This window comes from Sus scrofa, chromosome 1 (genome assembly GCF_000003025.6).
Source record: "Sus scrofa isolate TJ Tabasco breed Duroc chromosome 1, Sscrofa11.1, whole genome shotgun sequence".
NCBI classification, from domain to species: domain Eukaryota; kingdom Metazoa; phylum Chordata; class Mammalia; order Artiodactyla; family Suidae; genus Sus; species Sus scrofa.
The window spans coordinates 256,790,752-257,944,184 of record NC_010443.5 but is presented as its reverse complement, the minus strand read 5'-3'; the positions used below and the strand labels follow the sequence as shown (position 1 = coordinate 257,944,184).

The following is a 1,153,433-nucleotide window of genomic DNA, read 5'->3' as shown; positions in this document are numbered from 1 at the left end:
GTTTTCTGGTTCATGCAGAAATGTTACCACAGCTTGTTTTAGTAAATATGTGACAAGAAAAACAAACCATTCCACTTGAAACTGAAACACCAGACTTCAACCCTGAATATGTTGCCTGCCACTTACTTCCCCCTTGGACAAGTCATATTTTTTCAAGAAATCTCTGTTTTTCCAAATAGACAGTAATTTATTACCAATTTCAGAGAGTTGCAAGAATTCAATGTATTGAAGGGTGAAAAAAACTTTCAAGTGAATAAATGATAAAATGTAAATGTGAGGCATCCAGACTACATAAAACAGGATTTCTTAGCCTGGAGATTGGCTTCATCTCTTAACTTCTATAATTGTGTGCAAAATCATGTGGGATTATTTATTTTTCTCAAAAATGGGTCCTCAGTTGTCATGCAATCTCAAAGACATGCATGATATCCATAATTGCAGCATTACCCACCCATATAAAGCAATAATAGCTATTCAAACTTATCCAGCCCACTCTGGTTAGTGAGCAGACTTTCTGAGTCTCTGGCTCCTCACCCAGCTGGCCCGCTCCTCCTTGTCATCTTTTATGGACTCCCAAGCTCCCCACTTGTGGCTTTGCTTCCAGTCTTCTTAAACAATGTGCACTAGTGGTCTCTGAGCTTGCCCAGTATCTGGTCTGAACCTCAGATGTCCTTAAGCCTCTGCTTCATCCATATCTTTAACTCCTTCCATAAAGTTTCCATGTCTTGCTCTGATTCTAGAGGCTCATTACCATAACTGCCATCCATCTGCATGCCTGCCTGTTTTAATATAGCATAATCTTTCTTCATTGTCTGTTTTCCCCTTACCCTTTCCTTCATCAAAGACTTGGGGCACCAACCATATACTATTCCATGCACTATTGATGATTTGATTAATGTATTCATCCAACAGTGGTCATTTGAGTGCTTATTATGTGTCAGCAATGAAGAATACATTCTATTTTTCCTTGTAGAACTTACATATCCATCCTGGGGACAGAAAGATGAAAAAGAGCTGGTTGCAGCCTCCAGAGTAGACAGAATATCTAAGGTCTTGGCAGCACTGATTTCTAGACTGAGATTTTTAGCCTTTGCTCTGCAGACTATGGGGAGTCATCGAAGTTTTTAGGCAGGAAAATGACATGTGCAAAGTGATATTTTAGGATGTTCAACCTGGTGACATCTACAGGGTAGACTGGAAGTGGCAGAGCCTGGAGGCAGGGAGTCTATAACTGTTATTGTCAAGGAGAAAGGCAATTAAAGGCTAGGTTAGCCTGGTGACTTTGGAAGAAGAGAGGAAGTGGAGAGATGCTGAAGGTGTTATGAAAGAATCAATATGATGGTGCACAGAACAATAGGAGAATGAACAAAAGATGATCCCTGCCTCTTAACAGACAAGCTGTGAAACTTCTATCCCATCTTCTCTGATTTCCTGCCTGTTTTCCCCAATCCTAGGTAGTTATACAGCTTTTAATATCTCCTTGGCATATATTTTAAGCTTCAATTGCCCTGTCTCCATCCATTGCCCACACTGTCATTAGGGGACTTATCTGAAGAGGCTGAACAGTCAGAGAGGAAATTGCAGGCTTGGATCTCTCAGGTGTCACCTAGAAAAGACAGTCTCAAAGGTCATTCCCTCCTCCCCCAGTGTCTCATGACCCGACCCCCTCATTTCCCTTCATTCCCCCTCCCCAGGTGCGGTTCAATTGGTCCATGGAGAAAGGAGGAAAGAATCAACAGGAGGCCTGTATTTGGTCTGCTGCCCAACCAGGGCCAGAAGGAATCTGAAGGGAAAATGGCAAGGACACCCAAGGCAAGCCAGCCAGGGGGAGGGGAGGGGAAGGCTGAGGATAGCCCCGCCATCTGACATCTGAGCCTGCTGAGCAGCTGTGTGTACCTGGTAATTACCAGCTAGCAACGGGATGCCCACCCCTCCAGGAAAGCCAGGCTCTGGGAAAGCTTATAGCAATGCTTGAGGCTTTCTTGGTGATCCTTCTTCTCTTCTCCATGTGTGAGTCTCCCAAAGGACCCCACCCCCACCCCACCCAGCAATACCTGAGCCATTCCCCTCCAGGACAGAAAATACATTATTAACTTCAGACTCCACATTTGGGGTGTTTTAGGCAAGTCATGGGTCCCTAGGCAGGTTCAAAATTACATAGTTTCCACTCCTCCCCACACCCCACTTCTCACTGAAATAAACAAGGACTTGTGAAATTGGTTATCTTTATCCGCCTTTGCCAGAAACTGCCAAATCTAAGAGATTATGCACAATAAGTCTCAAATGTCATTCCCTCCTCCCCCAACGTCTCACGACAGACCCCTTCATCTCCCTTATTTCCCTTTTTCATTCCCCCTCCCCAGGTGTGGTTGGCTTCTCCTGACCCTTGGCCTCTCTTCTCTTTCAGTACTTCCTTGAGGTCTGACTCAACATGACCTTCAGTCATTCTTTCTGGGGTCTGGAGACTGTCCAGCCTTTGCCTGTTTCTGCCCTAGGAGTCTTCTGTTCACCATTATCCCTAACAGAGGGATTGGTATTTTAAGGAATGAACAGATCCCAAAAAACCCACATTGCAATTCCGTATGAATCTCTATTGTTGCTGTCTGCCTGGAACCTTGTGCTCTCTGATCCCTGTTTTAGGAATGTACTAGAAGTCGGGAAGGCAGCCACTCAAGAGTGTCAAAGCAGGCCCCCCTCAAGAATGTGGTCATCTTTAAAGCCACTTCACCACAAAAGTGCTTTCCTATGCATCATCTGATTGAGACCTCACAATAATCCTACTCAGGACAATCCCTTATCCCGACCATGCAGATGAGTGACCAAAGCCTGAGGGAAGTCGGAGGATTGCTCCATGGAATTGGTACAGCTCTGATCCTCAAACAAATCTTCTAAAGCTGGACCTGCAGGAGAGTCAAGGCACTGTTGTTGGGGAGGGGAGAAGAGGAGGGGCAGGCCGCCATAAGAAACTCCCTGCTCCAGAGCTTGTGAATGTCCATGGGCTTAGATGGCGGAGTGACCCTTCAGAGGCTGTAGGTGGCGAGAAGCCTCTTGCTCATTTAGGGGAGATTAGGTGCTTCTTGTGCAGAATACCGGTGGCCAGGCACCTATTGTGTGGGCTAAGGGCATAAGGGGGCTAAATGCAATGTGGTGCCTCTTGCACAATCCACAGGTGGCAGGGACAGACTGCAGCAGTCGTCTCAGAGGCCGGAGGGAGGTGTGGCTTGCCACCACTGGGGGCCTGGGAGTGGCCTCCACCAGCGATCCCAGTCACCTCAGGGGTTGCCAAAAAAGGAAAAAAGAGGGCATTGGAACCAAGCATCATAAGCTGTTGCTCTCACTCCTCTGGGAACACACTCACCTTGCAGCTGCCACTGCCAAACACTCTGGGTGATGCCCAGACACTTGGTCACTGTCCCTTCCTAAGACCCTACAGCTAGGAGCAACTGGTGCAGCACCTTCTGTGTGAACTAAGTGGGGTAGGGTGCTTCTTGCATTGTCTGCAGGCAGCCGGGGGAAACCACCAGTTATCCCTGATTCCAGAGGTGGGCGTGGCCCACTGCCATTGGAGATACCTGAACAAAAATCACTTGCAGCCCCATTCACCTAAAGGGCACCACAGAGGAGGGCATTGTGACCGAATACCACCTGTTGGTGCTCTTGCACCTCTGGGAACACACCCACCCTGCTGCTGCCACTGCCAAGCATTCCTGATCTCTGTCACTTCCCAGGATCCTGCAACTAGGAGCACCCTTTACAACACCTTGTATGTGGGCTGAGTGAGACGGTTTGCTTCATGCATGGTCTACAGGTGGTGGGGGCAAACCACTGCAGTTATCACTACTTTAGAGATGGTCATGGCCTGCTCCCAACAGGGGTCGCTGAACAGGCACCACCTGCAGTTCCAGTCACCACAGAGGAGGGCATTGCAATCAAACACAAGCTGTGGTTGCTCTCACTCCCCTGGGAACTCATGCACCCTACTATTGCTACTGACAAATGCTCTGGTCACCTTGAAGATCTGCCTAGAACTTATTACCACTTCCCAGGGCCCTGCAACTAGGAGTAGTCTGTGCCACCTTCCTGCAGGTCCTTCCTGCTATTGAGAGCCCAATGACCAGGCACTGACTGCTGGCCCTACCCATTGCCTCCTTCTCCCTGAAAACACACTGAGCATCCTGGGAACAACAGCCTGCTCACACTGAAGAAAGAGACAGCAAATATTCAAACTCCCACACCAAAAATAAATAGTAACCCCCCAAAAATACAAAGGGGTATTCTTGCATAGAAGTAGACTTAAAAGACCAGAGTTTGGCTTCCCCAAACGCACAGTAAAAGAAAAACACAAGCAAGATGAAGAATCAAGAAACCATTCCCAGTTAAAGGAACAGGAGAATTCACCTAACAACAAAACAGACCTCTGTAGTCTGTCAGACATAGAGTTAAAAAGGGAGGTATTGAAAATTCTGAAGGAATTAAGAGAAGATATTAACAGTAATGTAGATACCTTTAGAAAGGAACTAGAAAATATAAGGAGGAGCCAAGAAAAACCAGAAAACTCATTTGCAGAGATACAAACTGAGCTTAAAGCAATAAAGAACAGAATGAATAATGCACAGGAACGAATTAGTGACGTGGAAGACAAAATAATGGAAATCAGTTAATCAGGACAGCAGACAGAAAACCAAATGGAAAAAACATCAAAGCAATAAAAGAGACCTATGGGATAATATAAAGCTGGCCAATCTACACATAATAGGAATTCCAGAAGGAAAAGAAAAAGGCAAAGAAAGGGGGATTGAAAATACATTTGAAGGAATTATGGCTGAAAACTTTCCAAATCTAAAGGATACTGATATCAAGATACAGGAAGCACAGAGGACCCCAAGCAAGCTGAACCCAAGCAAGCTAAAACCCATGTTATAATAAAAATAGCAAAAGTGAAAGATAAAGAGAGAATTCTAAAGGCAGCAAGAGAAAAGCAAAGCATTAATTATAAGGGAACCCCCATAAGGCAATCAGCTGATTTCTCTACAGAAACACTACAGACCAGAAGGGAGTGGCAAGATATATTTACAGTGCTGAAAGGAAAAAAAAAATGAAACTTAGCATACTCTATCCAGTGAGAATATCATTTAAATTAGAAGGGGAAATATAGAATTCTCCAATAAACAAAAGCTAAAAGAGCACAGCAATACTAAACCCATTCTAAAAGAAATACTGAAAGGGCTTCTCTAAATTAAAAAAGAGAGAGAGAGAGAGAGAGGAAAAAAAAGAGAAAGAGAAGAATTATGATAGAGGAAACCACAATTGGAAAGCAATCACTTAAATAAGCCAGCATACAGATCTAAACATTAACATGTTTAAAAAAAAAGACATCAAAATCATACAATGTGAGGAAGGAAAGTAAGAAAATATAGATTCTTTTTTTTTTATTTTAATGACGTGTCTGAGCCTATATGACTATCAGGCAAAAGCAAGCAGATATAGGAAGGGCTTAACATGCTTAAAAAACAGGGCAATCACAAATCAAAACCAAACATTACATTCACAAAAACTGAAAAGTACTCAAGCATAAAATAAATGGAAACCATCCAACCCAAAAAAGAAAAGAAAAGAGAAACAGAATCAACCAGAAAACAAGGTTTAAAATGGCAATAAATATGTATCTTTCATTAATCAACTTAAATGTCAATGGAGTAAATGTTCCAATCAAAAGACACAGAGTGGAAGATTGGATAAAAAAGCAAATCCTTCAATCCACTTCCTACAAGAAACTCATCTTAGAGCAAAGGACACATATAGATTGAAAGTGAGGGGATGGGAAAAGATATTTCATGGCAATAGACAAGACAGAAAAGCAGGAGTTGCAATACTCATATCTGAAAAAATAGACAAAATAGACTTTAAAATGAAGACCATTAAGAAAGACAAAGAAGGACACTATTTAATGGTTAAATGATTATTCAAGAAGAGGATATTACAATTTTCAATATATATGCCCCTAATATAGGAGCACCCAGATACCTACAACAAATACTAACAGACATAAAATGAGAAATCAATGGGAATAAAATAATAGTAGGAGACTTTAACACCCCACTCACAACAATGGACAGATCCTCTAGACAGCAAATCAATAAGGCAACAGATATCCTAAAGGACACAATAGAAAAGTTAGACTTAATCGGTATTTTCAGGACATTACATCCAAAAAAAATCAGAATATACATTCTTCTCAAGTGCACATGGAACATTCTCAAGAATTGATCACATATTGGGGCACAAAGCTAACCTCAACAAATTTAAGAATATAGAAATTATTTCAAGTATCTTCTCTGACCACAATGGCATGAAACTAGAAATCAATGACAGGAAAAGAAATGAGAAAAAAACTGACTATGTGGATACTAAACAGCTACTAAAAAACCAATAGGGTCAATGAGGAAATCAAGAAGGAAATTAAAAAATACCTTGAGACAAATGATAATGAAGACACATCCACTCAAAATCTATGGGATGTCACAAAAGCAGTGCTCAGAGGGAAGTTCATACCAATGCAGGCCTTCCTCAAAAAAGAAGAAAAATCTCAAATTGACAACTTAAACCAACACCTAAATGAATTAGAAAAAGAAGAACAAGAAAAACCTAGAGTCAGCAGAAGGAAGGAAATCATAAAGATCAAAGAGGAAATCAATAAAATAGAGATTAAAAAAACAATAGAAGAAATCAATAAAACCAAGAGCTGGTTCTTTGAAAAGGTAAACAAAATTGACAAACCTCTGGCTAGACTCACCAAGAAGAGGAGAGAAAAAAGCCAAATAAACAAAATCAGAAATGAAAAAGGAGAAGTCACAACAGATAGTATAGAAATACAAAAAACCGTGAAAGAATACTATGAACAATTGTATGCCAACAAATTTGACAATCTACAAGTTATGGACAACTTTCTAGAGACTTACAGCCTGCCAAAACTGAATTAAGAAGAAATAGATCAACTGAACAGAATGATCATTAGAAATGAAATTGAACATGCCATAAAAACACTCCCTACAAATAAAAGCTCAGGACCAGATGGCTTCATAGGTGAATTCTACCAAACATACAAAGAGGAACTTATATCCATCCTCCTTAAACTTTTTCAAAAGGTTGAAGAAGAAGGAACACTCCCAAAGACATAGTATGACACCACCATCACCCTAATTCTGAAACTAAAGATACCACCAAAAAAGAAAACTATAGGGCAATATCTTTAAAGAATATAGACGAGAAAATTCTCAACAAAATTTTAGCCATCTGAATCCAACCACATATAGAAAAGATCATACACCACGACCAGGTGGTATTCATGCCAGGTGCACAAGGATGGTTCAACAAACACAAATCAATCAATGTTATACATCACATTAACAAAAGAAAAGTCAAAAACCACATGATCAACTCAGTAGATGCAGAAAAAGCATTTTGACAAAGTCTATTCATGATCAAAAGTCTTACCGAAGTGGGTGTAGAGGGAACATACCTTAACATAATTAAAGTCTTTTATGACAAACCCACAGTAAATATAATACTCAGTGGAGAAAAGCTGAAGGCCTTCCCATTAAAATCTAGAACAAAACAAGGATGTACCTTCTCACCACTATTATTCAACATAGTATTGGAAGTCCTAGCCACAGCGATCAGAAAAATAAAAGAAAAAAAAGGCATCCAAATAGGAAGAGAAGAGGTAAAACTATCACTGTGTGCAGATGACATGATACTATATATATAGAAAACCCTACGGACTCAACCCAAAAACTACTTGAACTGGTCGATGAATTCAGCAAAGTAGCAGGATATAAGATTAACATTCAGAAATCAGTCACATTTCTATATACAAACAATGAAATATTAGAAAGGAATACAAAAATACAATATCCTTTAAAATTGCACCCCCAAAAAATCAAATACCTGGGAATACACCTGACCAAGGATGTAAAAGATATATATGCTGAGAACTATAAGACATTAATCAAGGAAATTAAAGAAGATGTAAAAAAATGGAAATATATTCCATGCTCCTGGGTTGGAAAAATTAATATTGTAAAAATGCAGTCTACAGATTCAATGCAATCCCTATCAAATTACCCAGGACATTTTTCAAAGAACTAGAACAAACAATCCAAACATTTATATGGGACCACAAAAGACCCAGAATTGCCAAAGCAATCCTGAGAAACAAACACCAGGCAGGAGGCATAACTCTCCCAGACTTCAGGCACTATTACAAAGCCACAGTCATAAGACAGTGTGGTACTGGTACCAAAACAGACATATAGACCAGTGGAACAGAATAGAGAACCAAGAAATAAACCCTGACACTTATGGTCAATTAATCTTTGACAAAGGAGGCAAAAACATAAAATGTAAAAAGGATAGTCTTTTCAGTAAGTGGTGCTGGGAAACCTGGATGGCTGCATGCAAATCAATGAAACTAGAGCACACCTTCACACCATGCATGAAAATAAACTCAAAATGGCTCAAAGACTTGAATATAAGACAAGACACCATCAAACGCCTAGAAGAGAACATAGGCAAAACATTCTCTAATATCAACCTTATGAATATTTTCTCAGGTCAGTCTCCCAAAGCAACAGAAATAAACCATTGGGACCTAAACAAACTGACAAGCTTTTGCACAGCAAAGGAAACCAAAAAGAAAACAAAAAGGCAATTAACAGAATAGGAGAAAATAGTTTCAAATGATGCGACTGACAAGGGCTTAATTTCTAAAATATGCAAGCAACTTATAAATCTCAACAGCAAAAAAGAGCCAACAACCCAGTTGAAAAATGGGCAAAAGGCCTGAATAGACATTTTCCAAGGAAGATATACAGATGGCCAACAAGCACATGAACAAATGCTCAACATCCCTGATTATTAGAGAAATGCAAATCAAAACTACCGTGAGATACCCCTCACACCAGTCAGAATGGCCATCATTCATAAGTCCACAAATAACAAATGCTGGAGGGGGTGTGGAGAAAAGGGAACCCTCCTGCACTGTTGGTGGGAATGTAAGCTGGTACAGCCACTATGGAGAACAGTATGGAGATACCTTAGGAATCTATACATAGAACTACCATATGACCCAGAAATCCCATTCTTGGGCATATATCTGGACAAAACTTTCCTTAAAAAAGACACATGCACCTGCATGTTCATTTCAGCACTATTCACAATAGCCAAGACATGGAAACAACCCAGATGTCCATCGACAGATGATTGGAATAGGAAATTGTGGTATATATATGCAATGGAAATAAAAAAGAACAACATAATGCCATTTGCAGCAACATGGATGGAACTAGAGACTCTCAGACTGAGTGAAGTATGTCAGAAAGAAAAAGACAAATGCCATTCCATATGAAACCACTTATATCTGGACTCTAATATATGGCACAAATGAACCTTTCCATAGAAAAAATCATGGACTTGGAGAATACACTTGTGGTTACCAAGGGGGAGGGGGGGGAGTAGGGTGGTTGGGGAGCTTGGAATGGACTAGCAATGAGATCCTGCTGTGTAGCACTGGGAACTATGTCTGGTCACTTATGATGGAGCATGATAATATGCGAAAATAGAATGTGTACATGTATGTGCAACTGGGTCACCATGCTGTATAGTAGAAAAAAATTTGTATTGGAGAAATAACTATTAAAAAATAATAATAACAAAAAATTTTAAGTAATTAAAAAAAAAGAATCGGACTGCAGCAACTCTGGTCACTGTGGAGGTGGGGTTTGTCTCCCCAGCCAGGAGCAGTGGGTTAACGGATCCAGCATTGCCGCAGCTGCAGTGTAGATTCTAACTGTGGTTAAGATTCAGTCCCTGGCTTGGGAACTTCCATATGCCATGGGTGTTGCCATAAAAATAAAATTAAATTAAAAAATAGAGTAAGGGGAGTTCCTGTTGTGGTGCAGTGGGAATGAATCTGACTAATTTCCATGAAGATGTGGGTTCAATCCCCTGGCCTTGCTCAGTGGATGGGGGATCCGGCATCGCCATGAGCTGTGGTGTAGGTCACAGATGCAGCTCGGAATTCGCATTGCTGTGGCTGTGGTGTAGGCTGGCAGCTACATCTCCAATTCAGTTCCTTGCCTGGGAACTTCCATATGCTGTGGGTACTGCACTAAAAAGACCAAAACAAAACAAAACAAAAAGGAAGAGAGGAAAAGGAATCATATATTACCTACCTTCCACCTGTCAGGTACTGTACATGATGCTGCCATCTCATGTATTACTCAGGATTCTCTAGAAAACAGAACTGATAATAGATAAAGAGATGATGGATAGACAGATATAGAAGTATACATGAGGAGATTATTTATTAGAAGTCCCCTAAACTGCCACCTGCAAGCTGGAAAGCTACTGGTGTTATTGTCTCAATCTAAAGGCCTGAGAACCAGAGGAGTTAATGATGTAGGTCCTCCCAGCCCAACTTTGAAGGCCCGAGAACCAGAAGCCCTGCTGTCTAAGGGCAGAAGACGGATGTCCTGGCTGGAGCAAGCAGATTTAGCCTTCCTCTGCTGTTTTGTTCACTTCGGGCCCTCAGTGGATTGAATGGCATTCACCCACATTGATGAGGGTGACCTTCTTTACGCACTCTGCCAATTCAAATCCTCCTCATCTCTTCCTGAACACCCTCACAGACACACCCAGAAAGAATGCTTGACCAGATAGCTCAGCCTCCCTTCTCCCAGGCAACTGGCACATAAAAGTAACCATCACACATCTACAGTGTTTCTTAGTGTCATAGTCATTCATTCTTCAAATACTAATAATTTGTTGGCAGAGTTGAACAAAGTAGTAATAGACAATACAAGGCAGGGTCCTAAGAGCTATGCACTCAGAGTAGGCATGTACCCAGAGGAGGCACCTAAGAGCTAGGATTGAGTCAGTTTATTCTGCCACTTCACCTAGAAAGGCACTGATGCTCCGAGAGGCAAATTTTATTATATGTACTGATATGGAACAATCTCCAAGATACTTTGTTCAGCCAGGTATAAACTAGTGTGCCTAATATATTACTATTGGTGTTGGGGGAAAGTTTATTTATATTCTTGTATGGGCACTTTTGGAAGAAAATAGAAGATATTAGTAACTGAGATTACTAATCCAAGGAGGATTCTGGTAGTTAGAAAGGGAGATTTAGGTTTTGCTGTATAGCCCTTGGTAGTATTAGAATGTTTTTGTCTGTACATATGCATTATTTGAAAATAAGGATTTCCTGTAGTGGCTCATTGGGTTAAGAACCCAACTAGCATCTATGAGGATGCAGGTTCGATCCCTGGCCTTGCTCAGTGGGTTAAGGATCCAACGTTGCCATGAGCCGTGGCATAGGTTGCAGACTCAGCTCAGATCCTGCGTTGCTGTGGCTATGGCATTGGCGTAGTTCATTCCCTAAAGAAAAGAAAAACATAAAGCATGTCTAAGTCCATGATTGATTGCAATGAGATTCAAACCCAAGTCTCAAAACATCTTAGTAATTGTTTGTTGAAATGAGTATGACTGGAAATATAATATGGAGGGGCTTAGACCGAGTGGCAAAATAATTGGGGGGGCGTGTAGGCTTGAAACAGAACAGGACTCTGTGGGGCCCACCTGAGTATGAAAATCTTTTCTGTGCAGGCCTTCCCTGAGTTACAAAGGGCAGATTCAAACAGTTACTAATTAGAAAATTGAGGGAATGAAGAACCAAATAAAAAGCAGTTAAGAAACAATAGTGCAGCTATAAAGAGAGATCTAGCTCCTTTCCCATGGATAAACATAATAATCTGATACCTATATTTGAATTCTACTGAAACTAAGCCCCCCACCCCACCCCAGGGTGAGGGTGGTAGCTTCAGGCTGAGCACATGACTCCTAGAACACCCACCTGTTTTCTCCCTACCAGCCAATCAGAAGAAAGTCACATACTCTGCAGCCCTCAAATTTTGCCTTAAAAAATTCATCCCTGAAAGCCACTGGGGAGTTTAGGTCTGTTGGGCACGAGGCATCCCTACTCCTTGCTTGACCCTTGCAATAACCCTTTCTCTGCTCCAAACTCCAGAGTTTTGGTTTGTTTGGCTTCACTGTGCATTGGACACATGAACCTGAGTTTGACACAGGCTGTGAGTTCAAATGGGCAAGGATACAAAACTATGAATGACAGTGGTGTGTTCTGGAAAACTGGTCCTGCCAAGGCAGCTGGCGTGTGAAAGCATCCAGGGCAGTGAGCCTAGGTGGGGAGAAAGGGTTAGATTGTGGCGGGTGCCTGAAGCCTGTGATCCCTCTTTGGACATAACTCAAACTGTCACCAGGAGAATGTTGTGTTTGGGATTCACTTTTCTAAACGTGACCATTATTAGCAATTGTGTCAAATTGCCCTTTCCTAAAGGTCTCCCCATGGCTGCCAGAGCTTTAATGTTAATTGGACAGATTGTCTTTGGATTTGAAACACAAACTGTGATTAATGAAACAACTGTTAACGAGTTTGGCCTAAGGTGGTTTCTCTACCTTTGCTTCTCCTGCTGATGCATATTTGACTTGGTCCTGCCATGCATTTTTCGGCCTCTATGCCTGGCATGGGGAAATTGGTAGCCTGGTTTGAGAAGGATGGAAAATTCGATCTGGATGCCATCTTCAAAAATCTGTCCCTCTACTTCCCTCATTTTTTAGATGAGGAAATTGAGACTCAGAAAGGGAGTCTTGTCTAAGGCAACCCAAGGAGTAGGTGACAGAGTGAGCCTACAATCTGGCACCAGAGTTTAATTCTGAAAAATTGTTTAACTCCTCTTTCCTCTTCCTTTTCCAGCTTGTTTTCCTTGCCTTTCTCAGTCATTTTAATGATCAGACTTGCATGTCACAGTCTTGCTATGTCACAGGTGCATTATTTCCCCCCATATTTTTTAGTGTATGTCTTACTCATTGTTAGAAGTTTGTTGGGTGACATAGAAATATAGACTTTAGAGTCATGGCAAATAGAATCTGTAACTCATCTCTATTGTCTATAAGTTATGTAATCTTGAACAGTATCCTCAAATCTAAAACTAGCAAAATTATACTTATAAGATATTGCAAGAATTAGATATGTGATGTATATAAAGTATTCAGCAGGAGCCTTGGTGATAGTGTGTGCTTACTACATGGTAGTCATTTTTCTCACCTACTTTCACCTGTTTTCTGACTCTACTTTTGTCCTCCACCAGAGATTAATCTCTTATATAGCTGCTAAAATCCATCATATAAGGTTTGTGCTGGTCTATGATTTTTAGGGCAGGCATTTGGCTTTCTAAAGACATGCACACTGTCCCCCTCTTGTCTATAGTACCTAGAAATGCACAATTATTTTTAATAGGAAATAAAGACAAAACAAAGCTCAATAGAGAAAAAAGCTAAAATTAAAAATATATTCCTAAATTCCTGAAACTTAAAAAGATACCCATTTAGGTCATAATGGCTTCTTGATGAAATGACATTTTTATCATTATATATATTTAACTACCAGATCTAACCCACTGAGCAAGGCCAGGGATCAAACCTGCATCCTCATGGACACTAGTCAGATTCGTTTCCACTGAGCCAGGATGGGAACCCCTGTACTCAGATTTTGGAATTTGTTTTCTGTGGTTCCCTGTCTTCCAGCATTTCCCCCTTTTACTTTCCAGTTGTTCTGGCACTCCCAAACTCTGTCCTGTGATTTTTTTAGGCAAATAAGACTGCACAGTCTGTTTAATCTCTAAGGCATGTGAATGGAAATTATCTATTTCACTTCCACACTGACCCATTTAAGCTTCTGAGTTCTTCCTTTCTTACAGCTGGATATAGACGATGATGCTGACAAGGCTCAGAGAATGGCAGCATTTCAAGATATAAAAAGACTGAAGTATTACATGAAGTTGAGCCACCTATCAATTTGAATTATGCTAGTAAGAACTAAACACTGATAGAGTTAAAAACTAAATTTTTGGAATCAGTTACTATAGCAGAACCAACCTTGATAATAACAAGTTACAATAGGTTATTAAATATGTGTTTTTATTTATATATATTTACTTATACATACATGAATTCTTCCTGTTTTTGCTCACGAGTTTATTGCTAAACACATATTAAATAATACATGTAAAGAAAAGATCTATGTTCCAGTTTTGATCCAAACCTAAATATGACAGGTAGGGCAAAGGCACACGTTTTATTTTGTTCTCTTTCAGGACCACGGTTGTGTGCCTTGTAATGACTCAATTCTCCCACCACTTTTCTTTGTTTAAACTGCCAAGGACTGTTTGTCCCTATGGCTTGTCATGAGGTCACTTGGCTCTCAAATGCATCATTTATTGTGAAGTGTTTGGCAGGACAGTTTTCTCATTAGCCTGCAACATTCAAGATAGTGTGACACTCCCCTTCACTGAATCATTTTCACGATGTCAAATTAAATTCTTAATTTATCAACTAAGTCAATAAATTAATTTTTTAGTCTATGGAAACATCTTTTGAATACAACTCATTGCTAAGAAAGAGTAATTTTGTCATTATATTGTTAAAGGATTAATGAATACATTGGCAGATGCAGAACAAATATTGTCATTTTGACATTAGGATGGGAATGCTACATGCTGTCAGGCTTGCTTACCAACATATTAAAGGTTAAATGCTGTCACTTGGCATCATAATCTGGCATTGACATAATTATGAAAAACAAATATAAATGCAGGCTTAGAAATTAAATGGTAGTCTTTGTTGTAACTTTGTAATTTAGAAAATCTAAGGATTGCCAAAATTAATTCTTTTTAACCCATTAGTAAAACAATTAACATATGGACCCAAAGACAAAAATATTCTCTGTTTATAATTTTAAATAATTAAAAACAAGGTAGATGTCCAGTAGATTAAGAACACAACCCCTAGAGTTAAGCTTTCTGAATTCAAATGCTCACCACCGCTTCCTAGATGTGTGATCTTGGGCATGCTCCATAAAATTCTGTCTGTTCTATAAATAATAATGGCAATTGTGCTAAATCATATCTATTCATATTTACACTATCCCTGTCCTTCTAATGTCTCCCCTAAATTATCAAGGCCTAGAAGATTAGAAACTCCATTTCTTCTACCTCCTTACAAGCAGTGTTCCAATGTAGGTTCCACCAATGGAAAGCACTTCTATAAGACATTAGGACAGAAGAAAGGAAGAGCCATTCTTCTTTTGATTCTAGCCTCAGGGATAGCAGCAGACTAAAGAGACTTCTACAATGGCAGTGATGCTGATAGCATCAGGCAAGGGAACTTTCCTTCAGTGACAGTGGTGGCCCTATCTGGCTCTTGTAGTAGCTGTACAATAGCCAACTCCTGCAAATTGCAGCAACAGATGACCTTGTGAGGAGAATTAGTGTCACAGTGATTTCTTATAGTTCTTTATACCAGGTCAACACTACCCTTTTTTTAGAGGGGTCGGGGGCAGAGGTGTTCTGGTCCTTCTAACTATTAATAGTTCAGTTAATAGCTCCAAGTTCAGTTCTATTTATGCGTTTGATTTCTCTTTGCCTGAAATACTTAAACCTGTTTCTGCTCCCTTGATTCCTATTGACAGATGAGGTAGTTGTGCCAACAGAATAGAGTTGCCATGAGGATAACATGTGTAAAATACATAAATTCTGCTGTTGGTAAAGTCATTGTACCCTTGAAGATGTATCTCATGCTCTCATTCCTTCATATATCAAGTCATCTTTGGTTATCTCCTGGATGTGGCAGGTATTATTATATGGAGATGGCAGATTCTTTCAAAAAGTGAGTGGGTTGGTTTGTATGTTGTAACAGAAGATAACGTGGTTGGGTGAAGAATGCAAACTCTGTCTCTTGGACAGCAGCTTAAAGTTCAGTTCTTTTAGCCATAGCCAGCTTATTTAAACTCTACCCCATGCCTGAATGATCGAATGAATTGTCAGACAGAGATTCGGTAAGAGTTTACATATAGAATTTAAGCTGTCCATCTCTAGCTCTGCCCTTTCCAAAATCTGCCTCTCATTCCCAGCAAATATGATTGCCTCAAACTCTAACCTCTGATTTTGAAGCCAGAAAGGCTGTGTGCCTTCTATCAGAGTTTTAACTGCCCTGCATGGTGCAGCTTAGGGACTGACCTCATGCTGAGATAAGCTATAAAAAGGAACACCTCATTTTTCCTCTAAGTGAAAACTCCCCACCAGGATACACCTACTTCTGGTCCTTCTCCATTGCCCTGAAGTAGCTGTTTTTTAATATTTTGTCCATTATTTATCATTATCCATGGGAGGGCCAGTTTGGTAAAAGTTTATTTGCCCATTAGTAGAAGCAGCTCTTGTTATGTACATTATTAATATTTTATTGGTATAAATATATATGCATATTTTATTTATCTATTGCTGTATATTCAACTACCTCTGAACTTAGTTATTTAAAATAATAATGTACTTTTTTCTCATAATTCCATTGGCTAACCTGGATCCGTGTGATGAATCTTTGTTCCATGTAGCATTGGATGGGGTCTCTCACTCAGCTAAATTCAGCTGACAGGTAGTCTAGGCTAGAATTTCCAAGAATGCATTCACATGCTTGGAACCTCAATGTTCTTTCCTGTAGCCTTAGCATGTGGTCTAACTTAGGTTCTCTCATTAAATAGTGATCTCAGGGCAGTTGGCCTTCTCGCATGATACCTGGCTTTGTGGAGGGAAGGCTCAGAGGTTTTCAGACTTCTTAAGGCCTCGAGTCAGAAGCCCTAAAATCTCACCTTTGCCATATTCTTTTGGCCAATGCAGGTCACAATCCCAGTTTCAAGGGAAGAGGAAATAGACCCTAGCTCTTGCTAAGAATGATGCTGGAGCATGCAAGAAAGGGAAAGATGTATGACAGCCATTTTTGCTAACTCTATATTCACACACACACACACACACACACACACACACACACACACACACACACACAACATTCTAGTGGGATGAATGAAGAGGGAGTGGTGAGAGGCTGTCTTCAGTGTTACCCGCGTATGTTTTATTCCTTAGGTGTAAGGCATAGTGACAATCTAAATATTTGTTAATTATAGGCAGCTGAGTAGATAGCCATTTGCTACTTTATTCTGCTATGTTTTTGTTCATTTGATTTATTTTGTATATTTAAAACTCTTCTGAATAAAAGGCTCATAGTCTTCTTGAACCCCCAAGGCTTTATCTGTGGGGTTGCACAGACTCCTATTGATTGGCACAGATCCATGTGTCTCTAGACAGCTTCCTACTCTAACAGTTGGTAATTCTACCTAGAAGGAGGAAAAGGACTAGGTGACCTTTAAAGCCCATCTAAGCTCCGTGGTTCTGTGCTGTTTCTGCTGTGCCTGGGATCATTTCATTCCCAACATTACCCCTTAATCACTCTCCCAGTCATTCCGCTCAAAAGCAGTTTTCTTTATCATGATGTTTTCATACCCTGAACTCTGCTCATTACTCGACTTCCCACCTCATTACCAGAATGTGCTGCTTGAGTTTTGCTCACTTAAAAATAATCTACCCTTATAGCTCTGTAGAAATTACCCAGCCAACAGGCATCTATCTCCTTCAGCATCCATCATTGAAGAGAGTGATTAGAGACACTGCAGAGACCAGGACATTCTCCACTGGGGTCACAATGGTGATTTTCGCCCTCTAGTCCTACAGAGCAATACCTTCAAATGGACCCATTTTGAAATGAAAAGCAAAGAGTTCTGAGGAGCTTTGCTGACTAATGAGAGAAAATTCACTTGTTAACTAAATTTTGTGATCACTTAAATAGAAATAACAATAATCTAATATAGGAAAATATCCTACAGAATAAGTGCAAAAAATATAGGTTTAAGGAGTTCACTCAGCCTTATTTGTAAGAATAGAATATCAGAAAAAACCTAAAAGTACTTGTCTATGGAATAATGACATGAATCATAGTACTTGCATACAAAGGATCGGTACTTAGCCATTTAAAAATTGAGGTAAAATCATTTGCCTTGACAGGGAAAAGGGCTCATGAAATTTTAAATCAAGGTTAAAATTTTCAGAATAGTTTTTTATACTTTTATGGTATAATCCTACTTTTTATAAAATAAGATTTCAGGTATGTATTGTTATAAATACAAGAAATGAAAAAAAGAATAATTTTCTTTTATTGACTGCCTCATGTGTCATACTCTGTGTATGTATATGGCAAATTATATCGTTATTCTTCACAACACAAGGCTGGTTTTATTATCACCATTTTACATACGTGGAAACTAAAGCTCAGAACATTTAAAGAAACAGTATGCAGTCTTCTAGCTAGGAAGTAACCAAGTGTGCATAAGCTTCTTGGTATGTCTGCACACTTAACCAATTCACCATATTTTTGAACTTCTCACTGTATATTCTCTCAACTATCGAAATGATCAAAAGGAGTCCCATCATGGCTCAGCAGAAATGAATCTGACTAGGATCCACAAGAACTCGGGTTGAATTCCTGGCCTCTCTCAGTGGGTTAAGGATCCGGCATTGTCATGAGCTGTGGTGTAGGTCACAGACATGGCTCAAATCTGGTGTTGCTGTGGCTATGGTGTAAGCTAGCAGCTACAGGTCTGATTTGACCCCTAGCATGGGAAACTCCATATGCCTTAGGTGCAGCCCTAAAAAAGACAAAAAAAAAAAATCACAATGTCTTTAATCATACTCTGCTCTCCTCCTCTAATATTTTTTTATGGGGAATCCTAACACAAAGTAATATTTGACTAAGGATTCTTAACTGTGCCCTTTAATAGCTAAAACATAACATAGTTCAAAATTCAAAAGGATGTATTACCCCATCCCCCAGCAACACAGTTGTCTGCATCAAAGGTGGACAGATGTTCTCTGTTTTCTGAATGCACTTAAGTATCTGTATAGAATACATTACTACAAGTAAAATCATTATTAATGAGTAAGCACATTTATGATTTAAATGTATACTTTCAAATTTTTCCCCACAAAGTTCTTGCAAATTAGAATCCTACTAGGATTATGTAAGATTGCCTATTTCCAGATATCCTCATCAATAAAGTGTGTAGTCAGACTTTTGGATCTTGGATAATCTGAAAAGGGAAAATTATTGCCTTGATATAGTTTTCTTTGTTTGTTTTGCCACACCCATGGCATATGGAAGTTAACAAGCCAGGGATCAAATCTGAGTTGCAGCTGTGACCTACACTACAACTGCAGCAACACCAAATCCTTAACCCACTGAGCCAGGCAAGAAATTGAACCCGTGCCACCACAGAGTCAATATGGGATCTTTAACCTGCTGTGTAACAGTGGGAACTATGATATAGTTTTAATTGTCTTTCCACAGATTCAAAAAGATGAGAAAACCCCAAGCAGGAAAATCCCAAATAAATCCATAAGGGAACATTATAGTCAAACTTCTAAAAAAAAAATCTGGGAAAAAATTATACAAAGAAATTCTTGAAGGAGTGAGAGAAATAATGCTTTAGCTATGAAGAAGTTGGGTGGGGAAAACATTTTTAATTACAGAAAAGTTCTCATCAGAGACTGGAAGTAAACAGAAATGGCACAATGTTTCTCAAGTGCTGAAATAAATGGTAAAAAAAGTAATACCTAGAGCAACCAGTGGTAAAAGAAATACACTCAAAAACACTATAGATAATAGGTAGCTATAGCTAATAAGTGACTGCAGCATATGTCATAGACGAGGCTCGGATCTGATGTGGCTGTGGCTGTGGCATAGGTCACAGCTGCATCTTCAATTGGACCCCTGGACCACGAACTTCCATATGCTATAGGTATGGCCATCAAAAGATAAAGGAAGGAAGGAAGGAAGGGACTGGATTTTAAAATGTGTATCATCCGTGTGACGTCTATAAGAAACTCACTTCAAATGTAATGATATAGATAGGTAAAAAGTAAAATAATGAAAAAATATACATCTTGCAACCATTAATCAAGAGAAGGCAGGAATTAATATCAGATAAATAGACCTCAGAACAAAGAAAATTACAAAAAATGGAGAAGACCTTATAGTGATAGAAGGGTGAATCCACCAAGACGTATCAACCAACCCCAAATGCATGTGCAGCAAACAGCAGAAGTGTAAAATATATGAAGACAAAACTATGTAACTTAAAGGATAAACACACAAATCTGCAATTATAGGTGGTGACTGTAATCCATTTCTTAGCAATTGACAGAACAACCAGACAAAATAATAAGCAATGATATATAGAATAACCCAACAATACCATCAAAAAACAGCATCTAATTAAAGCTTATACAGTGTTAACACCCAACATCAAGTATACACATTTAAAAAAAAAAATCTGTGAAACATATACCAAAGTTATACCGCCTGCTCAGACATAAAACAAATTTTAACAAATTTAAATAAATTGGTATCAAGTAGAATGCATTCTCCATGCAGAGACCAAAACTAAAAATCAATACCAGAAATATAACAAGATGATCTTAAAACATTGGAAAACAAAACACTTCTACAGAATTCATTGATCATGTTGTTCATTTTTTTTTTTTTTTTTAATTTTTAGAGCTGCTCCCAAAGCACATGGAGGTTCCCAGGCTAGGAATCAAAATGGAGCTTCAGCGGCCAGCCTATACCACAGCCACATCTGTGACCTACACCACAGCTCCCGGCAACGCCGGATCCTTAACCCACTGAGCAAGACCAGGGATCGAACCTGCATCTTCAGGGATACCAGTCAGGTTCGTTACTGCTGCACCACTATGGGAACTCCAACCATGTTGTTCTTATACCAGCAATGAACACATGAACGTTGAAATTAAAAGTACCATGCCATTCAAAATCACTAAAATATGTACGTATATATATTATATATATAAATATATATATATAGGATTAAATCTAATAAAACATGTTTAAGACATCTATGCTGATAACTATGGTAACAGCAATGAATGAAATCAAAGCAGATTTAACTAAGTCACCATGTTCATGGATTGAGAAACTCAACATAGTAAAGATGTCAGTTTTCTTTCCATGTCGACACATTGGTTTCACAAAATTTCTATCAAAGTCTCAGCAGGATTTTTTGTGTATATAGACGAGATTATTCTGAAGTTTATCTGAAAAGGGGAATTAACTAAAATAGGTAAAAATAATTTTGAAAAAAAGAAGAAACTGAAGGAATCGGACTGTCTGGTTTCAAGATTTGCTCTATAGCCACAGTCATCACAAACGTGTGATGTTGGTGGGAAAATGGACACATTGATCAATGAAAAACAAAGAACTGAGACTGAATCCACACAAATATGGCCAATTGATTTTTGACAAAGGTGTGAAAGCAATTCAAGGGAGAAAAGACAGCCTTTTCAACAAATGGTGCTAGAGCAATTGGAAATCCTCAGTGGGTGGGGTGAGGGAGAATAAGAACTTCAACCTAAACCACACATCTTATAAAGTCACTTAAAACAGGAGTTCCCGTCGTGGTGCAGTGGTTAACGAATCCGACTAGGAACCATGAGGTTGCGGGTTCGGTCCTTGCCCTTGCTCAGTGGGTTAATGATCCGGCGTTGACGTGAGCTGTGGTGTAGGTTGCAGACGCGGCTCGGATCCTGAGTTGCTGTGGCTCTGGCGTAGGCCAGAGGCTACAGCTCCGATTAGACCCCTAGCCTGGGAACCTCCATATGCCACGGGAGTGGCCCAAGAAATAGCAAAAAAAGACAAAAAAAAAAAAAAAAAAAAAAAAAAAAAAAAGTCACTTAAAACAGATCCGACTTAAATGTAAAATGTAAGACCATAAATCTTTTGGAAAAAAACATAGGCGTGTATCTTTGGGATCTGAGCCTAAGCAAAGAATTCTTATACAAGTATGTAGGTAATAAAAGAGCTTTGAAATTCAGGGAACACTAATGCTAAGTGAAGAGTTCTTTAGGGAGTTTCCCTTGCAGCTCAGCAGAAACAAATCCCACTAGTAGCCATGAGGATGCAGGTTCGACCCCTGGCCTCGATCAGTGGGTTGGGGACCCACCAGTTGCTGTGGGTTGTGGTATAGGTCACAGATGTGGCTGGGATCATGCATTGCTGTGGCTGTGGCCTAGGCTGGTGGCTGTAGCTCCGATTTGACCCCTAGTCTGGGAACCTCCATATGCCATGGCTGCGAGATACCAAAAGTACAATCCATGAAAAGAAAAGGAAAATAAAATAAATTTATTAATTCACCTTCATTAGCATTTAAGACTTTTTTTTTCCTGAAAAAGATCTTGTTAAAAGTTTGAAAAGAGAAGTTACAGGTTGGGTGAAAACATTTGCAAGCAAAATATCCATCAGAGGACTAGTTTCCGGAATATTAAAGCCTCACAGACATGAACATATATTTTAACAGATATGCACAGGAAAGAATTTTTAACATCATTAGCCATCAGAGAACTGCAAATTAAAATGACAATGTGAGGATTTCCCGTCGTGGCGCAGTGGAAATGAATCTGACTAGGAACCATGAGATTGCGAACGCTGGCCTAAGGTGGGTTAAGGTTCTGGCGTTGCTGTGAGCTGTGGTGTAGGTTGCTGATGCAGCTTAGGTCTGGCATTGCTGTGGGTCCGGTATAGGCTGGCAGCTACAGCTCTGATTAGACTCCCAGCTTGGGAAACTCCATATGCAGCTGGTGTGGCCCTAAAAGGACAAAAAGACAATAATAATAATAATAATAATAAAATAAATAAATAAATTAATTAATTAAATAAAATGACAACGTGATAGTTCTACCTGCCTACCAGAATGCCTAAAATGAAAAATAGTGGCATCCAGTGCTGGTAGGGATATGAGGAAACTGTCACTGATGTGTTGCTGGAGTGAATGTAAAATGGTACCATCACTTTAGAAAATATTTTGACAGTTTCTTTAAAAAATTAAATATGCAGATATCAAAAGACTCAGCATGTGACTTGCTGGGCATTTATCCCAGAGAAATAAAAACTTTAGATCACACCAAAATTTGTGCACAAAATTTCCCAGCAATTTTAGTCATAATAGTCCCAAACTGGAAACAATCCAGTTGTTAATCAATGAATGAACGATTAAACAAATTGTGGTGCATGTGTATCATTCAATACAACTCACTAAGAAAAAGGAGTAATTGATTGATGTACAGCTCTTGATAATCTCTAGATAATTATGCTGAGTAAAAAAATTTCATCCCTAAATGTTACATACTCCATGACTCCATTTACCTAATTTTCTTAAGATGATAAAATTATAGAAATAGAAGACAGGTTGGTGGTTGCCAGGGGTTAGAAATGGAAAGAGGGGGGATGGACTATGCCTCTAAAAGACCCCAGTGGAAATCCTTGTGTTGATGGAAATGTCCTGTGTCTTGACTGTTTCAATGTCAATATCACGTTCGTGATATTGTAGTATAGTTTTGCCATGTGTTACCATTGGCAGAAACTGGGTAAAGTATACATAAAATCTTTCTATATTATTTCTTACAACAATATGTGAATCTACACTCACTTCAGAATAAAAATTTAATTAAAAAATATAGGAGATTTCCTGTCCAAGAACGTGGTCTGTCTTCCTACTTGTTCCAGTTTTCAAGAATATTTTACAGTTTTCCTTTGTATAGATCCTGATCTTGGGCACTTTTTTATTTATTACTATTTAAAATTGATCCTTTTTTTTCCATTTTATTTTCTTTTTTTTTATTTTATTTTTATTTTCCCACTGTACAGCAAGGGGGTGAGGTTATCCTTAGATGTATACATTTTATTTTCTAATTGTTCTGTGTTATTGGTATTGTGAATGTTATTGATTTCAGTATATCAGTCTTGTTCCTGCACACTTTATTGAATTCTCTGATTATTTGTAATAGGTTTCACTTTATTCTTTTAGGTTTTCCGATATATTATCATATTATCTACAACAGTGATAATTTTACATATTCATTCCCAGTGTTTATATCTGTGTTGCTTTCTTTTGTCACTTCTGAAAAAAAAAAAAAAAAGATTAATAGCTATGAGATTTTTGGCGATTGTTGTTTTTGTTGATGGTGAGTAGTTCTTTGTTTCTAACTTTAATGGAAGTGCTTTCAGTGTTTAGTGTTTCTCTCCACTAAGGAAATATCCATCTTTGGGAAGTATTGTTAAATATGATCATACATTGTCTTTTAAAGGCCTCTAAATGAAGCACATTGTGCTTCAGAAAAATTGAAAAGTAATGCAAGTCAAAAATGCAAGGTACATATATAATTTTAGTTTTTCTAGTAGCCACGCATTAAATAGTAAAAATAAACAAGTAAAATTAATTTAAATAGTAGTTTTACTTAATATATCAAAAATATTTTACATTTTAACATGTATTCAATATCATAATTAATGACCCACCGTACATTCTTTTTCAGGACTAAGTTTTTGAAATTCTGCGTGTATTTTAAACTTTCAGTACATCTTAATTAGAACTGCCACAGTTCAGGTGCTCAGTAGGCTGGGTTGGGTTCTCTGCATTTCCATCATAACCTGTTTCTATCATTTTTCTACTAAACTGTGTTCTTAAGATAGAGATTCTTACTTCCCACACCCCTAACACATAGCACAGTATGCATAGTAAGTAGATACTCAACAAATACTCTTGGACAATGAAGAGGTGTTATTGCCTCCATGCAGATATAAGCCTTCATGCAGAGCAGGGGTAAGCAAATTTTCTGGTGTATCTTATGAATGGAAAAGAGACAACTCTATACATAAAAGAGTAGGACAAGGGAGTTCCCATCGTGGCACAGAGGAAATGAATCTGACTAGGAACCATGAGGTCGCAGGTTCGGTCCATGGCCTCACTCAGTAGGTTAAGAATCCGGCGTTGCCATGAGCTGTGGTGTAGTTTGCAGATGCAGCTCAGATCTTACATTGTTGTGGCTGTGACATAGGCCAGCAACTGAGCTCTGACTGGACCCCTAGCCTGGGAATCTCCATTTGCTACCAGTGTGGCCCTAAAAAGCCAAAAAATAAAAATAAAAAAAATAAAAAATAAATAGGACAGGCATTCCTGTCGTGGCTCAGTGGTAATGAAACCAGCTAGTATCCATGAGGATGTGGGTTCAATCCCCGGCCTTGCTTAGTGGGTTAAGGGTGAGCTGTGGTGTAGGTTGCTGATGCAGCTTGGATCTGGCATTGCTGCTGGCTGTAGTGTAGGCCTGGAGCTACAGCTCCAATTCGACCCCTAGCCTGGGAACTTCCGTATGCCTCAGGTGCAGCCCTAAAAAGATTTTTTTTAAAAAATGTAGTACAGAAGACTTAGATTGGAGTCTTAGAAGAGGATGGATTATTAGAGAAGAAAGTAATCTAGAAGGCCCACATTAAAACCTGCAAATCATATTTGAGGAGGAGGAAGAAGCAGCAGAATCCATAGGTGTCTGTCCAGGTCTTGTTGGAGAGGAGAGATGTAAATCCAGGGAGTAGATGTGGGCTACTTAAAATTTAAATGTTTTTTTTGTTCTCTTGGTTGGGGTAATGACATGAAAAAGTATCTACAAATCACCCTCCTGAAGCTTGCAGCTTTGCCTTGCCCCATTAGAGTGAGCCTTTCTCCAGGAAGATCACTGTCCAAAACCTGGAAATGGTGTGTCTGAGGTATGTCAATGGTAAAACTCTCTCTCCCTCTCTGGACTGATATTTTTATATTTCTCACTTTCTAAGACATTTTCATAGCTCCAGCCCATTCTATCACCTCTCTAATGGAAGATGCATTAGCTTCCAAACACTGACAGCTAGAATGACCCTTGTGATATATATCTTTGAAAAATTACTAAATAATAATAGTAATAACAATAGTAATGAATACTAAGTACCACATACTTACTATGTGTCAGGCACTGAGCTGAGTACTTTATCCACATCATCTCATTTAAACGTCATAAAATTTACAGATAAACAATGGGTCCCAGGAGACATAGCTCTTGACTTAGCTGGAACTTGTTCCTAATAGATCTAATTTCAAAGCTCACACATTCATACATTATATGTTATTACTTACAGTGTTAAACCATATTGAAATCTATTTGTAAAAATCTCAGTCATCCATCCTTGCTTTTGGCTCACTCCAGAACATTTGGATTTTGCTCCAGTTCACTCCTCTTCAGGGAGAACTCCATCCCCATCACATTCAGCCTTGGGATTAGATAGAGGAGAAGTGTTTCAGCGTGTCTGCTACTTTTTCTTCCCAAGAGAAGATGGGCAAAATGATTGACTCAGACCCCTTCACATATGGAGACTCCAGCCGCTCTCAGTCAGATGCGTTCTGTGTAAGGGTCAATTAAGATGTGTGCTTGATAGTAAACCAAGGAAATAAAGCACAGATGGAGGAATTTGGTCACAGTGACTGCAGACACTTTGACAGCTGCTGTGGTGATTACCTCACCAGACACTTGGATTTCAGTGAAGATTGTATTTTGATAACTCTTGAAGAGAAATAAAAGCATTTGTCTATGTGATAATGTCTTTAAAGGCTTTAACCTAGGAAGGGTGGAAATATTAGCAGACCTTAAGTTAGTGGTACAGTATGCCCTCTGTATCCACAGGTTCCACATCTGTGGATTCAACCAACTGCAGATCAAACGATTTATTTTTTCTTTTTAATTTTGGAAAGTTCCAAAAAGCAGAACTTGAGTTTGCCACTCACTGACAACTATTTACATAACGTTAACACTGTATTTACAACAATTTACATAGCATTTACATTGTGTAAGTTATTATAAATAATCTAGGGATGGTTTAAGATATCCAGGAGGGTATGTGTAGGTTACACACAAATGCTTTGCCATTATAAATGTAGATCTTGAGCATCTGAAGGGGTTGGGAGTAGGCGGTCCTAGACCAATCCCCTGTGGATAACAAGGGATCACTGTACTCAGCTTTAACTCCACATTAGAATCCCAGTTTGCACACCCTAGAGACCAATTGCATCAGAATCACTAGGAGTGAGATCCAGGCATCAGTACTTAATAGTCTCCCTGGATGATGCCAATGTCCAGTCAAGAAGCTTGTCAAAATATATGTTTCTCTTATCTTACCAAATGTCAAGTACATTTTCACTACCTTATTATCAATGTCTAAATTATTTACATTGTAGAAAGAAGACATAACCTATTCAATATCAATTCTTTAAAATATTTGATAATTTATTTATGACCACATGTCATAAATATGTGTAGATAGATATATTTTGTATATTTTAGAAAAATTATATTACCAATTTTTGTATATAGCGTATGTACATGTATGAATAAGTATACACACATGACAAAGTTTGTTAATTTTGTTAACTATTTTTGTCTGTTAAATCTATTAATTTATTTTTTCTTTTCTTTTTTTTTTGGCCACCCTGTGGCATATGGAGTCCCCAGGCCAGGGATCAGATCTACACTGGAGCTACAGAAATGCCTGATCCTTAATGCACTGTGCCAAGCCAGGGATCAAATCTGTGTCCCAGCACTCCAGAGACACCGCCAATTCTGTTGTGCCACAGCAGCAGCTTCTAATCTGTTAATTTATGATACAGATATTTTAAAAGCTCCCACTAAGGATAGGCTGTTTGCCAATTTTGCAAAGAAAAAAAAAATAATGAGTTCCCTTTCTGGCTCAGCGGAAGCCAATCTGATTAGCACCCACGAGGATGCAGATTCAATTCCTGGCCCCTCTCGGTGGGTTAAAGATTCAGTGTTACCATGAGCTGTGGTATAGGTTGCAGATGTGACTTGGATCTAGTGTTGCCATCGCTGTAGTGTAGACTGGTGGCTACAGCTCTGATTTGACCTCTAGACTGGGAACTTCCATATGCTGTGGATTCAGACCTAAAAAGACAAATATATATATATATATATATATATATCACTTTTGCTTTTATACTCTGAATGTATGTTGTTAGGTGCATCAGTATTCTTTAAATTATGTTTGCTTAGTAAATGTTTTTTAAATTTTACTCTTAAGTAAGGTATTTCTTCATCTCTCCTAATCTTTTTGCCTTGGATTTCATTTTGCTGGTATGTTACCTTGTAATGTTTTGTTATAATAGTATTCGAATAGTATGTCATTTACTTTACTTTTTCAAACTTACTGTTTGATTTTTGCTTCAAGTGATTCTCTTTTAAGGAACATTATAACTATATTTTTGAAAATCCATTCTGATAATATACCTTATAATGGCAAATTTTATTCATATACTCTAATGGTGACTGTAGCTATTTTTAGACTTATTTCTACCATATTTTTTGTTTCTTTCTCTTGTTTGATTCTGCTAGGATTGATGTGTTTTCGATATTTACTATTCCCCTCTGATGTTTTAGGAATGTATTTTCCACATACATAAATACAATCGACCCTCTCTATCCTTGGGCTCCACATCTGTGGATACAACCAGCCACAGATTGAAAATATGGGGAAAAATACCAGAAAGTTCCAAAAAGCAAAACTTGAATTTGCTGCATACTATCAACTATTTATACAGCATTTATATTGTATTTCTAACTACTTACATAGCATTTATTTTGTATTAGGTATTATAAATAATCTAGAAATGATTAAAGTATATAGGAGGGTATGTGTAATTTAAATGCAAATACTTTACCATTTTATATAAGAGACTTGAACATCTGTGGATTTGGGATTCCACAGGGGTCCTGGAATCAACCCCATGCAGATATCAAGGGATAGCAATAATTGTAAATTTTTAATGATGACTAAAATTATTCAGAATTTGATATGTTTTCCTGACCATAACAAATATCTTAGTATACACTATTTGCTGCTCAACTCCAGCCCCCATCATGTTAATTTTCTTTAGAGTTTGAATTACATTTTTCATGCAAACATAATTATTAATTTTACACTTAAAGTTAATTAAATGTACTGATATTTTATCAATTCTGTACTTACAGAAATTGCTCCATTATTTAGTTTTTTTAAAAATTAACTTTGTTTCTTATATCTCACATCGCATCTTTATTTTTTTATTACTATTTCCTTTTTTTTTTTTTTCCGGCCACACACACTCACAGCATGCGGTAATTCCTGGCCCCAGATCGAACCTGCACCACAGAAGTGACCCAAGCCCCTGCAGTGGCAGTGCCAGATCCTTAACCTGCTCTGCCACAAGGGAATTCCCTGGATTGGTATTTCCTTATTAATAAAAGGAATGCTGCATTTTTTTTTCTTCTTCAAAGAACCTGAGACAGGTAACCTCTCTTAATCTTTGCATTGTTAAAAATGCTGTATCTTGCCTTCACACTTGACTAAAATTTTAGCTGGATATAAAATGATGGGTTAAAACATGCTTCCCTTTAATACAATGAAATATTACTCTTTGATCTTTGAGCATCATCATTGCCAAAATGGGAAAAAAATACCTTGTCAGTCTAAATTCTATTACTTTGTGGTCACTTCGACTTAAATCTCCAGTAGTTTTTAAGATTGTATTTTTGCCTTAGTTCTTATACCATTTCATTCAATGAGTAAGTGTTTACTTGGTATAAATTATTCTTCTCTGTGGATCTTTGATCTGTGGACTTGTGTTTCTTCATTTCTGTAAAGGGCCAATAATTACCTCTTCAAATATTTTTCCTCTGTTTTCTTTCATCAAGTCTTCTGGACTCTTTAAAGCATCTAAGTTGGAGGTTCTCAAAATATCCTTGATAGCTCTTTTTTTTTTTTTTTTTTTTTAAGATGCATGCTTCTCCACTGAAGAATTCTGGGTTAGGTTCTTATTACTCTATTCCAAATCATTAATTTTTTATTGTTTATTAAGTAGAATTTATTCCACTCTATATGTTTTCTATAAATGTGTCCATTTTCAAAATTTCTAACTGGTTCTTTTATGTCCACATTCTGCAACTTCATTTTTTTGCTTGTTTCCTAATTTCTGGTGTGATTCGAGTTTTTTTTTTTTTTTTCCCTGTGAACAACCTGCACATTTTACTATGAATCTTTGTCAAACATTTTGCAGAATGAATTTACTTCATGGTGTAGTCACATTTTGATGATTAGCTTTGTTGCATAATTTTCTCAGTACTAACTTTCTTCATATGTGCATGTGGTATGTGTGTATTTCAATGTCTGTTTTTCTTCCTATTCCTTTTCTCACAACTCCCTGTATTGTCCATACATGTATATGTAAATATTTTATGAGTAATTACAATGCACCAGACCCTATTCTAGCACTTGGGGGATATCTAGGCTACAAAACACACAAAAATAACTCCCTGCATGGAGGCTGCATTCCAGAGGGAAGAAACAGACAATAGATACAACACATGTATAAATCATATAGTGTGTTAATGATCTTGTAATTGTCTGCACCTGTTCTTCCAGGGCTCCCAGTCCAGAATGTCAGTTAGGGTCTCCAGCTCTGCTGTGATACAGAGCGGTATTATTTATTTATTTTTTTATTTTTTCATCTCTTACATTTATTTTAAAATATAAAGTATATATGTAGTCTTTACTTACAAAAGAAATACACATATGTATGTAAAGATCAATACATGGGAAAATAGTAAGTGTGGTCTCTTTTAAATATAGAATTATTATTATTTCTTAACTTAGTTGGAATTATAATATTTTATTTTATTTTATTTTCCCACTGTACAGCAAGGGGACCAAGTTATCCTTACATGTATACATTACATTTTTATCCCCACCCTTTGTTCTGTTGCAACATGAGTATCTAGACATAGTTCTCAATGCTACTCAGCAGGATCTCCTTGTAAATCTATTCTAAGTTGTGTCTGATAACCCCAAGCTCCCCATCCCTCCCACTCCCTCCCTCTCCCATCAGGCAGCCACAAGTCTATTTTCCAAGTCCATGATTTTCTTTTCTGTGGTGATGTTCATTTGTGCTGGATATTAGATTCCAGTTATAAGTGATATCATATGGTATTTGTCTTTGTCTTTCTGGCTCATTTCACTCAGTATGAGATTCTCTAGTTCCATTCATACTGCTGCAAATGGCATTATGTCATTCTTTTTTTCATGGCTGAGTAGTATTCCATTGTGTATATATACCACACCTTCCGAATCCAATCATCTGTCGATGGACATTTGGGTTGTTTCCATGTCCTGGCTATTGTGAATAGGGCTGCAATGAACATGCGGGTGCATGTGTCTCTTTTGAGTAGAGTTTTGTCCAGATATATGCCCAAGAGTGGGATTGCGGGGTCATATGGAAGTTCTATGTATAGATTTCTAAGGTATCTCCAAACTGTTCTCCATAGTGGCCAGTTTACATTCCAGAGCGGTATTATTTAAAGCGAAATCCGCAATTTGTGCTGATCCACAAACTACATCCTGTCCATGATGAGATAAGTATAAAAATTTAGAGAAAGGCTCTGGAGACTTTCATTTCAATTTGGTAAAGCAATTTTATTTCCATCAAATCTAACACAATAAAACTTTATCTTTTATTTTGCACATCTACTTTTTATTTAATTTTTCAGTTTGCTTTAATTGTATTTTATAGTACAAAAATTTTTGACCCCCCCCCAAAAAAAAACCCTTCTGTGATGAAATAGAGGGGGAAAAAAACAACTCTGTTCTTTCTGCAAGAGTCTGAGAAGCATCCATGTAGTTTTTCAGATGTGGGACTAAGCCTGTAGGGGCTTTGTTAACCTTGTATCTAATCCAAAGGCTATGGACCATGCTTTGACCTCTCTCCTCCTTAAGGGTACAGAATTATGGAAATTATAGCCTCTAGTGGAAATTGGAAGCTTGTGTTTGTCATCTTCCTTTTGTAGGATAGGCATCTCAGCCCTAACTTTAGGAAGTCAATTTGCCATAGAGCATTTTAATTCTAATTATCTGGTGGGCACAGAAGGGATTTTCAAAATATATCTAACCTCAGGAGTTCCCTGGTGGCTCAGCAAGCTGAGGATCTGGCATTGTCACTGCTGTGGCTCTGCTCCTGCAGTGGCACAGGTTCAATCCCTGGTTGGAGGACCTCTGCATGTGGCAGGCACAGCAAAAAACAAAAACAAAAACAAAAACTTCAAAATATATCTATCCTTACCACTGACAATACTTGTTCTTTTCTTTCTGAGACCCCTGCTTGGTTCAAATTGACCCCAGGAAGAAATAACGAAAGGACTACTCAACTGAGTGCTGAAATTCCTAATTTCCAACTCTGGGTTGGCTGCTGAATTAATGGTGACCTTAACAATTAGCTAATCTCTTTTACAATTTAATCGCATAATATCATTTGCACAAGAACTCTTTGAGACAAGTAGAGGAGGATTATTTTTGTAAAGAAGGAAATGCTATAAAATTGGGTTGTGATAATCATTGTACAACTCTAAATGTGATAAAATTTATTGAATAATTAAAAAAAGAAGGAACCATGCAGTGACTTGCCCAAGGCAACCTATTTAGACAAACTTAGGTTTGTCTCAAAGCCCATATGTGCTATCTTATAAAATACTAGAATTGAATTGGAGACCTCTCCTTGAGCATATCCGAGGTGGTTAAAACTCAAACACTGCTGTAAAACACTAGCATTCTTTTCATGACAGGAATTGGGAATCCCATCCCAGTTGGAGAGTTCTCACTGAACTCTGCCTGTGGCTGCTGTAGCTTTGCTCGCAGATACTTGGATGTGACAGCTAACAGAGTATTAAACTCTGCCCCGTTGTCAGAGCTTAGAAATTGTGACTGACAGGTGCACCAGACAAGGTAGGGGAGAGCACAGGGTCTTGACAACTGACAATGTGTGTTTACCCAGATAGGGCTTGGAAGCTGCTGGGGAAGGGATCTGAGTCACCTGGAGACTGATTATACAATTATGATTTTCTCACTGTTTCCCTTCTCTTCTTCACACCCCTCTCCTTTATTGCCGTTGGTCTTTTGCAAATCCTGACTCCAACTTCTAGCTTCATTCTGTCTTGAATATAGGTCAAAGTCCATTTCGAGAAGAGTATAATAACAAAGCAAAATTCTGTAGAACAAAGCTATGCCTGTACTTTGGAATCTGACTCCTAGGAACAATGCTTTCTTTATCTAGTTACAACAAAATTTGAACTCTTATACAAACATTTTCCTTGAACACTGTCAGTATAATGTTCATTCTCAAAGCAGTGTTTCCTTATGTGTGCATCTCTCATGGAAGATTAAAATGTACATCCAAGAGCTACTTTGGCCATTACCATAGCAGTTGGTTATTAAAATGTCAAAATGACTCCTATTTCACAGATTAGGAAATTGAAGTTCAAAGAAGTAAATCAACCACAGTCCACAACCCTTAAATTGTAGGAACTGGGGATTTTGGACTCTAAATATGTCCTCTCCCATGTAATATTCTATTTTATTTATTTTTTTATTACTCAAATGAATTTATCACATCTGTAGTTGTATAATGATCATAACAATCCAATTTTGCAGGATTCCCATACCACAACCCAAGCACATCCCACCCTCCCCAGACTGTCTCCTCCAGAGACCATAACATTTTTCAATGTCTGTGAGTCAGCATATGTTCTGCAAAGAAGTTTCAGCCTGTCCTTTTTTTCAGATTCCACGTGTCAGTGAAAGCATTTGATATTGGTGTTTCATTGTATGGCTGACTTCACTTAGTTCCTTTAGTATTTGTTGTAAGGCTGGTTTAGTGTTGCTGAATTCTCTCAGGTTTTGCTTATCTGCGAAGCTTTTGATTTCTCCTTCAAATATGAATGAAAGCCTTGCTGGGTAAAGTAATCTTGGTTGAAGGCTTCTTCCTTTCATCACGTTAGGTACATTATGACACTCCTTTCTGGCCTGCAGAGTTTCTGCTGAAAAATCTGCTGATAACCTTATCAGGGTTCCTTGTATGTTATTTGTTTCTTTTCCATGGCTGCTTTCAAGATTTTCTCTTTGTCTTTAATTTTGGTCAGTTTGATTAATATGTGTCTCCGTGTATTCCTCCTTGGGTTTATTTTATATGGTACTCGTTGTGCTTCCTAGATTTGAGTGAGTGGTTCCTTTTCCATGTTAGGGAAGTTTTCAGCTATTATCTCTTGGAATATTTCTTCTGTCCTCTTCTCTCTCTCTTCTCCTTCTGACACCCCTATAATACGGATGTTAGTGTGTTTAACATTGTCCCAGAGTTCTCTGAGACTCTCTTCATTTGTTTTCAATCTTTTTTTTTTCTCTTTTCTGTTCCGCATCTGTAATTTCCACTAATCTGTCCTCCACCTCATTTACCCGTTCTTCTGCCTCCTGTATTCTGCTGTTAGCTGCTTCTAGTAAATTTTTTATTTCAGTTATTGGATTTTGCATCTCTTCTTGTTTAAGTTTTATATCTTGTATCTCTGTGCTCAGTGTTTCCTGTAAGTTATCCATCTTTGCCTCCAGTTTATTTCCAATGTCTTGCATCATCTTCAGCATCAACAGTCTAAAGTCTTTTTCCTGGAGACTGAGAATCTCCTCATTGCTTAGCTGATTTTCTGAGGTTTTTCCTTTCTCCCTCATCTAGGAGTTATAGTTCTCTGCCTTTTCATTTTTATAGATTTTTAGTGTGGTGACCTTTTGACAGATAATAGGGTTGTAGCCGCTCCTACTTCTGGTGTTTGCCCCCCTGTGGCTAAAGTTGGTATGGTGCCTTGCTGTAGGCTTCCTGATAGGAAGGGCTGATGCCTGCCCACTGGTAGGTAGAGCTGATTCTTATCCCTCTGGTGGGTGGGGCTTTGTCTCTGGATGGGATTAGAGGTGGCTGTGTGCCTGAGGGGTCTTTAGGCAGCCTATTTACTGAGGGGCGGGGCAGGGGGGCTGTGATCCCACCTGTATTATTGTTTCCCTGGGGGCTTCTCAGGAGCTGACTGACTGGGTAGGGCCAGATTTTCCCAAAATGGCCACCTCCAGAGAAAGCCATGCTGCTGAATATTCCTGAGAGCTTTGCTTCCAATGTTCTTCCCTCACAACAAACCACATTCACCCCTGTTTTCCCAAGATGTCCTCCAAGAACTGCAGTCAGGTTTGACCCAGATTCCTATGGAGACTTTGCTTTGCCCTGGGACCCAGTGCACATGAAAGTCTGTGTGTGCCTTTTAAGAATGGGGTCTCCGTTTCCCCCCGTCCCATGGAGCTCCTGCACACAAGCCCCACTGGCCTTCAATGCCAGATGCTCCAGGGGCTCTTTCTCCCAGTGCCAGATCCCTGCACATGAGGGTTTGATGTGGGGCTCAGAACTCTCACTCCTGTGGGTGAGTCTCTGTGAGCCAGTTAGTTTCCAGTCTGTGGGGCTTCCCACCCAGGAGGTATGGGGTTGTTAATATCACATAATTGCACCTCCTACTTCTTGATGTGGCCTCCTCTTTTTCTTCTGGAGTAGGATATCTTTTTAAGGTTTCTGGTCCATTTGGTTGAAGATTGCTCAGTCTTTAGTTGTGAATTTCATTGTTTTTAGGAGAGAAGTTAAGCTCCAGTCCTTCTATTCTGCTATCTTAATCCCTGTAATATTCTATTCTAAACATAGCTCTATGAGAGCTGTTTTTCCAGGAAGCTAAGAGTAGTATCTAGAGCATTTGTATGTTTTATGTCCTATGAAGGAGCAAATGCCTAGTGAGTGAGTTGCTAAGTATTTACTAGTTAGGATAAGTAATATCTTTTACTTCCTTTTCACCTCAAATATCCCAACTGCCAAAACAAAATTGGGAGTGAAAGCATTCATATTGTGAGGCAAAAAGGGAATGAGGATGGTATCCTTTATTCTATTCTGGTTTGAAATATTGGGATTTCAGTACAGACAGAGGAATCATCTCTTTTTGAGCTCCAGTTATGCAGGAATACAGTGCTTTTCCTAGGTCAATGATGACACAAAAGTAGTCCTACCACTTATTTTGTCCATTCTGTAATTTTCCAAACAGAATAAATTCTATTCTAAGGATGGGTTAGCTTGCAGAGATGCCAAATGTGTGGCAAAAGTGATTGCAATAAAGTATAGTATTACATTGAGGAAATCATGTATCCTTTCTATTGTCCCTGTGCTCCTCATAGAACAACCAAACATTATAGTTACCCTCACCTTGAGATGAGCAAGGTTGTATATAATTAGGACTCTATAATCACACATTTATGATCCCATGTGTGTGTGTGTGCATGCACTCTTCTTTTGCAAATGAAATGTAAATTCCTTGATGTCAAGAACCGTATTTCTTCTAGTCTATAACTTTTACAGCATTGGGGAATGGAAATACAATTACTGACTATCAGAGCAGGAAGAGACTTTAGCCTCATTTAGTCTAACTCTCCTCATTTCATGGATAAAGAAATAGGAACCCAGTGTACAGATAATGGGTGATTTGCCTAAGATCACCCAGCAGAGGTAGTATTTAAACCACATGTTTTGATTTCTTGATTTCTTTTGATTTTTTTGAACTCCTTGTTCTTTCCATTATATCTTACAGTAGATATTTGATATATAATTTTCAAATGATTAAGCAATAACTAAAAATCATTTTGTTTGTCATTTCAAGTAGTAGAAAGCAGTTTCAGTGGTTGAAGAAATTACAATAAACACTGTGCTTGAAGAGTTTTTATTTTTTATTAAAGTACAGGTGATTTACAATGTTGTGACAATTTCTGCTCTACAGCAAAGTTACCCAGTCATATATATATATATATGACTTATATTATCTTATATTATATTATTATCTTATATTATATTATAATATATTATATTATATTATATTATATTATATTATATTATATTATTCTTATATTATCTTCCATCTTCCGTCATGGTCTGTTCCAAGAGACTGGATATAGTTCCGTGAAGAGCTTTGCTTTTTATGCTAAAATAAGAATCACCAAAAGATAGTAAGTTGATTTTTCCAAAATTATTTGAAAAAAGTTGTTTTAAAGGGCAATGGCTATTAGAATGTAATAAATAACCAATAAATATGAACAGATATGTGAATAAAGTATAGGGGATAATGTCCTAGGACTTCAACCTTGGACCTGATTACCTGTCTTGTTTAGCCTTTATAACTTATGTAACCTTGGACAAGACTCTTCAGTCTTTGCAAAATGGTTCCTCTTTTTAAGTTGTACACAGGATGATCTGTTTAACCTACCTCAAGAGGAAGCCAGGAGGTTCAGATTTCTTTGGAGCTACAGAACCAATTAACCAAACTGGGTTAATGAATGACTCATTCTAAGCAATGGCCATTCTCCTTTCATTTTGGGAATAGCACTTTTTTTTTGGGGGGGGGGCCTACATTTTCCCCTCACTCCATCCGTATAATCCACATTGGAACAATCATGTTCTGATGTAAACCTGACCCTCCAGCCAGAGTTAACAGGTTGAGAGGTAACACACACATGTCACCCCAGCTGAGCCAGTAATTCTCCCCACTGAGATTTCAGCTGGAATGGAGAGTCAGTTGAGAGTTACCATGGCTAAAATGCTCTTGAATTCCCTCATCTCTCTCCAGTGTTTCCTTCATTGACTAACTGCAAGCAAGCTACAGCCTTCAGATGTTCCAAATTGTGTTCCTATCCATTGGCTTTTCAACTTATTTCTTCTCCCAACTAGGTCCTACCCTCAGAAAGCTGCAGAGTTGACACCCACTCATCATTGATGCTTTAACTCAAAAGTCACCTCTTCAAAGTCCTCCCCTAATCACTTAACAAAGCAGCACCATTTTTCTCTATATCACATGACTCTGTTTTATCTTCTTTAGAGGTCATCTCAGTAGCTGAAACTACCTTATTTGACTTCGTGTGCATTGTTTGACTTCCCTGTAAAAACATAGGCTCCTGGAAGACAATTTTGTCTCATTCACCCCGCCTCCTCAGCCATCAGAATAATGCTAAAATGTACCCATTAATTTATAAGTTGTGGGCAGTCTCTACGCCCATAATGCTCTTTCAGGGTGAGCAGCACTGTCATGCTTTTATAGTGGAAGAAACAGGAACCCCAAGGACATAGTCATTTGTTCAAGACTCCATATGAAAGGAGTGGTCATGTCCCACCTGGTCAGGGTGGTTTCTCTAGAATCTATCTGCTAGTAGCTCAATGATCTTATACTAAGAAGATTTTTTTTGGGGGGGGCGGATATTTGGGTAGATGAGTGAAAGATCTGAGTAGGTAGCACATGCAAGTCAATGCATTTAGAACTATTAGGCATCACAGAGAAATTCTACTGTACAACTACAATGTCCTTTTCTTCTGGTGGAGCCGTCTCTGCTTATAAGTCTGTCACTAAAACATTTGGGTAAGGCTTGGGTGTCCCTACTTTGTAGTTGCCAGCCTTCCAACACTGATACCACTTTCTCATCGGCAGGCCCGGAAAAGCAATCATAACAAGGGAGAGGAAGCTAGAAGCCTCCTTCTGTGTTCTGCTTTCCTGCCAGACCCCAGTGGGCTTTGTTTTACCAGTGAAAAATATATATATTTTTAATGTCCATGAAAGAAAGCCAATAGTTGGCAGAGAAAGAGTGACCCCGGCGCATGCTTCTTCCTGTGGGGATTGAAAATAAGATTCTGTTTGTTTGATTTACTACAAGGTCAGGCCTAGCTGAGATTGGCAGAGGTAACCATTCCCACCTTTACTCTGCTGCCAAGTCAGGAAAGAAGCTGAGTTCTGGCCCATTTTTCACATTGAGGGAACCTCACTTGAGACAAGTAGAAGAATAAATCCAAGGTCACATGGAGGCTCAGTAATTATTAACAGTCTGAAATATTTGACAATATTTGACACTTTGCATGCGAACCTCTCTTTATATGGACAGCAACCCTACCCAGGAGACATTGCTACCTAAAAGGAAGTTGAAGCCAAGAGAGGTTAAATGACCAGTCCAAGATCACACAGCTAGGAAATCACATAGACTTTGGACCTCTATAAAGGCTGGATTCTTCCTGTGCCCCACTTGGGTCAACCCACCTAACCACTGCTTTTGGAGAAGAAGGCTCTCTTTACATACTGTTCCTGGAGAACATTTTAATTTTACCCCTTAGAGTATCAAAGACCAAAACTGGGCTGTACTGCATTTGTACAGTAAACTCCTGCTTATATCCTCATTGCTGTTCTCCCTTTCATGTTATTTACCTTGAAGCAATTTTATGGACAGGTGTGATTCCAGATTGTAGAGAATCAGAGAAGTAGGGATGGCAAAAACAGGTCAGCAACAGCTCCCAGGTCCAGAATGCTCAGCTGTCCCCACAAAGCCCATAAGGCACCTTCAGTACCATTTGGGCTTAGGGAAGATGGCTAGCAAACAGATGATTCTCCAATATTCTTTCCCTTCTGGGTAAACGGAATTCTCCCCACCTGTGCACCTTTTGACCCTAGATGGGTAGTTTAACATCTCCAAGCTTCAGTTTCTTGTAATGGTGAAATAATAATAGAAGCAACTATGTCATAGAGCTACTGAAAAGAATAAATACTTCTATGCATATGAAGTATCCAGGACAGTGATTGGTATTTAATAAATGCTTAACAAATTGTAGTTCCTTGTAGCTTTCTTAATTACAGTTTTCATGGGCCTGGGACAGGCTAACTCCTATGCATACTGCCAGACTGATTTTTGAATCTTCTTTTACTCTTAAAGGATGCTTTTAGCAATCATTTTAATTTTCCTAAATAAATACAGGTGACTTGTTTGTCTGATTGCCTATAATCCTCCAGAGTTTGCCATGCCTGATTGTTACCCCTCTAGAGACTGCATGGGACAGGGTGGCTCTCATATTTCCACCACCCACGAGAACAGCCTTCTCCCAGGCAGAGCTGCTGGACTTCAGGCAGATGGTCATTCCCTAAGACTCAGGCCAGCAGGTGTCCCTGAGCTAATTAATCCTGTGTGCAAGCACATGCACATGTAGAGAACCTTGTGGACAAGAATCCAGCATATCCATTTCTGTATTTCAGCATCTGACTCAAGCCTGAGACAAAGAGAGTGCTCAAGACGTGCTTGCCAAGAAAATTTCTATGTAAATCCCTATATTGTTAGAGCTCCTTAATAATGACAAACAGCAATATCAATTTAATGAGTGTTATGGCTAGACCCTGTGCTAAGCACTCTATGTGCATAATCTTAGGAAATTAACAGAGCAAACATATAAAGATATACTATTGTCACCCCCACTTTAACAGATTAGAAGACTAAAGTTCAGAGTGAGGAAAAGAGAGTCAAGGTTAAATCTGGGCTTTCAGCCCCCAGAGAATGTTATTTCAAGGAAACTGTACTGATGATCTCTTTTCCCTCATTCATTTAATGCCATGGCTCCCACTAATCTGGCTACAATACATAGGAAGCCTGCACCGCCAATGGTGGGAGCTCGCTACTTCACAAGGCAGTGCAGCTTTAGTCTTAGCTGGTGCTAACTGCCAGAAAGTTCTTCTCCTATGGAGTTCAATCATTTCTTGGAGTTCCTTCCCACATCAATTCTGGATATGCCCTCTAGACGAACACAGAAACAAGGTCTCGTGTCTTTCCCATATGTTAACCCTGGTGCTATAATTAAAGCAGTCTCCTGCTTACTCCAACTCAGAAAGATGGATCTAAAGAGGCAGGGGAGGGATAAAGGTATGATAAGAACTAGTCAGTTAATCTTTTCCAAAAATCTATAATAATGATACTAGCTAACATTTATGAAGCACTTAACATGTTTATGGAAACACTTTTTTCCCTCCATGCCTGCGAGGTTTATCTCTAAGTTTCCAAACAAAGAAAATTTCCCTGAGTTCCCATCATGGCTCAGTGGTAATGAAACCCGCTAGTATTTCTGAGGATGCAGGTTCGATCCCTGGCCTTGCTCAGTGGGTTAAGGATCCGGCATTGCCATGAGCTGTGAGCTGCATGTGCATGGTCACACATGCAGCTCGGATCCCAAGTTGCTGTGGCTGTGGCATAGGCAGGCAGCTGTAGATCCAGTTCAACTCCTAGCCTGGAAACTTCCATATGCTGTAGGCGCAACCCTAAAAAGAAAAAGAAAAAAAGAAAATGTCCCCATTGCTGTTAAAATAGCCATCATCAGACTGTGGACCACATCATCTGTGGATGTTGTCGACTTAGTAAATCCTGCATCTGTATTCCACGCAGGTAAGTGACAGGCTGTGGATGATTTAGTGGATTGTGACTAAATGTTGCTTTTATTTCTTCCCCACTAAAATTGTATCACACCAGAGTGAATGCAAACTGAAGTTTTAAAAGTGGGCTCTGACATGCTGGAAAGTGAGAATGCTTGGAAAAATGAGAGGGATTAATCAGTTAAAGCACCTTCCTGGAGACTGACCCTAGACTCCCCTTTAGCTCTAGGACTGAGAGCAGTGTTGATCAGGGACAAAAGAGGACTACATAATGGGTTTGAGTCAGGTGAAATGGCACGATGCATGTATTAGACACTTTGTCCTCAGTGTCGTAGCTTATATTCTTGGTGCCCTACTCATATCTCCTTGGTCCACACCAGAGGTCATCTTGAGGTTCAGTGAACAATTCCTATACACACCATCAGTTTCCTGCCTCTAGCACCAGTTCGTCTCTCCCTGTTTCTCTAGCTTCAGGAACAAGATCAACCCACATACAGGGCAAGATGGAAGACCCCAGGGGTTAACAAACCCAGAAGGAAACTTAACCAATGAGGGATGAAGGTTGAGAGTTAAATACCCCAGCTTCCTTGCTTATCAGCAGGACAGTCGTGAGATGTGTTCTACACAGAATCTAAAAGTGTCCCCAAAAGGAATGAGAGTCAATTGCCCCCTAGATAATACATTCCCCATGGACTTCACTTTTTTCCTGGCTTCTTTGCTCATTCCTTCCGTTTGTTTCCTGGGATTGTCTCTCAGCTAGATTATCTGCATTCAGATCCTCGTCCTAGTGTCTGCTTGTGGATAAATCCAACCTAAAAGTGTTCTTGCCTATATTTTAATGGTGAGCATAACCTACTTTATAAGGTTGTTGGTGGAAATAAATAGTGGTTTGCTATGTTTTGGCACAAAGCCTAGCCTGTGCGTTCTAGGCAAAACAACAACCACTACCCCAAAATACAGTGCATCCTCTTTATCCTCATCACGTCATCCTTGTTCTCATTCTTCTCTTCCTCCTGCTGCTTCTCTTCCCCACTCTCTTAGGGGGAATAAGAATTTTATCTGAGAAGTAATTGTATTAGTCATCAATCAGCAAGTTTAAAAACATTAACTCAAGACGAATCAAAAGTAAGTTTGGGAGTTCCCATGTGGCTCAGTGGGTTAAGGATCTGGTGTCACTGCAGTGGCTTGGATTACTGCTGTGGTGCAGGTTTGATCCCTGGCCTAGGAACTTCCACATATCACGGGCATGGCCAGGAAAAACAAAAAAGTTCAAATTTGGGAACAAATTTCCTTTGATTAAGACAAAGGGATACCTTACCGAGGGCTCAATTTTATTGAGTGCTGGCACTATTGTATATGAGTAGATTAAACTGAGCCACCTTATAGGTTACAAATAAACATAGTGACACTCTGTGAACTACATATGATGTACAAAGGCAAAAATAGACATGTCTAAAGAATAGCAAAAAAAAAAAAAACCTATGATACTAAAAGATTTGGAGGTCTTGGGCAAGGATCAACAAATATGGCTCAACACCTATTTTTATGAACAAGGTTATTGGAACACAGCCGTGATCCTTTGTTTATGTGTCATCTATGGCTGCTTTTGCGCTACAAGAAGAGTTGAAGGCTTGCAACAGAGATCAGAGTCCACAAAGCCTAAAGATATTTATTAAATGGCCCTTCACAGAAAAGGTTTACTAACTCCTGGTCAAGGACACTGCTTTGATTTTTTTTTAATGTATAACATATCAAGGAAGCATAAATAGTAAAATTATTTTTATATATTTTTTTACAGTTCCACACCATGAATAGTATATGCTGTCCCAGAATTCCCCAGCCTTATCTTTCATTACTTTGCTTTTTGATCCAAAGAACACTTTGGTGAGCAATGGAGCAGGCCATCCCAAAACAAAAACAATACCAGCCTTCCTTTTTTGAATTATAAAAGAGGTATGAAAATTTAGGTTGGAAATGACAAGATTTGACAAGTCAATATTGTTGACCAATGGGTAGCCACCACACTCCTATCTCAATCCTAAAGGAAAAATAAAATCTATTCTAAGAATTGTCCAGACCTTAGCAGCTCTATATATAACAAACATGAAACATGATCCTTTTAAAAACAACCCAAATTATACATAATGCATGCTCATATTCTTAAACTGATCTGTTAGAGATTCTAAAAAAAGATTGCATATATTTCAATTTTCTGAAAATGTCTCTTTCTCTAACACCAACTATTTTTTCTCCCTTTTGGAGCTCCAGAAATTCTGGATATCTTCCTAAAAAATAAAAATAAAAATATTTTTAAAAAAAGAATTGGATATATGTTTATGTATGCCTGATTCACTTAGCTATACACCTGAAATTAATACAACATTGTAAGTCAACTATACTCTGATTAATTTTTTTTTGAAAATAGCCAACAACCCAGGCCTGAATCTGTCAGTCCATTGCCTAAAAACCTTAAAGGAGTTCCCCTAAGAGCTCAGCAATAACAAACTCGACTAGGATCCATGAGGATGCAGGTTCGATCCCTGGCCTCGCTCACTGGGTTAAGGATCTGGCATTGCTGTGAGCTGCGGTGTAGATCACACATGCAACTTGGATCCTGTGTTTCTGTGGCTGTAGTGTAGGCCAGCAGCTGCAGCTCCAATTTGACCCCTAGCATGGATACTTCCATATGCCACGGCTGCAGCGCTAAAAATAAAATTAAAAAAAAAAACAAACAAAACCAAAAACCTTTAAAGATCATCCTCTTCTCAGATTAATTTCAAAAACTTTGCTATCCCTTGTCTACTTACCTTTTTGCGTCTTGATGGTGACATCCGCACACGGGCTCACTTTGCACACCCAGTGTCGTATTTTTCACTGCCATTTTCCTGGCCGTGCACTTTCATCCACAGGCTTTTGTTCACATTGTTCTCTGCTCAAAACAACCCCTTTTCCTATATTTGTCTTTTTTAATGTCCTCCTTTAGAATTCCTTCCACATGTTACCTTCCCCTGAAGACCTTCCTGAGTTCTCATAGTCAGCATTAATCTCTATTCTTTTGCATCTCAAATAATAGTCCTGTTATCTACCCAGCTGCTTAAGCCCAAAATCTGGAATTATTCTTCTGTCTTCCCTTCCTCCCTGCTCATATCCAACATATCTCCCAGCCTTAACCATCCAGTCCTCGAGAGTGGTATTTAATCTGCCATGCCTATTTCAAGCCAACTATCATCTCACTGCTGAACAATTGTTTGTCTTTCCTTCTCATGTCCATTCTTGTTTACTTCCCTTCCATTCTCCACCCTAGTTGTCTAATCTTTTTAAAAACGCAAATCAGATCATATCGCTCCCACTCTTCTGCTTAAACTTTCTAGTGGCCTCCTTTTACATTTGGAATGAAATTCAAATATCTTAAAGGAGGCCCGCAAAGTAACTCATGATCCAGCCGCTCGGACCTCACTCTAGCCATTCTCCAGTTCACTCTAATCTTGTGCTAAATGCCAGCCAACATCAGAAGTTTTGTGAAGCTTTTCTCCAAGTCTGAAATAATTCTTTTCCTCACTCCTTGCTTGTCCAAATTCTTTATTCATAATAAAAAAAATAATTCATTTGAGATGTTTTTCATAACCCCTGAGACCAAACCAGGGCATCCTCCATTACCTTGCTTTGTAGCACTCGGTTTTCTTTAATCATAGACTTACTGCAACTTGACATTATATATTTATTTATGAGTAACTTTGGAATGTTTGTTTTCCCTACCAGTCTGGAATCTGTAAATTTATGAACCATGTTATCTTGTTCAACATTCTATACCCAGTGCCTCTCAGTGTTTAGTACATAACAGTCCCTTGTCAAATATTTGCTCAAAGGAAAAATGAACAAATGAATAATTGAATGAATGAATGAATTATATATCATATTGAACATATATCACATAGTTGAATTCAAGTTATTGCATTTACAACAGCTTATCTGATACCAAATTTGTTTATGTGCATTCTTGTTTTCCTGTCTGAATTGGAAGGGCTTATGGGCAGTTGGCATCAATTATTCAGCATGGTGTGTTCCCACAGATGCTGGAACTGGGCCCTCTGTGAATATAAGTTGATAGGAATCAACCGCCTTACTCAAATGACTATAATGTAATCCCCTTGAGGACATGAGCATAATATATACAGATTTTAATCTCTAGGCTTTGGCACATAGTGGGTGTTGAATAAATGCTTGGTGAGTGCATGCGTGCATCTTTACCAGAAAATCAACAAGTCAGACCTCCTGGGTTCAGGAATGCAGAGTCAAGAACAGAGTTTTGGCCTTTTTCCTATTGATTTTCATATTTTAGTACCGCTGGATCATTTTCTTTTAAAAAAATTATTGGAGTATACTGGAGTTACAATCTTGTGTTAGCTTCAGGAATATAGCAAACTGAATCAGCTCTGCATATACATATATCCGTTCTTTTTCAGATTCTATTCCCATATAGACCATCAAAGAGTATTGAGTAGATTTCCCTGTGCTATACACTAGGTTCTTGTTACATATCGATTTTGTATATAGTAATGTATCTATGCCAGTCCCAATCTCCCAATCTACACTCTCCACAACATTTGCCCCCTGGTAACCATAAATTTGGTTTCAAAAATCTTTGAGTCTGTTTCTGTTTTGTAAATAAGTTACTTTGTATCATTTGTATCATTTTCTTCCAGGTTCTTTTATGTTCATTAAGTGTGTGTTGGAGTCTATACTCTGTAGGCCCTGAGCGAGGCCTGAAGGCCAAAGTACTAGCAGGACCCCACCCCTGATTTGAGGAGCTCATACTCTAGGAAGATAGAAACATGTACGCAAAATGTAGGTGGTACAGAGGCTGACCCAGATGCCATTTACAGGGTCAGTGCTGAACTCTACTTGTAGTGAGTACAGGCTGGTAGGGTTCACACCTCCTTTTAGAGAAGGACATTAAGCTGCCTGAAGCCACCTACCTCCACCAGTGAGCAGCCCTCAGCCAAATGGACATAAGAAGAGACAACCCCGTGGTGTGGTGGCTGCTCTAGAGCCCTGTCCTGTGGATCAGGCCCAGGCTAGGTCGTGCCTCTGCTCACATCTGTGCTTGGCTCTTTCCCCCTGCCTTCCCTACTTCAGCTCTCCTTACTGGTTTTTATTGAAGAACTCTCCTTCTGTTAAGTGCAGGTACCCAGACCCCTACCTCAGACTCAGCTTTGGAGAATACCTCCTAAGCCCTTATGTGGCAGGTATGTTGATAGGGTGGGTGGAGCTCTGAGAGCACAGGGGAGAGGTATCAAATATGGTCTGGAGACATAGGGTCTGAGAGGGATTCCTGGGAGAGAGGCATCCTGAGCTGGATCTTCCTAAAGGCATGGAATAATTTAAATCTCTGGAAATGTACAAGAATAATACAACATCATAAAACACTCACACACTCCCTGTATGGCTTGTTTCCTTGTGTGGTGCATAATTTCTGCTAGGAATTCATCCCAGTAGGGGTGTGTCTAGTGAGAGCCACTTATGTTTTGTCTTATAGAAGCATCCTTATGGGTTAGTTTGAGGGGTTGTTTGGTTGTTTGTGTGTGTGTGTGTTTTTATTGTTTTAGAGCCACAGCTACAGCATATGGAGGTTCCCAGGCTAGGGGTTGAATCAGAGCTGTAGCCACCTACCTACACCACAGCCACAGCAACAAGCCATGTCTGCGACCTACACCATAGCTCAGGGCAATGCCAGATCCTTAACCCACTGAGTGAAGCCAGGAATCGAACCCGGGTCCTCATGCTAGTCGGGTTCGTTAACCTCTGAGTCAGGATGGGAACTCCAATCGCTGAGCCATGATGGGAACTCCAGAGATTTTTTAAATATATATATATAATTTTTTAATTTGGAGTCTTAACACCCCAGAGATTATGAAAATTTAAACTCTACACATATATTTGGCTTTGGCCAAGGTTTCTGACTTCTTACAAGGCTCTGACTTTCACTTACAGCCCTGGTAAAATAGGTAAAATCCCTATTTCTTTAAGGCATCTGACTTTTTTTCTTTTATTTTTTTTTAAGTATACTTGATTTACAATGTTCTGTCAATTTCTGGTGTCTGTACAGCAGAGTGATCCATTCATACATATATGTACGTATGTACACACACACACATACACACACACACACACACACACACACTCACACACATGCATTCTTTTTCTTATACTATCTTCCATCATATGCTGTCCCAAGTGATTGGATATAGTTCCCTGTGCTATACTGCAGGACCTCATACTCATGTCTTCTAAATGTAATAGTTTGCATCGCAATAGCCAAGACATGGAAACAACTTAAATTTCCATTAACAAGTGAATGGATTAAGAAGATGTGGCACATATAAACAGTGGAATACTACCACTCAGCCATAAAAAAGAATGAAATAATGCCATCTGCATCAACATGGATGCAACTAGGATATTCTCATACTAAGTGAAGGAAGTTGGAAAGAGAAAGACAAATACCATGTGATCTCACTTATATTTTGGAATCTAATATATGGCACAAATGAACCTTTATGCAGAAGAGAAACAGACTCACAGACATGGAGAGCATGTCTTGCGGTTGCCAAGGGGGAGGGGGACGAAGTGGGATGGATGGGCAGTTTGGGGTTAGTAGAGGCAAACTATTACATTTAGAATGGATAAGCAATGAGGCTTCTGACTTTGTTCCGGGTTTCAGTTCACCCAGGAAACTAGAGCCCATATTCATTTGCATAAACTCTCCCTACCCTCCATGTGAGTTAGGGATACATTTATTCACAACCTCAATTCCGGGTATTGTGGATTTCCCTTTCTCTGCTTTAGGACTGAGTGTGTACTGTTTACTCTTTGTTATATTTATTTAACATGTTTTATGTGTGTAGAGTTAGAGATCTGATGAAACTTTCCAGACATGCCCAAGCTTCCCTTTACTGGATCTGAGCTAAGTCTTCAAATACGAATACGTCAGTCAGGCAAATTAAAGGGGGAGGGGCACGTCAAGGAGAGAACACAACATAAGGAAAGAAGAGGGGGAAAGCATTGTGTGTGGGCGCCATCTTGCTAACTTAGTGTTGGTGGAGCCTGGGGCTCCAGGCTACCTCTATCCAGGCTGCTCCAAGAGCCAGTGTTCAGTTACTAGGAGAGAACACACAGTGGCAGGCATGAGGAGCAGATGAAACCCGGATCAGAGATGATGTGGCTGCCAAGAAATCAGAGACATAAAGGCAAGAGGCAGGTAAGTCACCGTGACAAAACACCAAGTCAGAACATGGAATAAATAAGTGGTTCTGCTGTGACTACCTCTCAAAATATCCTGGGCTTGGGGCCGGCACAGCTAGACATTTCCGAGCAAAGCAGCAACTGGCCCAAGCAAACCATGAACTTTACTTGTGAGTGTGAAATGTGCATGTGCATTGCTCCAGAGGGAACTTAAGGTTGGGTAATAATCTTTCCAACAGAGCATGCTGCTTCTCCAGTGTCCTTGTGGCTGGCCTTTCACGGTGAATGTGGGTGGTATAAAAACTTGGCTCCTGCATGTAAGAAACTTGGTGCCAAGGAGGGAGCAGCTTGAATCTGGAGTTCCTGGAAGAGCTGGAATGGGAAAGAGGAGGCTTGCGTTGGAGCAGCAGCTCATTATTTTTGCTACTTAGGGAACCAGCTCCTGGAAGAAGGCATCTTGGGCCATACCAGGAGCAAGGAGGCCACTTTGGCAGGAGAGCTTAAGGCAGTGGGTTTCCTCCTGGCTCCTCATAACCCCAGGGTTTTGCAGAAGGACCTAAGGGGTCACTCTTGGGAGAAAGAGTGAGACTGAGCTAGAATATCCCCCCAGATTTATGTCCAACAGAATTGCTTCTGTTTTTAACTGGAGCAGTTGTGAGGAAATAAACAGGAAAATCTTTGTAGGATTTTTTTTTTACCCCTTTAAAGAATTTCAGTAAAATTCACATAACATAAATCTCACCACCTTAACCATTTTAGTAAGATTCACAATATTGTACCACTGTTATCATTATTTAATTCCAGAACATGTTCATCATTCCCCAAATAAACCTCTGTTTATTTATTTATTTTTACTCAGTGAATTTTATTACATTTATAGTTGTACAACAATCATCCCAACCCAACTTTACAACATAGCCATTCCAAACCCCAGCTCATCCCCTCACTCCTCAACCTGTCTCTTTTGGAAATCATAAATTTTTCAGTCTGAAAGCGAGTATTTGTTCTGCAAAGAAATTAATCATGTCCCTTTTTTAGACTCCACATGTAAGTGGTAGCACATGATGTAGGTGTCTCACTGTCTGACTAACTTCACTTAGCATGATAATTTCTACGTCCATCCATGTTGCTGCAAATGCCATTATTTCTTCCCTTTTAGTGGCTGAGTAATATTCCATTCTGTGTGTACCACATCATCTTTATCCACTCCTCTGTCAATGGACATTTAGGTTGTTTCCATGTCTTAGCTATTGTAAATGGTGCTGCAATGAACACTGGAGCACATGTATCTTTTCAAGTCATGGTTTTCTCTGGATAAATGCCCAGGAGTGGAATTGCTGAATCAAATGGTAATTCTGATAACCATCTTAAAAAGAAAATTGTCAATAACACAATAATAGCAGAGGATTTTTAACACCCCACTTATAGCAATGGACAGATCATCCAGACAGAAAATTACAAAGAAACACAGGCCCTAAATGACGCATTAGACTAGATAGACTTAATAGGTATTTATAGAACATTCCATCCAAAAGCAGCTGAATACACATTCTTCTCAAGTGCACAAGGAACATTCTCTAGTATTGATCACATTCTGGGCCACAAATCAAGCCTTGAGAACTTTAAGAAAATTGAAATCATATCAAGAATCCTTTCTGACCCTAACACCTTATGACTGGAAATCAACAAGGAAAAAACTGCAAAAAACACCAACACATGGAGACTAAACAACATGCTACTAAACAACCAATGGATCACTGAAGAAATCAAACAGGAAATTTAAAAATGCCTGGAAGCAAATGACAGCAAAGACACAACACTCCAAAACCTATGGGATGCGGCAAAAGCAGTTCTAAAAGGGAAGTTTATAGCAGTACAATCCCACCTTAGGAAACAAGAAAAGGCTCAAATAAATAACCTAACTTTACATCTAAAGCAGCTAGAAAGAACAGACAAGACCTAAAGTTAGCAGAAGGAAAGAAATCATAAAGATCAGAGCAGAAATAAGTGAAGTAGAAATGAAGAAAACAAAGAGAAGATCAAAGAAACTAAAAGCTGATTTTTTGAAAATATCAACAAAATTGGTAAATCCTTAGCCAGAGTTATCAAGAAAAAAAGACAGAGGACTCAAATCAATAAAATTAGAAATGAAAAGGGAGAAGTTACAATGAACATCAAAGGAATACAAAGGGTCATAAGGGACTACTATATGCAACTATATACCAATAAAACAGATGACCTAGAAGAAATAGACAAATTCTTAGAAAAGTACAATCTTCCAAGACTAAACCAAAATGAAATATAAAAGATTAATGGACCAATCACAAGTACTGAAATTGAAATTGTGATTTAAAAACTTACAACAAACAAAAATCTAGGACCAGATGGCTTCACTGCCAAATTCTCCCAAACATTTAGAGAAGAGCTAACACCTATCCTTCTGAAACCATTACCAAAAAAAAAAAAATTACAGAGGAAGGAACACTCCCAAACTCATTCTATGAGGCCATCATCACCCTGATACCAAAAGCAGACAAAGATACCATTAAAAAAAGAAAATTACAGGCAATTTCACTGATGAACATAGATGCAAAAATCTCAACAAAGTACTAGCAAACCAAATCCAACAATACATTAAAAGGATTGTGCATCATGATCAAGTGGGATTTATCCCAGGGATGCAAATATTCTTTAATATCCACAAATCAATCAGTGTGATACACCACATTAACAAACTGAAGAATAAAAACCATATGATCCTCTCAGTAGGTGCACAAAAAGCTTTTGATAAAATCCAACACACGTTCCTGACAAAAACCCTTCAGAAAGTAGGCATAGAGGGAACCTACCTCAACATAATAAAGGCCATATATAAAAAACCCACAGCTAAAATCATTCTTAATGGTGAAAAGCTGAAAGGATTCCAACTGAGATCAGAAACAAGAGGATGTCCCCTCTCACCTCTACTATTTGACATAGTTTTGGAAGTCCTAGCCACAACAATCAGAGAAGAAAAAGAAATAATAGGAATCCAAATTGGAAAGGAAGAAATAAAACTATCACTGTTTGCAGATGACATGATACTATACCTAGAAAATACTAAATACCAGAAAACTGTTAGAACTCATCAATGAATTTGGCAAAGTTGCAGGATACAAAATTAATGCACAGAAATTGACTGCATTTCTATATACTAACAATGAAAGATCAGAAAGAGAAATTAGGGAAACAATCCCATTTACCATCGCATCAAAAAGAATAAAATAGTTAGGAATAAGCCTACCTAAATAGACAAAAGACCTGTACTCTGAAAAGTATAAGATGCTGATGAAAGAAATCAAAGATGACACAGTCAGCTGCAAAGACAGGGGTTCCCTTCATGGCTCATCAGTTAATGCACTCAACTAGGATCCATGAGAATTTGGGTTCTATCCCTGGTCACTCAGTGGGTTAAGGATCTCGCATTGCCATGAGCTGTGATGTAGGTCACAGATACAGCTGAGATCTGGCATTGCTGTGGCTGTGGTAGAAGTCAGCAGCTACAGCTCCAATTGGACACCTAGCCTGGGAACCTCCATATGCTGAGGGTGCCTCCTGAAAAAGACGCACACACACACACACACAGATAGAAAGACAGGTATGCTCTTGGATTGGAGGGATCAGTATTAGCAAAATGACTATACCACCCAAGGCAATCTACAGATTCAGTGCAAATTACCGAGGACATTTTTCACAGAACTTAAACAAAATATTTTAAAGTTTGTTTGGAAGCACAAAGACCCAGAATAGCCAAAGCCATCTTGAGAAAGAAAAATGGAGCTGGAGGAATCAGGCTCCCTGACTTCAGACTATACTACAAAGCTATAGTCATCAAAACCTTATGGTACTGGCACAAAGACAGAAATATAGATCAGTGGAACAGGATAGAAAGCCCCGAATTAAACCCACACACCTACAGTCAACTAATCTATGACAAAGGAGGCAAGAATATACAATGGAGAAAAGACAGTCCCTTCAATAAATGGTGCTGGTAAAACTGAACAGACGTAAAACAATGAAATTAGAACACTTCCTAACACCACACACACACACACACACAAATAAACTCCAAATGGATTAAAGACCTAGATATAAGACCAGGTACTATAAAACTCTTAGAGGAAAACATAGGCTGAACACTCTCTGACATAAACCACAGCAATATCTTCTCAGATCCACCTCCTAGAGTAATGACAATAAAAACAAAAATAAACAAATGGGAACTAATTAAACTTAAAAGTTTCTGCACAGCAAAAGAGACCCTAAACAAAACGCAAAAGGCAACCCACAGAATGGGAGAAAATATTTGCAAAAGACGTGACTGACAAGGGATTAGTCTCCAAAATTTATAAACACCTTCTGCAGCTCAATACCAAAAAAACAAACAACCCCATCAAAAAAGGACATATCTAAACAACCCCATCTAAAAGGACATATCTCCAAAGAAGACATACAGATGGCCAAAAAATACATGAAAAGATGTTCAACATTGTTAATTATCAGAGAAATGCAAATCAAAACTACTATGAGGTACCATCTTACACTGGCCAGAATGGCTGTCATCAAACAATAAATGCTGGAAAGGGTGTGGAGAAAAGGGAATCCTATTACACTGTTGGTGGGATTGTAAATTGGTGCAACCACTGTGGAAAACAATATGGAGATTCATAAACCCTCTATTTATTAAAGTTGCTTGTCAGTCCCTATTCTCTCCTTCCTCCAGCACCTGGAAACTACTAATCTTTCTGTCTCTATGGAATTACCTATTCTGAACATTTCACTAAAATGGACTCATATGTCTTTCGTAAGTGGCTTTTTTCACTCAGCATCATATTTTCAAGATGTGACATATATGTGGTACTTCATTCCTTTCCATGACTGAATAATATTCCACGGATGTACCGAGTTTTATTTATCTATTTATTAGTTGATGGGCACTTGCTTTGTTTTCACTTTTTGCCTGTCATGAATAATGCCACCATAAACATTCATGTGCAAGTTTTTGTTTGAACATATGTTTTTAATTTTCTTGAAGTTTGTAGGGATTTTAAACAAAAATCATTCCACAGCTTCCCTCTTTATTCCCCAAGGATGCCGCTGTACTACTAACTGCAGGAAGTGGTGTAATTAATGTGTCTTAAATGGGAATATGAATACTTCTGGGGGTTCATGGTGATGTATCCGTGGATACAAAGCCAAAGACAACCACAGTACATCTTTTTGAAGCAAGCTTATTTAAAGACTGGTAGTAGGACAGGAGGAAAATAATGTTTTTATATTAAATACAGACAAATATCCAATATTTCATTTGTGTTTTAACACCTTTGAAATTAGAATGCATTTTACAATCAATGCTATGCCTGTTTAATTTGCAGCATTTTTCCCTTTCTTTCTTAGTGATAAAACAATGATGTGTCTCACAATAAATGAATCTTAGGTTTTTATGGATTATAATATTATGGAGTACAATCTACAATTCACATAAAATTTTAAAGAAAAAAAGATTTTGGAATAGTTTGGATGGCTGCCGTTTCTGCAGGGTTCCTTGATCATCCCTTGTTTATGAAATAGAGTGGCACAAGCTGTGTCCAGAATACCAGGGTGTCCCAAAGCCTCATGTAGATGGCCTTGCATGGCCCTCTCAAAGGTATTTTTCTGTCTCTCTGCCTTTGATTTGTCTTTCCACCCTCACCACAGGCTCCCAGGATTCACAGCCCTATCTCTAACACTCCCCCTTTGCTCATGTTCCCTCAGTATTGCTGAGACAGCCTGGCATTTTCAAGAAAAATTCTAGAAAAAAGCCAAGGGAAAAGTAAAAGGTGGAGTGGGGAAAGGCAATAAAAGCAGTAGAGAAAAGGTCTAATTTTCCATGATTGCATTTCTGATGTTACCATCCTATAAGAATGAAAAAGCATGTTAAGGAGTTCCCTCAATCTTAGCAGAAGTTAATGCTCTTAGGAAGCCTTGGCTCATGTTCTGGCTCAGTCCAGTATCAGCGATAGCTGACATTTGCTCATAAAGTGAGAGCGTTGGCGGCACAATTTCTGAGATTCCTCCACTACTGACATCCTACAGCTTGGTACTTTCGAAAAAGTTCTGGCCCAAGCAAAATGCCACCACTTGTCCAGAAAATGGCTTGGGAATCACTTGAATAGCTATATAAGTAAAACCTCTTGCCAAAATCACAAAGAGAGAAGAAGAAAACATAAGCTCATTGGGTTAACTCATGAAAATTAGCTGTGTGTTTTCAAAGCACGGCCATCCTAAGAAGGAGTGAGTTCAGAGATGAGTAGCTTAAGTTAGCAAAGTGTTACTAACAGCCATTTGGGTTACTTTTATTTATTGTAAATAAGTATCTTAGAAAAAAAATTAAATTAATGAACAAATTTTCCAAATCCAAGAAAAATTACAATTGCAAACCCCCCAAACCTTTTATTTTTTTCAATTTAATTTTATTGGGGTATAGTTGACTTACAGCATTGTAAGTTTCAGGTGTACAGCAAAGTGAATCAGGCATACATATAAATGTATTAATTATTTTTCCACATGTAGGTTATTACAGACTATTGAGTAGATTTTCCTGTGCTATACAGCAGGTTCTTGTTTGTCACCTATTTTATGCAGTAGTGTATATATGTTATTTCCACCCTCCAAATTCTTCCCTCCCCCCAACGGTTTCAACTGTGGTAACTATAAGATTGGTTTTGAAATCCATGAGTTTGTTTCTGTTCCTTAAATAAGTTATTTTGTATCATATTTATTATATTCCACACATAAGTGTATCATATGATATTTGGCTTTGTCTGACTTACTTCACTCAGTGTGAGAATCTCTAGGTCCATCCATGTAGCTGCAAATAGAATTATTTCATGCTTTTTTATGACTACAATTTCCATTGTATATATGGACCACATCTTCTTTATCCATTCCACTGTCTATATACATTTAGGTTTCTTCCATGTCTTGGCTATTGTAAATAGTGCTGCAAAGAACACTGGGGTTCACAGATCTTTCTGAATTATGGTTTTCTCCAGATATGGTTGTTCTATATGTTTTTTTAAGGAACCACCATACTGTCCTCCATAGTAGCTGCAGCAGCTTACCTTCCCACCAACAGTGTAGGTGGGTTCCCTTTTCTCCACACCCTCTCCAGCATTTATTGTGCATAGGCATTTTGATGATGGCCATTCTGACTGGTGTGAGGGAAAACCTTATATCTGAACCTAAACCAGAGCCCTTGGTGTTCCAGTGACTGGGTATTTCTGAAATTAGGAGAAGGACTACACAGTGCCTTATACCTTCCTCCCCCAGTAAAAGCTTCCTAGTCTTTGTACTTAAACTTATGATAAGGATGGGAGGACTTCTTCTCGAGAGCTGAATACTTTTCAACATCTGAGTCATCCCCTCCATGCATTTTGCCCTGTGAGAGGAGCACAGCTGGAGGAAAGGAGAATTGCACCACTGCATTCATTCTGGGTAACAGACTAAAATAAAGCTAAAGACAGGTTGAGGCATGTCACCAAAAAATCAGTCAAAGTTGTGAGTGCAATCCAAATCACATCTATAGCAAAGGTTGAAGGAAATAGGATTATATAAGCTAGAGAAGAGAATACCCATGATTTGGGGGTAGGGGTAGAAAGGAAACTATCTGGAGTTCCTGTTGTGGCTCAGTGGTTAATGAACCTGACTAGTATCCAGGAGGATGTGGGTTCAATCCCTGGCCTCATTCAGTAGGTTAAGGATCTGGTGTTTTCATGAGCTGTGGTGTAGGTCAAAGATGCAGCTCGAATCCCGCATTGCTATGGCTATGGCGTAGGCCAGCAACTACAGCTCCAATTCATCCTGGAGCCTGGGAACCTCGATATGCCATAGGTGAAGCTCCAAAAAGAGAAAAGAAAAAAAAAAGGAAAAAAAAGAAAGGAAACTATCTGCAGCTACATGAAGATGTATTATGTAAAACAAGAATCAGATCATCCTATGATATCACAAACACAGCTATTGGTACAATATGAAGGGCACTCACTGTACAACATTAAATTGGTCCAAGATACTATAGTACACTTTGGTAAGATCTGAGTTCTTCAAGAAAGGTGGTGTTCCAGCAAAGTGTGCTCACCATCAGTCGTAAGAGCTCCCTAATTGAGTTGTAATAATCATTTAAGTAATGAAACCTCATTTGTAACATCCCTTTAAACCTAAAGTTCTCATGACCCCTTGCCTATCACAAGGGGAACTGAGATTCTCAGCCATTCCACGGGGAAGGAAGAATATAGGCTCTGACACCCTCAGGGCCTTTGGAAGTTAGCTATGCTCACCACCATACCACCAATGCTCTTCAGGGCCTTTGATTCAAGTTGAAATGTAAGATGAAATCAAATGCAAGATTTCCTAGAACAACTACAACAAAAGCCTGGCCTCTCTCACTCCTGACAATGTCTTAGTCTTAAAATTAGGGATCATAGGTCACCCCTTTTTAGCAGGTTGACACCTCCCACCTGACTCCTAGGCCTCTCTGCAGGTGGCAAACCCTTTGAAAACTTACTGTTCCCCACATACCACTTGGGAGGAAACTGCCTGCCAAGACACCAAAAATATTCAGACCACCTGAGCCCTTTCATGGCACACCACAATTCGAGCAAAACTGCTCTCTTTCAAGACAGACGACCCTCTTGCCAGCAATTGCTCAGATAGAGTGTTCATTCAAACATGCTGGGCTTGTTACCAGCTCAGAGCTCAGAAATCTTGCAAGTAATTTCTACCCGCCATCCAATCTGTTGCTTGCCCACCCTCACGCCCAGTCCTGTTTGGTCCTTCCCAAGATAGATGTGACATTATATACACCACTTTACGATCCTAACACAGCAGGTGCAGTTAGATGCATCCAACACCATATTAATGAGTCCTAATGAAGAACCAAAATAACCTACCTGTCACAGAAGTTATGTCACCCCATAGGAAAATTAAAGTCGTAAATCATACCATGCATGGTCTATTTTTCCTTTGTCTCCACTTTGTTCCTTCTGCCTGCCCCCAAGCCTGTCTTTGTTATGTGTGTTAGTTCTTGCAGAGTGGTTCCTGCAGGTCTGGGTTTGGTTGTTGAATTGCCTTGCCATTTACTGTGTCATTGGTAGGATGTGCACTGATACAGGAAACAGAAAAGCTGGGTAGAAGTTCTAGCATCCCCTCTGATCCTCTGGCCATCAGAAGCCTTCATTTAAGAATCAGTCCCAGTCCACTCTCTCCCCATCCCCCTTGGCAACCACAAGTCTATTCTTGTCTGTGAGTCTGTTTCTGTTCTGGACCACTGGGTCACCTTGCTGTACAGCAGACATTGACAGTACATTGTAAGTCAACTATACTTTAAAAAAAAAAAAAAAGAAAATCAGTCCCAGGGCTAGCTTACATATGCTTCTGTGAGGATAACAGATGCAAATGTGCCCAGAAGGAACCTATTCCTACACAGCTGGCTTCTGCAAACTAAGAGATAGAGGACAATCTCCCTGCCCTAAAAATAATCATAGTGTGGTGTAGGGATCAGCAAACTTTTAATGAAAAGAGTTAGAGAATGAATATTAGGTTTTACAGACCAGATAGTCTCTGATGCAATTGTTCAACTCTGCTGCTATAGTTTAAGAGCAGTTGTAGACAGTATGTAAAAAAATGACCTCATGAATTTCAATAAAACTTTATTTATAAAAACAAATGATGGGCCAGATTTGACACTCAAGGTGTCATTTACAGACCACTTGTCTAGTTGGAGAAACAAACAAATGATCTTATTGTTAGAGTGATCAAGAGTGAGTGATATGACAAGAGGAAAGCAGCTAAAAGAAGTTAGGGAAGGCTTTCTATAAGAGATGAGGTTTGAGTCATAACTTGAAAGATTCAAAACTCTTTTTGAGACACGTGCACCCGCATGTTCATTGCAGCACTATTCACAATAGCCAAGACATGGAAACAACCCAAATGTCCATCGACAGATGATTGGATTCGGAAGATGTGGTATATATACACAGTGGAATACTACTCAGCTATAAAAAAGGATGACATAATGCCATTTGCAGCAACATGGATGGAACTAGAGAATCTCATACTGAGTGAAATGAGCCAGAAAGACAAAGACAAATACCATATGATATCACTTATAACTGGAATCTAATATCCAGCACAAATGAACATCTCCTCAGAAAAGAAAAGCATGGACTTGGAGAAGAGACTTGTGGCTGCCTGATGGGAGAGGGAGGGAGTGGGAGGGATTGGGAGCTTGGGGTTATCAGACACAACTTAGAATAGATTTACAAGGAGATCCTGCTGAATAGCATTGAGAACTTTGTCTAGATACTCATGTTGCAACAGAAGAAAGGCTGGGGGGAAAATGTAATTGTAATGTATACATGTAAGGATAACCTGACCCCCTTGCTGTACAGTGGGAAAAAAAAAACAAACTCTTTTTGTTTGTTTTTTAGGGCCCCACTTACGGCATATGGAGGTTCCCAGGCTAGGGGTTGAATCAGAGCTGCAGGTGCCAGCCTATGCCACAGCCACAGCAACGCCAGATCCAAGCTGCGTCTGCGACCTACACCACAGCTCACAGCAGCACTGGATCCTTAACCCACTGAAGGAGGCCAGTGTTCAAATCCAAAACCTCATGGTTCCTAGTTGGATTCGATGGGAACTCTGGATTCAAAGCTTTTTGATCATTTGCCTGCCTCTCCTTCCTGCTGCACCACCATCTTCCCAGCTGAACTGCTTATCTATGATTAGACTCCGTTAGATTTTGAGGTTTCTGAGAGTTGCAACTGCGTCTTTGCCATTTCTATATCTCCAATGTCAAGCTTAGTACCTGTACATAACCAGGGCTTCATGGATGTTTTTTGGATTCAGAGGTACTTAACTTTTACTTGTTTTGACCATGGAAGGTGGCATTTCTGTTTCACTCCCTGCTACAGCCTGGGGGAGACTTGGTAACAAGGCAAGAGCTTGCTAGCTACTAGTTCGGTCTGCCTTTAGTATCATGCTGTTATGCACTAGCAAAGGTGAATAACACTTAACCTTTCTGTGCCTCAGATTCCTCCTCTGTTAAAGCAGAACAGTGATATGACTTAGCTCATATGACTGTTGCAGGGATTCCATGGGTTAATAAGAGTACAGTGTTTAGAAAGGCTTCCAGCACAGAGCAATGATTCATGAAATGCTGGCTATTATTAACATTACAAAGCTAGGCCTGGTCTGTTTGTAGTAATATTGCACCTCCACAATGGAGGGGAAAGAGGCACTGCTAGTAGGTGCTGACAGTCACTTGGAAATTCTAACCAACTTCGTAGCTGCAGCCTTATTTGTTTGTTGTTTTAATCTCTCTGCCCTCGGCTGCTGCACAAGGAGAGGAGTTGATTGGCAGCTTAACTGTTTAAAATCAATATAAGAAACACTTGGAGATTAAAGCAATTTAAGCAAGGTACTGGCTGGGGTTGGGAGCTAAAACTGCTCTTGAAGGAAACAAGCAAAGGAGATGAAGAAAGTGGGTCAGAAATGAAACGGCGTGAAACTGTGTGAGTGGAGGTGATATTACAACAATAGAGCAGCATGACTTCTTCATCAGAAAGAGGTCGTTTCTTTTTAGAAAAAAAAAATATAATGTAGAATCTGGAGCCTTAATCTCAAAATTGCCCCTGCCTAGTACTGATTGTGCTGCTGATTTAAACACACCTGTCTCTACCCCGTGCTCCCTGCCGCCATGCCCCCCACCCACACGTGGGCTCACTTTCCCCTTCTCTAATCTCTGCAGGAACTTCCTTGCCAGGTAGAGATGGAGAGATTACATGTCAGCTTGGTTGCTGAGACCGCAGAAGACCAAAATCACTGGAATTGAGCCACAGAGACCAGGTAAGGTGGTGCAGGAGTGTCATGGTGGATGGTGGACAGTCACCCCAACAACCGTGACTATCCCAGTTAGTCAGTCTCTTCTCACATAGTAGAGGCTCCACTGAGGAAAGCTAAAACTCATTGAATCCTTGGGAAGTCCAAAGGCTCCTGAAGTAGATAAGAGAGCCATAGCATGCCCTATCCTACTTATCTCAGACGCACATGGGAACCTCCATCTCTTGCTCACTCCCCTTTATTCCTTTTTCCCTCCTCCGTTTGTGTGCTAGGAGTTAAACTTGTATGGACTTGACAGTGCTTAATGCATCATCAGTACTGCAACTGTTTCTGTCTGGACCCTAAAATCTCCTACCTTATATCCACCACATCCTGGTCCCCTACTGAGATAACCTTATCCCTAATGAGGAATTACATGTGTAGGGTTATAAGTGTTTCATACTTCTGATTTGTGTGTACATTATCTAAATTCCTTTTACGCTCAGAGAGCCAGGAAGATCAGACAGCTATGCTATTGGGGTACCCAAAGATCTTGGAGGGCTTTGGACCCACATCAAAGAAGGCCAGTCACAAAGGAAGGCATCTAACTACACGTGGAACATTTTAAGCAGGACGTGATCAGTACTGTGGGCTTTATTCCTATGTACCTTTGGCTATGGGCTTCAAGACACAGTCTATTCTATCCCCTTGAAAGAGAAAGGGAGTGTTCTTACCATAAGAATACTAATATATGTCATTGGAATAATATGATAGAAAGTCACTATATGGTAACATCAAGAAATCATTGAGGAGTTCCCATTATGGTTCAGCAGGTTAAGAACCTGACTGTTATCCATGAGGGTGAGGTTCGATCCCTGGCCTCGTCAGTGGATTAAGGATCCGGCATTGCTGCAAGCTGTGGCCTAGGTTGCAGATGTGGCTTGGATCTGGCCTTACTGTAGCTGTGACATGGGCCAGTGGCTGTGGATCCAATTCAACCCCTAGCCCGGGAAATTCCATATGCAGCAAGTACGACCGGGGGATGGGGGGAGAAAAAGAAATAAATGATTCACAAAGGATCAATAACAGAATTTTAAGCCATTAGGTAAAAGGGTCTTGAAAATGGTATTTATGTGATTTCAAACTATAATCCCACAGATCACTTCCTAACTGAGGAAAGTAGTTTTAATAATGGAGACACCTGGGACTACCATCTTAACCAAGTGATAGGATTTAGCATCAACACTAATGGCATAAACGAGCATTATGTGTCCCTTGATGTGATTCTAAGTCATTTGCACTACATCTTCCCCAAAATCTAGTCCTGAGGAAACAGAAAAATCCAAAAGTTGGGACAATTCTGCAAGACAACTAGCCTGAACCTCTCTAAAAAAGTTACCTCTGGGGAAAATAAACAAACAACAATAACAACAACAACAACCAAAAAAAAAAAAAAAACGAATAAAGGAGGGGCGGGTGTATAAAAAAAACAAATGAAATGAGAGACCTTTAATTGGATCCTGGATTTTTTAAAAAAAGAGCTATAAAGTATATTAAGGGAGCCCTTGGAGTAATTTGAATATGTACTACATGTTAGGCAATTACCGCATTAGTGTTAAATTTCTTGAGGGTGATAATGGTTGAATAGTTCTGTAAGACCAGGTCCTTGTTTTCTGTAGATAAATAATTCCGAAATATTTAGGGTTGAAATGTTATGATGCCTACAAGTTACAATGAAAATATTTGGGGGAAAAATCTACTCTGTGTGTGTGTGTGTGTGTGTGTGTGTGTGTGCGTGTGTGTGTGTGTATGCAGATAAGGCAAATGTGGCAAAATGCTAGTAATTGTGAACCTAAAGAAAATGAAAACTACATATTCTTTCATCATAATATTCTTTCAGACTTGTTGAGGGATTGACATTTTTTTTCAAATAAAAATTAGGGAAGGTGGAAGAACTTCCCACCACTTTTTAATTGTATCTGTTTCTTAGAAAGTATCCTGAGCGATAGGGCAAAAGTCCCCAGAAAGTCCTATCCTCTCCTCTCCCCTAATCATTGCAAAAGGTTTTGACTTCGTAATTTAATTTTTCTCCCCACTCCACACATGAATTCTCTTACAATAAGGAAGATTTACCTGGGTTTATTTGTGATGCTGAGCCAGGGTAAGAAAGAGGAGAAAGTTATGTGGGATAAATTTGAAGAAGAGTTTGCCAAGGGACAGTGGAAGAGAAAAGTGTGGTTTGTGGCAGTAAGTGGCGGGGGGTGGGGTGTGGTGAGGCTGATAGAAATCACAAGGGACGCCAAACATCTTCCCCAAGGTAGCCTTTCAGTATGACCATCATCACCTTCACTCATCATGGGCATCTTATTCTATTTCTCCACCCTCTAGTGTTCTTATAACCCATCTCTAGTTGTCCTACCCTACTTGGTATCAAGGACCTGAGTTGGGGGCTTTGGTGCCACCTGTTTCAGCTGCTGTCCCAGAACCAGAACAGGTCAGACTACATGAAGCCTAGTCCTGATTCCGTCTTCCAGAAACCCTGGCTTATGCCCTCTTGGGTCACAGTACACAGAACTGTTCTTTCCTCCCACATTGTCCACCTAGAAAGCAATGGACCCAAAGCCCTGTAGAGCTGCCTTCTCTACCATCGCCAGGAGAGTGATGCTCCAGGGAGCTCTGCTTTGCTCATTTGCCTCCTGAAAAATCCCCTCTAAATGTTCCATTTCACAAAACAAGCAAGGTCTCTTGACTACCCTGCTTCTGCTGTTGTTGCCCTTTAATTAAATCTGACAGGCAGGCAGGCATGTTTGAGCTGGAGGTAAATCAAGGCCAAGTGGAATCAGGGAAGGGTGTTCTTCCTCTTGAGAACTAGAGTCTCAGCACAAAGCCTGAAGCAGAGCAGAGAGAAAATCAATAGTCCTCAGCCAGACTCATTTTCAAATCTGAATGTTGCTTGCTTGTGATTAGTAAGAAAAGAACATGGTGAAGAGTTTTTCTCTTGAGTTTTTTCTATCGTCATGTTCATGGTTGTTGTCTGAGGGTCTTTGCCTACCAGTCCAGCTCATTGTTTTAATATTCACTTTAGATCTAAATGATGATTTACTTGGAATAGTTGCAGTTAACCACATTTGGGGTATCTCTTATAGGCTTGTCTACTAGGCAGTCTTTGAGATCCTACTAAGCACATAGACTGTGGTAGGCTTATACCAGTTGGGGAAAGAAACATTTATCAAATCACATCACAGACTGGAGTTCCCATTGTGGCTCAGTAGGTTAAGGACCTGACACAGTCTCCGTGAGGATGCAGGTTCAATCCCTTGCCCTGCTCAGGATCTGGCCTTGCTGCAAGCTGCAGTGCAGGTCACAGATGTGGCTTGGATCCAGTGTTGCTTTGGCTGTGGCATAGGCCAGCAGTTGCAGCTTGGATTTGACCCCTAGCCTGGGAACTTCCATATGCCACAGGTGCAGCCCTAAAAAGAGAAAAAAAATCACATCCCAAAGACTTAGGTACCCACATTGATATAGGGAGAGTGCTAAGAGTGATCTGGCTGGAGGACTGACCTCATGAGGACAGAGACAGAGAAGTTATTGGTGAGCAAGTGATACTGAGATACGATATTCAAAATGGCAAGGAGTTAGTTTGGCAAAGTGTGTCTGTGACATCTGTGTTGGGTGTATGCTCAGTTATGTGCGGGGTGTGAAGATGAGTGTTAACTGGGTAATGAAAAGAATGTTCTAGACCAAGAACAGGTTGTAGGCACAAGCCCTGAAGAGGAAGTGTGGTGGGTGGTTGCTGCATTTCACTCTAGTAAAGGAGAGACCCATGGAAATCAGCAGAATGCAGCCATGTGTACTAAACGGTGGTGGCACTCCAGTGTTTTTGATATCAAGAAGGCCTTTTCTCAAAACTATCTCCACTACTGAGTGTCAGCAGAACTTTAAACTCAATCACTAACCTACACAATCTTCACATACTTCTTACACTTTATTTCAGAGTACAAAGGTTAAGTCATTTATTCATTGATTTTTTTTTCTGGCAAATAGTTATTGAGACCCTATGATATGCCAGGCATGATTCTAGGAGTTGAGGTTACTGTGTTGAACTCAACTGAAAGTTTCTTATTTTATAAAACTTACAGTAAATCATCCCCACTCTATAAAGTCATGACTACCTGGACATGTTTCTAGAATCTTGTCTCTCTAGAGTAAATGGCTTTACTATTACTTCTATTGGCTGCTTTGAATATTAACTAGATGACTTCAACAAGTGCTGCTGGGAAAACTTAATATCCACAAGCAAAAGAATGAAGTTAGACGTTTATCTTACATCATATATAAAAATTAACTCAAAGTGGATCAAAGACCTAACCTTAAGAGCTAAAACTATAAAACTCTTGGAAGAAAATCTTTATGACACTAAATTTGACAATGACTCTGCATGTAATACCAAAAGCACAGGCAACACAAGAAAAAATAAATTAAATGCCATAAAAATTAAGAAATTTGTACATCAAAAGATATCATCGAGAAAGTAAAAAGACAACTTCCTGAATGGAAGAAAATATTTGCAAATCATATGTTGATAAGAGATTAACATCTAGAATATACAAAGAATCCTAAAACTCATAAGCAAAAAAAAAAATTTCAAAAATGAGAAAAGGGCTTAAATAGATGTTTCTCCAAAGAAAATATACAAATAACCAGTAAGCACTTAAAAGATGCTCAATCATTTGTCATTGAGGAAATGCAAATGGAAACAAAAAGATATCACTTAGCACCTATGAGGGTGGATGTAATCATAAAAATGGAAAATAAAGTTTTGCCGGAGTTCCCGTCGTGGCTCAGTGGTTAACGAATCTGACTAGGAACCATGAGGTTGCGGGTTCGGTCCCTGCCCTTGCTCAGTGGGTTGAGGATCTGGCATTGCCCTGAGCTGTGGTGTAGGTTGCAGACGCGGCTCAGATCCCGCGTTGCTGTGGCTCTGGCGTAGGCCAGTGGCTACAGCTCTGATTCGACCCCTAGCCTGGGAACCTCCATATGCCATGGGAGTGGCCCAAAGAAATAGCAAAAGGACAAAAAAAAAAAAAGTTTTGCCAAGGAATTGAGAAATTCAATCCTCATGCATTACTGGTAGGAATGTAAAATATTGCTACCTCTGTGGGAAGCAATTTGGCAATTTCCAAAAAGGTTAAACATAGAACTACCATATGACCAAGTAGTTCCACTCCTAGGTATATATCCAAAAGAGTTAAAAGTGGCGATTCAAACATACATTTGTACATCAGTGATCACTGCAGCATTACCACAATAACCAAAAAGTAGAAACAGCTCTAGTGCCCACCAACAGATTAGTGGATAAATAAAATATGGTATATACGTACTATGGAATATTATTCAATGTATTAAAGAAATAAAATGTTAACATATGCTGAAACATGGATGGACCTTCAAAACTGTGTTTTGGACACAGAGAGCAGACTTGTGGTTGCCGGGGGTGGGGGTGCAATTGGTAGGTGCAAACCATTACATTTAGAATGGATAAGCAACAGGGTCCTACTGTACAGCACAGGGAACTACGTCCAATCTCTTGGAGTAGAACATGATAGAAGATAGTGTGAAAAGAAGAATGTATATATATGTATGACTGGGTCACTATTTTGTACAGCAGATATTGATGCAACAGTGTAATACAGTGTTTTACTCTAATAAAAAAAAAAGTGTGCTTAGTGAAATAAGCCAGATAAAGATACACAAATATTACACAATTCCACTTATATGTGGTACTTGAAATAAGCAAATTCACAGAGACAGACAGTAGAAAAAGAGGTCACCGGAGGCTAGGGGAAGAGAGGAAGGAGAAATTATCATTTAGTGGGTACAAAGTATTTGTTAAGGATGATGAAAAAGTTTTGGGTATAGAAAATGGTGATAGTTAGCCAACATTATGAATGTATCTAATGCCACCAAATTGTACACTTATAAATGATTAAAATGATAAAAACTATTGTGTATATTTTAACACAATAGAAAAATTAGAAAAAAAGAAAAAGATGAGAGAGATTTTGAGTTACCTGGGTAAGCCCAAGAAAAGAGTTAAAGAGAACTAGTTATCAGGTAAGGAGAAAAGAAGTGAGTGTTTATGTACATGTGTGCATATAGGCAGGTGATGTTGGAGATGGGATAGGTCTTGGGACAGAGGGGTGACCAAGGGCACTTAAGTCTGAGAGCGAGATAATCAGGGAGCAAATGTAGGCAATACAGTGGCCAACAGACTTTGATGACCCGGAATGTTTAAATGTACATGGAATTTATATTTTTGTTTGAAGAAGATGGATAAATAACACCTCTCTCTTCCCCATTTGCACAAAAACATTAGACAGAAATGAAAATGAATTAAGAAGGCTGTGAATCCCCCAAATTAAAACACTTCTTTCCATCCCTTTCAATTTTAGTTGTCAATGCTGAGATTTGCGTGCCGTCAGAACCTCAAATCTCTTTGCAAGGGGCATATTTTGTACTTCATGAAAAAATGCCTGAACTCTATGACTTGAGAGAGAATAGAAAAGAAAATTTTCAAAAGGTAAGATGAGAATGAGATAAATAAAAGCAAGGAGTAAGAAGATATGAGGAGGGAAAAGAAAGAACTCCATGAATACAGAGGAAGATTGGTCTCCTAGGGATCCGCAGAGACACTAGATTCTTTGTATAAGGCGGTGAGTGGGTGTGTTAGAAAACATATGTAAGGAAAGATTATTCCTTTAAAAAATGTTTTTATTCTCTACTGTAAAACATAGTGCAAAATGAAGAAAATACCGGATAGGGCTTCTTGGCTTGTTCCCAGAGTTGGTTCTTTTTTTTTTTTTTTTTTTTTTTTTTTTTTTTTTTTTTTCATTTCTGGAAGGACAGAGCCCTCCTTTTCTCTTAGAAGAGGTGAGTAGGTACTTCTGATCACCCTTGTCAGCCTCAGCTGACCCACCTCCACACTACTTCTCCTAGAGGTGAGACCCTGCCTTTCACTTACTCTCAGCATATCTGACAGTAGTAATATCCTGTGACAACTTTTCCTTTTGTATGTGGGGCTTCCTCCCTTCTCTAGCAAAAAATACTGAAAATTAGGTTAAGTTTCTCCTGTTTGTGAATAGGGACTTAACAAAGTAGTAAGCATGAAACATTTACCATGCCATGATATAAGATAAAAAGACTGCCGACTATTTCAATATTTATTGTCTACTTTTATGGCAACGTACACAAATTCTTCCTTGAGAGTTGAAAGTCTCACACCTTGTGTTCTATGGTCTCCAGATAACAATGTTTCAAGTCTATTCTTGTCCCCAGGTGGAGAAATAGTTATTATAATGAAAATGGCCAAAATACCTAGGCTTTCAGGGAAGGATTTTCTAAGAGTCTCTGATAGCTTTTACTTTCAATGTTTTTTACTAACTGGGGGGAAAAATGTGAATGCTTTAATGCTGTACTCTTCAAAGTACAGAACTTGCATTTGGCCAGAATCCATTGCAAATTAAATAAAGAACCTAGTGTTCCCTAGCTGCATCAGGCCACGGAAATAACAGTCAATTCAGATATGTATGTGTATATACATATGTGTACATACATGTGTGAATGTGTGTATTGTGCTGAATTCATGTGTTTTCACATTTATGCAAGATGACCTATAAAATGATGTAAGTTCTAATTCACCCCAGGAAGCTGTGCATGAGAATGACACTCTTAGCCCTTAAAAAAAATTTGATGCAAACATTGTAGATTCTTTCTAACATACACCATTTATCTTCAGCCAATATAGAAGGGCAGATAAGATGCATGCACCCCAGAGTTCCCATCATGGCTCAGCAGTAACGAATCTGACTAGTAGTCATCAGGATGCAGGTTTGATCCCTGGCCTTGCCCAGTGGGTCAAGGATCCAGCATTGCCGTGAGCTATGGTATAGGTCTCAGACATGGCTCAGATCTGGTGTTGCTATGGCTGTGGTGTAGGCCAGCAGCTACAGCTCTGATGCGACCACTAGCCTAGTAATTTCATGTGCCACAGGTGTGGCCCTAAAAAGACAAAAGAAAAAAAAAAGATACATGCACCCCAATGTTCATAGTAGCACTATTCTATTTACAATAGCCAAAACTTGAAAGGAAGCCAAAATGTCCATCAACAGAGGAATGGATAAAGAAAATATAGTCCATGTATACAGTGGAATATTACTAGGCCATAAAAAAGAGTGAAATAATGCCATTTGCAGCTACATGAAGGGACCTAGAGATTATCATACTAGGTGAGGTTAGTCTGACAGTGAAAGACATATATAATATGATATTGCTTATATGCAGAATATTTTAAAAAAGGATACAAATGAACTTATTTGCAGAACAGAAATAGACTCACAGACTTTGAAAACAAACTTATGGTTACCAAAGGGGACAGGTGCTAGGGGGAGGGATAGACTGTGGGTTTGGGATTGGCAAATGCACACTGTGGTATATGGAGTGACTGGCCAACAAGAACCTGCTGTATAGCACAGGAAATTCTACCCAATAGTCTGTGATGGTCTATATGGGAAAAGAATCTGGAAAAGAATGGATGTGCCTACATGGATAACTGAATCACTTTGTGCTGCAGCAGGAATTATCAGAACATTGTAACTCAACTATACTTGAATAAAACTTTAAAAAAATGAAAAAAAAAAGAAGGGCAAACAATTAGATATCCGAGAGCCTTGAAGGCAGTGGCCTTCCTAAGAGCACTGACAGCCTGTGTGTCACTTTATTTACATAGATACACAATTTCTCAACCCAATATTAGAGTCACCTCATATTTTCTTAGCATTCAAAGAATGGTCATTTTTGGTATTCACTGTTCCTTATAGCAAAACAAAGTAGTTTTATAGAAGCTCTAGAGAACAGGACTCTGAGCCGAGCTGGGAAAATGAAGTCTTGTGATCCAGCAGCTGACCCTCAGGAGGGGTGGCCACATGAGATAGTCAGAAATTTAACACAATTGCTTGGGAGAACAAAAGTAAAATGATGCTTTAGGGAGTCATGTCTGGACAATGTTACTTCCCAGGCAGATCTTACTTTCTATACCCAATAGAGATGTTAGAAATAAAATCATGCCCAAGATACAAAGGCACCGTTTCCATCTAGTTCGCTCTTATTAACTCCCTAACTATTACCAATTTTTCTTCCTGTATGGACCTACAAATTGTATAGCGTGACTCACTGTGAAACACAGCTTTCTATGTTTCTAAGCCTATAAAATAGTTTTATGATCCCTGTGGTTATTTCGCCCAATTCACAATTTCAGTACTTTAGGCACTGATTTCTTATTTATTGGGGAGTCTGGCTCATTAGATAGTAGGTAAACGTTGTTGGAATTGTGCATTATGAGCCCTGATTGCTTTCTTCCATAACTAACCCTGCTCCTGGCCAACCTTGACCTCTAGGGCAGAATTGGTTGTTTCCCCCAGGCTGCATGTCGACATGGTGTCTAATTTCAGTTTAACACAACTCTCTGTTACATGGAATTTTTAATGCTTGGATGGCTTCAGAGCAATTTGGAGATGTTTTATCTACCCCAAAGCCATTTAGGTCTATGGAGAAACTTAAAATGCTCCATCTTCCTACCTCATATCCTTTACAGTTCTACTCCCAAAAGGGCTCAAAAGGTTGTGCCCTTTTCCCTGTGGGATTCCAATTATATCAGACAAGTTCATTACCCCAAACTGAGGTACAGAAAGTAGTATCTTAGAGGCTTCCACCGCTCAGAGTACCAGTAAGCACTTATTGAATATTCTTTCATGTTAATAGAGATACTCACTTTAAATGTATATATCACTAGTTATACTCCAGGATATTTTTTTTTCCTTTTTTGGCCACACCCGTGGCATGTGGAAGTTCCCAAGCCAGGGATCAAACCTGAGTCATAGTGATGGCCCAAGCTGCTGCAGTGACAATGCTGAATCCTTAATCTGCTGAGCCACAAGAGAACTCCACTCCAGGGTATGTTTTTTTTTAAAACTGTGTTCGCATATCAATCCATTAAAGCTTGTCAGGTGTCATGTTTGACACAATAATTATCATTATTATTATTATAATCATTGACAACCCACTGATTATTTTCTCCATTTAATAAACTAGAACAATATGATTTGGGGTTGCGATTTCCAGTGTTTACCTGTATCCAGTTCCACTCTCTTTTCAGGCACAGGAGAATATTATATGTCCCCACTGCCTTGTAGTTAGTCTCGTAGGTCTGTGTGTCTAGTACTGGTCAATGGGCTGTGAGAGGAGGTGATATGGATCATCTCAAGATGAAGTATTTAATGGCCAATTTAAGACCCTTTTGCACTCTCTTTAGCCACCACATTGACCATGGAGGCCATGTGTCTGAAATGGCACAGCTGTAGGGTGATGGTGAAGCCTCCATCAGCTTCTATCACTGAGTCACCAGATGGAGGATAATGAAAAATATACCTGAGTTTTACTAAACTTGTGAGATTTTTAAAATCACTATAGCACAATCTAAACTTTCCTTACCAATAAAGATTTCTTTCATAATTGAGCAGAATGTCATGTGGCCTTAGTTCCCTTTACAGTTAGTGTTCAACATAAGACCAAGAGTCATTAAGACCTACAGTTCCTGGCTGGTCTCTGTATACCTATCGCCCAGCGTGTCACAAGCAGCTACACGAGATTCTACCAGAGATGCCATAAATGACATTGCTTCCTGCAGTTCCAGTTCCATGCATGCAAGGGGACAGGGCAACTCAGGTGAAGTGAAAGTCACCTTGAACAACTTCATGAGAAGTTGCCAGTTTATGGAGACTAGAATAGGCAGATATTACTGTGATGATGTCGCATAAAATTTTGGTGGTTTTGCAGCAAAATCATTTGTGATCCTGACTCTTTCACTCACTAGCTGCATGGAAAGAGGATGGGTAGGTGCCCTGCCACAAGCTGTGTGTCATTCATGTCACAGGTGTGTCATTCTGGGCCTCAGGCTATCCAGAGCGCAGTCTTCTCATGGTGGGGGGCAAATGCACAAGAGACCAAAACTGAACACACACATAAGCCTCTGTTCACGGCATATCTGTCAAAACATCATTGGCCAAAGTCAGTCAGATGACTCAGCCCAAAGTGTTTGGAAGTGGGGTCAAGATGGGGTTGTACAGTCCACCTACTGTGCTTGGAGGCATCAAAGCCACATGGCAAAGGTCATAGATGTAGAATTCTATTAAAGGGAAGGAGAAAAAATAGAAAAAAAATTCATTCTACCAAAGGAATCATGCTGTAATTGGAAGAATTAACTAATATTTTATTTCAAATGACTGTGCAATCCTAGATTAGCTTTTCCCAAGATAACATTCAGCTACATAGTATTTTCTTGTCCTGAAATACATTATTTATATATTTGCTATTTATTTATATATTTGTTTGCTGATTACTTATGTATGGATTTCTGTGCCTTGGCCAGCTGGTAGCTAATCCTTATCTTGTCTCTTCCTCCTTTGGCAAAGGGGCATATTCCTTTCCCTAGATACTTTTTTTTTTCTTTTTAGGGCTGCACCTGGGGCATATGGATGTTCCCTGGCTAGGGGTTGAAATGGAGCTACAGCTGCCGGCCTACACCACAGCCACAGCAATGCCAGATCCAAGCCATGTCTGTGAGCTACACCACAGCTCACAGAAACGCTGGATCCTTAACCCACTGAGCAAGGCCAGGGATCGAACCCACATCCACATGGCCACTAGTAGGATTCATTACCGCTGAGCCATAATGGGAACTTCCATCCTTTCGCTAGATACTTGATTCTTTTTGATAAATTGTAAAATTACAGTTAGCTCCTGATTTAATCAATGAGTTATTATAACACTGCTTTCTCGGATTGTATGAACAAACGTGTGTATTCAACACAATAGTTTTTTTTATTTTTCAATTTATAGTTTTGTTGTTGAAATTGTTTTTGACCAATACAGTGATTGAGCAAATAAGTTGTCTCTATTTCTACTTCATCCCATTGTGATTTAACAAAGAAATTTAAGATTTCTTATTTTTCATCCTAACGCTTCCATCTTTCTTATCCATCCCTTGGTCCTACACATCAGGAAGGCATGTGCTTAGACAGACAGTCCATAAAGTGACTAATGAGAAGATAAACAGGCAGCTAGAACCATCATTGTTCTGCTGAAGTTTCAGCTAGTGAGGTTTTTTGCTGGGACTCAAAGTGTCCTTTGCCTGGTTTTACCCCAGATGCTGTTTTGGACTGTGAGTTAAGTGGAAGAACCATTTGATATTCAGTATGTGAGTCTATTCTTGGAACACATGAGCTGCATATGGAGTTGTCTGATTCTAATTCAAAAAGCATTTATTGAACACCTATGTTTCAGGCATAATCTGAATTGTAGGAATATAACAATAAAAAAAAAAAACAGACAAATTCCCTACACTTATGGTGCTAATAACATTTTAGTAGAATACTACATAATCTGGAAATACTTTTTTTACAGCCACACCCACAATATGGAAATTCCTAGGCCAGGGATTGCATCCAAGCCACAGCTGTGATCTACATTGCAGCTGTAGCAATTCCAGAACCTTTAACCCACTGCACCAGGCCAGGGACTGAGCATGTACCTCTGCAGCAGCCAGAGCTGCTACAGTCAGATTCTTAACCCACTGTGCCACACTGGGAGCTCCAGAAAGTACTTTTTAAAATAACTTTCTCGGGAGTTCCCGTCGTGGCGCAGTGGTTAACGAATCCGACTAGGAACCATGAGGTTGCGGGTTTGGCCCCTGCCCTTGCTCAGTGGGTTAACGATCCGGTGTTGTCGTGAGCTGTGGTGTAGGTCGCAGATGCGGCTCAGATCCCACGTTGCTGTGGCTCTGGCGTAGGCCGGTGGCTACAGCTCCGATTCAACCCCTAGCCTGGGAACCTCCATATGCCGCGGGAGCGGCCCAAGAAATAGCAACACCACCACCAACAACAACAACAACAAGACAAAAGACAAAAAATAAAATAAAATAATAAAATAAAATAACTTTCACAAATAACAAAAACAACAACAAAAAAAAAAAAAAAGAAGAAGAAGAAGAAGGAGTTCCCTGGTGGCTCAGTGGCTTTCCTGCTGTGGTTCTCATCACCACTGTGGTGCAGATTCAATCCCTGGCCCAGGAACTTCCACATGCAATGGGTATGGCCAAAAAGAAACAAAATAAAATAGCCTCCATAAGAAGATTCCTACTGATAAATTTCCAATCACTGCTTTTACTTGGAGCATGGCCTCATCATCAGACTAAGGCAAGGAATAAAGGTATATTCCATTTTTCTTTAAATATTAGCAGTAAATGTGACCCAAAAAATTGAAATACCTTGAGTCATCCAAAAGGCTACTATTAGAGCTTTTTAAAATTTTTAAATCTCTAACAAGGAGTGTGTTTTGTTTATTTTTTGAAGGTTTTAAGGTATATTTATTTTTATTTATTTTTTCTATTGTTAAGTCCCCAATACAATTTTTTTTTCTACTGTACATCATGGTGACCCAGTTTCATATACATATATACATTCTTTTTTCTCCCATTATCATGCTTCATCATAAGTGACTAGACATAGTTCTCAGTGCTACACAGCATGATCTCATTGCTTATCCATTCCGAAGGCAATAGTTTGCATCTACTAACCCCAAGCTCCCAATCCATCCCACTCCCTCCCCCTTGGCAACCACAAGTCTATTCTCCAATTCCATGATTTTCTTTTCCATGGAAAGGTTCATTTGTGCCCTATATTAGATTCCAGATATAAGTGATGTCATATGGTATTTGTCTTTATCTTTCTGACTTACTTCACTTAGTGTGAGAGTCTCTAGTTCTCTTCGTGTTGCTGCAAATGGCATTATTTTGTTCTTTCTATGGCTGAGTAGTATTCCGTTGTGTATATATACCACATCTTCTTAATGCAATCATCTGTCAATGGACATTTGGGTTGTTTCCATGTCTTGGCTATTGTGAATAGTGCTGCAATGAACATGCGGGTGCATGTGTCCTTTTTAAGGAGAGTGTGTTTTATTTTCTAGGCTCTTCCACTTATAAAAACACTCGACCCTAGACTCTTCCACTAGTGAGTTTGATGCAATATGCCCTGGGTGGGCCCTGGATGTTAATAACAAATGGTTCAATTATTCTTATGATCAGCCATGTTTAAAAAACACTGGAATAGGAGAAGTGAGAGCATAGGTCCGGGCTCTGAAGCTCATTTTCCGTAGTCATCGCAGCCACCTTGCAGTGTAGCCATCTTGCCTTTCTTTTACAGGCGGAAAGAGTAATATTTCCAAGATCACAAGTTAGTAAGTGGCAGACCTAAAATTGGAACCCAAAGACCAAAGGAACCCAAAGACCAAAGTCTGTCTCCATGATGCTTACTCCTTCTATCACACCACATCTTCTTTTATTTGCTCATTAGTGTGTTAATTCGGTCTTTGTTTCAAAATATATTTATTATTAGTACTAGGGATAGATGATATAGGAAGAGAATAGAATTTTGAGTGAGATCCAAGGAACTCAAAGTCTATAAAATACCGCATTTATTTAAGTCTGTGAAATACACCCTGGGAACACAGGAAATAAAAGTCAGTTACAGGTATGGAAGTGAGTCACAGTGGAGGTGGCATCTCAGAACTCAGAATATGTACAGATGGGGACAAAAACCCAAGAATTCTGGGTAGAGGGAACAGCATGAAGAAAATCCTGGGGTCAGAAAACACTGATTACAGGGAACTGCAGGACTAAAGAAGAGAGGTTTCCACAGCCACACATCTAATTCTAGAACACCTAAAGCAGTTGTTCAGATTGACAGATGTCCTGGAGTTCCCTATGGCCTAGCAGTTAAGAATGCAGCATGATCACTGCTGTGGCACAGGTTCAAACTTCCACATGCTGTGGGTACAGCCAAAAAAAAAAAAAAAAAAAAAAAGATTGACAAGTATCCTATACACATATCAAAATCCTTTTGAAAATTTGAAATCATAGCAGCACAGGGCAATCTTTGTCCCTGGCACAATCTACTGAAGGTAGGTAATAGCCGCCTCTTTCATAGGGAGCATCTAGTCTAAATCTTTTGGACCAGTCTACACATTTATATTATCTGCTCAGCCACTGTGTGCATTTGAGTTCAATCCTTTGAGTAAAAGATGTAGGGTAAGTGGCAACAGATGGAGCTACAAAGATGGGTTGGGTCATTGGCAGGTTTCTTTCCCCAGGGGACCAGTTGATGGAAAAGTTACCCTAAGGGTACTAAGGCTGTCTGCTGTCAGCTGCTTAAATAAGCTTTTAGCACTTTCCTCTATGTTGAGATGGAGGCAGATTGCAGTGACAGCCCTGGACAGGTCCACTCTTGCCTAGGAGTTCTCAGTCTGCTAAGCCTGCTGAGCAGAGAGTTCTCTAGACAGAAAGGAGGCATATGAATGGGGTGTGGGCTGTGAAACTGAGGGCTTGACCAACCAGCCTTTTCTTAAAAGGTGAAACTAGTCGATGATTAGTGGAGTTCTGCATTTCCATTATTACCTTGGGGCCTCTTCTTTGACTTAAATGTTAGCTTCATTTAGCCAGCCAGGGAGACAGTAATGGCTCAATGAAGGGGGAGACACATGAATTTCTAAAACTGGTTTGGCATTTTCTTAACCTAGAGATAAATGCTGGGATGCATGTTGAGGGAAGAGAGAGAGAAAGAAGGAAAGAGAGAGAAACAGAGACAGAGAGAGAAACAGAAACCGAGAAAGAGAAAAACTCAACAAACATGTATTGAGGACCTACTATGTGCCCGACACCTTTCCTGGAGGTCAGACACCAGTGACCAGTGACCAGTGATTATAGTGGAGAACAGGCTGCACATGATTTTTTCATAGTAGACAAATATTATAGACATTATTTATGTGAATACAATAATACATGAATATGAGGACTTTGGATCAGGTAAGCCAAGAGTAGGTGTAAATTGGGTGAGCCAGTTGTGCTCAGCTTAATGACATTTGAAGACTGACTCATTTTAAGAAATGGGTAAAGGAATATAGACTCAGTTCAGGGCAGTTGGTATAATAACAAGAGCATGTGTTTTGGAGTCAGCAAGTCCATGGTTTAAACTGTGCTCTGTCACTTACAAGCTCTGAAATAACTAGCAAGTTTCTTCAAGCCTCAGATTATAAAATAAGAATTATAATTATTTTATTATATCACAGAGTTTGAGAATTAACTGTTACATTGACACACAGTAGGCTCTTTATAAATAAGAAATAATGTTCCCTCTTCATCTTACTTAGTGACATGGTACATATCATTAGCAATCCCAAGAAGTTTATTCATGCTGGAGGGTGGGAGACAAATTCAGGTTCCCAAACCTCTAAATGAAAGCTAATGAAAAATATATGTTCTCTTACTACCTTGTTTGGCTGCTTGCAAATGATGTCTCTTGATGCATGCTGGTTCCTCTGCTATTCCTTGACTTCAGACACTGAACTTTGAGTCTTTGTCACATCAGCAGCGCTGGGTAATTCCATACAGAAGTCTGACATTTCCAGTTGAAAAAAATAAATTGATTAAAATTCAACAGGCATGTAGTGTTCGGCATTTAAAGGTCGAGGAATCTAGGGAACTATCAACTGTAAGATAATTCAACATTTAACGTGGGTGAGGGTAACCAGGGTGAGTTTCCTTTCCTCATGGCTCTAGCATCTGACTGCTGGGAACATAATTGTGGCAAATTTAATTACAGCCTGAAGATCGGCCATCTATCTTTATGGGTCCTTAGCAGTTGGGTTTCCAGAGAGTAAGGACAGATTGATTTGACTTTCCATGGATTATGTCCTCACTTTTGTTTTAAGCAGGAAAGAATCTTGGCTTTCCTTGCCTGAGCTCTCTGGAACTGCCTTCTTTGCCTTTTGAAATTCCCAGGATGACTGCAAGCCAGTTGGTCTTTGCTTAAAGGAGAGGAAGCAGATCTCTGTACCTTGAGCTGCAGAACTTGATTTATTTTGCTCCCTTCTGCTGGCGTAGTGGAAGTCCTGTTCATCATTAGGTAACAAATGCCTAGTATAGGACTGGCACCTAGTGAGTACGCCTGCCATAAATATTTGTTGATTGAATGGAATAAAAGACCACATTTGGGCTCTTTCAGATAGTATTTGATATTGGGCCCACTCTTATCCTCAATTTCCAACTTACTAAAATAAGGACAATTTACAATCATGTGTTACTTGTAAACAACCTGTTAATTTCATGTTTTCTCCACCAGTCAGTGATCTTTAGTGCAGGGACTGTATTCTCAGGTCGGCTCACCTCCTCATTCCCAACGGTGCCCAGCACAGTGCCTCAAAAATGGTAGGGGTTCATTGGTTTAAAATAAATTTAGGTCTACACCATATAGCAGTAAAAGTACTGAAATGGAATCCAGGAAGCCCAGGGTCTAAATCCCTATCCTGTCCCCAATGTATGATGTGACCTCTAGATCTTAATTGGCTCATCTGTCAAATGAGAGATTTATGCAGGAAAATCTCCAAGATCCCAATGAGTTCTGATAGTCTTTGATCCTTATGCATGTTTTATCAGGACTTTATTCATTAGAGATCATTTATTGAATCATGGTAGTGACTTGAAATTATAGCAAGTAAAAAAGTTTCCTGAAACCATGAGATGACTGCAAGGGATGACATGACCACTCTCTGCAAATATCTAAAGTGCTTTTATGATGGGGCTGCTGATCACTTGTTCTCACTTTTACTAACACCAACAGGCTTTGGTTACTGCAGGCAAGGATGCAATTAGGCATGTGGAGAGATTTCTTGATTACTACAGGGATAAAATGATGCCTACTTTCAGTCTCCTCTACAGGTGAGAGCTTGAGTCCCCAATGAGTCAATCAATGAATCAACAAATATTTGCTAAGCCTGCTTGCTGCTCATTTTCCTCTCCATGACATTTTATTCAAAGTGTGGCTCATGAACCACCTGCATCAGAATCACCTGGAGCTCATGTTAAAAATGTAGATTCTTAGACTTGCTGCTACTGAATCTGACTCTCTAGGGCTAATGTCTAGAATCTGTGTTTTAATCAGCTTCCCAAATGACATTTCTGTGCATCCTAAAGTTAGGCAAACACTGTTCCTGAGTTTAATAGTCTTGAATAATATTTTCTCTCAATCTGGTGGCTATTAAAATAATAATAATGGCAGAAACTGTTTCTTGAGCATGAACTGTGGGCCAAACATCTTACTTATATAACTCAGTCACACTTGCTCTGTGAAGTAGGTATTACCCTACCGAAGAGATGAATACAACAGACACTGATTGGCAAAATGACACCAGCAGAAAGTCACAGGAATAGGGCTTGAACCCAGGTTTCCTGAATCTCTTTCGTGACTCTACAGCTCCTTCCCTGGCATGCTTGTTCCAAGGAAGGGCATTCCAGGGAGACTCATGTTCTGAAGCCATGACCTTGCTTTTGCCTGAAAGAGGACAAGAGGTAAAGAAGATCACAGAAATGCAAGCTCATCCATATTCAGCTTGGTCTCTTGGCTTCGAGTTTCAGAGAGGAGAATGAGCAGGAGAGGAGTCTCTAGTTTCCTGCAAAGATCACCATGAATGGTTTCTTAAAAAATTCGTAGATTTTTTTTTTCTTTCAAGGAGAATGTGGGACTTTGTGTGTGATCTTACTGTGACCCCTACAGGTTACTCTAAGCAGAATAAGCTGACAACCTCCTTCACAGATATCAGTCCCAAGGAAGGACTCCAGGGAGTCACATTCAAAGGCCCCCATTTGCATCGTTCCTTATAATTGCAAATTAAAATCTCCCTTTGGATTCTCAGCTTCTAGAGGTCAGCAAAAGTCAAGGAGGACCTGCCCCTCCTCGCTTTGGACATAGGAAGCTAATAGATTATTAACTCGCAGAACTGACAATTTCACAGTGAAACTCTCTAATAGCCATTATGTCCATTAACAACCATTACCTGACCAGTGTGTCAGAAGTGGGAAGCAAATTTGAGACAAGTAACATGGGGCAGTGGTATACAGATACAGATTATTTTAGATGAGTCTTCCTGAGTCTTTTCCTAGCATCTTCTAGAGAGTTGGGATACAAGCTCAGCTAATTCAGTGCATTTCCAGCCTCATTCTTTAAAGGTTAAAATGTCACCAAACCAACTCATCTGGAATAGTTGAGGGAAAGCATTGCAGAGGCAGAGGGGATGGCTAAAGTGACCTCACTTCTCACTGAGGTTCATTCATTCAACTTGCCTTGATTGTCAGGCTAGGAGGCCTGGAGACTGCAGGAATAACTAAGTCTCATTTGGCAAGAGCTCTTGGACTTATAATTCATTCGCTAGGTGAGGAAAACCTACCACTGGGGAATTCTCAACGTTAGAAGAGATGATAGGGCAGGATTATTTCAGGAAAATCAGATAAATGAAGGTCATAAGGAGTGAGTGAAAGGCAAGGCTGTGAAATTGCCTGGGTGCCCTTGCATAAGTCACTTAACCTCTCTGGATCCTGTTTCCTTATCTCCAATGTAAGGAAATTGAGTTAGGTGATCTCAGTGGTCCTTTCTGGCTCTTACAGTCTATGATTCTGTATCTGTTTTTCTACAAGTATAAGCTACTAAACTTAGATGTATGACTTGTCCAGAAATACTAAATCTATTAAAAATTTTCCAGTGCTCAGGAAAATCTGAAATCCACCTTAGAATCTAAGACTCCTTAGTGAGAACCTGGACCATCCCTGTCAGTTTATAGATGAAGACACTGAAGTCCAGAAGGGGAAAAGAACTTGCCTAAGTTTACATGCAAGTTAGTGGCTGGTACTCATAGAAGGTAGGCTTCTGGATTTTTTTTTCAAAAATGGAGGTCATCCAGGGCACTTCCCAATGTACCACCTTACTGCTTATGCATTCCATACTTTTTTTTTTTTTTTTGCTGTTTGTTTGTTTTTAGGGCCACACCCACAGCATATGGAAGTTCCCAGACTAGGGGCTAGGGGTTGGATTAGAGCTACAGCTGCCAGCCTATACCACAGCTGCAGCAATGCCAGATTTGAGCCATATCTGAAACCTGCATCATAGCTCAAGGCGATACCAGATTCTTAGCCCACTGACCAAGGCAGGGATCAAACCTGCATTCTCATGGGTACTTGTTGGTTCATTACTGCTAAGCCACAATGGGAACTCCCAATACTGGATATTTTTAAAAATTATTTTCAGATATAAAATCACTTTATATTACATTTAGATAAGCAGTGAGGCCCAACTGTATAGTACAGGCAACTATATCCAGTCACTTGGAATAGACCACAACCATATATATATATAAATGGGTCATTTTGCTGTACAGCAGAAATTTTCACATTGTAAATCCACTATACTTTAATAAAAAATAAAAAAATTTAAATCACTTTATTAGTTTTGGAACACAAGATGTATTATCCATGCCCCTAAGACTGCTTTAGTACCAACAGGTTTACTGATATAAAATGTACAGGCAAAACAGGAAGTTTTTTTTCAAAATGCAAAATAATATCAACAGAACTTAAGACATCTCCTCACCATGTCTCTGTGCTTCTTTTCTTCTTATCTGTAATTTGAAAACCAATTAAGGATTTCCGGAGAGGTTGTGGAGGCAGTCATGGAAATTGTACCAGCTGTAGAATTAGCGACATTGGTGTTGGTGAAGTTAGTGAAGGTCATTTGTTTAATTATATAATTTTGGATGCTTTCTGTAGTTAAAAAAGAAATTAATCATTAGACAATAAAGGGAATTTATTGTATCAAATACATATAATGTAGACATATAGGTAAGCTGCAGGTAGAGACTGATCCAATAGAGCAACAATGTCACCAAGAAAAACGGAGTTTTCTGTCTCCTCTTTCCACTTCAGTGTGGGTTTCATCCTTAAGGTTGTTTTTTTAATACTTGTGAGGTGCCTTCCATCAGTATTCTAGGCTATATGTTTCCTTAAATATGTCCAATGAGAGACATTTACTTCTTCTGACAGAGTTGTGAAGCTGACTCTCATTGGACCAACTAGGATCATTTATTCATCCTAAGCTAATAAATACAGTAAGATATAATAGCTATCATCATGGTAATATTATGTTTGTTCATTTACTGAAACAAGTGCCAGCTCCTTGAGGCAGGGGGAGAATTTAATTCCTTCCTGAACTCCATGGGTACCACACAGAGGTTAAGATAAAGAGTAAGTATGTAAAGAATACTATACCACAATGCTGAGGGTCAAGATGATGCAGATAGTGGTACAGATGATGAAGCTGACAAGGTAGTGAGGATTTAATAGGACGCAGTTGGAAAAGCCATCACGGTAATAAAGATGATGGTGTTTATGATGGTGGCAATGGCAGAGAGCTGGTAAAAGGGAAGCTGATGATAATAATGAGGTTAATAATAAGGGGGAAAAAAGCCAATAGGTCAACATCCAGTTAACACAAGCTCAGTGAATTTGCTTGCCTTTCCCATGCATCCCTCCTAAATAATTTGCCTGTGGCTGCAACTCTCGTCTTTCCCTTTATATAATGCTCTTATATCCCCTTTTCCTGCTGATTACTCAAGTGTGGACACATAGTTCAGGAAAACCAATTCATAGTTTGGGCTATACTAAGTGAATTGGAATTTCTGCCAAGAATTTTCACTATGACAGTTGATAATGGGCTATTGACACGGCAGGTCCAGTTTTGTTTTGTTTTGTTTTTTTAGGGCCACAGCTGCCAGCCAGAGCCACAGCCACTGCAAGCCCAGATCCTAGCCACATCTGTGACCTACACTGAAGCTTGCGGCAGCGCCGGATCCTTAACCCCACTGAGCAAGGCCAGGGATTGATCCTGAATCCTTGTGGATAGTGGTCAGGTTCTTAACCCATTGAGCCACACCAGGAACTCTGCAGTTTTCTTTATTCTATATCATTTGTTCACAGTTATTCTCTCCCCAGCCTCGTCATGCTTCCCTGCCCCATTTACATGGGGTTTTACCATGTGTTCTATGTCAACCAATGTGCTATGAGCAGACATGACGCTAATCTCATATGGAAAGAAGCTTTCACTTTGATTTCTTGGCTTGGCTAGGTTCTTTTGTTCTGGGCCACCTCTATGAGAACAGCATGCCCCAAACAGTAGCTTCTCCTTCAGCCTTGGTTACAGAGGGAGAAGATATGTGGAATTCAGCTAAATCTAAGAGTTGGAGCTGACCCAAAACTCCCAAGAAATTTAAGAATTAAACATAACACATATTATCAACACAATAAAATTTAGAGATTTTTTTTTTTATCCAGCATAGGTTGCATAAAACATGACTGATACATTTGTACCCAGGCCTAGAGCCAAATGCAGAGTTTGCTACGTCATATGCAATGGTTGATATGAGGAAAGAGAGAAACTCCAAGAAAGCAAAGGAAGTTATTCTGCGGAAAGAATGAAAAAATAATATCTCAATATCTCTCCTAGAGAGAGCAGAAGGAATAGAGTTGGCTCTCAGAACAAGACAATGGCATGATGAGTGCAATGCCAGATGCAGTAGGCCCAGTGCACAGTCTGAACCTCATCCCTACAACTGTCATTAGAACAGAAGCAACTCCCTAAGGCCCTAATATTTTATTTTATTTTCCTTTTCTTGTATTATTATTATTATTATTTTTTAGAATTCGTAATGATTTTTTTTTTCATTATAGCTGGTTTACAGTGTTCTGTCAATTTTATACTTTACAGCATGATGACCCAGTTACACATACAAGTATACATTCTTTTTTCTCACATTATCATGCTCCATCATAAGTGCTAGACTCTGAGGGCTCATAGCTTATTTGCTTATTTCCTCCCCAAATCCAAGTGAAAGAGAGATCATCTCACTATGACTGGTTCAACTCCTTTCTCCTACTGAGGACAATATTTCCAACAAATCAAACGTTGTCTAGCCCAGATTCTATTTCCTAAAAGTTATCTTTGAACTCAGTTACACTTTTGGTTAAAAGAAATAAAACATATATCCAATGATCACTGGTGGTTTCTCTGTTTTCTACAGGAGAAAATTTCAGAAGGTAAAAGTTTCCATATAAGTTGAAGCCTCTTATCTTTTTTGGGATGTTACATAAATATTAAATAATCACAAACATAAATTTAAGATATTATCTGTATCAAATCCCAATTTCCTCATCTATGACATACTGATGTCTTAGGGACCAGGTAAGTATTATATAAAAGTATGAAGGGTGCATGATACAGAGTAAGTACTTTATAAATGACAACTGTTATTAACATAGGAAGAATGGGGTGATGTAGCTGAAGGAAAAAAGAAGTGGAAATAATTTGTGAATTAAATAACAAATACAGAGACACCACCCATACAGGGCTGTGTGGAAGAAGGGAGAGAACAAGTTATGCAAACTGCAAACCTGTCCAGAGCTAACAGGAAAGGAAACCCAGAGTGAATTCCATCTGCTTTCTGCCTGCACCTGCTATGTATTTACTTTTCAGCTTCATCAATAGAGGCCAAATTGTTATTTTTTTAAAACCTCAAAACATAAAGAGAGGGGAGAGAGATAGAGAGCAAGAAGGAAGGGAAGGGAATAAATATAATAGGTAACATTTATTGAGTTCTCACTATGTCCAGCACTGTTTTAGGTGTTGTGTATGAATTGATACATCTACCAATCATAATGACTCTATAGGGAGGTTACTCTGGTCCCTATTTTATAGGTAAAGCATGGAGATAACTGAGCGCTTTTACCCCAAATCTAACAGCTGGCAGAAAGGGAGAGTCAGCATTTAACACAGCCAGTCTCGTGCCACAGACTGACTTTTAAAATCCCTCCTTCATATCACCTCACAAAGTAAGCTAGTATGGAAAGGAGAAATATCCTAGGAGAAGGAGGAACAGGAAAAAGAGTATCATCCTTTCCCATTAAAGTAGATCTTTAGAGGTGGATCATATAAATCGAAAGCAGTCTGATTTGGGAGCAGTGCAGTTTGGGACTCTTCCTGACTCCTTTACTTACAGATGTCATTTGGTCGATAATTTCTGCAGGTTCAGGAAATCTCTAAACCTCTATTTCCTCAGTTGGAAAATCCTGCAGCTTCCTAACTCATCTCCGTGGATCAAATAGTAGGACAACAGTTATCTGTTTTAAAAAATTATATCATGTGGGAGTTCCCGTCGTGGCGCAGTGGTTAACAAATCTGACTAGGAACCATAAGGTTGCGGGTTCGGTCCCTGCCCTTGCTCAGTGGGTTAACGATCCGGTGTTGCCGTGAGCTGTGGTGTAGGTTGCAGATGCGGCTCGGATCCCATGTTGCTGTGGCTCTGGCATAGGCCGGTGGCTACAGCTCCGATTAGACCCCTAGCCTGGGAACCTCCATATGCCGCGGGAGCGGCCCAAGAAATGGCAAAAAGACAAAAAAATATATATATATATATCATGTCATTTAGGCAATTAGTTTATGGTACCTGCTCAATAAATGATAGCTGTTATCATGATAATTATATGGTATTATTAAATTAGTTGGAGAGAAAGGATCAAGATATTCTTCATCAAAGAAGTGGTATTTCAGCAGCTTTTAGTGGATGGGGAGGATTCTTATAGGTGGAAATCAGCTTGTTCTAGGAGAAGGAAGAGTATGAGGAAGGTATCATCATAGGAAAACACAATCGATGTTCTGACGTTGCTATTTCAAGAATCAGGGAAGCATATGATACATTTCAGAAATGCATTGCTCTAAAATTTGTTGAAAGACAACCTTTACGAGCTTCATGTGGCAGACCCTTAGCCATCTGGGAACTTTTACTAAATGTAAAGACAGTCTCAGAGGGATCTCCATCCTGGAGGCTTTACTGAAGCAAGACACAAATATACCCACAATCTGTTTCCACAGGGGCTGCCAGAGAGTGTCCAGCAGAGATCCTCTTCCCCAGAAGCAGGTGGCTTTTCCCTTTATTTTCTGCAGAAGCTACAAGAGGAGCCACTGATCAAAGCACTCATAAGCTCAGACTCCAGTTCCAGAGTCTTATTTACCTTGGGTCCAGGTGTTGTTAGATTCCTGAGATACATCCTCTTATGTATCACTCTTTATCTAAAAACCTGTGACCTAAAAAGTCAACATCTTCCCTCAGTGACCTAACATACATTGGTGAGCTAGAGACTGGATAACTACAAAGGGCAATCCACCTAAAAGGAGGAGGTAGAAATGGAAGTGCCATAGCTGTCACAATTTTGCATAAATATTGTCAGGACCCTGTAATTTAGGAACAATTACTGTTCTTTGAATAATGCCCTGCATTTACTCCCTGGGAGTAGCTCCCAAATTCATTACTCCCTCTATTTATTTATTTGTTATAGTTTTATTGAGGTATAATTGACATACAATATCATTATTATTATTATTATTACTATTATTATTATTTTATCTTTTGTCCTTTTAGGGCCACACCTGCAGCATATGAAGGTTCCCAGGCTAGGGGTCTAATCAGAGCTGCTGCTGCTGACCTACACCACAGCCACAGCAATGCCAAATCCGAGCTGTGCCTGCAAACTACACCACAGCTCACAGCAATGCCAGATGCTCAACCCACTGAGTGAGGCCAGGGACCGAACCTGCAACCTCTTGGTTCCTAGTCGCATTCATTTCCGCTGCGCCACGACGGGAACTCTCTGGCATACAATATTATTTTTGTTCCAGTACAAAGTGGTGATTTGACATTCACATACATTAGAAAATGATCACCACAATAAGTCTAGTAGCACTTTGTCACCATACAAAAATGTCACAGTGTTATTGACTGTATTTCTTTATGCTACATATTACATCACTGTGACATTTATTGTATAACTGGAAGTTTGTACGTCTTAATTTCCTTTAGCTATTTTGCCCAAATATCTATCCTACTTTCCCTTTGGTAACTGCCAGTTTGCTCTCTGTGAAATGAGGAATAAGTCCATTTCTATTTTGTTTCATTTGTTTGTTTTGTTTTTAGATTACACATATAAGTGAGGTCATATAGTATGTCTTTATCTGTTTGACTTATTTCAATTAGTGTTATATCCTCTAGGTCCTCTATGTTGTAACAAATGGCAAGCTTTCATTCTTTTCATGGCTGAGTAATATTCCATGGTGTACATAATTAATACATCTTCTTTAACCATTCATCTATCAGTGGACACTTAGGTTTCTTCCATCCATGTCTTGCCTATTGTAAATAATGCTTCTATGAACATTGGGGTGCATGAATCTGTTTGAATTACTGTTTTCATTTTTTTCAGTTATATACCTAGAGTGTAATTGCTAGATCATGTGGTAGTTCTATTTTTAGTTTTTTGAGTAACTTTCATACTGTTTTCCATAGTGGATGCAACAACTTACATTCCTACCAATAGTGTACAAGGGTTCTCTTTTTTCCACATCCTTGCCAAAAATTGTTATTTGTGGAGTTTTTTGTTTTTGTTTTTGTTTTTTTGTTTTGGAGGATAGCTATTCTGACAAGAGTAAGGTGATATCTCATTGTGATTTTCATTTACATTTCCTCATGATTAATAATGTTGAACATGTTTTCATGTGTCTGTTGGCCAGTTGTTTGTCTCTCTTGAAGAAATGTCTATTCAGGTCCACTGTCCCTTTTTAAATCAGATTGTTTGGGTTTTTTATATTGAGTTATGCTGTTTCTTTATATAATTTGGATATTAACACCTTACGGAACATATCACTTGCGAGTATCTTCTCCTATTCAGTAGATTGCTTTGTAATTTTGTTTATGATGTCCTTTCACTCTATAAAAGCTTTTTAGTTTGATATAGTCCCATTTATTTTTGTATTTGTTGTCTTTGTTGTAGGAGACAGAGATCCCTCCCCCCAAAAAAGGAATTGCAAAGATCTGTGTCAAGAGCATACTGCATATGTTTTCAACTAGGAGTTTTATGGTTTCAGGTCTTACATTTGTCTTTAATCCATTTTGAGTTTGAGAGTTACAGTCTGATTATTTTACATGCAGCTGTCACTTTTCCAAGCACCATTTATTGAAGAGGCTGTCTTTTCACCACTGTATATTCTTGCTTCCTTTGTCCTGGATAAATTAACCACGTAAGTGAGGGTTTTTTACAGGCCTCTCTCTTCTGTCTCCTTGATCTGTGTGTCTGCTTTTGTTCCAGTACCATACTGTTTCAATCACTGTACCTTTGTAGTATAGTTTGAAATCAGGGAGTATGATTCCTTTACCTTTGTTCTTCTTTCTCAAGATTGCCTTGGATTTCTGGATCTTTTGTGGATCAGTATACATTTTAGGATTATTTGTTCTAGTCCTTGAAAAATGTCACTGGATTTTGGTAAAGATCACATTGACTCTGCTGATTGCTTGACAATATTAATTCTTTCAATCTATGAGCATGGTATATCTTTCCATTTATTGTGTTGTCTTCAATTCCTTTCATCAATGTCTCAGAGTTTTAAATATAGATCTTTCACCTCCTTGTTTAAATTTATTTTTAGGTATTTAATTTTTTTTCTAATGTAACTGTAAATGGGATTATTTTCTTAATTTATCTTTCTGATAGACCATTGTTTATATATAGAAGTGCAATAGATTTATGTATATTAATTTTGTATACTGAAACTTTACTGAATTAATTTATTAGTTCTAATAATTTTTTGGTGGAGTCTTTAGGATTTCTACGTATAGTATTATGTCATCTGCATATAGCTACAATTTTTACTTCTTCCTTTCCAATTTGGATAACTCTTATTTCTTTTTCTTGTCTGATTGCTGTGGCTAGAACTTCTCATACTATGTTGAACAAGTTTATTACTTCTTTTAGCTTTTTACTCTTCCTATGGGATCGTGACTTTACCTTCTGAGATGTTCTTGCTATTTTATAAAGTTTTTTTTTAATTTAAGAACCTTGTTTACAGCTAAATAAATTTATTAGCCTATTCCTTGCCTATACAAAATTAGGAGCTTGGAGGTATTTTAGAAACAAAAGCTATCTCAGTCCCTTTTAATGCAAGCTGGTGATCCATTCTTGATACAACTTCCTTAAAAACTTTATGGGCTTTCTATGTATTGATGGAGAAATATGGACTCAAATATCCAATTCATTTTATAGAAGCAACAGCTATGATTTTTTTTGATATGCCTCTCTTTGCTTTGTCCAAATATTGCTTAAGGGCAAAAAAAAATGCCCTTAAGTTTCTGAGGAGCCCTTTGTCTGACTGAGAGTGCTTATTGGGTACAACTTTAAATCTTTCAGATGCCTTAAAACCATATTTTTGATACCAATAGGCAGTTTCTTACCTTATAAATTATGTAAAAATTTAAAGTTATATTTTGGCCAAAAATGAACATTTTAGTCATGATTTTTCACATGTCATTTTGGTACAAAATCAAAATATGTTAGAAAAATTTTTATCCATTTTTCCTTCTTTTTTAGGGCCACACCTATGGCATATAGAATTTCCCAGGCTAGGGATCAAATAAGAGCTGCAGCTGCAGGCCTATGCCACAGTCACAGTAACACTAGATCCAAGCCACATCTATTACCTGTGCTACAGCTTACAGCAATGCCAAATCCTTAACCCACTTAGCAAGGCAGGGATTGAACCCTCTTCCTTACAGGCACTATGTCAGGTTCTTAAACCACTGAGCCACAATAGGAACTCCTATCCATATTTAAGTACATTGGTCTCTGTATCCTAGTTATGATATTTTTTTCTTGGTTTTAAAAATTTCTCAAACCAGTACTACCCCACAATATTATCTAATTATAATACCTTTTTTTTAACTGTATTTTATTTCCTGTTTCAACCCCACAATTACATTCATGTACTAGGATTATAATTTCCATTTTGCAGTTAAGAAAAGGGAAGCTCAGGGATTTCTCTTGTGGCAAAGTGGGTTAAGGATCTGGTGTTGTCACTGCTGTAGCAGGAACAGTCCTTGGCCCAGGAACTTCCACATGCTATGGGCACAGCCAGAAAAAAAAAAGAAAAAGAAAAAGGAGGCTCAGAGAGGTTAATTTTCATTCCAAAATTATACCACTATTAGCATAACTGGCATTTAAACTTCAATTCGTCTGTCTTCAAATCTAGAAAATTGACCATTTCACTCCACTGTGTTTCATCATAATAATCTCACCCTCTGGCATTACACTTTACAGTTTACCAAGCATGATCTCATTTGATCTCATTTAATCCAAGCCCAAGAGATTGGAGAAGTCTCTTTAATGGCCAAATAAATGGCTAAACTAAAATGCAAAACTCTCTCTTCCCTAATCTTCATCAACAAAACAAAAATAGATAATTTCAAAACAACTTTCCTTCTTTTTTTCCCTCTGTAGGTTAAAAAACGGGGGGGCTTTGCCTAATCATTTTCAACCAACTATCCTAGAGCTTTGGATCAATAGCAAGCGATTGTGAATGTCTTTCCTCACTTTCCTTTCATTAAGTTTGGTTGATTTATGCAGTAGGAAAAGTGGGTCTGTGTGGCTGGGGAGAGATGTCAGACTGGACCTCATCTGTGCAAACTATGGGTGCTAGCCTTGCGAACAAAGTCTCTCACACAGAGTGCATGGTGGTCTGGCTGATGCCTGTGGCTTAGGAAGACTGAGAATCAGAAGCCAATTAGAAACAATCGCCTATCATTTTTTTTCAAACTCTACTCAACAGTGTATAAAACTAAATTTGGACTTCTATGCATTTGTTTATCATTCAACATTTTGAGCTACCACCTAGTGGCACTGCATGCCAGCCAGCAGTTCAAAGTGGGAAGTTTTGCCATGTTCTCTGTATAACGGCGTGTGTTTGTCCAAGTGATTGCCTTCTCTATTGCATTTTTCCTTCCTGTCTTATAAGTTTGAATGGAGAGTGGAAAAATGCAAGTACTACTACTGATAGCAAAAGCAGAGATATAATAAGCTTAATACAATCCAAGAACAGCTAAAAATCACTCTTGGCATAATGTTTCAGTATGTGTGTGGGCTCTGAATGAAGGCTGCTTTGAATTTAGGCTCCATCACTTACTGGCTGGATGACCTTAGGCAAAGTGCTTTTCTGTCTTCTACAAAATGGGGGTTATGATAAAATTCCTTTCTCATATGTTATGTGAGGATTAAATTACATAATCAGGAAAGATGCTGTTTAGAGACCTTGTAAGGCAGTGGTTTCCAAAATAGAGCTCCCTGACCAGCAATATCAGCATCACCTAGGAAATTGTTTGAAATACAAATTCTCCAGCCCCAACTCCAGACCTACTGAATTAGAAACTCTAGGAGTGGGACCAACAATCTGTGTGTCACCAAGCCATCTAGGTGATTCTGCTTCACTTTAATGCTGATACGGCCATAAATTATGATAGAAAAAAGCGTGCTCAGAAGTTAACTGATCTAGATTTAAATTTCAGTTCCACCTCTTAGTAATTGTGTGATTTGGGGTGAACTGTACAGCCTGTTGGTACCACTGTTTTCCTGCCACAAATTTAGAACAATATAATGTTTATCTTGGATTTGTAATGAAAATTTAAAAAGCATATTGATGACACAACATCTTCAATACATGATACCTGGTTGTTTTGTGGTTCTTATTATTGTTTTATGACTTCCGACTTTAATTGCTCTGAATCCAACTAACTTTATTCTTAGTGGATGAAAATAAAAACTAACAGCATATAGAGAAATATTGAAAATATATCATGGAAAATTTATTCTAAAATTAAAGACAAATATGAATTTTATTTATTTTCTAGATATTTTGGAAAATAACCCTTTACAACATGGTAGTTTATAGTTTGATTTCTATACTTTTGACCATCATATACTTTTTAAAGAACATATCATTTCAGAATGTGTGGTCTTAGCAAAATATCACTGGCCCAGAGCTGGTTTCTCTCACTGGGGATTTCTTGATCTGCCAAGAAGGTGGGGGAAGATGGTCAGAGAAAGGGAGAATGTCTAGGGCCTGCCAGTCAGAGCCCTGAAGGCCAGTCCCTCTCGGGACAGGGTTGGCATTTGCTTTGGCCAGAGGCCCACTCCAAGAAGTCCTGCAGGGACCAGGCACTCCACGTGCCATCCCTCAGGTACAGCCTGAGCAGGTGTGACCAGCAGGCTCTCTGATGGCCTCTGCACCTGCCAGCAGGCAGGCAGAGTGAAGGATCCAAAAGCAGAGGAAACAGGAGAGCCAAGCTGCAGGGAGCCATGGAGACTCTTGGTTATGCTGGCCAGAACATAGGGCACAACAAACCCTCCTCCTGTGAAGGAAGAAGAAAAGAACAAAATGATTGTGCTCCTGGTTATTCTGCCACTAATTCATTGCGAGCATCCAGATAAGTCTCTGTCCCCTACACATTTCTCAACCTGAAAAATACAGGAAGACCTGCCAGGATTCTAACAATTTGTATGTAAATCAAAAGTCTACCTATGGTGAGTGGGTTTTCTAAATCCTTGACCATGATGGTAACTCTTCTGCCAAACCCAAATAACCACCAAGCCTCAGTGCTGGTCCATATCTCTCCCTATGCCATTGCTGTTGGCATGGCAACACTGGCATCTTCACATGCCTGACCCCAGGCCTTTTCTCAATGAGGCTGGGTTCTTGGATGGCTGTGTTTTCCTTTTGCCCATGTTTGGTCTGGTAAAAGCCATTGTTGTGGATGCCCCAGGCATACATGTACCTGAAGGATTTAAGGACATTTATGATTTCTTGGCATTTCCTAACTTGGTCACCTTCAGAAGAAAAGTGCCTTCATTTTCCCTAATCCCTTTACCCTGCAATTCTCTTTTCTTTCCCTTCAACACCCATCTCATCCAAGTTTGATTTTTGAAGAGAATAAATTTAATTTGGAGTCACAGTTGAACTTCATTAAGTTACATAACTTCTCTGAGTTTCAGTTTCCTCATCTATAAAACCAGGATAGTGGCATATATCTCATATCAGCATTGGGAAGATTAAACAAGAAAATACACACAACATGCTTCATTCAGGGCATCCTCTATAGTAGGTATCCAGCAAACAAGCGCTAATTTTATTATCACCATTATCTTCATCATCATCATCATCATGTATTCAGAGTTACCTCTGATCTCAGCTACTTATTTCAGGTTTCTCTCCCTAAAGGACCGCAAACTCCATGCGAACAAGCACCTTGTTTGGCTCACTACTGTCCTCCTCCAGAGGCTGGTACCCAGAATAGGTTCCCAAAATATTTGTGAAATAGCTGTTGGAAAACAGAATCTGGACAGACTTTTAGAGTGCGGAATGAGTGTTTGTGTGTGTGAGTGTGTGCATGAATGCGTGTGTGCATGTGTGTTTCTGCATGTTGTGTGCTCCATTCTTGAAGAAGCTAATTCCCTCTTCTGCTGCACGTATAGATCTGCCTCCCACTTAGAGCCTAGTCAACTGGAATGGCCCTTTGGGGATTCTGGTGCTACTCTATTTTAGTCCCTTCCCCAAGCCACCAGCCTGCCTGCCCTCATCCCCAGGGAGCCACAAGATCAGAGCAACAACCATTTATTACATACTTACCAACTGGTGTGAAAGATGGTAGCTGAAAAATGAGGAGAATAAATAACCAGCTTATCACAATTAGTGTCTTCAAAAAAGAACAGAAAATGAAGGCCATTTACATGATATTTAGAACCCCAAACACAAAACGTCAAGAAATAGACAACTAGAGCCACTTATTTTGTCTCTGCCATATCCCTGATCTATTAACAACTGTATACTGAGAATGTACTATGTACCAAGCACCACGCCACTTACAGTTTAAAAGAAAATTGCAAATCTTTGCTGACCAGGAAAGAAGCATGGACCAGGGAAGAAAAATAATAGAATTATAATGCAAACCAGTAAGCACAGTGTATGGGAAGCACCAAGCCCTATGAGCGGCACCACTTTCTTCTGGATGAAGTCAAGAAAGTTCTTCCAGAGGGAACGTCATCTAAGCTCAGTTTCTTGGGAGAGTTAGAGTTAACCAGGTGAAGGAGAGGCACATGCAGGTGCACTGCACACAGGGTGAGAACATAATGCTTGCTAGGGAATCCAGGTGCTGATAATGACAGGAATACTAAAATTAAAATAATAGAAATACAGTAGCTAACACTTCTATAGCACTTACCATGTGCCAGACCCTGTGCTGAGCATTTTACACATTCTAACTCACTGAACAACCAGACCTTAGGATTTCAGAGGTTGAAAGCATTTGGGAGAAGACAAGTTTAAAAGTAGATGGTTCCTGGGAGGTTGGAGTTAGCAGATGAAGGCTGTTATCCATGGAGGACATAGACATCAAGGTCATGCTATATAGCACAGAGAACTGTATTCAATGTCCTATGATAAACCACAATGGAAAAGTATTTTTAAAAAGAGTATATAATGCATATACCTGAACCCCTTTGCTCTACAGCAGAAAGAAGACAACATTGTAAATCAATTATACTTCAGTAAACACACACATATACAATAAAAAAATAAAAGTAGATGGTTTGAGATCTTAGTTTTATTATAGGCTCTGGGTGAGGGTGGGTGTTAGAGTTTGTTTATGGAATGGTAGATAGTTACAAAAGGACATGATTTGATCTTGATCAAGTAGATGTTTTAGAGTGATTTTTTCAATGAATGATGGTGGATGGATAGGAATGAGCTTCCAACTGGAGACTGGGAGATCAGTGAACAGATAGCTAGAGAGTTGCAGGTGAGAGATTTGAGCACCTAAGTCAGGAAGCAGTGTTGACTTTCTGAGGGCCACACGCTGGGTATAGAGCTCATTCTTTTTTTCCCCCAGCTCTATTGAGGTTGACCTAATATCCAACATTTTACATATTTAATGTACACATTTTGATGAGTTTGGGCATATGCGTACTCACAATGTGTTAATAGTCCTTCCCGCTTTCTCTGCTTCACAGTGTCTCTCAGATATCAGAACACTTGAGCTATCCCTGACACTGTCTTCTGGACCCTTCCCACTCACCAGCTGGGTTATGTGATATGCCGCTTTATTTCTCTGAGCCCTGGTTTCCTCATATGTTAAGTGATGGTAATAGGACATGCTCTGCTTATATGCAGAACAGGTCAACTCACTTTTCCACCTTACCAATATTCAACTGTGATGTAAATTTGAGGGCTGTGTTCTGCAGATGCAGGAAAGGAGGGTGAGGATGAGCATGAGCATAAGGATGAAGATGAGAATGGGGATGACCACAGCTTTCCAGAACCATTGCCCCTTGGTTTCACAAATCAAGCTCATTTACCATTCATTTATTCCTTCACAATAACTGACCCCATTCCCCTTCCAGAAAAAAAAAATTATCTTTTTCCTCTTGTCCCATTAAAATTGTGCTCATAACTCAGCCCTACTACAAACAGGTTACTGTCTTTAAATAATGATTAATTCTGGATAGATTATTATTGATGTCTGGTTCAAGACCTAAACTCCTCTAATGTCCAGGGACTGAGGATGGTTTTAAATATATGTACCTTATGTGTAGACCTCAACTCCAGAGTGTTTTTGCTGCTGTATTATTTAATTATTCAAAATAGAAGTCACCGGCTACAGAAAATGCCTGCTTGCAACATGTAATTTGCCTTCCAAACAAGCTCATTTGGGCTTTGACATTTGACAGAGAAAGGTCTGGGAAGATGAGCTGTTCAGAAAGGGTGTCTCTGCATCTGACACTGCCTGAACTTAGGTAGGTTGATTTTTACAATCGCCAGATCATCAAAGGTTAAACTCATTTAAATTCTCCCTTTACTAACAAAGAAAGAAAACAAAATGCCACAAGCTGCCTTAACCTGCTGTCCTCCACTACATGCACTAGCTGAGGACTCTCAGAAATTCTTAATGTCTACAAAAGGTGCTATGAATTTGACAAAGTTAATCTGCCATGCCCTTAAGCACACTCTCTGCATCCTTTCCTCTCTGTGAAAATCCAGAGATCTCCTGCTCTGTTGAACTCGGCTCCATATAAAAATGCTTCCATCAGTACACATTCAGCCCTCCATTCCTTCGTTTTCCAGATTTTCTTGGGTTGGTTGATACCAGGCACAGAGCAGGGCACTGGGTACATAAAACTTAATGTGTATCTTCTCTGCCCCATCTCAACCCTGCGATGCTGAAATAATCTGCTAACTAATGTCCCTACCCCAATTTGCTCCAGTCTTTCCCCTCCAGGCACACTGGAGTCCTTTGGGAAAGCACTAATGTGACTCTTTTCCTCAGGGTCTGCAAAATTAGCATTATACAACTGAGACATTAAGCCTTTATTTAATTAATTCACTGTATAAATAATTTTCTAGTATCTACTATATGGATGTACAAGGTATTGGGAAACAGAAGAGTGAGTGAGATGGACAATGAAGGAGCTTCCACTATGGCACAACGGGATTGGCACTGTCTTGGGAGTGCTGGCAAGAGGGTTCAATCCCAGGCGGCACAGTGGGTTAAGGATCTGGTGTTGCCTCAGCTGTGGTCTCGACTGCACCTAGGATCTGATCCCTGGCCCAGGAATTCCATATGCCACGGGGTGGCCAAAAATTAAATAAATAAATATAGAATAAATAAAATGAATAATGAACTTTGCTTTCACAGCAGAGAAGTAAATAAGTAAATAAAGAGCACAGAAATAAATATATAGCTTTTACTATCTAGTTAAGGAATAAATGTAAGAGAGAACAAGAGAGGACATCCAACTTAGGTTGGTATGAGGAGGCCAGGGGACGTCTCTGGAATGTGAGGGAGTGACAATCTAGGTAAAGCCTCGAGCATGAATAGGAGGTGGGAAACCCCACGACCTACTCCAGAATGGCAGTGTGTCAAGAGCCCAAGGGAGAGAAGTGAAGGTGGGCAGGTAGGTAGGGACTGCACCATATAACACCTTACAAGGTGGTATTCCTCAGCCCTTATATTCAATGCCAGGGAGATTTTTTTTTTTAAATAGAGAGGCTCTGTCTTTACCCCAAATCAATTCATTTTGAATCTTACATGAAGGATCCTGAGCATGCTTTTTGGTTTATAAAACTCTCCAGGTGATTCAAATGTGAAGCCAGAATTGAGAATGCCTACTGTTAAATCTTATAAATTGACCCAAACTTCTGCTATGCCTCATCTCTGCCTGGCCTATCCATTCCCTAACACTATTCTATAATATCCTCTCTTCCCTTCATACTCTAATCCAATTTATAGCTGTTCATTTTTGTTTAATTAGTTTCCTCAGCTTAAAATTCAATCTCCCAGAGATCCCATTGTGGCTCAGCAGTAACAAACCCAACTAGTATCCATGAGGATGTGGGTTCAATCCCTGGCCCTGCTCAGTGGCTTAAGGATCTGGCATTGACATGAGCTGTGGTATAGGTTGCAGATGCAGCTCGGATCTAGCATTGCTATGGCTGTGATACAGGCCAACAGCTATAGCTCCGATTCAACCCCTAGCCTGGGAATTCCATATGCCATGGGTGCAGCCTTAAAAAGCAAAAAAAAAAAAAAAAAAAAAAAAAAAAAAAGAAAGAAAATTCAGTCTCCCCTCTCCATATTGGTTAGAGATATTTTCAGCTGCAAATAATTAAAACTCTGACCATGACTAGCTTAAATAAACAGAGGCTTATGTTTTTCATATTATGAATGTCAAGGTAGATATTGGCTGGCATTGTTCAGAGGCTTAGTAATACCAGGGCCTGTAAGTCAGCCATCAGTTCAGGAAGAAGGGAAGAAAGATCAGCCTCAGGTCCTTGGCATCAGGAAAACAAGAGTATTCCTAGAAGCCACACTTTGGCTGACTTCTTGTGTATCATTGACCATATCTGCATGACAAGCTATCCTTAGCTGCATTGGGAGTCTAGGAGAGTGAAGAATGAGTTTTGAAGAATGAGTTTGAAATGAGCGGCTTAGATTGACCATGCTCCATCACCTTGCTGGGCTCTGTTAAATGGAATAAAGGGAGGTAGTTGATGTTGAGACAATAGATCCTGTCTTCCTCACATGCTCATAATCTGCTCAGTGGACTCCCACAGCCCCTCAATACATGAAAATGGTGGTTCACAGGAAAATGTTACATATCCAAGGTAACTGGTGCTAGAGGTTATGAGAGAAAAAATGGGAGTGATCCTTGCTTACAGAGTGTTTACAATCAGTCTCAAGTTGGAGAATTTTTTGTGAGTAGTGAGTGGGGCTGGGATGTCAGGATTCAGAGACAAGGTAAAGGGTGTAGGCTTGCATCTTTGGGAAACACCAAGCTCTAGCGGTCTGACTAGATTCCTGAGTTTGTATTCCCTAAAATTAAAGGACTTAAGAGAAGTATAATAGCAGGGAGGGTTATGAGAAGACCTCTTGGGTGACCCTTGGAGGATATGACAGAAGGAGGAAGGACCTGGGCTGCGAAGAATACAACTCCTAGTCCCACTTTCAATAGCTCCATGAGTCCTGGAAGAGGATGAGAGTCTAGAAAGAGATGATCCAAAGCTTGCCCAGGATAAGGGGTTAAAATTACCCTCAATAGTTTTGGCCTCTTTTGTGATCAGCACATATACACCCCAGGAAGGGACCACTTCCTCAAAATCCCTCTTTGAACTCTATATCCAGATGTTGTTTGTTTGTTTTGTTTTTAAAGCAAAAATCTATGATAATCAATGTCCTTTCTGCTGTGGGTGGTGGAATAGATAATAGGCTGTCACCCCAGAAAAATGATCATGGCTTGCTGCTCAGAAATATGAGTGATGAAGTTAATCGAAGCCTTTCCACTTTCAGCTGCTGACCCTAAAGTCATGTCAGGAAACCCCTACCAGATAATTCTGACTCTAAGGATTACTATCATTACATGCATTCTTTTCATTAAATCCTTATGACCTAAAGAGGTAGATTTCATTATTGTCCCCATTTTTCAGAGGAGGAAGTGGAAGCAAAGAGAGGTTAGGCAGGTCTAACAGGAGTGGTTGGAATTACAGTCTGGTCAGTCTGTCTCCAGAGCCCATGCTCCTAATCTGCATGCTACTTCCTGCCACAACCTATTATAATAAACTGCCTCCCATTTAGGAAGGTCTTCCTCATACCCACTTGGAATCTGTCTTTTGCTATTGCTCTAAACCCAAGAATATTACATGCCAACCATCCTACTCACTGTGTAATCTGAGGCCATCAGAGTGAGCCACAGACAATTCAAGAACAGTTTCAAGAACCAGTTGTCACCTCTCATTCCTACCCTTCTTCTCATTGGTTCCCATTCTCCTGTTTATCCCTCCTCTTAGCTTTTGCCTCTGGCCTCATGCTTGCATCTAAAATTGGACTGGATTTGGCTTTCACAGCTTTAATCCACTGTGCTTTTAAAGGATAAGAATTGTCTGACTTTCCCACTCTGCCCTCAAACTGGATCTCCCAGATGCTTTGGCTACTTTTGTGGAGCTAGTTCAAACCCCTTTGACCCCAATTTCAGTGTCAACTCTGACCCAACCCCTCAAAAAACAAAAAAGTGCTACCTACCTTCCAGTTTTGCTTTTGTTATTGTCAGTGTTTATTTTATGAATTCATGTTTGCTGAGTTCTTGCTTTGTGTTGAGCACTGTGCTAAACAGTTGCTCTGTTTTGTCTCACTTAATTCATCCCCTCTAAACTCTGTGGGGTAAGTATTGTTATTACCTCTATTGTACATACAAAGGAATTGAGCTGCACCAAGATTCATTCACTTGCATAAAGTCATAAAGCTATAAGGCTATAAGGCTTAAATATATATATAAAGCTATAAGGCAGGACTCAAGCCCATATCTGGCTAACACCAAATTTTTCCCTTCTAGGGCTTCACAGAGCAAGCCTAAATCTTCCTTCATGTGACAGCCTTCCAATATTAGGAAACAATTCTTGTGTTTCCTTGAGTCTCCTCTAGCTGCAGCAACCACAGGCAGGTCCATCCACCACTCTTCTTTTGACATGGTTTTACCTTCATCTCCTCCTCATCCTTAACTCTACTCAGTGGTCCCATGTTCATCTGCTTTTGGAGCTTGGTGCAGACCTGTATTCACTCCTCCAGGTATGGTCTGATGAATGCATCAGGTGCAGTTGGCCTATCGCCTTCTTCATCCTTTAGGGTCTATTTCTGGCAAAAGAGTCATACATTATTTCAACAGCCTCCAAGACCCCAGTCAACAGAATGAATGAGGCCAGAGGGAAATTGCCTTGTGTTGACTGTCATCTGTGGAAACGGACAATATGAACGAGAGTAGAGGAGAAACTTGGAGAAGCAATACCTGGGGAGGAAGACTATCAGAAGACTCTTGAGATGGGAGTGGGGCTGTCATTGACTGTAGATGCATCAGTTCATGTGTAAAATATTACCCTACATCTAGATGCCAGTGGCCCAGCTTTTTCCTGGAAATTCCTCAGGTGGGAAGGCCACCTTGAGGCCATCTGATGTACTTACCTCTGTGTTCTGCTCAGCAGTTATTGTTTTTGATACTGGGCTCCCTTAGTCCTTGTGATCCTGTGACATAATGGAATCAAATTAAAGTCCCATTTACCAGCTTTATTGCCGATTATTTATAATACTCTCGTTCCAAAGTGCTTCTTTATAGAGTGCTTAAGCTTCCATCACTGCATAGAGCTTGCCATAAATGCCTTCACATGCATGGCACATTATGTCCCATAGCCACAGCAGAAAGGGGGAAAGATTATGCTCATTTATTTCATATAGTCTACTTTATTATTTTATTGTAATAAACTGCCATACCTTATGCTGCTTTAAAATCAATAGTTTGCATTAAAAATAGTGAAACATGGCCATTAATCTTGCTTAGCATTTCTGCTATTACTTTCTGATAGTGAATCCGTAATATAGAAAACGTAATAATTACTCATTCCCAATCAATAGAAACATTTCAAATGCTCCTGTGTGTCCCACTGCTATTGCATTGAAGGAAGATGATGACACTGGGGGGTGTGGATTTAAAGACTCCTAGTTGGCAGGAAGTTCGTCATGCCCTCCCTGAACCTGCTAGTACATTCTCTGACTCTCAAAGATCCTTTTTAATTCCTTGAAACAATGAGACGGAATGGTTAAAGATCTGGGTTTTGGAGTCAAATGGCCTAGGCTCAATTCCCAATTTCAAAACTTGCAAGTACCATTTGAATGACCTTGGGCATGTTAATTCACCAGTCATTACCTCAGTGTTGCCACCCAGGAAAAGAAAATGAGAATGTCTGCCTGGCAAGATTATTATAAATTTTACAAGCAAACTTAACAGAACATGCTTATCAGAGCATCTGAATTGTGGAACATGCACTAGAAATGATAGGTACTGTTATACCATGTGCACTGGGTGTAGAGAATGGTCTGACAGTTGTTGTTTCCTAAGAGCTGGTAGCAAAAGCAGGTGGCATGGCGGGTGCTGTCTCTATCCTTCTGTTCCTTCATTTCGACCTGGCATTAGACGATCCAGCTGTGCTTTGTGGCAGTACCCAGCATCTGGACTTGAAACCCTGACAGGAGAAAATTGAGCCATCAGTTTGGCTGTGATGCAACAGGCCTTTTAACTCCTAACCCTTTGCTCTTCAGCAAAGTCTCTGTGGAGACAGAACAGGAGTAAATACATGGTTTTGTCAGTAAGTACTCTTTGATCAACACTCAAGTCAAATATAAGAAGAGTGGAGATTGTGAATGCTTAAGCCATAATTGATGGCATGGCTTTTCCTATCCTGTTTAATTTAATTCAACAACTGTTTATTGAACAGGTAACATGTGCCAGGAGAAAGCCTAGGTGTAAAAGGGTAAAGAGATTCAAAGATTAATAAAGCATAGTATTTGCTGTATAAATATCTTAAAACCTAGGCAAAGACACATATGTCACCTAAATAACTTGAGTCCAAAGTACAGGAAGAAAGATTAATTCTCTCTAATAGGGGAAGTGATTTCAACTTAAGTACACGTGAGTAGGCCTTCATCAAGGAAAATAGAGGAAGAAAAGAGCATTTCAGAGTGAGAATAACAGAAGCAAATACTAAAGGTAGACAAGTCACCTCTTCATGTTGCTCTACTAGCATAAAATCCTTCTAAATTCCCTGCTGCCTAAAACACATCTCTCAGCCTGAGTCCACTTACTGCATTATCCTAACCTAGCCTCCTAAAATGACATCAAAACTATTGTACATTGTGAACACAGTGTCCTCTGTTTCATGCCTCCCTAAGATTGCATTTGCCCTCTCGTAGACTCATCTACCTGAAAAACTATTCTCTAGGAGACTCAGTTCAAATATCACCTCCTCTAAGAGGCCTTCCCTGATGCTCTCAGGTAATATCACACTATTTTGGAACTCTTTGTCTGCATGTCTGATGCTGTATTTCTTAAACGAATCAATGAATGAATGCACATATGAATGAAGGGATGGATAAATGGAATCTTGAGTAGTCTACACAACCTAGAATAGATTTACAAGGAGATCCCGCTGAATAGCATTGAGAACTATGTCTAGATACTCATGTTGCAACAGAAGAAAGGGTGGGGGAAAAACTGTAATTGCAATGTATACATTTAAGGATAACCTGACCCCCTTGCTGTACAGTGGGAAAATAAAAAAAAAAAAGAAAATGGCAAGTCTGGAGGGGTTGGGACCTAGCCTATTTTCGGACATAGTGAGCTGGGCTTATGTGACAGATTAAGGAATTTCAAATTTATTTTATATAAGATTATGTAAATGGGAGTTCCTGCTGTGGCCCAGGTTAAGGATCTAGCATTGTGTCTGAGTGGCTTGGGTCGCTGCTGAGGCATGAGTTCCATCTCTAGCCTGGCAATGTGGGTTAAGGATCCAGTGTTGCCACAGGTGCAGCATAGGTCACAACTGTGGCTCAGATTCCATCCCTGGCCCAGGAACTTCCATATACCATGAGTGCAGCCAAAAAAAAAAGTTATGTAAATGATAAGATGGCCAGAATCATATCCTAAGAAGATTTCTAACAGTGAAAAATTTTTTAAGAGCGTAACTTGAGGCAGACATACAACTTAGACGATGAGATACCAAAATGTAATAGTTATAGAGCTGAAATGAATAGAAGAAAGTAAAGAATATTTAAAAGAAAGGACACAGAAGTTAGCCATGGATTGATTAGAAGAGGGAAGAAGAATAAAAAGGCAGAGATGAATCTCATATTGTCCTTCTTATAATTGAAAACATTGCTGGGAAGAGATGTTCCTATACCATTCTCCTCCCTACCCCACCTTGCTTTAAAAAAAAAAAAGTTAGTATGTTCAGGTCAAGTTCCAGGACAGATATAGGAGAATGTACTCCACTAGGGAGTCACTGAATTACGAGCAAAGTTGCCATGCTCTCTTCTAGTCTCTCCTTTCATTGTAACCCGATCAATAAGTTAGCTAGTCAAGCTTGCAACTTCCCCTTCTCTTTCCTGTCAAGAACTCCAGCACGTTGGTACACAAAACATGGTCCATGAACCAGCTTCAGCAGCACCAGGGAGCTCGTAGAGTGCAGATGCTTGGGTCTCACTCCAGAGCTACTAAATCAGAGTCTGCATTTTAACAAGATCCTAGGTAATCTATATGCACATGGAATTTTGAGAAGTACCGCTCCAGGAAATATCACTTCAGTATCAGACAACTACCTTCTGAAGGTTAGACTCTCAACCTGGGCTGCATATTAGATTCACCTGGAGAACTTTTAAAACTCTTCATTCTCCGGTTTGCATCTCGGGCCAATTAAATCAAAATCTCTGGAAGTAGGACCCAAGCAGCAGTAGTTTAATAAGCTCCCCAGGTGATTCCAGTATGTGACCAAGGTTGAAAAGCACTGGACTAAAGTTAAGACTTAGGTTGAACATAACAGGAGAAATCATCTGCCTTTCTCCTTCCTCATCCCGCACTTAGCCCTTGGCCCCAAGCTAAGTGTGCATGTCCTGTTTAGCAAAGAGATCAAGTTTGGGTTTGTGGCCCAGGCACAAAATAATGTGGAATTTTGCTTTCTCATTTGCCATCACTGTGTATGTGTTTATTGCCCTTCAAAATTCTTGGAAAGAATAGATTGTCTAAGACAGGATTCAGGAATTCTGTGTGTCTCCTAGCCAAACGCCTTTAGTAATACTCCAACATTTAACTGCTATTAAGATGAAATTTGGACCTCCATGCTAGTGAGAATAGAAATGCCACCAACTAAAACAGAGGTCATAGAGTTCCCTTGTGGCACAACGAGTTAAGGGTCCATCCTCTTGGGTTGTTGCTGTGGTGCAGGTTCAGTTCCTGGCCCAGGGGCTTCCACATGCCAAAAATAAAAAATGAAGTGAAACAGAGGACACGGAACAGCTTAGACTAAGGAAAAAGCTTAAATGGAGCATATTTTCTGTCTCTTCCCTTTATGAACACACATCACATATTCTCCACTGATTATTCCACACTGTAGTTTTCACCTGTTGAGCTCTGTGGTTGGGTTCCTCACCCTCCTTTTCAGTGTTATAGATGAAACTATCTGACCAGAGGCTTGATTTAGTCCATATTTCATACAAAGAATCCAGTAATGGAAACATATCCAGAATATTAATTCTCTGTGATATCTTCAAGAAAGGAGGGTAGATAGCATTTTCTATGGTGTTGGTTTTATTGCAATAATATAGGGCAAGCATCTATCTGAATCAGGGCTACAGCTGCTGAATATAACCTCTGTAATAATGAAGGCCAGGTTGAATTATCTTCAGCTGTGATTAATGAGCAAAGTTTTTGTTTTAATAAACCTAGTCTTGTTTTTCTTTGTCAAAAATAGTCTAGGTGGAGCTCCTGTCATGGTGCAGTGGAAACAAATCCGACTAGGAACGATGAGGTTGTGGGTTTGATTCCTGGCCCTGCTCAGTGGGTCAAGGATCCGGCATTGCCGTGAGCTGTGATGTAGATTGCAGACATGGCTGCTGTCTGGCATTGCTATGGCTGTGGCATAGGCTGGCAGCTGCAGCTCTGATTCGACCCCTAGCCTGGGAACCTCCATATGCCACGGGTGAGGCCCTACAAAGCAAAAAAAAAAAAAAAAAAAAAAAAAGAAAAGAAAAGAGAGAGAGAAGAAGAAGAAAGAAAAAGAGAAATGATCTAGGCTAAGCTAGTGGGCTAAATAGAGAGACGGAACTGAAGGCCTTTTCAACAAAAGTAGCAAGCAAGAAATATAGGAATGGCCCAAATGTATTTGTGGGGTGGGTACCTAAATGGATTTAGCTAACCCTAACCCTAACGCTAACAAATAAATAAAAAGAGACAGAAACTTCTGAAGGAGATCAAGGACATGACCTGGTGCCTTGCTGCTGGAAATAGTATTTGTGAGAATAATCATAAGGATAGTGTGAGTGGTGACTTTCTGAATATCTGCTCTATGCCAGGTACTGGATTAGATGCTCTAAAACATGCATGTGGTTATTTGACTATCTGATTTAAATACTACCCTTGTCAGACAGATATTATCTCATTTTTAAAAGAAGGGGTCTAAGGCATAGAGATGTTTAATAATTAAATGTTCAGAAATTTATGGAGCTAGAATTTAAATCTATATTACTCTTAAAACCTATGGATCTTTTCACAGTACATTGTTCCCTCCAATTAACATAATGATTCTTAACGTGGAAGTAGTGGTAGATAGATACTCTTATGCATCCCGTTAAGAATGTGAGACACGCTCTCCAAATTAAAAAAAAATGCATTTCCTCCCAGGTACAAAATTTTATGAATTTTCAAGGAGTTTCCTAATACCCTTAATCCACAGAGAGTTCCATGTCAAGAAGCCCATCCCCAAAAACTTAATTAGTAGAGGTGAGAAGAGGACAAACAGGAAAAAACTGTGAATGAGGAACGCCCTGGACTTGCTCTCTTTGGAACAACTATATTTCTGATAATCGATTCTCTTAAAATCAGTTTACAAATTAACACATAATATACGTATATTTGCATAATTGCCAATTAATGCTTAAAACACTATCACCCCAACTTATCTGAGTAAACACACACACTGCCACGTAGGTTTCTGTGATGTCATGGTCATTGTCCATTAAAGCCCACACCATGCTGTGGCTGCGAAGTGGCCTGAGGCACACTCACATCAATCCAGGTCATTTCCTGCCCGTGAGATCGTACTGTCATCACTCTCTTCACTGTAATGGAGCATGCTTTATTACAGTGGAGTGGTTTTGTTTTTAATGGGTGCTCACTGAAAATAATACCTTTTAAAATGTGCTGGTGTCTAGTGTCCTATATTTCTCTTGACTAATTTGAAATAATGCAGTCTTTCATGTACAGACAAACAGTCTATAAAGGCCCCTTCCATCATCAGCATCAGGGCATTGACTTTCTCTGCTTTCAAGTGCTTTCCTTAACGTGTGTGCAGCCCTTTGTGACTTCTCTTCAATCATTGTGTTATGTTCTATCCATTCTTTTCTTGAAGGATGTCTTTCGTTTCCATCTTAATCTGATACTATCCATGTTAATTTGATCAATTTATATTGGAGAAAAACTTCACTTGACCTGGGCTCCGCAGCCCTTCTATAAATAGCTGTGGGGAGGGGAGTGTTTTTAGTCACTATGGGAGATTAAGCCATGATAAGTATAAACATGGGAAAAAGGAAAGTGTTGCCTTGGAACTTTGGAACTGAACCTTGTACTGTTGGGGATATTTTGATTAGTGACATTTTTCTGACTTGATCTTCATATTATCAAAAGATATTCATGCATTCAACTGATATATCGAGTTCCTACTATGTGTTTGGTCCTGTAGAGAATACTTGTATCAGAAGCCTTGTTGTATTCAAGTAAAATTTAGGGGAGCACTAGATTAGATCAAAGCACCTGAATTCCAAATCCTGTCAACAACCATAAGAGCTGAAAGGGTTGCCATCTTACTGAACTTTCACTGGGGGTCAGGTACTATGCTGTGCTAAGTGTTATACAGACCCTGTTTCAATTACTGACAATAACACACTCTCACATCTTCCAAGATATTTTAATATCCTTTTTGTGAGAAAAGTATAGCATTACTATATTTGAGAGAGAAAAGACAGTCCCCAATATCTTAGAGCTAGAAAGAGTCTCAGAGGTCATTCAGCTGCATTTTTTTCCTCTGCAAAAATGGGTAGACTGAGGCCAAGAAGGGAAGAGATTTTCCAGAGTCAAATACCAAGTCAGCCACAGAACTGACACTAAAATCAGACCTCTTGGGTCTTAATGATGCATCAATTTATTCACTCATAAATGTATTGAGCACTTACTTGGGAGGCATTGAAGATATACTTTTATATAGTGGTGGGAAGGAAGCACAAGGAATTTACTTTGCAGCGGCAGGGGGCAGCCATTGCACTGCCACTTAAATTACCACAATTATGAAAAAGCTATACATGCAGAAGAATTGCTCCAAAACTCTCAGGGTGTAGGTGAGGAGCAGTGTTCTTTCAACCCCACAGTACCTTCAGGGGAACATTTCCCAAAGTCTTTTTTCACAGTTCACTGGTTGTGCATAAGCATCCATATAAAGGGCTCTGTGGTCCAGTGTGTTTGAAGACGTGTCATACTAACCCCCTTTCCAGGAAACTCCTGGTGCCTAGGCTCTGAGAAGTCCTTCAGTTAAAAAATCTGCTCAACAATTTTTAACACTGAATCTTCCCTCTTATTTGACCTCAAAACACTTTTTTTCCCCAGATAACATTCAGAGATATGCAGAACTCTGTGTGATATAGAGAAGTGAAGTGCCTTTCTGTTCTGTCCCAGGGCAGAAGAACCAATGGAAATATCAAGAAACACACAAAGCTGTAGATGCTAAGTCTTTCATTATTTAGAGCAATTAGGCACCATGCTTCCTTCCACCATAATCCTAAAACCCCTCCTCTCCTCCATCTACCCAAGTGCACACATGCTTTATTCAAACTCTTCCAACTCTTACTCTACCTTTTGGAAATTGCTGCCAATGGCTCCATCTATTTCATTGCCATTGGGAAGGAGAGACCTAGATCCCTGGTCTTCAGTGGCCAGCAAGTCCTCACAACAACAGATCTAATCCTGACATGACTCTGTGCCACTCTCCCAGAACACAGAATCATGAAGTCTTAGAAGGGGGAGAAAATTCAAGTTCACTTAGCATAACCTGCCCTGACCATAGTAAAGAAGAGTAAAACACAGCCCGTGATGTTAAATGACCTCCCTGTGGAACTCTCTCTGTCACTTCCACCCCTTGGACTGTCTCATGGGAAGTCATCCTTCCATTGTCAGTTGATGTATCTTTTCCCCTGAAGTTTGTATTGCATGGCTTCCTTTTGTGCTTTCACAGCATTCCATATTTTCTCAAATGCAGTCTTTAGCCTATAATAAAAGGTTTATTGCTTCTGCCCCAACGAGAAACTCCATGAGGGGAAGGTCTATTATCTGTCATGTTTGTCTTGTTCCCATGTAGCCTGTGGTCCCAGATTCACTTGACTCTTGACATGAATAGAACCAGTTGAAGAATTCCTAAGATCACTTAGTGAAGAATGGTTAAGACTAAAGTATTTGATTCCATATTCAGTGTTCTTTTCAACAAACTTTGCTATCCCAGACTCCCATGTCCAGATCTGAGGAAGAGCTAGAGACAGAGATCTGCAGATGCAGTGAGAGACCTTTCATTCGTTCAGTCTCAGCCAGTTTCAATCAAACCCTGTGAAATCCATAAGGCATCAGCAAACTGGGCTGAAAGGGGATCTAGGCATATGTCTCCTTCTAGCTGATCAGCATGATCCCCACACAATTATTATGGGAACATATGACAAAGTTCAGGCCAGCAAGGAGGGAGGAGAAGTTTGTAGAGAGCTTCTGGGCAAGGCTGACTGTACTTCTTAGAGAGGGTCTCTAGAGATGAGTGAGGATATATGTAGCCCCATACATTCTGATAGTCAAATTATGGGCCAGATGTGGGGCCAGATTTAGGATGAAGTCAACTGTAGAATGCAGAGCAAATAAACAAGACAAAAAAAAAAAAAAACACAGGGCTTCGTGATGCCAGTGAATCAGATCAAGTTGAAATCCGTTCTTCTTCTGAACTTCTATGTATGGTTATCTCTTCCTCCACAAAAAGCAGCATCACTTTTGTATGCAAACTCTGTGTTCTTCTTTGACTCATGGCTCCCTAAGTAGTTCTATTTATGTTCAGAGACTTTTCAGTTCTTGCTCAAGTACTATTTCTTCAGTTTCTAGCCACAATTCCTATCTCAGAGGTATTTGAACAAAATGCATCAGGCGGGCATGACCCCTTTCTTACCTCTCCTTTTTGCTTCAGCCAGCGCTAGATGTTCCTATGAACAATAATTCATGAAAATAGATGCCCACTTCATTCACTTACTAAAATGTTTCTTGAATAAGTGTCTCTTTCCTTGGATTGAGCCCCTGTGGATGTGCTAGACCTTTAAGTTCCAAGAACTTGGCTGGAAAAGAAGCCCCTGATCCTTGCTTCCCACAAGGACCCCATGCGAGAAAAATAACACTCTTAAAAAGTTCATTTAAAAACATGAACTTTAAAATATGGCACAAATAAACCTACATACAAAACAGAAGCAGACTCACAGACATGGAGAACAGACTTATGGTTGCCAAGGGGGAGGAGGAGGGAATGGAATAGACAGGGAGTTTGGGGTTGGTAAATGCAAACGATTGTGTTTAGAATGGATAAGCAATGAGGTCCTAATGTACAGCACAGGGAACTATATCCAATCTCTTGGGGTAGAACATGATGCAAGATATTAGAAAATTTTATATATACATATGAAGGACTGGGTCACTATGCTGTATGGCTGAAATTGGCACAACACTGGATATTGACTATTCTTTTAAAATAAGCACAGAACAAATTTTAATTAAACTATAATTTAAAACTTAAAAGGAGAACATGAACTTTAGTGTTACAAAAACCATGATTTTCATTTTGACCTTGCCACTTATGTAACCCTGGATAAGTTGCTTCACTTTATGCTTCTCAATTACCCTGTCTATAAAATGGATGTTGTAAGCTACACAGCAACTAAAAATCATGAATATTAAATGAGAGAATATAAATTAAGTGATTAGTAGAATTCCAGGCACATCAGAGGTACCTAGTGGAATAGTAGTTATGAGGGGTATCTTTCGAATGGTCCCTGCTCCTGGTATTCAAGTACTTTTGTAATCCCCTTCCCTAGTGACTTGCTTCTAGCAAATAGGATACAGCATAGGAAATCACTTCCATGGTTAGTTATGAAGGCTGAGACTTCCATCTTGCTAGATTCTCACTACTGCCTTAGGTTACACACTTTGATGAAGCCAACTGCCATGTTGGAAAAATCCATGCAGCATGGAGATAAAGGTGCCTCAGGCCAACAGCCATCAAGGAACTGAGACCTTCAATCCAACAGCCTATGATGAGCCAGATCCTATCAACAACCATGGGGTGATCATGGAAGATCTTTCCCTACTCAAGCCTTGAAATGAGACTGTAGCCCCAGCCCAGAGCATAATTGCACTCACATGTTTTAGTGTGAGACTGAAGCAGGCATTCATCATCCACATTCTGATTGCTGACCCACAGAAATTGTTAGATAATAAGCATGTGTTGTTTTAAGCCTCAAAGTTTGGAGATAATTGGTTATGCAGCAATAGATAACTAATACCATAGCTATCAGGCTCTTACCACTGTTGATTCTGCTACTTCTGCAGCTGCTGCAACTGTTACCAACAGAGAAGAGAGTGATAGCCTAGCCCCAGGATTCCAGGGCTTAATTGAAAAGTTAGCCATGCATATTCTTACTAGTTTACCACATCTTCTATTAGTCTTAAACATATTCAGGTTTTCAACATTTGATTCTACTCCTTAGTATATACCTGATTCTTTTTAAAAGTTTAAAAGTAGCAACCAGTTAAATTCATTAATTTTCCCCACCTCAAGTATTCAAACCAGATGGTCATTTTAGGACCCTAGGTCTTATTTGTTTCTAGGCGTACTTCACCCTTCTCATGTTAACTATCATTCGCCTCAAGAAGATGCATCTTAGGAATGGTACCACCCTACACTTACAAACTGCCTGGTAACAAGCCCAGAGACTGAGCCTGTTGCCTTCATCTATAAAATAGGGATAACTCCTCCGTCTTTGGAGTGTTGTTTTGAAGGTACAGTAAGTAAGAGAATATTTATCAAGTGCCTGAGCAGTAAGTATCAACAAATGTATCTTTCATTTCAAATATCTCTTATGCATGAATCACAGTATGATGGAACATGGATCTTAATCTGCCATAGGAAATTACACTGAGAAATAAAAAAAACTCCACCAACATCAAAAAAGGCAAATAAATGGCTGAAATTCACAACAAACTCTTCTTTTAGGTTATCCTATGACTTCATTGCTTCATGATTCCACAAACATAACTGTGTATTTTTTACCTTAAGGGGAAAAATAGCAGACTCTTTCCTCCTCTGAGGGTCTGAGGTAGCCACACATCAGGATGTTAGAACAAAACCAACCCATCTTTGCTGGGATCCCATGGCCTCAGATCAAATGGAAATAAAGGAAGATAGAATTGTAACAGGACATTGGCTCCATTAAGGACAACTGACCAGTGAATATAAAGCCCAGGGACCTCTGCAGACTCAGGCATGGTCTGGCAGGTCTTAGGGTTCCAACTCAGAGGGCAGAATAATTCCAGTTCCTTTGGAGTTCCCAAATCCAGGTTAGCTTTCTACGCATGGTGTAACCACAGTGAATATTCTTGTTTTCTGGATAAAGAAGATATAGGAACAAGGCCGTCTTGTGTAGCAAGGTACTTCTCTAATTTTACTACACAGACAAGTCAACTGGAGATCTTGTTGAAATGCAGCTTCTGATTCAGTAGGACGGGAGTGGGCCTGAGACACTTGCCCTCCTGAAATTCTTCCAGGCTTCCAGGTGATCCTGAGTATCTGATCCTTAGATTACATTTTGAGTAGCAAAGGTGCAGGGGAAAAGTTAGATGTTTGGAGTCAAGTAAACATGAGTTTGAAATCTAGTCCAGCCATTTTTTGGTTGGGTGACCTGAGGCAAGTCAGTTAACTACTTTGAACCTATTTCCACACCTGGAAAATGATTTTGTTTATTTCCTAGGATTGCTTTAAGGATTGCAGGAAAACATATGCTTGGAAATGCTTATTGGTAAAGTGTTCTAATATAATAAATTCTAAGGAGAGGAAAATTTCTACCACATCCCTTATGCTTCTATCACTTCCAGCCCCTTTAATAGCCAATCTAATTGGTCATTCCCAGGACATTGAATTAGCCATGTCAGCGCTCCTTCTTGCTCCCAAGGGGTATGAAGATCTGGGTTCATTTTTACCTCTTTGGAGAAAGCCAAGTTCTGTATGTCTACCTCATTTCATGTGTGCCGGTAAGCAAGTGAGTAACTCATGTTGTAACCTCCTCTGCAGACTCAACCAGTTCATATTTTTAAAAGTGGGTTAAATAAACCAGCCTAGATCTCTAAGTCTCATTCTGCAAGTAGAATTTACCAGAGATCATCGTTAGAGATTATTGGTTATTGATTCACCTATTAACTGAGAAGAGCTTTGTCTTCCATCTGGATATCATCCCCTATGTTCATAATCACCTCAGTTGAGAATCCCCAGGGTGTGTGAGCAGCAGACTAGCCTTTGAGCATTTATTTAATTCTTGCTGTAATACATTTAAGTTTTTCAAAACCTCACTCTAATCCCTTAATTGTGGCTGCCATCATTTCACCACCACCACTGCTTTTGCTCCTATCATCATCATACCATCATCACCATCACCTTCATCATCATACCATCATCACCATCACCTTCATCATCATACCATCATCACCATCACCTTCATCATCATACCATCATCACCATCACCATCATCATCATACCATCATCACCATCACCTTCATCATCATACCATCATCACCAAGATCACTGTCACCATCAGCAGTACCATCAGCAGCAGCAGCCCCACCAAGACCCAAACTCATTTGTTCAGTGAGACTTAAAGGGAAATTACCTGAACATGTGCACTGTGCTGTGCGGAGGGGTTCTGTCCTCCACCTTTGTATTGTTGGATGGACCAAGTCCATTGGAATGGTCTGAGTACACTGGACACACTGGTACTAAGCACTGGAGTAAAAATATATCAGGAACTGCTTATTAACTGAGAGCCTGGAGCAAAGCTGGGTCTCAAGTAGTAATTTCTGTCAGGGAATCCAGCTTCAGGAAACATGGGAATGTGAGACTGAGTGTACCTTCATGCCATTGGGGTCTCCCCTAGCTTAGAGCTGGGGTGAGGGAGGGAGGAGGGTGTCAGCTGTAGACACAGCCAGTACCAGGAGATCTGCTCACACTACCAATGGGATTCTTATCTAGTTTGGACATTATCTGAAATTAAAATCATACCTGACATATGAGGCCCTGGAAGAAGTGCATCGTGCGTTTCCCACCTGAGATTATCTCTGTTTAGTTTCTGTGTAATAAGGACAGACAGAGGATGCAAACTGCACACCCTCCCCGCCCCACCCTCACCACTGGCTTTTATTTCTGGCAGGAAAATGGTCTTCCTTCAGGCCATGACTTTTGGAAAAAAACTCTTCTGAGAGTGGCTCTCCTGGAGAGAAAGTGAAGCACTGACTTTTGTTTGGAAGAGATCATATCTGGGTCTGGCTCCATTGTGGGTGTCCACCTGTCCTGGTTCCTAAGCCTCACCCAGAACTGCCTTACTTATTATGGTGCATCTGTTGGCACCATGCTAATTATTTACACACATGTTTTCTTGTTCAATCTTACAAAAACCCACACTACAGACAGAATTACTAGTATTTTACAACCGAAGATCCTGCATCTTGGAGGGTACAGAGAATTTTAAACATATACAGACTTGGATTCTAACCCATGTCCTTTGCCTTGCTCCCAATGCCCTTTTTATCTAGGACCAAATAGTAAATATTTTAGGCTTTGTAAGCCATGAGGTCTCTGTAGCAACCACTCACCCATCTTTCTGAGGTGAAGACAGCCACAGATAATGCCCAAAGGAATGGAGGGTACTGTGCTACAATAATGTCCTGCTGTGTTTATGTATAAAACAGGCAGCCAGCCCAAGGGCAATAGTTTTGTGTGCTCTGTTCTAGAATTCTCTCTGGATTCCCACCTCTCATACCTGGTGAGGAGCCAGGCAAACAGGCAAATAAACATTAGTGGCCTCTGAGTTCCCCTTATGTATAGTAAATACCTTATGAGTCCAGCCTGGCCCCAGGTCCTAAATCACACACTGTGGTATTTCTAGTGTCAGGTGTGGCCCACACCAATCACCCATCACTCTGCCATATGCTTTCTCTGGGGCATGTCCATCACAGTAGAACACAGTCCACGTGCTCTTTAATTACCTTCATGGCCTGGCTATTATTTAATTTTAGGACTCTTTCTATAATATAAATAGAGACTGCAATCCATTGGGTTAAATAGTGGATCCAAGCTTCAAGCACTGTTTCAGAAAAATACAGACACCCTTTTTTTCTCCCGGGCAGTTTTCTTATCGACCCTCTGTAAAGGCAAAGAGCGAAATATTAAGTCATAACTCAGAGAAAGCATTTCTGCCATGGGCTGAGATCATGTGACTCAGGTATTTCCTTTCCAGTGGAGACCAGAGATGAATAGATAGTTAGCATGCCTATTAGACTTTGTCAAACATCAGATATCGTAAATGAGCCTCTGAAAAGGGCTGGATCTCATTCGATTCTCAATCAAACCCTCTAACAAGAACTTAGAGTGCAGATAATCTCTTCTGTGGACTAAAGGAAAACCCATAAACTTTGGCCACTGTGTGGTACAGAGAGGTAAAGATGGACTCCATGCTTCGAGGACACTTAGGAGCTGATCATTCAGTACCATCTCAGAGAAAGAGCCAAACCACTTCAGTGCAAATATGAGCAGAATATCCCCCACTCTGGCGATGTCTTGACTTGGGGTTGGCAGAGACCATTGCAGTAGAAACGAGTGGGTGAATGAAGATCTAAGAGTTGACTAAGAAGCCCAGTCAAGAGGCAGAAGCAGCCTTGGGAAACAGCCTGGAATTCATTTTATTTATTTTCAATGGTATGTGCAAAAGTGGGCCGACTCACCAAAAGGCCTCATAAAGGAAGAAAATGGATCTGTTTGGTTAATAATATGAACATAGTTCAGGCTCCTAATTAGTAAAAACCAACTTGTACTCCAGAAATTGTTGGTCGTGTACAGCACTAAGTAAGAGTATCTTTGCCAACATTTCTTTGAGAGGCAGTTCTCAGAATCGGAAATCCAGCCATCCAGTCACTCATTCACAGATTCATGCATGGATGTTTTTTATTCATTTATGCATGTAAGCATTCATCTATTCTCGGATTGATTTGCATAGTAGGCTCCCAAGGTATATTTGAATGCATAAGTACACAAATTCATTTTTTCATCCATGCACAAAGTCATTTATTCATGCATCCGTGCAACTTGGATTCACTCCTTCCTTTATGGGTTCTCAAAAGTATTCATTAATCTGTTCAACAAATTGCCATTTAAAACTTACCATACCAAAAAAAGCACTGAATTAATCTATATGTGGAATAAAATTGATTCCCTAGCTTCATGGCCTGCACACTTAAGAGGGGAGGGGAAAACATGTGTGTAAAAAGGCAAAATACTAGATCAATTAAAAAATGTGTTGCAAGTAAAGGGAAAAACATGGGCATAAAAAGGCTGAATATTAGATCAATTTAAAAACATGTTGCAAGTAGGAGTTCCCATTGTGAAGCAGTAGAAACAAATCTGACTAGGAACCATGAGGATGTGGGTTCGATCCCTGGCCTCTCTCAGTGGGTTAAGGATCTGGCATTGCTGTGGCTGTGGTGTAGGCCTGCAGCTGTAGCTCTGATTAGACCCCTGGCCTGGGAACCTCCATATGCTGTGGGTGCAGCCCTAAAAAGCAAAAAACAAAACAAAACAAAACAAAAAACAAAACAAAAAAAAACACACAGGTTGCAAGTAAAGCCTTGTGGAAGTTAAGAAGCAGAGAGGATTTACTTCCATTTGGGACAGAGTTATAGTGGGAAACATATTATGACTTGGGAGAAGTTGACCTTTAAATTTAAGCATAACAAGTGCACAGAATTTGGACAGGGTCAGAGAGGCCAAGGGAACCGGATGAACACGTGCAGTGACTTGAGAAAACACAGTGGGTCTGGAGAAGAATGTGCTGAGGACTAAGGAGGGGCTTTGTACAGCTGGAGTCTGGGAATAGACAGACAGTGAGACCATCAAGGACCTTAAATGCGAAGTTAGGGATTTGAGACTTGATCCTACAGGTGGTAGTGAGCTGCTGAAGGATTTTAGTGAGAAATTAGACCATCAAAAAGTGAGCTTAAGGAGGTTTACTTTGGCTGTCACACACAGAGAGGCAGGGAGAACAGCTAAGAAGCTATTAAGCAGAAAGATATCAAGGGCCAGACCTGAAGCTATGAAAGAAGTGAAGATGTGTGAGAGAGCAAGGAGAGAGTGAGTGACTGGGAAGATGTTTTGATAGGACTCAGAAAACCAGTCATAGAAAGAGAGAAGGGAAGAATAAATAGACGTCTCTGGAATTTCTGATCAGAGGTCCAGGAGATGGTAGTGCCTTTTGAACATGATGAGGGATCGAAGGAAGAGGAGCTGGGCTGGGAAGGAAGAGGAGGAGATGGAGCTTGGCCTGGGTTTGCTGTGATTCTCAGGATGCTGGCAAATGCCCTTGAAAGCTGAGGCAAATCACTTTGGACTCTGCATGAGCCAGCACATGGGGCACAGAGCCCCCCTCTGCTCCCCACCTGTCCCATCAGCCTCAACGCCTCCCACCACTGACTCTGAGAATTGCAGTTTCCAGAAAAACATCCAGAAAGGCCACTGGTTCCTGGAGGGGGCAGCACAGGCCTGGGAGCAGGAAGGGGAGAATTACCCACAAAGTGACTTCTCGAGCTTGACTGTTTCTACTGCATCTTCTCAACCTTGGCCTGAGCTAATGAACCTCAGAGAGCAAAGCTGTCTTTTGTTTGTTTGTCATTTTGAGGTTTTCTGGTTGATTAAGATCTATGCCAGCAGGAGGGTATATAAAATTGCCAGCAATTCTTAGTTTGAAGATCACAGGGCATTGTCATCCTTGCCTGACAAAAATGCTGAACTTAATATAAAAACGCTGTCCCATCCACTTTAGATGAGAGAAATTGTTAAAAGGATGTTTTTTCTTTCTCCTTTTTCCATTCGAATTGTTATTTTCCCTTCTCTTATCATTTTCTGCTTTGTTTCACACCCCCTGTAAGTCAGGTTTCTTTTTTAAAAGACCGAAAATTGAATTCCTAGTTACAGACAAAAACTACAAATGAATCTCACTCTGAATGAGGCCAAGAGAAGGAGAAATGAAAAAGAAAAAAAAAAAGAGAGAAACTCTTATAAGGTAACACTTTGGTGTTTAGTTTCCCTCATCAAACCCTGTTCTGTCTATTTCCTGGGACTGTTTTCACACACATGCACGCACACACACCCACACACACCCACACAAACACCCTTCCCCCAACCAATGCCTAACCTGCATCCTTGCAACCCCTACCTCTTGCTGGAAAAAGACTGCGGCCTTCAGAGCTTCAGTCTTCTGGGGGAATGTAATTATGTAAGTTGGCATGGATCCAGAATTCAGCTCCCCCATGAAAAGGATTTCTTATGAAAGATTAAGTGGTAACACGTATGTCAATAGCACTCCCAGCTCTGGAGTAATTCTGAGCAAACAAGAAAATGGCAACAGTTCCTGTTTCCAATCTGGAAACTCTCCCTGGGTCTCTTTCCACCCCAGGTACCACAGAGCTCTTGAATTTGTTCAGGTGTCTTATCTTGGGAGCCAACAGACCAGTGAAGGGACAACAGGTTTATCAACGGTGCGGGTTTAAGGGAATGGGAGCCAGGGAAGCAGCTGGGAGGCAGGCAGCCCTATGACACTGGCTGTTTTAGGGATGCTGCACAGGCCACCAGGTTGGCTTAGTCTGGGCCTCCTTCCTGTTTCTTGTAGCCCTCTGTCTTGGCTGGTATGGCAACACTGCCCTCTGCTGGAACAGCACTGTCATCGCGCCCCGCCGAAGATCAGGTGGCCAAGGACAATGGCTGGGAATATGGTGGTGAGAAGAAAGGCTTGACAACTAACCAACCTCTAGAGGCAGCTCTTATGGGGCTAGAATGTCAAGAGTCCTCATTTCCGATGTCAGCCTTGACTCACGGATGTGGAATTACACAGATAGCTCTGCTGAGCACTTGCTCTGTGACCCTGCGCCTGCTTCACCTTTCTGAGATTCAGAACAAAGAGAAAGTCACCTACATTATAGGGCTGTGGTGAATATGAAATAAGTAGTATCTCTTCCACAAGGGTGACCATACATCCCAGCTTGCCCAGGGGGTCTCAGTTTATACCTGTGGTCCTGATGTAATTATTAATAGCTCCTTTTTTCGTTTTGTGGATGGTAAACAATATGGTCAGCCTATCCAAAGCACAGTGCCCACTGCCAGGTACAGTAATTACTTCATGAATCTTAGCTTTCTTTATTAGGGTGCCAGTCTTCTACTGCAAATGCTTATGTCCATTGTTAAAGGGCCAGGCGATGCCGTTTCCTTTTCCGTACTTTCTAACAAACTGGGCATTAACTTTCCTGCATTCAACCAAGAAAGCAGTACCACAGTGTTAGGAAAAATCAGTGATAAAAAGAGGCTAGGAGACACAGAAAGACAAACCAGGTAAACAAATTCCAGGAATGTCCTAAGCAAGCCTCCTTTGCCACATTCCTGCCTTTTGAATAAGGAATGTTTTCCCTTCTTCATAGGATGGCAGCAAGGCTCAAATGCATCCATCAGTATGAAAATGCAGTACTAGGCATTATCTTGTTTTCAATGGATGCCAACTACCCACAGTTGGAAAAATATCAAAAAGAAAAAAATGCAAAATTGCAGCATGTACAGGCATATAGCTATCTAATAGGCATTTATTTCTTCCAAGCCTGAGAAATGTGGGGAATTATTGAAATGTCTACCACTGTGATAGCTCAAATCAGCAACGATGGTCAAATTTTGTTGCATCAACATCCCTGATGGGAAGTTGGCACCAATGCCAGAGTAGCAGCTGATCTGCAAGTCTATTTACATAAATTTGCATTGGTGTGATGTTAAAAAATAAATGCTGATATTAAGGAAAGTGGTTTTCCCCAGACTAAGTCATCTCAACTGCACAGCCTTGACGAGCACAAGCTCTAGAATTTAGCTGCTACCTTCTATTTGTGTGACTGTGAATGAGTTATGACCTTGTTATATTGTGTTTTCTTATCTAGAAATGGGAATAATAAGAATACCACCTGCTACAGAGGGTTAGTGCAAAAATTAGGTGAGTTATTGTATATGAAGGACTTCGAGCATTGCCTGGCCTATTAAGTGGTCAGATATTAGGTACTATTATTATCACAGAGCCTGTCTTGTCTCCCACCAACAACCTTTGTAACAAGGCCTCTGCTTCCTTTCTTCTGTAAATCATAAAAGTTGGAAATCTGGAGCTGGGAGGGATATCAGAACCTCTAATCAGTCACTTTCAAACTTTTATTTTATTCCTTTTAAAATAACCATGGAACACTTTTTGAAAATGAAAGCTTATGTGGAAACCCAGCATGGGGGGCCATGTAGCATTGTGGTTAAGAAAATGGGCTTTGCAGACAGACAGGTCTGATTTCCAGTTCTGGCAAAGCTGCCTATTAGCCTTGTGACTCAGGGCAAATGATTTACCTTGGCGTTAAGCCTCTGTTTCATAAAGTGTAAAATAGCAATAGTAATTGTAAATATTTCATAAGGTTATTATGAAGCTAAATGACTTCATACCTATTGAGTGTTTAGTGCAATGCCTGGCACATACTAAGGACCCAGTAATTATATTCACTTTTGAGATTTTAATATGTGAAATAGATACAAGCAGAGCCACTCCAGTTGAAGCTGGGCAGAGAACCAGAACCACACGAGGGCTCCGAGAGAACCCCTATGACTCCGCAGAACACAATGTAAAGGCTCCTGATTTAAGCCAAGAAATGGAAACCAAGTTCCAGAAAGCCTTCGGCCCCTGATCACATGTCACATTAAGTTTCCATCAGTACCTTTCCCCTTCCCCAGCTAGCATTCTAATTCTGCTGCTGTCCCTTACTGGCTGTATTGTTGTCCTTCTTCCCTCTTGCCCTTAAATTCACAGCCCTGAGATAGCTTTTTTGGTTTAAACACCTTTTTTTCCAGGCCCTAAAACTGTGTGGCACTCCCTGCAGTTGGCTCCCAGTGGGGCGAGGTGTCCTGAACTTGCTCTTCTAACATCTCCTGGTCCCTTCCTGAGCTTTCGACAGCTCACCTCTGGAGGGGGCCATGGGTCATTTTGTTTAAAATAAAAACACTACCATCTTCTCTCTAATGGCTTTGTTCATGATCACTGCAAGCTGACACTGATATGTATTCCAAGCAGCCAGGGACAGCCACTGGGCAGCCCAGGAAGGTAGTCTGCCTGAAACCATAGCTCTGCCATCACCTCTGCTTTGCCAAGTCTCAGGGGTCCAGCCATCCCCTTCTTGGCTAGGTTGTGGGTGGTGTGCGAGTATGAATGACACTAGCCTGGGGTGGGAGGGATGGCCAGGTTCCAGAAGAGAAGGGCAGAGCTGAACCCAAGAGTCATTTAGTTAGGGGACAGAGGGTAAGATTCATAGCCCAAAAAGAGCTGGTCCAATGTCTTCATTCTGCTGAGACCCAGAAATAGAGAGTAACTGATCTATGATGACTTAGCTGAGAATGGGAGAAGCAATACAAGGATTCAGGGCTCCTGTCTATAATAATTATAACCACTGCTGCTGCTAGAGCTCTTACTTCTCTCTGCTGCTCCCAGAACCAAGCTAAATGCTTTGCATCAATTGTCTCATTCAGTGCTCACAATAGTCCTGTGAGGAAGGTGCGGTGATTATTCTCACTGTACAGATGGGAAAACTGAATGTCAGAGAGGTTAAGATCCTTGCTGAAGCTGCAACAGCTAGTTGGTTGGGTGATGTTATGAAGTAAGTTCATTTGAGTTCAGAGCCTAAATTGCCAAGCACTGAATCATCAGAGTTTAGGTGGTAGGAAGCGTGTTTCTTTGTCCGTGTGTGTGTGCTGTAAAGAGCAGGGACTGTGTCTTGTTCATTGTTGAATCTTCAGTGTTTATCATGGTTCCTGAACAAGAACAGACACCCTGAAAATATCTGTAGAGTTCATTGTGCAGAGCATAACAATTCCTTCCTTTGGGGCCTGGGTTTTTTTCCTTCTAATTGAGGATATCAGTGACTACTCTACAGTTTTGGTCAGAGCAACTTCCCTGGCCATTTTGGGTAGTGTCTCCTCTCCCCATCAGATACCTGACTTATGCTGGAAGGAAACCAGACAGTTTTCAAGGACCCGTGTAACAATCACTTCATTAGGCAAGGTGTAGAGTGAGATGTCTCAGCTCAGTGTGATAGATATTTTGAATTGGATCATTCTCTGACACAGGGACATGCCCCGTGCCTTCCAGGAAGCTTAGAAGCATCCTTGGCCTCAACTTATCAGATGCTGGTAGCTCTTCCCCAGTTGTGACAGATGAAGAGGTCTCCAGACATTACCAAATGTCTCCTGGGGAGGGAAGGAGAAAAACCCCTGGTGTGAAGATACCCAGGCTCTGCCCTGGCTTTGACATCATCTGTCAGTGTCCTTCTGCAAGTCCCTTGTCTTCTCTGGGCCTGACTCCCCACCTGCAAAAGGAGAGCCTTGTCCTATTTGTCCAGAATGATGGAGCCACTGAATGTGCTCCAGCTGTGATCACCTCCTACTTGTGCTGTGGGTGGAGGTAGCAGTCAGTTGAGAGACTTTAGTACTAAGTGCTTTGATATGAGTGTGTGACTGTCAGAATCCATTACCTAGAGAGAATATTATGTTAGCTAGATTTATAAAAGCTCACAATCATGTTTGCAACTCAAGGAAAATCATGGGAGCCCCATTTCAAACCTTCCCCTGGCGCTTGATACCCACACTCCAAGATCTCAATCATAATCAGATCTTTCACAATCTGACCCTAAATCTTCAGTTCTCCCCCCTATGCTCATGCCATCTTTTTACTTTGAAAACTTCTACCTCTGACAGGAATGCCCTTCCTTCTATCATGCATGATAAACTCTAGATTCATCAATCCAAAGTGAGGCTGAGATATCACCTCCTCCAGGAAGTCTTCCAAAACCCCCTGTGTATACATTTCACCTCTAGGTCTTTCTTGCTTGGCATAGTGACTGCAGCACATGCAACTCAGGGAGGCAGCAGCACTCCTGTAAGCTTCAGTGTGTTCACCTGTATAAGTGGCTCTGTTTCCCTGGAGAACATTGACTGACATAAGATTCATCATCTTCATCATCATCACTGCTGTTCATGCACCTTCTGTCAGATATGGACGCCAGCAGCTCTGCGGGGCTCCAGGTGTATAAGAACCAGATTTTGTTTCTCAGTACGAATCAGGGCTTTGGTTCTGACTCTCTCTGCTCTAGGACCACCAGCTCCTCTTAGGAATTGAGCCTAACATCCACCTCCCTCTGCCTCCAAGGGATCTGCTAAGTGTCCCCAGGGAGATAAGAGGTAGGAGCTCTTTGTAATACCAGAAGTTACTCCACCCTTGTAAGAGATTGTTATTTCAGAGTCAGGGAAAATGTCACTGGGTCTACAGATGGTAAGCATTCCAGAAGTAGGATTTGGTCTTTGTCCCCTGCTATTTGCTCCGTGTTGCAAGCAAGGCCTTGTTGAATAAAGACATGAAAGGACTTCCTTTTCTGGTCACTGGCCCAGAAAGCCAGGATAACATCATTCCACGTTCACACTGAATACATAGATAAACAAACGTGGAGAATGGTTTTTCTCTGAAATCTTCTAAAGTAATGGTTTTCAGATTTCCTTTGAGGAACAGGTTACCATGACTCTTCTTCTGCTCCCTCTTTTTCTAACTTTTCATGAAAACCTTAAGTCTCTGGAGAATACAGTTTGAAAATTATCGGCCATATTTATTTTGGGTCCAAGTTTAGTGTTAGATGAGCACTGGGCAAGGAGTCTGGAGGCTTTGGCTCAGCCTTCTCTCTACCTCTGACTCTGTGTTCAGAGACATCTGACCAGGTCCCTCCCTTCTCTCTGCCTCAGTTTTCCTATCTCTAAAGTGAGCGAGATGGAATATCTTGGAGTGATCCAGTCAGATGTGCTAGGTTCAAACAAGTGAAGGAGACACTCAATCTATCCTATTTCTTCTTCCTTTTGCAATATCCCTTTAATATTCATTTTTGTTTCATCTCTTTCTTCTTGAAGAGAGCAAGGGCCCAAGGGGAACCTGGTGGCACATATCCAGATGATGGAACTTCAGCTACAGCACCTGAGCACCTTTATGGGGTTACTGTGGCAACCTGAGCTCTCAAGTGGTGAGATTAGGTATCCGCATGACCAGATCAGAAATGACAAGGGAGAAAACAAAAGACCTGTAGTTGTGACAGCAGCTGGGACCCCATGCTTGGCTCAAGTGAGATGGAGGCACAGTGCCGAGGGATGTGTTCCAGGCAGTTAAAAGAAATATCAGCATCTATTTGCCAACTAATTACAGAATATCATTCACACATTACCCAGCCAGAACCTGCTCTCTGGTCCCCATAGGGCTCTAACTGATAATAGTCTTTTTTTCCCCCTCTTCTCATTATTCCACTAATATCAGATGAACATCTTTTAACTTTTCTCGGCATATGCTTGGCTATGATGGAACTTTATCAAGATGCTCTCATCTGCCCCAAAAATGTATATATCTCCTCTTTGCCTGATGTTCTGACTCAAATTTTATAACTTTCTTTTTCCTACATCTTTCCTGATGTCAGGAAGCTAGAAAACATAGCTTCAAAACCTGGCTTCAGCCATTTCCTCCTGAAATAATCTTTGACAACTTCTCTGAGTCTTGGTTTTCGAGTCCATCATGCCTTCTCAGTCAAGTCCCCAGGTTTATGAGATAACCAAACTACCCTACATTATAAAGAACATTACAAATTATCAAAACATCACACAAATATTAGTGTTTGTGTACTCTAAATGGCGATTTACATTTCACTTCCACCATCACTTCCCAGACGGGGTGCAAAGGAAGTTTAATTGTATAAAATGATAATAAATGTGCTCTGGGGAAAAAAATTATGGATTCACAGAATGAGTAAAATTCAACTTTCAATTTTACAGATTTCTTTGTGTAGATCTTCTCAGTGCTTTTATACTAGAAATGTTATCTGACCCACAGAAATGTTATCTGACCCACAGAAGCTTTTGTTTTCCCTCGGGAATCACTTATTATCATATCCTAGAACTAGAACTAGCTTGTTAGAAGATGAAAGTTAGGAATTACTGAACTACACTGCCATCTAAGAAAAATACATTATAGCAACTGCTTTAAAACTGGGGAAAAAAAATAATTCAGATAATCTAAGAAAGTAAGAGAAATTAAGTCACTTCATTTTTTTCTAAGCTCTGTAGTTGTTTTTCTTTGTATGTTTCTTTTTGTTTCTCTCTCTCTACTGCCTGCCTTCCTTTCAAAATCACTTGGTAAATTGCCATAAATAAAAATTTTCATGCCCTTCCCCAGATCTACTGAATCAGAAACTCTTGAATGGAGCTTAGTAAAAAGTGCCTCTGATGGACACTAAAGTTTCACCTTAAAACACGGATTTAATTGCTTATTAATAGTGCCCTCTTTCAATTCCAAATGTCCCAATTTGAACTATAAATTATATGGTCATCTATGGACCTAGAAATTATCATGCTAAGTGAAGTTAGCCAGACAGTGAGACACCAACATCATATGCTATCACTTACATGTGGAATCTAAAAAAGGACACTGTGAACTTCTTTGCAGAACAGATACTGACTCACAGACTTTGAAAAACTTATGGTTTCCAAATGAGACAGGTTGGGAGGCGGGGGGGACGGGCTGGGAGTTTCGAATGGAAATGCTATAAAATTGGATTGTAGTGCTCATTGTACAACTATAAATATAATAAAATTCATTGAGTAATTAAATAATAAAAAATAAATTACATGGTCACCTTAAATATGGTTATTTTAACTACCCTTTTTAGCTAAAATTTTCCAATCCATTCATTTGGAAGACAGCATCTGCACAGACACACACACACACACACACACACACACACACACACACACACACACACACACACCCCTATCCAGTCCAGACTCCCTGACTGGACTCACTGGACAAACAGACATTCCAGCTACTGAGGAATTAATGTCGGGCATAGCAGAGCACCGAGAACCTTGGACTGAGACCCCAGACAGGATCTTTTCTGAAGGATTGACACCGTTATTATGACGATTAAGTGATAATTATGTCAAGTGCTTAGCACAGCATCTGCTATACAGGAGGAAGTCAATAAATAGCAGCCATATATATATCTCACATTTATTTTCTACCTTTTCTGACACTTTATGTCTCTCTAGGTTCTGGGCATTAAAAAATAGACATGACCCTCCCCTACCCCAGACCTTATGATATAACTGGAGATACCACAGACAGTTATGATTTGAGGTGATAGGGCTGTGGATGGACAAGCAAGAGTGGCATGGCAGCACAGAGAAGCCTTTGCAGGTGGGCAGGAGAGGGGTGGGAAAATAGGCATTCTCGAGGCAAAGCAAGGACATGTGATGAAATCCAGATGAGAAGCAGCATGCCACTTGTGGAAATAGCAAGCAGCTCAGATTGCCTGGAGTTCATAATCATAGTCAGAAGAAAATGGGAAACAATGGTAATGATAAGAGCTGTGTTTGAAGATGTTAGCAGGGTCTTAACCAGCATAAGATTTTTGAGCCATGTTGGAAAGTTTGAAAATTATTTTGATGGCAATAGGGAGCCATGGAAGGGCATTGAGCAGGGGAATAGCATGTTTACTACTTTATGAACCTTTTCTCTGGCTATTGTTTGGGTGCTCATGATTGAATAACACAGCCATAAATTTACTGCAATTATGATTGGCAGTGTCCTGGATGAGGAAGGTGGAGTGGGCATGGAAGGGTGTCTGCACAATCCTATTATTGAATTTTGCTTCCAAGTTATAAACAAAAATATTTATCTTTTCATTCCCATCATACATCATTAAATTTGGGGGTTTTTTTATTTTTTATTTTTTTATTTGTAGGGCAGCACTGGTGGCATATGGAGGTTCTCAGGTTAGGAGTCTAATCGGAGCTACAGCTGCCAGCCTCCTCTACAGCCACAGCAACAACCAGAGAACTGAGCTATGTCTGCGACCTATACCACAGCTCACGGCAACACCGGATCCTTAACCCACTGAGAAAGGCCGGGGATCAAACCTGCAACCTCATGGTCCTAGTTGGATTTGTTTCCGCTGTGCCACAACGGGAACTCCATAAATTCTGTTTCAGAAATAAAGTGATAGCGATATTATCTGGGTATTTGGATCCCTAAATGAGCTCTTATTTCAATTATTCTTGATAAGCTTTATTGTCTAGACCTTAAGCCTCCATGTAGATCTTTAACAAATGGAACATTTATTAGTCCATCTAAATATCTAATATCTACATAGTATATTACTGCCAATGAAATTATGGTGGTATTGTGATTTATATGAAATGTATATTTTGTCTTTCAAATGACCAAATATGTATTTCTCACATATGTTTGGTCTCAACACACAATTCCTGGCTCACAGCTCCCCAAACCCTTGGAATTTCCAGAGTGGTAAGAGCAGTGGGAGCATCTTTTGTTATAATAATTGGTCTCTTTCCTCAGTTCCTGCAAACACTTCAGGGCTATAAAGGCAAAATGTGTGTCTTGTTATTCATAACAAGCTCCTTTCCACCACAACTGGGTTTATATTAATGAAGGTGACTTTTGGAAAGCATCTAAAGATGGAGGCTGGTTGCCAGGGGAACCAACCAGAAATAGAAGGTTGGAACTTTTAGTTTCACCCCATGATTTCCAGGGAGGGGAAAGGGGCTAGAGGTTGAGTCAGCCACCAATGCCCAGTGATTTAATTAGTCATGCCTATTAATGAAGCCTCCTTAAAAACCCAAAAGGATGGTATTTGGAAAGCCTCTGGCTTGTTGAGTATGTGGAGATTTATAGAGTGGAGTGCCTGAAGAGGGTATGGAAGCTCCATACTCTTACCCCATACTTTGCTCTATGCATTTTTTCCGTCTGTATGTTCCTGAGTTATATCCCTTTATAATAAACTGGAGACCTGGTAAGCAAAATGTTTTATCTGAGGCCTTTGTGCTGATCTAGCTATTTAATCCAACCCAAGTTCAGGGTCATTGGGAAACTCTGATCTGTAGCCAGTTGCACAGAAATACAGGTGACAACCTGGACTTGTGATTGGCATCTAAGGGGACGGGCAGTCTTGTGGCACTGAGCCCCCTTCATCTGTGGAATCTGATGCCGTCTCCAGGAAGACGTGTTAGAACTGAGTTGAATTATAGGTCACCCAGCTGGTACCTAAGAGTTGCTTGTTGGTTCATCTCCACCCCCACCCCCACCCCCGAACAACACATTGGAATTTGTGACCAGAATCTGTTATTTTGCTTCTCGTTTGATCTGTACTATAGATCTGTGAATTAGTCCAGGTAAAATCGGAAACTGAGACCACGAGAGGTTGGCTATGTTTATACAGATGCAAGGAGCCTGGTCTTTTGTCTCCAAATTCCATGTTCTTCCACATCGTCACTCTGCCTCCCACTCAGGCATCAGGAGGACATCAGGAGAGCCGAGATTTGAGGGATGGTAGTCTGTGTGAAGGTTTGAAATGAGTTGCTGTGTTCTCCCCACACCTGTGTCCTACCTAGGCTCAGAACAAGAGATGACAGGAAAAGGCAAAAAGAGGAAGAAGGTGGGAGAGGAAGAAGGGACTCATCACCTTCTAATACTGCAAGTGCAGCAACGGTGGCCCCAGAGCACACTTTCCACTGACCTATAGTTCCTGGGTGTCCTTGGAGCTGCCCCAAACTACTCCAGACTCAGCTACAAATGTTTTTCTGAAGCTAGATCCAGAGAAAAGAGAGCCAGTAGCACATTAGGAAGAGCACCAGGCTGAGTCCCAATTCTACCACTTACTGGCTGGGCAACCTCCCCCTCTCAGAGCCTCAGTTTACCCATCTGTAAATAAGGACATTAATATCACCCATCTCCCAGAGTTATAGTGAAATTAAAAAAAAATTCAATTGAAGCATAGTTGATTTACACTATTGTTTTAGTTTTAGGTGTATAGCAAAGTGATTTCCATTAGACATATTTTTCAGAATATTTTTCACTTATAGGTATTATAAGTATTAAATATAGTTCCCTATGCTATACAGCAGGTCTTTGCTGTTTACATTATGTATAATTGTTTATATATGTTAATCCCATACGCTTAACATATCCACCTCCTCCTCCCTTTCCTCTTTGAAAACCATTAGTTTGTTTTCTATGTCTGAGTCTATTTCTGTTTTGTATGGAGATTCATTTGTATTATTTTTTAGATTCCACATGTTAAGTGGTATCATATAATATTTGTTTTTCTCTGTCTGATTCACTTAGTTTGGTAATCTCTAGGTCCAGCAATGTTGCTGAAAATGGCATTATTTTATTCTTTTTATGGCTGAGTAATATTCCATTATATTTTTATCCATTCATCTGTGGATGGACATTTAGGTTGCTTCCATGTCTGGCTATTGTGAATGGTGCTGCTGTGACTGGGGTACATGTATCTTTTTGAATTAGAGGTTTCATTATTTCTGGATCTATTGCTGGATCATATGGTAGTTCTATTTTTAGTTTTTTAAGGAACTTTCATACTGTTTTCCATACTGGCTACACCAATTTACTTTCCCTATGTTGAGGATTAAATGTAATAATGCCTGGAATGCTCTTCTCTAAAATAGCTGCATAGCTACCTAACACATGTCAGGCCTTTACTCAGATGCCTCCTCTCAGATATGCCTTTCCTGTCCCATTTAAACTGCAACACTCCTCCCTCTCGGTTCTTACTATCCCTCTTCTGGCTTTGCATTTCCCCACAGAAGACATCCGTTGTTGGTTAACAATGGATAGCAAGACAATGGATAGCAATGAACATACCTCCAGATAAGATAGTAAATATTCTTATTTATTCATTGTGTCTCCACCTTTCACAGGAAAGCAAGGATGGTTCGTCTGTTCTGTTTATCACTTTATCTCTAGTTCCTACAAGGGTACCTAGTGTAAAGTAGCGAGCAACAGGAGCTAGTTGAATGAATAAATAAACAAATAAGTGAAAATTTTTTATCTGTTGGCTTTGCATTTCTAGAACTGTGTTATGCTCTTAGAGCTTCCAGTAAGCCAAATTTATTTCTTAATATGTAATCCGCAGATACTGTCTCACACAAAAGAAGTAATCACTACAAGAATTTAAAATAAAATTACATAAATAATTGCAGCAAAAAAAGGACCTTCTTCAACATCCTTATCCTATGTCTTCTCCACAGTGAACAACTGTTTACAAAAGACAAGAATATAAAGGAAAAATACACAAATTGTTACAGCAAAAAAAAAAAAAAAAAAAGGAGGGCTTCCTTCAACATCTTTATCCTGTGAACCACTGTTTGCTCTTTAAAAACTATCCTATTCAGTTATAGGCATAGAAATGTTGAGATATAGTAACAAATATGAGAACAAACATCTTTGTGGTACCTAGCTGTGTGTCAAGCATGGTTCTAAACACTATGTATACTCACTATGTCCAAAACAACCCTATAAGACAGGTGCTATTTTTATCCCCAACGTATAGATAAAAAGGCCAAGGCAGAGTTGTTATTTCTTTAATATAAAAATGGAAGTATACTAAACCCATTAGCTCACAATATGCTTATCCCATTTAAAATACATTGTATTTGGAGTTCCTGTCCTGCCTCAGTGGTAACGAACCTGACTAGTATCCATGAGGATGCAGGTCTCACTCAGTGGTTTAAGGATCTGGTATTGCCGTAACTCACAGATGCAGCTGGGATCCCATGTTGCTGTGGCATAGGCTGGCCGCTCCGATTTGACCCCTAGTCTGGAAACTTCCATGTGCCGCAAATGTGGCCCTAAAAAGCAACAATCAATCAGTCAATCAATCAATAAAACAGCATAAAATATGTTGTATTTACGTACACCTTGATATTTACATTCGGACTCCATCTATTCCTTCCATATCTATTTCAGATTAGAATAGGGCTTTACTTTCATTCCATTTACTGGTTTTTCATCTTGTCCTCAGCCTCCTTCTTCTTGGAGCTGAACTGAATGCCCTCAAAATGCCTTTCTCTAATGGCCCATGATTTTGCTCTGCCAGCCAGCATCTCTCCAACTCATCACTGTCTCTGAGGTTCTCTCTGGGGTGAGATGCAGGGTGATCTCTCCTGTTTTCCAACTCTGAGGTCAGTTGTCCTTTTGAGTTGCCACAGCCTCCTTTGACCTTCCTTTTGCACCACATATTTAATTACTTGATGGCTTGCACCGAGAAATGAATCACTTCCCACTATATTAGAAGGTGGGGAGAAGATAACTTCAAACACCCCTTAAAATCAACAGATACCCAAGGAAATCAAGCAGGGGAAGTGATTGCTGCTGTTTTTGCTAGTTTGCTGACATTGTAAATTATTCATTTAAGTCTCTAGTTTCTCATATACTAAAAGATAGTAGCTCTCACTTTACTACTTCATGTGTCTGAAGTCTAGTATTTTGAGAGTATCTACATAATCATAATGAGTTCTAACAATCCCTCACCCTTACAGAGTGATTTACAGTACTTGTTGAGGGTTATCTCCTAGACCCGTAACGCTTCAGAGGTGACTCTTACAAATGAACAATCCAGTGGTCCCCCAACTCTGCTTCACCTCCCCTGGCATGAAGAGCCCAAAAGTATAATGACAGTCTGTGAACTCTCTTCAATATTTCAAAAATGCTAATGGGAATCGTATATTTCCCCAATAAAATCAGACTTTAATTTCTTTTGGTGGGAATTATATCAACTAAAATTGGTTCTTATTGGAAAGCTAATTATCCTTTAATAAACGTAACTTAATAGATATAACCTCTTGGAACATGGAGGGGAGGACTATGCAAAAAAAAAAAAAAGTTATAGAAGGAAAACTTAATGGTGAATTGTTGAAGGATTTAGACCATAGAGATCTCCACATTTTATACACAAGGAAAGTGGAACCCAAAGAAGCAAGTTGTACCCTGAAACCTGACCCCCACCTCCGCCCGGTTCTTCATCACTCCTGCCTTAGATGAAACCTCATCTATCCTCGTTGGAATTATGCACTAATGTCCTTGCTGGTCCTAGTCTCTACTACCCTCTTCCATCTGCCTTTTGAACTGCAACCAAACTGCCCTTTGGCCTTTATAGTAAGCTTCTTTCCACCCCTCTGATGGTTGGCATTGGCATACTCTGATGTCTCCCCATGACTGTTAGGATAAAGGCACACTCTTCTGTTGCCTCCCAAGGCTCTTCGAAATTTGGCCTCACCATCCCTTGAGATTCACCTTGAGCCCTAGTCACACATATTGGCTTTCAGTTCCTGAATGCGCCAGGCATTCTCACTGTCCCTCTGTGTCTCTGAACAAACTCCCTCTGCATAATGGCCTTCCTCCACCTGCTTACCTGTCAACCTAACCGATCCTCCAAGTTTCAGCTCCCTTACACCTTCTCTAGGAAGCCTTCACTGCCTGAGCTCCTTCACTGCAGAATGGACTGAGTACCTCCTCTGGGCATCTCAGCACCCTATGCTTCCATCCAGCATGCACTTCTGTTGCTATGTTCCCATCCCCTCTCTAGATGGGATTGTTACCTGAACATGACTTCTCCAAGACCTCATAGCCAAGGTAAGAGCAAATGCCAGGTCTTCTTCTGGCTTCAGAGCTCTGCGTGCCGTAAAACATTGAAGTGCTGTGATCATCTCAAGGTTTGGCTTCTCCCTATGTGGATCCCACATTTTGAGGGGGGAAAAACCCAACATGGAATTTATTTAGGGATAACATTAGGACTACTGGAGAGGAAGAAGGTATCAGGGACCTTAGCAATCAGATTCTGTCCTCCAGACTAGAAACACTAGGAGAGCCATAAGGGCAAGAGCCCAGAATGGAAGTTCCTTTAGGCACAGCCACATGGAACAGCTCTGCCATGAATACTGTGCAGGTGCAAATAAGGCCAGAAAGACCCCGTCCCTTATCTGAGAGCAATCCCAGATAAGAGTTCAGGAGACCTGGTCCCTTATGTCAGGCTCACTTAGAGGACATTTTCCTCTGGCCTCTCAGCTTTCTGACCCATCAGGTATAATGTCAGGCAGGGCAGCCAGCATCTACTCTCACCTCTTGACATACTGAGCGGCTACCTACCAAGACCTCGGCACTTAAAGAACAGGGACCCACCTTTAAAATCTCTGGGCCCTGGCCTCCAGCTGCTGCTCCAGGGGACAAAAAGCAAAACAAAAACAAAACAAAACAAAATAAATAAAAAAGAGTAAACAGCATAAGGACCCTCCCCCACTAGCTTATAATCAGGAGACCTAGTGCCTGCAATAATTAGACACATAACACTTAATTCACAATGTATTCCATCTGCAAAATTGGGACCTGTAACAACCCTGGACAATTGAGAAGCCATGGACATTTGCAGTGTTCTCTCTTTTTTAATGAGAATAAAGCTAAAAAGTGTTTAATGACTTTCCTAAGATCTGATTAAAATATGGAAGATCTCTGTATACCAACAGGGCCATCAAGCTCAAAATGACCAGCTTTACCTCAAGCTTTCTGTGCAGTGTTACATAAATTAATTAACCTCTCTGATATTCACTTTCCTCATCTCTAAAAGAGAGAAGAAAATATCAGAGTTCCTGTCGTGGTGCAGTGGAAACGAATCTGACTAAGAACCACAAGGTTGTGGGTTCGATCCCTGGCCTCACTCAGTGGGTTAAGGATCAAGCGTTGCCATGAGCTGTGGTATAGGTTGCAGATGTGGCTCAGATCTGGCATTGCAGTGGTTCTGGCATAGGCTGGCAGCCATAGCTTTGATTAGATCCCTAGCCTTGGAACCTCCATACACTGTGGGCGGCCCTGAAAAGCAAAAAGAAAATATCACTCTTCTATGGCTATTGTGAGATGAAATGAATTTATGTACCAGGTATAACAATGGACACTCACTGCACTTGATATCTAGAATATAAGAGCCCTGGTCTTCTAACTCCAAATCCCTCCTTTCTTTCTGATAGTTCTGCCTCAAACATGCTCTGAGACTTAGAGTGAATTATTTAGTCCTCTGAGCTACAATTTTTCCATCTATAAAGGAGGTTCTAGTGACCTTACACAACCTCTCTGAATCTCAGTTCCCTCAACTCTAAATTGGGTGGAATAATTACAGTTTCTTCCTTATAGGGTTATTCTGAGGAGTGAAGTAGAAAATGCTTGGAAAGCACTTAAGACAGTGCTTGGCACGTAGCCAACACTAAAAATAAATTAACTATTATCACTGTGGTTATTGCTAATGTTAATATTATTAGTCCCTCCCATTATAAAATGGGATGTATACCCCCTTACTCAGTAAAGTGATCAAAATTCAGTTCTATTTGGGTCAAAGGTAGATTAAAAAAATTCCTATACTATTACTAACATTACCCCACATCACCTTTTTTCGTCTTTCAGCTGACCTTAGAGAATCGTAGATTCTCAGGCCTAGAAAGGTTTTCAGAGGCCATCCCCTTGACCCGCTCTCCAATGTTTGAGTTCTCTCTACAGCATTTCCACCAAATGGCATAGACTTAAACATCTCTGGTGATGGGGACCTCATTACCTTGTACAGTATCTCACTCCTTTTAAGCCAAAATGCAAGTCACAGGAGCATCTTCTTTTTGTCTCACTTCCACACTTCTGCTTGAGCTAAATCCATAGAAGTCACAGAGAATTTGCAGGAGCCAAGCTTCAACAACATTTTTCTCCAGACTGTAACAAACTTGCTTTGCATTTGTTGGTCATTTTTTTCCTTCCTCCTTCTGAAAAAAAAAAAAATTGTAAGCACATCTCACCATTCGAAAGATTTTTTTTTCTCCCCATCTGCTGGTTCCCACTGGGATGAAAAGCAATAAAAAGTCAGAAAGAAGTATAGGTTTGCCTTCTGGCTTTGTCACTTAGACGAATAGCACCGTAAAAAATGGTGAATGCTATCGGTTAAAGCGAACTCCTTCTTCTCCCCCTTGTGTTTCACCGAGTTCTGATGCAAGGGCTTTGGACAGGAAAACCTTTTGCTGGAGATGGATAAGTTGGTGAGTTAAAGATTTTGCATTAAAAACAGATTCTGGTTATAATATCTTCCTGACAGTTGCATTTTGCTACCCCTGTTTTGTGAGTCCTATAGATAAATCTCAGAGGGCACATCAGTTGGATAGGGTGATGTCTGGGAACCTAGTGAGGTGTCTGCCACTCAGAGTGCAATAAAGAAGAGCAGTTTCAATCCAGCCCCTGCAGATATTGAGGGGTCTGTCTGCATTCTTTCTCCTTCCTCAGCCCCTAGCATCAGCACTCCCTTTCCCTCTTTTTAATGTTCTTTGTATTTCCAATCATTTTCCTAATCTGGCACTGGCTTCAGGAAGTTGCATGAATAGACAACATGAGAAGATCTTGTAATATTTCACACTTTCCAGTGAAAAATATGCTGGTTGGAAACGTTAATATTTAATCACAGATAAAGTGTCTGAAAAGTTGCAGGAGAATTTTCCATTAAGATATGGAGATTCTCGGAAAGTATACTCACTTTGTTAGAAAACCTTATCAGGCAAGTAGACAAAGTACGGTGTTAGGAAAAGATGCTGGGACAGCAGCCATGGAGCTAAACCTCTTGCCCTGCTGGGGGTTACATATGAAGTGTGAGTCCAATGTAACCGCAAAGAAGAGAAAGTGCTCCTTGGTCCAGAGCATGTCTCTGACCAGCGCAGCCAAGATTAGGGATTGAAAGGTGGTCACTGGACCTTGGTTCTGGGAAGGAGGGGCAGAGGCTAAATGTCAAAGGTGACTTTGAACTTTTCTCCCATGATAATGGTAGACTGATGGACACCATAATAAGCCATAAGCTAAAAGTTACCTTTGTGTTGCAACATATGTTACAAATTGTCTTATCTAAAAAAAAAAAAAATTTAAATAAAATAAATGAAAATTAAGTGTCTTCTCACCTATTATCTCATTGGACACTCTATTGTGGGTGAATAATACAAATATTCTTTTATGGAATAGGATATGGAAGCTCGGATAGCTGAAGTTATTTGCCGAAAGTCACAGTGCAGATGTATGGTCGGGCTTTAAATATGGGTCTTTTGGCTCCAAACCCAGTGCTCTTTGCACTAAAGCATATTTTCTTTCATCAGGAAAAAGAGGAACTGGTCTTTTGTGGGGGAGATGATAGTGATGATGATGATGATGACGACAAAGATGATGCTGATAAATTAATTCTTATGTTATCTTCATGTCACAAGTCCTAAGTGCCAAGTCCTATGCTAGATACTTTCTGCGAAACCTTCCATTTAATCCTTGTAATAGCCAAATGTATGTATTATTTCAAATGATCAAACAGGCTCAGCGAGGTAAAATGGCTTGTCCAAGATCATATAAGGGATTATTCAAACCTAGCTCTGGATAGTTTTTAAACCCCTGCACTTTTATTCAACAGTACAAAAAGGGAAGAAGTAGGAAGGAGGAGAAGAGGAAGATTTAGGGTTGGGAGATGTGGCGTCCAGAGGCTGTCAGGAAAATTGATCTACATAGATAATCCTTTCAGAACTTCATTCACTTAGGGGTGGTTTTAAGGCAACTGAAAACTAACAGGGACCTAGAGTTGAGGGAAGACCCTGGAGACAGATCTGCAGAGTCAGTATGTCCTAGGCATGAATTGAGTCCCTAGTATATGCCATTCCACTACGCACAAGGGCAAGTTGGAGGGAGATCCTGAAAAAAGCCCTAAACCTTTTAAAGATTTTCTAAGATCTTTTGGTAGCTTTGGGGACTACCGTGTCAGCAGAGCACAGGAGACAAGGTTACTTAAATGGTGGAGTCACAAAGGGAAGTGAAGAAAGGCAGGTACCAGCAAACTATGGAGAAGTTTATTGTCCGAAAGAGCACAGTGACAAAATGACTTACAGGATTATCAAGTTCAAGGGACTTTCTTTTAAGAGAAGAATTAAATACTTTCATGGGCTCTAAAAGGATTCAATGGAGAGGGAGATATCAAAGATATAGGAGAGAGAAGAAGTGATCGATGGTGCTATGGAAGGCAGTGTTGGAGGACTGCGCTTCAGAAAGGAGGGTCACCTTCCTCTAAGATGCTGGGCACAATAAAGACTTGACTCGGTGAATGAGTCATATCAGATTTCTAGAGTGGGAAAATCTCAGGGTATGAGCAAGGCAGACTTAGGCTCAAATTCTGATTCTGTCACTTTCGTGCTCTCATTTTGAATAAATCTATTAACCTCCCTGAGCCTCAGGGGAAAAGATACAAAACAGAGATGTCATCACCCAGCTCATTGGATTGTTCCAAAGCAAAGGTTCCCAACCTTGCTTGATTTGCAGATTCTTTAGGATCCTAGCAGTTTTTCACAAGGACCCCTAGACCAAAATGAGTATCCAAGGGCTCCATTTATTGAGTTGGGTTAAAACCATTTCCTAAGTATGCATGTCCTATATACATAATTTGAAAGAAAGATGATGTTATCATCTCATTCTTAAATAAATACAATTACCTACTTACTCATGGAGTGTGTGAGATTGTGGACACTGTATAACTTCTCAAAATTGGAATCACATTGAATACTGAAATCCCCATTTCCTGTTCCACATTGATCTTTGCGTGTTATTTGCTTTGTTATGATAGCAACTCAATAAATCCAGCATCACCTATATATGATGTCACTGAAAGCACTGCAGTGTCATCTCCTGTTAAGATAGTGAACTCTCTCACCAGGGTATCCGACTGATATTAAATATCACTGAGTTTCTCTCTAAAGTGTTAAATATCTCTTCATGTCTGTGGCCCACTGGGCACCTTGACACAATTTGAGAACTTTCATTCTAAAATTTAAATTATAATACTATATATATACAGCAGGTATTATATACAATTTCTTACCAATTACAATTTGGTAAGAAAAGGTGGAAGATCCCAGTAGAAAAAGGCAAAGGGTGTGATGGGAAAATATCAGAAGAGAAAACCCTAATGCTAATACAAGCCTAAACTAGGATTAGGCTCCCCTAGTTGTTAGAGAAATAAAAATCAAAACAACAGTGAAATAACATTTTCACCCAACCAATGCATGAAAATTAAAGATTGATTCCATTTAGTAGCTGGCAAGGGGGTAGGAAAATAAAAGTTGTCTCATACTGCCAGTGAGAATATAAATTGTTGTAGCATTTTCAGAAATTAAGCTACAAGGATTTAATACAATTTAAAAACTCCATGCTTTTACCACAGCAACCCCACTTGGAAGACGCCAACATACAGAAGTAAAAACACTAGTGTACATTAATATATAGTCAATGATCTTTATTTGATAATCGTTTATCATAACATAAAACAGTCTGGAAACAACCTGAGTGCCCATCAATAGTAGAATAATTCTTATGCATCTACCCTATGGAGAGTTGTTTAGTTATTAAAGGAATGAATTTGATCTCTAGGTATTGACAGAAAGGAATGTCTCTGGGGAGTTCCCATCGTTGCTCAGCAGAAACGAATCTGACTAGAATCCATGAGGTCAAAGGTTCAATCCCAGGCCTTGCCCAATGGGTTAAGGATCTGAAATTGCCATGAGCTGTGGTGTAGGTCACAGACACGGCTCGGATACTGTGTTGCTATGGCTGTGGCATAGGCCAGCGGCTACAGTTCCGATATCACCCCTAGCCAGGGAACCTCCATAGGCTGCAGTTGTGACCCTAAAAAGACAAAAAAAAAAAAATGTCTCTGATATATTGTTAGTGAAAAAGGCAAAGGAACAGTAAACAGGCATAGTAAGATATTGTTTTTTATGAAGTAGAATAAAAAGAAGTCTATGTTTATACAAGTGTATAGAAAAGTCAGATAGGACAAAAGATAGCACACTTAATTGTTGATACTTATTAAAATGTATGTAGGGGGTTAGGTACCTGGAGGGGAATACTATTTATTTTGTTTATATGTTCATATGTGAAATATTTTGGCAAGCATTCATATATCATAATTTGAACAGAAAATCCAATGACGTGCTCCTCCCCCCCCCAAAAAAACACGTTTTATCTATGCAACACTGTGCCTATGTGGACTAGGGGTTTGGGATTTGCACATGCACATTGAGGTATATAGAATGATTGGCTATCAGGGACCTGCTGTATAGCACAGAGAACTCTACCCAATATTCTATGATAATCTTTGTGGGGAAAGAATATAAAAGAGAATGGATGTGTGTATATGTATAACTGAACCACTTGGTTGTACCGTGGAAATTATTACAGCTTGTAAATCAACTATACTTTAATCAAATTAAAAAAAAAAAAAAAAAAAAAAAAAACACTGTGCCTAGCATGTAACAGGGATTGCATATGCCAGTGTTGTGCCTCTGGTTTTCTTTCTGTTTGTCTACTGCTCTGTTGCATTTCTCTCTAGCTAGCTATGTCTCTCCCTCTCCTTTTTCCTCTCTACTCTCTCCTCTTGCTCTTAGCCCAAGTGATGGGGACACAGACAAAGAATAAGGTAGGACACCTGCCCTTGAGAAGCTTACAATCTGCTGGGCTGAAGATCAACACATTTTCAGAGAGAGGGAGAAAGGAATTGGAGGGACCAGATGAGCTTAATTTCGATAAAGAATGAGTAAGTCATCTACTTAGGAAGAGAGGAAGCAGAGGACTTATGGGGAATGAAAGTGGCTCAGACTGCAATGTGGAGTCAACAGGAGATAAATGGAGGGATTATCGTTCAGCCATCCTCCCTGGGTGGCTTCAAGATTCATCTTTCTGAAAGCAGGAGTCTGGGCTCAAGAACCTCAGAAAGCGTCTTCAGGATCTGATTCCTTCATTTTTCAGGTCTGTGTCTAAGATGTACAGGCAGATGGACCCCTTCCTCTACCTTGTGCTCAAACTTTAATATTTTAGCTGTGCTCAGAGGCCAACTGTCCTTACCCTTTCCCTCCACACCCTGCTTCACCAATAAAGAGAGACGTCAGACTTGAACCCGCTGTACCATTAGGCAGCCTGAGCCTCTTTCCCCACCCCTCACACCACACACCATCCTCTCGTTGGCAGCCAGCAGACCAATGTTCCTGGACCAGTTCTGCCTCTGTCCCCCCAGACAATGGTCCTTGCAGAGACAGAAAAAAGGTCAGATGGCTGGGCTGCTGGGCTGGGATCCCACAAGTTGTGTCCTACTTTTCCAGGATAAGCTGTCAGGAGTTGCCTCAATGCAGTCCTCTCTCCCCCTTCCCCAAATCCCTTTTCTGAGCCTGAAAAAAAATGTCTTCGCCAGCCTCAGGAGAAGCCTCTTGCCCAGGGAAAGGCAGGGCTGAGAAGCTGCCATTAGACCCCATTGTCTGTGTCCTGGGACCACTGCCAAGGCTCAGGCATCTTGGCTGGGGATGTGGAAGGGCCCTGTTCTGATCCCATCTGTTCAGAGGGGGGAAAGAAGCCAGGTCTCCTCCTCCCTCCCCTCTCCCCCGAAACCCCAAGCTCTATGGATGAGTGGTTTTTCAGAGATGAAAAACCAGAGCCCTGTCAAACAAGACTTCTTGCTTGACAAAGATAGAATCTAAATATAGAAAGGTACAGCTAAACTTGCAGCTGAGCAAGCAACCCCATCTGGCACAAAGCTTCAGGGGGTTTCCTCTCCTACCACAGTGTCTAGCCCAGTGCCCAGGACATAGTAGAAGGTCAGGATTCAGTGACCTCCTGAATCCTGCTGAACACCCCTCCCCCACCAGCAAAGAGCTGCTGTACAAATATCCCAATGAGACATACTGAAGCTGCCATGGACACTTCACTTTTTACCTCCACATAGCCTTGGCCCCTCTCTCATTGAGAACATCCTTTCAAAAACACCACTGCCTTCAAAGAAGCGTCCCTGAAATGTTTCTTCTCCATGAGTCAGGCACTGTATAGCCACTACCTTATCCAATCCTCACAAATCAAGGCTATAATTATGCCCAGTTATAGATTGAGGCTAAGAGGTTAACTGACTCATCCAAGGCTTTGTTGCTGGAAAGCTCAGGGCCATCTCCTTTGCTCCATGGAAGAGCATGGAATGGTGAAGGGGCAGTTTGTGCTGCTAGATCCCATTGGCAAGCCACAGTTTCCCCCAGATAATTCTCAGGAGCTCCAGAACCCTCCTTTGTTTTAACTAAAAATCATGGAATCACACTTCTTGGAGCCAAAAAGAATTCCAGGAGAGACTGGTCTCCTGTTTTTAAAGAAGATAACACAGTGCTCAGATGGTATATTGGTTTTCTAGGCAGCCATAACCAATTACCACACACCCAGTGGCTTAATACCACAGAAATGCATTCTCTCACAGGTCTGGAGATGAGAGGGCAGAAATCAAGTTATTGGTGAGCCATGCTTTCTCCAAAGGCTCCAGGGAGGAATCCTTCCTTGCTTCTCTCTAGCCTCTGGTGGTTACCAGAAACCCTTGGCATCCCTTGACTTGTAGCTACATCACTCCAATCACTGCCTCTGTCTTCACACATCATCTTCTCTGTGTGTCCACATGGTTGTATCTGAATCTTTCTCGCCTTTCTCTTCCAAGTAAAGACACCAGTCATTGGATTTAGGGTCTATGCTAATCCAGTATGACCTCATCTTAACCAGATTATAGCTACAAAGACCCTATTTTCAAATCAGGTCATATTCCAAGGTTGTGTGGACATGAACTTTGGGGGATCGCTGTTCAAACCCATCACAGATGGTGCCAGGAGCTAGACTCAGGAGTAAGGCTGCCTGAGACATTAACCCCAGATATGCCACTTGCTCACTCCATGATTTAGAAAAAACTCTTAACCTCCCTGAATCTCAGTGTCCTCATCTGTAAAATAAGGATGATAGGCGAAGGTCGATAGGCTTGTTGGGAGAAGCCACTAAGATAGTCCATGTGCAAGACATGGCTCAATACCTATCACTCAGTAAGGGCTCAAACATTAACTCTGCTCCCCATATCTCATCAGTTAGGGGCACAGGCTCTAGAGCCAGGCTGCTGGGCTGAACTCCTGGATCTTTCACTTTCATTTGTGGGAAGGTGGACAGGTTTCTTAAGCTCTCTGAGCCTTAATTTACCCATATATAAACCCATATAGAACAGGGGTAATAACTGTATTTGCCTCAAGGGTTACCATGAGCATCACAGGAATCCAGCTAAGGTATTTAAGAATATCTTTCATGTATGGCATGTGGAATCTAAAAAATAATACGAATAAGTATATATGCAAAACAGAAACAGATTCAGATATAGAAAGGAAACCAGTGGTTACCAAAGGTGAGAGGGAAGAAGGAGAGGGGCGAGTTAAGGGTAGAGGACTAAGAGATACAAATTGCTATGTATAAAATAGATAAGCAATGAGAATATAGTGTACATCACAGGGAATTATAACCATTACCTTGTAAAAACATTTAATGAAGTATAATCTGTAAAAATACTGAATCACATTGTTGTGTACTGGAAACTAATATCATATCAACTATACTTCAATAATTAAATAAAATAAAATTAAAACTTTCAAAAAATAGGAGTTCCCATCATGGCTTAGCGGTAATGAACCCAACTAGTATCCATAAGGGCATGGGTTCAATCCCTGGCCTCACTCAGTGGGTTAAGGATCCAGCACTGACATGAGCTATGGCATAGGTCGCAGACACAGCTCAGATTCTACCCCAGCCTGAGAATCTCCATATGCTGCTTGCGAGGCCCAAAAGACAAAACCAAAACAAAACAAAACAAAAAAGCCTTAAAAAATAGGAATATCTTGCATGTAGCAAGTTCCCACTAAGTGGTAGCTGTTATGATATTGATGTTTCCAAGGCGAATTCATGTGATATTATATAACCCTATCATGCAATGGGAACAGGTTCAGCAGAGGGGACCTAGGATTCTGGCAGAGGAGGATCAGAGTTTTGTGGGCATCAGAGAAATGTGCTTCTTCCCTGGAGGGAGGGACCCACAGGCTTGATGTACTGAGTCCAGGCTTCTCTGTCCTGGGCAGTGGTCCAAGAGGCTGAACCCCTCCCCTCCTCTCCTTTGTGGTTGGCTCACATCCAGTGTACACCCAAGGGAACTAGGGGCGTGCTCTAGGTCTCAGGCTGAGTGCTCCCCCCACACAGACTCCCACCAGTCTCCAGCAGCCAGATGAAGGTGACTTAGGAGATCTGGGGTAGAGAATGGCAGAGGAGCCGGGGGCGGAGAAGCAGCATGAAGCTCATTAGTAACTGACTACTCTGGTGGAACAGACCTCTCCCGGGGGCCATAACTCTGTCCCTGGAAGAAAGAATGATGATTGGGAGGTGGCTGAGGCTTCTGCAGCCCACATATGGGGCTGGGCAGTGGGAGCAAAGCTGAGTCCTTGCCGTCTCTAAATCCCCAGCATATCCATGGAAAAAGAAGAGCTGCAGCATGAAAAAAAGGTGGCGGAGGGGGTAGTTTGAAAGGAAGCTGAACAGCCTACTACAGAGCTTCCTTTAAGTCAGCAGCAGTCCTGACATGGTGCCTGAACTTTGGCCATCAAGGGTATATTCCAGAGCCAGACTCCCTTGGAATTTATTGGGTCCCCACACTTCCAGGTGACCTTGGATAATTCAGACTCTCCGAGCCTTAGGTTCCACATTTGTGAAGTGGAAATATCTATTTTTCAGAGTTGTCATAAAGACTATATGGCTTTACGTATATCAACCTAATTGTCCTGGCTCATCAAACAGCTCAGCTGCCCCTCCCTGAGGATGCCATCTCCAACATGGCTTGGTTAAGTGCCCTGCCAAGCCCTCACACATCCCTCTGCCATAACACAAATCCTTCGTTGCTGAATTATAATTTTGTGTTTGCTTGTCTCTCTCCCTTCCTAGGCTGTGAGTTCCCTGAGGACAGAGAGTGTCGTGTTCATTTTGGCATTCTTGGTGTGCAGCATCATTCCTGGCACAAGCTGAGTGAATGGATGAATGAATGAGTCTGGTTGGGTAAAAATAAGCCTACTTAGGCAGGTTTTTAGGCAGCAATTTTAACCAAAGCATTCGGGAAGCCATGGTAATGTATACACTGATGAAAAGTTTCTCTCTCTCCAAGGTAACTTTAGTAGGGGTGTGGTAAGGGAGAGCTGCGATGGGTAACACAACCAGTAAGTGGGGAAACTGCTGTTCGTGGCAAGCATGATGCTGTGCGCCTTATATTAATCATGAGCTTATTACCAACCCGCTGTCATTATCCTCACTGTGCACGTGAGGAAACCGAGGCTCAACAAGATGAATCACCTTGACCAAGATCACAAAGCCAACAAATAGCAGAGCTAGGCGTAGAACCCTGACATGCCTGGCTACCCAGCTTATGTTCTTTTCTTCACGCCCCTTCTGATAGAAAACTGAGGAGCCGTTTGAAAATGAGTAGCTTCAAAAGAAAAAAGGGATGGAGGGAGGTGGGGGAGGGCAGGAGCTGAATTTTCTGGGGCTTCTTAGACTTAAACCCTGCTCAGCATCTTGCCTTTTCTTTCTTCCCCATGCATTGGCTAAGAAAATGCCAGATAAAGCATTTTGGACACCGAGGTATCAGGGGGCCCCTGATAAATTAAAACCCTGTTTGTCAGGGACAGATAGGCTTCTAGTCCTGATTATAGTGGAAGTGACTTTGTGGTCATAGGCATCTCAGAAGGGCCTGAGGCTATGAGGATGCAGAAAGCAAAAGAGGCAGAAACATGTCCTTTGGCTTCTCTCAGAAGGAAAATATTGCCTAGATATTATAAATTGAACAAAGTAGAAGGGAAAAAATGCCTTGCTGTGGGCTATAGAAAAATTCAAGCACCTCTCAGGGGGAGGCAATCTGTTGCTTATTGAGCCTGTATTACACCCCAGGGGCTTTACATGCTATATCTTTTAGTTCTCCCAAGGCCAGCCCATTTTACAGATGAGAATAATGAGTCATGCTGCTAGGATGTGGCAGAACTGAGATGCTTATCCAAATGGATCTAGCTACAAAGGGCAGAGGGGTTGTAATCTTTACCACCAAAATAAAGCAGAAATGTAGATACTGAGACTCAAAGTCCCATCTAGCATAAATAAAAGTTTTGTTTGGTTTCATTTTATACTGAATTACCCAAGTATTAATTTTGAACTTCCTGCATCTCACCCCTTCCTCTCACACTTCCTCTGGTCTAAGAATAGTCCTAGCTTTAGGATCCTCCTGAGGCCCACCAGCTCAAACAGTTATAACAAATAATACACCACCCCAAGGACATAATTAAAAATGTACATAAAGAGTTAACTACAAGGATGTTCTCACCTATTTATAATATCAAAAAAAGGGGAGCTCTCCCAACACCCCAGAGTAGACACTTGAACAAACTATGGTGTGGTCATTATATGTTGAATTCTATGCAACAATTAAAAATTATTTGTGTAGCAATATTTAGTGACACAAACATGATCACGTGTTTATGAGATATACGTTAGTTTTAAGAAGAAGGTTATAAAACCATTTGACCATTGGCATGGTAGGTGGTTTTTAATTCTTTTTGATTATTTGAATGTTATCAATTTTCTATATTACATGTCTGTTGTTTTGGGGGAAAAAAAGAAAAATAGTAAACAGTTGTTTATAACAGGCACAGTAAACATACTAGCCTCAACTCCCCAGTTTACAGGCACGTAAAGATAGAAAAGAAACCTGGGTCTGCCGAGAAATATGACTAAATATTTGGCATCTTTGTTCAGGGAAAGGGGAGCATTTGCTTTGTGTCTCCCCAAGAATGGGCATGTTTGAATGACAGCAGCCTGGATTGAGGTTGAATATAAGGAAGCAGTTAATGCAGTTGTCATCCAAACACACCATAGACATCTATGCAGTAGATGTTGATAATCAGCGTGGGTAGACGAATCAGGAAGAGTCGCATCACAATGAGAATGGCAATAGCAGGTGCAGTGACAGCTATATGGCCTACAAGTCATATGCCTTCTATTTAGCTGTAATCATTAGATGACTCCCATATAACATGTGAGGAAACAGAGGTTAAATTAGATGCTTAGCCGCACACAACCAGAAAGCAGTGGGATTGATCTTGGAACCCACCTCTCTCTAATGCTAATTCCCAATATCCATACACCATGCTGATTTCCTTGGCTTCCTCTTTTACCAAAAGATATGTATGTTCTGTACTATCTGGATATCATTGCTTATAAAGCCCCTCAACTGAAACAGCAAGGAAATATATGTGTGTACTAACTCATACAAATATATAGCGCATATATATGTAGATACATTAGTATGTACACATATAGATAGAGATAGATATAGGCAGCCATCTCTATCTATATTAAGCAAAACATGAATTCATCCTGATGTTGTCAACTCTAAACCATGGCTCCATGGATCATTCCACTCCCTTCTCCTTGCTTGTCTGTATCCTCTTCTTCCAACAGTGTGGAATCTGACTCCTATCTGCCATCATTTACTTAATTTTTCAGTTCCACTGTACATATGCAGTGGTTAGCATTCAGAATTGCTAATGTGTACCTCCATGGGAAACAACTTTTTCAACTAGAGCGCTGTGTACCTGGACAGTTCTTTTTGCTTTTAGTCTTATGAACTCCACTCATTTCCAAAATTACCTAGGTTAGCTCTTCCCCCACCAACCGCCTTCAATGAGGTTGTTTCATATATATATATAAACATATTATATAAATATATACAGTTAGGTTCTTTTGTCATATTCTTCATCCCATCCTGGGATTCTCCGAATTCCCAAATAATTTTTTAATTTTGTATATATCAAGGTTCACTCTTTGTGTTGTAAACTTTTATGTTTTCCCAAATACCTGAGAAAGTATCATTAGAGTATCAGAGCAAACAGTTTCACGGTCCTAAAAATATGCCCTGTGTATCATGTGTTTGCGTCTTCTCTAATTCAAATCTCTGGCAACAACTTACATGATTACCATTCCTATAGATTTGCCTTCTCTAGAATATCATACAAATAGAATCATGGAATCATGTAGCCTTTTGACAGGTTTATTCCACTTAACAGTATTAAGGATTTATCCATATCTTTGATGGATGAATAGTTCATTCCCTTTTATTGTTGGATAGTACTCCATTGTACGGATGTGCCATTATTTGTTTATACGTTCACAAACTGAAGGACATCTTGGCTGCTATAAATTTTTTGGCAATTATCAATAAAGCTGCTGTAAATATTTACATGCTGGTTATTGTGTGGCATACATTTACAAATCAGTTGAGTAAAATACCTAACATCGAGATTTCTGAAGCATATTGTGAGACTATGCTTAGTTTTGTAGGAAACTGCCAAACTGTCTGCTAAAGTGGTTGTATTATTTTGCATTCCTACCCACAATAAATGAGACTTCTTGTTGCTCAGAATTCTTGCCAAAAATTGGTATTGTCAGCTTTTTGGATTGTGGCCATTCTACTAGGTGTATAATGGTGTCGAGTTGTTTTAATTTGCATTTCCCTAATGATAAATTATGTTGAGCATCTTTTCATGTGCTTCCCTGCCATCTGTATCATCTTCTTTGGTGAGGCTTGTTCAGATCTTTTTCCTATTTTTAAATTGGTTTGCTTGTTTTCTTGTTGTTCTGTTTTTGAGAATTCTTTGTATATTTTGAAAACAAGTTTAGATTTGTGTTTTGCAAATATTTTATCCCAGGCTGTGGTTGGTCTTTTCACTCTCTTAAGAATATCTTTTATAGAAAAAAATTTTTAATCTTATTCAACTTATGAATCCAACTTATCAATTTTTTCCTTGATGGATCATTCCTTTATCAGCTAAAAACTCATCTTCAAATCCAAGGTCATGTGGATTTTCTCTTGCTTCTAGAAGTTGTATAATTTTACACTTAAATTTAGGTGTATGCTTCATTTTGAGTTAATTTTTTGTGGAAAGTCCATGCCTAGAGGGTCACGTTCTTTTAATGTAAGGATGTCCAATTTATCAAGCATTTTTTGTTGGAAAGACTATTATTTCTTCATTAAATTTGCCTTTGCATTTTTTAAAAATATGATGTATTTGTGTGGGTCTATTTTGGGGCTTTTTCTGTTCCATTGTTCTATACATTTATTTTTTGTCACCAATACCATGCTGTCTTTATTACTATGGGTTTATAGACTTGAAATCAGGTAGTAGAATCTTCCAACTTTGTTATTCTCTAGTATTGTGTTGGTTATTCTAGTTCTTTTGCCTTTTTGAATAAACTTTAGAATGAGTTTTACAATAGCTGCATAATCCTCTGCTGGGATTTTGATTGTGATTGTATTGAACCTATAGATCAACTTGGGAAAAACTGTCATCTTAACAATATTGAATATTCCACTCCGTGAGTGTGAAATAACTCTCCATTTATTTAGTTCTGCCTTTATTTCTTTCATAAGTGTTCTGCAGTTTTCACATACAAATACTATATCAAATTTTGTTAAATTTATACTTAATGTTTCATTTTGTGAGTGCTATTGTAAATGGTATTTTTAATAGTAAACTTCATTACTGGTATAAAGGAAAGGAATTGATTTTTTATATTATTCTTGTATTTCTTGTTTCTGATCTTAAGAGGAGAGCACTGTATCTCACCACTAAGTATGATGTTGCTATGGAATTTTTATAGATGTCCTTTAACAAGCTGAGGAGGTTCCCTTCTATTCCTCATGTTCTGAGAAATTTTTTTTTAATGGTGAATGTGTGTTGTGTTTTTTCAGATGCTATCTTGGTGTCATCCAGTACGATCATATGCTTTTTCTGCTTTAGTATATTTATATGGTTGATTGTATTGGTTTCAAATGTTACACAGCCCTTACATACCTAGAATTAATCCCATTAAGTCACAGCATATAATTGTTTTTATACAGTGTTGGAATTTATTTGCTAATATTCAGTTGAGTATTTTTACTATGACCTCTGATCACAAGAGATACTGGTCTGTGGCTTTCCTTTCTTGTAATCTCTTTTATCTGGTTTGGTATTAAAGCAATGCTGGGGAGTTCCTATCATGGCTCAGCAGAAACAAATCTGACTAGCATCCATGTGGACACAGGTTCAATCCCTGGTCTTGCTCTGTGGGTTAGGGACCTGGCATTGCTGTGGTGTAGGTTGCAGTTGCAGCTCGATCTGGCATTGCTGTGGCTGTGCTGTGGTGTAAGCCAGCGTCTACATCTCCAATTTGACCCCTGTCTGGGAACCTCCATATGCCACAGTGCAGCCCTAAAAAGACCAAAAAAAAAAAAAAAAACCAATGCTGGTCTCATAAAGTTAGTTTGTTTGGAATGCCCTCCCCACCTCCAACTTCTATTTACTGAAAGTTATTATAAAGAATTAGTATTATTTCTCCCTAAAATGTTTGGTAAAATTCACCAATGAAACCATCTGGACCTAGCGTTTTCATTTTTTGGAAGATTGTTATTATTGATTCAATTTCTTTAATAGTTAAAGGAAAATCAGGTTATATATTTCTCTTTGTGTGAGTTTTTATAGTTTTTGTGTTACAAGGAACTGATCAATTTCATCTAAATTATCAAATTTGTGCCCATACATTTTTCATAATATCCCTTTATTCTCCTCTGCATGTCCTTGGAATCAGTAGTAATGACCCTTTCTTCATTTCTGACATCAATAAATTGTGTCTGCTCTATTTCTTAATTGGTTAGCCTGATTAGAGGTTTATCAATTTTATTGCTCATTTCAAAGAAACAATTTTGGGTGCTGTGGATTTTCTCTATTTCCTGTTTTCAATTTCATTGATTTCTTTTTTTTTTTTTTTTTTTTTTGTCTTTTTGCTATTTCTTGGGCCGCTCCCGCGGCATATGGAGGTTCCCAGGCTAGGGGTCCAATCGGAGCTGTAGCCACCTGCCTACGCCAGAGCCATAGCAACTCGGGATCCGAGCCGTGTCTGCGACCTACACCACAGCTCACGGCAACGCCGGATTGTTGACCCACTGAGCAAGGGCAGGGACCGAACCCGCAACCTCACGGTTCCTAGTCGGATTCATTAACCACTGCGCCACGACGGGAACTCCCAATTTCATTGATTTCTGTTCTAAGTTTTGTCATTCCCTTTTTTTCTGATTGCTTTAGGCTTAAATCACTATTCTCCAGTTTCCATCTCTCTAGTTACAATGCCCATCTGTTCTTGCCTGTTGTCTACCTTTTCCATTAGATCCCTAACATATTAATTATAGTTCTTTTTAAATTACCTGATAGTATAAATGTCTAAGTCATATCTGAATCTGTTCTGATGGTTGATTTAATACTCCAGACTGTGTTTTTCTTTCTTGTTTCTTGAAATGTCTTATAATTTTGTTATTGAAAGGCAGACATGTTTTATCGAGTAACAAGAAGTATGGCACATAGGCCTTTTGTGTGAGGATTAATGATAAACTGGCTAAGATTTGGGTGAGTTTAATACTTAGTGTAGATATAGGTGTCAGAGGCTTCAAATTCCTCTATTTTCCTTATTTTTGTCTCCCCCTTTGAATTGAGGCTTCCCTACATATTGTTCCTCAAAAAGAGTCTGTGTCTTTGAGCTGTTTCATGTGTAATTCGCTGTCATTATGTTGTTACCCTGTTTATGCGGTGGGAGGTTTAGGGAAGGGGGAGCTCTATTAGTTCCCTATTGTCACTGTAATGAACTAACACAGACTTAGTGGCTTAAAACAACATTCTTGAAACAACGCCTTCTTTTACAGTACTGGAGGTCAAAAGTCTGAAATCTGTGTCACTGTGCTAAAGGACAGATGTCAGCAAGGCTGGTGTCTTCCAGAAGTTCTAGGGGAATATTTGTTCCCCTGACTTCTAACATCTGGAGTCCACATGCATTTCTTAGCTGGTGACCCTTTCTTTGAATCACTCCAACCTCTTCTCTCTTCACATCTCCTACTTCCTTATTTGCCCTTCTTGCCTCCCTCCAATAATCACCTTTTGATTAAATTAAAGGCCCACCAGGATAGTCCAGGATAACCTTCCCATCTGAAGATCATTTCACTGAATTATATCTACAAGTCCTTTTTGCCACATAGGTAACATGTTCACAGGCTCTGGGGATTAGGATGTGGCTATTTTTTTAAATTTTTTATTACTAAGATGAATTTATCACATCTGTAGTTGTATAATGATCATAATCTGATTTCACAGGATTTCCATCAGATGTGGCTATTTTTTGTGGACCACCACTCAGCATACCACAGGAACACTCTAGAATCATCTCATTAAGACTCGGTGTTTCACTGAGGCTGTCTTATGGCTGTGATCTTCACAGATGCCTCCCCAAGGACTTAATTTTATTTTTCTTTATTCTTCTACCTGCTTCCTATTCCTTTCCCTGGCTGAAGCATTCGCAATCAATTTCCTTGAATCCTAGATGCTATGGACTCTGCTCTTCTTACTTCCTGCCCTAGGTGAAACAGGAATGCCCCAAGGGCTGGAGTGATAGAAATATCCTTCCTCTTTCCCAAAGCAGATTAGGGCTCTCACCTGGAATATTTATGAGGGTATTTCATAATACTCTGGGAATATTTCATAATTATCACATATCCTTTCCCATCTACCAGCTGAATACACTGGGTTCTTCCCACATCTTCAAAATGAGGATCTGGGGGGATTCCTGAAGGTAAAGTCCATAAAAATGTGGAAAGAACCCTAACATTGAGGTCCCTAGGCTTTTTCTGCTCCCATGCTGGTCAATACTCAGCCACAGAAATTTTCAAAGTTACAGTGTTCTTACACGGTGCCAGCAGCTTTTGGGGGAGGTCTAGCTGTGTCTTTCTGGATAAGATTCTTTCTCCAGATTTCCGGGTGGCAGCTTCAGTTCTCTAATGGATGCAAGATCAGTAATTGTTTTTCAGTTTTTCTAGCTTTTTCTTGTTTTTAAGATAGTTTCAAACTTTTTGCATGCTGGAGCTGAAATCCAGTGTCCAAGATTGTCACCATCATTTTCAGTAATGCCATTGCTTTGAGCTAAGACCCTGGTATTTTTAAGACACTGTATAAGTCATATACCATCTGGGGATAAAAATAAGGAAACTTTCTGATGTGGGGTTCAGAATTCTCACTCCTGTCAGAGAACCTCTGCAATATAGTTATTTTCCAGTCTCTGTGTCACCCACCCTGTGGGTATGGGATTGCTTATATTGCAAAAAGCATCCCTCCTACCATCTTGAAGTGGCATCTTCTTTGTCTTTGGGAGTAGGATATCTTTTTTGGGAGTTTCCAGTATACTTTGTTGATGGTTGTTCAGCAGTTAGTTGTAATTAGGATGTTTTTGTGAGAAAAGGTGAGCTTAAGTCCTTCTACCCTGCCATCTTATTCCAGTCCTCTTTAGAGGAAACTTTGTCATGTCAATTAATAGAAAGATGTATAAAACCTTGGCCCCAACCGTCTTCTTTTCAAATGAGAAAACTGATCATGGATGAGGGGAAAAAGAGTTGAGTGAAAACATACAGTGAATTCCATTTATATTGGTCATGGAGGCCAGCTTAAAATTGTTTAACTTCAGGGACTATTTGAAAGCACATTGACAAAGAATAATTTATCAAAGATGAAATGTCAAATATGCTTTAATTGACTTTACATCTCAGCATCTAGCAACACTTATGACACAGAGCAGGTGTTCAATAAGAATGTTTTATTTTTGTTTTAAAGAGAATCAATGAAATAAAGAGGTCATTTTGTAGCATCTTACATTCAATTCTATAGGTAGTCAAGATCTCTTCTATGAATAATAAAACTATAATTAGATATTTTATCACAGCTTTAAAATTTCAAAAACTAAAATGAGTCAGAGTTCCCAGTGTGGCTCAGCTCATTAAGAACTCAACTAGGATCCATGAGAATGAAGATTCTATCCCTGGCCTCACTCAGTGGGTTAAAGGATCCCACATTGCCATGAACTGTGGTATAGGCTGGCAGCTGCAGCTCTTGATTCAATCCCTAGCCCAGGAACTTCCATATGCCACAGGTGGCCCAAAAAAAAAAAAAAAAAAAAAAAAAAACAACTAAAATTAGAGATTGGACAGATCAGGTTAATGGTAAACTTATGCTAGGTTAGTAATTTTGTATCCCTTTACTTTCTTTTTTCATAAAGTTACAAAAAGAAATACTTGAAAATCTCCATTTTATATAAGTAAGCAACTGCTGTGTAACAAACTATCCTAACTTAATGGCCTAAAACACACATTTTTATTTATCTTGAGTTTGTATATCAACAGTTATTCTTTTTGTCTTAGCTTGCCTTATAAGCATCTGTGTGTCAGCTAATCAACCCTGACTATAAATTGCTCTTATATGGCCTCAGGTGGGCTCTCCACTAGAATCTGATCCTCCAAAAGGTTAGACAGGTCTTTGACATGGCCAATGGTTGAGCCAGGCACCCTGAGGAGATCTTAACTTAGAACAATTGCACTGTTCACTTCTATGATATTCCCTTAACCAGTATAAGTCACAAGGCCATATTCAAATGATATGGGACCAGACTTTGCCACTTAATGGAAGGGGCAGGCAAGTTGTTCTGCAAAGGGTATGTATATAAGGGAAAGAAAAAAAAACTGTAGCCAATTCTATATTTACTCTATAAGTTTCTAATGATGGAGATATTTACCCTAAATATCCAAAGTAATATTTGGCATTATATGGTATGGATGCTGAATTTAGAACTGATGAAAAGGTGAAAGTGGGGCCACTTCTCTGGTCAAGTCACATTCAAGAAATATATTCAACAACAAACTTTCCGTAAGCTATTACCAAGGTACCCAAGTCTCTGCTGCACTGGGGAGGCAGTTCTGCATAGTATCTCACATGTTCCTAGGTGGGAGGATGGTGTCTGGATTGGGTGGTCTGACTTTTCAGGCAATATAGACATCATTCTAGAGCAGAAAGTTCCAAACATTAGATCCAGATCATTCCTCTGACTTTATAGTGAATCTATTCATAAAGCATGCAATCTGTATGTGTCTTTGCTTTCTTTTCCCAACCACCTTGTAAACTGAGCTAATGGCCAAAAAGACTTCCATGTACATTCCATCATTTGATCCTCAGAACATCCTCATAAGCTGAACAAAGGCTGTCACCCCTGTTCTACAGATCAGGTCATGGAGATGTTTCAGTTTAGCTAAACTCACAGACTGGTTAATCATGGAGCCAGAATGCTCTCTGAGGTTTCCTAAGTCTTAGGCTCACATTCGTAGGGGGCTATATTCCTCTTGAGCACTTTCCTCTGAATTTCAGAAAATCGCCAAGTTTTGGATTGAACATTTCCCTGATGAGCCACTGTCTCAGCTACCACGTGTTACAGCCACCACCGCTGTGGGCTTTAAAATGCATTTTTACAGACTGACTCATTTACTCCATTATTCCAAGTGTGCCTCAGGGAATTTTAAGGGAGAGATAAAGAAACACAAAAATAGACAACAAACTCAAATCCAGTTACAGTTGGTATAAAGAAAAGAATTAATTTTCCTCTCCTCCTACCTAGTAAAGATTTGAAGCCATGAAGAACCCTCATTAACCTCCTGTCTTATCTTTATTAATTATCAATAATAATAATCAGAGCTGGTGGGTCAATGCTTCAAGGATTAAATTATGAATCCAACATTGATAATGTTATTATTGTTCATAATAATGATGGCATGATTAGATGCTGCTTTTACATTTTCACCTCACATCCCAAACCTCCACTGATTAATTCTCATAATACACCATATTTAATTAAGTATCTTTGCCCTTATGTTGCAGATGGTAAATTAAGGCACTTCGAGGTTAAATGCCTTTCTCAGTACCACTGAAAAAGGTCATTTCTGGGCCTTGGGGTCTGAGCCCTGTAACCTGGAAGGCTTGGAGGAATGAAAACAGCATGTGTTTAAAAATAACACCAACCAGGGTATGAAGCCTGCTTATGCTACTTTCTAGCTCCTTGACTTTAAGCAAGAGATTGACTCTCTGAGCCTCATTTTCTTCTTGGGTAGATGACCTGCAAGGTTATGGGAAAGAACTTCCTGGCACTCAAGGAGTTTGATTAGCTAGCAGGTATTCAGTGAAGGACATTTTATGTCCCTCCCAACTCCGGCCTAATGTCAACTGGAAAAAAAATGCACAACTTAAAAGTCCAGAATTATGTTTTATTTGGTGGACAAAACTGAGGATTTAAGCCCAGGACACAGCCCCTCAGATAGCTCCTGAGATACTGCTCCAAAGAGGAGGAAACGGAATGTATAGGGCTTTTTGCAACAGAGACCAAGTAGTCAAAACACTAAAATATTACTGTTAAATAGATAAAACCATATATGATAAGTTAATGAATTTAGCACTTTTCTATGTATGGAAAGATGCATGAGTCTGGGCTCGTTGAAATCATTCCTTTGATATACATCTTAGTTATCTAGGGCTAATCTAATGTCCTGTGCTTTCCCATTCTTTTTATTTATTTATTTTTCTTTTCCCCTGTGGTTTTTTTTATAGGATATTGAATACAGTTTCCTGTGTTGTACAATAGGACCTTGTTCATCCATTATGTATGTGGTACTTTGAATCTGCTAGTCCCAAACTCCCAATCCATCCCTCCTCCACTGCCATAGTCTGTTCTCTATGTTTGTGAGTCTGTTTCTGTTTTGTAGATAAGTTCATTTGTGCTATGTTTTAGATTCCACATATAAGCAATATCAGATGATATTTGTCTTTCTCTTTCTGACTTACTTTACTTAGTATGATTATCTCTAGGTCCATTCAGGTTGCTGCAAATGGCATCGTTTCATTCTTTTTGTGGCTGAGTTGTATTCCATCACACATATACACCGCATCTTCTTTATCCGTTCCTCTATTGATGGGTATTTAGGTTGCTCCCATGTCCTGGCTATTGTAAATAGTGCTGCAATGAACATTGGGGTGCATATATCTTTTCCAATTACAGCTGTGTCTGAATACACTCCCAGGAATGGGATTGTTGGATTATATAATAGTTTTATATTCAGTTTTCTGAGGAAGCTACCCACTGTTTTCCATAATGGTTGTACCAGGTTACATTCCTACCAACAGTGTAGAAGGGTTTCCTTTTCTCCACACTCCCTCCAGCATTTATTGTTCGTAGACTTATTAATAGTGGCCATTCTGGCTTGTGTGAGGTGATATCTCATAGTAGTTTTGATTAGCATTTCTCTAATAATTAAGCATGTCAAGCATCTTTTCAGGTGCCCATGCCTCCCCACCCTGAGTCCCCTCAGTGTGTACCATTGAAACTGCTGCAGTGAGCTGAGGGCTTGGCAGCAGGCAGCCTGTTTGCCTCAATCCTGAGTTCCCTTAGGGCTCACAGTCAAACAGTTCAGGGGGTGGCTGTAGTGACTTGATGGCTACAAATCCTTTGTTTACTAATATGGCAGGCAACATTTTTCATTCACACGAAGAATCTCTTCAGATATAAAAACTCAACAAAACCACCAATTCTTAAAGTTGTTGACCCCTTAGTTTACTCTTGCATTAATCCAACAATTTTTTACTACATACTTTTGAGAGCAAGATATCATTTTCTTTTCTTTTCTTTTTCTTTTCTTCTTTTTTTAATTTCTTTTTTTTTCTTTTTGCTTTTTAGGGCTGCACCTGTGGCATATGGAAGTTCCCAGGCTAGGGGTCAAATCGGAGCTGCAGCTGTCAGCCTACACCTCAGCCACAGCAATGCCAGATTCTTAACCCACTGAGCAAGGCCAGGGATTGAACCCATATCCTCATGGATACTGGTCAGGTTCATAAACCTGCTGAGCCATAATAGGAACTCCAAGATATAGTTTTCAATGTAATAAGGAAATGTTTTTGTAAATGTGGTCTTTAGACTTACAATAGGATCACCTGAGATAATTGCTTCTAAAATAGATTCCCAGACGCCATCAGAGATCAACTAAATCAGAATCTCTGTAGGTGGAGATCAGCAGTCTATATCTTAATTAGCACCCACAAATGATTCATCTGCACCATGACATTTTAGATCTACTATAACACTTATAAGCTGAAATTCCTGTTTTCCAAGGTCCTGAAGATTAAGAGAGGAAAGTATGTGTACAAATTATTATAGCAAAATGTAGCAAATGATTAAGTATTCTAAAGAATGTCCAAACAAACTACTAGGAAATTTGGGGCAGATGAGACCACTAACTCCCAAAAATATTCAATAAATTCTCCAAGCAAATGGTGATACAAGTTTCCCATGAAAATGACACCGTGATAAAGATGTGCGCTTTCCCTGTACCTTTGGTCAGTGGTTGGCTTTCCAAAATTGTAGCTGATTGCCTTTTTTTTGTTGTTGTTGTTTTGTTTTATTTTTTTAATTTATTTTGAAATTTTTATTTTTTTACAGAATAAAATACATATATTTAAACACAATTACATTCACACAGATTATTATATCATGGATCTTAAGAAACAGATTAAGTGACTCCCTCTGGAGAAGTGGAATGGAAAATATGCTGAGACAAATAGGAAATTTATTCTATACTTTATCCCATTTTGTATGGCTTTCATCTTTACTATTTAGTATTATCTATTACATTTGAATTTTTCTTTAACAATTAGCATTATATTAAAATTGTGTATATTATGCAACTAAAATTTATAAAGAAGAAAGCCTTATATACCATTAAATATTTTATATAGCATAATAAAAAGAATAACTTAACTGGTAAGAATAACAAAAATAATACACCCTCTGAAAATAAGTAAAATATAAAATGCGTAAATTGGTTAAAAAAACAGTGTAACTATATAAATGTGTCCTCCCAATTTGTTGCATCTTATTGATTCTTCAATATAGGCATTACACCATTCTAGGTGATGTGATAAACAAGACATTATAGACCTTACATAGACCATGGAGAGAAATAGTTATTAATAATACAATCATAGAACTGTATTATTTAATTGTACAATTGCATTATTTAATTATAATTATCATAAATTCTTTGATGGAGAGGAAATCAGAATCAGATGTAAGAAGACTTCAGCGTTCCAAGAATGATGTCAAATGACCCCCTTCATGGTGGTTTATGCACTTACTTACTATGAGATATATTTCTTCTCCAGAGATTCCTTGTTTGTGTATCAATTGCAGATTTTTGGTTTGCAGGTATTCTGAAGTTTTGATATAAGAGTCTATATGTATATGAAATTGTTTTAAGTTGTTATTCTCTTAATTGCAATTTCATCTCCAGTGTCCTGCATCTGTACCCACCTCTTCTCATGATTTCTGATTTTGGTGATATAATTGTACATGGATGATTTCATATCTTTACTGTATATATACCTTTACTGGTGAGCCTTGTCATTTGTGGAATTTTTGTTTCCTGTTGCTCTCTTTTCTTTTCTGCCTATAAAAGTTCCTTTGTATTTATTGTAAGGCTGGTTTAGTGGTGCAGAATTCTCTCAACTTTTGAGAGAAACAAATTTCATATACATATAGTACACAGGATGAAGTCCCCATGATAGCCAGATGCCATCACAGGGAGGGATATTAATTGAGGCTCAGGATAGGTCTATAATGTCTTCTTGTTGTTGTTGTTGTTTTTACCCACACTCTGCTGGAACAATGCTTCTGTGAGGGGGTGGAAATGGAATGTGCCTACTCTTGGCTTCCAAGAAGGGCCACCATATGCAAAGCAATGCAAGGAAAGAATATGTTAGTAATTCAAAGTATTATCCCACTCTGTTGATTATGAAAGAACAATTTTCCCATTGCATGCTTTGTAACACCCCTCATTGCAGTAGCTCCAACACCACAGCAATCCAAGATGCTTGGAACTCCACAATCATAATAATAGTAACTAATACCTCTCATCTCCTAACCTGTACTAGGTGCTGACACAAATGCTTCAAATATATTAACTCATTTTGTCATGAATTAACTTAAGCAGTGAGGGAAACTCAGAAGAGGCAGAGACAAGACCATGAGAAACCACTGCCCCTAATTCAGAGAGGTGTTTACTCAAAGGTCTTGTCCAGAAAATTTTCTTCTCTTTGAGACTCTTGGCATCTTATGATTTAAAACACCTATGGAAAGTTCTGTGATGTTCCCCTCATCTTGCTGCAAAAGATATGCATCTGGTGCTTGCTCATATCTTGCCTCAACATTTTAAAAATAGAGTGAAAATACCTAAATTCTACATATCATGTAGGAGACAAAGTAAAATGTTCTAAGAAAAACAAATGGAAGTCCAGGACCAGATGGCTTCCCAGGCAAATTCTACCAAACATACAAAGAAGAACTTATATCCATCCTCCTCAAACTTTTCCAAGAGGTTGAAGAAGGAACACTCCCAAAGTCATTCTATGATGCCACCATCACCCTAATACCAAAACCCGACAAAGATACCACCAAAAAAAGAAAAATATAGGTCAATATCTTTGATGAATACAAAAATTCTCAACAAAAATTTAGCCAACAGAATCCAACAACATATAAAAAAATCACACACCACGACAAAGTGGGATTTATCCCAAGTTCAAAAGGATAGTTCAACATACACAAATCAATCACCATACACAACATTAACAAAAGAAAAGTCAAAAACCACATGATGATCTCAATAGATGCAGAAAAAGCATTTGACAGAGTCCAACATCCATTCATGATAAAAACTCTTACCAAAGTGGTTAAAAAAAAAAAAAAAAAAAACCTCTTACCAAGAGGGAACATACCTTAGCATAATAAAAGCCATTTATGACAAACCTACAGCAAATATAATACTCAATGGAGAAAAGCTGAAAAACTCCCTACTAAAATCTGGAAAAAGACAAGGATGCCCACTCTCACCACTGTTATTCAACATAGTATTAGAAGTACTAGCCACAGGAAACAGACAAACAAAAGAAATAAAATGTATCCAAATTGGAAGGGAAAAGGTAAAATTGTCACTCTATACAGATGGCACAATACTATATATAGAAAACCCTAAAGACTCAATCCAAAAACTGCTCAAACTGATCAACAAATTCAGCAAAATAGCAGAATATAAGATTAACATTCAGAATTCTGTATATTAACAATTAAATATTAGGAAAGGAATACAAAAATACAATACTTTTTAAATTTGCACCCCCAAAAAATCAAATACCTGGGAATAAACCTGACCAAGGAGGTGAAAGACTTATATGCTGAGAACTATAAAACAGTAATCAAGGAAATTAAAGAGGATGTAAAGAAATGGAAATTCCATGCTCCTAGGTTGGAAAAAATAATATTGTAAAAATGGCCATACCACCCAAAGCAGTCTACAGATTCAATGCAAGCCCTATCAAATTACCCATGACATTTTTCACAGAGCTAGAACAAAAAAAATTTATATGGAACCACAAAAGACCCATAATTGCCAAAGCAATCCTGAGGGACAAAAACCAAGCAGGAGGCATAAGTCTCCCAGACTTCAAGCAATATTACAAAGCCACAGTCATCAAGACAGTGTGGTACTGGTACCAAAACAGACATAAGGCCAATGGAAGAGAATAGAGAACCCAGAAATAAACCCAGACACACCTTACAGCCAATTAATCTTTGACAAAGGAGGCAAGAAATTAAGATGGGAAAAAGACAGTCTTTTCAGCACGTGGTGCTGGGAAAACTGGACAGCCACATGTAAATCAATGAAACTGGAACACACCCTCACACCATGCACAAAAATAAACTCAAAATGGCTCAAAGACTTAAACTTAAGACAAGACACCATCAAACTCCTAGAAGAGAACATGGGCAAAACATTCTCTGACATCAATCTTACAAATGTTTTCTCAGGTCAGTCTCCCAAAGCAACAGACATGAAAGCAAAAATAAACCAATGGGACCTATCAAACTGACAAGTTTTTACACAGCAAAGGAAACCATAAAAAAACCAAAAAGACAACTTACAGAATGGGAGAAAATAGTTTCAAATTATGTGATTGACAAGGGTTTAATCTCTAAAAGATACAAGCAACTTATACAACTCAACAGCAAAAAAGCAAACAACCTAATTGAAAAATGGCAAAAAAACCTGTATAGACATTTTTCCAAAGAAGATATACTGATAGCCAACAAGCACATTAAAAAATGTTCAACATCGCTGATTATTAGAGAAATGCAAATCAAAACTACTATGAGATACCACCTCACAGCTGACAGAATGGCCATCATTAATAAGTCCACAAATAACCAATACTGGAGGGGGTGTGGAGAAAAGGGATCCCTCCTGCACCATTGGTAGGAATGTAAATTGGTACACCCACTATGGAAAACAGTATGGAGGCATCTTAGAAAACTATATACAGAACTACCATATGATGCAACAATCCCACTCTTGGGCATAAATCCAGACAAAACTTTCCTTGAAAAAGACATGCACCTGTTATGTTCATTGCAGCATGATTCACAATAGCCAAGACACGGAAACAACCTAAATGTCCACCGACAGATGAATGGGTTAAGAAGATGTGGTACACACCTCACACCAGTCAGAATGGCCATCATTAACAAGTCCACAAATAACAAATGCTGGACGGGATGTGGAGAAAAGGGAACCCTCCTGCACTGTTGGTGGGAATGTAAGCTGGTACAACCACTATGGAGAACAGTATGGAGGTACCTTAAAAATCTATACGTAGAACTTCCATATGACCCAGCAATACCACTCTTGGGCATATATCCAGACAAAACTTTCCCTAAAAAAGACACATGCAGAGTTCCTGTCATGGCACAGGGGTTAACAAATCTGACTAGGAACCATGAGATTGTAGGTTCGATCCCTGGCCTTGCTCAGTGGGGTAAGGATCCGGCGTTGCTGTGAGCTATGGTGTAGGTCACAGACGTGGCTCGGATCCTGCGTTGCTGTGACTCTGGCATAGGCCAGCAGCTATAGCTGTGATTAGACCCATATCCTGGGAACCTCCATATGCTGAGGGAGTGGCCCTAGAAGAGGCAAAAAGACAGAAAAAAAAAAAAAGATGCATGCACCAGCATGTTCATTGTAGCACTCCACACAATAGCCAAGATGTGGAAACAACCCAAATGTCCCTCGAAAGAGGATTGGATAAGGAAGATGTGGTATATATACACAATAGAATACTACTCAGCCATTAAAAAAGAACAAAATAATGCTATTTGCAGCAACATGGATGGAACTAGAGACTCTCATACTGAGTGAAATAAATCAGAAAGAGAAAGACAAATACTGTATGATATCACTTATATCTGGAATCTCATATATGGCACAAATGAACCTTTCCACAAAAAATAAAATCATGGACATGGAGAACAGACTCATAGTTGCTGGGGGGAGGGGGAGGGATTGGAATTTTCTGGGAATTTGGGGTTAATAGATGCAAAATATTGCCTTTGAAATGGATAAGCGATGAGATCCTACTGTATAGCACTGGGAACTGTATCTAGTCACTTATGATGGAGCCTGATAATGTGAGAAAAAAGGAATGTATATATATGTGTGTGTGTGACTGGGTCACATTTCCATACAGTAGAAAATTGACAGGTCACTGTAAACCAACTATAATGGGAAAAAAATTAAAGTCAGTAAATAAGATTTTAAAAAAGAAAAAAAAAAAACAAATGGGTGATGATTTCTCAAGTGTCCCTATTTAATTTTTATTTTTTATTATTTATTTATTTTTTTATCTTTTGTCTTTTTAGGGCCACACCCACGGCATATGGAGCTTCCCAGGCTAGGGGTCTAATCTCAGCTACAGCTGCCAGCCTACACCACAGCCACAGCCAGATCCTTAACCCACTGATCAAGGCCAGGGATCAAACCCAAAACGTCATGGTTCCTAGTCGGATTCGTTTCTGCTACATCACGATGGGAACTCCTCTATTTAATTTTATTTATTTGTTTATTTATTTATTTTTCTGTCTTTTTGCCTTTTCTAGGGCCACTCCCTCAGCATATGGAGGTTCCCAGGCTAGGGGTCTAATCACAGCTGTAGCCGCTGGCCTATGCCAGAGTCACAGCAACGCAGGATCCAAGCCACGTCTGTGACCTACACCATAGCTCACAGCAATGCCGGATCCTTACCCCACTGAGCAAGGCCAGGGATCGAACCTGCAACTTCATGGTTCCTAGTTGGATTCGTTAACCACTGTGCCAAGATGGGAACTCCATATTTAATTTCTAAAATGAAAGATGTCAGAAGGCTGGGGAAAAAGTTTTTATTCCTGGTGAATAAAGATAAGGAGGGCTAAATAGTAGCCAAGTTGATATTTCTCTAAATCCTTGCCAGCAGAACATGGACCCCAGCACCACTTCTCTAATGTTAAGTGTGTATTTTTTTACACCTTACAACAGGCAGGAGGATAGATGTACTCTTGGCCTTTAGTATGCCCAAGGATGTGGTCCCTATATGGGCTAAATTCTACTAACTACAAATCAAAAATATTTGAGGGGAAAAGTCCAAAAAAATCTAAAAAGTGAAACTTGAATTTGCTGCACTGACAACACTTTATATAACATTTGCTTTGTGTTTACAAACAAATATGTAGCATTTACATTATATTAGCTACTATAAGAAATCTAGAGATAAGTTCAAGTACATAGGAGGATGTGCATTGGTTATATGCATATGCATGCCATTTTACATAGACTAGAGCATCCATCCACAGATTTTGGTATCTAAACTGGGCCTTGGAACCAACCCCCAGCAGATTCCGAGGGACCATTATAAGTTTTAAAATCTGGGAATGTGGAGTTCCCCTAGTGGCTCAGTAGTAATGAACACAACTAGTATCCATGAGGATGCAGGTTTGATCCCTGGCCTTGCTCAGTGGGTTAAAAGATCTGGCATCACCATGAACTATGGTCGTAGGTCATAGTCACGGCTCAGATCCTGCATTGCTGTGGCTGTGGTATAGGCTAGAGGCTACAGTTTCAATTCAACCCCTACCCTGGGAATTTCCATATGCCATGGATTTGGCCCTAAAAAGACAAAAAAATAAAAAATAAAAACTGGGAATGTGAGGATATTTCAAAAGCAGGAAACAGTTTGGTTGCACAAAGGCATCATTATCTCCAGCACTGCCAGTGTCTTCAACTACCCTCTACTGGATTTTACTGTATTTCAGATAATAGTCTTATTTATTCTACACAAAACCTATAAGATAAGCAGCATTTTCTAAATGGTTATCCTAAATTTTGAAAAGGTTTTGTTACTTCATTAAGGAAATGCAAATCAAAACTACAAGGAGACACCACTTCATATCTACTAGAATGACTGTCATTTAAAACTTTTTTAAGGAGTTCCCGTCGTGGCGCAGTGGTTAACGAATCCAACTGGGAACCATGAGGTTGCAGGTTCGATCCCTGGCCTTGCTCAGTGGGTTGAGGATCTGGCATTGCTCTGAGCTGTGGTGTAGGTTGCAGACGCAGCTTGGATCCCGAATTGCTGTGGCTCTGGTGTAGGCCAGCATCTGCAGCTCCGATTGGAGCTCCCTAGCCTGGGAACCTCCATATGCCGAGGGAGCGGCCCTAGAACAGGCAAAAAGACAAAAATAAATAAATAAAACTTTTTAAATCCAAAATAAAAGACCAAAAAATGGCAAGTGTTGGCAAGGGTGTGGAAAAATTGGAACCCTTGTACATTGCTAATGGGAATGTAAAATAGTGCAGGTGCCGTGGAAAACAGTTTGTTGGCTCCTCAAAGAGCTGAACTTAGAATTACCATGTGACCCAGCAATTCCATTTTCCAAGTATATATGCAAAAGAATGTAAAACCAGGCCTCAATAGATACTTGTATGCCAGTGTTCAATCACCAAACTTTTTGAGGAGGTAATCGAAGAGGATGCAACTGCCATTTGACTCAAGAAATGGATCCAGGCAAACCTCACCCCCTCCTCTGTCCTTGGAATGTACATTCTGCCTACAGTTCCTGCAGTGGGTGCTATTTTCAAGAACATGGCCTTGAGAAAGAAATGTGTTGCTGAGAACACCTGGACAGTCTACATGACTGAACCCCATTAAGACCCCCATATAAACTTTTAAGAGTCTGGTGGATAGGTGCAGAGATCTCCTTGCCTTGCAGCGCCCAAAACAAGCCCCATATATAAGTTCCTTGGGTTACCAGTGCTGCCACATACCAACCTGGAGGAGTCTGCTTTTGGTCTCTCCCTGCCCTCTGTGTACAGCAGCCAGTTTCAGATTTCACCTGAGAAGCTCCTGAAATTTCAAACCAATGTGTATCGTTCACAGTAGGCAAAAGGTGGAAATAACTCGAGAGTCCACCAACAGAGGAATGGATAAACAAAATATGATATATTCATGCAATGGAATATTATACAGTGGAATATTACTCAGTCTTTAACACATGCTGACACGGGCTACAACATGGATGAACTTTGAAAACATAGTACCAAGTGGCATAAGCCAGACACCAAAAGCAAGTATTAAATGATTTTACGTACAGAGAATAATGCAGAGAAAGGAAATACGTAGATGAGAGGTTTCCAGGGGCAGAGGGGGAGAATGAATGAAGGGTTATTGTTTAATGGCTAGAGAGTTTCTGTTTGGGGTGATAATGTTTGGAAATAGATAGTGGTGATGATTACACAGCATTGTGAATGTGACTAATGATGATGACGAGTACTTTCTGGTTTTGTTTTTTGGGTTTTTTTTCGGCTGCACCAGTGGCCTGTGGAAGTCCCCAAGCCAGGGATCAAACCCGTGCCACAGTTGCAAACTGTGTCACAGCTGCAGCAATGCAGGATCCTTAATCCACTGTGCCACACTGGAACTTCTCGTACATTTTCTAAATGGTTAAAATGGTAAAAATATACATATATATATATATATATATATATATATATATAAAGTGGTGATATATGTGTTACTACAATTTTAAAAAGGAAAAGGTTGAATTACTTGCCGAAAGTCACATATTGAGTAGGTAACAGAGGTGGAAGACAAAGCAAGCTATGTCTGTCTAAATGAGATTCCCTTACATACTAGATTGTTCTAATTGTCTATACTCATGAATTGGGAGAAATTGCAGTTTGCAATGGAAACACACACATTACATTAATTCCTTTATTTTGCATAGAAAAGATTTATTTAACTCTTGCATTCCTGTCCTCTGCATCTAGCAGTTTGGAACAAGTCATCATTTTCTATGACCTTAGATTTTATAGTTTAAACATCCCCACTCCTCCATCACCCCAACTGTTGACAATAACAAGGTTTGGATACGTTTTCATTCATATCATAGCCTTATGGGGACAAAGACTTTGTACCATGTTATGGCCTTTCTATTTTCTCTGTTTATCTTTTTAAAAAAACATCCATCAGAGGTGATTGTGTGAGTGGAGATTTCAATGCTATGGTCTATGCCAGAGTTGAACAGATAACATCATTTGAACTTTTGCTATTCTTTGAATTTGAGGGGAGAAAAAAATTAAAAAAATAAAACAGGCCTTTTTAGGTGATACTTACTTATTTTAGAATTTAGTATAAAAATAGTAGCAATTGGAACCTAGCCTTTGGCCTATTTTTCTCCCACTGGCTAACTGTGGGATCTTGGAAAAGTAATTGACATATAATCAATACTGAATAAATAATGGTGGTGGTTGTTATTATTAATCAATGTCAGAGAAGCCTTAGTCATTGCATCAATAAACTAGTTTTATTTGATAATTTCTAAAGTCCCTTTCTGCACGTACTTTCCAGAATTCTAATTTTTTAATGAAAAAAAATTACCAGAAAAATCAATCTGCAAATCTCTGTCTTCCAGCCCTTCTCTAGTTCCTCACTGGGAAAATGTTATTTTCTAACTTTCAAAGGTTGCTCTTGTTGTTAACCATAACTTATTGTTTTCCCACACTTGGCCAGATTTTTCTTCCCTGGTCCCATTACCCCTCAGGTGAAATTGACACTTTCACGGCTTGGTGAGTAGAGTGTGAAATAATTAAATGTGACAAGACTATTGCTTTCAGATTGAGTCCAACTCTCGAATAGTGGGATTGATTTTCCTCCAACTTATGACAAGAAATGGGTCTGACAAGTTACCACCACCACCCAAAAAGGAGGCTTTTCAGAGAAATTCAAGCAGATGAAATTTGGGCTTCTGTTGAAAACTGTCCATCATGCTACAGTAGATCACATAAGTCAGCTATGTAACTTATCTATATAGAACCAGACCTGCTACTTGTACTAATTAAGGAAAGGCCACTCTAAATTCCAGAAGTACATGTTTTAGAATTCAATTCCAGGCCCTAAGGAGACATGTTTATGGAAATGGAAAAATATTCATTGGTAACTAGCAGACAACATGCTAGTTATAACGCAGTGCTTGAAAATTGTTCTCTGAAGGAGTCTAACATTCTCTGTGCTCTAGACTACAGCTTTAACTCACTTGGCAAACTTTGCAGATGATATAAATAACTTTACATACTCTTATTTTTCTTCTTTAAATTTATTTTATTGAAATATTGCTGATTTATAATGATGTGTTAATTTCTGCTGTACAGCAAAGTGATTGTTATATATATATATATATATATATTCCTTTTCATATTATTTTCCATTATGGTTTATCACAATATATTGAATATAGCTTCCTGTGCTATGCAGTAGAATCGTGTTGTTTGTCTGTTCTATATATAAGAGTTTGCATCCGCTAACCCCAAACTCCCAATCTATTCCTCCCCCACCCTTGGCAATCACAGGTCTGGAAATTTATAAACACTTAGTGGACCTCTGAAATAATAGTATTAGGTGGGATGGCTTCTACTCAGCTTTTCGTATTTCCATGTAAAGGAACTTCTATTAGCAAAATATTCTTGGCTTTTCTATAACTTCCAGAGAAGTGACTTATCTGATGTGTGGGTTCTGCCCAAAAATGGGTATGCAAAGCTCAACATGCAACTTTGTTCATTTGTTTGTTTGTAGTGTTTTTTCAGGTCTGCCTGTCTGTGGGAAGGATGCATACTTAGCTGCCCTTGGACATGTGCTAAGCTCAGTTGAGTAGTTCCCTCTACGTGGAGACCCGTGATTGTCCACTGTACCAGCTGCGGGGCAGGCAAGCTTAACTTATTCAGAGATAAAGGGCTGGTAAGCCCACCTGGGCGACAGACCCAGAGCCACATAAGCTAAGAGATTTGACAGTAACAATGGTAAGAGTCTGATTTTCTCCTTTGGCTTCTATGCCTATCTCTCAATTGGTTCTAAACACAGGTGGAAAATAAGATGTCATTTATTGGAACAAACATTATGCTCTACAGTGATATTCAGGGCATGAGCCTAAAATCACCTCATCATGTCTCTGTGTGGATGGGGAGAGACTGAATACATATATTTTGCATGCTTTTGTGTAAAGTTCACAAAATTTAAACTTAGGTGATCAAGTTCAAGTTGAAGCTCTAAGTACCTAGGGCGTATGGATTCTAGAGCCAAATCTTCCTGGATTAGCATCCTAGACCTGCCTCATAGTAGCTTTACTAACTTTGGGCACATCCCATGACTCCCCTGTACCTTCTTTTCTCCTCTGTAAATGAGAAAGAATAATACCTACTGTGTGAGGCTGCAGTGAGGATAAGATGTGATGGTATGTAAAAAGAACGTGGTGCATTGCTAGCATATAGTAAATCCTCAATGCACTCTACTGTTAGAATGGCTATTATTTTTTGCCTCGGGAAAATGACTTTCCCTCCAACAGCCTCTGTTTCCTCATTTGCAAAAATAAGGCACAAGACTCAGATGTATTTCTAAAGTTTCTCTAAGTCGAATTGTCTGTGTTTCTGTGTTGCAGACTCTGAGGGTATGATCACTGTGCATGTGAATTTATGTGTATGTGTGAGTGTGGGGTTTATGTCTTTGACCCACAAATTCTTGCTTCCTTTCTCATCTCCTAAATTTTACCATTACTGGAAAACACCAACAGAGGGCATCAGCATTTAATTCTGGGTGAGTTGCTCCTGGAGGCTGAGGTTCTGGTTGGCTGACAAGTCTCTAAGCAAAGCTCTTTCCCCACTGGAGTGCTAAAGATTTCACTCTCCTTCTGACACTGAAGTGACCTCTGCCCCTTCCTTCCAGTCTGGCGCTAGGGTGCATACTTTGGCTTCTGTTTCTAGAGTTTCTCCCCCAGGGGTGTCTGCCTTTGCCTGGGAAGGGTGGTGATAGCATTTATGGAAACAGAACAGTGATTAATGACATCTGAGCTGTCTCTCCTGAGTGCTGAACAGAAGCATTTGGGTTAGAGAGCAGGGTCTATCCAAGAGCTGCTCTGGTATCTAAAAAGACACCCGGGAACCTTCCAGCAGGCATGCAGCGGGGGGGGGGGGGGGGGGGGTGGCAACCAGAGCAGAGAGGACAGTGAGGAGGGAACCCAGGAAAACAGGGGGCTCTGCTCAGTGTCATAGTTCACCGTCTTGTTAAATGTGCGACTACATTTCACTCCAGGGACACTTCCACATCCCTGGAGGAAAAGAGCTACATTTGGAGCCAAGTGTTGTGGTCTGATCTCTGACACTAAATGTGTTCTTGTGGCAAGAAACAAATTCCAGTCTGCAAAATGGGAGTAATCGCATCACACCTTCCTTTTGGGATGGTGTTGAGAAGCAATGGGGAAGATGAAGCAAAAGGCATTTCGGAAATGTGTGAAATGGCTACATAAAGGGTAGCCTGTGGTCAGCACCTTTAGCTCTTGCAGCGCTTCTGGTGGTGGCAGCAGCGGCATTAGTCATGTCGGCTGAGCTGTAACCGCACTCGGAGATGCTGGGCCTGGTTGCTGTTCAGAGTGCCAGCTACGGAGTCAGATGGTCTCAGTTCACATTTCATCTTGCCATTCACCTTGCCAATTGCTTATAATCTATAAAGTGGGACTAACAGTAGCATCAGCAACCCCTTGTTTTGTGAGAAACATAGCAGATGTTGCATGTAAAGCACTGAGCGCATGTCCTGGAATTGAGTGAATGCTTAATCAATTGTCGTGATCGCTGTTATCATAATTATTATTTCTTCCTAGTAAGAGGAGGCTTTCCTGAGGGATGTTCTAATGCCTCACACCTGAGAACCTTTCCCCAGGGCTGCGACTCCCAAAAGCTCCCCCCCTTTCCTAAACTGCCTTCGCACTTAAGGTCTGTGCCAGCAGCCCCCACTCCTAATCCCACCTGAGATGGCCTGGAGCATCTGAATAGCAGCTTGTATAAATTCTGTCCCCACTTGGCATGCTGCTCACATGCTGGACACCGTGAGCCCCTCTCCTCTCCTTCAGCACTCAAAATATTTATATTCTCATCTAGCATTAGAGGGTTGTAAGGGCCTTCACTTAATTCAGTCCCCTCATCTAACATTAGGACAATTGAGGGCCAGAAAGGATCAGGGATCGATCCAAGGTCACTAGTCTACCTTAATGGCAAGACCTGGACAAAATGCTAAATTAGTCTATTTTGCTTTTTTTTTTTCTTCCCATGGTACTAAACTGACTTAAGAGGAAGCAAATTGCATTAGTAAACTCCTAAAAGGACCTGGAAAGAATGCTAGGACTCAACTAGCATGCTAGGAGAATATTCTGTCTCCAAGTTGGCTTTCCTAGGTACCATCCCAGCCCTAAACAATTTTTCCAATATGTCTAATAAAGTGCTTTGGAAGGTAATGCATTTCTGTATCTCTAAAGGAAGGAATATAGGAGGTAGAAAGGGAAAAAAGGAAGAAAATGGGGGGGGGGAGGAGAGGAAGAAAAGAGGGAGAGGATGAGGGATGGGGAAAAGGAGAGAGGAAGGATTTATTATTTTTGTCTTTTCAGGGCTGCACCCGTGGCATATGGAGGCTCCCAGGCCAGGAGTCAAATTGGAGCTGTAGCTGCCGGACTACACCACAGCCACAGCAACATTGGATCCAAGCCTCGTCTGCAATCAACACCACAGCTCACGGCAACGCCGGATCCTTAACCCACTAAGCAAGGCCAGGGATCAAACCCGAGTCCTCTTGCATACTAGTCGGGTTCATTAACCTCTGAGCCATGACAGGAACTCCAGAAAGGAATTCTCTATTAAATTCTCCTGTAACAAGCACTATGCTTGGCACTTAACACACGCATTATTTTATTTAATCTTCAGCACAGTCTTATTAATTATGAATTGACATCCCTGATTTACAGACAAAGAAATTACTGCTCAGAGAGGCTAAGTTGCTTGTGCTAGGATTCTTATCCAAGCCTAACTACACAATCTTTCAAAATTATGCCCCCTCAAATGAAGGTGCACACATTTTTCAGGGACAGGGATTTGTCAAACCCCGACTTTAGACTTTGGATTTACAGAGAGTTCCCTCGGCTTCCATTTAAGACACTCCCATTTTTCTTCATTTGTTCGCTTATTCACTCCTTCTATCATCTATTCATTTATCTACTTCATGAGCAGGTTACATACCTATCACCATAGAAGATTCATAAGCCTCTGTACCTTTTCTTTCCACCCAGTCTCCGTTCTGTAGATTGGCCTGTTCTGTTCTTACACATATGCATGCATGTAAAAACACAAAGCACCTGCATCCATATGCAGATGTGCAAATATATCCAGGGCCACATACTCACACTAGCCAGCTCTGCGTTTGGTTGCTTTCCAGAGGGGGGCCTCCGGGAGTTTGAGCTAGGGATGCCCTGAGGCCAGACCTTGGGCCCATGTCCTAAGGAATTATCCATGCCTGTGCTGCTGTGCCCAGGGCAGTGGGATGATGCTCTCTCTCAGATGCTCCAAGCAAGAGGGACTTTGGTGGCAAGTCAGGCCGTGGATACAAGTTTTTGCAGGCTGGCCTTAGTGGGCGGGGGGTGGGGGGGTGGGGGTGGGGGACTCAAAGAACACAAGGAGATCTATGCTACAGCCAGGGAGTTGTGTATAGGCATGTATGGGAGACATCAACTTGTGGTCCAGGAAGTGATTTCCTCTAGAAGGGAAAAAAAGAACAGCAACCCATCTTGAATCTCACAAACAATTCTAAAAGAAAAAAAACAGCCACAACAATGAAAATAATCAAAATTGTTTATCCTGCTAGATTGTCTGCTTCCCACTTGTTAATAAGAGCAGACATTTACTTTGCTAGGCCCTGAGCTAAGAACTTTATACTTACTACCTTACAATGGTGCTATTGCTCTCTTATTATGTCTACTTTTTATTTTATTATTTTTTTGGCTGCATCTGTGGCATGTGGAAGTTCCAAGGCCAGAGGTCAAACCTGTGCCATAGCAGTGACCCAAGCTGCTACAGTGGCAATGCTGGATCTTTAACTGCTGTACCACAAGGAAACTCCTATGACTGGTTTTTACATATGAGAAACTGGAGCTTGGGGAGAAAGACTCAGTGACTCCCCCTAATCCACAAAGCAAGCACATGGCAGACTTGAGGCTTTAACCACTTTCTTATACTCCTTGCCTCCTCCCCTCCTGTGCTTCCACTACCCTATCTGTAAAATGCATCTGTCATTCTGTTGAATTTTAGATCAGAGGTTCCTCCACCTGCCTGATCACCGGCATTTCTCAAAGTGCTATTAACGACAGGAATACCCAGGTCTCTAGGGTCTTAAATGAGTCTCACAATGTGTGTTTTTCACAATTCTCCAGATAACTGTGAGGACCACCTAGGTCCTCATGTAAGGGAAGCCCAAAGATGTGACCTGGTTCAAGATCCCATACTTCTCCCGTCCTTTTACTTCTCAGCTGGGAGGTAAAAAAAAAGGGGGGGTGAGCCCCATGTGGAGACAGCCAAAACAGGGCCTGGAGCCAGTCTAAACCCTTCCCCCATGGGCCTGCCCATAAATCTCAGCTTTTTTGGGACTGGAGCCAATGCAGATCAGAAACATTTTCCCCTCAAAGCGTCTAATGTCTGGATATGTCAGGTAAGTGGGAGCAGCAAGACTGTACAGGCTTTGCCGTCTTTGGATGGCAGCAGCTCATCCAGACTCACAAAACATTAATTACCAGCCTCTGCAAACTCTTTCTGCAAAAATCATCTTCTCTGAGCACTGATATTAGGCCCATATAGAGAGTCAGTTTCTGGTATCCCCTTCCTGTTCCCACATCCACTTGGGCTAGACTTCCTAGATTGTACACTCAATGGAAGATGATTGTCTGGGATGAGCTGAGAGATCCATTTTCAGCTCTGCTATTCACTGTCTGTATCATCCACACAAGTTTCTTTCCTTTCCTCATTCCTAGAGCCTCATGGCTTCTTGAACTGCAAAAGGAGTAAGGAAACTAACACTTGTTTACTCAGCTGACATATAGATTTGAATCACTATAGCTTAGTGTTTAGGGCAGGGGCTCTGAAACTCACATCTTGACTTCACATCTTCTCTACTCCACTTGCTGGCTGTGCAGCCTAAGGCTAATCACTTCACCTCTCTGAACCTTCCTTTCATCATCTGAAAATTAGGGATCATCACAGTACCTAACTTATAGCTGTTGGAAGGATTAGATGAATAATGTACATAAAGTACCAGGCATTTAGCAAATAGTAACTATTATTGTTATTAGGATTATTAAATAAGCATATAAACAGAAAACTATACTCTAACACTATATGTGTTTATACAGAAAGAGCCTCTGAGGTCCTGGCAAATGATCCAAACCAAGTCCAAGGTTAGAAAAAATCCTCTGGCAGGGAGTATAGGCTCAAGCTGATATAAAGATTGAGTCACAGCTTTCCAGGTGAAAGCCAAGATGTTCCCATGCGACATGAATTCTCTGTGCAATACCACTGGACCCCTCCTGCCCAGGCACCACTGGTTTTCTTCCCATTCCTGGCACATGCCCAGACCTTCCACCTCAAGGTCATTGTACAGCTGCTTTCCCTCTGCCCGCCCCCACTCATCACCAGGTAAGCTCTGTTCATTCTCCCTCCCCCCCCTGCCACTGCACTCCTGAGGCCTGTTTCTGCCCTCACTTCCTGTGCCTGGTTTCCACATCCCCATTCGTTAATCCAGCAGAAGCCCCTGATACTGAGTTTGCCTGGTAATGAATTCATCTATTTCCTTAGGTTCAGGTGCCTCTGTTGTATTTCTGGCTGCTCTGGGCAACTGTCCACTCCCATTTGGATCCTAACCCACTCTCTCAGAATATCCTGGTGCCCACAGACGTGTGCTCTGGGATACAGCACCCTGGGAGAAAGCATAGATGACAAAGATCCTCCTGAGTCAGAGCATGGGAAAAGGCACTTGGAAAAAAATCTTCATTTGTCTCCTTATTTAATCAGTAAATATTTACAGCACCAGGTGTCACAATAAGACCTGGAATATCATTAGGAAGAAGATCTACTGGCCCCAGCCCTCAGGAAATTGTTGGGACAAATAGCAAGGCAGAAAGCCAATAGAACAACCCATAACAGGGCATAAAGGGGACGTTCAGGGGCTGTCAGGGCACAAAGGAGGAGATACCACCTCATTCAGGGTTCTCAGCTGAAAACAATTCTTTCAGGTAATCTAAGAAGAAAAGGGACCAAGGAAATGAAAGGATTAATGGTGACTGGAAGTGAGCCAGTCTTGTCCACCACACAGCACCCAAACCATAGTGTGGGGAGATACCAGCAACCCCCTCCCTGCTGATTCCTAACCATGTCACAGCACATCCCACTGTAGCCCTGGGTGCTGGACAGCAGAACTCCCACCTGCTGTGGCCTGGACCCCAGGTGCTTCAACTATCAGCCTCACTAGGAAAGAGATTTTTGCATGTCTTCTTCACATTCCTAACTTTTTAATCAAGGTTTCAATTGGAAGTGCCCAATTGGTTAGGCTAGGACTCTAACCAGTCATATTGGAATAAGGCAGGAAACTGCCCAACCTCTGTGTGTGTGTGTGTGTGTGTGTGTGTGTGTGTGTGTGTGTGTGTGTGTGTGTTTTCAAAAGCTGCTGAGTAGCAGAAATAGCATGACAAAGACCCATGACAGATTTCCATAGGAGAGTTGGTGGGGAGGATGATGTGTCAAAGGGAACATGAGCAGCTTCTCAGAGGTACTGATACCTCACCTGAGCTCTGAAATGAGGAAATAAGTGAGCCAGGTGAAAGGTCTGGGGGAGTGTTCCAGACAGACAGAATAGCAGGGACACAAACTTGGAGATGGGAAACAGCAATAGTTCAATGTACATGGAATAGATTTGGAAGAGGGAATGGTCAAAGTTGAGATGGGAGAGGTGAGCAGGGCCAAGGTTCTAAAATCTTAAATCTCCTGGTCTGAGGAGCAGGAGCAAAAAACAAGACAGTAATGTTCTTCTGAGAGACCAAAAAAAAAAAAAAATATATGGTTACACATTCCAAGACTGTCTCTGTAAATGTCTCTGATGTTTCATTTCTTCTTTTATTGAAGACACATCATTGCAGCTCACTTAAATACTCCCTGTAAGTAGAAATCCCTCACCATTATGGAGAATTTCTGCCATAAAATCACACAGGCGTGGGCTGTTTATGGAAGCATGAAACATTCCTTGCAGGAGACATCATTTAGTATTCATGATGGAACTATCGTCAGTCTCCCTTTGGAAATTAGCACAAGAGCTTCATTCCTCTGTCTCGGGTTTGCAGGTTCACCTCACACCTCTTGACCTGCGCAAGGCAGAATACACAACGCACCTGCTGCAAGCAGACTTCCTCAGATGCTCCATTCTTTCTCAGCTGACTTCCTCTGGCCTTGAGCGCCTCAGGAACCTCGTGTTCTCAGGTGCATTTATACTATCATTACAAAAGCAGAGAGTTCCTTCTGCTTTTCCTCTTGCAAGGAAAAGCAGAAGGAACTCTCACCACTTTTCACATATTGACATTCCTTTTTGTGAGTTCTCTCCAGAGAAGGAAGCTGGAACATAATCTGGGTATTTAGATTTACTGTTTTATGGAAAGTAAAAGCTCCAAACCAGAGCTCCTTTATACACAGTGGGCTCAATCTCAATGTCAACCCAGGGCTCCTTGAGGAAGTGTTCTTTCCCTGAGACAGGGTTCACACCAATAAGCAGTGCAGGGATGTGATACCATTTCTGTCTGTCCAACCATCCATCATGGCAATCATGGGATTCAAAGGAGAAAGACCATTTTTCCAATGCTGTGTAAATCTCTTCTGTTCTTGAACCTGGGCTTTGTAGGAATGAGCAGTCATCTCCAGAAGACATCATTTCTTAGTTATGTCTCTATTTGTCTCTACTTGATACAAGAGAGATTACATTATCTCTTTAAATCACAGTAGGCCTGTATGCAAATCACTTTTTCTAAACCATTTATTTGCCTTTACAATGCAGAGATGGCAAAAAAAGTATGTTATTTCCTCCATGAAACACTGTCTCTTAAGGGCTCAAGTCCAGAGCCTTTTCTTCTGGGTAAATATCCCAACATCTGGAAAGGTGGTCCTCTCATGACTTTTAAAGGCACTTTTGCTTCAGGACCCTTGAAGTGCATCTTACATTGGTTGAAATCAAAGGGTCTGAAATGTCATGGACCCTTGACAATTCAGAATTGGCTTCAAGTACCCTGAAAAGGGGCACTGAGAAACCTCTAGGATCCAAAGCTACTTTCTCAGTTTTGTTTTCTTTTCTCTTTTCTCTGCTTCTCTTTTGTCTCTTGTCCTTCTTCCTCAGTCACAGATCCTTTGGCTCGGCTTGTCACTGGATCACGGTGACTGACAAAACCCCCAAATCTCTATTCCCTTTTCAAAAGCAGCACCCATCAGTTACTGATTCAGCTCAGCTGAACTCATTCATTAAGGGTTCTCTGAAGGTAGCTTCTCTAAAATAAGATATAGGCAGAACAGGATTTTCAACCTGCATTGCTCTTCTATTGCTGCATAACACATTGCCCCAGAACCTTGTGGTTTAAAATAATACATATATTTTTAAATCTTACAGTTTCCATGGGTCAGGAATTTGGTAGCAAATTCTGGCTGAGGTTCTATCTCAAAATCTTTCTTGTGGTTTCAGTCAAGATGTTTGCTAGGCTACAGTCATCCGAAAGGTTGACTGGGGCTGTAGGATGCACATCCAAGATGATTCACTCACATGCCTGAAAGTTAATGCTGGCTTTTTCCAGAAGGCCCCACTTCCTTCCCATATGGGCCTTTTCATGAGCTTCTTGAGTGTCTTCATGATACGACAGCCATCTTTCCCCTGAGTAAGTAACTCAAGAAAGACTATGAGGAAACCACAATGTCTTTTATGACTTAGCCTCACACTGTCATTTCCGTAATACCTTATTGGTCAGCCCTATTCATGGTGGGTGGGGACTATGCAATGGCATGAATACCAGATGGTAAGGATCACTGGGGACCACCTTGGATGCTAGCAACTGCCAGAGCCAGCGCTAGAACAGGTTTCCAGGGGCAAAGATGCAACATCTTCATTGAGTGCCTTATGCCAGTGTGTTTTTTTTCCCTGAGTAATCAAGAAGCTCTCTTTTAGATGTATCATGGATATTTTTTGCTTTAATTCATAATTTAAACCAACTCTTTGTGCCTTAGAGTAAGAGATGCTGTACAGCTGGTTAACTACATATTCATTATTTGTAGGACATCACTCACCCAAGAGATCTGTTCTAATTTCCTTGGAAATGTGTTGCATGAACCCCTGCAGAGAGCCATGCCTAGCTTAGTGTGAAGCTTTGAGAAGTGGTTGCCCATATGTATGCAGTGATGATAATGATCAACAGGTTGCCGAGTGGAGAAAATGCCCTTAAAAGAAGGTAGAGAAGGAGGCAAGGAAACTCATGGCTTCTGTGCAGTAAATCTGAACATTCAACAGCTTTGACATCTACAATGTTGGCCACTCTTTCAGAATCCAGAGTTGGCAAGAAAAACAAAGAGCTAAATAGAAAATAATAAAGGGAAGTTGTATTGCTCTGTGCCAAAAAGGAGTGATTCGAGGAAAAAGGTTGAATTCTGAAGCCTGGGCTGAAAAAATAATGTGTGCTTCAAAGCCCTTAGGAGTGAAGTGAAAAATTCTGTGGCAAGACCACAAGTTGAGACTTGGCGCCTAATATTCAAATCAGGTGCCCTGCCTTTGGGCTCTCCAATGTGGAGTAGACCAGGACTGAAAGCTATATTTTATATTTTGCTTTCATTGCATGAAAATTCACTTACAAATAAATTTCCCACTTAATAAGAATGCAAAATTGGATAAATATTGTCATCTATCTGTACCACTGTGTCCTCATCTGATTAAAAAAAAATTAATACGTTCATTCTGCCGTATTTTAGATTCCACATATGTGATATCATATGGTATTTGTCTTTCCCTTTATAACTTACTTAACTTAGTATGAGATGGGGGAGGGGGAAGGAGAGGGATGGACGGAGAGTTTGGGATTGGTAGATGCAAACTATCACATTTAGAATGGATAGGCAATGGGGTCCTACTGAACAGCACAGGGAACTATATTCAGTCTCTTAGGATAGAACATGATGCAAGATAGTATTAGAAAAAGAATATATATGTATGACTGGGCCACTATGCTGTATAGCAGAAATTTACACAACACTGTAAATCAACTATAATTTTTTTAAGGTTAAAAAAAAAAAGAATAATAGGAGTAACCACCTTGCCTATTTCTTGGTGCTGTTTCGAGTGTCAAGTTGTGGAAAACAGTTACAGACTTGAAAAAGTCCAAGGGAGATCCTTACTGGCACAGTAACGATTGGGGACCCTGGTGCTTTAAAACACAGCTGCTCCCACTTCAGGTATGCAGGGTAGGGTGAAAGAGCTGGTCCAAGCCCCGGACACAGAAGTCAATATAGTTACCCACCACAAGAGCCTTGGTGATAACAATAATAACCATTGCTTTCATATTAGGCTTCATGGACGTGTCGGGAGCCAATACTGAATTAGTCCCTCTGTGGATCCAAATATGTAAACAGTAAAGCTCAGAACCTGTGGGTATGTTCTCCTCTCTGAGGAACAGGGACTTGCAGGATGCAACTCTGCAGACAGAGTGAAGAAGAAAGCAGTTGCCAGCCACAATAGAAAGAAATAAGGAAGAGAGACAAGGAGAGAGTCCTGAGGCTTTCAGTTCCTGGTCTCTGTTAGTTCTGATGTCCAGCTGCATTCCTGCCCTTGGCTTTCTTAAAAGCCATCCCCTTCCCCTTATAATAAATTTCCCCTTTTGCATATGTTAAGTATGGGCCTGATCCTGGTACTCAGAAACAAAATAGCTCTAACCAATACCATTCCTAAAAGGAATGATTTACATCAATTTATGGTACCAATAGAATTGAGAGAGGTGTTCCCGTAGCAAAAGGCCACAGTATTATTGACAGACACAGAAGCAATGATGATTGAGAGTGTGGACCCAGGATCCAAATCACCTGGATTCAAGTTTCTGGACAAATCCCTTAACCCTCGTGTGAGTCAGTCTTTCTGTCTAGTACCTGCTGATGATAATAATGGCTTTTAATGTTTTAATCCTTTATTAGAAACCGTGCGAACTTTAATACAAAAAATACAATAAGAATCTTAATGTAATAAGAATGCAATAAGAATCTCAGGTCGGGAGTTCCCATCGTGGCTCAGTGGTTAACAAATCCAACTAGGAACCATGAGGTTGCGGGTTTGATCCCTGGCCTTGCTCAGTGGGTTAAGGATCCGGCGTTGCCATGAGCTGTGGTGTAGGTTGCAGATGCAGCTCGGATCCCGCGTTGCTGTGGCTCTGGCATAGGCCAGCGGCTACAGCTCTGATTTGACCCCTAGCCTGGGAACCTCCATATGCCGCAAAAAGAAAAAAAAAAAAAAAAAAAAGGAATCTCAGATCAATACAATTCCTTGGACTTACTGCAGCCATCCCAAGACCGTCCCTAACAGGGACACCCCTCCTCAGGCTGGCCATACCTCTCCTCCCACCCCTCTCCAGTGAGGCTATAAGGAGGCCGGATGGCCTGTCTCATGTCCTTATTTTTAAATTTCCAAACCTGATTCCCTTACCTTAGAGGATTGTTGTGAGGATTGAATGAGTTCTTGCATGATCAAGGTCACTTGTCATTGCTTCATCTTATGAGAAAAAAAAAGTCACTAAGTTACCAGACCTAGCTCCAATCTGGACTTAAAAAAAAAAAAAAAAAAAAAAAAAAAAAAAAAAACTATTTATCATTATACACATACAGGGTGGGAAAAAAATGCCTTTTGAATGTTGAAAGGAGCTATTGTTTCCTGTGATAATGGGATGACTTCAAAGTAATCAAAATTTCATTTTGAAATTGCCTACCATACCCACACAGAAGATCCCCGAGACCCCAAGCCTCAGATGGGGAGCCCCGAGCAAAAATGTATGTCCTGGCACAAAAATCCTGGAAATAGGATTGATAATTGAGATTCTGGCTGAAGGAGAGTGAACAAAGATGCTCTAATTAAATTCTGCATAGGAGCTAATTAACCCATTTATGTGTTTTCTTCCTTTGTGCAATAAGGGAAGCAAATACCAGCATTCATATATCTGCAGCCTATCAGTATGTTGTGTGGGATTCTTTTCCCCTCCAGTACTGTGGGAGGAGGGGGTGCCCTCCGCAGGATCTCCAAGCTGTAATTCATCTGTCTGAGACTTCCGCTTAGTTTTGACCTTAGTTCTGGGAAGCACATGCCGGCTTTGCTCTTGGGGCTGATGAGAGGAGTCATCCTGGTGGCTACTACCACTAATCAGATCTGTCTCCTGACACAGGGTCCTTCAGACCATCCTGGGGCTGGTCTCTGGAGTCACCTTGAGGATAGGGCCTTAGTGCCAGCCGTTCTGTGTGGGCAGTTCTCCTGACTGCTCAGCGTTCAGAGAGGCTCACCTCTCTACAGTGCTGAATGATTGACAGGCAGAGTGAGTATTTCAGGATGCAGAGTCCTCCCACCCACTCCAGCCATGTGGCAAAGGTATTTGCTTCCTTGGGAAGGAAGTGATTTATCTGTGGGAGAACACTGTTTTGGCAAAGTTTGCGTAGGAACAGCCTGTCTCTGCAAGCGTGTGCGTGTGCGTGTGCGTGCGGTCGCCTGTGCATAAAGCAGCCAGAGTGAAAGATAAAGACAACATGAATGCCATAAAAAGGCAATTCTTTATACAAATGCTCGAAAACATACGATGCAGAAAGACTTCAGACCACAGAAATGAATTACACAGCTATACTTTCTTCTTGGCTATACTAATTCAACACAGCTAGGCTTCTTCAAAATTAGGAGCCTGCATTATCACTGGCTTTATTACGAAAATCTTCTCAGAGAGGCAACAGCCTCAGAGGGAAACAGGTGGGAAAAAAGAAGAGAAAGAGAAAACAAAGCTTGGTGGGAGGGATCTGGGGAAGGAAACAAAGAGAGTGCATTCAAGTTTGAGTTGAAAAGGTTATAAGCACTGTTTAGAGCAGTGTAACTAGTTATAGTTTTATAGTTATATATATAACTATATATGCTTTGTATTAGCCAAATTACCCAAACATTAACCTTTTGGTTATTGGCCTACTGTTTACATTCAGAGAAGAAACAGTTTCCCTGGAGGATTTTGATCCTTAGTGATTTACTTCAGTTGATTTCATTAGAAGCTAGACGTCTAACCAAATGCTTTTAACTTGAGATGAATATAAGTTCATGTTATTACCAATTATTCATTTGTCGCTAAAATTCACCACAATGCAAGAACGCAATTTTTGTAGTTAAAGACATTGATTCTTTTGGTCTATCAGGAAGCTACAACAATTAAAAATCATTCAGAAGTTAAACGATCATATTTTAAGACTTTATTAAACACTACAGAGCAGGTTGAATTATTCGCAGTTGTCCTTAACATATTTAAATGTATTTTCTCACAAAGTGGAAAGCTCACTTACACTGCATTGAAAGGGTTTGATTAACTGGCAATTATGACACTTGGGTCCTATCCCTAGTTGCACAGCAGTAGCTGTGTGGCCTTGGACAAGTCACTTAACTCCATCTGTTACCTGAGCATAATGTCTTTCTCCCCTACCACACATTATTGCTATGCGGAGGAAACAAGGTTCTCGTCATGGAAGTTCTTTGAAAAGTTAAGCCCCTGAATGAAATGCAAGTTTTTATGGACCCACACACATACACTATTCATGATCATGAATATATCATGCACGCCGTGTCGAATGTGCTGTAGGTGTTTATGCTTTGAATGCTTGCGCCTGGAGATCCCAGCCGGTAACAGTACATAATGGGTGTCCTCTGTGGGATGTAACCTAGGTGACACTCTGCACGTTCAGCCGCACCTGTGCTCTGACAGAGACAGCGTGGTGTAGAGAAGACTTTGGAAAATCAACACATTCAGCCAAGGCAAAGAGAGTAGAGCTGTGCAGCAGCAGCCCCAAGACTGTCCATCCCCTTGATACCTACATAGCTTTCCAGGGCTCCTCTCTTCCCCTTAAAAAAACTAATTTTTCCCATATCTGTGTACTTGATTCACTTTACTGGGGCAGCCTTGAACTTGAAGCATCCATGCCAATCCTCACAACATTTAGCTGACATCAAAGAAATAGGATTCCCAGCCCTCTCTGAGTTTGCAGCCTTACTTACAAAAGTCTGACCCTGGCCCTGAATCATTCCTCAGATTAGATTCCACCCTTTTTGTATGTTCCTGGCTCCCAGTGCAACCGCAGTCAATAAGCGCCAGGTATTTGCTAGAACTGTGCTAACGAAAGGCCGAGGGCAACGGGCAACAATTCATGTTCGCCTCGCGAAGGTTATCATCTCCTGGAGGGATAGGCAATTCCGCAGTTCCCATCTTCGGACTGAGGGATCCGTGGAGAAATTTTCCAGAAAAGTGATGTCCAATCTGAGACCTGCAGGCTAAGAAGGTGTTAATCAGATGAAAGTAAGTTGGGAAGGAAGAGAAGAATATTCCAAGTAGCACATTGGGGAGGCAAGGGAGAATCTGTTGCATTTGAGAAAGTGGAAGACGTTTAGTCTGGACAAAGATACATGGTTAGCCAAGGCCAGCTTCTCTATTTATTTCTTTATTTCTAGCATCGTCTTAGATTTGCCACCTTCGCACCTGATGTTAACCTCCACCCACTTCAGCTCCAGTCCCTCCTCTGCAGCCTATTAATCACCACCTTAGTTTGTTCCAGCACAAAGAGGCCTTCTTCCTTTTGATCCCCAAAGGGTCTTACTATGGACTGAATGTCTGTGTTCTCCCAAAAGGCACATGTTGGAGCCCCAGTCCCCACTGCAGTGGTATTTGGAAAATGGGGCCATTGGGATGTGATTGAGTTTGGATGAGGTCTTGTGGGTGGAGCTCCCATGAGGAGACGGGTGCCGTTATAAGGGGCAAAGAGACCACAGCTGAGCTCTCTCCACCATGTGAAGATACTGTTGAAAGCAGTCATCTGCAGGCTGAGAAGAGAGCTCTCATCAGACATGGAATCTGCTGACAGCTTGATCTTGGACCTCCAGACTCCAGAACTGTGAGAAATAAATCTTTGTTGTTTAACCCCCAGTCTATGGTATTGTTAGAGGAGCCCAAACTGACTTAGCCAGGACTGATTTCCTCAGCCTCATAAACGGAAACCAATTTGTCTCAAGCCTTCTTTTACACGTAATTGTATCCCAGCTCTCTGACTTTATTTTGCCTATCATACTGCCAAGGAACAGATGATTTTATATTTCCTCTCAAGTACGTAGGGCAGTGCCTAGCAATATGTTTTCCTATAACAAATCTCCATCGTGTTGCTTTCTTGGTTTAAAACCCTTCAGCTACTCTGTGTTCATCTTCAGACTAAACCATTCCTCGGCACAGCTCCCAAGTTGTAGCTGTGTTAGCCTGCCAGCCTCACCTCTGTCCCATCACCCTTCTCACTCTCCCTCTGGTTTCACTGACCATCCATGTTCTCTGCGGCTCCTCTCTCTCCTGTCTTTGAGTCCTCACATGTGCAGTTCCCCCCACTGGCCCTGCCAAGCCCTGCCCACCCCCTCTGCTCTTACTCATTGCCAGAGTCTCAGCTTATACACCACTTCTGCAGGAAGGCTTTCCCTGACACTGGCTTCCTCGCCCCTGCGTGGCGCTTATTATGCATTATCGAAATTCCTGCTCTCCCACAGCCTCAGCCTCGGCACTGTGGATATTTTGGACTGGATGACTCGGTTGTGGGGGCTGTCCTGTGTGTGAGAGTTTGCCATGCAACATGCTTGGCCTCTGCCCACAAAAGGCCTGTCTCACTTCCCCCAGTTATGACAACGAAGAATATTCCAAAGGTTCCCTGGGAACAAAAGCACCCTCATTTGAGAACCACTGTGCCAGACTCTTCAGCAGGTAGAGACTGTCTTATGCACAACCCCATCCCCAAGCTGGCACGTAGTAGAAGCCCACTGATCATATGCTGCATGAATGAACAGAAGTTCCTACTATAAACTCCTCCAGAACAAATGAACATGAGGAAGGAAGCCAGCCGTGTCAGGAGCATTGGTGGCTCAGAGCCCTGCGGTTTCTCTTTAATGAATGGGTGGAACTTGCACAGACGTGGTGGGCTTCTTGCTTTGGAACTGGTCCCCTCCTTGCCTGTTACACCTGTCCTGGTATGCAACAGGTCATCTCTCCCCCCACCCCGCCCCCATACAGACCTTTTTGGGCTGCCCTATCCTCCCATCTGCCCTCTACAGAGCAGAAAAAAAGGTTCCGGGTCCCTGAGCTTCCTGCATCAAAGACATTTAAGCTTTTAATGCGAATCCTGATTAATTAACAAGGGCACAGGACTTACATGCATTTCAAGTTGCTTTTATCTCTGGAAGAAAAGACGCCTTTTGGCAGATACTTTCTGTTCACTGTCTAGTTCAGCATTTCAAAGGGCATGCTTTGATGGGCCGAGCGGGTTACCATTTTTTTGTGTGTGAAGGGCAATGACTAGTAATTAAGGTTCAGACCCCTTTATGTCAACTCAAGGAAAAAAAAAAAAAAAAAAAACAAATGCCATCTCAGCGTCATCCAAAACTGACTTCGGTCAAAGCTGATGGGCTCTTCCTGGTGTGAGAAGCAAGAAGCAAGGGGGGAAGAGAGTGTTCTAAGTGGTGATCACTGCATCCCTTTGGTTTTCAATTAGAAAAGCTAACGTGTATTAACACCTATTATGTGCTATATCAGCTCTCACACAAACTCTATGGAAAGTTTTGGAGACAGTAATTTGTCCAAAATATAACAGCCATGTTTAGAATATAGTGGGTCTCACTATATTCTTTCTTCCAAACCTACATTCCTGCAGCCCCCCTGTGTCTTCCCCTCTTCACCTACAGCTACCCAAATGGAACAAAAAGGGCTTATTGTATCTTTGTATGCAAATGATTTACTCATTCCATCAGCCAGTCAAAGTCTCGTCATTTAATCTGTAGCGTTTGACCATAGCCCCCATCACAAATTTTTGGTAAGTAATGCTTTATCTATCTTTCCATCCAAAGTATAAACTCTTGGGAAGCAGAGACCTTAGCTTTCTCACTAAATTTGATATCTTTAGTGTTCTTACACAAGAACTGGCAAAAGAGTATGTTTAAAGAAATAATTGCTGAATTGAATAGTTACTGAGGACCTACTATGATGATATTGCTGGTTGCTTCGAACACCTGCTTTCCCCTTCCTTAATAATATAATATTCATTTTTACCTGGAAGGTCATACTTCAAACTAAATGACTAAAAAGATATCCCCAGCCCCTTTGCAGTTAGGAATGATTGTGGTCTTAACAATGTGGATTATGAGATATAAGCAGAAGTACTGTGTTGTACTTCCATGATGTCTTCTCCCACTCCATCCTACTACTTAGATCATGCATGTGATGGCTGGAACTCAAGCAGCCACTTTGGATCAGGAAGATCAGAGCCACATCTCAGAGATTAAGAAGCAAAGATATAAAAGCAATCTGTGTCCCTGATGAACAAAAATAGCTAGAATAGTTCTGCACTATCTCTAGACTATTTTATGAGAGAGATAGGTAGATTTCCATCATATTAAATACATTGTTTTGTTTTTTATTACTTTCCATTGAATTTAATCCCAGCTGATATAACTACTAAGTGCAGAGCACTGTTCTAGGGATTGGGAGGCATGCTGACATGCCTATCCCATGCCCCTGTGGAGCTCACAGCCTTTAGGAGAGTGTTGATGTATCCATATCTGATGATTATTGGACACGCTATGCTCCAGTCATATTAATTTTCTTTTCAGTCCCCAAATGGTAATCACCAAAAGAAAAGATAAAATGCTCAGTGGGAGAAGAATTGGGAGATGCCACTTACAGCAGGAGGGACCATGAAATTTTCACGGAGGAGACACCCCTTGAATCTCGTCCTGAATATTCATGAGAGTTGGGATCTGCAGAGAATGGGAAGATGTTGAACACCCCAGGAACAGAAAATATAGGACATGTTTGGGAAAATTCCAGAGATTCTGTCACATAAAGTGCATGAAGCAAGCATACTGTGTAATTTTTATGGGCATGGCCTCTGGAGTTGGATGTCTTGGGTTTGAATCCCTGCTATACTGCTCTCTAGCTATGTGACCTTAGCTAAGCCACCTAACTTCCATGAACCCTATTTTTTTTTCCATCTGTAATGTGAGAATAGTAACTCATATCTTCTCAAGTTATTGTTAGAATTAAGTGAGTTGATACATATAGAGGGCTCAGAACAGTGGCCATCTCAAATAAGCAAGCCCTAAATATGAGCTGTGACAGTTTCCCAAAACTGGAAATGTTAGTTGAAAAACAGTGCACAGAGTCACAAACGCCAACTTACAACCATTATTATGAAGGTACCAAAAAAAGGTCTATAAGCAAAATTGTGGGTGACAGAGCTATTTTGGGGGGGGGGGTCTTAATGTTTCAACTCTTACACTCTCTCTCCCATTCCCATCCCATCAAACTACTGACCTGGGTGCCTCCTCATCCTAGGATACGTCAGCTTTCAGCAACTCCCTGAGGCCCTTTTTCTATCTCTGGGGATCCCTGTTCACTGATTTAGGCAAACCTAGCTGCTTCTCAGAGCCCTGGGAAAGGAAGCCCTCTGGCTCACAGCACCTGTGCTTTCTTGCGCCCTTGGGATTTGCTAAAGCTTATGATTCCTGTCTCACTCCTCCACCTCCTCTGCCCCAAATTCCCCTGCCCCCAAATTCAGGGGTGGTGTTGTCAATGCTGACATTCTGACTCTCAGCTGTGAAATACAGGCCAATGATTACATCATAGCTGGGTAATACGAGCTGTTTTTTTTTCCTCCCTGGGGACAGCGGGAACCATGCCACCTTTGCAGAGAAAGTTGACTATACCATATGCTGTGGTCTGCACTGTGTCTCCTCCAAATGTATACATTGAAGCCCTAACCCCTTATGTGATGGTATTTGAAGATAGAGCCTTAGGATGTAATTGAGGTTAAAGGAGGTCATGAAGTTGGGGCAATATTTCAGTAGGATTGGTGGCCTAAAAAAGAGGAAGACCCATTTCTCCCTCTCTCCCTTCCTCCCCCTCCTTCTCTCTCCCTCCCTTTCCCTCTCTTCCTCTCCCTCTCTTTCCCTCTCTCTCTCCCTCCCCCTCCCTGGCAGTACCCACATGCCAAGGATACTGAGAAGGCAGCCGTCCACAACCCAAGGACAGAATTCTAACCAGACACCAATCCAGCTTCTCCTTGATTTTGCACTTCCAGTCTCCAGAACTGTGAGAAAATACATCACTTGTTTAATCCATCCAGCCTGAGGTATTTTGTTATAGCAGCCTGAGCAGACTAATACATTGTATCTACATATACAGTGCATTGTAATACCTACTGCTGTACAGATGCTCCCCTGAGCTCGAGAACCAATTGCAGACCTCTTCTGACAGCAAGTTGCACCTTTCTGTCAATAGCTCAGCAATAGCCTCCTAATCTTGCATGCCAGTTGATGAAAAATATATTGGATTCTCTTGTCCAGATTCCTGGTTGCCAAGCTCAAAGTCACAATCACATTCTACCCGTGATCATTTAGCAGCCACAAAGAGAATAGTTTCAGCTTTTCTCCCTCCTTTTTAACTTACATTTTATTGACATTTTAAGCATCTTCCACTTATGATGTCTGCTGTGGACACTCAGTGAGACACAAATCACAGCTACAAAGAATATTACAATATAGACAATATCAAGCCAGGGGCCTGCCATGGTCCAGATAAAAATAGAATAAGAGGAGTTTGTTTAAAAAAAAAAAAAGGCCCTACACACATAGCTGCTTCACCCAATTTTTATCCCTTCGAAAGATAACATGGAGATGAATATTCATGGTGAGAAACGTGAGGCTTCAGCCTTGGGAGCATAATTATTGTTATTTCGAATTTCATTAGCGCTTTCCATTTGTAATTCCCATTTTGAGTGAGGCATTTTGTTTCTTTCCTCCCTTGCTTTTTTCTTCCATGCCTCCATCCCTCCCTCAACACCCTGGTCTCTTCCAAGAGCTAAATCAGACACTGTCATTTTTACAGAAATGAAAAATCAGGACCGAAGAGGGGAGCTAACTTTGACATAGAAATAACCAGTCATGGCAATGGAAATAATTACTCTAGGAAAACTTGCTCTAAGGCTGTCAGGCCATCTCGCGTGTTGAAGGTGAAGCTGCAAGCTCCAGGTCACATGCTATCTACTGCGTCACTTCCCAACCTCAGCAAGGAGTCAAAGTAGAAGTGTTGATTCCTGGTATCCCTGAGCTCACTTCTTTCACCTGTGTGACCTATGGTCTTATAATTTGGTGACTTTTCACTGGCATGAACTGAAACTTTTCTGATTTAAAAGACATATGAAAGGGAAATATTTATTCAGCAGCTGCCAGGCACTGGCCATAAGTATGTATGATCATTCTCTGTACAAGTTACCTGTTACTGCTTAACAGCCACCCTCCCATGTTGTGGCTTAAGACAACCCTTATTTCTTATTAGCTTGTATGTCAGTGAGGTGGTTGGAGGTCGGCTGTCTGGACTAGGCTTATCAATGTGTCTCTAGGTCAGCAGGGATTCAGCTCAAAGCTGAGCTTGGTTGCAGCTCCTTAACTGGGAAATCCTTGCTCCACATGTTTGTCATCTTCCTTTTGAGATGAGCCAGCTAGTCGGGGCATGTGCTTCTCCTCCTTCAGGAGCAGAAGACAGAAAGCAGAAACACATGAGGCTCAGAACCCACCCACCATTCATTTCTGCTCATTCTATTGGTCAAAACAAGTTGCACGACCACACCCTGATTCAAAGGGCGGGGGTCTGGGGGATAGACTCAGCTCTTTAGTAAGAGTAGAGACACCTGGGAAAGGTTGCAGAAACCCTGAGAGAGGGAGAGAGGTAGGGCCATGGTATAATCCACTGCATTTTATTTTTCAAATGACTCAGGAAGCACCTTGCCTAGGCTACTATGTGATGAAGTAAGAACCAGGCGTTTTTGAATTTGACTTTTCCCTTCCTTTTCACTTCTCTCCTACAGTTTGGCCCCCCAAAGCCACACTTAAACTTGCATCCTTACTTTTCAATCAACAATTTCTTTCAGTAGAAGCATTCCAGAAAATAGCCTCATGCAGTGACTTTTCCTGTTATGGCACCTGATAATTATGATTATGATAAAATGAGGATGATGATTTTAGTTTTCAGTCATTGTTCATCTAATCTTGATTATGAGAGGGGATATGATTTGTAACTAGGAGCTGTAGGGTAAAATGTCTGACTCAAATCCTGACCTCATAACTTATTAGGTATGTGACTCTAGACAAGGAATTTCATCTTGTTAGCTTTAGCTTCCTCATATGATGACAATGTTCACAGTCCCTGGCTCTTAGAGTTGTTGAAAAGATTAGTTGAGATGAGACCTACACAGCATTTAGCATGCTGCCTGGTATATTGCAGGAACTCAATCAATGATACTATTATTTTTGCTGTTGCTGTCATATGCTAAATAGGGTACTAAATGCTGTAACACATTATCATATTTAATTTGCACAGTGATTAGAAAATGGATCTCTTTTGATATTTGTCTACCTGACCCAAAAGTTTATTTTCTTATGGCTTTGTCCCCATTAGGGTCTGCTAGTATATCAAAGTAGCATTTATTCAAGGTAGTAAAAGTTCCCAACTTATTCTTTCAGGCTAAAAGATACTAGTTTGGGAAATAGCCATGCATTTCTTTGGAGTATCATTCTCTAAGCCCTGCAAAAGTAGCCTTTTCTTTTTCACAGTCCAACTGCACAAGCCACCTGCTCTCTCAAAAACACAGACAAAAACAAAAAGCCTTAGGTGATATTAAAGCACATGCTGGATGGATTTTGCTCCCCAGTGGCTGGCGTCCAAGGCAAGGAAGCTGAACTTAAGCCTTGGCTCTATTGATGCTGTCTGTGATTTGGGAATTTCAGCACCATGATCCTCACTCCTGGAGTTCCTTGCATTGTAAAATTTAAGTCATCAGCCACAAGCTACCTTAGCCTTACCACTGGGGTGAGTAGGTGGGAAAGTGTGACAGCAATGCTGAATAACCAGGAAAAGCTCCCAGATAAGGGCATCGAGGTCACACTGTCAGATCTGGACGTTATGGATTCAGGTTTTTGATTTACAGATGAAAATGGCATTTAGACTCGGCATGCTGGCAGCCTCTCCATAATAGGGGAAAGGAACAGAGGTGCCATTCAGCAATCAAAAAATGACCAACCAATACTTGTCCCTATAGATTTCAATTTTACCCCTTGGGTCAGCTTCTACTACTCATTTTCTCAAATGGATGCAAACTCTCCCATCTGTCTGGGGATTCACTCTTAAGCTGAGATAATGGGAATCAGCAGTGAGAGAGGGATCTTCTGCTCTTTTCTATCCATTATCACCTCTCTGATTATTTTGGTGCCCTCGCATGCAATTCAAGGATAATCAGAGTTTGCATGTTGACTGCATTATGAATTCTTGATACTCAGGATTCCCCAAGGCACCAAGGAGCATCAAGAAGCCAAGCCTCTTCTTAGCATCAAATACTGTTCTTCTAGTACAATGCCTGACACAAAATAAGTATTCAAATAATTCTTGTTGAGCTAATGAGTATGTTAGTGTCCCTGATTCTTGAATCTCTCTCTCGAGCTCTTTAGTCATTCATTTATTCATCCATTCATTTGTTCAAAAATATGTATTAGGATTCTGCTTTGGAATTTTGCATGAGTGAAAAAAGATGATTCAAACTGCCCCTAGCTTCAAGAAACTCAGAGCATAGGAAAGGAGTTAAAACTCTGTGTTAGTCAGGAGTTCTCTTGTGGCACAGCAGGTTAGGCGTCTGGCGTCGTTACTATAGTGGCTTGGGTTGCTTCTATGAAACGGGTTGGATTCCCTGGCTGGTGAACATCCACCTACTTCAGACATGGCTAAAGAAAAACCCAACAGCAACAACAAAATTGTATCAGTCAGGTATTATCACAATAATGCTGTGTGATAAAACTACTCTAAAACTCAATGGCTTAAAATGGCAATCATTTATTTTCACTCAGACATCTGAAGGTTGGCTGGGGGAGTCTGTTGATTTAGATTGGCTTGGCTAGGCTTGTCTCCAAACTGTGGGTTACATCCAGGTCTGCTATCATATGTCACCCTAACGGGCCAGTGGTCTAGACAGGGCATATTCCTCTCATGACAACAGCAGAAGTACAAGGAGACAGCACCACTATAAAAGCTTTGGCTCATATCATGACTATCAATAGCTCACTAGCCACTGCAAGTCACGTGGCTAAGGTCAATGTCAAGAGGTTCTGGTGAACACTCTCTACTCACAGCAAGAAGAAGAGAGGAGGAGTTCCTGCTGTGGCACAATGAGATTGATGGTGGCTCTGCAGTGGCAGGGAAGTGGGTTCAATCCCTGGCCTGGCACAATTGGTTAAATGATCCAGTGTTATCATAGCTGTGGCATAGATCACAACTCTGGCTTGGATTCAGTCCCTGGCTCGGGAACTCCACATGCCATGGGGCAGCCAAAAATGAAGAAGCAGGAGGAGAAGAAGGGAATATTTGTTGGACAAAAATCTAAAACATCATCTAAAAAATCTAAAACATCATGCAAATAGGATATGTGAAAGAAAATGTTAATGTTACAAATTTAAGATATAGAAATTGTATACAAAGGTTATGAGAATCAGAAATGGCCCTGAAAGATGGATGCTATTTGCATATACAGTTAGGGAAAAATAATTGGAACAGAAGTAACAAGGAATTTGGAGTGTATACAGGGAAGAGTAAGGACACTTATTTTGATGAGGGCCTTGGTTATAGGAGGAAAAAATGGCAAGGGAATAGATCAGAAAGGTTGTCTAAGAACTTAAATATCATGCTAATGGATTACATAAGACCCAGAGCAACAAAAATTAATTAGAGAATAACAGGTGAGAATTAAAGCTAACAACTACAAAAAAAAAAAAGTGCATAGCGCATTGGCAAGGTAGGTGTTAGACAATATATTAGTTCCTAAGAATCTCCATAGATGTCAGGGAGAATGAACTACCAGTAGACCGAGGTGATAAATACTAGACATTACACTTTTTTCAAGTATTATTTTTTCCCAGTGAATCTTAGTGGGCATCTCAAACTCCAGGCTTAATGCCATGATGGCAGTATATCTCTCCCGGATGCAGCTTCCTCTGCTTTCCCATCCTGTCACCTTGAGCAGAAACCTCTCCTGCCTTCTAAGAAGAGGGTGAAAACTAGCTGTTGGCCAGCTGCTCAGAGAGAGGCCATGCCATTGAGGGTCCAGAAGACCCAGTGCAGACCAGAACGCCTGTGCAGTCTTCCTTGTCCCCTGACACACCTTGAGTTTAAAATACCACTAGCTTTCACAAGAATGTAAAAGGTACGGTTTGACATAGGCCATTGTTTTTAAGTTACCAAATAAAATCCATAATTAATAAGTGCATGCATGTGTTAATGTATTCATCAAATACTTACTGAGCACCTCCTGTGTGTCAGCGGGCTTCCTTAGGGCTAGGCACACAGCAGTAAACAAGAGAGGCAAAATCCCTTTTCTAGTGAAGCTTACATTTGAGTGATGGAGGCAATCCATCAATCAATCCATGAAGCAGCTGTGCTGGAGAAAATATCGACAGGGAAATGAGTGTGAAAGGGTGATTCTTACGGAGTAGGGAGTCCTGAAAGTCTCTTCTCTGGGGATGACATCTTCACTGAGACCAGGATAAGTTCAAAAAAGCTGTGAGCACTCCATCTAACTGGGATACATAATTCAAAGCCTCTCTTGCCTCAGTTTCCTTATTGATACAAACAGAATGAGAGTACATTTCCCCAGGGTTCCTAGAAACATTAAATACATTATTATTTGCAAAGTGCTCAGAACAATACCTGGCACCTCAAGCAGCTCCAGGTTTAAGGTGGAGACAAAGAAGCAGATACTTATTTTTTTCTTTCTTTCTTTCCTGGCCATCCCTCGGCCTATGGGATTCCCGAGCCACAACTGCAGCAATGCCAGATCCTTAACCTAAGCCACAACTGCAGCAATGCCAGATCCTTAACCCACTGAGTGGGGCTAAGGGTCGAACCTGCATCCCAGAGCTTCCAAGATGTCACCAATCCTGTTGTGTCATAGCAGGAACTCTGAGAAGCAGATAATTTTAATGCAGCATATTCTGTGCTCTGCTCTGCTCTGGGTAGATGTAAGATGCTAGGAGCAAAAAGAAAAGAGGGTGTCTTATCCAACCCGCAGCATCAGAAGCCTTCCCTGGAGGAATGATGTTAAATAAAATCAGGGAGGAGAGAAATTAACATTTATTGAGTATGTAGTTCTTAGTGCTAAGTAACTTCTCTTATTATTTATAGAATTTGCTTTTCACAACAATTTGCTAAGCCAGGTATGATTATGCCCATTTTACGTTTGAAGAACCAGGTCACTGATTATATACTTTACCCATGACATTATAGCAGAGTAAATATTCTAAACCAAAATACCTTATACTAAATCCACAGCAATTTTTATTTTACAGCTATTGTTTTAGAGCAAGAAGGTCTAAGATGCTATAGTAGCTAACATCTATTGATTATATGTTTATTGATTATTAATACAGGCTAGATAGACACTGTTTCATTATTTCATGCTTTTAATCTATTAGCTCATTTAACCTCATCCAACTCCATGAGGGAGATACTTTTGTTGTTCTCAGGTGAAGAAACCAAAGTTCAGAGAAGTTAAATAAAGTTTTCAACGTCACACAGCAAGTATCAGGATTATTGAACATAGACAGTCAATCTGATACAGGAACAATGGAGCTTATTCTACATCTATGCTGCCTCTTGCTCTCAGGTGCAAAGAAACTTGCACTTGAAGGACCTGATTCAGAACTTGATTTTTCCACTTATCTGCCCAAACTTGAGTAAGTCACATCTTTGAATTTTATTTCCACCCCTTATAAATAAAGGCTAAAAATTCTTGTCCTGTTGGCTCACAAGGTTATGGAAGTCAAATTTACGATAACGAATCTAAAAGTCTTCAATATAAATAAGAGTTTTTAATGTTTCACATTGTTTTTATTTTAGTACCCATACAGAGGATAGTGACGGTAACTGATAGGGACAGCCATTCCTTGATGGAGACAAAAAGGTAGAGGCCTTCAGATTCTTCGAGAATTTTCATGAAACTTGCCTGACATGGCTTCCGAAAAATATAGAATTTGAATCTGTAGCGGTAGATTTGACAAGGAAACTATAAATCAGTTCATTCTACTGGTCAGAGCCAACCAAAGTTAGAACCCGTTTTCAGCAGAGGTAGTGAGTTCCCCGTTCTCAGTGTGTGTACTAGCAGACCTCACGGTGGGGGATACTGTAATGGAAACTCTGCATCCTAGACAGGTTTACACCTGGGCAGCCTTGATAGACTCCATGCTAGACTCCTGCTGTTCTGTCTTGTACTATTCCAATCCATCTCTACCTAAAGCCAAAGTAGCATTTAAAAAAAGTATATCTCATGATGCCATCCTCTTATGTAAAATTGCCCATGGCTTTCCATTAAATTAGAATTAAATCCAAACTCCTTGCTAAGGCCTATGTAGACCTGAATAATTTAATCCATACTAACTTTCAGAGACTCACTGTATCCTTTCCTAGTCTTTCTTCTCAACTGCCTGGCCATGCTGACTTCAGATGTTTGGCTCCTGGAATTTGCCATGTTCTCTCAGAACCTTTGTGCCTGCCACTCCCTCTGCCTGGGTTTCCCCCTCACCCCCTTCCAATAACAATGCTTATTCATTCTTTCATTCTTCCTTCTTTATTTATTTATTTATTTATTTATTTTTTGTCTTTTAGGGCCGCATCAGGGGCACATGGAGATTCCCAGGCTAGGGGTCGAATTGGAGCTATATCCGCCAGCCTAAGCTGCAGCCACAGCAACGCCAGATCCTAGCTGCATCTGTGACCCATGCCGCAGCTTGGGGCAACGCTGGATCCTTAATCCACTGAGTGAGGCTAGGGATCAAACCCACATCCTCATGGATTCTAGTCAGGTTCTTAACCTGCTGAGCCGCGATGGGAACTCTGCATAACTGACACTTCATACCCACTTGTTGAGTAGCATCTCCCCATTTTTCCTCTTCTCGCATACTCATTTTTGATTATTTGTTTTTGTCTGTCTCTTGGCTAGACTGTAAGCCAAGAAGGGGGCATGTCCCTTCTTCATTTCTAGTTACTTTGGCTGATCTACTAAGTAAGTTGACATTAAGACAAAGAAAAACAAATTTCATTTCATATGTATGGACGCTCATAAAAATTTGGGACTCCAAGAAGTAACCAAAGCAGGCAGCTTCTATACCTTTTAGACAAAGACACAATGAATTTGTAAACAACTGACAAAACAAGGGGCTTGAGGCAGCTAATTTGTGAAGTAACAAGCTTTGTTTATACAGCCTCTTCTGCTCCAAATTCCCTATCGCTGGTGATAAGAATGTCTGTCCACCTCCTGGTACAGAGAGGGCACTTTTCACATGGAAAATGTGTTTCCTATATTCAGGGTACAGAGGAGAATGAGGGTTCCTGCACCTGCTCTTTCTTAAATAACTTTAATTCAAAGCAATTGATATGCCAATGTGGCATATTTTGGAGTGGCATATTCTACTCCCCTTTAGTTCCATGAGTGTAGAGATCATTTTAGTTTTGATCATCATTGTATTTCGATTCCAAGTGCATGGTATTCCATGGTCCTCCATGAAGGAGAGATAAGAGAAAGGGACAGGGTTCCCATTGTGGTTCTGCAGGTTAGGAACCCAACTCATATCCCTGAGTATGCCGGTTAGATCCTTGGCCTCATTCAGTGGGTTAAGGATCTGGTGTTGCTGCAAGCTGCAGCATACGTTGCAGATGTGTCTTGGATCTGGCATTGCTGTGGCTGTGGCTATAGGCTGGCAGCTGCAGCTCCAATTCAACCCCTAGCCTGGGAACTTCCATATGCCACAGATGTGACCTTAAAAGTAAATTTTTTAAAAAGAGAGAGAGAGAGAAAGAAAGGGAGGGAGGTGGGAAGCAGAAAGGAAGAAAGGGCTCTTTGAGTTTAGTTTTTCTTTTTCCTTCCATAGTAAAAAAATAAAAAAAAAATTACAGATAATATATAGTGCCTAGAGCTGGGATGAAGGACTTCCAAGAGATTTTGTCAAAAGTCTTTCTAAAAGAGATGGAATGTAGCTGGACCTTCAGGAGACTTAGGGAGCCTGCAGAGCCCCAGCCTTGCTGAGTCTGCAGATTCTCATACAATAGTCATCAAATATAGCTTGGTAAGTGGGTCAGGAGCAGGGGGTGTCCTCTGCATCCCTGAGATACATCTAAGCAAAGGCCCTTGGAGTTAGGTTTACATAAAGCTCCTTGAGAGTGTGGGAGAAATAGTGAAAGGAGGCCATGGATTTGGGAGTAGGACAATGAGATCTCTCATGTAATAAAATGTTCAGGGGGCTTGGAAACAGGCAGAATTGGGGTTTCACCCCAGATCAGCAACCAAACTAGCACTTGCCCTTGAGTGTAATAGAGAAACTGTCTTATTCTCATTTTATAGATGAAGTGATGCTTGAAAAGATAATTGACTTGCCCAAGGCGTCAAAGCTGGCAACTGGGAGAGCTGGGATTTGAACCATGGTTTGCCTGATTCTAAAGGTTGCTAAATTAGTTTACTGAAAAAATTTAAAAACAACACACATACAATAACATGCATCATCAAGCTTAAAGACACAGACTGAAAAGATGTCAGTTCTCTTCCTACTGTGTTCAAGGTCACACTGGTATTAGATGGCAGAGCTGAAATTCAAAACCAGTGTCATCTTATGCAAAAGACTGTGCTTTAAACACTCACTCATTCATATAACAAATTATCATTGATGACTTAACACATGTCAGGCAGCAGAGAACAGAACTGACAGGATTTCTTGCCCCAATGTCAATTGTAATTTAACAGGGAAGACACCTTTTTTGTTGCTTATTTGTTTGTCTCTTTTGTCTTTTTAGGGCCACACCCGTGGCCTATAGAAGTTCCCAGGCTAGGGGTTGAATCAGAGCTGCAATTGCCAGGTTGGGTTTGTTACCATTGAGCCATGATGGGAACTGCAGCTGGATACTGGTTGGGTTTGTTACCATTGAGCCATGATGGGAACTCATTCATTAACTGCTGAGCCATAATGGGTACCCATCATGACTCAGCAATTAATGAACCCAATTAGTAGCCATGAGGATGCAGGTTTGATCTCTGGCCTTGCTCAGTGGGTTAAGGATCCGGCGTTGCCATGAGCTGTGGCATGGGTCACAGACACTGCTCGGACCTAGGGCTGCTTATAGCTGTGATGTAAGCCCGCAGATACAGCCCTAATTCGATCCCTAGCCTGGGAAGCTCCATATGTTTTTGGGTGCAGATCTTAAAAAAAAAAAAAAAAAAAAAAAAAGTACTCCTGTAAAGTGGCTGTTATCATCCCTGTTAAAAAAAAAGTTTGGAAATTCTTAACTCTTGCAATATTCTGTCTTGCTGGAGGTGGTCAAGAAGAGGACATGACTACCAGCTGACCTGTGAGCTGGACCTGGACCCCTCCCCCACTCCCCCATCTTTGAAATGTGCATTCCATCTCCTGTTTCCATAGCCTTAATCAGTTCAAGGAAGCAGCCTTGAGAGAACAATGCATTGTTGAGTCCATCTGGACAGTCTAGGAGACTGAACCTGGTTAAGACCTCTAGAAAACGTCCAAGATTCTGGAGGACAGGTGCAAAGATCTACTTGTCTTGCAGCTCCCAAGTATGGAAGTTGCCTTGAGTATTGTTAGCACTGCCACCTGACAATCTGCAAGGGTCTGCCTCTTTCTTTGTTCTCTCCTTGCCCTCTGCCCACAGGGCTTAGTTTTGAATTTCAACCCAGATATGTTGGGAGGATTTTATTAGATGTAAATTACCTAGTATATTGCAGGCTGCAGGTTTTCTGCTGTTCCCAATTCTCTCTGTGTAGAGCTGGGATTAACAATTCCAACCTCACAGGTGGTTGTGAGAATTAAATAAGAAAGTATGTTTTGTGCCTAAATCATAGTAGGCACCCAGAAAATGTTGTAGAAAGAGTCACTCTGTGCTGACATCACCTTCACCAGGTCAAAAGATAATAGTGCAAATAATGTGCTGCAGAAAGGAAAATGACCTAGAATTTGGTAGCAGAGAATAAAACTTACATGTTTCATTAGTAATATACATTCTAACACACCAGGTTAACAGTTCAGCCTAAGTAAACATAGAATGGATACTGCAATGCTTTCCTAACTTTTTTAATTTAATTTTTTTTTTTTTTTTTTTTTTTTGCTTTTTAGGGCCACACTCACAGCATTTGGAAGTTCCCAGGCTAGGGGTCGAATCGGAGCCACAGCTGCTGGCCTATGTCACAGCCACGGCAACTCTGGATGCTTTTTAAACAAACAAACAAACAACAAAAACAAAAACAAAAAAAAACTAAAGCAGGATCCCAGAGAGAAAATATTCCAGACAGAAATGACCAGTGGAACCCAGAAAGAGGGTCCTGAAAAGATACCAGTAGTAAATTGAAAGTAAAAAGATCCAAAGGAACTTCATCCAGTAATAAATGCGTGTTAATGATGAAAGATGATGGGGTGTAACACAGGAAGAAGGAAACACGAACAGGTGAAATGATTAAGCAGGCAAAGTGGCAAAGTGATTTGGGCACAAGCAAATGAATGATGCGGATGAATTAAAGATGAGGGAACTTGAAAAAGAAAATGCAAAAAGAATGAATAAGAAAAGAGAGAGATACTTTCAAGGAGTATTACGAAGATTTTGACTAGATGGTGTAAGAAGGACTTGAAATGACTGCAGTAAATCATGGAATAAGAAGGAGTTGATTTAGAGGACCGGAGACAGGGAATGTGGGAAGTAGTGAAAGGTATGAGCTGGAGAAAAAAGATAATAAATTTGAGAATTGTTAAGGGAAATAGTCAGAGAAGTACTGGCTTAAAACAGAAATCGGTCAAATGGATGCAAGTAGAAATGAAGAAAGACAATGGTGATTAAATATTCTTTCATTTTTCACAAAGGAGAAGTTAGAGTCAATGGTAAAAGTTCGCTCTAAATGAGATGTAGTGGAAATGTTCTGAAAAGGGAGATAAGAAATGGAGGGATGAAAGCAAAAAGAGAGGTCACAGAAGGACCAAAGAAATACACATTTGGAGATCCTGTTACTGAGGACCTACTATGTGCCAGAAAGCACTAGGTGCTTCTGTTCATACCTGCTGTTTATACCTTCTGTTTATACCTTTCCATCACCCAACTTAGAGAAAAGATAATTAGGCTCAGAGAGGTATTAAGTCACTAAGATTAGCCAACTAGTAAGCAGTAGGGAAAGGAATTTTGACTTAAACCAAAGAGAAGTTTCTGAGTCAAAGAAACAGCAGTAATAGAAATATTTACAGTGATCTAATTTGGAGACATCCACAATAAAAGGCAAAGCTTCAAGACTGACCTTCATCTTATAATTGCTCCTGGATCAACTGATAGAGTTGGGCTCTGCATGGCTTAAGATGCTGGGGTTGGCAGAGCTAAAACAAGAGCGTGTCGGGGGAGGTGGCTGAAGGGAAGAAAAGGAAACAGTATGCGGGGTGATAAATGGAATCAACAAGCTGCAGGGAGCTAGGCAGGATTAAAAGGACGAGGTGAATTACAGAGAGGGCCCTGATTGAAGTGAGAGAAAACAAATGGTGGGCCCGTGTGGGTATGAAGAGGATTGATAGAAGATTGAGCTTAGATAGAGTAGAGATGGAGCAGGAGCTAACAAGCTTTCCTCCTGAATTGGAGCTTCTTTGTGTTCTAGACATCATCCTGAGGCTTAAAGAAAAAAAGATTGTTTAAAAAAAAAAATTATTTGAATCATGGAAATCCAGGACGGGAAGAAAGAGGAAAGGAGAGAGGGAGGGAAGGAGGGAGGAAGGGACAGACAGATGGACAGAAGGTGGATAGTACGCTCATTGTGAAAAACTGAAAGGATGGTCTGTTTTCTTCACTGCATAAGTATGGCTAGTGCCTAGTACAAGACCTGTCTTAGAGTAAAAAGTCAATAAATGCAGGATCCTTCATTAACAAAATACTGATTTTGTGTCTCTGCCCCATGTCAGTCCCAGTGCTAGCTTGTAGGAACACGGTGGTAAGCACGACACACATGTGGTCTTTGATCTCTTGGAATTCCCAGTCTAGAGGGGAAGATACAACATGAAAATACACTACTTTTAATACTACACACATTTAATACTAATGATTAAATACACACATTTAATACTAATGATTAAAATATGGGAGGAGTGCAATTGAAATATATACAAGGAACTATGAAAGGATATAACAGGGAAGGCAGAGAGGGGCAAGCTTAGACTGGGGGGCCAGGCATCTTACAGAAAGTGCTTTATTCACTAAGACTTACAGGCAGGTGAAAGGTAGTAGGGTAAGCTCTCTCCAGGCAGAAGGAAGAGCCTGTGGGGAAACACAGGTGACACAAGAGCGTGAAACATTCCAGGAACAGAAAATAGGTGCATCTGGCCAGAATGGAGTGATGATGGTAAGGATATTATCACATGGGGCTGGAGAGGAAAATAGTGAGCGAGATACCAGATGTTTGGATTTACTTATAACATTAATGAGAACCTAATATGGGCTAGACATTTTCACACGTGTGATCTTATTTAATTCCCATAATGACCCTGAGAAATGATACTACTTTGCTCCTTTCACAAATAAGAAAATGAGGTCCAATAGAGGCATTATTGAGTGATTTGACCCAGTAGGTAAATAGCAGAGATGATATCTAAACCTAAAAGCCGTCACTCCCCAGTCCCTGCTTTTCCAACTACACTAGGCTTTCAGTCATGCCGTATGACTAGAAGACATTTATTTTTAAGAAATAGAATAAGGCAGAGGGAAAGGAAAAAAGTTACAAAACTACTTAGAAAGGCAAATGTGAAAGATGAGGCAAGAGGAAGCATTTGCTGAGGGGACTAGAAGGGGTTAGTATGAATGAAAAGGAATTTCAGATCAGTGGAATCGGAGATGGGGATATGATGGGACCCTAGAGGAGAATAAATTACATCAATCATGAAATGTAACTAATTAAATCAATAATGAACTGCGACTTAGGAGAAGAGGGGAAGGGGGAGAAGAGTGGTATCACTGGCCACAAGACAGGGCATCAGAGTGTGAATAGGGATGTCCTAGTATCCTGGGGGTAGATGGGAAGGGTTGGGGCATGGAGGTGACATGCTGAGGCAGAGAAAGCCAAGACTTAGGAGTCAGGCAGGCTTGTGTGATCAAAGTCAAGTTCCTTTGCTTCCCTGAGCCTTAATTTCCACATCTATCAAATGGGGGATAACAAGCCTTCCTCCAGATGTTGCAGGTATTAGACACTAAAATAGTAGTTATAATTAATTGAGCACCTACTATGTTAAGCCCTTTGCATAATGGTAACTGAAGCCTCACTACTACCAGAAGGCAGAAATTGCTATCATCATTCATTCACGACATTTTGAAGCTGCAGAGTATGTGTTCAGAAATATGAGTTCTTTTCCTGTGGTCATTCCCGAGTTGACACTGCCTGCTAGATAAAGTGGGTCCTCCTCAAAATGAACAGCAAATCCCTTGCCTGCTTTTTTTTTTTTTTTTTTCTCTAATCTTCTATCTCTCCTCCCTCTCAGTGAACTTCCTCCGTTTCCCTTGATGAGCTTTGCCCTCTCTGACCTCCATTTGTTTCCACTTTCTGGTCTCAGTCAGGTGTCTTAGTTTCCAGCAACATGCCAATTCTGATAATTTAAGCAGAAACACAATTCAGTAGAGATATTACTCAGAATCTCTAGGAGGGCATGGGATCTGGGCTGAGAGTCCATGAAGTCAAGAGCACCACTCCAAATTACATTCAGAAACTGGCTGGTGGAGATATTGTTGCAGCTGCAGCCAGGCACCAATAGGGCAATTCACACTTTTGACACCGTGACACTGGGCTCTGAGCACTGTTAGAAACATTTCCTCTGGCAATGAAGTCTGGCTATAACTGCCCCACCTGCTGCCACTTTGGTCCCCAAGTGGATTCTGCCTGACTCCAGCTTCTTTCCCAGATTTTAGGGTAGGTGAATCTGGTGAATTCTGAGTTTTGCGCTCAAGTCCTAGCTGCAGTGGAGCCTGAAAGTATCTGGAAATTGTAGCCTCTTCACAGAAAGTGGCCCCGGGCTCAGGGAGTAAAGCACCCTCTAAATTAAGAAAGGGATTCCTTCAGACACTGAGCAGTTGCAAAGAATGCCAAATGCCAGCTCTAATCTAGAATGACCGACCCCATGCTACTGGTCCTACGTGGCTTAATTCCAATGCTACTTCCTCTAGGAAGCTTTCTTTGATTTCTCCAAGCATATGTTTCAAAGCACCTCATAAAATAAACACATATATGTCTGTCAACCTGCCTGCCTTGTATCTGAGATATTTCCATGCCTGTCTCATCCCCAGCCTCCCTCCCCATCATTATAAGCTCTCCTAGGGCAGGAGCTGTGTTTATCCATCTCTGCGCCCCTTATAGTGCCCGGTAGGAGCCCGAGATATTGCTAGTGAATGAATGAATGAAAGTGTTGGTCTCATTTGACGGGCCTTTGTACCAGAGGTCCATGAAGGACTTGCACAGACTCTGCCTTACATAAGGGAGCCCTTTTTTCCTGGTGTGCACTTCTATAAATGGACTATGTCAGCATATTTGAAGAAAGGGGCATAGAAAATCAGAAAGCCCCATTGCAGAGGATAGTGGTGGATTGTAAGGGTACAAAGGAGAGACTGAGGGAGCCAGGACGACATATTTTGGAGGAGTAAATGAACTGGAGCAGGCATCAGAGAGGCAGGAGACGATTTAGAATCAAAGGACTTGAAAGGCCAGATTACAACACCTCCCCCCACCTGCCACCTTGGGTTCACAGATTAGTAAACTGAGACAGGAGGCATACCTTACAAAACACAGAGCTGAAACAGATCCAAATACATTGGTGCAGATGTGCCTTTCACAACATCTTTGATAGGTGGGCTTTTCCAAGGTCACTGAGGACAGTGTGATTTAGTGGAAACAGCCAAAGCTCTGGAGCTTGGAGTTCAGATTTCAGCTCTTGTGCTCATTAGCTGTGTGACCTTTGGAAGTCCCTTTACCTCCCTGACCTCCTGATCTCAGTTTCCTCATCTGGAAAATGGGAATCATGATACACATCTCGTTAGATTATGTTTATGTATAAAAGCTAGCATAGGTTATGTGTCTAGCCCTTGGAGAATGCTTAATAAACAGAGTAAGTCCAAGGTCACAAAACAGGTTTTGATGTTTCTTTTCCGTCCTCTCCGTTTCTCCAAAGTCATTAAAAAAAAAAGTAAATACAATGCAGTAAGAGAAGGAAAAAGCCCATTCCTATGAAAGATTAAAGACAGGAAGGGGGAAAGGAGGCAGATGAAGGAAGAGCTAAGAGGGGCAAAGTTAATGCACAGAAGAGACCACACCAAAAGTGTAGATGGGCAAGCAATCCGGGGAGATGGAAAATGGCTCACAAATGATAGGAAGCATTTATAAGATTAAAGTCAAGACAAGGAAGAATGAAATGAGTGGAGAGATGAAAGAGAGGACAGAGAGGAAAGATGAAGGAAAGGAGGGGAGTGGAGAAGGGGGCTGCTGTAGGACGGGATTCCTGCAGAGGCATGGCTCTCCCCAGGGCCAAGGTTTGCGAGTCAGAGAGAACCAGGCCTGGGTCAAAAAGCTGCCCTGTGTCTGAAGACCTAGGTTTACAGCAAAACTTGAATCTAGGAGAAATAGGACCGGTGTGTGTGTGAAGAATCTGTGAGCAGACCCCGCCTCTGGGAGTGGGGTAGCAGATGTAGGAGCCCCTGGGAATCAGAAGGAGTAGTAGGTCTCTACCTCGCACCATTTTCAGGAATTTCACACCAGTAGAGCTGCTCCAGGCTAGGAGTAGGGATCCACAATAAAAGCACTGGCTTGCAGGGCGGCAGCTGGGGGCCAGAGCATCCTTGCCCAAGTCAGTGTAGTGGGGTCGGGGCGAGAGGGTGGAGTTCGATACCCTTCAGTCCTTTCCGAGGCCTGGCGGAGGGGGAGAGTGGGGGGGGGGTCTTGGTGGTGGGAGAATGAAGTCCTGAGCTATGAGCAAGTGGATGGAGAGGGGCCTCTAAGGCCACAAGGAATTATTTCGGGCACTAAAAAAGGGTACAGGACTTGTTATTGGGCTGGAGGAGAGACAAAGTTAAGTCTAGGCGGTCGAGAGGGGCCCCTTATCCCTCCCCCAGAAGGCGGGGCCTGGACCAAGGCTGGGCTAAGGCTCGCCCCCAGGTGCAGCCGCTGGTTTGAAGCTGGGCAAGCTGGGTTGAGCCTGGGGGAATTAGGGGAAGGGCGCGGGGTCCCTAAGTCTTGGAAAATTGGAGAAGGGTGCTGTGGGTAAAGAATATTGTGAAGGCGGACTGGGGGATCCTGGGCAAGGAGAGGGGGCGAGTGGGATTTGCACGAGGCCGGGCGGGGCCTCCGAAACGCTCGGGGTCTGTGGAGGGAGCCAGAGAAGGGGGCGGGCGGCGGGGCCTGGGGAGGCGGCGGCGAGGGGGGGGGGGCGGGCCAGGGCCGATCGAGAGGCGGAGCCCCGAGCTGGGGGCTGCTGGCGAGCGGCTCCCACAGCTCCTTAGCTCAGGCGTCCTGGTTCGCTTCAGCGTCCGCCGCCGCCGCCTCTTCCTCCTCCTTCGCCAGCGCCGCCGCCGCTCGCAGCACCGCAGCCCCTCCCGCCATGGCCGCCGCCGGCGCCCGGCGCAGCACCGGCCCCAGCTCGGGGCTCCGGGGCCGGCTGAGGCTCGGCTTCCACCCGGCGCCGCCACCGCTGCTGCTGCTGTTCCTGCTCCTGCTGCCGCCGCCACAGCTTCTGGCCGGCGCCACCGCCGCCGCCTCACGGGAGCCGGACAGCCCATGCCGGCTCAAGACCGTCACGGTGTCCACGCTGCCCGCCCTGCGGGAGAGCGACATCGGCTGGAGCGGCACCCGCGCCGGGTCCGGGACTGGGACTGGGACTGGGGCCGGAGCCGCCGCCGCTGCCGCCGCCGCGTCCCCGGGTTCCGCCGGCTCCACGGGCACCGCCGCCGAGTCGCGCCTCCTGCTCTTTGTGCGTAACGAGCTTCCGGGACGCATCGCGGTGCAGGACGACCTGGACAACACAGAGCTGCCCTTCTTCACCCTGGGTAAGGCTGGGCGCCGGCACACGCAGGGACCCAAGGAATCGGGGGCCCCTAAGTGAAGCCGGACGGGTGGGGGCGCCCTGGGGATTCCCGTCTCGGGCTGCCCGGAGCGGGGTTGAGAGAGGGCAGCTGAGGGGCCCGGAGGGCGTACAGGTGGTTGGAAGGAGTGCAGGGCAGGAGGTCTGGGGAGAGCGCGTGGCAGGAGCCCGGGGGCGTGCCAACCCTCCCGCAGTGGGCACCTGTCCCTCAGTCTCTCCGACCAGACGTTGGGCTCTGCTGCGATCCATCCCCGACGCCCGGACCCCAGATGACTGAGTGTTCTTGAGCTAGGAGCCGTGGTAGCCCCGCTCGGAAGCCAGGTTCGGGTCCAGCCGCCCACCGCTCCTCCAGGCTTGGCCGCTGGCCGCCCGCGGTTACCGCCCCCTCGCTTTCGCCTCGGAGTTGTCGGCTCTGCTCTTCCGGAGGAGAATTGGAGTGGAATAGCACCATGTAGAATCATCCAGTCCTCATAAACTCGGTTTTCCGATGGGTTGGATGACCTTGGCTAAGTCGCTTTCCCTCCAGGGCCTCAGTTTTGAAACGGGGCTGGGGCGGATTGAGTGATTTCTGAGCACTGGTTTACTGAACCCAAGGTCTCCACTTTCAGATTCTCCCTCCATCCCCGTTGTCGCATTCGCTTTCCTACCCCCTTCTCAGTGGAGAGCAGGTTTGTCCTCGTAGCTCTCTCACTGGGTTAATAATAATAACTTAAAGGCTTGAAAAAGGAAGGGGAGCGGAAAAGGGTGGGGGTGGGGGCTCAAACGGAAAAGTTAATCAGAAAGTTCGCCAGCAGCTTGCTGCCTGCTGGTTCTCTGCGCGAATCCCGGAGGAGTCGGCCCTTCGGTGGAGCTGTGGGAAGCGCGGCTGATTTCCCAGCCGGGTAATTGATAGCTTAATTATCTCGGAGAGCGTTTACAAAAATGTTGTTCCCCCTTAGCTCTCCCGCGTTCGCAGATCGCTCTCTCCCCTCCCCTCTTGGGGGCGCGGGGCGCGATTGGTTGCAAGAGCCTGGCCAACAACAGCTCTGGGAAGGCGCCCGGGGGCTCGCCCCAGACTCCAGACCTCTTCCTGGGGATCCTTGCCTTCTGGGGATCCGGCTCAGTTCCAGCACTGCGGGACTGATGGGCCTTCGAGGTCAGCGCCTTCAGGGTCCTGGCTTCAACCTGTGAGGTTAATTCTTTGCCCACCCGGAAGCCCCTAAGAGTATTCAGTGGATTAGGCTCTTCTCTCCTCGGAGCCAGGAGCCATAATATTTCTGCTGTATTTTTTGTGGACCCCCCCCCCCACCATCCCTTTCCTGCTGGCTGTCTCTGGAGATTTGAGCGAGTGCCAGGCCTCCTCTTGGTCTGAGCTTGAGCCTCGGGGTTTCTGGCTCCTGGGCTCTCCCCAGCTGGCTGTAACCTGAGCGTGCTGAGCCTTCTTCGATGCTAGGCGGGAGAGCGCCTTGCAGGTTCCCAGGGGACTTCCCGTGGCGGCGCGTCTGGCGTGCGACACACATTCAAGCATACACACGAGTGCGTGGACACACACACACACAGACCAAGAGCCCTCCCCACGTGCACCAAGGAAGGGGACTGGGGGGGGGGTGGAAATGGCATTCCTTAGGGTGAAAAGCTAACCTTGGGCTCGGTGCCAACTCCTATGACCCCGCCACAGGGAAGGGTCCTTCTGGAGACATGGAGGGTGTCCCTGCCACACCACTTCCGATCCCAACCTCCCTCCGCCTTTGCGGCCCTTGCGATCTGGCTACCCGGGGCAGTCTAAGAGGTTGGGAGTGGGAATCCCCCTAAATGGCTGTTCACTTGAAAGGGAAAGGGGGAACGCTTCCATATGGCATGACTTGGAAGCGAGGACCCCAGGGTAATTCCAGTTCCCCTGGGATGTGGAGGACCTAGTTCAGCCAGCTAAGGAGTTGCTCCAGAATTCCTGGAGCTGGCAGTCTCTGCCTTTTTAAACTTTGGCTTTCAAGAGGGAGTGGGTGCCTGGGAGCCCAAGGCAGGCTGAGCGAGAAGCTGGAAGTCTCACATCCCCCAGGACCCCGAGCTTCAGCAGGAGCATCCCTAGGTGCCCTCCACTTGGAGCCTCTGCCTTCTCTGACGCAAGTGGCTGAGCCTGCTGGGGACTGCCTGCCGTGGGGTGGCGGGGTGCTGTCCTCCTTGGCAGCTCTGAGCCCTTTGGGGTATTGGGTTTCCGCCTCTTCCTTTCCCCAGCGCCCTGGACTGACAGCTCAAGGCGCTCCTGCTAGGGATTTGGCTAGCGAGGTAGTCACCAGATGGCCGAGTATAGCAGGAGCTGTGTAGGGAGACGTGGGCTTTTATTTGTATTGGTCTTCCACTGTTTGCGTGTAAACACAGAGTGCACAATGAGCTCTGGGAGGGCCAGGCTGGTTGAAATGGAGGGCCGGTGTGGGGTGGGAACTGTGAGTCATTTGTGGCCATATCCTCCCCAGGGTCCCCAGCAGACCCATCCCATCCTCCCATCCTCAGACCTTCTAAAATCCTGCCCAGTGTTTGTCTATGGTAGGTTGGGTGAGTCTTTCACTATTAGGTCGCCAGTTCAAGGGCTTTGGAGGCAGTACATGCCACTGAGACAAGGGCAAAGTCAGCCCACCCTGACTGCAGTGGGGTGTGTGGAGCCACCACTAGGGGGTGATAGTGTCTGCCAGAGCCCTCAGGGCCGTGCTCTGGGTTGTGGGCCCAGAGTTGGTAGTGGTAAAATGTCCTTGGCTTTAAAGGGGGTGAACAAACAAATAAAAGGTAGAGCTCCCCTTTTACTCCAAATCCAATTAGGGGACCTCAAAAATTTTTTTTGCCCTCACCATCTACAATCCTCATTCACTGTCACCTACATACCTGGCCCTCCCACCCTCCATTCAGCCTCTCTTAGAGGTATCAGCTCTAGTATTGGTAGTGACCGGACTTAAAAGACTTTTCTTCAGGTCTCTTCCTCATATTTCTAATCTTCCCTTCACGTTCCAGCCTGCTTTATGTAGATAGAATATTCCCTCAGAGGGGAAATATCACCAAGTTTGTGTCTAGGCCAATTCTTTAGAGTCTAAGTCCATGGCACTGATAAGGTGAATTTATTTGAAATGGATTAGGGAATACAACTAGTTGTTGAATCCTTAACATGGTGAAAAGAGCTTTACTCTTGCCTTTTATTATTTATTCACATAATATATATGGAGGGGGCATTGCTGTGATTTATTCCCATTTTACAGCTTAGGAAACATTGTCAGGTCAAGTATCTCACCCAAGGTCTCAATGTAAGTAAATGCTGACCTGGGACTGGAGTCTCAGTTCACCAGACACTGCGTTCTCAGTAATTACTGAACAACCACCTTGAGCCAAATATGTCTCAAGGGGCTGGCTATGTTTATGTAGGGCATTGGTACAGGGTCCTGGAGAGAAATATGACCATCAACCTGACAAAAACCTTTCTTAAGGGAACTTTAGCTACGTTTGGTGCACTGAAGTATGAGAGTGTGAATGAGGCTTGAGTTAAATGACCTCCAATGACCCTGCCAACTTAAAGTTCCATGACTCATGGGATGTCAGAGGGTATTCTATTTAGTGGTGCCAGTGAGTGATGGAGACGACACATTCTGTAACATCAGGGAGGGAAGACATCTCTTTGACTCAGAGAAAGCTGGGGACACTTCCTGGACAGGGGAAAAAAAAATGAGTGAGGCCATGGAGAGAGGCTGGAGGAGAAGTTGAAAGCTCCTGCTCTAATATAGCTTGGGGACTTGATGTTGGTTAGGATCTGGAAGCCTCAGCTGTGGCCCACTGTGACCTTGAACAAGTCATTTATCCCCAGATCTTCCCGTTCTTTGTGCTGTAATATGAGTGGGTAGATGAGCCTTAAAATAATCTTTCGGTGTAAAGATTCTATGAACTCGAAGTGCCCTGACCCACTCTGTAACTCTGATTAGCTTCTCTGGCTTCTCACTGTCTCCTTTCCTTTGCTAGTGGCATGGGGGTGTTGGGAAGGACTGATTGAAAAGGAAGAATTTGAGCAGGAGCAACCGTCAGTGCAGTGCATCACTCAGTTCTCATCTGCCCCAGGCAGCCCCAGCGTCTGCTTGTGGAGTTAGCTTTCAAGCCCACAGGTAGGGAAATGGCATCCTTCTTCCTGTGCTTGATAGTGGCCAGGCTGGACTGTTTTCCACCGGTGCTGATTTAGTAAAAGTGAGAAAAGAGAGAAAACGGAGTAACCGTACATTGTCAACATGTGTTACTTATTCGTCTTGTCCTGTAAATCACACAGGTGAGGAGTGTGCTCTGTATTGGGGGAGGATGTGTGGAGAAGGAAAAGCCATCCAGCAGTATGTCTTTAAAGGCACCTGCCTGTGCAGATCTGGCAGTATCCTAAAGATCTTTCCCAAAAGGACGCTCTTGGCAGGAAGCTGACTGGCCCGGGTGGAAGACAGAGATGGTCTGAAATGCGAACTTGGTCAGGTCTGTAAAGATTTCTTAAAACACAAACGAAAACAGATACCACAAAAGAAAAGCCTCCAGAAGAGTGAGGGACCAGGGACCAGGCACTCAGTCAGAAGGGTTGCCAGATGCAGGGAGTTTAGCCTAAGAAGAACAGTCCACAAAGGACTAGAGAAGCTTCCTTCAAATGTCAACAGGGAAGGAGGCACATGCCTTCCCCCACTCCAATGTCCCAAAGGTGCAAATACTAAGGGAATGGAGTTAACACTACAGGAGGATAGGTCCTTGGGAGCTGTCCAACAGCCCAGCATTCTGACCTCATGATGACAGGGTCCACGGGGGGGGGGGGAAGGAAGGGAGGGGGAGGAGGCCTTCAAGCAGGGACCACACAGCTGTTTGGCAGGCATTTGGAGGATGTACCACAAGCATGAAGGCTTTCTGCCCTTTTTGGCTTCTGGCTTGATTCTGAAGGTTGATGCCAGTTATTAAGTGGGAGAAAGAACAGGAACAGATAATATAAGCTAGGTTTTCTGTAGGGACTTTTGACCACAGAATATTCATTAAAATCACTTCCAGTGTTGGGTTGTTGGGTTTATGTCTTTTCTTTCTTTTTTTCTTTCTTTTTTTCTTTCTTTCTTTCTTTCTTTCTTTCTTTCTTTTTTCTGTATGGTAAGAGGAAGAGATTCTAGGATGGATGAGAGGGCAAGTTTGATGTCTGCAAGCAAAGCTAGGCTTAAAAAAAAATGTCATTTTCTCATTTGGGCTCCAGGTCCCTTATCACTAAATAAAGTATTTCGGTAGCACTCAGACCTCAAGGTCCCATCCTCCTGTGATGTTCCAAGTTTTCTCTGGGACATGGTAACTTGGGCGGGGAGGGGGGGTTCAGTGGTCTCTGATCTAAGCTTTTTTCCCCCTTTCCACTTAACTTCCCTCACTCCATCCCCACCTCTTTGCTGGCTCTAGTCTGATGAAATCTATTTAATATTCAGGGCAGAGAGAGATGTATTATCTGCCCTTAGAAAATATAGTTTGCCCTCCATGTCTGTGGGTTTGATATCTACAGATTCAACCAACCTTTGGCCGACTGCACTGCGCCATTTTATATAAGGGACGGGGACATCCTTGGGTTTCAGAAAGGCTTGGGGTCCTGGAACCGATCCCCTGCAGATACCAAGGGATGATTATATTACATTTCTGAGAGGGTGATGGGCGAGAGGAGGATTCATTTCAGCTGTTAGAAAGGCTCAGGTTGGGTCAAGGCCATCTAGATTTGTTATTTCCAGGGGTCAGGACTACTAGCCAGTGAGGCAGCACAGCTCTGCAAGCTTGGTGTAACCCAGAGCTTGGTCATTTTCCTGAATGATCATTTTCCCTCAGGTTGCGAAATCATGCAATCATTTTCATTTTGCTTCAGATTTTTGCTTTACTGTATTTTTATTGGGTATCATTGATTTGCAATATTAGTTTCAGGTGTACAGCACATTTGCTATTTAGTAGTTTATATCTCTTAATTCCCTCCCCCCTCCCCCTGCCCCCTGGGAACCACTGGCTCTCTATATCTGTGAGTATATGTCTGTTTTGTTATATTTGTTCCTTTGTGTTATTTTTTTTAGGTTCCACATGTAAGTGATAACATACAGTATTTGTCTTTCTCTATCTGACTTATTTCACTGAGCATAATACCATTCAGATCCATCCAAATTGTTGCAGATGGCAAAATTTCATTCTTCTGGTAGCTGAGTAGTATTTCATTGTGTGTGTGTGTATCTCACACCTTCTTTATTCATTCATAAATAGGTTCATAGGCACTTAGGTTTTTTCCATACCTTGGCCAGTGTAAATAATGTTGCTATTAACTTTGAGGTATAGTATCTTTTCAAATTAATTTTTTTTTCTGATATACACCCAGGATTGATATTGCTGGATCATTTGGTGGTTATATTTTTAGATTTTTTTTTAAGTTTTATTGAAGTATAGTCGATTTACAATTTTGTGATGATTTCTGCTGCACAACAAAGTGATTCAGTTATACATGTACACACAATAATTTTAAAATAGAGCAAGTCTGGCAGTAGGTTTGACTAGACCTCTGGCAGGCAGAACCTCCCGCTTTGCGCCTTCTTGCTTGGCTGTAAACTAGGCGTTGGTTGCCATAGAATGGTGTGAACATGTGTGCTGGGGAGAGAGAAGGAGGGAGAGGGACAGGGACTTCTTTGGGTCAAGTCATGAAAACTGCTACAGTGGCCATCAACTTTGAGGGGCTCATAGCATCACAGATTCTCAGTGCATTGAATCCACCCCCTGCATTTAATATGGTAACCCTGGGGCCCAGACAAGGGAAGAAACCTATTGAAGGACCAGCTGTTCACACTTAAACCCAGTGGTCCTGAATCCCACCCCATGCTTCTCTCCATCACGCTGACCACTAACACATGGCTCTGGGCTAAATACCTCTCCAGTCTGCAGCTTGCTCTAACATCCTTAGATGCACCAGCCTCCCCTCCTCTCCCTGCAAACCAAGCAAACTGAAACTCCGAACAGCAAAAGTCTAAGGAGAAAAATATCCCTTAGGGAAATTGAATTTGTTCTCCTGCCCAGGTATCCAGTTGGTTGGCTGGTTGGCTCAAATCTCTCCCGAGAATCTGAGCTGATGGCTTTTGTGCTGGGGGGAGGCGGAAACCTCGCTGTCTTTCACTCTCGCCGTCTTTGAGGGTAAGCAGACGCCTGCTCTTTTCCAGAAAAAGAAAAAGAGAGTCAGATTTAACCTTGAGGTGGAGCAGCATTTCGGGGATGCTTCCTTTGCAGAGCGGATACTTTCCCAAGTTCTCCTACTGACCAGCTAGTGGCAACAGAAGATTAACTATAGAGAGAGAGAGCTGGCTCTTCTTTCCTCGAAGCAGAGCTTGCAGCCTCTGTGCCCCAGGAGGCGGCAAGCAGCAGTGCTGGGCTGGACATGATCTGTGATTCTTTAGGACAACAAGCCCCCTGCCCCGCCCTATAAAGACTTCTTTTTGGATTGGAAGGTGGCGGCAGGGAAGGGGGTGACTATCCAATGTAAGATTCAGGATTGAAGTATTTGTAGCTTCCTTACTGGCATACTGGAACACGCAGGCAGTCCCTCGGTGAGTTAAAAATTGACCAGGATGTTGCATGTTATAACCCGTTAGGCTTTTCACCTGAGGAGGAACCCTTTCTCCATTCCCGGTGTCTTGGCCCCTGGCAGGGCTCAGACCTCAGCACGTCTCTCAGCTTTGATTTCAGCACTCAACTCGCTGGTCTATCCTGCTCCCATCTTAGCCTCTCCAACTCACCGCCTGTACCTGCCGACAGAGAGCTTTCATTAAAAGTTCCAATCTGATCACGGCTGTCCTCACCTAAATCACTTCACTTGCCTCCCGATAGTTCTTAGAGGAAGTTCAAGCTCCTTGTTCTGCTACCAGGTCCATGATCAGACACTTCCCAGACTGTCCTATGCTGAGAACCTTCCTTCTTGTTCAGTAACTCTGCCCCAATAGCCCTGGGAAAACTCCTTCTTACTTTTCAAGACTGAATCCAAATATCAACTTAGCTTTGAAGCCTTTCCTGACCCCTTGACACTAAAGTTGGACACTGGGGGCCTTGGAGCCTGCTAGCAATACAAAGACTGTTGTAACAATGACTAGTCCCTTAGAACTGTCGAGCGCCTACAACATGCTAGGCACTGTGCCCAGTGCATAGGATGCACCAGAACCAGAGATGTATATTCCTGCATTCGAAGAGCTCATATCCAGGAGTGTGTGTGTGTGTGTGGTGGGGAGAGGGTGTAACAATAAACATAATACACGAGAAGGTTATGTAGTATGACAAGGTGATGGATTCTATGGAAAGAAAGAAAATGGACATTTTTGAAATGAGGACATTGGTTTTGATATTAAATAGGGCAAAGAGAGAGCTCTTGAGAAGGTAGGATTGGAACCCAAACTTGAAGGCGATGAAGGCTTGGCCAAGCAGCTGTGTAAAAGACTAATCCAGGCAGAGACCAGCTCCAGCAAAGACCTGACTCCAGGGCACACCTGAAGGGTTCAAGGGCCAGCCAGAAGGCCAGCACAGTCCGAGCAGAACAGAGCAGGAGATGAAACGGGGAGTCCCATGGGGCCATAGACTGCTCTCAGGACTTGGGCTTTTATTGTCAGTGACCTGGAGAGCCAGGAGGAAGGTCTGTAAGAGGCACTTCAGGGGAGAGTGATGGTGGTTGGTGCAGACTGAGAGCAGAACTTAGTTGTTTCTCCTGTGCTCCTTGCCTATGAGCTTCACAGGCAGGGAACATACCTCCCTCGTCTCTGGGGCTGCCATGACTCACCCTGTGCTTGGCACATCCTCATGTTCAGGGGATCTTTGATGACTAGAGAGTTGGGTTTGCCAAGTCTCATCTCAGAATCCATACTGTGCAGAACTGGAGAGGTGTTGAAATCCCACTCCTCTGTGAAGGCTGAGCTGGAATGCCATCTCTTCCATGAAACTGTCCCTCTTCTGAGCTCTCGAAGCTCCTGCCTCCTCCTTCTCCTGCCTCCTTGTTATTGTTTGTGATGAGACCAGTGTGTTTAGAGGAAAGCGAGTGGGGTTTAGGGAAGACCTTTCTTGAGAATCATAGAAGCCAGATGAGGGATTAGCATCTTTGCATCATGCCAAACAGAGAGGTGCTGAATGTTTGGGAGGAGATGGCACATCATGGTTTGGGGATCATCAACTGTCATACGTGGTAAGAATTTAGGACATTATCTAAACAAAACCCTTCTGTGTAAAGATAGAGAAGAAGGAGTGTCCATTGTGGTTCAGTGGTAAAGAACCCAACTGGTATCCATGAGGATCTGATTCTATTCCTGGACTTGCTCAGTGGGTTAAAGATCTGATGTTTCTGTGGCTGTGGTGTAGGCCAGCAGCTGCAGCTCCAATTCAACCCCTAGCCTGGGAACTTCCATGCACTGCAGGTGCAGCCCTAAAAACCAAAAAAAAAGTAAAAAAGGTGGAAAAGTTGAGGTCACTGTAGCAAGTCAGTGGTGGGCCAGGAACCAGATCCAGTCTACTGACTCCTAGTCTGATGTGTCTTCCTCCCACCTTAGGCCAGACCACTGGGGGTAAGGGGAGGTTGTATTCCAGACTCTACCATCATGGCATGGACGAGGCTATGAAAAAGTGACCATTACTGAACGCTTATTATGGCCTGGATGCAGTGCTAGCACACCTGTTATTTCATTTCATCCTTTCCATCATGCTGAAAGACACATAGGATTCAGCCCACATTACAGGTGAGCATGGAGGCTCAGAGGAGTTAAGGAACCTACCCAAGGTCACACAGCTATACAGCCGAACTGGGTCCAACCTAGGTCTGCCTGCTTCCTAACCCTCTGCTCTTTTCACCTCCTGTGCTGCACAGAACTAGGAGTGCTCTTGAGTTTTCATTGTCTTTGACAACTTTTTATCTCTTCCGCTTTACATTACCAAGAAGTTGCAGACGTTTCTTATAGAGGGACTTCAGGTGTGACAGCCTCGCAGGCCCGGGAGACTGAACACCTTGTTTCTGGGCTGGCAGGAGCTGACTCAGCATCTCCCCAGGCCCTGTCACTCCTTGCGGGTTTGCCAGGAGCACACGGGGCCTTGTCTCATTTTCTCTAGATGTCACTCATCACCCCTGGACTGCTCAACAAGCAGATTCTGTGCTGCTATGCCTTCTTAATTCCCCTCTTTCCCTTCTTCCTCCCTCCCTCTCTCCTTCCTCCCTTCCCTTCCTTCCCTCTCCACACCCTTCTTCTCTCCGTGCTTTAGCGAGCACTCAGTGTTATACTAGGGGCCCTATTATCCAATCCTTCCAGGAACTTAGAGAAGCTCTATATTTTCTTTCTAGAAATTGTCAGGCACCCGTTGCCTGAGATGCAGCCCCCGTTTGATTCGCCAAACTTCCTTGTCCCTCCTCCCCTCCACCCCAAGTTGACTTTTGTGGCCCTAGTGCCTTTTAGAAGCCTTGTGCAATTTTTATGCTCCCACCTTGAAAGTGGAATTTATATCACATTATCTGTGCATATGGGGTATATATAATAATATGTAATGTAAAAATCCTAATAAAGTGTATAGTTCTCCCAGTGTATTAGAACTGGGTAAAATAATGCCTTTGAGATCCAGCCCAACTCCTTGGTTGGCTTAGCAAAGAGAAGTACATATTTCAAGGTCCCACAGCTAAGCCAGAGCAAAATCCAGTCCCCAGCCCAGCCCCTATGACTGGAGTGCCAGCCCTGAAGATCAAAAGCCATGGGATCGAATCCCAGATGCACCGCTTCCTAGCTGTAGACCTCTGTATGCCACCTCCCTGAGCCTCTGTTTGCCCATCCATTAAGCGATGATAACATAGTGATCATTTCTCTGTGCTCATTATTTTTGGAGAGGCTTCCAGCACTTAGATGGTAGCCAGTGCCCAGCACCGTGCTCCATTTTTACTTATGCTAAGCCCTATGATCCTTAACAGGGATGGTGTGTGCAAAGCACCTAGCACAGCGTCTGGCACAGTTTGTGCTCCGCGCCTCTTAGCCACCTGGAATCCTTTTTACGGAAGGAGGTGGAGGTATGAATAAATAATGAATGCAAATTCCCTTTCCCTTCCCCCCGCTTCCATTCCCTTGCCCTGCTTATGCCTCTGCCCTCCCTCCCTCTCCCCCCAGCAAGGCAGAAGAGGATGAAATTGACCATTGATCTCCACTCCCTCTCCAGGAGCAGGGGGAAGCGGGGGCCTCCAGGGTTGTCTGAGGACAGTTTGGACAGAGAAGCTCTGAGAGGCTGCGCTTGAGGCAGGTGGGTGTTGGGGGAGGCAGTTGGGGCAGAACCCTCTCCCTTCTGGTGGTGGCTGGCTGACAAAGCCTTGCTCTCAGGCACCCAGGGAAGTCACGAGTGGCTTTGCAAGCAGCCGAAAAGGGAAGGAACATTTCCATTAGCAGAATCAGCAGTAAAGAGATTTCCAGTCACAGTAATAGCTGCATTTGGGGGAATCATTTCAGTGGTGGCTGTGGGCGGAGGGGAGAGGGGGCAGGGCAGCAGGGACAGGCATGGAGATGGAGACGTCTGGTCTCCTTGCAGGAGCTGAGAGACAGCGCCAATGGAAGCCAGGTGCCAGACACCCAGGGACTCCTGGGGAGCAGGGAGGGTCACTGGACAGGCATTCTGGACCTCCTACTTCCCTCCAAATGGACAGATCCCCCTTCTCAGGGGTCCCTGAGGGAGGCTGCCTGCTTCTTCTTGGCCACCTCTGCTCTGATTACCTCTGTCACTCTTTTCAAGACTTCAGAGCCAGCAGCAACTTCCTAGGCTCCTGGGATTAGTAGGTGGGAAAGCTCCCAGATTATTTAGCCCAGTTTTTCCTAAGGTTATCTACTTGGAATAACCTTAGAAGCCAGGTTTTCCCTTCCAGACCCCTGGAGGCACCCAGACGGGGCCTGGGAATCTGTACTTTAACAGGTGTGCCAAATCCTTGGTTTGTCCCTGGATGACATGGGTGTAGTTTTCAGCCTCACCTCCTGATGTTCCCAAGGGCACTGGGGGTTCTCTCCTCCCAGAGGACTGGCAGATTTCCGAGGGATCCTGGCATATCCCCCGTGTCTGATCACTGAATGGAAATTGTTGTTCCCTCTGCTTAGAATGCTTTTCTAGTCCCCAGTTCACCTGGCCATCTTGTAGCCTTCCTTCTCCAAGGCTTAGATAGAGGTTTTTTTTTTTTTTTTCCTTTTGTTCTTTTTTTCCCTCCTGAATGCTCATACCACACACACCACCCCCCATCCCCAGTAGGGTTGACATAGTCTGTGAACAAAAATAGATGCAAAGAATAAAAGGATGCCCAGTTAAACTTGAATTTCAGACAATGAATACTTGCTTAATATAACTATGTCCCATATGTCCCATGTGATATTTGGGACATAGTTATACTAAAAATGACTGATTATCAGAAATTCAAATTTAACTGGACAGCCTGTATTTTATCTAACAACGTGCAGGGACGCTGTGTTTTACTTTTCTGTCAGGGATCACACTACCAATGTGTGCTTTGTTCTCCAAACCTGCTCTCCCCACATCTCCATCTCAGGAAACCGGATTACATCCACCCAGTTATTCAAGCAAAGGAATCATCTTCAGTGTTTCCCTTTGCTTGCCTCCCTCCTTCTTTCAATCAGCCAGCTCTGTTGGTTTTACTTCTCAAATGACCCACCAAAATAGTTCACTTCTCATAGTTTTCTACTGCCCTCACCTTGGTCCAGACTCACTTGGACTGTTATATCCGTCTCCTAACTGGTCTTCCTGCTTCCTCTCCATCCTCTTTATCCTTTATGCCGTTGGTACAGGGGACCAAGTCCACCTTGCTGCATGCTTTCCTCTGGCCTGGATGCCTAACCACTTGCTTAAATAGTTGAAAAAAATCAAAAGAATAGCGTTTCATAACATGTGATGATTATATGAAATTCAAATGTCAGTGTCCACCAAGAGAGATTTATTGGAACACAGTCACACTCGTACATTTGTCTAGGTTGCTTTTCCTTGCCAATGAGAGTTGAATAGTAGCACAATGAACATCTGGCCCACAAAGCTTAAAATATTTCCTTATTGTTCCTTTAAAGAAAAAGTTTGCCAACCCTGCTGTCTACAGTAACCAGAATGATCTTTTGCGAAAAGCAAATTAGATCTTGCCATTCTCCTGTTTAAAAGCCTTTAATTCTCATTGCTCTTAAGGTAAAATCCCAATTTCTTTGCACATTCTAGAAAATCCTTAAAAAAAAAAAATATTGCCTTCTTCTCTGAGTTCACATTTCATTTTCTCCTTTGCTCACACAACTCAAATACCAACCCCCTCCAAGAAGTCTTCCCTGACAAAGTAGCACTGCATACCTTCCCTTCATAGCTTATTATCCCATTTATTAAAAACAAACACCTTGGAGTTTCCATTGTGGCTAAGCAGAAACAAACCTGACTAGCGTCCGTGAGTATATGGGTTCAATCCCTGGCCCTGCTCCGTAGCTTGAGGTTCTGGCATTGCTGCGAGTTGTGGTGTAGGTCACAGATGTGGCTCTGATCTGGTGTTGCTGTGGCTGCAGCCTAGGCTGGCAGCTGCAGCTCTGATTTAACCCCTCCCTGGCCTGGGAACTTCCATATGCCATGGTTACGTCTGTTAAAAAACAAAACCAAAAAACACGAGATCTGGTAGCTCCTTGATGGTAGGGAATGTGTCTTGTTCATCTTTTTGCTCTTCTCAACTGTGTAGGGCAAGACACAGCACATAGTAGATGCTGAGTGGATGTTTCCTGACCAGATGGAGGGAACATGGGCAAGAATGGGGTGATGGTTTGTGGCCACCACCTTACAGGGTACCTGCTTCATTGGGCTGTTCTATTGCTTATTAGAACCAGGATTCCAAGAGCTGAAGTACATAGAGCAGTGCCCGCCATCAGCAGATACTACCTACTTGTCTGTTAAATAGATAGAAATAAACAGGCCCGCACCTCAATCCCTAGGACACATCCCCTCTCCACTTTATTTGCATTTGGAGGGTATTTAGGGCAATTGACAGTATGTTCTGTGTGTAAAGACCTAGTGGGGGTGGGGGGCAGGGTCCTTTCCTGACCAGGAGCAGGAGCTGGGAGTTCCCAGTTCTGCTGGGTGTCTGTGGTCTGGGCCCTTCCACTTTCTGCACCCCCCCCCCCGATTTCTAATGCCATGAGATGAAAGCAAGGGATATGTAAGGTTTTTCTCAGCCACCTCCCTCCTCCCGCAAGCTCAGGAGCCCAGGAAGGAAAGAAAGTTTCCCTTTAGGAGCTTCTGAGCCTGGAAGCTGCTGCAGTGGGATAAAGTCGGCTCCCTCCCTTCCTTACTTGCTCGTCTCTGCAGCCTTGCTGGGGCCTCTGAAGATCAAACCCTCTGCTCTGAACCCAGGTGCAACTCAAGTTTTCAAGCCCAGTCTCACACTGATTTGTTAGGGAGCCTTCTTCAATTACTTCCTCTCTAGGAAGGGAGATGGGAGAAGCTGACCACCCAAAGTAACCAATTACCCATCTGCCAATAGCCCGACTCCTACCTTCCCTCCCTCCCTTTCCTTTCTCCACTTGATTCTCCTGGCCTCTAAACCATTGCTCCAAACTGCAGAATCCTCTAGGGACTGGCCCCAGTCCCCCTGCCTCCCTGCTCCCCCAAGAGAGACAATAGGTGGGGTGGCTGGTGGCTGGAGACCTTGGAAAGCCACGCAGGTTTTGCAAGTCTGCGAAATACCAAACTGTGCTAGACGGAGAGGCAAATGCCATGGGTTCTAGTCATGTTTCTGCCATTCACTTGCTATGGCCTCAAATAAATGATAGTTCCTCTTTGGGCCTCCGATATGATTAAGTGAATATTTTCAGAGCTGTCTCTTCTTCAGGAGGCTGGGGGAGATTGGGCTGCATGGAATCCTCCGTGAGAGAGGAGGAACATTCCAGGCCTGTCTGCTCCTGGAATCCCTGGTGTCTAGGGCTGTGCCCGTCACATAGTGGACACTCAGTAAATATTTGTTGAATCTGTGGACAGTGTGTGTGATCAGACATTGCTAATCAATCACAGCCTCAGGTGATTTCTCAATGCAAGGCCCTCATCAGTCACTAGGACCAATTGGGGTTTGCATGGATGATGGATTCTGTTCACATTTCCTAGACTCAACCACTTCACCTAAAACCCCTGGTTCACCTTCAGTTCCCCTTGCTTGGAGCTAAGTATTATTCAGTGGTTCTGCCATCCCAACCTTGTCCTGAGTCCCTTAGGGGCACAGAAATGCAAGGAGTTCACAGTCTTTGGGGATAATAGCACTTGCACTTTTTGATTTAAGAAAAAAAAACCCTCCCTTTCATGGGTATTTTTAGTATCTCCATATTACAGATGAAGACATGGCTGTTTAAAGCGATCAAGTCACTTGCACAAGGTCACATAGTAAATGGGATTAGCTGTATTTATTTTTAAAAGGAATCTTTGTATCACTGTCACGAATGGAACACCAGAATAACTTGCTAAAAATGGAAGATAGCCTGTAAAAGGAAGTATAGTATTCACGTGCCATCTAAATTCGTCTCTCCTACCACGCTTTGGGAAACATTGATTTAGCCCCACCGCTGAGACGAAGACATTAGTTTAAAACTTAAATCTTGCCCACCTAATTGCGAGATCTCCTTTAACCTATACATTTCACAAAATATCTTTTCTGCCTACTACCCACCTTTTAAGATCTAGCGTGACTGTGCCTTCACTGCTTCTAAAATGACTTTCCTGGCTCTTCCAAGAAGTTACCTCCCAAGTACTTTGCATATGCACTGCAGTCCATGTTTTCATGAAAATATTGTGATTGTTTAATTGTCTCTCTTGCTAGTCCTGTAAGCGTCCTGAGTTAAACATCATGTCTCTTTAATATCATTAACTCCAGCAACTGGTGCATGCTTACTTATTAAATTTTTAGCCTTAATTTTAGATTTCAGCAAAAAAGAATACAAGCTCGTTGTAACCAGTTCAAACAATTCAGGAACATTATACGGGAAAAAGTGGAAGTCTCTGCCCCCGTCCAATCTCATTGCCCAGAAGTGATCATGATGAACAGTTTGCTGGGATCCTAGTGACACGTGGAATAAACATGAGCCTGAGCAGCCACCTCAGGTGACAAACACAGTGGGAGCGATTGCCCAAGGTCATTCTGCAAGTTTCTTGCAAGTAGCTCGGGGATATTAATGGATATCTTCTTTTCCTTGGGGCATTGGTATTTCAAACTGGGTCCCATGATAGATCTGGGGAGTATGAGTTGCTCTGCGCTTCAGCTAAAAAGACACTCCAATATTAAGTCAGCTCTGGGCATGGTCAGGCCCCAGAATCTACTTGCAGGTTTTCTCCAGGCCACAGGCAGGAAGTCTTCTTGACTGATCCTACTTGAATATATGTATTATTTGTGTATATATAATGTATGCATATATACAGATGTGTATACACACCGACTCATATACACACACACACACACACACACACACACACACACACACACATACATATATACATATATACATTCAAGAGAGAGAATAGGATGCTTCCTCTGTCTGGATAACTAAAAGAAGGTGAACCCAGCAAGGCAGGAGCCAGAAAGGAAACAATTTCGGGGTGGGGGTCTCTTTCCTGCACGGTCTTTGACATGATGGATAAAGCTGTTCTGCTTTTCTTCCTTCCGTTACTTTCTCACTTGAGAGGGGAGACACACTATTCAGGAGAGGGTCACCTGGCCTCAGGTTGAGTTGTTTCCTTTAGGAAACCCTCACGTACGAAGCCCTGTAGATTGGCAGCTGGTCAGTTGAGAGAAAGTCACTTGAAGCAGGGAATCATAAAAAAATAATCATGTGCCTTAAACATTTCCCTTTTAACTTAAAATATGCAAGTGGGCATACGTTTGCCAATGATTTGATGTAGGCCCAGGGCCTCTTCTCCTGATTTGGGTCAGCTGATTGGAGTTCATGCCATCTTTCTTGCATAAGCCATGCTCGTAATGCTCCAAATATGATCTCCAATGTTGGTTTCATTAAAGGGGACTGAGGACTTAAAGATGCTTGCCAAGTAATTCTTCTAGAGTTTTATGATTCCTTTCTAAATTTTTATAGTTGTCACACTTGACCGAACTCAATAGGAATGTATAAGTGACTGTTTTTTTTTTTTATCATAAAATCAACTTAGTCCTCATAGAAGCCACTTCCTTTTGATGCTCATACATTTTTAATTTTCACAATATTTCATTAAGTTTTAGAGTTATAAGAAACCCAATGGGCATAAACAGGTTTGGGAAACAAACTGGCTTTCTGTAAAAATGCAGCTCCAGGGACGGTGAAATCTCAAGAACGCGGGAAGAAAATAGAAACGTCCAGCGCTTGGGGACTTCAGGATGTTTTGCAGAAATAAAGGAGAGCAATGCTTAAACTGGTGGTCAATGCAGAGAAGGCCAGCAGAAAACCTTGAAATTTATATATGTTTTGGATTGACAGAGGCATTAATGTCACAGAAATTTTGGTAGTTGAGCTGTTTGATAGCATTTTGCCCAAAACTCTAATTTAAAGAAGGGAACCCAGGTGCACGGTGATGGGAAATGTAAACTTTTACAGCCTCTATGGAAAACAGTATAGAAGTTCCTCCAAAAATTAAAAATAGGACCACCCTGGAGTTCCTGTCTTGATGCAGTGGAAACAAATCGAACTAGGAACCATGACGTCACGGGTTCAATCCCTGGCCTTGTTCAGTGGGTTAAGGATCTGGCATTGCTGTGAGCTGTGGTGTAGGTCACAGATGCGGCTTGGATCTGACGTTGCCGTGGCTGTGGTGTTGGCCAGCAGCTGTAGCTCCATTTGGACCTCTAGGCTGGGAACCTCCATATGCCATGGGTGCGGCCCTAAAAAGAGAAAAGACAAAAATAATAATAATAATAATAATAGAACCACCCTAAGACCCAGCAGTTCCACTTCTGGCTATTTATCTGAAGAAAATGAAAATGCCAAGTTGAAAAGATATATGCACTTTAACCATAGCTAAGATATGAAAGCAACCTAAATGTCCATCTAAGGATGAATGGATAAAGAGGATGTGGTTTCTACACACAACAGAATATTACTCAGCCATGAGAAAGAAGAAGGAAATACTTCCATTTGCAACAACATTGGAGGGACCTTGAGGGCCTTATGGTAAGTGAAATAAGTCAGACAGAAGAAGACAGATGCTGTGTTATATTGCTGATACCTGGAATCTAAAAATGCCAAACTCAGAGAAACAGAGCCTAAAATTGTGGTTTACTGGGGGTGGGGGAAATGGGGAGCCATTGGTCAACAGGTGCAGATTTGCAGTTACAAAATGAATGCGTTCCCAGGATCTCATGTCCAGCATGGTGACCTCAGTTGACAATACTGTGTTGTGTCCTTGAAAGTTGCTAAGAGAGTTGCTTAAATGTTCTCATCACAAAAGCAACATGCTGATTATGCGAGAGGGGATGGAGGGATTAGCAAATGCTCTGGTCCTAATCATTTGGCAACGTATATGATTGTATCAAAAAAACACATTGTACAACTTAAACTTACACAGTGTTGGGTATCACGTATATCTCAATAAAACTGGTGACCATAATTTAAGAAAAAGGGGAAAGCGAAGCTCAGAGTTTTATCAGGAACTCTCTAGATGCTTGGAGTTCAGGCCCCCTCCTGGGACTCCCCAGCTGATGCCCCTTTCCTTTTGCCCCCACACAGCCCCCGTTTTACAGATGGGGAAACTGTGGTTCAAATACTGAAGTGATCTAGCATGGGATACAGAGCAAGATGGAGCTGTTCTTCCAAAACCAGATTGACTTCCCACACACCATTCCAAATGCTTCTCTGCTCAAGGGTAGTTCTTCAGTATCTTTTATTTTTTATTTATTTTTTTGTCTTTCTGTCTTTTTAGGGCCACACCCATGGCATATGGAGGTTCCCAGGCTAGGGGTCCAATCAGAGCTGTAGCTTCTGGCCTGCACCACAGCCACAGTAATGGAGTTACACCACAGCTCAGGGCATCGCCAGATCCTCAACCCACTGAGCGAGGCCAGGGATCGAACACGCGTCCTCATGGATGCTAGTGGGTTCATTAACCGGTGAGCCATGATGGAAACTCCCCTCAGTATCTTTAAAAATCATTAAATCTCATCAAGCAATTTTTTCCACCCCCGATCACACCCGACCTTTTCCTTCACCCCAGGAGAGAATCAGAGCTTGGATTCTCCTTGCCCTCACTGCATATCCTTCTGGGCACACACAGTTTTACAGGGGCTCTTTGTGACTCTAGCACCACACTGATGTCGCAGGCCATCCCCATCTAGAGCTCTCAGGGCCCCCAGGCTGTGCAGACCAGCTGTCTCATTGCACCCGGGACAGACCCAGGCCCACAGGAGGCTGATGCCTTGCAAGAGTCAAGGACCTGGAGCTGCTTATAAATGCAGACTCCTGCTCTTTCACCTCCCCTGGGTTGCCTGCACAGCCCTGGGTCTCCTAGCCTGCCTACCTGCTGGCGGGGGGTCGGTCAGGTAATGAATGAGAGGGCAGTGTGTGTGTGTGTGTGTGTGTGTGTAGGCTGCCAAGAGTTCCTGTGCTTTATGAGGTGCACAGTATAATTCAAAACCCATTTTGGGGATGTCTCGCCCCATAAAGTCTCCTCCAGCAGGAATGGCTGGGAATTTGTTTTGACTTCCTCAGCACATGTTCTTTAAATACCTCTCCTCTCCATCATTTTCCTCATTTCTCTGCTTCCTTTTCTCCCCCACCCAGTTCTCATTGGATGAAAAGCCCCTGGTGGCTTGTGAGGGGACATAACGAGGATGGCACTAGGGGAAGGGACCCTGCAGTAGAGGTTAATGGGCTGGCAAGTGGTTGAGGAAAAGCTCGCCTCTCTTGGCTGATTCTTCCTCTGCAAAGACATTGGCTCAGGACATGACTTCAGGGATCTGCCTTCCACAATTTTAGTTAGATTTTTAGACGTCCTTCTTATTCAAGGCAAAATAAGGCTTCCGTTCAGCCCCCTGTCTTGTAATCTAGTAGTGGCTACTCCTCCCTCGTTTCCTCACCTTCTCCATGTCACATCACCTCTCTCCCAATCTCTCGCAATACTGCTTCAGTTTCTTCCTTGGAGTAGATGCTTCAGATGCTGCCTAGAGGCTCACTTCCAAAGGTCATTTCTCCCTCCTTTAGAATCCTCAGTGGCTCCCTACTGCTTACCAGGATCAGTAGCAAACTCCTTGACATCTGAGCCCTCCACCTATGGACCAAACCCACCTGAATCATCCTCTCTTACTATTCCTCTGCCTGCACTTCAGCTAAACTGTGTTTCTTCTTCTTCTTCTTGTGTTTTTAGGGCCACTCCCTTGGCACATGGAAGTTCCCAGGCTAGGGGTGGAATCGGAGCTGTAGTTTCCAGCTTATGCCGCAGTCACAGCAATGTAAGATCCAAGACACATCTGCGACCTATACCACAGCTCAGGGCACTGCCAATCGTTAACCCACTGAGCGAGGCCATAGACCGAACATGTGTCCTCATGGATAGTAGTCGGGTTCATTAACCTCTGAGTCACGACGGGAGCTCCCTAAACTGGGTTTCTTTTTTTTTTTATTTTCCCACTGTACAGCAAGGGGGTCAGATTATCCTTACATGTATACATTGCAGTTACAGTTTTTCCCCCACCCTTTCTTCTGTTGCAACATGAGTATCTAGACATAGTTCTCAATGCTATTCAGCAGGATCTCCTTGTAAATCTATTCTAGGTTGTGTCTGATAAGCCCAAGCTCCCAATCCCTCCCACTCCCTCCCCCTCCCTTCAGGCAACCACAAGTCTCTTCTCCAAGTCCATGATTTTCTTTTCTGAGGAGATGTTCATTTGTGCTGGATATTAGATTCCAGTTATAAGTGATATCATATGGTATTTGTCTTTGTCTTTCTGGCTCATTTCACTCAGTATGAGATTCTCTAGTTCCATCCATGTTGCTGCAAATGGCATGATGTCATCCTTTTTTATGGCTGAGTAGTATTCCATTGTGTATATATACCACCTCTTCCGAATCCAATCATCTGTCGATGGACATTTGGGTTGTTTCCATGTCCTGGCTATTGTGAATAGTGCTGCAATGAACATGCGGGTGCATGTGTCTCTTTTAAGTAGAGCTTTGTCCGGATAGATGCCCAAGAGTGGGATTGCGGGGTCATATGGAAGTTCTATGTATAGATTTCTAAGGTATCTCCAAACTGTTCTCCATAGTGGCTGTACCAGTTTACATTCCCACCAGCAGTGCAGGAGGGTTCCCTTTTCTCCACAGCCCCTCCAGCACTTGTTATTTGTGGCCATTCTGACTGGTGTGAGGTGGTATCTCATGGTAGTTTTGATTTGCATTTCTCTTATAATCAGCGATGTTGAGCATTTTTTCATGTGTTTGTTGGCCATCTGTATATCTTCTTTGGAGAACAGTCTATTCAGGTCTTTTGCCCATTTTTCCATTGATTGATTGGTTTTTTTGCTGTTGAGTTGTATAAGTTGCTTATATATTCTAGAGATTAAGCCCTTGTCAGTTGCATCATTTGAAACTATTTTCTCCCATTCTGTAAGTTGTCTTTTTGTTTTCTTTTTGGTTTCCTTTGCTGTGCAAAAGCTTTTCAGTTTGATGAGGTCCCATGGGTTTATTTTTGCTCTAATTTCTATTGCTTTGGGAGACTGACCTGAGAAAATATTCATGATGTTGATGTCAGAGAGTGTTTTGCCTAATTGCTCTCAGAAAACAGGCTTTACTAAAGTTGTATTTCTGTGACTTGACTCAAGCTGGTCCTCTACCACGGATGCCCTGGTTTCCCTTTTCTGCTGCTGGAACCCTATCCACCCTTCATAAGCTACTTTCTTTACGGAAACTTCCATCCTTTTTCTTTCCTCATCTTTCCATCCTCCCCTAATTCAGATTAAATAACTTCATTCAGAAACCTTTCTTTTTATCTCTCTTAGACCACCTGGCTTGCATTAAACTATTTACATCCATGTCTTATCCTCTGCCTGCATAGTCCAGTATGGAAGCCACTAGCTACATGTGGTGCTGGAGCACTTGAAGTGTATCTAGTATGGCTGAGGAACTCGGTTTGAAACTTTACTTAATAGTTGTTACTTTAAGTAATAAGCTGCATGTGAGTAGTGGCTACCATATTAAACAGCACAGATACAGAATATGTCCACCATGGAAGAAAATTCTCTTGGACAGAACTGCTTATGAGATTCTCAAGGGCAGGTGTGGGGTCTTGTTTTTTCTGTACCCTGTTCCTAGTACAGGGCCTTTTATTGAATGGGAGGGGGGTCAATAAATTCTGATAGAACTGACATTTAGGCAAGACTATGCAACCTCAAAGAGATTCAGTGTTAAAGGAAGAAATTCACAGAACTTTTAAGACACATATAGGTTTGTTCATAAAAATATTGCTTTAGGGAGTTTCCTGATAGTCTAATGGTTAGAACTTGGCTGCTTTTACCACTGTGGCCTGGGTTCAATACCTGGCCTGGGAACCAAGATCCCATGTCAAGCTGCTGCATGCCACAGCCAAAAAAATTACTTCATAAGCTTTCATTTGTAAAGCCTGCTGCATCTTAGAGTCCAGGGTGTCTTAGGTTAATCCATTGCTGCCCCTTACTGGTAGGAATTGCAGGTCTGTGATGGGTCATTTCTCAGCCATGACTTTTCTTCCATCTCCAACCCCTCCCTACCCGCTCAGTGCTGGTCCATCGCAGGTCCACCGCATAGCTGGGCCTTAGAAAGAGCAGCCCTGGGTGTTCTTATTCCCTGGGAGGTGGGTGTGGACAAACTTGCCTGATACACATGCACAGGTTTGAGCTTCCATGGTTGCATTATGGGAAATTTATGAGTGTTTCTTTGAGGGAACTCCTGAAAACTGCCCCGTGACTAATGGGATAGGAAAGGGATGCAAGAGTCTGTCCTCTCTTTTCTACTGCCCCATCCCTTTTCCTTCTTCTCTTTTTCTCCTCAGTCTCCCTTTGTGTCCTCTTTCTTTTTTTCTCTCTCTCTCTCTCTCTCTTTCTTTCTTTCTTGGGCCACACCCACGGCATATGAAAGTTCCCAGGCTGAGGGTCAAATTGGAGCTACAGCTGCCGGCCTACACCACAGCCATGGCAATGCCAGATCCAAGCCACGTCTGTAACCCACAGCAAAGCCAGATCCTTAACCCACTGAGCGGGGCCAGGGATTGACCCTAGGTCTTCATGGATACTAGTTGGATTTGTTTCCACTGAACGACAATCGGAATTCCATCCTCTTTCTCTTTTATCTCTTTAGTCTTCTTCTGTGTCTTTCTCTCTGTTTTTCTCTTTACTCTTAATACCTCTTTCTCTCTCTCTGTGTCTTTGTATCTGTCTGTCTGTCTTCCTCCTTGTAGCTCTATTTTTCTCCCAGCGTCTGTTCCCCAGAACCTTGAGTTCTCTTAAGAACACAGGCCAGTCCTATCTGCCTATCCTGACCAAGTCCCTCGTTGACCAACATGGCACCATGCACAGCTCAGAGCTGGCGACCTCTGGTCCACAGTGATATTTGGAGTTAAAGAGACAGGAGGTAAGGGGCCAGGGGCAGGTAATTATAGGGTGCAGCTTTACCCGACCTTCCAGTGTCAGGGCCTCCCTTTTCCTGACAGAGCTGCCTCCTTGCCCTTCCCTGTTGTCAAATGTGATTCCAAACATCCTGAATAAGTTTAAAGACCTCAGTGACCATTTGGCCCATCTTAGACACATTTGGCCATGACCTTGAATTTCAGTGTGAAATCAGTCTAGGAGAGCAGCTGTAAAAAGGATCTGGATGTCTTATTTCTGTTTTGCTAAATAGTCAAAGCTCTTTTTCTGCAACTCTGGTGGGCTCCTCTTTCTCAACCCCCTCTGCTGCTCTTGTACTATTCATCAGCTCTTTTTGAAAGATTTTTTCCTCAGGGCATTAGAAACATCTGCTGGAGAGTTTCAGAAGAAAAGTTGCAAGACTGATAAGCCTTCTTAAGAGATTGTTCGTTCTAAAATGTCAACCCTTGGCTGTAACTGACAACAAAAGGCATTTGAGCCAAGTCACCTTACCCCCCAAATCACCTTGTCCTTTAGAGATTGACCTCACGGAAGTATGTGAGTTAGCTTGCAAGAATTGTGAAACTTTAAAATAGTAATTGGCCTGGAATCAAGAGGATTTCTTATTCCCCCCCCAAAAAAAAGAACAAATTAAAGAAGATGATGAAGAGGAAGGACAGGAAGAGGAGGAGGTTGAGGGAAAAGTAGAGGACAGAAGAGAAAATAGTCATCTGATGGGTCTATCCATAGGGTAGACCTAAATTTGCTTCTTGGGCAGAGTTGGAAATATCTCTTGTAGTCTTGGGTTTCTCTTTGTTTCCCCCCATTTCAATATTTAAGCTATTATTACAGCTTATTAATTTTCTTCCCAACACATCTTTTGAATACATCCATTTCTTTCTGTCTCTACCCTGGTACAAGTTACTCGTCTCTCTGACCTGTAATTCAGTTGACCCCTAGCCAGTTGCTCAGAGCCATTCTTGCTCTTACTGCCCTTCCAGCCCTTCCCCATCCATTCTTTCACGTGACTAGGACTTTATAAACTTGTGCATCAGAGTATGCCTCTCCTCTGCTTAAATTCGTAACAACGTCCCGTTGTGCTTACAATGAAATAATGTGGTCCCCAACCATGGCCTATGAGATTCTCAACCGTAGCTGCGCATTTGAATACGTGGGGAGCTTTGAAAAATGCGAGGACCTGGAATGTACCCTAGAGCAATTAAATCAGTATAACCAGGAATTAGACAGTTTGGCAGTTCCTTACAAAACTAAGCATACTTTTACCATATGATTCAGCAGTTGCCCTCCTTGGTATTTACTCAAATGAGTTGAAAACTTATGTCCATGCGAAAACCTGAACATGAATGTTTACAGCAGCTTTATTCAGAATTGCCAAAACTTGGATGTCCATCAGCGGGCGATATCCAGACAATGGAATGCTATTCAGTGCTATTAAGAAATGAGCTATCAAGCCACAAAAAAAAAAAAAAAAAGGAGGAACCTTAAAATCATGTTGCCCAACTAAAGAAGCCAGTCTGAAAAGGCTACATATTGTGGAAAAGGTAAAACTGTAGAAGAAGGAAAAGAACAGTTGTTGGGGGGTTGGGGGGGGAGGGAGGATGAGGCAAAGAAGTGGAGCCCAGGGGACTGGTGCACCAGTGAAACTCTTCTGTATGATGTCATAACCATGAACATGTTATTTTACACTTGCCCAAACCCTTAGAATGCAGATCACAAAGAATGAACCTTAATGTAAACTGTGGACTTTAATTAATAAATTAAATCTGTCAGTATTTATACTGACTGATCCATTGTAGTAAATGTGCTCTGCTAACACAAGATATAAATTGTGTGCGTGTGTGTATGTGTGTAAAGTCGTATGTAGGAACTCTGGACTTTTCCATTCATTTTTCTGTAAATCTAAAACTGCTCTTAAAAATAATAGTCTATTAATTAAAAAAAAAAAATTATCGGAGTTCCCGTTATGGTTAACGAATCTGACTAGGAATCATGAGGTTTCAGGTTCGGTCCCTGGCCTTGCTCAGTGGGTTAAGGATCCGGTGTTGCCATGACCTGTGGTGTAAGTTGCAGACACGGCTCGGATCCCGCGTTGCTGTGGCTGTGGCGTAGACCGGCGACTACAGCTCTGATTCAACCCCTAGCCTGGGAACCTCCATATGCCAAGGGAGTGGCCCTAGAAAAGGCAAAAAGACCAAAAAAAAAAAAAAAAAAAAAAAAAAAAGTCAGAAACTGGGCTCTATTCTAGGCTAACTACATCTGCTTTTTTTTTTTTTTTTAAGGGCTGCACCTGCAACATATGGAGGTTCCTGGGCTAGGGTCAAATTAGAGCTGCAGCTGCTGGCCTACATCACAGCCACAGCAAGGCGGGATCCCAGCCACATCTGCAACCTACACCACAGCTCACGGCAACACCGGATTCTTAAACACTGAGCAATACGCACATATCCTCATGGATCCTAGTCGGGGTGGTTAACCGCTGAGCCAGGAAGAGAACTCCCTTAGGTCTGAATTACTACACATTACTGTTCTGTTTTCATTTGTAAATTCCCCAGGTGACTTAGCCAGTCTAATGGACAGCTGGGGTTGAGGGCCACTGCCAAGAGGGGCCCTGCCTCCATCCCCCTGGCCATTTCTCTCTCGCTAGCCAGAGGCCCTATGAAGTCCCTCCCTGCCCACCCTATCTACACTATACTTGGCTGTTTGTCCATGGTTATTGTCTGTTGGCTTCTCTAGACTCCAAATGTTCTGAGGACAGTGACTGTGTTCAGCACTGTGCTTCTTAAAGCTTAGGCTTCACAGTGAGAAACTGTGACCGAGTGAATGAACAAATGCCTGGCTAGGTCCTCAAGTTTAATAGATTCCTCCTTCTTGTCCCACCCCCATAATGGCCAGCACAGGAGGCTGTCGGGGAAAGTGGTGGGTGTCTGGAGCTGGGCAAGATGAAATATGCACATACCCCCTTCTGCTCCTAAAGGGCCTGTAGAACACAGAGGAATAATTTCCTTAATGACCCATGAGCATTTCCCTCTATTCCTTTGCCCCTCCAGCTGATGGCCTGAGTCCTGAGTTTAAGTTAGGAAACGGGTGAGTTAAGTTTGTCATTTCCATTTTCTTTCTCTGCAATAAAGTTAGTGATCGCTTGGTCAAACTGCAGTATAATGCAATTAGGCTGAGTGTTCCCATCTCCTTCAAGTGCCTTGGGAGTGACTTCTGCTGTTGCTGGAAACACTTCTGTAGTCACCGAGCAAGCTGGAAGAAGAAAGCATCCACACCCTACCTCCCGCCTTCCCACACCCATCCTCTTTGCTGCTTCTTTCATATAGGAAATTAAATTGCCTTTAGATTGTGAGCCAAGGGAAGAGTGAGGTAGAAGCAGAGTATTCACAGGTGCTTTCTGAAGCAGGGAAAATTGCAAAAGATTCCTTTAATCCTTGCCTAGGTGGGGAAGAGACCCACACATACCACTGGAGAAGCAGAGTCAAGAAGCAGTTCAGAATGTCTCTTGTTTTTGTTTGGCTTGAATCCAGCTCCTGGCATAATATCTGTGCTTGTTTCTCTGGACATTCAACAAATTATCTTCTGGACAATGAGGAGTGACTGATGCCAGATTTGTGGTGAAGGAGCCCGAGGGCAGGATGGCCTGTGAGCTCCGTTGAAGGATGTAGAGAGGAAGGTAGGGGACTGTATTTTTTGAAGGTATATTTTTTTGAATCCTCATGAGACTTAGAAGAAGAGGCTGGAAGGATGAGACAGGAATTAAGGACTCGTTTCAAATGGAGCTGCAAATAATTACTGGCCTGGGTTGCTCCTGGCTGTGGTTGAAGAGCTCTGCTTGCTAATCTTGGGTACACTTTTAGCTCCCTGAGTGCCCTGAGCAAGTCGTCCATACATCCGCCAGCTCTATCAGGGGGTGACAAGTGACAGAAACCAACTCTGTTTACTTAAGCACAGAGACTTGATGGGATGAGCCAGAAGAGTGGAAGGGCTGAAAACACAGGCTCGGAAAGGGCAGCTCTGGGGATCTTGAGAGCAGTAAGCTATCCACAGTCTCATCTGAGCATCCCCACCCAGATAACACCGAGAGGGCTCCACATGTTTGTCAGTCCTCTCCTCCCTCCCTTCAGCCTCCATTGGCTCAATGTGACCTCATATCTAACCCTCATGCAGAGAAGAGGAGGATGACACCTCGACTGACATTCCCTCCAGGCGGCACGTGTTGAAGGGAGAGTTATATTTGGAAAAGTGAGTCTGGGGGGTGATGCCAGTATGGTTGCTGGGTAGCAGGAGCAACATGTGTCCTCATCAGGGACCTCAGTGTTCTTCCCTGTAAGGCAATAGTGGTTTTCGAAAGCTTCTTATAGCATCACAAGCTTTCCTTCAAATAGAATCTTGGGCAACGCGTTGCCCAAACCAGAGGAAAGCAGAACTGCTCAGCTGAGGTCAGGGTGTGGAGGCCCCAAGCCCTGCCCTCCAGGCCTTCCCTTCCTCCTCCCTACCATGGTCCTTGGAATATCGATTTCGAACCTAGAGATCCATGAAGTGCAGTTAGGTTCCTGTGGACTGTGTGATATCCAGGACCCATTTCAGCTCTAGCCTTCTCAACAAACAGCATCTAAGTCAAGGGCCCTGTTAAGACCTGTGCAGAGGAGAGGGTGCTTCAAGGAAGTAGTTGCAGGGCTGAGCAGCCTCTGATTCTCCTGGCAAAGGTAAGGACCTTCATGCCGCCTGCTGCACCCATGCCCAGAAGAGTCGGGACTCAGCATCTCCCTCTAGAGAGAAAGGCCTTCTTTTCTTTAAGGAAATGATGCTATGAAGTGTGTGGACCTTCTGGTTCAAGCCTGTTTCCACCCTGCCAGTCTCCCTCAGTTCTCTGTTTCTCCATTTCTTCTCGGATTCTTTCACTTTCTCTCATGTAACAGTTTCCCTTCTGCCTCTGGGCCTTTGCATAGGCTGTTTGCTTTGCCTGGAAAGATCTTGCCTCCGCCTTTTATCTGCCTGAGTCCTGATATTTTATTTTTTTCTTTTTAGGGCCGCACCCGTGGCACATGGAAGTTCCCAGGCTAGGGACTGAATCAGAGCTACAGCTGTCGGCCTACACCACAGCCACGGCAACGCCAGATCCTTAATCCACCAAGCGAGGCCAGGGATTGAACCTGCATCCTCAATACTGGGGTTGTTACCACTGAGCCGTGATGGGGAACTCCCTGGTAATTCTTCTTTAGATCCTCAATTAATGTCACTCTTTGAGAGGAGCCTTCCTGACTTATCAGGATAGAGCTGGTCTCCCTGGTTTATATATAAGTGCCTATTATTCATTATACTTAGTCACAGATTTTAATTATATGGTTATTTCTTTTCGATGTTTATCTTTTCCACTAAACTATAAACTCAGAACAGGCAGGAATCATGTCTTTATTAGGTGCTAAAAGATGTATGTGAAATGAAGAAATAAATATAGAGCCTAGTATAATTCTCCGAGTGTTGACTCAGTTCAGTATTTATTGAACTGAACACCTGCTATATACCAGGTCCTCTCCTAGAGGCTGGAATGGATCTTCAAATAAAGACATAGATCCCACCCCTGAGTTGCTCATTTTCTCCTCCAGGAGAATTTTTCTCTTTTCCCATTTCATCCCCAGCCTACCCCAGGAGGTCAGCAGGGTGTGGACTGTGAAGCCCAGAGAGGTCCAGTGACCTTGACCAGGGTCACACAGTGAGTTGATACTATGCCAGAATTGAAGCCTGGACATCCTGACTTGTGGCCTGGAACTCCTCCACTTCTCTTATTCTCGTGGAGAATAATGTACTTAGTGCAAATGAACGTTTCCGCATAAGTGCTTCTGTTCTTTCCCCCAGAGAGAATGTAGTCTTGGCTAGGGAAGGTTGGGGTGTGTGGGTGAAGAAGGAGCAAAATAAGAGGGGAACTTAGCAAAAGGAAGGTGATGTAGGATCTGTGGGTTTCTACAGCCCAGAGGCTCCCGGTGGTACCCAGCTGGCATCTCAGAGTAGTATGTCCTCTGCTGTCAGAGAGGGGCGTTCATCTGGACTCTTGCATTCTCTGACCTTGTGGAACTTTTGACTTCTTCTAGGCATCCCAGGTCCCTTCTTCCTCTGCCTCACTCCCCTTCTGTTTCTCAGCTCTCTTCTCTAGAAATACAGTCTGAAGGCAGCTGATGCTCCATCACGGTCCCGGTGGTGTTGTCCCAGTGTAGTACAAAGGCTGCATCAGCTCATTAGCCCTGCTGGTTAGGGAGAGTGCCATGTTTCCAGGTCATTGAGACTCACCAGACCATGGCAGCAAAATGGGTACAAATCCCCGTTCTTCTTGACTCGCCTCTCTTACACCCCATTTAACTTTGCTGGAGGCCATCAGCAGCTCCCCGTTAATTGGGAATAGCTGCTCATTCCCAGCTCTCTCCAGGCTGGAGACAGAGGGTGGTCCTGGTGAAGGCACAGTCTTCTTTGACTGCAGGCGGAGTTTCTGTGATTGTGGATCTGACTTTATTATTTTCTTCTCATCTAAGAGTATGAAATGTCTGCTTTCATTTTTTTTTTTCCCCTTCCCTCCTGATCTTTGTTGAAGAGTGACAGCTTCTCTAATTAGGCAGCTGAGAAGGTAACCTTAGCAACTCAGAGCCAGCAGTGGGGAAAGAGACAGGGTTCCAGGTGCCCCACTTGCCCAAGCACTGGGCACTCTGGACAAGGCACAATTAGCCCCTTCACGCCTTAGCCACCCAGCTCCATCCCACCGGAGCTGCCCTTCAGAGCTGCCTGGCCATTCTCTGCAGCCACAGGGAATAAAGCCTCATCCTCATCATTTTTAATCAGGGATCACAACTCCTGGATGCAGAGTATTCCATGTTCCCTAAGGAAGGCAGAAGACCAGGCCTTTGTGCACTTTCTTGGCACTTCCCATCCATCCAGGACACTCCTGCCCCCTTGGTCTTGATCAAGCAGTTGTCAGCATCCCCATTTTCCTATCCTCGCATCCACCCTCTCTGCTCTGTGCTCATCCGCTGCCTGACTCCTATCCATCTTCCTAAGCTCTTTCCTGGGAAATCTAGTTGCCAGCACTCCCCATTCACACATATTTCTCTCTGCCTCAAACTTCTTCTCTGTGCTTATTGTCTGGACGACACAATCTAGAAACAGTTTAAAAAATAGATATTATATTACTCTTTACACGACATGGTTTTCCGGATGCAAGTTATGCTTTCCAATAGGTGGAGGGCTTACCCAGTCCCTTATATTCTTTTCACTGTTAGCATATTAATAAGCATGATGTGTGCTTATAATTCTTGTGCTTCCTCAGAAATAAAAGGAATGTTATGGTCTGTTTCCCGAAGAAAGGGCTTTAGAAAGCTTCAGAAATTATGGGAATTTATATAGTGGGATTTATCACAATGGACACTCAGTGCCCTGGGACTGGACGGTGGTAGTAGAGGCGGTGCTGAGATACTGCATGTAGAGATCTTGCCTCTCATTTCTCTGTTCTCCGATATTCTCCAGAGCCCATTCGTCCATTTTATCCTCTTCTCATCATACTACTGATTAATCTGTCAGCCATCAACCCATCCACCCTTCTGCCTTTTCATGTACCATCCACCCATCCGTTCACTGTGCTAAGGATTTTGGGATTCGTAGTCTTGGGGAGCATTCAGGCCAGAAAAGTAGGGTTAGGAGGGATGATGTGTGCTCAGTTGTAAGCCAGGGTGCCAACTGATGAGAGCAATGAGATAAATGCCCTGAGTCCTCTGAGCAAGCAAGAGCAGGAAACTCCAAGTCTGGGAGTGTCTTTAAAGATGTGTCACATTGAGCCCTCTCAGGGTATAATGTGGGGTTCAGAGGAAATGACTTGCTCAGCATTGCCCACCCAGTTGGAGAGCCAATGTTGGATTGAAAGAACTCTGGAGCAGAAATAGATTGCTTATTTTGCTCTTCCCTCCTCATAGATGGGGAAAGATGATGGGAAGGGACTGGTAACTAGTAACTGATAATACTAGTACCATTCATCTGGCAGCAAAACTGACATTTGAGCAGAAGTCTCCACACAGTTAGGCTCAGTCATGTGCTGAGAAAGGACCAGTGATTGGCTCAGGCTAATCACTTGGTTTCATTTTTTGCCTTTGAATCACCTATCCATCCCAATACCTTCTCCACTGCACCACACCACTCTATCCCCTGACTTCCCAAGACACCTTGAGTTCTGAGTAAAACTAGACTCCATGATCCATCCCTTCTCTTGCAACCCAGCATTGTCTTGAGTCACCACGCTGTCTGCTCACCTTCCAAGGGGCACCATTTTTACCCAATCCATCCCTGCCCATTGGTCCAATTTTACTACCCAGATAGATAACTCCTCTATGGATATTGTCAAGCATCCCTGAAGCTGGTGGCTGAAGCCAGGTTCCAGGCGCCAAGGAGACGAAGTTCTTGGCTGACGACAGGAGATAAGTGGAGACATAAATGGTGATTTTCTGGCCTGTGAGCCCCTGTTCGTGGATTTCATCTTTTAATGGAAGTGCAGTAAATAAAAGCTGTTTTCACAATATGCCATGCAACAGGTCAGAAACATCTGAGCCGCTGGAATTGATAGAAGGGAGCTGAGCGTAACAAATCTCCCCAAATTGCACCCGACTCCACTTGTATCAGCTCCCAGGCTGCATCCTCCAATTATTGTGCTAGGCAATTATGTCTGAGCTGGAGCTTTTGGAAAATAAGGCATGTGGATGGGGGTATACTTTCATGGCTTCTCGCCAGATAGAATTTTTTTCCCCCATTTTTCTGTTTCGTGTTGGAGCCCTGATCAACTCTTACCCCTCCTCCCCTTCAACATTTTCTTCTCCACTTTGAAGGTTGAATTCATTCCTCAAGGTTCATTCAAGTGGCACCTCCTCTGTGAAGCCCTTCCGCCCCCACTCAGTGTTTTAGTTCAAAGCAATCGTTGAGGTTAAACGTACATGAAGTGAAATGCCTTGCTCTTCGTGTACATTCAGTGAGTCCTGACAAAGGTTTGTGTCCATGTAACTAAGGACATTTCTCTCAGCCCACAACGGTCCTTGGGATCCCTTCCAGTCAGCGTCATCCACCCCTAGGCAGCTGCTAGGCTGATGCGTATGATTATTAATTTATTCTTGATCTCTTATAAATGGAGACAGGATGTACAGGGGACAGACTGCTATGACCTGTGGGCCAAATAGGGCCCCTCACCTCTTTTTGTGTGACTTGGAGTGAAGAGTGGTTTTTTACATGTTTAAATAGTTGGAAAGCAACATGACATTTAATGATACATGAAAACTATACAAAATTCCAATCTCAGTGTTCATAAATAGCTTTATTGGCCACAGTCAGGCCCATTGGTTTATGTATTGTCTATGGCCGCTTTCATGCTACAATGGCAGAGTTGAGTGGTGGTGAGAGAAATTGTCTGCCCTCCTAAAGCCTAAAGTGTTCATTATCTGACCCTTTACTGAAAAAGTTTCTCAGCCTTTGATCTGCTATACATTTTTTTTTTTTCTGATGCCTTTGCTCAGGTTACTGTTTTTGAGCTTCACTTTTGTTGTGTATAAGGGTACATCACCAGCGGCTCTTTCTAATTCCTTCAGCTAGATGTTGTGTCTGGCTCCTTTAAACTCCCAGAGCACAGGAATGGCAAATATGGTGTGCTTTCTCCACCATACCTTTTTTCTGTGCTCATGGCTTAGATTCCTGATCAATCATGGTCTATTTTCCTGCTGGCCTGGGCTCAGGCTCAGAATTCCTCTCAACTCAGTGCTCCAGGCAGACACTACGAATAGATCAGAGTTGAGCCCGTGTTGAAAGCCATCTGCCATCCTGCACCAGGAACAGTATAATGCAGAGCAAAGATGCAAAGAACTTTGGCATCAAACAAACCTAGATTTGAGCCCCTTGTGTCGCCACTTACCGCATCTATATATTTGGGCAAGTTTGTGCTCAATCCCTCCCACCCCCAAGCAGAGGGAGAATAATAAAACCAATCTCACTGGTTTCTTGCAGACATTAACAGATATAGAATGCCTTGTTTGTGGAGTTCCAATTGTGGCACAGTGGAAATGAGTCCAGCTAGCATCCATGAGGATACGAGTTCAATCCCTGGCCTCTCTCAGTGGGTTAAGAGTCTGGTGTTGCCTTGAGCTGTGCTGTAGGTCACAGACACGGCTGCGATCCCACATGGCTGTGGCTGTGGCATGGACTGGCAGCTGCAGCTCTGATTAGACCCCTAGCCTGGGAACTTCCATATGCCATGAGTGCAGGCCTAAAAAAGCCAAAAAAAAAAAAAAAAAAAAAAGTGAAAAGAAAAGTCTTGTTCAGTTCTGAAACACAGTAGGCACTAACAAAATGTTTCTGTGGAACAGACTTGTTCTTTCTCAAACCTGCTCTTTCTCCTGGTTGGTGAACTCAGAATCCTCTCACTCATCTATTCCTGAAATATCAGAGTCATAACATCTTCCCTCTATGGACACACACCTGCCCTCATCACCCTCTCTTTACCTGGGTCTTCTCTTGCTTTGACCCTTGCAGCTGGTCACTCTCTACACCCTCCTCGTGACTCCAATTCTTGCTACCTAGTACAGGCACAGGCGATGTATAACAGACATATAACTCCCCACCAATATCCCATTATTCTGAGCTTAAAGACTAAGCTATTTAAAGTGGCCTCAAGGTACCCATGATCTACCCTTCCCTGCATTTCTCATCTTGGGTACCACCACTCTCCCTTGTTCCCAGTACTCCACTGACCTTGACCTCCGTTCTCCCTATGAACCACAGAACCAGTCATTTAAGTATCCTCTTGCCTCTCTTGGGAGTGATGATCCCATCTTCTGGGGGTCATGAAACGGTCTAAATGTTCAACACAGCTGCACCATTTTACATTCCTACCAGCAGTGATGAGGGTTCTGATTTCTCTACATCCTTAACCCAAACCAGCCTTTTTGATTATAGCCATCCTCGTGGGGGTGAAGTGGTTTCTCATTCACCTAGTTTTTTTTTTCCTTATCCATGGGATCCAAATAAAATATCACCCCCTCAAGGAAGACTTCTCTGATGGCATCACCCCCAACTAGCAAAGGTCTCACTGTCCTTTCATAGCTTCCTATGACCTTTTCCTCCAGAATCCTTATCCTGCTTTTTGAGTTCTATAATTTTATGATGTTGGATTACTGTATGACCCCCACCCCCAATGCAACTCTGAGCTCAAGGAGGGTAGAATACATCTATTGTATTTTGATGTTGTTTTGCTTTTTTTTTTTTTTTTAGGGCTGCACCTGCGGCACAGGGAGGTTCCCAGGCTAGGGGTCGAATTGGAGCTGCAGGCTCCGGCCTACACCACAGCCACAGCAACATGGGATCTGAGCCATGTCTGCGACCTACACCCCAGCTCACATCAATGCCGGATTCTTAACCCACTGAGCGAGGCCAGGGATGGAACCTGCGTTCTCATGGATATTAGTCAGATTTGTTTCTGCTGAGCCATGACGGGAGCTCCTCTATTGTATTTTGAGATCCCAGCACGCTGCCCTGCACATAGTAAGTGCCACCCCCCCCACCAAAAAAAAACCCATCTGTTGAATAAAAACATGAATCTATCCCTTCATTTTCTACTATTTGCTCTCACAGCCTGTGGTTTCTTCCTCTCAAATCTTTTACGTTGCCGTCTCCTCTTTTTTTCGGCCTCTAGCCTTGCCATTTTTACCCATCATCCATGGAACTGTCAGATTGATCTTTGTAAAATACTTTAAAAAAATCATACCACTCAGAAAACATCCATGGCTACCTATTATATTTCAAATAAAGTACAAAATCTTGAGCCGTTTTGGCGGAAGCCCCTCAAGGTGATGTGTGCTGTCGTTGAGCTCTTGATAAAATATACTGAATAGAGAGCAGTTCTGAGACTTTCTCTTTTACCTTATTTTTGAGTTTTCTCCCTTGTTTTAAGTGTGGTTGGCACACCTCTTACTGCTCTAATGAGCTCTAAGCTCCTGGAGGACAGGGAAGTATCCCATTCATCTTTGGATGCTCCTCGATGCCTCACAAGTGCCTGGTTTAAAGCAACTGTCAGTAAATGTTTGTTCACTTGGATTAAATTTTATTATTCCTCCCAAGAGAAACATTTACATGCTAACAAAGGCTTGGAAGACTTAACTAGAAGGATTAATGGTGGAATTCCAGGCATCAAAGGCAGGCTGGTTGGGGAGATATTTTCGGAGTCAGCCAATGGCCATCACCTCACCTTGTCAAGGCCACTCCTCTACGTGAACTTGAAGCTGGTTCTCCCTGAAGCAGGTTAATAATTCTATTTCTCCTGCCAGCTGCAGAACCCTGGATCCTTTTCCTTTTCCAGGGGGCCTCTAGCCTCGCCTGCCTCTTCCTGTGCAGACCCTCTGGCTCCAGACCCCAGAGATGGAGAAGCACAGAGATGGACCCCTTGCTTCCTGATGACAGCATTTTGACCTAAAGGCACATTTATTTTTCCTTCTGAGAACTAGGAAGGATCCAAAGACATTCAGAGAATTTGGGGGTGGGTAGAGGTAGGGATACACAGTAAAATGTAGAAAGTGTTTCAGACTTTCTTAGGTGCCACCAGGTGAATCTAGGGTGGAGCAGAAATTTGAACCCTGGGTTTTGGGACACATGCAACATAGTTGTCTCTCAACTTTTCCAGGAGAGGTATCCCTCTTATAAAAGAAGAGCAGGGGATGGGTATTTCTAAGAAAGGAGGAAGTGCAATTAATATCTGATGCTCGTGATACCTTCATGAGAGTGGTGGTGACCCCACATTGCAGATGAGAAATCACAGGCTTGGTGGGGGAAAGTGATGTGGCTGCGGCCACAGGCTGGCCAGTGGCAAAGATGGTCTCCTGATCCAGGCCACATGCAGCATGCTCCTCCAGGGCGTCTCATAATAAAGTTTTCGTGCAATCTGGTGGGAATTTTCATTTGTTAACATGGACATCCAAGGACTCCAGACCTCGAAGGTGGTGGAAACAGCTCTGGGTTGGGTTCCAGAAGCCCTGGGTCATCTACACTCTGAACCCACCAAGTTGACCTTGGACACATCATTCCCTCTGTCTCTGCCTATGTCCCCCCATCTGAGAAGCGAAGGACTTGAATCCACCTGCTGAGCCTCTTCCCACCCTTATCACCTGTTGAAATGGGCTTCATTTTTTTCTTTATACTTTGCTAAATTACCTAAGTATTATATAAAACCCGTTCTTTATGTAAAAATATAAACAAAATAAGATCACGTGGAGTAAGAAGTAAAGGTCTGCCCTTGGCATCCCCCATCTCCCTTCCTACCAGAGAGAATCGCTGTTTGGTACATATCCATCCTCATGGATATGTAAGTCCACATATGCACCTGTGACTTTCCCTATATGCAGGATTATTGCTCTGTTTTCCTGAGATTTGCATGTGTATGTTTTTCACTTAGAGGTAATTGGAAATCTTTCGATATCAGAACATTTGGATCTACCTCATTATTTCTAATGACCTCATTCTGTAGTATGGATGTATTATCATTTATCCAACACATTTTCCTATTGATAGACATTTATGTTGTCTCTAATCTTTCGCTATGAAAAGCATTCTATGGTGAACCTTTTTGGTATAAAAAGCTTTCTACCACGTGTGAGTATTTCTGTAGATCAGATACCTAGGGCTAGTATTACTAGGTCAGAGAATAGGAGCATTTTAATTTGAATAGATACTGCTAAATTGCCCACCAAAATAGCTTATGAATTTACACTCAGAAAGTCGAAGTGAAATTTTGATGTGGTGAAAAAAATCAAGGGCCTCTTTGTGGGTCCAGGCCACTGCCCATCGCCTTTCGAAACAACCTCTGCAAGCCATTAGTGGCTCTGTTTACAGGTAAGGTGGGTCTTGCCCCGAAGCACCTTCTGCGCCTGCTTTCCTGAAGTTCCGTGGTTACATGGCTTCCAAAATAAGGTTTTAGAAAAGGCTTTCGGAATGGGGAGGTGGCTTGATTAACCTCCTGCCCAGCCCGAAGCCCTGGGTTTCCTGAGAAGGTCCCTGTAGACGTCCAAGGGCTGGCAAGCAGCTGACTAATAGGGGCTGCTGCATCTGCCTTTGCTAGGAGATTAGCCAAGTCTCCAGGAGTTCAAAGGACCTCTCTGGCTCCCTTGTGCCTTCCTGACAGAGGCCCACCACCCAACGCCCTGCATAATGCATTCTATTTAGCCTCTCCGGCTGATGGATGGCTGTGTTTTCCCTTCCACCCGCCTGCCTGCTTTCCCTCCTTTGTCTGCCTTTGTGTCTCTGAGCCTTCTGCCAGGCTGTGAGCTCAGGTAAGAGGAGGAACGGTTAGGTTTTTTTAAACATTAGTCCCATAGCTAGAGGTCTTTCTTTAAACAAAGCCCCATTGTCTTTGCGTCTTAAGTCTGAGTCAGATGAAGAAGGAGAGAATATTGAAATCCCTACATTGCTTGGGCCTCTGCTGTGTGTTTGGATGTGACATTGGGCACCTTAGTGGCTCCTCCCAAGAAGACATTGCTGTCCTTATTTTCAAATGAGGAACCTTAGCCCCGAGCTGTGACATTACCTCCTTATAGCTGGAGCCAGAAGATCAGGGATTTGAAGCCGCATCTGTCTGACTCCCTAGCCCAGGTTCTTTCCCACTGTGCCTGGCTGCTGAGAAGGAGAGTTAAACATTTTTGGTTATTTTATTTATTGTGTTACCTTTAGCCACACTCATTAGCATTCAGGTAACCCCCAAACATGTATTGCTTGGTATTTCCAAAGCTGCACAGCATCCGATCACCCACAGCCATTTCCCACCAACCCAGAGAACCACGAAGTCTGTCTTGAGACCTCCCCTGATGATTTTTCATTTTGGATTTGGCTGCTCTTCTATTTGAATGTGCCAAATGGTTTGTCTATCTGACATTTTCCTGGAGGCTGTGTGTTGGTAAGGGGAACAATGGACTTTGAAGTTAAACCAGTTCAAGTTCAGATTTTTTTCTACCTTGCCACTTGCACACATGTCTCAAGAGACTCACGTTACCTCCGTGAACCTCAGCGTCTTTTTTTAGGACGATGGCTTATTATTGATAGTTTCTCCTATGGTTATGTGTGCCCCTGCTCTCCTGTGGTGTGCTCAATACCTGCCTCCCAATTAAGGTGTGTTTACACCCTAATTCCCTAACCTATGAATGTGCCGGGCCCATATGGCAAAAGGGACTTTAGAGATGGAATTCAGTTAAGGATTAAGGTTGAAAAAATTACCCTGGATTATCTGGGTGGGCCCAATATTATCCTTTTAAGAGTGAAGTACTAGCCTTTAGAGTCTGAGAAGGAGATGTGGAGAGAGGCACAGAAAGACTTCTGCAAGGGAGGAAGGGGCCAGGGGCCAAGGAATGCAGCTGTAGGAGCTGGAAATGGCCAGCAAGCATATTCTTCCCTAGAGCCTCCAGAATGGACTGCACCCCTGCCAGCAGCTGGATTTTGGCCCAGTAAACCCTATTTTGGATTTCTGACATTCAGAACTATAAAATTATAAATTGGTGTTGCTTTATGTCACGAAGCTGGTGGTTATTTGCTACAGTAGCACTAGGAAATTAAGACACATCCTCCCTAAATGGTGGGCTTCCCACAGTCTGTAAGGCAGGCAAACACGAGCTTGAATCTCTTGTTTCTATACTTCCAAGCTCTGGGTGACCCTGTGCCTCTTCGAGCCTCTCTTTCCTCATGTGCCATATGAGGTTAATGATGACTCTTTGATTGGATGTGTGAAATTTGCAGGAGACCGTGTGCTAAGCAAGGTGCCTGGCACAAAACAGGTGCTCGCTCATGAAAGTTCTTTTCCTTGACCTATGGGCCTGAACGAGTGGTACAGATAGTCGTTGTGGATGGCTTTGGGTGAGCTTGTGTAGTCAGGTGGAGAAAACATGGGCTTTTGTACACGAGAGTTACAGATTTGAGTACGCGCTCTGGTAGTTGCTACCTCTGTGACCTTGGAAAGTATGCTATGAAGGACGGTGAATCTTCTGAACATAAATTCAAGCAAGTTTCAATGAATACTCTTTGCAAACCCTAGCTCAAACATGCCTGTCTATCTTGAGCTTCTGGAGGCAGGGCAAAGACTCATGCTTAGTCCATCTCTCTACCCTTATGACCCAACAGGGTGCATGTCAGATAATCGTGCATGGAGATGTTTGTCGCATAAACTGAACTGGGATGGGAGGGGGTTTAGTTCAGTATTATCAGAGTCTAGAACCTCAGACCTTAGAGGTGAGTCTAGGTAAGGACAAGGACTCAGGGAGATCCATCAGGAGGAAGATTTGGTTCTACAGATCAGCCTGCTGGTCATTTGGAAAGGGCAGGGTGAGGAGCACAGTAATTAGGGTGGACCTGATATAATGGGTCTCCAATTCTGGATTGATGGTGTTTGGTTCATTCAGGTATTCAGGCTTCTGTTCACCCTGACTAATTCCTCCTTTACACAATGCCCACAGCCCCTCTTTAGCAGGTGCTAATGGTGAGAAAGGAATCTAGCCCTTATCTGGACCTTGCTTCTTCTATTAACCCCAGGCCTCAAAATGAGGCTTTGTTCCACAGAACTCTTTCACCCAGTCCTGCTGTGCATTACTAACTAGATGGGAGGATTCAGAAAATGACATTTAGGTCGGGGGAGGGGGCTTTAAGCTCCACCAGACTTGGTGCCTTCCTTTGTATTTGAATTATTTCCACCATTATTCTTTGTTTACTGCCTTTGAGCTAATTTTTGAGGCTTGCAGTTAGGCGGCCTCTCCCAGTCCATTTGAATTAATTTTACAAGAAATGTTTTGGGGTTATTGTGGTCCAGATTAAGTCATCTTGTGATCTTTTCATCCACTGTCTTTGTAATTCTGTTGAAAAGCTATCATGTTTGTGGGCTGTGATCTGTGCTTTTTTTTTTTTTTTTTTAAACGACCCCGGCCGTATGCAGTCTCATAATTCCTTTGTTTTCCTGGGCTGTGTCCAATTTATTAATCCTTCCTGTAGAAGGACACTAAAAATGGTAAGACACAGACCCTGCCAGAGTGAGGCAGAGACTCGGGTTGAGTTCCAGCTCAAGCGGGGATTAGCAACTGTCCTTGGACAACCGTTTCCCCATCTTAAGATCTAGTTTCCCAGTCTGGGAAATGGGAAGAATTCAATCCTGGCTTGCAAGTGGGTGATTGAATGAGATGCTACATTATATTCCAGCTGGAGGTATTTCCTCTCTCTTTGTACTTAAAACTCCTACTTCATGTATTTTTCCCTTCTGTCCAGAAGATCAATATGGCATTCGATGTTTTAAAAAATTTAAGTATATGTTCTGCCGCTGTTGGACCATGGCTTTTCAGAAATAATTGTTAAGTGCTTCAGTAACTATCGCGGCTCTCCTCTGGAACACCTCAGGATACGTGCTGTCCACACTGCTGATTTGTGTTTTCCCCCAAATCTCTAAGCATTCCCTTAACTGCTTTCTGTCATAGCTGTTTCAGTGAGAACTTAATTACTTCCTAATTGTCCACATTTCTTCTCTTTCCTTTCCTTTTTTTTTTTTTTTTCTCCTTTTTCTGGCAAAAGACAGATTATCAAAGATGGGTTCAGGATCTTTGCCACCTTGGAGTCATCATTAATTTCCTTTCCTCCTCATTATGAAGGCAGGAATATGTTGCAGTTTGCTCTCTGATTTCCCACCTGCATTCCTTCTAAGAACTCTTGATAATCTCAGCCTCTCTGTAATCACATTTCTCCTTCAAAAAGAGACCTTTCAGTGCAAATGTTTCTAATACTCTACCAGCACATTTCACTGGCCTGTCTTTGTCTGACCTGATGGTTTTCATTGAAATGGATGGTAATTTACTGATGTCTATTAAATGCAGGGCACCATGTGAGATACCAAGGATGCAGAAGTGAAGCTAGCTCTGTCCTTGATTTGAGCACTTCATGTAGATAAACATATGCTCCGATAACAAGTAATGAAATGCTAAAGATCACATTAACAGCTAAGGGAATGCAAGCCAGATTGACCGTTGAGCAGGTGGGCATCAGAGACAACTATAGAAGTAAGGTAGAAGTAAGGTTTTTTGTTTTTTGTTTTTTTTTTTTTTTTTTTCATCTTTTTTTAGGGCTGCACCTGTGGCATATGGAAATTCCCAGGCTAGGGGTCAAATTGGAGCTGTGACTGCCAGCCTATGCCACAGCCACAACAATGTGGGATCCGAGCCATATCTGTGACCTACACCATAGCTCATGGCAACACCAGATCCACAGCCCACTGAGTGAGGCCAGGGGTCAAACCTGTGTCCTCACGGATACTAGCTGGGTTTTTTTTCCGCTGAGCCGTGACGGGAACTCCAGAAGTGAGATTTTTAATCAGGGTTCTTTGTAAGATATAATCTCTGCCTCTGTAAAGTGGAATGATTAGCACTAGCTTTTCAGTTTGTACATAAAACCAAGTAAATACTTAAATGCATGGCTCACACTTAGCACACAGTAATTATGAATCTGCTCTTCCACTAATAATAATAATGCTAGTGATAACTACAAAAATGTGTATATCACCTTTTCCCACTCTCCCTGAGGTGCAGATCAGGAAATATCATTTGTCACCGATGGAGAGATGATGAAACTGAGTCTCAGAGAAATTGACTGACTTAGTAGACATGAAGTTACAACTTAGAAGTGTTAGAACCGTGGAAATCAAGTGGAAATCTAGCTCCAGATTTAAGTTTTCGCTTCATGCTTCTTTCTTTCAGTGTGCTTGCAGACAGGAATTTGCCAGATGAATTTGCAAAGTATTCCTTCAGGCAGCCAGCATCAGCCAGGAGTTAATAGGGAAGGGCTAGTGAGCTGCAAAACCTCAGGATTTCGAGCATACGTTAGCCAGAACTTTTTTTTTTTTTTTTTTTTTTTTTAAACAGCCGCACTTGTGTCATATGGAAGTTCTTGGGCTAGGGGTGGAATCAGAGCTTCAGCTGCTGGCCTGTGCCACAGCCACAGCAACACCGGATCCAAGCCATACCTGTGACCTACATTGCAGCTTCTGGCAACGCCGGATCCTTAACCTACTGAGCCAGGCTGGGGATCAAACCTGCATCCTCTCTGACACTATCGGTTTCTTAACCTACTGAACTACAAGGGCCACTCCTGGAATGTATTTTTTTTTAATATTGGGCCACTCCTGGAATGTATTTTTTTTTAATATTTTTAACAACAGAGAAAACGTATTTTGTACCTATTCTGTGTCAGACATTGTGCTGTATGTTTTGCATTAATCATCTCATATAATTCTTGCAATGTTTTGAAGTAGGTACTATTATTCCCAGTTTACAGATGGAGAGACCAAGGCTTAGTGAGATAAAGGGAGTTGCCTGCTTTCCATGGGTCATTAGTGCAAGCACTAAGGATTTGAGCTCCTTAAATCTAGAATCCTAGATTATGCCTAAGGAAACACGCCTCCAGTCTCAAATATCCATATGAATGGGTTCCTATCTGCTTTTACAGCCCCTTGCACTGGAAGCTTTAAGAGCTGTTATCTAATACTCATTTTTGATCAGCCACTCAGAGGCTCTCCCCTTCCCTCCTCACCCTCTAGGGGGACAGAGTCAATGAGCAATAAAATGACCAGGGGGCATCTGAAAGAAAGAGAAAAGGCCAGGCACATGGCTCATCCACCAAGGTCATAATCAGCCTTTGAGTCATTGCATTGGCTGGAAGTTAATGTGCCCACACTGGCCCTGGGGACGGCAGTCTGGCCTCGTGCACAGCTCTTGGATCAAGAATGTTCAACAAGAGGTTGGAAATATCAGTGGCTGCTTTGCCAAGTAGCATTAAGGATTCCCTGAAAACCTGGCTCTGCAAGACCGGCCCACCCCCTCTCACAAGCAAGAGAAGGGAAGCTCTTTGCAGTTGAACGGTCCTGTGGGAATACACGATTTTTGAGATCCACGTACTTTTGCAGCAAAGGACCCCTCACTAGGCACAGGAAGTGGTCCCTGTCTGAGTATTCTCGCGTGAGGGTGGAGTGGGGAAGGGATGTCCTCTCTCTAAACCTCAGTTTTCTCCTCCGTGGAATAAGAAAATTAGACTGTGCCAGGACCTCCCCGACTTTGTATCCTATGATCCATCAGTGCCTTGACATCTAGTGATGATAATAACACAATTTTATGAAATGCTTTCCATCTTCCAGACACTGTCTAAGTGCTTCAGGTATTATCTCATTAATCCTTACAACAACCTTATGGGGTGCGGTATGCTGTTCTGCTGGCTTTACAGATCAAGAAACAGGACCCAAGGAAGGTTACAGGTCTCGTTCAAGGTCATACAGCTATTCAGGGTGAACTGGGATTCAAATTCACATCATCTGGCTCACAAGTTTGCATTTTTTTTCTTTTTAGGGCCGCACATGTGGTGTATGGAAGTTCCCAGGCTAGCAGTCAAATGGGAGCCTCAGCTGCTGGCCTCCAGCACAGCCACAGCAACGCCAGATCCAAGCCACATCTGTGATCTACGCTGTAACTTGCGGCAACACCAGATCCTTAACCCACTGAGTGAGGCCAGGGAATCGAACCTGCTTTCTCATGGATGCTAGTCAGGTTCTTAACCTCTTGAGCCACAAGGGGAACTCCCATGAGAAAGCATTTTTAACCGCTGTGCATTGCTGCCTTACAGTCGGGCATCCTTGGAAGCATGGCTCCCCACCTCCCTGTCGGCAGGTGACAGGATACCTTCACAGGCATGGTACTAAGGAAATTTAGAGCTTTGCTATTTTCATTCGAGGTTTGATTGGGTGAGGGAGATGAGGCAGGGAGTGATGTTACCGTATTAAAATCCGTATAGGCCCTTTTGGTTCCTATTTTGGGATGAGCGTGCATTGGAATAGAAAACTCCCAGCTGGGTGTGTGGGACAAACAGATGGGTTTTGTCTTGGCTCTCCCTCAGGTCATGGGGGCCTTTTGCCAAATTTAGAGTTAGAGAGTTTGGCCTGTGGTGTGCAAGGGACCTGGGTTCAAATCCCAGCCACTTGCTAGTTGCCTGAGATTGAGCATGTTACTTAATTATTCCTGTTCCATTTCTTATTTGTAAAATAGGAATTCTAGTAGCACCTTCTTCCAAAGGTTCCTGTGCAAATCAAATGGCTGAATGTAGTTAAAGTGTTTTCTAAACTGTGAAAGTTTCTTTGGATGATTGAACCTGGCCTGGACTGTAGATACCCTTTTGTGGGTCGGTTTCTCGTCCTGATCCTTCTCTCTCCCACCCCGAATCCCCCACCCCCAGGATTGGCCCATAGCTCGGGGGGTGGGGTGGGGGGTGGGCTGTGCCTTTGCTGTTCACCAAGGCATTGCCGGCCCCCTGGGAGAAAGAGAGAAAGAGTGTGATTGATTTGCTTTGCATTGACTGTACATGATGAAAAGTTTTTTTTTTTTTCCTCCTTTCCTTCTTTAGTCCTGGGAATTATATTTTTCTTAGAATGTTGTTAATGGAAAGCACTGAACCACATTCCCTCAAATTGAATTTGGCTGCCTGAATTGTCAGCTCTCCATCCACCACCCTCTGCATCCTCATCCACGTTTTATACTCACAATCTTTCATGGGCTTCCAGCCTGGGCCCAGAAGGGGGGTGGAGAGGTGGGGGGAGGGCAGGCAGTATGCCTGGGCCTAAGGCTGGCCTGCAGCCCCTGCCGTCCGGTGCTACGACACAGCACACATACATGCTTTTGATGCAGTAAGGTGGCAGCCCAGGCCTGTGAGCGGCCAGTCACACCATGAGTCAGAGGGTTGCAGATGATCCTGGCACCAGCCCTTAACACCTGTGTGCCCTCTGGGAAGTCCTTCACCTCTTAGAGTTTCCATATCCTTGTTTGTTAATGGAGAAACTATCAAGCGTTCTCCCTGCCTCAGAGGAGATGTTAAGAATTCACTCACTTGCTTGTTTGTTCGTTTATTCTTTCAGCAAATATTCACCAGGTGCCTACAGTGTGCCAAGCGTTGTGCTAGGCCCTGGTGCTGTGACTCTGAACAGGATACATTTCCTGCCTTCAAGGAGGTTTAGTCTAAAAGGATGGCAGATAATAGTCTACAAGTAACTTTAAGGTCCCATGAAATGCCATAATTAGAGTGAAAATGGCCTGGATCTTGGGGTCAGGCAGGCAGGCTTTCAGTCCTGTCTCCACCACTTATGAGCTATGTCATCTTTTTAGAGGTGGGGTTATTTGACCTCTAGGGGCCTCTATTTCCTCCCGTATAGAACCTGTGTTACAGTCTCCTTGTAGGGTTATTGTGAAAATTAGAGATACTGTGTTTACTGTTCACTGAATAGTGCCTGGCCCCTAAAAAGGACACAATAAATGGTAGCTATTATTATTAATAACGGTAATATTAATAATGGATGGGGAAGTGCTTTCCAAGCTACAAAAGCCTACACAAATATAATGAATCATCATAATCACGTTATATGGAGACTCATTTCCCACGAGATCCCAAGAGCAATCAGGATCACTGGTGCCTAGAAAAATAAAATAATATTATTAACAGCAAGAAGAAGAACTTTAGGTTTGAATAGCACTCTTCCAGTTTTAACAAACAGCCGTGGCAGAGACGAACACAGAGAATTTATTCTTGGGGGCCGGCCTGTCCTTTTGCTGGCAGTGTTATCCTGTGTGTGTTGTTAACATGTTCTGTCTTCATTAACAGCGTGTTAGTTTCCGCTAAGTAAATGATGATTTATATAGATTTGCCCTGTTTCACCTGACCTACGTTCAGGCAGGACTATTCCGTGCCGATATGTGCAATCAAGGTTCAGGGCATTTCTAAAGCCTACAAATGATTATGCTTCCTCCTGCGCTAAATGCACAGTAATCCTCAGAGACTTGGCTGACTGTGGCTTTGTGATAATGGGATTTATATTTATAAACCAACATGTTAAAAATGTGTGTTATTTTTATGTTCACGTTTTTCAGATCACAGTTCTTAAACAGCACATGACAATCTTTGCGGTCCCTGGGGAACCAAGCAGTCCTTGGATTAGTATAGACAAAAGAGAGCCGGCTCCTTTTCCTTTCAGCACAGGGTTAGGGTCCTTTTTCTCCCACCTGCGCATGCTCTTAACCCAGTGATCATTTGAAAACCTCACCTCTTACGCTCATTGGGAAAGTTAGGAAAGGAGAAGGTAGAAGCATATTCCTACCCTTGCAAAGCCTGTAGGGTGTGTCCCCTCCACACCCTTTGGAGGGAAGTACAGGCTGCATAATGGAAACCAAGTATGTGATCCTCTTGAGCGGTTTTCATCACCATGTGAAAAGGGATCATTATTTAGGATAGTAGCTACCTTCAGCACATTAAAAACAACAACAACAACAATTCCTATGACTCTTTTCGTATTTTTTCAATGGCCCCCTTCCATTGAAGTTTGTATTAGGTGTAATATTCACAACTGTGAATGTGTGTGTGTGCACGTGTGGGCTTATGGTTTATTTCCCAGAACCCGTATTTGATAAGACCTCTAAATATTTCAAATCTATTCTTGTCAGTTATTGTTCTTTTCCTAAAGTCCATGAAGAATTACTCCATAAATATTCTACTACTTTTGTGAGTCCCTGATCCTTTGTTGCTGCTTTACTTATTTTATTTTTATTTTCATTGTTTTGCTTTTTAGGGCCACACCTGCAGCATATGGAGGTTCCCAGGCTAGGGGTTGAACTGGAGCTGTAGCCACTGGCCTACGCCACAGCCATAGCCATGCCAGATCCAAGTCTTGTCTGTGACCTACATCACAGCTCACAGCAATGCCAGATCCTTAACCCACTGAGCGGGGCTAGGGATCGAACCCACATCCTCATGGATACTAGTCGGAGTAGTTTATGCTGAGCCCTGACGGGAATGCCCTATTTATTATATTTTTTGGCCACACCCATGATGTGTGGAAATTCCTGGGCCAGGGATCAAACCCCAGCCACAGCAGCAACCCAAACCACTGCAGTGATGATGCTGGATCCTCAACCCACTGAACTACAGGAGAACTTCCTTTAGTTGCTTCTTAAGCTGTGTCCACTTCCAGATGGTTCACTAAAGGAAAGCCATTTTTGATTCATCTTCATTTTCCTTGTGATCAGGTTGAGACCTGGGATTGCTGTCTATCTGGATATTGAACAGAATTCATCCTATGGAAATAAGACAGGGTGTCACGGACATAACATTTGCAGATGGATGAGACCGGCTTAAAGTCCCTTCTTCCTAAAGGTTTCTATGATTCTAACTGAACCTAAAAATACCATCGGGTGAGAGCTAGCCAAGTTCTATGTCTGAGAAGCAAGACGCTCAGGGACTTTATAGGTAAATATCCATGTGAACTCGGTCAAGTTCCCTGATAGTCACAAGAGTTGAGAAGCAGTGACCATAGCCCGCGCCCTGTGTTACATTCTGGGGACTCAACTGTGAATAAGTAGAGAGGACTCAGCATGAAGGGGCATCCTGTCTAGAGGAGAGGCAGGCAGATGGGGGAATAATTCATGTGCTTGGTGTTTATTGGGAGCAGGGCCCTCTGCAAGAGCTGCATATGCGGAGTTCCTATTGTGGCTCAGCGGAAATGAATCTGACTAGTATCCATGAGGATCCTGGCCTCGCTTGGTGGGTATGGGATTCTGGCGTTGCTGTGGCTGTGGTATAGGCCAGAAGCTGTAGCTCTGATTCAACTCCTAGACTGGGAACTTCCATATGCCCTGGATGGGGCCCTAAAACGAAAAAAAAAAAAAATTTAAAATAGAAAAAAAAAAAAAAGAGCTGCATATGAGTCCTATCATTTGTCTTTACAACAACCCTAAGAGCATCAGAAAAATGCTGCTACTTGGCAGAGGAAGAATTTGAGACTTAGAGGTGTCAGCGAGGAGAAGGTCACAGAGCTCAGAAGTGACAAAGCTAGAGCTCCCTTTGTGGCTCAGTGGGTTAAGAACCTGACTAGTATTCATGAGGATGCAGGTTTGATCCTTGGCCTTGCTCAGTGGGTTAAGCATCTGGTGTTGCCACAAGCTGCGGTGTAGGTTGCAGATGTGGCTCAGATCCCGCGTTGCTGTGGCTGCAGCATAGGCTGGTAGCTGCTGTTCCCATTTGACACCTAGCCTGGGAACTTCCGTATGCCACAGGAATGGCCCTAAATAGGAAAGAAAAGAAGAAGAAAAAAAAAGTGGCAGAGCCAACTCTAGAACTAGTTACCTGACTCCCAGGTTGTGTGCTTGGAAGTAGTCACTGTGCTGCCTTTCCCATCACGTATCTACAGACCTCGTGTCTTGCTCTGGGAAATGGGAGGCCCCACTTCATTGAAAGTACTGTTATAGGACATGGCTGAGAGAAGCCTGCACTGTAATAGGACTTCTTTCTATTTCAGTTGTTTGTTTATCATTGTTACTCTAAAATACACAACATAAAGAAGTAGTGAAGTCCATATGACCTGAGCTTCCATTCTGCTCTGTGATGTCCTCACCAATTAAAAAGTTCACTGAAGAAGATGTCATTGATGCTCTTTGTGGTTCAGAGCAGGTGTTCCCAGACACCTGGGACTGCTAGAGCAGGGAGGCCAAGTGGTGGCTGTGGTGTGGACAGGGAGTTCAGACACCAAGGCCAAGACCAAGGTTGTGAGGATGGCTCAGGAGTCCAACTTGCATGATGCAAGATGCAAAGGAGGTCCACGTGTAACAGTAAGGGCTTATCCCTGGGTTATGGGAAGGGTTTGAGAGAGGAGAAAAGAGCATGGGCATGAAATGCTCTGTTCTAGGTTAACTAGATACGTGACCTTGGGGCCATGCCATTACCTCTTGGGACCTCAATTTCGTCATCTTCAAAATGCTGATGACAATTTCTGCTCCGCTTTCCAGACAGGATTAATGGGAGCATCAAAAGAGAAAATAAAAATGGTGGAAAGGATCTATACACTGGAAAGCACTCCATGCATTTTTTTCTTATTAATATTTATTGTTACTCTTATTAGCTGATCATTGGCATCATCTGTGTTATTACTGTATGTATTTGTTTGGACATCCTGGAAGTTGGCTGGGCTGAGTCCTGGAAGTCATTGTTTTCAGAGACTTTAACCTGTTTATTAAATAAACATGCAGCGAGCACCTCCAGTATGGAAAGAACTGTGCTAGGTTTTGCAAGATGAGTAAGACAAGGCCTCTGCCCTCAAGGAATTTACAAGGGAAATGAGCAGAGGCCTGAGTAAGTGCGGAGCAGGGCTAAGTGATGTAATATGTCAGGAACACAGAGCAAACAGAATGCTATGTTAACTTGTCACATTCCACCCAGGTGAATCTGTGCTACGAAAGCACGGAAAAGGAGCTCTCAGAGCATCACCTGTGCGTGGCAGGAAGGGGATCCTGGGAGGGTCTGTTGACCCTTTCAGCTCCCAGGCTGCCTTCCACCACCTTGAGGCTAAGGTGCCTCCTCCCTTTGCTAGAAAGCCCAGAGGCATCAGAACACGGCAGGGGTCCTGGGAGGGTCTGTTGGCCAGACCCTGAGTACCACATTGTCAAGTCCTTCTGATGCTCCTCCTTCCCGGTTCCTTCTGGGCTTGCACGTCCTGGCTTATGACTCTTTGCATGTCTCAGATAGTTCAGTGGTCAGTGGAAGTAGTATATGCCGCATGTGGGCCAGAGTAAGACCCTGCAAACTCTCACTTTCCTTCTTACGTGGATATTGGCAACATTTGACATGGTGGCTGCACCCTCTGCCTGGGTCTTTGGGAGGCTAATGAGTCAAAGTCCCCTGCTGACATGGGATGGACATATTAGCATGAGCGGAACACCCACCATTATCCTTTAAGCCCCTGAGGGCTGGGAGTTGTTACTGAGACACAATGTTAAGTGACATTAACTGGTCTAGAAGTGACGTCATGACAGCTGGGGAGAGTCGAATGATGTCCCCCCCCCTTTTTTTAATTTATAGGGCCTTTTTACAGGGTCCTTGATGCCATATTGTGGGGGCTCAGAGTTCCTGATCCATCTTGTAATCCAAGTCTGAGCCCAGCTACATCTGCTAGTCTAGGCTGCATTACTTGGGGTTCCTCAACTAGCATTTTTTCCTTCTTGGAAGCTAACTTCATTCCCTGAGGCTTCTCCACCTCCTGTTCTGCAACCTCACTTTCTCTCCCCTCCCCCAGCTGTTTATCTTGCTCTGTGGTCTTTCAGGAGGTGCCTCATCAACAGCACTTGGAAAAACTAAGTAAATCATGCCTGCCTTTTATTTTGTACTTGATTAAACTTGTCAGAGAATTCAGGGAAGTTCGAAAGGCTTGCGTTTTTCTCTGCTCACAGAAAGGCCCACCTGGCCTGTTCCTCAGTTTAACCTTCTATTTGCGGTACCAGATAGGAGTCAGCAAACTGTGTCCTGTGCCCTGCAAAACAAGCCCTTGGGAACAAGTTTTGTTGTTTTACACACACACACACACACACACACGCATATATACATACATATTTATTAATTTGTTTTGAAATTATGTGTATATAGTTGAATGACAGATTCTTTGAATTCTATAGTGCTTTACAATTTTCAAAAGTTCCACACATATGATTTCATGGAATTGAATAATAACCCTCCCCAAATATTTGCCCTCCCCACTTCCCTCTCCTCACTGGTAACCACTAGTTTATTTTGTGTATATATAAACCTGCCCTTGGTTTTGGTTTTATTCACTGGTTTGTCATGTTTTTAAGATTTCACATATAAGTGACATCATACAGTATTTGTCTTTCTCTAACTTACTTCACTTAGCATAATGCCCTCCTAGTCCATCCATGTTGCTAGAAATGCCAAAATTGATTATTTTACATGGCCGAGTAGTTTCCATTGTGTGTGTGTGTGTGTGTGTGTGTGTGTGTGTGTATACCATGTTGTCTTTATCCATTTACCTGTTGATGGTCATTTAGGCAGTTGTAAATAAAGCTGCTATGAACATTGGGATGCATGTGCCTTTTTAAATTAGTGTTTTTGTTTTTTGCAAATATATACCCAGGAGTGAAATTGCTGGGTCGTATGGTAGTTCTGTGTTTAATCTTTTGAAAGATCTCCATACTGTTTCCACAGTGTCTACACCAATTTCCATTCCTATCAACAGTGTATGGGGGTGGGGATGAGTTTTAAGAGGGGGTCTTTACTGGGTTGATGCCCTAAAGAGGCCTTTTGTCTGCTTGGTAACCTCAGGTAGGTCCCTCCCTTCCAGGTCCTTGATTTTCTAAGTTATCAGAGGAAGAGGCTGGACCACATTAACTTTCTTTTCTGAGAACATTTATTGGAGGTCTACCCTGTATTAGGGACTATGGAGGCTTCAAGGTAAAACGTATGGGTTATGTCTTCAATCCCATGGTTCACAGGCTTGTGGCGGTGGATAGTTGGGGAAGATGAAACGTGTCACTGTGAATTGAGTCAGGAAGTGTTAACTGTTAGGATCCATTACCAACTGTAATGCTGCTAATGGATTCAGGCCGTGTCCAAGCAAGTGACTCTAAGACTGTGCAGCCCACTTTTTGTTGATGGAGAACCTGAGATTCCATAGAAGAGCAATATTCACCACCTTGCCCTAGTGGGTTGGGGGTGGGGAGTGTATTCATGACTGTGGATGAGGTGTGGCTGCCTTAAGTAAGGTCGGCTGGCCAGTGACATGGGTGATATGCAAGGTTTGGAAGACCCAGAGCCAATGTCCCTGCCCCACATCTCACACATTGTGTCCCCAGTACTGTTAAGTGGTCTTCTTTATATAGCCCTGGCCTCTTTCAACTCCTTGGTAGGTTCAGCTCCTACCTCATAGCAGCGTGCCCTGCGTGTGCCTCCCACGCATTCCTCCCCGCAGCGCTGGCGCCACTGTCTCTGTGCGGAGAGGAGGGATGGAGTGCAGTCATCCTAGATTCTTGTCCTCTCTTCGCCACGAATGCCCTGCGTTTCCTCGAATAATGTTATTCTCTATTCTGCCCTTTGGTTTACTTATAAAATGGTACTGAGGATGCCAATATCGCAAGGCTGTGGAGAGCAGGAAATAGGATAATGTGTATAAAGTAACTTTATTTGATTGTGCTTCAAGGGCGGGGCTGGGGTGAGCGTTCCCACGCGTGGGCAGAGGCTTGCAGGGTTTAAATCTCCAGCCAGTGCCGAAAGGAGGGAGAACTCAGGCCTTCCTGTCTGCTTGTCCAGTTACAGAGGACACCCAGCAGATAGAGGTCGAACAGAAACCACCGAGGTGCTGAATCTTTGCTAGCCATCACTTACTGCGCATGTGCCCTGGGCCAGGTCCAGCTTGATATGCAGGATCTTCTTCGATCCTCAGCCTTAAGTAGGTACTACTTTTTACAGAGGGGGCTTCTGTGGCTCAGCGGCGGTTAGAATTTTAAAGGTGGGTGGAGCTAAATTTATACCCAACACTGTGAAACTCCCTTGCTCCTATACTTTTCAGTGGACTGTACTGTCCCTTTTCTGTGGGGACTGGAGGAGGCCCCACATGAGGGGTCTGGCACCAGAGAGCAGCAAGCCGTAGACGCTTTCTGCCAGCTTTCCACAGAGCCCCCACTTTAGCTTCAGCTCCTCTGCATTAAATACTTCACCTGTCCCGCACCCGCATTAAGCATTAAGTGTTTCTACCTATGCAGCTTTGTTTTATCCTTATAGCAGCTCCTTGAAGAAATGAGTGTCTTCACTTTACAGCGGAGGAAACCTGGTCACCAAGCAAATGGAATCCCCGTCTTGAGATCGCACAGATTTCAGAGGGGGAAGAGCTCCAGCTCAGCTCTGAATGAGCCCAGGCCTGGGAGTTCCTGCTCTGCCTGGCGTGGCTGTCTCCCACTTACTTACATGGAAGCCCCTTCCTTTTGATTATTAAGAAACAAAGATCCAAAATTTAAGTCCCTTCCACGTGCTGGGGGTCTTTGAGATGTGTCCAGAGGAAAGCTGTTTCTTTTGTCTTTTTTACAAATGCTCAACTTTATATGGCTTTCCTTTTTTTTTTTTTTTCCCCCCACATGTCTTCCTCCCCACCTCCAGCCTGATTTGGTACAACATTTTCCTTGGGTTGAGTGGTGGAGCCAAATCCCTGATGGAGGTCACAGGAGTGGCAGCCCCCATTTATTTCCATGCTCCTGGGATTGAGAATTTATTTGTGATGTCAGACCTAGTCAAGATTTAGAATAATTCAGGGATTTAAGTCCTGAGGATATGAGAAATAAATAATGTCACCCGTTCCACATAAAGGGTCATAATGTGAAAGAAGAAGAAGAAAAAAATATAACTGTGATTCTGTTAGAATAAAGAAGAAATCCTGAAATTGCTAAGTCATTCTGAAGCATAGCATTTCCAGTGTAGAAAGGTATAGATGATGGTCTGATATAGCCTCCTGTTATACAGATGGGGAGAGTGAGGCCAGAGAGGGGAGGACCTTGGTCAGGGTCACACACAGGGCTACCAGTGGAGCCAAGCCTGGAAATCAGGTTGGCTGCTCAGTTTTAGTGTCCACTGCACCACGCCCCGCCCACTGTGGGTGCAGAGTCATGAGGTGGAAAGGAATGTCATGTGATTGTCGTTGTCGATACAGCTCAAGATTACACTCGCCCACTAGACTGGCAGCAGGAATGAAGGCAGGAATCATGTCTCACTTCTCTGTGTCTCTAGCACACATGCTCTTTCCTTTCTCTGGTATAGTTTCCAGTCTTCTTTAACTGACTGCCTTTGATTCATCCTTAAATTCTATCTTACACAATATTTCAAATGGGAAATGCTCTCTGACTGCTGGTGAGGTTGGGTACCCCAGTTATATATTCTCATATTCTCTGGGCTCTTTTTTGGGGGGGGGGTGTTCCCCTGGCATGTAGAAATTCCTAGTCCAGGGATGGAACCTGTGCCAGGGCAGCAACCCCAGCCACTACAGTGACAATACCAGATCCTTAACCTGCTGCACCACAAGGGAACTCCCTGAACTCCTTTTGATTTCTGTGATACATTTTGTTTTCATTAACTGCTTAATTTGTCTTGCCCACTAGATTGGAAACTCTGAGAGCAGGGATTGTTTACTCTTGTGTTTTTTGTTTTTTGTTTTCTAGTAAGTATGCTTAGCTCAGGGCCAAACATACTTTGTAAATATTTGACAGAGACATGACAGATGCAGTTAAGATGATCCTAACATCAGAATGTATTCCAAGGATCTCTGGGTGCTGGAAGCCAATGAGTCATAACGACACTCACTGATTTCTATGACTTCATGTTTAGCAATCAGTCAAAGCCAATAGGTTTTCGTCTACTTTCTCTTATTCCCTGGTTTATTTCTGCTTAGAAAAGCTGCTGTCCACCTTCATTTGACTTCCTAACCCCTGTCTCTATATTTTATTTTTCATCAGGTTATCCTTGGTTTCTACAGTCATTGCATTTCTCCCTCCTGTCTTTCAGGGAAACTGAGGCTCAGAAAAGTCAAGTCTCTTACACAAGCTTATCTCAAGACAGAGTGGCCAGGTCAAAAATGAGTCTGTAATCCAAGTTTACTCCTCTCTCCTGCCTCTGATAGTTTAGGATCTAAGTCCCTGTATTCCTTCTTCAACTTACATTTCTGTCATCCGAGAACCCAGCCCAGATCTATACTGCAGTACAGAAGTTCCTGTTAAATACCCATGCAGGAATTTCACAGCTCCTGACTGCACACTGACATGGTGCTGGCTGTTATCCAAAACCCTCCCCCGTTCCAGACAGGGACCCATAGCTTTTAAGAACCCTATAGGTCAAAAAAGTTAAGGCATATGGGCTAATTCTTTGTATGACATTTTGATGGCATTCTAATTCTAGAAACTCAATGGGTGCATAGGTGTTTAATGGTATCTTCTAACTGATAGTTGAATGACTAAACCCTTATCTCAGCACGTAATAGATATATCTCGAAGAGAGCATTAGGCTTTCTTGAGTCACAAAAAAGAGGGGGAATATCCATTTTATTCCTTTCTTTCACACGCTGGTCATTCCTTTTAGAGTGATAATAATCATCATTCCTTGCTTTTATATGGCATATCACTGCCTGCAATCGTATTTTGCTTTCTTTTCAAATTAACCCATTAAGGTTCAAGCCTGTTCTTCCCATTCTATGGACAGGGAATCTGAGACTCATTGGCTGGAAGGGACATGATCAAGGGCACTGCATTAGGAAGGGGCAGAACTGGAACAGAACCCAGGGGTCCAGAATACAGGATTGATTCTCAATAGCCAGTTTTTTGTTTGTTTGTTTGTTTTTGTTTTGTTTTGTCTTTTTGAGGGCTGAACCTGTGGCATATGGAAGTTCCCAGTCTAGGGGCTGAATCAGAGCTGCAGCTGTCAGCCAACACTACAGCCGCAGCAACACCAGGTCTGAGCTGCTTCTGCGACCTACACCACAGCTCATGGCAGTGTCAGATCCTTAACCCACTGAGTGAGGCCAGGATTGGAACTGCATCCTCATACATACTAGTCGGGGTTGTTACTGCTGAGCCACAGCAGGAACCCCCTAGCCAGTTGTTGTTCTTGAACCTGTGCCTTGTGCTGCACAGAAAAAAGGGTTCCTCATGTCTCTCAGGGTCCAGCCAGCATTTACTCAGAGAGTGATTCTCTTTAGGTTGAATTTAAACCATATTTAACTTCTCCCCAATTCACAGGTGATGGAGATCGACATTTCAGGAGTAGGGGGAGTGGGAGGTGAGTTGGGGTGGGCAGGATCTTGGAGAACAGTGAGGTTTATGAAGGAAAGTTTTAAAAGACGAATAGAACTTCAACAGCAGGGGTAGAGAGAGGCATGACAGCATGAGGGGCGCAGAGGAAAGAGGTCTGTTTGAAGAGTTTGTGGGGTGGGCGGGGAGTGCTGTTGAGCTATTGGATGCAATGGGAAGAGATTATGTTTCTCCATCAGCCCCTCGGGCTTTCTTTATTTCCCTGCTCTGGGGACTACTAGAGAGCAGATGCTGAGAAAGTCACTTTCAGGCACTGCCTGTCGTAAATTACAGGATAATTTCCACACTCCATATCAGTGCCACAGGAGGCTGGTGGTCCGCAAGTTTGTGATTAGAAGTGGTACCCAGGGTGATGTAAAGACAATTGCCCCCAGTTTAATGCTGGCCCCTTTCTTATTCAAATGCTGGGAAAGGAAATGGAATTTCTCATTCACTGTCAAGCCCAGAAGCAGATGGAGGTATTTTTCATAGGACAACTCAAGCAGGGGATATAGTCATGCACCACCCCTGTGCTGTCTCCAGGACCTGAACCTGGCATTGACCCTAATTCGCTCTGTGTGTTTGTATGTGTACATACGTGGTGTGTGTGTGTGTGTGTGTGTGTGTGTGTGTATGGCTTAAACCTGTCTGACTTTCATGGTCCCTTTGCAAATTCTTAGAAATGATACTGCCCCTGCAGGAACTAACGGGCATGTCCTATGTCCAAACTTTTCGGCAAATGAGATGAAGTCTTCTTCATACATGATAGATCTTTACTCTGTAGCCGAAACACAGCCTTTGTACATCGTTACCAACTAAGCCTTCGAGACAGAGTTTTGGGGGAAGCGGAAAGAACAGCTTTATTGCTTTGCCAGGCAAAGGAGGCCACAAAACTGTGTCCTCTCTTGAGAGGGGATAGCAAGAGGTTTGGTAGGTTTATCTTGAAAAAAAAACAGAGCTTATTTTTTTTTTGGTCTTTTGTCATTTTTTTTAGGGCCGTACCTTTGGCATATGGAGGTTCCCAGGCTAGGGGTCTAATCTAGAGCTATAGCTGCCGGCCTACTCCAAAGCCACAGCAATGCAGGATCCAAGCCGCATCTGTGACCTACACCACAGCTCTTGGCAACGCCAGATCCTTAACCCACTGAGTTAAGGCCAGGGATCGAACCCGCAACCTCATGGTTCCTAGTCGGATTTGTTTCTGCTTTGCCATGATGGGAACTCCCAAACACAGAGCTGTTGATAAGGATTAGGGTGCCTGCATTCTTCTCCCTCCACAGATTATGTTATCAAGGCATCAGGTGGCTGGTGATGGTTTCCGGTGGTCTTTGGGGTTTTTGCACCCTGACCTTCTCTCTGCAGTGAAGATGTCTCACCAAAGAAAGGTGGGGAGGGTTTCAAAGGAAAATAAAACACCAGGTCCAGTATAACTCTAACTAGAAAGTAACCCCTAGTAAAAGAAAGCAATTAAACCAGGAAGAGACTATTTGTAAGCCTGTTAAAGTAAGTTAGTGGGCTAAGGCAGGTCGTAACATAATGGAGACTGTTTTAACTAGTTTTTATCTGTAACAGTATTTCCACATCATTAACTCTTGAGTCAGCCTTTTGAGACTGAGGGAGGACTGGGAGCTAAGGAAAAAGACTTTTACTTCAAAACGCAAGGACTTGGGGGCTTGTGTAATGGTTTTAGCTCTTAACAGTGATTTGACTATAAGTGGATCTGGGCTAGGACCATCCACAACATCCTAAACCTTCACTATTGAAAGGCCTTTCAAATTTGCATATGCCAATACCTCTCCCTTTTCAGATAGGGGAAACTAAGGCCTTGAAGGGGATGTAGCTTGCCCAGGTCAAACTTCCAGAAGGACCTTCTTAGAAGCAAATCCTTGCAACAGTGCCAGGGCAAGTTTGTAGATTTTGTATATTTTCACCCTTAAAAAGCAAAATTAAAGGCTGTAACTAAAATAAGCAGAGTTTAAGTTAGGCATCAAAGACCTGCTCAGCCGTAGATTAGATATTGATGCCAATTTCCGGGTCCCTTCAGGTTCCAAGGACCCATAATAAGTGCAATTCTTCACATGGAGAAAATGATAAAGCTAAAGACAGTTTGACCGTAGCCTTCTTGGCTTGGCATAGCCAAAGGGGGAGTGCCCACCTGCTCCCAGCAGTGCGTTTCCTCTTCTCTTGCTAATCCTCAGAGCCTTAGCTCTGACTGTCCACGGTAATTCCAGGCCAGAGTCCAGCAGAACAGACCTACAAGCACTCTTCCCCAGTTCCACGAATCCTCGTTTGCTCAGTTTAGCACCACATCCAAGGGCCGAGGTTGTATAATAGCAGTTATCATGCAGGGCAGCTTTATTTTACACCGCAGCATATGGAAGTTCCCATTGGGGTCTAAGGGTTGAAATGGAGCTGCAGCTGCTGGCCTACACCTCAGCCACAGCAACGCCAGATCCAAGCTGTGTCTGCGACCTACACCGCAGCTCACTTGACCCACTGAGTGGGGCCAGGGATTGAACCCGAGTCCTCATGGATCCTAGTCCCACTGAGCCACAGTGAGAACTCCCACGGCACCTTTATGACCTTTGAGGGACGAGGCAGCTTTGCTTTTGTGGGCTGTTCTGCCATAATATTTGAGAAAAATAATTTATTATACTCATTTACTTTAAAGATTGTACAATTATTCTTGTATAAAGATGATACTGGTATCATAAATGGAAACATGTTCTTTGAAGTAAACGTTATTTTTGCTTCTGGTTTTAAAAAAACTGAAAACATTTTTATTGGTTCCTAAAACTTCTGTGGGCTCAGGACACAGTGCCTGATGAGTAATCCAGCTCTGCCAGGACATGTTTCATCTTAAATTCTTTATCTTTCGAGATAGTTTGAAGAGACATTCTTTACCTTCTTTCATTTTTTTTTTTCTCTAAATATCCCTGTCCTAATCACTCTTGGCATACTTCATGTTTTCTTTTCTTTTCTTTTCTTTTCTTTCTTTCTTTCTTTCTTTCTTTCTTTCTTTCTTTCTTTCTTTCTTTCTTTCTTTCTTTCTTTCTTTTTCTTCCTTCCTCTCCTTTCCTTTTTAAAAAAAATTATTTATTTTATGTTGTTCTTCATAGAATCATTTCACACTTTTTATGTTTTCTAGCCACACCTGAGGCATGTGGAAGTTCCTGGGCAGGTATTGGACCTGTGCAGACAATAGCGACCCAAGCCACTGCAGTGACAGTGCTGGACCCCTAACATGCTTCGCCACAGGAACGCTCCTTTTTTTTTTTTTTTTTTTTTTTTTAAATGGCCATACATGCAGTGTGTGCAAGTTTCCAGGCCAGGGATGGAATCTGAGCCACAGTTGCAAACTCTGCCAGATCCTTTAACCCAGTGTGCCAGGTTGTGGATTGAACCTGCACCTCTGCAGTGACCCAGGCTGCTGCAGTTGGATTTTTCACCCATTGCACCACAGAGGGAACTCCTGTTTTCATTTTTTAAGCAACCATGGTTACATGGAAGCCCACTATCATGGGAATTCAGATTGAACAGACATGGTACCACTGTTTCATTGTATTGAGAGCCAGTCCTGACATATTTCTTGAGAGAAGGTAGAGGAGGGACCTTTCTGCATTGATGTTGCTTCTCATCTTCTCAGAAATCTAAAGACCTTGGTCTTGTTTTGACTGGTGGTCCTGCCACTTGCAGTAAATGGTTTCACCTCTCAGAACTTCAGCCAGTTCCATCATATCAAATATGAACTAATAATCTCATCCACACAGGCTGTATGTGATGGCCCAGATGAAGTGCCTGCTGGTGCATAGTAGGTCTCTGAGAAGAATCACACCCACGATCATCCTGGGAACATCTAACCTCGCTCAGTATTTGAGATTTTGACTTGAGGTTGGAGACTCTTTGGATTGATGACAGGGTACTGAGAGAGTCGGGCATATTTGGGGTTCTCATCAGCTCTACTTTTAGACCTAAAAATTTGAACATGATGTTTCCACTTTACCAACCTAGATGTGTGCCTCTATTAAATGGGGGTCATAGCACTGACTTCAGTAGAATTAAGGGGGTGATCTGCTACTATACATTATAATGCTTTGCTACCTTTTGCACACTCTGCAATTATAAGAGGTTGTTTGCATTTCTTCTCTGTCCCCTGACCCCCAGGACAAGTTAGCTCCCCTTCTCTGGGTTCCTGGGGGAAGTGTTTTTTATCATCAGTGCTGTGAATGGGCAAGCCTGTCATCTACCACTTTATCTGTAGCTTGAAGCTGGGCTGATCCTGTGTTCCCCAGCCTGTCCCCCAGCAGCAGGCCAGCCTCTGCCTCCAAATGTCCAATTCCAGCTGCACGGAGGTAGCCAGAGGGTGTTTGATTGCCCACAGACTCTGGCATTACAGCACAATCCAATCAACTATCTTTCAGCAGAAGAATCCCCCTCAGATTGTAATCAGGGGCCATTCTGTCTCTCCTCATCCAGCCCTGGAACTCAGGAATCAAGGAGGCTTATTTGCGTCTCTGTCCTGGCAGCTTCTCAGCCTCTGCTCTCACCCTGCGCCTTTCCTGGGATGCAACAGCCTGGCCTCTGGTTGGCCCCTCACTCACTGTGTTTTAAGTGGCAGGTCAGGTTTTCTCTTTGAACTCCCTTGCCCATATCCAGAAATAGATTTGTATTACCCTACCCCAATGTTAACTGAAAGAATCCGGTAGTGAGCATCCTTGAAAAATATTTGGTACATGAAAAGAACCGTTGTCATCATTCGTAGAGCATTATTTTTGTATACACAGGCGGTAGCGCCTTCAGTCTGAAACCACAAATGATGCTGAATAGTTTCCACCATGAAGGAATGGAATCAGGCCTTCACACAAGGATTTCTGAACTTCTCATTCATTCATTCACACAGCAAATACTGAATTTGCTGACCTCCTCATTCTGTGTCAGGGACTATTCTAGACCCTGGAGGTAAAAGAAATACAGTCATTTAACAAATAATAGTTAGCCCCAACTTGGACCCTAGCATGGGTCCCTGGAGGAGAGGGAAGGTAATCTGTTTATTCACATATGTACTGGGAACTTCTGATATGGCAGGAACCATGGATAAAACTGGGGGGGGGGGGGGAGGACAACAGGGTAAGAAGCTTAAAGGAGATAAGAATTAAATACTTAATAAGTAATTATTTAGACATTTTTTAGCAAATGCCTTGAAGAAGAAAAAAGCATCAACTATTTTGAAAACATTTAACTGGGGCATTTATTTTAGGCTGGGAAATCAGGAAATGCTTCTGAGCTAAGTTTTATCAGGTTGACTTAGTGGAGGAGCAGGTTCCAGGAAAGGGAAGAGGGGCCAGCAGCCAGGTGGAGCTCTGGGTGTTTTCTAGGTGATGAGAAGGCCAGTGCTTGGCTGGATGAAGGGAGGAATGATGGGCCTTTAGGGGCTGCCTGGGGCCAGATCTTGCAAGGTCTGGTGTGGAGGAATCAGACCTACCCTGGGGCAACCAAGAGAATGTTAGAAGAGAAGATCAGTAACAAAACAAGGATAAAAGCTGTGATATTTATTCTGGGCAGGGCCCGCAAAGGAGGGAGTCGTTAACTCAGTTTTCAGGGCACAACAGAGCCTTCAAAGAGGGGGATTCCCATCTTTAAAAGATATGAGGGAATCTTCCAGGCAGCTTTCCTGGAGAAAGGAGGTGCTTTCGACTCTGAGAGTTTTGCTTATGCAGTCAAGGTGAGGAATGGCAGGTGAGTTAGGGAGCTGCCCAGGGCATGAATCTCCAGAGCCAGAAGAAAGGGACTGAAGGAGAGGCAGGGACCAGATAATGAGTGAATTTAATGGAATTTTACCATTTGTGTGTGTGTGTGTGTGTGTGTCTGTGTGTGTGTGTGTCTGTGTGTGTGTGTGTTTAATTTGACTCTTACGTTTCAGAGCAGTTTTAGGTTCACAGCAAAACTGAGCAGAAAAAAGTTCCTGTCATGGCTCAGTGGAAATGAATCTGACTAGTATCCATGAGGATGCAGGTTTGATCCCTGGCCTTGCTCAGTGGGTTAAGGATCTGGCATGGCCATGAGCTTGTGGTGTAGCTCACAGGTGCAGCTTGGATGTAGTGTTGCTGTGGCTGTGGCGTAGGCTGGTGGCTACAGCTCCGATTTAGACTTCTAGCCTGGGAACCTCCAAATGCCACGGGTGAGGCCCTAAAAAGACAAAAAAATAAAAACAAATTAAAAAAAAATTGAACAGAAAGTGCAGAGAGTTGCATACCTGCTGCCCCCACCACCGCCCCCAGGATCCCCCACTGTCAGTACCCCCCACCAGAGCAGTACCTTTGCAACCGATGAATCTACATTGTGAGAAATAAAATACTGCCTGCCATAGCAGTAAACAAAAGCTGTCACAGTCATCAGGGATTGCAGCCACCTTCAAGGGTGAGCTAGGGAGCTCAGAGGACCTCAGGAATGAAACCTGCCACTTAGCAGCCATCAGACTGCAGCCACTCCCAAGGTAAGCCCCGAGGAAACTCAGGATGTGAAAATGCTGGTTACAAGCCTCAGATATCTGAGGTGCATATCAAAGGAATGATTTCAGTGAGCCCAGACCTTGCAACTTCCCATGCATAGAAGAACACTCAATTCCTTAACTGGAGATATCTAGTTTTCCATTATTAACAGTAATGGCTTGTTCCTACTACCTGCCCTTTGCTACAAAACTCCTATATATCCTACTTCCCCCCTTGCCTCCTCTGGGCAGTTTTCTCAGGGTCATTTGAGATGCTGCCTCTCAGTCTTAAGTTGTCATTTTGCCCCAAGTAAAACTTAACTCTCAAATTTAGGTTGTGCATGTATTGTTTTTAGTTGACAATTGACACACCATTATCACCCAGTGTCCACAGTTTATGTAAGGTTCATTCTTGATCTTGTCACTTCTTTGGGTTTTGACAAATGTATAATGACGGAGTATCCACCATTATTATTCATACAGAGTAGTTTCACTGACCTAAAAATTCTCTGTGTTCTACCTGTTTATCCCTTCTTCCTTCCTCAAACCCCTGGCAACCACTGATCTTTTTACTGTCTCCCTAGTTTTGCCTTTTCCAGAATGTCATGTAGGTGGAAGCATACAGTATGTAGCCTTTTCAGACTGGCATCTTTCACTTAGCATATGCACTTAAGGTTCCTATTTAGTGGAGTGTTTAAAAAGAAGGTGACATGATCAGGTCTGCTGTCATCAAGGCTGCTTTTCCTGATGGTTGGATTGGGAATAGAAGCGAACCAAAACAAAATCAAGGAGACAGGTTGTAAGCTATGCTGGTAATCTTTGGAGCTTTGGGTGAGTCCACTTTTTTAATACTGAGATTTTAAAAAATTCGCTAAAACATATTTATTGAGCACTCACTATGGGCAGTCTTTCTTTCTTTTTAAAATATAATTTATTGGAGTATAGTTGACTTAGAAAGTTGTGTTAGTTTCAGATGTACAGCAAAGTAAACTAGTTATACATGTACCTATATCTGCTCCTTGTTTTTTTTTTTTTTTAAGTTTTTTTGTTTATTTATTTATTTCGGCTTTTTAGGGCCATATCCGTGGCATATGGAAGTTCCCATGCTAGGGGTTGAATTAGAGCTGCAGCTGCTGGCCTACACCACAGTCGCAGCAATGCAGGATCCAAGCCACATCTGTAACCTATACCATAGTTCACGGCAACACCAGATCCCCCACCCACTGATCGAGGCCGGGGACCAAATCTGCATCCTCATAGATGCTGGTTGGATTTGTTTCCACTTCGCTGCAACTCTCTATCCATTCCTTTTCAGATTACTTTCCCATTAAGGTTACATAGTATTGAGTGTGCCATAGAGTAGGTCCTTGTTACCTATCTATTTTATATTTAATATCCCCACACCCTAATTTATCCCTCCTGTCCCATGTGTCCCCTTTGGTAAACATAAATTCAGTTTCAGAATCTTTGAGTCTTTCTGTTTTGTAAGTTCTTTTGTATAATTTTTGTTAGATTGCTCATATTAGTGATCTCATATTTGTCTTTGTCTGACTTCACTTTCTATGATAATTTCTAGGTCCATCCACATTGCTGCAAATGTCATCATTCTTTTTTATGGCTGAGTAATATCCCATTGTGCCACATCTTCTTTATCCAGTCCTCTGTGGATGGACATTTAGGTTGTTTCCATGTCTTCTCTACTGTAAATAACGCTGCAGTGAACATTGGGGTACATGTATCTTTTCTAATTGTGTTTTTTCCCCCCAGATATATACCCAGGAGTGAGATTACTGGATCATATGATAGTTCTGTTTTTAGTGTTTTAGGAAATATCCATACTGTTCTCCCTAGTGGTTGCACCAGCTTCTGAGGTCTTAATTTGAAACACTTTTATCTTTTCCATTGCCAGTGTGTCCTCATTTTGTTGCAATGTCTCTTTAGTCATCCATGCTTCACTTGTCTGTAACATCCAGGTGGCTATTATTTAAATTTAAATTGATTGAATTTAATTCAATTACAATTTCATTTGCTCAGACACGTTAGCCGCGTTTCAAGTCTTCAGTAACCATGTGTGGTTAGTGGCTACCCTGTTGGATAGTGCAGATGCAGAACATTTCCATTGTTGAAGAAAGTCCTTTTGGGCAGCAATGGGTTAAATCTTTGAGGTTTTCCCTTTATGGTTTTCTGAAAAGATTATAGATTTTGGAGTCAGAGATATGTTTGAGTTGTGAAAATATTTAGAAGTGCTATGACTTTTAAAATTGTCGATATATATATATATATATATATATATATATATATATATCTCATTTTTACCGTTTTTAGAGTGTATAGTTAATTCAGTGGCATTAACTACATTCACATTGTTATACAGCCATCACTGCTGTTTTCAAAATATTTTCATCACCCCAAAAAGAAATTCTGCAACCATTAAGCAGTAACTTCCCATCCCATCTCTCTCTCTCACACACCCCTGTATCTTTAGGGCTGCACTTGGGGCATATGGAGGTTCCCAGGCTAGGGGTCAAATTGGAGCTGTAGCTGCCGGCCTGCACCACAGCCACAGCAACTCGGGACCCAAGCACATCTTCGACCTATACCACAGCTCACAGCAACGCTAGATCCTTAACCCACCGAGTGAGGCCAGGGATCGAACCCGCAACCTCATGGTTCCTAGTCAGGTTCGTTAACCACTGAGCCAGATGGGAACTCCACACACACTTTCTCTTTCTCTCTTCTCTCTCACACACACACTTCCTCCTTTTCTCTCTCCTCCCCTCCCTTCCTCTTCCCTCTCTCTCTTTCTCTCTCTAACCCTTGGTATTCTCCATCTACTTTCTGTCTCTATGAATTTACCTCTTCTAGATATTTCATATAAGTAGAACAGTTCAATATCTTACCTTTGGTTTCTGTAATGTAGCATAATGTCTTAAAATTTCATCCAAGTCATAGCAAGTATGAGAACTTAACACCTTTATGGCTAAATGGTGTTCCATCTGATGGATATACCACATTTTGTTTTGTTTTTTGTCTTTTGTTGTTGTTGTTGTTATTGTTGTTGTTGTTGTTGTTGCTATTTCTTGGGCCGCTCCCGCAGCACATGGAGGTTCCCAGGCTAGGGGTTGAATCGGAGCTGTAGCCACCGGCCTACGCCAGGGCCACAGCAACGTGGGATCCGAGCCGCGTCTGCGATCTACACCACAGCTCAGGGCAACACCGGATCGTTAACTCACTGAGCGAGGGCAGGGACCAAACCCGCAACCTCATGGTTCCCAGTCGGATTCGTTAACCACTGCGCCACGACGGGAACTCCTAGACCACGTTTTTTAATCCACTCATCTGAGGGACATTTGGATCATTTCCACCTTTTGCGTTAGTGATGCATTGTTGTGAAATCTGTGTCATTTCTGAGCTTCATTTCATTACGATGGTATATTAATCCTTAAGTCGTAGGGTCGTGGTGAGGATTAGAAGATACACCAGAGATAAAGTACTTGGGGTAAGGTTTCCAGTTTGGCCTTGATTAATCTTCCTCTCTCTTTGCGCTCATCTCTGTCAACCACCCTCTTGGTCCCTGGATCCCTGTGCATTAGAAACTCAGCAACTGTTTGCCAGTGGTTGATTCTCTCTGGGCCCATTAGCTCAGCTCTGATTGTTGGACTGTGGAATGTGAGGAGGATATTTTATTTGACCCCTGCTTGTTTAATGTGTGGGAGGTTCCAGGTTGGTGGAGATAATGCCTCTCAAGTGTCACAAGTCCTGAGACACAGATGACGGCCCGTGTTCCTCATTAAAAGTAATAATTTCTCTCAGGGGAAGTTTGGTGAAAATGAGCACTTGACATTTAAAGGTAGATGAAGTCGTAAGGAGATTATGACTTGGCCTGGGATAGCATTTCTTGGGCCAGATGAGAAATTCACAGGAGAGAAGAATTGTTTTCTGGGGTCAGAGTCTTGATCTCTCCGTCAGGGCTGTAGGTGTAGGTTCTGAGTCACAAGGGGCTGTTTCTCAGTGAAGGAGCTACATTCAAAAGTTGGCGCTTTCCTCTCTAAAGGAACTCACATGATAGGAAATCCTCAAGTTCAGTTCAATTAAAAAAGAATACTGGGCAGTGTCTTATTTAAGATAGTTCTACCTGTATTCAGAGGCTTAGACAGTGAGGAAGTTTAATTAGCTCATGTGACCAAAAGTTTGTAGATTGATGACTCTGCAGCTCAAACCTTCAGTACCCAGGGTTGCAGTCTCTCTAGTTGTCGTGGCCTTCCCCTTAGCATTCTGAGGTGGTGATGACACCCCAAGATTCATGAAGTGACATATAATCTAAAGTGGGGCGAAGGCCTAGCGGGCAAAACCCAGCTTTCCTCTTGAGCTTTTTCCTTTATTAGAAGAAAAGTCTTTTCCACAAGTGCCTGCAAAAGCTTTCACCTTCTGGCTTATTAGCCCAAAGTGATTCCCAGGGCCCCCTCTTTTTGCAGTGGAGCCTGAAAAAATGAGCTTTGTCTTCCTTTATAGAGAGAGTTACATAAGGAAGACATGGGTAGGGGTGGAGTATTGCAAAGCCATCCAGCAGTACTTACGTGAACACCTGCGTGAAAGGTGCAGTGGATATATACAGACTGATAAGATATGGTTATGCATGCTCCTAGTTAACCAAAAACATACTGAAATGGAATAAATCCTAAAACTGATACATAAGAAAGCCGGGATGTAGAAGATTTGAAGGGAGGAACAGTTTGCATTGTCTGTGTAATCAGGGAAGCCTTCATGGAGGCAGCGACATGTGCAGGAAGTATTAGAACTTTGGTTCAAGTCAAGACAGCTCAGGCTGAGAGAGCAGCTAACACAAAGGCACAAGAATCGGAAATTCAAGTTTTTATTTTTACAGGATGTAGGCTTGGAGTATCTGTAGTAAAACTCAACAAGGAAGAAAGTGAGATATAAAGGTAGTTTATTGCAGATGTAATAGGTGTTGAATGCCAGGCTTAGGTGTTTGGACTTTTGCTGAGGAGGCATTGGGGCGATGTGAAGGTTTTTGAGTTGGGTCTGATCTTTTCTCCCAAATCCTATGACTTCTTCCTATCTAGTGATAGATTTGCCATCGTGGATTTATCTTCATGTCTGTAACTCTATTTCTCAGTTGCATCCAGTTACCCGTGTCCTTCCCCAAACTCTCTGATTAGCAGTGTAGACACTGGGTGTGCCAGCAGGAAAAAACAGGCTTCGGCCTTCATGATTTTTATGCTTTCAAGTCAAAAGTGTGAAAAACACTTTGTTTTCTTCCATCTGCCACGTAACATAGAAGTCATGTCAGTACAGGACCCACATAGGATATGTGGGCTTCATTGTGATTTTACTTGCTGTTTTTCCCACTTTGCTGCCTCAGTATTAAACGTGACTTGCTGGTTGTCTTTGCCAACTCTTCTGACTTCCAGACATTTTGTTCATGTCTGACAGGCTTTCTCTGCTCCAAATCCATCATCAACTCACTAATATCCTTTGCCTACACTAGACAATCCTTTATGCTCTTGCCTCTGATTCTCAGCCTCATTCCCACTGCCCAGCAAGCCCTCCAGCCATAGCAGGTACACAGAGTGCTCTAAACGCATTACCAGTCTGTACACACGTTTCCCTCTATCTGATGATGCTGTCTTCTTAGGAATTTTATTTCTTCTCTCCCAAACTGCTTTACAGGAGTAGTTAATCTCTCAGAACCCTTCTTCAGCACCGTATCTTTTTAATTTTCTTAGATCTTTTATTCTGGAATAGTTGGAGATGTGTAGACAATTGGCACAGATAGCACGGAGATGTTCTGTGTACCCTTGAGCCAGCCTCCCTTAAAGTTGACATTTTACATTACTTTGGTACATTCATCACAACGAAGCAATCAGCCTTTGTTTGTTACGATTAACTAAACTTACTGATGTTATTCAGATTTCATGTGATTTCCGCCAGTGTTCCTTTTTTCTCTCCCAGGACCCAAAATTTATGTTCCTATGTGGCTTTTTTTTTTTTTTTTTCTCCCCCATTGCCGTGGCTGTAGCATGTAGAAGTTCTAGGGCTGGGGATCAGACTTGCACCACAGCTGGAATCTGAGCCATAGCAGTGACAACATCAGATCCTCAAGCCAACCAGCCACCAAGGGAACTCCCTCCATGTTGCTTTTACTCGTTAAAATCATTCTCATTTTTTCTTTCCTTCCCTCCTTCCTTCCAGCCCTCGCTCTCTCCCTCTCCCTTCTTCCTTCTTTTCTTCCTTCCTTCATCCCTCCCTCCTCCCTGCCTCCCCCCTTCCTCTCTTCCTTCCTTCTTTCCATTCTTCCATTTTCTTTCTTTCTTTCTTTCTTTCTTTCTTTCTTTTTCTTTCTTTCTTTCTCTTTCTTTCTTTCTTTCTTTCTTTCTTTCTTTCTTTCTTTCTTTCTTTCTTTTTGTTAAATTATCTTAACATTTGCGAGAGAAAAAAAAAAAAACTGGTCAGGTATTTTATAAGTTGCCCCTCATTTTGGGTTTGTGTGTTTTCTCGTGATCAGATTGAGGTCATATGGGCCTGTGGACACAAACCACAGAGGCGAAGTCCCCTCATTGTATCATAACACAGAGTATGTGATCTCAGCCTGATGTTTCCCGGATCACCTGGTTGAGGAGGTATCCAGGAGGGGAATTAATCTCCATCTCCTGGTTGGGGGCATGAACACCCCTTTTTCCCTTCTGGCCTCTTAAAAGCTGGGAGCTCTTTCTTTGCAGTACTTTTTGCTCTTTCACATTCATTTGTCCGTCTACCCCCCGCCCCCGCCATTAAACAGTGGACTCTCAAAACCAGAGGTCATGTCTCTTTTGTCTGTGTCCTCAGAATTTAGTCCACGACAGATCTGCAGCATTAAACACGACCCCAACAGCTCCCATATAAGGTTCTGTTACCCTACTGTGACCTTGGAGACCTCTTCTTGGGAAGGGCTGGCCAGGGGAGGACCAGGTCTCTACCAGCCCCCTCAGCCTCCTGGCTGCTGCATCTGTGTTTGAGCTTGCCATTTAGATTTCAGGACAGAAGATAAAATCCTTTTTGACCCGGGTGCCTGATGATCAATGGCCTTCCCGGCATGCTTCACCGCCCCCGCCTAGCTCTCTCTATGGCACCAGTTGCCACTCGATAAATCCATAAAGAGACAACTCAATTGTTTTGACTTTCGTCCACCTTTTCCAGTGATTCTTCTTTTCCAAGTTAATGGGGCAGAGGGAGGGGAGGCACACGATTAGAAGCTACACACACTTTCTTTTGCGGCAGAGACAAATGCCTCTATGTGCTGACAGGGTCATAAAACATGAATTAAGAGATCAGTTATTAATGAAATACTCCAACCTAATATCATAGCAGTGAAGCCCTTGGCTTTACACAAAGTGTCTGGCACTTGTAAAATAAAAGCTTAGAGGTCTTTCCTTGCCTTTCTGTTTTCTCCAGTAAAGCTGGGACAATCGAAACCGGAATCTTTGAGCTCTGGTGCAGAATAAGCATGGACAATTGGCTGTCTGCACCCAAACAGACATGCATACAGACCCATTGGAAATTCATAGTGTAATCAGCATATCAAGTAAATCCTCTCTGAGCAGTTTTACAGGAAATACACCTACTTCTCTTTGCTTGTCTCAACCTTTCCTCAGCTTATTTGACCATAGAAGACTCTATTTCCTATTAATAGCTTACAAAAGTGGGGTTTCATGGAACACACTTTGAGAAATGAGCGTGTAACTGCCTTTGCCCAGCACCTGCTGGATCGTGTGGCTGCAGCACAGAGTAGTACATTGAATAAGAATGCTTAAGAGTTAAAAGGGAGATACAGCCAATCACCCATGTTTTGGTTCTGTCCTCAGTTATCCTGCTTCTTTATTCAGAGTGATAAACTTTAGATAGAAGTGCCTGGAAAATTTCCTTGAATCCCTGCTTCATTTTGCCTATGGCCACATTGCTTAATCCCCCCCATCCTGGGAGCAGGGTTGACCTGAACTCCCCGGCTCAGGCTGAGCAGGGCTCCCCAGTTACCTACCTACTTACTTATAAATAGATTGGACTCCTCTCTGATTTTAAGCTTGGTGCAGGGTTGGTTGGAAACATCAAAAATAGTGAGAATGTAAGTTAAGTGTAATCTTCTGATCTGGTAATAGACTCTCTGATTAGCAACTTTCCGTTTCCTCTAGATGCCAGCTAAGCAGCACACTTAGGGCTCTGGGATTGAAATGACTGTGCCATTTTTGTTTTCAGAAAGGTGGACCTGTAACACCAGTTCCATGGGCCTTCACCGCCCTTGTCATCTGGCGCTGAGTGCTCTGCCCAAGAGGCATGAGGTCAGACGCACCTTTCTGTTCCCCTTTAGCAACTCCCACCTTCTCTGCCCTTGAGAGCCACCCTCTGTCTTTGTGTGGTTATAGCCATCATCTTCTTGCTTTTTAGTTATTACTGATTTTTTTTTAAATTTCCAGAAACATATGTGTATGTATTAAGGACAGAGCATTGAGAATAGTGGGAAAAGGGAATTCATCAGACAAAGCTGAAGACCTTATGAGCTAGCTGTGTGATTCTGAGTGGATAGTTAACTGCTCTGAACCCTGGTTTTCTCTTTGATGCAGTGGGACTAATGGTAGGACCCATACCTAGGGCTGTTGTGAGAGGATAAGGAGGGCCCGGCATGCAGTTTGTTCAGTGAAGAGCCAACTCTTGAGCAACATCTCAGGGTGATGATGAGAACAAATGAGATACCGAACTAGGAAGTGCCTTTGTGATGACTGAGAGAAAGTGAGCGCTCAGTGTAATGTTTTTAGGTAGTGATTTCTAAAGTGTCTCACTCAAAAAGCTTGTTAGGTATTACAGAGCGTGCTTCCTAACTGGCAATCCCTTCATGATTTTGGAGTCATGGTGTGTGTGCCTCTCTTCTTGGCTGCAGTCTCCACTCTGAAACCTGCTCCTTGAATGTCCATGGCTCCCAGATATACCAGGTCACCCTACCTCAAACAACACACACCATCAAAGCAGCAGGATACCTTTCAGGCTGTAGGTCGGTGGTCAACTAGTAAGCCCCGACCCATTTGGTACTAGCTGCATCTCTGACTCTGTCTGTTACCTTGCAGTTCATTTATCCCCAAAGTCAAAGGGAAGGCCCTAGTATTGAGCACTGGTTATTTGTTAGCATCCTGTCCAGTTCTTCTCCTGTCTCCCCTTTCAGTCCTCCTCACAGCCTTAAATGCGTAGGTGTAAGTGTCCCCATTCTACAGACAAAGTGAAGTCCAGAGAAATTAAGCAGATTGGTGAAATTTGGCAGTGATGGAATTCGAACCCAAGTCTGCGTGATTTCAATACCTGTGTATGATGTACACCCCCTTGAGAATACAGAGATGGCTTAGGGCAGATTGGCTCACATCACTGGCAAAAGAAAGAGATGGAGAAAAAAATCTGAGACACTTATAGTCCTCCTTCACATATGAGGGCAATTTAATTGTTTATTTCTGCTTAATGATTTATCAGTAAACCTAGCTGCTGTTCTTGGCTTGGTCTCAGTTTCCATGTCTGCCAAATGAGACAACTGGGCAACACTTCCTGCACTAAGATGATAGGATTCTAGAGAATGAGTGCAAGTGAGCGTGTTAGTTTTGTTGATTGGCAGACAAATGCTATATAAATAGGTGGTCAAGTTCAGGGCTTAATAGGATGTATATATTTGGGTTCTACCTGAGGAAATAATAGGTGCTATATTTGTCCTACTCAGTTTCCTAGTTTTCCATGCTTTGCCTTGATTTGATACCTGCAAATCCTTTGAAAAGTAACCAGAATGCTGGTAAGAATAGCGTACGGCCCTGGACAGAGGATCCAGGCCCCTGAGTTTAGTATTGACTGTAATGCCCACGGGCCCTGGAGCTTCAGGCAAATATCATAATGGCCCTGATTCTCCATAAGGGGATTAGACAAGATAAAATCTAGAGCATGTCTGGCATAATCATGCCTTCTCCTCCTTTCTTTTCTTAGCCCATCCAGCTTACCTAACTGCAAAATGAAGCTTAACATATAGGCCAGAATGGGAGCCTGTAGAAACCTTGTACAGTGGATGCAGGGACCTAATTATTGGGAAGAAGGTGTAAGAGGGGAGAGAGAAAATCTAAAGAATGAGGATGCTAGTTATGGAGGGAGCCAGAGTGTGGATGGGGTAGGCGAGTGAACAAAAGTTGAGAGAGAAAAGAGAATGGGCTAAGGAAGCACGCATATTTTTTTTGAAACCATCTTGTCTCTTGCTTTTTGCATGGCCCACTTCTTTTCATCCATCACTTCCTTCTGTTTAAATGTCACCTCCTCTGAGAAGCCCTTCCTGATCACCCTGTCCAAAACACAAAAAGAAAAACAAACCAAAACACCTCACTTATTCTCTATCAATGCATCCCATCCATTTCCTCTTGTTTGCCTTTATTCTTGTTTGGTTTTGATTTTTGCAAAAGGCAGCATGGTCTTGTTTGCTTTTATTCTTGTTTGGTTTTGATTTTTGGAAAAGGCCACACTGCCGGTGTTGGAAAACTCAGCTCTGCCACCTCCCAGCTGTGCGACCTTAGGCAAGTTCATGGTCTCTGAGTCAGTTTCCTCATCTCTCATCCAGGGGTTTGGTGAGGATGAAATGATTTACTACATCTTAAGCGCTTAGAATTGGGGAAGTTACATGGAGAGCACTCACCAAACAGCTGTGGCCATGAGTCACACTTGTTTATGTCACACTTGTCTATGTTATATATACATCCATGAGGGCATAGACTTTGTTTATTCCCTAAGGTGCTCTCAGGACCTCGTCTGTGTCTGACACATATTAGGTATACAGCAGACACTGGTTGCATGATAAAAGAATGACTATTAAAAAATAATTGAACTCCCCCCCTCGCCCCCACAAGAGTGAGCATCAAGGGGCAGCTTGCAGGCTGGAGGAATCAACAGGCACAGACGTGGCTCCAGGCAGTCTCTTCCTGGGCTCTTTTGTGCTGCGGCAAGTGGCAAAACACTGCTCCAAAGCAGAACATCAGGGTGGCTTATTTTCTTCAAATGGACCCTCCCAGCTATAAGCCCAGCTCCCTTAGGATCCTGGGTGTCTTCATTCAGCCAGAACCTGTCCTTGCCTGGGGGGTAGGGGGGGGTAATGTCCTCCACTCTTAGGCAAGCTGCATGTGTCAGCATTGCTTTCTACATTCTGGAGAAAAAGATAAATAAATAAAACTAATTTATGTGTGGATGAAAAATGTATTGGCGCCCTTAGGAAACATGAGCGATGGGAAGGCAGCACCCGTATTAGTATTGCGCACAATACCTCTGCCGGCTCGTCCCCTCCCCGCCACTCCTAGTGCCTCACGCTTTTCATTACTCTTAGGTCTAGAGTTGAAGCCGTGTTCATTCTTTCCTCCTGCCTTAGCTTCAGGCTCGGGGATGAAGAAGTGAAAACAAAATAAATCATCAAGAAGTAGCGGGGATCGCTTGGAGGAAACAGGGCTTCGAAGTAGGGAGAGGTGTTGTCTATGTGACGGGGTGGTGACTCTGTGGGGTGTGGACACACAGATCAACATGGCCACCCCTGGGCACTGCTGTCCACCGGAATCCGGAGAGCATTCCCAAGTGTTTGTGGTGCTAAGAATTAACAGTCCTTTTCCTTTGGGAACTCCTGGGGTCCTGGGGGTGAATGAAGCTGGGGAGAGACAGGGTCTCTGGGGTTCTGGGCTCATTCTGGCTTCGGCACCTCCACACTGCCTGTGCTTTCATCACCCTCAGCACAAGGCACCCTAGCTCCCCAAGCTTCCTGCAGGATTCATTTCCATATGCAGAGGGCTTTGAAGTCTCATTAGCTCTGCCTTGGTGTAGGGTTTAATATTCTCTTCTTAATGTTGCTTTTGGGAATGGGTTTTTCCTCTCCTGTTTGTGTCATTTTTCTGGCTCCTTTTCTTAGTCATTGCTGGAGCTCTGTCTCTTCCTCTCTCTTCCTCTCTCCCTCCTTCCTTTCCTCCCTCTCTCCCACTTTCTGTATGTCTCTCCACCAGAACTAATGATGGAGCCGCGTTGGGAGTTGATTTTCCTGCCTCAGGGGTTTTTGGAGTAATATCTAAGAAGGAGGCTCTCTGGGCGATACTTTGTGAGTAGTTCCAGGCTTTTACTCTGCCTCCTTCCCTCTTCTCTTCTGTTTTCTCCTGCTCTCCTTATCTTCCTTAACTCTCTCTCTTTTTATTTATTTTGCACCTAGTCATTTTTTACTAATGGTACCAGGTGGGGGAGGGGTAAAAGCCTATAGAAAGCACTAGCTCTTCCTTTAACAAAGGCACATTCTAGGAGGAAGGATAATGTTGGTATCGATCGAATAAATGCAGGGTAGAATGGCTTGGGAGGAAGGCAGTGAGCAGAGGAGTAGACAGTGTAGATTGTATTAAGAGCTGGGATCCTAGAACCCTACATGTGGGTGGGGCTGGAATGCTCTTTCCATCCCTGGCCTGTTGATCCATCTTGGGCACATTCACTTACTTAACCTCTCTAAGCCTCAGTATTCTCATCTCTAAATGACCTGAAAATAAGGAGATCTACCTCACAAGGTGCTTGTGAGGATGCAGTGATGCTACTCATTGAAACATCAGCCTGATGCCCAAGTCTTGGTGAGGGCTGCACAGACCTTGGCTGTTGATACCACTTTTCAATGACATCATGACAGTTCAGCTCATGTTTTCTGTGAGTCTCACCCAGGAAGAGTGAGTTCAGACATCGAGGTGATCTGAGGAATCTTCTTGGATGAGTTATTTTCCCACTAATTTTCCTAAGGATAAGTAGGCTGTGTACAAGGGTATACGGGGTGAGAGCTGAGGGTAGTTCTAATAAAAGGAATGGATAAGCAAAGTGACAAAGGGGTCCTGGAGATTTTATATTTGCAGAGTTTTTATGTTTGTAGAGTTGCAAAAGGATGCAGGTGGACTTGACTGTATCCTTAAAGTTTGTACTGTGACTATGAGTAAAGAATAACAACGGGATGGGCTGAATCATGCCTACAACCACAACAAAAGATCCACATCCTAACCCCCTGGAACCTGTGAATGTTACCTCATAAGGAAGAAAGATCTTCGCAGAGGGGATTAAGTTAGTGACCTTGAGGTGGGGAGGGCATACTGTGTTATGCTCAGGTGGGCATCCTGGGAAGAGGGAGGCAGAAGGAGATTGGACTTGACACAGAAGTGGAGAGGGCAGAGACTGCAGTGATGTGGCCCTAAGTGAAGGATGCTGGCGGCCACCAGAAGCTGGAAGAGGCAGGGAACACTTTCTCTCTTGGAGCCTCCAGAGCATGTGCGGTCCTCCTGACATCTTGCTTGGGGCCCATTGAACCTGAAGGTGAACTTCTGGCCTCCAGAAATGTGAGAGAATACATTTCTATTGTTTTAAGCCATCAAATTCATGGCAATGTGGTACAGCAGCCAGAGGAATCAAATACAAGCAATAATGATATTTGTGCTTCCAACCCAGCACAGAGGTGGCCCCTTAGATACACTGTCCTCGGGTGGGAGTTAAGTGACAGTGGACAGGATTCCTCGTGGCTGCCTCTTGTTTCCTAAAGAATTGCTTCTCTCATGGTCTCTACCTGTTTTTTTTTTTTTTTTTTTTGGAGGGGGGGTCAGGTGGCAAGGGGTTGGGAGTGGTGAAAGAGCAAGCATGACCTGAAGCCATCTTGGAGTCAGGAAGGATCTATCCAGGAGTTCCCGTTGTGGCTCAGCATTAACAAACCCAACTAGGATCCATGAGGATGTGAGTTTGATCCCTGGCCTCGCTCCCTGGGTTAAGGATCTGGCATTGCTGTGAGCTGTGCTGTAGGTCGAAGACGCAGCTCAGATCCTGTGTTGCTGTGGCTGTGGTGTAGGCCGGCAGCTGCAGCTCTGATTCAGCCCCTAGCCTGAGACCTTTCATATGCTGCTGGTGCAGCCCTGAAAAGAGAAGAAAAAAAAAAAGAAAAAGAAAAAGAAAAAAAAAAAGAGACAGATCTGTCCAATGTTTCAAGCTCCTGAAATTTCCTCACCACCTCTTCTCTGTGGTCTCACAGAATGTCCTCACTGTTGAGACAGTGGGTTTCCTCACTGTAACCATGATGCCCCAAGGTGCTACCGAAAGGGGTCAGGGGCACAGCTGTAACTGGGGCTCGTGGACCCCATCCCCCTGCAAATACCCCCTCTCATTTGCTATGCATATGCTGCTTGTACTTTTATATAAAGCTGTGTTTGAGGAAACACTTCTAAAAACACGGCTTGAAAGTTGTTGAATTACATGTTGAGTCCCCTTCCCTACTTTATAGATGAAGAAACAGGGACCCAGCCAGGAGAGACAAATTACCAAATGTTCCTGGTAAGTTAGTGGTACAAGGAGTTAACCTGGAGGTCCCTGAACTCTTCCTGGCGCTGGAAACCCAACTCTTAAGTCCACACAATGGAGGGAAGTTCCAGAGGCAGGGCTGACTCACATTGTGAAGCTCTAATTCACGGCAAACCAGCCTTTCCCAAGTTCTCTATACTTCCCACAGGCTTTCCGCTGTCTTTGCCACATTGAGTTGAATTATCTCACCAAGCAGGTATCATTTTTGTTTCATTTTTCACCTGATAAAACTGAGTTTTGGCAGGGCAAAGTGACTTGCCAGGAGTCAAGCAGCTAGAGGTGGCAGGGTGGGGGATTCAAACTCCTGACCATCTGGCACTTTAGCTTATGCGTTCTCGCAACTCTGAACCTGTCTGTGCCACTCACAGAATGACGATGCTTTGGTGGGCATGGCCCATTCAGGGACCTGCGTTCAGTTAACAATAGTTAATGAATAGCTGTGTGCTGCATTGTAATAGATGACATGAAGTGGACCTGCTAACAATTAGCTCTTCAGCCGTGGGGAGAGGTGATGCTTGAGCAGGTGTCTGCCTAGCCATCCATACTAGAAAATAGCCATGGCCGTCGCTGCAAACTAGGGTCCACACTTCCACTTGAGTCAATCAGCTCGTATATTCTTGTTTCCCTAAATGAAGGATGCACTCAAGCAATTGAAAACAACTTCTGGGACAATCTTGTTCCATTACGTATAATGGAATTGAGTATCTTGTGGCACACAGTGTGTGCTGATATTTTGCAAAACAAGGCGGGATTTTCCCATTACTCTCAGGATGGATGAGACGTGAAATGAACTCCTCTGAGACCTCTCACTTTGTCACAATAGAGCCAGTGAGTCACATTTGAAGATTTGGGGAACAAGATGCATTTTTTTGGCTCCTGCTTTGTATCCCCCCACCCCTTCCCACACTATGCCTTCTTTCCCAATGCATTTCTCTCTCTGCTAATAAATTGGGTGGCAAGAGGCCCATATGAAAAACGCCCTTATAAAAGCATTCATCTTGCTGTTTAAGGAAATGTCACTGTTGTTTGGAATACAAAGACCCTTCTCTGAATGTGGCATTGTCTTTTCCCAATTGTTTGCTCCTTTCTGTTTTTTTTCCCCCTTCCATTTTCTTCCTCTTTTTGTTTTCTTAACCTCCTGCTCACGGGGAACAGAAAAGTTACTGCCTCTAGCTTGGAGGCTGTGTCTGCCTCTGTCTCTCACCATCTGTCTGTGTATCTCCATCTCTTGTGTGTAAAAATGTTTTGGCAGATCATTCCTATCTCAGTGAATAAAGTGCCCATAACAGAGGGAAATGCAGCGACCAGAAAAGAAACTATTTGATTCATGCACATCTACTCTCTCTGGGGTCCATTTCTACCTGGACTATTTCCTTCTTTCTTCCTGTCCTCACTTTTATTAAGTTGTTTTCTCCTCAGAGCATGACATGAGATTTCCTTGCTCAAGGACATGAAGAGATACAAAACGTTCTATCTCACAAAACATGAGCGCTTCAGTAGTTCTGAGAGAGGGAGACCACCCCATCCTCTCTCTCTCTCGCCCTCTCCCTCTCCACTCTGACCCTAATTAAGACTATGCTTGGTCTCGAGAGGAGCCAGCACCTTGGCTGGCCTCCTCCTAAAATCTCTTCTGATTATCATGGGTTTGAGGCCATGCCAAGATCCTGAGGGGCAATCCAGCAGTGGTCCAGCCTGGCCATATTACTGATCGGTGAGCTGAGGCCCAGAAGGATGAAGGTCACATGTGATAGCTGCTCAAGGTCATATATAATAGCCGGCAGAGCGGGGACCTCTGTCCTGGCTCCTTTCGCTTTTACCTTCCAACTCATCCTGTAGGGGTGGGGATGTCTTCCCCAAAAAGCAACATCATGGCTTTTATGGTACTTTACAGTTTCTATTAAGGGTTCCCTGCCTGTAACCTCATGTGACCATGGTGGAAGAAATTCTGCGAGACAGGCTAAGACTGCCCTTAGCATCTTAGCATCTCCTTTTTTACAGAGGCAGGAAGTGAGGAGAGCTGTCCAAGGTAGCAACAAAGCAAAGGGCAAAACCAGACCTTTTTTTTTTTTTTTTTTTTTTCCTTCTAAATTTAACCTTATTGGAGTATCGTTGATTTATAATGTTGTATTAGTTTCAGGTATACAGCAAAATGAATCAGTCATGCATATAAATATATTCATTCTTTCTTTCCATATAGGTTATTACAAACTGTTGAGTAGGTGTTCCTGTGCTGTATAGTAGGTTCTCATTAATCATTTGTTTTATGTGTTATTCCCACCTTCTCACTTCTTCCCTCCCCACCCCCATGGTTTCACCTATGGTAACCATAAGATTGGTTTTGAAATCTGTGACATTGTTTCCATTTCTTAAACAAGTTCTTTTGTATCATTTTTTTATTAGACTCCACATGTAAGTGCTATCCCAAGATATTTGTTTTTTGTCTTCCTGTGTCTGACCGGCCTCACTCCGTATGATCATCTCTAGGTCCATTCAGGTGGCTGCAAATGGTTATTATTTCATTCTTTTTTTATATGGCTGCATAATATAACCTAGAATAATGACAATAAAAACAAGAATAAACCAATGGGACCTAATTAAACTTAAAAGCTTTTGCATACCAAAGGAAACCATAAAAAAAAAAAAAGAACCAGACTCTTCTGCTGTTGGGTTGGGTGCACTTGCTCCTGCTACTGTTTTGGCTTCACGCCCCCCACAGGGAAAGAGACTGTTGTCCATGAGGCAACTGACTGCTCTTTGGGGTGGAGAGAGAATTTAGCAAGTCACACAAGGCATTTTTCTTTTACAACCACTCTTCCCGACAGCCCAGTATCTCTCCTCACATGGCCACACCTCCTGTCCTCTTCACGTGTCTTTCTGTTAGCCTGGAGGGCTGTGGGTGAGAGCGGGGCTGTGCTGTCTTAGGAGGACAGATATTTGTACTTCCCATCCAAGGAACAAAGTTTCCTCTCTGGGCCTCGCCTTTTCTTTAACCAGCCTCAGTTCCCAGGGCAGCAATGTGCTACAGCATCAGGTTGAGTCTTTTCTCTTTTTCTTAAGAAAATTATTTTTTGGTAATACAGAATATTTCTGGTCTTAACAGATCAGTGCATTAAAAGCCATAAATATTTGATCAGCATGTGGTCCTCAGAGAGGCTCTTGTCGGAATAGCTGAGTGGCTAAATGTGCCTCTCTCTTCCTTTCTCTTTCTTCCTTCACCTTCCTCCTCCCCTCACCCCAAACATTTGGGTAATCTGTTTACTAATGAACTCAATATTAATGTAGCCATTTTTCTCCGTTAGTGTCAGATTTCATTAGGAAACATGGGAGGCCTGACATTAATTGTATGAAAAATGGGTCTCGGGGAAGCTGTTGGGTTCGTTCTTCTTAATAGAGGAGAAGTTTCTCCGGGAGAAAGCACGATGTTTCTCTGTTGGTCTGATGACATTGGAGATGTGGCAGCAACAGATTGTGTGTGTGTGATATCTCAGTGGACCTTTGGGAGTGGAAGAGGGTTCCCATGCCTCCTGTTGCCTCTATAATACAAAGATCATCTGTACCCTTCAAATCTCAGCTCCGGTGTGTTAGGAAGAACAGTCATTGTGGAGTTAGACTCATTACATTCCTATCCTGACCCTATCTCTTAAAAGTTTTGTGGCCATTTCTCCAGGGACCCTAGATCACCTGGAGACATCCTTTGCAAAGCTTGAGGCAAAGCTGGATGAAGCCAGTAGTTTAAGCAGCATCCCAGGTGAGGTCTCCAAGTGCTCCATCCTCACTTCCCAGCTAGTCTAGGTCTTGGTGTCTAACTGTCCTCTGGATAGCTACATGAAGTCACATGGTTGATGTCAGAGAGCTGTCCAAACTGAGTGATTGAATTCATCCACCCATCTGTGGGGTCAGGAGAGGTGGAAAAGGGATGGGCATGCTGTTTAATTCCAGTGACCTGGCCTGAAAGAGAAAGTGATCCAAATATTTTCATGGATCTCACCAAACCCTTTAAGAGCTAAAGCTTGGCAAATTGGTGATAGGGATGGTGGGGGGAGGAGAAGACCCTCCTTCCCCTGCATTTATCTCTTAGGATTGATTTATCTTATTGTTAAAAGTAAGTAGGATGATAAATGAACCTTGCCTAGCATGGTGCCTGCCACTTATTGGATGCACAGTGAAAGAGAGCGCCCTCTACAGTGAGGTCGGCCCTGCTCTCCCCCTTTCCTTTCTGTGCATTTGCACAAAGAGAGAACTTTGTCTTTCTTGCCCTGATGCATTTATCACTTTCTTTTATGTCTCAGAGTATGTTACTAATATCATCCATGTTTCCAATTAGTTGCTAAGTGCCTTAGGGCAAGGACCTTGTCTTAAGAGTGCCCAGCACAAGGTTGTCCATCTGAAAAAGGTTTTGGACAGATTTTCAGATGGGTGGGTGGATATCTCAATAGATGGATGAACAGAAAAATGAAGAGCTTAGGGTAGGGAGTCCTTGTTTATTGAAAAAAGGGAATCAGTAGGTGTAGATCTAAGAAGGAATGAGTGGGCATGTTTCATTTGGGGAATTATTAGATTGGAGAGGAGACACATCCATGAAGATTGTGTTGAACATGAGACTGTCTCAAGATATTAGATCTCCTAAAGGGTAATTGGAGGAGAAAAATAATATTTTAAAAAACCTGTCAAATATTACATAGAGAATGGTAGCTTCGCTTTCTTTTGTGCAAAACAGGCATCTTTCCTAACCCTCCTGTTCTCCCCAGGTAGTCTATGAGGATGTGAGGATACTTAGAAAGTATTAAACATTGTGAAATCATAGATAAATGATAATAGATCTTCGTTGGTTCCCTGTTTGTTTTATGTTTCATATGACGGAGAACAGAATTAAAATCAGATGGATTTTTGATTAACACTTTAGCGGCACGAGGGAAAATGAGCTAACTTACCAGGTCCACTAGATTGGCTGCCCATGGTCATGAGCACTGGTCAGTCCATCACCCTTCATCCTCATGCCTTGGATATTAAGTTAGTTGTGTGTGCTTCTGCTTCTCCCCTTGACCGTGGGCTTACTTGGTGTGCCCTACACAGTGTTTTCACTTAAAACAGACTCTACTTGTTGGTTATGTGCTGAGAATTCTCCATTCCTCCCAACACGCCCTGCTGCATCATGACGCCTCATGACCTGCACTCTGCTTTGTTAAGGGTCTAATCGGAGCTCCAGCTGCTGGCTTACAGCACAGCCACAGCAACGCCAGATCCGAGCTGCATCTGCAAATTACACCACAGTTCACAGCAATGCCGGATCCTTAACCCACTGAGCGAGGCCAGGGATTGAAACCCCAACCTCATGGTTCCTAGTTGGATTTGTTTCTGCTGCGCCCCTACAGGAACTCCACTTCATGGGTTTTTTAAGATAATAAAATAACACTTGCAAACTGCTCTGTCTAGTGCCAGGCGTGATGGAGCTCATGGTCTTGTGCAACATATGATGCGTAATAAATGAAAATGACCTCTCTTTTCATTGCTCTCTATTATAACTTTTCCAAGATTTTCAAGGTAACTCTAACATGCAGGACTTTTGATCTCTGGAACCCAGAAGTCACAGGCCAGTGCCCTGCAACTCAACAATTTTAATTCCTTGAAGAAGCTATTTAACTCTGGCTGCTCTCCTCCCAGTGCCCTCTGTGGACTCATCTGTAAAGAGGAGCTCACGTAGGAATTCATGGTAACTTGTGGCATGGAGCCGGCGGTGCATGTGTGATTTCTTGGGTCCTTCTCATTAAATGTGATTTGCATATATGTGTTTTTAAAACCCATCTTCATCAATTCAGTGTTAGCATTATTCATTCTTATGTATTGGTTTATTTATATTGTTCCTCTTTCCAAAAAGAAGGTTAGGTAGTTTATTGCTCAAACGGTGGCAGCAAACAGATCCACAACTAGGGGGGAAAGTGGAAGGGCCATACTTTGGAGAATGGACCTAATGTTGTATTGCATTAATTTTTCTTTTTTTTTTTGGCAGCAGAATTTTTATGAACCCACCTTTTTGCTCTCTTTTAACATTATAAACATTATTTAAACATGATAAACCAAATTTCTCTCTTTTGACCTAGGGTTGTAACAGGAACCATCAAGTAACAATGTGGTGGCAGATCTATGCTGCTTTTCCATTTCTCTGGCATTTCTCTTAAAATTCACCCTTTATGGCAGAACTTTTCACAGTGGCTCAAGCTTCTGGTTGTGGGAGGTTGATGTGATGTGGCCTCATTGAGGGCACAGACACCCGGGGACCTGGGATTTCTGAGAGAGAACAAAGGAGTGGGGGTGCCATCTGGGAAGTGGGAGGCGTGATGGAGATGGTCCTTTACTACCAGACATTTGGCTAAAGGGTGAAGAATGAAACATCCTCGGTGAGGGTGGGGACACTGTGGAGGACCAGGCTGGCTGGACCTGGATGGCACTGAGTTGGTGGGGGTTGGCAAGGTGCCTACAAAGCCATCAACACACACCAGACGGAGGTGATGTGAGATATGAGTATGACTTCTTCCTGGGATGTGGAGATGGAGATGGGGGCCTCCTGTGGAAAGGAGCAAATAAGGACAAAGGCAGGCCTCATCTTCGTCCCCATGGGGGAGCAATGCAGCTGGAGCTGATGGCCCAGCCTTCTGTGGCCCCAAAGCCGAAGCCGTGGCTTCCCCTTTTCACCTCCTGAAGAACTTTCTTAGCTCTTCTCTGATCTCCCCAGCTGAATGTCAAGGAAACAAAGAGCAAATTAATCCCAGCATGAGGGGAGTGGAGGTTAATTTGTGTAAAAGATGAGTGACATCTTACGAATGGATTATTCTCTCTGCAGTCTCTCGGGAGCTGTGCGTGCACATGTGCACACACGCTCACAAACACACACGCCATGTATGTCCCTCTTTCAACCTCTCATCACACCCCAGTGTCTCCTGAATCCTTGTTTTATAGAGAGACTTAGACAAGAGCAGAATGGGAGCATTTCTGTGTGCCTGGTGGTCTTTTTTTTTTTTTCCTTTTCCCCAGACCTCTTGCCTCCTTAAGCTGCCTACACTGGCTGCCAATTTGTTCAAAGAAGCTGTCTTGTATTGTTAATATTGTCAGGATTTATGAGCATTGCTAAATGTGTGCCTGGAATAATTTCTTTTCCTTTTCTTTCTTCTCTATTTCTCTCCCAAGAGCATCATGGAAAGGGAAGGGTGAGATTCCAACTCTGGGGACAGACAGACATGGGTTCTAGTCTTAATTTTGCCACTGACATGCGATGTCATCTTGGGCAGGTCCATTTTCTCTCCCCTGCTCTGACTTCTCCATCCATGTTATCAGCTGGGGTCCTATTTAAGGGACCTTATTGTTCTAGAATTTTCTGACTTCGCTGCTTTTAGTGGTTCCTCATTCAGTGGAGAAGAAGACTGAGGAAATCCATTCTTCTTTCTGAGCCTCAATTTCTCTTTCAGCCAGATGTCAGTAGGGAGGGAGTTTGAGGATTCTTGCAGGTCTAATTTAATACAGAGATTAATGAAATCACCGTTCTGCAATCTGGGTGCAGTGCTGGTTCTTGGCAGTTAATGTCCTCGGAGACCCAGATCATTCCAAACGTAGACTTTCTGAGTTCCAAGAGCATCTGTACCTAACTGAGGGGCACATCATTATATGGACCGTCCTAACACAGGGGGCGTTTGTGTTGTATTAAAGCCTAGTACTCTCCAAACATAGGAACTTAAGGTAGAGAAGGCAGTTTATAAAATTTTAGCAGAGTGGGGGGATCATTATGTCTTTATTTTTCTTTCAACAAATGGACTGAGTGCCTATGACATTCCCATCACCATTCTGATTCTAGAAAACCCAGAAGGCTCCCGTAAGGTCTTTATGGAGTGTAGAGAGAAACAGACGATAAATACGAAAGTGTTGGCCTCTAAGGTAGCAGGAAGGGCTATGAGGAAAATAGAGCAGGGTGACGTGATGCAGTGCCTGGGGTTCAGGGTAGAATGGGGGTTGCCCTTTCAGATGGTGTTGTCAGGAAACCTCTGCCAGGAGGCTGCAGTGAAGCCGAGACTAGGAAAATGAGAAGAATGAGCTGTAAGAAGGTCTAGGGGAAAGCATTCCAAGGAGAGGCAGTGGCGATCCTGTAGCAGCAGAGGGTGTAAAAGGAATTTAGCAAGGAGGGCACTGTGGACAGAGCTGGGTGAGGAAAGGGAGCCTGTTGGGGTAGAAGCAGAATGACAAGCGATGAAGACGGAGAGTGAGGCTGCCTTTGCTTATCATCCTGATCCTCCCTGCCGCCAAAGAAAACCCTGACATATCACTTGCGTGTAATCCTTGCAGTATCTCCTAGGGAGAGTGCGTTGTTGCTATATTGCAAATAGAGAAACTTCTCAAAGAGGTGGCTGACTTCACTTCATCCCAGAGGTAAATGGCCGGAAGTCTGGACTTGAAAGCACAGCACCTGACTCCAGGTGCTGTGCTGCCACTGCGGAAGGTTCCAGAAAGGCACTGAGGAGGAAGCACTTCCCCCTACATGTCCTGCCCCTTTTCTCCCAGGAGAAAAAAATGCCTGACAGGGAGGGATCTGTTCAGGGCAGGAGTCAGCAAACCTGTCCCCAGCCTGGTTTACTGGGACACAGTCACGCCCCTTATTCTGCTTTCCCAGGACAGTGGCCGCGCAAACTGCTAAAGAGATGATGGCTTGCAAAGCCAAAAATATTTAGCATCTGGCCCATTACAGAAAAGTTTGCTGACCTCTGGTTTGGAACATGAGTGGGGAACAGAACCAACGTCTCTAGCCTAGTCTTCTTGCTCCAGGCCAAGAGGAATGTGAGATTTGGGAGGGGGGGAAAACTGGTCCCCTGCCCGGCACTAATATTAACTCACCATGTGACTCCAGGAGACCTTTTTCTCTCCCATCTGAAGTCTCTTATGTTTAAAATGGACAGGTTGGACAAGATCAGTGGCTTCCAAACAATCTTAGCAGTATTTTCAATTAAAAACAGATGGAAGTCCAGTGTGTAAAATAGAATTAAAAAAAAAAACAAAACTGCTCTGTTGAACCTCCCAATCCTCTTGCCACCCCCACCCCCGAAAACCTTCATGTGCATTTTTAGGGGCTGGCAGTTGGGGGGGAATCTGAAACTTATGAGATTCGATCATTTTAGGGTCTGTTCTGGCTCTCGCATTCCCTATTTACAGTGAACACGGGTGGGTACCTCCTTTATGGAGATGGTGAGAAAATCAGTTTGTTTCTATGTAAATTAATTTTTTTTTATTAGGAAAGAGAACACATTTTTTTTTTCCTCTCTGGTGCTCAATTTCCTCATTTAGTAAATGAAAACAGTCATCCACCCCTCATAGAACCATCCTGAGAATTCAGGGAGGTGGCACATGCCAAGGAGAGGTGATGAGGTGGAATTCAAGGGAGTTGGAAGCTATCCAGACATGGTTTCAGGCATTATTTTAAAAAAACAAAAAAGTTGTATTGAGGAGTTCCCACTGTGGCTCAGTGGAAATGAATCTGACTAGCATCCATGAGGACGCAGGTTCTATCCCTGGCCTTGCTCAGAAGGTTAAGGATCCAGAGTTGCTCTGAGCTGTGGTGTAGGTCGAAGATGCAGCTTGGATCTGGCATTGCTGTAGCTGTGGCATAGGCCAGTAGCTACAGCTCCAGTTCTACCTCTAGCCCTGGAAACTCCTTATGCTATGGGCGCAGCCCTAAAAAGACAAAAAGTAAAGTTCTATTGATATATAAATCATGTACTATATCATTTACCCATTTAGATTATAGAATTCAGTGGATTTTAGTATATTCACAGATGAAGGCAGCCATCACCTGTCAGTCTTAGAACATTGCATCACCTCAAAAAAACAAACAAACAAACAAAAAAACCCCATAAACTTTAGCTGTCATCTCCCAAGAAACCACTAAGCTATTCTCTGGACAATTCATATAAATGGAATCATGTAATATGTGGTATTTCATGATTGGCATCTTTCACTTAGCATGATATTTTCATGGTTCATACATGTTGTGAACATGTCAGTAAATTCTTTTTTTTTTTTTCTTTTAGAGCTGCACCTGCGGCATATGGAGGTTCCCAGGCTAGGGTTCGATTGGAGGTATGGTTGCTGGCCTGCACCACAGCCACAGCAACGCAGGATCCGAGCCTCACCTTCAACCTACACCACAGCTCATTGCAACGCTAGATCCTTAACCCATGGATTGAGGCCAGGGATTGAACCTGTGTCCTCACGAATACTAGTCAGATTCGTTTCTGCTGAGCCACAAGGGGAACTCAAATGTTTTTAAGGCCAGCTAATATTCCATTGTTTGGATATGCCATGTTTAGTTACTCATTCATCAGTTGCTGGATATTTGGGTAGCCTTTTGGCCACTGTGAATAGTGCTATGGTAGATGTTCATAATAGACTAGGCTGTGTGTGGGAAGGCAGCTTAAGCCCTGTGAACCTCCATTTTCTCCATTTTTCATCTCTTAAATAGGCTGGGCCTGCATACTTGCGGGCTGTTGTAAGGGTGGTAAAAGAATGCATGGCTGGAGGAGTTCCCGTCGTGGCGCAGTGGTTAACGAGTCCGACTAGGAACCATGAGGTTGCGGGTTTGGTCCCTGCCCTTGCTCAGTGGGTTAACGATCCGGCGTTGCCGTGAGCTGTGGTGTAGGTTGCAGATGCGGCTCGGATCCCATGTTACTGTGGCTCTGGCGTAGGCCGGTGGCTACAGCTCCGATTGGACTCCTAGCCTGGGAACCTCCATATGCCGCGGGAGCGGCCCAAAGAAATAGCAAAAAGACAAAAAAAAAAAAAAAAAAAAAGAATGCATGGCAAGTCATCTAGCATAGAGCCTGCCATAGCATAGATATCTGCTCAGGAGTTGTTGACTCTTATTATGAGACAAAGCAGGTTTCATTGGAAAGATTCCTCTCTTCCTTTCCTCTTTACCTTTTAAGTCTACAGGCTCCTTGCTGCCTGGGAGCTGACCCCTGCCCCTGTCATGGGTCTTTGGGGGTTCTGTCCCTTTCAGACAGAAGCCAGAGAGCCTGCTTGGTGAAGTCTGAAAGAAAATTAGCATCTTAGAATAAGTGTGAAAATTAAATGGAGCATAAATGGAGCAGTTGTTGAGGAGAGAGGTTCTCAGAAGGTTGTAGCAAGAGGAAGGTAATTATCTTCCTGCTTTCCAACTTTAAAAGGGCAAAGAGACCCTTCCTAAGTGTTTTTGCAGCAGAACCTAGACATTTAAGTCACAGACCTAGTTTTTTTTTTTTTTTTAAGACATTTAGAAGCTAGGTTTAATTCCAAATCTGCTCTATAGTCAGCCACTCCCAGTTCAAAGGACAAAAGCAGTAACGCTCCACCTAGTGTTTTTTTTTTTTTTTAATTTTATTTTTTTTCATCACTGATAGGATTTTGCTCTCTTTTCAAAAGTTCTGACAGGAAGGTATATCAGGACTGTGTTGGCGATGAATAATGTTGCAGGTGTACCCATGATGGACCACATGCTTGGTGTACACTGCCCATCTATCCCTCAGGTCTTTGTCTAGCATTACTCTGTACCTAAACCTTTTTGCTAGTGGGGCTGGATAGATACACCAGTGGTCAAGACAGATTTAGCCCTTCTTCCATGGGGGTACAGCTTATCTCGTTTAATCCTCAGAACCCCATTTAATGGATGAGAACACTGAGGCTCTGTAGGTTTAGGCTGTCCAGGAAGTGGTAGAAACCTATTAGAATTCTAGCCTGTCTCGCAAGCCTTTGTTCTGTTAACCCACAGTATTTGGGGGATAAACACAAGACGTAGGAAATGCGACTCCAGAAATCAAGACACTCCTAGTCTCTGCTATTTAATTCCTTCTCCTTGTGTTTAATTCTTTCTCCTTGTGTTAGTATCGATTCATCTATGAGAGACTGAAAACCCAACATTTCAGTGGCTTACACAGAATATATGTTTGCTTCTCTTGTAGGTATTGCTGCAAGACATTGTGTCAGGGACCTAGAGTCCTTTACCTTGTTGCTCTGTTGCCCATGGTCTAAGTTCCCAGATTCACCTTCTGGACCAACATGGCTGTCCCAGCAGCATCCTCTGTGTCCCAGTTCTAGCTACGTGAGGGAGAAAGTCCATGAAAAGGGGCGCTCCCTTCGTGATTCAGTAGTTAACAAACCCGCCTAGGGTTCATCAGAATGTGGGGTCGATCCCTGGCCTCGCTCAGTGGGTTAAGGATCCAGTGTTGCCGTGAGCTGTGGTATAGGTCGAAGATGAGGCTCAGATCCCATGTGGCTGTGACTGTAGTGTAGTGTAGGCCAGCAGCTGCAGCTCTGATTTGACCCCCAACTTGGGAACTTCCATATGCCACAGATTCAACCCTAAAAAAGCAAAAAAAAAAAAAAAAAAGTCCGCGAAAAGGGCATGTCTCTGTCATTTCAGGGATTTTCTGCAAGTTAATTTCCACTTACATCCCTTCAGCCAGGAGTCAGGTGTATAGTGACAACCAGCAACAAAGGAAGGTGGAAATTGCCCAGCTGAACTTGGGGGACTCTCTTCCTGCTGAGAGGGAGGATTGTGTTTTGGGTGGGGTGGGGTGGAGGGTGAACCACCTCTGCTGTGTTCTGTTTCCCCAGTTGGATCCTCTGAGGCTGACACAGAGGAGGGTGCAGTGAGGAGTGGGCAGAGAAAAGGTTATCAGAGTTGGAAGCAGAGTTGGAGGCAGGGTCTTGCACCAAAGGTCAAGCTGAAGTGTTGAAGTCCAGATGGGCGGGAATATGAACCATTGGCAGCTTTCATGCCTGATCTCCAAAGCTTCATGCCTTTCTCTCTTCCTTTCTCTCCTCTGCATCACTCAATGCAGGGAGACCTCCAGGAGCCGACCTAGGGAGTCTCAGGATGAAAAGCTCTGTTGTGCGTTTCCCTCCATCCATGGCATTTGGCTAAACTCTCTTTCTCTGTGTCTCAGCTGGGCTCATAACCAGGCCAGTCAGGTTTCCTGAAGCCTTTGGTAGAGGATATAAAAAGGCAAAGGAGTTCTTTACCACCTTTAGGTCTCAGGATCACTTTTAGAAAGTGGCTGGAGTGACCTGGGGGGGCGGGTGTGATGGGAGGGGCAGGGGTCCCCTCAGAACTCTATCTCCCAGGGTCTCTGGCCACATCAGCATATTTCCCTGGTTATGGGGACACTATAGGTGCAAAACAGTAAGTGCTCAAATGGTTGCATCACTGTTAGGAGCAAGGGCTGTGGGGCCACAGCATCCTTGGCTTGAGTCCCTGCCCTTCCTCGGGGGAATCCACATAACCCCTCTGAGTTTCCCTTTCTTCACTTAGATTTAGCAACAGTAACAGTTCACCCTTCATAGGATAGTTTGAGGATGAAAAGACTTAGTGCGTAACAAGTGCCAAGCTCAGGCTCCCAGGGCAGCGTGTGCTTCAAAGTGGTTGTCATGTCCGTTATTGTCTTAGCGTCAGCTCCATTCCTGGAACACAGTAAACAATAAGTGGTGGCTATTATCATTACAACCTCCTGGCCTTTCTGGGCCCTGAGTTTATGACCCCCGCGGGCAGCTGAGCACAGTCCACTGTGCATGGCGTCCTGAGAGCTAGCGCTTCTTGCCAAGTGATCTTGGAGAAGTGAGTGCCTGTGCCCCCTCTGTTCACCTCCCCCCTGTGCTCCCCCTCCTTCCTCATTTAGCTGATTAAAAAACATCAGGGTTTCTTCCCCCCTTTCTGGGTAGTTCTCCTCCCCTCCGTTCCTTCAAAACCCAATCCTAGTTCATCCTCATCCACCAGTGGACAGGGACCTTGAATGCCTATTAAAAAATGAGAGACTTGGAAGCCGTGAGTTGGACAAATTAACTGCTTAACCTGAAGAAGGCGGGGCAGCTGCTCCTTGCTCAGAGCTGCTATGTCTGCTCTTTTTTTTTTTTTTTTTTTTTTTGACCTGTACTTCTTTAAGGGGTATCAGCTCAAATACCCAAACACCTCCTCTTCCTATATCGTCCCTGCCTTCCTGAAGAGGGTCACCCATCCCTAATCCTCTAACTAGGGGTGAACCTTCTTTTTTTCTTTTAATCCCCTCCCCCCAGGTGAACCTTCTTATCAGAGGTTACTTTGCTCTGCTCTGCAGCAGGAGGTCACTCTCCCTCCTCTGAATCCCAGTAGAAGGCGAGACGTCGCCTATAAAGCCAGACTCCTTGGGATGGTATCCGAGCCTTGTGTTTCCCTTTCCACAAAGTGTATTCCCTCTTCTTCTCTCTATGGGACATCTGTTTATCCTCTGCTCTGGAAAGAATTGGCCATCGCTTTCTTCTTGGAGAAACTCGTTTATTCGCTCAGTCAATTTGTGCCTCTCTGACTGGGTCAGTCCCGGGGCTGGTGATGAATGGCTGGAGAAGAACCCAAGTTCCAGTCCTGACTCACCTCTTCCTGACCGAGACACCTTTCAGCCACTTTCTGTGCCCATTTCCCTGGGATGAAAAATGAGGCTACTCGGCAGTCTCTGCCATGCCCAGAGGTGGTCAGGGATTAATTAATAGTCATCAGGAAAGTGCTTTTCCACAGTGTACAGAATACCCAGAGAAGACCAATGAACTCTGTCATTTTAATAATGCAAGTGATGGGAAACAGCCGTGGCCATTCAGCCTGTGGTCTTTCAGGGCAGGTCAAGGTAGAGATGTGATTGTGGAAACTGGAAGACATCCAGCTCCACAGCTCTGAGTAGCCCCAAAGATTCCCAAATCTGGCTTTCCTCCCTTTCCCCTTCTTGACACTTTATTTTTTCCAGACTCAGATTTTGCACACAGTATATTATCTTCCTGCATCTCAGTCTACCCCATCTTATCATGATTTCGGTTTCACATATGACCTTTGGGATGTAGATCCTTGAAACAAGCCCAACCGCATCGATTTTGCAGATGTGGAAACTGACTCCCAGGCTGGGAAAGGGAATCGCTCAGGGTTATAAAACAATTACAAAGATTCAAGACACAAGTTCCCTGGTGGTCTAGTGATTAGGATTTGGCACTTTCACTGCTGCAGCCTGGCCTGGGAACTGAGATCCCACATTCAGCCACTGCACACCTTGGCCAGAATCCGGATCTCAGAATCAGAGATCTTTCCTCCCACTGGGCATCTTCTCTCTCAACCATGTCTGTGAGCTCTTCTGGAATTACTCAGACTTGGTCCTTTATTTTATTCTTTGAGCCTGTCCAGTTAGATGGAACAAACCACTGTTATCGAGCCCTTTACTAAATGACTAGCTCTGTGCTTGGCTCTCAAGCGAATAAGGCTGAAACCCTCTTCTCAAAGGGTGCTTGGTACATACTGGATGTGCAGGGCATGTATTGAATGATTGTGGTTTCTTCATCATCAGATCCCTAGCTCTTAGCATTGTGCCTGGAACATGAGAGTTAGTCAACAAATACTTTTCATGAGAGTTATTCAACAAATAGTTTATTGAACAAGGACTTATGAATGCTTAGCAACCTTCTGAGGGCCTTCGGCATCAGGCTTTTATCCTCCAGTTCACTGTGTAGGTATTGCCAGGAGACTCTTTTCCAGAACAACAATGGTCATGTCACTACCTCCATTCTCTGTTCAGAAGCTTTCAGGAACCCATTTCCTACCTAACATACACATTTTTCTTTGCTCATGCACATAACATACACATCTCCCTCAGCCTTGTCAGATGTGGACTCAGCTCCCCTCTTTGGCCCTGCCACTCACAGCCACCTTCTGGAACATACATGCCCGCTAAAACGACCTCTGCTTCCCAGCTGCTTACACTCCCCTGCATTTCCATCTAAGGACCATTGCTTCTATGCTCCCAATGCCTGCAATCCATGCTCTCTACTCAGTCTCACATGTCCCAGTCCTTGAGGGTGAGCTTGTAGTTCATTGCCTCTGTCCACTGGCAAACTGTTTGCCCTTCACACTGCATCTTAAGTGTCGTCATATCTTTGAGGATCTTCTCGTCGTCATCACTTCCACGTAGATACCCCTTTCTGTTGGCTCAGCCCTCTTTTCTGAAGATACGCTTTTTTTTTTTTTTTTTTTTTTTTTTGTCTTTTTGCTATTTCTTTGGGCCACTCCCGCGGCATATGGAGGTTCCCAGGCTAGGGGTCGAATCGGAGCTGTAGCCACCGGCCTACACCAGAGCCACAGCAACTCGGGATCCGAGCCGCGTCTGCAACCTACACCACAGCTCACGGCAACGCCAGATCGTTAACCCACTGAGCAAGGGCAGGGACCAAACCCACAACCTCATGGTTCCTAGTCGGATTCGTTAACCACTGCGCCACGATGGGAACTCCAGAAGATACGCTTTCTTGGCACTTGTGACACTTTACCACCCCTATTGATTTGTGGGTCTGCCTCCTGCACTCCCATCTACTAGCTGCTTGAAGGGTTGTGATGGTTCCCATATCTCCAGTCTCAACCCCCTCATACAGAAGTAGGTGCTCCACAATTCTCACGTGGAAGCAATACAGGGTTCAGTCCCTTCTATGAAACCTTTGTCTATCCTTCCTCCTTCCCCTACAGCCACCACTGGAAGTGATTTTTCATTTCTTTCTGTAGCATTTTCTTTGTGCAGCTGGATATGTTTACTTGCACTCGTTGGCTTTATTTTCATGCCTGTTGTATTCTTCTGATCAGCCTCCTGTATTTAGTGTTGGGAAAAGCTTGAGGGTGGGGGTCGGAAAAGCTTGTTTGAGTCTTGGCCCCACCATAAACTTGTTCCATGAGCTTGGGCAAGGCCTTCTTTGCCTCTGAATTCCCTGTGTGGTCTCCAGGTCCATAAAAAAGGTGTTGAGCTAAAATTAGCCGTCTCAAACTGGTAGCCCACAGGCCACATCTGGCATCCAGATATCATCATATTGCTTGGCTTGTAAAACATTTTGCTTTAAAAAAAAAGTGGCTAGGTTTCCAAAATGGGAAAAATAAAATAAAATAAATGAGAAATTTCACACAACAGCTGGATTTCCAGCTTCTCTGGAAAAGTTTGAAGAGCCACCAAAACTGGGCTTCCTTGCTGCATGGCGATGTGCTGCCAGGGCTCAGTTGTACAGACCCCTCTGAAAGGCATAGGAAGTCCCTGTCCCTCCTGCCCAGTGACTCCCTGAGGCCAAGTATCAGTTGTCATTTTTCACCATGTGCATCCTGCTGATGTTCCCCTGTCCAACTACTCAGCTGTACTGAAGGCTTGAAGGTTGGGATTCCTGAGTCAAAGGCCAGTCCAGGGCTTTGAATGATAGGTTTCCTGGAGTTCCTGTCATGGCGCAGCGGAAACAAACCCTACTAGGAACCATGAGGTTGCAGGTTCGACCCCTGGCCTCACTCAGTGGGTTAAGAATCTGGCATTGCTGTGAGCTGTGGTGTACACTGCAGACACGGCTCAGATCCCATGTTGCTGTGGCTGTGGCATAGGCTGGTGGCTGCAGCTCCAATTGGACCCCTAGCCTGGGAACCTCCTTATGCATAGGGTGTGGCCCTAAGAGCAAAAGAAAGAAAGAAAGAAAGAAAGAAAGAAAGAAAGAAAAACAGAAAAATAAATGTAGGTTTCCTTCCTCCAGTCCACGTCCCTCACTTCCCTTCCACCTTCTCCGTCTCTTAAAAAAAAAAAAAAAAAAAAAAATCCCTAAATCCTGCTCAGTCATCTGTCAGGGAAGGGGTGGTGGGAGAGTGGCCTTATCTTGACCATGGAATGTTTCCCCTTCCTGTAATCCCTGCATGTCCATCCTAATTACTTCCTTATCAGTCTCCATGAGGACATACAGCAGGTAATTAGGGGAGGGATTGATGAGCCACCCTTCATCAGTCAGTAAGGAGGCTGCTGGCGGGAACGGGAGAGGGGAAGAGGAACCTCTGAATCCTGGAAGCAGAGTGGGCTTCCGAGTGCCCAGCCTTGGCCACATGATCAGTCCAGGTCAGCTGGCTCAGACTCAGGACTGACATCAGAGAACGTGCCTGGAGTGCCTGGGGTGCTGCTCTCACCGACATCAGAGAGGGTGCCTGGAGTGCCCAGGGTGACAGAGATGGAAGGAGGGCTGCACTGTCTGGGTTGTGGGGCCAGGAGGTGAGAGGTGAGACCCTGCACTCTGGCCCAGACCCCTCGCGTGGATAATCCAGAATAGCCTTGTGCCTTCTGGAAGGACAGGCCAGTCTGTGCTGGACCTGCAAGAATCCAGCTTGTCATCAGCCTCTCCCTTAGGGACCAGGGCCAAGGAGCTACACTTCAGATGGCGTCTCTTGTCTGCCTGTTTTATTATTAAATGAGTTACATGGATGATGCCATAGATTCTGGACAACCAGTGGCTCCAGCTACGTCTCATTCCTTTCCTCCCAAGCCTATTGCTCCTGTGTGCTCAACCCCCTATTTCTCAGGATGCCCGAGAATCCTTGCCCCTCCAGCAGAAGGGTCACCCAGGATGAGTCCTGCCTCCTGCAGGGAACTTCCTTCAATACCAGTGCTAACCCCCTCCAACTGCCTTCGGATCCCATCTCTTCCATTCACTGGTAGAGTAGGCAGAGGGCCAGCCTGGGAATCCCATCTCTTTTTCCTTCTTTCTTTTTTGGCTGCCCTGAGGCATATGGAGTTCTGGGGATCATATCTGAGCCACAGTTGCGACCTGTGCTGCAGCTGCGACAACACCGGATCCTTTTAACCCACTTTGTTGGGCTGGGGATCAAACCTGTGGTCCTGGCACTGCAGAGACACTACCAATCCCATTGTGTCACAGTGGGAACTCCTCTCATCTCCTCTCTCTCTCTCTTTTTTTTGGGGGGGGGTTCTTTTTAGGGCTGCATCTGTGGCAAATGGAAGTTCCCAGGCTAGGGGTCGGACTGGAGCTGCAGCTGCTGGCCTACACCACATTCACAGCAAGGCAGGATCCAAACGGAGTCTGCAATCTATACCACAGCTCACGGCAATGCCAGATCCTTAACCCGCTGAGCGAGGCCAGGGATCGAATCCACACCCTCATGGGTACTTGTCGGGTTCGTTTCTGCTGAGCTACAACAGGAGCTCCCTCTCATCTCTTTTTAAGGTGTTTAAATCTCTGCAGTGGCTCCTTTGGGATATCTGGAGAAATGCCAAATCCTAAGCATGGCCTGCAAGGCATGGCACCATCCAGCCCCCAGTTCATCTTTCTAGCCTCATCACCTGCTATGACCTTGTCCTGGCTTCCTCAAATCTAGACACCAGCCGGGCTGCATTTTTCCCCCAGTTTTTTTTTGAAGGATCCATAATCACTATTTCTTCCTACATATTCACATCTATCCCTTCTGGATGCAATGCTTTTGTTTTTCTTGGTCTCCTGGAAAACTCTACTGATCTGTAGCTCTCAGTGGAGATTCCACATCTTCCTATGACCCTGCAAGGCCATGCTGGGTTCATGTCTCCCCCTTCAGCTCCCATAACCCTGCTGTGCAGACCCCTCTGAGTGCTTTCCATATGGTGTTGGGCACTGCATGGCTGAGGGACATGTATTTCTTCCCAGTTAGGAAAGCACATGGCCATGTCTGTCGTGTTTCCCTTTGTGTTCCCCGAGTCTAGCTGATAGTTGGGCAGTTAATAAATATTTGTTGATTGAGTACATGCATTGAGTTAAATTACAGGTAGATTCAGCTCAGTTTTACTCTGAGTCTTTATTTTCTTTCTTTCTTTTTTTTCCTTTATCTTTTTAGGGCCACACCTTCAGCACATGGAGGTTCCCAGGTTAGGTATTGAAGTGGAGCTGTAGCCACCGACCTATACTACAGCCACAGCAACTCGAAATCTGAGCTGCATCTGCGACCTACACCACAGCTCATGGCAATGCCAGATCCTTAACCCACTGAGCGAAACCAGGGATCGAACTCACATCCTCATGGAATGGGTACTAGTCGGGTTTGCTAAACCCTGGGCCATGACAGGAACTCCGTGAGTCTTTATTTTCTCATCTCCAAAGTATGTGTGTCATCTATCTACCTTCCTACCAGGAAGATAAAAAGCAAAAATGTACGTGAAGAAAGAAAAACTGTTAGTATGTGCTTCTGTATGAGGGACCTAATTGATATTAGGATGAGAGTCCATCCTGGGCATAGTTCATATGGAGAGCATGCTGGCTTCTCATACGGAAGGTTTCTTTGTGGTCACAGAGTCTTCTCCCACCCCTCCCAGCCTCTTTTTGTGAACACAGTGCTGGCGATTCAGGACAAAGCAGGAGGTGTGATGATATCCTGCAGAGTGGAAGTCCATGTGGAGCCTCTCACCGGGACATGGGAAGGTCTGTAGGTTGGCAAAGCCATATAGCATTTTGAAAGCTAATATTCATGATCCTTGAAGAGACTCCATCTGGAAGGACCAGGCCCAGGAAGTAGATTCCAGGCACTGAGGGAAAGCAGGCAGCATCAAAGGGTGGTGTGGTGGTTGGCCAGAGGGAAGGTCTTAATTGATTGCCTGGAATGTCAATTTACATTTGAGACTGTGGCTTCAGGAATCAGAGATGGGGCAGACAGGCTGTGCCCAGATCTGTTTAATGCAACTGAGTTTTTGTTTTTTGCAAAAGAAATTGTTCTTTTCAAGCTCTGTGCCTGTGTGTATGTTTATATGTGTGTCTGCGCATGTGTGTGTCTGTGTGTGTGTGTGCGCGCATGTGCATAAAGATGGCTCACTCTATGTCTGCAGCAGACCCCTTATGGGAATGGATAAATTTCAGCCCTCAGGACGTCAATCTAACATCATGACTAAAACTAAATTAAAAAAAAAAAAAACTGTAGAGAGGAGGAATTGGAACACCTTAGTATTTTTTTTTTTTTTTTTTTTTTTTTACCTTTATTAAATTCTGGTCTTGACTCTGGGGGGCTGGGAATCATTGTTTCTATTCCAGCCCTCAAAGGTCCCCATTACTGGGTATGTTGAAGGAGTATAGTAAAACCGCCAGAGACAGGAAAGCGTGTTGAAAAGGCCCACATCCTCTGCTTAGGAAGCAGAGCTGGGGAGGAGCCCAGCTGTTAAGGTGGAGCCCACCTGTGCGGGTGTTGTGCTGGGGGCCAGGCACACACATCAACCAACCCCAGAATCAGCAGGGTCGGGGCCCTGGTTGAGGGGAAGCAGTGGGGTCCCCTTGGAGCCCCAAGGACCTAAGGCAGAGGGGTCTGCCATCAGGCTATCATAGGAAACAAGGCAGGTGAGAAAGACAGGCGGAAGGGCTGGCAGAGTGACAGCTCCACAGATTCAAGTTCACATGCCCGCCCGTTGTGCCGATTGCTGCCTGGGTGGCACTTCAGGAGGTCTCCTTGCTCCCTAGGAGCCTGTTACTCACTCGAAACAAGTGGTGATAATAGCCTGTGATGCACCATGGACATCAGCGTGAGGACGTGCTAAATTAGGATGCCTGGTGGGCCCGACAAGTCATAGGGAGTCATTATGTGTTAGCGTTCTATTCCTGCAGGTATTTATTCAGCCCTAGGCCCTAGTGTTAGGAGCTTGGGACTTAAGCATGAATAAGGCAGGGAGCCTGCCTTCCAAGAAGGCAAGGTTTCCTTCATGGGGGCAGAGAAGTAAGCACAGTGTGACTGGGCCTGCAGATGTGGAAAGTATCTCTCTGCCGTCTCGGTTTTAGGAGCCCCTGGGCAGTTCGGTAGAGGAAGTGGCCTGTGACTGGGGAGCAGCAGAGGCTTGCCAGGTGGTGAAGTGGGAACGGGGCAGGGAGAGCAGATTCCAGATGGAGGGAACAGAATGCACAGGTGGTAAGAGATACCAGGGTGTGTTCAAGACCCTGGGATTGACTGGTTCTGTGTTTTTGGGTTAGTACATTTTTATTTTATTATTTTTATTTTAGACCAGTGGTTCTCAACAGGAGGCAGACAGTTAGCCATGTTTGGAGACATTTTTTTGTTGTCCCAGCTGGTGGGGGGTGGGGGAGGAGATGCTACTGGCATTTAGTAGGTAGGCACCAAGGATGCTCCCCAGAATTCTGCTCAGTACAGGAGAATCCCCACAACAGAGAATTATCCAGCCCCAGGTGTTAGTAGTTCTAAGATGGAGAAACCCTGCTCTGGAACCTGGCTGGTAGAGAAGGTGGTTTACCTGTTTTATTTGACTCATCCCCCACCTCTGTCCCAAATTTCCCCTAGTGCTGTCATGGTGCTGACCACGCCCCTCTTCCAGTTGAATCTTCCTGACAACAAATCAAGTTCAGATGGCATCTATGACTTGATTCCATCCGTCAGAATTAGACACTAGCAGCCGTTGGCACCTTCTCCTGCATCATTTCATCAGGTTATTCAGTTGTTTAGCAGGGTGCACAGCTTAGGATGGAGGGAAGTACTGTAAAGTTCTGGACCTGAGCTATTCAGAGGCCCAGGAAAACCAGATGGGAATCTGTGGAGAGGTATAAGTGGTTTTCCCAGCAGCCTATCTTGTTACACAACCGCTCTTGACACGGTACTGGTCTGGCATGTCACTATATTATTTCTTAGTGACCTCATCAATTCTCCCATTCTGTTTAGAAATAGTCACTGTATGCTAGACACTGTGAAGTGCTGGGTCTCATGGTTTGAGCACTGCCACCCCATTTCACAGGTGGAAAAACTGAGGCCCAGAGCAGGGATGGCACTTCCAAAAGCCACGGAATCCTGAATAACATCCAAGGCACCTATTGGCCAGGTTGCCTCCCTGTGGGTTGAAGTGACTGTGTCCCTTTAGCCAGTTGGGCAAGAACTTTGGCTTTGGTCTGTGTCAGACGGCATTAAGTGAAGGCGGCTTGCTGGACTGCATCCCTCCTGACAGACAGAAGGAGGGATGTGCATTTTTATGCCTCATGATGTGTGTAAGCAAACAAGGAGCTGGAACATCAGGCTGCCCATCAGCCTAAGCTGCCACTGCATGCCTCACCTTTTAATTTCCAAAGGTATTCTTTGATTCCTGCTGTGGTGTTTGTCCCAGGTTGGGGTGCAAAGAGGATGTGGGTTGCTGTTTTTTGGAAGGTGGTGGTGGATGGCCCTTATGGGTAGCTTAGGGTTGGGGAGGGACCTTCCGATTCCTTGGGTAGGCTTTCAGTCAGGAAAGCAAAGAGCTGTGAGAGGGTTATTACATCTGACAGAGCTGTCCAGACTCCGAGAACATGGTAGAGGTTCTGCTCCTCCAGGTGCTTTGAAATGAAACAGAAGGTGCTGGTTCTGGTCACCAAGGAAGGGCAGAGTGACAATATGGGATCAACATGGACTTAAAGATTAGATCTTCCTGGAGCATGAAGCCCAGAGCTACCACTTCCTAGCTCTGTGGCCTTGGGCAAGTTGCTTAACCTCTCTGGGCCTGTTTCCTAATTGGTCTGTTCTAAAGAAATAAATATGGTCTTCTGTGGATTGGGCCTAGGCTGTGGTAAGATCTTTCCATCTTCTCTTCTGAGAGGTATGCAGAAGTCATGATTGATGATTTGCAAACAAAAGTCATCTCAGGCAGAAGCTGAATAAAATGCAGATGTCTCGACTCCTCCCAGATTCCTCTTCCAGGGTCTGGTGAATGTGGATCCTGGGAATGTGTGTTTCAGGGAACATCCCAGTGGCCCTCATTGTAGCTAAATAAGCCTCCATTTCCTTAAATGAAGGTGTCTCTTCCTGGCCAATGAAGCAAGCTCACTTGGTGATTTGAGTCTTCTTGCTGCTTTGTGAAGTACGTATTTTCACTGTCTTCATTTTGTGAATAAGATGGAAGGCATATTTAAGACGATTCCTACATTTAGGTCAGTTTTCAATGTGTCAGTTCCAATGTTATGAACTTGAACTCAGGGCGTAGTCAAGAAATTACAGAACTAGAAATTGGGAAGCCTGTGTCTTGTGGGTCTTGGGTGTTTTCAACTCCATGTGCAGATCCCTTGGCCTCAATTTTCTAATGTGAAGCTGGGACCACAGGGATTAACTTGGGCTCCTCACTAACTCTTATTTTTTAATGAAATATAGTTGATTTATAATGTGTTAATTTCTGCTATATAGCAAAAATTATATATATATATATATATATACACACACACACACACATACTTTTTTATATTCTTTTCCATTATGATCTCTCTCAGGATACTGAATATAGTTCCCTGTGCTATACAGGAGGACCTTGTTGCTTATCCATCCTCTGTATAATTGTTTGCATCTGTTTCTCTTTTGTAAAGTTCATTTGTGTCATATTTTAGATCCCACATATAAATGATATCATAAGGTATCTATCTTTCTCTTTCCTACCTATTTAGCTTAGGATGATAGTCTTTAGTTCTATCCCTGTTGCTGCAAATGACATTATTTTGTTCTTTTTTAAGGCTGAGTAGTATTCCATTGTATATATGTGCCACATCTTCTGTATCCACTCATCTGTTGATGGATTTTTATGTTGTTTCCATATTGTACTATTGTGGATAGTACTGCTATGAACATAGGGGTACACTTTTTTTTTGGTTTGTTTTTTTAATTACACTCTTCTCTAGATATTTAACCAGGAGTGGTTACTGGGTCATATGGTAGTTCTATTTTTAGTTTTTAAATGAGCCTCCATACTGTTCTCTGTAGTGGCTGCACCAATGTCCATTCCCACCAGCAGTGTAGGAGGGTTCCCTTTTCTCCACACCCTCTCCAGCATTTATTATTTGTAGACTTTTTAATGATGTCCATTCTGACCAGTGTCCTCACTCACTCAAGTAGACTGGGATGAATTTATTATTCCCATTTTACAGAACAGTAATTTGTCTCCGGTTGTATAGTTATAAAGTGGGAAAATCCAGGTTTTGTTTTCTCCTGCTGCGTGGGGTGCCTCTGGGCTGTGGGAGAAAGCACTGGACTGAAATATAGGTGACATCTCATTGAGTATTAGATTGTCACATGACAGTACAACTGCAGATCTGCATAAAACAACTCATTATGGGGCCTCACTACATATTTAATCAAAAAGCACATTCAGAGAGGAGCCCAGTCCTTAACGGTTATTTCGATCTTAGAATAAATGGTTCTCTTAGAGCAAAAGGCTCACCCCTTTGAAGAGAAAGAAGTTTTCCCAGGAGTCTTTGGAAGAAGCAATTTCCTAAGTGGTGCCCTGTACAAAATAAATGTGCCTTCATTTGCCTCCCACAGTGATTAGTTGACTCCCCTCCCCTCAGAGCAACAGCAGAACCAGGGCCCAGCTGGGTCCTTCTGGAGTACTTTATTTTCACAAAATGCTTTATAAAGGTCTTAGAGCCTCTTTGGCAGGGCAGCCCCATGTGGGAAAAGGGGCAGCCCCATGTGGATAAGTGAGCCAGTGGCAGCTGAGACCCAGGACTTAGGTTATCACCCAGTATGGGCACTTGCTGGGTGACCGTGGGCACCCCTTTTCCACTGGGGCTCCAGTTTTTCATCATAAAATGAGAGCATTGCCCACGTTTATTCCACAGCCCCTCCAGCATCATGTGCTGTAGAGTTGGCTTTCTTTTACCTGTGCCTGACCAAGAGAGCGCCAAGCCGGGCAAGCAGAAAAGGGGTGAGGCATCCTTCAGAGAGCACAACACGACTAAATTAGCCCTGACCTTAGAGTCCCAGTCTCCCTTGTACCAGAGACTCTTCAGTGTCTGCTGACTCTACCAAGTGTCTTCCAGAGAGAAAGAATGTCTAAGAGCCACCAAACCTGGAGTAAGGACCTGGGGAGTTGGGAGTCACTGAAACTGTAAGATAACGGTGGTCCTGTTGTATTCAGATGCATGATGATGATAATAATGGCTAACACTCACAAAATGTAGATTTTTCTGCCCAAATTGTAAGCATGTTATGCATAATAACATATCTCATCCTCACAAAATGCAAGGATAGAAGCATTATAATATTCCCATTTTATAGATGAGAAAGTAGAGACCCAGAGAACATGAGCAACTATTGAAAGGCATGCAGACCAATGAGTGACAGAGGAGGGACTTGAGCCCAGTTAGGGTGGCCCCAGAGACCATGTCCTTTCTCTGTGCCATACTAATGAACTTCATGTGGCTTGGCAGGACAGTTCCATTCCACCTATGCTCCACTGTGGCTCTGGCAGGAATCCAAAGGAAGCAAATATTCTGAGCCACCTTGGGTACCTTGCTGAGCTCCTAGCCCCTCTGACCAGGGGTTCAAGCACCCTGCACACACCCAGTCCTGCAGGCTCTGTGCTCTGGCTCACAGCCCCTCTCTGGAGAGGACAGCTAAGGGCTGTCACTTGGTCTGCTTTCACAGAGTGTCAGGGGTCCTGCCAGTACTGTGGCCAAGAGGGCTGGTCCTGTGTCCAGGGCCCAGCCCACTGGGGAGTCCTCCCATCAGCTCTCCCGGGGCTGGGGGGCGGTCTCTGCGGTGGTGTTAATGGCTTTAAAAGAAAGGCCTGGGTTTGACAGTCCTGATGGTGTGGGGAGAAAGAAATGAAATGTGAGGCAAACCTTGGTTCTGGGCTGATAGAGGCCAGGGCTTATTGACTCACACTGTAAGCCTGGCCAAGAGACTCGGCTGTCTTGGAACCTTGGATTTTCTACCTGTAAAATGGGGTCTGGAGTAGAAGAGAAGAGAAGAGAAAAATGAATAAAAGAAAAATCGGGTCAAGAATGAACATTCATTAATTTATTCACCCAACAAATCTGTATTGAGCGCCTGCTATTTCCCAGGCCGGTTTGAGGCTCTCCTGATTCAGCATGAACATAGCAGAGAAGAGCCAGCCCTGGGTTCCTTTTCAGTCCTGACACTTGATGGGTCCAGGCTGAGCCTTGAGCTCCTGGTTGGTGGGGGGTGGACAGGTACATGGAAGCAGAGATAGAGGGAGGTGTCCAAGGCTCTGAAATCCCATGTAGGGGTTCAAAGCAATTTCTGTAGCATAAAAGGCTCCACATTGTTTGTTTGAACATTCTGAAGAAGATGGGGTTGTGGGCTAGTGCAGGTGGGAGGGAGGGAAGGAGGGAGAGAATGGGGGGAAGGGGAGGGGAGGGGAGGAGAGGGGAAAAGGAGGGAGAGAAAAACAGGTGGTGAGAGAATAGGGCCAATAGAGGGAAAGAGGAGTTCCCGTCGTGGCTCAGTGGTTAACGAATCCGACTAGGAACTATGAGGTTTCAGGTTCGATCCCTGGCCTTGCTCAGTGGGTTAAGGATCAGGTATTGGCCATGAGCTGTGGTGTAGGTCGCAGACACGGCTTGGAAACTGCGTTGCTGTGGCTCTGGCATAGGCTGGCAGCTACAGCTCCAATTGGACTCCTAGACTAAGAACCTCCATATGCTGCAGGAGTGGCCCTAGAAAAGGCAAAAAAAAAAAAAAAAAAAAAGAAAAAAGAAAAGAGGAAAGGCGGAAGGAAGAGGGCAAAAAAGGAGGAAGAGGTAACAAAGGGAGGAGGTGGGAAATGGGAAGAATAAACAGAGCCAAGAGGGCCCTCTGTTGATGTTTCTGGAGCCCAGATCGACCCACAGAGGGTTCTCTTCTCATCTCCAGTCCACTCTGCCTTTCCTGGGCTCTGACCCAGCTTCTGACCTCCCTAGGCCCCAGGGCAAAAGGATCCCCAGCCCGATCCCCAGCAGGATCCCACCTGCTCTCAGTCAGGGAGGTGGTGGCCCTGCCCTGTTGATTCTCCTCCCTGCAGTGCCCACTGGGAAGCCTGAGAGGGGAGGCCCAGCAGGGTTTGAATTTTAGGGAGTCTAAGGCCAGCCATTCTTGGGAGGGGGCAGGGGCACAAATCTGGAGGTTGATGTCCTCAGCCAGAGGGGAGGCAAGTAGGGAGAGCATCGTCATGTATCCTTTCAGGCAGGGCTCTGGGCTCCGGGCTCCTTCCTGACCACTGAGAGTACCACAGCCCAGGAACTAAGCACATCTTCCCTCCCAGTGCCTCTTCTCCCTCCAGCCCACAGAGGCTCCTGTGAGGGAGGGAGTAAAGATGCTGCCTTGGAGAAAAAGCCGGCCCTACCTCCCTTAATGCTTCCCTCCTTCCCATCCATTTCCCTCCCTCTCTCCCTTCCCCTTGATCTGCTCTTTCTTTTTCCTTTTTTTTTTTTTTTTTTTTTTTTTTTTGCGTTTTAGGGCTGCACTCACAGCATACAGAAGTTCCCATTCCAGGGGTCAAATTGGAGCTGTAGCTGCTGGCCTACACCACAGCCATGGCAACACCAGATCTGAGCCATCTCTGTGACCTATACCACACAGCTCACAGCAACGCTGGATCCTTAACCTGCTGAGCGAGTTCAGGGATTGAACCTACATCCTCATGGATCCTAGTCAGATTTGTTTCCACTGAGCCATGATGGGAACTCCCTGCTTTCTCTTTCTTTATAAATTATAAATACTGTCTGGTAAATTATGTTTCTTTTTTAATTATTCCCAATTTATAGATGAGATCCCCAAGCATAGAGAGAGGAACTGGTTTACCTAGAGGTACTTACATAATCCATGTTGGAGCCAACCCACTTCATGATGCTGCCTGATTCCAAAGCTCAGAGAGTCAAGGAAAGCTGTCCTAGAGGAGTGGCTAATTGTGTGGGCTGAATTGTCAGAGAATGGAGAGTTTTGAGCTGTGTAGTTTGTGTTCACCGATCAAACCTTTCACCCCTTCTTTTTTTTTTTTTTTTTGTCTTTTCTTTTAGGGCTGCACCCGCAGCACATGGAGATTCCTAGGCTAGGTGTCCAATTGGAGCTGTAGCCACCAGTCTATGCCACAGCCACAGCAATGCAGGATCCGAGCCCCATCTGCAACCTACACCACAGCTCATAGCAATGCTGGATTCTTAACCCACTGAGCAAGGCCAGGGATCAAACCCGCATCCCCATGGATGCTATTCAGTTTTGTTAACTGCCGAGCACGATGGGAACACCTTCATTTTTGTTTGTTGGTTTGTTTTCATCTGTGGGATGAGATTCATATGATTTATCTATTTCCTGCTTTTATTGTGAGGGTGCCATGACATAGGTAGTTCATTTAGATCACTTGGAAGGGCTGGGCACACTGCAAACCCTCCATAGACATTACCTATTATGACCATCTGCCCAGGACTTAGGGTGGAGTTAGGGCTCTCTGGAGATTAGGGCTATCTGGAGAATGTAAGTAATTAATTAATTACACTCCTGGAGATTAATTAATTCTCTCTGAAGTTCTTCTGTGTTCACATACTTCATCCTAGACGTTTTATTTTCTTTATTTTCTTTGGAGATTCAAATTCAGAGATCCTCTAGCAAAGATGACTCTTAAGAGGGCCGAGTTGGGGAGAGCTGGTCCATGCCATGCTGGGCTGAACTTAGGGAACTGAAACTTAACAAGATGGAAAGTTCTGCTCAAGCATTTAAAGAGACAATTGCAAAGTTTGGACGAATACAACCAAGGGAACAGACATTTGCTGAGATCTTCTGGGTGCCAGATGTTGCACAGATCACAGCAGCCCTGTCGAGGAAGGTGCTATGATCATCTTTATTCAGATGAGGAGACTGAACTTTAGAGAGTAAGAGGAATTTGCTCAAGTTTGTATGTCTTGCAGGGAGTCCAAGTGGGACCATAATCCAGGCTGGCTCCAGAGCTACATACTTGCCGTTTTCCCATCTGTAGGCAGAGGTTGGCTGTTGAGGGGAAGCTGGGGAAGCAGTTGACCTTCATTGTCTTAACGACTCAGCTGAGTATGGAGAAGTGCCTCTGGGTTGTTATTCTTAGAGAAAACTGGAAAACAGTCTCAACCATTTCACTGCTCAGGATTCTATAAGGACTTCTTAAACATTGCAGTGCTTATTCTTTGAAATATAGAAAAAGAGAGAAAACTACCTTGTATAATATCTAAAAGTTCATAAAACATTGTGAAGTACCTAGGCCTTTTAGCAAAGTGTAATCACGTATGGTTCTAGCAAGGCTAGAGATTCTAAATTAAGGGGATTTTGATGGAAACTATCAAAGTATATCAGTGTAAGTATTTGTTATGTGTCATGGATGTGTTTTGAAGAGCCAGCCAAAAGATACCCTGCTGAGAAATTCTTCTCTCATGGACCTGCTATAGTATCTCAATTTCAGATCATTTTTTTTGTCTTCTTTTAGGGCCGCACCCACAGCATGTGGAGGTTCCCAGCCTAGGGGTCCAATCAGAGCTGTAGCTGCTGGCCTACACCACAGCCACAGCAACTCCAGATCTGAGCCACGTCTGTGACTTACACCACAGCTCAGGGCAGTGCCAGATACTTAACCCACTGAGCAAGGCCAGGGACTGAACCCATGTCCTCATGGATGCTAGTCGGGTTCATTAACCTCTGAGCCATGACAGGAACTCCTGGATCATTCTTTGGTCCTTCTGTTGGGGAACACTTCCGAAGGGTCGTCTTCTTTTTCTTCTTTTTTTCTTTCCTTTTGGAGTTCCTGGGCCAGGAATCAGATCCAAGCCACAGTTGTGACCTACACTGCAGCAATGCCAGATCCTTTAACCCACTGCACCAGGCTGGGGATTGAACCTGCATCCTGGTGCTGCAGAGGATGCCACTGATCCTGTTGTGCCACAATGGGAACTCCATTAAGAGTTTTCTTTACTGATGTTGGTGGCCTTAGGGAATGATCTGGGATTCAGTGTGAGTCAGCAAGAATCTGGACCCTCACCTGTAAAAATATCAAAGATTTGGGAGTTCCCTGGTGGTCTAGTGGTTAAGATATGGCACTTTCACCACTATAGCCAGGCTTCAATCTCTGGTCTGGGAAATGAGATCCCATATCAAGCCACTGCATGCAGCAGCAAAAAAAAAAAAAAAAAAAATCAAAGGATAGGACAGAATGAGGGCAACTTTTTGGTGACCAATAAAGAGCCGAAAGAATCTGTCATTAAATAACCTTAATCAGGTCAGAGCTGAGTAAGGGATGACCCAGAAAACCCCTGGAGCTAAGAAGGCAACTGTTAGGTCAGGGGGCCTTCACCTGGAGTTGGTAAAGCAGGTAGGCGGGGGAGAGGGGCACTATTTAGGTCTTGGCAAAAGAGATCTGAGTGAGGTTTTGGGAGATGGAAGTGAACTCCAAGTTTGGCCACTGACACCCATCCTCTGATCCCAGTATCTTCATCCCTAACACAGATCCTGGTTTTCCTGGGATGCTGTTGGTTCCCAGTGAATTAGGCTTCCATCTATATGTCATTTCACTTAATCGTTTTGGGGGGAGGGGCACACTCACTCTGTGTGTGTCTGCCTGTGAGTAAAACAGACACGTTCTTAGCAGTATTTTACGAAAACAATAAAATCCAAAGCCCCAATAACTACAGCTTCTCTATCCTTTTCATCCAGGTGTCCTTGGAGATTCAAGCCTTAAGGCGTTGTCTAGCAGTGCATTAGAAACTGTTAAAAGCCTCTGTCTGTTAGTTAGGGAAGTGATGGTGTTTTTGTTTTGTTCCTGAGAAGGAGGGATTTGCAGGAAGAGAGAGGTGGAAGGAGCTCTTAGGAAGCAGCAGAAGTGTCAAAGCATAAAGGAAAAAAGAAAGCTGCAGAGAAAATTTAAAAGGTTGAGACAGGTCTGCTCTGGTCTGGCTTTCAAGGCCTCTACACCCTTTTTCAACTTTCCTTGTGACACAGAGGTCCTGGTGCTCAGTGCACAGCCGTGACTGTATCCTGAGCCATCTGTTCACAGGTGGACCACGTATCTTACATGTGAGACTGTCCCCAGTGTCCGATGCCTTTCAGGACTGGGTGGTGCTGGAGGCTGAGGTCTCAGAGATGTTCAGTGACTTTGCAAGGTCACCTAGCAGGCAGTGGCCTTCTGCCTCCTGAGCCAGGGACACCCCAGGATTTCAATATCTTCAGCATGGGGTTTTGCACTCTGTGCCCAGAAACCTTTCCCCATCTTCATCTGGCAAACATCTGTCCACTCTTCCTGGCTGTACTGGGACACCATCTGCCCAGGAAACTTTCTATGGTTGCCCCCTCAGGGAAGGTTAATCACTGCTCCCTCTGTGTTCCTTCTTTGGCGTGTGCATGACTTTTGGAGCTGCATTACTCACTCTGGTGCACTGATGAGCTGAATGCCCACCCTGCCAACCTGAGGCCTCACTGAAGCAGGGGGAGACCTGGTCTGACTCTTCCCCGGCTCTTGGGCATCCTGTGTTCAGTACACATGAAATAATCCAAACAGAAGAACCAAGTCAGAACCAAAGCTTAGGGTTCCAGTGTCCTGAGGATCTGCCATGACCACCCACATGCCCTCCCCAGGGCCCTTTCCATCAAAACCCCACACAGGGAACTTGAGTGCAGGCAGTGAAGGTCGAGGGAGCGAACGTGGCCTCTGATACTGTGTGTGAACAACAGGATGCTGTAACGAGTCAGGTTTCTAAACATGGGGTCCAAAGTGCTGGCTTTTTTTCTTTGTTGGGAGTTGGGCAGGGAAGGGGAAGCAATAGAAAAAGTGAAACCATGTCAGCGGAATTTGGAAACTTTCATCAGGGAGTGAGACATCAGGAAGACAGGTGAGGCAGCCCCATGGCTTTGATCCATTTTCCATGGGTTGGTTCCAGTTTTTATTGGAATCCTGAAAAGATTCAACACATTTCAAAATTTTTCAGAAGGCTTAGACTTCAGATCCCTTCGTTTTAGAGATGGGAGGATGGCTTAGGGAGGGGAATGGGCTTGTTCAAAGCCATAGCACATAAGCGAATGGCAGGGTTGCATCTGAAGCAGTGGAGTCTGCAGCCCTGTTCTAGGAGGACTTATGGACCAAGTCTAGACCAGAACTTCCCAAACCTTCATCATTTCATGGCTGTCATCATCATTTTGGCCATATCTGCATTCTTTCTCTTTTTAATTAGAGTATAGTTGATTTATAGTGTCATGTTAATTTCTGTGATACAGCATAGTGACCCAGTCATTCTCTCACACACACACACAAACACTTTTTCTCATACTGTCTTCCATCATGTTCTATCCCAAGAGATTGGTTATAGTTCCCTGTGCTTAATAGTAGGACCCCCTTGCTTATCCATTCTAAATGTAATAGTTTGCATCTACCAATCCCAAACTCCCCATCCATTCCGCTTCCTTCTGCCTCCCCCTTAGCAACCACGTCTGGTCTCTATGTTTGTGAGTCTGTTTTTGTTTTGTAAGTAGGTTCATTTGTGCCATATTTTAGATCTCTTTTTGCTTATTTTTTTCCTAAAGTAATACAGGCATTGAAAATGGAAACTTCAATATCATGATGATAAATGGAAAACTAGCATCACTTACTAAAAGGGGAAGACCCCTCTACAAATAGGAATAATGAAAGGAAGCAGCACTGTTACATTGTAGCCAGCTAATGTCAAGAGCCAAGGGGCTTTGAGGGCTGTTCTCCCTGGCTTGTTAGAAACATTATAGCCCCTCACTGATGCTTTCTCCTTGAGGTTAGCAGAAAGGCTGAAAGACACTGGGGAGGACACAACTTTCTCATGTTGTTATTCTCTGTTCATTAATTTGATGAAAACGGACTGTGGGCCATTATTTTCTGCACCAGAAGGCACCAGCGTTCGTGCATCTCCCCACACTTTGGAAAATGCCCCCTAATATATTGGCAGCATGAGAGAAGAAGTCTTAGGGATGCGAAGGCATTTCTCATTACTTTAATGATAGCTAGTCTGGGCTGTGTGTTTATTCTGGGATTGGTGTTCTACCTCCTGTACTTCCTTTGATAAATATTGTCAGTTGTCCTATTTAAAGATGGAGATACTGAGAGCCAGTACCTTGCCCAAAGTCTCACAGGGGCTAACTAGGGGAGCCAGAGGTCACTTTGGCGGTCTGGCCCCAGAGCCCCCATTTAACTGCACTATTCTGATCATAATGGGGGGCCAGCCCTGAAACCCTTTGGAACTGTTTCCTCTGAGGAAGGCCAGAAGGAGCTTCTGCATGGATAGGCTGTGGGTATCCTTCGAGGAGTATTTGCTCACCTAATAAATATTAATGAGCACTTAATATGTGCCAGGCACTGCACTGGGCTCCTGAGGGATATCACTGTGAACAAAACAGGCAAACATCCTCGCAGCTGTGGCGCTTATTTTCCAGTATGTATGTGTGTAGGCACAGGGCAAATAAATAACAAATCACAAATGGTGAGATTTATTAGGAGGATAGGTGGCAGGCCACCTGCTTTCTTCCTTTAAACTTGCCCTACACACAGTAGTTTGGCCTATCAGGGTGTATTTCTGCCCCTCCATTGCTGCATCTGTGAAATAAAGGGTAGACAAGATGTTCAGTTTCCAGGCTCAGGGATTCTGAGTTTGTGCCTCCCTTTTGCTGCTGAGGCCAGGAGGGGAGTGGATGGTGATTCCTCGAGCTTTCACTTGGGGTTGGGTCCCAGGAGCCAGAATGACTGGCATCTGCCTCTGGTGGGAATTGGGGCCCTGGAAATCATTCCTGACTGGTCATGAGCAGGGTCTGTAGGGATGATTTCATTGGGAGGAAGCATTTACAAGTCAATTATAAAAGTCCTCTAGTCTTCCTCAGGTCTTCTTGTAAAGCAGCTTTTTGGGGGAGGGGGTCAACCTACCATTTATGGAGGGCTTGTGTCTCTGCCTGATGCTTTATTCAGCACTTTACATGCATTACCTCCATGAAGCTCACAGCAGTTCTGTCCTAAATCGGGTTCTGTGAGAAGCAGACCCTGGAACAGAGAGAGATGTGTGCAGGTGAGGTATTTGGGAGGTGGTCCCAGGAAGTCGCAATGGGCAGGGCAGAGCAGGCAGCCAGTGAAGGGTATATAGCTGAGCAGGAAGCTCCTGTGGGTATCTGACCCACTGGGGAACTATGGGGGGCAGTCTAGAACACGCCAAGGACATTCCCAAGCTCGGGTATTCTCTTTACCTCCCAGCTGTCATTGGCTAAGGGCTCTGACAGTGAGGGTTGCAGGGAAACAAGTGGAGAATAAAACTCCCTGGTATCTCTGGCCTCTGCATGAGGGTGAGGAAAGACCTGGGCAGAGCCCTGGTACCTGCAGGAGGAGGCGCTGTCACCTGTCCTAGGAAGAAGAGTGTCAGGGAGGATGTGGGCAATGCAGTGCCTGTCACCATCACTCGTGTCACTCATTAAAGTGAGGACACTGAGGCTCAGAGTCGGGAAGTACCCATGACAGGACCAGCCTCAGAATTTGCAGGGCCCGTCCAGAATGACACCATGAGGCACTTTGTTCACAAATTATTAACACTTTCAAGATGGTGACAGCAGAGCGTTAACTAAAGCTTAACAGCCCTGTGTGACCTCACACATCGTAAACCACAAGCTGTCTTGGGTCAAAGATCTCAGAGCTAATAAGTGACACCTCTGGAGCCACTGGTGTGCCTCTCTCCACTTCCTGTCTTTTTTAACCTCAACACTCAATGACTTCCAGTGCTGGTCAGAGTAGATTCTATGGGAAAGGAGTTTGGGTTTTTTTGGAGAAGGCTGCTTCATTTTTTTTTTTTTTTCTTTTCCTTGGGCAAATCCCTTCCCTTCCTGGCCCTCCGTTGGCACATCTATTAAAAAAAAAAATAGAGCTCTTGCCCCAAGGATGGAAAGATGACTTCTCCTCCAGCCCTTTTCCCTTGTCTAGAAGAGGCGCGCTCTCTCCTATCTGTTCCTGCTTTTGGGTCAGTGACCTCAGGGTGAGGATTCTTCATCTTGAAAATGCATTGCCTGCTACAGAGCTCAGTCAGAAAAGAGCGTTGATCTGGGGATCAGAAGGGCAGACCTGAGTCCCTGTCCAGACATTTATTGTACTGGGACCTTGGCCAAGACACCTCACCTCTTCCAACCTCAGTGTTGCTGTCTGTATATGGGTCATCCAGCTGTGCTGTCCTCTGCTAAATACCCAGTATTGTTGAGCTTGATCAGCCACCTCAGGTAGCAGATGCAGCTGTGGGAGGGGCTGTAGGAGGAATGGGTACCTTAGGGCCAGGACCATGGACTTGGGCTGCATGGGTCTGACTGCTGCCTCTACTGTTGAAATCCTATGTGGTCTTTTCTTAGTATCTTTTCTCTGAGCCAAATGCATATATGTATGTCTGAGTGTGCATGTGTACACATATATATGCATATGTATATGCACATATATCCATGAAGATATAATGAGTTATAGTTACTGTCTTCAAAGGTGGTGGTGAGGATTATGTGGGGAAATAAGTATGGAGACGTTGATGGATAACTGATGCCTGTCTTTGTGAGCAGATTCATGGCAGGGACAGGGGTTTGTTATGGTCACATTGCATTCTCTCTTTCCTCGCTGATTTGAAACGTAATTGTGCAAATACTTTTTTAAAACATCTGATCCAGCTTTAGGATGAAGCAGGCCTTGGTCCCCTTAGCCTGAGGGTTCCCTGAAGGAAAATCCTGCTGGCATATCTCCTGGGACTAAACAGTGAGAAGGGGCTCAGCGCATGTTTTTAGAAGAAAAATGACTTTCCCACCTCTGAAACGCTTTCCCTTCATCCCCATCTTTTTTCCTCTCTCTCTTCCCAGCACTGTCCCATTCCTCTTCCTGACTCCTTTTCTCTCCCCTCCACCCCCAACGTTTTACTTTTTTAATTTTTTTGCCATGCTCTCACCATATGGAAGTTCCTGGGCCAGGAATCGAACCTATGCCACAGCTGTAACCTGAGCAGCTGCTGCAGTGGCAATGCCAGATCCTCAACTGCTAGGCCATTCTTCCTCCAGAACTTTTCCGCCTTCTCATCTCCTTATACAGTTCTCTGTAGACAAGTCAGGCTGGAAAAGTGCCTGTGCAGTGACCTGGGTGCGCTTCTCTAGAATGAAACTCCTGACCACACCCCTGAAGCAGGAAAATTTCAGAGGCCAGGTGGTGACACAGGGCTGGCCAGCTTTCTTCTAGAGTCCCCTGAGTCTAGAAAGTCCTTTGGGGCAAGAAGACCTGAGTTCACATCTCCACTCCTCATAATTAGCTGCCGTGGCCCCCAAGGCAGGTCCCTTCAGCTCTGGATGCCCAGTCTCTTCTCTATGAAATAGGCTTGCTTGGAGCCCCCTTGAGGTTCTGAGGATGAAGCAAGCTTGGGGTGGGACCAGCATTGTGTGTTGTTGTCAGGTGAGTGTGAGAAGGATCAAAAGCACATTATTTCTGCTTCTGGATTCTCCAGCCTCTGCGTCCAGGACACTGACTTCACTTTTCAGCCAAGCCGCCTGCAGTGCGTGGAGTCAGAGCCCCATGGCGATGTTGCCGGGGCCACGTGGGGCCGAGCATCAATGGGTCTCTTTCTGCCTCGTGTGAGTCTTTCTCTTTTAAGAACATCAGGCTGAGGGGATGAAATAACAGATCGGTGGAGTTTTTTCCCCATAACAAAAATCGGAAAGGATTAAGTGGATGGACAGCCCAGGAACAGAGAATGTTCTGCTCTCCTCTGCTCTGCGATGGCCTGTCAGTCTTACTAGAAAAGAGGAAATGGCTTTCAGAGACTAGGCGGGAGAGGATTTGGTCTTTCTCCTTGAGTGCTAAGCCAGGCTTGCTGGAGGAGAGATCCAGAGATATGCCCGGGCCAGAGAGGGCTTCTGCTGGTATCAGTTGTATGAGGACATAAATGAGGGCTTGAGTATGTCCTTAGGCTGGGTACACACCTCTTCATAGATATGTGCACGCCTGAGCATGTACATGTGTTTCTGCCCATGAATGTGGCCACCCACACCTATGTGTAAAGATGCCACATATATGCTGTGGGTTTGCATGTACAGAATTGTGCTTGTATGGTAGTGTGCAAATGGAGACAACCAGCTGAACATGCCATGATAGTGTGCCTGGGTGAGGGCCCTGCATATGCCTGTAGTTGCCGTGTTGTCAGTGTCACATATGTATGTGTTGTGTATCTGTGTCAGCGGAGGCATGATTGTGGACGCAGCACAGCTACTCACCATGCGAATGTAAGGAAGGGAGCGGTTTTGCAGCTTGTGCATGTGCATCTACATGCAGCCCTGTATGTTCTGTAGCACCAGTGTCTGTATCATACGTAAGTGCACCAGACGTGAGTCCATCTGTGTATTCATGCACACACATGGGAAGATGACTGTGTGTGAACGCCTGTTTGTGTGTGCAAGGAGATGTGGATGCTTTCCAGGAAGCACACTGATGCAGACTTTTGTGAGGAGGAGCCCGTGTCTGTGAACACACTTGCGCTTTGGGAGCACAGAGAGATGGATGTTCTGCTCACCCAGCTGGGCATCTCTGCAGGGACTTTGAGGGTGTTTCAACTTGACCGCCTACCTACCTGTGACTCCCCTGGGCTGATTCCATCATATCTTCTCTAGAGATGATTTGTCTAGCTTTGTCCTCACTCTGAATACCAGCCCTCGGCCTGGTCCCCGCCCTCACCCCCCCCCCAACCGCCGTGATGGGTATACCTGCCTGCTCATCACCAGGACATTCTTGTAACAGGATTCTTTCTGGTGGATTCCACCTCACTCTGTGGATAAGAACCTGGGTGGTGGTAATGGGGGGGGAGGAGTTAAACTACCAGGTGGTTATTAAAAGGCAATATTCAGAAAAGATAAAAAGCCTGTGGTGGCTGTGGATGGGATGAATGCATGGAACATGGGGGGTGGAGTGGGCCCCGTGTCTATTTGTAATTATCATGCGATAGAACCGACCTGTGGGGGCGAGGGTCCCTTGCGCACCAGGTAATGGGAGACCATTTTCTGTGTTCTTTGATAGCAGGAGGTTCCTATAAAGACAGAGAATAGGGTCCAAGCACCTTTACCTAAAACGACCCTCTCTAGGAAATCCTCTACAAAGCCTCCTAGGATGCCACAGTAGCTCCCATTTACACGTGAGAAAAATGAGGTTCAGAAAGCAAAGCAGGCCAGTGGTCGAGCCAGGAGGACACTTAGAATCAGGCAGGTGGAGTCTGTCCCTGAGGTCAGCTTGCTGACCCAGCCCCTGGTTACCATGTAATGGGGACAGCCTCTGTCCTCTCTGAGTTTCATGACTCTTTGCTCTGGCACAGGGCCTGGTGCAGCAAGGGCTGAGTTCGCTGAGTTGGTTAAGTCTAGGTTGAGTTTCTGTGGTTCTGGAAGTGGAGCCAGCAAGTGGGCTGAGGGTGGGGGAGGCATGGCAATAGATACATCATGGTTCCTAGTCCCACACCCCAGTGATGTTCTAGGTTGTAACCACAATGCCCTGAAGGGGTAATTGGACAGATGTGATTCTTATTCTCCAGACACTTACCATCAAATACAGGCCCCGGAGCTTTAGAGCAAGCAGTCCCAAAGCACACATTAACTGGCAACACCTTTGTGTGGCACCAAAGAGGTGGTGGTCGGAGCAGCACACAGTTACAGACCTGATGCAGCAGACGCTGGTCCCAAGCCTTGTGCTGACACATTATCTCAATGCTGCCCGCGTGTGAACGTCATTAGCTCAATGCTGCACACATGTGGATGTCATATCTCAATGCTGCCCACGTGTGAACGTCATTAGCTCAATGCTGCACACATGTGGACGTCATTAGCTCAATGCTGCACACATGTGGACGTGTTATTGTTTGTAAGCCAAAGAGATGTTGGGAGGTAAATGAGATAAAATGTGCAAGCATCTGGGAACAAAATGTCCATTGTTCTTTTCGAGTAAGTGGCTACCTAATATCAGGCATTGTTCTAGGCGCCAGGACTTGGGGCTTGGGGATGAGTGAGGGGGTCCAGTCTGTGCCTTTCTGGCACTCACATGCCAGTGATTATTCTGATATTATTTCCAGTTTATAGGAGGAAAATGAGACCTTGAGAAGTTAAGGCACATCTGCAAGATTACTCCACTAATAAATAGAGTGGCAGAGCGGGGAACTCAGGTGGCTGGTGTCAGAGACTAAGCCCTGACTGTGCCGTGTTGGGAAGCTGGGGTATTAGCACATGGATGGGGATTGTAGCCTTTCTCATCAAGCCTCTTGGTTTCAGTTTTCCAGACACCTTCCATTGGGTTGAATAGTGTTAATCTTTGCTATGAACTTGGCACAGACAACATTTTATTCAGAGTATCTTCTCATGAGTGTCTCCCTTTACTTCATCCAGTCATCTAGCAAAGGAGTTGGGGGGTGTGTGTGTGGGGGGGGAGGGATCATTCTTCCCATTGGACAGATGAGGACACTGTGGTCTCACCTAGGGTCTCAGAGCCAAGACCAGGGTGGCGTTCATCTTTCCTCACTGCTAGCTTGGCAATATGACCATCACATTTCATCATCTCATAGGATGACCCTGTCAGAGAAGGCCATGACTTGCCATTGTTCAGCCACTCACTGTTCTGGTCCAGGGGGACACTGGACATCCTGAGCCTTTTTCTCCTCCTCCTCTGATGCAGTCAGAAAATCAAGAGGGTCCTTCCCTCCTCCCCAGCCCCAGCCTGGCATCTTCTTACAGTCCCTTCCCTGCCACAGGGCACCATCTGTGGCGGGTTTAAATTGGACTGAATGGTGTGGAATTGCAAGTCAAAAGGGTCCTGTAATCATTCCGCTGACGGCCTGGGGCTCTATGCTCTGCCACGTTATAAATAAGAGTAATGGAGTAAAGGCTGAATTACAATCAAGGCTGCTATGAACACACTGAACAGGCACAGGGCTTATTTAAGGAATATAGAGGGAGATTATGCTCCCGAAGCTATGAAGTCTGAGCCAATCAACATCCACTCACTCTCTCAAATCAGGGCCATAGAGGTTTTGATTAGGAGGAGGAGGAGGGGCTAGGGGGGATATGGTAGGATCCCAAGCCCAGGGAAGCATTCAGCATCCATTTGTTCTGTTCTACACATACCCACTGAGCACCTATTCTGAGCTAAGTCTTATGTAGACAGCAGCATCAAGGGAGTCTAGGCCTTCCTAAAAAAGCTCGGAGACTTGGGGAACAGCAGGTAGGTGATGTATAGAATAACTAAACTGATGATTATAACACTATGTGATAAGCACAGCAGGGAAAGGAAGGAGGGAGGGAGGGAGGGGGAGAGAGAGAGAGAGAGAGAGAGAGAGAGCGAGAGAGAGCGAGCGAGAGCGAGCGAGCATGCATGCACCCAATCCAGCTCTGGAGGTGGGAAGGCTTCATGAAGGAGGAGACATCTGAGTTCTTCCAGTCAGCTATTGCTGTGTAACAAACACTCCTCAAACTTAGTGCCTTAAAGCAGTTTTTCAGCTCATGATTAGGTGGGCTGCTAGTTTAGGCTGAGCCTCAGTGGGCAGTTCTTCTGCTCATCTTGGCAGGCCTCTGCTGGGCTCTGTCATGTGCTTATGGTCAGCTGGCAGTTTTGCTGGGAGCTGGATGATCCAGGGTGGACTCTCTTGCATGCTGGTGTTTAGCAGCAGGCTTTGTCATGGGGGCTCTGGGCGGGCAGATGGGTCATGTTTCTCATCATCCCGCGGGCTAGCCCTGGCTTCTTCCCATGGCACTTCCAGGGTTTGCAAGAGTAGCAAGAGAAAGCAAGGCCCAGGTTGACAAACATTTTTCCCTGCTGGTGTCATTTTTGGCTTTAACTCTTTGACCAAAGGAAGCTGTGTAGCCAGCTCAGATTCAAGGGGAGAAGAAGTAGACTCACCTCTTGATGGGAAGAGGGAGGATCTGCACTGACACTCACACTGGTGTAAGTATAAGAGGAGAAGAATTGTTTACTTACAACTGAAGATGAAGCAAACAAGACAGAGGAACAGCCTAGGGAGAGAGGACAGTATGAACAAGAGCATGAAATTATGCTTCTAAAGGCAGGGGGCCAGGGAGGGAATGACACACCTAGAGTCACAAGCAAGGCACAGGGTGCTTCCTTTGTCATGATTTGACCCTCACATGCCATAGGATCCAGGTTGGTGCTCTTTTGATAGATGCTACAGGAGCCATAGAGTGGGATGGGGATGGGGGTGGGAGACAGGTGGATAAGAGACCTTCACCTGGCGCCTCCTCCTCTGGGTCTCAGTCTAAGTCCCTTCAGCACCCACTGTGCCTCAACATTCCTGTCTGTCAATTGAAACAGGGAGGCTTACCCTCCTGTGCCTCTGTTTTAAACTTATATCAGCTCATGTGTATCAAACACCTGCAGATGCAAAAAAAAGAATGAGTTACCAAGAAGTCCAAGGAGATGAGAGTAATTCCCGGCCCAGAAGAATCTCACAGCCTAGCAAAGGAAAAGAGAATTCCAGACAGATGATGCTAGTGAGCCATGGAAAGGAATTGAAACCTGGCAGAGGAATTTAGAGCTCAGAGAAGGGAGAGGGCATTGGGCACAGGGCTCTTCAGAGGGGTGGAGGAGTCCCTTCGGCTGGGTTTGGAAGGGGGAGATAATATCTCTGCAGAAGAAGAGATTGGGGCCTCCCAGACAGCTGATGCAGCATGAATGAGACTGGTCGGGCTGTGCCTGGGACCAGTGGACTGTGGCTTGGAGCACAGAGGGCCCTGGCTTTAGTCCAGTGTCTGGCCCTGGAGTGAATCCATCATGTAACGATATTCCTTCCAGACCAGTCCCTCCTGCCTGGCTGCCAGTAACTGGTAGAGTCAGTGGCCAGTAAGTTCACTCTCTTTAGCCACGTTTTAAGGTGTCACTTTTCCTTCCTCACGCACAGCACTGCAGATGTCATGCTTTCCTGACTCATCGCATTTTGTGACCTGTCAGGTCTGAATCTAAGCATGTGGCACTCATGTGAGAAAACCTATGGGTTGAGGTGAGGGTTCTGGGGGTTGAGAAATTGGACTCAGCAACAGAGACATGAGGAGCCATCCTGGTAGCATCTCAGGAGGGGCTGAGGGAGCCCTGGAGTTATGAGGGACTTCTACAACCCTGCTCCTTACCCCCATCCTCCCACTGCTGCCAGAATGTGCTGTAGAATCCTTTTAGGAGTCAGGGAAGTTCCACCTCTCACCTCTGTCCTGCCTCCCACCCTACCCTGCCTCATAAATTTGTGTCTCTCCCCCCACCCCTGTAATCCTTGAATAGCACTGAATTATGAGGCTGTGTGACTTCAGGCAAGTTGTTACCCCTCTCTGGTCCTCATGTCCCCAGTGTGTAAAAGGGTACGTGAGATCACCGACCCTTTGCACTCTTTGTCTGTTGAGATTTTCCATGATTCCAGGTCATAGCCCATCGGAATGATTTAAAAAGGGTGGAGGGCACTGGGAACCAGACTTAAGCATCTTGAAGACACTTCATATAAAACAGGACATTTTATCTCTATGACCTCTGCCGCCTTGTCCTCTGTGTTTGATACCGTGTCATCCTCCATTGCTCTCAAAACAACCCAGTTCTTCTTGTCTTGACAGCGGCGAGAGAGAAAAAGAGTGAAGAGAAGGCAGGCAACTGACAGGGAATATGCATTTGGTAAAGGCTGTTCTAGTTCCTTCCAGAATTTTCTCTCTGTCAGGTCTCACAACAATCCCAAGAGATTGCTTTTGCCATTTTCCAGTGAGGTGAGGGAAGCTTGGAGAAAGGAACTTGTTAAAGGTAACTCAGTGAAATATAGGAATGAGCAAAGTGGTCTTAAAACCGCCCCTCACCCTTCCTCTCTCCCAGGGGTGAACTACATCTTAAAAGCTAAGGGTGCACCACTTAACGCCAGCAAGTGATTCTGTAAGGAGGAATGAATAGACAGAGCATCCATCTCACCCAGGAGGATGCCTGCCCTGGGACTTTTTAAATTACGTCCCCAGTGTGGACTTGAGCCCTCAGTCTTTTTACTCAAATGGGCAGGTCCCATTTCTGGGCCCAAATCTAGAGAATACTGGATTTGGAATCAGGACACCAGCACTTCAATTCATGTTCTTCCACTTACTAGATGGAAAGTCCAATCATCTTTGGAGGCCTGAGATATCTCAGGTGAAAAATGGGCATTCTGCCAACTACTTTATTTGTGCAGGTTTCCCATGATGGAGACAGAGACAATGAATGAAAGCTCCTAGCTTTGTCCTGGCACATAGGTAGGCGTTGGTGAAAGTTAGTCCCCTGTCCTCATTCTGCATTGGTTTACAGTGTTGTGGAATGGGGGAGGCAGGGAGAACAACTCATTGACTGTTTGGATGCAATTAAAAAAAAAAAAGAAGAAAAAAAAAGAAATAGCAAACACACAAAGAAACCACGGATGCATGGCGAAAGCTAAATGAAAAAGAACAGGCAAAAAAATGCAGCAGAAGGGGGGAAACGGTTCCGGAGAGTATAACTTGGGGTAATGAGAATCAATTCCATCAACCCTCTGTCTATTTTCAAATCTAATCTGAAACGATATGCTTTTCTCCCTTGCCCATATCTCTTAACTCTTTTCTTCCCCTCCCTTATTTAACTGGGTTTAACTGTATTATTTATCTCCACCAAATGGCTGGGGAAAACAGTTTTGTGTAAAAGACACAGTTCCCAAAGGAGGTCGGAATGGACAGGTTGGAGGCAAAGGCAGAGATGGGCTCTGACAGATGGGGATGGGGAAGGAGGGGGTCTGAGCTTCTCCGGAACTTTCTTCTCTAACTGCTGCTGCAGGGCCTGACTGTGTCACAGCCCCTGCCATTTCTGCACCTTGTATTTGCAACCGCACCAGGAGGCTTCCTAAACCTCTCACCACTGTGATGGCATCCTGCAGACATTTAACCTGGCCTGACATCAGGCTCTCATTGACCCATAAAATGTCCAGATTATTCATTCTACCTGCTGGGCTCGCCCAAAACCCCTGATAAAGTAGGAGCGTTAACTCACGTCTGTTACCTGGATGTTCCCATAGCATCCTGGGCATACTCTTTCATGGCACCAGATGATGGTCTCCGTTGATTTCTCCTTTTCTGTTCTTCTAGACTGTGATTTACTTGAGGGCAGGAAACTTATAAAATGTGCATCACGTGGTACATTTATCCAGCAAGTGTCTATTGAAGGTCTGCTGCCTGCTAAGCACTAAGGGTAGCAGTTGCCTAGACAGACACAGTCTTCTGCTATGAAGGGAGGGAGGGAGGGAGGAAGGAAGGAAGGAAGGAACTGAAGCAAGAAGAATGATAATGCTGCTGCTGCTTAGTGGGATCTGAGAAAAATCCAGGCTAGAATGGAAGGTGTTTGAGGGCAGCAATCAAATTCATCTTTTCATCTAATCTATCCACAGGACATGTGGATAGATTAGGAAAATGCCTGGCACATTTTAAGCAGTCAGTAAACATTTATCATAAGTACCTTGTTGAATGGTGGGAATAATGATTGTACTTGCTTTCAGGACTAAAGTGGGATTTTGCAGATTTCTAAGCACATTGCTAGGTATGGCCTTATTTTCTCTCAATTCTACAGTAGATGTGATATCAGTAGGGTGGATCATGAGCCCCTCAACCCCCCCCACCACCACACACACTTTATGAAGAAAGAAAGAAAATCATAGTAGCTTTGTGATTTGTCCTCAGGTAAACAGGCCAGTTGGTACAGAGGTAACACACAAACCTATCCTTCCAACTCCAAATGCAGTGTTCTTGTCACTAACCCAGGTTGTGTGATTATTGATGAGGTCTCCCTCACTGGGATCTACCCATCCACCCACTCCCCCATATATCTACCCACCCATCCAGTCATTCATCCATCTATCAATCCATCCATCCACTCACCCACACGTCCATTCATACATATATCTGTCCATCTACCCATCTATCTATCCTGTCATTTTAAATTATGGTATTTGGAGAGCTTCATTAGCCTTTGAACTACAGCTTGGTCTGATTGCATGAAGGAGTCTCAAGTGGGACCTGACACTTACATTCTTCCAGGAGATTGTCCATAGCAGACATAACCCTCTTCTTACTTTCCTTTCTGTAGAATGCTATTATCAGTCTATGTTTCCTCTGCAATGATGAGCTTCTGTATTACTTCTGGCATCCTCCCACTGCACCTCTCTGCACATTTGCAGCTTTCTTGCCTCTGTGCCACTCCTTCATCTGAAATGCCTTTTGCCACATGGTCACCTGTTGAAATTTTGCCCATGCTTTAAGACTCCTCTATGAATACTTTCTAGATCCAGCCAGAAGTTATCACCTCTGCTCTAAGCTTCTTGTTTTGATTTATAGCTAACTATAGCATGTTTTTCTCTGTTCCTTGGACTGAGCTCCTGAGGATAGAGTTCTTCAATGCCAGATCTCAGAAAAGGTTGGTTGACTAAATGAATTTTAAAGTGAGCACGTATTTGCATCTGCTACAGAGGTAATATATATTCAAAGTAGAAAATGCAGAGTAGAGAAAAATGAATCAGAACATGATTAAAATCACCTCTGATCCCTCCATTCTTGATGTTCCAGGGTATTTCTTTCCAGCAGTATATGCATATACTTATATTTAAATAGAAAAATTGTGTATTTTCTCTATAAACTTCCTCATCCTCTCCATGGGGATGCAAGCTCCTTGAAAGTTAAAGTTCTATTTTTCTCTTCATTTGCATTCTCCAAGGTGCTTAAACTTGAGCCAGATGTTGAATAAATTTCTATAGAGTAGTTATATGGGCATCAAGCTGTCTTTGGCATCTCGTCTCTGTCTTCTGGGGATGCCCATCTGAATTCAGATATGAGGACAGCTCGGTTCAACTCACCAAACAGTTATAGAACCTTCTTCTCTATTTGTCTCCTGTGTGAATCACGAGGGCACACACATGGCTATGCACCAAAGTCCAATGAGAGAAGTCAGCTGTATAAATGGATCATTTTAACACAGATAAATACCATGTTAAAATAAGGTGCTGTAGCATATGTATGAAGTAATATGTAACAAATGGAGCTGTGGGGTGCTTACTGAGGATCAAGATTAATGCTAAAAGGTAATTCATTTGCATTATCTCATTTAATTCTCACAATGACCCTATGAAGCAGGTGTTATTAACAATGTTCTCATTTGATAGATGGGGAAACTGAAGCATGGAGAAAGCTCAAGAGCTTGTCCAAAGGCGTATAACTTGAACACAAGGGAACTGGGATGCAAAGTTAAGCACTTGGTCTCTAGAGTCTGTGATCCTATGCAACATGCAATATTTCTTCTTTATGGAAGCACAAAGCGGGGGGACTCTGGGGGTAAGGGGGGCCTTCCAGAGTGAGGGATGGGGTTTGGGAGGAAGGTTATCCCCAAACTCTGAGAAAACATATTCCAAGTCCTTAAGTTAGGAACCAGCAGAGTGTATGTAGAAGATTACATAAACATTTGATCAGATCTAACATATAAGTGCAAAGAAAGGAGTGAAATAAGATAGGGCAGGGGAGAAATGCAGATGCCAGGCTGGTGAAATTAGGTTTTCCCCTGAGGGGAATCTAGAGCCCTTGAAAGGTTTTCATCAAAGGAATGTCACGAGCCTGTTTGCAAGTTAGAAATGTAAGCCTGGTAGCCATTTGAAGGATGCCTGGAAGGAAGGAAGCCTGTGGGCAAGGCCACCAGTCGAAGCCACGAGATAGTCTTCCTTTTTCCCTTGAGGTCCACCCACCGTGCTTTTCCTCCCTGCTGTGTGCCTTGGAAGGCTGACCTGTATGATTTGCTTCACTGGAGCACTCTTGTGTGTTTGGTTGGGATCGGCCCATGTTAGGCATCTGCAGGAGATTAGCAGGTACAAAGAGAGGAAGGTTGGAGCATTTATTACCCCACTACCTCCATACTGGGTCATGCCTTGTCGGTAGCTGGGTTATTCTACTGGATCATACTACCCGAAGCCCATAGCTGCTGTCTGGCCGCCCTTTTCTGCATTCATGGTTCATTCAGGGTGTTCCCACTCTCCCTCCCCTTGCCCCTTCAGACCTTGAATGGTGATCCCTCCTTGCTGTTGCCTTCTTTGGGGTGCATCATCATTGGCAGGCCTTAACCCTGCCATGATGATTAATTTCCTATGGCAGCTTGCCTGAGCTAACAGATTTCCAGAGAACTGGCAAAACATTACTCCTGGATATACCTGGAGAAGTGTTTCTAGAAGAGATCAGCATTTGAATGGGGAGACTAAGTAAAGGAGAAAGGTCTTTCTCAGTGCCTGTGGAGTCATCCTAAACCTGACAGCTCTAACAGCCTGAACCCAGCCAGAACAGAGACTGGAATTTGAACCCAGATTCTAGGACTCAAACCCAGCCTAAACCCAGATTGGAGGACCAGCAGATTTGCTCTCTGCTTGAGCCTGGACATCCATCCTTTCCTGGCCTCTGACGTTGGTCCTCTTGGTTCTTGAGCTTTGGGACTCAGACTGGAACCGTTCCACTAGCTTTCCTGGACTTGCAACTTGAAGATGGGAGACTGTGGGACATCTTAGTTTCCACAGTCCTGTGCCCCAATCCCTCATAAGTATCTTTCTATGTATCTACATATGTCCTATTGCTTCTGTTTCTCTGAGAACCCCAAGATACTTCCAAAGCCTTTGCAAATGGTCCCACTATTCCACATGTCTCATTAACCTTTACTGAGTGTGTCTTCTCTTTTCTGATGAGACCCTGACCAGCACAGAATCATTTGAAGTCGTCCACAAGAGAGATGATAGAGGTTTGCAGTCAGGCAACCACTGTAGAGATGACAATGTCAAGATTGACATTGTAGAGATGACAGTGAGGGGCGTGCATTTGAGATCTCTTTCCCAAGCCACGTAGCAGGACTTCGTGCATAGAGGTGACCGCCCACAGAGACCAGAACAGTGAATGCAGGGGTGCTTGAACTCAACATCACTCCCTTTCCCAACTCCTCTGCCTATGCAGTGAGTTCATCTCACAGAACCGCCTGCTTTCCCCCCCCTGGTGAGGCAGAAACCATTTGCAAACTCATCAGAAGCACTCTCTGGCCTTCTGCGAATAATTTGCCGGAGGGTCAGCTGGTGCTGTGGAATCTGAAGACGGGTTAGTTAGCCACTTGGGAGATGTTACCAAGATGGCTGGTGATCAGGAGAGCTCCTTATATTCATAATGACCTTCAGGAATTAAATAAAAATACAATGAGTGCCATAGATTAGGAAGAACAAGCCAATTAAAACCACAACACGCCTTCGGGATTTTTTTTTATTTCTTTTCCAGGAGGCTGAAAGGCATCTGTGGCTGCTGAGGCAGGATAGAGGTCTTCCCAGAATCACTGATCAAGGCTCATCCTTGTGCTTGGCTTTAGCTGGTGGTGGAGGGGATTTGAGCCTATTGAATATTTCAGGAGTTGCAGCCCATGTGGGGAGAACAGTGAAAGGTGAAAAGGCAATCCCCGTGTTTCTTTATGATTCCAATATAAAACTGAGCTCTTTGGGGTGGGAGGGAGGCAGGCATTGGAGTTAGTCTACCCCCGGAAGGCATGGCACACCAATTCTCCCACTTTAATATCTGCTGTTTCATTTTATATTCATCATGTCAGCATAATCTGCCTTTATGGGAATCGTCTTGGTTCCCGACCAAATGCGTTTAGTCCCCCTTTTGCTTTAAGTTTGATGGTAATATGACTTGAAGACTTCAATGAAATGTTTATATGGAGGGACTAGGGGAAGAGGAAAGGGAAAATGCAATTGGAAAATCAATCAGCAGGGAATTTCAAGAACGAGTCTTGGTTATGCTTCTGTTTCTTTGACCTGTTTTTAATGGACCTAGGACCAGCTCTCGGATGGGGTCCGCTCCTCTGATTGCCTGCTGCATGCTGAATAAAGTATGTACTCTATCACCAAACATTCAAGTGCTTAACTCCGTGTCTGGACCGCATTGCCAGCCTGCCATTCTGCTGCCTTCCTCCTTGTGCATGTGGCTTTACTGCCCTGAGACACCTGTCTCTGTGCCTCCTCCCTTCCTCTGAGGGCTAATGAGATGTCCATCCTCTGCAAAGCTCAAGTTACCACGTTTTTAGAGTAGTTCTTGGTCGCAAGGCTAAGAGAGTCTTGTCCCTCCCTCAAGTTCCCAATGGACCCTTACTTTTTCTTTAATTCCCTAGTGAGACTTAACCACTACTTTCATCATCTTATTATTAATATGTGTAAGTACATGTGTATGTGAGTCTGTGTGTGTGTGTGTGTACATGTGTATTCATTAGCAATTCAGTAATTGTTTTTATTGAGCATTTATATGTGCCCAAGCACTTGAAATGTGGCAGGAAATAAGACACATGAAGTCCCTGCCATCCTGGAGAGAGAGGCATTAAACACATGTTCAAGAAAATATATGCAATAAATTTCTAATAGTGATAAGTTCTGTAGAAAGTGTTTGTATAGTGTTCTCATTGCAGCTCAGCAGGTTAAAAACCCGACATAATATCTGTGAGGATGTGGATTTAATCCCTGGGCTCGCTCAGTGGGTTAAGGATCTGGTATCACTGCAAACTTCACCATAGGTCACAGATGTGGCTCTGATCTGACACGGCTGTGGCTGTGGTGTGGGCCAGCAGCGGCAGCTCTGATTTGACCCCTAACCTGAGAACTTCTGTATGTCGCAGATGCAGTTATAAAAAGAAAAAAAAAAGAGTTTGCAAAGGTACTGCGGTAGATAGATCGTGGATGTATTTGAAAAGGAGTATTTTATTTTTTTATTTTTTGGCCACACCTGTACCATATGGAAGTTCCTAGGCCAGGGGTGGCACCTCTGCCACAGCAGCAACCTGAACCACTTCAGTGACAATGCTAGATCTTTAACCTGCTGCACCATAAAGGCATTCTAAAAAGGAGTATTTTAGAGAAGAGTGGCACAGCTTTTCTGAGCAGGTATCAATTGGACTGAGAAACAAAGGCTGAGAAGAAGCCAGCTCATAAGCTTTGGGTGTAGATTTCCAGAGATTGGACAAAGTCCACAGACTGAGACAAGAGACGCCTGGCCCGAGTGAGGGACAGTTGTGACTCCTGAGGGCTGGGGCACATGATGAGATGATGTGGGAGGGTTGGGTCACATTAAATGGAGAGTGTGTGCATGTGTGGATGGTGACATGGGGCAGGGGTAGAATTCTGCATTTAAGGACCATGAACTTCTGAAGATAAAGCTCTGTCTCCTGTCACTCCATATTCCAGGCTACTCAGCTGCCTGCCATTGAATAGGTCCTCAATAAAGTGTGTTGAGTAACTAAACAAAGAAACACATAAATGAATGAATGACCAAGACCTTCTGCTTCCACAAAGGCAGTTTTCCCTTTGAAGTTTCATGCCCCTTTGCCGTGCCAACAACAATTTTTTGTTTTCTCTCTCTCTCCCTTTGTAATAGAATAAGTCTGGAGCCGTTCTCTGTGATTCAATATTTACTGTGTTTCACACACTGTTATTATCATTTAACGTTTACTGTCTGCTGACTGTGCACTCATCGCCGTAGCAAACAAAGAGCTCCATTTAGTTTGGATGCCCAGGCTAATTTAGTCAAGGAAAAGGAGATGCTTTAAGAGTGATTGGTATATTAGAGATGATGTGGACTGGAAATCTGCAGCATCCAGCTGGGTATCAGTTCACCAGTGACTAGCTCGTGACTAGCCCTCTGTGACCCTCTGTCTTCTCATTTGAACACGGGGATGGCAAGCTTCTTGAGTGATGGGATTTCAGGCACCAGCTGGGGAAGCTCCAGAACTAAGCAGCACAGATTTCAGCAAGTGTAATTCCACTTACTCTGCCGCCTCCTATATTGGGCTGTGTCAACCCAATGCAGCCTGCCTGGGGACTCTCTGCTGATGCCATTTTAGGGACTCTGAGCACCGTACGTGTCTGCCGAACCCACAGCACACAGATCCTCCTTCTTGAGCTGCTTCATGAGAGACAGCTATTTCCATTGGCAAATCCCAGCCCTGGGTTCCCTGGACATCTGGTTCTGGCTTTGATGCCCTGAGAGAAAAATGAGCAAGGTACTGAGCAAGGCCATTTACCATAATGTCTTCACGTTGCCTTGGCCCAGCTGGCCAGCTGCCAGAGAAACTGCTGCCAGGTCCTCAGATGCTGAGGCTGGGAGGTGGGGCAGGCCAGCGGGGGAGGGAAGGTGCTGAGGAGAGACCTGCTTCATAGAAGAGGCACTCAGCCAGTCTTCTCCCACGGGGCCTCATGGCAAGCCCTGGGGGCCCTTTGGGGCCTGAATTCTGGAAGCTGGTGCACTCCTGGGGTGATCTCCAGCCCTGCTCAACAGTTAGTGCAGCAAGCAGCCCAAGCGGGGTTTCACTTGACTAATAACTTACCACATTCCAGCCACTTTGTCTTTGCCTTGGGATGGACTAGGAGACTGTTGGTATACAGCAGAGGATTGGTGTGCATGGGCTTATGCTGGAGCAGGATTCCCTTGGCGTTTGGTTGAGAATAGACAGGAGAGGCAAGGGTGGCAGAAGAGAGCCAAGTTAGGAAACCCTTGCAGTGAGCCGGGCAGGAAAGATGGTGTCTTGGCCGGGGGTCTGCAGTAGAGGAGCTGAGAAGGGTTGCATTTTGGATGGATTTTAAAGGATTTTGCAGTGGTCTGGATAAGGAGTGGGAGAGAAAGCAAGTAATCAAGAATGTCCCAAGTTTTTTTTTTTTTTTTTTTTTTTCAGAGCAGCTGAAGGGTGAATTATATCCGTCCCTGTTAATAATAATAAATATTAATGGGTAACTTTTTATAACACTATTAAGTGCCAGATGCTCTCCCCGCCCCAAGGACTTTGGATTGCGAATCTGAAGGAGCTGGCATCCATTGGGAATGGATGATATAAAGCAGATATCACTGCTTCATCTCTTCAAGGTGACTCTTTCTTATTTAGTGTCCCCTGATAGGATGGGGGCTGCAGTGGACATGGGGAGAGGTGACTTGAAGTTCTAGCTTTGCTGCCCCATCCATCCTCCTCGATTTCATACATGAGCGACAGGCATGAGTACTTTGAGGACTGTAGGAATACTGCCTCTAGGTCAGCTCCATATCTTGGTCCAGAGTCCTAATCCTCAGATGCTGTGAAGGCTACTTGTCTGTTGATGGATTGCCTCTGTCTCCTATAGTAACCCTCTTGTAGTAACTCTCACTTGAGGGAAGACCTGATAATTCTCTAAGAACCCCACCACCTTTCCCGTTTCTTCACAGGACACACTGAGAGTCCTTGTTGTCCTAAGATATTCCCAGGGACTCATCCCTTTAGTAGACAGCACTGTGAAAAGATTGTGTGATCCTAGTATAAGGAAGCATTTGGTATTCTATGCCATTATCTTTCTTAATAAGAAACTATGGGAGTTCCCGCATGGCTCAGCAGAAACGAATCTGACTAGGATCCATGAGGATGCAGGTTCGGTCCCTGGCCTTGCTCAGCGGGTTAAGGTTCTAGCGTTGCCATGAGCTGTGGTGTAGGTTGCAGACTCGGCTCGGATCCTGTGTTGCTGTGGCTGTGGCGTAGGCTATCAGCTACAGCTCCAGTTCAACCCCTAGCCTGGAAACCTCCATATGCCATGGGTGTGGCACTAAAAAGACAAAAAAAAAAATTTTTTTTAAAAAGAAACTATGTTGGTATGCTTATGTTGAATGGAACAACTATTAGAATGATAATTTTTACTTTAAAAGTATCTTCAGGGAATTCCTGTTGTGGCGCAGTGGAAAGGAATCCAACTAGAACCATGAGGTTTTGGGTTCGATCCCTGGCCTCGCTCAGTGGGTTAAGGATCTGGTGTTGCTGTGAGCTGTGGTGTAGGTCACAGACATGTCTTGGATCCCAAGTTGCTGTGGCTGTGGCATAGACCTGCAGCTGTAGCCCTGATTTGACCCCTAGCCTGGGAATTTCCATATGCTGTGGGTGTGGCCCTAAAAAGAAAAAAAAAAAAGGATCTTCAGAGGGGAAAGAGCAAAGAGCAGTATAGAGGCAAGAATTAGGAAGGTCAAGGCAGTTACCCTTCAACTGAATAGAAAGTCCTAACTTCCCATTGGTTATATGAAGACACTGGAGCAGGAGAGTGGGTTTTCAAGTATTTTTAAACCATGGAAACCTTTGTGTCAATACTCCTTTGCTCGAGAGCATAGTGTATCCACTATGAGGGAAAAAAAAAATGAGCTGTTCAAACTGATGCAGGGGAAATGGCTCAGAACAACCTACTTGCCAAGCTCCATTCACTAAAGAGTGACCCTCAGGCATCTCAGCTGGGCTGGATGTCATCTAGGGCCTCCTGGCTCTGAGGGTCTGCATTTCTACCATGAGCAGTTCCAGCTCAGCTTCTAGAGAATTCCCACGTGGTACCCATCTCCCACTCTTCTCACAGCTGTCCTCCCTCCCCTTCTTACAGTTCCATGGCCTCAGGAGAACATAAGCACAGTCACCCCCCCCCCCCGCCTTGCTTAGGTCCATACCCCTGCTGGAGCAGAATGAATTACCTTCTCCTGTGTGTTGCTATCTGAAGGGCTCCAGGCAGCCCTTGGTTCAAATCCTGCCTCTGCCACTTGGTTGCTGAGGGAGGACCTTGGCTACAATTGGCTCATCTGAAAGCGAAGTGGTGATCTCTGGGCACCAGGAAAGGGATCCTGGTGCAAGCTAGGTGCCTTCAGAGCCCCTGGATATGTGTGGCTCCTCTTCCCACCCCGGAGCGCCGGGGCCAGGCGTCCCCTCACCAGGCGCCTTGGGTCTTGTCTTGCAGAGATGTCGGGCACGGCGGCGGACATCTCGCTGGTGCACTGGAGGCAGCAGTGGCTGGAAAACGGCACCCTGTACTTCCACGTCTCCATGAGCAGCTCTGGGCAGCTGGCCCGGGCCACCGCCCCCACCCTGCAGGAGCCCTCGGAGATCGTCGAGGAGCAAATGCACATCGTCCACATCTCCGTCATGGTGAGTGGGTGGGAACTCAGTAGGGAGATTGGGTACTGATGGGGCGGTGGAGAGATGGTGGGAGGAGGCCAGGGATTGCCAGCTGGGGGAGGGAAGGAGCTGGCTGAATGTGAGAGGTTAGGACAATAAACGGAAGGTCAGATGGATTCTGTGGTGTCACTTGGACTGGCACATACTCATCCATCACCTTTCAGCTGTGACAAACTAATTGTGCTTCAGAGAAGAAAATAAAGGGGCTTCAACTCCTTGGCCTTTTGGCCGACCTCTCTGGGAATAGCAGTTTAACATCCATCACGTGCTGGGCCCACTTCACCCAGGGCCGAGGGTCAGCACTCCAAAATACAGCTGGCCTTTCCAAGAATGACTGAGCAAACGCAACTGGAATGGGGCTGCCCTTTCCCAAGCGCCCTTGATGTGCCAGTCACTTTAACCCTCACCACACCCCCTGCTGTGAAGACGGTGCATGGTGACCGCTGGATAGAAGCTCCTCCACTACCCTCACTTGACCGTTGTCAATACTGAGTCCGAGGGGCAGGGAAACTTGCCCAAGGTCACAGAGCCAGGCGGAGACAGAGCTGCTCTTGGGTATTTGAACCCGCACGTGCCTGTCTCCAAAAACTGAACTTTGTCCTCTACCCTCTGTTTCTCCCAGGACAGGGGTTTATTGATCCCCATGCATCCTGCACTGTGCTGGGCATGCTCATGGACACAGCTTCATTGCATCCTCACCAAGAAGTCAGGCGTGTCACCTCCATATCACAGGTGACGTGGCCTTCCGTCTCTGTTGGCCCCATGATCTGGAACTCTCTGAGGATGCTGCCTCCTCACAGAAGGATGCTAGGGCAGAAATCACTTGAATGGGAGTCTAACATGGATGTAGACTCACATGAGGGATTTCATTTAAAAGCGGTCATGAATGGCTTTGCACATTAGATAGGAAAAAAAGAATGAAAATGCAGAATGCACAGGGTCGAATTGGCTCAAGAAGAGATCTGATCATAGCCATAGCTGGCACCCCTCTCGTGCTTTTCCCTCCTCAAACCACTCCGAAATCATTGTCTCCTTTTCCCCTTTAGCACAGCTCTGCTGGCTGCACGAGGGGACGAAATGTTATTCTCAACCTATGCGTGACAAAGGTATGCTCGGAGAGGTGAACCGGCTGGCCCAAGGCCACTCAACACAGGAGGGCTGTGACCCAGCTCTCAGTGCTTACCAAGAGCCTACAGTGGAGCAGATCTTGGCTTTTGGTCTCTGTGCTTCCTGGTCCGTTTTCAGTCTGCACTGTGAATTAGATATTCTCATTAGGGCTGAATTAAGTGCTTGGAAGTTTTCTCTTTTTGGAAAAACACACACATATCCCAGCCAGACAGCACTGTTAAATTTGGACCTAACGCACGCTCATCACGTGGAGGAACAAATCAAGGCCTTTGTGTTATTCATGGAGTGTGATAGACTTTTCCCATTTTTATATTTAGCGAGTGGTGCAGCCACATGCCAAGCCAAGTGGGTGCCTGCATGCTCACTTTGGGTTGCAGGTCCATAGGCATCATCTCTGGGTCCTTTCTGGGTTCCTCATGGGGCCTGGGGCTCCATCTGATGTTAAGAAGACTCGACAGGGTGTGACTGCTCATCTTGTAATGTCAAGGGAGAGACTTGGTTTGGACTAGTATTTAGCATTTTCCATGTTTTCGGCAAAGCAATTACTCATATATGTCCTTCTGGTAACCCAGTAACCCAGATAGTATTATTTCATTATCAGTGAGTCCTGCATAGGCTGTTCCTGCCTCCATATCCAGTCTTAGTTCCACTCAATCAGACTCTCTCCCCAAAGACTGTAGTTGTTCCTTACTTTTTTCTGCTCAGTGAGTTAAGCTTGGAAAGAAGGACTTGCTGAGCCCAGATGTCTCTCAATCCCTGTAATTTGGGATGTGGCTTGTGGGGTAGGTTGTGCAGAGGTTGGCCCTCTCCAGACCCTCCCTGCCCTCAAGCTGGAGTGGCCCAAGGATACCACCTTGTGGTCCCACCAGCCCTTTCCCCCTTCAGTGCTCCAAAATCTTGACTTTCCTGTCCTCACTTTACCCTCGGAGAGAGTCGTGTCCAGGAAACACTAGTCCTCTAAATAACCATGGATGGCAGCCCAGCCTTTCAGAGGTGGGACATGCCTCAGAGATGCTGCCCTCTCTGTAGAGGTAGGATGACATGGTTATAACCATAGATACCCGCACCTGAATACCTGGGTGCCTGGGTGTAAAGGTCCACTCTGCTGCTTTACACTCTGGGCGATGTTGGGCAAAGTATTTAACTCCTCTATGCCATGTTTTTGTCATCTATAAATGAGGGTTATACTAATGCTTGTTGTGGACGAGAGCACTTGGATTAGAGGAACTTGGCACATAAGGGCATTAGTTTTATCACTAGGTACTTTTATTATGGAGACGTGGTGATGTATTATACCCTTTCATTTCACACAAAGATAAACTGAGGTCCAGATACAGATTAGGACTTGTCCAGGATCCCTGGGAGTGGGACTTGGCCTGGAGGCCAGATCTTTTTGTGGCTCAGACTCTGCCCTTGCCATTCTGGCCACAGGTAATTCAGTAACAACAAAAAGAGTGTCAGCTTCTCCTCACCCTCACCTTCCTAATCTGTAAAGAATGTTTTGAAAATTTATTTATTTATTTTTGGCTGCGCCCGTGGCATATGGAAGTTCCTGGACCAGGGATCGAATCCTAGCCACAGCTGCAGCAATGCCAAATACTTAACCTGCTGTGCCACAGTAGGAACTTCTCTTTTTAATAATAATAAAAATTAATCTTTTTAGTAAAAAATTCAGTCTTTTAAACCCAAGACATTTAAAGTGGCATACATGGTGGATGGGATCTGTGTCCACATTTCACAAATGAAAAATCTGAGACTCCGTGAGTTCAGTTGACTTACGTAAGGCCGTATGGTTAACAAGAAGGCACTTATGAGACCAGGCTTTTCCCCAAATCCCAAACTCCTCTCACATGGCTACTCAGAACCCCACAGCTCTCCTTCTGTCAATTTTCGCCTTGTTTTCATCTATGGTGCAGTCCGAGTTGCTTTGTGAGAAGACCAAATCATCCAATGAAATCGCAAAGAAATCTGGAGGTCAGGTCAATGTTTTCCATCCACTTTCCTCAGCAAAATGTCCTGCCCACCCATGCAGGGCAACCAGCTCTGGCTCAGTCACTGGAACCTGCTACAAGCCATGCCCGCTGGAGTGGAACCAGCATGCTCTTTTGGGTTTGTTAAGTCCTAAGTTGGGCATCTACTTCATCCCAGAAGGTTGCATCATCTGACTATTAATATCCCCAGGGTCACACGACAAGGAGGTACTCAGTGAACCCCTGGGCAGAGAAAAAGAGTAGAGGGTCATTCCTCTAGTCGGAGGGCCCAGCTTTAGCTACTCTAAGCAGTCGCATGCCTGCTTCTGCCAAGCAGGGGGCAGGAAGGATGCAGAGAACAGAACAGAGGTTCGGAACACTCCGTCTTTCTTGATTCCTGCTTCCTGATGGTTTTACTCTGGGGAGTCACTTCTTTGAGCCTCAGTTTCTTTATCTCTGAATCAACTGATCATACCAGTCGCACAGGGTTGTTGAGAAGAGGGAAAGAAATATAGAAATAGTACCTAATATCCAGTCTGGCAGTAACAGTGACTTTTACTATTACCATTGTAGTAGTGTTTAAAGGGCTGGAGTGTTGGAGTAAGGAGACCTTGGGTTTAGCCTTATTTTTGCCATTATCTTCTTATCTGATCTAGAGAAGTATTCACAATACCTGACATTTATTGTATATTTACTATATGCTGGGTAGTAAAGTTTGTTTTATATGCATTATTAAATTTAATCCTCACAGCAGATCTTAAGGTGGAAACTATTATTATGTTTATTTCATAGATGTGGACTCTGAGATGTTAATAATATCAAAAGCTATCAGTGTGAGTTGGTCAAGGTTAAATGGTAAAATCAATATTTCATTCTAGAGAGGTGGACTGCAGATCCTTGGCCCTTAAGCTATATGGCAGACCACCATTTCTCTTCTCCCTGCATTAGGAGCTGGCTTAAATTAAAAAATATGATGGACGCATTCATACAAATACCTCATGCGGAATCTGTGGTGATGCTAAGGGGGGTTCATGACTTGGCAGTCAACTGCAAGGTTAAATCTCTATGGTTGGCTGTTGGTTTTATGACCTTGGCTAAATCAACCTCATCATCTGTGAAGCTGGGGTAATGTTTCCTAATTCTTATTTTTGTTTTTTTTTTTTTCCTAAGTAATGAAGGAGATCACACATATAATGAAAATGACGGCTAACTTCACTGAGGACTTCCCGTTTGCCAGGCACAATCGAGTGGCAGCATGTGCATCATTCCGTTTAACTCTTCTGATCCCTTAGTAAGATAGGTACTCCCGTTGGCCCTCATCCACAGATGAGGAACCTGAGAGCTGGGGAGATTTTACAACCTGTTGAAGCGCACATCACCAGTGAGGACCAATGAGAGTTCCAGTCTGCACACATTAAGAGTCTTTGCTCTGGACATGATTCTTCACGGTGCAGAGCCCAGGATTCAGTAAGTGCTCACAAAGTGGTAGCTGTTACTAAAATGTTAGCTGTAGAGGAGTTCCCGCTGTGGCTCAGTGGGTTAAGAACCCAACACAGTGTCCACAGGGATGTAGGTTTAGTACCTGGCCTCGCTCAGTGGGATAAAGATCTGGGGTTGCCACAAGCTTTGGTGTAGGTTGTAGCTGCAGCTCTGATTTGACCCCTGGCCCCCAGGAACTTCCATATGCTGCAAGTATGGCCCTAAAAAGAAAAAACAAAAAAGTTAACTGTGAAGACATCAGTGATGAGGACTATGGCCAAAATGTTTGTGAGCAAAAGGATGAAAGGAAATGGTTGATTTGATGTGTGAGAACAGAAAACCTTTGAGGACACTTTTCTTTCAAAGGGATCATCCTACAGAAGATGCCACAGATTTGTACTGATGGGCCCCAGCAAGGGTGAGGCTACAGAGGACCAAGTCTGCAAAGTGTCTGAGCTCTCCAGCCGTGGAGCAGACTGAGTCAGAGGGTAGTGAGTTCCTTGTCTCTGCGGGTATGCCAGCAAAAACGAGAAGCCCTATTCATCTGGATTTTGAGAGACGTCACAGTTAAATTAGATGACTGTTGTAGTTCCTTCAATCTTAGAAGATCTGTGATTCTATGGCATAATAATATATAGAAAAATACTTTGAGGATTATAAACTGTCACATAAATCTAAGTAATTATTATTACCACTCTCAATCAGTAGCTTTGTTTAAAGGATCTGTGTGATAGGGGGATAACACTTCTTAAAGCTTCCTGTGAAAAATGGCTTTAGATTATTTCCCGAACCGTTGCATGTATTCATTCACAGTATATCATGCCTTCCTTCGTTCATTTTTTAATTACTCAATCATGCAAGGCTTTACTTGCCCGCTAAACCCAACAATGAAAATCCTATCTGCTAGAAAAAGAGAAAAAAAGAAAAAAAAAAAAGCGGGGAGAGGTCTTTTAAAAAATCACCCACAAGCTCAGAATAAGCCAACTCTATGTGATTTGCCTCTTAAAGTGGGCCCAACATTTTAAGTTATATTCATGAAAAACTAGCTTCCTGAGCCACTAGCTTTAGAAGGTTCCAGATGAGACTTGAAACACTGTGTTAGCTTTTGGGGATCACATGTTAAGAGAAACAATAACTATCTAGAAAATTTATGAGAAAATAATCAAGACAGCAAAGAATCTTAAACTAATAATGCCCGCAAGCACTGTTATATGTTATAGTAATCGGCACATTTTAAACATTTAATTCTTATGATAATCCTAATTAATAGATGTCATTTTAAAATTTAATTTTATTGAAGTACAGTTGATTTATAGTTTTGTATTAGTTTCAGGTGTACAGCAAAGTGAAGCAGCCACACCTATAAATATATCCCTTCTTTTTTCCCACATAAGTTATTACAAACCATTGAGTAGATTTTCTTACGCTCTATGGTAGGTTCTTGTTAATCATCTGTTTTATACGGTAGTGTGTGTGTGTTATTCCTCATTCTTCCCTCCACCCAGTGGTTTCACTGATGGTAACCATAAGATTGGCATTATTATTCCTGTTCTACTTTCGAGAAAATGTAGGCCTGTGGTAGCTCTTGTGTAAGAACTGTGAACCTGGTAGTCTGCAGCTCTATATCTGGCTCCATAACCGACTCATCGGCCACATGACTTGGGCATGTTTCTTTCCTCTGCTTCTATTTTCTCTTCTGCACTGGGCTGAAAATGGAACTTCCTGCCAAAGGATGCTGTTGGGAGGACCACCTATGAGGATACATAGAAAGCACACATGCTAGAGCCTGACACATAGTCAGGTCGTCGTAAGTGTTAGGACTCTGCTATTTACAGGTGTCTGTGTCCTATAACAAGGAACCACACGCAGCATGACTTAAACCACAGAAATGTCTTGCCTCACTGTTCTGGGGGCTAGAAGTCTGAGGTCAAGATGTGGGTCTGCCCCAGACCTCTCCCCTAGCTTCCAGCAGTGCCTGAGCTTGTGGCAGGATAACCTCTACTCCGTGGGTTTCTGTCTCTGTGTCCAACGTTTGTCCTTTTTATAAGGGCTCTGGTTATATCGGAGTGGGGTCTATCCCAATGGTTATCATAGCTTAGTTAGCTCTGTATATAAAAACCCAATCACCATAGAAGGTCACATTCTGAGGTGCTGGGATTTGAAGCCCAGCCTGCCTTTTTTGGGGTGGATACAATTCAACCAATAACAATAAGAGCTATTGCTGTTGCATTTATAAGTGATATTAATGAAGGATGCTCATGGTAACCAGGGTGGGAGAAACCAAGCCCTTACAGACTCTAAGTCTCAAAGCCTTTCCAAGAGGAGGCAGAGCAGAAGGGGAAACATCCTAACTCAGAGGAATTATATATATATATTTTTTTTATTTTATTTTTTTTGTCTTTTTGCTATTTCTTGGGCCGCTCCTGTGGCATATGGAGGTTCCCAGGCTAGGGGTCTAATCGGAGCTGTGGCCACCAGCCTACGCCAGAGCCACAGCAACGCAGGATCTGAGCTGCGTCTGCAACCTACACCACAGCTCATGGCAACGCCGGATCATTAACCCACTGAGCAAGGGCAGGGATCGAACCCGCAACCTCATGGTTCCTAGTCGGATTCGTTAACCTCTGCGCCATGACGGGAACTCCCCAGGAATTATTTTTAAAAGGATGGCAGCGAAAATCTAGTGGTGGGAAAATCATGTGATACACAGAGCACAAAAGCTATGGTCTGGGGCTCAGGACGTGCTGACCCTGCTCCTCATATGCTCTGTGACCTTGTGCAGGTCACATTCTCTTCTTTGCTTAGCATCCTGTCTATTGAGATCCTCAAACTTTTATCTGTTGCTAAAACATGATGAAGTTTGGCAATACGGATATCCCAAGTACATCTTTATGTTTCTGCTATAACTCATCAGTCCCATTTACTTTTTTTTTTCCAGAAAGTGGAATTTTTAAAATCACAAATACTTTTGTTTTAATATTTAAAAATGTGAACTGCATGAACCTCAAAGCTTGGCCATGACCTGCTTCTACAACAAGGATTCACTAAAAGCCTGCAGGGTCTCTCGCCAGGCTTATGGGAAGATGAGGAGAAAAAGCCGTGGCTTATCACCCACAACATTAGGGATGCAGCTTAGGGAAGTAGAATGAGTATGGGGTTGGTGTTAGGAAGCCTGTTTTCAAGTTTAGGCTGTACTTTATATCAGTGGTAGAGAATTGGACAAATCTTCACCTCTCTGAGCTTCTCATTTGGTCATTTGCAAAATGAAAATCCCGACGTCAAATTGATATAATGCACATGAAAGCATTTGGCTAGGTTTTCTCCAAAGCAGTAGAACTATAAATTTGTTTGGAATGTCGGAGCTGAAAACATCTTAGACCTTGTAGAATCCAATTCTTGAAAGAAGTCAGCTTTTGCTTATTTTTTCTATGAACAAATCACTCTGAATCTCAGTGATTGACCAAACAATGCTTTATTTCTCATGCACTTTGTGTCAGCAGCTGCAGTCACAGTGGCTTAGATCTGTTTGTCTTCTCCTTCTGGAACTGTGGCTAAAGGGGAACCCCTGTCTGAGACATTTTGTTTTCATGGCAGAGGGAATGAGCAAGAGAGCAGGCAGAAATCTAGGATGGCTTTTAAAGCAAATGCTCAGATGTAGGGTCTCACACATTCGTGTGGTCCAGCCCAGAGCCAATGGCAGGGATATGCCATCCTATCTGGAGAAGGGGCATGTGGACAACTGCAAATAGCAGTAGACTATATCCCATCTTCATTTGACAGACGGAGAAAACGAAGCCAGAAAACAGACATTTCCCATCCCCACTCCTTTCGTCTGAGCCAACAATGCAGCTCAGATGGAGAAGCTTGACAAAGGCATCCTGGAGATGCGTCTTGGGAAGGGAGCCCTGGAGGCAGTTCCTTTGAACCTTCCAGCCAAGAAAGACTACAGAATGGGAAAGTGTGTAAGAAAAAAATCTGCATAATGTGAGACAGAGGAGGGCAGAGAGAAACAGACATCCACTGATACTTACTGAGCAACTGTTGTATACTGGATGCATAGAAAAGACCAGCGGCAGAGAGAAATAAATGGAAACAGATAAAGGGAGCCAAGGACAATGAGATAGAGATAGAAAAATAAAGGGAAATTGGCAGGAACAGACAGAAAAGGATTTAGCAATAGAAGAAGAGGCAGGGAAAGAGGAAGCAAAGAACAAAAGATGTGGAGGAAGCCACACAGAGAGGAGTAAACAGGGAAAGAGAAACAGCAGATTTCCCTGTTGTTTCTCTGGTCCCTCTGAAAATGAGAGGGACCAGATACACTCCAATTCCCAGAAAGAGCCAGAGGGTGGACTGCAGGGGTGAAGGGTGGGGTGCTAGGAGGACCAGAGTGAGGAGGAAGTCAGGACTGATGTGGGAATCATCACAGGGAGGGTCTGAGTCTCTGGACCAGGATCTGAGAAGGCAGCAGATAGGCAGGTGGAGGGGGCTGCAGAGGCAACTCCTGGAGAAGGGATGGGGAGGGGAGATCCAGAGACTGCTGAGAGGCAAAGGGGGGAGCGGCCAGATGGATTGGCTGAAAAGTCAAGGGGAACATCCCCTCTGTGGCCCTGCGTAGCATGCCCCACCTGCTTTCTGCCAGCCTCTTGTTTCGCATTTCATTTTCCTTCAGGAACCTGGGGCTTCCCTGTGCTGTTCTGATGACAGGGAATGAATGAATGGCTTGTGTGCAAATGGGATGCAGGGTTCCCACTGTTTCTTCACCTTCCCACATGCCCTGTGTCCACCTGCAGTAAAGTTGGATGTGGGATTAGCTTTGGATTCATTGGCGCTTCTGTCTCCCCCTCCCCTTTCTCCCCTCTCCCCATCTTCAGAAGGCAGCTTGGTTTGGTGCACATAATGTGTGTTTGGAGCCAGACAGATAGGGATTCAGATCATACTCTTCCCCGTATTGCTGTTTGTCCTCAGACATAATCCTGAACTCGTCTGATTCTTATTTCTCCTGAGTTTCCAGTGAGGCTGTGAGTTCTTCATTCATGGGGCTGAGGGGAGAAGCGAATGAGAAAAGATACATGAAGTTTCTTAGAACAGTGCTCAGAGAAGATCCCTTTCTTTTTCTTTTGCCTTTAAAAAACTCCTTCCTAATTTGCCCTTGGACTTGGTGTTGGAAAACATGCTTTGAGCTAAGTTGGGAAGGAGTTATTAAGAATATCGACTCTAAAGCCCTGATATAAATAATTGACTAAGTAAATAAATGAATAGACGAGATAGCTCTTTCTTACAGTGGAATTCCAATTAATAATTGTAGAAGGAAAGAGAGAGCTAGAAAATCACCATTAGACCGTCACCACTGTAATAATTACTGCCGACAAGATCCACCGATGTATGTTAAAATTAATGGGTGAAACTAAAGAAGAAGCAGGGATATTTTCAGAGTCTCAAAGCATCACAGCCCGCCCCTGTATTCATTATGAAAGGAAAACAGTGACTTTACAGTGGAACGATCTGGTAGATACCACTTGCATCAGCTTCCTAGGGCAGTTATCACCAATGACCAAACACTGAGGGGCTTAAAATAACAGAAATTGATGCTTTCCAAGGTTTGGAGACCAGAAGAGACCAGAAGTCCAGAATCAAGGCGTCAGCAGGGCTGCTTGCTCTCTAGAGCATAATCTGTTCCTCAGTTCTTCTAGTTTGTGGTGCCTCCACATGTTCCTTGGCTTATGGCTATGTAATTCCAGTTCCTGCCTGTATCTCATGTCACCTTCTCTGAGGCTGCTCTTCTTTGTGTCTCTTATAAGAACATGTGTCTGTGGATTGAAGATCCGCCTGGTTAGGAGTTCCCATTGTGGTTCAGTGTGTTGAGACCTGGCATAGTCTCTGAGGATGCAGGTTTGCTCCCTGGCCTTGCTCAGTGGGTTAAGTATCCAGCGTTGCTGTAAGCTGCAGCTTAGATTGAAGATGTGGCTCAGATCTTGTGTTGCAGACCTTCAGATGCAGCTCCAATTTGACCCCCTAGCCTGGGAACATCCACACACCACAGGTGCAGCCATTAAAAAAAAAAAAAAATCCACCTGCTTAATTCTGAGTGATCTCCAACTCACAAGAGCCTTAATTATGTTTGCAAAATAAGGTCACATTTACAGGTTCTAGAGCTAAGGATGTATATATATCTTTTGGGGTCCACTGTTCAACCACTCGATAACCTCAAGTGATCAAGGTCATCATCAGCAGGAGTAAAAGCCATGGACACCCCGAATCCCCTGATAGGGTGCACTGAGAAGGGCACAGTGCCATTTCTATGGTTTTCTTCCCCCAAATAGCATAATTTCATTCCAATCATGAGGAAACACTAGGTAAACGCAAAGTGAGGGACCTGCTGCCCAATCGCTGACCAGCATTCTTCGGAGGTTTGAGGCTCATGAGAGAGAGAGAGGAGGCTGAGGGATTGTCACAGATAAGACTAGGGAGATTTGGAAATTAAATGCCACGTGGGATCCTGAAGTAGACCATGAACCAAAAAAGATCACTGGTAGAAAATATGAAACAGAGTCAGATCGCGGACATGGAGAGCAGACCTGTGGTTGCCCTGGGGTGGGGGGTTTGGGGTGGGTAGGAAGTGGGATGGACTGGGAGTTTGCATTGGTAGATGCAAACTCTCACGTTTAGAATGGATAAGCACTGAGCTCCTGCCATATGGCATAGGGAGCTATATCCAACCTCTCGAGATAGAACAAGATGGAAGATAGTATGAGAGAAAGAATGAGTATATAATTATGACTGGTTCACTCTGCTGTACAGTAGAAGCTGACACAACACTGTAAATCAACTATACTCTGATTCAAACAGAATACGATCCGTAGTTTAGTTGATAGGATTGTGTCATTGTTAACCTGCTGGTTTTGATTTTCCTACTGCTGTCCTCCAGTATCCATGGAAGACTGGCTATAGGAACCCCCTCCCCAGATACCAAAATTCATGGATGCTCAAGTTGTTTAGATAAAATGGTGTGGTGTCATTGGTCCTCTCTCTCTGTGAGTTCTGCATCCATGGATTCAACCAGGAGTGGATTGGTTGAGTCCATGGATGAAGAACCTGTCGCTAAGGAGAGCCAACTGTAATTTGTCATGAAAAACGTTACCTTTAGGGGGAAGGGAGTAAAGTGTATAGGAACTCTTTTATGCTAAGCAATGAGCTCCTACTGTGAAGCACAGGGAACTATATCCAAGCTCTTGGAACTTCTTATGAGTCTATAGTTATGTCACAATAAAAGAGTTAAATGCAGGAAAAGTGTTGAGTCTGGAGCAGGATTGCTTGGGTTAGATCCTGGCCTCACCACTGTACTCTCTGTTGGTTAGGTCACTCCCCTGTACTTCAGTTCCCTCCGCTGTGAAATGTGTTAACAATAGTTTCTACCTTCTGGAATTAAAATGAGGTCACCTATATAAACTCTACACCAATGTTTTATCATCAGTTTTATTTACATTGTTTCTATTATGTTTCTGTTTTACCAGCAATGAAACCAAGGTCTCAGTAGTTAAGACCACGTTCTTCTGAGATCACACAGCCAGTGCCTGAGCCCCAATTTTAAACTTCAGTTTCTGATTCTAGGTAATCTATTTCCTCTATAGTACTTCTTCTCTTACAGATGCTAGGATGGGTAACGATCTCTTAGGGACCCATCTCCATCATCATCTAATTAATACCCAACCCTGTGTGTTCTTAAGGCAGGCCTGACCTTAGACTGTGGAATAAGGCAGCACATCTTTAGAAGGGATCAAGACAAACATTCTGACTTAGTTCCACCCCCAAAACAAAACCAAAAATAGTTCTTTTAAAACTCATCTGGGAGTTGCCGTTGTGGCTCAGTGGTAACGAACCCGGCTGGTATCCATGAGGATGCAGGTTTGATCCCTGGCCCCACTCAGTGGGTTAAGGATCTGGCATTGCTGTGAGCTGTGGTGTAGTTTGCAGATGTGGCTCAGATCCAGGGTTACTGTGGCTCTGGTGTAGGCCACCACTACAGCTCCGATTCGACCTCTAGCCTGGAAACTTCCATATGCCTTGGGTGTGGTCCTAAGAAGGAAAAAAAAAAAATTAAAAATCATCTGGCCCAATTCCATTTTAGAGTGAAAACGAATACAGAAGCTAAGCTGTCAGTCTTAAAGAGTGACTTGGTCAATGTCATGTCGTAGGTCAGTGACAGAGCTGCCCTCCCATCTAGATGCCGTGTGTGTGTGTGTGTGCACTCCCCATTGCACTACAGTTTCTAAACTTCCCTCAGCTGTGATCTGCACTCAGCAGACGGCCCCTCGCTCTGTGCTATGGGAGTGGTAAACATATAGATTCAGCACGACGATATTTCACTTCATTGAGGTAATCATCCTGTCTGCAAATCCAGCTATACAGTCAAACAATTACCCAGTTCAAACTTCTGCTGCTAATGTTCCCCAGCTCAAGGGCGTCTTTAATAGCAAAATAATACTTGTTTTTTCTTCCTTCCCTCTCTGTTTTTTCCTAATCTCTCCCCGATGAGACATAACATTAATTACCGCAGTTAACGGAAATTCTGTCTCCATTACTGCCTGCCACCTTCTCCATCTTGGCTTCTGCCTCCAAAATTTTTCTCCTGAATGAAGGGAGGGAGGGTTTATGCAGATGTGTAATTATCTGTATTTACCTTTCTCTGCCCACCTCCTTGGTGCTGAATTTTAAGTCAAGCAGAATCAATATTTTCACTGGGGGTATGCGTGAGTGTGAATGTGTGCGTGTTGTGTGTGTGTGCCTGCTTCGTAATCTAGCTGTCATTTTGAGCTAATTGTGTTGTTTCCTCTTGTGTGGAAGGAAATCTTATCTGTTTTGGATTAAAATTCAATGAAGGTCATAGCGGCTGGAAAACTTACCAGACTGCTGCAATTAATGTTCATTTGGCTTTGATAAATTGGAACGTTCCCCTCAATAGGACTGGAGTGGATTTCAGAGGCAATAATTCTTCCATTAACTCAATGATTCTGCCCGTGATGGAGGACCTTGTCCTGCTTTTGTTTGTCATCTGTCACTTGGAGGAGCTGGGCATATGTCGGTAATGATTTATCATGATTGCAGTGCCTGCTTGTATCAAAGTGTTTAAAACCACAATTTAATTTTGCCCCCCCCCATAAATTACTTGATTAAACAAAATGTAAGGTTGGAATTAAGGTAGAAAAATTTTTTGTTCCTCTGTTTCCACTCCTGGGTTTCCACAGTTATGGCGTTATTACGAGTTCCTTTCAGGTGCTAGTTGAAAATGAACGTTTCCAAGGGGGAAGGGAGAGGAAGTGGGATGGACAGGCAGTTTGGAGTTGGTAGATACCAACTATTACACTGAGAATGGATAAGCAATGAGGTCCTACTGTACAGTACAGGGAACTATATCTAGTTTCTTGGGGTAGAACATGATGGAAGATACTATGAGAAAAAGAAAAAGAATATATATATGTATGACTGGGTCACTATGCTGTACAGCAGAAATTGTCACAGCACAGTAAATGAACTGTACTTTAATAGAAAAATGATAAAAAAGGAAAGTGAACCTGTCATAGTAATAGTACTGAGTACTTACTATATCCCAGGGCTTATGCTGGGAGTGTTATGTGCATTATTTTACTAATTCTTAAGATAATTCTGTAGGATAGTTTGTCTGTATCACTTGGGAAGAGGCTGAAATCCATAAATGATAAGCATTTTATCCAACATCAGCAATGTGAGATTGGAAACCAAATGTCTTGATTTTAAAGCCCTTGCATTACTACGCTCTGCATTGGGATTTTTAAAAATCACCTAATATTATTAAGTTATTCTGTTTAGTTTTGGAATTTCACTAGATGTGGAGCCAGATCTTGTTCCTACATAGAAATTTCCTCAGGTGTTTGTTTAAAGTGGAAATCTCTTGGGCTTTGCCCAGGTCTTCCAGATTTGAACACCTGGTGTTGGGGTTTCTGGAGAATCCACGTGACAGCAAGCTCCACCCCTAATGTTTGCCAAAGGCAAAGGTGGAGAATCACTAACCCTCAGCTCATTGACATGAGCAGTAGGAAAACCATAGGCTCAACCCACTCATTTTTAAAATTATGGTTTAATTCTTGCAAAACCCTGCCCTGCAGGCATTGCTGTCACCATCTCACGGATTGCACTGTTGAGGTACATCATGTTAAGTGGGCTTGTTCAAGGTCACACAGTGAGGGAGCAGCCAGGCTGGGGTCTAGACCCTGCAATTGCTGTAAAGCTCTAACACAGCATCTCTATCTCACCCCCTCCTTGACCCTCTCTGTCCCCAGCCCTCCCTTTCTTCTTACAAATTCTGCAGGGGCACAAGCAGGAGTGACTCTGGGCTTTCCCCACAGACACCCTCTTCAGTTCCTGTTTTATGACTGTCCTTATGTGCCCTGATGTTCTCCTAATGAAACATCTAGAGGCCTGTCCTGTCTTGGCCTCCCTTAATAGGGAGTGTGAAATGTGTCTGTTCCAGAGGCTTTATTTAGATGGTTCACGGAGCTACTGGAGGTCTTCTAGGGGGAGATGTGGGGGAGCCCTTTCCTCTCCTCATTGCAGATGATCTCAGGGAAAGGTAGCTCAAAGCCTGTGCCTTTGCAGTAATTGCGGCAACACAGCTATAGGAAGAGGGCTGTCAGTGGACCTGGTTCTGTCACCCTTTTGCTAACTGTGTTTTCTTGGGTTAGCTGTTGGCCCTCTCTGAGCCTTGATTTCCTCAAATGTAAATGAGGCATAAGCATAGTACTTCCTCTAATAAAAACATTGCCAGATTTGGAAGCATCCATGATAAGTGCAAGCTTGGTATCTGATAAATAGAGGTTTCTCAATAAATCCTAGCTATTCCTAGAGCTTAACACTGTTCACCTACTAATGTTGATAGAATAGGTTGCCATTTAACATCTCATGAAAACTTGACAATCTATTAAGCAGGTGTCCATTTTAATGTCCTTTTATAGCAGAGCAGGCAAATCCTCAGAGAAGGGGTTTGCTTAGGGTCATACAGTTGGTCAGAGACAGAACAAGAAGTCTCTGAATGCTTGCCAGAACTGAGTAAATGGGACCACTGGTGGATAGTTGCCTGAAGTCCTACTATAGAAGGTAATTTAAGGTCCACAGTGAAATTTGGGCTGGATATTTTGCCTGCCCTTCCTTTGGGAATTCAGAGTTACAGGTGCTATGGACTGAATCATATGCCCCCCCACCTGCCCCCCGCAAAAAAAAAAAAAAAAAATTCAGATGCTGAAATCTTAAGTTCCAATGTGATGGTATTTGGAGATAAGGCCTATAAGTAGGTAGTTTAGGTTAAAAAAAGTACTGAGAGTGAGGCCCTAATTTAATAGGTCTGGCGTCCTTATAAAGAGAGGAAGAGACACCAGTGATGTGGGAACATAGTGGAAAGGCCACATGAAGACACAGTGAGAAACTGGCCATCTATCAGGAACCCTTACCAGGAACCACTCCTGTCAGCACCTTATCTCAAACTTCCAGCCTCCAGAACTGGGAGAAAAGAAACTTCTTTTGTTCAAGCCACCCTCTCTGCAGAATTCTGTTATGGCAGCTTGAGCAAACTAATAGAAAAAAGCACTAGTACTGCTAGAATAGAGAAGTATGGTTAGAGCCTCCTCAGTGGACAATGGCTGAAGGATAATGGAAGCTGGAATGAATATTCTTTTCCTCAGTCCTATTCCAGGGACAAAGGGGAAGAGGAAAAAGAGGGAAGGAGGTGATCACAAAGCACAAAGGATGGAAAGGGGAGAGGAGAGCGGCTTTTAGAGCATTTTCCATGTACTAGCAGCTCAGTAAACTCTTGGATTGACTGAGAGGTAGATGATTGGATCTTGTCACACATTGCAGTCTCAAGACTATGCCCCTTGGATGGGTGAGAAAATTGAGATTTCCTGAGTCACCCACAGCCCAAGACCTGGCCCTGAGTCTGGAGCCCAAGTTCCCCCTGTTGGCACATTCAGGCCAGTGGAACTGGAAGAACGGCTAACTTGGAGGAGAGACCCACATGTTAGGTTTCTCTTTCTCCACTTACTACCTGTGTGACCTGGAAATGCTGACTAAGTCATCAGAGGTCCTCAGAGTGGTGCAGAGTCTTCACCGAGGGAACAGAGGGATGTGATTGGTGCCTCGTCTGTCGGAAGTGCTTGATGACAGGCAGCTCTAGAGTCATGCACACCTTTCTTCTTATCTCCAATATTCTGTTTCCTGGACCTTAAACTGAGGACAGTAGCTCATCTCCTAGAAGATCATGTTCAATGAAATGAGATAACCCAGGCAGAATGCCAGGGTAGAGCCTGACACATAATAGATCTATGTTAAGTTCTTGATGACTGTGATTCTTATTACCATAGCCTCCCAAGCACCATGCACATCAGAGAGTCCTCAACTGGGGGATCTCTTAGATAAAGCAGAGACCAAGCTTGTGATTTTCTGGCCTGTTCCATCCCAGGCTGGTATTGGGAGGCTCCTGAGTGGAGGAAGGCTAGCAGCCATGGGGGATGACAGCTGGGGTCACCCCAAGGACCACCTCCTGCTCCCTGGAAGGTGAAGGCATGGCTGGCCTGACCAAGTGGTGCAAAATGAAAAATGAGGCTGTGAAGCAGCCACAACATCTGTGTCATCATTTCTGCACCAGGAGGTCAACTGGCTTTCATAAACTCTGTTGCTGCTGGAGCAGTCTTTGTTTAGGAATTAATTAGGAGCAGCGAAGAACTGCTGCCCATGCAGATTTTGGTCTCTGGAAGTTATAAAAAGCCAGATGGATTTTTAAGCAAATGCGTTTTTCACCCTTTAACATCATGTGAAAGGGTACGTATTTAAGTGGGGCACCTGGGAAATGGGCATTGAGAAAGAACACCTGAGCCCTCCTCTTGCTCCCCTTCTCTGTACCCATGTGCATGGCACCATCCTTTTGGCTGCCGCAGCTTGCACTTTGTACCACTTTGGTATTCATAATAGCAGAGTCTGCTGAGTCTTTTTTTTTCTTTTTCTTTTTTCTTTCTAGGGCTACACCTGTAGCATATGGAAATTCCCAGGCTAGGGGTCGAATTGGAGCTACAGCTGACAGCCTATGTCACAGCAACACAGGATCCAAGCTGCACCTGCGACCTACACCACAGCTCATGGCAACACTGGATCCCTAACACTGAATGGGGCCTCCTCATAGATACTAGTCAGGCTGGCATCCTCATGGGTATTGGTCAGGCTCGTTAGCACTGAGCCACAATGGGAACTTCCTCTGCTGAGTCTTTTTGTGTGCCAGGAACAGCGCTAAATGCTTTTCACACTCTGACCTTATCTCATCGCCACAAGAGTCTGGTGAGGAGGCTTTCAGTTACTGCCTTTTACATGTGAGAAACTGGAGGCTCAGAGCAGCAGACTCTTGTCAGGCATGGAGCTGTCCATCACTTCTAATATGATGAAGAGCTCAGGCTTGAACCCAGTCTGTGGACATCCAAGGTTGATGCTTTTAGCTGCTACACTATAGTAAAACTTCCTCACCTTCTCAATATAATATGTGTCCCTTTGTAACACATATCCTAGTATCTGTTCAAAGCTGCATGAGGAATTTTAAAGAGCAGATCTTATAAAACATAGGGATTCTCCTGTGAGGGCCAGTGAGTACCATTGATGCTTTCAGCTCTTTGTGAATATAGAAGTTAGTCATCCTCAAAGAATGCATTTCACTCTAGCAATAATAGTAATACTTGCTGTTAATGCTAACTAGTATTTGTGCAGTGCTTTGGCAGTTTGAAGACAATGTTCACACATCTGCTATTGCATTTTATCTTCAAAACCATCCTTGGGTATTTAGACATTGATATTGTAGCTATTATTATTATTATTAGCCCTGCTTGAAGCTTAGAAAAGTTCATCATGTCAAAAATCATACAGTGACTCCATGGTTAAGCCAAATCTCCATTTACCAAATATCTCAGCATCCCCTGGGGATAATTGGGAGGTTAAGGATGCCCTGTGGTGGCAAATAGGGAAAACCCATGTCAGAGAAACACATACAATTATGGCATGTTAGAGGCAAAAGGAACCTTTAAATCTCTGCTTATCAGAGTCTTGGTTTTAAAACGAGGGAAACCAAAGCCCAGTAAAGAAATTCACTTATATAAATTCACACATCAAAGCTAGAATGACATTGAGGATAAAATATATTCAGATTTGGGGTTAAATCTCACATTTTTCATCCCCTCTACTTATGACTTTGGGCAAGTTTATTAGAGCCTTAGTTTTTTGTTTTTTGGCTTTTTGTTTTTCGGTAAAATAGAAGAATACTACCAAACAGGTTAAGAATTCATTGAGATGATGTATGTGAAATGGGTGGTACAATACACATCACAGAATAGGTGCCCACTGAGTGAGAACCACTGGGACAGTGGATAAGGAGGAAAGCAAGTGGACTGGAGACCAGACAAGCCTGAGTTCAACTCTAAGCTCCTCTACCATCAGCTTTGTGACATTAAAAAAAAATCACCCCGATCCTCTATATCTCAGTTTTCTTCTAGAAAAAAAATTACGATGATGGTTATACCTGTCCCATTTTGTTTGCTGTGTGTGTTAAAAACTAATTTATGACAAGATCAGTCCAGGGCTTTGCCACAGTGAACCTGAGCTCTCCTGGGTCCCCATGTGTTCTGCTCTTCCCATCCCAGAATTTTCTTTCTCAGCTGCCTGTTCTTCAAGCAGACAAAGCAAGCCCAGGGCTCCTTCCCTGAAGCACCACTGTTGAGGTTCTTCCTCTGGGCACTGGAGCTGGGAAGCAGTTCTGGATTCCAGCCATTTCTATAAAAATCTTCCCGACTTTGTGGAGTGAGGTGTCCCCTCCATGCACAGAGCTGGAGGGAAAAGATAGCATTAAGTGTAATTAAATATGCACTCCTGTGTTTGGGGACTGAATTGGGGGGATTTGTCTTTAAAAGTGTCATTCTTGTTGCAGAGACACCTGTTATGCTAATGGTGCTGCGTTAGTCTCTCGACTGGGGGCCTGGATGTTTTCTTAGCAGAGCTACTGTGCATACATTACACCCCATGCCGCACTCTGTGCTCCGTGGTCTAGCATCTTTTGCTTTTTCTCAAATGTAAGCACCTTGGATTCTTAATTTGGCCTCGGTAATGAAGCCCATGGCTGGGAGAAGTGCTTAAGTGAGTCTCCTCATTGGAGAGAATACCTGATGGGAAAAGACTAGAAGAGAAACAAACATTTATTGGGCAATTGCCATGCACCAGGCGTTGTGCTGGATGTATAACTGTGCTCTGCTATTTAATCTCACTGCAGAAATACAAGCTAGGTATTCATATTGTTACTCTACAGATAAAGAGACTGAAGCTCAGAGAGGCTACAATTTGGTCATTCATATAACTAATATTTCTTGAACAACCACCCACTGTGTGTGTCAAGTACTGTGTCAGACCCCTGGGATTGTGTGATCTGGTCTATAGGATTCATCAATAGCACTAACCGGAAGCTGACTTGGGATTGAGGCCCCGGGGACCTTATGTGTGACTTTTCTAAGGTGACACTGTAGGGCATGGCAAAGCTGGGATTCAAACCTAGATCTCTGGGTGTTTAGAGTCCTTTGAAACAAGGAGACCTGGAGGTTGTTCATTCACTTCTTCCCCTTTCATAGGGCATCTCCTATGCACATGGCACTGGGTTAAGCACTGCAGGGGGTTCCAAGATGAAGGTTTCCATATCTTTGATTGGTGGTGTTGAGTCAAGTGTTCAAAGAAGACAAGGTAGTACTGTGTCAGGGGCACAGACCAGACAGTGGGAACACTGAGGAGGAGGAAATCACTTCCAGCTGGAGGGATCAAGGGAAACTTCCTGCAGAAAGGTCTTCCAGCAGAAGTCCATCCAGATCTTACTTTGTGGCTTGGATTTGGACATCAGTTGGTAGCTGAAAACTTCTGCCTCATTGTCAGGATCTCTTTGCAGTAGATGATGTTAGCAAGACCCTGGGGTCAGAGATGTGTTCAATGCTCATTCTCTTTCCAAGAGGTTATTGGCTTCCTAGCATCTTATCTAGCACCAGTTTACTTGTACTGACTACTCTGTCCCCTGCCAAGGGCTGGGAAACCGATCAACCTAGGTTAACAGACATGGCTCCTCCTATGAAGAACTCACAGACTAGAGAGGCCAGGGAGTCTTTAAGTCCTTTTTAGTTAACTCATGGAAGACTTAGCACAGGAGGGTGGATGAAGTTTAGAAAGGACCTTATAAATGATTGATTCCAGTACTTTTCAACATTTTACACCAAAAACCTTTTATGCAATGAAATGTTATATGGATACCTGATAGAACAGAGGAAAGTGGGTTTACTTTGGCTGGACATTTGTACTAGTTGGTGGTGAATGAGGGTGGACAGGACCTGGTTTTACTTTTAGCTTACTCCATGCACCACCAAGGCTGTGCCCTGTGAACAAGACTTGAATACGATTAAACTACCCTCCGCTCCCCATCCTGTAACAGATGGAGGAACTGTCCTGGGAGGGGAACTTACTCAAGACTGGAGTCAGTGAGCAAGCTGATGCCAGGTGTGGGTTCTGTAGTATCCTACCCAGAGGCTTTCTACAACTCCACTGAGATAAGTGGTTGTTCAGGTTTTGTTTGTTTGTTTTTGTTTTGTTTACTTGTTTTGATGTATTTTTTCCAACTCTTTATTTTGAAATAATTTTTGATTTACAGAAGAGTTGCAAAAGAAAGCACAGATAATTCCCATATGCCGCTTACCCTGGTATCAACATCTTTCATAACCACAGTACATTTGTCAAAACTAAGCAGTAAACATTGATGCAACACTGTTAACTAAAGACTTTACTCTTTTTTTGTTTTGTTTTGTTTTCTGCATGAGTATTTTTTTTAACTTTTTATTACTTTAATTTTTTTTTCTGCCATACAGCATGAGGACCAAGTTACTCTTACATGTATACATTTTTTTCCCCACCCTTCGTTCTGTTGCAATATAAGTATCTAAACATAGTTCTCTATGCTACTCAGCAGGATCTCCTTGTAAATCCGTTCCAAGTTGTATCTGATAACCCCAAGCTCCCGATCCCTCCCACTCCCTCCCTCTCCCCCTGGGCAGCCACAAGTCTATTCTCCAAGTCCGTGATTTTCTTTTCTGTGGAAATGTTCATTTGTGCTGGATATTAGATTCCAGTTATATGTGATATCATATGGTATTTGTCTTTGTCTTTCTGACTCATTCCACTTAGTATGAGAGTCTCTGGTTCCATCCATGTTGCTGTAAATGGCATTATGTCATTCTTTTTTATGGCTGAGTAGTATTCCATTGTGTATATACACCACATCTTCCTAATCTAATCATCTGTTGATGGACATTTGGGTTGTTTCCATGTTAAGACTTTACTCTTGTTTCCCACTTTTCCCAGTGATATCCTTTTTCCATTCCAAGATCCAAGCTCGGGTACCATATTGCGTTTAGATTTCCTGTCTCTCTAGTCTCCTTCTGCCCAGTCTTTCTTGCTGATCATCACCTTGACATTTTTGAGAGTATTGGGTCAGGTATTTTGCAGGATGTCCCTCAACTTGGGTCTCTCTGATGCGTTCTCATAATTAGACTGGATTATAGACTTGGTGGAAGAACACTATCAAGCCCAAGTAGCCTTCTCATCACATCATATCGGAGGGTATGTACATTGGTAGGATTTATTACAGCTCACATTAACCTAAACACTTGTGTGAGGGAGTGTCTGCCAGCTTTCTCCACTCTACAGCTTTTCTCTTTCCATGCTGTTATTAATAGCAAGTTACTGAGTCTAGCATATACAAGGAGAAGGGGATTAAGATCCACCTCCTGAAGGGAGCGGTGTCAAAGAATATGTGGGTGTTTGTTAAAAAACACCCCTGTAATTAATACATTTTGGGAAGAGGTACTTGGAGACTCTGCAAATATCCTGTTTCTCTATGAGGTTTTTTGCACTAATTTTAACATTCATAAGTGGACCTTACCTGCAGTGATTTATTACTGCAGTGGAGAAATGGAATTTTAAAGCAAAGCAAAAACAAACATATACAGGAATGAAAGGAGACAAGAAAGAAAAAGAAAAAAGGTACATGCTTATTAACACCAACCTCTTTTCTAGGTGGTAGACCAGGGTCATGGGAGGTGTTCAGGAGAAAAGAGCTGCAGTGTTCTCACTGGCTTTGCTGACCTCATCCCAACACAGGGCATTCTAATTGGCATCACTGTGGCACTGTCAGTAATGGTCACATTTTGAGGCTGAGGGAGGCTTTTTTGACTCTTAGAAAAAGGTCAGTGTGGAGTAATATCACCTAACTTACCTAGTTTTTCTCTAAACTTCAGCTTAAAATATACCTGGTTGAGGAAGCAGGTGATGATATGTCTCCTAGCATAGTTGTTTCTCTGCATCTCTGTGTATGTGTGTATGTGTTGTGTGTGTGCTTCTTTTTTTTTTCTCCCTGTGTACATATGTTTACTACTGGGTCTCATGGCATTTAAGGAGGAAGGGAGTTATAGATCCTTCCTTTGCCTGTATTGGACCTTTGAGCAGTTGAATCCTTGGCGAGGTTCCATAGGATCTAGATGTTAAAATACAGTTGACTCGAAGCTCAGGGATGGGGACGTGCAGGAAAGTGTATGAACTGCCCATGCCTGGCACATCTTGGGGGGAGCTGGTATGGGTCACTGGGAGTTAAACATGTCAGGTTATTTCCTTTAGCCCATGGAGCAAGTCTAGATTAGAAATCAATTATGAGAAAAAAAATCACAAACACACGGAGGCTAAACAATATGCTACTAAACAACCAATAGGTCACTGAAGAAATCAAAAAGGAAATAAAAAAACCCTAGAGATAAATTACAGTGGAAACAAGGTGATCCAAAACCTATGGGATGCAGGAAAGCAATTCTAAGAGAGAAGTTTATAGCAATACAGTCTCACCTCAGGAAACAAGAAAAGTCTCAAATAACCTAACCTTACACTGAAAACATCTAGAGTAAGAGGAAAAGCAAAACGCAAAGTTAGTAGAAAGAAAGAAATCTTAAAGATCAGAGCAGAAATAAATGAGAGAGAAACAATAGAAAAGATCGATAAAAGTAAAAACTGGTTCTTTGGAAAGATAAAATTGATAAACCTTTAGCCAGATTCATCAAGGAAAAATTGGAGAGGGCTCAAATCAATAAAATTAGAAATGAAAAAGAAGTTAAAACTGACATCATAGAAATACAAAGTATCGGAGTTCCCCTCATGGCTCAGTGGACACTAACCCGACTAGTATCCATGAGAATTCGAGTTCCATCCCTGGCTTGCTCAGTGGGTTAAAGATCTGGCATTGCTGCACGCTGTGGCGGAGGTCACAGATGCAGCTTGGATCCTGTGTGGCTGTGTCTGTGGCTGGCAGCTGCAGCTCTGATTTGACTCCTAGCCAGGGAACTTCCATATACCATAGGTGTGGCCCTAAAAAAAAGAGAAACGAAAAAAAAAAAAAAAGAACTCAAATAATATCCATGAGGATGGGGGTTCGGTCCTTGGCTTCACTGAGTGAGTTAAGGATCTGAAGTTGCTACAAGCTGCAGTGTGTGTCATAGATGCAGCTCAGATCTGGTGTTGCTGTGACTGTGGTGTAGGTCGGCAGCTGCAGCTCCGATTCATCCCCTAGCCTGGGAACTTCCATATGTAGGTATGGTCCTAAAAAGAAAAGAAACAAATAAACAAAAAACTTCCAGCAAACAAAAGTCGAGGACCAGATGGCTTCACAGTGAATTCTGTCAAACATTTAGAGAAGAGTTAACACTTATCCTTCTGAAACTCTTCTAAAAATTCTGGAGGAAGGAACGCTCCCAACTCATTCTATGAGGCTGCCATCACCCTGATACAAAAATCAGACAAAAAAATAAAATCACCATCCAGTATCCCCGATCATCATGGAAGAGGTGACCTTGGAGATGGTGACCTTTGTGATGGTCCTTCAAGGATTGAAGGTGGCAGGAATTATTCTGGACAGAAATTAGCATGTGAGAGCCTAAGGATCTTAGGAAATTCCCTACCCATTAAAATATTGGGGGACTTCCTACTCTTTTTTTTTTTTTTTCCCTAGAATTATTTCTGATTCTGAGGAACCGTAGTGCAGAGATGTGGCTACTTGCAATCAGTAGAGTGATCAAGCACTTGAATGTTTTTAATCTTTAACCTCTTGGAATAGCAACTCAGTTTTTTTTTTTTTTTTTTGTCTTTTTGCCTTTTCTAGGGCCGCTCCTGCAGCACATGGAGTTTCCCAGGCTAGGGGTCGAATCTGAGCTATAGCGCTGGCCTACACCAGAGCCACAGCAATACAGAATCCGAGCCGCGTCTGCAACCTACACCACAGCTCACGGCAACGCCAGATCCTTAACCCACTGAGCAAGGCCAGGGCCCGAACCCGCAACCTCATGGTTCCTAGTTGGATTAGTTAACCACTGCGCCATGACGGGAACTCTGCAACTCAGTATTAATAATTGTTTCTTGATTGATTAGTTGGTCTGCTGGTTGGTAGCTTTAGGCTCCTTCAGAGACTCTGGCCCCTTAGCATTTGGACTTTGTCGTAGACTCTGTTGGTGTCCAGCTTAGCTGCATTCAGCACTAACCCTTTCCTTGAATGCTGCCAGCACATGCGCCTCTGACTGGAGGCTCTCTGGCAGCTCGGCACCTGTCTGCCCAGCCTTGAGGCAGGCCAGAGTGCCAGGGAGTCATCAGCTATTGAGTAGAAACCCTTAACTGATGGTTGTTGAGGTGGTTAATAGGCACCCCACTCTCCCTGCAGGATAGACCTCCCATGGTCCACTGTGGGGTCTGGCTTAATAACCATCTTTTCCTGGCCTCCTTCCCTTCTCCACCTCCTTTCCCCACCTCTCTACTAATGTTTCCTGAGTCATTTTCCATATAACCATGTACATGCAAATCCTTTTTTGAATTTCTTCTGGAGAAAGACAGACCTATACGGATGTCTTTTGTGGTCTCTTTCACCCGAATGTTCGGGCCCAGAAGGAAAAAAGAAAATGGCCTTGACTTCCAGTGGCTTGAAACGGACTGGCTGGTTGAAACAGAGCCAAACACTGGCACTCCTGAGGCTGCGTCTCCTCATTTGTCAGGGGGGAGAATGGCTTCAGGGGGCTGCCAGACCCGTTCCAGAAGTTTTGGTTCTGAGGTTCCAACTTCCAGACACCTTCACTTTCCCCCTATGTATATGATTTCCAGGAAGGCATTTAATCTGTTTTAAGGGAATTTGTGTTCTTCCTGCCTACCAGGTCCCATTTTCAGAAGAAACCCTTAAGTTTAATACTTCCCAGGCAGGGAGGTTTGGATATCCTGAATTCTAGGAGTACTTGTCTTTGACTTTGGATGCACACCCAGAATATGGGGAAGGATAGCTGTATTTCTTCTTCACCTCCCTCATCTTTCTCTATTCCCCCTGCCCCCTGCACTAGCTTTTCCTTTTGCACATGTGGAAGAGGGCAGTCCTGAGCTTGCAAGCTCTGACCTATTTTTTTTTTTTTCCTGATTGAATATAATAAGAGGTATGGTTTTCCAAGAGCTTCGTACATGCCAGGCAGTATGCCAAGCACTTTCCAGACACTGCCTTTGTTATTTCTATGACAACCCTATAAGGAAGGTACTCTTATTATTTTATCATGAAGAAGCTAAGATTAGGAGAGATTATGCCATCGTCCAAGGTCAAACAGCTGTGGGTAGTGAAGCTAGGATTCGAATCCAGGCCTTTCTGAATTGAAATCCTATTTTTCACTCACTCCCTGCTAATGTTCATGATGGTATTCAGGAGGTATAACTCTAAAGACCCTGTGGGTACTTGAGAACATTATTGATAAGAACTGGGGAAATGCAGAGGGAGGGGCAGAGAAATGACTGCATTCCTGGGAAAAATGCTGGTGGATGTTATTAGAGAATAAGCTGAGTGAAATAAGAGAATATACATTTTTTCAATTTAGATTTCATCAATATAGGTTCTCACCTAGAACAGGGATATTCTGATCTGCTTAGTCATTTCTTGAAATACTGTTGTTAGGATCTTAAAAAAAAAACACAACAAAACAGAATCAGAATCAGAATCCCATGTGCCCAGGGATGATTAACCACAGAGTAGTAAAAGCATTGAAACCACATTACCACCGTTGTGCAAATGACTGGGGTTGGGGGGATTTAGCTTGGAAAAGGGAAGACTTGGGGATCTTGGTGGGGATTACTATTTCAAATCCTACATCTCTCTCAAGAGGAGGTGGGAGTTAAATTTGTCCTCTGTGGCCTTCAGACATAAGAAGCAGTGGGGAGAAGCCACATGGCCGCTGATTCCAGCTCTGTTTTAAAAAGACACAATAGCAAAAGTATCCAAAATTGGAATAGGATATTTCAAGATGTGGTGTTCACTCCACCATGCCCGTGTTAGGATTTTTTTTTTTTTTTTTGCAAGTGATATAAATCCAACTCAAACTGACTAATGGAGAAATAAGGTCTTTACTTCCTCTAGGAACTGAAATATCTAAAGCTACCTTTAGTGAAGGGGTGGGTAGCCAAAACGTCCTTATACAGTCTTTAGGAATATGTTTCTATTCCTTCACTCTGGTTTCCTCAAGTTAGATGTCATTCTTGGGTGAACTCTCCTCAGGTGATGGTTAGATTGCTTTATACCTGGGCACCATCAGGAAGGAAAGAGAGGTCTTATTTTTAACCTAAGTGCCTGGACAAACTATCATTTACTCATATGCCTATCCCTATGTTAGTTTTCTATTGATACTGTAACAAATTCCCACAAACTTACTGGCAGAAAACAACACACATTTATTGTCTTATAGGTCTGTAGTTCATAAATTCAAGATGGTTCTCACTGCATTACAAGCACACTGTTGGTGGCAGGACTGTGTTTCCTTCCGGAGGCTCTAAGGGAGAATCTATTTCCTTGACCTTCCCAGCTTCAGGCTTTCCACATCTTTAGCTGCTGACCCCCCTCTTCCATCTACAAAGCCAACAAAAGTGAGACGAGTTCTTCTCACATCACTTCCTTCTGGCCTCCTCTTCTTCTTCCCTCTTCCATTTTAAGGACCTTTGTGATTACACTGGGCCCATCTGTATAATTAAGGACAATGTACCCTTCAGAAACTCTGCTGATTGGTAGCCTTGATTCCATCTGCAACCTTAATTCGCCTTTGCCACATAACCTCACATATTCACAAGTTACAGGGATAAACACAGGCCTACTGGGGACATTATTCTGCTATCACAAACCCTAAACAAGTTACGGTGATGCTCCAGCTGGTCAACTCTGGGTCAGGTAGCCACCCCTGGACTTAGACTCAGGTAAGCAGGAGATGGATCATATAGACTAAGAGTGTTAAAGGGGTATTATCTAGTCTCTCAAGGCAAAACTTGATCCTTTTTACAAAAGGTGAGGAAAAAGATGCTAAGGAAGTTAAAAAAAATCAACCACAATGTAGGGGTGTGGTATTCAAGATTAGGCAGGGGATGAAATTAGTGATTTCAACGATTTATTTTTTCATATTCTGATGTTTGAAGACTATATCTGATGGCTGTGCCTAACCACAGAGAAATCAAAGAACTGATTTTGTTCAGTGGATAAGAGTTCTCTTCTCTATTCCTAGATAAGGCCCTTGGGATTCCAAAGCTCAGACCCACTCTTATTTATATGGCTTCCTGGTTCCTAGATGATGGAATCAACTAGTGAGAGTCTTAGGATACATTTTAGGAGAAATGGTATGATGTGAATTAATTTTTTTTACACTTGAGAGTCCAGAATAATCAAGTGCAAGGCTTGACCACTAGGATAATGCTGAGCAAGAAAAGTTTTGATATCATATTTTTAAAATAAAGAATACTGTCTTTCTTACCTGAAAAGGATTCTCTATCTCTATCTATTTTTTTGGCTGTGTCCATGGCATATGGAAATTCCCAAGCCAAGGGCTGAATCCAAACTGCAGCTGCAACCCATGCTGCACCTGCAGCATTGCTGGATCCTTTAACCAACTGTGTTGGGCAGGCAATTGAACCCATGCCTCTGCAGTGATCCAAGGTGCTGCAGTTGTATTATTAACCCACTGCACCACAGTGGGAACTCCTGAGGAGGGTATTTTTAAGAATATATGGTAAAAGATTCCATGAAAGTCCTCAGCAAAATAATTCTAAGGGACAATGTTTTCTAGAGGAACAGCAATAGTACGCCTTTCTTTCCAAACTTTGCCTTAAGAAAAGCAAAAATTATGGGGCTGCCCATAACTGAACATTCTCCCATCCTTGCCTGCTGCTAGCTGAAATTGGATGGGACTGTGAAATCCTAACCAATTTCACTCCACCACAGGTGCCTTGAGTGATACACTGCCAGTCAAATGCACACTTTAGGGCTACAGATGGTGGAAAAGATAGAAAGCAGAGGTAGGAATGAGGAGAGAGTCATCAGAGGCTTTTTAGGAGAAGTAGTGTGGTATTATTATTATTTTCTGTCTTTTGAATCCACAGTGTTTAAGCAGGAGGCTTGGCTGGGGCACTTATTGGGGAAAACTTTAGTGATATAGACAACTCCTGAACAGTGCAGGCATAGCTGTGAAAGTGCAATCAGGTCCTTCATGCATATCCCATATGCTTTGAGGGTCTGTAAGGTCTTTTAAGCTCAAGTCAGGTGGAACACATCAGCTGCCCCAGCAATACCCAAAGCATGGATAGCTGCTAGATGGGGCGCTGTCCTAGGTGCTGAATAAGCACTGCCTTCAACTACTTCTTGGTTTGATTTCTGCTGAAGAATGCTTATCTTGGTTCCTATTTGTGACCAAATGCCCACCTCTAATTATGCCTCCATAACTGAGTGAAAAAGCCCAGCATTCCTTCTTTCCCCTCTCAAATATGACATGTTCATCACTAGAATGTAATCTTTATAAAAGCAGAGATTTAATTAAGTTTGCTGTTCCATCTGCAGTGTCTCAAATAACATCTCATTCATACTAGACACTTGATATGTTTGGGCCAGAGGGATTTACTAATCATATTATCCTCAATTTTCCACTCACTCACTTGAATAATACATACCTATGTATGCACATGCACACACACACACAGACACACAGAAACAACACACAGTCAAAAGATCTACAGAACATTTCTGTAGCACACTTTATCATATATGGAACTTGAATGCGGGGAGTACTTCCAGACTCAGTCTTCTTCATCCATGTAAGCTAGATATTATTTGCCTCCGTATCTTGTGTCTAGCTCCATGTCTCGAAGGCACATTGTAGGTACACAGTATTTTTGTTCAACCGAACAGATTCATTCCACAAAGTAAAAAACTAAAGTTCAGAGAGATGACAGGGTCCATGTTCATGCAGTTAATTAATGGTAGAGAACAGCGACATTGTCCTTGCCTCCTCCTACGTGGCGTCACTCTCCAGACCTTTCAGTTCCCTCCACTATGGTGACTAAATTTAATGTCCACCTGATGAAATCACAATTCCTGATCTATTTCTTCTTAAAAACCTTCATGATTTCCTGATCCTAGGTATGATGTGGAATATATATATTTCTTTTCTTTATTTCTATCAGGTTTGGGGGGAAATTATTTATGTGCTGAAAGATATGAGGTATGTTACCAAGAAGCAAGTTTTGTGAGTGAAAGCACATTGCTTCAGATCTTCCCTCAATCTTGGCACTTGCTTACTAGCAGGTCAGCTGGGATGATGAGGCGTGCTGCCAAAAATGGGTCCTCAGCAGAATAGCAGGAATTCTCAATCCCTTTAATTAATAATAATCCTCTCTGGAGTACCCATTGTGGCACAGCAGAAATGAATCCGACTAGGAACCATGAGGTTGCATCTTTAATCCCTGGCCTCGGTCAGTGGGTTAATGATCTGTCATTGCTATGAGCTGTGGTGTAGGTCACAGAGGTGGCTCAGATCTGGCATTGCTGTGGCTGTGGCGTAGGCTGACAGCTGTAGCTCTGACTAGACCCCTAGCCTTGGAACTTCCATATGCCACGGGTGCAGCCCTAAAAAGACAAAAGGCAAAAAAAAAAAAAAAAAAATCCTCTCATCCTCTGTTCACGTGAGAGCTTGCTCCATGGAGCTCAAAGCCCCGTGCCTGTGACAACTGGCAGATGCAGAATCATTGCCATCTCACTGCTCTGCATGCATGTGTCCTGCTGAAAATGTATATAGCTTTGAAGAGTTGTATCATGGTCTTCAGAAATAAAGTTGGGCTGTTTCTGATCCCTTTACTGAAGACCACAAGAATTCCAAAATTATACCTTGGGGGAGAAAGGAAGGAACAAGGGGCTAGTAAGAGAAGAAATGAAGTAAGAGAAGAAATGCAGAAAGGAGAAAAGGATATGAGACAGCAAGGTAGAAAGCTTTATTGAGCATCTACTCTGCACCTCATCCTACAAATCACTTTAACATCCATTGTTTCAATCATTTGTATCTAACATATATGCTGAAAGCAAGAATGAATGAAGCAATGTGTTTAATCTTCCCAACCCTCTAGATTAGTGTATACACTTTACACTAACGTGTAAGAAGCTGAGCTGCAAAGAAGTGTAGCACAGGCTGTCTAAGAGGAGGGTTTTGGAGGACAGGAGTATACAGAGATATTTTCATCCAAGGGAATCTCTGGAAGGTGCTGGGGATGTGGGAGGGCTGAAAAGGAAAGCATCCTTCATGAGCAGTCACACTAATATCTGTGTAGGAGCTTGTTTTATTATTTTCTCATTTTACCTTTGAGGAAAAAGAGAATTGGAAACTTGAAATGTCTAAAGTTCCACCTTCATTCATTTACTGAGTCTACTTTTTTTGAGCATCTACTCTGGGCAAAAGGTGAAATAAACAGTTCCTTCCTCTCAAGGCTCAGCTCTAGTGACATGTACATTTTTCCGTGGCCAGTGTCCTCTAGATTAAAGGAAGGTGGATGGAGGTGAGGTGGAGAACAGAGAGGAGCAAATAAAGACTTTCTGGGCAGAGGGCACAGCACGTGCAGACACACAGAGGCTTCAAGATGTGAGGGCACAGCACTTTTTCGGGAGTGGAAGTGATTTGTTGTGACCGAGGCATAGATTGCATGGGGAAGCATGGTGGGTGGTAAGACTAGAGTGGTCTGATGGTAGAGACTTGAGTTTTCTCCCTCAGGCTATGGAGAAACAGCAGGTCTTCATAAGCAAGCACAGAATGGGCTTTAGAAACAAGAGTACAAAGTGGTGCAGTAGAGATGTAGGTTTGGGGCTTTGCATGGCGCTGTGTGAATTCTTGCCTCTGTGGTCCTACCAGCTCCCCTGCTGTAAGCTGCAGTGCAGACAATGACCAGGCAGGTGCTTCCAAAGAAGCAGGGAAAAAAGGGAACAAATGAGTAACCCAGTTTGAGTCTGAGTTGAGTGTTGAGAGGCCACGCTGCATGGTAACAATTTGCAACATTAAATTGAAATTGGGTCTGATTGGCTGGAAAGCACTTGGCCTACATTAGTGCCCGGGGAGACTCTCTGGGTCTGATTAAGCTGCAGATTTTGCTGGGCTCTCTCCTGGTGATCCATCCTTATTCATGTCAGCACCAGGCCTGTCAGCCTCCCTCCACCACCAAAATTAATGAATTGAACTCCATGACCCACACATCTGATGGGGTGATACTGTCTAAGTCAGCACAAGGCCATGGGGTTGGACCATAACGGTTCCTTACTTCTTCCCTCCCAGAGAAGAAGCTAAGCTATTCCCTCTTCTTCTCCTTACTTTCTTTAGCTGCTGAGCTGGCCTCATGAGTGGTGGCAAGGGAACCCAGGAATAAGGTAACAGGAAAACCTAGAACCTGAGAGCTGAAATAGTCCTTGGAGGTGTAGTTCAGCTGTATCCCCACTGCTTTGCTGGAAAGCATGAGGCTGGCTCTGAGTCCCACAATGAAAAGAATAGGGACGAAAGCACATCTCTCCTGTTCTCTAACTCCCTGTGCTCTTTTATACCTCAGCTCCTCCTCTAGACTGCTATTTATTCATTTCTCCTATTTTCTGAGAACAGCAAGAGGAGCATTGCATTTCCCAGTTTGCCAGTGGAACCCAAATTCAGCATCTCTATTTTTCCCTCTGCGTCCTGTGACTCTAACATCAAAGCCAAGTTTTCTGTGATGGCCGCTGTCATAGGAAGAAAAATGAGGGAAAAAAAAGACATTAAGCTGTATTTTTGGCCTAGAAAGAAACTTGGGGGTCACCTCCAATTTCATCTACAGCATCCCTGTCAAATGGTCTTTTTGCATCAGCTTATATGGCTCTACTGCCAGGGAGCTCACTACTTCTCAAGGTGATCTTTCTATTTTTGCATAGTGTTGCCTATTTAGAAAGACCTCTTTATGTCGACCTAAAATGTGTGTTCATTTTCCATTCTTTGATCATAGTCTGACCATCTCTAGCAGTGAAGCATGCTCTATTTTTTTTTCCCACCTGAGAATCCTTTGGATCCTTTGAGCTAATTCTCATACTTTTCTGCCCTGAAAATCCATGATTGATTCCCAGACTTCTGTGTTTGACTCATTTGAAAGATATTAAATCTATTTAATAAATCAGGAGCAGCATTGCCTACTACAAATAGAGTACAGTGGACACTATCTGAATTTATGGTAGAAATTAAAGACAAGCCTTGTTTCTGAAATCTTGATGTTTGCATACGTGTGTATATGTGTGAATATGTTGACTGGGTCCCCTTGAAAACTTTTTCCTCCATGTCTTGTCTATCGTGAATAATGCTACAGTGAACATCGGAGTTCAGATACCTCTTCAAGACAGTGATTTCATTTCCTTCGGATGTGGACTTAGAAGTGGGATTGCTGGATCACACAGTAGTTCCTTTTGCAATTTTTTGAGAAACTTCCATACGACTTTCCATAATGGCTTACCAATTTTCAGTCCCACCAAAATATGCAAGGGTTCTTAAATTCACACAGTATTACATTTCAGTTATATCTCAATAAAGCTAGAGGAAAAAAAATTAAAATGTTTTTCTTACTATGAGTACTACTATAAAAACATTTCAAGGACGTTTGTTTGATGTTCCCTTTTTTTAGGCTAACTCTTTTTTGAATTCGGTATCATACCAGGTTTATAACTGACTGTCCTTCAACACTTATTAAAAACCTCTCTAAACCTCAGTCTCCTCGTCTCTTAAATACAGAGAAAGTGGCATGTGGCTTCCCTTATTCTCATCATTTTTGTGAGGATCGAATATGTGGTATTGGATGTGGAACTAATTTAGAAAGTGGGAGGTTCTGAGTTATAGTAGTAGTGATGGAAGAGTAGTGGTCATGAAGAAATAGTGGTAATGATGTTTCTTATTCCTTCTTGTTTCCCCCTCCTCTTCCCTCTTCCTCATGTGTGTGCGTGTGTGTGTGTGTGTGTGTGTGTGTGTGTGTGTGTGCACGCGCACACACACTTTTCAGAGCTGTACCTGCAGCATATGGAAGTTCCCAGGCTAGGGTCGAATTGGAGCTACAGTTGCTGGCCAACACCACAGCCACAGCCACATAGGATCCAAGCCACTTCTGTGTCCTACACCATAGCTCATGGAGCAGCCAGATCTTAAACCCACTGAGCAAGGCCAGGGATCGAACCCATGGCCTCATGGATACAAATCAGGTTCTTTACCGCTGAACCACAATGGGAACTCCTTCAGTTCCTCCTTTTATGCTTCTCCTTTTTCATGCTAGTTTAGCACAGTCTCGATTTCCCATTATCATCTCTTAAATCAAGAGACATCATGATATGGTGAGATGAATGTGGCCTCTGGGAACACACCAATCCAAATTCGAGCCCAGCCTTTTGCATGGTTGTTTGATCTTGACAAGACTTCTAATCTCTCTAAGCCTCCGTTGCTTTCCCTGTAAGGTGGGAATGTGAAAATGATAAATTTTCATGATCGAATGAGTTATCCAATGTGTGTGACACATCGTAGAAGTCAATAAATCATAGGTTCCTTTCTCCTGTCCTACTTACTCCCAAGTCCTCACCCTCAGAAAGACCCATATTCTCATCAGTTGAATGTCAACTTCTTCACTCAGGATTGGGCCGAGGCTAGGCCTACAAACAGGGAAGGGAGATGTGTCTGAATCTTTCCAAGATGCTTCTTGGTGATGAAGTTTCTCTCTAATGTCCTTATGGAGACAGTGACATCTCTGAGGCTTGTGCCATTGGCAGGTGGATTCCAGGAATCATTGTTTGTGTTGCCTCACTTGGGTAGCAGCCTCTGCATGGAGGAGAGGAGATTGGGTTCTCTGGGAGGCATGGCAAAAGGAAGCACAGAGGTGTAACAGGAGTCGTGGTAGGCTACCCCCAGCCCTGAGCCTTGGTACCTAAATCTGTATCTCCTCATCCTCAAATAGAGAAAATAAGCATCTCTGCCTACCGACCTCACAGGCCGGCTACAACCGTCAAATGAAATTGAGACCGAGGCAGTGGTTTTTAGTGATCCACATGGGAGGATTTTTATTTTTGTGGACATTATTTTATTTATTTATTTATTTTGTCTTTTCAGGGCCACATCCGTGGCATATGGAATTTCCCAGGCCAGGGGCCAAATCGGAGCTGTAGCTGTCGGCCTACGCCAGAGCCACAACAATGCCAGATCTGAGCCGTATCTGCAACCTACACCGCAGCTCATGGCAAGGATCAACCCTGCATCTTCATGGATGCTAGGCAGGTTCCTAACCACTGAGACACAATGGGAACTCCTGTGGACATCATTTTAATTCAGGCAGGTGAAGTGGACAAGGCCACGACTGTTTAGAGGCGGAAAGGTTTCCCGAAGCTGGCCACTGATGCAAATAAAAACAATTGATGTAGTTAAAAACCCCTAGGTGCATGGCTGGTGTGGCTAGTGAGGATGCCAAACAGAAGGCATAGGCATCGATAAGGCAACTGGGTTTCCAAGGCCAGTCATCCCTGAGCTGAGTTCAGCGTTGTTCTAGGACAGGCGCTGACAGCGGGAGTCGGGGTCACTACAAATCCACTCCCTCTGCCACTGTGCCCTGATTCTGCCTTCATGGCTGCTGTGACACAGACATCAGATATTGCCTGGTCAGAGGGACCGGCCAGTAACTGTTGTTGGCCTTCTCCAGCTTCCATTTCCTGCTATTACACGGAGCAGGTAATCCTTGCTTGTTTTAGAGATGTGATGAGAATAAGAATGAGGGACACAGGCAAAGGAGGAGGCAGAGGTCTAGCACAGTTGCCCTTCACTAAATGGGGATGCATTTCCCCCTTTGGTGGCAGTGCCCTGGGCTGAAGTCACTGGATTCCTGCCATGCCAGCTCTTTCTTTAGCCCAGAGGGGCCTTTCAGCAGGAGGGAAACATCCTTGATGATGGCCACAGAAAGCTCTTTTGGGAATGGTCCCAAGCCTGGAGCGCTTTCTGCCACAGGGCATTCCGGAGGGCGTTTCTATTCCTGGCCTCACGATCCAGCACCTCCATCCACCTTCCCCTCCCCCACTCCCTTTACTGGAGAGAAACGGGGCATGGCAGAACAGATCTGGGAGATTGCCAGGACTCTCTGAATCCCCAGTAGTCCCAGGTATGGGGAGCAAAGCAACCTCATCAAGGGGCCCCTTCTGTGTCCAGGCCCAGGTTTATCCTTCAGGGCTGCAGGAATGCCCTTCGGCCATGGTCAAGGGCTCTGACTCTGCTATTGATGACCCAGTGTGCTGGGCAGTGAACTGGACACAGTGAACCTATGTCATCTGTTTAAACTTTTGTAATTCTCATTTAAACTCTGTGATGCTTTAGCATTCCCATTTCATAGACGAGGACACTGTGACTCAGAGATAAAGTAACTTGCCTATTAATAATAATAACATCAACAACAGATATCCTTATATAGCATCCACTGAGAGTCAGGCGCTATTTTAAGTGCTTTAGAGCCCATTGTGTGATCCCGGATTCACTCCAGAGCTGTCTGACATCAGAGCCTGACCTCTGGAAAGGCATGAGACTGCCCAAGACCATGAAAGGGCTTTGGCAAAAAACCAGACATGGGTTAGGTCTGTGCTCCCCCATCCCAGGCTGCCTCCTTTCTGGCACATTCCTAAACCTCTCTGAGCCTCCGCCTCCTTATCTGACCGAGGAGGGTGATGATAACCACCTTAGAGAGTTGGTGATTAAATAGGGCAAAGCATGCCGAGTCCCTGGCAAAGGTAAAACACTAACGAGGTAGTGATAATTTGATTTTTGCAAAGGTCTTGCACAAAGAATGTGGTCGGGAAACACTGGGCCATTCACACTGTGTGGTCACGGAAGATTTCTGCTCTGCCACTTGTTCTGTCCTCGGTGGCACTTTAAGGGTATCAGGGACAGTGGTTGAATGATTGGCTAAAGGAGCAACTGAACAAGTGAACGAATGCCATTGACTTAGATGCTCGCAGCGTCTTAATTTTTTCCAGGTTTTGTTGGAATGAGAACCACCACCTTTTAGTTCTACCTCTCTGGTCCTGGCCACCAAGGAGCAGGTGTATGCAGGGAGGCTACCCCTCAGGTATCAGGCTCTGCCTCAGGTGTCTCCCTCTGTGACTCTTAAGGGAGCCTGACCTTGACTTGCATATGATTTAGACCATCATCCGCATCCTTATTAGGCAGCACAAAAGTCATTTTCCTTTTCCAAAGATACCTCGCCTCCAGCCCATCAAGGGTGTAATTTTATCAGAGGCTGTTCTGGAAATATTTAATTTGAGTGACTGTTCTAGCCACTTTCATGTTTAATCTCCAGAAATGAGAATAGCTCTGCCTGCTTGGAAATGTGACCTTCTTCGGCCCCTTCTCTTAGTGGGCACCAAGTCCTGGGCTGATGGGCTGCCTCGTGGTGCTTCAGGTCTTTGGGTTCATTCCTCTCCATCCTTCTTACTATTCACTGGTCCAGCCTGTCATCTCCCCTGGCAAAGGGTGGTAGTACTGCCTCTTCACTTTTCTCCTAGCCCTGAAATTTGCCTCTATTTCATTCTCCACATTGCTACCAGCGTGGACTTCTTAAGTACAAATCTTGTTGTGTTGTTTTCCTGCCAGTAGTAATGAAAAGGCCCAAGACTCCCTGTCACTAATGTAGCATTGAGTATCAGAGCAAGGATTTTAGATTGATTGAATGAGTGAATGAATGAATGATGTTCAACATGTATTGTGTTCCTTCTATGTGCCAGGTACTGTTATGGGCGCCAGGTATACAGTGTGAATAGAACCAAGTACTTATCGTCATGGAGTGAACACTTTTGTGAGAGAGGAAATAATGCACAAACATTATTTTATTATCAGACTGTAGTAAGTGCCGCAAGGAAAGCTGAAGTCAGTTAATTGGTGAGGGAATGACAGGGGCTGTCTTTAAAATAAGGTGGCCAGGAAGCACTTCTGTGGGAGGGTTTCATTTGCTTGGTTTTGAGAATGAGGCAAAAGAACAAACAAGTCACTTAGGCACCTGGGGGAGTAGAGGTTTAGGAGAGGGACAGACCTGGGCTGACAGTCTGCCTCCTTTGCTTTCCATATGTGGCCTTGGACAAATGACTTCATCTCTGTTGTCCCCACTATCTTCTCTGTAAGATAAGGGTGCTGGGATAGTTCAGACCTCTTAGCTCTACTTACAGAACCATTCAGGCTTTGACCTCTGCGTATTCCTGACCCAGACTCATTCCTGATCCCTCCCTGCCCGAACCCCTTTGGACTTTTCCCCACCTGCTCTTCTCTCCATCTGGGTGGTCTTCTGCTTCCCACTCTCAGCCCCACCCCATTCCCTTCTCCTGGATTACTGAAAGTCAACCCGACCTTTAGATAGTGGACATCAGTTTCTTATGGATGCCTTTGGAGGGTCACCCAAGGCTGGGGTACATGCTCCTAAGTACTTCCCTCCCTCTGTTTCCTCCACTCCTTGGCACTGCCCACAGGATCATCAGTGCCTCTGCCCCTCATGAGACAGGGGGTTTTGTAAAGCCATCAGAGCCAGTGTTTGGCATTTCATAGATGCTCCGGAGTTTTGGTTGAACAAATGCATGCAGGCATGAATGAATGAATAATACACTGTTTGGGTAGAAGTCAGGATCAAATATTAATGAGAAAAGTCTTAGAGTTCCTGCTGTGGTGCAACAGAATTGGTAGTATCTCTGGAACACTGGGATGCTGGTTCAATTCCTGGCTCTGTCCTTGCTGCAGCTACAGCATAGGTCACATCTGCGGCTCGGATCTCACCCCTGGTGTGGGAACTCCATATCCTGCAGGGCGGCCAAGAAAGAAAAAAAGGAGGAAGTTGTTTTTTTTTTTTTTTTAAAGCATCCATTAATAAATTCATAGACAAATGGAAATACTTATTAAGTATTAACTGAAATTGATGAAAGTGTCCTGGCCAAGGAAAATGATGAAACACTTACCAAATAAAATCATTCCTTATGTGTAAGAAGTGCTTTACAGCTTATCAATCCTTCCACCTTCATTATCTCATTTGATCAACAAACTTGTGAAATGGCTGCAGGGGTGGGCAGGGGGGTGGCAAGACCTCAAGGGACAAAGGAGGGTATGTCCAATGAGATCAGTCAGGTTGAAAAGAATAAGACTGGCACCAAAACCAGTTTTTGGATGCCTAGCCTCCACTGCAGGCTTTGCCAGCTCCTAAGATTGCAGCATTAATTGCGTGCGTGCGTGTGTGCGTGTGTGTGTGTGTGTGTGTGTGTGTGTGTGTGTGTGGGTAAGGAATATTTCCATGCAAGCCTTCTGGTCCCACCTGGACTCAGAAGTCCCTGCGTGGGCAGCAAGCAGAGGAAAAGCCCAGGGCCCTGAGAATCTGTCTACCAGGTCAGGGGAGGCTGATGCATCTGCTTCCAAAAAGCAGAGCTGGAGCTGACTGTGGGCGGTTGGTGAGTTGATTCTCCAAAGAAAGGGAGAAAGGAGTGAGGAGGCGGCGATGTTCACTGGTGAGAATGTCACTTCGAGGGCCCTTGTGGCTGATGTCTCCACAGGCTGGGACAAAGAAGGCAAATAGGACAGTGGCAGACATGTTGGCCTCGGAGCCCAGAGACCTGGGTTCTGGTTGCAACTCTGTTACTGTCTAGAGTGAAATCTTGAGCAAGTGCCTTCTTCAGTCTGGGTCTCCGTCTGTTCATTAAAAAAATAAAATAAAAAGCTAGGTCAGTAGCTTGAAATCATGTTCTTTGGGACTTTAGGGATTTGTGGCTGTGCTTCTGAGAGAGAAGGGAGGCGGTGGAGAGCAGGGCAAGAGGGGCTCCTTCACTCTCACAGAAACGTTCCTTTTAGAGGTTTTTATGTTGGATTTTGAGTCTGAAGTTTCGTTTGAACAAAGCGTCTGGCTACAAAATAAAGTTCGAAAACCTCTGGCCAGAATGATCTTAGATGGTTTTCCAGTTTGAAAAATCTGTGAAAGGAGAATCAGAGTGAAAATAAAGCCTTCAATTTCAACTACTCAATTGAGGAAAGAAAGAGGACAGGCTGCAGGGAGGCACTTAAACAGAGGGGACAGAAAGAAGCTGCCATCCTTCTCTGTGACTGTGAGATTTAAGAGCAGAGAGAGCTGGTTTCCTGTGAACATTTTCTCTCCCTCTTTCCCTTAGGATTTTATTGCCTCTTTCCCTTCTTCTATTTCTGTCCAAGTAGGTGCTTGAACAACTTGATAGGACTTCAGCAGTTGTGGGTTATCAAGACACAACTTGGTAAAACCACCGTTGTTCTCTTATACGTGTGACCTGCAGAATTTAGCCTTGAGAACAGATGTTGTCAATGCTCTCTGAAAAGTCTGTTGGAAAGTAAGACTCCTCACATGCCAGGGAGAGATGCAACCACAGGGAGATTCTGGTTCCACCACTCCTTGAACACATGGGGAAATGAAGGCCTGGAGAGGAAAGAACCTTTTCCCAAGTCACATCAGCAGCAGTGAGGCAGCTGATAATCTAGCAGCAGGGCTGCAGTCCCTGACAGGAGTGGGGAGCACAACACAGAGTGCATCAAAGAGGCTATGGGAGTTGCTGAACTTGAATTTAACCCATGAGGGTTATTGCAGTTCCCCTCATGGTTTAGAGGTCATGAACCCGACTAGTATCCATGAGGATGCAGGATACATCCCTGGCCCCACTCAGTGGGCTAAGGATCCAGCATTGCCATGAGGTATGGTACGGTGTGGTGTAGATTGCAGAGGTGCCTTGGATCTGTTGTGGCTGTGGCTGTGGTGGGGGCCAGCAGCTGCAGCTCTGTTTCGAGCCCTTACCTGGGAACTTGCCTAGGTTGAAGGTGTGAACATAAAAAGTAAAAGGGTTTTTCTTTTCTGTGGAAACGTTCATTTGTGCTGTATATTAGATTCCAGTTATAAGTGATGTCATATGGTATTTGTCTTTCTCTTTCTGAATTATTTCACTCAGTATGAGAGTCTTTAGTTCCATCCATGTTGCTGCAAATGGCATTATGTCGTTCTTTTTAATGGCTGAGTAGTGTTCCATTGTGTATATAAACCATATCCTCCTAATCCAATCATCTGGCAAAGGACATTCGGGTTGTTTCCATGTCTTGGCTATTGTGAATAGTGCTGCAATGAACATACAGGTGCATGTGTCTTTTTAAAGGAAAGCTTCATCCAGATATACATCCAAGAGTGGGGTTGCTGGGTCATATGGTAGTTCTATGTATAGATTGCTAAATTACCTCCATACTGTTCTCCATAGTGGCTGTATCAGCTTCCATTCCCACCAACAGTGCAGGAGGGTTCCCTTTTCTCCACACCCAATCCCACATTTGTTATTTGTGGACTTATTAATGATGGCCATTTTTACTGGCGTGAGGTGGTATCTCATGGTAGTTTTGATTTCATTTCTCTAATAATCAGGAATGTTGAGCATTTTTTCATGTGCTTGTTGGCCATCTGTATATCTTCCTTGGAGAAGGGTCTATTCATGTCTACTGCCATTTTTTTCATTGGGTTGTTAGCTTTTTTGCTGTTGAGCTGTATAAATTGCTTGTATATTCTAGATGCCCTTGTCAGTTGCATCATTTGAAACTATTTTCTCCCATTCTGTAAGTTGTCTTTTTGTTTTCTTTTTGGTTTCCTTTGCTGTGCAAAAGCTTGTCAGTTTTATTAGGTCCCATTGGTTTATTTTTGCTCTTTTTTTCTGTTGCCTCGGGGGAATGACCAGGGAAAATATTCATGTGGTTGATGTCAGAGATTGTTTTGCCTATGTTCTCTTCCAGGAGTTTGATGGTGTCTTGTTTTATATTTAAGTCTTTCAGCCATTTTGAGTTTATTTTTGTGCATGGTGTGAGGGTGTGTTCTAGTTTCATTGATTTGCATGCAGCTGTCCAATTTTCCCAGCAATTCTTGCCGAATAGACTTTCTTTCTCCCATTTTATGTTCTTGCCTCCCTTGTCAAAGATTAATTGACCGTAGGTGTCAGGGTTTATTTCTGGGTTCTCTATTCTGTTCAATTGGCCTGTCTGTCTATTTTGATACCAGTACCACACTGTTTTGATGACTGTGGTTTTGTAATATAGCTTGAAGTCTGGGAGAGTTATGCCTCCTGCTTGGTTTTTGTTTCTCAGGATTGCTTTGGCGGTTCCATATAAATTCTTTTGTGGTTCCATATCAATTTTTGGATTTGTTTGTTCTAGTTCTGTGAAGAATGTCCTGGGTAATGTGATAGTGCTTGCATTGAATCTGTAGATTGCTTTGGGTAGTGTGGCCATTTTTACAATATTAATTCTTCCAATCCAGGAACATGGAATATCTTTCCAGTTCTTTACATCTTCTTTAATTTCCTTGATTAATGTTTTATAGTTCTCGACATATAAGTCCTTTACCTCCTTGGCCAGGTGTATTCCCAGGTATTTGATTTTTTGGGGTGCAATTTTAAAAGGTATTGTATTTTTGTATTCCTTTTCTAACTTTTCATTGTTAGTATACAGAAATGCGACTGATTTCTGAATGCTAATTTTATATCCTGCTACTTTGCTGAATATGTTTATCAGTTTAATTAGTTTTTGAGTTGAGTCCTTAGGGTTTTCTATGTATAGTACCATGTTGCCTGTATACAGCAACAGTTTTACCTCTTCTCTTCCTATTTGGATGCCTTTTATTTCTTTTGTTTGTCTAATTGCTGTGGCTAGGACTTCTAAAATTATGTTGAATAGCAGTGTTGAGAGTGGGCATCCCGGTCTTGGTCCAGATTTGAGTGAGAAGGCTTTCAGTTTTTCTCCATTGAATATTATATTTGCTGTGGGTTTGTCATAAATGTTTGATTATGTTAAGGAATGTTCTCTCTATACCCACTTTGGTGAGAGTTTTTACTATAAATGGATGTTGGACTTTGTCAGATGCTTTTTCTGCATCTGTTGAAATGATCATGTGATTTCTACTTTTCTTTTGTTAATGTGGTGTATGACATTGATTGATTTGTGTATGCTGAACCATTCTTGTGAACCTCGGATGAATCTCACCTGGTCATGGTGTATAGTCTTATTGATATGTTGTTGGACTTGGCTAAAATTTTGTTGAGAATTTTTGCATCTATATTCATCAAAGATATTGGCCTATAGTTTTCTTTTTTGGTGGTATCTTTGTCTGGTTTTGGAATTAGGGTGATGGTGGCCTCATAGAATGTCTTTGGGAATATTCCTCCTTCCTTAACCTTTTGAAATATTTTAAAGAGGATGGGTACCAGATTGTCTTTGTATGTTTGGTAGAATTCACCTGTGAAGCCATCTGGTCCTGGACTTTTATTTGTAGGGAGTGTTTTTATGATGTATTCAATTTCATTTCTAGTTATCTGTCTGTTCAGTTGATCTATTTCTTCTTGATTCAGTTTTGGCAAACTGTAAGATTCTAGAAAGTTGTCCATTTCTTCTAGATTGTCAAATTTGTTGGCATATAGTTATTCATAGCATTCTCTTATGGTTTTTTGTATTTCTGCAGTATCTGTTGTGATTTCTCCTTTTTCATTTCCAATTTTGTTTATTTGGGTTCTTTCTCTCCCCTTAGTGAGTGTAGCCAGAGGTTTGTCAATTTTGTTTACCTTTTCAAAGAACCAGCTCTTGGTTTTCTTAATTTTCTCTATTGTTTGTTGAATCTTAATTTTATCGATTTCCTCTTTGATCTTTATGATTTCAAGAATAGACTTGTGGCTGCCCAGGGGGAAAGGGAAGGGAGTGGGAGGGATCAGGAGCTTGGGGTTAATGGATTCAAACTATTGCTCTTGGAACGGATTTACAATGAGATCCTGCTGCATAGCATTGAGAACTATGTCTAGATACTTACATCGCAACATAACAATGGGAGGAAAAAGTATATATACATGTATGTGTAACTTGGTCCCCATGCTGTACAGCGCCGGGGGGGGGTGGTAAAAGGTGGGGGTTGATCTTAAAACCTTGATGGTCAAGAAAACAAAATTTATTTCTTGTGGTTTTGGATATAAGTAGTCTTGCCAGAGTATCACATATGTACCATGGGAACAGTTTCACATATATTCTCCCATGACTTTAAAAGTGGCCCCTTGTGGATTTAGCAGAATTGGAGAGGGTTTTCCCATTTTGCTGATGAGGAAACTAAGGTCTAACAGGATGAAGTCCTTAGGTTTCCACAGAGTATTAATTCTTTGCAAAAGGGACATAAACATAAATTTCTGGGTTTTTTGTCCAGTAGTGGATGACAGGACAGGAGGGAGAAACCTTTTAATGGGCCACCAGGCGCTGGACATAGGACTACACGACAGGACTCTGTCAGCATCTACTTGCCCTGGGCCGAGGCTCCTCTGAGCCATCGTGATGGGGATGGAGTAGGCACAGGTGGTTGTAGACGTCCCAGTAAAGGATCATAGATGGAGAGGGAAATCTAGGGGAGGTCGGGAGATCACTGTAAGTTAACTGCTCAAAAAAGCCATCAGAACAAGGCAGACTTGCTTGGCTAGAGGAGGTGTGAGATTCGCCTCTGGTCTTTGGGTGGGGGTTGGGGTGAGGCCTGCATTCAGATTCAGACCAAGGGCAGGAGTTTGAAGACCACCCTTCGGCTGATTTGAATACACACCTTACCTGGATACCAAGGAGGAGCTACTACTCCCAGAAAAGGAAGAGGCGGTCTTTTCCGACTCCCACTCCCCTTGGATAATAAAACTGTAGCCCACTGGATCCTGGGAGCAGAACTTCCTTGCCTGCCAGCTTGCATCTCTCACAAGTGTCCTATCCTAATAAATCTATTTCTTGCCTATCACTTTGTCTCTCACTGAATTCCTTCTGCGCAGAGGCATGAAGAACCTGAACCTCACTAAGGTCCAGACATACAGTGAGTGATTCTAATTTAAAACTGTGGGTTCAAGTCCCATTCTGGCTTTAGGCCAGTTCGAGTTCTGGCATGTGGGTTCAAGTCCAATCTGTGTTCTGGCTAGATTCAGGCTGTTAGTGCTGTTAGTTTCAACAGGACTAGACTCTGATCACTGTGCAGGGACCTGGCTGTGACTGGGGTAGGAGAAGTGTGGATTAGCCCAAAGATCCAAGCTTTGGGCAGGCACAGTCTCCTCCCTTCTCTTGGCTTTAGGTCCTGTATCTGTGCAATGGGCTGACACCTCCCTAGCTATTTCACAGCAGTGCCCAGTGCTTAGGGAGACATGGTACATTCCTTGGGCAAGACCTCACTCAAGGCATCACCTTCCTCCAGGTCTGGTACATAGCAAGTGCTTAGTGTTTGCTAGACATGGGTCTGAAGTGAGGGAAAGTTTGGATGAAAGGGAAGGACAATGAAAGTGCTCCTTTGTCCTAGGAATTCCATTAGGTGTCTGTGGTGAATCCTCCCCTTTGACCCTCCATCATTCTGCGGTGTAGCTGCTGCAGATCAGAGAGGTTAAGTAACTTCCCTACCTTGCTCAGTGCAGATAGACCAGAACTGGTCTCAGAATCTATGCCTGCATTTTTTCCCTCTGTTTCTCACATCTTCTTCAATGACAGAGGCTGTTTGCATAGGCTTCTGTCCTAGAGCCAAGAGTGCAGCCTGTGTGATGAAGCATAGGCAGTGAATGGCCTCAGAAGCCCTTAAGATAAGGAAGCAAGCCATTAATCCTTGCTTTTGCTGTCTTTATCTTTACAAGTTCCTTATTAGAATTCTCTGCTCACATTTTCAATTAACCTTCCTTTTTGATTCTCTCTTATTTTTCTTTCCTGTTCTGCTACAATTTTTCTTTTTCCATTTTTTCTGTCTAAAGTTCTGAGAAGACTCCTGTCATGGTCTCCTTTATCAGTGCTTTTGCCTCTTTGTCTGTTTCCAGAATGTTCTTTCAAGTGGTAAATCAGATCTCGTCATTTTCCTATTTAAACCCCCTCACAAGATAGAATCCACACACGTTCACCTATTCTAGAAGTTTCTGCAAGATCAGGACCAAACAAGTCCATCAAGGTTGCCGAAACTCAGCCTCTGTCCACTGGTGGTAAATAGAAACTTGGAGACAGAGTTTTGAGTGAAGGAGAAAACAATAGTTTTTATTGCTTTGTCAGGCAAAGGAGACCACAGCAGGCTAATGCCTTAAAGACTGTGTTCTCCCTTGGAAAAGAATAGGAGGTGGTCTTACAGTTTGGGGGTGAGTGACAAATAGGGCCTCAAATGAGGTTAAGGATAGGTGCAAGCTTGCATTCTTCAAAGCTGGTGTTTAGTGGCCCCAGGACTGATTCTGGTGGTCTTCCTTCTTTCTGGAATGAAGAATGGTTGAAGCAGGTAACATCTTTCATTTTTTGGGGTTTCTAGTTCTGCAGAAAAGCTCAAAGAGTTTATATGTATCCTTTGAGAGGAAACCAGGACCCTGCCCCAAGGCTGCCCTATTATTTCTTGACTGCTTCTCCCTCGTTTCAGCATCCACTCCCTTCCCTGATTAGCAACTGTCTGAACCTACCCTTCGGAACTCAAGGAAAGTCGTGGAGGCTGAAGCTTATTCCCTAAAAACAAGAACTGGGACACACAGAAAGGCATGTGCGCAGGAGCCCCACAGGGCCAGCTCAGTTTCATCAGTGCCCACCACAGCTCACAGCTCTGCAGAGACATATAGTAACCATTTCTTCACCTGCCTTCTCATCTCACCCTTCAGCCACTAGAGTGGAAGGTCTTTGAGGGAAGGATATGCTTTGCTCACCTCTTAGCCCCCAGTCTCTAGAACAGCACTTTGCACATAGTAGATGCTCAGTAAATACTTAGTGAACTTAGTGAGGAAATGCATCAGACACCACTCCTCACCTTCCCTCTCTCCTCTTCCCCAGGTTTAAAGATTGGAAATCCGAATTCCAGTATCCACTTGTCTGTTCCCTAGAGACACCAGCAGGAAACTATTAAAGTGACACTTTCAGAGCATTTTACAGATGACAAGCCATTTTACACACATTAACTCCGTTTGATTTTCACAACAACCCATGAGCTCCAGGGTGGAGATTTTCAGTCCATCGCAGACAGGAGGACAGCAGGCCTCACAATGGCTGCAGAACTTGTCCAGGGCTACACCATTGTGGCCACAGTGCCAGTATCTGCACCCTGCCTGATTGCTGCTGCTGCTGCGGACTTTGGTTTCTTTGCTAACAGAGACACTACATCTTAATTACAACGAAGGAGGGAGGGAAAAGCCGGGGTAATTATTGGTGACACTTTGAGCAAGTGTGAAGCTCTTAGAGAATTGAAATGCTTTCTTTCTGTACTTTCAAGGACTTTCTCATTACTCCTAATTCCTTACATTTGTATATCAATTTGGAGGTTTGCAAAGTATTTTTTTCCCCCCTAGATCCTACATTCCATTGCCTCTTACTCCATTTGGTGGCATGGGCAGAAGGCGGCTTTAGCCAACACACTTTTGTTTTGTCTCTGTACCTAGCACTATGCCAGGCACCAGGGACATATCCTGAGCCATCAGACATGACCCCCTGTGCTCAGAGAGCCGAGGTGAATGGGCTGGAGTTGATGATTATTCAGGCACCAGGATCACAGGATTCTGGCAGTATAGAGAGCCCTTGGCAATGGTAGCTGGAGGAGATTTTCCAGAAGGAAGCAAAGCAGTGATCTAAAGCATAGGAAGAAGTTCACTAGGCAAACAGTGGTGGGAAAGAATGTACCAGGCAGGGAAACTATGTGTAAATTCTAGGAAGCAATGTAAGTCAGGTTCCAGATTACTGCAACCCTGTTTATAATCATGATAACCAAAATGTAGCAACAATGTAAATGTCCACTGATGGATGCATGGATAAAGAAAATGTGATATGCAGATATAGAGTGGAATATGTGTGTGAGTATATAAAATGGAATATTATTCGGCCTTGAAAAAGAAAGGAAATCCTACCATATGCAACAACATGGAGGGGCCTTGAGGACATTATACTATATGTGAAATAAGCAAGACACAGAAGGACAAATGTTACATGATTCCACTTATATGCCGTATTTAGAATTGCCAGACTCATAGAAGCAAAAAGTGGAATGGTGGTTGCCAGGAAGTTCCTTGGTGGTCTAGTGGTTAGGATTCAGCACTTTCACTACTGTGTCCCAGATTCTGAGAACTGAGAATCTCATATCGAGTTGTTGCACACCTGGATAAAAAAAAAAAAAAAAAAAATTGAATGACAGTTGCCAGTGGCTGGGAAAAGGGAAATAGGGCTTTGCTGCTCAATGGGTATAAATATTTGGTCATGTACATAAAGAATAGACTTGTGGTTGCCAAGGGGGAGAGGGGAGGAAATGGGATGGACTGGGAGTTTGGGGTTAGTAGATGCAAACTATTACATTTAGAATGGATAAGCAATGAGGTCCTCCTGCATAGCACAGGGAACTATATCCAGTCTTTTGGGATAGACCATGATGGAAGATAATAAGAAAGGGAATACATGTATATGTATGCCTGGGATGTTTGCTGTGTAGCAGAAATTGGCACTTTGTAAATCAAACATACTTTAATTTAAAAAAGGGAGAGGAGTTCCCATTGTGACTCAGCAGTAACAAATCCAACTAGGATCCATGAGGATGCGGGTTCGATCCCTGGCCCCACTCATTGGGTTAGATCTGGTGATGCTGTGGCTGTGTCATAGGCCAGCAGCTGCAGCTCTGATTCGACATCTAGCCTGGGAATTTCTATATGCTGCAGGTATGGCTGTAAAAAGCAAATAAATAAATAAATAAATAAAAATTAAAAAAAAGAAATTTAAAAAGGAGAAAACAATTTTTTAGCCATGCGAAATAAGTATGTTCTAGAGATCTGCTGTATACAGGACCTATTGTTAACAATATTGCCCTGTACACTTAAAGATTTGTTAAGAGGGTAGATCTTGTGATAAGTGTTACTACCTTGATTTAAAAAAGTGATTGTGAGTAATACAAATGAGTACATTGAAAGCCATGGAGGGGAAGGGACTGGCTTGAGTTTCCCAGTGGATTCAGGGTAGATTGGAAGCCCTGGCAGAGACCTCCTTCCTCCCAGCCTGTGTCCAGCCTCCTTGGGCGCACTTGCAGGCCTCAGCCTCTCAGGAAGCAGAAGGGCAGTTAGGGGAATGAGCCTGGACCACAAGGGTTCGTGCACAGATGCCCAGGACTAGCCAGAGAGGCACCAGCTGCTGAGACCCCAGCGCCCCTGAGCCCCATGCCTCTGCTGCTCTGCAAACTGGGCCTCCCGCCACTCGAAGATTAGTCACAGATGCTGCCAACACATCCGCAATATTGTGTCAAAAAAAGACGTGCGGCAGCATTCAGATAGCAGGCTCATTAGCCTGTTATTATCCATTCACCCAAATATTCCCACTAATCAGCCTTCAGATGGGCAGGATTAATTGGTTACAATCCTAGCACTGGGCACATCTAATTGAAATGGATGCGTTCGCCTTTCAGAATGGACAGCTTATCCATTGCTGTGACACAGAGAGCGCGCCCCAGCCCGTGGGTTCTGCTCTCAGGGCCCTGATGGTGGAGGCCCCGGGGATGCATGGAGCCCATTTCTCACCTGTGTTCTGGCTGGAGCCCCCTGTGTATCCAGGTGATCATTTGCCTGCATATTCATCTTCTCTACAGGACTGGGAGCTGCTTGAGGGCAGATCTCTATCAATTAGCATCAGGTCTGACTGCATGTAATAAGAAAGCAAAATAATAGTGCCTTCAACAAGAGGAAATTTATTTTTTCTCTCCTATAGAATGAATCTGATAAGGAGTCAGGGCTAACAGAGTGGCTCTGTGATGGCATCAAGAACTTAGCCCTCTCTCCCTCTTTCTCTTCTTCATCCCTCCCTCCCTGCCTCTGTGCCTCCCTCTCTCCCTCCTTCTTTCCTTCCCTTCTTTCTTCTCTTCCTACCCCCTTCCTTCCCTTCCTTCTTTCCTGCTTTCCTTCCTGCCTTCCTTCCTTCCCTTCCTCCCTCCCTCCTTCCCTCTCTCCCTGCTTTCCTTCCTCCCTCCCTCCTCTCCTTCCTTATGTTCCCATCATCCAAGATGTGGCATCCATCCTCATGGTCCAGGATGACTGCAGGAAGCCAGCCATTCATATTCGAATATCAAGCAGCAGGAAGGGGGGAAAGAAGGGAAAACGAGGCACACCTCCTACCTGAAGCAGCTCCCTTAAGGAGTTTCTTGGGAATCTCATTGACCAGAACACTTACGCTTAACATCTCATTGACCAGAACCCAGGCACCTGACTCAGAGGCAGTTGTTAGCTGGAAGTGTACCCATTTAAATAAAATCAGGGTCTGCCACTAAGGACTGGAGGGAGAGCACATATTGTGCAGGCACCTTGAATTCATTGACAGAATGTCTGGGGCTGATTCAGCTTTAAGGTCCCTCACAAGGCCTTACTTGCGTATCATGGGTGGGTTAAGAATTTCAGTTAAGAATTCAGGTCAGAAAAACCTTGGTGTAAATGGTTTTACTCTTTAATCTACCCTTTATAACCACTGTATAGTGTAGCCAAGCTTTTTGTTTGTTTGTTTTCTGAACCTAGTTTCTTTATTATGGTAATAGTCACACTGATTTTATAATGTGGTTATGAGAAGTAAAATGAATGTTCTATTCAAGTGCTTAGTAGGTCTTCTGGCACACAGAGAAGTATCAGTAATTGATAGCTTCCAGGATTATGAATGATGGTAGTTACCACCGTATAGGTGGGTATCATATCCTGTTTTAAAGAATTCTGAACTTGGGGGGAAAAGACCTCTGCTTGAGACTCACAGAATGGCTGTGTGGCCTCTGGCAAGTCACCTAACTTCTCTGAGGCTCAGTCGTATTTTTAGAAAATGACTATGTCTAGATGTCCTCTCAGTTATGAGAATCAAATAATTCTTTCCAGCACACAACACAATGCTATGGTATCATGAAAGTAGTGTTTTACAATGAGAAAAACTCTGAAAAGCATGTCAACTCTGAAAAGCATTTCAGACAACTTAGTTTGCACACCCCAGCTCTGCCACTTCTTGGGCTTGTGACATTGGCCATGTCACGTGACCTGGCTGAGCCTTGCTTTCCTTACTAGTGAAAGGGAATAGCAATACTTTCCTTGCAGATTTCTTATAGAACTGAAGAGAATTATCTATGCAGATGCAAAGTGCCTGAAAAATAGAAGACTCTGAATAAACGACATTGATGTTTATGGGGATGATGATGACATGATGATGGTGAATCGTTCAGTATTTATGGAATGAATGAATAAGTGAAAGAGTGAATGAGTCAACAGACAAACTAGAAACCTGGAGTTGGTGTCCTCTGACTGCAGGGCCACCCAGGGGACACACCCAGGAACGTCTGTTGGCTTCCAGTATCGACCTTTGCTCTGGGCAACCTCAGCCTTGAGAGTTACACATACCAAAGGGGCCCACATGACATGAGCAAGGGTCTCCCTTAGGGACATCTTCTTATCATGTCTCTGGGAGATCCAGTTTCCCAACGAAACATCACCTCCAACCATCCTTGGGTCCCTACTTGTCTCCTGTGGAGAATGGCCTTGCAGTAGTGGCCAATTGCTCATCTGTGTCTCCTGTGTAGCTGGCCAGGGACCATAAAGCCTTGATTTTGCAAGGGTGAGATGATAACATTACTTATGCTTTTCTCTTCTAACAAGAGGTGATAAAACCTTTATGATCCCTCCAGCCTGCATATCCCCATTCCATTTCTATGTTATTCTTGCTTTTCCAGACTCCTCTCGACTTTCCTCCATTAAGTACAGCTAGTACGAAGAACTAAGAGCTCATTTGGTACAGAGAGAAACTCAATTATATCCACCAGCAGAGTGTAAAAGAAATGAAAGTTTGAGGTATATTTATAGGTTACAGCCTCGAGGTGGAGACTTGCCAATTTTCAGTCCGGCAATCTATAAGAATGCTCAGGAGGGTGTGGGCTAAGTCCAAGGGAACCATTCCACATGGGAAACACTAAGAAGATTTATAGTCATGTGAATGTCAAAGTTAGCTCCAAGTTGAATGAAACTAATTGGACCCTGTAGAAGAGTTTGTAAACTGGGAGCCCAAGATCATATCTCAGCCACAGAAGTGACTCATTTTGTCCACAGTGGGCACCCAGTTAAAAAAGAAAAAAATGGTTGCCCAAAATTTGAACATCAGATTTCAAGTGTGTGTGTGTGTGTGTACATGTGCGTGTGTATATGCACATAAACACATGGGTGTGTGGAAACTGCATGTTCTATGGACAATGGATCCACATTCTTGGAAGGCAAGATTTCATCCTGGGTGGGTGGATTTCAGTAGCAGAGATCCCTTTGGAAAGATCACATGTGCTCTAGTTTGCCACAGTCCCCACCACTCCCTACTGTTCCTTTTACTGTATCCTCCGCCCTTCCCTGTTTATGTTCTCTGTCAGTATTTGTGTTGAGGCCCCTTCTTCACAAGATGCTCACTGCTTGAAGTGATCTCAATGTCAAAATGACCTCTAGCTTAAGAATGAAACCAGATGGATCCTTTAGAAGGTACCCCTGGCTCGTGGGAGCGCAGTTGTTAACGTTTCTTCTAGTTGAAAATGTACCCAAACCAATCCATTAGAGAGAACTCATGAGTCATGCAGACTCGGAGGAGCTACTGTGTCAACTCTGAAAAGCATCAAAAGGGCAAATTCACCTCAGTGAAGTTTTGTTTATGAGGCTCTGTTCATTTCAGAGCTGCTGGTCCCACTGCTTTTGAATGGCCTTAGGCTCGAAAGGTGCAGCTGGATAGAAGGAACTGTCCTTTTCTCCCTGTCATCTTGAGTGGCTCTCTTACGGTGGACAAAGGGGAAGCCCAGAAAGGCTCAAATGGGAAGGAGACCTGTAACAGGACTCCAGTAGTCAGGAAGTGAATGAGAGCCTCTTCTAAAGCCTCGCAATGGACCGAAAACGAGGATACAGGGTGGAGGGCTGCTGGGTATCTGCCTGGGAGGCAGAAAGCCTGTGTTCCATTCTGAGACAAGCCCCTGACCTGCTGAGTGAATTGGGGCAAACCCCTTTGTTTTCTGGACTTAAGACCCCCCCCTTTTTTTTTTTTTTTTTTTTTTTTTGTCTTTTGTCTTTTTTGTTGTTGTTGTTGTTGCTGCTATTTCTTGGGCCGCTCCCGCGGCATATGGAGGTTCCCAGGCTAGGGGTTGAATCGGAGCTGTAGCCACTGGCCTACGCCAGAGCCACAGCAACGCGGGATCCGAGCCGCGTCTGCAACCTACACCACAGCTCACGGCAACGCCGGATCGTTAACCCACTGAGCAAGGGCAGGGACCGAACCCGCAACCTCATGGTTCCTAGTCAGATTCATTAACCACTGTGCCACGACGGGAACTCCAAGACCCCTTTTTGCAAAAAGAAGATTGGACAAGGTAAGCTCTAGAAGCCCTTTCAAAGATGGTTATCCTAGAGAAAGACCTGAATAGCAGCACTAAAGGGCACATCTGTAAGAAGGACCATCTGATGGCAGCTCCATGGTCTGCTCTGAATTTATGGCTTCCCTGGGTTATTCTTACCTCTTGGCCCCTGGCCCTCTGCTACTGGGCTCTGTGGACTGTCCCCACCTCAGCTCTTTCTCCTCTCCCCTCCCATTCTCAGGGCTCAAGCCACAGCGGCACCATGTTCTGGGAACAAGCCAAGCACAAGCCCTGGAGGACCTTGCTTCAGGCTGTAACGCTCTTTTCTTTATCCTAGTAGAATTCTGCTTTTCAAGGCTCAATCCCTCCTCCTTGCAACCTCCCCAGTCCCCTTCCACCATCCCACACACACTCGACTGGCTTTGGGATTCCACTCTCAGCTCTGCCTCTTGCCAAGAGCATCACACAGGTTGTGGGGATGATGAGGCCAGGAACCCAACATCCCAATTCTTCCCACCAAGTCCCTGGACCTCCCACTTTGCCAGCAGCTCATCTTTATCACCACAGGCAAGTAACTTGATCTTTCTGTGCTCAACTTCTGCATCCTGAAAAGAAGAATAAAAATAATATTTCTCTGTGAATGTTGAAAGAATTAATGAGTAACCCCATGATACTGTGCCTGATACCTAGTACGCATGCACCAAATATTTTCCTTAAATACAGAAAGGGGGCTGCACTCATTTTTGTATTCTGTTACAGCCCTGCTTTTACAGTGCCTGAGCCTAGCTCAGAGAACTTGCCCTACTCTAGAAATCATGGAATTTCATGGTTGGGCCCTCTCTGCCCTATTAGCTCTGTGATTTGGGGCAGGAAGCTTAACTTCTGTGAGCCTCGATGTTGCCTTCTAGGCAGTGGAAATGGCCCTACCTGGCTTTCAGACAGCTGCTGCTTGCAACACTTGCTAATGAAGGGGAGGGGATGTCTCTTGAAACCAGAGAACAAATGTGAGGTCTTTATTACCATTCCTAATGCCAACAGCATCTTTTCTCAGGTGGCAGCCCAGAGTTGCTTGCTGCCCAACAACAGTGGCCCAGATGTTGTCAGCATCTGCCTGCTTGGCTGAGCCTTTTATGGAGAGAGGGGGAACAAAGGAGCAAGGGAGGATCATATTCTAGAAGCTGTGTGCACAGGTTTCTCTAACGCCTCCTGCTGCCCCTCCCCCACTTGTAGTCCCTGTGTGGGGAGGGGCCTCTTCTCATTCCTCTCTGGGCTTCAAGTGTCCAGCCCAGGGCCTGGCTTAGGAAACATTAGCTGAATTGATTGCAGATGCCTTTTGCCCCTGGGGGGATGTTTTCAGCCAAGAATAGCAGGGCTTTTGGATTCCCCAAATAAGAGATTTGACCAGCTTGGGATTCGGGAATTCTGCGTCTGCTGCTGTTTTGCTGTGTGACCTTGGGCAAGGCAGATATACTCTCTGAGCCTGAGTTTTCACATTGATAGAGTGATGCATCTAAGGCTCCAGGAAAAGGAATCCCCTGCCTGAGTTACTGTGCGAGTTTAGTATATGCATGTGACTAGAGCATTTTCTCCCCCTTTTTGTTTGTTTCTACTTGGGAGAATAGCAGCTTGGCATCTTGGAGGATAACAGCTGGTGCTACTAGGTACCAGGGACTTCACTCACGTGAGCTGCTTTAATCCTCACAGCAATCCTTGGAGAGGTGGGCGCCAATATCCTTATTTCTCTAATGATTAAACTGAGGATCAAACAAGAGAATTCACTCTTTTAAATCGTGCAGGGATTCAGGGAAAGAGTCATTCAAAATTTCTTCCAGGATGCTGTAGTGCCAAGAAATGAGGAATCTCTGATCACCAAAGGGTGCTGAGGAAGATTCCGCCACTGGCTGGGCCAGAGCCAAAGATGCTGGCCAGGACCTTATTAATTCACAGATTCATAAAGTATTCAGCAATGGGAGGACACTTGCAGACCATCTGGTGCAAACCCCTCTTTCATAGATGGGGAAACTGAGACACTGAGAGGTGCAAAGATTTCATAGATGGGGAAACTGAGACACTGAGAGCCTTTTATGGAGAGAGGGAGAACAAAGGAGCAAGGGAGGATCATATTCTAGAAGCTGTGTGCACAGGTTTCTCTAACGCCTCCTGCTGCCCCTCCCCCACTTGTAGTCCCTGTGTGGGGAGGGGCCTCTTCTCATTCCTCTCTGGGCTTCAAGTGTCCAGCCCAGGGCCTGGCTTAGGAAACATTAGCTGAATTGATTGCAGATGCCTTTTGCCCCTGGGGGGATGTTTTCATAGATGGGGAAACTGAGACACTGAGAGGTGCAAAGATTTCATAGATGGGGAAACTGAGACACTGAGAGGTGCAAAGACACTGAAAGGTGCATCATTACTCACCAGCTTCCCAGAGCCAGGGATACCTGGGTTTGAGTTCTGACTCCGTCACCTCCATCCCTGGCATCCCTCCATTCCTCAGTGAGTACCTGCAGAGGAAGCTCAGCCCCTGTTCCAGGGCCATGCACACATGGGCCTGGGCCAAGAGGTCCAAGGAAATACCTGGGAACAAGTGGGACTTCTTCCCAGAGCCTCCAAGGATGTGCCTCCTCCCTTCCCTCTTGCATGGGATGGGGGCGGGAGTGTCATTATGAAAACATCTTCTTTCCTCCCTCTAGGAAGTGGGGTAGCCATTGCAGCTCTGTGAGTTGGTGGGCTTCCACCCTACCACCTTTGCAAAGCCGTGGCCAGTGGCAGCCCCCATCCCAGACTCCTTGGAAAACATGACTGTGCGTCTCCAAGGAGACCAGCTAGCCGGCATCCACCAAGTGCTTGAGGGAGGGGGCCTGGCACCATCTCCTTTCTGGCTCCCTCCGTTCCAGATGGGTGCATGGCCCACAGAGAGGAACAGCGAGGAGGGTCACAGCGTGGCACTGCGGCCGTGGAACTCAGCCTTCAGTGCCGCTGGGCCTCATTGACTAGCTCTTCCAACAACCTTGAACAGATGACCTCCTCTTTCTGAGGCTCCATGTCTTTATCTGGGAAAGGGGGGAGACTAATAGAAGCTATTTCACAAACATGTGAGGCTAAAGTCAAGTCATGGAGGAAAAGTGGGGAAGGCAGGGACCAGTGGGTAGAAGGTGCCAGAAGGGTTGTCTCCCTCCCTCCAAGTCCACCTGTACTCCAAGGCCAGCCATGGAGCCTGAGCCAATGTCAGACACAAAAAGAAAGTATCAGCTTTGTGTTTGGGGACTAATTTTCCTTCTTTTTTATTTTTTTAATTAATTAATTTTTTTTTTGTCTTTTGTCTTTTCAGAGCCGCACCTGCAGCATATGGAAGTTCCCAGGCTAGAGGTCTAATTGGAGCTACAGCTGCCGGTCTACACCACAGCCACAGCCACACCAGATCTGAGCCATGTCTGCAACCTAAACCACAGCTCATGGCAGTGCCGGATCCTTAACCCACTGAGTGAGACCAAGAATGGAACCTGCAACCTCGTGGTTCCTAGTCGGATTCATTTCTGCTGTGCCATGACGGGAACTCCCCTTCTTTTTTTTCAATTGAAGTATAGTTAAGTTATAATTTTGTGTTACTTTCAAGTGTACAGCAAAGACTCAGTTACATATATATGTATGGATGGATACATGTGTATCTTTTTCAGATTCTTTTCCTTTACAGGTTATTATAAGATATTGATATTGAGTATAGTTCCCCGTACTCTACAGTAGGTCTTTGTTTACCTGTTTTCTATTTAGTAGGTGTGTATATGTTAATCCCAAACTCCTAATTTGTTCTTTTGCCTAATAAGAGCTATCATTTATGTAGCACTTACAAGGCCAGACATTGTATCTAAAGTTGACCTGTATGAACCTACCTTTGTCTCACAACACCTGCATGAGGAACATTGCAACATTTTTAGGTGAGGACACTGAGGCAGAGAGATGTCACTCCTAGCGTGGGGTCTCTGGAAGAGGTGAGTGCGGGGCTCAGGAAATCTTAGGAATGCATTCATTTTGATTTTTTTTTTCCAGAAACATTGCATTAAAATATGATTTACCTTGATTACTAAGTTTTGGGCATCCTTTTTTGTATGCAGGCCTCCCTGGCCTCACCCTGCTTTTAGTCATGTAAACACAGCTAGCTGCTCAAATGAGGGAATACCACAAGTAAAGGCTTTCAAACCTAAGTGCTGTGCAAATAATGCTGTTTTGTTGCAGTGGTGGTGGTTTGTATTGTTGGCTTGTGGTGCCAGTAATACACTTTTGGATGGGAGGAGATTTTTCCAAAGGGTAGAAGGAACCCTCTCAGATTTTTGACTGTTATAAGTGTGGGTTCCAATCATGGGTCTACTGCAGATGCATTTTGGGACCTGGAGCAAATAACACAACCTCTTTGAGCTTTCTTACCTGCAAAATGGGTCTATTAGCACCAACCTCAGATTCCTTGTGAAGACTGATACAATTAGTGCAATTCATTTGCCAATGCCCATAGATGTCTTGCAGTTCCCCTTTGCAAATGAAAAAGTACTTTTTTTTTTTTTTTTTCTGGTTCTATTCCATGAAACCCGAGACATTTCAGACTTCCAACTTCTCCTTGAACTGGAAGAGTTCTTTATGCTTTTTGTATAATTCAAAAATGGGTTAAGATTTTTAAAAGGGGAAGTGTTCACAGGAGTCGTAATCATAACAATGTTGGCTCACCTGATGACCTCTGAGTTCCTTTCTTTCCTTTCTGACAGTTGGAAAGTGAGGTTTCAGTTTAGAAAGATGAGTGTGTCTGCACCCACTGGGTTTACCGCCAGCCTCTGCTCAGCATGGTGTGAGCACGGTATGGGGCACATGGCCTGATCAGGAGAGATGGCACCCAACCAGAGGATGGCGGGGGTGGGCAGAGGAAGGTGAAGTGGGGTCAAGGGGCAGTGGTCCGGATGCCAGGCATGTCTGTATGGTGTCTGCTGAGTTATTAGTCTCACTCGCCCATAGCGCCCTTTGCAGTCTGGTTGCAGACAGCTGGGTACCACTGCTTATCTGCGGAGAAAGGGATGTCTCGGCTTCTTGCTCTCTGCCAGATGCTTCTCCTACAACCCTCCTTCCTTCTCCCCAGCACTTGTATATAACACACTGCAAAGATTCTTCTGTTATAAAGAGGCTTTCAGTGTTTTAGTGGAAAGTCTTGCTCCTAATGGACTCTTATAGGGAGGGATCTCCAGTCCACAAGGCAGAGACAGGCAGCATTTTATGACAGTGGAGTCCTGTCATACGTGCATTTCATTTGCATGAAATAACCTATATATGTTTCATGACAAGAGATACAGAGACAGAAATTTAAGAAGTTAGGTCATTTTTCTCACTGTTTCACTCAGTGAGTACCTATAATCTAGGTGAAAATGGGGTGGGAAACATGAAGCTGCTGTCTTCCTTGGTCAGCCTCAAAGTCCACTGCTCACCGTCAAAGCTGCTGTGTCCTGTGCACAGTTCCCTTGTTTAAATAGATCCTCTCCTTTCTTTTGCTAAGCATGGTTCTAAATTCAAGCCAGTTATTTCAAGTGCTGAGTCAAATAAATAGTAACAGGGACATTTCAACCGGCTCTTGAAGGATGAGCAGAAATGTGTTTAGGAGGTTTTGGTCTTTATGGTGCAGTGAGAGTTTTAAAAGTGCATTTTAATTTCATGCCTGCATATTGCATACATCCATACACTTGTAGGTAAATAGAACCTAGTAATTTTCAAAGCCTTTTCACCTCCATCCTCTTGATTTCATTCTCTCAACCACCCTGGGAGACAGTTAGGTCAAATCATTGTTGCCACTTAACCAGTGAGGAAGGGAAGTTGAGGGACTTTCCCCAAAATCTCATTAAAAGGATTATGTTCCAAACTCCTGGCTTCCACTGAACCTGCTTTGGGTTTAGGTCCAGCAACTTTCCACAATATCCTGCTTTTGAGAGAGGACCAATTGCTGGAGGCACCCTTCCAGATTCGCAACCCCTCCCCAATTCCCTGAGAGGTTCCACTGCCCCCCTGTGCCTCTCTGACAGGCGTGCAGCCCTGCATCCAGGGAGGCTTCAGGAACAAGGAACCCTGGTCCCCCCTCCCCAGAAAATTCGCTGTTGACAACAAAGAGGGAGGAACCCCAGAAGCCAGGCATGGACAATGAGGTAGTGAATCCTGCCAGAAGCCCACCCTGAGTGGAAGATAGGAACAGATATTCAGATTGAAAATGGTCCACTGAGTATCAAGCATGATGAATGAACAACAAAAATGGGGCAGGGGAACCCCATACCTAGTTGCATTGAGGTGCAATTTTAGAATGCTATGGATAAGAGGGGGGTGTAAAAGCTTTCAGAGGGAGAGAGAGAAAAAAAAAAAGAAGCAAAAAAAAATTCCTTATAGAGCAAAGAAGGACAATGCTGTTGTTGGTGAACATGATAATACTAACGGAACAATTTACTGAGCACATTCTCTAAACCAGGTAGTGGCTATTGAGCCACCCAATTTGTGGTGATTTTACTGAAGCCTTGGAAACACATAGCCCCAGCTTCCTTGGAGGCACAGGATTAAGATGAGGTTCAGAAGCACAGAAATTCAGAAAATACGAGATTCAGAAACTACGGCCATACCAGCCCACCTATACCTGTTCCTCCAGGATGTTCTGGTTGGATCAAAATGCACAAGGCTCTGGAGGGGCCAGGAACCCAGGCTAGTTGTTCTTGATTGCGCTCAGGCCCCTCACACACGTGAGAAGGAGGTGACATGGTCATTTAGTTGAGCTGCATCTAATTGCTCTTTGATTTAGACAGTTCCTGGGCTCTCCCAGACTTCGTCCTTCCAGTATCAGGTTTAGTAGCCCCTGAATGATATGTCTTCTTGGGTGGCAGCTGGAGGAAGCCCTAGTGATCCCTTTGGGCTGTGGTGTGCTGGGTCTTTGGGTCCCTGGACTTGACTGTAGATGTGAGCCTAGGACGGCATACAACCTTGAAAGCCCAGCTGGGGTTGGATCTGAGGATGGGGTCTTGAAAGGATATATGTAGATACAGAATCTTAGAGAGGGACTTGGGGAGCGGAACTTGGAAAGGTTCCTTGGCAGCCCAGCCTGTGACAGCAAGGTCTCAGGGAACACATGCCAAGATACTTGGCACCGTGGTAGAGGTGAGGGTTATCCGTGTCTCAGGTGGGATGTTCCCTGAACAAGGAAGGGAAGCATCACTTACCATGCCCTGGGATGCCTGAAGTGTTGGCCAGTGGGGTGGGCATTGCCAAGGTCAGAAGGGTTACTGAGAAGAAGTCAGGAGGTGGCTGGGCAGTTCTCTCTGCTACTTTGGAGCACTCAGGACATGCTGCATTCTGTGTTCTTGGAAACTCAGGAGACAAGCAGGATGATGAAGAGGGAAGTGTGGATCATACTGGCTCAGCCCCCGGTGGGTGCAGGGAGGGCTCTGAGAGACTTTTGCTTCTTGCGCCTTTGCACAAACCAGCTGCCAGCTGAGTCCCCTCTCTTTTCCCTTCTCACTGGTTGGCACCTTGGACTTGACCCGTTACCCTTAGTAACTACGTTTCCTGGGGTTTTCCTGATCAGGCCCAGTAGGGGGGATCCCCAGGCCATCACAACATGCCTTCTAGACAACTGACAGCTCCATCACTGGGGCTGAGAAATGGCAGCAAAACAGTGCCTCCAAAAGACCCCTATTGTGCGACTTGTAATAGATTTTGAAGAAGCTTGATGGGTAGATGATGGAAGCATTAGAAATATTGGAAAGCCTCTGAATTTGCAGTTTTGCTTTTTTGTGACTTTAGTTACTGTGTGCCCAAGTTACCACTGGTGTTTGGTTTCTTCCTTCTTTTTCAACACTTACTTTACTAAGCACTGATGTGAGTAAATCACTTTGCAACATATAAAGTTCTCTAATAAACCTGAGTCTCAATGAGGTCTTTACATAAGAAGGAAAAGGTGCCTATTTTTAGGATCTTTTTAAAGATGAAGAAACTGAGGCTCAGAAAGGTGAGGTGGCTGGCCTGGGGCTGTAGGCTGATCAGTGGTAGCCAGGAACTGAAACCAAATCCAGTGTCTTTGAGCTACATCATGGATGTCCCCTTTCACTTAAAGTCCTATTATTTCCATGCAGATGTAGGAATAGAAATAGCAAATAGATGGAGCTATCAATTTGCTTTCTGTGGAGGGTGATTGTGCATGAATAATTGGGTCAGACATCCCCTCACCTCTATTCTTTCTGCTTCATTGTCTCCTGAGCATTTACAAGTAAATAAATGATTAAACAGGTTTGGCATGCACACCATCTTCACCCCTTTGCCCCCCAGAGCAGGAAGAAGTAGCCAGACTATTGTCCCATTTGCCCCTTAATTACCCATATAACCAGTGCCCCTTCTTCATGGACTAACAGCAGTGTGTGTGTACACACACACAAACACACACACAGAATTCACTACGTATCTTCCAGTCTTCTAGCCCTAGGGCAGGACTCAAAGATTATTCGGACCTATCCCTTTCCTTTTAGGGGCTACCAGGCTACTTGTAGAGACATCTATCTACCCATTCATCCATCCACTCAAAGGATATTTGGTAAGAACTACACTGGCCATAAAGTAATAAACAAAGTATAGGTCCTACCTTATGGAAGTTCTATTCCATTAGAATCATAAATACAGTTAACACATCAATGTAACAGCAAGGAGAGATAAGTGCTTTGAAGAAAGTTAAAGCAAGAAAGAGATGCAAATGCTATGACAGAGACAGAAGTGAGGGGCACCAACCACCAGGGGTGCAAAAGAGGTCTTCACTGATGAGGCTGCATCTTGTTTGCAGACCAAGACCTGCCTCAGACTTCCTTTACCCACCCTTCTCAAGAAGCCAGAACATGTGGGAAGCTCCCTGCCTGCATGAAAGTGATTTTGTGTGTATTAAGTATTGACAAGGATGTCCATAGCTTCCAGCTTACTTGCAAGCCTGAGTATCCTTTTTATCTCAGAAGGTTGGGTTGTTGGCATAGTGGTTTAAGGTCTGCTCATTGTTAGGGTCTCCATGGACCCTGTGAGTCTGCAACATCTTCGCAGAGAATGATGCTCTGAGCAAAGACACGGCCTCCAGATGCTCCAGACTCTGGGGACAGACTGAGAGCTTGAAGCTCATTATGGACATTAGATTCTGGAAGCAAAGGTGTACCTGTCTCTAACTGACTGCAATCTTGGGCCAAGTCACCTTTTGGAGGCTTGTCTTTCCTTGTCTATTAAATGAAGAACAAGGGCTATGATGGCCACCTCATTAAATATACACATGAGGACCCATGAGCATTCTGCAAACTTTCTCAGTTTATAAGGGGGGCAGGGCCAGGACTAGGAGGCAGGTTTTTCTGATTTCTTTATCAAGGTAGTTTTCCTCTGTTAGATTTTTTTAAACCACCATTTATTGACAACTGACTGTGTTTCTAAATGTTATCTTGAAACCATATTTGTGCATTTATTTCATTAATTTGCACAGTAGCCCCATTCTGTGAAGACTGCTATCCTCACGTTTTCAATGAGAAAACTAACCAAGGCTTATTAGAAAAGGGCCGTGACCCACCCAAGGATCCTGAGCAGGTACATGATAGCACAGGTTCTTGAACCTGTCACCTCCAGAGTCTGCATGGTCAACCATACTGTTTAGTTGGTTATCCAGTCTCTCCATCACATTTTGGTTGTAAGTATACTTGATTAAATGGGCCAGCCCAATCCCCCACCTTTGACCTTGACTGTCATTGGAATTGCAAAGAAGTCCTTTTTATTCCCACTTCTTATATGTTTTGCACTTAGAAACTATCAGAACCTTTACTTCTTAGTGTGTTTCCTTCTGGCATAGAGTTTATCAAACCGCATTGCAGCCATTATCTGCATACTTATCTATTTTTCCAAACTGACTGCAAGTTCTTGAGGCCTTATCTGTGTGTTCCTATATCCAGGCAGAAAGTTTGGCCCAGGAATGAGGCATAGCAATATCAGCAGTAACAATTAAGCCAGTAACTGCTGTGTATTGAATGTTTTTTATGGGTCATGGGCTATGTGACATATTTTACATATATCATTTAATCCTTACAACAGCCCATTTCAGTAAATGGTTTTATTCCCATGTTAGAGCTGTCAGAACGGAGCCTTGCAGAGAGGATATAACAAGGTCACACTACTGGTCAGTGGCAGAGTGAGAACTTGAACTTGGGTTTGCCTGCTTTCAAGCATGCCCTCATCCTGGTAAATGAGTGAACCAGCGAATGGGTGCAGAGCCCCCCCATAGGCACCTGTGTTCATCTGTTTCTCTTCATGACTCAAAGAAGAGGAAAAAAAAATCAATCCTCTCCAAGATGCTTTTTCCCACCCTCTCCATCCACCTTCAGAGTAGGGTTCCCGACAGGATGTGAGAGGCCACCCGAGGATGTAGAGAAGGATACTGATTTACTGATGTACCAAAGATGTGCATCTGAAAGGTGGTACAGCCCTGACTCCAATCCAGGTCTGCCTGACTCACAGACAAGTGAGGGGTTGTCTGCACTTGTTGCAGTTGTCTGCACTCCTGTGAGTTGTCTGCAGCCCCCCTCTCACATACAAATGGAGACTTGCCAAGCAGATGTGGGTCTATTTCAGTCACCTACCCTCACAGAGGCATTTTTAATGGATTCATTCATTAATTCTTCCACCAAGTAATTGAGGATATACCACGTACCAAGCGCCATTCAAATTTATTCAGAAATAAATGAAAGCCTGCCTTTCCCTTCACCACCTCTCCATGTAGATAATGAGGTCTACTCAGTGTTAGACCCTGGGCTTGGTCTTGAGTACACACAGTTGATTAAGGATGCCCTCCAGGGGCTCTCAGGGTGATGCCAGGGTAGTTGGCAGACAGAAGCACATGTGACGGAAGGTCCTAACAGGGGAGTATTTAACCAACTGGAGACAGCCTGTTTCACAAAGCCTTGTTGAGAACGCGTGACCCGAAAGCTGAGGTTTAAAGAGCTGGACAGAAGTCAAGGCCGGGCATTGCATGCAGAGTGAGCAGCACAAGCAAAAGCATAGTCACATACGATGTTTCGAGGGATGCAGGATGTTTCAACGGTGTAGTAAATACACACTTACACAACTGAAGTTCGAGGCTGGATGTGGTGAGAATATATATTTTTCATATGTTCAGAAATGCTTTTCCATTTGCCTTTGCCTTTCTGATCTGGAATATTGGAGCTAGAATGACTGTTAGAAGCCAGCCAACCGTATCTACTCACCCCAAAGAAGGGATGAGATATGGTCAAGGCCACACATCTTGGAACTTGTAGAAGGTGATCAAGGGAATGCTCTGGAAAACCATATGGAGAATATCTCATACTTTAATGGAAGGAGTTTGGTGGCTTCACCATGAGCTTGTATCTCATTTTTTGGGAAACAAGGCCTTGCATCAATAACAAGGATGCTCATTGTCTCCTGAGATGTACTCCTGTGAGCTACTATGCTCAACATGTTCTGTAATGCAGTCTCCTTTACTCCCCCCAAAACCCTATCAGTTAAGTGTTAGGTATCCACTTTACAGATGAGAAAACTGAGGAAACACGAGTGATGTACCAAAGTTGCGCATCTGAAAGGTGGTACAGCCCTGACTCCAATCCAGGTCTGCCTGACTCACAGACAAGTGCGGGGTCCAGTGTTCATTAACTTTCCTCTTGATGAACTGTTTCAGAATGCAGAATGACCGCCCAGATTTTGGTCCTCATTCTGACCTGATCTAAAGATGATGAAGGGAGTCTGAGCTGGATGGGGAGTGAATATATTCCAAAGAATGTCTGCATTTTTACTTTATTCCCTTGACATTATCTTGGGAAATAAAATAGTATCTCTAATAGGTATATTATAAGGAGATGATTTTTTAAAAGAAAAATGTTTCATTTTCTATAATGGGACCTCCTAAAATAGGTCACCCTAATCTGTCTAGAGGCAAAGAGATAACTATGGATAAATATAGCCAACTATAGATATATAAAGATAGGTGTGAATATGTTTTTATGCACATGCCTATAGACATACATGTTATAATATATACATATTATATATATGCAAATTTTTGTCATGCATTTATACTCTCCTAATTGTTCACATATGTAAACTAATCTCTTCATTTGATTTTGTGCTGGGATCTTTGATAACCTTCTGGGAGCTAACCCAGGAAAAAAATTAACACATAGATAGATTCTTCTCTAATCCAGTGACAGAATCCCCACCTCACTGTCATGTTGGCAATTTCTTCCTTACCCCTTCCTGCCAATCAAACTCCAAGCCTTCCCATCCTGTAGTGTGTCTTATTTTCACCCCATTAACTATCTATCTGCTTCAACTGCTCTAATTTTGGGCCTCATCCTCTTTCCCTTAGACCAGGGCTTCCTCAATCTCTGCCCAGTTGACAGAGATAATTCTTTGTTATCTGTCGTGTGTGTGTGGGATAGTTATAGATTCCCTGGCCTCTACTCATTAAATGCCATTAAACTTTCCCCTAGTTGTGACAACCCAAAGTGTCTCCATTACCAAGTGTCTCCTGGGGAGCAAAACTGCCTCCCATCGAGAAGTGCTGTGCTAGAGTCTTGTGAATAGCCAAGGTGCTGCTTTTTGTTTCCAGACTCCCCAGTACGTCCATCCCATGTGATCTTGCCACTCTATTGCTTAAAAAAAAAAGTCTCAGATCCTTAGTGCCTAAAGAATGGTAATGCCCTGTGCAATATATTATCATCTTATTCTCTTGCAATTCCCTCAAGGCCCAGGGGCCCCTCTGTGAGCAAGGAGGCCTGCAGTTTACTGGAAATGATCCCAGCTGGGAGGCTTCCGCCCCTCTCCTTGCCATCTTGTGTGTTCTCAGCCAAGTTTCTCTTCTGAGCCTCCACTTTTTCATCTGTGCAATGGGTATAATAGTCTAACCAGGCTGGGGAGCTTGAGCATCAGTCATTTTGTTATAAGGTAGAAAATGCCAGAGCTCTTTAAGTGAGGGTTGAGATAAAGTGGGGATTCGGAGGGGAAAGTGATACCTTCTGGCTGAGGCTGGAGAGGAGAGATCTCAGAAGAGTTCACCAAAGAGATTTTACTGAAGGTAGCCATGAAGTCTGCCTGGTATTCAGACATACAGATGTGGGGCCAAGGGTGACAATGAGGGCAGCATGCCAGGCAGAGGAAACAGCTTGGGCTAAATTTTAGGACATTAACAGTAAGATCTGACATGGGTGGATACTTAGCAGGGGGCCTGCCCTATCGTGGGTGCTTGGTAGCCCTGATGGCATCAATGGAGGAAGCACACATTTTGAGATTTAAGTTATCCACAGAGGTGGAGGCCTGATGGACATGAACTTGAACTGTCAAACTGCAGGACTGTGCAGATTACTCAGTGGGCAGGGGCTTTATTTCCAGCTGTGCCTTAGTGAGGATGGAAGATGGATTGAGGACAGGGAAGGAGGTGGAAGAAAGCCTGGGAGATCATTCAGGGTGTATTGAAATTATCATGGTAAAAGGCAATTGTGACTAGGGCATAGGATGGAGAGAAAGAAAGCCTGGGGAAATGATTTTGTGGCTTGAAGTGTCAGGATTCATGATTTCTCAGCAGCTTTGAGGGGATATTGACTGCATATTCTGCCTCCCAAACCATTTTGGGATGTTCCGTGCTCTTGGTCAAGTCACTTCTACTCTCTGAGTCTGTTTCCTTGTCACTCTCCTTAACAGTGACACCAAGGCTGTGGACTATTTCCTAATAACCCCTCCAGCTTAAACACAGTCTGAGGCCTGAAGGAAGGTCTTCCCTGAGAATCTGGAGCCCGGCCCCTTTCCCTACTAACTGTCACTCAGCTGACGGCCAAGAGAACACCTAGTGGATCATGAGGCCTCAGTTGTCCAGGGCTGGCTGTCGGGAGCAGGCAGAAGTGACGAGAAGGGAAGGACATTACTTGGGAGAATATGCATGTTCACAGCTCTGAGGATTAAAGGCCGTGTTCTTATCACTGCCGAACAGAGTATTATAAATCCAGTCTTAGAATACCAAATCCTTTTGCGGCTCGGCCGTTGTGAGGGAATATTAAAAAGGCCGGAGACAGAAATAATCAGTTTCCGAATGACACATTGTCAAATAAAGCATTTCTCACATTATCCCTTTCTTTCCTTTCTCTGTCTCCTTCTCCCTTGCCTGGATATTTGAACAGGGAAAAAAAAAAATAGATTAAAATGGGGCCAGGCTGAATGGAGCGCTAAGTTGGACTTTGCAGAAGGCTCTCTCGCTGGGGTGATTTGGGGATGCTTTTTATTTTTCACCTCTGTTTTTCAGTGTTTGATATTGTGTATGTAAGCAGGCCAGCTGGAGGTGTGAGCATTGGGATAAAGGCAGAGCTGCAAAGAGGGGCCATACAAACTCTGATCAGGTCCCCTCTGGGTCAGAGGTGAGATAGGGACGGTTCGATTTACATTCTTCTGGCAATGTCTAGGCAAGGTTGTAGGCTTCTGGATGTTTATGAAGCACCTTCCTAGGCCAAGCACACCATTTTAGGCTAGATAAGTGAATGCTCAGAAGTGAGAGTAGGGAAACAGTCCGTGAGGTGATTAGGTTATAGCGGTATCACCCGATAATTGACGACTGTGGGATTTGAGAGGGAAGAGGGCACAGCCTCAGCCCAACTTGCAGAGGCCAAGATGCTCCCCAGCTGGAGGTGTCTAGGTGAACTGAGAGGAGCAGGTGAAGAGAAGTGTATCATTTCCTAGCATGGCCAGAACAAATAACTGCATATGGGGGCACTTAGAACAATAGGAATTTATTCTGGCACCATTCAGGAGGCCAGAAGCCCCAAACCAAGATGGAAACAGGGTTTGTTCACTTGCAGGTGCTGAGAGAGAATGGGTCCCATACTCCCCAATAGCTTCTGATGGTTGCTGACAATCCTTGGTTTTCCTTGGCTAGTAGATGCTTTGCCCCAGTCTCTGTCTCCATCTTCATGGGGCTGTGTGTGTGTGTGTCTTCTCCTTACAAGGGCACCAGTCATTGGGTTTAGGGCCCCACCCAATCCAGTATGATCTCCTCTTGATCCTTTACAACAGCAAAGACCCCATTTCCAAATACAATCACCTTCTGAGCTTCTGGGTGGGCATGGATTTGGCGAAGGGGCATTATTTGAACCACTATGGGCAGGGAGTGATTGAGGGCTCCAGGCTGAGTGAAAAACTATTGGGGATGAGCTCAGAGCATCACCCTTTGGGGGGTGCTAATCCCACAGTGTGACTCAAGGTCAGGGCATGTGGAAGGACTTGTGGGGAGGGGAGGCATGGGAAGGAAGTACACACTTAGGCGTGAAGGAGCTTGGGTGCCAGGCTAGGGCTCTGGACATTATTTTGAGGGTGGGGGAGGTGCAGCCAGGAAAGGGTCTTAGGCAGGCGGGGGCAGGTATGAAAGGGTTTGATTTGGGATAGGGGAATAGAGAGGCTGAAAGGCTAAGGCAGGTATTTGTGTACATTTGTGGAGCCAGACCTTTTATCCAGATCTTTTGTTGTTTTATTTAATCCTTCACTTAATCCTTCACATTGGGAACAGTCAGTACATTTTATTATTGAACCTATTACAGCCCAAGGAGGTCAGATATCCTAGCCAGCCTGCCACAGTCAACGGTGAGCAGGGAGGCAGGGACTCCCACGCTGGCCTGTATGCCCCAAGACACCTGGTCACCCCATCATATCACTGCCCCTGACATTGCCCATCCTTACCCTTGCCCGGCTCCACTGAGGGACCAGAGACTCAGTGTAAGCAGCAGAAGAAGAGGAGTGGACTGATCCTGCTCTAGAGAGGCTGCTAGTAGGGAAGGTTCCAGAATGGATGGGATGGGAACACATCTTCCTTACTTCCTGCATGACAGCTTAACGAAACCTCAGACCCATCAGAGGAAGGTAAAACGAATCACCCTGAAGCCTGTGCTGCTTGCAGTCATGCAGAAACCTACCCCTAATGAACAGACTGGGGTTTTTATTTCCAGAACTCACTGCCACTTCTCCAACCTTGTTTGTCTTTGGCTGCCCTAGAGGCGACACTGTCCACATTGGATTTGGCATCAGGTTGTCTCTGAGGCTAGCAGGGCCTCAGCTTGCCACCCCTCAAGCCTTGGCTTCTTCTTAACTTGCTTTCTAAAAAATTCAAGGCTTCTCCCCAAGTCCTCTTCTCCCTCTTGGGCTCCTTGCTTATTCTGCAGCCTTTTTCTCCCCCTCGGGGGTCTGTGTTTGCTCCTGGAGGGTAGACTCACTGGCTGGACACTCTGGCCCAGCCTCCCCTTCCTGGGGACAGCTCCTGCTTCGCCTTTTGCTTGCCCTGGTGGAGAAAGACTGCAAAGAAGTGGGGTCCAGCTCTGCAGGAGTGGATGCATAGTATAGTTTCTTCTTGATTCTGAGTTACTCTTTGGCTTTCCTTGGGAGGAAAATCCCACTAGGACAGAGGTGGGTACATGATTCTCTTGAGTGCCTTGGCTTGTGCACAGCACTTTTCAGTTTTTAAGGGCCAGAAAAGAAGTGTTCAGATTTCATTTGCACAACCACCGTGTGGGTACATCAATGAATACCATAGGTTTACCATGCATCTGACACTGAGCACAAGACTCCACATCCATGAACTCACATCTAACCTCCCTCTATAAGGATGCTTTTTATGCAGTTAGATAAATGAGAAAATTGTGATTCAGACAGGTTCAGCTCCTTGGTCCAAGATTGCCCAGTTTTTACATGATAGCCTGAGATTTTAAGGAAGTCTTTCTGACCCCTAGCCTTTTCCCCTAACTGTATGCTCTACTATTCCAAGTGTTACTAAGTCTGTTTTACAGATGAGTGAATGGAGGGTCCCTGGGAAATTTGAGATCATGCAGTAAATAAACTTGAATTCAGAACCTTTCCCCGCATGCTCTGAGCCTGCCCAACTGCTTATTCAGGGTCTAGGAAGTTAAGGCTGCCCAGTGGTGCTTGAATCATCAGTGGAGCTGCTTACTGTGTCCTAGGTGAGGCCCTCTGAGCCCTCAGGAGCCCAGCCTGGGGATGTCTGTTTCAGTTGGCTAGCGGCCCAGTGAGCCCTTGATTACTGGGATTCTGTTTTGGCCAAGTTTTTACAATAAAATCCTGATCTGTAATGGAAACCGTATGGTGGGTGGCTCAGCTGAGGCAGGTGGCAGCTGAGGTCAGGGCAGGCTGGGGAGGGAGGGCAGGGAGCCTGCATCCCCCAAGGGAAGCTGGATCCAGTGGCCTGGGGTCATATCCAATGAGTCAGAAGACCATTAGGTTAAAGGGATTCTCAAGTTCAGCCCCCAACAAAATGGAGTACAGGAGGTGTGTGGTATCCCTCTGTCACCTCCTTCTGGAAGATCTCTGTGATGGGAAATATGTGCCTGAAATTGCCTAGGCGATTTGAGGAGGCAGAAATGAGGCTGGGCAGGGGCTGACTACGCCTTGGGTGTTCCTGTCCCTTCCTACCCCAGGCAGAACTGTGAAGCCAAGATGAAGTGAGTTTGAATCTCAGCTGCACTCCTTTGGGTAAACACCTCCTGTCTCTGAGCCTCTTTCCTCCCCTAACATAGGACAATGATGCTTACTATGCACACGTATGTAATTGGAATACATTTATTCCAAAGGTAATTGGAAGAGTGTATGTAAAAGTTTGGTACAGATTAAGAAGGATTTGGAGATCCAAGACAAGTTTTGTAGAATGGGAATTTAGGGGCAGAAGATCAATCACTCATTCATTCATTCAACATTAACTATACACTTGCCAAAGGCTGTTGACTGTAGCAATAGCTAACAACCTATGAGCAGTTATATGTGTCTCACAAGGCACTAAATATGCTACAAGCATCTCACGTAGCCTCATGATGACCCATTGAGGTGGCACTGCCCTTATGCAACCAATGAGAAAACCAAGGCTCTGAAAGGTAGTAACCTAGTCAAGGTTACAGAGCCTCTAAGTAGTAGAACATGGACTAAATCTATGTCACTCTGAGGTTACCCACTATGTCAGATACAGCTGGAGGGCTCTGGAAGCAAAGGATGGGGCTTCCTGGCTCCCAGGAGTTCCCTATGGGATTTATGAGCTGATCCAGGGCTGCACAGGTGACCAGGGAGGTTGTTGGGATGTGGTGGGGGGAGAGGCAGTGATGGTTACCATGGACAAGGTGGTTAAGCCTCATCTTCCCAGGTCAGTTTTGGTCCTGGTTTCTGACCACAGGGCCAAACACCCATAATTAGGGTGGGCAGAATAGGGATGAAGGGTTCTAGAACCAGCAGTGCCTGCTCCTTGCAGTGAATGAAATATCCAATTGTGTGAAGATGGAAGGCTGAGTCAGGCCAGAAGATTTCCCCAAGGGTATCCATCTGTGGACCAAAATTAAATGTTTCTCTGAAGAGGCTACATCATGATGTATCCACTGAATCCTGGACTTGAAAACAATATTTTTCCTTCCCATCCTGGGATTCCCTTTTTCCTTTGTGCACTCTCACCATCCTTCTCATTTTTCCTTTCCTTTCCCTTGGTCTGTAGAATCACGATGCTATCAAATAGCCACTGGCTGTGCCGTAAAGAACTAGGTTCAAATCCCTGCTTTACCACATCCCGGCCATTTGTATCCAGCTGGACCTGGGATCAAAACCTGTGTGACTTCAAGCAAGTGACTTAACCTCTCTGAACTACCTTTTCCTCATTTCATTTATGGAACAGAAACTATAATCCCCATCACATAAGACCATCTGGAAGATGAAATGACAATAAGTAAAATTAGAATGGAGAGGGCCTGCTATTGCTTTTATCAAGAGAAAGTGTTCTTTCTGCCCCTTTTTTTCACTCCACTCACCTTTCCTATTATCTCTTCCCTTCACACTCCCCACCTCTGTCTCCTTCCTTTCTTATCTTTGATGCAAAAAACTGACAAGTGATACCCTGTCACACATGATTTCTAGATGCAGAACATTCTTTCTTGTGTGTTCTGTGGAGGGAAGAAGGATTTGTTCTTGTTTTTCTAGGGCTCCAGTGGTGATAAATTACACACACACACACACACACACACACACTCTCTAGCAGATTGCACCTACCCCCACACATATATACATAAATACACATACTTATGGCCTTGTTTGGTTCGAATATTTGTTTTTAAGTTTTGACATCCAGGGAAACCTTCCTGAGGCTCCCACAGTAACTCACTGCCAGTGTCAAGACAAGGGCTGTCAGCTGTCCCTGCATACCTGACCATCTCCTAGTCATTCACCACCCACTCCTCACCCCCTGCGGAGGTGATAAATTCTAGCTTAGTGACCAGAAGGACTTGCAAAAAAAAAAAAAAAAAAAAAAAAAAGAAAGAAAAAGCAAAAAAGATTATTTTTTAAATGTAGTCAGAAGGAGAGCTGAATCATTTTAGTTAAGTAATGTTCTTTGTGGCCTAAACAGGTCTCCTTAACCAGCTGTCACCCCCACACCAAGATCCTATATTCAGGGTTAGTTAACCTCTACCATCGTTGCTGGATGTTATACAAGTAGTTTTCAGAAATTGTCCTTGCCTTCAGTGAGGTCATAGTCAAGGAAGAACAATCAGCCACCTTGTAAGGTTGAAAGACTATAGGCTTTGGAGCTAAAAATCAAAAACCAAAAGCATAAAAAGTGAGGCTCAGAGCTTGCTCTGCCACACAACCCCCAGGTACCAGGTCTCTTGACTTCTTTGCCCCTCTCCCCCATACTGCAAGCCCAGAGCTTACACAGCAGGGACGCCATAAAATGGCTTTGAATCTTCAAGGCAGAAAGCAGGACAGATAGCAACTCAGGAGGCTGCCTCTCTTCATGGGAGATGCTTCTGAAACAAGGGAGGTGAGGAGAATGCAAGCCCTGGACAGTGCCATGGGGAATACAGACCCTGGGGGAGTTCCCAGAGTAGGAGCCATCCTGAGTCTCGTGACTCATGTGAGATATGTTCATAAATACTTTAGCCTATTCCGATTTAATGTATGATGTACAGACTCAACCAAATATTTACCAGGTGGATGTTTTAAAGAAAAATAAACTTCAGTATGCCTTAGGCTTCTGATTAAGGGAACCCGAGAAAGAGGCTTTTATTTTTTTTTTATACTCATTCATTCATTTATTCATTAGCCAAATATTTACGAAGCACCTACTTTGTCCCAGGCTCCCTTGTTGGGAATCAACCTTGAAAAACTAGTGTTTCTGGTAATAAAAAATGTAGATTTTTGCATAAATTTTTTGACTGAATGCTATCTCCCAGCAGGATGAAAGAATGGCTACTATCTCTTGAGCCCTCAGTGGATTCATTCTTGAGATGAGGAAGCAAGGCTGAGAGGGTGTGAGCAGATGTGCTAGGGTCACTCAGCTGGTGGGAGGCAGAGTCAAGATGCAGACATTCATGTGTGTGAAGCCACAGCTCTGACTCTTCCCAGCATTTAGCAGCCTGCATTGCTCTGGCATGACCCTTCTCCATCTCCTTTGCTCCCCATGGCAACTTTACTAAGATAGAAGGGTGGGGTTCTCACTTACTTTTATACATGCAAAAAGCAAGGCTCAGAGAGGTAAAGTAATTTGTCCAGGGTCACGCAGCTTGTTGGTGATAGAGCCAGGTTTGGAAATTGATTCTCTGTGCTGCCTCCTGAGACTCTGAGAGCCAAACCTAGGCACCTGGGCTGTGTGTGGTGGGCAGGAACCCCTCTGGGCATTCCAGCCCCAAGAATAGTGACCCATTTTTCTGTCCTTTCTCACTTGCTGCAGGGTGGCCTCATCGCGTTGCTGCTGCTGCTGCTGGTGTTCACTGTGGCGCTGTATGCCCAGCGCCGCTGGCAGAAGCGCCGCCGCATCCCGCAGAAAAGCGCCAGCACGGAAGCCACTCACGAGATCCACTACATCCCCTCTGTGCTGCTGGGTCCCCAGGCCCGGGAAAGCTTCCGCTCCTCCAGGCTGCAGGCCCACAATTCCGTCATCGGAGTGCCCATCCGCGAAACCCCCATCCTGGATGACTATGACTACGAAGAGGACGAGGATCCTCCCCGGAGGGCCAACCACGTCTCGCGTGAGGACGAGTTTGGCAGCCAGGTGACCCACACGCTGGACAGCCTGGGCCGCTCCGGGGAAGAGAAAGGGGACTTCGAGAAGAAAGGTCAGTCTTCCTTGTCGCATCCCACCTTCTGGGGACATTTGCAGGGAGCTGGGAAGGAGGCACAGGTGCTGGGTGGTTGGGAACACAGGCAGTGACTTATGGGCTAAGCCATTTCTAATTTATGGTCAACTTCTGTTGGATTTTCAGAGTTTATCTTTTCTGGTTCTTCAGTGATGATGGGAGGTGGCAGGGGGTGGAGAGTACCAGGGTTCTTGGAATTGGAGTTTTGAGGAGCATCAGAAGTTATGTAGTCCAACATCTCTCCATGTTGCTTGATTACCTCCCTTGATGGCCTTCTCACTACTCAGGAGAGAGTTCATTTCATTTCCAGACACTAATGTTAGCCATTTTTTTTTCCCCTTCTGAGTTGAAACCTCTTTCCATATCCCTCCACATCCAAAAAGGCAGTGAATCTTATTTTTTTCTTCTCCAAGGCAGCTCTTGGGAAACTTGACTACAGGGGAAAAAAAGTTACCCTGTACCTTTTGGAAATCAGCCTAAGTAAACAGTCCCTGTTTCTTCGGCTAGTCTGATGTGACATATTTTTTGGATGTTTCACCATTTTGGTCATTGTCTTCTAGGCAGACATTCTTATTTATCATGTCTTGGAGCATAACACCAGAACTGACACCCCTCTTCCTCAAGCTGGGAATGCACCAGTGCCGAGCAAAATGCAATTTTCACCTCCTTCTTGCTGGCTGTTGTGCTTCTGTTGATGCAGCTTGAGATCACATTTCCTTTTTTCAGCTATCTCTGTCTGATATTCAGCTTTTTGGTGGCTAAAACCTCTCCCTCTTTTTCTTATTTTTTTTTCTTTTTAAGATTTTTATTTTTTCTCTTATAATTAGTTTACAATGTTCTGTCGATTTCTGCTGTACAGCAAAGTGGCCCAGTCATATATTCATATTCATATATATATTTTTTCTCACATTATCCTCCATCATGTTCCATCACAAGTGACTAGATAGAGTTCCTTGTGCTGTCAAGCAGGACCTCATTGCTTATCAACTCCAAATGCATTGGTTTGAATCTTTGAACCCCAAACTCCTCTCCTTCTTTTTTGTGTCTGCTGTTACAAAGACCTATTCCCTTTGTTCTGCTGGGGGATGGTTGATTATTTGGATGCAAGAGTAGGATGTGTTTATATTGGTCTTTATTAAGTGTCTGTGGCTCCAGCTTGTTTATAGATGAGATCTGGCTATTTTTCCTGTAGATAAATGCTACAAAAGTACTGTTCTCTTTTTCCCATCCTATCTTTATGACACTGAGTGATGGTGATGAGTTAAAGGTTTGGCCTGGGGGTCCCAGTGTTTGAAGTACTCCTCTCTCTGAGCCAAGAGGAACTCTCATCATTGCTTAACCCAGCTGAGAACTCTACATGCTTCTCTTCTGCCTCTAAGGGGTTGCCTCTCTGATCTGCCTTTCTGTGATGCATAGTGGGCAAATAGGGACACGGGGGACTTCTCAAAAAGGAGACATTTAGGTCAAGCTTAGAAACCCAGGGAGGGAGAAGAGCGATACAGTAGGTGAGTGCATAGGTTCTGGACTTGTCTGGCTCTGAGTTCAAGTCTTATCTCCTTTATTTACTGGATGTCCTTGGAAAAATGGAAATTCAACCCTCCAAGCTTCAGATTCTTCATGGAAGGAGTCTTGGAAAGATTAAATATATATTTTTAAAAAATATGTTCAGATACCTAAGCCAGGGCCTGTTACCTGGTGCGTGCTGAGTCCCTGAGAGCTATATTTGTAGACATCAGGCCCTCGGTCCTAACTCATTTCTCAGACTCTCCCTGACCAGCTCCGTGTTCCTCTCCAGCCTCCCTCAAAGTGCCAGCCACCATGGTCTGCCCACGTCCCTGAAATGGCTGTGTTACTGGCCTTCTCCACCACTATCTTTCCTGTCTTGGAACTGTTGGTTTACCGACAGTCTCCCCAGTTCTTTGCTGTTGCAAGTGTTATTTATCTTTTGTTTTTTTTTTGTTTTTTTTTCATGAGATGTCTCATCTTTGAACAAGAATGGTCCATACTTATTTCATCTCTTCCCATCCTACAGTGCCTACCTGGCAGAATACCTCACCTAGAAGGCATGGGGAGTGTCAGGCAAGACAGATGACCCTAGAGAGGAAGGTTGTTAGAGAGCAGTGCCATCAGGCCAGAGCATCCTGCTCCTTTCGTCTAAAACGGAAAAGTCTCTTGGCTACGGTAGAACCCATCTTGTCATTGACCCAGATTTGGGCTTTTGCAGTCTGATTTACCACCTTTCTATCCTTATGTGGAAAATGGGTGAATAAACGACCAGCCTGCCCATGTCATAGCTTTGTTGTGGGGATTCAATGACAAGTGCACTGCAAACACTGAGGTTTTCCTAGACTGGGATTTGTTTTTTCCACAGCAGAACCTTCCCCAGTGTAGCTGAGAGGAGAGACCCACTCCCTCCTCCAGCTCCTGGAACAGGTTGTAATTACTTTGGGCTTATCACTGTTCAGGAATATGTAATAATCTGTTATTACTGTTTTAGTTATCATATCAGCTATAATCAGTTATGACCAACAAGTTTCTCTTTCTTTCCCCCTCACTAGGATATTTAAAAAATTTTTTTCAAATTGAGTTATAAGTAACACATAACATTGTGTTAGTATCAGGTATACAACGCAATGATTCAATATTTGTGTATATGGAGAAATGGTCACCCCAATGTCTATTAACATCTATGGCCTCACGTAGTGACCTTTTTTCTTGTGATGAGAACTTATAAGATCTCTTTTAGCAACTTTTGAATATACAATAGGGTATCATTAACTCTGCTCACCATGCTGTACACTGCATCCCCATGACTTATTTATAACACTTGGAGATTTTTGAGAGCAAGGGCAGTGTTCCTTATCTTTGTTTCACTAGCATCCAACATAGTGACCAAGGCTTAAAAGAGCTCTGAAAATACCTATTGACTGAATGATTAACACAACTCATCAGTCATTTGGTGATTGGATAAATTCAAGCACTAGTTAGAGTCCAAAATTCTCAGTTCCGGGCCTCAAGCTGTCTTACCATCCTCAGATCTGGGGACCTTAGAAACCAGAGGGTTGGCAGAGGCCATCAGTAGTGATGACCAGAACCCAGCAGAAAGTAGCCAGTGGTTGGGAATGAAAACCCAGGAAGAATCATTGATGTTAGGTGAGTAGCCAACAGAGCAGAGCCAAGAAGCAGCTAATACTGGCAGATTCCTTCCCCACGTCACCCCGCCACTTCCACCGAGCTCCAGACAGAGAACAGAAACCATCTTCAAAATGGGGAAGCAAGGTGATGGAGGAAGGTCACTGCCAGTGATCTTGTTTGACCTTTTCTCCTCCCTTCCTTCCTTCCTTCTTTCCTTCCTTTCTCCTCTTTTCTCTCCCTCCTTTCCCCGTCCTCTTTCCTTTCCTTCATCCCTTTCCCCTTCCCTCCCGCCTTACCGACTCCAACAATCTGGAAGGCAATATAGCAATAAAGACTCTGCACCAGGAGGCAGAACGATACAGAAATAGAGTTTACCTCCTAGCATTATTAGCTCTTTGACCTTGGATAAGTCATGCACTCCTCTCCTATCAAAGGGCCATGGTACGAGTATTCTACCTTGCACTGTGGTTGGGAAACTTAAATGAGGTAACACAAGGAAAGAGTCTGGTACACAGGAAAGGTTCAGTACTCACTTCTGTTATTGTTATTCACATCATCAGTCTTCAGAGTGGTCACGCTGTACCAGAGGGTGGAATAGAGATGAGGAAAGCATGACAGTAAACCTCCTGGGAGAAGAAAGGTGTGTGGGGGTGGGAGGTGGGGAGGTGGCTAGGAACCTGTAAGGTGAAACTCAGATATTCCTGGATCTCTCCGTGCCACACAGCAAGGATGTGGCAGCATCCAGGTAAGAGCCCCAGCCTCCTGGCCAGAAAGTACTCTTGCTATAGCTGTAGCTGTTCTGTTATGCTCAGAACAGCCCCCATGGCATTGTGGTGACAGCCCCTGCCACTGGGGGTTAGGGCCTTTTGGGTCTTATGTTCCTGAAAGAGAACACAGTCTTGCCATTTCAGCTGCTGGACATTCCAGTTATCCATGTGCATGAAGGGTAGGTGCCTGACTCTTGAATGACAGAGACAGCGCAGGGGACAGTACTAAAGCCAAAGGATAGAGAGGACTGACTTCTGAGAGGGAGGGGGAGGTTCTCTGGCTTCCGATCCCCATGGGGTCCTCTAGGGTCTGCACATGTTCAGGCCTCCCATTGTGTGATGGCTTAAAAATGACCCTGTCCCTTGGGTGTTCTTTCAAGCAGAATTCCATCTCAACTGTAACAGAAGCAGATTCTTATTTTCTAAAATCTCAACTTTAGATGAGAAGCATACAAGAGAAATCTAAAGAGGATGAGGAATGAATGCATGAGAAATAAGACCCAGTCCTTGCAAGGCAGGACCCGCAAGGAGGAGATTGGCTTGGAACCCCACCCTTGAGTACACTGGCTGTGTGGCCGTGGTGAACCTCTCAGCCACCTGCAAATCCATGCCTTCATCTCATCTGTTTTCACCTGACCACATTATTTTTCTCATGTTCCTCTGGATTGGCTTTAAATCACAGTGCAATTTGAAATAAAACCAAGCATTTCATTTTATACTGTTTCCCAGCTGCTCTTAGATCCAATAAGGGGTTAGGGTGGGGGCGGGGGGACCTAGGCAAGGACGTACATACTTTTCCACTTTCCCTGACTCTAGGCAGGATAATGGCCACCCTAACCATGGGGAGGTGGCAACTTGGGGTTGTACTTGAAGCATTTTGGTCCCCGAGTTCCTGGGCCCGCTTGCCTGGACATAGGAGGGATGATTCTCCTAATAGATTGTGGAATGTGTGATAGCAGCAGCTCAGAGCAAAGGTGTTTCTGCTGCCTCGGGTGACCCTTGTAGAGAACCATGAGACTTTCTTTTAAGGGGGGACCTGGCAACTGCTATGCATTTTTTCCAGAGTGGGCAGGTATCAGAGGCTGGGCAGCCCATGTAGAGGAACCCCAAAGGCCTTTGAAATTCCATAGCCAATGGCTAGTCCCAGCTGCACCTCTCACACTTAGAATCTGTCCGTTGATTCAAACTGCCTCATCATACTTGAGTGCCATCAGCCTGCTTTGCAGCTTGGATCTGCAGATCGTGGATGGGGCAGTCTGGAGAGCAGAGGGAGAATGTTTCATTACCAAGAGACAAGAGCTTGAGCTCCCAGACCTCAACAGCACTGTCCTGAGCAGGCTAATGTTCAGCAGATACACACCCACATGGGCATACCCTTTGTTAAGTGTTGCAATCCTTCTGTGCTAGTCAATAAGATGCTCACTTCCCTGAGTGCCTCCGCCCCCCCTGCCCCTGGGTGCCCTGCTGCTGCCTGGCTATCCCAGCCCTTCTCAAGGGCCCTCTCGAAGCCCCCACCTTCCGGGAACAGGGTGGCTTTAGACTGCTTCTCCAGGATGATGACTGGCACCCCATCTTGCTGGTTAGTGTTCTGTGCCTTAGAAGTTCTTAGGTATCACAAATAGAATATCACCCTTGATATCACCTTAGCAAGTTGCTAGGAATTTAATCATGTCAATACGTGACTGCTCAATGCTGCATTGGGTGCATAACAGAAACTTGGCGCATTTTAATTCCAATTCTCCTTATCCATCCTTAAATTTATGTTTCCCTTTCCTGAATATTATGCATGGAAGCTCAAGGAAATTAAAATAACAAATTTATCACTTTATCAAGGGACAGGGTAGGGGATGGCTGAAAGGATATTGGGTTTTCTTAATTTTGTTTTATTACTGTGAAAGAAATGCATACTATTTGTAAAAGAGGGGTGGGACAGGTAGGAGGGAGAGACAGAGGAGGAGAAAGATAAAGAGAAAAGGAGAAAGAAAAGAAAGAGAGGGAGGAAAAGAGGAAGGAAGAAGTCTGAGTTGTATGAAGCAATAACTAAAATTCTTGCCACTGTCTTATCCATTTTATCCCACTGCTGGGACCCAAAAGCTTTGATAATAATTTGATTTATATTTTTCTAGCATATTTACCAACATGTGCATATATAGACTATATACACATGTGTTTATATATATATATGTATGTGTGTGTTATAAATATAGATATACAGATGTATGCATTCTGCACCCAGATATGCACTAATACGTCCATCTCAGCCATCTATATCATTCTGCAGTAATTTCATAGTTTACCAAACAATGTATGAAAGCATCTTTCCATGTCAGCCCAGCGTACCTGTCTTCTTCTTGAAAACTGTCCAGGATGCCATCCTATGACCATACTAAACACACCAGCATTTGTTTTACTTCCCATTTTGCTGGCCATTATCTCAATTTGCTGCACTTACAATGCATCTAAACATCCCTGTATGTGTGTGCGCATACAAAGACACACACACACACACACACACCTGCATATATATTTTTGCAAAATTTGAGACAACTTCTGTAAACCAGATGCCTAAAAGCAGAATCTCTGCATTAAAGGGGTACACATTACATATTTGTAATTCCAAATTACACATTTACAGTTTTGGTAAGTACTGCCATGTTTATTCACTTTTAAATTTATTTTACACTTTTAAGGGGGCCTGTATATTCTCTCCCACTACCCCATCACAATGATAGTTCATAGGTTAGCCAGGTCTTTATCTGCATAGCTGCCATGATTTTATTTTTATTTTTATTTAATTTAATTTTATTCTGTTTTATTTTATTTATTTTTTGCTTTTTAAGGCAACAGCCATGGCATGTGGAGTTTTCCAGGCTAGGTGTCGAACAGGAGCTGTAGCCACTGGCCTACACCACAGTCACAGGAACTCAGGATCTGAGCCGCATCTGCAACCTACACCACAGCTCATGGCAACACCAGATCCTTAATCCCTGAGTGAAGCCAGGAATCCAGCCCCAACTTTATGGTTCCTAGTCAGGTTTGTTTCTGCTGCACCACTACGGGAACTCCAGTTGCCACGGTTTTAAGTACACAATTTTCTCTTTTGATAATTTGTTTCTAATTAACATCCGTCCAAGTTACTTTATTTTTTATTTTTTGGTCAGGAACTGGTCTTCATGGTTACCATGAACAATGACTCTTTGGTGAAGTGATACCAAATAAAGGATTTTTGTTTTTCTGTTGCTCTCCCACTTCAGTTCAGGACCGAGAGTAGAAAATGAAGTAGCATCAAATATCAGCAGTGACCCACAGTGATAGATGGGGAGGGGTCAAGTTCTCTCTAACGTGGACCAGTGGGCTAAACCTTACTGTTGCTCAAGATTGCAGGCGGGAAAGTCTCAGGGTGAATGGGACCCTTGTTGAGAGGATGGGGAGGGTGGGGTTTTATCAAGTCCCTATAGGAGCCTGGCTACTGGCCTGTACATTATCTGTTATCCCATCAAGCCATTTGTAATTAATCCAGAAGGGAAGGTGGATGTAAGGCTTGGCTAGAAAACCAGTGCTGTTGCTGCTGATGATAAAGACGATGGCTGACCTCCACTTAGTGATAACCACTGTTGGGGAACTTTCCATGAATGATGTCTTTGACACCTCACAACAACCCTAGGAGTCATGTACTGATATTTCCCCCACCTCACAGAGGAGGAGATTGCAGCTGAGAAAGGTTAAATAACATGTTCATAATCACACAGGGGAAGGTAGGTGAGCCAGGTTGAAACTCTAGGATGAGAGCCATCATGGTAAGGGACAGAGCTGGGATGTGAACCCCCAACACCCCTCTGAATTGTCTGATCCTCGGGAAGGCACCAAGCCGCCGCAGTCCCAGGGAGAGCTGATGCGGAGCACCCATGCGCTTGCTTCATGCACAAATATGGAAAGAAACAGGGAACTAATATCTCCAAGGCAGGGTGCTGCCACCCAGAAATTCTAAATTTGCAGAAGAGACTTTGCAACAGGGAGATTCCAGTTCTTTGGGGTGTTTTGAGTGGTCCCCCATGTTTGGTGCAGAGAACTCATGTTTGGTGTCAGTAAACAGTCTAGGGTGACAGAGAAGTTGAGGAGCTGTTTATTAACTCACCCTTCTGACATCCCCTGTGAATGCCATGCAAATGTCACCTTTGCACAGTGCTTAGGACATTTCAGAGCTCTCTCATAGTCAATACCTTATTCACTACCGTGTCTTGGTGTTCAGACTTCTTCATGCAGAGGCTCTCGCCTCATTCCAGCCCCCTCATCTTCACCCTCTGCTCCTGTAGTCCCTCTTAAGCCACTTTGGTCTTCCTGCCATCTCATTCTTACATACCTGCCTGCATACCTGCCTCCCCTCCCCACCCCTACCCCCTTCCAATCTCTACACCACATATATTCTGTTAGGATGATCATAAACATCCCATGCTTAAAATTTTGCAGAGTTCTCACTGCTCTGGATGCTCACCCTCTGTGCTTCATCTACAATGGGCTCCTGTCTGTTCTTCAAACTTGCTAAGTTTCTTCCATCACAGACCATTTGCATATGTCATGATTATCGTCTGAAAAAAAAAAAAAATGAAATCCTACTCTTTCCTTCTCCAATCTGTCATGACTATTTCCTGCTCATCATCTGGTCTCAGTTGAAATCCTGCTTCTTCAGACAAAGCTCTTTTTCCCTCTGCGTTCCCTATGTCTTCTGAAATGGCACTTTTTTATCATTTATATCAATTAGATATTTTATTTCTCTTACCAAACTCAGAGTTCCATGAGATCAGGTGCCAGGTCTCTTTGCTCTGTTCTATACCTTACAAAGTGACTGGTGCATAATAGATGTTAAGCTATGTGTTGGGTCAATAGATGGAGAAATGGATGAGTGAATGAATGGTTAGGTGGCTATCTTAGAGGCTGGTAACCTCTGAATGGACTCTTTACCCTTTTTCTGGACTGTACAAACTCTGTCTAGTATTTTCAAATCAGTAGATTGCTGAATCTTCCTATCTCACAAGGAAGAAATTATTATCAAAATTTGGAGAAGTTTTCATTGTGGCTCAGCAGGTTATGGACCCAACATTGTCTCTGTGAAGATGTGGGTTTGATCCCTGGCCTTGCTCAGTGTGTTAAGGATCTGGCATTGCTGTAAGCTGCAGCATAGGTTTCAGACATGGCTCAGATCTAGTGTGCCGTGGCTGTGGGTAGGCCTTCGCTACAGCTCAGATTGGACCTCTGACGTGGGAACTTCCATATGCTGCAGGTACAGCCGTTAAAAAAATAATAATAAAAAATAGAGATCATCTCAAAGTTATACAGCTAAAACTAATGGAATCTTAATTCGAACCCAGCTTTATCTAATTCCCATATCCAAGCATGTTCAGAAGATAACACAAAATGCGTAACCCTGTCCATTTATTTAAACAGGAAAAGTAAAACATGGGCCTAGGTGCTAGAAAGCTAAGTCTTTGAGTTGTGTTTATCACAGGTGTTGAACACCAACAATGAGAGATATATTTTGCACTGTAGCCACGCACATGTTCTGTTTCTAAAATTATGGTTGACTTGCAATGTTTCAGGTATACAGCAAAGTGATTCAGTTATACATACATATACATTTTTTTCAGATTCTTTTTCATTATAGGTTATTACAAGACATTGAATATAGTCCCTGTGCTATACAGTAGTCCTTATTGTTTACATTTTACATGTAATAGTATGTGTCTGTTAATCCCAAATTTCTAATTTATTTCTCCCTACCTTTCCTCTTTGGTAGCCATAAGTTTAGCTTCTATGTCTATGAGTCTTTCTGTTTTGTAAATAAGTTCATTTGTATCATTTTTTTATATTGTACATATAAATGGTATCAAATGATATTTATCTTTGTCTGCCTTTCTTTGCTTACTACGATAACCTCTGGGTCCATCTATGTTGCTGCAAAAGGCATTATTTCATTCTTTTGACTGAGTAGTATTCCTCAGGCATACTGCATCTTTACCCATTCACCCGTGGATGGGCATGTAGGCTGCTTCCATTCGTAAGTAATGCTACCATGAACTTCGAGGTGCAAGTATCTTTTCAAATTAGAGTTTTGGTCTTTTCCGGATATATGCCCAAGAATGGGATTGCTGGATCATATAGTAACTCAATTTAAAATTTTTTAAGGAACTTTCATATTGTTCTCCAGAGTAGCTGCGTCAGTTTACACTCCCATTGACAGTGTAGGAAAGTTTCCTTTTCTCCACATTCTCTCTACCATTTATTATTTGTAGACTTTTAAGTGATGGCCATTCTGACTGGTATGAGATGGTATCTCATTGCTGTTTGGAATTGCACTTTTCTAATAATTAGTGTTCTTGAGCATCTTTTCATGTGCCTTTGTCCATGGATATGCCTTCTTTGGAGACACATATTCTTGTGAATGCATGTGTGTATGTGTGTGTCTATAAAATAAATTTGGCAAAAGAATTCTTCCTTTATTACATGTGACATGCTCTCATTTTTCTATTCATTTTTTTTTTTTGTCATCTCGTTGATGCCGGTGTGAACCACTGAATTGATTTCACAGTTTATGACCAATAAGTTGGTCATAACCTGAAGTTCAAAGACCTTCCAAGCCTCAGAGAGGCTATGTTGTGTTGGAATATCTATAGGGGAACAGATCCCTGATCTCTTGGTCTGCGAAAGCTTCCTGGAGGTGTTCCTTGCCTGGAGATTTGAGATAAGTAGACTCAGGGCAAGGGGTTGATGGAGGAACCAGGAACCATGCCTGAAGCAGGCAGGGCCCATATGATAGCTTTGTCTTACCCACTACCCCCATGGCCAACCTGATGGTGTTTTTCACCCAGCCCTCTGACCCCGTCATCTTCATACTTTATCTTGCAACTGCTCAGCCTGTCCTCCCAACAGAACCTTTACGTCTCCTCTGTCTTCTTTCCTCGTATACCTTCTCTTCTACCCCTCCCACCCCCCCCCATCCCCTACCGCTGATGTTCTCCCACTCTGCTCCCTGCCAGGAGAGCCATCCTTTAAGCCACAGCTCTTCACCTCCCTCTTCCCAGATGCCCTAGGGCCCCAGTGTTGCTTCTCAAAGGGATTGGGGACACTTTCTCAACATTAGCACCCATTTTGACAGTGCCTTCAGGGTGCCACCTGGGCTACCTGGGAACAAGAGGAAAGTAGAATGGGCAGCATTGTTTTAACCAGAGCAGGGCTGCTCTAAACTGGTTCACACACTGGGATTCCACTTAAGATTACTTTTTGTTTTTTTACTTTTTAGGGTCACACGTGCTGCATATGGAAGCTAGGGGTCAAATCAGAGCTATAGCTGCCAGTCTACACCCCAGCCACATCAAGGTAGGATCCGAGCCATGTGTGTGACCTATGCCACAGCTCACAGCAACTCCAGAGCCTTTATCCCCTGAGCAACGCCAGGAATCGAACCGGCACCCTCATGGTTACTAGGCAGGTTCATTTCCACTGTACCACAACAGGAATGCCAACATTATTTTTGAAAGATGGACTCTCCAGCATAAAAAGAAGAAAGGCGTGGACATGACTTTCTTCCAGCAAAGTGGCCTGATGTCCTTATACCAAACTGCTTCTCCCCTTTCCTTGTTCAAAGCACTTTTTGAAGTCTGTGTCGGCAGCTGTTCCAGAGGCTGTGTGGTGTGCCTTCTCTTTCCTGCACCCGCTTCTCGGCCGTCAGCCAAAAGAGACAGACTGACATCTTTTAGTCCCTGCATCTTCTCTTTAGGTATACCCCCCACCCCTTGCTACTCAGGCATTCATTCACTCATTCCTTCACTCAGTCTGATCTTTACTGAGTACCTACTAGGCACAAAGCACTGTGTAGAATGCCAGAGATGCAAAGTGAAAGGGGAAATGGTTTTCTCCAGCTGCTCACAGTTTAGAGGGGTATAAAATAGGAATAGCCGCTTTATTTTATATAGTCCTTTCACATTCATAGAATGGCTTCATAAACATTACATGATAAACTCTGGGGTGTTCCTGAACCCTTTTGAGAGATAAGGAACCTTACTTGGAGAGAATTACATCTCTGGTCCCACAATACAGAGTGAGTGTGGTGGTGAAGCTCCCCTTAAAACTGCGAGTTCAAGTTCACTACTCTCATTTTGCCACATTGTATCTATCCCTGCAGTATCCCCCTAGGCGTTTGGCAAGCATCTTGTTACATCCACGTTGCCTTCCCACTCTTCATTTTAAAGATCACAAAGTCCTTGTCTGTGGAAGTATTCACACAAGACTGGGTAGCCATTTGTCAAGGATGGTGTAGCAGGGTTGGAGATTAGACACAATTTAAGTAATCTTGTAAAATTTGAACAAAGGGAGCAAAAATCTGTGTTTGAAAATAGTTCCCTTCAAACGCGCTAGCCTAGGAAGTGTTCAGGACTGACTTTTTTTTCCCTTTTTGTTTGAACTCCAGCTGATCACTTGTAGCATGGTAGAAAGTTCATTTCCACTCCAGTTAATCTTACCACGTAGTGGAGTTCACCAGCCTCGGAAGGCCAGACCCTGACAACAAAGCTTTTGGACTTTGATTTCTAAGCCCCTCCCCTCTTAGAGCTTGGCTCTGGCGCCCAAGTGCCTAAGGATGGCGAAGTGGAGGGAGCAGTGCCTCCAACAGACAGGAGCTCCTCTTCCCCAGACAGCCATCCTCTGAGCTGTCTCCACATGCTCTAAAATAAGATATAGACAGAGATTTGTCATGGAATCACAAACAGGAATGTCACCAAAGCTGTCACCAGAGCCCCTTAAAATGTCACTTCCCGGCATTAATTGCCACGATAGCAAAACAAATGGGCCTTCTCTGAACATTTGCTCTCTCCCCCCGTGCCTCGTGATCCTCTCCCTACCACCCTGTCTCCCTTCTCCCCCTCCTCCCTCAGAGGCCCCCCTCCTCTTTGTCTCCAGGGACCCTCCGGGCATTCTGACTTGATTAGACTGTGCCTGGCAAGGCAGCCCCACCGCACACTGACAGATGAGGGTGAAGAAGGTTTGATAAATGTCAGGGGCTGAAGAGACTGTTCCTTGATTGATCAGAGCTGGAGCAATTTCCCAGCAGTCAGGGGACTCTGTACCTCCCACCCTGCTTTCTCTTGAAATGGCTGGAGATCACCCAGTGGGAGCTGCCTGTCACCCTGTAAGTCCAGGAAGCTCTGCCTCATGTCTCCCAAAGGAACCCAGTCTGCCTCTGGCTTTCATAGCCACGTCCACCTTGGGGATGCAATGAATCACTATCCTTATCCACAATTATGATTGGTCCTTATTTTTCCCAATGCTTCCTAATTGTAAAAGTTATATATGATTAATGTGGAAAGCTTTAAAAAAAATCAAGTATAAATTAGCATTTATCAGAATATCTCATCAAATAGCCACAGTAACTTGCTACATTTTTCTTTTTTATTTATTTATTTATTTTTTGTCTTTTGTCTTTGTTGTTGTTGTTGCTATTTCTTGGGCCGCTCCCACGGCATATGGAGGTTCCCAGGCTAGGGGTTGAATCGGAGCTGTAGCCACCGGCCTACGCCAGAGCCACAGCAACACGGGATCCGAGCCGCGTCTGCAACCTACACCACAGCTCACGGCAACGCCGGATCGTTAACCCACTGAGCAAGGGCAGGGACCAAACCCGCAACCTCATGGTTCCTAGTCGGATTCGTTAACCACTGCGCCACGACAGGAACTCCCATTTTTCTTTTTTAAAATCATCTTTTATATATTGAAAGTGAAAACTTGTGTTATTTTGTATCTTACACTTTAATTGAATACCATATCGTAAGTATTTTAACACATTTATCATTCTGTTGTATAACTCATGATTTCTTCATGGACATTTCCATGGCTTTTTTCCCTTTGCTATTTTATTTTCATTATCAACAAACATTTTTTTTTTTTTTGGACTTAAATTTTTTTTCACCACACTGTTTCCTTACCTCAAGGTATACTCCCAGAAATGGAATTACTGGGTAAAATGATCTGAGCGTTTTAGACTTCTTGACATATGTTTAGCTTAACATCCTTGTGTCAGGAAGTCTCAGTAAACATTTGTTGAGTAAGGAAACATTTGTTCACCTACATTTTCATGTATTCATTCAACAAGCTTTAATTAAGTACCTACTATGTGTCAGGCCCCCAGGGCACTGTGAATAAAGCAGTGAATAAAACACATACAAATTGATTTCTATTAAGCATTCTATTGAGTATGGAAAGACCATAAAGAAATGCATAAGACCATAGACGTATGTAAATATATATAACTAAATATTAATATTTTATAAAAATAAATAACAATGATATGAATATACTATTATTTATCATATCAAATGGTGACAAGTATAAAAGAGAAGCAACAAAAGAAGGAAGAGGATTAGGACCCTCAGGAAGAGTCTCCTTATGAAGTAATATTTGTGGACTAGTCATAGTATATGGAGAAGTAAGCCATCTGATATTTGAGGAAAGAGCCCTTCAGGCAGAGAGAATAGCAAGTGCAAAGGCCCTGTGCTGGAGGCATTTAGGAACTGGAAGGAGCAGTATGAGGAAGATGGCAGTCGAATAAATTGGGTCACAGAATTACTGAAAAGCAGGTCAGAATCGAACCTTATCTGTTCGTAGTAATTTTGAGGTCTTGAACCAGTCACTCATTTCTCTAAGCCAGTGGTTCTCAGCCAGGGCTGATTTTGTCACCTTGTCCCCCTTACTGGCGACATCTGGCAGTGTCTGGAGACATTTCTTTTTGTCATGACTGAGGAAGGGGTGGAAAACACTGATGGTCTGTAGTCCTTGGAGACTGGGGGTGCTGGTAAACATCCTGCTGTACACAGCAGTGCTCCCCACAATAAACAATGGCCCAGCTCAAACCATTAGGAGTGGCATGGTTGAGAGGTGCTGCTCCAAGCCTTAGTTGTTACACTGGTAAAGTGGAGAAGCCGACTGCACAAGAATGTGGGAGAACCAAACAATTATGGAGGTGAATGCTCTTTATAAACTAACACACTAGACACATATAGGGCGGTAATGTTGTTGCATTGTTGTTTTGATTTTTTGGTTTAAAAAAATGTTAAATCATCTGTAAGGATTTGTTTCCAGTGAACTACCTCAGGGCCTTTGCATCACTAAACAGTACCTCCCCCCCAGGTATTCTTCAGTTACCTCCCAGTCTTTCCTTATCTTACCTTGTCATTGAGGCCATCTCTGGCCACCCTGCATGAAACAGCATAATGTCCCTGACTGCACATACCACGCTTTCTCTTCTTCCTGTCTCTCCTCTTTTTCTTCCATCATTTGATTCATTGCTTATATCTGCCTCCCCCCAGGAATTTTGTCTTTTTTGTTCAATGCTATGCATTTGTTGTTGAGAACATTGCCTGGCACAAGGCAGACAACAGGTAAATAACTTCTTGAAAGAATGAATAAATTGAATGAGTCAGTGAGTCAACGCATGGCTGACACTGAGTATTTTCATTCAGCTTATTTAGGTTTCAAAAAACAGTCTGTTTGGCTTAGCTGATGGGGGTTTATTTTTAGTGGCAATAGGGGTAATATTAGGTAGCCTGTATGGACCAAGCTCTGTGATCAGCACTCAATAAATACTCACACGTTTTAATCCTAAAGGAAAAAAGAAAAAAAAAAAAAGGCATGATTAGTTCCTCTAATTGTCCCCCCTCTGCCCCAACCCCTGGATCAGATAGGGCAGCTGGGGCTGGGAGAACTCAGGTAATTTGCCCAATATCACATGCCAGGAGTTGTTTCAAGGTCTGCATGACCTTGAAATGTTTGTTTCTCACTCAAACTCTGCTTCCTTTACTGTTGGAGAACACAGGGTCCGGGGACAATCATAAAACAGCCTCAGGCTTCATGGAGAAAGAGCCATTGTTAGGGTGTAATGAAAGCTGGCACATTGTTTCTGCTTTGAGCAGCTCCAATAACTTCATGAACCGGCGTCTCTCTCTGCGACTGCTTTGCTTCCATCTGGTGTAGCCTTTCTCTGTCCCCTGAGCTGTGCATGCCCATGGCTTCTACTGCCTCACAGCTTCTGCCACTGGCTCCTCTCTGGTCCTTGTAAGATTATATACTCTCTGTCTCTACCTTCTGTCTCCTGTTCCAATAGCGTAGAGACCATCTATGGAATCCGATATGAATGTGCTAATGGGCCAGTCCTCACACCAGGCCATGGCACCACCCACCCATGAATCTGGGGCTGCCTGTCTCTCTTCAGAGGTGGTCTGGTCCCAACCGCTTTGCCAGGATGGTGGAGTCTCAGAGTCCCCAGCAAGGGGACTGAAGCAGGCATCTGTGGGTATGGCAGACCCTCAAAGCCTTATGTCCTGTCCAGAACAGTGGGGAGTCCATCTGCTCAGAGCAGGGCTGCTGTGCTTGCTTCACAAGAACTTGGTTTTGAATAGCTCAGTTTAGCAAAGAGATAAATCAGAGAGTGACAGATTATTTTCCTAAATGGTTCTTTATTTTACAAAAGCATTCACCACAGGGTCCCTTTCAGTATCAAGAGCCCTATCAGCACATGTAAAAGAAGGTAGGATTAACCAACTTTTACCCTGCCAAAATATTTAAACCCAAGAAAAACCATGATGGCGTGGCTTTCTAGGAAAAAGCCAGCAGCATGGTGATGGCTTTAGAAGAGGGCAGATGTGGGTCAGAATCATGTCCCCACCTAACAACTTGATTTTGAACAAGTTAGTTAACCTCTTTAAGCCTCAGATTCTGTGAGACTGATTTAATAATTGTGTAAGATTCCTAGGGTTGTTTTGAGAATGAAATCCAATAACATATGAATAGCTTTGTGCAGAGGCCACTTGCCTTAAATATTAATGATCTTGGGAAAGTCCTATTTCCTTCCTGAACCTCAGTCTTCCCAACTGTGTAGGGAGCAGCTTGGACCCTGGCCATTCAATTTCCACCCCTTTCACTGGAATTCTGGGTGAGTGGATATACATATGGCATGGGGCAAGGGGAAACTGACCAGAACTCAGTGTCACATGCTTAGCTGGTATGTATGGAGCTGGGAGAGGTTACTAGAAAAACCAAGAGGTCTTTAAGAGGAAGAGAAGAAGACTTTCTCTCAGGAAAACCCTTATCTCCTCATATCTCCTTGTATGGAAATGATGCAGAAAGAAAAGGCACCAGTTACTCACTTTCTAACTGGGCTAATAGGTGGCAGAGGCCAGTCTCGAGCTTCTTTTTATAGCTTCCTGGCTCCAGGACTGTTCGCTAAGTGACCCAGGGAGGTCGGCAGAGAGATATCACTTCCTCATCATTTCCTTGGTGAATGAAGCCTCCGGAGACCAGATGCATCCACTTCATTATAATTATGTTAAGTGCCGCCTGATTGGAGCTGTGCATCACCCCCGGAAAGCAGCCTTGCCCACTGGACAGACAGGCAGCCTGCTTGGGTCCAGCTCAGCTCCATCTCATCCAGCTGTGTCCTTGACAGTGATTGCTTGTGGTACCCAAGCCCTCCTTTGGGGGAAACAGTGGGAGACAGAGGGGAGGGCACTAAAGCGGGAAAAAGGGCACCTGGGCTTCATGTACAGCAGGGCATGGAGCCTCAGTTGAGTCCTCCTCCCTGGACCTCTGCCTGTCTGTCTGCACAATCAGATGTACCAGGAGCCCTTTATACACCCTTATCCAGCTCTTACCTTGCCAATACCTCAGGAAGAAAGTGTTGCTGATATTAACAGGGGAGGAGGCTCCTGGGTCTTGGGTTAATTTGGTCCTGGGGGTCTGAATGTCACCCTGTGGGACCCTGTGTCCTCACCCTGAAAGAAAATGGGATTTGCCCCTTCTTTAAAAGGGCTGGAGGGTGGTAGAGATGATTCTGTTCTCGGGCTGCATTTTGTAACCTCGGTTGTCTTTGCATGAGTTTGGGAAAGGGGATGTGGAGGGCCGGCGAACCAGGAGAGTCTGCGGGAGAGGGAGGCTTTAACCAGGGTATTCAAGGCCGAGGAAGATCCAAGAGACAGAGCATAAAAATGGCGCTCAGATCTCTCTATAGCAGGGTGGTTGGGTGTGTGGCTCTGGAGCTGGGCTGGCCCAGTTGACTCCTGATGTTTTCTGAGATTCACTTTCATGTTTAACCTTGGACCTATGAGTAAATGTCCCCATCCCTCACTGTCCTTATCTTTAAAATGGGGAAAGTCAGAGCATGCATCCTCCAGGTATTGTCAGACTAAATGAGTTAAAACACCTCCCAGGGCCTAGCAGAGGGCTTTTTCCAAAGCATGTTAGTTGTTTTAGCGTTGAGAGTCTTCTGCAAATAGATCAGGTGCTTTGCTGCTTCATGTACTTCTCACAACTCCTCAGCAATCCATTCGTTCGTTCATTTACCACATACTCGTTAGGACAGAGTAGCCGAAGTGAAGTGACTGGTATGACCCTGCCCTCAGAGACATTGTCCTTTAAGGATAAGTCAGACTTGGGACTTGAGAACCGAACTGAATTATCACAGTTACTAAATTAACCACCGCGAAGCTGCCAGGAAGGAAATGTGCTAAGTGCCCTGGGGGAGGAGGTACTTGGCCTCAATTTGGCTGTTCAAGGAAGACTTTCAGAGGAAGAGGAATTGAGCTGAGGTCAAAAGGATGCATAGTGTTTGGCCAAATGAAGGCCCGAGGAACAGTGGGAGAACTTTTGCAGAGAAAGGGCCTGGCCCATTCCATGGACCTGAAAGCTCAGGTGACTGGACCACAGTGAGGGAAGCTGGGCCGGCAGTGCTCTGTACACACAGGTGGGGAAACTGAGGCATGGCAAGCTAAATGTCTTTCCAGAGGTTCTTTGTCTGGCATGGAAGTGTTGGGGTCTCCCTGAGATGGAAGCTTTTCTTCCAGCCTCTTTAGGGAGAAGGCCAGGAAAGGCTGATTCCAGCTCACTTTTTCAGGGAATAGACGGTGCCTGTGTCTGAGCTGAGGGATGGTGGAGACAGAAGACAATGACTTTGAAGGTGGCAGGGCAGGCCTTGAATTTCCCAGCTGAGTTTGGCCCTTATCTGTTCTAATTCCCTTAGGGTTACAAGATAGAACTGGATTAATTTCAAAATAACCTTATCCGTGCTCCAGGGTTTAATATCTGCTGTATCCCCTGGGTCATCCTTGGCGTGAGAATCTCCTGCACAGATCAGTGATGTAAAGTGTTTTCAGTTCTTCATAGGGTGTGTGTGTGTGTGTGTGTGTGTGTGTGTGTGGTGTTTCTTCCCTGGAGCTAGCTGAGTTCATGGAGGGAAATGCAGGGAGCTTGGGTGAAATCTTATTTATTTGGGGGGAAGGCATGCAGTACAAAATCATTTCTCCCTTGGCATAAATATGCATGAGGTTGGCCTGTGTTCTCCTGGGGAAGCATGGGTGGGGGCAGGGGAGAGCCCCATGTGACTGGTGTCTCAGCCCTGCCCAGGGCTGCTGGCACCCCATTAATCAGGGGGGGAACGGCAGCCTTGTGAACTGTGAAATTGGCAGCCCCCTGACAGCTCTGGGCCCAGTGGAGCAAGGACTCGATTTCACAGCTGGAAGGTGGCGGTATGGACTGGGGAAGGAGGGCACTGGGCTTAGTGGGCCAGAGCGGCCGGCTCCCCTCCTGGCCTTCACGGCCCCAAAGGAGCCTGGCTGAGAGAGCATGCCTCTTGATTAAGGGGAGACATGGGGGGGAAGAGAGAGGAGCTGGGAAGAGAAGGAACTCACTGAATGATAATGGCCCTCCTTACAAATGCTTACTGAGTGCCTGCTCTCTCTTGAGTTCCAGGGGCTATGTTGTGTGCTCTTTTTGTGCATGTCTCTATTTAACTCTCATGAATATCCTACATGTATCATTGTGAGCCCCTTTGTACAGACCAGGAAAACTGAGACTCAGAGAGGTGAACTCTTTCAAGCCAGAAGATGTAACAGAGCTAGGATTGGGATCCATGTCTCTGTGTTTCTCTGGCTCCAGAATTTATATTTTGTAACCACTGCACCATGCTGTTCTCCAGCATGCTATTCAAAAAAAAAAAAAAAAAAAAAAAAAAAGGAGTTCCTATTGTGGCTCATTGGTAATGAACCTGAATCATATCCACAAGGATGCAGCTTCGATCCGTGGCCTTGCTCAGTGGGTCAGTGATCTGGCATTGCCGTGAGCTGTAGTGTAGGTTGCAGATTTGGCTCAGATCTACCATTGCTGTGGCTGCGGTATAGGCTGGCAGCTGCAGCTCAGATTTGACCCGTAGCCTGGGAACTTCCATATGCCACATGTGAGGCCCTAAAAAGCAAAAAACAAAACAAAACAAATAAACAAAAAATACAAGCAAGAGAGAAATGTCTCATGCATTCAGTGGCCACCTAGAAAGTGTACACTCCGTGCAGAGACATGAGCCACTGTGCCAAGTGCTGGGGTTCGGTACAGACAAACATCTTTGATGGTTCATGGTGTGTAAAAGGCTTGGGTCAACAGGTCATCAAAGCAGTGTGACATATTTGAGAGTGCGGCCAGTGTACAATCTTAGCTCTGACATTTACCAGTGCTATGACCTGGGGCAAGTTATTTAACCTCTCTGGGCTGCAGTTTCCCCATCTCCGAAGTAGAATACCCAGATGAAAAATCACTGCAAAGGCTACATGAGATGTGCCAGGTAAGGTGTTTAGAGCAGGGCTGGGTGCATAGTGAGAAGTCCATAAATTATTCCTGGGAAGGTCCTGGGATGTGGACGTGAACAGATATTCTAGGGGCACAAGGAAATAGCATTTACATGTGCCGAGCGTGCCAGGGAGGGCTTCCCACAGGAAGTGACATCTTATAGCTTATCTATAAGCTCATCAGATAAACCAAGGAGCAAGGAGAGGGGGTATGCAAAGTCACTGAGGCATGCAAGACTAGGATGGCACATTCTAGGAGCTGCACAAAGTCCTGAGTGTCTGGAGCAAAGGGACATGCCCAGGAAGAGCAGACTGGAGAGGAACACAGGGGCCAGATCACAGGCACCTTCATTTGGAAGACCCTGGGCAGTCATGAAAATCTTTAAGTAGGGAGTACCAACCCCAGATACTCTTCTTCCCAGAAAAGTTATGAAAGTGGCAGGATACGCACAGATTAGAATAAGAGCAGGGAGGTGGATGGCAGATTGCCGCTGGGATTCGAGTGAGAGATGAGGAGGTACGAGCCCCAGTGGATGCCACAGTATTTATCTGGGAACAGACCCCCCCCCCTCCCCAAGTTAGACTAAGAGATCTTCTAAGGATGTGCCCTGGGACCTGACTTAGTCGTCCTGCTCTGGACCTCGGTTCCCCTTTCTGTTAAGTGAGACCCTGTGGTCTCAGAGGGGACAGCCACCTCCTACCTCCTACAGCCTTGGGAGGAAAGGCAAAGAGGATGGAGCTGTCTGAGGTGAGGAGATGGCCCAGTAAAAGGCAGAGGAGGAAGATAAGTCTCAAGATGTTCGATTTTTCAAGAGCTTTGGGTAACAGGATTGCGGTGAGGCAGGGAGGGAAAGCTGGGGTTGGAGACCTAAGAGTCAGACAGAAAGACCCTGCCACTGCCCTTCCCAGCAAGCCTTGGATTTTAGCCAGCAGTTAGGGAGGGGACACCCTGGCGTCCTTTAGTTGTACCTTGATTTATTGAGGGAAAGAAGGAAATAGAGGGTGAAAGACAGGTGCAAGACTGGGAGGTAACTGAGAAGAAGATGAGAGACTTCTCTTTAGGAGCAAGAACATGACATCTCTTTCCTGTCCTTACAAACCACAGGGTCTCATATTAGGATGACATCTCACACTACGCAGTCTGTTTCGCTTCTTAGAAAGATTCTGTTCCATCATCTGGAGATGCACTTGGTGATAGGCCGGCTCACTTACCTCTAGCTGATCATACATATAACATATCTGTTGTGATTATTCTGTATGATTTTTTTTTCCTTTTTTACAGCCACATTTGCAGCATATGGAAATTTCTGGGCTAGGGGTCGAATCGGGGCTGCAGCTGCTGGCCTACACCACAGCCAAGGCAAGACTGGATCCAAGTTGCATCTGAGACCTAGGCAGCAAAGATGCATCCTTAACCCACTGAGCCAGCTCAGAATTGAACCTGCATCCTCATGGAGACACTGTAGGTCCTTAACCTGCGGAGCCATAACAGGAACTCCGTGTGTGATATTTGCACACATGCCCTTACACATACATTTATACACACACAGTATATACACACATACATATATACTATGCATACAAAGTGTTGCCTTTCCCAAAGTAGCAAGAAAGCTCCAAGACAGTCGGGGTTTGAGTTCTGTCCCAGCACTTGGAATATTTCCTGGCATATCATAAGCCCTCAGTACATATTGGTCAAATAAGTAAAACAGATGAACTAATGGAGTCAATGTAGACTGTAAAGGGTTGTGCACATGTAAATTAATCTGTCAATACCCTGTGGGGGAGTCTCTATCTTGTCTATCATGTTGACAAAACACAAAGGAAAGAGAAGGATGAAAGGGCTGTTAGAGGACCGAGGCAGCCTGCATCCTCAGCCATCAGCCTCCCACCCGCCACCAGCCCTGTCTGTGGGTGGCGGCCCAGAGCAGCAGTGTGGATCTAGTAACTTAATTAGGGCCGGTGCCACTCAGCACAGCCCAGCTGGGCCCAGCCCTCTCCCCCTGCAGATGCTGTTTTGCCAGCATTCGATGCTCTGATTTCCCTGTGGGCCCTTTCTCTGGTGTCTGGTTAACTAGACGTAACTGCAAGGGGTCTGGTGCCAGGCCCGGCATCCCCGAGGATCCCACTCTTGGGACCCAAGAATCTTGTCCTTCCAGGCCCCATGTCGTGTCCCTTCTTCGCCCGCCCTGAGCAGTCGGTGAGGGGCATTGGTGAAGTTGTTGCCACTTTTTGTCTGTTATGTTCCCTGGCACTGCACACACATCTTTTCTTGGCCTTAGGAGCTGGGGGTGAAGCCAATCTGCACTGTGACGCTCTCAAGTTGGCCACAGGGACATGCCTAAAACAGTGTCCGGGAATCACAGTAACCAATCCTCACTAACTTCTCTCCCTCCCTCCTTTTCTTCTCTTCCTCTAATAGTCATTGAGCACTGTTGTGCCAGGCACATTTCAGCGGGTGGGGACAGGGCCATGATCAAAATAGACAAGTCCTTGTGCTCAGCAGCTTACGTTCTAATGGGACAGTGGAGAAAAAACACATTAGTCACAGGAATGCTCGGGTGGACCCTTTAATGCAGGGCGGTGATGCGTGAATGATGAGTGGGGGTGGCGGGGGTGGGGAGAGTGAGAAGATTTTGAGGCTCTGCTGTTAGAAGGCCAGTCTGGGAGTTCCCGTCGTGGCACAGTGGTTAACGAACCCGACTAGGAACCATGAGGTTGCAGGTTCGATCCCTGGCCTTGCTCAGTGGGTTAACGGTCCGGCGTTGCCTTGAGCTGTGATGTAGGTTGCAGACGCTGCTCGGATCCAGCGTTGCTGTGGCTCTGGTGTAGACCGGCGGCTACAGCTCTGATTCGACCTCTAGCCTGGGAACCTCCATATGCTGCAAGAGTGGCCCAAGAAAATGGCAAAAAGACAAAAAAAAAAAAAAAAAAGTCCAGTCTGGGAACATAACTCCCAGGGCTACGAGATGGGTGAAGCCTCAGAGGACATGGTGGGGATAGGGCAGAGTGAGAAGCGGGGAGAATTATACCCTCTGAGATTGAAAACTTCACCTGGATCCTGGTGACATCAGGCCTTAGGTGTGATGGTGAAGAGCTGGAACTTTGTTCTAGATGTGATTCACACACAGACTTTGTAGGGTGAAGAGCAAAGGAGTGTCAGGTCCAAATTTATGTTGCTGAAGGGGTACAGAGAATGTACACAAGGGCACAAGCGTGGAAGCTGGGAGAACAATTAGGCGATTGCTGCATATAACAATAATCACTGCTCTGCACACAACTAGTACTTATGGTGTGCTCTGTGTTAATTATATTTGCAGTCCTCCCAAATTAGGGATATTCACCAGAGAGAGTTTATATCCATGGTTCACTGAATGAGATCCCTTTGTAAAAAATTTATTTTATTGAAGTATAGTTCATTGACAGTGTTGTGTTAGTTTCTGCTGTACAGCAAAGTGATTCAGTTATGCATATATGTGTGTATAACATATATATATATTCTTTTTCATTTTCCTTTCTATCATGGTTTATCACAAGATACTGATTATAGTTCCCCGTGCTATACCGTAGGACCTTGTTGTTTGTCATTTTATACATGATAGTTTGCATCTGTTAATCCCAAACTCCTAATTTATCTCTCTCCGCCCCTCTCTTTCCCTTCTGGTAATCTTAAGTAAGTTGCTGTTTTTTTAATTTAATTTTACTGGAGTATAGTTGATTTACAGTGTTTTATTAGTTTCAGGCGTATAGCAAAGTGAAACATTAATACATATATTTTTAAGTTTTTTTTTTGAATGCCCGTGAGTCTCTTGTTTTGTAAATAAGTTCATTTGTGTCCGATTATAGATTCCACATATAAGCGATACCATATGGTGTTTGTTTTTCTCTTGCTGACTTACTGTACTTGGTATGATAACCTCTAGTTCTATCCAACTTGCTGCAAATGGTATTATTTTGTTCTTTTCATGGCTGAGTAATATTCCACTGTGTATGTTTATATAAATACATATCAATCACATATTTTTTATCCACTCATCCACAACATTTAGGTTGTTTTCATGTCTTGGCTATTGTGAATAGTGCTGCTATGAACATAGGGTGCATGTATTTTTTATATATATAATGATTCGTATTTTTTTCATTATAGCTGCTTTACAGTGTTCTGTCAAATTTTCTACTCTACAGCATGGTGACCCAGTTACGCATACATGTATACATTCTTTTATCTCACATTATCATGTTCCGTCATAAGTGACTAGCTATAGTTCCCAGTGCTACACAGCAGGATCTCATTACTTATCTACTCCAAAGGCAATAGTTTGCATCCAAGTTCCCAATCCATGCCACTTCCTCCAGCAGCCACAAGTCTGTTCTCCAAGTCCATGACTTTCTTTTCTGTGGAAAGTTCATTTGTGCTATATATTAGATTCCATATATAAGTGATATCATATGGTATTTGTTTTTCTCTTTCTGACTTACTTCACTCAGGATGAGAATCTCTAGTTCCATCCATGTTGCTGCAAATGGCATTCTTTTTCATGGCTGAGTAGTATTCCATTGTGTGTGGGTGTGTGTCACATCTTTTTAATCCAATCATCTGTCAATGGATGTATTTTTTTGAATTACAGTTTTGTCCAGATATATGCATAGACGTGGAATTGTAGGATCAAATGGTGACTCCATCCTTACTTTTCTGAGGAACCTTCATTGGGTTTTGTCTAGGGGCTGTGCCAACTTACATTCCCACCAATGAGAGGGTTCCCTTTTCTCCACACCCTCTCCAGCTTTTGTTTTTGTTGACTTTTTAATGATGGACATTCTGAGCACTGTGAGTTGGTACCTCATTTTAGGTTTTTGTTTTTAAATTAAATTTCATTTAGGTTTGGTTGATTTACAACTTTGTGTTAGTTTTAGGTGTACAGCAATGGGAATCAGTTATACACATACATATATCCATTTCTTTTCAAATTATTTTACCATATAGATTATTATAGAGTATTGATTAGATTTCCCTGTGCTGTACAGTGAGTCCTTGTTACTCATCCATTCCATGTGGAGTAGTATCAACTCCAACCTCTCATTTTATCTCCTGCAGTGTTTTCCCTTTGGTGACCATAAGTTTGGTCTTGAAATCTTTGAGTCTGATTCTGTTTTGTTAACAAGTTCCCCTGTATCATTGTTTATTACATAAATATATATAAATTTATTTATTATAATTAATTTAATATCTTCTTTATCCATTTCTCTGTTGATGGACATTTAGATTTCTTCCACGTCTTAGCTATTGAAAATAGTGCTGTGGTGAACATTGGGGTGCATGCATCTTTTCGAATTATGGTTTTCTCTGGGTATGTGCCTATGACTGGGATTGCTGGATCATATGGCAATTCTATTTTCAGTTTTTTGAGGACTTTCCATACTGTTCTCCATAGAGGCTACACGAATTTATAGTCCCACCAACTGTGTAGGAAGTTTCCCTTTTCTCCACACCCTCCCCATCATTTATTGTTTGTAGACATTTTGATGATGGCCATTCTGACTGGTGTGAGGTGACACTTCATTATAGTTTTGATTTACACTTCTCTAATAGCTACATTGAACATCTTTTCATGTATCTATTGGCCATTTGTATATCTTATTTGGGGACATACCTGGTTAGGTCTTATGCCCATTTTTTGATTGGATTTGTTTTTATGTTATTGAGTTGTATGAGCTGTTTGTATATTTTGGAAATTAAGACCTTTGGTCAGTTGCATCATTTGCAGATGTTTTCTCCCAGTCATGGTTCACTGAATGAGAATATATAATTTGTTCACCCCGCTCTAAAGCAGGGGGATTTTCACATCTGAGTTGTTTCATGCTTGAGTTTTCCTCTAAAATTATTTGCAAAGTTCGAGGTATCTTCAGTTTGGTGGCCAAAGGATCCACAGCTTTGTCATTCAATCAGAAATTTCTCAGCTATAAGCAGGAGTCATGAGCACTGGTTTAAATGATCCAAAGATGTAATTTCTGGAAAAGTCAGACCTTCAGGCAGCTGCACATCCAGACCACTTTACTTTGAGATCAGGAAACAACTTTTATGTAACTGGCTTTGCTATAATGACATTAATATAGTGTAATGGAGAGCCAGATTGTCTCCGTTCTCTTCCAGGCTTTTACACTTCATAGCTATGGGGTTGAGGTAAGCTATTTACCTCTTTTCCTCTTAGTTTCCTTATACTTTAAGTGGTGATGATGAAATAAGGCTGGTTGTGAGTATTAAATAAGCTGTAAAGCAAGAACTGCTTAGAACAGTGGCTTGGCCTACATAGGGATGGCTTTTATCATTACTCTTTGCTGCAGTTCACACTGATATCTGAGAGGGTCTAGTTGAGGGTATTGTGGAGTTTCTTTTAAATGGTTTTTATTTTTTTCCATATTGTTTAATGACTTACATAGCAGAGCAAATATGAACTTTGACCTCAGGAATCAGAACAAAAAATTCCTTTGTTCTCTGGCCAGGTGATTATTTTAGTGGCATAGACATCTGTGCATTGTCACCAGTTTCCCTTCTCTGTGCTTTCAACTGGGATGCTGAGACTAGTTTGAAGCTGAACTCTAGGAAGTATTAATTTTATAAATGTAAATTTTGTTCCTCTTTCCCTTGTGTTTATCTTAATATCCTTGTATTTATTGTTCTTTCTTGGGGATTACGTCTTTTTTAAAAAATCCTCCTAAAATATGCTTTAGTTTAGATCATGAGCTACTTTAATCATACAATAAAGTAAATGTATAATACAATACATATGCATATATATATGTACATAATGCAATATATAAATACCCTATACTATGTATATATTAATATATGTTCTTAACATCAAATTATAACTGTTATAAATATTTTGTAGTGTACATCAGATGTATTTTAATGAATAAAATACTAAATTACATAGCTAAATCATTTTTTCTACTGATTCCATTCCTCACTACCCTAGAGTTGACAAATATTGATACTTTTACTTCGTATATTGTATCCATAATCACATCTAGGATGGTCCCCATACTTTTACATTTTATATTTTATCACACTCCCACTAGCAATATATAAAAACTCTCATTTTCCAAAATTCTTTTTTTTTTGTCTTTTTAGTGCCACACCCATGGCACATGGAGGTTCCCCAGCTAGGAGTTGAATCGGAGCTGTAGCCAGATCCACAGCAGTGCCAGATCTGAGCCGCATCTGCCACCTAAACCACAGCTCATGGCAACGCCGAATCCTTAACCCACTGAGTGAGGCCAGGGATCGAACCCACAACCTCATGGTTCCTAGTCGGATTTGTTTCCACTGCGCCATGTCAGGAGCTCCCCAAAATCTTAACTGCACTTATTATCAGATGATTTACACTTTGCCCATCTGTAAGATATGAATTATTATTTCAATGGTGATTTAATTTGCATGTCAGAGATTACTAGAGGTTAAATATCAATTATTATAAAGTTTTCTTTTTCTGACAGTTTCCCCATTTATATGCATTGCACATTTTTTCCAGTGTTTTTTTTAATTGATAATAATCAAATTTACAGAGATTAGTTGCCCTTTGTCATTTGAAAATATCTTTTACCAATCTGTGACTTACATATTAATTTCGTTAAGAGCATCATCTCCCCCATTTTGAAGATTTTCATTGTAATGCTACAAAATTATTTTTTTACTTCTAGTTTATACTTTTTGTGAATTATCGAAGAAATCTTTCACAGCCCTAATGTCTTAATGATGTTCCTCCATTTTCTTCTAAATTCTTAAGACTTGCCTTGTCATATATAGGTCTTTGGATGTAGGTTTGTTTTTATATGGTATGATTTAGAGACCTCATGGCTTTATTTTTCACATGGACAGCTTGTTGTCCTGTCTACCCTCCAAAGAATCCATCTTCACTCCACTGGTTCATAACACTGCTGTCACGTAACAAGTTCCTGTGTGCGGAGGTCAGTTTCTGGGCTCTCTTCCTTTTCACTGGACTGCTTGTTGATCCATGCTCTAATAACATGCTTCTTTTAATTGTTATAGTGTTATCATGTCTTGGTAACAGGTACCGCAGGACCCCCTCACTGTTCTCACTTAAGTATCTTGACTGTCTTTTACTCTTTACTCTTCCATGTGAAATTTAAGATGAATTTCTAGGAAAAGTCTTGCTGTGATGGGGATAGTGATTGCATTGAATTTACAGATCAATTTGCAAAATTCACCAGTCAGACTTCCTATTCATGAAATAATATGTCTCTTTCTTTAGGTCTTCTTTTATGACTTTTAGAAATTTTATACATACACCTATTACCCCCTTTGTTATTATATCAAATTTCTAGAAGCATCACTGCTTTATATTGTTATTGCAAATGACAGCTTTTCATTTTTGTTACATTTCTTAATTGTTGCTTTCTTGTATATAGATATACTAGTTTTTCATTGACCTTGAATCCAGAAAACGTGATTATATTTCATTACTTTTTGGCTATTTTTTTCATGTAAAAAAATCATATGCCATTAACAATCACTTCACAAATCTAAGTATCTTGTATTTGTTTTCTCTTGTCCTATTGCACTTACAAGCAGGGCCCTTCAGTGCTGAATTAAAATCATGACAGAACATGTCATCTTTGTTTCTGACTTTAAAAGAAAGAATCCTAAACTCTATTATTATGTATTATGTTTCTGTAATTTTTCTGATGTATATCTTCTTACTATAGATGACCAGATAGTAAGAGTTAGCAAGCTTTTGATAATAAAGAGATTTCTTTCCATTCCTAGTATTTTAAGAAATTTAAAAATCATGATTGGGGTTACATTTTAGTAAATACTCTTTCCACATCAAGTTAGATGATCATGTTTTTTCCTTTAACCTGATTGTGTAATGTGTGTGTGTGTGTGTGTGTGTGTGTGTGTGTGTGTGTGTTAGTAATATATATAATATATTAGTAAATGTCCTTACATTTTCTAACATCTTTCACAGGTTTCATTACCATCATTATCCTAGCTTCATAAAATATGAGATTAAGCAGGCTTTCCTCGTAGACAGTCCTGCTGTTATGTATAACTATTCGAGTGACCGAGTATTATATGAACTGAGAGCTATCTCATAACATTTGCTAGAATTTATGATTAAATCTATCTGGGGCTGATATTTTTACTCATCTGTTTGTGATGGTAAATTCTGTCTACTGAATCACATATTTATATGGCTACTTCAGTTGTCTCTTCTTGAGTCCGTTTTGGTCTTGGGTACTATTCCTTAGAATCCTTGCTTTTTGTCTGAGTTGTCCATTTATGGATATAATGTTTTGTGTTTTTAATCTTATGTGGTAAATAGTTAGCACATAATATTATATATGTGTGTGTGTGTATCTGTGTTTGATTAGTATGAATGTGTATGCATATCTCCTAAATTTCTACCATACTTATAATCATATCCTCATTTTAATTCCAGATGTGGGTTTATTTGGGCCTCTTCTCTCAGTCTTTATGGTGTTTCATCTGTTTTATTAATATTTCATAATTAGGCCATGGTTTGTTACTATTTCTTTTCTCTATCATTATTTTTTGCTATCTTAATTATTTTCTTCTTTCTACATCCTTAATTATTACTCTATAACTCTTTTTTAAACTACTGAATTAAAAGCCTGGAGCATGCGAATTTCCTTCTGTGGCCAAGCAGGTTGAGGATCTGGCATTGCTCTGCAGCAGCTTGGGTCATGGCTGAAGTGAGGGTTTGGCACAGTGGGTTAAGGATTCATTGTTGCTGCAGGTGTACCCCAGCAGGCACAAAAGCCTTTCTGTGTCTCCCATTTCTAGTTGTTAGGAAATGGGCCTCATTCGGCCTGCGTGGCCTTCCCTGAGTTCAAAGGGGCAGGTTCAGACAGTTGCTGATCAGGAAAGGAAGGGGATGCAGAGACAGGGAGGAATGGTCAAGCAACAGTAGTACAGCCTTGGGGGCAGGATCCTGGTTCCCTCTTAAGGGATATACATAGTGACATAGGCATCTTATACATCTAAGAGAAAAGTTATATTTCTTATGCTTCTTTTAGAAATGAATACTTTAAAACTGAACAGCTTAGAGTCCTTCCATGTCCCTCTCCCTGGCTTAATTGAACCCTAAACACAGTCACCCTTAAGCTAAAGATTAGGCACCCAGAGCATAATTGCCTGTGGGTTAAAGATTATTAGCTTCAGGAACTTTTAGTTTGTTCTAATCTCTGATCGATGTCCCCTTTTCTGGCAATAACCCAGAAGACCACCACTGTGATCAATGCTGAGATCTCCTGACTCCAGCTTTGCTGGAGAAGATTCACTCAAAGAAAGTAGAATACGTGTTTGTCCCAATCCTGATTCCTACCTGGAAACCTGTTTTCCTCCATTTTTTATTGTAAAACTCCTCGCAATTCTTTCCAGTGGGGGCACAGTCTTTAGGGCATTAGCCTGCTGTGAGCCTCCTTTGCCTGGCAAAGAAATAAAGCTATTTTTTTCTCCTTTACCCAAACCTCTGTCTCTGAATTTCAATTTGGCACTGGCAGACAGAGGCCAAATGTAGCATAGGTTGCAGCTTGCAACTTGGATTTGATCCCAGGACTGGAAACTTCCATATACCTTGGATGTGGCTGAAAAAGAAAAAAAAAAAAAGCCTAGGTCATTACTTTTCAGTCTCCCTCTTTTCCTAATATTTGAATTAAATATTTAACTTTCTTTTAAGTATTGTTTTAATTTCTAGATGTCAGGTTTCCTTCCTAATGTGCATGTTGTTATTTAGTCCAAATATTTTTCAAATTTCTTTGTTTTTTCTTTGAATAATTAATTATATCAGATGATTTCATCAAAATGTCTAATATATTTTTAACTGTTTTTCTTTCTTTTTTTTTTTTTTTTTTTGCTTTTTAGGGCCTCATCCATGGCATATGGAAGTTCCCAGGGTAGGGGTCAAATCTGAGTTACAGCTGTCAGCCCACAGCCATAGCAATGTGGGATCTGAGCCACATCTGCAATCAACACCACAGCTGATGGCAGTGCCGGATTCTTAACCCACTGAGTGAGGCCAGGGATGGAACCCAGGTCCTCATGGATCCTAGTCAGGTTCCTAAACTGCTGAGCCACCAAGGGAACTCCCTAACCCTTTTTTATAGACACTAATTTTATTGTACTTTGTCAGGTAATATGATCTGGATATTATCCTTAGGTATTTATTGAGACTTGCTTGTACCTTGGGGCATGGCTACTCTTTATAAATGATTCCTGTGTGTTTGAGAAACATTATCTATTTTCTAATTATCAGACAAAATATTCATGGATAACCATTAGATCTTGCTTGTTAAAATTATTGACCAAAATTTCTGGGTCTAAATCTTTGTCTTTTTTTTTTGTTTATTAGTGTTGTTTCTGAGACAGATGTGCTAAAATCTTCTAGTCAAAAATCTACGCTGGTTAGTTTCGCTTTATTTCTGGCAATTGTCAGGTTTTTTTTTTATGTTTTAGGACTACATTGTTAAGTGAATAAAGTTTTGGATTGCTAATTTTTGTAGGGAATTGATCTTTTATCATTAAATCATGAACATCTTTATAGCTATTGTGCTTTTTACCTTTCTTTTAATTAGTATTTCTCTGTATGTCTTCTTTTATCCTGTATCTTATAAATAAGAGCCAAGGCTCAGGAAAATAAGAAAGCTAGTCAGTTCAGAGGAGAACTCAGAATGAAATCTAGGATAATCTGACAGAAAATATAGATAGCTGATAGATGCTAAGTTGAGTCTGATTTCACACAATTTGGTCATGGTCAGGTCTCCTCAGGTAAGGGACTCTGAAATGGTGGCCAGGGTGAAATGAGCAAAGCTTTCTAATGTCAGTTCCAGGAAAGGCGGGATGTATCCCTGCTTTGTCCACGGTCTCATAGCAGATGCCCTCAAACTATGAATGAATGAGTCATCTCAGCAGGTCACTTTGTGATGCCTTTTTCCTATTTGTGAGAGGTTTGGGTGTACCTGCTGCCGACCCTGCCATTTATAAGCTACAAGACCACTCAGAAATCACAACCATCTCTTTGAGCCTCAGTGTAACCACTGCAGAAATGGGCACAACAGGGATCGCCTTCCTGCATTGCCTCAAGTTTGTGAGGACCATGTGAATTAAGGCAGGTAAATTAATAATCCTAGCCAACTTGTGAAGGACAAAACATGTAGACAGAAGACTGTAAATTGCACAAATCTTAAGTATATCCTTGATATTTTTTTAACATCCGTGTACCATAAATACTATAATTACCACCATCCAAGCAGAGATTTAGACTATGCCTCTTCCCAAAATATCAGCCACTAGCAACATGTGGCCATTTGAATTTAAATTAGTTAAAATCGATTAACACCCAGTTCGTTGGTCACATAGACTGCATTTCAGATACTCAGCAGTTGTGTGCCTTTGGTATTATATGGTGCTTCCTGCCTTGCACAGCACAGAATGTGAACAACTTTCTCATCCCAGAACGTTCTAGTGGGAGCGACATGATAGGCTCTTGAAATAGCCAGTATTCTGCCTTTTACTATCAGTTGGTTTTCCCTATTCTTTATGTATATGGGATCCTACAATATGTGCTCTTTAGTGTCTGACTCCTTATTACCTAATATACCATGTTCACAATTCATCCCTGTTGTTACAGGAACTGGTAATTCATTCTCTTTTATTGCGGTGCAGTGTCTCATTATATGAATTTACCAAATGTGTATATCCATTCTCCCAAACACGGACTAATCTTTATGATCTTGCACTCCAAACCAGGTACAGTGCTAAACGTTTACCCAGATTAACTCATTTTACCCTTACGTAAATCCTTTGAGATAAGTACTCTTATTATTCCTGTTTTATAGGTGGATGAATTCATACACAGAGAGGTAATCCAGGCAGTCGGGTGGCCTCTGGAGCCTTAACTCTTTGTACAGGACACTTATCTTCTACCTTGTATTCTGTCAAACATTGCGTACATGTGACTTTTCAATCAGCTGTGCTGCAAACAGTATTTCTGTTCCATGCTTCCTTTTTTTTTTTTTTTGGTTTCTGCTTTTCTTTCTGATTTTACTTAGTTTGAATTTCTTCTCTGAGTCCCTCCTGTCATCACAGATTAATTCCCAAGTCACTGGTCTTGCATTGTGCTGTGAGCTTACATCCTTGTGGCAAACAGGGCCTGGGAATGGTGTGGCTAGGGGTGGCGTCATGATCACAAACACCTTGGAGCCAAATCCAGAGCCGCACTCCCTCTTCCTATGGAACCAGCTGCAGAGCACACAGCCAGGCTCCTGTTTCGTTGTAAATGTGTTTGTGGGAGCTAACGTGGGCCCTGGTTAAATATTACCGGTGAGATATGACTGCTTATTACATCAGTGTGTGAAAAAACAGAATTGTTTTGCAAGGTCAGTTCCCTCCACACACTTCCCATTTCCAGAGAACCAAAGTGAGAAGTGATTTGAGGCCAAGGATGCTCCCTGCTCAGGGCATTTTTACCTGCTGTTCCCTCTGCTGAGACTCTTTTCCCTTAGATATCCACCTGGCTGCTCTGCGGCCTCTTCGTGTCTCTGCCCACATGTTACTTTTTCCTGAAGCCTCTCTGGGCCCTCTGGTTTTAAATAGCATCCCCCTTCCCCAGCAATTTATCCTCCTCTTTCCTGCCTTATATTTATCTTTCATGTTTAGCACCCTCTAGCATAGCCTATATTTTACTTACTGATGTGTTTATTGCCGTCTACCCCATGAGTAGGTTCATGAAGGTAGGGGTTTTATCTTTCTTCTTTGAATCTCAAGTGCCTACTAGCATTGTCATATAGCAGGTGCTCATGTTAATCAATGTTAATGAATCAATATTAGTGAATAGCAGGTGCTCAATCAATTCATTAATGGACAGACCTTGTGGCCAACTGAAGTTGGAGTCAGGTATGAAGGATATCCTTACTGAGAGGAGATCAGTCTGATACAGGCATGCTCTAGCTGGAAGGTTGGTGTCGTCTGGAATCAAATCAGCTCTCAAGCAGATGAAAGGAAGACAGGAAGCACTATTTATTGAGCATCTCCCATGTGTTAGATAGCACCCACATTATCAATATGAATATTTACTCTTTAATGACTACTTACAGTCTGTTGAGCAGTTCACCTGACTTTCCATAGTTAATCCTAGAAATGCCCTTTGCCACGGAGGTATTATCACACCTATGTCATAAATGAAATAGCCATGACATGCCCAAGGTTGCAGATTCAGAATGTGTCAGAGCTGGAATTTGAAACTCACATGACCTGATCCCAGAGGTGTTCTTTTTCCTGACCATGATGCCTCCTAAGAGTACAGACTCCTGTTTCTCATTCCCAACAAGCTTTTCAGAGAGATACTCCTTTCTTGCCTCTTGTAGTTTGGTGTTTACATACTTCCCCCCTCCTTTGGCTGGGAGCTTCCTCCCTTCCCTGGGAGGTGAGTCAGAAACTGTCTAATTCCTCTTTGACATCTTTGTCTCCCACCAGGGCTGGCGCAGCCCCCAAGCGACACGTAGCGGGCGCCCTCAGATTGTTTGTTAAAATACGTTCTGCCAAGGGTTGGCTTGGTGAGAAAGCGTGTGTTGGCAATGCTAAGTCCTTCTTTCTGGTGGCTCCCTTCTGCTGCATCATCCTGTCAATGTTTGGGGGAGCAGCATGGGCTGTTTTTTTCCTGGTCTGTGTTTTAATAATTAATACCTTCTGCTTGGAAGTGAAGTTCATCCAAGAACAATCAGAAGCAAATGAAAGCTAAGCTGTGAAATTGCGGTGGAGAGGGAAAACAGGGAGTCACTATAAATAAACCCCCAGCCCACGTGCCTTTTTTTTGTGACTTTCACACACAACTATAAATGTTTGATGAAGCATTTTACTTATTTATAAATCCTGTCACAGCAAACAGAGGCATTTGGACCAAGTTCCCCTCCCCACAGCAAATACCTACATTTGGAAGACAGAAAAGACCCCCTGGGTAGAAAATGAATTAGATTTTTTTTCTTCTGCTTCTTCCTTTTTTTTTTTCTCCCCTGAGGCAAGAGGGATTTAGCTATGCTCTAATTCTCCCATCAGCAGCCACTATTTATAATACAACTATTTATTGAACACCTATTCTGTGCCAGGAAATCTATGCAGTAATTTCCCATGGTATCACCTTAATTCTCCCAACTCTTAAAGTAGGCTTTATTATCCCCATTTCACAGTTGAGGGAATTGAGGCTCCAAGAGGATGCTTTTTGTCTAAGATCGCAGGAGCAGTTAATTGACAGAGGCAAAGCTCAGAAGTATGCTTACCAGTCTTTAATCAGTTTTCTAAACTGCAAGTTGGGTTCAATTTATTGAGTCATGGTCAGCATTTAAAAACATGAAAAAACAAACTGTAATGAAGTAAGACGGGGAACAGAAGAGTAAGAGAGAATAAAAAACAGTATAGTATAGCCTGCTAGTATTGCTTCATGTGACTTTTGTCCAGTCGGGTAGCAGTTTAAAAATGCCTGCTTTACTCTGGGTTCCAATCTGACAAGTTAGAAAGGAGTTGCTATGATGACTAAATACTACTTTCTGCCACTGTAGGTACTAGCCTGAAGCCTACGGAGGGACTTCAGGGCACATGTGCCCAGAAACCAGCAGGGATCATAGATGGATGTCTTGTACTAAGTGTCTTTCCAAGCAAAGGGCTCCAATGTACATGAGATTCTCCAGGATGCTGAGCTCCCACTTCCAAGCATAAGCTAAGGATCCCCTTCTGAGGCTATCACACTGTACATTTTCTTGTGGCAGTGAAGATATTGATAAAGCAACATTTATTCCCATTAATTTAGTGCAGAAGTTGTGAAGTGTTTGCACACACATCATCTTTTCTGAGCTGCTCCATCATCCTCATAGCTCCTCTCACCACCCTTTAGCCCCTTCCACTATCTTAACTCTTTCTTGCAGGTCTCCTGAGAGAGGCAAAAGAAAGATTGTAACCCCTAATTTAGAGAGTAAGGAATTGAATCTCAAAGAAGCTGACCTGCTTAGTGGTCCGTTACTGGTCTCCACCTTGTCACACTCCCCTGTGGTGCTTTCTCCTTAAAGCCACTCAAATAATGATTCTAAAATGTAAAAAAGTTCTTATCACTTTCGTGACCAAAATCCATTGTTTTTAGGATAAAGGCCTAGTCAGATGCTAGCTCGAATATTCTTTCCTCAGGAGAAAGTATGCTGACCTCCCAGATCAGATCAGATTTCCCTATTACAGCCTCCTTTGCAGGGTCTGCCAGTCATGAAATTACTGGAGTTGACGCTAGCTCCCTTTCTAGAATTTAAGTCCCATAAAAATAGGGCCAGTGTCTTCCTTGTTCAGAACCTGCTAAATAATAAGTGCTTACTATTTGCTAAATGGGCCATGTTGTTGTGTTCTTCTGACTCACAGTCTGTTTTGCCCACCATATTCAGGTTCAAGAGAGACAGTTATTGCTAAACTTTAGCTCTTCTGCTAAATTTTCAAACTCTCAGAACATCTTGCCTCAAGATTATGTTCAGCATTTACTATAATTTAATTTTGGGGCATTGCTCCTTTCCCTAGTGTGGTGTTATATTTGGGAAAAATGGCTCAAATGAAGGAAGGAAAAATCTTGATCTTAAGGAATTTGAGTCACTTCAGAATCTCCAAGACACTAAAATATTGCTAAATATCATTTAATGATTTAATTGTAGATCTCTCAAAGCTGTAAAGCTTTTATTTCTCCCTAAACTCACAAGAACTTAGCAATTAAAAAAAGCTCTTTTTAGGAAGAGGAAAATTTATGTGATCAACGTAAGATCGATAGATAGATATAGAGAAAAATATAGATATTATATTGCATTTGTCATGAAATTTTGGTTTTTTTCAGGGTTCAGTTGATGGTATTTTTCTCCACTTGTCCATCTTACCTCTCAGGATTACCTGTTACATTTTAACTTAGGTTTGGTTGTACCTTTTTAAGGTATCCTCTTTTTTTCCTTTCTTTAAAAAATATTTTATTTGTCTTTTTTTTAAATTTTTATATAATTTAAAAGATTATTTTTCCATTTATTATTACAAAATATTAGCTATATTCTCCATGTTGTACAATATTTCCTCGAGTCTATCTTACACCTAATTCCCCCATATTGCCCCTCCCTCCTCTTTCTACCGGTAACCATTAGTTTGTTCTCTGTATCTGTGAGTCTGCTTCTTTCTTTTGTAATATTCACTAGTTTGTTGATTAACACATATGTTAGATTAACAGATATAAGTAATATTGTATAGTATTTGTCTTTCTCTCTCTGACCCTTTCACTTAGCATTATGTCCTCCATGTCCATTCATGTCACTGCAAATAGCAAAATTTCATTCATTTTTATGGCTGAGCAATATTACATTGTATGCACATATACACCCACACACATCACTTTTTTTTTTTTTTTAAGGCTACACCTATGGCATATGGAAATTCCCAGCCTAAGGGTCAAATCATAATTACAGCTGCTGGACTATGCCACAGCCACAGCAATGCCACATCTGAGCCTCATCTGCAACCTACACCAAAGCTCACAGCAATGCCAGATCTGTAACCCACTGAGCAAGGCCAGGGATTGAACCTGCGTCCTCATACATCCCAGTTGGGTTCCTTACTCCTGAGCCACAAGGGGAACTCTAACCACATCTTCATTCATCTGTTGATGGATACTTAAGTTGTTTCCATATCTTGGTAACTGTAAATAATGCTACTATGAGCATTGGGATGAGTGTATCTTTTTGATAGTTATCTTTGTAAATTAAAAAACTAGGAAAGTTTCTACCATGTGGACAACAATTGGAAGTTTTAATAGCAATCTCTCATATGTGTCCTTTTATCTTCCCACCAATCTGCTGTAGCAGGAAGAATGGATGTTTTCGAAACCATTTGGTCTTGGAGGAAATTGAGACCAAGAGGGGAGGAGTCAAATATATTATGTGCGTGGTACTGGGTCGGGCCTTTTACACATGAGCTGTGTAAAATCTTTTTTGATAGTAGGGAAGTTTGCAGTTTATGGAAAAGGTATTGAACAATAATCACATATTATGAGAGGAGAATTAGGTGGTGCCATAGACTTTTTATCCGGGGGATCCTACCTGGTTTAGAGGGTCAGCAAAGGTTTTTCTAGACAGCAGAGAGCTGAATGGAGAACTGAAGGACAAGTAGCACTTGGCTAGGGGAAAACCTAGCATGGGAAGATGCTTCAGGAAGTTTGGTTTGGCTGGGTGTGGATCTCAAAAGAATGCATAAAAGCAAATGAGGAGGCTATTATGGATCAGTTTTTATTTTTATTTTTTGTCTTTTTGTCTTTTCAGGGCCTCACCCATGGCATATGGAGGTTCCCAGGCTAGGGGTCCAATTGGAGGTGTAGCTGCTGGCCTACGCCACAGCCACAGCGACACAGGATCCAAGCTGAGTCTGTGACCTACACCACAGCTCACAGCAACGCTGGATCCTTAATCCACTGATTGAGGCCGGGGTCAAACTTCGGTCCTCATGGATGCTAGTCGGGTTGGCTCACCGCTGAGCCCTGATGGGAACTCCTGGATAAGTTTTTAAAGGGCTTTCCTTGCAAACCTTGTGTAAGCTCTTGACTTTATTCTAAGGGCTGGGGGAAGCCATTAAAGGGCTTTAAAAAACAAAAGCTCCCATTTGCATTTTGGCAGAGCAAATGCACTATGGTGGGGAGGATGGGTTGGAAAGGGTGAGACTGGGGAGCGGAGAGACAGTAGAACCAGCCAGAGGATTTGTAGGACAAGAGGAACAGCCCCATGTGCCCTGGGCTCCTCTTTGTGACTTGACCCTTCAGACTCTATATCTGCATCTTTGGCTTTGTCTCCCTCTTTCTAGCCACTGTTACTAAATGAACACAGTCTAAGCTCTAGAGTATTATGCATTTGACATTATCAGTTGCACCATATTTATTTTATTCATAAGACCTAGTACCTGCGCATTGGGTAACCGGTTACCTAAATAAATTAAGAACTGCTTGTTATAAGCGTTGTAAGTGCTAAAGAGATGAGTTTACTCCCTGATCATGTTCTGGTAGTTTAGAAACATCAGTTAATCAGGATATTGCTTCAAGTGTAGATGCTCCTATGATAATAGCTTGAAAAATAAAAATGGATAGTTATTTTGTGTTAAGCATTACACTAGTGTTTTCCATTTTGCTTCTTATTTCATCTTCCAACCAATCTTGTGGGGAGGTGGTATTATCCCATTTTGATAGATATGGAGGATTGACTGCAAGAAGTGTGAGGTGACTTGCTCAGTAAAGCACAGCTGAATGTGTGGAGAAGAGGGGCAGTGTTGCCACTGGAATTTCAAATATCTGTGCTGGGCAGAAGGCTCGTGAGGATACAAGGGGAACATGCATGGCCCCCACTCTTGGGAACCCTCAGCCTCATGGCACAAGCAGGTCATTCCCATGAATAACTGTCGAATGTCCATGCCCTATAGTGCTGTGTTCCTTGAGAGAGGGACAGGGCAGGAGGCATACCAGCTGAAAGCTGATGGAATCTCTTCTCTGAACTGGGACAGCCAGGCAGAGCTGTACTGGGGCACTTGGAAATGAGCCCAGACCTCCCACTCAGAATCATAAGCAAGAGGCAAGATTGTTATTCCACCTTCCCAATCCTCTTTGCTCATCTGTGAGACAAGGGTAACAATGCCTACTTTGCAGTGGTTGAAGTAGAGTCTTGAGTTTAATGCACCCAAATTATATTAAGACATGCAGCAGGTGTTCAGTAAACCACACATGTCCCCTAGGTGAGTGCAAATGCATGTGGCGGGACAGGTCAGCTGAGGCAGTGGCATTTAGAGGAGCTGGCATGGCCTCCCCAATCTATTGCATGGCTACCATATGGGCAGTGGGAGTTTTGAAGCTTAGTGGTTGTCTATGTGTGCTCTGAAGTCAGACTGTATGTTCTGAAACTTCTTCTATCCTCTGCTAGTCCTGTGACCTTGGATGAATTAGTGAAAACCCTCCTGAGTTCCCTTATCTGTAAAGTGGCCATAATAAGTTATTTAATTCGTAGGATTATCATGGGAAGTAAAAGACAGTCCACATATATGCTGAGTTCTGTGCCAACATAAGGAAGGCACTGAGTCAATCTTGACCATCACCATTTGTCCCCCAGTGGGGCTAGGGAGAGCCTCTCAGCAGAGTTCACACAAGAGGCATGGGGCATGTGCCAGGACAGTTCTACCAAAGCCTGACACCGATGGCAAATTTGCATATCCCTGGGTCTTGTGCTTCAAAGAACCTCTCCTGCTTCATCTCAGACCTAGGCCTCATAGGGAGATTTCAGTCAAACCCATGAATAGCATACTTCAGGGCTCAATGGCTGATAGGGGAGATCGGGGCTAGAGGTCTATGGAGAAACTGGAGATTGAAGATCTGTTTTGACTTAATGATTAATTGATCTTTCCCCAAATTTTATGCAGTATTAGGCTGGGATTTTGTTGTGTGTTCATTAATGCCAGAATGGAAGCTTTCTCCAGATTTCTGTTCACTTTTCATTTACACCCAGTGACAGCCTCACTGGGTGACTCCCTGGAGTGTGAATCTATAAACACAATCAGTTGCATAGGGCCAAAGTGTTCTTCAGCCAGCCTGGTGCAGCAGAAAGAGCACCGGACTGGGAGGTGGATGCCTACCTGTCTTCCCGTCCTGATCCTGCCTCAGATGACGTCCCCACTCTCTGGGACCCTGTTTTGCCATCTATAAATGGTACTTTGAAGGTTTTATGTAATTCCAAATTGTGATACTTCTATAACTGATTTTAAAACCTAATCAAGTGATGTGTTGGGAATGTATTTTAAGACAGAACTGCATGTATTAAACCATTTGTTTTGAAACCAGTACTTTGAAACTCGGAGTAAAAGTGGTGAGTCCCTGTTAATTAATCCATTCATTCATTCACTTACCTGACATACACTGAATGCCTACTCTGCACCTGGCACTATGCACTGGAGAAACACTGAACAAACAGTAGTAGATTATATTAGCATGGTCTTTGCCAATGCTGAGCTCATTTCCAATGGGGAGAGGTAACACTCATACATTGTTGTAAATATGAGAAGCATTACAAGAGCTCAGAGTCTATGACAAGATGGGAGCATATAGAAAAAGTACCTAATACAGTGGAAGAAAGACTTAATGGTTAACTCAAGTTTGAACTAAAGGGGGAAATGCATTATTTAGAACCATAAATTGTATGTATCGATTGTTTTGTGGTATGGAAAATGATTCATGAGTTGGGAGATATGTACTCAAGTCAAATTATTCCAGTTCCCTGCTAAAGTAACTTTTATCTGGGTATGTTGTGATGGTTTTATTAAATGAGAAACAAAAAGGAAGTTCAGTTAGAGTGGGAAAAGCTGTATTAATATAATAAAATAGTAAGTGCAAGAGAAATAGGATTAGAGAGCCATAAACTAGTGTGCTGCCCAATGAGGTCCCATAGGACACAATAACAAAGCATTTTTAGTTTTATCTTTGATTACTACTTGGTACTCATTGAATGGTATTATAGTATTATTTTCCCCTCTGCCCCGTAAACAGTGACTTTTCTGATGAGCAATAGGTAATAAAAAGCAAACGTTTATTTAACATGACAAAACACAGTCTCAATTCAAGGCTGTCCAGTGTCTTATAACAACTAACTTTCAGTTTCCATTAAAAGGGGGCCTCCCTGCTGCTTCCCCACCTAGGGCTGAAGTTAACTTGGCATCCAATGAAGGTCAGTGAAACTGGCTTGCTTTCCCTTTCTCACTTACCTCCTCCTCTACTTTTCAGTTATTGTTTCCAACCCCTCTGGGGCTGGGGTGTGGGTGAGGAAGAAATAAACATGCAAGGGACAGGAAAGGTCTAACTTGACTGGCGTTGTCATGGCATGACTTCAACTTCCATGACCCGGGTAGAGTTAGAGCTGGCTCTGTGTCTGAAGGCATTTTCATGACCTCCACAGAGACCAGCTCCCGTTCCTAATGATCCCTCCACTGAGACCCCTTACCGTGGTTGGATGCATCCCTGTTACCCTGTACTGGTTCACTCATTCTATTACTCTCATAATTTCTCCAGCTTCCCTCTGTTGAGATCTCTTCACCCTGCCAGACAGCTGCATTTCTCAGATATATGTATTTCTCATTTGTGGGGCATTCACAATATGCTAAATGTTTTACCTACATTTACAGTATGGATTATTACATGATTATTATCCCTATTTTACAGATAAAGAAACTGAGCCTTAGCTTAAGGAAAATGCCCAAGATCCCACCGCTAGAATGTGTAGGGACCAGGATTGGAGCTCACAAAGAGTCCTTCTCTGAACAACAATTTTTTACTTAAGACCCATGCTGGTTTTCTCTGGCTCATAATCCTAAGCCATGAAGAAACTCTAATTAGAAAAGATACATGCACCCCAGTGTTCGTAGCAGCACTGTTTATAGTAGTCAAGATATGGAAACAACCCAAGTGCCCATCAGCAGACAATTGGCTTAAGAAAATGCAGAAAGGAAAAAAAATATGTGTGTGTGTGTGTGTGTGTGTGTGTGTGTGTGTGTGTATGCACACCCAAAATGGAATATTACTCAGCCATAAAAAGAACAAAACAATTCTATTTGCAGCAACATGAATGGGCATAGAGATTATCATACTAAGTAAAGTAAGTCAGACAGAGAAAGGCAAATATCATATGAGATCATTAATATGTAGAACCAAAATAAATGATACAAAGGAACTTATTTACAAAGCATAAATAGACTCACAGACGTAGGCAGTAAAAATTATGGTTTCCAAAGGGAAAAGGGAGATGAAGCATAAATTAGGAGCTGGAGATTAATAGACATACAGTACTGGATATAAAATGAACATCAGGGACCTTCTGTATAGCACAGGGAACTATATTCTATCTCTTGTAATACCCTATAATGAAAAGAATCTGAAAAAGAACATGTGTGTGTGTGTGTGTGTATATATATATATGTATATATATATAATATAGTGAATTATACATATTACACATATTATGTATGTGTAATATGTATAATCACTTTGCTGTACACCTGAAACTAACCCATATATATATATATAATATAGTGAATGTGTGTGTGTGTATATATATATATATGTATACACACACATTATATATGTGTAATATGTATAATCACTTTGCTGTACACCTGAAACTAACCCAACATTGTAAATCAACTATACTTCAATAAAAAACAAAACACCTTAAAAAAATGCATCTTTCTGCAGATGGGATTGAGGGGTTAAATAGTTCACTCACTGGTTTCCAACTAACAACTTTTCATATGAGCTACTGGAGTGATCTATCTTCAGTTTGTTTTGATGTCTGATGTGTGTCACCTTAGGGTCTCAGCTAAACTTTCATTTCCCATCCAGCTATGAAGTTAACGTATGCACTGTCTTTGAGCCTCTGTTTCTTCATCTACAACATAGTGATGGTAACTCTTCTATGTATCGTACATGATTATTTTAACTGTCAACATATAAATCTAGACTTGTACAGATAAACCAAAATTTTCTAGAAAGTGTGGAAATTAGGCAGTTGTAACTGTTACCAATGCTCTTTTCTCCCTCTGGAAATATTCTTTCTCTGTTTTCCTTTTCTGGGATTTTTTTTTCTCCCATCTCCATATATGGATCTTATGTGGTCTTTAAGAGTCCAATCAAAAGGTTCTTGCTCCATGAAGAGTTCTTCAACTTTTAACCCCAGCTCGTTGATATCTGTTATGAAATTTAATTCTACCTGCTGTTACCACAGTTATTTTTACATACCTTTCCCAGGAGAAATGACAAGAGAATACTCATCAGTATGATTATCACCATCCTCATCTTCACTCTGGTGGCGACCTACTTTGTGGCAGATACTTTAATAGATTATCTTGGAGACTTGAGATATTTTGGCAAAGTATGTATACAGAAGCCAGATGCATAGATAAGATCATTGAGAATTGCTGAGGTCAAGAGACCTCCCCAAACAGCACAACTGGAAAGATATGGATCTGAATCATCAGTATTTTTTATTCCAAGTCCAGTGATCTTCTCTCTATATATATTTTAATTGGCATTATATTTATTACCCACATCAAGCTGCCACCACCAGCATTCATTATCATCTTCCTTACCATTCCCACTGTACCTCTCAAAAAAACCTTGTCCCCTCTTCAGAGTTCAAGACAGGACTAGACAGGCATAGGCTGATGTTTTTTTACTGCATGCATCGAGTATTGATAAACTGGGGTTCATAACATTGCACTTCATTTATTTAAAAATTTTACTGAGGGTGCACTACATTTTAGTCAACCTTAGGTGCTAGTATATGACAGTTAACAAAATAGACAATGCCTTTTCATTTATTTAACTTACTTTTGGAATAATTAAGGGAGGCAAATAATAAAATAAAGATATAACACAATATCAGTGGTGATGTGTTTGATGGAGAAAAATAAAGCAGAGCAAGGGGATGAAACATGAGTACACCAAGGAGCATTCCATTTCTTTAAAAACTCTGTATAAGCATCTCAGTCACCTTCCAACAGCCTTCTTAGAAGATTGGGCCAAGAGAGTTGCCTTTTATACACATGAGAAAAGCTCCTGGTCAGGTACTTAGTACCACTCTGTGTCACCATGGCCACCTCCCTTTGACATGAGCCCCTACATTCTGGAAACTTAGACCCTCAGTAGTGTGATTGTGCAAACTCAACAGATTTTCAGGTGTGATAGCTTAGATTACTGTTAGGCAAATATTCACTTCTTATCTGCCACTGTAAGCAGGGAGTATTTTCCTGTCCTGCTGACATTGAGCTTGACCATCTGACTTTGACCAGAGAGGTGTTAGCAGGTGTGACACAGCAAAAGCTTGAAATGTGCTTGCACAGTAGTTTCCTTCTTGTGCTTCCTTGAATGTCCTTGGGAATATGTCACATATGGCCTGATAATCCAAAGAGGATGAGAGGTATGTGAGGCAGACCTGAGCTCAACCTGCAGTTTGCAGGTGTGCTAATGTCAGCCTGAATAATCAGATCTTCATTTGACCTATAGGTAGATGAATGAATATAGTTTCAAATGAAAAAAAAATTGTGTGATTAATGGCAGTAACTAGCTAATACTAGTATTAAGGATTAAATCTCAACTTGTCCATTCTAGCTCTTCACTTTGGCCACTTCCTCAACATCTTAGATTCTCAATTTCTTCATCCATAAAATGGTAATGAAAAACTACTTCATGGATTTGCCTTCATAAGTAGATCAGTTGTGTATGTGAAGCACCCAACATGGTAGATGCTTGATAAGATTTTTCTCACTGTTCAAAAGCTTTGAACATTCTTCCTCATTGCCTTCCAGAAATACCCAAGCAAGCTCAGCTCTCCTGATATGGACTCTGGCCAGGTTTTCTGGACTGTTCTGACTTGTTCCTTCTGAGCGCACCAATCTCTATTCTTCTTCCACCGTAACGACTCCAACCCTTTTTCGTTTTTGCTTGAGAAACTTCAATAAGCACATGGCCCTAGCTGGATAGTCCATGCTAGCATTTGAGCTTCCAATATGTGTTTATAATTATGCTGCATTATCTTAATTACAATGATGCGAGGAAAGGAATTGGAGGGAGGGTTTAAAAACAAAGCCGTTCAGAAAAATGCTTCATGAAAAATAACCCAGAGTTAGTGGACAACAGACCCATGATTGTGGTTGTAATTGAAAATGGCACTATTAATACAGTACTTATTCATTCTATATTATACAAAAAGGAAGCACCTTTTGCAATTACCCAATTCCAGATGAAATTAACATCCTGTGGCACAAACCATAAATGGCTGGTTTGCACACATCTGTGGGAACAATTAGCTTGGAAGTACTTGAGGGGCTGTGACTAGGGGATAAGGCAAGGAAGATCAGGCACACCCGGAAGGACCAAGGTGAGAGACGGGATTCAGACTTCGCTGAGGATGGGACAGAGATAAAGACCAGAGAGGGCAATATGCCTCGTGTCTGGAAAGATCAGTAAGACTTTAAGAATTGAACTTGTATTTGTGGACTTATTAATGACGGCCAGGCTGATTGGTGTGAGGTGGTATCTCATAGTAGTTTCAATTTGCCTTTCTCCAATAATCAATGATGTTGAGCATTTTTTTCATATGCTTGTTGTCCATCTGTATATTTTCTTTTGAGAAAAGTCTATTCAGGTTTTTTTGCCCATTTTTCAACTGGGTTGTTATGGAAAAAAATTAAAATCATTAAAAAAAAAAGAATCGGACTTATAAATCTGTGCCATGAAGGCATTCATGATACGTTCATTGAACAGTTGAGTACAAATATTTGCATGAGTTGTGTTTTCTTAAGTTTTGGGGTCACTCCTCTACAAACTCTCCTACTTGTGAAACCAGTGCCCTTCTTGTCTGTCTACCTGAACCATGTAGTCCTGCCCAAATCCCAGAGTCCAGGTCATGGTCTTGTCCAACCATCTCTGCCTCCTCCCACCTCTCACTGGGGATGATTGTGAGATGAGGAAATTTCTTCATGCCAGGACCTTTTTTTCCCTTGTCTGTAATGAATTTTTTAATTTAGTTCTGTAGGCAGGTTGATCATGGTAGGAAACACATCAATAACAAGCCATCTTTTGGTAATTGAAAAGGGGACATTCAGGAAACCTTTGGCTAAGTTGGAGTGTAGTCAAGGCTGGTACCTTATAGTTAATTATATGTCATTCTAGGGAGGTATGGAGTAGGGGTAAACTAGGATACATCTCGATTTCTTTTATATTCTCCAATTTAAGATAAACCCTGTCATTCCTGTCCATTCTAACCCCTAAATATATATATATATATTTTTTTCAAATATAAATCTTGTTTTGTTTTTCCTTTGACATTGTTACCGTCCAGATCTATATCTTATTTTGTCTGGACTTGCAGAGACTCCTTGAATAATCCATCATCACTTGAATTGGACCTGGATTAGTATCTCAACTATGTCGACGTTAAGAATTGGGACTTGGGATGCAATTTGAATTCTAAGCTTTTTTTTTTCCCTACAAAAAAACAATTTATTGAAGTGCTTTACCTCATATAATTGTTGTGAGTATTCATTTGGAAGATTCAGGTAAAATGCTTAGCACAGTTACTGGCACATGCTGAGTGGCTCAATGCATTTCAGCTCTTTTTTAATCATTATTGTCATCATGTATTATTTTCCCTAGGATCCCCCTTCCACACTGACAGTCATATTGATCTTTCTTAAGTACTTCTTTGACAGTACCATGCTTCTGATCAAAATCCAAACACACACACACACGCATCCTATAATACATGCAATATAACCTTCCCTACCACCTATAGTTCAGATGCTTAGCTTGGCCTCCAAGTCCCTTTCTCATGTGGTTACAACCTCTTTGTCACCTCATCTGCAACAGCATCCATCCAGGAACACCAAATTCTAGCCATACTAAATGATTCATCATTTTTTGAACTGAGAATGTCTTTGGACCTCTGCTCTTTGTACATGCTACCTAGGAAAACCCTCTCATCCTTCTTTGATATGCCAGAGCCAGCATCAAAGTGCCATTTCAGTCCCTGTGCTTTGCAAAGGAACTCTGAAGTCATCAGCCAGGTAACCACCTCTCTCCACCTGGTTTTCTGGATATGAAACCCCACATCCCCCTCTTACCATTTTTTTTAATGCCTTAGTTACCAGTTCATTGAAGAATTCTTTTTGATGTCCAGTCCAGCTCAGCCCAGCTTTGCTAACTGCATCTTGCTGTAATCCATTGTATCATAAGGCTCTTTGGGAATGGACTGTAAAATATCCCCTGGATGATTGGCTTCCAGCAGGTTTGCTCCCAACTTGGATCCATGTGCCTTTGCTTATTCCAGTCTCTGATTGTTAGAGACTTGCATGTTTCTCCTCAACTTTCCTCCTCTGTGTTCAAACAACTTCTCAGGAGGTAGATGCTCTGGCCATGAAAAGAGGCAGGTGGGAGGCTGTGGGCTTCCCTTTTGTCAATGTGTTCCTTTCTCAGGCATCATTAACTTATTACACACCAGTGGAGATTTGCCAGTGTGGTGCAGAGCTGAAGACTTGCTATATTGTATATCAGCTTTCTTCTGCTTAGAACCAGATAATGAACCAATTGTTTCTGAGCCCAGATACATGGACAAGAGGGTTTATGTCTGTGTGTGTGTTGGAGCGATGGAGACAGTGATTTAAGAAGGGCATTTCCCAGTCTCCTAAGAATAAGAATAAGGCACTCAACATCACTGATTATTAGAGAAATGCAAATCAAAACTACCATGAAATACCACTTCACACCAGCCAGAATGGCCATCATTAATAAGTCCACAAATAACAAATGCTGGAGGGGGTGTGGAAAAAAGGGAACCCTCCTGCACTGTTCGTGGGAATGGAAGCTGGTGTAACCACTATGGAGAACAGTATGGATATACCTTAGAAATCTATACATAGAACTACCATATGACCCAGCAACCTCACTCTTGGGCATACATCCAGGCAAAACTTTCCTTAAAGAAGACATGTACCCACATGTTCATTTCAGCTCTATTCACAACAGCCAAGACATGGGAACAACCCAAATCTCCATCGACAGACGATTGGATTAGGAAGATGTGGTATATATACACAATGGAATACTACTTAGCCATAAAAAAGAATGACATAATGCCATTTGCAGCAACATGGATCGAACTAGAGACTCTCATACTGAGTGAAGTAAGTCAGAAAAAGAAAGACAAATACCATGTGATATAATTTATATCTGGAATCTAATATATGGCACAAATGAACCTTTTCACAGAAAAGAAACTCATGGACTTGGAGAATAGACTCATGGTTGCCAAGGGAGAGGGGGAGGGAGTGGGGTGGTTGGGAAGCTTGGAATTAATGGATGCAAACTATTGCTTTTGGAATGGATTAGCAATGAGATCCTGCTGTGTAGCACTGGAAACTATGTCTAATCACTTATGATGGAGCATGATACTATGAGAGAAAAAAATGTATAATATATGTATAACTGGGTCCATGCTGTACAGTGGAGAAAAAATTGTATCGGGGAAATAACAATAAAAAAAGAATAACGTGAATTTCTTTGGGTTTCTGCTAAGGAGATGACAATTCAAATTATGATTTGCTTCTTCCACGGTCATGATTGAAAGGCCTTAGAATAAAAATTAGAACCTCAGGTTTCAAATTCACAGAATAATGAACTTTTAGGCTTATCATCATTAGTCTGACCTGTCTTTTTGTGCATCTTTACTAGTTAATGCTTGCATCTCTTCTGTGTTATTTTTGAAATGTGTCACCCTCTGTCTACTTACTTCTAGTTTCAGAGGAATTACCACTTCCATTAGTTCTCCTATCCATGGTTGGAAAGCTCTGTCAGGAGTTCCTGTCATGGCTCAGTGGTAACAAAGCCATGGCTCAGTGGTAACTAGTGTCCATGGGGATGCAGGTTTAACCCCTGGCCTTACTCAGTGGGTTAAAGATCCACCATTGCCCTGAGCTGTGGTATAGGTTGCAGACAGAGCTAAAATCCCACATTGTTGTGGCTGTGCCACGGGCCATGGGCCATGGGCCTACACCTGTAGCTCCAGTTCAACCCCTAGTCTGGGAACTTCCATACACCACTGGTTCGGCAAAAAAAAAAAAAAAAAAAAAAGACAGCTATGTCATGTCATGTTGTGGGCTTATAAAATAATGATTATTACTATGGTGATTGTTATTGATATTATTTTAAAGACCATGGATCTTGGTACTAGACAGATCTGACTTTGAATCCCAGCCATCCCACTTATCACCTAGGTTACCTTAGTTTTGGTAATCACAGTTTAAGGAGGGAGCTACTAGCATCTAATTGGCAGAGGCCAGGAATGCTGCTCAATATGCTACAACACACAGGGATAGTGCCCACAACAAAGAATTATCCAGCTGCACACGTCAATAAAGTTAAGACTGAGAAACCCTGCCTTAGTCAAGAATCTTAACTGTCCTAGTGTCAGTTTTCCTGTCTGTAAAAGAGAGAGATGAGTAGAGTTTTCTTCACAGCATCATTGAGAATTACATAAACTTACATCTGCAAAACACTTTACCAAGTGCCTGTCCCACTCTAAGTGCTCAAAAAATAGCTCTTGTCATCATAACATATATAATGCATGGATCATAGTCCATGGAACATAGTTACAGTGATAAGATTACAAGTACTGTTAATACTACAGCCCTTCAAATAATCCAAGGCAGCCAACTTTTCCTCCCTCAAGGTGTATTATGCCTTGTGATACCATGACAAGCTTTCATATCAAACTAGCTTCTCACATCTGAATGTGCTCTACTTTGCTAGTAATTGTCTCAATGTGATATTCCCGTCCCAACGCATTTCTCTAGGCTCTAGGTATGGTCTGAGCAATGCACAGTAGAGCTGTCCATTCTCCCTTCCAGAACTTTATGCTTCTATTACTGTAGCCTAAGAATATATGTCATTTTCTCAGTGGTCACCTTACTGCCAACTCACATTAAGATCTCTGATGCCCAAATTATTGAATGGAAGTGACAGAAGAGGGAGGAGTAACACCCAGCTGAATGCATGTTTATGAAATTCAGGCTCTTGGCAGAGGGTCCAAAAAAGCCTTCTTGGACATTCATGTCTAATCCAGGCATGCAGGGTACAAATTTTAGAGATTTAATTTGGGATGTAAAATGAATACATAGATAAATAAATAGGGAGGTAACTGATAAGAGAAAAAGAGTGAGGAAGGAGAGGCAGACTCAGAGGAGAAATAGCACGAGTTGTTTGTAATTCTGGAATAGTCCTTATCAGAACAGTGGCTGGGGTGTGAGCCCCCTCCAGGGCCTCAGAATCTCCAGTGTGGCTGCTGGATAAGCTGAGTTTGGAGGTTCTATTCGAGACTCTCTGCCTCTCTCTCTCTATGTCTCCTTCTTTTATCGCATTTCTCTACTTCATTGTGCACATCTAGCAGAATGAGAGTATTCCTCAAGACCCATCCGGCCGTGCACGCAGGCTCCCTGTACAAATGGCTCCCTTGGATGGATCTCTATTATTTTACCAAAAACATCAGAGGAGGAATTTGTTCTGCTCCACTACAGACATGATTTCCAGTCTTCTCTCCTGCCTTAGCTCAGGTTTGTTTTTTTTTTTTTTTTTTTTTTTTTTTGGCTGCTCCCAGGGAAAAAGAGAGAGAGAAAAGGAGGTATCCATAATACTTAGCTGAGCCAGTTTAACCAGGACTAAATAAGGAAAGGAGAAGATAATTCAGGATTATCTATATATGGAATAAAAATAATTCCTAAGATGCATATGTGAGCCCACGCAGCCCCCACATGCTTGGGGCAGTCCCCATTCCACAGGCTGATCCCTTCTCTGCTCATTCCATATCCATCTTTTATTCCTCCTCCTATCTGCATCATCTCATTAGTGGTTAAGATCATCGGAGTCAGACCAGCTTGAGCTCCAGGCCAGGCTCTGCTTCCATACAGAGATGCTAGTGTCACCCACTTCCCAGGCTTATGCTGAGTGGCATAGGAGTTAGTGCTGTCTGGCATAGAGTCAACAAATATGAGTTAATGCTTTAACTAGTGTGGTTATTTAAACCTCCATTTAAATGGTACCCTGTATTTGAAAGGTGCCTCCATCTCCACTTAGGAAATGAAGAACAAAGTAACTGAGGCTCAAAGAAGCATCACCACCATTGTGCTCAAGGGAGAGCAGATGCTGAGGTGGATCCAAGATTGGAAACTAGGGTAATAATAAAATTGTTTTGCATCATGTTTTTGCCATGTAGTTTTGTACCTCTTTGTATATACCCTGTCTATTTGGTTAAAGATATGAACAGGAAAATTTAGAACCCTGGTGTTTCTGTTTTTATTTATTTATTTATTTATTTATTTTTGTCTTTTGAGGGCCAAACCCATGGCAGATGGAGGTTCCCGGGCTAGGGGTCGAATTGGAGCTACATCTGCTGGTCTATGCCACAGCCACAGCAGCGTTGGATCCAAGCCATGTCTGTGACCTATACCACAGCTCACTGCAACGCCGGATCCTTAACCCACTGAGTGAGGCCAGGGATTGAACCCGTGTCCTCATGGATACTGGTCAGGTTCGTTAACCACTGGGCCATGACGGGAACTCAAAGAACCCTAGTCTTTGCTAACAATAATGAATGGCCAAATTTTCTTTTTCTTCTGTTTTACTTTCTCTTAGGGCCACGCTTACAGCATATGGAAGTTCCTAAGCTAAGGGTCAAATTGGAGCTGTAGCTGCCAGCCTACACCATTGCCACAGGATCTAAGCCTCCTCTGCAACCTACACCACACCTCACAGCAATACAGGATCCTTAACCCACTGAGCAAGGCCAGGGATCAAACCTGTGGCCTCATGGATACTAGTCGGGTTCATTACTACTGAACCAAAATGGGAACTCCCTGTATTACCAACTTTATAGTGATTGAGCTTCTCAACTGCTTTTACATGCACCTCACAATTTTATTTCCTGGGGCTCAGAGAGGCTTGCTGAGGTGTTCAAATTCACACAGCAGCTGAGCTGGAACTGAAGAGCTGGTCTTCTTCCCTGGAACGGCTGAGTTTTCCATTGAGGATTCCCTGCTGTCCCCCTCCCCCCAGGTCTGCTCTCTAGCTTCCTGCTTGCGTTTTTGTGTGGTAGAGGTATGTAATCACACATAATAAAGCAAGCCTACTCTAACTGTCATGTAGAAATGGGAAATTGACATTATAAGTCATTAAATGGAAAATCCTGAGCCTTATAGTAACGCCAACTCGGCCTCAATCCATTATTGTCTATATATTTAGCCAGTCTATTTTTAAGCATTTAATATTGAGAAATAGGACATATTTATAATGCAACTGCATTCGTTTCACTCCAAAATCCCTGCCATTTGCTATAGTTGACTTACTTGTGTTTAAATTTGTAATCACCTTTTTGCACTGGGAAGAGTTGCCCTGAGTTTAAAGGTACATGAGTGGAAAATCTGCCAGTTGAAGGGGTGAGAAGTACACAGTTTCCATATTCTGCTCCATCCCAGAGGATGGGTCACTAATACACCTATGTCACCATGTGTATTTTTCATATCCCTCATCTAGTGCCCAGTCCTAGAAAACATGAAACTTCTTTTTTCATTCATTCAGCAAGTGTTGCTCAACCCTGAAAGCACTGAATGGATGTGTTAGCAGTATTAATGCCACTCAAGAGAGACACCTCAGTTTCAGGTGTTTGCTATTTCTAAGGTTATTCTCATAATTACCATTAATATAGTCTAAAGGGAAGCTGGCAGAGAGGGGTTCCGTTTATCCACTCCAGTGTGGAAGGTAATTCATTAAACAATGTTTATTGGTCCCACTCCAAAACAAGCCTTGCTGTCGTATTTGAAGCTATTTGTCTAGCTCTGCTATTTATGGGCTAGATGACCCTTGAAAAATTAATTAATCTTGTTGTGCCTCCCTTACTCATCAGTAAGATGGAAATAATGATACATGTCTTGATAAATTGTTTATCAGTCAATCACTGCCACGACAATGCTACATATCACATAACTACAAAATAACAAACAGTGATTTGCCATGTGTCTGAGGATTAGAAGGAGTGTTGTGCTCATCTCTGATGGATGGCATATCATCTACAAAGTGACTTACTTGTAGTGACCTTGACTGTAGGAGTAGAGTGACTCTGCCCCATGCTGAAGAGCTGTGAGTCTAACCTATGTCCATTATCCTCCTTGGACCAGTAGCTACCTGGGACAGGTCCTCCTCATGGTGGTGCCAGGTATACATGTGTAAGCAGACATATGTGATGCCTTTTGAAGCCTATGTTCGTAACTGGCACTTGCTGACTTCTACCCACTTACCATTGGACAAAACAAGCCACACAATCAAGTGCAAATCAAAGAAAAATGAAACATACACCACTGACAATGAAGCTATAGCAAGTGGTAGGTGCAGGTATGGTGAAGAGACTAAGAGTTCCATGTACCATAGTCCTTACGAGAATTACATTCAACCATGACTTGTTTACTTTAAAATAGCACCTGCTACATTATAAACACTCCCTGAATGGTAAATATCATTGTTCTTATTATTATAGACCTATTGAGAAGTTCTTGGAAAACTGGAATGTTACCTTTAGGCGAACCTCGGTAACAGATCAACCAGATACAGCCAAGCTGAGTCTCTTGGGGAAGAAGTGAAATCAGGAAAAGGTGATATTTCTGGGAAGTAGGAGAGTGGAATTCTCCCCTCCCTGCCACCAGCTTCCAGAAACACAGTGTCCTCTGGCTCAAAATGATGGATCTAGATCTTCATCAGAAATAGGTCTCTTGGAAGAGCTATAGATAGACAGACAGGCAGATAGATAGATAGGTAGATATAGAGAGAGAGGTAGACAGAGAAAGAGAGACAGACAGACAGACAATCCCACATGTTTGCAGCAGTATGCCTTATATTCAGTACCTGGTGATCTCTTAGAGGTCAAAGCACAAACTTGATGAGAATGAAAGAGTAAGATATAAGAATAGACAGAGGACCATGAGCAGAGGCTTGGTCTCCAGGCTTAATGTAATAGCCATACCCGGGTCCCAGGTTTGGCCAGATCCAAGGTGTAACCGTGATAGGAGCTGGCTGACATAGAGTGCACACTCTAGGGGTCAAGGATGATGGTCATATTTATACATGAGAGCACAACAGGGAATTGGAGTCCACAGTCCTTAGTCAAAGGCAATGTGTTACCCAAAAGAGAAGTGGCGAAACCTAGTATGTATTAAGTCTTTGACTCAGTGCAACGCTCTCTGCAAGCTTATCTCACTTAAGCTGACTGACATGAATGATAATAAAGGCTATACTTTGTTGAGTGCTTTAATCCATTTTGCATATTGTGCTAAGCACTTTGCATATATTATTGCATGGCACCTTAACCAAAACCAGTAAACTAAAAAAACTCCACAATTCTTGAGGGAGATTTATACTCAAGCTTTTATGGAGGAAGACTGGGCTTAGAGAAGTTAAGTCCCATAATGAATAAGTGAAAGAATGGAGGTTACACCTAGATCTGTTGGATTCCTAAAATGCATGCACTTGCTACGCCCAGGGTATCTGAGAAGAGGGTGGCGAGGCTAGATAGCAGGGCTCTTGAAAGAGTTGGACCTTTTAACCATAGCCTTGGAAAGGAGGTAGGGGTTGGTAGAAAGTACCTCTGTCTTCCCAGCTCAAAGATGGATTTTCTTGGGAATAAAATCATCTCTCATTGCAAGCTCTTGAAAAACCAAACTGTGTGGGATTTTCTCCACAATTCTTGCCCCCTTTTTTGTGCTGATGCTACTCTTTATGTCATCCTCTTTACCTGGTTCTGCATTTTTGAAGGGTCAGACAAGTATACCTCCCCTCTGGGAATTTTCTATAGCTTTTCCACTTGCAAAAAGAATTAGAGGCACATTTTGAGCAGTCTCTGGACGCTTAAAACCACACTATATTTTTCTTAACTTTGTTTCTTCCATTATACAGCACTGTGTTTAAAGAGGATACACTGTTCAGTTTATCATTATGTTCAGGGCCCACCTCTGATGTCATCATGACTGGTGTTGGTGAGGAATTCCGGTTGTAGAATATAGCTGACCCTCTAGCCTCAAAAGGAGTACTGAGCCACATATATAGCTTTCCTGTGCAGTGTGAGAAGGATGAATCTAGAAGAAGAAACTGATTAGTGACTGTGCGTTCCATCAGATTCTGGGCTTGCACATGCTACTCGAGGTTGAGTAGATCTGGCTTAGCTGTGGCTGATGGTTTAAGATCTTTATGGCAATAACAGTATTATCTCTTATCTTTCAAATGCCTACTCTGTATCAGGCACTGTGATAAGCATTTTAACATCTCGTTTAATCCCAAAAGAGCATTATGAATTTGGAATTGCAAGCCACACATTGACCCTTGGGGAAGCACAGGCTCTGAGTGGTTAAGTGATTTGCCCAAGTTTTGCATAGCTAACGTTCCAAACCGTGGCTGATCTCAAAGCCTTTCTATAGCCATGCCTTGCCACCAAAGCAGTAATAAAGTGATCAAGAAGTCTTTGACCCACTCTGTCTAGTTCCTTGACCCTTTCCCCCTTGAATAGGACTTGTCAATTTGTGGTATCAACTCCAGCCCACCCTTTGGAAATCTCCTTTGCCTCCATGGGCTTTATAAAATAGTGGTGGTATAGAAAGAATTCACCGAGAGAGGTGAGAGTGCTTTGCAGACTGAAGTGTGCAGTGCCTCTGGTTATTGCATTCATCTTGTTGAAAGCATATTTCATTTATATTTATAACTGCAAGGCCATGGAGCTGGAAGGAATCTTCGAGACCATCTGTGTCCTGGCTAAGGACTGTGGAACCAGCTCCACAGAACCTGGAAGGTATTGTGTTTTTAACAGAGCAGAGAAAAATATCACTACATTTGATCCTATCATTCAAACTCAGTTCAGTTCTCCAGCAGAAATTACGACCACCTTACACGTTTGCAATATTAACTGACAAACTCAAGATCGTGTATATAAGAAAAGGCGAGTTCCAAGTTTTCCCATTTATATTTGTTGCTGTTTGTTCATTTGTCTTATCTGCTGGTGCTTGTTTGAAGATAAGCTATACCAGGCACCAAAGGTTCAAGAAAATATGTGGAAGAAAAAAAGCTAAAAAGTGTGAAAATTCTATCCATCAATTTTTATCCTGAGAATTGGAAAGAGCTGACCATTTAAAAAAAGCGTACATGTGTTTCAGATTTATTCTAGTAATGGAACATTCTCCTCTGGCTAAGGAACACTGGCTGCTTTCTTTGTTACTCTTTTCTTTTATGAAGAGGTGATACCTATGTGAGATGGAATGTTGGGTTCAGAGACTGGATCCTCACAACATCCAAACTTAATGGTTCTTTCAGTTTATTCCAGGTCTTCCCAGCTCAGGTGTTCATTAGGACTAGGATGTTTCCTCTTAGTACCTACACCCCCTAATCCTGGCATTTGAGCGTGCCCAGCCCAAAGCCTGGGGATGAAATTGAGGTGTGTATTAGGGTTCTCCAGAGAAACAGAACCACTAGGAGATGGAGTAGATGGATATAGATAGATAGATAGATAGATAGATAGATAGATAGATAGATAGATGTATAGATACATCACCTATTGGTTATATTATCTATCTATCTATCTGTCTGTCTATCTATCTATCCATCTATCTATCGAGATTTAAGGAATCATCTCATGTGACTGTGGAGACTGACAAGTCCAGAATTTTTAGGGTGATCTTGGAGGCTAGAAATTCAGGAAAGAGCTGCTGCAGCTCAAGTCTGAGGGTTGTCTGCTAGCAGAGTTCCTTTTTTCTTGGGGGACCTCAGTCATTTTTCTGTTAAGACCTTCAATTAATTGGATTAAACTACACACATCCCCAACAATATGAAGGGTTATCTTACTCAAAATCTACTAATTTAAATATTAATCTCATCTAAAAAAATACCTTCATAGAAACATTTAAATAATGTTTGACTAAATATCTGGGTACCACAACTTTGCGAAGTTGACACGTGGAATTAATCATCATGAAATCTGAGGTTACAATTGTCCCGGAATTTGGGGAAACTGAGAAAATAGTGGAAATAGGAGACTTGAGTGCTGGACCTTGATCTTCTGCTGATTTTCATCATGACTTTGCCTCTTGGCATCTCTGTTTTCATATCTGAGTGAAGGAGGAATACATACTCTGTAAAAGAATTTTCAGCGCAGATATTTTAATAATGCAGGTGCCTTTCACAGTGGGTGAATGAATGAATGGATGGACAGAAGGATGAATGGCTTAAGTACTCATGAAGCTGAAGAGTTAGAAGAAGTTGGGTAGTAGCTGCTCTTTCCTGAGCACTTACTATGTTGTAGAAGCTCTGTCTGACAATTTATGTGTATAATTGCCATTAATCCTCCTGACTATCCTGTGGACATCTGAAGACACTGAGGGTTGTAGAAGAAGAGGGACTGATTTCAGGTCACAAGATGGCAGAACTGACATGGGAACACAGGTGGGCTTTCTCACACATTGTCCCAGGAAGTATGGCCAAGCGATGCCCACCTATGGCTTGGTTATGGGAACATGGTTCTGTAGTGAGACAGAACTGACAACATGGGGCATGAGCTGAGCCTAGGACCTCCAGGTGAGACAGCCTTGACCACTGACACTGAACAAGTTTTCTTGGTGTAGCAGGGCTGTTTCCAGTCAAGTCCAGCCCCTTGACTCCTGGCTGCACAGATTGCCAGGAGCTCTTTATGCAGATGATTTGAGAGGGACTGAGCTGTCAGAGTCACCTTCTAGACTCAGAGAAGTCACATCCAAATGCCAAGACTGAGATACCCACGTCCATCCACTGGGCAGGCCAGGAAGAGTATGTGCAGGATGATGCGGTGAATGGACCGTGGTCATCCAAGTCATTGCAACCCGGATCTACATCCCAGCTCTGCTCTTTTTAAGCTGTGTGACTCTCAGAGATTACTCAGCTTCTCTGATCCTCAGTTTCCTCATTTCTAAACATCAAATGATACTTACCTTTCAAAGCTGTCAGGAGGAATAAATGAGAAAACCTAAAGAAATACCAACCTCTTTGCTTGGCAGTTTTTCAAGAATTGTGAATTTTCTTCTTCTATAAGCTGGAAGAGTCCAGGAAAATTAAAGAAGGTGATGATGAAGGTGATGCAAGAACTTGAACCCAAGCCCACACAAGCTTCAGGAGTAGAACATCCCAGGCTTTGTTGGGGAGGGAACAGTGGGTGGGCATTTGAATGCGGAATCATTGAGCCCCAGTGTAGACAGGGCATACAGTGCCTGTTCTGTAGGGTTGAGTATCAGGCTGAAGCTTGCCTAGTTTCTGAAGACCAAACCTTTATAAAGACACGGTAGGTCGGCCTTCCCCTTTCCCTTCTCTTGCCAACTCCATCTCCTTTCCTGTCCTTCCCATCCTTCGCTTTCTGTTTTCTCTTCACTAATTTCTCCTCTCCTTTCCATTCCTGTTTGCTTCCTTTTTCACCCCCTGCCCTTGGTTACTGAGCACAGTTTTCCTCTCCATTCTTGTCTTCTCTCCCTCCTTCTTTTCCCTTCTCCTCTTTTTTCTCTTGATCTTAGCTTGGGGGCCAGGGCTTCTCTCCTTGGGCCCAAGAAGTTCATTCCCATTAAGCTTGACAATCTCTCATATGTCAATTAGAAAGAGGCTGCTTCCTCCTCTTCTCCCTCCCTTTCCTGGGCCTGCCGCGATGCTCAGATCAAGCACCATCTGTTGCATTCATCCAGGCGACGGGTGAGCATTTTGCTGCTCTGGGAAGGGAGAACTCCATGGGTACTAGGAGGTAATGTGGCTTGTTTGGACAACTTGATATATTGATATTGATAGAGCTACCAAATGGGATTGAGAGGGATGAGGGCGGGAGACAGTGGTACAGGGGATGAAATAGGCCCTGGAGGGGTTTGCATAAGCATTTCCCCCTCTAAGTCTGTCTGGGCTCTTGGCACCATCACCAAGGCTAGAGCAGCCAAACAGATGGATGGGATTTGCTACAGTCAGGATCAGAAACCCTTGCAGCCCAGGGGAGCAAACCTTCCCACTCTGTGTGTCTTTCTCTCCTCCTAGCCCATCAAATCTGCATCAGCTTAGGAGAAAGTAAAGCAGAAATAACAGGATGGGAAGAGCCTGACTTTTAGGAATTGCCAAATGTCAGAACCACAATGAAAAGGGTGATGAACCAGTCAAGGTTCCATCTGGGCAAGAAGGCATGCTCCAGTGGGATTTTTAGGAGAAATTCAATGAAGCAACTATTTACAGATGTGTAGACAGAGTGGAGAGAGTCAATGGGGAGGGGAAATTGAGGAACTAGGAAAAATAGGAAGGCACTACTAACTCCTAGAACTGGAGGGACAGAGAAAGGACATGGTTTTACTGCAGTCTGGAAGACCTAGATTTGTGGAAAAATGGCCCTGGCAGAAGCTGAAACTGTCAAGGGTCCCAATCTCTGTCAGAAATATGATTCAGGAGTTCCCATCGTGGTGCAGTGGTTAACGAATCTGACTAGGAGCCATGAGGTTGCGGGTTTGATCCCTGGCCTTGCTCAATGGGTTGGGGATCCGGCATTGCCGTGAGCTGTGGTGTAGGTTGCAGACGCGGCTCAGATCCCGCGTTGCTGTGGCTCTGGCGTAGGCCGGTGGCTACAGCTTCAATTGGACCCCTAGGACTCCTGGCCTGGGAGCCTCCATGTGCTGTGAGAGTGGCCCTAGAAAAGGCAAAAAGACAAAAAACAAAACAAAACAAAAAAACAAAAAAAAAACCCCCAAAACAGCTACGTGATCTAGAGATTATCAACCTCCAGGAAAAAGACATTAGACTGATGATGGCGAAGATGATGCAGGACTTTGTAAAGAGCCTGGATGCAAAGATTGATAATTTACTGCAAATAATGAACAACGAAATACAAGATTTAAAACTTAAGCAAGCAGAGATGCAAAATACAGTAACTGAAATTAAAAAAAAAGAAATATGATGCAGAAACAGGAAAGGAGCAACATACCTGCAAATTCCCTCCTCCCATATCCTACCAAAGCATCCCACTGAGCAAACTCAACTAGTAGCAGAAAACACGGATCTGCTAGGTAGCCCATGGAGGGTTTGCATGAAGGACATAGAGTGGGACAGAATGACCTTGTGCATTGAGGGTGGACCTGGGGGTGTAAAGAGAAGTCAAACAGTGCAGATTGGGAATGAATTCATGCTCCATAGGCTGCACCATGTCAGAAGTTTATGTTCCTAACCACTACACACCCTTCCTCCTCTACCTTTTCCAAAGAAACCACACATAGAATCTCTATAGGATCACAGGGTCCAATTCTCTCTTGTGAGCCCAAGACCCATGTAACTTTCTACTCAACATCACTCCACGTAGGTGTCTGGGAGGAACCAAGGGTGCTTAACTAAAACTAAACTCACACCCAGCCCTCTTCCAGTGTCCCCCCTTTCGTTGAGAGGTACCATCCTTCTGCCCCTGTGGATGCCAGCAGATGAGGAGTCATCCTCTGTTCCCTCCTCCCATTACTCCCCCTTCCCATAAATCACCCCTTTCTGGGGGAGTTGTACCTACAAAATAATGCTCAAGTTTGTCCACTGCTCTCTCTCTACTTCTCTACCATTTCTGTGTCTACTATCTCTCCTGATCCATCTCCTTCTCTCTCTCTCTTTCTCTACTACCATATCGTCTCATGCATGGACTTCTCTCCTCCACCACCATCTTCCTAGTTGGTCTTCTCCCTTCTATGTCCATCCTTCTCCAGTGAATTTTTCTCTCTACCTCCAGGGCAATGTTCCCTCTATGTAGCACTTTCCTATCTCAGGCCTTCAGTATATTCTATCCTAAATGAGGCCCAGAAGAGTTAGGGTCAAGGTCAGGGGGAAGGCAAAGGTGACGTTTGGTGATAGTATTAGGGTTTCCTGCCTCTCTAGCATTATCTCACACCACCAGCATTTCAGCCCCGGTGCTCATTGCAGCCCCCTCCATATTCCTTCTCCCCCATAGGTCTTTGCTTGGACTCTTTTATTAGACTCTTTTGCTTTCTTCCCCTCCCCTCCTTCCCCACAGCTTCCTTTTCACTGATTAACTCCTATTCTTTCCAGGTCTTACCACACTGCCCACTTCCTTGAAGCCAGTTTCCATGGTTTTCCTGGAGAAGGTCATATTCCACTAATAAAGCCTCTAACATCATCTTTCACTTCTCCTCTATGGTCTATATCACTTGTAAATTTTACATTTATCTGTCACTCATTTCATTAATCTCAGTCTGCCTCTCCACATGGTGAGCATCATGGCGGGGTGTTTGTTGTTTTTTCACCATTGTCCCCTGTTATGATTGGAAAGTTTGTGTCTCCCCAGATGTATGCATCGAAGCCTTAACCTTCACAGTGACTGTGACTTAGGCTATGTGAGCTCCCATAGCAAAATACCGTAGACTGGGGGGCTTAAGTAATGGACATTTATTTTCTCACAGTTGTGGAAGCTGGATGTCTGAGATCTTGGTATCAGTATAGGTAGGTTCTAGTGAGGGCTCTCTTATTGGCTTAAAGATGGCCACCCTCTCTTGGTGTCCTTATATGGGAGAAAGAAAGAGAGCTTCCAGTTCTTCTGAGACCACAAGGCTATAAGATTAAGGCCCCAACTTGTTGATCTCATTTTATTTTAATTACCTCCTAAAGATTCTGTCTCCACATATAGCCTGTGATGGACTGAACTATATACCCCCAAATTTGCATATTGAAACCCTTACCCCCAATGTGACCAGATTTGGAGACAAGGCTTTTGATAAGTCATTAAAATTAAATGAGAATATAGGTTGGTATCCTATCAGACTTGTGTCTTTCTGAGAAGAGGTAGATCTCTCTGTCTTTCACTTTCCCTCTCTCCCCCTTCCCTCCCTCCCTCCATCTCTCCCTCTGTCCTTCTCTCTCTCCTCGTTCCCCCCATGACAATGCATGTGTAGGCACATGGTGAGAAGGCAGGCATCTTTAATATAGAACCCAACCTGTTGACATTATGTAGTCTATGCCTTTTTTTCATGGCAGACCAAGCTGACTACTGGGCTCTGTGAGAAGCTCCATCTTTGGGGACATGTCTTACATACCCTGTGTATCCATCTAAAATACTGTTGAATGAGTAGGGAGATGAATGAATGCATGAATGTTGACAGACATGTGTGGGTCCCTTGGAGGATCCCAGACAGTGTTTTGTTCTGGACTTTTGACTGCCGTATAGCCCATCTCTTGCAATTTTGTGCAAATCACTCTTCTCTCTGGGTTTAAAGCATCAGGATTGGGCAGGAAAATGCTTCTTAGAATTGGACTGTGTAGCCTCTTGCTGGAGGGTTCTATATCATAGACTTGGAGTAGGGGGCCCATGTTTGGAATTTTCTTCTTGGCTCAGCTTTAAGTAGATCTCATTGAGATACCTGTGGAAAGAAAGAGCAAGAGAGGCAGGTACGGAAGTTATACTGCTACCGCAGGGTCATTTATGTTGCCAATTGTCTTTTCTTAAGCAAACCTGAATTCTGCCTGGGTCCCCAAAGATGGTGCTTCCCACAGAGCCCAGTACTCAAACCAGCCCTCTGGATATGAGCTATCCTGCAGACACAGCTGTGTCTAAGCTGACAAACTTTCCTGGGAAAACAGGAGCTCCTGGAAACTGATGTTGGGATGTTCAGAAACCCTCCTTGTACAGTCCGATGGGTGCAAGCCCATCAAAGAAACAGGAATCTTTGGCACATCCCATTCCTTGGCATCGTACAGCAGGGAGCTCAGACTGAAGAACTTTCCTGCCTCTAAAGACATAGATGGAGGAGGGGCTGAGTTTGAAGATTTCAAAGTCAGGACTCTCTTTGGGCATTTCTCAGAACAAAGGCACTGAGGCCATTCAGCCAATCTTCTTTTCTTCTTTCTTGTTTCCTCTCCTTGCCTTTTATGTTGCCTCTTTCCTTCCTTCTCAAGCTTTTCTGATTTTGATTTTTTTTTTTTACTTTTATCTTCCACCTTTTTTTCTCTCTGCCCTTCTGACCTTAATGTCTCCATTTTCTGGTACTTTCTACCAGTCTCAGTTTTGAAATTTCTGAGAAGGTGGCTAGCAACAGATCCTTGGAGGGTATGGATACAAATGGGACAATGAAGTAGTAGTTAGAAGGCTTGACTCTGCCCCTTGCTAGCTCAGAGCAAGCTGTGTACCATGTTTGCAGGGAAGGGGAGGACCTCAATTTCCCTTGGCAAAGTGGGGCTATTGGACCCATTGATCTATGTATCACAGTACTGAACTTTAGTCTGCTAGGATGTTGTTTGGCTCATGTCCTGCTATATGCCTGTTCTGCCACTGTCCTGGTTCAGGTATCATGCCTTTGGCTGGCTGGCTACTGTGAAAGCCTCTCTGCTGGCCTCTCTCCTACCGCTACTTGTGTTCTCCACACTAGCTAGCAATTATCATCCACGGGACTTAATTGGAACATGACAGTTTCTTGTTTAAAACATTTCAACCATTGGGATAAAATCTAAACTCCTCCAGGTGGCTTATAAAGCATCCTGAACTGTGCAGCCTCATCAGCTGTTCACAGGCTCCCTTTTAGCCGCATTGAACTCCTTTCACTTACTCAAGCACCATGCTCTTTCTGGCTTCAGATCTTCGCACATGCCTCTCCTTCCACCTAAGATACTCACCTCCAATCTCTGCAGCAGCTCCACCCTGATCTTGTCTTCTTTGCTAATTCTTACTCATGCTTAAGCTCTCAGTATAGGTATTGCCTCCTCCTCCAGGAAGCCTGCCTTGACTCCCAGGATGGATGAGATGACCCTTCTCAGTGCTCTTCCAATACTCTGTACTCTTCTATCACAAAAGTTTTGCACAGGGTTGGAAATGCCTGGATATGCATCCTACCAAGATATGGATTCCTTGAATTGTGGATTGTGTATGACTTTCACCATCATATCTCAAGGGCTTGGTGCAGTGCCCTTGAGAACATAGTAGATGTTGAATAAATAGATGTGTAAGCCAGCAGATGCATCTCAACTGGCCCCCATGGCGTCTACATCAACTGTGGGTCTGGGAGGGAGCTCCAGATACTCAAGGGCTAAGGGTGGGCCAAGCCCTAACTTTAGCCCTGTTACCCACCCCATAGCAGCAGCTGAGGCGACACAGGAGCCAGTGGAGTCCCTGATGCAGAAGTTCAAGGAGAGTTTCCGCGCCAACACACCCATCGAGATCTGTCAGCTGCAGCCAGCGCCTCGCAGTGCCTCGGCAGGGAGGCGGAAGAGGAGAAGCAGGTCCCGAGGTAGGTTCTCCCCAGCCTCTTCTGGCCAGGATATCAGCCGGCTTGCCCAGGTGGAAGGTGCCAGGAAGAGCTGTGCACTCTTGCCCTGTTTCTCTGTGCTTGTAGAACCCAGACCTTTGTCCTCCTGATAAGTCATCTCAGCTGAGGCCTTGGGGATAGCCGACCTGTGTCCTTGGGTATAGAGCTAACCTCTCCAAGCTTCAGCTGCCTCATCTGAGAACAGAAATGAGTTGCCCATCTTCTAGAGTGGTTGAGGAGATGAGCAGCTCTGGAAAGCAGCCAGCATGGGAGCTGAGCGTGGCAGCTGCTCTTTAAGTTGCAGCTGATGATGTTTTGGAGAGTGCAGGGAAGGCAGGGTGTTCTCCTGGAAGACATCCTCAGACTGGGATCACTGGACAGGGTTTAGACCCCCTCTTTTGTAGCTTGAATAATCTAGTGGTCAAAGTAAGAGTACTTAAATTAGAAAAAAACTGCATTCAGATTTTGGTTCTGCAGAGTTCCCGTTGTGGCTCAGTGGGTTAATGACCCAGTGTAGTCTCTGTGAGGATGCAGATTTGATCCCTGGCCTCGCTCAGTGGGTTAAGGATCCAGTGCCACAAGCTGCAGCCTAGGTCACAGATGCGGATCAGATCCAGTGATGTTGTGGCTTTGGCATAGGTTGGCAGCCACAGCTCCATATTCCGCCCTTAGACTGGGATCTTCCATATGTTGCAGGTAGGGCCATAAAAAGAAAAAAAAATTTTTTCCTTTTTTTTTTGGTTTTGCTGTTACCTAACCATGTCACCTTTGGCAGGTCCTTCCTCTTCCCCAAGTTACTCCTCTCACCCCAGCTTGTCGTACCCTATCAGTGCAGTGCCCAGCCAGTATGCAATCCAAAGTAGGTTAGATCTTTCCCTCCTTCTCCTTCCCCCCACTCCTCTCCTCCACATCATCATCATCATCATCTCCTTCTTTCTCTGACCTTCTCTGTGACTTTGTGTCTGGGACGAACTCCCTCATCATTTCCCAATTTCCAAATTCTGTCTCTTTGTCCTTTCATCCACTTGGTAGTCTCCAGCTGCTCACTCTTCCTCTTGACTCTTCCCTTGTTGCTATAACTTGGTCTGATTATGTCACTCCCCTTCTTTCATAGCTTCAGTGGTGGCCCAGAATCTTCAGCAGTGCTCATCTTAGTGAAATTGGCATTCAAGGCCACCACAGAGCTGAGATCTCTCTGCTGACTCTTCTAAATCTGTGTGTTCTCACTTCCTTGTCCTTTCCCATGCCATTTTCTCCGCATGAAAACCCCTGCCTAGCCACTATGAATAGTCATTGTCATTTACTGACACTTAACTCCAGCAGGCTAAATGCTATACGCATCTTATCTCATTTGGTCCTCAGCCACCCTAAGAAACAGGTACACCCATTTTACAGATGAGGTCATGAGGACCCAGAGAGTTGCCCACAGGGTCAACCCTAGTAAGTATCTGAGCCAGGAAAAACTAAACAGTCTGAGTCCCATACTTTTATTATTATTATTATTATTATTATTATTATTATTATTAGCTAAACCATTAGGTTCTATCCTATTAAAGTCCTGTGTGTCTTTCCAGGCTAACTTGGGTGGTGCATTTTCATGAAGATGTCACTGATTGTCACAGTCTCAGGTCATCCTTAATTCTCCCCCATGTGTGAACTCTCCCACATCTTTCTTCATATGCGAAGCAGTGATTTCGTTTTTATGTGATATCATTTGGTTTTGTCTGGCTCTCTCCTTAGGTAGGCAGAGAGTTCTTTGAAGGCAAGAAGTGTCTCATTATTTGAATTGTCTTTGGATTTCTGGGTCTAAATCAATGTCTGCACACATAGTAGACACTTGTTATTTGCTGAGACGGTATCAAGGTCTTAATCCTGTGAATTCCAATGTCCAGTGAAAAACCATGATCTTAAGCTGAGGTCATCAGTTGAGGCAGAAGTTGACAATGGAATTCCTTTTTGGAGCTTGTGTGGTAGACTGCAGGTTGAACCACTGAGTAATGATAAAGAAGAGTTGTTTGGAGGTCAGCGGTGTCTGGGTGCTAACCCTGGCCTGTCATTGTCAACTAGCTTAGCTTCGGAAGAATCATTTGATGTCTCTGAGACTCAGTTTCCTCTTCTGTAGAATGGGGATTCCAGTCCCTCCATCAGAGGATTGCTGTAAGGATCTGATGAAATGATGGATATTGGTCACCTTGGAGGGCTTAGCTGATGTATCTTAGGAACTGAATAAATGCTGTCTTACATTTGTCAAGGGTTGGACATCCAGGGTCATTTGCAATTCCTTTCAGCTTTAACCATCCATCTTTATTCCTCCAATATGCACCAAGGATCTCCTTCTTGTGTCCTCTCTGTAAATGTGGCCCCATAAATACATGTGACTCCAAGTCCATAACCTCCTCTCTCGTCCCTGCCAATCTGAATTCCTTTCTTTAGTATCATATCCTAAACATTTTTTATGCCATCGAAGTCTTCCAAAAACAATCTCTTTTATGCACCATAACTGTCTTAATGAGGCCCCGACTGTTAGGCATTTGGGCTGTTTCTAGTTGTTTCACCACTATAAACAATGCCATGTGGAGCTTTTTTTTTTTTTTCTTTGCATAAAACTCGGCCTTCACTTGGAATCTGTTTCTCCCTCTCAGAGTAGAATTTCAGAATTTGATTATTAATGAAATCTATACTTTGACTTAGACTGCAGTCGAATATCAAATTATTTTAATTTACAAGTTAGACGAGGCCAAAGAGAACTAGTGCAGGAAGAAATTCACTTTTTTTCCTACGATGAAGTTTGAATTTGTCCTCCCTTCCTTTGTCACCATCACAACCCTACCACCTCTCACCTCCTGCTTGTGACTATACCCTTCTACAGACTGGCGCCAAAGCAAGCGGGAATGATCTTTTTTGGAAATATAAACCAGGTAAGGACAGCCTTCTGCTTTTTTTTGTCTTTTTTTTTGCTATTTCTTGGGCCGCTCCCATGGCATATGGAGGTTCCCAGGCTAGGGGTCCAATCAGAGCTGTAGCTGCCGGTCCATGCCAGAGGCACAGCAACACGGGATCTGAGCCTCGTCTGCTACCTTCACTACAGCTCACGGCAATGCCGGATCGTTAACCCACTGAGCAAGGGCAGGGACCGAACCCACAACCTCATGGTTCCTAGTCGGATTCGTTAACCACTGCACCACGACGGGAACTCCCAGCCTTCTGCTTAAAGTCATTCAGTGGTTTCCTGCTATCTTCAGAACACAATCCAGACTCCTTACCACAATTTGTAGGCCCAGTTCCATCTGGATTTTCTCCTGTCTTCTTCACTCACTTGGCATTTTTTTGTGCTCCAGACGTGACTTCCATCATGTCCTCAAAACACAGCAAATGGGTCCCCATTTTAGAGTCTGAGAAATGGCTGTGCTTCTCCTTGCCATTTCTCTTTTGGCCCCCCTCAGCTGCTCTCCAGGCTGGCCCCTTCCCACTTCAGCTCTTAACTCAAATATCATCTCCTCGACACCATCGTCCATGACTATCCACAGCTGGGTACCCAACCTTTCCCACCTTTCCATCCCCAACCTGCTGGTATCTGTTACATAACCATTTTTCACTCCTTCCCTAATACTAGGCTCTAACATCATTTTTATTTGTTTGCTTATTTATTATCTTTTTCTCTGAAAGATAGGCTTCATATTTGTGAACCAATACATAGGAAGTGCTTAATATTTGTTGAATAAATGAGTGCATTAACCTCAAGGATCAGTGGAAAGTGACTCCATTTTTATAACTTTCAAGTTGATGGTATAAAAGGGATCCAGGATAAAGCAAAGCTTCCTGGTACAGTACGGATCTCCAGGGAATGCTGTTTCCCCTAGAGATAGACTCACTGATAGATAGCACATTAAACTTGCTCAAGTGGATGCTGTTAAAGCAATTTTCAAAATGGCTTAATAACATTGTGCTCATGGTTTTGCTGCCACTGTTGGATAAGATTTTTGCAAGAGAGTATGGCTAGTACCTGCCAGACCTGAACTTCCCAACGCACATGCTTTCCACCACAGGTCCTCAAGATTTTCTTGGACAAAAGAACTCCAGGGCCAATCAAAGTCTTTGAAATTCTGCACACTCCGTCTTTCCCTTGTAAATTCCTAAGTGCCTCTTAGTCTATGGGTGCCTCTGGAAAGTCCTGCAATAGTGAAAGCTGGGCAGATTTGTTTAGCTCATCATCTGTAAAACCATCTTGACCACAGACTCTGTTTTCCCCCTTGGAACATGTATTAACATCTTGCAGAACAGAAGCATCCATAGAAACGCAGTTTTGAAAGTACTCTGCTGGCTTGCATTGACCATCAAAAATCCTGGATACGATGGTCGAAAACCCTGATCTTTCTAAGCGGCCATGGGCCTTCTGGCCCAGAGCAGGAGCACCTGGCCTCTCTCTGCTTCATTAGGCTCCATGCCTGGCCCCTGGTGCTCAGAGGGTCCCAGCAGATGGAATGGGCAGCAGAGAACCGGTATCACGGAATTGAACACATGGTTAAAAGCAGCTCCAACGTGATGCCTTAGTTAGGGCTTCCACCTGAGAGGCCTGGCAGATGCCCAAGTGCATCATCCTCGGGAAGATAGAGGAAGGTGGCAGAGGTCCCAATGCTATCCTCTTGTTTGCAACAGGGTTTTATGAGAATTCTGGGTAGTCACTCCCCAGCATCCATAGGCAGCGAAGAGGAAGTGCTGACATTCAAATAAAGTGGAGGAAAATTTCTATGGATGTGAGGAAGGGCTTGCTGTGGTTCATGCTGTCTAGGTAGTGGTTTTTCAAAGCAAGACATTGCATTTGAAATTTAATTCCACCCCTGCTAACCAAATGATCTTAAGTAAATGAAGAAGCTGTTTTTAGCTTCACTTTTCTTATCTGTGTGTGAAATAGTGGGAGTAATGCTGAAGTTACCTGTGGACTGGGAGATAATACCTGCAAAATGCTTAGTCCAGTGTCTGACACATGGTGGACCCTCCGTAAAGAGTAGCTAATTGTATTGGTGTCATCAGGGGCCTGCCGTTTTGGCCTCCAGGGGCTCATGGATCCATCCCCTCCTGTCCAGGCTGCTGCCTTGGACTTGGCTGAGGTTTCCTCACCCCTCATCCAGATCCCTGTGATGTCTCTTCATCCACAAATCCATCTTCTACCCTGGCTGGTGGAGTGATCTTTTGAAAACACACTAACTCAGACCATGTCACTCTCCTGCCTTGAACATTTTCCTGATATTCTGTCCCTTGCAATGGGGGCTTCTGAGGCTTTTGCAATAAAATATTCCCAGAATCAGAGAAGAATCAGTACACCCTCAGAGGGTCTGCAGCTGTGCTCACCAGATACCCATTATAAGCCCCAAATTCCAGGTTCTGTCTTAAAAAAAAATCTTGCATTCTATTTTATATGTGCATATTTATTTTAGTTTGGATTATATTATTTGTCATTCAATTATTTAATGTTTTCTGAAGTTTTTAGGTAACATAGATTTCCAGGAAGAATCACACGCATACTGGCTATACTACGATAGTAAGATATCATCTTCAGTGGGTTTCCCTCCCAAGGACCAATGAGATAATGCCAGTAAAGCACTGAGCACAAAGCCAGGCCAAAGGTACACATTGAACAGGTGTGATCTATTATTTTATTATTTACTACTCCTGTCACTACCATTTTTTTAATTTCCCCAGTACATTATTTTTTTCTGCTGTACCATTTGTTATTACTCTTATATTTGTCAATATCATTTTCATGACCGTGATACTGTCAGTGCCATTATATTTGTCAATATCCCTTTAGGAATGCATTTACCCAGTTTTAGAGGCAAGGATCTGTAGGATGAAGGACACACTCTTTAATGGGATTAAAAGTTGCCATAGCCTGCCAAAGCTCTTTCCTAGCCAGGTCAGCAGCCTACTGCAGGCTCCTCTAAGCCCCAGGCCACCATATTCTGCAGCTTAGAGCACACTGGCCATTTTCCCTTTTCTTACCATGCCTTGGTTTCCAAGTCTGTGTGCTGATCATGCTCTGTCTAAAAGCTCCCCCCCTTCTCCCCCTCCCTTCTCCAGGCAGCAGATTGTTACTTCCTTTTCAAATTCTGGTTTCAAAATATTGTCCCTGTGAAGACCCCACCCCCAGCCCACAATCAGCCCTAAACCAGGCTGAGGGAGCTGCTCCTTCGTCTGGGCACCAGTAACCCCCGTGCTGCTTTCTGTTACAGTCCTCATTACAGAACACATCTGTTTCCCTCCTCAACTCTGACAGTTCCCATGATGGAAAGGACAGTGATGTATGTCTCTCTCTAGCCCAAATGCCTACCAAAGAACTGGCATAGAATACCAATTGGCTGAATTGGAGACTATGTGGATGGATGGATACATGGATGAACAAAAGGAGATAGTTGAGAGCCTCATGGAACACAAAGGGTTAAGAGGATAGTATTTATTGAGCATTTAATATGTTCTAAGTTCTGTGCTCATCACATATTATCTCATTTAAAAGCTCCCCAGCTCTCAGAAGGTAGGGACAATAATTATCTCCATTCTACAAAGGGAAATTGAAGGTTAGCTGGATGAAGTGATTTGCCCGAGTGTTGACTATGGCACTGTAAATTCAGAGCCCACATTTTGGTTCCCAGATGACCTGAGTTTTAGTCTTAGCTAGACCGGTTAAGATCATTGAGCTGTGAAATTTTATTGGCTTGGTCTAGGCACTGGAAGGAAGTGGTTGTAGCTTCCCTAACATTGGCAGGTGTTTTTCCATTATCAGTGCTGCTGTAAGGGCTAATCAGGAGCTACAAGGTTCAGAACCCAGGAACCCAGTGCCATGACCTCGGGAGCGGCACACTGAGTGCGTATATAATTGTCCAGTGCTGTGTGCCTTTTTTAAGGCATTCACCCAACTTGCATAGGGTGTGCCACCTGGATCTCTGCCGACCAGCACTTCATCATTTATTGAATGCAGTGGGAGATTAGACATTTGCAACCCAGGAAGCTGGCATAAGCTGACCTGAGATGTTTATAGAACTGGGAGAATGATTAAAGAAAGCTTCACAGAGGAGGTAGCCCTTAAGTGCCTTCATGTCAACCAAGGAGAGAGATTGGGAAGGTATTGCTGGTAGAAGAAATATGCAGAGATACTTGTGAGTGATGCAGTGTAGGGCATTATGGGAATATCTGGGGGAAACTGTGAACAAAGCAAATGCTGGTAAAGTGGGCAGATATCACATCCACCATCAGAGCCAGGCTCTGGACATCACTCTGACGATCCCCAGCTGCGTCCCCACACTGGAAGGAGAAGCACATTCTGGCTTCTTTGTCTTCCCTGATAGATAAACTCTAATGTGCTCTTTTGTTGTGGGACACTGTTCTCAGAATGCAGGCTTGTGTGTGTGTGTGGGAGGGAAGATTTACTGTTTGTTAATAAGTAGCTATGGATTATTTGCATAGATGGAGAAAAATATTCAGCATTATTAATGACTTAAATTATTTGCCTTATTGGATGTTTCTATGCTTAAATATTGAAAAGGCAGCCAACAGGATCAGTCTTTATTTCTTTGGTTCCCATTTTTGTTCTTCGGCCCCTGTGCCCCCTTTACAGTATCCTCTTCCTCCCAAGGAATTTTGGGTGGAACTTACTGCCGCACCCCCCTTTGCCTAAAGAAGTTTTGAAAGTGCATAATCAAAATGGCATTCACCTTGAAACCATAAGATAGTTACAGGGATAGACAGAAGACCGGATAGAGTCCAACCCTAAATCTTATGATGAAATAACCTCTTGTCTTTACCTCTGTGACATTTCTCATACTTGACCCCCCCCCAATTGCCACATACCAAAGACCTTGCTTTTCCAAACAAAACCTCAAAACCACTTTCTTCCTTTTCAAAAGGAAGAAAACTACTTCTTCCTTTTCAAAAGGAAGAAAACTACTTCTTCCTTTTCAAAAATCTTTTCAAAACCACTTTCTTCCTTTTCAAAAATCTTTTCAAAATTTTCCTGCATGAAAGCTGTTCATACTTCCTCCAAACTCAATAACCTCTTCTCTATCTTCCTTATATTTGACATCTATTACCTCTGATGACAGTCATTTATGGCCCTTTCTCCTCTCCCTTAATTAATTTCCTAAAGCACAGTGACTGTGTCCAGGTCATGCCTGTGCTCCCATTGACTAGTCATGACAAATACCAGATGCTCAATTAATGCTTGATGAATTAATGGACAATTAATCAAATGGGCTGCAGGATCTTGGACAAGAAAGACCTTCCACTTTCCAGGCCTCAGTGTCCCCATCTAAGAAGCTGTGTGGTTCTGTGGAAAAAGGCTCAGTTCTGGAGTCAGACATATGTGGATCCATCCTGCAATTCTGTCTCTGGCTTGCTCAATGTTGGGAAATACTTATTGTGCTAAATCACCGTCACCTAATCTGCAAATCATGCAATCACCCACCTTATAGGGAGGCTGGGAGGATTAGACTTAATGTAAGTAAAGTGCTCAGCAGGCCACACTGAACACAGTAAGTACCTAATAAATCTTTGTTCTTGTTAATTTAGAAGGAAGGGTGATGGGTTAGATAATTTCCACCAGGTCTTCTCCACTTCAAGTGGTCATTGACCATAAATCTGATTGGGAAGCGCTGTTGTCTAGTGAAAAGTCCAGTAGTTGGAGTCAGAAAACCCTGGTTTGAACGCCAGCTCTTAAGTGCAATGGGTCCTCAGAGACCTACTTCCTCTTCTTGGGGATTCCATCCACAGCACCTGGAGATATGACAGTACCTGCCATTCTGGTTCCTCAAGGCTGTTGTGACAGTGTGCTAGAATACTTGCAGAAATGCTTCTTTAAAGCACTCTGTAGCTTAGCAGCATCCTTCGAAGACAGGGAATAACATGCAGATTTGAACAGGGAGCCTTTCTCCGAGGGCTCAGGCTTTCCTATTCTGGACTGCAGGCCCTTTCCAAGAGGGGCTGCCAGAACCTGGGCCACCGCAACCCACAGTCCCCAGTTGGGTTGGACTGAGGCCCGGGAGAGCTGATTTATATATAGTCAGAGCCCACAGCTGCCTCCATAAATCTTCTCTGATGTGTCTTTCAGAGAAGTTTGCATTCCTAAAAGTATAGGTCTCCTCCAGGCGGTTTTCCTTGTGTGTCTGCAGTATGTTGCTGGACATTCAGTCATTTCTGTCTGGTCTGGCTGGGTGGAGAGGCAGCTGCTGACAGCCTTAATAGAAGGCCTGAACTGAGTCCTAGTGGGGCCTGGAGACAAAACTCTAGGATATTTCTTTCATCGGAATGGTACAACACAGTATCAGAGTTGTTGCATAATAAACACCCTGAAACTGTGTGACTTAAAACAGAAACCACTTATTTGGCTCAGTTGAAGTCAAGTGTTTGGCCTGGGATCAGCTGAGCAGTTCTCCTGGCCTGGGTGGGGGCAGCTCAACTGACCTCAGTCATGGACCTGTGGTCAGCCGGTTCTCCAATGCTGGTTCACATGCTTGATAGTTCCTAAAACAGCAAGAATAGGAGCTGCAAGGCCTTTGGAGGCTATAGCTCAGAAGCCACACTTCCTCTTTTCTGCTTCATCGACTTGCTCAAAAGCAATCGCAAGGCTGTTGTAAATAGCAAGGGGTAGAGGAACAGAGTTCATCTCTTGAAGAAGGGACAAAATGTTAGGATGACTTTTGCAACCTACAAGTATTGATATTTTATTAAGCTTCTATTTTATGTTAAAGCCTGGGCTGATCCTCACAACCCAGAATAATTATTTCTAATTTGCTAGTGGAAAAAAATGGGACCCATATATATGAAGGAAACTTTATAATGTGGTACAGTTAGTCATAAGAAGGTCAGATCCCTGATTCTAATCCTTTCATAGATCTCTAAAGACTTTCCTTTTTTTTTTAATTTTTTTTTAACCTCTGCTACTTTGCTTCTCTTTAACAGTGCTAAAGACTATGATCTCAAGCTATTGCTAGATACAGCCTGGCTTGTGATGTATGGAAGGGCAGACCATTTGCATCCTGTCCATCTTTGCAAGGTCCTATGGTCTATTGCAAGATCAGTACCATTCTTCAATAAAGGACCAGATAGAAAATATTTTAGGCCTTTCTGCCCAAGAGGATACCTTCAAGATATTACATAGGTACTAATACAATGAGAAAATTTTTCCACAAATTTTATTGATGACATTTAAAATACAATAATAATAATCAAATACCATTTATGTCATAAAGTTCTCATGAGAAGAACGGAATGCATTTATGGTGCTAAAATGTGAATTTCACATCATTTTCACATCTTTTTTTTTTCTTTTTCTTTTTCCTTTTTTTTTAGGGCCGCACTTGTGGCACATGGAAGTTCCCAGGCTAGGGGTCTAATCGGAGCTATAGCTGTCGGCCTATGCCACAGCTCAGCAATGTGGGATCCAAGCCTTGTCTGCGACCTACACCACAGCTCACAGCAATGCCAGATCTCACCCACTGAGCGAGGCCAGGAATTGAACCCTCATCCTCATGGATACTAGTTGGAGTCGTTTCGGTTGCACCACAATGGGACCTCCCATTTTCACATCTTAATATATTCTTCTTTTGATTTGTTTTTAACACTTAAAGATGTAAAAGCTACTCTTAATTCCTGGGCCAAACAAAAATAGGCAATGGACCAGATTTTGCCCCCAATTCCTATATAAGGGAGAATCTCAGATTTGGACTCAGAGAACCCTTGACCTAACCCCCTGTGACTATCTAATTGCTGTGTGATTTAAAGAGAATCCTTAATGTCCCAGAGCCCCAGGCTCCCAGGCACATAACGGGGGGTGGGGGGAGCGAGTAATTCCTTATGTTCTTGTAGTCCCTCAGACATGGAAGTGAATGTCAAGTTCATCTGATCCAACTTGCTTGTTGATGTGGTAAATGATGGAGGAAGAGACCTCATCCATGTCACAGAGAGAAGTTAGCAGGCCTGGGGATGGAATTCCACCAACTTGTCCTTGTTTCCTGCTATTTGAAGGTGTAAACTATGTAAGCTGTCTTATATCCGCATTGACACTCGGGGAATTTGGATCAAGCACATAGTTAGAAGCTGGCAGCTTGTGCTCTTTTCTAATTCAACTGTAATCAAATGAGTAAATCACTTAGAAGATTACAAAGAAAAGACTTTGTGTTTCCCTGCATCTGAGAAAGACGAGGTGAAGCCTGTGGGGTGGAGTGCACCAGCCATTAGCAGGAGTTGTCAAGCTGTGCTCCAAATAGGCGCTCAGGGGACAAGTAGAAGTGGGGTGGGGGGATATCACTGTGTAGTCAGGGCTCTTTCATCAAGCTCCTATTCTAGAGTTATGTATTGGGCTTCAACATGTCTGGGAAAGAGTTTGAATTCCATATGGGTTGGGAAAATAGAACTTAAAAATAAAATCCACACATTTGTCTCAAAAGTAAAGGCAACTCCTCAGGTATAAAGAATGAGGAAGAAATGCAAAAACCTGGGCTTTGAGTATAGAAGCTGATGTGGTGATTCCAGTTAGGCAGTGAGATGGGACAGGATAAAGGTAAAAAGAAAGCAGGAGCAAGGGAAAAATGAAAGATAACTTGGTAGAAAAAAGTCCCAAGGTCAGTAATCATAATGACTATAATTTGCATATTAAAATCCAGAGTTAGATTATACTACATAACATTTAGTTATATGCCGTTTACCCAAAACCTTCCTAAAACACAGAGATGCAAAAAGTTTGACTCAAGGAAAAAGAATATGTATACTAGTCAAATCCTTCAAATGAAAGCTTGGGGAAAGTATAAATATATGGCCAAATAAACTTTACAACAACAAAAAGAAACAAAAAATCCTTTGGAATAAAGAAGGCCATTAATTAAGCATAAAAGGAAGGGTTCACCACGAGGCAAGTGAAATCTGTACTTACAAATGCTGTGACCAAAGAACTTCCAAACATCTAAGGAAAAAATGGAGAGAAGTCAAACAAGTTGATGAATAGCTAGTTGAAGTGGGAATTTTTAAAACAGAAATCTTCCTATTAGATCAAATAAGCAAAATGCTACTAATATGTATAAATTGGACCATACTATGAAACGTTTGATAAAATGGGCATATATAAAATTCTCCCCCTAAGAATTAGCGTTTAAAGATTTTTCTCAAGAAGTGGGAAATTCTGTTAATGGTCTTGACATCTTATGACCTGAATGTTCTGGTTTTGGCCCCGTTTCCTGAAATTTTATTTTATTTTCAATGAGAACACTTCGTAACATTTATGGCTCTGTGGATTCATTTTTATGCCTCTGAAAGACATTCCTTTCGGTTGGGTGGAGGTAGAGAATCGTCTCTGTGCACCGATTTTGTTTTGCTTTTGCTTCTGGGGGAGGAAGAGGGAAGAGGGAGGTCGTGGTTGAAGGAGTATATTCCCAGAAAAATAATAACTGTCAAGGCAACATAATACTATTTTGTGTCAGTCTGTATTCCTTATATTTTTCCTTTCAGCCAGAGAAATAGTCCATTTTGTCAGGATAGTGCCTCAGACCAGAAAGGCTTTCTCTAGATTGCTTACATATGGCCTAGTTGTGCAGGTTTGCCAAGAATTCCAGTAGTGTCCAACCCCATCCTCTATCTGGGTCAGTCTGGCTACCCTGTCAGAGGAGTTGCCTGGGAAGGGTTGATGTGATCCCCTTCATGGAAAGATGTGGCATTAGTACCAACCTCGTAGATTCCAAGATGGAAAAAGGTCTTTAAGAGGTCATTTCACTCTCAGGCAGAGCTAAATGGACATTAACTCTACAGGATTTTGAGAACCTAAGACTAAGTAATTTCACCGATATTTACAGCATCCTAGTAGGACCTCTGATACACTCTCTGGCCTCAATCTTTTTAAAAACTATTTTTTTTCCTGTTTGTTTGCTTTTTTAATTCTTTTTTTTAAAATTTAGATGTAGTTGATGTACACTGTTGTATGTTTCAGGTGGACAACACAGTGATTCATAATTTTTAAAGGTTATATTCCATTTATCCTTATTATTATCTTTTCTTTTTATAGCCACACCTACAGGATATGGAAGTTCCTGGGCTAGGGGCTGAATCAGAGCTGAAACTGCAGGCCTATGCCACAGCCACAACAAGGCTGGATTTGAGCCACATCTGTGACCTACAGCACAGTTTACGGCAATGCTGGATCCGTAACCCACTGAGGAAGGTCAGGGATTGAACCTGCGTCCTTATGGACACCACGTCAGATTCTTAACCCACCCACAGAGCCACAATAGGACCTCCCATTTATACTTATTATTAAACATTGCCTATATTCCCTAAGCTGTACAATGTATCCTTGTATATTATTTATTTATATGTAGTAGTTTGTACCTCTTAATCCCCTACCTTGCCCCTCCCCCCATCCCTCTTCCCACCGGTAACCACGACTTTGTTCAATTTTTTGTTGTTGTTCTCTATATTTGTGCATCTGTTTCTTTTTTGTTATAGATGCTAGTTCATTTTCTTGTTTAGATATCACATATAAGTGATATCATACAGTGCTTTCCTTTCTCTGTCTGACTTATGTCTAGCCTCATTCTGACGAAGATTGGCTTCCTTGGGGTACAGCCTGACCAGTCAGATCATCCTTATGGCATTATTCCTGTCCTAGGATGAGACTCTCCCTAACTGCTCTCTGGAGATGCTGCTGATGATCCCATTTCTTGGATTCTAGCCCTTCCTGAAATGATCAGGCCCAGGGCCTTCAACCTCACTGTCATTCATTCTTTCAATGGAGCACCTAGCAAATATGAGATGCCATGGTAGGTCCTGAGACTGCAGTAGAAAACCAGATATAAGAGCTCCCTTACTCCCGTGGCATTCAAGGTATGTAGGAGGAACCAGGAGAGCAATCAGTCAAGCAGGAAAGCAATCAAATATACAACAGTTACAAGTTGTTATAAATTGTTATGAACACATTGGAGGAAGTGACCTTGGTGTTGACCATTATAGTTGTCCACCAAGCTTAAGGTGAAACCAGCCAGGCTTCCTCTTCCTTGCTTTGTCTAGAAACCATCACAGCCCATGCTTTCCCAGCCAAGATGGCAGTAGAGGAGGAATGGATCCTGAGGTTATATTTGCTTTTATTCTCTTTCCTACTTTGGGGCATATATCTGGTAGGAAACAACAGTAATAATTGGCTACCTATTTTGTGCCAGTCAGTGTTCCAGGTGTTTCAAGTGTATTCATGTAACTACCTTCCTTGAACCCTTATTTTGTAAAAGAAATCGATATTCAGAGATATGAAGTAAATTGCCCAGCCTCACAGGGTCAAGTTAGTGATGGATCCTGGATGTGAGCTTAGATCTCTCTGCTTCCAACACTGATGTCCTTTCTCCTGCATTGTAGCTGTACCTCTTTTCAGTGCCTGCCCCTAACACTTGCCTTCACATCACCTGCGTGGGGGTTTCTGCACGTACGCAGGCCTCATAGGGTGGACTGAAATTCATCAGAAATAAAATCAGCCTCAAAAGCAGACCCTTTTTGAGACGCCTAATCACCCTAGTGGGATTTGCATTCATTTTCTTGCCTAATTATTATTAAGAATATGCCATCTGTGTCCATTAGATTTTATGATTTTGTTATAAACTTTTGCACAGTTCAACTTAGAAAAAAATCTAGCCTTTAATCTCATTTGATGATGGAAAATGTTGGTTTGATGGACAAGGTCTAATTGTCCTCGCCACGTGTTAGAAATCCAAATGTAGCTAAACATTAAGGTTAAATGATATCACAACTTACTCGGTTTGCATTTTACATCCCATTGAAAACACAAACCCCTTGCCTCATTAATCCTTGGCAGTCCAAATCCCCCCGCCCCCGAATGAAGTGATCCTTTGGGGACACATTTATATCCTTTTAACAGCCGCCTGACAATTTTGCTGATGGAGTTTGTATCCAACTTTGTTACTGGATAGTGACAACTTGCCCTGATGGATATGTGTACATAATTATTCTCTCTCAGTTAGATTTAATTAATGCTTACCCTCATCATGATCTTGCAGCTAGTGAGCTCTCTCTGCAGGATCAGTTAATGGCACAAGGATTTCCTTTTGAGCCAAAAGAGACTCCAAAAGGCTTTGTAAAACTCAGATACTTTTTAAGAGGGAGAAAAAAAAATTGCACCCAAACGTGTTTCATTTATTCCTCCTCTGCATTTATGCCAGGCTGCAGAGGGGGATGGGGTAGTTAAACCTAATTTCAGTATCACTAATATGAACAGTTCTGACAGATTCACCTAGAAGATATATATTTTTTAATATCTTAGTTTACAATGGAAGTGTCTTGGCTTCATTTTGTTCATGTCTCTGTATAAAATATGTATGTGTGCATTTTTCTAAGCATCTCCCCTAAGGGGACCTAGAGTTCAGTAATAAATAGTTATGGAAGTAAGGAGACATTGAGAAGAAATGATGAGAGAGACAAAAGGAGTTAGAAGAGAAGATTTGGAAAGAGATTATTAGAAAGTTCATAATAAGGAGAGGACACACGTTCTTCTAAAACCCTATTAGCTGGGGATACTTTACAAAGAATCCACCCCAGTCCATGCTAGTGCGATATTCGCATGCCATTTGCTATTTATGACCATCATGGCAATGTCTTGTGTTTTCAGAGAGCTTAACAGTTTGCCACAGACTTTCACATCCATTATCTTCGGTGATCTCTGCAACACCCCTGTGACGGGAGCAGAGAAGCATTTACAGATAAGGAGACAGACGCTCAGAGAGGTTGAGTCACTTGCCCACAGTCACATACCTAGAAAGTTAAAGAACCTGGCCCTGAAGCTCCTGCTTTTAAAGCCAGAGCCAACGCAGTCTTCTCTACCACATGCCACCTCTTTTAGCTTGAAAAGGAAATAAGGGAAGACTTGAGTGGCCCAAATAGCAATCCCTCTTTGCCTTCATTTATCTTGCTAAAGCATCAGCAGACTCTGAACACAAAGATAACATCTGAGTTGAGAGTAATATGATGCTACTTACTTTCATGATTGCATGCAATATTAACAATCATTATTATTGTGCATTATTGTGGGAGATTTCCTCCAGTAACATCCGAGAGGCCTCCAGTAAAATATGAGGATCACATTATCATTTCGGGATAGAAGCAAACACCCTCTTTTCCCATCACATCAAACACTGCTTAAAGGCCTTTACCTCGAACCCCAAAGAGACCTATAGTGAAATATTCAGGAATGCAGGACCGTGGAATGGGAGAGGGGAACTTACAAATCCTCCTGGAGTATATATGAGAAAACTGAGGCACAGAGAGGAGAGATGACTTCTCCACCATAAGTTGGTGTCATATCTGAACCTCCAGCCCCACATTATTGTCTTCCAGTTCAGATCCTTGCCCACTGCGTGGTAGTTGTAACCTTAAGCTGGAAGAGGCCTGACAAATCTCCTCTTGACAAGTGAGAAACTGAAGTGTGGGCAAGTTGAATAGTTTATGCAAGGTCATGTATTGACCTAGAGACAGAACTAGACCTCAAATCCTGTTCCTTAATTTACATACATTTAATTCCATTACAGAAAATATTGTTTGTGCGGGTGTTATGTGTCAGGCATTATGCTAACCACTGCGGCTGCCTTGGCCTGCAAAGCACAAACAGGCATGTTGTGGACCCAAGAATATGACCACTGGGGTAAGAACATGAAACTGATTCCGAGAGGAGTTCAAGTCTTCATTTAAACAAACTGACCATGGTGAAGAGGGCCAAGAGGTAGGGTGGAGGGGGTTGGGGAAAGAGGGAGTTACTAACCCCGTTACAGTGTCTCTGCTTTGCTTTCTTCCTAGTGTAATGACCTCTCTGTGTCCCTAAGGTGAATATCTGAATTGAAAATAAAGGCTAGATGTCAGTGGAATGCATTTTCTTACATTTGGCCAACACTTTACAGTTTACAAAACAGTAGCATTATCTGTTGACATTGTAGCCCTCTTACACCAAGGGCTAACTATATGCCAGGCACTATGCCTATTTTTCCCAATATGTCTAATTAAATCTTCCCACTATCTCCATAAGACTGAAGGTGGATATTATCATGGCTCCCCCTGTACCTATAGGAACATTGAGATTCACAAAGGTAAAATCCACCTGCTACAGCTCACATAGCTGGTCAGTGACAGAGTCTGGATTTGAACTCAGATCAATCAAAGAGCCAAAGCCCAGGCTCTTAGCTACAACTCCCAGGGCCTCCATCCTTGAAGCTGGCTGCTAGAGCACAGGTGATGGTGCTCATAGGGTTGGCTTGGGAACAGTGACTCCCAAAGGGTGGTTTCTGAACAGGCAGCCTTAGCATTATCAGAGAACTTGATGGAAATGCAAATTCTCAGATCCCCCCCCACTCTGAGGTGGAGCCCAGCAATCTGTGTTTTGACAGCTTTCCGGGTGATTCTGATGCATGATTCAGTGAGAGAGCCACTGCACTAGGAAACTAGTCCCATCTTTGTCTTTGTCATGGAATCTGAGGTGCAGAGGGACTCTGCTCGTCACTGATTCCAGCCCCTTTTGTTGCTTTCTACTATTCATCTGGCCTCTGTTTTGTTTTGTTTTGTTTTTTTGGTGCTCTTCTATTTCACATGGGTAGTCCAAGTCAGCTTCAAAGAGATTGAGAATTGAAAACTTTGCAAGCAGGCTCCAGGTAGCTGGGCCATGTTTAGTGTGGATTGCTGTGGCATGTGTCTGAACTTCTGAAAGTGAAGAGACAAATTCCACCAGTGTCTTGCTTTGTCTTCTTCTCAATAAACCCAGCACCACCACATCTGACCACAGGCAGGGGTATGGCTCACTGACTTCTCACAAGCTTTTGTTGAATTTGGTGATGAACAAGCAAGAAGAGGGGATCTTCCTCTCTTTCTCTGCCAAGGCCACTGACCAGCCAATCAAGTCATACAACCACTTACATCTTACCTTGGACCTCGCCTTTTTCCCCACAACGGGGATGGCCAAGTGCACCCTTTGAAGTCTGTCCTTTGTGCAGAAGTGGTCTATTTCTGGCTTGTATCCATAGACAGAGCCAGTACCTCTTTGTGAAATCAGCTTGTCTTTCCACCTGCACACCTCCCTACCTCCCCACCACCCCACCACTTATATAAGTGTAGGGTGAGTGAAGGGTGCTAGTGGTCAATGACATGGTATCTGGGCCATCCACTTGTGTAGTTTACCTGTGCCCTCTGAACTTGCTTGAGCTAGTCCCGGATGTGCCACTTTAATCTTAGGGTATCTCTCCCCCATGACCCGGTGGATCTGATAGAATTCAGCTCATGATTGGCGGTGCTGACTTCCTGGGCTCTTGATGGGACCTGGTATCATTAACTACCCCCCTTCACCTGCTGCAAATGCATAGCTCTGTGCTGTAGATGACACGGCCTTATTCTCTTAAACTTGAGAGTCTACATTATGAGTCTCCTAATTGGCACCTGCCATAAACTCCCCGAAGTGTTTATTACACCAATGAATCTTACACCATAGAGTCCACTGGATCATGTAATGCAAATGGCATGGTTGTTTGTAGCACAGCCTGACCCACTGCAGATCCTTTCTTGCTCTGTGATCTGCTCAAAGCTGGCAGCCTTCCCTGTCACTGGGAAAATGGGTCAGGGCAATATCCTGAAGTGTTTAGTGTGCTGCTTTCAGAACCCAAAGAGACCTACCAAACATTCTGCTTCCTTTCTGGAGTTGTGACGTGTACGATGTGGGATCTCTCCTATATTTTGGAACAGATATGTGGCCTACTGCAGACCATAGGAACCTAAAGTCTTCACTGATATGGCCAGCCCCTATTTCTTCATGGGATTTATCTCATCCTTTCTGGAGTGTACATGTCTCATCAGGTTTTTGAATGTACATTCCCTTTTTTGTTCTTTTGGTCCAGTTAGCAGGGGATGCACCAACAGAGTGGGCCAGTGTGATGTTTTGCAAAAAGTCTAGGTGGTCCATGTGCCTTCAGACTATATGACAGAGGCCTGGAAAGTTAATACAGCCCTGGGGCAAGACTGGAAATGTGTAACGATGCCCACCCTGAGAGAATGGGAACTGCTTCTGATCCTTCTTTGAGAGAGATGGGAAAAAAACTTGTTTTCCAGATCGATGGCCACAGACTATATACTTGAGGCTGTGTTAATTGGCTGTAGCATAGATGCCACATCTGGCAGTGGCAATTAAGCCTACAATTTGTTTGATTTTCTGCTAGCTCACTGCCATCCTCCTGGACCCATCTGAACTTTTAAGGGACAGGGTCCGTGAATTCACAGAGATGTGATGGAGCCCAGGAGCACTGCATCCTCAGGGTCTTTAAGAGCACCACTTACTGCCTCTGTTACCTTCGCGATGTGATACTGGTTTCGGTTTCTTCTTTTGGCTGGAGGTGGAGGTGATGCCACTTGCCTTCCCCACTCTGATAGTTTATCATGAAGACCAAGGAAACAATGGGAGGGGGTTCTGCCAACTACCACATATGTCCATGTCAGTTATCCACTGGGAGACTTGGGAAATGACTATCTCACTGTGAAACAGACCCAGGCGAGGACTCCATTTGTTACCTGGTGGTTCTCTGTCCCACCCCCACTCTAAGTATGCCATGGGTCTCTGGGTCTCAATGTCAGCTTGTATTCACCTGTCTGAACAACTTGGATGTTCTTACCTTGTAATATGGTTAGCCAGATAAATGGCAGTAAGTCCCTCTGGGCAAGGTTTGGAGAACCATTGCTGTACCCACTTGCCATGCTCTTGCGGCCTTCCTCCTGGGTACCCAAGCCCTCCTTTGGTCAGTGGGTTCAGGTCTGAGAGCTGGTTTTGATCTAGAAACAGGCATATAGTAGAGGCTTAGCAAAGACTCGCCCTCATAACACGATGACTCACTTTGCCGGAAGTGTTCAGAATGTGTGTGGGCAGGTGGTATCCTCAGTCATTCACAAACAGAAAGGATAAAATTTTCCTATGAGCCAGCACCTTCTTCTATTTCAGGGTTTTTCATCTCTCCCCCATACCCAATAGGAGCCAAAATATTTTGTAATCGTTCAGCATTGCACTATTACATAATCTTTGAGTACAAATAATGTCCTTTACTGTGAAGTAACACTTGTGTGGTGTTAAGAAATCACCTTTTCAGGTTCTAGGGCTATTTGCCTGTTCACCTCCACCTGGCAAAATCTACCCACGGACACGATGCTGAAGTCAGGCTCTGTCACCTTCTGGGGAAATTCAGAGTTACAGACGTGTCACAGTGGGTTCCACTCATTTGTGTTGCGTCTTATCTCAGAAAAGAGCTGGTGAGGCAGGACTCAGAATCCCTATTTTTCACATTACACAATTTTTTAAAATGTTAAGACGTCAAGGAGTTTAAGTAATTTTCTCAAAAATCACACAGCAAGGAAGAGGCTGAGCTCCCATCACGTGTTCATTCTAGCACTTGGAAGGGAAGGCTGTATCATTAACTGTGGAGTGGAAAATTCTGGAACCCGTGGATGAGGGAGTACGGGGTGGGGGTGGGGCATTGGCAAGAGCAGGGACCCTGGAGGCCACTCCTCGCTTTCCTTCCTTCTCTGAACACCAGCCCATCTGGTCCTCAGTAGGGGCCTTCTGGTCTGGACTATGCCACGCCTTGGCACTCTCATTCCCTCAGCCTGAAGGCGATCCCTGTGAAATCCAGAGGAACTGGGCAAATAACACACCATTCCTAGCAAAATGAAAGGCATTTCTTCCACTTCCTTCATTTTCCCAGGCGGTTGCTCGCATAGCTACGTTGGTGCGTTGTTCCTGATACCTGTATATGCTGACTGTGTGTGTGTTTATGAGAGTTTTCCAAACCCTCATGGAAACTGTCTTCTGTTTGGAGTGGGCAGGCACAGCTGTGAGGTATAATTTTCCCTTCAGCTGTGCAGCTTTGAACGTTTCCACAGGTTTCCATGGGTGCTATCTCTTCAGCCATTCCAGAAATCGTTATTGAGTGCCCACTATATGCCAGCATCGGACTAAGGACAGAGTATGGTGATGGAAAGACAAGAGATCCTAATCTCCCGATGGGTCTATTCTGATGGAAGAGAGAGGCGACAAAGAGATGGCATCATTTCAGATAGTAGTGAATGTTATGAAGAAAAATAAAGCAGGCTGGAGAGTGTCTGGGAATAGAAGAAAAATATCTCAGGCTTCTTTGAGGAGGTGACGTTTAGGAGAGGCCTGCATGAAGTGGAGAAAGAACTTTTCAGGCAAGGAAGGAGCAATGTCATGGCCCTGGGGCAAGAACAAGATGAAAAAGAGAGCCAGGGCAAAGGATTCCCCCTGAGAGACAAGGAGGACAGAAAAAGAAAAGAGGTTTGGAGTTCCTGTCTTGGCGCAGCAGAAATGAACCCGACTAGGAACCATGAGGTTGTGGGTTCTATCCCTGGCCTCGCTCAGTGGGTTAAGGATCCAGCGTTGCCATGAGTTGTGGTGTAGGTCGCAGAGGTTGCTCCCTTCTGGCATTGCTACGGCTGTGGTGTAGGACAGCAGCTACAGCTCCGATTATACCCCTAGCCTGGGAACCTCCATACACTTCAGGTGCAGCCCTAAAAAGCAAAAAAAAACAAAAAAACAAAAAAACAAACAAAAAAAAAACACCACAGAAAGAAAGAAAGAAGGTTGGATTTGTTATTTACCAGGCCCCAGTGAGAGCTCCCATGTTTTGGCCTGAGTAAATACATGGCTAGAGATCAGGTTTTTTTCTAGGATGGGGAGCCTGGCAGAGTAACAGGTTTGGGAAAGATCATCAAGAATTCTGACTTGGGGGAGTTCCTGCTGTGGTGCATTGGTTTAAGAGTCCAATGGCAGCAGCTCGGGTCTCTGTAGAGGTGTAGGTTTGATCCCTGGCCCCACCCAGTCAGTTGCAGTGGGTTAAAGGATCCAGTGTTGCTGCACCTGTAGCGTATGTCACAGCTGGTGCTTGGATTCAATCTCTGGCCTGGAAACTTCCATATGCCTCGGGTGCAGCCATCAAAAAAAATTAATTTTTTTTATTAGGCCATAAGAGAGTTTCTCACTTGAACTAAATAATAGCTTTGCAAAATGTATCGGGAAGGTATCATTATTTTTCTCTTATAAGAAAACGGAAAAGCTGTTTGACTTGAAGCCACATGGCATCTTTGATAGAACTGGGGTGAGGAATCCTAGGTCTTAGTTAACGAGTTTATGTAACTTGCCAGTGAATCCCTTTTTGAACAACAATGAAATTCCCTGGCACTTCTGCTCTTGTAGGAAATAGAGAAGGGTTGGAAATAATGTGGATTTTTATTTGCCTAACATGTTTTTTTAAAAGGAGTTTCACCTGCTGTCTTAAGATACAGGAACCTTTGGGCGGGATCTTATACCCAGGGGCATGCAGAATTCGCCCTGGGATGGCTGTGTCTGAAGAAAGACTCAGTGTGGTGTCTGCTTTTAAAAGATGCTGTTTTCTACTGGGATGGAAGTTTGGGAGATTTGGGGTGGGGTGTGGTAGCAGAGGGAAAGGAAAACGCAGCCTCTCAGGGCATGGTGGAGTATTTCTATTCAAGGTTAAGAGCCTAATCACTCAGCAAACAGGATTAAACTGGAGAATGTCTCTTCAAAGCATCTGCAGCATTGCCAGTTGTGGGGTGGAGGCTGGGGTGCTCCTGAGGACAGCCCCTCCTGCTTGATTCCTTCTGGCCAAACTTCGCTGGCACCTACTTCGTGCCTGGTTCCATACCAAGAAGTAAGGGAGGGAAAAAGCCCCTGCCTACATTTTGAGACCCTGTGGGAGAACGCTTCCTGCTCCCCAAGAAAGCCCCCCACTCTTTTCCTAAAACAGCTGTATTGGCACAACTCTGGGTATTATAGCTGCTCGGTTTTGCCTTTCCTCCTTTTTTTTTTTTTTTTTTTTTTTTTTTTTTTTGACTTTACTCCCCTCCCCCATCCACTCCCTAAGCTGTTTAAAACCCATAAACTTCTCCAAGGGAGACAAGAAGGAGTGCAAATAGCAAATTGCATTGAGTTCATTCTGGGTGGATCTGAGCTCATTAAATTTGGCATTTGTCAAGAGCCCTTCATGTCTCTGGCACAGAGAGTAATGGACCTTTCCCATGAAGGGGAGACTGAGGTTCGTCCTTCCAAACAGGGTCCCCTTCTCTCTCTGGTTCACCTGCCTGAGGCCTTGACTACTCTGAGAATCTCACTGTTGTCACCAACGCCACACCATTCTGAAGTATTACGTTATCCTATTGATATCCTTATATCCACAAGAAGTATAGGCGGTGAGTCAGTTCTTCTCCTGTTATCTCCTAGACACGTGGTCTTACACATTGGTGATCCGCCATTCTCCTTCCCTTGTGGAGTGGTTAAGTGGACCTGCTTAAATGACAAATGGGAAGGCAATTTTTAAAAATGTTTTGCCGATTCCCAGATTCTCCCTGACATACAAATACACACACATACTTTGTGGGTGTGATCATGGTCATGTGACCATGAAGGAGTAACTCCACCCTCCTGGCTTTGAGACGGCTGTTAGGACAAGGGAGGCAGGCCTGTCTCTGGGTTCACTCTGACTTGGAAGGAAGGGTTTTGCAAAGATTTTGGAGCCAAGCTTTCATGTTTGCCTACCAGTATCACCATTCTTCTTCTTCTTCTTCTTTTTTTTTTTTTTAAAACAACTGCACCTGTGGCCCATGGAAGTTCCCAAACCAGGGGTTGAATCAGAGCTGCAGCTGAAGTCCACAGCCACAGCAACACCAGATCTGAGCTGCATCTGTGACCTATGCTGCAGCTCGCAGCAATGCCAGATCCTTAACCCACTGAGTGAGTCCAGGGATCAAACCCCCATCCTTACAGAGACTAGTCAGGTTCTTAACCCACTGAGCCACAATGAGAGCTCCCAGTATCCCTGTTCTTCATCCTTCCACTGAGTGGGATGAGAAGTTTCTCATGAAATCTTGTAACCCCAGCCTCATCTCCTGCTTTGCTTGTTCAAAGTGACAAAGATTACTTAAGGGGAGCAATTATGTGAGTCTGCTGTTCTTTGTTATTTGTTGGACAGTTTATTGTTTTATTCTTGTGTGCTCAGACAGATGCACAGAAGGCAGATACTATAGAGCCTCCATCATACCACAAAAGTATCTTTTTTCACTAAGATTTATATAGGTTGCAAGAAACCACCTTCCTCTATACAATGGTCTACATTGCTTTTTAAATTTCAACTCATCCCTACTGAGCTAAGCCGGATGCTCTGCTATTCTTATGCTAAGATCTTCCCTGCACTCTTGTGCCTGCCTTCAACCTCCACGGTATCTAATCTGGATTCCTGATCATTCTCCTTGCTGCCCAGGATGGTAGGAACAAGCCCCTATGATGTCTGCACACAGTAACTGCTCTGACCCATGTGGTGGCCTTTCCACCTTTCATTCCATCATCTGGTTTCTTGACCACTTCTTCTATCCTAAATCTGAGTTATTTAACCAGAGGACTATATCCTATTAATGGTTATACTCCTAGCCTCCCACACAGGCCTGACATATAGTAGGCATGAAATAAGTATGTTGAGTAAACATATAAATAGGTGAATAAAATTAAACAACAGGTGTTTGCTCAGAACGCCAAGGACCACAAAATCCTTTTCAGTCTTGCAGCAGTCCTAAGAGTAGATGATATTCCCGTTAAAGATGTAAGACTTTAGAGTTTAAAATCATCAAGTGACTCATGTCTGATCACTGTTGCAGGTATTATTGCTGCATAATAAATTACCCCATGTGTTGCAATTAAGAACCACCACCATTTTCTCTTACCCACAGTTTTGTGGGTCAGGAATTTGGGGGCAGGCTTGGATGGGCAGCTCTTGCCTTAGAGTCTTTCCTGTGGTTATAGTTAAACACCAGATGGGGCTACAGTCATCTGAAGAGTCACATGGGTGGAACATCCAAAATGGCCCACTTGCACAGCAGGCAGCTGATGCTGGTTGCGGGCTAGGAGCTCAGCTGAGGTTGGCCATGCTCCTTCCGCAGGTGGCCTCTCCAATATGGAGTCTCTGGGTACTCCAACTTCTTGGATGGCGACTGGCTTCTCTTTGTGCAACCCTCCAAAGAGACCAGGTGAAACTTCACAGCCTTTTCTGACGGGGCCTTGGAAGACATATAGCCTCACCTCTACCATTCTTGTTTAGTCAGAACAGGAGCAAGCCCACCCAGCTTCTAAGATAGGAGATCCTACCTCTCCTAGGAGGTGTGCTAAAGAATTTGGGGGTCATGTTTAAAACCACCATCGTAAAACAGAATTAATGAACCAAGACTCTGACTTAGATATCCTCATTCCAAGTCCAATCACTTTTTGGCTCCTTCACGATGTATTAGGTATATATATTACATATACATATGTAATATATATATACATGCATACATACATATATATATATGTATGTGTGTATAATGAAGGCCTCAGTTCTTAAGATAGCAACAGGAAGACTTATTCTGCCAAAAGCACCATTTATGATAAATTATTGAATTGTCTCTGTTCCAATTTCATGCTTGAAATGTAGAGAAGAAGGGTGAACACTAATCCCTCTGGGATTACCTCTTTGCCCTTGAATCTGACCAATAAGAAGACTGTTATTTGGAAACAATATGTCTAAGACAAAAGTTCATATCTTAGTCATACATTTTACCAGAACAGGAGGCTTACTTTAATCTTTATGCCTATCCTTTAGCCAATAATGCATTGTCTTGGTTACTAGTTCTATAGCAAGCCTGGAAAACAGGCAGTTTTATAGTAAATCCTCCAATTTCATCCTATTATAAAATTGATTGTAATTCTATATAAATTTTGGAATCCCTTGGATATTTGTACTTCCATATAAATTTTGGAATCACCTTGTCAACTTCTACCAAAAAAAAAAAAGAAACTGCTAAGATTATAAGTAAGATTTCATTTAACCTATAGATAAATCTGGAAGTAAGTACATCTTCACAAGAGTGAGTCCTGCAATCCACAAATGTGAAATATTTCTCCATTTATTAAGGTTTCCTTTAATTTCTCTTAGCACTTTTATGTTGTCTTCATTGAGATCTTATACACCTTTTTTTTAAACTAATTATTAAGTAGTTTAGAGATGCTTACACCGTTGTGTGGAATTATTTTTTTTTAATTTTATTTTCCAGCTATTTACAGCCTGTATATATAAATACAATTAACTTTTGCATATTAAATTGTCATCTTTTAAATACACTGAAGTCTAGTAGTTTTATAGTTTTTCATGATTTTTTCCCTAAACAATCATGTCATCTGCAAAAGATATAGTTTTATTTCTTCCTTTATAATCTTTATACCTTTTATTTATTTTTCCTGCCATATTGAAATGGCTAGAGCAAGAGTGTTTCTGTATGTTTGATTTTCAGCTGTTTGAGTATAAGGAGAGGCTTTTTTCCTCATGTTTATCCTGATCCCTGAGCTTTATGAATTTACGAGTTTACTTCTTACACTAAATTTGGTGCATTTCAACCATTATTACATTAATGTTTTAAAAGTTATTATTCTGATCTTGGAATTCCCACTGTGGCACAGTGGGATCTGGGACATCTCTGCAGTGCCAGGATGCCTGTTCAGTCACTGACCCAGCACAATGGGGTAAAGGATCTGGCATTGCCTCACCTGTGGTGTAGGTCACAACTGCGGCTCAGGTGTGATGTCTGGCTTGGGAACTCCATATGCCATGGGGCAGCCAAAAAAAAAAGTTATTATTCTGTTCTCTCTCCTTGCCTTTGATGACTCCATTTATCTGTATTTAGACTTGTTGATAGTGTTCCATGGATCCCTTAGACAGCATTTAATTTTTTTTCAATCTTTCTTTCTTCCTCAGATTACAGTATTTCTATTATCCTATCTTTAAGGCCAATGATCATTTTCTCTGTCATCTCTATTAAGCTCATCCAGTCACTGTAAAAAAAAACATATACTGTCTCAGTTTTTGCTTCTAAAACCATCATTTGCTGTATGTATGTGTATATGCATAGTTTTCCTCCTCATAATTCTTATTTTTTTTTGTTCATTATAATTATCTTCTTCTTTATTCCATTAGGCACAGTTATAGTAGTTGTGCTAAGGTCCTTACTCATCTGGATGATCTTAGGTTGGCCTTTGCTAAATGTCTTTTCCTTTGGGAATGGATGAAACTTTCCCAGTTCACCCTATGTTGAGTACTTTTGGATTGAATTCTAGAAATTGTGAATTTATTGTATGAAGATTCTTAGGTTCTGTTTCTCCAAAGAATATTGCTGTTTTGTTTTTGCAGGCAGTGAACTCAGACTCCTACTGTCTTGCTTGGGATGAGCAGCAGCTTAAATCTCAGTTATCATTATAATTATTTCCTTGAGCAGAGCTGGTTGGAGTCTGCCTTAAACATGTGTGATTCAGACGTCAGCCAGAGGTATGGGCAGAGATATCACAGATCAAGATGAGACCATTCTCTGAGTCTCTCCTTTTGTTGGATCCCTACCTCACTGCCTGGTGGCATTGGCTGATCTGGGATCCATCCATTGGATCCTCAGTCCAGAAAGACAGCAGTTTTTGTCCTGGTGTTTCTGTTACCTTGAATCATACCACAACTGTGACTACCTTCTGGACCAAGCCTGACATGTAGGAAATTCACCCAGTGCTGCTTGCTTTTTCCAAGTTTCAACTCCTTTCCAAAACATGTCTGCTTTCATTTTCTTCCCAGAGTCCCCAAGTAGTGGTTTTTTTTTTTTTTTAAACTTTGTCCAAAATTTATTGTGGTTATCTGCAAGAGGGTTGGCCTGCTAATATCTTACTTCTTGATACCAAAAGCATAATTTCTACCATATTCAATAAATATCATTTTATAATACAGAATTTATGTTCCTTTACCCTCCCTTTTCAAAATGAATATTGGACAGACACAAGTATTTTCGACAACATCTCATCAAGATCCTTTTACTATTCCAGCATAATGAATTATCCCCCTCAAATTGGACATTAAGGTGATTTTCTATTTTCTTATATTTATAAATAATATTACAATGAGTATAATGCTGCATAAAGCCTTTCCTATATTTAGGGTGGTTTCCTTAGGGTGAATTCCCAGAAGTGGGTCAACAAGGATGGATATTTTTTAAGGCTTTTTTTTTATATATATATATTGCCAAATTGCTTCCCAAAAGGACTGTACAAATGTGCATTGCTTGCAGCAATTTAGGAAAGTGATCATTTCATAAAACCCTTGCCAGCACTGGATATTATTAAACCAAGAAATAACATTTCTATTTCAAGAAATGAAAAATTACAACCAAGAATTTATGAACACATATACATATAATATTTTAATGCCAGAGGATATATTTTTGTGGTTCTGTCTCTAAAATGAGATAGCTGTATTGCAGAGAGGAAGACTCTGGAAAATGAAATTCTGAGCAAATCATCCCAGAGAATTACAATGAAGAAGGGATTTGGGAAGCATAGAAGGGGAAGCTATTTGCACAGGAAACTAACAGATGGGGGGAAAAAAAAGCCAAAAATGCGTAACAGTTTAGCCCAAACTTATGAAAATAGTCCCGGAAAGGCTGAGATTTCAAATTTGTCAATGCATGGTGGGCAAATTTGAAAGAAAACAAACAGAAATAAAACAAGCTTTTAAAATTGCTTTTGGAACAATAAGAACAAGAAAATGATTGTCCCATTGCATGAAACAACGAAAACTTTATTACCAGATGAAAGTATAAAACTAAATTCATTTTGAATCTGTCAGATCTGTCACTTATATCAAGAAAAAAAATGTCTGAAAACTAGGAAAAGGAGAATAAAGATGTTTTATAAGAAATGGAGTTTTAACAAAGAGAGGAAGTACTGAGTATTTGCTTTGAAGTGTCTGCCTCAATTTCAGTCTCCAGACCTAAGCAAATGACTTTTCTAGGGCTAAAATCATATGAAGATGTGTTTTGAAACCACAGAGTTCCTTATACTCTTGGAGAAATCAAGGTAGGTAGAGAAGCTTCCAAAATTCTGAAAAAGACAAATCTTATCCTGATTTCAAATAAGCGACACACTTTTGAGGCTTGGTTTTTCTTCTCAAGAAGAATAAGATCAGTTGGTCACATTTACATAGTGAGTGTGTGGGGACAGATGGGGACACTAGATGCCATCTTGGGTTCACTGAGAATAAATCATGCCAAGCGAATTGCAATTTTACTTTGGACAGATTCGTTAACACAGGTAAATCAGGAAGCTATCACAGAACACGGTGTCTGAATGTCAACAAGATATTTGCCAAGGCCTGTCCTAGGCGCATTGCATTTTGCATGTGTTTATCTGAATATTCTATCTTCCCAATTAAATGCCGGCTCTGTGATGGCAGGGAATATTTCTGTTTCACTCTCCCTAGCATATCCACTTCCTGGTACACAATATGCTCTCAATGGTAATTTATTGAATGGACAATATTTTTTTTGTTGTTGGTTTCCAAAGGGAGAAATTGTAGAGAGCTTGACAAAATAGTCCATTTTATTCAATGGTACATTTCTAAAGAGCTTTCATTAAGGGACTGATACCAACTTGAAGGCACTTCTGGAGCCCTGAGCTTCAAGCTCTATTTTTCACCTCTTTCTCTTCAACCCTTGCCTTAGATCAGGGAGGATCTGTCCTGGAAACCTAGGAACAGCAAGGGCCATGGTTAGACTCCCTGGTCTATCCCTTCTCCTTGTTGGCTGTATGGCCTTGCTGAAGACGAGTAATCCCTGTCCACACCAGTTTCTTCATATTTGAAATGAAGAGATCAGCATCAGTTTCATCATACTCTGATATGAACTATATGATTTTAATTTACACAAACTTTGAGTCCATGGCCTGACATGTTGTAAACACTCAGTTACCATCCCTTTTCTTACCTCCTTCTCCTTTTCATAGTTATCCAGTTTATAGGGGGCATATAGTCAGGGAGCAATGAAAATATGAGATCACAGGATTAGGACACAGAATATCCTGGGACACCAGAAAAAAGGGCCAAAATATATGGATACACTTTGGTAGTACACAATGTTTCTGACTTCGGTTTTAGAAAAATCAATTTTACAAATACATAATGGGAAAGACCTGATTTATTTACAGTGAATGGGAACAGAGAACTGAGGGCATGTTGAATACAAGTCAGCTGGCAGTAAAGCGGAAGCAGTCCTGGACTGCTTTATTAGAAGTCGTGTTCAGAGAAGGGGAGATTATAGTTGATTTCTGTTCTGAGTAGGTCAGAACACACCTGAATAATCATGCCTCGTTCAGGACATCAAAATTCAAGGAGTTGAGCAAATTGTAGAATTTTGAAAAGAATCTGACAAAATGAATTTGAAATATGGGATGCACATCAAAATCACTAAGTGGAGAACAGCGATGCATTGCCCAGTGTTATAGAGGAAGTAGTGAAATAATCGCTCCTACGTACAGCTAATCAGGATTAAATTGATATAACTTTGCTAGAGGACAGCTTGACAATATGGATCAAAAACTTCAACTATCTCAGTATCCTTGACCTAGCAATTCATCTTCTTCTCAAAATAAAATTCTACACATGGCTGCACAGGGATGTGTAGAAAAGTTTATCCTTAGGAATGTGTGATGCAAAGTTAGAATGAAAAATTGGAAGCAATATAAAGTTTGAACAATAGGAAATTTTTTTAAATAAAGTATGATACTTGTTAGAGTGGAATATTGCATAAGCGTTAGGTGATATTGGAGTCCATTTTTAATGACATGGGATAGTGTAATGGCATATTTTGTTTAGCTTTATTTTATTTCCACAAGCAATCTCAATTCATTTTCAAAAAAGGACAGGTAAACAAAGAGAAAGAAAAAAATCTCAGTAATCAAAGAAAATCAGTATTAGCGTTTTGATGGTTATATGTATAGAAGGTACTGGCATATGTACAAATGTAGATCTAGTCCCAGATGTGTGCATATGAATACATATATGATATGTGTAATGTGTGTAATAGAAAAATGCCAAGCATATAGTTGGATCACAATTTGTATTTCTGATATAAGTGAATAAATCAATATATATTTAGATATTTTTAGCAAAACTCACAAAAGGCATCCATGTTACAAGCCAATAAAATCCAGTCATAAAAACACATGCATATAAATGGTTTTTTTAAAAAAACCTAGAAATAGGAAAAGACAGTTGGGAGTGATAGGTTTTTTTTAAGTTTTATTGAAGTGTAGTTGATTTACAAGGTTGGAATAATTTCTGCTGTACGACAGTGATTCAGTTATACATATACACATATCCATTCTCTTTCAGATTCTGTTCCCACACAGATCACAGAATATTGGGTAGAGTTCTCTGTGCTCTTCAGCAGGTTCCCATTGGCCAATCATTCCATATACCTCAGTGTGCATATCCCAGTCCCAAACCCCTAGTGCATTCCTCCCACCCACCCCCACTGGTCTCCCTTGGTAACCATAAGTTTTTCAAAGTCTTTGATTCTATTTCTGTTCTGCAAATAAGTTCATTTGCATCCTTTTTTTAGATTCCTTCTATTAGTGATATCATAGAATGTTTGTTTAACTTCACTTAGTATGATAGTTTCTAGGTCCATCCATGTTGTCACAAATGGCATTATTTCACTCTTTTTTTATAGCTGAGTAATACTACATTATATATATGTACTGCGTCTTCTTTATCTATTCCTCTGTTGATGGTCATTTAGGTTGCTTCCTTTTCTTGGCTATTGAAAATAGTGCTGCAATGAGCACTGGGGTGCTTGTATCTTTTCAAATTACAGTTTTCTCTGGATAGATCCCCAGGAGTGGGACTTCTGGATTGTATGGTAGTTCTGTTTTTAGTTTTTTTAAGGAATGGGAGTGATAGTATTTGACTTGGTTAATATCTTCTTCTTTGCACTTTCTTTTTTCCCGTAATTTTGTACAATAAAAATGCATTGACTCTGTAATCCAAAAAAAGTCATAATTTTTATAAAATATATGGTAGAAAGAATGGCTGAAATTATTAGTAAAATATTTAGCTTGGATAGAAAGATTAAATGGGTACATGAGCAATCTTCAGACAGCTGAAGGGCCATTGTATGGGGTGATAGAACAGCTTGAGCCTGTGATTCCAAAAGGCTGGACAGAATTGAAAGGGTGGCAATTACAGAGAACTTTGTTCTTAGCCAACCTCACCTGTCAGAATCTGCTCTCTTATTGTATTTTACTTTCTGAGCCTGCCAATGTATTTCTAGTCCTTGCTCTACCATTTATGAACGGTGTGACCTTGAGCAAGTCATCTGTGGTGTCTCTGATCCTCAGTCTCCTTATCTTTTAAATGGGGATAACAGTATCTCATTCAGTTATTGTGAGGGTCAAATGAATTACTATCTTCTGGAAGAAAGTAAAGTGCTGTTATGTATTATTTATTCGATGTTATTGCTTTTTCCAGTCATACAGTATGTTAGTAACAAGATAAGTTTATGGCTTGGGTCTCTGGACACGCAGTTCATCTTCCCATTGCCCAGGACTGCCCTTCAGTGACAGATTAGAAGGAGTGTGGATATTTTTGTAGGACTAGACAAGGGGAGTGTTCTGGTTACCTACTGCTACATGATACACCACCCCAAACTTGGTGCCTTCAGGCAACAACAGTCTTATTGTGCTCATGGATACTAGACTCAGGAATTCATTAACAACCATGGGATGCTAGATTGTCTCAGTTTTACAATGTCCAAGACTCACCTGGAACTATTCAAACACCTGTGGGTAACTCAGATGGCTGAAGGCTACAGTCAACGAGAAGCTTCTTCTCTCACATGTTTACCGCCTGCACTGAGATGTCTTGAAAGCTGTGCTCAGCTGTGACTATTGACTCGACCATCTACACTTGGCCTCTCCTTGTGGCTAAGACTTCCCACAGTGCCATGGCAGGTTTCCAAAGAGGGAGCGAGTGCCTGGAGAGTCAGCTTGTCAAGAGAGCCAAGAGAAGCTAGTCCTAGAGGTTATGCAGAGTCATGCCTCTTTCTTAAAAGCACATCCCTAAGGCAGTGCAGATTCAAAGGGAGAGAATTTAGCCTCCACCTTTGATAGGGGAGTGGCAAAACTCAAACTGCAAGAATATGTATATGGCTGGGTCACTTTGCTGTACAGCAGAAATTGACAGAACAGTGTAAATCAACTGTAATAATTTTTCTTTAAAAGTCAAACTGCGGAAGAGAATTTGAAATGGGAGATTTTTGTTATGGCTATCTTGGAAAATACAACCTCCTATAGCCTCCCACAGGAAGACAAAGTAGGATATTCCAAAAGACAAATCTTTATTTTCATGAGATACTGAGTTAAGCCTATTTGAAGAACTACTTCTCCATAGGTAGTTCTTTGGGCCAAAGTTTGGGGACAAATTGAGATTTGTCTTTTTTTGGACAGTGGCATGAGTACCTGCCTCTAGGATGGCCATATTACACTAAAGGCCAAGTGAGGAATGGGTTAAGCTGAAGCAATAAAGAAAATATTTTGTAAAATAAACATAACTTTTATTAAGTGTCTTTTAAAAAATTACCAAGCATTAGATGTTCATTGGAGAAAAGTTATAAAATGAAGATGAGCAACAATAAGAAAATTTTAAAAAATACTCCAAATTTTACTACCCAAGGAATAACCACTAGAGCACTTTAATATATTTCTTTCAATATCTTTTTATGCGTGTATGTGTGTAATATATATATATGCATACATTTACATACTTTATGTATGTGTGTATTTTTAAAACAGAATAGGATCGTTTTGCACTTATGGTTTGCAATATGCTTTTTAAGCTTTGTTCATAACCCTAGATCATGAACATCTTAGAATGACTTTTACATTCCTCTTCTTTATTTTTTAAATTAAAATATATTTATATTTTTTATTACATACACCCGGTGGAATTCACACCAAATATCAGCAAGTGTGTATAAATTTACACAAGTGGAATCCCTCTTTGCATTCTTCTCTGTATGCTGTTTTACTTAACAATAGATCATGGAGAGGTTTGCATGTCAATAAATAAAGATTTATGCCACTGTATTTAATGATCTCATGAAAGTCTGTATTAAAGAGCTAGGCCATCATTTTTTAAGCAATTCCCTATAAACGGGCCTCTAGGTCATATCCATGTTTTTTGAAATTGCAAACAGTCATGTTTAATTATATTCTACCATAAAGATATTTTTTAACCATAAAGACCAATTTTAAAAAATTCAACGTGAATCCCCAAAATGCGGCAGAATTTTCTTCCCTAGGGATCAGATAAACTGGAGTTTAAATCCGAGTCCTGCTACTTCATGAGTGTGTGACTACAGACAAGGAGTGTCATCTTTCCCAGCCTCTGTTTCCATGTTGGAGGAATGGGAATGTGTATAGCTACTTCTGGGTGAAGCACCTGGCATTGGGCCTGGCCTGTAATTGGGCGTGATGACAGGTAACAATGGTGGTCAGAGCATCTGCAAGTGGTAGACCTGTAGGAACATCTGTGGTTTAGCCCTAGAGCTCAGAGCAACTGTGGGTTGTGTGGTTTAGGGGGCATGGAAAGTGTAGCTACTTTTGTCCTCTTCTTATGACTGGTACCATTTTTATTCCCGGGACGGTTGGGGGTCAGATGGGTTTTTGCATTCCCAAGCTACATATTTCTCCATCTGGTGCAGTTCTGGGCAATCTAAAAATGCAATATCGCTGTCACCAGCTCGAGGAAGACACGGAGTCTGAATAATGTAACATGTCACCACCATCCATCATGATACCAAGAGTGCGGGAGATGCAGTGGGGAGGGGTAGGCCTACAGGGGCTGGCAGAGCAGGTTTGTGGACAGGGCAGCCCCATAAGAGAGAGTAGATGTACAAAGAGCAGTGAGTTAATTCTCGGGCCCAGGAAATACTGGGAAACCTAACAACTGCTCCAGCCTTTTCCATACTATGGCTTTCGAGTTGTTCAGATGCCCTGATTTGCCTAGAGGAAGCCTGGGATTAGGTCTCTCTTTGCCACCAGATATGGGTGTCAACTTGGGGAAGCCTCTAAAAACTTTGGAGTGTCTCCATTTATGTATCAGCAAAATTGAGAAAACCCCCACATAGGGGGCTTTGCATCATGCCTGGAATATCCTAATTGCTTCCTCCCAGACAGGAGCCTCCAGGAAGTCAGGAAGTTGTGATTGTTTTATTCTCCACTCTGCGCGCAGTGCCTGGAGCAGTGTTTGGTGCAGAGTGGGTACTTAGTAATTCTCAAATGGACAGATTGACAAATGGGTGCTGTTGTGATTATGTGAGGTGACCACTGGGTCCAGGACAGGTTGCATGGTCACTCTCTGCAACCTCAAACACCTGTCAGGGCTCAGGACGCCTGAACTTGGCCCCTTTCACTGAGGCTCTGTGGCCTGTCCACTCTGTGTCTCAGCTCTCCCCCTCCCTCGCAGGGCCTCCCATTTCCCCATTCTACAGCTTCGTCATTAGTCCTGCGATGTTACAAAGCAAACAGAGGATCCCTCTTTCTTTTTAACATTTTAGTTGTTGAGGTAAAAGCCACATAACAAAAATCACGGTGCACTCTTTAAAAGTGTGGTCATTCGTCGTCATTTAATACATTCACAAGGTTATGCAGCTGTCACTTCTATTTCATTCTAAGACATTTCCAATACACCGAAAGGAAACCCCATACTCATTAGCAATCACCCCCTATTCCTCTCCGTCCTCTGCCCCAGCCCTGGCGCCATTACTTTCTGTCTCTATGGCTCTACTTACTTTAGATGTTTTCTATAAATAGAATCACATATTGGAGTTCCTGATCTGGCTCAGCAGGTTACCAACCTGACTAGTATCCATGAGGATGCAGGTTCGATCCCTGGCCTTGCTCAGTGGGTTAAAGGATCCGGCCTTGCTGTGGCTATGGTGTAGGCTGGGAGCTGCAGCTCTGATTCCACCCCTAGCCTAGGAACATCCGTGTGCCTCAGGTGTGGCCCTGAAAAAAAAAAAAATAGAATCATAAAATATATGACCTTTTATGTCTGGCATCTTTCACTTTGCAAAATGTTTTGCTTAGATCCAAAATGTTGTTGTAACATGTGTCAGCATTCCTTTTTATGGCTGAATGATGTTTCATTGTATGACTCTAATACATTTTATTTATCCATTCATCAGCTGATGGACATTGGAGTTGTTTCCATTTTTGGCTATTGGCAATATTGCTGCTGTGAACATTCATATATAAGGATTATTTGAATATCCTTTCTTCAGTTCTTTTGGATATGCCTAGGGGCAGAATTCCTGAGTCATATGGTAATTCGATGTTTAATTTCTTGAGGAACTGTCAAACTGTTTTCCACATTGTCTGCACCATTTTGCATTCCCATCAGCGATGTGTGAGATGTCATTTCTCTACATGCTATCTGATACCTGTTATTACCTCACTGTTTTGATTCTGGCCAACCTAATGCATATGAAGTGGCATCTGTCTCATTGTGCATGTGGTTTTTTTGGAGTTTTTTGCTTTTTGTTTTGTTTTACTTTTAGGGCTGTACCTACAGCATGTGAACGTTCCCAGGCTAGGGGTCGAATTGGAGCTCCGGCTCCAGCCTACACTACAGCCACAGCAACACAAAATCCAAGCCACGTCTATGACCTACACCACAGCTCACGACAATGCCGGATCCTTAAGCCACTGAGCAAAGCCAGGGATCGAACCTGCATCCTCATGGATACTAGCTGGATTCATAACCTGCTGAGCCACAGCTGGAATTCCTCCCTGTGGCTTTGATTTAATGGCCTTTTCCGAATGGGGAATAACTAATCATCTTATAAGAACAGACGGTTTCTGAATCAAACAAAAGCTAGGTTCTAATGCGGAGGCTCTGCCATTTGTAATTTGTGTGATCTTAGATAAGCAACCTTGAGGCTCTGAAGGTTGGTTTGCCCCTCAGTAAAATCAGGACAATTCCTACCTCTCAGACCCTGTGTGAAATATGGATGGGAAATTGCTGATAAAGTGCCCAGGCTGGTGCTTATGCCACTATGGTATGTGCTTAGCTCGTCTCCTTCATGGTCCATCCCAGACCACTCAGGACCAGAAGAATCAGGAGGCTATGGAACAGAGGCAAAGGAACTGCTGTCTCGCGGTCTTTCCTCTTGCCGGTTTCTGACCGTCCTCACTTTCTCTCAGCCCCTCAACAGAAATACTTGAGCAGCCCTGTATAATTAATGGCTGCACTTTAGTTCACTAAATCACCCATTTCATATTAAAATGCTAGCAGAGGGGGCCCTTTCCCATGCATCTGACTCATCTCCAAGTCTGACTGTAATTGGCCTGTGGCCCCTGCAGATTCTATGGACACTCAAGGGCTATATGCCTTGGGCAGCTGCCACCTTCCTACAGTGTCACAGAAGGCAGGGACTCGCCACTCCCACCCAGCAGCATTTCCGTTTCTTCTGCTAAACTCAGGCGTGCACGTCTTTGGTCTTGTGCAATTTATATAAACTGTATGTATCATTTTCCTCATCCTGACCATGTGAGTTAAGAGATACGGTCCCCTTTTTAAGAATGAATTCAGAAAGGTCGAGTGCCTTGCCCAAGCCCACACAGCTAGTATGTGGAACCTAGGATTAAAACTCATATCTGACTCTAGGACCCTAATTTCTGAACAGAAGTACATTACCTCTCACGATTCCTGGATTCAACCAGTGTAGAAACCTACTAGGCTTTAAGTGCCTGAGGGCAGAGGCAATGACTATTGTTTTTTAATGGAATCTGAGCTACACCATTTTTCATCCAAGTCACATTAAAAAAAAATTTTTTTTGGAGTTTCCTTGGTGGCACAGTAGGCTAAGCATCTGTGTCATCAATGCTGTGGCTCTGGCCACAGCTGTGGTGCCGGTTTGATTTCTGGCCCTGAAATTTCTGCATGCTGTGGGTGCAGCCAAAAAAAAAAAAAAAAACCTTTTTAAAAATTTTTTTAAATTAAAAAAATTTTTTTTGGTCTTTTTAGGGCTGCACCTGTGGCCTGTGGAGTTCCCAGGCTAGGGGTCAAAATGGACCTGTAGCTGCCACCCTACACCACAGCCACAGCAGTGGGGACCCAAGGCTTGTCTGACCTATACCACAGCTCATGGCAACACTGGATCCCTTAACCCACTGAGTGAGGCCAGAGAACGAACCCACGTTCTCATGATACTAGTTAGGTTCGTTAACCACTGAGCCATGACGGGAACTCCCTCATTTTTTTTTTTTTTAAGTTCCAACATCTTCCTAGGGGCTGTGGCTCATTCGTCTTTTCCCTGTACCCTGATTCTGTCCCTCATAAGTACCTCCAGAGCTGCACTCCAATGTGATGGGCACTTGAAATGTGCCTACTCTGTGTTGAGAGGTGCTGTGAGCATAAAACATACACTGGATTTTGAAAACTTGAGAAAGATGGAGATCCCGTCATGGCTCAGTGGAAACTAATCCAACTAGGAACCATGAGGTTGCGGGTTTGATCCCCAGCCTCGCTCAGTGGGTTAAGGATCTGGCATTGCCATAAACTGTGGTGTCGGTCGCAGATGAGGCTCAGATCCTACGTTGCTGTGGCTGTGGTGTAGGCTGGCAGCTGTAGCTCCGGCTAGACCCCTAGCCTGGGAACCTCCATATGCTGTGGGTTCATCCCTAAAAAAAAAAAAAAAAAAAAAAAAAAAAAAAAAAAAAAAACTTGCGAAAGATATAGAAATAGTTCCGTCATAATTTTATGCTCATTATAGGTTAAAATGATACTATTTTGAATATTTGGATTGAATCAGTATATCCCAAACTTAATTTTGCCTCTTTATGCCTGACCTTTTTAACATGGCTCCTAGAACATTTAAAATTGCATACGTGGCTCGCATTATATTTTGGGGTTGACGTAGAGGCAGTCTCTCTGAGCCTCAGTTTCCACTCTGCACCTGGCGCCTTGGTATTTACAGGAGGGAGGCGAGGGTCAGAGGTGTGGGAAGGGAGGGGGCACCTGGACAAGCCAGAGGCATGGTTTCAGGGTGCATGGACGTGAGGAGCGATGGAGGCATCCTTAGGATCCAGCTGAGCCTGGTCAGAGTTCCTACCCACAGTATAATTGCTGAGGTTCAGGGAGGGGCCATGGAAAGTGGAAAATGTGCCTGGCACTGGGGACAGGGACAGACCCTCTAATCCTCAGAGGTCAGATCATCAAGCTTTTGCTACTGCTCCACCTCATTGTGCGCACGCGCACACACCACACACACACACACACACACACACACACACACACTCACGCACACACACAGATTTTCCCAGGTTACTTTAGCCATGAGGCAGGCTTTGCAGGTGGACTTGACTTCAGTCCCACCTCTTTGCACACCCACACACAGACACACACACATTTTTCCAGGTTACTTTAGCCATGAAGCAGGCTTTGCAGGTGGATTTGATTTCAGTCAGTCCCACCTCTTTGCACACCCACACACATACACACACACATTTTCCCAGGTTACTTTAGCCCTGAGGCAGGCTTTGCAGGTGGCCTTGACCTCAGTCCCATCTCCCTCCTCCTTCACCACCTTACATCACCTCTCTTCAGGCACAGCTTATTCATCTGTAAAACAAGGTTTGTAATACCTTCCTTACAAGGATGGCTGTGGATAGTAAATGAGGTCTTTACTCATATTTTACTGTACACCCGGCATAGAGACTAAGGCAATAGGCTGCAGCCACTGTCTGGATTTGAATTGTGGGTCTGCTGCTTATGAGCTGTGTGACCCTGGGCAGATTGCTGGGTTTCCTTGTGCCTTCATTTCCTCGTCTGCTAAAGTAGGAGTGGGTATTAACCTACTTCCTAGAGTTATTGTAAGGATTAAACAAGGCCATACAAGTAAAGGCTTTAGAACCATGCCTGGAAGTAGGACAGTGCTATCAAAGGGTTAGCTTTTCTTATTGTGTTAGACTTGCCTGGTGCCATTTCTGTCGTTCCCCCACCCCCACCCCTCAACTAGACTGTCCTGGTAGGGAAAGACTCCTGTCGGAGTCCTGTCTGCCATTTCCCCGTAATATGTCATTTGTTTGGGGGAAAAAGGGAGATGAGAGGGAGGAGGAGAGGAAAGAGGGAGGGAGGATTTAGTTGGAATGTGTAAAATGCTACAGTGGCATTAAAGTGGGAAGGGTCTGGGGTGGACTCCTGACAGACAGAGTGCTCCCTTTTCCTCTCCTGCCTGAACACAGCAGGAAGTGTGACAGATGCTTCCTGTACCTAAGGCAGCTCTTTTATCACAGGCCTTCATTGTCCCCTTGGTAAAAATTATGTGCAGATGAACCAAAGTCCCCTTTCCTCCCTCCATCCCTTATTCCTTCCCTTTCTCCCTCCCTCTCTCCCTCCCTCCCTCCTTCCCTCTCTTCTTTCCTTTTCCTGCAACACTAAAATATTTTAATGCCAATTTAAAAAGCTTTACTGGCCTCTGAGACTCTTGCAGAGTAAGAGTTGGTAGCAATTCTTCCACTGCTTCCAGAATCCCCGTGGAGCATCTGCCAACCCCATTGCAAAGGAGAGCAGATAAATGGGGAGTCACATCTGGTAGAATCTGGAATCTCCTATTGTCTCCAGGTCCAACTCTTAGTTGCTGGGGATTGGGGGAGATTTGCACTAAGGGGCAGGGAGAGATTGTGACTGAAATCTAATTTGGGGACGGTGATCAGACATTGTTGTCCCTCTCCCATCTATTACAATGTACTCCAGGAAGAAGGAGGACAAGTATTAATTTTTCCATTTTACAGAGCAATAAGCCAAGAGAGAGTGTCACAGGGGTTCAGAATTTGAACTTGGCCATCCATCACACCCAGGTACCAAGTCTGACTTCACTCACTGTTCACAAGTCACTTTACTTTTCTGAACCTTGGTCCCCTCATCTGTAAAGTGAGCATCATGGTACTTACTTCCTATGAAGACCGTGAGTTTGGAAGGAGATGATCAGTGCAAAGTTCAGAACACAGCAATTGACACCTGTATGATTAATGGACGGGCTGTTTTCCCCAGGGTTTCCTCTTGAGTAATTTCCAAGGCAAGCACTTCACATACTAGAGAGCCCACATGTAGAGCTGAACCATGTAACCCTGAGTTGAAACTCTCCTACTCATCATTTGTGTGACTTTGAAGTTGTGTGACACATAAGTAAGTAACTTTGCTTATGTGTGCCTTCATGTTTTCATAATATTTATCTCATTTGCTAATTACACTTTCCTTACCAGTATATCGTGGTGTGGATTGTATGCAATAATGTATGGTCATTTTCCAGGCACACAGTAGATTGTTGATCTAAAAGTGGGATTTCTTCATACCTAACATCATTTCAAATGTACCACCAGAAAAAATAACAGTGTAGATCCTTTCATGGATTGAATAACATGTCCTTCTAATGAATATTTTTCTTTTCTTCAGAAATTTTTAGGATAGGTAGTAGGTTTGCATGGTGCTTGATACAAGAAAAACAGAACATTTAAAGAGAAAATTATTTTCCTCCATCTCCGTCCTTCAGCCACTTACTTCTCCATCAGAACAACTATATTTACCAGATCCTTGTGTCTCCTCCCAGAGATAGTCTCTTGATGAAGGTGTCTGAAGCTCCATTGACTAAATAGTTTTTCAAACCAGAATTGCTCTTCTTCCCTGCCCCTGGCCCCCCACCCCAACCGGCTCTGAGGCTCTCCCTTAGCCATTTCTTCACAGATCCTTTAAACCCTCCTTCCATGTCCTGGACTAAAATAATAATAATAAAACACAGAAAATTAAAATTCCTCATATTTCTCCCTGTGGAATCAACTGCTATTAGTATTTTGGCGTATGTCTTTCTAGCCCTTTTCCCTTATTGTTTTTGTAATCAGCTCTTCATAGCGTGTGCGTGCATTGCTGTTCCCCCCTCAACGTTCCTCTGTATTTCTCTCTGAAGCACCCCTTGCACTCCTCCCTTCCTCCCCATCCTCACCACCCCTGGCCTCACCCAGACCCCTGCCTCCTCTCACCTGGTGACCATGGAGCCACCTAGCTGCGCACCCTCCCTGGTACCCATTCTGTAGCCTGCATCCATTCTGTGTCCTTCCTGGCATGCTCCGCTGATGAAATGATCCTCTTGATTCCAATCCTCCCACGTCATCCAAAATGAAGCCCCTTGTCCTTAGCGTGGCAGTCAGGGACGCCCACTGTGTGACTGCGGTGAAACCTTCCTCATCAGCACTCTGCTTCGGCAGCCTCCTCCCGCCCACACTCCCCAGACCCAGGGATGCTCCTCCCAACTTCATCTTCCATCCCTGAAGCCCCATCCATCCTTCAGCCCTTACCTAACTCTCCCTTCCTAAAGCCTCCCCAGGTTCTCTGTGTTGGGATGGATTGCCCTCCCCCTGTTCCCAGGGGCTCGTTGCATGGGGAACGTGGCCATGAATTAGGTTAGATGCACCTTAGGATCCCATTTGTCCTCCTGACTAGCTTATGATCCCCTGGCTGGCAAGGACCCAGTGGTATCTATCTTTGCTGCTCCCGTGTCTGGCTCTGGGCCTGGCCTATAGCAGGCACTTGACTGAAATATATGTGAAATTAAGTTGTCTGGAGTGTTTTCTTAGAGGCAGGCTCATCATACGAAGCAACAATCGACCTATCAATTATCTAGTACCCGCCCCAGACCAGGTGTTTTATTATGTGTCATACCTCCTTTCCTCTTCCAAAGCAACCCCACAAGGTTATTAGCTCTTGTTCCTGTTTTAGATAGAGTCCAGGGTTCAGAGAGGTGGGGTATCTTCTCAAGGTCACACAGCCCCAGAGCTGCCAGTCTGTGGTTAGAGCCCAGATCTGCATCACTGCAGAGCCTGAACTCCTGTAAATCACACCTACTCCTGGGCCACTCGGGCTTTACAGAAAGGAGTCTGGGGACAGGGTTGCTGATCTTTGGGATGGCTGAGTGATTTCGTGTGCTCCCGGGGACCTGCAATGACTGAGGGATTATGCTTCCTCGCAGGGGGGATCAGCTTTGGGAGAACCAAGGGGACCTCGGGATCAGAGGCAGACGACGAAACGCAGCTGACATTCTACACGGAGCAGTACCGCAGCCGGCGCCGCAGCAAAGGTAACGGAGTCCTTGGGAAGGTTCCAGAACCAGGGTGTGTAGGAGGAAAACCAGGGAAGCCAACTCTGTGCTTCATGACAAACCCTGAATCTTCTTCAACCTGATCCTGATCCAGTTAACACTGAGCTTGGCATCCCATTCTTATTTACGCTCTGTCTCACCCCCATTCCTCAAAGGATTGCAAGATGGTTCTTCAAGTTTATGCAGTTTTTAAAAAAAATCCATCACAGTAGAGAATCAGATTGAAAGGAAAAGAGGAGTAAGGAAAATTATTCAGACTCGGCTTAGATGTATGCACAGTAATCCATGCCGTGCTGTGTGGTGTGGTTCTTAGAAGGAGCTGACAGCTTAACTCTGAGATTCTTAGCAACCAAAGTGCAAAAGGAAACCCACTCAGCAGTAAAATGCACAGGGCTTACAGGAGAAAATCAGCATTTGCTCAGGAAATTCTACTGACCTGACACAGAGACCGGATAGAGTTCTCCAGATGGTTCCTATAAACAGGACTGCTTGGGATTTTCTAGACAATGGACGCAAGGGACAAAATCAGTATCAATGCATCATATTTCTTCCTCAGTGTGATGAAGCAGGACCACCTTCAAGGGCTTGACCTCACTGGCAATGTCCACAGTCATCCACAGTCATCGCAGGAAAACACACTCTGAAGGGAAAATTGATCATATGTCAGGCAATCACCTGAGCATCGAATTCCTCACCACTGAGTGTTTTCTAAGGATGGCAAAGTAGCAAGTTCATGATGACAGCCTTGGGAGAGAATTTGGGGTGCAAACATATATTCCTTGCCAGGGATTATGGGCAGATCCAGGGGCTTAGACCAGGCCCTGGAGAGAAGGGATGTCCTCCTGCAAACATGATGGCCACTAATCCAGGCACGTGGCAGCCTATGCTTTGCCCCCTCTCAATCCCCAACCTCTGCACAGAAGTGGGCTGAAGAAGGGCCTGTGGTGGAGAAGAAGAGGAGAATCTTCCTTACAAATCAGCTCCGTCATGGGTGATGGGCCTTTGAAAGGCATAGGTCATGTAGCTTCTCTGGGTGCCTTTTGCTGTTGGGCAAATTATCCATCTATCGTATACCTCAGTTTTGTCATCTGTGAGCTGGGCCTTGCAACTGCCTCCTAGACTTGGAGGTGAATTATGGTTTTGTTATATTCGAAATGCATCACGGTGCCTGGGATATACTAAGGGCAAAGAAAGTAGGCATCACTAATGTCAGTGCAGTTCTTGCCATTGTTTTCCATATCTCCCAATCCCGGGTGCCTTTCACTGAAAAGACCCCCTACGGGGCAATGTGTCCCTTGACACAGCACCTGGGAAGGTCTCAAAGCTTCTGCAGACATTAGAACATGTGAGCCCGCCCCTCACTCTTCCTATGCCTCGGAGGTCTGGTAGATGCTGCATCAGAAATTTAGATTCTGGTAGATGATGCATCAGAGATTTAGAAGTTGGGGATGGACAATTCTTGACCTGTCTTCTCCCTCTGCCAGTACAGCAGCCAGAATTAGGGCTGGGGAAGTCTGGGGTCTTCTCTGCAGGACTGGGATCTTTATAGCTACTTGGAAAAAACATCCATTAGTAAGTTTTCCCTGTGGTAAATTGGAGTTAAATGTAAAAAAAAAGCAAAAGTAAGCTGCAGGACTTGAAATGAACACTTTGGCCCAATGCCTCCATACCCTTCTAAAGGTTGGCTCTGTTTCTAAGATAGAGAAGATGCCGGGGCTATAATATACACCACCCCACCCAACACACACGCCTCCTTCCCTGGCCCCCATGCCTGCTGAGTGCCAGAGCTGCTCTGCCCTCTCCACTTACTGTCCACAAATGTCAAGGCCCCCCTCCCTCCTGCTCCAGTCCCACCACATCTTCCTCCTCTGCCTCTGTATGCTGCATTTGTTTGCTTGCTTATTTGTTTTCATTCCTAATTCTTTGTTTTCTCTCCTTTCTCTTTTCTTTCCACCCTCATCTATCACTGCTTGCTTCTCATTCCTCAGTCTTCCTTCTGTCTTCTTCTCTGTGCCTCTCTCTCCTTCTCTCTTCTCTCATTGTCTCTTCTAGTTCCCTTCCCGCTCACCACTCTGCTCTTTTCTCCAGCTATTTCCCACTGAGTCCATCTCCCTCCCTCCATCCCTCCCTCCTTCCCCCTCTCCTTTCCCTACACACCTCAAATATTTGTTAGGCACCAACAATGTGTCTAACTGTCTTCTAGGCAATGGGAGCAGAAACCAAGCAGCAACTCTGAAAACTCCCTGCTGCCTCAGAGCTTGTATTCTATCAAAATACTATCCTGTTAGGTGATGAGAAATGCTAAGGAGGAAGACCCCAACTAGGATGGGAATGGAGGGAGTAAGGAAGGAACCGCAGCTTAGATTGCTTGAGTGTGTTACCCCATCCTTTTTCAGGATCACAGAGAAAGCATTCTTGCAGTTGATGTTATCAAGATCATTGCTGCTGCTGCTGCTGCTGCTGCTGCCCTGTTTGTTTGTTGAGCAAGAGCATGAACTTGGTTCAGGCAAAGTTCCTGCTCCAGCCAGATAAACTTAGAGCCCAGTGCCTGGTGCTGCAGATACCACAGTCACCAGGGAATGGCTGTGACCCTTCTTTGCCAAGAGTCGGGGGACCTTTAGCGAGGTTGCCCTGATAGGAAAAATGTGCAGTGCAAAGGTGAGCTGGGGATACTGTAGGAGTCCTGGGGGATGAGAGGACAATGCAGCAGAGTATTAAGAGCATGGATTCTTGTGGCTGGCGGGTTGCCTGGGTTGAAATCCCAGCCCCACCACTCATTGGCAGTGCCATCTTGAACATGAACTGTAACCTCTCTGTGCATTAGTTGCCTAATCTAAAAAAAATGAGGAAAGTAAAATTACAGCCCTGGGAGGATGTTCTAAGGTTTGCAATTAGTTGGTAAACCATGCGGGTGGGTTTAAGGAGAGGGAGAAGAGGTCATGGTGGAGCCAGGCTGCTGAGGAAAGAGCACTGACTGAGGTGGGGAAGGAAAGAGCTAATATACCAGAAGGGCTGGCCCCTATGCTGCTTGCTAACAGATCTCCTAGCATTTGGAAGATAGGATCTTTTTTTTTTTTTTCTTTTTAGGGTTGCACTCACGGCATATGGAGGTTCCCAGGCTAGGGGTCCAGTTGGAGCTATACTGCCACCACAGCAACATCAGATACATGCCACATCTTTCTTCTTTCTTCCACAGCTCACGGCAATGCTGGATCCTTAACCTACTGAGCAAGACCAGGGGTCGAACTTGCAACCTCATGGTTCCTAGTCAGATTCATTTCCGCTGCACCATGATGGGAACTCCTGTAATCCATCTTAATTCATCAGACCCCTTCAGGTCCATCTGAAAACAGGATCTGGGTTCCATTCCCCAAATCTAGGGGCATGTGGGCTTAGATCCAGGCATTCAACTATTGCTGTCTTCGAAGTGCTCAGAGGAATCCCTGACCCTTGGGTCACTAGAAGGTGACAGGAGCAGTGGTTTCTAGTCCTAGATGTGCCACCCAGTTTTTTGAGTGACTATCCGAATCCCTGCCCATCCAGAGTCTCGCTTTCTTAATCTTTTTTCAAGTAGAGATGCTCAAGAGAAAGTCAGCAAATGCTGGTGAAGGTCTTCTTATGGCTGCTGCATGGGGCTGAGTGGTGCTGGGAAAGATGTTAGAAGACTTGGGAAGACAAAATATAACCAGATGTTATTCCAGCTCTGAGAAAAAGGAGAGAGATGGGGAAAACACTAGGAAAATCTGGGAGGTCTTCTTGGAAGAGTCAAAGCTGGACAGTGACCGGGCCCAGACTTGTCTCTGTCACTGTTTTAATCCACAAAGCAAGAGCAGTAATCCCTTTAAGATGGGGTAGGAATACCATCCTCTCAGGGTTATGGTGGGGTTGGATGGAAACACCAGCATCTCCTTTTATAATGACAACTCCTGGCAACAACTTCTCTCTTTCTTCATGGCCACCATCCCAGTGCCTGTCCCCTGAATCCTTTGCTTAAAACCTATTACAGTCACCTTCTCAATGGTCTCACTTGCTGTTTCCAAATCATTCTCAATCCTGCAGGTAAATGGGGACCATGTTGCTTTTTCTCTGCCTAGAAGCTTTAATCCTTTTCTTTTCTTTTCTTTTCTTTTCTTTTCTTTTCTTTTCTTTTCTTTCCCTTTTCTTTTTTTTTTTTTTCCTTTTCTTTTCTTCCTGCCTTCCTGCCTTCCTTTTGTGGCTGCACCCAGGGCTTATGGAAGTTCCCAGGCCAGGGATCAAATCTGAGCCCCAGTCATGGCAATGCCAGATCCTGTTAACCCACTGCGCAGGGCTGGGGATTGAACCTGTGCCACCACAGAGACAATGCTGGATCCTTTTTGGATTTGGGACAGACTGTGAACTTCTTGCCAAACCTCCAAGCCCCTGAGTGGTCTGACCCTACACACCTCTCCACGGCTCTGTCTGCTTCTGCTTCTCAGGCCTCTTCTCTAGAACCTTTACAAATTTTCTCTCCTGGAAGCCTCTCCCTGACCTCCGACTCACTCCCACTCACTCTGACCTAAATGGTGTGTCTCAGCTAAGCCGTCCCACCCCTAATTTCCCTATTTCATTCTACACCAGCTCCTGTGCTGTTCCCTCTGCAGATTTCATCACCCCTGTAGTTTTGCATTACCAGTATGTTCTCTGGGCATACTGAACTCTCCACTGAACCAGAAGCATCATTAGGACAGGCACATTGATTGTCACTTGAGCCCAGCTTTCTGTCCCTGCACCAAACCAGGGATGAGTCTGTATTTTTGGTTCAGCTGTGGATGCCCATAGATGAACAAATGAATGGTGAATGAATGAATGAATGAATGAATGAATGGATGATGTTCCTAGCCCAGGGTCAGGATCATCATGAATGTTCAGGGTGGTTGCTGGATTTCTGCCTAGCCCCTCTGTTTTCTCTCACTCCATTTCCAGTTATTGGTGGTGGTGGTGTTGTCTCCTCTTTTTTTCCTGCTCCTGGTGGGCAGAACTAAGGCTTCTGCCCTGCCCCTTCTTCCACCTCAAGGCCAACAGGAAAGAGCATGCCTGGTGGTTGGAGGAAGGGCCAAGTACTACTGTTGGAAGCCCACTCTGCCTTGCTTCTCGGAGCACAGTCGGGTGAGTGTAGGGTGATAGGAGGTGAAGGTCCAGGAGGTTCCTGGGCAGAGGAGGATACAGCCTGGCTGATGGTGCAGAAAGGACGTGGAGAGGAAGGAGAGAAGAAACACCTCTCAGGATTTTCCTACCAACATCCCTCTCATGAGATAAATAAAAGTGGTGTTAGATTCAGCCAGACCTGGCTCAGAATCCTGACTTTACCTCATCTGCTTTGTGTGGCCACAGATGAGCTTTTAACCTCTGGGCCCTTCCTGTTATATAAAATAAGACTGTTCATGCCTATCTCGCAGAGCAAGCATGTCTAGGGATGGAAGGCTATAGGACTTACCCAAAGGTGCTCAAGAAATTTTGTTCTTTCCTCCTGAAATCCCCCTTTGCTTGAAAACAGTCTCCACCCTAATCTAAATCAGCTAAAATCTCAATTTTGGCCATAGGTTCTACTAGAAAAGATATTTATAATATAGACTAAGGATGAATCCTGGCTTCCTTGAGCCTCAGGTTCTTTGTCAGGAAAATGGGACTGTTCATCAGAGGGGTCTGCTCTGGCCCCGAAAACCCCATCCCAAAGCAAAGAACTGGAGGAATCAAGACGGCGAGTGAGTGGAGAGGAGGAAAGACAGAGGGACTGAGAAACAGAGATTGAGAGACCTAGAGATGTGTGTCTGGTGGGACTTCCCTAATCAGCAGTCAGCAACCCTTTTCTGTCCATGTTTAATTAGTAAACATTTTCAGCTCTGCAGACCACACTGTCACCATCAGAATTGCTCAGTCCTGCCATTGTACCTGGAAAGCTGCCGCAACCAACACACAAAAGGATGAACATAAATATGTCCTCATAAAACTTTATTTCCAAAACCAGATGCTGGTCCAGATTTCACCAGTGGCTCACACTTCTCTGCCCTCTGCCCTAAGCCATACACATCATACAGGTCACTTGTGAGACCAGTCCAGAAAGCATGAATGACATCTCACAATGCTTTGTGAAATGCATCTGATCTCATGTCATACGTGGTCCTGCTGCTTAAAGGCGTCTCTTTGGCAAGCAGTGAGGTCAATGTTTAGTCAAGTAAATGACCATCCCACCATTACTTGTGTGGGGTTTGCTAATTCTGATGGTGGTTGACAGAATTAACCTAAGGGAGTAGAGCTGGCTGTGATAGGTTCCCTCTGGGCAGAATTTCACCTCTATTAACCACAGATGACACTCCATACAGCAGAGGACACTGGACTCAGAGTCAAGAGAGGCATAGTCAGGTCTGTACCCCTTCCCCCACTAACTCACTCAGTGCCCCTTGGCCAGAATGTGCCCTCATGGGTCCACTGTTTTCCTCTTTGTGAAACAAGGATATTCACACCTCTTGCCATCACGTCTGAAGCTCATTCTAATCTAACCTGCATTTAGAGAATGGACCGCCTTACTAAGCATAATGCTAGGCCCCTGGCCTCAAGGCACTGATAACCTCCTTGGGTGAGAAACACAGCTCATATAGAGAAGTGATGCTGATCAGAATAAGGTCATGTTGAATTGAAGGTGAAGGACAGAAGTGTCGATGGTGTGCATAACCTCCCAGCCCAGATCTGTGTGGGTGGCTGTGTGGCCTTGGGTGAATCTTCCTGTTCAAGCTCTGGACCTCTGCTGGTTGCTCAGCCTGTTCTAGAAACACAGGTTATCTGATTCCCAGTCCCATGCATTTTCCTCCAAGCTTTGCTGATTAGTTTCTGAGCAAAGAGAACCAGGGCATGGATGTCCCCTGGTTTAGCGTATTTCTTTTAGTTGCTTGTTTTAATTTGACATTTTTTAAGCTGAGATTTTCTATAATGATAGGGACTCTCGAATGATAAGCAAAAGTTAGTACGGATGTGTGAACTTTTTTTAATTCTCCCCTACCAAAGCACATGCACACGTGTGTACGCGCACACACACACACACACACACACACACACACACACACATTTAATCATGTTTTAGAAGAAGTGGATAAGTAAGGGAAAGTTTAAGCCATCTCTGCAGGAAAGGAGGCCCTTGGGAATGGAAGGCAGGAGAGCTGAGAATGCCCAGATGGAGCAGAGACTCTAGGAGAAGAGAATGGGGTGGCATGAAGGCTGAACATCAACAGAACAGTACCTATCAAGTATGAGGGCAAAGGGTACATGGTACCCAAGGGGTGGGAATTGGAAAGATGCCAGAAACTGGGTACAACCCAACTCTGGTTTGGGGAATGATGGCAAATCGCCTGGAGAAAAATGCAGGACCCATGCCTTGACTACTGGGGCACCACCCCATTCTTTAACCAATACCTCTCATCAAACCAGAGGGTTTTTTTTTTAATTTTGTTTCCTTTTTTTTTTAGCCTCAGAGATAAATCCATCCAGTTGTCCATTTTATACAGAACCAAACCAAGGCTGAGAGAAGGGAAGCATTTTTCCCAAGGTTAAAATATCACCTCTTCACATGACAGTCAAATGTTAACAGTAAGTGATTCTGGACAAAGGATACATGGATGTTTTCTGTATTCTCCTTATCCTTGCAGTTTTTCTCTCAATTTGAGAGTATTTCCAGGCTAAAATATTAAGTAAATAATAGTCCTTCTAGGTTGATTATAGGCTTCAGAATCAGCACCAGGGGTCCATATCCTTGCTCTGCTGTTTCCTGGCTGTGTGGCTTTGGCCAAGGTACTTTTTTCTCTGGGCCTCAGTTTCCCCTGGGTAAAGGAGGATAATAAGCCGAGAATTAGTCCTGCTACTCTTCCTGAGGCTTGTTGTGGGCATTAAAGGAGATAATCTATGCAAAGGGCATGCTTAGCGGAGTGTGCCGCCATGTGATCAATGTCCACTAAACGGTAACCAGTTAAGCACAGCAAATCAGTGTCTGAGCCAGGCACGGCTCCATGGCCTTTTTCCAGTGTGCTGGTCTGCAAATTGATCTTGCTTTTAGGAAAAAAAATAATAGCATTCTAGGTAAGAACATAAACTTGGTGGGCCTGGCTTCCTGGAGACATTGCAACATGGTTTTTTGGTTTTTTTTTTTTTTTTTTTTTTTTTCCTTTGCCACCCTTGCCCCTTGCCCAAGGACAGCATTTTCCATGGGAACATCTGGCCCTCTGCCAGCCTGTGGGGCCCACCCCTAGGACCTGTTACTCGGACAGAGTAAACACTGAAGACAGATCGATTGGGGCTTGGAATTTAATCATCCTAAGCCTTTGTAGCTAGAATGGCCTGGAAAGAGTGACCCAAAGCCCAGGCTGCAGAGGGGCCGTGGGGCAGATGGGGGGAGTTAGGAGCGGGTGAGGAGGATAGGAAATAGAGGCAAGTTTCCAATTCCTTACTTCTTTCAACTTCCTCTGCCTAAAGGGTCTGCTGTCCTTACCCAACAAGGAATCTGGCTGAGGGCAGCATGGCTTGTGCTGAAGACAAAGGGTTAGCACCGGAGATGGAAGCATCTAAGCTTTCTGGGGTTGGGGGTAGGTATCAGTTATCCTCTGGTGTGGACATGGGGAGAGCAGGGGCAGGTTAGGGTAGGGTGGAAAGCCAGGGAGAAGGAGTGCTACATGAGTGAACTTGCCAGGGAATTGGGGGAGACAGGGCCAGAGGGCAGAGGGACCAAGCAAGACAGGATTGTGCAATTACTGGAAGGCTTAAGACTGGGGTTCTAATCACGGGTGTATGCTTGTTTGTCTGTGAGAACCCAACAAGGCTCTGAACCTCAATTTCCTGTCTGTCAATCTATGAAGTAGAACTTGACCCTCTTTAAGTTCTCAGCACATCATTCTGAGAGGTCACGATGGAAACAGACCCAAGGAGAGAGAAAGGAAAAGAGAATGCAAAACTACACTTGATTTATTGAACTCACACTGCACTGGTATATGCTCTTTATATGCACTGTCATATGGAATTCCAAGAAAAAAAAAAAGAATTCCAAATAATACCATGGGAAGGGATCACTTTCACCTCCATTGTATAGCTAAGGAAATTGAAACCTAGGGAAGTCACTTACCTGAGACTACCATGAGGTGAGGGGAGCTGAGATGTGGACTTAAGCTCTTTGGTTTCAGAAATCTGGTCAGACTATTATATGATTGATCTAATGCCTGTGAGGTACTTACCAAAGTACCTGGCGCAAGATTTATACTAAAGAGACAGAAGGTAGTTTGCCCATGTCTACGGCGGTACAGAAAGCCTGATCTGATTCTTAAGAATTTCTCAGTGTAAACTCTGCAACACTCCAGGGAACATCAGTCTGGGAGGAGCTGGGGCCAGGAAAGGGGATGGTCAGAACTAGCTCAGATACTGAGAAGTTAGTTCAGTGGAGAGGAGAAAAGGCAGTAGCCATGGGACCAACCCTCCCAGGGCCCCACCATCAATGGGATCTTGGTGTTTGCTATGGGAGGAAAACACAACAAAGAGATCTTCTAGTGCTGTGCTAGCAACAACCCATACCAGTTAGTGAGAGCCCATTTTGATCATCATTCCCAACTCGGCTGTGAGTGATGTCATGATGGCAGCTTATACTCAGCCATGGTGGAAGTATTTACACCATGGAAATTGGCAAGCACTGTGATGGAAGTCCACACAGAGAGCCCCTTGTTAAATATCTACCAGCATACCACTGAGAAGAACCATCAGTAAGAAGCAAGAATTGAGTGTAAGGATTTTTTTTTTTTTTTTTTGTCTAAAAAATATTCTATGAAATTCAGAATCTTTCCCAGAGGACAATGCAGTAGGCCTGGAACAAAGCAAACTATTAAGTCCAAGGCTCTGGGCAGAGGATCTCTTTTCAGAAGTGTAAGACAATATCCCCTGGGGAGGCTGGATATTTAGGGCCTGCATAAGAGATGGGAGACTCCAGTGTTGCCCGCTTGAAGGAATGGTGAGTCCTAGAATCTGGGTCTGTTCAGAGCCACCAGTAAGGCAGGTGTCTTCAGTTGTGTTATGAGGGACTGTGATTCTCTGGCCTAATTGAAACACAGAACTAAAAAAACAGACAAAAACAAACAAAAAAAAAAACAGTTTCAAATACTTATCTCAGACCCAGGGACCCTCAAGGAATATCTTACCAAGGCGTCTGGGTATTGGTATAAAATTCTTTCTAGATTCTAATTTTCTGCCAGAGTTGAGGAAAGCCACTCTCTGTTGCCCTTGACATCCTAGCCAACAGCACTTCTCTATTCCTATTTTGGCCTTGGCTTCTACCAGAGTATATCCCCCTTTCCCAAGCCAGGAATTTGATTCACAGTTCTAAGAGGAATAACAATTCCGAATGACCATTTATTGAGTGTCACTTTGGTGCCAGGTTCATTGCATATTCACCAATCAGCCAGTGTGATCTATTACTGTCCTTGTCTCTATATGCAAAAGAATGAAACTAAAACCAGGCAGACTGACTTCCCCAAGGTCATAGAATCAGTAAGTTGCAGGATGGAGACTTGAATCCCATTCCAGTTGTTTTCAGAATCTCTTACCACCATATCCCAGTATCAGCCCCCAAAAGAATCTTAGAGATTTTAACTCCTTCCCTTTTATAACTCTTATCCTGGTCATTAGCTATTTGTGCTTGGGAGTAAGTAGGTATTTTCCTCCAGAATGTTCTAGCAGCTCCCATAAACGTTCTAAAGAGATTTCAGTTTCCCTCATGAAGAAATGAGCCTGGGAGTTTAGATTTTTCTTACTGAAAAGAAAAGTAAAATGTGGAAACCTAGCTTTGATCTACGCCTGCATTTGGCCCTATTTAACAAAACATTAGAGAAGAGAAAATTATGTATTCAGAAATTGTTAGAGGCTCAAAAACCTCCTGTCTGATGTCTTTTTTCTCTCCCTTCCTTCAAACCTCAGAGGAAATAGGGTGTTTGGGTTGTTGTTGTTGTTTCTCTTAAAGGTCCCTCTGAGACTACCCATCCACAACCTGCAGAGCCATCAAGCTCTTCACAAGCAAGGGTTCCTTGAAAGCACTGAGGGAGCCAGACAACTTCAAAAAACTCCCTCCCCAGGCTCGTGACGGTCGATCCCTGAAATATTGTTTAAATTGTTCTTCTTCCTCCTCCTCCTTAGCAATGCCAGCCAGCTCAGCACCTGACAGCCCAGCATCCAAGGGAGGGAAGACGGCTGTCAAGCTTCAAATGGGAGACCAAAGGCGATAAAGCAAACATGTCGTTTTTAGTTGCTTACACTAGCGAGAAGGAATAATCAGTCTCTCTCTCGCTTTCTTGTTTTTCAACTAAGCTCAGCAGGATTTTACCCCTTTTCCTTATGCTGAAGGATTGTGACTCTCTGCCTCCCGCCCAAGCATGAGCAGGCTGTCATCCCCTTTCTTTGCAATCCAGCAGGATGGCCAGGATTCTCCTAGCCTGCAAAATTTCTTTCCCAGATAAAACCAGGCATGACTGCAGGCTATGTGCCAAGTATGTGGTGGGATGCTTGCATGAGTGACTTTATGGAGCCCTAACTGTTAGTTTGGGTGACTTGGACAAGTTAGTTCACTTTCCAGGCTTCAATTTCCTTTTCTAAAAAATGGAGGTGAGAACCCCACTTTCTAGGATTTACGTGATGATCCAAAGAAATGTGTGTCACTAGAGTGCAGTGTGTGTGAAGGAAGATCATCAGAATAAAGCTGAGAAGATTGAATTGACCCAGATCAGAAAAGATTTGATTGTCAAGTTCATTTATCTGTTCATTCATGGAATCATCCAATGTCTACTAAACATCCAATTCCACTGATGCTCTGTGCTAAGGACCAGGTATATAGTGGGAAACAGGTTCATTAGTGGGATGGCCCTTGTGAATTATACAGTCATGCTTGGGAGCAAAGGGGAGGGAGGGGAATTTCACAAATAAACACAGAAAGGGACATATCCTTTTAAACTGTGAGTGCCTCTGCAGAAAATACAGGGGAACTCATAGGATGGGGAAAGTTGTGAAAGGCATCTCTGAGGAACCAATAGTAAAGCTGAAACCAGAGGAAGGAAGGAGAGGTGGCTGGGTACCAAGAAAACACATCTGCATGTGAGTAGGAAAGATTTTGAACTTGAACCTATGTGACGAGCGGGTGTCCAGGAAGGATTTGAAGAAGCAAGCTGCATTCCCCTATGTCTGGTTTATGAAGAGCACTCTCTATACTGGAGGGGACAGACTAGAGGTGGGCAGTCAGTTAGGAGGCTGCTGAGGTTGAATGGGTGCAATTGGGGAGAGCCTGGGAAGGCATGGCTGCCAGCAGCATGTTAAGATACAGTTGGGGCCCGTGACTGCTTGGCTCTAAGAAGGCAAACCAGTGGGGATTGCTGAAGATGAGCATTTGGGAGTTCTCAGTGTGGCTCAGTGGGTTAAGGACCTTATATTGTTTCTATGAAGAGGTGGGTTCTATCCCCGGCCTCGCTTAGTGGGTTAAGATTCCAGCGTTGCAGTGAGCTGTGGTATAGGTCACAGACACAGCTCAGATCTGACATTGCTGTGGCTGTGGCATAGGCCGCAGCTGTGGCTCTGACTTGACCCCTAACCCAGGAACTTCCTTATGCTGCAGGTATGGCCATGGAAAGAACAATAAATAAAAGATGAGCATTCGTTTGATTCCTGGTGGTGGTTGGAGAGAATCACAGCGCCAGGACAGGGAGGAACAGCAGACCTTCAGGAGGGAGAGCACAGAGCCCAGCTTTGGAGCTGCTGCCTTTGGGGTGCCTGTAGGACATTCAGATGGAGCCAGGGCCAAGTCAAATCTGGACCAGGAGAAGACTGACCAGAAAAGCAAAGTAGGAGTCAGCACTCTTGTTTCTGTTTCTGTGTAACCAACACCCACAGATTTAGCTGCTCCATTTCTCTCACAGTAGTTCTTTGGGTCAAAAGTCCAGTTATGTCATTGTCGGGCTCTCTGCTCAGGGTCTGAAATCAAGGAGTTGGCTGTAGCTGTGACCTCTGTCTAGGCTCAGGGCCTCCTTCCAGGTGCACATGGGCATTGGCAGACTTCATTTCCCTGTAGCTGTAGGACTGACAGGCCAGCTCTGTAGCTGCTGTTGGCAGGGACCACTCCCAGTTCTCAGAGGTCACTCCCAGAGGCACTTCACAGCATGACTGTTGGCTTCTTCAAGGGCAGCCACAGAGTCTGTCTTTTACTTTGACTTTCTTCCTTCAAGGCCCCAGTCTCTTTTAAGACTCATTTGATCTGGCCAGAGCCATCCAAGGTAAACTCCTATGTGATTAACTCAGAGTCAGCTGCTTTTGGACCTTAATTATATTGAAAGCTCCCTTCACCTTTCTCAGATCACATAATTTAATCATGGAGGGGGAATGCCATCATGTTCGCAGACCTAACCACATTCGAGAAGAGGGGAATTATGGAAGGTGGTCTGGAGCATGGGAATTTTGGGGGCCGTTTTGGAATTCACTCGCCACCCCCACTGGATGGTAAATGAAGGCAGCAGCAGCAGAGGCTATCCTAGGAGAAGGTGCAGACTAGAAATTGGAGAGTTCCAGGGTGGAGAGTTCCTGGGCTGACAAGGACCTTCTCTCAACATCTCAGGCACCATCAAACCACCTGATGCTCTATGGGGAGGAAGTCGATACCACAGTTCAGAGACGCTTGTCATGAGAACAGCTTAGAGGCTATGGAATGTAGGGTCTCAGGGGAGATCTGTAACTAACTCACACGCATGACAAGGTGCAGGACCCCAAGTTCATTGAATCAAACCCATTCTGTGTTGGACTGGAAAAGACTCTTCCTTCATGGTTCTGACTGAGCACATTGGCTAACCATCTGCCTCTTCTAATTAGAGAAGATTTTGGAAAAATTGGGATCAACTCTGCCTCTTGCACTCAAATGCTGGGAAACCTTGGCCCAGTCTTTTGGGGTCTCCATCCTTCCAGTTGAGATGTGGTGCTTGAATAAATTACATCTGAGGTCTCTTCAGGCTCTGAAATTCTATGGTTTTATTCATCGAACACACATTTTAGATTCCAGGAACAGTATGACTTTCTTGGGAATCAGGGGTTAATAAGACACAGTTCCAGGCTTTAAGAAGCTCTTCCTCTGATGTCTGTCCATGGAAAAAGTGAAGACCACTGACTTCTAAGCTCATCTCTTCACTGTGAGTACACTTAGGGAATTGAGATGTTTCAGTAACATTGGGGCTGGCGTGCTTATTGTTTTTTTTCACCAGTGTGAAAATCATGTAATAATACTACTAGAGTGAAATAGAAAAATAGAAACAAGAACCTTCTAAACCAAAGAGCTTTCTTCATTTTTCCTCATCCTCATTTACATATATATTTTTTCTCATCATTGTAACTGTAATCAACACATACATTTGCACTTGTTTTTCTACTCAACGTTATGACCATATTTTTTCCATGACACTACCCATTTTTCATGACATTCTAAACCTACGGATATTCACTGTAGCATAATCTGTAATATTGAAAAATTAGAATGAGCTTGAATGTCCAACAATAGGGAAATAGCTAAGTAAATTACAATGCCTCAGCTTGATGGAATATTATGCAGCCAGATAACCGCTGAGAATGGTTTTTAAGAAGGGTGCAATTTACAAACCACAATGATTACAATTTGAGGACAAGCAGAACAATTCGTTTAGAAAATACATGTGGGTGAATCAAAATATGTGATGTATGTATGTATTTATCCTTCTGTTTATCATTTATACTCTGCCTGGCATGAGTGAGGTTACCAGAGATAGCCCAGATTCAGTGCTTAATTTGTGGTCCAGTTATGATCCTGGCAGAGTGATTTTGGGAAGATCACTTTAACCCACTGGCTCCTGCTTTCCTCAGCTGTATCATGGCATATTGTACTTCCTTCTTCTAAGAGTGGTTTTGAGGTTGAAATGGAATAACATAAGTAAGACACTCAGCACAGTTTCTGGCAGATGGTAGGTGATGGATGAATGGTAGCTTCAAGTCTGCTGACTGCCCTTTATACACTAGGAGACTGTGGCTCAGAAACTAGGTCAGATGATCTCAAAGGTTTTTAATTGATTTTTAATCTTGAAAAATGTCGTCTAGCCCTTTTTCATTATTCATTCAAACCATCATGGAGCTGGCGTGCATCCCTGGAGGCATGGACCCACTGCATCTTTACCTAATGGTGAAAATGAAAGAGGATGAAAAAGAGTCCAAACTAAGTATCTGGGTGGAAAGAGTCTCTGGACCATCCATGAGAATTCTGTCCTTGAATGATGTTTTGAGTAAAGTCACTTTCCCCTTTTAGTGTGGTTCCCAACCCTGTGTACATGTTTGGACTTAAAAAACAGATACCAATCTTTGAACTTCAATCCAAAGTTCTATTTAATAGGTTTGAGGTGGAGTCTGGGCATCATTTCCAAGTTTTCATAAAAACTCTTCAGGTGAAGCCCTGGTTGAGAATCACTACCTTGGGGAATCACACTGAAGAAGAGTAAGTCTGGTGGTTCATGTGCTCGAGGCATCTTCAGTCTGGTAGAGCATGATATAATGGAGAATACTGGATCCAGATCCATCTAATTCAGCGGCCTCCATTTCTCTCTGTAATCAAATAGATTATAATTCCATGATGTCCTTTTATTTTTTATTTTTATTTTTATTTTTTGCCAAAGCAATCTTTTTTTTTTCCCCACTGTACAGCAAGGGAATCAAGTTATCTTTACATATATACATTTTTCCCCACCCTTTTTTCTGTTGCAATATGAGTATCTAGACATAGTTCTCAATGCTACTCAGTAGAATCTCCTTGTAAATCTATTCTAAGTTGTATCTGATAACCCCAAGCTCCCAATCCCTCCCACTCCCTCCCTCTCCCATCGGGCAGCCACAAGTCTATTCTCCATGTCCATGATTTTCTTTTCTGTGGAGATGTTCATTTGTGCTGGATATTAGATTCCAGTTATAAATGATATCATGTGGTATTTGTCCTTGTCTTTCTGACTCATTTCACTCAGTATGAGATTCTCTAGTTCCATCCACGTTGCTGCAAATGGCATTATGTCATTCTTTTTTATGGCTAAGTAGTATTCCATTGTATATGTATATATATATATATACCACATCTTCCTAATCCAATCATCTGTCGATGGATATTTGGGTTCTTTCCATGTCCTGGCTATTGTGAATAGTGCTGCAATGAACATGCGGGTGCATGTGTCTCTTTTAAGTAGAGTTTTGTCCGGATATATGCCCAAAGTGGGATTGCAGGGTCATATGGAAGTTCTATGCATAGATTTCTAAGGTATCTCCAAACTGTTCTCCATAGTGGCTGTACCAGTTGACATTCCCACCAACAGTGCAGGAGGGTTCCCTTTTCTCCACCACCCCCTCCAGCACTTGTTATTTGTGGACTTATGAATGATGGCCATTCTGACTGCTGTGAGGTGGTATCTCATGGTAGTTTTGATTTGCATTTCTCTTATAATCAGCGATGTTGAGCATTTTTTCATGTGTTTGCTGGCCATCTGTATATCTTCTTTGGAGAACAGTCCTTTTATTTTTTATCATTCTTTTTGTTCCCCCCTGCTTCTTAGGGCCTCAGCTGTGGCATATGGATGTTCCCAGGCTAGGGGTCGAATCAGAGCCACAGCTGCCGGCCGATACCACACCCACAGCAATACGGGATCCAAGCTGCATCTGCAGCCTATAGCACAGCTCATTACAATGCCCGATCCCCGACCCACTGAGCAAGGCCAGGGATCGAACTCACATCCTTGTGATTATTAGTCAGATTTGTTTCTGCTGCTCCATGAAGGGAACTCCCTCTGATGTCCTTGGCTCTGAAATTCTGTGATTCTAATTGAAAGATACTTTCTGCTTTGTTTTAACAAGTGTAACATAATGTAGTATCTTGGCCACACGTTAATGGCTGAGGACATTTAGAGTAAGGTATTGAGAAATATAGAGTCCAAAGCTCAACTTTGGCTCTCTGGAACAGGAACATCTTGAAACAGACATATAAAGAAATCATTTTCTTTCTGGTGGAGAAGCTAGAAACAAGGAGAAGAGAGACACCAGTCTCCAGTAGAGATCTCCAGCAGGTCTTCCACCATTTCAATCCAAGGTAATGTCAGCTTATAAGACTCATACTCGAAGCCTGCGGTGTGGGCCCTGGGAGTGCAGAATAAATGAGGCACCGTCTTTGCCCTGTGGGTCTCAAATTTGGTAGGGGGGACCATCAAATGGGTGATGACAATAGAGTGTGAAAAGGGCTGTGATAGAAGGTGGTAGAGAATTCAGTGCTGGTACAGAGGAAGATTGCCTGAGTGGCTTGGTGGGATCAGAGTAGGGCCGACATGGGAATTGTCTAGTCTGAGTTCTGAAGAGCAAGATGGTTTTGTTTGTTTGTTTGCTTGTTGCCTATTTGCCTTTCTAGGGCCGTACCCATGGCATATGGAGTCTCCCAGGCTAGGGGTCTAATCAGAGCTGTAGCTGCCAAGCCTACGCCACAGCCACAGCAATGCAGGGTCCGAACCACGTCTGAAACCTACACCACAGCTCACTGCAATGCCAGATCCTCAACCCACTGAGCAAGGCCTGGGATCAAACCCACAACCTAATGGTTCCTGGTCGGATTTGTTAACCATGGAGCCACGATGGGAACACCCAAAATGGTATTGTTGAAGGGAAGAAGGTCAGAGAAGAATATTCCAGACAGAGAGGACTGTGAAAAGAGTGAGATCGAGCAAAATGCCTGACGTACTGTAGGTCCTCCAAATAATTCCTGTTGAAAAAGAAGGGAGGGAGGGAAAGAGGGTGGGTGGGAAAAAAGAAGGATGGGGAGGAGGGAGGAATAGTTTATTTCTATTAGTTTTTAGTTTATTTCATTAAAATATACAGTTTGAGGGGAAGAGGGGTAGAAGTGACATTGGCTGAGTGATTTGGACTTTATCGTGATGTCAATAAGAAGCTATCAAAGAATTTCAACAAAGAAGTGATGTTTTCAGATCTGTATGGTAGAAAGATCACTCTAGCTTATATGGAAGCTGGGGGAGTGTGGGACAAGAATGAGGTGAGAGAGAGCAGGTGGGGGGGCTGTTATAATAATTCAGGTGACAAATGACACCATCTAGTCTAAGGCAGGGGCGGTGGGGATAGAATCTCCTTTATTATAGGATGTAGTCACAGGCCACACCCACCTACCTGCCTCATGTGGTCCAACCCCATCACCATGGCAACAGCCTCTTTAACATCCCTGGCCAGAGAGAGCGATAACAACTCTTACATCTGTTCCTGGAGGTCCTGCCTCTATATTTTTTTCTTTCTTTTTCTTCTTTTTTTTTTTTCCCCTTTGATTGTATCTGATCCAGCTTCACTGGGTAATTGAGTGTTTGAGAGTGAAAAATTATCTCAGCAGCTTGGCCCTTATCTTGACAGCGAAGCAGCACTTTTAATTTAATTTTGTTCAGAGACGCATGGGTAACAAATTTCACTAATCGCCTGGCTGTCGCCTTCCGCATGGTAACGAGCCGTTTGTTACCAGGCAGCCCAGCGTAAATACATGTGGGGGAGCAGTCAGGGGACAGAGACAGGGGATGGGGAGGAAGGAGGGGACAGCTGTAATCAATATTGGCCAGACTGGGGCTGCCATCAGGTGTAGAATTAGAGATGGGAAGCCGGCTGTGTAGCAAAAAGAGAGGGGCTTGAGAGTTAGATTCAGCAGGGTTCTTGGCCTTGCTCTGCCTCCTTCTGTATAACTGCAACCTTGACCAAGTAGCTTCCCCTTCTGCATCTTGAGTTTTTTATCTGTGAGGTGGGGATGTGAGAGTTAATGGAGAAACAACACAGTAGGTTAATAACCCCCCCTAAAGCTTTATGCCATGATATTTTTGGTGCTGGTAAGGACCATAAAAACTCTGCCCACCTCCCCCCACACCCTCCATCGAATGTTCACATGTCTTTGAGAACATCAGCCCCAGACTATTGTCCAACTTTGCTTCCATTCTCTAGAGATGGGGAACTCACCCACTACTGAGGCCACCAACAGCTCTTGACTTTCAGAATTGTCTTACTGCATTGGCACAAATTATGCATTCCTCAAGATTTCCACCCTGTGTTAGCTCCAGCCCTATCTCAAAACACTGAAAAGAGTAAATTGGCAACCTCCTTCCCAAGTAAGCTCCCTCCCCACACCCGCAGTTTTGAATAAGCCTTCTCATACCCAGATAAAAACATGCAGAGGAAATCAGTGCTCAAAAAGCTCTAATAGGAGTTCCCGTCATGATTCAGAGAAAAGGAATCTGACTAGCATCCATGATGACGCAGGTTCGATCCCTGGCCTCGCTCAGTGGGTTAAGGATCTGGCATTGCCATTAGCTATGGTGTAGGTCACAAACATGGCTCAGATCTGGCATGGCTGTGACTGTTGTATAGGCCAGCAGCTACAGCTCCAATTCGACCCTTAGCCTGGGAACTTCCGTATGCCATGAGTGCGGCTGTAAAAAAGACCAAAAAAAAAAGAAGAGACCTTATATGTCATAGGTTGCAACTTTGTGTTTTACATATAGGACAACTGAAGCCAAGAGGGATGAAAATAAATTTTCAAATAGCTGTTATTTATTGAATATCCATTATGATTCAAGCTGTTACCTATATTCTTATTTAATCCTTGTAAACCAAGGTCTTATTTTGACTTTGTAGAGGGGGAAACTGCGGAGCAGAGAGAAAAAGGAATTTTCCTAAGTCACTATTTTAGTACGGATCATAGAATAGAGATTTAAGCTCATGTCTAACCTCAGAGCCCACAAGTTTTTTGGTTGTAATTTTGGTCTCAAATTGCACAGCAACCTAGCAGTAGAGCCAGAACTAGAAATGAGGTTCCCTGGCTTCTGGTCACATAGCCACACTAGAAAGAGGTGCCAGCCCAGGGATTCCTATGTAGAAGGTGTGAGGATTCCCATCCTCACTGGAGCATCTGGACCAGAAAACAAGGGAGACCCTGAAATAGCTCAGAAGACGTCCAATCAGCCTGTCCCTCCCCCTCCTCCCCAGCCCTTTCCTCCCTCCCCACTCCCAGATGCCAGCGGCCCAGGGATCCTTGGTTTTGGATTTATGAGACTTCCTGGTGTCTCTCTTTCTTTCCATCCTAGAGGGCTTGACTCTTCCCTCTTTCAGCTAATTAAAAACCTCTGCCTGAGCTGCCAGCCTTGGATCACAAGCTGCTGGGCAGAGGCGCTGACGCTGCTCTGATAAATCACTCTCTGGGGCCAGGGGACGCTGGAGTGTTTGTCAGAGGGGCTGGCCCCATCCAGGTCTCCTCTGGGATACTTGGGGACTGCAGCAATGGGCCACATCCACCCCTACTCACCCCAGAAGGGGCTTCATTAGGAATACAGAAGTAGGAATCACCCACTGCTGGTGAGCTACAAGGGACACCAGAGTCATCTTCTGAAAGCATCTGTTATATTTTGTCATTCCCTCATATACCTTTGATGGGTCCTTCTTGGCCTTCGTGATAAATTCGCCACTTCTTAGCCTGAGGTTGAGTGAGGTCTAGTGAGAGCATTGGAAAGCATTGCCTTTGGACATGTTACTTAATCCCTATGCATTTCCTGTACCTCACTTATTAAAAGTGAATAAAAACTATATGTTGATATATGTACATGTGCACATACATATATGTGTTTGTGTGTGTGCATGTGTGTGTGTATACATATGTAGGACTCAGGCATCGTGTACACAGCCCTCTGCATACTCCTTGGCATTCTGCTCCATCATTTGGTCCCCACAGCTGCAGCCATTTCCATTCACCATTGCTATTTCTCCTGTTCTGATAGCTATTACTTGTTAATTTTAGCCAAACTTGCCTCTGTTGCCTGAACTTCCCTTCTGCCTGCTTCCCAAACACCCACAAACACCTTGTGCACAGCTTCACCTGCTAGTGTTGGCTGGGGCTGTCCCATAAGCCTAAAGGGCATTGTCCACCCAGTTGTGTCTAGTAAAGCTGGACCATCCTTCTCTGTCTGGTTGGAATGTCACCACCTTTCTGAAGCTCACCCTGACCCCTCCAGACAAAATGTCACCATGGCATGTTACCTGTATCTCTCTTATCATGGAGTCTGTGGTTAGTCCTGTATGTCTCCGCTCCCTTCTAGAGAACCAGAGACTGGGGCAGTGCCTTGCTCGCACCTTCATTGCTAGGGTCTGAAATCATGTTTGACATAGTAGGTATGCAATTTGTGTTCCCAATTAGAGTAAGAATCCCAGATAACCTCACTCCTTGTATTGTGTGGGTCTTTGCTTCCTAACTGATAAGAACATTTTATTGCTCATTCAGCCTGCTCTTCCGGGCAGGTGAGGGCGGGCGATAACAATGGCCTGCCTGAACTTGTGTGCATGGAGTGTGCGGTTGCCCTTCGCTGACAGCAATTCCCCAAGCTGCAGAGGTAACCAGTTCCGCAGACTGGAGTCCATTTCTTCTGACTTTCATTTGAGTCTCTAATCCACCAGGGCAGGCTCTGTTCCCCTCTCAGCCTCACCTGGTGAAGTCTGGAAGGATTTTCTCCAGTTTTGAATTACTCTTGCCTTCTCTATTTCTCTGAGGTGTTTGGTAGAGAAAAATTTTCCTTTGTCTCCTCCTCCAGGGTCCATTGCTGGAGCTACCCAAGAGCGCCTCCCAGTGGTCATAGATGTAATTTTTACTCCTTTGAGAGGAGGAGCCCTTTGTCCAATTGCATTCATCATCATGTGTTCATCAGTTGTATATTGAGTGCACAGTGCATGCTTTACCCTGTGGTAGGTGCTGGAGATAGAGGATGGATCAAACCTACTTCCTTGCCCTGGGAAATTGACAATCTGCTGGAGGAAACAGGGTAACTTTAAAATTGCAAAATTTTAAAGTCTATTGTGATAAATAATATGATGGGGATTATTGGAGGTGTTTGGGAAACACAGAAAAGAGCCTTCCAACTTGTCTGGAATGGAAGGTGGATGAGAGGAAGAGGGGAGAAGAGAATTTCCTAAAGGAGAGGCAATCTTAAAGGATTAGGAAATGAACCTAGCAATATCCAGAAGCGGAATGGAGAAAAAGGGCAGTCCAGGTGGAAAACACTCCTGGAGGCAGACAACTGGATGGCGGCCAGTGGGAAGGGTCAGCCAGGTTCAGTGCCAGAAGGCTGAGAACCTGGGTAAGGACGAGGACATCGTGGATACACGTGTGGGGAAGCGTTAAAGCACCTTCATCAGAGAGTGACTAAACCGTTATCTAACCCCATGTTTTTATTTCTGCAACCTCCCTCTTGGCTTGAATTTTTGCTACTTTACATTGTCTTTGGCTTTCCTTATTTTATCACATCTTCCCTGCCCATCTTCACGCTCCTCATCTTTCTTCTTCCCCTTTGTGGATGTCTTGTTCTACTTCCATCCCTCTATTCCTTCTTTTTCTTTTCCCCTCTTTTATATCTTAAGGCTGTTTTTTTAAATCATTTATTTATATGTATATATATGTATTTTTCTTCTACTGTACTGCATGGTGATCCAGTTACACTTACATGTATACATTCTTTTTTCTCACATTACATGTTCCATCATAAGTGACTAGACAGAGTTCCCAGTGCTACATAGCAGGATCCCATTGCTAATCCATCCCAAAGCCACCATTATGCATCTATTTACCCCAAGCTCCCAGTCCCTCCCACTACCTCCCCCTCCCCCTTGGCAACCACAAGTCTATTCTCCAAGTCCATGGTTTTCTTTTCTGTGGAAAGTTTCCTTTGTGCCATATATTATATTCCAGATATAAGTGATATCGTATGGTATCTGTCTTTTTCCTTAAGGCTGTCTTGTCTTCCCTGCAAAACTCCCTTGGTTCATAGCTTCGGGTTTTTTATTTGGATACTTAACCCCCTGTTTGCTACAGAGCACTGATTAGAAGTCAGAGATCCTGGTTCCACCATTACCTTGCTCTCTGGTTGGAGAAGCCACTTAGCTTCTCTCTACCTTGGTTTCATCCACTGTTTAAAAAAATAACAAGTTGAACTGTATCTGTGCCATCACATTGTACAACTCCAGCAGCCACCTTTCAATTCCAGATTGCCAGCCTGGAGATCCAGGGAAACTGGGCCCTGGAACTGAACTAGAGGGGCCTTGAAAGGAGATGACATATTGTCTTTCTCCTTCCCCTCTCCCTATCTCATTCTTTCCCCCTGTCGTCCTTTCTTCTCTTTCTTCTCTCCATTTCTTCTTAGTTCTAACTAACACTTTGGATGTAGTTCTGTCTACATCCAAAGGGAAGCACTTCCAAACAGGGACTGTGATCTATAATTGCAAGATGATGGTTTGGGCAGAAGGCATTTGTTTCCATACTCCCAGCATTATGATTCACAGTGTCTCAAACCAGCTGAGACTTGGGAGACTCTATCAGATATGAATTTAGAGGCCTCCCAAGGAGCCAAAGACTGAATGAAATAAATTCAAGCATATGAGCTATTCTGAGAAGGCTTCACCCTGGGAAACAATAGAATAATTCTGATCACACAGCACATGGATTAGGGGGATCAGGTCGGGGTGGTAGAGTGCCTGGGATTCTGTAGAATATATTGTTCCAAAGCCTGGACTTGAGTGCCAGTCTGAAGTCCGAGTCCTGCAGTGGCTCTTACTGCCTGTGCCACCCTGAGCAGTTCACTCCTCTTGTATTCAAGGTTTTAATCTGCAAAATGAGAGTGATGGTGTTATTGTCTGAAAGAGATTATTGTCCAGTTTAATTGTAGTAACTCAATCTTTTGCTTACTTTTCAAAGGTGAGTGTTCTGAAGTTCAGAGAAGTTACGTTACTTACTAAAAAGTGATAAAATTAGGGTCTACGTCTCAAAGCTGATGTTTGTATCTTGGACATTATACTGCTTTATGCCTGGACCCGAAAGACTGTGTTTATTTTTTTTAATAGCTTCTGAGTTAGGGCAGGAAGAAAGGTTAGTAGATGGGCTCAGAGATGCAATTGGTATGGGTTTCTGTAATTGGAAAGGAAGGGAAAAGAACTCAGATGAAGTCATTCACTTATGCTCGCAGTAATTCTATAGACATTTCCTCAACCGTTGAATGAATAATTGGTTCTGGACCCCAAACTGAACCAGACATACTCCATCCTCTAGATGCCACAGACTTTTAGAAAGGTGAGGCAAGTAACTAAAATAACACGTTCCAGATGCTGAGATGCACTTCATGGGAACTTAGGGACACTAGGCATTTGGGATCCATTCTAGCTTGGAGGTGGGGACAGGAAGGCTCACACAGAGGCCGGCGGCAACAGTAAAACTGAATCTTAAAAGTAGGTACTTACTGCATGGAGGAGGCGAGGAAAGAAATTCCGGGAGAAGGTGAATATTACTTTCCTTGTGGCTGCTGTAAAAGATTACCTCAAACTCGGTTCTCAAAACAAAAGAACTGTATTCTCTTATAGTTCTGGAGGCCAGAAACCCAAGACCAAGGTGCTGGATTTCTTCTGGAAGTTCTGAGGGAGAATCTGTTCCTTGCCCCTCTCCTAGCTCTGGTGGCAGATAATAACCCTTGACTTTCTTATCTTGCATAGGTGTCAGTCGTCTTTGTCTCCATCTTCACACAGCCTTCTCCTCTGAACATCTCCCTCTGTCTTTGTCCTATAGGGATCCTCATCATTGGATGTAGGGCCCATGCTACATGCAGGATGATGTCATCTTGAGATCCTCAACTTAAATGCATTTGCAAACCCCTTTATGTCTAAGTAAGATCACATTCTGAGGTTCCAGATGGACATATCTTGGGGGAGCTGCACTTCAGCCACTCCAAGTGGAAATCAGAGAAAAGGTTCCTTGGTGTTGTCAAGCAGCCAGATAAGGTCTTTTGCCAGCAACAGGAGGCCCTTGGGGACATCTCAAGGAGCTTGGATTCTTGATTCTGAGGGAAGCTGGGTCACCCGTTCTCTCTAGACCCCGGTTTCCACCTTTGGAACAGCAGGGCTCAGCTGAGATGATCTTAAGCATCTTTCCAGTGTGGATATTCTGGGACCTTGGGATTCAGGCAAAGACTGTTTTGCTGAGTAGTTCCCCAAAATAGCAATCTGGATGGGAGCTGGACCACAGCAGGTTGGAGGAAATACCGGCTGTCCCAGCGGCCCTGGCTGGACTGTGATAACTGCTCTCCAACACTGCTGTTAATCTTTAATTGGTATTTGATTTGATTTAACATGATCTTCTGCTTGTAAAACACCTTGAGATGTTTCTGCATTGTGAGCGCATCCTGGAAACACTGGTTTATTGTATTAACAAGTCTCAGCCTGAACATAAAGGGAGATAATTAGAAACAGCAAAGTCCCTTGACACGTTTAGGGCAGCCAGAAAGCTCTCGGGAAAACAATCCTTTCAGCTGCTTTCATGTATCCGAAAGAGAAAGCTGTTGGAGCAGCCCCAGTGGATAGAGGAACTTGTTAGGGTCACTTGGCACACTATTTATAGATCTCAGCCTGCACTGCCTTTATCCAGCTCTTGCGGTCCTGTGGTCCTTTACACCCCTTGTAAGTTTTTGCTGCAACCCCTAGGAGCCAACCCAGGAGCCCGCTGGGTGGGCTGCAATTTGTGTGTGAGTTCTTTTGGTGTGTAGAGCGTGCTTTCTCATAAAAAAAAAAAAAAAACAACAGTGGCAATGTTTCTGGGCCAGTTCTCAAAAGTTGACTTACCTCCTAGTGGATCAAAAACATTATAGTGCTATTGAGATGCCCACCAGGTACCCAGATGAGCCCCAAATGGTTCTTTAACATGAAAAAAATGTACCTTAAGGGTGGCAAGGTTATAAAATGTGGTGATTTCTAAGAATAGCCCTAGTTGGCACTCTGCCATGCTATATATTTGAATTAGAACTATGCCTGACAGAGCCAGTATATAATAAAGGCCTGTGCAAACTAATGTGGTTGGGTTCCAAGGCTATTCCATAAAAAGTGTGCTTATGTAGAATGCACTTGATGTACGAGACTACAGCAAGGTTGGGCAGCTTCTGAGGCTGTACACAGCATTCTCTTTAACCTCTACTCTGAGCCACAGCAACAGTAAACACAGTGGTTTGGAGCCCAGGCTCACTCCTCAAAAAGTTGCTAGTCTTCCTGAAAATTGATAGGGTTAAGAATAAGGGTTACATTTCCAGTCTTGTCTACAAGCCTAATTAACCTGTTTTTTATGAGAAATATGAATAGTATCACGTTCACTACACATAAATATCCGTAATGAAGTTAAAGAAATGCATCTTCTGTGTTTCTGTGCAGTGTGCTAGAAGATTGTGTGTGAGCATGCTCACACAGAAACTCACACACACCTGCGTGCACACACACATACACACACCCCATCATCATTGCTTTGGAGGTATGAACATCCACAAGGCACCCAAAGCCATATACACGAGTCTAGATTCCATTGAATGCATAGCTCATCTCTGTGTGGCTTCGAAATGACTTTTCTCTCATTTTACATCTATAGGAATAGTGATGAACCACTCTGGTAGGAAAAAAAAAAGTTTAAATGCCTGATTTCTGGACCTCATCCCCGAGATTCTTGTTCAGTAGGTCTGCTGGTGACCCCAGAGCACTGTATTTGCAGCAAGCCCCCTAGGGGATTCTGAGCTCAGGAGCAAGGAAAGCTGGATCTGCCCAACAAGGCAAAGATGTCATTGAAAGAGCTCCTTTGCAGGTGCTAGGTATGGCTGGGTAGTTTAAGAATGGCTGTCTAGAGGAAGTGGTGGCCCTGATCTCATGCAAGCTGAGAGGATGCTGTAATGGTGACTGGATCAGGCAGGTAGGCAAGGGCAGATGACACCTTGATATGTCTATGAGCATGGTGTTGGGGGCAGGCTGGACCACTCAGCACCCTCGCTCTAGGGCCAGTGCTGCCAGACCTGTTGTCAAATGGGTTCTTTGCTGTGAAGAGCTCAGTGAACTGCATGAGGGAGGGTTCATCCTTTGCACTCAAACCTGGTGTAAAGTCTCAGCTCCAGAACTTACCACCTTCAAGGCTTTGCGTGGGTAACACCACTTCCCTGATCTGTGGAAGGACTGACAGTGCTGTAATGAGGCTGAAGCATAATAGTGGGGGGTAAAGAAACTTTTCGACTAGGTGGTGCCAAATGTTTCTCTCCTTCCTCTCTTCCTTCCTTCTTCTCTCCTTGCCCAGAGGCAAGAGATTCTTCAGAGGACTGAATTGAGGCCCTTCTCTTCTTTATTCTCCCACTGAAAGTTCAAGGAGGACAGTATTTATTTCCTTGTTCAGAGAATGTAAACAAGCCACAGCCTGGACTGGCATCAGTAATTTATACAACAAATCACATAATGTGCACTTGTAATACACAATTTATAGCCTCCCACTAACTTCAGGATTTACCCACTTGACTCCCTCCCACGTGTCAAGGGCTCAAGATGGACACTTAAGTTGGGTTTAAATTATCGCTATGCAAAGACACCACCTAGAAAGAGACAGGCAGCCTCTCCCCCAGCCTCTCCCCCATAAGCCCATGTAAATGTTTGAAATAATAAAACTAAACTACAAATCAGTAAAGCAGAATTTGCCAGAGGGAGTTGGGGGTGAGGTAGGAGGGAGGGGGGTGTGCTATCTTCCGTAAAGAAAATAAGGGTAAATTGAATTGGAATTAGGCTGAATTTGAGGAAGCAAGAATTAATACTTTGTAAAGGGGTGAGTGCAGAGGAAAATAATAAGCATGAAAACAGACTGCTATAGAGGCACATGAAAAGATGCTCAACATTGCTAATTACTAGAGAAATGCAAATTAAAACCACAATGAGGTATCACTTCATACCAGTCAGAATACTCAGCATCAAAAAGTCTACAAACCATAAATGCTGGAGAGGGTGTGGAGAAAAGGAAAGGAAACCCTCCTACACTGTTGGTGGAAATATATAGTGGTATAGCCACTACGGAGGAGAGTATGGAGGTTCTGTAAAAAAAATAAAATAAAAATAGTGCTACCGTATGATCCAGCAACCTCACTCCTGGGCATATATCCAGAAGAAAAAAAAAAGGAAACTCTAATTTGAAAAGATACATGTACCCCCATATTCATAGCAGCACTATTTATAATAGCTAAGACATGGAAACAACCCAGGTGCCCATCAGCTTAAGAAAATGTGGTGCATGTATGTATGTGTGTATGTGCATGTGTGTGTGCAGAACACCCATCCTGCAGCTTTAAACAACCTTCCTTCTCACCATCAGGACTACACTTCACTGCCTTTTACTAAATGAGATCCCTTAGCCCACCCTGTTCTTCTCCACTCCAGCAAGAATCAGCAAATGATATGATCACATCTCTAAATTCCCACCCTCACCAGATGGAGAAATTCATGAGAGAGGGGGCCATGTCTGTTTCTGTGTTGGCTCCCTCTGCTGAGCAGTGTTGGAGAAGTAGCTAGGTTGGCTTGGGAGGTCCCCTCGGATGGGTCAGAAGACTGTCACCTGGGAGACAATGTGGCAGAGTTTTGGTGGCTGCACTGTGGGATCGGCCATATTCAGTCTAAATTTTATTAGCTCTGTGATCTTAAGTAGGCAGTTGCATTCATATGGACTTAATTTTCTTCTCTGTAAAATGGGTGTAGTAACAGAAACTCCATCACAGCGTTATAAAGTTTATAGCATCACATTGCTGTAAGTGAGAAAACACAACGTCAAGCCCTCAGTCCAGGACTCTGCACAGAGTTGAATGCTTAACGAAGGTAATATTATTATTTTTATTGAGAGACAAAGTAATACCCTGGCTGAAATTCATACTTAACTCATTCTCTTTTCCTGGGCTTTGTTTTTCCTCCTTAGAAAGTTCCCATAAAGGCTGCTCCTTCTCTGTAAAGTAATTCATTTGGTTGGAAACTCCTCTATTTATTTGCTTATTCATTGATTTCATTTACCAGGTATCAATTTAGCTGCTACTCAGGACCAGGTCCAGTTGTGAAGCGTATAAGGCTAGATCCATGCTCTTGAGGAAGATGGGATCTCAGGGGCAGAATGGAAGGCTTACATTCTTCTCTTCTTAATTACTGGATTTTGTGAAATACCTTTGCAAATAGCCAGTTGGAGGATTAATCCATAAAAAGCAATGACCTTTGGATCTATCCAATAGTTTGAAGGAAAAGAGAGAAGAAGGGAGGAAGGGTCTACCTCCCACACTAGACTTTGAGTAGGACCAACCAAGGCATTATTATGCCTATTTTATTATTTGAAGAACCATATAGTGTGAAAACAGGAATGACCTTCCCAAGGTCATGTACAGAAACTGATGAATCTGGGAATTTGAACTCTGCTGACTTTTGCCATGGTATTTTCCATTCTTTGAGCAACTGACTATTGGAAAACCAAGAAGAAAGCAGCATTGCTAATGCTGGCCCTGGTTGACAATTGAAGTGGAAGAAAAATTCATGGTTATGATTCCCAGAGCTGCTGTTACTTCTAAACATACCTGCATCCTAATCTCCGTTCTTACCCACTTACACACATACATTCACATCCTCATATATATACATAGATTTCTATAAATTTGAGTAGGGCTTTTATTTTAGTTCTTTAGGATATTTGGATATGGGCATTTTATAAATAAATAGATGCTAATGGTGTTACTGTTTTGCTGTCCCGTAAATTTACCAGCACATGCAGGAAGCTCCAGGTGTGTGTAGCACCTGAATTACAGTTACTTGGGGAACCACTGCTACTGTGTCCCTGCCATTTCTAGCTGAGTGATGCCTCTGCACAGCTCCAACTGCAGAAATAATCTGTGCCCTTCCATCCCAGCACAAGGAACTAAGTGCCCCTGGAGGTGGGGTAGGGAGCATTTTTTGTAAATACAAATATGAAGGATGTGTGACTTGAATACATCATGGCTGGCCAGCCCTTAATCTAGGAGGAACCATGACAAATTACTGGGTTTCAGGCCTCCACTGATAATATTAATAGGAAGAACTGCTAAAAACCCTCAGTATATACCAAACAAGGTGATGAGAACTCTACATGCATAGAGACATAAAGAAGTAATTTTCCTAGTGTTACTCTCTAACCATTATTGAGCTTTTCTTATTATCAGCCACTGTGCTGAAAGCATTTTACTTTGGCTCAAGTAATCCTGTGGAGTAGGCATTTTAATTATTTTTGTTTTATAAATGGGGGCACTGGAACTTAGAAAGATCAGATTGCTTGAACCAGCAACTTCAGCTAGTGATGGGCAGTGCTGGTGCTGGAATCCAGCTCTGTGGGAACTTGAAGACTCTGTTCTTTTTTTTTTTTTTTTCTTTTTTGTCTTTTTAGGGCCGCACCTGCAGCATATGGAGGTTCCCAGGCTAGGGATCTAATCAGAGCTGTAGCTGCCGGCCTACGCCAGAGCCATAGCAACACCAGATCTGAGCCATGTCTGTGACCTACACCATAGCTCACGGCAACGCCAGATCCTTAACCCACTGAGCGAGGCCAGGGATTGAACCCACAACCTCATGGTTCCTAGTCAGATTCGTTAATCACTGAGCCATGACGGAACTCCAGGGCTCTGTTCTTAACACTTCTTTTTTTATTGACATCCTAAGGTCATAGTGTGGAGAACTTATTGTGTTGGCTTTCAGGCTTAATTTGTCTGACTGCCAAATTCACAAGCCTTCCCTTTCACCTGAGAGTTACATGAGAGTTAGCCAAGTAGAAAAACAGGCCATGTGGTCCGGGAGAAGGGAACAGCAAGGGTGAACAGGGCATTGCACATAAGCTGGAATAGTGGGAGCAGCAGGTACATGTAGTGTAATGCAGGTAGAAGAGGCCATAGAGGCAGGGAGGGAGCAGCACACAGAAGAAGTCATGCTCTACTGCCCGGAGGGTTGGCTTTATCTGAGATGATGTCTCCGGTGCTATCAGGCCAGCCCTTCCAACACCATGCAAACCCGAAACACATCCTCTTTCATCTACTTTGTCAACCTGGACTAGGGTCTCCTCTTCTGCACTGGCCTCTGCCACCATGGTCATCTCCTAGCATCACTTGTTCTGTTTAAGGACCTGCTTTCCTACTTAACATTGGGCCCTTGATGGCTCTGATCTGTGAATCCTTAGCTTACAGCACAGAGCTCAACGGAGAATGGACTCTCAATAAATACCTGTTGAATGAATGGACTTCCCCTGTTGTGAGGAGACAGAAGTGCAGAGAGGGGAGGGATTTTCTGAATAATGGCCCAGCCAGTGTTCAAGCTTGGCCTGCAGGCTCCCAGAACAGAGGTCCTTGCACAGCCCCTGGGCACTTCCTTGTCACTAAAGGCAAAGACATAATGGGGGTTTAGTGTATTCCTTGGGCTAAGACCACTATTATTCATTTGGAGGTGACATATTTAAACCAGCAGGTTTGAATGGTTCAGGTCTGGAATGTCAGCCTGAACTGGGCAGAGGCCTCTGTATGGAAATGTGTTCGGGCAGAAACACTTTACAGGAACACTTTTTTTTTTTTTCCTGTCTTTTTGTCTTTTTAGGGCCGTACCTGTGGCATATAGAGGTTCCCAGGCTAGGGGTCATATCAGAGCTGTAGCTACCGGCCTACACCACAGCCACAGCAATGCAGGATCCGAGCCAAGTCTGCAACCTACACCACAGCTCATGGCAATGCTGGATCCTTAACCCACCGATCGAGGCCAGGGATCGAACCCACAACTTCATGTTTCCTAGTCGCATTCGTTAACCACTGAGCCACCATGGGAACTCCATACAGGAACATTTTATTCCTCTTTTTTCCCCCTTTTTTTATCCTCTTTTATATTCCCTTCTCAAAGGTCTAAAGGCAATGCTGTTTATCTCCAGATGGCTGTTTAAACACAATGCAACATGCTTTTGTTGAAATCTTAGTGGTCTGAAGAGGAGGCAATGGGTTAGAAAACCTGTTGGGCGGGATAAGGGACACCCTTTAAAGAGCTGGAGACAGGTGTGTTTATTCTAATCAAGTTCCCGGGTGCTTAGCAGCTGAACTCCTCCACCCAGGAAAGGGCAAAGTCTTCTGTCCCCCAGGGGATCCCAGTGCCTGAGCGAGGTTGTAGGTGCTGAGTAAGACCCTTTGTTTGAGAATCCCTTGGTTTGAGAATCTACTTCCTCAGGCCAAAGCTCCCTCTGGTTTCTTAGATGTGCAAGAGAGCCTGATGGTAAACAAATCTTGGTATAAAAAAATAAGGATATTTCTGGGGTCGGGTAGACCTAGGTTGGATCCCAGCTCTGCCTCTGATTTGGGCAGTGGGACAAGTGTCTGATCTCTGTGAGCTTCATTTTTCTCACTTATAAAATAAAGATCATAGTACTTAACTCAGAGGGCTGGTTGTTCTCTTCAGACCATGGGCCACTAAGTCTGAACCTCGTTGAGAACCTCACACAGATTTGAGTTACATTAGCAGCTCCTCAGCTTATGGGCATGTGATGTTGAGCAAACCATTTCTCCTCCCTGAGTTCCACTTCTCTGCTCCATAAAATGGGAGACTCCAAGGGCCATCGTGAAGAGCAAACTGAACAATGAATGCAAAGTGCCCAGCAGAGGCTTAGCACGTGGCAGGTTCTCCCCATGTGTTTGAACTTTTTCTCGTGTAGACTCACTACTCTTGTAGCCACATGATTTTTCTCCCGTTTTTGACCCGTCCTGAATTTATACAGTTTCCTGGCTTTGGAGATCAGTTTCTACATTTATTAGTCTTACATTTGATGATGGTGATGACGATGATAAAATCTACTCTGCATTGAGCACCTACTATGGGATATATATTTTCCTATTTGATCTCTCTGATGACCCTCTGGAGTAGATATCATTCACATTTTAAGTCTCATTATGAGACTTGCTAAAGGTCAACCAGAAAATAGTGGAGCAAGTTTCCCCATTTCCAAAGTCCCTATTCTTTTTTTTTTTTTTTTTGCCACACCTATGGCATGTGGAAGTTCTTGGGCCAGCCATTGAACCTGTGCCACAGCAGCAACCCAAGACTCTGGAGTGGCAACACCGTATCCTTAACCCACTGTGTCACACTCTTACTTTAATCTACTATGCTTTAGATTTAGCACCAGTTGGTTGAGGTTTTTTTCATGGGAATATTTGGGTGCGGTTCATTTTGATTGTGTGTTGACATTGATGAAATTATCCTAGTTGAGCCACCTAACATGCAGTCATAGGTGGGCTACTATGTCCATTGCCATAGGGAACAAGAGAGGCATAAGATGTTCTATCTTTGTTCCAGAAGATATCAGCTAAGGTAGGAGAAGACAGCTATCTCAAGTGGTGAATTGAGAAACTATAGAATCTAGGTCTGGCTCTGGGCAGTGTGACTTTGGGCAAAGCTGTTGTCCTCCTAACCTCTAGCAGGCTGGCTTAGACTAAGCGATCTAAAGGTGTTCCTTCAGCTCTGTTTCTTGGCTCCATGTTTACTTCCTGCATATGTCGAATGTGTTTGGAGCAAAAGGATGGAAAACCCATTTTCCAGCTTTAGAATCAAAGGCCTGCCGTGGTGAGCAGAGGTGGAGTCTGGTTTGCGGAACTCTTGAGGGCAGGAACACTTTCAGCTGGTTGTCATTCTATGAGCAGATTTCTTTTAAAGTTTATTTTATTGAAGTATAGATGAATTACAATGCTGTGTTAATTTCTACGTAAAACAAAAGGATTCAATTATACATATAGATACTATTTTTCATACTCTTTTCCATTATGGTTTATCACAAGATATTTAATATCGTTTCTTGTGCTACACTGTGGGGCTTTATTGTTTATCCATTCTATATAGAGTAGTTGGCATTTTCTAATCCCAGACTCCCAATCCATCCCTCTTGCACCCTCCTTCCCCATGAGAAGTCTGTTCTCTATGTCTTTGAGTCTATTTATATTTCTTTCTGATTTACTTCACTTAGTATGATAGTCTCTAGTTCCATCCATGTTGCTGCAAATAGCCTTCTTTTTATGGCTGAGTAATATTCCATTGTGTGTGTGTGTGTGTGTTTGTGTATCCCATCTTTCTCCATTGATCTGTCGATGGACATTTAGGTTCCCATGTCTTGGATGTTGTAGATAGTGCTGCCTTGAACATCAGGGTGCATGTATCTTTTTGAATTAGTGCTTTCTAGGAGTAACTTTTCATTTCACATTGACAGAGGCCTCATACTGGAGGTTAACAGTGGGAGAAGACGACATAGGACACTGTTATGAACTTTGAGATCTAGGTCTGGATTTGACATCTGGTTTGGGGGCTCAGTAACTTTCTAGCTGTGGGCTAGACTCAGTTTTCTTATTTGTAAAATGAGGAGCGAACAAAACTTTATGATCTATTGAATAATGCCCTATCTGTAAAATATTTTGCATGATATGTCATACATAGTGAATGCCTTAAAGGAAGAGATTATCATCAGCAATAGTAATTAAGTGGGCTTTCTTTTGAGCTAGTGAGCTCTCAGTTTTATATTCAAACACAGGTTCAATGACTGTGGTGGGGGACATTGTAGGAAACTACACATACTCTATTATATGTTAAGGTCAAAGCCCTTTTAGTGCCCTGTGATCCCGAGCTTCTATGATTCCAGTTAGAACAGGTGATGCATGTGACAGGAGTTAAGAGGGGTCTGGGGTTCCTGTGAGTTGTCATAGTTAGTGTAGGCTTCTAGAAGATGAGAATTCTCTGGTCTTGAAAAGTTGGTCTCCCTTTGGCATGTTGAGAAAGGTAGGAAGGACCACACTTAAGTGTGGGGAATGCATGCAGCCTGTCACAAGGAAAGGGACAGGCAAATCTAACTGGCAGGCAGTTTATGAAACATCAGGCAAGACCTTATTTCCCATTCTTTCTCAGGTATACTCTGCGTATCAGGAGAAAGAGGTGAGGAGGAAGGCACATGGAGATTTGAAGGACCCCCGCCTTCCTTTAGAGGGAATATGATACAGTAGAGGAGACATTGAGTTTGGAGGTCAGTGGGTCTTAGTTCCTATTCCAGCTCTTCCCCTTGCTCATTCCGAGCCTCTGGGAAAATCAGTTAAACTCTCTGAGTCCCCATTTTCTCCAATGTCAAATGATAGCAACACTGCTTAGAGTTGAAAGTGGACATGTGGAATAAAAGTTTCTCGTGGTAAAAGACACCACAGCAGACCTAGTAAATATCAAATGCACAATAAGCATCATTTCTCTCCTGCTTCCACAAATCTTGAACCAAAGTCCAGTGACACCTTGTAGGAGAATGAAACAGTGGCTTTTTTGGCGAGCTCTGAGAAAAAGCAGCTAGATATGCACCTTTTATGAAGAAGGGACGTGATTGGCCCTGATCTTCCTTGGTAGCTTCCTCCTCTTGGTAGCCATGGAGATGTGTGGCTACTTTTTTGCGCTGGCCCTGTGCACCCACTACTTTGTCCTTGCTCTTCTCTGCCACTCCCCTTACCAACAGTGGTGTGGGCTGAAGACGATGATGCAGAAAAACAGCCTACAGTCTAAGAGGGTAAGACCAGGGATCAGGCACCAGCTCTTTTTTTTTTTTTTTTAATTTTCTAAGTCAGTACCAGCTGATGATAAGCTATGAATCTTGAAACCCAATTGTGACCTTTTCTTCCTCCTTCTTTTCCATTTATTTCTGAGCTTTTCTAGAACTTGAGCTCTTCTAAATCATCTCCACGGTTTTCACTTGCACACTGAAATTTCTTCGTCTGTTGAGTACAGAATCTTTTTCCTTCCCCTAATACATTCCATCAGCCCCTTGAGTAGTATTTAACCTTCTAAACTGGCCTCTTGTACCTGCCTGTTTTCCTTCCTTCCATATATTTTCCTATGACTCTAAAGTCCGTTTTCCTTTAAAAAAAAAAGGGGGGGGGGAACCAAAGTCTCATATTTCCCATTGTGGTTCAGTGAGTTAAGACCCCGTCTAGTATCCATGAGGATGCAGGTTCTATCCCTGGCCTAGCTCAGTGGGTTAAGGATCCAGCATTGCCATGAACTGCAATGTGGGTCATGGATGTGGCTTGGATCTTGTGTTACTGTGGCTGTGGTGTAGGCCGGCAGCTGCAGCTCCGATTAGACCTAGCCTGGGAACTTCTGTATGCCACGGGTGTGGTCATAAACACAAACAACAAAAAAGTCTCCACTTTCATTGAGATACAGTTGACACACATCACAGTGTAAATTTAAGGTATACAACATAATACGTATGGACTTACATATTTTGTAAAATGATTCCCACAATATGTTTAGTTAGCATACATCATCTTAAAGATACAATAAAAAGAAAAAGCCAAAAAGGAGGAAAAAGGTGTTTTCATTGTAATGGGCACTCTTAGGATTTACCCTCTTAATATTTTCATATGCATCATGGTGTACAGGACACCCCTGGTACTTATTCATCTTACAAATGCAAGTTTGTATTTTTTGACCACCCTCTTCTAAGTCCCCTTCCTCCCTCCTACCACCTATGGTATCCAAAAATTTGATATATTTATCTACAGTTTTTTTAAGATTCCATAGATAAGTGAGTCCATACAGTATTTATCTTTCTACATCTGACTTATTTCACCTAGCATTTTGCCCTCAAGGTCTATCCCTGTTGTCACAAATGTTAAGATGTCCTCATTTTTTATACATTTTTTCTCATATTATCTTTCATCATGCTCCATCACAAGAGATTGGATATAGTTCCTTGTATGTACAGTAGGACCTCATTACTTACCCATTCCAAAGGTAGTAGTTTGCATCTTCCTCGGGTTTTGTATGGGTACATAATATTCCCGTGTGTGTGTGTGTGTGTGTGTGTGTGTGTGTGTGTGAGAGAGAGAGAGAGAGAGAGAGAGAGAGAGAGAGAGAGAGAGAGAGAGACAACTTCTTTGTACCTTTGTCTATGGGTGGACACTCAAGATTGTTTCCATGTCTTGGCGAATGTAATTAATGCTACTGTGAACACAGAGGTGCAGGTAACTTTTCATGTTATTCATTTTTTTAAAGACTTGGTAACCAGAAAAGTATAGACATTGGAGTCAGACAAGACTGACCATAAAACTGTCCTCTATCACTCCCCTATAGTCGAGTCTAGGTTTTCCCATTTTTGAGATAGAGGTAGTAATCTCTGCTTTACAAGACTGTTGAAAAGTGGGTAGATGTACATAAAATCTTTAACACAGTGTCTGGCATAGGAGCAACAATTAATTATTGGAAACTAACTACTGGTGTTCCTAGCAGCAGCCTTCTTATAAACTATTAAACTCGCTCATTGTTTTCCCTACTTTGTCCCATGTAGAGTAATGATTCTTCAATATGTCGATATTTTGGGGAAACCTGGGTTAAATTTTACTAAAAGTAATTTAATGTAGACCTTTTCAGTGATTTTAATACCAGATGTATTCTCCATTACTTTAATAGGTGAATATGGAATGTAGCATGTCCCTGAATTTTTTAAAAATTACTTTTTTTTTTCTTTGCAAGAGACATTTTGTTTTGAGGAAACTACTGCACTGGCTCTTTGGGGCATTTGGATACACATGTGTAGGTCAGTGGTTCCAGGGTAGGGGGCACAGATTCTAATCCTACCTTCACACCTCACCTGGATCTAGTGTCATGGAAAGAGCATCAAGCTATAGGTCAGGATATGTGGCTCCCAGGCTCTAGTTCTTCACCTGGTATCTAAACATGAGTTCACCATGAAGCCTCTGATTCCTCATTTGTATCCTGGAGATAAGAGCAATATTCACTGCGTTGGATTTTAGTGAAAAGTGAAATATTTGTGAATAATTTGTAGACTAATAAGAACTGAAAAATATGGCACTATCTGTGCTATCTTCATCACCAACACTGTTGTCACAACTCCACTGTCATCACCTTAGGTACCTAACCCTAACCCTAACCCTTCCTTTTAGCATGCAATGCCAAGTATCTGCAGCTGCCATAGAGAAATCCAAAGAGCCAGCTGAGTGTCACCTCATTCAGCATCTGCTGTCAGTGCCTTTTTCTTCAACTGGGGCATCCAAGCCTGTACTATAGACACTCCCCTTATCCATGGGGAAGAGCTGATCGGACATGCTCCCCAGTGGCCTCATGGATAACGATTGACCCCAAGTAGTTCAACTGAACTATTTTCTGGGGCTCAGAGCAGAAGAGAAACAGCTGTCTAGCCTGCCACTCCCTCCATCTGCCCTCCTTGGAAACTTCCCTTTGGTGATGCAGAAATCCCTTTGAAGATCGATGGTCAAGATCAGGTGGGACGATGAAGCCACCACGAACCCACCATGGTCACTCTAGGTCCACAGGGCAAGCTGAGGTCTGTAAGCAGATGGAGAGTGAGGGTTGATTCTTCTCTGCTCAGGCCATGCCTAGCATATTGATAGAGGAGTTATGGGGGGAGGGGTAATGGTTAAGCACATGGACTCTGAAGTCAATTTTTAAAAAAATTTCAGCCCTATTACCTTTGAGCTGCATGGCCTTTAGCAAGGGGTGGCCTCAGTCTCCTAGTGTGTAAAATGTAGGCGGTATAGACAGCATCTCATGAAGTTTCTGTGAAGATTAAGTGAGACACGAGGTGAAAAAATATTTAACTCTATTGTCTGGCACATAAGTGATTTTATATAAATGTTAGTGATAATGATGACGGTGATGATATTCTTTGCTAGGAAAACCATTGTGGAACAAGCAAATCTATACGAAGTATGAAAAGACTGTAAATGTGATTTTGGAGAAATGAAGCTAGTGATATTTGGCTCAGAGGAAGGAAGGCTTAAGACAGCCGCATTGTCCCCTTTAAACAACTAGCTAGCTGCCTGGAGGAGGAGGTTGTAGATGCCCCCTATTGATTTGGACAGCAGAAGGTGCCTCACAGAGTGAGATTCTGGGACTGTTTAGTACAGCTATCTGAAAGTAGAATTGCTGCTTTACAGGGGTTGAGGTTGCTGTCTCTAGAAGTAGGCAAAGGTTGGATGAACACTTGCACAGATCTTATAAAAGGAAAATCCTAGGGAAGACAGAAGATTGAGGAAATTTCAAATGATTTAAATGATACTATGGATTTGAGAGTGCCAAGTTCGGGGGCAAGAGAACGTAAGAAACCAGATCACAGCAGAGATAGAGAGGGGGTGGTGAGGAGAGCCTTGGCCCCTGGTGGGCAAGACAGGGAAAAGGAAGCACCATATGCACACATGGTGCTGAAGTAGTCTGTTCAGAATCCAGTCACCAAGCAGGCTGAGGAAAGGGGGCTGCCTTCCCCAGAGTTCTGAGAAAGCCCCGATTTCAAATATTCTTTCCTTCTGCCTCCAGCCTGACACTTGCACTTGTCAGACAATGTGTCCCAATTTTAGTTTCCAGAAATACACAGAGAAGCACAGAGGCGCTAAAGGTGTAGCAGGAATCCTGCAAGGTCTTGACTGAGGTTAATGGGGGCACACCACCAGTCTGCAGTCACCCTGATATGCAGGGGGCTTTGCAGCCTCTCAAGGGCTTTTTGTGTGATTTCTGACTGGGCGGGAGCTGTCTTTGCCAATGAAAGTGAATAGTACTTTTGCCTAGAAATGTACCAATAGCAATATCCCAACGCTGACACCTCTTGGTAGAATGAGGAATAACACTTAAGCATTCATTCATTCAGTAGGTATTTATTGAGCATCTAATATATTCAGATGTGCTTATAGACACTGGAAATAATAGGAAGGCACAAAAAAATGTTGTATGGCACATAGCATGTGCACATCAAATAAATAATTATTGAATGAATTAATTCCCAGATAAGGACATTGAGGCTTAGAGAAGTAAGGTGACTTGCCTATGGAGGCCAGCAGCTAAGAGGAAAAGCCAGAATTCCAGTTTGAGTTAAAATACCACATGTCTTCTTGATATCCATGTAGTTGCCAAGTGTTAGGCAGTGGGGTTTTAAGGAACTGGGGTGAAAAGAATGTAGGGAGGTCCCTAAGTGTGTATGCTTAATGTTATAACTATGATCTCTCATTTAGTTCATGCAGCTTGTCTACCAGTTAGGAATTATCATTCTCATTTTATAGATTAGAATACCAAGGCTCTGAGAGTATAGATAACTCACCAAAGGTTAGACACCTCTTAACTGGAGGAATTTGGATTTAAATCTCTACGTCCAAAACCTAAACCCAACCTCTTTCTTTTGTTCTAAGTGACTTTTCTACCTTTGGGGTTCCTTCACCCTACTGTCCTGGGTTCCTAGAATCCCTGTCCATCACCTCCATCCCCTATGCCATGTAGAGAAAGAAATGACTTCTCAGCTTTGGACCCAGTCTTTGCCCTCCAAGGGTAGCAGGCAGAAAGAATCAATGGGAATATAGCCGCTTTCAGTTTTCCACACACAGTGGTCTGATGGGGTTAGATCTATTTTCTTCATTGTAAAAAGTGATTGATTCAATTCCAAATTTAGCTTAAATTTGATTTTCCTCTCTCAACCTGGCATTTCCAAACTGAGAATCAATCAAACCCCAAATTATAGGCAGTGTGCAGATCAACAATGCCGAGTTATTTCCGGTTGAATTTCTCAAGCAGCGCATTTTCTGTTATTCTCTGCTGCCATGAGAGGAGTTGAGGGGTAAGAGGGAGGGGAAATGAAAGGGAAATTAGATTATTAACTTTCTCCAGTTCCAGAAATCGATCCACCCTGTTGAAATTCTATTCCCACAGCACAGCTCGCTCTCTTGCAAGTGCTGGGGAGGGACGCAAACTTGGATGCGAACCAGGGGTAACCGTGACCCTAGCCATCCAAGGAGGCTCATGCTATGATCTGGAACTACCATTTATTGAGGTGGTTTTTGTTTTTGTTTTTTTACTGATTCTGTGCATCATCTTATTTTGTCTGCATATCAGCTCCGAAAGATCACTGTTCTCATTTTTTCAGATGGAGACATTTTATCTTCTTAGAGATAGGTCAGTGGGCAAGGGTCATGTGTAATTTTGTGGTTGAGCCAGGATTTGAACATAGGCATGTTTGGCTTCAAAGCCATGTTCTTTCTGTGACTACATGAGGCCATCCTGGGACCCTTATTCTGTGGTGAGGTGGGAGGTAGTATAATGGTGTTGGGGGGGGGACAATAGAAAGAGATGGTTCTAATCCCAACTCTGCTACCTACAGACTGAGTGACCTTAGGAAAGTCATTTTATTGCTCTACTCCTTTGTTCCTGTGCAAAACAGAGACAGTATTGACAGTTTGCTGTAAGGCTTAAATGAGATAAATCTCCTCCTCTAAAATGTAAGCTTCAAGGGCATTGACTATTTTGTTAGCTATCCTTTCCCCTGTTCCCAGGATACTGTGGGGGAAGAGTTGATGTTCAGTAAAAATTGGTTGGATAGATGGATGAATGTAAGTGTTAGGTGTAGTGCCTGGATTCTAGTTAGTAGCCGACAAATGGAAGTCCCGTTCCCTGTCTCTGCTTCCTGCAATGCAGTAAAGCTGGACGAGGAGGGGTTGGGTATTATGGGATAGACAGTTTCTACCTTGGCGCTGTCTACAGCCCCTACTCAGAGATAAGTGCTGATGATCAGTTCCCTAGGCCATGAACTCTTAAAAAGTCACCTCTCTTTGAGTCCCACTGTGAAGTTTCTGCCAGGTCCAGTTTCCATGGCAACGCCCCAAGCTCTAGCAGCTGCTCCACGGGCATCTGGCCTGAGTGCAGACTTGACCTGTGTGCTTTCTTCTTCCTGGACTTTAGAGACAACTGTGGTGTTTCAGGCCTTCTCTGAGTAAATGGCTCCCCCAGGATGCCGTTCATTTGCATTCTCTCTTCCACTCCCTTCTGCTTCTTAAAACTCGTCCTTCACTCTCCACTCTGTGTGCCTTCAGTTTCTCTAAAGAATAATTCAGTTCCTAGTATGTTCTGATAATGGGTTGGACAAAGAGGTGAATAAGTCCTGGTTTCTGCCATTAATTATGAGATACATACCAATATCTGGCTTGGAAATGCTCACTTACCAAGGACCTGCACTACATCAGCAACTGTACTGGGCATTGACATTTGTTGTCTTATTTAAGTCTTAAAGGTTCTGTTGTTTTCTTTCTTTGATTTTTTATTTTTTATTTTTTAATTTTTTTTGGCCTTTTTGCCATTTCCAGGGCCGCTCCCTCTGCGTATGAGGTTCCTGGGCTAGGGGTCAAATCAGACCTGTAGCTGCCGGCCTATGCCAGAGTCACAGCAATGCAGGATCTGAGCCACATCTCCTACACCACAGCTCACGTCAACGCCGGATCCTTAGCCCACTGAGCAAGGCCAGGGATCAAACCCACAACCTCATGATTCCTAGTCGGATTCGTTAATCACTGAGCCACGGCATGAACTCCTGTTGTTTTATTTCTATTCTCCAGATGATAAAACTAAGGGCCAAAGAGCTTATGTGACTTCACTCTCTACCCCACTGACTCCCAAAGACCCTGGATTACTGTGAAGATTTAAATGATGTAGGGAATACGGTTAGCACAGCATGAACCCAGGCAGCTAGTTTGAGCAATCCCACTGCTGCCCCCCAACCCTCTTCTCCTAACCAGAAATCAGCCCTGTGGAGCATGGGTGGTATCTTTGGCAGTTTGTTAATTGGCAAAAGGGTTGTCTTAATAACTTGCGTTTCTGCTGCAACAAATGCCTTCTCAGGGACTCGCAGGGCGCTGTTACCCATCCAGGGTATCCACCTCACCAATGTCAGGTGCCTCTAACCACTTTTCACATCTCACACTCTGGACCTGGGTTAGCTTCCCAAGAGTTTCTTCATGGTGGTCTCATCTTTACATGTTCTTTCCATCATCACAGAACCCACAGAGTCTAGAGTGGAAACTCAGTGCTGCTAACTGTTATCTGGGAGTGTGTGTGTGTGTCTGTGTGTCTGTGTGTGTGTGTGTTAGTTACATATCTAGGCTGGGAGTAATATGTTGATATTTTTAGGAAAGACCAATGACAGGCACCAACCCTGGTCCATACCCTTTCTGGTAGAAAACACTGATGTTAGCTTGCTTCTGCTATTCCGTTACAAAACTATTGATATCCTCAGAGTTTGAAACAGCTTCTGTGGCTCCCAGATGAGAGAGAAAACATGTTCCTTTTTTTATGTGGTCATTTTCAGTTTAGAGATTTCCCATCTTCTGACCCCAAAACCATCTTTTATCTTAACTGCTTCTCAGTTTAACTAATATTCACCAGCCGTAACAATCACAAATATTTAAGTTGTCCCTACCATAGGCTATGCCTTGTTCTAAGACTGGCAGTAAAGACAAAGCCCCTATTCTTAAATTAAGCAGTTTCCAGGTACCAAGCAGTGAACTTGGCAGGAGAGTCATAAAGATGGTGAAGATAGGATCCCTTCCCTCAAGCAGCTCACTGTTTATTAAGAAAAAGAGATATCCATACAAAAATCCCAAAGTGAGCTGTCAAGGGCACTTGTTCCATTAGGATCCATCCCTTTGGCCACGTTGGTTGTGTTTGGTTGACATGCCTTTTGATAGCTCAGTGCCTGTGTCTGGTTGCTAATATTGTTATTATCACTTCTGGAAGTTATGATGCATTTATTGAGATGTTACCACATGCCAGACACTGTGCCAGACCTTGGGATACAGTGGTGAGGAAAACACACAGTGCCTGCCCTCAAGGAGTTTACTATCGTTACTAGTCTCTAGCGTTTGAATAAGAGAATTTTAGGAAACACAACAAATATAGGCAGTGTGCCTCCCTAGCGGATTTATAATTAATTAACTATAAATTAATTTATAATAAATCTCACTGACTGATGGGAGACATGGAAACAAGGGGATTTCTACAGAAAATAACTCCTTTGCTAATACCAACCTGATGTAGAGCGCTCACTGTGGCAGCACTGCAGTATTGCAGCTCTGCCAGCCCCTGGGCTGGGTAGGAGAGAGCAGTAGGAGGTGTGAGGGTAGAGACCCACCGTGAAGGCTGCAGGTGCCAGGCTAATCAGCATGGACCACATCCTGTGGCCAGAGGCAGTATAACAGCTCAAGGTGTTCCACCAGGGAGTGAGATGGGAGGATGTGCTCACATGTCTCTCTAAGCAAACACAATAGAAGAGATGAGCAGAAAGAGGGAAGATACTAAGGGCATAAAATACACAGGATTGTGTGCTATTTAGGTGCCGTGGAAGAGGAAGACAGAAGACTGGAAGATGACATCTACATTTCAGTTTAAATGGTGGTGCTTTCAATACTTTGGGGAGCCCAGGAGGAGGAGGCTTTAAGCAGAAGATAATGTATCCAGTTTTGAATGTGTTGTTTTGTCATGCCCCTGATATCCATATAGAGATATCCAGGAGGTTTGGGTGTAAAGCTTTGTCCCAAATGAGGACACAGTGGATAATAGAAATTTTGAAAGCATTGCTCTAAAAATGCTAGGAGTTCCCATCATGGCTCAGCAGTTAATGAACTTGACTAGCATCCATGAGGATGCAAGTTCCATCCCTGGCCTCGCTCAGTGGGTTAAGGACCCGGCATTGCCTTGAGCTGTGGTGTAGGTCGCAGACACAGCTTGGATCCCACATTGCTGTGGCTGTGGTATAAGCCAGCGGCTGCAGCTCTGATTGGACCCCTAGCCTGGGAACCTCTATATGCCACGGGTGCGGCCTTAAAGAGACAAAAAATAAAAAATAATAAAAATAAAAACGCCAGTCAAAGCCTTGAAATTAGATGTGAATAGCAAAGCCTAGAATGAGATCCAGGGGGGCCTCAGGACGTAGTCCTTAGAATTTCTTTGCTGGCCCAGTGCTCTCTTTGCCATGAAGATCCAATCTCCTCATTCTACTGCATTCATGAAATTGTCTCTCCAGACAAAGCTCCCTTCCCCATCCTATGCCCTCACTACTAGCTCTTAGTACTACTTGCTTTGGATTCTAATTCTCTGTGGATAAGCCTGCCTTTGCCCCCGGCCTGTAAGCTCCTGAGGAGCAAGAACTTTCTTATTCTTTATGTGTGTGTCACAAAGCAGGTCACCAATCAATGCTGAGGAAATTAATTTGAACTGATGAAGCCCTAACAGACTGTGAAATCCTTCTAGGTGATAGGCATTGTATATACACAATGCCACATAATCATCTCAACAGCCTGTGAGCTGTTCATAATTATCCTCTTTGTACACGTAAGAAAACTGAGGCTCAGAGAATGAAACAGGTCACACAGCCAATGAGGACTAAAACCCAAATTCAAACCCAAGATTGTCAAACTCCACAGCTCATGCTCTTTTTCCTAGGCCCTATCTATTCAACACCATGGTGTCCTCTCCATTGCTTCTAAAGTGAGTAAAAAGTTTAATGTCATCTAATTATGATCAAAAATGAGCAGCCTGATTGAGAGGAGAGGAGCGAGAATTGCCACAATTTTGAGGAAGTTTGTCTTTTTTCATCTACACCAGAAGGGATAAGCCCATTTTGCAGAGAGTTAACCAAAGACTCAAAAAGGAACCACTGAGATGTCCCTGCAAGCACAGAAATTGGAAAATGTGGTTTCTTTTTCCAGCTTCCCATTTGGACAATAACAGGATTCCCAAATTCCGTGCTTTTCCTATTGCCTCACCTCATGGACCTCTGTGTCTTTGTATGTGTTTGTGTTATTAGGTTTGCTGAAAAGTCCAGTGAACAAGACGGCCCTGACACTGATCGCCGTGAGCTCCTGCATCCTGGCTATGGTGTGTGGCAGTCAGATGTCCTGTCCACTCACTGTGAAGGTGACTCTGCACGTGCCCGAGCACTTCATTGCAGACGGTAAGGACCAAGCATCGGAGATGCCTCACACCTCCTTGTCACCTTGTACCCCTGCCTGGCCAAGTAATCCCAATGCATGGCCTAACCTCAGAATGATTTACCAGAGAGAGGGGGTGGGGAGAGAGAGGAAGCATCCAAAGACCTTGAAAGAGGTCTTTTTCACTTCTAATATTAGACTACTTGAATGGAACTAAAGACTTCTTTTATTCCAAGGGCAAAAATAAGGTTCATTAATAAAGAAAGAATTCAAATATGAGTGCAGAAAGATGGGGCTACTTCAGAAAACCTAGTATTTCTTACTATGCTTATGCACCCAATTCCTAACTAAAAATATCCCCCCTCAAGAGATAGTCTTTGCTCATCAAAAAAATATGACGGAGAAGGCTATATGAGCTTTGTTGGAATTTCCTGGATGTCCTGGATTGTAGTCATATCTCATTCCCTGTAAATGTACTTTACAAGCATGTTCTATTCTGCCATTTACTCTTCACCCAATTAATTTGAATTAATGAGACACTGGAGTCACTATACTCATGCACAAATCATGGTCCAAGAAACTGATAGAGATGCTTGATATGAATTGCTAAAGTGCCCTCCAGAAAAATTGTGCCAGTTTACCTACCCCAGCAGGATGTGATGGCACCTGCTTCCCCCTTACACTTGTCCAAACGCTTAGCATTATTCTTTTAAATATATTGGAAGTTATCATCTATACAATCAAGAAGACGTATTAAGTATGCAGCTTAATGAATTTTTACATGAGTTCACCCAGATCAAACTAGAAAGTGTTTCCAGTGCCTTCAGCTTCTTTACACTCTGTCCAGGTGAGCGCCCCTGACTGTCCGGGTAACCCCCTTCTGACATCTTAGCACCATATTAGTACCATTATTATTTTTAAAATCTTTTTCTGATTAGATATGCCTTGAATGTTTTTGAGATCCTTATTCCATATTTGTTAGCCTTATCTTGATGCAGCTCAATTTTATCTTTGATTTTTAAGTTACAAAATGTAGAACTTAGCACCTCTTCTGCATCTTCTTTCCAGAGTGGGTCTTTCACCTTTCTCTGAAACATCTAGATTTCTGTTAAAGCATCCCGTGATTGCTCCTACATCACCATCGTGAACTAGCCCCTACTTTGAAAAAGCATTTAAAAATTTTTTTTATGGAAGCATAGTTGATTGCAAAGTTATGTAAGTTTCAGATGTACAGCATAGTGGTTCACAATTTTTAAAAGTTATATTCCTTTTTTTTATAGCTATTGTAAAATATTGGCTCAGCTCCCTGTGGCATACTATATATCCTTGAAGCTGATTTATTTTATATGTAGTAGTTTGTACCCCTTAATCTCCTGCCCCATTTGCCCATACCCACTTCCCTTTCCTTTCTGGTAACCATTCATTTGTTCTCTGTGAGTCTATTTCTTTTGTGTTACATTGACTAGTTAATTTTATATTTTATTTTTATTCTTGTTTTTCAGTTGAACTGCAGATAAGTTTGGTATTTCTCATCTTATATACACTCAGTTGATTTTGTGACGTAAGCACAAGACTTTGGGTTCATCCCTATCAACTCATATGTGTGCCCAGAAGACAGGAGAATATGCAAATACATTTAGAACAGCAGAGGGTTAGTGGAGGGATGTAGAAGAAACACAATTTACCAAAGTAGCAAGGCTCGTAGGTTTATGGAGCTTGGGACTGAAGAAATTGTCAGAAACAGGCTGGTTGGAACATAGGAAAAGAGAGTAAGAATGATGCACAGTGAGCTTGGGAAACCAATAAGGCAAATGTTGGCCACCACTGAAGGCATGCGAACTTATCTTTCATCACTACCATTCACTATGCATTAACTGTAGGATGTTAGGTCTTAGAGACATTCCAATTTTGAACATTTATTGTCAGGCCTGTAGAGATGGAACTCCTGAGAGGCTGAGTAATGTGCTCAAAATCATGATAAATAGGAGTTCCTGTCGCAGCTCAGTTGTTAACGAATCCAACTCGGAACCAGGAGGTTACAGGTTCGGTCCCTGGCCTTGCTCAGTGGGTTAAGGATCCTGAGTTGCTATGAGCTGTGGGGTAGGTCGCAGACATGGCTCAGATCCTGAGTTGCTGTGGCTCTGGCATAGGCTGGCGGCTACAACTCCTATTAGACCCCTAGCCTGGGAACCTCCATATGCCATGGGAACAGCCCTAGAAAATGGCAGAAAGACCAAAAAAAAAAAAAAAACCAAAAAAAACCCCCCAAAAAACAAAAAACAAAAACAAAAACAAAAAAAACATGATAAATAGTTTAATGGCTAAGAGCAGAGACTGTAGGATAATACAAATATAAATTCAAATACTTATCCTGTTACCTGCCACTTCTGTAGCCAAGTGAGTTACCGCTCTGAGTCTCAGTCTCTGCATCTTTAAAATGGGAATGATGGTAAACCTACCTATAGGATTATTGTAAAGCCTACAATTCCATATTTATCAGTTTTTTAGATAGCATGTAGTTGAAAAATAGAAAAATCATAGGATCACCCAAAACAACAGCAGAACTATTGTGATGGCATCGAAGGATAGACAAAAGTGTGATGAATTAAAAGGTGCCCTTTCTTGATAATTCCTACTCTGACCTCAATCATAAACTTAAAACTCCACAAGTACATGTAAAGTCTGTTTCTGCCTCTAGACTGGAATCTCTGTGAAGGCAAAGATTATCCCTTGTGACAAACACACTGCTTGGCCCATAGTAGATGCTCAGTAAATGTTGAATGAATGGGCTCCAAATAAAGCAGAAATCATGGGAAGTTTTGCAGGATTCTTTTACTGGATCTCTAAGCAGAAAAGGGAGACTGAGTAAAGGAAAACCAAGGCAAAGAGTGCATAGAAATTTAAAAAATTGGAAATAACTATGTAGTGTGCACATATCAGAGACACAATGTAATAAACAGAGCAGGTAATGTTAGGAGGACTTAGCCCAAAGGGTCTCAGTCTCAAGCCATAATGGAACCCTCTTCCCTCACATGTTACAATACTCCGATAAGGAATATATCCTTTAAAATGAGATGTTTGGGTACCAATCTCTGTTCTATTGCTGAGGTGCTGTGAAACACAGAGGTATCTGTTAAGCTCCCTGAGTCTCATTTTTCTCATCTATAATATGGGGATTATTTTGAAAAGCTTGAATGATACCATATGTATGAAATACCAATAGAGTATCTAAAGCATTGTGATGGCTTAATAAATAACAGTTGTCATTACACTTACTGCTAAGATGATCCATAAAGTAAGAGACATCAGAAGCTGGACCATGTTAGAACAAGAAGGATAGGATATAGACAAGAGTAGCTAGTCTCAGGAAAATGGAACAAGAAATCCGTCGTGAGCTCCCCAAACCCCTAGCCCATGGAAGTGATCCCCAGTGGAAGACATTAACACTTGAAGACCCTCAATCTTCTGAGGACCAGTAGGAATCCAGAGGACATCCACTACCTGAAGTAAGGTGGAAAGTTGTCTAATCGTTCTTACCAGGCAGACCTTCTACAGCACAATCCCATTGCCTCTTGTGGGTGGATAATCTTTGTGCATCGATCATTCCATTCTCCCAACATGTCTTCATTCTCCCAGCAAGTCTTTAAAGTCTTTTTTTTAATTTTTTTTTTATTTTTTGGTGGCTGCACCCAAGGCATGCAGAAATTCCCAGGGCAGGTGTGACAATTCTGGATCCTTAACCACTAGTCCACATGAGGACTCCCAAAGTGATCTTTATTATCCCCATTTGACAGATAAAGAAATGAGGACTTGAAAATGTGTAGAATCTAGCTTCCCCTGGGGGTGGAGCATGATCTAACAAATATAGACTTAGTGAGTTTCTAGGTCTGATTTCTGGAGATATGAGAGTGCAAGGAGACAGGAGACAGGAGGGGAAGTGATGGTGCCTATTTCCTTGAACCCTTATTATAACTTGACATTCACATTTATATATGCATTAAGATACAACATTGATAAAGAATGCAAATTGCATGGGTATGATTCAATGATTTTTTTTACATATATTGGTACATCCAGATCAAAATACAGGCACCCACCCAAGGCCACTGGCTGAGTTATAAAGAGCAACATTATCAGGATAAGAACAGCCCCTGTCAAATAGGAGGAAACCCATTGAGACAAGGCCACCCAAGGACCATGGCCAAGGCAGCTCTGACCTGTCTCATCCTCCCCCATGAACTTTAACCTGCCAGCCCTTAGTAGACAAGAGCTCAGCCAGCCTAGTGCATTGGGCTGTCCATGGTGCTGAAGTATTAAAGGTGGCTGAGTAATGGGTTCGATCTTTAGGAAGAAAATGAATTCTGCACTTGTGTTATGACATAGTTGTACTTGATGCTTACTGCCCATTACAAGGAAAGGTCAGCATGATATAGAACTTGTCCAGAGCCCAGCTGGCAAGAGCAGTAAATACTAACAGAGTCCCCATCCAAGCCTTGGCAAATATCATTCCTTCCTTTGTCTCAGCCTTCTCAAAGCCATCGGTGGCTTTTTGCTCTGCTAAGCACGTATCAAAGAGATGGGCCAAGTTTGTGTCCAGATTTACTGAATTTGGCATTTGTTTTTTTAACTGTGGCCTATAAATGATCTACATTTGTGTTCTCTGGGCTGATGATTCCAGACATATGATATCATGTTGTCTAGGAGTGGAGCCCAAGTAGTAATATTGTTAACAAGACTTGAGGCGATCCCGTAACAGAAGTTTGAGAACTGCATCTCTATCTTGGTGTTACTTTCCTTTCATCTAACAGATTAATAACTCCTTGAGACATCTTGGAACCCTGATAAGGAGTTTTGGTTTCTTTCACCTTTGACTTGGTCAAAGCCATGGTAATGGAGCTGCCTCATGGTACCATTCCAGTGACTGTCCATAGCACCAAATACCATGTAAATGTTCCACTATTAGTATTATAAGAAATCAGCTCTTACCATATGGATTTGAGCTTTATCCAAATTGCCATGCCAGTAGCATTATTGAGGAATGGTATCAGTTAACATTAAACACTTGTATGAGTTGAGATGTTCATTTGTTCGTCCCTTGAGGCTCCCAGGGTGTGTCAGGATATATTCACCCAATATTATGGCCCTACTGTAAGCTAGTAGAAGAGACAACTTTTAAAGGAATACGCTATTTAGATTAAGTGGGTGAAATGGTTCCTCTTTAGATAGATAACGCTACCCCTAGAGTTCTCTGTTCTATTTTGTTCTGGTTGTTGTACTTTAAGAAGGTGAATGATCTATTGGAAGGCATTCAAAGTAGACGAATTAGAGTCAGGAGGTTGGGAAAACATTGATTACCTAAGGATCTTTTAAGGAAAGGGTGGAGGAGAATCATTCTCTAATAAGTGTTAAAGTAATTCAAACAATAAATGAGCTTAGTATTATTGAGCATATCTGTTATGACCATGGCAGTGTTCAGAAGACTTTACATAGAGATGCTAAGTCAATTCTTATAGCAGAACTGTGAAGCAGGATTTAACATCCTTATTTCACAACACATGGAAGGTAAGTTTTAGAGATATTAAGTGATTTGGCCAGATTCACACACAGAAGTGAAGAAAGAAATGAAAGCCCAAGTCTACCTGAGCCTCTCATCCAAGCTTCTCCCCTGTGCCATGGCCCCACAAAAATGACCATGATAATCATCACTTGTCTTGAAAAGGGAGCAGGCTTGTTCTGGAAGTCCCCAAGAAGCAAAATGAGAACTACGTGGGTGAAGAGGGTGGTCAGATATAGAAGATTGAACCTTAGTCTCAACATGTCTTCACTTTCTAAGCTTTAGTCTCAGGATCTATAAAGTGGTGATAATGGCAGTGCTTATTTCATAGTTATTGAGAATAAATGAAATAATGCTCATAAAGCTTTTAGCTCAGTACCTGAGACCTAGTAATGGCTCAATAAATTGTATATATGTTAGTAGTTGTGATGGCATTTTTTTTTTAATATTAGAAGGGGGTCACTGCAAGGTAATGAGTTCCCCATCATAGGGAATTTCCTGAAAATAGATAACCACATTTCTATGGAGCCATAGAAGAAAAGCAAAGGAATGTGTTCGCCTGGGGTACATAATATTTTGGTTCAGAGCCATTTTATCAAAATATAAATTTTTAAACTGTTAGCATTTTGAGACCTTTAGAGTATGTTTGCTTATTCTTTACTAGCTCATCTGAGTGTCACCTGTTCTTTGCCTAGGCTTAGAAAAGGATTGAGACTCAGGAATGGGTGATGGCTAAGGATGTCTCTTGAACACTTTGGCTAAATATGCTGCCCCATACACAGACAGACAGACACACACAGACACACACAGACACACACTGTTTATTTTATGTTGTTATTCTCATTACATAAATAGTGATCCCAGAATGTCTGTTTGTTAAGGTCAAGTTGATGTGTTAGAATTGACTTTTGGGTTGGACTAGGGTGGTATTCAAGTCGTCTCTGGTCCCTATGGCTGAAGAGCTGGGGATTATGAAATCATCAAGCAGAAATGTTCATCATTAGGACAGCCTGTTTCATTAATATGCCACATGTGTAGCTGCTTTTGAACACAAAATTATGTACAATGACTCTTGTTCTACATTTATTTACTTGTGCCCCCACTTTATGTCTTTCAACCCAAGAGAGTATGCTAACGTGTGGCTGAGCCATTAATGAGGAATGAGGTTCATAATTGAATTCAGAGCAAGTTTGCTGTGATTTGAATACATGGGAGGAGTGTTTTCAACTCTTGGAAGTGAAAATTACATCATACTGAAGGTGATTTCTTAGCCACAAACCGCCAAGCAGCTTGTCTAAAAAAATGAGTAGTTCCTTAGATATCTTCCTCTGTGGAGTCATCCAGAGCTTTGTTTTAAAATGCTCAGATTTGGAGTTCCCATCGTGGCTCAGTGGTTAACAAATCTGACTAGGAACCATGAGGTTGTGAGTTTGATCCCTGGCCTTGCTCAGTGGGTTAAGGATCCGGGTTGCTGTGAGCTGTGGTGTAGGTTGCAGACATGGCTTGGATTCCACGTTGCTGTGGCTCTGGCGTAGGCAGGCGGCTACAGCTCCAATTTGACCCCTAGCCTAGGAACCTCCATATGCCACGGGAGCGGCCCTAGAAAAGGCAAAAAGACAAAAAAAAAAAAAAAAAAGCTTAGATTTTAGTTCAGAGCTTTGAGTACCCTGGAACGCGTTCAGGTGTAAAAGTGCCCTGCACTATGACCTGTGCCTTTTCTGTCCTTAAGTCCTTTGCATACATTTAATGCCATTTAGACACCTAGGCCACCTTATGTTGTATCTGCCTCCCCCTCTATGTTTGCTTAAGTATGCTCTCTTTCATGAGTACCCTTCCTTATTCTATGTATTGCACCAACCCCACCCATCTCTAAGACCTAACTAAATGTCCTCCTTTCATCAGAAAACCTTCTTTAACCAAAACTCAAAACTTCTTCAAAGAAAACACCTGTCAGAAATAATCTCTCCTTCCTTGAAACATCATAGAACTATATTTGCACCTTTTTAACAACCTCACAGTCTACCTTCTACCGCCATTGGTGTTGTGTATGTGTCACTGGAACACCTGCTGTAGTCCTAAGAACTAGCTCCTGCATTAAAACTGGACCTTCTTCCAATCTTTTCTCAACATCATAAAATGAAATGAAAAAATGTTTAAAATGAAAAATCTCAGCATTTCACATCTTCCCATAAAACTGTTCAGGTACTTCTTACTGTACTTGTTATAAAGACTGAACTCTTCAACATGGGCTTTAAGTAACACCAATATCAAACACCTGCCTGCCTCTCTAGCTTCACCTCATATCACTCTCTCTACATGGCTTTTTTCTTAGCTATCCGTGGCTGTCTCCTGCCTCAGGGCCTTTGCACATGTCTGAAAATTTCTCCCCCCCTCCTTAGTTTCCTCAGGGCAAATTCTATTTGACCTCCAGGGTTAAACCTTCCTTTTTCATATCCCAGTCTCTTTTAGCCCATAATATTCTTTCTCCTTGAGTCTTGCTCTATTCCTTGGTTGCACATATTTCTGTTTATAATTATATTCCTATCTAGTTAATGTTGGGCTCTCCCACTTGGTTGTGAGCTTCATAAGGATAGAGATCATACTTGTTTGTTTTACACATTATATTCAGAACCTGGGACAGCATCCAAAGCAGAGTTGGTGACCCCCAAAAGCTTTGGTTAAATGAAGATGAATAAATAAATGCAAAGTGATCTTCATCGCTAGACTTAAATTTCCTCAAGGACAAAGCCACAGTTTATTCGTGTCCTAAATTATTGTGAAGCCTAACGAAGGCTCTGACTCAGTAGATACATAAAATAATTATGACTGTGAAATGAACGAAGGGAGAAAGGGCTGGCAGGTGCATCCAGCTGCCCTAAGAAGATACATTCTGGGTGAATGACAGTGCAAGAAATCTGAGGCTGCCTCCTCGTCTTATGATTGACTCCAATCCCCAGGGTTTTTATTCCCATCCCCAAAGATAAGAAACTCCAATCAAACTCACATCTCTCCCCTCCCTCAACACCAAAGTGAAACAAGCTTTATCCCAGAGCTCAGGAAGAGGGGAAAATATAAATTGAGCTGAGATTCAGAACACTCAGGGGGGAGGTGGCAATGAAATACCAATAAACCATATTAATATGCTGAAATCAGGAAGAATAGGTTGAACTCCAACCCAGATTTAATAACTATATGTGAGAGAGTGCGGGAGAAGGCAAAGCTAGGTTTCAGTCAGAATTCAAATGAGATCTGTAATGAAACTGGTAATATAATTATAAACTGTGAAAACTTTTTTTCCCTTCTCCCTCTTCTTGGACTTAATGGACAACTTGCTTAGCAATGGCCTGGAGCTGGTTCTGGGGGCTACGGATAGGCCCTAGAGTGGAATCTTTTTTTTTTTTTTTTTTTCCCCTCACAGCTCTTCATTAGGAAATTCTAAATCCACAAAAACATGGAAGGAGAAAAATGGCTTTAAGCCATTTCCTCCTTAAATAGTAACTGATCCCCAGGTTAAAAGTGACAAGGGGTTTGAGGGAAACAAACCCTGGAAAACCATTCTAAACAGCCAAACATGTTCAAGCTTTTAAAAATATCACAGTAGCCAGTTGGGTTGGGACTTTTAATGACACTGTGCTAAGATGCTAGCTTGGCTTCTGACCAGGATGAATTGTTACTAATTTCCCTTCTTAACAAAAGGGATAACTGAGTTTGACATCCAAAATTGGCGACTAATTTCCATGTTTTGATAGCAGATCAAGTCCAAAAACATACCAGTAGGAGCTGGGGGCAGAGGATGGTTGCAAGGGGTAGGGGAATTAAATTTATTCCCACTAATAATTCCATTCTGCTGTTGTGAACAGAAGGCCACTTTGACTTTTTGGCTCGGAGGAGAGATGGCAGGCAGGAGCTTCAGTGAGACGGCGCTTAGGACTGTAGAGTTAGATGTTCCATCATTGTTGGCTTGGTGTTCACAAAGCGGTGTAGGGTTGAGGCAGTGGTTGGGGCTGGGAGAGAAAAGGCAGTATGGTACAGAGGTTAGGTGCCCTGATCTGTGGCCCAGGGATGTGAGTTCTGCTCCCAGTTCTTCTGATTTCTAGTGTTGTAACCTTGGGCACATTAATTCACTCTTCCCATTCTTACTTTTCTCATCCAAAATCAATGTTAACACTTCTTGCCTAAGAAGAGTGTTAGTGGAGCTGATGATTGTGGGCACCTTTGGCCTCTTGTGAGAATAAGTCTTATTATGGGAATGCTGTGTTTCTCCCTTTCTATTTGTACAGCGTTTTTATTATTTATTAAGACAATAAAGAGGTTGGAAAGAGACCTTAGTGGGCATGGCCAGGTTAGTAAAAGGTACAGTTTTAGAGAGGCTTAGCCAGAAGGAAGAAGTTAAATAGTTAAAAATCAATAAAAACACCACTTCCTTATTCATATATAGTGCTTGTTTTCTTCCCTTCCATCCTGTGGTCAACAAATAGAGCACATCATCTTCTCTGTGGCATGCTCGGATGCTTGGAAGGCAAAGAGGGGTAAAACTGTCTCCGCCCCCCCCCCCAGTTTGATGGTAGTGAGACACTACCAAGAAGATGAAATATGAAATGCTGTGTGGTAAGAGTCTTCATGAGGTTTGCACTAGATGCTCTGGGAAAGGGTAGACATGTACCCCAAGGCGGACATGGGATGTGGTGCCAGGAAGGGGATGTCTTAGGGAAGAGCTACCTGAGTTGGGCCTTAGAGCCATTGATGCTTACCTGGAGGTGGGTGATGGATGACACAGGCTTCCCAGAGGGGTCAGGAGTACTTTTTCACACTTTCACTGAGTCCATATAGACCCTGTTGTACAAGCTTCCCAGTGATTGCAATAATCATGTCACTGAGAGTAAGTACCATTGACAGAACATTGCTAAGTGCCAGGCCCCAGTGCTGAGTGCTTTGCAAATCATCACTTCATTTACTTCTATGACCGCATGTAGTAGATCCAGGCATCTCACCCATTTTAAATTTAAGGGAAACTAAAGCTGAGGGAGTTTACGTGTCCACCTGAACATCACTCAGGCAGGAAGGGGTTCGGCAGAATTATTTCAAATTTGCAGCCACAGAATGTGGTAGACAGAGAAAATATTGGATAACAAGATCAGGTTCTATCTCTGCCACAAATTCACCATGACTTTAGGCTAATCTCTACTTCTCCGGGCCTTGGTTTCTTTGCTGTAAAACGCAGGAAAAGGGAACAAGATGGTACTTAAAACTCCTCCTTGGCCTGATATTCTGTCAGTGGAATGGGAAATACTGGGGTTCAAAGCCCTGCCTTTACTCATCCCATTAGGGTATGTGACCTCGGAGTCTTTATTTAACCATACCATTAGCATCCCTGGTCCTCTGTTTTCTAACTTGTTTGGGACAGTCTGGCCAGGCATTCTCCGAGCAAGGATTTGGGGAGTAGAGGCAGCTGAGCAAACCTTCCACAGCCCACACGTTGCCATTTGAAGAAAGCTTAGAAGGATCACAGCCAAGCTTGTGCAGGGACCGCAGGCTCCCAGGGCTGCCAGGATGAAACAGCAAGTGGTGGGGAGCTGGGCCATGGTGGAAGAGACGCCTCTTTGTCTCCAGCTCCCAGCTTCAGCTACCAAGGGACCTTGAACGTCTCGGAAGCCAGCAAGAGGATGAGATCAAATTCAGAAGGAAATGATGAGATGGGAGGAATAATTAAAACCTGCATAACCCTCCTGCTTCTCCGTCTCCCCCTGCTCATTCCTCCCACCTCCCCCTTCCCCACTCTCAGCCTCTGGTGCCCAGCAGAGCCTTGCTGTTTGGCTTTCTTCCCCCCACCCTCTGGATTATCTAAGCCAAATATATCCACAGCTGCACAGCCTCGGTTTTCTTGGCAGGTGTTAGCAACTTTCTGAAGCTCTGCTCAAGCCCCTGGGCATGTCACCCTTTGCTGGAATCACCTCCAGAGCCTGAACCACCCATGAACTTTCTACACATTCCCTCCCCTGCTTTCGGCCAGATTCTTATTTGGACTTTGTCAGTGAATCCCTACAAGACTCAGCTGACACCTTTGCATGTCCGCTCACTGCCAAGACTCACACTCTAGAACTAACTCAGATACTATCAGCACTAAAGAAGCATGAAGTAGGGGGAAGAACAGGAGATTTAGAAACAGAAAACCTCCAGTTCAAGCCTGCACTCCTCCACTTACTACCTATGGATCTTGGACGTGTCACCTTACTTCCCTGAACCATCAGTTTCACCATCTACAGCCCTTCACCTCTACTTTGTAGGGTGTTAATGAGATTAAAATAGAAAGTGGTAATAAAAAATAGCCTGTAACAAATTCTCTGTAAATGCTAAGTATGCCCTCAAAGAGATCATACATGTTATTTAAAGTGAGAGGTTATCTATAAAACAAAAGACAACAATAAAAGGCAGATCATAATCTGGACCAGGCATATAGATAAGAGTTAGCAAGACAGGCAGGGAAAACCTGGAGTGTTTTTGACTGGACAGATCTGGGTAAAGCTTCAGGGAGCCAGAGGGTGTGGTTTGCCTTGGATTTGTCTCATGGAAGGAAGCTGGATGGGCAGGGATTGTAAGTGAGACTCTGTGCTCTGTTGGAGGTGATGAGAGTGAGGACAAGAAGGATGACTTTCCAGGTAAAGAGATCAGTATGAACAAAGGTATGGCAAGAGCAGATAGCAATGCAGAGTATCTGCAGCTCCATGAGTCTTGAGCAAGACTAATAAGAGGAGCAGATGAGAAGAGCTATGTTGGGTGGTTGGGGGTCATGAAGTTGCTGAAGGATTTTTTTTTAATTTATTGGATATAGTTGATGTACAAATTTTGTTAACTTCAGGCATAAAGCAAAGTAAATCAATTACACACATACATTGATCCATTTTTATCAGATTCTTTTCCCATATAGGTTATTACAAAGTGTTTAGTAAATTTTCCTGTTCTATATGGTAGGTCCTTGTTACTCATCTATTTTATATATAGTAGTGTATATATATCAATCCCAACCCCCTAATTTTTCCCTCCTCTCCCCACATTTCCCCTTTTGTAAACATAAATTTGATTTTAAAATCTTTGAGTCAACTTCTGTTTTTTAAGTTCAGTTTTGTCAATTCTATTAGATTCCACATATCAGTGATCTCATATGATATTTATTTTAAACAAGGAAGTGTAGTTGTTTTTACAAAAGACGATACACTATAGTAATTCAGAATTATACGGTAAATCAGGCTGTAGAGTCAGATTTATCTGGGCTCAAATGCTGGGTCTATCAATTACTAACAGTTATACAATGTTGCAAATGTTAGTTAACCCTCCAGCATCTTTCTTAATCTGAGAGTGGACATAATCATAATAGCTCCCACATAGGAAATTTAAATGAGATAAAATCCATCAATTATTTAGTAGAGAAGTTCCTGTTGTGGTTTAGTGGGTTAAGAATTCAACATAATGTCCATGAAGATGCAGATTTGATCCCTGGCCTCACTCAATGTGTTAAGGATCTGGCATTGCCGCAAGGTGCGGCGTAGGTCGCAGATGCAGCTCGGATCTGGTATTGCTGTGGCTGTGCTGTACGCTGGCACCTGCAGCTCTGGTTTGACCCCTAGCCTGGGAACTTCCATATGCCATAGCTGTGGTCTTAAAAAAATATGTATTTAGTAGAACGTTTGGCCAGCAGGAAACACCTGGTAATACTAGTCTTTATTGACATCATAATAGTCTCCTAGTCTAAGTTAGGTCTCCCTAGTAAAGGATCCTGAACTTTTATTTTGTGTACTCAGCACATTTACAATTGCTTATTTAATACCTAATTTGGTTAAGAATCTGGACTGTAGATTCACACTCCCTGGGTTTAATACCCAGGTCTGTGTTCCCTTGCTGTGCAGCATTGAGCTGCTTATTTAATCTCTACACCTTTGTTTGCCAATCTGTGAAATGGGGGTGGTGACTGTAAACCACCTCCAAGGTCAATGGAGTGATTATATATGAAGCACTTGACACACAGGGCTTGGTACACAGCTAAGATTTAGGAAACAATAGCCCCTGATATGCTACTTTAAAGCCCTAAGGACAAAGACTGTAGTTGTCTTGTGGCAGTGAAATCTCCAGTATCTGGTCAGGGTCCAGTGCATATCTGTGTGGGCTGACAGACCACAATGTAGAAGGTGGGTCTGAGGGGCCAAGGGGAAGGCACACAATTTACCAGGAGGCTCTTCCATTTAGTCTTTATGATCATGTCTGAACCACAAACTTTAGAAGTAAGAGTGAAGATAAGGGAGTCCTGTGAAGCTGGACCAAGGAAATTTAGCAGCTCATTGCAAGGAGAAGCTGAGGAGGGGACGGAGTCAAAGAAATACTATTTGGCATCTGCCTCCTGGGCTCCCTTAGAGGTTGGTGACCCCAGACATCAAAATAAGAGCATGTTTTGCCAAGCTGGGAAGGGCAGGCAAACCAATAGCAGTGGTGTGTGGGTTCAAGTCCTAACTCCCCCTTCCCTGTGATATAGCTTCATATTGAAAGACAGCAACTTCCATGCACCAGGAATCAGACTGTGATTGTGAGGATTTAAGTAGTTGTTAAATGCAAGCGCCTGGCCGCAGTAAACACACCCAGAAGATCGTTATTATTACTATTCCCCTCTGCACCAGAGTTCCTATGTGAGATCAAGAATCAGAAGCCCACCTCCTGGTTATGTTTGTAGGGGGAAAAAAGGGGGGGGGCAGGGGAAAGAAATGCAAGCAACTTGAAGAACACATGCTCTTAGGACCTTTACAAATCCCCACCTGGATGGAAATTATTAGTAAGAGATGTCACCGTGCTCTGTGAGCAAAATTAATTTGCCAGCTCTCTGAAGGCTGCTCTTCTGAACGTTTGAATCATTTCAGTAGTATTTCAGGTGATGTCTCACCATGGTATCTAGGCCAGGATGGAGGATGGAGAACGTGATCCGTCCTGGCGCCCACACAGGTGCTGACATGACCCGTGAGTGTGAAGGCTCTGGTGGTGGCCATTCCTGCAGAGACCCAAATGCAGCATTAATCAGCTGGGCAGGGGGCCTGCCATGGAAGTGGAGACCTGAAGGGAGGCCCAGGGGCCCAGTGATCGGAGCTGGTGTCACATTTGAAATATGGAATCAATTAACAATGGCAGCTTCTGCCTCCTCAAGAGAGAGAACATGGGTCCATGGGTGAGGGCACATGATGGCCATGCTGCAAAGTAGCCAGCCTGGCAATTTTCTAAATTGCAGAATGTGAGAGCAGGAAAATATTTTCAGCCTTATTTTCAGCGCATTTCCCATCTCGTTAGCGCTCCTGCCAAATGAAATGACTGTATCCCTAAAGACCCAGGTTCTCTTTTTGGTCCTTTACAACCATTCCTTTCTTTTTCCCTAAATCCTTTTTTTCCTTCCGCCCCATCCAGCTGCTGCCTTCTCGCACTTAAAGTTGGAGAAGAGACTTGTGGTTGCCTGATGGGAGGGGGAGGGAGTGGGAGGGATCGGGAGCTTGGGCTTATCAGACACAACCTAGAATAGATTTACAAGGAGATCCTGCTGAATAGCATTGAGAACTATGTCTAGATACTCATGTCGCAACAGAAGAAAGGGTGGGGGAAAAAACTGTAACTGCAATGTATACATCTAAGGATAACCTGACCCCCTTGCTGTACAGTGGGAAAATAAAAAAATAAATAAATAAAAAAAATAAAAAATAAAGTTCAGCTCAGATGTGGCCACCTTGACTTTGCAGGGGAAACAAGGGGCCCTGCTCTGTGTGCCCCAAGCTCTGTTTCATCTTTATCATGACCTTGATGATGCTCTTTGGTACCTGTCTGTCTAGTTATCTCCTGACCGAACTGTACACTACTTGTAGGCAAGATCTCTCTCCTCTATCTAGATAGCCTTCAAATTTTGTCACAGTATCCAACACAGAGTGTTTTTAAGTCCATTACCTATTCAAGACCTAAAAACCAAACCAAACCAAACCAAAGCAACAACAACAAATCTCAAAAAACGCAACAGTCTGAAATACTTGCTATTGTTACTTTGATTATGATCCTATTGCAGTTTTATTTTGAAATCCAAGATGATCTAACATCACATGATCGGACAAGGAGAAGGCTCCCTAATCAATCTGCTGAGTCGGCCTTTCGCAGCACCCAGTTCCACACCCTCCCCATCCTCGTGCTTCAGATAAGATCCTGAGTATGTACTTAAGGTATTTTGGATACCTCAAATATGATGTGAGACAGCAAATTGGCCATCCAGTCACCTTTTCAGTCTCCATCCTTCTGCCCTCCCAGGATCAATCTCACTATTAGAATCCAAATCAATGTAATAATTGGTTAATTATAACAATAATCAGCTAAAGCCTTCATGTGCCCCTGATGTGGCAGGCAATACACTAGGTGTTTTACCTATGATGTCTTAACCTTTCTAGAACGTATTCACTTGGGGAACAAATATTTAATTCATGTTCCTGCTGTGTCATGGAGCAGTCGGAATGCCCTCCTGAAAAAGACATTAAAAGGCTCCTGCCTTCATAATGCTTTCATTCTCAGCAGGAGACAGGCACCAAAGCAAGTTAGCAAGAGAATGGAATATGAAAAAAAAAAAAAAAAAAAAGAATGGGCTATGTCAATGACGTAAGTGAGAACTGCCATGAAAGTAATTAAAATGATGTAAAATAAAATAATTCAAACAAGGAGTATTGGGATGTCATCTCAGATAGGGTGGTCAGAGAGATCTCTCTGAGGAGTTAGCATTTAAGCCAAGATGGAAAGGGATCGTGGGAGGCAGGTGTGTTTCAGGCAGAGGGAGCCGCAAATCCAAAGCTACCTGAATGACAGAGAAGCTGGAACAGGGTCCGCATGGTTGGGTGGCCAGGTGAGGTGGGGTTGCAGAGTCAGAACCAGGTCTTTATGATGTAGATGTTCTTGATGCCTTTCCATCTGTTGCTCAGCAAAGTAGGGCTCTGATGAGCATTCTTTGTCCAGGGCCATTTTCTGTCGGCCTCACCTTTGTATGTTTAAAATAAGCTGGGCTACCCCATTCCTGCTCAGTTCATTCATGAAAAGTTTCAGCATCTGCATGCTGGTCACTTGTCCCCCTGACATCTCCCTCTTCCCCTCATGTTTTATCCTCAGTTCAATTCCAGTGTCTTCTTGGCCCCTGATGTAGTTTTTGCATCTTTTCCTCTGTCTGTCTCCATGCTGCCCTGAGAACCAGGGACAGGTTGGCCTCTCTCTAGGACTTGCCTCCCAGGTCTATCTCAGACACAGCCTCACCCCCCACTCTCATTCCATCCATGATGGTGCTCCAGAAACCAGCTCATTTAATCATCCTGGTACCCAGTCTCCAGTTCACAACTAGGATTTGTTGGCCCATTATTTGAGGCCCGTAATTGGAGAGGGATTAGAATTTTACTAAGCAACTTGAGTAGTTGAAGTTTCAAAGAATAAATGAATTGGTAAGTTTGAATTTCTGGCAGTGCATGGCAATTTATTTAAAAAAAAAAAAAAGGCTTTACCCCCGCCTCCTACTCATTTATGTCTGCTTTTCAAAATTGGTGTCCTTCTCTGTTGCCGTAAAAGATGCTACTTGGGGAATCTCAGGGCACTTTCCCATAATGGAAATGAGAAAGTCAAAAAGAAACACACCAGCAAATAATGTTCCTTTTTGCCCTGGGATACCATTCGTGATTATTTCTCAGAAGTGATCTTTAATTGTTTCATCTAAGAAACACGCATCTTTTTTCCTCTGACTATCTCTTCATAGAGGCTTTGTGAATTGGATCCAGCTATTAGTAGCACTTACTAATTTCCTCTGAGTCTTGCTGGCTGAAGCGCCAGGCTTGGAACAACTTTTAATTTTGTTTTTAATTAAATTTCAGTTGTTTCAAATCAGTCACTTTTAATGTCATTTCCTCGCAACCCTCAGAAGCAATAGCGGCTGTCTGTGGGTTCTTGTTTATACACACACACAATCTGATGTGCGTGTATCCGTGGCCTGGCTAAAGACTGACTCCTGGCTGAGGTCCAGAGCAAGAGCAGGCAATTAAGAAAATAGAAATGAGTCACAGAATGAGCTTGTGTTTACACGGTTCTATCCAAAGCGAATGTGTTGTTTAAGCAGGAGTCTCCATTATTCTGTTTGTTTTTGCCAAACTGTATTTGAACAAGGCAACATTTTCTTGTGTTTCACAATAGAGTTATCAAAAGTATGTAGGTAGAAATAGTGTAAGAATAGCGAACATGTATTAGGCATTTATTATGTGCCAGGTACTCTTTTAAGGACTTTACATAGATTACCTCATTTACATTAAAAGTGAGTAATTTGAAACAACAGAAATTTAATTTCCATATATTACCTCCCACGTTCCCGGGAGATTATTATCCAGTTTTATCGCTGAGGAACCAAGGGCCATTTAACTGGATCATTATCACTGGGTCAGTCCGCGGCTAGGCTAGAACATGAATCCTGGCTGCCTGACTCCATAGTCCTGCTCTTAAACACTGCCCTAGACTCTCTGTTTATAAAAAGACAGTTGGCTCTCATCACCTAAATGATTTTAACAACAGAAAATAGAGAACATTGACGAGTTCTTTGCAAAAGTGAAATTATGTTAGTCTGTGTTTGGTCTTTTATGTGGCCTCGGGTAAAGCCCATTCCTGTTGTGTAAACTGTAACGTGCACCCTGGGATTGGGTTCAGATTCACAGAATCACAGTTTGGGTATTTAACACTGCTTTTTCCGATACTTATCACCCCAGAAAGGACAATTATGTTTGAAAGCAAAAACGTAAATACGTGCCAAATCTTGTATCCCCACGTTTAGCTAGCATCATTTGCTATACTGCCGGTTCTGACCATAAAAAATAGAACCCAGTGATTTTCTGTCTCAGAACTTCACATTCTTTATTTTCTTTTCAAGAAACATTGTTTCACTGATACCACCCCTCTCCCTTCTCCACCCCAAACACACACCCCGACACTCAGATGCACATAGACACACACACACACACACACACACACACACACACACACAGCCTGCTGGATACTCACAGCGGCTTGTTTCTTTCTCCACAGCACTCCTTCTTATTTGTAGTCATGTGCATGTTGGTGCATTTACTTCTTTAAGCTCATCTCCTACTCAACATTGTACATTCTCTATGGCCAAGTGTTATAGCGCTGTGTCTTTTGTGTTCCCTGCTGAATACTCAGTTCTTACAATCAGGCCTGGCATATGCATGGTGCTCAGTAAACATTTGTCAACTATATGAATAAATGCATTAAGATTTAAATTCAGTAACCAGACTGCTGAGAAGTAAAGAAACTGTTAGATGAAGCACAGTACCCAGAGTCTGGACAGCTGGACTCTCGTCCCAGGTTTATAATTAAATACTTAACGTGTTTATGGGCAAGAGACATTTTTACTGTGTTCAACATCTTCCTTCGTGACTTGGGGAGGGTAATAACTTTGTAGACAATAGATGCCTATACAGAGAGTATAAATGAATGCCAACTACTCTCTCTTTTTTTAACATTCCTTAACTCTTTTCTTTCTGGCAGTAACCCTAGAGGTAGTTACTCTTAGGTTCCTTATTTTATTCAAAGGAGGAAACTAAGTCTCAAAGAGGGTAGCAAGTTTGCCCAAGTTCACACAGTTGCTGTACAAGATCTGTCCGACCCCAGAACCTCCAATAACTCTTACTGTGAGGATCAAGTGAGATATTGGGTGTAAGGTTGTTATACAATTTCTGAAATGCTAAACAATAACTATTACCAGGGCTTATTAGTGAGTCTCAGGTGAAATATGAAGCATCATCAGAGAGAACTGTGTGGGCTCCTTCTTTTGTTCCACAGATAACAGCTAAGGCAGGGAGTTCCCGTTATGGCTCAGTGGGTTAAGGATCCAACATTGCCACAAGCCATGGCATAGGTTGCAGATGTGGCTCAGATCCAGTGTTGCTGTAGCATAGGCCACAGCTGCAGTTCTAATTTGACCCCTGGCCTAGGAACTTGTGTGTGCCACCATTGTGGCTGTTAAGAGTTCTTCAAAGAGCTAAAGCACCATTTGTTCATACATCCATCCATCCAAACTGTTTATTGCTTGCCTACAAAGTGCCAAACACTGTGCCAAGGACCCACAATTTGAAGATGAGTTTGATGTGGATTGTCCCTCGGAAAGCTCAGTTTCTTCCGAGGTAGATAAGACATCAACCTGCCCAAACCTTGTCACATGGGGGATATTCACAACCTGAGCAAAGGCAAAGGGGTGGGCTAGGATGTGCATGGGAAGGAGGAGCAGAACCACTTAGAAACTTGCTGTCTTTCTTTAGCCAGTGCCTCTCCAATTCCCATGGAGGAAGAACATATTCCTTAGGAGCCAGAGACAAAGAAAGAAATAGCAAGCACGTTTTGGTTATTGACTGTGTTTGACTCAATACTGTAACTGTAACTAGTTCTGAAGTTGTTGGTACATTCCTTACTACTACTACTACTACTACTACTACCACCACCACCACTACTGCCACCACTACTAGTAGTAATAGTAGTAATAGTGGTAGTAGTAGTAATAGTAGTAGTAGTACTCTTATTATGACAGTAATGCATGAATGAATGATGTAAATATTAAATATGTCCTCATTCATATTACTGGTCCTAGTCTGTTGGCTTGATGACTCTTTTGGTGTATATCCTTCCAGAATTTCTCTTACTTCTACACGCATGCACACACACACACACACACACACACACACACCCTGAATTGCCACTTGTTTGTTTGTTTCTTTCTTTGTTTCACACCTGAGATAAGATCCTACGTATTCTCGGACAATTGGCTTTCTTCAGCAATGATGGACATCTCAGTATGGAATGTAGAGTATGTGGTATGTATCACTGTCCACATTTTACAGAAGGGGAGCCCACCAAGTCAGGGCATGGGCATAAAGTCCATCAGCTGGTAGTGGCAGGATTGGGGCTCCAACCAGTCCTTTCTGGCACCAGAGCCTGGTTCCTTTAAGCTATACCCTTGGAGGACAGAAGTTGTCCTTCACATGCCATGTATCAGAAATGTCGCTCTCAGTCCTCCTGTATCCTGTTTGGGCCTCAAGACCTTCATTTGGTTCTCAAATAAAAATCATGTCCTTTCTCTCCGTACCTCTCCCAGAATTCATAGTAGGCTCGGCTGGTGCAGGGCTGATGGCTGAGCTGAGCCAGTGTTATATTGCTCCAGGTACTGATATTATATATATTAGGCAGCTGTTCTCATCTGTGCCAGCCGGTGAAATCTGTTCCATCAACAGGACTATTGAAACCTCTGATTTTTGGAAGCCTTGGCCCATGTAGTCCTTTGTAGCATCATAAAACAATTAGATTTAGGTTTAGCATTAATTTGAATTATTGTCCAGTTTCCAGAAAATATCTTCTGGAAATGTCAGGAGGATGTATTACATGTCTTTGGAGATATTAAGTATTGAATTACAATATTATGTCACCTTCCCCCTGCCATTTCTCTCCCTCTCACTCATACACACTCTCAGCATGGTCTGATTTATGTTTCAGCCACTACCATGAACAGTTCAGGACTTAGAAAAATAGCCAGAGATGAATATTGACAGGCGCCTAACACACACAAACACACACACACACACACACACACACACACACACACTTAGTAGTGTGGTTGGATTTCCCTGAAGTAAGAAGAATGGTAGGCAGCCTGGTGTTACAGACAGAGCTCTAGACTCGGAGACAGATAGACTGACTCTCATTTGGAGTCATCAGCTTCTAGCTGTGTGATTGAAGACATGTTTAATGTCCTTCAGCTTTAATGTCCTTGCCTGTAAAATGGGGATGAAACTCTGCCCTTCAGAGTTATTTCTGGGATCAATGAGATTAAAAACAGCGGTAGGTAATAAAAACTCCCATTTGGTAAGAAAATCCACACATAGTCACGTGTGATATTCATGCAAATGCTACAAGGTAAATATTATCCATCCTCTTTTTGATGAGGAAGCTGAGAAAAGGAATATTAACCATATCCCAAGGTCATTCAAGTAATAAATGGTAAGAGGACTTTTTGAATCTAACGTTAACAATGACAAGTTTTGTGCTTTTCCCACTAAATTCAAAAGAGAAGAGAATAAAAGCTAAGAGACCTAGAGGGAAAGGAACACACACACACACATTCTGACAGTGAGAGACACAAAAGCAGGCAGGTGTCTGAACCTAATTTGGTCGGTTGGCATCGAACCCACAGTGTAGTAATGAAACAGATCCAGGAGGAATTGCTAATATGGTTATTCTTAGCGCTCACAGTTGTGAGTCGTCTTTGCCAAACAGCCCCTGACGTTTGTGCAGATTCCTTGGGAAAGGCGAAAAGAAAAGGGTAGACTCAAAGAAGGGAGAACAGAGCGGGGAACCGAGTTAAGCTGGTGGATCTGGAAAGTCACATGGTACTTCCATGCATTAGTTAATTCAGTCAGCCTGTAGGTCTTAGCCACACATTTTGTATTTTCATTACAAATGTATTGAACCTAATATGTGCCAGGTATTTCTCTAAGGCCTCTATACTGTTACTTCACTCTTGCAACATATCTTAAAATAGTATCCCTTGTTCCTGCCCTACCCAACTCACCCTAGGATATTGAGAAAATCAGAGATGTTCCTGGGATAAGCCATGAATCCACACAGGGGAAGTAAGCATTTTGGGGTAGGCTGGAGAATGTTTTCCTTTTTTTTTTTTTTAATTTTTATGTAGGCTTTCTCTCTTTTTTTTTTTTTGATTTATGTGTGTGTGTGTGTGTGTGTGTGTGTGTGTGTGTATACATATACCCTTTTTTAAAAATTTCCCCAGTACATTATTTTTTCTACTATATAGCATGGTGACCCAGTTACACATACATGTATACATTCTTTTTTCTCACATTATCTCTTTTTAATAATGAAGCTATTGTCTGACTGCTTCCCAGGCAAGGCTGCCATGTTACACAACTCCAGGAACAGCTATATAGGATACAGTTATTCTATCTACACATATGGATGTGTGTGTGTGCGTATATGTATATACACACACACACATACATATGTATATATACACACACACATACACACATACATATATATATACACACACATACATATATATAGATACATTCAATTATCCAATTGCAAATGCACGTATGAAATACACACACACATATAGCTATGTGGATAGACATGCAGTTAAGCCTAGAATACATTTTTTGCTGTGTAAATTTTGTCCCCTGGAGTAATACAATGCTGAGACCCTGGCTAGGCATGCTCCTGTCCTTAGGCAATTAAAATGTGTTTTATTTAATGGTCATAGAATTCCATGAAAGAACTATTCCATTGTATGATTATGGAAATTGAGGAGGCTTGCCAAAATTAAGTTATATGTTCCAGGGTCACACAGCTACTCAGTGTCTGGGCTAGGATTTAATCCATGCTTTTTTTTTTTTTTTTTGGCTGCACTTTTGGCATGTGGAAGTTTCTAGAACAGGGATCGAACCTGTGCCACAGCAAGGATCTCAGCTGCTGTAGTGACAATGCTGGATCTTTAACCCACTGTGGCACAAGGGAATTCCGGAGTCCATTCTTATTTGACTCCAGCATCCAGGCCTTTGCCTCCCATCTAAGTTCTTGCCTTACTTGAGCAGGGAGGGAAGTTTTTTTAATGTTAGTAAGTCAGAGCTAAAGGATCTTTGAGTTTGGGGAGCAACTGTTCACCATGTTCATTCAAGAAGCACTGATCTGATATCAAAAAGAAATACAACACTGAGACTGGGTTTGATGCACAAATATCTAATGAATTAATGAAAAAATTTTTTAAGAGAACAGAAGGAAAAAATAAATGAATTCTTAAATTAAAAGTAAATAGTTGCTTTCAATCTTTAACCACAATTCTTTAAAAACTTAAGTAGCTGAAAGAAAAACAAGAAGCATTTTCTGACTTTGTTCTTTTCCCCTGCTGCCTAGCTTGATACCAAATTGTTATAACCCTGGGGAGAAAAAATAATTTTTTTGAAATTTCAACACTTCAAACCTCTTTTGTTCAGACTCAGATACCCCTAACTCAACTTTGAAGCAAGAGCAGGGACACATAAAGGCATGTGGAATTCTGTGGCAATCTGTTTTAGCCAGACTTTGATCACAATTTGAGGTGGGGAAGACAGAAAGCAGTAGAGACACAACAATTGCCTGGAGCAAATATGGGTCTGGCACATGTCAGGGAAACCTCTATTTGGGGAGATGGAGCAAGGCTTTGATACAGCTCTATTTGGAAATGACTTTTTTTGCTAACATAGAATTCCAGTGACCTGTCCGTATCCATGCTTCTTTTTCTGGGACATCTGGTGATGAATTTCTTCTGTGACATTGATCTCACAAGGTCATTAGCATTTCATCTTCCCATCAAAGGATCTCTAGTCTCATGACAACTTCCTTCCTTCCATAGGATCTATTCATTTTTTATAATCTATTTTTTATTGAAGTCTGTTAATTTACAATGTTGTATTAGTCTCAAGCGTATAGAAAGTGATCAAGATATATATACATACACACACACACATATATATACATGTGTGTGTGCATACACACACATATATATTCTTTTTCAGATTATTTTCCATTGAGCATAGTCCCCTGTGCAATGTAGTAGGTTCTTGTTGTTTACCTGTTTTATACACAGTAGTATATATCTGTTAATTTCAAACTTCTAATTTATTTCTCCCCCTACCCCTACTATCCCCTTTGGTAACCGTAAGTTTGTTTTCTGTGTCTGTGAGTCTATTTCTATTTTGTAAATAAGTTCATTTGTACCATTTTGTTTAGATTCCACATATAAGTGATGTCATATGTTTGTCTTTGACTTACTTCACTTATTACGATGATCTCCAGATCCATCCATGTTGCTGCAAATGGTATTATTTCATTCTTTTTTATGGAGGTTCCTTAAAAAATATAAATAGAATTGTCATATGATCCTGAAATCCCAGTCCTGGGCATATATCTGGAGAAAATTATACACCAAAAAGATACACGCATCCCTATGTTCATAGCAGCACTATTTGCAATAGCCTAGACATGGAAACAACCTAAATGTCCATCAAAAGATGAATATATAAAGAAGATGTGGTTTTTATATACAATAAATGGTTACTCAGCCATGGAATCTATTTTCGATTTTCAGTGTGAAATCCTGCACCAAACCCTAACCTAGAGGTCACAGCCCTTGGGTTCTGGTTCAGCCCCAACACTTTTCAGCCCTGTTGCTGACCCTCACCGCCCCACAGTGCTGAGAGGTTTGGAGTCGCAAAACATAGATTCTAGCTCAAGATATTTCACTAGTCCCAGTAGCATCTTGGGCACATCCCTCTTCTTCCTTAACCCTTTGTTTGTTTATCTCTAAAGGGTCTCTCTGGAGCATCCGTTCTCAGTGAGGACAATATTTCCAAAGGGATGAAATTGATTACTGGGAAATATGGGGGGCACAAAAAAAATTCTACTCTTTTTTTTGTACAGCAAAAGCACAGCACAGAAACAGATATACAATATATCTGTGGTATTAATATTTTATGAGTGGGATTATTAAGGGAAGAAAAGGTCTTCCTTAGTGGAAAATGTTCCTTAGTGGGTGATAATGAAAAACAAAATCGAGAAACTATACCAGAGGAACTCAGAGTTTTCTAACACTCTTTAAAATTAAATATATAATTTAGCATCATACAATTCTGATCTCTTGTATGATTGTTCCAAGAAAATTCTGATCTCAACCAAGTTTCTGTCTTCCTCAGACCTTAAAAAATAGCATTTTCATGAACAATAAGCAAAAGGAAAAAGGTGGAGGAAGTTCCCTTGTGGTGCATTGGGTTAAGGATCGGGCATTGTCACAGCTGTGGTGCAGGTTCAATCCCTGGCCTAGGAACTTTAACATGCCATACGTGTGGAAAAGGAAGGAAGCGAGGGAGGGAGGAAAGAAGGGAGTAAGAAAGAGAGAAAGAGGTAGACCCTCTTTGAATTAGCCACTGGACCATCTCAGTGTTTTCTTAGGGTCTTTTTTCTCCTTGTCATTTGCATCTCATTCACATACTTGAGCAGGATTGCATATTCATAACAACCAGGCTACCACTCCTTCTGCCCTCTGTCCATCTAGTGATGCTGGAAATACTTGGGACCAGGTCAGGCAGCAGACTGGGCATCTGTGGAATGGATGAAAATAGCTTAGCTCAGATGAGTTTTTATTCTGGACTCCACGAACCCTCGAGGGGTCCATAGCCAGAACTGCATTTCAGTTATGGGTTTCCTTTGTAATACTATGCATTATGTTTTATACATGTGAAAACTTTATTCTGAGAAGTGATCCATAGGGATGCATGACAGCAAATAAAGGTTAACAAATGGAGCGAATGCCAGGCTTAAGAGATAGTCGCTATTGAAAACGTAATGTTAGTTTGCTGGGGCTACCGTAACACACACCACAGATTATGTGGCTTATTCAACAGACATTTATTTCCTTCCAGTTCTAGAGGCTGGATGTCTGCAATGGAGGTCTCGGGCAGGGGTAGTTTCTTTCGAGGACCTCTCTCCTTGGCTTGTCCGTCTCTGTCTTCTCCCTGGTCTTCACCTAGTCTTTCCTCTGGATGTCTCTCTATCCTAACCACTTCTGCTTAGGACACTGGCCATATGGATTGTGAGCCTACCCTCATGACTTCATTTAACCGTCATTACCTCTTTGAAGACCCTGTCATAAAATATACCCACGGAGTTCCCGTCATGGCGCAGTGGTTAACGAATCCGACTAGGAACCATGAGGTTGAGGGTTCGGTCCCTGCCCTTGCTCAGTGGGTTAAGGATCCGGCGTTGCCGTGAGCTGTGGTGTGGGTTGCAGACGTGGCTCAGATCCCGAGTTGCTGTGGCTCTGGCGTAGGCCGGCTGCTACAGCTCTGATTGGACCCCTGGCCTGGGAACCTCCATGTGCCACGGGAGCGGCCCAAGAAATAGCAAAAAAAGACAAAAAAAAAAAAAATACACTCACATTCTGAGTTCCTAGGGGTTAGGATTTCAACAGATGAATTGTGGAGTGGACACAAGTCAGCCCATAACAGGTAGACACAGAAATAGGTTGAAGTTGATCCAAGGAAAAGAGAGGAAAAAAAAAAAAATGGCAGAAGGGAAAAGAGCTGGCAAGAAAAGTTCAGGTTAAGGCATCAGGGAAGTGGCACATGCCTCTCTCAGTGAGAGATGATTATAGGAGAACCATCCCCCACCTGCCCCATGACCTTAGAGAATTACTGTCCCACAAACAGAGAGTCCCCTGCTACGCTGGATGTCACTGCTCACTCTCACAAACTCTGCAAACTCTTGTTTTTTAACCTCACTTTTTTTTTTTTTTTTTTTTTTTTTTGCGGAGCCTGATAACCCTGTAAAATAGTGTGCAGTCAATGACAGGTGGTAGGATGTGTTCAGGCTGACTGGGGCTCTGGGGCTGGGGATTGGGGCAGGGGGAGGTATGAACGGGTGTGTTTTTCAGGGGTCTTTTGGGCTGAAGGTAGATGAAGGCTACTCATTTCTGCTTCATCACAGTTTGTTTCTCCTCCTCTGCCCCATCTCCCAGGTCCAAGACAGATGGGATCATAATGGGAGACATGTGATGTAACAGAAAGAAGGAAACCTGTAATTATGCTGCACCCAGCGAAAGGGGGAACAGAGGAGAGAGCTGAATATTTGGGGCTAAAAAACAATTCCATGAGCTTCATTTGTGAAGACTGTCTTTCAGCCATGCAATCCTTCTCTCCTCTGCTCCCCATTCGGCAACGGTGACCAGAGCCTCCTTTTGAAATCTTCTCTCCACCGTTTGCAGAGGTCTGTGTCATGATTCGAGGTGTAATGAAAGGGATTCGCACTGCTGTCTGGCTCTCCAGGCAGTTTTCTCTGGTGATACCTCCTTCTGTGGTATTTTTAGTTCTCATCTGTAGCTTTCTGTTTCTTCTGGGGGCTGATGTGCCTCTGGCTTTTCAGATTCCACTACGGAGTGTCCTGAGTTCCCCAGCTCACCCCTGATCTATGCTGCACAATTACAGAAGCAGGCTTATAATCAATGTAATTGAAGATCAGAGTTAATGAGGACCTCTGTGCCCATGCAGTCCCCTGAGCCACGCCGAGCTTCAGATGCTAGATAAGGAAACGATTGGGCTGAACTGAAAATCCATTTGGCTAATTAGATGATGTATATTCCCACAGCCAGTGGGAGAAAAAAAAAAAGAAAAAAATATATATATATTTAAAAATAAGGAAACATGACATTTTGAAGTTGAGATTTTGGCAAAGATTCATTTTGGAGTCATTGCTCTCTGAAGAGATTGGTTTGTGTACAAAGAGGAATCTCAGAGACTTTGGTACTTTTGATCCAAAGTCAAGAAAATAAAGCAGGGGAAAGCTAGCGATGTATGAGATACAGGAGATAAGGCATTTTTTAAGTCCTTTCCTGTGCCTTATTCTCGAAGCAATGCTAGAATTTACCAAGGGAGAACTACTTACCACTCTTTGACCTTATGGCACTTTCTCTTTCTCCCTTTCCCCACTCTCATCTACACACACACACACACACACACACACACACACACACATCTTGTGAACCTCTAGCACGCCCTAAGAACTGTAGCGATTGCATAGTTGCATAAGGCACAGTCTTTGCCTTCAGGAAATGCAAACTCGAAGTGGAGGAGTAAAAGGAAGATGACAAACACTCACCCTTTGCCTTAGACTTGCCATCTTGAACTTCCTTCTTCCTTCCTGGAATATAAGTTCTCAGTGGACTGATACCATATTTTGCTCAACCAGAGCCTAGGAACAGGGCCTGACACACAGCAGGTGCTTTACTTGTTAAATGAATAGATATAGGAATGCATGCATGAAAGAAAGAATGAATCTATAATATGGCATACAGAGCTGCTAGTTGAGTGGAATACCTTGTAAATATTAGAGGGATTAAGAGGTTTAAGAGCCAGGTCTGAAGGAGAGACTTAAGGGGTAAATGCCACCTCAACTTTTGCCTGGTTTGTTCTTTTGCATTCTTCAAGGTCTAGGCCAACTCTGTAATGATTCCTCTCTGATCCCCTTTTCCTTTCCTCCTGTGTCTACTGAATGCCCAGCCCTTTCAGGCAGTTCTTACCACACTCTAGGTTGTATTATATTTATCTGTGCATAAATTTTTCTTCTTTTTATGACCACCCCTGCTGCATATGGAAGTTCTGACGCTAGGGGTCAAATCAAACCTGCAGCTGCAGGCCTATCACAGCCACAGCAATGCCAGATCTGAGCCGAATCTGTGACCTATGCCACAGCTTGTGGCAACACTGGATCCTTAACCCACTGATAGAGACCAGGGATCAAACCCCCATTCTCATGGAGACTATGTTGGGTTCTTAACCTGCTGAGCCATGATGGGAACTCCTATCTGTGCATAATTTGATCTCCATTATTATTCTATCATTTTCCTGATGGACTCAATCTATTTTTCATTCTTTCTTTTTTTTTTAATTTTATTGGAGTATAGTTGACCGCTATGTTGTATTAATTTCAGGTGAACAGCAGAGTGAATTAGATTTCTTACCCAGAGTTTCTGCCGTGGATCAGCGGAAACAAATCAGACTAACATCCATGAGGATGCAGGCTTGATCCCTGGCCTCGCCTAGTGTGTCAAGGATCTGGTGTTTCTGTGGCTGTGGAAGAGGCCGGCAGCTACAGCTCTGATTTGACCCCTAGCCTGGGAACTTCCATATGCCATAGGTACGGCCCTAAAAAAAGAAAAAGGAAAAGAAATAGATTTCTTACCAAGGTAGAGTTTAATACATTTTGGTTAAATGAACACATGGATTACGTCTTAATTGCTGTGTGTTGCACAGTTACTTCCTTTCACTTTCGGACGTGGCAGCTCCCTGCCACGTGTCCTTGCCACTTCATACCGAGTCCCTCTAGTATTTCTACTTTTATAATCCATATCACAAGCCCATGGGGTGAAGGAGAGCTCAGGATCCAAGATAGCAAAGTTCAAATTGTGGTTTGGAACTGGGGAGACTCTGAAGGGCTAGTCTTGTATTCTAGCTCCCATGGAATGAAAACAAAAACAAAAACAAAAAAAACCTTCAAGGTCAATATGTAAGCATTTCTGCTTCCCAATCCCATCATGAAGTGAGCTAAACTTTCCTCAGGTCAGGCATGGAACTTTGATATCATGATTTCATTCAACAGGTATTCACCAAACTCCTAGTATGTGCCAAGCCTTTTACTGAGGGCTAGATTGATAAGGACTGATTAAATAGCCCTGACCATTTCCAGCAGGAAATCACAGTCTATCAGAGGCAGCAAAAGCCCTCCAGCACTACAGAAGGCACACTAAAGGGATAGGCAGAGGCTACCAGAGCAGGAGGGAAGGGACCAAGGCAGGTAGTTCTGCCTAAGACCCAAACAAAGCCCCAACTCTCAAGACAGCCTGGAATAATGGGGAGGTCCCAGCTTTGAATGCTGAAAATCCTGGGTTTCATTTCCACATTGTCCCAAGTTTGATTAGTTGTACAAATTTGGCTAAGCCACCTCCTCTCTGAACCTCACGTTGTTCTTCTGTAAAATTAGGGACATACATATCCTGCAAGTCTCTTATAAGAATTAAGTGAGCATTCATCCCAGGGTCTGGACTAAAGAGTCTATTCAAAGGATAATAACTTCTTTCTCCCATTAAACCAACAGTACACCTTGGTATGTTATCTAAGGAAGTGGAAGATAACCTGCTTTTGAGTCAGTCACTTCCAAAGGGAATCATATTTCTCATATTTGAAAAAAGATGTTAACCAGTATTCAGAGTTTCCAAGATCGTAAGACTTCCAAAGAGCCATCAAAATAGCTCCAGCAAGTTGAGATTTTCCCACGTGCCAGGGATTTCACAGACAGTGGTGGATGTTGTGATGCTGCTTCCAAATCTCATTAGACTGTAGGCAGCCATTCCCCCAGCTGCCTGGAAGGTTGATGGCTGACCACTTTCTCTGCGTCTTTCGTGGAGAAACACCTCCATTGAAAGGGACCACTTCCCTCAAGTTTACATCCCTTTTCCCAGGATCTCTCTCAGCCCAGGACTGGTTAATGTGGGGAAACAAAGACCTGACACTCTTGCCTTGATTTGGAACAACTCTGAAGGACCATCTCAGCTCCAGGGATTCCCATGGGATCAGCTGAGGGCTTTGCTACAACCTCAAGGCAGTTCACCTTCTCCCTCTGCCCAATCCCACTGTGCTCATGCCCTTGCGGGAAAATGCCCCAGGCACACCTCCTACCTGCCAGTCTCTGCCTTCGCGTCTTATTTCTGGTGAACATGACCTAAGACGCATGTATTTTCTCATTTAATCTGTATCTGTATTAACCCTGTGGATGGGAAATCAGTATCCACGGTTTGTATAGGGTATGACTGAGGATTTGTTTTCTTGTCCGAGTTCAGAGAGCCAGTAGGTAGTAGAGTGAAGTTCTGAATACATATCTCACCAAGTCTATTCTCTTTATCCCTGCACTGTGTAGCTTTCCTAAAGTAATGGGATTAGCCAAACTCAGCCCTGGGACACAATTCAATATCCATCCCTCAGTCTTTAGTGAGAATAAATACAGGAATTATCCATTTAAACAGCATGACTGTGCTTTTTAAAAGAAAAATCTGTAGTTGATACTGACGTTCTGTGCCTTGCACAAGGACCCATGTGACATGCTTCTGCTCGGGCTTGGTTCCAGAGGGGAAAATATGGCTTTGGAGATGGATTTGCATATCTTCCCTTGCCAGAAATTTGAAATATGGAATCCAACAGACTTCAGACTTCTTCTCTCTCTCTCTCTCTCTTTTTTTTTTTTTTTTTTTTTTTTTTTTGGCTTTAGCTGCCAAGGATTTTAAGGCCAACTTCGAATGTGGTCATTTTCTTATCTCAGAGCCTGGTGCTCTCTGCTCCGTGTGCTTATCACATGGAGTCCTCTTTCATCGTCACCAAAACCATGTTGCCCACTGTTTTTTTACTTAGGAACTCATTCTATAAGATGAGTATAAATCATAATCTGTGTGTGAGTTAGAGAAGATAATGTTGCCTTCCATCCCTGTATCCTTTCCAGGGAATCTAAGATCCTCAAGGCAGCCAGGTAAGGCCAGATGCGGTCCTGCTGCCCATTGGACCATAGCTGGGGACAAGAGCCAGGAGGAGCCCAGCCACTGGTTGGCCAGCAGGGTCTGATATGATCTGAGAGAGAGGTTGCTGCCAAACCTACAGGATGCCTATTACATGAGTCCCTTTTTGAAAAACTTGAATTGCATGCATGGAATAACTTTGATGGTTGCTAGTGAGGTAGAGAAAAGCAAATGCAGGGAGAGAAGCTGAGTCATGTTCATTTTGAAACAATTTAATATCTCCTCCTGCTGAGGTCTCTAGATATGCCATAAATCTAGAACCACTCTCCAAGTCCAACTTTATGAAAAGCCATCCTATTAAAACTCTTTTTTTCTTTCCCCCGGTGAAATTCTACCTTTGCTGTATTGCTATATACAGACACTCACCACTTATACTCTGAATGGGCTTCTGCTCATTGCTTCCAAATACCATATGGAATATATTTACATGTATATGTGCATGCAGTCTATATTTGACTATATTTGTGTGTATGTATGTGTATGTTAAAGAGGAACCTTTTAGAATATAGATTGCCTATTGGGATAGAACATGTTGGAAAATAATATGAGAAAAACAATGAATTCATATGTATGGACTGGGTCACTTTGCTATACAGCAGAATTTGGCACAACATTGTAAATTACTGTACTTTAATAAATAAAATAAAGTGAGATAAAATAGAACATAGATTGCAAAGCTAGGGTCTTTTGTTTGGCCACCAAAAGCTTTCAAGAACAAATTTAAACCATTTCCAAATTGGTTTATTACAATAAAAATCTGAATTTTCAGCCTCTCTAGAAGAAAACCTGAAGTTTTTGCACTGCTTTTACCTTTAGAACCCTTCAACAAGAGCTGGCTAAAACCGAGTTCGTAGTACACCCCAAACCCCAACTTTCCTTTTTGTGTCCCAACATTAAGGCATTTTTCATTGCATGAGTATTGCTTTTTTTTTTTTTTCATTAAAGTATAGTTTATTTACCATGTTGCTTTTTTTTTTTTTTTTTTTTTTTTCTCTTGGAGGTGCTACACATTTCTTTGAATCCATCTCCTCTCCCCTTCCCTTCATAGACTAAAACAAAACAAAGCACAATCTAGGCCAGGGGGCCAGAATGCTATTTTCCTTATCCTCAGCCACAGTTTCCCATTGTTGCCATCTGGAAGCCTCCCGTGGGGCATTAGTGACCCCTGTTCCAAGGGGGGGGGTGCCTGGGGGATAGAAACAAAAGCTTTTTTTTTCCTTCCAGATTTTATTATTTAATCATTCTTTACCAGGACACACTTGGCACTGGCTCAGCACTTTATCTACATTAATTCATTTCATTTTCACTACAATGAGGTGGGTTCCATTAATATTCTTCTTTACAGATGATGCAGCCAAGGCTCATTGGCTCTGAGTGGCTCACCCAAAATCAATGGCTGGTAAGGATAGATCCAGGATTTGAACCCAAGACTCTCTCAGTCCTAAGGGCCTGATTCTTTTTTTTTTTTTGTCTTTTTGCCATTTCTTTGGGCCGCTCCCACGGCATATGGAGGTTCCCAGGTCGAATCAGAGCTGTAGCCCTGGCCTACGACAGAGCAACGCAGGATCCGAGCCGCGTCTGCAACCTACACCACAGCTCACGGCAACGCCAGATCGTTAACCCACTGAGCAAGGGCAAGGACTGAACCTGCAACCTCATGGTTCCTAGTCGGATTCGTTAACCACTGCGCCATGACGGGAACTCCTAAGGGCCTGATTCTTAAGCACTAGGCTAAACTATCTCTTGTGTCTGTTTGTCTCTCTCTCCGTTGTCTGCTGACACCATGACTGGCATGTTGAAAATGTTCTGTACATGTGTATGGACAAGCGAGAATAGGGGACCTGGGGTGGGGAGAGGGCTTGATCGTACCTGTCTCTGTTCCTGGCTTGCAGCATCAGCAGCAAGACATCTGGACTCTAAAATTGGGGAGAAAGTAGCTGTCTTTCTCTGTTCACTCACAGGGAGCAGCTTTGTGGTGAGTGAAGGGAGCTACCTGGACATCTCCGACTGGCTGAACCCGGCCAAGCTGTCCCTGTATTACCAGATCAACGCCACCTCTCCATGGGTGAGGGACCTCTGCGGACAGAGAACCACAGATGCCTGTGAGCAGCTCTGCGACCCAGAAACCGGTGAGCCATGAGTAGGGCTTGGCAGGGGAGGGACAGAGAGTGTGGGTCAAATGGTGGTCTGCCCTCCTTCTGCCGGGAGCATCATAGCTTCTGGATGATGGCTAAGGGGCTTTCTGAAAAGTCCATCAATCCCATTGGTAGTTCAAGTATATGTTGCCATTGCCTGACAAGGAAGAAAATTCTTCTGAAACCAGAGCATCTCAAAGTTAGAAAGGACCACAGAAACCATCTAGTCTAGTTTCTGCAAAGCAATGTGTTTGAATGTCACCAGACTTTTCTGAGCTCAGATCCTGTCTACTTTCACCTAGCTGGGTGTTACCATTTTTTCATCTTTATAGAGATATAATTGACATGTCAAATTGTATAAGTTTAAGGTATATAATGTGATTATTTAATATCCATATATAGTGAAAAATGAATATCAGAATAGGGTTTGTTGACTAGCAGTGGTGAGAGTGGGCATCCCTGTCTTGTTCCAGATTTGAGTGAGAAGGCTTTCAGTTTTTCTCCATTGAGTATTATGTTTGCTCTGGGTTTGTCATAAATGGCTTTGATTATGTTCAGGAATGTTCCCTCTATACCCACTTTGGCGAGAGTCTTTATCGTGAATGGATGTTGGACTTTGTCAAATGCTTTTTCTGTATCTATTGAGATGATCATATGTTTTTTGACTTTTCTTTTGTTAATGTGGTACATGATGTTGATTGATTTGTGTATGTTGAACCATCCTTGTGAACCTGGGATGAACCCTAACTGGTCATGGTGTATGATCTTGGAAGTCCTAGCACAGCAATTAGACAAACAAAAGAAATAAAAGGCATCCAAATAGGAAGAGAAGAGATAAAACTGTCACTGTATGCAGATGACATGATACTATACATAGAAAACCCTAAGGACTCAACCCCAAAACTCCTTGAACTGATTAATAAATTCAGCAAAGTAGCAGGATATAAGATTAACACTCATAAATCAGTCAGATTTCTATATACCAGCAATGAAATATTATAAAAGGAATACAAAAATACAATACCTTTTAAAATTGCACCTCACAAAATCAAATTCCTCAGAATACACCTGACCAAGGAGGTAAAGGACTTATACACCGAGAACTATAAAACTTTAATCAAAGAAATTAAAGAAGATGTAAAGAAATGGAAAGATATTCCATGTTCATGGATTGGAAAAATAAATATTGTAAAAATGGCCACACTACCCAAAGCAATCGACAGATTCAATGCAATCCCTATCAAATTATCCATGACATTTTTCACAGAACTAGAACAAACAATCCAAACATTTATATGGAACAACAAAAGACCCAGAATTGCCAAAGAAATCCTGAGAAACAAAAATCAAGCAGGGGGCATAACTCTCCCAGACTTCAAGCAATATTAAAAAGCCATAGTCATCAAAACAGTGTGGTACTGGTATCAAAACAGACAGACAGACCAATGGAACAGAACAGAGAATGCAGAAATAAACCCTAACATCTATGGTCAATTAATCTTTGACAAGGGAAGCAAGAACATAAAATAGGAAAAAGAAAGTCTATTCAGCAAGCATTGCTTGGAGACCCGGACAGCTGCATGCAAAACAATGAAATTAGAACACACCCTCACACCATGCACAAAAATAAACTCAAAATGGCTGAAAGACTTAAATATAAGACAAGACACTATCAAACTCCTGGGAGAGAACATAGGCAAAACACTCTCTGACATCAACCTCATGAATATTTTCTCAGGTCAGTCTCCCAAAGCAACAGAAATAAGAGCAAAAATAAACCCATGGGACCTAATCAAACTGAAAAGCTTTTGCACAGCAAAGGAAACCAAAAAGAAAACAACAAGACAACTTACAGAATGGGAGAAAATAGTTTCAAACAATGCAACGGAAAAGGGCTTAATCTCTAGAATATACAAGCAACTTATACAATTCAACAGCAAAGAAGCCAATCACCCAATGGAAAAATGGGCAAAAGAACTGAATAGACTGTTCTCCAAGGAAGATATACAGATGGCCAACAAACACATGAAAAAATGCTCAACATCGCCGATTATAAGAGAAATGCAAATCAAAACTACCATGAGATACCACCTCACACCAGTCAGAATGGCCATCATTAATAAATCCACAAATAACAAGTGCTGGAGGGGCTGTGGAGAAAAGGGAACCCTCCTGCACTGTTGGTGGGAATGTCAACTGGTACAGCCACTATGGAGAACAGTTTGGAGATACCTTAGAAATCTATACATAGAACTTCCATATGACCCCGCAATCCCACTCTTGGGCATCTATCCGGACAAAACCCTACTTAAAAGAGACATGTGCACCCACATGTTCATTGCAGCACTATTCACAATAGCCAGGACATGGAAAGAACCCAAATGTCCATTGACAGATGATTGGATTAGGAAGAAGTGGTATAGATACACAATGGACTACTACTCAGCCATAAAAAAGAATGACATAATACCATTTATAGCAACATGGCTGGAACTAGAGACTCTCATACTGAGTGAAATAAGTCAGAAAGAGAAAGACAAATGCCATATGATTTCACTTATTACTGGAATCTAATATCCAGCACAAATGAACATCTCCTCAGAAAAGAAAATCTTGGAACTGGAGAATGACTTGTGGCCGCCTGGTGGGGAGAGGGAGGGAGTGGGAGGAATTGGGAGCTTGGGGTTATCAGATACAACTTGGAATAGATTTACAAGGAGATCCTGCTGAGTAGCATTGAGAACTATGTCTAGATACTTCGATTGTGACAGAACGAAGGGTGGGAAAAAAATGTATACATGTAAGTGTATCTTGGCCCCCATGCTGTACAGTGGAAAAATAAACAAATTAAAAAAAAGAAGAGGGTTTGTTAACCTCTCCATCACCTCACATACCTAACCCTTTTTTGTGCATGGGGTAGTATCATTTAAAACTCTCTTAGGGAGTTCCCGTCAGGGCTCAGCGGAAATGAATCTGACTAGCTTCTATGAGGATGTAGGTTCAATCCCTGGCCTTGCTCAGTGAGTTAACAATCTGGCGTTGCCATGAGCTGTGGTGTAGGTCACAGACACGGCTTGGATCTGGCATTGCTGTGGCTATTGCGTGGACTGATGGCTACAGCTCCAATTCCATCCTTACCCTGGGAATCTCCATGTGCTGCAGTTGTGGACCTAAAAAAAAAAGACAAAAAAAAATCTACTCTCTTAGGAGTTATCAAGCTATAATACAGTATTGTTAGGTGTTCACCATCCTGTACATTAGATCCCCAGAACATTTTCATCTTAAATGGGGAGATATTGGCCATAGGGTACAAACTAGCTGGGCATCCTTTAGCAAGATATTTCCTCTCTCTGAGTACCAGAGAATGAAAATAACATCTAACCCACAAGTCTGTTGTTAGGAATTCAATGAGATAATGTATGAAAAGCTCATAGTATATTCATTTATTCAGTCATTTGGCCTATCTTTATTGAGTAGCCACTTTTCTAGGCAGTGTCCTAATTAAGTTTATATTTTAGGGAGACATTAAATATGTACCACCTAAGAAAGTAGCCACCAGCCGCATGTGGCTATTTAAATTTAAATTCAGCATTTCCTCCGTCACGTGAGCCATATTTCAAGAGCTCCATGTGACTAGAGGCTACTTCTTGGAGAACTCAGAATATGACCATCATTGCAGAAAGTTCTGTCAACACTGCTGCAATAGACAAATAGGTAAATGTACATGCTGTGTCAGGGGATGATAAATGCTGGGGCGGGGGTAGAGCACAAAGCATAAGGGATGCTGAGCTGGAAGTTAAAGTGGAGTTGTTATTACACAGAGGATGGTCATGGAAGGCTTCTCCGAGGTAGTAATAATTGAGCAGACACTTTAAGATGGATCTGGTGGAAGCCATGGTACTATGTGAGGGAAAAGCATTCTGGGCAGATGGAACAGCAAGGGCCAGCACTCAACATTCTGCAGCAGGATATGCCATTGATTCGGCACTAGCACGAAGACCAGTGTGAGTAGAGGGAAGAAAAAAATTAGGAGGCAAACTTGGAAATCAGAAGGTTGGGAAGGGCAGGATCAGGGGGCAACTGGGGAAGGTTGCCAAGCCTTATATAGGATGATAAAGACCTTGGATGCTACTCTGATATTAGAAGTCACTGGAGGACTCTGCGCAAAGGAGCAACATCAGCTGAACCAAGTTTTAGCAGGACCACTCTGGCTGCTGTGCAGCAATTCAACATAGAGGGCATTTAAGGGCACTGTTATCCTAATGTAGGCAAGAATTGGCAGTGGCTTGGACCACAGGGGTTAGGAATAAGATGGTAAGAAATGATCAAATTCTGGATATATTTAGAGTGTAGATTTGACAGAAGTTATTATTGGATGTGGAAGATGAGAAAGAAAGAGGAATCACTGATTCCAAATCATTCGGTCTGAACAGCAAGATGATTGGACTTCTCATTTGTTGAGTCAGAAGACGCTATAGAGGAGTCAGGGCTGAGTTGAAGGGGATCAAGAGTGCTATTTTGAATATAAGTTCAAGATGACTACTAAAAATCAGTTAGAGATGAAAAACAGGCTTTGGAATCCAAAAGTCTTTTTCAAAGAAGGGGTCTTAGCTGGAGATAGACATTCATGAGTCCACAGCATATAGATAGTATTAACCCATATGACAGTATCTTATTTACAGTTCAATGCTTAGTAAATAGACAACATCTCATTCAGAGTTGCTGTTCAACCATAGTAGTTATTAGGAAATTCCCATTGTGGCTCTGTGGTAATGAGCCTGATGAGTATCCATGAGGATGCAGGTTCTATCCCTGGCCTTACTCAGTGGGTTAAGTATCTGATGTTACTGTGAGCTGCAGTGTAGGTCACAGATGCAGCTTGGATCTGGTGTGGGTGTGGCTGTGGTGTAGGCCAGCAGCTGTAGCTCTGATTTGACCCCTAGCCTGTTGCAGGTGTGGCCCTAAAACACAGAAAAAAAGTTAGTATTTATTAATGTCCACGAACAGAGAGATCGGAGTTAGAGGAGGAGAGACTTGCCAAAATCACCAAGCAAGTTAGAAATGAAACTAGTATTAAAACTTCAGTTCTTGCTCCTTGTCCTGTGCTCTTCCCTCCAATGTATACCAGTATATTTTCTCTGAAACTCCACCCCTTTCTCCATTAACTAGATTCTGGCCATCTCGCCTGGAAAACTCACCGTACTGATGCCGTGGGGAAGCCTCCATAGAGCTGAGGGGTCTTGGTGGCCCAAGCCAAGAGTATGCTTTCTCCATCCAAGTTCTTCCACTTCTTTGTAGGGCAGCAGTTTGGGAGTAAGGAGAGGGATTCTCTAGGCTAACCCTTGTGTCTCTGCAGAGTCAGACAAGGATTTGGCCATTCTAACCATCATTCCTCCTTATCCTTTAGTTGGGAATCTGTTCAGACACATTTTTGCAGCCTTTACATTGGCCTACTTGGGAAGCTATTTAGAAAATATAATGCAGCTCTAGTGTATCATTGGACCAGACAGCTGACTCTTCTTTCTCTTAATTAAAATGTTTAGACTTTAAGGCACTGTCACCCTAAATAGTATCCCTTTCCCCCCCAACACACACACACACATACACACACACATACACACGCACGCACGCATGCACACATACACACTTGCAACAGCCAGAAAAGCCCTTGTGGAATTATGTGCCTCAGGACTGGTCCTGTAAATTTTCCTTTTTCTTTTTTCTTTCCTTAAAAAAATAGGCAGGGTTGTTGGTGGGAAGGAAGAGAAGAGATCCCCTTTCCTTCCTCCATGAAGCCCCAGCTAAGCAGAACAGTGAGTGCCTGAGGGTCTGACCTGCTGGTTTCCTAGCTGATCTGTCTTCAGGTGTAGGTTCGTGGTTTCTGAGGATCATTTTCATTAGCTGCAGGCTTGAGGGCATAATTCCAAAGAGCTGCTCATTCAAGGAACAAGCGTGTGTTAGCCAGTTTGAAAATGATCAGCTTTCCCACCAGTATTCCCTAGAGTTAAACACACACACACACACACACACACACACACACACACACACACACACACACACACACATACACATACAGAGCCCCGTAGAACTGAAAATGTCACTAGAATGCACTGTTTACCTTCTCAGCTTTATCACTGATGATATCAAAGCCCAAAGAAGAAAGATGAGAAAGGAACAAAGTCATACAGCCAGCAGGTGGTGGAGCCAGGATTCAAACTCAGGATCCTGTGCTCCTAACCAGTGCTTCTCAAGCCCACAGTAGTCTAGAGTGAGGCCGAAGTTCTGCATCTCTAAAAGGCTGCCAGCTACTGCTGATCCTTCTGACTCCAGGACTAACCTTTAAAACACCCTTCCTCTCAAATAGTCTTCTCTTGTTCTAAACAGACAGTGAGAGGTCCGGCCGCCATATCTGTTCAGTCATTTATCTTGACAAACCATGCTCACTTTTATCACTTCATCCTCCTCCTCACTCTGCCACATACCATGGGCTCTGGTTACACTGATACCTCAGTGCCCTGAAGGCACATACCTTCTCAAGCTTGTATCCCTTTCGCAAGCTGTTTCCTCCCCCTTGAAATGACTTTCTCTTCCTTTCACTGGGAGACCAGAGGCTCCTTTTTATTTCCATTTCATGCAGTCCGAACCTCCTTCCCCCACCAGAGGCATTCCTGACTCACCACCCCCCTGGCCCTGACCAGGTTAAGGGGGCTGCCTTTCTGTTCTCATAGCCTCCATACCTCCCTATGGTATGGTCCTTTTCCCCGTGCAGAGTTATCCTTCTTTCCTTGTCTGGATCTATTACCAGACTGTAAGCTTTATTAGAGGCTAGGAAGGAGGATTCAAAGCATGTGGCTTGTTCATCTGGGTATCTTTAATTTTTTATGGCTGTACCTGCGGCACTTAGAACTTCCCAGGCCAAGAGTTGAATCTGAGTTGCAGCTGTGACCTACACTGCAGCTGTGGCAACATCCGATCCTTTTTCCTGGATATGTACCCACAATACAGCACCAGGGATTGAACCTGCCACCCCCACAGCCACTTGAGCCACTGCAGTCGGATTCTTAACCCACTGAACCCAGAAGGAATGCCTGTGTATCTTTAAAATTTTGCATCATGCTGACATATTACTAGTTCACAGAAAATAAAGAAAAAGAGGGAGGAAGGGAAGGAGGGAGGAGGAAAGGGGGAAAGGAAGGAAATTTCCATCCTTATGCTCCTTGAAAACATTTTATTCACCAACTTTCAGTTCCTTCTTCCATATCCACTTACATATAAACTCAGATGAAATATTTTCCAGCTCTAGAGAAACTGGGTCACCAAGAGCTGTCCAGTAGCTACACCACCTAGAGCACTCTGATCTCACCCTCCTATTCAGCCACACCCCCAAGAATTCTCCTCTTCACATTCTCCTCTCTGCTCACACACAATAGCCCCCAAACACCTCATGCAAAGTCTTACCTTCTGACTAGTATTTAGCCTCCTCCCCCTCTCTGAAATTACTTTCATCCTTTAATTATTTACTTTCCAAAAAATCCTATTCACTAAATACCTCTTATTTCCTCTTGGTAGAATGGATGCCTTCTACAGTATCACCAGAGTTCTCTGTTGACTAAAATTTTGATTAATATGAGTTATTGTTTGGAAACGTCTCTAGCCTTCTAAAATCTGAGCTCCTGGAGTTCCCGTCATGGCGCAGTGGTTAACGAATCTGACTAGGAACCATGAGGTTGCGGGTTCGATCCCTGCCCTTGCTCAGTGGGTTGACAATCTGGCGTTGCCGTGAGCTGTGGTGTAGGTTGCAGACACAGCTCAGATCCAGTGTTGCTGTGGCTCTGGCGTAGGCTGGTGGCTGCAGCTCCGATTCGACCCCTAGCCTGGGAACCTCCATATGCCGCGGGAGCGGCCCTAGAAATGGCAAAAAGGCAAAAAAAAAAAAAAAAAAAAAAAAATCTGAGCTCCTTAAAGCTGTATCTCATTTAGCCCCATATTCTTCCCACCAGCAAAGCATCTTGCTCCTGCAAGTCATTCAAGACATAAATGGATGGGACCATCTACAGATAAGGAGTAGAAATAGGAACGTACGTTCCTTGAATATATTTTCATGGGGTTTGACTCAAACCCACTATGTTAAATTTATTTCAGTTTGTTAAATTCATTCAAGCAAGATTTTCTTAATTCCACAATTCATAAGTCTTGTGGGTTAAGTGCTAGGGGGAATCACAGACAAATTGGACAATATCCTTGCCTTCATGGATTTCACATTTTCACAGGGATAAAAATAATGTGCTCCTCTCTAGCTATTATAAAAGGCACAATATGGAATAAATCAAGAACAGGCCTTAATGGAGTACCTCATGCCTGTAGAAAAGGGAAAAATGTATTCCAGATAGGGATTTCAAGAGATCCATCACGGAGAAGATGACCTTTTAGCTGAGCCTTGTCGAATCAGGAGGGAGTATGGATGAAAGGTGCTTTAGCAGAGGAATCTTGATGATGGAGGAAAAACGGATGTAAGTCTAGCATAATTCCCAGAACCAGAGAGCAGCATAGTTGGGCTGGCAGCTGGAGAATGTGCTATACATGAGGTGGAAGAAGAAACTCAGAGAGTGGAAGGAAATGAGGTTGGAAAGGCAGGGTGAAAAGAACTCACAGAAAGATGAGGACCTGAGGATTCTGAGAACCACCAGGCATTTTAGTAAGACTGTGTTGGCCACTAAAAAAAGGGAAACTGTCCTCTTTCTATCCAGTTATTGTAGGGAACATCGAAGGGCCCCAGAGAACATCTGGGCATTCCCTCCTTTGCCTTCCACCAGGAATTAGAATTTGGGGGAAGTCATTTTGAATGACTGCCATAACTTTCCATGACTAAACCCCCCAACCTTGTTCATATTCAGGTCTTAGATTTGTCAAACGTAGCTTAGCTTCCCTTAAATGAGTACCTCCTTCTGTGGGTGGGATCTGTAGGGCTGCACTAAGACATGGATCCAAAGCACTGCTCATTAAGCCTTAGTGCATTATTGGATGTGTCAGTAAGAAAGATTATTCCTCCCAGCTGACCAAGAAGAAGGATGAACGTGAGGAGATGGTGCTGATGGAGACTATGTAGTTACTATGATATGTGGATGAACCTGGTCCAGTTTTCCTGGCTCAATGCCATAGCCCAGCTCAGGTATGGTTTTCTAGGAATTTCAACGATTAGTACCACCTACAGGGCTGATTCTCTAAATTAGTAATTTAAATTGGATCCAGCGTGTGCTGGTGCTGGCTTGTATGGAATTAATCTGAGTTTGCATTTAAGTGTAAAGGGAGGAAGAAACTGAAAATTGGCGAATAAAATGGTTTCAAGGAACATGAGAAGGGAGATTTCCTTCCTTTCTCCCTTCCTCCTTCCCTCCCTCCCTTCGTTCCGTTTTTCATCATTTTTGTTAATTCATGAGAGTTGATTGTTATCATTTCATCCCAACTTTTTTTTAGTTGTGTCATGCAGGTAGCTTGGAAGTTGGCTATGAGGACAGTATTTATACCAACAATATTGGTAGAGGTTACAAATCATGGCTTACTTTTCTTTGGAAAGTCAATCATGAACCATTTACCATCATACGGTTGATGGGATGCTAAGAAACCAAGCAAGGACCAAGGCAAAGAAGGGTCCCAGTGAAGGCTCATAAAATACACGAAAACTTTGCCAAAGGGTAGCATGATGCTCCTTTCTGGAATAAACTACCAGTCCTCCTCAGCTCTCTGAAGACAGAAAGTGAACATTCAAGGACTGCTTGCTATGGTTCATCGCGTGCAGCCCCACACAGTTCAAGTGACCAGGCTTTGACGCTTAACCATGGGAAGGTGAAATGAATAAAGGGAATCAATTGTATGATGGCAGGTGGAAAGTAAATGTTTTGGTGGTAAGCACACTGTAGTGTATACAGAAAGAGAAATATAATGCACACATGAAACATATAATGTCATAAATCCCTGTTACTTCAACAAAAATAATTTTTAAAAAACTCTCATCATGGATGAAACTTAGTATGCAACAGCTCTATTAAATTTCTGTACTTGGATGGTATCATGCTAAATTCTGTATACCAAATCTTTGACACTATGATCCCAAACCACATGAGGCAGGTAATAGCAGAACACTTAACTCATTTAGTCACTAATTCATTCACCTATTCATTTATTCATTCAAGCATTTAGGGAACCAGAGTAGAATTGGAATATCTTTTGGAGTCTGACAGAACGAGGTTCAAATCCTTGCTTCTCTGTTTACTGATTTTGGCAGGTCATTTAACATACCCCAGCCTCCTTTTTACATATATAAAATGAGGCATATAATTGCTATTTTGCATAGTTGTGAGAATAAGATGAAAAATCACATTTAATATGCACTTAGCACAGTACCTAATTTATGGTGGGCACTCGAAAATGTAGTGTCTACTGCTGTTTTCATAACCAGTTATCCAGTCACTAGTGTCTTCATTGATTTAATAAGTATCTCAATTAATTTAATAACTATTTTATGAAACACCTTTAGTTTAGCAATGTACAACTGCGTTAGCTTATGTGAGAAGAAAATAAGATATAGGCCCTGGCCACCTAAAAGAGAAATGTAACAATAACCTGCTCATTTCTATCTGCTGGCTTTTCATTTAGTCCTTGTGTGACTTTTAAACATGTGCAATGGAAAAAGTCAAAGGCTCTCACTTCTAGTGCCAGCCTTGCCACAGAATTGCCATTTGACCTTCGGTATGTCATGTACTGTGAACTTCATAGTCCTCCTCTTCAACAAAAAGATTCGTGGAGACATAATTTTAATGCAAGAAAGGTCCCTAGCGATCATCTAGTCTGATCTATTGAGGGTCACGGAGGCTAAGCAAGCTGCCCAGTGTCACTCAGTAAATTAGTGGCAAGATGCGAATTAAAGCCCTGAATAATTCCGAAGATATTTCCTGGCTCAAAATTCATGTTTCTATGACCTTTTAAGCACTAATAACCTAGAATGTAAGTATGATTGAAACAATTTGTAAATGGCATTTAAGGCAGATTGAATTTTCTTTTCAAATTGATACGGATGTCAGTCATGCTCACCATCACATGCAGTTTATTTTCATGTCTTCAGCAGCTGCTTTTCATCTGCAATTGGATATGAGATGAGACTCTATGTGTATGATTATGTTCTGTGTATGTCTTATAGTGTCCTAAATGCTTCCAGCGTTTATAAATCACTCCTGCTATTTCCTGATCCCAGAATTATTAACATTTAAAGAGACACAAGGACTTCATGAAGTTGTAAAGACCAAGAATTCATAGGGAAGAAGAATGTCCCTGCCTTGAAGGGGATTGTGACGGGGTGGGGTGGGGCAGGGTTCTAGGTCATATAGTAGACATGTAGGATTTAAGTTGGGCGATGCATGGGTGAGAGGATCAGTTAAATAAGTTGAGATCTATCCAAAGAGCACTGATACTCTGGCAGACCAGAGAAGAGAAATTTATATATGAGAACATAAACTTTATAAAGACTTGGACTTGGCTCATCTTTTTAATTTACTTATATCAACAACAAAGACTGGAGTTCCCCTTGTGGCTCAGCAGTAACGAATCTGACTAGTATCCATGAAGATGCAGGTTCGATCCCTGGCCTCGCTCAGTGAATTAAAGATCCGGCATTGTCATGAGCTGTGGTGTAGCTTGCAGACATGGCTTGGATCTGGTGTGGCTGTGGCTGTGGTGTAGGCTGGCAGCAATAACTCCAATTCAACCCCTAGCCTGGGAACTGCCATATGCTGCCTGTGTGGCCTTAAAAAGCAAAAAAAAAAAAAAAAAAAAAAAAAAAAAACAGCAAAGACTGAAACAGTTCCTGCATCAATACTTCTTTTTTTGAATGAATGAATAGGAAGCAAGTTTCAGTTGCAAAAGGTCAAGGCTTGGTCTGTGGTTGGGCCTAGGGTTCTGGTGTCAACACCATGAATAGCTCTCAGGGTACTGACAATGACATTTCGGCTCAGTGTGTTTTTGCTAAAGATTTTTTTATCTGGGACAATTAATTCTGTTCTGAATGTCACCTTCTCCCTTGAGCTGGGTATCACTAGACTTCCTTGAACTCAAAATAAGCTCTGTCCCTTATCTGTTTAGGATCAGTGCCCAACTATGTTGTTATTCCAATAGACCTCAACTGGGAAATCAACCCTCCATGAAGTGAGTCACTCTGATCCTCAGAATCCGTCAGGCTCTCCATCTCACCAGTCCTTGATCCTGAACTTTAATAGAACCTGAATTAAGCAAAACTTACCTAAACTGACTATAAATTAATAAACCCAATGCCTTAGTAGTCACACATACAAGGTAAGGAATCTAACTTGCTAACACCATTTCCAACAAAAGATATTCAAACAAAAACAAACCAAGTTTTTTCAGCATTAGTTCCATGCAACGTATGTTAATCACAAGAGTTGATTTATCACATCAGATTTATCTTTTTGATATATTCATTATCGATCTGTATATAGCAAATGAGGGGCTTAGACAGTGGCCAGACATAGATTACAGTTAAGGGAAGTATGGTGGAGTTTGGGTGACAGGTCCAGAGGTACATAAATATTGGAGTAAATGGAACAGGGTCTACTATTAGATATGCATTTACTGTGTACCGAATACCATGCTGAGACTTAGTAACTCTCCTGGCCTTCGTGACCACACTTCTAGGTAGTTATTATTGCTTCCATTTTTTATAGCAGAAGCTGTGTCTGAAAGGAGTTGATTGACATCCACAAAGTCATGTATTTACTAAGTATCACTGCTGGGATCTGGACCCAGACTGTATAAGGAGCTGCTGTTCTGAGGAGTGAGTGTGTGAGAAAGCTGGCTTAGCACTGAGAAGAGAGAGGCATTCTGGCATTTTCTCTCTGATAGGTTATTTGCAGAAAATTCTCAGAGGCAAGCATGCATCCTTTGCACAAAGAATATACAGACAGAATAAGTTGACTTGAAAAAACGAAAAAGAAAAGGGGCTGATTGGATTGGAGACAAGGGAAACATGCAGAACAGAGAAATGGAACAGGGACAGCGTGGACGAGTTGTAGGGCAAGCATTTCTTCTCTCTGTTTGGGAGTCTGGCTGTATTTGGTTTAAACATGTTGTAAAATGTTATGTTGTGGAAGAGGGTGGAGGTCCTTGGAAAAGGACCATCGGTGTCAAAGATGAGGTCATAAAATTTCAGACAGCCTGCAATAGCAAGAGATGGGACTCAATGTTCAAGCGTCGGGAGAGACGGGAAGATTGGAATGAGCTGCAGAAGAGACTTTGAAAGCAGTCTCTTTGGGAACGTGCCAGTCCCATTGAAAATCCAAGGCAACCTTTACTTCTGAACTTGAAAAAAAGAGGTGGTGAGAACCTCATCTTTTAAAGCTGCAGAGAGAAAGGCAATCTGAGATATGCCTCTGATGATGATCTCTAGGAGGATTGTACCAACAAGGAGGAGGGCTCTCAGACCTTCTAAAACTAGATTTCATCATTAAAATATAACCTATTGGTACTTAGAGTCTATATTTAATTTTATTCAACACATGTATTACAAAAATATATATTTGGGCCTTCGAAAATGGTCTCTCTCCTGCTATTTCTTTTGTCTGTTGGTTGGTTAGTTTGTTTTCTAGCTGTGCCCACAGCTTGTGGAAGTTTCTGGGCCAGGGATGGAACCAGTGCCACAGCAATGGCTCAAGCTGCTGCAGTGACATTGCCTGATCTTTAACCTGCTGAACCAAAGGGAACTCCTGTCCCAGTGTTTAAAGAACAAATCAGGAATCTTCTAAATCTATTTGAATTTTATATTTGAATATATTTTAATATGTTATGACCAATGGATTATCAATGAACAAAAGTATGGGGAAGGAATATTATGGCAAACATATAGCTTGGAGTTGGAAGGGTTATTAAGATACTAAAGCCATGTTATGAGATGTCCACCCTTGTTAGTGGTGAGTCATTTCTAATAGTCAATATGATAGGTCTTTGCAACTGTGTTCACTCTGCAGGTGACGGTCTGCTCTCTGCCCACCCACTCTTCTTCTTTTTTTTTTTTTGTCATTCTGTATTTTTAGGGCCGCACCTGAGGCATATGGAGGTTCCCAGGCTAGGGGTCCAATCAGAGCTATAGCCACTGGCCCACACCACAGCCACAACAACTCGTGGTCCAAGCTGCATCTGCGACCTACACCACAGTTCATGGCAACGCTGGATCCTTAACCCACTGAGCGAGGCCAGGGATCGAACCTGCAACTTCACAGTTCCTAGTCAGATTCATTTTCGCTGCACCACAATGGGAACTCCAACCCCCTCTTCTTATTTAGCCCCTTTCTTCACTCCTCCTTGTCCTTCTTGTTTCATTTTAAATGTCACTTCCTCATGGAGGTTTTTGTTGACCTTCTAGACTCAGTTATTCCTCCTTGTTTTAAGTTCCATTAGTGTACTTTTTTTTCTTTATAATAAATGCAAAATAATAACACACATTATGTAGGACAAACTATGTATCAGCATGCTACTAAGCATGTCACAGGTATTACTTCATTTAATCTTCTCAATACCCCTATGAGCTAGATAGAGTCATATTTTAACTAAACCAAGACACAATCAGATAGATATATCATTATTGTTTGCACCATCAAGAAAAAGTGCCAGGAGTTCCTGTCATGGCTTAGAGTTAACAAATCTGACTAGTACCCATGAGGAATCAAGTTCAGTCTCTGGCCTTGATCAGTGGGTTGGGGATCCGGCATTGCCATGAGCTGTGGTGTAGGTCACGGACATGTCTCAGGTCTGGCGTTGCTGTGGCATGGGGTGGCAGCTGCAGCTCCGATTTGACCCCTAGCTTGGGAACTTCCATATGCCATGGGTGTGGCCCTAAAAAGACCAAAAAGAAAAAAGAAAAAAAAAAAGAAAGAGAGAAAGAGAAAGTGCTGCACTAATAACCATAAGCTACTACTAATTATAAGTCCTTATTCCAAGGATACGAGGGTATAGAAAGTTGTGTGTCTTAGAATTAGTGAAATGCCCTATTAATATCACCATTTTGCAGATGAGGAAACTAAATCACGTAAGTGAGTGGATTTTCTCAAAGTCACACATCTAGGAAATGGTTAGTCTAGCTTGGAATTCTAAAAGTCCGACGTTAGAGTTTACCCTCTCAAGAGCTAGCCTGTGCTATCAATACCGAATTACAACTTATAATTATGTATTTATTCATGTGATTCTGTGTTCAGTTCCTAGTTGTCTAAGAGACTGTATGCCCTATAAAAGCGTTCAATTCCTAGTTATCTGTATGCCCTATAAAAGCGAGGATTGGTGTCTATATTATTCCCTAATATATCTCCAAATGCAGCCCATTGTCTGCACACTGATGTTTAATAATGAATGAGGAAATGAAAGAAGAAATATGGGATTTGGAGATAAATTTCACTGGCTTCTCCCAGACCTGCAATTTTTACTCAAGGTGTGACCTTTGACAGACCCCTTTGTTCTCTAGGGCTCAGTTTCTCAATGCAATGCAAGAGGAGCTTACATTAGATTTTCTCTAAGTGCTCTCCAGCTCTAAAATTCTGTGTACAGAAAATCTGCCCTGAAAGCCAATGCCATGTCCAACCCCTGCTCTGGGGGACATAGAAAGAGGATTGCTCATGCTTCCTGATCGCTTGAAGGAATATACACCAGGAAACTGGGACTACCACACATTTCAATCTTTAATAAACATCTAGTAATAGTCAAGAATTTGAGGTCTGGTTTCCAGTGGACGGGGATTCAAATTCCAGTCTTTTCATTTTGGACCTGCAAAATGAAACTTTTGGATGTGTTGCTGGCCCTTTCTTAACCTCTCTTTTTCTCAATGGGAACTGGTGGTAATAGTAGCAGCATAACCATCCTTAAAGGATGATTATGTGCATTGAACTAGATAAAGGATATAAAGCATTTAGTGCCATGCCAGGTACACAACACTTAACAAATTTTAGCTATTATTATAGCTGTATGCAAAACATGGGTTGAATAGAGTGAGTATTATAGGACTGTTAAAAAAAAAAAAAAAGGCAGTGACGATAAGCTTGAGCAGTCAGGGAAGGCTTCTTGGAGGGGGAGAGAGCAGATGTAGACCATGAAGCAAAAGGATGATTGTGGTAAACCTACACTGTCCAATATGGCAACAAATAGCCATATGTGGCTGTTTAAATTAAAATGTGGCTTGGGGTTATCAAATACAACTTGGAATGGATTTACGAGGAGATCCTGCTGAGTAGCATCGAGAACTGTGTCTGAATACTTATGTTGCAACAGAACAAAGGGTGGGTGAATAATGTATACATGTAAGAGTAACTTGGTCCCCATGCTGTACAGCCGAAAAAAAAATTAAAATAAAAGAAATATTTTCCAAAAAAAAAAAAAATTAAAGTGCGACTTAATTCACAGTCCACACATTTTAAGTATTCAGTAGCCACATGTGGTTAGTAGCCAGTGTAATTTTTTTTTTTTTTTTTTGGCTGTGCTCACAACATGCAGAAGTCTCCAGGCCAGAGATCAAACCCGTAACACAGTAGCAACCTGAGCCACTGCAGCAACAATGCCAGGTCCTTAACCCACAGTGCCACAGGCGAATTCCTAGTGGCTGCTGTAGTGAAGAGCATTTCTGCTATCGCAGCAAGTTCAATTACATAGCTGTGATAGAGAGTGAAGAGTGAAATTACATTACATAGATAATTTATTTCCTTTAAAAAAAAATTGTGAATGACAGCGCTGTGCTAAGTACTATGCTCTGAACTGAGATTTAGCAGTGAATAAAACCAAACCCATTGTCTGGCTTGATAGAGCTTGGTCTAATACAGAAATCAGTAAACTACAGCCCACCAGCCAACTGCTGTTTTTCATAAAGTTTTATTGTAACACAGCCATGTTCACAGAGTTCAGTAGTCATGACTCTGGCTGGCAAACCTAACATATTTACCATCTGGCCTTTTAAAGGAGAAAAAAAAATTGTCAATCCTTGGTCTAGTGGACTGATTTAAGGCTTTGGCCTCTGAGTTAAAGAACTGGGTTTGGTATTTATTCTTTCATTCATGTATTTTTTCATTTAACATTCAACTGGTATTTATCAAGCCCCTAATTTAAGCAGGATGTCAGGCTGTGACAAAATGAAAGGAACACATAAAAATCGCTGCCATCATGGAGCTGACATTCTGGTAGGGACAGGGGACAGACAGGTGATTGGAATATATGTAGTAATAAATAAATTGTATCCTATGTTAGAAGATGACATATGATTTAAAAAAAAGACTGCAGGAAAGGGGGCTGTGATTTCAGAGGAGAGGGATGGCTGCACATTTCAGTAGCCTGTTCAAGGCAGGTGTGAATGGGGAGGTGAGGAGAAGCGTGCCTTGTGGCTATCTGGGGAGAGTAGAGAATGCAGCCGGTACAAAGACCCTGGATGCGGGGTGGAGCATGACCCGTATATTTGAGAAATTATGGGGAAGAATGGACTGGGCTTCCCTGGATACTAGGAGGATTTTAGGAGATGGGGTCAGAGAGGAACCAGAGGGCCTGAGGCCATGTAGAACTTTTTGAAGAACATTCATTTTTATCCTGAATGCAAGGGGAAGCCACTGAATATTCTTAGAAGGTCATTGAATCTAATTTATATTTAAGAGGATCACTCTGACCAATGTATTGAGATAAATCTATAGGGACAGAGGCAAGAGTGGTAGCAGGGGAGGTGCTTGGAAGACTAATCCAGACTAGAGATGATGGTGGCTTGGGCCAGGGAGGTAGCCATTGAGGTTGGAAAGAAGTGGTCCATCGAGATAACACATTTCAATCATCGCAGCTATCTAGTGAGCGCCGATGACATGCCGGGCACTGTGCCCACTACTGGGCATCATGAGCAAAACAAGCTGCCATCTCTGTCATTTGGAGTTTTCTGTCTAATGAATGGGTTTCAGGCTTTGACATCAGAGATGAAGAATCCAGTTGTCATGTCCCTCACATGTGTCTGAGCTCCAGCACCAGTTTTCATGCTGTCTCTAAAGAGAGGACCTGGGAGAGGATGACACTGTCTTAGTTTGCTTGGGCTGTCATGATGAAGCATCCTGGACTAGGGGACTTGAACAATAGAAACTTCTTTTTCACACCTGTAGAGGCTGGGAGGTCCAACATCAAGATGCTCTCAGTGGGTTCCTGGTGAGGGTCCTCTTCCTGGATTGCAGATGACCTTGTCACTAAGTCCTCATCAGGCCTTTCCTCAGAGTGTACATGCAGAGAGAAAGCAAGCTCTCTCTTTCTTCTGCTTCTTTTGAGACTGTTAACCCCATCACGAGGGCCCCAGTCAGGACCTCATCTGACCCTAATACCTCCCAAAGGCCCCATCTCCACACACCACACCATCATATTGGAGATTGGGTGCCAACAGGAATTTTTATTTGGGGGGGGCGGGGCACAAACATTCAGTCTTTTATGGACACCAATGACGCAGGGTAAGAGAAGAGGGAAAACAGACATACATGTGATGCAAATGTAGGGCGGGAACAAGCTTTCCTGGACTCTGTGCAAAAAAGGGCTGGGACTAGAGGTGGATGAGTAAGGAGGCTCAGCAGAGGATCCAAGGTGTCATTCTCAGGTGACAGCCCTGCGCTTGCACTTGCCCCCTTAACCTTGAGGAGGGAAAGTATTAATTTAAGACAGTGGCCTCTCCAACCTTTCTCCTGAGAAGCCTTGAGGACTCTCCTGCAAGGGCAAGTTTGGAAGTGGGAGTCAGAGAACAAATAGGGGCAGAGCTGGGTGGAAGCCTGCCACGAGAATCTGGTCCAACCCTTCATGCAGCCGATGAGGGTCAGTCCTTATCCTCATGCAGGGTGGGTCAGCACCTTGCCCAAGTCAAGTTCATGGTGGAGAGGAGGTCTCCCAACTACAGTGCTGATGCTTGATTTCCCACCTTTTGGGAACATTTAAAGCAGTCAGAATATCTTATCCTTGAGATGTAGGGCTCCGGCTGTAATCTGATCCAGTGTCTTCAGGAATCTCTTAGCATATGTAAAGATGGTATTGACGCTTGGTTGTGCTTTTCCAGACTTGTCTCGCATGCTTATGATTAGATCCACTCAGTCACTCAAGGAAGCATTTCAATGCTGGACATCTAGAGGGTGACGAGTTCCCCGTAAGCACCATTCATGTCTTTCTTTCACCAACATCGACTGAGCCCCAAGACCACATCAATCCCAGGCAGGGAAATGGGCCAGAACCTGCCATTACCCTCTATTGGCTCATAATCAAGCCACCCTCATAGTGGGCTCTGTTTTGATTTTGGAGAACAAAATGATGAGAGTCAAGGCTTTGAAGTCAGACTCATCTGGGTTAACATCTTGGCTCTGCCTGTCACTCCAGTATTGGTATGGTTTTAAGCAAATTGCTTAATTTTCCCCAAGCTTTAATTTCCTGCTCTTTTCATCAGAGGAAAAAGGTGTTCACCTTCGCTAGGTTATTGTGATGATTATAATCAGTATAAAGTACCTGCTGCATTATATAGCAAATACACACGTTCAACAAATGGGAATTATTGAATCAGGGGCAAAAAGAACCCCTAGTGTTGGCAATGCTTAACCACAAAAGACTTAATCATGATGGAATGGAAGGTGTGACCATTTAAAATACTGTGCTTAGCAATGGACTAGCCTTTTCTGGTTAGTGGATGCCATCTGTAGGGAGCCAGCCTACTGAACCATACTGTCCTTCTCTCTCTTGACTGAAGGCAGCTTTCATTTCAATGTAGATGATTAAAGATCTGTGAATAGGAACAGTGTGTGTGTGGGGAGGTGCGGTGTATCTGCCCCAGCCTTTTGGCTACAATGTTAAATGGTCTTTTCATTAAAACTTCACTGGATGGGCATCTCCCAAGCCACAGGGAGTGAAGGAGGTGTTTGTATTTTATGCTGAGCACACCAAGACTGTCCATCAGGACAGGACATCCAGAAATTCCAGCTGCTCTTGTCATGTCAAGCAAGGTCAGGTGCCTCGCCCTGTGCACTGAGTGGACTGCTACGATTTTTCAAATAGTCAAAAATGGACATAACAGTGAAGCCTGACTCCCTAGTGAAGCCTGGGGCAAGCCAATCGGACTCAATGTTGCTTAATTTTAATCTCTATCACATACCAGTAAATGCAGCATAAAAATGTTTTGTAGGAGGATGTATGTCTTAGAGGAGTGGGAGCTGGTCCTGTCCTGCAACTAAATCCTTGCCAGAAAGTGGGGGCTGCCTGGGGTGGCAGAGAGGGGCAGAGGCTGCCGTGTGTGGGGGGCGGGGAAGGGGCAGACAAAGAGAAAGAGATGGACCTGTAGGGAAGAGGGAATGGGAGAAAAAGGCAGGAAAGGCAGGCACTTGGAATTAGCAAGATGTGAATGTTTTCTTTGTTCCAGGTACCTTTCCATACTGTCTCTTATGTAATCTTCACTTTGCATTAACCCTTGAAGTGAAAAGTCTAATTTTTTATGTCTGATTTGTGGAAGGAGAAATGAAGGTGGGTCTGGGGGTTTAACTTTTGCCTCTGACTCAAACTCACATTCTTTTCATGGTAGAGTCATACAAAGGAATCAAGGCTGACAGACAGACAGACAGTGAGGACTATGGAGAGAGCACAGAGGGAAAGCAAGGACAGGGAAGCAGAGACAAAAGAGACACTGAGTCAGTGACAGAAAGACAAAGATTGGGAAACAAAGAGAAACAGATGTGGGTAGAGAGTGAACCATATCCGTGGTCTATTTCTATTTTTTAGCTAGGACCATTTGGGCCATATATTAGATTCCACATATATGTGCTATCATATGGTATTTGTCTTTCTATTTCTGACTTACTTCACTTAGTATGAGCATCTCTAGTTGCATCCATGTTGCTGCAAATGGCATTATTTTTCCTTTTTATGGCTGAGTACTAGTCCATTGTGTATATATGTACAAGGGAACTATATCAAATCTCTTGGGGTAGAAGATGATAAATTCTGGTATGAGAAAAAGAATATATACATATGTGTGTGTGTATATACACACACACATATACATATATGACTGGGTTGCTATGCTGTATAGCAGAAATTGACACAACACTGTAACTCAACCGTACTCTTTCTTTTTTTTCTTTTTTTAACTTTGTCCCTTTTAGGGCCGCACCCACAGTGTATGGAGGTTCCCAGGCTAGGGGTCTAATTGGAGCTGTAGCCACCAGCCTATGCCACAGCCACAGCAACTCCAGATCTGAGCCATGTCTGCGACCCACGCCACAGCTCACTGCAACACCGGATCCTTAACCCACTGAGTGAGCCCAGGGATTGAACCCTCAACCTCATGGTTCCTAGTTGGATTTGTTTCCACTACACCACGATGGGAACTTTTTTTTTTTTTGTCCTAACCATACTCTTAAAAAAAAAAGCAGAGGGAGTGAACCATAGACCAGAAGAGAGACAAGGAAGAGAAGAGGGTGCAAGAACATGAATGTGAATTGAATCAGGAATAAAGGAGACAGAGTGAAGTTAGCTGGGTTTGGCTGAAGGTACACATTAAATACAATCATCTGATATTTCACATGGAAATGACATTTTCAGTTTCCCCAGAAGCTAGCTGTGACCCAGATCACCTGCCTGTAGCTGAGGCTGTGTTCACTCTGAGGAAGGAAACCCTCTGAAGCAGAGTGCAGATGCCCCATGCTATCCGCTGGTTCTCTCCATCTCTTACTCGGGGAAGGCAAAGGTCCATGCCTGCGGGTGTCTGGACCCCCTTGCTGTCTGGCCTGGGCGGAATGGACAGAGGGCGCATGCGGCCCAGGGTACTCAGTGTGCATCTGTAAAGTCATCACTCCTTCTGCTTTAATTCTATAAATCCAACTTGATTTTTAACTCACAAAGATAGCTGATGCTTGGGGAAAAAAAACATCAATGCATCTCTTTGGTGGAGTGAAGAACTCTTTTGCAAAATGAATAATTACCCTCTGCTTAATTTATTTGGTATATTTCACTTTGCTGTCTCAGATTTTGTGCAGGCCGGGAAACAGCTGCATTATTAATCATCGTGTGTTCTGAATGGGATGAGTCTGTATTTTATCCTCACGGCTTCCTTGTTAATGGGAGAGGACAGGGCTTATGTTCCCCATCTTCTAGGAGAAAAGGATGAGGCTCAGAGAGATGAAGGGGCTTGAGCAAGGCCACCCATTAACATTAAGGTGGGAAAATCAGAACTTCAGGGTACTGTGGCATGACCACCACCAAGCTTCATCTCTTCTGTCTGCCTGTAAGCTCCAGCACAGGTGTGGTGGGCAGCCAGGGAGAGCCATCAAGTTGGGTCATTCTTTTTTTTTTTTTTTTTTAATTTAGGGCGGCACCTGTGACACATGGTGATTCTCAAGCTAGGGGTCGAGTTTGAGCTACAGCTGCCACCCTACACCACAGCCACAGCAACACGGGATCTGAGTTGCATCTGCAATCTAGAACACAGCTCACGGCAATGCCAGATCCTTAACCCACTGAGAAAGGCCAGGGATCAAACCTACATCCTCATGGATGCTAATTGAGTTCATTAACCACTGTGCCACAATAGGAACTCCAAGGTGGGTCCTTTTGAGTGAGATACAAGGTCATCTTGAACCCCATCTTACCTGGCGTAGTGTTGGGGGAGCTCTGATCCACAGTCAAACAGAACTGGCTTCACATCCTGATCTCGTTGTTATCCCGTTGTGCCAACTGGAGGCCAGTCCTATAATCCCTGGGGGCTCTAGTTTCCTTGTCCGTAAAATCAGAACATTAGCACCTGCATCACAGTGTTTGCATGGATGGAAGGTGAAAAGATGAATCAAACACATTGTGCTTCATGGAATCCATACACATCCCTTCGCCTTTTCTTTTCCCCAGATTATAACCAAGGGGCCCAGAGTTATGGTCAGGAAAAAAGACAAAGACAACCAGCTCCCTAATGTCATCATAGCAATAGTGGGTTATGATTCTGGAGCCCACACTGGGAGTAGAGCGTTCTTGGTATTCAGTGTGAGGGGCAGGTCTGATTAACCTCAGTGTGGAATTGAGGTAACTGAGTCTTGGTCGGAGACAGGACGTTGTACAAAGTCTCAGAGCCACTGGATGACAAATACAGGCTTGGAGCTTGTTCTGACCCTGGTGCTGATCTTCTCTGCTTTAAACTGCCTCTCTCCATGCACAGTGCTTGGATGGAACATTCAGGTCTGGCTGTTTCTGAGAGGGGGTTGCAGGCCTTGCCAGGGACTGTTTCCCCACACTGTAGAGCTAGGGTAGGTTTCCTCAGTGCCCGTTAAGCCCTCTGACTCTGCAGATCCAGCAGATCCACTGCATCCTGCTGATTCAGAGAAACACAAGGGCCCAGGATTTCTCATCTGTGCTATGATCTTCCTTTGCACCCATACCTTCATCTGTCTGGAAATTTCTTCCTTTGCTTTTGAGAAAGAGGCAGTGCAGCCTGGGGGCAGCAACACTGTTTCTGGACCCAGGCTGGCTAGATTCTAACTCTCTTAGCTTTGTGACTCTAGGTAAGCAAGTCATTTAACTCCTTTGGGCCTCAGTTTCCTCCTCTGTAAGATGGAGTTGAAAATAGAACCTACTTCATGGGCTTGTCAGGGTCACATGAGCTATAATATAAGTGGAGAACATCCAACACTGCCTGGCAGTTAGGGAGCTCAGCATTCCCTCCTATCACTACCATCCTTCTGATATGACAATGGTGTGCCTCTGACCTCGGGGCAGGGTTCAAAGCTCTTTCCTCTGGGTCTTGTGGCTCTTTACACAGTCTCCCCTCTCCAGCCTGAAAAACACCACGTGGTAGTGATACATTTTCTGCTCGGTCTCCCCACTCAAGTGTCACTGTTTGAAGGCAGAGAACCAGCTGAGTCTGTCTCTAGGCTTGGATCCCTCCTGTGCTGGGCACAGAGGAATTGCACAGAGAATGAAAAATGGTCTGAAGAAGTAAATCTGGACCAGAGATGAGGCATGAACCACGTGGGGAGGAGAAAGGGAGGAACTAGCCCAGCAGGAAGCCCAGGAGGAGAGCTGCAGCTACGAAGGGCCAGAGTACCAAGCTGGGGAGGAAAAATGGCCTGGGGAAGCCCACCCTGGACCACAGCCTCGGGGGAGCCAGCAGTGCAAGCTGTGATAATAATAATAACTCCCACATATGAATGCTGCCTACTTGTCTAGTGATGTGATCATAGTTTTCTTTTTTCCCCCATATTAAAAAATTTTATTGAAGTAGAGCTGATTTACTAGTTGTGATCATTTCTGCTGTACAGCAAAGTGATTCAGTTACACATATACACACATCCGTTCTTTTTCAGATTCTTTTCCCATATAGATGATCACAGAATATTGATTGCATAGAGTTCCCTGTGCTGTACAGCAGGTCCCCATTGGCCAGGCATTCAAAATACAGTGTGCATGTGCCAATCTCAAATCCCCAGTTCACCCCTTCCCCCACCCCACCTGTCTCCTTTGGTAACCATAAGTTTTTTTATAAAACCTATGAGTCCGTTTCTGTTCTGCAATAAGTTCATTTGTATCTTTTTTTTTTTAGATTCCACATATAAGTGATATCATGTGATGTTTTACACTGTCTAACTTCACTTAGTAACTCTAGGTCCCATCCATGTTGCTGCAAATGGTATTATTTTATTCCTTTTTATGGCTGAGTAATATTCCATTGTGTGTGTGTATATACACACCACATCTTCTTTATACAGCATATATATGGGTCTTGTTTTTGTATCCATTCAGCCAGTCTATGTCTTTTGGTTGGAGCATTTAGTCCATTTACATTTAAGGTAATTATTGATATGTATGTTCTTATTGCCTTTTGTTAATTGTTTTGGATTTATTTTTGTTGATTTTCTCTGGCCCTTTATCTCTTGGCCTTTTTTCTTCCATTCTGTTCTCTTGTGGTTTGATGACTATCTTTAGTGTTGTGTTTGAATTGCATCTATTGTAGATTTTTGGTTTGTGGTAACCATGAGGTTTTGATATAGGAGTCTGTATATATATACGCAAGATTGCTTCATAGTCTTCAATGTTTTCTCCAGTCTTTGTGACAATCTTTAAAACTGGGCTTAAGATGTCTGTTTTCCAGTGCAGAAACTGAGGCCCAGAGGACAGTGGCTCCTTATCCAGAATAATCAGTGTGTAAGTTGTAGACTGAGGCTTCAGGCTCAGATGGCTTTGATTCCCAGGTTGATGCTACCTCCCTTTCATGGGGCTGTGACCCTTCACACACCCTCAAACCCCTTCTAGGCTGATTTGAGATTCTTGGCTGATGCTGATTCTGGGGTGGGGTTAGGGGGGTGGCAGCCCCTCGCTCAGCAGGCCTAGCTCTGTGTATCTGCATTAGGAATCCCCTGCTGCTCAGCTGCAACCAGACCCTTCCTGGTTATTGGAGATGTTTGCATCTGTATCCTCTCCGGGCTGTTAGGGAGATTTCTTTACCCCCTCCATCCTCAGTCAGCCATCATTTTAAGGGAGTTTCTTACCCACATGCTTTACCCCAGACACTCATTTGTGGATAATTGTGTGCGTGGCACACTCAGGCATGGGAGAGGCTGGGAAGAGAGGGAATGGAGCCGGTGTAGAGGGCTCACCAGGCTGAGACCTTGACAGGATGGGAGGCCTTCCCTGGGCTGACTGGTGGCCTTTCAGAGCCCAGGCTGTCCCACAGGGGCTGCCCACACGAGCCACATCAATAGCCAATTAGTCCCCACGCAGTCTGGATTAAAGGGTCTGATTTCCATCACACCCAGTGACCAGCCTGCGCCACCACAACCTTTGAGCCTCTGTGTTTCTTTTCTTCTTGCTCTCAAAGACATGGTTACGAATGACAGGGAGGCCAGGGCATCTGAAAGGCAGGCATCCAAGTTTGTCTCAAATGCTTTTGGAAGAACAAGGCCTGAACCTCTCACTCCAGCAGTGTAAGGACGAAGGGGACATCAGAGACGCCCATGTGAGGTTGCTTAGACAGCATCAGGACCAATCTCCTCACTACACAGATAGAGAAACTGAGTCCCAGGGAGGGAGGGGACCTGCCCTGGGTCATACAGCTGAGTTGACATCTAAAGAAATCCTCTCCACTTCATAAAGATCCGAATTATAGCCTCTTGTTATTTCACTCTATTCATGCTTCTCCAGCTCCCAAGACTCTATTCCCAAACTCCTGACCTTCTCACATACCCTGCCTCCCCTTCCAGTCCCTAGGGAAATGCTGACTCAGGACACAAGACTGGAACATGTCAGAGGTAGACTCAAGGACTGGAATTTTTTTTCTTTTCTTTTGCTTAGGGCTGCATCTGTGGCATATGGAAATTCCCAGGCCAGGGGCCAAATCAGAGCTGAAGCTATGGGCCTACACCATAGCCATAGCAACGTGGGATCCAATCCACATCTGTGACCTACAGCCCTTGGCAAAACCAGATCCTTAACCCGCTGCACAAGGCCAGGGATTGAACATGCATCCTCATGGATACTAGTCGAGTTCTTAACCCAAGGACGGGAATTTAGCAAGGCTTGGAAGACCTCTTGGGGATCTCTGAGTACTAGCTGCTCATTTTATAGATGGAAAGACTGGGGCTTGGAAAAGAAGTAATTTGCCCAAGTTGGCAGAAGGGTCAGCACTGATGATGACACTTTACATTCAGAATTATCCAGGTGATCTCATTCCTTCACTCAGTAATCCTTTTGTCACCTAACTTTCCCTTCATTTCCTAGTCCATTTCACCCCTAGTTTCTTCTCTGTTGAACACATCCCTCTCCAGTTCCCAGGCACCACTTTTCTCAAGAAGTAGAGTCAGGGAGGCCCTGCCACAATAGTCAGGTCCCGTTCTGCAGGTGAGTCTCAAAACAGCCCTCCTCTTATCAGTAAACCCAGGGGCAGTTAGAGCAGAAAAGGTACAGGGAGACACATTGATAAGGGAGAAGACTGGCTGGGCCAGTCAGGAAGGACTCTGAAAGTTAGACCAGGGCCTATGAACTCTATCCTTGAAGCAACTGGACACCCCTGGAGAGTTTTGGGGATGAGCTATGGGTACAACTGGTCTTTGAAATGATAACTGACCACCCCTGAGATTTATGGGGGGACCATGAAACAGGTCTCTAGTAATAAGACTTTTTTAGCAATGCACATGGACAGTGTTCAAGACCTGCATCAGGGAGAGATGGGTAGGAAGGAGTCTGAGTGACAGCAAAGAAGTAGAATTAAGAGGGTTCAGGTGTCATTTGGGTGCTAAGAGTTTTAAAAAAATTGATTCAAGTCAGAGAGTTTTCTAAGTATTCCAGTTTGGGAAGAAGGTAGGGCCATTATCCATGGGGGTGGGAGGGAATATAGGTTTAAAGTGCATTGGGCAGCCTTTGTTACACCAATGCTGCTGTGTAACAAACAACCACAGCAGTTAATTGTCAACAGCCTGAAGCAGTTTCCCCCTCCATTGCACATCTGGGTGGACTGATCCAGCTGGGACTCTGCTGCACTTGGCTCCAGGCTCAGATTGCATCCACTCCGTTCCACATGCTCCTCATCCTCCCTGGATTGCTCACTACTTGGAACGTGGTTTTCTCATGGCAGGAGGTAGCAATGTGAGGGAGCAAGCCCAGCCACACAGCACATTTCAGACTTAGTTCACATCCTGTCTGCTACCAACCCACTGGCCAAAGCAAGACATGAGCCAAGCCTCAAGACCGGGTAGGAAGAAATCACATCCTTCTGACAAGTAGTCACAGCAAGGATGGGAATACAAAATGCTCCTACAGAGAGAAGAGGATTTGACACCAATAATTCAGTCTACTTCTGAGGGTGTTGATAGATACAATTCCCTTCAGCAACCTCCTGATCTCCTGTTTCTGTGCCCTTTCCCACACTCTCTTAGAGCATGTCCTCACAGAGAGCCATCACATGGCTTGGGAAGGAGTTAGAAGAAAGATCCTTGGCTTGCATGTTTGCTTCTCTCTTCACAATCCTATTACTTACTCACCCTCTCTAAGCCTCAGCTATAGTATTTAAAGGAGCCAATGATACCTACCTCCCCGTGTTGTCATGGATGTCAAAAATTACTTGGGCAAGGTTGGTACATAGTAGATGCTCAATTAGTAGAAGGCATGAGGCTCCCCCTGAGGCTTCCCCCTGCTAGCTAGAAATCAACCCAATAAGCCTTCCCTATGTAGGTCTTATTAATTCAATGCAATCCATATATAAAGTGTTTACTTTTGATTGGTGGGTATAACCTTTAGTTATATTGGGATTTTAGAAATAGCAGGATACCAGTTTCAGTGTAAATGGATTGGAGGTGCCTCATCTTCCCTAACCTGTGTTGTCTAGCTCCTGATAAATTGCCAAGTTAAAGGCAGCTCCCCTGGCTCTGGCCCTTGTGGTTCTGGTTATTGTTGTGATAGTTGTGATTGGTTGAAAGAGCATGAGCTTTGAAGACCTGACTCTCTCTCTACCTTGGGAAAGTGATTAGTTGAGTCTGAGCTTCAGTTTCCTGATTTTACAGTAAGGATGTAGCACCTTCCTCCTGGTACCAATAATGGGCGTGACCTTCAAGGTGACATGTGACGACATATGTCAAGTGTTTTCTATCCCTTCTAACCCAAAGGATGTCCTGTCCCCCATAATTTTATGTCCAACCCAAGCCTCCTCCACCACATGCCTGGCCCTGAATTGGGCTCCAGAGACACAGACATGCAGAGGCCCAACATGGCCCGGTTGGAGTCAGAGCAGGAAAGGAGGCCATGCACCTTATTGTTCTGAGGGCTCAGGAAGGTGTCTTTAATGAGCAATGGTGACAAGGAGAGTGAAGAGGAAAGTGAACAGCAGCCAGTGTCTCTGGCCTGTGATGATAAGTGATGACTGAGTCGGAAGCAAGTGAAAATGGAATTGTAAGAGAATGACAGGATGGGAGAAGGGGAGCCAGATAGCTGGGCGGGTTGGGGAAGAAGCCTTTGCACTTATCTAGCACTTTCTCAGGCAGGTGATGAGCTCCTCTGGCTGATGGCCTCATCCACACCTGTGTATCCCTCAGCAGAAGGAGCCATCGACAAAGCAGCAAGCATTGCTGAGAACATAGGGACCAGCCTTGGAGATTATTTCATTCAGGCTGCCCCCAGCTGATAGATAAAGAAACTGAGGTTCCTTTGGCATTGCAAAGGGTATATCTTGAAATCGAGATCATCATTCATCTTGAAAGCACTTTGTCTTTCCACTGAAATAAGATGCTAAGTTGGCTCCTCCTGTCCAAGGGGGGGGGGAACAAAACAGAAAACTGAAATAGCTAATGATGCTTTCAGGAAGAGATATACCATAGACTGTGCTGAGGGCTTTTCAAATGCAACCGTGATCGTCCAGCAGATTAGTGATATTAGTCTCATTACAAATTAGGAAACACAGCGAGGGGAAGCGACTTGATGAAGTTCATGGAAGTCGTAAGTGGCAGATCCAGGATGAAACAGTATGGTCCCAGGGCACACACGCTAAATCATTTCACCAGCCCACCGATGTTATGTGATTAACATGAAGGCACTGTCCACTTTGATGGTTTAGGAGAACCCCACATAAGAGAAACTCAAAATTGCTCATAATTGAGAGATTCTGTTATTCTTACCCAAGAGTTTATAGAGTAAGAATGTATGTAATATAAAATGAGAACCCAATAAATGCGACTTAGGGGATATAAAAAGGAACTATTTTAAAACCAACATAACTCATCTGTAGCTGATAATACAGAGTAACTAGCACAATGAAAACCCTCTTAATTGAATCCCCTTATGGGAGCCACTTTAACGATGAGATTAAATTCTTTTTTTAAGGTCTACATTATCAATCACTTATAAGTGCACATTTTTAATGTGTTAATGATATTTAAAATTCATTATATTTAAAAAATAACTTGTTTTTAAGTGTAATGCATTCTCATTATAGGAAACTCAGAAATGTGAGAGAAGTATAAAGCGAAAAAATCAAGAAAATGTTACTGGTTGTGTTTAAGTTTTGAGACCATCAGTGTAGTGGAAGGGATACTGAAGTCATGGCCAAGAGTCCTGGGCTCCAATCCTGACCGGCCAAGAGGCTAGTCCAGTTAGTTGGCTGAGGTTTTCACTTTCTCAGCTAGAGCTTCCCCATCTAAAAAAAAAAAAAATGAAGCTGGGAAGATTTGATCGAGATGATCTTTATGAGCCTTTTCTGCTCTGATGTGAAATAGAATTCTATTTTAGACATTTCACCAGCACTCATGTTTACACTTTCCATTTCCCTGGCAAATACCTGTCATGGATGTAAAAAAAGTTTCTTCCAGTCTTCGGCAGAATCATCATTATTCTAAGAAACTCAGCCTGAATTCATGATAATTACAGTGTATGTATGTTTTCACTAATTCATCCATCCATTCATTCATTCATTCATTTGTTCATTCACTCGATGAATGTGTTGCTTGCCCTCCCTTAGTCATGGTGTTAACTACTAGGATGTGGAGATGATTAAAGAAAGGTTTCTGCAAATGGGAAGATTCCCAGTTTAGTGGGCAAAAAGTCCTTTTCCCATTGGCATAGGCATTACTGTTGTGAAGTAACCTCCCTCATTTCTTTATGTACCATGCAGGGCAGCAGGGCAGGATGCAGTGGTGAGCAGGATGGGGCCATCCCTTTCTCCAAGGGGCATCTGCTGTGGTAACAGGACTTAGGGAGCATGTGTTCCTGGAGAGCTGATCTTCAACAACCTGGCTGCCCTGGGTATACAGTGACATGCTTGGGGACGGAACTTATCCAGGGAAGGGGTTAATCCTAAACTCATGCTATCAGAGACTTGCATCTTACAAGAAGAAAATGCTTGGTTGCAAAGAGTGGAGAGGAGCTGAGCCAGCAAAATGGGAAATGGGAGTCAATAAAGCCAATAGCCACGACATTGAGGGAAAGAAATCCTTCTGAAGACACCCAGCCCCACTGCTAAGAGCGATCAGATGTAAGGGTAAACAAAGGGTGTCTAGAAAACTAGAGGTTTGCAATTCAGAAAGGTGGTGCAAATGACTGCCTCTCCTTGGTACCCAGAATTGAGGACCATCTATTTCAACATTCCATTTTGCAGATGGGGAGACTAAATCTTAGCACAGAGCAGATGACTTACCAAGTGTCCCAGAATATATCAGAATCCAGTTGCCATCTTGGAATGAAAGGGAAGGAGTAGAAAAGGAATTTATTGAGCATCTACTCACTTCCTTCCTGAGCCATGAGCTTTCGCCTTCACTGCTTCAATTTATTCTTACCTCAGCTTTGGGAAATGACAGTAGTGTCATTCTCATTCCATTGATGAGACAACTGAGACAGAAAAGACAAAGTTACCTCTTCCCCAAGACCACACATCTAGGGAGAGAGAAAATGAGGATTGGGACCCAGATCTGTGTGTCTCCAGCACTCATGTGCTTTACCCTCTGCCTTGCTTCCTGTTCTCCAGGCAACCTCCAGGGTGGACGCTTCTCATTTGCAAAATACATATTTGTTGTATAATGAATGTCAGTAATTAATGATCCATTCCAAGGCAGGGGAAACTTGCCGAGTAAGTGCACAGGAAAGAAAGAAAAAAATATAGCAACATCCTTTTTCTGTATAGATTTCTCACTTTCACTAATATTCCCAAAAGGAGGGAAGGGGGTGGGGAATGACCTATGCCTTGCCTTGAGTCACTGACAAGAGAGACAGGAACCTCAGCCCTTGCCCTCTGCATAGAGAAGAGCGAGCCTCCTTTCCCACGCCCCTGGCTCACCCCAGCCTGACTTCCTGTTCCTTTGCCAGAGGTAACCATTTTGCCTTTCCCATTATGAATCACGGAGCCTGTGGCTTGTGACAGGTCGTAAATCAGTCCTGGGAGTCTCGAGGACAAATCCCAGGGCTTTTCATCTTTAATATTAGACATGTTTAAAGTTGTGAATATTTCATGAAGGGACCATTGCATTTTAACACATCATTAGTGACTCCTACACCTCCCCCTCTGGTAAATGATTTTCATCCAGATCTCAAGGATCTCAGCTGCCTCCCTCCGTTTTCCTTACTTCCTCGGACAATCAGCCCATTAAGTTGCACATATTTCAGCACACACATTCGGTGGAGAACCTGGGGATGGTATTGGAGGGGAAAGTTACAGAGAACATCCCTGCCTGCAAGCAGCTCCCTCTTATTTATCAGGTATCCAGAAAAGGGGAGAGGTAGGTCTCTTTCCCTCTCTCTCTTCTCTTTCTTCTTCCGTTGTTCAACAATCTTGATCTGAATATGTTGAATATCATCTCTGACCCATTCTTTCCTCTGTATTCTGTCTTACTTCCGTTTTAGTTCAACTAGTGTTTATTAATCCCAGGCTGTTTGCCAGACACTTGCTGATACTGGGGCATCACAAAGATTAAGTAGCATTGGACTGTATAAAGCAAATTAAAGTGTTAACACTCCGAATACTATGTATAAGGTCAAATGCATAACATTTGTAGAGTATCAGTGAAAACAATAAGGCTATCCCATGAATACAAACAGTTAGAAATCAGGAGTTATGGGTAAAAGTTGTAGAACCTCTATTACCTTGGCTATATTTTTATTTTGTTTTGTTTTGGTTCTTTTTGCACAAGGTTGTGAAAAGTCCTAATTCATAATACTTGAAGTAGTAAAAAAGCACGAGCTTGTTAGCATCTCAACTCACAGTCTTGGAATCCTCCTCACTGAAACAAAGATGATTGGGGATTTTTATTTTATATATAGAAACTGTCATAAAATCTGTTTACCTGGCCACCAGACTTATTGTGACAATGCTCTCAGTATCCTAAATTCTAGCATGTAACATCTGTGTGTTTACCCTTTATTTTTTACTATGAAAGAGATTTTAAAGTAAAACTTTTTAAGGATAATTATAATCTCAATGTTGCAAAGTCAACAATATCCAGAAATTGATCAGAGCCATTCATTCAACTCAGAGTGTGCACTGCCTGTACTGTTCTAGGCTATGGACTCAGCCAGGGCTGTTCCTACTAGCACTGCCCAAAGTATGTTCCATGGAACACTAATCCTATGACTTGTTCCACCAGCAAGCCTCCTAAGGTGAAATAAATTTAGAGAAAACTATATTTGCACCACTCTCATGAAGAATCATACTCTACTTGCTCTAAGGAATGGTACAGTTATTTCATAAACTTTTCAAAATAGAATCTATTTTTGGTAAAGCATCTGTGAACATCCTACAGATATGTCTCAGAAAAATCTAACAACTAATTGAATGAAAAATATCCCCTAACCTTAAGGGGTGTACAGTGAAGCAGGATGATAGTAGTAAGGAGGTGGACCCTTCCAGAATTTTGAACTCTGAAGATATACCAGGAAACGAAGCATGTGCTGGCCACCCAGAATAAGCTTGGCCAAGGTGATATAGGATGCTAGCCAGGACTCATGCAACCAAGTGTAAGGTGTGGTCAGAAAACATGGATACATGGATGGATGGATGGATGGATGGACGATGGATGGATAGATGGACAATGGATGGATAGAAGGAAGTGAGGAAAACAAGAGGGAAACTGAGAGGAGGGGGAAGAGGAGGATTAAACTACTAAAGCAATGATAATGAAACAAAATCTGGAGACGATAGAGCAAAACAATGTTTTCCAAAAAGGGAAATCAAAGGTATTTAGAGGAGGTGGCATTTGATTTGAGTTTTATAAAGGAACATGAATTCTTCATGCAGGTGGAGAGAATTAAATTTTCTCATTACACCTGTAGTGCAAGTATACTTTATCATCATTTAAATATTTGAAAATAGGACCTCCATGTGCAGCCACCAGGTCACTTTCCATTTCCCTCATTAAGCCATGAGTTCCTTCAGCATGTGGGTTGTACCTTTGACCTCTGCATCCCCAGTGCTAAGCAGACAGCCTGACAACAAGTATGGCCAGAGTTTGTTGAATGAATAAGTGAGCAAATGAAGAGATGAATGAACTCTTTACTGCAGTGGTAGGTAGACCAGAACATGCTCTTTCCAGGACCTTTTCTAAACATAGGCAGCTTGCTTTATTTTCTTAGAAAGCAGGGAAACCAGACAAGAAGACAGTTTGGGGCAGGCAGTGTTTCACAAGATCGTTTCTCTTTTTGCTGACAGGAGAGTGCAGCTGTCATGAAGGCTACGCCCCTGATCCGGTTCACAGACACCTGTGTGTGCGCAGTGACTGGGGACAGAGTGAAGGGTGAGTGGCAAAGGGCACTGGGGCAGAGAGAGTGGAGGACCCGCCTTCCTGTGGCATCACCATATGCCCCAACTGCTCCATAAAGAGGGTTCTTTCTCTGCAACAGTTGTCATCCTGCCAAGCCTGATGGAAAGGGAATCCTATTTCCCACCGAATCACATTGTAGTATTAAAGGTACATGAACTGATGAATTTTCTAGAGAACCAAGACTGAAGCTTAGCTCACCTTGCCAAACCATCAGTAATCAAATAACACTCTCTTGAGTGGACTTCTAAAGAAGAATTGGGTTTTTTATACATAAACTCCAAAATAGGCAAAGTGGACTTTAAAGTGCTGAGTCCTGGAGTTCCCACTGTGGCTCAGTGGGTTACAAACCCTACTAGAATCCATGAGGATGTAGGTTTGATCCCTGGCCTCGCTCCGTGGGTTAAGGATTTGGCCTTGCCGTGAGCTGTGGAGTAGGTTGCAGACGTGGCTTGGATCCAGCGTTGCTGTGGCTATGGCGTAGGCCAGCAGCTATAGCTCCAACTGGACCCCTAGCCTGGGAACTTCCATATGCTGCAGGTGTAACCCTGAAAAGGAAAAAAAGAAAAGAAAAAAAGAAAGAAATAAATGACCTCTGCAGTATACTGGACCATATAAAAAGGTCCAGGAATTCCCTGGTGTCACAGCAGGTTAAGGATCTGGTGTTGTCACTGCTGTTGTCACTGTGCATGTGCAGTCCCTGGCCCAGGAACTTTCACATGCTGAGGGTGTAGCTAAAAAAGTAAATTCCAACTTCACAAAAATAAATAAATAAAATAAAGTGCTGAGTCCTTTGGTGAAACAAAGACCTTCTTTTATAATATAAACATTCTTACCCAATAATGCCTTTTGCCCAATCCGGTTGTTTGTAAAGCTACTCTAAACAGTGTCCACACATGCTTCCCAACCACTTCTGACTTATCCCATTTCCTGTCCTCTCTTTTCATTTCCTCTCTTATTTTTTTCCACAGACCCTGGCCTTACACGACACTCGAGAGGGGCTATGATTTGGTGACAGGGGAGCAAGCCCCTGAAAAGATTCTCAGGTGAGTTGACAGTACTGTTGGGGCATGATGCTGGGAGATGCACAGGGGCCTGAAGGGGAGTTGTAGTTATGCATCCTTAATGAGGGGAGCCTGTGCACTTCTCTGATGCAATGGCCCAGGTTGTTATGGGAATCTCCTTCCCATTTGCTAGGCATCTAGATGTATAGATTCAGATACTTGAACTGGAGAAGACACTACTGATAATCTAGTCCAGTGGTTTACAAATATTCTATAGCCATAGCACCTTTTCCTGCTACTTCCATGAAATCTTATGCGGAACTTCAGTATTTAAATGGATGAAGACGTACAGCAAATTAAATGGTGGAACTGGGAATCAGATTTTGTTTGGCATTGATGCGGAGTCCATCCTCTTAACCTTTATGCAGACCACTCCAGCTGACCTAGCAATCACTTCTGGTCCTCCTGCTGGCTCTCAGGAACAGCAGAGCTGAAACAGTCCCTGTCTTCACAGAACCCACTACTGATTGGGAATCAGAATCCAGACTTGGGAAAATAAAACTAGCAATATAGAGCAATGCATGGGCTAAATGATTAATAGAGTGAAGAAATGACCATCCAAGTCTGGGAAAAGTTGGCCAACATTGTCCCTTGGAGAGTGCAGGGAACTCAGTTGGGTGGGGGAATGAGAGAAGGTTCTAGAAGGGATGGGAGGAGGGGGCCCCCTTTTTCTGTTTTCTCTCTGCTTCCCAGGGAGTCCCCCAATGGAAACTCTTACATTACAGGTCTACTTTCAGCTTGGGCCAAGGACTCTGGCTTCCTGTCAGCAAAAGCTTCGTGGTCCCACCTGTGGAGCTGTCCATCAACCCCCTGGCCAGCTGCAAGACCGATGTCCTCGTCACAGAAGACCCTGCAGATGTCAGGTAGGGAAGTCAACTTCAGCTCCCTGTGCCAGGAGCTTCTTGAAGCACTGGAAGCCCCTCTATTTCAGGCTCACAGGAGCTTCCATGGACAAATGCTTTTCACGCTATTGAAGTAGACAGTTCATAGTTGATATGTAAAACACTGTTCAATATGCCGTGCTTCACACTCCTGAAAGTGACCTCTGTGGTGGACCTCAGTGCCTTTATATTTCAACATTATTACTTTTCCGTTTGGGTTTATATAAAACATGACAAAGGCTAACACATTATCTGGTTTATCCTGGGATCTTTAATGATCTTATAAAAGACTATTACTTAATAGTTTATTGGAGAATCATGAAGGTAAAAGATTGGAGAATGAGGTGCTTTCTCTTGTGACTCTGGTGGCTGGGCACACACTTTGGACCAATCCATAGGTTCTAAGTGTCCAGGTCAAAATAATGTGTTCTTTACTCATAAAAGGATGCAGACTACATCTTTCCTTGCATATTTTGCACCTTGTAATGAACTTCATTATAGGCTTATTCTACTATGTTCTAATTAGCTGCTTACATATCGTTCTGTCGTATTAGGTGGCAAATCTCTCAAGGTCAAAAAAGATAGCTTACTTAGCTTTTTAATCCCCAGTTCCTATTGGACAGCTACTAAATTTTTATTGATTTAATGATACCAGTGGTCTTAGATATGATCCTAGCACACTTCCAGACTTCCTAGTGGAGGTTTATTTTCCCCTTCCAATTTGACTAGCGGGAGAATTTTAGAATTTAAATGTTATAAAAATGGACTCTTATTTTATTTTTGGAACTGGCTTGTACACAGTGTATTGGCTCCTGAACTGGAATGTGGAGGAATGCGCTCCTCCAGTAATTCCAGTGATGTTCTACTACTGAATATCTCTCTGTGGGTCATTCTGAATCAAGATGCTATCATATATCCTTGGCATCTTGATAGGAAGCACCCAGAACCTATGTCTCCTGCTTTGTAATTTGTTTATTCTCACCTTCTTAACTATCCATGGAGGGATGAATATAACATGATTTTTTATTGATATTTCTCCAAAGAGTGAATTTTTTAAAGGAAAGAAAATTAAAGCGTTAGCTCTAAGGAAATAAAGTGGTAATTCAAGAAACGAAGTGGTAAGAACTAAGATGGTTTCACACACACGTAATTTGATTCAAGGCAAATTATCATTATTTCCATTTTTGATAGAATTGAGGACAGTGAGACTGGAGTAAAGCATGTGCTAAGGTTTCTCTGCATTGCATATTTTAAAGATAGAGAAAGAACCATCTGGTTTAAGGACTATTCAAGAGACCCTATGACCTTGTCTCAAATCAACTGAAAGAAGGTCTCTCCTAGTTTTCCTCAGAATTCTGTACTGATGACATTGAATATGTGACTTCCGTGAACCTATAGATATTAGACTGGCTGATGGCAACACTCCCTCTGAGGTTGAACAGTTCTGAGTTACCGTCCCATTTCTACCATGGATGAGCTCAATGATACTGGCCAAATTCTACCTACTAACTTTACACTTCTTTCCAAAATGAGGGTAATAACAGTGCCTTCCTCACAGAGTATGATAATAATAACTCATCTCCATTGATCATTCCCTATGTGCCAAACACTGTACTCACATTGTCTCTTGCGTTCTTACATTAACCCCATAAGGTAATGCGATTATTTCTTTACAAATTAAAAGAAAAAAAAAAAAAACCTTTGGCATAAAGGTGATACCTTCACTAGCAAGAGGTGGATCCAAGGTTCAACCCAAGATCCCTCCAGCTCCTGAACCCATATTCTTAACTATTTCCTTGAAACACCATCCAAGAATTGTTGTAATGATTAAATACTATGTGTAAATTTTTGTCTAAGTGCCGGTACATAATATATTCCCAAAGACATAGTGTTAAACAATTGTACATGCATTAAATTCCCACTACAATGGGGTTCAAGACGGTGGGGAAGACAGAATCAGGAGGGTTGCAGACAATGTCATACGGTGACAATGACCATGGTCTGTAGGATAATTCAGTTGCCTTTTCTGCTTCAATCTGAATTATTACATTAAACAGCAAGCCAGACATGGAGGAGATCAGAATATCAATCTATAGGGACTCTAAAACATCTTTGGACATATTAAAACCAAATTGAGAAAAGTATAGTATTAGAATTTATTTCAGGGAGAATATTCTATGTAGTTGCAAGGAATACTGTAATAAATTGGAAGGGGTGAGACCTGCAAAGAGCATGGTCTGATAACACATAGATTCTTCTGAACTGCTAAGAATGCTGTGCCTGTTTACACGGAAAATGCACCTTTACCTTGGCACCAGAGCAGAGTTGCTCAGGATGGGAGAGGAGATGATATTCCACAGCTATAGTCTTCCACTGGAAGAGTATTCAAAATCTATTTCAAATACTTAAAGAATATTGGTTTGATTAGGGAACTACATTATTATCCGGCTTGGGTTACCCATATGTCTTTGTCTGGGCTTAGAGCAATGGCAGACAGCCTTTTAAATCTTCCCTTCATTTCACCTCTCACATATCCATCCGTTTCAATGCAAAGGTAGATAAAAGATTGCAATCATCACCATTCAAAAGAATCTGTGTTATGTAGGTTGAGTTTTCCAAGCTACACTAATAAACCTTGTTTGACATGACATTGCCCAGGCAAGCGTATCATGGGCGTTTAAAGAATTAATAAGTTTCCGTCAGATGCTATGTTAGAAATTAATAAATAATAGATCATAATTATAGATAGCCAATAATATGCCATAGAATCACAACTGAGAGATTAAAGAAAGAGCCAAGTCAGGGAGGAAAAGATAAGCATTCCAGTCGGGTGGGGGAGGAAACTGTAAAAGTGCTTTCTTGGTTGATTTTGTTTTGTTTTTAAGTTTGTGACAGATGACTATGAAAGTGTGGAATCTCACACTAGGGGAGGGAGGACAGTTCAGGGTCAAAGTGCAGGCTCAACCCACCTGGATGTCTAAGTGTAGACAAATGGATGATAACAAGTGTTGATGAAGAGAGGGAACAACTGGAACTCCTATACCTTTAGAGTGGGAATAAGTTAGTGTAGCCATTATGTAAATCCTTTGGGTACTCGCTGCTTAAGTTGAACATCAACATCTTACTATAACCAGACTCCTAATTCCCCTCCTAGTAAAATACCTAATGCAAATGTGTACGTGTATCTCAGGTAATACATTCAAGACTACCGACAGCAGCATTCATTTGCACTGCCAAAAAGTGGGGGGAAAACCCCAAAATGCTCGTCAATAACAAAAAAGTAGATAAATCAAACAAAACCGTGGAATGCTATTAACGCTGAGTATTAACACAAGCACCATCCATGTCATCACTGATGAATTTCACAACTATGAGACTGAATTATGGAGGCCAGACACAAGCCAGTATAGTGTGTTTAAATAAAGCTCAAACATAGTAAAAAGTACTCTGTGATGTTGAAAGAATAGGGATTACCTTTGGGCGATGGAGGGGAAAATGATTGAAGGGAAGCACATCAGCACAGTGATAATATTTGATTTCTTGATCTGGGCAGTGGTGGGTGTGTGGGTGTTTTCATTCCATAAAAGTTCATAAGCTGCATGGATATGATTTGCACACTTTTCTCTATGCACACCATATTTTGATGAAACGTAAAGTTTATTATGTGAGGTAGTTCATTAAAAAAAAAAAAAAGGAGTTCCCATTGTAGTGCAGCGGAAACGAATCTGACTAGGAACCGTAAGGTTGTGGGTTTGATCCCTGGCCTCACTCAGTGCGTTAAGGACCTGGCATTGCCATGAGCTATGGTGTAGGTTGCAGACACAGCTTGGATCTGATGTTGCTATGACTGTGGTATAGGCTAGCAGCTGTAGCTTCAATTAGATCCCTAGCCCGGGAACCTCCATATGCAGTGGGTGAGGCCCTTAAAAGCAAATAAGTAAGTAAATAAATAAATTTTAAAAATTAAAAAAGCATAAGCTGTAGAGCCCAGTTAAACTGCCAGAGTTCAAATCCTAGCTCTACCACTTGCCCCCTGCATGAGCTTTTCTTTAGCTCTTTTTCCCCTTGTGAATAACATAGATAGAAAACAGTCTATGCCAGAGAGGGGAGTGGTGAGAATTAAATGACATGATACCTTGTAAAGTACTGAGTTGAGCAGCGGTGAACTCTAGTTGCATTAAATATTTTGTTTGTTGTTATTGTAGCATAGTATAGCACATTTTTGTTCTTTTTAAAATTCCTTTCTCTTTCTTTTAATGAAAGACTACATCCAACCTATGGTGCATCTTATGATCAATAGGGCCTTAATATTGAGAGTTTGCCTTAATCCCTTTGTCATGGTGTTTGACAAAGACTTAAACGAATATCTAAAATCGAGCACAGTGTGGTAGGTCTTGTGGCTTTATGGATATGGAAATGCTTGCAGAATGAATGAAGAAACATATGAGTGGTACACATAGAGTGCCTTGGGATTGGAAAAGGAAGAAACAATTCCTGACCAAAGGCATTAGAAAAAGTATTTGCAGGAGAGAGATCATTGACAATTAACCTTGAATTGCTTATAGGATTTGGCTGCGTGGAATTTCAGGCGGGAGGGAAGGCTTTCAATTCTGAAGAGCTGAAGAGCCAAAGAAAAGAACTCTCCCCTGGACAGATCCTATTCTGCAGCCTGTTCCAGCAGGAAGCTGCTGGGAATGAGATTTTTAGCATTTGAGACACTAATGATGTCGGCTACAAAGGTGGAGGGGCAAACTCTAGTTAAATTATGTGCAGATTCCTTTCAATTCTGGGCCCCTCCTGTGTGCCAGGCACTGTGCCAGGTACTGTATGGATACAGAGATGAATAAGGCCCACCTCTGTTTGCAGGATTCTCATGGTGTAGCAGGGAGCATGGAACAAGAGACGAACTTGAGAGATTAAATAAAAGATGCTCATGGCAAAAGAAACATGGCAAACAACATTTATTGCTACACACTGGGCCTTCTGCACAATTTCACCGAGAGCCGATTCTTCTTATAAGACAGATGCAAGAAGTTGCTATTATGATTAGAATAATAATCATACACAAAGCCCAGCTTTTGGAGCCCCTCAGTGATTTTTCTGTGATCTCAAATCAATGAAAATGAAACGGTGAAATACAGTTAATTCTTGCCCAACGTTGAAAGAATGATGGGGCATCAGCATGCAAGTTAGCATCACTCCCTTGGTAACAGTTTTCATGTTGAATTAGTTCTGGATAGAATTTAAGAAGAGTTCCTTGTTCTTTTGGCCTTTCAATTCCAAGCACCAAGAATTTATGGAAGGCCTACTGTTGGCCAGGCTACGTAACAGAGATAGAGAAATGTTGACAAAGTTCTCATCTTCTTAAATGAGACAAAACTGCTAACAAAAAGATATACTTTACGATGGTTGAAAAGGTTAGAGGAAAAGTTTGGGGCAGAGAAAGGGCACAAGGGAGGAGGTGGTTAAACTCACCTGGGAGTTGAAGGAAAGGCCTCATGGAGGCAAGGACCTCTGAGCCAAATTGCAGAGTATTAGCAGGAAGTCACTAGGTCCCTGGTTCTTGAAATACAGCTTCAACAGATTTTGTAAATAAGTGACTCTGTGTGTGTGTGTGTGTGTGTGTGTGTGTGTGTGTGTGTGTGTGTGTGTGTGTGTGTGTTTGCATAGTGGGCAACCAGAAAGTGTACATCCCTTCTGTTGGAGATGCTGAGACAGGATGGGCTTCTTCAGCCTTCATTAGATAGGGTCTCAGCCCCAAGATGCTTCTCTGACTCTCCCCTTCTTCACCAATTACTCACAGAGACATTCTTCTCCCAAAGGGCAAGAGAACTTCAATAGGCAGCCCATTTACCTGCTTGAAACACAGAAGAGAGGAGTCTGAGGCAATTGGGATAGTGAAGGCTCTGGCATCAAACCACCTGAGTTCAAATCTCATCCCCACTAATTCCTAGCTGACCTTGGGCACTGTATTTAAACCTTCGGAGCCTCAGTGTCCTATCTATAAATGGGAACAATGACTGCTCTTGTAGCTTTGAATGCTTTTGTGAACTGAAGGAGAGAACACATTTGAACTCTTAGCCTCATGGTCAAATACAATCATGACTCACTAGTGTTGAGCATTTATTTCATATCAGGCCCTGTCTCAGGGCTTTACCTCTATTAGTTCTGATTCCTCACACCTCTGGAACAGAGTTACACAAGAAGCTCAAATCATTTGGCCATCACGTTACAGGTAGTGAGAGGCAGCATCAAGATTTGAACTTGAGCTGCTTGGTAAATGTTGTATATTATTGATGCAGGGGGTTCTCTGTGAGCCAGAGTGGTGGGCTCTTTGGACATTCCGTTATCATCTTTGTTGACCCCTTAGTCCACTGAGTGTGTATGGAAGTCCATTCTGCACTAGTGAAAGATTAACTATTAAATGAGGACATTGGATGGAGTTCCTATCATGGCTCAGCAGTAATGAACCTGATGAGTATCTATGAGGATGTGGGTTTGATCCCTGGCTTCACTCAGTGAGTTAAGGATCTGATGTTGCCATGAGCTATAGTGTAGGTTGCATATGTGGCTTGGATCCCATGCTGCTATGGCTGTGGCATAGGCCAGCAGCTACAGCTCCAATTCAACCCCTAGCCTGGGAAACTCCATATGCTGCAGATGTGGCTCTAAAAATATATAAATAAATAGATAGATAAATAAGTAAGGACATGGGAGATTTGGGGGGCAATAGGGAATCTGTCTGGCACTCACAGCTGGGCTCATGGAATCTGGGCCCTGACATCTGCCCAGAACTACCACATCCCTCTCTTCTTTTAGGAGGATAAAGCCCCTCCTCAGAGGAGCAATAATATCAAGACCTCCACACTCCCCACCAGATGGATCCGTTCTCTGTTCACATCCATTCACAGCCTCGCTGCCTGTCATTCAGCCACTGAGCCCAGAGACATATATATTTCCCCCCATTTTAGTTTAGCGATCATAATAAAAGTGAAGTCTATTAGGATGAGTTTCTGCCCAGGCTCGGTAAATCTCTTCAAACACCATTCAGCACCAGCTTTCTGTTAGTCTTTGGCACTGGGGAGGCCGTAGCATGCACCGACCGTCAGCTCAGGTGGAGGGCCTGCTGCCCCAGCCTCAGCTAAATGAAACTCAAATGGAGACTTTGGAATATAAATATTGAAGTGACCCAGGCTGGATAAAGGGGAACCAGTTAGCTAAGCTTCTCTCTTACATGCAGGAGATGCTAAATTATTAAAACTTTAATAAATGTAATAATAAATATTTGATGTTGAATTATAGAAGGCTTTGCAGATACAGTGAAACTGAGAAACGACTTGTTATATCTGCATTAGAAGTTAAACACTTTTCAAATGGGACTTGTGATGTTGAAATGGGACTACAGATCTTTAGGTGTAGAAAAAAAGGAGTGGGGGAGAGAGACCCATGAAAGTGTGAATTTTTGGCAAGCATGCTGGGCTGAGAGTCAGGATGCCTGGGTTTGAGTCCTGATTCCACACAGAAGACAGTAAAAAGCAGCACTTTGGGCATGCATGACTGGGCAGAGGCCTGCATGTAATATCTCATATGTGATCCCAATGGTCATCTTCCAAGGTCAAGGCAGTTTTTATCCCCTGCCCCATTTCACAATGAGGAAGCTGACATTCTAAGATCTTAAGTAGAGGTAAGAGGTAAGAAGATGAGTTGGAATTTGAACACGAGGCTTCAGATCTGAAGACCTTAAGTCCATCCATCGTGCCACCATTTCTCCCCCTCCCCTCCTTTCTGCTCTTTTTTGGTCAGGATATTTTTGGTTTCAGGAGAGAAAAACCCCACTCAACATAGCTTAATGACAGCTGCATTGGAAGGGGGCCATGGGAAGGGTGAAAGATCAGCTTAGCTGCCGGAACGACATGACACTAGGGTTCTGTCTTTCTTCTCTGTGTCCTTCAGGATGGGCTTCCTTCCTCCCTGCTCCAGCCTCCAGGGTAGGGGTTGTGATAGTCATGAGTTTCCAAGACTCGAGTGCACTTCCCACCAAAGAGCGGATGCTCCTCTTCCTTGAGCAACAGTTAGAAGAATCTTAGAGAAAGAATCTAATTGGCCTCACCTGCGATTAGGGGACAGAATCACAAAATACAAACACAGCTATAGAAGGAAATGGGAGGACCATGAGCTGAACGTCTGCTCCAACCCATGTCTTCAAAATCCTCTCTGGGCTTCTGTGTATCCATCTGCCTGAGAGGTTGGGCTAAATCAGAGATAGCAGATAGCAGACATCTCATTGCCAACTCATAAAAGTGTGTGGGGGGTGCTGCCTAGGATATTAAGTTGGGGAGATTTCTGAGGCTATAGATAGACTCAGCTGGAACAATTGTTATGATCAACTAATGATGCCTGCTTTCAGTATGGGATGGGAGTTGTGAAAGGAGGGTCAGGTATTTGTCATCTCTGAACTTGGTGGTATATAGAGGTCCTTCTGTTTTTGCATTTGATGACTTAATGATTGTGTTCCCCTATAAAATGAAGAGGGATTTGTTGTTGTTGAGATGCTGAGATGCAGGAGAAAGACAGCCATGTGGATGGAGATACTGAGAAAGAATTAGAAATGCAGCTGTCTTACTCCATCTATCGGTTTTTATCCATCTAACTGTTATCTCAGAGGATATATTTGAATAATCTCATCCTGGTGCCAGTAAGTTTCCTGAAATAGATTTCTGGCTTGAGGCAGAGTTAAGCCCTTCATATAGGTGCTTCCTAGATACTGTCTGGCACTATCATTGTCACTTGTAATATATTAAAAATGGAACATTCTAAGCTGTAAACAGACCACTCGTATCACAGGGGCCTTCAACTGTATCTTAGAGTTTCAAAGGCATGTATACACAATTATCAGCTCACAAACTGAATGTGACTTTCTGAGTTATTTATATCCATTCCCCTGCCATCACACGATGGTTCTAAGTTGCTACAGTGCACCTCTGCTTGTACGTATGTCCTAGCCTAGCCTCCAGACATGTGCTCACTGTGTTTGCTTAGAAATCCCTGCTCTGGTCTCACCTAACAGGCCAGGCCTTAGATTCTGCAAACCACAATTCCAACTCCGGATGGTCATCACCAAGACAAGCTAAGCTGAACAATCATTTTGCCTTCTAAGGTCCGCTCACTGGACCTTTGTAGGATCATCTGTTTCCCTTAGTGTATGTTATTCTGTCTGATAGATACCAATCCCAATCCCCCTTGTACCTAACACACACACACACACACACACACACACACACACACACCATGCAGTCTGGTTAAAAAGATTATTGGATATTTCAGTGAGTGATGAGTCGATCTGGATATTAATCTGGATATTAGCCTTAATCCCTTTTCTTTTCACTAAGGGGACCACTATCAAAGAGGTTCCCAATGGGAAGCAGATTGCATGCTTGAGTGGGAAAGGTTTCAAAGTGGGCTATGCATGAACTTGGGGGGAAGTTCTAGAAAAGGGATATTTGGTACACTGTGGCTGATGTCATTGGGTCCGAGTGAAGGTGAGGTTTCCTGAACATGGAAAAAGAATTGCATTGAATGCTGCCTTATAAGAGCTGTGGTCTTTCATTAAGGGACACAGGCAGGAAAGGAGCCAGAGGGATGAGTGTCCTAACCTCACTCAACCACCTCCTGCCAGACCTTCTGCTAGTGCCCCCTTACTGGCTGACTCCAGGGGAACCCAGAGCAGGGAGCCCATTGAGGCAGTACACCAAACCCAGCCTCCTGAGGCACAAAGCTGAGGAAGAATGAGCTGAGGGTGGAGGAGAGGAGCAGATGGAAGACATCTAGCATAAACTCCAGGCCCTTCCACCCTGCCCCTGAAATATTCTCAAATGTCCCCACCTATCCATCTTCTCTGACCCTCCCCAGCCCTCCTGAAGCATCCCACTGCCTTCAGTGCCCCCTCCTACCACCGCATGCACGTGACCAATTCAGCCCCTACACAGATGGGCCTGTGCCTCTCTCCTGCTGCAACCATTCAGAGCCCTACCACCTACCCTGCACAACTTCAGAATAAAAATCCAAGCCATTTCACCAGGCACACATTTGCATTTCAAAATCTGGCCAGCTTGCCCTCTGGGACCTCATTTCCCACCATGTCCCCATTTGCCATTTCTTCAAAATGCAAAATCCTCTTTCTTATCTCCTTGTCTTTGCCATTACTGTCCCTTTGCTTGAATGGTCCCAGTACTCACATAGTCCCCTATATCCCCAGCACACGACTCCTCATCCATCACAGCCTTGCAGAAATGTCACTCCCTCTGAGCAGCCTTTGGGGAATATGCCCTCCTTCCAGCCCCTCATTGCTGTGTTCATGCCACTAGAATATCACTTCCTTAATTGCAGGATACCGCCTTGCCCTTAACTTATGGTTAATTGTGGAAGAGTGACCCTTCCTCTGCCCTCAGTAATCCATGTGTTCCTGGAGGTGAAGAATTGACCTCTTATGCATTCTAAGCCTATTACTTGAATGCATTAAAGCAATCCCAGTTCTAAACATATAAACAGCTCAGAGGAAGCATATGGAACATTTTGATGCCCCCGTTAGGTATGGCTATATTGGCACAGTCATGAGGATGTTTTGATGTTACCCGTAAGTTGCTCAACAAATATCTTTACATTGTCTCTGAGCATCACCTCATCCCTTTACATGGAAATAACCTTGGTATCAAACAGCCCTGTCCAAACTTCCTGCCTCATAGTGTTCATTGCATTGTATTATAAAAAAACCCATATTGTCTCAAAGTGATTCTAAATAGCACCAGTGTTGGGGGGCTAGTACATGTAACACATTTAAAAAGGAGGTTCCCTAATTCGAAGGGTGTGAGAAATCCAATGATAAAGGAACTTGCTACATTGATTTCCTCGGTGAAAGCTGTTCTAAGGACGTTAATATATTAATGAACATCATGAATCCTTAGGAAATGAAGTCTGCGTATTGCAGGCTCCCCAACACTATTTAACTAGATACAGGCTCAGGACCAACATTCCCCTAGACCTACTTCAAGTAATGCTGCGTTAGCCCAGGGATGCTTAGAGGCTACGTAAAATCAAACATCAGAGAGAGGGGGATTTGGTTCCCAGGGGGTCTCTTTCAAAGTCCACACGCGTTCTTGGGGAAGAAGATAAGCTGACCTCTGTCCGGTTGGCTTATGAGTCAGTCCACCCAGTTGCTGAGGTCTACGTTTTCTCTCCCTGCAGAAGACGTAAACCCTTCGCAAGGGGTGCAGGGTTGGGATGGGGTGAGCATGCTTGAATAATCCAGAGAGGGAACAAATCCTGGCTGTGTAGAACTCTAAGGTCACTTAGAACTGGCAGAAGAGGAAAAGGAAGCAGCGAAGAGAAAAAGTAGTGAGAGAGAGGAAAATTTCATGGCCACCATACCTTTCGAAACAAGCTCAGCCCAGCCCAGTGCTCAGCAGCAGATTCTCTGGTGCTCAAATCCCCGCCCAGCCATGCACTTTCTGGGTGGGGGTGGCAGGTTACTAGATTTCCCTCTTGCAAAATAGAAGTACCTGCACCTATCCTGTAAGATTGCTGTTGGAAATCAGGTGAGTCGATGCATGATGTGTCTGGAACAAAAATATTGGCAATTCGTGTTTTTGTAACATTACTGTTAAGTAGCCCAGGCTTCATCCATGGCAGGAATTCCTTATTAGGCTCTCTTTAAACTCTTGCCTTTCAGAAGGGATTGTGATTCCTGACCTTTGTAAACTCGACTTTCCCTTCTTAGTGCTTTGCATTCAGTAAATACTTTGTAAGTGTGTGAAGACTGAGTCCTTGGAGTGTGGCTCAATAATGCTTCAAAAAAGGAATGAGAGACACATAGCAGCATTATTTACAATAACTAAAATGTGGAAGCAATTCAAGTGTCCATAGAGGGCTCAAGAGATAAGCCAAATGTAGTAGATGCAAACAGTGGAATATTATTCAACCTTTAACAGGAGAAGAATTCTGACACTTGCATGAATCTTATATCCGCCCATCCAGCATGGATCAGCCTTGAGAACATAATGCTAAGTAAAATAAACCAGTCACAAAAAGATGACTACTGTATAATTCTACTCATATAAGGCACTTAGTAAAAAATCTCAGAGACAAAGTAGAACTGTGGTTGCCAGGGGCTGGGGGGAGGGGAGAATGGGGTGTAATTGTTTGTTGGGTACAGAGTTTCAGTTTTGCAAGATGAAAAGTTCTGGAGATGAATATTGGAAATGGTTGTACAACATAAATGCACGTAATGTCCCTTGTCTGTATGCTTAAAAATGATTAAGATAAGTAAATTTTATGCTGTGTGTATTTTACCACAGAAAGGGGGCTGGTAGAAAGTAAAGTTAAAAAAAAAAAAAAAAAAAAAAAGAAGAAATAAGAAAATGGAAGAGAATGGTGTGGGGAAAAAACATCAACAGCCAATGTGGCCAGTCCTTGCAAGCCATGCCAGACATCTCTTAGGTAGGGGGTTCCTGGAGCGGAGGGTATGGCTGCATAGTGTATCTCTACCTACCCCCCACACTCCGGCTCTCTGGCACCTTGCAGCCCTACCACTGTCCTCCTCAGGAATGGCTTAACTGCACTGAAATGGAGGAACCTGAGAGTGTGTGGTGTGGATCTAGGTTTGCATACGAGTCACACAGGTGCTGGGAGATAGTTGAGTCAGCTTTGAGGGTATCCAGTTAGGGGTATCCAGCATCTGGAAGGCGTGACAGGAAACAGTCATAGGAGACCATGGCTCCACATATCCCAGAAAAGCCTGGTCTTTGAGAAGAGATTTTGGTTGCCCATGAAAGCTGAGGTCCAAAGGAAAAGCCTCACTTCCCTCATCTGTAAAACTAGCTTAAAGGAGGGGTGATTTTTACATTTAGAATGAATAAGCAATGAGGTCCTACTGTACAGAACAGGAAACTATGCCCAGTCTCTTGGGATAGACCATGATGGAAGATATAGAGATACATATATATATATGTACGTATATATATATGTATATATATACCTTCTTTATCTCATATTATATATATATACTTTATCTCATATTATATATATATTATATATATGTATGACTGGGTCACTTTGCTATACAGCAGAAGTTGGCACAACATTGTAAATTAACTACATAGTTTAATAACATTTTCTCAAAAATTAAAAGGGGGAGTTCCCATCATGGCTCAGTGGTTAGCAAACCCAACTAGTATCCATGAGGACTTGGGTTCGATCCTTGGCCTTGTTCAGTGGGTTAAGGATCTGGTGTTGCTGTGAACTGTGGTGTAGATCACAGATGAGGCTTGGATCGAATTGCTGTGGCTGTGGCATACATAGGCCGGCATCTACAGCTCCAGTTCGACCACTAGCCTGGGAACCTCCATATGCCACGTGTGTGGCCCTAAAAAGACAAAAAAGACCAAAAAAAAATTAAGAGGGGTATTCTTTCCTGCCCCCCAAGGGACAGCTAGCAGTTTCTGGGAACATTTTTGGTGACCACAACTGGTAAGATGCTATCTAGTGGGTAGAGACCAGGGATGTTGCTAAACATCCTATAGGGCACAGGGCAGCCCCTCAAAAAAAAAAATTATCCAACCCCAAATTTCATTAGTGCCAAGGTTGAGAGGCTTAGATGAAGCCTTCTTAGATGAACTTCTTAGATGAAATTATATTGGCCCCCTTGAACAGATGAGAAAACTGAGGCTGAAGAATTTCAAAGTCAGATTCATTAATAACTTGCAATATACCCCAGCCTCTTCTAGAGACCCAGTTCTAAAGGGGCTGGGGTATAGTGCAAGTTATTAAGCCAGAAACTGAAGCATAAATAGAAAAGCTGGCATGTGCAGCCCTAGCCTGGTGAGCCAGGAGGAAGATTTGGTCTCAGGAATATGGCAGTGCCCTGACCCTCAGGAATATGGCAGTGCCCTGACCCCGGAAGCATCAGCTTCATGCTTTTGACACTCTTCTCATAGGGTCCAGAGAGCTCTGAAGAGTCCGGCTGGGCCACATGAGTCCAGCAGCCCGGCTCTGGGGCCAGGAGGAGCATCACAGGCAGGCCTGATAGCAACTCTCACCTCCAAAGTGAGCCAGAGACACACCGCCTGCCCTCCCTCACTGTGACGGATTTTGCACATTAAAAAAAAGTTTACAATCCCAGCCGGGCAGGCATAAATCACAGCGGCTCTGTGCAGCAGCAGCAGACGTGACTTATGGCCCTATCACCATGGCAACGGGAGAACAGCCCGCACAAGCACAAAAGCACTGCTCCCGCCTGACAGGCCTGTGCGGGGCCCTGATGGAGAGGCAAGTGTTCCGGAGAAAGGATGTATTCTCCGGAACTCACTGCCCATTTGTCTTCATTCTGCACCTGAGCGAGCCTCTTGCTCTTTCTCTCTCCTCATCCCCAGCCAACAGGTTGTTTTCCTCTGCCTCTTCTGCTCGAGATAAGGTTTGCTTCTTTTAACCTGTCCTCCCAAAGGTTTGCAGGAAAGATCCCGTTAGAGCTTGCGAAGACTGGATGGGTCTGCTTGGCCGACCTCCCTGAGCTGTGCGTTACAATGATAGCTTCCATGTGAGAAGCTCATACCATGCAGATATTTCCTCCACAGTGGTGGTAGATTGACCTCTTAAACTTTCTTCCTACCCCGCTCCCCCCCGCTGTCAGAGTCATCCTCTGCATGCAGCTGGAGTGGATGCTGCAAGGTTGCAAACCTGATTTAGACCCCTCCATTGCACCTGTTGCCTGTTGCCTGGACTATAAAGCCCAAACTTCTCGTGGTGACACACTGCCCTTTGGGGGTCTAGCCCTGCTTCTGTCTCCCCTCACATCCCCATGATCCCTCCTAGAGGTGACAACCTCCTTGAGTGCTTTTAGTTCCCCGTGCCTCTTCTTCCTCCTACTCCTTCATCCATCTGTCATCTGTTCATCAGCAGGGCTCAGCACACGCCACCTCCTCCAGGAAGTCTTCTCTGATCCCACAGGCCCAGTGCAGAAGCCTTTTCTCCATTCATGTCCACAGCATCTGACACTCACCCCCATGCAGTGCTGCTGTGACTCAGGGCTGCTGCATCTGGTGATCCCTACTCCACCGTCCAGGTCACCATTTCCTCTCTCTAGACATTGCCACTCCTCATTCTGCCTTCGCTTTGGACAGACACCCTCAAATCCATGTTCCACGTGGTAGTCCAAAGAATTTTTTTTTCCAACACAAAAGCCTGGTTATGTCATTTCTCTGATTAAATCCATCTCATGGTCTCTTCTTGCCCTTATAAGAAATCCAAACGAACTCCTTGCTTGCCCCCTGCCTGCGCCTGCAGCCTTCTTCCTGCATTGAACTCTGTGCTTGGCCAGCTGGTTCATTTCTAGATATCTTCTATATTTGCTTGTCTCCAGGCTTATTTTGAACGTAAAACATCTGAACCCCCCAACACAGACAGACAGACAGACAGACAGACAGACAGACACACACACACACACACACACACACACACACACACACACAGAGTAGTTTCCAATGAGTAGGGCTCTTCCTCCTCATCTTTTAGGCCTCAGTGTAAATATCCCCTCTCTCAGGAGTCCAGGTCAGGTGAGTAGCTCTCAAACCTAGCTACCTGTGTCTAACCTGATGGGCTTTTAGAAAATCATGGACAGAACTAGTGAGTGAACATTTGAAGAGGGATAGAATCTTCACATCATCTCAGAGCATCTCTCCACAAGGACTTCCTGGTGGGATTCAGTAAGAAGACCATAGCATCATTTCTGGGGCACTCCTGTCAAAAACTTACAACCCAGATCTAATCAGGAAGAAACATGAGACACCCCCAAATCGAGGGGTGTTCTGCAAAATACTGATCTGTATCTTTAAGAACTTCAGGGTTGCAGAAGACCAAGCCCAGTGAGGAGCTTTCCAGATTAAAGGAGCACAAAGAGCCTGACAACAGAGTATAGCACATAAACTAAGGTTTTCTTTTCTTTTCTCATCTTTTTTTTTGAGCTTTATTGAGGTATAATTGACAAATAAGATCGCAACACACTTAAAGCATACAATGCCATGATTTGCTATGCCTATGCACTGTGAAAGGATCCCCACCAAGCTGGGATTTGCTTTTGTTGTGAAGAATATCCATGAGACACTTTCAAAAAATTTCTTGATTAGATGATAGCACTGTATATCAATGATCATCTCCTTGATGTCAATAGTTGCATCACGAAAGTTACAAAAGACAATGTCTCTGTGTATAGAAAATGCTCACTGAAGTATTTGAGGGTAAAGGGACATCACATCTTTAACTTATTCTCAAACAGTTCAGAAAAAAGATGCATGTGTTTACCATTCAAACACATACACACCCTCAGTGTGTATGGATGTGTGCGTGGGGTATGTGTACACAGAGAATGAATGAGAAAGGAAGGAGAAAACAGAAAAAAAAATGGGGGCATATGAGCCCTCTAATTTTGTTCTTCTTTTTCAATATTGTTTTGACTTTTCTGAGTCCCTTCTATTTCCATATGAATTCGAAGATGGGCTTATCCATTTCTACCAAAAATAATTCAACTAGGTTTTATAGAGACTCCACTGAATCTGTAGATCAGTTTTGGGAGTATTTCCATCTTAACAATATGAAATATTTTAATCCATGAACTTAGGATGGCTTTCCATTTATTTCATTCTACCTTCTTTCAGCATGGTTTTAGTTTTCAGTGGGCATGTCTGGCCCTTCTTTTGTTACATTTATTTTATTATTTTGAATGCTATGGAAGGTGCAATCACTTTCCTAATTTCATTTTCATTGCTTGTGCATAGAAATACAATGGATTTTCATCCTCTAACCTTGTATCCTGGAGTCTGGCTTAACTCATTCGTTCTAACTGTGTGTATGTGTTAGGGTTTTATATTTGCAAAATCATGTCATCTACAAATAGAGATATTTTTATTTTCTTTTTTAATTTAATTTTATTGAGGTATAGTTGATTTACAATGTTGTATTAGTTTCAGGTGTACAGCAAAATGAATCAATCATGGTATAAAGAATGGTATAAATATATCCATTCTTTTTTCCCATATAGGCTATTATGAACTACTGAATAGATTTTCCTGTGCCATGCAGTATTCTAATCTGGATGTCCTTTTTTTTTTGCATAATTGCTCTGACTAGAACCTCCAGTATAATGTTAAATAGAAGTGGCTAGAGTTTAATACTTCTTACAAGCTGTTCTGTAAGTGTGATATTATGTTAACATAAAAAGTTAAAAGAGGAAATGCTATAGGCCTTTCCTTCAGTAATTCTGGCTAGGCTGGTCTGGGGCTGCACTCAGGCAGTGCCGTTTTTTAAAAGTTCCCTTTTGGTTAGAATGGACAATGAGGGCTGAGATGTTCTGGCCAGTCTCTCTGGAAAGAGGCTTTTGTCCTTCTCCACCACAGCATGAATCATGGTTGACTATGTTTAAGGTTTTCAATCAAACTGCAAATCCTATGTAAGCAGGGGTGACATCTTTCTTGCTCACCGGTATAGCTGCGGCAATGGTGCCTGGTATAGAGTAGACTGAAAAAAATTAAATGTCAAAGTCTGTAACCCTCTCTACAGCCCTATGGGATATGTAGCAATGGCCCATTTTATAGAAGGAAAAAAATGAGGCTCAGTAAGGTGAAGCAGCTTGCCTAGGACCATACCCATGAGATCATAGACCAGAGGGGTGTTCTAAGCCCTGTCCATACAGATGCAAAGCTGGTGCTTTCTACACCTTTATCAGGGCCTCAGTCACGCACGTGGGAGAAAAGCGTGGCCTAGCCGAGCTCCCACAGCAGGTGAGTCAAGAGTGGATTAGCACAAGCATCTCTGGCTATGAGCCTATTTCATGGCCCATTCCACTTTACTGGAATTGCTAGAAATACCCAACATATGATTGATGGTTCTTCTGCCATTAATGAGCCAAATGACCACGGGCAAGTATCTTGCCCTCTCTGAGCTTCAGTTTCCCATTCAAACATTGACAGTTAACCTCACCAGGTAGTTAGAAGGCCTGAATGATAGAAGATGAACCTTACAGTGCTAAGAACCTAGCACAGGGCCTGTCTGGCCCTCAGCACCTGTGCAATACAGGACACCAAACATTTTGGTAAGGGAAAAATAACAATGATGATATGATCAGTGTTCATGCTGCATCCATGGGTTCTGCATCTGTGAGTTCCGCCAACCATGGGTTTTGCCAACCGCAAATCAAAAATATTTGAGGAAAAATTCCATAAAGTTTTGAAAGCCAACTTGAATTCCTTGCATGCAGAAACTATTTGCATAAATTTATGTTGTATCTACAACTATTTACATAGCCCCTTCATTGTCATGGGTGTTATTAGTAAGCTAGAGGTGATTTAAAGTATGTGGGAGGATGTGCAGAGGTTATATGCAAATACCACACAATTTTATAGAAAGGACTCAAGCGTCCCCAGATTTTGGTATCTGCAGGAGTCATGGAACCAATCCCCCAAGGATATCCAGAGATGGTTGTATCCTAGAGGCAGCAGCTACTCTAGAGGACACTGAAAAACCTCTCAGCAATCTTGTTGACCAACCACCTAGACTCCATAACTTGAGTCTTAACCAGAGGGTGGTTAATTCAAACTGGAAACTGGATGTGCAAAAATTAGTGTCTCATCCTGGACCCCTCTGAGCCAACCTGCCATCCTCTGGGCAACATCAGTCCCAAGCAGTCCCTGGTACCTGCAGAAACTATCAGGAAATTGGCTGGGTTAGAGCATCCTAATGGCCTGCTCTTGAGCCAAAATGATTCCTAGTAGAAAGGGCAAGGGATTTGGAGTTAAGCAGTTTGGATTCAGTTCTGACACTTTTTGGGCCTTTCTGCAGTTTGGGGTACCTCACTTCACCTTGCTAAGCCTCAGTTTTCTCATCAATAAAACGTGATAATTATACCCTCTTCTAAGCTGTGAAAAGTCAGTGAATGATTCATTGATACCAAACAATCAGCTGTTAATGAGTGTTAATGAGTGTTGTTATTTGCCTTGTTGAATAGGAGTTAAAAATCACAGACTGTCCTTTCAGTAACAGATATTTGGGCAGAAGCTGTGGGGTCAGAGATGGAGGTGATCTAAGAAGTAGACTCCTCCATCCCATCCATTTAGAATAGAGAAACTGAGGCACAGATGTATCATGGGAGTGGCCCACCTTCACATTGTGGGGCAGTAGGACAAGCCATCTAGGTCCTTTCCAGGGGCCCTTCACATTTTATTGGGTTGAATCTCCATGGCCCAGGTCACCAGAGACGTTCTTTCTTTTCAGAGCCACCAGTAGCTGAGCAGGAATCAGGCCCCTCATAAGAAGTTATCATCAAAAGCAGCCTTGAGCCTTGGGGAGGCAGCTCCAAAGGCTGTTGCTTAGCTGGCTGAGGAAGAGGCTTGAGGCCAATATCAGCGGCCCTGGGCTCCTGACAGCAGGTGTGGATGATGAATGGGCAGCTTAACGTGATGGAGCAAATTGATCATTGCATCACCGACCACAACTTATTCATTTCTGCAAAGAGGGCAATTCATTACCCGCATGACACACTGTCCATGTCATCACCAGAGATAAAAAGCCCGAGGCCTCACAGCCTGGGCCTCTCATCACATCTCACCTCTACTTAATGGGAGAACAAGGATGCTGAAGTAGAGCACCAGATGCTCAAGGCTGCTGTGGGGTCCTTCCTTGCCTGGCCAGAACTTGGGAGCCTTTTCTTCTTTGCCTCAAAGGCTTTTGAAGCAATCAACAGTAGCAAATAAGTTGCATCTTTCAGGCTTCTCTTATCCTTTCAGCAGCAAGATGGTTAAGAAGGATTCAGAGGTTGCATGTGAGCTCAGTAAGAATGACAGCCAGTAGTTCCCATTGTGTCTTGGTAGTAATGAACCTGACTAGTATCCATGAGGATGCAGGTTTGATTCCTGGCCTTGCCCAGTGGGTTAAGGATCTGATGCTGCTGCGAGCTGCAGTGCAGGTCACAGACATGGCTTGGATCCCTCGTTGCTGTGGCTGTGGCATAAGCCAGTACCTGCAGCTCCAACTCAACCCCTAGCCTGGGAACTTACATATCCTGCAGGTGTGGTCCTGAAAAGCAAAAAAAAAAAAAAAAAAGAGTATGAAAGCCAGAATCAATTAATGATGTCTGCAGCAGGTCAGAAATAAGTAGTATACCATCCTTAGTCCTCCACCCAGTGATGGCCATAGTGGGACTGTTTCATACAGCTCTCACCTTCTGTTGTCAAAGGGGCAACAGCATTAAGACTAAAATAAAAGGTAGTTAAAAATGCAGCATGCCATTATAGACAATGAAACGCTTAACACCTCATTGTTAATTCAGTCAGTGCAGTAGCTCTCAACTACAGTAACCCTGCCCACAGGTTTGTCCAGATAAATTTTGGGGTAAGTTGTAAGAAATGTAACACTAAAAATAGGCAAAGTACTCATGGTACTCTGGTTGGTAATATCTGAAAGTGCAGAGTCTCAACCCAGAGTCTAGATAAGTTGCAAAAAAAATAATAATACTAATCGTCAAATGATTCATGTTTGAAAATATTTCCTCTCTGGGAGGGATTTTTTTTTTCTAACACAGTGGGTTCAAAGTGATAAGTCAAATAGAAGCCCTTACTTGAATTCTGGAATGCTTTTCTTTGAGAAAAGTGGGATCATATATAACTCGCTGGTGACAACTTGCACACTGATCGAATCTATGGTCCCTCCCTGAGCTTCTGCCACCAAATAAATAAATGGGCTTCAGCTACACCTTCCCTTCTTCCACTGACCTCGAGGATATGGCCCTCTCCTATCTATGGCAAATTCTTCTGCCTGGGCACTGGATGCAATACGCATTAATTTATGATTGGCTATACCCTCCCTCTCCTGTATTTTTGCACTAGAAATCAGATTGTCTCTATCGATGGTGACAAAACTAACCCTAACCAGCTTCATAGAAATGGGTTCTCATGACAGAGATGGGTTCTCATGATAGAGATGGATTCACACATGGAAGTATCTGGAGAAACAGAACTTTTTCTCTCCCCGCCATCCCATCGCCTATCTCTGTGCTGACACGTTATTTCCACATCATCTGTGACATAGGGAATGTGGGTACCAGGAGCTCTGGAGACCTGTGTTTACATTTTGAACCTAAAGGCAGCAAAGGATATCTCTCTTCTGCGTGATGTATAGAAGCCAAGGTAAGGACCTATGTTGGCCAAGCCAGATGCACGTGCCCTTCTCTGGATGGTTATTGCTAAAGGGGATCAGGTACCAAAATTGGTGGAGTCTGGCATATGCTGTAGCCAGGATGGCAGTGTACTTATGTATATGTCCCTTTCCTTCTTCCTGTATTTGTATGACGTGAGAAAGAGGTAATTTTGGAAAAGAAAGGAAAAGAAGAGGAGGAAAATCAGGTGATGCTATCACAATAAGGGGGAAAGGGATGCTCACCAAATGAAAACAACAAATTGTATTCCAGTATTTTCCCTCCCCTCATCCGCAGGACATCTGACAATGTCTGGAAATAATTTTGTTACCACACATGGGAGGGCGCAACTGGCATGTATTGGGTGGAGGCCAGGGATACTGTTGAACGTCCTGCAGTACTTAGCACAGCCTCTCACAACAAAGAATTGAACAGCCTGAAATGCTGTGTGCACTGAAATGGAGAGTTCTTGGACCCTTCTCTTGGAACTGTCTCCTTCATTCCTGATTGCCTTGCATATTCTTTTATAAACCTCCCTAAGAGACCATCCAAACTCCCAACTGCTGCTGAAACCACAGCCACCACCAAACAAGTAAAAAAGAAAAAACCCTGCCATTTATTGAGCATTTACCATATGCTAGGCGGTGGACTAAGTGTTTCATGCACCTGCCATATTGAATCCTCACAAAGGCATCATAAGATGGGCACTGTTAGTGTACCTAATATCTCATATCCTTCTCAGAGGGAAAACAAGGATCCAACTCAAATCTGATTCCAAAGGTTTATGCCTTTAACCACTAAGCCATAAAGGCTCTGGAACCTACACGATATCCACCAAGAAGCTGTGAGGGCAGGCTTCGTCCTTCCTCTTCCTAGACTGGCCCACTTGGATATTAGCACATTCTGGAATTGGGCATGACTTGACCCTGTGCCCAGAGTCCCCTAGAATCCAGCACCTGCATTGGTTCTGGCATAGTCGCTCATCATCTTTTCTTCCTCCTTCAGAGAACAGGAATATTTCAGCATTCTATGAAGCAGGGCTTGGGGGGCAGGGGTGGGGAGAGAAAGAGAGAAAGAAATTTGACACAATTTCGGCATCAAAATAAATAAAGATAGCGACATAACCCAGGCAAAGGAAATCACCATTCAATATAAATAGGCACTAATAAATGAATACATTGAATGATGAGGAAAGAGATATTTACATAGTTTCAAAGTACCTCCCCACTTGGAGTTCTCGTTGTGTCTCAGCAGAAACAAATCTGACTAGCATCCATGAGGATACAGGTTTGGTCCCTGGTCTCTCTCAGTGGGTTAAGGATCTGGCATTGCTGTGAGCTGTGGTGTAGGTCAAAGACACAGCTTGGATCCCACCTTGCTGTGGCTGTGGCTGTGGTGGCAGCTGCAGCTCGAATTTGACCTCTAGCCTGGGAACCTCTGTATGCTGTGGGTGCAGCCCTAAAAAGACAAAAAAGCAAAAATGAAAAAAAAAGAACAAAACAAAACAAAAAAACCCTCCCCACCAAACACTTAATAATTACAGAGGGGAAAGAGTTACGTTACAGTAGAGATGGCTGACAGACAACGCCGTATTCGAATACATAAAGTGAGGACCACCCTGAATGGGACAAATCAACATCACTGCCACCTGATAGGATGCCCTGCCAAGGAAACATGACTTTTGGGATCTTATTTTCCAAAGATGCATCATCTGACTCTGATTACGAAGAAACAGGCAAACCCAAGTTGAAAGGGTATGGTATTCAAAAACTTCAAGGTTATGAAAGATAAGAGAAAACTGAGGACACAGTCTAGATTGAAGATGACTTAAAGGCATGGCAAATAAAGGCAACCCACAATTCTGACCTAGATCCTTTCTCCTCAAGTCCATTTTGGGACGTTTAGCAAGACTTGAAAAGGACTCAAGGATTCTATGATAGTAATGCATCGGTGTTAATTTCCTGATTTTGATGATTACATTGCTATGTATGAGATGATTTTTTTTAATAGAAAAGCACCACTAAAGTATTCAAAGTCATGGGCCATCTGATTGGCACCTGACTCTCCAATGGTTCATAGGAAAAGTGGTTTTGGTAAGACCAGGAATATAAAAACACTGCCTGGATCAAAATCTTGTTCTTTGGGACTGAGTCTGTTTTTCTGTCGGCTAAATTTGGACCAAAGAAATCTCTCTCTGGATATCTTCTAGAGCAACAATAAGAGGCCGCCCATCTCCTCAGCCTCCTTTCTTTAAGTAGAAAGTCTAGAGATCTGTGTTAAGTGGAGTCAGAGAAAGGAAGTAATTGAGATGGAAAATCAAAGTTGTTTACACATTAATTACTCAGTGAGATCTGTCATGTGGTCCCTTTGGGAAGTGAGAAGTATCTTCCCAGAAGAAATAACAACCTCATCAACCTAACTCAGTCTCCAGGAGATTTCCACATTCATTATCCTATTTGTTCCTCCAACAGCCCATAGCAGCAGAATGAACAGAGTAGATGAATCCCGTTTTACACAGTAAGAAACTAAGGCCCCCAGAAGTTGACTTCCCAATACCACACAGCTGGCAGAGAATGGTTCAGTGAGTCAAATGCAGAACTGATTCCAAAGTTCCTTTAGAGTTCAGCCACTGCCTTCCAAGGTCACAAATAGCCACAGTTATTCTACTACTAGAGTTGTCATTCCTCTCTGTTCCCCATAATTTGCACTGACTTAATACATGTTGGAGAACTTTGCCCTGCTTTTTTCCATCTTGAAATTTAAAGGCAGTCTCACAAAATGCATACTTGTGGGCCTGTGGTCCCACCTTCAGGTACAGAGGTGGGGGTGGAGTAGCAAGAAGCCTTTGCAGGTAAAGGTGACACATGAATCCTCTGGTCTGCAGAGCTCCTGGACCACTCTCTGCTCTCATGTACACTCTTCCTGCCCCATACCCTTCCCACCTCAAGACCTTGAGGTGAAATCCTTGTCCATTTCTCAAAGGTTCAATTCCCTGATCTTACTCCAGTAGATAGTTGTGGTCCCTACCCCCTTCACAGCTCACCTTCCTCTCCTGCCTGGATTCTGTTTTATTGTCTTCATCCTTCATCCCAGTGCCAACCATCCAAGATCGTTATTAGATTTCGAGAAAGTTGTGTAGCTGAGGAATTTATTAATTTCTCCCTCTGGCTACCAAAAAACCAATAATCGTTATCAGAGAATTTAAAAGAAAGTGAAAGGAAGAGAGAGGGGTTTCAGTTAGAGGGGAGGAAAATAAACAGATGCTGCCTCGTTCTAAGATGCTTTTCATGTCCAGAATCTCCCACGGGACATTTTCCCATTTTCTCACTCTAGGTTCCACATGAATTGGCAAGCAGCCTCAGGGATGGTAAAAACTCTTGATAAAAGAGAGAAATCATGGGGCCTGCCGTGTTCATAAAAGGCTTCAGCAGGATGAGGAGGTACTGGGCGAGCTGGAGAGAGGCAAAGACTCATGGTCATAGGAAATGCAGGGAGGAGCTATGTGTATCTCACTCAGGCCTGTGATTCTGGAGCTAAGAATGGTATTGACCACATTATAAACCTCAGTAGGTCTATGGGAAATAGAAGGAAAGTGGAAAAAAGGAAGGAAAGAGGGTGAGAAGATAGAAGGGAGCAGGGGAGGAAGAGGGGGGAGGATATGAATTCGGGCAAGAGTGGTAAGAAGCAGTGGACATGTGAATGGAAGATTGCTTCTAACCAGCCTTTTGACTGTGTCTTAACTTTGAATACCCTGCTCTTCCCCACTCCCGCCACCATCTGCTTCAGGAAGCAAAGGCTGTTTTTCTCTCAAACACTGGCTGTGTACTTGACATTTCGTCCCCCTTTCTTTTCTTATAAACCTGGGTTATAAACAAATATCTACCTTGTGATTCAAGGAAAAATGAGCCTTTCTTTTTTTTTTTTTTTTTTTTTTTTTTTTTGGTCTTTTTACAGCAGCACCCATAGCATGTGGAAGTTCCTAGGCTAGGAGTCAAATTGGAGCTGTAGCTGCCAGCCTACACCAGAGCCACAGCAACTCTGGATCCAAGCAACATCTATGACCTACACCACAGCTCACAGCAACGCCAAATTCTTAACCCACTGAGCAAGGCCAGGGATCGAACCCACGTCCTCATGGATACTTGTTGGGTTTGTTACCACTGAGCCACTGTGGGAACTCCCCCTCTCCTTTTGTAAGAGCTAATCATGATTTGCCTAAAACAATATGGTGGAATGTCCTTGCTGTTTTGGTCAGAATTGGTATGTGGACCTTAGTCCTGGCCCCTTGCTCTTAAGAAGGAAATGCCATTCTGACCTTGGACTTTTCCATGACTGGCCAGAAAGTCTGAAAATGTTCTTGCTTCTTGAGACCATGAAGCAATCCTTCCTGAGAGATAAGCCAGCACTGAGCTTACCACAGTGGAGAGATGGAAGCCTGGGTCCTGATCACACAGTGAAGCTGCCGAGTGGAACAACTATAAAATTCTTCCTATCTCTGGACTCCACAATATTAGCAACACTTCATGTCTTTATGGATTAAGCCGATTTCAGGCATACTCTTCTACTTCTTTGAGGCAGAGGCACCTGAACAAATACAGCACCTCCACCTGATGGGATCAAGTCCCTCACAATCTCTCAAGCTTCATCTCCAGCCAACTGCCTTTTTCTCTCTTTACATCCACCACATTGAGTTGTTTATGATTCCCTAAACGCATCCCATTCTGTACAGTCACATCGTTACACCTGCTTTCCATTTGGTCTCCCCTCTCATGCATCTGTAGGGCAAATTATGTTTCCTTTCCCCAAACTAACCGAGACGTCACCTCCTCTGATCTGTGTGCCTGTAGCATGAAAGTCATGAGCTTGGACCCAGAAGCCTGGATGCCTTGGTGATAACTCCAGAGCTCTGCCACCTGCTAACTTTGTGATCTTGCACATTTTGATTAATCCTTCTTTGCTTTATTCCTTTCCTTTGTAAAATGGAAACAATAGTGGTACCTTCTCTATAGGATAGTTATAAAACATAATATGAGCTCATATATGTAAAAGTACTGAGAACAGTGTCCAGCATATACTAAGCATTGCGTAAATTCACTATCATGATTCTATTTGTCTGTTTTGTATCTGTCTTCACAATGAACAGGTGGGTCTGTGAACTCTGTGAGAGCAGAAATTTGTTTTCTTCATTTCCTAGTCCTCAGTATCTACAAGCATGCATTGCTAAAGAAAGTGCTTCAAATGAAATAGATGAAATCTTGTGGGATGGGGTGACGGGAGATGAAGTAGGATGGAAAGTCATGGAATGGGATTTCCCATTGTGACTCAGTGGATTAAGGACCCAGTGTTGTCTCTGTGAGGATACAGTTCGACCCCTGGCCTTGCTCAGTGGGTTAAGCATCTGGCATTGCTGCGGGCTATGGCATAGGTCACATAGGTGGCTTGGATCTGGTATTATCATGGCTGTGGTGTAAGTCACAGCTGCAGCTCCAATTTAACCTCTAGCCCAGGAAGTTCCTTATGCCGCAGGTGCAGCCATCAAAAGGGAAAAAAAAAAAAAAGATTCATGGAATGCACTGGTTGAAATGGAACATGTATGGCTGGGTGGGAGGCCAGTGCACTGAAAGCAAAAGGCATTGCACAGAGCTGAGCCTTATTGCTGGAGCGTTTGTGTTTTGAATGTCAGACCAGAGGTATGGATTTTATCCTGAAGAAATTAAAGGCACATTGATGGTCTCGATCTGCAAAACTACTTAATCACAAGTTTATCCAGAAGATGAATCTGCCTTTTTAAAGAGTTGTTTTGAGATATACCAAATACACCATAATACCCATTTTAAGTGTACACTTTGGCAAATTTCGATAAATTTATGGACTTGTATAACCAATATCCAATCTTAGAGCATTTGAATCAGGTTTCTCCAGCAGTGTGGGTTGATCTGTAAACACTATTACATAGACAGGCCACCCATGCTTGTAGATTCAGTCAGAAATGAAGGTGGCAGCAGCTGGGATCAGTCTTATCTCTCTTTGCTCCAAGCCTTAGCCCTAGCAAGCGTGAACCATAACTCCTGCATCCCACGAGGCCTGGTCCCTTCAGTCTGTCCACTTCCTCTTTAGTCTCAACTTTTATGCATAATTTATTACATACTTTTTCTACTTGCCCTTCCCTCCAGTCTGTGAGCCATTGATGTTTAGAACCATTGCCAATTTACCTTTTTCTCCCTAGTTTTTACCTGCTGGCAGCAGGACCTGACACACAATAGGCAGAGATTTAAGATGGTTAAGAAACAAAAGAACATCATTAGGTATAGTTCTGGCTCTCCACTCCCCTGTGGAAGTGGGCTGGCATTCCATCGCACGTAATCACCCAGGAGAGGGTATGGGACAATGAAGAAGAAAGTTATGAATGTGAAGACTTTGAATTATCACTACCTGTTTTGCAATTACAGGTCAAGTGCATCAACCACCTGATCCTCTGTGAGTGTTGCCTCTGAACTAGGCCACCTGGCTGTCCCCTGAGTCCTTGTTTGTGTTGGGTTGAACTTGGCCTTTTCATTGTTTTACTCTGCTTCTCTCTGTGAGGCACCTAGAAATAGTCTCTCAATGCCACACCCCTTCTCTCTGGCAAGCTTCCTCCACACAGAAGGGAGCCTTGCTCAAGAGGAGTGCTCACGAGCTGCCCCTATATAGCGGCAGGGTGTGTGTTTGCACACGTGCCTCTGGGCAGTAAATCAGTGCCTCAACTTGTGCAAGAAAGGCAGGCTGTTCATTGTAGGCACACATTCCTAAAATAAGCAGTTTGAAGCTGGAGGCGGGGCAGGGCCAGGATCCTGGACCCCAAGAGCATCTGGGTCTGGTATCTAACAGGTCCGGGGCAAAGGACCAAGTCATGAAAACTGTTAGGGGGATAAGAAGCCACAGACCCCAAAGGAAGGTTGGAGGTCTAAAATGACAGAAGAGGTTCAGATCCTCCAGGAGGTCCTGCCTTGGGAAATTAGAGAGAGGAGTTCAAGTTAAGCTGAGAGGATGATGAGCTCTGGTTGGAAAAGGAATTAGGCTTAGACCGAACTCACCAGGACTGAGGGCTGAAGACCTGAGTGGTAGTCATCTTACCCCAAGCTGGCACATTCCAGTGAGTAAGGAAGGGACCTCAGAACAGCAGAACCACATTGGGTCTGTCTGTGTGGGTGAGCGCGCACCTGCGCAGGTGGTGTGTTCTCCCTACAATTCTATATACTCAGAGTGTGAAGGGACTTTTTGACTTATCTAATTAGATTTCTTTAATGAAGAATCAAAAAGATGCTACCATGCAAAGCCAGGATTGGGGTCCAAGTCCTGAGTCTACCCAGCCAGTGTTCTTTCTACTCCTCTGTCCGTGCTGTGTGGCTAGATACCTTGCTGTGTTTTAGCAGTACGGTCTAATAGTCCTAACCTCCTACCTGATGGCCTTTGAACTGTGGATCAGCTCGTCCTGATTCAAAAGTAGCCTACATCCTTGGAACTCAAACTGGGCCGCTGGGTATGTAGACTTTGGACTTGCCAGCCTCTGTAATCACATGAGCCGATTCTTTATAATAAATCTCTTCATATATGTCTGTGTGGCTTTCACTGAAAAAATTTTTTTTCATTTAGTCAATCTGAAAAAAAATGCAAACGGAAAACAGAAATGATTTCATTTCTGTCTGTATGATTAAAATGTGCTCAGCTAAATTATTTTTATTTTTTACTGGGAGTCAAATATGTGATGAGCTTTTTGCTAGACGTGAGGGATAGAGGAGTTATAAAGAAGAAAACATACAATCCCTGTCCTTAAGGAGCTGACGGTCTTGTGGAAGGTCAGAATGTAAGAAAATTCCAAATATAAAATTAAGATGATCTTTTATGTGTGAAATTATATGAGTTCCTTATATAGATGTTCACACTGGGGGAGCTGGGTGCAGAGGGTACAGAAATCCTCTGTAATATCTGCAACTCGTCTCTAATTTATTCTAGAATAAAAGGCTTCAAAAAAAATTGAAACAACCAAAATGTCTCTTGAGAGATGAATGGATTAAGAAGACATGGTACATATATACAATGGAATACTATTCAGTCATAAAAAGGACAAAATAGTGCCATTTGCAGGAACATGGATGGGACTAGAGATTCTCATACTGAGTGAAGTCAGAAAGAGAAAGACAAATACCATATTATATCACTTATATGTGGAATCTAAAATATGGCATGAATGATCCTATCTACAAAAGAGAAACAGATCACGGACAGGGAGAGCAGACTTATGGTTGCTGGGGGGAAGGGGGAGGAAATGGGATAGATGAGGAGGTTGGGATTGGTAGATGCAAACTTTTACACTTGGAATGGATAAGCAATGGGGTCCTACTGTGCAGCACCAGGAACTATGTCCAGTCTCTTGGGATACAACGTGACGGAAGACGGTATGAGAAAAAGAATATATGTATGTATATGTATATGTATGTATGTATATATATATGTATGTGTGACTGGTACTATGCTATACAGCAGAAATTTCACAACATTGTAAATCAGCTATACTCTAAAAAAAAGTCAGGGGAGTTCCCATCGTGGCGCAGTGGTTAACGAATCCGACTAGGAACCATGAGGTTGCGGGTTCGGTCCCTGCCCTTGCTCAGTGGGTTAAGGATCCGGCGTTGCCGTGAGCTGTGGTGTAGGTTGCAGACTCGGCTCGGGTCCCGCGTTGCTGTGGCTCTGGCGTAGGCTGGTGGCTACAGCTCCGATTGGACCCCTAGCCCGGGAACCTCCATATGCCGCGGGAGCGGCCCAAGAAATAGCAACAACAACAACAAAAGACAAAAAAAAAAAAAAAAAAAAAAGTCAGACCAGAGTCCCAGTATTCTAGATTATCCTAATTCCCCAATAAAGGGACTTCAAAGTCCCGAGATAGCAAAGGGATAAATAGAATGCTAAACAATGAGCTATAACCAGGTCTCCCAGATTCTAGATTAATGGCTTCAATTTCCTCTATATACGGTCATTTTCCATCCAAATCATTAGGAAAAGTAAATGACATTTTTCCTATTTCATCCCTTCACCCTGGCACCATGAAGCTATGAAATTTAGAAGAGCAGAGCTGGTATTTCTCTCTGTCTCTCCAGCCCTTTAGCCCAAGACTCTCACACAGGAAGCTTTCACTGAATTTTTTTTTCATTTAGTTAATTTGAAAAAAAAAAAAAAGACAAAAGAATAACACAAACGATTTCCTTTCTGTCTGTGTGACTAAAATATGCTTGGCTAACTTTATTTATTTATTTTTCAAGTGTCAAATGTGTGATGAGCCTTTTGCTAGACATGAGAGGGGAGTTACAAAAAGAAAAGCATTCAATCCCTGTCCTCAAGGAGTCGCCAGTCTCATGGAAGGCCAGAAAGTAAGAAAAAATCATAATAAACAATTATTTTTATGAGACTTTACTCTATCCTAGCTATTATAAAGGATTATCTCTGTATTATCTCATGGCATCTTTAAATAAGACATTGATGTTGGTACTAAAATCAAGACTCAATAAGGTTAAGTCACTGGCCCCAGGATGTGATGCATTTAAATGGCAGAACTGGGATTTCAATTCATGACCAGCCTCCAGCAAAGCCTAAGCTTTTTACGAATGGGCTATATAATCTTTCTGAGTTAGAGCTGCTTATTCACACATCTGTCTTTTTTTTTTAATAGAGTGGGTAACCTAAGAGGAAGGGTCCTAATCATATTTATCTTTGTTCTTTCAAATCTTAGCACTGCTGGACCCACAGGTTAGGGGGGAAGGGGGTAAATGCTTATGGAGTTGAATTGAGGAGATAAAACTTTAAGAAACAATGAGAAGCAGTTGAATTGAGGAGATAAAACTTTAAGAAACAATGAGAAGCAAAGAGAATCCTTTCCTGGGAATGTTCTTCTTTTTTTTTAATAGCAAGAAATATCTCAGAAAGATGATCAATTCTTCTCTGGAATTATCCCCCTGTGTACTTAAAGTAATGAATTGCTATCAGTCTGAAGAACAATATTGCGATAAAATATTGAGGCCCAGATAATGTGCTGTGGTTTGGACCAATGTGCTGTCCTCTGATGGGGCCGGGAGCTGGCCAGGGTCTCCAGGGCCCTTTCATCTATCAGCTGAAAGGGGAGCCATGGATAAAGGCCTAAAAGCAAATTTAACATAAGCGCTGCTTGGGGACATAGAGGATTGTAGAGGACCCCCTGCGGCCTGTAAAACTGCCATCATCTAGCCCCAGGGCAGTGCCATTGATCTGCCATGAGAAAGAAATGTCAGTGTGTCTTGTGGACACATGGAGTCTGGTGTCTTGGGTGGGAGGGGCAGGACCTTGGAGGGTGTATCTGTAAATTGACAAGGAGAAGGCCCCACCATCAGGAAACCTGGCTTCTGTTTCTGTTTGCATTAATAGAGGACCTGGGAGGTTGTCATCCAGCCTCTCAGGGTCTCAGTTTTCCTCTCTGTAAGTTGAGGATGGTAATAGCATCCTTGTCTGCATCATGAACAGTATTTTGTGAGACTGAAATGAAGTAATATGCATACAAATGATGGCAAATGCACAAAGTGCTGTTCAGGTGCTTTACAGCACAGTGGAGTGTGAATTAAGGAAGTAGAACAGGAAGAACACAGGTGTCAAGGAGTGCCAATTCAAATATCTGTTCCTGCACTGCATGGCTAAACAAAATCAAGTTACCTCAATTAAGTCACCTAACTTATTCAAATCTCCCCACCCTTCAGTTTCCTCATCTATAAAAATGGGATAAATGCTTATCTCGTAGATTGCTAAGAAAATTAGAAATGATGTGTACCAGGAAAATTGGCTTGGTACAGGCTCAAACAGCCAAAATATATTTTGTGAGCTTCGTGTTGCTGTATTGGCCTCCCCCATCAGACCGTGAGCTTTCTGAGGGCAGAAAAGGCATGTTTCTCTTTGTAGCTGAGTCTATCCCATGGCTTAACAGTTCAGTGAAAAATAGCACATCTTTATACAGTGAAGTTAGGAAGAGTTTCAAGATCACCTAGGAATCAGAGAACAACAATCTATTAATTTGTCTCTAAATTTCAGTTCTCCTTTGTACCTTTATCTTCTCCTAAACATGAAGTATATTTCTCTTTCTCCCCAGCCTCCAAAAACAACAACTGTAGTTGTGAATCCTTGGAAATGCTTGTTTATGAATTTATTCCACCAATACATATTTATGGAGGCTTCACCCACTGTGTCCCTTAGCTAGGTGGTAGAAAACTACACCCAGTCCCCGGCCTTGAAGGAAAGATAATAGACAGTTGCAATACGTGAGAGATTAGGAGGTGGACAGCTTGACTTGTCTAGGATGGCTTCCCAGAGAAAAGTGGAGTCCCCAGCTGAGAGCTGAGGGAGAGCTGGGGACGGAAGAAGGCAAAGGGGAAACATGACCTAGACATTCGAGAAGTGCAAGGTGTTCTGGATGACTGAGTGCAGTTGGTGGTGGAGGGTGATGGAGGGTGGGGAAGGAGCAACTGAGAGTGCGGTTGGTCCTGGGATAATATGTTATATTCAGAGGTCTTGTCTTTTTTTCCCTGAGAGCACTTGGGAACCATGAAAGGATTTTAAGGAGCAGAGAGAATTACTGGATTTCCATTCTAGAACCGTTATTCTGGCTCAGCGTGGAGGATGGGCAGAGAGGGGAGAAAAAGCAAGGTCGCTGCCATAGAATCAGCTGAGCCCAACATTCTCCTCTGAGATATAGGCCTATGCTTATAAAAATTAAACCAAATTAGAACTCTGATACACACCGATGAGGGCCCAGGCACACCTTCTCTTATGTTCTAGGTCCCTAGAATCTTAGCCCTGTATCCTCATGTCCAGGGGTTTGTCCAGCCCCTATGGAGGCAGGCAGGGCTCACCCACCCACCTTTGCTGATCAGTCTTCTTTTCCAAAGACATAAATAAGATGCCAGGCTTTGGGCAGAGCTGTGCTAAATGAACGCAAGGTGGGGATGTTAGAGGGTTCATTTGGTATCCGAGATTCACCCTTCAAATTAGACAGAGTGAGAAGATTGATACCGACATCCTCCAAGGCTGTCAGAACATCCAGCCTTTAAGCTTGGAAATTATAGGAAGATAGAAATGCCTTCTGGAGACTGTCACATATGTGCCTGGTGACGTGCTGGGCACAATGCCAGTTTTAACAGTCTCATAAAGTGCCTAAGAGCATGGGTTTTGGGGACAGAGAGACTTGAGTCAAGTGTGAGCGTCAGCACCCACTAACTGAGCGACTTCAGGCAGGTCCCTTAACCCACCCTGTAGGGCTGTTGTAAAATAAAGTGAAGCCATGCATGAAAGCCCTTGGTACCTATCAGCACAACAAATGTGCTTGTGCTGGTGATCGCAGCTGAGGGTGTGGGCACAGCGATGATGGTTATGGCCCCACAGCTTGGCGATCTAGAGCACTGACTCCATAGCCAGAATATCTTCACATCCACCATGATCTTGGGCAAGTTCCTCATCTGTGAAATGGGGGTAATAATAGGACTTACCTCAAAGGGTGGATTGTATGATTCACTATAATGAGTCACAGTTGTAAAGTATAAAGTTCCTGGAATATGATAAGCGTAAATAAGTATTAAATAAATCTATAAGCTAATGAATGCTCACAACAATAAGGTAGGACATGTTTATCCCCAAAAAGAGGAGGAACTGCTTCCTAATCTTGCAGATGGACTGCACTGAGACAGACAGGTTAATATCAGTGCCCGTGTCACTGTCACCAGCCAGTAAAGGGTAGAAGTGGCCTTTGAATCATCTTTTCTCCAAGGGAAAGATGGTACTCTGGACTGCATGGTGAGAAGCTTTATTCTTTTCCTGGCTCCTCCGAAAGTCAAGGTGTGACTCAAGGAGGTACATGCTTCTGAAGTCATGGGTAGTTCTTGAAAAGCTCACATTTATTGCAGGTTGCTATTTGCTTGACCCAACACATTGTTGTTTAATTCTTACAGCAATCTTATGAGCTAGGCAGGATTATTTCATGTTAAAGATGATGGCAGTGAGGCTCAGAGAGGTTAAGTTACTTGCCCAAGATCACATTAAAATAGCAGGGACCAGATTCAAATTCAGGTGCAAAACTCTAAAACCCATTCTCTTAAGCACTGGGCTCTCTCAGCCTTAACTCCCTACTGTAGTGAACAGTGGGATAGCCTTCTTGGAATTCAGGCCAGGATCCGTTTTATTTCAAGTGTGAGACCAGGACTTACCTCAAAGGGTGGATCGTATGATTCACTATAATGAATGGCTCAGCAGTAAGGAACCTGACTAGTATCCATGAGGATACAGGTTCAAACCCTAGCCTCACTCAGTAGGATCTGGCATTTCTTCAAGATCCAGCTCAGATCTGGCATTGTTGTGGCTGTGGCATAGTCTGGCAGCTGCAGCTCCAATTCGACCCCTAGCCTGGGAATTTCCATATGCCGCAGGTGTGGTCCTAAAAAGGAAAAAATAATAATAATAAAGTGTGGGACCAGCATAGGCATAGAGATTGCTAGTGGAATTACCATTGATCAACACCTGTTGTAATTACTCTTAACAACAACCTAGCAGGGTATTAGCCCCCAATTTCTTTATAAATGAGAAAAATAGAGAGCTCAGAGAATGTAAGCAACTTCCCCAAGGGTGCACAGCTAGAACAAAAAAAGAGCTGGGATGTGCATGCACAACAACCTGACTCTAGAAAACTAAACTGATTTCTCCACACCATATCTGGGGTGCATATAAATGCCAACAGAAAATAATGAAACAACCATCATTTGTCTGTGTCACCCCTCAGCCTGTTGATCTAAATGAATTCAAAAGCCATTTTTTTTTATAAGGCCATCACTTAGGTATTTACCAGTCTGACTAACTTCATTATACTCTAAGGCTTCCTTGGGGGTATTGCCTTCCTCATAAGGTTGTCTTAATGACACACTCAGCTCTGTTAATTGCAAAGTGTTTTGTGTGTATTAGCTGCAGCTGGCATTGCTTTTGATGGCTTCCAGGGCCCTTTATGGGGCTTGGAAGAAAACTTGCAGAACACTGGCACCTCTGCAGCTGTTGAGAAAAGAAATGGGGCTTCTTTGATCCAAAGCATCAAGGCAACTCTTTGGGCAATAGCTTCTCGTTTGTGGAAGCGGGGCTGTGTTTGGCAGGTATGCCACCGGGTCTTGTGGTGGCTGTTCAAATATTGAAGTACATCTAAACCAGTTTTGAAATATCCACTCCCTGAGCCCCAAGTGCCCCTGATAACTCCAGCCCCTTTTCTAGGACCCGCCCCCCCCCCATGTAACTTGATCCAAAACATAAAGGACTAACATGTGACAAAACAGGAGGTCCCAGGACCCCAGCACGTTCAGACTGGTGGACTGGTGGTGCTTTCTATGTACCCACTGTTCCGTCTTTGAACATGACCTCACCTCTGTCTGAAGACATTATTTAGCTAGAAGACAGAGCAATCCAGAGCAGTCCGGCAGACCATCCGTATTATTCTCTCCATATTATTTTTTGTCTTGGCTGACATCTCTTGCAGATTCATGTGGATGCCAGCATAATTGGTATGTTCCACCTATTGCATTTAAATGGCGATATTTTAATCAGTGCTGAATTTTCCTTGGCTTTTTTTTTTTCCTTAATAAAATTCAGGAATGATCTTTGCCAGTAAGTCATGGTTTCCAAAGGGTTGCCATCTCCTGTTAGCTAGGTTCTCTTTTCATCAGGTTTTCCTCCTGCCTTGTAAAATGAACACTCCAGCTTAATTGCTTAAGTGCTCTTGTTCTTCATCCAAACTTGTCTAGGCCTGCCTGTCTCATAAACAAGCGACAGAACTGCCAGCTTCTCTGCAGGAAGGAACTGCCTTGTGCCCACCTCTGCTTCAGCTCCTCTCCTGTCTGCGTGAAGTGGGCTTGAGGGGAGTCAAAGAAGCACAAATAAGACCATCATGAGGTCTCAGAGGCAGTGAATCATACCCATCCCTGCAGCAATGGGCTGAAAGGAGTGGAGAGCAGGTAATGAGAAAAATAAAAAGTAGGAGGGAGGCTCTGTGTAAATGTGGGCAATTTGTTTTCAAGGAGCAGGAATTTGCTCTGTCTCTCTGAATGCCCATAAAAGACCCTCCTCCCCCTTTATTAGCACATGTAACTCTTAGTCTGCAATAACAGGAGCCCCAAGTAAAACCTGCTTCCATATGACGTGGAGGTGTATTTGTCTCCTGGGTAAAAGTTAAGAGGTAGGAACCCAGGGCTGAATGGTAGCTCTTTACTCCAGGAGTGCTTGGATACAGGCTCCTGCCAGCTTTCCGTTCCTCCATCCCTGAGATCCAGCTCTCACTGGTGTGCTCCAAGATGGTACTGGGGCCATCGCATCCACACCACAAGTAGTAGAATGGAGGTGGTGGAGAGGGAGCAAAATGTATAAAACCAGTTGTTTTATACAAGGAGGAGCTGCTATAAATTATCTCCACATATATCTGCTTAGCCACCAAAGAATAATGGTTACACCCAGCTTCAAGATATGTTGGGAAACGTGATATTAATTCTGGGAAGGCAGCAACCAAACTAATATGTCCTACTACTATAGGAGAAAGAAAGAGCAACCAGGGAGGTCCACTCTTAGTCTGTTTGCCCTTACGTTGTATTGGACACGTGGCTGTGTGTCTGTCTCCACCCTTAGAACTCCAAGAAGGCGGTGACTCTTCCTACTTCCTTGTTGTACACCCACCGCCTGGCCCCCAATTTCATCTATGAGGATTTTACTGCTACAGGAATCTTTAGAATACCTTCATCCATGGGTGTCCTTCCACTACTTAAATCCTACAGCAGCTTTCCGTTGACCTTGGCGCCAAATCCAAGCTTATTACCATGGCCTCTATGGTTTGCACTCTCTGCACTCACTCACATGCACCATGTCCATCTCCCACCCCTCGTTATCATGATTCAGCCCAACTGGCATTATTTCTGTTCCTGCAACTTGCCAGCCTACGTTTCTTCTCGGACCCTTTAGGCATGCTGCTACCTTTGCCTGAAAAGCTTTCTTCTGCCCATGTTCATTTTGCTGGCTCCTCTTTACTGAGGTCTACCCGTTGGTATTTCCCTAACATTGTCCAACCCCACATATATATCCGTCCCAGCATCACTCTCATGCCAAAGGGATGGTTTTTATATCTTTTATCATTATCTGAAATATAATCTGAAGTATGTATGTATGTATTGATTTACTTATTGGTGCTTTGCCTCCCAAATTAAGATATAAACTCCTGGTGGCAAAGATCTTGCCCGTTTTGTTATCTGTAGTATCCTAGACACTTAAAACAGTGCCTTTATACCTAGCAAGCTCTCAATAAGCATGTGTGGCCTTAATTGTTCTATTACCAAAGTGGCAAGACTGTAGCTTTAGAAGTTAAATTCTTCTTTCTGTTAACTATATTACTCCACAAAGTTGCAAGTAAAAATCTAGAAACCAGAAATATGAATTCACAAACTTCTTGCCCATTGCCTCTCTGATGCCCATGCCTTTTCCCACGTGATAGTAGGGAAGTTTCCACTGTAGGGATCAGACCTGATGCCAGGATGTTGTAGCCTTGACAGGCCAGCGTCTTCATCTTCATTCTCAACCCCTATGCACATCATCATGAAATCAATAGGATCAGAGGTATAGGCAAATGGACCCAAGAGTAAAGATTAAACATCAGTTGGAAGGATTTTCAGGTTAGAAAAGAGAGGCTCAGGGAAATAGAACCGAGCATGTGTAGACCCGATCACCTGCAAGATGTCATGTTGACGCCCTGTTTCAGAAATGGTGACATAAAAGCTCTAATGGGAGGCAGGAAGCCTGTCTGGTGTGTTTAAGAAAACTGGGGGGAGGGGTAGGAGATGAGGTCTAAGAGGGCACAGCAGGAGAGGGTGAGAGAGTGCAGACCCAGTGATAGTTAGCTTAGGACTGTAACCCAGTGAGCCATCGGCAAGGGAAGTAGAAATGGGAATAAAGAAGAAAATGAATTCCTGAATCATTATCGAAGGAGAATCAGAGCCTCAGGCAGCTGCCTGATGGAAGGGAGGGGGCAGTGGACAGCTGTGAAATAGGAGTAAAGGTCAAGGATGATTCCCCGAAAATGTCTGCCCTGGGAGTTTGCACAGGGAACTTAAGTCTTTATCATGCATGCAAAGTACTCAGTAAATATTTATTGACTCAAATCCAATTTCTGTTCCTTCTCTGCCCTTCTAATGAGCTATTGCTTTGTTCCAGACTCAATGCACAGTTCTCTGATGCCCCATCTTGGATGACATCCCCTCTTTGTCACCCCACTCTTACTGAATGAAACCTGACATTGTTCTTGGCCCACAGCCTGGCTGGTGCTGAAGTCAAAATGGGACTGAGTCCTGGAGCCTGAGGCTAGATCATCCTGAGCCTAGACCCACAGTCTTGAGATGTATACCTTCTCCTGACTTCTCAACAGCTAGTCCTTCGTACTAGCAGCTCCCCACAAATCTCCAAACTCACAGCCTTCCTAGTAAGCTCTCCGAGGCCAGGCCAGAAGTGGTAAATGCTGAACACCAACCAAGTGTGCCATTTCAGTGGTATTCACCTCGGACCATGAAGCCACTCTGGCTGGCCTCACTTCTATTCTACTGTCCACCCCTTCAGACACTCATCACAAGTTCCCAATGGCTCTAGCAGCAGAAAGTTGCCACCCTTTCATGTATGACCAGCAAAACGGACACCCTGGACCTCTAACGAGCATCCTTCCCAGTACATCCCATTGGCCTCCATTAATATTCGGGGACTGACAGTTAAGATTGACTGCCTCATTAGCAGGCGTTGTGTGGAACTCTGACAATAATTAACAACTCAACAGTCTCATTTGCTGGCCTATCAGAGAAGTATTCAATCAAAAATGTAATTTGCTCGATGCCTCCATTTAGCATGGGAAGACTATTCCTTCAAAGTTTTAAATAGTCTAATTAAGAGGGAAGAAATAGAAGGGGAAAAATTATTAACAGTATAGGTTTAATGTGAAATTGCTGGAGCGAATTAATAATGCAATAACCATTTTTAGCAGCTGTCTATCAGTTTGTGGGCCAGAGTAATTCAATTAGTCAGCAAAGGGCTGTTCAGATTAGACGGTGGGAACAAGTGCCGACATGTCTCCCAAAGGCTCTGTGGACTCTGTCCCCCCGGATTTAGGAGAGATCCCTACAAAACCCTCCAAAACACTGCAAGAGCAATGTGCAGGGAGCGTGTGCCTCATGGTTGGAACAAGTGGATTTGCTCTCTCGTGGTCCCCTGATAATCGTCCCTGTGCCTCTCCTGGGGGTTTACTTCTTGCAGAGGCAATGCCACAGTGTCAACACCCTTCATTGAAAGCAAACCATCTGCCAAAGTCAAGAATTCGAGCTAAGCTTTACAGGATTCTGTCTATGTCCCCTTCCTGGGGCCTAATGCCACAACCACACCAGCCAGTGGCTTTTTGTTTTCTCTGTTGTATGTTGTGCTACCATCTCTCCATGTCTGTGATCACAAAGATCTCCCTCTCAAGGATTCCTTCGTAGTGTTCTGTCCACTAAATCCTGTCAGTCCTTTCAGGTCTAGCTCAAATCTCATCTGCACAAAACCTTCTTTCTCCCAAACAAGCATTTAGTTTCTAGGTCATTTCCAACGCTAAGATTCTGCCCCTTTCTCTTTACCTGAAAATGGAGGTGATATGGCAGATCCAACTGGAAGAAAAGGCTCAGGCGAAAAATACTAGAATTGCAGGCAGTGGGTCTAACAAAGAATACAGCCTTTGGACCCAGAAAGACTTGGATTCTAATTTTGGTACTACCACTTAAAGGCTATGTGTTCTTAGGTAATTTGTCCCACATCTCTGTGCCTTAATTTCCTTTCTTGTGAAATAGAACTGAGAATAGAGATAAGATTTGCTGACTTCTTGTAAGATGATAGAGAACATATGAAAAGCACTTGGTACCTAGTAGGTACTTTAAAATGGCCACCATTGTTATTAATGCACTTGCTACAGTGTTAGGCTTCTAGCAAATAATGTTTGTTTTTGTTTTTGTTTTAAACCCTTCCTGACTCATTCCTTTGCATCTCTACATGTCTTCGTCTTTTTAGGAGTACTCCAATAGTTGACTCTTTTGACAGAGTTTTCCTTTCCTTCTTTTTTCCTCATCTCCGTATTCTTTTGTATGGTCATTGAGGATACAATTTATATCATGTACAGTTTGTACTCCAGGCCTTGACCCAGCTCTCTGCGTTGCATATAGAAAGCTGGAGTGTCTTGTAGAGAAACCCGGTATATGTATAAGGTTTAGAGAGGAAGAGCTATTACTGTGAAGATTTGTGAGTAAAAGTGAGTCTAAAGGTAAGTGACTGCCCTGTTAATCAGTGTTTCTACACGAGGATAATTAAATTGCTGGACCTTGGTGTAGGTCATAGGTGAGTTTGCATTTCAGCTATTTCTCTTAGGCTTGTGAAATTCCTCCTCTGAGTCTCAGTTTTCTTATCTGTTAAATAGGTAGTAATTGACCTACTTAATCAGGCTATTGTGGGGATCCAGTGAGGTTTTGCACATAAAGCATCTTGCCACACAGTAGATGCTCAGACAACATTATTTGCAAGAGAGAGGCAGTTGGGAGACCTAGGAAAGTGATGGGAAGGGGAGCTGAGATGGGCTGTGGAGTGTCATGGGAGATGTTAAAATACAACAAGTTGAAAGCAAGGAGGAGATGCTGTGGCTTGTTGCACAAACCTGAGAGGGGATGTAGAGAAAACTGTGGCCAAAGATAAATGGGTGTGCTTTTCCAGGAAGGAAAACACACCACGGTGGCTGTCAGCGCTGACGGTCCAGTGTACGTATGTGGCCTTACGGCAGTACGGTGGTGTTTTCAATCACCCACTCATTTAGTCCAAGAACACTCCCTAAGCATCTTCTGTAGGCATGATTCTGGAGTAGGGGCTCTGTGGGAAACAAAGATCCTTCAAAAAAGACCCCCACCCCAAGATGCTTCTGTTCATAGAGGGAGATAGGACTTGGGTCGACAAGGGGCAGGAGAGTGACCCACATGGAGCCTGGGCGCCGTTCCTTGGGAACCCATGGGCATCAAGGGGAGGATGGTCTGAGACAGATTCCTTCCACAACAATATATTGACTGTGGCCAAGGCAATTCTAATAGGTGGAGCCGATCAATCCAAAGCAGTGCGCTCTGTGAATACCCACAAGTGTGCTGCTAGGTGAGCGAGTTAGGAGCTGGCTGAGGAAGGAACCCAAACACTGGTGAAAGGCAGGAAAACAAACCTGCCAGCTTCCCGCTGGCAACAGTAAGCATAAAGGTAATAAGAAGCCTGGTGATTGTAGGGCTTAACACAGCTCTGCATCCATCACTCTAGGACCATGTGACAGCTTCACGTGCCCAGGGCTCCATGTGCACGTGTCCTTTAACTGCAGAAATCAATCCATGGGGCGGTAAGAAGCCATGTGCTCCAAGGAGAGATTCTGCTGAAGGAGGGGCTGGAGACCTGCCTGAGGAAGGCAGAGAGGCTGATGGAGGGGGACAAGGACACTCTGCCACCTATGCTTTCTGGCTCCACGCTCAAGGATTTCTGAACTATGTGCAAACAATAAAAACAAATCTCTGGTATTCGTGTTCAGCTGCTCAAGGGTAGACTGTTCAGGCTGACCTCTTTGCTGTAATACAATTAATTAGTTTACCCCAAACTTGTAAACCACAATTCGTTGTCCTCAGACTGTCCACTCCGACTGTTTTCTCTTTTCTTCCTGCTCTCTGATAAATCCTGGATTTGCTTTTATTTCTAAGTAATGGCCTCATGGCTGGCTCCCTCTTTAGAGTGAACTGCTTGTGATGAAATAGTTCTTGGTTATTCTGTGATCCAGAGCTTGGGCTTTGGAGTTAGCTATGCCTAAGTTCACATCTTAACTCTGTGACTCTGTGGGGGACTTGCATAAGTGGCTGAGCTTCTCTAAGACTTGGTTTTCTCATGTGCCCAACGCATCAGTTCTGTGAAAGATTTAAGTAAGTCAATAATCAATGCCTTCTGTAACTTATTACTATCAACATAGACAGGCATGTTATTGTAAGAGTTGGCCAAGCATTTCTTATAACACCAATGAAAACTAACAGCAGTGCAAATTCACAACACTTGTTTTATGAAATGAGACTGGTAATATGAAGACAGGGAACAAAACAAAGCGCAGAGCGGGGTAGTAGAGGTTCCTGCAAGAGCAGACGAAGCTGTCAAGGCTATAGGGTGTACCAAATGGAAACGTGAAGCAAAAATAAATCTCTGCGTTAGAGGGTGGGGGATGGGTGGTAACAGTTCAGGCACCTGCATAAATTGTTGGGATCCATATGTATTTTGAGGCAATTTTTTGAAAACAATCCTAGGAGCTCTGATGAGAGAGAGACCATTTAGAGCAGGAACATCACCGCTGGATTTGTGGATTTTGTGGTATTTGAACTTGGGGATTGGACATAGCATGGCATTCCAACCAGGGCATTTTCCTGGTTGTGCAGGAAGGCCACTTTGGACGGAGAATAACAAAGAGTGGAGAAAGTAAGACTGGGAGGAAGTCATGGGACTTAATCAAAAAGGACCTTATTTCTAGGCTAGGGCGTTTCAACTTTATGGGCGTTGAGGAGACATCGAACACTTTTGAATATATATATTCATGCCTGAGTGTGCGGGGGGCGGGAGGGGGTGTGAGAGAGGGAGGGAGGGAGGGGAACATGTGTAGGGAAGGAGCGATACATGTGGATCCACACTGGGCATCAGAAAGCTCTGTCTTCCTTAATCACTCATCATGACCTATAATATGCACCAAAAAAAGAAAAAAAAAATAGGAGCAGCAGGGCAGGGTTCCGGTCTGTTTGAGAAACTGAAAGAAATGCTCAAGGGACTGTAGATAATTCCAACAGAGAAGGCAGTTCCTGGAGCCAGCCCCAGGCTCCCTTTTATGTAGCTGTGTGTCAGGGACCTGCATAAACACATGTGTGTGTGCACACATGGGCACTTCCTTTTAGGCAAAGGAAAAGCAACCCTGTGTTTCTATTGCTCAGAGCCTGGAAGCCCCAGATGATGAGATCTGGCAGGAAGAAGCACATCTCCTCCTTCTTTAAAAAAACTGCTTGAGGAGTTCCTGCTGTGGTACAATGGGATTGGTGACCTGCAGTTCGATCTGGCCAGGCACCATAGGTTAAAGGATCCAGCATTGCTGCAGCTGCGGCAGAGGTCACAACTGTGGCTCAGATCTAATCCCTGGCATGGGAACCCCATATGTTATAGGGCAGCCAAAAAAGGAGGGGGGGAGGCTACTTGCAAGACACCTGTCATGATAGATGGCCATTCCTTCCCTTACTGGGAGATTCCTCACCCTTCTCCACAAAGTTCTTAAGAAGTATCTCCTAAGTGTAAAACTCTGGATGTGCCTAGCACATAATAGGCACTCTATTACCATGATGGTGGTGGTGGTGATTAAACAGCGGCTGCAGCTCAGGGCAGAGTACTTGAAAAGAAACGTCTGATGTATTTGTAAGGGGCATTGAAGGACTGAGTCCTTATTTCTCTTTATGTGGAAGAAGATTGACTGCGTTCTTCTAGCAGTGACCTGAGGGTCAAAACACCTGGATTTTAAGAAAACGTCCACTCTCTGGACTTCATTTTTCCCAGCTATGAAATGAGGGCTTGGATCGTAGGAGTTGTCTCAGCCCAGGCCTCCTGTGTCAGTACCTTGGGTGCCTTATCCCCCGTCACACACTAGTCAGGGGTGAAGACTAGTCGTTCACCTCGGAGCCCTGTGGGTTAGGGGAGGCACCACCAGCAAGGGTGTTCGAGTGAGACCTGTTCAACAGTGGAGCACACTCCTCTGTGAAGTAGTGAGCTCCTCGTCCTTGGGGCAGAGGCTGGTGGCCACGCTGCAGGAAGATCCAGGGAGACCCCTCACATGGCTCAGAAGTTGGATTGAGTCACCTCTGCTAAGGTTGCTTCCCAGGCTGAGAGTGAAGGAGTCTAATTTGATTTTTTTTTTAATCTTTTCTTTTTCTTTTTTCTTCTTCTTTTTTTTTTTTTTTTTTTTTTTTTTTGTCTTTTTAGGGCTGTACCTGCACTGTATGGAAGTTCCCAGGCTAGGGGTCGAATCAGAGCTATAGCCGCTAGCCTACGCCACAGCCACAGCAATGCAGGATCTGAGCCGAATCTGCGACCTACACCACAGCTCAGGGCAATGCTGGATCCTTAACCCACTGAGCAAGGCCAAGGGTTGAACCCACATCCTTATGGATACTAACTGGGTTCATTACTGCTGAGCCACAATGGGAACTCCCTAATTTGATTTCTTATCCCCCTTCCCTCCTCCAGCTCCTTCTGAGATGGCTCATCCCCAGTCCTAAGCAGACAGACATCAAAGACTCTAAAGCTATCTCCGTTCCCAGGAACAAGAGCTGTGGATGTCTCTGCTAAACTGAACCATGGCCATAGCATCTTAATCACCAAGAAGGAGCTGTTTCCTATAGTTCCTTCCTGCTCACCCACTTCTTCTCAAAAACTGCAGCTGGCACCCTATCTTCCCTAGGAGGAGTCTGATTTTGCAAAGACAACTCCACCTCTAAGGACAAAAGAGCAGAAGAAGCCATGCAGGTGCTGACTTAGACCCTCAAGGAGGGACTGTCTCATTGTGGGAACAGGATCAGCCCGGACCTGGGAGCCGAGAAACAAAATGAGCTTAACACAGTGCCTAGAACATAGTAAAGCATTTTAATTTAAGCTAGTAAGGCAAGAAGGTGCCGTGAGCATGAACAGGGCTTGCAAGAGACCAGTAGGATGTTGACCCAGGATTTTGTAGGGGATCCTAAAAGTTGGGTGTTACCATTCTTCCTTTTCTTTTTGTCTTTCAGTCTTCCTCATTTGTGTTCTCCTTTTCAAATTATTCCCAGTTTATATTCCTCTTACAGAAGGAGCTGAAGGACTTCTAACTCTTTGACTTTCATGCCACTAAGACTAATTAGAGCTTGCAAATAGAGCAGAGCCAGCTGACCTGGTTCCTCTGAATGTGGCAGGTCGACTGGGGGAACTGGGGGTGGAGTGGGGGTGGAGCAGCTTCCGAGACAGAGCCACCTGCTCACAAGAAAGGTCCTCCTTCTTCTACTGAAACGGCTGCTGCCCTTGGGAGGAGGGAACTATTTAGAGCTCAAAGCCTTATTTAGAGAAAACTTGATTCAGCCTCTCACCTTCCTTGTACAGTGAGTTGGGGGGAATAAGAGGCAGCATTTAAAATAAGACTTGTCCGTTTTAAGAATTGAATTGCAAAGAGCAAATTCTTGCCAGCCAAGAACTGAGGACTGCCACACCCTAATTCCTAGCATATCAACATGGCATTTTTTAAAACTGATGGACACAACCTAAGAAACTAAGAACTGCTCTGGGGTCATCAGGGGAAGAGGGGGCTTGTAGTTCTTTGGAAGCAAGCATGAGACCTCCTGACCCTAATAGAGATGGACCTTTATTCACAGGTCAGCACATCCAGAGGACTAAGAGATATTTGAAAGAGTTTGCAGTGTCTGCCCAGTACAATTTTTAGGACATTTAGTGTAGTCACAGTGTGAATTCCAGGAGAGTTGAGAAGTTGATTTTTAGACATGTGACAGGAAGTTCTTTTGATCATGGAGGCTGTGTTCCTCTTCAACATTTGGGGAAACAAAAGCCCAGAGATGGAATAGGACTTACCGAGGTCACAAGCCAGGTAGAAACAAATTAATTCCAAAGTCCAGGATTTCTAAATAGTGACCTCCTCTCTCCAGCCTCTCTCCCTACCACCATCAAATTAATCCTGTTTTTTGATCCAAACCTGCACTGATAGGTAAGCTAGGAGCTGACCACAACGATGATATTGCTATGGTTTTAGCCTTTTCTCTCCTGCCAGGCACTATGCCAAATACTGGATAAACATAATCTCAAAACAACCCTTGCAGTAAACACAGCTCTTGGCCCATTTTAGGGATGAAAAAACTGAGACTCAGAGAAATTAACAAACTTGCCTAAATGACATAGTAGGTAAATGGCAGCAGTTTTTAATTTGTGGTATCAATTTATTTTTCCATTTATAAAAGAAATTCCCAGCCAAAAAAAAAAAAATGGGAAATAGAGAAATTTTAAATAAGTAGTTTTAAGTCCTCATTGCAAACATTAAATATTGGCTGATACATTTTGGAGTTTTGCTTTTTTTTTTTTGCCTTATTTTTTTTAGGGTTGCACCCATGGCATATGGAGGTTCCCAGGCTAAGGGTCAAATCTGAGCTGTAGCTGCCAGCCTACACCATAGCCACAGCAATGCCAGATCCAAGCCACTTCTGCAACCTACACCACAGCTCACAGCAACACCAGAACCTTAACCCTCTGAGCGAGGCCAGGGATCAAACCCGCAACCTTGTGGATACTGGGGTTCGTTAACCACTGAGCCACGACGGGAACTCCGAGTTTTGCTTTGTTTTGTTTTTAAACAAGAGACTAATGATATGCCCATACAATTCTGCACCCTGCTTCCTGTTATAACCTAAGTATGTTCCTTGTTATTACACAGTCTTTCTAAACATCATTTCTAATGGCTGCATTCTTGTCCACATAATGGTTATTTCGGAGGAATGCTAGGAAGGAAATTGCTGGAAGGAGGAAGAAAACATAGGGAGAGTCAAGAAAAAGGCGGGAAATTGGCATTTGGAGGCAGAATGCAAATAAGGAAAGAGTAAAGGAGGCTCTTATGAGAAAGAGAAGCCATGGGATTTGGCCATTACCTCATTTATGGGTTTCGTAGAAAGACCTATGGGAAGGAGCTGGAGGAAAGACTGCAGGGGAATAAAAACCACCTTGCATTTCTAGCCTGGATTATTGCAAGAACCTTCTGACCTGTCAGCCTCTAGCCTGGTGGTATGTGACAAGAAGCTCCACTGAGTGTGAGGTTGCCCCTCTCTACCCACCACTCACAGTCACCACCTACAGGAAGCCCTCTTTGCTATGCAGACCAATAAGCATCTCCTCTCTCTGCTCTGGAACTCTGGAGGCCTTGCCCATCCAGGCAGTTATGAGATATTCCCTGAAGATGGGCGTCATATTTGCTGTGTTCATACCAGAGTCCCAGGGCCCAGTGTAGTACTAGGCACATAGTTGGTGTTCAGATAATGTTACCAAATTAATTGATTAATCAGTTAACTGATTAATTAACATGAACTACCTCAACATTCCTATCTACCTTCTTTTTTCCTTGTTGGTGCTAATCAGTCATTAATATGCATTGAAATCATCTGGGGATCATGCTAAACTGCAGATTGTGATTAAGAGGGCTTGGGAGGGAGCCTGAGATTCTGTATGTCTAACCATCTCCAGGGAGAAAGCTGTGCTTCTTTAAAGCACAAGTTAGAAAATTCTCTTGTCTCCAGACCCAGGCATTTTAGCATCCTGTTCTTGAATGCCTTCATTCAAAAATGCTGATTGAGTCTTGGTTTCTGTTTTGTAAATAAGTTCTTTTATACCATTCTTTTAGATTCTCCATGTAAGTGATATCATATGATATTTGCCTTATTCTGTCTCACTTACTTCACTTAGAATAATAATCTTTAGGTCCCTACTTGCTGCTAAAAATGGCATTATTTCATTTCTTTTTATGAATGAGTAATATCATATTGTATATATGTACCAAATCTTCTTTATCTATTCTTCTGTCATTGGGCACTTAGGTTGCTTCCATGTCTTGGCTATTGCAAACAGTGCTGCAATGAACATAGAGAGGCGTGTATCTTTTCGAATTACGCTTTTCTCCAAATATGTCCAGGGGTGAGATTGCAACTTAGAAAACAAATTTGTGGTTACCAAAGGGGAAATGTGGGTGTAAGGATAGAGAAAGAGTTTAGGATTAACATATGTACACTACTATATATAAAACAGGTAATCAGTAAGGACCTACTCATAGCACAGGGAACTCACTATCCTTTAATAATCTATATGGGAAAAGAATCTGAAAAAGAATGTATGTGTGTTTATGTATAGTTGAATTGCTTTGCTGTACCCCTGAAACTAATACAACATTGTAAATCCACTATACTCTACTATAAACTTTTAAAATTAAATTTAAAAAATGCTGATTGAGCATCTACTTGTTCCCAGCCCTGTGCCAAGTAAATGTGCTCTCTGCCCTTTCAGAGCTTATAGTCTAGTGGGAGAGGCTATCATTAACCCAACAACTCACCAGTTAATCAATACTTGGAAACTGAGCTATGTGTCAGAGAGGAAAGTAGTACAATCCTTACAGTACTAGAGTTCCCTGGGATGGGAGGAGGCTGAGCACAACATGGGTTCAGGACTACTTCCCTGAGAAAGTTGCAATAGATCTGAGATCTAAATGATGAGAAGAGTGAAAGAGGGAACAGGGTGAAGGAAAGGCGTTTCAGACAGAGGGAACAGCATGTGCAAAGACCCTGTGGGTGGCAAGAACATGGATATCAGGGGAGGTCTTGGCAATACACAAGGAATCCAAAAGTGAAATCCTTGTTGCTTAAGCAAAAAAAAAAAAAAAATGGCCAGGAGGATATATACCTAGAGAAATTAGCATGGCTGTTGCCCACATGGTTGGAACAATGGCATTTCCTAAGGTAGTGATGAATTTGGATCAATGAGGAAGGCAAAAAGTGGAGGTATGGCAAAGGAGGACTGAATCTTTTTTCTTAGTATTAGAGAACATGTGGTACAGCCAAAAAGGCTACAGCCTTTTGATGTCAGAGAAACCAAAGACCTGGACTCAAATATGGTTTCTATCACTTACCGCATATCTTGGGCAAGTCATTTACACCTTTTTAAATGTAATTGCCTCATCTGTAAAATGTGGATAGCAATGGGTACCTACCTTGAAGGGCTGTGATTGGACAGTTTTGAGCTGATCTATATAAAATAGATACTCAGTCAACTGTTAACTTCCCTCCTTATCCCTACCCCACCCACACCTTCCAAACTCAGATGCCCCAAAGTGACATCAAAGAGCTTTGCCTTCACTTTTCACAGATGGTGGGTCATTAATAGTGCGGGGAGGCAACCATGTGACACCCCAGCATGTAGAAATAAGGTGACCCTCTGAGGAGTATGGCAAAAAATCATCTTCTAAAGCTTGTGTCCTACTGGTCAAAGACTTTTCCCCAAGGAGAAGGCTGGTCACAGCCACGGACACTCCTTGGCCTACTATGGCTAATGCTGCAGAGATGTGAAGACATCAGCCCGGATATTCAGTGTGACAATGGCATTGACGTGTCAGCATGGAGAATGCTTCCCAGGGCAGAAGAGGGCAGTCGAGAAGTTTGGCAAAATGGGGCATCCTTGAGAAAAATATTTGCAAAGAACATCCCAGACTTTGGGAGAAGAGACTGTGGAGTTGCCCCTAATTCTGGGCTCCACATGTGTGAATTTGAGCACAGAAATAGCTAAAGCAAACCCCCAGAGCCTTGATAACAGGTTGATTGGGGGCCAAGGCCCAGCCATGTCTCAGGCTCGTTGTATGACTTTGGACCTGTGATTTCTTTTCACAGCACCTTAGTATACTTGTCTATAAAGGATCTAACTTGAAAGGCAATGGAAAGGATTAAATTAGTGTACATTAAACATTTCCACAGCATTATCTGCCTCAGAAGATGCCATGATTTCTGTGGCAATGGGACTAGAGAGAAAGGTTCATGACTCTTGGCCCTGCCACTCATCACGGGGTGACACAAGTACCTCTTCTTACCTCTGAGCCTCAGATGTGAAGGGGTGACACCTTCTGCATGATGGGCTTTTGATGATGGTGAACAAGGTCAAGACATGTAATAAAGCGCTTTAGAGTGCCTGGCACGAAGTGGGCCCTCAGTAAAGGGTAGCTTTATTATTTTATCATTGCTGCTGCTGCTGCTGCTGCTGCTGCTGCTGCTGCTACTACTACTACTACTACTACTGCTGCTGCTGCTACTGCTACTGCTGCTACTATTACAACTACTGCTGCTACTATTACTACTACTGCTGCTACTATTACAACTACTGCTGCTACTATTACTACTACTGCTGCTACTATTACTACTACTGCTGCTGCTACTACTGTTACTACTACTACTACTATTACTAGTACTACTATTTTTTATATTTTTATTATAGTTGGATTATAATGTTTTGTCAATTTCTGCTGTACAGCAAAGTGACCCAGTCATATGTATATATACATTCTTTTTCTCATATTATCTTCCAGCATGTTCTACCACAAGTGATTAGATGTAGTTCCCTGTGCTATACACTAGGACCTCATTGCTTATCAATTCTAAATGTAATAGCTTGCATCTACTAACCCCAAACTCCCAGTCCATCCCACTCCCTCCTTCTCCTCCTTGGCAACCACAAGTCTGTTCTCCATGTCTGTGAGTCCATTTCTGTTCTGTAGATAGGTTCCTCAGTGCCTTATTTTAGATTCCACATATAGGTGATATCATATGGTATTTGTCTCTCTTTCTAACTTACTTCACTTAGTATGAGAATTTCTAGTTGCATCCATGTTGCTGCAAATTGCATTACATTGTCCTTTTTATGGCTGTGTAGTATTCCACTTCGTGTATGTACCACATCTTTTTAATCCATTTGTCTGTCAATGGACATTTAGGTTGTTTCCATGTCTTGGCTATTGTGAATTATTAGTAGTACCATTAATCAAATGATAGGAATTGGGATAAACTTAGTTTAAACTTTACCTGCATGGCCAGAAGGGAATAAGGACTCAAGAATTAGCCTTATCCTGCTGAAATTCAGAGCTGTTGTCCTTCAAGCTACTAAAGGTTTACTTGAATCTTCTATTTTATTCCCACTTGACAGATGAGGGACCAAGACCCAGGAAAGTTGTCTTTCCTCTGTTCACATAGCAGGTTAGTAACAGCCTGAACTGAACCTACCTCTCAGCCCAATGTTTTTTCTCCCAACCTCAGGGACTCTCATTCATCAGCTCCTTTTGGTGTTAAGAACCTCATCTCCCTGGCCGACATTCTTCTTCCAGCCATATTCACCACCCCCTCCTTAAGAAGAACTCTGCCCCAGCCAGGCTGATCTATTTGCTGTTAATTGAAAGCATCCCATCTTTTCCAGACTCTGTACCTTTGCCATGCTACTCTTTTCCAAAATGCCCACCCTGCTCTCTACCTAAGGAAACATTTCCACCAATTGCTCTTTGTCTTGTCTTTGGGGCCCTGGAGCTGGAGGTACACCACACCATGGTATGCCATGAGGGATTGTGGATTTTTCAGATGTTATCAAGGTGTGAGCCCATAACATTTCCACGAGGAATGGATGTTGGAGACACTTGGTCCACGTGGCTCCACTCACCTTCTCTCACAGCCCGAGAGTTACGAGCAGTATAGATTATTTTAATGACAGTATTACTTCCAACTGCGTCTCTCCCATCTGTTCTTCCCCAATTACGAATGCAGAAACCCAGCGTGGGTCTCCATTCTGGCAGTAGAGAATGAAATATAAGTGCTGTAAAAGGGAGTATATTCTTTGAACAATACAGTTGGCACCTGTGAAGCTTTGCCTTGCGTTACAGACTCTCCTGCATCTTCAAGAGGGAGCCAGAGCCTCCTTAGGAAAATGCCACAGCATGCTCAAGTCATCCTCCCCCTTCCCCCAGATTTAGGGCAACTGACAAATGACAAAGCCTGCAGGGTTTTGTCCAAGAAAGAGCCTGGTTCTCACGGAAATGGTCCAAACCAAGGTGAGGAGAAAACGGAGTCAATCAGGAGTCCATTTGCTACATCAAATACACAAGGTAGGGCTTGAGGCTGTGAATGATTAGGTAAAGCAGGTCCTATGGACAGCAGCAGAACTCAAAGATCCAGAAGCATGTCATGCAAAGTGACCACTGAGGGTGTTATTAGTCCTATTGTTGTTTTTTCTTTTCTTCTTTTTCTTTTTTTTCTTTTTAGTGCTGCACCTGTAGCATATGGAAGTTCCCAGGCTAGGGGTTGAGTTGGAGCTGCAGCTGCCAGCCTCCACCACAGCCACAGCAATGCCAGATCTGAGCCGCATCTGTGACCTACACCACAGCTTTTGGCAATGCTGGATCCTTAACCCACTGAGTGAGGCCAGGAATTGAACCTGCATCTTCATGGATGCTAGTTGAGTTCTTAATCTGTTGAGCGACAATGGGAACTCCTCATTCTTATTTTTGAACATGAGAAAACAAAGGCTCAGACAGGTTAGATTACTTGTATGAACTCACACAGTATGGAAATGGTAGAGCTGAGTTCAACCAGCTCTAATAAGAAGTCAGATCAGGGAGTTCCCTGGTAGCTCAGTGGGTTAAGTATCCAGTATTGTCACTGCTGTGGCTCAGGTAGCTGCTGTGGCACAGCTTCTATCCCTGGCCCAGAAACTTCCACATGCCACAGGTGCAGAAAGAAAAAAAAAAAGGAATTTGGTGTATAAACACCACATAGCTCCTAATAAAGTGATTCCTACCTTCTAGGCTCCAGTCACAGGTGAAATGATGCCCCTATTTTTTGCACACCCATAGCTACGGAGAAGAACCCAAGCTGACATCTCTCATACCAGCCATGGTAATAGGCAGGATTGGCTGCAGAGAGGAAAAGAAAGAGAGAGCAGCCAAGTCCTAGATTTCAGAAAACATATCATTCTCCAGGCGAAATACACTTCAGGGGGGAAGAAATCCCTAAATGTTTTATTAGAGGAATTCAACAACTACAAATATTAACAGCAAGGCTATGAATTATTTAAAATTCAACTACCTAAACCAGCCTATAAATCAAACATGAAATGTTCTCATCAGAAGGAGACCGGGTTTGCTCTTGGTTCTGAGCCCTTAAGAAGAAAGAAATCTGACCTCATGTTTACTGAGTACCTACTGTGTGCCAGGTGCTGTGATTTTCTCTGTTTCCATTTGGAATCGCACATGAAGCCTAGGGCAGGGAGAGATTATCGGCTGCCTTTTACAGAGGCGGGAAACCAAAGGTTTGAGCTGGAAGGTGAACTCTCTATAGACACATGGTTGGTTAATAGGGGAGCTAAGCCTGAACCAACACTCACCTGAATTCAAAGCCATCCCTTTGCACTGTACCAGGCTGCGTGTTGGCTGGAGGATGCATGAGGTGTAAAATAGAGGATGTAGATACATCACATTAAATACAGGATAATGATCTCCAGCTCCCTGTGCCTGGAAGATCACAGAGGAAGTAAGGCTCCTGGAGTTTGAATGCTGGGGAATTGGTCACATCATATTTATTGTTGTTGCTACTGCTGCTGCTACTATTATTGCTGTTGTCATTGTTTCTAGGCAAGATTTTAATTTTAGATTTACAGAAAAATGGCAAAGACAATACAATGAGTTTTCATTCACACCTTAACCCATGCCCCTTTAGTATTAACATCTTACCCATGGCACAGTCGTCAGAGCTAAGAAACCATCACGGTGCATCACTCTTAATGAAGGCCCAGACTTCATTTGCATTTCACCACTTTTTCCAGTAATATACCCTCTTTCTGTTCCAAAGTCCAGCCCAAGATGTAACATTGCATTTAGTTATGTCTTCTCGGTCTCCTTTGCTCCAAGATGGTTTCTCAGTCTTGTTTCTTTATGACCTTGACCATCATGAGGAATCCCGGTCAGGTGTTTGGTAGAGTGTTCCTCAGCTTGGGCCACATCATTTCTACCAGCTGTGTGACAGTGAACACCCAACTGCTCTTATCTTACCGTGAGTCTTAAATGAGAGGAAGTTTAGGAAGCTTCCAGTCAGGGCCAGCGTAACCGTCATTTTACAGGGCTGATCATATTCTGCTATGGAGTCATTTGCGTGGTATACTCTAGAGCGAAGGTTGCTTTGCTCTAAAATCACAGAATCAGAGTCCCTGTCATGGCTCGGCAGAAACGAATCTGATAGCATCCATGAGGACAGAGGTTTAATCCCTGGCCTCATGCAGTGGGTTAAGGATCCAGTGTTGCCGTGAGCTCTGGTGTAGGTCGCAGACATGGCTCGGATCCCCTGTTGCTCTGGCTGTGGCTTAGGCCAGTGGTTATAGCTCTGATTCGACCCCTAGCCTGGGAAGCTCCATATGTCACAGGTGCCCCCCTAAAAAGACAAAAAATAAATAAAATTAATATATAAGAAAAATAAAATCACAGAATCCCAGAACTAAAAGGTCCAGTAGGATCATTTGGTCTGACCCGCCATTGCTGCTTGAATGCCTGTTACAGGGCAGACCGCTCTGGCGACGCAGCATGCTGTAATTTCTAAGGCACCCATGCCATCCTCCAGCTGCTAGCACTGGTCTTCTTTCTCTCCCATCTGCTTCCAGTCTGTTACAAGACTTATAGGAGTCCTAGCTCCCTCATTGTCTTACTCTACAGAGTGATTATTTCATTCATTCCCTGCCTGCCAAACTCTTAACACAGCCTCCTGCCATTACCCTCTCAATGGAGGCCCTTGCTTTTTATTGCACTGAGAAAACATGAGTAATGAAAAGATTCAGGTCTATGAATTTACTGACATCTGCACCCTATACGCTGCCTTGTCTTCTTTTATGATAGGTGTCCTGCCTGCTCCAATTTAAGTGCAAGCCCTCAATTCAAGAAGAGGTGGGTTTTTTGGGAAGCCAAGGAAGCCTAAGCTTCAGAGACCTTCACTTGCCTGGCCTCTGTCAGTGCTGGAGGTTTCTAGAGGTTGCAGATGTTTGAGATGGAGGTTATAATCAAGCACATTTCTATGGAAGCCTTTCAAGTAAATCACCTAGAACATGGTTCTCAAGGTGGGTAGGTAATATCTCAGGCATTGTGGGTTGTCACCATCGGGTGGATGGATGCCACTGGCATCTAGTGGGTACATGCCAGAGAGTCTGGTAAACCTCCTGGAAGGCAAAGAATGGTCTCCTACAGCAAAGACTTATCTGGCCCAAATTGTCAATCTTGTACAGACTGAGATATCCTGGCCTAAAGAAATCTGAGAAGATAACGTGCATTTTTAAAGTGCCGTTGATGTGTTCTGATTTCTCGTCTCATAGTAAATACAGATTCATTTCCATACCTAATTTTGAATTCATGACTGTGAATTCTTTTCCTTCAAAGAAGACTCTCCCAATAGCATCATCACGGGCCCCGTAAAATCTGGACTGTCCTTGCACTCAGGCGCTGGGCTCCCTTTCCCCCATCACAGGCTTTGCTTTTGCGGTTTCTCCCCTTTACTGGATCAGTGCCCATCAATGAATGTGTTTTAAGATCTCTCACTTAGCAAAACAAAACACAACGCTTTCCTTGGCCCCTCCATGTCACCTGGTCTCCACTGCAATTTTCTACCCTCTTTTTACAGCACACTCTGCCCCCAGAGTTACCTGGATTCACCACCTCCCGTCGCTCCTCTTCCTTCTCTCTTGAATTTGTTTCCACCAGGCTCCCACTCCTGCTTCCCTCCTAGCATCACACGAAAATCTCATTGTCGGAGTTCCCATTGTGGCTCAGTGGATTAAGAACCCGACTAGTATACATGAGTATGTGGGTTTTATCCCTGGCCTCACTTAGTGGGCTAAGGTTCTGGTGTTGCCCTGAGCTGTGGGCTAGGTCACAGACATGGCTCGGATCCTGCATTGCTATGGCTATGGTGTAGGCGAGAGGCTGCAGCTCCAGTTTGGCCCCCAGCCTTGGAACTTCCATATGCAGCACATGCGGCCTTAAAAAGCAAACAAACAAAAAAAACAAAAAAACCTCATCGTCGGTGCCCCCAGTGACCTTCATCTTGCCAAATTCCAATAACCAATTCTCAATCTCCATTTCCTGGACCCTTTTATAGCTAGTCATGTCTTCCTGCTGGAAACATTTTCTTTTATTTACCTTTGGAGGCAACGCTCTCCTGATTCTCCTGGCAGCTCTGCTCGCTGGCCCCTTCTGGGTCTTCCCTACTTCCCTAACCTCTGTGAGAGGGCACTTCACACAATCCTCAGCTTCTCCCTCCCAAAGCTATTTTATTCAGGACCCTGGATTTAAATGCCAAAGAGTCCCAGCCCCAATCTCATCAATGCCTCCATTTAAATGGTTAAAGGGTATCTCAGATGTTGCATGTCTGAAACCAAACTCATGATTCCCTCTACCTGCTCTTCCCACGGTCTGTCCCTTCCTGGAAAAGGCAGGGACACCAACGTGCCCGCCTTACTCCGGTCCAAAACACTTGAAGTTATCCTTGACTGGTTCTGCCTCTCATATCCACTCCCAAACTGTCAACCGATCCTGTTTTGAAAAATATGTCTTGAAAATATATCTACCCTGAAATAGATCCACCTTGAAAATATATCCATTATTCAAAAATGTTTCAACACCTTTCGTTGACCTCCAAGTCCAAGCCAGCATCATTCCTCGCCTGGGAGATGGCAATGCCTCCAAACCAGTCACTGCCCTCCCCTTCTTACTCATGCCCATCAGGTCCATTCTCTACAACAGCTGGGATTATCGTTCAAAATAAAAATCAGATTATGCCACCCCCTGCTCAAATGCCACCCCCATGGCCTTATTCATCTAAGCATGTTTAGAATGAGTCCAGCATCCTTTCCACCCCCAAGACCCTTTCTGTGCTGGCCCCGCCTATCTGTACCATTTCCTACCACCCCTCACTCACTCCCTCCATCCCTGGCCTGCTTGTTCTCCTTCTAGGTCCCAAAGTCAGTTCTGCTTCAGCATTTCTGTCCTCCATGTCCCTTGTTTGGGGAGTACACATCTCCCAAATGTTTAACTGCCTGCTTCCATCCCTTCACCCAGGTCTTTTGAATCTGCTTCATATGTGCACATACCATTAATGTATAATGCATATATTATTATAATATGCCTTACATGCTTTGTTATATTCAATCATGTACATTCAGTCTCTCAAACAATAAACAGTTGCTGCTTTGAACAAGCAAAACAGATGTGCCAAATGCATGCTCCCTCTCACTCTGCCTTTTCCCCACCTCCTGTGCATCCCAGCCTCCCTCAAGGGCCACACAGGATAGGGCTCTCCTGCTCTAGGAGAGCTTCGAGGAAAGTGAAACCATCACAATTAGGGGAAAGCTTCCTTATCCAGGCTGAAGATGGTGAAGGTGGTGATGATGTTTTTGAGGAGTGTGGGGGTGATAGCCTCTATTTATTGAGTTGTTTGTATGCTAGGCGCTGTGCTAAGAATTTACAAACCATTGTTCCAGTATTAATTCCAATGTTAATTCAGAGTAGCTCTCTGAGGTGGTCTTTGTCCCCATTTTCCAGATGAGGAAAAAGGCCAACCTGGAGAATTTGCAAGCTGCCTGAGTTTACAGAGCAGAGGAGTGTCGGAGCAGGTACCCCCACCCTGGTCTGCGTAACGCTCTCTTTTGGCCTTATCCTGGGTCCTTTCATCTTTCTTTCCCTTTCTGAAATCATTGATGCCAGATTTATTAAGCCACAGGATCTGTAGGAGCATCAGGACGAAGGTCCATCCAGCCCATTGCCTGTGTCCTTTCCATTATCCCCACGGGCCTTCATGCTGCAGCTTTTTGTTTTGTTTCGCTTTTTAAGGGCTGAACCCTGGGCATGTGGAAGTTCCCAGGCTAGGGGTGGCATTGGAGCTACAGCTGCCAGCCTACACCACAGCCATAGCAACGCTGGATCCAAGCCCCATCTGTGACCTACACCACAGCTTACCTCAACACTGGATCCTTAACCCGCTGAGTGGAGCCAGGGAGCGAATCTGCATCCTCAAGGATACTGGTTAGGTTTGTGACCACTGAGCCACCGTGGGGACTCCCATGCTGCAGTTTTGAGGATCCACAGCCAGAGGTCCCTGGCTCTTAATATGGGGAGGGTGGGGGCTGATGCCATGAGTCCTTGGCTCAACACTCAGTTCTAGACATTCTTGGAGGCTGATCGAGTCTGTTGCTGGGTGTGGTTGCCTCTGAACAGTGCCTGTTACCACCTTGGGTACCTGAGAGATGCTAGACCTGTGAGGGACTGAGGCTCCCACCTCTCAGTCAGTTAGTGGACCCAGCCCTCTGGTTCCAGGGACCAAGTGCCCCTCGCAGCCCAGCATTTTCCCGCAGTGCCTTCTTCTGTGCCTCTGTGTCACCCTCCTTTCTCCCTCCCCTCCCGTTCTTCACCACCTCCACCACATTTTGCTTTCTAGTTCAAATGGTAATGATCTTGCTCTTACATAGCCCCTCTCTGCCAAATGGATCCCTGCACACAGTACAGGTGCTGGTAACGGATATTGCCCGCCATCCGTCTTTCTTAATCACACTCTGCTCCTGAAATGCAGCCACTTCTCAGGTGAAATATGGCCCCCGTTTAGCCATGTGTAGCACCAATGGGAAAGCCCATGAAGGCAGGCCTGCTTTTCCTGACGAAGGTGCAACACACTCCAAAACAGAAGTTGGAGGATTTTCTTGGGTCTGGGATTGGGGCAAGCTGTCTCTGCTTGGAGAATGCCCAGAGACCTTTCTGTGGGGCTGCAGCACACTCTCTGGTGCCTTTAGGACCCAGACTGAAGGTTGAGGTGTGATGGCCCCCAGGAAAGCCTGGAACACAGGTAACCCCAACCTCCAGGCTTCTAAGCTGTAGTGAGAGCACTGCATTACCCAGCTCAGCTTTGTGACCACAGGCTAAGGACGAGAGAACTGGCCCTCCAACCTACTGAATCCATCACCCACTCTTAGTAAACAATCAGTAAATACCGGAAGTTCCCATTGTGGCTCAGCGGTTAATGACAACTAGTATCCATGAAGACACTAGTTCGATCCCTAGCCTTGCTCAGTGGGTTAAGGATCCGATTTCGCCATGAGCTGTGGTGTGGGTCGCAGATGAGGCTCAGATCCTGTGTTGCTGTAGCTGTAGTCTGGTGGCTACAGCTCTGATTGGACCCCTAGCCTGGGAACCTCCATATGCCGCAGGTGCAGCCCTAAAAAGCCAAACCAAAAAAATCGATAAATACCAACTGTGGATTCCACCACACGTCATGGCTGAGTGCTCTTGGACAAGTGTCTTAACCTCTCTGGGTTGTCAGTTTTCTCATTTATGTAAAGGGAAACATAATTCTCACGGAAAGCATTTTTCTGGGTTAGATGAGAAAATGCAAGCAATGTTAGTAAAGAACACATAATAGTTGCTCAATAACTGTTAGCAATTTTTACTCTTAAGTCAGTAAGATGATGAAATGGTAGTAGAAAAATGAAATAGAAAAATACCAAGCAGAGACTTTTTTAAATTTATAGATATTTATTATATTTATTGATAAAATGATTATATAAGGCTCTCCCTTCAAGGCAGCTTTAGCTTCTTCAGGATCTTTTTTGTTTTTTCTCAAGTTTCTGTCTTTCCTGAGACTTCTGACCCATATTTTGCCTTGCTTTTCTAAAAGAATTTCAAGCCTCCCACTAGCTGAATAACGTCACTTAAGACCCTCCACACCTTCACATGCTCATTCTGGGGTGGCATCTCTCCTTTGATCCATTTCAACGCATAGCCCCCTAGCAGCCACTATGTGCCATACACTGTGGTACAGAAAGGAACAAGGTCCAAGCTGCATCTTCTAGAAGCTGAGGCTCTAATGGTTGGGGGGAGGCACCTAAGCACTTCATTCTCCTTCTAAATAAAGAGGCTGGACTAGAGCAACCATAGTTAGAATGCTGCTGCCTGGACACCTGTTATTCCAAGGCAGGGAGGGGGCGGGGGGAGGGGCCCCTGCTCACCAGAGGAAAAAGAGAAGGCAAAGTTTGGGGCTCTTTGCCTTGTGCCCTCCTGCTTCGACCCAAGAGAGAAGCTCTGCTTTCTTTGGTTTCCTATGCCCACATTCCAGAAAAAGTGTACCTTGAATAGAAGGCTTTGCTGCTTTTGTTTTTCCCCCTCCTTTTTTAATATATGTTGAACACAAAGGTTCCTCTGGTCCCTTTATGGGCTGATGGCCTGGGATTTCCTCCCACATGTGTCTGCTTTACACGTCATCCACACTGATCCTTATCACGTGTGCAATTGAGTGGGCTCAGGTGGGCTGGCTGGCCAGCTCCCCATTCACCTGGGAGCCTCCGTGGGGGCAAGGCCACTGCAGCCCACCCTGGTTATCTCCTGCCACGTATGAGGTCTCCCCTGGACTTTGGCAGAAATCCGAGGCTGGGCTGGTCAGTGGAGAAGAGAGGTCTGCTTTTTCTGTGTATCTGTGAAAGCTGAAAAGGATGAAAGAAAGCTTTAGGTTTAGGTTCAAGGGCAAAGTGTGTGTCTTCCATGTCCTCTCATGAGGACCTCTGATTCTTAGACCCTTAAAGCTGAAGACGTTCAGAGCCCTGTTCCCCTGCTCACACCTCGGGGTGCTCTGGGCACTGTGAATGGTGGGGAACCACCTACTCTTCCAAGGAAGCTGAATTTGAGCCTCACCTTCCAGGCTGTTATGAAGGTACAGGTTTCCCCTGCTGTCCAGAAGTCAGCCTTCCTATGAAACCTTCCATTGGCTGAAATGGTGTAGAGTGAAGAGGTGCTCACCTAAGGACACATCTTGCTAATGGATGCAGAAAATAAATCCTGGTAAAGCACAGATGCTCACAGACACAGTTCAGAATGATGGTGGCTTGATGCTGAGAGGCTGAGCGTGGTTCCTGGGGAAGGAGCTTGGCGATGCCTGTCTCACTGCTCCCGGTACGAGCTGCCTCTATAAGGCTCCCAAACGCTGAACCTATTTTTGCTTTTTGCCTTCTGTAAAAGGGAAAATGCTCTTTGGCTTTCTTCTGCTTAGTGCAAACAGGTACTAAGGTGGGTCTTTCCTAAAAGCAAAGTGGTGTAAAGTGAATTTTTGAAAAGCGGTGGGTACATGTATACTGGTCAGTTGCAGAGGATAAAACCCATTGATCATCTTCCTTTAATGTGTAACTTTTGAATCCTTAATCTCCTTATACTTGGGTTTTTTGTCCTTTTGAATGTGGGGGGCAGACTGGTCTGCTTAGGAAGACAAGTGCCTGAGTGAGAGGCCTGGCTTTGCACACCTGCATTCTGGCAGGGCTCCCTTCCAGGCTGGAAGAGGTGATGGCATTGGGAGAGGAGAAGGGCTGTGTGTTGGGTGGGGTGGCGGTGGGTGATGGGCTGTCCTGCACGCAAGGCCCTTTGCTTGTGCCTGGCGGCATGATGGAGCCCTTTTATATCCTGTGCATGTCTTGGTAAAGCGCTAAGTGTTTTGTGGTGTCACAAATGCCCCTTTTGTGTCAGGCCAGCTCCTGCTGGTGGCTCCCCGCAGCTGACAATAGGTCATCCATTTATTTCCGCTGGGACTTTTCAAAAGGCGTACCCGCTCTGCTGTACAAGAAAATCTTCCTCTCCCACCAACCCACGTCCCCTCCCTCAGAAGCAGAGCCCAAAGATTAGCTCCCTGGGTGGTCTTTGGAATTTCCTGAAATAGCCCAGACTCCAAGGAAGAAGATGTTGTCTGAGGCTTCCACGATGGAGAGGGTTTATGTAAGGCTGGGCCTGCCCTGCATTCATTGCAGAAAGAGGGCAGAGGGGGCAGCTTTTGGAGGGCTTAGGGGAGAATGATTTTGGAAGGTGGTAGGCATTTGGCTTGCAAACAGAGCTCTGCCGTTACCACCAAATGGAGTTCGTGAACATGAAGTCACAGAAAGGCACTGGAGGACTGAAAGATGTTCATCACACGGCCTGGATCTTGAGTTTATTTTTGTAATCCTGTTTGTTATGTGAATTTTCGAAGAGATGGAAGTGGCCCAGGGCTTTCTGCTGTAGAGAACAGATATAGATCCTGCTCGACAGGCGGATTGATAAGACACTTTTCTTAGCACTTAAAGTATGCCAGACGCTGTTCTGAGTGCTGTACACATATTAATTAATGTCATCTCTGTGATTCCAACCGTCTGAGGGGGGTGATGTCATGATTCCCATTTTATAGATCTGGAAACTGAGGCCCAGAGGGCTTAAGTGAGTTGTTGGTGGTCCTCCAGCTAGTAGGTGACAGAGCTAGGTTTGGGGAGCAGGCAGTCTCTCCCCCATGGTGAGGTCTGAACCACAGCAGGATTTGGCCTTTTGGAGAGGAGCAGCCTGACCCCCTGACCTGTGTCTGACTGGAGTCCCACAGTCCCACCTGTCACCTGGCAGCAATATTCCAAATGCTCAGAGTCCTGAGAAGAAACGATCACGTGGCCTCTACAGCACAGGGGCCTCATACAGCCTTCAGCCTGGAGGCTCCTGGTCCTGGAAGAATACCCACTTCCCAGACTTGTTCACATCCATGTTCTGCCAGACCTGAGGTGGGCGCTGGAGCTGCAGCAAATGCATGAGGACCCCTGCCCTTGCCCTCACCACGTGCAGGTGAAGAGAGGGAGAGAAGACACTTACCCTGTGCTGTGATGCTGGCCAGGATGGTAGTGGATGGTGCCTGGAGGCGTGCGACAGAAATCCCACCTGTGGGAGGCTGTTGGGGGCTTCTGGATACAAGTAAGAGTTACTCTGAGGAGTTCCCGTCATGGCACAGTGGTTAACGAATCCGACTAGGAACCATGAGGTTGCGGGTTCGGTCCCTGTCCTTGCTCAGTGGGTTAACGATCCGGCGTTGCCGTGAGCTGTGGTGTAGGTTGCAGACGTGGCTCGGATCCCGCGTTGCTGTGGCTCTGGCGTAGGCCGGTGGCTACAGCTCCGATTGGACCCCTAGCCTGGGAACCTCCATATGCCACGGGAGCGGCCCAAGAAATAGCAAAAAAAAAAAAAAAAAAAAGAGTTACTCTGAGACTCAAACCGTTAGCAGGCATGTGTGATGCCAAAAGCAGAGGGTGTTGGGGGTGAAGAGTGTTCCTAGCAGAGACCTGGAGGGCCTGTCCCATCTTGACCACCAGCTGCTTTGGTCCCCTGTGAGCATGTCCACAGGGGTGCCTGCTGCCTAGTCATATGTGTCTGGGGGCTTCTGAGATTTATTTCCTCTGGGATCAAGATCTCTGCATGGAAGGAAAAAGAGTATCAAGCTAGTCTTGGGACTGTCCCATACCACACCCTGACCTGAACTCTTTAACTATCAACTCACTTAATTCTTCCCACGGGGAACCTGAGGCCCAGAGAGGGTCTTTGTCCCTAATGCATCTCCTGCCCAGGAAGATAAGGGGGTAGGCTCGGCATGGGGCTCAGGATGTTTCCAAGCCTGAGCCTCTTACACCCGTGTCCTGACATCCGATCTGACTGTAGAGTTCCACTTTAGTCCTGGGTGGTCTGGCTGAAGCAATCCCAGTCTCCTGATCATTGATCTTGTTCATTAACTTATTATAGGGCAAGGTTGGGCAGATGTTGTTCGGTGGTTCTATGCAAGTCAATGGGAGTGGTTCATCTGGGGCTGGAGACAATGGCCCTGAAGTTGGTGCTTGCTGACAGCTGGGAGCTCAGGTGGTGCGGCTGTGTCAGGGCCCCAGTAACTTACCAGACCTCTCCATGGGCTGCTTGGGCTTCCCCACAGTATGGTGGTCGGGTTCTAAAAGGGCAAGGTGCATGCAATGGCATCTTACAACCTGCCTTGGAAGGCACAGGGCAGTGCTTACACTGTCCTCTATTGGTTAAAGCAGTCATTCACATCAAGCCAGTCTTGCAGAAAGGAGACGGAGACCTTAGAGCTCAGTGGGAGGGGTGCCGAGGTCACTTTGTATGAAGGGTGTGTGGGGTGGGAGATATTGTCATGGCTATCTTTGGAAAATACAGTCTATCCCAAGTATTTGCTGTGTAATAGGCACCACTCTAGATGCTTAGTGTACTTCAGAAAATAAAACAAAGACCCCTGCCTTCATAGCCCTTATATTCTAGCAGAGAGGAGTAATGGGGGATACAAGCAGTAACACAATAAATAATTATGTAGTAGTTAGTTAGAGGTGATCAGTGCTTTTTTTAAAAAAAGATCAAAATAAAGAGGTCTGGAGGGTAGGTGAAAGTAGCAATGCTCAATAATATAATCACGGAGCTTTTCCCAAAAATATGTCACTTGAACAAAAAAAAAAAAATTTTGAGTAAGAAGAGAGAATGAGCTTGTATGTATCTGGGGAAAGGACATTACAAGAAAAGGAACCACCGGTGCAAAGGCCCTGAGGCACAGAATGCCGGGGGTGTCTGAAGAATGATGAGATCTGTGTTCCTGAGGAGGGAAGTGGGGTGAGTAGTGAGAGGTGATGTCAGAGAGGCAGCAGATGCTCAGATCACGGAAGAACCTGAGCTTTTACTCTGAAAGAAATTGGAAGGCTCTGAAAAAAAGAGAGAGAGAGAAAGGTGATCTAACCTAAATTCCCAAAGGAATCCTCTGTCTGCTTTGTTGAGAATAGACTATAGGGCAGCGAGGGGGAGATGGGAAGGACAGGTAGTAAAACACAGCCCTGATCCAGGTGAGAGGTGATGGTGTCCAGGTGATGGGGGTTAGGAGAGGGGTCTCTCTCTCTCTCTCTTTTTTTTTTAAGCAATCAAAGTCTTTATTACAGGAAAGCAAACAGCTCCCAGGACAGCTGGGAGTGGGGAGAAGGCCCCCCCCCATTGTGTTATAGGAGTTTTTATCCCTTAAAGGTGGGGGGGTACCAACATGGGCTCTAGAAAAGGGTTTCGATTCAGGAAGCATTTTCAAGTTCAGATCGCCTTAGATTTTAAAAAGAGAAAGATAGGTTCAAGCCTAACCCCAAAACACATCCGTAGCTGTCCTGTGACAATGGCTGGCCTTTGCAGAGGAAAAAAGGTGGACTTGCCTTGGTGTACCCTGACTTCCTCTTTGAGAAATGATTCTTACTTATTCTTTCAGATACTTTCATTGCACCCTCCCTGCCCCTGGCCCCCAACTTACACTTGAAGCAACCAGGTGGGATGTCCTGTCTGTAGGACTGGGAGCCCTCTACAGTGTTCTCAATCTGTGGTTTCTATGGTTATATAAATGGGGAAATTTCCACCTTCACTTTTTTTCCCTTTTGAATATTTACAACATGCACTTCCTCCCAAAAGCCCTAAAGTGAAAGACACTAGCCTAGTTGAGCACATCACTTCTCAAGTCTATTTGACTGCAGGAACTTTTTCCGTTAGCATACTTCCTTCTGAACTTGGGAAAGGCCAGTCTTATTTCAGGGACCTTCTTCCCAAAAGAAGATCTTCAGAGCAACCAGGTCTCAGTTACCCACATGGTTTGGAGCCGCCTACCCCATCCAGGGTGGGAGGTTCTCTGGCCTCTCTGGCCACCTGCACATGGCCACCTGCATGCCTTTGAGGTCCTGCAGATGCTGCCCTTTGCTGGGACAATGCTGCCCCTTTCATACCACTGTCTGTACTTAGATGTCGCATACAGGAAAGGGGTCAGCACACCGAGGCTGTGCCCGGCTCTCCTCTTTGTTACCCATCATTTATGGCTACTTATTCTATGCCTGGCATGATGCTGAGCTGCTAGAATAAGAAGGGAGGAATCCAAGTTGGGCCCTGTTTTCAAGATGATTCAGGTACACAAATGATGGTCATATAAGGGGAACTAAAGTCAAAATTTCTATAAGAATAACGAAGCTTTAAACACACACACACACACACACACACACACACACACACACACACACACACACACACAATCTGTGGCCTGAGGAGGGTTTGGGATTCAGAACGTGCCTCAAATTACAGCCGCTATATTTGACCTTGGACATATTATTTTCACACTTCTATCTTGGTTTTCAAGAAACCCACTAAAAATGTCTTTGTTTGATGTGGTAAATAGTTTACCCCCTGGCAAGCTGGGAGCTAACCTATGGCAAAGAAACCCTAAAGAAACAGCCGGGCTCCTGGTTCCCTCACAGAGTAAATGTATCCCCCCTCCCGCTTGCTTCCTGTGGAGCCTTAGAACCAAAAGGAGGTGTGGGGGCAGGAGAGAGAAGGATGGAGAGAGGGGGTCTGAGGGAGGGGGGAGCAGGGGAGGACCTCTTAGGCTGGTGGTGAGAGACCTTTCCTCCTGGAGAACTCATCCTTGGGACTTTGTAATGAAAACCATTCTGCAACCTGCTGGGGGCTCCTACCACCCCACCCTTCAACCTGGAGGTACCCTTGTGGGGTGGCAGGGGTGGCCAGCTGTCCCATCTTCCTCCTCACCCATGTTGTAGGATTAGCTAGTATAAGTGATGGACCTCCTGCCTCAATTACTTCTGGATCCCTTGCCATAAAGAACAGGTCCTTTCACAGGACTCAAATATTTTTTCTCTGACTTCTGTTCTAGTAACTTTATATTTCTATTTCCAAGTGTTAAGCCCAAGGAGTACAGACAGCCCTCATGAGGAAACTCTCTGAAAATGATTTCTCTTTCTGCAAATCATATACCACAGAAACCATCGATCCTTGGAAGCCATGGACATAACAAGGCGGGGGGGGGAGGCAGAGCCCTTAGAAAATGATAATCCCCCCATTCACATCCTTCCACACTCACTGAGCCTTGGTTTCTTCATCCATCAAATGGGTATACAGATCCTTAGTCCTCAGGGTTTAGATGGAAACCCAGCATGGCCCCTGGGATTAGTGTTGCTCAGCACATGGTGGCTGTCATCAGCATTGTAATCCTTCTTTTGGTCACTATTGTGGAGGGAGGAGGTAAGACGGAAGACCACATGGAGAAAACAACATCAGGAAATATAGGACGGGCTGATGAACATTGCGGGAAAAGATGGAACTCCAGGTAGAGGTGAAGGACTAGCCTAGTAGAAGCTCCAAGTCCTAAAGGCTGAGCACGCGCTTGCGGAAGACACTACCCTGTCATGACAAGCTTTGCTTGTTTGGTCTTAACCTCAGCAGTTCTAATTCAGGGTCACTGAGTGGCCCTGTGGCTTTGATCCCACCTCCTGGTGTTGTAATACTCAAGGATACTCACAATGCAAAGCCAAGGGCACATTCAAGTTCAGCTGAAACAGTGCTTAGTTCAAATCCTGACACTATGACAATTAAGACAGCTTTATTTTTTTATTTTTGTTGCTATTTTAGGGCCACACTCATGGCATATGGAGTTCTCAGGCTAGGGGTCAGATCAGAGCTGTAGCCACCAGCCTACACCACAGCCACAGCAATGCCAGATCCTTAACCCAGTGAGCAAGGCCAGGGATCAAACCCACGTTCTTATGGATGCTAGTCAGATTCGTTTCTGCTGAGCCATGATGGGAACTCCAAGACAACTTTAAAAACCTCACTGGAGTTCCCATCTTGGCACAGAGGAAACAAATCCAACTAGGAACCATGAGGTTGTGGATTCAGTCCCTGGCCTCAGTGGATTAAGGATTCGACATTGCCATGAGCTGCGATAATGTGGTTATGGGGTCATGGTCACAGACATGGCTCGAATCTGGTGGGATTGTGGCCGGCAGCAACAGCTCTGATTAGACCCCTAGCCTGGAAAATTCCGTATGCTGCGGGTGCAGCCCTAAAAGGACAAATGACAAAAAAATAAAAATAAATAAATAAAAACCTAATTAATTCTGAGTGCATTAAATGAGATTCCTGATTCCATGGAGAGTAGGCAGGGACTTCCTTTTTATTTTTAAATGGCCGCTCCCCACAGCATATGAAAATTCCCTGGATTGAATCTGAGCCTTGACCTAAGGTGACGCCAGATCCTTTCACCCACTGGGCCCGGCCAGGGATCGAACCTGCACTTCCACAGTGACCCAAGCCGCTACAGCCAGATTCTTAACCCACTGTACCATGGCAGGAACTCCAGGAACTTCACTTTTTAACTCAGTAAAAGAATGGTTTTTTTAAGTGTAAGAAATATAGCAATAAAATATGTGTCCTGTTTTCCAGAGCACAGGGAACAAACAATACGTGAATGCAAATTTTGCCCCAGATAGAAGGCACTACTGCTACTTTATTGGTGCTCAGCTTTGCAAAGTCCTCATCGCATGTCCATTTTTGCAATTGGCAAGTGAGAGACTCTTAGCAGAGGAGCTATCTGCTGGGATTGCTAGGTCTGATTACATTTTCTGAACTCTTTCCACACTGTCTTGTTGTCTTCTGTAATAACCAGGCTCTGTACTGGACAGTTCTCATTTTTAGAGATGGCTTAAAAGTGCACGAATCAATTTTGCTTTTATAAATTAGAACAGTATCACTAACGTTAAAATCACGCTGGTGGGATGGATGGGGTGCTTGGGGTTAATAGATGCAGACTATTGCCTTTGGAATGGATTAGCAATGAGATCCTGCCGTGTAGCCGTGGAAACTATGTCTGGTCACTTATGGAGCATGATAATGTGAGAAAAAAAAATGTATACATGTATGTGTAACTGGGTCACCATGCTGTACAGTAGAAAATTGAAAGAACACTTTAAAAAAAAAATAAAAATCATTATATATTAAAAAAAAAAAATCACTCCAACCATCCCATCCTTCTCTATATCTCTGATTTTCTCTCCCCAAAAGTAGCTGCTCATGTAAATGTAGTTTTAATCTTTCAGGTCTTTCCAAAATAACTTTAAATGAGTTTGTGTTGTCACTTTTCAGTCCTTTAAAAATACTTTTCCATATATGTCACCTACTCAAAGGGAGGCTCGTGTTTTCCTTCCTAAGTGTGTGTGCTTTCTTAAATGGTGTCATACTATATATAACATTTTTGCGTCTTGCTTTTTTCCCTCAGAAATACTTTTTTGGGCTCTACCCATGTTGACACATATAGATTCAGTTCATCCCTTTTAACTACAGGAGAACATTCCAGCCTACAAATATACCAGTTTTGTTCAGTGATGCCCTGATTGAAGGGAAATGAGGTAGTTTCCAGTGCTTTGCTATTACAAACAATGCCTCCATCATCACCTGTACACATATATCTCAGTGCGGATGTTCGCGCACTCAAAAAGCTCACACTTAAAAACTAACAAGTGGGATGCTTGTCATAGATGAGTTTTATCTGTGTGAGAAGCAGCTTCCCATAGGGCCTCTAATCCTGGGTTCTAGGTTGACCATGTGGTTTACAGAGTTACTGACACTCAGTCTTGGAATGTAAAGGTCCAAACCTCACTATTTAAAGTGAGCGTCTGATGCCCAGAGAGGCAGAGGGACTCGACTGTGGCCACGGTGCCCAGAGCCCTTTCCTGTAGCCCCTCAGCTAGCGTGGCTGCTTACCTGTGTCCTTCTCATGTCCGCCTGGCCCTTGGCAGCATCCCCTGAGCTTCTCATGTATGCTGCACCTGAACCTCTCTGCCTTAGGGGTTTACAGGAGACATGGCTGGGGGTGGTAGGAATCAGACCCTCAACAAAGTGCACAGCCCTCACCCAATGATGGACTGGAAGTTGTTAGAAATATACCTGAAATTCCTTGCCCCTTGGTAGAAAGATTCTGCACGCATCCTCCCCAGTCTGTATGAGACTCCAGCAAGACTGAACCCCTCTTTCCCACATGGTCAGCCATTTATTAACACACCCATGTTGGTTTTCCTCACTTCCTTTACTCCTTCCCCAGCCCCTCACCTGCTTCCCAGGATCACCTCCTGTTTCCGGAATTCTGCCTCTGCTCACCTGGGCTGAACAGAAACAGAGTTTTGGGTGAAGGAGAAAAAGAGAGCTCTATTGCTTTGCGAGGCAAAGGGGGCTGTAGCAGGCTTATGCCTTAAAGACTGTGCCCCCCTAGGGAGAGATTGGGAGGTGGTTTTATAGTTTGGGAGTGAAAAATAGGGCCACAAATAAGGATCAATCAGTTTGCATTGTTTTACTTTTTCTTTTTTTCTTTTTGTTTTTTAGGGCCACATCCTTGGCATATAGAGGTTCCCAAGCGAGGGGTCGGATCGGAGCTACAGCTGCCAGCCTACGCCACAGTCACAGCAATGCTGGATCTGAGCCACACTGGCAACCTACACCACAGCTTGCAGCAACACTGGATCCTTAACCTTTGAGCAAGGCCAAGGATCGAACCTGCAACCTCATGGTTCCTAGTCAGATTCATTTCCACTGCACCACGGGGAACTCTTTCCATTGTTTTTCAAAGCTGGTGTGTAGGTGGTCACAAGATTGATTCTGATGATCCTTCTTTTTAGAATGAAGAATGCTCCATCAACCTTTTCCATTTGTTGGGGGTTTCAGTTCTGTGGAAGAACTCAAAATATCTTGTTATGTATATTCCTTGAGGACGAACCAGGACCCTGTCCCAAGGCTGCACTATTGTCCCTTGCCTGTTCCCCCCTGGTCTCTGCATCGCCCCTCTTCCCTGATTAGCAGCTGTCTGAACCTCCGTTTTGGAACTCAGATCCTGGACTCAAGCTCTGCTCTTCACACAACTCAATTAAGACTCCATCTGTATGCCAGAGTCTGAGCTAGGCAAAAGGGGATACAAAAAATGAATAATATATGATTTGCTGCTCTTAACAAGCCACAGGCCAGTGACCCAGGTCTTTAGACTCTCGTTGCAGTGCTCTTTGCCAAGTCATATCTGTGCATTTTAATTCAGTGCCATTCTTTAAATAAAAAAAAAAGCAATCAGTCTTCCAGCAATCAGTCTGACCAAATGAAGTTTTATTGTAATAAGTTAATTCCACAGCTTTTTTTTTTTTAAGAGTGAAGACCTGACTACAATATTAATCCTTAAACACAGGCCTTCACTGGAAACCAAGCAGCTGTCTCAACTTGCTCTTGGCATCTCCACTTTTCCGAAATATGTGTTTCTTCTCCCTCTGCTCTCAGTAAATGTTGATGTTCGGTTCACCCTGATCAGTATTTAGCTCTTCTGGTCGATTTATCTTATTTATTGACCTGAGCAGAAAATCAATATAGTTCTCATTTGCCGTCTTGTTTAATTCAGGAGAATTGCATTCTGTGGAAACTGTACTCAAATGAGGAGGGCGTGGATAGGACACTGCCTACTCCGGAGAGCCTGCCAGGGTCCAGTCTTAATTGACCTCCTCTCCCACCACCCTCCCTGCTTCCATTCCCACCCCTTTAAATAGAGAGACCATCAAGACTGGGTTTGCGTGCTTCTTCAGTGCAAAGGGATGTGTTAAGTTGGCTTTTAGGACATGCTGGGTCTAGGAGATCTCTGCCCAAACACTCCACTCTTGCAGGGCTGCTTCCAGAAATGCACAGGAAGGTAAAATGCCTTTGCTATAAATAAATAACAAGACCAAGGACACTTCTGAAAAGCCAGTTGCTTACACATTCTGCCAATGGCTGGGGAGCCTCAGGTCCTGCATTTTTGCAGGAGTCTTCCTTTCAAAAAGAACTCACTTTCTAACCCCAGCTCCTCCCAGATTAATTGAGACTTTGGACAAGATATCTGCCCTTTCTGAACTTGCTGTTTGCTCACCTGTAAAAGGAGGAATCAAGATTGTTCCCAGGGTTACAGGAAATGCTCTTGACACTCAGAGCAGGGCATCAGCTCTTACCGTTCTGTGATAGCTGTCAGTTGGCTTTTTTTTTTAAATTAAAATACAGTCATTGTATTTCTAAAAAGATGTACAGTTCCTTTGGGCCCCTTCAAATATCAATTATCATTCACCCCATGTTCTTACTTAACATTTTCTTTTGAAAATCAAGGCTAAAACCCCATTTAGTGTCCATGTCCACCACCTCCCCCTTATCCTGGGCAGAAAGAGGGCCCACAAGTTCTCGTTCTGGAAACTGTCTCTCTTAGCTTTGAGATCTATCTCTAGTCTGCAGGGCCTGAAGGAAGGAGGCTCATAGTCAATAGCTGACTGAAGTACAGAAGTAGGGATGACCAGGAGTTCCCATTGTGGCTCATCAGGTTAAGAACTGTCTCCATGAGGATGTGGGTTCTATCCTTGGCCTCTGTGGGTTAAGGATCCAGCATTGCAGCAAACTGCAGCGGAGGTTGCAAATGAAGCTTGGATCAGGCATTGCTGTGGCTATGGCATAGATTGGCAGCTGCAGCAGCTCTGCTTTGACCCCTAGCCCAAGAACTTCCAAATACCCCAGGTGCAACTGTAAAAAGAAGAAAAACACAAAGAAGGAAGAAAGGAAAAGAAAGAGAAAGAAAAGAAAGAAAAGAAAGAAAGAAAAGAAAGAAAGAAAGAAAGAAAGAAAGAAAGAAAGAAAGAAAGAAAGAAAGAAAGAAAGAAAGAAAGAAAAGAAAGGAAAGGAAGGAAAGGAAGGAAAGGAAGGAAAGAAAGGAAAGAAAGAAAGAAAGAAAGAAAGAAAGAAAGAAAGAAAGAAAGAAAGAAAGAAAGAAAGAAAGAAAGAAAGAAAGAAAGAAAGAAAGAAAGTAGGGATGGCTATTGTTGCTGCCCTGGAGTGAAAAGTATGAATTTCTGGAAAACAATGAATAATTGCAATATTTAGGACACATTTATACTTTTTAAAAAGTGACTGTTTATCTGATTCAAATTTAACTGGATGTCCTGAATTTATTAGATGGTCATCCAATGACATTGAGCTGGTGACATTTGAGCCATGAGGCTGTCTGGGGAAAAAGCATTCATGCTTGGATCAAACAGATAGCAAAATAACAATTGTAGCTCTCTCTAGGCAGCAGGATTAATGCATTTGTTTTTCTTTTTACTTTTCATTGTTGTCTAAATATCTTAAAAGAGCAGTGTATGACTTTAATAAAAAAAAAATTTTTTTGATTAAAAGTCAGCGAGCTGGATAGGGTGTATCCTGATCTGACCAAGATTGACATTTAGCTTCATTCGTCTTCTCTGTTTTGCTTCTGGCAAACCAGGCTCCCAGCCACCCCACCCACTTCTACCAGCCCCCTCCCCTTTACCTTTTTAACAAACCTTCCAGTTACCAATCACACAACTGACCATAAATGTGTGTATATAAGGGCAGTACTTACTCCACAAATCCACCCTGCAGAAGAGGCTGTCACCTTGCATATGATATCCTCATACATGAAGGGTATTTTCTCAACTAATGTATTTTTTTTTTTTTTGTCTTTTTTTTGCCATTTCTTGGGCCGCTCCCTCGGCATATGGAAGTTCCCAGGATAGGGGTCTAATCGGAGCTGAAGCCGCTGGCCTACACCTGGGCCACAGCAACGCTGGATCCAAGCCGCGTCTGCAGCCTACACCACAGCTCACGGCAATGCCGGATCGTTAACCCACTGAGCAAGGGCAGGGATTGAACCCGCAACCTCATGGTTCCTAGTCGGATTCGTTAACCACTGCGCCACGACAGGAACTCCCTCAACTAATGTATTTTAAACAACAACTGCTAGAGGGATGATACATTCATCTAAATTAGGAATTATAGGTGAAGAGTTGGGATAAATTACTTGTATTCAAAAAGAGTGGGCAAGAGCAGTAATTCTAAATGTATCTATTATTGCGTGTAATATATGATTTTATATAGATATGAGTATTACTAAAGCAATACATGAAATACTATAAGTAGATGTATGACTGGCTCATTTACATTTCTAAGCAAAGTTTACTCAGGCAGATCAGATAATGTTTCGAATCTTCTCAGGAACATGGGAGTGACTTTCCTTACATTCAGAAATATGTGGGGAAGGGCTTGCTAGACACTGAACATAACAGATTTCAACACCTCAGCTGTTACAATCAATAGCAACTAACATGTCTTGAATATTTTCGTGTAACCAGTTCTAAGTGCTTGTCTGTGTTGTGTTTTATGCTCAGAGCAACCCTATATCCATAGTGGTATTGTTACTTCTGGTTCACAGTTAAGAGTTAAGGCAGGCTGGCTCCAGAGACATTCATATATATTCTTAGGTGGGGAATCAGACGTGACTTGCTGGGTGCAGCCAAAACCCTAATCAGACTTAAGATCTAGAAGTCTGATCCCTCCCCCACCAATTGGCTCCCTTGGAGATCAGTTAAACAGTCCTCTGTCAGGGGATGTTTCTTTACAACTTCCCTCTACCCCCTACCCAAAATCTTTATCCACATTCCTAAGGAGATTGTCTCCTCCTAACCCTTGAATACTGACTTAGCCCAAGACAAACCTGTGCTAAAAATAGAAAGTACCCCTTTTCCTGTATAACTAACTGCTCCCTCAGCAGCAGCCGGGAGCCTGAATTCTCTCTCAGTGCTCCTGGCCAGTCTGTTGGTCAATAAAACTTGCCTGAAGTCTCTGGAGCTCCAGCCTCCTGCCTCTTCTTTGATTTTCCACTCTAAAAAATATACACACACACACACACATATATATATATACACACACTCATATGCATTTATATATGTACATTATATACATATGTAATGTACTTATGTATAATACATATATATGTATAATTATGGAAAATGTCAAACATATACAAAAGTAGAAAGACTAGTGCAATGGATCCCCAAGTATCTGGTCCCTGCGCCTCACTGCCTCAGTTTCCTCATCCATAAAATGGGGATAAAGAACTCAGGGGTAAGTAAGATAGCACATGTTTCATGCCGCACTCCCTGCTTGCCACAGAAGAGACATAGCATTCTGAGATTAATGTTCATCTTCCGAACTCTTACAGAAGCTGCCGCTGCATAGTAGGTATTACGTGAATTGTCTGTAAGTGAAGGCAAAATATCTCTGTCTCAGCCCAGTAGCTCCACCCCATATGACTCCCTGTCTTTCAGAGAGAATTTTTCCAGCCCAAGTTAATAGCTAGAACTCCTCAAAACCTTTTCAAAACATAAATAGTCTTTAAGAGAAATTGTACACTAATGCAAATGTCAAGGTACCTCTGGCTACTGTTAGCAAAATAAACTGAACAATGAATACATTACATGCATCAACACCAGGCATTTGGATTGTAAGAACTTTGCTTTGATGAGGGGAGCCTGCAGAATCATTTCTAGAAAGATCGAAATTGCTTAGTTTATGTGAAGGCTAGCAGAGAGCTGACTTCTTCCCAGGCTAACCTTGAGGCCACTGGAACCAAAAGGAATTTGAGGCCAGGCACAGGAGTAAAATCACTAATAAGACTAATGAGAAATCATCTTTCTGTGAGCAGCTGCCTCGGGCAGTGCGGGCTTCATCTCGTACCTCTGCCATCTACCAGCCTAGAATAGGTCACTTCCCTTCTCGGAGACATGGTTTGCTTGTCTGTAAAATGGAGTTAGCAACCATGAGACTCATTTTGAGACTTAAGGAGATAATATTACAAGTTTGAGATACTCTCACATGTTTGTTTTAAACATGCTCCTTTCTGTTACCTTATGTCTTTGTCAACAGTGCCATTCACAATGCTTCCATCTTTTTCAGGTGAGAAAACTGAGGCTCAGAGAGGTTAAGTAACCTGCTTAGAGTCACACAGCTTTTGCAAAGGACTTAATTAATTTCAAGGTCTGAATGCCAAGGAACCATTTTATGACTAAATGCTTGGATAACATTTATTTAAGGTGCTGGGCTGGGTGGATGGGTGGGGCACAGGAAGAAGCAATGAATGAAATCTTTGGTTCTATGCATAAACTAGAGATGTCCGAGCCAGGGGAGTTGGGCTCTCTTGATTATATAATTCAGAACTGGGAAGAGTTCCTTTAACTACCGTGTTGAGCTATTGCTAGCAATTTGAAATGTTTATGTGAGTCGCCGCAGCCGATCATCTGGGTGGCAGGTGCAGTTAGAAACATGGAATAAGAAGGGAGTTTATTTATAAAGGGCCTGATGAATCCCTAAAATGAACTTGTCAGTCAGCCCAAGAAATGTAACTGTGAAGGAACAGGAAATTAATGATTGTCCCCCTTGGCATAGACAGGCACTCCCATACCAGGACTATGATTTGCTGGCTGTCAGCACATTCTCTCTCCCCTAGCCTGGTTGGTAGTTATTTCTGTCAATAGAAACTCAGTTCAATATCTCAGAAATGTTGATCAATAAACTCAGCACTTGCTGGTAGAAATGAGCTTTCACGCTGCCTAGAAAAGAAGGAAAGAATTGGATTCCTTTCCCTCCCCCTGCAACACCTTCCTCCCTCCCTCTCTTCCCTCCTTCTTCTTTTCCCTTCCTCTCTTCCTGTCTCTCCTCTGCAAATCTTTACGACAACATCCACTTCAGACCCTGTGTTGATCGCTGAGGCTGTGCAAATAAATGAGAAGGGTGAACATTGTGGGTAGACATCCTACTTCTGTGCCCCTGGAGGTGCCTCAGGAGAGATGCTTCCAAGATTCAGGAGGGTGGTCAGGCAGGTGGCAGAAGGTGGCAGCCTGAGTGGTGCAGTGGAAGGAAGGCTTTGGGTGCCAGGGAGGTGATGGATGAGTGAGCTGGGCTCTGGAATGCGAATAGGAGTCCACCAGACAGTCAAATGAGAGGAAGGTTAAATCCACCTATTAAGAGATACAGTGCTAAGAAATGGTATATCCTGCCCTTTCTTGCTTATTCTGCCTCCTTTTTTATATTTTTATTTTTTCCCTTTTGCTGCTTCCTTTTCCTTAGGAATGAGTCTCTGGTGAATTTTAACATTGTGCCTTTAGGTGCAAGACAGATAAAAATATGAATTCTGTGTTCTTCATATAGTATAATACAATATAAGGCAAAGTAATATAATATAGTGGTTCATATCAAGTGATAGTAATCTATTAAATATCTACACTGTGCCAATAAAACCATCAGAAGTTCCCTGAGGGCAAGAAGCCATGGCTGTCTCGATCTACACTGCTGTATCTAGCAGCATACACATAATAGGCATGAGATGAATATGTTGATTTGAGAATGAGTGTCACACCCTTGGCATATGCTACCTCTGATCTCATGATACACCGAAAATGAATAAGATGACATGCATACCTACACAGAGTGGTCAGAGTGAAGCTTTTAAACTATAAATCAGATCCTCATACCCCTTGTTCAAAACCCTCCAGCGCCTTTGCTTGCTACCCATAATTCAACCCAAAGCCCCTCCTGTCACCTCCAAGATCCTCTGGCCGCCGCTGTTGTGTGCAGACCAACCCTGCCCCTGCCCCTGGGCCTTTGCACCTGCTGTTTTCTCCCCTTGTGACATGCTTTTCTCCAGCCCTGTTTTCTCCAGCACTTCCGTCCTGCTTCTGCTCAAAGGTCATCTCCTCAAACCTTGAAGACCCTTTCTCTTCCCCTCTTCCCTCCCCAGGAACCTCTGTCTCCGTCTATGCCTCCTTTTCCTTCCTTCACTTACCACTCTGACTTTACACTATGTATTTATGTGTTTGTTCATGCCATTTTCCCCTGAAACACGGATGGCTCTCAATAGTCCCTTGTTGAATTTGTCACGAAAATTTATTTTTATGTACTTCTAAATGTGATCTCTTCAACAACCCTATGAAATAAGCTTTGCTGCCCCCCATATTCAGATAAGGACTTTAGAACATAATTACCGATAACATCAACAGCAGCAATTTCTTGAGCACCTGCCCTGTGCCAGATGCTGTGCTAATCACAGTGCATTCATTATCTCATGGATCATCTCCAGGACCCTACAAGCCTTCCCTGACACCTCACGAAACCAGCAAACCCCCCTCAGCCCACCCCAACATTCCCTAGCCCCCTTCTGTCATAGTAACTAACACTCCCTCCATTTAACTCTTGCATCTTTGCTTATGTCTTTGAAGTTTCTCTTCCTCATAGAATGTAAATACTACGAGGAAAGGGGCTTTTTTGTTTAATATACCACAGTCTTTGCTACATTTAGAATAATGCCCAATGTATATTTAATAGATATTCAGTAAATATCCTTTGATAGTTCTAAAGTAGCAAAGTCTTTCCTCCCTACACCAAAAGAGAAAACAGTTTGCAGAAGAGGTCAGTCCCTCCATCCTTCGTGTGCCCTGGAGTGCTTTACGGACCTTGGGACTCTCCCCTAAGCACAATCTCCACCTGCTGCCTCCCCCACACTCTTTCTTTCCTAACCACCCAGCAGGCCAAATAGTGGTCTTGTCTAGAACGTGACTGGTAGTGTAGACCTGTGGGCAGTAATTGCATCTTCCCCTGTGCTGTACGTCACTCTGACAGCAAATCTGTTGTTCTTTTGTGTGTGGCTTTTTTTTTTTGTCTTTTTAGGGCCACACCTGCGACATATGGAGGTTCCCAGGCTAGGGGTCCAATTGGAGCTGTAGCCGCCGGCCTACGCCATAGCCACAGCAATGGCAGATCTGAGCCACATCTTCGACCTACACCACAGCACAGGGCAACACCAGGTCCTTAACCCACTGAGCGAGGCCAGGGATAAAACCTGCAACCTCATGGTTCCTAGTCAAATTCGTTCCCGCTGCACCATGACAGGAACTCCAAGTCTGTGGTTCTTTGCTGCCTGATAACGCAGGTCCATCTAGGTTCTTAAGAAGCAGAGACAAGGGGCTAAACTCAGAAGAGAGGAGCCCGCAGCTTCCCTTTCTCCTGAAATGGTACCACCAAGAGCCTCCCTACCCTTTTAACGGAAAGAACCAAATTTCCTGCATACATCCAAGCTGGCAGTAGATAATAGTTAGTAGACAAACAATAGATTTGCTGGATGGATGGATGGATGGATGGATGGATGGATGGATGGACGGATGTGCTGTCAAATGAATGAGGAACTTATCCAATTGAAAATTGGGCAGTGAGGCTCAGGAAGAGGAAAGTGATGGTCCAAGATCTTTCATATGAGTAGCGGAGCAGGTGGCAAAACCTTCTCTCCTGGATTCCAGGCTCAGTGGATTCCTCTGTACTTCATGATCACCTAGGTCCCCAAGCTCAGGCCCGAGATTTGTAAGAGACAGGGCTTCTAGATAAAACCTCCCTAACTGGCTGTGAGCCTGAATTTAGCAAGCAACTAAACAACAGCCTCAAAGTACAGCCTCTCTGCCTTTTTCTCCTTCCCTCCTACTTGCTCTGTGCTCTTCCAGTTGGAGATCATCGGTGATGGAGGCCTTCCTTCCTTTGCCTTCTGCCCTCTGCTGATCGGTCTTAGAAGGTACAAAACTGATATCCTTCCTGGTCACAGCTGCCTGAAGTCCAGTATCCTCTTTCAACAACCCTTCTCCAAAACCCCTGATGCTCCATCTGGATCTTCTGTTGGCAAAACTCAAGACTCACTGAACCAAACCTAGAAACTCTGTACTGAAATATCCTTTCATGATTTGTGGCCACAGCTCTGTTGATGTCATGCCTGTTCAGTAGCTTAGAATGGTTGGCCACTACTTAGGACAAAACAGTCAGCAAACCCAGGTGGACCTACCATACAGGGGTACCTTGAAGAACTTCCAAAGAAGCACATCATGGGTAGTTTTACAAGCAATTGATTGCCACACTCTCAACTTTCATTTTGTTCTGCTTAAGATTCAGATTCCTCTGGCCTCATTGTCAATTCCTTCACTCACTTGTAGGCCAGAGGAATGCAGAGCACCTTAACTGATAACCAGGTTCTATCCATTGTTTGGGGGGGGAGGGGCGGGGGGGGAAGGGTGTCCATTTCTACCAAGCTAAAAGGGTGCTTTTACCAGAAGGGGGCATAGATACTGTGTCAACAAATCTAAGGGCTGTCTACCCCATAGTCTCTTCCCCATCACTGCACATCCAACCCAGTAAAATACCACTGCCTCTTTTAAGGCCTCTTTTTAAAAAAATGTATATGCATATGCCTTTGTATATATGAAATGTTTTCTTGCCTTGGAGGAAAATATAAATTTTTTCCATACAATTAGCTAGACCTGGAAATTGTAATTTGAAATTTTCACATAGTATCTTACTGTAGGAATGTATCGTAATATTGAATGAATGGATGATAGTGTCACCGTTGGTATTTAGATCATTCCCACTTTTAACCCCATTTTGGATGATGCTGTGATGAATATTTTTTTTTCTTTGTTGCCACTCCCTGTGGCATATGGTTTCCCCAGGCCAGGGATCAGACCCGAACTGCACCTGTGACCTAAGCCACAACTGCAACCTAAGCCACAGCTGCAGTAACATCAGATCCTTAACCCACTGTGCCAGGCTGGGGATTGAACCCATGTCCCAGAGCTCTTCAGACACCTCCAATCCTGTTGTGCCACAACCAGAACTTCTATGATGAACACTTTGAACTTACATCTTTATCTGGATTGCTCATTTTTCCTTTACATTGCACTGCTATAATCACTAGGTCAGACTGTATGAGCACGTAAGAAGTTTTGATAGATTTTGCCAAATTGCTTTCCATACCTTTTGGCAATTTTACCAGGACAAGTAAATCAGGAAGAATATCATTTCCCTCTGTCCTCATCAGCACTGAGAGTTATCATTTGACAAACATATTTGCCAATTTGACTGATGGAAAGTACTATCTTCTTGCCAAGCAAATGCAAATGAAGACATAGGCATGCTTCTGGAAAATAGTTGGCACTTAAGCTTTTCATTTTGTCAACGCTGTTTTTTCTGAATCCAATCTTGTTTTTGCCTTTTGCCTTACCACTCATGATGCGAGCTTAACTACAATGACCTGTTTTCAGTCCATAATTTTGTTCTCTTCCTCCTCCTTTTTTCCTCCTCTTCCTTTTTTTTCTCCAGTGTCATCGCTGATTTTTTTAAGTAAAATATTTACTTATTTTTGAGTAAGCATGTACATGCTCACAGCTCATAATTAAAAGATAGAAGAAGGTGGGAGTCTTTCTTGATCCATCCACCCAGTTCCCATACAACTCCCCTCAGCCCAAACTGAAAGTAACCTCCACCCCTTCTGACCTCCCATGCATCTTTTTGTCATGCCTTCTCCATTTTTCAAGATCGCTGGCTTTTTGGAGGCCAGAGACCAAGACTTAGTCTTGTCTGTATCTATGACTATTCGCAGTACAGGAAAGGATATAGCAGGTGCTCAGTAAGTATCTTTGTAATGGATGGATATGATGGTTGGATGGATGGATGAGTGGATGGTGGATGGATGGTGGATGGACAGATGGATGGATGCTTACTTTGTTGAGCCTAAAGAAATGAGGAAGCATTGTTTCAAGCTTTGCCTATCTGAGAGTCTTGTAATTATGGACTATCAGCAGGCAATTATCAAGTGATTTCCACCACATAAAAACTCCATTCATTAAATCCTGTTGCAGATAACCCTGATGCTTCCAAGTAGCAATAGTTCTTTGCAGTCAATGAATTAACAAGTGTTTAATTACCATAACTCACTACCCACTACTATATTTTTTGGCAAATAGCTGATCCACTGGACACAGGCTTTTCTTGCCTGGAATTTGCACTTTACAGTGAAACTATTTGTGGACAGGTAGTAGTGACTTCTGTTCTATGTAATCTGGAGTCTCTTGAAAAACTGCATTTTCTTCTAACCCGTCACCATCATGCAAGGACAGCAGGCTCCCCACTGACTGAGAGCAACTTTTCAGTGGCTGGACTCTTGTGGGGTGCTGAGCAATGTGTTGGGTACGTTAGGTCTTTTATCTCCTTTTGTTTTCACCTCTGTCCTGAGAGGAAGGTGCTGTAATTTCTGTTTGACTAATAAGGAAGCCAAGATCAGAGACTGAGTGCCTCTCCTGAGGTCACACAGTGAAGTTTTCAGGCAGAGCTGGGATTCTGGCTCAGAGTCCTCTCCCTAGCATCCTAAATGCTTTCAGTTGATTCAAACTGTTCCCTTTCCACATTTCTTTCATTCCATCATTCTATCAGCACTTGGAATGTTATCTACTCCCTGCACCTGTATTATGGACTTGCTATCCTTACATTATTAGTACAATTGCATTCTCCAGGCTTCCTTTCCCTCTGCTGACACATTGCCTCTTTCACTCCCCACTGACATTACCCTGGATACAAACTGTTCATCCTTCAGCCACAATTAGGGCTCTACTCAAAACCGCTCTCCTCCAGGAAGCCCTCCCTGAACACTACAAGCTGTGGACACTGCCCATACACGGAAGGATCCAGTTTTAAGGAGGCCATTCTATTTCTCAGGGACTCAAGTTAGTTCATCTGTCAAATGGAAACAGCAAACCAGGGACAACTATGACAGTCCAATAAAAGGACTTTGCAAATGATGCAGCAGGGCACACAGGCAAGGAATCATTGAAACAGCAAGAGCTGTATTTGCCGATGCTAATTTGGCAGTTCTGCCATTTGTCCATTCCCTGGTATGTATGCAGTACCTCTCCAGGGAAATGCAAGGTCTTTGAGGACAAGGACCCTCTCTCCTACCTGCAGAGACCATGCGCAATGCCCAGTATGCAGTAGGGGCTCAGCCATGTGACCCGGATGGGGAATGAGCATGAGAGGGGGGTGGGGCCAGCAGATCTGTGGGAAGGAGGCCTCTGTCTCCTGGAAAAACTTCTTAGAAAAGTTCCAGCCCCTGATTCTGAAGTGACAGGGATCCTCCACCAGCCTAGAGAATTTGGACACCTCCCTTTCTCCTCCCCTCACTCTATAGAAATTCAGAGCACCTGGGCGCAGCATCCCCTGGCTCTCCTCGCTCAGGGAGCTTGAGTGACTTCTGCACGAGCATTGAAATCAGCTCTCTTCACAGATGGAGAAATTGAAGCCCAAGATGTAGAAGGGACTTGCCCATAAGCACAGTGAGAGAGCAGCAGAACCAATTTTGAAGTGAGTCTCCAGACTCTTAATCCACTGTGTTTTCCACCTTTCCAGCTCTTGGCCAGTGTGTTCAGGAAGCTTTTAGGGACTTCACAGGATTGTCAACTTCTCAGGGTATCCCTGTGACCTCACATTTCCCAAAGGGCTTCAGCCAGGTTGCTTCCTGGAACTCTGATAGATTTCTTCTGCAGCCCTGCCTGCCATGTGGATCCATCATGTCTGTAGGCCTGGGGAGCACAGGCAGTGGCCATCTAGAGCCAGGAGGTAATCAAGGCACAAGGGCTGGTCCAAAGGAAGCCACTTTATAGGACACATGTGCAGAGGAACTTCTAGGCTGGAGGCCACTCTTGTGAAAGTGAAGTCTGGGGATGCCATGACCTTTTCAGTGGCTTGAGATTCCCAAGGGGTGTTTTTATTTTAGTAATTAACAGCTGCATTGAGGTATAACTGATTTCCCAAAAACCACACATAGGCAATGTATACTTTTTTTTTTAATGGCCACACCTGTGGCATATGGAAGTTCCCAGGCTAGCAGTCGAATCATAGCTGCAGCTGCTGGCCTATGGTGCAACCACAGCAATCCTAGATTTGAGCCGCATCTGCGATCTACAATGCCAGATGCTAAACCAGCAATGCCAGATGCTAAACCTACTGAGCGAGGCCAGGAATCAAACCTGCATCCTCACAGATACTATGCTGGGTTCTTAACCCTCTGAACCACAAAAAACTCCCTATGTATGCAATTTGATGAGTTTGAATGTATAAATATGTCCAGGAAACCATCACCTGGGTAATAAACACATCCAAAGCTTTCCTCCTGACCCTTCGGTTGGTTTGCTGTTTGGTTAATTTATGGTAAGAACTGCCCTGTTAACAAACTTTAATGAACAGTCGCATCTTGTTGATGACAGGTGCAGAGTTGTACAGCACAGTTCTAGAACTCAGTCATGTGGCATAACTGAAAATTTGTACCCACTGAATAACACATTTTATGGGGTCTTAGTGGGCAGAGCGTTTCACGTTAATCTTCTTTTTCTTCTTCCCCTTTCTTCCTGACACTGTGTTACTGTAATCACACCAGTAACAAGAGGCTGGGACCTTCAACTCTCTTGAAAGCTGAGATTCATTTCAAGAACAATTTACCAAGAAACTCGCTCAGTGACATCCATTGTTTCATTAGTTCCTCAGGGACTTTTCTTGTTTTTGTTTATCCATCTTTCCATTCATTTAAATATCCAATAACTAGGTGCTCTTCCCCTATTAAATGTCATTGTGTTGGGACCTGGAGGTGCAGAGGTCCCTGCCTTTAGAAATATACAATCTAGTGGGAAAAATAAAACTTGGCTCCCCTCCTCACTTCCTCTTTCTCCTCAAGCTTTCCTTTCCTTCCTCCCTTCCTTCTCTGCTCAAACGCCAAGCCAAGCGCTGGGCTGACCACCGAGCTGCTCACAAAAGAGATGGACCATAAACACTGAGCTCATGAAATGGGTTGAAGTTGGGAGTGCAATGGTGTGGAAACTGAAAATGCCTCCAGCTTTGGAGGCAGAGCTAGGTCTGAATCCCGATTAACCACCTGGCCTAAAGCAGGTGTTAATCCATACAGTGAGTTTGCACATCCCTCTTGCAGAATTGCTCTGAGTCTTGCAGGAGATAATGCAGGTGGAGAGCTCAGTATCTTGGTTATCACTCTATCATTAGTAATAATGAAATGCACTCAGCATTCAGTGGTGTCATGGAGAAGGTGATTAATTTGGTTTGAATGAAAAGAGTATAAGCCTTCAAACACAATGTGGATTTGTCAGAGAGTGAGTCTGACATGCCCCAACTAAGGAGAAATATTTGAGGTTGGAAAATAAAGTTGGTGCCTGTCCCCATCCCTCTAATTACTTTCTAGAACCTTCTCCCCATGTCTCAGCAAGTACTCAGCAATTCCTAGCATTTAGAACCCACTACAGGCCGCTGGCCAGGCTCTCTGGAGGAGGCACGGGATTACTCACCTCCACCCCTGTGCTTGCCCAAGAAACCACATGCCAGCACGTGGCAGAGGCTGGGACAGCAGCCAGCAGCAAAGGCACCAGGAATGTGGGAGTGAGGCAGGCAGGAGAGAAGTTCCCAGGGCCCAACTCAGCCTGGATGCTGGGTGACAGCCATCTGCAGAGCAGGCCAGAGTCACCATTGTCACCGCACACTCCCTAGGTTCACGTTTACTCAGGTATCTCTTGCAGACTGGTGGCTGGTACCGCCAGGATCAGAGGAGGAGAAGATGGAACATACAAGGCAAGGAAACTGAGTAAGGGCTGTATTTGGGGCGGGGAGAGAAGCAACACTATGCTGATCATCCAGTCCTGTTTCTGAAGCTTTTTGGTTCCTGATTCTGATCTGTGTGGAATTCCAGAGAGCAGTCTTCTACGAGTGCTGGGGGGAGATTATAGACTCTGGAGCACAGCTGAACTCCTATGATGGCTCCGCTTTTGAGGAACTGTAGAATTGTACGTGACTTCACCCCTCTGACCCTCAGTTTTCTCATCTTTAGAATGGGGTAATGAGATCTGCCACATGAGATTGAACTGGGGAGGGTCTGTAACATACAGGCAATGTCACCTGCTGAGTGACATCATCTTCTTCTCCTGCCCACCCATCTCCTTTCATAATAGGCTCATTGCCTCTTCTCCCAGCACTCCTCCCTGCTCCCTCTCTTCCATGTTTTAGCTACTCTGCTCTGTCCTCTGATACTTGTTACTGCCTTTCTTCTCATTTCCTCTTCTTTTCCTCCTCTTCCTCTTCCTCATTGTCCTCATGTTCCTTCATGAGCCAATGCCTTGCCACTCCTCCAAGAATCCTTCCCCAACCAGCTCAGGAAGAATTCATCGCTTCCTCTTGGGGATCTCATGTAGTTTATGCATCTATGCTATAAGTGTCCACTCCACTTCATGTTATAAATCCTGTTGTCTCTGGGCACAGCCTATGTACTTCTTGAGGGTGGGGCTTTATCTGGGTACCTCTGAGTGCTGAATATCTACCAGATGGCCTGGCACTCAGTAGGTGCTAAGGTATGGTTGTTATTGTATCTGTTACTAAATCTTTTTATTTAATGTGTCACACTTGCTATGCTACATTCAGTAGCTCTAAGTGTGAGTGGCTGCAAAAAAAAAAAAAAAGTCTCACTCTAGAAGGAACGGGGGGGGACATTAAGGGGAGCACTTGCATCTTTGCAGTAGACGCATTGCCTTGTTTATTTTGCCCAGTCCTCCAGGCACTGAAGAAAGATTGCAATGATGCGTTTCCAGAAGAGGTAACGGGCTTAGAGAGGGAGGTCACTTGTGTGAAGATACACCCTTGAGAGCTTAAAAAAGGTTTTTTTGTTTTCCCCTGAAACCAAAGTCTGTCCACCTCTCCCCATACCACATATGCCCCTCCAGGAAGGAATGGTTTGGGTGGGATCATCAGTGAGTTTTAATTTCCTGTCTCTTCTTATCTAGACCCAAGCTTCTGGTTATATTCACAGATCAACAGATATTCAGAGAGAAGCTTTCTTTAGCAAATGTTAGTCCAGGCAGAGGCTCTCAAGGCTCTCAACTCAGGGTCTATGCTGGAGGTCCATGGAATTCCTTGGGAAAATAACACATTTTTCACTTACATCAACTTCTTATTGAAATTTAGTATTTCCTTCGATTGCAGACATGGGCTTGTTGGTAGCACCTGTGACATTTTAGCCAATAGAAATCATATGTCATTTTATATTATCTTTTGTTTGTTGTTCATTTGCTACAGATGTTTTATTTTTTTATTTTTATTTTTTTTATTTTCCCACTGTACAGCAAGGGGGTCAGGTTATCCTTACATGTATACATTACAATTACAGTTTTTCCCCCACCATTTCTTCTGTTGCAACATGAGTATCTAGACATAGTTCTCAATGCTATTCAGCAGGATCTCCTTGTAAATCTATTCTAAGTTGTGTCTGATAAGCCCAAGCTCCTGATCCCTCCCACTCCCTCCCCCTCCCATCAGGCAACCACAAGTCTCTTCTCCAAGTCCATGATTTTCTTTTCTGAGGAGATGTTCAATTGTGCTGGATATTAGATTCCAGTTATAAGTGATATCATATGGTATTTGTCTTTGTCTTTCTGGCTCATTTCACTCAGTATGAGATTCTCTAGTTCCATCCATGTTGCTGCAAATGGCATGATGTCATTCTTTTTTATGGCTGAGTAGTATTCCATTATGTATATATACCACATCTTCTGAATCCAATCATCTGTCAATGGACATTTGGATTGTTTCCATGTCCTGGCTATTGTGAATAGTGCTGCAATGAACATGCGGGTGCATGTGTCTCTTTTAAGTAGAGTTTTGTCCGGATAGATGCCCAAGAGTGGGATTGCAGGGTCATATGGAAGTTCTATGTATAGATTTCTAAGGTATCTCCAAACTGTTCTCCATAGTGGCTGTGTTACAGATGTTTTAAAATATAGTTTATTCTCTTCATTGCTTCCCATGTATGGTTGTTATTGTATCTGTTACTAAATCTTTTTATTTAATGTGTCAATAAAGAAGCATATATAATATTATATTCCAGTTGGCTTTTTAAGAAAATGTCTTGTAGTTTGTTAAGTAATGCTTTCTGCATCTGATTCTGTGTTTAAAACATTATTCTAAGATGCAGCCCAAACACTTCTCCAACTGATAAAGGGTTACTGGTAGAGTTAAGATCCCCTGTTTTCCCAGTTTAAGTAACTTTTGGAGTTTCAGCCTGAAAAGCAGGATATTATTAGTGACAATGACAACAATAAAAATGAATATCCACGGAGTGGTTCACATATGAGTGCATTCATTCATGCACTCATTCATTTATTCATCTGTGCAATAAAAATCTGGGTGCCTATAACAGTGTTGCAGATCCTCGGCTGCAGTGAGCATGGCAAAGCCCCTCCTTTCAGGGAATTTTTATGACCTCATATCATTCTCCAGGTAACCTAAGAGTTAGAGGTTATTATCCATGATCCACGCATGGGGAAATGGGCTCAGAGACATTGCCTGAGCTGTTGGAGTTTTCTCAGTTAGTAAGTGGCAGGGCCAGTTTGAACCCGGGGTGTCTTCCTGATAACACAGTTTTATTTACTTCTAATTTCCCTGTTGACTGTATAAATCCTTTGACTTCCTTAGATGCAAAACAATAAAAACAGTGGATATAATGGATTAAGATGGAAACCACAGCTGTTCTCTCTCCCTCTCTTCCCCCATTCTTACATTTCTACCGTATCTTTCTTGGGAAGCCACATAAGGTTACGAGAAATCTGAGCCGAAGGAGCCTTAGAGATCATCCCATCATTGCACACATGTGGAGGCCCAGAGAGGGTAGAGGGTCACTTGGGGACACACAGCAGTGTAAGACAGAGCTCAACCCACATTCCATACCTCCAGCCTCCAGCCGGTGCCCTTTCTGCTGGAGGCTGCAGCCCCAGTTACTATCTCAGGGTGGGCCCTTCTGGCCCCTCTGTATCCCAGGTCCCCAGTGTCTCCTAGCCTTACTGGGTAGCAGGCCTTCTGGAGAACACAGTGCCCTCCCACATCTGGAGCCCACCTTAAGGAGCCTCCCAGTGAGATCAACCTCAGCATTGTCACTGAATCTTTTTGGTTTCTTCTGAATATAATGATGGGATTGGCAAGTGGCAGGAGAAAGAGAGGAAGGGGTGAACAAGGAGGAGACTTTCTATGACCAAGAAATCAGCGCAGGCGTGGGGAGGAGGTGGTGGCTTTTGGCAAAGGCACGATGGCCTCAAAGATCAGATGAACTCATGGTCCTCGAGCATGTGGGGGTCACACTGTGTCCCAGCACCCCTAGGGAACACCTTGGGTGCCAGAACTTTGCCAGGCCACTGGCTGGTTCCCCTTCAGGGCCTGACACTCTCCAGGGAAATCTGCTTCCCCCACACCCGATTCTTATCCCCAGCTCCCTGAATTAAATTTGTCCCTCTTCCATATATTCTCATAGTACCCTGCATTTTTAAGCATCTATCATAATTTGTAATTATAGATGTAGACACACATACAGATACAAATATAGATGTATATATAGAGAGAGACAGGCTCTTGCTGTGTGATTCTGTTCCATTAACTGAGCTATAAGTTCCTGGAGAGCATCTCATGTCTGTTGCATTCTTTTTTGTATACCTAACCTCCAACACCCATGGTGAGTGCTGGGTATATATTCATGCAATGAACAGATATATTTTGTATATGTCCAATATGCATTTGGGAACATATTTCCAAAATACAGCAGCCCCTGATGAGGGTTTTCTTTTATCTCACTGAGTCCTCACCACAACCCTGTGAGCCGAGTTTTATGGGTCCCATTTCACAGATGGGTGATGGCCATTCACAGACACATGTTCCCTCTGTCCCCAGGAGCACACTGCTAATGGGCTTCCTTTGTAACCCCGCCCTCGCATCTTCAGTGAACAGCTGCAGCCCACCCAGATGCAAGTTCCTCAGAGACACAGACACGAGAAGTTAAGAGACCACTCGGCACAGCAATACATATGCCTGACCTACATTAGTGCAAACCATGATTGCTAGGTGGAGGGGAAGGACCTGTGTGGGCTGGAAAGCCGTCCTCTGGAGGAAGGCAGGATATGGCCGGGCCTGGAGATGGACATGCCAGAGCAGAGCCATGGCTTGGCCCCTGTGACGCACAGGGTGTCACAGGGCAGGACGCCTCACCTCTGTAAGTGCAGGTCCAGCATGCATGTGAGTACGTTTCCGTTTCCATCAACAAAATAGCTATGAGTGGCACCATCCCGGAGGGCTGTGGCAAGAAATAATGAGATAAGCTATGGTAAGTTCTCAGGTCATACGTTCTCCATAGATATTAGGCACTGTTGTTACTGTCACCACGATCCTGTACAGCCCTCCTAGGAAGCTTGACTGTCCTCCAGGCCCATCCCAGAGAATGGCCACCGCTCCGTAGCTCGCAGCCCTGCAGTGGCCAGCAGCAGGAGGACCTTGGGAAAGAGCATTCCTGTTGCTCAGTAGCTCTGGCTTTTAAAAACTCCAGTTTGAGGAGTTCCTGTTGTGGTTCAATGGTAATGAATCCGACTAGTATCCGTGAGGACACAGGTTCAATCCCTGGCCTCACTCAGTGGGTTAAAGGATCTGGCATTGCTGTGACCTGTGGAGTAGGTCACAGACATGGCTTGGATCCTGCGTTGCTATGGCTGTGGTGTAGGCCGGTGGCTGTAGCTCCAGTTTGACACCTGGTCTGAGAACTTCCATATGCCATGGGTGTGGCCCTAAAAAGACAAAAGCAAAAAAAACCCTCCAGTCTGCTTCCCTGTGCCTTGCGCCAGTTCATCCCTGCCCAGGAGCCTTTTACCAACCCCTCTTCATAAAGCAAGTGTCACATGCCAGCCACTGTCCCAACACTGTGCTTGCATCATCTTCAGCAGGTCTCAAAATAGCCTCAGTCCTCAAAACAGTGACTTTGTTTCTTCTTCTATAAAACAGGGATGATCGTATCATTTACATCACTGTGTTTTTATGAGGATTCAGAAGACTGACACAGGTCATGCTTGAAACATTCCTGGGCATATTATGACTATTCAATGATCACGAGCTGTTGCTGTTGTTGTTATTGCCATAATGATGTATATAAAATACTAGTCTATGTTATTAGTCTAAATCAAAGCAGGATCTGCTCTTATTCGCCTTTGGTGGTTGCCCAGAGCTCCCAAGGTGAAGTGCAGCATCGCCAAGGCCTGGCACACATAACCTTGTCTAGCCTGTCTCCTGGTAGCCTCTGCTGCCCTATCCTTTACCACATCCCACCTCCTCCTCAATGCTCCAGCTTCCCTGCATCACTTGAAGTTCCCCCAATCAAGGTGTACCCTCTGCCACCTCTAGGCCTTAACATACTCTGTTTCCTCTGCCCAGAACACCCTTATCATTCTTCCTTCCTTCATGCAGCCAGTTCCTACTTGGCCTTTCTGTCTCAGGTTCAGTAGTGTCTCCTCCAGAAAGCCTTGTCTGACCCCCACTTCCAAGGGTGGGTGGGGGTGGCCTCTTCTTTATAGTCCTTAGGCCCCAGTTATGTTGTGAGGTTAACTTTTTTGTTTTTTTTCTTCCTCCCTAGCACATGCTATGTCATATCTATTCCTCTGACCCCCAGGAATGAAAAAAATTGGGCAGCAATGAAAAAAGTTGAGTAAATGGACACCTGAGGCCCCAGGTCCTCCTTTTCTTTCTCCTGCATTGAGTTCCTTACAGTCTCAAGCTGCAATCCTTGCAAGTTTTGCAGGACAATCAGATGATTCTCATTTCCACTGGACACCTTCTATGTGTGAGACATTCTGTATATATTATCTAATTTATTGCTCATGCTAGCACCTGCCAGCTAGGTGTCAATTCCTCCATTTTTCAGACAAGAAAATAGAGGCTCAAAGCTTAAGGGACTTGATCAAGGTCTCATAGTGAGTGAAGCTGGGGGACAAACCTGCCTCGTCTCCACTGTTCTACATGCTGCTCCTGCTGCCGAAGCCCAGGCCAGGGTGGGGTGGGGCGGGAGGGCAGCTGGATTCCTGACAAGCACTGTCCTAGGTCCTTCTCCTTTCTGGGAGCTCAGGAAACAGAGCTGCTTGCTTCTGGGAGCTGCCTCCTTTCTGGGAGTTCAGGAAACAAATTATCAGAGAATGATGAATCTGTACCCCCTGTGGGGGTCTTGTCACCAGATGGGTGCTGAGTCATCCACCCGCACCTCTCTGTGAGTGACACTGACCTTCCCTGGTGTGTATTAACCGGGGCCATGTCAGCATCTGTTCCCATCTGCCCTGCCTAATGCTTACCCTGCGTGGGGCTCAGCTGACTCAGCCAAATGGAACCCAAGTGATGTAAGCCATCAAGTAGTGAGAGGATGGCAGCCTCACTGAGCCTGGTGGGATCTGGCTGACTCTGTTTTGAAACTAGTATTATCAGAAAAAAAAAAACAAAAAAGGATTAGGATGTTAGAACAGGAGAGATGCTTAGAAACATCGTAGACAGTGGCTGGACTTAATAGGTGCAGACATAGAGGCAGAGGGAGACCAAAGGAAAGCCAATCAACTCAGTACTGAGCATGTAGCGGGTGCTCAAATGTTTGTTGAATGAATGATGATGCGTAGATTCGCCATGGGTTTTAGAGTTTAGAAAACATAGTCCTGTGCATCATGTCATTGCATTTTCACAATAACCTTACATGGTTGGGAGCTAGAAAGATGCTGTTCCCATTTTACAGATGAGAAGAGTGAGGTTCAGAAGAAACTTCATGTAGGAGAAAGAACGTGGGTTCTGGAGTTGGCTTTATCTGGGTTCAAATCCTAACTCCAACCCCCTGATCTGCAGGTTTTCCCATGTAAAACAGGAAATGGCAATCCAGCCTGCTGTGTCTTTCTGTAAATACAGTTTTATTGAAACAGAGAGCTGTGCTCTTTCATTGCATTTTGCATATTGTATTGCATATTTTCTGTGCGCTATAAAAGCAGAATTAGTAGTTGAAATGGAGGCCATATGGCTTGCAGAGCCTGAGATATTGACTACGGATTCCTGTATGGAAAAGTTTGCCAACCCTTGTTCTGCCTGAGATGTGTTAAGGCCTTAATGTTAGTCTTTTCTCCTCTCAAATGAAGGAGGAATAGCTTTACTGTGGTCCTTTTTTCAAGACTTTACAGTCCTTATAAATACCACAGTGTGACATCCAGAGCCTAGGGCTGGATGGGCTGGCATGGGGTAAGGAACATGGGAGTAAGATCCAAAGGCCAGGGTGTTCTAGTCCCGGTTCTGCCTACCTAGCGTCCTACTGAGCTCGGGGACATTCCTCTGAGCCATGAGTGGTGGGCTGAGCAGGGTCCCCCTCCAGTTCATGTCCATCCAGAACTTCAGAAGGTGATCTTGTGGAAAAGAGGGTCTTTGCAGATGCAGTTAAGATAAGGTCATAATGGATTGGGGGGGGAGACTAAATCCAGTGGATGGTGTCATTCTAAGAAGAGGAAAAGATGCCAAGACACAAGGAAGGGCCATGTGACAATGGAGGTGGAAATCAAAGTGATGCAGCTACAAGCCAAGAAATGCTGAGGGTTGCCAGGAGCCACAGGAAGCTATGAAGATGCAAGAAGGACTGCCCTAGAGCCTACAGAGGAAACAGGGCCCTGACGATACCTTGGTTTTGGACTGCCAACCTCCAGAACTGGGAGAGAACATGCTTCTGTTGTTTTAAGTCACCCAGTTTGTAGTACTTGTTATGTCAGCCCCAAGAAACCAAGACACCTGGGTTCTCCCCTTTTATTCCAATATGGATGGAGGCTACTGCAGTGTGTACACAGACCAGGAGGCAGGAGGAGGAGGCATGCAAAAGTGGCCCAGGCTCTGCTCTTCCAGTCCATCCTCCTCTGAAACACAGAGGGATGGGTACAGATCTCTACCAGCTGTACTGTTAGGAGAGCTCCGACTCGCCCACGGACACAGAGGGAGTTGGACAAGCTCAGCCATGGCCTAGAGAAAGCTTAGGACCTGAGTTGCATACACACTCTGGCCTCACTGCTTCACACCCGTGTGATCCAGGACAAGTGACATGTGTCCCCAAGACCCTGTTTCTCCAGCTGTACAAGGAAGTAGAAACGTATACCTTAGGGCTATGGTGAAAACCAGGGGGATGGGGTGGCCCAGGAAAGGAACTTCCAAAGGAACTTTGGCTCAGTTCTCCCTTAGCAGATGCTCAGGAAATCCTAGTTGACAGAGATGATGTTAGTGATGGTGGTGAGTTCTAGCAAAACTGGGACGCTCACCTGGGTCTCCCGGTCACCCCAGCCTTCCTCCGCCTCCAGGGTTATTCCCTCCATCCCTTTGTGCCCTGCTGTGGGGGCAGCTCTGAGCTCCAACAGACCCCGCATCCTGCCCTCAGCAGCTGGGATGAGGGACTGAGTCCTGAGTTAAGAAAATGCCATCATCTGCCTTGAGCTCCCTCTGTCATGTGTTCCCAGATCCTTCATTTTCCCAGCCTGACACAATCACCGCTCTAGACTAGTAACAGCCCCTGTGTCAGGTCTTTGTGTTTTAAATAACGTTCCCCTCCTGTAACTGATGTTTATGCAGAATCAATCCTTTCACAAGCTAACAGCCTCCTTATTTGTATAGCCTGAGCCGCTGCCAGGTTCCCCTGGAAGGTGACACTTTTTGCTTGTTTTCCTCTTCTCTTCCTTTGTTTCTCTCTTGTCACTCTGTCTCTGCTCTTTGTGTCTGCGTATGTTCTTTTCCACACATGCAGTGTTTTTCTCTTCACTCTCACCCTCTGTCTTCCTGAGTCAGTCTCCTGCCAGTCCCCCACCCCGTCCCCTTCCCTCTCCCCCTCTGCCCCCGCTTCTCCCATTCTTCCTCCTCTCCCTTTCCCCCTGCACAGACAGGTTTAAAATACCTTCTCAGTATTTTTCTCCTTTTTGAATCTCTGTTTCTTTTTTGTTAATCTTATTTATTTATTTTACTTGAAGTATAGTTGATTTTATAATATGTTAATTTCTGCTGTACAACAAAGTAATTCAGTAATACACATACACACACATAAAATTCTTGTAATGTTCTTTTCCATGACAATTTATCATAGAGAATCCTGTTTCTTTCGCCTGATCTAGCTCTGCATTATCTGTCTTCACAAACTTTCTCTCCCTCCCTCTTCATCTCTTTTAATCTCCCTCTTTATGACACTCCTTTGGGTATGACTCTAACTCTCTCTCTTTTTTTCTTTCCATTTGTCAGTTCTTCCATGCATTTATCCATTTATATCTATGTATCTATGTACCTACTCTTTATGTATCTATCTATCCATCCACCATTCCATCCATGCATTCATCCGTATATCCATGCATGCATGCATCCATCCCTCTTTATTCTTCTGAATGACTGTGTTTCTGCCTCTCAGTTTCTCTTCTTTCTTTCTACCAGATTCTCTATTCATGTATATCTTTTCTGGTTCTCATACTTTCTCGGATTGTCTTCCCCTCTGTGTTTATCTTCTCCCCCTCATTTACCACTTCTTCTTCATCCTCTAAAGGTATTAATATTTTAATAGCCTTAATGTATTTTCAGGATCCTCAACTCTTTCCACAATTTCACAAGTGGTGGGTCTCTCAAGAGCTTCAGTTCAGGAGGTGTTAATTCTCTTCCCCCTGCACCTGTCATCCTGACCTCACTCTGTCTATACACAGTTAGACAGTGATGGGGAAGCTGGCAGCACTCCTCACATAGTCTCTTTTTGTCCCAATACTGTAGCTCTGGGCATGAAGAATTGGAATGGGAACCCAGAATTGGGGGTTGTGGGGGAGTATCCTTTTGGGGGATACTCTTGGTCATGATTAGTAATCCTTGCATCCATACCTTCTACTGTTTTCTTTGTTTCACTTGAAAAAACAGTTACTTAGCATAAGTTCTTACCAGGCTTTGTGCTAGGGGCTAGAGAGGAAGGAGTAAATCTTGAGCCTTTCACTCCAAGAAGCTTACCGTCTCTTTGGGGAACCACAGAGCTGATGATGAGGATCAATGAGATCATAGATTTGAACAATGGAATCAAAGGGAAAAGGCATTAATTCTGGTTGGGAGAAGTAGAGAAGGTTTTATAAATCAGGTCACAGTAAGCTCTGTTGGAAGTAAAGACTTTGTCTAATGCCACTGCTGCACTCCCAGTACCTAGGACGGTACTAGGATATAGTAAGCACTCAGCATGTGCAATATATGAATGAATGAATGAATGAATGAATGAATGTGAATAGTTTTTTAAAATTCTTGGGATTTTGTTGGGGAGAAAAAAATGGAAATGAGTATCCCAGGCAGAAGAGCACCATTAAGGATTGAGAAAGGGAAAGGTGCATACTGCACTCAGATCCTTGAGAACCTGGGTGAGGCCCACAGCTCTGGCCCTCACTGGGCATTGCCTTCAGTCACAAGGAACTGCCTTACCCAAGGCTACTCCCTTCCAGATGGCAGCCATGGCCAGTGACTGAATGACATGATGATGCGGAGGCCTGGATCCCTTGCCTCCATTCTGAGCATCCCTAAAGGGCCATCCAGCTCCAGAGCTCCCCTCAGGACCAACTGAGGTGTCAGATCATGGCATCAACCACATGGCAGGACAGCCCCTCCTTTACCCAGTCCTGCCTTGCTTGCTTCTTACAAATGTCTCCCAAGAGAGCTCCTCAATAAATCTTCTGTATATAATGCTCTGTTTCAGTCTGTTTGCAGAGAATCTGACCAAAGATCATGTGTTTAGGGAATGAGAAGAGTCCCATGGCTATCAAATAGAGAATATAAGGACGGGGTAAAATGTAGCTAGACAGGTAGGTGGGATCCAGATTATGAAGGACCTTGAATGCCAGTGAAACTAATTTAGGCTTTCTTTTACAAGCAATGGAGAACTGTTGATCAATGGAGTATCTAATTAGAGCTGAGATCTATCAAGTTCCCTGGCAGTCAGCATGAAAGATGGGACAGAAGGGAACATGGCTGGGAATAAGCTAGGAGACTGAGACCCGGAGCTCCAAGCCTGAAGAGAGAAAGGATGGGGAAGGGATGCTACATGGTCCAGAGACTTCACCAGTAGAGCTCACGGGCCTCCTCTCACAGCATATGCATGCACTGATGTCTCCTTTCTTTCATGAGCCATAAATCATGGAAGAATACAATACCTCTTTTTACTGCCTGTGGTGTGCCTTTATTTATTTATTTTTTGTCTTTTTTTTTTTTTTTTTTTTTCGTAGTTTCAGGGCCATACCTGTGGCATATGGAGGTTCCCAGGCTAGGGGTCCATTCGGAGGTGTAGCTGCTGGCCTATGCCACAGCCACAGCAGCTCAGGATCTGAGCTGTATCTGTGACCTACACCCCAGCTCTAACCCACTGAGCAAGGCCAGGGATCAAACCCACGTCCTCATGAATGCTAGTTGGGTTTGTTATGTGGTGTGCCTTTAATAACATCTCCTGCTAAAGGAGACATCAGATAACCCACTGCTAGGATATTCCTTATCTAGGGCCCTTTTCCCAGAAAACAGCATCAAGAAACTTCTGTTTATATCTCGCATCTAATAGAATTTTGGCAGATCCATGGATTATGGCATCTAGTCAAGCCTTAGCTCTTGTGAACCTCATTTGGGATGAATCATGCATTTGCCTAGACTCCTATGACCTTTCCTACAGCTGATGCTCTCAATCTTAATGGTGTGATTTGTATTCAACAGTGTGAAAAGCAAAGTTCTAGGGCACTAGAGTCAGACGGCCCTGTGTTTGTGTCTTGGCTCTGTTGTTATAGGCTGTGTTATTTGGGGTCAATCCCACACCTCCCAGAGTTTCCAGTGTTAGGCTTAAAGTTGGAATGAGGGAATGTGCCCACCTTGCAGAGTTAGTACAGGGAGGTCTGCAAGCTGTAGAAAGACTACAGTGTAAGCTAAGAGCTATGTGGTGGGAAGAGCTTCCTCTTTGAACTTGGAACCTGGCACGGACTTTAATTCCACCACATTACAGGCTGGGTGGCCTCCAGCAAGAACTTTCACCTTTTTTTTTTAATCGAAGTATGGTTGATTTACAATATTGTGTCAGTTTCAGGTGTACAGCAAAATGATTCAGAATTAGAATATAAGTATTTCAGATTCTTTTCCATCATAGATTATTACAAGATACTAAAGACAGAGACTGAATATAGTTTCCTGTGCTACACAGTAAATCCTTGCTCTCACTCTCTCTCTCACTCTCTCTCTCTAAGGCTGTATTTGCAGTATATGGAAGTTCCCAGGCTAGGGGTTGAGTCGGAGCTGCAGCTTCCAGTCCACACCACAGCCACAGCAATGACAAATCCAAGCCACATCTGCAACCTATACCACAGCTCATGGCAACACCAGATGGATCCTTGCCCTACTGAGCGAGGCCAGGGATCGAACCTATATCCTCATGGATACTAGTTGGGTTCATAACCCACTGAGTCACAGTGGGAACTCCTGTTTATAGTGGTGTGTATGGGTTAATTTATCCCCCTATTCCTTTCCATTTTGGTAACCATATGTTTGTTTTCCATGCCCATGGGTCTATTTCTGTTTTATTTATGTATTTATTTTGTCTTTTTAGAGCTGAACCCACAGCATATGGAGGTTCCTAGGCTAAGGGTCGAATCAGAGCTATAGCCACTGGCCTACGCCAGAGCCACAGCAACACCAGATCCAGGCCATGTCTGCAACCTACACCACAGCTCACAGCAATGCCGGATCCTTTAACCCACAGAGCAAGTCCAGGGATCGAACCTGCGTCCTCATGGATGCTAGTGAGATTCGTTTCTGCTGAACCACAACAGGAACTCCTATTTCTGTTTTATAAGTAAATTCATTTGAATTTTTTTTTTTTAGATTCCACATACAAATGGTATCATGTGATATTTGTCTTGCTCTGTCTGACTTCGCTTCGTATGAGAATTTCTCGGTCCATCCGTGTTGCTATAAATGGCACTGTTTCATTCTTTTTTATGGCTGAGTAGTATTGCATTTACATATATATGTGTGTGTGTGTGTATATATATATATATATATTGCATTCTATAATATATATATATTATATTGCATCTTCTTTATCCATTCATCTGTTGATGGACACTTAGGTTGCTTCCATGCCTTGGCTGTTGCAAATGATACTTCACCTTTCTGAGCCACAGTTCACTTATTCCATTAAAATGGAAATTTCATGCTGACTTTCCACAATTGTGTGGATTAATGAAGTAAAGGGTCCAGAGTTCCAAATACATTTTTCCTTATGAAAACTAGAAAACCGTCATGTCATATGATGATACATCTGTTGAGTTTGGTTTTTTTTGTTGTTTGTTTTTCTACACTTAGAAATTTTCTTTTTAAATATGTATTTGTATCCTTTTCCTGATTACAAACATAATAAATGACATCTCAAATGTAATGAATGCACAGTCAATTTTTTTTAACCCAACGGTATAGCCATCTCTGGGATTTAACCATCTCCTCTCTCCCCAAGGGAAGAAGCGATGCTCTCCACATACTTTGAAACCATCAATGACCTGCTGTCCTCCTTTGGGCCTGTCCGTGACTGCTCTCGGAACAACGGGGGCTGCACTCGAAACTTCAAGTGCGTGTCTGACCGCCAGGTGGACTCCTCAGGATGCGTGGTAAGTGCCATTGTCCCGTGTACATGGTGCTGGCCCAGGTGCCACGGCTATTTGCTGGAGTCCCCTCCCTATGAGGGGGCAGCTGGTCAAGGCGGGTCACGCGACTCACAGCTCCTACCTCTCTCACCTTTGGCACAACAAGCTGCCTTGGTTTCCTCATCTGTAAAGTGGGATAATTAAACGAACCTCCTGGAAGTGTTGGAGGAATGAACTATTAGAGCTTTAGTACCCAATATGCAATAGGTCCTTGCCAGCTCCTGGCCTCAGGAAGCTTACAGTCCATTTGAGAGAGACGTTAGGGCATGTCTTAACCTCTGTGCCTTCAATGGGGAGCATGTCATCTGTCTGGAAGAGAGTTTCAGCTGAGACCTAAGGTCTGCAGCAGGCTCCCTGGAGCAGTGGGTGCTGTAGCTTGCGAAGGCTTGCAAGGGGATGGTGGCCTTGTTTGCATGGAGCTTAGTATTGGATGTGAGATAAGGACACGGAAGGAGAAGTGAGGGGTTTTGTGGCCTATAAAAGAGGCTTCTGAACTGGATGATTGTTTTATTGGCATGATCAAAGGTGCTAGTTTAAAATGCAGGTTTCAGGGCTTCACACCAGAAATGTTGATTCTAGAGAGGGAATTAGGTCTCAGGAACCTGAATTTATAACAATTTAATAGTGTGCTTATGTTTGAGAGGTGGGGGTGTCTTGAAAGCACACTTAGGAAGTGTTGCCTGACAAGCTAAAGTTCTTAGCTTGGCATTCAGTGCTTTCTTGATCTGGCCCCTTTCCAACATCTCTGTCACTTTACTTCATCCTACACTAGAGCCAAACTGAGCTAATTACATGTGGTTCAAGTACTTGCCTGCTTGATGCCTCAGAGCCTTTCTTCACACCATTTTTTGCCTTCAGAGAATTGCCCCCCCAGCCCTGTAGCAAACAGGTGAATCTCTTTCCAAGTTCATCTCCTTTATGAACCCTATCCCCTCTCCCTGTTGGAGAAAAAAACCTCTGCTTTCATGAGCATTATTATATGTATATGTGTGTATATATATATGCGTATGTATGTATGCATATATGTATGTATGTGTGTGTGTGTATATATATATATATATATATATATATATATATAAAATATAACCTCTGGTAATTTTTAGCACAGACTGGCTTTTTTCAACTTTATCCCACCCAGTAAGTTGAGGGAGAATCAAGAGAATTTGTTGACTCAGCTCAGCATCCCAATAATACCCATCTCAGGAAGAAAGGGAGGGAGAGAGGGAGGAAGAAGGAAAAAAGAAAAGAATAGAAAGAAGGGAGGGGGAAGGAAGGAGGGAAGGAAGGAAGGAAGGAAGGAAGGAAGAAAAGAAAGAAAGAAAGAAAGAAAGAAAGGAAGGAAAAGGAAAGGAAAGGAAAGGAAAAGAAAAGAAAAGAAAAGAAAAAAGAAAAGGGTTCCTATTGTGGTTCGGGGGTTAAGAACCCAATTAGTATCAATGAGAAGGATGTGAGTTCAATCCTAGGCCTTGCTCAGTTGGTTAAGGATCTGGTGTTGCTGCAAGCTGCATGGAAGGTCACAGATGCAGCTTGGACCTGTCTTTGCTGTGGCTGTGGCATAGGCCTGCAGCTATAGCTCTGATTCGACCCCCAGCCTGTAAACTTCCTTATGGCCCAGGTATCGCCCTAAAAAGACCCAAAAAAAAGAAGAAGAAGGAAATAAATAAAAGAAGAAAGGAAGGAAGAGGGAGGAAGAAAAGAAACAAGCAAACAAAAAAATACAAGACAGAAAGGGATGGGGCCAAGAAAGAGAATTTCTGCTCTTAGACCAGGCTCTTTGGAAGAGACCAAGGGAAATAGAATACACAGTCAGCTCTTCATACACCTGCATAACAGCTAGGGAAATAGTGGCCAGAAGACTGATACAAAGAGAGCTTCTACAGAATGAGATTATGCATTGAAACTATATTTTAGACCCCAAGATCAACAGATCTTCAGAGGTGGATGGGTGATGGAGATTGGATTGATTAGAATTCTTAGAATTATAAAGGATGGAAACTCAATTCAAACTAGTTTAGGCAAAAAGAGGCATTATGTTGGCTCAAATGGAAATCTAGACACACTAGGATTGAGGAGCTCACACAATGGCTTCAGGACCCCTCTCGTCTTAGCTCTGCTTTCCCCAGCAGCATGCCATTCTCTGATCGACCACACTCTGCCCACACAGTGAGTCCACAGGATGCAAGTATCACTTTCCTAAGTCCCTCCACCTAAAGTCACAGGATCCCATCTCATTGGGCCACCTTGGTTCTCATGCCCGTCACTGTCATGGTCAATTGGAAGGACTAGGAAGAACTAGTCACACCTGGAGCAGGGGCCAGTGGCAGCTGCACCAAGAAAAAGTGGTAGTAAGTTGGGGGAAGGCATAGACTCTCAAGGAAAAGTAGAGTGCTAGTCCTTGGAAAAGGAGTCATGGATGCTGGGTCAGTGTGCATCAACAATTGTCCACATCAGACAGTTGCAGCCGAGCCCTTCATTTTGCAGACTGGAAAAGTGAGGTCCGGTAAGAGAGAAAGAGAGGAGGCTTTGCCCAACCCTGAGAGCTGGTCAGTGGACAAACAACTCAAAAGGATATTCCAAATCATCAGTATTGTCTCCAAAATCTGAGGACTTGTCTGTCTCTATTCCCTGTTCCATCAGCTCTCTTTTCCTGAAGTAATTAAGCTCCTTCTAGAGGACAGATGTCCCAGAAGAATGAAACCTCATAAATGCAGAGATGTATGTGTATGTGTGTCTGTGTCTCTGTGTAGACAGACAGGAGGTGTCTCTTTCCCCCTCTTGTTAATGCAAATTTGAAAAATAAAAAGAGAGAACATTTGTTCCCTGGAGGTTAAGAGAAAATTCAACAGTCTGATGAGGTTGTCAGCGACCTTCCTCTCTAGATTAAGGATCTAATATGAAAGCTGCATCTTCAGGGCTCAACGGAGAGAAGGCAAGCTCTTCTCCTTGGCTTTGGAACAGATAGGGAAATGCTTACATTTACAATGAAATTTAAAATCTGTCATTTCTCCCTAAACTCTCCATCATTCCTGCAAAGAGAAGTATTTTTTTCCTTTCAGCCCTCTTCTAAGAAACTTCATCTGGCAAAAAATGATAATAATACTGCATACTTTCAGGGCACTGTAGCATTCTCAAGGCATGTCTACGTCCAATAACTCATCCCCTCACCAATGTGGGAAGCAGAGTGACATTCCAAGGTCTCACCACAAGATGGCAGGATGGAGGCCTGAAACCATGTCTGATGATTTTAGTGCCAGAGCAGCTCTGAGTTGCTTTTCTGTGGAGCTGAGAAAGAACCTTGGAAAGAAGGCTGGTCTGAATAAACAGGACTTATGTCCTGACTTGGTCACTGATGAGGTTTAGAATCTGCATTGACCTTATTATCTTCAGGGCCTCAATTTTTCAAAGAGAGCAATAGCTCTTGAACTTGGAGGTTTCCTGAAAAAAACAAAGAAGGTAACTGGACATGATTTGGGATCTACAAAGTGCCACAAACCTGGGAGATGAGAGTTACAGATGTATTTATGTAGTGGGTATGATTTTTAGGGGAACAAAAATTTAGGAGCACAGTGTATTTAATTTTCTATACTATTTCTACAACTGAACACTATTTCTTTTCTATTCCATCCATTGGCAGTGGAAATTTAATTCTAGTCAGTTTGGGTGTTCTGACTCCTCCCTCTTCCCAAATATCCAAGTTCAAGGGGGCTGATGTACTCCTAAGGCCTGGGAGTGAAGGATGCTTGGTGCTGGGCCATCGCCTCTCAACTCTGTTACCTGCTGTCTCAATTGGCCCTTGTCCCTCCCTCTCCTTCCTTCCTGGTATATGTCAGGACCTCTCTATTCCGCCTGATTTATGGGTATGTGATCCATCCTGGCATCTGCTTCTGTGTTCTCCTCATCCCCAGCACAGGTCATTTGAGGCCAGCTGTTTCTAACCATTAGATAATGTCCCCACTCTACTAAGGGAATGCAGAATGTCCAGCAGCTCTTCTGCACCACCCTGAGGGCATGGGGGTCAGAGGCCAGCTGGCTGATTCCCTCTTGATCTAGACAGACCATGAAGGCATTTGTAGAGAGCAGCTTTCCTGCCAGAGAAGAATGTTTAACCACATTTACTGTCCACTGGATGCTATTTGGCAAGTGAGATACAACTTTGCCTTCAGATCCCTCAAACCCACCTGATTTTCTACAGCCCTCATCCTCTCCAACCACATGCGTCATTAGCCTTGGGGGAATAAAGCACACGGTCTCTTTTATAAGGTCATCTTTTTTGACTTCCAACATACCTGTCTCCCTCCAGCTCACATAATCTTTATGAATGGGTTGGGGGTGGGGTACTTCTCTAACATCACAGATTCTTCCTTCTCTTCTTATTATTACACCTTCTAATCTCAGCTCCTGAAACCCAAAATTAAAACAAAAAATTGCTTTCTCTCGCTTAGTTTTCTGGTTCTGCTGTGCGAATCCAGGGAGAATGTGGTCCTCAGCAGGCAGTTGCCCAAATCGGGAAGGGTCATAGTTGTGTGGTAGGCAGATTAATGCCCCCCGCCCCAGGATGTCAATATCCAGGTTCTGCCTGTGCATATGCTACCTCACATATTACATTAAATTCACATATGGGTTTAGGTTGCTAATAAGCTAAATTTGGAGAGAGAGATTGCCCTGAATTATCAGGGTGAGCCCAATGTGTTCAGAGTCCTTAAATTTGGAAGAGGGAGGCAGCAGAGGAATTCTGAGAGATGCTTTGCTGCTGACTTTGAAGGTGGAGAATGGAGATTACAAGCTAAGGCAAGTCTCTAGAGCTTGGATGAGGCAAGGATATGAATTCTTCCCTCCCCCCACCTCAGAACCTCTAGAAAAGGAGCATAGCCTTGTTGAGACCTTGAATTTAGCCTAGTGAGTCCTTTTTTTTCTTTTTTTTTTTCTGACCTGTATAACTGTAATATAAAAAAATTTTTAAACTGCTAAGTTCACAGTAGTTTGTTACAACAGCAGTAGAAAATGAATGCAGATAAACAGTAATATGGGGAGGGGAGTTGATCCAGGAGATACCCTCTTATTTTGATTTTCAATTATTTCCCTGGAGACCCTCACTTCTCCACCAAGGATGGAGAAAGTAACAATGAAGGAAACATCAAAAGAAGGAGGGAGGGAGTCCTGTGCTCCCCTTCAATGTGCTAAAGAGTAAAAAAGAAAAAAAAAATGTTATCTCTTAGAAGTGGTCTAAATGTGACAAACACAATGATGTCAGCAAGGCACAGCTTGAAAAGTAAGTGATGGTTCCATTTATTCTGTGTGGCAGTATAAACACTGCAAAATTCTAATCAAGATCGAGGGCAAAAGCAAAGAAAACTGTAAGCACTTAATCATGATATCCTGTGGAAGACGTGCTCACCATCTCTGAGTAGCTGTTGCCCCCGAAGCATTTCACTCCCGCTGTGCCTTTGTGTCATCCTGGTTTTCCCAGCTCTGGAAATGCCTTTTATTGGACTCTACCCCAGATAACCTGGTGATCAAAAATATCTTCCTCAGTCCCTCTTAAATGTCCATTCACAGCTGACCTTCACTGTTCCAAGTATCTGTTATTGCATAACAATCAACCTCAAAACTCAGTAGCTTAAAACCCCTATGTTGTTTTGCTGGCAATGTTGTGGGTTGGAATATGGGAAGGGCTCAGCTGAGTGACCTGGCTCTGATTCATGATGAGATGGGTATCTGGAGCTGGAAGGTTTGCTTTCCAGAGGAACCCTTCCTTCACCTACCTGGTGCTGGAGCTGGTGGCTGCAGGATTTGATCCTACTCTTCCTGACCTCAGCCAGTGCTGTTTCTAGAGCACTTGCTCATGGTGTCTCCATTTGGCTTGGACTTCTGATGCCATGGAGGCTGGATTTGCCAAGGAAACATCCCCAGATCAGGTGTCCCAAGAGCCTGGGCAGAAGCTGCTTCTTAGTATCCAGCTCCAGAAGTCCAGAACATCATTGTAACCACAGTCTAGTAGTCAAACACACCATTAATTTCAGCCCAGATTTAAGAGGAGCGAACTAGACTTCACTTGTCCATGAGAGGAGTAGCCAAGAATGTGTTTCCATCTTGAACATACCCACTGACCTGCAGCATGGACCTACTGACTGAGGCTACCAGAACAGGAAGGGGCCCTGGAGATTTTCTAACAGGCCTGCACCTCTCCCACTGCAAAGACAGGAAAGCAAAGGGCGAGAAGCATGCAGGAATTGCTCAAGCTCATGTAGGGAAGCAGTAATAGAACCCAGATTTGACCCCTGGACTCCTTCCTGGCAGCTGTGATGTCCTGTAGTCATGGCCTTTTAGCATCACCTTTACACTGTAGTCAGAATATTAACTTAGCAACACTGTATCCAGTGCTGTGAATGGAACAGGGGCTAGGAGAACAAAGCCCAGCCTTGTTTATAAGCTGATGCAGAAGATAAGATGGGCTTCAGCAGGGCTATAGTGTGACTTTGAACAGGTCGCTTTATATCTCTGCATAAGAACAGCCAACAGATCTGAAATGAGTACCAGGGAAAAGGGAGGTGGTATGGGAGAGAACCAGCACTCTTAGAGCACCTTCTGTGTGCCGTTTCACTTATGTTCATGGTTCTTAAGTGCTTAGAACTACCCCCCACCCCCAGATGGGTATTATATCCATTTCACAAAAGAGAAAAGCTAGTGTTATAAGAGCAACCATCCACACAGTGACTGTGTGCCAGACATGATTCTAAGTGCTTTGCTTATTTTAACCAATTTAATTCTCACAGTCATCTTCTGAGTTAGGCTTTATGATTAGCTCCACTTTACACATGGGAAAAAACAAAACGGTCTGGTAGGAAATGGGAATATGTGGAAAAGCACAGACAAAGGAGGATGGGGGAAAAGGGGGCCTCATGAGGGGCCTTCGTACAAATTTAGGGCCGAAAGAGGTATAGGGATTTGCATGGACTCTATGGAGTGACGGTATCATTTAGGAGGTGTGTTGAAGGTTCCCAGCCTTGCCTTTGAATTCCAGATCCAGCCATTCTACTCTACCATCTACACATACCCAGCCACCCTCCCACCTCCTCCTCTCCCATTTTCTTTTTAACCTAAATAGCCATCTGGCCTCCCATATATTAGGAAGAACCAGATGACCCCTGATTGCTCTGAGATGCTGAGAGGCAACAACCAAAAAAATGCTACCTTTTAAAGAGTCAAGATGAGGAAAGATACACAGTTTCATTTATTATAGGTCAGATACCTTTTAACGCCACTCAGAGGGAGGCAAAGACTGGCATCTGGTTCAGCAATGGAGAGAGAGGCTACTTCTTTCCATTCTTCAGGCTTTCCCCTTTCAGTGACCCAGTTGGGCTGTAATTAAAGGGAATGAAACTCAAGAAGCGTAGGGAAGACATGTGAGAAAAGTCAGGAGGATGAGAAACCACTTTGGAGCACAGCATAGGCCCTGCTGACCAGCCCTGTGTGCCTGGCCTCCTGTCCTCCTAGATGGGTGGAGCAGGGCTAAGCCTCAGTGGGGTCTGAGCCCTGGGAAGTGGGTTTTCTTCCCCGGAAATAGACTCTCCACCCCTGCAGGTCAGCAACAGCGGGTGTGATGGATTCATGATACCGCCAGGATAGATTTTGTCAGACTCCAAAAGAGGAGTGATGATACTTGTCACATTTTTCTTATTAAAAATCTTTATAAATATGCAAAGTCAGGAAGCAAGGCATCTTTATGGAGACTCAGAGACACTTGATCTGGGAAACAGTATTTAAAGGATGAAGCATCTCTTATAACCTCATCAAAGTGCCTTCTGCTCAAACAGATCCAGAGACAGAGAACTTTCTGTATGCATCTTCATCACTAATACTAGTACTAATAGCATTAATAAATACAGAAATCAGTGCTCTTAATAATAGTATCACTGATGGGGATGCATCCAGAGAGTGTCTGAGTGTTGGGGGTGGGCCAGGCCCTGGGATAACTGCTTAAAATGCATCATCACAGTGAATCTGCATAGCAACGTGATAAGGCGAGCATCATTCCTACTCCTGTCTTGCCCATGAGAAAGGAGATTCAGGAAGCATGAAAAATTTGACCAAGTCCAACCAGCCAGGTGAAGACAGAACAGAAATTCAAACCCAGGTCAATCTAACTCCAAAGCCACTCTCTTACCTCCTCAGATGCCATTTTCCAGAGGCTGGGGATAGTTCCCTGGGGATAAAGCCCACGTCCTCATGTTAGGGAGCCTACAGGAGGGGACATTTCCTTCACCCCACCCTCCTTCCATGTCCAGGGTTCCTCTTCCTCCTCTGTATCCAGGGGATCTGGAGGAGGAAAAAGGGAATGAGTGTTGGAAAGGGAATAGGGAGAGTCAGAGAAGGAGATTTCCCAAAGAAGGAGATTGGAACTGTGCCTGTTGACTCAGTGCGTGCATACAAGGCTCCAATTTGGGGGGATGAAAAGGAAGATTGTTGTCTCTCATTGTGCTTTCGTATCTTTCCTTTGTGAACTTCCAGTAAAGCCCTTCTCCTTTCTAGGTGCTGGGGCCAGGGGGGATGCAGCATGGGGTTTCCAAGATGATAATGTGTAGCCTTCTCATAAAGCCCAGGCACCCTTTATGACATTAAACATTTTATTCCTCCCATGACATTTAAAACCTTCTCTATTTTTTCCCCTCATTTTATTTATTTGGGACCCAGATTTGCTGGGTCTGATGGTATTTCTGGTAAACTGGTTTTATTGTGTGGAAGTCATTATCTGCTCAAGTCAGGGAGCAGCCCCCACCCTTCCAAATTGATGGGTTTTTTCCTTTTGCTTCCTGGAAGGATGGCGTAGGGGAAAGAAGCCCCAAACTGGAGGCAGGGAATAGCAGCTGTGGCCCTGGCCTGTTGGCTGCAAGCCTGGAATGAATCCCTTTGGGGAGGCGGTAGCCATGAGTATGGGCTGCATGCTGGAACCTGGGAGGGAGCTTGGGACCAACCTGAGGAGGGACTGAGGAATGGCTAAGGGTCCTTCAGTCCTTCAGTTCTTGAAATCTATGAGCTCATGGTCCATGTCCCCAGATGGTGATAATTCTAACACTGGAAGGATCTGAGGGCAGGGAAGGGCAGCATGGGGTGGAGGGGAAACAGATGTACACTGTAAGGGGTCGGATGGGGAATCTCCATCCCTTTGTTTCCCTTTTGTAAGCATCCCTGGAGTCATCATTGCATCTTCATCATGTGTTTCATGCACCTGCCTCCGACACCTTTTCTCCTGAGGAAGAGAATATATTTCCTCCTACCATCACCTCCACTTTTAGGAGGTGAGTATAGTGCTCACAAGCACAATTTCTGGCATCAGAGAATCCTGGGCCCAAAACTCACTCTGTCACTCACTAGCCATGTGATCTCAGGACAGATTACTTAAGGCCTCAGAGGCTTGGGTTCCTGTTGAGTAAAATGAGGATAATAATACCCAGTAAAGTTGCTGTTAGGACTGACGAAGATAATGCATACACAGTGGGCTGGCACCTCGTCCTAAGTAAGCCTAAAGCACCATTGCTATTATTATTATCTGATATTTCATGCGGGGATGATGAGGGTGGTGGTGGTGATGGTGATGAGATTTCAGATTGTCTGAGTACCTGCCGTGCTCTGACATGGGTGTCTTGATTGCCTCTTTTCTTATAGGTAGGGACACTGAGGCAGGGAGAATGGAAGCAAGTCACTCAAGTTCAGATATAGCCCTTAAACTCTAGAGTGGGGGCTTTCGGCCAAGCATCCCACTGCCAGAACCCTCATCCTTAACCCAAGGCACATTCTTCATAAACATCATTTGTAGTAGTTGCCTGATTTCTGTGGAGGGGAATGTTCCATCATTTACTTTTGTCTTCTTGTTGAGTGTTCCACGTTTCTTATAAACAGTCTCTGAGCACCTTTGGGCAAAAGGCCCATTCTGTGTTTTCCTTCATTAGAATTCATTTCCAGAAGTCTGTAAGGACACTTTCAAATTGCATTCTTGTTCTGTGATTTGGGTGAAGGCATGGGACAGATTAAAATGAAAAGGAAGATTGCTGTCTCTGGTTTTCTGAAGGTTCCCTGTGTTACGGTGCTGGTTTTTGTTCTTGGTGCATTGTGAGGGTGCTGGGCTGAAAAGAAGTGAGTGAGAAGGGAGGGATACAATAAGAGGAATACTGTAGGGAATAGAGCCTGGTGAAGTGTGCAGAAATGCAGGTGGGAGAGAGTTCCAAAGCCAAGGGGTGGAGGAGTGGAGCAGAGAAGGGTGAATGAGGCAGCAGAGCTCTCATCTCTGAGGCTATGGGGGGGGGGGGGGTCAGAAGCAGTAACCACAAAGTTCTTAGAGGCCATGCTGAGTGCTTGTGAAGAAGGAATCTATATGCTGATAATTAGCTTTTTCTTAGCTCTGAAATGGAAAGGAATAATTGTGTTCATCTTTATTATAGTAATAGAACTTTTGCATTTATAAGGTATTTTTCTCCATCCAATCTTCAGCCTTCTTTTTTTGTTGTTGTTGTTTTAAGTAGCTCATGCTTATTGTAATCTAAAATAAAACAAATTCAAGCACTGCTGAAATGTATAAAGAAAAAAATAGGTCCTCTTGATCACTTACTCACTTTAGACATAACTAACTGTACCACACTTTGGTCTATATATATCTTCCTATACATTCTCCCCCTATGCATATGCAAATATAAAAAAGAATTTATATACGTAAGTTTAAAAATGGAAGCATAAAAAAGTATATAGTTGTGTCTTTTGGAGGTAACTTTATATGTCAAAACTGCATGTCTTCATATATATGCACACACACACACATATATATATATATATATATACACACACACACACACACACACACACACATACACACACACACACACACACACACATATATATATATGCTCTTCAAAGAATATTTCCCTATTTTCTTTTGAAACTGGCTCCCTAACTTGATCTTAACCATATGTAAACCTTTTCCCTTATGCTAAAAATTAAGATGAGCAAACTGAAGCCAAAAAAACATAAGAGCTAGGCTTGGCTTGAACCCAGGTGTCCTTAATTCCAGCCTAGGACTCTCTCTTCCACGTGTGTAGTATCCTTCTATTTTTTAAAAATCATCTTGTATCTTTTATCATGGGTCTTGGGATAAGTGGATGAGAAATGATGTCATCATCATTATTGTTGTTAATTTGAAGTTATCTTTCCCCCTCCCCCTGTATTCCCCAGCTTCTTCTTGAACCCTGCCTTAATAAGCCTTCCTCCACTAACCCAGACATGCTTGGACACCATAGAAGTTGTCCGGGGATGGCAAGCAGTTAGTTTGGTGCACAGGAAAAAGAATAACTGGACTCCTGCCATCAGCCACAATTGTGAAACCTTTTAGCCTTGAGGTAGCAAGCAGTGAGAAGGTTTCATTAAACAGCCGTTAGCCTTTCTCCTCACTGAGAAAATAGTACCTGGATAGAATTATATATGTTTCTTGGGAAGTGGGGTATTTCATCAAAATACTGTCCAGAGGAAAAGAGCAAACTTGGCTATGGGAGAGAGTTGGGTTCAAATCACATTCCTGTTACCAAGAAGATGGGTGACTTTGGACCAATTGCTGAACGCATCTAAGCCTTTGTTATTTTGTCTATCCATAAGCTTGGAATGACCTTAGAATATTGCTGGCTGATCCCTGTGTGGGTACCAGCTGGAGCCAGTTATGTAACCTCACTTCCCAAGGCCAGTACTTATTGTATCGAGAAGGGGTTAGTGAGCTGGGAAACATAGGATCCTTTGCTGGTTTTCATTGATTCAGGAATTTTCTTCGCCATCTTTGAAAGGACAGGTGATTGCAGGATCCCACTGTCCTGAGTATGATGGAGACCAAGGTAATAACATGACCTTTCTCAATGTGCTGCTGCTTACCGTGTGTCCTTAGCTAAACCCCATATGCTTCCTACAGACTCAGAGACTTGGACCTGATTCTCCCTAGGGCTCCTTCTTTCCCCACAACTGTCCACAAATCAAAGCTGTGCTTGAGTCTCTAGAGGGAAGACCCGAAGTTCAGCCAACAGGGGCATGACAGCCATTGGGACTCGCACCCTTCCCCACCTGCCTTGGGGAGCTGTTTTCTTCATACACAGTAAACTTTAGGGAGAAGACAGGGTTCTCCATACAGTGGAGTTTCAGATGGGAATGTTGTCACCAACCTCCATGATTTTACTGTCGCCTCATGTAGATAATGAGGCATCTCCATTAAGAACTTATTTGTTTTAGTGATGAAATTATTCTATGCACATATAAGAATGTTTAGAATTCAGAGAGAGAAAAATGAAGGAAAATATCACCCACAATTATACCACCTCTGATAATCACCATTAACATGTTTACATTTCCTTTTAGTAGCTTTTCTACATGAACAAAATTAGCGATTTTATTGTGGAATATAATAGATGTATGGGAAAATGTGCAAAACATGATATACAGTTTCACTGATAGTGAAGAAAGAATAACCATCACCAGGATGAGACTACTGCCTGCATTCCACGAGCCCTCCCCAACAGGCATACTCTTTCTTCAGTTCCCATTTTGGCCCCTATTCCCCTCTAAATGTAGTCATGCCTCTGACCTTTATGCAAATCAAGTCTCCCCTCTTTTCTTTATCATTCTCCCACCTATGCATACATAGAACAATTTATCTTATTTTATTTTTGATTGGTGGTGGTGGATTGTCCAGCATCCAACAAATCTCATTAATCTGGGTAAAACTGATATTCTTTGGTTGAGGCAAAAATCGGTCATCCCTGGTTCACCGTCTCATTCCAATCTTAGCTACATTCACAGTGCAACCCCTAAGTACCGACTACATGTTGGACACTCTGTTGGGCTCCAGTGTTAGAGCAATGAACTGTGTCCTGGAAGCAAAATCTCAGAGTCTATTTACCTAGCCAAAAACTGATGCTTTGGTCTTACCATTCTGAATCACATGTGGATGCTTCCTCTCACACACACAATAAACTCGCCCCTTTCCTAGTGATTCCCTCTAGTAGAGATTCTGGCCTGGGCTGCTGCTTCCTGTCCTTTGAATCTTTGGTGCCATATGAGCAGATTCATTTTTGTTTTATTTATTTATTTATTTATTTATTTATTTATTTATTTATTTATTTATTTTCCCAGGCTAGTCTAAAACCTTGAAGGCTTTTTCTAAGGCTTCCTTTCAAATGTTACATCCTGGGTTCATTCTGGGTGAGAGGAAAACCTTTTAGGCTGGGGGTAGGGGTAGAGAGGGAAAAAGAATAAATGTATCTTACGCTACTCCTGTAAGTGTAACTTTGGATCTTGGAATCTTCACAGAGCCCCAGCCACATGCTAGCGCCTCCCCCGTTCTGAGAGCCTGGAAGCCAGCTCAGGAAGGGAAGTGGCATGCACAGTGTCCCTTAGATAGGGATGGACTATACTGGGATCAGAACCCAAATCTGAGGGGCTCCGGTACCCTGAAAAGAGCACTGGTGAGGGGATGGGCTTCCTGGAGCACAGATGCCCAAGGCACTAGTTGATGACCTTGGGCAACAAAATGTCAGTGTTCTCACGTGCACAGCTCTGTATTTCAACAAGCAGTGAGGAAAGAGTTTGGTGAGATGGCGTGGGTTTAGCACAGGGTCTGGCTGATATTTCATACTCAATAAATCATAGCTAGAGGACACAGTCAGATGGGCATTGGGGAGGTTGTGAAGATAAAGTCTTGAAGGATGGTGGCGGGGGGGGGGGGCTGGATGGTGCTGTGGGTGGCAGGGTTGTGAGAGCTTCAGTGCTGATACTCAATTCTCAATGTTGTGAGTTCCCGTCCGCCCACCCCCGTTCTTGAAACGTTGGATTGTGGAACCTTAGGGTCCACCATATCTGACATCTGTCTCCATTCAGAGGTAGATTTTTTTTCCGCCTTTCTCTTAAATTGCTCTCTGCGACCAAAAAAAAATAAAATAAAATATGCAAACTGCCCAAAATTACACTCGACATACGCTGAATAAATATATACCCACAGAAGCATATGTTCAATGGCTGCTGCTCCCTACTTTTCAAAGCCAACTAGCTTATAAAATCATTCTTCACGCAGAGTCCGGGTGATCAATGAGAAGGTACGGCGTGAGGACGCAGCCTTCAGCTGCAAATTGAGTTTTTACTTACAAAGGATGGGGAAGGGAAACCATCCAGTGAAACCCAGCAGGCGCTGAAAAGCCCATGTCTCCAGCCTGTCCTATTAAACATCTGGGTCTGGTCCCTGAATGTCTAGATCTTGACAAGGCACAGGAGTGAGTAAGAAGGGTTCTTTGGAGTCAAGCTGTGTGGCTTTAAATCCTGACTCTGTCACTTAAAGTATCATATTGGGACAGGTTGCTTTAAATCTCTTTTTTTCAGTCTCCCCAGTATCAAAAATGGGGTAACGTAATAGTACCTACCTTTTATGGTCGTTGTATGAAGAAGTGTAGCCAGAGGGTTAAGGAAACAGATTCTGGTGCTAGATGTTCTGTCTCTGCCCCCCACTTACCAGCGATGTGACCTTGGATGAGTTAATGAATCTTGCCATGCCTTATGTTCCCCAGCTAAGCAGGCACAATGATAGTTTCCACCACCAAGGGTTGCCACAAGAAAGGGATAAGGTAATGCATGTTCAGTACTAAGAATGGGACCTGGCTCCATAATAAATGCCCAAGGCCATTTTTCCCGTGTCCCTTGCACACAGGTCTGCAGCAGGCATCACTTGTCAAAATGTCCTTGGCTCTGTGCTGTTCGCAGAGGAGGTAGGACAGGGGGCTTCTGAAAACTTAACAAACAAAACAAAACAAAAGCCAAGCATCTATAGCGTTGACCTGGAGCAAGTCATTTTTCCTCTCCAAGCCTCAGCTTCATATCTGTGAGTGGTAAAAATAACAGTATATCCTTTTCTATGTAGTTGGGGAGATTGGACAAGAGAATATATCATAGCCATGTGTCTGGTATGTGTGGAGAGTATCATGTATACCCCCAGCACCCTGAAACTGCAAAGTACCTAAGCCCAGGTGTCCGTGGTTAGAGCCCCAACCTTGACAAGAACCTGGGCACAGCATTAGGTGGTGCAGACCTGAGCTCTGCACATGAGGGTCCATTCCACCCCCTACCTGCTCACTTTGTGACCTTGGCGAGTCCTATGACATCTCCCATTTCAGGTCCTCTTCCCCTACCTGAGTCTGGGTCTCTATCTATCAGTCACAGGAAGCTGGAACCATATAGTGAAGGGAAAAGTATTTCAGAAACCTTAATGCGCATGTGAAAGGCAGCATAGCATGACCTGATAATCTCAGCAGTGCCACTTGTCCCGTGCCATGGGACAAGTTACAAAAGCTGTCTGGACCTCAGTTTCCTTTGCCAAAAAATGAGGAGAGTAGTGGTACCAGGACCATCAGGCTGGGGTCAGCCGTATGAATTAACATTCATAACACATTGAGAACAGTGCCTGGCACACAGTCAGCACTATTAAGTGTTAGCTATTATTATTATTAATGAGCTATACAAAAGGTATTTATTATCATCACTAGACAGTTATTGAATAGACATTCTTCAGGAATCCTGGCAGATTTTCTTGGGAAAGTATTCCCTGGCCTCTCTTCTGTCAGTTCTTGCTGCTTCTTTGTACCATATAGAAAACCTCAAGGACTGTAAGTAAGAATGCATGTGCTTATGTTTCTCCCCATGCCTCCCTCCCCTTTGGAATAGATGGTCCTTGAGAGCTGGGGCTTAGGCTTTTTAAATGTGATGACCTGGAGGACAGTCAGCTTTGTATAAGCTTATGCTGAACTGAACACCCAATCCCTGCAGGGCCCTGGGGCACTCCAGACAGCTTGATGACTCCCACCAGAAGGAGACCCAGCTATTAGGAGAGGCTGTAAGGAGTGAGCTGCAACAAGTGTTCCCAAGCCATTCCCACTAGATCAACCTTCTCCATGATTCCCCAGCTCAGGTGGCACTGACTCTCGGAAGCTACCACCTGACCTCCCTGGAAATGCCTGTCAGTCTCTTTCAGAGAATCATAGGACGTCCAAGCTGGAAGGGCCCTAGGAGCCCAGCTGCCAGCTTTCTCATTGAACAGATGGAAGGGCCAGAGAAGGGAAGTGCCCAAAATAGGAATCAGAACCTGTGTCTCCTAACACCATGGGCTCCTCTGATGGGAAAAACAGGCAACCATAAGTTCAGACAAATAGCCATGATCAGCACGTTGTGAGCAAACCCAGTCGCACGTGTCACCACTACCCCATTTCATTGTGCTTTGTTTTATTGTGCTTCATAGATGTCGCGGGTTTTATGCACTGATGCTTTGTGGCCTGCTGCCCCTAGCCTTTTTCTTTTGGCAAGCATTCTTTTTTTTTTTTTTTTTTTTTTTCGCTTTTTTGTCTTTTTTGCCTTTTCTAGGGCCGCTCCTAAGGCATGTGGAAGTTCCCACGCTAGAGGTCTAATCGGAGCTGTAGTCACCAGTCTGAGCCTGGTCTGCGGCTACAGCAACTTGGGATCCGAGCCACGTCTGCGACCTACACCACAGCTCACAGCAATGCCGGATCCTTAACCCACTGAGCGAGGCCAGGGATCAAACCCACAACCTCATGGTTCCTAGTCAGAGTCATTAAAAAAACCTACAGAGCCACGTCAGGAACTCCTGCAGGTATTTTACAAATTAAGGTATATACATTGTTTCTAGACATAATGCTATTGCACACTTAATAGACTGCAGTATGGTGTAACTGTAACTTTTATATGCACTGGAAAAAATCAGAAAGTTTGCCTGGCATGCTTTGTTGTGATACTTGCTTTACTGCATTGTTCTGGAACCGAACTTGCAATATCTCCAGGGTCTGCCTGCATTGCTACCTCAGCACTATTCGTTTTTTGGGTTTTGTTTGTTTGTTTGTTTGTTTGTTTTGCTTTTTAGGGCCACACCTGAGGCATATGGAGGTTCCCAGGCTAGGGGTTGAATTGGAGCTATAGGTGCTGGCCACAGCCACAACCACAGCAAGGCCAGATCCGAGCCACGTCTGCGAACTACCCTACAGCTCAATGCCGGATTCTTAACCTACTGATTGAGGCCAGAGATCAAACCCAAAACCTCATGGTTCCTAGTCAGAGTTGTTTCTGCTGCACCACGATGGGAGCTCCTCAGCAGTATTCTTGAGCATAAACCAAGCCTAAGCCTCTCAAAGTTTACCCACTTCCTCCAGTTGGTCTAGATTCTCCTGGATGTCAGGAACCACCAAACCCATCTCTGTGTCTCCATAGGACAGGGATGGCATGGTGAGTGGAGAGAGAATGGGTTTGGAGTCAAACGCCCCTGTGTGTGCAACCCTGCTTGACTCCTGGAAAGCTGAGTGACATGGAAAAGGCACTTCCAGCCCCCCCGACCTCTGTCCTCTTCTGCAAAATGGGGCTAATAATGGAAGGCTTCCAGGACCATGGGTTTCAGCAAAGTAGACTAGGGAAAAGACCTAGTGTGGTGCCTGGCCTGCAGTAGGCACCCTGAGCGTTTGAATTTCCCTTCTCGTGTCCTCAGTAGGAGTGTGTTGAAGCTGCACAGATGGCTGCCATGTGGGGAGAGGGGACTGTTGGTATTTCACAGGAACTCAAGCCAAAACTAAGCAACATAACCAGACATTTTATTACATCCCAGAAAATTTACCAAGCATCAGATACTGAGTGAACATAGTCATAATAACTAAACTTTTTAAACAGTTGACATTCTACCCTGTACCAGTCACTATGTTCGTGACATGAAATGCCTTTTTTTTTCCCCCCACAGAAATTCTGTTGAGTAGATATCATTTGACTCATTTTATATTGAGAAGATTGAGACTCAAAGTGTTAATGAAATGACTGGCTGATATGGCACAGCTAGTTTAATGGCATAGGCAGAAGGGATTCCTGCCAGACCCCAAAGTCTACAGGGGTGTCTTCCTCCCCTGTGCTGAGCACTGGGGAGGAACTGAAAAGAGGAGGCTATGCCTGTTACACCCTCTGTCCTGAAATAGCCCCTAAGCTCATAGGGGGCCAGACTGTGAACCAGAAACCATCCTGCCTGGCAGAGCAAAGTTTGTGCTAGAAGAATAGTTAACATGGGTGGAAAGGAAAAATGATTCTTGCTAATTCCAGGCATCAGAATGAAGCAGGAACTTCCACACAGGGATTTCCCATCCATGATGGCACCGAGTGTTCCCAGCAACCCCAGGAGGCTGTTATTTATTATCAAGTCCATTGCAAAATGAGGATCCCCTGATCAGAAAGGTGTGGTGACTTGCCCAAAGCCACACCGCTAGGGAGTGGCAGTGTCTGGATTAGACCTCATTTCTTTCTGTTTGCTCAGCATCTTTCCTTTTTGAGTTCTGGAAGAGATCTGCAGAGAGGCTGTTTAAATGATAACTCACAGGGTACACAGGATTCTTTAGGAAAAGGTCTGGATGAGGGCAGAGCTTGGGCAGATATACTGAGGTTGGACCCTGCATAGCACAGGCACTGCTGGGTGTTGGCCCAGGTGGTTTTTGTTTTTGTTTTTTTTTTTTTTGCTATTTCTTGGGCCACTGCCGCAGCATATGGAGGTTCCCAGGCTAGGGGTTGAATCACGGAGCTGTAGCCACTGGCCTACGCCAGAGCCACAGCAACGTGGGATCCGAGCCGCGTCTGCAACCTACACCACAGCTCACGGCAGTGCCAGATCGTTAACCCACTGAGTAAGGGCAGGGACCGAACCTGCAACCTCATGGTTCCTAGTCGGATTCATTAACCACTGCGCCACGACGGGGACTCCCCAGGTGGTTTTTGAATGCAGGTAGGACAGGTAGGCAGGGCAGTGTTTTGGGCAGTGGCCTAGGAGCTCTCCTAGGGGCCAAGGCTGGCAGGCTCTGCCTTCTCCAGTCTGAGGTCAGAGGCCCCCTGGTGGTGCCAGCAGCTGCAGACTGACTTCACCCGGGACTACTGATCCCTGTAATCCCTTTTTGCATGCCCACCCCACCCTCTGTGTCAGCATTGCTGCCCAGTGCAAATTGAGTGGCAGCTGAATTGGCACGAGTTGATTAAAACTCCCAGTAATTATGGGCTCTTGACTGGCTGGGTTGTCGGATTCAATGTCGGCAGTAATGGATGGGCTGGCCGGCCCTACTGACAGATTGAGGCTGAGAGGGTGGAGGACGGGGAACAGGGACATCCCCTCTCACTCCCGTGCCAGGTGTAGTCCAGAGGCCTCCCTGGGACAAGGAGCATTGAGCCCACTTAGTCTCTAATCAAAGGAGTGGTTCTAAGTAAAGGAGTCTGCTCTTGTGATCCTCCCCAATCTTGCCAGAAAGGCAGATGTATCTTAGAGGTGCCTCTGACTTTTGTTGTGGGGATTTGAAAATACAGCCCACAGAAATATGCAGCACATGGGAGGAGATGGATACCCATTTCACTGCCTTCCTTTCCTCCTTCCCTCCCCCTTCCTCTTCCACATACAGGATTCTGTATGTGATCTGTACACCCAAGACTGTGCTGCCTGCCTCCTCTGAGTCCCCTCAGAACTCATCATAGTGACCTTCCCACAAGGCTCTCAGAATCCTTGTGACACCCTAGCCCATCTGAATACTTGTGACATTACAAACAGGCCACCTCCATGTGAATCAGGAGAAAGAGCACTTCATTCACAATATAGGACTCTTCAGTGGGGGGGACAGTCTGCCTCTCCCTTGCTGTGTGACTTTAGGCAAATCACTTGGCCTCTCCAGGCTTTAGTGTCCTCATCTGCAGAGCAAACAGGACCAGGGTAACATTAGTCCTATCTTAGTATTGGTGGGGAAAGCAAAAGCTGCCCATAGCAGTATTCTGCCTACTCTCTGTATGGAAAAGGCATTGCTTCTTGAATGTGTTTCCTATTTGAGGGAAAATGACAAGGTATCCACAACAGCAGTTATCGTTTTTTTGAGCACCTGCCATTGTGGCAGGTATGTGATCAGGTCTTGTTCCCTCACAAGCCCAGAGAGGTAAGAGTTGCTCTCCCCAGTGGAGAGATGTGGAAACTAAGGCTCAGGGAAGCCAGGACATGCAGCAAGGAAGTGGCTTGGCTGGACTTCACTAGCAGTTGTGAGAATGCTGTGTAGCTGCCAGGGTGTTCAGCCTTTCATTCACGTCTAATCTCACGGCCATTGTCTCCTTTAATCTTGACCATGATTTCATGGGCCAGTGCTATTATAGGAGGCAGCACTATTCCCATAAGATAGTACGTTCAGTATGCCTTTCACTGGCCATGAGAGAAATCAAATGACACCTGAGCTCTTGGAGGATGACATGGCTTTGTCCCTGGATAGGCAGGTTTGGAAGCATTCTGGTGATTTCTTAAAGCATGTACCCCCAACTCCAGGTAGATTCTCCATTTTCTTCTGAAATACTTTAGACCTAGTTCCCCCCAACCCCCCGCCCCACAATTCACAATTTGACAAAAACCAAGCAGCTCAGAGCTGAAAGACTTCTCCAACAGTGCGTTGTTTCATAGCAGAGGAAACAGACTCAGAAGATGGGATGTGCTTGCCTGAAGCCATCCAGTGAATCAGAGACCTTGGCTGGGCAGAAGTGAAACTCAGCACTCTGGAGAGCTGTTCCCATGCATTTTTTCAGGACTTGTCAGGATCTGGCTTCTTATCTCCAGAATCCCATCTGCCTGCCACTTCCACTTTGAAGATGGTTTCCTCACTTCTGTCTTCCAGATGAAGAAACTGAGGCTCATAGAAGCCACATGATGAGCTTCAAGGTAACCATCAGTAAGAGGAGCTGGATCAAGCTTGAGCACTTTCCATTACCCTACCCTGTCTCTGAGGCCCCAGGTTGTAGAAAAGGGAGGTGCCACACTCCTGACTCCCAGGGTCGAGGGCAGGGCATGGGTCTTCCTCCAGCACCCCCAGGAAATCCCCCAGGCTTATTAACTGTGGGAGTCACTCAGGCCCCAAGAAAAGTTATTCTGTCTTGTAAGTTGGTGGTTTTTTCTTCCACTTGGAACAGCTGGTTCATCTTCTAGACCTGGGGGAGGGGTGGTGGAACAGCTCATTACAAATTTTGCACTCGGAGAAATTTGCATTCCATAATTAATGAACATTAAAATGCATAATTACAAACAGAAACAAATGGCTTGGTGCTGATGAAAAATCAGGCTGGGAGGGAGCCAGAGCAGGCACAGAGGATGGAGGAAGAGGCTAGAGAGAGCAGGGCAGGGCCAGCCTGTGATGGAAACAACTGGGAATCCCCTGTCATCTCCCCCCACCTCCTCAGATTTTCAAGGCTTTAAGACTCGGGGACCCAGGACCAGGGTCTTCCTGTGAGTTGTCTTCTGAGATGGAGCAGAATGGGGGCTGTGAAGTTCTGGAGCCCAGTTGACCTGGGTTAGATCCCAAGCTTTCTCATCTACTTACTGTAAAACCTCAGGCAAAGGAGCAACATGCCAAAGGATGGGGTCATTATCAGATCAACCTGCCCCCTTTCTCCCGCCCACTCCTTGTCCCACAGAGCCCACCTCCCAAGGTTCCTTCTGTGAGCTCTAAGAAAGTGCTTAGAGATAATTGAATTCACCAACTTCGGTAATCTCTTCAAAGTAGCAGATCAAATCACTTCACTCCTCTGCCAACCACCCTCCAGTGCCTTCCCGTTAGACTTGGAATAAACTTAACATGACTTCTCATGGCTGAAGTCAGGGGTCAACAAGTCTTTTGTATAAAGGACCATATAGTAAATATTTTAGGCTCGGCAAGTCACATGTGGTCCTTTTTTATGTGTGTATCTTATAGTTGTCTTTAAAAAACAAACAAACCAAAAATTAAAAACCTCCAAAAACGTAAAGAAACATTTTTAGCTCGAGGGCTGTGCAAAAACAGGCTGTGGGGGAGATGTCTTTCCTCTGTTTCTCCCACTAAATACAACTGAAAACTCTAGTGGTTATATATAAAACAAATAGAAGACCATGAAAGGTGGAAAGGGGAAAGCAGAACCATTAGGGATTTGAGATCCAAGAAAAGACATGGAGGTCATTCCTTTGGAATTTCTTTCAGCCTCATGTGTCCCAAAGTTTGGCTCTCAAGAAGCCAGTTTTGAGAATTGCCAATAAAGACAAAACAAACAAATACACAAATAACCAAAAGCCTACTTCCTTCAGCCAAAGTATCAGGAAAAGGGCAGCCGACCAAGACGGAAAATGTTAGACACAAATCATTCTATTCCAGCCAAACATCACTGAAAGACAAATAATAAATAACAACAACATGGGCCTCTCTCCACCGCCCCCCCATGTAATAAAGCCAAGTAGAAAACTAGACTCCATCCTGAGCAGACTGTACTTAAGCAACCTGACAGCCCAGTGCCCTGTCCCTGCTGGGGTGGTGTCCGAGAAGGCCATATAAGGAGCAGGTAATGAGCAACCCTCCCACCCCCATCTCAGATCCATCCAGCATCAGTGGAGACTAAATAAAGAGCCTGGACTTCCACCCCAAACCTTCAGTAATAGGGTGCCCTTCCCTCTCCCTGCTGAGGCACTGCCACGAGAGGCCTAGTAGAAAGTCAGGACCAGGGACCACTGATCAGTAGTAATGAAGCCACCCCCACCCCATCCACGTGGTGTCAGTGGAAGCCAAGTGAGGAAAAGTAACCATGTGTACCTTCTACTCCCATCCAGGACGATGTCAGTGCAGTCCTCATAGGGAGTCAGAGATTCCCACCGCCCTCCAGCAGTAATGAGGATCTTTCTTTTTTGGGTATTAGTGGAGGCCAAGGGGTGAAATTGGGATTCTGCCTCCCCATGACAATAACAAGCTATGCCTCCCCTTTTATCAGCTGAAACAGCGTCAGAAAAAGCCAGATTTAAAAATATATATATTTAGGAGTTCCCATTGTGGCTCAGTGGTAACAAACTTGGCTAGTATCCATGATGATGTAGGTTCAATCCCTGCCCTAGCTCAATGGGTTAAGGATCTGGCATTGCTGTGAGCTGCAGTGTAGGTCACAGACGTGGCTAGGATGCTGTGTTGCTGTCGCTATGGTGTAGGCCTGCAGATTGCAGCTCTGATTTGACCTCTAGCCTGGAAACTTCCATATGCCACACATGTGGCCCTAAAAAGGAAAAAAAAAATAACAAGATCCAGAATTTTAAAAAATAATAACATAGCGTAATGACCCCAATATCTAGATTTCCATTAGCAATCACTTGTCACACCAAGAACCAGGGAGATCTCAAACAGAATGAGAAAAAACAACCTAAAAATGCTACTACCACCAAGATAACAGAAATATACAATTATCTGACACGTGTTAAAATAGCCATCATAAGAATGCTTAAGCAATTATAAGTACAAGTGGAAAAAAAATAGAAAATCTCAGCAAAGAAATAGAAGATACAAAGGAGAAGCAAATGGAAATTATATAAGTGAAACACATAAGAATTGATTTTTTAATGCAGTGGACTAACTCACCAGAATGAAGAGGACAAGGGAATTATCAGTGAACCTAAAGATAAAACAATAGAAATTACCCCCTTTGAACACAGAAAAAAAATAGATTGGAAAAGGAAATGAACACAGGTCTCATGGGCCTGTGGGGTTGAAAATAAATAAGTAAATATAAATAATAACTTTCGTGTCATTGGAGTCCCATAAGAAGAGAAGGAAGAAGTACTGAAAAAGTACTCAAAGAAAGAATGACAAATAATAGGAAACTTCTCCAATTTAGCAAAAGGAATCGTTCTACAGATTCAAAAAGCTGAGCTAACTCAAAAATAAACACAAAGACATCTGCACCAACATATCACAGTCAAATTTCTGAAAATGTCTTTAATTTTTCAAAAGAAAATTCTTAAAAGGGAGGAGAAAGAAACACCATCTATAGGAGTAATGCAGTTTGAATGGTGGTGGGATTTGTATAAGAAATCATGGAAGCCAGAAGGAAGAGGCATAATGTTTTTCAAGTGCTGAATAAAAAAGAATTGTCAGCCTAGAATCTTATGTACAATGAAATGTTCTTTTGAAGTGAAGGAGAAAGGAAGACATTCTCAGATGAAGGAAAACTAAGAAAATGTATCACCTGCATACCTACTCTGAATAAATGGTAATGAAAGTTACCAAATAGAAAGGAAATCATAAAAGAGGGAATCTTAGGACACTAGGAAGGAAGAAAGAATACATCAAAAACATAGGTAAATGCATTAGACCTTCCTTTTCCCCTTCCCTGTCAAACATCTTCATTATGCTTGATGGCTAAAATGATAGCAATGTCTGATGTGGTTCTAAATACTGTCTACTTGATATCCTCAGGTCTCATATCCAAGGATTCAACCAACCTCAGATGTAAATTTCCCAGTTGATTGAATTTGTGGATGTGAAGCCAGCATATATGGAGTGCTGACTGTATTTGTTGTACCAGGACATATAAGGGACTTGAGCATTGGTGGAGTTTGGTATCTGTGTGGACTCCTGGAACCAATCTGCTCTGGATACTGAGGAGAACTATATATTTAGAGGAATATTTAAGAAAATTATCTTGCAAATGGGAAAGGATAAAGGGACATAAAAGGAAGTGAGCTTTCTCTACATCACTTAAATTGGTAAAATAATGGTACCAGTAGATAATAAGTCATACATGCTAGAACAACCACTAAAAACTCTACAAAGAGATATACCCTCAAAATACTATAGATAAATCAAAACGAAGTCCTAAAGTTGTTCGAGTAACCCACAGGAAGGCAAGACAAAGCAGAGAAATGAAAAGCAGAGATCAGAAAACAGAAAATAAAACAGTATACTTAAGGTCCAAAACATCAATAATCACATTAAATGTAAATGATCTAAAAACACAAATTAAAAGACAGAAATTGGCAGAGTGGCTTAAACATCATGACCCAATTATATGCTCTCTATAAGAAATTCACTTCACATGTAACAATTCAGGCAGGGTGAAAGTAAACAGATCGAAAAAGACATATACACATCAAACAGAAGCTGGAGTAGCTCTATTAATATCATATAAAGTAGGCCTTTGAGCAAAGACAATTACCAGAGAAGAGCCCTGTGTCATAATGAAAGGGTCCTCCACCAAGAAGACATATAAAGCCTAAATATTTAGGCATCAAACAACACAGCTGCAAAACGTATGAAGCAAAAACTAATTGAACTGAAAGGAAAATAAACCAGTCCGTAGTTATGATTGGTTGGATCCTTCCATACTCCTTCCACAGCTGGTAGAACAACTAGACAAAAAGTTACCAGTGTTATAAGTTAACTCAGTAACATCATCAACCAAAAGGGTTTAGTTAACATATGGAGAACACTCTGCCCAGCAGAAGCAGAATACATATGCTTTTTAAGTACCTATGGGACATGTGCCAAGATAGACCATATCCTAGGCTATGATAAACATCTCAATAATTTCAAAGAATTCAAATCACACAGACGGTGTTCTCTAGCCCCAATAGGATCTAACTAGACAGCAATAACAGATAACAGAAAAATCTCTGCATACTTGGAAACTACACAAAACATAAATAATCCATGGGTCAAAGAGGAAGTCTCAAGGGAAATTAAAAATACATAGTACTGAATGAAGTAAAACTGTAATATATCAAAATTTGTGGGATACAACTAGAGCAATAATTCATCCTTTTCCTTAAAGTAAGCCTTTATATTTAGTGAGGAGAAAATGTATAGCCATAAATGCATACATTAGAAGTGAAAAAGTTTCAGCGTTTCTGATGCAGCACAGTGGGTTAAGAATTTGACTGCAGCAGCTGGGATGGTCATGGAGGCACAGGTTCAATCCCTGACCCGGTGCAGCCAGTGGGTTAAAGGATCTGGCTTTGCCACAGCTGAAGGGAATCATTCCCTGGGCTCAGAACTTCCATATGCTGTGAATGCGGCCATTAAAAAAATAAAAAAGAAATAGAAATGAAAAGAAGAAATTTCAAATTCATAATCTCTAAGTTCCCACTTTAAGAACTTACAAAAGGAAAGCAAAATAAACCAAAAGCAAACAGAAGGGTAATCAATGCAATTGAAGACAGAAAAATTGATGAAAATTAATGAAATAGCAAAAAAAGATTCTTTGAAAATGCTGAGAAAATTGAAAAAGATAAACTAGCAAGACTGTTCAAGAAAAGAGGAGACATGCAAGTTACCAATACCAGGAATGAGACAGGTCACTACAGACCCCACAGATGTCAAAAAGGGTTAATAAAGGACTCCTACAAATAACTGTACATGCATATATTTGAAAACCTAGATGAAATGGGCCAATTACTTGAGAAATGCAAAATACCACAACTCAATATGAAATAAATAGTTCAAATACCTTTATAACTATTATAACAATTGAAATTGTAACTTAACCATCCCCCCTCCCCCACAAGAAATCTCTAAGCTTGGCTATTTTCACTGGAGTTGTAAACCTCAATGTGAGTCTCACGACTCGAAACATATCACAGAATTAATTGTAAAATATAAAGCTATAACACTTTTAGAAAACACACACACACACACACAAGAAAATCTTTGAGATTTGAGCTTGGCAAAGTGTTCTTAGATTCCAAGATATAGATTTTATGATCCATAAAAGAGAAAATGATAACTTGGGATTTCATCAAAATTAAAAACATTTGCTCTGTGAAAGCTCAGTTGAAGATGAGAAGACAAGTTACAGAATGGGAGAGAAAATATTTGCAAACCACATATCCTACAAAAGTCTAGTGTTTAGAATATATAAAGACTGCTCAAGCCTTAACAATGATAAAAACAAACAATCCAGTTAGAAAATGGGCAACGACATCAAGAGGCACGCTTCACAAAAAAGGATATAAAGATTGTAAATAAACAAAAAAAGATGTTCAGCATCATCAACTATTACAGAAATGAAGATTAAAACCACAGTAGGGTGTTACTACACACCGGTGGGCAGGATGACTACAATGAAAAATATTGACGTCAAATGCTTGTGAGGATGTGGAGAAATTGGAGTGTGCTTGCTTTGCTGGTGGGGATGTAAAATAAACAACAGCTTCCTGAAAATATTAAACATGCAACTACTGTATAACCCAGAACTTAGACTCCTTAGTCCTTTTTCCAGAGAGAAAGAAAAACTTAGGTCTATACAAAAATGCACATGCTAATATTTATTGCAACTTTATTTGTAATAGCCAAGAACTGGAAACAACCCACATGTTTTTCCTCAGGTGAATAGTTAAACTATAGTTCATCCTTACTGTGGAATAGTAAACTCTGCAATAAAAGATAAATATTGATAAATCTACCCCTAAGAGGTTACAAAGTCTCTGATTTTATTTCTGTAACATTCTTGAGATAACAAACATTATAGAGATGGAAAACATATTCATGGTTGCCAAGCATTAAGGAAGGGGGTCAGGTGGGCAGTGGATGTGGCTTTAAAAGGTCAAGGGGAGCAATCTGTGTAGTAATGGAAATGTTCTGTATCTTGATTGTCAATGTATATATCCTGGTTGTGATATTTTACCATCGTTTTGCAAGATCTTGCCATTGAGGGCAAGCTGGAACATACTGGATCTCTCTGTTTATATTATTTCTTACAGCTGCATGTGAATCTGTAAGTATCTCAAAATTTTAAAGTATATAATTAAAAAAAAAAAAAAAACAGGTCTTTGACTGGATTTGACCTGTAGATCATGGTGTGCCAACCCCTGGCTTAAGTGATTTGGTCTCTTCCTACCTCTCACCCCTTGCCTTGTGATAACCTGTCTCATGGGGCTGCAATTGCTTTGGCTTCCTCTGTTCCATGGATAGGATAGGCCAACACTTTTCCTGCCTCAGGACCTTCATACTTGATGTTCCTTCTTAGATAATTCTTCCCACTTACATTCACCTGGGAGATTCTACTTAATTATTCAGGCTTAGCTCAAGTGCTCAATACATGCCCCCTTCACTCCATTCCGCATTCACTTTTTATCACATTATGATGTGTCTGTTGTACTTTTTTACTTTACGAAACCTTTTTTTTTTTTTTTTTTTGCTTTTTTTTAGGGCCACACTTGAGGCATATGGAGGTTCAAAGGCTAGGGGTAGAATTGGAGCCACAGGTGCTGGCCACAGCCACAGCCATACCAGATCCAAGCCACATCTGTGACCTACACCACACTTCATGGCAACACCGGATCCTTAACCCACTGAGAGAGGCCAGGGATTGAATCTGCAACATTTGAATCCTCAAACCTAGTTGGATTTGTTTCCACTGTGCCACAACAGAAACTCCAAATCATTTTTATTTCTTGTTAATCTGTCTTCTGTCTAGGATTTAAGCTCCACTAGAGCAGGATCTTGCCTGTCTGGTTTACTACTGCATTTCCAGCACCCAGCATGTTGGCTTAGCACTAAGCAGATGTCCAGTAAACATTTGTTAAGTGATCCAATGAAGGGCTTAAGTGGATGAGAAAGAAAAGAAAAGCTAAGGGTCCTAGTTAGGTTTTATGGGTGGGAGTAGGGGTTGTAGTCATTCATTAATCATTTGTTCATCCATCCACTCATGTATCCTTAATTTATTGAGTACCTATTATGTGCCAAGTTCTGAGTTAGACACTTTATGTTGTTTTCTCACAGGGTTTCCAGAAGTGCCTCCCAAACAGGCACATTCCCCGCTTACAGATGAGATAGGTGGGGCTAACTCTGAGGTGAAGCACTTGCCTAGAGGCTCAGTGTCAAAGGCCTGTGTGGAATTCAGGATGGACATCCATCCTGCTCCTGGCTCCAAGCTGTTTCCCTTGTTTGAGGAGAGAAAACTGAGGTCCAGTTAGGTTCAAGGCCATGCCCATGGTCATCAGGCAAATGAGTGGTGTGCTTGGCAAGAGTTCTGATCTTCCTCCTTCTAATACACCAGAACCTCCCTTTTGCCCCAGTGACATCCATCTCTTCCACATGCCCCGGTCAGTCATATTTGCAGAACTTCTGTTTTCCCATTCAAATCACACCATGCTTTTTCATGTTTGTTCTAGAACTAGTTCTCTGACAGAGGTGTGTATTTCTTCTCTCTCCAACTAGATTTGAAGCTCCTTAATCATACCCAGAACAGCAGCTGCCAAGCACTTATTTATCTTACTGTATTAGTTAGATATTGCTGTGTGACAAATTATCCCAAATTGGACAGCTTAAAACAAAAAGCATTTATTATCACATGCCATTTTTGAGGATTAGACATTCCACAGTGGCTTAGCAGACTGGGTACCTTAAGAAAGCAGAAATTAATCTCTCACGGTTCTGCAAGCTACAAGTCTGGAATCAAGATGTCAGCAGGGTCCTGCTTCTTCCACAAGCTCTAAGGGAAAATGCTCCCTTGCCTATCCAGCTTCTGGTGGCTGCATCATTTGATGCTTATGGCCACATCACTCCAGTCTCTGCTCTACCCCCATACAGCCTTCTGTATGTGTATGTAATCACTCTATGCCTCTTTGTTTTTTCTTTTTTTTTTTTTTCTGACCCTGCGCATATGGCGTTCCTCGGCCAGGGATTAGATCCGAGCCAGAGCTGCAAACAGTACCCCAGCTGTGGCAATGCCACAACCTTAACCCACTTGCCCGGGGATCAAATCTGCATCCCAGAACTGCAGGAACACCACCAGTCCTGTTGCACCACAGCAGGAACTCCATCTCTGCCTCTTATTTGTCAGGATATGCATGACAGCATTTAGAGCTACCTGGGTAATCCAGGGTGATTTCCTCATCCCAAGAATCTTAATTTAATTACATCTGCAAAAAACAACCATAGAAGAAAATATTCACAGGTTTCCAGGCTTAGGATGGAGACGTATCTTTAGGACCATTGTTAGCCTACCAGACGGCCTCATGGGTTTGCCATAAGGATTAAGTAAATTAAAGCAGATAAAGTTTTTAGATGATGCCTAGATTATAGAACATATTTTTTTAAGAACAAAAAGTGTAGAGGATCTGAGGGGGATGGAGAGAACTATGAGTAATACCCTGCCCCAGACATTTCCTGTGACCTATTGAGAAGGTCAGCCCTTCCTTCCAACTCTCACCCCTGAGTTTCTGCAGAGAGACAGACTCAGCCCTGGGTACCACCAGCACAGAGCTCCAAATGGCCCCATGAATAGGTGCCTGCCTGTCTGATGGTGAATATTCTGAGACAAGCAGGGGCCTCCTCTGAGCTTGTATTAATATGTACAGCATTTCACTCACATGGAAAATTGATTTTTCTTTTTAAGCACAAAAATGTAGCCAGTTTTATAACCTTTCTGCTGCTTGACAAAGGCCATTTATAACCCACTCTCCCTGTCACCCTTCCTGGCGCCAGTCTCAAATGTCTCGAAGAACTCTCTCGTGCATTTGTAATTATGAATTTTTCTTCAGCAAAATTTAATTTCCAAGAAGGCTGACCTTTTTTTTTTTTTTGTCATTGTGTTTTTTGTAAATTAATTCATGGGTGTGTGTTTTGTTACTGATGTTGTTTAGGATGATGGTTTGGGGAGGGGACGAGGGAGCTGGTTGGGAGGCGGCGGACATTGGGAGGGCATTTTAATCAGCAATGTCCAGTGATGGATGGGGAGGGCTGGGCTCTGGGTGTTAATCTTGGTAGACAGGAAATGCCAGCAAGGTGACTGAAATTAAAACCTAATACCTCATTTTCTCTCCGGAACGCACGAGAGTTGGAACTGCTTCTCTATCTGCTGGACTGGAGATGAGCTCAGCCTCATCAAACAGTGGGAAACTAAATTAAATAAAGAGCTGGTTTCCCCTAGGGAGTAAGGACTTCCATTCACGGAGCACTTAGCAGGTGTCGGGCACACTGGCAAGAGCATTCCACTGAGGTCACTCAAGGATGGAATCACTAGGGCTTGAAAAGAACCATAGGGCAGCCTGTCTGGTTACCTGGAGAAGTGTGCACATGACCAGGCTGAGGGATTGATAGCATCTGCAGATGCTCTTGGCTATTAGCTTTGGGAAGATTCGATTTGTGGTGGTTGTTTAGGATTCATTTGTTTATTTAAGGTGGAGTGTGATGCTATTTAGAAATATCAGGAGTTCCTGTTGTGGCTCAGTGGGTTAAGAATCTGACTAGTATCCATGAGGATTCGGGTTTGATCCCTGGCTTTGCTCAGTGGGTTAAGGATCCTGTTTTGCCACAAGCTGTGGCATAGGTCACAGACATGGCTCAGAGATCTGGCTTTGCTGTGGCTGTGGCATAGGCTGGCAGCTGTGGTTCGTGATTCAACCCCTAGCCTGGGAACTTCCCTATGCCATGGGGTGCAGTCCTAAAAAGAAAAAAAAAGAAAGAAATAATCACTCTGGTGGTCATTAGGAGGATGGTACAGGGCAGGTCAGACTGGAGGCCAGCAGGCTGTTGAAGAGGCTTGTGTGGGGATGTAGGAGTATCATTGAGAACTTCAGGCTCAAGGATGGAGAAGAAGGGACACATTCAAAACAGGGAGGAAGGGAACTCACTTTTTTTTTTTTTTTTTTTTCATTTTAGGGCCATACCTGTGTCACATGGAAGTTCCCAGTCTAGGGGGTCGAATCGGAACTACAACTGCCAGCCTACACCAGAGCCACAGCAATGCAGGATCAGAGCCACGACTGCGACCTACACCACAGTTCACAGCAATGCTGAATCCTTAACCCACTAAGTGAGGCCGGGAATCGAACCCGCATCCTCATGGATCCTAGTTGGGTTCGTTAATCACTGAGCAATGAAGGGAACTCCCGAGAACTCACATTCAATGAGTACCAAACCACAGGCCAAATTCCGAAGTAAGTTATGCAGCCCCTGTGATCCAACTTAAGCTTGCAGTCACTAGGCTCGTTGAGCAGATAGGGACATCGAAGCCTGAGAAGGAGAGTAACTTGCCCCAGCTCACATAGGGAGAAGGGGAAGTTCTGGAATTTAAACTCATATCGGTTGAAGCTCTTTAAAATATATCTGGCTGCCCAGACCCTGCTGGGCAATAATAATAAACACAATAACGATTTTTCCAGCAAGGTCCCTATTCATAGCAGCTAACATTTGCTACATGGTTTCCTTATGAGCCATAGTTCTAAGCACTTTGCACACATTTCCCTTTCATTCTCACAATGATACAAGACAAAAAACAAACAAAAGTTCCATTTGACACATGGGCACACTGAGGTTCATAGAGGTAAAGGAATTGGTACAAGGCCACACAGCTATTAGTTGGCCCAATAAAACTTTGGACCCATCTCTGCAGTCGTGATACCTGCCTTCTTTCCGAAGGTGGGAGGAAAGGGCGTGATGGGACCCACCACCTCTTCTGCCATAACCGCCCTGTTGCTCTTTCCCTGAGCAGTGCCCGGAGGAGCTGAAACCCATGAAGGATGGCTCCGGCTGCTACGACCACTCCAAAGGCATCGACTGCTCTGATGGCTTCAACGGCGGCTGTGAGCAGCTGTGCCTGCAGCAGACGCTGCCTTTGCCCTATGACGCCACCTCCAGCACCATCTTCATGTTCTGCGGGTGAGTCTCTGTCCCTGAGGCCCAGCCTGTCCCTTCACAGCAGCAAGGAATGCAGGAAACAAAAAGCCAGGAACTAGAGCCTGGCCCAGCTGGGACTGACCTTCAGTGAAATGGCCTTTCTGCCTCTGCCTTTTCAGCCCAGGAGGCAAAAGGCAACAGTATGACCCTTTGTTGGGAATTGAGAATAAGTGTGGAAGAAGAAACAATAAATAATTGATTAATGATTGTAATAAATGGAATCCATGCTCAGGCTGTATCATAGGGTCAGGGTTGTTTTCTGCAGAAGTCTCTTGCTCCTTATGCATCCAGCCTCCAGCCCCAGCCAGTGTATTTTAGAGACAAAAGCAGGCATCTTGGGAGTTCCCATTGCGGCTCAACAGATTACGAACCCAACTAGTCTCCATGAGGATGTGAGTTCGATCTCTGGCCTCGCTTAGTGGGTAAGGATCAGGCATTGCTGTGGCTGTGGCGTAGACTGGCAGCTATAGCTCCAATTCAGCCCATAGCCTGGGAACTTCCATATGCTCTTGCAAGTGTGACTCTAAAAAAGCAAAAGCAAAAAAAAAAAAAAAAAAAAAGAGGGTATCTTGAAAGGGTCACCAAGAGACCAGTATACGTGCTGCTTACAAATATGGGCTTAGCCAGGCTTTCAGCTCCATTTCTGCAGGGATTAAGCAGTGCCAAGTTCAGAGCTGAACCCCTCTTTGTCCTAATGCTCCTGTCAATAAGGATCATTAATTAGGGGAGGCAAGGTGGGAAGGAAACAATGCAGGCAAAGCTTGAAGTCATGGCTCATGCTAAGAACTCAGCTGAGTTTTGAAATTAGTAGGAGACTGATTTGGGACCAAGTTGCTAGGTGGCCTGGGACAGGTCACTGTTCCTCTCTGGGCTGCAGTTTGACCACTTGTGAAGAAGGATGCCTAATAGCTCTTCCAGTTTATCTTGTTTCCCACTTTGAAAAATCTGCAGTGGAGTTACCTCTGCCACAGATAGCTTCTAGAATAGCATTTGGTCCTCAGCAATCACTCAAGAAAATGGCAGCCTTCTTTCTTCTCTGCATTCCCTTTCTGTGGGTGTCTTCATATTAGAAAGCATCCTCATTTTTGGACATTCCGTGACTCAGAAAAATGTCTTTGTTCATGCAAGAATGTTGATCATTGAAGTGTGCTCAGTGCTTTACTAAGATGGAAAAGCAGAATAAAGCATTTAACAATCTTTTCAGACTTACCAAAGAGGAGTTGGAGGTATGTGTGTGAGTTTAGTCTCAGTTTAACAGAAAATTAATTTCACCTGCATAGTTCTAGTCCCTGGAGTCTGATTTTCCTTCTGGGGCTTATTTCAGGGTCTCTCCACAACAGCCCTGAATACACTTGGTGCTGCAGGCGCCTTTGAGCAGGTGTTAGAGCGGCTTGCTGGAGGCCCCACTTATGTATCAGTAAAATAAATAAGAAATAAATTAGTGGATGCAGACCTGAATTTATAGGGTCTCTCCTCTGCTTAAGTGACTGCAGGGCAGTGTTGAGTAAATTATGCATGGGCTTAGATCTGAGCCTTGAATACTGAATCAGCTGTCTTCTTATTATTGTTATTGTGCTTGGGGGAGGGGTGTCCTTCTGTTGCAAATATCAGTAACTGCAGATGCAACAGCAGTAATGGATTTTGACATAGAAACTGTCACCACCTTTCATCCACGGCATACTGAGGCGGTCAAGGGGAATCAGTAGACTTGGATTCTAATCCTAATTCTACCTCTAACTTTCTCTTAAACATCAGGCAAGCCTCTTAGGACCCCTGACGTTAAGTTACTTTATCTCTAAAATTTCAATAACATCAATCTTAGCATAATGATTGTTGCGAAGAGTGCAAAGTACTTCACATCATTTATTCTTCTCTTCAAGTTAAGTCATGTGCCTAGGGTCACATGACTAAATAATGGAGGTCAGTACCTCTCGCTGTGTGACCTTGAGCAAGTTACTTAACATCTCTGTGCTTCAGTTTCCTCATGTGTAGAAAAGGGATAATAATAGCATCTCTCTATAGAATCGATATGAGGCTTAAATGCAATATATTAATGACATCACAATTTACATTGATATTTATAAAGTCCTGCAGAACAGTGCCCTGCAAAGAGTTAGCATGATATGTATTTATTTATTGTTCACTAAAGTGAACTATAGTAATGACAATAGCCCACCATTTGCTCAGTAACTAAGGTACTAAACCTCTCGATTTTCGGGTCTATGAGACAAGGACAAACTAACCTCTTCTACCTGGGAAGGTCTCTGAAAATTTTAAAGTAGATTGACCGGGAAGTTCTTGTATGGTTTATCCAGTTAAGGATCCAGCGTTGTCACTGCCGTGGCTCGGGTCACTGCTGTGACGTGGGTTCAGTCCCTGGCCCAGGAACTTCTGCATGCCCTGGGTGCAGAGAACAAAAAACAAAAGAAACCCCAAAAGACTATATTAGACAGAACTGGGAGTGTGGGGAGTATGCTGAGAGCTGTTGAAGCTCAGCTAGATGCTAATAAACTGGACCAAAAAAAAAAAAAACAAAAAAAACAAACAAAAAAAACAGAGAGAGAGAGGCAAAATAAAACTCAGGTCTCCTAAAACCAACTGCAGTGTCAACATGCTTTGGAAATTGTCTATTAAGGATGCAAATGAGAAGTTGGCCACACTTGTTAGAAGCACTATAAACAAAACAATGAAAGCCATTAGCAGGTACTTGTGTGAAAGTTGGTGGAGAGAAGTGGCATGCAACTGAATTAAGCAAGGAAAACAAACCCTCGCTCAAGGGGACCTTGTCAACTTGTTCAGAGCTCTGGGTCCTTTCTGTGAGTTTCCTGTGTGCACTGGTTTAATAAACCTGTGTGCAACCAGGTTTATATTAGCAGCTAACACATTAAGCGCTTCCTATGTGCCCTGACGGTGCTGAGTGCTTTGATTGCATTAGCCCATTGAATTTTCATAACAAGTCTGCAGGGGAGGTGTTACTATTATGGTCTCCACTTACTGTCAAAAAAAATCAGGCACAGAGGGGCTCAGTGACTTGCTCAAGGTCACACAGCTGGTAAATGGAGGCATCAGGATTCAAATCCAGATGATCTGATTCCATTATTAGTCAAGACAGATCTGATGTCACTCCTGGCTTCTGGCCACTTCTGGCCACGTGGTTTTGAGCAAAGCACTAAACAGTTCCCCAATCTCTCATTTCACATAGAATCAGATGTGTTCAGGGCACCATTGTGTAGACTAAATGAAATTATATGTGCACAGGGGCCAGCACACTTAAGCAGTCAGTAAATGGCAGGTACAATTAGTCTGATAGATGTAAAGCCATCTCATTTAATCTTCCAGTGACTGAAACGTATATCCTGTTTACTGCTCCATCTCCAGCACCTTAGAATGGTTGCTGCTACTTAGTAGGGCTCAGATATTGTTAAGTGAAGTTCTCCGTTGACATGACCAAAGGAGCTGTTCACAGTGGGGCCCTGTAGCTACATTTCCAGCTACGTCCCTATTCCTGAATTAGGTCTCTTGGCTTTAGCTCCCGGAGTTTTCAGCGTTGTTCCCTCTGCCTCACTTCCTCCTCTGTATCCCCACTGCCACCCATCTGTCCCTGGCCCTTTAGTTGAGCACTGCTCTGTTTCATCTTCAAGTCTTGGTGTGGGTGTTCCCTTCTCTAGCAAGTCTTCTCTGAGCCCCAAGGGGTGCAGAAGTGAGTAACTGGAGCCGGGTAGATAATGCTTTGTCTTTTCAAGTGGCTACCCGTTAAATACTGGCTTAATACTTACCCAAGTGGGGTTAGGGCATGTGTAGAAGAGATTGTTTCCTTTTCTTATTTTGGTTTGTATTTTTTTTTTCTTTTCTACCCACAGGGCCCTATTACTAGGAAAGGGCCACTGACATTTTGCCTCCAATTCTACTTCATCCTGGTGAAATTTTGACACTTCTTGCAGACTGGACCTCTGGCTGACTGTCCTGGTGGTCAGCCCCCAGTCAGGCCAAGTTCCTCAAAACTGAGTAAAGTAACCTTTTCTCTGGGATCACCACCTGCCCATGCTTCTCCCTGTCATAGCACTATTGCTCTGTTGACTTACCTGCCTTTCTGTCTGGTCCCGATCACACTATAAATGCCTCATAAGTAGAGACTAGGTCTTAATCATCTGTATATCCCTGTGGTCATTCTGCACTGCTTGCTCAAAGACTTTTTCAAAGCCATAATTTTTTTTTTTTTTTTTTTTGTCTTTTTAGGGCCACACCCACAGCATATGGAGGTTCCCAGGCCAGAGGTCAAATTGGAGCTGTGACTGCTGGCCTTTGCCACAGCCACAGCAATACGGGATCCAAGCCACATCTGCGACCTACACCACAACTCATGGTAACATCGATCCCTAACCTTCTGAGCAAGGCCAGGGATCGAACCTTCATCCTCATGGATGCTAGTCAGATTTATTTCCACTGAGCCATGATGGGAATTCCCCAAAGCCATAATTTTTGAATTAAAGAATTCACCCAGGAGTTCCTATTGTGGCTCAGTGGGTTAAGGACCCAGCATAGTGTCCATGAGGATCTGGGTTCAATACCTGGCCTCTTTCAGTGGGTTAAGGATCTGAGGTTGCCACAAGCTGCAGTGTACATTGCCGATGTGGCTTGGATCCAGTATTGTTGTGGCTGTGGTGTAGGCTGGCTGCTACAGTTCTGATTCAGCCTCAGAACTTCCATGTGCCACAGGTGTGGCCCTAAAAAAAAAAGAAAAGAATTTATCCACCTGAGATTTGTTGTACCTACCCTGTGCCTGGTCTTTTGTGGAGTGTGAGAAGATAAAGACACATTGTGTACAAGTCCTTACCTACCAGGGGCAAAGGGGACTCTGGGGACGGGTATTTGAGCCTCACTTGGTCCTGACTGATAGTTTTTGTTTTCATTTTTATTTTTACCTTTATACGTTTATATGCACAGTTGGGGGAGGGGGAGCTGGAACAACACTGTTCCCTTTTCATTTTCTGCTCCACTCATCACAGACCTGATTCCAGTGTTACCCCCTTGGAACATTTCTCTGAATCTCTTAAACAGAGTTAACTGAGCTCTCCCAGCAACGGGTTAATAGTTCTGCCCCTCAATCAATCATGCAGTGTTATCAATAATTTCTGATTGATGTCGATAGACCACAGGCACCAGTATGCTAAGAGACGCAGTGAATTTAAGACAGGTTGAGAAGGTCATTAGATGCTAAGATGAAGCGTGTGGAATGAATCTTATGGGTGAGGAAGCATCACTTCTCTCCAAGACCTAGGCAAGTTACCTAGCAACCAAGTTTGTTTCATTTGTGCCTGTGTGTTTACAACATATACCGTGAGTTCTTCTGGGAAAGTTTAATATTATCCACATAAATCCACCCTATAAAAAGATGGATAATATAAAGATAGGCCTGATCAGAGCCATTTGTGAAGAGAGAAAGAGAAAAGGAGAAAATGGTTTCAGGAGCCTGAAATGCCAGAGTTACTCAACAGGAGATAAATTTAGCTCTGTTCATCTTGGCAACCAATGTAAACAGAAGAAAAATAACATGGTGGGTTATAGTTATCCTTGCTTGAGAAAAGGAATTTTGTAGTTTTTTTTTTTTTTCGTTTTTTGTTTTTTGCTTTGATTTGTTTTCCAGAAGATAAACTCTTTTTGGGGAAGGGAATCACACCCACTGCATGTAGAATTTCCAGGGCCAGGGATTGAACTTGTGCCACAGCAGCAACCCAGGCTAGTGCAGTGACAACTCCAGATCCTTGACCCCCTGCACCACAAGAGAACTCTGACATTACACTCTTTTCTGACACAATTTGCTACGAGAGCTATTTCCTATATATAACTATATGAGACGTGGTCACTAATGTCATCTACAATGTGGATGTTTCAGTATTTCTGAGATCATCTAGAGAAGGAAAGTAGGGCCCAGAAGGGTCTTACAGCCAGTGAGGAAGTGAAATTGGGATAGGTGATGCCCCAAGCTATTCTCTTCTAATCTAAATATTTTGAATATATTTAAATGTAATTTACTTAAAAATACAATGTGTAATATATGTAAAGCTGTAGCTCAAAGAGCATGTCCAGCCTCAAATAGTCCTTTCTAGCCTATCTGTTTAATGTCATTTTAATGTGCTTTTAGGAGGGAGAGGAGATAAATACATGTGTTTAACATCCATTGTTAACTGGAAGCCTCTTATTTTCATTGTCAAGGCTGAAGTTGGCTCTAATAATGAAAAACACTAACCTAGAGGGTGCAGACAGATTTTAATTTTTAATGGTAGTATCTCATTGCAGATTTGACAGTCACTCAAGCCCTTGTTTTGTTGTGGTTTCAACTTTTAGGCTAAGCCTGAGCTCTGACCACTCTGCTGATGGAAGGATGGGGAATTTCCTTCTCATATTTAACATGGAAAACCCACGGGCTGCTTTCTTGTCAAATGGTACAGCTGTTTGAAACATTTGCAAAAACTCCAGTGTGAGGCATATTCACGGAAAGCTGATGGAAGCATACAAAGTCCTTGCATTTGCACAGATAGGTGTTCTCCAGTGTGGGTTTTTTAAAACATTAGTTCCAGGAGAAGCTCAAGGAAAACAATGGGGGCAAGTTCCAGTGGCCAAGCATGTGTAGGAAGGTCTGTACTCTCTAACTGTCCCGTGAAGGTTCACAGGGCGCCTGAGGATAGGAGAGCTCTGGCAAGACCTGACATGGTGAAACGTTATATTTCATTGTTTCTAAAGTGCCCACAGTTTCCACATTTCAACATTTCTAAAATTAGGATGTATTTTACTATCAATGGTTTTATAGAGGTTTTTTAATTTAATTTAATTTTTTTTTTTTGGTCTTTTTGTCTTTTAGGGCTGCACTTGCAGCATATGAAGGTTCCCAGGCTAGGGGTCCAATGAGAGCTGTAGCTGCCGGCCTATACCACAACCACAGCAATGTGGGATCCAAGCTGCATCTGCGACCTATACCACAGCTCACGGTAAGGCTGAATCCTTAACCCAGTGAGCGAGTCCAGGGATTGAACCTGCATCCTCATGGCTGCTAGTCAGATTCGTTAACCGCTGAGCCGCGGCGGAAACTCCTAGAGTTTTAATTAAATATTGTTTTTCTTAGCATTAGATGAAATACTAGTGATTCTTAAAAGTGTTGAGGGTCTTAGATAAGAACGTTTTATATAATTCTGCCCAGTGTTCCCCATGGCATTCCCTTCCCTTCCTTCTTTTCTGAAGAATACCCTTGTGTCCACTACTTTCAACATGGCTTTTCTGGAAACTCTTCCCTTTTTCCCATGAGTGACACCTGCAGATGGAGGCCACTCTGAGGACCGTTTTACTGATCTTCATTTTGGTTAATATTCGGACCATCCTAAGAAACTTCAGGAGAACAACTCCTATGACATTGGTTCGGGGGGGGGGGTCCCTGTGATGGGGGGTCTTTTCTTCTCAGTCACAGAGCAGCGAGGGTCCTGGGCCTGATGACCCCTGTGTGGGATTTCTCACAGGTGTCAGGATCAGGAAAGCTAAGAAAGCACCCATTTCTCTTTTGCCTTGGGGTGGTAGGATGCTCAGATTAATCCCTAACGTTGGTCCGAGTCTGTGTGGCGTTCAGTTTCTTGAGCTCTTCTTACCCTTAACTCTCCTCTATTCTTATTCTCCCCAGTTCCCAGATTTTGGGATTTTGATTCCCTTCCTTATTAAAACAAACAAACAAACAAAACAGTTTCTAACCTATATATTACAATACATAATTTTTGATTTTATAACCCTTTGAGGAATGAATGAATGAATGAGCAATTAAATACATGAATAAATAAATGCCCTGCCTTGAGAGTTTATATGAAAGCCATTTCGCTTTGGTCCCTGTTTCCTTTTTTTTCAAAGACAAGCAGATTGGAAGCCATCATTTATGCTAAAGTGGATTGAGCCCTAGATTTGGAGGAAGAAATTCAAATCAAGGTCCTGGCTTTTCCAAAGTGCTTATGTAATCTTGGTCAAGGGATTTCAAGGGCTGCATTTCAGGGTCCTTGGTGGCAGTGTTTGGATGAAAGTACCCATCTCATGATGCTGCTGTCAGGAGTAAGTAAAACATGCTCTTAGCTAAACATGTGTACGATTTTATGGTACAATCTCTAAAGTCCCATCCAGTTCTAGTGTTTTCTGTAATGTGTTGGATGTGTTCAGGGTAACACATTCATTGCCTTCAGCTGAAATGCCCCGTTTGTATCTTTGTACTTATTTTATGTTCTTCATTTTGGCATATGTATAAATATAGTTTCATGCAGATCTTGGCTGGTTTCCTGTGAGCCTACACTCTTTAGAATTTCTGTAAGAAAATCTCCCAGACGACAGAATGTTCTAAAGGAGCTGTATAATTATGTTGCATGGTACAAAAATAAAAAAAAATAAAAAAAAAGAAAGAAAAGAAACCAACAACTAAATAGACCTTTGCATAAATCATCCTGTGCCCTGAGGTGGCTTGGAGGAGAGAGTTGCTCACGTTTTAAACCTCAAAGGATCATTTGCCTTTATGAGTGTCTGTTTTGTTTTTCTTTTTCTCTCCCTGCCTTTCTAAGGGTCTTACTAAGTCAACCAGGCCTTTTATCTCCCCTCCTTCCTCTCCTGCTGAGCCAATCTTTTCCCACTCCAGGCAAAATGAAATCACCAGGCACCTAGAGCTATAATATAGCTAAAATCACACACACGCCCACACACACATGCACACACACACACACACACACACACACTTCTTGAAATATGAACTCCCAAGCTTAATTCCTAGCACTGCTATTGACTAGGTATGTCTCCATGGGCAAGTCACTTAACTTCTCCAAACTTCAGTGTTCTCATCTGAAAGAGGGAGCACTACCTCCCTACGAGGGTTATGTATTAGTTCCTAGGGTTTCTGTAATGCATTACCACAGTCTTAGTGGCTTAAAATAACACTGATTTATTATTTTATAATTCTAGAGGTCAGAATTCCTAAAATCTAGGCATTGGCTGGACTTGAAGGCCAGGGCGTAGTCTCTTTATCTATCTGTCTGTCTCTCTTTCCTCAGCTTTCAAGTTGTAGCTCCTTCTTGGGCTCTGACACTCTGGATGTTATGCTCCTATAAGGACACTTATGATTACAGTGAGCCCACCCAGTTAATCCAGAATAATCATCCCATCTGAAAATTCTTAATCACATCTGCAACATCCCTTTTACCATGTAAGGTAACATTTCCCGGGTTTTGTGGGGACCATTATTCTATTTACTGTAGATTGCAAAAGGAGAAAACCTGGCCATATATAGAAATAAAAATTCACGAGACTGGAATCTTGAATGCAAAAGTGAGCTTTGCACATATACATGTGTGTGTAAATACATATATACATGTACATATATATATGTATGCTTATGTGTGTACATATATGTATATAATGCATATATGTAGCTTATTGTATGTAAAAATTGCATGTGTATAATTACATGTCATGCATATTTATACATACAATTTATTTCCAATAATATCACAAAGAAGTTCCCAATTATGTAGTTTGAAGCAAAAACAAAAAAAACAAAGAAGGGCAACTCTGTTGGCATCAAGAAATCTGGATCTAGAAAGAAGCCAGAAACTAAGATCTGAGAACCACTGGAAATTTACGTTTTTTGGGGAAGTGTAAATATGTTAATAGATCAAGTTATAATCACAGGTAATACTAACATAATCATAACAGCATTAAAAATCATCATCACAATAGCTGATGCAGTAATTGGCTTCTACATGATTGATAGTATTTTATCCTTTTTGTGAGTTATCTCTTCTAATTCTTACATCAGCCTTATAAGGATTATTGTTATCCCCATTTAATATATTATAACACTCAGGCTTAGGGTAGTTAACCGACTGGATGAGGGTCATACAGCTGATACAGCCCCGTTTTGAACTCAGCTTTAATTATATCCAAAAATCTGAACTTGACCCCCTGTATCTCCCTTAGGTAAGGGGGTATGGGATCTCAATAAAATAAGCAAAGTAGAAATATACAAGCTACTTTCTCAGACTGGAATGCAGTATTGGATATTAACACCAATCTGTCTAGCAAAGGAATCTATATATTCGGGAACTACAAAAAGCCACCTTCTAAGTACTACTTAGAAGGAAAAAAATCAAACTCAACTTGTCACCTCTTGAGAAATGAACTGGAGCAGGAAGGCTGAATACCACACTCATGGAACTGAGTCAAAGCAGTACTCAGAAGCTCCATGGCATTTACTAAGAAGCAAGGAAGATTGAAAATAAACAAATGAAGCATTCAACTCCAGAAGCCAGAGAAAGAATTATGAAACAAACTCAAAGAAAGCAGCAGGGAGAAATTAATACAAATAAAAGCTGAAATAAATGAAATGGGGGTGGGGGGAGCCTCACCAATAAAATACAAAAGCCTGTCCAAAAGAGAGAGAGAGAACACAAATAAACACATTAGGAACGAGCTAAGGACATAACCATAGAAGCACAGAAGATAAAACAAATTTAATGAGAATACTGTGTCTAACTTTATGCCAATACATTTGAAAGTCTTGATAAAATGCATTGTTTTCTTAGAAAATATAAATGACCAGGTTTGAGAAATGATGCTATAGAAAATCGAAATAGTCAGGTAACATAAAATACAATGATAAGAGAGTTAAATGTCTACAATTGAAAGGAAGACATCAAGCCTGGGGATTTTATAGGCAGATCCTATCACTTCATCAAGGAATGGATAATCTCTGTCTTCTGTAAACCATCCAGAGAAAGAAAATAAAAGGACAGTTTTCTAATTTATTCCATGATCCTAGCATAACCCAATACCTAAACTAGGCAAAGGTATACTCACTCATCTAGAAAAATCTAGTTGATGTATTAGAACTGATGGGATCCTTATGTGGTAGGATGAAAAAAAATCAGCTTTCAAAAAATCAGCAATCACTTTCCTCAATATCAGCAATAAATAACTAGAAAATATAAGGGAAAACATACATGAAAAACAGATCCTATTCCTCAAGTAGAAAAGACTATGATAACAGAAGCCATCACTCCACAATATGTTGGGCACACGGTATTTCAGACATGACTCAGAAATAACAATGGCTCTGTGAGGTAGGAACTTCAGAGATAAACAAAGGAAGTATAGAGAGGTTAAGCATTTTGTGCAGAGTCACACAGCCAGTAGACTCTGGATTTGGGCTCTCGTGGTCTGGATCCAAAATACCTGCTTGTAACCTCTAACCTTGTAACCTTGTAATAGCCTAGTGGATTGCATAAATATCTATGAACACCCACCGCCCCCCACACACAGGATATATATATAAGACTTTTATGACCTTTGGCGTTCTCATGACTCAGCAGGTTAAGAATCCGTTATAGTATCCATAGGGATATGGGTTCCATCCCTGGTCTTGCGCAGTGGGTTAAGGATCCAGCATTGCCCCAAGCTGCAGCACAGGTCACAGATGTAGGTCAGATTCTGCATTGATGTGGCTATGATGTAGGCCGGCAACTGCAGCTCTGATTCGACCCCTAGCATGGGAATTTCCATATGCTGCAGGTGCAGCCCTAAAAAGAAAAATTAAAAAAAAAAAGGCTTTTGTACTTTTACAGCCAAGCGTCTAAAACTTCAGTGAAGATTTTAACAGAACACTTGATAAATGGAGATGCAAATTATGTTTCTGAATTAGAAGACTCCCAGCTGTAGAAATGCTGAATCAATCAGCTGGATAAGACAGGCTATGTTGCTGTAACACATGAAGCCTCCCAGATCAGAAGATGGCACACAAAGTTTCTTATTCACAGAAGGTCTGTTGTAATTGAGGTAGCCTGCTTCCATCTTGCAGTATGTATCTGGAACATGGATCTCCAAGCTGACCACAGCAAGAGAAGAGAGGGCTTGAGAATCACGCAGGGTGTCTGGAAGGACTGAATCTGATAGAGACATATCACGTCACCACACATTCCATTATTCAGAATCCCTTCATGTGGTCCCTTTGAGCCAATTGCTAGGGCAGCTTAGATGCATAGCCTTCAGTGTGTCCACAGTGAAGATCCGGTATGGTGAACATAAGACACCACCTCTGCTGCAATTGTCAACAGTGCCCAGCACAGAGTTGATTCTCAATGCTATTTCGTAAAGGAAAAAAACAATTAACAATTTTCCCCCATTTAGTCTACAAATTCAATTTTAAACCACCCAAAATTCTGCTCAAGTTGTACATGCAATTTGACAAGCCAACTCCAACATTTACCTGAAGGTTAAAATGAGTAAGAACAGTGAAGAAATTTTCACATAGGAAATGAGCATTTCTGACACGGAGAAGACTTACTTTGCTACATTCAAAACAAGCCATTAAGCCATAGTAATTAAAATAGTATAGAATTATTGCAGGAATATACAGATAATCAAATAAAAATTCCAGCCATGCATAGGTGGCACATGTAGGGATTTAGTACACGACAAAATGGCATTTCAAACCACTTAGTGAAAGGATTGCTCTTTCAGATAATCATCTACCCAGTTTAAAAATAATGAAGTTAAAATAACTACTCCCACCCTGCATAAAAATATATTCCACACAGATTAAAGATGGAAAACTATATAAATACTAGAAGAATATAAAGAAAAAAAAATTTTCCCCATCTTCACAGCTTCCTAAGCATCACACAAAATTCAAGAGCAATAAAGGACCAGGATAAAGAGTTTCTAAGACATCAAATGCAAGATTAAAATACAAGTACAGACTGGAAAAAAAGTGTCAATATATTTGGAAGGTGGAAGACAATTATTGAGAAAATATGCAAACATATAAAAGACAAGTACTGCAATAGGGAAATTGTCAAACTACTTGAACAGATACTGTATGAAATACACATGCCCATACCATGGAAAGACGGTGAACCTTACCAGTAATTGGGAAATGCAAACCTAAGCAAACATGAGTTATTTTCTGCGGCCCAAGTTGGCAATAATGAACCTGAACGATGTGGGGAATTGAGCTCTCTCATTCATCAGTGATAGGACTGTAAACTGGCAGTGCCTCTTCTGACAGCCGTTTAGTAGATACATCAAAATTTTTAAATTCATAAAACATTGACCCAGCAATTCCTCTTTTAAGTATCAGTTTTATATAAACACACATGTACATAATGATATATGTAAAGGATTCTTCATTGTGGCACCATTTGTAATAATAGACAGTTATAAACAACCGTCAGTAAATGATTAGGTAAATGCCCGCCACTAAAAGTTAGGTAAAATCATCATGGTGCATTTATACTGCGTAGTGCCAAACAATCCTTAAAAACGATAGATCTGGAGTTACCGTCATGGCTTGGTGGTTAATGAATCGGACTAGGAACCATGAGGTTCCATCCCTGGTCTCGCTCAGTGGGTTAAGGATCTGGCGTTGCCGTGAGCTGTGGTGTAGGTCGCAGACGCAGCTTGGATCTGGAGTTGCTGTGGCTCTGGCGTAGGCCAGCGGCTTCAGCTCCGATTAGACCCCTAGCCTGGGAACATCCACAGGCCATGGGTGTGGCCCTAGGAAAAGGCAAAAAAACAAACAAAAAAAAAATCTATGTGGATACTGATTTGAAAAAAAGATCACTGAGAAATATTAGGTGCAAATGCATACCTCATAACAGTGTATAGAGTAATTCTATATGAATTCATTGTGAAAAAATTATTTAAAATATGTATGTATAATAAAACAGTAAATTTTTATTATATATAATATAGATCTCTAAATGCATTAAAAAACCTACAAGAATACGTAATCATTAACCAGCATGACCACTGAAACAGAATGTAAGGATATGTGTGGAGTAGGAAATGAATAATGTCTAATTTTTTATAACAATACATTTATTCACAGTGTGTGTGCACGTGTACATGTGTAGTCCTGTGTGTGTGTGTGTGTGAAGAGGGAGAGCTCGTCACAGTAAATCATTTCTCATATTTTCTGGGAACCTTTTGGAATAAATGGATGGAATTAGACTTTATTGAGTACTTACCATCTTATTCTGCACATTTATACAACTCATTTGATCTGTACCGCAACTTTATTAAGAAATAATTGCATATATTTAACAGATGCAAAAAGAAAAGAGAATAGACTCGCCCAAGGCACTAGGACAGGCCTCCTTCCAAGAACTTCCCTATACTTTGGTCAGGAGCATGTAAGCACTGGAAACACAATCAGCGCATCAGTGCAATACACCCGGGTTTAGAGGAAAGCAAGGACAGAGTGATGGCTTGCTTCAGACATGAGCCATTCTTGACTTTTCAGTAAAGTGATCTTGGTCATGTTTTCAGCTCTGCCTGTTTACTTCCCACCTTCAGTTGGGTTCTATGTCTCTAGTGTCTGCTACCTGTTCCTGCAACCTGGATACATTTTCTTCCCAAACCATGTTACAGACCCTCTCCCTTCACCCACATAAGTCTTTTTCCATTTGGATTCAGTAGCTCTTCGCTTCATCCCATGGAAAAAAGACAGATAAGAGACTGCCTGCTTTCTCCTGCCTCCAGCCAGCACAGCCCAACCAGGGTCATATCATGCAGATAGAAACAACTGGATTTGGAATAGACAAGAGTAGAGAAATATGCCTTTGTTGCTAAACAGACCTCATTTTGAATGCCAGCTTTGCCACTTACTCACAGTGTGACGTGCTTTATTTCTTGGCTCCTCCTTTTGTTTCTCTGTAAAGTAGGAATGGTGATACTACCTTTTTCAGGGGTAGAAAATAAACACCCAAAGTGCCTAGTTGATGGCATATGCTCAGTGAGTAAACACCACCATTACAACCACTCTATAATTATTTTAAGTAGACTGTAATTTCTACTTGTTTATGCAGTCAATGTATCATGGGAGCTCAAACCAGCCTAGTGAACTAATGTAGGGAAGGAGTATCTACTTCCTTTTACAGATGAGGAAACTGCAGACCAAAGACGTAAAGTGACTTGTCTGGCCTCACATACATCTCAAGGAATAGAGATGACATTTTACAGCTATCTTCAGCTGTGCATCCCATTCTCTTGTGTGTCTTATTTACCATGTACACCCAACCCCCAGTGCCTAGCAAAGGACCATGAATAAGCAGACACTCAAAGAATCCCAATTTCTGAATTGCATTTTTCATAAGCTGGGAGCCCCTGCTGTCCCTTCCCCCGATTCCAACCCCATGCCTCTCAAACGGATTTCTTTCCCACTGTAAACATTCCAAAATTGCAATTTTTTTTTTTTCTTTCCAGACCGCATTCAAGTGCCTGTTGGGTCTACACAGGAGCCCATCCTAGTCTCAAAGGTGTATCAAAGGCCCTTCTGCTGTCAGGACTGGGTAGTTAGAGGCCAACAGAGGCTGCTAACATTGCTAATTGAACTGAAGTTCTGGCAGCCTCTCCATGCGCTGTCCATGGTCCTGTAAGGATCACCTCTGAGTGGCAAGGGCAATAAAAATCTTGTTTTTGCTACAATCTTCAACCTTGGCCGACAGATACACTGGGAATAGATTCTGGTTTGAGAAACTAGTTGATAATTCCCTGTGAATTGCTCTGTCATGCTTTTTAAAGTCTGTGTGTTCATGGAAAACAGTTTTTAAATTTGCTTTGTGCGTGGATGTGCTCTCTGGCTTCCCCCTTGACTCCTCCAAAATGTCACAAATGACTTTCCCTGAATTTACCAATTTGCAGGATTAATGTGCTTTTCTCTAGACACCTGTGCCCTAGATAGATTCCAGCCAGAATAGATGTTTCCATTCCTAAACTCTGACCTGTTTTGCAGGCAAAGGAGGCCTTGGTTTTAGGTCACCCCCAATGGGGGCATCCGGCATGCGGAGCTAACTCTTGGCTCTGTTTTATCATGCAGTTGCGTGGAGGAGTACAAGCTGGCTCCCGATGGAAAATCCTGCCTAATGCTCTCAGATGTCTGCGAGGGCCCCAAGTGTCTCAAAGCTGACTCCAAATTCAACGACACCCTGTTTGGAGAGATGCTACATGGTTACAACAATCGGACCCAGCATGTGAACCAAGGTCAAGTCTTCCAGATGACCTTTAGGTATGGGGCAGACACTTCACTGATCACATCACTGACCCAAAATCTGGGCAGAGGGAGGAAACCATGGGCACCATGGAGTAGAGGTCTGTTGGACTGGCCAGCATCTCCCCAAGCTCAGAGATACACCTTCCCATAAGGTGTTAGAAGTCAGCAAAATCCATTCCTTAAAGCTCCTTTTCCATTGACCTAGCCTTTATTTATCCCACCAACCCATTTTCTAACTCTATCTACATATTAAATTCAAGTGCAGTTAATGGGATTTTTAATGTAATTAATCTTTCAGTCTATTCAAAAATAAGTATCTTATGTAGGCTATTCAGGCAGCTCAAAAATAAAGCCATTTAGTGGACTAGAAAATAAAATTCCCATCACCCAGAAATAGGCAAAATTGACATTTTCTTAAATATTCTTAAAACACCTTTCTCTCTCTTTCCTTCTCTATCTATATGTCAGTATGCACACACACAAACATACCAACTCTCAGTAAAGCTTTTCCAAAGTTGCTCTTTTTGCTCATCAATGTGTCAAAGACCTCTTTCCCTGTTAAAAAACACAGAGGCACATAAAAATTTGAAAGATGGGAATAGCCTCATTTGAGAATAAATAGAACAGGGACTGGGTTGGCCAAATTGTGTGAGGGTTAGACATGCAGTCTAAGTGTGAAAGTCTTTGTGGGAGAGTTGAAAAAACCAAGGCTGTTCTATCTGGACAAGAGGGGCCTTGGATGGGATTTATTCGTGCCTCAAAATCTGGAAACCATAAAACATCAGGATGAGAAGAATGGTTTCATGTATAAGAAATGATTGTCTTTTTAGAAAACTGTACTTTTAGACAGTTTTGCATAAAAGCATAGTAGGATATTCTCACAAAGAAGGGTTCTTCCTGCCATTTGAGATGATGTCAGCAGAAGTCAGAACTGGTAAGAAACACCACCATATACTCATTCTCACCCCATCATCTAATGAATAATAATTGTGATTGCTGTGGGAGTAGTGATAATGGCTACTGTTTTTTAAGAAATACTCTATGTCAAGCTCTTTTCAAAGTGTTTCGATGATGGTGATGATAGCTGCTACGATTAATTCAGCACGAGCTGTGAGCTTTCTAAGCACTTTCCATCCACTGGTTTATGTCATCGTCACAATAACCTTGTGAAGCAGAAGCTGTTCTCATCCCCTTTATCATGTGACAAGCGGTGATGTTACCTGACTTTCCCCAACCCCCCTTCTAGGAAGTGAAAGAGCCGGAAGAATGTCATGGTAGCTTCATGATTAAAACTCTTTGACACCATGGCTTTCATTTCACAATTGAAAAGTCAACAGGAGGGAGGTAAAGTGACTTTTTCAAGGTCGTCATCTAGTGCCAGGGAGCATGAGGATTCAGATGTGTATCTGGCTGATTCCAAAGCCCTGCTCTTGTCTCCTAACCCAAAGTAACTTATCATGTTCATTTTATAGGACTTCAATGAAAATGTGAATTCTCTAAAACTGTTCATCAGTGCTATTACCTTTTGCATCTACCATGTCCCAGATACCATGCTGGTCACTTGGGATACAATGAGAAATGAGATAAAAATGGCTCCATGCTGCTGTAGTGCTTAGACATGGGGCGTGTGTATGGGGTGTGTGTTTGTGTGTGTGTGTGTGTGTGTGTGTGTAATCTTAAGTACTTAATTTGTGGCAGGTATTATGAAGTAAAGATGCAGTGTTCCAGGAAATCAGTTAACAGTGGGATCTCATTTAGTTGGATTAGAGTGTGTGTGCTAGAGGGGTACATCTACTGGTTTAGAAAGCAATCACTTTCTAAACCACTGCTTTCCAGATGAAGTCTTATTTAACTAATACCTGGAAGATGAGTGGGAGTTAGCATCAGAAAAGGTTTCATGCAGAAGCAGATGTTCTAAGAAGGAAAAGAACTTGGTTGGCTTCAGGAAATGGAAACAGTCTGGTGTGGCAGAAGCTGAGCACGTAAGGGAGGAATGGTGGGAAGTAAAGCCAGTGCAGTAATCGGAAGATCGTGGTGGGGTGGCAAAGGGGGGGAAGGTCTTGCAATCCAAGTCTTTATTCTAATAGCAAAGGGGAGAACTCTGAAATGGTTAAAATAGGGGGGTATGTCATGATTGCATCGCATTTCTCGACTTCGTGGTAGCTGGGTGGGAAGTCTATTGCAATGAGAGTAGAATGGGAAATGGGTTCCATTAGTGTCTGTTACGGACCCTCTGAGAACATGTTAGTGGCCACAGTCAGAATGATGGGAACAAGATTGAGAAAGGAGATTTGGGGAGATAGTTGAAAGGCGTGGTGGACAAGGGTCAGGGAGCAGTTGGAGACAAAAGGTAAGGTTGAAAGCAGGTTTAAGGGTAATAGAAGTGACTGGCAGCCACACAGCAATTTAATGCAGCGTCGAGTCCTCCAACTGCCAGTAAAATTTTTACTACCCAGATGCTCCAGCCAAGGCCAATGCTACTTTGTTAGAAAAACTCTGGGAGAAATTTGAAGACAATCTGGATGAACTACTTGATTCTGAGATTCTACAGTCCTGACTTCATATAGTTTTAATAGTCTCTAAAACCCTATGTTGAGCATCAGGATGGATAAGATAATGCTACATGGAATCCAAAGGAAAAAATAAATTGTCCCTTGTCTTTAAGAAAGGAATTTTATGGAGTTCCCATCATGATTCAGCAATAACAAACCCACTAGTATCCATGAGGATGCAGGTTCAATCCGTGGCCTCACTCAGTGGGTTAAGGATCCGGCGTTGTCATAAGCTGTGGTGTAGGTCTCAGACACGGCTCTGATATGGGGTTGCTGTGGCTGTGGCATAGGCCAGCAGCGGCAACTCTGATTTGACCCCTAGCCTGGGAACTTCCATGTGGCATGGATGAGGCCCTAAATAAAAAAGAAAGAAAAGAAAAGAAAAGAAAAGAAAGGAATTTACAGGTTTGCAAGAAGACACACACACACACACACACACACACACACACACACACACAATTTGAAAAAATATGTATGAAAATTTAATTTGCAAAGCAGTGTTCCAAGGAATGCCAGTGGTTTTCAGAGTTCCTATGTGAAGGCTTTTGAAAGAAAATTGAAAGAATGATACAGGGCTTCATAAAGAATGAAGCTTATGAACAGCAATTTGAAGAGATGGCAAAGAACAGAGCCTCTTGGGAAGAAGAAGAGCTATGAAGGCATTTTCCTATCCAGGGAGGAGTATGCAGAAGCCCAGACATATTGATAAGTGGTGGTGGTGGGGATATGGGGTGGGGTTAGGAAAACAAATTCCCAGATAGAGAGGCAGGCTCCCACTCCTAGCACCACCCATGGCAAGCATAGGGCTACTGCCTCATCTTTTAAAAGGGGTGTTTTATCAGATACCAGGCACTGTGATATGGACGCATTGCATGTTTTATGTAGTTTGATTTCTCAGAGCAACCCTCAGACTGCCTGGCATGAGATAAATGATCAAATACAGTTCCCATTCTCAAGTGTGAAGATCAGCTTGGTCCAAAAGGATACACATTGAGTGGTAAGATGCTAGATCTGAAGGGGCTTCATGGCATCCCAGGATCTCATTTACATGTGGGGAAAGGGACTTGGCTAAGGTCACAAAGCACAGCCTTGCAGAGTCAGCCTATAAACTCGGATCTCCTGATTGCCCTGTGTGCTTGCCTTTCCACTACCGACAGACTGGTTGGCGACAGAAAGCTTGGCTCCTTGAAGGCTGACCTGGGAGTCTCCAGGCTCAGACAGAATTTTAGCCCCATCGGGAATCCTCCTTCAGCCTCAAACACTCTGTTTATTGTTCCCAGATCCTAAATCTTGGGTTGTCTCTGCATAGCTTGGGTGGATGTGCCCTGATTTGCTCATGGAAGAGTAGAGTCAACAGACCACACTTTTCTCTTTTGACAACAGCCCCAAGATTTAGGGAGCTCCCCATACTCGCATTATGTTAGAGTAGCTCGTTTCACTTAAGCTCTCTTGTCCTCTGTTTCAGTTAAACTTTCTTTGCAATTATTTTTATCCCCAGACCATGTCACCTGAAGCCACACACTAAGGCAGTTAGTTGACTTCCCTCTGTGGGAAGGTGAGTGGCTTCTGATGAGTCTAAATTTATCTCTTTCAAGTCTCCCTTCCTAAGCCCCAGACAAGGGGGAGGCTGCAGCTCCTTTGTCCTTCAGGTGCCAGAAGGTAAGCCTGTAAGTTTTTCAGCATCAAAGGCTGTTGTCATTTCTCGCCTCCTCCTTCTTCTTTCCCTCCCTCTTCCAAGTAATCGCTGGACCAGCCCTCCTGAGTAACCAGCAGGCACCCCACCAGCCGTCCTGCCATATGCCTCCTTTCCTGACAACTGCCTGGACTGGGATTTCAAACTCTACCAGCTAAAGAATCTCCTGTGTGACATCGGCAACCCTGACTTGCATTCCCCCTGCCTCTGCCCAGATCCCCACTTCTGTCAGCATCTGCTGATGGAAGACATGTCTGCCTCTCATGTGCTCTCTTGAATCTCTGAAAGAGCAACCTGGATTTCCGCTTTATAAAAAACTTTGTGTTGTAAGTCTCCAAACTGGACAAACAGTTAAAGGTTAACTGGTTTAGCCCTAACCTCTTGTCATACAGCTGGAGAAACTGAGGCCCACATGGACACATGGACTGAGCAGCTGCCTAAAATACTTAAAAATTTTTTTTATATTTTATTTTATAGTTGATTTACAATATTGTGCCAATTTCTGCTGTGCAGCAAGTGACCCAGTCATACACACACACACACACACACACACACACACTCCTTTTCTTATATTATCTTCCATCATGGTCTATCTCAGGAGATTAGATACAGTTCCCTGTGCTATACAGTAGGACCTTATTATTTATCCATTCTAAATGTAATAGTTTGCATTATTAACCCCAAATTTCCAGTCCATCCCACTCCCTCTCTCTCCCCCTTGGCAACGGCAAGTCAGTTTTCCATGTCTGCGAGTCTGTCATCATAAATAATCCATACTTTTTAAATGAGAAAACTGAAGCTCAGCAAGGTAAAGTGGCATCAAAGGTGCCATGTGCATTTGGTCTGAAACCATACGATGCTCAAAGAGCAGGAAACCAAATAACAGCCCATCATCATCATTACACATGAAAATTCTATTTCAAGGTAGGAATTTCCCACATGTCTGCTTAGAGCCAGAACTCAATACACATGAAATACACTAGTGCTTCTCAAACTCTAATGGGCATACAGAGTGCCAGGGCATCCTGCAGAAAATACAGGCTCTAGTTCAGTGGGTTGTGGGTAAGACCTGAGACTCCACATTTCAAATAAACTCCAAAGTCCGAGGACCAGTTTGAGTAGCAAATTATTTAACTGAGAACTTTATGCTAGATGTGAGCCCAGGGTAGGCCTGAGAATGGAGAAGGATAGACGCCCCTCCATGTGCTGTTTGAAAGCAGCAAGTGAGTCCCGAGGACAGGGGTGCTAGGGCAGCATGGAGCCCCAAAAGCATCTCCTCCTAGAGTGACGAAGCACAGAGACTGCTTCAGATTTGCAGCAGCCAGGGCAGACAGTGCCGTCCAGTGGGCCTCTAGTGAATCATGTACAATTTCTTCTCTGCATCCATTCATCTGCTCTGCCCACAGCTGGGTATGAGGACACTGAGCATCAGTGCCAATGGGGGAGACACTTACCTGACTCCAGTGTCCTGAGGCCACAGCTGGGTGCCAGGATCAAAGCCTCCTCTACAGAACCTTACTGCAATCACAGCCATCATTGGATGCTGTGGAAAGTCCTTTCCAGTGGAGAGCTGGGCTGCAGGCTGCATTAGGTCAAAGGTGGAAAGGCTGACTCCTCGAAATGAGTGAGCAATCCTTTTGGGAGGGGACATTGGCCTGAGAGAAGCTTTATTTATTTACTTATTTATTTATGGCCACACCTGAGGCATGTGGAAGTTCCCAGGCTAGGGGTCAAATCTGAGCTGTACCTGCCTGCTTATGTCACAGCCACAGCAACACCAGATCCGAGCCGCATCTGCAAGCTGCGCCACAGTTTGTTACAATGCTGGATCCTTAACCCACTGAGCGAGGCCAGGGATGGAACCCCCATCCTTACAGATACTGTGTCAGGTTCCTAACCTACTGAGCCACAGTGGCAACCCCAAGTTTTATTATTCTTAAGCGCTGAGACAAAAATTTCCTACTATCAACCCTCATTAGTTAAATTGGGGACAGAAAGAAAATAGTAAAATTAAGACCTAGTGAAAGATGGCTTTTATTTATTTATTTTTATGAGGAACAGGGAATTACAGTCCATTTTTAAACGAGCCCTCGCTAATCTCCCTCACTAATTATAGTAAGAGAAGAAAGAAAAATAGCCTCTTTGTTTTTTTTTTTAAAACAGCTTAATCTCAATGTTCACATCTCTGAAGATAACAAACATGGCCATTGCATGAGGAAAACAAATTATACACAGCATATTTTGAATGTTCTTCAACTAACCTGGAGATGCATCTCTAGTCTGCAAAAGTTCTAAAACAACAAGAGCAACCAGGTCCATTCTTCTGCCCAGCCCTACTCCTTTTGGTTGTTTTTAATTTTCTATCTTCAAAGTCCCTGACTATGTTCTTTTTCTCAGAGGGGAAAACCCTATCAGAATCACTGAGGCATCTGAAAAAGAGATCATTTTTAAGGAACCACAGTTTCATTACACTCAAATGCTGGCAGTAACTCAGGCTGGTCTAAGTGCTCAGAAGGAAAAGTCCATAGGGAACCTTCGGAGCAGATAAGGATAGATTGTAATTAGCACAGTAATTGTAATTAGCAGAGCAATTGTAATTAGCACAGTGATTGTTTGTTCATAATGGGTGCTTCCAAAGTGACTCCAGGCAGTTTGTTCTCTTAAGTATCTTCTGCCATTTCCCTGTGATCTTGTTTACCCTACTAAGGTACTAATGTGCTTAGCAATCTCTTTTATAAATAAACACTCCAAAGGTGCAAGCCAGCCCAGCCCCTGGCCAGGCATTATATGTCCTTAATTAATGGAGTCCACAGCACTGAAAATTTACTATATTTGCATTAGGCTAAGGCAATGTTTGTATATTACTCTCTGAAGAAATCATACTCTCAAGTCATTTGTTACTGTTATTGTTGCCCTGTGAATTACAAGAGGGAGTGGAGTGATGTCACAGGACTGCTCTTGAGATTGGAGGTTCCAGTCTTGGCTTTACCCCTGGTTCTTATTTCTGATGTATTAAGCATTGGGGATACAAAGATAGAGATAGGCAATATCCCTCTCTTATGTAGATGGACCATAGGCCCAGTCTTGTTCAGGTAAGCGGCAGGGAAGACTTCCTAAAAGAGATGCTGACTCAAACCTGGAAGGTGTGATGAACAGATAGGTAGATGGGAGAGTACTCCAGGCAAGTAAGAGCACAGAGCACCTGCAGACATGAACATCACAGTGGATCATGAAGAGGGTAAGGGGATGGGATGGTGGAAATAAACCGTAATGCAGGATGGACCTTCAATCAGGAAGGGTTATTTAAGCACCGCAGTAATGGGGCCATTACTGGCTGTAAGACTCTGCATGGTCTTCTAACCTTTCTGAGCCCAGTTTGCTCATCACTAAATCGGGGAACATAATAATACCAATTCCCACAGGAGAATTATGTGGGGGAGGGAGAAGGAATGAGAAAAGTCAGGTTAAAATGTTCTGTAAAGTGTAAAGACATGTGCAAATGTTTGTGACATTTTCCTAACATGAATCTGAGCATCTGTGAGATACCACTTACTCTGAAATTTTGTGCTGGAGTGTACATCCTGGCGCATTTAAGATCACGTGAGTTGCAAATTCACTTTCTTTGTATTCCTTCCAGAGAAATGAAAGAGTAAGTCTATTCTAGGCTCACATTACTAAGCCTACGCACGTGTATCAAGAAAATTAATTTTTAGGGAAATATTTCCATTTCAGGGAGATGCCCTGAATAGAAATGTATTTAGTAACAATTCTAATGAAAAAAGTGATCACAGTTTATTAGATATGAGTTAATACAGAAAGCTCCAAGGGCAGTGGCTGGGGTTTTATGTAACATCACCACTGAGTAATTGCTATTAATGATAATCTAGTGGAACACCTCAAAGGTGGCTTTTAAGAGTCCAAAATGAGCATTTATTTTTATGTCTTATAAGATCCTCAGAGGAGCCCATTAAGTGGGTAATTAATTAGCAGGCACGAGCCAGGAGCCTATGATGCAGGCATTTGGGTACCCCAGTGCTGGTTCCTTTAGTGCACCCCCAACCACTTTGAAAGAACCTTAACCCCTGAATCTGCCAGCCACTTCTCCATCCTCCGTGAAGGCCCTGTTCTGGTGCTCTCTGTGACCTTGGAGCTATTTAGCATGTTTTGGATTCTTTCTAGAGTAGGATGAAAGAAACAGGATAAAGGGCTTGGTCTTCCTTCCTATTTCATATTTCCTAGAACTAAATTTACACCAATTCTCTGTTAATTACCAAACTACTTCTAAGGAGTTACTAAGGGCTCATCCACTGGAAATATACAAGCCTAGAAGACACAAGCATCTTGCAGCAAAAGAGGTAGAAACCTAGCTTGAAATTAAACTAAATTGCAATTACATTCTCCTTCAGCCTTGTGATTCACCCAATAAATATACATTGAGTATTTATTATGTGCCAGGTTCTGGAGATGGAAGCTGAGCAAGACTCACAGAGTCAAATACTGGTGTAAAGGGGGAAAGAATCAACTTCTTTTTGGTATTATCTAAGTTTGCGTTCCTTCTATTTTTTTTTTTTTTCCTTTTTCAAGGAACTGTGAATCATCTCTTTGAAATGTAACCATTAATAGAGAGTACAGAGAAAATATAATTGGAAATTCAGGAACCCCTGCACTGTGTGGGACATATTCCACTGGTCTCCCTCCTGCTGAAGTCCCAGTACTTTTCTACTCACTCTGCCCAGGCTTAAAAACCCTCCTGCCCTTTGTTTCAATAGAATTGAGTTCAGACCCCTCTCTCCTATTTACATAATCTTGAATAAAGTCAGTTATTGAGGTTACTTTGGTTTTTACCTAATGTCCTTTTCTGGGGGGATCCAGAATCTTATCCAGGGCTCTGTCAAAGCAAAATTATATTGACCAATAATGTCAAACGGTCAAGGAAGACTTTATTCATGGCTATCGCAATAAGGGGAGAGATGACTGGACTCAGTTCCATGGCAACAAAGAGTTTTTAGGACTGGGCTATGGGAATGGAAAAGTCCTAGGAGGAGGTAGACCAATGAGATATGACCCACAAAGAACAGCCGATTGCTCTATTTGCAAATGTATTTCTCTGCTTTCTTCACTGACAATTGCATTCAAAGAGATGGCTCCCAGGTCGTTGAGAAAGACATCCCTGGGTTATAAAACTGGCACGAGGCTTTTAAAAAGATTTACATATTACAGGGCAGAGAAGGAATTTACAGTGACAAGCTGTCTAAAGGAAATGCTCTCAGAAAAGGAAGGTCAGGGACCTAGAGTTAGGAAGGAACCTGCTTGAAGTTTGGCCAAGCTGGGCAAACCTTCTATTGGCTTAGTCACCATCTTGCCTTTAGTTGTCTGTCCCCTTAGGCTCCTCCTGGCTGTGACAGTTTGGTGAGCTTACTGTTTTAATTGATTTTTATGGGCCTTAAATTGATAAAGTTCAAGAACACAAACAGTATAAAAGACATCGAATGAGGAGTGGTACTCCCTTCTCTGTTTCTGTTAAAAATTTTTCCTACCTCCTTCCCACTTTTACTAGTATCTTGGGTATCTTTCCATTGTTTCTTCATGCAAATTCAAGCATATAAGATTAAATATAACCCTCCCTTCTCTCTCACAAAAGGTACATAAAATATACTGTTTCTAGCCACCCCCTGCCAACTTAGTTATATCTCTTAAATACCTCTCCACAGACAATACATTTTTCGACAGTAACACAGAGAACATTCTAATGTTGGGGTCTGGGATCTCACTGGTGAATACCCCGCCACCATGGAAAAAGCATGGGCTGCAGGGAGATGGAGAGACCCGGGTTTCGGAAATATGTGCTTCTACCTCTTGGGCTGTTGGGCATCACACAGGTGATGTCACCTTTCTTAGCCTAGTCTCTTCACATGTAAAATCAGTGTCCTTATATCTCATTGTGCTGTTGTGAGAAAATGATGATAAGAAATAGAAAAAACAAAGTAAAAAAGGGAGTTCCCTTTATGACACAGCAGACATGAACCCAACTAATATCCCTGAGGACATGGGTTTAATCCCTGGCCTCACTCAGTGGGTCAAGGATCCTGATTCTAGTGTTGCCATGAGCTGTGATGTAGGTCACAGATGCCACTCGCATCCCTTGTTGCTGTGGCCTATGGCTGTGGCATAGACCAGCATCTGTAGCTCCAATTCGACCCCAACTTCCATATGCTGCAGGTGTGGCCTTAAAAAGCAAAAAAAAGAAAAGAAAAGAAAAAAGAAAAAGAAATGTAGGCGTTCCTCTTGTGGCTCAGTGGGTTAAGAACCCAACTAGTAACCGTGAGGATGCAAGTTCCATCCCTGGCCTCACACAGTGGGTTTGGGATCTGGTGTTGCCACATTCTAAGGCATAGATTGCAGATGTGGCTCAGATCTGGTGTTGCCTTGGTTGTGGCATAGGCCAGTGGCTGCACCTCCAATTCGACCCCTGGCCTGGGAGCTTCCATGTGCCATGGCCCTAAAAGGAAAATATAAATAAATAAATATAAGGAATGGGTCCTCATAAAAGTCCTAGTAAAAGTAACAGTAGTGGTAATAGTAACAGTAGTTATAATAATAGCATTGACAAACACTATAATACTTACCCCCCAGCAGGTGCCACTGTATCTTCATTCAATCAAATATAACTATTGAGTACCAATTACATGGTTCTAGGAAACCAGGACTACAACAGTGGACAAAACTCATAAAAACCCTGCCCTCATGAGTTATATTCTAGTGTGAGGGACCATCAGCAAATAAATATATGCTATGCCAAGTGTATACACTGTGGAGGAAAGCATGATAAAAAGTCTAGGGTGTGCTAGGCAGGGCATTCTATTTAATACAGGCTGGACAGGGAAGACCTCTTTGATAAGGCGACATGTGTGCAAAGATCTTAACAGCTGAAGGAGCAAGTCTTGCAAATATCCAGAGAAGAGCTTCCAGTCAGAGGGCACAGCAAGGTCACAGACCCTACACACATTCCATGAACACAGAGGAGCCCAGAGGGGGATGGAACCAAGTGAAAAAGCAGGCAAGTGGTAGGAGAAAAGGCTATAAATAAAAAGGTAATGGATGTCAAAAGGGGCAGTGTGGCAACTTGTATCTGGTCCTATGAGTCACGTGGGTACAGTACTTTGGATTTTACTCTGAGCAGGAAGAGTAAGTAGCCAGCGCACGATTTGAGCAGAAGAGGGCTATGATATCGCTCATATTTTTCAAAGACCATTCCATCTGGGGTGTGAAGAAAAGACTTCAGTGGGAAGGGTGCGAGCAGGGAAAGCAGTGCCAAGTCTTTTGCAGTGGCCCAGGTAAAAGACCATGGAGCCTGGTTATAGGTGTCCACATGGCAAGAGGTGGGCATGTTCTGGGTGTATCCTTCAGGCATCACAACAGAATTTACTGATGAGGGAGAGGAAGGTGGGGGGGAAGGCAAGCCTGGCTCCCTGCTTTTAGCTTGAACAGTTGAACAGATGGACATGGCATTGACAGAGACAGGAAAGACCATGGTATCAGGAGGCATGAGGGAGGGAGTAGAAATAGAAATTTGTTTGTGACCATGTTAAAAAAAAATGAATTTGATTGTGGAAAATCCCAATCATTTAGAACAGTAGACAATAATGTAATAAAACCCTAAGTACTTATCACCCTGCTTCAGTCACCACAGTCTGGTGGTGTCGAATATATATATCCTCATGGAGATGCGAGCAAGCCAGTTGGACATACATTCCGGCAGAAGAGAGACCAGACTTGAAATGCAAATTCCAGATTATTTAGCCTCTAGATGATATAAAAGAAATAAGAGGAGATAAGTTCAGCAGGGAGGAGCTGGAGAAGAGGGAAGAACCCAAGCCTGGAGGTCAGAGGGGTGAAGAGCCGTCAGCACAGGAGGCTGGGGAAGAGCTCCCAGTAACATAAGAGGAGAACCCAGGGAGTAGCTGCACCTGTTTAAACCCATTCAGTTCTTACATTCGGTGTGACTTGGAGATGTGACACTCATTTTCTTAATGTCAGCCAGCTTGTAAATGGTAGAGCCAGGATTGGGGTGTAGGCGGTCTAGCTCCAAACCCATACTCAAATATACATCTCCCCCCCCCCTCCAATCCCTTCCACCACAGAGCCACACTTCCCACTCCTTTTGGAGCATCGTGTTAGGCTGAGAGACTTGAGGGTGGAGGCAGCAGAGGAGAGGGAGACCGTTCTAGAAACAGCCACCTTAAAAATTAACTAACAACACAAGACATATGTGTGTGATTGGCCACCAAATTGCCTTAGTCAATAATTCAATGCTGCCTAATAATATTAATGATGATAATAATTTGTATTTACTGAGCATGGATGTGTGGGCCAGGTACTCTGTGAAGTGCTACAAATGCTATGGCTTCTTTAATCCTCACAACAGGATTAGAGAGATAAGCCCATGTTATAGCCATTCTGCATATAAGGACACTGAGGTAACAGAGTTTAGAAAGTGGTGGTAAGGGATTTGATCTGTTCCACTGATGCGTTTATGATTGCATTATTCAGAAGGAACAGGGGGAAGGAAGGGCCGTATAGGCTTTGGGATCAAGTAGGTGTAGGTTCAAATCCTAGCCCTCTGCAATGCAGGCTTGATCAGTTTAATCACCCAGACTCAGTTTCCTTATCCAGGAAAATGCAGTGAAAAAAAATCCTTTGTCTGGATCCTCGTACTATTTTTTTTTCCTCTGAAAAATACTAGAAACCTAAATTAAAGTAAAATTTGTGTGATTCTTTATTTAATGTCCATCTTCCCTACTGAAATGAGACCCGGAACCATCCTTGAATGTTCATCACAATAAATCCCCAAGACCTGACAATGTGTCTGCATGACTAAGGTCTCAACAAATGGTAGCTGTAACTTAGAAGTTGATTTCTGTCTTTGAAGTCCATGAATAGTATATGAGATTTTGGGTCAGAGTAGCTCTTACACCTGCCCGAGACTGGAACTTCCTTCAGTCATGGCGCTTTACACCCTGTGTTCCTTTATATTTCAGTGTTCTTCTGTGGTGCTGACACAGTAGCATAATTTAATGATGAGACTATGGCTTTAGACTCAGGCAGACCTGGAATTTAATTCCACATCTCTTGCTATTACCTGTGTGACCTTGGTCAAATCACCTGACCTCTCTGATCTTCATTGTCCTTGTTGGTACCAGGTTATTATATTAACTGTATCATTGGTCAGGTGGTTAAATAGTATGTGGGGTTTCAATCAACTGATCCGTGGTAGATTCTCAGTAATAGCTACTTATTTCCCCTTCTCACCCTCATGGTTGTTTGTATTCCCAGTGATAGAAAATATACAGGGCTTAATGCGTAGAAGGTGATTAACAAGTTAGAAGGTGGGAGAAAAGAAAAAAAGGAAGGAGTGAAGGAAGGAAAAAAGGATGGGAAAAGGAAGTCAGAAAAGGTTCTGTAAGCTTGTCATTAGGACTAATTTTTTTGAAAAAGAAATCATTTCATTCATTCATTGAAAAGATATCCTACACTTAATAAATTTAAAATTTTGTATTAAATTATAGTTGATTTACAATGTTCTGTCAATTTCTGTCAATTCATACAGCAAAGTGACCCAGTTATACATATATATACATTCTTTGTCTCACACTATCTTCCATCATGGTCTATCACAAATGACTGGATATAGTTCTCTGTGCTATAGAGCAGAACCTCATTGCTTATCCATTCTAAGTGTAATAGTTTGCATCTACTAAACTCAAACTCCCAGTCCATCCCACTCCCTCTCCCTTGGCATCCACAAGTCTGTTCTCCATGTCTGTGAGTCTGTTCGGTAGATAGGGTCATTTGTGCCATATTGTAGATTCTAGATATAAGTGATAGCATATGGTATTTGTCTTTCACTTTCTTTCTTTTTTTTTTTTTTTTTTAACCTTTTCTAGGGCCACACCTGTGGCATATGGAGATTCCCAGGCTAGGGGTCTCATCGGAGCTGTCTCTGCCAGCCACAGCCACAGCCACAGCAACTTGGGATCCGAGCTGCATCTGCGACCTACACCACAGCTCACGGCAACGCTGGATGCTTAACCCACTGAGCAAGGCCAGGGATCGAACCTGAAACCTCATGGTTCCTAGTCGGACTCGACAGGAACTCCTGTCTTTCTCTTTCTGACTTACCTCACTCGGATGAGAATCTCTAGTTGCATCCATGTTGCCGCAAATGGCATTATGATAAATTTTAGTTGCTATACTAATTGATGGTGATACGAAAAAAGCCAGGCAGTGGCAGCATGTGCCTATATTTTCAGGGTAACCAGACATCCCAGTTTGACTAGGACAGTTCTAGTTTCTGTCTATTGTCCCAGAATCCTATCTATATCAGCATTTATCTCAGATAAAAGTAACCAGGAGTAGCTGATAAGTGATATAGTCACTCTGCCTACTGAGCTCATAGAGAATCAAAGAAAGATGCTTATTCAGGTGAAATTCAGTCAAGTGGGTTGTGCATTGTGATGTTCAGAAGTCAGGGTGCTCTTAGACAAACATCTGGGACCCATATCAAGGGTTAGGAGTCCAGGTAAGCACTCCTTGGGAAGTAATGTTCAAGATGAGACGTGAAGATGAATAAGAAGCCATTAGGTGAAGGACGCAGGCTGTGGAGAACTGATGAGAGTTGATTTGGAGGGCATATTTTTCCAAATATAAAGACTTTTCAGAAAGCTTCAACTTTTCAGGACTCTGTCCTGGTCTTCATTCACTTAGTTGGTCCCTAAAGGGGAGAAGCACCTCTATGACTGTCTTTTCCATGGGTGGCGATCCCTAGAAAGATGGAGGAAGAATGGAAGTTTATGGAACTTGCTCTCTTGGGTTGACCCAAAGGGATCTGTCACAGAGGTGCCAGAAATGCAGAGAGAAGAATGCTGTTCTCCCCAAAATTAGCTTTTCTTGAAAAGACAGAGGGGAAGCTTTTGTTCCAACAAAGTTATGTTAATATTGTCAAGTTGGTGCACTGGGTCGCTGAACTGGTACTTGGGGACTGTCACAATATTGATGGGAAGTTTGGCAAGTTAATTTTAAATGTGTCACTTCACTCTTCCATGACTTCTACTCCTTAATAAAACTCCACAGTGATTGTGGGCTCAGCTGACAGCCGGAGAGTGATCTTTGAATCTGAAGCCTGCGTGGAATGATTCTTTCTCCTCTCCCTTTCTGCTCCTGCCCCCTCCTTTTCTCCCTTTCCCAAATCCAATGTGAAGTGAGACAGTCCTCTTATAAAAGCAATCCCATTGTTGGGGGCAGCATGAGGCCCGGGAAAGGGTACAGGCTTTGCAGCTGGACCAGCTGGGGGTTTGAATGCTGATTCTGCCACTTACTAGCTGTGTGACTCTGTAAAAGCCACCGGAGGTATCTGATCCTCTGGTCCCTCTGGCTGTTGTCGTATAAAATAATACATGTCAAAGCACCTGCTACGATTTACCACCTGCTGGGTCCTTTTCTTCCCTTCAACAGTTTGTAGGAACGAACAATGACAGAGTGCGGGTATCTGGCCTTGGCCTCAAATGACAAGTGAGCCAGAAGCTATCCCTCTCTATACACCTTTAATTGAGGCAGTGCTCAGAGGGCATCAAGAAACTCATGGAGGAATCAAAAGGAAGGGGATGATTAAAAATGTGCAGTGGTTTTGAGAGCCCCAATGAGTTTCTAATGAGCTTTTTGCTCAACAGACTAATAACAGTTCTAATAAAGCCCACCCCACTGGAGCTAAAACTTTCATTTTCTCCACACTCGAAAGACTGTTTTCTCTGCTGGGGCTCCTGAACTAGTGCACATTGCCAGGAACTTGTGTAAACACCCAAACAATACAGGCATGTCACATTCGCTCCCTGGCTCAGTTTTCTCTGGCTAGCATCCAGTCTACTCTAAGACAATCCAACACACCTACTCAGGTCCCCAGCTTTGATCCTGCCCCCTGCTTGTTCTTGAATTTAGTTGTTCCCTGTGTTTGAATCTGTAATTTCCTTATCAACTTTGACTATCTTATTGTTCTGGCTATTATAGTCACTCCGGTATCGCCAGCCTTCCAGGACCCCACTGGTTAGGCTGACTGCCTGGTGGCGAATCCTGCCCAAATGGCCTGCTCTTCCCTCCACTCTATAAAGTACAGTTCCAGTCAGTGCGTGAATCCATTGTAGGGCATTGGGCGTTCATTCTCTCGGTACTTATTTAACAATTATATTACAGCAAGCCCTATGTGAAGTCCTGGTATTTACAGAAGTAAATCAAACAGCTCACCGTCATGGTGGGGGCAGTGGGAATGAGGTCATCTAAAGGAAGATAGTGCAAGAAACCTGCAAAGATAGCCATGCTTGTCCTGTCTCATAAGAGTCTTCTTTTTTGGGTGGGAGGCGGGGTGCAACCATGGCATATGGGAGTTCCCAGGCTAGGGGTTGAATCGGAGCTGCAGCATCCAGCCTACACCATAGCCACAGCAACACCAGATCTGAGTGGCATGCACAGCCTACACCACAGCTCACGGCAACACTGGATCCTTTAAACCACTGAGCGAAGCCAGGGTTCAAACCTACGTCCTCATGGATACCAGTCGGGTTCGTTACTGCTGAGCCATGATGGGAACTCCTCATAAGACTCTTGTAATGCTCTCTCTAGGACTCACTCCTAAGCCCCTCTTCAGTTACGATATTTCCTTTCCTCCCCTTGAAGGACAAACTGTCCTAAGTTTGAAACATGTAGCTCATAGTCTCCACTTCCTCACTTTCCAATAGCTTCTCACACCTTTCCAATTTGATTCCTCCCACATCGCTCCCTAGAAAGGCTAGTCTAAACTAAGGTCACAGATGATATTACCAGTGAATGCAGCAGAGTGGTTAAGGGCCCATGCAGTAGAATGAGAATGCCTGGGCACAGATCTCAACTGAATCTGTGTACTAAGTAAATTTGGTTTCATCAATTTTTAAAGGGAAGGGAGCATTCACATCAGATAATGCATGTGAACTGCTAGGTACAGAGTAGGCATGCAGTTGTTATTACTTTTCTTTTCAACTTCACGCCTTCCTCTGACTCCCTTGCACCACCCTGATCACACAGCATTTGCAATTATATGTTTGTTTCTTTGTCTTTTGTTTAAATGTTTTTTAATGGCTGTACCCTGAAGCATTTGGAAGTTCCTGGACCAGGGAATCTGAGCCACAGCTGTGACCTATACTGCAGCTGTGCCAACGCCAGCTCCTTTAACCCACTGAACTGGATTGAACTCACACCTCTGCTGCAACCTGAGCTGCTGCAGTCAGATTCTTAACCGGATGTGTCACAGCAGGGATTCCTCTTTGTCTTCTTTACTGACTGGCTTGTGACTGTATCTTCTGTGAATCAGTGGCTAAGGCAGATCCTGAGCATGTAAGCATTTGGTGGATTTTAAGGATAATCAAGAAATGAATGAGGAGTTCCCATCATGACGCAGCAGAAATGAATCCCACTAGGAACCATGAGGTTGTGGGTTCAATCCCTGGCCTCACTCAGTGGGTTAAGTGAGGCTGGGAAATTATGTGGGGTGGGGTTCTTTTGTTACAAAGTTCTTAAATACCAACTTTATGTTTGTTTACTTACTCATTTATTTATTTATTTATTGTCTTTTTAGGGCCACACCCACGGCACATGGAGGATCCCAGGCTAGGCGTCTCATCAGGGCTACAGCTGCTGGCCTACACCACAGCCATAGCAACTCCAGATCTGAGCTGCTTCTGTGACCTACACCACAGCTCACGGCAACACTGGATCCTTAACCCACTGAGCGAGGCCAGGGATCGAACCTGCAACCTCATGGTTCCTAGTCGGATTTGTTTCCACTGCACCACAATGGGGAACTCCTTGAATATTAACTTTAAAGTGTAACTAGTCGGTATTTTTTATGTGTGTAATAATAAAGAACAAAAATGAGCCATGCCACTCCTACTGTGCCTGCTCTGCAACAGTTACTCTTTGATTTCTCTCTCTTGAGCTTCCCAAGTGCTTCAAGAGGAGGATGAGTAGAAGCCCTCACTCCTTCACTGTATATTCACTTAACCAGTAGTTTAGATTTAAGCCCTGTCTCCTAGAGGACTTTAGACAAGTAGCAATAAAATGCTATACAGTGAGATACTTAAAGTGGGAGGAGTATATTTTATTTTAAGTTGGATAACAATCTGAGTTTAGACTAATAACAGCACCATACGTGAGCCTGGGGAAAGTTTCAACAGTGGGGAGTATGCTGGGTTCTGCCTGCCTGTGAAAGGAGGGCTAGTCGGTTATCAGAGGAGAGAGATGGATGCGCCCTGCATCCCGAGAATCACTTTATCCCTGGCTTCTCACACAAGAATATTGGCCAATACCATGGAGTACATCTTCAACAATTATTTTAGAAATCCCCAATTATTTTCTCTATGAACATTTTAAAAAAACTTTTGGCATTAACTAGTAATACATATTGTAGGAAGAATAAGCATTATTTTAAAAATAAGTGGTTGCCTAAAGAAGTTAAATTCCTCTAGTCATAAAGCAAATCAAAGGAAGGCCAGATTTTAAATGCAACATCTTTCAAATTATGTCTTTCCACCGTTCATTTCCCTCTTTGTTCTAAGATCTGTTTCCTCTACTTTGGCTTCCACGGTAGCTTCTTAAATTGTGGTGTTGTCTCTCTAGATTGCTCATTTCCTAGCATCACGGTGTAAGCGTTGGCCACTCAAGGTGTGGTTGCAAACCTGGGGGCTTATTAGAAATCCAGAATCCCCCCATTCCCGAGGAGGATCTGCTGCATCAGAATCTGCATTTTAATGAGACCTCCAGGTGAGTCCTGTGCAAATTCATATCACGAAGAACTGGGACAGAGCAATAGTTCTCAAAATGTGGTCCCTAGACTAGTAACATCAGCATCACCTGGGGATTGGTGGAAATGCCAACTCTCAGGTCTCACTTGCTGAGTCAGAAAGTCTGGGAGTGGGACTCAGGGGTCTGTGCTTTAACAGCCTTCCCCAACCCACCTTTCACCCTACCCTGGCCCCTGGCAATTGTTATGCACACACATTTTGAGAAGACCATGACAGGGCACAGAAGAAATTACACCAGTCATTAGAATTCGACTCATCTGGATTGGAACCTAGATACTTCCATTTCTATCTCTGTGGTCAGCCACTCCCTCTCTAGCCCTAGAGGCAAAATTATGACAATGACAGTTTATGACCATGAAGATTATGGTGATGACATCTGCCCCATAGGGAGACTGTGATCACCAAATTGTCTGTAAAACATCCTTTTCTCCGGATGCCCTGGAGTCTTCCCCTGATTTAAAGATGTCTGCCTTGCTGCCTGGGATCCCAATGGCTTTTCAGATAACTCCCTTCCAGACCACAGATGGGGGTGAGAAGGTCTCTGTCCCTGGCCCTTGGAACAGCACCTGATGGCTCCGTTCTTCAACCAGATTTGATAACAGTCTCATCCACACAATGCAGCTTGAATCAGAGGCAATTTGAATTAATTTGGCAAGTTGAACATCACATGCAACACTATTCAATATTTTGCTGGAGCTCAGATCTGCAACCTTTACTACATCTCCTTCATCCACTAATTTTGTAATTTTGTCAGGAAAAGCTATCAAGTTGTCCAGGATGATTTGTTCTGCATGAACCTCCAGTGCTCCGTATCACTCACTATTCCATTATCTCTCGAATGCTTACAGATTTTCTCTGGGCACATTTGTCCAATTATTTCACTAAATATTGACACCAGGCTTACTAGACAGTGATTTTCAGGATTACCTCTCATTAACCTCCTTGGAAGACCAGTTCTGCTTTTGGTCAGTTTCACTGCCATCATTCCCCAACCTCCTGCCTCCTTCTGCACAGACCCACTACTCCTCCTGGGTGGGCATTCCCTGTTATTTGACATGGATAGCAGTTATATTATTCTTTGGCCCCTTACAACCCAATGCTCCAATAATCAAGGCCATATTATATATAGAATCAGAGGAGGCTGGAGGTGAAAACAGCCTTATAGAGGAAGCATGTTGTGGGGAAAGAGCCAAGGCATACTTGGATTGCAAACCTGGCTTCTTCACTCAAATGTTTCTTTACCTGGGACAGGTGACCATCTCTCTCTGAGCTTAAGTAAATCTTGAGGGGGATTACTGAAAGAATTAAATCAGACAGATGCTTTATCTTCTCAGCACTGTGCCTGCTGGGAAATTGGTGCCTTGTTAGTGGTAGCCCCCTTCCCGTATAACTTATCTAATGCCCTCCCTCTATGATGAAAGGTATAGGAGTTCCCATTGTGCCTCTGCAGGTTAAGGACCCGATGTTGTCTCTGAGGATGCAGGTTCAATCCCTGGCTTTGTTCAGTAGGTTAAGGATCCAGAGTTGCTGCAAGCTTCAGCGTAGGTCACAGATGTGTGCCTCCGGTCTAGTGTTGCTGTGGCTGTGGTGTAGGCTGGCAACTGAAGCTCTGATTTGACTCCTGGCCTGAGTAGTTCCATATGCTGCAAGTGTGGATGTTAAAAAAGGTTGGGGGGGAGAATAGATCTAGGAAAGTGATATTAAAAAGATTACAAGATGACAAAGATTAGAACAGGAATCCCACAGGAGACACATCTTTGAGTCCTTGTTCAGTGTAAGTCAAGGAACCCTTAGTTCTTTCATTCCTCTTGTTAATTATCTGCAGGGGCATGCAACCCCATGCAAGGATCACAGTTTGTCCAGTAGAATGTGGGCTACATCTCTATCCCCATTCACCCTACAACAGGGCACCTTTGTACAGTGCACAACCTGTACAACCATATCTAGAGAACTTGCATCTTTTCTTGTGCCCCAAATATGAGATTTTAGTCTCTTCCAGCTCTGGGATTCTCTGACCTGTCCTTCTTTTTAAGATGTCACAGACAAATATGCCTGAGGTCCTGTTTTGTTTTCTTATTTGATTGTTTGTTTCTTTGCTCTTCTAGATAGGATGTTGGGTGGAGGAAAGATAAGCACATCTCTATGGGTATCTTATATAACTGCTGTAGCAAAACAAACATAAAAAATGGGTCCACATTAAATTAATTTCATTGATTTTTTTCCCCTTCTTCTCTTTTGAGAGTGTGGAGGCTGTAATTGGGCTGTTTATTATCTGCTGCTGAGGGACTCAGCAGAACCAGCATCTCTGGAGCCTCGAGCTCCTTGTTTACATATCACCCTTCAGAACCTGATAACCGATAGTCCTCCTTTCCAGTCCGAATCCCATTCCATTCCCTTTTATTATGTGTCCCCACAATTCTATTACCTGCTCTCAGTGTCAGTGACTCAGACACAGTGGCTGCAGTAATGATGGCTTTCAGAGCTCATCTAATGACGCAGCCACTGAGGTGTCTCCAGACCCAACAGCCGGCTGAATCTCAATTTAGCAGGATTTGAGACCGTGGTGTCATGCATTATGCATGAGCGCACCCGCCTTCTGTGTGTACGAAGCTTGTGAGTTTGTCGGAAGAAGAGTAGAGGGTGAGCATTTACTCCCAAGCCCCTGCGTATTGCTGGTCACCAGGAGGAAAATGAGATGTCTGATCATGCAGAGTGTTGGCTGGGAGATTGGCAGGAGGAAAGGGAAGGATACATTCGTAAATGTGAAGGAGTGTAGCCTTTGCTAGGAAGACGGTACTGCAGACTGGTTAGGAGATGGTCTCTGGGGTGTGAAGGCTCGGGATCCATCCTACCACAGCAGTTTACTGGCTGGGTCACCTAAGGCTGAGGAATTAAGACTCAGCTTCCTTATCTCCATAATGGGATCATAATCCCCTGAGGGGATTAAATGGAATAATGCAAGCAAAGCTCTTTGTCCTGTGCCCAGCAGCATAGAAAGTGCTCAATTAATGTGAGCTATTATTAATGATTACTCCCCCTGCCTGAAGGAAGCTTTTATCTCCAGACTCCACTCCCATACAACCTACCGGGTGGACACAGGACACTTCTCCTGCTCGGAGGATGTGACTTGGCCACTGTACAGAGTAGAGGACATTAGAAATAATGGATGTGGATTCCTGTCCCAGTGCTTCCTCAAGGTCATTGGGTAACCTTAGGTGGGCCCCTTCCTGATCTTGGTCTCCAACCTCTTCACCCACAAGTGAGAGGTCAAAGGAGATCAGACTACATTTCTTGGAGGGGCCTGGAATCTTCAGGAGAGCCCCAGAAATACCTTCCAGAGAGAACAGATGGGGGGATGGAGAGGACTCTAACTAGTATCTGTGCCATGTGTGGGAGTCCTGAACATAGATTCTGCTGCAAATCAACAAAGGACATGTGAGAAACACTGTTCTAGTAGATACTAATGTCTTTATAGTTTTGATGGCCCATGACTCTACAACTTCTTTGTGGAAGGAACCAGACAAGCAGAGGGAACAATGACCACTCTCTTAAACTGTAAGAGATAGTTATTCTGGGGATGTTGAGCTACTTTGGGGACAAGGCATGTCTTAAAAGTGTGGGAACAGCCTGAGGCTGTCTCTCTAGGCTAGAGATCTGGTTCTATAGGAATGGGGAATGGATTTGAAACTGACAGCATTTATGACTTGTACCTAGCCAGAGCCCAGATTGGGACTTGAACCCCTGTCCTAGGACTCAAACCCAGCCTAAATCTAGATTGGGACTTGAATCCAAGGTTTTTCACTCACCCAGTGTCTGGACTTAGCAAAGTTCAGGTTCTTAGTGCCTCAGTGCAGGAAGAATTCAGCAAGAGACAAAGTGATAGGCAAGAAATAGATTTATTATGATAGGATGCTAGTGAGAGATGCAAGTGGGCGGGCACAGAGGCTCTGCCCCGAGGAGTAGGTGGGCTATATTTTTATAGCCCACTGGATACCTCCTTGGTATCCAGTAAGAGAGTATTTAACCCTATAAGGTCAAACTAGGACTGTCCTGGTACCTATTCAAATAAGCAGAAGGGTGGTCCTTAAACTCCTGCCCTTGGTCTGAACCTGAATGCAGGCCTCACCCCACCCCCACCCAATGACCTGAGGTGTATCTCGCGCCTCCACTAGTCAAGCAAGCCTGCCTCATTCTGATGGCCCTCTCGAACAATTATTAATTTACAGGGGTCTCCCAAAGTTCCCTAAGGTTTCCCTCTCTATCTATGGTCCCTTATTAGGACTTCTATGGCTACCTGTGTAACTATCCTACTCCATCGCTATCAGATTGACAGAGCTGATTCAGTTCTGGGATCTACCCTTTCCTTGCAAGGCAATATTGAGCCAGATTCTTAACTTCTCTGAACCTTAGTTTTCCCATTAGTACAGAGGCAGTGGCTCCTACTGCAAAGGGTGATGGGGACCCTAAGCGAGATCATCTATGTAATTTCACAGTGCTTGGCATGTGGTATGTGCTCAGGGCATGTCTTTTTTTTTTTTTTTTTCCTCTTCCCCACCTAAATTGTGAATTCTCTTTTATTCCCACACTTCATGGCCCATCCTTGGGTCAGGTGCTTGCTTATGAGGAAGGCATGGTCCCACCTACCTTTCCTGTCATTGACTATTTTCTTTGTGACCCCTGTTCTTCCTCATGACATCCCCATTTTGGCTACAGCATTTCTTCCAGCAAATCCACAGACCTGTGAGGCCAAGCCTTGACAGAAGACTTCTGGAAAGGAACAGTATTTTTTTTTTTTTCTTTTTGCCATTTCTTGGGCCGCTCCCGCAGCATATGGAGGTTCCCAGGCTAGGGGTCCAATCGGAGCTGTAGCCGCCGGCCTACGCCAGAGCCACAGCAACGTAGGATCTGAGCGGCGTCTGCAACCTACACCACAGGTCACGGCAACGCCGGATCATTAACCCACTGAGCAAGGGCAGGGATCGAACCCACAACCTCATGGTTCCGAGTCGGATTCGTTAACCATTGCGCCACGACAGGAACTCCAGGAAAGGAACAGCCTTTACTGTGGTGGGTTGTAAAGTCTAATACAGACCCCAACCCCCACCCCAGACATGCAAGTACATGGTGCCTCAGAGCGGGACGCAGAACCTTGCAATGGGAGATAGGTACATGCCAAAGACTAAAGGCCCAATACATGAGGCAATTTTTTTAGAAATAGATTTCTAGCTCTTAGAGGGAAAGGATCAAAGATCAAAAGAACATTGCTTGCAGGGCAGGTTATCAAGACAGCTGTCAATAGGATGGAGGCCCAGTGTCCAAAACTAGTTCCTAAAATGAGAGTCACACCAGAAGCAAGCCTAATTTCCTTCCCTCCTTTCTTTATTCCCCATTTCTTCCTCATTCCTTTCTTTATCCCTCCCCCTCCACTCCACCTTTTTAATTTTACAGCTGCAGGAAAGCCTCAGGCTAGCAGGACAGACATATCTGTAAAGAAATGACTGCACCACTCGGTGCATGCTTAACAGACATGAGTCCCAAGTGCTAATGTGAAGCTAAGTCCCCTGAGCTCTGACCTAGAGATTCCTAAGTTGCCTTTGGCTGGAATCAGGTCCAGATGACTAGAGCCAAGACAAAGCTGCTGGCTGGAGTCACATAGCTCTGGTATAGGAAGACGAGGACTGGGAGATGCTGGTTGAGGGAGAAGATGGTCCTGGGGAAGGGGCTGATCTTTTTAGTGAGCCTCTGGCTTGCAGAGTCTTCTAAGGGGTAGCTTACAGGGCAGGGCTCAGATTGCTAATTCATTGACTCAACCTTATGGCTGTCCTTTGGCCTGAACTCTGTTGCTTTGGATTTGCAGTCTTCGATTTGGGCTCTTCATTAGTTTTCCTAGTTCTGTTGGAAACTAGGGATCCCAGTGCTTCAGAGAAAGGGTATGATTTAATGTATTTTGAAAATGTAGTGGCATGGATGCCAAACTAGAATGGACCCTGGAGCTATCAGATCAGCTGTCAGCCATAAACAAAGAGAAAGGTTGTGTGTGTGAGTACCAATGGATGATTCACCCTGATGCAGAGTCCCGACCACTCCATGTGACTTAGATCTGCCTGCTTACACTCTTGGCTGCCTGGCCTCTTGGTCTTTACCAGTTCTGGATGGATGTGACTGTGTTCTAGTTGAGTCTGGCCACCACCACTGTCCATGGTCCTGTACAGAGCTTGGCACTCAATGCACAAATCTCCCCATCATCCAGCCCGCCTTTGGGGGTACCTCCTGCCTTTCAAATGAAAAAGATACATCTTATCCCTCTTCTTATCTCAAAACATATAGAAACGAAATAGGTAATTTCTGATAAAGCGATTAAAAGGACAAATCCATTCCCTTGTACATGAGTCCCTACTCTATGCTAGACTCCAAGCGAGGTGCTAGAGATGTAATCATGAATTAGATGTAAACATGAGTCAGATGGTATCCCTGACCTCTTGGTGCTCATGGGCTGGTGGAGTAGATATAAGGGTAAACTAAATATCCTATATTTGACAAGTGTTCCTGTGTCAAGTGGATTAGCTGATTTCTTCTTTACAACCACTCCACGAGGTAGGTATACACTGTCCCCATTCTACAGCTGAGACGATGCACCCATCCAGAGGTTAAGGGACACAAGTAACAAGTGCCTTGGACCACATCTTATTGATGCCCACTCATACTCCACTTAATTACTGTCCTCTGCTTGTTCTGTGTTATGATAGAAGAAGCGTGAAAGCCATGGGGCACCTGATATAGCCTTGCCACCTGGGAAGGTTTCTAAAAAGCAACACCTAGGTTGAATCTAGATGAGCGAGTTGGTGTTAAGAAAGGGCTGAGGAAAGGGCATTTCAGTCAGAGAAATCAGCAGGTAAAGAAGCATAAAACTTGAAAAGAAAGCACCTAAGACACCAAATAGTTTGGTCTCTCTGGAGCATGAGGGTCGGTCTTTGGAGGGAGGGTGGAGAGGTGATCAAGGTCATGGAATCCTGGGCCTTACATCCTTGGCTCCTTGAAGGACATCCTAGCTGGCAAATTGGTTTAAGGAGAAAACTAGATTGGAGCAGGCGCAAGTGTCCTTGGGGAAAACCTTCCAGAGAGTCCTCAAGAACTTTTTACTGAGGAGTCTTGGCTTTCCCGTAGGGAACTCATTACTACCTGGAAAAAAGTAGGGAACTGATTACTACCTGGAAAAAAAAGTGCATGCGAGGGCACATACGTTTGGGAACAGGAAACTAACAAACTGGAAGGGGAGGATGGGAGAGTGAGGGGAATGGAAATGAGGTCCCATAAGGGAAGTGTTCAAAGCATGGAGTTGTTTATCCTAGAGAAGCAAACACTCGAGGGGAAAAATGAGAGCTGCAGTCAAATCTCAAAGGTTATGACAAAGCATGGAGCAAAGGAAAGAGCCCCAGCTTTGCAGCCAGACAGGCTTGTCCCTTAAGAAAACTACATCACCTTTCTGGGAACTGAGTTCCTCAGGGTAAAAGGGGGGAATACTTAGTGGTTTTACAGTCCCATCCTGAGAATTAGAGATACTGTATGTAAGGTGCCTGGTTCATGATCAACACTCAGCAAAAGGGTAACTGCTATTGCTGTCACTGTTGTCCTGATGATGTAAGTGAGGGAAGGATTAGTCTTGCATAGATTCCCCAGCGAATCAACCCCATCAGTTATCTTCCTTCCAGCCTGGGAATACCTTCCCTCGTCTCCAATTTCAGCTGGGTCCTCAGCTCTAGTATGTTCTTCTCCTCCCTTCTCTCCAATTCTGCAGTGGCTTTTTTTTTTTTAAACCTTCAGAGCCCTTGTTTAAGCCTCCAGCACAACCTCAGCCACTTTATCTCTCCTGCTGTTTTAAAGGAAAAAAAAAGTGAGACCCCCACACAAGAAAGAGCATAACTTCCAAAGCCTCCTTCCCATGTACCTACATGCACACCCACTCCTGTTTTAGGATAAGAAGAGTTTTTCTCCTACCTAATACCTATCCCCTCCCACCCTTGAAGAAACCTGATAGCATCAGTACCCTTTTTCTCTTACATCTTGTCTCCCTCTCTCCTGATCCTTTCCCCTCATCCCATAAATGTGTTCACTTCTCCCATCTCATCCCCTCCCCACACTTTGAATTGCCTTCAGCCACCACCGTCTGTCTTCCATTCACAGCCAACCTTCTAGAAAGAGAAGTTTATGCAAATGGTCTGCACGTCCTCACTTCCCACTTATTTCCCCACCCACTGCAGCCTGGTGTCTGCACCTGTCACCCACAGAGACTGCCTCCTTCAAGGCCAACAGGGCACCTGTTTGTGGTCACATCCAATACGCATCTCACTTTTTACCTTGATTTAGCCCCAATGTTCACTCTCTCTTGAAAACATCTTCCCTGGCTTCTGTGTGCTGCATGCTCCTGGTTTCCTTCTCAGTTCCATCGACACTTCTCAGCCTTCCTGGGCTTGCTCCTCGAGGATCCTTGTATCTTCTCTCTCTGCTTGTGTTTAATGCATGCTGCCTTCCAAATCTGCACACCAGCTGGGTCTTTCTGCAGAGCTAAAGCCAGGTATACCCAACTACCCCAGTATAACTCTGCTTGATGGGCAAACAAGTTCTAAATGAATCCATTGGTAGTCACCAGCATGGAGATCCTTTTTTAAAAAATCCTTTTAGATAAGATTGTCTGGAGAGAGCACAGATGGAGAAAAGAGCCTGGACAGATGAGAGGTGAGGACAAGAGAAGGAGCCAACCAAGGGGACAGAGAAGTGGCTGGGGAGACAGGATGGGGAAACACCAGAGGGAGTTCTTGAACATGCTTCATGAAGAGAGCGTGGTCATCTGTGTGACATGCTGCTCTGAGGCCACCCAGGATGAAGGTGGAGACCAGTGGGATGGCTAACTGGAGGTCATCGGTGGCCATGGTGGGAGTGAGGTGTTAAGTGGAATAAATGTGACAAAAGGCTTATTGGGAATGGGTTGAATGAGGATAAGACGTGAGAAACTCGAGTCTGTGTGAGAACTCCTTTCGAAGAGGAGTTTTGCTAGAAAGAGGAGACGTAACATTGAATTTGGGGAGTTTGCAATCTATTATTATTACCTTTTTTTTTTTTTTTTTAACCTGTGTGACTCCCCTGCTAGACTACTAAAGTGCTGGAAGATAGGATTGTTGTTTTTCTCCTTTGCCTTGTTTTGTATTTATCTTCAATACAAGGGATCTGACTTAAAGTAGGTGTTGTAACTTCTGTCTTGAAGAAAAGAATTAGAACCATCAGCATTTGCAGAGGTTGTTAATGGAGGTGATACACTTTTGTCCTATAGAGCTGCAGTCAGGGGATGGAGGATTTTCTTCCTTACTTTCCTTCCTCCCTCCTTTCTCACTTCCTCTTTCTCTCCTGCCCTCCTTTCTTCCTATTTACTGCTCGCAACCCTGTGCTTCCCACCATGTTAATCCCGGGGCCTCTCAAGGACATACCTGGCCATGCTGGCTGCAGGAGGCCCCTGCTCACAGAGGGGGCTCAGAGCTCAATTTACCAGGAATTTGTCCCACTACAGTGATGCACAGGGTGGGGGTTGGGGGGCAGAAGACACCAGAAGGAAGGCCGTGCATTGCCAGTATGCCTTTGAAGAAGCCTCGTAGCTTCTATCTCCAGGGCTGTTCAGCCCACAGACACACTCATTATTAGTGTCTCCTTGTTACTGTGCTATTAAGAGCTGTCAGCTGCTTCGTTCCTAATGTTCTCTTTCGCTTTGAAATGTTTTGTCAGGCCTGCGTGCGCCTGGAGAACAAGGGTTCCAAGTTCAGCAGAACGTCTCTTACAGTGCGTCCTCCAAGCCTGTCTCTGGGTGTCATGCTTAATTAAACTCCAGCAGTCACCCTCGCCTCGCCGAACCACCCCCGCTCCTCGCAGGGAGCCCAGCTCTGGGAGCAGCACAGGGAAGCCAGAGCCTGTTCAGCGGGGACACAGGGACATGGGCGTGAGCAGCTGGCAGGGGAGGGGAGAGGTGGGTGCCAGCTTGGTTAGTTCTGCAGGCCTGGTCCTCTCCGACTCCTGGCCAGGAGTGTCACTGTGTGTATGCTTGTATATAAACATGTGTGGTTGGGTGTGGCTGTGTGTATGTGTACATCTGTATGAGCCCTAAATGTATGTCTGTGTTTACCCCTGCCTCAGTGTATGTGGCCATGAATGTGTGCCGGTGTGATTATGAACGCATATGTTTGTGTGTGTCTATTTACAGCTGTGTAAGTATGTCTCCTGTGTGTCTTTATGTGTATGTGAGTGTGAATGTATTTGTGGAGTGTGAGCTTGTGTGTATCTGTGGGTAGATGCATGTGAATGTATGTGTTTGTGTGTAAGCGTCTCTGTGTGTTTCTATGCATGTGGGTGTGTATATTTGCATTTGTATATCGGTGTATGCCTATGGGTATAGGAGGAATGGCATTTGGCCCAGCTGTGTTGACACATCCTTGTCATAGCTCCAGGCCTTTTGCTCAGGACGGCTGCCCTATCTTTGCTTCTTTATAGTAACTATTACCAGTGATCATTTATTGAGGCTTGCCATGTCTTGTGTTCTATTTTAAGTGACTTAGATAAGTTTTAATTTAATATTTAATAGCTTTATTAATAGGTAGCATTAGTCCCCTTTTCACTAAAGATTTTAAGGGAAAATTATTTGTCCGAGGTTATCTCCCATTAAAGTTAATATGTATTTAAAGTTAATACATATTTCTTAGAAAACCCAAGGGGTGTTTGTCAGAAAGAAGTTTATAATCACCTGATGTCTTATCTGTGCACCTTCACATCTGTGACCCTCCTTCCAAATGTCTCCTTGTGCTTATGGTCACATTTTATATAAAGAAAAATTTCTATTACTCGGATGGCACAGTATATGCTTGTCATTTTTTCCCCTAAAAATATCCATAGAGGTCTTTCTCCTCTAATTTATAAAAGAGCAGCTATATGTTTGTTAATGCCTGCACATAGTCCATTACCCAGACTGATAATTCATTTAATCAGCTCCCTATTGATAGACAGTTAGATATTTTCCGGCTTTTCACTCTCATAAGCTCTGTTGTGATAAGCATCTTTGTAAATACAGCTGTACACATTTGACTGATCGTCTCTGAGGATGAATCCAGGAAGCAAAACCTCTTGGGCAAGAGGTAGGCACATCTCACCGATGCCACGTAGCCTCCGGAAAGGTTGAACAAGTTTATGCGTCAAGTCCCAGATGCAGTGGCTTAGCCAGAGGGGATGCAGCTGGTCCTGATTTAACTCCACTGTTGTGGGGAGCGGGGGTGCAGCAGGGGGCAGGGGTGGATTGCCTCAGGGCCTGGCTGGTCCAGGACTGAGGGCTGTGCTGCAGGGTGTCTGGAAGACTAATGCAGAAAAAGCAGAACAGGGCTTTCTCTGCAAGAAAAGCTTCATTAGGCTGCTCTGCCACATCAGACAGTGCTCTCAGGTAGAACTTGGCCTCCACTTAGAAGGAACCCTCTTGGGCTAAATTACCCTAATTCAGCCCCATGCTGTCTTGGTCCTCAAATTTGTCATTAGCAAATGTGCTGTAGAGACATCTGCATTTCACACAGCGTCTCTCAAAGATAAAGAGGATTGTTACAGAACCATAAGGGGTAAAGGCAGACAAAGCCTGAGTGGTAGGGCTTTAGGATGCAGATACATGAAGATGCAGAGGTACAGAGGGGCCTTTCAGAAGGACTCAGGATCCAATGGAGGCCTGCATTTGATCATTATTATTAAAAAAAAAAAAATGACACTACCCTCAACTTCCAATTAAAGTAACAGGGGGCATTTAAACTGCTCAGAGGCTAGAACTCACATAAAGGTGGAGAGACAACGCCATCAGAAATAGGCAATATAAGTTTGTTGGACTCCAAGCTCCATGAAGACAGAGATGAAGAAGAGGATCACAGCTCTTGGAAGAGTCAGTGAAGAAAGGAATGAATGAATGACTTTAGCTGTGAAGTTATCGGCCAGAAGAGGTTCCAACTGAGAACCAAACAGAAATGGTTCTAATATTAGCTATATCACCTACTAGCTGTCCTTACAAGTTGGGTTTGCTAAGGATGCAGAATCTGAGTTCAGCAAACAGCATGTGGATTAAGGAGTGGCTTTGGGATTGGCAGGTGTGAAAGCAGGACTGGGAAGAAGTCAAGATGCCCTTGCATGTTCAGCCACAGTCTCAGTTGCCCCATGAGGAGCTTTGAGCTGAAATGACCCTTCGGCTTGGCCCAAGTTGGGCCTTTTTACCCTTGCAAAGAGTGATATCGTGGGTGCAGGATACCTAGGTTGGGGCAGAATCTTGGGCAAGGTGGCTTTCTGCAGTCAAGGCAGTCCCTAAAAGGTCTGCTAGCAGAAGGCTGCACGATGACAGCACACCTAGCATCTGGTTCCAGCATCTGGGATGACAATGAAAAGGGACCTGGGTGGAGCATCACAGTGCCTGCCCACTAGCTGCATGACCTTAGACCAGCCATGCAATTTCTCTGATCAGTCTTCTTATCCATTGAACAAAAGGAATCCTCCTTATATAATATGGCTGGAGGAATTCCCACTGTGGCTCAGTGGGTTAGGAACCTGACTAGTATCCATGAGGTTTTGGGTTTGATACCTGGCGCTGCTCCATGGGTTAAGGATCTGGCATTGCCGCAAGCTGCGGTGAAGCTCTCAGATGTGGGCTCGGATCTAGCATTGCTGTGGCTGTGGTGTAGGCTGGCAGCTGCAGCTCCAATTCTACCCCTAGCCTGGGAACTTCCATATGCCGCAGGTACAGCCATGAAAAGAAAAAACAAACAAACAAACAAGCAAGCAAACCAAAAGAATCCCTCATCTGATACAAACACTTTGTCCTACAGACAAGGGAACTGTAGCTCAAAAAGGCACAGTTGCTTGTCCTAAATTACACATCAATTCTAAGTCTCTGGGAGTTCCTGTTGTGGCTCAATGGGCTAAAAACTCAACTAGTATCCATGAAGATGTGAGTTTGATCCCCGCATTTGCTCAGTGGGTTAAGGATCCAGCGTTGCTGCATGCATATGTCTTGGATCCTGCATTGCTATGGCTGTAGCATAGGCTGGCAGCTGCAGCTCCGATTCGACCCCTAGCTTGGGAACTTCCATATGCAGGTGCAGTCCTAAAAATGAAAAGAAAAAAAAAAAAAAAAAACCAACCAGTGATAGGCTGGGAAGATGAAGAGGTTCTGTAAGCGGTGCACCCTGCACACAATTCTGCCCCAAGGGACCCCTAGTCAAAGTTACATTTTTGTTTCCCTTCCTCTGGGCTCCCCCTACAGCCCTCTTGCTTTGGCTGTGTTGCAGTTATCTGGTCCTCGATCTCCCTCATCCCCACCCCAGGCCCCCACTCCCAAGAGCTTTGCACAGTGCTTTGCACATTGTAGAAAAGGGAACTAGAGCAGCACTTACTGAGAATTGACTTAGCCTGAGGCTACAAGGCTCTCTCTCCTCATCATATCCTGTTTAGGCCTCTCTAACACTGACAGCTGGACTTGGACACACCCACTTTGCCCATAAGGGAACTGAAACTCAGGAAGGGAAGGATCCCTGGGTCAGTCATTCAGTACATCATGGCTAGAGCTGGGATGAGAAAGGAATCCAGGACCCCGTGCCTGACTCCCCATTCCCATACAAACACAGTGTTTCCTCTCAGCGCTCCACCCTCAGTGGGGATTTTCTTGCCTGCTTCTGGTCTGTGTGAAGAGGGTTGCCTGGAGAAGTGGCAGTTCTAAGTATTTGAAGGTGGCCTTCAGGGGCTTCCGGCCACCATGCAGCCTGAGGATGAGACGGGTCGGTATTGATCATGGGTGCTGAGTACAAAAAATTTTGCCGACATTGACGGCTGGGCTTCGGTGGAGAAACTGTGAACAGAGAGTACTATTCTGGAGGGCAGATTTACGCTCATTTCCAAAGGGGCAAAGGAGGAAAGGAGTCTGTCTTATGCATGTATGGCTGATACCGCTGAATGCTGAGTAGGTAGGTGGAGGCAGGTATTAGAACAGCATGGGGCCCCAGCCACGTGTCCAAAGCACCAGCAATGATTTATCAAGTCCTGACTGTGCATCAGACACCATGATAGACATGGCAGACAGTGGGGAGCAAGGCAGCCTGAGTCTTCACCCTCACTTAGTTTATAGTCTGATGGAGGAGGCAGCCGCTGAGCCCATGATTAGTGGATGTCTTCAGAGAAGGAGGGAATTAGCTAGCCCCTTAGGGGAGGATCAGGATAAGGTAAAAAGAGAACTGACTTTGAAATAAAGTAGTCCCGGAACTAAAGCCGTTTTCATTCTGTATCTTTTTGGGCAAGGGATCCAATTTCTCTGAACCTCAATTTCCTCATCTGTAAATGGAGAGAGAAAAAATATCCTTACCTCACAGGATTGCAATGATGAAATAAGTCAATATAGTTAAAGTAGAGCCCAGCGAATTATTCTATAAAGGACCAGATAGTAACTATCTGAGCCCTTTACAGAAAAATGAGTCTCACAGCCATCTGATGTGTTTTTATTGAGGTATCACTGATTTGTATCATTATGTTTCATGTGCACCATATTATATTTTGATTTCTTTATACTCCGCAGTGTGCTCACCATCCCAAATTTAGTTTCCATCCATCACCATGCCATTGATCTTCCGAACCCATTTTACCCTCCCCCACCCCTCCCCTCCGGTGACACCTACTCTGTTCTCTGTTTCTATGTGTTTGCTGTTGTTTGATTTGGCTTGTTCGCTTATTTTGGTTGTCGTTGTTGTTGTTTATTAAATGTTTTATAGTCCACGTGTGAGTGAAACCATATGGTATTTATCTTTCTCTGTCTGATTTACTTAACTCTCTTCTTCTCCCATAACGTCCTAAGTCCATGTTGTCACAAAAGGCAAGATTTCATCTTTTTTTTTGTGATTGAGTACTATTCCATTGTGTGTGTGTGTGTGTGTGTGTTTATCTTCCATTATTCATTCATGCATTGATGGGCACTTAAGTTGTTTCCATATCTTGACTATTGTAAATAATACTGCAGTGAACATGGGGGTGTATATATCTTTTCAAATCACTGGTTTTTTTTTTTTTTTGGATTAATATCCAGAAGTGAGACAGCTGATTCCTGTGGTAGTTCTATTCTTAATTTTTGAGGACTCTCTATACTGTCTTCCATGTAACATGATTTTTGTTACAAATAACCAACTCTGCTGTTGCAGTGAGAAAGCAGCCATAGACAATGTGTAAATGAATCCATCCCCTCATGCAGTCCCCTAGTGGGATGTGGGTGTAGTCCAATAAAATTTTATTTATTTATAAACACTACGTTTTTTTCAATTGAAATATAGTTGCCATATAATATTATATGTCAGAGGTGTAATATAGTGATTCACAATTTTTATTTTTATTTATGTCTTTTTAGGGCCGTACCCACGACATATGGAAGTTCTCAGGCTTGGGTCGAATCAGAGCTGCAATTGCTGGCCCACAGTCACAGCCACAACAACACCAGATCCTAGCCTTGTCTGTGACCTGCACCACAGCTTATGGCAATGTTGTTTCCTTAACCCACTGGAAGCCATGGGTCAAACCCATGTCCTCATGAATACTAGTTGGGTTCATTACCACTAAGCCACAATGGGAACTCCTGATTCACAATTTTTAAAGGTTATTATAAAGTAATAACCATTTATACTTATTATAAAATATTGACTATATTCCTCATGTTGTATATAATATATTCTTTTTTAAAAATGATTTTTATTTTTTCATTAGAATTGGTTTACAGTGTTCTGCCAGTTTTCTACTGTACAGCAAAGTGACCCAGTCACACATACATATATACATTCTTTTTCTCACATTATCCTCCATCATGCTCCATCATAAGTGATTAGATATAGTTCCCAGTGCTATACAGCAGGATCTCATTACTTATCCATTCCAAAGGCAATATTTTGCATCTATTAACCCAATATTTCCAGTCCAGTTTCCATTCCCACCCCCCTCCTCCTCCCCTCCCCCTCCCCCTTGGCAACCACAAATCCGTTCTCCAAGACCATGAGTTCCTTTTCTATGGAAAGGTTCATTTGTACCATATATTAGATTCCAGATATAAGTGATACCATAAGGTATTTGTCTTTTTCTGACTTATTTCACTTAGTATGAGAGTCTCTAGGTCCATCCATGTTGCTGCAAATGGCACTGTTTTGTTCCTTTTTATGGCTGAGTAGTATTCCATTGTGTATATATACCACACCTTCTTAATCCATTCATCTGTCGATGGACATTTAGGTTGTTTCCATGTTTTCACTATTGTGAATAGTGCTGTAATGAACATACGGATGCATGGGTCTTTTTCAAGGAAAGTTTTGTCTGGATATATGCCCAAGAGTGGCATTTCTGTATGGTAGTTCTATATATACTTTTCTAAGGTACCTCCATACTGTTTTCCATAGTGGTTGTACCAATTTACATTCCTACCAACAGTGCAAGAGTGTTCCCTTTTCCCCATACCCTCTCCAGCATTTGTTATTTATGGACTTATTAAAGGATGGCCATTCTGACAGGTGTGAGATGTACCTCATAGTAGTTCTGATTTTCATTTCTCTAATAATCAGTGATGTTGAGCATTTTTTCATGTGCTTGTTGGCCATCTGTATATCCTCTTTGGAGACATGTCTATTCAGGTCTTTTGACCATTTTTCATTTGGGTTGTTGGTTTTATTGGTGTTGAGTTGTATGAGTTGTTTGTATATTTTAGACACTAAGCTCTTGTCAGTTGCTTCATTTGAAACTATTTTCTCCCATTCTTTAAGTTGTCTTTATATATATATATATATATATATGGTTACTTTTACTGTGCAAAAGCTTGTCAGTTTGGTTTGTTTTTATTTTTGTTGCTTTGGAGACTGACCTGAGAAAACATTTGTAAGGATGACGTCAAAGAATGTTTTGCCTATGTTCTCTTCCAGGAGTTCTTCTTATGTTTAAGTCTTTAAGACATTTTGAGTTTATTTTCGTGCATGGTGTGAGGGTGTGTTCTAGTTTCATTGATTTATATGTGGCTGTCCAGTTTTCCCAGCACCACGTGCTGAAAAGACTTTTTTCCGTTTTATATTCTTGCCTCCTTTGTAAAAGACTAATTGACCATAAGTGTCTGGGTTTATTTCTGGGTTCTCTATTCTGTTCCATTGGTCTCTATGTCTGTTTTGGTACCTGTACCACACTGTCTTGATGACTGTGGCTTTGTAATATTGCCTGAAGTCTGGGAGAGTTATGCCTCCTGCTTGGTTTTTCTTCCTCAGGATTTACAATATATTCTTATAGCTTCTTTTATACCCAGTAGTGTGTACCTCCAACAGTCCTAAATGCCCCTCTCCCTCTTCCATCTCCTGACAGGTTACCACCAGTTTTTCTTTGTATATGTTGAGTCTGCTTCTTTTTTTTTGTTATATTCACTAGTTTGCTGTACTTATAGACACAAAGTGTTGAATTTCACATAATTTTTTGCATGTTACACAAAATATTCTTATTTTGATTTTCCCCCAGCCATTTAAGAATGTAAAAAACAGGAGTTGCCATTGTGACTCAGCAATAATGAACCCAACTAGTATCCATGAGTACTTGGGTTCAATCCCTGGCCCTACTCAATGGGTTAAGGATCAGGCATTACTGTGAGCTGTGATGTAGGTCACAGATTTGGCTCAGATCCTGCATTGCCATGGCTGTGGTGTAGGCTGGCAGCTGCAGCTCTGATTCAACCCCTATCCTGAAAACTTCCATATGCCACAGGTGTGTCCCTAAAAAAAGAGAGAAAAAAAAAAAAGAATGTAAAAAGCTTTCTCAGCTCCTAGCTTGTGCAACAAAAGAATCAGGGGGCTAGATTTAGCTGTGGATGATAGTTTGTCAAGCACTGACCCGAATTTTAGAGCCTGTGGACGTGCTCTAAAATTGGATTGGAGTTCACATCTACCTCCCATTCAATGTGATAAATATTTTTGTTTTTCAAAGCACTTAGATGTCAGCTATCCAGGTTAACTGTCCTGGAAGCCCTGAAAAATAAGCAAAGAGAAGAATATTATCCCCATTTCAGAGATGCAGAAACTGAAGCACAGAGATGCAGGGGACTTTCCAAGTTCACAGATGGAAAAATGGAAAAATGGGAGCCTTGAGGCACTAATTTTGTGCTATTTTATTTTCTCTTTCTAGGTATCAGAGATGGGGATGAAAGACAGCAGAGTGAAGTAATGATTAGATCTAATAGTACTGCTGTAATTAAATAACTGGTAACTAATATTTCTACACCACCTTAGACCTTGTAGGTCACTATGACACACATCTCATTAGTTCTTTGCTGAAACTATTATTAGTAGCTCATTGCTCTGCATAGTCACAGAGTCGGCTAAATGGCAAAGCCATGTCTGTATGTGGGGGTATCTGCCAGGCCCAAGAAAACAAGCCCCCCTCAGTGTTGCATGGGAGCCAGGCTGCCTCCAGCTGGAGTTCTCAGTAGTCCCCTTACTCACCCATGGTCTTCCTTCTGAATCTATTCTCTGTACTGCACTCAGTGTGATCTCCATAACCTGCACATCTGATCATGCCCTTCTCTGCTCACACCTCACCAGTTGTTCCCCACTGTGCCCAGGAGAAAGTCCAGGCTCTTTTGCTTGCTGGACCAGCCTCCCCATAATCAAGTTCAAGGCCACTTCTCAAGCTTCCTCTGTCACTCCTCCCCTCCTTGCTTGGTATCATCCATTTCTTTTTCTTTCTTTCTTTCTTTCTTTCTTTCTTTCTTTCTTTCTTTCTTTCTTTCTTTCTTTCTTTCTTTCTTTCTTCTTTCCTTCCTTCCTTCCTTCTTTCCTTCCTTCCTTCCTTCCTTCCTTCCTTCCTTCCTTCCTTCCTTTCTTTCTTTCTTTCTTCCTTCCTTTCTTTCTTTCTTTCTTTCTTTCTTTCTTTCTTTCTTTCTTTCTTTCTTTCTTTCTTTCTTTCTTTCTTTCTTTCTTTCTTTCTTTCTTTTTTCGTCTCTTTAGGGCTGCACGTATGGCATATGGAAGTTCCCAGGCTAGTGGTCTAATCAGAACTGCAGTTGCCAGCTTGCGCCAAAGCCACAGCAACACCAGATCTGAGCCATGTCTGTGACACACCCTGTAGCTCACAGCAATGCTGGATCCTTTATCCCACTGAGCAATGCCAGGGATCAAACCCTCATCCTTATGGATACGGGTTTGATTCATAACCTGCTGAGCCACAATGGAAACTCTTGGTATCATGCATTTCTGCGGAGCTGCTTGTGGGTTCCCTGAGTTTCCTGAGGTTCCTCTTGCCTCCTAAACTTTGCACATGCTATTCCCTTTATCTAGAATGTTCTTCCAGTTTCTCTATCTAAAATCCTCTAATTCATCCTTGATATATACCAGGGGTCTGTCACCTCCAGGAGTCTTCTTGGAACTCTTCTTCTCCAGAAGGGTTAGGTGGTCCTCTGCTCTCATCTCTTATCAGACTCCACCTGCCCACAGGGGCCAGTTCACATGTCTGTCCCTCTGGCTAGAATGTGAGCACTCAGCACAGAGTAGGCACCTCATGGACAGGCATTTAATAGTTAAGTGAATGAATGAGCTTCTTGAAGGCAAGAGATGTCTTATGTAACACTATCTCCTGGAACCTAGGTTCATCCCTCACCCACAGTAGGATTCAGTAAGTGTTTGTGGAGTAGATGAGTGAGTGGGTGGAAGGGGGATGGGTGCAGGTGCAGGTGGACGGATTGGTGGGGGATGAGCAACATCCACCCAGGACCACATAGCAACCCTGAATGAGCAGTGGGAATAGGGGTGCAGTGCAGTTATCTGCTTGTCATATGTACGGGAGGCACCAGCCAGAGCTCCAAGTTCCCAGCCACCCTTCCGGCATCTCAGCACATCTCTTCTTCCCTAAAACTGCTGAGAAGCTGCGTTTCCCCACCTCCGCGTCCTCCCCTCCTCCCCCAGCCCCTGAGAGTAGGTTTGGTGTTCCTACAGATGTTTGTATTCTCTGCAGCTGATGAAAATATTCATTATCTTGTTAGCTGCGGCGGGGAAGGAAGTGCAGATTTGCATTTTCTCAGCTAATCAGGGTGGCACAAGCAGTGCCTGTCACCCAGACCCATTCCTTGCCACCCGTACTCCCTTCTGCAGTGTGGAAGAGGGATTCCCCCTGTCCCCACCCGGGTTGCCGTCTCTACCTCCCCCTCACCCACAGACACCCAATCTAGAAGGTAAAAGGAATCACGGCAGTCCAGCAGGTCTGTACATTCTACCAGCTTCCCTCCTCAAAGACCTGGCTTAACATGACTCTTTCCGGCTCCAGTTCCTGCCATGTACTCCCAACTCCCAGTTAGGTCTAAGCCACCCAGCCGGGCTTTTCCCCTTAAGGTTAGGGCGGTACATCTCTGTGAAGCTTTCCGCATCACAAAGTGCTTTCAAAACCATAAGCTCATTCCATTCTTGCAAGTGCCCTCGAAGGTTGCTGTTATCCTGATTTTGCTTTTGTGTACGAGGCCACAGAGACAAAGTGACTTACCCAAGTTGATGTTGCCACTGAACGGTGCTACCAAAAAAGCTGACTCTGCTTCCCTGTTTGCAAACAGGTGTGTCTACCTGATGCCAACTTGTCTTAAGGGAGACTCTTGTCCTGGGCATGGCAAAAGCTGGGACTTTGAGGCTGGGCTGTGTACCTCAGCTGTTAGCTTTTACTCAGCTGGGCTTTTACTCTTGGATGGGGCCAAGGATCTGTGTCCACGGGGCATGCACAGGTCTTTTCTTTTCTTTTCTTTTAGTTTTAGTTTTTGTCTTTTTAGAGCTGCACTTGTAGCATATGGAGGGTCCCAGGCTAGGGGTCAAATCAGAGCTGTAGGTGCCGGCTTATGCCACAGGCACAGCAATGCCTGATCCAAGCCATGTTTGAGACCTACACCACAACATACACAACACAGGATCCTTAACCCACAGAGCAAGGCCAGGGATCAAACCTGTGTCCTCATGGGCACTAGTCAAATTTGTTTCCAATAAGCCATCATGACAGGAACTCCAGGAATTTTGTAATAATAATGATAATAATATGGTCTGTTTTAGTGAGGCTCCAAACTTGTCCCAATGCCCCTTCTTATACATTCAGGGAGGTGTCAGGTCTGGTATCTTGTCTGATGGGTGAAGAAGCCACCACTAAAGAATGAGAATGTGAAAGAGAATGTCAGAATTAAATAGACATTTAAATAACAGGCCCAAGGCCATCCAGCCATCCTTTCAGTCATTTCATAAATACATGGAAAGCACTTTTGTGTGTCAGGTACCGTTCTGGATGTTGGTAGCGTGGCAGTTAACAAGACAGATAAGGGCCTTGCCCTCATGAGGCTAACCTCCTGGGAAGGGATTGGGGGTATGCAGGCAGCCGCAAAAAAAAGCCAGCATCTGTTTCTGGTGGTAATGAGGGATGGGAAGGGAAATAAAGCAGGGTAAGGAATTAGAAAGTTTTACTTCATACGAGGTGGTCCTGGCAGGCTTCTCGGAGGAGATGACAGTGAGGCAGGGCTGGAAGGAAGTGAAGGGGTGAGGACTGGGTAAGTGGAAGAAAATAGCATAGCAGACAGAGGGAGCAGGAGGCCAACTCACTGACTCCGTGGAGAAGAGCGTGGTGGTTAAAAGGAGCGTCGGAGGGAGCTCCCGTCATGGCGCAGAGAAAATGAACCTGACTAGCATCCATGAGGCTGCAGGTTCTATCCCTGGCCTCACTCAGTGGGTTAAGGATCTGGCATTGCTGTGAGCTGTGGTATAGGTTGCAGACGCGGCTCAGATCTGGCATGGCTGTGGCGGTGGTGTAGGCTGGCTGCTACAGCTCTGATTCTACCCCTAACCTGGGAACCTCCATATGCTGTGGGTGTGGCCCTAAAAAGACAAAAAAGAAAAAATAGCACAGGAGGCAGTGGCATTACTGCCTAGGAGCTATGTGACTGCAGGGAACCTCCTTAGCCTCCTGAAGCCTCAGTGCCCTGACTTGTACATTGTACGCAGTCTTAGTACCTTCCTCACAAAGCTATGGCAAGAATTTAGGGGATTCATACATAGGCAACTCTTTCTATTAAGGTCAGTACTCAACAAATGAGCTATTATTACTGTACTGGGCTTCAAGTGATGGTTTTTCTCCTCTCCCGCTACTTCAGTCACACGTTTATCCAGGATGCACTGAGCCCACACCCCTGCAGCAGGGTCTGTGATAGGTGTTAAGAGTAGGATGACTCATTTATTCAACAAGTCATTGGTTGAACGTCCACTGGTTCCAGCCCCGTACCAGACACTAGGGATTGAGAGGTAAGATAGACATGGGTCCCACTCTTGTAAACATCTGCCCTGCCTTCTGAGGCATCAAATTCTCCCATCCCCAAGCTGCCCTTTGGCCCCAGGGCAGGCACCAAGGTCACAGCTGCCAATAGAGCATTTGCATATGAATCAGAATAAAAGGCTTTCTCTGGGCAGACACCCCCTGCCTGGGCATCAAGCTCCTTTGCTTGCAGAGCAAGGCTGTATTTCACCTTCTGTTTGCCTTCTCAGCACTGGTACTATCTACAAAATCACGTGTGGGCATCCTGGAGACCCCACCCCCCACCCCCATTAACCCAGCCATGGACAAGACCCTTCTGTTGATCTAGGTCAGAACATCCCTGGGCCCTGACTTCTTAGTCCAAGTTTTCCCCAGAGAGGGAGGACGCTCCCTCATTATGTGAGTGACCCCTGGGAGCTGGCATACATCTGTCCTGTGGGCAAGCCCTGGACTCTGAGCATGCTGCCAGCCTGTGTTACTCAGGAACTAGCCATGTGGGCTGGAGGAGGAGCCCTGAGTTACAGGCCAGGACACAGCACAAACTGCTCTTGCCTGGGGAGGGCCCTTTCCCTCCCTCCCAGCAAGCTTCCCCCTTTCATTACTTGTCACCACAGCGGCAACAGTATTTGAGGGGTGCTCACTGCCCTCCAGAAACTCTCCTCAAATATCTGCGTATGTTATTTCTTCTCATCCCTGAGCAACCTCATAAAGGGAGGTGGTTTTCTTCTCCCCATTTTATAGACGAGGAAACCGAGGCACAGTGGGAGGGCAGCACTCAATTTTGAGTTCTCAGGCTTCTGGTACTGCCATGTGCTGGCTCTTTGAGTCTTCTTTTTGTTCATACGTTCATTCAGTTAACATGTTACTTTTGAACACCTGTCATTCTGTCAGGGGCTCTGATAGGTGCTGCACATATCTATTTTTAATCCTAACAACATGGGAGACTGTAACATTTATGATCCATTCTACGGATGAAGAAACAATGGCTCAGAAGGGTTTGTTCATCCATTGGGCACATCAGCCGCCTTCATTGGACCCTTTGTATTATAGGCATTGGATGTGCCGGGGAGACGACATTCTGTGGAGTAACTAAGGAGAGAAGTGAAGGACAGTGGTGACCAGAGGATGAACCCTACATTCTACCAAGCAGGAAGGCTGGCCTCTTTTTGAGGAGGCTTGCCAACATACACAGATGGGGGCCTTGTGACATTATGTTCCAGCTTCAATACAACCACCATAAAAAACCCCATCCTCAGCTGGTCAAATGGCCCTCTCCAGCCTCCATTCCTCAGACCCTCCACCACCCACACATCCCACTCCCCTGAGCCACGGGCATGCTCTATGGCCCCCAGGCCCACCACACTCCCAGTGGGCCAGGAGCTTCCCGTGGCTTCAGTAATTAAGTTCACACGTGCCAAAAAGAGAAATAGCATCACAGATGCAGTCGCAAATTTTAGCTAATTAACCATATGGTCTGGATTGCTGGCAGAGCAGGAAGGCACTCTGGGTGAGGGCCGGTTTCCTGGCTTCCTGGTGGGGAGAAAGGGAGGACTCCTAGGTATGTCACCACATCCTCCAACGCAAGGGCACAGAGGCTCAGGGCTTCCTGCCACCTGCCAGGAGTCCTCCCATCTGTCTCCTCACCAGGAGCCGCCCTGGGGAAGGAAGTCCCCAAAAGACAAAAGGTATGAGTCTAGCCTTGCGGTCAAGAAACACCTGACCCAGTTCCAGAGGCGCTGTATGTGGGAGCACCCATCTTTGGGTGTGGGATTTGGAGAGACAGGCTTAGAGGTGAAAAATAGTGTGTCAGGGTGGGCAACACGTTGGAAATCTAGACTTAGATCCCAGAGTTGTCGTTTGTGGGCTGTGTGACCTTAGCCAAGTTGCTTAGCCTCTCTGAAGTTAAGCCACTAAGTTTCCCTTAAGTGCCAAATAGCAGGATTGGGGTCAGTGATGACCATGCTTCTTTTTTTAATTCTGAGCAAATTGTAGGTAGTTAGAGATACCAATGAATACGAGAAGGAAGTAGTTGGTACAAATTAATTTAATTGTAAACCAAACCATGGTTTACAAAGTTCCTTACTGGCTTTCAGAAAAGGAAATCAAGTTTACTCAATTACTGGAGAACCTACCATAGTTAATGATAGTAATTATTACTGTTACTTATTGAGAATATTAAAAACCTACTTTATTCTGGAAACTGCGTTCCTCACTTTACCTATATGATTTAAAATCCTTGAAACAACTCCAGAAGTTTGATAATTGGAGAGTTTCCCTATTCACTGATTAGGTTTAGATGGATTGAGTGAAAAGCCCAAAATCATGTTAGATAAGATATTTTAGAGTGGGGATTTGAATTTCATCCTGGCTGACAGCAAAGCTTTACCCTTCAAGGTTCCCAGAAATGTGGCTATATGAGCATGTTGATCTTATTTGGGCAGGAAAGTGGTTAAGGGGTTGTGGCTTCTGCTTGAGGGTGGGGTGGCCATGGAGGAGGAGAGTCTGGAGACCAAAGTAAACCAAAAATGGTACTTACCTGAGAAACTGGGCTTAGTTGTTTCTTGTGGCTTCTGTAACATTACTATGCCATGCTCAGTGGTTAAAACAACTGACATTTATTCTCCCAGTGTTCTGTAGCCACAGGTCCAAACTGAGTCCTGTGGGGTTAAGATCAGAGTGTTGGGAAGATCCCCTTCTAGAGGCTCCTGGGAAGACCTGTTGTTTGTCTCTTCCAGCTGCTGGGCATTCCTTGGTTTGTGGCCACATCATTCCAATCCAGTCTCCCCACCCATCTTGTCATCATCACCTCTGCCCTTTCTTCTTCTCTTTCTTTCTTTCTTTCTTTTTTTTTTTTTTTTTCCTTCTTATGGCCACACCTGTGGCATGTGGAAGTTCCTAGGGGTCCAATCTGAGCTGTGGCTGTTGGCCTACGCCACAGCCACAGCAATGCAGGATCCAAGCTGTGTTTTTGACCTATACCATAGCTCATGGCAATGCCAGATCCTTAACCCACTGAGTGAGGCCAGGGATTGAACCTGCATCCTCATGGATACTAGTCAGATTCGTTTCTGCTGAGCCAGGATGGGAACTCCCAGGATTCCTCTTCTGATAAGGACACCAGTCAGACTGGATTAAGCCCACTTTCATGGCCCCATTTTCACATAATCACTTCTTCAAAAGTCTTATCTTCAAATACAGACCTGTCCTGAGATGCTGAGGAATACTGCAAAAATCTCGATATATGAATTTCAAAGGAGACACCGTTCAGCTCATACTACAAGGTAGCATCCACAGGTCCCAGGAATCGGGGCCTGGGTATCTCTGGAGGCCATTATTTAGCCTACTGCAGTAGTACTTTTCCATTTAAAAGGAGCCAGGGCCACAGCTGGGAAACCCAGCTCTGGCACTGAAACTGCAAATCAGAAACAGAGGTGGGAGTGCAGGTCTGAAAAGTAAGGCCGATAACCTGAAAGTTGATATCTCTAGCTGGAAAGCGTGGGCGTGGTGGGTTAAAGGACTAGCAGAGGGAGGAAGAGAGGCTGCTTTCTAAGTCAAGGTGAATATGCAGGAGTTCACACTAGACTGGGAGACTTCTTCTCCCAGATGATAAGGTAGGAAGGATCCAGATGTTTTTTTGGGGGGACAGGGATTAAGGATTTAATCCTATCTGGGCCACACTTCCACAGCGGCCCGAGTGCTTAAACCCATGTGCCACAGTAGGAACTCCCAACAACTTTTAAATGTACTTCCCCACCTAAAAGTCTCTCTACTCTAAACAGGAGTCAGCCAACTTTCTTTCTGAAAGAACCAGATAGCAGATATTTTCATCTTTGGTAACCATACAAGCTCCATGGCAACAATAGAACCCTACCATTGTACTATGGAAGCAGCAACAGGCAATATATAAATACATGGATGGGACTAAGTTCCAGTTAAATTTACTTATGAAAATAGGTAGGGGAGCCAGGTAGACTAGAAAGCTGTAGTTTATTGACCTCTACTGTGTAACAATACAATTTAATAAATAGCTATCTTTCTTGTGCTTATTATTATCATTTTTTTAATTCATAGATGATTTTTGGGCAGAGTTAGAGTTATGGAAAGTTGACGTAGGCAGTACAGAATTCCCATTGCCATCAACACCCCTGATATCAAGTTCCTTTGGTTACCAACATCTTGCATTAGATGCGGTATGTATGTTACAACTGATGAGCCAATGCTGATACAATGCCATTAACTAAAGTTCATAGTTTATTTTATGTTGTACAGTTCTGTGGGGTTTGACAAATGTATCATGTCGCATTATTGACCACTATCTTATCAAACAAAATAGTTTCACTGTCTTGAAAATCCCCTCTGCCACCTGCTCATCCCTTCATTTCTCTCCCTGAACAGGCAACTACTGATTTTTTTCATTGTCTTCAGAGCTGTACCTTTCCCAGAATATCCTATTGTCGGACTCAGACAGCACATAGCCTTTCCAGACTGGCTCCTCCCATGTGACAGTGTGCATTTAACACTTTTCTATGTTTTTTTGTGGCTTGTCAGCTCCTTTATTTTTATTGCTGAGAACCATCCCATTGTGTGGATGCACCACAGTCTGTTTATCTAGTCATCTATTGAAGGAGAATGTGGTTGCTTCTAGAGTTTGGCAAGTATAAATCAGGTCAGCATAAACATTCATGTGCAGAGTTTTGTAGAGACAGCCGTTTTCCATTCATTTTATTAACTGTCAAGAAGCACAACTACTGAGTTGTGTGATAAGACTGTTGAGCTTCATCAGAAAGTGCCTTTCAGAGTTGTTCTTCCATCTTGCAATTCCACCAGCAGGGAACTCTTCCTGCTGCTCCACCCGCATCCTCACCAGCATTTGGTGTTGTCAGTGTTTTTGACTTTAGCCATTCTAATAGTTAGGTAGTGGTATTTTATTGTTGTCTAAGGTGAGGTTCCAGAATGACATGTGTTGTGCATCCATTCACAGGCTTATTTGCTTTCTGTATATCTTTTTTGGTGAGGTGTCTATTCAGCTATTTTATAACTGTTTAAATATGGTTGTTTGTTTTCTTTTTGTGGAATTTTAAGTGTTTTGTGTATAAGTTGGAAACAAGTTTTTTATCAGATATGTGTTTTGTAAATATTTTCTCCCAGTCTGTAGTTTGTCTTTTTATTCTCTTTAACAGTGTCTTTCACAGAGCAGAAGTTTTAAAAAATTTTTTTCTTGCCTTTATTTTATTTTATTTTTTAGAGGCACACCCATGGCATATGGATGTTCCCAGGCTAGGAGTCAGACCAGAGCTACAGCTGCCTGTCTACACCACAGCCACAGCAACACAGGGTCCAAGCCATGGCTGTGACCCACACCACACCTCAAGGCAACACTGGATCCCTAACCCACCAAGTGAGGCCATGAATCGAAACTGCATCCTCATGGACACTAGAGGGCTCATCTCCAGTGTGCCCCGACAGGAACTTTGAGTTTTTAATTTTAATAAAGTACAACATATCAGTTTTTTCTTTAATAGATCATAGTTTTGATGTTATATCTAAAAACCCATCACCAAACTGAAGATTACCAAGATTTTCTCCTGTGTGGTTTCTTGGAAGTTTTATAGTTTTGTGTTTTAAATTTAGGTCTATGATTAATGTGGGGTCAGTTTTTTGAGAAATAGGGAGTTCCCACCATGGCTCAGCGGAAATGAATCTGACTAGCATCCACAGGACAAAGGTTCGATCCCTGGCCTCGCTCAGTGGGTTAAGGATCCAGCGTTGCTGTGAGCTGTGGTGTAGGCTGCAGAGGTGGCTCAGGTCTGATGTTGCTGTGGCTGTGGTGTAGGCCAGCAGCTACAGCTCTGATTCGAGCCTGGGAACCTCCATATGCTTTGGTTGACAGCCCTAGAAAAGTATAAGGCTAGATTCTTTTCTTTTCTTTTCTTTTCTTTTCTTTTCTTTTCTTTTCTTTTCTTTTCTTTTCTTTTCTTTTCTTTCTTTCTTTCTTTCTGGCATGCAGATGTCTGTTTGTTTCAGCACCCTTGTTTTGAAAAGACTATCCTACTCATGGACTTTCTTTTGTTCCTTCATCAATATTAGTTGATAAATGTGTATGGATCTATTTCTGAGCTCTCTGTTCTGTTCTCTGATCTCTTTTTATCTGTTATTTCACCAAAACAACACTGTCTTAATAAGTCTTAGAGTTGGAAACTGTCAGGTCTCTGACTTTTTCTGCTTCAATTTCATATTGGCTATTTGGGGTCTTCGGCCTTTCCATATACACTTTGGCATGAGTTTGTCAACATCTGCAAATGACTTGTTGGGATTCTGATTGGGATTGCATTGAATCTATATAGATCAACGTGGGAAAAACTGACATTTCAACAACATGGAACATGAACATGAATATCTTTCCATTTATGTGTATCTTTGATTCCTTTCATCAAAGTTTTAGTTTCCCTCCTATAGATTTTATACCTATTTTGGTCAATTTATACCTGAGTGTTTTGGTTTTTGGTACCAGTATAAACAGTGTTGTATTTTTATTTCAAATTCCAATTGTCCATCGCTGGCATATTGGAAATAGTTTGACTTTTCATGTATTAACCTTGTATCCTGTAATTTTGACACAATCCCATATTAATGCCAGGAATTTTTGTTGTTGTTGTTAACGATGATTCTTTGGAATTTTCTACTGTATATTATTCTTTAAAAACCCAAATATCCGTATGCTGCAGGTACGGCCCTAAAAAGCAAAAACAAACAAACAGACGAAAAACCCAAACACACCCAAATAACGTCCCTATTAATAATAATGATGACGGTAGTAGCTCATATGCCAGGTACCAGGCCACGTACACCATCTCATTTAATTCTACAACAACGTAGGTTGACCAGTAGTGGTATTTAATCCTGATTACAGATGAGGAAACTAAAATTTAGTAAAATGTGGCAAATTATCCCAGGTTGCCAAAGGCAGAGACAAGACTTAAACCTGATCTTCCTTACTAGGAAATAAATACTAATTATAGTAACCATACCACCACTCAGTGAACCATCTGCCAGGCTGTTTCTATCCATTGTCTTTTTTGATCTTCATAATTGAGTGAATCAGAACAGGTACTATGATGATCCTCCTTTTACAGGATGGGTAACTGAGGCTCCTGAAATTAAATAACTTTTCCAGAGTCACGTATCCAGCAAGAGGTAGAATTTAAGATCCATTCTCAATGCATGTGGATGTGGTTATGAGAGACACACTTGGCACGCAGCATGACCCTGAGATGGCGTATGAGGCCACGATCCGAAGTTGACGAGGCTGCAGACTAGATCCAGTCTCTTAGAAATTGAACTGAATTCCATTCTGGTGTCACACTTTGAAAAGGGCAAGAGTTGTGTTCATTAATTGGATTTTTACTTTCCTAGGCCCTTTTAACGTCTTAACAGCCACTGGTTTTAAGGAGCACTGAAAACCCCTTTCCAACTGATATACAACAGTATGCGCACTACACCTCAGTTATCATGTAAACTGGCAAATGTCCACGCCTGCTGGGTTCTAGATTTGGCTGCAGCTGATGTCATATGTGTTGGAACTGTAAATGAAGAGAGATGAGAGATGGTTGGGGCTCTTCATTATTGCAATGTTGCAAGAAGCACGTGTAAATATTGCTGCCTTTCTTCTGCCTTTGGGTGTTTTCTTTCTCCATTGCTAATGACTAATAAAAAAAAAAAAAGGATAGAGAGAAAGAAAAAGAGAGAGAGAGGGCAAACAAGAAAGCAGTTGCTATTAGCTTTTCTTCTACTGCAGCAGGTTTCTCATTTTGCCAAGCTCATTAGTGATGGCTCTACGGGAAGACTTCCAAGATGCCCTGGAGAGAATGGGAAAGACAAAAGGGAAGTAGGAACTTTCAGAAATATGACCCCAGCCACAAATTCACACCAGAACCAGCTGTTCCAAGGTCACATATCAGATTCTAAAATGCACTTCATGGCTTGGAATTTAAAAAAAAAAAAAAATGCTCTCCCTCTCCAACTATTATCAGAAATTAAGTTATTCTAAATGCAATGCTGTGTGGTCAGTTAAAAGGTGGCTCTGATGTTTTCCTATCTGTGGCTTTAAGTTAGAGTTTTGAAGCATCTTTTTTTATTCTTTTCATTTGAAGTCCAACCTATAGGAGGTTCAGTTTCGCAAACATTTTTGAGACGCCTTTATATACTTCATGCTTTGTTGGGAGCCGGGGAAAGAGGGAGAAGACAGTCTCTCCTCTCAACGTGTGGGAAATAGACACCCTACAGCAATTTCAGTGCATGACGAAGTAGGAAGAAAAGTGTTCAGCATGAGGGGCTGGGGGGTATTTACTGCCTGAAGCATAAATAACTCTCCTTGGGGTCAGGAGTAGGATATGTGGTTAGGAATGAATCAAAGGCACCACCAACAACAAAAAAAAAAAAAAAAAAAAATATATATATATATATATATATCCAAAATGCAAATATAAATATATATGTATATCCCATGATGTAAAGAAAAGAATTCCAAATTAGTGGCCACCTGTCCTGGGTTCTTATTCTAGCTCTGTCATGTGACTTGGACAAACTGTGTATGCTGTCTAGAAAGGCATAAAAAGAATTTGAGGTCTCTTCCAGCTCTAAAATCTGCATCTCTCCTATTTCTAATCAAGATAGGCTTTTTAGGAGTGTTAAATGACCCTGTGCCAGAGCAGTGTTCTCCTCAGCAGCAATAGCTATCATTAATTGAGAGCTTGTTCGTCTCCAGCCTTCTGCTCAGCAATGTATATTATGGACTGCCTCAATCTTTACAGCAAATATGTGAGGCAAGGATGACTATTATCTCCATTTTTCTGATGAGCAAGGAGAGGCCCAGGAAAAGGTCAATATTCTGTCCAACCAGAGCCACACAGGAGTTGGGAGTAGAACCAGGGTGCACATCTGGGTGTGTGTGGCTACAAAGACTGCTTCAGAAATGGTAAGAAAGAAGGCACACAGTGTCCAGGGGCACAGGGCTCCCCATCTTGGGCCCTTCCTCTTATCTCTTTGTGCTAGAGCCATTTAGGGACATTTATCTTAGTCAGGGAAATGACCCCAGGGCTGAAAAAGCCCCCAGAGGTGGGAAGTGACTCACTTAAGGCCACACAGCCAGTTAAGGCTCTGGCTTCACAGAACTGGCCTTCTGCCCAGGGTGGGATGGAGGCCACCTGAGAATGGCGAGGACCCACACCGGGATTCAGGGAGAGTCAACTGCATCAGCCCTTGGAATCCTTTGGCAAGTGATTTTCAGCCCCTGCTCTGTGTCTCCTGTTCTGAGGGACCCTTGAGACAAACATGGATAATGGTGTGGGGTGCAGGGACCTTGAACATCAGGATATGAAGATCCTAGTTGGATTGAAATATCTTTAAAGGCTCAAAGATATTGGCTTCTGCCCTTGACAGTGATAGAATGAGCAGCTAGACACCCTCCAAGAGGAAGGTACATAGAACCTGCAGCCCAGGAGCTGCAGAGCACCCTTCTGGGTTGAATGGTGTCTCTCCATCAGCGGGACAGCTGCCACTTCAGACCAGGGCACTCTGCACTCATACCCTGCAGATCTGTGCAAGGACTAAGCTTTAGGCCTGGATCTCATTCAGCTACATGTGGGCTGTGTGATCTGGGGCAAGGCTAATTTTCCTCTTCAAATCTCATTTATAGCATCTGAAAAACAGAGATAATGATAGCACTTGGTTGGAAAAATGCAGAGGTTGGACCTGGTGATGTCGAAATTTCCCCACCTCCAGCCCTAAAGTTTTTATGCCAGGCTCTCTGGGCCTTTGATTCCTTCTCTTGAGAAGTGGAGGGACAGTTCAGGAAGATGCTCCAGAGGCCCTGGTGACAGCCACTCGGCTCATTCCCCGTGTTATGACAGAACGAGAAATCCTGGTGCTGACACACACAGGCGAGGAGATGGAGGGCGAAGTAGCTGAAGAGAAGATAATGTTTCTCTAGCCTGCAATTTCTTTCAATTTCAGGGATCGCAATTACCAGGGCAGGAGTTAGTAACAGCCATGCCTGGAATGCTAAAGTGAGTTTGGGGACACTGGTGGAAGCGGTTTTGCATTTAGAGAGGGAAGGCTTGTGCAATGTGTAACCCAAGCTTCACATTTGGGGGGTGTGTGTGTGTGAATGCATACCTGTGTATGAATGAGGGTGAGGGTGGAGCAGGAAAGAGAAAGACAGGTGTGAGCATGGTCAGAGAGGTGGGTAGAGGGGTGGAGCTGACAGCCCTGATTTAATCGATCACCAGGAAAGTGATCTCACCTCCCTGAGCCCCAGTTTCTTCACCTTCATCATCAAGGTAATGATACCTCTTCTGCAAAATCGTTGAGAAGTATTTTAGTTTGTCTAGGCTCCCATAACAAAATACTGTAGATCAGTAGCTTAAACAGTAAGTGTTTATTTCTCACTGTTCTGGAGGGTAAGGAGTCCCAAATCAAAGCACAGACAGATTCAGCGTCTGGTAAATCTCACTTCCTGGCTCATAGATGGCATTTTCTCTTCTTGTTCTCACATGGCAGAAGGGACACCAGCTCTCTGGGGCCTGTCATAAGGGCACAAATTCCATTCATCAGGGATCCACCCTCATGACCTAACCTCCTCCCAAAGGCCCCACCTTCAAATACCATCACACTAGGGATTAGGTTTCAATTTAGGAATTCGGAGGCAACACAACCACTTGGTCAACAGTGAGAAGCTTAGAAACAAATCCCGCAGAGCGTCTAACACATGGCTTGCATCAAAGCAGTTCCTGTTATTAGTGTAGGGGTCCATCTGAAACATTGAACCAACACTGGTGTTTTCAAGGAGTCCACCTTCATTTTTCAACATTTCATTTAGGGGGGAGGCTAAACATCACTAGCATATTTATGCATAGTTTTTAAAACATGGAGTGAGATCGTTCAAGGTCCAGCTTACCAGCCCTGTGAACTTAACCTCTGTGTACTTCTGTTCTCTCCTTTAAAGATATGTATGTAGAATGAGGGTTCTTACTCTTTCAGGGTTGTTGTGAGTATGAAATGAGATATGTGCAAAGCCTGTAGAATGATGTCTAGCACATTGCAAAAATCCATAGATATTACCTTTAAAAATGGTACTTATTGTTGTGATAATGGCTATCTAGGGAAGAAAGGGTGAGATGGGCAGTAGGGGAAGAAATGAGAGAGGCAGTGGTATGGCCCTCACAAGAGGGAGATTGCAATCAGTACCACTGCTGAATGCCTGCCCCCACCTCCGTTTCCATTCAGCTAGGAGGTCTTCATTCATTCACTGAATAAGCACTTATTAATCCCCTAGTATATGCCTCAGCCACTATGTCAGGGCTGGATGCATAGCAGTGAACAATTTGGACACAGTCCCTGTCCTGTAGCCCTCTTGGTCTAGTGAGAGAGGTAGAGAGTAACCAGAACCAAAATATGAAAATGCTAGGCTAGGGGAAGGATGGGTGCTGTGGAAACCCAGAGAAGGGCTATTAAACCCCCAAATGAAGGGAGAGGCATCGACAAAGTCCTGGAAAACAAAACAAAACAAAACGAGTGTGGTAGGCAGAATAATGCCCCCTCCATGTGCAGGTTTTAATCCCTGGAATAAATCCTTTTGCATGGAAAAGGGAGATTAAGGGTACAGACAGAAATTAGGTTGCTAATAGTTGATCCTGGACTAAAGAGATTATCCTGGATTATCTAGGTGGGCCCAAGCTAATCCCCAGGGTCCTTAAAGTGGAAGAGGGAAGCCAGAGAGGAGGTCAGAGCAATGTGATTCCAGAAGGACTTGCTCATCTTGGCCAGCTTGAAAGATGAGCAAGGAAGGTGGGCAGCCTCAAAAACCTGGGAGAGGCAAGGAGATGGATTCTCATCTAGAGCCTCTAGAAAACGTTCAACCCTGCCCATGCCTTGATTTTAGCCCAGAAACCCATGTTAGACCTCTGACATACATAAACTATAAGACAATGAATTATTTTAAGCCACTAAAGTTACAGAAATTTGTTATGGCAGCAACAGAACACCAATACATGGCACCAGTGATATTTTTGTGTGAGGACCATCATTTTGGAAAAGCGTTCTGGCCGCAGGATGGTAAACAAATTGGAAGGGCAAGGCTGGATGCAGAGAGCACAGTTAACAGGCTGTCACCATAGGTCCTGGGAGAGGGGATGGGGGCCTCAACCAGAACAGTCAGCTATTACATGCTGCGTCTGTACCAGAACCTGGAATCCAAGGAGAATCAGCCAAATAGATCCCTGTAACTAAGAAGAGCCATCCCTGGCAGTGCTGCCCAGCTTACGTGGGACTCTTCTTCCACTCCCCACCACATGCAGTGTTGATGGGGACCAGCAGGTTCTACCCCCCAGGTCTCCCACAGGCCTGTGCCTGTCCCCTCTATTCCGCCATGGAGTTACTCCGTCACATCTTGGCTGGGTTGCTGCAAAACCTGGCACCTGGTCTCCCTCCCTCCATCCAGCCTTGTTCCTGTGCCAGTCCATCCTCCACCCTGCATCCAGGCAATATTTCTAAAGCTCCAGGTGGCATCACTCGCCTGCTTAAAACCCTGTAATGGGTCTCCTTGCCCTCAGAATAAAGCTCATGTTCTTAGCATCACTTAGAAGACTCATAAAGCCTGATGCCTTCCTGCCCCTCCCTGGCCCACCTTTGCTTTTTACTCAGAGCTTTTATGTCTTGGATTCTAGCTTTTATCAATGTCCAGAATGTGCTATTCCAATCTCTCTCTCTCTTTCTCTCAAACACACACACACATACACATACACACACACACACCCTTGGACTTTGCACATGCTATTCTTTCTGTCCAGACGCAACCCCCACCTCTCTTCCTTGCTCTCTCCCTGGAAAACGCCTCCCAATCAATCAAGACATCTCCTCCAGGGAGCCTTCCCCACTTCTCCAGTCTATGCCCTCCTGTGTACTCCCTAGAACTCTGATCCTCCTTATCCTTATCTCTAAATCTTAAACTATCATGTTAACCTATAACCATCTCTTTAAACAGTAAAGGGTTCAAGCAGTTTTTCACTGCAACTCAGTTATGCAAAACACTATCCTCTTCTTAATTTCCTACAGCTGATATAATCTTCCCCTCAAGTTTTTGTTCCACTGATAGCGAAAAAGTAGCTTGACTTGCCAACTAAGTGTTCAGAACATACTCTTTAGGGTAACTGCTTACTCTTCTCAAAATTGAACGTCTCATCAACCAACTCTGTCTTTCCCTTACCAGACAGTCTCCCCAGCCTCCTCTTGGCCTCAGGATGCAGACAGGTACTCATGGGGAGAGGATGTTGGTGCAGTTGTTATCCACTGGATGCTTGCTGGCATTCACTATGTGATTTCTGTTTGAGCTTAGCTCTCAGCCCTTGCACTGGCACCCGCTATGATATGGCTGGTCTTGGGTGTTTCTTTTGCGAGGGGCTACATGTCAGAATCCACAGCCAAGTCCAAAGTCACGAGAGGTCCCCACTGTCTGTGGGCTCCTGTTCTAATCTCAGGCCCCCCTCCCCATCCCTGCTTCCATGGGAACAGTCAACAGTCCTGTTGACTTTATTCTCTTTACCCTGTGGCTATAGGACTTGGGGGCCAACTTCTGCTGGCCTCCTGCTCAACTACTGCTACCGTCTCTGAGGACTTCCTGTTGGCTTGTCTCTAAAGGGGCTCACAAACCCCCTAGATTATACCCTGATCTAGGGGAGCAAACCCCATTGTTCCTGCTCACCCCTTGCCCTGTGGATTTTCTGTGAACCTTGTTGGTATTTAAGCATTTGTTGACACTGTCTCAAGGTTGGGGTGATTAGGGAGGTGGGTGTTGACTTCCAAAAAGTCCAGAAAGAGGGTCGGTGACTCTCAAGCCTGAGCTCTTAGCCTCTCGGCCTTCTCTCCTCTGCAATTCCTCCCAGCTCTTGTGGCAGAAAAAAGGGTTTTTGCCTTCCTTTTCCTGTCTGGTGGGAACTCCCCAGAGGTCATAGCCCGCACCAAGTGTACATTAAAATAAGACATTATGATCTGGGTTGGCCAGGACTGCCTTTGATATATAAGGAAGCCTTCCCTCCCAGCACAGGCTGGCTTTCAAAACTATTGTCTAGCTCAAGACACTACAAAGTCAGCTTTGAGATCTCGCCCAAAGCTGAGTGGCGGCTCCCTTTCTTTTCTAGAAAGTATCTGCTCTTCTTCCTAAGGGACACATACCTTTGATTTAGCAGGCAGGGTGCAGTCGACCCATATGATTTCTAGGGAATGAAAACCGCTTCATTTTAACATTTTCCAAACCACCGTTCACCTTGCACACATAGGCACACGGCTGTAGGAAGCATTTGCACACGTGTCTCCTACTAGGCTGGGAGCACTTTGAGCATGGGTAATGCCTGTTTTATCATTTTTTTCTAATGTCTGGCATATAGTGGTGAACATTTGTTGAATGAATGAATGAATGAATGAAAAGTTGAATGCAATAATGACTATGTTTAGAGTGCTTGATCAGAGAACTCATGCGAAGACCCCTAACTAAAGCAAATCAGGAGTTCCCATTGGGGTTCAGCGGGCCAAGAGCATCCATGAGGATGTGAGTTTGATCCCTGGCCTTGTTCAGTGGGTTAAGGATCTGGCATTGCAGCAAGTTGTGGCATAGTTTGCAGATGTGGCTCAGATCTGGTGTTGCCCTGGCTGTGGTGAAGGCCAGCAGCTGTGGCTCCAATTTAACCCCTAGCCTGGGAACTTCCATATGCTGCAGGTACAGCCATTTAAAAAAAAAAAAAAAAAGACTTCCTATCGTGGCTCAGCAGAAAAGAACCTGACTAGAATCCATGAGGACACAGGTTTGATCCCTGGCCTCTCTCAGTGGGTTGGGGATCTGGTGTAACTGTGAACTTTGGTATAGGTCCAGATGACGGCTTGGATTGTGCATTGCTGTGGCTGTGGTATAGGACGGCAGCTACAGCTCCAATTTGACTCCTATCCTGGGAACTTCCATATGCCACAGATGCAGCCCTAAAAAGACTGGAAAAAGAAGGAAGGAAGGAAGGAAGAAAGAAAGGAAGGAAGGAAGGAAGGAAGGAAGGAAGGAAGGAAGAAAGAAAGAAAGAAAGAAAGAAAGAAAGAAAGAAAGAAAGAAAGAAAGAAGGAAAGAAAAGAAAGAGAAAGAAAGATTGACTAAGAACAAAGTTTCTAACTGCTCCCCCAGAAGGGTGGAGCTTGGTGCAGGTGTGAACAAGCATCTGATTAATCACCATGAGACCCTATGACTTCAGCACCTACAGAGTGGCTACAAAATCTAGCCCAGTGACTTTCCATCTGGGGTTCAGAGAAACAAATTTTTTGTACCAGCTGCCCACTCCTGCCAGTGCCAGAGGCAGGGATGGCTTTTCCCCAACGACCCAGCCAGGCAGCAATGGAAGCAAGATGAGGACAGGCCCCCAACTCCTTGATCACAGAGGAAAGCACATCTCAGCCAAAGACTCATCTCACTTGGCAGAGGGGCCCCTTTCAGCAGAAGGCGAGAGATGCGTCACAATTTAGACCAGGGGAGATGTCCTCGCTGGTACTGGGAGTGCAATGGCACCATTTCCAGAGAGCCAGGGAGAGTGGTCCCTCCCCATAGACTCAACAGCGTGCAGGCCAAGGCTCCTCGCCTTCCCTCCACTAAGGAGAAGGAAAAGCCGCAGACAGTGCTGGCTGGCTCTGGGATGATTTACTTCCCCGAAATACCTCAATTTAAATGCTAATTTCCCCAGAACTGAAGGGTGATGGGCACTTGCATGCTGGTGGCTATGTATTAATGTATCCAAAACACTCACACATATTCTTAAATGGGGGCAGGCGGGAGGGAAACCCTTGGGAAGGGTGGGAGAGGATGGCCAGGGAGGCCCGCTTCCCTTGCTGGCTTGTCAGCCTGGCTGATGAGAGGGAAGCTCTACCAGGTGCCTGCTCTGTTTATGTCACTTGGAGGTCGCGTGCAGGTGGCATGGAAGGGGAAGAGGCTTGCCTCCGCCTCTGCACACAACTGAACAGGTGCTTGGGGAGTGTATGCCGTGGGCAGGCACTGTGCCGGGCTCTCTGAGGCTCTCAGGTATGGGGTAATTCAGGTAAAGGGACCAGCATTAAAGATCTACATGAACCTGCCTCCTTGCCCCCTGAAGTTAAACTCACTATTCTCATAGGACAGATGAAGTTAGCAAGGCTCATCAAACTTTAAGTAACCTCTCCACGGTCACACAGCCAGAATTTGGATCCATGTCTCTATGACTTTGGAGCCCCTGCCCTTTCCACCGTCGTCCCAAGGTGATTGCTATTTTCTATTCACAGACAAGACGTGTAAGAGAAAAGTGACAAGAAAAGTTTATTCCAAGTGGGGAAAATTAAAATGGTTTCTTGGAAGAGGTGTTTGTTTTTTTTTTTCCTTTTTACACACCTGTGGCATATGGAAGTTCCCAGGGTAGGGGTCAAATTGGAACTGCAACTGCAACCTACCGCACAGCCACAGCAACACCAGATCCAAGCCGCATCTTTGGCCTAAGCCGCAGCTTGCAACAATGCTGGATCCTTTGCTCACTGAGCCAGGCCAGGGATGGAACCTGCATCCTCAGAGACCACATTAAGTCCTTAACCGACCAAGCCACCATGGCAACTCCCATTTTCAATGGGTCCTCCTATTTCCTCACCCCATGCCAGCCCCTACACCTCCTCCCCAACATGAATGCCTGCATGTGCTCACCAAGAGTGGGAGGTCTGGCCAGCCAGAGACCTGGGGGGTGGAGCCTACTGTCCCCAACATAACTGCATGTGGTGGTGAGTGGAAGAGGCACGGGTGAGCAGGGCAGCACTGCCAGGGATGGCTGTTCCCAGCACATCCTTCTCCCTCCCGGGCTCCGTAGGTCTCCATTGCAGGGATCTATTTGGCTGATTCCCCTCAGATTCCAGGGTCTGGTACAGACGCAGCACCTAACAGCTATTGGTCTGGTTTAGACCCCACCCCCATCCCCTCGCCTAGGGCCTATGGCCACAGTCTGCTCTCTACTCTGTGTATCCAGCCTTGCCCGTCTTCCTCTCTTCCTATTATTAGGATTAGTTAGTTGCCTGGTAGTTTTTACTACGCATACACCCACATACACACAAGCGCTGAGAATCTGGATTTGGTTTCGGGCCAACTGAGTTTAAGCCAGTACCCCGCCATCCTCCCCATCACCTTCCCCAGGTGGGTGGATTTTTAAGCTGCTGTCTGGGCTCTGTCTGAGGTTCTCAGCCCTGTGGAACATTCTCAGCACTGCTGTTCCCGCTGTGTTTTGCCTCCTAGGGAGAGCTAATTGATGTGAAGGCACTGGGCGCCCTCTGCTGGCAGAGGCTATGAAGGACTTGCTGTCATGGCCCAGGCAGCCTCAAAGGGGCCAGTCCACAGGGATCATCCTGGGTCCTTGGTCTTTGCTGTTGCTGTCTCCTCATTCCCTGCTTCACCCCTGCCTCCCTCCCTGTTTTCCGCACTGGCCTGGGAACTCCCACCCTGTCCTTGTCATCTTCCTCCTCATGCACTGCCTCAACACCCTCCCTGCTTCCTGGAAGCTCAGGGCAAAAACTTTCCTCCAAGAAGAAGGGGAGTGCCAGCCGGCTCCCTGCCATCCTGAGGTTGCCCACAGAGTCATGCCCAGCTGAAACCGAAGGCAGAGGAATTAGAGGAGAGAGGAATGTGGGGCTGCAGGGGGTGGCACCGTCTCCTCTCCTCTGTAATTAGGGAAGGTGATCATGCCCTCCTCATGTGTTGGAGTGAGGGTCCTGAGGTCACCCAGAGAGCGGAGCACCTGCTGTGTGGTCAGTCGTGATGAGACACAAACCCCTTCTTTCAGCAGCAGCCTGACTGGGCTCGGTGCACCCAGAGGTACCGTGGCTTTTCCAGCTTTGACAGCCTGTGAATGTCACAGGCAACGTCTTTGGCGCCCTGCACCTGTGCAGTGATGCGGAGTGTGGACTCTGGGGCCAGAGCCCCTGAGACCTCCTGCTTCCCAGCTGTGTGGTCTTGAGGAGTTACATAATTGCCTTGTGCTCCAGCTTCTCCACCTCTAAGCAGGGGGTCTTGACAGCACCTGATTCGTAGGGCTGGGTGAGAACTAATGCAAAGCACTTGGAATGGTGCATGCAAAGTGCTCCACAAACAGCTTTTGCCATGGTTAGTATTTCCGTGCTTCCTCTAAGGCAGGCTGAGTAACTCTTGTGATCCCCATTTTGTTTGTTTTGTTGGTTAGTTTTGTTGCTTTTTAGGGCCACACCTTCGGCATGTGGAAGTTTCCAGGCTAGAGGTCACATTGGAACTGCAGCCACAGCAATGCGGGATCTGAGCCATGTCTGTGACCTACACCACAGCGCATGGCAACGCTGGATCCTCAGCCCATTGAGCAAGGCCAGGGAGTGAACCCACATCCTCATGGACACTGGTCGGATTCATCACCGCTGAGCCACAACGGGAGCTCCTGATCCCCATTTTGCAGATGAGAAAACGGAGGTTTGGGTGGTTGGCTCCAAGTTACCCAGCTAGGAGGCAGTGTGGGGTGGAACCCAGTCTTCAGAGCCATCTCATTCTTGCCCGCTTCTGTCCATGAAACAGGTGGCTGGGTCACATGGGGAAGGAGCCTTTGGCCATCAGCCTCCAGCCTCTTGAGTCCCAAAGAGCCAGCCCCCTAACTGTTCTGCATGGCTGATCCATTGTCTGCCCACAGGGCTAAAAAGATCTAAAGGACAAGGGGAGAATCCAGCCTGTCTGTGAATGCTGAGTACCCAGCTCCAGGCTCCACCTTGAGTGTGTGCTCTGTTCATGTTAGCTGAATGACTAGGGCAAGGAGACACCCTCCACCTCGTTATATATCTAATAGGCCAATTCATGAGGGGGCAGGAGGAATTTGTTCCTTAAACCCTGGCGAGTGCTATCTGGGGGCACTTCCATGGCTGTTCCACACACCCAGTTTTGCAGACAAATCAAAGGCCAGCCGCAAACACCTAAGCAGAGCCCATAATCATAGGCACACACGTAGACATAAGCAAGTATGGCTATGCGGACAGACATGGGCACACCCGTGAAACACAAAATAGCGTGCTTAAATGTCCAAGTGTGGACCTAGAAACTTGCCATCACACAGGCGCATGCAGACAATCCCAGGCCCCGCTGCTCACCTTACCAGGTGTGCAGTCAGACAAACCTGCGTTCCAATCCCAATTTTGCCACCTCTTAACTTGGAACCTCATTTTTTTCTTATCTGTAAAATGAAGATAATGGTAACTCTCTTGCAGGTTGCTGTAGATTTTAAATGATAAAAACGTAAAATACTTAGCCAGATCCTAGCAAATAATAAGGATTCAATTAATAGCCAGAGATGACAACACAGGCGATGACAGAGATGCTGGTGATGTTGAAGATGGAAATGGCCTCCCTCCCTTGGACTCTGACCTGCTCAAGGGTCAGACGCAGGGAAGGTGTTCACTAAATGAATGAATCGATGGTGAGCTGTGCAGCTGCCTGGGAGATGTGGGGGATGTGGCGTCCAGACAGGAAGGTGACCAGGCCACACAGTGTTTGCATGGCTGCTTTTGAACTGCCCGAGATCCAGGCTTCAAAGGCATCACTTTGACATCACAGATCTTTGTTTGCCTCTTTCTGATTTTCATTTCAAAGTTGCCCGTTCCAGGTGGCAGAATGAAGTGATAAACATCGGCTTCCCTTTCCCTCCTTGTCCCCCTCTTCCCCGGCTTTCTCCTCCTCCCCTCTTTCTCCCCTTCCTCCCCCTCTTTCTCCCCCTCCCTCTCCCTCTTCCTCTCCTCCCCTCCTCCCCCTCTTCCCCTCCTCCCTCTCTTTCTCCCCCCCTCCCTCCTCCTCCCTTGCTCCCTTCCCTTCCTCTTCCCCCTGTCCTCCTCCTCTCCAGATTGTAGTTAGAGTCTCTTAGGATTTCTGCATAGGAAGGGAACTGGAAAATCAGATTTAAATACTAAAATGCCCTAGATACTATCCATGCCAAGTAGCCATCAAGCTTCCTACTTGCACACTCCCAGCTGCAGCAAGCTCATCACTTCTCAACGGCAGATTGTTAGGCAGGTCTGCTGTCTAGAAGATTGAAGCCTGCCTCCAGTGTTGTGCTGTCACCCCCCACCCCCACCCCCGCCTCTAAAGCTACCTTTATTCAATGTTCAATGTCCTGAAGTCACCACGAGGTCTGTCTTCAGCTTCCTGGGATGGCCCAGGGAAGGGGCGGTGGCAGCTGAGGAAGTCAGGGAAAGAAAGAGCTCTAGCCTGGGGTGGGGAGATCAGGGTGTGAGTCTAACCTGGTGGTTGTCTGTGAGCAATTTGTTCCCCTTCTCCAGGCTTCAATTTCCCCATCTGTAAAAGGAGGACTTTGATCCAAAAGATTTCTTAGGATCTTTCCACATGAGCACACAAACACCCACTCTTTCAAGCCTTCCTTTCTCCAGCATAACCTCACTCTCTCTTTCTTCAAGCACTCCACGCTATCCTCACCTCAGTTCCTTCACATCCTGGCTCACCATTGTCACTGCTTATGTAAGGGGACATTTAGCAGCGAAACATAACGGTTTATAGAATGTCAGCCTGTGTCTTAAGCAATTGTTAGCTTTATCCCATTAAGTATCTACCCTAAGATCTCACTTTTTCTTTTTTGCAGGATTTTATTTTTTTCTTTTTTCTTTTTTCACTTTCTTTTGCTTTTTTTAAAAAAATGTTTTCCATTACAGTTTATTTACAGTGTTCTGTCCATTTCTACTGTACAGCAACATGACCCAGTCAAACATATACACATATATTCTTTTTCTCACATTATCCTCCATCACATTCCATCACAAGTGACTGGATATAGTTCCCTGTGCTATAAACAAGGCAGGATCTCTTTGCTTATCCACTCCAAATGCAATAGTTTGCATCTATTAACGCCAGACTCCCAGTCCATCTCACTCCCTCCCCCTCCCGCTTGGCAACCATAAGTCTCTTCCCCACGTCCATGAGTTTCTTTTCCTTTTATTTTTTTTAAAATGTTTTGACGTTTTATTGAAGTAGAGTTGATTTACAATGTGGTACATCTATACAATGGAATATTATTCAGCCATGAAAAAATGAAATAATGCCATTGGCAGCTACATGGATGGACCTAGAGATTATCATACTGATGAAGTAAGTCAGGCAGAGAAATACAAATATCATATGATATCACTTATATGTAGAATCTAAAAATGGTATACACATGAACTTATTTGCAGAACAGAAACAAACTCACAGACTTTGAAAACAAACTTTTGGTTACCAAAGTGTACTCGTAGGGGGAGTGATAGACTGGGGTTTGGGATTGGCATATGCACACTGCAGTATATGGAATGACTGGCCAACAGGGACCTGCCGTACAGCAGAGAGAACTCTACCCAGTATTCTGTGACAATCTGTAAGGGGAAAGAATCTGAAAAAGCATGGCTATGTGTATATGTATAACTGAATCATTCTGCTGTACAGCAGAAATTATCACAACATTGTAAATCAGCTATACTTCAATAAAACTTTTAAAAAATGAAAAAAAAATATCCTGCCCCCCCAAAAAAACCAAAAAATCTCACTTTTCTAGGCAAGGAAACTGAGGTTTTGAGTGGACCAGTAGCTGGCTCAAGATCATGCAGCTTGTACGTGGTGGGCCAGGATTTAAGCCCCAGCCTGCCAGATGCTAAAGCCTGTCATTAGCACCATGTTCTCAGAGCTGGGCCCCTGGGAGCTGGAGACATCCGAGCAAGGCCGTCCGCCCACTCATGGGTCTCTCTTCTGCCTACGAGCTTCCTGCCCTGCAGCCCCTGTATCCCCCACAGCCTCTGCTTCCTCGATCTGGCAGTCTCTCTGCTCCTCTCCACAGGGAGAACAACTTCATCAAGGACTTTCCTCAGCTGGCCGACGGGCTGCTGGTGATCCCGCTGCCGGTGGAGGAGCAGTGCCGGGGGGTCCTCTCCGAGCCCCTCCCGGACCTCCAGCTGCTCACTGGTAAGACACACGTGCTGGACCCCTCACTAGCTTGCCGACCACACACCCAGTCTCCAGTACCTATCAGCCCTGAGCATGTCCTGAGGGGCCCGGCCAGACCTCCCCCTTCCTGAGGGATGGGATGTAAAAGGGACCTGCCGTTTCCTGGGCTCCTCTGGGCTGTGCAAAACTGGGGGCTTCCTTGAGACCCGCCAGACTCGGAGCTGAGACCGGATTGACTCTCCTGGCTAACTTCAAGTACATGCATTGTTACTAACCAGTCACCGGGCTGTGTGCTCCATCCGCAAACCTGTTCATCCTGTGTAACGGAACCTCTGTGCCCTTTGATCACCGTCTCCTGGGTTTCCCCACCCCCAACCGTCTTCCCTTTGCTTTTATGAATTCAGCATTTTTAGATTCCACACATGAATGAGACCATGCAGTTCACTTTTAAGTCCTTTTAAAATAAATGAAGTGGGGAGTTCCCATTGTGTCTCAGCGGAAAGGAACCCGACTACTATCCATGAGGACACAGGTTCCATCCCTGGCCTCACTCTGTGGGTTAAGGATCCAGTGTTGCCATGAGCTGCCGTGTAGGTCACAGATGTAGCTCAGATCCCACCTCACTGTGGTTGTGGGGTAGGCTGGCAGCTGCAGCTCCGATTTGACCCCTAGCCTGGGAACTTCTATATGCCACAGGTGCAACACTTAAAAGACAATAAATAAATAAATAAATAAATAAATAAATAAATAAAATAAGTGGACTGCCCACTCCCTACCCCCACCAGGATCCTCTCTCACTTGAAAGCACTTCAGTTACATGGCCTGTTTTTGAACATGGGGCACTGAGCCATCCTATGGGGTGGGCGTTATTTTTCTCATTTTATAGATGAGACTCGAGACTCAGAGAGGTGAAGGGACCAGCTCAAGGCCACACAGCAAATCTACTAGCACTAGGACCAAGTGCCATGGCTTCAGATCTTCTGCCCTTTCCACTCCACTCTGCAGCTTACTGCCCACCAGCCCCTAACCTCTGCCTCTCCCTTACTGACAAGCTGTCTTCCAGGCTCTCCTGAGGCTCACATCTTTTGTCCCACCACAGGATGCCCTTCTGTTCCTCCTCCTCTTCTCCCAGTTCCTCGCTTGCCCTTTTTCAGTGAACTTTCCCAAAATGTAAGGGCCCTGGTTCTGCCTTCATGATACAGTACATTCTGGTTCTGCATTGGTGGTACAAACTGATAGGATTATTTGTTTTGATTCAGGGATCTTTGGAGGTGTCCTAATAAAGGCACTGTTACATTTTTAGAGAGTGTTTTTTTTTAAAAAAAAAAAAACCATAAAAATACTTCCCCCATTCCAGGGCTTCATTTTATCCCATTTTCATTGGGGGGGGGGAATCTAGGACAGAGTCAGAAGATGGGGGTCAGGGGTTGAATAAGGACCAGGGATAGATACAAGGTCAGGGATGGGATGCACGTGAGTGAGTTAGTAAGTAGGGATTTACTGAGAGCCTACTCTATGCCAGGCTCTGTTTCAGCTGCAGGAGCCGGAATCCTGTAGACCCATGGCCTTGACCTCAGGAAGCTGACATTTCCCTGAAGGGGTTTAGATTCCAGGCTGGAGGGACCAGGGGAAGGGTGGAGTGATGCTTAGTTACAGGGAGGCCCAGGGATGGGGTGAGGGGCAGAGAAGATGGCTTTGTCCCTTTCTTGATAATCAAAGGACATTTTTTTCCCTCCATTTGGATACCATACCACCAAGCGAATAAGCTACATCAACAGTTTGCATCAAAATATTGGCCTCCCTCTCTTGAGAATGGTCCCAGCGGTCAACCCCGCCCTCCAAACCTGCTCTGAAATCAGACAAGCAATAGCAGATGGGGCAGAGGCAGCCTGGGTGCTGGCATCTCATCTTCCTGTGCAGGCTGTTTTCTCTACCCTGACTCGAAACATGGCCCTCTCCTCCTCTCCCACTCGCTCTCCTTCTCTCCCTGGTGTCTGCAGAGGAAAGACAGAACAGGCAGAGCAGATCAACAGAGAGGACGTATTTATAACAAAACAACCTCGCTCCAGTGGACATATCTTTGGGGATCATGAATATTTTACTTTAAAATGAAAGCCTTGAAAAAAATGATATTATTCCTGAAAAGGCTAAGGAGGGAAAAAAAAAAAAAAGTTGACAGTAATGGACAACTTTAATACTGCAGTAATGTCCAGGAAGAAAATCATTTGTTCCAGAGAGCTTCTCATTTTAATCTTGGTATCAAATATCTAAATGCCTCCTCACCAGGGGACAAGAGAAAAGGATGGAGAACTCTGCCTGCCATTTGCAGAGGATACATAACAACAATAACAATAAGCACTGGTGTGACTGGTGTTTCTTTTTCACGTATTTTTCTCTTCCTGATTATAAAATAGAGAGTCTGTAGTGCTTAGAGGAGAAAATGGAGATGAATATAAATCAGAAAACAAGAATCTTTTATACACCCAAGTTAACCACTTGCTGACATTCTGTTGTGTTTTTTTTTTCTTTGTTTATGTTTTATCTACACTTATGTTTTGCAAAATGCATTCTGCGGAACGTGAGTTCCAATGGACCCTAAAATGGGGTCGTTGGCCAACAAGATTTGCAAAATGCTGCACACTACCTTCATGTACCTTTAAATTGGTGTGTTAATTTATTCAAGGTGCTGAGAAATTATATATATATAATTAAATATATGTATTTAATCTTGTTTGATTTTGTTTAGCCACTGTTTCTCAGTCTTGTTTGAAATGGAAAACTTCTATGCGTGCACCCAGCATCTTATGCGACAGCAAAGGACATCTCATGTTTGCATGTTAGGAAGCAGTGGTCTACCCAGGGTCAGCAAACATAAAGGGTCGGCTAGTAGATGTGTTAGGCTTTGCACGTAGTCTCTGTCACAACTACTCAACTCTGCTGTCAACGTGCAAAAGTAGCCTTAGGCAATCTGTGCTGAACGGGCTGAGGTTCCATGACCCCCCCCCAATCCTCGTGCATGACATTTCTAGGTTACCTTAGGACTTCCACTGCTTTTAATTCATTTGTCTTACAATATGTCTATGAAATAAGGTCAGCCTAGGTAGTCATGATATCAGATGTGGAAACAGAGGCACCGCACTGTCTAGGGCCCCATGGCAAATTGCCCCCAGGTTAAAGTGGGGCCATAAGCGCACTCTTGCTTGTAGGATAAAGGGGCCATGTACGCTGTAGAGCAGAAAAAAAAGGCAGGATTGGTTCCGAGGTCAGAGGCCAGGAAAGAAGAGGCCTGGGTGGGGGGCTTCGGGGGGAGGGGTCCAGCTAGAACTGTCAGAGAGGGCCCACTTTCTAGGACTGAGCCTCTGCCCACTTAGAAGAGGTGGCCATTACCCAGAGCCCAGGGCTGTGGGGTGGGGTTGTGAGGTGAAGCCTCTAAATGCTGGGCTCACATGACCTTCTTATTTCATCCGCAGGAGACATCAGGTATGACGAGGCCATGGGTTACCCCATGGTGCAGCAGTGGCGGGTCCGAAGCAACCTCTACCGTGTGAAGCTCAGCACCATCACCCTCTCGGCAGGTGAGGACCGCCTCCGGCAGCCAGGGGACTGGCATTATTCAGCACACGTTCCTGGTTCCCAAGGACCCGGGGTATGCCCTGGTCTGGCACTGGGGATGCTGAGGGAATGAGGCCATGCCCCCGCCATCAATGAGCTCACAGGGAGGGGGGACGGACAAGCAGACACACAGTGATGCCCACACATGGCAGTAGGACAGTGCAGAAACGGGGCAGCTGTCCATTCTGGGGAGTCGGGAGGCTCCTGGAGGAAGCACTATCTGAGCAGGGTGCAGAGGATGGATAGGAGAGAGGGGGCAAATGACAGTCCAGTCACACTGTGTTCTCTAAGTGTTTAAGGTGTGTGGATTACAAATGCTTTCAGGCATTGACCCCTCTGGCCTCTCCTGGCTGACTTGTTTTTCTGCTCATCTGCTGCTCAGCAGTAATGCATTCCACCCCCAACACGTGCACGCACGCACACACATACATACTCATTGCCCACACTTTGTACATGTGAATTCCAGCTGAAGCTCGTGGGACACCATTTGTAGTTCTCAAAACAGGACGTTTTCTTTCTTGTCTCTGACTTTTCACATGCTGTTACCCCTGCCTGGATCTCCTCACACATCCTGCAGTACTCAGAGATGCCTCCCTCATTATCTGTTCCCCCTGGAATAGCTCAAGGAATCCCCGTGTTCAACTTCCTATATTAAAGCACTCACTTGATTCATATCAGAATCCTGTCCATCTCCTCTACTGACCTTAGGACTGGGGGTAGTGCTTGGGTCCTGTTTATTCCTGCACCTTATATTTCTGCCTGTTGTTGGTGCTCCTTTGTTTGTTTGTTTGTTTGTTTGTTTTTATGGCCACACCCTCGGCATATGGAGGTTCCCAGGCTAGGGGTCTAATCGGAGCCTTAGCTGCTGGCCTACGCCAGAGCCACAGCAACGTGGGATCCGAGCCACGTCTGCCACCTACACCACAGCTCAAGGCATTGCCACCGGATCCTTAACCCACTGAACAAGACCAGGAATCGAACCCACAACCTCCTGATTCCTAATCGGATCCGTTAACCACTGAGCCACGACGGGAACTCCTAGTGCTCCTTTTTGATGAAGGAATAAAAAAATGAATGAAAATGAGAAGCAATGAATGAGTGAAGGGCTCCAGATAAATGGGGCATGGCCTTGGCTTTTCTACCCTGGCTCTTACTCATGAGGCTGACATGGGCTTATTGTCCCAGTGTCCCTAATTATTGGCCAGCTTTTTTCTTTTTCCTTTCTTATAGCTTTTCTTTGGCATATGAAGTTCCCAGGCTAGGGGTCGAATCAGAGCCTCAGATGCTGGCCTACACCACAGCCACAGCCACAGCAAGACTGGATTCACACTGCATCTGCAACCTATGCCACAGCTTGTAACGCTGGATCCTTAACCCACTGAGCAAGGCCAGGTTTTGAACACATATCTGCATGGACACGATGTTGGATTCTTAACCTGCTGAGCCACAATGGGAACTCCATGTTTTCTTTTTCAATATCACTTTGTTCATGAGCAACATGGGCCTCTTTTAGCCTGCAAAGTGGGAAGTACAGATAGTAATTATTGATGACATCGGCCAAGCACTTTATAGTGTTTTTTATCTTAGGACTTATATCAGTGTCTCAAGAGGAAAGTGCTCTATATCCTTTTTTTGGGGGGGGTAAGGAAACTGAGGGTCAGAGAGGTTAAGTAACTTGCCCAAGGTCACACAGCTAGTGAGTGGCAGAACAGGAGCAGGGCAGGGATTTAATGGCCATGTTGTCTGTCTGGATAAAGAACCACAGGGCCTCTCCATGGTGTTATTTATTCCTTAACAGAAACCATCTCACCGTTAGCTTGCTGTATTAATCACCCAGTTGCATGAGTTAACAGGTTGATGGAGAGGGGTTGTTCTAATCAAGCACCCATTCTTTCAGCCCTGTTTCTGTTTTCATTGCCACCCACACCTTTACACCGCACTTGTGAATACGACTGCAGTGTTCCTATTAGAACTATAAAGGTGTATCTGCTTTAATTAATCAATAGCAATGCTCCCCGAAACCCCCTTGCAAATCAAATGTTGGCAAATTGGATCTCATTTTTAGTGTGGAAGAGGAGCTTGCTCTTTTACATTTTACTTTGATGTGGCAAAATCAGAATCCGTTGTTTTTGTAATAATGGGGCTTGGTGTGTCTGCCGTGTCCAGAAGCAGTGCTGTGGACCTGGTTGAGGCAGGGGTGGAGAAGGATGTACGTGCAGACTCAGAGACAAATGGGACAAATGGGAGCTTCTGCCTCTAAGGCGGTGCTGGTTGAAGGTGCAAAGAGCGGGTGCCCCAGGCCAAGATGGTGTGAAAAGCTTCTTGGGGGAGGGGTGGCTTCCTGGGACCTGGAAGCATTTGTGACTTAGGGAGGGAGTGGGAGGCCATTCCAGGTCAACAGTAGTGGTGTGTGTGTGTGTGTGTGTGTGTGTGTGTGTGTGTGTGTGTGTGTGTTTGGGAGTGGGGGAGGCATATACATGAAGAAAGAATGATAGAAATCCCAGTTCACGTTCAAGAGAAATAAAAAATCTTATGTGGCTGGAGGTAAAGTCTGATATGTGTGACTCACAGGAGATGACCTTGGAGGCCCAGGATACCCAGATAAGGCCACATGGCTTCCTCCATAGCAGGGAGGGGGCCCAGAAGGGCTTAAGGCTCCTGGAAAAAATAGCCTGGAGACCTGCCTGTAGGAGGAAGAAGAGGGCAGGGGAGTAGTGCTTACTGAGTAATTGCTGTGCAGGCCCCATGCCAGGCCCTGTGGACTCAGGTCCGTTTAGAATAGGACTAAAGACAGTTAATAAACAGTAAGGAGGCCTTGACAATGGCAGAAGAAGGAACATACCACTCTTTTAGGGAGACCACGGCAGAGAGAGAAAGAGGAGTGGTATTACAGGATGCTAAGTCAGGGATCAGATCTGAGGATGTGGAGTCAGCTGAGCCTGGTCCGGGCCAGCCCTGGGCTCCAGCCACGGGCAGTTCAAGCCCTGGGTTTTTGGGTGCAGTGGCATGTATACATGTTTTGGGTGGGAAGAGAAGTGGGTTGGAATCCTAGCTCCTCTGGCTGGAACATCAAGGCAGATCGGTTCCAGTCTCTGACCTCTGTCGAGGCTGCCGTATGGGGCTGAGGTTTGCATAGACAAAGTGGCTGAAGCATCTGGCAGTGTGCCTGGTACACGTAGGTGCTCAGTAGACACCAGCTTTGATTTTTCTTGATTGTGACCTTGGGGTCCTGAGGTCTAGGTCACCAGCTTTAGGCCTTCCTCTGTCGTCCATTCCCCCTCAGTCCTAGTGTCCTGTGTGTCCGCCAGAGAGAGCAGTCTTGTGACAAGTGAGGGGATGATGTGCACATTTGGCTGACACCCTGGCAAGGGGATAAAGTCCCACATCCAGGCTTATCATTTACCTGCCACCAGCCTCCCAAGTCTGACCCCCTCCACATGCTCCTCCTCTGTCCAGGCTTCACCAGCGTCCTCAAGATCCTGACCAAGGAGAGCAGCCGGGAGGAGCTACTGTCCTTCATCCAGCACTATGGCTCGCACTACATCGCAGAGGCCCTCTACGGCTCCGAGCTCACCTGCATCATCCACTTCCCCAGCAAGAAGGTCCAGCAGCAGCTGTGGCTCCAGTATCAGAAAGGTAAGCCTGGAGGGCTTGCTGGAGGTGGCGGTCAGGTGGGCTGTGGAGGTAAGGCTGTTGGGGACATAACTAAGCTCCCTGGGAGCTAAATCCTGGCTCTGCCATACAGAAACTGGTGGACTGGGGCAAGTCCCTACCCCTCTTGGGGTTTCACGTTCACTGTGGATAGAATAAGCGGCCATATGGTTTCCCAGGATTCTTTTAGTTTGAGCATTTCTGAGTGCCCAGGTTGGTGTTCTGGACTCAACCCTGGCCTTCTACTGCAAGCTTCTTCTTTCCCACTCTCTCCCCTGGAAACAGCCATCAAGGTGGGGGCGGGAGGAGACTGTGGGGAAGGAAGTCTCGTCTCGTTGACCCCTCCTTCTCTCCAGGCTTCTTGGAGGAATCCGAGACGAGCTCCAGCTCCTTGGGAACAGTCACCTCCTACCCAAGGGGACAGTTTCAAGTCTCCCCATGGAGAGATTTTATCTTTGAGGGGGGGTCACCAGACCTTATTTCTCTCTGACTCTCAGCTATTATCAGAACTAGAATTTCCCAGGAACAGAGTCCTTGAAGAATCCAGTCCCTTTCCACCTCAGTTTCCCCTTCCTGTGAAATGGGCACTTTAGCTAGTCCCATCTACCTCCTACAGTAAGGGAAAGTGGTTTGTGCAGTAGCATTGGGAGAAAGATGAAACAGCACATACATGCGTTATGTGTTATCACAGGGCCATGTATTACAGCCCCATTTCACAGATGAGAAAATGAGTCTCGGATAAGTCAAGTGCCCTTAGACACACAGGAAATAGCACACCAGGGCAAGATTTGCTTCCTGTTATTGTTGTTACTATTACAATCAATTTGTTTAAAAAGAAACTTGGAGCTCCTGTCGTGGCTCAGTGGTAATGAACCCGACTAGTATCCATGAGGATGCAGGTTCAATCCCTGGCCTTGCTCAGTGGGTTAAAGATCCGGTGTTGTCACGAGCTGCAGTGGAGGTCGCAGATGTGGCTTGGATCTGGGCGTGGCTGTGGCTGTGATGTAGGCCGGCAGCTGCAGCTCTGTTTCCACTCCTAGCCTGGGAACTTCCATATGCCATGGGTGTGGCCCTAAAAAGTAAACAAAACAAAACAAACCCAGAAAGGTTCTAGATGGATGGAAAGAGTGAGCTGTGATGTCAAAAATGTGCTTACACCTTCTCCCTATGGGCCAGGTGCCCTACCTGTGAGAACGAGATCAACAGAAAAATCATAAAGCCACAGAAATTGGGAGCCAGAGGAGACTGAGGGGTCCCTCTGGGCTCAGCACTCCCATTTCCAGCTGGGGAAACTAAGGCCCAGAGAGAGGAGCCAGATTGCTCAGAGTCACGCAGCTTCTCTGGGCAGGGCTGGACAGAGCACGGGGGCTCCATGCTCCCCATCTAGCTCTTTTCTTGCTGCCCCTCATCCTGGACTGTGTGGAGCTCTGGTCCACCTGCCCTGTCTTTTCCCGAATCTTTCCCTTTTGTCCCCAGGGCTTATACCCCCTATCATGGTCTCACCGCACCCCCCGCCACCCGGCCCCACCTCCTGTGCACAAGTGTGTGGGGCAAACACAGGGTGGTTTATAGGCTCAGGGGAATAATTGAGTTGTCTGGGAATGGCTTCGTTTTATGGCTGTGACAATGACAGTCTTTAAGGAAGTGCATTAAATCAATAGAAGTCTCATTGTGCTACCCTATAAATAACGTGCCACATCATTAAGCAGGGCAATAAGCTTCCGGACTTTGAAGTAATGCAATTAGGTTATGTTTATAAAAACCTTTGCTCACTGTGGCCACTGAACTAATTTGCCTCATCCTGCATTGGGGGCCTGGGATACTGCTAATGCAGAATCCCATCCCATCACCATCCTTGGCTGCTTCCAGGCTTTGGACTTCCCTCCAGAAAATCCTATTTCTTATACAGTGGATGCATGGAGTCTATGGCAAGGAATATGGGGGTGGGAGCAGGCAGAATACTGAAGGAGCAGCTGGGGGCCCCCTTCAAGACTCAGAGAGCCTTCACGTTTGCCACACACTTGCTGGGTGACTTTGGTACCTTTCTCACTGGGCTTCCAGAGCAAAGGCAGCACTCTTCTTGCTTCCATCATCCATGCTCACTCCCAAGATGATCATGAGAGACACTGAGGCCAGCTCAACTGGTCTGTGTGTTTCTTCCTCTCTAACTTTACCTGATGTGACCACCTGGATGGTACATGAGACCCTATGGTTTTTCCTTTTTCAATGTGGAAGTGATGCTAGGGAGGAGGTGGATGAGAAGCTGCGAATCCCCTCCCTCCTCCAAAGAATGGAAAGCACTCTGGACTCAGGGATAGCTGGTGTGTGTCCCTTTTCTCCCCAGCCACTTGGGTGTCCTCCACATCTATGTGTCAATTATATGTCACTGACATCTGTGAAGCCAGCGTGCAGTGGGCACCAGGTCAGGATGAATCTGGGTTTGGAAGCTGATCACTCTGGTGTGGAGCTTGCTGGGAAAGGATGGATTAGGACAGTGTCAATTGGGACGGCAGGATTTCAAGTCCTGATAACTCTTCTTACATCCCTTCCAGGTAACCTCAAGCAAAGTAACTTCTAAGTCTCAGTTTCCTTATGTGTTAGGTGAGAAATAGTCATTCCCTTGCATGGGTTTTGGGGGGAGCAAAATGAGAATATGGGTGAGACACCTTGCATCCAGTCAGTACATAAAATGGTAGCTAAACATGGAGCAAACATTGTGGGCATCTGCTGAGGACTGCCGTCCTGGCTACAGCTCTTGCTAATAGGTGGCCTCAGCCCTCATTTCTCTCTGAGAAGCACCTGTGACACTAGAAAAGGACAGTGCCTGCCGATATCCTTTCAGCTCAGCGAGAGGAGGGTGGAGGGCTCCAGGAATCTTTGAAGTCTCTGTTTAGCCCCAGCCGGCAGTCTCTTCTTGATGGGAAGGGCCAAGGCTGAAAGAGGAGGTCGGGGAGAGACCAGGCAGCACAGATAACAAGCACGGACATTTGTACATCCCGGCGCAGTTGATGATGGCTCCCTTTGGTCCTCCCCTCCCCCTTGAGGCAAAGAAGCCCAGGGGCCTCACCCCTTATCTTAGAGAAGGGAAACTTCAACTTAAAAGAGCCAGGGGGCTTGTCAGGCCCACAGTTTGTGACTGAATGATCTGTGTCTGAGTTCCAACCTTAGCCCCCATCCGGTGTCTCCAGACATTAGAAACAAGTGCCCCAGCCTTACCAGGTCTGCTGATGATGGGGCTCTGGCAGTCTTGTGATCTAGCCACTAGAAATCACTGGGAAGTTGAGGGGTTGGGGTGAGGGTTCCTGATTAAAATATCTCCCATGAGAGCTTTGCTTGACGCTCAGGCCCCTCAGGGCTTCTAAGTGTGTATTCCACAGGGGGACAACGTCACATTGTCATTTATTCATTCTCTGGCTGACTGGTATTTCCTAAGTGCTCCTAAGAGAAATGTCTTTTGCAGACCTCATGCCTCATGCTGGGACATTGCAGGAGGCCAGACATGGGTGTCGTCCTCCTGTGGGTCCAGCCTGTGATTAGCCTTCCAACAGTCTGGCACTTTTAGGATAGATTCTCTTTTGATCCACTGGCAGACAGCTGGAAAAAAGGAGGTGCTGGCATGTGGTGGGGAACCCAGTCACCATTATACAATGGCCCATAGCTTTTGTTTCATGTACCAGTTCTGATCAGGTGGGGGGAGTGGCTTGTGCAGACCACTCTAGACTCTAGAGCGGTCATTGGGATCACTGGAAAAGAAAGTGATCAATTCATGATATCTGCTCTAAATGCAGAAAGGGGGAGTGGTGGTCTCTACCTATGTATCATTTCCTTGTCATAGGGCAAAACAAAAGCTAGAATAACAGACCCAAATTCTGACAATGATTCCAGAGAGGCACTGGGCATTCCAAGGAGGACTAGAAAGATCCAGGCAGGGAGATGGAGTTTCCTATCACCAAGTGGGCTCTATGGGCACTCCACCAGCCTGGAGGCAACTGGAACACAGGACAGGTCAGTTAGATGGGAGCAGCAGAAGCCAGGAAGAACTGGACCTTAGAAGCAACCCTGGGAGCTCCTGACTCAGGCATGATTATCCTGGAAGCTGTTCAGTCAGGTTCCTTTAAGCATCTCCTCTGCTCCCAGGCCATGCTTCTAAGCATCGTGTGAAGTTTTGAGTCTCTTTCCCCAGCTTAATACTTTCACTGTATGCTCCCATGTTCTTGATGCACCTATATTCTGAAAAGTCTTTCTTCTCCCAGTCAGGGCTTCATTTCACTCTTTGGCTTGATATTCACACATTCTTCCTAGCCTTGACCTTGATACATGGGTCTTATCATGATTAAGACTCCCTGCATGAAGTTAACCTTCTTGGGTATGTCTTGGGTAAAGACGTCCTCATTTGGAGATAAAACACAGGTTGTGCAGTCAAATGGACCTTGGTTCAAATCCCAGCTTTCCTCTTACAAGCTGTGTGATCATGGGCAAATTGATTCACCCTCTAAGATCCGTTTTCCCATGTGCAAGATACAGGATCCAATGAGAGCATAGACACATCAATGATGGACTCATCTAGCATGGAGCCGGGCACCTAATTATTATCTCGAACCAACCCATTCCTTCCATCCATGACTGCTATGCCCACGTAGGTAACTCATCCCAGATGTGTGTGTGTGTGTGTGTGTGTATAGGGCAGGAGGAAATAGGACTTCTAAGTTACTCCCCCCCTTGTCAGTTGACTCAGGACCAAGGACAGGGGTAGATTGGTCTAGCGTGGAGCCAGTGAGGGAGGGAGCCTCAGAGCTCCCCTAGGGAGCTGTCGAAAGGGCTCTGGGATTCTGTGCTTTTGTTATCCCCTATCATTCTCAAATCTGAGAGGACAGTAATAAATGCAGAAATTATCAGTCTGGTAGGTTTCTTGAATTTTCAGTTGCTTCTTTTACATAGAGAAAGTGACTATATAAGGCAAGGGTGTGTGCATGTAAAGGAATTGTTCATTCTGTGTGTGTGAGAAAGACTAAGAGACAGAGAGACTAAGAGACAGAGAGACAGAGGCAGAGAGAGACAAGAGACAGAGACAGAGAGAAATTGACTGAGGGAGCTAGGAAGAGACAGAAAAACAGGGAGATAGACACAGGGAAACTGAAATCCACCAAGAGAAATGGAGAGACACAAAGTATAAGAGAGAAAATGTGTGCAATTAATATGTCTTTCCCAAGTTTAAAGACTCTGTAACCCTGATGAAAGGACGTTCTCCATGTGAAGGTTGAACTGCTCTTGAGTTTAGGTTGGGAGAGTCTGTAGCATAGAGATGTCCCCAAAGATAAATGCCTGTCGCCACCTTTAAAGGATGTTTTATCTCTATTATAATTTCCCAAGACTGTCCAAGGGAATGAATTTCTGCATTTCCATTTGAATTACAGTGCACTTTTGAATGTCAGCTGAAACATTCCTAGATTACTCTTTAAAGGAGTTTTGGCTGATTGAAAGGCAGGCCCTGGGGTTGGGGTGGGAGGAGAAGGGAAAGATGTCCTCAAATGTCACCTCCCTTTGTGAGGACAGCTGTGGCCCAGGGGCTAATGGGCGCTGGAGAACTCTCCTGGGCTTCCAGTTTCCTGAGGGAATTTGCTTCAAAGGGGCCAATCAGGCATGAAAGGGGTCCACCTCAGAGCTGAGACCTGCGTGGGTCCTGGCCAACTTCCCTGGCGCTGCAGTCATCCGGGGGCAGATTTCAGTTCCCATCTGCTTGACCTTTCATTGGCATTTGATGGACTTGACCACTTCCTGCCTGAGGCACTGTCTATGTTTGCTTCTATGGTACCAGATTCTCCTGGTGGCCCACCTTCCTTCTTGCCTGTCCCTTCTCCGTGTCCTCTGCAAGCTCGTCCTTCTCTGCCAAGCCAGTCCGTGTGGTTTGGCAGGACTGTCTTTGTCTCATGTGGGGACTCTCAGCCGCACTCTCTGTTACCATCCCTACACTGATGGCCTACTTTATACTTCTGCCTCCAAGCTTTCCTCTGACATGGGCTATCAATGCTTGCTCCCTGTCTGCCCAAACTCTGCCCCACACAGCCTAGTATTTTTCCAGTGTTCTAGCAAAAAAGCACATGTGTCTATTTAGAGGCGGAGCCACAAACCTAGACACTCTTCTCAATATCTCTCTCACTCCTCTCCCCAATTTCCAAACCACCCCAAATCTTACCATTTTAATTTTCAAATAGCTTTTGAAATTGTCCACTTCTTTCTACCTCCTTGCTGCCACCATCACGGCTTGTTTGGACTCTAGCGTTGGCCCCATATCTGGTTACCCCCATCTACTCTTATCTCCATCAACCCAGACTGCACAGCCCTGAGGCCGTGGACCAGTCAGGGTTCTCCAGATGGACAGAACCAATGAGATAGATGGGTAGAGAGATAAAAATCTCTCTGTATCATCTTCACATATATATGATATATATTCATATATTTGTGATATATGATATATATGTACATATGAAAGATATATATATGTGTGTATATATATATATAATTGGCTCTTTATCTCTCTCTGCATCTCTGTCTCTATCTATATACACACATATGTGTGTATAGGTGTGTGTGCATATGTGTGTATTTCAAGAGATTTTATAAAAGGTTTATTATAAGACATTGTCAGGTGATTATGGAGGCTGAGAAGTTCCAAACCAAAATCTCAGCAAGCTGGAGACCCAAAAGAACCAATGGCATGAGTTCCCATTCCAAAGCTGGCAGGCTCTAAAACCAAGAGAGCCAATGTTTCAGTTTGAGTCTGAAGGCAGGAAAAGATGGACATTCCAGCTAAACACTCAGGCAGGAGGAGCTCCCTCTTACCTATAGGAGAGTCAGCCCTTTTATTCTAGTCAGGCCTTCACCTGATTGAATGAGGCCCACCCACATCAAGGAGGGTCATCTGCTGGCTTTCTTGTACAAAAACACCCTCTCTGACACCCTCACAGACACATCCGGGATAGTGTTTGCTCAAATATCTGGGCACCTCAAGGGACCCAGTCAAGTTCACATGAAAAACATTAACCATCATGGGATGTTTCTGAAATGGGGATCCCATCATCCCCTTCCTTGGACGAAAACTGGCTGCCTTGTCTTGGCCCTGAGGCGAATTTCCAAACTTCTTCCTATGGCCTCAGGGCCTTTTCACATCCGATGTGTCAGAAGCCAGCCTCTTTCACCCACTTTGTCCCCATGCCCTCTGCCTTCCAGTCACACTGAGCTTTGTCTTTTTAATTATCACACTGGTTAAAATCTCAGCCTGGCTGCATCTGTGCCAGGGTCCCAGTGGGCTGGTGGGAGGTGGCCGAGTACCCCTGGCCCCTCCCCTGGCACCTTGGCTTCCCGTGCAGCTGTTTGTAGGCTGGGTCTAGCTCTGGGGTGGTGTTTTTTTCTAGGCAAGGGGAGGGCAGGAGGAGCTTAAGCCTGAGCCGGACACTCCAGCAGGCAGCACGCCAGAGGAGAGCGCCAACTTATTTCTCCTCAGAACCATGCAAAAAAGACAATACAGGATGTGGTTCATTAAATACAAAGAGGCCCATGAGACTGCCGTTTCCACCAGATGAAATTACCAAAAAAAGCATTTTGTTCCCTGGTTTAGATTGAGTCCATCTGGAACGGAACACCCTAGTCTTTTTGCGATGGGCGCGTCCCAAGAATAATATCCCTCCGCTTGTGCTCAGCGCCGTGCAACTGCCAGAGCACTTCCACGTACATTATTGCATCCAATTTACTCCTCACCGCCAGCCTATAAGGTAGGCGTTGTTCTTTGCATTTCACGCTTGAGGAAACTGAGGCTCAGACCAGGGAGATGATTTGCCAGAATTCACCCCAGGGAACTTGGCAGAGCAAGGATTTGAACCCAGGCCGCTTTCATCTCAAAGACCTTACTCGTCCAACTAAACCGCAGCAGCCTCAGAGAGCTCTTCAGATGTTGGCAGCAGACCCAAGGGAACCGTTTGCTCTCCTGTTCTGTCTCTCTCATCCGCGGTTGAAAGAGCTGGGGAAAGCTGAGACTCGGAGATCAGTCCCTCGGCTCCGGCAGAGGTGGAAGTACTCTTCATTCACCACTACCCCTCGGCACAACTTGCTTCTCTAGCTTAACTTAGAGGCAGTGTTACAAGGTAAAGCCAGACCCTAAAATATCGGGGGCGGGGGCGGGGGAGGCCTTGGCAATCATCTGGCCAGAACCGACTTTTTTTTTTTTCTTTTTCTTTTTAGGGCTGCACCCGTAGCATATGGAAGTTTCCAGGTTAGGGGTGGAATCAGAACTACAGCTGGGGGCCTATGCCACAGCAACCCCAGATCTGAGCTGGGTCTGCAACCTATACCGCAGTTTGCAGCAATCCTGGATCTTTAACCCACTGAGCGAGGCCAGGGATCGAACTCACATCCTCATGGATATTAGTTGGGTTCTTAACCTGCTGATCCACAACAGGAAGTGTGTGTCAGTTTTGACACATCAAATGGTGGTGACTGCCTGGAATCCTGCCTTGAAAGAGATGCTAGTTCAGGACCAGGCCTGGTGGGAGGGAAACCAGTGATCACTTAGCAATGTCTGGTGTGAGAGTGAGAAATGGTGACTCAGGTGTAAGGATTTTTTCATTCCCATCTGAGCTAGCTATTTCCATTCTACAGATGGGAAAGTTGAGGTCAGTTTATGCAAACCATTAGAACCTACAGTTGCAAAGGGGGAAATGTAATAACCAGCTAGAGGCATTATTTGGTCTTCCCTCACCTGAAAACCTACAGCAAATTCAAAGGCTCCTAGTTGCCAAAGCTCCCCATGTGCTCACAGGTCACAGAGCCATTCACTTGGCAGAATGCCCATTTTCTTATTTCAGGAATGCATGCATGCACACAGACACATGCATGAATACATCATTTCCTAAAGCACTGGAGACTGTCCCCATTGTCCTTCTAGTTAAGGGAAGCACTAAGAGATTGACACTCGTGGAGTTCCCTTTGTGGCCAGTAGGTTAAGGACCCAGCATAGTCTCCGTGAGGATGCTGGTTTGATCCCTGGCCTTGCATTGCCACAAGCTGAGGTGTAGCCCTGTTACAGGTGCTGCCCGGATCCGGTGTTGCTGTGGCTGCGGTATAGGCTTGCAGCTGCAGCTCCAATTCAGCCCCTAGCCCAGGAACTTCTATATGCTGGGGGTGCAGCCCTAAAAAGAAAAAAAAATCAGAATTGACAGCCCTGTAAACTAGTTACTTTGATTCTGTTCAGACTGGGACCAGGCCCCACTTGTTCCCCTACCACATTCCCAGTCCCGGGAAGTCCAGGCAGGGACTCAGGGAGCAGGGTTTTAGAGTGGACCCTTCTCTCACATCCATCTTGCACTGAGGATTTGGAATTTCCCTGGAGATGAATGTAAGGCTTTTGTTTTCTCTCTGCCTTCAACTCCTTTGTGCAAATGAAATGGGCTGGAGGAAACACCTCGGATGGAAGCCTTGGCCTCCCCAGGTCCTTGGACCCTGCACCCTGATAGCAGCCTCACCCACAGATTCACACTCCAGGGTGATCTCCCTCCCCATCTCACATCTCCCCTCCATCCCTTCTCACCCTCCATCTTTTCACAACAGTGCCAGCCACGCCCTGTATCGGGTGCTGAGAATGCCATGGTGAGTGCCACACCCTTCCTGCTCTCAAGCAGCTCACAGTCAAAGGGGAAAGCCTTTCAACAGGTGAACAGATAATTACTTACGGCCCTTTGGATAAATGCTGTGACAGAGGAAAACAAAGTGTGTGTGTTTGTGTGTGTGTGCACGTGTGAGCACAGGATTGGACATGGAGGAGGCAAGGTGGGGAGTGGGCCCCTAACCATCTGGGGTGAGCTGGGCATTTCTCTGGAGGAGAAGACTCTAAGCCAGCCCTGAGGGTGAGGACATTTGCCATCTGGGAAGGTGGAGAGGGCCCACGGGGGTCAAGATATAAAGCTGGGTATGTGTGGGGGTGGCAGCCTGACAGATACTGACTCCTCTTGGAGCAGTTGGGAGCAATAGTGCCTGAATCCCTGCAAGTGCCCCTGAGGGATGCCATTGGCTTCGCTGTCAGAACCTTGATAGGCCTCTGCCTCCCAAGTAGTTAGAGAGATTGCCATTGGCCCTGTCTGCAGTGGAGAACTCTCACATATGGAAGATGCTGGATCTCCAAATGCCTAAAATTAAGTGGAAACAAGAGACTACTTCGGGAGGTGCTAGGGGAATCATTGGAAAGACATCGGGACCTTTCAGGGTTCTTATGAAGATGATATGAACCACGTAGTTATTAACCACGTGGTTAATTGACTTACAGTAGGAAATCAACATGAAATCAGTCATTCTTGCCTGCTCCTTACTGGAGATGTACCTTTCAGCAAATGACAACATACAAATCAAGCTGTGTCTGAGTCATCTGTCCTGTATGCCAGTTATGACTTAGGATGTTCTGAGCCTCAATCTCTTTGTCTTTAAAATGGGCCTAATATATTGTTTGCATCACCATATTTTTATTAGAATTAGGTGAAACAAAGTCTGTAAGGTGATTGTGGCCGCACCTGATACATGAGAGCTGCTCAGGAAAGCCCAGCTGGTATTATTAACATTTATTACTGTGAGACACAATCAAGTTCATCATGGTGCTTATTACTATTCATTCTCCAAAATAAAAAATATAAAGATATAGCTCTTTCCAGTCCTGAGTCCTGCTCGACCTTCTAAAACCATGGCTGTTTATTCCTGGCTGAACTGCCAGCTTGTGAATTTGAGTCCTGCCTGAACCTGGAAGTGGAAATAGAGGGTTGGGTTCTTAGAAAGCACAGCTTGGAGCCCAGCAGTAGAGCATGGAGGTATATGTTTGCATAACTGAACACCAAGCTTACAGTGGCCGAGCAGAGGGTGTAGGGTGTGTGTGTGGGTGTGTGTCTGTGTGTCTGTGTGTGAGGAGAGGGTGTAGGGTGTGTGTGTGTGTGTGTGTGTGTGTTGTGGGAGGGGTGACAGAGGAGCAGGCAACAATGACTGGCTTGTTTTCTGTTCCTACTATGAATCATTTAATCACATGATCTCACATTGTAAACTCTCTATAAGGCCCAGGTTATTATCCCCATCTTCTAAATGAGAAAACTCGTGAGTTCAAGGTCACGTGGCTTGGAAATAGGCAGAGGCAGGATTCTATCCCAGGACTTCTGACCCTAGAGCCCACATGCCCTACTGACTCCTGTAATAGTAGATGCCATGGACTGAGAACCACTATATGGCAGGATAGGCTGGCACTTCACATATATGATCTCATTTAATCCTCCAAACAGTCCTCTAGAGCTGGTATCTTTAAGCCTGGGAAACTGAGACTCAGTGGGTAAGATATATACTCCAAAGGCACATAGATGGTAAAAGGTATTCCCTCTTGCCTCTCATTCTTCCATCTTTTCTGGCTCCGCCAGGGACACCAGGAACCATGTCGTGTCCAAAGGTATATCTTTTTCTTCTCTTTTCACCATTTACATTTTACTTTTATTTAACCACAGTGGGCAAATCCAGTGAGCATGTGTTCTCTGAGATGCGTTTTTCCTGAAACAATCAGAAGTATTTGGTCAGGAAGAGTGAGAAGAGAGGCAGCCAAGCCAGCATGATTCCAGGATGCATGATGTCAGCCTGCTGGCTCCAGATCCTTGTTTCCTAGCAGCACCTTGGCTCTGGATCAGGATGCAGGCTTTGAGACAGGTCTTAGAGATGGCCTTGACCATTGATCATTGATCCATTGGGCTGGAGCTGGCCGTGGCTGTCTTCCTCTGACACACCTGCTCTAGGCCCCAGGGGTGCCTCCTTAGGGTCCTTGGGATCAGCACTTCTGTTCCTTCCCATTCCGCAGGTGTCCGCAGAGGCGGAAGGCTTCCTTTTGGAGCTCTTGATCCAAGAAGTCCCTGAGGTCTGGGGCACCAGAATCATTGACATTTACAACTGGAAAAAATCCTTAGTTTAACAATTCTGTTAACATAGATGATGAAATTGAGTCCCAGGGAGAATTAGCAATGTACTCAAGGGGAATTATACATTAGTGACAGGATTAGGACTGGAACTAGTTCCCTCTTCTCCCCTCCCCATCCGAGAAAGCATGTTGAGAGGTGACACCAGGGACAATGTCGTGTCCAAAGGTATATCTTTTTCTTTTCTTTTCTTTTTTTTTTGCCTGAAACAGCCCTGTTGAGATACAGTTAACATACCACATAATCGAAAGTATCTTTTTGAACCTTCTCTTTCTGTGGTGACTTTGCACCAAGACAAAGTTTGGGTTAATTTCCAGGAGGGGACATAGCTTTTAATTGTTTTGTCATTGAGATCTTCTCAGGAAAATGAAATCTGAGGGAACTTCTCCTCCCCCCTTTCAACTACATCTCATTTTTCTGTTGCAACTAGAGTCAGTGATTCAGCTGGTGGGAGGAGCAGGAGGTGGCATAACCAGCTGGTGCTAAACGTGACCCACACTGTTCATATCTACCAACATATGAGCCAAGCTGACCCCCTGCCCTGCTTTTATCCGGCAACAATTGTAGCACCTACTATATATTTCAGGTTCTGGGCTAGATGCTGCGGGTACAGCAGTAAATTAAAAGTCGCTCTGTCATCACAGAGCTCAGTGTAGCCTTGAAGAGAGATAGGTAACAAGGAAGTCACAGTGTCGTGTGTCAGTGCTGGAAGATGGAAACACAAAGGTGGTGTTGACATCTGATTCAAACTGTGTGATGGATCAGGAAGGGTGCCCCCCACCCTCCCCGGAAGACTTGGAGGAGGTGCAGTTTAGGGGACATTGTTGAGTGGGGGGAGGGAAGGTGTTTTAAGTACCATGAAAACAAGTCCTAAGAAGGCCTAGAGAGGGATGGAAGCAGTGGGGCGATATACTTAGAAAGATAGATAGGCAGGAACAAAATCCCACTGGACAGTGTTAAGGAAATTTTCCTTTTACCAGGAACATGCTAAAGCCATTTAAAAGTTTGAGGTATTAGTTTTAGAATTTGCATTTTAAGATTGGACTCTGGCTGGTGTGGGATTGGGTTTGACTTGGGACAGGAGGTCGTGTATAGATAGGATGCTACATTCGAGTTCAAATCAGTTGGAAAGTTCTAACAGTGTTTCAGGAGCAAAATAATAGAAGCTTAAATTTTCACGGTCATGGGGATGAAGAAAAGAGTAAAGGGATGGGAAACAGATTAAGCTTCTCATATGATGAGGACTTTATGATTGAAAGGTGGGAGATAAGAGGTGAAGGAAGTGACTAGAGATGGTGCCAGGGTTTCTGGCATAAGTGCCTGAATTGATGCTGATATTCCTAAAATGGAACAAAAGCAGAGCAGCAGGTAGTAGCTGAATTCAGTTTTAAATATGCTGAGTGTACGGTCTCTAAGGGACGTCGCCATTGAACGCAATTGGCATACCACCTGGCAATAAAAAGTGGATACCAGTCTGGTGTGCAAAAGGAAGGTCGGTTCTGAAAAAAAATGCAGGTTGGAGACCTAACTGCTAGGTAATTGAGGTCGTAAAGAAAACCAGCATCTCCCAGCATAAAAATAAAGTTCCCCTTTTGCAATTTGTTTCCTTAGGGAGTGCCTTTTTCCCTGCCACACCCAGAATTGTCCCTGATGTTTTGTTTAGAGAGGTTTTATTTCATTGAGAGGCTGTCCTGGCTGCCCATTTTAGGCCAGCTTTTACTTGTGTAAAAAGCAAAGGACATTAAGAATAATCCTGGTATCTATCAGCTAGGCTGGAGTTAATATTCCCATTTCATTTTGGAGAAAAACAGGCATAAGTGGCAATGGTCATGGGAGCACAGAAATGAAGAATACATAATTTTAGAATTTTTCATTTATTATTTGCACCTTTCATTTAGCTCACAATTAATTAGCCTTTATGGAGGGTCCAAGGTATAGGTGCCATTTGTAGGTGTATCATACATTTCTTCCAGTGTGTCAATCAATGCGTGTTTTATTCTCCTGGATCCAGCCCTAGAGTCATGGAACAGGTGAGGTAAAATACATGCCTGCTCCCACTCCTCTCTTTGAGTATGATTTTTTTTTTCTTTTTGCCTTTTCTAGGGCCGCTCCCTTGGCATATGGAGGTTCCCAGGCTAGGGGTTGAATCAGAGCTATAGCCGCTGGTCTACGCCAGAGCCACAGCAACTCAGGATCCAAGCTGCGTCTGCAACCTACACCACAGCTCACGGCAACACTGCATCGTTAACCCACTGAGCAAGGGCAGGGACCGAACCCGCAACCTCATGGTTCCTAGTCGGATGGGAACTCCGAGTATGATATTTTTTAATTCAACTCTATTTCTAATATTTTTACAAAATTATTAAATTTGTCTAACAAGCCTCAGATCCTTGGGCCTGAGAGATTGAGAGTTATTTTTAGAAGTGTAAATATTAAATTCATTTGACAAAAGCACATGGTTTTATTCATGTGGTTGCTTGGAATTAAACTTAGACAGTTTTTTTCTTATTATGAAGTTGGTTTTGATATTTAACTCTAAGCATTTGTTGTCACTCTGAAGTTGTGAGATGAACTCCCAGCCAATATTTGGTTCTGATGATGAAACTGATGATGCTATACACCAACACACTAAGAGGATGTGAAAAGATTTGTCACTCATACAGTGGAGCTTTCTGGGGGACGAGCAGGGGTGGCTCTCAAACAGGTCCAAAAATGGCTTGAAGATAGCAAGGAAAAGAGTCTGGCTTGGCTTTTATATAGCGGCAAGGTGGGTGGTGTGGTGTTAGAGTGGGTCCCGCATGTTAGCTGGGGCTTGCATGGTTTGAACTTTCCTCTGGCACCAAAGGTGGGAGCACTGACGCCTACCCAGATGAGGGGCTGATGCGGGAGAGGCAGTAATGAGGCTTGAAAACTGTCCGAGGCCTAACATCACACATGGAGTCAGAATTTGCATTATACTTCAGCCTGGATATTTGATGACTGAGATGTGCCATGTTTCATATAAGTGAACTTGAACTTGTTAGGTAACCTGCTATGGCACTGTGTAAGGCCTGCAGTCCAAGGGTGGTGAGGGAAATGCAAGTTCCATGAAGTGCCCTGTACAAGAGCCCAACATTGTAGAGTTTGAGAAGTGAAATGAATGCTTGGGTCACTATCGGTAATGTCTGGAACTCTGAAAGGGAGAAAGAGTATCTTAGTGAGGTCCTTTATTGTGGATTTGCTATGTGTGGAGACATATGTGACCTTGATTTATATTTTGGATATCTGTGAGACAAGAGATTCCTAGCATGCTTTACCCCAAAGAGGCAACCTTGGGTGGGAAATTGTTGCTGCCGTTGGCTGGCCCAGATGAGCAGATCATTGGCCCGGTGAGTCTGTAGAAATCTGCAGATCAGGCTGACTGTTCCCTGGGCATCCAGTGCAAAGACGACTGCATGAAGTTCGGCCAGTTGTGCTGACTTTTGGGTCCTGTCCCATTATCAAGAATATCTCAGTTAAGGACTAAAATCAGCAAACTTCATGTCATATGATGGTGGTGATGCCATCCACAAAGTATATAAAATCTCTTTGCTGGTCATTCAGTTGATCCCAAGAGACTCCCCAGATGGTCAAGGGGTTTGCAAAAGGGAGGGGGTGATCTCCAGCACCATGACATCTGACAAAGGACTGAGGATGCAGGATGCCCCCCTACAAATGCGACATGCTGGAGGGTTGGCTCTGTGCTGGAGCAAGGAGGCCTCAGTGTCTGTGCTGAGTTTTCAGGGTGCTGCTGCTATGATCTAAGGCAGTAGGCAGCTGGGTGTGGAGGGTCTCAGCCTCTGCTTCCAAGAGAGCCCAGGATGCAGCCTGATGTTGCTCCTTAATGGCATGTAGCATGGAGATGAGGAGGGCCGTTTCTTGTGCCAGAAGTCCATGGGCAAATTACAGTTATCATGTGTGGTCCAGAGACTCTGGGAGGCATGTGACGAAACTGCTGAAGCCTTTACAGTGAAGGAGTCTTGGCAGGGGGTGGTGTGTGTGTGGGGGGGTCGCCAACTGGAGCACCTGCTGTATTGCAACTGGGGCAGATTCCAGACGCTTTGGTTGCAAGGATCCCAGTCAAGGTGTGCTGATTTGTGAGTAATAGCATGAATGGGCTTAAGTGAAATATGTAAATGAGAAGTATGTTGTCTCTGGAACCCAAAAGGCCTGAAAGGAGTTGGGCTGATTTTAACAGTTATAAATGCTGTTTCCATTATAGATGGAATGGTCCTCAACTAAATAACTTTTAGGAATTTAACTAAGGTGGCAGGACCTTGTAAAATGTACAGAGCAATGGCCCATCCCTTTTAGTGAGTTGTTTTGTGAAGGTTTCTATGTCCTCAAAGAGTTTGTCGAAGTAATCAATCTCTTTGGAAAAGGATGTGATCAGTGTGATAGCATGATCATGCTCCTGGAGAGAGTTGGATGCATTGAGTTTTTTTCTGTAAAGACTGTGGTGAAATCATAGCTGTTAAGGTACCTCCTGGGTAGGCAGGTCAAGGAGGTCGTGTCCCTTTGAAGCTAAAGACAAACTACGTGTGAGAAGCTGTTGAAAGAGGCGCTGAACATGACACCATGACATACCCTCCAATTCTATGACTGCAAAGTATTTACCAGTTATTGATGGAATGGAATTTATAATTCCAATAATTGGTATGGGAGCTTTAATAGGTGGGGCGCCAGCGTTAAGGTTGCAGTAATACATCATGAGGTTTCATTCGGTCTTTCTGGGTTTAAAAACAGGGTAAACTGGGCTGAGGTGTTAAATAATGAAGCAGTGGGAATTATCACTCTTTCTAAATAGGTCTTGTATATGAGTTTTAAACCTCAAAGGCTCTGTTTAAATGGGGCCATATTAACTATTTTAACTAATGGAGAAGGGCAGAGTCCATATGGTCCCATTTTTGATAAGCCAATTATAAGTGCCAAAACTTAATTCGATTTTAATTTATTACTCATTGGGTCAGAGCATCCATACTCAGTATGGAATATTTCAGGGTAATGAGTGTTGTGGCTATGGGGAGTTTAGGCAAGTCATTAGTTCTGATGATGAAAGGGAGGTATACCTATTTGTCTTCCTTACATGTCCTGAAATGTCCTCAGTAACTCCTGTAAGATTACAGAGGGGGCCTTGTTTAAATGTAGGGGAATTCCCACATGCAAATCTAATTTGAGCCCCAGTATTGATTAAAGCCATGAAAGTTTGATAATTGCTGCATTTCAGCAGATGTTGAAAGCTAATTCAGAGCTCAGGTGGTAGGGGTGCAGAAACCAATTAGCAGTTTTTTTGTTTTTTTTTTATCTTTTTAAAAATTTTTTGTATAAATCCGTTTAGTCAACTTTGAATTTCTAACTGGGCCAAATTGTGACCTCTATTTTAGGCTTTTTGTTTGTTTCCTCTTCCTGTGTTTATTGTTTTTTTTCTTTTGGTGGTTACTATATATAGTTTTATGGTGGTGAAAGCCGTTGCTAGATGACTCATATTTTATAACTTTCTTCCTCCAGAGTTGCAAATCTGTATCATCAGGATAGGGTCTCTCTTGTGGCAATGGTTTCTTTATAGGGTTTAGGACTCTGGGCTTTACTTGAATTTGAATTAACCCCTTGGCCCTGCCAGGGAGAACCTGGGATGCTTTTCTCTATAGCCCTGAAGATCAGGATCTTTTGTTTTGGCTAAAGGTGACACAGCAGCAGCAAAGACATTTTGTAGAGCCCCTGTGAGCCGTCTGCTTTTAGATGTGGACCACAGCGCTTCACATGGCATATGCTCTTCCTGCACCACCCATGGACCCACAAAATGCTCAAGGTATCAGTATTGACCCAGAGTACTTCATAGGAGAGGGGCAGTGCCTGGCTGAGACTACCAACCAATAGTCACAGGGCAAGAATCACTTCCCTGAACCTAGTGTTAGCCACAGCTTATGCTGGAATCTAGACGCATGACCTGGATCAAAACACCTGGCCCAGGGCCACTTTGCTTCTGCCCCTTAATGCCAGCTATATCTTCCAATTCAGTTCAGCTAAATCTATAACAGAGGTGCGGTAGGGCTCAGAAAATGTAGCACAAGCAGCAGGGCTCAGAGCATGAGGTTGCCAGCTGACAGTGTCTCAAAAGACAAGCTAACCAGTTAGCAAACCAAAGTAAGAGAGTTAAGACCCCTTGGGATGGTGGTCATTGCCTAAACACTCTGCTTATTGGGCCAGTTGCTGTGGTTATCCCACAGACAAGAGGAAGACCCACTCAAATCTTGGTTCACATGCTGAGGTTGATGACGGTTTAGGTACACCAAGTGGGTATGAATTCTGACTCACGTAATGAGGATTTCTGGGGAGAGAAACGTGGGCTCCCAGGCAGGTTCAGAAATGGCTTAAAAGGCCAGTTTGGTTTTAAGGGTGGCTTGGAGGTGGGGCTGGAGTGAGGACTCCCATGCAGGGGGCTAGGACTTGTGGGATTGGGACTTCCCACTGGCACCAAAGTGGAAGTCCTTGAGCTTTCTTAGCAGCATGTCCAGAGGTAGGGCAGAAGATAGAGAGAGAGAGAATGGTGAGTTTTGAAAGCTGTCAACATCAAACAACAAAAAGGGAGTAAGACTCTAGTACAAAGTCATATCGAGATTACAAAACTCATTTGGCCTATGCTTTTGACGGGGAGCAATTTGATAGCATTTTAGGATTCTAAAAAGGCAGAAACTTTCTGAGACAGTGTCATTCAGGGATTCCCGGTAAGAAGATATATTAGTACATGGAGTAGGCACTTTCAAACTGCACTTTCTTCTTGGCCTTCCCCCATTCCCTACCACCTCTTTGAGCCATGGAGTAAGTGGAATGGCTTAGGGCAGGGAAGAGAGAACCACCTGCATTATTTCTTGAAGGGACTTGGACAGATGGATCACTTTCAACCTCTGTATTTCTCGAACCCCCCCTCACTCCTGTGGTTTCAACTTCCTGCTCGTACCAACTTCTAACCCTTCCCTGGAATGTTGTACCTTCGTTAATGACACTTCCTCCACGTGCAGGGCCCGCCAGCAACCAGATTCTTGCAATTGGAAGCAGTCATTTCTTAAACACTTGGCACTCCATTTCTATCTTGCACTGTTTGTCTTATTCTCTGATATATTTGTATTATTTTTTACATTCCTTATCTCTTCCAGCCATATTGCAAGCTACCTGACTGTAGGATTCATGATTGATTCATCTTTGCACTCATTACTCATATAATTACTGCGATTAATAAAAAACAGGTGTCATATATGTCTAATGAGTAAGTAAATGAATACATGAATGAATGAAACCTAAATCTTAATATTCTGGGACAATATTCTGGGGCATTATAGTTATAGCCAGGTTAACTAAGTAAGTTACCAAAAGAAAATGATGGGTTTTTGTTTTGTTTTGTTTTTTTTAGGGCCTCACCCACAACATATGAAGGTTCCCAGGCCAAGGGTCTAATCAGAGCTATGGCCGCTGGCCTATGGCACAGCCACAGCAATGCCAGATCCAAGCTGTGTCTTTGACCTACACCACAGCTCACGGCAATGCTGGATCCTTAACTTACTGAGCGAGGTCAGGGATTGAACCCGTGTCCTCATGGATACTAGTTGGGTTTGTTAATCATGGAGCAATGATGGGAATTCCTGGTTTTATTTTCATAGGAAATATATCCTCAACAGTTTTATATAATCTATCACCAAAATGTGAGTAACCTTCATATACATTTAATTTACTATAATATTAAAATATTCATCACTACTGAAAGTTTATGAAATGTCTAAAGGTCTGCTAAGTGTTTTACATCCACCATTTCTTCAGGACAATGCAGTAAACAGTATCATTTTCTTACTAATGAGGAAACTGAGGCTGGGAGGCTAAATGACTCAGTGGTTACAGAACTCATAAGTGGAAGAACCAGGGCTGAACTCAGCCCCCCACATCATGCTTACAAAGCCCAAGTTTTAACTACAATGTGTTGCCTCCACCTAACAATGAGATTTACCCAACTTATTTTAATTTTTGTAATTATATGAGTTAATGAATGTTGACCTGGAGGAAAAAAAAGTCCCTTTATGATAACTAGCCATATACAGGAATAACTAAACATGCAGGTTTCTGCCAAAGAGTCAAGATGCCATCCTGATTACTTTAATCAAATAATTAGCCTTTGGGTTTTATATGCCACTTTCCTGGTGGGATACATTGCATTGAAAGTTTTGCTTCTGCCCCTCTGGCAACCTCAATCTTCTTACAGTCGGCTTTTTAATTAAGAAGCTGAGCAGTGTGGTTGAATCACCAATGCAGGTCTGAAATCTCCCCCAGTGATAACTTTAAAAATTTGCATCAGGGAGTTCCTGTCATGGCTCAGCAGAAACGAATCTGACCAGGATCCATGACGACACAGGTTCAATCCCTGGCCTCGCTCAGTGGGTTAAGGATCCGGCGTTGCCATGAGCTGTGGTGTAGGTGGCAGACGCAGCTCGGATCTGGCATTGCTGTGGCTGTGGTGTAGGCCAATGGCTACAGCTCCGATTTGACCCCTAGCATGGGAAACTCCATATGCTGTGGGTGCAGCCCTAAGAAAAAAAAAGACAAAATAAAATAATAAAAATTTTAAAAAGTCTGCATCAGTTCACCATGGGGGAAGAAGGTCTTTGCCCCCTACAATGGAAATCACTTTTTCTGAATTATCTTTATATTACTATCTGATTAATATATTTTAATTCTTGCAACAGCCCTTTAAAATACAAACAGTCCTTTCCAAAATGAGGAAAGTGTAGCTCCACAGAGTGGCTGTAGCTAGCAAGTGACCCAAGGTCACAAGAGTTGGGGGTTAGAGCAAGCGGTTGGGCCAAGGTGGGGCTGCTTACAAAGTGCAGTTTCTCTCTACTGCCCTAATGCAAACTCAATGATATCATAGTAAGAATTATGCAAAAGCATTGGGGGAAAACTCAACCACAGTCCTAGTTGGTTAAATAATTACAGTCATGGAGTTGGAAGGAATTTTAGTGATGATGTAATCCAGCTATCTTAGTTTATGGGTAGGGAAACTGAGGCAGTGTTCCAGTGATCTTCTGAAGCCACGTAGCTAGTTAAGAGCTGGGATTCAGATCCAGTCCAAGCCCAGTGACTTTCCCACTAGAATACATTGTCAGTCTCAGAGCTACCTCACTAACTTCAGGCTAAGTCTGGGTACCATGAATATTAATGATATTGACAAGACATAGCCATAGGCCTGGAGTGTAAATATTTCGCTAAGCAGCCTCCTGCCTCACCATTGCCCTGCTTGTAAAATTCATGCGGGCATCTGCTGTTTCATATCTGTAATTTGTTTTGCTATCCCCTGAGGAGCTGCACGTCCTGAGTACAAATCAGCAGCCTAGTCAGGTATGAGGTAGAGCCCTGAGTTTTGAACTGGGCTCTTCCTTGCAGTTCCCTCCTACCGAGCTGGGTAACACTTCACTGTTAAGAGGCCATTAATTAGTACTAGATTAAAAGTACAAGTACTTAAGCATGCCTTGCCTTACCCAGAGGAACACTGAGACTCAAACCAAGTTTATCCTGCTGATTGGAATAAACGGAGTGGCCCTCTGTGGACTATCTCAGGCCTGACGGTACATTGGGATTGACCCTCACAGTCATTCAGACAGCGTGTGTTCCTCGTCTTTGAGGAAGCCCAAGGCAATGAATAACAATCCCAGCTACTCCAGAGACACTATGAAATTGCTTATGAGAAAGTAGACACATTGATATCATTATTTTTTCTTTTCTTTTGTCTTTTTAGGGCTGCACCCACTGCACCCATATGGAGGTTCCCAGGCTAGGGGTCCAATCAGAGCTGTAGCCACTGGCTTACGCCACAGCCACAGCAGCACGGGATCTGAGCTGCATCTGCGACCTACACCACAGCTCACGGCAACGTCGGATCCTTAACCCACTGAGCGAGGCCAGGGATCAAACCCGCACCCGAGTCCTAATGGATGCTAGTCGGTTTTGTTAACCTCTTTGCCACAAGGGGAACTCCTTTTTTTTTGTCTTTTCTGAACACATGGCACAGTGTCTGGCCCACAGTAGGTATTCAGTAAATATTGAGTGAATCATTATTCCAAAACCTTAAATTCTATATAATTACCCAGAATGATAAAGGAAAAGCAGGGACTTAACAAACCTTTAAGTCATTTGTCTGCCTTTAGTTTTTTTATACTTTATAAAAGAGCTTCTATGAGAATATATTTTATCCAATGGGAGGGTGTTGTGTTAGGAAGACTCAGGTTACTAGAGGGCCCATCACCATCAAGTCATGTAAGTAACAGCCAACTGGATGACTGCGGACATACTCTACATTAGGCACCGTGTATGCACTTTTAGCTAGAGATTAAAGCTAACCCTCAATAAAACTCAACTATATGGGCAAATAATTGCCATACAGTAATTTATACAATAATAGAAACATGAAATAGGTAGTGACAATAAAAAGGAACAGGTAATCAGATTTATTTGGAGACTTATGGCTAGCCTGAGAACCTGTAAAAGAGGAAAGAGAGAAGGTTCTAATTGGAGTGGCTGGACAGTCTAACCCACTCTGTTGAACAACTCCATAAAAGAAGATGACGGCTATCATTTATTGGGTGTGCCAAAATACTGGGTATTTTAACATCTGTCCAGGATACCCATCCTGGAGGCAGGGCTTATTGCCATCATTTTCCAGGAGAGGAAGTGTTAAAGGACTTGCCCATGGCTACTTGTAATAAGCTGGAACTGGAAGATAAGCAATGCTGTAGGTTAGTGGTTTTTAGAAAGTGTTCCATAGATTCATGAATTTTGCAATTGCATATAGGTTAGGCGAGGGGATAAAGCCTGTTTTCCAGGCCCACAAGCTTGCTTCAGCCAGAGCAGCTGCTTTTTGATCTATTTTAAAGTCTTGCATGTAAGACTTTATCTGAATAATGGCATTGCCACTTAAAAAGAGAAAACAACAACTAAAAAAATACCAAAAAAAAAAAAAAAGTGCTGTAATTGAGCAAATTAGTTTCCTGGGGCTACACGCTGCAATGTTGTCAATATGGTAGATAATTGAAAATTGACTGTACTAAGCACAACCTAAACTATTCACATCAAGGGAACAAAAACGTTCAGACCACATTTATTTCCATTCTGAGCCAACAGATACCTGCTACACTTGAGGACCAAGGCATGAGTGTGGTTTGGAGATGGGTTAGGTCTAAGTGCCGAATGCCAACAGCGACAGCACTTCCTTCCAAAAGCACAGGCAGTTAGGAGTCCTGGCATTGTTTATATTAAGCCAGCCTGCAGCACCATTTCTCCGCTGCAAACCCTGTGCCAAAGGCCTCAAACACCATTACTGCCTCAGCAAGTCCCCCTCTGACAGCAAAGATAGATCTCCTGCTGCCAGGTGCTACAACAGATAAAGTGGCTCTAATAACTGGTGGAGTCAATTCGCGATGCATTCTTAATTGGATCAATTTCCTCTCAATTATACAGTCTTTGAAAATCGGATGCAATTTCATAATCAGAACGTGGGGCTTTTCTCCAGGTGAAAAGCACAAGACAAACTAGTTTGACATCATTTTAATTAGCTTCTTTCCTATGCTTTGTCAGCTATCACAACAGAAGCCAAAAAAGCACCACCACCACCAAAAAGCAGTTTTGAGAAGCTTGGCTTAGTAGAATCTGCTCTGTGAAAGCCAGGTAATAGTTCTTTGGCTTGTCATCAGCCCTGCACCCAAAGAGCAAGATATGTTGCTTGTTAAACACCAAAGCCTGAGGAACCTTGTCACAAATTCCCTCACCCACTTCAGGTCTTCCTGAAATCACAAATTCCTTCCTCTTTTGAACTGTAATTATAAGGATAAAGCAGGTGGAGGCTGAGTTTAAAACAGGGTGCTGGTGACTGCAGACCTTGGAGGCTGATTCCATACACAGGTTATGTGGGAGTAGGATCTGGATTAACTTGACATAATGGTACTTTTGGCTGAATGGTGACCTAGGTAGATTCTTACCATCCTCAAAGGATGGAGTGTCAGGTGTGGAAACAAAGCAGCAGATACCACCCCCACCTCCCAAATCCCATATTTAATGAAAAGACACGAACACCAGTGATGAAGAAACAGTTATCAATCATTTAATGCTTGATAGAGGAATGGAAATAAATCCCCAAACCAAATATGATGCACTCACTTGAGGAAAATACAGAATAAGGACCCCACAGTTTTAATGATGAAAATGAGATGTGTCCCCCTCTGCACTGTGTTGGCCCCAGCCTGTGTTGTACAATTCCACAGACAGCTCTTAGCACAGGTCAGTGGAGAGAGGTAGTATGAAAAACGATGAGCTCTAGAGACTACCCAACAGTGTCTTTTCACTATAAAAGCATTTATTTCTGTTTATTCCCATTTTCCTATGCTTTGGCCTAATTCCAATCCATATGCTCCTTTGAAAGGCTAGCAATTTCCAGGCTAAGGCCTTCAATACCAGCCAACAAGGGTCAATCCATCCTCTGTCACTGCCACAACTGGAGACCAATCCAAGATAGCACAGACCCCCCCAGAGCTGAGAGGCCCTGCTTCCCAGAGGGACTGTATGTCTCCCTTGGTGGCACTAAGTGAAAGGTGCTCTGACCCGAGACATCATGCCACAGGGATAGGATGTCTGAAGTGTCACTGAAAGGTGCAGCAGGTCCCACTGGAGCATGCATGCTAAATGCAGCAGAGCTGAAGAGAAAGTCACAGATGGAGTGTATATCAATAAGGGAGGAAATAATGGACCAGAGTGGTCAAAGCCAAAAGAGAGAAAAATCAACAAGGATTCAATACAAGGGCAAATTTCAAATACAGGGGCAAAAGGCTACTGAAGCCCTGGAAGTGTCTAGGTTCTACTCAAACATCGGCTAACCTCATATCGTGTCCTATTTAGGGCAGTGCATCTGTTAAAGCTCTAAACTTAGGGAGGAGATAATGCAAATTAAAACAAACAAACACACTAAAAGAGACAGAGCTTCTAAACTTCTAGGACTAGCCAGCTGGAATCAGGACACAGGCCAAGTCTACGCTACAGTACCACCAACCACCAAGGAATGAGGGAAGGGAAGATGGCTGAGGAGCACAAGAAACTGCTATCACTCAGCCCCCTAAGGGGTAGAATATCTTCTCAGATGGTAGCTGTAAATCTTGATGCAATGATCCCAACAGTCCAAGACCAGCAGCTGCCCCTTAGGAGTGAGGGCGATGCCCACTGGACAGGTGAGCCCCTCTCGGATAAGGACACTATAGCCGCCCCCCTTGGGGAAGTGGAGAATCTCCTTGCGACTGCTGTCAGCCACGATGAGATCCCCACGCGCATCCACACACATGCCGGCGATACAGCGGAAATCCTCGTTCTCTGAGAAGAAGTGGCTGATCTGGCGACCCAGCTGCCCGTCGGGGCCCACAGAGCCAATGGAGAAGCCGCCCTCCAGGTGGTGCTCATTCTGCCGATTCTCCAGATTAAGGCCCAAGCCCTGGGTGAAGTAGACGGTGCCCTCGGTGTCGCAGGTCACAAACTTGGGCCGAACGGCACTGCACAGGCAGCTGTACTTGACCACCCCTGCTCCTCGGTCAACAGTGAAGCACCAGAGCTTTCCACCCTCCACATCAGTTACCACGAACTGGCCGGATGGAAGGGCTGTGATGCCCCAGGGCTTGCTCAACTGGCTCCTGTGACAGGCCACGCAGTGGCCATCCAAGGTGTACACCTTGAGGGAGTTGTCATAGCTGTCAGTCACACCGATCAGCCCGTGGCAGTTCATGGCCACTGAGAGAGGAGTGAGATTGGGCAGATCAGCCCCAAGGAAGCTCAGCACAAAGCTATCGATGCCGCTGGGGCTGCGGCGGATCTCCTTCAAGAAGCCTTTGCGGGTAAAGACTTGTATACGGTAGTTGCCTCGGTCAGCGACCAGCACCTCGCCTTGACCAGTCACGTAGAGGCTGACCGGAAGGTTGAACATGCCTGGAGTGCTGCCTTTGGCCCCCATCTTCTTGAGAAAGAGGCACTGCTGGATGCTGGCGGCTGTCTCGGCTCCCCGCTGCTTAGCAGGCGAGGCCCTCGGGCTGGCAACTTCCTCGGGGCTCATGTCCATCTCTCTAAATGTCACAGAAGTAGAGGCAGCAGAAGCCGCAGCCTCCATGGCCCAGGAGTCTTCCATGTTGACTGTCCGGGGCTTCTTAACCGCCTGCCCGATTTGGAGGGGGCCCACGTGGCCGACCTTGAGGAGCTCCACGTCCTGCAGGGTCAGCTCGTGGGGCAGGCTGGCGGTGAGCTCGGGCTCCTCCTCCTCCGCCGTCTCTTCCAGGAGCGCCACATCCGCCTGCTTGATCTTGGCCAGGAAGTAGTCACAGCGGGACACAGCCTGCACCTCTGCGATGTTGAGCAGGTAACTCTGCTCCTCCACCACTTGACTGTTGGACTTTTCAACCTCAGCCAAAGAGCCTGTGAAGAACTTCCGAGAGCGAGCCAGCTCCTCCTGGACCCGGCGCTCCTCGTGCCCGTACTCCTGGAGAACGGCTTTATACCGTGCCTGCAGGTCCTTGGAGACACCTTCCAAGGCCACCTTCCGCCGCTGCAGCTCCCCCATGAGCTCCCGTAGACGGGCCAACTTCTCTCCAAAGTCCCGGCGCCGCTCCTCGGCGGCCTCTTTGACAGGGAGCGTGCAGTGGCCGGGAGGCTGGTGGTCCGCCTCCCGGCAGGGCTCACATAACACCACGCTGCAGCTCCGGCAGAACTGCCGGGGCAGCCGCCGCCCGCAGGCCCGGCACATGAGCAGCCCCACGGCCTCGCTGAGCCCAGCCGTGTCAATGATCTTCAGCACGGTCAGGTTGTCCGTCAGCTGGCTCAGGCTGGTTATGCGGGTAATCTTACTGCAAAAGGGACAGCGCACGCCGTTGATGCTGCTGGCCAGCAGCTTCTCCAGGCACTGGCGGCAGATGGTATGGCCACAGTGCAGGAGCTTGGGCCGCAGCTGCTCCTCTGTGAAGGACTCCATGCAGATGGGGCATTCCAGCACTTCCCGGAGGGCATCCAGGTTCAGGTGAGAGGCTGCGGCTGCAGCCATTGCTCTTCCTGTGAAGGGGCTGCTAGCACAGCCCAGGACTGAACAGCCTAGTGTACATGCTCCAGAGGGCCAAGTCCTGCTAAAGAGAAAAAGAAGCCATTATTCCCCGCCTCCATGAGTTAACGCACTCAAGACACGTGTAGAGAATGGCTCCCATCACTCATTCAGTCGCTGACTTATTTAATAAGTATTTACTCAAATCCATTCCGTGTTAGCTGACGGTACTACAAGGGGAAACTAAGTGCTGCATGAGTGGGTGAGACTTCAGGTTCTAGAGTCTCTGATACTAGTTATGTGACCTTAAGGAAGTAACTTAAACTTCCCCAAACTCAGCTGCCCCATCACTCACCTATAAAGTTTAAATAATAATGATGTCTACTTTATATGTTTTAGGGAAGGATTAAATAATATGATGCACTTAGTATAGCACTTGGAAAGCAGTATGCTTCCTAAATGTTAGTGATCATTTTTTTTTTTTAAAGTCTACAACTCATACTTTATATTAGGAGAAAAGCACAGAAAAAATACGTTCAGGAAAGGATTATATACAAGGTTCTGCAGGAACGCAGTGAATGGAGGAACAGATTCTGCCCAGAGGAACTAGAGAAGGCTTCCGAGAAGCACACTCCTGAGATGTCTTTAAAGCACAAGGCAATGAGGGATAAAAGCATTTTAAGCAAACATCACTGTGTGAACAAAAGCATGGAGGTTTTTATTTTATTGTGTTACATAGAGTCTATCATGTCATATTTGGGGTCCTAGGAATCAAATACAGAAACAGAAAATTAATGATGTTTAGCTTTAGGTGATCAGCAAAACATTAGGTAGAAAATCACATGTATTTCTCTTTCATCTGTCCTCCTATTTACTCACCTACCAACCTATCTATCTAAGTATCATGTATTGTACTAGATTGATAATAAGGTTTCTCAGGACACAAATCCTGCCCTTCAAATGTTCAAACTTTAGGAAAGAAAACAAGACATGTAGGTAAATAACAGTCAAGACAGAAAGTAATATCATAAACAGGTTATAGACTAAGTCTGACAGAGGTGAAGAGACAGTCACTCCAGTTGGAGGGAAACAGGATTTTGTGAGGGGAGATGGCATTTGATAGGGTCCTGGATAGATGCACAGATATGTGGAAATGGGGGGAAAAGGCTACCAGGCAAAAGGGCAGTCTTAACAAAGGCTGAAAAGCAAGGGAAAGGACAAGAACTTCAGTGTATTAGAAAGAAACTCTCTGAGTGAGTTTCCTCTTCTGTAAAATGAGAATACTGCCATTAGAGGCTAATGCAAGGATTAAATGAGATCATATATGTAGTGTATAAAATTCTGACTTAGCTTAGCACCAAAAAGTTTTAAATAAAATTTAGTTCTCTTTCCTCTCATCCTTAGGTTAAAATTGTAGGAGAGGAGTTCCTGTTGTGGCTCAGCAGTAATGAACCCAACTAGTATCCATGAGGATGCGGGTTCAATCCCTGGCCCCGCTCAGGGCATTAAGGATGGGGTGTTGTTGCCGTGAGCTGTGGTATAGGTCGCTAAAGCAGCTCGGATCTGGCATGGCTGTGGCTGTGGTGTAGGCCGGCGGCTGTAGCTCGGATTCGACCCTTAGCCTAGCAACTTCCATATGCCATGTATGAGGCCCTAAAAAAAGCAAAAAAAAAAAAAAAAAAAAAACATGTGGAAGAATACAGGGGGATTAGAATAACTGGTTTGGAAAGGGAAACTGGGGAATGATTATGTCATCAGAGCCAAAGTGAGACCTGGGAACTTCATTCTGATGAGCACTGAGAAGCAAAGCATGTTTTGGAGCAGGGAACTAAAATGATTAAGTGGAGTGGGGGGAAAGGGCAGAGAAACTAGTTTGGAAGATACTGCAAAACTGCCTGGTGGAGGTTATGGGGAGCCTAAACTAGGGAGCAGGTGGTGGAAATGGAAACAAGATGCATTTGGGCAGTATTCCATAAGTACAATCACCAAGATCTGTCAGCTGAGTGGATTAGGGTGGGGAAGTGGTGGAGCTAAGAAAGCCTAGATGATTTGAAAAATGGCAGTGCCTTATTAGGAGAGTATATTTTGGGCCTGAAACACTCCCTCCTACAAGCAGTCCATGCCATGAATTCTCCCTCCTCCTTGATCCACATATGCTCATGAAGTAGAACCACAGAGATCTCAGTGCCCTGCTGCCTTATGTCAATGTCAAAGTCTATCCCCAAATTAGAAAGGGTGGATCTAGCAAGGTGAGGCACATGGATAAATTCAGCACTTCCTACGTGCAAATCCTACAGCTGCACCTGCACAGGCTCGTGATCTGCAGATGGTCAACCATCCAGGATAAGGAGGAGGAGGGCAAGTTAGCTTGGGTTTTAAGGACAATGCAGCAAGCTGAGAAAAGCTCTGCAAATGTCATCAATTCTTTCTCCACCCACATAGAAGAAGGGGCGTCAGTTCAGAGATACATACTGCAGAGTTTTCCCATAGTTTGCCTTGCCTCACAGTCTGATAAACATTCTGTAGCAGATTTGCACAATGTGCCTTGAGTCAATCTCACTCCCTTCAACTAGAAGGGAAAGAGTACACATCTGGTGCCTACTATGTGCTGGATAGCATGCTAGATGCTCCACGTACCTAATCTCATTTAACCTTCATAATGACCCTATGATGTACTGTTTTTTATGACCCTATTTCAAAGATGAAGAAGCTAAAGCTCAGAAAAACTGGCTCAAGGCCACATGATACAAACATAGTGGAACCGTGCAGTACGGATATCTTTAGCTTTTTTAACTCAATATTACTTCAAGACTTTTTTTTTTAAACTATCGTATAACACAATGATATTGTTCTCTAGACCATACTCTGGGAAATGCTGCCTTATAGCATAGAATTTTCTCCATAATTAAGAAAGAATAATAACAATGTGATTTAGCTGCCACAGAGTAGGTTAGGTTGATTTATTAGTTGAGTGACCCACTCCCACGTGCCATCCCTACAACCTATTATGACTCAAATCCATACCTCAACAAAATAACACATTACCACCTATCATGAACCTAGAAGCTGTGAATGCTGACTTCTTCAATGTCATGGGTCTGGGTGTAATGGTATAGAAATACTGTTAGAAACCCCCACTCAGGATCCATACAAACCTCCTCCAGTTCCAAACCAAGAGCTTCAGTTCTCTCTTCCATCATCTGGGACAACAGACTGAGGGCAACGTTTGGAATTTGGTTCCAGAGCATGTTACCTTATAGTGCGAGGGACATCTGTTCCTCCCAGAACTGGCACTGCACATCAGATAATTCAACAAGTCTGCCAACTTGTAAAATTACCAGCAAATTCTTTCCCAGTTTTCTGGAATATCATACCACCTCCTACAATTAAAAGGCTCCCTGCCTCCCTGTTTAAGCCATCCACTTTAAAAAAATGAATATACTATGCCCACATCTATTCCCCAAATAATCTCAGCGGTCTGCAGCTTCACTAGGCTCCCTTTGGCAGAAGAGAATGTCAGGGATTCCTGTCCTAAAGCTGCCGTGCTTTGCCAGGAAACATGAGTTCCCATCGCTAAAGCATCAGGCACGGAGTTAGCCATAGACCTGGAAAAAGCCTGAACTGTGTCTCCTATTTCCACGACCTGGGAGCACTTCTTTCATCAGAAGCCTAGCCTGATAAGCAGCTATGTGACAGGCAGATACAGCCCCTCTCTTCCAGAAAGATACAGCTGGTCATTACTTGTTAATATGAAGAAAGATTCAGATGGGAAGTCAGTTTGAGCTCAGTTTCCCTGAAAAGACAGATGTGTGAAAGGAACTGTCTTATTATCCCAAGTCTTTAAGTTAGCTGCCCATTTTCTGCCAGTTAAAAACAATCAGAATGAACCCCCCACATGTTGTTTACAATTTTGGCTGCCTTCCTGATACCTTGCATGTATTTCCTGTTGTGTACTTTGCACTGTCAACTCTTGACCCCTCACTTCAACTCACCTTAGTTTACTCCCGCCTAATTCCTTTGATCTCACGCTTAAGCCTCTGCACTCCATACTGATACTAGCCCTGCTGTGATTCAGCTCCAGATGAAAATCCACCCGGTAAGCTGTGTTTTCTCCAGCTGCCCTAAGACTCAGGAAAATTCTATAGTCATACCCTAGTCTGATCTAGCTGCTTCTGGCACCACCAGGCTTTCCCCAGTCCATGATAAAAATAACAAGAGTAAGAGAACAAAAACAAAACCCAAAAAACCCACATACATTGAAATCAGAGCTGGCATCAAATCAGCATGTCATTTACATGTTGTGGGACAGTAGGCAAGTTATTTTAACCTCACTAAACCTGTTTTATTACTTTATAAAAAGGTTATAATGATAACTGGGCATAATGCCTATGAAGTGCTTAGCCTGGAAGAGTTCTCTTGTGGCAGAGCAAGTTAAGGATCCAGCACCAGGTTGCTTCTGTGGCACAGGTTCAGTCCCTGGCCCAGGAACTTCCACATGCTGCAGGTGCAGCCAAAAAACAAACAAAAAAAAGTGCTTAGCCTGGAAACTGGTAGATATGCAATGAAAAATTGCTATGTATGGTATTTCTGGTAACAAGTGGGAACAGTATTAATAATATAACAACTAGTACTAGTATTAACAAAGCACTCAGTTTACAAACTGCATTTTGAAAGGATGAGGAATCTTTCCGTTCATGGCATAGAACAGCACATAAAGATTAATAAAAGAACCGGTCAGCTTTGAAGGAATTTGACTGAGGACACTAGATATCCATGTTAGAAACTTATAGGCAAATGAATTCACAACATCTCTTATCCAGAAAATGCCAAGTGAGACATACAATTAACTATTCAATAAAAAATAGTTTTTAGTTGTAGCAGGAGCAGCAGCTGTGGTGGTGGAGGGACCAATGGCAAAGAATGAACAGGCACTTTTCAAGAGGCAGACAGTACCCAAGATATCAGACAGTACATTTCAAAAATTAAAATTTTGAACATTCCCTGGAGACTGTTTTCCCTGACCTCAGAACCAAAGGATTACAGATGACCTAAGGTTTCAGACTCCACCCAGTGTTCGAATCCCCATCATGGGATAAGTTCTCTAGATGTCTCCATCCCTTTACCTCTGTTAGCCCCTTGGGGAGCTTAGGCTTTGGGCAAAACTGGAAGACTTTAAGCAATTAATTAAACAAAAATCTGTAGTGACTGAACACCTACTATGAGTCCAGCCCCAAGAAAACACTGCAGATATAATTCTGAGCAAAAGCAGACAGAACAGAGCTCTTCAGGTAAAAACTAGAAAACATAAAAACAGTACCTGCATTACCTTTCACAGGGCCCATCCTAGTACTGATGCACTCCCCTGGTTTGACTGGGTTTCTCTTGCAAGGCTTATCACATTTCTTTTCATGACAGCTTTCTCAACTTTATTTATCCCTCCAACATTTGAATAGAATGTTAATCAAAGGCATAACCATCTCCCTGCCACTAATGGTCACTCTCTGGGAGTGGCTAGCAGGACTGATTTTAAGAAAGTCAGTGAGGTCCTCATCTGACACTCACCTAGTTCTCTGGATGGGAGTGGGTTCTGAACATTTGATTACTCGGGGCATTTAAGGTCCCTGGGAACTGCTAAGATAAACTCCATAAGTAGGGGCTTATGAGGAAATGCAGGCATGACCCCAAAGCTGTACCAGTCTGGGACACACACAAAACACTCAGAAGGGCATATCTGTGGGAGAGAAAACTTTAGCTAAAACATGTAGAAGGTAGGTTAAATCCATAATCCAGTTTGCTGGAAAAACATGTCTTCCTCCCAAACCGCAGGACCGAGAAAGGACCCCTTGCATCTTCCACAAACATGTGTGATGCTGCCAGTGTGACTCAAAGAATATAGGACAAGGGGAAAATCAACAGCTTCTCAGGGGACCTCTAACTCATCTCGACCCACTCAACTCTCAGTTCATTTCTCTGCATACAACACATGTTCACTTAATCATGGGATTCTGATTAAAGGATCAGGAAGCAGATCCTGGGAAAGGCACAAGAGAGGATGGGAATTTGGGACAGACTGCTGGGGGGTGCTCAGGTTCACAGAAATTTGTCAAAGCAACATTCAGTCCCCTTCCATCATCACCTTCCTCTCATAATTAAACTACCATTTACTGAATTCCAGGCACCTTTATGTATTATCCCTTATTCCCATAATACCTATGTGAAGTATGTTATTCCTCTTTATAAATAAGGAAGCCAGGCTCAGAGAAGAGGAACCTGACCAAGGTCTCAAAGCTGCTAAGTAGTAGAAATGAGATTCAAATGCAGGAATGTCAACTCCCAGCCATAAAAGCACACCCACTCAAAAGACGTATTACAGTTCCCTAACTGAATTGGCTCCTACTAGCTCCAGGCACTCTGGCTGAGAGGCTGGTAAAGGCACCTGCGAATGATCTTAAAATCTGATTGTTCTACCAGAAGGACCTAAAGGAGATAGTGTCAGAGAGGCAGGGCATCAGTGTGCGTGGACATCACCCACTTCAAGGACCTTGTGAACTCTTGACTGCCAACCACTGCCCTCTCCTGACATGGGTATATGGGCTCTCAAGTATAGGCAACGTCTTTCTACTAAAAATAATGTAATTTACAAGTCAGATCTGGGCTCACATCCCTGCTTTGCCGTGTGCTATGGAGCCTTGGGTAAATCATTTAACCTATTTGTTTTCTCATGTGTAAAATGTGTAATAGCACCTAGACTGTTGTCAGGGTCACTGGCAAGATTAACTGAGATAATGCACATAATAAGTACTCAATAAATGGTAGCTATTCAAGTTTTCAATAAGATCGAGGCTGGTAAGGGCAAGTACTTGTCCAAGATCACCTAATAACTCAGCAGCAGAAGAAGGATTTTGGACTTCAAGTCTGTGATTCCCAAACTGATTGAATTTCTATTGCTCATTTCCTTAGGTATGTGTGTGGATATTCCAGCTAAATCTCTGGCCTTCTCATGCAGTCCTACTATGTTTCTAAACTGGTCTCAGCAATGCTGTAGCTAGTCCTGGAGTTGACAGAGCAAATGCTGTTAGTCTGTCCCATGTTTCATTAGAGATCATTCAGAACAGGAGTTATTTTCCAGAGTATGGATGCCTTCAACCTCAGTCCCTGCTATGAAGTGTTTCTTTCAAGCCAATGGCCTTCATACCTCATGCTCTAGTGCACCTCAGCCTGCCTGCTAACTTCAAACCCTTCTCCTATCTACCCACTGATCCTGGTCTAAGAGCAAATCGAGAATACAGCTCAGGGCTACTCCCTACCTAATCAGATTTATTCCCCTTAGAGTTCAATTTGATATTCAGTGATGCTCACTGGAGAATCCTTTCATTAGAGGGGAATGGGCTGAGATAGAGATAGTTAAGACTAAGCAGGCCCCAGCAAGGAAAAAGCAGGAAAGAGGCAATATACAGGGTTATAGAGATCTGAATATGAGTGTAGCTTTGCCATGTCTAGCTATGGAGCATTAGACAAGTCACTTTCTAAGCCTTACTTTCCTTAAGTGTAAAACTGGATATAGTGGAGCCTACTTAGTAGGGTGGCTACGAAAACTGATTAAGAAAGGAGATGCAAAATTTTTAAATTACTGAATTTTGAGCACTTACTATGCACCAGGCACTAAGCACTCTGATTTACTTCACAATAATCTATGCTATAGGTCCTGTTATTAATCTCATATTACAGATGAAGAGCCAAGCACAGGGAAGTTAAATAACTAAATCAAGACACAGAGAGAGAGAGCGCGAGAGAGAGAGAGAGTGAGCATGTGTGCACCAAGATCTGAGGCCAGGATATCTGACTCTAGGGCACAGCTGCTCAACTTTGGCACTACTGACATTTTGGGCAGGATACTTCTTTGTTATGGGGGCTGTCTAGCACACCTTAATATGTTCAACAGCATCCCTGGTGTCCACCTACTGGAGTACCCAACACCCCAAGTGTGCCAACCAAAAATGCCTCCATACACTGACTAATGCCCTCTGGGGGACAAAAATACTGCCAGTTAGGAACCATTTCTTCAGAACTTGGCACAGGACTAAATGTTCAATACATCTGAGTTCCCCTTTTTTGGTTACTCTCCTGGTCCAAACACCTCATTCACAGAGCCCCTGTAATGGACCTTATGTAGGATTACTTATATCACTGATAAGGACAATAAGACCTGAGAACATGTTCCAGCCATCTCCTGGAGGTCTCACAGACTACCTGTCACCACAGCTTGGAGGGACAGGCAAAGGGGAGCTTGGACAAGACCTTGAATAGTCTCCTGTTTTATGATCCCATTGACCACTCTCTTCTCCCAGGCCTCCCACTTTCCGCAGGTTCAGGGTTCAGAGTGAAGTTAGTGGAAGAGCCATGGCAGCCTCACAATAAGGGATCTGCGGTTAGTAAGTGAGGGAGAGTCCGCCCCTCACAGGGAAAGCCAGGCTCCTTCAGGAGCCCTGATCTCAGACTTAGGACTTTACTGCCAAATGCCTGAACTCTACTAAACTTCATATACTCATATACAGTGTCATACATTACTTCTAGGTCCTTGGGTCCCCAGACCCTGTGCTTCCCATGCAGAGACTTCAAGAAAATGCCTTTAGCAGCCCGACACCAATCCACAACTCTAGTCAGTCTCTTCATTCTGACGTCCGATTGGTACATCTCCACCCTGCCTTTCAGCTTTTCCTAACCCCATCACCAACTCAACACAGAATCCCAGCCTTCTGGGCTCTATATGGCACCCCCCCAGTTCCTCACTCATGTGCCCAAATCTCTGTGACCTGTTTCCAAGTCTCTGTGGCCTTCAGCCCTGCATCACACCTTAACACCCCCATCCCACACATTGGATCTGTGCACTCCCTCAATCTCAGCCCCCCTCCCCTGCATTCCATCAGGACCCTGCCCCTGCCTTTAATCCATGCTCCTTCTTCCTTTACCCACCCCCGTCATGTGTCACTTCAAAGCTTAGCCAGGCCTCTTCTTTTTCTAAGGAGATGAGACACAGCTTCCCACTGATCTCCCGCAAGAATTCAGACCAAATTCCACTCGGGAAAACGCTTCCTCCCAAGCAATTAGGTTAGTCCTGGACCCTGCTTCCTCTGATCTCAGATCTTTCCCCCCAAAGCCTAATGCCCCTGGATTCTCTCAAATCTGAGATTCTGCACCTCAAGTCTCATCAGGGCTCCCCAATCCCTCCATATTTCCGAGATTCTGCACCTCGGATCCCTCCAGGGCCTTGAGATCCCCTCCCATCTTCCAGATGCCGCTGCACCCGTCTCTCAGGGCCCCACATTACCTCATACCTCCCAAGATGCTGCACCGTGAATCTTCTCAGAGCCGCTAGCTCTCCGCCCCGGCGGCACCTCTTCCGAGCTCCTCAGCCCCCTCGAAGCCCTACTGAGCCTGCCCCTCACGGCCCCACCCCCACCCCGGTCCTGCCTCTCTGATCCGGTCCCCAGACCCTGCCGTTATGCCTCGAACCGGCCGCCCGCACAGCTCCCGCCCAGCCGCTCAGCCGCTGCCAGCGACTCGGGCCACGATCCCGCGTCCCCCACCCTCCATCCCGCCCCCTACCTGACCGGCCGCGGCTCCGACGCGTCCACCGCTGCCAGCCCACCCGCCCGCCGGCCTCTGCGCACGCGCGGACGCGCACGCCTTAGCGGGAGCCAATTCGCAAAGCCGCCTGTCCGTCACTACGCCCCGCCCCCCGAGCCTGGCTGGGGTTTGTAGGCTGGCGGGCCGAGCTCGCGGCCCAGCCGTTGGTCGCGGCGATTCTTCGGGTCAGGATTCAGTGCTTTAGAAATACGTAATTCTGATTTCTGTCCCCATGGTAAGGTTAGAGGAAATGAGACGAAGGAGGCCCACCCAAGCTCACGCAGCGAGTCGGGAGCTAAACCAGAACTCATATGTCTGGCTCCAACCTGTACGCTAGAACGTGGTCTCCAGGAGTGGTCCTCAGCCAGTGGCCTCTCTGAACCTCAGCTTTACCGTCGGAGAAATGGGCCAAAGAGAGAATCGAGCTTTCACTGTGGGGCAAGCACAGAACCAAACACGCTTAGAAAGGTAGTGCTTCGGGCCCATAGTTTGCCTTGTGACACACCGCAGCCTAGAGTTAAGTTTATATGATGATTGATCTCGTGAAGAATTCTTACACCTACTCAGCTGGGAGGCCCACAGCAGAGGTAGATAGGGGAACACGCTGAGCCCCTGTCCCTGAATTTGAAGCTACCCAGGTCAGGCTTTCGGGGAGCCAGGAAAGGGTAGAATCCTTGCAGGAGAGACAGAGTCTAGCCTATGGGCTGGCGGCGTTTGGAGCCAGCCATACAGTAAAGCTTAGGAGAGTATGGGCTTGGATTTGAAATCCTGGGTACGTAGCCTGACCCTTTCACAATGATAAAACAGCAAACAAAACCCACAGAACCAACATCTTTGAGCACTTAGTGTCTGGCTGAGCTTCACACTTCACAGGCATAGTTCACTTAATCTTCATCAAAACCCTATGAGGTAAGCAGCTGATATCTGGGTAGCTAAATAACAGAGCCACTTGTTCATAAGTATAAAGCCCAGACTGGACTGATTTTGAGAACCCAGCCTCTTAACTGTGTTTACTCTCTCTGCCCATTTCTTTCTTTCTAAGTGGAGATCAGATTTGCTCTAAGGATTAACTGAGATTGTTAATATATAGTGGTTTGCATTTAATTAAGGGTATGCTCACTGCGTTCTCAGCGAGTACCAGGACCTGGGACGTGGTGATTTCTCACAAATCGCATACCAGGTTTGGCTTTTACTTACCCACTTCCCTACGATCCTCTCTAGTGGGCTGTGAACTCCTTGAAGGACAGTGCCTGTTCATTTTCATATCTGTTAGCACTGTGCCCAGCAGAGAAGTTGCTGAGTAAGTGAGTCAGATTCAGAAATTCGACCTTAGGCAAATCACATCCCCTGTCTGACCTAGAGTTATTCCAGCTGCAAAATGATTCAGTGAGGTCAATCAAGTGAATTTGGACCATTTTTTGAACACTGACAATATACCAGGCACTCCTTAGTTATTGCCCTATGTCACAATTAATCTTCTCAACCAGGATTCAAGTAGGCATCAGTAGTTTTATCTTACAAAGGAAGCAGCTGAAGCTCAGCAAGATTAAATGGCTTGCCTAGAGTCACCTTCTGGGAAGTGGCAGGGCTGGGGCACAAACCCAGGCCAGTCAGACCTACCACATGCTCCAAACCACCATCCAAAAACTAGTCATATTATACAACACCAGCTATCTTCCTCTTTGTATTGAGGAAGTTTTGTTTTAAAGCCTCAAAAAAAGAGAGAGGATGTTTAAGAATTCAAGGAAAATGGGGCAAGTCATGCCTGTCATGACCACAGAGCATGATCCTGTTAAGGCGTAGATGCTCAGATGAGTTGTTCTGAGCGGCACTGCCAGCAAAAAGGAGGGATTGTCCTCTGCCTTGGGTTTCTGCTGTGGTGGATACTTAGTGCAACCAGAATGACAAGAAAGTTCTCTGGACGGAAGCCTAGTGTGTTTCTACCAGCCACTGTGTTGCAGCCAGGGAAGATGGGGGAGCCAGTGTCAAACCGTTTCTTCCCAGCCTCAAGGCCTCACTTATACACCTTCCATAGACTAGGTGGGGAGTTATCACCCTGTCTGATGAAAACCAAAACTCCAAGCCCCAAATCTCAATTCAGGACTCATATTTTTGTACTGACCTTTCCCCTGTCATAGACAGGAACTAATAGTACTCCTGACAGCCTGGGGATATAGTCCAATCATGCTTTTAAAAAGCAATAACAGAGAGTTCCCGTCGTGGCTCAGTGGAAAGGAATCTGACTAGCATCCATGAGGACACAGGTTCAATCACTGGCCTCCATCAGTGGGTTAAGGATCTGGCATTGCCCTGAGCTGTAGTGTAGGTCAAAGATGCAGCTTGGATCCTGCATTGCTGTGGCTGTGGTGTAGGCCAGCAGCTACAGCTCCAATTTGACCCCTAGCCTGGGACCTCCATATGCCAAGGGTGTGGGCCTAAAAAGAAAAAAAAACAAAAACAAAACAGGAGTTTCCACTGTGGCATCTCTGCCGTGCCAGAATGCAGGTTCAATCCCAGGCCTGGCACAGTGGGTTAAAGGATCCGGTATTGCTGTGGTGTATGTTGCAGGTGCAGCTTGGATCTGAACCCTGGCCTGGGAGCTCCATAGGCTGTGGGGTGGCCAAAAAAGAAATAGGAAAGCAAACAAAAACAACAAAAACCTTTTCTTTTAAAACCATTTGTTTGCCTTTTTTTAAAATGTCCAGTTACTTACCAGTTAAATTAATTACCATGCTTCCCACAAAATCTCAGGCTAAAATAAACACCCTGAGAAAATGTACTTATTTCAGTCCTGTGGCTTTGCATACCCTGGGCACATTATTTTCCTCATACACAGAGACATTTTTAAAATACTCTTTGTGGAGTACTTTAAATATCCTTCATTCATCAGAACACTGTGAACCAGCTGTAATAGAAAAAATAAAAATCATTATAAAAAAATCCTTCATTCAGCGTTTAACCATAATGGTTTTTTTTTTTTAATACAACTTTTAAACCACCTGTATCAGTATCAATTTTCTTAGGCTGTTGTAAGAAGTGTCACAGACTGGTGGTTTAGCACAGGGGAAATTCATTCCCTCACAGTTTTGGAGGCTAGAAGTCTGAAATTAAGGAGGCAGTGGGGCAAGGCTTTCTTTGAAATTTCTAGGGAGGATCTGTAACCAAGCAGGACCCTATGGGGCCTTCCTGGAACAGGACCCTCCTCACCCCCATGGCCTCCACCTGCCTTTTATCTGTGGAAAAACTTTAGTCAAAGAGTAAATTTAATCAGAGACACGAAAAAGGGCAGAAGGAAAAGTGTCAAGTAAAACAAAGTGATAATAGTTCAGCCCTCAGAGTCAAGGACTTTTGCTTCCTCCTCGGGCTATAGCTAATATTTGAACCATACCTTTTGAGCTGTTTGCCAAATACTGAAACCCCCACCAAATGGAAAGAGTTAACTCTGTGCTGCCCACAAGCACATAGACCCCAGGCCAGTTGGAACCAGGTTGATGATGTTGACTCCTGATTACCTCATCACCAGCCAATCAGAAGAGGGTCCATAAGCTGATCACATACCCCACAACCCTCCTCCCTCACTTTGTCTTCAAAAACCTTTCCCTGGAAGCTTTGGGGAGCGCAGGTCTTTTAAGCACTAGCTGCCCTGGACTCTTTGCTTTGCACCCCGCAGTAAACACGGCACCTTCCTTCATCACAACCTGGTGTCAATAGATTGGCTCTGCTGCTTGTGGGCAAGCTAGACCCAAGGATAGTTTGGTAACAGATACATGCCTCTCTAGCTTCTGGTGGTCCCAAGTGCCACTTGGTTTGGGGTAGCATGACTCCAATTTGTCTATGGCTTCATGTGGTCGTTTTCTCCCTGTGTGTCTCTGTCTTCACATGGCATTATCCTCTGTGCCAGTGTCACCTGAAAAGAAAAAAACGCAATCTAAAAATTGAGACTTGAAAACAATCCAGCGGATAAAACGTGAGGACTTACACCTGGAAGACAGCCTCTCAGAAGGCTTGAGGGATGGCTCCTAATAGGTAAGGTGGGAGCCAGGATATATAGAAGTTTGGGAACCAAAACTAGGTAGTTGGACCGTCAGTCATTGTATTGCATTTATTATTATTATTAAGTCCATCGGTGTGTAGTAGAGGGCTTCAGAATCAGAGAAACCTGGGTTTGGAACCCCAGTTTCATCCATCTGGAAGGTTATTTTGGGGAACATACTAAAAGTTGATTGGAGGTAATGCTTGGTAACTTGTTGCACCTGACAAGCTGTATAACCTTGGACAACTTACTTTACATTAGCCTTTCTGTGTTTCCCTTTCCACCCCTGCAAAATGGGAATAATAATAGTTATCTTCCTCATAGTATGTTGTAAATGTTATGATTTAATAGAGCTAAAGTTTTTAGAGCACTGCCTGAATAAATGCTCTGTGAACATTAGCTATTGTCATTATTATTGTTATTTTGACAAAATGTTCTCTTTTCCTTCCCATATTAGCAGCTGAATTCTGAGGAGAAAGAGAAAGGTCTTGTTTATGGAATATAGGGTAGACAGTGGAAGGAGTTAAAACTCAAATATATCCTAACCAAATTTTTCTGAGTCTGGAGGTTTTTAATTGCTAGAATTTTCATGGAATAATATAAAATGATATATCTCTATATGACTTATCTACCACTGAACAACAATGTACCCGCAAACTTTGTGGTTTAAAAGCACATGTATTTCTTATCTCACAGGTTCTGTGAGTCAGGAACACTGAGTACAGCTTACTTAGAGCCTCTGCTTCGTGGTCTTTCATGAGGCTGCAATCAAGTTATTGGCCAGGGCTGGGGGCTCACCTGAAAGTTGGGGAATGATTGGTTTCCAAGATCACTCAGGTAGATGATGGCGGGTTTTGGTTCTTTAAAGGTTGCCAGCTTGAGGGCTTCATTTCCTTGCTGGCTTTGGTTGGAGACTGCCTTCAGCTCCTCGCCACAGCAGTCTCTCCAGGACAGCATATTTCCTCCAAACCAGCAAGAGAAAGGTCACAGTCTTCTGTAAGCTAGTCACAGATGTGACATCCCTCAATGTGGCTGTATTGTGTTGATTAAAAACAAGTTACTGAAGTGGACAAGATAGCAGGCAGTGTAGACTCTCTGGAGGTAAGATCATCATGGGCCATTTTAGAGGCCCATCCTTTTCACTCACCGCCCTGCTCTCCTTCTCCCCCCTTCCTCCCTCCTTTCTTTTCTCCCTCCCACAGTCTTTTATTCTACTTACATATGTCTGTTTGTCTGTCATTAGTTGACTTTCCGCTGAAACTCTGACTCTGATCTCTCTATGCCATACTCAGTCCCTGTGTTTCTCAGTCTAGCCTACACACATGGCACCTAGTAAGTATTTGAATCTGATTTAAATGTACAGCATAAAAGAGCATTTTAAAAGAACCAATTTTGGGAGTTCCTGTCGTGGCTCAGTGGTTAACAAATCCAACTAGGAACCACGAGGTTGTGGGTTCGATCCCTGGCCTTGCTCAGTGGATTAAGAATCCAACTGTGGGTTAAGAATCTCATCGTTGCCATGAGCTGTGGTATAGGTCGCAGATGCAGCTCAGATCCAGAGTTGCTGTGGCTGTGGCATAGGCTGGCGGCTACAGCTCCGATTGGACCCCTAGCCTGGGAACTTCCATTTGCTGTAAGAGCGACCATAGAAAAGGCAAAAAGACAAAAAATAAAAGAACCAATTTTGAAGTTCCCATAGTGGCTCACTGATAACAAACCTGACTGGTATCCATGAGGATGTGGGTTTGATCCCTGGTCTCTCTCATTGGGTTAAGGATCTAGCATTGCCGTGAGCTGTGGCATAGGTCACAGATACGGCTTGGATCCCATGTGGCTATGGCTGTGGCTTAGACTGGCAGCTACAACGTATTCATCCGCTAGCCTGGGAACTTCCATAAGTATGCCGTGGGTTCGGCCCTAAAAAGACCAAAAAAAAAAAATCAGTTTTATCCATCATCTTAATATAACCTTTATATCGGTTATATTTATGTAAATATTTACCAAGTTCTCTTTTAATCTAATTGTACATACATATGAACATGCTGGGTCTCCAACAAGTGTGTTTTTTGTTTGTTGTTTGTTTTTTCCTAATATGTTTTTATCTTAATATGGAAATATGTTTGAAATCTTTTTTTTTTTTTTTTGGCCCTTATCGTTGTCAAACTGGCTACATAAGAATTTGTCATGCTTATCTTTGAACAGTTAACCATCTTGAATAAGACTGCAGAAATGGTCTTATACAAGGGGGGTTTGTGCTTTCTTTAGATGTATTTCCTTGAGCTGATGGAAACATCTGGTTTAGGATTTTGAGTCTTGCTTTTAATATCCTACACATTTCTGTGCATTGGCCAGACTCAATTGATAATGGTTGGAACTGGTATGGATAGTCAAAGTGTGATGGAGTTAAGTTTGGGTAAGTTTGGGTCCGCTTGCCCACAGGCAGGGCAGTAAAGCCAATCTGCTGACGCTGGGTTGTGGTGAAAGAAAGAGCAGTGTAGTGAAGGGAAGTTTGTGGCAGGGCTCTAAGTGAGGACTCCAGGTAGTTCGTGCTCTAAAGACCTGAACTCCCCAGTGACTTTCAGTAAAAGGTTTCTTAAAGACAGGGTGAGGGAGGGGGTTTGTGGGGTGCATGATCAGCTCACGGACCTTCTAACTGGTTGGTGGTGAGATAATTAGAAGTCAACATCATCAGTTTGGTTCTGACTGGTCTGGGTTTATGTCCTTGTGGGCAGCATACAGTTAGCTTCTTCCACCTGGTAGGGGCTTCCATATCTGCCAAACAGCTCAAAGGGTGTGGCTCAGAATATTAGCTCTAGCCCTTGAGGAACTAAAGGTCCTTGACTTTGCTTAAAGGCTAAACTGTTATTATTTTGCCTGGCTTGACTCTTTTCTTTCTGCATTTTCTCACTTCTCTGATTAAATCTTCACTTTGGAACTTGGGGAAGGCCTAGGAGTCTACAGTTTTTCTACCTACCGACAGGAGACCATGGTGGGAGGGTCTGTTCTGGAAAGGTCTCATAGGGTCCTGCTAGGGTTGCAAAAGATCATCACTAATCAAACACTGACTGAGTAGGTACTCGATAAAAGTTGGTAGCATTGAAGGCTTGCTCAGAGGACATTCCCTGTGCCGTGTCCTCAACCTCAACCTGGCTCACTGCTAAGTGAGGGCTACTGGAAGCTTCCCCATGGGCCTTATTTCTACTCAGCCCCACGTGTCAAGCCCAGTTCAGATCGCCTGGCCAGCTTTCAGATATCAGCCAGCTTTCTCTTTATGATGGCTACCATTACCCTGTCCATCCATTGGTGTCTTTTAAGACTGGGTGGCAGAAGGCTAAGAGACAATCTCCTTTCCCCATCAACCCCACCCCTCCACGCACATATTTTCATGTCACTGCTAAGCATTGTTCTAATTTATTCTAAAAGTAGAAAAACTGGATTGCATTTGTATTTTTTTATACATAATACACGTGAAAATACGTTTAGAAGCAAACATCAGAACAATTCATAATGTAGATGTGAAAAAAATCACTCCTCATTCTGTTCCCCAGCAGTAATTGCCTTTACTGATTTTGTGTAATCTTTTCGGCATCCCACTTTTTTCAGTGTTTTATTGAGAAAAGTACACATACGAGGAGAAAAAATGGCTTAACGAATCCCTTTGGGCCCATCACCCTGCAAACACATTGTCAATACTATGTTGGCAATTTTGCTTCAGCTATCCTTCACCCTCAATTTGCTTTTTTTGTTGCTGGAGTCTTTTAAAGCAAACCCCAGATAGCCCATTATTCCTCTTGTAAATACCACAGTATGTGTCCCTAACAGATAATTATTTTTTTAACATAATTTCAACACCATTATCACATCTAGCAGTTCATATTCAAATTTCCTTAATTGCTTCAAAATATATCCTTATAATAGGTATGTTTAAATAAGGATCAGAATGTCGACGTTATACAAGGTCCCCTTTAATCTGAAGTAGTTACACCTATAATCTTGCCCATGCCATTATTTCTTGAAAACATTGACTTTTTTTTTTTTTTTTTTTTTTTTTTTTTTTTTTTTACCCCCCATGGACTCTTGTAGCATGATGAAGACTGTACTCCTCCTTCTCAGGATGTTTTACATGTGTATGCACAGGGACCGGAATTCTATCAAGATAGAATGACCAATGTGTAAAAGAACCACATTTGTAATGTAGCAGTGTATGTTCTCCTTTATTAATGACGAGATCTAGTAAAGAGCCTAATAACTATCATGCTTTTTAAGTAGTGTTGAATGTAAATGTTTAGAACTATTTGTAATGAGATAAATATATGTGTATTCAATTGTATCAGAGACCTAGGAAGTGCTCTGTTACTGTAGTTTGTTGCCTGCATTCATAATTTAAAGTGCTAAATTGCATTTAAAGTATACTGAAAACAAAGACGTGTTTTGTTTTTCTATAAAAAGTTATAGACCATTGAATTCTATCTGTAGGTCTAAGAAGCACCAGCTGTAGTATACAGGCTGTGCCATATACTTTCTATGGCATCATATCAAAGGCACTTAATGTTTGGTTTTCTGCTTTTAGGGATGTTAGGTTTGATTAGCAGGTTCAGGTGGTACAAGTGCAAACTATTCATTAGACTATTTCCCATCAGCCTTTGTCCTGACGATTTTGGGATCCATTGATAATAGCTGTCAAGAGCTTTTTTTTTTTTTTTTTTTTTAATTTTTTTAATGGCTGCACCTGCAGCATATGGAAGTTCCTGGGCCAGAGGTTGAATCTGAGCCACAGCTGTAGCAATGGATTCTTTAACCGACTGTACCAGGCTGGGGATTGAACCCATGCCTCTGCAGCAACCTGAGCCATAGCAGTCGGATTCTTAACCTATTGCAACACAATGGGAACTCCTAGAACTATTATTTTATTAGAGATTGCAAAATGGTAATTTTCTGTCATTCCTCCTGCCTGTATTAACTGCAAGAGTTCCATAAAGGAAATGGTGGTTACCCTGAAATCTGGTTCATATAATAACATCTTTGATTCCTATAAAATTTTCAGAATGAGCTGGTCTCTTAGCCATTCCTGGTGGTGAGCAATTAGGTTTTGTGCATTTTTTTTTTTTTTTCGTTTTTGTTTTGTTTTGTCTTTTTGCCTTTTCTTGGGCCGCTTCCTGCGGCATGTGGATGTTCCCAGGCTAGGGGCCTAATCGGAGCTGTAGCCGCTGGCCTGCACCACAGCCACAGCAACACTGGATCCGAGCCACGTCTGCGACCTACATCACAGCTCACAGCAACACCAGATCCTTAACCCAGTGAGCAAGGCCAGGGATCAAACCCGAAACCTCATGGTTCCTAGTCAGATTCATTAACCACTGCACCACGACGGGAACTCCTGTTCATTTCTTTTTTGATTTGGGTTTTGGCCTTGGTTTTGATTTGGTTTTGACTTGAGGGACAACATGAGTTACAGGAAATTTATTTAAATGATCTGTTTTCACACATTGTAATCATTGTCCACTTTGTCCAGTTTGTTTAATGTTAGGCCAGTGTGAGCTCCTCTAAATTGGCTTCTCTGTCCTTTTGAAATGACCACATTGGTCTTTGGCAGCTCTCTTGGTTTTTGGCACAGTAAGCTATCCCAGGTTCAGCTTGTACCAGACCTATCCCAGACTTGGGAATAAGGAGTTTTTCCAAGAATGTTTTGTTCCTTTTAATGGGAAATGGTATTTAAAAATGAGAGTCTGGGCATTAAGGGTATTTATTGCCATTGGGTTATCATTCTTTCCAGACCTTTTCTGTAGACAGAGCTCTGCAATGTTTATTTTTTAAATGAGAAAAAGGAATCATAAGCATATATGATTTCCAATAGAAATTTTAGGGTGCAGAAGTCTTCTCAACTTCTTTTGAGTTTATACCTGAATTGTCTGTTTCTTATATTGAGAATCTTCGTTCCTAATGATAGTAATATAGTGGCTTGTTTGCTATAGCCCTCAATATACCCATCACAGTTTCCAAGTAGCAATACCAATATTACAGCTAGCAGTACATCCATTAAATCTACTTTAAAATCTATTTGCAGAACATTTCCTCTTTGGACTACTTCTCACTAAGCATGTAAAAGCAAAATACGTCATTTTAAAGCCTCTCAGAATAATTCTCTCTGTGTAGTTATACCAACACTTTGATATGGCTGATGTATATTTTTAAAATTTGCATATGACTTGTAGAGATGGTGTTTGTCTGTCTTCTTTGATTAAAAAAAATGTTTAGAAATTTATTGTGGTTCCAAAGCTAAAACTTACAAAGCAAGATTCACTAAAACCTTTGACCCTATTTCCTTGATTCCCCCAGTAGGTAACCATTTTTATTAGTTTTGGTTAATTGTTTCAGTGTTTCTTAGTGAAAAGAAAACTCTAATATAGATATAATATGTATAATATATGTTATATCAATCTATTGATATAGACATAATATAAAGACAATGTGATTTTATCTATCAATCTATATGTGTATATCTTTATAGTTGCCTTTCTTTCTGACACAAAAGAAAGCACTAAAAATATTGTCAAGTACTTTGTCTTTTCCAGTTAATAAAACCTATTGTGATTACTTCATATCACATATAAAGATTGTCCCAATTCAGAGTTCCTGCTGTGGTGCAGTGGGTTAAAGGATCCAGCACTGCTGCAGCTATGGCTCAGATTTAATCCCAGGTCTGGGAACTTCCACATGCTGTGGGTGTGGCCATTAAAAAAAAAATTGTCCTAATTCCTTTTGGAGAACATAGACCCCACTATGTGGATGCACATAGGTTTTTAGCCAACTCCCTATTCGTTGTCTATTATTTAATGGTCATATTGCTTATCACTATGATATAATGGGCAGAAGTAACAGAAATTGCATATTTGAGGTCCCGAGTCGGTAACCAGAATCTCCAGCAGTAGAGGAGAGTGCAGGCAGCTTAAGACACTGGGGAAGTGGTTAGAAGTAAGACAAGTCCAACTGGAAATCTAGGTCTCCCTGATCTCGCCTCTGTGAGCTTCCATTTCCTCAGCTTTAAAAAGCGATAGTGAAGCCAATTATGGTTTATACAGAACAAATGAGGTGATATACACAAGGGGAATAGCACCTCTGGCCTGTAAGATCATAGCTATTATGAATTTTTCTAATTTCCTCAGCAATAAGAAAGAGAATCCTGATGGGTCTCAGCCCTTTATCTTTATTTAATTTTATTTTTTGATGGGTAGGCTTATTAGTCCTTTTTCCTGTCCCTAGCAGCACAGCTCTAGGGAAGAAGAAAGCTAATGAGAGAAATAACTTGCCTTGAGCAATGTTCTCCGAAAACATTGCCTATCAGCCTTTTTGTAATTAAAAAAAAAATCATACAAGTTTTGGAGTTCCCTCGTGGCCTATCAGGTTAAGGATCCGGTGTTATACTGCTGTGTCTTGGGTCGCTGCTGTGGCATGGGTTTGATCCCTGGCCCAAGAACTTTTGCATGCTGTAGGCACAGCCAAAAAAAAAAATTATAAAATTTTTAAAGGTCACTTTCCATTTACAGTTATTACTAAATACTGGCCCTATTCCTTGGCTTGTGCAATACATCCTTGATCCTATTTTATGCCCAGCAGTTTGAATTACCCACTCCCCACTTATATTGCCCCCCCAACTGGTAACCACAAGTTTGTTCTCTACATCTATTGTGGGTCTTTTTTTGTTACATTCACTAGTTTGTTGTATTTCTTAGGTTCTACATCTAAGTGACAATTATGCAGTATTTGTCTTTCTCTTTTGGACTTACTTCGCTTAGCATAATGCCCTCCAAATTCACCCATGTTACTGCAAATGGCAACACTTCTTTCTTTTTTATGGTTGAATAGTATTCCAGTGTGTGTGTATGTGTGTGTGTATACACACACACATATATATCATCTTTATCTCTTCATCTGTTGATGGACAGTTAGGTTGTTTCCATGTCTTGGCAGTTTTAATTAATGCTGCTACGAACATTGAGGTGCATGTATCTTTTCCAGTTAGTTTTTTTTTTTTTTTTTAATATATACCCAGAAATGGAATTGTTGGGTCCATCAACATGTTTAAAGGTGATCTTGTAATCTGAATGTTGCTAGGATTTCAGTAAACTTGAAGACTTGGAAGTGTGACCACAAGATTGAAGCCCCCCAGGAAAGTGGCCAGAGGGTGGCAGTTTGTCTTCTGATGACTCTTCACAGCAAAGCTCCTAACCCTCCCTGATGTTTGAACCTGGCAGCCTCCCACTGCCCCAGAGTAGCCTAGTGTGTCTTGTTCGCCTGCTTTGCTGCCTTAAGGCCATGTCCTAGCAAGATGAACTGGGAGTCTTCATCTAAAGCAGGCCATTAGCGACTCAGAGGCCTCCTGTTCCTTAAATCCTGTCCAGGAATGATTCTTTCTGGGCATTTCCTCCTGGATCCCTAGCCTAAAAAGCTACTGGAAGGAGGAGGAAGGCATTGAGGAGGAACTAATTTTGGAATCCTTCCCCAAGTGGATAAATTTTGAGCAGAGTTTTTTAAGAAAGAGCAGGAATAGGACCCCAGGGAGGAGAAGGCAGGCTTCCTATTAATGATGCTTCTATGCTACTTCAGACAGAAAAAAAGCTTTAAAGTCAGAGCCTGAGTGCCTAATGGCCTTTGGCTGCAGTCTGTCACCTCTCAGAACCTCGTTCCCTCAACTGTAAAATATGGTTGTGAAAATTGTAATCTCTCTAGTCCAAAGCACTATTGTGAAGCTTCAGTGAGATTTACAGTGTCTTGTGTTTGGCAAAGAATAGAAGTTCAGGAAATGTGAATTTCATCTCTACCCTCTCCCTTTTCCAAGCACTTATCCCACCACATCTTAAAAATAAAAGCAGGTTGTTATAGTAAAACTAGTAATAATAAGAACTGAAATCTCTTGAGAGGCACGGGCACACATTTTTAAATGAATTTTATTACATTTATAGTTGTGCAATGATCATCACAACCCAATTTTATAGCATTTCCATCCCAAACCCCCAGCCCATCCCCCTACCCCGCAACCTGTCTCCTTTGGAAACCATAAGTTTTTCAAAGTCTGTGAGTCAGTATCTGTTCTGCAAAGAAGTTCATTGTGTCCTTTTTTAGATTCCACATGTAAGTGATAGCATATGATGCTGGTGTCTCCCTGTCTGACTGACTTCACTTAGCATGATAATTTCTAGGTCCATCCATGTTGCTACAAATGCCATTATTTCTTTCCTTTTAATGACTGAGTAATATTCCATTGTGTATATGTGCCACATCTTCTTTATCCATTCCTCTGTCGATGGACATTTAGGTTGTTTTCATGTCTTGGCTACTGCATAGAGCTTCGCAATGAACATAGGAGTGCATGTATCTTTTTGAGTCAGGGTTTTCTCTGGATAGATGCCCAGGAGTGGGATTGCTCAATCAAATGGTAATTCTATTTCAGTTTCCCGAGGGACCTCCATACTGTTTTCCACAGTGGTTGCACCCATTTACATTCCCACCAACAGTCTAATAGGGTTCCCTTTTCTCCACACCCTCTCCAGCATTTATTGTTTGTAGACTTTTTGATGATGGCCATTCTGGCTGGTGTAAGGTGGTACCTCATAGTGGTTTTTGATTTGCATTTCTCTACTAATGAGTGATGTTGAACATCTTTTCATGTGTTTTTGGCCATCTGTATGTCTTCTTTGGAGAACTGTCTGTTTAGGTCTTCTACCCATTTTTTGATAGGGTTGTTCATTTTTTTGGTATTGAGCTGCAGGAGGTGTTTATAAATTTGGGTGATTAATCCCTTGTCAGTCAATTTATTTGCAAATATTTTCTCCCATTCTGTTGGTTATCTTTTTGTTTTGTTTGGATTTCCTTTACTGTGCAGAAACTTTTAAGTTTAATTAAGTCCCATTTGTTTATTTTTGTTTTTATTGTCATTACTCTAGAAGGTGGGTCTGAGAAGATACTGCTATGGTTTATGTCAGAGAGTGTTTGGCCTATGTTTTCCTCTAAGAGTTTTATAGTATCTGGTCTTATATTTATGTCTTTAATCCATTTTTAGTTTTTTTTTTTTGTATGGTGGTAGGAAGCATTCTAATTTCATTCTTTACCTGTGGCTGTCCCAGTTTTCCCAGCAACACTTATTTAAAGGGCTGTCTTTTCTCTATTACATATTGTTGCCTCCTTTGTCATAGATTAGTTGGCTGTAGGTGCGTGGATTTAATTCTGGGCTTTCTATCCTGGAGGCACAGGCATACATGAGCTTAAACTCTTGCAATAAATTTTATTGTGGGTAACATTAGCTTTATTGTATGCATAAAGAAGCAGAGGCCCCGAGAGAAGAAATAGCTTGTCCATGGTCATGTCCAGGGCTTTAGCTACCCTGTAAGTCCCCTTTGGCATGAGTTAGGAAAATGTTCTCTGCTCGGATTCAGTCCCGGGGCACAAGCATGGTGAGCAGAGTTGAGGCAGGATTCAGTTCCCACTCATCCCCGTGCCTTGTTGCTGCTGTGCCATACACAACTTGTATGGCTGTCCACAGAAGCCCTGGTTGAATGCATAGTTTTAAGATGAAATTCACACCCACATCTGACTAATGCTTCAGACCACATCCTTTCCAGTGCTACCTGGGAGATGTCTCTTCTTAAAAGATCCTGCCTCATCTGATATCTCTTCCCTCTGCCTTATCTCCAATCTCTCCCCTTTCCTTATAGTTCTTCCTTCCTAGATGACACACTCTACCAAATCTCTACACCTGAGTACCGCTAGCATTGAAACAAGTCGTTATTCATAATTTCACACCACCAATGCCTTGCTCCAAACTGGCACTGATACGCCTTCTAAGTAAATGCTTGTTCAGAATCCTTGTGGTCATTACATTAGGCTTCCCTCTGCCAGAGCTAAGCCTTTACCATCCTCCCTGCTGCCCTCAGCACTGAGCAAGTTGCTTTGCCCACAGCGATAGCTCTTCAGCCTGAAAGCAGGGCAGATTTCCGCCCCCCCATAGCAATAATACTAAATTGGCACTAGAGGGCAGCAGAGGATAACACATGGCCTTTTGTTCAGTTTCCCCTAACTGGCCACAACCCACCTGTCTCAGGAGGCAGGTGTAAATGATAGGCTTCAGTGCTGGCTGCTTCAAGAACAGCAAAAGAGAGACAAGTCAGGGGATGGTGGGGGCTGAGCATGCCTCAGTCTGCAGGAAGACCCACTTCAGGGCCACTGAGCTGCACTGGGATTCTGCACTCTGCCCTTTACTTAACTTCAGGGCAAATAATATAGCAGAACCGCATGGGTATTTTTGTACTTAAAAAATATGTATCAAAATAATTCTAATTCGGGAAAAAAAAAGACTCAGCTACCACTGGGCAATTGGGTGTTATTCAGGGGTCCCTCTCCCCTTCCCCCAGAAAATATGACCTTCCTTGGATAGTTACTTGCTTTCTCTTCAAACAAGTACCTCTTGTGGGTTATACTCTGTCGCTCTGAGCCTCAGTTCCCTCATCTGTAAAAGAGGGCAACAGTTTCTATTTTGCAGTTGATAGCAAGGACTATATGCAATTGTAGGCACTGCATCTCTCATTTGATGCTCTGAGCAATTCTTAGTTTCCTCAAATTAGTTTACAGATGAGGAAACTAATGTTGGAGACATGAGGTGACTTGCCCAGAGTTTAGAATCAGGCAGTCTGACTTAATGGCTTTGCACTTAAGCTTCCAATTCTACCTTTGTCTACTGTGTTCCACCAGGTAGGAAGCAGGTCATTTAAGGAGAATCCTGACAGTGTGATTGAGGCACTAGCAGGTTACAAGGGAAACTTTATAGATTCAGACATGCACAAGAATGAATGATGCTGAGTTGAAGGCCAAGCTCTGATGCAAATGACCTCTGATAATGCTCTTGACACCCTGGACTTTGTACCTTCTTAATTGGGTTTTTGTTTCTTATTTGTCTTCCAAATAATCCAAGATTTATAGGTATTAAGATTACTGACATTTTACAGATGAAAACATAGAGCCTTGGGGAGATTAAATGACTTGTCCAAGATCACCCAGCTGGAAATGGAAGAGCGGGAATTTAAGCCCAAGCAAATCTATAGCTGTGTGCTATTGCTGCCCTTCTGTAGTTGGGAGTATTACTTATATAGTTAGGGAAGAAGCTGGAAATTAGGTTAGAACAGGAGATTATTTGTCCTCAGATTTGGCAGTCTCGTTGACCTGTCTTATTTTTGAATCTCCATTGTTTCCCTTCCCATCCCTCAAACATGGTCACAGCACACGCACTCACACTCGCTCATGCAAACAGACGTACTCAGACATATATACCTTAATCCAGAAACCACTCAAGAATACCCTACCGTTCCTGAGGTCAGAGTTCATCTACCTGAACTGCAGTTAGTTGATTAATTTTAGCATGACCACCAAGTAGGAGGCAGGCTTGATACTGCAGAAAGGGTATCCAAAAAGCATGAAGTAGATTGCTCTGGTCTGGGTCTTATGCTTAGGATGAGAATTGCAGTTTTTAGATGGGAAGTGGGTCTAGGTTCAACAGAGCTGTCCCATAATGGAACTGGAAGCCTAAAAAGGTAGTGAGTTCCGCGTTAGTAGAAGTATCTAAAAGGCAGTTGGAGGGTCTTTTGGTGGTGAGTGAAACATTAGATGGAATTTCTGACCAGTTGATGTTAAAAATGCCTTTTACCCCATGATATCCCTTAGCCCATTGAAAGGGGTGGGGAAGCCAAGGGTTATTGTCTGGAGGTGACAGAAACGATGGTTTGCAGCAGGAATGTCTTGAGCAGAGTGAGAACTACTGTTGAAACATTTTCGGGGAGAAATACAGACAACCAAAAGAGCAGTGGAGCCAGGTACAAAAAGCTATACTAGTTATTAGCTGTGTGGTCTTGGGCAAATTCCTTTACCTCTCTGACTTATTATTTGTCCATTAATAAAGTAAGGTTAAGACTATCTGCCTTTGGAGTTCCATTGTGGTTCAGTGGTTACAAACCCAGCTAGCATCCATGAGGACACAGGTTTGATCCCTGGCCCTGCTCAGTGGGTTAAGGATCCGGCATTGCCATGTGCTGTGGTGTAGGTCGCAGATGTGGCTTGATCTTGTGTTCCTGTGGCTGTGCTGTAGGCTGACAGCTGCAGCTCCAATTTGACCCTTAGGCTGGGAACAACTTCCATATGTCACAGGTGTGGCCCTAAAAAGTAAAAAACAAAACAAACAAAAAAAACTATCTGCCTTTGGGGCTATGGTGATAAAATTAAGATAGTAGATTTAAAGTCTCATAAGTGTTAAAGGAATAGAAGGGATTAAAGGGGAAAAGGGTCAGATTACACATTCAGATATTTACCTGTGGACTGTCTCTACTACGTCAGACATTAAACTCTGTGCTGGGGATGCAAATAGTCATGAAAACCGGCCATCGTCTTTACTCTTATGAAGCCCACCGTTTAGCTGGGGAGACAGATATTAATTTAACTAAAATTTAAAATGGGATAAGCACCATAATGATGATGATGTAAATGGCTCAGTTGATAGTGTAAACTGAGAATGATCAAAATACAGTTTATGAATATAAACTATATGTTTAAAGTGTAATGTGGCTCCCATGTTCCTTTTAACATATGCACTGGGACAATCTTCCTAGATTTGCTCCTAGATGCAAATCTTAGCAAGCCAGATCTAATCTAATATCACTTTTATGGACCAGACAGTGTTGGAGACATTTTAAGTTGATAGCACAGTTTCATATCAGGAATTAGGATGTCTAGTCCAAGATTTTAATCAAATCTCTAAACTGGACAAGTCCGATCTTCTTGCCCTCCCCAATGGAGGCGTTAGGAGGTGCGGGCAAGATTGGCCTGTGTTCTATTTCTCTACCTGGCTTTTCATTTTCTCCCTCCACTGTCACAGCAGAGGGAGGAGTGGTAAGGATTAAGAAGGGCATCCTTACCTGGCACCCTTGCATCTGCCCTGTGTGGTCTCTTGGGGGCTTTTTCAGGGGTGCTTCATCACCCCCATGGCTAGGGGCCTCTCCCAAGACCCAGCACGATGCAGTGTCTCTTTGGCTGTCTGTTTCTGATCCCCTTAACCTTCTGTTTTTCTGGCTGCCCATAGACAGCCCCTCACTGTAGAAACCCCTCTACCTCTGTTATAGTTCCTTCTGGGAAGGACTCAAAACAGATCCCAGCCAGCTCTTTCTCTTAAGTGACCTTCATCTGGTCCAGGGGAAGTGCTCAAGCATTGTTCACACTGGCAACCTCTGGGATTTGGGGCTAATCCCTACGCAGCCCCTTCTGTTCTGCTGCCACGGGCCACTAAATCTTTTGCAGGTGGAGTAAGACCCTAACCCGCTATCTCCCCTGTTGCCGAGAACCCGTAGCAATTTCTCCAAGAGGTTCTCTTGAGGCCTTTTTTCACAAAACTTGGGATGAGAAGGAAGTGTTCTATGCATGTCTTACCTGGGGTGTTGGGGACTCTAACCCATTAGGTAATTGCTGTCTCCAAAGCAAATCCCCCCTAAATCCTTCCTGTCTGCTCTCTGACCTCATTTTACTTCCTTGTACTGGCTGAGGTTTCTAGAGTTAGGAAACTAGTTGGGAGTCATCTCCTTTGTAAATTCTACAGAGAGGGGCCTGGCTTTGGAATGTCACTGGTAGTCTGTAATGGTGTCTTGATAGAAATTTCAGGTGTTTGGGGGGCTTTTTTGTCTTTATTATTATTATTATTATTATTTTAGGGCTGCACCTGTGGCATATGGAAGTTTCCAGGTTAAGGGGCAAATCAGAGCTGTAGCTGCTGGCCTATACCATGGCCACAGCAATGCAGGATCTGAGGGGCTGGGTCTGCAACCTACACCACAGCTCATGGCAAAGCTGGATCCTTAACCCACTAAGTGATGCCAGGGATGGAACCCTCATGCTCATGGATACTAGTCAGGTTCGTTACGACAGAAACTCCTAATATCTTGTTACAGCAATAGCACAGCGATAATTAAAACCACCACAGCAATCACAACAATAACAACTATTATCAATTGAGTGCTTCCCTTTTGCCAGGCACTTATTTAATGCCCACAAGGACCCTTTCTGGTTGGTACTCTTATTTATAAAGGGCACACTGAGCAAGCTGGGTTTTGACTGTTAGGCTGAGAAGTTCAGATTGCACAGCACAGGAGCACAGTCCTTGCCTATGGCATTTCAGCTTTCCCTTTGTTAAGGATATTTGTGTGGGTCCTTGAGTCAGGCTTCAGAGCAATTGCTTTCCTCCAACAGGAGACAGTAACTCCGCCTAAGAAATGATCCCATTTCAGCAATTCCTGGGAGGCCATTGCTGTAATAAAGGCCATTCTTTATGATATAAAAGTCTCACCCTCTTTCCCCCACCCTTAACGTTTCTAATTTGAGCCCCTCTGGTCCCTGTGGAGCTTTTAAATGCTTCAAGTGCAAACCTATTGCCAAAGCAAGCCTGTCTGACTCCGGAGGCAGCGCCCTGTGCTGTTGCCGAATATTGAACAAACATTCACGCAGCTTTGGCTCTCCCAGAAGCCCTTAGTCTGATGCCTTTGTTTTGTTTTCTGGATGAGGGCAAGCGGTGCCATCACCTCCTGCCGAAAAGCCCTGGCTGCCCTCCCAACAAGGAGTTGTCACTTCAACTGAGGCTTTTTTTTTTTTTTTTTTTTTTTCTTCTGGTGGCAACAAAATAATACCCAGCAGGAATTTGGGAGGAGAAAAAAGAGAGTTCAGTTGGCAGGTTCTCAAATGAATGGGTTGTAGTGTCATTGGAACTGAATTGGGCTTGAAACCAGACATGATCCTATTTTGGAAGCATTGTTCAGAGGGATGGGAAATGTGAACAGAGGATAAGTCTCTTCAAAAATGCTCTTTATCCTTGGCCTGTTAAAGACAGCCTGTTTTAACTGAACTCTCCCATCCTCTCAATGGCAAGGGCCTGTGTGAAAACCTAGAGGAGGTCAGAACAACTGGCAAATTGATCAGCTATTCATCTGGTCACCTTTCAATCGAGACGGCTAATTCCACTTTGGGAAGAGCTTGCCACTTGATTGCAAGCCATCACCTAATTGTCAGTCCTGAAATTCACACATCTTGGCCCTTAGACCCATCAGTGCTTTGATAAGATAGCACAGTGACCAGGGTATATAAATATATGTGCACATAGATTATTAAAGTATCACTGGAAGCCTGCTGTGCTCCAGGTCACATGGAAAGTGAATGTGGGAATCAGCAAAGTGAACAACTGTCTTTGCCCTCCTGGATCTCACAGTCTGGAGACATTGGCAGGTGTTAGATAGAACAGGATGCTGTGAGGATCTTGAGTATGAACCCCTAAGAGAGGTTGGTGGCAGAGGAGTGCAGGGAAGGCCTTTCCGAGGAACTGGCTGTTGAACTAAGATCAGAAGGCTGAGTGGGAGTTAGAGCCAGGAGAAGGCGGGGGCAGAGGGTGGGATGGGGAAAGCATTCTGTGCAGAGAGAAGCATGTGCACCAAGACAGGGAGAGAAAGGCACAGGGTGTATGCAAGACGCCGAAAGGCCAGCACAGCTAGAACAGAGAGATAAGGAGGAACAGGATGGGAGATCGGACTGGAGAGGCAGGCAGGTTGTCTGGATCCCATATTCCCTGTGTGCCATGTTAAGGATTTTGGTCTTCACCCTAAGAACAGTGAAATGCCATGGAAGTGTCTTAAGCAGGAGAATACAGAGTTTGGCTTTTGAAAAGATGACTTGAGCCACAAAGTGAGGTTGGATCAGAAGCAATTAGCTTTCGTAATTGTAATGTCTACAAAGGCGTAATTAATGGAATGGCTAATGGTCTTCTCTGTTGTAACTCTCATCCAGATCATAACTTAGGCACGACAGAATCTTTACAAAAAGGATCGTTGTTAATAAATGCGCATGGGATTTTAGAGGTAAATCCCTTTTTCCACTTAGGTCTCAGGTTCCTGACTTAATGAGCGGTGGGGTTGGACTCAAGTGCCCTCCTTTTGCAAAATGAGCCTTTAAATCCAGCTTGAAATCTGTCGTGCTCCTGGAATGAAGTTTCAGCCTGGACTGTGGGCTTTTAACCCCACTTGTTGAACTGATAGATTGAAAAAAAAAAGAAAAAAGAGAGAGAGATTTATTGGACAAAAGCAAATGAGCAAAGATCAATAGTTTACGTTGTTGTTAAATAGATCCTTAACCCAATGGCTATGAATGTATGTTTGTTTGATCGAGGAAATTCTTCCTCCCAGCACTATGCTGTATCTTTTTCCCAATTAAATTTGGACAAGATGCTAAGAGGGGCAGGGCATCTATGTTCTAAAACATGAGATAACAGTAGTTTAAGTGATGAATTGGTTAACAGAAGGCTGGAGTCATGTGCTGAAAGGATCGCTAATTCATCATGTGACCTCGGAAAGTCATTTTCCTTCTGTGGGATGCAATTTCCTCTCGTTTAAAATGAGAAGATTATACCAGATAGCTTTTTGAAAGGTATGCTTTTTCAGTAGTTTTCAAAGGCTATTTTATGGAGAAAAGATGCTTCACTATTTTTTTCTCCCTGGAGGTTCATAATCCACGTGCGTTGATGATCTGTTGATTGTAAGGTTTTAACTTTTACTAACCCATCATACTGCCACGTTCCTGTGTAACCTGTCTCTTGAGACTCAGTTTCCCCATCTATAACTTAGGGCAAGAGCAGCAGTTTCAAAACATTTCCTGCAAAGGGTCAGATATGAATACTTCAGGCTTTGTGGGCCGTAGAGTCTTTGTGCAACTACCCAGTTCTGCCATTGTAGCCATATACAGTGTATAAATAAATGAGGGTGGCTGCGTTCCAATAAAACTTTATTTATAAAAACAGGCAGAGGGCTGGATTTAACCTATGAACAATAGATTACTGAATGCTGGGTCAGAGCATGGGCTGACTGCTCCTTAATGTCCCCGTGGCTCTGACTCCCCTGCTCTTCTCTCCTGAAGAGTTATTCTCTTCCAAATTGGCAGTCACTCTTCTCTAAAACGATCCCTCTGGCCTGCACTTGTAAAGGTCATGGTCGTCGTCTTCTGACATGTCTGTATATATGACTGTCTCCATCCCTCCAGCTGCCGAGATGCCTCCTTCCCAGCTTTGTTTTGTTTATCTTAGTAACTACCCTTCTTTAATCCCTCTGAAGGATTGGTTAGCCGGAATTTGCCTGTCTTCTTCCCCCAGAGCCTTTGATCTGATGCTCATAAGCATTTGCTGACAGCCAGACAGAAAAGGTGGAGCCCAGATCCCAAGCCTGAGGGCCCAGAGAGTAATGGATGAAGACTGCATTTATTTGTATTTCTAATTGGCAAACCCATTTCCAGGTCAGCTGCATGTCACTGCAAGCTGAGGGCAAAAGCAGGAGACAACCTTCTTCTTTCTCCCAGGCCTCAATGCCTAGGGCCCCTGTTACCACTGAGGCAAGAGCTTGCCCTGACTTTACCAGACTTGGATGAAGCTGTCATCTGGACCAAGCTTTGTCCCTTGGTACAGGGCTACCTGTCTTATTACCCAGACTGCACATTGCACAACTTCGAGGACACCATTCATATCATCTGTGATGTAAATGGAACCCTCTGAGTTGTACAAATCCCTTTGCTTCTTCAAGCTTTGAGCCCTTTGTTCTTATGAGATCTGATCTGGAAGGCCAGTCTATAAAAGAGATACAAGTGGAACGGCTTTGTTTAAAGCTGAGATGCAAGTTTAGAGTCTTGTTTGCTCAGTTTATCTCTTGCCTTCTTCAACCAGCTGCTGAGATGGCTTTGGGGATCTCTAGAATTACTCGGAAGAACTTTGGGCCCTCTAGACTAGGTTGTGAGTGTTGTTCTAACCATTCACAGTTATATAATGTCTCCCTTCGATTAAGTCTCAGGTGTAACCTCAGCACCATGCTAGGCACTGAAGGCTGAGGGACAGGAGTAGGAGACCTGTCCCCTGGTCTCCATGAACTGATTATGTGGCTGGAGAGGTCAACAGAAAATGGGATGACAAAAACGAGCATTTCTTATAAGCAAAAATGCTTATCAAGAGAAAAAGGGCTGGGGTAAGGAGGAAGGACTTCCTGAAGGTCACCTTGGATAGGAGCAGTGAATGGGTGGCAAAGATGTGAAGAGGCAGAAGGGGAGAGTAGGGCAGAGTGAGCAAAGGCACAAGGGGTGGGAAACACCAGAGGCATGGATGAAAAGGGACAGCCCGGAATGGGGTATGCATCACTCATGTACATGAGGAAAAGACATTTGAATAAGGGACAGATGAGCATGGAAAGAGGGAAACAATGGCTCTTCCAGACAGGCCCATCGCTTTCTGTCTCATTTTCCAGTCATAACAGTTTCAGTTGTTATTAACCCTACATTAGAGAATTTATCTCTATAAACTCTTGGACATTCAGAGACTTTGCCAAGGCTGCAGAGCTATTACCAGGCAGAATTGAGATTTAAACTGAAATGGACTTGACTCCAAAGCTTATCTTCCTCCATAACATGGAACTTCATGGAAATTACAGGACTGGAGCAAGTTTTTAGAAAGGTAGAATTGATGCAAATTGACAATAGACAAAGGAATTTCTTGCTGGGAGAAATATGCTACAATATTTACATCTTGCAAGGTCCTTGCCGAATCCTCTAGTCCAGCCTATTGACTTTAAAGATGGAGAAAGTGAGGCCCAGAGAATGCAATGGTTTATTTGCAATAAGTGATAGAACAAGATTCCAATTCTGGTCTCCGAACCCTCAAGTCACTTCTCTTTCCAAAGCATCATGAACAAACCCCTCTATCATCTTTTTTTCCCTTTCCAGTGGATACCACTCCCTTACCACTTCTTTGTGGGTTCAAGAGTCAGTCTTTTTGAATGATACTGTACTTCTATCCCTTTCTGCAGAGACCACAGAGTTGGGCAGCAAGAAGGAGCTCAAGTCCATGCCCTTCATCACCTACCTCTCAGGCCTGCTGACGGCCCAGATGCTGTCGGATGACCAGCTCATCTCAGGTGTGGAGATCCGCTGCGAGGAGAAAGGCCGATGTCCATCCACCTGCCACCTTTGCCGCCGACCAGGCAAGGAGCAGCTGAGCCCCACGCCAGTGCTGCTGGAAATCAACCGTGTGGTCCCACTTTATACTCTCATCCAGGACAATGGCACCAAAGAGGTGAGCTCCCCTGACACAGCCACTAAGTCAGATCGAAATACCAGCCCTCCTGCCTCCTGCCCTCATGGGCCCCCTGTTGGGATTGTCATCGTCATCACGCTTCAGGGTGAATACTAGCATTTATTGATGCCTTACCATGTGATAAGCACCTATACAGCTTGGTAACACTGGCTGCTATAACCGACATATTCTCCAATCTCAATGGCTGAGTACTGCTGCAGTTATTTCTTGTGTATGCAGACTCCTCAATAGATATTTTTGATTGATGGGTGGCGTTACTCCGAGAGGCGGTTCAGGGACCCAGCCTATTCCATCTTGTGCTCCATTAATCTGATGCTTCCATGGTTGCTGTGGAGGAATAAGGACTATGGAAGATTGCACTTGAGAGTTAAATGGGCCACACCTGAAAATGGCAAATTATTATTTCAGCTCCTATTTTGCTGGCTAGAATTCAGCTGTTGGGCACACCTGTCTGCAAATGAAGACACAGAAATATATTCTGTCAGTTTGCCTATGGGACAAAGATATGGATTTGGAGACAGACCTAGCAGTCTTTGTCTCAGTACTCTTCTTGGGTTATCTCATTTAATCTATCCTCCACATCTATGATTTACTTATAAATATTGAGTTGATGTGTATGGAATTTCTAACATTTGACTATTTTTTTTAATTTGTAAAAATAGCAATTCCATATGGTCCATCTTTTTCTCAGGCCTGCTTTGCAAGTAAAGAAACCTAATAAGATGTTTAGCGATTCGCTCAGTGTTGATCTGCTCCAGAGCCTACCTACTTAATCATGAAATTATATCTCTCTTTTTTCTCTTTGTGTTCCTCTCGCTTTCACTTAGAGCATGTCAGGGCTTGAAGAGGTATATGAATGATTTGGTTTCCTGGTTTGCAAACACGCGTTCATGGAACACTTTTCCCAAAAGCAGTTGTCAGAGAACTCCAATCCATAAAACTAGGAATACATGATGCCACTCCTCCAGTAGGAAGAAGGCAGATGAAAGAGCTCTACTTAGTCCTCACTCTTCCCTCTGCACCAACCCCCAGATAGCCCTGGTCCTCCACAGAAGATAGTCTGGTAGACCACTCACCAAGCCCAGGAGGTGCTGTGGGTTGTGTGTACCCCTCCCAGAGCATACTTCTGGGCTGAGTAAGGGCTAGTGCATGGTGAATGGTCAGGTAGGGCTTCACAGAGGACAAAGAGAGGATGAGAAAAAGGGGGTAGGGAGAGTATCAGGTAGACAACAAAGACCAGTAGAAATTTCCCATGACAAAGACCAGGAGATGGAGGGAGAGCAGAGATGAAGCTGGAGGGGTCAGAAAGAACCCGATTTAGGTTCCTTTTGGGATATCGTAAGCTAGGTCATGGAGTTTGGACCCAGTCTGGAGGGTAGTGACATGATGGAGATGCCTGGTTAGCAGGAGGCTGATAGGATCAGATTTGTGTGGCAGAAGGAGACCTCTGGAGACAGCCCAGATGAGCAGCAGTGGAAGAGCAGTGAAATTGGGTGTGGGATATGCATACAATGGGATACTTTACTACAGCGAGCACGAATGGATGATAGTGACACTTATTATGAGATGGACAGACATAACGTTAAATGAAGACAAGAAATCCCAAAGAGATGTTTTATAGAGTATGATGTCCTTTCCTCTATTTTAAGTTAAAACAGATACACACACATCAAATACACTACCTTCTAAGAATAAATACAGATGCACTAGACGATTTAGAAAAAGAAATCGAAGAAATGACGAACCATAGGATTTAGGATGATGGTAACTTGAGTTGGGGCGGCAAGATGATAGCAAGAGGGAGCATTGGCTACATGAAGGTGGTCAGATTTTTGGGGTGCTGGCTTTGTAGAGGTTCATGAAAGTGTTAAAACTAGCTAACACTAACTGGATGAAGAGATTAAGCCTAACCATGCATGGGGGAGCACTGAGGTAAAGTCATGAGCCAAACATTGCAAATACTCTAATTCTGTGCTTCAGAGGTCCTCAAACCAACAACATCAAAAACACCAAAATGGAGTTCCCGTCGTGGCGCAGTGGTTAACGAATCCGACTAGGAACCATGAGGTTGCGGGTTCGGTCCCTGCCCCTGCTCAGTGGGTTAACGATCTGGCGTTGCCGTGAGCTGTGGTGTAGGTTGCAGATGCGGCTCGGATCCCGCGTTGCTATGGCTCTGGCGTAGGCCGGTGGCTACAGCTCCAATTAGACCCCTAGCCTGGGAACCTCCATATGCCGCAGGAGCGGCCCAAGAAATAGCAAAAAGACAAAAAAAAAAAAAAAAACAAAACACCAAAAAAGCCAAATGAGTATACAGCTCCACACCTCTGGTTTCTGGGTGAGAGTCAACTGTGGATACCTAAGAGTGGAAGCAGGGAGGTCTCCGAGGAGGCCATTGAAGCTTCCAGGGAATACAAGGGTCCCCTGATCAGGGTTGTTTTAATGAGGACCAAACAAGCATCGCGTCAGGAGCTGTGGAGGGCTGAGTTCTCCCGGACTTGGTAAGTGAGGCTATGAGTATCCCTTTTTATGCTCTGTGAGCTTGCCCCAGCAACTGCCTTTCTGGGCCCCATACTCCTCCTCTGTGATGTGGTTGGATTTTCGCTAAGTCCCAGGACTTTAGTGATGTGCGCCTGGCATGTACAGTTGCAGGATGAGCAGTGGGTGCTTTCCTCTTTGCTTAGGAGTCAGATCCTCCATGTGTGGATGCTGCACCACCTCCCTCAGCATCATGGAAAGAGCCAGTTCGGGGACTCCATCTTCCTGAGGCCCATTTGTGTGCTATCAGAGGAGCCTGAGACTCTGCAAGTGGTCGCTAGATGTCACTGTTCTCCTCATGGGACCTCCGAGTCCCTCCATTCATTCAGTACTTTTGAGCTCCTACTCTATGTCAGGTCTGACACCATGCCCTGAGAAGGGAAGAGTAGGACAAACGGACACCACTGAGCTTTGTCTTTATCTTCATGGCATTCACAGACGTGTGGAGCAGAGAGATGTTATTCAAACAATCGCACCAAATAAGTAAAGGCAGACTGCTAAGTACCCAGCAAGGTCCAGGCCTGTGGGTTGAAAGGGGGTGACAGGGCTTTATGGGGTCAGGGAAGGCTTCCTTAGGGGAGTGACATTGAAATTAGTTCTTGGGGAGTTCCCATTGTGGCTCAACGGGTTAAGGACCTGACATTGTCTCTGAGAGGATGTGGGTTCGATCCTTGGCCTTGCTCAGTGGGTTAAGGATCCAGCATTGCCATAAGCTGCAGCATAGGTTGCAGATGCAGCTCTGATCCGGGGTTGCCGTGGCTGTGGTGTAGGTTCTTATTCAACCCCTATCCCGGGAACTTCTACCATATGCCATAGGTGTGGTCTTTAAAAAAATAAAAGGAAAAGGAAAAAGAAAAAGGAAAGAAATTAGTTCTTGGGGGTCAGGTGCCTGAAGTGAGTGTGAAGGATTGAGTTTGAGGGCCAGGGAGGAGCCTGGGAGCATTCTGGGTGCAAGGCCCAGCTCCTGCAGAGGCCTGAAGAAGGCATCAATGTGGCCAATTTCCCTGAGGCACCAAGGGGAAGCCCCGTGGGCAGTGCTGAGGAGAGACAGCAACCAGGCTGGGCAGAGCTGTGAGGACTCTGGTGGTGAGGAGTTTGGGGATGATCGAGGCATTAGGGCAGGCAGGTAGGTGCTGTCTTTGCAGCTCCAAGCTCCTGTCCTCTTAGTTATTCTTGCAAGGGGGCCATTAGAGCCAGTTGACCAGTTTCCTCTCTCCCCCACCCCCCATGACAGGCCTGTTTAGAGTTTCATAGTGGCCTAGAAGCTGCCATGCATTAAGCCTTTTCAAGGGAGCCAGACTATGGTAGGAGTGGGTAGGACAGGCCCCCGCAGGTCTGGAAATGACCCCGGAGGAGGGAGACGTGGTCACCAAGTGAGGCTGGTGTGACAAGGAAGCAGTCACTTTCATTTTGGCTACTGTTTGTTCCTCTACCTCTCCCCAAACCTCCATCACTCTTCCTAAGGTTCTCCATCTCTCTGCCTTCCTTTGCAGCCAGAGGCAGAGGCCACCTGGATAAAAACACAAAAAGGCTTTGGCCTGGGCTCTGACACTGAGTCCTAGCAAGGCTGGAGCAAGTCCTTTCTCCTTCCTGCACCTCTCTTTCCCCACCTCAAAAAGCAGAGAGTTTGGGTGAGTTTTTCTTTCTGGGTCTCCTACAAGAGACTTTGTCTAAGTGGAATCAGAGAGTGCAAGCTCTGTGTTCCCCTCCGGCAGGGTTTGGATCCTGCCTCAATCCTCTAGTCCTTCCTGGTACTCAATAACCTCTCCAAATCTCAGTTTCCATGACTATAAAGTGTGATCCTTCAATCCCTGCTTCATGGGGATCAAATGACAATGAATACATAGCACCTGGCATATAGCATGTAACAGGCTTATGTTTTCTATGGTAATGATAAAAATAAGGTTTGTCTAAGGTGACTTCTTTCTTTTCTATGCTTCCTTTGGCGCTTCCCCTTCTAAGTAGTACTCAGTAACTCAGTAACTTTGCAAATGCCCAAAGTGCTAGGGACATGATATTTAGAGTAGGATCTGTATCTTGCATGGCAGAGGCCACTGGTTAACCCATAAGGGCAGATCACAAATGGAGGGGGTTTCAGGAGCATGTTCTCTTCTTATAAACATCACTGGGACTCGTACTTTATAGGAAAGGAAAATCATAGGTGAAATTCCACAAAAGGATTTCCTTCTATAGACCTTCCAAAGTGAATAGAGCCATTCTTCTCTGTGAGGATGCCTGTCTCTCTGCATGGTCTGAGTTGCTGAGTCAACTCTTGAGTCTCACTGGAGGGTCAGGAAGCATCAGAGAGGGGGTACAACCTGCCTGGAGTTTGTGGGGCAGTTCTGGTCTCTGATTCTGGACTAGGGCCAGGGTGTTCTCTAAATAGCCTAGGGGCCCAGCTCTTTTGGTGGTCCATCTCCCTGAATGCATGGGAGAGGGTGCTGCCTCCTGCCTCAGCTGGAAAGGAGCCCTTCATAACCCTTTATGCTGTGGTTTTGAACAAGCGAAGCAGGAAAAATTAGTCTTAGTGTTGAAGAGTTTGATTAATACATTCATCGTCTCCCTCCACCTGTTAAATGATCCTTCCACAGCCCAAAGCCACAGAGCTTCGCTAAGCACAACTAGTGCTTAAATGTATGAGACTTTGTAGGGCTGTTAACTTAGCCTTTGGGTTGGTGAAGAGTTGGTTCCAAATGGGGCAGACAGAAGCGTGTCGTGGTGAAGAGCTAGGCTGAGCGGGATTTGAATCCCGCCTCTGCCATTGACTATCTGGCTTACCGTACATGTTACTCACTTGTAAAGTAGGCATTCAGTATCTACCCCTATCCATTTGGGGGTTGGGAGTTTTCTTCGGAAGAGCTAGAGAACCGGGACACCTGGCATCTGAACTAGGTTCTGTCCATGATTGTTATTTGGCCTTGCGCATGAATGCTTTTACTGCTCTGGTCTCTGTTTCTCTATCTCCATGATGAGAAGTAGTGCTAACTTTGTCCACAGTCCCCTTGGGCACTATGATAGGGGCAGATCTAAGTTCTACCCTGAAAATTAGGGAAATATTTTGAGGTTGGAAAAGGCACCTTGTGACCTGCAATTTATTTTGCATCCAAAGATATTAACAGGTCCACTGCTTAAATTAATATTGGGGAGAGAAAGGTGCAGATATCTTGTGCTCCAACCCAATAATGGCATTTACGAGCAGAGTTGGACAGTAAAATCATGCCCTCTTTATTTTATATATCGAGCTCTTTATTTTACAAATACTGAGACCCAGAGACAGAAATGAGTTGTTCTAGGGCACACAGCCAAGTCTGATTTTGAAGTAGTCAGGCATAGCTTCTCAGAACTGTCTTTTGTCTGTCTGAGACTCAGTGCCCTTATCTATGAAGTGGGTATTGATAACTTTCCCCACAGGGCTCTGCTGTAGAAAAGCTAAGAGACGGTTGCTAGTGCTTTAAAGACTGTAAAATATTCTGTAGATCTGGATGATATTTTTTTTTCTAGTGTTCCAGCCCCCTGAATTCTAATAATGCATTTTTCTTCTTTCCATGCTGTCCTAGGAAGAGCCATGTATAATTTTGGTCTTGTTGTGGTTTTTCTGACCTTCCCCCAGATCCACTCTCTCTGCCAGAAAGACTTGTTGCTCTATTTACACTTCTTGGCTCAAACTAAGAGGAGAATTCCAAGTGACTGCTCTTTGAGAAGAAATTAACAGCCAAGACCACCCCCCACCGTGACTACCACCACAACCATGCCCACTGCTGCGACCAACACCATTATGCTAACTGACATCACCATGGCCAGGGCACCATCGTCACCACCAACTTGCACTGGGCGCTTAGTGTGTGCAGAGACTGGACTAGGAACGATGCTATGGGGGAAATGGGACACAGATTGTGCCTTCAAGGAGCTCACCGTCTAGTGGATGAGGCAGGAGAGCCACATAAGTAACTGTAATTGTTTGCATATGCTACTTTAATGCGTGATTTATTTCCAAACAATGCAGTAGACATTCCAGCTGTGTTAGAAAAGAGGGAGAAAGGAACTCTCCTCAGGGGAGAGGGGAGGGCGAACCTGGAGAAGGTTCTTGGAGCAGGGAAAGTGGATATGGGCAGAGAGAGGAATATCATGGGGCCTGTCTATTGATGATGAAGATAATCTTATGTACTCTAGGTCCATTATATGCCAAAAACTCTGCCAAGGGCTTCACACGCTTTTTCTCATTGAATCATCCAAGAATGTATGGGGGAAATATTATCGTCATCTTTATTTAATAGATGAGGAGACCGAGGCTCAGAAAAGCTTGAGCCCAAGTCTGTAAGATTCTGTAGCTAATCTAGGCCAGAGTTTTCCTACTCTGGCCTCTGGGTGAAATCCAGCTTGCCATCTGCTTTTATAAATAAAGTTTATGAAACGCAGCCACACTCATTTGTCTACCTATCATCCATGTCTGCTTGCCTGCCACAATGGCTGTAGCGCAGTTGCCACAGATGGTAGGCCACGCAAAGCCAAAAATATTTACTCTTGTCCTTTGTCAAAAGAAGTTTGACAAACCTTGGTCTAGACTAGGGTATATTGGAAAAGAAGAGGAAGGAAATTTATATCAAATACCCTGCACCAAACATAGGGAATAGGAGAATAAAACCCAACCACATGCCTGGCATCTAAAAAAGGCTTTACATGCATTCATATGTGTTCTCTCTCTCTGCCCCCCGGCATGTTTGAAGTGCACCATTATGCCCATTTAAAATAAAATAAAAAAATCTGAGGACTTAGGTAAATAAGAGCTAGTGACATCACAGAGCTAGTGACTTGTGGGGTCAGAAGTCAAACCCAGGAAGTCTCTTTCCAAAATGTATGTGTCTAGTCAGTCATTCTTATGACAGGCCTGACAAATTTGAGGAAAAGCTGGAGAAGTGATATGTGGAAGACTGGGTTGTGGGCCACCTCCAAGGCTGTGCTGAGCGGTGTGGGTACCATGGAAACTGAGGCAGTTCCCCAAGATTTGGGGTGAAGGGAAAGATGTAACTTGATGGGAATTTTAGGATAAGAACTACATCAACAACAGCTCAAGGGTGAATTGCAGGACCCAGGGCTGGTTTTACGGCAAAGGGTTATTGATTTCAGGTCTGCAGGTCCCTGATTTTAAGGGGTCATTGGGTCACCATCCCCAGAAAGTGTATGCAACATTATATATTATTGTAATTTTTTTCTTGGATAAAGATAGGGCGTCTGCAAATTTCCTAAATGTTTTTGACCCAAATGTTAGAGAACTCGGGGAGGGCCATTTGGGGTGTTCCTTGCAAAAGTCCATATATGGGATGTCTGGGAGGGGTGGGGACTCCATTCAGATAATTTTAACAAATATGTATTAGGGGTCTTCTATGGGCCAGTCTCTGTTCTGAGCTTTTGGGATATATCAGGAGACAGTTTCTCCTGGAGAGTATGTGGGAGACAAAAAGTAAACAGTTTAATCAGAATTAGTAATATAAATAATTTACTGTAGTTTATTAAAAGGCAAAGAGGGGAGTAACAGAATAAGAGGTCAGGAGTGCCTAGTGAAGTGTGGAGACTTTCAGATCAGGATGTCACAGAGTCAGTCGGGATCACTTAGGTTGAGGATTGGGGAAGAATATTTTTTTTTTTTTTAAACACAGATTCCTGGCTTCCTTCTGCTGATTCTGTTTCTCTAGACAGGTGAGGCTGAGACTCTTCTTTTTTACAAGCTTCCCACGTGATTTGTGCACACTGAGCTTGAGAACCACTACCCCAAACCATGGTTCATACATCCTTCTCATTCTCAGATTCCTTCAGGGAATTCCTTGCTTAAGGATTAAGAAAGTCAAGTACTTATAATCTGGAGTAAATCTCCCCTGCTATTGTGGGCCACTTCCTCTTCATTGGTGCATTAGAAGAAGGAGGTGAACTGGCCAGGAACCAAGCTGTCAGGCAGTTCTTGGCAAGAGGGAAGATCAAAGGAAAGACGGGGATATAATCCACGTATTACTCAACACACTCATGGTCAATTACAAAAGAGGAACTTAATGCTTGGCTTGCCTACTTGCAAAATTGGAAAACATCGCTTTTTCCCGGGACCAGAAAACAACCAGATTCAGTAAGATGTGCAAAACATACAGACTTAGCAGATGCACATATTTTTGCATGTCAGAGTATAGAACTTGTTTTTTTCCTCCCCATGGCACATTGAATTCAGTTAAGCAAATGTAACGAAAAAGAGAATTGCAGGATGGTTTTTAAGAACCACCATTTACTGAGCACTTTGTGCCGGGAGCTCAGCTCAAGCCCTTGGTGTCCTTAGTTCACTGAATCCTCTCATCAACCCCACACAGTGGATACTATTATTACCTTTCTTTTTGCCTTGGGAAAACAGAGGCTCAGAGAAGTTTGATGACTTGTCCCAAGATCCTGTAACGAGGAAGTGATGGAGTCAGGGCTTCATCTGAGCTCTTCTGCTTTCTCTCACTGTGCCATATACCCTCTCTCTTTCCCAGCTACTTCCTGTCAACGTTTAAGCAAAGTAGAACATATGGAAGTCTAATGTGTAGTAATGACACTATCATTGCCTAATATTACCTTCTCTAGCTACTGTGACTTCATTTACTTTACTCAATAGCCAAAACATTTGAAAGAATAGACCACTCCTGCTGTCTACATGGATTCATCCCTTTTCATTCCGGGGTTGGCTCCCTCCATTCAGGAAACGTATAGTGGCTTCTCTTCCTTTGTAACCATGGCACACACCTCATTTGCCACACATGACTTTGCCTTTCTTTTGATGGTGTTTTCCATCTCAGTTCTTGTCATCTGAAAACCAATGAGATAATCCTTCATTAACTCTTTGTCCTTCCTCCGGCACTCATCTCCCCCAAACTATAACTCGTTAACAAATCCTATAGGTTTTTCTTCTTAGGAATTTCTCAAATATGTCCATTTTTACCCATCTTGGTCCAAGTCTTGCCTATACTGTTGTAGGAGCCTTCTAACTGGCTAACAAGGACCCTCACTCCCTCTAATTCATTTTCTTCCTGATCACCACAGTGATATATTCAAAGTGAAAACTTGGTCACATCACTTTTCCAATGAAAACCCTTAACTGGCTTCCAGTGGCTCTTAGACTCAGATCAATGGACTCACCGTGGCCTGTAACGGGCTGCTTGGACCGGCCCTTCTAACTTCTTAAAGCTCATCTGTGCCTGCACCCTCTTGCTTTCTGGGTGTGAGTCACTATGCTTTGTCAAGCCAAGGAGCATTCGCACACACTATTCCTTCTGCTTGGAACTTGTTTTATCCTTCCCCCCTTTCTTCCTTCCAGAGTCAACTGCTGTTCACCCACCAGGTTGCTGAGGCTTCTACATAAGAGTCCCTCTGTTTGTTTGTCCACTTACTTTCTTGAGTCCTCTTATCTTTCTTTCATAGCATTTGTTATAGTTTCTAATTATGCTTTTATGTATGTTTTCTAATTGTTTGGTTAATGTCTTGTGTCTTCTCCTCCACATTTTCTTATTTTATGATGATAACAGTGCCATCAAAGAGGAAAGAGCAGGTAAACTCAGGAACAAAGGCATCTAGACCAATCCTGGTCTACGTCTCAATTCCTTTCTATCACAGCTTGCAAATGCTGTAGAGCCTGTGTTTGAGCATTCCTACTAACAGCTTGCTCAGCAATCCTAAGCATTCTGTTTTCCCCACTTCTAGAATATTTGTCATGATATGGAGTCAAAATATTTTCCTATACATTAGGAGGTAAACTGCATAGGAGACCAGGGTCTGGACACACATTTGTTCTGCATTGTACCAGAGCTTCTAGTATAATGCCTTACTCACAGTAGAAATTCTGTGTGTGTGTGTGTGTGTGTGTGTGTGTGTGTGTGTGTTTGCGCGCGCGCATGCGCGCGCATGTGTGTGTGTTGTGGCTTGGCTTTATTTATCCATTTTATGTTTGTTTTGCTTTTTGCTTTTTTAGGGCTGCACCTGCAGCATAGGGAAGTTCCCAGGCTAGGGGTCTAATCAGAGTTGTAGCTGCTGGCCTATGCCAGAGTCACAGCAACATAGGATCCAAGCCGTGTCTGTGACCTACACCATGGCTCATGGCTAAGCTGAATACTGAGCAAGGCCAGGGATTGAACCTGCATTCTCATGGATACTAGTCAGGTTAATAACCCATTGAGCCACAATGGGAACTCCCTTTTTTAATTTTAATTTTTAAAAATTTATGTGTATTAATTGAAGTATAGATGATACACAAAGTTGTGTTAGTTTCAGATGTAAAGCAAAGTGATTCAGTTTTACATGTACATATACATGTGTGTTATATCTTTTCAGATTCTCTTCCCTTGTAGGCCACTATAAAATATTGAGTGTAGTTCCCTATGCTATAAGTAGGTCCTTGTTGTTTACCTAGTTTATATATAGTAGTGTGTCTATGCTAATCCCCAAACTCCTAATTTATCTCTCCCCCACCCTTTCTCCTTTGGTAACCATAAGTTTGTTTTCTCTGTCTGTGGGTCTGTTTCTGCTTGGTATATAAGTCAATTTCTTTTTGTATTTTTTTTTTTTTTAGATTCCACATATAAGTGATACATGATATTTGTCTTTGTCTGGCTTACTTCATTTAGTATGGTAATCTCTAGGTCTACCCATGTTGCTACAAATGGCATTATTTCATTCTTTTCATATGGCTGGAATAAATATATATTTTAATGAGAATAAATGAATGAAGAGTGAATGAGGAACATTCTTGCATTGACATGCTTGCATGACACTTTCACATATGCTATCTTCCTTAATCCTCTTTATAGGCCTATGAAGGTAGCAAAATTTATCTTCATTTTACCAATTAGGAAACTGAGGTTCAGAAAGGGCAGATACCACTCTCTGAAGCCTCACAGGGCTAACAGATGTCGTGAGTCTGGAATCCCTTTTCCAGCAATCCCATAACCACTTACCCCATCACACAACTATCATTTATCTGAGGGGGTCATGCAAAGCAGCCAGGGCAGCGCTGGGCTTGCAGGCACAGAGCAAGCTGTAGTCCCCATTCCTGTTGGAGTTTAGTGCTATTCACAGGGGCTCTTCTTGGGTCATTAGGCAAATTCAGTCAGCAGTGATGCTAAGGGCCCAGGGAGAATTCACAAACAATTCAACTCTCTTTTTCAGTGTCTATTTCTCTCTAATATGAGAAGAGAAAAAAAGTTGTTCCAGATGTGCCTCACGATTCACTAGACAGATATGGTTGAAAACTGCGTGAGTTTGTATCATTATACAGTCAGTTGATTTGTACAGAGCCTTCTCTGGTCAACAGAGTCACGTCATTCCTAGCATTTCTGAGCAGAAGTGTTCTACACCATAAATAAATTTAAGTCCTGAGAGGAAGAGAAATGCGCAAAGAATTGACTTCTCCCTGGACCACACATTTCTTTTCTCCTTTGGACTCCTCTCCAAACCTTCCCATTTTGGAAAGCATTGTTGGATTCCTGGATCTTCTGCTACCCACACCTAAATCAGTTTAGTGTAGAAAAGTATAACATACACAAAGATAGAGAAACTTAGTATAATGAACTTCCATGTACTGAGGACCTATAATAATCAACTTATCCCCAACCTGTTCTCTCACTTCAAATGCTATATAATTTTATATGTAAATGTTAAAGGTATTATATTGCTAAAATGTAAGGTCTCAAAAAATATAGTGTCATTGCCTTATTCTCCAAAGTAACAATTCCCCTATGCCATCAAATGTCTAGTCATTGTTCATGTTTGCCAAACTGTTTTATATTTTTGGTACCAATTTGTTTGTTCAAATGGAGATCTAGATAAGATCCAAACATTTTGATTAGCTGATAATGAAATCTTTTTTAATCTATAGGTTTCCTCCCCCAACTGTCTAATTTTATTCCTTGTGACGTTTTATCGAGAAAACCGGTATAGCTTCCAGGGGAGTTTGCTTATTGCGTCCCCATGGTATTGTTTAGCATGTTTCTCTGTCCCTGTATTTCTTGTAACTTGGTAGGTAGGTCTAGAGGCTTGATCAGGCTTGATTTCTTGGCAATCTACCACAACCAGTATTGCTAGACTTGTAGCAGTTGTAAACCAAGGTGATCTAATAGAAGAATCTGAGCTTTCTACTATAATAGTTAAGGATTTGTCTTTGATGCTGGTCAAATCTGTCATCAAGTCCTGGATTTTCTCTTTTTCCTGTGTGACTTTTGGCAAGAGATTCTGAGCCTTCATTCCCTCAGAGGTGATGTATGGTTAATACCAATAATACCTAATTTCTTTGGTTATTAAGTGAGATGGGCATCTCTCATGCCTTTGCCTTGTGCCCAGTACACAGTAAGTGCTGGGTATAGCAAGCTCTTACTTGTTTTACTTCTCCTCCCTTCCTGTTATTACCCTTGTTCCTCCTCCTTCTTCTCCCCCATGTTTCATTATTATATTTCATGATCAAAACAATGCCTCTGAGAAAGAAAGAGTGGGCAAGCTGAGAGGTGGAAAAAATCGCACAGGATCTAGTCTAGCCCTGGTCTATTCTCCCATACTCTGCAGGAGCCTGTAGTTGATACTCCCAGGAACAGCTTGCTCAATGATGCCTAAGCAGGCTGTTCTCTCACTACTAGAACATCCTTCTTTATATTAAGTCAAGATATTTTCCTGTACATGACTTGTCTTTGTGGTTTCCAGTTCCATCTACTGAGATAAACTTATCTGTTAACTTATCAGACAGATTGCATGTTTTGGAATCAGAGAGATGAGGATTCAAATAGCAGCTTTGCTACAAAATTTCTTTGTGCCTTTGGGTGCGTTACTTAAGTTGTTAAGCTTCTGTTCTCTCATGAGTAAAATGGGATTAACAATATTGACCTGATAGTGTAGTTTTGCAGATTAACTAAAATAACCCATGTAAGGTGCTGCACAGCAATGCTTGTCTTATAAGCAGTTCAGTGAAATTTTGTCCACTCCCCTGGTTCTAAGTGACAGTCTTTCAGATGTTTGAAGACACTTTAGTCTCTGTTGGACTTCTTCCTTCAATAATTTTTCATCACATGAGTCTGTTTCTTAGTTCAGACACAGTATTATCCCAGCCATCCTGAATATTAGCCTCTGAAAGAACTCCAGTGTCCCTATGTCCTTCTTGATGTATGCTTCATGAAGAAAAAAGTTAGAGTGTACAGAGACTGCTTTACTTGTCTGCAGAATTCAGAACAGAATCTAAGTCTCTTGCTTCCAGACTTTTGGATTTGTTCTAGGTCACAGTAGCTGCTTTCTTTACCCATAGCATTCAAAACATAATTTTTGATTTGCTAAAGGAAACGGAGACTCAAACAGAAAAATTTTTATCAGTGTCACACAGCCAGTAGTTATGGAATCAGAATTTAAACCCACGTCTGTCTGGTCCCATGGCTTGTGGTCTCAACACATAAGCTATAGAGACGACCTCATCATCATCTCCTTCCTGTACTCTCAGATATGGCTAAGCCCGTTCTGTCATCCAGTAACCTTCCTTGGACTCTAGCGTCACCTCCCATCCTTACTGTTTTCTTCACCTTTCCTTGATGGTACAGCATCTTGCTCCCTCCTCACCTTTTAGTCACTTCTCAGCCCTTTGGAAGCTGACGTTGATTACGTCATCTAATTGAAGTTCTCATCTCAAATCTCAGCAAAGCCCTGTCAACTCAATCCAAATCCGTCTTCACAACACTTTTTTAGAAGCATCAATCCATTCTTAAAAGAGCTTGGACTTGGTCCCTCAGCTTTAGTTTGCCCAACCCAAATCCTCTCCCGAAATGATTGCTTCCCTTCAGAAACTCAGAGGGGATGCCAGGAAATGGAAGCATGGTAGCTGGTTGGGGGGTGGAGGTCTTACATTAATGAGGTCCGTCCATCCCTCCAAAGTGCTTCTCTCAGAATTGTTTCTCGAATGTGCAGATGTGGAGCCGGAAGAAAATGGGAATTTAGATATATATCTAAGATAGGAATATTGGTGTAGCCAAATACTTAAGTTTGTATAGATGGATTTATTTCCCTTTTTTTTCAAGACAGTATTAGTTACATTCAAGATAAGTCGATTTATTCATGAGATTGTGAAATTTTATGTGTTTTAGTGACTTGTTATTGAAAGGGCCCAATTTTTGAAGTCAATCAAATTTAGATTTGAATTGCCAATTTTATGTTTACCTGTTAGATTACTGAACAGGTGATTTAGCCTACCTGAAATTCTTTTTATTTGTCAGGTGGGGATAATAAGACTTGCTGCCTATGTTGGTTCTGGATGTTATATCAGATGATGGATATAAAGAAGGGCAGTATAAGAATCAGATAGACATAGGCTTACGTTCTTATTTTACCACATACTGTGGAGCTATCACTTAACTACTCAGAATCTCAATGAGGATAGTAACAGTATTTAACTCCCAGGGTTGTTGTTAGATTAAATAAGAGTATACATGCAAAGCACCTAGCAATGCCTGCTATCATTAGAAACTTGATCAATATTTGTTGCAGCTCCTTTCCTCTTCCTTTGTTGTCTTCATCTTCCTCTGTCTCTCTTCTGCTTCTGCTCTTGTCTCTGATTAAAGCATCCAACACAGAGTAGGTGAGTAGGCGTACCATAAATGTAATTGTTTTATGGAGTTCCCGTTGTGGCTCAGCAGGTTAAGAACACGACTAGTATCCATGAAGATGTGGGTTCAATCCATGGCCTTGCTTAGTGGGTTAAGGATTCAGCGTTGTGGTAAGCTGTGGTGTAGGCTGGTCACTGCAGCTCTGATTTGACCCCTAGCCTAGGAACTTCCATATGCCGTGGATGTGACCCTAAAAAAAAAAAAGACTAAAAAAAAATGTAATTGCCTTACCCTCAGGTATCCACCAATTAAAAAAACAAAAATGTAGTCAGTTGTGAGAGACTAGCAAAAGCTCATTTCCCCTAAGGCAAAGAGAGATTTGGGGTTTTTTGTTTGTTTTTTATTTTTTTGCTTTTTAGGGCCGTGCCTGTGGCATATGGAGGTTCCCAGGCTAGGGGTTGAATTGGAGCTACAGCTGCCAGCCTACGCCACAGCCACAGAACACCAAATCTGAGCCACATCTGTGATTTACACCACAGCTCATGGCAATGCTGGATCCTTAACCCACTGAGTGAGGCCAGGGATCGAACCCACAACCTCATGGTTCCTAGTCAGATTCGTTTCCAATGCACCACGACAGGACCTCCCAAAGGCAAAGATAATAGTAATATCTCTGATACTTGGTTCTAAGGACATGCTTCTCTCTACTGGACAAATATTGAAAAGAGGAAAACTACTGAGCATAGATGTGCCTAGAGTCATTTTTGTCTGTAAATAATTGTGAATAACAACTTTATTACATTCATGATAAATAATCATTCATAATCATTATCCTGCTTCCATTTAGAGATTATGCAAGTTCAGAGCTTTGTCAGTGCTCTTTAATTATCAAATGTATGTATATGGGTGGGCACATAGGTGGTTCTGGCATTATTTTAAGCACACTACAAATGATCCTTATGCTATCCTTTATTGAGGTAGATGTTAATACATCCCTATTTTACATATTTAGGAAATGAAGCATGGAGAATTGAAGTCACTTCTGTCGCTCTGCTTATTGATAACCCTAAGATTTGAACCCAGAGGTCTGGTCCCGGAAATCATATTCTTTTTTTTTTTTTTTTGTCTTTTTTTTTTTGCTATTTCTTGGGCTGCTTCCGCAGCATATGAAGTTTCCCAGGCTAGGGGTCGAATCGGAGCTGTAGCCACCAGCCTATGCCAGAGCCACAGCAACGCAGGATCCGGGCCGCGTCTGCAACCTACACCACAGCTCACGGCAACACCGGATTGTTAACCCACTGAACAAGGGCAGGGATCGAACCCGCAACCTCATGGTTCCTAGTCGGATTCATTGACCACTGCGCCATGATGGGAACTCCAAGAAATCATATTCTTAAGCTCCATGGTCTGCTGTCCCTCCAGCATATGTAACATCCTTTGCTGAGTGAAGGGATCAAGACCTCTCAGAGCCCACCTTCTCAGGATGGAAGTATGGCTACAAGGAACCTGGTAGATATCTCAGTTTTCATAACTTCCTCAGCTCAAAGGCAAAGTATGGGTCTAGACTAATCATGTCCCCTCCTGTCCTCTGACCTTTCCTTCCCTGCCCCCACCCACAGGCCCCATCACAGAAGCCCCACCAGCTGGAGAGACTACCTCCTAAGGGAAAGTGGGCGTAGTGGAAAAATGAGGTCACCAGTGGCCACAGAAGGGAAATGTTGCAGTCCTTTACTCAGGAACTCGCCATTAGCTGAAGCTAGCATTTAGCAACATAAACTCCACAATCTTGGACAAATCCTCTACTTGAAACCGTCCCACCCGCCTCTCATCCCCAGATGTTCTCACCACAGGGGAGAGGAGTGACTATCTGTCAAAAGACAGCAGGCCTTAGAAGATAGGTCTTGCCTATTGGGTGGGGCTGGGATCCTTGGCTAAAATCTTCCCTTAGGAAAAGTGTGTGAGCTCCATCCAGGTTTCCCCTTCCAGGACTGAGCAGGCCAGGAGCAACGCCTTGTAGGAGACAGGCTGAGAGGAGGAGCCGTCTCTGAAGAACTTGGATTTGTACAAGACTGAGAAGCCCTTGGCAGTTCAAGGTCACAGGGCGAGTTGCCTTGGGAAGATGACTCACAATTAGATGGATGAGGCTACTGATATGGCTGCGTCTTCTCCCTGGAGTTATAAGTGATGTTTCCTATTGCTCATAATTGGTCTGCTATTCATCACTTTCACAATTGCTATCAGCTCCATGACAGGCAGGACAAATGGTCTAGAGATAGTTTAGAACAATGTAAGCACCATCTATTGCCCTGATGACTGAGCAGGTCTACTAGGATAACATAGATCAGACATCCAAGAGCTCCTAGTCTTCCAGCCCTCAGAATTTACCCCTTGTTTATGCAACACTTACTCACATGAAGGACATTTATGGAGTGCCTACCTTGGGCCAGGCCTTGTGCAAGGAGCTGCTGATAAAATAAGGCCAAGAACTCCAAGTTCAGTGGAGAGGATAGTCATGCAAAGAAATAACTATAAAATAATGTAGTTCAGTAGTAGCAGATGTGTTGTCCAAGGTGCAGTGGGGGCCTTTGGTTCTTTTGGGAAATCAGAAAAGCATTTCCAGAGAAGATTGCAGTTGTAGTGGGCCTTAAATAGTGAGTATGAGTTGATCAAAAGTCAAACAGAGTAAAGACATTGTAAGCTGACGGAAACCATGCACGAAGACACAGTGGCATCAGTTTGTTGCCTGTCTGGTCCATGGCACGTGGTTTAATCTAGATGCTTTGTAGGACTGGTGTAGATTATAGCTGCAGGCTATGAGGGTAAAGAGATTTTTGGCATCACTATGTGAAGGGTCCTGTGTGCCAGGCTAAGAAACAGAATATTTATGCTTGTCTTAGTCATGGTCATTTTGTTAGAAAGAGAAACCACTAAAATTAAGTAAAAAATGGAGAAATTATTAAAACGATATAGTTATTTGTCATGTAGCTCAAGGACAGAGAGCACAGTTGACGTACCAGCATCCAGAAAGCCACTCTCAGCAGTGATTCTGGAGCCTGGCATCTCTCTTCCTCTCTGTACTTGAGCCCTCTCTCCTTTCCCCTCCCTCCATCTCCCCCTCTCTTCCTCTCCCTCACCCTTCCTTGTTTCCTTGCATGTATCTCACAGTGACAAGCCCAGTCTAGCCAGGTCTAGCTTTGCATCTCATACCAGTTCAAGTATTCAGAGAGACCAGTGAACATCTCAATCTAAATTCCCCAGGGGAAAAATGTGATTGTTCCGGTTTGAACCAATTTTGGCCTTACTACCCTTGGCCAAAGCAAAAGGGTTATTTAGTTCAGATCTACGCACCAAACCCATCCCTTGTGTCTGATACCTGAAGGGTATCTATTAAAATCCTATAGGGTTTTAGTCTCAAACTAGAGTCCCTTAATTCAGGGGACTCTAATTCGCAACTTGCCCTGTGACCTTGAACTGCCAAAGGCTTCTCAGTCTTTTCAAATCCTCTCTGATATGCCAGGATATATCTAAAGCCCCAGGATAAAGAGATCAGAGATTCTTGTACCTAAGAACTGCCCTGGAGTGTTGTCAATCACAGGTTCTAGAGCACCTCTCCCCAAGATTCCAATTCAAGGGGTCTGAGTTTGGCCTGGGAATCCGAATTTCTAACAAGTGCTTCAGGTCATTATGAGGCAAGAAGTCCAGGGAATTCCATTATAAAAAACCCCACACTTTGGTAGAAACTGCATTGTTTTAATATTAAAACCAACCAAAGGATGTTGTGGAATAGAATGTGTAATTTGCATAAATATTTAAGAAGGAGACTTTAATTTCTCACTTGTCTCTTCTGATATTTAAGACTCTGTACAAAATGCTCATAAAGCCCTTCTGTATTTTACTGGGGAGTGTGGAAGGTTTCTAAGGTAGGCTGGTCTCAGGAGTAAATTTAGCATCTGGTAGGAGGGTGGCAGAGGTTAACAGCACAGAATTACACTGAGGCCCTGGGAAGAGGAGAAATCTTCCAAGCTAAGGCCAATAAGAGGCAAAGGGACAGAGATACGACAGGATTAGCATTCTTAACATTAATTAATTTATGGTAGACCAATTGCCTAATCAATTACTGAGCCCCTAGTCTCTGTCAAGCCATAGGGATTAAATGGTGAGTAGAGTAGACAGGGCTACAGCCCCAATTTGTACACAGTCTATTAGGACGGATGGACAAGCAAAGAAATAGACAATGAAATACAACACATTAAAACAGATTTTATGATGGGGAAGGTGAGAGAGACGCATTACAAAGGAAGGAGTCTATCCTAGTTGTCGGGGCCCTGGGGAAGGCTTCTTGCAAGAGGCTGTCTCCATGCTAAGAGCTGATTGATCATTCAGTGGGGAAATCATTGGATTGGGGGAGAGTGTCCCAAGGAGAGAAAATAGCATATATAAGCCGAGAGGTGAGAAAGCATAGCTGGAAAAGAGAGTGAAAGCTTGGTGGCCGGAGGTGATGCTGAAGGGAGACACAGATTTGGGGTGGGGGTGTGCTGACGGCACAAAACCATCCCAATGACCCATAGTCATTGGAATGTGGCAGAATCCGTGGTCAGGGAGGGCAGTCATGGTGCCCGGGCCTGGTCTAGAAACTAGAGCAGCACCTGAGCTTGATTCCTGGGAAGAGTCAGCAGGAGCTGGGCCAATGTTGGTGGGAGCCACACATACTTCTTGCACTCATGGTGTTGCCAGAATTTCAGGGCCTCCAGAATGGTGACATCAAAACCCTTATTGTATAGATGAGATATCCAGAAAAGGAGACTGACTCGGCTGAATTTGCGTAGTTACTGACAGAGCTGGGATGAGCTTTCTTTCCTGAGTAAGCTCTAGGCTGGTGAGGCGGGGGGACTTTGTGTCCAGCTCAGAATGCACATTACCATAACATGAAGAAGACAGTCTGCAGAATGCCAGATCCCCAGATGTCACACAGAGAACCTAAAACCTTCCATGGACAAATAGGTTTGAGAAATGCTGCATTTTACATGTTACCTTCTTAGGGCTTCCAAGTGACCATTAGCCTATGAATGGCTCTGGAAAATTTTGTGTAGAACGATCTATTTGGTTTTGTTTGATCTAGTGTTTTCCAAATGCATTTGACCACAGAGACAACCTCTTCTACCAACCCCGTTTTTTTTTTTTTTTTTTTTTAATTCAAAGTCAGTTAATATCCTATTGAACTCATGTCCCTGGAAATATACTTTGGAGTGTTGTTCTGGCCAGTAAGGACTTGGGACTGATGAAGATAAGGTTAATTGGTCACCCTGTCCCCTCCTCAGATGATGCGTGCCCCTCAACTCCCACTTTCTTCAGTATTTGGTATTTAGGAAAAATATGTCAGTATGTAAGAAAAATAGTGTCTTTGGTACTTAGGAAAAATACATCCAAAGAGTTTAGTCTTTGGGATCAGCCCCATGTTTGAATCCTAATCCTGAGTCACCCTAGATATGTGACATTGTTCAAGTCACCTGACTGCATGAGCCCCGCATCTTTAAAGTCTGAGGTTTTTCAGAGATTGCATGATGAGGCAACCTAATACACAGGTTTATTATAAGGATTACACTAGCTTATAGTGGTGAACCATTTGGGCTTTGGAACTGGAGGTACTTAAGTCTGAATTTTTGCTAAGTATTGGTGATGTGACACAGGAAAAGAACCCAGACTCCCTGGGGCCTCAGTCTCACCTTCTGTATAATGGGGGTGATAGAGGTACCCGATTCACGGCATTGCTGTGCAAATGAAGTGACTCCTTGTGGTGAGCACTGAGCACTGTATCTGGCATAGGCAAGTTCAGAAATGCTCACTGTTCTTTTTAATGCTTTGAAACCCAGGACTTCATCCTCTGCTTGAGATGGATGGGAGCTAAAACACTGAGTGAACTGACAAGAGAAATAGCTCCTTGCCTGGGGATTGTATAACCCTATCATCTTGTCTCTGTACATCTTGGGAAACAGCTGACAAAGCCCCATATAGGAGCATCTCAGGGGGCTGTATATTTATTTCTCTAATATTTTTTCATTAGCAGGGGTAAGTGTGGCAAGAAGGGGTTTGGCTGACTCTAAATGTCTTCCCCCTGTCGCCCACATTAACAAGCTGTTCTCATCATTCAGGTGAGAATGGCTTGAAAAGTGAAGTTTATCGTGACACGGGAAATTAGGTGTCGTCCCCGTGATTTGTGGAGCCACAGATTGAGCTGCACAATTTCTCGTGTAGGAAATGGACCCTTACCCATTAGTATTCCTTTTCTGTGTGGCCTTGTCAAAGGGGGCACCTGACACAGAGGCTAAAAATGAGGGGTGGGGTAGGGGATGCCAGGGTTCAAATTTAGAGATATTCTGCTGCATTCAGTCTGGGAGACCTGGGATGGTATCTTTTTTTTTTTTTTTTTAATTATACTTTATTGAAGCATAGTTGACTTACAATGTTGTGTTCATTTATGCTGTACAGCACAGTGATTCAGCCACGCAGATATAAATATCCATTCCCATAAGGATTATCAAGAACGTTGAGTGGACTTCCCTGTCCTATACAGCAGGTCTCCGTTGATCATTCATTCCTTATGCAAAAATGTGCCTTTGCCATTCCCAAACCCCCAGTCCATCCTTTCCCCCACACATCCTATCCCCTTTGGTAACCATACATTTGGTTGCAAAGTCTGCAAGTCTGTCTGTTTTGTAAACAAGTTCATTTGTATCATTTTTCAGATTCCACATATAAGTGATACTACATGTTTGTCTGACTTAACTTCACTCCGTATGATAACCTTTAGATCCAACCAATTTGTTCGCTGTAAATGGCATTATTTCATTCTGTTCTATGGTTTAGTAATAGTCCATTGTATATATAGGCCACATCTTCCTTATCCATTCTTCTGTTGATGGACATTTAGGTTGCTTCCAAGTCTTGGCTATTGTACATAGTGCTACATAGTGAATATTGGGGTGCATCTCTTCTCTGACCCTACACTTGCTCATCTGTAAGGATTACTGGGAACAGTAGAGCTGCCGTATCCACAGGTTGTTAGGAGCCTTGTAGGAGCTAACAGACAGATGCCCCAGGGCAAGACCAAGAATAAAGAAATGTGTAACAGGTAACAGGTGTCTCTTTCTTCATCCCACTCCTCCCTTTCCTCAAAACCCACCAATGGCATGTTCATCATCTGTGGGGCCTCTTCTGCAGAGAGTGTGTTAACTGGCAAGTTCTTAGAATAGACTTTATTTTTTTAGAGCAGTTTTAGATTTCCAGAAATGCCCAGTGTAAAGTTCAAAGAGATCCCACGTACTCCCTGTGCCTCCCCCACAGAGTGCCCCCCATCATCATCCCACATCACAGTAGTGCATTTGTTACAGTTGAGGAACTGACACTGACACATCCTTATCACCCAGAGTCCACAGTTTACACGAAAGCTCGTTCCCAGTGTACATTCTGTGAGTGTTGACAAGTGACAGGTGTATCACAATATATCCACAATGACAGTGTGACACAGAAGAGGTTGACTGCCCTAAAATCCTTTGTGCTCCCCCTGTTTATCTTCTCCTCGCCTGGAACTGCTGCTAACCACTAAACCTTTTCCTGTACCCATAGTTTTGTCTACTGACAGGAATTTTTAAAGGAGCCCAGGCAGTCTATCTAGGATGGGAAGTTTTCAAGGGCGTGGCAAAATTTTAGAAGTTTTGAGAAAAAGCAAAATTCAGAGCACAAATCAGAACATGATTAGAACCCAACGTATGTCCAAGTTGAAGAAAATGTGGGTGACACCATGGCCCAGACGGGGCAGATGATTTACTGAGGTCACACAGCAAGGTAGCAGAGTTCCCTGGGATTCTCCTGTCTGAGATACTCTACTTTCTTTATATCCTCTTCCCCTGAGTCTTTATTCATTTCTGTGGCTTCTATTACATTGAACCATATAAAGCTGCTGACATTTAACTTAAATGTAAATGGCAGTTTCATGGGTCCATTCCCATGAAAAATCTCAATATATGCTAAAAGTGGGGGAAATCAGGAACACAAATAACATTTTTTAAAAATGGATTGTCTCCATCAGATTGTGTGTTTGGAAGCTTTCCATTTCACACCAGAGGCTCTAGAGCCATACTTCCTAGATTCAAATCCTGGCTATGCCACTGACTAACCTTAGGATCTTAGGCACAGATGTAAAATGAACCATAACCGTGCCTACCTCACAGGTCGTTGGGGAAGTTAACTGAGTGAATATATCTAAATGACTTAGGGTTGTTGTGAAGAGTAGCACATGTAAAGCATTTAGAATAGTGTTTGGCTTGTTGTGAGCATTCAATAAGTGTTAAGTGCTATTCCTAATATCCTCTCTTTTAGTGAGAATATTGTTCATGATGGTAGGGTCAAATGACTTGAGGTCTACTGCTTTTTAGCTGAATGACTTGGTTTTTTTCTTTTCTTCTCAAGGCCACACCCGAGGTTCCCACGCTACAGGTTGAATTAGAGTTATAGCTGCTGGCTTACGCCACAGCCACAGCAACGCGGGATCCAAGCCACATCTGTGACCTACACTGCAGCTCACTGCAAAGCTGAATCCTTAACCCACTGAACAAGGCCAGGGATTGACCCTGCATCCTTATGGATGCTGGTCAGATTGGTTTCTGCTGAGCCCTGATGGGAACTTCAACTGAGTGACTTTGAACAGGCTATTTCACTCTTTAAACTTCAGTTCCCTCTTGTGTAAAACAGGGAGAGTAACAGCATACTCTGCCTCATAAGGCTATTGATAGGATTGAATGAGATAATATGTATTAAAACGCTTATCACACTCTCAGTAACGGTCACTACTATGTTTGTTTCCTAACAGCATAACCAGTTAGTTAGTGGCTTGGACCCAGTTCTAAAGGCAGGCAGCCTTCTATAGTGAATGTTAGTTGACAAAAAAAAAAAAAAAAACAAAAAACAAAAAAAAAACTTAGTTTCTGCCAGATTCTTGTGGTATAAACTTGGACAGGTCTGTTTTCCTTTTTTGGGCCTCTTGGTCTATGCAGACTTGTGGGGGCCAGTGTCACCTTTCAGGACTCTTTCAGATCTGGAACACTGAGTATGTGTGTATGACTTCAGATCCCTCTGGCTTCTGTAATATGTATGTAGTATAAGGTTTCTGTTTCCCCCTGTTCAGTTGCTCCCTAGTCACTTCCTCTTCTAAATAATCTTTTCAGTATTATTCAGAGGTGAACTACCTGCTATTCCAGTTATCTATTGCTAATAAGCCCCAAAAGTGGTGACTTAAAACAATGATCATTTTATTCTTGTCTTGAATGGTTTGGATGGTTGACTGGGCTAAGATTGGTAGGTCTTGGTTCTCTCATGTGGCTGCAGTCAGCAAGTGTCTATGGCTCACCCATTTGGCGTATGACCCTGACTATTGGCTGGAACCTCAACTGGGTCTGTTGGCTGGAACACGTACCTCTGGGCTCTCCGTGTGGTCTGGGCTTCCACACAGGATAGTGGCTGGGTTCCAAGAGTGAGCACCCCAAGAGAAATGATGTGGAAGCTGCCAGTTTCCTAAGGACTGGGCCCAGAAATTGAACCAGCAGTACCTACTTTGGTCAAGCAATTATAGAGCCCAGACTCCAGGGGAAAGAACCTGTATCTCACCTCATGATGAGGGAAATATCAAAGATATAGGGTCATGTTTTAAAGTCACCACAACAGCCTTTCTGCTCTGTTTGGGAATAAGACCTAAATCAACTAAATTACCCGCTTCTTTTCCCCAATGTGTTCTCACATATGCTGCTTAATTATGTAGTCATTGGTTTGTAACAAGATGACCAGTTAATCTCCCCACTGTCAGGACACAGAAGCATTACTTGTTTTTACCCCAAAGAATGGGGTTTCAGCCCATGGTCTCCAACCCCTACAACTACCAGGGCAATGAGTGATTGGCATCTCCTGGAGCCCCTTCTAAGGGGTGTGCTGATGACTGAATGGCAGGTGGCTCAGGTAGGTTCTATCCAAGAGGTCCAGGCTAGGCAACAAATCACTATTTCTGCCTCTGCACAAGCACTGATCTGCTATCTTCTTCAGTCCTTCCTATGTTGATCCATCCTAGTTTCTCCTGACCAATCAAACATGGTCATCCTGGGATCAGGAATTAGTCTTCTTGTAAAGCTAGGATGTCAACCACTGTCCCTTCCTCCCATCCTCTCCAGGGACCTAGGAGCACCTTATTTTATACCCAAATACTTCCTGAGTAGATATTCATGTACTCTCTTCCAAGCAGTAATCCCTAACATTTCCAAAAGGGATTCCAATTCCATACCCCACCTCAACCCCCTTTAAGTGGCTTCAAGGAAATTTAGTCATGTTAAGGTGACCACCTGAATTTTTGTGATCTCTTCAGCTGAAAAAGATAAACAACAGCAAGCATATAAGTTTATCCTTTGTCTGAGGAGCTTATTACATGTCTATGAAATTTAACATTTTTTGGCACTCTCTTGTTGCCAAAACCATAACTGTTGACTCTTTTGCTCAGAGCTAGAGAGAGAGAGATGAATAAAATATTTTACCTTGACCTGAAGGAGTGCCTGGTCTGATAAGCAAGAAGTTCACATAAACATGCAAATTGCAAGGGAATGTTAAATGTGTAAAAGTTGAATGAGGAGAGAGAGAAACAAAATCTCTCAAGTGTGGTAGGGTCCTGGTAGACAAAGAGTTTCCTGGATTTCATAAAGTAAACTTAATTGGGGAAAAGGCATTTTAGAGATGGGATTAAGAGGGAGAAATAGAAGGACTGGAGCTTACTTCTCTCATATAAACAACAAAATTACAACCAAATGCTGAACAACCTTCAACCAAATGGACTGGAAGCTTTCAAAAAGATATCCTACTCCAGAAGACAAAGAGAGGGCCACATCAAGATGGTAGGAGGGGCAATTGTGTGATATAAGCAATCCCATACCCACTGGGTGGGCAGCCCACAAACTGGAAAGTAACTGTATCACAGAGACTCACCTATAGGAGTGAGAGTTCTGAGCCCCACGTCAGGTCCCCATGCTTGGGGATCTGACATTAGGAGAAAGAGCCTCCAGAGCATCTGGCATTGAAGGCCAGTGAGGCTTGTGTGCAGGAGCTCCACAGGACTGGTGGAAATGGAGACCCTATTCTTGGAAGGCACACACAGGCTTTCATGTGCACTGGGTCCCAGGGCAAAGCAGAGGCTCTGTAAGAATCTGGGTTGGACCTGAGTGCATTTCTTTGAGGATCTCCTGGGAAAACAGGGGGTGACTGTTGCTCATTGTCGGGGAAGGACATTGGAGGCAAAGCTCTTGGGAATATTCATCAGTGTGCTTTCCTCTAGAGGTGGCCATTTTGGGAAAATGTTGCCCCACCCATCAGCGCTGATAAGCCCCAGACCAAACAATGATCCAGGTGGGATCACAGCCCCACCCATCAGTATACAGGCTGCCTAAAGACCCCCCAGGCACACATCTAATCTAACCCAGAGACAAAGCCCCACCTACCAGTGGGCAGGCACCAGTCCCTCCCATCGAGAAGCCTACAGCAAGCCCTCTTACCAACTTTAGCCACAAGTGGGGCAGACATCAGAAGTAAGAGAGGCTACAACTCTATTATCTGCAAAAAGAAGACCACACCAAAAACCTATAAAAATGAAAAGGCAGAGAACTATAACTCAGATAAGGGACCAAGAAAAAACTCCATAAAAACAGCTAAGTGATCTGGAGATTATCATCCTCCCAGAAAAAAAACTTTAGACTGATGATGCTGAAGATGATGCAAGACATTGGAAATAAATTGGAGGCGAAGATTGAAAATTTGTAACAAACATTAAGCAAAGAAATACAAGATTTAAAACTTAAGCAAGTAGAGATGCAAAATGCAGTAACTGAAATAAAAAGTTCATTGGACACAAGCAACAGCAGAATACAGGAGCCAAAAGAGCAAATAAGTGAGGTGGAGAACAGACTAGTGAAAATCATTGATGCAGAACAGAAAAGAGAAAAAAGATTGAAAAGAGTTGAAGACAGTCTCAGAGAACTCTGGGACAATGTTAAATGCACCAACATCTGTATTATAGGGGTGCTGGAAGGAGAAGAGAGAGAGAAAGGAACAGAAAAAGTATTCAAAGAGATAATAGCCAGAAATTTCCCTAACATGGAAAATGAACCACTCACTCAAATCCGAGGAAGCACAATGAGTGCCATATAAAAATAAACCCAAGGAGGAACACCCCAAAACACATTAATCCAACTGAACAAAATTAAAGTCAAAGAGAAAATAATGAAAGCAGCTAGGGAAAGAAACAATATGCAAGGGAACCTCAATAAGGTTATCAGCAGATTTTTCAGCAGAAACTGCAGGTCAGAAGGGAGTGGCATGATATACTTAATGTGATGAAAGGAAAAAAAAACACCCAACCAAGATTACTTTACCCAGCGAGGCTCTCATTCCGATTTGAAGGAGAAATCAAAAGCTTCATAGATAAGCAAAAACTAAGAGAATTTAGCAACACTAAACCAGCTTAACAACAGATACTAAAGCAACCTCTCTAGGCAGAAAAGAAAAGGCCACAACTAGAATCAAAAATACCACAAATGACAAGGCTCACAAGTAAAGGTATATATTCAGTAAAGGTAGGAAATCATCCATGCACAAATATGCTACCCAAATCAGAAATCATGAGAAGGAGTGTACAAACGCAGGACACTGGAGATGCACTTGCAATTAAGAGGCCAACAACTTAAAACAATTTTGTGTGTGTGTGTGTGTGTGTGTGTGTGTGTATAGGCTCCTATATCAAAACTTTAGGGCAACTGCAAGCCAAAAATCTGCAATTGATACACAGACATACTTAGAAAAATCAAATCAAATACAACTGTAAATGTAGTCATCAAACCACAAGAGAAGAGAACAAGAGAAGAAAAGAATAAAGAGCAACAAAAACAAATCTAAAACAGTTAACAAAATGGCAAGAAGAACATACATAACAATAATTACCTTAAATGTAAATGGACCAAATGCCCCAACCAAAAGACATAGACTGGCTGAACGGATACAAAAACAAGATCCATATATATGCCATCTTCAAGAGACCCGCTTCACTGCTAGGGACACATACAAATTGAAAGTGAGAGGATAGAAGAAAATATACCATGCAAATGGGAATCAAAAGAAAGCTGGAGTAGCAATACTCATAGCAGACCAAATAGGCCTTACAATAAATAATATAAGAGACAAGGAAGGCAGTTCCTGTTGCAGCACAGTGGTTAACGAATCCGACTAGAAACTGAGGTGGTGGGTTCGATCCCTGGCCTTGCTCAGTGGGTTAAGGATCCAGTGTTTCCATGAGCTGTGGTGTAGGTTGCAGATGTGGCTTGGATCCCATGTTGCTGTGGCATAGGCCGGCAGCTACAGCTCCGATTAGACCTGGGAACCTCCGTATGCCATGAAAGTGGCCCAAGAAATGGCAAAAAGACAAAAAAAAAAAAAATAGACAAGGAAGGACATTACATAATGATCAAAGGATCAATCCAAGAAGAAGATATAACAATTGTAAATATATATGCACCTAACATAGGGTCACCTCAATATATAAGGTAACTGCTAACAACCTTAACAGGAGAAATTGACAATAACACAATAAGCAGGGGACTTTAACACCCCACTTACAGCAATGGACAGATCATCCAGATAGAACATCAACAAGGAAACACAGGCCCTAAATGAAGCATTAGACCAAATGGACTTAATAGATTTTTACAGAACCATCCATCTGAAAGCAGCAGAATACACATTCTTCTCAAGTGCACATGGAACATTTTCTAAGATTGAACACATTATGGGCCACAAATCAAGCCTCAGTAACTTTAAGAAAATTGAAATCATACCAAGCATCTTTTCTGACCACGATGCAATATGACTGGAAATCAACAATAAGGAAAAAAAAATTGCAAAAAACACAAATGCATGGAGACTAAAACATGCTACTAAACAACCAGTGGATCACTGAAGAAATCAAAGAGGAAATTAAAAAATACCTAGAAGTAAATGACAGCAAACATACAACACTCCAAAACCTATGGGATGCAGAAAAAGCAGTTCTAAGAGGGAAGTTTATAGCAATACAGGCCTACCTCAGAAAACAAGATAAAGCTCAAATAAACAACTTAACTTTGCATATAAAGCAGCTATAGAGAGAAGAACAGACAAGACCTAAAGTTAGCAGAAAAATGAAGTCATAAAGATCAGAGTGGAAATCAATGAAATAAAATAGAAATGAAGAAAACCATTGAAAAGATCAATGAAACTAAAAGCTGGTTTAGTTTGAAATAAAACTAAAAGATCTTTGACAAGATCATCAAAAGTGATAAACCCTTAGCCAGACTCATCAAGAAAAAAGCAAGACTTAAATCAATAAAATTAGAAATGAAAAAGGAGAAGTTGCAGTGGACATCACAGAAATACAAAGGATCATAAGAGACTACTATATGCAACTATATGCCAATAAAATGGACAACCTAGAAGAAAAAGACAAATTCTTAGAAAAGTGCAATCTTCCACGACTAAACCAAGATGGAATAGAAAAGATGAATAGACCAATCACAAGTAATGAAATAGCAACTGTGATTAAAAAATTTCCAACAAACGAAAGTCCAGGACCAGATGGCTTCACAGGCAAAGTCTATCAAATATTTAGAGAAGAGCTAATACCTATCCTTCTGAAACTATTCCAAAAAATTCCAGAAGAAGGAACACTCCCAGACTCATTCTATGAGGCCACCATCACCCTGATACCAAAACCAGACATAGATACCACAAAAAAAGAAAACTACAGGCCAATATCACTGATGAACATGGATGCAAAAATCCACAACAAAATACTAGCAAACCAAATCCAACAGTACATTAAAAGGATTGTATATCACGATCAAGTGGGATTTATCCCAGGGATGTAAGCATTATTCAACATCCACAAATCAATCAATGTGATACACCACATTAACAAACTGAAGAATAAAATCCATATGATCCTCTAAATAGATGCAGAAAAAGCCTTTGACAAAATCCAACAGCCATTTCTGATAAAAACCCTTCAGAAAGTAGGCATCGCGGGAACCTACCGCAGCATAATAAAGGCCATATATGACAAACCCAGAGCTAACATCATTCTCAATGGTGGAAAGCTGTAAGAATTCCCACTGAGATCAGGAACAGGACAAAGATGTCCACTCTCGCCACTACTCTTCAACATAGTTTTGGAAGTCCTAGCCACAGCAATCAGAGAAGAAAAAGAAAGAAAAGGAATCCAAATTGTGAAGGAAGAATTAAAACTATCACTGTTTGCAGATGACATGATACTATACCTAGAAAATCCTAAAGATGCTACCAGAAAACTATTAGAGCTCATCCATGAATCTGGCAAAGTCGCAGGATACAAAATTAATACACAGTAACTGACTGCATTTCTATATACTAACAGTGAAAGATCAGAAAGAGAAATTAGGGAAACTGTCCCATTTACCATCACATCAAAAAGAATGAAACACTTATAAGTAAACCTACCTAAAGAGCCAAAGACCAGTACTCTTATATATAGTTATATATAAGATGCTGATGAAAGAAATCAAAGATGACACAAACAGATGGAAAGACATTTGATGCTCTTGGATTGGAAGAATCAATATAATCAACATGACTATACTACCCAAGGCAATCTACATATTTAGTGCAATCCCTATGAAAGTACCAAGGACATTTTTCACAGAACTAGGATAAAATATTCTAAAGTTTGTTTGGAAGCACAAAAGACCCATAATAGCCAAAGCCATCTTGAGAAAGAAAAATGGAGCTAGAAGAATCAGGCTCCCTGACTTCAGACTATATTACAAAGCTATGGTCATCAAAACCATATGGTACTGGCACAAAGACAGAAATATAGATCAGGGGAACAGGATAGAAAGCCCAGAATTAAACCCATGCACCTACAGCCAACTAATCTATTGACAAAGGAGGCAAGAATATACAATGGAGAAAAGACAGCCCTTTAAATAAGTGGTGGTGGGAAAACTGGACAGCCATATGTAAAAGAATGAAATTAGAATGCTTCTTAACACCATACACAAAAATAAACTCAAACTGGATTAAAGATGTAAATATAAGACCAGATACTATAAAACTCTTAGAGGAAAACATAGGCCAAACACTCTCTGACATAAACAACATCTTCTCAGATCTAACTCCTAGAGTAATGACAATAAAAACAAAAATAACACATGGGATTTAATTAACTTAAAAGTTTCTACACAGTAAAGGAAACCCTAAAAAAAAAAAAAGACAGCCCATAAAATGGGAGAAAATATTTGCAAATGAAGTGACTGACAAGTGATTAATCACCCAAATTTATAAACACCTCCTGCAGCTCAATACCAAAAAAATGAACAACCCTATCAAAAGATGGGTAGAAGACCTAAAAATTCTCCAAAGAAGACATACAGATGGCCAAAAACACATGAAAAGATGTTCAACATCACTCGTTAGTAGAGAAATGCAAATCAAAACTACCATGAGGTACCACCTTACACCGGCCAGAATGGCCATCATCAAAAAGTCTACAAACAATAAATGCTGGAGAGGGTGTGGAGAAAAGGGAACCCTATTAGACTGTTGGTGGGAATGTAAATGGGTGCAACCACTGTGGAAAACAGTATGGAGGTCCCTCGGGAAACTGAAATAGAATTACCATTTGATCGAGCAATCCCACTCCTGGGCATCTATCCAGAGAAAACCCTGACTCAAAAAGATACATGCACTCCTATGTTCATTGCGAAGCTCTATGCAGTAGCCAAGACATGAAAACAACCTAAATGTCCATCGACAGAGGAATGGATAAAGAAGATGTGGCACATATACACAATGGAATATTACTCAGTCATTAAAAGGAAAGAAATAATGGTATTTGCAGCAACATGGATGGACCTAGAAATTATCATGCTAAGTGAAGTCAGTCAGACAGGGAGACACCAGCATCATATGCTATCACTTACATGTGGAATCTAAAAAAGGACACAATGAACTTCTTTGCAGAACAGATACTGACTCACAGACTTTGAAAAACTTATGGTTTCCAAAGGAGACAATCTGGGGGGTAGGGAAATGCGCCTGGGGTTTGGGATGGAAATGCTATAAAATTGGATTGTGATGATCGTTGTACAATTATAAATGTAATAAAAAAAAGAAAGGCATTTTAGACAACAACTACAGCAAGAGAAAAGCCTTGGTATGAAGCAATGTGCTGGTATGTGCTGGATCATAAAGTAGGAACAGCGGGGAGAAGATGGGAGAAGAGCCACAGGCTGAATAACAAGAGACTTTGAAAATCAGATTTAAGAAATAGAGGCCTCAACCAGAATGTGGTGGAGCTTTTGAAGGGGTCCACACAGAGGGGTTGGGAAAAAGCAGTGATGTTTTTGAAAGCTGAGAAAGGATACGCTGGAGAAGATTGGCACTCAAAGGCCTGTCTGGAGGCTCTGACAGTTGCCTAGAGAAGGGGCATTGCTAACCTGCACCAGGAAGACAGGTGTGGGGCCACAGAAGAGAAGCTGGTTTGAGACATGTTATGAAGGTGAGAGATGAGCCCAGAGTGACCCCCAGTTTCTGGCAGGAGGTACCGAATTGATGGAACTGTCCTTCACTGACACGAGAGATACAAGTAGTCTTAGGAAAGAGCATTGCACACTCACATTTTCCTGCCTCTGTGATATCTTTTATAAACAGGTCCATTTCTTTCAGCTTTTGAACGTTTATCTCAATTTAATAAATATTGACTGACTTATGTTACCTACTAGGTCCTGTGTTAGGCCCTAAGAGGGAACCAGGGGAGTAAAAGGTCATCTATTATTTTCTCTCTAGAAGCCTTTTTATCTCCTCAGATAAAGGATTGACTATCAGGCACATGACCAAGCTTACTCGCACTATGAAGGTAACAAATACATCAAGCTTTGAGTGAGGACTTCAGGGCATCTTTTGGGTTATACAAACCAGAACCCTCTCAGTATCAGAAATAGCAGACTTGGTGTCAGCCTCTGAGTGTAATTGTTCAGTGTAAAAATACAGCCAGTGTACGTATAGAGCATAGAATTTAATTTGTAGGACTTAGTGACATTCTATATAGATGCTCCCAAGTATTTACGTTAATGGAATACAGAGTGTTAACTTAAAGAATAAGATTCCTTAGACATGGTAAAAAAAAATTTAGGGCTGGAAGGTCCTCTTCCTTGGTATTCCCACAGCCTCCTGTGTGTGTTACTTCATAGCATTCGAACCATGTTATTTGTAATTGTGTGTGTCTCATCTTTAGACTGTAAGTCCTTTGAAGTCAGTGACTGGGTCTTGTTCATTTCCCTGCTCAGCACCTAGATGGCACAGTGGTATTGGAGGAGGAAACTCAGTTAATTACACCTTCTGAAATAAACGTTTTGTGTCCTCATTTTACAGGTGGAGAAATTGAGGCTTAAAGAGAGAAATAACTTAGGCAAAGTTCAGTGAGGAAAGTAACAATAGAGTCAGGAGTACATCCTGGTTTATTTTGATTGCTTAACATTTCTGTGGCTGTTTTCTCCTCCTGCTGGTCTTGGTTTGCTAGTTAATTAGCCAGAAGTTGGAAGCTTTCACTAGTGGAAATGCAGGCCTTCATTATTAGGAAAACCAATGGCCATGCAAATGCAGCACTTAGCCCTGTATTAAGCACAAGATTTGTTTCTTAAGTCCCTTCCCTGACTTAGAAGCTAGAATTCAACAATGCTTCCAGTGCTGACTCTCAATTTCCTCTGAGAACACACAGACGCACACCACAAAAGCACGTGATAGAAGCAGAGCAGCTGAAAAGGATGTTTTGGATGAAATCTTGGCATTTATTGTTCCTGTGTGACCTGGGAAAGTCAAGGATGCCAGAATTCAGATGGACTTGAGTTCAAATCCCTCCTCCTCCACATATCTCTGAATGGGGCTAGGACATCCATCCCAAAGGGTAATTTTGAGAATTAAATGGAGGAATAGAATCATTTCATCAGAAAGTGGTTCTTTCATCTCGGACCAGCCAGCTAGCCTTTCTGGCATCTTACAGATGCCACTGTATGTGCATCTGTAAAACAGATTTGAATGGACAGTTTACGGAGTCTCTTCAAGCTGTAAGGTTCTATGCTGCTCCTCCCCTGGGATCTATTTGGATTCAGCATGGAGTGTTGCAAGGGCCAGAGACATAGGGGAAGGCTAGACCTGCATTGACGCTTGCTGGCTTCTGCTGCCTTGCGAGGGCTCCCTGTTTGATGTAGGCCTTTTATCAGGGTGTGTTTGTGCTCTATCCACAGTCTGCCTGGCCACTGCTGCTGTCCCTGTATTGCTCCTCAGGGTTTGGGAAAGAGCCATTGAATGTGGAGACTCACTGGCAGGGTTTCTTCCCAAGAGCTGCTTGGATGGTGAAACTCACAAAGTCCAGAGAGATTTCCTCTTTTGTTTTTCACAAGCTCCAGTGACTATTGATTACAACACACACACACACACACACACACACACACACACAAAAAAACACATACACAAATAAGACAGGATGTTCTCTCCTTATTGGAGTCCAGGAGAGTCTCTTACCATCTGTGTCACTTTCACCCATGGCTCTGGATTTCCCCATTACGGCAATTAAGCCCTTAGCTCTAACTGTAGATGTTGTGGAATCTGAATCCAGGAGCAGTTGTACACACTAGTAAGGAGGGAACCTGCGCATGGAAGGAGAAGAGAGTCAGTCAGCATGATCTCCTGCCACCCATCCTGGTTTCTGCCCTCACGAGAGCACCCCCTCTGGTGCCAGGAGAATAGACTTTTGTTCCTGACATGGGTTCTGATTTGTGCTGTATTGTGTACCAGACTAAGGCCCACATGCTTTATATGCAAACACTGAATGGGATATATTTATACTTAAAAAAAAAGTTGTTGTTTATTTCAGTTTACCTGGGCATCCTGTATTTTTTTTTTCTTTTTCTTTTTATGGCTACACCTGCAGCATATGGAAGTTCCTGGGCTGGGAGTCAAATCAGAGCTTCAGTTGTGGCTGGTCTACACCATAGCCACAGCAATGCCAGATCTGAGCAGCATCTGCAACCTACACCACAGCTTGAGGCAATGCCAGATCCTTAACCCACTGAGTGAGGCCAGGGATCAAACCTACTTCCTCAGGGATACTATGTCAGCTTCTTAACCCATTGGGCCGCAAGAGAAACTCCTCATCCTGTTTATTTATTGATTCTGGCAACCCTGCTTGGGGTCAACTCCACTGTCCTGCATTGTTAAATAGGAAAAAAAAAAAAATTCCTGAGAGTTCCTGCTGTGGCACAGAGGGTTAAGAATTTGACTGAAGCAGCTCAGGTTGCAACGGAGACAGGGTTCGATCCCTGGCTTGGTGCAGTGGGTTGAAGGATCCGGCACTGCCGTAGATGTAGCTTGGGTTCAATCCCCACCCTGGAAACTGTCATATGCCCGGGTGTGGCCATAAAAGGGAGGGAGGAAGGGACGGATGGACCTATTCTTGGGTGGAGTCACAGAGATCTGGGTTGGGATTCTGCCTCCATCATTTTCTTGTTGTGTGATGCTAGGAATATTACTTCACTACTCTGATTCACCTACAAATGAAGATCTATTTCTCAGAACTGTTGTGAAAATTACATTTTTCATGCCCTTAAAGGACCTTATGCTGTATGATTAGGTGCTTCATGAACATTAGCTCTTACTAGAATTATTTTTTTTTCTGTCTTTGTGTCACTATTCTTACTTCAGAGAAATTAGGTCATTTGTTTTTTCCCTAGAAGAGGATGTGGAAAATGACATATGGTAGGACTTCTCAGAGCCTATTTATCAGCGGTGCTGAGAGGGTAGTGTTGGAGGATTATACAATAGCATTCTTGACCTTCTCCTTCTAGATCTGTGTTCTGGGTACCTAAGGAGACATACCCCAGGCCCACTTTCTACAAACATGCTGTACTTGAGTCTTTTGAACACAGGATGGAAAAGGGACACCTGGGGAATCAGGTGTCTGTGGTAGCAGGCAGTGTGAAACTTTAAAAAGTACACAGAAAGTAAACAAATATTAAAGAAAAGAAAAAAGCAGGCATGTAGAGTCTGTTGCCTGGCAAATGAATAAGAGATGAATGTTCTTAGGAATCCCTAAGTTTGAAAAAAAGCTGGCAAACATTCTGAATCCCCAGTGCCTGGAACTGTCAGTGTAAATGGAGTGACTAGAGCATAAAGCGCATCTGAGCCTGAGCCTAACGGTCAGGGTCTGCTCATTTATTCAGTAAACACTGCCTGAATAAGCATCCTCAGTCCCATGAGAATACTCATGTGACTAAGGCATGGCCTGTGCCCTTGGTGGGATCAGAGTCTGTTGGGTGAGAAGGGCAAGGAGATGCGATGATTAGGTGTGGTCCAGGGTATTGTCATATCCAGCGGAGGAGTGTGAGTCCAGGCTTAAGAAGGTCAAGGTAGGGTTCTCATAGAAAAGAACCTCTTAAGACCAAAATAGTGAATTGGCTTCCAAGGTGGGGGTGGGGTTAAGAGTATTGCAGGAGAGTGGACAGGATGTATTCACAAAAGAGACATATAGACACATTGGAATTAAATGGAACATTGACCATCATTTAGAGCAAGGGTCAACAAATAAGGGACCTCCGGACAAATCTAGCCTGTGGACTGTCTTTATAAATAAAGTTTTATTGGAACACAAACATGCCCATTTATTTAAAGTATTGTCTATGTCACTTATTTTCATGCCACCAAGGCAGAGTTAAGTAATTGTGGCAGAGACTGCCTGGCCATAAAGCCAAAAATATTTACCCTTTGGTCTTTTGCAGAAGCACTTTGCTGTATCCTGATTTAGAGCACACTTTTTATGAGTAGGAATGCACTGTTGGTGGAAATGTTAGTGGTTGCATGAGAGTGGGTGGTAGCATGCAAGGGAAAATCAGAGTAGCAATGAGAGATAAGACTAGGAAGGAGGTCAAGAGCTAGAGAAAGGCATTTAGACTTTATCCTGAGAGGTATAGGGAGCCTCTAAAGGTTTCTAAGCAGGGTTGTGAAGTGCTCGGACTTCTACAAGAGGCATTGTGGCAAGTTGTTAAAGAGGGCAGGTTCTGGAGCCAGACTACCTTGGATCAGATCCCTTGGATCAGATCCATCACTTGCTAGCTAAGAACCTCAGATAAATTACTTAGCTTCTATATGCCTCAGTTTTTCAATTTTAGAATGAGAAATAATAATAATTGTTATTGGAGTTCCCATCACGGCTCAGTAGTTAATGAACCTGACTAGCATCCACGAGGATGCAGGTTCGATCCTTGACCATGCTCGGTGGGTTAAGGATCCAGCATTGCCATGAGCTGTGGTGTAGGTCACAGACATGGCTCAGATCTGGTGTTGGTGTGGCTGTGGTATAGGCCAGCAGCTATAGCTCTAATTCAACCCCTAGTCTGGGAACCTCCATTTGCCTCTGGCGTGGCCCTAAAAAGACAAAAAAATAAAACATTTAAAAAATATTTAAAATAATTGTTATCATAGCTATTGCATGGGGTAATGAAGATGAAAGGTTAATAAAGGTAGAGTGTCAGGCCCAGGGGAGGTTCTCAGTGGATGCTATTACTATCCTGTCTCAGCGACCATTGTGGCTGTTGGGTAGAGAGTGGCTCAGAGCAGAAGAACCTGGTGGTAGAGTGCTAAGGATTTAGGTAAGAGATGGTGTCCTGTGCCCAGGAGGGCTACCCTGAAGCTTGGCTCAGCTACCATCACGGCCACTGGAACCTTCCCTCTCCATTGTTCCACCATTATCATCATCTCTTTTGTCCTCCTGTCTCCAGGCCTTCAAGAGTGCACTGATGAGCTCCTACTGGTGCTCAGGGAAAGGGGACGTGATTGATGACTGGTGCAGGTGTGACCTCAGCGCCTTTGATGCCAGCGGGCTGCCCAACTGCAGCCCCCTCCCTCAGCCGGTGTACGTATGTATGGCCCCTCTTCCTTTGGCCACCCCTTTCCATGGACCCATCCTCCTGTCCTCCCAGCCCAGGCCATGGCTTGCTTCTGTTCCTAGGGTGCTTTACCAGATCCCTGAAGTCTCTGGGAGCCTAGCTCCTTTGAGAAAGCAAAGACCTTTGGCAGAATAGAATCATGGCTCAGGGGAAGACATTGATATTGCAGTGTGTGCTATTTTAATAGTGCCACACCATCCATCATGACTTTCTTCACTCATCCATTCAGCAAAGGTTTACTGGGCACTAACGACAGCTCTGTCAATCCCTGTGTTGACCACTGGGGCTATGGAGATAAAGAAAGTGTAGAACCTTTTCTAAGAAGCTTTGTTATTCATCCATTAAACAAATAATTTTTGAACACCTGCTAGATGTGAGACACTGGGGAATTCATTAATGAACAAGAGACCCACAGTCTGTGCACATAGGGAGCTGACCATTTAGTGAGGAGGACAGATGTCAAAGCAAAAGCAGGAAAGCACGATATCATTTAAACATTTAAATAATAAAAATATGAAAAAATCCCCACAAAGATGTATTAATGGAGAGACTCAAGAGAGATGCTTTAGTTGGAGGAGAGGGAAAGAGTCTGGGAAGCCTCTCTGAAAATACCTGAGTTAGAATCAGAGTTTGCCAGACAGCCAATGGCAGCAGTTGTGTTTCAGGCAAAAGCAGAGCCCCATGGGAAAGCCCTGATGCAGTAAATTCCCCCTTTGAGGAAGTAAAGGAAGGTCATCTTGACGAGGGAAGTGTGAGGAAGAGAGAAAGTGGTGAGCAGAGTGGAGGATATCTGGCCAGGAGCCAAGATTGTGGATCCCTAGTAAGTCAGGCCTTGAAGAGATAGTGGGTGTAGTGGCAAGAGAGAAGGAATCACCATGCTGGTTCTGTCCCCACCTTGCTGTGTGACTGCGCAGATCGCTCCCTTGCCTGGGCCTGCTTTCAAACCTTCTGTGAGATGAGGGGACTGCATTTCCTTCTCTCAAAGGACCCCTCTGGTGCTCACCTTAATCATTCTGTTATTTCTTGCTTTATAAAAGAGTTGCCCAGGATCCCTGCCCTCTGAGAGGGAGTATTGATTTAAGGACATTGAAGACTTGACCAAAATACTGTGGGATTAGAAGAGAGATTGGAAGATATTTTGAAGGCATGATTGATTTAATTGAAAGTGAAGCATCATGGAGAATTGGGTTTAAACAAATGGAAATCTCATCAAATTTCTGTGAGCACATATTGTGTGCTCAGATTAATTGACTGGATTCCACATTGGCCTGGAAAACTAGGTTTTCTTATCCCCATTACGGACAAGAAAATAGAGGCCAAAAGAGGGGTGATTAATGGCCTAAGTCTCTGCAGGGGTTGGTGGTGGGTTGAATCAGAATTCGAAGCCAGACTGAATCCTGTGCTTAAGTCTTGACACACGCAGACTTTTTCGGGGGGCCGAGACAATACTGGCTGGCAAACCACCTTCCCTGTCCCCCTCCTAGGCTGCGGCTCTCCCCTACTGTCGAGCCCTCCAGCACCGTGGTCTCCTTGGAGTGGGTTGATGTTCAGCCAGCCATCGGGACCAAGGTCTCAGACTATATCCTACAGCACAAGAAAGTGGATGAATACACAGATACAGACCTCTACACAGGTGAGTAAAAAGTGCAAGACTTCCTCTTTTGTTGAGATGGTGTGACAGAGGAGAGAAACCAGGATTTTCTAAATACCCTTGGAGACTTGGTGTCATCTGAACTGGCAAGGCCTTGGGAAGTTTCATTGTTCGGGCATTGTCACCTAGTGCCCACATTGGTCTGTGTGGGTTTTTTTTTTTTTTTTTTTTTTTTGGTATGATTTTCAGCATGGGAAGGTAGCAAATTGTACCTGAAAAGAATTTCTGGTTCTGGAAGTTGGATTCTCAAAGTCATATACTAAGGTGTTAAGTTCATTCAAAAAAGTATTTGACCTTTTCTGCTTTGGAAGGCCTACAGGTTACATTTTTGAAGATCTTGGTCTGTAAATATATTATCTCTGGATAATATATTTATTATATATCTCCCTATCAGAGATATATCTTACAATATATTTCATATTATATATCTTCATCTCCATATCAGAAGAGATGGAGAAATTCAAGGAGTTGCCTTTTTGAGCAAGACATTCTGAAATAGTTGTCTTTATTTCGGGGGAAGAAGATTTGGAAGTCATTCGGACATGCAGAAGACAATGGGGAAAATGGCCCTTAAAAGAGTGTTTTAAGTGTACTTGGAGAGTATACAAGGGTGGTGTCATCCTGGAGGGTGGGTCTGAGGGATGGTCTGGCTTAAGGCAGGCTGGGAGCCTGGGTCTGTGAAAACTGGCTTTGAGGCTGGGCCATGAGGGTAGGCCTGGGACCATGGGAGCCAGCTTGGGTCCAGGGTGGGTCAAAAGCCTGAGTTGGTGGTAGCTGGCCTGGTGCTGGACCCAGCTAAAAGCTGGAGTTCAAGGGTAATTTCCTAGAGCCTGGATTCCCAGGCACTGACTGGGGAGCCTGAGCCACAGGGATGACCCGGGGGCCTTCAGAGCTGGCAGGCAACCGGTGATCTGGGGGCCTGGATTGGTGAGAGTCCACTGGGAACCTGCTGCCATGGAAGCTGCTGGGGCCCCTGGAGCCAGCAGTTGCTGGGATGGGCTACAGGCTTTAGATGCACACAGAAGCCTCTGGGAACCACCTGTAGCCATGGGAGCTGGCTCTGGGGTGCAGCATGAGCCCATGTTTCTCTTTCCTACCAGAGGGACGGTTTCTCTCTGCCTAGGGCTGCTCAGGCTTAGAGGGAAGGTTATGGGAGTAATGTGAATCTGTCTTTCCTACCCTCCTCAAAACATCTCTTCTTATTTTTGTGCTTCACCCAGGTGCTCTGATTCCCCACCTGGAAGCCTTAGTTCTTGTGAAGGTATTTCTGTGCACAGTTAATTGCTTGAATTGATTTTTCAGTGGAGGTAGTTGAGGGGGTGGCAGAGAGGAGACAAGCGCTAGAAATTCTTATGCTTCCATTTTGCTAGCTTTAGTCTCCAAATGATTACCAAGCTTGTTTTTATAGATCAAGAAAGTGAAGCCTAGAGAGGTGTGTGACCTTCCCAAAAGTCCCACGACCAGTCCGTCTTACCTCCCAACACAATGCTTGCATCTTTATATATTGTACTGAATGGTAAAAGACTGAATGATAGTTTGCTGAGGTTTTTGTTTCTTTTTAATCAGAAAATGGATGTTGAATCTTCTGTGTCTATTGAAATGATCGTATAGTTCATGTTCCGTCGTTTTTTTTTTTTTCTAATATGGTAAATTGCATTGATGAATTTTCAAATGATTAAAAAAAAACTTGCATTCCTGGAATAAGTAAATCCCACATGGTCGTGACACATTATCTTTTTAATGTATTGTTTGTTGTGTTAAAAATTCGTTTAGATTTTTGCATCTATGTTTGTGAGGGATTTTGATCTGTAGCTTTCTGCTAATGCTTTTGTCTGTTTTGCTGTCAAGATACTTCTGGCCTCTCAAAGTAAATTGCAAAATATTTCTTTTTCATTTCCTGAAAGTATTTGGGTAGAATTAGTAATTTTTTAAAAAATTGTTTGGGGAGTTCCTGTCACGGCTCAGTGATTAATGAAACCGACTGGTAGCCATGAAGACTCAGGTTCAATCCCTGGCCTTGCTCAGTGGGTTAAGGATCCGGCGTTCACCTCAGCTGTGGCGTAGCTTGCAGACATGGCTCGGATCCCACACTGCTGTGGCTGTGGCATAGGCTGGCAGCTACAGCTCCTATTTGACCCCTAGCCTGGGAACCTCGATATGCTGTGGATGTGGCCCTAAAAAGACAAAGAAAAAAAAATTATTTGATATCATTCACCAGTGAAATAATCTGGGCTTAGACCTTTTCTTGTAAGAAGATTTTAATTACTAATTTAATTTTCTGATAGATGCAAGTTGAGGTTATGTATTTCTTCTGAAATGGTTTTGGTAGTTTAGGAGTTTCAAGGAATTTACGTATTTCATGAGTTATAAAATTTACTGGTAAACTTGTTTGTGATAATCTGTTATCTTAATATTTTGTAGAATTTATTATCACACTCATTCTTGATATTGGTAATTTCTTTTTTCTGATCAATCTGGAAAGAAGGTTGAGTAATTAATTTATCTTCTCAAAGGATCAGCTGTGATTTCACCTGTTTTCACTCTTGTTTTCTATTTCTACTCTGATCCCTGTTACTTCTTCGGCTTTGGATTTAATTTGCTCCTCTTTTTTCTGGATTTTTATGATGGTGAATGATGTTTTTTTTTTTTTCATTTTTTGTCTTTTCTAGGGCCACTCCCACGGCACATGGAGGTTCCCAGGCTGGGGTCTAATCGGAGCTGTAGCCGCCGGCCTACGCCAGAGCCACAGCAACCCGGGATCCAGGCCATGTCTGCAACCTACATCACAGCTCACGGCAACACCGGATCCTTAACCCACTGAGCAAGGCCAGGGATTGAACCCTCAACATCATGGTTCTTAGTCGGATTCGTTAACCACTGAGCCACGACGGGAACTCTGGTGGATGATGTTGTTGATTGGGATTTTTTCTTATTATACAACTTTCTCCCCTAATCACTATTTTAGTAGCCAACCACCAAATTTTGATAAATTGTCTTTTCATTTTCATTCAGTTCAAATGCTTTCTAATTTCTCTTTTGTTTTCTTCTTTGACCCATGGATTCTTTATAGGCATGTTAATTTCCAAATATAAGGGGATTTTTCAGGTACCTTTCTGTTACTGAATTTTAACTTGATTCCACCATATTAGATAATACACTTTTTATGACTTTAATCATTTTAAGTTTATTGAGACTGGTTTTATGGCACAGAAAATAGTCTATCATTGTTTTCAGTATCCAGTTTAAAATCATCTATTTATGAATGAGATGTTAGTAAATGCCAGTTAGATCAAGTTAGATCCTTTCTGATTTTCTGTTTTCTTATTGTATCAATACTTGAGAAAATGGTATTAAAACCTCTGATGATGACTGTGGATGTATTTATTTCTCCTTACAGTTCTATCAGTTTTTACTTTATGTACTTTTTAAATTCTTTCAAGTGAATGAACACTTCGAATTTTTGTATCCTCTTGATGGCTTGATCCTTTTAGCACTGGGAAATGATTGTCTGTTTCCCTGTTACATTTTTTGCTCCAAAATATACTTTTTTCAGATATTAACCTAACAATCCTAGCTTTCTTCTGATTAATGTTAGAATGATCTACCATTTTTCATTCTTTTTTTACTTTTATATTATATGCGTCTTTGTATTTAAAATGTGTTTCTTATGGACAGCATATAATTAGGTTTTTCCCTTTTTTAAAAAATCCAGTCTGATATTGTTATATTTATTTATTAATTTATTTATGTGCTTTTTAGGGCCACACCAGTGGCATTTGGAGGGTCCCTGGCTAGGGGTTGAATTAGAGCTGCATCTGTTGGCCTACACCACAGCCACAACAACACAGGATCTGAGCCACATCTGCGACCTATACCATGGTGCTCACAGCAACGCCAGGTCCTTAACCCACTGAATGAGGCTCAGATCAAACCCACATTCTCGTGTATACTAGTGGGTTCACTACTGCTGAGCCACAATGGGGACTCCAAGATATTATCTTTAAATTGAGATGTTTCGACCACTTATATTTAATATGATAGCCTCATGGTTAGGTTTAAGTTTATCATATTGCCATTTGTTTCCTATTGTCCCGCCTTTCTTTGTTTCTTTTATTCTCTTTTTCTATTTCCTTTTAGATTGTTTTAATTATTCCATATTATTTCTTTTGTTGACATTAGTTGTAAATATCTTTTGTGAGTTTTCTAATTACTTTAGGGTTATATATGAATATTTAATATATCACAATGTACCTTCAAGTGCTATTATAACACTTCATATACAGTATAGAAATCTTATATAGTATACTCTTATTTCTTCCTTCCAAGTCTTTACGCCGTATTTTCATACACTTTACTCATATACAGAAGTTCCATAATTCATTGTTACTATTTTTCTTAAATAGTAAATTATCTTTTAAATGTATTTAAATAATAAACATAGGGAGTTCCCTTTGTGGCTCAGTGGTTAACAAACCTGACTAGGATCCATGAGGATGCAGGTTCAATCCCTGGCTTCAATTGGTGGGTTAAGTATCTGGCGTTGCTGTGAGCTGTGGTGTAGATCGCAGACTTGGCTTGGATCCTGTGTTGCTGTGGCTGTGGGATAGGCTGGCAGCTGTAGCTCCAATTTGACCCCTAGCATGGGAACTTCCATATGCTGTGGTTGTGGCCATTAAAAAAAAAAAAGCAAAATAATAATAAAAAACGTAATTTTATATATGTACTCATGCACTTAGATTATGCATTTTTGTGCTCTTCAGTCTTTCCCATGCATCCATGTTTTCATCTAATTTCATTATCTTCCTACTGGAAGGATATATTTTACTATTTCTTATATTTCAGGTCTGTTAATGATGAATTCTTTCTGCCTTTGCTTTTGTAAGCTATTCTTGCTGGGTACATCTTTAAATTATACAAAAAGAAAAATCTGTCAATCTTCTTTTTGTATAATTTAAAGATGTCGCTCTTCTCTCTTATGTTATTTGCACTGAGAAATGTGTCCTTATTTCTATTTTTGTTCCCCTATATATACATACCTTTTTTTTGCCCTCTGGCTGCTTCTAAGATTTTCTCTTTGTTACTAGTTTCAAGGTTTTTTTTTTTTTTTTTTTTTTTTTTAAGAGCTGCACTAAGGGCATATGAGTTCTCAGGCTAGGAGTTGAATCAGAGCTACAGCTGCCAGCCTGTGCCACAGATACAGCAATGTAGGATCCAAGCTACATCTATGACCTACCCCACAGTACATGGCAATGCCAGATCCTTAACCCACTGAGTGAGGCCAGGGATACTAGTTGGGTACATTTCCGCTCTGCCTCAATAGGAACCCCTGAGCAATTTTATTATTTATTGTGGTTGAGGTTAATTAAGCTTCTTGGCTCGGAGGGTTTATAGTTTTGTCTTACCTGGAAAGTAAGGGTCTCTTTTTTTTTTTTTTTCTCTCTGCCCATCTTTTTCTCCTTCAGTGACTCGAAGAATACGTATGTTTGGCTACTTGAAATTGTTCTTTATCTCACTGATGCTCTTTTTATTTTTAAAAATGATTGCTTTTTGTTTCATTTTGGATTGTTTCTAGTGCTATGTCTTCAATACTTTCTGCAAAACATAAGCTACTGTTATTACTATTCAGTGATTTTTTTCTTTTAAACTCATTGTAATTTTCATCTTTAGAAGTTCAATTTAGGTCTTATTAATATATGGCATGTTTAAACTTTTGTTGGTATATGGAATAGCATTATAATAATGGTTTTAATGTCCTTGCTTGCTAATTCTAACATCTATATCAGTCCGGGTCCGTTGAAATGGATTGATTCCTCTCCTCATTATGTTATGCATTTTCCTTCTTCTTTGCATGCCAGGTAATTTTTGATTTAATGCCAGACATTATGATATTTGCATTGTTGTGTACTGGATATTTTTGTATTCCTACAAATATTTTTTTTTGTTTTTTTAATTTATATTTATTTATTTATTTATTTATTGTCTTTTTAGGGCTGCACCCGTGGCATATTAGAGATTCCAAGGCTAGGGGTCTTATCAGAGCTACAGCTGTTGACCTATGCCACAGCCACAGCAAACAATGCCAGATCCGAGCCAAGTCTGTGACTTATACCACAGTTCATGGCAATGCTGAATCCTTAACCCACTGAGCAAGGCCAGGGATTGAACCCACAACCTCATGTTTCCTAGTTGGATTCATTTCTGCTGTGCCACAATGGGAACTCTTGTTTTTTTTAATTTAATGGTTTTTATTTTTTTCCATTATAGCTGGTTTACAGTGTTCTGTGAATTTTATACTGTACAGTAAGTTGACTCACTCACACATACACATATACATTCTCACATTATCATGCTCCATCATAAGTGACTAGATATAGTTCCCAGTGCTGTACAGCAGGATCTCATTGCTTACCAGTTGTATTTCTATAAATATTTTTGAATTCTATTCTGGGACAATTCTTCTTAGAATAGAATTCTATTCTAAGTTACTTGGAAACTGATTCTTTTGGGTCTTTCTTTTAAGGTTTGTTTAATGAGAGTAGTATTTAGTCTAGGGCTAATTATTCCCTACTATTGAGGCAAGACCATTCTATGTGTTCTACATAATGGCCCATGAATTATGAGATTTTCCAGTGTGGCTGGTAGGATAGACACTATTTCTGGCCCCTCTATGATCAGTGGGAATTGTTCTATCTAATCCTCTTGGGTTGGTAGGCTCCTTACATATACTTATTAGCCATTATTCTGCTGATTGTTGCAGAGAGACCCTCCACAGATCTCTTCAGTTTTTGTCTCTGCACAGCTCTCTCCTGTCATTACTTTATCCTACAAGCTTTAGTCACTTTGGTCTCCCTGGACTGAGAACTCTGTCTTCTCAATTTAGGAAATCTGCCAGGTATCTCCATGCAGTGACTTAGAAACTCTCTAAAAGCAGGAAGATGGGGAAATTTTAGGGCTCACAGAATTTGTTTTCCATGTTTCATGATCTTGGTTTTCTGTTGCCTGATTTCCAATTTGAAAACTTGTTTTATGTTCTTTTCTTTAAAAAAAATATTAATATTTCAGGCAGTAGAATAAATAAATTCAGTCTTTGCTTCTTTATCCAGTCCAAAAATGGAAATTCAAGTTTCTTCCTTCTGATTATCCAAGAACCAGTGTTCTGATCTAAGAGTGCCTTCCTTCAAGAGTGTTAGAGCTACGTTTTAGTTACATGGTCTGGAGGCACTCCACAGAGATACGACCTCTTCTTTTTTTTTCCTGCTACCATTCAGAAGTTTGAAGATAATGGCATAGCTGCCACTATCATTACAAATTCTTTTAACTCTTCCTTGTGCTTCTTGGCCTTTATTCTCTCCACTGTCAAATTTTTGAACTTTTCAGTGGGCCGTTGTCTTTAACCAGGGAAGGTAATGACTGTGAGGTCTTTGTAATTTGGTATCCTCTCACAGCACTTAACATGGGTGTTCACTGCATTGAGTTGTATATGGGTAGGCATATACATGTCTTAACTTCAACCCTTGGCTTTAACTCTTTGAGTGCTATGTGGCCTTATGAGATCTCATGTAGTTCTGGAGATTAGTTGGGTACATAGTAAACCTTCTAAAATTAAGTGTCATGATTAATTGATGCTGTAGATGATTGCAAGTGGATACTTGAAGCAGAAACCTCATCTCTGCCTTTGTGCCACTTTTACCGTGTCTCAGCTATCTGGAAAGTGAACCTGGACTAAATCTGAAAATTTCAGTCTACTTGACTGAGCTTTATCTTAGAGGATATAAGCCTAGTTAATTTTGGAAAACCTGGCTTCTGCTTTCAGTTTCCCACTATCTCAGTTGTAGGGCCAGTCTACATCTTTTCTGGGCCCCAGTTTCCCTATCTGTAGAATGGGGAAAACAGCACCTATTTCCCTAGTTACTTTGAGTGTCAAATGTAGCACAGTTCTTGGGACATGGTAAGTACTAATTTAGTTGCTTCTAATTTCCGTGAATTAAAAAAAAAAAAGAAAGAAAGAAAGAAAGAAAAGGGAAAATTCAATGTTAGGAAGAAAACAAACAAACAATAAAATAAGGTTTAAGACTTGTTTTGTTAGAGACCTAGGATTACTCACACATTTGGCCAGGTGAGGCCAGAAGAGGGAAATGTGGGCTTTCTCTTTGATCTCTCTGGATTTCTGCTGGCAGCCAAGTCCGGTGCTGTAATTGTTTATTTATTCACAAGCTCACGCATGCGTGTGCACAGATATACATGCATACACACATTCTCTCTCTTTTCTCTCTCTCACACACGCACACTTTATGACTGCCATCTGTTCAACACCCTTTTGAACTAGCTGTTGAAATGCTCACTCTCCCCCTCTGTCTCCTCCTCCCGCCCCCCACCCCGGGGTTTGGCACCCTCTTTGTTTCCTTCAGAGAAGCCATTGCTCTGTCAGTTCTGGGACACTATTGGGAAAGCCAAGCATAACTAGCCTCCTGTTCCAGTTGTTTTGAGCAGAAATGGGGCTTGTTTTGGGGATGGCTGAATTCCCCGCACGCTAATCTGTCATCGATATTAAAAACAGACGTCTGGTTCTCCTGCGTGGCCTCATCAGAGCAATTGGCATGGGTTTCAGCCTCTTGGGCAGCAGTAGATGTGGGGGGTGGGAACAAGAAGGGGGGCTGAGGCACACGCAGATTTAATGAATCCAAATAGCATGTTTGACCTACAGAGGAAAAGGCTGAGGAAGGTAGGAGGGGGGTGCTTGTCCAGAGGTTACACACATGACTTAGTGGTAGAGTCAGTGTTAGAAAGGGGGGTGGAGGGTGGGGGCTCGGATGTCTTTACCTGCCCTCCCTGCCAGGTCCAAACTGCTTTCGTCCAGTCCACCTTACCTCTGATGTGCTTTGCTTTTGCTGAGAATAAACCAAGAAGCAGGTGGAAATTAGAGGATATGGGACATCTGTGTGTCTGAGCAGGATGGAGTATCTAGCCATCTGATGGCAGCTGGAGGGCTCTGACCTTATAGAGAATGTGGCCCTGCAGATCACTGCTTGCTTACATACCACCTTTCGAGAATCTCCAATGTTTAGAGCAGAAGGGCCTTAAGCAGTGAGACCAACTCCCTCACTGAAAGGACCAGAAAAGGAAAGTCAAGAAGGGTAACAGTCTCATCCATTGTCATAATCGCCCAGCACACTCCCCTGCATTTTCTTTGGTCCTCTGTTGGAATACTTTCTAACCTTTTGAAAACCAGAGACTTGTCTCTCTCACATGGGATTCCCAGCTTAAGCTCCTTTGGTCCAGGGCTGGAAGGCCAGCTGGCTCTGCTGGCCCCCCACAGAGAGGCATCGGGCCCTCTCCACCATCCCCTACATCTCCTCGTGAAAGGCCGCAGCATCTGGAGCTGGTCAGTGCCCCCTTTCTGTCCTGGAATTTGGGAGCCTGACCAACACGAGGCTCCCTTCCTGCCAACTCTCAACCCTGATCTCTATGTCTTCTTTATTCTCTCTCTGCCTGCCTCCCTCCCTCCCTTCCTTCCTTCATTCCTTCCTTCCCTCCCTCCCTCCCTTCTTCCCTCTCTCTCTCTATGTCCCTCTTGATATCTTTCCCTCTGTCTCCTCTTTTGTCTTTGATACTTCATGTTACCTTCTGCCTGTGTCTCAGCTATCTCTTCCTGGCTTTAACTCTTCAAGCTGGCTTCAGCATGAGGTACTCATCTAGATTCATCTAGAACTGGGCCAAGAATGATGTTTAGAAGGGTCGGAAGACATCTCTCTCCACCTCCTGTTCCCATCAAGTCTAATACACAGCTGAAAAAGGACACCCCCCCCACCCGCCACCGACCTTCTCCCCACCACCCATCCCATCCCATCTTAGACCTTAGACTAAAGACCTTCTTACGTGAAAGGGAACAGTTATGGAGGTAAATTTGTGTGAGGGAATAACGCAAGGCAAGGAACAGCAAGCTACCAGACCCACTTCTCCCAGTAGTGGAGAGGAAGATGGTGGCAGCAGTGGCTGTGATAGAGCAGTTACATTGGAGCTGTTTATGAAATACCAGAGAAATTATTCATAGCTCCTCAAGCAGCACAGGCCATGGCTGAGCCATACTCTTTGTCTGAGAAGCTAGAGGGGCCCTCACCCGCCTGCCGTCTGCCTGCCCTGGGCCAACTTGAGGGAGGTGATGTCATTGGAGACTGGGCCCCACTCCCTCAGCTAGTGGTGGGGGGATGGTGAGGGAAATATGTTTTACAGGGTGAAGTACAAACCGGCCTGACTGCAAACATCTGGAACTGATATTAGGCCCTCAGAAAACATTTCTGTCACTCCAGCTGCTCTTTGGGTGAGAGGTTTCCTAAGTCTAGGGCCTCCAAAGCAAAAAGGTACTTGGAAGGTCTTAATTCTCTCCATTCCCCATGCCACCCAGCCTGCCGTCTGTATCACAGAGTTATTTTTTTTAACAGGTCATAAAGCATACTCATTCATTTCATTCATCTATATGGAGCTCTTAGCATGGTCTAGACACTCCAAAACATGCTGGGCATGGAATTAGGAGCAAGACAGACATGAATTCTTGCCCTTGTGAGTTTATAAGTCTACTTGGAGATAGATACAATTTAGCAAGAAATTACCCTATGGCATGATAGGGGATGAGATAATTTAGATGCTCTAAGAGTACAGATTAGGGGCTTTTGACTCAGTCTAGTGGCATCAATAAAGGCTAGGCAGAGAAGGTGAAGCAGTTGTTCAGAATCTGTTCCTAGTAGTTAATCATACTGGTCAAACCTTACTGAAGACTATCAGCCCCACCCCCACCACATGGAGCTTACACTTTGGCTAGAAAGGCTGCTCTTCAGGTTTCATTTTCTCCCTCCTGCCACCTGTCACCATGCTTGACCTTAGTAACAGCTCCCCATCATAGATACCAAGAGAAGAAAAGTTAGCACCCCCTCTGTACTCTCCAGAACCTCCTTCCAGGCCAGGGAAGAATCATGGCAGGTAGGTGCCTACCTTCCATCCAAAGACTTTGTCAGGATTAACTCCCTCCCACTTTATGACCCTGAAATGTAGCCATTCCTCCAAAAGATAAAGTCACGTAGAACCCAGCCCCCATCTTCTTGCCTCAGTTGAAACTGATTCTCAAAGTATCAAACCTGCTGGTTTGGAGCTTTCTGTCTGTGCTCTTGTCATCACAATAGATGTGTTCAAGTTTTTTTCTGGATTCCCTGCTGAATAATTCACTCTCTGACTTCCTTAGCCAGCTCATCCCCAGTGAACTTTCTTGCGGTCTCCCTTGGCTGCCCACCCCTAGTTCCCACCCTGGGGTTGTCCTCATGTGATATTGTCCCATCAAAACTCACTAACTTCAGTATCCCTTTCTCTGACCATAATCTTTTATCCTGCCCATGTTTTGATCTCTCATTCCTGCCGTGTCCATCTTAACACAATAGGACTGCCTATCCCTTGGTTTGACTACTCTGTCTTCATCTACTCTGTCAGTTTCCATAGTTATAATCAAAATACTCACTGCTCTTACATTTCATTTCTACCTCAGTCCTCTGAGCGCTCTGTTCCATATCCAACTTACTCAAAGCATTGTCAATTTGATGTTTCTCAAGCAATTCAAACTCAACATATACAACTTGCTACTGTCTCCCCACTAGTGTGCTCCTGCCTGTATGTACATTTTCTCTATATATCACTGGTCCCACTATAAGTTCAGTTCCTTGAAGCAAAATCCCAAGGTTTAACTCTTTTCTTTGGCTCATTTTCATATTCAGTTTATAACCAGGTTGTTTTGCTTTGATCTCCATTATATTTTGCCCCAGCTTTATTGAGATATAAGTGACATGTAACATTATCTCATTTTTTTTTTTCTGCTTTTTTTTTAGGGCCACATCCATGGCATATGGAAGTTCCCAGTCTAGGGGTCGAAGGGGAGCTGCAGCTGCTGGCCTACACCACAGCCACAGCAACATGGGATCCAGACCACATTTGTAACCTATACCACAGCTCAGGGTAACACCAGATCCCCAACCCACTAAGTGAGACCAGGGATCAAACCCACATTCTTGTGGCTACATTCGTTTCTGCTGAGCCATGATGGGAACTCCCCATGTAATATTATCCCTAAAATCTCTTCCTTTCCATTCTCATTGCCTTATCTAAACCACCCATCATCAGAGTTCCCATCGTGGCACAGTGGAAACGAATCCAACTAGGAACCATGAGATTGGTGGGTTCGATCCCTGGCCTCACTCAGTGGGTTAAGGATCCAGCATTGCTGTGAGCTGTGGTGTAGGTCGCAGATGCGGCTCAGATCTGGCGTGGCTGTGGCTGTGGCTGTGGCATGGGCCAGCAGTTACAGGTCCAATTCGACCCCTAGCCTGGGAACCTGCATATGCCCCAGGTGCAACCATAAAAAGACAAATAAATAAATAAATAAATAAATGAAAGACAAAAAATAAATAAACCACCCATCATCTCTTACAATCATTTTCTAATTAGTTTTCATATTAGCCACTTTTTATCCCTCTCAGTTTTCAATTCTAAAGCCAGAGTTACCCTTCAAAAATGCAGCTTTTGATGCTATCCAGTGCCTTGTACAGTGCTGGCATGTTGGAAACACTCAATAAATATTTGATGAATATATGATTTGTAAGTATCATTTTCCTAATTTGAACCTTTTAAGAGCTTTCCATAAATCTTCTAACTAAATGAGAACCATTTCGACATGGCCTGGAAGGTTATGAAGAATTGCCCTTGCCTATTTCTCCAATCCTCACTCTTAGTAGCAACGATTTTCATTCCCATTTAAGTCTATCTGCGCAGGTCTCAGCTTAAATGTCACTTATCTGAATCTTTAGATCATATTTGGCCCATTCATTGATTTTGTGAATTTTTAGCCTTTAATACCCCCTTGGTAGCCCTTACTGCAATTATAATGAATGTGTTTTAATTTAGGGGGAAGAAGTGTTGAGTATTTGCCTTTCTCACTAGAATACTAGCTCCTGTGAAGTGGAGTTAGGTTCATCCTTTTCATGATTCCTTTTCATGATTCTATCCCCAGCGCCTAGTAAAATACCAGGCACATAGGAGGTATCCAATAAAGACCTGAAGTGGTAAACAGGTCATGAGATGAAGTGATGGTTGAGAGGTAGATGAGGATGGAGAGTATCCCAGGTAGAGAGAAAAACACATGCAGTGACATTAAAATATAAAAGGTTGTGTGCTAGCATATAACTTTTGAGTAGTGGGAATAAAACAGAAGAGACACTAGAAGCAGTGTAATTATGGTGAGTTGTTTAAGCCATGCTAAAAGTGAGTTACATTCCCCTGCCTGCTCTATGGAAGATGAATTGAGGGGCCTTTGAATCCATTGTTTCATTTTATCTGCAATTTAATCCTTCCAAGTGAGAGGGAATTATTATCTTCATTTACAGGTGAAAGAGTTGAAGAGCAGGCTTATACTGTTGATAGTTGAAGGTCAAACTTAAAAGGAGAGTAAGGTCAAGAATTGAATTTTAGTCTCCTGACTGTTTAGTTCACATATCTTTCCATTTCTTGCTGCCAGTATACTCCCAACCAGTGGCAAGAAGGCCCTGGATTCAGGGAGCAAAAAGAATGGCTGAATGGTCTTTGACACCCAACCCCTACATTAATTTGTGTTAATCTGCTTTGCCGCTGTAGCTATTTGGATGTGTCATCTCTAAGGCCAGGGACAGAGAACACCTTCCCTTGAGAGTTTTTTATTTACCACTTCTTGGAATATTTTCACTTGCTATTTGCCATAACATGGACAGGGAGTGTGAGCTGACTATTGAATGATAACAGAAATGTCTTATTAAAATTGCTGCAATGTTTGAATTTTACTATGTGTCCCTTAAGACTTCTAACTCTGTGAGGGTATCTCTCTAATCAGCCAATGAATTCATTTGTTCACTCCTAATACAGAATATGGTTTGACAATACCCAATACCAGTTAAGCCAATCTTCTCAACTCCGATGAAGAAAATGAATTTCAAGAGTCAGGGAACTTATGCTGCGTCTCCTGATAAGTTCAAACTAGCACATAGGCAGGATCTCCTGGCCCCCAGCCCAGCATTGTTTCTCATACCATGTGCTCTTAGGAGTATCCAGGCTTGGATTTGCCCACCAGTCCCATTTCCAGGCTCCATAAACTTCTTGTGATTGAATTCCCTCTTCCTGAGTCATCCTGTCCTACCTCCTGAGGGTGAGATTCTGGGTACGTCCCTGGAGCCATATGAGAGGAGATCAAGGAGTTGGGTTCACTCTGACCCCAAACTCCCCAGGAAGAACTCAATTGCCCTGCCCTGATCCAGCCTCACCTACCCCCGTGGGAGAAGGTGAGGGTGGAGCCCTCTGGAGAGAGGGAATTTGGTGGTTAACCAGCAATGAAGATGGGCCTGTAGGAAAATAATTACAGACCTCGTGTAATTGCCCTTTAATCCATAATTGACAGGTTTCTCTCCAGCTTGTCTTGGGAGACTGTTGACCCATTTTAAAGCATCAGGCACAGCTGACATCCGTGTTAGAGGAGAGCTTTCCAACGCATGAGTTCCTGGGAGTGTTCCCTCCATGATTCCACAGGAAATCTGGAAGGAACCATAGAGATTATAGATAAACCTCTACCCAGGGCCCCCTACCCACCCTCATCTCTTATTCAATGACCTTGACTGAGGTCATTTCAGAGTTCATGAGTATAATTCTCTAAGTCCTAGAAGATATATCAAGTGTCCTGGAATAATTGCTGCCTTCAACACTTGACTATTCAAGTGCCAAAGACGTGGATCAATAATACCTGTGGATTTGAGTTCACTCACTCATTATTTCAGAGCCCAGGCAGCAATTATCCTTTGGAGGCATCAAAGTTCTGGGGAGAATAACCTCCAAGAAAGAAGCATACCATTTTCAAAGGCCAGAGAAGACAGAGGCCATAAATTCCGGTAGGCAAGAAGATAAATTCCTTTATGTAACCACCCTTGAGATGTATTTCCTTTATGTTTGGCAAAGAAAACAATACAACCCAAACTCGCTTCTTGAGTTGGCTTTTAGGAAGCTGATGACTAACCTAACATGTAAGGGCAGAAATCAATACTCATCGTTCTCATCCTCAGACACATCTAGCTCGACATCTACTTCCCTCTGCATAGAATTTCCTGCCTCGAGTTGTCTGGGTTGTTAGCACCTTCATAGCAGTATACTTCTTCATCTCATGGGCATTGTCACATGGAGGTCTCCCTGACCACCTGAAGACGAGGTTGCTTTTCTGTCACTCCTGTCACATCCCCGAGTTATTACTGCTGCCTCATGTCATTTATCATTCTCTGAAATAATCTCACTTATGTATGGTTTTGCCTATTTATTTTTGGCTCTCATGCTCTTAAATGTAAGCTCTATGAGGGTGAGGCTCTTGACTGCCTTATTCCATGCTATATCCCTAGCACCAAAAATATAAATTACACTGTTACCATGGCTCATGAAACCAAGCAGTCCAACCACCACAAGTCAAGAAGCAGAAAGGTATCCAAAATAAAGAGAGCAAAAGTGAGAATGAAGCAAGAGAAGTAGCATGTCCTAAGTGCCAGCTCCTTACCAGCAACACCATACATGTGATAGAAAGTGCAAAGTTAATTAAAAGGAAAGGGATGAGAACCAGCATTTATTGAGCATTTATGTACCAGGTATTTCTATAACATTCAATCACCAGAACTATTCTGAAAAGGAGTCATTATTGTCTTTATCTCACAGATGGGTACACTGAGGTTCAGAGGGCCAGAGTCATTGCCTATACACCTACAGTTGTTAAGGGACAGAGTTAGGATTTGAGACAAATTCTTTCTCGCTCAGGAATCCATGCTCTTTGTCCCTACTCTTAATAGCTTCCAGGGAATCCCTGAAGGAGGAATAATTAAAAAAAAATCATTTTAAATGAAGAGAGGAGTGTATGTAATAAAAAAGAAATACAATTTTAAGGGGTGTGATCCAATTGGGGTTGTGTAGGAGGGGCTAGGCATCAATTTCATGGCAGAAACCATAGGGAAAGTATAAACTCTGAGTCTCTAGGGTCATATCTGCGTCGGGGGCTGCAGGTCTCTGTGTTGCATGCATTGGGTACAGATGTGCTGATATCAGGTGTGTGATGACTCACACCTTCAGAATGTCAGGTCTGGCTATCCTGCAGCAGCTGAGCTTCTCAGGGCAGTTTAGGGCCTGTAGCACATGGACACAAGGAGTGATGAAACAGACCCAGTGAGTAGGCTCAACTGCTCCAACTTAAAGTGACAGCATCAAATGTCAGTGATTGGATTCTCCTGCTGTTCAGCACCTAGAACTAGCTTACATGGGCACGTCTTGATGCTTATGTAGTTGATAAGTGGGACTTTTCTGTACATGCTAATAGTGGCATTTCATATTTTTACATTCATTTTCTAGGTAATATCCAATTGTGGACTGTCTCCCATGTGCCAATGTTGGTTCCAGGCACTGGGGAAATGTTAGAGACAGTTGGTTGGATTATCTACCTATCATTCAAAGTAGAGGACATATATTCTTCCTGTTTCATTTTTCATTTTGGTTAATCTGAAAAAAAGCTGAAACAAAAAATTGGGAACAGGTGGCTTACTTGATAGGGACACACACAGGAATCAGTTATGAGGCAGCCTGGGCAGTGATACCAGCAGGAGAGAAAGCCAATCCAGGGGTGTGTTGCCAAGGTCATTACTGAAGTGCTGTGGGCTTACTTCCACCAGTATCTTCTGAGGATGCAAAACTGGCATGTGTCTGCTTTGGCTGCCTACCTGTAATGTTTGAAGATTGTGGTTCCTTCCACATCTGGGCTGTGTTTACCCTTTTGAGCTGAAAGCTCCCATGGCATCAAGGAAGGCCTCTGGCCATAAAGCAGAAACACACGCTTGGCATGTGCTCAGTTGCTGGAGCAGCACAGAGTGAGTCCAAACTCATGCTGGAACTGTCCACTGCAGTTGAGGTTGCAATCTGAGATTAGGGATGTGTGGTGGCCCCAAGGATTGTCTTACATACTCATTCAGAAATGTGTATATTGAACAGCTGCACATGCCAAGCATATTTCTGTGTTCTTGGAAACCAGCGGGGAGTGTGATAAAGACTATCCCTTTTATCGTGGAGTACTCAAACCTGGGGATAGAGAGATAACAACTGCATGATAATAGAGTGAAAATGAAATACAACTAGAGAGATATAAAAAACTTACAGTGGGAGAAAGATTAGTTTGAGTTGGGAAACTGGTCATCAAGGAGGCCTTCATGAAGCCTGTGACCTCAGTCTAGAAGGATGTAGTCGAGATGAGTAAAACGAAATTCAGACAAAGAGCATAAACTAATCAAGCCAGGAAGGAAGGCGGAAAAGAAAGGTGCTTGGAGGAATATAGCAGGAGAAGGACCTGAGTGTGTGGTCAAGTGGGCGACTGCATTGAAGGCCAGGCGAAGGTATTTTGGGCTCTGGGCTGTGGAAAGTGATGTCAGGTGTCTATAGACCTAGGTTGTGGTTAAGAATTCACCTTCCCATTCTCAGTGAAGGATGGCGGAATGCAGGTGAAGTGTCATGGGTGCTGGCAGTCAGTGCAGAGTGAGCCCCCTACCCCCGACCCCCTCCAGTCTTGGCTTACATAGGGTCTTGGCAACAGAACAGAGTCTCTGATGTGGACAAGTGGGATCAAGGTAAAGATACAAAGCAGGTTAGCTCCCCCCAAGATGTCCTCTGCCTTTGACATTCACATGGAGAATGGCATTAGCATCCCCTTCCACCAACCAGGACAGTTAGAGAATTTTTATTAATATGTGGCCTAGTGAGTTTCCTCAGCCTTCATCTATCAAGCACGGCTTCATGCCTTTAAGAGCAGCCCACACCTAGTGCCTCGGAAGCCCATCGATCATGCCTCGAGGCAGGGAGGCAGATTCTCTTTTATTGCCCTTGCCCAAGCACAGGTGTTTGGAATGTCAGTGCAGGCACCCAGCTTTCTCCGGGGTTCAGACACAGCTTCTCCCTGCATGACCTCCTTGGAATCCTCTTTCCCCATGCATTCTGAGCAGATGGGCTCTCCTTTTGTTCCTTTAGAGCTGCCTCAGCCTCACTCTTCCATCCTATGTGTCATGGGCAGCACATTTGTATGGCCACATCTGCCTTGTCTCAGCTGCCGAGGCCACGCGCAAGGCAGATATCAATCAGCGTCTTAAAATTGTTTATATTTGAAAACCAGGTTCAGGCCTTATCTTCAGACTTCGCCCACATCTCCATTTAATCATCTGAAGAAGGAAAGTGACAATAGGAAAGGCTGGGTTGCAGGAGACCTGGACATTCTGTCCTTATGTGATCTTGGGACTCTCCTCTGTAGGCCTCATTTGCCCCAACTCTGAAATGAGGTGGTTGAAACAGGTCACCTCTAAGGTCCTTCTGTCTTTAAGGTTTTATGATTTCAAGCCTCTATGGGATTGAATGCATGTACTATCCTCTATTATTTAGTTATATTTGGCCAAATGCCTTTGTTTTCTGAAATTTGCATGGAAGTGTATCATCCATACACAAAGGTACACTGATCATAAATGTATGTCTTGATGAATTTTCACGCAGCGAACACAGCCCTATAACTAATACCCAGATTAGGAAACAGTACATTGCCAGCCTCTCACAAGCCCATCTTATGCTCCCATTCAGGCATAGCCCCTTCTTCAAGGGTAAATCACTGCCTTGACTTCTATTAAAATGGATTAATGTTGCCTATTTTTTAAGCTATATGTTAAAAAAAATCACGCAATGTGCATTCTGTTGGGTCTGGGTTCTTTGGTTTACCATATTGTGAGATTCTTGCATATGGTTAGATAGAGTTGTAATTTATTGTTATTGCTGTCATTGTTTCTCTTGTTCTTAAGGGAAGCTGCCATATACAAAAATGGCAGCAGGGTTTTTTTTGCTTTTTTTTTTTTACTACTTCTATGATTTAAGTTTTTACTTTTTTTGTTTGTTTTATATAATGATTTTTATTTTTTTCATTATAGCTGGTTTATAGTGTTCTGTCAATTCTCTACTGTGCAGCATAGTGACCCAGTTACAAATGCAAGTATAGATTCTTTTTTCTCACATTATCATGCTCCATCATAAGTGACTAGTCCTAGTTTACAGTGCTACACAGCAGGATTTCATTGCTTATCCATTTCAAAGGTAGTACTCTGCATCTATTAACCCCAAGCTCCCAATCCATCCCACTCCCTCCTCCTCAAGTCTGTTCTCCAAGTCCATGATTTATTTTTCTGTGGAAAGTTTCATTTGTGCCGTATATTAGATTCCAGATATAAGTGATATCATATGTGTTTCTCTTTCTGACTTACTTCACTAAGTATGAGAATGTCTAGTTCCATCCATGTTGCTGCAAATGGCATTATTTTGTTATTTTTTATGGCTGAGTAGTATTCCATTGTGTTTATATACCATATCTTCCTAATCAAGTCATCTGTCAATGGACATTTGGGTTGCTTCCATGTCTTGGCTATTGTGAATATTGGGAAGCAGTTTTTATATAGAGAGACAATTAACTTGGAGCTGAGTTTTCTTTTTTTTTGTTTGTTTGAGGAAATTCTTATGAATGGCCTCTCTTAGATTGATAAATGTTTGGCTGGTAGATAATTATTGATTACTCTGGGGGGAGGATTTGATGGGGGCCTTTGATTGCTTGAAAAAGACTACCCTCTCAATGACATTTGGTATGTAGAGCGCAAAGGCAGCAGCTATGAAAATTTGATCTTAAATTGAGTTGCAGTAGAAACAAATGAGTGGAGGATCCTGATTGCCTCCCTTGTAAAGTATAGAACCACTAATGTGAGTTAAGATTATGTCCCTGGAGTAAAACTGGCATGAGGGAGGAAGAAGTCTGGTTATGTATTGGGCTCAAAGCCACAGTGCGTAGAGCCACCTTGGCACAGTGGCCATGACCTGAGCATGAAGAATGAAACACAGACTAAAGAGTTGTGCACTTGGAAGCCTGGGCCTGGGCCTCTTGTGGCTGAGGGAGTGGGACAGTCCTTCCTTGGAGAACCACTGTCATCTGTGTAAGGTGACTTTCTAATGCCTTCCCCTCACCAGGACCTGGCCTAGAGCCACGTAGAACTCCTGTTTTCCAACGCAGTGTCACTTGGCAGTGGCAGGGATCAATGTCAATGACAGAAAGAGGACCATCATGATGTTCTTCCCCTCTCTCTTTCCAAAAGACACTGGGGAGCCTTGACTGAGAAAACCTAGCATCCTTTTACAGCTCAAAGGGGGAGGGGTTAGTCTCGATAGAGACACTTGATTCCTGAGCAGTGTGCGCACGTGGAGCTAAGAGACATCTTTCCAAACATCGGAAGAAGTGTTTGCAGTCCATGGCAATGAAGTTGTCTACAGACCATAAAATCATTCATTCATTCAGTAATTATTTATTGCATTCTCTGTTAACCTGTCTATTCAGTATGCTTAGTGCTCTTAGAAGTAATACATCTACAACTACAATCCATTCCTCCGTTCAGCATTTTTTTCATTCTTCTCATCTTAAGGTAGCAGGTCTGTTGACCTATGGTTAAAAGACTCATGGTGGCTACACCCCTTTTCATATGATTGATAATGAAGCATTTAGTGGGAAGAGTTATCTTCTTTGGACATATTAAGTAGCGGGTTGATGTTTTGGCGGTCATTTTTATCACTATCAAATTATATAACCTTTTCACATCCACCTCCCAGAATCAATTCTCTTGAAAGAAGAAGAGAAAATTATTGTACCAATTCATATGTAGTTTTCCTTATAGGTCTGTGTTTCCTAGATCTCAGAGCGATAGTCTTTTCATTTATTTATCTTGCTTACGTCCTTATGATTTAAGCATAAAAATGGAGGACCCAGCCACTTTTCAAAAACATTGAGCTGTGTTGGGAGGGATGGACTGGCATTTTGGGCCTGGCATATGTACAATGAGGTATATGGAATTATTGACCAATAGGGACCTGCTGTATATCACAGGGACCTCTACCCAATATTCTGCAATAATCTGTGTGGGAAGAGAATCTGAAAGAGAGTGGATGTCTGTGCTTGTTTAACTGAATCCCTTTGTTGTACAGCAGAAATTATCACAACACTGTAAATCACTGTACAATGCTGTAAACACTATACTTCAATAAAACTTTTTGAAAAATAAAAAAGGGAACAAAACCATTTAGCTGTCTACTTAAGATTTGCACATTTTATTGTAGCTAAATGATATTCCTCAATTTTAAAAAAATGTATGTGAGATGTCATAGAAATATAATGTTTTGAGCCCTTTAGCATAATACTATTCAGTAGTAGAAATAAAGCAGGAAGTGCATCCTTCCATTTTGCTGATGAAGACACTCATGTTCTGAGACGCTAATCTATCCGAGGTCCAGTGGTGTCCAGTTTTAAACCACCGTTGTTCCAAAGTCTACTGCCATTATAATTGGCTCCACTTTCTCCAAGAATCCTTTCCTGATTCCCACCCCAGGACCCACTACAATTCTGGATTCTGAGATATCTTTTCTCCAGGAGCCCTGGCATCGACACCATCTCATCTGCTGCTACCGCCCCCACTGTCTACTCAGTGAATAAATAGAGACTTTCAGCTCTTGAGGCTGTCAATCGGCTCTATTTTGTAAGTCCTAAATTTGCTGCTAAAGTGTTTTACAAGATACAACCAAACAAAAGTAAGTCTTTGAACAGAAGGTCACAGTTTTGGAAGGGCCTATTTGGGTTTTAACAACTAATGCTGGGCATTAAATTCATCTTAAGCAGAGCCGAATTTTCCCTCTGGATAAGAGGAATGGATTTTCAATGATCAGTGTCATTTGGGATCCTGGAAAGCAGAGGGTGGATATTTTTGGCATGGTTTATGCCCAGTGCCTCATTCTTTAGTTGACTCAGGTTTCTGGGTGGAGTTTCAGTTTTGTAGGAAGCCTCTGGACTTAGGACAACAGTCTGGCCAATTTCCCCTCTGGTCGCTCTAAGTGACAAGAAAAAATACTGGTAACCTTTTCACAAGGCAGAGATGGAAATGGGACCTTCACATTTTTTCCTACATGGAAGTACAATCACTTCAAGCCTTTAAGAATAAGTGGGACATGCTAGAAGGGCATGCATAAACATGAACCTCTCTTGCCTTTGGTTAATCCTACTTTATAAACCCCCTTTCATACATTGTCTCATCCATTGCTTACAGCAGTCCTACAAAGTGGAGTGTCCTTGGACTCCTTTTTCAGATGTGAAAATAGGGACTCAGAGAAAATGATTTAACCAAGTGCACACAGCTAGTAAGAGGTACAGTTGGAGCTCAGATACTAAGGACTCTTGCTCTTGTTGCCAACCAGCTACCCTGCGAGGACTTGGGGTTATCACAATCAATCTTTTCAACAACTCCTAGAAGCTCATATCATCCTCCATACTGTATAAAAGAGAAAACTGAAACCTGAGTATGGGAACGTGGATGACCCAAAATTAATTACATGCCTCAGTGCCCAGCGGAAGTTATCCCAGTTTGTCTAACCTTGAGTCCATACCAAGATACCTCTTAATAACCCTCCACATGGAGAGAATGTTTCCCTTCAAAGATGGCTTTGAGATAGAGAAGTTCTATAACTGTATTTATTGCTTTTTTAACATGCCTAGTTGGTTTTTTTGAAAACAGTTTTCACCAGCTGTGAATTAGTGGATTCTAGTAGACAAGCAGTTGCTGTTGAATTAGCAGAATCTTTGACTTGAGAGCACGGTTTCTTTGTATTTTTATTTATTTATTTACTTATTTTAAATTTTTTTCTTTTTAGGGCCATACACACAGCATATGGAAGACCCTAGGCTAAGGGTCAAAGAGCTACAGCTGCTGGCCTATTGCACAGCCATAGCCACACTAGATCTGAGCCATGTCTGTGAACTACACCGCAGTTTACAGCAGAGAGGGATCCTTAACTCCCTGAGCAAGACCAGGAATAGAACCCGTGTCCTCATGGATACTAGTCGGACTTGTTACCTCTGAGCCACAGCAGGAACTCCCGTGGCTTCTTTTTAAACTCAAAGTCTTGGTCAAGATTTGACCTTAGAGGTCTCATTTTTGAAATCAGTCATTCATTAGCCAAAGACCTCAAGATAATCAATACCATTTATGTCTCCATGCAGACACTGAACTAAGAACATCAAATACACGTTCTCAAATCCTTATAGCAATTCTATGAACTATAAATTGTTAGTCCCTCTTTAAAGAAGGGAAAACTGATATGAAGTCAAGGTCTATCAGAAGCTGTCCCCTCTCTGGTATTCCCAAGTGTCTTTTAACTACAGATCATAGAACATCAGGTTGGAGGAGACTTTAGATATTATCCAATCAGTGTCCTACTAACTTCCATTTTAAGGACGTGCAAATTAAGGCCCAGAGGAGACAAGGATTATTCTTTGAGGAATTTTCCCCAAACTCTGCATTAACCTAATCATGTAAGTTTTGGAGACTGACACTACCTTACAGGATTCTCTGGGCTTGAGTATTAAGCTCATCACTGATACCTGGACAGTTATCCAGGGAGGAGGAATCAGAATGCCCAGAAATCCAGGCCAAGCAAAGAAGAGCCTTCTTCACCTTTACGGCTGTCCTAGAGCTGGGACCTTGCCTTCAGCCTTGTTTTGGGGACTGGAACGTTGACGTTTGAAGGGCCACACCACTCACATTTCCCTGGAAAAGTCCTGTAATGAGAGACCCACCCATTCTCTTTCTCTGTTTTCTGCTTCCTGAAGGAGACATAATCCTAGCAACCGGGTTATGTCACATTTCACTTTGTTTGGAGAGGATAAGATTTCCCCTCCTCTTAACTGAATGACCGAGCCTTCATGAGCTCACAGATCTAATCTCAAGATGTAAGTGGGTTAAATTTGGTTACTGAGACATAATAGGAAATGGTGTTTTGGAGAGTTTGGGTTAGAGGGAGTGATTGAATCTTTTTCTCAGTCAGAGGCCTTGTTTGGGGGCAGGCTAGGGTTTCTCCCATGCGGATGGGCTTCCTCTAGCTCTGGAATAGTCCACTCAGAGACTCTCTGAAATAAATGCATATACAGCAAAGGCTGGGGAGGCTACAGCTGCCTCCAGTTATGGATTCTTTTCCCCCTGAGGCCATAACTTTCTGGCCATTTCGGACTCCAAGGTGGATGCAGGGATGTGGTACACAGGCATTCTGGACATCAGATTCTGACTTTAATTTGGTTCTAACTTTAATTAAGCAACCAACTTTCTCTATAGCCTTTGGAGAATTGCTTCTCTTTTTAGACTCTGTGTCCCCATCTTAAAAAGGGGGAGTAGTGGTGGTAAAAAAAAAAAAAAAAAAAAATCTATGTCTGTCACAGTCTTCTTTCCAATTAAGGTTTTAAGGATCATTAAGGATGATTCAGTCTAACCAACACATGTTCTGAATGTCAATAGTGTGCCAAGCACTGGGCTCAGTGCTGGATTTCATTGGTGAACAAGAATAGGCAAGAACTCTGCCTTCTTGAAATGGAGAGTGAGTAGGGGAGTCAGACAATAAGCAATTGACTTTAAGCATGGTGACTCCTGTAGTGGGAGGGCATGCCATTTTATGGTAGTAGGCAGGAAGAACTGTTGAAAGACTATGTTGAAATAAATTTTTTAAAAAATCATGGCACCAAAGAAAAAAGCCTCTCTTTAGAAGTGGATATCTCTGCATGACTAGTAGGACAGATCACAATGTTAAAAGGTCAGCCGACCTTCCCATGAGTTCGTGGAGGACTGCATCATTGTAGGTTGCCTGGGCTGGAAGCATCCAATAGGATGAGAGGCCCTACAAGGAGAGGGGCTAGACCACTGAAAACTTAAGGGGATGCGTAATTCTGTATTAATGTGATAATTTGATTAGTATCTGTAAGCTCCAGGAGAACAGGCAAAATCTTTGTCACTCAACGTCGCATTCCAATACTCTAGAGCAGTGTCTGGCACATGGCTAATTCTTAACAAATGTTGCTGAATGAATGCGGTTGAGAGGCAAAGAGACAGGAGCCAGGATTGGAAAACAGGCTGAGCTGTTTGGACTTCATCCTGCAGGCAAAGGAGAGCCTTGGATGCCTTTTGAGGAGGAACATAAACACGATCAGAGTGGCGCTTTGGAACGATAGATGACTTTTCTAAATTTCCTGCTCATGGCTCCTTGTTTCTTGATCCCATGTCTGTGCTTCCTGATGTACCTTTTCTCATGCTTCCTTGTTAGCTAAGTTGCATATACAAAAAAAAAAAAAGGCTCAGGGGAGGTGTGTAGCAAGGATGACTGGATGCTTGGACAAACAAAGGCACACGAGCAGCAGAAATGGCTGGATAGGTGGAGAGTATAGTGTCCAGCACAGGCTTTGAATCAGTCAGTGTGAAGTTTGAAATTTCAGTTCTCTGGTTCAGTAGCTGTGGGACCCTAAGTTCAGTATTCAACCTTTTTTGTCCTTCCTCTTAGTTTAGTTTTTAACTGTGGACTTAAGTATGTGGCACATAATGGGTGCTCTGTACATTTCAGCCATTGTTGTTTGCTGACCTCCTTTCATGGAGAAGCTGCATGCTGTTCTAGGAAAGCTTCAAAGGACAATCCCTGGGCCCTCTCATTCTTTGCATAGTTCATAAAAAAGTCCAGAAAATCTTTATGCTGCCATTTCCCATATCTGTCATCCAGGACAACCCCTTCTTTGGATAGACAGGAGGATAGAGCCCTGGAGAGGAGAAAGGGCTGACCCTGGTGAGTTAGAGGCTTGAGCCCAGGTTCTCTGGTTCCTTACTCTTCATTCAAGTATGGGCAGCACATTCCTCCATGAAACTGGCCTTAGGATTTCCAGTATTCTAGAGGTAGAATGGAGCCCAAAACTCTTAAACATTCTCAAGGTCAAATGAAACTGTTCTCTTAGCTAATGTAGACTACCAGGTCGGCCACTCCTTTTATCTAAAAGGTATTATGATAGTTTTTTTGTTCTTTTTTTTTTCCTCCCCTGAGGGATATGAGTAGTCAGAGGGATTGAGGGATTGGATTAGCAAAAATAAAGATAAGATTCATACCAGAGGCAGCTTTACTGGGTCCTGTATGGTCTGGGTAACTTAAATTCCTCTAAGGGCTCCTGGCCCCAGGCTCTGGATGGATCCAGAAATCGTAATAGACTATGAGCAAGTTGAGTAAGAGAGTTAAGAAGGAGGATTGGGGGAGTTCCCACTGTGGTACAGCCAAAACGAATCCAACTAGTATCTATGAGGATGTGGGTTCAATCCCTGGCCTTGCTCAGTGGGTCGGGGATCTGGCATCACCATGAGCTGTGGTGTAGGTTGCAGATGAGGCTCGGATCCCACATTGCTGGGCTCTGGCATAAGCCAGCAGCTGGAGCTCTGATTCCGCCCCTAGCCTGGGAACTTCTGTATACTGCAAGTGTGGCCCTAAAAAGAAGAAAAAAAAAAAAAAAAAAAAAAGAAGAAGAAGAAGAAGAAGGGGGAGTGGGAGCAAGGGCACATGCAGAAACCATCTCACTCAACTTTCCCATTTTGTACAGAGAAATGGCAAGGGCAAGACTGGCTCAGATCACAGAATGTCATTGCAGAGATAACATCAGCGGGGGTCTAGGGTTAGATTAGATAAAGAAGGTACAGGAGAATGAAGGTCAAGGATAGATAATATGTGCATAGTGGGGTTGTCCTTCTCTGGAAAATAGATCTGATTAAGGTGGGAGATCCCAGGTTCTGTTGTGGGTATGTGTTGCACCTGAGGTACTTGGAAACACTGAAATAAAGATGTGGCAACAGAGTTGGATATGAGGACCAAAACCAAGAGAGACAATGGGGCCAAACAGTGAACTTTGAGGGCTGGTCAGATGACAAGTGAAATGATGCATGGTTACACTGTTGTGGTAAAGTCCCTTGACCCAGAGGAGAAGCAGGCTTGGGATGGAGCCTCAAGCAACCCCAGCAACTCAATTCTAGGTAGATGAGGCTGAACCTACAAAAGAGGCTAAGCAGGAGCAGCCTGATGGGACAAGAAGATGACTGAGAAGATCGAGCAACAGGGAAAAGAGAGCTTCAAAGGAATAAGGGGTGGTCCAGAGACTGCAGGCTCAAGTTGTACAGAGGCACTCTGAAGAATGGCAGAGACCAGACTTGAACCCATGTCTGAGATTCCCAAAGCTATGCCCCTTCTGAAATTCTTTGTTGCAACCCAGCTATGGGACAAACTGAATGGTAAAATGTCTATGATGGTCCCCTCCCGCCAACTCTGGCTCTTTACCCAAGTGCCCCCAGAAAAGACTGAGGCCTAATGGAAGGCAGGTCAACCAGAACTGGAAACTCACTCTGAGAACATTGAGACTCCTTTCTGCCAAACTTTCTCCCCACCCCCATCCCCAGGGAAAGGAGTCCAACAAAACTTCAATTCACTTCTAATTGCTCCACTCCCAGAATTGGAAGGATTTTTTTTTCCTTTCCTTTTCTTTCTTTCTTTCTTTCTTTCTTTCTTTCTTTCTTTCTTTCTTTCTTTCTTTCTTTCTTTCTTTCTTTCTTTCTTTCTTTCTTTCTTTCTTTCTTTCTTTTTCTTTCTTTCTTTCTTTCTTTCTTTCTTTCTTTCTTTCTTTCTTTCTTTCTTTCTTTCTTTTTTTCTTTCTTTCTTTCTTTCTTTCTTTCTTTCTTTCTTTCTTTCTTTCTTTCTCTCTTTCTCTCTCTCTCTCTCTCTCTCTCTCTCTCTCTCTCTCTCTCTCTCATTACTGGTCTCCTTCTAACACTCCCAACTGATGCTTTTACAAAACTGTTATTTTAGGGCTGTTTGGACTTGTTTTCTACATAGCTCTTGTTTTCTATTATTTCTCTCTTTTTCCAGGGTTCAGACTAATTAAAGGAAGTGTAAATCACACCTCGTTTGCACAAAATACCTTTCATGAGGTCTGGAAGCAATTTAGCTTCTGTTTGCCAAAGATCTTTAGGAAAGGAAAAAAAAAATCCCTTTGGTTTAAAAAAGATTAATTTCTCAGTGCCAAAAAACCCCATTAAGTGCACCTCCCATTTCTGGGATCTTTTATGGTTTTCAAGTGAAAACGGCAGCCAGGGTAAAAAGAGAGGGAAGACCAGGCTAGCTCTGCAGTTACATCTGGCTCTCCTGTGCCACCAGCTCAGCTGTCCTGCAGTAGAGAGCACGTGGAGAGCAGAGCCTATAGATCAGGTATGGAAGGTACAGGAGAACGAAAGTCAGAGATAGAGGAGATGTGTGTAAGAGGGTCTCCCAGGGCATCGAGACTGAATGGAAGATCTGTCTCTGGTGGTCTTCTACTCCCCTCCCCCAGCACAAGTTGATTGATGTTCTTCCCAGGCCCATGGGTCCTTGATCTGGGATGAAATTTATCCGAGAGGCAGAGCTGTTAGCCCAGGATGCCTCTTGCTCCCGATCTGCTCCCTATTTCAGAAAGTCTTATTCCTTCTTTCCCTATCTCTGCCCTTTCTGTCCTATATATGTTCACCTTTGCTCCTCTGAGGGGTTAAAATCCTAGGACGTGGAGCCAGAAGGGCCCCTTGTGGCCTTCTAGTGTCATTTTGTCTTTTGTTTGCTTGTTTGTTTAGAGCTGCACTCGCACATATGGAATTTCCCAGGCTAGGGGTTGAATCAGAGCTACAGCTGCTGGCCTACACCGCAGCCACAGCAACACGGGATCCAAGCTGAGTCTGCAACCTACACCACAGCTCATGGCAAGACCAGTTCCTTAACCCATTGAGCAAGGCCAGGGATCTAACCTGCATCCTCATGGATGCTGGTCAGATTCATTTCCGCTGAGCCCCAACAGAGCTCCTACCGTTGGTAACTCTCAGGCCCAGTCAGGGAGATGGTCTGTCTGTGGACTCTGAGGTCTGCAGACCTGAGGGCCAGACTCTCAGTCCAATGACCTTTCCCTCCTCATGAAGGTAGCTCGAGCAGGACAGTTTCCAACTGCAAGATGGTGGGAGAAAAGGTGGTGGGCTTAGAGGCATGGCAGGGGCTCTGCTCCTCGCATTATACCCTGATCATGCTTGCGTCTGCTACTCTCTTATAACGTCAGTTATGAGAAAAGAAAGAGATGAGCTGGGCTAACCATCGAGGTGGATGTGGTAACTTGCAAGAGGAACAGAAAAACCTCCGTGGGAAGGGAAAAACCTTAACCCCTTCTCTCCTCACCTGGGTGACAAGGGACAAGGGACCACACCTTTCTAGGCAACAGTAACCCCATGTATAAAATAAGGATAACAGTGCCATCCATTCTCCTGGGGTTGTCAGAACAATGAAATGAGCTACGGGTGTAGAAAGACCCATAGCCAGGGTTCAATAATCGGAGGCCAAGGTTTGTCTGGGTGCTTTCCTTCCTGAGAGGGAATCAAAACCTGGGTATGTGGCTACTTTTTGGCCTCCCTGTGGAAGTGTGGAAGTCACTTCCTAAGAAAATAAGTAAATAATAATACAAAAATATTTGGAATTTGCTAAAGCATGAAATTTCCAGGCTGTTTTTGTTTGTTTGTTGTTTTTTGTTTTGCTAATCTGAGCCTCTAATTCTTCTGAAGGGGAGAAAGTGCCATGGACAAAAATAACTGTATGCAAGAGTGTATTACATACTCTGTTTCCTTAGTCAATACTTTTCCCCTTTGAAAAACCCAACTTAAAATACACACACACACACACACACACACACACACACACACACACACACACACACACACACACACACACACACACACACACACACGGTTGGTGGGGAGGAATGGTGGAGGGAAGAGGCAATGGTGTTGTCTCCGGGACCCACATGATAGCATCTCCAAAATACAGTCTTTGGGTTCAAATTCTGACCCTGCTGCTTCCTTTTCACGTGGTCTTAGACACACTTGCTTGTTACTTTTCCGAACTTGCAATTTCATAATTGCACAGTGAGAACCGTAAAAGTCATAACTCGAAAATGAAAATGTCCTTCTCACACTGTTCATATTGAAGGGAGCGGGAGAGAAAATCCTAGCAGAAAGGATGTAAGCAGTTCCCAAAAGGGCCCTGAGTCAGAAGATGAGAGCTGAAGTCCTTGGTCTAACAATAGCCAGGACTTACCTTTCCGAGCCTCGGTTTCCCAAAGATGAAATTATTTCATTACTGTCCTCTAAGAGGGCAGGGCACACGGCCCCTGAGCCCTGTCCTTGCCATTGCTCTCTTGGGTTATGGTGATATTTTCCTAACTCTGTCTCCATCCATCCTCCCTGGTGGCCCCTCTGATTTTCCCACAACTCATCAGAATTCTCCTTTGCCTTCAGCACAAGGTCTTCATTTCTTAGTGTGGTCTGTAAGGTTCTCCAGAACCCTACCCCCACTTGTCCGTCCAGCCTCCTCTCTCCTCGCCTCCCCTGCTTCTACTCTGTCACCTTTCCTTCTGCTTGTGCACATTGTCATCCTTCTGCTGAGAGGCTCTTGCACACCTACCCCTTTTCAAGATCTCACCCTCAGCTTGAGACTGTCTTAAGAGCCCACCTACAACCCCCCTGATTATTGGATTTATCACTTTGGTCAAGTGACTCAACGTCTCCAACCCCCAAATTGCTCAGGGTTTGATGGAGGAATGACATGAGACATCATTGGAACTAACGTTGCTCCACACAGGTCATATACTGAGTACTTTTCAGAGGGGTCATCCTCCCTCTTTTTATTCTCCACTTGCCTCCTAGACACTGCTGTCAACTCAGACTCAGTTTTCACAGGTTTAGCACACGACCCTCACCCCTGTCTTCTTCTGTCACTGCACTTTGAGTTAGTTCCTGCTGAGTTCTACAGCTCTGTCACTTAGTATGTGTCTCTTTGCATGACTTAGTCTGAGCCTCAGTGCCTCAGCTGTAAAATGACAATGGCAGCATCTCTCTCACAAGGCTGTTGTTCATAGTAAGTAAGAAAAGGCACATAAAGCACTCAGCAGTGCTCCTGGCACATAAAAAGAACATGGTAAATGTTTGCTCTTATGGTTGCTTCTGTATCCCTCGTGCCTGGCCAGAAAGAGATATACAGTGATTGTTGAAAGGATGAAAGCGCTTTATAAGCAAAGGGGAAGGGGGTGGTTACAGGATGAATTTTCTGATGGTTTTCAAAGGAGAGATGGTAATAGATCCAGGGTGGGGCTGGCTTTGTGTGATTATGGGATCAGGCCAGGACAATCCTGTTCCTAAGCCCTCCTGGCTCCCTTTTGTGTTTAAGCGTTGGGAAGGGGCTGAGAAGGGGACAGTGCCCAAACGTTCCTCATGGGGCAGGCACAGGCACACAGAGAACCAATCACACGTGAGCCGGCAGAGCCATCCTTGCCAACATGCCCTAATCCTGTCCTGAAGCATTTCCTGCGTTCCTACCCCAACCTGGAATCCTCTCACTCTCTCTCTGCAGCCATGCCGACCCACAGGGCCATCCCCTTCTGAGCCGGCCTCTTGTGGGGGGCTCCCGAAAGCATCTTGATTTTTTGGGGTCTGACTGGAAGCTCCTTTAGAAAAGCTAAAACACCATGGGTCTGGGTGGTAGACCCTCCTGAGTCTGCATTCCAGCTTTCCTACTTACCCGACTTGTAATTAGGTCCAATGACTCAATATCCCTGAGCCCCAGTTTCCTTGCCATTAATCTCCATTCACATGCTTGTCAGGAGGGGTACCTGAAACAATGTAAGTACTACACCGAGTCAGCTCCTGACATATACTAGGTCTTCTTAGGGGATTAATCCTCCTTCCTCTTTACACCGTCTGCACTTGCATCCTAGACACAGGCTGAGTTAGTTTCCTGTAACTGGGTGTATTAAAAGCGGGGTCAAATAGTGCCCAGAGGAGGACAGAGGGGTCAGGCTCAATGACCTGGGTTTTCCCAAACTTAGGATTCTGCTAGTCTGTAAAATATTTCTGAGAAGATCAGCGTGAATACAAGGAGATTATTTGTACCCTTTATCCCTCTCCACTCCCACCTCCCACCCTGTCCCCTAAGCTTCTCTCCAAGCACAAGGACCAGAGTTGCCCTTTGAATGAATAACTCCCTATCGAGGCTCCTGCTTTCCCTTAGTGGTCCACTGAGAGAGGAACTCACCCCCGCACGATCTCCTGCCTGGCTTCAGCACACGTGCCTGTACAGAGTGGGAGGCAGTCAGCTAATGTTGGGAGGGGGACATGATTACAGAATGAGTTTATAGGACCATCTGCAGGATCCACTCCCCCTGAGCTTTCTATGGCAGACTTTCTCACCCAATGTCTATCCTGTGTGAGCAAAGTTAGGAAGTCCCATTAGAGGTATTTTCTCAGTTGAAGACCCCAAGACCAACCTTACATCAATTTAGAAGTATTTCTGGATTGCCTACTATGTGTCTGGGTGCTTAGTGAGGTTATTCCACCTGTTTTCTTTTTTTCTGGACATCTTTAAGACTCAATGAAACCTACAAAATTTAGGATGCTCTGCCCCTGCCATCTAATCAGATGACTCCCCTTCACTCCTCTGGAAGGATCCTTTATTCAACTACAGTGAAGCAGCTGCTTGCAACTTTTCAGACTCCCCCCCGCCCCCCTTCTGATCCCCAACCCCGACACCCAATTATAGTTTCTTCTGCAATGCTTGGGTCTTTTAAACAGTAAATTTGTATTTTTTAATAATCATTGAAAAGTTAGTTTCGTTTTGGAAAACCAAAGAAAACCAAGCCAAGGAAAGTAATACTGCTCATAAGAAACATAGTATCTGGTTGTGGCAGTTTAGAGGGGAAAAATGGATGTCTTCACCTGTCTTCACCAAGCAGGATGAACTCAGAGTAGAGCTGTGGAGGTCACAGTAGGTCTCGGATGAAAGGAAGGAAGGAGGAGGGCATTCCAGGTGCAAGTGCAAAGGGCCTGCGGGTTGAAACTTGTTAACCATGCACAGGGACACAGAGACAAATGCAGTTTAGCTAGAATGGATGCTGAAGAGAATAAAGCTTGAGTCTTAGACTGAGGTCAGGTGTCCAGTGCCTTGAATGCCAGGCCTGGAGCTCTTGATTTTGATCCTGTACCAAGCGGAGAGCTACTGAAATTTAATGCACAAGGAGTAACATCATTGGGCCTGTACTAGAGATAAAAGAACTGACACAGGTTGCTCTGACACATGGCATTTGATGAGTACTGGGAATTCTGCAGATTGGCTTGGCTATCTGCAAAGAGGCAGCTGGTCCATACCCAGTAAATTGAAATAGGCAAGCGTTTTAACATTGGCCTCAACTTCTTTGGAAGGAGAAAAGGCCAGTTCCTTTTTCACAAGGGCACCAGGTTTGTGGTCTTTGCTTTTCCAGCAGACTAAACAGGCACTAATTCCCAGGCATCTTCGCCTAGGAATAGGTGAGTTTTTTTTGTTTTGTTTTGGTTTTTTTTGTTTTTTTTTTGTTTTTTTGCTTTTGCTTTTTGGGGCTGCACCCTCAGCATATGGAGGTTCCCAGGCCAGAGGTTGAATCGGAGCTACAGCTGACAGCCTATGTACGCCACAGGCACAGCAACACAGGATCCAAGAAGCATCTGCAAACTACACCACAGCTCCCAGCAAAAACACCAGATCCTTAACCTACTGAGCGAGACCAGGGATAGAACCCGCAACCTCATGGTTACTAGTCAGATTCATTTCTTTGAGCCACAATGGGAACTCCAGGTGAGTTCTTTATTCAGCTTATCTCAAATGCAGGCAGCCTGCTCTTTGCAAAGCTGCAGTAAGCTCACCCTCAGGGCTTAGAACACAATTGAGGTGGGGCTGGGGTGGAGTAGGAGACTGAATGGGAACAGTTCTGAGCAGGCCTGGGGCCAGCGCTGGCCATAGAGTATACTGTTCAGTGCACTCGTATAGAAGGTTCTCCCACTGCAGAAGGGCTTCATTCCCCTCCCCTCTCCATCTGCCCCCGGTGGACACACAAGGGCCCTTGGACTACCCACCTATTTTGCAGATAAACTTTGACTGCAACAGGACCACACACCCATTCATTTACATATTATCATCAATGGCTGTTTTCACACTAGAACAGCAATGTTAGGTACTTGCAACAGAAACTGGATGGCTCACTCAAAATATTTCCTGAAAATCTGGCCTTTTGCATTCAAAAGTTGCTGACAGCTGATCTAACTAAGCCTCCTCCATCCTTCAAAGCAGAGATGGAATTCACCTCCTCCAGGAAGTTGTCTCTGACCTTCCCAGCTCTCACTGAGGGAGCTCACCTCCCCACGTGATGTCACTTCTTGGCCATTAATTTTTACTACCATGTTTCCCCTCTTTCCATGTACACTTCTTTAACAAGTCTTAAGTTCAGTGTATAGCCCTTATGGTCAGGGACCACATTTTAAACTTTCAAGTGATGTTCAGCAGTAGTTAGCCAAGTAGAATATGTTTGTACAGTAAGCAAAGCATATGTGTTTGGGAGAGAGACATACCTGGTGTCAAGTCCTGCTCTGTCCCTAATATTATGACTTGGGACAAGTCACCTCACCTCTCTGAGCTTCTCTTCATTTGGAATTGAGTGTGATAATACAAGCACCTACCTATCCAGGTTTCCAAAGAAACAAAACTTGCAAAAGCAAAAACAAAACACATGGTTACTGCGCTAAGTGAAAATTTAATACTAGTTGACTTATACTGCTCGAGCTCTTGCTTTTATTTATTTATTTATTTATTTATTTATTTATCTATCTTTTAGGGCTGTACCCATGGCATATGGAGATTTTCAGGCTGGGGGTCCAATCAGAACCGTAGCCACTGGCCTGTGCCAGACCCACAGCAACACAGGATCCGAGCTGCATCTGTGATCTACACCAAAGTTCACAGTAACATCGGATCCTTAACCCACTAAGCGAGGCCAGGAATCGAACCCGTGTCCTCATGGATGTTAGTCAGGTTTGCCAACCACTGAACCAGGATGGAAACTCCAAGCTCTTGCTTTGCCAATGGGTAGATTTGAATTTTTCTCCCCTAGATGTCTGGGAGGGAAAAAAATTCAACTATCCATGTACTTTGAGAAACGCTGCACGTAGTCTTCCCCTTTCACAGAAATCCATGGCATAGTATCATATTAAAGGCTCTGAGATATACCCCTTGGGAAAAAAAACCTGTTAACTTTATTTAACCCTGTATTTTTCAAATTCAGTTGACCATCACCATGAAATAGCTATTAACGTCTCATGAGAGGTAATGTTCTGAAAAATATACTTGGTCCTTGGGTCCCCCTTTGCAGCCCTGTCACACAGTTTACACTCATTGCTGTTTAATCACCAGCAGAAGGAATGCAACAAAAATCCACATTTTTGTATCAAATACGGCCATTTAGGTCTATTTGTTCTCTAAGTCAAGAATCTGTAAATGTGGATGCCCTAAACCCCGGGATATTTCCATAAAGACTCTTTGAGAGTTGGGCATTTTGGGGTATGTGTGTGTGTTCGTGCCCACGTGTGAGCACGTGGCTCCTCCCTCCTCCTGCTGAGGCTCTTAGAATCACATGCCTGGAGCACTGCAAGTCCTGGTACATCCATGACTATTTCCTTTTCTTCCACTAAGTGATACCTTCTCACAAGGGTGCCTTTGACCTCCTTGTGTTCAACCCACTGGAAAAGTTTCAGGGTTCATTTTGCACAGTTTACCCTTCCCTCTTTCTGGAACTGGAACCCTAGGGGCTCAACCTGTATCTCTGTGGAAGGGGGAAATTGAGGCTTTGGGGAATTATATCGAGGGTAGGGGGCTGCATGAAGTCATTGGGTAAGTGTGTATTTGAGCATCTACATTGTGTGACTATAAATTGGGAGTAGCTGTGGCTTTCAGCAGCAAGGGCCAGCACACACTTTGCAGTATCTTTCTGTGGGGCTGTGACCTGAGTAGGTGGTTGGGGACATCTTCATTACCTTCTACTCGGGACGCCTCTGCTATGTACCCACTGTCTCAGGGCACTTAACACACTCTTTCTTCTCCAAAGCATCTTGCTTTGAAGGAAACATTGTATGGTCCTTTCCGCTTCTAAGGCTCTTTAGTAAGGAGGCTGGAAGTCCCCAGTGGTGATGATCTGGAAAGGGCAGAGGAAGCCCTAGTCCCAAGACGCAGCCAACAGAGGGCGCTCCCACACCATGCAATGCGGAAGGCTCACTGGGCAGGCCCAGGGAGAAGGTAGCCAGCTGACCTTTCTCCAGGCTGTTCTCGGGTTGCCAGAGCAGCAGAGGTGTCAGCTGAGAACGGTCACAGCCTAGGGAGGAGGAGGAGGGAGGGAGGCTGGGGCACCCGAAGGGGAGGAGGAGCTGGCAGGGGAAACACAGACACGCCTTTCACAGAGACAGGGACACAGGAAACATGCAGCATATGCACAGTGCACCTACAAACAACCAACGCAGTATACACCACACAGACACGGCATTTTTTTTTTTTTTAAATCACAGGATGCAGAACCAAAGCAAATGTAATCCACTGCACACAGATACATGCACCATGATCACCCCACCCCAGCTAAGCAACAGCAAAGACAACACACAGACCTAACATGTATGTGAACATATCACCCCCAGGCACATTCAGCCATGTACAGTGTACAAAAAGCAGATAACAAAGACACACGTAGTGAGGACACAGGCAGACACCCTGGACCCACAACACATAACGGGACACATAGCCTGGGGATAGCCCATCACACATCACAGACATCCCTAGAGACATTATCATAGACAACAAACAGAAGCACACGTGATGCATAAACTCAGCCAGCTCCGCACAGGCATACTGTAAAGACATATGTTGTGTACCATATGCCATGTCAATCCACCCAACACAAACAGGCATGCATATCACATAGGGTGTCATCCATTCGCACAGCACACACTACACAATGCTCACACTCACTACATGGGCACAGGTCCGGGTACATCAAAAGTCCTTGGAGTTCAGGAAATGTTTCTGTAAGAGAAAAGAGGAGGAGGCCAGAAATGGGGTGAGAGAAGAAAAAAAGGTTCGAGAAAGATGGAATTGGACAGGGAGATGAGGGCGACCAGAGAGGAGGGCTAGAGACCAGACCCGGTCCTTTTCTCAGCCTCTCCTCTTCTCTCCACCCCAGTTGCTGGACCAAAGAGCAAGCTGGTTTCTGGCCGTGCCCTTGGGGAGGCCGCAGAGACTTGGTGGCTACAGCTGAGACAGATGATGCCCTATGAATGTGAGCCACCAGCCTGGGGTCAGAGCTTGGGGCTCATTCTCAGCAGAGTCAGAGGTACTAAGTCACAGCTCCCTCTTCCAGGGTTCCTACAGCTCAGGGAGACCTGCTCCACCCACCTCCATCTCATTCAGTCTTGATCTGCGAGTTGTTTACACTCTAAAGTCTGGCTGTCCGGAGGCAGCAGTATCACAAGGAAACGAACCCAAACTCTCAGGATATAGCTCACTCTCCCTTTTTAAAGTTCACTCTTTCAAATTAAAAAAGGAACACTTGAGTGATCCTAAGAGGGACTGTCCCTCCACAGAGGATGTGACAGGCCAAGATGGTAAAGGACTCCTCAAAGCTTACTTATTACATAACTAAGCAAATATAACTCACTTCTTGGAATCACAGGATTTTCAGTGAAACAGATTCAGATCAGCCAACCTTCTCAAGCAACCATTCTAATCCAGGCCAGTGCAAGGCACTAGATGTGGAGATAAGAGACTCAAAACCCACCTTCTAAAATATTTAGCCTAGGAGGGGGTAGAAATACAGAATGTAAAACTTGTAAAATGAGGGGCAAAGTGTTAAGTGACTATATAGAATTTGGTTCCTTTTATATTGATAAGTAAAGAAGAGGGCAAAGGGGGTGAACATTAATTGAAAGCCAACTATGTGTACTGTGGCTGGGTGCTGTATATCCATTATCTTGGGTAAAGTTCATAAAATAAGCTCTGGAAAATAGAGATCAATGGTCCATGCTACAGATAAAGAAGCCAAGGCTGCAGATGTGAAGCCACCTGCCCAAGGCAGCACAGTTGGAAAGTCCAGATTCAAAAAGTTTAACTTCACAGCCACCACCCCGATCCCCACCTTTTCACTACATGGTAATAATTATTTCCTCTGAGTTAGATGGCATGAGGGCATACTCTGGACTCTCCCATCAGTAGAGGAACCCCTGGAATTACGGAGTTGCTGGGTTTTTGTTTTTTGTGGGTTTTTTTTCGGTCTTTTTAGGGCTATACCAATGTGATATGGAGGTTCCCAGTCTAGGGATCGAATTGGAGCTGTAGCTGCCAGCCTATGCCAGAGGCACAGCAACCCGGGTCTGAGCTGCATCTTCAGCCTACACCACAGCTCACGGCAATGCTGGATCCTTAACCCACTGAGGGAGGCCAGGAATCAAACCTGCATCCTCATGGATGCTAGTCAGGTTTGTTAACTCCTGAGCCATGACAGGAACCCCTGAATTTGCTGGTGTTTTCGGAGACCTACATCCTCCTGGCATCAGGTCTCAACTTAGGTGCTGATATGCAGGTTCCCAAATGCCCAGTGAGGCCACTATCTTCCTGTGCTTCAGCCCTCAGCTCCCTTGTAATGCTGCCTACTTTCTGGGTGAGCTGGTTGTCAGGGATGGATCTCTGGCCTCTTAGATTTCCCTAGGTGTCTGGAAGTCAAGAAAGGAGACATGACAAAAGCATCAGTTAGCCCAAATATGGATTGAGGCTGAGGAGAACCTAATTCTGTTCTCCAGTTCGTGTGGACTGGAACACATCTTTCTGTTCTGTATCACTAAAGGTGTGTTGTGGGTTATTAGAGAGTAGCTGAAGTGGAAGGGGTATTTGGGATCACTTTTTTTTTTTTTCTTTTTAGGGCTGCACCTGTGGCATACGGAAGTTCCCAGGATAGGGAATTGGAGCTGCAGCTGCTGGCCTATGCTACAGCCACAGCAATGCAGGATCCAAGCTGCATCTGCGACCTACACCACAGCTCACGGCAATGCTGGATCCTTAACTCACTGAGTGAGGCCAGGAATTGAACCCACATCCTCATGGATACTAGTCAGGTTCCTAACCCACTGAGCCATGATGGGAACTCCCATCTAGTCATTTTATAGGTAGGAAAGGTGAGGTCCAATAGCACGCCTTAATTTATTATTGCTCTTCTTTGATAATCATATTAGCAACCATATTGTAAGTACTTAATATTTACTTTTCTATGCTAAGCAGGAACTATGCTAAGCACTTTGCAGGTATGGTCTCATCACATGTTCACAACACTTCTGTATGGCAGGCACTCTGCTTGTCATTTTCACACATGAGCACTCAAGGCTCAGAGACATTCAGTAGCTCGCCATGGGTTACACAGCTAGCCAGTTCAAGGTCACAGAGCTAACTCTCAAATCCCAGAGCCTCTAGTCTCTCATCTGCCCCCTGGGCCAAGCTTGATTCTATCACTTTTCTTGTCAGGGTCACAAAAGGCCTCACCTTGTCTAGAAAGGATCCCTTTGGAGGCCAAGAAATGGGTGTCCCCCTCTCTGGGGTCTCTCTAACCCATCACATAGTTGTTAGCTGTCTTCCAAGTGGTTTCTTTGGGAGGGAGGACTCTCTACCTCTCCATCCCTTAAATGTTGCCTGGCTCAGTTAGTCAAGCTCCTGCTCCATCATAGGTGGCATTAGCTCTTTATTTAAGACCTGGCCCAGTCCATGTACGAGTGCCACATGATAGCTGGCCCTGGGCTCAGAGAGGGATCCGCTTCATGCCAGTATAGATACAAAGGTTATATGTGTTGAGAATGGAGGATTGGCTGGTGAAACCTAGAGGCCATAGCATTCAAATGTCGTTGTTTATTCTGGTGGGATCCATCTCTTACTCAGCAAGGGGATTTACGCTGGAATTATCCAGCTGTGTCTGCTGAGATTTGGCTACAGACTCAGATTCCCAGGATGGAGAGGTCAATGGCTGCCTTTTTCCTCAAATATATTTAATTTTCTCCCTAACTATTCTTGGTCACTAGAAGTCTACTTAAAATAAGGCATCTCCAAAACCCCTTCTCTGCGATGGGTTCACTATGGCTGTTGGTTCATTGGTACAATTGAGGCTGAAATTTCAGGTACCCTTGTCACTATAGAAAGGGCACCCCATATTTTCCAACTGCAAAATGGATCTCAGTGTCAGACCTCTTAACATCATGCATTACCTAATCTCTGTCCTCACTGGGGAAGGAGAAATGAAAAAGAGTATATCCCACGTTTGGGTACTTAATCTGAGTTATTAATGGCATGTAGAGCAAGATGCTTAGACCTTGGTCAAGAGACACAGTGCCTGGATTATAGTTTTAGCTCCACCATTTGTGAGTATTTTAAGCACATGTTTAAAATGGAATGTTAATAATAGCTCATAGGGGAGTTCCCATTGTGGCTCAGTGGTTAACAAATCTGACTAGGAACCATGAGGTTGCGGGTTCGATCCTTGGTCTCATTCAGTGGGTTAAGGATCCAGTATTGCCGTGAGCTGTGGTGTAGGTCACAGACGCAGCTCGGATCCCCCATTGCTGTGGCTCTGGTGTAGGCCAGCGGCTATAGCTCCTATTAGACCCCTAGCCTGGGAACCTCCATATGCCGAGGGTATGGCCCTAGAAAAGACAAAAAGACAAAAATAATAATAATAATACTAATACCTCATAGGGTTGCTAGGAGGTATTGTATACAGTAAAGGCTCAGAGACTGTTCACTGCTATTTCTGCTACCTTCCTTAGTTACCATTATTATGAGAGGCACAGTCTCTCTGGGGCTCAGTTTCCACATCTGTAACATGGAGACAGGAATTCTTACCTTGGTATTTGGGAGGGGGCTGTGAAAAGAAAATATGCTTTGTGAAGTAGTAAAGGCTCAGTAAGTAGTAACTCTGGTCTTTATTCCCACCCTCCTCTCTTCCCTCTCTCTATCCCTCTTTCCCTCTCCCCCTTAATGCCCTTTGTGAAACAGTCTCCACCACACCATCATCTTTCATTCAGGCTTTACATCTCTTATTTAATCACCTCTTACTAGTCTTGTTGTCTTCCACCTTCTCTCCTTCCATCCATCTTCCACAACTAGAAAGTTCACCCAAGGCCTTTCTGGTATCACAGACCTGCTCTAAGAAAACAGCAAATGACCATTCCCACCTGGCAGAGCCTCCATTTTTAGGGATGTGAGCGCCTCCATCTACCTCTTGGATCCTTGGAGAAGCTGAAGGTACCTGAGGTTTCCAGCCTGGTGACCTGACAGATACTTCCAGGGACAGGCTGGCTGCAGCCCCGCTACTGAGAAGTGCACTTGGGAGTGAAACACAGCTGGGGTGGGGTCGGGGTGGAGAGTGTGGCTGCCCAAAGATGCCCACAAAGGGAAGACACCTGGACCAGTGGCCTCGTGGAGGTGTGCTAGAGGTGCTTTGTACTGAGAATCGTCGTGCACATCTCCCAATTTCATGTTCAGTGACGTCACATTGGCAGTGGTGGAAAATTGTAAAATAGTGTAAAACTGGCTAGGCTAGAAGATTTACACTCTAGAAATCAGCCATGGCTACAAGTTAGCCCCACCTCCACTTTTTTCTCTCTCCCTCCAGAGAGCCAGTTGTTTTATTTATTTATTTATTTATGTATGTATGTATTTATTTATTTAGTCTTCTTATGGCCACTCCCACAGCATATGGAGGGTCCCAGGCTAGGGCTCAAATTGGAACTGTAGCTGCTGGCAGACACCACAATACAGGATCCGAGACTTGTCTGTGACCCACACCACAGCTCAGGGCAACGCCAGATCCTTAACCCACTGAGCAAGGCCAGGGATTGAACCTGTGTCCTCATGGATGCTAGTCAGATTTGTTTCCATTGAGTCACGATGGGAACTCCCAGTTGTTAAATGTTTAGGAGCACACCACTGGCCCTAAGTCTCATCAGTTATTCACAAGTCATGTGACCTCTCTGACCCTCAGTTCCCTCATAGATACCTGAGGGTAGTGTGTTACTTTGGGTCATCTGAGAAGCAGATGCTGAGATGGGATGAAATGTCCAAGGATTTTCTTAGGGAAACATGTATGGGAGAGGAGATGTTGATACGAAAATGGGAGCATCATCAGACTCATTTAGATTTGACCCTGAGTGATGGAGAGAGAGAAGGAAGGTTTAAGGAATGTTTGTAAGGCCGTCAAAGAGTCCTCAGGACAGTCTCCCATCCAAGGAAGAGTCCTGTGTCTCCCAGGAATGGGCATGTCACATGTCCCTGCCATATCCAGTCACTGGTTGGGAGCAGCCTGTAGGAAGCACAGCCTCAGGTCAAATGCAGTGATGGAACTCAGAACTCACAGACCAGGGCTCTTGGTTAATTGAAACTCCTACAGCTGGCTTTCCAAGATGCATTCTTATGGCTGCCACAGATATAAACACATCAAACCCCACTGGATGTATCTTATCCAGATCACATCATACAACTTTAAAGATATTTTCTAAGCACTTAAATCTGTGCCAAACACTGTGCCAAGTCCAGGGGATGAAGAGAGGTTCAAAACACGGCCCTTGACCTTGGGAGACCCATACAAGCGAGATTGACATGTAACCGGACACTTTCAGGATAGTGTGAAAAGTAAGGGGATGGCGAGGAGGCTGGTCAGTAAAGTCTGCTTGGAAAAACAAGTGGTTCAGTGATCCTTGCATGAGCCCAGTATTGGGTAGAATGGAAGCTCTGAACAGAAAAAAAATCTTCAAAAGCAGAGCCCCAGAAACATGAAAGAGCACAGAAGATTCAAGGACTTGCAGCTCACAACAGATTGAGCGTCAGATACAAGTGTGAAATTAGTGAGAAATGACCCTAGAGAAGGAATCAAGGCCAGACAAAGCTAACACATTAGATACATTTATTTATTTTGTAGACCATAGATAAGAGAGGAGTATTACAGACTTTTCATCAAATGCATACTTTGGAATAATCACTGGTTGCAATTTGGAGGATGGACTGGAGGGGTGAGACAGAAGGCAGAAAGTCAGGACAGAAAGCAAGGTTCATGTGGAGGGAGATGGCAGGGCCATGAATGTAAAGAGAGAAAGTCCGTCAAGAGGCATTTGAGACAGAAAGCCTACAGGAGGAGATGGCTGTTGGATTGGGAAGATCATGACAGCATGGAGTCGATGATGGTGTCGAAGTAGCTAGCTTGTCTAATTCATACTTGTACCCAAGTCTCTCTCTTTACCTTCTAAACCATAGTTTTCAGACTTCAGGTCATAGCCCATTAGTGGGTCATGAAATCAACCCACTGGATTATAGCCAGCATTTAAAAAATATAGAGAGCATAATATATTGTATTACATTACAGGTAGTAAGAGTATTATTTCATAAACCTTGTTTCTAACATATATGCATGCATGCATGTAGTAGGTTGGAACATAGATGAATCACAGTGAAAAAAAAAAGCTAGACCCTTTTCTAGGTTATGAACTCTTGTAGGGCAAGGGTTGTATCTTAACACATTGTAAACTCAAGTAATTATACAGTTAGAGGAGGCCATTGGTTCTAATAGGCTTAAAAGTTTTGTTCCATTGAGCCCCACCCCCCCAGGCCTTAATCTACTTCTTTTAGTTGGAAAATGATATTTGGAGAGATTAAGTGATTTCTCCAGGATCAGATAATTCTTGTAATACCCTTTATAATACCTAGTAAATTAAGAGGATGACTGAATGAGTACATGAATGGTTATAGATTATAAATTAATGCAGTAGCAATTCATAAGCGAATGATTGAATTAACGAATGAATGGCCCGATGACTATGTAACTGTGTGAAAAACCCAGTGGACAGAGTAACAGAGGAAGGAAAGATGGGAAGGTCTAAAGGAAGAGAGGAGGAAGGCAGCTCCTGAATCCCCTCGCAAACACCACAGAGTCTGTAGATTCCCAGCTAAGGAGCAAAGAATGTCTGAATGACCCCAGGCAGGGGACCATGGCCAGTTGGAATTAATCATGTGGCCAGCACAGAGACCAGCCAAACTTGACGGAGTGATGACAGCCTTGCAGTAGACTTTGTTAAGCACCCATTTATAGGGTGAGCTATTAACTGGCCCAGCGTGGGGGTAGTCAGGCACCTGACATCAGAGAATGAATGAGGTGTTTGGGGTGGGGAGAGATGGGCTCTTTGCCCCAGCTCTGGTCTGCTGAGTCATCCCCAGCACCATAGGCTGCCGTGCTAATATTCATCAGTCCCATGACTAGGAGCCAACCAGTTCCATGCACTCTGAGCCACTTCAGAAAGCTGCACATTCAGTTCAGTGGAGAAGTGCATTGAGGTGAAGAGCAAGAACCCAAAGAGCCACCTGAGATCATTAAAAATTAACCAAGCCTAAGGCATTTTAACTATTTGAATCAGAACTGGGTTCTAATCTGGGCTTCTCTACTTATTTGCTGTATGGCACTGGGTAAGTCCTTTACCTCTCTGAGCTTCAGTTTACTCATCTAAAAAATGAGCATTATATTGATCTTATAATAGCTCTATGACCTATAGATTTGCAAAAGCATATGCTAAATAAATGTTATCTCCTTCTTTTCTTTGTCCTTAAAATTGAAAAAAAAATTATTATAGTTGATTTATAATGTTCTGTCAACTTCTGCTGTACAGTAAAGTGACTCAGTTATTTATACACACACACACACACACACACACACACACACACATACATTCTTTTTCTCACATTACCCTTGACCATGTTCCATCACAAGTGATTAGATATAGTTCGCTGTGCTCTACCGCAGGATCTCATTGCTCATCTACTCCAAATGCAATAGTTTGCATCCATTAACCCCAAACTCACAGTCCATTCCACTCCCTCCCCCTCCCCCTTGGCAACCACAAGTCTGTTCTCCAAGTCCATGAGTTTGTTTCTGTTCTGTAGAAAAGTTCATTTGTGCTGTGTATTAGATTACAGATATATGGTATTTGTCTTTATCTTTCTGACTTACTTCACTTAGAATGAGAGTCTCTAGTTCCATCCATGTTGCTGCCAGTGGCATTATTTTGTTCTTTTCTATGACCGAGTCATATTCCATTGTGTATATGTACCACATCTTCTTAATCCATTCATCTGTGGATGGACATTTGGGCTGTTTCCGTGTCTTGGCTATTGTGAATAGTGCTGCAGTGAACATAGTGGTGCATGTGGAAAGTTTTGTCTAGGTATATGCCCAGAAGTGGGTTTGCTGGGTCATATGGTAGTTCTATATTTAGTTTTCTGAGGTACTTCCATACTGTTTTCCATAGTGGTTGTACCAATTTATATTCCCACCAATAGTGCAGGAGGGTTCTATTTTCTCTATACTATCTCAGCATTTGTTACTTATAGACTAACTAATGATGGCCATTCTGACCACTCTGAAACAGTACCTCATTGTAATTTTGATTTGCATTTGTCTAATAATCAGTGATGTTGAGCATTTTTTCAAGGGCCTGTTGGCCATCTATATGTTTTCTTTGGAGAAATGTCTATTCAGATCTTCTGCCCATTTTTCAATTGTTTTTTTGTTGTTGTTGTTGTTTCATTTTTTGCTGTTGAGTTGTATGAGTTGTTTGTATATTTTAGCAATTAAGCTCTTGTCAGTTGCATCATTTGAAACCATTTTCTCCCATTCTGTAGGCTGTCTTTTTTTTATGGTTTCCCTTACTGTGCAAAAACTTATAAGTCCCATTGGCTTATTTTTGCTTTTATTTCTATTACTTTGGGAGATTGATCTAATAAAACATTTGTATGGTTGATGTCAGAGAATATTTTGCCTATGCTGTCTTCTAGGAGTTTTGTTTGTTTGTTTGGTTTTTTTTTTTGGTGTCTTATGTTTAAGTCTTTAAGCCATTTTGAGTTTATTTTTGTGCATGGTGTGAGGGTGTGTTCCAGTTTCATTGATTTACATGCAGCTGTCCTGTTTTCCCAGTGCCACTTGCTGAAGAGACTCTCTCTTTCCCATTTCATATTCTTGACTCTTTTGTTGAAGATTAATTGACCATAGGTGTCTGGGTTTATTTCTGGGTTCTCTATTCTGTTCCATTGGTCATATGTCTGTTTTGGTACTAGTACCACACTTTCTTGATTACTGTAGCTTTGTAATATTGCCTGAAGTCTGGGAGAGTTCTCTCTCCTGCTTGGTTTTTGTTCTTCAGGATTGCTTTGGCAATTCTGGGTCTTTTGTGTTTCCATATAAATTTTAGCATTTTTTTTTAGGTCTATGAAAAATTTCATGGGTAATTTGATAGGGATTGCATTGAAACTGTAGATTTGTTTTGGGTAGTACAACCATTTTAACAATATTAATTCTTCCAAGCCAGGAGCATGGAATACCTTTCCATTTCTTTGAATCCTTTTTAATTTCCTTGATTAATGTCTTATAGTTCTTGGCATGTAAGTCTTTTACCTCCTTGGTCAGGTTTAGTCCTAAGTATTTAATTTTGGGGGGTGTAATTTTAAAAGGTATTGTATTTTTGTATTACTTTTCTAATATTTAACTGTTAGTATACAGAAATGAAACTGATTTATGAATGTTAATCTTATATCCTGCTACTTTGCCAAATTCATTGATCAGTTTGAGTAGTTTTTGTGTGACGTCCTTAGGATTTTTGATTTATAGTATCATGTCATCTGCATAGAGCAACAGTTTTACCTCTTCTCTCCCAATTTGGCTACATTTATTTCTTTTGTTTGTCTGATTGCTGCGGCTAGGAATTCCAATACAATGTTGACTAAAAGTGGTGAGAGTGGGCATCCTTGTCTTGTTCCAGATTTTAGTGTGGAGGCTTTCAGCTTTTCTCCTTTGAGTATTACATTGGCTGTGGGTTTGTCATGAATGGCTTTTATGTTAAGGTACGTTCCCTCTCTATCCACTTTGGTAAGGGTTTTTATCATGAATGGAAGTTGGATTTTGTCAAATGCTTTTTCTGCATCTACTGAGATGATCGTGTGGTTTTTGACTTTTATTAATGTGGTATATGACTGACTGATTTGGGTATGTTGAACCATCCTTGTGAACTTGGGATGAATCCCACTTGGTTGTGGTTTATGATCTTTTTTTATGTTGTTGGATTCTGTTGACTAAAATTTTGTTGAGAATTTTTGTGTCTATATTCATCAAAGATATTGGCCTATAATTTTCTTTTTTGGTAGTATCTTTGCCTCGTTTTGATATTAGGATGATGGAGGCCTCGTAGAATGTCTTTGGGATTATTCCTTCTTCTTCAACCTTTTGGAAAAGTTTAAGAAAGGTAGGTATAAGTTCTTTGTATGCTTTATAGAATTCTCCTGTGAAGCCATCTGGTCCTGGACTTTTGTTTTCAGAGAATGTTTTTGTTACATATTCAGTTTCATTTCTAGTGATCTGTCTGTTCAATTGATCTATTTCTTCTTGATTCAGTTTTGGCAGGCTGTATGTCTCTAGAAAGTTGTCCATTTTTTCTAGGTTGTCAAATTTGTTGACATGTAATTGTTCACAGTATTCTCTTAGGGTTTTTTGTATTTATTCAGTATCTGTTGAGATTTCTCCTTTTTCATTTCTTATTTTGTTTATTTGGGTTCTTTCTCTTCTTCTTGGTAAGTCTAGCCAGAGGTTTGTCAATTTTGTTTTTCCTTTCAAAGAATCAGCTCTTGGTTTTATTGGGGTTTTTTTCCTATTGTTTTTTGAACCTCTGTTTTATTGATTTTCTTTCCAATCTTTACGATTTCCTTCCTTCTGTTGACTTTATGTTTTGTTCTTTTTCTAATTATTTTAGTTAGTAAGTTAAGTTGTTGATTTGAGATTTTTCTTCTTTTCTGAGGAAGGTCTGTATCACTATGAACGTCCCTCTAAGAACTGCTTCTGCGGCATCCCATAGATTTTTTTTTCTTTCCTTCTTCTTCTTTTTTTTTTTTTTTTTTAATGGCTGCACCTGTGGAAAGAAGTTCTCAGGCTAGGGGTTGACTCAGAGCTGCATCTGCTGACCTATGCCATAGCCACAGTAATATGGGATCCAAGCTGTGACCTACACCATAGCTCATGGCAATGCTGGATCCTTAACCCACTGAGGCCAGTGATCAAACCCGCATCCTCATGGATATTAGTTGGGTTCATTACCACTGAGCCACAACAGGAACTCTGATCCCATAGATTTTGAATGGCTGTGTTTTCATTATCATTTGTCTCAAGGTATTTTTAAATTTCCCTTTTGACTTCCTTGTTGAGCCACTGGCTTTTTATATTTTATTTTATTTTATTTTTGGTCTTTTTAGGGCTGCACCATGGCATACAGAGTTTCCCAGGTTAGGGGTCAAATCGAAGCTTGGCCCCTGCATACACCACAGCCACAGCAATGCCAGATCCGAGCTGCATCTGTGGCCTACACCACAGCTCATGGCAATGCTGGATCCTTAACCCACTGAGCAAGGCCAGGGATCAAACCTGCATCCTCATGGATACTAGTCAGACTCATTTCTGCTGAGCCATGACAGGAACTCCAACCCAACTATGTAGTCAGTTTTTTCTCATTTCTTTTCCTGTGGTTGACTTCTAGTTACACACCATTGTTGTAAGAAAAGATACTTGAAATAATTTCTATAGTCTTAAAGTTGTTGAAGTTATTTTGTGCCCTATTATGTGGTCAATCCTTGAGAGTGTCCCATGTGCACTTAAAGAGAATGTACATTCTGATTTTTTTGGATGTAATGTCCTGAAAAGAGCAATTAAGTCTCACTTTTCTATTTTGTCATTTAGGGTCTCTGTTGCTTATTGATTTTCTGTCTAGAGGATCTGTCTATTGATGTGAGTGTGGTGTTAAAATGTCCTACTATTATTGTATTCCCATCAATTTCTCCTTTCATGTCTGTTAGGATTTGTCGTATGCATTTGGGTGCTCCTATATTAGGGACATATAGGACATATAGGTGTAATAACCTCCTCTTGAACTGATCCTTTTATAAATAATTTTCTTCTTTGTCTTTTTTATGGCCTTTGTTTTAAAGTCTATTTTGTCTGATATGATTATTGCAACTCCTGCCTTCCTGTCATTTTCCTTCACATGAAATATCTTTTTCTATCCCATCACTTTTAATTTATATGTGTCCTTTGCTCTAAGGCAAGTCTCTTATAGACAGCATATTGTAGGCTTTTGTTTTTTTATCCAGTCTGCCACTCTGTGTCTTTTGATTAGAGCATTCAGTCCATTGATATTTAAGGTAATTGTTGATAAATATGTATTTACCGCAATTTTAAACCTTGTTTTCCAGTTGATTCTACTTTTCTCCTTTGTTCCTTTCTTAGTTTTGGTTGGATGATTTCCTTTTACTCTCGTGTCCTCTTTTTTTTAGTTTTGTGAATGTAGTGTTTGGTTTTGATTTGTGGTTGCCCTGTTTTTCAAGTATGTTAACTCTTTCCTTTATCTGCTTACTTAACCTAATAGTCATACAGGCTCTAAAAAAACCAAAGAGTCAAGATTTTCTTACTCTCCTTCCCTACATTTTATGATTTTGATGTTCTTTTTTAACATCTTTGTGTTTATCCCTTTGCTGTTCTTTGTGTTTATCATTGCTTTTACAATAGCTTCTTTTTTTTCCTTTTAGATCTGTATACTGGCTTATTCAAGTGATTATTTTCCAATTGTGATTTCCTCCATCCCATTTCTTCTTGCTTCTTTTTTATATAGAGGAGCCCTTTCAGTATTTCTTTTAGAAGGTGTTTAGTATTGCTGTATTCTTTTTCTTTTCGTTTGTTAGAGAAATTCTCTCTCTCTCTCTCTTTTTTTTTTCTTTTTAGGCCTGCACCTGTGGCATATGGAAGTTCCCAGGCTAGGGGTCAAATTGGAGCTGCAGCTGCCAGCCTATGCCACGGCCCTAGTGACCTACACTAGAGCTCACAGCAATGCCAGATCCATAACCTAGGTGAGGCCAGGTATCAAACCTACATCCTCATGAATACTAGTCAGGTTTATTACTGCTGAGCCACAACAGGAACTCTGAGAAATTCTTTATTTCTCCTTCTATTTTAAATGATATTCTTGCTGGGTAGAGTATTCTAAACTGCACATTTTACCCTTTTAGATCTTTGAATACATCTTCCCACTCTCTCTGGCTTGTAGTGTTTCTGTAGAGAAATCAGCTGATAGCCTTATGGGGGTTCTCTTATAATTAACTCTTTGTGTTTCTCTTTCTGCCTTTAGAATCTTCTGTCTTTAACTTTTGCCATTTTTATTATAATATGTCTTGAACCCTGTTTGGGTTCAACTTTTTTGGGTCCTTCTGTACTTCCTACATTTTGATATCTGCTTCCTTTAGATTTGGAAAATTATCAGTCATAGTTTCTTCAAGTATAATATTTTTTCTATCCCCGTTTCTTCTCCTTCTGGAAACCCTATTATGCATAGATTAGCCTGTTTTATACTATCTCATAGATCTCTTATATTGCTTCATGTTTTCTCATTTGGTCTTCTGTCTGCTGTCCTGATTGGGTGATTTCCATTATTCTGTCTTCCAAATCACTAATTTGTTCTTCTGCATTATTCATTCTCCTCTTTAGTGCCTTTAAATCAGCTTGCATCGCTACAAATGAATTTTACAATTTTTCTTGGCTCCTCCTTGTATTTTCTAGTTCCTTTCTAAAGTGGTCTGCATTACTGTTCATATCCACTCTTATTTCCTTCATATTCATTCTTAATTCCTTCAGTATTTTCTCTATCTCCTTTTTGAGCTCAGTGTTTGTTAGACTGCAGATGTCAGTTTCATTGTTTGCTCCTTCAGGGGAATTCTCCTGTTCCTTTAACTGGGAATGGTTCCTGAATGTCTTCATTTTGATTATGTTTTTCTTATTCTGTGACTTTAGGGAAAACAACTAGTTTTGGGGGGCTATTTATAAGCAAGAGTGCCCCTGGGTATTTTGTTGGGGCTTATTATTTATTTTGGTTTGTTTCTATTCCCAGGGGAGTGAGACATACAACAGGTAGTGCTCAGTTGCAGTGCCCTCCTCTATGCTGATCTTTGAATTGACCTCTGGGGCCACAGGTGGTGCCTGTTCACATACTCAGTAGTGGTGGACCATGACCATCTACAGAGTCTGAGATGACTGTGGTGATTTGTCCCTGCCACCTGTTGACCATGCAAGCAGTGCCCTGTCCCACTTAGCCCACGCAGGAAGCACCACCACCCATAGCCCCCACAAGAAGGGCCCATTACCCATAGCCTGCACAAGATGTGCTGCACCACCCATAGCCCCACTGTCCAAGAGTCTGCATGTGCACAGAGAAAGATATTCCTATGGCAGTCCACCCCTCCTCCTTTTGCCATCCCCAACAATGGTGTCTTGCTTCTCCTGCAGGCCCTGATCTCCTCCTAAGTTCCCTTGGCTGTGGCACTCTGCTTCCCAGCCCTTGAAGCACAGCTCCCTAGCCCTTCAGGCTGTCTCCACACAGCCAACCCTAGTGTTTTCTCTGGAACTGACCCCCAGAACCTGCATCTCAGTGCCTAGCCCCCTTCCAAGTGTCTCAGGCTGTGGTATCCTGGGAGGTGGGGCTGACGGTCTACACAGCTCGCTCTCTGCTTTGCCCTCCTCAGTCCAGCTTCTTCATTTTTCTCTGAGGCTTTGAGGTCCCTCTGTCTTGGTTGATCTCCCCATCAGTTAGGTGGCTTCCCAGGGTGTGGGTTCTTTTCCTCTTTCACAGCTTCCTAACAGGAGTGCTAGTCTCATCCTGATCCTTCCCCAACTCTCCCCAACCCCTTATTTTATACGCAGTTATGTAGATGGTTTCTTGCCCTTTTTGGAAGTTAAAGATCTTCTTGCCAGCATTCAGTAGATGTTCTGTATGAATCGTTCTACATGTAGATGGGTTTTTTTTATGTGTTTGTGAGAGAGGATGAGCACCACATTTTACTCCTCTGCCATCTTGGTCCCACCCCTTGTCCTTCAAATTTCTCACACTTTTTATTTACTCATTAATTCACTTACTCACTGTATATCGTGCAGCAGGTGCTGGAGATGCAGAAATGAACCAGAGACAAAGCTCCTTGCCATCAAAGAGCCAACATTCTGGAGGGTGGTGTTACAGTATTTTGTAACTCCAGGGGTACTACTCACAAATCCCCAAAGAATGACTCTAGAAGGAGAGGGAGACAGTGTTAAAAAAAAAAGAAGTGAAATATATAGTTTATCAGAAAGTGATAAGTAGGACAGAAGAAAAACAAAAGCAGAAAAATTGTTAGAAGTAGTGGTCTGCATTAGTTTAAATAAGGTGGTCATAAGAGGGCAACATTTGAGCAGAGACCTTAAGAAGAAGTAGGACCTGGAAGAATAATGTCCTTGGCAGAGGAAAAAGCATGTGCAAAGGTTCTGAGGTGGAAGCTTGCCTGCTGTATTGGGAGAGGGGTAAGGGGAGGTTTACAACTCTCTTGGCCATCTCTGTGTCTTCAATACCAAGAACACGCCCCAGCTGAGCACAGGAACTGAATGAATATTTATCAGATACATTATTAAATGAATGAATGAGCCTTTTGACTTTCCCTCTCACTTCTGTCTAATTAGTGCCTCCTCGTCCTTCACCTTTCATGGGCCTGCATAAGCCTTGCATTATGCAAGAAGCAGTCTTTTCCTTGTCAAGGTCATGCTCACCTCCACTTCTCCACAGGAGAACATTAATAGTATTGGAGTCTAACATGTGAGTCATAGAACATAACAAAACCCTGGGATTAGTTTGGTAAATTGTTGGTTAATCAAATCTAAGTGGGTTTCTTTATTTAATGACTATTCAGAGACTTGAATATGGCAAATGTCATTGTGCGCTTATCAAAGAAAAGGACTGTTTGGGAATGTATCCTAAATGTATTTGACTATGGTGCACCTTCCCAAAGGAGCAATCTTTAGGAACCCACTTTAGGAAATACTGGGTTGACACTCTTTTTTTTTTTTTTTTTCTTTTTTGTCTTTTTAGGACCACACCTACAGTATATGGAAGATCCTATGCTAGGGGTTAAATCGGAGCTGTAGCCACACCCAGATCTGAGCTGAGTCTGTGACATACACCGCAGCTTACAGCAACACTGGATCCTTAACCCACTGAGAGAGGCAGGGATCAAACCTGCATCATCATGGATACAAGTCAGATTTCTTTACACTGAGCCATGATGGGAACTCCCTGGGTTGAAAGTTGCTGGGGAATGTCCTAGTTCCTGAAATATATAATAGTATATATATATTTGTATATGGAAGTTCCCAGGCTAGGGGTTGAATTGGAGCTACAGCTGCCAGCCTACTCCACAGCCACAGCAACGCGGGATCCTGGCCACATCTGCAACCTGCACTACACTCACAGCAATGCTGGATCCTTAATCCACTGAGTGAGGCCAGGGATCAAACCTGCATCCTCATGGATCCTAGTTGGGTTCATTAACCACTGAGCCATGAAGGAAACTCCCCATTATAGGTTTTTATAAGATATCAAAAATATTTCCCAGTGCTATATAGTAGGTCCTTGTTGATTATCTATTTTATGTATAGTAGTATGTGTATATTAATCCTAAACTCATAATTTATCTCCTCTTCCCCCTTTGGTAACCATAAGTTTGTCTTCTATGTCTGTAAGTCTACTTCTGTTTTATCTGTGAGTTCATTTGTATCATTTGTTTAGATTCCACATATAAGCGATATCACATATCTTTGTCTGACTTACTTCACTTAGTATGACAGTGTCTGGATCTGTCCATGTTGCTGTAAATGGCATTATTTCATTCCTTTTTTACAGCTGAAAAATATTCCATTGTATGCTTATATATACCATTTCTTCTTTATCCATTCCTCTGTTGATGGACAGCTAGGTTGTTTCCATGTCTTGGCTACTGTAAATAGTGCTGTAATGAACATTGAGGTATTTAATCTTTTTTTTTTATTATATGTCAACTATATGTAAATTTTATTATTATTATTATTTTTTATTTTCCCACTGTACAGCAAGGGGGTCAGGTTATCCTTACATGTATACATTACAATTTTCTCCAGATAAATGCCCAGGAATGAAATTTCAGGATCATATGGTAACTCTGTTTTTAGTTTTTTAAGGAACCTCCATACTGTTCTCCATAGAGGATGCACCAATTTACATTCCCACCAACAGTGTAGGAGGGTTCCTTTTCCACCATACCCTCTCCAGCACTTATATGTAGAATTTTGAAGATAACCATTCTGATCAGAGTGAGGTGACACCTCATTCTAGTTTTGATTTGCATTTCTCTAATAATTAGTGATGTTGAGTGTCTGCTGGCCATCTGTATGTCTTCCTTGGAGAAATGTCTGTGTAGGTCTTCAGCCCATTTTTTGACTATGTTATTTGGTATTTTGATATTTAGCTGCATCTGTATTTTGGAAATAAGTCCCTTGTCAGTTGCATTATTTGCAAATATTTTTCTCCCATTCTGTACATTGTCTTTACATTTTGTTTATGGTTTCCTTTGCTGTGCAAAAGATTTTAAGTGTAATTAGATCCCATTTGTTTATTTTTGTTTTTATTTCCATTACTCTAGGAGACAGATCCAAAAAAAAATATTGCTGTGGTTATGTCAGTATTCCACCTATGTTTTCCTCTAGGAGTATTATAATATCTGGTCTTTATAGATCTTTAATCCATTTTGAGTTTATTTTTGTATATACTGTTAGGGAATATTCTAATTTCATTCTTTTACACATAGCTGTCCAGTTTTCCCAGCACCACTTATTGAAGAGATTGTCTTTTATTCACTGTATATTCTTGCCTTCTTTGTCATAGATTAATTGACCATAGGTGTGTGGGTTTATTTCTGGGCTTTCTGTCCTGTTCCATTGATCTGTATGTCTGCTTTTGTGCCAGTACCACACTGTTTTGATGATTGTAGCTTTGTAATATAGTCTGAAGCCAAGGAGCCTGATTCCTCCAGCTCCATTCTTCTTTCTCAAGATTACTTTGGCTATTTGAGGTCTTTTAAAATTTTTTGTTCTAGTTCTGTGGAAAATGCCGTTGGTGATTTGAGAGGGATTGCAGTGAATCTATACATCACCTTGGTTAGTATAGCCATTTTAACAATATTGATTCTTTGAATCCAAGAACACTGTATATCTTTCCATCTGTGTCATCTTCTCCTTCATCAGTGTCTTATATTTTTCAGAGTATAGGTATTTTACCTCCTTAGGTAAGTTTATTCCTAGGTATTTTATTCTTTTCGATGTGATGGTAAATGGGTTTGTTTCCCTAATTTCTCTTTAGCTGTTGGTGTTGTCAGTGTATATTAATGCAAGAGATTTCTGTGTATTAATTTTGTACCCTGCAACTTTACCCAATTCATTGATGAAGTCTGGCTTTCTGGTAGCATCTTTAGGATTTTCAGTTGCTATCTATTAATCTACCTTCATGGACTAAGTCAGCCGCCTTAGTTTTGGTTCGTACCTCTTGCTTGCCTGCAGAGAAAAAGAAAAAAAAATGCTCATAATGGAGAAATGACCTCAGACTTTAAAGTTTTCCTGGCCAGCAGGGAAACCCTAATGAAATCTAAGGAGTCACAATTATGAAAATTGGGAGAGAGCCAAGGGAATAAAAAATGAACACCTATGACCTAGGCCGATGGATGAAGAGGGCATGACTTTTCCCATCTTACCCACCATAGCTACCTTCTCAAGTTGTCTCAATGATAAAAGTTTGGAAGGTCAGCGCAGGCTGTAAAAATTAAGTTAGTGGTGGTATGTGATGGATGCAGCTTGATACCAATAGGAATGGGATCTTTATCTTTGCTCCCTGGGGCTTGTGGGAGGCACCAACCAACCCCTCCAGATTTTGACAAGGAGACTCTTGTTTTCTCTCAGCCTTATGATGTCTGCATCTTTCTCAAAGTTGTTCTCTGTTTCTGGTTTTCTCTTTGGTTGTCTCTTTTGTCTCACAAACTTGGTGTGCCTTTTTCTGATCTGGAACCTGATGATCCAGCTAAACTTTGGGAAGTAAAAGATGATAGCTGGTGCAGTAGAGAGATGAGAGAAATGCAGCTGACTTTACCTCAATTTACTTCACTCCAGTTTAAATCAATAAACATTTCTTGAACTTCTTTCAGAGCCTTGATACCAGGCATTGGGCAAACTAAGATGAATAAGTCATAGCTATTGATCACAAGAGCTTTCCAGCCTAGTAAGAGAGACAGACATAGAAAGGTGACCAAATACATCATGGCACACCCTGGATTAGACGGTGTAAGATGAGAGGGGACCTAGGGGGGGTGTTTGAAGGATTTGTGTTCACAGGATGAGTTCAGGTTTGATGCAGGGACTATTATTTATTTATGTATGTATTACTCTTTAAAGCCTTGATTTTCAACATGTATGATGTCTCTAGACTTATTTCCCCTAAACTCTCTCAGCCTCATTTTCACAAACAACCAGGGTTCATCTAGACACCTCTACATTTGGTCCTAGCATGTGAACCCATTGTTCTTTACTCCTGTGGTACTTTTCTCTGCCCTTTTGCCTGTTAAACACTGGTCGTGATTCTTTGAAATAACTTTCACTTTCTGAGAAGTTGCCTTGCTATCTTCCTTTTCCACCTTTTCTCCAGGCCCAAATATGAACACTTGAGTTCAGTGCTTCTAAAATGATCTAAGTTTCCAGCAATGGAAAATGTAGAAATGGAAAAGGAAAATGTAGAAAATATTTATATGTATATATATTATTAGTTTATAAAAAGAAGGAAATTCTTCCTTTTGAGACAACATGGATGAACATTCAGGGCATTATGCTAAGTGAAATAAGTTAGAAAAGGGGAAATACTGTGTGTTCTTACTTATGTGTGAGAATCTGAAAAAGTTGAACTCAAAGAAATAGAAAGTAGAATTGTGGTGGCCATGTGCCGGAGGGTACAGGAAGTGGGGAGATGTTGGTCAATGTGAAATTTAACACTTTCAGTTATAAATTGAGTAAGTTCTGGGAATCTAATGCATGGCCTGGCAACTGTAGTTAACAGTGCTGAATTATATGTTTGAAAGTTATTACAAGAGTAGTTCTTAAAATTTATTACCACAAATTTTTTAAAAAGCAATTATAAGAGTGGATGGAAATGTTAACTAACCTCATTGTGGTAATCGTTTTCACAATCTATGTGTGTATATCACATTATCACATTGTACACCTTAAAATCACACACATATATGTCAATAATATCTAAATAAATTAGGGGAAAATGAGCAGGACTTAGCCCCAGGAAACTAAAAAAATTATATAAGAAAATCAATGTCTTAATAGTACACCATTTGACTCAGCATTATTAAAAAAGTGTGTGCCTCACACATAGTATTTCTATTTTCAGTTATTTTAAAAGTATTTATTGAATGCTCTCTGGGTCCCAGAGATGTTTTGCTAGAGGTTGGGTATGCAAAAGTCAATAAGAAAAGGTGGTATGGCACTTGAGTCTAAGGGGAGATAAAATGTATTAACTGAATTATCAAAGTAATGAGTGGATAAGGAAAAACATTCCTGAAAAAGAGCCTTCATGTGTTAAGGATGTGAGGCTGGAAGGAAGCTGGAAGGATGGACAAACTGAGCAATGACTACTGCGAATGGAGGAGAAAGTGAGGAGGAGGAAAGGTGGAGGGGTTCAGATCATCAAGGGCCAGGGTTAAGGCTTTTGGATTTTATTCAAATATAATAGAAATATGGGGAAGAGTTTGATGATCCTTAATGTACACGACTTCATTTGATTCTTCACTGTCTTCTTAGTGACAGGAAAAGTGCTCAATAAATGCTTACTGAATCAGTGAATGAATTAATGATACTACCAGAATGTGTTTTACAAATATCACTGTGCTTTTATAGAGAATGAACCACAGAGTGGAAAGAGGGGATGTGCATAAACCAAAGAAACATATAAGTAACATGTAATGGCAGACCATTGTGAATCCCATTGAGCTTTGGCAGTGTGAAGAGTAAGAGTATTGGAGCCAGAAGGTCCTGGGTTCAAATCCAAGTCATGGTGCCTATAAAGCAGCATGACCTTAAATATGTTGCTTCAAGGCAAAATATGGACACTAATAGTAGCTATCTGTTTGAACGTTGTGAGGATTGAATGGGAAAAAAAAAAGAAGAAGAAAATTGCCTGGCACCAATAATAGTTCAGGGAGTAAGGAAGGCAGAAAAGTATAGAGGCCTGATAGATAGTATAGAGAATGATAGGTAGTATAGAGAATGCATGTTCTTAAATCAGACTTCCAAAGTTCAAATCCTGATTCTGTTACTAGAGTGTCACCTTGGGCAAAGTACCTGCAGCTCAGCATCCTTTTCTATAAAATAGAGAAAACTCAGAGTTCCCATCATGGCTTAGCGGTTAACGAACCCAACTAGCATCCATGAGGATGCAGGTTTGATCCCTGGCCTTGCTCAGTGGGTTAAGGATCCAGTGTTTCTGTGAGCTGTGGTGTAGGTCACAGACACAGCTCAGATGCTGTGTTGCTGTGGCTGTGGCATAGGCCAGTGGCTACAACTGTGATCAGACCCCTAACCTGGGAACCTCCATAAACAATGGGTGTGGCTCTAAAAAGTCAAAAAAAAAAAAAAAAAAAAAAGAGAGAGAGAGAGAAAATAATGCTATAGGTCCACAATTCCTTGTCCAAAATTCTTGGTAGTAGTTGTGTTTCCGGATTCAGATTTTCTTTTCTTTTTTTTTTTTAATTTTTAGAAAAGGTATTGCAGCACATGTACCATATTCTTTGTTACATTCTCGTTGGATTCTCATACAGCAACTCCATTATCAAATGGTCAAACCTCTTTTTTTTTTTCTGCAGCTATATGTATACTTACACAAATACACTAAGTGAAATTAAAGGTAAAAGACTACAGAGAGTTCACAGTGAATTCTGATTAGAATTTGCCTCTGAGTAAGTTGTGGGAAGAAAAAGGATTTGTTTTTGTCTTTTCCTCAGCACCAGTCACATAGAGCCTGGAGTAGAGATGTATTCAGCATGTGTCTGTTGAATTCCCCTCCCTAAATTGTTTTCTTGTGCATCTGATCCAATCAGATTTCCAAGGTCTCAGCCTTCTGCATTGGTGTGTGGGATGGAGTAAGGTTAGAACAAAGGCTTTATGCTGTAACAAAGGCCTAGCATGGAGTTTCCAAAGGTCCTTCTGAGCGCAACCTTTGGCAGCTGAGAGCAGAGGAAAGGCGGTCTCCTCTAGCCTCACAGGGAGCACAGACCTTCCACAGGGAGCACTGTCTGGCAAGAAAGAAGGCAAGGAGGTTACAGGGAGAACTGTGTGCCTTTGCCCCCCTCAGATGTCACCTCTACAAAGGCAACAAGCTGTCATTTGCTCTGTTGTTTATCTGCTTTGTTGATTTGTCTGTTCCAAGCACCTCCAGAATGACTGGCTCACAGTAGATACTCAACAAATATTGACTAGATGAATGAGAAAATAAAGTACAATGAGCATTCATTAAATACTTACCATGCGCCAAGCAATTTCGTATGATTTATTCAATCTTCCTATCAGTCCTATGCAGTAGGTAACATTCTCATCTTTGATTTACACCTGAGGAATCTGTGTTCACATCATCAGGATCCATACCCCAGCCTCAACCCTGGTCCTTTCTTCTGTGCCCCAACCTTCAGGTACCTTATGGAAGGCAGGCTGGTATCTGGCAGGGGTCCCCTGTCAGCCAGAGCAGACCAGGGCTAGCACGTGGTCTTCATCTCAGGCCCCATCACACAGGAGCTGTTTCTTAGTGAGACCCCAGGACTTATTTGCTCAAAGAGGGATCCACAGTGGGTGGACATGTTCATTGAATTTCTACGCCTATATCTCTGAGATGGGACTTCTGTAAAAACAAAAATCCAACAATCCAACAAAATTCAATCATAGCCTCTTGGAACATGGGTAGTGCTTGAAGCAAATGCAAGTTCAGAGCTGCTAAGGAACCAAAGAACAAAATGAGAGGTGTGTGTGTTGGTTTGCTATAGTGTTTTGTTTGCCTGTATTATCACGGTGCCTATTTCATCCTAGGGGTTTATAATTGCTCAGAGACATAGAAAATACTACATTTGTTTATATATACTTAGAAAAAAGTATGGGAAATGTACACCAAGATGCCAACAGTGGTTATTTTGAGGTGCAGTGATTGCAGGTAATTCATATTTTTTTCTATCTTTGCTTATATATAGTTTCCACTATTCCATGGGAGGGCCATGCATTACTTAGGTAAATTATGTGGGAATGTAAAAGAGACTCAACCTAAGATCCTCCAAATTATAGTCCTTTCACTTCTGTGCCAACCTGTGGTTTCTTTAAGGACAATTTCCAAGTGCCAATGTCCGTGTCTGAATTGAGAGCAAGAAGTGCACATCAGAAAAATGGTGGCCGACCATGCCAAGGCATTTAGGAAGGGGCAAAAAACGGGAAAGCAAATATCACTTACAAGCTTCTGCTATGAGCACCATGCCACCTATACTGTAATTGCGCCCTCATATGTAATCCACCCAAGAATATGGCAAAGTTAGGCATCACTCTTCCCGTGTCATAGAACCAGAGACAGACTTAAAGAAGCTAAGTTCCCTCAAATCACATATCCAACAAGATGGTAGTCATTTAGACTCAAAACACATTGCTTTTAACCACTACATCACTGAATCGAGCGGCACTTAGTCTCATGCAGCGGTACCTCTATTTACATATCTCTTCACCTACATTCCTCTGTAAATATAGATTATGCACACACTGTAACTAGAAGGCACGCATTCTTATATGTGTGTACATGTACACCAGTGACTTCTGCGTCCTAGGTGCTTACAGGAAAACAATTGGATAAAGTGGGTAGAAAATGACTTCAACATATGGATATGGTCATAGACATAGATTTTCTTATAACCCAGAGCTACTGGATTAAATTTGGGAACATCTGTATTACCACAGCCCTTGAAAGCCACACTGGAAGAAAACTTGGTGATGACCTAGTTATCATTCTCCTTCTTCACTTCTTTCTTGATTTCTTGGTTTTTCTTTGTTCCTTTCTTCCTCCCTCCCTCCTTTCCTTCTTTCTTCCTTATCTCTCTTTCCTTGTCCCTCTCCCTTTCCCACCCTCTCTGTCCCTCCCTTCCTTTTCCCCATCTCCCTTTCCTCCTCCCCCTCCTTCCTTTAGCATCAGCAGAACCCTTAATTCAAATGCAATTTAGAAAGCCCTAATGTATAAAACAAAATAAAAGCAAGTGGCTTAGGGGTCTAGGCTGACCGCTCCTTATCAGCGGCCCCTGGACTCTTCCATAGAGCCCTAGGACTTAAACACCATCGATCTAGACTCCCATGCTTGTCATCAATGACCATGGATGCAAAGACACTTCTCCAAGTCTCTCAGAAACTTCTTAGCAGATGTATGGTTGGCCTCAAGCATTCCCTCCTCCTAAGAGCTCTCTTTACACTTTGTTGCAAATATTTATTCAGATTTTCTACTTTCCGGCTGGAAGGTAAAGTTCTTAGAGGGCAGAGGCAGCATCTGGACTATCCTGCACTGTACCCTTAGTACTTAGCTCTGAGCCACACACCTTGTGGGTGTTAAGTACAGTGTTGCTAAATGGATGATCAGCTGGATGAAACTAGTAGACCCTTTTTGCTCAGTGTGATGCAGTTGTGCTGTGAGTTCATGACTTGTCCACATGATGGATCAATATACACCCAGAACTAGCAGCCCCCAACTTGAGATGCTAATCATCCTAATTAATAATCCATCCGTCCCTCCCTGCACCCTGAGGCCCCTTCTCATTCCACAGCCAACAGCTCCTGTCTTTCAGCTAGCAGAGCCAGGCTTGGGATTTATTCTTTTTAATTTAGCTGAGCCCATTGATTGTTCAGTGAATGTTAAATCCATGGAGAAATGCATCTCCATTCCTCCCCTCCTTCCCCTCCAGAGTGGGGGACCTCCTCCTCACCCCCTCCCCTCCAGAGTGGCGGACCTCCTTCTCACCCCCTTCCCACCAGTGTCTTGAGAGCACTTTTTAATAGCTTTCCCTAAGGTCAGCTGCAGTCAGAGGTCATGGTGAGCGCTGATGGCCTGGAGGGTTGGGGAAGGGGGCAGAGAGGAGATGGACTGTACTAAGTGGGGAGGGAAAAGCCCACCCCCGTCCCACTTAAACCCACTCTCTGCAGTTTTGGGTTGTCCTGGTTTCACCCTCTTCCTCTTCTGTATTTCAGGCTGGAGTGGCTTGGGGGAGGGTACAGGAGAAGCGATCTGCATCCAGGCCCCTAACTTGCTTTTGGCTTCGAGATCCCAGCTGCGCACGAGTGGGCTGGCCAGTGCAGCTGGCCTTGCTTCTCTTCTTGGCTGGGGAGCAGAGAGGCCCAGGCTGGGGAACTCAGAGAAGTCAGAAGGCCTCAGCCTCTTGCTGCGGTGTCCTCAGGGCAGCTCTGGACCATTTTCTGTGGCCTCTAAAGTTAAGGGGAGTTTGCTCATTTCAGGACCTCTGTAGACCTGCTTCTCTCCCTTACAGGCAATTTGTTGAGGAAAATAGATGCTCCAGAATAGTTGGATATCGGCATATTCATTTTCCTGGAAACCAAAACCTGGTTTCCCTAAAAACTAAAGTTCATTTGATCCCCTTAAGAATGTTCTGGCTGGCAGTTTCAGGGTTTTAAGAGCACAGATAATCTGAGCTTCTTTTCCCTCCTCGAAAAACCCTGGAATATCATCAAGCACAGTTTCTCCTACTGCTCATTTGAGCACACCTTCCCAGTTTTGTCCTACCCAGGATATTCTTAACTTAATGTATTCTTCTTAAAATTGACTCATTTCTTTTTTATTATATTTTTATTTTTGGTTAAATCAATGATTTTTAAATAGAAATTTATATCACTACCAGTAAATGGAAAACCAGGACAACTTGCCATAAATAGAAGATAACTCTCCAAATCAATATAATGAAAACAAAACAATTTTATAGAATTCTGGACAGACACTGTTGTCTCTGGAAGATTCTGAACCGTGGCCTTTTCCTGCCCCCCCCCCCCCCCCTTTTAAAAGAAGGAAGGTTGGCAGATATTACAGAATTGTCAAGAGCCTGTCAACACTAAACCAAGCCATTCTCCATGCCTGAATTTGAAGGACTGAAAGAAAATTAGAAAGTTCTTGTTTTGGAGGGGTTTGTTTTGTTTTTTGGCAATTTAATTCTGATGGGCCCCACATTTTGGTAAACACCCTGTAACCCGGTAGAGTGGTTTTTACACAGGAAGGGACTGGTTCCTAGTCACACAGTAAATCTGTGACGGTGGTGGGGAGCAGTAAAACCAAGGACCCTGGCCTCCATGTGGGGTCTCCCACTGCCCCCCAAAACATGCACCAAGTTGCCTCTTTGAAGGGAACAATTCACTTTTCAGGCGTGGGGTATCTTGGGTAAGGATTTTATCAAGGAAAAGATTATATTTTTTTTTTCTGTCACAGCAGAATACTCTGTATCTGTGATACTGTTAAGGATGATATTCATTTTTCAGCATTCTAACCACTGATTCATTAAGTGAAATAAGTAACTAGCCTGGTGATATGTACATTTGTGCTAAATTATAAGAACTAGAAAGTAAATCATCCACAAGCAGGCTGGACTTTGACTATTAGTAGCTTCACCATTCATTCATTCATTCATTCAGCACCCACTGAGCACCTTACACCTTGAGATCCACTTACCTGTGTACACGATGTAGGAGATGCTTTGGAGCCTGCTGTTCTGTTCTTCTATGGCAATTTTCTAATCTTCAACTTTTGCTCATGGTCAAGGAGTCAATAGACAAGTCACCCCAAGTTTCACTTCCCCATATTTTCTAAAAGAGGGAAGAGAGGCTGTAACTTTTGTTGAGTATCTGCAATGCACCAGGGCTGTGCTCCATAGGACCTGTTACCACAACCTCCTGGATAGAGAAGCAGACTCAGCTGAAGCCTTTTGCCGAAGGCACATCAACCTGGGTAGATGGAAATTTGACTTGGGCTCAATTCTTCCTGATTCTAAACCCAAAACCCTTTCTACTGCATTTCAGAGCTGTATGCTTATAAGCATTTTGAGGGCAGACACTTTCTCTCACATGCACTTCCCATTCCATCTCAGGGCCTAACAATGTGCCCTGTACATAGTTGCTGCTCAGTAAATATCTGCTGGGGACAGTGGGGATATCACAGATGAGGGAAGCTGAGATCCAGAAGTGAAAAGTGCAGGAAAATCAGCACTGACACCTGGCCCAGTGCTCTCTGGACTTCATCACCTCATCTAGGGTTCTTTGGGGGTGAATGCTGTAAACATCTGAAGTTGCATCTTTTTTATTTTATTTTTCATTTGGGAACAAAAATAAAGTAAGACTGGTTATTGATCAGTCAAAGTAGACTCTCTGGTCTCTTCCCTGACATGTCTGCTGATTCACAGAATCTTCCTCAAACCAGCAGACCACTAAAAAAAAAAAAAGAAAAAAAAAGAAAAAGAAAAACAATGAAAGAAGAAAGAAAAAAAAAAAAGGAAAGGAGGAAAAACTTGATCCTTAAAATGGGGGTGTTCCCTTGTGGCACAAAAGGTTAAGTATCTGGCCTTGTTACTGCCATGGCTCAGGTTGCTGCTGTGGCACAGGTTCAGTCCCTGGCCTGGGAACTTCCACATGCTGCAGGGGTGGCCAAAAAAAGGGGACTTGCCTGAGCTGGGCTTAGGTATCTCCTAAGACACTCAGCCAGGTGAACCGTCAACTCTGCCTCTGTCCTCTGATGCTGCCTCCATCTTCTCTGTGCTCGGCTGCCCACTCCCCAGCAAAATTGGTCCCATTATCTTCATGACATGAATAGTTTATGGATTTCCAAAAGGAGCTATAAAATACCCTCCCCCCCAAAAAAAGCTCTTGACTGTCCTACAGAGGCCAGGTATACTCACTTGCTGTGCCCATGGTGGACCCAAGTGGCCAAACCCAAACCTGGTCCCTGGTGATACCAAATTTCAGGGCATCAGGCCTCGGATCTCCATCTTTCCTGGGACCTCTGAGTTGGGTGTTTCACCCAAACATATGAGGCAAAGCCATGTAGCTGGGGGGACAGTGATATGAAAAGGCTCAAATCCAAGTTCTGCTATGGCCTACCATGTGAGTGTGTGTGTGTGTGTGTGTGTGTGTGTGTGTGTGTGTGTGTTTTAGTGGAGGATTGCTGGAGGAGAAGACTGAATGGACAGAATGGATATAGACTCTGAGGGTTGCATCAGGACCACTGACTATGTGGATGTTGGGGCTAGTTTCCCAGTGGAAGGGGATATAGGAGAAGCAGAAATTCTGGAGCAAGAGAACTGAAGTAACTGATAGAAGTAAGTCCCTAAAAAGGTCAAGAAGGAGCTCTTCAGGGCCTTGAAATTCATGGGCAAGGGCTGACCTTACAGAGGTGGAAGGATTCTGTTTCTCAAGAGACTCCCCCCACCCCCACCCCCACCCCAGCCTAAGAACCAGACAAAACAAGACAAGAGGAAATGGTGGGCGATGGCAGAAGAAGGGGGAGAGGGTTATGCACACTGGTTTAGTCAGTGTTTCAGTAAAAGATGAATTCTGATGGAGGGGCAGGCTAGGCTGAGAGGAGGGAGCAGTGAATTAGACCAGGGGATGGGCTAAAGTGTTTTGCAATGTGTGGTCCATTTATATCAGAATCACCAGGGAGAGCATGTTAATAATGCACATTACTGTGTTGACCCCAAAGCAACTGAATCAGAATTTCTGGGAATCTTTATTTTTTACACACTCCCCAAGTGATTCCATGTCTACTAATGTTTGCGCATCACCACAATTGAGAATCTCCTTGGGATGATGAAACCAAATAAATGTTTTCCCAAAGGTTTCTACAAGACCCTTGGAATGCCCCTTCTCCTCTCCCGCACCACATCCTGGCTTCTTGTGAAAGGCAGAGCAGGCGGGGTTTCCCTGAGTGTGTTCCGCTTCCTCTAGACCCGAGGTTAGGTCCCATTGTGCCCCAAGGCCGACATCCACCAACTATGCGGCCAAGCCTGCTTCTCTTCCTGGCAGGCAACAGAGCCACAGAGTGAGAGCAAGGCATCTTAGAGGTCAGGAAGGTCCAAGTTCTAGTCTGACCTTGTTCTTGTCCCAAGCTTCCCTATACTGGGTAGGATATTTTTCCATTTTTAGGGGCAGGAATTCCTGCCTATCTCATGGGACTATTGGGAGGGGGGATGAGGTCTTAAGTATGCAGTTGTTTTAGATCTGCCAGCCTCAGCTTCCCTATCAGTGAAAGAACATCACAGAATCTTTTCTGTGTATGCATTAAATGGGATTTTTTACATTTTTATGCATTTTTATTAAGGTATAATCAATTTACAGTGTTGTGCCAATTTTTGCTGTATAGCAACGTGACCCAGTCATGCATTCCCTTTCCTATATGTTATATATGTGTATGCATATATATGTATGTTTATGTATCTTATAAGTATGTGTGTATATATTTCTTGTTTTCTATTATGGTCTATCCCAAGAGATTGGATATCGTTCCCTGTGCTATCAAGCAGGACCTCATTGCTTATCCGTTCTAAATGTAACAGTTTGCATCTACTAACCCCAAACTCCCAGTCCATCCCACTCTCTCCCTCTTCCCCCTCATAACAGCACTTTTGTGGCTTCAGGTTGCAAGATTTGTTCCTGTTTTCTCTTACTTCTCTCCTAATCTTCTCATCCATACTTCTGATAAAGATGTTCACAACAAGGAGGTGAGAACTGAGAGCCTTGTCTTACAGATGAATGTGTTGTGCCTCAAAGCACAGGTATGGCAGGAATCAGGTCCTAGATTGAAACCCAGATCTGTCTGAGCTACACCTTATCCTCAAGAAAGGTTGTATGGATATAAATCTGGTCACCTAGGAACTTTCAATTTTGTGGTCTGGATGTGAAAAGTCCAGGGTGCTAAATGTTGCAGAAGAGGGACAGGACACTTGATGTGGATTTATATAAGATTAAAGAAATGATTCTGACTGTGGATATCTTGGTGGGCTGCTTTGTGGGAGTAGAGTTTAAACAGGGACACTTGATAGAGCTACCACATGATCCAGCAGTCCCATTCCTGGGCATATATCTGGAGAAGAGGAAAACTCTAATTAAAAAACATACATGCCCCTCACTGTTTATAGCAGAACTATTTACGATAGTCAAGACATGGAAACAACCCAGGTGCCCATCAACAGACAATTGGCTTAAGAAAATGTGGCATATATATTTATAGATAGATACATAGATAAGAGATTTCCATTTGCAACAACATGGATGGATCTAAAGAATACCATATTAAGTGAAGGAAGTCAAAGATAAATACCACATGATATCACCTGTATGATAATACAAATGAATACACAAATATACAGAAGAAACAGACTTCCAGACAGAGAAAACAAATCTATAGTTACCCAAGAAGAAAGGTGGAGGGATAAATTGGGAGTATGAGATTAACAAAAAACTACTATACATAAAATAGATAAGCAGTAAGGATTTACTATTTGACACAGAGAACAATATTCAATATCTTATACTAACCTATAAAGGAAATCATCATGAAAAAATATATATAAAATCTGAATCACTTTGCTGTGTATCTGAAACTAACACACCATTGTAGATCAGTTATACTTCAATTTAAAAAAAAAGAAGACTAGGAAGGAGTTCCCATCAGTGCTCAGTGGTTAATGAATCCAACTAGGAACCATGAGGTTGTGGGTTCGATCCCTGGCCTCGCTCAGTGGGTTAAGGGTCCAGCGTTGCTGTGAGCTGTGGTGTAGATCATAGATGCGGCTTGGATCTGGAGTTGCTGTGGCTGTGGTGTAGGCCAGTGGCTACAGCTCCAATTAGACCCCTAGCCTAGAAACCTCCATATGCTGCAGGTGCAGCCCTAGAAAAGACAAAAAGACCAAAAAAAAAAAAAAAAGAGAGAGAGAGAGAGACTACCTTCATAGTAACAAGCAAACAAAACCCAGACATTTCATATGGAAGTTTTTAAATTGGGATTTTCAAAGATGTGTATAGTGTCAATTGGCTGGAAAGGGAGCACATCATAAGCCAAGGTTGGAGGTAGGAAACTTCTGCTCGCAGGTCATGTAAAAAGTCTAGAAGGGAGTGGTGCTTAAAGAGCTCTTCAGGACCCGATGTCCAGTGCCATGCTAGGTAGCATCTGTGGGGAAGGGATTCCAGAGGAAGCAGGCCTCACACAGGTTAGGTCCAGGAGTAGGCCTCTTTCAGAGCTGCCCAGCTGGTCATCATGGCAGGAGCACCAGGTCTTCTGCCCCATCTGTTCCCGACCTCTGTAGCCCTTCTCTTCTGTAAAGGTTGCAGGGCCCTCTGAGCTGGGATCACCTTGCAAAAGAGCATCCCTCTTGCCTGCTGCCTGGATTGAGCAAGAGGCTGGAGCAGGGTAAGGAAGCAGCAGCTGTGAGTCAGACCGCCCCCACGCAGGCTCCGCCCCCAGCCTGGGGCCCCAGCTGGGAGGGAGCTCTTGCCTGGGTTGCATTTGCTGAATACGCGCTGTACAGCCAAGAGTGGCTCAGAGCTGCCCTGACTCACTGGGAGCTCTCTGAGTGGCCTGTGCCTGACTTCGGGCTTTTCTTCCTCTTTTTCTTCCTCCTCTGCTCATCCCCTCTTCTCTTCCCTTGCCTTTTAGTCTTTCCTTTTATTTCCTTCTCTTCTTCTTCCTTTTAAAATTTGCCTTTCTCTGTCTGCTTCCTTTTTTCCCTTGTGTTCAGCTTCCTCTTCTCCCTTCCTTGAATCCTTTTATTATCTGTATGTTGTGATTCGTGATGTGACTCAGGAGACCCAGGTTTAGACCAGGCTGCCAGTGACTCACTGGAAGGCTTTAGACTCATCCCTTTTTCCCGGGCCCCCCATTTACCCATCTGCTCAAGGAGGCATGTTGATTAGATGGCATCTTAAAGACCAGGAGCCATTAGGTTTTTCCTCTTCTAGAATTCTCTCCTGTTCCTTTGCCTCTTTCATAGAGTCTTGAAGTGATGGAGTTTACAGGCCTCTAAGAATTCATGTAGGGCCATGGACCTAGACCCTGGCTGCCTACTGGAATTATCTATTAAGCTTTTAAATTTACTATTGCCCAGACCCCATCCCAGACCAATTTGAAGAATTTATGGGAGATCGATTGGGCCCAGGTATTCATGTTTTAAAAGCTCCCCAGGTGGGATAGTCACTGGATTTAGAAGTTGCCTGCAGGTGAATGTGGAGAAATGGAGTCCCAGAGTGGGGATAGGGACACATCCAGGGTCACACGATGAGTCAACGTAGAGAGAACCAGAACCCAGCCTCCTGCCATCTCCACCCCCTTGGCCCCGACTTTGAGTCACCTTAAGCAAATGCCACTGCCTGCAGTGGGGCGAGGCAGGAGAGAGGCCTTCTGACTCTGCCAGAGCCTGGCTTACAGGCAAGGCCCAGACACAGCCCCATTAAGCCAGGCATGACTTACGGGAATCGGGAATCGCTCCTGGCTCTGGCTTAGAAAACAAACAGAGTACTTTGGTTTTCTTTGGCTGTATCCCCTGGTGGGGGAGCTAGGAGGAGAGCACCTGAGGACGCAGGTTTGCTGCTCTTCTCCCGGGCAGAGTGGGGCTGCCACAGCTGGAGACAGGTGAGAATGCCTGAGAATGCACCCCATGCGGAGGATGGCGCCTCAACTTGGGGGACAGTTGCAGGTAAATGCCACATGTTGACTTGCCTCCGAGAAGACCCTCTCCAGTGCACACAAGCTCTGTTCCTTCCCTGCAGTGTTTATAGTGGAGGGGGACTTTGGTTGGGGTCTTCATTTAGCTGCGATTTATGGAGAACTCCCTATGTGCTAGACATTATGACAAGTTCTTTATGCTTTATATATAATTCTCATGCAGATTCTTCCCAGCTCACTGGGGGTAGGAATAATTATCTCGCCCATTTCACAGACGAAGAAACAGAATCAGTGAGATGTCCACTATTTGAGGCAGGCAGATTTGAAGGTATATAACAGATGCACAGCTCAGTCTCAGGTCTGCCTAATTCCTAAGTCCAGCCTCTGACCCACTATGCAGCACTGCTTTCATGTGAATTAGCAGATCTGAGTTTGAACCCTCATTTTCCTATGACAAACCGTGTGTCTTTAAACAAGTGACGTGACCCCTCTGGGCCTTGGTTTCCTCCTCTGTAAACTGATGCTTGCTCTGCTATTTCACATGACTGATGTGAGGATCAAATGAAAGTTGAACATGAAAGAGGTTAGTAAACAACAGAGAGATATGCAAAGGAAGAGATTATTGCTGTTATCGCCAAACACAGCCAAACACAGCTGTGTCCACACGTGGGGAACCACCATCACATATACACCTGTCCATACTTGTGACCTTGGTCATCCCTGGCAACCTCTCTGGGTCCCAAGGACTCAGGTGGAGGAGTGGAAAGGGAGAGAGACAATAATAAGAACCTGTTTATAAAACACTTCCCATCTCTCAGATGAAAGCCTCTAGATAAATATCATGGCACCACATAAATAACACAAAAAAGAAATAATATTATGCCCACCCCATCCATCCAGCATGCCTGTAGATACTCTTCCCTGAAGCTCAGGGCAGCTGGCTGAAGTCCAAAGAGCAAGGGCTTTGGAGTCACAGTGATTGGAGTTCAACACGTGCTCCTTCCATGTACTGGTTGCACAACCTGGAGCTGGTTACTTCACATCTTTAAGCTCAGTTGCCTCACCAGAGAGTTGGGAATAGAACACATCTACCATCCGGTTGCTACCATCACTCAAGCTCCTGTGTGTATCTCTGGTATAGGACTCATCACTCTAGATACTATTTACATCTTGACATGCCTGTCTTCCCCAGTCTACAGAAAAGATCTGCGAGGCAACTGTGCTTCACTTTGATATGATGGCATATACTCAGTCAATAGCAACTTCCTTTCTTCTTTAATTCTCATAAAGCTACCACATCTTCACACCCCCAGACTAAAGTTCAGACCCATGCCTGTCTCTAAGTCAATATGTTACTCAGCTAGAATAGCGGCTCGAGGCTCCTGACTTAATCAAAATGTCCAGGCTCTGCAGTGTACCCAAAGTCTGACCTTGAGCAAGTCAGCTCCCATCTCTGAAATCAGTTTCTTCATCTCTGAAGGTTTGGACAACTCCTATGTACCCAAGTCCACAGGAGGATGGTGAAATATGATATTACCAGGGAACGTTTGGAAGGTAGAAGGGAATGTTATCTGTATGTAATAGGAACTCAGTGTCTATCAGGCGGGTATATTTCATTTGACAGCATCGTGTCTGCTAGGTTCTGGGAGCCTACCTGTGGAGTCCTGTCACACCGTCATCTAAGATTCAGTATCTTCACTACTGGGTCAGAAGACTCAGGCACCACTACTGTCGCTGTGCCATTCTCATCCGTGTCCCCTCACTGACTTGTCCCATACTCTGCAACCAGGGAATCTGAAACCACACTCATTTGGAAGCCAGGAGCCCAGAAGTTGAGTCTGATACCCTTCTCTGCAATTCAGCTTCTTTTAGCAGAAAATGAAGAGATTCCAGATGACACTAATCATTACCTCTCACATCAGTAGCACGTTTCCCTTCACAAGGACGTAAAACCACAGGGACTCAGAGAGATGTAAGTGGCTTTCCCAAGGCCACTAGGCAGTAAGAGCTGTTCAGTGTTAGAATTGTGTCTTATTTCTCACCTCATCCCACCACCTAGCCCAGTGCCTGACTGCTCCCTATTCCAAAAATGCTTGTTGAATGCATTCCGATGCTGATGACCTGGAAATGTGCTTAATGTTCTTTTCCTGCTGAAAATTAGTGATTTTGAGATTGGATTTTGAAAAAAGTTTTAAATTAGTTCCCCCTGTGGCTCCAGCAGGTTAAGAACCCAGCACAGCATCTGCGAGGGTGCCGGTTTGATTCCTGGTCTCACTGAATGGGTTAAGGATCCAGCATTGCTGCAAGCTGTGGTATAGGTTGCAGATGCACCTTGGATCTGGTGTTTCTGTGAATGAGAAAAAGAAAAAAAGGGCTTTAAGTTGTTTATAAAAATCCTTATGCTGTGATTTTCAAGTATGTTTCTCCGAGCTTAAGGGATCTGTGGCTAGGCCTCAGGGGATAGCAAGCTGTGTATCGGAATAGCGGATAGGGGTGGGGTGAGGAGATGATGGATGCAGTCTCTTGGTCCCTCTTTCATCTGTCTTCAGAGGGGATGTTTATGTCAGGTTTTGGAAAGTTAGATTCTACTGCTATAAGAGGTTTGAAAATGACTGGCTGAGGGTAACGAGAAGGCGTTGGCATATCCCAGACTGGGCAGTCAGTATAGAGTGGCCGGGTGGATGTGGAGACTCCAGTTCACACTTCATCCTCCAATTTGGGACAGAGTACTTTCTGTGTAAATCTCTAGGGCACTTGGGTAGGAGTACATGCAAAAGCTACAGAATCTCCCTGGCCTCCAGCCTCAGCTTGGGGCCAGAACTCCAGGGCCTCACACACCCTGTTTTCTTGAGGGTAGCCCGTGGCCCCAGGCAGGTGGTCCCCCATGCCAGGTCTGGCATCTCAGCCTGCAGGTTGGAACATCTGAGATCTGGGCCCAACTCTGGGTCAGGAGCTGTTGAGGCAATCTGAGACCATCTCTGGGAGGCTGGAGGGTACTGTCCCAGAAGCAACAGAGGTGCAGGGCCCATCCGTATTTGCTCAGGCAGTCAGGAAGCAGGTAGCTGCACCAAGAGCAGACCTTTGGCATTCTCACCAAGAGTCTTTGGTCTCAGATTCCAAAACAAGCCCGGGAGGATGTTTCTGCAGCTGGGAAGAAAGATGGGGGAATCCCTCTGAGGCCTTTTATGCTTCATGACTCTATGTCCTTAAGACAGCCACAAAAATGTCTCCCAGCTTCATCTTCTTTGCCATGTTTCCCATTAATTTGGCTCCTGGAAAAATGCTGTTGTGTTTGTTCCTGTGGTCTAAAGGCTTGGGCCTCCCCCAGCACCTAATCCAAAGCGTGACCTTTGGTATCAAAACTGTAAGGTCTGTGAGCCCTTACTGTGTTCCAGTACAAACTTCTGATATCCCTTAAAAAACGAATCAACCCAACAACCCAGGAACAAGAATGTGTAACTCTTAGAAATGTCAAAAGCACATCAATGCTATGTAAATAGAAGAGTCGAAGTCATCATTCCTTTTTTATCTAGGATTTGTAAACAGAGTAAATCACCCATAAAAAGAAAAAAGGAAAAAAAAAAAAAAAAACAAAAAACCAAGGTGGAACATTTCCAGAAAAGATCTACCACTGTCATGTCTAAGATACCTGTGTCCTTTGTCAATGAAATTTTTGATGATAACCATTTTTGCTGGAGGAGGGGGATATACTGTCATAAGGTGAATAACTTGATTAGACATGGAGGGCTTCTGGGTTGCTTCTCGTCTCCTCCCCCCCAGTCTCTGGGGACATTCCATTTTTCATGGCAAATATCTCACTTCTCCCCAGACACTGCATATTCCTTAGTATGACTGCCTCCGTGCAAGTTTCAGGGTTGATTCATCGTTGCATACTAGAATGTCAGCCATGAAGTGCCCTTGGAGACTTTCGAGTGCAACCCCCCTTCATTTGTAAACGAGGTCCTTTTTTGGCAGCTCCTTCCCCACTACTTCCTCAGGGAATATGATATTGCTAACCCATTCCCTGTTCCCTGTGTTACAACCAGACCCGGTCCTGTTCTAATGGAGGAGAAGACAGAGGAGGGTTCAGTCATCCACCTCAGGTCACATTGGTTTTGCAAGGGGCAGTGACAAACTCTGAACTCCAAGTTCTCGTTAGTGCTTGTCCGCTGGGCCCCAAGGCTCGGCAGAAGGTACCAACAGGAACCTCAGAGCATCACCCTGACGTCACAGAGAGTTCTGGGGCCAGCGTGTTTGTCAGCAGGTCCCAGCAAGGAGCAGAGAAGCTTCTGTCAGCTCCAAATTCACATGAGAGGAAAACAAAATTCCATCATAATGTTGACCATCTGTGGATGAGGATGATTTTTCAAGAGAGGCCACTGGAGGGGAAGGGGGCTGGGTGAGGAAAGCAAAGACTGTTGTCTTAAGGGAACATGATTTGAACGGGATCACTGATGCAACTAAGCAACATAGGCTGGAGCATGGAAGTACCTTGTCCTACCTTCCCAAGATTTTGTTCTTTACGTCATTTTAAGCTTCCTTTTTAAAAAATTTATTTTATTGTGGTGAGAACACTTCACATGAGCTCTACCCCCTGAGCAGTTTTACCAGTTTTTAAGTGTGTAATAGTGTTGTGTTAATACAGGTACAGTGTTGCATAGCAGATCTTTAGAACTTGTTCATTTTGCAAAATTGAAACTTGAGGCTTATTGATTAGCAGCTCCTCATTTCCCTCTCGCCCCAGCCCCCAGAAGACTACCATCTACTTTCTATTTTTTTTTTTTTTTGTCTTTTTGCTATTTTTTGGGGCTGCTCCCGCGGCATATGGAGGTTCCCCAGCTAGGGGTCGAATCAGAGCTGTAGCCATTGGCCTACGCCAGAGCCACAGCAACGCGGGATCCAAGCCGTGTCTGCAACCTACACCACAGCTCACGGCAACGCTGGTTCCTTAACCCACTGAGCAAGGGCAGGGACTGAACCCGCAACCTCATGGTTCCTAGTCGGATTCGTTAACCACTGCGCCACGACGGGAACTCCCCATCTACTTTCTAATTCTATGAGTCTGACTGTTTCAGATGCATGATGTGATTGGAAGCATGCATGACTTGTCCTTCTGTGACTGGATTATTTCCATTAGCATAATGCCCGCAAGGTGTGTCCACATTGCCACATATTGCACAAACGTTTTTTTTCTTTGTTAAGCCTGAATAACATCCCATTTTATGTGGATCTCACATGTTCTTTCTCCATTCATCTCATGATAGACATTTAGGTGTCTTAGCCGAGATTTTTAATATCTTGGCTATTGTGAATCCAAACCACAATGAGATACCACCTCACACCTGTTTGGATGGCTATTATCAAAAAACAGTAAGTGTTGGCTGGGATATGGAGAAATCAGTACCCCGTACACTGTTAGTGGGAATGTGAAATGTCTCAGTTGCTGTGTCAAACAGTATGGAGGCTCCTCCAAAAAATTGAAAAATAGAACTACGCTATTATCCACTAATCCTGCTTCTGGGTGTATCCAAAGGAATTGAAATCAAAGTCTTGAAGAGATACTAATAATCCTTTCTTTTTTAAACTTTTTTCTTTTGACAATTTATTTCAAAACTTTATCATAATCGCCAAAAGAGTATCAGTTTCCTCTTATGAAACCCACGACTATGAAGAACTCCCTGATTTCCTTCTTTTCCTATCAAAAAAACTTGCCAGATGGTCCTTGGGATCCATATTTAGTAGAGCTAATAGTCAATTTAAAATAGTTCCAAGAAGTTCGCGTTGTGGCGCAGAGGAAACGAATCCGACTAGGAACCATGAGTTTGCTGGTTCGATCCCTGGCCTTGCTCAGTGGGTTAAGGATCTGGCATTGCCATGAGCTGTGGTGTAGGTCGCAGACGCAGCTCGGATCCCAAGTTGCTGTGGCTGTGGTGTAGGCCAGCGGCTACAGCTCCGATTGGACCCCTAGCCTGGGGACCTCCATATGCTGTGGGAGGGGCCCTAGAAAAGGCAAAAAGACAAAAAAAAAAAAAAAAGATAGTTCCAAAAAAGCAGTATTACTGTCCCACACACAAACTATGACTTATTTTTTGTATTAGATGATTCAAAAGGTGAACATCAAGGTTATTCCCAAAATAAGGCTCTTAAAACGACACTTTGATGAATGGAACTTATGATGATCTTTAATAACTCCAAAATGTTATCTATTTTCCCAGAATCTATAACCTGGCTTTGTTCAGATTTGTCTAAGTTATTTTTTAAAATTTTTGGAGTTGCCATCGTGGCTCAGTGGATTAAGGACCCAACATAGTCTCCGTGAAGATGCAGGTTCAATCCCTGGCCTCGCTCAGTGGGTTAAGGATCTGGTACTGCCTCAGGCTGAGGTGTAGGTCATAGATGTAGCTTGGATCTGGTTGTGCCATGGCTGTGGCATAGGCTTTAGCTGCAGCTCTATTTTGACCCCTAGCCTGGGAACTTCCATATGTTCCAAGTACAGCCATAAAAAGAAAAGTTTAAAAAAAATTATTAAAGTGTAGTTGATTTATAACATTGTATTAATTTCTGATACCCAGCAAAATGATTCAATTATACATATATGTACCTTCTTTTTTTTTAAAAAAAATTCTTTTTCATTATGGTTTATCATAGGATATTGAATATAGTTCCCTGTGCTATACAATAAGAAGGACCTTATAATAACTTACATCTGCTAACCCCAACCTCCTACGCCAACCCTCCCTCAATTCCCTCAGCAACCACAAGTCTGTTCTATATGTCTGTGGGTCTGTTTCTGTTTCGTAGATAGGTTCATTTGTGCCATATTTTAGATTCCACATATAAGTAATATCACATGGTATTTGTCTTTCTCTTTCTGACTTACTTCACTTAATATGAAAGTCTCTAGTTGCATCCATGTTGCTGCAAAGGGCATTATTTCATTCTTTTTTTATGGCTGAGATATATATATTACATCTTCTTTATCCATTTATTTGCTGATAGACATTTGAGTTGTTTCCATGCCTTGGCTATTGGGAATAGTGTTGCTGTGAACATAGGGTGAATGTATGTTTTCAAATTATAGTTTTGTTTAGATATAAGCCCAGGAGTGGGATTGCTGAATCATATTCTATTTTTAGTAATTCTGTTTTTAGTTTTCTGAGGAACCTACATACTATTTTCCATAGCGGCTATACCAATTTATATTCCTACTAACAGTGCCAGAGGGTTCCCTTTTCTCCACACCCTCTCAAGCATTTACTTGTAGACTTATTAATGATGGTGATTCTGACTAGTGTGAGGTGATACATCGTTGTAGTTTTGATTTGCATTTTTCTAATAACGATGTTGAGCATCTTTTCATGTGCCTATTGACATCTGTATTTCTTCTCTAAGTTATTTTTAAATTTCACAATGAACTTATTTTTTTTGGGGGGGGGGACACCCTTGCCATGATCTTTGACTAACAGAAATAAACATGTTAACTTGAATTGATCTGATTTTAAAACAACTTATTCAATTAAAGTGACAGGATTTATTAGGCTCCCTTATAAGAGAGTGGGTGTTAGAGAATCTTATAAGCCACTACAAGTTTATGTCACCTTTTTACTTCACATTAAAATCATATAGTAATATTTATTGGACTCTATTACAGTTGATTGTATATTAATAAAACTTCTTAAAAGCAAATGATCAATATATATCAGAAGACAAGTTATTTTAGGAAAAATTGTTCACAAAAGATTTACATATAAGGATGTTCATGGCAATGTTGACTGTAAAGGAAATGAAATCATCTAAATATTCCACTGAAGAAAGTCAGTTACAAAATAGTATATGGGGCATCTTAATTAAAACACTTCTGGCTACAAGCTGTGGGTGTATTCACTGAGAACTGAGGGGGAAATATTGTCCATCAGGAAGATACAGGAAGGAAGGAGTTATTAGGAACCACAGGTGCTCTTCTCACCATCATTAGAGGCCCATCTCCTCTTGCCTCTCCCACTGAGTAGAGTCACTGCCCCAGGCCAGTGTTTCAGCCAGCTGCCTATCTTCCCCAGTACCTTGGTATTGCCAGCTTTAATTTCCTGGAGAAAAAAAATATATGATCTGTCCAACCTGAGTGAAGTTTTTACTCTTGGTTCAGTCGGCTATGATGAAAGGGATAGGGTTACTTCTTATGAAAACTATGGCTAAAACATCCCAGTGTTGCATGTGTCGCCACCAGTTCTAAGAAAGTAGAATTCCTGGCTGGGTAGACCTCACAGTGGTTCATTCTATTACAAATCTCTGTGTGTGTGTGTGTGTGTGTGTGTGTGTGTGTGTTATGTAATCAATCCACAATGGCTAGGAAAATATATACTATTGCTGTCATGCTTTATGACTCATTTCTTTGTTCAGTCTGGCAGATTTATACCTTCCTCTTTTTCCCTACATTTTCTGTAATGAACATATCTTTTTGTTGTTGTTGTTGTCTTTTTTGCTATTTCTTGGGCCACTCCCGCGGCATATGGAGGTTCCCAGGCTAGGGGTTGAATCAGAGCTGTAGCCACCCGCCTATGCCAGAGCCACAGCAATGCGGGATCCGAGCTGCGTCTGCAACCTATACCACAGCTCATGGCAACGCCAGATCGTTAACCCACTGAGCAAGGGCAGGGACCGAACCCGCAACCTCATGGTTCCTAGTCGGATTCGTTAACCACTGCGCCATGACGGAACCCCTGTAATGAACATATCTTATTTTTTATAATAAAAAATTTATAGTTATATAGAATTAATTGTCACGATAGAAAACGGTATTGCACAGTCATGAAAGAACGGGAATGCAGAATCAGAAATAGATCACTCAGAACTATACCAATCTGAGATGATCAGATCTTGGCATATTTCCTTTCTAGACAGTGTTCTCCTTATATAATGGAGAACGTAATATATTTTACTTTTTCTAGTTTTTCTGTTAGATGGTGGAATCCAAACCTTTCCTTATAGTGTTACAAACTTTCCACGAATACATTAGGGTGTGTATACTATTTAATAATATGGATATTCCAGGTTTTATTTAATATCTCTCCGCTGGTGGACATTTAGGCATTTCCAACTTCTCACTTATTTTGAAGAGTGGTCACTAAACACAGGCCTTTGCATCTTAGAAAAAAAATCATCTTGAATCAAGTCTGGTAACCGAAATGAATCTCCAACCTACTAAAAAAAGTTACCTTCTCTGATTGAGCTCATAAGCCATTCTCTTCTTCCCTTGTGTTTCTGCTGTTGAAAGTCCTGTCTCTGTGTGAGCTCCCTCTGGGGTTAGCCCTTCAGTTGTCCTGTCCGGTGCCCTGTACACAGATCATCAGGAAGCAACCTGCAGGCTGGACAATTATGTGCCAAGGAGAGCTCACCCAGAGGCCAAAGCTGCTGCTCAGGCCATTGGCTGCCATGGGGAACACATTTGAGCCCAGGCCTAGCATTTCCCCTCTTACTACCTTATTCCATTCACCACCAGATCTCTGGGAATCTGGGATTAGGAAAGGATTAAGAAATGAACTTACAGGAGTTCCCTTTGTAGTGCAGCAGAAATGAACCCAACTAGTATCCATGAAGATGTGAGTTCAATCCCTGGCCGCTTTCAGTGGGTTGATGATCCAGCGTAGCTGTGAGCTGTGGTGTAGGTCACAGATGCGGCTTGGATCTGGTGATTGTGGTGTAGGCTGGCAGCTGTAGTTCTGATTCAGCCCCTAGCCTGGGACTTGCCATATGCTGCAAGTGCAGCCCTAAAAAGAAAAAGAAATGAAGCTACAGATCATCAGAGAGAAGTACAGGAGATCATTTTACTTTTCTCTTCCTGCTTATTCCTTTCAGAAGGAGAGAGATTTAGATGGATGTGATAGTTTCCTCTTTCCCTCCTTTTTCAAATCTGAGGTCTGGTGTAAGATCTAATGAATGGTTAACTTCCTACCAGGCATGAATAAAAATTTAAATTAGAACTAGAACAGAGCCAAGAGGATCCTTAGAAACCCCATAGAGCTATGAAAGCTCAGGAACAGAGAAGGTAAGGGATATATCCAGTATTTCACAGCTAGTCATTGACTAGAAAAACCAGCCTCGAGTAGTGAGGCTCAAATACTATATTTTATCACTTTAAGAAGCTGATGATTTTAAGAGACACTTTATTTTAGGTGCCATTAAGAAAGAAAAGAAAATGCTGCCAAAGGAATGATAACCTAATGCTTTCTTATCAATTAAAATTTTGGACTTATTGAAAGAGCTCATTTATTCTGATTATATTTTTATAATATCACTCTTGTGTTATAAAAGTAAAGTAAATGTTCAGATATTTATAAAAATTTTCATCTTCAGCTTCTGCCTTTTTCTGAATCACTTTTGACTCAAGATCATTCAATTCTGGAGTTTTCCTTATCTATTCTCCTCTTTGTCTACCAGAGAATTTTTGATGCTATATTTTTCTTCTTCCTTCCCCCACCATAGGTTTTTTAAAAAACAGTTGTATTGAGATATAACTTATATACCATATATTTCACCCATTTGAAGTATACAATTTAATAGTTTTTAGTACATTCACAGAGTTGTGTAACTATCATCACAGTCAGTTTTAGGACATTTTCAACCCCCCCCAATAAAACCATTACCCATTAGTAGTCCTTCCCTGCCTCCCTCTCATTTCTCATTTCCCTAGTCTTTTTTATTTATTTTTATTTGGGGGGGGGCACACCTTCCACATGCCGAAGTTCCTAGGCCAGAGATCGAACCTGTACCATAGCAGCAACCTAAGCCACTACTGTGACAATGCTATGCTGGATCCTTAAACCACTGTGCCACAAAGGAATGCCTCATTTCCCTTGTCTTATACAGCCATGAATCTACTTTCTGCCTCTGTGGATGTGCCTCTTCTGGAGGTTTATTAGAAATGGAATCTTACATGTTTTTTTGTGACTTGCTTCTTTCACTTAGCATAGTGTTTTCAGGGTTCATCCGTGTTGTAGCATGTACTAGTATTTCACTCATTTTTAGTACCTTATTTCTTAAAAGAGGACACTGTTATCTCTGAGATTTTCCTTCAAGCTTTATTGCTGATGCTTTCTTGATCTTACCTGCTGTTGTCAATGAAGCCTGTGGAACAACAATTGGGTTTCGTGTTCCTTCCACAATTAGTTTTTAAGTAGTTCATGGCCTGAAATAATGAAAGCTGTCCTCATCCAGCTGCACCACTAGGAATAACAGCCAAGTTCACAGGAGCGCACGCAGTGACATCTGCTGCTGGGCTGACGGAAGCTGCCTGACGTCATCATCACTTGTCGGGCACAGCTCAATTCAGACATATTGAAAGGCAAAGAAAGGAATGTACTTCAGAGTTAATAAAGTGTGGTGGGGTGTATCTTTAGTACTTTTCCTTAGATCATTATGAGGAGAGTTCACTCTGAGCACCAACAAGCAGAGAAACTTGGGGCACACACCCCAGGAACTTGGAAGGGATATTAGAAGTCACAAGTTAAACACCACCGCCAGAGCAAGAGCCCGCCCCCTGCCTGTAGTCCTCTGCCCTTGGGGATTAGAACCACCTGGAGAGAGAGCTTTTAAATATGAAGTCACAGGTCACAGCCATGAAGATCCTTTTTCAGTAGGGCTGGCATAGAATCAGAAACTTTCCCTCCCTCCCTTACTATTTTTTCTTTCTTTCTTCCTTCCTTCCTTCTCTCTTTCTTTTCTTTTCCTTTTCTTTCCTTTTCTTTTCTTTTCTTTCTTTCTTTCTTCTGTTCCTTTTCTCCTTCCCTCTCTTCTTTTTCTCCTTCCTTCTTCCCTCCCTTTTCCTTCCTCTCTCTTTGCTACTCTTTTGCTCTTACTCTGTGTCTCTTTCACTCGTTCTTCCTTCCTCTTTCTCTTTTCCTCTTTTTTTTTTTAATCTTTCTCAATCTCTCTCTCTGTGTATTTCTTTTTCTCAGAAGCTAATTCGGAACTAGGAACCACGACTCATTCCTGACAGATCAGCCAGAGCCATCATCAACGAGGAGGTGTCAGTAATTAATTTGGAGCCTGCAGATTTGCTTTCTAATTCTGAATGGACACATAGGAGCATGTGACCTTGGACAAATTATTAAGCCTCTCTGAGCTTCAGTGCCATCCTCTGTAAAATGATAACAGCCCAGAAAGGTTGTTGTGATAACTTTGTGGAATCACATGTAAGAGTGTTTACAGATACTGCTTCTCCCATTCACAGCTGTCCTGGCTCAGATTGTCTTTGACTGAATTGTTAACACTACCCCTCATTACCTATGACTTGAATTTAGGTTTTTTTTTTTGTTTTTTTTTTTTTTGATTCTATGCTAGGATCCTATTACCTGTGTATGGCAGCTTCCACTGCTCTTCTGATGATATGATAATCAAGGAAATATCTGATTTTCCCCATTTGCCATGGACATTCTTTCCAAAGCCCGCACTGTCTTTAAAACTTTTCTCCAAGATACTCTGCTGGATTTTCTGGCTTTAGAAACTCAAGAGCAATCAGCTTCCATCAAAGTTCAATGATTCACCTCCAAAGGCTTCTCTGTGGGTGTGTAGCACCTGGTGACCCCACCACACACACACAGTATACATATCCCTTCATTTCATATGGGTCCATAGGTCCTAGATGGACGGAAAGTCTGCAGGTGCCAGAAATATGATAGAGCTGTCAAATGAATGTGAAGTAACCAGTGTAAATAGCAGAACCAGCCTTTCAGTTCTGTTTGTTCCACCATTGCGTAACCATGGATAAGTTTTGGTGAATAAAGTGGTCAAATAAAAGAAAAAAGCAACCACAAGCAAGCAGAGTGACCTTGAACTACACGTCAGACAGAGCTTCACAGGTGCAGTTGTGCTCTGTCACTGTGTGTCTGCATCCCTGGCTACACATTTAGGACAAAGATAAATGAAAGCTGGTTCTGTTACAGAGACCATAGTCTAGTAAGCAAGCAGACAAATGCAGTATAGCCTAACTATTTCCTTGGGGGAAGGGGAGAGGCAGTGGGAGTAAAGACTGTGCTGCTGACCCAGACTGGGGGATGGGATGGGAACAAGGAGTTGTCTCTGCTTACATTAAACAGTTACTGGGAGTTCCCCTTGAGGCTCAGTGGAAACAAACCGGACTAGTATCCGTGAGGATGCGGGTTCAATCCCTGGCCTTGATCAGTGGGTTAAGGATCTGGCATTGTGGTGAGCTGTGGTGTAGGTTGCAGGCATGGCTTGGATCTAGCATTGCTGTGGCCGTCTTATAGGCCAGCAGCTGTAGCTCCACTTTGACCCTTAGCCTGGGAACTTCCATATGCCACACCTCCAGCCCTAAAAACAAACAAGCAAACAAACAATAAAACAGTTATTGAATAAAAAGCCACACTATGACTTCACCTTTCATCTGGGCATGCTATTCTGTGTTTATAAATAAAATTTTAAAATCTGTATGTTCATTCACTTAACAGATCATTTAGTGGCTGTTACATGCCATGTACTATCCTAGGTGCTGGATATTCAATGGGCAGGAACAAATGTTCCCCCTCATTGGATGGTTTGTCAAATGCAACTGAGAGATAATAAATAAAAATACATACATAGATAATTCACACTGTTATAGGTTCTATGAAGGGAACTATTAGGTGTTATGAAGAGGAATATCGGGAAACTGTAATTTAGTTATTGGGGAAGGGGTCACATTCTCATCATTCTCGTGTCAAAAGAAGTCGTGTATCCTCATTTATAATTCTTTAAATTTTTTAATGTTTTCTGTCTTTTTGTGTCCATCCACCTTTTCTTTTCCTTTTTTTTTAAAAAAAATTATTGATGGATCGTTGACTTACAATATTGTGTTTGTTTTAAGTATACAGCAAAGTGAATCATTTATACATATATCTACTGCTTTTTAGATTCTTTTCCTATATAGGTTGTTACAGAGTATTGAGTAGAGTTCCCTCTACTCACAGTAGGTCCTTGTTACTTGTTGATTTTACATAAAGTAGTGTGTATGAGGTTTTTTTTTTTTTTTTTTTTTTGCTTTCTGGGGCCGCATCCGCGGCATATGGAGGTTCCCAGGCTAGGAGTCTAACCTACGCCACAGCCATGGTAACTCGGGATCTGAGCCGTGTCTGAAACCTATACCACAGCTCATGGCAACACCGGATCCTTAACCCACTGAATGAGGCCAGGGATCGAACCCACAACCTCATCGTTCCTAGTCGGATTCATTTCCACTGTGCCACAATGGGAACTCCTACATATAGTAGTGTGTATGATGTTAATCCCAACCTCCTAATTTATCCCTCTCCCCAGTGTTTTTCCTTTAGTAACCATAAATTTGATTTTAAAATCTTTGAGTCTGTTTCTGTTTTGTAAATAAATTATTTTGTACCATTTTTATTAGATTTTATATATAAGTAATCTAATATGATATTTATCTTTCCTTGTCTGACTGACTTCATTTAGTATGACAATCTCTAGGTCCTCTGTGTTGCTGCAAATGGCATTATTTCATTACTTTTTAGGACTAATATATTAGTCCTAAAAAGTAGTGTATATACCCACCACATCTTCTTTATCCATTCCTCTGTTGATGGACATTTAGGTTGCTTCCATGTCTTGGCTACTGTAAATAGTGTTCCAGCGAACATTGGGGTGCATGTATCTTTTCAAATTACAGTTTTCTCTGCGTAGATACCCAGGAGTGGGATTACTGGATCATACGGTATTTCTATATTTGGTTTTTTGAGGGACCCCCATGCTGTTCTTTGTAGTGGTTGCACCATTTCCTGATTTTTGTTTGATTGATTCATTTGTTTGTTCATGGGTTCATTCATCAGACATTGTTTTTTTCTTTTCCCTTATAGTTTCTTATAAAATATTGAAAATAGGTCCCTGTGCTCTACAGTAGGACCTTGTCATTTATCTATTTTGTATGTAGTAGTTTGTATCTTCTAATGCACAGCTCTTAATTTATCTTTCTGACCCCTTCCTCTTTGGTACCTCTAAGTTTGCTTTCTATGTCTGTGACTCTGTTTAGATTTTATAAATAAATTCATTTATATGATATTTTAGATTCCACATGTAAGTTATATAATATTTGTCTTTCTCTGTCTGACTTACTTCACTTAGTATCTGTTGAGGTCCATCCATGTTGCTGCAAAATGGCATTATTTCATTTTTTATGACTGAGTAGTATTCCATTGTATATATATATATATATGTGTGTATATATCGCATCTTCTTTATCCATTTATCTGTCAATGGACACTTAGGTTGCTTCGATATTCATCAGACATTTTGTAATCACTTACACTATACCAGAATTGGACTTGAGCACCTAGAATACAAGTATCAGTCCGGACTCACCAGGAAGTTAAAAAGCAAGAACAAAACCCAGCTAAGTAGACATACTACAAATCACAATGGCACATTTGTCATGTTTCCAAAATTAAAATTTACCATCATGTTTCTTGTTACATTTACTAGTCACACAGACCTCATAAGGCAGATATTATAGTTATTGCTATACTACAGACAAGAAAAGAGGCTTTTAGAGTTTCCATGATATGGCACACATGCATGTAGGAGGTGCTGCAGCATGTATGAAGACCAGAGCTTTCTGATATCTTAGCCTTTGTGTGACTGAAATGAGAAATAATAGAGATCAACTGTGAATTAGAGGAGAAGGAATGGATAGGGTTGTGGAGGGGATTTTGGACCAGGAGGCTAGAGAAGATGGTATTTGAGCTGGGTCTTGTAAATGAGTAGGATTTAAATAAAAGAGACTATGCTGGCAGCAGGCAAGGAGATGGGATGAAGTGCCAAGTTGAGGGAACAGCTCAGGCAAAAACACAGAGGTATGAAATTATGGGCTGTTTGGGGATACATCCAGAAGAGACGGTTTGTGGAGAGAGTAGGTATGGAATGGAGGTAGAGGTACATTTCTAAGGGTGCTTCTAAAGAGCTTTAACTTGTAGTTCTGTGCTGCAGCAGGTTAAGAATCCAGTGTTCACTGCAGTGGCTTGGGTTTCTACTGTGGCACGGGTTTGATCTCTGCTCTTGGAACTTCCACATGCCGCAGGTATGGCAAAAAATAAAAATTAAAAAAATGAAGAGCTTTAACCTTCTTGAGACCCATGATGAATAATTAAGGACCTTTCAGTAGGGGAACAGGATGATAGGAGCTTTGCTTAAGGCTGGTACCTGCAGAGCGAAGGAGCAAGGAGTCTCCCTTGGCACATTGGGAATTCTCAGTACTTCTTTCTGCCACAGCTGTTGAATGCAGGTGGCTTGCTTTACTGCATCTGCTGTGCTGCCTTACTGCCCTGGGCTAACACTGTCATTCAAACCCAAGGACCAGGAGACAGCTTTTGGATGTAAGTTTTAATCGCTGCTTGATTTAATGACACAGTACAGGGGCCAGAGAGGGCAGGACAGAAGCTGTCTATGGTGTTTAGGCTATCAGGCTGGATGAGAGTGGAAGAGGTGAGGAAACCCCAGCTCCTGCACTGGGAAGTCACCTTCCCCTTGGCCCCAAGGCTTCCTCCCCTGCCCCACCTCCCACCCTCCACCCTCCACTCTGTCTGCAGGGCCCTGAAGAAGTAATACCTACACACATATTGTCCGCATGTGCTGCAGTCATCACTCCCTTTCAGTTTTCTTTATCTTGGAGCTCATGCCTTTTGGAAATTGGAGCTTTTGGAGCAGAGGCACCTGGGCAGCTTTGAGATGGAAGCAGGCACATCTCCACAAAAAGGCCTGGGACCTTGGCCATGCAGCCCTGAGAAGTGAATGCCCACTTTCATGTAGAAGTTGTGTAGGGGGGCTCACATCCTCTCAGACTGCAGAGTTACTAGCAGCTCTTCAAAATCACACCGGGGCTTTACAGTTTTCAAAGTGATTCTGCAAACGTTACTTTCCTTGAAGCTCAGAAGAAGGCGAAGGGGTAGGAGTTTTCATGCCTGTTTGACAGAGAAAGAAACTGAGATTCAGAGAATGACTCTAACGGTCATTCAACTAAGAGGTCAGGAACACTGGGAGCAGAATGCATCACATTTGCTCTCAGCATAGAGTTTCCATTACACTGCGTGGCCTCAGAAATCAGGGAAGGGCTGCAAGGGAAAGGTGTTTCTGGCACCTCCGCGTGGAAGGGAACTCTGACCACATTTTCCCATGGAAACATTTTTGCCCATCGTGGTTAAGGTCTACGTCTCAAATAGTAAAGCACTATGTTTCAGCAACTCACTACGTTTCAGTCACCTGAGGTTTCACATAGCACCTACCAGGTAAGACTATGGAACAGCATTTGAAAAGACATGTTTTCCTACCCTGGTGAAGACTACAGACATTGACAGATGCCAGCCAAGAATAGGAGCCTCAATACTTATCCCACCAAGAATCACCTTTCCTCTTTCACAAGGGGATCCGACTCGTGTTTGGAATATTCTCTCCATGAGAGAGGCAGGCGGCCTCCGTAATGGTCAGAGTTTTAGAGTGAGACAGACTTCAGCCCAATCCCAAGCATCTGAGCTTTGTGATTTGTTTTTAACATTTTGGCCTTTCTCTCCTTGCTGAAAATCCAGTGAGCACTGGCCAAAAAATATATTCCATGCATCTGCTGCCCCCAAGACAATGCTTTCCTCATGGATGTCAGCTCTGACTCTCTGCCTGCTTTATGGAGGGCTGGTTCCAGTTAGAGGAGGCTCTTGAAACAGCAAAGTAATTTGCGAAGCAAGGCCCATGAACTTCTTGGTTTTCACAAATTACGACTTTTTAAAGTGATATTTGAAGCTGGTGTCAAAGGCCTGGTTAAGTAGGAAATGCCCTGGTCTACCCAGGCCAAACCTGTGAGCCAGCTCATCTGAGGCTCTTCCAGCCCCTGCCTCATGTATGTCCATTCTTAGAACCTCCTTAAATAATCATCAGAGTCAAAGTCACCAGAGCCTCCTCTTCTCCAGGGCCTATTTTGGGCCAGGGACTGTTGGGATTATTCTATGTAATACTGCCAGCCTTCACAGTTCTGCAAGGAAACTGTCATGACCTTGTAAAACCAAGGAGAAGTTTAGTAACCCACCCAAGATCAGCATGCTCTTTTTTCTATACCATGCCATCCCACTAGGCTAGGTCTGCTCTGTTTCTGCAACAAGTCAGCCTTCTTTTAGAAAGAGAGATGGTCCTAGAATACCTGGATTTTCTTTTTCTTATCCACAGTTAATACCTGTGCCAACTCACCAAAAAGATTATGGTTTCCTAGAGAGACCACAGAACTTAATGACAGGCAGGCCTGGGTTTGAGTCTTCGCTCAGGAATTTCCTTCCTGTACAACAGAAATATGTGATTCAGCCTCGGTTTCCACATCTGTACAATGGGTGTCATCCTCTTCTACCCCCTCTTCTCCTTCCCCTTCCTCCCCTTCCTTTCATCCTTTTTATAATCATCATGATCTTTTTCATAGTGTTGTGATGAAGATTAAATGAGATGATGGATGGGGAGTTCCCATCATGGCGCAGTGGTTAACGAATCTGACTAGGAACCATGAGGTTGCAGGTTTGATCGCTGGCCTCGCTTAGTGGGTTATGGATCCAGCGTTGCCGTGAGCTGTGTTGTAGGTCATAGATGCAGCTTGGTCCCGCGTTACTGTGGCTCTGGTGTAGGCTGGTGGCTACAGCTCCGATTCGACCCTTAGCCTGGGAACCTCCATATGCCATGAGTGCGGCCTTAGGAAAGACAAAAAGACAAAAAAAAAAAAAAAATGAGATGATGGATGTGAAGGGAATTTATAAAGTCCAAGTGACAATAATGATATTAGTAATGACAGTAGTTAGTACCTTTTGATCTGTCTCACAAACATGTTAGCTTTGTGGTAGGTAGTGAAGATGAGTGTCATTCTGTGTTATCACTCCATCAGTGTACCTTTGTCATAGGCTATCTGAGTCTGAAGCCACAGGCTTCTGGAGCCTTGGACCTCAACCTTATTTCTATATGACACATAGAGCATCGTTCCATGCCAGACAGCCACCCCAAGAAGTTTCCAGGTAGTGGTCTGTTTCTTTTTTTTTCTCTCCCCCCAAGAAATCATATTTATATGCAAATAAGTATGAGGGACATTACTGTAAAATTATCTAAATCACTTGTTCTCAGAATGTGGCTCTTAGCAATAGCAACAGCAGGATCTGGGAACTCATTACAAATGTAAATTCTCAAGCCGCACCTGAGATTTATTGTGTTAGTAACTCTGGGGGTGAGGCCCAGCACTCTGTTTTAACAAGAACATCCCACCAAGAGAGTCTGGTGCATGATAAAGTTTGAAGACCCTTGGTCTGGATTATCTAAAAAGCCAAATATTCTTAAATATTGCATCTTAATTATTGGTGATGAATAACTTTCAATGACCTGACTCCTTAGGTCACAATACCTTTAGTGAAAACTGCATTGGGTCATGAAGCAGGAGGTACATCAGAGTCACCAGGAGGAATCAGGTGGCTTTTGGCTGCAAGTAACAGTAACTTCGACTCAAATTTGAGTTAAATTGTAAGGAAATGGATTATCTCATGTTGCCAGAAGTCCAGAGGTTGAGTCCAAACAGGCATATCAGAGACCCAACCCCCGGTTCTCTGTAACAGAGGAAATAGACCTGCTTTCTGTGTTTCTATCCTAAGAGAGAAAGGAGACCTTTCTTGGGAGGCCTCCAGCATACTTTCCCTGCTCCTGACTCAGCTGCCTACCACCACGTAACAGTTAGCTTCTAGTGCAGGTTTTGCTGTTTTCAAGGTGGTGGTGGTGGGGGGTGGTGACCCAAAATCCAAAATCCAAATCGGCATTTTGTCACCAGGAAAAGGAGGAAATCAAGATTCATGTAGACATCCAAATGGTAACTCTTTGACCATTCACCTTAGCAAGGGTTTTGTTTAAAAATTCAGAGGTGGGCAGAGGTGTGGGATGAAAGAGAGATGCTCAGAGGCTGAGCCCCTCCTTTCACTGCTCCCTGGAAAACTGCATCTGGGGCATCTGCTCAGTACCTTCTTGCTCAGTCTCCTAAACTTCCTCTTCCTGGTCCCATAGCCCTGCTTGTTTTCTTCCCTGTGCTTCCTTCCTTCTTGGTCTCTCTCATCCTCCCATTGCATGTGGGAATGCTCAGGAAAGACCACCTGACAGGAGGTTAGTGGGGCTGTGTCTAGATCCTAGGCCCCTCACAGTAATCCCACATCTCAGACTTAATGGCTGGGGCAAGTCAGCTCCCTTTTCTGATCCTCAACTTCCCTCATCTACAAAGTGAAAGCAGGATCATCTGCTCAGAAGTGTTACTGTAAGGATCAAAAGAAAGAAAGCAAAGGAGAGTGCCCTGTAAACTGTAAAGTGCCCTGCACATGAGCAAGGGTGTCAGTGATGCCTTCATCGATGAGGGCTTCCCAGTGGGGGTCTTTGGCATGCTCCCTGCATGCACACACACCCACACCCACACCCCTACTTCACAGTCTGCTGACTGGTCCTGTCGAAAGGACACATTGAAAAGGAATAGTCATACCAGCTTCACATGTTCCTATGAGGCTCAGAGACCATATATGTAGAGCGCTAAGAACATACATGGCCTGTAGCATGGGCACATGGCATGGCACATGTTTTTCTTAACATTGTCACCCCCAAACCAATCTCCAGAGTTCCACTAGGCCCGTAAGTTATTTTAATAGACAAGAGAACTGACATCCAGAGAGGGCAAGTGAGTCACAAAGGAAATCAAAGCACAGCCAGAGTCCAGGGCCAGGTTCCTTTCTTTTCCAGGGAATGGAAGAGTCAGGGAGCCCCTCCCTTCCCTGCAGGACTTGACCATCCCCTGGAGGCAAGTGGAAAGCTCAGGGCAATGAAGTAAGTCATCACCTCTTTATAGAGCAGAAATTGCTCTGAAAGGGTAATTGGCCTTCTCCTGCCCGGCTCTCTGGAGCCTTGGAGAGGGCAACAGCCATCCTTTCTTGCCCTCTTCCCATATCCTCCCAACTCGATACCAACCCTTCTTCCTCTTGGCTACCGGGGGTGGGCCTGGGACATGGATGCTCTGCTTCTTGCTCCCAGCTAAATACCAGTGCTCTGGTATGTCTGCAGGATGGCCCTGGCAAGGCCTTGTCTGGTGGAGAACCCACAGGGAGATCACTCCTAACACCTCCGTCTCCCGTAGCATCACCTAAGCAACAGGATCCCAAGTTATACACTCCCCAGGTGTACGGGAAGGTGAAGGGGAGCATTGACAGGAAACACAACTTGGTGGGATAGGAAGGAGTGTGGATTTGAGGCTGACAGCTCAGCTTGCCAGTCCCAGCTCTGTCCTCTACCAGCAGGAGGCCCTAAGGCCTCATTTTATTCGTGTATAAAATGAGAATCAGAATGCCAGCTGGACTAGCCTCCTGCTGTTTTGCAAGGAACTGAGTTCAGTCATTCAACACACACTTGTTGAGCACCTACTCTGCGCCAAACACTGTTCTAAAAGTTATATAGACATAGCACCAAACAACCAAACCGCCTCCCTATCATGGTGTGGGGAAAGGGGGGGAATGACGATAAAATCATAGATACAATAAAACAAGATATGGGGATAGAGGCTGGGGGATGCCGTTTTTGTTAAACTGATCAGGGAATACCTCTCTGATGACATGACTTCAGAGTCATTAGAGTCAGCAAGGGGAAAGTAGAAAGGACTGTAGCTGCAACAGGAATGAGTTGGGCCACTGGATCCAGCTGGATCATTTGGGTCTTATAGACCATGGAAAGGAGTTAATGGATATGAAATGCCATGTACACTGTAAAGTTCTGGCCCCAATTGAGTGTCCCTGGCTGATAGCTGCTTCTCCTTGTCTTGGAAACATATTTTATGCATCAAGGGCAAGCACTGGGCCAGATACTTTACATCACATTAATTCTTAAAGCATTCCATCAGAGTGAGTGTACTTATTCCTATTGGCATAAGAGGATGCTGAAGTTAGGCATCTTAGTTCTGTTGGTATCCAAAGATAGTGCTTTCCCTATTGTGGTAGACTCATGGCATTGATTTTATTTTTCCTTTCCTTTCCTCCCTCTCTCCTTCCCTTCCATCCTTCCTTCTTTCCTTTTAAAATTTCTGACGACTATTCATATCCATCAGTGCATCTGTTGGTGAGGGAGAGGAGGAAAAAGGGAGGCAAGCCAGGTACCAGGGAAAAGCTGAGTTGGAGCCACCATAGTGTCCCCAGAGCAGGGGCTCTGTGAATACATCATCTAGATGGCTCCATCCATCAACAGCCTCAATGTGATTAAAGAAATGAGTAGAGTGAGGGACACTGGAAAACACACAGCATAAGCCCAAGAGCCGCTTTCATTCTTGGCTGCTACTTCTGTGGTGTGACTTGAGGCAAATCCCTTCCCTTTGTTGGATATTGATGCCCTATATGCAAAGTAGGATCCAGTGTGCTAGGGTGGTCAGTAGTGACTGAGTGTGGAAAGCATGCCGGTTATCTTCAGAGAATGTGACACGTGACAGTATCGCTACTGCTATCCTTTCCTTATAAAACTCACATCTCAGCCACACAATCTGCTGCATGACTTTGCGCAAGTTACTGCACCTCTATGAGTCCTAATATCCTCACCTGTAAATGTGAGTAAGTAGCTCTTCTTGTGAAGCTGAAATGAGGCAAAATACATGAAATACTAGGCACAGTACCTCAGAGATTGTGGTGATCAAATTATTATTAATATTAGATGAGAAGGCAAAGCAGATATACAAGCAATAGTTTGCTATGTGTCCTACTCTCAAAGGTCACTGCAAGCATCAGACATGATTAAGTGCTTAATAAACACCAGTTATTATTATCCTCTTGTTATGCTTTAAGTGAAACGAGTTTTCTGCTTGGACCCCAGCAATCCAGATTGGCCCCTCTGTTGCCTGCGCTTTCCAATCCTCTTTCCTGCCCTCCTCTCTGCTCTGACCTTGGGTAAGTCCACCCCTAGAAACGCCACATAGAGTTGTCCAAGTTTGCAGTGCAGAATGCTACCACATGCAGAAGCTCACCATTTCAATTGTAGATACGTAATCATCACCGATCAAGTGTCTTGTTCTAAGAAATCAGAATGCTAAGGCTATTTTTAGATACGTAGAAAGACAGTGTCTTAAGGAAGGGATCTTTTTTTCTTTTCTTTTTTTTTTTTTCCCCTAATTTGCTCAGAGGTACCATGCAGGTTAGCAATGACTCTCTGAGCTTCAATCCTCCCATCTGTAAAATGAAGCCCTGCAACAGGTGACATCTCAGGTTTCCTTTGCCTTTGAGCCCTTGCAGGTCCAGAAGTAGGCATGGCCCTCCCTGTGCTCATGGGATCCATCCGCATGACTGTGGAGAAGGGGGGCTGTGACCCCTTGGAGACCCGTGGATCCTTGGAGCCTTTGCCTTAACCACAGGTACCAGTAAACTGGGGCAGTAATCCTACTCTGTCTACCTCCCAGGGTTATTGTGAGGATCAAACGAGAGAAAGCGCAGGCTTTGTGAACCCTAAGGAGCTGTGCACATTTGAGGGATTGCTCATACACACTCACTCACGTGTGACTATTTATGTGTGTGTTTATTTGTGTACGTATAAATATATATGCATTGTGTGTGCATATGCATATACACATATTTACAGATATGTGTATATATATATACACTATAAAATGCAAGTGTTATGTATAGTGTACTTTATATATATTACAACATATAATATATATATGGCTATAAACTTGCAGGGTTAGGTGTGACTTAGTCACTTATAAACCATGTTTACCCATTCCGTGTAACCTAAGGCATGTATTAAACGGTAGGAAAAACTGACCAGCCAGATTTTCCAAGCTTAAAAACCCTTTTATAGCTTTCATTGTGGATTGAAGAGAAGACTTGTTTCCCCTTCTCTATTTAAAGGAAAATTATAATATAAACGGGGAGGCCAAGGAGTCATTTTAATAGAGAGTGAAAAGAAAATCTGCATGTGGGAGGGATGGATGAGGGGATTTAGATGAAAATGGCTGTCATCTCCTCCCTCACCCTTCTTTACCTTACAGATCATTTGCCCTGGGATAAGCAGGACCAGAGGTCATGAAAGTTGCCCTGGTCAAATGCTCAAGGGCTCCTCTATCTGGTGGAAGCCCCCCTGGCCTCTGATCCCCTTTAAAAAGTCATCTCTCCCTGTGGGACTTAAGAGGGACCCCAAGGCCCTCCTCCAGCCAGGTTGTAGGAAGATAGGGCCTTTGGCTGTCTTGGGTTTTGGCACAAAGCTGTAGGGGGAAGAGAGCAGCATCCACCCCGTGGGCCCAGGGTCTGTTTCCTATGTCAGGGCACCAGGCCACGCCATGGAGCGTGGAATGGGAGGAGGAACACTGGCCAGCCTGGGGGAGAACCAGGTACCCATTCCTCATCTTGCCGCGTCGGATCTCAGCGTCCAGCTCTCCCCTTCTTCACCTCTCCCTCTGCCCTGCCACTGATGTTTCTTTTTTTATCTTGTCCTATTCTCTTTTCTGATAGTTTCTTCCCTCCCTCCCTTCCTCTCGCCCCAGTTCGCTTAATCTTGGCCTCCTTCTGTCTCCATTTTTCTCTCTCTTGATCTCTATCTATATCTGGCTTTCCCTCTCTCCCCATTTGTCTTTTTTTTTTTTTTCTCCCCGTCTCTCTTTCTCTCAATTCCTTTCTATTGCTGTCTATTTCTATTCCAGTCTCTCTGTCTCTTCGTATTTCCCAGCTGTGGTTCTCTCTGTCTTTCTCTATCCCTCCTTATTTTACTCTCTCAGACTGTCTTTCTGTCTCTCTCTTACTTGGAAATCTACCTCCTTCCACCACCTCCCAGGTCCCAGCTCTTCTCAGTGATTCACCTCAGCTCGGTGGGATGGTGTTGCCTGCAAAGCCAGAAAACCTGACTCATCTTTGCTGGCCTTCTCCCCACCCTCCTGGAGCTCCCTGCTGTGGGGCCTGAGCAGGGGGTAGGAGGAGGAGAGGAGTGTGCCTTTGCATTTACGTGCCTGTGCAAACTGGTGGGGAAGGTGGGTTCGGAGGTGGAATGGACTCAGATCTCTTCAACCCTCCCTGGTGCCTTGATGGGGTCCCCAGAGGCCACCTTGGGAGGGTCCTGGTCAGAGTGGGTTTGAAGCTTACATTTCCCCCTGGGGGAAAGAAGAAAGACAGAGGCTCCCTTATCTGCTGAAGATATCCTAGCTATCGGCAAACCTCGGGCTTTGAGGTTTATATTTAGAAAAGAGGGGACGCTTTGGGCATTCAACAGTTTTTAATCTCTGGGCACAAGTTTGTGCAATTCTGGTCTGGGAGGAACAAGAGGTGCTAAGTTCGTGAGGATAACTCACTTTCCCTGGATTTTGCTGAATCTCTCTTCTCTGCTTAATACCACGTGGAATGTTTTGTGAATTTGTATTTTTCATAACAGAAATAACAACAACAAAACTGTCATTTGGTGAATGTTTACCATGTGCCAGGTGCACTGTGCTAATTATCTAAACATTCTCAAGGTGATGCCACTGATTCTTTTAATACGGGCATTTTCACATCCACTTTACAGATGAAGAAAATGAGGCTTAGAGAGATTAAGTAATGTGCTTGGAAGAGTCACTTAGCAAAGTCAGCTTTTAAACCCAGGACTGAGCCCAGTATTGCCTTGTCTGCTACCTTCCCCTCCCCACAGGGGATTTGATACTGATGTCTTAATAAATGTAATTGTCTAAGTGAGTAACGTGCAGAGGGCTCAGTAAGAGTGCCTAGTTACATACTTCAGGGGGTGGCTGTTAAGCTGAATTAGTTGTGATTGGGCTCATGGGCTGGATAAAGAGACAAGAGCACATGGTACAGCTGTTAATGCCCTGGATCGGGCATCAGGAAATGTGTGATCCAGCCCCAGGACCTTTTTTCCTGAGCTTCAGTTTCCCCTTCTATAGAATGGAACTTTTCCATCTTGTCTTGCCCCCATCACTGAACATTTATGAACCTTAACTATGATGAGGAGGTGGAGGCATGCAATATACACTATAAAGGGCTTTACAAAAGCCGAGGGCTGTGGGAAGAGAAAGGTGTTTCTCATGTAGAGATAAGAATCAAAGCGTTCGTGGGCAGCCAGTGTAGACCCTGAAGTACTGCAGCAGAGGGACTGGCTGCACAGAAACACCAGGGTTGGGTTAGGCAGAGATCAAGAAGCAATCATACTAATAAAGGAAATTTCCTGAGGTGTGGTGGGTCTAACAGTGTAGAAGCTGACACTGAGCAAACCAAGTGATATACATATAAAAGGAAAATAAAGAGATGCTGTGATGTTAGGGTTGGCTGAAAGAGCAGATCAGGTAGGAGTTCCTGTTATGGCTCAGTGGGTTAAACACCCAGCTAGAATCCATGAGGATTCAGGTTTGATCCCTGGCCCCCCTCAGTGGGTTAAGGATCCGGTGTTGCTGCAAGCTGCAGCATAGGTCAAGGATGTGGCTTAGATCTGGCATGGATCTAACATAGACTGGCAGCTGCAGCTCCGATTCAACCCCTAGCCTGGAAACTTCCATATGTCATGGGCGAAGCCCTAAAAAGACCAAAAAAAAAAAAAAAAAAAAAAAAAAAAAAAAAAAAAAAAAGAAAGAAAGCAAAGAACAGGTAAAGGACAGGAGGGTGCTTGCTGCTCTTTCTTTCTGTCATGGCTATTTGCACCAGCAGTGAGTGGAGAACTGATCTGTGGATTTGTGTAGTGTCTCCCAGGGAGGTAGGGGTGCAGCTCTGACTTGAGTTCAGTCCTTTTTCATACAAGAACTGCTGGCCACAGGAGATTGCTTTTCCTGACTCACTTCAAAGGTTGCTGCACAAGGAAACCCAGCCCATTGTTCCCTTCATGGGCCTCCTTCCTCAGCTCACTTATTCCACACGTCCATCACAGAGCTCAGATGGTGAATAAGACAGGCCAGGTCCTTGCCATAGGTCCTCCCAGTCCACAGTGGAGGGAGACATGGAGTAGGTGACCACAGGACAGTGGGTGGAGGGCTACCATGATGGGAAGCAAGGGCACCATGGGAACCCAGAAGAGGGGCCTGACCCTTGCTGGATGGAGGGCGGAGGTGTAGGGGTGGTGACCAAAAAAGCTTTTGGAAGGGTATTGGGTATGAGCGAACACTTAAGCTGTCTCAACAAGCTTACAAAGCCACGGCTGAGTCATTAGTTACTTCCCTCCCCAGCCTCACCCTTCCCTGATTCACCTGATGGATCTTTAATGAAAGGCCAGTATGTCCCCCACACTCTGCCAGTGTCTGGGGAGACCGTGAACAAGATAGAACAAGGCGGAAGAGGAGCTCCTTGAGCTCATGGTGCTAACATTTTAGCCGTCAAATGAAAATGTAGTTACCTGTAGTAACTACAGGGTACCACTGGTGCTCAGAAAAAAAAAATCAAAAGTTCGGTAAAGAGGAAAAATTGAGAGTAGGCTGTACAGATCTCCTTTAGATAGGGTGGTACTGAGGGCTCTGAGGAGGTGGAACTTCAGCAGAAATGAAGGAAGAGAAGCCAGTTCTCTAGAAAGCTCCAATCCCAGGAAGCTAGCCTTAGATTCCCCTGCATTATAGCATCCTCACCCCCAACCTCCTTTCTCCTTTCCTGTGGCACAGGGACTCCTTGATGTCACCAGCAGGTATGTTTCCTGACTGGCAAAAGTCCTTGGCATCACATTTTGGGTGCCCTAGTATGTCTTTGGGGTTGAACACCGACAAACCTCAGTACCTCCCAAAAGATGGTCTCTTCTCCCTTCCTCTAACTCCAGAAGCACCCACCTGACATTTTTATCATCTTACCTGTGGATTTTCCCTGACAGCAGTCTTTTCCATAAGCATCATCTTTACAGATTATAAGGCACTTTTAGGTTTTTTATAGGCCTAATTGAATTCAGTCCTCATGAGCCCCTTGCAGAGCAGATACTGACATCCTTTTAGAGACAGGGAGACTGAGGCCCACAGAGACAGACCAGTTAGGAGGTGCGTGTTGTGGCGGGAGAACCATGGGCTCTGGAACCAGATCAACCTGGGTTCAAGTCCCAGCTTCACTGTGTAGTAGCTGTGTGGTTGGGCAGTGTGCCCCAACTCTCTGAGCCTCTCTTCTCTTCTTGACAAAATGTGAATAATAACCCCGCTCTGCCAGATTAGATGCTGTTTCATCACATCTGTGGTCAGAGGGGCTATTAGGGCCCACCGTCAACACACAAGTTTTCTGCCTTTTTGCCCAGAGAGGGAGACACTGAAGGAGGAGTGGGGCCCAGAGAAAGTTGGAAGTGTTAGAGGAGCCGGGAATCTGATGAGAAGCACATTTTGTACCATGGATTCTTTCCATTTCACAGGAGTGTAATGTTTAAGAAGACGATTTTAAAAAGGAAAGAAAGCCCTCGCTGGATGAGTGCTGTGATGGTAGTAAACACACACTGTGGTCCTCGAAAAGTGATGGTGAGCAGGGTGGGGGTGGCCTGGCTTTCCTTCCCCCTCTCCTCTTCTGCAACCCGGTCTCCAGCCCCGCTCTCCTCACACATGTTAGCAATACGCAGTCCAGCCAAATGTATTAGCATCATTTGTCCTCGAGATGGTGGGGATGACGAGGGCTTTTATGGCCCTAATTAATCCAACTGTAGAAATGGGCAGGCTCTATTAGCCAAGTGCATATTAATGCTGAGGTTAATGTTATTAAAGTCTGTATTAATAATAAGTTGCAAGGCTCCTTGGAGGGTCACCCATGGAAGCAACCATTGCAATTCTGCCTTGTTAAGCTGTGAGCATCTCAGGGAGGGGGCTTTGCCTGTGCAGCTCAGGTTGGTGTCCGCAGTGCATGGTCCTTTCCCTGCATGTGGTGGGTGTTCACTGTTTTTGGACTGTTTCAACAGCGGGGCTGACGGGTCTGGACTAGACCTCTGTGTAGAAGGCTTGTCAGTGGCTCTTTCTATAAATTCCTCAAAGGCAGAGATTGGGTCTTTGTAGCAGACACTGCTGAAGCCATGGCATAGCCTCTTCGTCCATGCCTGTTTCAGCTGCAGCTGTGGTGCCCATTCCAGCTCACCTTGTGCTGCCAGTGACCTCAAAAGCATACTTCCTGTCCCATGGCCTTCTATGAGACTGCAGAAGCTCCCAAGCCCGTGTGCAAGCCACGCTAAAAATGTGTGAGGAAATTCACTCTCCCTAGGGGGCTCTCCCCCAATGGTCCTCAGAGTTGGTGGATAGGATATGAGCTCCACTCTCCAACTTTCAGCTAAGTTCTGGGAGATGTCCCGCTCACTCCTCAGAAGTTCCCTATGTAATGGAGCCCCCATCTCTCACAGCAGCGAACTTAGGGGAACGCCTCTATGTTGACTTTCCCTCTTCCCATTTCATTCTTGCCTTTCCCCCAAGCCTGCTCCTTGGAATCACCTCCCAAATAAACCATCTGCACCCCAGCCCTTCTCTTGGGTTCTGCTCTCCATGAAAAAAAAAAACTAAGACATTCTTCTTTATGTTGCATTCATGGCCATCAGCTTGGTTTACAGTATACAGTCAGTGAATTCATTCCCTAGGCAAACATTTGTGGAGAACAGGCTGTATAAAGGCACCTTGCTAAGTGAACAAACTCTCTTCATCATGAGGCTTATGGGGGAGATACTGATAGTAATTCATCAGTGTATGAGAGAGATTGATATGTTTTATGAAGCAAAATTGGAGATAGGGATTAGGTTAGATTGAGTAGCTGGAGAAGGCCCTTCTGAGGATATGACATTTTAGCAGCCATCTGGGTAAGGAGAGGGAGCGAGCCACACAAAGATGTGAAGAAGAACTCTCCAGGCACGGAGGCCCCAGGTGCAAATGCCCTGTGGTAGGAGCATGCTCAGTGTGTTACAGGAGGCAGAAGAATGCCAGCGCGGCTGCAGTGAGTGAGTGAGGAAGGGAGCCCTGGCAATGAGGTCAGAAGACAGGGCTAGAGGAAGCAGGATGCTGGAAATACTCAGTGATTTGTTGAATAATAGTATCTTGGTATCTTTTGCCCTAGGCAGAGTTTCATGGTGGGAAAAGGATCAGGTCTTAGAGTCAGACAGCTCTGGATTTAAAGTCCAGCCTTGTTTTCTAGATGGAGTGTGACCTTGTGCAACTTGCTTAAGACCCATGAACATTTTTTTTCTTGTTTATAAAACAGCAATCATAAAAATCTACCTCATAGGACTTGTATCTGATAGGACTCCTGGTTGTAAGTAACAGAAAGCAAATGGAAACTAGCTTTGGCAGGAAACGAAAACAGTCATGTGTTTGAACGATCTAAGAGGATACTAGCTTCAGACACAGCTGATCCAAGGCTTCAAAGGATGCCAACAGGACTTGGTCTGAGTCCCAGGGGTTGGTCTGATGGATTGGGCCTGGGTCATTTGTTCTTCTCTCATCGGTCTCTGACATGGACTGTCATGCCATTGATCATATACCCATCTCTGGGGGAAGGAGGCGGCCATCACTCCACTTAATCATATAGACTGAAACTGAGGGAGAGCTGGCTCCTCGTGGAAAACCGGGGTGCTCTTAGTAGAAGGAGGCAGGCTTGAGAGCAGGTCAGATGGACACACGTCCACATGAGGGCTGGCGTGAGGACGAGCTGGAAGTCCCTGAGCACAACACCCGGCAAACAGGGGCTCTCAGGAGATGTTGTCTTGACCACCTTTGCCATTTTTTGGAGCCCACGTCTTTTGGTGGTCTCTTCTCTCCTGTACCATGGGAGTCCTGAGCATTCCTGAAAGACATCACGCAGGAGGCAGCCCGGTTCCCCCCAAAGCAATTTCTAACAACAGAGGCTGATGCTGGGGAGATGAGGGTGGATCCAGGCCACAGCCACTGAAGTGTGGTTTCAGAGAATTTCGCAAATACCTGGAGGGACAGCCCTGGACTGGGTACTGGTGACAAAGAGGTGACCAAAATGCAGCTCCCCACAAAAGCATCTTAGAGTCTGATGGTGAATGTGGAATAGGAAAAGCACAGACTTTGGGCTGTAAATGTCCTGGCTCTCATCTTTTCTCTCCCGTTCCTAGGAGGATCTTGTTAGGCCAGTCATTCAACCTTCCTTGAATGTACGCCCTCATCTGCAAAAACGCAATTAACCTAATTCATTAGGTTGTATTGAATGTTAATTAAGACAGGGTTGTTTTGAATGTTTAAGAAAGACAATTAAGTAAAAATACCTAGCACTGTTGCTACCATATAATAAGAATTAAAAGAAATTTTCTTTCCTTTTCTTCTCACTTCCTTGACTGGCTATCTTCATTCCCTCTTTTTTTTTTTTTTTTTTTGCCACACCTGCAGTGTGTGGAAGTTCCTGGTGGCAGGGATAAAACCCATTCCACAGCTGCAGCAATGCCAGATCCTTAACCTGCTGAGCCACAAGGGAACTTCTTCCCTTCCTTAATTTTTTTTTTTTTTTTGTATGTGTGTGTGTGTCTTTTTAGGGTCGCACTCGCAGCATATGGAGGTTCCCAGGCTAGGGCTCAAATGGGAGCTACAGCTGCCAGCCAGATCTGAGCCTCGTCTGCAGCCTATGCCATAGTTGACAGCAATGCTGGATCCTCACTGAGGCCAGGGACTGAACCCATGTCCTCGTGGATACTAGTTGGGTTCGTTAACTGCTGAGCCATGATGGGAATGCCTCTTCCCTCTTTTTAAAATTACTTCATTTTGGAAAAAAAAAAAAAGAAGATTCAGGGAATTGAGGTAATGCAGTATATCTAAAAGCACCTGAGTTTGACCACTAAAAATTTTGCCATCAAATTGATAAGACATGTCGGGGATGAGATGGCAGGGACAAGAGAGCACAAACATTGGTAAACCACTCATGGAGCAAGTATATTGCACATATTATCATATTCCATGCTGTTTCTCTGATGATCATCTCCTTTTCAGATGAAGAAGTTTAATCATCCATCCCTACATAATATAGTTCATAAGTGGTGGAGCCTAGCTTCAAACCCAGGTCTCTGCCCCCCCCAAACCCAGTCTCTTTCTGACTTCATACTACCATTACGATAAATGTGAGAATCAGACCCTGGTTCTTATGATTTAAAATAACACTGTGTTTTGTAGGAAATGAACCAACCACTGCCACTGAATGGTATGAGGCCCTCCAAGATGCATTTTTCCACTCACGAGGTCTCAGAATGAATTTCTGTGTGTTCCCAAGTAAAGAAAAGGCAGGGAAATGAGGAGCCCTGCTTCTCCCTGGGTGCTGCAGCAAAGAGCATCTGTAGGTTAGAGAGAGGCCAGGCCCACAGTGGTCTCTAAGTCCCCTTAGCATTTCCTGAAAAAGAGTATGGAGTCCTGAGCAGGGGACCTTTCTCCCCACCTGGGCTAAATAACTCACTGCTCCCGCCCGTCCATTTTGGAATTTCTTTGCTGCCTTTTTTCCCAACCTGTTTTCAATTTGCTCTTGTGGCCGGCTTTGACGGTGACCTCCACTCAATCAGAAGCGAGAGGGAGAAAGAGAGAGAGGAGAAGGAGAGGGAGAAAGAGAGAGGAGAAGGAAAGGAAGAAAGAGAGAGACAGGAGAAGGAGAGGAAAAACAGGAGGAAGAGGATTGAGGGAGTGATGGAAGGGGAGGGAGAGAGTGAATTGAGGCAGGGGGTGGGGCCTTAAGAAAAATTGCTCTCTGCTTTGTTGGGTTGGTTCTGAAGCTTCAGCAGAATTGTGATTGACCTTTTCTGTGGATGGTAATGAGAGCAAGGCTCGAGTCTGAGTGGATAAAGAAATGTGTGGGGGTCTGGCCCGAGCCCACTCGGGTTACAGCCCCAGAAGAGCCATAATGGGGAACAGGCACATTCCTGTACAGCGACTCCTGACTCCCTATCTGTTTTCAAGGAAAGAAAAACAGAAAAAGAATGTTAAGAGTCTTGGACAGGCATGGGTGAGGCGGCAGTAGCAGCCTGGGTCCAGGAGGGTTCTGCCACGCGGTGGTAACAGCATCCTAGGGAGGAGGGGACAGAGGTAGCCTGGGCAGTGTCCTTGTGGAAGGCTCACGGTGGGTGCTCAGAGGCAAAAGAGCTGCTTGGGTGTAGACACGAAGGCTGGAATGGGGGTGTGACATTCCTGAGCCTCTGTCAGGGAATGTGGCAGGATTTAGGAATTGAACATTTTAAGCAATAAAAATTTTAAGCCGAGGTTTTTAAAACAGTTTTTATTCCCAACCTAAATAAAACATGGACTATTAGTATATAGAATAGATCAAACTGGAGCTGACTTGGTTGAAAGTTAATGTGCATATAGAGGAGGCAGATTCCAGCCCCCACCACATTCTGCGTTTCTTCTTACCCCTGGAGTTCTAGATGTTCTAATTTGCAAACCACTGTTAGAATATATCACATGGGTGAAACCTGTTGAACTTCTGTCTCTTCTGGGCTTTCTGTCTTTTTTGGAGATTTCAAGTTTAAGAAGATGGCGTGGTGGAACTTTGTGCCTTATCCGGTGCCTGGCACAGAGTAAGTACCCAGTAAATATAGCCCACATTCACGTTGACTAAAGTTGGTCAGAAATTATAATAATAATGTGCTCCTGGGGCAGCTGTGGAAGCTCTCCAGTTCTCCGTGATTTTTATCTCATACACTGCTGGCTGACATGAACTATCTCATAGGCTATAGATAGGAGTCAAGAGATCAAATTTTAGTGCAAGACTAGTTCCCACTTTGGATATGACCATGGTCATGCCACTTTTCTTTATCTGGGTTCAGTTTTGTCACCTGGAAAAGGAGCAGGTTGGACAAAAATAATCTCTAAGCATCCTTATAGCTTTTCTGTTGTGATAACAACAACAATAAAACCAAAAACAACAGTGCTAGTGGACATGTTTTTTAAACTTTTTCTATATGCCAGGCAGTGTGTTACTTGGTTTGTAAATAATATACATGTGCAATATTGACAACAATTCTTTTACATTGAATACTGTTCCTATCACCATTTAACGTAGGATAAAATAGAGTCAAGGAACCTGTCCAAAGCAAACTGTAAGTGCGGGGGTGCACCAGGATTTAATCCCAGGCAGTGTAAATTCAGAAGCCCAACCTCTTAACCACTGCACTACATTATTGTTCATTCAATTATACTGCTGCCAGGCATGGAATATGGTACACTGTGGAACCACAATACATGTGTTGAGTTGCACCGATTCGCCTTTGTACTTCGAGAAGCCCCCTTTCTAGCCCCACCTCCACTAAGTGAGGAGGGGCTGACTGAGAGGCTGCTGCATTCACCTGTCTTCCTTCTAGGTTGCATTTAAATCTTCTGGACTAGAGTGCCAAAACAAGCAATCCTACAATTTACTTTATGGGTCTGTTCTTGCATTTAACAACCCTTCCTGTTGTCAGATTACAAGCTGTAGAAGGTCAGGGACCATTTCTTTTATTGTTTCATTTCCCAAGCCCATAGAGCTAAAGAGAGTGGCATGAATTCAATCACAAACAGAAAAGAGAAAGCTCCCTTTCTGACACTATCTTTTGGTAAAGCGTTCCCTAGGAGGCAGCATAGCATAAAAGAAAAAGTATGGCTTTTGGATTAGGAAGATATGGGTTCAAATCTCAGCTCCATCTCTTCCTAAATTTTTTTATTTCTTTTTTAGGGCCGCACCCATGGCATATGGAGGTTCCCAGGCTAGGGGTCTAAGCAGAGCTACAGCTGCCAGCCTACGCCACAGCCACAGCCACACCAGCAACACCAGATCCAAGCTGCGTTTGCGACCTACACCACAACTCACTGAGCAAGGCCAGGGATCGAACCCACAACCTCATGTTTCCTAGTTGGATTCATTTCTGCTGTGCCATGACAGGAACTCCTCTTCCTAAATTTTTTAGCTTGACTTTAGTTTTACAACAGATACTAACATTTAACTCCTTAGGACATGGTGAGGATTTACTGAGAAAAAAAAGTTGGTACTAAAACATCAGTTTCCTTCGTATTAACTCCTTTCATTTGAAGATTACTATGTATCTAGTCCCAAACAGATCTGGACACTAAATATCTTTATAATGTGCTTGATAGGACTAGTTTTCTATGCCACATGATCTAGTTTCTTCACTTCAAGCCTGTAAACCTTAGAATGGTGTGCCAATCTTACTGAGCAGACATATTCATGGGACTTTTACCCATGGTCTAAATTATTCTGAAATGCATGAAATATCTGTAAAGCTATGTCCATTTGAAAATGAATGTTAACCATCTTTTGGCTTAAAGACAGTTAATTAATACAGGCCACAGGCATACTGAATTCCCTCACAAAGGGCCAACTCTTTCAGTGGCTATCTGGAAACAAATTGAAAAGCAGACAGACATGGATCCAAGCTCAAAGAAAACAAATGCAGGCAGCCAGACTTGGAATCCTGAAAAACCAAGAGAAACAAAGCCCTCACTACATTTAGTGAATAATCCCATGTTTTGTTTTGTTTTGTTTTTTCTCCTTTTCTTTATTTTCACCCTGTACTTTATTTTGCTTTGGTACCTATTGGAAGACATTGTTGACCTCTGATTTTGCTATGGAAGAAGCTTGAGGTGGGAAGCCTATTGAAGAAATAGGGATGCCAAAATGTATGATGAAAAAAGGTTTAACTTACCTCTTCATTCCCTAGCAAAACCTCTGGTTCTAGATTGACTTTCTTCCTTGACTCAGCTTTTCTTTTTAGGCTCCACACTCATGAAAGAGTCCTTGACCTCTTGCTACAGAAAGTAGAACAGACTTGAGATGTTAAGAGACTTGTAATAAATGGTAGAACTTGAATTCAGTCCCAAGGCTGTCTGGCAACAGCTGCTGAGCTTGTATGTCACTAATATCAGCCTGATTCAGAACTTGCTCTGGCCTCTGTGTATCAAGTCTAGGAACTGTGTGCTGTCTTTGTAAAAAGCAGAAAACAAAGACCACTACCCATCAGATCTGCTGTGTTGGACCATAGGAAAAAGATACATTATAGAACTGTTGTCTGTCTGAATGCCAGGGCCACCTAGACAGTTCATCAGACAGGTATCATATGCTTCACAGGTGCATGAAGTACAAAACTCTTCTTGAAAGCCCCAAAGGAAGTGATCCGTAAATTCTGTCCACCCAGTTTCCTGGTAGATGAGGGCTGTGTCTTCTCAGGCACTCCTTCAGCGTCGCTGTTCCATGATGGTTCCGTCATGTTGGGTTGTCCTTAATCCCAAGTAGAGTGAAGATAGTTGAACAGACTTCTTTCTCTTATTTATCACTGAGAATCTCAGCAAGGAGAAAGCATAAGGTCCTCCATATCAGGAAAGAGGAAGAAAAGGAAGAGTGGGTTGGAAGGCCTCATATCATTCCATATCATGTGATATAAAATATCTCGCATACCTGTTTTGCTCTAAAATCATCCAATTTTAGAATTGGAAGGGAACCTAGAGGCCATTTAGTCTGGTTCATTTACTTTATATTTAAGAAATTAAGTTTTATTAATTTTTTCTTGTTACACAGGTAATACATGTTCATTGTCGCTAACTTAAAAAATAGAGATAATCAGCGTTCCTGTCATGGCTCAGTGGAAAAAAAATCTGCCTAGTATCCATGAGGATGCAGGTTCAATCACTGGCCTTGCCCAGTGGGTTAAGGATCCAGCATTGCCATGACCTGTGGTGTAGGTAGCAGAGTTCGGATCTGGCATTGCTGTGGCATAGGATGGAAGCTACAGCTCCAATTCAACCCCTAGCCTGGGAACCTCCATATGCCACAGGTGTGGCCCTAAAAAGCAAAAAAAAAAAAAAAAAAAAAAAGAGGGAGAGAGAGAGGTAATAAAAAATAAGAGAGAAAAAGTACTCATCTCCCTTCCCAAACAAAGCCACAATTATGCATTTGCTTTATTTTCCTCCTCCTTTTTCTAGTTATATGTATAAAATTTCTAGCAAAAATTAAATTATTCTTTAATAATGTAACCTGTTTTTTAGCTTACAGTGCCATGAATATCCTTTCAAATAGCTTCAAATTTTTCTGCAATATTATTTTTAATGGCTATAAAATATTCCATTGCATCATTGAACTATAATTGACATTACTGTTTCAATATCATTGAACATTTAATTACTTTTAAGTTTTTTTTTTCTTGCCTTTTAGAGCCGCCCCTGTGGCATACAGAGGGTCCCAGGCTAGGGTCAAATCAGAGCTACAGCCTATGCCACAGCCACATCAGATCTGAGCCGTGTCTGCAACCTATTACCACAGCTGATGGCAATACTGGATCCTTAACCCACTGAGTGAGGCCAGGGATCAAACCCACAACCTCATGGTTCCTAGTTGGATTTGTTTCCACTGTGCCACGATGGGAGCTCCTTTTTTAAGTTCTTGATGGTTTAAACAGTACTGCAGTGTTTATTCTCATAATCTTTGCGCACAACAAAGTTTTTATTTTATTTTTTCAGAAATCCTGATAGTGACTCTAGCACCTCCACTTTACAGGGAAGAAAACTAGAGCACAGAGATGGGAATTTAGTTGCCCAAAGCTGTAACAACAAATTCTTAACAAAGCTAAGACTGGTTCCCAAGATTCTAGAGGTTCAGTTATTCTTTCCAGTCTTTACCTAGCCTTCTTTATTAGCACTATTTTAATAAACTTCAGCAGCCTCCTAAAATCCAAAGGCTAGGCTCACTTTTAGAAATCATGGTGTTCAGGGCACTTGCTCTTTTCCTGACCCTTCCTGTCTCATGAACTTCATCACTAATCAATCATGGAACTCCACCCCAATTTGCTGGACCAGTCTCTGTCCAACGCAACATAACACTCCATGAGTCCAGTACCAGTGTGCAAGAATGACCGATGACATAAGACCTCTTTTACATCCTTGGTCCAACCCCTTCATCATACAAAGCAGAAAACTGCAAGTCCAAGAAGGAAGCTTACTTCAGGAGTTAAGAGGAAGTTAATGGCTATGACAAAGCCAGAGTAGTTACTGTAGGCAGAAAGCACTGTCCCCCCTTGCCTTTTTATGCATTTTTTATTACACAATAATTTACCTCATTCGAGCCATGCTACAATCTTATAAAGGTAGGTATTCATATCCTTACTTTACAGTTGAGAAAATGCAAGCATAAATTTAAACAGAGTTATCAGGACTAGACACTGATATGTGTGTCATATCCATACCCTGTGCTCGTTCCGTCCATTAATCCTTTTAAGAATGGTATCCAGACCTTTAATGGGTTGAAACAACAACAAGAATGTCTGCTCACCAAGGCCTGAGCTGGGGAGCTCATCTTTCTTTGTCTCCCTCCAGGAGAATTCCTGAGTTTTGCCGATGACTTACTCTCTGGCCTGGGCACATCTTGTGTAGCAGCTGGTCGGAGCCATGGAGAGGTCCCTGAAGTCAGTATCTACTCCGTCATCTTCAAGTGTCTGGAGCCCGACGGTCTCTACAAGTAAGACATACTCTGTGTGTGGGGAGCATGAAGCAGACAGGACAATTTTAAGTCTGGGAGGCAAGGCGTGAGTAATCTGTCCAGGCCAGCCAAATGTTTTATAGGCCAGTCTATGTGTGAACCTTGACATGCTGTAGTTTAGAAGTGTCCATTGGAGAAGTATGACCACAGTGAGTCACAGAATCATACCAGGTTAGTGCTAAAGGGCCCAGGGAGGAGTTCCCTGGTGGCCTAGCAGGTAAAGATTCAGTGTTGTCACCGCTATGGCAGGAGTTCAATCTCTGACCTCCTGGGGATAGATACATGCCACGGTGTGGCTGAAAAAAAAAAAAAAAAAAAAAAAAAAAGAAATGAACAAAAACAGCTGTGCTTTTCCTTTGAGTTCTTTTGCAGCGGAGCAGGTTAAGGTTAAGGATCCAGCGCTGCCACTGCAGCTACTTGGGTTGCTACTGTGGCGCAAGTTCAATCCCTGGCCCAGGAACTTCCATGTGCCACAGATGTAGCCAAAAAAATTTTTAATTAAAAAAATAATAAAGGGTCCAGGGAGGCCAGTAACTCAAAACCATTCCTCCTACTGATGAAGAATATGCAGCCCAGAAAGGGAAAATTTCAAGTTCCTACCTGATATTCTTTTCTCAATTTCATGATATCTTCTCTAAAAAATATCCAAAGTGTATATATGTATGTTGTATATATACACATGATTTTTGGTTCATAGATCCATCCAGTGCCTCGGTAATAGTGCCATATCTCTCTTGTATAGAGTACACTAGAGTCAAGTATCCAAACTTCTGGAGATGCAAAAGGAAGTCTTTCCGAGACTCACCTGTTCATATCAGAGGGAAAAGGGGCTCATTTTTTTTCTTAGTTTCACAACTCAGTGTTAAAACATCTGGATACAACCATCATAAGCTATAAGATAGAGTTCTAGAGACCAGCTCTCTTCCTTCTCTAGTTATAAAACCATGGGCCACCTCCCTTACCAGTCTAGAAAGCTTCAGTCCTTGACAAAGTGAGCCTTGGTGACTAGTTATTCAAGTCATGCATTTTTGTCTTTATTTCTTCCCTCAATGATTCGTTCACTTATCCATCCATGTATCCATCTCTCCATCCATCCCTCCTCCTCCTCTCTCTTCTTTCCAGTATCTATCTATCCATCCCTCTCTTCATTCATTTGCTCTTATACTCTATCATTTGTTTACTTATTTGCTCATCAATTCTTCATTCAAATTTTAATTTACTCATTCATAACTCATTTACATATTCAGGAGACATGTTCTGAAGATTTCCTATGTCTTGAGACTGTGCTAGAATGCATGTATGAATGTGACTAAGACAGAGTTTCTCTTCTCAGATACCTTATACCCTAATGGTAGTATAAAAGACCACAGACTGGATTCATATCTGGCCTTGACATGTTTAGTTATGTGGCCTTAGAGAAGTCACTTTATCTCATGAGCCTCAGGCAAACAAATAATAAAACCTAGGTTGCAGAGTTGCATGAGAATTAAACAAGGAACAACACCCAGCATAGTATCTAAATATGTGCATAGTAAATCTTAGGCCCTCCACAATTTGTAAATCTCTCTCACCTCCAGAACGTCCCATTCCCACTGCCTCTGGAAAACCATGACTTTTTGGAAGATCCTGGGACTCTTTTGAGCACCTGACATTTTCAGGCTCATTGGTAACACCCAAGGCATTCATGCACCAAACTCAGGAATAGGTGGAAATCGGGGTTTCTGTCTGTTTCTGCCACAAACTGCCTTAGAGATGTTGGGGCCCAAGTTTTATTTTATACAGAAAGGCAAAATCAGCTGGGGACAGTGAGAGTTCTAGGAAGGGAATCCCAAAAGTACATGAGGCTCTCAGGTGTCTTCCAGTGGGACATGTGGGCACACTTCACAGAGGTGATAGCATTTACCTGAGGCCTTAAGGGGTGGCTTGGCTTTTAGATTTTGAGAGCATGGATCTACAGCCCCTTAGTCAGTAAGCACTATCACCAACCCCTTGGGTTTTGGGGTTACCATGTCTGTGAAACACAAGTATGTGGCTAGATTAAAAGCCATATGATCCTCTCCAACCCTGAAGCCTGTGATCATTCGAAGAAAGTAGCATTTTTTGAAAGAGTTCCTGATGTCCGGCTTCTGCTTCCTTCGTCCCTCATTGAGGGTGTAGGCTGGAGGCAGACAGAGCTGGATTCAGATCTCTGCCCTGTGCTTTATCAGCTGTGTTGGCATTGCATGAACTTCTTAACCTTGCAGCCCCCATTTCCTCTTTTGTGAAAATGTGGATAATACCATGTCCAGTCACTGGGAGCCCAAGAGGTTTTGATGAGCTAATGATGCACAAAAATTCTTCACTTTCTTATGAGCTCCCAGTCGGAGCCTAAGAAGCATCAGCTGTTATCACTCTTGTTCTTGTTGCCCTTGCTGTAGTACTAATTAATTTCCACTCCTCCACCTCCATTCTCTAACTGCTGGGAGAGAGGGCATCTATCAGCAGGGGGACAGAGCTCTGGCAGGTGGGTCCTGTCGGCTGAGACACAAGTAGTAACCCTCTCTCTGGGTGACATTGTGGGAACTTGGCATTAGCCAGGCTGGACTCCTACAGGCCCATTATGTAGAGAGCAATGAAATGTTTTATGGACCGCCCCCCCAAAGCAATTAACACTGAGAGCTGACAAGTCAGCTGCTGTCCTTCAGAAGTGATGAACTCTTGCCCTCACTTCTTGTCCTCACTGCATGACACCACCCCACCACCCTGCCACGACCACTATCAACTCCTTCCACCTCTTGAAACCTTGAAGCGGGAACTTCCTTTCTTCTCCTGTCCTGGAAATGTGCTTGTCATCCCTAACTCAGAACACTTCTTTATTTTATTTTTGAAATCGATTTTATTAATGGCCCCGGGATCCGGGCCGCTCTGACAAGGAGCCAGGGTGTTGTTTGGACCTGTCTCTCATCCCACTGGCAGTTCTCCTCCCATGAAGTCTGACTGACTCGGTCTCAAGTTTTAAAATAGTTCCAGTGTCAGTTCTTGGGGTTTTTCATTTTCTGCTTTGCTTGTTCCTTACCAAAATTAGCTTTCTTCCTCTTGGGCCAAAAAGGCCATGTGTGGCAGTGGAAAGAGCTTGAGCTTTGGGGACAAGCTGAGCTGGGTGCAAATCCTGATTCCGCCCCGTACTCATAACCTGCCCCAAGGGAAAGTCATTTTTCTTACTGGTCTGTGCAACAGTTTCTCCCTCTGGGAAAAAGAGGGATGGTTAATCTTTCTGATCTTGCAGAGTTATAGGGAAGAGTATTAAGTAAGAAACTTCATGAACGGGGTTTACCGGAATGCCTGGGCTCTAGAAGCCCTGCAGGAAATGTTAGTTACTTTTTCTTCTTCCTGTTTCATTCTCCTTGACTCAACCACTGGTTTTCAGTATCTCTCCTTTCTAAGGACAATTATGGAAGAGCTATTCTCTGTGAGACAAGGTGGGGTCCCACTAGCTCCAGAAAGAATGAGTACCCAGGATCCTTTGGGGAGAAATGGGATGAAAGGAGAACGTGGGTCCAGATCCCTGAGTTTTACTTAAGCACAGCTGGGCACAGAAACCCCCCATCCATGTTGCCAGAAGGCATGATGGAAGGATTCAGGTGATACAGGCATGGTGGACCAGTCTCACTGGCGGAAGTTTGGGTTCACATCTCATTACCCCCATTTCTGCCTCTGGGACCTTGTTCCCATCCTCTCCTTCTTTCACAGTTTCAATGCGTTAGATCCACCCTAGCTTGAAAGTTCAGGGAATATGTACTTCTGCTCTGGCACCTTTTTCTCACTCTCACTTCTCCTCCTGGGCTCTTGCTCTTTGAACTTTTCTGCCTCCCATACTTTTGTTCTACCTGTCCTACCTCTCTGCATCTCTGTTTCTCCCTGCCTTTTATTCCCCTTCTGTGTATTTTCTGCATAGCTCACTGTCTTTGCCATTCTCCTTCTTTGCCTTTCTATTTGTTAATCTCTTAATTTCTGTTTCCATGTGTGTATCTCCGTTTCTCTGTCCTGGTTCTTATTTGAGTTTTGGTTCCTCTCTCTCTTTCTCTGAATATGGCCCCCCTTTATCCCCACTCCCTCCCTCCACCCCACCTAGGAGAGCAAATTATTTCTGCAGCCCCTCCATCCATGTAATTTTACACAGCACCATGGAGCTGAGGAGTGAAAGTCAAGGCTGATTTTTTTTTTTTTTTTTTGTCCTAAGCTCACCCTGGTGTAACAAAACAGAAACATCAGCACTCGGGCTTGTTTAAATTGAATTTCCTTGTTTGTTTCATTTGTTTTACTTTTGAATGAAAACAAACAAAGGGCAGCAGAGGCAGCGGGTCCCCAGAAGATCTGACAACATGACCAGCTCCTGCACCTTGGACTTGCTGGAGGCTGAGGGTGACCCTGAGCAGGAATCTCCGCTCAAGGTGGATGGGTCAGGCCAGGCTGAGCATTCACGGTCCCTGCCCTTGCCTGGCCAGAGGCCTAGACACCCTTCTAGTCGCCGCTCCCCAATTCCCTATTACCCGAGGTAATTAGCCTCTGTCTTGTCTTGGCTGCCTTGCCTCTCTCTGATGGTGGATGACTGCCAAAGGGTCCTGAGCAAACATACAGCAGCAGCCAGGCCTAATTCCTGGGGTGGGGGGGCTCGTTCCCACACATTCAGAGGCTTGCCGCAGGCCCGCCCTCACCTCCTTGGCCTCGGCTCTGTGAAAGGCGTGCCAAGAGAGCCTTGGTCCTACAACCACATGCCAACATCCACGGCGGGACCAAAGGCTCAGGGGAAATGCCCCTTCTTATCAGGGGTGGGTGGGGTTGGAGGAAGAGGAAGACCAAGGCCCCGGAGACCCGGAAGGCATTGTGAAGAGCCTAAGGTCAGGAGTCAGACCACAGTTCCCAGACTTGCTCCCAGAGACCTGGGGCTGCTTCCTCCCCCTCCTCTGGCCTTGATGCTCTCACCTGTGAAATGGGAAGGTTAGACTCAGGGAACTGTAGGACTTGCGCACTGAGGCAGAGCTGATTGCACATGAAAGCCTTGATTCAGTAATCCCTGGGTAGCAGTGGTTGGTGATGGTGGTTGTTCGTGGAGTGCTCACTCTGTGTCAGGAACCATGCTAAGGATGCTACACGTGCATGGCCTCTCATTTAATCTGCGCCATCACCCTGTGGACCTGCCACCATCCTCCTCCTCCTCATCTTATTTCATTTCACGGATGGGCAAACTAGGACTTACAGGAGTAAACATTTTATCCAGAGTCCTATGATAAGAAGAGATAGAGCTGAGATGCACACTCAAGCTGACTCTGCACACCTCCCCTGCCATGTACTGTCCCTGCCCTTGTCCAGGTGTACAGGTGGAATTGTCTCAAATACCTGTGAAAGAGGGCCTTCTGTAACTGTGAGCAAACATTTGCAATGGAAAGAACACTGAGGACAGGAAGACCCAGATCACAGCCTGCAGATCCCCAGGAAAGATAGTTCATACCTCATCTTTCTCATCTGTAAAATGGAGCTAACTAATTTTTAATCTGCGAAATTGAGATAATCAGTTATAATTCCTTAGGTTGTTCCAAAGATTAATCTGGACAATATATGAGAAAGTGCTTTGAATTTGTCATAAGATGAAGTGAACATGACAAGTCATCATGATCACTCTGTTTGTCAGAAGACAACAAAGGGAGGGGCAAATGATGCTTTGAATCCACACGGCCCTCCCCACACCCTACCATACCTACATACTTTTTTTTTTTTTTTTTTTTGGCTTTTTATTTTTTCTATTATAGTTGATTTACATTGTTCTGTCAATTTCTGCTGTATAGCAGAGTGACTCAGTCATACATATATATACATTCTTTTTCTCACATTACCCTCCATCATGTTCCATCTCAAGTGTCTAGATAGCGTTCCCTGTGCTATACAGCAGAATCTCATTGCTTTTCCAGTCCAAATGCAATAGTTTGCATCTACTAACTCCAAACTCCTAGTCCATCCCACTCCCTCGCCCTCGGCAACCACAAGTCTGTTCTTCATGTCCATGAGTTTGTTTCTTTTTTGTAGATAGTTTCATTTGTGCCATATATTAGATTCCAGATATAAGTGTGATCACATGATATTTGTCTTTTTCTTACTTCACTTAGTATGAGAGTCTTCTAGTTCCATCCATGTTGCTGCAAATGGCATTATTTTGTTCTTTTTTGTGGCTAAGTAGTATTCCATTGTGTATATATACCACATCTTCTTAATCCATTCCTCTCTTCATGGACATTTAGGTTGTTTCCATGTCTTGGCCATTGTGAATAATGCTGCAGTGAACATAGGGGTGCCTGTGTCTTTTTAAAGGAAACTTTTATCTGGATATATGCCCAGGAGTGGGATTGTGGATCATATGGTAGTTCTATATTGTTTTCCACAGTGGTTGTACCAATTTACATCCCCACCAACAGTGTAGGAGAGTTCCCTCTTCTCCACACCCTCGGCAGCATTTGTTATTTGTTGACTTGTTAATGATGACCATTCTGACACATGTGAGGTGGTATCTCACCGTAGTTTTGATTCACCTACATACCTTTAAATGAGGCCTTTGAAATCAGACAAAGGTGAGTTTTTACCTTTGCTGCAACACCTACAATGTGTGGCCTTGGGCAAATCTCTTAACCTCTCTGGGTGTCCGTTTTGTCATGTGTAAAATGCAATCAGAATGGGACATAGTTCATGAGATTGTTAGGATTCAACAAACTGGAACATGCCAAGAACACAAGACAGTGTCTACCCCATGGTCGGTACTTAATAAATGGTGGAAAGAAGAGGAATAATCACTGCTGTTACTCTTTTTCATTGTGTACTTTACCTAAACAGCTCTGCTGGGGTTGCTCCTGTTGACCATTGTGTTCACAGCATTTGGTGGGGGAACAAATTAATCCTTTTTTTCTGACACAGATTCTTTCCTCATTACTCCCCAGGCACACTTGCTAGAATGTGTTAGAATGTACCTTCCTCAAGGTCTTTGCTTCTACTCCTCCCAGGATGGCCTTCTCCTGACTCTTCCCTTGATTGGTACCTTATTCTCCTTCAGGTTCATGATTAAATATTACCTCCTTAGGCAGGCCCTCTTTGACCACATGTTCTACCACAGACACACACAAAGGCATGGCACTTACGAAAGCTGCTGTGATTTAGTATCTAGTTTACTTGATTGTTGTCTGTCTTTTCACACTATACCGTGGGCCACATAGAGCAGGGTCTGTGTCTGCCTTCTTTATTCTTCATCCCTGGTGCCTAAAACAGTGTCTGATGCCAGGAGGAAAAAATCCAATAAATTGTTGAATGATTTGAATACATTTCCAAGTCAGTGCAGAAATCTGGAGAATTCTGACTTCCCTCCTTCACTCACTCACCATCTTTAACTCACTTTGTCACCAGATAGTCAGGGGACATCCATTATGTGTCAGGCTGTATTTTTTTGTTTGGTTGGTTGGTTTTTAGGGCCACACTTGCAGCACATGGAGGTTCCCAGGCTAAGGGTCCAATCGGATACGCCACAGCAATATCAGATCCAAGCCACGTCTGCGACCTACACCACAGCTCACGGCAACACCGGATCCCTAACCCACTGAGCGAGGCCAGGGGTCAAACCCACAACGTCATGGTTCCTAGTTGAACTCGTTTCCACTGTGCCATGGCGGGGACTCCCATATCTCTATATTTCTATATCCATCTCCAGGTTTCTATGTCTGCCTGTCTATCTATCTACCTACTTATCATAAATTTTTTTTCTAATTTAATCCTCAAAGTAGCTAAGTCAGTGACTGCTATTCTTTTCTTTTCCATTTTTTATTGTAGTTGATTTATAATGTTCTGTCGCTTTCCGCTGTACAACAAAGTGACCCAGTCATACAAATATACACATTCTTTTTCTCATACTATCTTCTATCATGTTCTATCACAAGAGATTGGATATAGTTCCCTGTGCTGTACAGCAGGACCTCATTGCTTATCCATTCTAAATGTAATAGTTTGCATCCACTAACCCCAAACTCCCAGTGACTGATATTCTTATCCAACAGATTAGACTGCTAAAGCACAGATAAGTTAGATGACTTGCAAGAGCCTCAAAGCTAGTAAGTGAAGAAGAAAGGATTTGAATTCAGCCAATTTATTTCTAGAGCTTAAACCTGAAATTACCACACTGGGTTATGAGAAGAATTGGATATGAACAAACGGCAAAGGTCAAGGATAAAAGCTGCTTAAAGTCATCTTTTGTGCAAAGATCTGTGTTCAGAGAAATTGGAAACACAACGGGAAACAGATTTGGGGTGGGGACACTGAAAGCTGCATGGCTACCACTGAACTCCAGACTTTGCCCCACCTCTGTGACCCTGGCAGTTCCACACAAGCAGCTGAACCCTGAGTCTGTACAAGGACCCCTGCTCCTCCTAGGGACATGCTCTCAGTGCCACTTTTGAGATGTCCAGGATCCCCAGCTCTCATCTGCTGAGTTGTTTCCCTGCGTCTCCAGACTGCCATGTGTTTCTGCAAACAAGTCCAGGCTCCTGGCCCAAAGATACTATTCCCAAAGTCCAGGGGGCTCAGAGCCTTGGATGGAGCATTGCTGGGCTCCCCATCACCTCCAAGGCACCCCCACCCCTGCTGGGGCACAGCCCAGGCAGCACATGGAAGAAGCAGCCAAGGCCACCGCCATGGATACTATAATTACATATTAGATGGAATCCCAAAGTTTCCTTTTATTTACATTCCTACCCTACCCTCTTCATTTCCTCTCTTTGTGCCAAGAATCAGCACAGAATTTACTGGAAAAAGCATGAAAGTCATCAGGAGCCCTCCGGGGCTGGCTTTTCTAAACACTTGCCCAGATGAAGGGAGATGAGGGCCTGAGGGTCATCCTGTGTCTGGCCCTAAGCGGCTGTGAGGCCCTGGACAAGGAGTTTCTATTTTGGAGGCCTGCATTTCTCCATTTGTGGAGAAAGGATTGAATGGGGCCATCCTGAAGGATGTTGCATGAATTCAGCTGAGTCGAGAAGCTGCGTATCTCGGAAGATCAGCACTGAGGCAAGGACGTGGGCTCAAACCCGTTGGAGAGGGGAGGTTTGAGTCTGGCTGGAAGAGCTTCATACAGCAACGTACTTCTTCTTGCTCCCAGCTCCAATGACTCAGTCTGTGCCATGGGCCTCCTGAGCCAAGTCCCCAGTGTGCCTGGACTGGCTTCTCAGGGGTCCTTCAGCTCCTAGGAGGAAGGAGAGGTGCACAGAGGAAGCCTTCCATAACGACCAGGGACCTGAGCTGCAGCCTTTGGGAGCTGAGGCCGAGGCCCAAGGTTGATCCAGGACACACCAGTGAAAGAAGCCAATGTGGGCCTGACAATCCCTGCCTTGCTCTTTACTGGCTTTTTCTCCCCACTGTGAAACTTTCTCAGCTCTTTTTTTCTCTTCAACTCTCTCTCTCTCTCCTTCTCCCTTCTTCCCTCCACCGCTTCCTCCCTCTCATTCTTCTTTCCTTTCTCCCTCTCTCCTTCCCTCCCTTTCTTGCTGTCCCCCGTGTCCCCTCCTGTTTTTCTCACATCTCTCCTCCATCCCCCATCCCTGGTTTTTGTTCTCTGCTTTGGCCATGGAAGCTACCTCTCTCTCAGCACTCTGACTTCCCATCTTTCTGTCTGTCTCAGAGCTTTTGCATCTCCATGTACTTGTCTGAAACCTGCTCTCTGCATCTGTATACCTGTCTCTTTCTGCTTTTCTTATTATTTCTCACCCTGTCATGTCCTATCATGCTTGGTCCCAGGCCTTCTCTTCTTCCATCCTCCTGTGCAACCCCCACCACCTGCCCCCACCCCTCTGCCACCCTTCTCCCCTTCCCTGTCCCACTCTAGCCTAAGAACAAGGGTCTGGGCCTATTACATGACACTGGGGTGAACAGCCAGTTGGGTGTGGCCAGGGGTCACAGAGCTCAGTGGGGGGGCCGTGGGCCTCTGGTGTCCCAAAACCCGGATGGAATGTGAACTTTCTCTGGCTGTGGTGCCCTGTCTGTTGGTCAGGGGGTGGGGTGAGGGGGGTAGCCGAGCTACTCAAGTCTCAATTCCATCGAGCATCAGGTCACACTAACCTCTCCAAAGTGCTCAGCTGGGGCCCCAGAGAGGGAAAGAGCTGTCCTTGAGCCAGAAGCAAATACAGCCGTGAGTCCCAAGCCAAGAGAGCCTCGTAGAGGAAAAATAACGCTGTTTTTCAGCCGACAGACAGTGAGGCTCCTGAAACCTGCTGGGGACTCTCAGGCAGACTGTTCTTTGCTCAGACTGCATCAGGACTTCATCCAGGAATGGACGCCAGCCAGGCTTCCAGAGGGACAGGGCACAAGCTGCTCCTCTGAAGAATGCATGGAGCGTAGAAAGATGGGAGGTGAGACCGCACTGGAGAGCTGGTCCTTGAATGCCGGGCACAGGAGCTGGACTTGATCCTGCAGGAGTGGGGAGCCAGGAAAAGCTTTTGCAGAAGTTGAGGCTATATTTAAACCTGTGTTTTTGGTGACAACTCTGCAGCCATGTGGAGAACAGGCTAGGTTGAGTTGAGAGACAGAAGCCATGTGGTGCAAGGAAAGGGGCAGGATGGGGTCCCCACACATCGGGCATCCAGTGAGTGGTACCCTGAGTGGGGCGTGTGCTGGGCCAGCGTGGAGCAGCATGGGCTCAGCTGCGTTCTGGAAACATCGGGAAACAACTTTTCCTATTCTAATAACTGGCCACGGTGCAGAATGCTCAGGAAAAGAACATACCTGTTGAGCATCTGCAGTGCACCTTATACTAAGAAAGTCACTTGGTGTTCAGAACGAACCAAGCCAAACACAGCCTCTGCCCTCATGGAGCTCATAGTCATGATGGGGAAGCAGAGGGGATGAGTTCTATGAAGCTTCATGTCATGCTCTGATGGGAAAGCCCAGGGCCCATGGAGGAAAGGTCACTAAGCAGCCAGGCCTCTGCAGATCTACTTACTACACAGTCCTCCTAAGAAAGAGGAGGAAGGGTTGCCCTGAGTTAAATAGCGTCCCCTCCAACCCCCAGAGTTCATGTCTACCTGATACCTCAGAATGCATGCAGTCTTAGAGTCTTTGAAAATGTCACGAATTAAGGATCAAGCTGAGATTGCGCTGCTATTAGGTTGGTTCCTAAATCAAAGGTGATAACAGTGGCTGGTGTCACTATAAGAAGAGAGGACACAGAAAGACACACATAGAGAAGAAGACCATGTGGTGATGAAGCTGGAGATGAGCGTTATGCCACCACAAGCCAAGGAATGCCTGCAGCCTTCAGAAGCTGAAAGAGACATGGAAGAGTCTTCCCAAGAGCATTCAGAAGGAGCACGGCCTGGCTGACACTCTTGATTTCAGACTTTAGCTTCCAGAACTGTGAGATGATGCATTGCTGTTGTTTTAAGCCTCCATGTTTGTAGAAATTTTACAGAGCAGGTGAGGGTCTCATCAGCCACATCGGGGCCCTGGGAGGAACATGGAAAAGATTCAAGGGGGGATGGGGTGGGCCAGAGTCATGACTGCAAGGAAGAGTTGACCTGTGAAGGGAAGACTAAGCATCTGAACAGTGTCCAGAGGAGAGGAAGCAGGTCACTAAGGGCCCTAGAAATCATGTCCCTGGGAACATTTCAGGAAACTGGACTATTTATTCAAGTTAAGAGAAGACACAGGAAGACGGCCCAATGTCTTCAACCGTCTGTAGATCCATGCAGGTCTCAAAGGGCACACACATATTCATTCTGACCCTGTAGAAGAGGATGGGGTGCAAAGTTGTGAGGGAGGCAAATCTCCAGCCACAATGGGCTCTGTGCCCAGCAATGCTGCCTATCAACCAGGACCTTAGACAAAGAACTTCTTTCTGAACCTCAGTTTCTTCCTCATGGCAGTGAGGGGACTGGTTGGTGAACTCTCCTCCTTCTCTGACCTTCTAGGACTCTGGGAACTCCTAAAGATAGGAATGACCCACACTTGAAGCCAGGCCTTTCCCTGCTCCCCTTGTCTTGGCTGTGGATCCAGTAGCACATGCTGAGAGGCTTACCCCCCAACCCCAAACTCCCACCTCCATCTGTGAGAGAAGCTGTTGCTGTGAGTGGTCTTGAGGTCATCACTGGAAAGGTGTTAGCAGACTGCAGGAGATCACCATGAACGATGTGTAAAAACTCAGAGGCAAGACAGAATCCAGATTTCTGGCAGTGTTCTTTCTGCTCTGTTCTCCTTTCCCCCAAGGACAGACTCCCCCCATGACCCAGCAACCCCATTCTGCTCTTACATCTGAATCACAACACAATAGAGCTTAAGGACTTAGACACCAGAGACCTTAATCTTCTCTTTTTAGAGGAGAAACTGAAGCATCCCTTTAGAGGATGGGTCTGTCCTTGGTCCCTCAGAGAAGCATCATCAGAGCTGGGCTAGACCAGGGCTTTTGACTCCACTGTAGTTCACCTGCTTCTCTCTTGTCTTAGATACAAGAAGACATGTGCCCCCAGTCACTATGGGTGTCTCAGAGGCTAAGAGCCTGGAGTTTTGAGTTAAGCTATCTTAGCATCCAGGCAAATCTCAGACACCTTCTGGCTGTACAAGATACCTCTTTTCCTTGGGTCTCAATGTCCATATCTGTAAGGTGAGGTAACTCTACATGAGAGTTTCATTGCGAAACAAATAGAGTAGTTTACACATGCAAAGCTCAAGTCATAGCAGTTCCCATAGACAGAGGTGCTCAATATCAAGTGCATATGAGATGTTTTTTAATAGAACTTCATCAGGGATGACCATGAAAGAGAAACGTGATTGGCTGATTGTCCTGCCTTCTGTAAAGTTGCTCACACATCTCTCTTCTCTCTGAGCAACTCCCAGGAGCACTTTGGGCATGATATTTGGCAAATTTGGGATCATCTTCCCCATTTAACATAACAAGAGATGCCTTCTCTCCTTTTTCTCTCCTACTGCTCCGTGAGCCCATCCCTAATGTAGTTCTTTTTTTTTTTTTTTTTTTTTTTGTCTTTTGTCTTTTTGTTGTTGTTGTTGTTATTGTTGCTATTTCTTGGGCCGCTCCCGCGGCATATGGAGGTTCCCAGGCTAGGGGTTGAATCGGAGCTGTAGCCACCGGCCTACGCCAGAGCCACAGCAACGCGGGATCCGAGCCGCATCTGCAACCTACACCACAGCTCACGGCAACGCCGGATCGTTAACCCACTGAGCAAGGCCAGGGATCGAACCCGCAACCTCATGGTTCCTAGTTGGATTCATTAACCACTGCGCCACGACGGGAACTCCCCTAATGTAGTTCTCATGATCACAGAGAAGAACTAAGATTATCAGAAGTCCAAGAGTGGGATAGGTTTAGAAACCACTGTTAGGAATCTGAGATTTAGTAGGTACTCAATTTAGAAAACACCAAAGGTCAGGAATAGCTATAACAGGATGAATGGATGAAGTCAGGCCTACATGTAAACATCTGGAATTATTAGCTGAGGACATACTTGGCAATGGTACAGCCCTGACTCTGGTCACTAATGTCATCAACCACTCTTCAAGCTCTTACTACCTCTATGTGTTGTGTTAAGACCTGTATGTCCACTGACTCACTGAACCTTCACAATATGGTACTTTCTAGATACTATCCCCATTTCATATATAAGGAAACTAAGACAGAAGCACTAAATGACTTGTTCAAGGTCAACTAATTAGTAAATGGCAGAACCCTGAATCTAACACAAAGCTCTCTGGCTCCAGCATCCACACGTGGAAATGCATTCTTCTCATAGGCAGTAGCGCAGCTGAAATTTGAACATTTATTGCTCAGCGCTGAGGAGAAACTTGGAAGCAGATAGTCCTCTTGGGGTAGAGGGTGATTTGCCTCACAATAGAGCAGGGGAATTCTGAGGAGGCTGTGATCTCTCCTGGCCAGTGTGCCTGGGGCAGGTGCATTTACCTGGGTCTGGAAGAACGGATGGCATTGACCATTTAGAATTAGGATGTTATTACATCACCAGCAGAGGGTACAAATGAAATAAAGACAAAAAGGTAGGAAATTGAAGGGGGACATAAAGGAACAGCAGAAGGTTCAGCATAGCTGAGATACATAGTATATAAGATTGAAGAGGCAGAACTTGCAAGACCTCAAAATGCAGACCAAGGAACCATTGATTTGTCTTATGCAGCAGTGAAAGGGTTAGATTTGGGTTTTAGAATGATCTCTGTAGAGTATGGGGTAGAGGAGAGAGGCTTAAGGGGCTATTGTATCAGCTCTGTGAAGAGATACTGCATCTGGAATGAGGACAGCAGAGAGGGATGGAGAGGAAGAAGTGGATTGAAGATAGTCCTAGGATGCAGGGTTGTTTCACAGTTCTCCTCTGGAATCTATCAAAGGACAACCAATGAACCTCACTGAGAAGGCGTTGCAGGGGATTTGAAATTTTAAAATCTGGCTTCAAATTCTGTGACTCTACCATTTCATGGTTGGGTAGCCTATGAAAAAATCTAAGTTTTGAGACCAAGCTCAAAAGGTGGTAATAATATATTGGACTTTAGAATGTGCATGTGGAACTAAAAATATATGTACCCTATATGTCCATTTCTGGCACCTAGTAGGCCCTTTATTCTTATCAGTTTCCTTCCATTCTTTCCATCTGCTTCAGTCCTATGGCAGTGAGCATTTGTACTCATTCTCTCTCTCACTCCACCCCCTTACTGCCCAACTTCCCTCTCTCTGTCCCTCTTTCCCCAGGATGCCAGAAATGAAATAACATTCTTTGCGTGTTTGTTCTAAAGCTCCTGGCCGCCTTCCCACAGACCCCTGGCTGGGTCAGGACTCATTTGCATTAGCATGTGTGAGGCCAGCGCAAAGGGGAGGGAGAGGCCCTGTTTTCAGGGAGTTTCATCAGGCGCCCCTGCCAGAAAAAGGAGAAGTTACTATTTCTTTCTGGGAAACATTCACAGACTCAAACAAGCAAGGAAGGCCCAGGGGGCTGCCTCACTTGCACAGAGAGTTTGATGGGTGGGTGAGCTGCCTGCCTGACTCCCCAAACTGAGTCCAGCTCCTCTTGTCCTTATCATAGGCCTGCCCCCAGAAATCTCTCCTGCAACATGTGTAGTAACTTCCCACCAAAATAGATCTTTCTTAATCCTATCCATTGGCTGTAACAGGGAGAGGAGAGAGTATGCCGGGGCAAGGAAGACACTTGGAGGCTACAGGATAAATAAACAGCAGCTTTGCTGGCTTCTAGATGGGTAACAAGTCCACAAAAGCATCTTTAGAAAAGGGCAGTGGTAATCCCTGGAGGTTTTCTGTTTGTTTTTGCTTAAATCCCGTGAATTTTTAAAATAATACGGTGTCTTGGAGTTTTTTTTTTTTTTCCCTCCCAGGAATCTCAGTAACCTTGTCCAAATCCAGACAACCAATGGCAGACCTAAGGAAGTCCTTTGGAGTCTCAGGAGTGCCATCGGCGCCATGACATGTACTTACTCCAGGGGCAAGGGTCATACCATTTACAGAGAAGCAAATCGAGTTCCTGGTATTTTATTGGACAACCTCCCATAATTTCCCATTATTCTTTCTCAGTTCCTAGCCTGGATATGTCTTCTTCAGGCAAGACCTTGGCCTCCTCCTTTGTAATAATATCCATATAAATACTTTGGAGGAAAAGGAAAAGAAGCAGTGATACAAATGGCTGTTATTCAGAGGGCTTTCAATATGCTAAGCACTGTTCTGAATGCTTTACTCACATTAACTTACCAGATTCTCTCAATAACCCAGTGAGGATGGTGTATTTTTTATCCTCATTTTACAGATGAGAAAACCAAAACCCAGAAAAGTTAAGAAATTTGCCAGGAGTCACACACTCCGTAGCAGAACCATGATTTAAATTCGGACGGACTGGCTCCAGAGCCCAAGTTTCTAATCATTAACTAGGCTAGCCTTCCCAGAAGTCACATTAGCACATTCAATGAGTCAATACACATCAGATCTTGCATTCTTGTCTATCACAGTGCCTTGGCACATGCTGCACCTCTTTGCATCCTTCAGTTCTCAGCCTAAATGTTGCATCTTCTGAATGGCATCCTCAGAACCCATAATCTAAAATAGGCTTTCCATCTCTTTTCTTTATTGCAATTATCAAACTTTGCAATGCCGCATTTATATGTGTTTAGGTCTGTCCACTGTGAGAGCTGACAGTCTAGGAAGGTAAAGATGGTGTCTGTTTTGTTTATCTCCCTACACTCAAGTGCACACATGCAGAAGGCACTGCATAAATAGTTACTGTATAATAATTGAACACATGTGGTATGACATTTAATCACAGCTATAATCCTATAGGATACTCCCCACCTCCCACCTCACTTTAGATATAAAGACTCTCATGAGGCTCAATAATTTGGGCAAACTCACTGAGGATGTAAATGTCAGAACTTGTATTTGAAAGCAGGTCTTTTCTGAACTCGGAGTCCGTGCCCTGAACCTCTGCATTATATTCCCTCCCCTGGAGCCCTATAAGGGACACATAGGGGAATGAGACAGTGTCTGCCCTACAGAACTCCTTATTCTACCCAGAGGAGCCAGTTTTATATACACACCACCATACCACAAGCTGATTAAAATTGGTAAGCTGGTTTGACATCATACAAATGATGACCTATGGGGAAAAAAAAATGGGGAGCAGGATGTTTTTGATAGCCAGGAATGACCTCCTCTAACCTTTCTTAGCTAATGCACACTTATTCTTTAAGGGAATGATGCAGATATAGGATCCTCCCTCTCATAGTTTGTTTTAGAGGGTCTGTTTCTCAGTAGGGCTCTGCACTACATCCAGGAGACCCAGAGATGAACAGCAGTCATCCCAGCCACTGTGGAGCTCACAATAAAATGCAGCCCAAGACAGGTGAGCCCAGAGAGGAGGATGCCTCCCAGTGCAGTGAAAGCTGTCCAGAAGGGGTGACATTTTATTTGAATGTTAAAGGATGAATAGTGTCAGCAAAGTGAAGATAAAAGGGAACATAGTTTTCCAGGGGAAGGACGTCATATGTGCAGAGTTACTGAAGAGCAAGGCAATGTAGCAATCTACAAACCCTACTCAAGTCGCTAAAAGGCAGTGGGGCAAATTTGGGTGATGAAGTTGAAGAGGTTGATAAGGTGAAAACGCAAAGGAACTTTATTGTCAGTCTAAGGAGTGTGGACTTTATTTTGAGGGGAACAGGTGCTGTTAAGGGTTTTGCACTGCTCAGTAGACATCATCAGATTTTTATTTTAGAAAAAAATCACTCTGGCTAATGGGCTGGCAATAGGGTGAAGGTGGGGCAGAACTGTTGGAAGGAAACAAAGAAGTTGTTCCCAAGACCTGAGCTAGAAGCAATGAGGACTGGTATAGACCAGCATTGAAAGAAAGGATAGTGGTTGAAATCTAGTCTCAGAGGAACAAGACACGATGGGTTGAGGGGGTCAGCCAGAGACACTCATCAACACGTGCCAGTTCATCCTGCCTGATGCTTACCAGCAAGAACACTACTTCCATCCCTTGCTTTTGAAGCTAGCCTAAGATAGAAAGCACTTTCTAAGCACCTTCTGTGGATGCTAACTGTCCCCTGGAAGATTAAAAAAAAAATAAGCTAGGTAAGTCTATGTGCGTGGCAACAGTCCCCATTGTTCTCTTTCTAATTTTTAAGAGTCCTTGCCTCTCTCATCTACTTCTGAAATAGCAAGAGGTTATTTGGGAGCGCCACTGTCATGTGAGAGGCTGATGGGGTTAAAAGGAGAACGAGATGTGATTTCTTTCAGCCACAAAACTCACATGCTGGTGGGGACAAGACAGCAAGTGAGGGATAGTTGAAGGTGGTACCATTCATGGCTTCACGTCCTTGGTACTGAGAAGCGATTGGCCCCGTTGGAACAATTTGGGGTCTTTCCTGGAGTCTGGAAATGCAGTTCTGAGCCAGGGAGAGAGAGATCTGAGCAGGAGCTCATGAGCAGGCTGTGGTAGAGGTTTGGTTTGCCAGTCACCAAGAGGAGCTGCAGAGCCGAGCACAGGTGCGGTCCTCCTCCTGGGACAAGAGTCCACTACAGTCCTATTAATGATGGCAGCTGTGGCTTGAGCACCTAGACATGCACCAGATACTATGTTAAGTGTGTGATTAAACCACATTACCATGTTTAATCTTCACAATAACCTTCTAAATGATATTTCAGAAAGATTTATGAGAGTCTGAACCCTTGGATGTAAGTAACAGAAACTTAAAATTGCTTATGGCAAAAAATGCAATTTTCCATTTTATTTACCTGGGAAGTTCAGATGTGCTGCCTGCAGCCCCCGAGACATCCAGGAATTCAGATGATGGGGTGTGGACTCAGTATCTCTGTCCCAACTTTGCTGTGTGTTGGCTGCAATCTGAGGTGGGTTTCCTTATTGAGGGTGGGGGGCAGAGATGGACCCCAGCAGGTGCAGGCTTTGATGGTTCTTCCTTCATGCCTCTGATCTCAGAAAAAGAAAGACATACATACCCCTTTCCTACCAGTCCTATCAATCCCTGGGAAAGAACTCTAGTAACCTTGTTTGGGGGACGTCACCACTTCTGTTGTGGGAGGTAGGGGCATAAAGTGGACAGTCCCACCCAAATGATAACAAGAGATGGAGGAATTGTTCTTAAGTGGATACAGGCACCATGCTTCCAGAAAAAGGAGTAAGAAAGAAGGGTAAAGGAAACAAACAAAACTGAAAAAACAAAAACAAAACAAACCCATTCTCCTCAGAGTTTTCTTATCCCCATTATACAGAAGAGGAAATAGAGGCTCACAGGAGTGAAAGGCAAGGTCTGCATCTGGGTCTTTCCAATGCCAGCACCTTGGGACCTTACTCATCGCCCTGCCTCAGCTCCTGCTTAGTGTTCTGTCTGAGGAAGGCAGGAAGATGGCAGACCCCACTCAGGTGCAGCAACCAAACTCACACAAAGCAACTAGGCAAGGAGAGTTTCCAGAGAATGGGCTGGTGTGAATGTGAAGCAGGGTGCTCTAGGGACCTGCGTGGGAGTCCCAGCCTCATAGCCAGGCTGCAGGAAACATTTGCTGGACCAGTGACATCAAGGCTTATTGTTGGAGAGAAAAGTAGTACAAAGGTACATAGACTGGCCGAGAAGCTAGAGATCAGAAGTATCGGGGTGCCATCTTAGTCCTTGGACTGATCCAAATTGCAGAATTTTTTTTTTCTACAAGAGGGAACAGTTTTGTCTTCAAAGTCAAGGTGAATGCATCACAAGGAGCCCTCAACCAGCAGTTGATTAAGTGCCAGCTCTATCACTCCACCACGATGTGTCTGTCCTTGATTAAAAAGCCCCCTCCCCACCTTCCTGGCCAGTATCATATTCTCTGAATGTAAAATGTGGGCAATAAGCCCTGCTTTGTCTTGCTTTCAAGGTTATTTGTGTAATAAGCTTTGCAAAGTATAAATTGATAGGTGTTAGGGATGCCTTCATTTGTTTGCTTTAGTCATGAAAACAAAGACAAAAGGCAGAAAGTGTGGAGACACCACAATAAGCCTCCATGTGCCCACCATGCAGGATTGACACATGGCAGCACTCTGTCACTTTGGCTTTAGCGCTCTTTTCTTTTCTCCGAAAAGAAATTAAAATTAAAGATACACTTGAAGATTACTTCATCTCCCTATCATCCCGTCTTATCCTGTTCCCTCCTTCCCTCCTAAGACGTAACCACTGCCCTCAGTTTGTATCAGTCTAGTCCAGAAAACAAAGTGAGTTTATGTTTGTTCATCTGTTTGCTTGTTGTTTTGCTTTTTAATTTCCACCATCATTCCTACGTTCACATGTTAGCAATTTGAAACCACAGCTGCCTCCAACTGACACTTGCAGCTTTTGTTATTATTATTATTAATTTAATTTCTGTAACAACCATTCAAAACCAAGGCACAGAAAGTCCCACTGTCTTATCTCTCCTGGGGACCTTCCCCCCCTACCCCAGTCCCATTTTATGTCAATACCTGTAAAAAACAAATAAATACTTTAATAGTGTATTCTTCTAATCTCATGCTTACGCAAAGCCTTACGTCTCTGAGAGCTTGTCCAGCCGTGGCGAGGTCTTATCAGGGCCGGATGCCCCAACTGTGCCCAGCCAGCCTGTTCCTTTACTCTGGTGGCTCAAGGTTCTAAGGCTGATGTGTCCAGTCGAGCAGAGAGGCTTATCTTCATGGGGCAAAGGGAGCCGGATGACGGTTGAGGCTCTGAGATATTAGATGAAGGCTGTGTGGGGTTGCCTGAGTTCACAGCAGGGATCAGGCCTGCTAGCAGGAATCAAAGAGGGCAGCATACTGGGGAGTAGCTAGCAGTTGAGAGAGAAAAATCTGGGTTTGAATTGCAGGGTTCTGAGCCTGTTTCTGCAGTCTGCACAGGGGGGAAAGGAAAGCACCTCCTTTGCAAGTGTCATGGGAAGTCAGGGATCAGGCATGTAGCCCCCATAGCACTTGACACTTACCATCCATAATGGCCAGCCGGGAGAAGTGGTAAGTCAGGCCGCATCCACAAGCAGAGAACAGGGCAGTGTGGCCTAGAGAGCACCATCAGAGGAGTGAGCAAAAACTGCCCGGTATAAAGGCTCTCAGGGGACTCTGCTGAGAGCTCGTGCTAAGTGGAGTAGAGGAAGGGGGACCCCTTTGGGGAAGGGAACCCTGCTCTCAGCACTATTCTTAATCCTCACTGAGTGTTTACTATGCTGAATGTCTATAGAGCATCCTGCTTTGGAGGCAGGGAACCTGGGTTCTAATTCTGAATTTGTTTTGAACTTATTGTGTGACCTAGGACAAGTAGATTGCCCTCTCTGAGCCTTAAACAAAGGGGTTGAATGAACTACTTGATAAGATCCTGTCCTCGTGCTAACAATTTTTCAGCTTATGCATAGAGTTCTCTTAGGAGACTAGGGCTATATGGGCAAGGGTTCCCTCAAGCCTTCTGGGCAGCTTCTTCTAGTTCCTCTGCAGTTCCCACCTTTTTTGGGAATTCTACTGAGATATCACAAGTCCAAGTCCATTGTGCTTTCATCATCTTTAACCTTTTTATTGTCATTCGGGATTGGATTGTTGATCTTTAAGTCATACTATTTACACCACCTACCTGTACCCTCTTTTGGTTTGGCTTTCCGACGTGAAGGAAACAGCTTATAGCTCTTGCTTAAGGAAAGGCTGTGTGAACCCCTTTACACCTCTCTGAGTATTTGACCAGTGCTTTTTCTATCCCGGCTTGTTCACCATTGCTGCATGTGGACTTGTCTTACCTGTTCTAGGAGAATTGTAAGTGCCTTTTGGATTAGGACTGAGGTGTTGGTAATTCATAGTGGGAGTGCTGTACAACACAAAGACCACAGATTTGGGATCAGGTAGGCTCTGGGATGGGATCCTGATCTAGAACTGACTACCCATGGGCTTCAGGAATCTATTCATCTCTCTGAGACTTTGTTTCTTCATCTGTAAACATAGGTATCTAATACCGAAGATTGTTGTAGTTAGAGAATATATAGCCAATGATTGGCAAAGATGCTATGTGTATATGATATATATATAATGTACATATATGTATGAATATGTGTTTATGTATATATTTCAAGTAAATTGAGAGCCCCTTGAAGGGCAAGGGCTGTGTTTTAATCTTACCTCACCTCGTATCCACTGGTAGATGGGTTGCTGTACTGCATGTGCTTTTATAATAACTGTAGCCAAGCACTTGGGGGTCACATAGGTTTCTAGAAATACTATGAAGTGAGCAAACAGCTGTTATAATAGCCACAGAGGGTCTAACCTCCCTGAGTCTTTGAGCTTGTGAAAACTGCAATCCCTTCCCCACCTCTTTCTGCATCTCCTCCTTTCCCCAGCTTTTCAAAGGCTGAGTGTGGGAAAAGGACCCAGTGTTGCCCTGAGCAATACACAAACAATTTCTCACATTTTATCCCCAGTGGCTCCCCACCTCCCCACATTTATGTATACACAGTTATTTAATAAACATTTATTGAAGGCCTACTGTGTGATCCAGCACAGTTTTTTTGCCCTTGGGGATAGATCAGTGAACAAAACATATTAAGTCCTTATTTTTGTGAATTTGATATTCAAGTGAGGGTGACACACAAAATCAATACATATAACAAACAAGGAAATTATGTATTGGAAGACCGTAAATATTATGAAGAAAAACAGGGACTTGGGTAAATGGTATTCTCATTGACTTATAGGTGTAGTTAGTTGGGATAGAGGTGAAATTTAAAAGGGAAATTCATCAAAAAGGAGACATTGACCAGAGGATTTGAAAGAGGTGAAAGAAGGAGCTGGGGTGAGAGCATCTCAGTCAGAGAGAGGAGCCAACACAGGTGTTGGGAATAGGCCAGAGATTCAAGGTGAAGCCCCTCCAGGTTGAAAAACGTTGTTTATTTTTGTTTGTCAAAGAAACAGGAAATGCAGGTGTGGATCATTAAAACTGGTGTTTTTTTCTATGGATTGAGAATTTGGCAGAGGGAATTTTTTCTAACTTCTCTGAGGAATCCTTCTAACAATCCTGTGAGGCAGGTGGAAATGTGTTATTCTAGTGGCAAGAAAACTAAGGTGAGGCAGTGAAGTACTTGCCCAGTGTCACCTACAGGCTAGACGTGTGAAGACAGAACTTTCCCTACTTCCAAATCTGTGCCTCTAATCTTGGCATCAGACTGTGGTCTTGAACAATTCTACTGCAGCACTCAGATTCCTGGCTTTACAATAAAATAAAGCCATAGGTTTCACTGAAGGTCCTGTTGCCTCTTTGAGAAACTCTGGGACAGGGATTGAGGCAGGAGGTGCTTGCTCAAACTCAGAGATCAGAAAGCTGCAGAAATAAGAGACCCAGGCCTCAAATGCCTGCAGTGGTCACAATTTGTAAGCAGGATTTTTCTAGACTGACACCACTGGCTTTGCTTGCTTTTTTAGAGTATATAATTCAGTAGATTTTAGGATAGTCACAGATTTGTGCAACCACCACCACAATTCCAGAATATTTTGATCATCTGAAAAAGAATGCCTGTACCCATTAACAATCACTCCCATTAGTCCTGACAACCACGAATTTACTTTCTGTCTCTAGGTATCTTCCAATTAAGGACATTTTCTATGAATGGAATCATGCGATATATGGCATTTTCAGTCTGAATTCTCTCACTTATCATAATGTTTTCAATTTTCAGTGATATCATAGCAGAAATAAGGGCTTTATTCCTTTTTATTGAACAATTGAAGAATATTTAATTATATGGATATAAAATATTTTGTTTATCCATTCATCAATTGATAGTCGTTTGCTTTCCCCTTTTTGGCTGTTAAGTATAATACAGTTATGAAAATTTGTGTTACAAGTTTTTCTATAGAAATATATGAGGTTTCCAATTTCTCCCGTCCTTGCCAACTCTTGTTATTTTTGTCTTTTTTATCATAGCTATCTTAATGGGTAAGAGGAGATGTCTCATGATAGTTTTGATGTGCATTTCCAAAATGACTAATGATGTGGAGCATATTTCCATGTGCTTATTGGCCATTTGTATCTCTTCTCTAGAGAAATGTCTGTTTACATTCTTGGCCTGTTTTTAAATTGCACTGTCTTTTTATTATTGAGTTGTAATATTTATTTACATGTTCTGAATATTAAACTAGTATCAGATATATGATTTATAGATGTTTTCTCCTATTCTATCGGTTGTCTTCTAACTTTCTGGAGAACGTCCTTTAAAACACAGATGTTTTTGTTTTTTTTCATTATGGCGAAGTCTATGTATTTCTTTGGTTGTGCCTTTTGGTGTCCTATCAAAGAAACTACTGCCTAATCTAAGGCCATGAATATTTACTCTTATGTTTTTTTTGCCAAGAATTTTATTGTTTTTGCTTTTATATTTAGGTGTTTGATCTGTTTTGAATTAATTTTTTTATATGGTTTGAGAGAAAGTTCCAATCATTCACTCGATGTGGCTACTGGATTGTTCCAACATTTGCTGAAGAAACTATTACTAAAGAGGCCATTCTTTCCCATTGGAATTTTCTTGGCACTCATATTGAAAATCAAGTAGCCATATGAGTTTATTTGTAGACTCTCAGTTTTACTCCTTTGATCTATATCTATCCTTACACTAGTATCAGACCATCTTGATTACTGTAATTTTGTAGTGAATTTTGAAATCAGGATGTGTAAGTCTTCCAGGTTTATTTTCTTTTTCAAGATTATTTGGCTATTCTGGGTATCTTGTATCTCCATATGAATTTTAGGAGTGGTTTGTCAATTTCTGGGGAAAAAATCAGCTGGATTTTGATAGGGATTGTGTTGAATCTACAGATAAATTTGGAAGTACTTTTATCTTAACCATGAGTCTTCCAATCCATGAACACAAGATAGCTTTCCATTTATCTAGGTCTTCTTTCATTTCTTACAATGATATTTTGTAGTTCTCAATGAGAAAGTCTCACACTCCCTTTGTTCAAAGTATTCCTCAATGTTTTATTTTGTTTGACGGTACTGTAAATGAAGTTCTTCATTTTATTTTCTGATCATTCATTGTTAGTATATAGAATAGAAATGATTTTTATATTAATCCTTTAACCTGTAACTTTACTGAACATTTTTGAGAACTTGTGTGTGTGTGTTTGTGTGTATATTCCTTTTTTTTTAAATATACAAAGTCATGTCACCTGCAAGTAGAGATAGGTTTACATTTCTCTTTGCTATTGGGATTTTTTATTTCCTTTTTTGGCCTAATTGCCCTGTCTAGAGCCATCAGAACAATGTTGAAGAGAAATAGTGAAAGCGGACGTCCTTGACTTGTTCCTTATCTTCGAGGGAAGGCTTTCAATCTTTACCATTAAGTATGACGTTAACTGTGGGTTTTCCACAGATACCTTCTATCAGGTTGGGGAAAGTATCCCTCTATTCACAGTTTGTTGAGTGATTTTATCATGACATGGTATTAGAGTTCGTGAAAGCTTTTTGCTTTGTCTATTGAGATGATCATATAAGTTTTGTCTTTTATTCTGTTAATGTGATGTACCACATTGGTTGATTTTCATATGCTCGGTCAAATTTCTTTTCATAGGATAAACACATTTGGTCATGGTATATAATCCTTTTACTATGTATGTACTTGGTTAGTATTTTCTTGTGTCTATATTTATACGGGATACTGGATTCTCTGTGTGTGTGTGTGTGTGTCTGTGTTTCCTTGTGATGTCTTTGTCTGTTTTTGGTATCAGAATAATACTGACTTCATACAATTAACTTGCAATATTTCCTCCACTTTTTTTTTTTTGGAAGAGTTTTTGAAAGATTGATGTTAATTGGTGTTAACTTTTAGTCTCCTTCACCAGTGAAGATGTTGGTGACCCATTGTTTTATAGGAAAGAAAGCAAGGTCCATGGAGAAGGATTTCACCCAAGGTCATAGAGTTGATCAGGGTGAAGCAAGGGTAGCCAAAGGTTCAGATCCAGGTCAGCCTGTAGCTCACATATATGCATTGTTTCTAATTCTCCTACTACTGCTGAAAGCAGGTATTGTTGTCATGATGTAACTGATGAGGAAGCTGAGACTCAGAGACATGGTATGACTTAGCTATACCCACTGGCTAAGTGAGATCCCCAACCGAACCTTAGGAAAAACAGTGGTTTTATTGCTTACAACATCCTCCAGGGTGATTACTTTGGCCCGGGGGGGGGGTGGGGGGGTGGTGGTAGTGGTGGGGGTTGATTTTCAAAAAAGCATTGTTCTCACTTTATCTCCCTTGAGTATCACGCATCAGCAAGACAAGCAAGATAATATTTACAATACCAAGTGCTGTTTTTTGGTGTTTTCCATGTCATTTCATTCTTATAACAATCTAGTCAGGCAGATATTATTGACTCCATTTTACAAATATGGACACTGAGGCTGTCACGTTCAGTCCTTCAGACTCTGAGCACAGGGGCTGTGCCTTCTCCCCACACCCATCCCTCCACCCTTGGGAAAGCAAAGCTCCCATGTGCAGTGGAGACTGACTTCAGCTTGAAGGAGATAAGAAACATCCTGCTTAAAGTGTTCCCTCACTTAGTGTCCAAGGGTAAATCTAAATTGGTGACCTCGATTTGGCCTCCTTTCCTCTGCACTTGGCTTTGGCAAAATGCAATCTCAAAAGGCACCATGGAAGAAGAGAAAGACCTCAGGGTCAGATGCAGAAAGAGGAGCAACACCAGTGTTGAAAGGAGGTGACAATGATGGTGTTCCTGTACGAGATCCCTTCCTTGTCCAAAGTCGGGAACATGGAGTTCATCCTCCTAATAAACTCTAACCTCCTCTGAACTGTGACTCAAGACCCAGTGGGGACCAATGCATACCCAATAATTTTATTTGTAAATAGCACTGGACTTTGAGCAAGAAGACCTGTGCTGGGGCCTGGCTGAACTACTATTTACTCAACCTTGGGAAAGTCATTTCAAACTTCCATGGCTCACTTGCCTCCTTGTAAACATGGATTTAATAATATGTACTCCTTAGACAGTTGTAAAGAGAACAGAAGACCACTATGTAAAAGTTCTCAGCAATGCATCTGATACAGAGTATGTGCCCAAGAAACGTGTATGGAATTTCTAATCCTTTCACATCCTTTCACATCCTACTGGTCCTCACAGCATCCCTCACAGCATCCCTGTGGAGTTATCACCTGAGTCACTGAGAAATCAAGTCATGGGACCAAAGCCATATAGCTAGCTGGCAAGGTTAAACCTGCAAATCACATCCTCTGCCTCTAAATTCAACATACTTCCAAGTTACGCCTTCCTACAAAAATTTCTGTAACCAAAGTCATTTAAAAATTATTGTTTTTATCTAGGGTTCAGAGAGGCTGTCCAGGATGCAATAAAGATATAAGAAAAAAGGCCACAATTTACTTTAAAGGTCCCAGGAATCTACTGGGAATCTGTTGAAATGGAATGGGGCATTCCATGCAAATTCGTTCCTTGAACTTGGAACCGTAAATTTAGACTTGTGTCTGATTTACCCTAAAACAACCTATTAAAAAATAAACATCCTCCAACTAAGAGCTATGGTCCATCCAACTATGTGTTATCATGTTGTCCACTCCCTGAAAGAAAGAGGAGAAGAAGGGGGTGGGGAATGAGAAAGGAGAAAGACTGAGGAAAAAAGGAAGGAGTAGGACCGGAACTGCTGCTAAAGCCAAGTCAAGGGCCGACCTGAATTTTTCTTTCAAGAAAGGTGAGGTTATACTGGATAGGTGAATGAATGAGTTTAGACAGACCATTTGTGAAGTATTTGTGTGTTAAAATCCACTGGCATGTTCACACTTCTGAGGCTTTCTGGGTGGCAAAGGTAAGGATGGTCACTGTATTTTTCAGAGGAGAAAATGAGATTCTTATAGGTGGTTGACAGCTGCAACTGACAGGGATCTGGGTGGCCCTTGGATGCCTGTCCAAGGCTTGGTCCACTGTTTTAAAGAAGGGAGAAGGGGCACACCGGAAGGAAACGTAGGGGCGAGAATACACTTGTATTGATGTGCTGTAGCACTGCGTCCCATTTCACGTTCACTTGACATCCCCCTGCTCTTCTGTGAGCTCCCTGAACACAAGGACCATGCTCTTCTCCTCCATGAGGGTTCCTCCCCTGCCTAGCACCATGCCAGATGTATTCAGGTGTCCCACTCTTGGTAGACACACACAGAGTGGAGCTGCGGTGCTAATCACGCCTTCCTCAGTTAGGCATGGGAGGTATACAAACCTGCTTTCATTGTAAATCTACTTATTTCATTTTGAAGTGTCAGTACATGAATCATTCATTTCTGAGGCCCAGTATTCTCGGCCCTGTGGATTTTAGGGTAATGCTCATAACCCAGTGAATTTGGGGGACCTTGGCAAGCAACACAGTGCATGTGTAGGCCTGATTCTATGTTGCTGTGGCCTCTGCCTGTGCTTAGGCCCACCCTGGTTTCCAGATTCGGCCTTGTCCCACAGCATTTTGGGCCAGCTTCTGCCTCCCCTGTCAGCCTATGCAGCTGGAGACTTGAAGGGAGTGCAGGTGGGTGAGAGCTGATGTTTGGGGTCCAACCACAGACCGCCTCACCTTTGTCTCAAGCAGGGTTGCCCAGTCACGGCTCAGACTGGGATGTTTTGAAAGATGAAACCAGGGCTACAGTCCTTACTGTCCTGATGGTCTCTCTCCATTCTGGGCATTGGAATTAGATATTTATGGTGGCAGAGGGCATGGGTTGTCAGCCCCTGTTAGGAGGTTAGAAAGTTGGGTTTCAGTGTTGGCAGTAGGTGGGCATGTGGAATAGAACAGGTACCCATGCAGCCTCTGGCTGGTGGTTTTCCAGTTTCCCAGCTGGGGGAAACTCTGGACATCCAAATTCTGGCAGCCAGTCCACACCATCTTGTCCAGGGCCCTCACTTCTCAGGCTGGGAAACCAACGGCAGGACTTAGTAGAGCTTTCCCAAGGTCACACTGCCCATTCAGTATATGAACCCGGACAGGAGTCTGGGTCTTCAGCAGGCTGTTGTAGCTTGAAACCTGGGGTCAGAAGTACTGTGTAACCTTGGACAAGTCTCCTGAACTCACTGAGCCCATCTGTAAAATGGGAATGCCTTCTACTTGGCATAAGACGAAATAATGTAAGCAAATGATTTTAATGCTAAGAACTGTCAAAGCTCTTATGCAGGGGTCAGCAGACTTTTCCCTAGAAGTCGAGATGGTAAATATTTCAGGCTCTGTGGCTGTGTGGTCTCCGCTGCAGTGATTCAGTTCTGTCACCACAGTGTGAAAGCATCCACTGAAAGCCAATTTTAAGAAAACGAGAGTAGCTAAATTCCATTGAAACTTTATTTACAAAAACAGACTGTGGACCAGATTTGGCCCATGGGCTATAGTTTGCTGACTCCTCCTCTCGATGCTTAGAGATTGTTATGATTTCTATTGATGACATAACAAATGACCCCAGAATTTAATAGCTTAAAACAACTACTTGATTATGCTAATGGATTCTGTGTGTCAGGCATTCAGACAGGGTACAGCAGGTTGGGCTGTCTTTGCTGCATGAAGTCTGGGGCCTCAGCTGCAAGGATGAAGAAGCTGGAGGTGATTCAACTGCTTGAAAGCTCCTTCACCCGTCTTTCTGGAGAACGGGCTGGAATCACCTGAACATCCTGACTGCTGAAGTGCCTGATGTAGCCTCTCCATGTGGCCTGGCTTCCTCATACAGGGTGGTCTCAGGGTAGTTGCATGTCTTGCAGGGAAGCTCAGGGCTCTAAGCAAGAACATTTTCGTGAGCACGGTGGAAGTTGCACAGCCTTTTATGATCCAGACTCAAAAGTTACCCAGTGTCCCTTCCGCTGCGCTCTATTCAAGTAAAAGCACTTGTGAACCCACCACATTCAAGGTGAAGGAACATAGGTGCCTATCTCTCAATAGGAACAATGTCACAGAATTGGGTAGGCAGGCTTATTTCATAACCATTATAGAAAAGATCATAATTTAAACACACACATACTGAACAGTGGCGAAATCTTCCTTTGCACTTATCATGTGCCAGGCATTATCTTGAGTACTTTATTCATCCAACATCCCTATGAAGGAGATAATGCTATCATCTACACTTTAAAGACAAGAACACTGAAGGACAGAGACGTTAACTAACTTGTCCAAGGTCATAAAGATGGTAGGTTGTAGAGCCAACATTTGAACTCGGGTAGTCAGGTCCCAAAGTCTGTTCTGACCATGGCAGATCCTGCGTCATTGTGATCCTAAAAACAGGAATGCTCTGGAGTTCCCGTCGTGGCACAGCGGAAACAAATCTGACTAGGAACCATGAGGTTGCAGGTTCTATCCCTGGCCTTGCTCAGTGGGTTAAGGGTCCAGAGTTGCCATGAGATGTGGTGTAGGTTGAAGATGCGGCTCGGATCTGGTGTTGCTGTGGCTGTGCTGTAGGCTGGCAGCTGTAGCTCTGATTCGACCCCTAGTCTGGGAACGTCCATATGCCATGGGTGTGGCCCTAAAAAGACAAAAGACAAACAAAAAAAAAAACCCAAACTAGAATGCTCTTTCCACTGTTCAGGTGGTACTGGATTCAGAACCTGAGTCTATGGACTGCCAGGTGTGCTAGCAGGTCTTCCTGCCAATGATCGGTTACAAACATCATTGCACACCTACTCTGGTTTAGGCTGTTCTATCCACCAAGGGCAGTCAGTCCTAGGAAAGGCTGTGCTGTGTGTCACTGAGCATCACACTCATCAGTTTGGTTCACAAGAAACCTAAAATATGAGTAAGGGGATTGAATTCTGATTTAATTCTCACTACCCCATGAGATAAAAACGTTTCTCATTGACAGATAAGGAAACCAAGGCCCAGTGGTTAGCTGTGCTTGCCTCATAGCCGCTGGGGTTCCTGTTCAAACCCAGAGCCTGATAACGCAAGCCCGTGCTTTTAGCTGTGCACTCCAGTGGCAAAGGGTCTGGAATGGATGCTACCCTCTCTTGAGAGGCGACCATCCTCAGTCCTAGGACATCAGATCTCACCTGTCCCTGAGAGCTGATCTTGGCTTAGTTTCGTCCTGGCAGAGATGGGAGACTAAGACCCAGAGAAGGGTAGGTGTTCCTGCTCAGACCCCGACCTGGACCCAGGACCCAGTGTTTGTCCCACTGCCCCCGACTTCCGCATCGTGCTGGCAATGGCAGGGGTGGGGAGTGGTGGTAGTTAGTGGCGGGTCGGGGGAGTGAACTGCCGGGAGGTTGTTTGCCAAAGCCGTGTGAGGGAAGAAGCTTTTACAAGACCAGGGCCTCCAGCCTGGAAACATCTGTTTCCCTTCAACCCAGCGAGGAGACTCTGGCCTCCCCAGAATGCCTACATCATGTGGCGGCTGGGGAAGAGCAAGTCTTGGCCTGGAGACTTCAAAGGCGTTTTCCCGTCCTCACGGGGACCTGCTTCTGACGTGGGCCTCCAAGGCTCTGTCCCAACTCTTACCCCCTGTCAGACCCGCAAGAAGCTCTCACCGCCCATTAAGGTCTCAGTTTCATTCTCTCACCCCTGCTGTGAGGGGGGCCTGGGGCCTTGGATGGGACCAACAGCAGCTTCCTCTCCACTTACCTTCCTCTGATCTCCACTAGGACCCTAACTTTGGGTCAGGGGAGGGGGAGCCTTGGGCACTGGAATCCCATCATCATATGGAGAAGAGTACCCACCCAGCTCTCTTGTGGTGGGTGCTAACATACCAGGCGTCCTGGTGAGCAGTTCCCTACCATATCTTGTTTTATTCTAGGAACCACCTTAGAGAATGGATTGTAATATTATGGTTCCTATCTGATGGGTGAGTATGTTGAGGCAAGGCTTCACACTGCGAATAAGTGGAGAGGCAGAATTTAAAACCAAATCACCAGATTCCAAAGCCATGCATCAAACTACTCTGTTATTCCATTTCCTTTTTTTTTTTTCCTTGGCTTTTTAGGGCTGCACCTGCAGCATATGGAAGTTCCCAGACTAGGGGTCAAATCAGAGCTGCAGCTGCGGGCCTATGCCACAGCCACAGCAATGCAGGATCCAAGCTGTATCTGCCGCTGAGCCACAGTGGGAACTCCTATTCCCTCTCCTTTAATGACCTTTTATCTAATCACCTTTTGTTCATTTTATACATAGGGAAACTGATTTCTAGACAAGAGATATACTACCTCATTCATTCAGTCTCTTATTCATTCTCTAAAGTATGTGCTGAGCTTAGCATGGTTTAGGTATCTGAGCTCCAGATGTAGGTGGATAGAGATGAGTGGAGCCATATCCTGGTCCTAGAGACACTCCCATACTCATGGGGGCAAGAGAGGAGTGTATGGGTACTGACCTAGTCATGCTGCACGTGCCGTGATGTGACAGGGCCCCATGCAGGGATCTTCCTAGAGGAGATGAGGTTGGACTGATGCTCCAAGGACAAGGTGGAGAAGGGCAGCCCAGCCAGCAGGTGCAGCATGTGCAGAGGCAGAGGTGGAACCCATTAGCAGTTGGATGTAGTTCTACTGGGAAACAGAGTAGGAAGCAAAGATCAGTGAACAAGGCTGGATCTGTGGCCAGAGTTTGAAACTCAGTGATAGAATCTCAGACTGATAGCATCAAATGAAGGAACAACAAGGAGTCACACTGGGGACCCGTGGTAAGGAGTTTGTGCTTTTTCCTGAGAATGGCAAAGAAACATTTTTTAAAAAATGAAACAAAACAAAAAGGCACTGTACATTTGAGTAGTCAATACCAAGGCACTCCCCACACAATGAAATCCCAAGACACAAAGATCATACTGCCTTAGGCATCTGAGATCTCATAAGCCAGAGTCTCTGGAAAAGCCTGGAAACAAACCCAGGTGTTCAACCACCTTGGCCAGTGTTCTTTCAAAACAGTCAGAAGAAGGAGTAGCAAGGGTTTGGACCTGGAGTTCCAGGTTCCTAAATAGCTCATCCCTCTTCATCCTAGGAGACACCTCCTTTATGATTCAATTATCCCATAGGTACAGTTGGACCTAAGTCAGCCAGTTGTACAAGAAACAGGGTAGTGTATAGAAGGGGCATTAGAGGAGAGTCAGGAAAGCCAGTCTCTCTTCTGAACTCATTGGCAGCAGGTCCTTGTGCAAGTCTCTTTGCTCTCTGGGCCTCACTTTTCGCACCTGTTAAGATGAGGATGTGGAGCTTGGGGATGGCTCAAGAGTTCTAGTTCAGATTATCAGCGGATCTCAGCCTGCCTCAGCAGGTAAAGGTGACAGAACTGAGCTGAGGTCACTGGCACCCTTCTAGACCTGGAGAAACACAGCTCTGACTGTGTGGTCTCTCAGGCTCTCTCATACCCCTTTCACTCTGCTTTGTGGATGTGTATATATGTATCTGTTCCTCTCCCCCTCCCTCTCTCCCCCATCTCATTCTATCCTCTCCTGTCCTCTCCTCCTTCCCCACATCAGGGGCCACCACTTTATTCCCCTCTCAAAGAGCCCCCCCCCCGCAAGGCCCTGCCTGGTCCCCTAACAGCTTTCAGATGTGTCTCTGGAACGGTTCTACAATTACAGCTGAGACAGGCAGAAAGCGCAGGGCCTTGTGACTTTTGACCCAGGCCTGTGTGGCTGACATCTTCCTCTTTCTCCGCCCCTCCACCCCTACTGGCAGGGTGGGCCGAGGCCTCTGCTGACATGTTGGGTTACTCTAATAACACAAATAGAAGCTACCTTTGAGGGAGCAAAGATTGCGCCAGGCCTGTTGCAATCATTGTGCCATCAAGTCTTGATCCCAAACTTAGGAGATACTGTTCATTTCACCCTCCTTTACAGGTGCAGAGACTGAGGCTCAGAGATAGTGAAGTGACTTCCCCAAGGATGCTCACCCAGCAATTAGGGAAAGTGAGATTCTACCCATGTTTTAAGATTTGAAAACCTATTGAGACTGCTGCTTCCCCAGCATGCTGTTTATTCATGCTGCTTGGCTAAGCAGTGAGGGGGGGGACCCTGGCCCCTCTTGGTAGAGGAAATATAATACAGAAGTATCATGGAAACCTAAGAGGCCAATGGGAAAGCAGTGTTTAAAAGTTTTTTCCAATTCCTCATGTTCGAAGACTCATTCACATTTTATTGATTATAGCCTTCCATGTTCCCTTCAGTTGAAACGCATCTCCTTCTCTTCTACTCTTAAAAAAACATTTTAAAAATGTGTACTCCTGCCCAAATAAGTGCTATTTATATGATTTTTGTAGAAAATTTGCAACTCATAAGGTACTTCTATGTAGTCCTTGAGACAGCCATACACTGTCTCTACAACTATCCCTGTTCCACCAATGCAGAAATTGAAATTGAGAGATGATGAGCTGGCATATGCTCAAGTTCATTCATTTCGTCAAATATTTAAAGTGTCTATCATATGCCTAGTACTGTATTAAGTGTCAGGGATATAGCTGTTCCCAAGCTGCAGGCTAGGGTTTGGTTTCTGCCTCCCGGCACTTTCTAGATGAATTGTTGTATGGGTAGCAGGTGCTTACCCAGTGTTACCCGATGTCCTTACCTCCCTCCTTAGCCTCTTACTTATTCCCGCATCCTGGAGTTCCATTATGACCTTGCTTCCAAGCCCTCAGCAAGGCTTGCAGCCCTAACTCCCCTTTTAGAGCACTTATATTCCACATTCACCGGCACTGACCTGTGAAGTGACCAGCAGCCTCCTTATCACACGTGCCTGGTACAAAGAGGTGGAATAAGCACAGAGAGGTAAAGTGACTAGTCCGAGGTCACAGAGGAAGGGGATAGAATGGAACAAGCCTTACCAGACTTGTTCCTCTGTCCCCCAGTGCTTTCCTTGGCTGAGACAATGTAGTAAGGAACTGAGCTCTACTCACAGGGCTGAGCTGTGACAGCTGGAGAGAGAGAAGGCCCACACCACAGTGCTGCTGCTCTCGCGGACAACTAGATCGGACTCTGTCTAAAGATGGGGCCAAAATACCCCATGCTGCTTAAGTCACGTATATTGGGTATAGACTCGCCCTTGCTTACCCATGCTAGTGCTCCCACCCAGCTGATGAAGGATAGCAGGTGCAATTAGATTTGACAAGAGAGAAAGTACAATGTGGTTAGGAGTATAGTCTTTGGATTCAGGCAGACCTGTGTTCTGGTTCCATGTTGCTACTTCATGTGTAATAATAGGTCAATTCCTTGACCTCCTTGGAACCAATGTCCTTACTGATAAAATGTAAGCAATCGTGGTACCCAACTCAAATATTATGAAGATTAACTGGAATAGTGCTTGTAAAGGGCCCAACACTGATGCACACCCATTCGATGATAGCCGGGCTTGCCCTTACACTTGGGCAGTGTGCTAGGTTTCCTGCACTTGGACTGATCATTCTGCAGGGGTGGGGGCCTTGTTTCATTTGTTTCCCATTTGGAGATACTTAGGATCAGAGAGGATTAATCAACTAGCCCAAGGTCTTATGGCTGGTGAACATCAGAGCCATGGTTTGAATGGCTGCTGATTGACTCTTTCTGCTTCTGGGGTTCCAGGTCACCTGTTCCCTGTTCAGCCCCTGACCCCAGTCCACTTTGCAACAACCTGGGGGGGACAGCTCAGTGCTGACATTCCTGTGGTGCTAGCAGGTGTCCTTGTGGGTCTGGCAGGGACCTGGTGGCAGTGTCCCAAAGCAGCAGAGAATGTGGAGCATATATGATGATGAGACTGGCTGCCAGCCTGGCTTGTGGCATCGTAAATACAGACCTGGCTTGACTGATCGATGAATTCCTATATGAACCCAAAACACCAGTTTCCTAGAAAAGGCAGGATGGCGCTAATGTACTATCTGAATTACCGCAAAACTCAGACTCAATCTCAAGGAATAAGCTAGAAACGCATTCTTGGGATAACATGAGTACCCTTCACAATTCTTATTTTTTATTACTATAGTTGATTTACAGTGTTGTGCCAATTTCCACTGTACAGTGAAGTGACCCAGTTATACATAGATAGATAATTCTGTTCCTTATATTATCTTGCATCATGGTCTATCCCAAGAGATTGGGTATAGTTCCCTGTGCTGTACAGTAGGGTCTCATTGCTTACGCATTCTAAATGTAATCATTTGCATCTACTAATCCCAGTCCATCCCACTCACCCCCCACAATTCCTTAAAAGAGAAATTGTTATTCTTTGAAAGATTTGCACGCAAAAAAAGACAAATGGTATTTTCTCCAGAAAGAAATGCTTCTGCTTACTGTGTCCCTGGGCCGAGAAGTTCTGATTTGTAGTACCTTTTATTAACACAACATTTGGGCTATCAGGTCGTGGCATATTAAAGCCCGGAGGGCCCCTAAAATTACAAAGTTCAGACCCTCTGAGCCAGTAGCAGTAGAGCTGGGGCAGCACAATGGCAGCTGAGAGCAAAGAGGATGGGTTTTAGAGTAAGACAAAGAATGGCACAAGTCTTGGCTCTTTCATTGTCTACCTCTGTGATTTTGGACAAATTGCCTAATTTTTTGATCTTCAGTTTCCTTTTCTGAAAGGTGGGGATAATGAGGGTGATTATTTTAGCAGGTTTTCATAAGATTAGAAAAACATGTGAAATGGCACTGTTTCCACTTAGTTGGGGCTTGCCAAGTGTACCTAATGGAATTGTATTTGCACAGAGTTGACATCCATAGACCTTCAGCCAGAAGACGGTAGCTGATAATGGTTAAGTGCAAGGGCTTTGGAGTCAGACAAAGCTAGATTTAATTGCCAGTCCCAGTAATTACTGTGAGGTTCTGTGCAAGCTGCTTTTCCTCGCTCAGCCTCACATATGAAATGAAGAGAGTAATAGGAGTTCCCGTTGTGGTTCAGTGGTAACAAACCGGGCTAGTATCCATGAGGTTGTGGGTTCGATCCCTGGCCTTGCTCAGTGGTTTAAGGATCCGGTGTTGCCCTGAGCTGCAGTATAGATTGCAAGCATGACTCAGATCCAGCGTCGCTATGGCTGGGGCATAGGCCTGTGACTACAGCTCTAACTTGACCTCTAGCCTTGGAATTTCCATATGCCTCAGGTACGGTCCTAAAAAGATAAATTAATTAATTAATAAATTAAAGAGAAGCTATCTTTTAGGATCATCTGGGGGAATTAATAGCAATAATGCAGGTAAAACTGCTTAGATCAGTGCTTGACACATATTAAGGACTTAGCATATATTAATTTGAACAACCAGTTTATGTTTATTTACTGCCTCATATGTGCAGTCAGGGCTTATCACTCTGCAACTTGGTAATCACAGTGTTAGGCACATTTTATTTATTTTATTGAAGTATAGTTGATTTATAATGCTGTGTTAATTTCTGCTACACAGCAAAGTGATTCAGTTATACATACATGTACACTTTTTTTTTTACATATTTCTTGCCATTATGGTTTATCACAGGATTCTGAATATAGTTCTTTATGCAGTGGGTTATTGTTGTTTATCCCTTCCACGTATAATAGCTTACATCTGCTAACCCCAGTCTCCTCCATACTTCTCCCAATCCCCTCCCCATTGGCAACCACAAGTCTGTTCCCTATGTTCTTGAATTGTTTCTATTTTGTAGATAGGCTCATTGTGTCATATTTCATTTTATTTTATTTTATTTTACATATGTATGTATGTATGTATGTCTTTTTAGAGCCACACCCTCAGCATATGGAGGTTGCCAGGCTAGGGGTTGAATTGGAACTGCAGCCACTGGCACAACAATGCATACAAGAAGTCTGTTTTCAATCAGAGCTTTTTCTCCCAGGGTTGCTCCATGCCAGTCATGAAGGTGACTGAGGATTCATGTGCATGCCTTGATTGAGTTAGTGAGAAGTGTCCAGAGCCATGCACACCCATCAGGAATGATGCAGAGGAGAAAGCCTTGGCCTTGGGATGGAACAGCCAATGCTACTTGCCATGGTTACACCCATTGCCCCAACTTTCTAGAATGCCTATACTGCCAGGCCCTGTAAGATCCCACCTCCCCGTGACCTCCTGTTCAGGGTCCCTTGCATCTGTAAGATCTCTAAGTGCGTTCTTCTTTTTTTTTTTTTTTTTCTTTTTAGGGCCACACCCATGGCATATGTAAATTCCAAGGCTAGGGGTTGAATCACAGCTGCAGCTGCCAGCCTACTTCACAGACACAGCAATGTGTGATCCAAGCTGCATCTGCAACCTACACCACAACTCACAGCAATGGTAGATCCTTAACCCACTGAGCAAGGCCAGGGTTTGAACCCATGTCCTCATGGACACTAGTTGGGTTTGTTACCCACTGAGCCATGACAGAAACTCCTCATTTGTGTCATATTTTAGATTCCACTTGTTGGTGATATCGTGGTATCTGTCCTTCTCTTTCTGACTTACTTCATTTAGCATGAGAATCTCTAGTTGCATCCATGTTGCTATGATCCATGTTGCTACTAGTGGCATTATTTTGTTCTTATTTATGGCTGAGTAGTATTCCATTGTATATATGTACCACATCTTCTTAATCCATTCATCTGTCAATGGACATTTAGTTTTCTTCCATGTCTTAGCTATTGTGAACAGTGCTGCTATGAACATAGGGATGCATGTTATTTTGAATTATAGTTTTGTCTGGATATATGTCCAGGAGTGGAATTGCTGGATCATTTGGTAGTTCTATTTTTCATTTTCTGAGGCACTTCCATACTATTTTCCATAGTGATTATACCAACTTATATTCTCACCAATGGTGTAGGAGGGTTCCCTTTTCCCCATTCCCTCTGGAGAATGTTATTTGTAGACTTTTTAGTGATGGCCATTCTGACCAGTATGAAGTAGTACCTCGTTGTAGTTTTGATTTGCATTTCTCTAGTAATTAGCGGTGTTGAACATTTTTTCATGTGGTTAGGCCTCTTGTATAACATGAGGTAAGCTGAGGTGTTGGAGAAGAGGAAAGGAAACAGGACCCCTGGGGCTGTAGTTCTACCAGACCCAGGGAGCCCTCTTCCCAGTCTACACTACTGCCTCTGCCCTTGAAGGCTGGTGACAGAGGATGGCATGACAGAGGCGGGACACTTAGATGCTCAGCCCTTCTCCCTTCTATTCAGATTGTTGCTGGCCTCCAAGTCTTACCTCTTCTTGAAAGTTTTCTCTACTCACCCCTTAGAATTTGTTTAAACCACAAAACTTGGCTATCTGGAGGTCTGAAGGGCCACAGACCCTTCTCCAAGTAGGCTTGAGGACAGTGTCTGCTCTAAAGAGAATTCTGTGCCCAAGGTTGGACCTGAATCTACCAAGCCTACGGTTTGCCAGTTCTCTACTTCTGATACCACATGGGCTGCTTACTCCCACCACACAGCATGGAGTTATAGTTGGGGATGTGCCTTTTACCTAGAATAACTCCCAAACTCCCTATCATGGCCCACGAGGTTCCCACCCATCTTCCCACCCATCTCTCTTTGTACAGCCAATCCACTGCCTATTCCTCCCCAAGCAGTCTGGATCCTTCTCACCTCAGGACCTTTGCACTTACTGCTCTTCCTGCCAGGATCCCAGTCTTCCTCCTATAAGCAGGTTCCTTCTCATGTCCATGTCTTAGCTCAAACCTCTCCCCAGGAAGACGTTCATGGACACACCTGTCTAAAACACCCACATCCCCCTCCACCTTAGTCCCTGCTGCACAACCCTGTTATAGTCTCTCTCAAATACACCATTATTTAATTTTTTGCTTACTTTTTATTTAACTTTATGCAAGCAGGGACTTTGACTGTCTTGCTCATCTTTATAATCTTAGCAATAGAAGAATTCCTGGCCCGTAGTTAATATTTCATAAGTATTTGTTAAGTGAATGAATGAATGAATATATAAAGCCAGACAAGATAGCGTTAGGGTTTACTTGACCAGTCCTGGGCTCAGGCTGCTCTGTCCCCCAATAACTTTAAGACCATGGAAAGATACACAACTAAGTCTCAGTTTTCTCACTGGTTAAATGCAAGTGACAATAATCCCTGCCTGCTAGGCAGGCTACTTGTAAATTAAGAGATGAAGTGCTAAATGCGTAGCAGGGTGTTGGTGTTCAATAAATGTTTAATAGTTATCTTTTTTCTTTCAAATCATTTCCTTTGAAGCCTAAGCTTCCCTGAGTTCTTTCAACTATTACTCCTGTGCTATGATGTTGTGTTCTTCCTTGCAACTTCCAGGGCCTTGTCTCAAGTCTCAGCTTTGTGCTCTGTTTTCTTGCTATGCTTCAGGTTCACTCTCTATGCTGTGGATACACGAGGGAGGCACTCGGAACTCAGCACAGTGACCCTGAGGACAGCCTGTCCACTGGTGGATGACAACAAGGCAGAAGGTAGGTGACCCTTTTCTCCACTTCCCAGGTAACTCCCATCTTCTCTTTCTCTAAATTCTGCCCCTGACAGTCATGAACTTCACAGATTGGCCCAGGGAGAAGAAAGTGAAGGATCTCAGATCCATGGAGGAAACTGAGATTGAGAAGCAGTTGCTCCTCTTTCATAGAGTCCATGTTCTGATTTAAGACAAGGAGTGGTGGAGAGTAGGAACCCCCCAACTGTGTCCTGCCCCATGGCCTAGGCTTTTAGAGACCAGTCCTTTTCTTACACTTCAGTCTGTGCTAGAGCTGGCAAGTCGGTGGCACCTGGAGGACCACTTTGCTTTGCCACGCCCATGGCAGACATTATTAGCTGATCACAGCACACTTTCCTATCTAGCCCAAGGGTGGCCTCAGAATCCTCAGCATAGAGCAACCGTCATTAAATATCAGTCAGAATTCATATGCAAGTTAAATCTTGTTGCTATTCTTGGTCCCTGAAGTTGTAAAAATTAGGCAAAACACCTTAAAAAAATAGAACCAATAAATCAGATACACTGTACACTTAGTTTTTAGACAATGAATAGGTACAGTTTCTACATCAGGACTGGCAAAAATATGATGATAGTTTATATGTCACGGTGGTTCACTACAAGTTCACCAAATATATTCTAAGAGCCTGATACAAGCAAAGCAGAAGAGACATGCTCTCCACCTTTTCAGAGCTTCCATTCGAGTGGGGGAGAGAGAGATTTCTTCAAATGGCTCAACCATAAGCTTGATGATACATGTTTTGTGTGCTCCCAGACAAGAAGAGATGGTGAGATATTAAGTCTCAAAAGGGAGAGGACTTGAGATGGTTGCCTGGTAATATTTTATTATTGTTATTTTAAAATAACTCATGAACGCAGTTAAAAGAATAAGAACAATAAAAACCAGAGCAGAAAACCTCCCATCCTGAACCCAAGACCCTCAGATTCTTCTGCAGGCAATCCTGGTTAGCACTGACATGGGGACATATGTACATTTTTTTCTGAGTTTTCAAAAATGAAAGAAGGCAGCGTCTATTCAAGAGAGCAGCCCATAATTAATTTGTTACATCAATTAGTAGGAATGACTGAAAGAGTAGAAATTGCTGTGAAAGTCAAGCAAAAGAGTCTGGATTTTCCTGGAAAGATTTTTGAATGGAGAGCTATTAGACCTGATTACAGAAATGTGTTGTAAATATCACAGGGAAGATAGAAGTAGACTGTTGAGATGAGCCCAAGACAGTTTATCTAAGCCTTTGCACTTATTTGGCACTTTCTATTAAATCATAGGCACAAAACTTATGTTAACAATTAAGCTTGCAATTATAAAATAATTAAGCTTGCAATTGTAAGCAGCAACTCTGTGCCAGACCCTATATTGAGTGCTTTAATCCACTTTTTAATGTGTTTAGTCCTCTCGATGCTCCACCCGGAGTATATATCATTATCTTTAGTTAATAGATAGGAAGACTGAGCACAGCTGGTCCGTGACATATTCAGGATGGAGTTAAGGTTGGTCTGCCCCCAAAGACCACACAGGTGAACTGCATGAATAGGCCTTCCTAGTTGCAAGGCACCCCTCCATCCTCCCCTTTTCCTACTGCCCAGTGATCTGTCCCCGCACTTCTTCCTCCCCAGAGATAGCTGACAAGATCTACAATCTGTACAATGGGTACACGAGTGGGAAGGAGCAGCAGACTGCCTACAACACGCTGATGGAAGTCTCAGCCTCGATGCTCTTTCGAGTCCAGCACCACTACAACTCTCACTATGAGAAGTTCGGCGACTTTGTCTGGAGGAGTGAGGATGAGCTGGGGCCCAGGTATGAGCATATGACCATGAATGAAGTGGGAAATTCTTTTTGCTGACTGGAGCTTCCCCCCCACCCCCATAGGCTGAGAGTGGGCTTTATGAAATAAATAAGGGTGGTAGTCACCTTAGTCATGTCCAGGTTCAAGATGGGAGATGGGTAGAGAGAATGAAAGAATCTTAGAATTTTAGCGTCTTGGACTCCTGGAACATCAGATAAGAGAGCGGCCTCAGTGTTCTTTCTGCTAGTTACTCCCCTTCCAATTTCAGTTTTAAGATGAAAAAACAGAAACCTAGCCTCCCAGAGGGGACTCGTCCTAACCAACATCATAGGAGAGCGTGGTGGCAGCCTCAGGGCCCCTGACCTAGGGTTTTGCCTATTCTTTCACAAGCAATCCAGGTTTTTCTGGAATAAAGTTCATTAGTGATCATGCCTAAATACAGTTAGAAATTCAATGTGTTAAGGCATGATTTTTTTTTTTTTTTTTTTTTTTTTTTTTTTTTTTAACCAGCAATGACCATGCCAGCTACTGTGTTAGGGGCCATGGAGAATTCACCCTTAACGAACACATAGTCATTCTCTTCTGAAACTTCACAAAGGAGTATCTGAAACGGTGGCTGCACGTCTTGCCTAGCACCCCATTCATGACGTGTCATGTCACACGATGACATTCATTCGTGTATTCAACACAAATTCAGGAGCCCTTCTTTTAGGTTGGTTATTGGCCATGCAATGCTAAAAAGGTAGAAGCAGCCCCTACCTACACACAACTTACTGTTGCGAGTAATTAAACAAATAACTGCCAAGAATAGGATTGATAAGTGTCCTGAGAGTAGAAGAATGGAGCCTTTGAGGAGGCGTTTAGGTCTCCCAGGCTGGGACTCTCACACCCAAAGTGTGAGTTAGGGTCAGGAGCATGAAGGCAGAGTAGGACTGGAGGGTTTGGGGCCAAGGAACTTGCCTGTGAAATGTTCAGAGGAGATAATACGCATAGAATGGGTTTTTCCTCTCAAATTTTGATCATTTGCCTTCCGCCTCTGATTTTTGCCATATCACCACACCACATGTTTTATCTATTTGGTATTTCTTCCTTCGGCTTGCCTCTTATTGAAAATATATTTGAGATGAAACAGTGTATCATTTCATCCAGGGAAAACTAACACCATCTACTTTTAATAGAAAATGAAACTTCAGCATGCAGTGTAATGGAAGAAAAATAAAACCAAAAGACAATGTAGTTCAATCCTAGCAGAGTCCTGAGGCTTTCCCTTTAGAGGGGGAGATTAGCAAGTGTTAGAGAAGTATTTAAGACAGTCCCAAACTAAAACTTTCTTTCTTGAAATAATCTGGAGGAGGGGAAGGGAATGGAAAAGGGAATTTAAAGGCTTCTCCCCAGTGTGATTCACTGTTGTTTCATACTGGGTCTGTGATCTTCTTGGATACCACCTAAAATCCTTTCTCCTGCCCCAGGGGAACTCCTTCCACACGTTGGTAAACACTGTGTAGAGGAACTGAAAGAATTTCTGTGTACTTGGAGCAAAGTGTGTGACCACAGGAGCAGTAAGAGATAAGAAAAGAGAGGTCAACAGGGGCCAGTTCCGAATGCCCTTTAAGTAGGGTTAAAGAGTTTGGATTATCTCTTGAGGGCAGTGGGAAGCTTTTCAAGTGTTTTTCACAGGGGAGAGAGATTATCAGATCTTCAAGGGAAAAAGATCCCTCCAACTGCAGTTAGAAGCCTGGACTGGAGGAGTCAAGACCGGAGGGATGGAGGGAGGGAGGTGGGGTGGCTCCAGAGGCCGCTGTGTCACTAATCCAGGAGAGCACGCACAGGCTCTGGGCGGGAGTAGTATCAGTGGCACTGGAGACAGTTGCACGAGTTCTTGAAATACTTGGTGAGCACCCTGCTCTGCTTTACATAGCTTTACAATCACCCCATGGACTAGATAAAGTAGGGTATCCTCCACATTTTATGGATGAAAAGGAATCAGAGGTGTCAGGGGATCACACAAGCTGCCCAGAGGTGCACAGAGTTTGCTCTGGAGTCTGGTTCTGCCCTGAGCTTTCACCCTGAGCCCTTAGAACACTTGCAATAACCTCCAAGAATCTGAGGTCCTTGAGGGTTGAGATGAGAGCTTGGTTGAAGACCAAAAGGGATCTTTCCTTGGGATGGGCCTTATCTATCCTGTTGGGTCCTGGATTGTAACTTTCTCCCTGCTACATGAAAGGAATGTTCTTGAGATAAAAGCTAAAAGAGAGCAGACAGGCAGAAGCACAGAGCCCCAGATGAAAGCCCCCGGTGCCACGTTGAGTCATTCCACTGCCTTCTTGCCCATGGGTGGGGACAGGACTTTCGCTTCACTAGGCTTTCCCTTAGGGCTCAGGAAGTTTGGGTGGAAGCTAAACAAGAGCTTCACTCTATAATCTGGGATCCTTTATGACCTTCCAGGACATAAACCTTCTAAAAAGGCATTCTGGCCACCCAGAGAGGTAGAACAACCCACTCAGTAATGAACTGTGATAACCTGCTCACCTCCAGCCAACTAGTCACCAGCCACTGTCCACCAACCTCTACCTGTCATGCAACTTCCTTCTCCTCTGGGTCTTTCCAGTCTCTAGAGAGAATACAAGATTTATCTGATGTCCCATTCTGGCATCAGCAGGAATCAAGGCAGCTGCATCCTAATCCATCCTGGCACTGGCAATAAACTCACTGTGCAACCTTGGGCTCTGGCCCTCTCTGGTCCTCAGTCTGTTCATCGATAAAATTTAGTAATACTTGTTTTCAGCAGTGAAAATTTGTTTTCTGAATAAATCTTACGAAGAACCCCTGGTCTTAGCTAGAATGCCACTTCCTTAGAGAGTCCTCTAAAATGTCTACCCATACACTATCATACCCTCATATTTTAATTTTCTGTGTCATATCTGCTAGTTTTGGTGTCCTATATTGCTTGGGTGTCCCTCTTCCCCATTATGATATCTGTTGATGTATACCTAGTGATCTTTTGTGTCCTCTTCACTCTTGTCAGTAGGTGCTAAGCCATCCCTTGCTTACTGAATAATTGCATAATGGGATGAGTAGATGGGTGGACCAGATTACTGCAGAGTTGTTCTGGTGGAAGCTAGAGTGGGTGGTCTGGAGCACCCCCTTTCTGAGTCTCCTCTTCAACTCCCTGGTCTAATCCCAAGGGTCCCTGCAGTCTACCTGAGCTATCAAGGATCTATAGATCACAATTGGAAACAACTGCATTCCACAAACTCCAAGGTTTTTCTAGCTTAAAAAATAGTATTAAAAAAATGCATCATCCTTGCAAATATTAAGAGACTTGAGGAGACCCTCACTTCATTAATTTACTGATTCATTGATTCATTTAATGTGTCTACTATGTGCCAGGCCCTGTGCTGTGGGCTGGAAACATATGGATGAAGGAGACAGTTCTTGCCTTTACAGGCTCAGCATCTGGCAAGAAAAAGACTGGTCATCAGGCAGTGGCAGTAAAATATGTCATGAGAACATGCTATAAAAAGAGAATGGGAAGTATATTTTAGGACAGTGCTTATCAAACTTTAATATACAGGAGAATGATCTGGGGCCTTACAATTCAAATCAACTCAGTAGTCTGGGATGGACTTGAGATTCTGCATTTCTAACAAGGTCTCAGGTGATGCCAATGTTGCTAGTTTAAAAAGCATACTCTTGCGTGACAAGGTTCCAAAGGCAGCTGTAGGTGAAGCTACTCCAGAGCTGAAGGAAGAATTCCTGGAGAAGAAGGTAAACTGATGCTTTATGGCATACTCACAGCATAGAGTCCTTCAGGTGGAAGAAGAAGAGAGTTCTCTTAGAAGGAAGCACCAGAGAAAAGGTGAGAGAGGGTGGAATAAGAGAAGGACAAATCTCCTTGGGGAAGAGAGTTTAGGGTGAGAAGAAAAAGAAAAAGCTGAAGAGTTCAGCAGAGGTCAGATCATGATGGCTCTTACAAGCCCTGTTCACGCGTTGTTCTTTCTTCCAAAAGCTGGGTGAAGGTTTTGAACAGAGAACCAGGGTGAGTAAATGTACCATGCGTCTCAAGGGTGAGCAAGTGTGCGGACATCAGAGTGTAAAGGAAAGAGAACAAGGCACTGCCTTGGAACTAGGAGTCTTGGTTTCAAGCCCAAGCCTTGCCACCCACTTGCTATGTAACCTTGGACATGTTTCAGCTCCATTCTCAGCCTCATTTGCAGCATAAAAGGGCTGGACTCCAAAGAACCTAAAAGCTTTGAGGCTGAGGGACCAGCAAGCCCTGAAGGTCATGGAGAACAGAGAAGAGACACCATGAGTATCCTTTCACCTACAGCCCAGCACGGCTTATTTCTCGGGAACCTAGGTGGCTGGAGTAATAAGAACTTTTACCAAAAGCACACTGAGGGCTGATGTCATGGAATGAGCTCTGTTTGGATTTTGTTGCCCCATAATCACCAAACCCAAAAATGTTCTCTACTCCTCCGTGGCTCTGTGGTCACATACCCCCATAAAACTTAGTGACAAAAGGGCGACTCTTACTGCTACCTAATAAATCAATCAGGCCAATGTCCTTTAGAGCCCAGTTCCCATGGCAACCACAGATGACAGCAAACAGCTGCTCAGAGAAGACCTGCTAACACCCAGCTGTCCCAGCCATGCATGTCTCCTATTAGGAGACTTGAAAAACCATGCTTATAGGTGGCCAGGGACCAGAATTTGCTCCAGTCAGAATATCTTTGACCACTCTTGAGCCTCTCAATCCTCTGTTAATGTTTGACTTAAATGACAGAGTTGGGAGAAGAGAGCAAGCACTTGAAGAGATGTTGTTTCACTGGAATTGATATATCTACATCAGAAATGGTGTTAGCCCCTCTTGCTTCTGTGGTAGACATTGCTGAAAGATTGCAAAAATCATCCAAGGCTTGGTGCATCCTGGGATCTTTCTCAGTGTAGCCAGACAATGAAATTTTTCCCATCTGAAAAGGATTAGCATGTGCCATGAACTGCTGCTGCTTTGTTCTTAGTGGAAATAGTCAAGCCTGGGATGTCACTGCAGATTCTTCAGTCCAAGATTAGGTTAGCTCTTTCCCTGGATATCTTGAATTCACTCTCTCAGGATTTCTAGAACATTAGGAACAAGAGCAAACTTAGGCTTCTTGAGGCATATTCCTTTCATCTCAGATGCACTGTGTGTGTGTGTGTGTGTGTGTGTGTGTCTGTCTGTCTGTCTGTCTTTTTGTCTTTTTAGGGATGCACCCACAGCATATGGAGGTTCCCAGGCTAGGGGTCTAACTGAAGATGCAGCTGTGACCTACACCGCAGTTCATGGCAACACCAGATCCTTAACCCACTGAGCAAGGCCAAGGATCAAACCCGCAACCTCGTGGTTCCCAGTCAGATTTATTTTTTCTGGGACACAATAGGAACTCCTCAGATGTACTTTTAATTTTTTTCCACATATTTTGACATTTCTGAAATTAGGATGGCTTGTACACAATAGATGTACATGTCAGGTCTTGTATTCTTTCTTTTTCTGAAAGGCTATCATTAAATTAGGGGCATCTCTTATAACTGATGATTTCTTCGCATGTATGCATACAAACGAGACACACTATGACTTTGAACAAATGTCCCATAGGACGTTCTCCCCACTGATAACATAGCAACATAGAGAGTTATCTTGAAGTTTCTGTCAGTTCCAAACTGAAATAGCTTTGGGTTCATTGAGACTAAGTCATTATTACCATCAGTTTAGGCATGAATTCTTGGGAATGTCTCATGGTTTCTTAGGAGAAAATGAGTAGGAGACAAAGCCAAATGTAAATATTGTCACAGCAATGCTGGATCCTTAACCCACTGAGCAACCTGTATCCTTATGGATGCTAGTCAGATTTGTTTCCACTGAGCCATGATGGGAACTTCCACAAATCATATTCCAAACCTGATGCTGAGTAAATATATTCAGATGGTGGTACCTGAGATTTTGGTTTTCTGTTTAGTGTAGCTGGTCTTGAGGCTAAATTTGATATGGATTTACTCTAAAATTAACCCCAGTGAACCCACTGGGAAGCCATAAAACCGTGGCTTCATTGCACACATGCATCGCACCAGCTTTAAAATATATGTGTATGTGTGCATGCTTCAAAATGGAAATGACTCTATGTATTTTGTCCTAGAAGTAATTCTTGTTCATTCTGTAACATGCAGATGAGACAGATATATATATCTGTTTATTTATTTATATATAAATAAAGTGGAAAGCAAAAATGTTGCTCCTCTGAACCCTTAATCCTCACCCAAAGATACAGTTGTTAACAGTATGCACATACTTCTCCAGATATAGATATGGATGTGACGAAAATGTGTGTATGGGTAGGTAAACTGATAAGCCTTAGTGATACACATCAACATCTTCAGACCATAGCTCCATTTCCATCAGCTCTGCCATGTTGAACAAATGCATACAGTGTGTTCTATTTCCTGCCTATTTATACATAATAGCACATATACAAATATTTTCCTATGGATGCATCTGCAAATATGTTGTCTTTTTGAAGGGTCCTCTTGTCATGAAATTATATGACTGTCTCACACATTAACTTAGTCCTCTGTTAAAGACCAACTAGATTTCTTCCAACTTCTTTGCTATTTTATATATATATATAATTTTAAAATTCTGTATAAACATTTTGCCCACCTGCCTGATTACCTCCTTAGGTCCGCATGATGCTCATGGGCCATTTCATTCCCTTTATCAGCCTCTGCTAGAGAATGGCTATATCTTGAAAACTAAGGACTAAAAATTATTATTATTATTGTCTTTTTGCCTTTTCTAGGGCTGCTTCCCACGGCATATGGAGGTTTCCAGGGTAGGGGTCTAATTGGAGCTGTAGCCACCGGTCTACACAAGAGCCACAGCAACGCGGGATCTGAGCCATGTCTGTGACCTACACCACAGCTCATGGCAACGCCGGATCTTTAACCCACTGAGCAAGGCCAGGGATCGAACCCACAACCTCATGGTTCCTGGTCAGATTTGTTAACCACTGTGCCACAAAGGGAACTCCAGGACTAAAAATTATTAATCTCTTTTTCTTACACAGTCAGGAGCTAGACCCCAAGTGTCCTATACACCATCCAGGAAGTAGGTGGGAAATGTTAGTTGTGCATCTTTTATGGGCCAAGTCATTTGTCTCTCACTTCATCTCCTAAAAAAATAATTTTGAAGATGAAGCAACAGAAAATCAGTGGAGTTAAGTAAATCATTCAAAGTTACACAGGTAATAAGTGTTAGCGTTCAGGTTCAAAATATTGTTTCCTGACCTCAAACTATTATAATACATTGCATCCCAAGGTATATACATAACTGACAGATGATGTAATACGGATCTCAACAGAGAAATGAAATGCTTCAACCACAAAGAGGAACGTGTGACTCGTGATATCTGGGAAGATCCGGAAGACTTCCTGAAGAGGAAATTTTAGCGTGGCTTTGAAGCATGAATAGAACCTCAGTGAATGCGGTCCTCTCATCTCAGGAACTCGATGCTGTGACAGCTGTCACAGCAGGTTCTCTTGTGAACTACTCATCAGATGGTATTTCTCTGTGAATCAACCCCAAATTCCTCTTAAATTAAACACGAACAAAAGCACCAAAAATCTATTTCAACTCCCACTAACCTTAGATTCTGCTCTCCTCTGAATGTTCATGTCTCTCCCAAATTTGTATATTGCAAAGTGATGTCATTAGATGGAGGGGGGCCTTTAGGAACTGATTAAGTCGTGGAGATGGAGCCCAATGAATAGGATTAGTGCTCTTATAAAAGAGGCCCCATGAATTCCTGTTGTGGCTCAGGGGAAACGTATCTGATTGTATCCGTGAGGATGTAGGTTCGACCCCTGGCCTCACTCGGTGGGTTAAGAATCCGGTGTTGCTGTGAGTTGCGGTGTAGGTCACAGACATGTCTCGGATCTGGCATTGCTATGGCTGTGGCGTAGGCCAGCAGCTGCAGCTCTGATTCAACCCCTAGCCTGCGTACTTCCATATGCCACAGGTAAGGCCCTAAAAAGACAAAAATAAATAAATTAGTAAATAAATAAATGGGCCTCAGAGAGCCTTTGTCCCTTTCGCCACGTGAGGACATGGTACAAAAATGCCATCTACAAACCAGGAAGTGGGGCCTTTGCCAGTCACCACATTGAATCTTCTGGTGTCAAGATCCCACACTTCCCCGACTCCAGGACTCTGAGAATTTTATTCCTGTTGCTTTTATAAGCTACCTAGTCTGTGGGATTTTGTTATAGCAGCCTAACCAGACTAAGACAGACTCTTTTATAAGACAAGGCTTGATTCGCTCACCTCTAGTGAAGGGAAACCCATTGGAGATAGAGAAGGACCCTATCTATATTAAGAGGACTTCATTTCAAGGTTTTTGTTTTTTGTTTTGCATTGAGAAAAAAAAAAATGCCTTCTGTTAGTTTTCCCGTGTTTGTCTCCAATGCTTAGGTGCCTGGCAGCAGAGATCTGAGATGCTGTTCTCACACTCTTTTAACCTTGGCCAAACCACCTGACCAGCCTGAGGGTTATTTTACCACCTAAAGACTGGGACTGAAGTGTGCTCTAGAATTATGATGAGGATTCTACTTAAGATGATGTTGCATAGGTTTCTGGCACATAGTAAGTCCTCAATCCCATGTACTCATTATCATCCCTGACCCTCAGGGTGTTCCTCTCTTGTCTTCAGTTATTAGAACAGCATAGCTTTTTTCCTAAATCCCCCCTTCGTTGGCACACTTGATTCCTGCTTTTAGTCCTTCTGCAGGAGACTTGCTCTTGAGACAACCTTTAGCATCAGGATCTGGCTGTTGTGTACATGTGTCCCCCTTACCAGAAGTGACGGGTTTTCCAGGTGTGGCCTGACAAGAGCAGCATGCATGGAAGTCATTGCTTCTCTTCATCCACTCTCTCTACTTCTAGATCTCGTGTTCCAGGTTTTCACAACCACGTTATGCCCTTGACTCTCATTTAGCTTGAGATCAGCTAACGCAGACACGTTTAAGCTCCACTTGAGAAGGAAGGAGGCCAATGGGAAGGTTTCCTTGCTGCCTCTCCTCTTTTCCTCCATTCCACAGCCCCCTTAGAAAGTGGGTCTCTGTCCCATAACTGTGTCCACAGCAGACTGGGAAATGGTGCTGGGAGAAGAACGGTCAGTCAAAGGGCCTAGGCTCCTGGAAGAAGTGGCATCCGAGGCCAGCCACCAGCTCCTTCACAGGCCATCCCTGTCTAAATCTCACCTGCTGATACAATGAAATATTCATGCGTGCTGTCCCTCCTTCACCTCTGGCTTCGTCTTCCAGCGGGCCTGGGTCCTGTCTCCAGTGAGGAAGACTTCCTTTCCGGTATTTGAGTAAAGTGGTCACTCTGACCGGTGATTTCCCCCTGCAGGCAAAGATTAGGGCCTTTGATTTATGGATCTCTATTGCCTACAATTTATTACCCAGCCTTTGGTCTCTCACTCCCCCTCCTCCTCTCTTAGCCTCTGAGCACCTCCAAGCCTTCTATTCATGGCTCCCCCTCCTGAGTTTCCCTGCCTTTGTTGTCTCAGTGCAAACCAACATGCTAAGGCAATGTACTGTGGAGAAAGGGCAGGGCTCAGTTAGGCAAACTGACATTGGTTTAATGCCTGTTATATGGACATTCCTGTGTTGGATGCCCATCCAGTGATTTCATTCCAGCCTAACAGCAGCCCTACAAAATAAGCATCTCTACCCACACTTTACAGATGAGGAGTCTGAGGCTCATGGAGAAGCAGTGACGTGCCCTAATGGGCTCTGGAGCCTGTGTCCTTTCTATACTGTAATATTCTACTTTGAATCTTGGCCAACATTTACTGCAAACTAAACTAAGCAAATTACCCAGAAGATCTCTTCTTTCCAAAAGCACTGTTATTATTCCCATTTTACTGATGCAGTAACTAATAGTTAGTAGCGTCAAAGAACTTCCCGATGATCCACATAGCTAACTAAGTAATAGAACTGGGATATAGGATTTTCTATCGTGGCTCAGCAGGTTAAGAACCTGACATAGTGTCTGTGAGGATGCAGGTTCATTCCCTAGCCTCTCTCAGTGGGTGAAGGATCTGGCCTTGCCACAAGCTGTGGCATAGGTCACAGATGTGGCTCAGATCCAGTGTTGCTGTGGCAGTGGCGTGGGTCAGCAACTGCAGCTCTGATTCAACCCTTAGTCCTGGGAGCTTCCATATGCCACAGGCATGCCCTTAAAAAGAAAGAACTGGGATTTGAATCTGGAATTCCAGAGCCAAATATTTCATCTTGGCTCTCTATACACTTCGGACAATTACCTTTGTTATTAACTTACGTTGCTCCTTTAGGTAAATTATTTTCTCATTTCAAAGCTTAGTTTCCCCATCCATACAAAGGATTGAGTTCCAAGATTCTGTCTTTGAAAATGGCTGGGCCTTGGGAAACAAAGCATTTGGTCATGTTGGACGGCTTGTTCTTCCCAACCCCATCTGGTATTTTGGCTTATTTTTGTGACTGTCTAGATCAGACAGTGACTCTCCATCGCCCTCCCAAGTACAATACTTGACCATGGCTCAGAAGCATCTAGATCTCTACCAACCTGACTGGTCTCTCACCACTTCTCTGTACTAACCATTTCAAAACACTGCTGCTTTATGCTCTCTTCAGTCAGACTTTGGATGGGCTATTTCCTCCGTCTTGTCTTCCATCTTCCTGAAAGTTTTGTTTCATCAGTGACATAACATCTGTAGATCAGATGTTATATCCCCTGGGAAAATGTCTCTGAGCCCCGCCCCCAATTAATTACTGGGTGTCCACTTCATATATTCCAATAGCACCCAGCATATTCTACAACCTAGAACTCTGCCCCTAAATCAGAGGCTATTATTACGTCTGTCTGTCTCTTGCCACCAACTTACATAAGTGCTCAAAGCTTAAACCAATACACAAATACTGATGATGGTGGTGGTAGTGATACTTTCTGACATGTATCAGGGGCTTACTATGTGCCAAACACTTTTTTCTAAGAGTTTTACATGTATTAACTTATTTAATCCTCACTTCAACTCTATGAGGTGGGCAAATGTTAATCCCTTATTGTAAATAAGGAAAGAATGAGTGTTTTTTTTAAAGCAAGATAAAAAGCAAACCAGCATCTGTTGGTACAATGGCAAGAACCATGGAACACCTTGGGTGGGTGGGGCGTCTTTTGTCAGTACCTGGTTTCCTGCTGCTACTCTTGCCCTCCCTCAGTTCATTTCTCCTCAGGGCAGCCAGAAGTGTAGTTTGTCTCTGAAAGAATCTGTTTCTTTGTTGCTTAAAACTCTCGAATAACTCCGCACTTACCCTCCAGACAGTAGTCACAGATACCTTTTATTGAGGGCTTGTTATAAATTGCTCAATAACTTTTGATTTTTAAAACAATCTTTGTGGTGGATACAGTAATCATTCCCCTTTTAAGGGTAAGGAAACTGGTTAAACAATTTCCTCAATTTCTCAGAGCTAGTAAGTGGCCACGGTGGGGTTTGAACCTGAGTATTCAGGCTCTAGAGACTGTGCTGTGCACCATTACTCTGTACAACCAAGGCCCAGTCCCTGGGCTGCTCCAGTGGCCCGGCTCCTGCCACTTCTCCAATTTCCCACTGCAAGCCAACTTGTACACTGAATCTCACCATGAACGCCCAGAACTTCTGCTCTATCCCTTCTCCCTATGCCTTTACCTTCACCTCTTATTATGCCTTCATCCTCTTCTTTACCCGGACCCTACTCATTCATGAGGCTGAGCACAAGTTCCCCTTCTCCAGGAAGCCTTCTTGGATTTCCCAATCCTACCTCGGCACTGTCCTCTCCTTCCCACTGCTCCCACACCTCTCTGTATCGTTGCTTTTGCCACCTGTGTTGCAGTTTTCCATGTATCTGTCTTTCCTACTGACTCGAGAGCTCTGCCATATAGCAAATGCTCAGTAGAGGAACAACCAGTGACGTTATCTCCTTTAACTTCACCAGCACCCTGTTTATCAAGGGAGGAAATGGGTAAAGTTCCCAAAGTCACAGAGCTGTTAAGAAACAGAGCAAGCACTGGCATGGGGGAGCAGAGAGTCAGCTCCTCAGGCTCCTCCTGGGAGGTGCCTGCCAGAGGTGAGGGAACCACGGGTCGAGTGGCAACCTGGGTGTGATTATGAAGCTGTGAATTCTTGGCACCTCAGGAAATATTCCACCCAAGTGGTGAACTATACAAAGAGGACTTTTTGAAAGGCACCTCATAAATTGCACCCACAAAACCTACACTCATAAGACCAGCCCTTTAACTGCCGCCACTCAGGTGCCTAACACGGTCTCCCATTGGTGGGGTCTGCTGTCGTAAAATGCCCTCCCTCTGGGGTCTCCCAAGGGCACAGAGAGGACAGCAGGAGAGAGCCTCTCCTGCAGCTCCCCCAGCATTTCCAGACAGCTTAAGGATCCTGAGCTGGAGAGAAGAGTGGATCCCATGTAGATGCCACACCTGGACAGCAAAGCCAACTATGCTGTGACCCAGGAAAAGGATGTTCATTTTCCTTGCTAAGCCTCGTTTCCACATATTTAATGAGCTTAGATCCAACTAAGCCATCAGTTTTCGAATGGGGGGATTCTGGAGACAATTTTAATGTCATGCCCAGGGCTGCTGATGCTATGATACCTTGTAGGCAGAGGCCGGGGATGCTGCTGCATTTTCTGCAAGACTGTCCCCACAGCAAAGTGTTATCCAGCCCACATGTCAACAGTGCCCTTGTTGAGAAATGAAGTGGTCTCAAAGATACTTGCTTTAATTTTCGATGCGGTTGTCAGGTCTGCTCAAGCATCCTCTATCTCATGTTGTATAAAAAGCTCCAAATAAATCCCAAAAGATGGTCACCACAGTACGGGGTGATTCATGCTGGGACATGTTCAGAGTGACCTTGACCCTGGGGCATTGTACATTTCCTACAATAGAAGCTATTATTTATTGGGACGCTTACCAGGTGTCAGCCTCTGGGCACCCCTCTTAGTTAATCCCACAACCACCTTATGAAGGGAAGGTCACCATCACTATTTTAAGAGAGATGAAAAGTGAGAGAAGTTCTGATTTGGGGATATAGATATAAAGGGGGGAGGGAGTGGGATGGACTTGGGAGTTGGAGTTACTAGATGTACACTATTACATTTAGAATGGATGAGCCATGAGGTCCTGCTGTACAGTACAGGGAGCATAATGGATGATAATATTGAGAAGCTTTGCTGTACAGAAAGAATCATCACAACACTGCAAATCAACTATACTTTAGTTTAAAAAGTAAATTAAAAAAATAAAGGCTTTTGGAGTTCCTGTCGTGGTGCAGCAGAAACAAATCCGACTATGAACCATGAGGTTGTGGGTTCAATCCCTGGCCTCGATCAGCAGGTTAAGGATCTGGCATTGCCGTGAGCTGTGGTGTTGGTCACAGACAAGGCTCAGATCCCGTGTTGCTGTGGCTGTGGCATAGGCCAGCAGCTGTAGCTCCAATTGGACTTCTAGCCTGGGAACCTCAATATGCCACAGGTGCAGCCCTAAAAAAATAAATAAAGACTTTTGATAATATAAAAGCACAGAGGGCAAGGCCTTCTTCTGACTGTGAGAAAAGAGTATGAGAGAATGAGAAATGTAAGAAAGCAGACAGAGAGGGACTTGGTGGATGTTCAGGCCAAATCCACCTGCCCACCTCTAGTGGTCAGCTTGATGTTTGACCTTGGCCAAGCAATGCCATTTCTCTCAAGCTTGGGCTCCATACCTATTGAATATGCGTGGAAAGAGCAAACTTTCAGGGCTCTTCTGAAGATTAAACACAATTTTTTAAATGTGTTGAAAGTACTTCCCCAGTGTCTAACACATTGTATCAATACATTTTAGTTATTATGCAAGAGTTATCATAATTTCCACTTGGTCAGAGTCCTAAGCCCCTATCTTATAACTCTTGTATCTTAGAAATGACATTGTTAGGTTAAAGGTTACACCTCCCTTTTGCTTTTCACTCATTACACAGTTGAAGAAGTCAAGTTCCAAGGTAATTTTTGAACAGGTGCACGAAAGGCCACATTCAGGTCGGGCATGGTGGGGAAATTGTTGGGACAGGAAGTCCTCATCTGTCTGTTGACCTTCACTCGCCACTGCAAAGGCCTCATCCTTGATCTGGGCTTCTTCCTTCATCGCTGTCTCCTCCCTCTTCCAGGAAGGCCCACCTGATCCTGCGGCGGCTGGAGAGGGTGAGCAGCCACTGTTCCAGCCTCCTGCGAAGCGCCCACATTCAGAGCCGCGTGGACACCGTGCCCTACCTTTTCTGCCGCAGCGAGGAGGTCCGGCCTGCGGGTATGGTGTGGTACAGCATCCTCAAGGACACCAAAATCACGTGCGAGGAGAAGATGGTGTCCATGGCCCGCAACACGTATGGGGAGTCCAAGGGCCGGTGAGGGAGGGCGCTACCCTCCGTGAACACAGAGACTCTCCGTGGGAGGGGGAGCAGTGCTCTCGTGGCTCCTGGGGCCTGGGTGGGCTGGGGAATAGCTGAGGATGGGCCTGGCAGATGAGGCTTGCCAGCAAGGCCAAAGCAAACTCTTTCTCTTGTGGATAGCCGACAGAGAACTTTGTAACCACTGGAATTATTCATTTTCCCCATCTTTTATTTTTTCTAAGATGTCATTGACTCGATCAAAGTCTCTCCTTTTTAAACTTTTTCTTATGGATGACGGTCAATCCCGAGGCAGGAGCTTTCAGGTGGAGACCAAGCGGCCTTTCCTCTTCTTCCTTCCTCCTGCCACACTCAGCTTCCCTCCTGCTGTGGACCCCGGGAGGAGACCTATGGAGAGACAACTGGACCTCTTCAGCATCAGGAAGGAGGCCCAGAAGATTGTTGCAGTGAGGAAGCTTGGGTCTTTAGGACTTTTTTTTTCCAGACGTGTTAGAGTTTGCAGGACCCCTGCCTCTTCCTGCTATACCTGTGGGTCCACACAGAGTCCCTGCAGGAATTTCCATGCATTAAAAATTCCTATTGTCTCTCTTTCTGCTTGGGTGGTGTTTCTTACTGATGGGGGAACCTCTGTTTATTCACGCAACAAATATTTATTGATTGTCTGCTACATACCAGGAAGCCCTGGGCATGCCACTACAGACAGAGAGGCTCCCTGTCCTCAGGGAGCATATAGTCCAATGGAAATTATAGAGAAGCAACCAGTTATGTGAGGCTGTGGTAGGGGAAGAACGGAGGTTCCCTGAACTCATTGCTGGGTCATAAGACAAAGTGGAGGGGTTTGGAAATGCTTTCTTGAAATAGTGATGCTTTTGCCCCAGAGATGGGGTAGCGGTGGGATTTGCTCCAGACAGGTCGGACACCATGAACAATATCCCAGAGATAATAGAAACCGTAACTCACTCAAAGACTGAAAGCACTTTCCTTGAGACAAGAGCTGGAAGTAGGAAGAAGTAAGAGGTAAGTCTGGGAGCTAGGCTGAGCCTTGGAAGCCTTGAACAAAACATTGGATGGTGTTTGGAGGAACTGAGAGCCCCTGCAGAACATTATAAGAGGAGTCAACTTGCTCTTTAAGAAAAACCATTCCCTGGAGTTCCTGACGTAGCTTAGTGGTTGACGAACCCGACTAGTATCCATGAGGATGGGGGTTCGATCCTTGGCTTTGCTCAGTGGGTTAAGTATCTGGCCTTGCTGTAAGCTGCGGTGTAGGTCACAGACACAGCTCAGATCCCGTGTCACTGTGGCTGCGTTGTAGGCCAGCAGCTACAGCTCCGATTCGACCCCTAGCCTGGGAACTTCCATAAGTCTCAGATGCGGCCCTTAAAAGACCAAAAAAGAAAAAGTAGAAGGAAAAAAAAAAAAGAAAAAGAAAAGCAGTTCCCACTCCAGAGTGTTGGACCGGAGAAGGCAGAAGAGGATGGCCACTGTCATTTTCCAGAAGAGAGGGCAGTTTGGATCCTGAGGTAATGGGGAAAACTGCCATCACTACCTCTGCTTTTAAATGGCAGTCGCACTGTTTCCACCCTGTTACCTGGGAGGGTAATGAGTAGAAGAGGCTGTGTAAGTCCTTAACTTCCTGGCAGTAGTTCAGAGAAGCTAGCTTGCTCAAGGAGATGGGGTGTAAGTCAGGTTCTCATAATTTCATAACAGGGATGACAGCTATTGAGGAGTGGGGTGGGGGTACTGTGGAAATTCAGAGGGGAATAGTGAATATCAGAAAAATAAAAGAGTTGAAAATAAGCCTACTTTTCAGTCTTAGAGAGTGCTAATGAGACCCACAATCCCTTCCTGATGATCTACATGCTGAGTGTTTTCCCCCCACCCCCAGGCCTCTAATAATCCACACAGAGTAACAAAGCAGGAGATTCTTCCAAACAACTCTTGGTGCCTAAAGATCGGCTCACCTTCCAACAGTCTAAGCTCAAAGGTGCTCTATTTAAGAAGTTTAATTATTATTGGATTTACATTTGTGCACGTGTGTCAGTGGACTTTAGATGAATAAATTTCCACTGCAGTGTGGATGACTCTTCTCCTAAACAGAGTGTATTCACAGAAGAATAAGCATCGTTTCCAATAAGAGGATGACAGCAGTAGTCACCATCCATTGAGTACTTGCCCGTCTTAGTTATGGTAGAACAGACCACCATAGACTAGGTAACTTATAAACAATACAAATTTGTTTTTCACAGTTTCTGGAGGCTGGGAAGTCCAAGATCAAGGCCTCAGCCGATTTGGTGTCCAGTGAGAGCTGGTGAGTTCACCGGCAGCCATCTTCCTGCTGGGTCTTCACGTGGTGGAAAAGGAGAGGAACCCCTCTGGGGTCTCCTTCCTGGGAGCCTGAGTCCCATTGGTGAAGGTTCCATCCTCATGACCTCATCATCTCTTAAAGGCCCCGCCCTTAAATACTGTCACACTGGGGTTTAGGGTCCAACATATGAATTTGGGGAGAACACATCCAGTCTACAGAATTGCCACATGCCATGCCTTGTTCTGAGTTGCTCGTATGTGTACCCCTTCCCGAACCCTAGGTCCTGGGCCTTCACCGAGTCACCCCATTACTATTGCTTTCCATTGTCTTCACACAACCTGAGGAAAAGGTTCAACAGGTGCGTAAAGTTAATTGGCCCCAACATGCTGGGGCTGTGGTCTGGGCCCAAGTAAGTTTGAACCTGAATCTGCCACCATTCAACAACTATTACCCTTAGGTGAGTACTTTGATGTGTGAACCTTAGTGCTCCCATCCACAAAATGGGGTAAATGATAGTCTGTTCCTGTGGGGTTATTGTGAGAATTGAGTTGTGATAACAACTGTAACGCACCCGGCACGATATATAGTAGGGTCTCTTTTTTTCTCTCCTAATAGACAATGTGCATAATGCTATTAATCTTGGAGAGATAACTAGGAAGCTGTCTGCGGAAGGCATAGAGAACTCTGATCAAGAGCAAGAATTAGTGACAAGCAGCCCTGTGAGGTATGTGGATTGTAAATAGCGTTGAAAGTTTAACTCAGGTAGAAGTGACCACACTGGTGGAATTTAGCACACCACACCAATTTAATAGCAAGAGCCCCAGGACCCATGTGCTTTCTCTCTGAGGTTCTCACAGATGGCTGTGGCTTCTGGATAGCTGTCCAGCTTGCCAACATTAGCTGACCCCCTGAGAATATCCACCATCAGGCTGCCCCCAACACATTCTACCACCCAGGCCCCTCTCTGGCCTCAATCTTCTTTTCTTGACAGTGTGGAGTCTGTTGATCTTCTCAGCCCCCATAAGGCCCCCAGGAGTGGGCTTGAGAAGCCCAGTGAGACAGGTGTGTGTATGTGTGTTTGTCTGCGCTTTGCCATCTAGGACAAGGAGGTTAAACCAATATTTGTTAAGATGTTTTGTTGGAAAAAGAAATGGCAAAATTCTTGAGGTGCAAGTGAAGATGCTGGCTCCAGTGCCCTGGCCTCTGCACAGCCAGACTGATTCATGTGTTGCTACCAAAAATGCCAAGAAAGCTCATGCCCCACTATGCTGGCAAAGACAAGGCTTTCCATGTGGTCTCTGCTCCTGAAAAGAGAAATTGTGCCCATGTGGTCTCCACTACTGAATAGAGAAGCTGTATGTACACAGAGGTGTGGGTTAGGGGTGCACAGGTGGTCACCGCTATATGACTCTCATCTTCTGTAGGGTCAAGAAGTGTCTTCTCCAGACCGGTTTCATGATAGACCGTGAATTGCGTAGACAAACGCTGATAACTACCATTTAGGGTTTTCTCATCCTAGCAGTGACTCTGCATACTTACCTCAATTAACCATGTGAAAAATAGCCATGTGCTAATGTGACCACTATTTTTTCAATCAAAGGAAGTGAGGTTTACACATGTTGAATAACCTGCTTCAAATCCTATAGTTAGTAAGCCATGCTATTGAAATACTGAGACCTAAACATGGACAGACTGACTATTTCAGACGAGTGGGTTCCGAGCTTATTATCTCTTAGGGCACATGTGTGTAATGCCCCCCCCCTTCTCCATCTTAAGTCAGAAGATAAGTCCCTCTAACTTCCAACCAATGTTTAAGTACTAATTTCCACGTTCGGGGTACTAAGATGAACAAGACCCAGATCCTGCCCTTAAGGAACTCCCAGAATTTAGCTAACTAAATTTCATGTGATAAAATCAGACCTTTTGGAATCAAGCCAACCTGAGATTAAATATTGGCTGTGCAGTTTACAGTGAGGAAGGGCTGGGCCCTGAGAGAAGTGTATAAAGCAAACTCAACAGGTCTTGCTAATTAAGAGGCTCAGATTAGCTGACATTTACTTAAGCCTCACTTTCTTTTTCTATAAAGGAGATGAATACACTATCTCAAAGTATTGTTGTGGAGATTAAATTAGGTAGTATGTAGAACGCTTTGAAAACAGGGCTGTCAAATAGTTATTACAATGATTTTATTATGTGAGAAAGGATGAGTGAGATTAACTTTACTTCAGGAAGACAGGCATCAGGAAAGACTTCACAGTCAATGGGTGAATAAATTCAGTAAGTAAAGCAGTAGAGAAAGGACATCATTAGCAGAGAGACCAACATAGTTCTGAGAGAGAGTGCCGTGTTTGAGGGATGGTGAGCAAGGGGTGTGGGCTGAGAGATGGAAGGTGTGTTCAGAGAGGCTGGCAGTACAGACCACATTGGCCATTGGAAGACTGAAAGAAGGGATGTGACTGACATAGGCAGGTAAGCATTTTAAAAAGACACTTCTGGTTGCAAAGAAGGAGAATGGAAAGAAGGGAGAGAGCCCACAGCACTAGATTGGGGTGGTGGTGGTGGTGTGTAGGAGAGAGATGAGGCCCTGAGCTAGGGCTATTGCAGTGATGAAGCTGGACCTGAGTGGTATGAAGGAGGTTAACTCAATAGGACTTGCTGACTCAGAGGCCCAGAGACTTGAGTTTTCCCTTTCTTTTTAGTGTCTGAGAGTTAGACTGAGCAGGACATGGGACGTGAAGTAGGTGGTAAGTCCACTTGGGCTGAACAGACAGTGCCTGGATGAAGCAGGATTTGCATCATGCAGATAAGATTATTGGAAAGTGAGAGAGCCAAGGATATCATTTAGCTTTATATGGAAGCCATGCATGGAACTTCATGGAACTGCATCAATGTGTTATGAGTTCCAAATGTCCCATGGCGAGGGACTGTGTAAAGCCAGTGTAAACACGAGGAAGAGTTAAGTACTGAATTTAAGAAGAGTGCTGGATTCTGCATCCTTTTCGTCTCTTCCTCCTCCATCATCATCATCACTATCCTCATCTCTCTTATCATTTAATTGATTGATTGATTACCATATGCCAGGTTCTGTACATGTATAATCCCCAGACTTTTTCATACCCTGTGATATATAAATTATCACTCCATTTTATAAACAAGGAGATTGAACTTCAGAGGATTTAAGATGCTCCTTGGTCTTAGGCAGCCAGTAAGTGGCAGGACAAAAATTTCAATCCAGGTGTCATCTGACCCCAGAATTTTAATGACTCTGTTGCCTCCTAAGGTGGGGAGCTCTGGGTTTGAGTCTTGCCTCTGTGGTAGAGTGGCTGAGTGACCTCAAAGAAGCCATTCATTCTCTGTGAGCCTTGGGTGCTCTGCATGCCCGCCATACTAGGGAAGATGTATGTGCCATGGATTCAAGGAAGTGTATTAGATGATGACTCACGTATAAAGAACAGTTTTCACCTCCCTCTCTCCTTTATCTTCATTACCTCCTTTTGAGGTTGACGGTGACAGAATGAATGGCTCCATTTGGCCAATCTAGAGAGGGTTAAGGTTCCAGGAAGGCTGTAGACCCTGGATTCCCAGCCAACTCTTAATTCCCTAGAGACAACCCCAGTCCTACTCATGGCCATACTAGCCACTGGTTGCTTAGGGTCCAACAGCCTTGGGCAAGTGACAACCTCTCCATGCCTTCCCAATTAGGAGGAATAATAGTGCCTCTCATGAGGTTATAGTGAGGAAGAAATGAGTCCACATATGTCAGATACCTTGAACAGTACTTGACATGTAACCAGTACTATATAAGTGTTAGTTGTTGTCACTGTTCTTTTGCTCAACACCCTATGCTGTAACCACACTGAAAAATCCCCAGAAATGCTCTCTTGTACCTTCCCTCTTAGCCTTTGCATGTGCAAATCCCTCTGCTAGGAATGCCTTTCCAGCTTGGGCACATCCATCTGCAATGTCTTTCACTGGCTTCCTGAGTTGCCTCTCCCAGAAGAAGTTGGTCACTCCTCTGGGGTCTTATGGTAGGATCGCCTGCCCCCATTCTAGTGTTCTCTTCATTCAATGTCATTGTCCCCCATAGGACTCTGAGGAATATAGGACAGTGAGAGCATAGATCGGGTAGTCTTCTCTCTATGGCCTTGGAGCCTCTCAATGGATGCAGCTCATAGTGGAATCTGTGTTCATCTAACAAAATTGAGCTTGATGCCTAGCATGACGTTGTCCTAAGGGAGAATCCCAGGAAGCACATGAATGCCCAGGACCCCTTGAAAACAGTGGCCTTTCCACTTTGCACCATCAGTGCTGCCTACGAGGGTCCCTGAGAGAAGGGCACAGCCAAACAAAACCCACAGGCTTTGTGTGGGGGTGTGCTCTTTAATTGGCCTCTGCCCATTAAACTGCCAGACCCTGAAAGGTGCTCACTGTCTGTCTCCCATTGGAAACCTTGCTACATGTATTTGTACATGTTACAGCCGAAGCCAGGCTGCTCTGTTTTCCTGTTTTATGGGAGTTGGCAGCAGGGGAGGGTGAGGGGCCACAGGTGTGCTCTGCTGGATAGGCGGGCGTACATGTGTGTGCATGTGTTTGAAGGAGAAACGAGAAAACTGGGGTGGAGGTTGTCAGTTCTGGTGGCAGTGGGTGCCATAAATGGGAAGCTAGGACTTCGGATCCTGAACTGTTACGTTTAGAATGGACAAGCAATGAGGTCCTACTGTACAGCACATCCATCATCTCTTGAGATCAACCCCCATGGACGATAATAACGAGGAAAAAATGACTGGGTCACTATGCTGTACAGCAGATATTGTCTCAACACTGTAAATCAACTATACCCTAATAAAAAAATTAATTTTTTTTAAAAAGAATTCAGATTCTGGACCCAGCTCTGACCCTCACAGACTGCAGAACCCTAGGTCAATTTCTCTCCAGTCTTAGCATCAATGTCTTTTCATAAACACGTTGATTGGTAAAATCAGCACATGGATGAGGAATCCTTCAGCTCTAGCATTCTAGGTTCTCAAGCCCTCAGGGCCCACAGCTGGAAATGGAGAGAGTAAACAATCCTATGTATTTGTAGAAGTCGCTGTTTACAAATCAAACCCCCAGGGGAGAGGTGTCACTTATTCCAAGAAAACCTCTCTATGACCCCCATACTCAGGACAGGGGCTCCTCCTTTTGGTTCTCACAATCCCATACTTCTGTGATGTTTCTACTTAGTCCATTGGGTTCTCATCATGCCTTTGGAAATCTGTCTTCTCCTAACACACGAACTCCTGGGTGGGGCCATGATTCATGTCTTCTGTGTCAATCCATATGGTAGGTACTCAGGAAATATGTGCTGATGCGACTCTTCATAGTTGCAAAGCCATTTTTGTGTTAATCTTCTAGGACAGGGCCCTGGATCTGCACTTCTTAGACAAGGAAAGTGAGGCTGGATTTGTGTCCACACAGGATCTCCAGGCCAGAGCAGGGCTTTGGGCTTCTTCTGACCCCTTTGGGGTCACCTTTGGGTGCAGTCCCCTTTGGGGTGCACCAAGAGGTCCTTTGGTGGAATTGCCCAGGAGCCACTAGAGGGGCTGGAAGAACTTCTGTGTGGGAACTGAAGTCTGTTCAGATGTAAGGCTTCAGCACCCTCTCCCTTGGTCAGAGAGGCTGGTCTCTTGAGGGTTCAGATTAGAAATGATAAATTTCAATAACAAGAGACAACAATTACCACCTGTCAGGCACTTTCCAGGGCCAGGGTCTGTGCCAAGGGCCTTAATTACACTAGCTCATTTCGTTGTCACACACCCCCAAAGTGTGGCTGCCAACATTTCCAGTTCACAGACCAAGTCCCAAGGCTCAGGGAAGTTAGGGCATATGCCTAGGTCATGCCATTAGCAAGGAACTGAGCTGCAGGCTGACTTAAGACTCAGTGATTCCTGCAGTTCTGTCCTCATAACCACATCAAAGGCCAGTGCCCACATTCTATAAATGGGAAGACTGAGGGCCAGAAAGGAAACAGGACCTGTCCAAGGTCACACAGCTGACAATAGCGAGGGTGGAATATTCCAATTTTTTCCTCCAGTGCTTTACTGACACCTTGGCAACCTCAGGTCCATCCCTCTTCCTGACATATGGGCAGATAAGGAGGGGCATGGAAGAAAGCCTTACCTCTGTTCAGGAAGCAAGGCCAGTGCCAAGTCAGGCCAGCCTCCCCAGGCAGTTTTGTAGTCCAAACACCAGCCTGGTTGTGGTTCACTAGGTTTTACGATCAGGGATGACGTCGTTTCTTCGTTGACTTGCAAACTGTTCAACGCCACAGTCAACACACAACCTTCCTGGGGCAGAGCCAAGAGTCGTGTGTTGAGAGGGGTTGCCCAAGGGGATCAGCAAGGCCATCTCTGCCTTATCTGAAAATAAAACATGACTGATCAGCTATGTGGCCTTGGGCAAATTTCTTCCCCTCTTTGGATCTTGATATCCTGTGGAATGTCATTGGATTGAAATTCGCAAATGACCTGAGAGTTTAGGGGCAATAAAGATTTTTAGTGCCCACTCATTGAGATTCCAAGAGTCTTGGGAGAGACCTGGGAATCTGTATTTTTTTATGTTTCCCAGGGTGACTTTGACCCATGCCTTGTTTCAGAACCACAGATCTCCATGATTTCTAAGAATGTTTCCAAGCAGAGCACAGAGAGCTTGTGGTTTACATGGAGGATACACAGAGGCCCAATCGCATCTTTAGATGCTGTGATAGTAGGCATGCAGCTCCAGGAACAGACTCTTTTGTTGGGGTTTAACAGATAGAGCGCAGACCAGAGGTTTGCCCAGGGAGGTTGGTTTTGTCTCCATACGAAGGACTGCTTTTTTGGTGTGTGTGTGTGAGATGGTAAACTTCCCAGCACTTGACAGGTACAAGCTGAGAGTCGAGCAGATTGAGATTCAGATCTCTGGGGTAAGGGACAAAATAACTGCAGAGAGAGTGGTTAAAGATAGAGTAATTCTGAGGAATGAATAGGGGTCTTGGAATCAGACAACCATTGATTTAAGTTCCAGCTGCCCTAAGCCTGGGAATTGTACAGACCTAAAATGGAATTTTCTCACCATAAAAAATAGGAACCCCCATATTCACCCTTCCGTCCTGGGATGTTGTAGGGAAGGCATTATGAATAAATAAGAAAGGGTCTGGCATAGAGCCCTACACGCAGCAGGTGCTCCATAAAGGCCCGCGTTTCACTTTTTCTTTCACTTGTGGTTTTCACATGCCCATCCTGTTGGCACCCCCATCAGTTCTAAGAAAACCTAACTTGAGGGAGAAAGAGCTGCTTCTTACCTAACCACATGTTCTATTACATAAGAAACAGGGGCTTGTGTGAAAAAACAAAATCAACAAACAAAAACAGAACAAAGCATGACAACTGGGCAGCAGAAGTTTCTCCCGTTGGCTGAGGGCATGAGACATGGACCACAGATGAGGACTTTTTGCCCTTGTTCCTTTCAAGTCTTCAAGTGAAACTTCCAGTTGGGGATGGGCCAAGCTCAGAGCCTGCTCCCCACATCTGTAATTGGGTTAATTGCATTTGGACTTGTTTAATATCTTTGTCTCAGTATCAGTGGGCTGTAACCATCACAGAACATGCTGCAACACTTGATGCTGAGCAAAACAATGTGATATTTCCAAGCAGCGGGGACCCAGCAGGGATGGCATTCTGTAGCCTCCTTCATTATCCACTGTCACTCCACAGGGCAATTTCAAATTTAAGCATCATTATGGTATGACCCTGTCCGTGGCCAGTTACTTTTTGTTATACATCTTATATCTAAGTAATGCCAAGTTACTTGAAATCTGCTGCCCATTCCTTTCCCCCCGCCCCCCAGAACTCCATAACTTTGCTCATCCTGTGAAAGTGTGTGAGCAAACTCTGGCCACCTTTATTCATCTACCCAAGTCTGTTTAAGTAGTTGAAACGTCTTTTTTTTTTTTTTTCTTTCTGGCTGTCGAGCAACAGTTCCCTCTTCTCAGCAACACGCTGATGTTTTGGAGGGAGAGTATAGGACCACTGGGTATGATCTTGGTGAAATGTAAGTCAGAGTGTTCTGTTCTCCCAGTGCAGAGGATTCCTCTCATTACCCAGGAAGGGGTGCCAACTAGACTCTCCCTCTCAGGACTCTGAGTCTTGAGCAGAGGGATGCAAGAGAGCAACAGTTGGGATTTGTTTTGCTGTGGATCTTGGATGAGATTTTTGAGCTCTTTTTGCTGCTGAGCCCCTGAAGCCCCCTGGCTTTTTAACTCTTTCAAGTCTTATTCTCCAACTTTCCCACCAGGTGGAAACCTATGTGGCAAGCTCTCCCAAATGCTAACAGTAAGTTCTCTTTGTGTCAAATTCTGTTGCTGCCACTCACAACCCATGAACTCTGGCACAGATATTCAACCACGATTCAAGAGTATTTCCTCTGGGAAGCCTTCCTTGAACTCTCAGCCACAGGGCTCATTTATTCATTCATGTTATTCCTCTGCAAGCCTCACTCTGTGTTTGGTCCTGTGCTGGGCTCAGGCAACATGGAAGCTGGGTACCTGCCCCCTCCTTTGAGATTTCCCAAGTGCCAGAGATCGCATCTATGTTAGCCCCACCAAAGCAGGTCAGAAAGCTCTGGGTTTTATGACTGTGTCCTCTCAAGGCTATGTGATCTTCAACAGCTGGGCAGTGCTCCATTCACCTCTGGGCCTCTACGGCCCAGTATGGTGCCCAGAGCCTACTGGATGCTAAATAAACCTGTACTGAACAGGACTGACTTACTTTGGGAGGCCCCCTATGAAGCCTTAAATCCATAGCTGCTTTAAGAACTAACCTAGGCAGTGAAAGTAAAGAGGAAAAAAATGGTTGGGTGAAAAAAATTGCAGTGGATGTGTGTGCTTCAATTCAATGAAGCACTCTTTTACTGTTGGTCTGTTTATAAAAATATATATATATTCTACCAGTAGCAATGACCTACTGAGAGCTTTGGTGATGGGATGGAAAGATTTCACCTAAGGGTTCTAGTAAAAACCCCAGTGAAAGGGATTCCCATTCCCCATCTCTCCCCACACCCTTCTCTCTTCCCATAAGAAGCCTTAATGGACCTTTAGTGCAATTCTGACAAGATGGAAATTGCAAAGAGATGGAATTTCCACGTTGGGCAGAGAACAGAGGAATGTTATTCTTCTTGCTCCAACCCTGAACTGGCAAGCTGCCTCTGGGTGGGAGAAGGGACTTTGTGAGGGAACTAGAGCAGGAGCAGGGAAGGAGGCAGAAGCCATGATGATGGGATGCCAGGCCTTCAGATGTTTGCTCCTCACAGATGTGCCCTCGATGGCTTGGCCCACACATCTGGGAGATAATCGTCGCCACGGCTCACATCTGGAGAGCACTTTACAGGTTGTGAAACCCTCTCACGGATGTCTCTTAAGCAGAGTCCCACAGCAACGTGGACAGAGCAGATAGCACTGTCCCCATTTGACCCGTGAAGTTCCTAAAGTTGTCACATGGCCTTGCTTAAGCAGTGATGGAAGTAGCAGTGATGACGACAGTAAGGACAGCCAACACCTATAAAGCACTCACCATGGGCCTACTGGCCCCTGCATTCTGCCTGTATTCATTATTGAATCTCCATGGCCTTTCTGCAAGATGGTTATTTTTTTTTTTTTATCTCCACTTTACATACAAGGAGAATGAATCACACAAGGATCTAGCCCTTGGCCCAAAATCACACAGAGAGCCAGTGGCAGAGCCACGATTCAAGCCCAGGAGTTTGCCTCCAAAATCTATACTCTTAACCATTATTTCATGCCTGCCTTCCTGTCAAAGCAGGGAAGAGAAACAGGTCTGACTCCTAATTTCATTTCACTGTTGATACCTTTGTGTAAAGATAGAAGCGTGATCCTGGGGGGAGACATTCCTCCACTCTAACTGTGTGCTGGGTGACTAAGCCCTGCCTGGCCCTGGGGTGGACAGTGGGAATCACAGACTTACCACCCCTTTCCACTGGCCACACATGCACCAAGCATCAGGACCATTCTGTGTCCAGCTCCTGAAACATGCTGAGCACTTAATAGTGTGAATAAGGAGTTCCTGCCATGGTGCAGTAGAAACGAATCCGACTAGAATCCATGAGGATGCAGGCTTGATCCCTGGCCTCGCTCAGTGGGTTAAGGACCTGGCATTGCCGTGACCTCTGGCATAGGTTGCGTATGTGGCTCATATCTGGTGTTGCTGTGGCTGTGGTGTAGCCCAGCAGCTACAGCTCCAATTTGACCCCTAGCCTGGGAACCTTCCTATGCCACATGCATGGCCCTAAAAAGACCAAAAAAAAAAAAAAAAGGAATAATGTGAATGAATGTGTTGTTCCTTCTCAAGCAGGTCACAGTCTAGAGGAAAAAGACATAAGCGAATATAGAGTCATTTTTATAATTATAGTATAATTACATTGTATATGTATATACATTGTATGTATATTATATATTTAGTGTGTGTGTGTGTATGTATGTATATTATACACACACATGCACACACACATACAAGGGAATGTCGAGAGCTCTAGTATGGCCTGGAGATGAAATGGAGGAACATGAGTGAGGAAGGCTTACTGGCACTGCCACTAGTTCAACACACCTGAAATGGAGAGGTATTGTAGATGGAGCACCATCCGGTGAGCCTGGACAGGTAAGCTGTGATGTGTTCCAAAGAGCTAGGCATTAGGGGTCAGCAAACATTCCCCCCCAATTTTTAAAAGTTTTATTGAAATAGCTGATTTACAGTGTTGTGATAATTTCTGCGGTACAATTAGTGATTCAGTTATACACATACACACATCCATTCCTTTTCAGATTCTTTTCCCATATAGGTTACCACAGAATATTGAGTAGGGTTCCCTGTGCTATATACAGCAGGTCGCATCAAACTTTCCTTAAAGGGAAGTACATAGTAAATATTTTAAGCTTGATGGATTATATGGCCTCTGTAGTACCTACGCACCTCTACTTCAAAAGTAGACATAGATGGTATGTAAACAAGTGAGCATAGCTGTGTTCGAAAAACAAATTATTTCCAAAAATAGGTGTCAGGCCCGCTTTGGCCTGTGGGCTGTAGTTTGCTGATCCTGACATAGGGTGTTGGGTGCGTCTGAGGCAGTATGATCAAGTTTATTTTCCCTCCTTCATTCATTCCTTAAGTACTTCTTGAACACCTGATACATACCATGTATAGTAGCAGTATCTTCCCTCTTGTTGCTTACAGTCTGCAGGGACAGAAAGAGTGAGTCACCACAGACTGGCACATCCTCTGATAGATCAAAACAGAAGGGGTCATGAGGTCACCGAGAGAGGCCCTTAAACCCAAATGTGGAAGGACGGACCCACACCAAGGAAATAATACTTGAACTGTGGCCCAAAGGATGAACAAGAGTAAATGAACTGAAAAAGCAAGCGTTCCAGATAAATAAAAGTTGGGTGGAGCTAGAAGACTCTCAAGGCAAGCGGGCCTAAGAGGAGTTCAGTGTATATGGGGCAAGGATGTGGTAGGGAGAGTGCCAGGAAGTGAGGCTGAATGTTAAGTGCTCCTAAGATCAGTGACATGCAATAGAAATACAGTGTCAGCCAGGTATGTAATTTAACAATTTTCTAGTTGCCACATTAAAGAAGTTAGAAAGAAATGCGTAAAACTAAATTTAATCATGCAGATGGTCCCCAACTTGTGATTTTACAATGATGCAAAAGTGATTAGACATCCAGTAGAAACTGTACTTTGAGCTTTGAATGTTGATATTTCCTGGGCTAGTGATGAGCTGGCTATGTGATCCTCTCTCATGACGCTGGTCAGTGGCAGCCCCAGCTCCCAGTCAGCCCTGCCATCACGAGAGAAAACCACTCATACACTCACAGCCATTCTGTGTTTCACTGTCAGTACAGTATTCAAGAAATGACATGAGATAGGCAACACTTTATTATAAGATAGGCTTTTGGGGGGAGTACCTGTTGTGACTCAGCTGGTTAAGAACCAACATAGTGTCTGTGAGGATGCAGGTTCAATCCTTGGCCTCTCTCAGTGGGTGAGGGACCTGGCATTGCCACAAGCAGCAGCATAGGTCACAGACGTGGCTCGCATCCAGTGTTGCTGCTACTGTGGTGTAAGCTGGCAACTAAAGCTCCGATTTGATCCCTAGCCTGGGAATTTCCATATGTCACAGATGTGGCCATAAGAAAAAAGGGGGGGGGGCTTTGTGTTTGATGAGTTTGGCCACCTTCAGGCTAACATAAGTGTTCTGATCATATTCAAGGTAGGTGAGGCTAAGCTGTGCTGTTTGGTAGGTTAGGTGTATTAAATGCATCTTCGACTTCAGACATTTTCAACTTATGATGGGTTTATAGGGACATAACCCCATCATAAATCAAGGAAGAAGTGAATGTTTTACTTAACCCCAAATATTCAGATTATCCTTTCAATGTGTGATTAATATAAATAATTATTAATGAAATTCTACTTTTTTTCTGGTACAAAGTCATTAAAATCCAATGTAGGAGTTTCCATTGTGGCTCAGTGACTTAATGAACCAATGTTTCTTTGAGGAGGCAGGTTCAATCCCTGGACTCACTCAATGGGTTAAGGATCCAGTGTTGCCACAAGCTGTGGTTAGGTCACAGATGCAGGTCGGATCTGGTGTTGCTGTGGCTGTGGCGTAGGCTGGCAGCTGCAGCTCCAATTTGACCCCTGGCTGCAAACTTCCATATGCTAGAGGTACAATCATAAAAGAATGATAATAATTTTTAATAAAATAAAATCCGCTGTGTATTTTCCATCTCAATTCAAAGTAACCATGTGTCAAGAGCCCATGTGGTGAGAGGCTTCTGTGTTGGCTTGACCATGCAAAGCCATGCAGGCTGTCCGTGGAGCAGTAGAGTCTGGGCTGTAGCATAAGTGTGGTGGGATTTTTATGTTCCATATTAGTAGCTGGATAGCCTGTTACCTTTTTTTTCTTTCTTTTTTTTTTTTTTTTTTTTTTTTTTTGGTATTTTTAGGGCTACAGCCGCAGCATATGGAAGTTCCCAGGCTAGGGGTCCAATCGGAGCTACAGCTGCTGGCCTACACCACAACCACAGCAACTCAGAATCCTTAGCCACTGAGCAAGGCCAGGGATTGAACCCGTGTTCTCATGGATACTAGTCAGATTCATTAACCACTGAGCTACGAGAGGAACTCTCAGCCTGTTAACTTTAAGTTTGTGGTTTCCTTCTGCCTAATTGCCTTGGGATAGAAAGCTCAAAGAAGAAAAGCAAAACGCAGAAGAGCGGAAGAATGGAGAATGGTCAACTTTGGATGGGCAGGAAAAGAAGAGTAGGTGGCTTTACTAGAAAGCCTGTGAAAATTGAATAGAATAGAACCGAATTTCCAACTGACCTAGACAGGTGATGGTTGAGAGGTGAGATGTCTGGCAGATCCTACTCACACAACGGGGAGTCGAAGCCCTGGGGTTCAGTCAATCATCAGCTCTAAAAAGCAAACTGGCAACCTTCTCACTCAGAACCTGAGGATGTGAAGAGAGGGAGGGCAGGTCACTTCAAGAGGCCACCTTTGTGACCTTGATTCGAGTTGGAGGTTCAAGAACCCAGCCCAGCCTGTGGCTGAGGAGTCTGGGACTCCCTCATCTCTGAGCCTGTGAAGGCTGAGACCAGTCTTCCAACTGAAACTACTAGACCTTCTGGGTGGGTGGGCTAGTCTCAATTATAAAAACCCTTTCTCAGGTGTTCAGATGTCCTTCTTGCTGCCCAGTTCCCCACCTACCATCAAAACTTCAAACCTAGGCTTCTGCTTGATTGCAGATTTGATTATATTTATTCAAACACAAGCAATTGGGATGTGCTAAGTGTTGGAATTACTGATCATTTTTTTTAAATTACATTTTCTATCTCTAACCACATGCTCATATTGGTTAAGCCTTAGCAACTGGAGGTCTTTGGGGCAACCTCTTTAATGAAAAAAATGAAAAAGATTGGTAATTAACATGATTTGAGTGTTAGCATACTTTACCAAAGTGCTGAAAAATTTTGTTTCCTTAATTGGTTTAGTTGCAGCCTGGAGTTTATATCACTAATTGGATTAGCATGTGTTTTCTTCATGAATGGTGCTTAATTCAGAGTCTGCCCAAATATGTTCATATCTCAAACAACCACAGAAGACTATGGTGATCCAGGAGATACAGGTTGAATGAGAAGCAGCTTGAGTGTTTTGAGAAATGGAAGAAGTAAATGGACAATTAGTGTAGTATGGTTAAGGCAGTTTTGGAGAAAATAGGGGCTGGCGGGGCCACCCCAGGCTGGAATGAGCTTGGATAAAGCTTCCAGGAGCATCATCAGGCATGGTTATGTTCGGGGGTTCAAATTTAAATTTCACCCCTTAAGGGTCTTATGGCTTAGGGAAATTTATATACTTTCTTGCCTCAATTTCCTCATGTATAAAATAAGAATACTGATATTCATATCTATTTTGATGGATTATTATGTATGATAAATAAGTGTGTGCAAAGTGCTTACTTCCCTATCAGGAATATAGTGAGCCTACAGTCAGTGTAAGCTATCATAATACTAAGTATTGATATGCTTATCTAAGCTGAGACTAAGATAAGCTGAGCTAAAGAATGAATAGGAACAAGCTATGTGTAGCTAATGGAGAGTGTTCCAGGTAAAGGGCAGAGCCTGAGTCCAAAGCTCAGAACTAAGAGGACATGGCAGGCTACAGGGACCAGAGGAGGTTCAGAGTCCGGAGCATAAAGTGAAGGGTGGGTAGGGGGCAGTGGGGATGGTAATAAACAACAAGTCTTGCGAGGTAAGCAGAATCTAAAATACTGGGTAACTGTATCCTTGAGGAGTGAGCCTATTTCCAAATCTCAGGCTCCGAAGACAACTTAAATTTGCAGGTGAATGGAGCCCCAGTAACTGATGCTTTGTATGTGTTAACATGAGTTACAGGAGAACTGCAGCTGTTTGAGATGAAAGCATTTGGCAGAGAGCTTCATGGAAACTATTTTAAAAATATCAACAGAGAGGAAAAATTGTAAGGACTCAACAGAAAGCCATTCCCCTAGCAGAAAGGAAATATCAAGGTTTGGGTTTGGGTCTTGGATAGGGCACTAAATGTCTGGAAACTAAGTTCTCTCTCTGACTCCTTGGGAAGAGATTTTGAAGTTGGTCCTTGGGAGTTCTGCCTTCCTGGCCTGAGCTGGTAGAGATGGTGTGTTTCTGTGTGTGTGTGTGTGTGTGTGTGTGTGTGTGTGTACAGATGGATGGGTAGACACATTGTGTATGTCCGGGAATTGGAAAAAATGGGACATCTGGAAACCTCTTGTCCTACATGTGATCTGTGTTACCTTTGCATGTTTTTAATCCTGGAAAGCAATGTATTCATATGTGCCAAGGTATCAAAGAGAATGAGCTGCTCCTTCTTCCTGCAAAGCCCAGATAGGTTCCTGGTAGGAGCCAGAGAAGAGGACCCAACCTCCTGGACAAACTTTTGGGCAAAGGACAAAAATGTGCACTCCCTCATACACTGAAGACAGAAAAGGAAAGGAAGGAGGTGATACAGAGTCCTTGAAGTCAGATGAACCTGACTGTCCTTCCTTCTCTTTCTGAAGCACTACTTATACTTCAAGTCTTATTTCAAGGCTCCTGGAAGAAGTCTTCTGGGTTCTTCTCCAGTCCCATCTCCTTTGATGGCCCACATGGAGACAAGGTTCTGAATTCATTGCTGTGCATTCTCTCACCAGAATTCTCTTATCCAGGCTACTCCCTCTGCCTGGAACTCCCACCTCTCCCTTCTTGGTCTGGCTGACTCCTAGTCAAGGTCAAAACTCCATTTGATCATCACACTCTTATCCTCAGGCCTGACTCCCTCTCAAGCTTGGCCATTGACATTAAAAAAAATGTTTCCACTCTCATGTCTTTACCAAGAGACAGGAAACTCCCTGAGGGCAGGGGCCATGTGGTGTTTATTTTATCCATTTAGAATCCTCATTACCTAGCGTATTAGGTGTGAACACATGGACAGTTGAGGGATTGGATCTGTGCTTGAAGTATGACCCCCTTATCAGTAGCAACCTTATCTCATGGAAAGTTTTCAGAAATTAAAATTCTTTGGCCCTACTCCAGAACTACTGAATCAGAAAGTCTGGAGTGGCGCCTGGAGATCTTAACAAAGGATTCTGGTGCATGCTAAAGTTGGAGAACCACTGGTCTAGAAAAAGGGGTTGGACCATTGTAATGAGAACGCTGCAGTTCCTAAGAGGTTCTGGTGACACTAGCTTCAATAGAACATATGGCTGTCATGAACTATGGACAAAATGTTCTTTGCTCTGTTAGGATAATTCTCTAGGAACTCTCTGGTTAGTTTTCTGTAGATTTAAACTGGTAAAAGAATTCATGCAACCGTCTGTGTCTGTCATGACACATATTCCCAGCACTCAGTTCCCCTTTCCTAGGAAAAAAAATGCTATAGTTTTGACCCCTCATGGCCTTTATACCTTTTCTGGCTACATTTGGCCCATACGCATTTGGCCCATACACATTCTCATGGCCTTTATACCTTTTCTGGCTACATTTGACCCATACATTTGCCAGGTGACCATGGCAACTATGTGTATTCTAAGGAAATCATACTACTCCCACCACCCCCCAAGTAATCAATATCAATACTACTGCTTCCTACAACTCTCTTGATCCCAACTGTTTTTTTTTTTTTTCCAGTATTGCCCATCATGACCAGGTCATTGCTCACCTGAGCCACTGATCTAGCCTCCCATCTAGTCTCAGTACATCCTGATTCTCCCCTTCAACCCTTGTTCTGCACCAAGGGCTCTACCTCAGAATTTACATTTGTTTCTTATATCCCTTTCCCTGAAAATTACCATGTCTGTCCATTGCCCTCAGGTTAATGTTCAAACACCATGTTCTTTAGAACCTCAAGCTCTAGGGAGCTGTTGCTGTGATTATCCTGGGTTGGTTAAAGAAGATAGAGATGGGCTAGCTAGGAGGGTCCCTTATCCCCTTTTGATTAGAGAATTTTTTTTGACTTGTTGGCATGTCATATAATATTTCTCTTGAAGAATGGATTACATGGCCAAAGTGCTAAAAAAAAAAAAATCATTGACCCACCTGATTACATCTAAGCCAGCTTCCCAAGAATATGAAGACTGGAGAAGGAAAAAGCAGGCGGGGGTGGATTATTATTACATGGAGGCTCCTTGGGGAAGGCAGAGTAAAAACTGTTCAGCTCTGTTTGTGGGTAGAATGAGATTCCTCGAGGAATGAGCTCCATTCTTTTGGCTTCTTCTTCACCTGCTCCTCCATGGGCTTCTTGCAGTTGCATCACAGAACTCATTTTGAGTTCACCCAGTACACCCAGCAGTACACCCAGATCATCTCATTTCATCTTCATCTTAGTCATCATTATCCCCAGTATCCAGATGAGGAATCAGGAGGCTCAGAAGTGAGATAGGTCATCCGTAGTCCCAGCGCCATAAAGCAGAACAGCAGAACTGGAACCCAGGAATCAACTGTTCATTATTCCACAGTAGCAACATGCATTACTTCTCTTCGCCACACTTTGTAGAGTCAAGCTTTGTTGTGTTTTAAAGAATCATTGCAAATTTTGGGAAAAAACATGTGGATGCCAATTCCTGCTGAACTCAAGTGTGGGGTCTTATTCCACTTGTGGTTTTTGTAGGAAAATGTCTTCTTTCTAATGGAGCATTTTTTCTAATGAATCTTTTAAAATTTTATACTGACATGTAATATACATACAAAAAAGTGTTTGCACACTTATGATAAGTGCTTGATGAATTTTCATAAACTGAATAGATTTGTGTAACCTGCACTCAAATCAAGAAGGAGGCTATTACCAGCGTCCTCAAAGCCCCCTTATTGTCCCTTTTCAGTGACTATCCTGTCTACCCTCTGAAGGGTCCTACTATCCTGATGTCTAATAGCATCGAAGTTCTTTTCTTTGTCTTTCTATTTATGTTTGGGTTTCTTTCATTCTCTTTAAAAAAAATTAATTTGTCTGAAATTCATGTAACAAAATTAACTACTTAAAATTGAATAATTCAGTGGTATTTAATATATTTACAGTCTTGTGCGATCAGCATGTTTATCTAGTTCCAAAACATTTCCATCACACTAAAGTAAAGTTCTTACCCAGCAATCAGCTTTCCTTTTTTGCCCCTCCTCAAGTCCCTGGTACCACCAATTTGTGTTATGTCTATATGTATTTGTCTATTCTGGTTATTTCATGTACATGGAATCGTACGATATGTAAACTTTCGTGTCTGGCTTCCTTCGTTTAGCATAACGTCTTGGAAGTTCATTCACTTTGTTGCATGTATCCATATCTCATTTTTTTGTTTTTGTCTTTTTGCCATTTCTTGGTCTGCTCCCGCAGCATATGGAGGTTCCCAGGCTAGGGGTCTAATTGGACCTGTAGCCACCAGCCTATGCCAGAGCCACAGCAATGCGGGATCCGAGCCGCGTCTGCGACCCACACCACAGCTCATGGCAACGCCAGATCCTTAACCCACTGAGCAAGGCCAGGGATTGAACCCGCAACCTCATAGTTCCTAGTCAGATTCGTTAACCACTGAGCCACGACGGGAACTTTGATACCTCATTTTTTTAACGGCTGAATAATATTCATTTGTTCATGTATACCACAGTTTGTCCATTCATCTATTGATGGTCATTTGGGGCTGTTTCACCATGGCTATTATGAATAGCACTACTTTAAACATGTATGTACATAAAGTAGTTTGAATATCTGTTTTCAGATACTTTGAGCATATACTTGGAAGTGGAATTATGGGATCATACGGTAATTCTGCATTTAACTTTTTGAGGAACCAACAATCTGTCTTCTTCAATGGCTGGGCCATTTTATGTGCCCACCAGCAATGGAAAAGGGTTTAAATTTTTCCACATCTTCCTCAGCACTTGTTATTTATCATTTTTTTTAATTAAAATTAAGTTTGTTGGAGTTCCCATTGTGACTCTGTTAAGAACCCGACATAGTCTCCATAAGAATGCAGGTTCGATCCTTGGCTTCACTCAGCAGGTTAAGTATCCTGTGGTGCTGCAAGCTGTGGTGTAGATCGCAGATGTGGCTTGGATCCTGCATTGTGTTGGCTGTGGTGCAGGCTGGCAGATGCAACTCTTGATTCAACCTCTAGCCCAGAAACTTCCATATGCTGTAGGTGCAGCCCTAAAAAGAAAGAAAAACTTTTTCCAATCTTTGGAGAAATATGTATTCAATTTAATCACTCATTTTCAGTTGGAGTCTCTCTTTGTAGTAGTTTTTAATATGTTCTTGATAAATTATTTGGAAATATTTTCTCCAATTCTCTGATAACTTTTTTTGATGCACAATTTTTTTTGGCTTTTGTTGAAGTAAATTTATCTTTTACTCATTCTTGTGGTGTCATATGTAAGATTCATTGCAAAATCCAAAGATATTATTATTTACTGCTGTATTTTCTTCTAAGAATTTTATGGCTTTAGCTTTTATATTTAGGTCATTGACACATTTAGTTAATTTGTGTATATGGTATGAGGTAGGGGTCTAACTTCATTCTTTTGCATGTGGGTATTCAGTTTTTCCAGTACCATTAATTGTCCTTTGCTTATTTTTGTAATTCATAAATTAGAAAGTATATAGTATATATCTTTTGTGTCTTCTTTTGTTTAATACCATTTTTGTGGATTTATTCATACTTTTGAAAAAAATTATAGAGTCTTACTGCTGTGCAGCATATTATTGCATTAATATATACCACTTATTTGCCCATGAAACAGTTGATGGGCATTTGAAAAGTTTACACCTTTGGTCTACTGTGAATAGTGATGCTATGAACATTCTAGGACCTATCTTTTGGGGAACATATGTATGAATTTCTGTTGGGTGTACTCATAGAAGTGGAATTGCTGGATCTTAGGGCCTGCTTATTTTTAGCATTAGATTCTGTCATAGCATCCTCTTAATCATGAAAAACTAAGAGGCTATTTTTATGATTATTTTTATTTTTTCCATTATAGCTGATTTACAGTGTTCTGTCAATTTTCTACTGCACAGCAAGGTGACCCAGCCATACATACATGTATACATTCTTTTTTTTTTTTCTAAGAGGCTGTTTTTAAAATGTCTCTCTTTATGAATAGGTATTCTACCTATTTTTATTGACTATGAGAAGTAAGGCAGTGGGGTAGGCAGATATGTCGAAATTGTGGGAACTAGAAATACACAGAACCTTTCCCTACTAAGTGCTTTCATTTCCAGTCCAAATGTTCCCCACACTGTTAACTGTGCTTCTTCAGTTACAAAATGAAAATTCTATAAACCAACACTGATCCTTCCCAAAGGTGGCATAAATGATGCACCCAAATCAGCAGCATTACAGGTAAACTGGAATGGTTTAAACAACCCTCCTCCCCTTACCTTAGGTAAACTCTGTTTTTGTGTTCAGAACTTTCCAGACTATCCATCACAGAATCACTAACCATAAGAAATATGCAAAGCTCTTACAGGCCTCAAGTTTCTCACTGTTTTTGAAAATGGGAAGTCTGAGGACCAGAGAGAAATTTTCCCTAGCCAATGGGAACACTGAAACAAACCCTTTTTTTAATTTTTATGATAAGGAGAAAAGATAGCACTGGGGGAAAAAAAAACCCAAAACCAAATAAAACAAAAACAAAATATGGGTTTGGATATCTGTCATGTCTGGGCCGAAATCCTGGCTCTGCTAGTTATTTACTGTGTAATTTTGAGCAAGAGATCTCATTTCTCTAGATCTTGATATCTTCATCTTTAAAATGGATTTAAAGATATGAGTTTAAAAATATGAGTTTAGAGTATTGCTTTTTAGGATTAAATTAGAACTGGTAAAGGGTGATTTCTCTGTAAATGGAGATTTTTCTTTTTTTAATGGTTATAATGAGGGTTGTCTTTCCCCCACGAACTAGTCAGTAAAAGATAGGATAGTTAGAGAAATGTACACAACCAGTTCTCATGGGGTTGAGGCATGACCAGTGCCATTCCAAGAACCAAAACTCTGGCTAGTCATGGAAGGCAGCTTCTGGCAAAAATGCTCACTTGGCAGCAGTTATGGTACAAATTGGTAACTTGCTCCAGGGGATGAGGGTAGTACAAAGATAATGCTATCTCTAATCTGTTTAAACAAGAAGCGTTCTGGTTAAGGAGGGAGAGAACTGGCCGGGGAGGAAGACGTGGGGCTCTGAGGCTGCCTGATGTGTAGCCCTAGAGATGCTCCTCCCCAACTCAATCTTCACTTTGTCATTTGACAAAGACTTTGCACTAAACACAAAAGCAAATATGACATTTGTACTGCCACCATCCTTAGTATTTCCATGATGGGCAGCTATGATGAAGAAAGAAGTGCAGAGACATGACTTTCTCAAGGTCACATTACCTTTTCTCCAGAGCCTGGATATGTTATAAAACCCCTTCTCCACACAGAACTGCAATCATTACCAGTCAATCTATGTTGAGGTTAAGTTAAAGAAGTTTCCATCCCTGGAGTACTGAAATACTTGTTTTTGGCTTTAAGCAGACCTAAGATAATCATGAGGAGGGGAGAATCAGTGTAGTGTAGTGTTTACACCTCAGAGAGACTGGGACTTAAGTTAGGGGCCACTCACTTCGAAAACACACTTCAACACTGTGCCGCAGTCTCTCTCATACGTAAAAATGGGAGGTGTGATCCCTATGACAATATTTTTGAGAGAGTTAAAAGAGAAGCTAATCTGCTTCCAGGTCTTAAAGAAAGAGACCTTTTCCCACTCCTACTCTCTTTCTTACCGTTTTGATATGCCAGCTACAAAGTAGACAACACTGGTTTTAATTTTTTACCTGTCTTCAACCTAGACCTGTTAATTTCATGGCCATATAACTGAGATTTGTCACCACAGAGATGGAAGTGAGTTTAATATATTGAACAATCTCAGTTTGGGTGATGCAGTTTTCTCCATGAAAATACTGGGGAGCTAGGCTGAGTGTATTAATTCCTTTCCCTACCATCCTATTTCTGCTGCAGAATGCTGACTGCCATGGGATTCATATTTAGCCCAGGATGGGGTGGAGAAGTATACTGGTCACATTCTATGTAACAGCCCCCTGCTGGGTATTGTGCTTAAATTATGACACATTTTCCTCAGGACAGAAATGGATTTCCTTCTCTAGACAAAGCTACTGAAATAGAAACAGGTAGAGAACTGCCCAGGATAACATAGCATATAAATGGCTATGATCCCAGATCTCATCCAACACCATGCTGATGCTTTTCCAAAGCCTCCTTCTTTGATCTTAAGATGTCACTGTGACAAAACTACTGAGGGGTCATCCGGAATATTACTTGAATTTCCAAACTTTAACATGTGATCACATAATTTTAGGTATTTATATTTTCCTGAATGCTGATCTTAGAAAAGAGTTAGATTTCCTTGTCCTGATATTTCATTATTTAAAAATTAATCTAATAGGGACTCTACTTTCTACTCAATTTGTCTTTAAACCCACAGTCTCTAAAAAAGTCTGTTGATTGCAATAAAAAACTAAAATCAGTGAACATCAGTGACATATAATAACTTTCTAGAATCACAGAATGTTCAACACTGGGGAACATTTTGTCCAATTTCACTATTTAATGGAATATATAAAATCCTCTGCCCACCCACCACCACCACTTTTATCCAAACAGCCATCATTTCTTTCTTGGACTGCGCAGGGTCCTTTGACTCCCTGCATCTGCTCCTGGCTCCCTCCTTTTTATTAACTCCTCCCTCTCCTCCTCCTCCTTTTTTTTTTTCTTATCGAAGTATAGGTGATTTAAATTGTTGTGTTAATTTTTGCTGCACAGCAAAGTTATTCACACACAAACACACACATATACACACACACCAGATTCTTTTTTTAATATTCTTTTCCATTATGGCTCATCATAGGCTATTTAATATAGTTTCCTGCACTATACAGTAGGACCTCGTTGTTTATCCATCCTATATATATTAGCTTACATCCGTTATCCCCAAACTCCTACTCCACCCCTCCCCCCAACTCCCTCTGCCTTGGCAACCACAAGTCTGTTCTCCATGTCTGTGAATTGTTTCTGTTTTGTAGATAGGTTCATTTGTGTCATATTTTAGATTCCATATATAAGTGATATCATATGGTATTTGTCTTTCTCATTCTGACTTCATTTAGTATGAGAATCTCTAGTTGCATCCATATTGCTGCAAATAGCAACATTATTGTGTTCTTTGTTTATATCTGAGCAGGATTCCATTGTATATAGTACTATATCTTCTTTATCCATCCCTCTGCTGATGGACATATAGGCTGTTTTCATGTCTTGGCTATTGTGAATAGTGCTAGATGAACGTAGGTATGCATATATCTTTTTGATTATAGCTTTGTCTTGATATATGCTCAGGAGTAGGATTGCTGTACCTTACGGTAACTCTATTTTTAGTTTTCTGAGGAACCTCCATGCTGTTTTCCATAGTGGCTGCACCAGTTTACATTCCCACCAGCTGCGTAAGAGAGTTCCCTTTTCTAAACACTCTCTCCAGCATTTTTCATCTCTAGGATCTTTCATAATGGCCATTCTGACTAGTGTAAGGTGGTACTTCATTAGTTTTGATTTGTATTTCTCTGATAATTAGTGATGTTGAGCATTTTTCATGTGCCTGTTGCCCATCTGTTTGTCTTATTTGGAGAAATATCTATTTATGTCTTCTACCCATTTTTCGATTGGGTTTTTATTTGTTTTGATATTGAGTTATATGAGCTGTTTGTATATTTTGGAAATTAAGCCCTTGTTGGTCACATTGCTTGTAAATATTTTCTCCCATTCTGTAGGTTGTATTTTCATTTTGTTTATGAATCACTTTGCTATGTAAAGGATCGCAAGTTTTATTAGGTCACACTTGTTTGTTTTTATTTCTATTGCCTTGGGAAACTGACCTAAGGAAACACTGGTACTCTTTATGTCAAAGAATGTTTTGCTAATGATCCCTTCTAGGAGTTTATGGTGTCATGTCTTATATTTACTCTTTAAGCCATTTTGAGTATATTATTGTATATAGTGTGAGGGGGTATTCTAACTTCACTGATATTCATATTTTTTTTTCTTTTTCTTTTTTGGCCACCCCAAGTTATATGGAGATCCCGGGCCAGGGATCAGATCTGAATACCGAAGAGACTGTCTTTTCCCCATTGTATATCCTTGCCTCCTTTGTCGAATATTGACTGTAGGTGCCTGGGTTTATTTCTGTGCTCTCTATTCTGTTCTATTGGTCCATATGTCTGCTTTTGTGCCAGTATGATGCTGTTTTGATTTCCATAGCTTTGTCGTCTTTTCTGAAGTTTGGGAGGGCTATGTCTCCAGCTTTTTCTTTTTTTCTCAGGATTGCTTTGGCAATTCTGGGTCTTATATGGTTCCATATAAACTTTAGGATTTTTTGTTCTAGTGCTATATAAAGTGCCATGGGTAATTTGATAGGGATCAAATTGAATCTGTAGATTGCTTTGGGTAGTATGGCCACTTTAACAATATTAATTATTCCAATCCAAGAGCATGGAATATATTTCCATTTCTTGAATCATCTTTAATTTTCTTTATTAATGTTTTATAGTTCTAAGCATATATTTTACCACCTAAGTCAGGTTTAATTCTAAGTATTTTATTTTGTGGGTGTGTGATTTTAAAAGAAATTGTTTTCTGTTTGTTTTTGTATACCCTTTCTGATATTTCACTGTTAGAGTAAAGAAACACAGTCAATTTCTGTCAGTTAATCTTGTATCCTACTACCTTGCTGAATTTGTTTATCATTTCTAGTGGTGTTTTGTTTTGTTCCCTTTCTGGCCACTGAATGCAGCAGCTTGATGTAGGATCTTAGTTCCCAGAGCAGAGATTGAACCCAAGCCACAGCATTGAAAGCACTAAATCCTAACCACTAGAAATCAGGGAATTCTCCCAGTTTTATTGGTTTTTGCGTGGAATCCTTAAGGTTGTCCATGTATAGCTCATGTCATCTGCATATAATGACAATTTAACCTCTTCTCTTCCAATTTGCACACCTCTTGTTTCTTGTCTGATTGCTGTGGCTGGGACTCCCAATACTATGTTGAATAGAGGAAGTGATAGTGGGCATCTTTGTCTTGTTCCACATTTTAGTGGGAAGGCAGTCAGCTTTTCACCATTGTGTATCATATTGGTTTTGTGGTTTTTTTCATAAATAGCTTTCATTATGTTGAGATATGTTCCCTCTATACCACCTTTGGCAAGAGTTTTTGTCATGAATGGAAGTTGAATTTCGTCAAATGTTTTCTTCTTCATCTACTGAGATGATCATGTGTTTTTTGTCTTTTGTTTATGTGGTGTATCACGTTGATTTATTTGTGTATCTTGAGCCAAACTTGTGAAGCTGGGATGAATTTTGCTTGGTTGTGATGTATAATTTTATTTAATTCATTATTGAATTCTGTTCGCTAGTATTTCGTTGAGAATTTTTGCATCTATGTTCATCAAAGATATTGGCCTATAATTTTCTTTTTTTGGTGGTATCATTGCTGGTTTTGGTATAAGGGTGATAGTGGCTTCATAGAATGTATTTGGAAATTTTCCCTGCTCTTCAATTTTTTGGAAGAGTTTGAGAAAAATCACTGTAAATTCTTCCTTGTGTATTTGGTAGAATTCTCTTGTGAATCCATCTGGTTCCGGACTTTTGCTTGTAGTATTTTTTTTTCTTTTTCTTTTTTGGCCACCCCAAGTTATATGGAGATCCCGGGCCAGGGATCAGATCTGAATCACAGTTGCAACCTATGCCATAGCTGTGGCAATGCCAGATCTTTTAACCTACTGTGCCGGGCCAGGGATCAAATCTGTGTCTTGGCACTGCAGAGATGCCTTCAACCCATTGTGCCACAGCAGGAACTTATAGAGAGATTTTTAATTCTATTTTACTTTTGGTGATAAGTCTCTTCACATTATTTCTTCCTTTTTCAATTTTTGTGGGCTATATGTTTCTAGAAAGTTGTCCATTTCTTCTAGGTTGTCAAATTTGTTGGCATGTAATTGTTAATAGTATTCCCTTATGGTTTTTTTGTATTTCTCTGGTATTAATTGTTATGTCTTTTTCATAAGTATAGTTGATTTATTCCCTGTGTTATACCGCAGAACCTCATTGCTTATCCATTCTAAATATAATAGTTTTCATCTACTAATTCCAAAGTCCCAGTCCATCCCACTTCCTCCCCCTCTCACTTGGCAACCACAAGTCTATCCTCAATGTCTGTGAATCAGTTTCTGTTCTGTAGATAGGTTCATCTGTGCCATATTTTAGATATCATATGGTATTTTACTTTCTCTGACTTCACTTAGTATGTGAACCTCTAGTAGCATCAATGTTGCTGCAAATGCCATTGTTTTGTCCTTTTTATTGTTGAGTAGTATACCATTATATATATGTACCACATCTTCTTAATCCATTTATCTGTCATTGGACATATAGGTTGTTTCTATATCTTGACTATTATGAATAGTGCTGCAACGAACATAAGGGTGCATGTATCTTTTTAAATGAAAGTTTTGCCTGGATATATGCCCAGGAGTGGGATTGCTGGATAATATAGTAGTTCTATTTTTAATTTTCTGAGGACTCCCCCCATACTGTTTTCCAGTGTCTGCACCAATTTACATTCCAACCAGCAGTATAGAAGTGTTCCCTTTTCTCCACACCCTAGTCAGCATTTGTTATTTGTAGTCATTTTTCATGATGGCCATTCCGATTGGTGTGAGGTGGTACCTCATTGTTTTGATTTGTATTTCTCTCATAGTTAGTGAGATTGAGCATTTTTGCATGTGCCTGTTGACCAGACATATATCTTTGGAGAAATGTCTGTTTAGATCTTCTTCCCTTTTTTTGATTAGGTTGTTTATTTATTCTGCTGTTGAATTGTATGAGTTGTTTGTGTACTTTGAATATTAAGCCCTTGTCATTTGCCTTGTCTGTAACTATTTTCTCCCATTCCATAGGTTGTCTCTCTTTCTTTTTTTATGATTTCCTTTGCTTTGTAAAGGATTTTAAGTTTAATTAGGTTCCATTGGTTTACTTTTGTATTTTTTTTTCTGTTATATTGAGAGACTGACCTAAGAAAACATGTGTACAGTTGATGTCAGAGAAAATTTTGCCTATGTTCTCTTCTAGGAATATAATGGTGTCATGTCTTATGTTTAAGTCTTCAAACCATTTTGAGTTTATATTTGTACATGGTATGAGGGTTTATTTCATTGATTTATATGAAGCTGTCCCTTTTCCAGTACCACTGGCTGAAGAGACTTTTTCCCTTTTTATATTCTTGCCTCCTTTGTTGAAGCTTAATTAACTGTAGGTACCTGGGTTTATTTCTGGGCTCTCTTTTCTGTTCCATTGGTCCATATGTCTGTTTTTGTACCCAGTACCACACTTTCTTGATTACTGTAAATTTTAGGATTGTTTTTTCCAGTTCTGTGAAAAATGCCATGGGTAATTTGATAGGGATTGCATTGAATCTGTAGATTACTTTCAGTAGTGTGGCCATTTTAATAACATTAATTCTTCCAATCTAGGGGCATATCTTTACATTTCTTTGAATCCTCTTTAATTTCCTTGATTAATGTTTTATACTTCTCAACTTATAAGTCTTTCACCTCCTTGGTCAGGTTTTTTCCTAGGTATTTAATTTTGGGGGGTGTTATTTTTAAAAGGTATAGTTTTTTAGAATATTCCTTTTCTAATATTTCACTTTTAGTATAGAGGAATGTATAATCTTGTATCCTGAATGTTAATCTTGTATCCTGCTACTTTGCTGAATGTGTTGACCAGTCTGGGTAGTTTTTGAGTGGTCTCCTTAGGGTTTTCTGTATATCATGTCATCTGCATAGAGTGACAATTTTACATCTTCTCTTCCAATATGGATACTTTTATTTCTTTTGTTTGTCTGATTGTTGTGGCTAGGAATTGCAATACTGTGTTGAATAAAAGTGGTGAGAGTGGGCATCCTTGTCTTTTTCCAATTTCTAGCAGGGAGGCTTTCAGCTTTTCTCCTTTGAGTATTATATAGGCTGTGGGTTTGTCATAAATGGCTTTTATTATGTTAAGATATGTACCCTCTATACCCACTTTGGTAAGAGTTTTTAATCAAGAATGTAAGTTGGATTTTGTCAAATGCTTTTTCTGCGTCTATTGAGATGACCATGTGGTTTTCGACTTTTCTTTTTTTAATGTGGTGTATGACATGGATTGATTTGCATATGTTGAACCATTCCTTTGAACTTGGGATGAATCCCACTTGGTTATAGTCTATGATCTTTTTCATGTGCTGGATTTGGTTGGCTAAAATTTTGTTTAAAATTTTTGCATTCATATTAATCAACAATAATGGCCTAACATTTTCTTTTTCGGTACTATCTTTTTCTGGTTTTGGTTTTAGGGTGATGATGGCTTCATAGAATGTCTTTGGGAGTGTTCTTCCTTCTTCAAACTTAGAAAAGTTTAAAAAGAATGGGTATAAGTTCTTCTTTTTGTGTTTTGTAGAATTGTCCGGTGAAGCCATCTGGTCCTGGACTTTCATTTGTAGGGCGTGTTTTTTAATTACATGTTCAATTTAATTTCTAGTGATTGTTCTATTCAAATGATCTGTTTCTTCTTGATTCAATTTTCATGGGCTGTGTATCTCTAGAAAGCTTTCCATTTCTTCTAGGTTATCAAATTTTTGTTGGCATATAATTGTTCATAGTATTCTGTTATGTTTTTTTGTATTTCTGCAGTATCTGTTGAGATATCTCCTTTTTCATTTCTTATTTTGTTTATTTGGGTTCCTTTTTCTTCTTCTTGATGGGTCTAGCCAGAGGTTTGTCAATTTTGTTTACCCTTTCAAATAACCAGCTTTTGTTTTTATTGATTTTTTTCTTTTTTTTTTAATCTCCAGTTTATTGATTTCCTCTCTGATCTTTATGATTTCCTACCTTTTGCTGACATTAGGTTTTGTTTGTTCTTTTTCTCTCTCTCTTATTTATTTATTTATTTGTTTGTTTATTTGTTTATTTATTTATTTATTTATTTATTTATTTTAGGGCCTCACCTGTGACATACAGAAGTTCCCAGGCTAGGGAGTGGAATCAGTGCTGCAGCTGCTGGCCACAGGCAAAGCTACAGCAATTCAGGATGTGAGTCACATCTGTGACCTACACTGCAGTTCTCAGCAACACTGGATCATTAACCCACTGATCAAGGTCAGGGATTGGACCCACATCCTCATGGACATTACTCAGGTTCCTTTCTGCTGAGCCACAAGGAGAACTCCTGTTATTCTTTTTCTAATTCTTTTTTGGTGGTAGGTTAAATTGTTGATTTGATATTTTTCTTCTTTTTTGAGTAAGGCCTATATTGCTATGAACTTCCCTCTAAGTACAGCTTTTGCATCATCCCATAGGTTTTGAATGGTTTTGTTTTCATTGTCATTTGTCTTGAGGTATTTTTTAATCTCTTTTGATGTCCTCATTGACCCATTGGTTTTTTTTTTAATAGCATGTTGTTTAGTCACCACATAGTCAGTTTTTTCTTGTTTCTCTTCCTGTGGTTGATTTCTAGTTTTATGCTAATGTGGTCAAAGAAGATGCTTGAAATAATTTCTGTATTCTTAAATTGATCGAGTTTGGTTTTGTGCTCCATTATGTCGATAATCGTAGAAAATGTTCCCTGTGCACTTGAGAAGAATGTATATTCTTGTTTTGGGAGACGTAATATCAATGAAGTCCAACTGTTCTGTTGTGTCATTTAGAATCTCTGTTGACTTGTTGTTTTTCTGGCTAGAGCATCTGTCCATTGATGTGAGTGGGGTGTTAAAGTCTCCTGCTATTATTGTAGCCCCATCAATTTCTTCTTTTACGTCTGTTAGTTTTTTTTGTATGTCTTTGGGTGCTCCTATATTAGGGGCACGTATATTGATGAGCATAATATATTCTTGAGTTTATCCTTTTATCATTAAATAGTGTCATTCTCTATATTTCTTTATAGCCTTTGTTTTAAATTCTATTTTATCTGATATGAGTATTGCAGCTCCTGCTTTCCTGTCATTTCCACTAACATGAATTATCTTTTTCCATCCTCTCGCTTTGAATTTATATGTGTCCTTTGCCTTACCTTTTAACCAGCATATTGTAGGCTCTTGATTTTTTATTCACTTTGCCACTCTTTCTTTTGAATGGAGCATTCAGTCCATTGACATTCAAGGTAATTACTGATAAATATGTATTTATTTCCATTTTAAACCTTGTTTTCTAGTTGATTATATGTTTCTCTTTTCTTTTTTTTGGTGGATAATTTCCTTTTGTTTTATACTTGTGTCTTCTTTTAGATTTTGTGAATGTAATGTTTGGTTTTGTTTGTAGTTGCTCTGTTTTTCAAGTATGTCAACTCCTTCCTGTATTTAAGTTTAAATATATATTTATATATATATGTATATATTTATATTTTTTCTATTTTTTTTCTACTGCACAGTATGGTGACCCAGTTATGCATACATGTATACATTCTTTTTTCTCACATTATATGTTCCATCATAATTTACTAGACAGAGTTCCCAGTGCTACACAGCAGGATCCCATTGCTAATCCATCCCAAAGGCAACATTCTACATCTATTTACCCCAAGATCCCAGTCCTTCCCACTCCCTCCCCTTCCCCCTTGGCAACCACAGTCCTATTCTTCAAGTCCATGATTTTCTTTTCTGTGGAAAGTTTCATTTGTGCCATATATTAGATTCCATATCTAAGTGATATCATATGGTATTTGTCTTTCTCTTTCTGACTTACTTCATTCAGAGAGTCTCTAGTTTCATCCATGTTGCTGCAAATGGCATTATTTTGTTCTTTTTTATGGCTGAGTAGTATTCCATTGTATATATATACCACATCTTCCTGATCCAATCACATATTAGTGGACATTTGGATTGTTTTGTCTTGGCTATTGTGAATAGAGCTGCAATGAACATGTGGGTGCATGTGTCTTTTTTAAGTACAGTTTTTCTGGATATATGCCCAAGAGTGGGATTGCTGGGTCATATGGTAGTTACATGTATAATTTTCTAAGTTACCTCCATACTGTTCACATTACATTCATCAAAACTGAAAAGTATTCAAACATAAAAAAATGGAAATCATCCAACCAAAAAAAAAAAAAAGAAAGAAAGAAAGAAAGAAAGAAAGGAGAAACATAGAATCAACTGGAAAACAAGGTTTAAAATGGAATAAAATGGAATAAATGAAATAAATGCAAATCTATCAATAATCACCTCGAATGTCAATGGACTGAATGCTCCAATCAAAAGACACAGAGTGGGAGATTGGATAAAAAAGCAAAAACCTTCAATCTGCTGCCTACAAGAGACTCACCTTAAGGCAAAGGACACTTATAGATTGAAAGTGAGGGGATGGGAAAAGATGTTTCATGCCAATGGACAAGACAGGAAAGCAGGAGTTGCAATACTCATATCAGAAAAAATAGACTTTAAAATGAAGGCCATAAAGAAAGACAAGGACACTATGTAATAGCTAAAGGATCCATACAAGAAAAGGATATTACAATCATCAATATATATGCCCCTAATATAGGAGCACCCAGATACCTACAACAAATATTAACTGACATACAAAGAGAAATTGGTGGGAATACAATCATAGCAGGAGATTTCAACACCCCACTGACATCAATGGACAGATCTTCTAGACAGAAAATCAGTAAAGCAACAGAGATTCTAAAGGAAACAATGGAAAAGTTAGGCTTAATTGACATTTTCAGGACATTACATCCAAAAAAATCATAATATACCTTCTTCTCAAGTGCACATGGAATGTTCTCAAGAATTGATCACATATTGGGGCACAAAGCTAACCTCAACAAATTTAAGAAATATAAATTATTTCAAGTATCTTCTCTGACCACAATGGCATGAAACAAGAAATCAATCACAGATTTAAAAAGTGAGAAAAAAACTACTACATGGAGACTAAACAACATACTACTAAAAAACCAGTGGGTTAATGAAGAAATCAAGAAGGAAATTTAAAAAATACCTCAAGAAAAATTATAATGAAGACACAATCACTCAAAATCTATGGGATGCTGCAAAAGCAGTGCTCAGAGTGAAGTTCATAGCAATACAGGCATTCCTCAAAAAAGAAGAAAACTCTCAAATTGACGACTTAACCAACCACCTGAATGAATTTGAAAAAGAAGTTCAAGCAAAACCTGAAGTCAGTAGCAGGAAGGAAATCATAAAGATCAAAGAGGAAATCAATAAAATAGAGATTAAAAAAGAAATAGACAAAAATCAGACAAAAAGCTGGTTCTTTGAAAAGATAAACAAAATAGACAAACCTCTGGCTAGACTCACCAAGAGGAGAGAAAAAATCAAATAACCAAATAAGAAATGAAAAAGGAGAAGTCACAACAGATACTATGGAAATACAAAAAACCATAAGAGAATACTATCAACAACTATATGCCAACAAATTTGACAACCTAGAAGAAATTGATATCTTTCTAGAGACTTACAGCCTGCCAAAACTGAATCGAGAAGAAATAGATCAACTGAACAGACCGATCACTAGAAATGAAATTGAGTATGTCATAAAAACACTCCCTGCAAATAAAAGTCCAGGACTAGATGGCTTCACAGGAGAATTCTACCAAACATACAATGAGGAACTTATACCCATTCTCCTTAAACTTTTTCAAAAGGTTGAAGAAGGAACACTCCCAAAGACATCCTATGATGCCACCATCACCCTAATTCCAAAACTGGACAAAGATACCACCAAAAAAAGGAAAACCATTGACCAATATTTTTGATGAATTTAGATGCAAAAATTCTCAACAAAATTTTAT

The 1,153,433-nt window shown here is 43.4% G+C and overlaps 2 protein-coding genes and 2 long non-coding RNA genes across 18 annotated transcripts; 2 read left to right on the top strand and 2 right to left on the bottom strand.

Annotated features, from left to right (window-relative positions):
• LOC102163214 lies at positions 59,779–99,686 on the top strand. The gene is made up of 4 exons (XR_002339313.1): positions 59,779–59,864; positions 60,103–60,200; positions 66,626–66,753; positions 98,965–99,686. It is a non-coding gene; the product is annotated as an uncharacterized LOC102163214 (long non-coding RNA).
• ASTN2 (astrotactin 2) lies at positions 203,509–1,118,719 on the top strand. Of its 9 annotated transcripts, none has more exons than XM_021074502.1 (23): positions 203,509–204,086; positions 335,640–335,827; positions 410,033–410,417; positions 475,778–475,930; positions 518,942–519,049; positions 564,654–564,800; positions 598,541–598,708; positions 632,889–632,973; positions 633,969–634,043; positions 634,799–634,924; positions 733,643–733,793; positions 766,152–766,318; positions 782,220–782,408; positions 845,794–845,918; positions 849,371–849,475; positions 852,969–853,148; positions 913,815–914,080; positions 952,131–952,264; positions 953,783–953,931; positions 1,061,803–1,061,944; positions 1,101,710–1,101,810; positions 1,103,457–1,103,640; positions 1,117,891–1,118,719. In XM_021074502.1, the coding sequence occupies exons 1-23, from the start codon at positions 203,642–203,644 to the stop codon at positions 1,118,126–1,118,128; spliced, it is 4,011 nt and encodes a 1,336-aa protein (XP_020930161.1). In that variant the 5' UTR covers positions 203,509–203,641; the 3' UTR covers positions 1,118,129–1,118,719. The 9 variants fall into 9 exon arrangements, with proteins under 9 accessions (XP_020930161.1, XP_020930145.1, XP_020930166.1 ...); XM_021074486.1 differs by having other exon boundaries at positions 203,553–204,086; positions 634,787–634,924; XM_021074507.1 differs by lacking the exon at positions 1,117,891–1,118,719 and adding an exon at positions 1,106,075–1,108,886 and having other exon boundaries at positions 203,596–204,086; positions 634,787–634,924.
• On the bottom strand, positions 314,321–322,122 carry LOC110256902. Its single transcript, XR_002338989.1, has 3 exons — positions 320,399–322,122; positions 315,749–315,862; positions 314,321–315,424 (listed from the first exon to the last, which is right to left on the bottom strand). It is a non-coding gene; the product is annotated as an uncharacterized LOC110256902 (long non-coding RNA).
• Positions 877,274–892,764, bottom strand: TRIM32 (tripartite motif containing 32). Of its 7 annotated transcripts, none has more exons than XM_021074548.1 (2): positions 892,594–892,764; positions 877,274–880,338 (listed from the first exon to the last, which is right to left on the bottom strand). In XM_021074548.1, the coding sequence occupies exon 2, from the start codon at positions 880,257–880,259 to the stop codon at positions 878,301–878,303; it is 1,959 nt and encodes a 652-aa protein (XP_020930207.1). In that variant the 5' UTR covers positions 880,260–880,338; positions 892,594–892,764; the 3' UTR covers positions 877,274–878,300. The 7 variants fall into 7 exon arrangements, with proteins under 7 accessions (XP_020930207.1, XP_005660438.1, XP_005660439.1 ...); XM_005660381.3 differs by lacking the exon at positions 892,594–892,764 and adding an exon at positions 889,860–889,951; XM_005660382.3 differs by lacking the exon at positions 892,594–892,764 and adding an exon at positions 889,860–889,925 and having other exon boundaries at positions 877,274–880,335.

Coding starts and splice junctions, on each gene's coding strand:
- ASTN2 (XM_021074486.1), top strand. CDS start 203,642: ATGGCCGCCGCCGGCGCCCGGCGCAGCACCGGCCCCAGCTCGGGGCTC. Junction 632,974..633,968: donor GACTGGGGACAGAGTGAAGG/GTGAGTGGCAAA, acceptor TTTTTTCCACAG/ACCCTGGCCTTACACGACAC. Junction 853,149..913,814: donor GTGGCTCCAGTATCAGAAAG/GTAAGCCTGGAG, acceptor CCCTTTCTGCAG/AGACCACAGAGTTGGGCAGC.